At 45.1% G+C, this 1,153,433-nt stretch overlaps 2 protein-coding genes across 9 annotated transcripts; both read right to left on the bottom strand.

The window, feature by feature from the left end:
• Positions 1 to 213,078: 213,078 nt before the first annotated feature.
• UBL7 (ubiquitin like 7) lies at positions 213,079 to 406,069 on the bottom strand. 5 transcript variants are annotated; one of them, XM_069222209.1, is made up of 11 exons: positions 405,868 to 406,069; positions 402,455 to 402,696; positions 380,353 to 380,472; positions 379,310 to 379,392; positions 342,539 to 342,623; positions 323,719 to 323,776; positions 311,130 to 311,257; positions 301,491 to 301,540; positions 269,209 to 269,376; positions 244,999 to 245,121; positions 213,079 to 214,882 (listed from the first exon to the last, which is right to left on the bottom strand). In XM_069222209.1, exons 2-11 carry the CDS (start codon positions 402,636 to 402,638, stop codon positions 214,742 to 214,744), a joined length of 1,140 nt encoding a protein of 379 aa, XP_069078310.1. In that variant the 5' UTR covers positions 402,639 to 402,696; positions 405,868 to 406,069; the 3' UTR covers positions 213,079 to 214,741. The 5 variants fall into 5 exon arrangements, with proteins under 5 accessions (XP_069078310.1, XP_069078311.1, XP_069078309.1 ...); XM_069222210.1 differs by lacking the exon at positions 405,868 to 406,069 and adding an exon at positions 405,734 to 405,826; XM_069222208.1 differs by lacking the exon at positions 405,868 to 406,069 and adding an exon at positions 405,190 to 405,378 and having other exon boundaries at positions 213,079 to 214,879.
• Positions 406,070 to 632,669: 226,600 nt separating this feature from the next.
• Positions 632,670 to 1,123,406, bottom strand: PEAK1 (pseudopodium enriched atypical kinase 1). 4 transcript variants are annotated; one of them, XM_069222202.1, is made up of 9 exons: positions 1,123,107 to 1,123,358; positions 1,035,624 to 1,035,702; positions 931,208 to 931,262; positions 886,473 to 886,617; positions 763,343 to 763,505; positions 683,843 to 687,116; positions 656,599 to 656,804; positions 649,378 to 650,126; positions 632,670 to 635,770 (listed from the first exon to the last, which is right to left on the bottom strand). In XM_069222202.1, the coding sequence occupies exons 6-9, from the start codon at positions 687,001 to 687,003 to the stop codon at positions 634,589 to 634,591; spliced, it is 5,298 nt and encodes a 1,765-aa protein (XP_069078303.1). In that variant the 5' UTR covers positions 687,004 to 687,116; positions 763,343 to 763,505; positions 886,473 to 886,617; positions 931,208 to 931,262; positions 1,035,624 to 1,035,702; positions 1,123,107 to 1,123,358; the 3' UTR covers positions 632,670 to 634,588. The 4 variants fall into 4 exon arrangements, with proteins under 4 accessions (XP_069078303.1, XP_069078304.1, XP_069078305.1 ...); XM_069222203.1 differs by lacking the exon at positions 886,473 to 886,617 and having other exon boundaries at positions 1,123,107 to 1,123,354; XM_069222204.1 differs by lacking the exon at positions 763,343 to 763,505 and having other exon boundaries at positions 1,123,107 to 1,123,347.
• Positions 1,123,407 to 1,153,433: the final 30,027 nt, after the last annotated feature.

Raw genomic sequence — 1,153,433 nt, 5'->3', positions numbered from 1 at the left:
CCAGGTCCAGAGCAATCAGTGACGCTACCCCTCGTCATGAGGGGGAGGGCCTACAGGCATCTTTGCCAGGCTGAAGAGGTAATGCCTGCAGTAGCTGTGACTTCTTCAGCCTAGTGAAGTTCAGCTCAGACAGCCAGGAGCCTGCACATTTTAGTGCATGTCTAACTTCTGGCTGCCAGACCTGAACCAGAAGAGTGTCTGTCAGGCTGACCTTTGTTTCTTCTGGCCTGGAAATAAAGTAGGGGGAGGAGCCCCTCAGCCTGTACAGGCGAGCAGCTACTGGTGTAATGCAAGTTTAAACTAATGACTTACATATTCACAGTGCTTCCTGCCACAGACTGGGACCTCGTAGCACTAAAAATACACAAATCACTATTCTTCACCACACCAACCAGGATTCAGTTCTGTGGCTTTCTGGTTACACAAACAGACCTCTGCAGTGCGTTAGCTAATAGAGGTTTCATAAAGTACAATCGTGCATTTCCCACTGATATACTTAATTAGCATTTATTTTTAATTTAGGCTGTACCTTATTTTATATGTAGTTACTTGAAGGTTGAAAGACCGAAAAAAGTTACAGAACATTCTCATTTTTTTAGCCACACCTTTGACTCTATCCATCGCTCATTCGCCCCTCCCACGGTGCACACAGCATCACAGTTCCCATGCTTTTTTAATGCACTTCGACCACTTCTACAGACCACATCCTATGCTAAAATCAGTGTGTGTATGACTAAGTGCTTTGTGCAGTGCATCCCATTCTAGTGGACTGAGCAATCGATGCTCTGTATATTGGCCAATGGATGTAGGATATGGGTGCAAAACACGTGTGCTTAGAGCCCACTGAAGACCATTGAAAACCATGCACCTAGAATTCTGGAGCATGGGGCCTACCTGGAGATTCCCACAGATGATGCTATGCATGTCCAATGCAATGTGAAGTTCATCCTTACTCCTGCCATAGAAAAATTACTTAATTTAAAACAAAAAACGAAAAAACGCTGAGAAGAGGAAGTTAAAGTTCTTTATTCACAATAAAAACAATGATTGTTTCAATTCAGAAATAAAATCCCACAAATATCGTCATGACGAGTCATTATGGTTACAATTTAATACCCCCAAACAATGAAAATCTACCACTAATGGCACGAAACACAAATATTAGTTCTCCCAGTGCACTCCTCATGACCTCACACATGATACCACATCATCAATAGTATGTTGCTGAAGTGACACACACACTAAGTACTTGGCCTACCTATGAGCCAGGCACATACCGATAATATTTTGAGGCTATCTAAATGATGAGTGGAGTGATTTGAAGGGGATGATGTGTTGAACTTTGTAATTTAGTTTATGGCCTGTACACAAAGCTCACAAGACTGTGACCAAAACGTTTACAGGAGTGAGATCTCAAGTGTAGTTCCAGCCAAACATCCATAGATCACTGTATGTGGTTGATGGCCATGCACTGTAGGTGTTGGGAGAGTGCAGGCTGAGAGCAGGATCTGACCAAAGGACAGGCCTCTCACTTAAAGCAAGCTTTGCATGACTGAAGATCATGCCCATGATCTGGAAGAGTAGGGTTTTTAGCATTGGCAGTGCAGGAGCCCATGGGGCCCTCTGCTCCCCGTCTCCGCCAGCCATCACATGGCGGTGTAATCGCTCGCAGAGAAGGGACTCGTAATCCTCAGGGCAGCGTTGGTTGCAGCGGTGTCCTGGTGGATTAGGACCGCCAGCACCGCCAGATCGATGAAAACTCATAATCTGGTGGTCCGACCGCAGCCCAATGACCCCCTATGTGTCGTAAGCAACATATTCCGTCAACAAGCGTTTTTTGGGTATGCTTTCTTCATAACAAACGTTATTTATTTAGTCTGCGTAAAAATAACTGGATTAAAAGCAATATTAAGTAACTAGATGTTTCCATTCAACGTTTATACCATGCCATCTTCAACGTAACACTTTAAAAAAATAAACTTTGTGAAAGAACGTGCAGTTTTTGAGCAAATAATGTAGCAAGCGTTGACGGCTACCATTTCATACACGGATATTGCTTCACGTTTATTCGACAAGTTTTTTTTTACATATGGTCAAGAAGAACTAATTGGATCACCGTGAGGGTTTGTTAATTTAATTTCTATTTGTTTTTTTTTAATTTGCACCAGTCAAGAGGCCAAGGAAATTAGAATTGTTCAAGACGCTGAATTAAACTTGAAGAAATCATATTGGATAACTTAGTGAGCACTGATTTACAAAGTGTATTTTGGAAAACAATGTGTCACCCGTGTTTTGATTGATTATTTCACAATAACATATCATATTAACCAATAGATCATTTAACACACTGAAGTAAGTAATTAGAATGCTACAAATAATAAGGATAATACATTAATATAAACAAATAAATATCCAAATACACATAAAACTAGTGAGCTAAAATTAGCTTTGGGGCACTTAATGCACTACACTTGAGGTTTCCAAGCTGCCAGGGTGGAAGAGGCCCCGCCTCCCCCCACTTACAGCGGACCACCAAACTTAAAGCAACATGATTGCCTTCAACTGTGGTCATTAGCCAATCACATATTGCTTTGTCATCGCTATGTACCCCAATAGTTTCGTGAAATACCACTAAATTCCAAAAGTTTTGCGAGATATCAGTAAGTTTAAATGCCTTATAACGTAAAAATTTACCCTACTTACCTGTAACACCAAAAAGGATCATCTGCACACAGTAACCTACAATCCTGCCAATTTTTTATTTTTTTTATTGCATTTATTAAAGAGTAAAACATGTCAAGACATTCACCATCATATCAGTCGAAAAGCACAGTGAGCAAAGTGCGATAGACGAGCCTCATGTCCATACATTACAAACAAGTTTTGTCCCAAAGCCCCCCAGATTCATTTACAGGTGGCCTACCCTATGGTATAGGGTAATTCAGTCAAAACATAGGACGATGGGGTTATATACAGCTCAGTTGATTTGGTCAACATCTGTAATGGTAAGCAATGAAAGAGAATATGAAAACAGAGAGAGGAAGGAAAGAAGGGGAGGAAGGGAAAGATGAAGAGGAGTCCGCGCAGCAATAACATCTCACATGAAGAGGAATAGTGTTATCTCGTCACCTTGTGGGGGGGGGGTTCATCTACGTTGTATCTGGATCCATGTGTTAGCAGCTGCTTACACCACTACGGCCTGGACATAAGGAAGGATCGCAAAGGGGTCTATATGTCTTGTAACCGGGAGTTAGACGGCATCATTCCCTGTAGGCTATTAGTTGTTCCTGACAGTACGCAGCATCATGCAGCCACTTCTTACAGTGGGGTATCTGTTTCTTCCCCCAACACATCGCCACTCTGCGCTTGGCCAGTACCAATAGCAGCCCCACTAGTTTCCTTTGTGCGGGGGGGACCTCCTTGACATACCCCCTGAGGGCAAATTTGGGAGACCGCAACAGTTCAATCCCGACCATTTCCTCAAGTGTACCTAGCACCTCCATCCAGGATAACTGCAGCACCCCGCAGCTCCACACCAGGTATAGGAAATCCACCTCCAGTGCTGAGCATCTTTCGCATCTAGCATCTGACCGGATGCCCATCCTCTTAAGGCGCCTCGGCGTATAGTACAATCGTTGCAGGAATTTAAAATGTATTAGGCGCAATCTGTAATTAGGGGAGAGCTCTCGTGTATGCGCGCAGCAATAAAGCCACACATCGTCTGGAAGGGTCTCACCTATGTCCGCTTCCCAATGTGCTCTGCCCTTGGGCGTGGCCGGGGTTACAGTCGTCTGCATGCAAACATACAGGCCTGTGATGAGTCTACGTGGAGACAGTGATTTGTACACCAACTCCAGCACGCAGCACACCAGAGCCGTCTCGGGGAATCAGGGTTATCTAGCCCAAAAGCGATTTGATTCTTAGGTAAATCAAGCGATATAGCGCAGTATCATGCATCTCGCAAAGTGCAGCTTCTGGGGAGATGAACGAGCCCTCGGTATACCAAGAACCCAAGGTAGCCATATTCAGATCGTGCAGGCACTCACAGGACCATCCTCCCTCCAATAACTGCGGATCCATGATGTGTTGCATCGGTGTTGAGGGTGCAAAGGACTCCCCAGCCTCCGCACGCTTCAGGAGTGTCCTCCAAGCCCGCGCTGTGCACCTGACAGTGTTGACTTCTCTCGACTTAGGTCTGGGTGGCCCATCAATTACTACTTAGAGCCTATTAGGCCAGACTGAATTGTGCTCCAGAGCCAGATGTGGGAAATATTTTATGGGGTGCAACCAGAAATGCGCGAAATGGGCCTGTGTGCAGTTATAATAAAGTTCCAGATCAGGGGCCGCCAAGCCACCCAGCTCAAACGGTAGCGTCAATATGTCCCATGAGATTCTGGGCTGGCCGCCAGCCCAGGCCAATCCTATGAGTAAAGATCTAAGCCTTTTCAAGAAGTTGGTTGTGAGGACGAGGGGAATGTTAACAAACAGGTAGAGAAATTTGGGCAAAATTACCATCTTGGCTATGCCTATGCGGCCGGTCAACGAGAGCGGAAGGGAGCGCCAGAACGCTACTTTGTCTTCCAGCCACATAATGGCCATGCCATAGTTGGCCGACCACAGCTTGTCCACCTCCCTGCTGAGCCATATGCCCAGGTTACGTACAGGGCCATCAGCCGAGTTCAAGGGGTATTTAGAGCGGTACTGTACTGTTGCAGCGAACAAGGAGAAAATGACTGACTTGGACCAGTTGATCATGATCCCAGAGATCTGGCCAAAGCGTACTATCTTATCCACCAGTATTGGGCGTTGTCTAAACACCAATCCCCTATGGTTATGATGTTGTCTGAGCGTGCTGCCAGTGGCTCCATCGCCACAGCGAATAGCAGCGGCAAGAGGGGGCATCCTTGTCGAGTACCTCTAGCTATTGGAAAAGGTTCTGAAATCATCCCATTGATTCTTAGTTTTGTGGTTGGTGCCGAGTATAATAAACAGATTAATTGGATGAATCTAGGACTCAATCCCACCCTGGTCAATAGGCTGAACATATACGGCCATGCGAGGGAGTCAAATGCCTTGGTGGCATCCAGGAACACAGCCGCTGCACGGTCTTCAGGATTTATCAATCGGGTCACCACAAAAAAGGTACAGAGGTTATATAAGGTCGAGCGACCAGGCACAAAACAAGATTGGTCTGGAACCACCAAAGACCGGAGCAAAGGCTGCGATCGAGTCGCAATTAACTTCGCTAGTATCTTATTGTCTATGTTTATTAGCGATAGTGGCCTATATGAGTCTCAAAGGCGCGGGTCTTTACCATGTTTCACTATGGTGACGATAAGGGCCTCACGCAGCGAAGGCGGGAGAATCTCGCTCTCAAGCGCCTCTGCATAAACATCTAGCAGATGCTGCACCAATAGATCTGCGTATTCCTTATAAAAGGCCGTTGTGAGCCCATCCAGCCCCGGGGCCTTGTCTCCTGGCAGACTACGTGTAACTTGAATGACATCCTCAACCATGAACGGAGCGTCTAAGTTCTGCCTGTGTGTGTTCTCGAGTCCGAGAAGGCTAATGTCATCAAAGTATTCTGTGTATGGCGCTGCGTGCTGCCCCGTCGTTCCGGAGTATAGGGAGGAGTAGAAATCAGTCAAGACCCGCTTGACCCCTTCAGTGCCAGCATGGCATACTCCAGCCGAGTCAAGCAGCTCAACAACATAGTTTTTCGCCCATGGACATCGAAGCATTGCGGCAAGCATTTTGCCGGCCCTCTTGCCCTCTACGTATCTCCTCGCCTTGGCTTCCTACGCCAAAAAACAAACCTCGCAGAGAGCCACTTCCAAATATTGTGACAGCTTCTCTCTTACTTCAACCAAAAGGGTGCTGGACATATCTGTACATATTCGTTTCTCCAGAATAGCGAGCTGTGCCTCTAAGTCTGCCAATTGGCGACAGATCATTCTTAGCACACCGTGCTGCTTGTCAAGGCAAACCCCCCCGGATTACTACCTTGAATGCCTCCCATAAGGTGCCTGCTGAGGATACCGAACCCTGGTTAACAGTGAAGTATTCCGCAATAGCGGTTCGAATCTCTCCCCTAAAGGCTTGATCTCATTGCACGCCATGGTGCAACCTCAACGAGAATTCGCGGCGAGGACCCCCAGGGATCATTAATTCCAATATAACCGGAGAATGATCTGACAGAGTGAGGGGCATATGTGCAATAGATTCTGTCCAGAGCTCTACATCTCTAGTTCTGAGCCATCAATCAATGAGGGACCAGCTCTTATGTACTGTATTAAGGCATGTCCCTTCTCATTCCGCACCATGTTTCAACCTCCATAGATCCACCTCGGCATCTTCACCCATAATAAGGGTAAGGCGTTAGCAGCTGCCAAATGTTGCGGCCGAGCCCGACTCTCACGATCTACCTCAGAGTCCAATACCACATGAAAGCCTCCACCCTATAGCAGGGACCCCGAGCCCAAGGAGTTTACCAGGTGCTATACTTCCCCGAAGAACTCCAGGTCATCAACGTTGGGACCGTGAACTGATAACAGATGACACGGCCTGTCTAGTAATGTACCCTGCAACATAAAATAGCAGCATGAGGGTCTGTAAGCACTTTCTCAGTACGCCACTGCAGTCCCTTTCTGAGCAGGATGGCCACCCCCTCGCACTGCTCAAATACACAGCTACATGGCTCTCCCCAATCCATCCAGCCCCCACCCTAAATTTTTTGGCATTAGTCAGGTGAGTTTCTTGAAGCATGCAAATGTCTATTGCGTGGCACTGCATATATGCGGATACCAATCTCATCTTACGGCCATCATTCAACCCCCGAACATTCCATGTCAAACATCTCACAGGAGTTCATTTTTAGGAGCCATGATATACATCGCAACCGCTCCACAACCACCCCCATCCATGTGTAAATCGAGTCAGCTGCGAGGACGGAAAGCTATGGGTAGGAAAGAACAGAGGGAAAACATCAAACATACAACAATACATCTGCGGTCCCCCACCCACTCAGGTCCCCCGAATTAGGCCCGACCACCCATCCCAGCCCCTCCCAAAAACATATCCCATCTCATCACCACAAACAAATGATTTGGACTCATCCAATGGGGCGCAGGCGTGGCCATCGAATTTCCCACCCAGTATGGGTAGACGGGCAGGAGCCGCTGAGTGGTCCGAAGCCCAACAGGATGGTCATCTCCGAAGTGGAGCTCGCCTATAGGCCCGAGAGATCATGGGTAGCAGTCCAGACACACAGCCGCTCCTCATGTGCAGCTGTTCTCATTCATTGTCACTCAGGTGATTCCAGTCTTCTTAATTTGCTGGCGAGCAGCCTAGGGTGTTTTTTTTGGGAATGCTTTTCAGAAATTTTGCTGCCTGTTTGAGATCCGAGAAAAAATGTAATTTGCCTTTATGTTGAACACGCAGCTTAGCTGAGAAGACAGGGATTATTTAGTGTACATGTGGCTCAGAGTGCGCTTAACCGGTAGAAACTCTGGGTGGGCCGCCTGCACGCCGGGGGTATAGTTGGGAAAGATGCTGAGCTTGTTGTTATTATATACGATGGGGTGGCGGTAACGGGCTAGGTGGAGAACCTTGTCTCTACCTCTGTAGTTGAGCAGGCGCGCAATGACAGACCACGCCCGTGTCTTAGGCGGCGGCCACGGACCCAACGACCTGTGCGCCCACCTCACCACCATCACTGGAGAGAACTCACCAAGGAAGAGCGCAGTAAGCATTGCCTCCACATAGTCCTCCATGTGCCCCATGGCTGTCGATTCCGGAAGACCTAAGATACGAATGTTGTTTCGTTTTGAGCGGCCTTCAAGGTCTTCATTTTTGTTCCAGATGACTTCCAGCACTCGCTCAATTTTAAGAAGTCGCTCGCCCTCCCTTCGCCGACCATCCTCCAAGTCTGAAATGCGAGATTCCGTCTGCTCAAGGCGGGTATCATGGTTATCAACCCTATCTTTCAGACGATTCATGCGATCGGTCAGGTGATCAAGCTTAGTATGTATAACAGTCAGGCTGTGTTTAAGGTCCAGAAATGTAGCCTTGGCTGAGGGAATTTGTCCATCGACTTGCCTGCACTTTTTCTGCCCTCAAATGTCAGCTTCGATTGTTTGTGGTCTGCCTTCCTCATCATGGCTGGAACTCACCCACGGGGGGAGTGCCACACTATCCGGGGTCCGACATCCCGGCACTCAGTCCAGCTCCAGGCACCTCCTGCCATCACCACGCAGCTTGGAGAGGTGTCACCCACCTCAGGGGCCACCAGCAGTGTGCCGGACAAGCCATCTGCATCCCTCACATCTTCACGCTGACGAATCTTGTCACCACGGCCTCACGACCCCTCACCAAGGCCAGGGGATCTCAGCACTTCGCTCATGTGGGCAGCCCTTGGCCATCTCCCCACAGCAGCCCCAGACAAGGCAACTCGTCCAGCACCGTGGCACAGGGACCTGACAGCACGCCCCCCACCCCGACCTTCTCCGCCACTATCTCAGCTCAGACCCCACAGCTGTGGCACACCCACCTGCCGGGACCGCGATCCGGCCATCGCCGCCTGCTCAGCCCGGCAGGTGCCAGCCGCCTGTCCCACATGGGGAATTCAGGGGGTCTGTGGCTCTGGCCCACATCGTCCAAAGAGGGTGGGGGAGCTGGGGGCAGCTCCAACCCAGACCCCCTTCACCATCGGTCCACACTGGGACTCGCTCAGCCAGCACATCCCCTGCGGCCCAAGAGGCCTCACCAGCAGCAGGGCGCTCACGCCAGCACACAGCGCCCACCACCGAGCCAGCCCCGCTTCGCCAGCCCTCGCCCCCTCAGTTGTTTAGCACACGAAGTGCGGTAGATCGAGCACCTCGGGCGGCCGATCCGTTCAGAGTTAAGAAGGATTTATGCCCCTGCCCTGCAGAGCCTCACATGGTGGCGGCCATCTTGCAAGATGGCCAGGCCACGCCCCCCACAATCTTGCCAAATTTAATAGAAATCCGAATGGGAGTTTAGCCGCTGCACATGAGTACAAAGTCATTGGAAGAATGCATTGGTGCACAAATGCGTTTTGGGACCTCCTCTTTTATCTTTGCTCCCCCTTAAATAATTACCACAAAACTTTCCATCCTCCACCAACGTAGAAAAAAACAGTAGGTCTGAAAAGTTTTGTGGAGATTTGTCAAACGGGCGAAAAGTTAATAATGGTGAAAAATATCAGAGAAATATCTTTCTTTGGTAACCCTATCTAGAGAGTAGCTACTATATATATACTCCCTGAAAAAGCCAAGGTTATAGTGATGTTATAGTTAGGAAAAAAAAAAAGCCTTACTAGTTCACTTAAAAAAAAACAAAAGATACAGAGACATTATAGTAAGGTTCTGAATTTACTCGCAGAAAACCAGAGAATTTCAGCAGTTATGTTTAGAGTTATTTCAAGTAACTATAACCCGTGGCCTAAGGTAACTATAACTCACACCCTGGGCTGAAGTCCAGTCCCAACATGGCTGCCAGAATTTCCATGTTGAAGTGTTGGCAACCAATCAGATCTTAGCACGAGATTGGAAGGGTTCACAGAGCCTTCGCATCCTTGTATGTAAAAATGTGTTTTTTCTTTTTCTTTAATTTCTCAAAAAACTACTAGACAGATTTACACCAAATATCAAAAAGGTCACTTTCTGGACCAAGAGCTACCTTTCTGCCACACTTGGTGTAATTCCGTCCAGTGGTTCGGGTGCTATTCCTGTTCAAAATCCCTATGTGTGTGTGTGCAGGTCTGTTAGTGTCTCCATGAGGGTGTCAGTGTGTCTGTGAGTGGGTGCGTGAGTGTCTGAGTGGTCTGTGAGAGGGTGCATGAGTGTATGAGTGGGTCTGTGGGTGGGAGCAGAAGTGTCTTAGTGGGTGTGTGAGTGGGAGAAATAGATTAGAAGAAAGAAAAAAGTGAGAGAGAGTTTGTTTAGGCTTTAATATCTCATCGACTTAGAATGAGATAATTTTGTTGGATTAAACATAAAAATGCATTTAATATTTATTTTTTTAAGTATAATTTTTTATATAAAAAAAATGGCAATGAGTCTTGCTGGACTCAAACCCCATAGCTCAGAGTGAAGGTCTGCGACCTTCATACTGAGCTACTGGGGTTTATTATTTTTTTTTAGCCCTGTATGGGCTTTCAGGGACCATGAGGGAGCCCTTAAAGGCTCCCCTGTGGTCCCTATAAAAGTTTTATTTATTTAAATATAATTTTTTGAAGGAAAAAAAAATCAAAAGCCCTTTGCGGACTATGTGGGACTGCCCCGCGATCCCTACTTTTTAAAATGTTTTAATATTATGAAAAATCCCTTATGGGCTACCTGACACTACAGTGGAAGCCTTAAGGCTTCCCCTGCAATGCCAATGCTGCAACAAGCACGGAGCTGCTTTGACAGCAACTCCATGCTTGCTTAAGCATTTCATCTCTGTTCTCTGCACATGTGCAGGGGACAGAGAAGAAACTTCGGATTTTGAGAGCGAGACCTGCTTTAAAGGTCCCTGCGGCCCCCTGCTCCAACTACAGTGCAGGTACCAGGGGTGGTGGTCCTCGGGCAGCAGGGGAGCCAGATGCCTCACCACTTATTACACTAAAGCACTGGGGAGGCCTGCTTCTTTGTTTTATTAAAAAAGCGTGGGAGACCGTGCTTCATTTTTAAAAATATTACGAGCAGATTTGCGGATCCACCACATCTAGACTCGTAATTTTTTTTTTTGTTAATGTTTTTTTAGCCCTGGGGGATCCCTTTGTGACCCCACCACCAGAGTTGAGTAGTCAGGGTGTTGAGATCCTGGGCTCTTTTTTTTTTTTTTTACTTTTTTTTTTTTTGGGACTCGGTGAAAGCCGAGTCCTAAGATGGCTGACAACACTCCAACTGCTTCTGTTGTTGAAGTGAAGTCAATCAGATCTCAGCACAAGATCGTTAGAGGTCCCTAGATATACAAATGTATTTTCCCTTTCATTTCTCAAAAACGGAATTACACCAAAACAAAAAAGCACTCTTTCTGGACCGGGACCTACCTTCCTGCAAAATTTGGTGTAATTCCATCCAGTAGTGTTTGCGCTAACGCTGTTCAAAATCCCTATGAAAAAATGAATGGGGAAAACATGTTTTGGGACCCCCTTTTTTTCTCGGCCCCCCCTGGATGGATCACCCCAAAACTTTCCAGGCAGCAGCTGACGGAACTGGCAATTTTTTCTGTGAAGATTTGACACGTGGCGCCAAAGATATAGGCAAGTAAAAAAACACTCTTTACTCTACGTAGAAACTAGGTTGTAACTGTAACTATCTAGTGGCAACCGCCACTAGGTAATAAATATATATAACTACCTACTGGGGACTGCCATTATATATATATATATATATATATATATATATATATATATATATATATATATATATAAGGAAAGTGCCACTATTGGCATGGTTACCTCTCCACTGTTTGCCTGACATTGATGCCAACTTTGACTGAAAGTGTGCTGGGATCCTGCTAACCAGGCCACAGCACCAGCTTTCTTTCCCAAAATCTGTACCTTTGTTTCCAAAACTGGCACACCCATGGCACACAGTTAAGTCCCTTGTAAGAGGTACTCAGGGTACCAAGGGCCCTGTGGCCAGGGAAGGTCCCTAAGGCTGCAGCATGTATTATGCCACCCTGGAGGACCCCTCACCAAGCACCTGCACACTGCCTTTGCAGCTTGTGTACTCTCCACCGGATGCCCAAGGCCCATGTCAAGGTGGCCCAACCGGCTAGAGAGGATTCTCAGGTGATTCTGAGCAAGTGTCCACCCCGGGTTGACCCCTCCCGCCCCTCGCGATGACGCCTGCAGTGCTCCACAGGAGCCCACGTTAAATTTGCCTCAACTTTGACCTCTGCACCCCGCTGGCCCCGTGTTGCTAGTGCTGGGTGTTTGGGATTAACTTGAACCCCAACCTGTGGACTTCCTAACCCCCAGAGACTGGAACTGTAAGTCAAGTACTTACCTGTAAATCATACCAACATTTCTTCCCCCAGGAACTGTTTCTGAAAATTGCAGTGTCAACTTTTAAAAACGATAATTGCCAATATTTCAAAACCTTATCTATTTCAAACAAAGTATTCTTGATATATGTGTGAAATACGAATCTATTGAAGTACTCACCTGCAACTTGAATCTTGTGGTTCTAGAAATAAATTAAGAGAAGATATTTTTGCTATATAAAAACCATTGGTCTCGATTTAAGCCATTGAGTGTGAGCTTCTTCTATTGTCTGTGTGTGTACAACAAATGCTTTGCAATAACCTCTGATAAGCCTAATTGCTCAACCACACTACCACAAAAGAGAGCATTAGTAAAAAACAAAACAAAATAATATATTATATATACACTAGTGCCACTAGTGTCACCACTAGTGTGACTATATATATCTACACACTAGTGGCAGTCCCCAGTAGGTAGTTGTAGTTAGGACCACTTTTCCATAAGAAAATTTTTTTTTGCTTTGCCAGTAACTTTGGCACTGTTTGATGAATCTCCCAAAAAATTTCAAAACTAGTGTGCAACTCACTTCAGCTGCTGTCTTGAAAGTTTCAAGGTGATTCGTCAAGCAGGGGCTAAGAAAAAGAGGAGGTCGCTAAAGGGTTTTCCCCATGCAATTTTTTTGAGGACTTTTAGATATGACTACAGCCTGAACTGCAGGCATTTTCAGCTGCACCTTGTGTGCAGGAGCAATGCCGGCTCCCGCTGGAGGCAGGGAACCAGCAGGGACCGCAGAAGCCTTGGCTCCTCCCGCGGTCCCCAGGAGACTTTGGGCGCTTGCTCAAAGCAAAGCAAATATCTTTTCAAGGCAGTGCCACCTTAAAAACTTAAATTACATCTTTGACAGAGGTGTTTGCATCATTGTTCTTTCAAGCGCAATATCTTAGGTAGTTACTGTGAAGAGTGAAGTCTTTCTTGGCATCGCTTGTGGAGATCAGAGCTCGTTGCTCGCCATTTTAACCACTATGAGTATGCAAAATGACCTAAAAGCCCGTCCTTTCGTCCTGCCACATATGCATTAGTGATATGCAACTTGTTCCTGCCTCTTTCCAGGATGATAGACAGCTTACCAAAAGGACCCCACTGCGCATTTCCCTCCAATTTTGGAAATGCGTTCTTGATGTAGAGGGATATGAGCATGTCTCCACCAAACAAAGAAGCACTTACTATTTATAATTAAGAGGAAGTACCCTTGTTTGGTGGAAATTCAATTCTTTGTAGTCTTGCCATCTCCTCTACACAAGGTTTCATTTTATAGCAGATTTCTGTATGAACACGCTCAAGGAACAATCACATTGCCAAAGTTACAGATACACATGGTCACTGGAGAGATTACCTTATGGTCTTTTACACAGCTGCAGTGTAGGAGATGCACTATACATTAGCCTGTTCTTGGATATAAATAAGGAGGTCGGGACACATTCTGGTACCACTGCTAATTTCACAGAAACTAAACCAATACTCTCCCACTAGGGTGCCCAAGGGGGTTGGCCACAGGGCCTGGCATCATACCAGACTCTGCAGCCAAGACCCACCGGGGGGTGTTGGTTGGCAACAGGCCTGGTAGCAGGCCAGAACCTGCGGCCAACCTCCTGCTGCATGAAAAAAAACATAGAAATTCACAGAAAAAAACAAAGGTTACAGGGATATTATAGTTAGGTTCTGAATTTGCACGTACAAAATCATAGAAATTCAGCTATTATTATAATTATAGTTATTTCAAGTAACTATAACTTGTGAATTCAGAACCTAGCTACAACGTCCCTTTTTTCAGTGCATATATATATATATATATATATATATGCATGTATATATATATATATTTATTTATTTATTTTGGTTAGGACCTAATTTCCATGGAAAAGGCATTTATTGTTTTGCCTATAACTTTGGCGCCGTTTAACAAATCTTCCTGAAATTTTCAAAACTAATTTGCCACTCACTTCTGCTGCAATCTAGAAAGTTAGAAAGTTTCAGGGTGATTCATTAAGTGGGGGCTGAGAAAAAGGGGTGTCACAAAATACCACATTCCACATTCAATTTTCCATAGGGACTTTAGACATAACTACAGCCCGAACCACTGGACGGATTTATATCAAATTTGGCAGAAAGTTAGATCTTAAGCCAGAAAGAGTGTTTTTGTGCACTTTGGTGTACATCTAATCAGTAGTTTTGGAGTTATTAAAGGAAAAAGAATTATAGGTATCTAGGGACACAGATCCTTCACTGAGGATCTGCAGATCCGGGGGAAAAACAGGGCACTCATTGACTGGCTGCAACCTGAGAGGAAAGTTGAGGCTGCCATTTTTCTTTCTTGCATCGGGCTGGGAGAGGGTGGGGGTGACAATGAAAAACTGACATAAGGGTTCAGTATGCAGGTATCCTGACTCCATATGATAGGTGGAGATGGTAAAAAATTGCCCAATTTATTTTTTGTTGGCCAATACACAGATCCACTGCGGCGCTCAGAGCACCCGCAGTGTATATCCACGAGGAATCTACAGATCCAAAATTCAATTTAAAAAATACATCCACTCACACACCAAAACCTTCTGCACACACCCAAAGGCCATGGGCGGCAGTGGAAGTATTAACATATGGTAATTATATATTACTATACATTGAAAAACATACGAATTCACTGAAAAAAGCAGTAGTTACAGGGACGTTATAGTTTGGTTGACCTTTTGCCCATACAAAACTATAGAACTTCAGCAGTTATTGTTATGCTTATAGTTATACTTATCTGAAGAAAGTATAACTTGTGCAATTAAGTAACTGTAGGCCACGAGCTATAGTTTCCTAACGTAAGTATAAATAACTGCTGAAGTTCTATGGTTTTGTATGGGCAAAACGTTAACCTGACTATAACATCCCTGTAACCTTAGTTTTTTTTTTCCAGTGAATATATATATATATATATATATACGTTTAACAACTTCACCAGCTTTATTGCCAAACTCTTAGTGGGCGGGTGCCTCCAAACGTTAAGGTGGATTCATGAATATTATATATACAATGCATCACTGGGCCTTGACACCAAGATTTTTCAGAAGGCTAGTGATTTTAGTGAACAGATTCTACAGGTCAGCACCGTACTCTGAAAAGTGTTCCAACTCCAGTATAGTTCATTATCTGCCAATTTTATAGGCAGATCAATATCTTGGCCACAGTCCAATAAAGAAATATTGAACAGGATAATGTGCATTACGTTTAAAAATCTCCTCTTCCTCATGTCTGTTAAAGCTAGGTGGATCGTGAAAGCTTGCAGATCTAAATATTGGGTCATGGTTATAATAAGTTAAGGATGTAGTGCTCTACTATTTCGGAAGCATCCGAAGAGCAAAGTATAACGTACAAGGGCATTGTGACTTAATTGGTTGAATTGTGTCAGCATATCTGGATGTCAGTCAAGGCAACCATCCTCCCATGCACTTTAAATGGAGTCTGCTAAGCCCTAGTTTGCTAGGGAGAACTCAACTCTAGATAAACTTGAAGAGGATTCTGAGCAGAATTGAAATCCAAAGCGCTGTTTCAGACAGAAAAGGGTCAGTGGCAACCATCAGGACAGTTGGCCAAAGTCAGGTAAACAGATAAAATGGGGTGTCACTTAGCCAACCTAGGCACCAGCCCATTAGAGTAACTGAGAAACTAAAGATACCTACAGAGAAAACCACTGTAGTGAGGTCTATGGGTAATGAATCCATTGACAACCCATGCTTTATCTATGGGGTTCATCCCCTGTCAAGACTGCGAGGTGTTTTTGCAAAGGTTTTCAGAAAGTGTCCTTTCCAAATGTTATACTTAACTAAAGTCCATACCTTATGGATTTATGAGAGTGTGAAACTCACATGCTTACCCTCAGGCTTGGCTCAAAGTTAAACTTTAAAGCTTGGGTACTCGCAAACATTTTCCCAGGGGCCAAAAAGTTTGGTCTGTGGTCTGCCTGGGGGCCGCATTGATGCCAGGGCAGTGGCGGTTGGGTAGGGTGGGGTGGCTGGGGGGATTGGTGGCAAGGTAGGTGTAGAAGAAGCAAAGAATATACATCGAGTGGCTGAAATATACAATAGGAAACCAGAAAACCTGGAATTAATCCCGGTTTACCCACTTTTCCAAATTGTGTGATCCGAGGCAATTTTTTAATCTCTCTTTCCCTCCTTTCTCTGCATTATCACATTTAAGAGGACCACAAAATATATGATTAATGGTGTGTGCTGCACATAACCTGCTTATATGTTTGATTTAATAAACTATAATTTGGTTCACATATGAAAGGAACCCAGGCCTCCCATAAAGTGCACATACCAAGTGACTTGCCTCTTTAATTTACTATTGGTGGTGTTCTCAGGGTAAGGGGAAGAATTAATGTTTCCAAATTTATGTTTTAAAACTATCACTTTTAAATGAATACATCTCAATGCACTGATAAAATAAATTGTAGTAAGGTGAAAAGGTTCTGCATGTTAACTAAATACACTTTTTAGGGTCGAGCCTGCGTTGCATGCGTATCGCAGCGAGACGCTTTAGTATTTAGAAAAGGGCTCGGAGCCCTGTCAACTTCACGTCAGTGTTTTTTATTGGTTCGTGGGCTTGCCTAATAAAATGTGCTTGCTTTCATTAGTCGAAGGCACGCATACGTCATGCCTTTTCCGGTAGCTAGCCCTCCTCGAGCGCAGCGACCAAGTACAGAAAACATGCGAGGCTCGCTGTTTTCCATCGGGCTCGTGGACTTCTTTTTCTCTAATTTACGAGCGCGATCTCGCTTGGCAGAAGTCGAGCGCTTTACATAGTTAATTTCACTTTTTCGGGTTATGTACATAAATGCACTTTTGCCCGATAGGTGAAAAGTCGGGTTAGAAGTTTACAACGCGATCAGCTCTAACATGAGCAAACGCGAGACCCGTTGCATTGTAAATGCTTGTTTAATTTTGAAGAGACTGTCTTAGTTTTACACCTATGCTGCAAGATGTCTTTAAAAATGAAGGTGTTTTTATAGTTATATGCAGGAGTCCCTAGTTACTTCCTTTTTTTAACACCAACTAAGTTTGAACTAAATGATTGTGTGTCTATTTAATATTTTTATTGTTAGTGGATCGAGCAAACAGCAGCCCAATGCTCCTGTTGCCCAAGGGGCCGCATGTAAAGGTCAGAGGGGCCGCATGAGGCCCGCGGGCCGTACTTTGAGTAGCCATGCTTTAAAGAAACTTGATTTAAGCATGAAACAGCCGATGGCATCTGTGCCACTTTCTACTCTGGTGACATCCCGGCAGCCGATGCATCGCCCTTCATGCAACCCTGTGGTTTATTGTATCGCTTACCTAGATTATGTAATTATTTCCTTCTACATATTCCTTATACGTAAACAGGCCCGAGAGTGGCGGAGGAAGGAATGATAATAGTGATTCGCAATTACGAAATAAACCCTTGCAGAAAAGCTTCTCATCAGAACTCTGTGTGCCTTACCCCGACCGATATGAAACATTCAAGGTCAGTTTCGGTTCCAAGGTGATTTGTTCCAGGAAGGCCTACGATGTTGTAACCCCTCTTCTAATATGGTCAGGAATGTGGTTCTGGGGCGCAGCTATCAATAGTTATAGTGTGGCAGGTGCAGTGGCACGGGGTCACACGATGTGATAGGCCCTCAGGACCCCAATTATGTCTGTCTTTTACCACAACTCTGTGGTTTGGGTCTACTCCCCTTGCCTACATCAGAGTCCAGTGCACCCTTGCTACGTCACTGGACACAGCGCTGCCCAACCATGAAAGTGCATTGTTGCTTTATGCACAACACTAGATTACACCAAGTGTTGAAGAGCAAAACCATCATCTTGTCGTACAAATTCCACTGATATGCGTCACTTGTGAGTGTACTAAGAGTGTTAGCAACGGTATTTGTGAGTGCCTATCAGGATGAATCTACCGCCACATAAAGCATGGGCTTAATATCAGATCAGCTAATCCCCTATTTCCCCAAATTTCACATTTAAGTACAAACTGCCTATATGAAGAGGTCTGTTTGTTATCAAACACAGGCTGAGAACAGGAAAAGCACGGATAGAGGCCCTTATGAACATTCTGGAGATACTGTTGTCACAGATACTTGGTACCAGTAGAGGACTGGAAACTCTACAAGTATCTCCTTTCAGACAGTTACCCAACGTATTTATGAAGTATTTACACCACCAAAGATAGAAAACATATCCATGATCCCAGATCCTTAAAAGTAGTGACATGCAATATAGATAGGAGTGTAACAAAATGGAGCAGTGCTAGAAATTGGGGTCTCTAGTTGGCAGATATATGCACCCTGTCCAAGCAGGGACCACAATCTTAGGCTGGGTAAGTTAGATACACACTCTAAATTAACCTGTGCTCACCCTCTGGTAGCTTGGCACTGGGCCACCACGCTTAACTTAAGTAGCAATGTGTAAAGTATTTGTGCAACACACACACACAGAGTAAAACAATGAAAATACCACAAAAATACCTCCACACATGTTTAGAAAAACAGAGAATATCTCAGTAAAACAAGACCAAAACGAGATAAGAATTTATAAAAGATGAAATCTGAAAACAGTGCATAGAAGTCAATAGGACTAAAAGGTTACTTGAGATCGCGCTAGACCAGGATAAATCCAAAGTTCAGGCCCAGCACGATGGAGGGCAGGTCAGCTACAAGACTCATGCAGAGCCCGCTGAAAGAGTGCCTTGGATGGAGCAAGCTTTGGCATTGAAGATTTGATGTGTCGATTCCGATCCGCACAGTCGGGTAGAAGTGTCGGCGTCAAGCCTCGCAGAGATGTCCTCGATCGGTGCTGTGTCATCGTCAAACCCTGAAGTCGGGTCCTGCATAGACGTCAAATTGGCACTGCATCGGCACTGAAGGGCACTGCATCAGTTCCACACAGCGTGACTGCCCGGATGCATCAATTCTTGCAGTGAAACAACTACAAAACCCACTTCTGGGGCCTAGGACTGGATTGACACCTCATGCACGGGTAGGACTCACAGATGGCAGAGTCCAGCAGCAGAAAAAGAGTTGTAGGAAGTCTATGATGGCCATGAGACTTCAGAAACAGGATGCAAGCCAGCAAGCCCTTGATGTCACTCTGGTGTCAAGTGAAATGCGTCCAGTCCATGTCCTCTGCAAGGCAGAGATCAGCAGGCAGCACGGTCAGCTCAAGAAAGCATTAAAGCAGTTCCTTGAGAACAGTCAGTCAAGCAGAGCGGAAATCCTTACTCCTGGTAGAGTTCTTCACTGGTTCAATAGTGATCTGTCTTGGTAGATCAGAACCCCAGTACTTATACCCAAATGTGCCTCTGAAGTAGGGGTAACTTCCAAGCGCGCTCCTTGAAATGCACAGGTCCCCCTTTCATCCCAGCTGTGGCTCCAGACTACCAATAGGGTGTAATCAGCCTTTTGTGTGGGACAGAAGACACTGCCTATTGAAGAATAAGTGTGAGCTCCCCCTCCATCTTCCTGCCCAGAAAAAGCTATCAGAATGCAGATGACTCTGTCACACCCACTCTTCTTGTGTTTGTGGCTGTTCAGAGGGAATACACAAAGTGTAGCTGTCATCTAGCCCAGACATGTATTGAAGATAGGCTGAAATGCACACAATGAAGTTAGAGCAGAGAAATGCCCACTATCCAAAAGTAAGAAAAGTTTAAGTGCCAAAAGGGGATTTATTTAAACATAAACGTTTAAATCAATTTGATAGAGAGGAGCAAAAATGACAATACAGGAGCATGTATTACCAAAATTGTATTTCAAAAGGAAACAATATTTAACACAAATTTACAAGGGTTCACAATATACATCTAAAGATACATTGACAATGTGTAATTCTAATACAATTAAAATCTTCCCACCCACTTTTGAGTATCTAACATGAGACTGTCTCTCACAGATAAACAAGGCTCACAGTCAGTACTTAACAAAATAGCAAAGGAAAGTTAGGTTATGCGATGATGCTTCAGTCTCGGTTTTGAAACATCAATGAGTCGCCCCTATGAAACAAGTTTGGGGCAGTGCTCAGCAACAAGATAGGGTCCTGAGCAGTTCAAAGTACTTCAAGTATTTCCACAAAATCTTAACAACTTTGCCCTGTGGTCAAGGGATCAGTATGATTAAAAAAATCTTAGGAGAGAGATCGGCTAAACGTCACCCGGCACATGTGTCCTGGAAAGGGAGGGGGAAAACCGTCTTCTTCCCTTCAGACTTGTAGAATGCAAAGACTCACTCCAGCAAGAAATTGGCCAAACGTCACCAGGCAAATGTGTCCCGGGAGGACAGCAGCAAGATCATCTTCCTCCTGCTAGAAATTCCTATGCTCAAGATTGGTGGTTTGGATGTTTGTGGATGTTACTGATTGTAAAATAAACTGCCATCTCGAAGATCTCTGAGTTGAAAGATGCCAAATGCGCTTAACTAACTAGTAAAAAAATGTGTAAGATGACATTGTTGAATAAATTGAAGGCAGACAGCCTGCAGCGTGATAGTCAGGAACTGAGAGGAGTGAAAGTTTGGATGGAATTGACCCCGAACATTAGTGGTGCAGTAGAAGCTTGTTGATAACCTTCACATAAAAGAAAAGAGAAGAGACGATATGTACGCCCAAGTAACACTAAGGGAATTTGGGGTTCCACACAATGAAACAACTATCTAATGGAGTAACTAGATATTAAAGGAACAAACAATTCCTACTTGGCGGTATTTTGTTTCCAGTTCTTGGTCCTGCGGAGAGCCCAACATAACGGGGTTCAAAACGCATCGACAATCTAGCATTAGGGAGTTTTTTAAATGATTACTGGATACAAAAAAACTGTTTGTGAATAAGGGTGCCTCTCTCTGGTTTAAAGAAGTAAGGGACTTCAATCGTTGTGCAGCTTCAGTATGGACAACTGAGGTGAATAGGGCACTACATATGTAAAAACGTGTGAAATGGAGCATTCTAATTTGCACAAACTGTTTAATATTTGACAACAGTGTTACAAACTGTCAAATTCAAAATTTTTGTTCATAATTTTTGTCTGTGTGTACATAGTGGGTTTTCCAAATTTATTAAGATTTTGACTATTGGTGTGGTTTTCCAAAATATATGTGTTGATGTGTTAAATAAGTGAAAAAAGGTTTGAATATATAATATGAGAAAATGTGGTCATGCTAATAAATTTCTTGATCACAGGTTAAAGTGCATTGTGTTTGTCAATAGATGTCAGACAAGGTAAAGTTTGTTGTTCTCAAGATTTTTTATGACATAACTTAAGTAGTTTGTAAATTGGAGTGAATTGATTTAAAAACAATGCAGCCTAAATTGGATTTTATTTGGGGTTCAATCAGAAGCCAATGTAGGTCATACAATTTGGGTGATATGATCGAATTTGCTGGCCGCAGAGTGGAGGGCAGCCCTAAGGATGAAAAAAATCATAGCTGTATTGCCACATTCGATGACCAATGTAATCATGGATTTGATGATGTGGTGGAAGTCAACAGAAGGCAGGAAAAGTTTGATTTTATTTGCCTGAGTCTGACAGATTTGTCAATGTGATTGTTGTGTGATCTCACAGAGCGGATATGGCCAATCTAAATGCATAGCAAGCTGGAACCTCTTACTCACAGTGGGTTCAAAATTAATTATGGATTTGGCAAAGTTCCTGTGACACACAGGAGATGGCTTTAGGCACTTTTTATGGTTTTGGTCAGGTTCGGAGTGACCACCCGCCTCTCTAGACCTCTCTCCTTCTAATGTCCCTTCGTGGCTGTTATAGCCTGAAGGTTCCACCCTTAACTATAGGCCCTATCACCTTTGAGTCCCTCTCTAACACATAGAAAATTGTTTCTCTAGTTGTCAGGACTGCGTTTCTGAGCTTTAACTTGGATCTATGCTGCTCCATTAAATATTCCAGAATGTATCATGTTGATGCTCCAACTCAATTAGTTAACAAGGGTCAATTTGCTATAAAGGTAGAATTCTGGGCTCAATTAATCAACTAAAGCCATTAAGGAAAAATATTCTGAATTTGACTTCTTCCAGCTCTCAGTTTGTAGATGTATTCAAATATCAACTTAATGATTACAGAATGTAAAATGCTAGTTAGAATCAAAAGACAAATTCATTAATAATTGCAACAATGCAATGTGACATTAAGAAATTAAGTAACCACAACACATTAGGAAACAATCAAATAAATAATAACAAGCCCTAACACAAAAGGCCATGCAGCATCTAGCGCTCTCTAGTACAACAGCAGAATGACATAACCCCTCTCCAAGTAGCACGTCTTTATGAAGTTTCAAACAAAGACACCACGCAATTTAATTGCATGTTGTTCATAAAATAGCAGCACTAAAATGTTACTCCTATAACAAATCATACAGTTAATTTTCAAAATACCTGAAAACGATTTTCATTAGACATTAGCATTGTGCACAGAGGAGAAAAACAGATTAAACTTTACCCAGTGGAATTTTTCTGCATCTCCATATCGACAAAATAGCAACTGAGATCTCAGCACATAGCCTTGTAATGTTTCAAAAGCACATCACGTCAGCCAAGAAAGCTATGGAAAAAAAAATGTTGCTTGACGCAGAGAGACAGACCATAGCTTCATGTGGATTTCATTGATTTTCTATTAGGCTAAATGAAAACAATGCTTGTGCACCATTTTGACACATGCACTTTTAGAATGTGGCCTGGTTATGCTACCCCAAACTTATTTATGTGTAACATTTATTTTTCTTAATAAACTTAGGACCTGATTTATACTTTTTTTGCACCGCATTTGCATAATTTTTTATGCAAAAAAGGCGCAAACTTAGAAAATACAATTGAATTTTGAAGTTTGCGGCGCTTTTGCGTCAAAAAATGACAACGGGCCGTTTGCGATCGCAAAAATGCATTTTAGTATGTAACAAGTCCAATTTGCGATCGCAAATTGGATTTGCAACTACATACCGTTTCGGTATTAGGAAGGGGCATGTCAAGGGCGTCCCTTACTAATACCGAATCGCAGAGGCATATATGATTGTTCTGTGACCGTGAATGATGTCACAAAACAATCGCAGTTACCACCAATTTCAAACTGGTGGTAACCCATTTGCAAAGAGGAAGGGCTCCCAAAGGGACCCCTTCCACTTTGTGAATACATGCGAAAACGTTTTTTAAGAGCAGGCAGTGGTCCCACGGACCACTGTCTACTCTTAAAAATGTAAAAGAAAATTTTTCATTTTTAAACGCATCCCGTTTTCCTTTAAGGCAAACGGGCTGCATTTGAAAACAAAAAAAATGATTGATTTATTGAGAAGCAATCACAGACATGGTGGTCTGCTGGGCCCAGCAGGCCACCATACCTGTGATTGTAGCCATTCGCCATGGCTCGCAAATTGTGACCTAGCTCATGAATATTACTGAGGTAGGTCCATTTGCGAGCCCTTGGGAATCGCAGTATGAAACTCCTGGAGTTTCACACATTCCAATAGCAATTACTTAATTGTGATTTGGTTAAAATCGCAATTAGGTAATCGCTATTGTGAAGAATGATACACCTGACCTTAAGTTCCTTCACCTGCGAAGCTCCAGTGTACAGGAGACGGGGTTGGCACAGCCCACTATGGATGGGGCACTTCACCAGCTCATCACTAGTTCCTCTTGTCAGGGTTTAATGCCTTACTGGGAGTGGTTGGAAATCACAAAGAGCAACAGAAATGGAACTTTCACTCCACATTCAACACTAAAAAAAATAGTCCATTTGTCTGTCACTTCACAAGATTTGTGACAGAAGGTCCCTGTATTGGAAAGAATGTATACTTGGTAGGTATTTCGAGCATGCCTGCTAGCGCTATAATTACAAAACGAGTCAATTACAGAGGAAACTTTACAAAGTGAATGCTTTGTTTCAAAAACTTAGAATGATATTTCTTACTACTTTTATACGAAAACCTACAGGGATTCAAAATGATGCCTGCAGGTTCACATGCTGATGTTGGCATTAGATGCATTAGTCACAGAGTATTTTTACTTGTTTGTAACATGTAATCTGTAGACCTAATAAGGCTGTCTGAGGCAATAACAATTAGCCACGAAACGAATTTACATAGAACATAAATCTGCCACAAAACATTTGTGTAATTACCTGCAACGATCACATCAACCCTCGAGCTATTTATTCAATGCTTTAAACCCATCACCAGATCTTACACATGTTTCTCCAGGGAGTGCACTAGCCACCTGAGTTATTTAGCCAGTTATAAAACCATTCAGCGTACCCTTTTCCATGAAGCGTGCTAACACACTAAGGCCCATAGTTATACTTTTTTGCGCCACATCTGCATCAGTTTTTGACGCAAAAGCGGCGCAAACTTGCAAAATACAGTTGCATTTTGTAAGTTTGCACCATTTTTGCGTCAAAAAGTGGCGCAAACGCGGCGCTAAAAAAGTATAAATATGGTCCTATATTTTGTAAGTTTGTGCCGCTTTTGCGGCAAAAAATGGCTCAAATGCGGTGCAAAAAAAGTATAAATATGGGCCTGAGCTGTCTTTAAAGTCACCCTAGAGCTAATTGTGTAAGACAGGTTAGCTTCACTATCACGTTCTCCATGTTGCCAGTTTCTTTAGGGCTACAGTTTGTAGTGCGTTGCCGGGTAACAAGTGAGAACTGTAGGCAGTGTGGCGTTTCATCCATTGATTTGCATGCTCGCATTACTGAACCCAAAGAAATGACACATGGGAACGCCACTAATCAGCCTCACCGTAAGTGCGCCAAGCCCACCTACCTACCATTTGAATTACCTAAGAAAACAACAGCCTGCAACCGAAGCTGACATTCCTCATGTTATTAAAGAAGAACGTACCTGACATCTTAAGCCAAATAATTAGCCGAAAATGTGTTTTTTAGCTCGCAGTTAATACAGGTGCCAATTCACCAGAATGCCAGCGTCAGAAGAAGTGTTGACCCTTTGTTTCCTCAGCGCCAGCTCAATGCTCAGAACTGGTCCACTCTCAAGCACCTTCGAACTAGATTAACAATACCACAGAGTATCGTAATTGCCAGATGGAGTGGAGGGAATTTGGACAGAACTTCAGGGAAAGGAGGCCTGTGGAAACAAGAAATATTAATGAAACGCCTTCTTTGACTTTTTCCCTAAACTCTTAGTACAATTGAATGACTTGGAATTAGTTACTGTTGTGTTTACATTCAAACGCGTTCCATTGCGGCTTGCGCGCCGTGGAACGCGTAGGGAGGAACGAAACGGGAGAGCGGTTGGAGGAGAGGCTCTTCCCGTAGGCTCCGGGCAATAAAGTGTATTTCACACAAATTGTTGTGACTTCTTCACTACAATTTGGCGACGAGCGCCTGGAGCCAAGGACTACGCGTGCTGCGCTGTGTGGACTGGTGGTGCTGCGGAACACTCCTTTTGTGCTGACAAAGTGTTCTTACTTACTGCTTGTGTATAGCAGCTAGGAAGATCGATCGTTACGGACGGTGTGCTCTGCAATTGTACTGTTTAATAACTGGATTCACAGAGGATGCTAATTTGGGCTCTGGACAACAGTAATTTGACGTGTCGTGCGTGCATCAAGTTGCCATAACAACGAGAATGCCGGTTGTGTATGCCGGCGACTATTTTGAGGGATTCAGTGGTTTCATGTTGTTGCTAGGCAACGAGGATTAATTGCAGATTAATTGATACTGAAAATCACGCTGACTTAATTGTACTGCAATACGCGCTAGTTTTCAACAATTCTTTTTCATTTGGAAACAATGTTTCTGGCTACTGGATTAAATCAGATTCCTTGGAATTAACCAATGTGTTTACCGGCCATTTTTATTCTTTAGGATATTCCTCAGAGAAAACATAGCTAACTAGTTGCATTGTTTTTTTTTTCTTTTCCTTTTCCATATCTTTGTGTTAAATATAAGTTAGTTATTTTAGAATGGCAACACAGCATTTCAGTATTTCAGCATTTCAGCATTTCACCACCACATGCATTTTGGCCAACAGGTTCTGAACCATCGATTAAATGGTTAGAGTGGCAGGACTACTTTATAAATTACATTGATGCAGTAGGTGATTCAAGTAACATGTCAGCAGAACAAAAGAAACGTATCTTGCTACATTCTTTAGGTCCTTATGGGTTAAGAGCGTATAACCAAATGTTAAAGGCTCCGGTTGCAGGAGATCAGAATGTTTTTGAGGCGGCATTGAAAGATCTTGACACTTATTTTGCACCGAAAGTTTGTATAGGTATTACTAGGTATACATTTTTTCAACTGAAGCAAAATGAGAACGAATCAGTGGATGAATACGTTGCTGAACTTAAAAAATTAGCAATTGATTGCAAGTTTGGAGCATTACAAACTGAGTTAATTAGGGATCAATTGGTTATGCATATTCATAATCCAGCCATTCAAGAACGCTTATGGGTGAATAGGGATTCATCACTTGAGGAGGTTATGAACATTGTGCGTAAAGATGAGATGTCAGGTAGATGTGCAAAGGAGTTACTGTCAAAAGTTATGGAGTCTGAGGTAGTTTGTAAAATAAACTACAAACCTGCAAGTAAGTCTTGCAATACACTCCAACCTGCCAGTAAATCTTTAAATGCCCAATCAAAATCGTTTTCTAAAGAAAAAAATAAGTGCTACAGGTGTGGTAGTAGGGATCACTTGGCGTATAGCAAGACCTGTCCAGCTATCCAAAGAAAGTGTGGAAATTGTGGTTCGATTGGTCATTTTGCGAAGGTTTGCAGGAAGAAAGATTGTAACGTGAAGTGTGTGTTGAAAAATTCAGAACGGGAAGATGAAGAGGATGGAGGGAATCATGTGTTTAGAAGTGATAGTGTTGAATGCTCTACAACAAATTTGATTTTGAATGTTAATGGGGAGCCAGGGAAAAACAAGCCAGAGTGTCAAATAAGCATTGGAGGTGTTACCATGAACATTTTTGCTGATTCTGGTTCACCATATACTATTGTGAATGAAGAAGTGTGGCGGGATAAATTTGTATGGAATGTTTGCAATGGAGTTATGTGAACCTGACATACAACCTCAACGTTATAGTGGTGATAAAATCGATATGTTAGGTTATAGGTGGTTAACCTTTAGATTTAAAAACAGATCCACTCAAGCTAAGTTGTACATAAGTAAGGAAGGTCCACCAGTTCTTGGCTGGATTGATCAGGGCAAATTGCATATTGTCCTGGATCCTAACAGTGAAAAACAGGTGAAGGTGGTGGATGAAGAGTTAGATGTTGCAAAGGATCTGTTACGTAAATTCCCTTCAGTTTTTGAGACAAGTTTGGGAAATTTAAAGGGTTTTGAACATCGGATAATTTTGAAGGCCAATGCAGTTCCGAAGGTACGCAAGGTTAGAAATGTTCCTATTTTGATTAGAGACGAGGTTTCAAAGGAGCTGGAGAGATTGGTGGCATTAGGAGTAATTCAACCCATTGAAGCATCAGAATGGATTTCTCCATTGGTGGTTGCCAGACGCAGCAATGGAAAAATCCGTCTATGTGTGGACCTACGTCAATTGAATAATAATATAGTTATTGATTGTTTTCCTTTACCTAGGATTAATGAAATGGTTCTCTCCTTAAAGGATGCAAAAATATTCTCCACCATAGATTTATCTGCTGCGTATCATCAGATTTCCCTGACTACTGACTCCAAAAAGTACACAGCGTTTATTATACCTTTCGGGTGTTTCCAATTTAACAGGATGCCTTTTGGATTAGCATCTGCTGCCGCGGTGTTCCAAAGACTTATGTCACAGTTATTTGGGAATATTTCTGCAATAAAGTGTATTTCACACAAATTGTTGTGACTTCTTCACTACAATTTGGCGACGAGGATGGGATTCGAACCCACGCGTGCATAGCACAATGGATTAGCATCTGCTGCCGCAGTGTTCCAAAGACTTATGTCACAGTTATTTGGGAATATTTCTGGTGTAAAATTTTTCCAGGATGACATTCTTATCTATGGAAAGAACAATGTCGAACATGATTCAATACTGAAAGAGGTGATGAACATTTTGGAAAAAAGTGGTTTAACTGTAGAACTTTCAAAATGCAAATTTGCGAGGAACAGCGTCACGTATTTTGGTCATGACATTGGAGCCCAAGGTGTCAGACCTAAAGAGTCTCTGGTGAATGCTATAAAAGATTCTGCGCTTCCTAGTTCTAAAGATGATGTCAGATCTTTTTTAGGATTAGTGGAATACTGAAGAAAATTTATTCCACGATTTTCTGACAAAAGTTTCCATTTGAGACAGCTATTGAAAAACAAAGTCAAGTTTGAATGGTCTAAGGAATGCCAGGAAGAATTCAATCGCATCACTTCAGAAATGAATAAAGTTCAAAGCTTGCACTGTTTTGATCCTAACCTGGATAACTGTATCACAACTGATGCCAGTGGTAAAGGGTTAGGTGCGGTATTAAGCCAGAAGGATAAAGACTGGAAGGAATTTATCATTTCCTTTGCTTCCAGAGCTTTATCACCAACAGAAGAAAAGTATCCCACAATTGAGAGGGAAGCATTGGCATGTGCGTGGGCTCTGGATCACTTTAGAGTTTTTGTGTGGGGAAAACCAGTAACGATTTTATGTGATCACAAGCCCTTGGTGAAATTATTGACGACGGAGGGAACTGTTAAAGCTTCTGCGAGGATTGCAAGATTGTCAATAAGAATGCAGGATTATGTGTATAAACTGATATATTTACCTGGCAAGGACAATCTTGTAGCGGACTTCCTATCTAGAATGCCTACTAAATTGGAAGAGTGTATGGATGAGAGTTGGAATAATTTCCAAGTAGCCTTTGTACATGCAGATGGTAGTCATGCTGTGTGCAGGGAAGAATGGATATCGGAATATGATAAAGATACAGTACTGATTGATGTTAAGAAATTTTTGCAAGGAAATTGGCCTGATAAAGGCAAGTTGCCGGAGGAGGTTAAATCTTTTTGGGAAGTGAGATCGCAGTTGTCTGTGGAGAATGGTACAATAATGAGAGGTGAGCGAATTATTCCTCCCAAGAACTTGAGGGAAGTAATTGTGGATTTATGTCATGAAGGACATTTTGGTATTGTAAAAACAAAGGGTGTAGTAAGAAAGTTATTTTGGTGGCCTAATGTGGATATTGAGGTCGAAAGGTTTGTAAGGAATTGTCCCAAGTGTTCGAATGCTGACAAGACGTTGCAAACATTCAGACCGCCAATGAATGAACATTTCTTGCCGAAACAACCATAGGAATATGTGGCAATTGATTTTGCAGGACCGTTTGGTAATGAACACAAATACATAATAGTGTTGATGGATCTGTTTTCAAGGTGGCCTGTTGTAGAAATTGTAGAGAGAGTAGACACAAAATGCGTTTTGGAATTTCTAGATGAGTTTTTTGTGTCTGAAGGTTTACCTAAAATGGTACTAAGTGACAATGGTGTTCAGTTCTTGTCCAAGGCATCGGAAGGTTACTTCAAAAGAATTGGTGTTCAACATAAAACTACTTCCCTTTATAATCCTAGTTGCAATGGCATGGTGGAAAGGTTCAACAGGGTGATTAAGGGAGTTATTCAATCAGCAGGTGTTAGTGGTGTGGATTGGGAAGTACAGTTACACAAGGCTGCGTGGGCATACAGAGTAATGAAGAATGAGGTAACAGGATTGTCACCTTTTGTGATAATGAGAGGGCGGGAGCCTAGGACCAAGTACAGTTTAAACTGGTTGCATCACTGTAACGTGGTGCAATGGTCATTAGAATCAGTTCAGAATAAGATGAAGGAAAACATGAGGTTATGAAAAAACATTATGATGAGCAGCATGGTGCTAAACCAGTTGACATTGTGGTTGGTGATTGGGTTCGAGCCAAGAAACCGGGTACGGTTATAAAAGGACATAGTCAATTTCATGAACCAGAGGAAGTTGTAGAGGTCTTGAACAATGCAGTCAGGTTGAGCAATGGAAAAGTATGGAATCTTAAACGGGTGTGTAGGGAAGTTAAGAAACATAAACCCTATACGTCTGATTTTGGATGGTTGGAAGGGGAAGAAGGTGATACAGTAAGTAGTGAAGGATTTATTATGGAGAGTGGCGGAAGTGAGAACGAGGAGATTGGTGGAAATGAGAAGAATGCTGAAGTGAATAAAGAGGGAGAAAGTGATGTTAGTGAGGTTTTGAAGGAAGGGAGAGTGAGGAAACCACCTGGTTGGCTTAAGGATTTTGTGTGTGGGGAGAAGGTTTTCTTGAGTTAAGTATTATAGAATGTATATACAGCTTTTAGTACTACTGAGAAATTTCAATGTTTTGTTGTTTCCTGAGTTAATTATTATGGTTATCGCCGTATGTACATACTAAGTTTTTTTTTCTTCTCTAAGTACAACTGTTAGTACTACTGTTAAATTCTATGTATTGTTATTATTTTATTTATATTTTCTTTTTATTATCTGTGTATTTGAAAGGAAGGGGATGTGTTGTGTTTACATTCGAATGCGTTCCATTGCGGCTTGCGCGCCGTGGAACGCGTAGGGAGGAACGAAAGGGAGAGCGGTTGGAGGAGAGGCTTTTCCCGTAGGCTCCAGGCAAAAAGTGTATTTCACACAAATTGTTGTGACTTCTTCACTACAGTTACCTGTGAGAATATAGAAGTCCTCTTTGGTGTCCAAAGGATCTCGTTATTGATGCTGTGGCGATATTTTCAGCTTGCTAGACGAGCACGAAAATGTACACAAAAGTTTGCCAATAATCAGTCACATTGGTTAATAATTGGATATTGACACATTAGATTCAGTTATAAAAATTCTGTAAAAAAATACCTGCTGCTAATTCCTGTAACAATTCGTGTTCTCGTTACCAGATGCTACAAAGAAATATCTGGGTTTCTTCACCCTGGAATGATACAGTTATTTCTCACAATCGGAACTTAAACGCGAAATCGGAATTGTAACAGTTAGAAAGACTCTGAGTTTTAACAGTCTGAGCAACAAGAATCACAATAAGTCTTCTAAAAAAAGATCTTTCTCCAAAATGAAATGCTGTGAAATGTCTATTGAGAGCTTCTGAAATTGCATCATCTGTTTCAGGAGGTAACTGGAGTTTCTTCCTCCACAAATCACTCGATTCCATTCACAAGGAAAGTTTTCAAAATGCTTTAGAACTTTGTCAAAGACCTTTGCTTGGATCACTGTTTTTTTATTTAACGTGTGTTATAGACCCAAGGGTATCAGAGCACTTTACAGCATCATCAGGCAGATTTACAGTCAGTCACAGTACGTTTAATTCAGCTATCAAGAGTTGAATCTTTATCAGATTAATCACAATACAGAGTACTTGTGGTGTGGAACAGGCGAGTCATTGAGTAAATCTTGAGAGAGCCAGGCAAACAACCAGAAATTGTTTCCAGGGTGCGCTAGGAGTCATTTCCTGGAGGGTTAAGGTGTTGATTTAGAAGGAGTCACTTTAATTGTATCTTGAAACTTACAAGGGAAGGTTTGGTTCTGATATGGAATGGAAGATAGTTCTAGATTTTAGGTGCGTTGTGTGAAAAGAGCAAACGGGGGAGTTTGTTTATGTTTTTGAGGGGAATGAATGGAAGAGTGCTGGAGCTTTTTAGATTTCTTGTTTGGCCTGCTTTTGTCAGTTTAGATGCGAGGTAGTCTGGCTTACCTGTCTTTAGAGCGTTGTGCATGAGACAAGCAGTTTTCAAGCAGCAGTAAGCTTCGACTGATAGTCATTTTAGATCATTCAGTGTGGGGGGGGAGATGTGTTCATATCTCTTTGCTTCGGTGACCATCCTTGCTGATGCATTTAGAGTGGTTCTAACGGGGGCTAGGGGTGCTTTCAGGGCACCTGTGAGGGTGGCATTACTGTAGTCAAGTCTGGATAAAACTAGAGCTTGCATAGTTAGCTGGTGGCAGGAAGGGATTACCTTTGTTGAGGAGCTTTAGGTTATAGAAAGCGTCTTTCGCAGTGGACCATATGTGGGTGTGCATGTTCAGACTAGAGTCCAGGGTGATCCCAGAAATTTGGTGGAGTCAGCCAGAGTCAGCTTGCAGTTCAGGGCATCAATGTTGTTTAGCCATTCTTGGACCTGTGGTATTTGGGCATTGTTTGACATTGCAAGAATCTCGTCTTTTCTTGGTTGAGTTTGAGGAGGCTGTGCGTTAACCAGTTTTGGACTTTTATGAGCGTGGCATTAAGCTGGCACTTATCGTTTAAAGGTGATATTTCAAGATAAAGCTGGGTGTTGTCTGTGTAAAGGTGGTAGACAATGTTTGCTTGTATATGTATTGAGGTGAGGGTGCTCCATGTACATGTTGAAGAGTGTAGGTGAGAGGACTGAGCCTTGTGGGACACTTCAGGTGACAGTGGAAATGTGGGATGTTGCCCTTTCTAAAATGTGTTCTGCTTATTAGTAGGACACCTGGCACAGCTGGCGGTGCTCTGGCATCGAAATCTTGACCACTGGGCATCTTGTACCTCGATGCAGCCCACTCCTCGCCATTAGGCCCACACTCTGCTCTGCCCGGCTGCAGGACCAATCTCTTCCCTGGTCATTCATAGGGCCACTAGCCAAGACAGCCCCCTCAGCTCAGTCCCCCTCCACGGCAGGACTCTGGGCAGCCTGGACAGTTTTCGCTCGTCGGATGATGCACACCACCTGTAATTGTAGCGGATAATGGGGTCGCAGTGCAGAGCAGGCTCAAAGTGCATTCGCCATATTGCCTCGCTGGCCATGCGCCCCATGACAAATAATATATGTTGCCTGTTCTCTGCTTGCAGCACCGTATCCAAGGTTCACATGTGCATTAAAATTAGCATGACATTTATTTCTGGGACCATTTTATGACTTTCACAAGAAACTGTCAGTATGGTGTGCTGTCACTGGAGCTATTGTTCAGTTTGAACCACTACAAGGAGTAGCATTATTTTGTTGCCTGGCAATTGATATCTTTTTTACGAGTCCATCATGCACTAAAACAGGGGTGACCCACATAAGTCCAGGGAAACCAAATCCAAACAAGATTTTCTAATATATTAGACCCATTTGGCGGTTCAGTAACATGTTACTGTATCACTAAATGGGTTTAGGAAATCATAAGGAATCGCTAATTGGAAGGGGCGCGTGTAGGTAGTCCCTTTCAAATTGTGACTTCTTACGGTTTGTATTAATGTTTTGTGGCTGTGTTTCCGTCGCAAAACATTAATATTTTACCAACACTTCAGAGGAGGTGGTAACAAATACTGCTTTGTGAATGTTCCAAAAAACATTTTAAGATGTGGTCTATTTTTTGAAAACGCATCCCATTTCCTGTAAGAACATTAAAATAGGCTGCACTGAAAAAAAATGATTGCTTTATATAAAAGCTATCACAGATATGGTAGTCTGCTGATTCCAGCAGGCCACTATCTCTGCGATGGAAGCTAATGGTAGTGGGTAGCAATTTGTGACTTCACTCTTAATATTCATTAGATAGGTCGAATTGAGATCCACTGAAATGTGGCATTTTTTTAACTGACCTATTGGAATGTAAGTTGTTTCACAAAAGATTTGCTAAAAGTCGGTGCGCAAATTGCAACTCATTTTTTGCAAATCTAATGCATATACACCTGGCCTCTAGTTCTCAATATTAAAGGTAAGTATTACAGAAATTAAATCAAAGAAGCAATCGACAGATGTAGAATCCTCTTTAAAATCTGTACATTTTTCTTCAGTCCTCTACAAAAGAAACAAATTCAATCAGTCAAGGTTGAGTATACAGCAGCACGTTTCATGAGCAAAATTCAGAGGAATCAAGACAACATTGATCAAGACCCACAACTGCCCTCCATTCCAGGAAGGTCTTTAGCCAAATGGTCTAACTTTCAATATCTTAATATTTAAGACTATCACAAGATAATAAGAGCCGCCAACCAATAGTCACATTTGGAAGAAACTGTCAGTCCCCTTATCCAAACATACTCAGAAGAGTTTCTTCCTTAACTCTTAATAATAAACACATCTCCAGCAGAAGGCTACCATCCCGATGCTCTCAAAACTGTACAGGTAAGGCCACTGAAAAAGTGGTAACCATCCAATTTAACAAGCACATATCCAAGAATAACTTTCAAATTCAATCATTAAAACATGGTATTGAATCAGCCACACTTCAAATCTTAGTTAACATGCTCAAAAAGATGACAGTGTTATCTATTTAGTAGTGTTACTCAATTTATCAGGAGCATTTGATTCCATAAACTACAAAACACTGCTAAACATCCTTTCAATCAGAGATTGGCACAGAACGCTCCGTCCTCTTTGGAGTCTTAGGGCCATATTTATACTTTTTGACGCAAACCAGCGCTGGCTTGCGTCAAAATTTTTACCGCCGGCTAACGTCATTCCTACGTGCCATGCGGGCTCCTTATCTAAGGAATGACGTTAGCCGGCGCTACGGACTGGTCTGAGTAAAAAAAAATGACTCAAACCAGGCAGCGACGGCGTAGGGGAAAATGGGGGTTGTGCGTCAAAAAATGGTGCAAGTCAGGTTTGAGGCAAAAATCATGCCTCAAACCGGACTTGCGCCATTTTTTGATGCACAACCCCCATTGAAATGACTCCTGTCTTAGAAAAGACAGAAGTCATGCCCCCTTGCCCAATGGCCATGCCCAGGGGACTTCTGTCCCCTGGGCATGGCCATTGGGCACAGTGGCATGTAGGGGGGCCCAAATTAGGCCCCCCTACGCCACTTTAAAAAAATAAAAAATAATACTTACCTCAACTTACCTGTACTTTCCTGGGATGGGTCCCCCCATCCATGGGTGTCCTCTAGGGGTGGGCGAGGGTGGCAGGGGGTGTCCCTGGGGTCAGGGAAGGGCACCTCTGGACTCTTTCCATGGTCAGAGACCGTGGAAGTGAGCCCACAGGTCCCTTAACGCCAGCCCTGACCCAAACGTTAAAAACCAGCGCACATCAGGCTGTGCGCTGTTTTTTAAGGCCTGCCCCCTCCTGTGCGTCAAAATGACGCGGGAGTATAAATAAGGCGCACAGGCCTTAAAGTAATTTTTTGGACGGGAACGCCTACCTTGCTTGTCATTAACACAAGGCAGTTTCCCGCATCCAAAAAATGACGCACACAGAGGAATTTTGACGTCCGCGGGCTCGGGCGTCAAAGTTTAAATATGGTGCACGGTTTGCGCCGAATGTGCGTCAAAATTTTTGACGCACATTCGGCGCAAACAGAGTATAAATATGCCCCTTAGTCCTTTGATTCATTTAGAACACAGTTTAATAAACTCAACATATTCAAATCATCCACTTATAGACCACATTCATACATCTCAATTCCAAAAAACCCTCTGCCTTCAATACATAAATAGTTGTTGTACAAACCTCTTAGGAATCACCCTAATCTAGTATCCACAGCCAAACCCCTTGGGTTTTCAATCAACAGGTCCTTAACCCTCACTTATCATATCAACAATCTCTCAAAGACAGTAACATACCAATTAAACCAGCAGAAGAAAATCAAACACAGGATAGTGGTGCTTTAGAAACACCTTTGCATATGGATAGCAGCAATGTCATCTTGGCTGACCTCCCCAAATCAACAATCGCTCCCATCAGAGCCATTTTGCAGCTAGACTGATTGAACATGTCATGAAATCAGGCCACATAGCATCAATCTTGAAACAATTCAACTGCCTTCCTGTTGAAGGATGATATACCTTCAACATCCTGTTCAAAGTGCATAGCTGAACAGTGAGGTTAACCAGGTTACCTGCAAGAAAAACCTATGCACCTCTGAGAGCCAAAGAGTAACAAGAGTGAAAGAATTTCTAATCTTAGTGTTGGACTTTTTCCCTTTTGCAGGATCGTCCCCAATCTTTTTGCCTCCTTCCTCCTAATTTTTCTGACCTGTTTTGTTGGCTTTAGGACTCTGAGCACTTTACCACTGCTAAACAGTGCTAAAGTGCATATGCTCTTCGTGTAATTGGTATTGTTGATTGGCTTTCCATGATTGGCATATTTGATTTACTAGTAAGTCCCTAGTAAAGTGCACTAGAGGTGCCTAGGGCCTATAAATCAAATACTACAAGTGGGCCCGCTGCACTGGTTGTGCCACCCACCTTTGTAGCCCTGTAAACATGGCTCAGACGTGCCACCGCAGAGTCTGGGTGTGCAGTTTTAAACTGCCAATTAGACTCGGCAAGTGTACCCACTTGCCAAGCCTAATCCTTCCCTTTTTATACATGTAAAGCACCCCTAAGGTAGGCCCTAGGTAGCCCCAGGGACAGGGTGCAATGTATGTAAAAGGTGGGACATGTACTTATGTGTTTTACATGTCCTAACGGTGAAATACTGCCAAATTAAGTTTTCACTGTTGCAAGGCCTATCTCTCTCACAGGTTAACATGGGGGCTGCCTTTAAATATTATTAACGTGTAGATTCCCTTTGGGAGCAGATAGAAATAAGGAGTTTAGGGTTTCTGAGCTCACAATTTAAAAATGCATCTTTTAGTGAAGTCGTTTTTCAGATTGTGTGTTTGAAAATACCACTTTTAGAAGTAGTAGGCATTTTCTTGCTTAAACCATTCTGTGGTTCTGCTTGTTTGTGGATTCCCTGTCTGGGTCAGCTTGACAGTTGGGCTCTTTGCACCTCTCTCTAAACAGTGACACAAAGGGAGCTGGGGTGTAGCCTCCATATACTGATGAGCCATTTATGCTAGGAGGGAGGGGAGGAGTGGTCACTTACACCTGAAAGGGCTGTGCCTGCCCTCACACAATGCAGTCACCGACCCTCTGGTGTATGTCTGCGGCCTGTCCTGGGCAAGGCAGGATTTCACAAAGAAGAGATAAGTTCCTTTGAAGTAGGCCTACTTCAAAGGCATAATGGGGTATAAGAAGAGCACCCAAACCCCTGAAAATTAGATCACTTCTGGAATCAAGAGGAACCTCTGCCAAGGAGAAGAGCTGAAGAGCTGAGGAGAAGTGCTGCACTGCCTGTGACTGTGCTTTGTGGAGCTATCCTGCAGTTGCTGCTTCTGCCTGTGAAAGGGGACAAAGACTGGACTTTGTGGTATACTCCTGCTTGAGAAGAATCTCCGAGAGCCTGGACTGAGCTTGCCCCCTGGTCTGAAGTCTCAGGGCCATCAAAGAATTCCCTACCAGCACCTGGACTCTCTGCTGAAACTCCTGCCCTGGCAAGTGGTGCCCTATCCAGTCCCTGGGCCCTTGAAAGGAGAAGCTGGTGAAAATTTAAGAAAACCGACTTAGGACAACCCCGGACCGACACTGCTGCCAAATCCCCTGACGCCACCTACAACCGACTCCGTGGTCCTCGCTGGAGTGTGACGACCCTCACAAGCCCGACACCACTGCAGCCCCGCAGAAGTCCGCTACTCCGTGGAAGTCGCCGCACCACGTCGTGACCGACGCCGCCCAAAGTGCGCGAATTCAATGCTTCGCACCGACGCTGCCTCACCTCCACTGCTCCACAGCAAGGACCCAATGCCTCTTCATAACGCCTCTGCTTCTTTGCCCTGCAGCAGAGGAATCATTGCGCCTCGGATCCAGTGACACGTGATCCCCAACTTCGCACATCGACTTGTTCTCACAATTTCTAAGACACTGTACCTGGGGGTCTGCATGACTCCGTACCCGGCACCATTGGCATCGGATTGTTGGGAACGACTGCGTCACGATGCCGTGTTATCACCTCATCAAAGAATTTTGTGTTTCTAAGCACTATTTTTTAGTTTAATCTTTAAAAATTCATAACTTGACTTGTGTTTGTAGGATTTTTGTCGTTTTGGTCTTGTCTTGTTTAGATAAATATTGGCTATTCTTCTAAACTTGTGTTGAGTCATTTTGTGGTGTTTTTACTATATTACTGTGTGTGTTGGTACAAATACTTTACACCTGGTCTCTGAAGTTAAGCCTACCTGCTTGTGCCAAGCTACCAAGGGGGTGAGTGGGGGTTAACTGAGTGTGATTCTCCTTTACCCTGAGTAGAGTGAGGGTCCTTGCTTGGTCAGGGGGTAACCTGACTGCCAACCAAAGACCCCATTTCTAACACTTAGAAATCCCACTATAAAAGAAAAGGCACCAATTAGGCCTTCACATGCCTGGCACCCAAGGTCTGGAACCAAATTAATAAGAGATAAGTACAATGCCTAAACGTTTGGTATTCTTAAAAAATATGCAAAGTCACCCGTTAAAAATTCAGATTCCATAGTTCACCCACCAGAGTTTAACAGAGATGAAACTTTATATAGTTCTGTTATTTGTTTGATATCTGATGGCATATTTTTATATTGTATCTAACATGCTTTTTATGTAAAGCTCCATGGTGCAACTGTGGCTCGATTCATGCTCCATAAATGGTAGAGAAAAAGATAAATACATAATGAGTTGCTCCCTGAAGATCTGCCCTAGCACTCGTCCTTATGGACTTATCTGAGCTAAGATCATCTAATGACAATGATCCATGTTTAAACACATAGCAGAACTTTCCAAGGCTTTCAAGGGGAAGGAACACAACTCAAATAAAAATAAAAATAAAAAAATAAACGTACCCGTTCCTGCCACTGCCGCTCGCCTCATGCTCCTCTTCTGATGTGTTGGTGTCCCAGCAGTCCCTGGGACACCAGCGCAGGCTCCCCCACGCAATCCTGACACTGCTCTCATGCTAAGAGTAGCATGAGAGCAGTATCAGGATTGGTCTGTGGCTTGGTCTGCTGCTCCGACACTGCATGGGAGTCTGTGCAGTTTCTCCAATCCAGCTATGTTGGAAAAACCTAAGTGCGCATGTCAGTTTGGCCAACCGAAGACAGCCAGCCAAACTAACCAGCGCACTTAGTGCACTCACTCCACTCCTCCTCCCCCTTCCATAGCCCAGCCCCGCCCCTCCTTTCACATGCTGGTTGGACTATTGTTTTATTTTTTAGCTGCTGGCTCTTAGCCAGGGGGGCGACATTCCATCGCCATTGTGAAGGAGCCGTCCCTGCATTTCATTTGTGTGGACTATTGTACAGCGTTGCACTTTCATTGACATTTTGATGAATCCAGGGGTATCACGAGTAACTTTGCTTACAGCTGAGGTAGGGGGTCTTGCCAATGAACAATGAACTTTGGTCACAAACAACTCAATGTACCAAGCAAAGCAAAACAGACTATCTTAAATTCCCCTTTAGTAGCCAAATGTTTCTACAAATCAGATAATTGTGTATGTTAGGTTAAATTTCAGTATGTTTTTAAACCAATATTTTTTAACTACATTGAAAATTACAATGTTTCCAGCCACTTCCTCTCTACGCCACGGAGTTGTGGGGTAGGTCAATTGTAGTAGCCAGCACACATTCTGACGACACTTACTCATTAAATGTGGACTAATTAAATATATATAAATAGCTTGTGTTCTTGCTTAACTTCCGCCCATCCCAGCACCGGAGGCTAATCCCTCATTGCGTGAAGTATCGGTGTAGGCTTTTTCCTGGTGAATGCACTTCCTGCGTCATTGGATTTATTCGGATGTCCCATGACTGCAGCGTCTTCCGGCCTGGGGGTGTGGGCAAGTCCCAGCTCCAGTAGCCCATTACAAGGTGGGCTTGGAAGGAAACATCGCAATTGGCTGCCTATTGTTACTGAAAACGTATTACATAAAACTGATGAGTAGCAAAGAGTAGGTTTCCAGACGGGTGCTTTCCAGGATATTCATGTTCCTCTTCCCTCAAATGTTTTCTTCCCCATTATTTCCTATTCTGTTCTCCAGTGACTTAGCAAAAAACAGTGCCAATGTTTAGTTCCCGGTGAAATACACCCTTGAAATAGTTTTTATTGACCTGCAGTCTATTTTAGTGTCATCTGTTCTCAGACGTTATGCTAAACCTTTTTGACTTCCTGAGTATTTTTTGGGGAGTTCAGCCCTTTGTTGTACTTAGAATGTTTTATAATAATAATAATAATTTCTATTTATATAGGGTACGCAGCTAATCTAATATTCTTAGAGTGCTTTAATAACGTATTGTATGTATTATATAAAATGCACTGACAAAAACAAAGGTTAAAGTGACGTTATAGTTAAGTGAATATATCAGTTCTAAGGTAACATTGTAAACTTACAAACACATACATTCACAGTTATAGTTTACTGAACTAACTATAACTTGTGCTCCCTCCATACCCTACTTATGACCTCACATATTACCCACTCATGACCTGTTCAATATCAATAATAACATCACATGACATCAAAATTGAGAATGTGTACTTGAGACAAAAAATAGTGTCTTTTTAGAACTCATAAGCTAATATTTGGAGAAAACTGGCTACTTTTCCAAAATATATTTAAAGCTGATATGTTAGTAATAAATCAGGTGGCATGGGGAGGGGCTTATAACTAACATTATTACCTTGCTCCCAATGGCATTACAGATATGGCCGTTATGTATTACCCAAGTGGAGGAATTTTTAACTAACAAAACATTTACATTCCTGCTGACGACCCTGCCTAATGAAGTGACGTGATCAGTGCTCGTAATCTTGCTTTAGGTGGCCACTAATGTAATATTGTTTGATGTTGTCACAACTGCAGCACTAATAATGTTAGTAGCTTAGGATGATTTTCATTGATCATAAGTAGTTCTTATAACAGAAAAGGTTGGCACCTTTTCTACTGCTAATGAGTTTATGTTTTGCAACATACTTGGACATCTAATGGGCCATGTATGTCAGGAGGCAGTGGGATCTCCATGAAGAACTGTGCACAGTGTAAAGGATACGCCTAGTAGGGGCTTGGCTACCTGGAGAGAGTGGGTATCTATGAAGAGTTGTGCACAGGGTAAATGTTGTACGAAATAACAGCTATGCTAACTGATGGGGCTTAGATCTCTAGAGGGAGTGGGCTTTCAATGAAGAGCTATGCATAGGGTGACAGCTGTGTGTAGATGGGGCATAGGTATTAGATGGAGTGGGTTCTCAGTGAAAAGTTGTGCACAGTACAAGCGTAGCCACATAATTGAGTTTAGGAGGATTTGGATTTTCTGTAAAGGACTGTCCACAGGGTGAAGGCTATGCGCAGTAGGGGCATGTGAATTGGGTGTTGTGAGGTAGTGGCCTCTCCGTGAAGAGTTGTACTGGTTTGTAGAGTAAATTAACAGTAGTAGCGTGGGTGATGTCATCAGTGATATCTTCAATGGTGTCATTTGAGATGTAATCAGTGATGACATCAATGATGTCATTGAACAGGTCATGAGTGCTGTAATATGTGAGGCCATGAGCAGTGCATTGCAGGGGTACAAGTTATAGTAACCCAAAACTGGTGAATTTCAGTGTTATTTTTAGTTTAAAATGTTACGTTGGAGCTGACATTTTCACCTAACTGTAACGTCACATTGATCTTTATTTTTTTTGTGTGTGAATTTCTAAGTTAAAAAAATAAATAAAGCAAATATTTCCAGATGTAACTCTAATGTGACTTTCACCTTTGTTTTTTTCAGTGAATTTCAGGGGGTATTTTTAGCATAAAGTAAAATATTATTTCCGACCTAACCCTAACATTCCTTTAACCTTTGGCTTTTGTAGTGAATTTCTATGTTTTTTTTTTAGCATTAAGTAAGAAATTATTACTACGCCTCACTATAGCCTCACTTTAACCTTTGTTTTTTCAGTGAATTTGTAGGGTTTTTTAAGGTAAAGTAAAATATTATAGCCATACCTAGCTGTACGCAGTAGGGCCTTGGCTACAGAAGGAAGCCTGAGTATTGGAGGGAGTGGGCTGTCAGTGAACAGGGGCAGAGAAAGCAAAGGCTGTGTGTAGTAGAGGCCTCACACCTAATGAGACTTAGGCTTTTGGAGGGAGTGGGCTGTACACGCATACTCTGTAAACAGAGTGCAGACTGTGCATAGTAGAGTTTGGTGAGGAACTGGCCTCTTCACGAAAACCTCTGTACATGGTGAAGACTGTACATAATGGGGCTTCATGATGGGCTGGCCTCTCCACAAAGACCTCTGCGCAGGGTGAAGGCTGTGCACAGTAGAGATGGTGAGAGATTGGCCTCTCCATGAAGACCTCTCTGCAGGGTGAAAATGTGCGTAGCAGGGTTTAGTGAGAGACTAGCCTCTCTATGAAGACCTCTGCATACGGTGAAGGCTGTGACTAGTAGGGACTTGCCCATGTAATGGGGTTTCTGTGTGGTGAGGGACTGGCCTCTTTCTAATTTACACCAAATCACAAAAGCATACGTTCTGAGTAAAGACTGAGCTTTCTGCCAAATTTGGTGTAATTCTCCTCAGCAATGTTTTCTATATCACTGTCTAATGTTTCCCATGGAAACTGCATATGGAAAAAGTGCTTTTCAACCCCATTTTTCTTGAACCCCTTAACAGATCACCCCAAAGCTTTCCAAGAAAGAGCTGAGGTGGATTAACTTTTCCTTTAAAATGTTTAGCAAAGGGTTGTCAAATGGCGCCAAAGTTATTAGCAAAGCAAGACACAATCTTGATATGGAAAATGTGACCTAACTACAACTACACAGTGGCATCAGACACATTTTCCTGTTAACTGATTGGATGTGCTTTCCACTAGATTTGTACTGTATTTTTGTTTATCTGTACAACATATGTGTGCCTGTGCAGCATGTCCAATGCCAGTTACAGGTGAAACCTGTTGAGATGCCCTCTTTAGAATGTTGATGCAAAGGTTCAGGTGAATGAAAATGAGTTGATAGGAGCTGAAGAGAGAGAGGAAGTAGAGGCTTGGGGCTGCATTTGATTGGCAGTGATCCTCAGAATGCATTTGTACAGATAGCTGCTTTGTAGCTCCTATACTTGCATAGGTGCCTAGAGCCTCTCTCTGGCTTATACTGAGAAATCCCAGGTTCCTGTCACCATAAACTGCATTTTGGTGAAGTACAATCCCTTCCACAGTTGGAATGCTGGGAGCTGAGAGATGGACAATGAGGTAATGAATGCCCAGGTGAACCATCAGTATTCCATGCTTGGCAGCATTAAGGTAAACACTTTCTATTATTTTCCTAATGGACTAGACAACCTTCTGATAGAGCTAGTAAAAGTGAAGAATGGCTTCCTGTCAGATTAATGTTTTCAATCAATTTGGGGCCAAACCACCAAGCTGGATTTTGCTTTGGAGCCTGCTTAGGAGAGCCATGCTACACAACAGCCTCATGTGGATTTTTTTTTACATCTGGCAGAGTTCTGTTATTCCCAAAAACTGAAGCTATACCCATGTAATAACACTCAAGTTGGCTTTTCAATAATCTTAGTTTGTTGGTGAACATCACAATCGGAGGAATAGAAACAACTGTGCAAGGAGATTTCTGTGACCAGTTCATCACAATGGCATAGCATGTGTGAATAGGTCTATTGGAGAGTAACCCCATTTTTGGAAAATGACATGAGTACTTGACTGTTGAAAATCCACTCATAGTTTGTGTAAAACGTTCTGCTTAACAGGTCAGCCTCAACAGTGTTTGCTCAGATTGGTTAACAACCAACAGCACATGGATTGTGCTTCCAATCATCAGGTCCTCCTTGCTCATTCAGGAAGTACATTTTTGAGGTATTATCCTTCTATACTAAAACTTAGATCTGAGTGAAGTACAGGACTAGTGACTTAAGGCAAGATACACTTCCCTTAGCTACAGAAGACTGATGTGTGTCAAGTCCTGAGCTCTCACCTTTACAGTTCTACTGTTCTTCCAGAAACAATGTCGATTCTCTCTACCGCTCCTATCCGCCCACAATTCCATGAGAGGCACATGGAGATACAAACTAGCAGATTGGGGACAGGGGAATGGATACAGAGAGCAAAAGGGACAAGATGTGAGGCAGAATATAAAATCTCCTAGCAATCGTAAAGGAAAGTTTTCATTTCTTTTAAGGACACAGAACCGAGAATTATTCTATTACTTCTTTGCTGTTTATTAACAGTAGACACAAGGAACTTCTCATAAAAGCAGAAAAACTACTGTTCCCATGAACACCCAGGAGGGTAGAAATGAAAAACACTGTCACAACAGCCAATCACATTTCAGTTCACAATAATTAAGTCTTCTGTCCCTGTTCATTCTCCCTTTCTCTTTGTGCTATGATCAAAACATTAACAAAGTCTCCTACTCTTGCTGAGAGGAATCGGTATCTGGAAACAAGAACCATCCATAAACAGGAGTTCCACTAATATGAACAGAATCACACGAGCATACAATTAACTACGTCATAGAATTATAAATAGCAGAAGTCTAAGCAACAGTGACTATAATGTCCCATAACTTGTACAACAACCTGACAAATTAGTACTTACTTTGAAAAAATGATCACACTTCACAACATTAGGAGGGAAGACACTGCTCTACAATCAGTGGGTGGGAATAATCCTCTCCTCTGTGTCCTTAATAGAATTGAAAACTTTCCTTTACGATAGCTAGAACAGTTTATATTCTATGTCAGGACCGGAGGCGAGGACTAAGCTAGTTGAAAGCTTACTCATCACCAAAGAAGTTGTATCAATTACCGGCTTAAAATAGATCTTAAAGGTGGCATTTGAAGACCAGTCAGCAGCATTAATAATATCTTTGAAGCTGGCACATAGTCCGAATGCTTTAAACGTCATAGCATCTATCACCAAATGTGAGCTCCAAACAGATGTGTATCAATACCTGCTTCTTGCATCACCCACCTAACCCAGCAACTATGGTCGAGAAGAAACTGTCTTGAAAGATTTCTAGATGGAAATCAGCAGTTGGCGTTCACCCAGAGGCTGCAACTCCTCTGTCTTTGCCTCATAGGGTTTAGTGCATCTCGTAACACAAAGTTTGGGGCTATCTGGAAAAGCAGGGAAAGAAATTACTCAAGTGTGTGCCTTAGTGCGCTTATAGATATGGAAAGTAACCTCATGGAGGGTAAAAACCCTACCTGTAATCTCCAGAGCTCAGGCAACCGAAACTCTACGGCATAATACCAAACACAGGAGCATGGACAACTTTCCTGAAAGTTCCTTCGGTGAGTGATATTTATTACTCTGCCATGATGAGAAAAGATTGAGCACTCAGTTAATATCCTATATCCTATATGGATGAATATCTAGGTTCCAAAGGCACAGACAAACGGATGTCCTGTAGCAACTTCCGCACAAACAGATGTTCTCCCAGCGGGAGACTCTTAACAGGGTCATGACCCGCTGAGATTGCAGAGCGGAATGAATTTACTGATCTGTAAGGCATTCCACTAACTGCCAATTACGGCAAATACATTCAACATTGGGGCAATCCCGTAGCCCAGAGGATCCAGTTCCCATTGCACACACCAATGTGACCACCTGTACCAAGAGGATTTATATCTTGTACCATAGAAGAGGTCCATGCTTGTGTGAGGAGATACTGAGCTTTTGAAAGGCCTGGGACTTGCCATTGTCTCCAGCAAACCACCACATCATGAGGCGAAGAGAGTGGTCCAGGTACATGTTGTGGAAATTCAAAAAAAAAGTCCCATTAGAACTGAATTCCATACTTGAGGTCTCCAAAGGGGATTTACCAGGACCAGGCTCGCTCCTTGTCTCAATCAATCAAAGATTTGTAAAGCACAACTAATGACCCTTAGGATTTCAAGGCACTGTTTGTGGGTGTGCTGCTCAGTCGAAGACCTAGGTATTGAGGTCCTTCCTGAAGTGTTTCAGTGATGCGGTCTGCCTGAGCTTGAGAGGTAGCATGTTCCATGTCCGGGCTGCTAGGTAGGAGAAGATTCTTCCTCCTGCTGTGCTTTTCTGAGTCTTAAGGACGGCTTCAAGGGTAAGCTGGGAAGAACGGAGATGTCTATTGGGTACGTAGAAGGTGAGGCGGCGATTGAGTCATGCCGGTCCTGTGTTGTGCAGTGCCTTGTAGGTGTGGATCAGGAGTTTGTATGTGATGCACTTCTTGACTGGTGTAGGTCTCTGAGGTGGGAGGAGACGTGGTGGTGTTGGGGGATGTCCAGGATGAGTCTGACTGCTGCATTCTGTATTCTTTGTAATCTTGATTGAAGTTTCTTGGTGATGCCGGTATAGAGTGCATTGCCGTAGCCCAGTTTGCCAGTGATGAGTGCGTGGGTGACTGTCTTCCTCATGTCGGAGGGAATCCACTTGAAAATATTTCGCATGAGTCGGAGGGTGTGGAAGCATGACGAAGAGACAGGGTTGACTTGGTGGGTCATGGATACAGAGGAATCTAGGATAATGCCCAGGTTGCATGCATGGTCCGTGGGGGTGGGAGCGTTTCCCAGTGCGGTGGGCCACAAGAAGTTATTCCAGGCGGAAGGGATGGAGGTGATTACGAGGATCTCTGTCTTGTCCGAGTTGAGTTTGAGGCAACTGTCTTCCATCCAGGCGGCGACTGCTCTCATCTAGTTGGGGAAATTTCTCTTTGCCGAGTCCTCGGACAGGGAGAGGATCAGTTGAGCATCGTTGGCGCAGGAGACTATGTTTAGCCCGTGTTGTTTGATGATTTTGGCAAGCGGGCCATGTAGATGTTGAAAAGTGTTGGGCTGAGTGAAGATTCTTTGGGCATTCTGCAGCATGTGTCTTTGGGTTCTGACGTGAACTGTGGTAGTCTGACACTCTGTTCTTTCGGTGAGGAAGGACCTGATCCAATCCAGTGCTTTATCTCAGATGCCAGCGTCGTGTAATCTGCGCAAAGGATGGAGCAGGAGATGGTGTCAAACGCAGCAGAGAGATTGAGGAGGATGACTGCGGCCGTGCCTCTGTGGTCTAGTATGATGCATATGTCGTTGGTTGCTGCTAAGAGTGTGGTTTCAGTGCTGTGGTTGCTTCTGAATCTGGATTTGGGATGGGTCTAGGATTTGGTGTGTCTCGAGGAATTCAGTGAGTTGCTGGTTGATGGCCTTCTCCGTTACCTTAACTGGGAAAGGGAGCATAGAGATGGGTCTGTAGTTTTTCAGCTCCATTGGGTCAGCACTGTGTTTCTTAAGCAGCAGGTTGGTCTCGGCATGCTTCCAGTCTGATTGGAAGGTGATGGTCTCAAAGGATCGGTTGATAGTTTGGCAGAAATCTGGTGCACTGGCCAGGTTGAAGATATGATGAGGACACGGATCTGAGGGTGCTCCAGAGTGGATGGAGTTCATGAGTCTTTGGGTGTCTCCTGACATGAGCTGTCAGCCGAGTGATCATTGAAAACAGGGGAAATGCATATCCGTTGCGGCTGCGTTCCATTCCACCACTGTGTTGGAAGAGCCCAGGAGGTGTTCCGCTGCTCCTTTCACTGAGACTTTGTGTGAGAGGCAGCATTCCCAAAATTCCCTGGCAAGATCCGACAGGGTTTTGGACCTTGTTCCCCCTCGATGGTTGATATAATGAACCGTAAAGTCATTGTCCCTCTTCAGTAGGACATGACACTGGACTTTGTCCTTGGTCCAACACCTGACCGCGAAAAAACCCATCAGTAGTTCCAGACAATTGATATGTAAGGACTTTTCTAGAGAAGACCAACTTCCGTCTGTGGATATTTCTCTACAGCAGGCACCCCAGCCTGTCGGGCTGTCATCCAACTCGACTATAATGTCCGGGTTGGAGCCGAAGATGTCTCCACCGCATCTGGAATTAGGGGCACCAACTCGGCATAAGACAAACCTCAACAAAGATGTAAGGCATTTAGGTGTTGTAAAGCCCAATAGTGTAGGGGCCCTGGAAAGATAACCTGTATCGAGGAAGAGAAGAGGACCACTATCTGTGCCACCTATCGCAATGAGGTTTTGTTCTTTGCCAGAGTTTTGCAGAGTGCTTGTCTGATCATCACCAACTTCCTGGGGGGTAGGCTGAGTGAAGATGCTACTGAATCTATGACAAAGCCCAGGAAGGTCAGAGACTGTGTCAGGAAAAGATGGGATTTCTCTGCATTGATGTTAAATCCCAGAGGCTTGAGTAGATCCACAGCCATCTGCAAGTGTTCTGAAAGATGTCGAGGACATTGCTCTATCAACACAATATCGTCTAAGTAGATGATTAGGCGGACTCCCCGAGCTTGCAGGTGGTCCATGACAGGTTTGAGGGCTTTGGTGAAACACCAAGGGGCCAAAGACAGGCCGAATGGGAGGGGGTGAATTTGAATATGTGATCCTTCCATTGGATCTGCAGGAATTTGCGATGAGGTAGAAAGATCAGAATCGAGAAGTATGCGTCCTTGAGGTCGAGACACACCATCCAGTCTCCCAGTCATAACAGATCTCGCAGGAGGTGAATCTCCTCTATTTTGAAATGGGGATAGATCAACCACCTGTTGAACTCTTCAAGGTTGATAATCTTGCAATGATCCCCATTGCACTTCAACAGAAAAAGATTGCTCAGAAAACCCCAAGGGTGCAGGAGAGAGGGAATGATGGTCTGTTTCACTAACATTTGTGTGATCTCCCAGTCTAGGAGAGCCATGTCTGAGTGACAAAAAAACAGGCGTGATGGGTGATGAGTCTGTGAATGGAAGTCGTAGAACTCTATCGAAAAACCTTGTATGGTTTAGAGTACCCATGTGTCTGAGGTTATCCCTCATCAATTGTTTGAACTGGGTCAACCTGGCCCACCCCCATATGAGAGGGAAATGTTGTACTTTTTTGGACTCATGGTTAAAACGTCCATGGGACAGCCCTCTGCTGGCACCTCTGGAAGCACAGGGGCAGAACCACCCCTGAAGGGGTAGAATCCACTGAAGTGACTGGAGTCTTGCCACTGTGGCCGTCTACCTTGGCCTTTGGAGGAGAGTGGTGCTACAAGGAGGTCAACTGTGCACCCTCGACCGGCCCCAATGAAAACTTTAGGGGTGAATATGTGCTTAATAAATCCCTGTGTTTTATCCAGGGAGTTAAAGATGGAAACAAATTCCCCTTAGTTCTTTAATAAAGGGGTCTGTGAAGAGCTACCACCCCAGCCTCTGAAGATGCATCCACCAACTTAGGGTCCATCTTAATAAGAACGACCTACGGTGCTTTGTTTACAAGGAGCAGTTAGCATTGCCCAGTAGAATGGTGGCCCATTGGGCCCAGTTGGAAAGGATTTTGGGGGAAATAAGGGTCCCAGAAGCTTTGGTGTCCTCTGTCATGCCTAATATCTTTGTTAAGGGCCCTGACACATAAAAGGGTTGGTCCTGGCATGCACCACCGGATTGATCAATGCTCTTTTTGGGATTTTGCATATATTTGTGAGAAAGGTTGCCATTTTGGAATCAAGTTCAGGGGTGAGTATGACTCTGCTCTCTAAGGAACGTTGAGGGCATTCCGTCCGAAGGCATTTTGGACCTCTTTTTCAAGAGGCATCCTGAATTGGCTTGCCACATAGAAGGCTACTTTTGGAGCTAGGTCCCATTCAGCGGAGGGTACATCAAGTTATCAAAATTCACCATATCATCATGCACAACAGACATGGTGGAAGCTGGAGGAGAACCACTGAGGAGGGGCGCCAAGGTCTGGATTGCTCTCTATCCACGTCAGATGCTGCTGGGGAATCATCAGCCTCCGGGTCTGTGGAGGAAGGCGGGGTGTAACTGTCATGAATCTCTGAGAGGTCAATAGAGTCCAGAAGGGAAGCCTTCTTGGCTAGAAAAACTCACTTGAGCCTTATGAAAGCATCCTCATCCCTAGTGTTTTTACATTTGGTCTTAGCTTTACCAGGTTGAGAGGGAGGAGAAGGGAGCCCACAAAGTGGAGCACCCGAAGGAGCATAAATGCCTTCTCTCTCGAAGAGGGGTATAGGGCATGCAGCCGCCAGTTTTCTCTCACAGGGCTCCATAGCATATAACACTCCAGCATGGAAGGATGGAGCTCCTCGTCCAGAGGAAAATATTTGATTTGTTCTATCTCCGTAAAAGAGGTCTCTTCGTCCTTCATGGCAAGGATTTAGGATGCATAGGGTAGCAAGCACAGACAGCGGTGTCCACAGCAAGAAGGGGATCTCTCCCGGACACTTGTACACCCTTGGAATACTTGGCCAGGGCCTGGGTGCATGTCCCTACAAGTGCTTATCTGCACTGCAAATATAGTGTAATACAGATCGTCGAGAAAACAGTGTCCAAATAATGTGCTTTGAGCACCAGAAATATACAGATCCTGAGCACAGCAGGGTGTCTAACTCCAGGCACAGGGGGTACACATAGTGGGTCCGCAATCGGCATGCACTTCAAGGGAAATTGTCAAATGAGCAGTGCGTCAATCGCGGACAGCTCCGTGTACCTGCAGGGAGCGATGTGCTCGCACTACCCTAGAGAGCTGCGCCCTCTAGCGATCCACAGAGACTCGTGAAGGGAGGAGAACGTTCCCATCAGTTATCCTAGCATAAAAACAAGCATTTGCAATGCAATAGGTCTCGTATTTGCTTGAGTTAGAGCTATTGGCATTGTAAATTAATAACTGGACATTTCTTGCCACATAAATTGGTCAACCCTGTCTCATAATTTGGCCTTTTCCTGTCACATAATTCCAGTGGCCCTGCATATAACTAGAACACTTCCATTTACCTTCTTCCTCTATCTGCAGCAAAAAATGAAAATGTTGCCATTTTGCATCCTAATTTAAATTTGCCATGCATATTCAAATAGAATACCACTTTCACCACCCCACCACCAGAGTTGCTGGCTGGCTAACACAATCCCCCCCCCAAGACAGACACAAAACACCCACTAAGGAGTAACAAGAGAAATAAACTAAAAGGGTTGCGCAAACATATCAAGAGAGTTCAAACAGTCAGAGTGTAATAAGGATGTTAAGTTGGTCTGAATCATGGCCATAATTGCAATAAGGACAGATTAATAAAACATATACAATTGTCATATAAACCCAATAAATCATTTTTCAGAAATAAATCTTTGGCATTATATTTCAATTATATATTAAGCACTGCAAGATAAAAGAGTTAAAAGTGATAGTACATATATTAAAAATGTGTGAGATGGCTTTAGAATAATGGTGCCTCAGTATTCACTTTGTACTGCAACAGCTGCGTGTTGGAAAGGAAAGCTTTAGGCACCTGCTTGTGATTATTTACAAATTAAGCTCTGAGTGAGCTAAAGGCGTTAAAAGTGGCCATGCATATATAAAAAATGCCCGACATGGCTTTAGAATAATGGTGCTTTAGTATCCACATTGAACTGCAACAGACATGCATTGCAAAGAAAAGCTCTAGCCACCGGCATGTGACTATTTACAAATTAAGCACTGCAAGAGTGAGCTAACGGGGTTAAACGTGGCTGTACATATATTAACAATGGCTGAGATGGCTTTAGAATCATGGTGCCTCAGTATTCACATTGAACTGCAACAGCTGCGCATTGGAAAGGAAAGCTTTAGGCACCGCCTCTTGATTATTTACAAATTAAACACTGCTCTAAAGGGGTTAGATGTGGCTGTACATATTTTAAAAATGCCTGAGATGGCTGTAGAATAACGGTGCTTTAATATTCACATTGAACAGCAGCAGCAGCGCATTGCACAGGAAAACTTTAGAAACCTGCACATGATTATTTTCAAATTAGGCACTGCAAGATTGAGCTAACGGGGTTACAAGTGGTCGTACATACATTAAAAATACCTGATATGACTTTAGAATATTAGTGCCTTAGCATTCGCATTGAATTGCAGCAGCTGGGCATTGCAAAGGAAAGCTTTAGGCACCGGCATTTGTGATTATTTACAAATAAAGCACTGCGCTAAAGGGGTTAAAAGTGGTTGTACATATATTAACAATGGCTGAGATGGCTTTAGAATAACATTGCCTCAGTATTCACATTGAACTGTAGCAACAGCGAGTTGCAAAGAAAAGATATAGGCACAGGCACTTGGTTGTTTACACAATAAGCACTGCAAGCTAAAGGGACTAAAAGTAGCTGTACATATATAAAAAATGCATGCACATTGAACTGCAACAGCCGCGCGTGGCAAATGAAAGCTTTAGGCACCTGCACGTGATTATTTACAAAGTAAGCACTGTTCTAAACAGGTCAAAAGTGGCCTGAGATGGCTTTAGAATAATGGTGCCTAAGTGTTCACATTGAACTGCAACAGCCACATGTTGCAAAGAAAAGCTTTAGGCACCAGCACATGATTGTTTACAAATTAAGCACTTCGAGCTAATGGGGTTAAAAGTGGCTGTACATATATTAAAATGTCCAAGATGACTTTAGAATGATGGTGCCTCAGTATTCAAATTGAACTGCAAGAACTGCACATTGTAATGGAAAGGAAAGCTTTAGGCACTGGCACATGATTATTTACAAATTAAGCACTCCGCTAAAGAGGTTAAAAGTGGCTGTACACATATATTGAAAATGCCAGAGATAGCTTTAGAATAATAGTGCCTCAGTATTCACATTGAACTACAACAGCCACGTATTGCAAAGGAAAGCTTTGGGCACCTGCATGTAGTTATTTACAAATTAAGCTCTACTGTCACATATTATGGACACGGAGTAAGATATTTAAAAAAAAGCAAATCCTACGATTAATGGTAATAATTTGAATTATAATAAAAGTATAATCAATTAACACAGGTGACATCTTTTAAACTAGAACTGAATTAATTATATTTATTTTGTGTAAATGTGTTAATTCAAAGATTGCTGTTAAAACAAGCTATACCATAGCACTATCACAAAATTACTCACCAACTGGAAAACTAACTTTGCTGCCACAAAATGCCAGCCCAACAGACCATAAAGTGCCATAATGTAGCAGCACTTTCTTGCGTGTACAAAACCAATATCAAAAGAAAGCACAGCTTATTATAGCGATTTATTACGGTTTCTACAATACAACATTATATATGTTGTTTGATGTCACGTTCTGCGTCAATGTATAATTAAAAGCAAACTTTTGTGTGTTTAGCTGGTTATTTTGTCAATATGCAGCTCGGTTTACCATGTAAACACACAAAAAGTTGGTTTTAAAAATACATTTACACACAATTGCGACATAAACAAACAACCGTGACATAAACAAAAAAACAACCACTACCTAATAACAATGTAAAAACAATAACAAACACGAGCGAAGACACACAAGCAATCATATGCTTTTAAAAATGCATTTACGTTCATCTGTGGCAGAAACAACATAAACCAGGACTAAACAATGGAAGTAAATTGGTCGGCTTGGTAATGAATGAGTTACTTACCTTCGGTAACGACTTTTCTGGTGGATACATTAGCTACCTGTGGATTCCTCACCTAATGAATACTCCCATTGCGCCAGCATTCGACGGAAATCTTCTTCCTAGCTTCTGCACGTCGATGAGGACGTCACAATTGCCCACACGACGCCGTCTGACGTCATGCAGGTAATAAGAGGTCTTCGCCGACGTGCCGACGTCAGTACCAACATTTTGTATGTGCCTGAGAATAATAGGCCATTGAGATGAAAGAACAAATTGCAAAATTTAATGATATTCAAAATAATTACATCATTCTAACCACTCAATTCCTCTTTTCTTTTTTTTAAAAAAACAAATAAATAAATATATGAGCAATATATATACATATGAACATATATACAGAATATATACAAGTCCTCAAAACCAAGAGGAGCACACTCAAGAATTACTTGGTTAGACCAGACAGGCAACGGGGAGGCGGGTGGGACCGTGAGGAATCCACAGGTAGCTAATGTATCCACCAGAAAAGTCGTTACCGAAGGTAAGTAACTTGTTCTTCTGATGGATACACTACCTGTGGATTCCTCACCTAATGAATAGAGTCCCAAAGCAGTACCGCACTCAGTGGAGGGTGCCTGAATGGTCAAACCAAGAAATCCTGCAGCACCGACCGTGCAAAATGGCCGTCCATTCTGACCTCAGAGTCCGAAAAGTAATGCTTCGCAAAAGTGTGAAGGGACTACCAAGTTGCGGCCTTGCAAATGTCAACCACAGGAACACCCCTAGCCAAGGCCGAAGAGGCCGATTTAGCTCTGGTGGAATGAGCTCTTATACCATCAGGGGGTTCTTTCTTTGCTAAAGAGTAACACATTTTAATGCAAAGAACAACCCACCTGGAGAGTGTTCTCTTGTGGACTGCCTTTCCTCTCCTCTGTCCAACGTACCCGATGAAGAGCTGATCCTCCAGCCTGAAATCCTTCGTCCTGTCTATATAAAAGCTTAGCGCCCTCCTTGGATCTAAGCGATGAAGTCTCTCTTCTTCCTTTGAAGGATGAGGCGGAGGATAAAACGTGGAAAGAGTAATCGTCTGGGACATATGAAAGGGTGAAACAACCTTCGGAAGGAAAGCAGCCTTGGTCCTCAACACCACCTTATCCCCATAAAAAGATGTATACGGGGGTTTTACAGATAGAGCTTGCAACTCACTCACTCTCCTTGCAGAAGTAATTGTAACCAGAAAGACCGTCTTTAGGACCAATAATCTCAAGGGGCAAGAGTACATAGGCTCAAAAGGGGACCCCATAAGGAAAGTTCGAACCAAGTTCAAATCCCACTGAGGCATAACAAAAGGAGTAGGAGGGAATTTATTCATAAGACCCTTCAAGAACCTAAGTACTATAGGGGATTTAAACAAAGAAGGCTGGTCTGGAAGACAAATAAAGGCTGAAAGAGCAGACAAGTATCCCTTAACCGTAGCCACTGCACAACCCCTCTGTGCTAGAGACAATGCAAAAGATAAAACATCTGACAAGTGAGCACGTAAGGGATCAATCTGCCTCTCTCCACACCAAAACACAAATTTAGACCACCTATTAGCGTAGATAGATGTAGTGGAGTGTCGCTTGGCCGCTAAGATAACATCCACTACATCAGGCGGGAGAGAGTGGAGTGTCGCCTGGCCGCTAAGATAACATCCACTACATCAGGTGGGAGAGAGAAAGAACTCAGGTTGCCCCATTCAATCTCCAGGCATGAAGGTGCAGGCTCTGGAGGTGGGGGTGTAAAACCTGCCCCTGCGACTGCGAGATGAGGTCTGCCCTGAGAGGGAGATGGAGGGCACAGTGAGAGTTGGAGAAGGTCCATGTACAATACCCTCCTTGGCCAATCCGGAGCTATTAAGATGACTTGGGCCCGGTCTTGGCGTATTTTCCTCAATACTCGAGGAATCAAGGGTATGGGGGGAAACGCCTAAAGCAACTGGTCGCACCAGGTCCTCTGAAACGCATCCCCCAATGCTCCCTGTACCGGATACTGGAGGCTGCAGAATAACGGGCAGTGCGAGTTTTCCCGGGTGGCAAACAGATCTATGCGAGGAAACCCCCACATCTGGAAGATTAGACAAACTTGATCTGGAGGGAGACGCCACTCGTGATCGGCCGAGAAATGGCGACTGAGACCGTCCGCACCTATGTTCAAGACCCCGGCCAGATGATTTGCTACCAAGCAAATCTGATGGTCCTTTGCCCAGGACAATAGCCGAAGAGCTTCTCTGCAGAGAAAGTACGACCCTACCCCTCCCTGCTTGTTTATATACCACATCGCGGTAGTATTGTCCGTCAGGACCTGAACCGACTGACCGCGAAGGGATGGGAGGAAGGCCTTGAGAGCCAGACGTACAGCCCGTAACTCCAACAGATTGATATGAAACATCTGTTCTACTGGAGACCAAAGACCTTTGATTTCCAGGTCCCCCAGATGAGCTCCCCACCCTAGAGTAGAAGCATCCGTTATTACTGTGGCCACTGGAGGAGCTTGCGAGAACGCCCTTCCTCGGGAAAGATTGCCGTCCGCAATCCACCACTTCGAATCCGTGGCAGCATCTCTGGAGATCCTCACCAAGCCTTCGAGATCTCCTTTGTGTTGAGACCACTGCCTTCGGAGACACCACTGAAGAGCCCTCATGTGCCAGCCAGCATGCGTGACCAACAGTATGCAGGAGGCAAACAGACCGAGCAGACGTAGGACCTTGAGGACTGGAATGACCGCTCCACTTTCAAACATTGGAACCAACGCCTGAATGTCCTGAATCCGCTGAGGCGGAGGAAAGGCTCGATTCAATGTTGTATCCAGTACTGCCCCTATGAACAGGAGGCGCTGAGAGGGCTCTAGGTGAGATTTGGGCACGTTCACCGAAAAGCCCAGGTCGAACAACAACTGGGTTGTCGACTGCAGGTGATGCAACACGAGCTCCGGAGACTTGACTTTGATCAACCAGTCGTCCAGATAAGGAAATACTGCTATCCCCTTCCTTCTGAGCTCTGCCGCAACCACCGACATCACCTTCGTGAAGACTCGAGGTGCTGAAGTAAGACCAAACGGGAGAACCGCAAACTGATAGTGCTGCGACCCCACCACAAACCGGAGATACTTCCTGTGCGACTTGAGTATCGGGATATGAAAGTAAGCATCCTGCAAGTCGACAGACACCATCCAATCTCCATTGTTCAACACCAAAAGCACCTGAACTAGGGTCAGCATCTTGAACTTTTCCTGTTTGAGGAACCAATTCAAGATCCTTAGGTCCAGGATTGGTCTCAAACGACCATCCTTCTTGGGAATCAGGAAGTACCTCGAGTAACAACCTTAACCCCTTTCCTGCTCTGGGACCAACTCCACCGCGCCCTTTGAAAGCAGGACTTGAACCTCCTGTTCTAACAACAGGAGGTGTTCTTCTGAACAATAAGATGGGCGGGAGGGATGGGGGGCGGAAACTCCCGAAAGGGAAGGGTGTAGCCCTTTCTCACAATGCTGGTAATCCAGGAGTCTGATGTTATGACCTCCCACTTGTGGAGAAAATTCAGTAACCTCCCCCCTACAGGAGTGGAGTGAGTGGGAATTGGTGGAAGCCTAAGGCTGCTTCCCCTGCTGCACCCCTCCAGAGGAAGAGGAAGAGGCAGAGTGCTGCTGAGTGGCTCCCCTGGTACGGACCCTACCACTCCCTCTGAAAGATCTACAGGAGAGAGCAGAGGTGGGTTGCTGGAATTTCCCTCGAAAGGAGGAGGAGGAGGAACCACGACCAAATCCTCAAAACCTCCCAAAAAAATCTGGAGGAAGTAGAAGAAGTGGCTTGCAAGCCCAGCGACTTGGCCGTGGCCCTACTCTCTTTGAACCTTTCTAAGGCTGAATCCGCCTTGGCACCAAACAGCTTGTCACCATCAAAAGGAAGGTCCAGTAGGGTCGACTGCACATCAGAGGAAAATCCTGAGTTACGAAGCCAGGCCTGCCTCCTCGTAACTACAGCAGTGCCCATTGCTCTAGCAACCGAGTCAGTTGTATCCAACCCAGATTGGATAACCTGAGTTGCAGCTGCCTGAGCGTCAGATACCAGGCTTAATAATTCCTGAGGAACCTCTGTGTGCGTTGATTTAATCTCGTCCATCAGGGCATAAATGTATCTTCCTAAAATGCATGTAGCATTGGTGGACTTCAATGCCATGCTACATGATGAGAACACCTTTTTGGATGACATGTCCATCTTCTTGGAGTCTCTATCCAAGGGTACAGCTGGAAAGGACCCAGGAGCAGACCTTGCTGAGCAGGAAGCCTGGACCACCAGGCTTTCAGGTGTTGGATGCCTGGAAAGAAAACCTGGGTCAGCCGGTGCAACCCGATACCTCCTAGCCACAGACCTATTGACTGCTGAAGAAGACACCGGCTTCTTCCAGACTTCCATTATGGGGTCCAGTAGCGCTTCATTGAATGGCAAAAGTGGCTCCCCTGATGTAGAGGCAGGGTGCAACACTTCCGTCAAGATTTTCTGCTTGTCTTCAGTCACTGACAAAGGGAGGTCCAGGAAGCCAGCTGCCTTTCTGAGAACAGAATGAAAAGTGGCTGCCTCCTCTGTGTACTCCCCAGGTGATGACAAGTCCCATTCAGGGGAGATATCTAGGCCACTAGCAGTGTCAAGTCCATGGAGACCCTCACGAGAATCCTCGATCTCCCCTTCCTCCAAGGCTTGCCTCTGGTATTCCTGTTCTTCAAGGAGGCGGAGAGCAAGCCTCCTCGAGTGCAGCCTCTTCTCTATCCTCGGCGTCGACATGGCGTCAGCAGACATCGAAGAATGACGGCGATCGTCGGATCCGTCAGACGCCGGGTCTACAGGCACCATGGTTGTCTTTGGCACCGAACGAGGAGCCGGAAGGTGTGAAGACTGTCCCAGAGTCGGAGGAGGTCTAGACGGCGTCACTGGCTGAAAAATCAAAGCCGCAGGAGCCGAAGCCGTAGGAGCCGAAGCCTCAGGAGCCGAAGCCACCGGAGCCAATACCGGCGCCGAGCCCACATTCCCCAGGGGGAGAAAGGGCATAAAGGGTGCCGGTCGAAGTGGAGCCGGAGCACCCATGTTGAAGGCCAAAGGGCCCGAAGGACCAGCCGGTCCACCACCTGGAGCCATCTGTTGGAAGATGGAAAACATCGCATTCAGGAATGCGTTACTGTCAGCTCCTGGGGCCGGGAAAGCAGGGTACTGGGGTGCCTGGTTCGAAGGCGACACCAACGCAGGTCTCGACGTCTGCAAGGACGGAGAAAACATCTGAGGCTGCGGAACCTCGAACACTGAAGGAGGATGGCCCGATGACATGGGTGAAGTCGGTGAAGCCGGAGATGGTAACGGCGTCGTCGGCTGGGGAGTGACAGTGGGACTGACTTCCCAAGACTTCCGACGTCGAGCTGATGGAGACCTCGACCGAGACCTCTCCCTACTCGACCGGCGCCGTGAATCTCGACGACGCCGGGAGTCCCGATGACGCCGATGAGACTTCGGTGACAACGACTTTCGATGATGTCTCTTCTCCTTCTTTTTCGACTTCGCAAGAAAAAGCTTGGCCTCACGCTCTTTCAGGGCCTTAGGATTCATATGTTGACAAGAATCGAACTTATCAACATCATGGTTGGAACTAAGACACCACAAGCAGTCAGAATGTGGGTCCGTTACCGACATTTTGCCACCACACTCACGGCAGGGCTTGAATCCTGACTTTCTTTGCGACATTGTAATCTCGCAAAGTAAAAATCGCCAAAAAACAAACTGTAACTGTCGATACAGCAACAGTAGCTCCCTCGAAGATAACCGTTTCGAATGGCACGGAAAAAAGGGAACTGACGTCGGCACGTCGGCGAGGACCTCTTATTACCTGTATGACGTCAGACGGCGTCGCATGGGCAATTGTGACGTCCTCGTCGACGTGCAGAAGCTAGGAAGAAGATTTCCGTCGAATGCTGGCGCAATGGGAGTATTCATTAGGTGAGGAATCCACAGGTAGTATATCCATCAGAAAGCTCCAATACTGCTGAGCACGATAGTGCTATGTAGGGGATAAAAAGAAATCCAGAAACCATGCTGAAAACATGGAGCTGCGTATGTTTTGAGTAGTTGGCTGGTGCTCTAGAGGATGGCAAAACACCAGAAAAGGCATGATGTTTTTCATACCTTTTGCAAATGAGATCAAGAGGATTTTAAAAGGCAAGCCCGCAAACGAACGAAAGTAATGGGCATGACATGGGCGTGGTTAAAAGCCCACATAGATTCCAACACATTGCAAAAGCAGCGCTTGCACGCTGCCAAGCTCAACCTAATGAACTCTCAATGTGGTATTATAAAACGGAAACCCACCTGTAAAAACAGGTCCTGCGACCGATGAGCATTTCACAGCACAGTGGCCGAGGAGCGTTTACACCCGCTGGCAGCTGCTGAGGGGCCGCGCCAAGAATTAAATTCTTATTAGAAACACAGGCTCAACTGCAGGCACAATAAGGTGCATCAACAAACAGTAATAATGTACAATAAGTGCAGTTAATATGAGATAAAAGGTCTCATCTACAGTAAAAACTCAAGACCTAATCTGAGGGCTGTGGAGCAGCGAAGAAACAGGGAAAATGAACAGGGACAGACTTTATTGTTGTGGACTGAGCTGTGATTGGCTGTTGTGACAATGTTTTTAATTTCTTCATTCCTGGGTTTTATTGGGAAATGTAGATTTTCTGCTGTTTTGTGAAGTTCCTCGTGGCTACTGTTAATAAAAAGCAAAGAAGGAATAGCATTATCCTCGCCTCCGGTCCTGACATAGATTTGAGTCACTGCAGTTCTCTAATCACTCAATGTCACCAACTCATTGGATGTCTCCTGCCAAAGTTTTCTGCTTACACCTGCTTGTTTTCTGTTAAGTAGGCATATATTCAAGAGTTACATTTTTAACATTACTGAACAGGATATCACTGCCAATAAATAACAGTATTGTTCTACACCGCATACCGGTTTCATATCCTCTCTCAAACTGTATTACCATGGGAAAGATTATAGGCTCTACAGAACTTCCCAAGATAAAATGAGAAACAGAATGTACATTACATCTAAGTACACTGTTTTGTTCTGTTGATTATTCTCTAGTCTTTTAATAAATACCTGCTTCCTCACAGGGCTTGGTATGGAAGTGGTTGTCACATCAGTATGCTTCACTAATTCCTCACCCGTGAACTTTTTTTTTTAAACGTCTTTTTATTGTTTTCTGCACATCAAACGACAGCATTTACAATTTGTCCTAGTAGAGTTTTGTTAATCCAATATAACATAAAATGTATATAACAATAACAACTGAGGTCTAATCACATTCCAGTGTACATGTTTGCATCTCGTAGCTAAATCACATGTTATATCTAATATCATACTTGGCAATTGGCGTAAACCATCCTTTATTTTACATACTATTTGCAGGTGAATCGGGTTCCTGATCTGGGTGCCGACAATTTGTGTGTGTATGCTCCAGTTATGTAGGTTACTTCCATGTGGGGCATCCACATTTCGTGTGGGTATATGTGCGGTCTTTTCATTGGCTATCTGTCTGAATTGCTACCAGGTTTCATGGTGGGCGCTCATTGTTTTTAGCCTCCAATTTAGCAACAAATATTTCCCTAGCATCACACCCAGTGTGTTTTTGACCTTCATCTAGTAGCTTACGTTGTACCTGATATTCTGCGCGTGCCCAACGCAGTTTTAAGGCACGCCACATTTTCAGATCCAGTGCTTTAGGGGCTTTCCAATTCATAGCAATCAACCTTTTGTACATTATAAAAGCTAGGTCTGCAAACCTATGTATGTGTTTATGCTTTTTATCCCTTTTCCTGACTCCCAGTAAACAGGAGCCAGGATCCAATATAAATATAAGGTCTGTAATATCTGAAATATGTGCCACCACCCCACGCCATTCCAATTCCAGAGGTCCGCACTTCCACAAAATATGATGAAAATGAACTGATGGGGAGCTACATCGAGGGCACCGGAAGTCCGCCCCCGGAAACATACGTTTCAACCGAGCGGGTGCGAGGTATGTTTGATGCATATAGTTAAATTGGGTATATCTAAACCTTGGGTTTCTTGACACGCTGCGGGTATGGCTTAAAGCCTGGGACCATTAATCAGTTGTCAATTGGTTCAGTAGCACAGTGTTCCAACGAGTTCTGAGGTTTTCTAATCTATTTACAGGGAACGTGTTTAGGACTTTGAACGTGTTTGTTATAACTTTGTTTTGGTTGTCATATGACAGCATATGGTGCAGCGCTGGGGAAGTACTGGGTTCCTGGTCCCTCATTTCCACGCCTTCTTGACTAAGTGGCAAATAGAATAGTATGCTAAAAATTGGTCCGCTCCCACTGAGGTAAGGTCTCTCACAGATTCAAACGACATTAACTTTCCTTCCTCAAAGCAGTCTCCCACCGTTAGTATGCCCGCCTCTGCCTAGGTTGCAACCGAGTACATGCCGGCTATGTTCCCCCTTCCTGGTTTTGACCCAGTGGGATGAGGGGAGAATATGGAATCTCTTTTTGACCCCTTTGGATGTACCTTGTCCAGCATTCATGTGCTGCTATCATTAACAAATTACCGGCTGACCTTTTTGTCACAATATTTGACAACCATGTAAGCAGTGGATGGCCGTGTAGCTGCTTCATAATCAATATAGTTTCAGCTGATTCGGGTCTGTGTACCCAATTTAGGATCCACTGCAGCTGTGCAGAGGCAAAGTACAGTTCAAAGTTTGGGGCTCCCAGTCGGCCCTCTCTCAGTGGGCGCTGCAATGTGGCAAGTGCCACTCGGGTCCTGCCCCCCCCATACAAGTCTCAGTAGGACTGCGTTTAACTCTCGGAAAAAACTTTTAGGCACAATTACCGGCAATGCCGCAAAGAAGTATAGCAGTCGGAGGAGTAGTAACAAATTCACTATTGCCACTCTACCTAGTGGTGAGAGTGGCAGTGCACACCAGAAACGTAGGAACCCTTTCATGGAATTCAACAGGCGCCCCAGGTTACCATCTCTCAAGTCATCAGGTTTATGGTATATGTGAACTCCCAGGTATTTGAAGGTGTTGTAGCACCATTTCAAGCGCCCTTCTTGTACTAACTCCCTGTTCTCAGTAGGCCATTCTGTCAGTGGGAACACACACGAGCTATCCCAATTCACCTTCAGTCCTGATATCCTTTCAGATTCCTCTACTAGGGATATCACCAACAGTATGGTTTCATATCCCCTTCTCACATATATCAGGGCATCATCTGCATATAGCGAGACTATGTGGCGAATTCCTGCACTGAACACTCCCCATCGCTCTCCTTCCGCGCGTAATCTGGTTGCTAGTGGTCCAATCGCTATGGCAAACAATAAAGGAGATCGTGGGCAACCGTGCCTGGTGCCCCTTTCAATAGGGAAACTGTCTGATATGATACCTCCTGTCTTCACTCTAGCTCTGGGTTCTGCGTATAATGTCTACACCCAACCTATATAGTTAGGTCCGAACCCCATATTTTGCATTGTTGCAAATAAGTATTCTCACCCCAGTGTGTTGAATGCTTTCTCAATGTCCAATGACATTGCCACGTTATCATGCGCTTCTGGTGGAGTGTCCCCTATTATACTCAACAGTCTGCGAATATTCAAGAATGTGTTTCGTTTTGGGATAAAACCATTTTGGTCTTCATGAACTAATGTGTGTATTATGGGAGCTAATCTGTTTGCCAGGATTTTGCCCTGTATTTTGGAATCTATGTTTAGCAGTGAGAGTGGTCTGTTTGATTTAACATCTGTGGGCTCACGGCCCTGTTTAGGTAAGACTACTATTAATGCTTCGCGCTGCGAGGACGGGAGTAGTTTATGAGACCATGCTTCTTCGAACACCTCCATCAACTGTGGCTTCAAGTATTTGGAGTAAATAGCATAATATTCTATTGGCAAGCCATCTATTCTGAGCGCTTTATTTCTAGACAATTGTGCCATGGCCGCTTCTAGCTCTACCATTGTCAGGGGAGCCTCCAATGTCTCTTTATCCACTTGTGACAACTGTGTTAAATTCTCTCCCCTTAAAAAGGTCTCAAGTTGCTAGACAGTGCATGCCGCCCGCCCTTTATTTAAATCTGTGTAATACTTCTCAAACTCTTTGTTGATTGCTTCCTGACTACTGCCCATAATTCCATCTGCCTGTCGTATAGCCCCTATAGGAGCTTGCTGGCGATCCTCTTGAAGTAGCCATGCCAGCAGTCTCCCAGAACTATCTCCTTCTGTCTGTAATCGCATTAAGTAATAATTATAGTCATGGCGGCGGAGTCTCTAATCTGCTTCCATATATTTTAAGCGTGTGTTCCCTAGTTCTACCTGCAATGCCCCATTCTGTGCCACTGCGATTTCCAGCTTTCTCATCTCCTTTTCTAATGTGTTGACTTCGACGTGAAGTGCGCGCCATACCCCCCAGCTGGCAGACAGACAGTGCCCCCGGACAATGACTTTATGCGCATCCCACTCCGTTGCTCTTGTATCTGTGGAGCCCTTGTTAATTTCCCAGTAATTTCTTATTATTGTGTTTAATTCTTCCCTGAAAGCCTGGTCTAGGAGAGCTTCCCCCTGCAAGCGCCAGGTAGGAATCGCAGATCTTCTCCTACCCCACTGCAGCATTAACCGCAGCAGAGAATGATCAGATAACGTCTTAGCAAGGTATTCCACATATTTGATTAGTGAGCATATTTCATGGGTGCCCCACACAGTGTCTATCCTAGTGTGTACTTTGTGGGGTATAGAATAAAACAAATATTCTTGTTGTGTTGGGTGGCACGTGCACCAGAGATCGTGTAGTCTCAGGTCCCCCGCCCATGTCAACAGTGGACCGGTAGCATTTCTGTGTGGTAATACTCTCAGGGTAGGGGTGGAACGATCAAGTGTCTTGTCCGGTGTGCTATTGAAATCACCTCCCCATACCGCTGGGGCTTCCGTGTTGACTAGTAATGCCGGTGAAAGGGTGTGCAGGAATTCAGGCAATGCATTGTTAGGGGCATAAATCCCTATTAACATAAGTTGTCTGCCATCCAGCTGCCCCTCCAATATCACGTATCTGCCCCCTTGATCTATTCTGTATGTGTGTTGAATATACGGAACCCCTTGGGCTATCCACACAAGTACCCCCATGGCATAGGCCGAGTATGATGTGCCTATAATCTGTCCTCCCCAACGCCCCCTTAATACTTTAAGATCGGCCTCCAGCAGGTGTGTTTCTTGCAGGATGGCAATGTGTATCCCCTGACGCTTAAGGCGGGTGTGCACCCGATGTCTTTTACCCTGTGTCGCCATCCCTCGCACGCTCCACGTGATTATGTTGTATTCGTGCATGACCTGATTTGAGATCTGCCCCGTGTGCTTTTGCACTACCTTCGCACATGTGCCCCGACCTGAGCCACCCATGCACCCTCCATTACTCCCCCTCGTTCCGTACTGGTAACATTAACTGCCAGCTGTGCCACTCTGTTTCGCTGTTTGAGAAGACCTAAAAAACATAAGTAACTACAATCCCCTTTCCCACCCACCCCAACTAGTCCCCCACAGCAATGCTGAACTTGAATAAACAAAATACACATCGCAGTTCTAATAGAAAAAAGTTGTATCCATGCGGATACCTTCTGGGAAGGCATATTAGCAATTGGAGGTGACCCTTAGAAGGGGTCCCCACCTCTGACCAAGTAATAAAAATTAAAAAAAACATAAAAAAAGGATTACAGATGATGGCGCCTCCGGTACTTGCCGGCCCCAATGACTCCTCGCATACAGTGATGTCATTATCCATTAAGCGAGGTAGCCCACCATTCCGTGTGTGCAAAGGTCATGTCCCACTTGCGCTGTCTTGAGCTTCCGAATCACTGCTCCAAGTCAGCCCCTTTATGACCATTGAGGGACAAGAACTCTTTAACCCTGTCATTTGCTGCGATCAAAGTGTATCAGCTGATCTGGGTGTTACTTTCGGACCTCTTAGCGCCTCCAGTATCGTCGAGTCGGAGCTCACTGAGTCCGAGTCTGTGTGATCCCTCACATCAATGCGTAGTGCACCAAAGGAGTTCTGTGTGTGCAAGGACGTCTCCTGCACTACCTTTGCCCTCTCTGCCGCCGCTTGTTTTACAGAGAGTTGCGATTTAGAGCGTTTCCCGGTTTTCTTTCGATCTGGTGGCGTAATCCATTCCTCGCCATTACCCGTGCTCTCCCGGGGCTGTGCCAATCCCTTGGCGTGTAACCATGTCCATGCATCTTCCGGTGTGGGAAAAATATGCGTTTTATCCTCTGATATCACTCGTAATTTAGATGGGAACATTAAGGCATACTTTATGTTGTGTTCCCGAAGTTGTTGTTTAATTTTCAGAAAGGAGTTACGTTGGCTCTGCACTTCTTGAGTGAAATCTGGGTAAGCAGTGATAGATGAACCCTCCTGCTGAATGGGGCCTTTATTACGAAAGTGTTGTAGTATTGCGTCTCTGTCCCTGTAATTCAGGAATCTGGCTATTAGTGGCCTAGGCTGCATCCCCGGTGCCGGCTGTCTCCCTGGTACTCTGTGTGCTCTTTCCACTGAGAAAAACTTTAACGGGTTGCCTTGCATTACTTCCTTGATTAGCCATTGTTCCAAAAATAGTTCAGAGTTTTGACCTTCTGATCTTTCGGGGAACCCCAAAAAGCAAACATTATTTCGTCGGGACCTGCCCTCCTCCTCCTCCGTCCTGCGCCAGAGGATCTTCACCTCGGATTCCAAGCAGCAAATCTGTTTTTTATTTTCTACTGCTAATGGGTTGAGTCCGCTCAGTGTATCTTCCACTGCGCCCACTCTATCCGTCAAATTACGATGATCCACTGTTAACAGATTAAGATCCTGGGATACTGTATCAATTCTATTCTCTAATGAGGCTTTGGTATCTATTATCGCCTGTAGGATTTTTTCATATTGAGTTGAATGGTTTTGCAGTGTGGTCTCCAGGGTCAACAAGTCGGGTGTTGTTTGCTGTTCACCTGATGTTATCCCAGGCGTGGACCTCTTTTGGGCTCTGGTCGCTTTAGATTTCCCAGCCATGATTATTGTTTGGTGATGCTCCACTGTTTTAATTGAGTGAGCTACTATGAGTGATACGCCTTAATTTCCAAAGGGGATCTGTTCCTTCAAGTCGACTTAGGGACGATCCCTGCGTGGAGTTCCGGGGGGCCCAGTAAGAAAAATCGCAGCTATTTGGAAAGTTCCTGCTACAGCATTACTCCAGCTAAGCCTTGCTGCCCTCACTTTGTTCGCCCCACTCAGAAGAAGCCACTGGAGCGGAGGCCAGTGTCTTCGTCAGGTTATTTGCTTGTGTGATTGAGACAACACTTAACAAGGCCCCACTGACAGTCTTACGCACTCCTTCGCTCCTCCTTGACCCCCTGCCCCCGGGTCAGTGCTTGATGCTTAAGGGTGAGTTGAATAAGGAGGGGGCCTCCATCCCCATGTATTCTCCGCTGTACTTCCTCTGTTTTCTGCACTCCCATAAGGGGGGGGGGAATTTTGCATTCGCAGTGTGGGCCTTCTATATTTATCCTAGGCCCCAATGATCATCCTCCGCGTGTTGCCCTTCAGACCAGGCAAGGGCCAGCCTCTTTTACCAGTAACTTATAAAGTTGTATGCGCATGGGGGGCCTTCTGCTGCCCTCGGCCGTCCCCAGCGCTGCAGTATCCATGAAATGCACACCAAGGCCCTTTAACACAGGGCAGAGTCCTTTGTTCTGCCGCACGGCTCCTCCAGGAGCGTCGCGCGGCGTCTGCACCGCAGGGAGGGGGGACGAGGAGGAAGCGCAAGTCCAGGTGGGGGGCTGGCGAGGCAGTGCCGGCTCCCTCGCGTTCCCCCCGCCACTCACCGCACTATCAGGACGTTCGCTGGGGCCGGTCGGCCCAGGCACCCCCGACCTGGTAGCTCTGCCTTCCGTTGTCTCTCGCTACGCCACCGGTAGCCACGCTCCTCTTGTTGCGTCTTCCGAAGAGCGCCGCCGGGTCCCCTGCACACAGGGAGGCCACGCTTGACCTCCACTGGCGTCACCGGAGGCGCCGAACAGGATTTCTGGTGGGGCCCGAGACTGAGCCTAGATATTAGGCTTCCGTCGCGGCCGCCATCTTGGCCACTCCCCTTCCTCACACGTGAACTGTTTCTAGCTTCAGGTTAACTTGTTTCCAATTTTACTTGTTAGCAATGCATTGTAAAGTTCATGTCTTTCTCAGTCGCGGCTCGCACGTGTTACGGGGGTGGGGGATTAATAAAAATTAAAAAACACTTACCTCATCCGTTGCCGCTGCTCCTCTTTCCCTGCGGCCAATCCTGATGCTGCTCTGAGCAGCGTCAGGATTGGCTGGCGCGCCCAGGCAGACTGGGAGCCTATGCAGGATCTCTCAGCTCTGCACTGAGAGCCTACTGTGCACTCCCCTCACTGCTCCTCACCCCCAATGTCCCGCCCCTTTCACAAGGAAAGGATAATAAACACAGTTTTATCCTTTCCTTGTGAAAGGATTTGCAGCAGTTGCTGCTGGCAGGGGGGATAACGCTCCTCCACCATAGCAGAGGAGCCCCCACTGGTCTTTCTTTTCTTGCACATCTGGAGCGGTTTACAGCACAAAAATAGAGAATTCATATTACTTTGTGATGTTTGTTCTCCCTAACGTGAAGTTTAAAACAATACTTGCCCCTTTGCTCTTTGTCAAATGTGGTATTGTCTTGATGGTAAATTCACAATGGTAAGTTGGTATATGAAACCAAGGTTTTTCATAAACAACAGCTCTAATATAAATACCTTATCAGATCGATCTATAACTTGCAATATGTAGGTTGCACAAAACAATTATTTCAAGTCTCATCACAACATAGCAGACTGTCAGAAATGGGGTTTCTGGTTGGCTAGGGTATGCAGCTAAGCCAGGCAAAACCCACCCACTCTAGTCAGGGCAAGGGAGTTACACGTCCAAGATAACCCATGCTCACCCCCTGGCACAAGCAGTCAGGCCTATCCCAGAGGCAATGTGTAAAGCATTTGCACAACACACACAACACATGTGACCCAATATGTACACCACAAAGTAAACACAACACAGAGCTATGTAAAAATAAACTGTATAGCACAAAACATAATTAGACCAAACATTACATGTCAGTAATACCCTGCTACCTTAGCAGTTGTCAGAACGTTACACAAGTTACTAGTACTCTGCAGGAATAAGCAGTAGTCACATTAGAACACATAAGTACTCAGGATTCTGCAACTTAAGCAGTAGCCAGGAATCACAGTAAAGAAATAAATGCACTTGTCATAAAAAGTATAATAAATGCCTATATCAGGAACATTATAAAACCATATGGCAAGTAATCAACACAAAACAACATGTCTGACCCCTAAACGGCACAACAGAAAGTATATGGCACAAAAAGACACAGGTTACCATAATCCATTCACTACGTCCATACCAGGAACATTGGAAGTCTAATGTGCTGTTGAAAGTACCTGTTTTATGCTGCCAAGGCACCTCTAGTGCTGTGATGTGGACAGACAGGGGGGGCCCCCGGCGCTCCTTGCACCAAATGGGGGTCGTGTGTTGATCCTGGGGGAGAAGGTGCAGTCTGCACCCTCTTCTGTGGTTATATCGGTGCTCCTACAGGGAACCCACGATCTCAAGGGGCGTCTGGGTCCCTCCTGGGGGCCAAGCCTAAAACAGGCACTGACAATTCTGGGGCCCCATCCACGGGACACCACTGACCAAGGGGGGCTGAAGTGAGGCGAATGGTGCTGGTGGTGTCCGCACCCCTGGGCAGTGGCCGGGGAGAATGGAACTCCCTCTCAGCTACGAACACTGCGATCCTGTAGGCAGCTGCCCGCATCCTCGAGGCGGCTGCCGAATACATGGGGGAGACGCCAGCTCCTCCTGGAGATGGCTCAAGAGACCTCCGGCATGCCACTCCTCTCTCTCTGGGTCGCGGCGGAGATTGGGCGCCAGTAGGAGCCTGTGTGTGCCCCGGGGACACCTCTGAGCGAACCCGGTCCCCGGGGGCACTAACAGGAGCGTGCCCGGCTCCAATCTCAGTTGTTGGGGTACCCTGGGGGCACGTTCAAGAGCGCACCATCCACGCGCTCGGCATCATCAGAGCACCCGGTTCGCGGTGGTGAAACCCCACAGCCGGAATGCGCTTACGAGCACTGGGGGCAATTAAAAGCGCTTCTAAAGGAGTTAGGCCTAGAAAAGGGATGCGCTCACTCCTCAGTTGCAGCATTCTGCTGGGTGCTCCTAGAAGGACCTAACCAGAGCACTTCCTTCTGGTAGAAAGAATAGATACAGGGCCCACAACACCCAGCACCTGGAGGTAGAAAAAGGGGGAGCACAGGGCTGCAAGTCCCAAAAACATCCCAGCGCAAATGTTTGCAGTCAGTGGCAGTTCCTCTTAGTGACCCAGCTGGTCACAGGTCAGCACAGCAGCAGCAGTCCAAGGCGGTTCCTGGTGAGTTCATTCCATAGCGTTCTGTGCCCTGAAGATATCCCAAGAATATCTAAATTGTGGGAAAAATGTCCCTGTACTTATACTCAGTTCTGCAAAGCATTTTCAATGAGGAGGAGAGGGGGTTTCAACCAGTTACAACTGGTTCTAGGAGTGTCCCCTCTCTCCTCCAGCACAGGAGGCTGCAATCATCAATTGGGGTAAACAACCCTATTGTGCGAGGCCAGGGCACAGCCTTTACAAATGCAGGTGTGCCCTGCCTCTCCCTTCTCTCAGCCCAGAAAGACTACCCAGTATGTAGATGCACCTCTGTGACACCTCCACCCTCCCTGTGTACAGGCTGTCTGAAAAGTATGCACAAACCCCAACTGTCACTCTGCCCAGACGTGGATTGGAGTCAAGCTGCAAAACACCAGAGCCATAAGCACAGAGAAATGCTCACTTTCTAGAAGTGGCATTTCTGCAATGATAATAAAAAAATCCACCTACACCAGTAAGCAGCATTTCTCACCACCATGACAACCATACCAAACTTGCCTACGCTACCCCTCATAAATCAGACAATACCCCCTACACTTAAGGCAGGGCATTTCCAATGCAATCCTATGAGAAGGCAGCACTCACAGCAGTGAGAAACCAAATAGGCTGTTTGTCACTAACAGGACAGGCCACGTTACTAGGCACATGTCCTGCCCTCTACATACATGGCACCCTGCCCTTAGGGGTAGCTAGGGCCTACCTTACATGTAGTAAAAGGGGAGTTCTGAGCCTGGCAAGTAAATTTAGATGCCAGGTCCTAGTGGCAGAAAAACTGTGTACACAGGCCCTGCGCTAGCAGGCCTGAGACAGGTTTGAAAGGCTACTTCGGTGGGTGGCGCAAGCAGCACTGCAGGCCCACTAGTAGGATTTAATTTACAGGCCCTGGGTATAGGGATACCACTTTGCAAGGGACTTATAGGTAAATTAAATATGCCAATTAGGTATAAGCCAATCGTACGAGGTTTACAAGGGAGAGCACATGCACTTTAGCACTGGTTAGCAGTGAAAAAGTGCTCAGAGTCATAACGTCAGCCAACAAGGGTCAGAAAAATAGGGAGAAAAAAGACAAAATATTTGGGGAATGACCCTGTAAAAGGTCCAACACAGACCATGTCAAATTCACAACAAGAATAATGCACATTGAGTAGAATAGAAGGCATGACAACTGTGATCAGATCTCGAGAACAAAGGAAGTATTTTAGATACATTCTCTTGTTACTGCTCAAATTAGCCTAAAATCTGATAACCAACTTCACTTCTTTTTATTTTAAGACTTTAGGTGAAATTTTAAGTTAGCCATAACTTAGCTCACTATATGGTCAACCACAACAATTAACTTGTGTGACACATAACATGCTTCTGTGTCTCAAAATGGCTGTGACAGCTGAGGCTTTTAAACCAGGAGCAGTTTATTAAAACAAGTTAAGGTTTGAATCTGCTATCCACGGAACTAACTTTCTTTACATTGAAATGATTGGGGTTTGCTGTTTATTTATGAAGAAATTATTTATATCTCTGTTTACATGTATTTGGTTTGAATATTGGCTATTCAGACACCCTCTGGTTAAAGAGTGATGATAATAACAAAGGTGTGTATCTGTACTAAGTATGTTTGGGTGAGATTTATCAAGCCTTTTTGCATTCGCAAACGGTGCAAATGCCCGTTTGCGAATGCAAAAATGCCTTTCAGCAATTATGAAAGGCATTCGCAACGCAAATTTAAGGAATCTCTATAATAGCGATTGCTTAAATTTGCGAGCCTGTTTAGAGAATCGCAAATGCGAATTGGGCATTAAGGAATCGCCATTACCACCAAGTTGAACTTGATGGTAACCATGTGCAAATTTAAAAAATGCATTAAAAATGCATTTTTACAATTGACATGTAATGCACACATGCCCCTTTAGCATGTTTGCGCCTTCCATGTCCTGAAATATTTTTTGGGGTGCAGCAGAGGGAGCCTTAGGCCCCCAGCACCCTGGGGTTTTGCATTTCCTAAATTGCGAATTTCAGTTAGGAATTCGCAATTTGGGAAATGCAAGAAATTCGCAAATGTGGGCCTACAGGCCCATAGGTGCGAATGGGGTCTGTATCGCAATTTGCAATTCGGTAATAGCATTTGCGATTTTTAAGAAATCGATATTGCCGAATCACAAATATGATACATTGTATTTTGCAAATCAGAAATAGCGATTTCTTAAAAATTGCTATTTCCGAATCGCAAATGCCTTTTTTGTTACATCTGGCCCTTTGTGACTGAAAGCACTACACGCATAAGCTCTGAAAGGATGCAGAGCAAAGTTGATCCAGAGACACAAAGTCACACTAAAACTGAGGTAAGATAGAAATTCACGGACATATGTTCAGATCACACATGGAATAGAAATGGTAACTGATAAGACACCACCGAAGAGAATATCTGCTTTTCAGTAGAAACTGGAAAACACCAAATTTTGATGCACTTTTTCTGCTTTCATGCCCTCAGTTGTCAAACAGTAGAAGTGCAGCCCCTACCTTTAACTTGTTTTCTGTGAGGATGCTCCCACTATGACCAACCCGGGCTATGGCTAGCTATTTAATATATCCAGGTGACCATCCGCAAGGCCCCTGGACCCCAAGGACCTATTTCAGTTTCGTTTTGAAATGTGACTTATCTCATGTTGCTTTAGCTCACTGTTCGCTGTGTGTTGCTATGCAGGGACCAGCAGTTTCAACTTTTAGCAGTGTCAGTCTACGGCAAGCACAGACAGCTCCATGATGTAATCCTCCTTCACTGTGAGTATTACCGAGTTTTGCTTTATCAAACTCTGATATTAGAATTGTGGCAACAAAGATCACTTTACATGCGGATGCCTCCAGAATCAGTGTCCGCCCATAAAACACTGCATCCAATAACCTTGTACCTAGGCCTACTTCATGATATTCTGAAAAACATGTCTACATGAGTCACATCCTCTCACATAGAAGATTCAGGGGCCATGTTGTGAACTTCTTCATTGACGATGCGCAGGCCCACAAGGGGTTTGTGCGCTGGTTTTGCTGAGTCTATGCTGTTTTTGTAGCACACAAGTTTACTCTGGAAACCTACAGGTTAATCTATGAGCTGTAAACAGTACAGCTCAGAAACCCGATGAGGGAATCACTTCCCTTTGTTTCCTAGTATTTGCAGGGCAATTAAAAAAAAAAAACAGGTGCATAGATCCATTTTGAGTCTGCACACTAAAGTATGACACATTCATGATACAACCCCAGGATCACCAAATTCAACTTTTATTCCTGCTTCATATCAAAATGAAGCTTGGAACATATGGTGCTGAAACAAGACTTGAAACGCAGCAATATCACTTGTACATAACCTTATTACTGCATTTAATGGAAACATATCAAACTTTTCTTTTTCTCTCACCACCCCAGGTGGAAAATGCACTAGAACTGGGCACTCTGCCCAAAACACCAAGGTGAAGTTCCTAGTGCCATTCTCAAACATGCCCGATAGCAATACAGTCCCATATTGCTTTCAAATAAACGATTGGTAAAAGTCAATGATAACATGTCCTTGTAATAGCTTTCATATTAACGCAGAATCCATAGACGTGGCCCAACAATGTAAAATAAACATTATTCATGATGTGAACTGCATAAGCAAATGACCTGAACCATCATGCAGGTTATAAAGTTCCTTTACTACCTCAGCTGCTTCTCATATAGCGCAGCTTGTTGTGTCTACAGACCTAACAGCATGCAGGCTGGTACTCTATGAGCAGAGCAGGAATAGGCCTAGATGAAACAGTAATCGAACATTTATTAGCCCAGCTATTTCTCGTATCTCGAGTCAAAGAGCATTGCAGTCTGATACTGGCCTGCAGTAACAGAGCACCAAGCACCTTACAATCAGTTTGCATAAATAAAATCACATTAGGAACCTGTGTTAAATGCTCACCATTAGCCTTTTATCTATTAAAATCAAATCCTGACCAGGTGCACATATATCTCCAGCCATACACATTCTTGACATGTTGGGACAAAACTGATGAAAAGAGGAGTTTGAGTAAATGAATGAAGAGGGAAGGACGGAAATAAAAGCAAATTTCATTATAAGCACTGAAAAACATTCCATCCTGTGACTTTGTAGGGAGCACAAAACAATTAAAAATCGATAATCATTGATTTTTATACTTTTTTAAACATTGGAAATCACAGAAAAACCCACAGGCATTCACAGCAAATAGAAACTGAAACAGGAAAGCCTAATATGTGTTATAACACAGTTGTTTTTAATATATAACAAACCCTCTCTGTGTAAGATCAGCAACAGATACTCGAAAATGATGTCAAGGGCGATATTGCAATGAGTCAAGACAGTTATAAACATTAGCTGCATCTCAAGCATCTAAACAATATGACCCCTGCTACTGGGGCTATTATCAAGCATAACTGAATACCAAATTGGAAGACATTATTAACTGGGAACTTCTTAGAAACAGTAAACCTATAGTGTGGTTAAACTGTGTGAATGTTCTATTAATTAATACTGGTCCATTATCAGATGACATAAATGTGATTTAAAGTTAGTTTGATCATGATAGGATGGGTAAACACTAAGAACCAAATTTAGGAATATAAAAAGTTATAATGCGCCCTTTTGATTACATATTAATAGGTTGTGAGAATAAGGTATAATTAAGCTCCTACTGCTGTGTCTTTTATAGCCTTGACAAAGCGAGATTCCTTGTGAAACACGTGTCTGTAGCTTGATACAAGAATATCATGAAAAAATATTAAGCTGGATGTGAAGTGAAAACGTATATGAAAATAATATGGCAAAAAATGCCACATTAAACTAAACGTTGGTGAGACATTGGCTTCCTCCTGAGTAAGTGCACATGATTAGAATAAGCTTGCATGTGAGGGTTTCGTGCAACAAATTGGAAAGAGTCAAACGTGTGGACAACTAAGTCCTACATGCCTCATTAGGATTACTATAAATTATTAAGGCATGCTTGCTACTAGGCAGTGAAGATATCCATCACACATATTGAAAGATCATATCCAATAATCCAGTTAGAACTAGTGAAAGGACCGCATTGTGAACTTCTCTTTCAAATATGTCTGAATTCATGCTTTACTCCTTTCTTTCAGGTAAGTAACAGTTAAGTCCTTTTCATTTGTGAGATGAATGTATAATTCTGTAACAAATTGTAATTTAAATATGCGGCTACTGAATGTGGTAAAAAAAATCCACCCAAGTGTCAGTCACTCCTGCAAAATAGCTAGTCAATTGGCAGATGCTTACGGAAAGTGCTGATAGTCAAATCTCCACTCAATGTCAGAACAATGAGAAGCAACACATTGTTAATAAAAACATGGAAGTCATGTCAGTTATGCCTCGACTATTTTAGGATAAAATTAGAAAATAAATGATTAGAAAATAAAGCTGTCAGCATCAAACTGAACGCCATCAGCTCCGGGATAGTCACGTGGAAAACCTAACCATGTACGGTCCATGGGTCCTACACATTCAGAGACCACAAGGTAGCACAGATAAAGGTTTTAAGCTCCTGAGTCAGGGTGGGGCAAGATTAAGCATGTTCTAGGATACCATCTTCTCTTCAAAATCTTAGGTCACGTGATCCTAATAAGATTGCCCCTTCCAAATGTATCCTTCTAAAACCGAGTCATATTCATGTTCAGTCTCCCAAAACAAATCACTCAGGCAGCCAACGGGCTATGCATCAAAGTACCTTCTGGAACGACTATGGCGGTCATTACAACATTGGCGGTAAAAGCCGCTTACCGCCGTGCAGAAGACCGCCAACACACCACCGTGGCATTCCGCCACAGCTATTATGACCCACAACTCGGAATCCGCCAAAATTCAGACACCCACACAAGTCCGCCACACCAAAGGTCAGTGATAAACTGGCGAAAACAAAACCTCCACCGTCACGCCAACAGAAGTACGCCCACACTATCACGACACACGAATCCACGCGGCGGTCTTTCAACTGCGGTATTCCATTGGCGGTACACACCGCCGCGCTCAAAATACACACACATTTACAAAACACAGCCACATTGGACAATTCAAAATACACACACCTGAGACACATACACACACCACTCCCACACACCCACTACAATATAAAACACACACCCACATCACCCACAAACCCCTACGACCAAAAATACAGACAGAAGGCCAGAGAGAGACCCCACCAGCAAGTACAACAGCATCCACAGGCACATAACACCATCACCCACACAACTTCCACGCACCTCACACTACACACCACTACATATTACCACACTTATCACCACACACTCCACCCCACACATCACCTAGACCATCCCATGGCACCACAAAGACACCCCAGGTTCTCGGAGGAGGTGCTCAGGGTCATGGTGGAGGAAATCGTCCGGGTAGAGCCACAGCTATTCGGATCACAGGTGCAGCACACCTCAATTGCAAGGAAGATGGAGCTATGGCGAAGAATAGTCAACAGGGTCAACGCAGTGGGACAGCACCCAAGAAATCGGGAGGATATCAGGAAAAGGTGGAACGAGCTACGGGGGAAGGTGCGTTCCGTGGTCTCAAGACACCACCTGGCGGTTCAGCGGACTGGCGGCGGACCCCCACCTCCTCCCCCACAACTAACAACATGGGAGGAGCAAGTCTTGGCGATTCTGCATCCTGAGGGCCTCGCAGGAGTAGGTGGAGGAATGGACTCTGGTAAGTCAAATCTTAACTATTACAACCCCCACTCTACCTGCATGCTATCACATACCCCCACCGTCACCCTCACCCCCATCACACCAACTCCTCACAAATGTCCCAATATCACAACCCACCCATCCCAACACCAAGCCCTGCATGCAACTACAAAGCATGGACACCCATCACTAAAGCATGCACACTGCACATAGCCATACACCCCCCTAAACCATCATCACACAAGCTCCCACACAGGAATGCCAGCACTGGGGTACACGGTCACCCACCCATTGCACACCATGACACACACAGATGCAATAATCATGCCTTTCCACCCCTGCAGGACACCTACCCAACATCACCAGACAGGAGGGTCCAGACATGTCCACTCCACCCCCAGAAGAGGCCCACAGTGATGACAGCACCTCTGTCCAACTGGATCTAGATGACCAGCCCGGACCATCGGGGACCTCTGAACAGTCGGTTCCCCTCACACAGGCACAGGCCACCACAGACCTTCCCCCTTCTGGAAACACCAGCACAGCACCCACCCAGCGGGCCCATACCTCCGTCCCCAGGACACGTCAATCAGCTGTGTGTCCACCACTACAGGGAACCCAGGATAACCCTGCACCCCAACAACAACAGGGACCTGGGGGCTGCGGCAGTGGCACACGGTCCAGGGGACGAAGGCCCAGGAACACAGGGGAACTGGGAGGGCTGCCGTGCGACAGGGGGCGGACAGGCCAAGGGAACCCACTCTCCACGAGCCCCTCACCTCCATCATGGGAGCATACCACCACTCCCAGGAGACGATGGCAACGGTACTGGCCAAGTTCCAGGAGACCCAGCGCATGCAGGAGGAACAGTATTTGGGCTTCAGGGAGGAACTCAGAACCATCAGCTCCACCCTGGGCACCATCGTAGGGGTGCTGAAGGAAGTACTCAACACCAGGAGGGACACTGTGGCACAACAAGGGGCCCCTGACACTAGCATGGACGATGAACTGCCCACCACCTCCGCCGGCGCTAGTGGACAGGACGCCCCGCCACAGGACCACCACACCAGCACCCCACCCCCTGCAGAGGGAGAACCACCCCGCAAACGGTCCCTGAGATCCAGGAACAAGACAGAGAACGATGCCAAGATCCCCACCAAGAAATGAGACCACCTTGATTGTCATCCTACTGTCCCACTTTGTCACCCTGTAAATAATTAAACTGCCCCAGCTCCACTTCCTAGGCCCATATGGGCAATGCACCTGTGAGACTAATAGACTGGACTCTAACATGGACACTCCTCCGCCATCACCCCTCACCAATTAACTTCCCCCTCCAATATTTTGCATTGAAATAAACACACCTAAAGCACAAAATGATCTGGAGTCTGTCTGTGATTTCGAAATAGTGTATTAGCAATTACAGTGACAAAATGTGTTTCAAATAGTAATGTCAACATGCCTATGTCACACAGCTCTAGTCTATGAGGAATGTAAGCAGATGACACACAGTGGGAGCCACATCTGTGAAACCGTAAGGGAAAATGACAACTCAGTGACCATACACTGGGTGAAAACGACAGACAGGATAGAGGTAGTAGTGTAAAAGTACATGTAGTAGGCAGGATTGTATTCTCACCTGTGTGTCACTGGAAATATTGCTGGATCACTGAGTCCCTGTTCTGCATGTCTTCTTCCTCTGCTTCATCCTCATCACTGTCCACAGGCTCCACAGCTGCCACAACACCGCCATCTGGACCATCCTCCTGCAGAAAAGGCACCTGACGTCGCAAAGCCAAGTTGTGAAGCACACAGCAGGCCACGATGATCTGGCACACCTTCTTTGGTGAGTAGAATAGAGATCCACCTGTCATGTGGAGGCACCTGAACCTCGCCCTCAGGAGGCCGAAGGTCCGCTCAATCACCCTCCTAGTTCTCCCATGGGCCTCATTGTAGCGTTCCTCTGCCCTGGTCCTGGGATTCCTCACTGGGGTCAGTAGCCATGACATGTTGGGGTACCCAGAGTCACCTGCAAATGGCGAGGGACAACTGTTAGGCACACACTAACCTGTAGGGAAAACCCCAGACAACCATTCCCACTGTCTTGCTTCCAGGGGCTCACCTAATAGCCACACACGGTAACTCTGGAGTTGACCCATCACATAAGGGATGCTGCTATTCTGCAGGATGTAGGCGTCATGCACTGAGCCAGGGAACATGGCATTCACATGGGAGATGTACTGGTCGGCCAAACATACCATCTGTACATTCATGGAATGATAACTCTTCCGGTTTCTGTTCACTCCTGTGGGGGGTACCAAAGCCACATGTGTCCCATCAATGGCACCTATGATGTTGGGGATATGTCCCAGGGCATAGAAATCACCTTTCACTGTAGGCAAATGCTCCACCTCAGGGAAAACGATGTAGCTTCGCATTTGTTTCAGAAGGGCAGACAACACTCTGGACAACACGTTGGAAAACATAGGCTGGGACATCCCTGATGCCATGGCCACTGTTGTTTGAAATGACCCACTTGCAAGGAAATGGATCACTGACAGCACCTGCACTTGAGGGGGGATTCCTGTGGGATGGCGGATTGCTGACATCAGGTCTGGCTCCAACTGGGTACACAGTTCCTGGATTGTGGCACGGTCAATCCTGTAGGTGATTATCAAATGTCGCTCCTCCATTGTCGACAGGTCCACCAACGGTCGGTACACCGGAGGATGCCGCTATCTCCTCACATGTCCCAGCGACAACAGCGACCACAGAGTCAACCAACTCAGAGGTACGTACCCACAGTTTACCCAGAACACCAATCATACACAAAAGGTGGCCTGTATGTGTGTTGAGGCTAGGCCTAGGTATGTGTGACACAGTTGAAAATGAGGCCATGTGGGCCCCTGAAATGGCGGCTGCCTGACCTCTAAAGTGGGACAATGGGATGTGAGGTAACTGCGCTGGCATTGTACACTGTCGCGGTAGGCGGTCAGAGACCACGGCGCAATGCTGCATTGGTTAACCCCTTCCCCGCCACGGACGTAATGGTTACGTCCATGGCAGCGCCCGTGTGGCGCCATGGACGTAACCATTACGTCCAGGGACTGGCAGTCGGGGGAAGCGCTAGCGCTTCCCCCGAGGGCCGCCCCCCAACACCCCCAGGCCAGGGCTGAAAGGGGAATCCCTTCCCCTTTCACGCCCATCCCCCCCCCGCCCCCCCCCCCCATGACGTCAGCGCGCGATCGCGCGCTGATTTCATGGAAACGGGGAATGACGCGCTGGAAGCCATTTGCTTCCAGCGCGTCAAGGGAGAAGGTGAGTATTTCACCTTCGTGCGGGGTGGGGGTGCTCTCAGAGAGGCATCGAGGGAAAGGAAAGGGTTTTCCTTTCCCTCGATGTCTCTTTGAGCATTCCTGCTGCCCGATCGCGATGCGATCGGGCAGCAGGAATGCCCACTAGACACCAGGGATTTCTGTATGTGTGTGTGTGTGAGTGAATATTAGTGTAGGGGAGCGACCCCTTGGGCAAGGGTCGCTCCCCTTTGGGGGCACATGCTTTTTACGTCGTTTCTGCCCCCCCTGGGGGCAGATTGGCCCTATTTTTAGGCCGATCTGCCCCCAAGGGGGGCAGAAAGCCACTAGACACCAGGGATTTTATTGTTGCTGTGTATTTTTTGTGTTGGGGGGGCGGCCCCTTGGGCAAGGGTCGCTCCCCTTTGGGGGCACATGTATTTTACGTCGTTTCTGCCCCCCCTGGGGGCAGATTGGCCCTATTTTTAGGCCGATCTGCCCCCAAGGGGGGCAGAAAGCCACTAGACACCAGGGATTTTATTGTTGATTTGTATTTTTTGTGTTGGGGGGCGGCCCCTTGGGCAAGGGTCGCTCCCCTTTGGGGGCAAATGTATTTTACGTCGTTTCTGCCCCCCCTGGGGGCAGATTGGCCCTATTTTTAGGCCGATCTGCCCCCAAGGGGGGCAGAAAGCCACTAGACACCAGGGATTTTATTGTTGATGTGTATTTTTTGTGTTGGGGGGCGGCCCCTTGGGCAAGGGTCGCCCCCAGGGGCCCTCATGTATTTTTGGGCAGTTCTGCCCCCCTTGGGGGCAGAGAGGCCTATTTTTTTTAGGCCTTTCTGCCCCCAAGGGGGGCAGAATCCCAATAGCGCCAGAAATAGTATGTATGTATGTGTGCTTTGTGTTGGGGGGTGGCCCCTTGGGCAAGGGTCGCTCCCCCCAGGGGCGCAATGTATTTATTGTTGTTTCTGCCCCCCTTGGGGGCAGATTGGCCCTATTTTTAGGCCGATCTGCCCCCAAGGGGGGCAGAAAGCCACTAGACACCAGGGATTTTATTGTTGATGTGTATTTTTTGTGTTGGGGGGCGGCCCCTTGGGCAAGGGTCGCCCCCAGGGGCCCTCATGTATTTTTGGGCAGTTCTGCCCCCCTTGGGGGCAGAGAGGCCTATTTTTTTTAGGCCTTTCTGCCCCCAAGGGGGGCAGAATCCCAATAGCGCCAGAAATAGTATGTATGTATGTGTGCTTTGTGTTGGGGGGTGGCCCCTTGGGCAAGGGTCGCTCCCCCCAGGGGCGCAATGTATTTATTGTCGTTTCTGCCCCCCTTGGGGGCAGATTGGCCCTATTTTTAGGCCGATCTGCCCCCAAGGGGGGCAGAAAGCCACTAGACACCAGGGATTTTATTGTTGTTTTTTATTTTTTGTGTTGGGGGGTGGCCCCTTGGGCAAGGGTCGCCCCCAGGGGCCCACATGTATTTTTGGGCAGTTCTGCCCCCCTAGGGGGCAGATATGCCTATTTTTTAGGCCTTTCTGTCCCCAAGGGGGGCAGAATCCCCATAGCGCCAGGGATACTATGTATGTGTGTGTGTGCTTTGTGTGGGGGTGTGGCACCTTGGGCAAGGGTCGCCCCCCCCCAAAGGGTGCAATGTAATCTGGGAGATTTCTGCCCCCTCCCCTTGGGGGTAGATTGGCCTATTTTTTTTTTAGGCCCATCTTCCCCCAAGCAGAGAAGACTAGACACGGGAAAATGAAAAAATGGTTAGTGGCGGAGTGTTTGTCAACTGGCGAAGTATTTACTTTTATGATAATAACAGTTTTTCTCCTTTTTGTTTTAGTTCAAAGCTTTTGCTGACTTTGCTGTGGCTTGTTGCAGTTTTGGCAGTAGTTGTCCTGCGGTTTGCGTAGTTGCATGTTTTAGGTAAGTAAATAAATTTACTCCAAGTGAGTATTGTTGCAATGCATGAATGACATGTTTGTAGGTGGTGTACTGAATGCAGGATTGTGTGTGAAATTGTCCTTAGAGTTATGCACAATGATTATTGTGTTGTCTTATGTCTAATTTGCTTTTTTTTTTCTCTTTTTAGTGGGATATCGTTGGTGATTGCTGTGGCTGTGCAGAGTAGTTGCTGGTGAGTCAAGCTTTTTCAGGCAAGTGAGCAGTATAGTTTTTGAGTTTATAATTCTTAGTGATAAACCTATACTTTGTTACTTATCTTACACAGTGCTGGTTGTTGGTGGTGTATTTGTCCAGTTAATTTTAGTAGGAAGGATCATGGCCAGCCGTAGGATGACCGCTCAGCAGGTTGTTAGTGTGCTTTTTGAGTCATCTTCTGACCATGAATATGAGACTGACTCTGCATCTGACCAACTCAGAGGTACGTACCCACAGTTTACCCAGAACACCAATCATACACAAAAGGTGGCCTGTATGTGTGTTGAGGCTAGGCCTAGGTATGTGTGACACAGTTGAAAATGAGGCCATGTGGGCCCCTGAAATGGCGGCTGCCTGACCTCTAAAGTGGGACAATGGGATGTGAGGTAACTGCGCTGGCATTGTACACTGTCGCGGTAGGCGGTCAGAGACCACGGCGCAATGCTGCATTGGTTAACCCCTTCCCCGCCACGGACGTAATGGTTACGTCCATGGCAGCGCCCGTGTGGCGCCATGGACGTAACCATTACGTCCAGGGACTGGCAGTCGGGGGAAGCGCTAGCGCTTCCCCCGAGGGCCGCCCCCCAACACCCCCAGGCCAGGGCTGAAAGGGGAATCCCTTCCCCTTTCACGCCCACCCCCCCGCCCCCCCCCCCATGACGTCAGCGCGCGATCGCGCGCTGATTTCATGGAAACGGGGAATGACGCGCTGGAAGCCATTTGCTTCCAGCGCGTCAAGGGAGAAGGTGAGTATTTCACCTTCGTGCGGGGTGGGGGTGCTCTCAGAGAGGCATCGAGGGAAAGGAAAGGGTTTTCCTTTCCCTCGATGTCTCTTTGAGCATTCCTGCTGCCCGATCGCGATGCGATCGGGCAGCAGGAATGCCCACTAGACACCAGGGATTTCTGTATGTGTGTGTGTGTGAGTGAATATTAGTGTAGGGGAGCGACCCCTTGGGCAAGGGTCGCTCCCCTTTGGGGGCACATGCTTTTTACGTCGTTTCTGCCCCCCCTGGGGGCAGATTGGCCCTATTTTTAGGCCGATCTGCCCCCAAGGGGGGCAGAAAGCCACTAGACACCAGGGATTTTATTGTTGCTGTGTATTTTTTGTGTTGGGGGGGCGGCCCCTTGGGCAAGGGTCGCTCCCCTTTGGGGGCACATGTATTTTACGTCGTTTCTGCCCCCCCTGGGGGCAGATTGGCCCTATTTTTAGGCCGATCTGCCCCCAAGGGGGGCAGAAAGCCACTAGACACCAGGGATTTTATTGTTGATTTGTATTTTTTGTGTTGGGGGGGCGGCCCCTTGGGCAAGGGTCGCTCCCCTTTGGGGGCAAATGTATTTTACGTCGTTTCTGCCCCCCCTGGGGGCAGATTGGCCCTATTTTTAGGCCGATCTGCCCCCAAGGGGGGCAGAAAGCCACTAGACACCAGGGATTTTATTGTTGATGTGTATTTTTTGTGTTGGGGGGGCGGCCCCTTGGGCAAGGGTCGCCCCCAGGGGCCCTCATGTATTTTTGGGCAGTTCTGCCCCCCTTGGGGGCAGAGAGGCCTATTTTTTTTAGGCCTTTCTGCCCCCAAAGGGGGCAGAATCCCAATAGCGCCAGAAATAGTATGTATGTATGTGTGCTTTGTGTTGGGGGGTGGCCCCTTGGGCAAGGGTCGCTCCCCCCAGGGGCGCAATGTATTTATTGTCGTTTCTGCCCCCCTTGGGGGCAGATTGGCCCTATTTTTAGGCCGATCTGCCCCCAAGGGGGGCAGAAAGCCACTAGACACCAGGGATTTTATTGTTGATGTGTATTTTTTGTGTTGGGGGGCGGCCCCTTGGGCAAGGGTCGCCCCCAGGGGCCCTCATGTATTTTTGGGCAGTTCTGCCCCCCTTGGGGGCAGAGAGGCCTATTTTTTTTAGGCCTTTCTGCCCCCAAGGGGGGCAGAATCCCAATAGCGCCAGAAATAGTATGTATGTATGTGTGCTTTGTGTTGGGGGGTGGCCCCTTGGGCAAGGGTCGCTCCCCCCAGGGGCGCAATGTATTTATTGTCGTTTCTGCCCCCCTTGGGGGCAGATTGGCCCTATTTTTAGGCCGATCTGCCCCCAAGGGGGGCAGAAAGCCACTAGACACCAGGGATTTTATTGTTGATTTTTATTTTTTGTGTTGGGGGGTGGCCCCTTGGGCAAGGGTCGCCCCCAGGGGCCCACATGTATTTTTGGGCAGTTCTGCCCCCCTAGGGGGCAGATATGCCTATTTTTTAGGCCTTTCTGTCCCCAAGGGGGGCAGAATCCCCATAGCGCCAGGGATACTATGTATGTGTGTGTGTGCTTTGTGTGGGGGTGTGGCACCTTGGGCAAGGGTCGCCCCCCCCCAAAGGGTGCAATGTAATCTGGGTGATTTCTGCCCCCTCCCCTTGGGGGTAGATTGGCCTATTTTTTTTTTAGGCCCATCTTCCCCCAAGCAGAGAAGACTAGACACGGGAAAATGAAAAAATGGTTAGTGGCGGAGTGTTTGTCAACTGGCGAAGTATTTACTTTTATGATAATAACAGTTTTTCTCCTTTTTGTTTTAGTTCAAAGCTTTTGCTGACTTTGCTGTGGCTTGTTGCAGTTTTGGCAGTAGTTGTCCTGCGGTTTGCGTAGTTGCATGTTTTAGGTAAGTAAATAAATTTACTCCAAGTGAGTATTGTTGCAATGCATGAATGACATGTTTGTAGGTGGTGTACTGAATGCAGGATTGTGTGTGAAATTGTCCTTAGAGTTATGCACAATGATTATTGTGTTGTCTTATGTCTAATTTGCTTTTTTTTTTCTCTTTTTAGTGGGATATCGTTGGTGATTGCTGTGGCTGTGCAGAGTAGTTGCTGGTGAGTCAAGCTTTTTCAGGCAAGTGAGCAGTATAGTTTTTGAGTTTATAATTCTTAGTGATAAACCTATACTTTGTTACTTATCTTACACAGTGCTGGTTGTTGGTGGTGTATTTGTCCAGTTAATTTTAGTAGGAAGGATCATGGCCAGCCGTAGGATGACCGCTCAGCAGGTTGTTAGTGTGCTTTTTGAGTCATCTTCTGACCATGAATATGAGACTGACTCTGCATCTGACCAACTCAGAGGTACGTACCCACAGTTTACCCAGAACACCAATCATACACAAAAGGTGGCCTGTATGTGTGTTGAGGCTAGGCCTAGGTATGTGTGACACAGTTGAAAATGAGGCCATGTGGGCCCCTGAAATGGCGGCTGCCTGACCTCTAAAGTGGGACAATGGGATGTGAGGTAACTGCGCTGGCATTGTACACTGTCGCGGTAGGCGGTCAGAGACCACGGCGCAATGCTGCATTGGTTAACCCCTTCCCCGCCACGGACGTAATGGTTACGTCCATGGCAGCGCCCGTGTGGCGCCATGGACGTAACCATTACGTCCAGGGACTGGCAGTCGGGGGAAGCGCTAGCGCTTCCCCCGAGGGCCGCCCCCCAACACCCCCAGGCCAGGGCTGAAAGGGGAATCCCTTCCCCTTTCACGCCCACCCCCCCGCCCCCCCCCCCTCCATGACGTCAGCGCGCGATCGCGCGCTGATTTCATGGAAACGGGGAATGACGCGCTGGAAGCCATTTGCTTCCAGCGCGTCAAGGGAGAAGGTGAGTATTTCACCTTCGTGCGGGGTGGGGGTGCTCTCAGAGAGGCATCGAGGGAAAGGAAAGGGTTTTCCTTTCCCTCGATGTCTCTTTGAGCATTCCTGCTGCCCGATCGCGATGCGATCGGGCAGCAGGAATGCCCACTAGACACCAGGGATTTCTGTATGTGTGTGTGTGTGAGTGAATATTAGTGTAGGGGAGCGACCCCTTGGGCAAGGGTCGCTCCCCTTTGGGGGCACATGCTTTTTACGTCGTTTCTGCCCCCCCTGGGGGCAGATTGGCCCTATTTTTAGGCCGATCTGCCCCCAAGGGGGGCAGAAAGCCACTAGACACCAGGGATTTTATTGTTGCTGTGTATTTTTTGTGTTGGGGGGGCGGCCCCTTGGGCAAGGGTCGCTCCCCTTTGGGGGCACATGTATTTTACGTCGTTTCTGCCCCCCCTGGGGGCAGATTGGCCCTATTTTTAGGCCGATCTGCCCCCAAGGGGGGCAGAAAGCCACTAGACACCAGGGATTTTATTGTTGATTTGTATTTTTTGTGTTGGGGGGCGGCCCCTTGGGCAAGGGTCGCTCCCCTTTGGGGGCAAATGTATTTTACGTCGTTTCTGCCCCCCCTGGGGGCAGATTGGCCCTATTTTTAGGCCGATCTGCCCCCAAGGGGGGCAGAAAGCCACTAGACACCAGGGATTTTATTGTTGATGTGTATTTTTTGTGTTGGGGGGCGGCCCCTTGGGCAAGGGTCGCCCCCAGGGGCCCTCATGTATTTTTGGGCAGTTCTGCCCCCCTTGGGGGCAGAGAGGCCTATTTTTTTTAGGCCTTTCTGCCCCCAAGGGGGGCAGAATCCCAATAGCGCCAGAAATAGTATGTATGTATGTGTGCTTTGTGTTGGGGGGTGGCCCCTTGGGCAAGGGTCGCTCCCCCCAGGGGCGCAATGTATTTATTGTCGTTTCTGCCCCCCTTGGGGGCAGATTGGCCCTATTTTTAGGCCGATCTGCCCCCAAGGGGGGCAGAAAGCCACTAGACACCAGGGATTTTATTGTTGATGTGTATTTTTTGTGTTGGGGGGCGGCCCCTTGGGCAAGGGTCGCCCCCAGGGGCCCTCATGTATTTTTGGGCAGTTCTGCCCCCCTTGGGGGCAGAGAGGCCTATTTTTTTTAGGCCTTTCTGCCCCCAAGGGGGGCAGAATCCCAATAGCGCCAGAAATAGTATGTATGTATGTGTGCTTTGTGTTGGGGGGTAGCCCCTTGGGCAAGGGTCGCTCCCCCCAGGGGCGCAATGTATTTATTGTCGTTTCTGCCCCCCTTGGGGGCAGATTGGCCCTATTTTTAGGCCGATCTGCCCCCAAGGGGGGCAGAAAGCCACTAGACACCAGGGATTTTATTGTTGATTTTTATTTTTTGTGTTGGGGGGTGGCCCCTTGGGCAAGGGTCGCCCCCAGGGGCCCACATGTATTTTTGGGCAGTTCTGCCCCCCTAGGGGGCAGATATGCCTATTTTTTAGGCCTTTCTGTCCCCAAGGGGGGCAGAATCCCCATAGCGCCAGGGATACTATGTATGTGTGTGTGTGCTTTGTGTGGGGGTGTGGCACCTTGGGCAAGGGTCGCCCCCCCCCAAAGGGTGCAATGTAATCTGGGTGATTTCTGCCCCCTCCCCTTGGGGGTAGATTGGCCTATTTTTTTTTTAGGCCCATCTTCCCCCAAGCAGAGAAGACTAGACACGGGAAAATGAAAAAATGGTTAGTGGCGGAGTGTTTGTCAACTGGCGAAGTATTTACTTTTATGATAATAACAGTTTTTCTCCTTTTTGTTTTAGTTCAAAGCTTTTGCTGACTTTGCTGTGGCTTGTTGCAGTTTTGGCAGTAGTTGTCCTGCGGTTTGCGTAGTTGCATGTTTTAGGTAAGTAAATAAATTTACTCCAAGTGAGTATTGTTGCAATGCATGAATGACATGTTTGTAGGTGGTGTACTGAATGCAGGATTGTGTGTGAAATTGTCCTTAGAGTTATGCACAATGATTATTGTGTTGTCTTATGTCTAATTTGCTTTTTTTTTTTCTCTTTTTAGTGGGATATCGTTGGTGATTGCTGTGGCTGTGCAGAGTAGTTGCTGGTGAGTCAAGCTTTTTCAGGCAAGTGAGCAGTATAGTTTTTGAGTTTATAATTCTTAGTGATAAACCTATACTTTGTTACTTATCTTACACAGTGCTGGTTGTTGGTGGTGTATTTGTCCAGTTAATTTTAGTAGGAAGGATCATGGCCAGCCGTAGGATGACCGCTCAGCAGGTTGTTAGTGTGCTTTTTGAGTCATCTTCTGACCATGAATATGAGACTGACTCTGCATCTGAGGCGGAGGAGGAAGTGCAGGATTCTGGAAGTGAATTTTCTGTCAGAGATGAATCATCTGATGATGAAGCCACTCTCAGTGCTGATGAAGGGCCTGTTTTAGAGGAGGACAGTGATGTGCCAATGGTGCAGGAGCCAGCGGCTGAAAGGCTTCCCATTGGAAGACCTGACGCATGGGTTGCACCAAACATGGAGCAGCCACAGTTGCCTGCGTTTACTGGTTTTCCAGGGTGTCGAGTTAATACGGAAAACTTTTTGCCCGTCAACTTTTTTGAGTTGTTTATGGACGATATATTTTTGGAAGAGATTGTTGAGCAGACTAATTTGTATGCAGAGCAGTTTTTGAGGGACAACGCTGCCAGACTTAGGCCACACTCTAGAGCTAGCCGGTGGATTCCCACAAATCTGGAAGAGTTGAAAAAGTTCTTGGGTTTAACTTTTTTGATGGGGCTGATAAGGAAGCCGTCGCTGTCTTCATATTGGTCTACTAGTCCCTTGATGGCAACTGCTATATTTCCTGCCATCATGAGTCGTAACCGGTATGAGCTTCTTCTTCGGATGTTGCATTTTGTAGATAATGCTTTAGCCTTGCCACGAGATCATCCTGATTCTGACCGTCTTTTTAAGATTAGACCTGTCCTTGATCATTTGGTAGATCGGTTTTCAGAGATCTATGTTCCAGGGAAAGAAATATCTGTAGATGAGTCTTTGGTCCTGTTCAAGGGTCGTTTGGTTTTTAGGCAGTACATTCCTAGCAAGAGGGCACGGTATGGAATTAAATTGTATATGCTGTCAGAAAGTAGTACAGGATATGTTTATAATTTCCGGGTCTACACTGGTAGGGATTCCAATATTGACCCCCCTGGTTGTCCTCCCACTTTTGGAGTTAGTGAGAAAATTGTGTGGGAACTTGGTAGACGACTGTTTAACAAAGGTCACCATTTATATGTAGATAACTTCTACACTGGAGTTCGGTTGTTCAAGGAGTTGTTCAGAGTGGACACTGTTGCTTGTGGCACAATCCGCTCTAATCGGAAAGGCTATCCAAAAGAGCTTGTCTGTAAAAAACTTGAGAAGGGACAGTGCAGTGCCTTGCGGAATGATGAGCTGCTAGCTCTGAAATTTGTAGACAAGAGGGATGTATACATGCTAAGCACCATCCATGATGAGAGTACTTCACCTGTGGCTGTTTGGGGTCAGGTTGCCGAAGTGCGCAAACCTGTGTGCATCTTAGACTATAATAAGCACATGGGTGGTGTTGATAGAGTAGATCAGAGGTTAGAACCTTACACTGCTGCTCGTAAGTCTTATGTGTGGTATAAGAAATTAGCGCTTCACTTGTTCCACTTGGCAACTTTTAATGCTTTTGTTGTGTTTAAGGATAGTTCTCCAGAGTCAAGGATGACATTTGTGAAATTTCAGGAGTCTATCATAGCTAGCCTTGTTGTGCTGGAACAGGCAAGAGTTCCTAGAGAAGCAGTGGTGGAGGATGTGGCTAGATTGAAAGATCGTCACTTTGCTGAGCACATTCCTCCCACGGCCAAAAAAAACTTTCCTGCTAAGAGATGTAGAGTCTGTGCTCGAAGAGGTATCAGGAAGGAGACTAGGATGTACTGCCCTGATTGTCCTTCAAAGCCTGGGCTGTGTGTGGGTGGCTGTTTCAGGAGCTACCACACACAGAAGAATTATTGGGAAATTCCGTGAGCGTAAACTGGTGTTTTATATTTTTATATGTTCGGTTTCACGGTTGGCATTAGTCATGTATTCAGTTAGAGCTTTTGTGTTTGTAGTTTTGTACTAATTTATGATTAGTGGTTTCTTTGTTGTTTAAAAACAAAAAAAAGGGGATGGCATGTGTAGAGTGGCGCTTGGCTGGCGGCGTGGGTGTGGTGGCGCTTGGCTGGCGGTGTGTGTGGGGTGGCGCTTGGCTGGCGGTGTGTGTGGGGTGGCGCTTGGCTGGCGGTGTGTGTGGGGTGGCGCTGGGCTGGCGGTGTGTGTGGGGTGGCGCTGGGCTGGCGGTGTGTGTGGGGTGGCGCTTGGCTGGTGGTGTGGGTGGGGTGGCGCTTGGCTGGCAGTGCCGGCCAAACGCCAGTCCACACACTCATCAGCTGGTGTGATTGCTGTATCAGGCATGTGGGCGTATGAAAGTGATGGGCCCTTGACTGGCGCTGTCTGTGGATGCGAGTCTTGTAATGTGCTGGGCCCGTGGCTGGCGGCGTGAATGGTCTAGTGCATGTCATGTATGAAAGGTGTGTGAATGGACTGTAAAGCGGTTGGTGCCTTGTCGTGGCTTTACAGCTCACGAGCTGTGAGTCATTGGTTCAGTTTTTTGGCCTTTCAGTTATTACCAGTGCATTTCACTTTTGTGAAATCTCTTGTTAATAAAATTTGATCTACTGAACCATCACTCACCCTCATGCCAAATCCAACCAGTATGTGTGGTACAAATGACAAAACCTGCTCCGCTGTAATCAGGCGTCGCAGCACACTTGAGACACGCTAGGTGCCTCAGGTGGGACCCCGATGATGAAGCATGCCACCAACTTGGTTGGTGGGTGAGGGGTCTTCTTCACATAACCTAAGTGTGTTTCTTTTCACAATTTTAGTGTTTGGCACATCACGGACGTATGTGCACACATCAAAGTGATATATTCCAAAAATACCTGTGTTTGGGGGGGAGGGCCCACCTATGTTTTTGGTCCTGGGTGCGGCCGTTATGTAGGGAAACCTACAAAACCCAGAAACTTTTTAAAACTAGGCACCCCAAGGAGTCTAGGGAGGTGTGGCTTGTGTGGCTCCCCCAACATTTTCTTACCCAGACTCCTCTGTAAACCTCACAATTTGCATAAAAAAGCATATTTTCCTGATTTTTCTTAGTAGGATCACCGCTCCAGCACAAAATTCCTACTCCCCAGTTTTCCCCTCAGTCTCCCAAGTAAAATGACACCTCACTTATGTGGGTCCCCAAAGCAGAGTCCGTCTAAAGATGTATAAAAGAATATGCCCTTATAAACTTGCTGTGCTATCCCTTCTATCCCTTCAGGTTTTGGGCCTTATTATGTTGCAGGCACCTGGGCCACCCACACAAGTGAGGTATCATTTTTATCGGGAGACTTGGGGGAACGCTGGGTGGAAGGAAATTTGTGGCTCCTATCAGATTCCAGAACTTTCTGCCACAGAAATGTGAGGAACATGTGTTTTTTTAGCCAAATTTTGAGGTTTGCAAAGGATTCTGGGTAACAGAACCTGGTCCGAGCCCCGCAAGTCACCCCTCCTTGGATTCCCCTAGGTCTCTAGTTTTCAGAAATGCACTGGTTTGGTAGGTTTCCCTAGGCGCCGGGTGAGCTACAGGCCAAAATCCGCAGGTAGGCACTGTTTTCTCCCAAAATTGTGGATGTGTCAACGTTGCGCTTTGGGGTGTTTCCTGTCGCAGGCGCTAGGCCTACCCACGCAAGTGAGGTATCATTTTTATCGGGAGACTTGGGGGAACGCTGGGTGGAAGGAAATTTGTAGCTCCTCTCAGATTCCAGAACTTTCTGCCACAGAAATGTGAGGAACATGTGTTTTTTTAGCCAAATTTTGAGGTTTGCAAAGGATTCTGGGTAACAGAACCTGGTCCGAGCCCCGCAAGTCACCCCTCCTTGGATCCCCCTAGGTCTCTAGTTTTCAGAAATGCACAGGTTTGGTAGGTTTCCCTAGGTGGCGGCTGAGCTAGAGGCCAAAATCTACAGGTAGTCACTTTGCTAAAAACAGCTCTGTTTTCTGTGATATGTCCACGTTGTGTTTTGGGGCATATCCTGTCGCGGGCGCTAGGCCTACCCACACAAGTGAGGTATCATTTTTATCGGGAGATGTGGGGGAACGCTGGGTGGAAGGAAATTTGTGGCTCCTCTCAGATTCCAGAACTTTCTGCCACAGAAATGTGAGGAACATGTGTTTTTTTAGCCAAATTTTGAGGTTTGCAAAGGATTCTGGGTAACAGAACCTGGTCCGAGCCCCGCAAGTCACCCCTCCTTGGATCCCCCTAGGTCTCTAGTTTTCAGAAATGCATAGGTTTGGTAGGTTTCCCTAGGTGGCGGCTGAGCTAGAGGCCAAAATCTACAGGTAGTCACTTTGCTAAAAACAGCTCTGTTTTCTGTGATATGTCCACGTTGTGTTTTGGGGCATATCCTGTCGCGGGCGCTAGGCCTACCCACACAAGTGAGGTATCATTTTTATCGGGAGACGTGGGGGAACGCTGGGTGGAAGGAAATTTGTGGCTCCTCTCAGATTCCAGAACTTTCTGCCACAGAAATGTGAGGAACATGTGTTTTTTTAGCCAAATTTTGAGGTTTGCAAAGGATTCTGGGTAACAGAACCTGGTCCGAGCCCCGCAAGTCACCCCTCCTTGGATCCCCCTAGGTCTCTAGTTTTCAGAAATGCACATGTTTGGTAGGTTTCCCTAGGTGGCGGCTGAGCTAGAGGCCAAAATCTACAGGTAGTCACTTTGCTAAAAACAGCTCTGTTTTCTGTGATATGTCCACGTTGTGTTTTGGGGCATATCCTGTCGCGGGCGCTAGGCCTACCCACACAAGTGAGGTATCATTTTTATCGGGATACGTGGGGGAACGCTAGGTGGAAGGAAATTTGTGGCTCCTCTCAGATTCCAGAACTTTCTGCCACAGAAATGTGAGGAACATGTGTTTTTTTAGCCAAATTTTGAGGTTTGCAAAGGATTCTGGGTAACCGAACCTGGTCCGAGCCACACAAGTCACCCCTCCTTGGATTCCCCTAGGTCTCTAGTTTTCAGAAATGCACAGGTTTGGTAGGTTTCCCTAGGTGGCGGCTGAGCTAGAGGCCAAAATCTACAGGTAGTCACTATGCTAAAAACAGCTCTGTTTTCTGTGATGTGTCCAGGTTGTGTTTTGGGGCATATCCTGTCGCGGGCGCTAGGCCTACCCACACAAGTGAGGTATCATTTTTATCGGGAGACATGGGGGAATGCTGGGTGGAAGGAAATTTGTCGCTCCTCTCAGATTCCAGAACTTTCTGCCACAGAAATGTGAGGAACATGTGTTTTTTTAGCCAAATTTTGAGGTTTGCAAAGGATTCTGGGTAACAGAACCTGGTCCGAGCCACACAAGTCACCCCTCCTTGGATTCCCCTAGGTCTCTAGTTTTCAGAAATGCACAGGTTTGGTAGGTTTCCCTAGGTGCCGGCTGAGCTAGAGGGCAAAATCTACAGGTAGTCACTTTGCTAAAAACAGCTCTGTTTTCTGTGATGTGTCCACGTTGTGTTTTGGGGCATATCCTGTCGCGGGCGCTAGGCCTACCCAAACAAGTGAGGTATCATTTTTATCGGGAGACTTGGGGGAACATAGAATAGCAAAACAAGTGTTATTGCCCCTTGTCTTTCTCTACATTTATTCCTTCCAAATATAGGGGTGTGTGTAAAAAAGACATCTATTTGAGAAATTCCATGTAATTCACGTGCTACTATGGTCACCCCGGAATTCAGAGATGTGCAAATAACCACTGCTCCTCAACACCTTATCTTGTGCCCTTTTTGGAAATGCAAAGGTTTTCTTGATAGCTATTTTTTACTCCTTATATTTCAGCAAATGAATTACTGTATACCCGGTATAGAATGAAAACGCACTGCAGGGTGCAGCTCATTTATTGGCTCTGGGTTCCTCGGGTTCTTGATGAACCTACAAACCCTATATATCCCCGCAACCAGAGGAGTCCAGCAGACGTAACGGTATATTGCTTTCGATAATCTGACATTGCAGGGAAAAGTTACAGAGTAAAAAGTAGAGAAAAATTGATGTTTTTTTCACCTCAATTTCAATATTTTTCTTTTTCAGCTGTTATTTTCTGTAGGAAACCCTTGTAGGATCTACACAAATGACCCCTTGCTGAATTCAGAATTTTGTCTACTTTTCAGAAATGTTTAGGTTTCTGGGATCCAGCATTGGTTTCATGACCATTCCGGTCACTGACTGGAAGGAGGCTGAAAGCACAAAAAATTGCACAAATGGGGTATGCCCCAGTAAAATGCCAAAATTGTGTTGAAAAATTGGGTTTTCGGATTCAAGTCTGCCTGTTCCTGAAAGCTGGGAAGCTGCTGAGTTTAGCACCGCAAACCCTTTGTTGATGCCATTTTCAGGGGAAAAACCACAAGCCTTCTTCTGCAGCCCCTTTTTCCAATTTTTTTGAAAAAAACGAAATTTTCACTGTATTTTGGCCAATTTCTTGGCCTCCTTCAGGGGAACCCACAAAGTCTGGGTACCTTTAGAATCGCTAGGATGTTGGAAAAAAAGGACGCAAATTTGGCTTGGTTAGCTTATGTGGACAAAAAGTTATGAGGGCCTAAGCGCGAACTGCCCCAAATAGGCAAAAAAAGGCCTGGCACAGGAGGGGGAAAAGGCCTGGCAGCGAAGTGGTTAACATTGGACCCTATGGGTCCCAGGAGCCAATGACGATGTACGCCGGCGGTGATGGTACGCACCGCCGCGGACGTGACCGCCATTTTCTATCACTTCAATCACTCGATACCTGATCTTCGACAGGAGAGGACCTACACTGCAAGTGCTGCTGTGACCTCAGTCTGGAAGAGACAATGGCTCGTGCGTCTGGGGAAAGGGCCCCTGGCTTCACATCGGAGGAGTTGGAGAAGCTCGTTGATGGGGTCCTCCCCCAGTACATGCAACTCTACGGTCCTCCAGACCAACAGGTAAGTACACAGGGAGCATGTTGTATGGGCTATGCCTGTGTGGAGAGGGCTGGATGTTAGAAGGAAGGGGGCTGAGTGCTGCGTGCATGTAAGACGGTGAGTGCATGTGCCACATAGCAAGGGTAGGGATGGGGGCCACTCACTTTGATGGTGCAGTTGGTAATGACCTCTCTTCTTCCCCTTTACATTTCATGTAGGTCGGCGCCCACCAGAAGAAAGATATTTGGTGTGCCATCGCCAAGGACATCTGACCCTGGGGGTCTACCACAGACGGAGCACCCACTGCCGGAAAAGATGGGAGGACAATCGCCGCTGGAGCAAGAAGACGGCGGAGGCTCAGCTGGGGATGGCCTCCCAACGTGGGAGGGGTGCCCGTCAAACTATGACCCCCTTGATGTTCAGGATCCTGGTGGTGGCCTACCCGGAGTTGGATGGGCGCTTGTGGGCATCACAGCAGACACAAGGGGGTGAGTACACTCTCATTCAGCTGACATTGCGTGCAGTGGAGTTGTCTGGGTGGGGGAGGAGGGCTGTGGGTTTCCCTAGGCCAGGGCGAGTTCCGTAAGCTAGGCCCCTCCGTAAGGCATGGCCCTGTGGCCCCCCACCCCACCTCTGTAGAGTGGCAAGTACAGCTATTCATGCCCCTGTGTCATCTATGTGTGCAGATGTCGTCCATAGCCTTGTAGGCCATTTCCCAGGAATTGCACTGTAGAGCCCAAGTGCGCGGCGTAGTGCAGGGGGCTTCTGTGTCTGTCTTGTCCGCCAATGGTAGTGGTAATCCATGCACTCAACATGTCTTTATTCTTCCCCCCCCCTTTTTTTGTGGTTTCCCTGTTCTTGTGTGCATTAGCATCATCAGGCGGAGGAGCAGTGGCAGTGGCAGCAGAGCACGAGGGAGCTGCATCCCACATGGCCATGGAGGGCCACACTATGGACTCTGAATTCACCAGTGGGACGGAGGGCGAGGGGAGCTCCACGGCTGGGACAGGAGCTGACACCAGCGACACGGACTCGTCCTCTGATGGGAGCTCCCTTGTTGTGGCGGCAACATCTGTGCCCCCCGCGTCTACAGGTACAGCCGCCACCCCCCTACCAGCATCGCCCTCCCAGCAGCCCCTCAGCCTTCGCCCCGTGCCCGCTCACCCAGGAGGGTGGGCATCACCTTCACCCCAGGCACCTCAGGCCCTGCCCCAGTCACCCCTGCTGCCCTCAGTGAGGAGGCCATTGACCTCCACTCCTCAGGTCACTCACTGTTGGGCAGTTGCAACAAACTAATGCATTCCTGGAGGGCATTCATTCTGGTCAGGCGGCCCTTCACCGAGCCTTTCAAACTCAGGCCTCAGCACTGATGGCAGCCATTGTCTCCGTGTCTAGCCTCCCCCCTCCAACTTCCTCCACCCAGACCCCATCCCCTGTACCTCTGCCTATCCCAAGCACACCATCAGACCAGCCTGCACACACCTCACCACACAAGGGAAGCTCAGGCAAACATAAGCACCACACATCCCACAGGCACTCACGCAAGCATCACACACATGCAGACACACCAACATCCACTGCCTCCACTGTGTCCCCCTCCTCGTTGTCTCGCTCCTCCCTCCCAGTCTCATCTACACACACACCTGCATGCACTACCTCTTCAGCCACTACGTCCCTCACCAGCACACCCGGCTCACGTGCAGTCACCACCCCCACTACCATTTACACATCCCCTGTGTCCTCTCCCAGTGTGTCTGTGACGCCCCCTCCCAAGATACACAAACGCAGCCACACACCCACCCAACAGCCATCCACCTCACGACAGCCTCCAGCGCATGCACCTGCACCCAAAGTCACCAAACGTACACCTCCTACTACCACCACCTCATCCTCCACTCCCAACCCCCCTCCAGCTACCCGTCCCAGTGTGTCCCAAAAACTTTTCATGTCCAGCCTTGACCTTTTTCCCACACCTCCCCCACCCCGTCCATCTCATAGGTCCCGAACTAGCAACTCAGCCACAACATCTCCGGGACCAGTGGTGCCTGTAGTCACAGGTATGTGGAGTGCACCGGCCACCAGGACAGCCAGTGTGGCACAGAGCCACAGCACAGCCAGTCCCCCCCCTGTGAAGCATCAGAAGTTGGCCAGTGCCCGGTGGGAGAGTGGGAAGACTCTAGCCACCAAAGCCGCTCCCAGGGGTCCCGGTGGGAGTGTGGACTCAGCTGTGACACCTCACAAGGTGGGGAAGGGCCACAAGAAACCCAGCAAGTCTGGGAAGAGCAGCACGTCGGAGAAGACCGCCATCATCCCCGCTGCCTAAGAGGGCCCCGCCAGCCCCATCCCAGCTGCACAGGAGGCCACCGCCAGATCCAGCCCAGCTGCCCAGGAGGGCCCCGCCAGCCCCAGCCCAGCTGCCCAGGAGGCCACCGTCAGCCCCAGCCCAGCTGCCCAGGAGGCCACCACCAGCCCCAGCCCAGCTGCCCAGGAGGGCCCTGCCAGCCCCAGCCCAGTTGGGCCATGAAGGACCGCCAGCACAAGCCCCGCTGGGACATGAAGGACCGCCAGCACAAGCCCCGCTGGGCCATGAAGGACCGCCAGCACAAGCCCCGCTGGGCCATGAAGGACCGCCAGCACAAGCCCCGCTGGGCCATGAAGGACCGCCAGCACAAGCCCAGCTGAACAGGGCCCTGCCAACTCACGCACCGCTGAATAGGGCACCGCCAACTCAAGCACCGCTGAACAGGGCAATCATCGCTGAACAGGGCACCGCCAACTCAAGCACAGCTGAACAGGGCACCGCCAACTCAAGCACCGCTGAACAGGGCACTGCCAAATCAAGCACCGCTGAACAGGGCACTGCCAAATCAAGCACCGCTGAACAGGGCACCGCCAACTCAAGCACCGCTGAACAGGGCACCGCCAACTCATGCACCGCTGAAGAGGGCAAGCACTGCTGAACAGGGCACCGCCAACTCAAGCACCGCTGAACAGGGCAAGCACCGCTGAACAGGGCACCGCCAACTCAAGCACCGCTGAACAGGGCACCACCAACTCAAGCACCGCTAGCCCATGAGCGGCAGGGGCACTGACGCAACTGGGACCGTCACAGGGTGAGTGATGCACTCCGGGCACCAGTCCCCCTCCAGAACCAGTGGAGACATGCATCCACTCTGTCTGTCCTTCACAGGATGAAGCACTCCGGCACCAGTCCCCCTCCAGAACCAGTGGAGACATGCATCCACTACCTCTGTCCTTCACAGGATGAAGCACTCCGGGCACCAGTCCCCCTCCAGAACCAGTGGAGACATGCATCCACTACCTCTGTCCTTCACAGGATGAAGCACTCCGGGCACCAGTCCTCCTCCAGAACCAGTGGAGACATGCATCCACTACCTCTGTCCTTCACAGGATGAAGCACTCTGGGAACCAGTCCCCCTCCTGAACAAGTGGAGACATGCATCCACTACCTCTGTCATCCATCCACTCCGTCTGTCCTTCACAGGATGAAGCACTCTGGGCACCAGTCCCCCTCCAGAACCAGTGGAGACATGCATCCACTACCTATGTCCTTCACAGGATGAAGCACTCTGGGCACCATTCCCCCTCCAGAACCAGTGGAGACTGTTATCAACTTGAGAGACTGTGGCTTTGCACTCCCCAGGATGGAACAGTGGGCAAACCACCCACTGTAGAGACTTGAGAGACTGTGGCTTTGCACTCCCCAGGATGGAACAGTGGGCAAACCACCCACTGTAGAGACTTGAGAGACTGTGGCTTTGCACTCCCCAGGATATGGTAGTGGGCAACCCACCCACTGCAGAGACTTGAGAGACTGTGGCTTTGCACTCCCCAGGATATGGCAGTGGGCAACCCACCCACTGTAGAGACTTGAGAGACTGTGGCTTTGCACTCCCCAGGATTGAACAGTGGCCATTGAGCCCCCTCGTGGATCTGGCGTCGTGCACTCATCCGGCTGAGGTGCCCCCCCTTCCCTTCCCCCTGAGGTGCCTGTTGTATTTCTATCTGATGCCCCTGCAGTGTTCTCTCTGTTTTGATCTGGTATCGAGTGTGGGCCTCGCCCATGCATTTTGGGCCTAGTGGTCCACAGACTATAAATGGTGCAATACCTGGACTTGTATTATTGGTGTATATATTTGTTTATAGTGTATATTTTTTTTATAATACTGTATTTTAATAGATTACAATGGTTACAATCATTTCCTTTGGTCTTTGCATTCTTCCGGGGGGTTTGGGGGGTGTAACTATGATGTATAGATATGTATTAGTGTGTGTGTTGTAGTGGGTGGGGGTGAGGGTGGGGGCGTTGCATGTGTGTGTCCCTGTTTTTTCCCTCCCCCCTCCCCTATGTAGTAGGTGCAGTACTCACCGTGGTCTTCGCCGCCGGCGTTCGTGCTCCTGGTACAGGAGCAGGAAGACTATCGCAGGTAGGATTTGGAGTTCTGGGTCCATGATGTCCTCGTTCCTCGTGGAGTGTGTAGAGGTGAGCGTTTTCCCTTTGAAATTCCTGTTTCCGCCGTGTTTTTATCCGCGGTGAATCCGCCCCAGAAAAGGTGGCGGATTGGCCTGTCATGATACTGTGGGCGGTACATTGTCTTCCACCTGTCTTTTGGCGGTGACCGCCGCGCTGTTTGTGTCTTCCGCCACGGTCGTGATTCCAATTTTTTTACCGCCGGCCTGCTGGTGGTCTTACCGCCGCTTTAACACAGAACGCCAGGGTTGTAATGACCACCTATGTGTTTGTCATAGAGCTACCTAGACCTAGGCTCAGGTGCCTCAGTGCTGTTCATGAGAAGAGAAACATATCAGCACATCCAAAGAGGAATCAGAATATTGAGAAAGTGATCAATGTGCTGGAAAGGCATAGGTGAAGGTTCACTATTTAAAAAATGATGGTAATTATTATATAATTTATGTCACATTCAAGGGTATATAATAGTCAAATAGTGAGTACCTTCATACAAACTTTTAATGTCTATAATGTGGCTAAGTACTGGCCCTTTAGACTGCTTTTCAACTAACTAAAAGAGGTGCCAGGAGTATCATGGTTGGGAAGGAGTTCCAAATTATGGGTTGTTGCCAGAAGAGCACTTTCTGGTTGATCTTTTGTTGTACTTGCCATCTCCAGTCATTGACATTTCCCACTCAAGATTCTGTTTCACCCTGTGGTGTAATTAAAGACACACAGTCTTGTTTGCGCTGAATGCCACAAGTGGTTGCTAGTGCACCAAGGTCAAGACAGGTTTCATGTTATCAATTTTCAGGTTTTGGAGGCTATAGCAAATTGTAGGACTCCTTTCAGTGGTGTGGGTCAGGTTCTCAGGTGCTAGTGAGTACTGCATTCCCATATCCAAATCTTGATAGCAGCTTAGTTTGAACTAGCCTCTTTAAATCGGATCAAGAGAGAAAGTGACTGACATCCTGTATTGCTCTCAGGTTGTAGCTGCCTCTTTTCACTATGGCTTTGATGTCTGTGCACAAGTTCAATTTAGAACAGTGGTTCTTAACCTTTTAACCTCTGTGGAACCCAGGGGACTCCCAATGAATCATTATTGCAATCTGGGGACCCCTATCGAGTCATAACTGGAAGCCAGGATACCCGGCATAAGCAATTCCACTAGTTTGAACCACAAAACAATATACGAAAAAATACAGAAACAAGCATTCATCAAACAAGTACACAAATGATGAAACAGTTTAAAATTCACATACAAATTATAAAAATAATAATTTTATTGGGAATGTTGGAGCTTTTTCAGATTCAGTTGAGGTCACTCATCATCCCAAACTATCTGATTGATGCACTTGCACTGCTCCCACGAATCAATCTAAAGGTACTTATTTCTTCTCATTTAAAGAATGTCTTAAAATGTTCAAGTTTATAGTTTGCCTCTTTATTTATATACACTTTATTAATCTGCTAATATTAGTTTGTTTTATAAGCAACCAGTTGCGGATCCCCTGAGTAAGCTTTGCGGAACCCCAAGGGTCCCCAGACCACAAGTTAAGAACCACTCATTTAGAACAAAGAATGAAACCCGAACAATTAGTTATTGCGGTGGGTTTGGGAGTGATAACCACGCAGGTCTGGTGCTCTACCCATTTAGCTGAAAGTCAACAGTTTTGTTTACAGAGTAAAAGGTTTACTTTTTAATTTTATTTACATCTGAATTTTGGAAGTATAGATCCTTTGTGTCCGAAAGTACTTTGGGCACTCCATTTTAAGGTACAATTAGCTGTCATGTACATACTCTTGTGGTTTGTGAGGTAGGATATAAGCCAGTGTCTTGAAAATCCATTCATTCATAGAGAAGAGTGTGAAAGATGTCATGGTCAATTGCACTGAAAACAGACAACAAACGAATTAACACAAGTAGACAAGAGTTTCCACCATCCATGACTTTGCAGTTTTGTAGACTATCCTGAGGAGGCTTATTTCAGTGCAATGGCAGGATCTGAAACTAAACTGAAAATTGTGAAGAAGTTTATGCTTGTTTATATAACTTGTTAATTGTTCAGGCAAGTTTCTCGTATAATTTTGCTAAGAATGACAGCTTTGTCTTTTTTTCAGTACAGCCCTTATGTAGCCGATCTTGACAGGATCAGGCACAGCACCTCCATCCAGTGAGGCTTCACTCGAGGTGAACTGGAGGTGTCCTTTTTAGGTTGAGCGCGCAAGCACTCTGACATGTGGTAATCTCTGTAGGCTTTTAACCACGCCCAATGCATGCCCATCATTATCATTCATTCATGGGATTGCCTTTCAAAGTTCCTTTGTTATCATTGGTAAATGCTTTACATTTATCCCTTCTTGGGGCAGTTTTGTTACCACCTTGGCCTTCAACCCTGTCACATGGATAATTGCATGTTTGTTGATACGTTTGACTGCAAGCCAACTTATTTTTCCTTTTGTGTCTCTTCTTTGCGGTCATGCTCATGGCAGCTGTGGCACTTTGAATTGGCTCGCTTATGTCAACTGTTATACTTTTCATTTTCAAATTATGTGGTAAGAAAAGTCCATTTAGAAATTTTTCACACTAACAGCTCTAACTCAAGCAAAAGTGAGACCCATTACATTGCAAATGCTTGTTCATTTTGCTTTGATAAGTGGAAAGGGTCTTGATAGTATTATGATGGCTTACTGTCAATCACAACTTTTTAAATGGTTAGTAGTGTGCTGTGAGCAAAGCCATGCCATTAGTTGATTAAATCCCTTTTTCATATTACGTATGTTTTCCACTTCTATGGGAAACAGTATCTCATTCCGAGCTCTGTGATTTTGTTGTGTAAATAGCTGCCAAAATCTTGATAGCTGGACTCATTGAGCTGGTGTGTGGAGATGAGTGAATTGATGTTTTGGAATGTTGAGGACCTCTTTAGTAATTTTGTTGTTCTGTTTGGTCTCCTGTTGAAAAATGAGGACTTGGCTGTGTAGGGGAGTCTTTTGTAAATGTGTCTTAGGGTTTTAGTTGAATAGTCTGCTTATATATTACTAAGTCACCCTGAGGTGCTGAGACTATGTGAGAAAAGAGGTGCTTATGGAAGAGAAGATGGCTGGTGATAAGCATGAAGAGGAAGGGCATTCCATCTAATGACAGGTTAATCAGTGAGCAGCAATAGAAAGGTACAGTAAGAGGAACTCGGATGACGATTTCAAAGAAATTGAAATGATATCCGGGACAGATTGTACTGCAGATAGATGAAGGATCGTAAACTATGGGCTTACTGGGCTATACACAGAACCATGGGTGTAACCCGTTTCTGGAAGCCAATGACATTTGAGCGGATGAAGAAGAACTGGTTCATGATTTCTGAGCCCAAGAAGAAAATTAGTTTTACAGTTTTTAATGATCAGCTGCTCTGCAGAAGATATTTGAGAAGGTCCATATATGTATGTATGTATTGGAGTTTATATGGCATAAAGCTAGCTATGAAGCAACAGAGCTCTGTACCTTACTAAAGGGGTAAGGAAATAATCTAAAATGCTGTGTAGAACAACTGGGGATAACACAAACACAATCCTAATTATATCAAATGTATTTTCATCGTCACATCTAGAAGATATGATGTCCTAAAAATGACCATTTTCTACCCCTCAAGGGAGAGTAGATGTAGACTTTTCCTCAGCACTTTGAGGAGCTGAAAGCAAGAGGAGACTACTTTCTTATTCTGGGTTGTAAAATAGATGGGATGAAGGAAACAACAAAGCTATAAATCTTGGAGACTGGAGAGGAAGGTCGAATATCAGACTACGAAGCCAAATTCAGATTAAGGATGAGGGCCTTATTTTTGACTGATATTATCTTTAAATTGAATGTCAACAGCCTATTGGCCTTCTCAAGTCAGGCAGGACTAAAAGAGCAGGAGAGTATCCACATTTGTTCCTTCTGGGTGTCAACACATAGCATAAAAATAAAAGCTACAGATTCTGAATGGTGATGCCAGAGGGACCACAAACACATTCAAAATGAATGCCTCAAAGAAAAACTGAGCTCTGTGGAATCCAACAGGTCAGGGTCCTGAATTCAGTCAGGAATGAGGGAAGGGGAACTGCTTAGGTCTGACAGTGAGCTAGAGTTTCAGTCAGCCCAGGCCCTTGGAGTGAATACTAGAGCCTGCTTAGTACACTTGGGTGCTGAGATATCCTATAGGATCCTATAGGGCGACACTGCTGCCATCTAGAGATACAAAGATGTAATCTAGGGCAGTAACAAGAACAGTTTCTGGGCTATGGGTGTGTCAAATGCCAGACTGGGTGGTGTTTAGACTGGCCTTGTCCTCTAGAATACAAGAAAGTTGGATATTCACCAATATTTTGGCTTGAAAGTGGATGGAGAGTAATTGGATGATAGTAGTTGAGATGCTTAGGATTGGCAAGGGGGTTAAGGAGACGGCCGATAGCAGCTTGCCTGAGGTTGATAGGTATCATTGCAGTCTTATGTTAGTTTGCAGTGTTAGCTCATACACTTTGTCAGAGTCCACAAGAAACATTGTTCATCTCTCAGAGTGTCCATAATTTCTAATATATTGTCTCTAAAGTTGATTACCAACTGTCCTGGTGTGAAGATTTTCAGAGAAAAAGGTATACACAGTCAATAGTGCAATGCTTTAACACAAAATGTGGGGGTTTTACTGTTATTTTACTGTTAAGGCCAAAGTGACATTAATTATCACATCCATTATGGCAGCATGGTTTTACAACATTGTTGCAATGGAAGACAGTGTACGGAGAATGCTGTTCCATATTCCATGTACAACCACAATAGAAGCTATAAGCAGTCGCAGCTCGCAAAAGGGGCGGCGCAGGGGGGGGGAATAAAGATTAAATTATTAACACAAAAAAAAAAACTTACCTTGATCGCCGCCACTGCATTGCTCCATTCGCTCCACTGCTACAGACACAGGCTCCCAGCGACTAATCCTGCCGCTGCTCAGAGCAGCATTAGGATTGGCTGGGAGCCTGTGCATGCTCTCTCCAGCCCAGCAACTGGTTTGCTAGGCTGGAGAGAGCACACTGCACATGTATGTTTGGCCGGCCCGAGACGGCCGGCCAAACATACATGCGCACTGAGGGGGAGTGCTTTGCACTCCCCCTCATGGCTCATCACACCCGTGGCCCCGCCCCTTTACAGGAAAATTATAATAAACAGAGTTTACTATTGTTTTCTTAAAAAGATTTGCAGCTGCCGCTGCTGGCAGGGTGGTTACATTCCTCCACCCTAATGGAGGAGCCGCCCCTAGCCATTAGTCTGAATTTTACTTGTCTCAGTTCGGTGCTCAGCACTGGTTGCCATGATGATGTGTATCAATCTAACATGAGCAGTAGAGCGTGAATCAGCTAATGGTACTTCAAGAGTCAAAAGGAGCGACAAGGGCGAATAGTTTTCTTTATTTCTGTCATTTGGTTTTCCATGATAGAATGTGACACCCGTTTGACATCTGTGACAACTGATTAGCCATCTTTAACATTTTTGAAAACCTAAGTTACCTAAGTAAGAACCGACCTGACAGAGTATGACAATCACAGTGAAACCCTATCTTCAGAACTTCAGGTTTACGAAGGAAATAGTCTAACTCCTCATAGACTAAGAAAGCTCGCCCTGGAATTAGGACTATAGTAGCTGAGACTGCGTCTTGGTCTTGTGAAAACATATGAAAGCCCTGGCAGATGGGCGGCACTGCGCCTGCGCTGGCAGAGTGGCATTGCAGGCTCTGTAAGAAAAACGAGGTGGAATCTCAAGAGCACAAGATGTTACATTGTGAAACCCTTTAGGGAAGCCAGGAAGATATTTTCTGTCGATTTAATTACCATTAATGATATTGATATATAAAAAAAATAATTAAATTACATTTTAACTGGTTATTTTAAACATTAATAACAAAACCAAAAATAAGATACGACCACCACTAAATACTACTAATAATAATATTAATAATAGTAATAATAATAGTAACAATAATAATAATAATAATAACAACCATAATAATAATAACAATAACAATAACAATAACAATAATAATAATAATAATAATAATGATAATAATACAGTAAGCACTCATCCACTAAAGCATCTTGGTACTAAGAGCAAACAAATATGGAAGAGTCTAACCCCGCTAACATTCAGCACAAATAAGGAAGACATTACAAACATCTAAGAATTGCAAGGGGGGATTGCACGTCTAAGGCTGAGCATAGTGATACCAGCGTAGTGGCGTCTTCAATACACCACATTTATGGATAGCACAAACATGCAGAGACAGTCTACTACAGAGCCCAGGGCCCAGTGACCGAAAGACCCTTACTCTTACACATGCCTTTGTACTCTGGGGCTCTTTACCAGAGAGCAGCATTTGAGTATAGGGGCCTAACCAGATAGCAAGGAGTAACCATCCCAGAGAGAACAAGCATTGGCAATGCTAACAGGTCTTGCTTATAAATGAAAATTTATTTTGTGTCACTGATGGATTTAGGCACTCAGTAAGTCATTATATTTGCACTCTGTCACTCATCTTTGTAGCAATGCATCCAATAGTCCATCCACGGACACATTCTTGCTTTCACCATCTGACACAACTGCAATAGAACACATATAAACTCAACACCATATGCAACATAAATTAAAGCAACAAAAGTTGAAAAAAGAAAACAAGCTGCTGTTTGAACACAGCGGGAATATGCTTGCAATAACCAAAATAAACATAGCCGTAGGTGTCCATCTTGCAGTGGAATTGTACATAACCTATCATTGTCCTAAAGTTCTAGCATGGCCGGCATGTTTGGAACCAACTCATTGGCCAATTTAGAATAATGTTAGCGCATTTGACCTTATTTGGTTTCTTAGCTTTAGTCTATAAGGGGATCCGTTAGAGGCTTGATAGAGCTTTTGACTACGCTTAGAGTAAATCCAACAATAGGACTCAATTTCAATACCAATCAATAAAAACATCAATCAATAGAATCAATAATCTCAGGAGTCAGTAATTTCCACACACCACGACCCTTTGGGTCATGAAAAAACACACCTTTATGTAAAAGTTATAATGTTTATTTCCCTATATTAACAATGCTAATATCGGGTAACTTAGTCTCAAAACCAAACAATAAACATACAGAAATAACACTGGTTGACCGAATCTTCTAAAGAATCTCAATTTAATTAAAGCATGAATGGTTACGCATTCTAGGATTACAGTGCAACTCAATAGCAAGATAACTGCACAATAGAAATAGCATACATTTAGGTTCAGCAAAGGAATTACATTATCTGTTGTTAATAATTAGCAAACACCATCTATGAGTCTCCTAACTAGCATTCTAATTAAAATAGCATGTTTGGGCTTCATGCAGAACAATTTAGTGAACATAAATTTGGAAAAACATCTAACTATGGCTCTATAAAAATAGCGGTTAGTAGTTAGGAACAAAATAGAAATTACAACAATAACATTTTGTTATACCTATCCTCAATATGGATCAGCAAGCTGCGACTATCTTCGTCAATTGGACATCTATTCGGTCAGCATCAGCATCGGGCCATGAAAGAGAATGGTTCAGAACAGGGGGCTCTAACTATCCGAACCATTTGTAAAAGATAGTCTAAGGATCAGCATTCAGCATCAAAGTCTAAGCAATAAAGTTCAAGATATAGGGGGTCATTACAACATCGGCGGTAAAAGCCGCTTACCGCCGTGCAGAAGACCGCCAACACACCGAGGTCGTGGAATTCCACCACAGCTATTACGACCCACTGTTTGGAATCTGCCAAAATTCAGACACCCACACAAGTCCGCCACACCAAAGGTCAGTGATAAACTGGCGAAAACAAATCCTCCACCGTCACGCCAACAGAAACACGCCCATGCTATTACAACCCACTAATCCACGTGGCGGTCTTTCAACTGTGGTATTCCATTGGCGGTACACACCGCCGCGCTCAAAATACACACACCTGATACACATACAAACACCACTCCCACACACCCATCACAATATAAAACACACACCCACATCACCCACAAACCCCTACGACCAAAAATTAGAGACAAAGGTGACAGACAGAGAGCACAGCAATAGACCACCCCACCACACAGAGGGACACAACACCATCACCCATACAACATCCACGCACAAAACACCCCACACCACTACACATCACCACACTCATCAACACATACACACCACCCCACACATCACCTACACCACCCCATGGCACGCCAAAGACACCCCAGGTTTTCGGAGGAGGAGCTCAGGGTTATGGTGGAGGAAATCGTACGGGTAGAGCCACAGCTATTTGGATCACAGGTGCAGCACACCTCTATAGCTAGGAAGATGGAGCTATGGCGAAGAATCGTGGACAGGGTCAACGCAGTGGGAAAGCACCCAAGAAATCGGGAGGACATCAGGAAGAGGTGGAACGACCTACAGGGGAAGGTGCGTTCAGTGGTCTCCAGGCACAACATTGCGATTCAGCAGACTGGCGGCGGACACCCACCTCATCCCCCACAACTAACAACATGGGAGGAGCAGGTCTTGACCATCATGCATCCAGAGGGCCTCGGAGGAGTCGGTGGAGGAATGGACACTGGTAAGTCGAATCTTAACTATCATATCCCCCACCCTACCTGCATGCTATCACACACCCCCACCCTCACCCCTCCCCTATCACTCCAACTCCTCTAATATGTACTAAGAACACAAACCACCCATCCCTACACCAAGCCCCGCATGACACAACAAAGCATGGACACCCATCACTAAAGCATGCCCACTGCACATACCCATAACACCCCCCCAACCATCATCACACAAGCCCCCACACAGGAATGCTTGCACTGGGGTACACGCACACCCACCCATGGCACACCATGACACACACACAGATGCAATAATCATGCTTTTATACCCCTGCAGGACCACTACGTAACGTCACCAGACAGGAGGGTCCAGACATCTCCACTCCACCCACAGAAGAGGCCCACAGTGACGACAGCAGCTCTGGCCAACTGGATCCAGATGACCAGCCCGGGACAGTCGGTTCCCCTTGCACAGGCACAGCCCAACACTGACCTTCCACCCTCTGGTAACACCAGCACAGCACCCACCCAGCGGGCCCATACCTCCGTCCCCAGGACACGTCAATCAGCTGTGTGTCCACCACTACAGGGAACCCAGGATAACCCACCACCCCAACAACAACAGGGACCTGGGGGCAGTGGTAGTGGGCACACGGTCCAGGGGACGGAGGCCCAGGAACACAGGGGAAATGGGAGGGCTGCTGTGCGACAAGGGGCGGACAGGCCATGGGAACCCACTCTCCACGAGGCCCTCTCCTCCATCATGGGAGCACACCACCACTCCCAGGAGACGATGGCTATGGTCCTGGCCAAGTTTCAGGAGACCCAGCGCATGCAGGAGGAACAGTATTTGGGGTTCAGGGAGGAGCTCAGAACCATCAGCTCCGCCCTGGGCACCATCGTAGGGGTGCTGAAGGACATACAAAAGACCATGAGGGACACTGTGGCACTCCAAGGGGCCCCTGACACTAGCCTGGACGATGAACTGCCCACCACCTCCGCCGACGCTAGTGGACAGGATGCCCCGCCACAGGACCACCACACCAGCACCCCACCCCCTGCAGACGGTGAACCACCCCACAAGCGGTCCCTGAGATCCAGGAACATGACAGAGCAAGATGGCAAGACCCCCGCCAGGAAATGAGACCACCCTGATTGTCCTCCCACTGTCCCACTTTGTTACCCTGTCCAGATTGGAACTGCCCCAGCTCCACTTCCTATGCTCATATGGGCAAAGCACCTGTGAGACTAATAGACTGGACTCTGCCATGGACATTCCTCCACCATCACCCATCACCATTTGGCCACCCCCTCCAATAATTAGCACTTCAATAAACACCCTTGAACCACAAAACAATCTGGAGTCAGTCTGTGATTTTGAAATTTTGTAATATCTATGACAAATACAAAAACCGTTCGAAAATGTAATGTCAACATACCTATGTTACACATCACAAGCCCATGAAGGATGCAAGCAGATGACACACGTTGGTAACCACACCTGTGAAACCGTAATGGAAATGTATCACTCAGTTAGCAAATACTACTTCAAATTGACAGACAGGATAGAGGTAGAAGTGTGAAAGTACTTGTAGTAGGCAGGAATGTGTTCTCACCTGTGTGTCACTGGAAATATTGCTGTATGACAGAGTCCCTGTTGTCAATGTCTTCTTCCTCTGCTTCCTCCTCATCACTGTCCACAGGCTCCACAGCTGCCACAACACTGTCATCTGGACCATCCTCCTGCAGAAAAGGCACCTGTTGTCGCAAAGCCAAGTTGTGAAGCATAGAGCAGGCGATGATGATCTGGCACACCTTCCTTGGTGAGTAGAATAGGGAACCACCTGTCATATGGAGGCACCTGAACCTGGCCTTCAGGAGGCCGAAGGTGCGTTCGATCACCCTCCTAGTCTGCCCATGGCCCTCATTGTAGCGTTCCTCTGCCCTGGTCCTGGGATTCCTCACTGGGGTCAGTAGCTATGACAGTTTGGGGTAACCAGATTCCCCTAATAGCTACACACAGTGCCTCTGGAGTTGACCCATCACATACGGGATGCTGCTATTCCGCAGGATGTAGGCGTCATGCACTGAGCCAGGGAACATAGCATTTACCTGGGAGATGTACTGGTCTACCAAACATACCATCTGTACATTCATCGAATGATAACTCTTCCAGTTCCTGTACACCTGTTCAATCCTGCGGGGGGGACCAGAGCTACATGGGTCCCATCAATGGCACCTATGATGTTGGGGATATGTCCCAGGGCATAGAAGTCACCTTTAACTGTTGCCAAATCCTCCACCTGAGGGAAAACGATGTAGCTCCTCACGTGTTTCAGCAGGGCAGACAACACTCTGGACAACACGTTGGAAAACATAGGCTGGGACATCCCTGATGCCATGGCCACTGTTGTTTGAAATGACCCACTTGCTAGGAAATGGAGCACTGATAGCACCTGCACTTGAGGGGGGATTCCTGTGGGATGGTGGATTGGTGACATCAGGTCTGGCTCCAACTGGGTACACAGTTCCTGGATTGTGGCACGGTCAAACCTGTAGGTGATGATTAAATGTCACTCCTCCATTGTTAACAGGTCCACCAGCGGTCGGTACACCGGAGGATTCCGCCATCTCCTCAAATGTCCCAGCTGACAGTGCCTAAGAAGGACAACAGCGACCACAGAGTCAACAAATTCTCAGGTATGTACCCACAGCTACACAGAACACGACACTAAATACACATTTCTTCCTGTATATGTGTTGAGTCTAGGCCTAGGTATGTGTGACGTAGTTGTAAATGAAGCCATGTGGGCCCCTGAAATGGCGACTGCCTGACCTCTAAACTGGGACAATGGGATGTGAGGTAACTGCGCTGGCATTGTACACCGTCGCGGTAGGCGGTCGTAGACTGCGGCACAATGCTGCATTGGTTAACATTGGACCCTATGGGTCCCAGGAGCCAATGATGAGGTGCGCCGGCGGTGATGATACGCACCGCCGTGGACGTGACCGCCATTTTCTATCTGTTCAATCACTCGATACCTGATCTTCGACAGGAGAGGACCTACACTGCAAGTGCTGCTGTGACCTCGGTCTGGAAGAGACAATGGCTGGTGCGTCTGGGGAAAGGGCCCCTGCCTTCACTGCACAGGAGTTGGAGAAGCTCGTGGACGGGGTCCTCCCCCAGTACACGCTACTCTACGGTCCTCCAGACCAACAGGTAAGTACACAGGGAGCACGTTGTATGGGCTATGCCTGGGTGGAGAGGGCTGGATGTCAGTAGGAAGGGGGCAGAGTTCTGCAAGCATGAAGGACTGTGAATGCATGTGCCACATGGCAAGGGTAGGGATGTGGGCCACTCACTTCGACGGTGCTGTTGCTAATGACTTCTCTTCTTCCCCTGTACATGTCATGTAGGTCAGCGCCCACCAGAAGAAGGATATTTGGCGTGCCATCGCCAAGGATGTCCGGACCCTGGGGGTCCACCAGAGACGGAGCACCCACTGCCGTAAAAGATGGGAGGACATTCGCCGCTGGAGCAAGAAGACGGCGGAGGCTCAGCTGGGGATGGCCTCCCAACGTGGGAGGGGTGCCCGTCACGCCATGACCCCCCTGATGTTCCGGATCCTGGCGGTGGCCTACCCTGAGTTGGATGGGCGCATGAGGGCATCACAGCAGACACAAGGGGATGAGTACACTCACATTCTGATGACTTTGCGCGCAGTGGAGGGGTTTGGGTGGGGGAGGAGGGCTGTGCGTTTCCCTAGGCCAGGGCGAGTTCCGTAGGCTAGGCCCCTCCAGAATGCAGGCCATGTGCCACTCCACCCCACCTCTGTAGAGTGCCAAGTACAGGTATACATGCCCCTGTGTCATCTATGTGGACAGATGACACTCATAGCCATGTAGGCCATATCCCAGGAACTGCATCTGTAGAGGCCAAGAGCACTGCGTAGTGGTGGGGGCTGCTGTGTCTGTATTGTCCGCCAACGGTAGCGGTAAGCCATGCACTCAACCTGTCTTTCTTCTGTTTCCCCACCCCTTTTTGTCCTCTCCCTGTTCTTTTGTGCATCAGCATCATCAGGCGGAGGTACAGTGGCACCGGAGCACGAGGGAGCTGCATCCCACATGGCCATGGAGGGCCACACCACGGACTCAGAATACACCAGTGGGACGGAGGGCGAGGGGAGCTTCACGTCAGTCACCGGATAAGCAAACAGCGACACGGACTCGTCCTCCAATGGGAGCTCCCTTGTGGTGGCGGCACCATCTGTGCCCCCCACTTCTACAGGTACAGCCGCCACCCCCCCTACCAGCACCGCCCTCCCAGCAGCCCCTCAGCCTTCGCTCCGTGCCTGCTCACCCAGGAGGGTGGGCATCACCTTCGCCCCAGGCACCTCAGCCCCTGCCCCTGTCACCCCTGCTGCCCTCAGTGAGGAGGCCATTGACCTCCTCAGGTCACTCACTGTTGGGCAGTCTACCATTGTGAATGCCATCCAGGGTGTAGAAAGGGAGTTGCAGCACACTAATGCATTCCTGGAAGGCCTTCATTCTGGTCAGGCTGCCCATCATCAAACCTTGCAATCTCTGGCCTCAGCACTGATGGAAGCCATTGTCCCTGTGTCTAGCCTCCCCCCTCCAACTTCCTCCACCCAGACCCAATCCCCTGTACCCCAGCCTATCCCAAGCACACCATCAGACCAGCATGCACACACCTCAACACACAAAAGTGGTTCTGGCAAACATAGGCACCACACATCCCACAGGCACTCACACAAGCATCACCCACATACAGACCCAGCAACATCCACTGCCTCCACTGTGTCCCCCTCCTCGTCGTCTCCCTCCTCCCTCCCAGTGTCGTCTACACTCTCACCTGCATGCACTACATCTACAGCCACTAGGACTCGCACCAGAACACCCAGCACCACACCCCGCTCACCTGCACTCACCACCCCCACTACCATTTACACGTCCTGTGTCCTCTCCCAGTGTCTCTGTGAAGCCCTCTCCCAAAGTACACAAACGTGGGCACACACACACACCCAACATCCATCCACCTCACGACAGCCTCCAGAACATGCACCTGCACCCAAATCATCTAAAGTTACACCTCCTACAACCACCTCCTCTTCCTCCACTCCCAGACCCCCTCCAGCTACCCGTCTCAGTGTTCGTCAGAAACTTTTCCTGGGCAACCTTGACCTCTGTCCCACCACCCCCCCTCCAATTCATAGGTCCCGTACTAGCACCTCAGCCAAAAAAAGTCTGGTTCCAGTGGTGCGTGTTAGAGGTATGTGGAGGGCACCGGGCACCAGGGCCGCCATTGTGACACGGAGCCAAAGCACTGCCAGTCCACCCCCTGTAAAGCACCAGAAGTTGGACAGTGCCTGACGGGAGAGGGAGAAGACTCCTGCCGGCAAAGCCGCTCACAGGGTTCCCGGGGGGAGTGCTGAGTCAGCTGTGACTCCTGTGGTGGTGAAGGGGCAGAAGAAGTCTCCAAAGTCTGGTAAGAGCAGCAAGGCGGAGAAGGCCGCCATCCTCCCCGCTGGCCAGGACGCCACCGCCAGCCCCATCGTCACTGGTCCGGAGACCACTGCCAGAGTCAGTGCCCAGGAGGGCAGCACTATCGTCACTGGTCTGGAGACCACCGCCAGAGTCAGCGCCCAGGAGGGCAGCACTATCGTCACTGGTCCAGAGACCACCGCCAGAGTCAGTGCCCAGGAGGGCAGCACTATTGTCACTGGTCCGGAGACCACCGCCAGCGTCCGTGCCTGGAGGGCATCGGCAGCCACAGCCCCACTGGGCACTGAGGGACCATCATGCCACACACCGCTGCACAGGTCAGAGACAGCAAAGTCAAGCCCCGCTGAACAGGGCAAGCACCACTGAACAGGGCAAAGACCACCATGGCAAGCACCGCTGAACAGGTCAGAAACTGCAATGTCAAGCACCACTGAACAGGGCAAGCACCGCTGAACAGGGCAAAGTCCGCCATGGCAAAGCACCGCTGAACAGGGCAAAGACCGCCATGGCAAGCACCGCTGAACAGGTCAGGAACTGCAATGTCAAGCAAAGCTGAACAGGGCAAAGACCGCCATGGCAAAGCACCGCTGAACAGGGCAAAGACCGCTGAACAGGGCAAATGTCCGCCATGGCAAAGCACTGCTGAACAGGGCAAAGACCGCCATGGCAAGCACCGCTGAACAGGGCAAGCACCGCCAACTTAAGCATCGTTAGCCCATGTGCAGCTGGGACAGTGACGGAACTGGGACCGTCACGGGGAGCGTGATGCACTCTGGGAACCAGTCCCCCTCCAGAACCAGTGGAGAACTGCATCCACTACCTGAATCCTTCACAGGATGAAACACTCTGGGCACCAGTCCCCCTCCAGAACCAGTGGAGAACTGCTTCCCCCTCCAGAACCCCTCCAGAACCAGTGGAGAACTGCATCCACTACCTGAATCCTTCACAGGATGAAGCACTCTGGGTACCAGTCCCCCTACAGAACCAGGGGAGAACTGCATCCACTACCTGAATCCTACACAGGATGAAGCACTCTGGGCACCAGTCCCCCTCCAGAACCAGTGGAGACTGTTATCCACTTAGAAGACTGTGGCTTTGCACTCCTCAGGATGCAGCAGTGGGCAAGCCACCCACTGTAGAGACTTGAGAGACTGTGGCTTTGCACTCCCCAGGATGGTACAGTGGGCAACCCACCCACTGTAGAGACTTGAGAGACTGTGGCTTTGCACTCCCCAGGATGGTACAGTGGGCAACCCACCCACTGTAGAGACTTGAGAGATTGTGGCTTTGCAATCCCCAGGATATGGCAGTGGGCAACCCACCCACTGTAGAGACTTGAGAGACTGTGGCTTTGCACTCCCCAGGATTGAACAGTGGGCAAGCCACCCACTTGTAAGACTTGAGAGACTGTGGCTTTGCACTCCCCAGGATACATCAATGGGCATGGAGCCCCGTCATGGATCTGGTGTGGTGCTGTAATCCGGCTGAGGTGCCTCCCCTTCCCTTCCCCCTGAGGTGCCTGTTGAATTTCTATCTGATGCCCCTGCAGTGTTCTCTCCGTTTGTGGACAGGTATCTAGTGTGGGCCTCGCCCATGCATTGTGGGCCCAGTGGTCCACGGACATTGAATTGTGCATACCTGCACTACTAATCCTGATGTATATATTTGGAATGTGTAAATATTTCTGTATATATGAGCTTACTGTATTTGGATACATTAGAATGGTTCAACAAATTTTGTTTTGTCTTTGCATTCTTCCGGGGGGTTGGGGGTTGTTACTGTGATGTTTGGAAATGCATTGGTGTGTGTGTTGTAGTGTGCGAGGGTCGGGTTGAGGGTGGGGGTGTTGCGTGTGTGTGTGTCCCTGACTTTTGCCTCCCCCCTCCCCTATGTCGTAGGTGCAGTACTCACCGTTGTCTTCGGCGCCGCCGTTGCTGGTGTTCGTAGAGGAGCAGGAAGAAAAGCTCAGGGAGTATTTGGAGTTCCGGCTCCATGGTGGCCTCCTTCCTCGTGGAGTGTGTTAAGGGGAGCGTTTTCCCATTGCAAAAGCTGTTTCCGCCGTGTTTTTATCCACGGTGAATCCGCCCCGGAAAATGTGGCGGATTGGTGGGTTGTAATAGTGTGGGCGGGAGATTGTCCTCCGCCTGTCTGTTGGCGGTGACCGCTGCACTGCTTGTCTGTACCGCCGTGGCGGTCGGAGTGTTAAAGTGGCTGTCTATGTTGGCAGTTTCCGCCACAGTCATAATTCCCTTTTTTTACCGCCGGCCTGTTTGCGGTATAACCGCAGCTTTATCACCGTCGCCAGGGTTGTAATGACCACCATAATTATCTAAGTATAGGAATCAAGACGAGTGCACCTCATCGGTGAAGCAGGAAATGGAAAGTCTGTCTTTTTCTCTGTGCAGTTAGATTAAGTTAAAATTCTCTAGAACTCTTCCCACGGTGCTATTGGTTAAAGAATCACACGTTCACATTCAGTACAATGAAGGTAGAACTTCAAATCTAAGATATAACTAAACTGTCTTTCACATGTTGATGATTGGCTCCTCTTCTCCTGTTCCTATGGTCAGACTCGTCAGGTAACAATTTTGTATCTCTCTGTCCTCCAGTCAGTGCATCCATTGTTAGCTCCTGGCAACATCGCTTTCACACACATTGAACTTTACAATGTACCAATAGCTAGTACCGCATTTTCTAGCAAGCAGTTCTCATGGGAAAGAAAGCATTACTAGCATTCGGTCCACATAGTGGAATAATATAAGTATTAATTTTCTAAACAGCCATTTTATGTGAGTTATTTAAATAGTGCAGCTTAACATGAGGCTATGCAACTAGGCACAGGACCTCGCTAACTTAAGGCCTACAATTATTAACGCAAATACATACTAAATAATCACTAATATAGCATACTACTACATTAATCTAAACATATCACATTATTGAGCAATTATTAAGGACACTTCGTGATTGCTGACGGCCACTCAAGTAGGCACTTTTTGTGCATTATTTTCTATATTAAGTCATTTTCTCTGCAGATTCAACATTTAGAATACATGAATATTTGTTAGTGAAAATTTCGCGTTCACAATAGAAAAAAAAGATAAACTACGGACAACTCCATTCCATGGAGAAAGTGGCCACATGGGATGTGGCACACTGCAGATAAAGCAAACGGCAAGCCAGTGGCCCATTAGCACCGCCTGGGAAGCTGTGTTATCATCTTAGGAAAATAAAATAAACAGAAAAGAGGCAAAGAAATGAACGGGGAACTATAATAATAGAAAGCTGAAAACTAAAACACTAGACAACAAGCACTGACACTGAAGTGCGCTTATTTTCAAGTCGATGTGCACATGTGATCAGAAACTGCCATCATTCACAGGGCAAGAGAGCTAATGACTCATATAGGCTGAACAATTACCCAATGTAGTGTCCTGTCATGGATGAAAGCAGAGTGTAAATGGCACTTAGGCTGACCAATGGCAGAAGAGGGCTGACCCAAAGGCCCTATATGTTTCTATAAGGATTAAATATATATATATATATATAATTACTTCATGATTTTCATTACAAGATCATGGCAGACAGCTATGCCTGTCAGGACTTCCAAAGAGATTCTAGCAAGAATTACTACAGTGCAAATCTTCTACCCATAGGCTTTCTCAAAAGGGGTAACCAACATCACAAAATTTCCCTAGCAAGGTAATCTGTGACATTTCATGTAACAAAATAAATGACTGCAGACTTTAACATGGTACAAAGACAACTTGCTTTAACATATGATTTTCATAATATATATGTCTGATCTACAGGCTTTGTCCCAACTTTTCATAATAAACATCACAGACTAATGGCATCTGAAATACCTTTTTTCTAGTGAACCAATCAGGCCTGTAACTGTTATCATTGGCTTGACACCATAACCCGGCCTACGGTATTAAGTTTAAGCTTTCCCACAAGGCAATTATCAGCCATTCAGTCAAAGTTACAGTGGAATACATAATTACCGTTAGAAAAGCAAAATATTATCTCTCCTAAGAGGGTCTAAGGAAGATTCTCATAGTGCACGTTTTCTATACCCATGTATTGTCAGAGGGGGTAACCAACATCAAAACCCTTGCCTGCTACAATAAACTGTGAGATTGCAAGCAACTAAATACTTATCAGTAGGCTTTAATTAGAAGTAATAACAAGACACCCCTCAAATGGCTATTGACTTTCACATGCTTTTCAAAATAAATATGTATCTATATATAACCACTGCAGAAGGAATTTCAAGAAGCGATGCAAAGAGAAAACTTCTGAAAAGACGTTCTCAATGGCTGGCTTAAAGATAATCTTATAACAAAAAATGTACCCTGGGACCTGGGTACCCTGGGACCTGGGTAAGTGAATAATATAACAAAAACAAATTTGGGTCCCTCTGGGGGAAGGATTTGAATTAACCTCCACAACAGTGGTTGTACCATAAAGAACTTTCTGTACCGATGAGGTTTGTGAGTAATATTTCACATTTATTAGAAACTTAAATTCAACAATTTAAAGTAAACTAATCGAGGTGCTCATGTATAACGGCGCAGTGTGAGTGAGGGAGGTCCCCAGAGAGAGAGGTGGCGGAGGGGCAGAGGCCAATGCAGTCACAGGGACCAAGCCTATTATCAGGAGTCACATGGGGAACAACAAGCAAGGCGGCAACAATACTGGTAGGTCAATCAAACCTTACTGTACCCATACCAGAGGATACCTCCTCTCGCATGAAAATACAAACTAAAGCTACCTCTGAGCCCTCTACTTCCACTAATACAAATATGGCTCCAATCTATCAAGACACAGACTGACCCCTGATGAGATATCTGTTCTTAGCAAGGGACTTTCATTTGTCCCTACAGCACTTCCCAATTTTTTCAAAGTCAAATTTGAAATGCAAAGGTTCTTTAGGAAGAGATGATTGAACCACTTCTTCATAGGAAACACCTAGGGTACCCATCTTGATTTGACAGGATTAAGATTACCTTCTACATTTATGCCGCCCTCCCATATGATGCCAAGCGAGGTCCTGTCCTTTGAAAAAATGGTTCTGAATGTCATAGGCAGTTTAAGCATCAAAGAAAATGCATCAAATACAATCTCACCTATAATGAGAGTATGGCCATCAAAGATCTTGAAAACAATACAGAGATTGTAATAAAAGCAGCAGACAAAGGTGGGGGTATAGTCATTCAAGATATTTCTGACTACCGAAAAGAGATCCTTAATCAATTAGAGGATGTAAGTTGTTATAAGAAACTGAAAGGAGATCCCACTGGTACCATTAAAAAAGAGATAGCTGAACTTATAAAGCAAGGGCTAGACCAGGGTTTTATCAGCAAGAATGAATATTTACTCCTCAACAGGGAACATCCAAGGATGCCAGTAATATACACCTTACCCAAGGTACATAAGAGATTAGACAGCCCTCTAGGTCGCCCGATTGTACCTGGATGTTGCTCCATTTTGGAACCATTATGCCAATATGTTGATTTTTTCTAAAACCATTTGTGCCTAAAACCAGATTTTATATTAGAGACAGCATGCATTTCATAACAGACTTTGAAGGTATGACATTTAATGACTCAACAGACCTACTTGTCACCATGGATATTCAGTCCCCATATACCAGTATTCCACAGACCGAAGCATTACGAGTGGTAGAGGAAATATTGGGATCCCATGCGCAACCTGCACAAGTACCCACCTGGTTCGTAGTAGAAATTATGAGAATTGCAATGACCAAAAACTTCTTTCAATTTAAGAATGATTTTTATTTCCAAATCAAGGGAGTATTGATAGGAGCAAGCTTTGCACCGGACCTAGCTAACCTCTATATGATTGACTTTGAAGCACATCATGGGCCATATTTATACTTTTTGGTGCAAAACTGCGCCAACGCAGTTTTGCGTCAAAAAAATTTGCGCCGTCTAACGCCATTTTGAAGCGCTGTGCGGGCGTCAAATTTATACTTTGACGTACGGCGGCGCAACCAACAGGTGGGAGTCATTATTTCGTGACGCACACAGCGTCGGTCTGTCGTAAAGGAAACCAACGTAAAGGCGACGCACATCACTGTGGGTCGATTTACGACAGCGCAATTCGGAAAGCGCTGGTTTTCTTCACGCTATTGCGTTACATTTTTGCGCGAAAACTGCCCTGTCAGCAGAGGAGACCCAAAATGGATCCCAGATGCCACAACAGACCCTAGGAGGATGCAGACCCCAGGAGGATGACAGCAGACCAGGAACCAGCCAGGAGGATCCATACAGGAACCAGGACATTTAAAAAAAATAAAAGAAAGTGTCGCTTCAGTGAAGAGGAGCAGGAAATCCTGGTGAAAGAGGTGACGGAACACCAGCACCAACTTTTCATCTCCTCTAAATTGCCACTCAGTAGGAGAGAGGCCATATGGAAACAAATAGTGGACAAGATCAACAGTGTGGCTGAAGAACGCCGCACAGTCACTGAGTGTAACAAAAACGCTGGCATGACTGCAAACGTAGGACAAAAGAGAAAATGGCCAGGAACAAGAAGGCAGCAATGCAGACTGGAGGGGGGAGTCCAGCACAACAGGAGGCCCTGGACCACATGGAGGAGATGGTCGCAGCCGTCATCCCGGAGGAGATCGTCACAGGGATTCAAGGACTGGACAGCGCAGACTACCACGACACAACGCACATGCAGGGTAAGTCGCATGGGGAATTCAAATGCAATAATGGGGACTGTAAGCAGGGGGGGGGGATACCTACTACACAATGCATGTAAGTCAGCACATATATGAAGTGGCATGGGTAAAGGGGCACGGCAGGGGGGCATGCCCAGCACAGACCGAAGCTGGGGCACGACAAAATACAGCAACAACAACAGTCCCATGGGGACATCCTGTAATGACAACAATAGAGCCAAGGGAAAGCAGCGACAGGTGGGAAGGCCACTAACTCAAATCCACATCCAGGCACTTGTATTGCAAAATGTATCCTACATCAACTAGGTCCCTATCAGTAATGCAGTAGGCAAAACAACAACTGCAATGTAACTGCCACAACAGTTGACAATAACACCTCTCATCTCTGTGCAGCTATAGTACCAAATGGCAGGAACCTCCCCATGGAACATACATACCTAAATTAGGGGGTGAGGATGACATCCGCAACTATTCATAGAAATAAGACAAAGGCACCAGTACACTCAAATGCCGAATGTCCATGACCTGACACATACATAAGCCTAAGTAAACAGCAATAGGAGCCACACAGCACTAACGACACACACATGCTGCATACGTCACGGTCCCTCGCGTGCCTGGCTAACAAGGCTACATCACTAATGTCATACTGCTCAGACAACAACATTGAGGAGGGGACACAGGCAACTGGTCACTGAAACACACCTGCAAAGTCTGACAAACAAATAGGACATTCATACGATAAACAGGCCAATCCAGTAAGACACACATGACCCAACATCATCTTCAAACATCAACAATGTTTACATCCATACCACATCCTAACATTGACATGCATAGGTAATGCCATGTAACATGTACAGTTCATGCAATGTGAATAAAAAGTGTATGGGGCAGGGCCTGAGAGGCAAGTGTGCTGGCAGGGCAGTCACAACACCCACAGTCAGTCAAAGTGTATTGTGGCAAGTGTAACGTATACTTTGCGCATTAGCCTCAGGCTGGAGGCCTTTGTGCATCTTACCCTGAATGTACTTATACTCATTTGCTCACATCTAAGAGCCTCAGAGCACTTTGCACTAAATGATTCTCATTGCCCTTCCTATCAGTTAATTTAGCAAATAGCCAGTCCTAAGGTGTTGTCAATTAGTCAAATCACACTGTTTTGCCTACTTCTGCACTGGAGTTTGCCAGAACATATTCACTCTGTGCCCCAGTCAAGGATACAGTCTGGTATGTTGCTGATAGATGTGGTAGGGGTTAAGGTTTGGCATTCCTGCGTAGGGAAACTTTGTCATCACGATGACATATGACTTATAAAATCACTTCCTTGTCCCAAGATATGCAAGAGGGAGTTTCCAAACAGAGAAACACAACTAGATGCTGCCTGCCTTGCTGCTGATGCACAACCAGATCACAGCCCATTCCTCTGATATGAGGGATGATGTCTCCCCTGTGATTCAGACAGGCAAGCTCCAAACTTAACATGCTGTGCTATACATAGAACAAGCAGAGGGAGAGTAGAAACTGTTAGGCACCATGATAGCTGTGTACTAATGTATTACTCTCCTGCGGACTATTTCAATTCTAACAGTGTGTATTGTTTGGGTTATTGTGGCTCACACCTACATTTCTACAAGTCAGTTGTACAATGAAACCTCATATTAAACAAATACTGTCTTTGTCATTTGTGTATGGTAGCATACCGGAAAAGACATAATAGTGTAGGATCTGAGTGACCACGACTTGCCTAAGAAGTTCCAAAGATGTCATGCGCTCGGATGTCTAAACATTCCTTTGATGTGGGAGACCAGAGGCACTGCTAGTTAGTCTGAGCAAAATAAAATATCAGGGTGACAGAGTTATTTACAAGTGGGTCAGACTTAGTCCCCCACACCATTAGCTATCCTGCTGCCTAGAAAGCCAGTAATCACATGTAGGATAATGAGAGCCCACCCAACAAAATGTCCCTCCATAACAATAGTTAAACACCGAGGGAGGAGTAGGACCAAAAGACGCCTATTCCTAAATAATTACAAAGCAACACCTAGAGGCGATCTGGCAGACATGTCTGATAGCTCCATATCATACATGTGACACACAGGTGGGCCATAGGCCTACAACAATGCCCATATGAAGGACAGCAGATACCAAGACAAACACAGAGCACAAAGTTAAGGCATACCAAGGCTTGTATCTTAGTGAAAATTGTCACAACACAGACACACTAATTGTACCCTGTTTCATTGCAGAGCAACACGGATCTCCTGCCGATATGCCTGTCCATGAGTTCCCTGATGACATGGATGACAAGCCCATAAACCTCCCACAAGAGACCATTCAAATGGTCCTTGAAAGCCTCCAAACCCCACCTTCAGTCACAAGGAGGAGCACAGAAGAAGCAGCCACCACAGGAGAACCACCCGCCACCCCAATTGTAAGACCTGCCAGCTCCAACACAGCTGAGGACTCTGACGACACTGGCACCAGCTTTGAAAGAACTGTCGTTGGGGTCCAGCGGGAGCTGGCCAAGGAGGTGCGGGTGGGGATGCAAACTATGGCAGCCAGCCTTGAGGGGGTGCGTTCGTGCATGTTGTCAACTGCTGATCAGGCAGCTGCAATGCAAGCCCGAACATCGCTCTTGGAGGAACTTTTAAAAACACAGAAGGAAATCTGCGCAGCTGTCATCCAGTTGACACAACAACTCCAACTGCAAGCCAGTCAACATGTGCACGAATGCAACATAGAACCCCTCAGGGCCGACCTGGCTGCCTACCATCGTGATGTGGCTGCCATTCTGAAAAAACAGCAGGCCCTCCTTGCTGCAGTACTGCCCTTCATAACTCGACAGGGAGCAGCCCCCGGGATGTCTGCCTCCATGTCTTCTAACACTGAGGTGTGTGTTGCCCCTTCACAACCAACAACAACAAGGACACACCAGGCAACACACACATCAGAAGAAGAAGACATGGAACAGATAACATTCACACGCAAGAGTACCCGGAAGCCCTAGTCCCTGCACCATGGCCTACTCTGACCAAGGTCCTACATTTTGACAAATGCCAGTCTCACTACAATTACACTCAATGACTGTTTGGCAATCCACTGTATGACTTGTCCCCATTGCCAGTGAATGTCTCTCTCCTACTATTTGGCAATTCCTGTTCCTCTGCACTGTCTGTGACATCACCCCAGCATGTCAGGAGCATCATCCACACCCCGTCTGTAGGATCACCATGTAAGAATGCACCAGAACGGACTCAGCTAACATTGTGAATGGACATTTTGCACTACAGCACCTATAAATAAATATCACTTGCACACCTATTGTGTCTCTGTGTTATTTCACACTCCAACTGTGCAGTACATAACTCCAAAGTGGCTGTGTGGCAACCATGTCGATTCTCTATACTACTGTCCTGATTTCATGTATACTGAAACATCTGTGCAGTGGCCAGGAATGCATCATAGCCTTACTATACTGAGGAAAATAACTGATGAAGGGACTAAGCACACACAATCATGCTGTGTTGGACAGAATGATGCACCATCTATAGCTATTCTAGACAACTAATGGTGGCTGAGAAATGTAGGCACCATGCAATACTTAAATAAGAAATAATGCTGTAAAATGTAAGGAATCATTAACAAATTACACTGCATCAATCACCCTTACGGAGTATACTTCCATGAAGGAAAGTCATGCTGAATCAGTACACACATGATGTAGGTCAGCAATGACAGCAACAAGACAAGAGTGTGAACAATTCCTCATCTACAAAGATCTCCCTGAACTTCACACTGCTGTCCGACCTATCTATTTACCCACAATAACAAGTCTGGAAGCACTCTTTGTGAAGTAGGATACATGCCAACCCAAAACCTTGATGATCAATGCACACTACCAATGGTGGGTCTCCCACATGGTGGATACTTACCAAGTTAGCACACGGGTAGCTGGCATGTTAAACCTCAATATCCTGGGGATAGCGAGCATAGGACACAAATGTCATACTAAAACATTCTGCTACACTGATGTCAAGGCCATGATAATGTAGCACCTAACGCATCATGTAAAGGGTTAACTAAATTTTTATTTCAATTAAGTAATAAAAGAGGCAACTAAGGGAAAGGTAAACCTACACTAATCTAACCTGACTACTACTAACCCACAACTGTCCCTAACTAACCTAAGCTAAACTTACTCTACACATGTAACAAAACGATCTAAACATCAACCCCCACCCACCATTATGAGACAAGACACATGCAGGACAACACTTACTAACCTACACACATACTATACTATCCTAAACAAACATATATTTTTTTGGTAATATTTTTTTAATATTTTTTTTTTTTTTTTTTTTTTTTTTAAACAGGAATCCCAACATTGCCCCCCACCCACCCACCCACACAAAAATATAAGATAGAAAGAATAAGGACCCCCCACCCTCTTCCCTAACACTAACTAAGCTAATTACCTATACTTATCCTATAACTAACCCCCAAAACCCAACTAACAGTATAAAATAGGAAAGAGGTGAGAGGGGAGGGGTAAAAGTTCAGGAGGGCAAAAGTACTACAGATTTGCCCTCCGTAGTGTGCGTCTGATGGAGTGGACCTTCTTTTTCACATAACTCATGTCCTCCCTCAGGTTGTCCACCTTTTTAACCAACTTGTCCAATTTTCGGGACAATGCCAGGAAGGCAGCTGGGTCGACAGGAGGGTCTGTGCTGGTTTGCGTGCCGGCGGAGGTGGATGTTGTGGCAGGAGTTGTGTGGCCACGGGACAGTCCTGCTACCCCCACACGGCTGGGTCCAGGTCTGGAGGAAGATGCTTGGTCCGTTGCTGGGTCCACTTGGGCAGACCTGGTGGATGTGGTGTCGGTGGTTGTTGGTGGCACTGTAGGGGGAGCCTGTGGTGTGGCCCACCACGCCCCGGAGGCCCGATCTGAATGGTACTTGCGGGCCATCCTCCGATACCCACACTGCACCTGCAGGATGTGCCTGTATCTCATCGCACGGCGCTCAAAATGGTTGCGATCTACGGCACTCAGGTTTGCAGCTGTGAAGAGAAAAGGCAAATATTTAGCTTTGGATTTGCATTGGGTGGAATACCACAATGGGTCATTTGTCCATTACTAGAAATTTATTGGTTGCAGCAATTGTCACAACATAGTTCACGGAAAGGCTCAGAGGAAGTACATGTGAAACATGCATACATAAGGGCATATCACACCTAGCATATCCATGTCTCTACATGATGGGTGGCATCACCCTAAACTACTCATCTAAATCATACCTAAGGCATTTGACATCATGGCAGCACCTCTTCTGCATACTGACTTCACTACATATGTCATTCTATGTGATAACAATCACACTCCTCACTCAATGGCATTTGGAATTAGTTGTGTGCTAAGATTGAACCCATGGGCCAGAATCAAATGTCAACACTAGGGGCCAGATGTAGGAATTTGGAAAATGCAACTAGCAATTTGCAATGCAGAACGGTGTCTCTGACACCGTCTGCGAGTCGCTATGGGGTCGCTAAGACCCACCTCATGAACATCAATGATGTGGGTTCCAAGTTGCGCCACCTTAGCGACTATGGGCACTCACGGGGATGGAGGCCTGCTGGGAACAGCAGACCTCCATGGACGTGACTGCTTTTAAATAAAGCAGGTTATTTATCCCCAAGTGTAGGCCGTTTACCTGAAAGGAAAAAGAGTTGCAATGAGTAAAAAATCACAACAACTTCAATCTTGGAATATTTCACGGTAATTAGTGGTCCCTTAGACCACTGGCTGTTTTGTACAGGATTATTTCGGTCCACTCACAAAGGTGAAGGGTTACAATGGGGACCCCTTCCAGTTAGCAAGTGGGTTACCATCCACTTCAAGTGGATGATAACTGCGACTCACTTTGCAGCCACGTACTCGGGTGCAAATGGGATTGCCTACCACTGTGAGTTGCAAGTAGGTCTGGAAAACCCCTTTATATTTTGCATTTTGAAAAGCATTTAGCTAATATGTTCATGACCACCAAATACATTTCGGAATAGGAAACAGACTTTTGCAACTCACAAACAGAAATTTATGCCATTTGCAACGTGTACACAGTTTGCTACATCTGGCCCTAGGTACTAACTCAAGTCACAAAAGGTGTCAAGTACGTGTAACATACTGGTTGCTACAGTCCTAGGTACCCTGTTTCACAGTAACATCCCAGTCTTTGTGGGTGGTGTGGGAAGAACAACCAGCAATCCCATGTTCAATGCACACCCAGGAGTGTATAGAAAGTTCAACAAGTATGTGCCTTCACACACAACACCTATGAAGGGCTAGCAACACGTTGTAGTCAGCCAAACATTGTCACATCCCAGGTCCACACATGTCAAAATGATATGACTTAGGCCAACATGACATACTATCAGTGAGGCATGTTTTACTACACACACAGAGGAGGTAGAACACCCATTCTCATGATTCGACAGAACACCTAGGCCATTGCACTCAAGTCACACACACTTCTAGTTCACCTTGTGGAAGTACATGCCCCCGGAAGATCCGACCTACAGTGTACACAGTCCATCCTCAACTAGGAAGAAGCACTTGTCATCAGAGCCATGTGCCTAAGCTATCTGGGAGACTGTCAGTCTGATATGCAGACTCAGTTCATGGCAAGTCCCTGACCAAGTCTAACATTGACCAGTGTATTCCAAATGAGTCATCCCATTCCCTGTTGCCGCACAACTGGAATGACCTACAGCCCCTCAATCTGAGAGATGGCTAGGTATTGCTTTACAGAAACATAAGTCCTATTTGATATCACACTAAAAAAACAATGCCAATGAACGGCGAGCGCATCAAATCATGAATTCTCTTGAACACACAGTAATCCATCATGCTTCATTACCAAACAATGAAAATAGCACTCAGGCGACACTCACTGTAGGTATCGGGGTCGTCAAAATGTGCCACCTCTCCCACGGTGTACGGGGTTGGTCCACCTGTAAAGCATGAAAGGAAGATATATACTCAGACTGGGTGAACTGACAAATAATTTCAGTTACAATGACACTGTGTGAATATGACATGGTAATGATAGACTTTCCCACATGCTCATACTGCATGGATGACTTTGTATTCAACATTATCATTGGATGAGTCTCCTGGTACAGTGACACACCCTACTACACACATGCAGTGGCCAGGACAGTCATGTGTCGTCCAAGTTAACCCTCCATTAGTATGCCCCAACAATAATGTTATCCATACATCTCAGCATGTGCATCCCAGAGAGACATTCCAAAACTGGTTCCATGAGGACTGCATGACCACTCACAATCTAACAGGCTAGGTGGACATGTTCAACACACAGCAACCACACACACATGTGACATATGTGTGGACAACATAACTAACTTCATGTGACGTGAAGGCAACACACATGTATAGCATCATCATGTGTTTCTAATTTTCTGTCTAGCTATGGCGTTTACATATGTAGGTATGTTGTTTCTACATGACTTACTCACTGGCCATTATGACCACTAGAGTACAAATAGAGCCGTTCACATGTTGCTTGTCTGACACAAATGCAACACTACATTACATACAGCTATAGCCATCTGGTATGTGTTGCAAAAATGAGCCATCGGACTGGTAGCATTGGTCTTCCTACACATTCTGCAACAAATACACATTAGGGCACATATGGATACCTTTGTAGCGCATCATTTGCATCATTTTGTGACGCAGAGAGGGGCTAATTAGCAAAATACAGATAGATGTTGCAATTTGCTGCTGTTATTGCGTGAAAATGTGTTGCAAAAATGGGGATATATGTGTATAAACATGGGCCTAGGTTTCCCTAGCATTACACACAGTCAGCTACTTATTTAGCAGATTGGCTAACAATCATCACATGTTCCCACACAGATTTCTATTATTCCCATGTAATTGATTTGTACTCACCAACATGGCCACCAATTCTGAGTCCCAGGTGGTCCAGCAGGTCCTGTTCCCTGGTGATCAGATCTGCCCAGCGGTGCTTCAATTGATGGACATTTCGCATGCTCCCGTAGACCCGGACCAGGTGATGGCGCACCTTCTCCCACCGGATTTTCCTAGCCTCCGTGTGATACCCCTGTATCACACGGCCCCCAGCCTCCAGCATCAGTGGGAGGAAATGGCTAACTAGCCATATGAACCCCCCCAATTCATCTTCACCCATCCTGGACAGGCGAGGCCTACCTGACATATTGACAGCTAGAAAAATGGACAAATGAAATAAGAAAGTAAAAGTGGGAAATGGGGAAAGGTAGAGGTGTGAAAGAAAATGAAAAAGGAGAAAAATGGCCCAACTAACCACCCAAACTATGCTACCCACAACAGACTCCCACAGACAATACAAACAATCACAGGAATAGACAAAACAAGACTAAACAGACTGAGACAATGTTATACAACAAGAATAGATTGACAAAAAGACAAAATACAAGGGACACAGGACACTAAAGCAGTAAAACACAGGACAACACCTTTCACACAACCACACAGTCTAGATAAATCTGAGACTGCAAAGTGAAAGTGAAAGTTAACTCCCAGTACAGATTTTGTAAGCAGGATATCCTATTACATCACTTCCTGCATAAAATGGCCGCCGTTTTTATTTTCCCGTTATGCGTCATATTTTCACGCATACACAATTGTGCGTAATTTTTTTTTTACGCATTACATTGCACATGATGCCGAGTCAAAAAATATGATATGAATATTAATAAATTTTAATGTACATGAGATGACCAACATATTGTCCATGTAGCGTCAATTTTACCACGCATACATCATGGGCGTAATTTTTTTCCACGTACAGTAGTGCACATGATGCTGAGTCAAAAAATATGATATGAATATTAATAATTTTAAATGTACATGAGATGACCAACATATTGTCCATGTAGCGTCAATTTTACCACGCATACATCATGGGCGTAATTTTTTTCCACATACAGTAGTGCACATGATGCTGAGTCAAAAAAATGTATGATGTAAATTATACTTTGATGGCTAAATATGTGACACTTTTGGATACATTTCTATTTGACTCTGCATTCTGTGCACTCATGTACGTGAACAAATTATGATGCCCATGCTGTATGCGTAGAATTTGGAGCAAATTTTTCCTTATGTCTTCATGTTTTTAACTTTGGAAAGGTGATTTGTCATGGTCAAACGGTGCTATGTGATACACATTTGTGTTTGGATATGACACATGTCCGTTGTTGTATGTATAGAAGGCATTCACACTGTCATGTTTTGAATACGTTAACTAATGTATTGACCATATTTGTCAACATATTTGGGGTAATTGGTGATGGCTATTTTAAAATGATGGATGGGATACCATGATGTATTCCTTCTCAAAAATGTGTCCACAATTATGATGGTGATGCTTTTATCTGTAGTCCTAACAGGGAGTGCAATAGACACTTACAGTTTTTATGGGGCTAACCATGTCCCATTATGATTTTGTGTTTCAGATTTGTGTTGGACTTTTGACATGTAGCCCACACATGTGCCTTATGCATGTGTTTAGTTCACAAGTACAAGATTCTTGTATGTTTTGGGGGCGGTAGAGGTGGACTTACGCCCCCAGCACCCTAGGATTTGACCATCCAGAATAGCTACTGTATCCATGGAGTATATTTATTATATAATGGCAAACCTGCAGCAGCAGGCTAATGTAAGGCCATATGGTATGAATGACTGTTGACCATTCATTCATCTCATTAGCCCATTTGACGTTTGCTGTAATGATGAATTGGAGCAAACTTGCATACCATTTTCCAATGACTATGTTTGCAAGACTCTCAGCGTTCCCGATGTGATAATGAGAATAATTTTGTTGTTGTCTGTGTCCCTTTCTGCATAAACTGGTTTAGTGGCATGTTACATTCTTCCTGCTAGGTTCAAACTGGGACACAACTGTGATGGTCTACTTTCAAATATTAGGTTGATTGTATGACATATGTGTACATGTGTGTTGGAATGTGGATCCACTATCACCTGTCTGGGTGTATGTTGTCACTGTGACTTCAAGGTCTCCTCCTGAGTTAGTGGCAGCTGATGTTGTTCCAATTGTGTATTGCTCATATCACACACTTGAGAGAAGCCATTGATGACATGGTCACGTACACATGGATGGTCCCACCCTGTCTCTGAACACGTGTGATGTGACTTTCAAATGATCTCAAATTTTGGGCTAGATGAGAGACTGTTTCAGGTGTTTGGATCCGGCATGTGTAATTGCCACATTTGTACTCCTGTTGGGCTCTATGTATGGTAATGTATCATGTCACATCCTACCCTCTGTGCATACATTTGTGATGTAAATTTTTGGTGTGATGACTGTTATAGCATTCTTGCTCAATGAGACGACATTCTTCTTCAGCAATTTCAAACTAAAGGTGGTCAGAAATGCATAGGCCAAAGCATGATGTGGTGTTGGTTATCTGTGTTTATTTACAAGTGTGGAATACAAGTTATTATATTACATTAAGAAAAAAATGTATTGACAAGCTGTTGGCGCCTACGCACTCCTGCTGCCGTGTTAGGTTGTTCCCCCTCCTGTTGCAGGCCAGCATCCTCCTCTTCGTCATCCTCAGGCATGTCTGGGTCTAGGTCAAGAAGGGGAATATTCCTTTTAACACAAATATTGTGTAATATGGCACAAGTGAGTATGATCTTACAGACCATCTCTGGGGAATAGAGTAGGCTACCGCCAGTTATGTCAAGGCAGCGGAACCTTGACTTTAGGATCCCAAAGGTCCGCTCCACAATGCTGCGTGTCCTCTTGTGGGCGTCATTGTATGCCCGCTCAGCAGCAGTATTTGGGTTCCCATATGGTGTCATTATCCAAGGCTGGATGCCATACCCCTGATCAGCTGAAAGAGAAACACAGAATGGTATCAATTAGATGTAGGAGGCACTGTTGTACGTATCTTTGATGGCAGTAGTTGTGTTGTGTTGTCTGTGACTATTTTGTGTACCAATGTGACAACCTATGGTTGTTGGTGAAAACTTTTGCATTGATTTTTTTTCCTTGGCTGAGCAAGTGTTTGTTGGCTAACTGTTTGTCAGCAGGATGTATTGGTTTCTCCAGTACAGTGTGCCCTCCCTTGCATTGTGACTTGTGATACAGGTGTCCGTGTGTCCTCACTGGGGGTGTGATGATAGTTCCATGTAGAGTTGAAACATGAAAGTGTATTAGAAACGTTCATATGAACATACCCAGGCCATCCCATACCTTTAAACTTATGCATTGTATTAGTGTACAGGTTATTGTGAGACTTCCAATTTGCAAGGTGACGTTTAGGCAACCACAGTCATTAATGTCTTCACACTAAGCTGTAGAGTAAATTCCAATGTGTGAGAGGTTCAATGGTGAATTGTGAAACATGGCTAGTGATGTGAGTACCTCAGTGTGTTCCTGGCTAGGTGTTGCTATTGTGGTGTATGTGTTGTTTATCCTAGAGGGTTTCTGAGCAGTGTGTATATGACTTTGTTTTTTGTCCTTACCAACAAGTAGTCCATTGCCATACCGTCCATCCTGGAAGTGTTGGTTGATGGTGGAGTGACGGAAGATGAATGCGTCATGTACACTCCCAGGATATTTAGCCACAATGTTGCTGATCAGTCCTTGGTGATCGACTATGGCCTGCACGTTGATTGAATGTGTGTGCTTCCTGTTGCGGTAGAGGTGTTCACTCGCAGCAGGTGGCACAAGGCGTACGTGTGTGCAGTCAATTGCACCAAGGACGTGCGGGAAGCCACTGATGGCGTAGAACCCCTGTTTAGTTTCCTGCTGCATCTGCAGTGTGTTAGGGAAGCAGATGTGGCGGGGTGTCAGGCGAATGATGGCATCCAGTACTTTAAGCAGGAATGCGGAGAAAGATGGTTGTGATATTCCACCAACCAGTGCACCAGTTGTCTGAAACGAGCCACTTGCCAGTAGGTGAAGTACGGCAAGCAGCTTTGTTTCTGTTGGGATAGTGCGGGGGGTCACTAAAGTGGGGGCCAACTGCTGTTCAATATTTGTCAGCAGCTGCTGAATGGCCTGCCAGTTCAACCGGTACCTCTGGATGATGTCTCGTTCCCTGAGGCCATGCAGGGTTGTTCTTGGGCGGAATATCCTCTCCTGCCTTCTGCGCTGTCTTTGGGGTCCCTGCTGTTGTTGTTGTAGCTGCTGTTGTTGCTGCAGGGCTCTGCGTCTACGTGCACGCTGAAGAAAAAGCACCTCCATGTCTCCCTGTTGCTGCTCTGCTGCTCAGTTGTTTGTTCTGTGTGTTCTGATTAAGTACAGGTGTGTTTGCCCCATTTTAACGCCTGCCCTGACCCAGGCGTTAAAATTTCACGATATTCGTGCTTTGCGTCATTTTTTTGCGCCGCCTGCCGCGCGGGAGTCATTTTTGCACGGAAGCATAAATACGACGCACCGCTGTGTGCGTCGGGTTTTGGACGGGAACGCCTACCCTGCATGTCATTAACGCAGGGCGGGGTGCCGCTTCCAGAAACTGACGCACATAGCGCCATTTTCCTTGTGCGCCGGCTCGGGCGTCAGGGTTTAAATATGGGGCAACGTTTGCGCTGAATGTGCGTCAAAATTTGTGACGCACATTTGGCGCAAACGGAGTATAAATATGCCCCCATATCTTTTCTCCAGATAATCCATTTGGAGAACAGATAAGAAAATGGTCACGTTATATAGATGACTTGTTTTTATTTGGAGGGGCACAGCCTCTGAACTACAGTCCTTCCATACATGGCTCAATATGAGATCCACAGATATTAAATTGACAGTTGAATACAGCAAAACAAGTATCCCTTTTCTGGATTTGAGGGTGGGGACTGATGATGATAAGATTTATGTGTCCATTTATAGAAACCCACAGAGACAAACACCTTGTTACATTACAGCAGCAATCACTCTAGAAGCTTAGAAGATAATCTACCATTTGGTCAGTTTTTACGCATTGGTGGAAATTGCACCAAGAAGAGTGATTACTTTAGGGAATCAGGAATATCATGAATAGGCTTATAGAAAGAGGGTACCCCAAAAGACTGCTGAAAAGAGCTAAAAAAAAGAGCAGGGAATTTTTAGTGCAACCTAATCAAAGAAAAGAAGAGATGGACAGATTAATGTGTGTGACCAAATTCAACCTGGTTAGCAATGAAATAAGAAAAATCATTGAACGACATTGGGGTTTGTTAGAAGACCATCTAAACAATAAAGAACTATCACTATTTTGAACTAGAGGGATTCCTTAGTGAGAGCTAAATTACCGGAACCACCTTAAACAATTTTAAATGCTTTGTGGGGTCACCCGGCAGTGGTTGGACACTATAAATGTGGTAAGTGTCTGGCTTGTAAGTTTAGTTTCAACACCAATGATTTAATTCATGATAACATTGTGAATAATTTAAATATGTTCACTAATTGTAATACGAAAGATGTTGTTTATGCTATATGGTGTCCATGCCAACTACTGTATGTAGGAAAAACCACACAAAAACTGAAATGTAGAATTCTCCAACATAGAAGTAGGATCAAATGCGGGACCATAGGAGCACCTCTTGTGGAACATTACCAGAGCCTACAGCATAACAATGATGACATAAAGTGGCAAGTGATTGAACATGTGAGGATGGGACCAAGAGGAGGCTACATTGACGTTCTTCTATCCAAGAGAGAGCTGTATTGGATGGACAGGTGCAACACAATTTCCCGAGGATTGAACACATTGAAGGATTGGAGACAAGCTTCTGCTATATAACAGGATCATGGACTTTATCACCTTGGCTTGTGAGAAGAGCTTTGACTGTATTTTGGTTATAACTACCACTGCTTTTGACTTTATAAGTATAACAGAAGGTACAACTTCATATAATATGAACATATATACACCTCTTTTGGAGGGTTCTATTATGGGAACTGGGAATACAATATTCCAATCAGGACTGCATTGCCAATTGAAGGGCTCTGTTTATTTAGCATCATTTGATAGCAAATACCCACATACACTGTAAATTAAGTATATGTCCACGTCTACCACATGATGGGACTTTTCATAAGAGTTTTCAAGCCAAAAATATATTTAACAATTAACCTGGCCTTAGGGTAACTATTAGCTGTCACAAACATATTATTAAGAACCATCACAGCTTGGATGAAATCACAGTCGGTAATTAATACAGACAAAACCTTAAGATGCGTTCATGAAAATGGTTCAGTATAGAATCATAACCTGGATTTACATAGAGGGTTATGTGCTATCACTACATAATTTTAGTGTAGCCTCCACTGTCTTTTTGGGCCAAGTAATAGAATTCTTAATTTGTTTTTCTAAGACTAGCAAAATAATAGCCATTATAACACTAGACTTGCCTTATTTAATGGAGAAACAATCTATTTTTTGGCCACTAGATGGCAGCAGAGGCTATCCTCGTGCACATTAGGTAAGGGTGGCTTTCTCATCTATAAATAGAACGAGATAGGCAGCAGGCTCTAATGGATTCACTGTGCTGCTGAACTACCACCCAAGTAAGTAGATCCAATCAACAGGATTGCTGCAATTTATAGCTGGCAGAGACTCATTTATCTGACTTCATTATATTTTGTTTACTTTCTTCGCAAAACTAGAACATTTAACCTGATTAATTCAGGGCTGCAGATCCTTAACTTTAACATAGGACCACACCAACAAGTTTTAAAAATGACTTTAAACACTTGGCTCATTTTTATGGAACGATCTAAGACCTTCCTGAAGCCATAAGGTAACTATAAAGCAATTTTCAGGTTTATTTTCAAACCGTATACAGTAGATACGAACATGGAAGCAACAATAAGACATTTCATTTTATATATATATAATCTTTCTCCAAATGGCAAAGTAAAAAAGTGGTATTATTAACAACACATCAGGGCTACATGAGATGGAAGGCAAATTGGTATAGTTTTATTGTTAACACGACTAGGATATGTCTGAGTACAATCAAATGGGGCTGAGTACGTCTTAAAATTGGTTTATTTTCTAAATTAATTAAGTACATTTTGTTTCTAACTCTTAAGAGGTCGAGGAATTATCACATAAAGAAGTAGTGACCTCATGTTAAATAAGGATTTGATAATATTACCATACAATGTGTCGTACTGTTGAATTAATAGATGCTGACCAGATGGAGGGCAAAGTACTGATACATGCTTTATGTATTGTATTCTAGGTGCTTCCTATTTCTGTCCTGATGATGACCCGCCTGAATTAATTTCTTTGATTGGGGTCAACCATCGACATTGTATTAGAAACTGTGGATTGACGTTTGAGAAATTCAGCAGGCTCACAGTACCTATGGTTATAGGTGCTTGTTTGAGACCTCATGCTTTTAACCACAGTTTGGTTTTAGTTTTCATGTAAATAGCACTGTAACACTTATACTAACACATGATTCACTCACACTGCACCGTTATACAGGAGCACCTTGATTACTTTACCTTAAATTGTTGAATTTAAGATTCAAATAAATGTGAAATATTACTCACAAACCTCATCGGTACAGAAAGTTCTTTATGGTACAACGACTGTTGTGGAGGTTAATTCATAGCCTTCCCCCAGAGGGACCAAAAATGTTTTTGTTATATTATTCACTTACCCAGGTCCCAGGGTACTGGATTGCCCAATTTTTCAAAATAATTAAAGATAATCTTGACTGAAAGCCAGAAATACAGGTGAAGAGTAGAGCCTAAGCAGAGGCTTCCTATCATCAACAGGGAGAAAGCCAAGCACTGGCCATGCCCTCGGTGTGACCTTTATAGACTGTGAGATACTCCAATCATGCAATAGATCCTCGGCTCCCAGGAGCATTTAATCCTACAGCAGATCTTTAAATGTTGCTGTGGCCTGTCATTCAAACATAACCTACAGTCACCCTTTTTGTGGTGGCAACATGGGGACAAGACTGACTTGCTGGTGATGGGGGTAGCAGCTGGGATAGCCACTATCATGGGAGGCATGACTCCTGTTGTGTAGCTCGAAGGACATCCTGAATGGCAATGTCCCAAGCAAGGAGCAGCCAAAGGTGGAGTGGGGCTGCAGACTACAAACCAAGGTGCACTGTTCTGAAATTTAGGGCTCTGCTCTACCGATTAGGGTGGGAGTCTTAGGTCCTTACAAACAATAGCTTACCAGGAACAATAGCCATCACTCACCATTAGGTGACATACTTCATCATCGGGCCATGCCCCTCGTCAGGCTGGCACTGCAATGCCTGATGGGACCTCCAAGAGGGCTATTTGCCAAAGATCTTTTAGGAAGAAACTGCTGTTGATGAATAGGTGTGTGAGGAACTAGAAAACGTGTGCTAAAATTGACTATGGGCGTCAAAAAGACAGTCTTTACTGCCACCTGACACTGATGTCAAGATTAACAAACATTTGCAATGCAATAGGTCTTGCATTTGCTTGAGTTAGAGCTACTGGCATTGTAAATGCATAACTGGACTTTTCTTGCCCCATAAATTGGTCAACCCTGTCTCATAATTTGGTCCTCTCTGCCACATAATTCCAGGGGCCCTGCATATAAGTAAAGCACTTCCATTTACCTTCTTCCTCTAAAAATCTACTACTGATAATGATCCATTTCCTTTTAATAATTAACTAAAACATGACAAATTTGGTTATTGCTGCTTTTAGATAAGTACATAAAGTTATGTGAACACAAGAAAAATCACTTTTGCCTTTGTGGGAGGTCAGTGCAATGCCATCCCTGGGCAATCTATCAGGAAGCAAGCGGCTTCTTTGGTTGACAATGTGCATTAAAAACAGTACTTCACAGTTCCTGTTCATGAAAGTGAGATCTTATCCACACATGAGCCTACACTTCAGAGACAGAAAACGTATCAGGTTGCGGTGCTTTTCACTCTACGCTCCTGTGCTTCGTTAAGGGTATTTAATTTCTGTCTGAATATTGGCATTCTGCTTGCCTGCCTGGTTCAGTTCTTCGATTTTGTGCAGTTGGGGCATGCAGCGCTCCTTCTCGTCAACTGGGTCCGCTAGATTTTGGGCATCACCCCCTTCAAACCTTAACATGTCTGATAAAAAGCATATCAGACAGCAAACTTAGATGTCAGAGATGTTTTATCGCTCTGTAAACAAGGCTGATGGGAGCCATACACATGAAGCTTCAGATGTGGCACTCCATGGTTGCACAAGCTCTAGTGCACTGCAAGTTCATATTGAACGATTCACATTCTGTAACATTTTCTCAGATGTGGTGCCCGAGTATCAGAGACTCCTGGGAGCATCAATGAATGGCTGTTAGCCCAGAATACTTAATGATGGCTGAAACACAGCGTGAAAGCAAGATGAACACCATCTGTTCAGCGGTCCGAAAAACCTCTGCTCGTGTTCGCTTGAGTTTGCGCGGCTTGTATCTTGAAAGCGCCATGAATGGGGAGGAGCGCGACATGAAGAGGAGAGACAAAAGAAGAAGTAGTGCACCAAACTAAAGTTTGTGGCCGATCGTGCAATTATCCATGTAACAGGTGCAGTCTGCAAAGCGGTAACAAACCAGCCTCAAGGCGGGACAAACGTAAAGAATTTTCCAACATCATCAAGGGATATTTGAAAGTCAGGCCCAAGAACCAATGAAGGTGATGAGCATGACATGGGCGTGGATAAAAGCCCACAATACTTACAACAGGTCGGAAGCGCTTGCACGCTCAACCTAAAAAGGAGGCACCATGAGATAAAATATATGCTTAGGATCACACAATTTGGTCAGGCGGGGAAGCCGGTACCAGGTTTCCTGGTATCATATTGTGAAATTCAGCAACTAGATGGGCACCTTTTCCTCTCTCATATTTTACATGGAAGATTTATGCGTTCACTTTAATTATTGGCACATGAGGCTTGAGCATACCTAAAAGTCTGGCTTTTTATTGGCTCGTGGGTCCAAGAGGACATCAAACTGAGAAATCTGGCTCAGGCCTTCTCTGACACACCTATCTCTAGTTTGATATAATTTAAAAATAATGGCTTGCGTATTCATAGTGCTTTCAGTCACAGGCTGGGACCTCGCAGAACTATAAATACAAATGACAATGACACTATTCCCTCATAGACTTACCAGGTTTCAGTTTGTGTCTGTATGGTTGGTTACACACAGACAACTGCATTAATCATGTTGACCAATTGAGCTGTCCCGTAACATAAAAGAATGTATTCCTGGTAAATGACTTTAACTTGCATTTAGTTTTCACTAAAAGAGTGTACGCTGTGTTTTACATTTATTTGCCTGAAGGTGAAAGGGCCACAAAATAGCTATAGAATATTTAGTTCTGCTATAGCCAGGTCACTGACCCCCTTCCTCCTGCACTATGGATCACGATTCCCGACATCAACATTTTTAGGGCTTTCAAAACAGAAACAAGAAAGCCTGTATGTTTTCTGTCAGTGTGTGCATGCAAAAATTCCAGGTGAAATCCAACAGACACCTCACCATACCCAACTGAAAGCACTTGTACCCAACTATTCATCAGGAAATACATTTATTATGAAGGTGTAACACCCTAAACATCCCCCACCCCTTCCACTGAAGCTAAGCCCATTAGAATAAAAAACAACGTAACACGTTTTGCCATTTAATTCCTTTATCCTTTCAATAAAAAACGCTCTAGGTACTGCACTCTAATAGTTTTAGGCCCCAGACTCACCAAGGTAAACGTAAAACACAACTGACTGAATCTATTTAGAAAGACGGATACAAACATTAATTCATGGTACATGTTGGACATGTGGGACCTGGCTTTTTGACTCCTTCTTCCTATTTTGTTCTTACCTGTTGTTATTGGCTTTTGACCTCTGGGCACTTTACCACTGCTAACCAGTGCTAAAGTGCATATGCTCTCTGTGTAAATTGTACTATTGATTGGTTTATCCATGATTGGCTATTTAATTTACCTATAAGTCCCTAGTAGAGTGCACTATATGTGCCTAGGGCCTGTAGATTAAATTCTACTAGTGGGCCTGCAGCACTGGTTGTGCCATCCACTTCAGTAGCCCCTTAACCTTGTCTCAGGCCTGCCATTGCAAGGCCTGTGTGTGCAGTTTTACTGCCACTTCGACTAAAAGTACTTGACAAGCCTAGAACTCCCCTTTTTCTACATATACGTCACCCCTAATGTGTGCCCTAGGTAACCCCTAGAGCAGGGTGCTGTGTGGGTAAAAGGCAGGACATGTACCTGTGTAGTTTTATGTCCTGGTAGCATAAAACTCCTACATTCGTTTTTACACTACTGTGAGGCCTGCTCCCTTCATAGGCTAACAATAGGGCTGCCCTCATACATTGTTGAAGTGGCAGCTGCTGATCTGAAAGGAGCAGGAAGGTCATATTTAGTATGGCCAGAATGGTAATACAAAATCCTGCTGACTGGTGAAGTCGGATTTAATATTACTATTCTAGAAATGCCACTTTTAGAAAGTGAGCATTTCTTTGCACTTAAATCTTTCTGTGCCTTTCAATCCACGTCTGGCTAGGTTTAGTTGACAGCTCCTTGTGCATTCACTCAGACACACCCCAAACACAGGGTACTCAGCCTCACTTGCATACATCTGCATTTTGAATGGGTCTTCCTGGGCTGGGAGGGTGGAGAGCCTGCCTTCACACAAAGTACTGCCACACCCCCTACTGGGACCCTGGCAGACAGGATTGAACTGAAAGGGGACCTGGTGCATTTCTTAGCCACTTTTAGAAGTCACCCCCACTTCAAAGGCACAATTTAGTATAAAACAGGGCCTCTGCCCTACCTCATCAGACACTTGCTGGAGAAGAAACCTGAACCAGAACCTACATCCTGCCAAGAAGAACTGCCTGGCTGCCCAAAGGACTCAACTGACTGCTTTCTACAAAGGACTGCTGCCTTGCTGTTGCCCTGCTGCCTTGCTGAACTCTTGTCCGGCTGTAAAAGTGCTCCCCAAGGGCTTGGATAGAGCTTGCCTCCTGTTCCCTGAAGTCTCAGGACCAAAAAGACTTCTCTTTTTCATTTGGACTCTCCATGCGCTGAACATTTCGACGCAAAGCTTGCTCCGCGGCGAGAAAAACGCCGCACACCGACGCTGATCGACGCGACGCCCTCGGGACGATCGTAACTTCGATGCACGGGCTCGCAAGGACAATGCCGCCCAACTTCCAGAGGAGAAATCGACGCGACGCCTGCTGTGAGAGCGAAACTTCGACGCACAGCCCCGCGGAACGACGCGCAGCCGGAAAACAAGCAGGAGAATCCACGCAGAGACCCCGGGACATCTGGTAATCCCGCAACCCACAGAAAGAGACTGCCCGTGCGTCGGAAAACGACGCACAACTTCCCCACGTGAAAAATAACGATGCAAGTCCGTGTGTGCAGGGGAGAAATCGACGCACACACCATTTTTCCACGTATCTCTTCTTCTGCGGCCCTTTGCTGAGATTTTCCACTTTAAACCAGGTACTTTGTGCTTGAAAGAGACTTTGTTTGCTTTTTAAAGACTTAAGACACTTTATATCACTTTGCAGTGATATCTCTACAATTTCACATTGCATCTTTATCCGTTTTGACCTACAATTATCCAGATAAATATTATATATTTTTCTAAACACCGTGTGGTGTATTTTTGTGGTGCTATATGGTGTTATTGTATGATTTATTGCACAAATACTTTACACATTGCCTTCTAAGTTAAGCCTGACTGCTCGTGCCAAGCTACCAGAGGGTGGGCACAGGCTAATTTTGGATTGTGTGTGACTTGCCCTGACTAGAGTGAGGGTTCTTGCTTGGACAGAGGGTAACCTGACTGCCAGCCAAAAACCCCATTTCTAACAGTACACATCACCAATCCGCACACAAGCTATAGTCAATCACATGCTCAATAGTGTCCCCTCTCTTCCCTTCATCAAAGACAAGGAGATCTTTTACGTGCCTTTTAGTGGCAAAGCTTAGAGAAGTGTCCTACACCTAACCTGACTGATATCTCAATAAGCAGCAAGGCGACAGCTGAACATGCACGGAGGTGTGGGTTCAGTCGCCATGTGTCAATCTAGTCTACCTGCCTACTGTGCAACTCAGAGCCCTATGGGCATCAATTCACCAAAATGTCAAAATTACATCACAAGCCATTTGTGCTTTACTTTGACTCTCACCCGCAAGCACGCATATAACATACACTTTGAAAGCATTCTTACTTACCTTAGCTGACATTTATAATGTCATATTCCAGCAAATTGTGCTCGATTTTTTTTTTTTTAATCATACCTATGTAATAAAACACTGACACAAAACCAAGGAAGTGGAGCTCCAACCTACGTCCATTAATTAGGATGAGCTAGTCCTGTGTTTCAAGCACTGATTTTGTCACTTCCGAGGCCAGGGGTAGCAAAGGCATCGCAAAAAGCAAGTCAGGGGTCACCACTGCGACCCATGGCGGCCCCTAAATGACATCCGTGCAGACGCCTCTCAACTTGACTCTGGGGCCTGTGATTTTCTGCAAACTGTGGATCTGCTCTTCAGCGCCCACAAATTCTCCTCCTCAAAAAGGATGAACAAGATTGATACCTCGGGCAAATTTACAGGTGTACACAAAGAGGGATTTGCACAAAGCATTTTATGCGGGCAGAACGTGGGGGGAAGGGTGTGTAATGATTGATGGCAGTAGTGGGGTGTAAAGGGCACTTCCTGGCATGACACCACTAGAGGTTCACACATTAAAAAACAACTGCCGATGTCTGGGTCTCTGCTGATTTGAATGACCGCATTAATACCCATGCTACTCAGTGCCACACTGGAAACAAATGCATAAACTTAATTCATCATTGGGCCTTGCAAGAAAAGTGTGATGGGTAACTGTCTACGTCTATCGGGGTGGTGGATGGCGGGTGGTGGGCGTGTGGTTGGGGGGAGGAATGGCACTGGACACGCCTTGCTGAAGGAGAGGTCGGTATATTTTGTTGTAGGAGAGATGGGTAGGTGTTAGGAAAACTATTTCAGAACAGCACCATGGAACATGTGTATAGAATAACCAAATCCTATTGATAACTGCTGCGGCCTCGGATTGGCAATTCAAGCCTTCCTCGGATAAATCATTACCAAAACATAATGGAGACCCGTTGCAAAAGTTGCTCGAGTTAGAGCTATTAGCGTTGTAAATTCCTAACTGGAGTTTTCTTGCCACACAAACTGAAAATAAAAAGTAAAACAGTTCACATAGTTTCAAAGCGCCACGGCTGCTATAAGCGTGAGCGCCAAGGAGAGACACAAAAGGAAAAAGAAGTTTGCTTGCAGTCAAAGTTATCAGCAAAATTGCAATTATCCATGTAGCAGGGTCGATGGCCAAGGCGGTACTAAAGCCTCCCCAAAGACGGAGAAACGTAAAGCATTTACCAATGAAAACAAAGGATTTTTGAAAGGTGAGCCCATGAACGAGTGATAGTGATGGGCGTGCGATGGGCGTGGTTAAAAACCTAGACACATACCAACACTATGCTTGACCTAAAAACTGAAAAAAGGGAAAATAATAGATTGTGATGGTCTGGTTCTCTAAGAAGTGAAGACATGTATAACTAATACTTCAACTGTAGGTGTGTGTGTGTGTGGGGAAGACTGTGCGGGTATTACCTACACTACGGAATCAATGATCAACATGTTTCTTGCCTATATAGTCACCAAGGATCTAGTGGCAATTTATCAGGACCTAACATATAATCCCTAGTCCTCACTGGGAGAGTATGAATACTGATAATCAACTATATATATGAAACATATAATCTCCTAGTAGGATATCACTTATTAAGATGCAGGGACCTGAATAAAAGAAAAACAATAAAATAATAAATAGATATACACAAAGTCGTGGACACATTTTTCACCCTTGAAAGAAGTGCATCATGTGCAAGTGGACACTGCATGCCATACTTGTGCTCCTAATAGGGTGTATGGTTTGTATAGAGACATACACCCCATGGGGCCATGCCTGAATCTAGGGTAAGAGTGACTCTGTGGGGTGTGCTTAGCAGTATTTTTATGCCTGTTTCTATACAAACCATACTTCCAATTGTTGCATCAAAAATACCGTGAAGGGATGATTCTCTGGAATATTTCCTTGGGCAAATATACACTGATATGATGAGGTAAAAATTGTACAGAGCAGGGTAACCAGACTTTTTTGAACCAAACATCGAGACATGCCTTAGAAATACCTAAGGGACTGCAGCTCGGCACAGCCCTGGGTTACAGATTGACTACATTAAATCACTCATCAACATAGAGAATGGACTAACATGAGACACTGGGGTCGCAAGAGTTATTTTTGTATTATAACAGGAATAATGCGTATGTTCCAAGTTTTAATGTAGGCAAGTCCTAATTTTACTAAAAATACAGTAACCTTTGAAACAAAGCTACAAAATGCAGAGATCCAGCAGGGACGCATACACCACACATATTTATAAAGGTTCTGTCTTATAAAAACGGTCTCTTTCCAAAGTCTTTCCTCTTTATTGATGGGACAAAAGTCAGTCCAGTTTGTTCAAGAATTGGCACATTATGAAGAACAAAAAAATGAAGGCCAGAGTCGCAGTGATCCATTCTTTGTCCTCTGAATAACTAGCTAGATTGGGTTACGGTTGATTAAAATAGGCGGTAGAGGAAACATTTAGTAACAACTGAAGGCACTGTAAAATACTGGAAATGTTTGCTCCGATAACAATATACAGCGAGTTATTGCTGATCTCTTAAATTAGGACTCTTCTATATACAAAGTTGAAAAATCCATACTTTAGGTCATGGCCGTAGCCTCTTATTATGCATGTTTGAAGTGAATTAGCTACTGAAAATGATGCATGAGAATCAGGTTTACAAGAAAAGTGTTTACATGAAGAATCCAGAGGGCAATCAGCTGCTCTTATCATGTCTTCTAAACGTGCACAGAAGGTGTTAGAACCAATGGCTACTCTGGAGGAATGGGCTCGAAAGTTGAATATGTACATTTCAAAATCAATATCAATGTGAAACGTGATCCATTTGACCAACCTGGTCAAAGTGGCAGAAGAAACAGTTGAATAGGACTCAATGAATTAAATAAGGAGCTGTGCAGAAGACCAAAAGCAGAAGTTTGTAATTTGTGTTCTTTAAGAGTGGCCAGTGCAGTTTTGAGTGGTCAGAAAAAGTAGCATACACCATGGAGGAGGAGAAGGGTTTTCTCCTCCAAGAAATGGAGAAAACGATTCTGGCAGGATGAAACTGCCTAGTCCACAGACCCAAGGCTCTGACATTGGAAACCTTAAATGATATCAGCCACAATACCATTTCCAGTTTAGCTGACATGGCTTTTAAGGTTACAAATTGGTTATCATGCAAGAGTTAAACAGACGCCGAACCACATTCACATCCTATAAAGGCGTATATTTGACAGAAAGACAAATACTGGTTCTAAACCCATGAAGTAATTTGCAGATAAACAGATATTCTCCCAACAGTTTTCCTTTTATGTAATGATGATTAAGGGATATGGCACAGCTATAAATATTAATAGTCCTATAATACTTACCTGAGGCTGCCAAATATCCAAAAGAATTGGCTATTGCAGACATCGGCTGAAAAGTGCTTTGCACATGCTAGTGCACACCAGTGTAGCCCGGCTAATCATGCTGATATTTAGACCCTTGATAGTCCCACAGCTCATGCATTCTCAATTAATTTGCAAGTCCCTGTTGAAACTCCTGGGATGGAACAGGATGGGACGATATTTTCCAAGCCATCAACTGGACATTGCCTGAAAGAATGAGATTGTAGATTTGGCCTGATTGATTGTGGAATAAGTCACTGAAGATGAGAAAATTAATTAGGATGTCTATCCAAGATCCGGAAACCATGTTTGAGATGGCCAGAAAGGGGTGACTATTAATAACTGGCTCAATTCTCACTTAACCTTTGAGACAGCACAAGATATAAGGAACGGTGGAAAGGCAAATGGAATGTACTGATTTCATGGATGGAGAAACGCATGTCACCAGTGGCAAAAGGTTTTACCTCCAACTGAAAAACTGGGGAATCTCAATCAGTGGATTTATATAGTGTGGCTAATCACTTGATGGAGTATCCAGGCGCTGGGGCTGGACAGCTCAGTTGAATAGCCAGATCTTCAGTGCCTTCCGGAATTCCAGAAGAGAGGACAAGTTCCATAGCTGTAGTGGAAGGTTGTTCCAGGTCTTGGCCACGAGTAGGAAAATGTGTGTCCTCCACTTATAATGCAGTGGATGTGGGGTGTGTAGGCAAGGAAGAGGGAAGCAGAGCGTAGCTGTCTTGAGGGATGGTGGAAGCTGAGGAGTTAGTTGATGTAGGCGGGTTCATGGTTGTATAAAGCCTTGTATGCATGGATCAGCAGCTTGAATTGGCATTGGTTTTATATAGAGAGCCACTGGAGTCTTCGGAGGTGGGGGATGATGGGTGATCGATGGGGGAGGTCAAAGATGAGTCTGACTGCGGTGTGCTGTATGGTCCGAAGTCATGTAGGAAATTGGCGGACACTGAAAGTGGACCCCACATGTTCTGTATTTGTTGGAACACTGGAATAGGATGTTGTAGGGAAATGCCTCCCTTGGCATGGTTACCCTCTAACCTTTTGCCTTTTGTTAATGCCAGTTAGGATTGAAAGTGTGCTGGGACCCAGCTAACCAAGCCCCAGCACCAGTGTTCTTTACCTAAACCATACCTTCTTCCCACAATTGGCACAGCCCTGGCACACAGATAAGTCCCTAGTAAATGGTACCCCTCGTACCAAGGGCCCTGTGGCCAGGGAAGGTCTCTAAGGGCTGCAGCATGTATTATGACACCCTGGGGACCCCTCACTCAGCACATGTACACTGCCTCACAGCTTGTGTGTGCTGGTGGGAGGAAAATTACTAAGTCGACATGGCACTCCCCTCAGGGTGCCATGCCCACATCCCACTGCCTGTGGCATAGGTAAGTCACCCCCCTAGCAGCCCTTACAGCCCTAAGGCAGGGTGCCCTATACCACAGGTGAGGACATAGTTGCATGAGCAATATGCCCATACAGTGTCTAAGCCAAACCTTAAGCATTGTAAGTGCATTGTAGCCATAAAGAGTTCATGGTCTGGGGGTCTGTCAATCACAAACTCCACAGTTCCATAATGGCTACACTGAAATCTGGGAAGTTTGGTATCAAACTTCTCAGCACAATAAATCCACACTGATGCCAGTTATTTATTGAAAAATACACCCAGAGGGCATCTTAGAGATGCCCCCTGAATACCAGTCGGACTGCTAGTGCTAGGCTGACCAGTTTCTGCCAGCCTGCCACAACCAGAGGAGTGCCAGCCTGCCACAACCAGACGAGTTTCTGGCCACATTGGGTGAGTGCCTTTGTCACTCTGTGGCCAGGAACAAAGCCTGCACTGGGTGGAGGTGCTTCTTACCTCCCTCTGCAGGAACTGTAACACCTGGTGGTGAGCCTCAAAGGCTCCTGCCTGTTGTTACAGCACCCTTAGGACATCCCAGCTAGTGGAGATGCCCACCCCTCCGAACACAGTCCCCACTTTTGGCGGCAAGTCTGACGGAGATAATGAGAAAAACCAGGAGGAGTCACCTACCAGTCAGGACAGCCCCGAAGGTGTCCTGAGCTGAGGTGACCCCTACCTTTAGAAATCCTCCAGCTTGGTTTTGGAGGATTCCCCCAAAAGGGATAGGGATGTGCCCCCCTCCCCTCAGGGAGGAGGCACAAAGAGGGTGTAGCCACCCTCAAGGACACTAGCCATTGGCTACTGCCCCCCAGACCTAAACACACCCCTAAATTTAGTATTTAGGGGTGACCCTAAATCCAGGAAATCAGATTCCTGCAACCTACAACAAGAAGGACTGCTGACCTGAAAGCCCCGCAAAGACGACGGAGACGACAATTGACTTGGCCCCAGCTCTACCGGCCTGCTCTCTAGACGCAAAGAACCTGCACAGCGACGCATCCAGCGGGACCAGCAACCTCTGAGGACTCCGAGGACTGACCTGCACCTGAAGGACCAAGACCCTCCTGAGGACAGCGGCTCTGTCCAGAAACAGCAAAAAAATTGCAACAAAGAAGCAACTTTAAAGAGACTGTCACTTCCCGCCAGAAGTGTGAGTCTTCACACTCTGAACCCAACGCCCAGGCTCGTGTCCAGGACAACCAACACAGCAGAGAGGACTCCCAAGCCACTCCAACGATGTGGACACCCTTAGTCGACCTCCCTGAACCCCCACAGCGACGCCTGCATAGAGGATCCAGAGACTCCCCCTGACCGCGACTGCCTGGTATCAAAGGAACCTGACGGCTGGACCAAGCACTGCACCCGCAGCCCCAAGGACCGAGAGGAACCACCTACCAGTGCAGGAGTGACAAGCAGGCAACCCTCATCCTAGCCCAGTCAGTGGATGGCCCGAGAAGCCCCCCTGTGCCCTCCCTGCATCGCCTTAGTGACCCCCGGGTCCCTCCATTGCTTCCTTTACCAAACCCGACGCCTACTTTTCACACTGCATCCGGACACCCCTGTGCCACTGAGGGTGTGTTTTGTGTGTTTGTGTGTGTGTGTCCCCAGTGCTTTACAAAACCCCCCTGGACTGCCCCAGAGGATGCAGGTACTTACCTGCTAGAAGACTAGAATCGAAGCAGCCCTGTTCTTCATAGGTGCCTATGTGTTTTGGGCCCTCCTTTGACCTCTGCACTTGACCAGCCCTGTGTTGCTGGTGGTGTGGCTTTGGGGTTGCCTTGAACCCTCAACAGTGGGCTGCCTATGCCCAGGAGACTGACTGTGTAAGTGCTTTACTTACCTGCAAAAACTAACCAAACTTACCTCCCCTAGTAACTGTTGATTTTTGCAGTGTCCACTTTTAAAATAGCCTATTGCCATTTTAACCAAAACTGTGTGTACTACTGTTTTAAATCAAAGTTCTATACTTACCTGTGTGAAGTACCTTGTATTTTCCGTACTTACCTAAAATCTTGAATCTTGTGGTTCTAAAGTAAATTAAGAAAATATATTTTTTTGTATAAAAACCTATTGGCCTGGAGTTAAGACTTTGAGTGCGTGTTCCTCATTTATTACCTGTGTGTGTACAACAAATGCTTAACACTACCCTCTGATAAACCTACTGCTTGACCACACTACCACAAAATAGAGCATTAGTATTATCTAATTTTGCCGCTATCAACCTCTAAGGGGAATCCTTAGACTCTGTGTACACTATCTCTCACTTTGAGAGAGTATATACAGAGCCAATTTCCTACATTGTTGGATCAGTGGTGGGGTCTAAGACTTTGCACCTGCTGGACTACTCGGCCAATACCTGATCACACTACAACCTTCCAAAAATTGTCATTAGAAATAGATTTTTGCAATTTGACTATTTTTCAAAATGTTTAAAAGTCCTGCTAGGGCCTTGTGTAAGTCCCTGTTAGCATTTATTTTTTAAATTTAAGAGTTTGTAAAAGTTAGGATTTAAGTTCTAGAAGTAGTTTTTAGATTCTTAAAAAGTAATCCCAACTTTTAGAGTGATAATGACTGGCACAGATGAGATGGTGGTGGAACTGAACCTCGCCCCTTAGCTGCATCTAGGGATGTCAGAGTTCAGGTCTCTCTGAAAGCTAAAAAAGATCAAATCTGGGTCCAACCCTAACAAGGTAAAGCTCCAGGAGCTCTTGGCAGAGTTCACAAGGGACCACCCCTCTGAGTTTGAGGATACTCCTTCAGATGAGGAAATTAGTGAACAGGAGGAATAACTCATCACTCCTTCCCTAATTAGGGAAGACAGGGTTCCCAGAACCCTGACTCCACAAATCATAGTCAGAGAGCCTGGTTCATCCACAGGGGAGACCAGTGCCTCTGGAAGCATTGAGGACATCCTCAATGAAGAGGACCTCCTGTTAGCCAGGATGGCCAAGAGACTGGCTTTGGAGATGCAGCTCCTAGCCATAGAAAGGGAAAGAAAAGAGATGGGTTTAAGTCCCATCAATGGTTGCAGCAACGTAAATAGGGTCAGAGAGAATACTGACATCCTAAAAATCCCCAAAGGGATTGTAACTAAATATGAAGAGGGTGATGATATCACCAAGTGGTTCACAGCTTTTGAGAGGGCTTGTGCAACCAGAAAAGTAAGCAGATCTCACTGGGGAGCTCTCCTTTGGGAAATGTTCACTGGAAAGTGTAGGGATAGACTCCTCACACTCTCTGGTAAAGATGCAGAATCTTATGACCTCAGGAAGGCTACCCTGATTGAGGGCTTTGGATTCTCAACTGAGGAGTACAGGATTAGGTTCAGGGGGGCTCATAAATCCTCGAGCCAGACCTTGGTTGATTTTGTTGACTTCTCAGTCAAAACATTAGATAGTTGGACAGCTGGCACTGGTGTAAGTGATTATGATGGGCTGTATAATTTATTTATGAAAGAATATCTGTTAAATGATTGCTTCAATGACAAACTGCATCAACATCTGGTAGACCTAGGTCCAATTTCTCCCCAAGAATTGGGAAAGAAGGCAGACCCCTGGGTCAAGACTAGGGTGACCAAGACTTCCACAGGGGGTGACCAAAAGAAAGGGGTCACAAAGCCTCCCCAGGGGAAGGGTGGTGAGACATCCAAGGACAAAAGTAAAGATTCTTCTACAGGGCCCCAAAAACTTGCTCAGGAGGGTGGGCCCGAGCCACTTCACAGTCCACAAATGGGTATAAGGGTAAAAACTTTAATCCCAAGAAGGCCTGGTGTCAAAACTGTAGACAGCATGGACACCAAACTGGAGTCAAGGCCTGTCCAAAGAAAAGTCCCATAACAACAACTACTCCAGTTAGTACTGGAATAGCCAATATCCAGTTGGGATCAACAGTGTGCCCAGAGCAAAGCAGGGTTCACACTGAAGCTACATTAGTCTCTGAGGGTGGGGTGGATTTAGCCACACTTGCTGCCTGGCCGCCTAACATGCAAAAATACAGGCAGCAGCTCTTAATCAATGGGACTAGAGTAGAACCCCTAAGGGATACAGGTGCCAGTGTCACAATGGTGACAGACAAACTGGTTTCCCCAGGACAGTACCTGGCTGGACAGACATATTCAGTCACTAATGCTGACAATCAAACTAAAGTCCATCCCATGGCAGTGGTAACATTAGAATGGGGAGGGGTCACTGGTCTGAAACAGGTGGTAGTCTCCTCTGCAATTCTAGTAGAATGTCTGCTATGGAATGATCTGGAGTCCTTAGCATGGGCTAAGGTAGAGCTCAAGACCAATGCAGCCATGCTGGGCATCCCTGAACTGGTGTGTGTCAAGACAAGGGCACAGAGCAGGGGTCAGGGTGAAAAAGAAGTGATGGAGTCTGGAATAATGGCCCAACCTTCCAAGAGAAAAGGAAAGAAGACTGGGGAACCTGCTTCTACACAACAACAGAAACAGAACCTCTCTTCCCAAGAAGGTGTTCTATCCCCTGAGGGAACTGAGTCCATGGAGCTGGAGCCTTATCAGGTTGAGCTCTTGGGCCCTGGGGGACCCTCAAGGGAACAACTGTGTAAGGGACAAAAGAGTTGTCCCTCTCTTGAAGGCCTAAGACAGCAAGCAGCTGAGCAAGAAAAAGGAACTGTCAGTGGAACCCACAGGGTCTATTGGGAAGATGGGCTCCTTTACACTGAGGCAAGTGATCCAAAATCTGGTGCCACCGGGAGAGTGGTAGTGCCTCAGGAGTTTAGTAAGTTTATTTTGACCTTAGCCCATGACATTCCCCTTAGTGGGCATCTGGGACAAACCAAGACTTGAGAGAGATTATTCAACCATTTCTATTGGCCCAATATGTCCCAGAAGGTAAAGGAGTTTTGCACCTCGCGTGTCACCTGTCAAGCCAGTGGTAAGACAGGTGGGCATCCAAAGGACCCCCTCATTCCACTTCCAGTGGTGGGGATCCCCTTTGAGAGAGTGGGAGTGGACATAGTGGGTCCACTTGAACCTCCCAGAGCATCAGGGAACCAATATATTCTGGTAGTAGTAGATCATGCTACCAAGTACCCTGAGGCAATTCCCCTTAGGCCCACAACTGCTCCTGCAGTAGCTAAAGCACTCAGTTATTTTTACCAGAGTGGGATTTCCCAAGGAGGTGGTTTCTGACAGAGGTACCAACTTCATGTCAGCTTACCTGAAACACATGTGGAATGAGTGTGGGGTGACTTACAAATTCACCACACCATACCATCCACAAACCAATGGTCTTGTAGAAAGGTTTAATAAGACATTGAAGGGCAGGATCATGAGGCTCCCTGAAAAACTCCAAACGAGATTGGATGTCCTCTTGCCATGCCTGCTTTTCGCCTACAGAAAGGTGCCACAGAAGGGAGTATTGTTTTCCCCTTTTGAGCTTCTGTTTGGCAATCCTGTAAGGGGACCACTGGCACTTGTAAAAGAAGGCTGCAGAGACCTCTCCATGAGCCTAAACAAGATGTGGTGGACTATGTACTAGGCCTACGTTCAAGGATGGCAGAGTACATGGAAAAGGCAAGCAAAAACCTTAAGGCCAGCCAACAACTCCAGAAGTTGTGGTATGACCAAAAGGCTGCTATGGTTGAGTTTCAGCCAGGGCAGAATTTCTGGGTTCTGGAGCCTGTGACTCACAGGGCACTCCAGGACAAATGGGGTGGCCCTTACCCAGTGCTAGAAAAGAAGAGTCAGGTCACCCACCTGGTGGACCTGGGCACTAGCAGGACCCCCAAGAAGGTGATCCATGTTAACCGCCTTAAACTCTATCATGACAGGGCAGATGTAAACATGTCAATGGTTACAGATGAGGACAAGGCACAGAGAGTGAACCTCTTGCAGATCTCCTCTCCACTGACCCTAAGGATGGCTCAGTAGATGGAGTGATCTATTCAGACACCCTCTCTGGCCAACAACAAGCTGACTGCAGGAAGGTCCTCCAGCAGTTTTCTGAGCTCTTTCCTTGACCCCTGGTCAGACACACCTGTGTACCCATGATGTGGACACAGGAGACAGTATGCCGGTCAAGAATAAAATATTCAGACAGTCTGACAAAGTCAAAGAAAGCATCAAGGTGGAAGTCCATAAGATGCTGGAGTTCGGAGTGATTGAGCACTCCGACAGTCCCTGGGTTAGCCCAGTGGTCTTGGTCCCGAAACCTCACAGCAAAGATGGAAAGAAAGAGATGAGGTTTTGTGTGGACTGCAGAGGGCTCAACTCTGTCACCAAGACAGATGAGCTCATTGACAAATTAGGTGCAGCCAAATTCTTAAGTACCTTTGACTTCACAGCAGGGTACTGGCAAATCAAAATGGCACCTGGAGCAAAAGAAAAGACATAATTCTCTACACCTAATGGGCATTATCAGTTTACTGTTATGCCCTTTGGCTTGAAGAATGCCCCTGCCACCTTCCAAAGGTTGGCGAATCAAGTCCTTTCTGGCTTGGAGTCCTTTAGCGCAGCATATCTAGATGATATTGCTGTCTTTAGCTCCACGTGGCAGGATCACCTGGTCCACCTAAGGAAGGTTTTGCAGGCCCTGCAAGCAGCAAGCCTCTCTATCAAGGCATCTAAATGTCAGATAGGGCAGGGAACTGTGGTTTACTTGGGACACCTTGTAGGTGGAGGCCAAGTTCAGCCACTCCAACCCAAGATCCAGACTATTCTAGACTGGGAAGCTCCAAAAACCCAGACTCAAGTCAGGGCATTCCTTGGCTTGACTGGGTACTATAGGAGGTTTGTGAAGGGATATGGATCCATAGTGACACCCCTCACAGGAATGACCTCTAAGAAAATGCCCAAGAAAGTTAACTGTACCTTGGACTGTCAAAAGGCCCCTGAAGCTAACTATGTGTACAGCACCAGTTTTGAAAGCTCCAGATTATTCAAAGCAGTTCATTGTGCAGACCGATGCCTCTGAGCATGGGATAGGAGCAGTCCTGTCCCAAGCAAATGATGATGGTCTTGACCAGCCTGTTGCTTTTATTAGCAGGAAGTTACTCCCCAGGGAGCAGTGTTGGAGTGTCATTGAGAGGGAGTCCTTTGCTGTGCTTTGGTCCCTGAAGAAGTTGAGACCATACCTTTTTGGTACTCACTTCACAGTTCAATCTAACCACAAACCTCTCAGATGGCTGATGCAAATGAAAGGAGAAAACCATAAACTGTTGAGGTGGTCCATATCCCTACAGGGAACGGACTTTGTAGTGGAACACAGACCTGGGACTGCCCATGCCAATGCTGATGGCCTTTCCAGGTTCTTCCACTTAGAAAATCAAGACTCTCTTGGGAAAAGTTAGTCTCATCCTCTTTCGCTTGGGGGGGGGGGTTGTGTAGGGAAATGACTCCCGTTGGCATGGTTACCCCCTACCTTTTTGCCTTTTGTTGATGCCAGTTACGATTGAAATTGTGCTGGGACCCTGCTAACCAGGCCCCATCACCAGTGTTCTTTCCCTAAACTGTACCTTTGTTCCCACAATTGGCACAGCCCTGGCACACAGATAAGTCCCTTGTAAATGGTACCCCTGGTACCAGGGGCCCTGTGGCCAGGGAAGGTCTCTAAGGGCTGCAGCATCTATTATGCCACCGTGGGGACCCCTCACTCAGCACATACACACTGCCTCACAGCTTGTGTGTGCTGGTGGGGATAAAATGACTAAGTCAACATGGCACTCCCCTCAGGGTGCCTTGCCCACATCCCACTGCCTGTGGCATAGGTAAGTCACCCCTCTAGCAGGCCCTACAGCCCTAAGGCAGGGTGCACTATAACACAGGTGAGGGCATAGTTGCATGAGCAATATGCCCCTACAGTGTCCAAGCCAAACCTTAGACATGGGTAGCCATAAAGAGTATGTGGTCTGGGAGTCTGTCAATTACGAACTACACAGTACCATAATAGCTACACTGGGAAGTTTGGTATCAAACTTCTCAGCACAATAAATCCACACTGATGCCAGTGTGATATGCATTGAAAAATACTCCCAGAGGGCATCTTAGAGATGCCCCCTGAATACCAGCCGGACTCCTAGTGCTAGGATGACCAGTTTCTGCCAGCCTGCCACAACCAGACGAGTTTCTGGCCACATGGGTTGAGTGCCTTTGTCACTCTGTGGCCAGGAATAAAGCCTGCACTGGGTGGAGGTGCTTCTCACCTCCCTCTGCAGGAACTGTAACACCTGGCGGTGAGCCTCAAAGGCTCCTGCCTGTTGTTACAGCACCCCAGGTCATCCCAGCTAGTGGAGATGCCCGCCCCTCCGGACACAGCCCCCACTTTTGGAGGCAAGTCCGGAGGTAGTTAATGAGAAAAACTAGGAGGACTCACCTACCAGTCAGGACAGCTGAAGTTGTCCTGAGCTGAGGTGACCCCTACCTTTAGATATCCTCCATCTTGGTTTTGGAGGATTCCCCCAATAGGAATAGGGATGTGCCCCCCTCCCCTCATGGAGGAGGCACAAAGAAGGTTTAGCCACCCTCAAGGACAGTAGCCATTGGCTACTGCCTGACCTAAACACACCCCTAAATTTTGAATTTAGGGGTGACCCTGAACCCAGGAAATCAGATTCCTGCAACCTACAACAAGAAGGACTGCTGACCTGAAAGCCCCGCAGAGACGGAGACGACAACTGACTTGGCCACAGCCCTACCGGCCTGTCTCCAGACTCAAAGAACCTGCACAGCGACGCATCCAGCGGGAACAGTGACCTCTGAGGACTCGGAGGACTGACCTGCAGCTGAAGGACCAAGAACCTCCAGAGGACAGCGGCTCTGTCCAGAAACAGCAACAAAATTGCAACAAAGAAGCAACTTTAAAGAGACTCTCACTTCCCGCCAGAATCGTGAGTCTTCACACTTTGCACCAGACGCCCTAGGCTCGAGTCCAGGACAACCAACACCGCAGAGAGGACTCCCAGGCGACTCCAACAACGTGGACACCCTGAGTCGACCTCCATGCACCCCCACAGCGACGCATGCATAGAGGATCCAGAGGCTCCACCTGACCGCGACTGCCTGGTAACAAAGGAACCCGACGCCTTGACCAAGCACTGCACCCGCAGCCCCCAGGACCAAGAGGAACCGCCTACCAGTGCAGGAGTGACCAGCAGGTGGCCCTCATCCTAGCCCAGTCAGTGGCTGGCCCGAGAAGCCCCCTGGTGCCCTGCCTGCATCGCTTAAGTGACCCCCGGGTCCCTCCATTCCTTTCTATGGCAAACCTGATGCCTACTTTGCACACTGCACCCGGCCACCCCTGTGCCGTTGAGGGTGTGTTTTGTGTGCTTGTGTGTGTGTCCCCCAGTGCTCTACAAAATCCCCTTTTCTGCCCCTTGAGGACACAGGCACTTACCTGCTAGCAGACTGCTAGCAGACTGGAACCAGAGCACCCCTGTTCTTCATAGGCACCTATCTGTTTTGGGCCCTCCTTTGACCTCTGCACCTGACCTGACCTGTGTTGCTGGTGTTGTGGCTTTAGGGATGCCTTGAACCCCTAACGGTGGGCTGCCTATGCCCAGGAGACTGACTGTGTAAGTGCTTTACTTACCTGCAAAAACTAACCAAACTTACCTCCCCCAGGAACTGTTGGTTTTTGCAGTGTCCACTTTTAAAATAGCTTATTGCCATTTTAACCAAACTGGTCGTACTACTGTTTTAAATCACACTTACCTGTGTGAAGTACCTTGCATTTTATGTACTTACTTAAACTCTTGAATCTTGTGGTTCTAAAATAAATTAAGAAAATAAATTTTTCTATATAAAAACCTATTGGCCTGGAGTTAAGTCTTTGGGTGTGTGTTCCTCCTGTATTGCCTGTGTGTGTACAACAAATGCTTAACACTACCCTCTGATAAACCTACTGCTCGACCACACTACCACAAAATAGAGCGTTAGTATTATCTAATTTTGCCACCATCAACCTCTAAGGGAATCCCTTGGACTCTGTGCACACTATCTCTCACTTTGAGATAGTATAAACAGAGCCAACTTCCTACAGATGTTAGGCACTGTAATCTCATAGATGAGAGAACCAATCTGCAACTGAATTGAGGTGCCGAGGGAGACATTCTACAGCAACAAAAAATGTGATGATGGAGCCAGTACTCCCAAAAATGTTCAGCAAGCGTTGATAGTATTTTTGATCGGGTTACCCACTAGACAGTTGATATATTTGACTGCTGTGAGATGGTCCATTCTTGGTAGAATTGAACAACAAGCATATTTTTGTGAAAGACTGTATTGGAAATTAGCCCGCAAAAAGCTGTAGAAACGTATATGCGCATGGTAGGCTCATGCTGAGACCATATGCCACCAGTCGAGAACTAGCAACAACGAACTCCTCCCCCAGGAAAACTTGCCTCTGATGTGAATAGTAATGAAAATAGTTCTCACATTTCATGCAGGAAGGTATTGCAGTGACCAAATTGCCTCCTGATCTGTTTCTATTTTTAAAAAGATGTAGAAGGAGGTACATAAGACGCTTTGTAACACTCAATGGTATAGTGGACCCTGAAAAACTGATTGAATAGAAGAATATAGCAACCTACCACCCAAGTTAAATGGCGTAGGGATATGCAAATCAATGTCAAAAAATGTGATTAATTATTTTCTGATAGTATTCAATCTGGTCTCCAGAAGTTGGGGAGTACAAGATGTTGAATTTACTAAGAATATCAGACATTATGTAGATAGAACCTGTGTAAGAAATGCTTTGATTGATTCATAACAAACGCCTGATGCACTATAAGCTTGTAAGTGAGACCTAAGAACACCTTTGTTCTGGGCAATAGTATAATCATACCGATTTATTAATAATTGTAATAATTGTATCTCTGGAGACCGTAAATGTTTTATGACCGGTTTGAGAAGCTTGACAAAAAACACCAGGAAGGCCAGAAGAATCCAAATGGTAGGGTTGTAAACTCTTTAATCTTCCTTGCAACTCAAATTGGAAAAAAAATATGCTGTGAGGAGGAGAGATGGGAAGACATAAATAAGCATCTTTAAAGTCCAGGAAATTGTTGGAGACAATTTCTGAGATGGAGAATCATTGCCATTTTGAAATGTCAGCATATTAGAAACTGGTTGATGTGCCGAAGCTTGATCACTGGATGTTATTTTTTGGCTTTCTTCTTCACTAAGGAGAGGTTGCCGAGGAACCACTCGGGTGTAAGTAAGAGGTTATGTTTCTCTTTTGACTAAAGGATCCTGAACCTCCTGTTTGATTAATGACCTGCCTGTTAGAAACAGATTAGAAGAGAACTTGCCATGGTTACAGAAGACGCTCATTTGGCCTTGGGCGTTTAGATTTCTAAAACATCTGCAACTTTGAAAAGAGAAGGTGGATCTGTTTTGGAATCTGTATTAATCTCTTCCGGAAAACAATTGGGAATGACACTTGAATTTGAATCGACTGGCAGAACAGTCTACTTTCCTGCCCCTCCTGGAAAAAACACACTGTCTGAAGACTTTGTAAAATGATAGCTGGGCCTTGTTAATAGCATCAAATGTGTTATTTAGAGGTCTATTTCATAAAGTCATTGCTGAAAAGCAATCCATTGGACAAAGGACCTGCGTCGGGCGGGGCAAGTTCTGCTAGTTTGGAATCTATTGATATTAATAGTTCCGTGCGCTATTCCAAAAACAGCAGAGTTTGCATTTTCGAGGAAACAGATGACCCTTTGATTTCAGTTCCATAGTCCAGAGGGATAGATTTTTCCAAAGGCATTCAAATTTTTGCTCTAAAATAATCTTCCACCTGAGGAATAATTTAATCTGTGGAGGGAGGGTGGAATAATAAAATGTATTGAAAAGGGGATTCACTAGAAGCAGCACACAAGAGGTCTATTTTCACTTTGAAATTCTTTTTAGCTTGCATTTGCTTGGGCCAACCAGTTTAGATCCAGTCCATTTTCTTTTAGCAGTTTGGGTCTAGGGCACAATTATATGTTTAACATTTTTTCCTATTTCATTAAACTCCCTCCCCCGCCAATAAAAGCATTAATAGCTGATTTTATTGAATAATTACTAAAAAATGTCTTAAATTGCCTTTAAAAACGTCCTCGCTTTCATTCGTGTCTTGTTCTTTTGTGTCACTGAAGCTATGACGCAATGTCACCAAAGCCATGACGCAATGTCACCAAAGCCATGACGCAATGCGCTGTCATTCTTAGAAAGCTGACTTAGGCCAAATGTTTGTCTATGAATGCGAAAGAATAATACAGATTTTACAAAGATGGGAAATTCAGCTTGTTTAATAACAGTTTAAAAAAGTCTTAAATAATTTGGAGCCCACTCAGGGGAGTTTTCTACTGGCACCACCTGTATTTTAATGCCAGGATACACAAATAAGCAAAAATCACCTAAAGCTGGAATTGTTAGCCCTTAGCGCTAAATACTTCAAGCAGCAAATAAAAACAGAAACACTTTAAAATGTGTTCTAAACTGTGTTAATGATCTCTGATTAATAATTAAGGTCATCAAAGGCAGAAAAGATCTGTTACAAATGAGTACATACGAGTTTGTTTAAAATCGTATTTAGTATCTGGTGCCCGGACCTACGCAAACAACTACAAATGTCTGGTATTTACCTCATGGAAAGGTGACAACCCCAGCCCACCTTAAGGAGAGAAAACAGGCAGTGTCCTCTTGAAGTAGGAGAAATAGCTACTACTACTTCGAGGGCTGTATGGGAAGACGTGTGCAGAGGTTTGTTACGCCAATCCAGCAGACGCCAAATACAGACATCTTTCAAGATGCATCTGCTGAAGAGACTGCTCCAAAACACCTAGGTAGACAGGAAGGAGTGAGAGAGTACGACAGCCCCAGCGGGAGTCAAATACCATCTCTTCAGAATTGAGCAGAAGGAGAACAAGCCTGTCTCGAATAACGCTGCTCGGCAAAGATACAGCTATGAAACAATAAGGTTCCTATAGTCTGAAATAATGTCTACTATAAAGAAACAGTCAATTTACATTACAATGTTGAGCACTCCATTGGAGGCAATGGAGTAGCTCAGAGCTTCTAATGGCTGGTGGAAGCCAGAGCTCCAACATTCCAACGTGTGTAGATTACAGCTGTTGCTGTCATCAAAGGCCTCATGGAGCCTCAAGGGATTTAACCCCCTCGGGCTCCATGAGGCTTTTGTTTTACTAATTAGAACATTTTGCCCTCTTAGGAGCAGAATGATCTAATAGCATTATAGCCCGCCATAGCTGAGCTATACCGGCCATGAAAGGCCTGCTGCCTTCTTAAGGGCCCTTGCATTCGGTGAGGGCCTTTCACAGGGGAGTAGGCCTTTAATGGCTGACAATAGCCCGCTATGGCAGGCTATAAGGCTATTGTAAGGAAATGCCTCCTTGGTATGGTTACCCCCTGACTTTTTGCCTTTGCTGATGCTAAGTTTTGATTTGAAAGTGTGCTGAGGCCTGCTAACCAGGCCCCAGCACCAGTGTTCTTTCCCTAACCTGTACTTTTGTTTCCACAATTGGCACACCCTGGCATCCAGGTAAGTCCCTTGTAACTGGTACCCCTGGTACCAAGGGCCCTGATGCCAGGGAAGGTCTCTAAGGGCTGCAGCATGTCTTATGCCACCCTGGGGACCCCTCACTCAGCACAGACACACTGCTGGCCAGCTTGTGTGTGCTAGTGAGGACAAAACGACTAAGTCGACATGGCACTCCCCTCAGGGTGCCATGCCAACCTCACACTGCCTATGAAGTATAGATAAGTCACCCCTCTAGCAGGCCTTACAGCCCTAAGGCAGGGTGCACTATACCATAGGTGAGGGCACAAGTGCATGAGCACAGTGCCCCTACAGTGTCTAAGCAAAACCTTAGACATTGTAAGTGCAGGGTAGCCATAAGAGTATATGGTCTGGGAGTCTGTCATTCACAAACTCCACAGCACCATAATGGCTACACTGGAAACTGCGAAGTTTGGTATCAAACTTCTCAGCACAATAAATGCACACTGATGCCAGTGTACATTTTATTGTAACATACACCCCAGAGGGCACCTTAGAGGTGCCCCCTGAAACCTTAATCGACTATCCGTGTAGGCTGACTAGTTTTAGCAGCCTGCCACACACCAGACATGTTGCTGGCCACATGGGGAGAGTGCCTTTGTCACTCTGTGGCTAGTAACAAAGCCTGTAATGGGTGGAGGCACTTCACACCTCCCCCTGCAGGAACTGTAACACCTGGCGGTGAGCCTCAAAGGCTCACCCCCCTTGTTACAGCACCACAGGGCACTCCAGCTAGTGGAGTTGCCCGCCCCCTCCGGCCACGGCCCCACTTTTGGCAGCAAGGCCGGAGGAGATAATGAGAAAAACAAGGAGGAGTCACTGGCTAGTCAGGACAGCCCCTAAGGTGTCCTGAGCTGAGGTGACTAACTTTTTAGAAATCCTCCATCTTGCAGATGGAGGATTCCCCCAATAGGATTAGGGATGTGCCCCCCTCCCCTCAGTGAAGAGGAACAAAGAGGGTGTAGCCACCCTCAGGGCTAGTAGCCATTGGCTACTAACCCCCCAGACCTAAACACACCCCTAAATTCAGTATTTAGGGGCTCCCCAGAACCTAGGAACTCAGATTCCTGCAACCTAAGAAGAAGAGGACTGCTAAGCTGAAAAACCCTGCAGAGAAGACGGAGACACCAACTGCTTTGGCCCCAGCTCTACCGGCCTGTCTCCCCACTTCTAAAGACACTGCTCCAGCGACGCTTTCCACAGGGACCAGCGACCTCTGAAGCCTCAGAGGACTGCCCTGCATCTAGAAGGACCAAGAACTCCCGAGGACAGCGGCTCTGTTCACATAAGACTGCGACTTTGCTACAAAGAAGCAACTTTGAAACAACTTGCGTTTCCCGCCGGAAGCGTGAGACTTGACACTCTGCACCCAACGCCTCCGGCTCGACTTGTGGAGAACAATCACTTCAGGGAGGACTCCCCGGCGACTGCGAAACCGTGAGTAGCCAGAGTTGCCCCTCCTGAGCCCCCACAGCAACGCCTGCAGAGGGAATTCCGAGGCTCCCCCTCACCGCGACTGCCTGCTTCCAAGATCCGACGCCTGGTAAAGACTCTGCACCCGCAGCCCCCAGGGCCTGAAGGATCCGACCTCCAGTGCAGGATACAATTATTAGATCTTACAGGATCCACCCCCGTCCCAGAGTCAGCTGTATAGGAAAAGTCAATATTATGTCGTCATTACCACTCCTGCCTTGCACTGATTCTTCTTGATTAAGGGTGGGACCCAGCAACTTACCCTACAGTTAATGGAAGGGGTGAAGTGTTCTTTTTAGTTCTTGGCTAGAAGCAGCCTAAGTTGCCTTTAAGGAGGGCTATTGTTTACAATACATAGCACATGCTTAAAGTGGCCTTTGGATCAGCCTCTTGCTCATAATTGGATGGCTGGATGGCTGGATGGCTATTGTCTATCTCAGTTGTCTGCTCTTGATTCGACTGCTCCCCCTCCCTATTCTAAACTTACAAAGCACAACTGATGCTTCATTAGGAGCATCCTGGTGCTATGCCGGTAATGGAAGTAAGAACAGAATTACACTTCAATGAACAGAAAAGTCTTCAGCTCAGCAATAAACATAATTTCACTCAGATTGGTGATTTTGGTCTCAGTGCTCTGAATGGATGAGTTTTATCCTTCTACTGCATACTTCAGTGGACTTTTTTTTAACTCAGCACTCCATGGTACTGCATACATTTCCTTGCTCTCTCCCCAAGTTTTTATTCATTTTTCTGCATGCTTTTCATTCCTCCACTCCCTGTTGCTCCAGATCCCACTGCCCATCTTACGTAACATAATTTATTGATGCTTTCTTGTAGAGAAGTACCTCTGCGGGCCTTTAGGTGGCGTCCAACTGCTCTGCATCCATCATCCACACCGGATATGGCATCACTGGTCCTACACAGGTGCTGTCGTGGTGTGCTGATGTCAGTTCTTTTGTTTCCACGGAAGCCAGCACTGATCTTAAGAAAGAGCTACACACCAGTCATTTTTTGACTAGTCTTTTTCGACTTTTTATTGAAGTTTTTCAAGTTGTTTAGCTCCTGGTGCATCAAGGAATGTTTTTGAGAAAGACCGTTTTCAACCTCTGCAGTTCCTTCCATTGGGCAATGTCTGTGATGTATCCTCATGTGCCTTTGGTGCCTGGAGCACGACCACAACCCAAAGTCATACTATGAGTATCGAGCCATGTATCCGCAGGCTTGGAGGGAGCGGTATCTGAAGCTGATGGCGGTCTGCCACTCGACTCCTCGCAAATTGAGGTCCTGGTCAAGAGGAAGGTCTCTGGAGTGGTTACAGAGTATTCCATCGTTGTCCCACTCCAAGTCCTAGGGATTGTAGGGTAAGTTAAGGCATAAGAAGAAGTAAAAAACAAAAAAAAGACAAGATATTCTTCGACTTCACCTCGTCCGTCGGCCAACGATGGAAGGGAACGGGATTGTTGTCACTCTAGGCCTCCATTTGCGGAGCCTACATCTGAGCCGACTCTGCACCTCCCAGAGTTTCCAGGAGCAGAGTGAGCCCTGCCCAACCTAAAGAATGGTATAAGGCCATCCACCTCTTTTTTGGGCAGTCCGATACTGCTGGCACGCATTCGGGCCTCGTGGAGTCAGAAGGGGCCTCTTCAGGTTCCACACCAGTAGCTGTGGCTCTGGCTTCGAGTGGCACCCAGGGACCCACGCTTCGATTCGGAATGACATCTCTACCTTCTACCTTCCCTCCCCAATGCTGTTGGGACCCCTGGTGCCCCCATCCTCATTGCCAACTCAGACACAGAGCCGGATTGGCACTGTGTGACACTGACTCTGACAAGGACCATGCCCCCTATGTCCAGTCCTGAGCCTTATTCTTATGGGCTAGGTTACAGCACAGGAGTGGGAGGGGGGGGGGCGTTCACTAGACCCTTCGGAATACCAGCTCAAAGAATCTGTGGACTGGCGGACGGACTTGGGTGAAGTCAGTGGTCTGGATAGCTCCCCAGATATTGGCATGCTTTCTCCCCCTGCCGTGGTTATGGAGGATGGAGCATCATACTTTATGGTGGTGAGAAGAGCAGCCGCGGTCATGGACCTTGAGTTGCCTTCGTGGTAGTCAGGACTAACCTCCTGACAGAGGTGCTTCAACCTGGAGCTTCATCCCTTCAATGAAGCCCTTATGGATGTGCTACTGGGTACCTGGTCCAAACCCATCCCAGGGACTCCTGTGAACAGGACAATTGCCCACCGTCATCACCCTGGTTTGGGCGACCCAAGTTTCCTTACGCACAATACTACTCCTCAGAACTTGGTCATCCAAGCCTTTACCTCCCATGGCACGCTCCCTCCGGCACCCCCATATAGGGACTCCAAGAGGCTGGACACACTTGGGAAGATGTTTTCTTCTGCCAGCCTGGCATCGCGGTCCATGAACACTGCATGCTTTTTGGGCCATTATTCCACTCTGGACTCTGTAGGATGCGGTTGCGAAACGCTGCCACATGTCTCGGTGGAGGGCCAGGTTGTACTTTCCCAAGCAGCTGCTGATGGGAGAGATGCAGCAAAGTTCATGATCCAATGTGGACTGGACATGACCGACACTGGGCATAGCTGTTTCATCAACAGTGGCCCTGAGGTGCCATGCCTGGTTGAGGACGTTTGGCTTTTTGGAGAATGTCCAAGCCAACCTGATGGATATGCCCTATGATGGCACCCGTCTCTTCGGAGAAAAAGCAGACTCTGTGCTCGAGCGCTTCAAGGATTCTCTGGCTACGGTCAGGTCCTTGGGACTCGCAGTGAACCCTCGCCTCCCCCTCAGTCTGCGTATTGTTTATCCTTTCTCTGGCCCAGCATGGCTCTGCTGTGAGCACTCTCAAATGTCATCTGTCTTCCATTTCTGCTTTTTTTGCGGTTGCCTGATCAACCTTCTTTGCTTAAGTCTCCTATTGTACATAGGTTCCCTAAAGGACCTACTCATATGTTTTCTCCCACTCCATTCATTTTGCCCCAGTGGGATTTGAATTTAGTTTTAACAATTCTGATGTGTGCTCCTTTCAAGCCTCTCTACAATTGCCCTCTAAGGCTTCCCAATTGACAGCAGCCTTTCTTGGGGCCATTACATCTGCCCGCAGGGTGAGTAAGCTGCAGGCATTGTCATCTAAGCTGTCCTACCTTTCCAACTATCCTGACAAAGTGGTGCTTCGCACTATGGCCTAATTTCTGCCAAAAGTAGCCCTTCCATTTAAGCCAATCCATCACCTTGCCTACTTTTTACCCACCCCCACATCCTTCTAAGGAAGAGGAGAAACTCCATCACCTTAACCCAAAAAGAGCGCTGGTGTTTACCTTGATCGTACCAAAGAGTTCCAGGTGGATGGTCAACTCTTTGTTGGTTATGTGGGTGTGAAGAAAGGTGGGGAAGTGTAGAAGAGAACCATCTCCTGATGGGTCATACTCTGCATTAAAATGTGCTGTGCAGTGGCTAAGAGACAACCCGCTGAGGGTTTGCACGCTCATTCTACCACAGCTAAAGCTCTGACCACTGCATTAGCATGTGGATTTACTGTCCTTGACATCTGTCAGGCGGCTACGTGGGCGTCTCTGCATATGTCTACCAAACACTACTGCCTGGACAGTCAGGTCAATAGGGACGGGCAGTTTGTCCATTTGGTCCTGCAGGACTTGCTAGTATGTTCTTAGTTTGCAGACCCAACTCCGTGTCTGGTATTGCTTGGGTATCTATTCTAAAGTAAGGAATCTGCAACAAGATGGGTCTATCAGATGGACAAGTTACCTACCTTTGGTCACACCTTATCTGGTAGAGGCAATATCTAGTTGCAGATTCCTTACCGACTCAACCATCTACCCACTCTGCGATTTGATTTCTAGAGACAGGGACTCCCTTTCAGGGCCCTAGTTTTGACAAATCAGTGGTCAGTGTGCTTCATGGCTCTGCACTTTTGGTGTGGAAATTCTGAAAAGAAACCGAAGTCAGTGCACTGGGGTGGCACCTATAAAGGACCCGCAACATCATATCCAGCACGGACGATAGGCGCGGAGCCGACTGACCCCACCTAATGGCATGCAGGGGTATTGCTCGAAAAAAATCTCTGGATCCAGACTGACGCCTGGAAGAAATTCTAAGGTAAGAAATCTGCAAATAGATATTATCTCTACCATCTAAGGCATGACCGAAGGTAAGTAACCTGCCCTTTTAATTTACTGTTCCAACATGCCCCCCTCCATGTTTGAAAGGTGAATTAAAAAATGGTAACCTCCAACATGATGTATGTGCACACATCACAAATTACACAAATCAATCATGCATATCAGCAGCCATCTTGGAATGGATTTCTGTTAATAAAAATAAATCCATTGCCAGCCATGCCTGCATATGTTACATGAAGTATTTGCATTTGTGCAACTGGCAGAAAGAATTGGCAACACTAATAGCTCAGTCTTTTAGAGCAAAGACCAACGTTTTGTGTTCCACATTGGAAGATGGGACAAATGCATTGTAATCTAGTCCCTTCTAATGCTCTTCTCACTTTGTTACCCTTTCTGCTGCATTTAATCACCATTATTGATGGTATTATGTACTTTGTAAAATGGAGCAAAAGCCACTAAGCCTTTTATCGAACCTTCACCTACAAATAATACCACTATAGCAATTGAAATTGAAAACATTTTCACACAAATTCGCTATTGACAATGATGCTTAACAAGGTTCAAACTGAGGGAGAAAGTGGGTCCGACCAAGAGTTCTGTAGCCCATGTGCTTAATAGTTGGCTGAGATCCTAGATCACCAATAGCATCCTCGTCCAAAACTTTGAATGTTTAAATTATTGATATACATGTAAAATCCTTTTGCGGAAATTGTATTACATCTCTGTCATTTGCAGAGGTATTTTAAAATAATTCTTTATTAAACCTTTTCAGTCCCACACGTATAAAGACATAGTACAATACATTTGTCTGGTCATGCAAACCCTTTAACTATCCAATCACATTCCCAAAGCTTTCTTGCTGCATCCAAAAGCCACTCATGGAATACGTAGGCACATCACAAAAAGACACTAGGATATTGGGAACAGCAGCGAGGAGGCGACAAATGAAGGAGCGATATAGTAAGGTAATGGAAATTTAGCCAAAGTAGATCCTAACATTCAATTTAACACTATTGAGCGGAAAGTCTAGCAAACTCAAATAGCACTGACATCTATAAACAAAGTCAAGAGTAAAACATGGCACACAAGGCCTAAGTGTAAGGTTGTTCCTGTATCCCAATGAGAATGGGATAATACGCCACCCCTGCTAATTCCCACTTTATTGAATATTCAATGACACCAGCAGCAACCAATATGCTGCGACACAAAAAGGCCATATGTCTAGGCCTCAAACACCTCACTCAGCTCTTCCCACTTAGGTCATACTACCACTTCATACCCTCCAGTAAAAGACACAGGGGCAGCTGCTCCTCTATGGCGGAGGAGCGTCACCCCCTGACCCCACACCCTCCCCACCCCACCCCACCTGCAGCAGCTGCAAAACTTTTGCAAGAAAACAATAATAAACTATGTTTATTATTGTTTTCTTGTAAAAGGGGCAGGGCCAAGGACGATGACCGGGACGGAGGGGGAGTGTACAGCACTCCCCCCTCAGTGGGCACGTATGTTTGCCCAGCCATCTTGGGACAGCTAAACACACATGTGCACTAGACTGTTTCTAACCCAGAAGTGAATTGCCAGATTGGAGACAGCAGGCAGAGACTCTCACTCTGCCTCCAATCCTAATGCAGTTTTCATGCTGCAGCAGCATGAAAACAATGTTAGGATTGGAAGCAGGGCAGGCTGGGAGCCTGTGCCTGCAGTGGAGGACCCAGGAGCGGAGTAGCACGGCGAGAAAGGTACTTTATAAAATAAAAAATAAAAAAATTATATACTCCCCCCCCCTCCACCACCCCACCGCCCCTTCCTGGTATCCACCCACCCCCCCTATCCCCCACACGACCCGTTTCCTTCCCGCCCCCCTCCCTCCCGCGAGCCGCTCCTGAAAAGACATAGGTTAACCATCAGGGCTGCGGACTTCATAAAATCAAGAAAATCTGCTGTCCCTTGAAATGGGAGACCACCCAGACTGATACCAAAGTAGCTCTGGCAGAAATGTTCAAACCAGCACCACGTAGCAGCACAGGAAGGAGTAGAGGGAGAGAATTACATCCTCGGTCTCTTTTCCTATTCTTTGGGATATCACTTTCTCCTTCGATCTCCTCGCACTTATTTCCCTTGCTCGTTCTCCTTTGTCCCAACTGTAATAAACCCCTGGGAAGCTGGGGAAAGAGTGTCAAGGATGACAGCAGCCATCCAAACCGGCATCATATGGATCCAGCTCCATGGGAAATGCCTGATAAAATTAATAGCTAGCCCGGGCCTATAGTAGGTCTGTCACGCTCTACACGAGCTGCTCCAGTCCCCGAGTTCTTCAGGCAGTCCCCTCCAGAAATGAAATGTCATTCCAGTATTTTTTTCCTTCTTGAAGCCTGAACACTTGTTCATGACAAAGACATGCTTTACTTTACCCAAGAAGGGAGCAAGTGAGAGGGGTGGGGCGTACGAACTATGGGAATCAACTGATGTTTATTCTCAAGATTCCTGCCACAGCCCGGAGGCTGTGATCCAAGGAAGGATCCACGGACGCATTGAACGTTCTGGCCGAGTAAAGGCTAAAACTTGTCTCAAAATTTGCTGCACTTTTCTGCTATTATTTCACTATTACTCTGGAACAACTTGAAATATTCTATGCAGAACTGTGCTTTGTTCAGCAGGTCAAGTTCATCGTTGCCAAATGAACTCATTTAATCTGCAACATCTTCAGCTAGTCCTGGTTTTTCAGTCAACAGCCAAATGAAAATTTACATACCTTTGGTGACAATCTTTCTGTTAGAGACTCTTAATGCACATTCCTCACCTTAGAACATTCTCCAGGTGTCAGATTGGATCCAGAAAACTTTGAAACAGTATCCCTGTGTGCTGGGAGGTGGCACCTATGGCCCCGCATTTAAGTAATCTGCTCAAAATGTGACATGCACAGGCATATATAGGCACCAAACGTGTGCTGACATCAGTTGCTTTCTGCACACTTCTGCGCCTGCAGTTGTGAAACCAAAATCTAATTGGTCATGAGCAGGGTGCAAGTTCCTAGAGTGTGAACTTTTTAGGTGAAAGAGTCCATTTCACAGAACAGGGGGAATTCGTGAGGAATCTGCAGTTAGATAGCATCTCTGCCAGAAATATAATTATCAAAGGTAAATAACTTTCGTCTGATAGAGATTTCTAACCACAGATTCCTCAAACCTATAATAGATACCAAAGCACTACCTCCCCCAGAAGGTAGGTCTGTGAACTGTCTCAAACCAAAATGTCCTGCAGGGCCACACAGGCAAAATGCCCAATGTTCTGGACCGGACTGTCTAAAGCTGTAGTGTTTTGTGAACATATGAAGGGAAACCCATGCAGCTGCCTGACAAATATCAAGGACAGGCACTTACAAGCCTGAGCAGTAGCAGCAGCCTAGGCTCTGGTCTAATTAGCATGCAAGACTTCTGAGGGATGCTTCTTCACTCATGCGTAACAGATCCTAATGCAGAGTACAATCCAGTGGGAGATGGGTCTTTCTTGCATCGCTTTGCTCTTCTTTGCTGCTGTGAACATGACAACGGGCTGATAGTCCACTTGGTGTTGGGTAGTATGATGAATATAGAAACTCAAAGCCCTCTTTGGGTTGACAGACCTGAAAAAGTCACTCTAAAGAACCAGCTTGGCTAAACAGAAGGTGGTATACAGAGGGTGAACATAGAGGCCCCGAAGCTTGCTCGATCCATGCCCTGATGTTGCGACCACCAAGAATGCTGTCTGGAGGGTGAGAAACCTGAGGGGACTGCTACGCATGGGTTTAAATTGAAAACACATGAAGAAAGCCAAAAATAAATTAAAATTCCACTGAGGCAAAACAAAAGGGGAAGGGAGAAACAAACATCAAAGCCCTTTAAGGAAACACATCACAATGGGTGACTAAAAGAAGATTGCTATTTCGGCCATTGCAGCTGCCGGACCAAACAGAAAACTTAACTGAGCCCTACGTAAGGCCTTGCTTGGCTAAAGACAATACAAACAACAAAACTTTGAACAGCTTGGCATGAAGTGGGTTGACCTGTTGTTGTGCACAAGGCCACTAACTTGTCCCAACGGCTGGCGTATACAGATTTGGTAGAGGGATGCCTTGTTGCCAGAGTGACATCCAGTACCTCGGGAGGGAGGTCAAAAGCACTCAACCGTCACCACTCAATCTCCAAACATGGAAGTGAAGAGTGCAGAGGTTTGGGTGCAGGCACCTGCCCTGCTGGTGTGACAGGAGATACTCCCGAAAGGGCAGCCTAATTGGATTTGGGGATACTGTACTTTTGTCACCTAGTCCGGAGCCACTAGAAAGACTTGGGCATGGCTTCTCTTGATGATCTTCAGAACGTGGGCAGGACTGGTATCGGCAGGAAGGCGAATAGGAGTCCCGAATTCCATTGAATGTGGAACACATCTCTGAGTAGAAGCAGCTTTGGAAAATTGCACACAATGAAGTGCTGACACTGCGCATTCTCTGTGGTGGTAAAGAGATCAAGCCAAGTAATCCCATTAGTGGATGAAACTGTGTGCCACCTCCGGGTGTAACCATCATTCACGATCCACAAGGTGTCGACAGCTGAGCTCATCCACCAAGTGCTGAAACACTCTGGTGCTCAAGGCACATCCAGAGGCGCAGGGTCTGCTGTCCCAAGGTCCACAACCTCACCCGTCCAGCTTTTTTCAGTACCATTTGGTGGTGGTATTCTCTATGAATGCCTGAACCAGCCTCCCTCCAACAGATGTCAGGAAAGCTTTCAAAGGACGGCCCTTAACTCCAACAGAATGATGTGGAGCCAAGCATCTGCAGAGACCAGAGGTCTCTGATCTCCAACTCTCCCAGATAGCCACCCCATCCCACTAGCAATGCATCAGTCATGTCTATCAGCTCTATGTGGGGTAGGGAGAGAGGTCTGCCGCTGGTCCATGAGCAGTCCTGTAGCCACAACTGTTAGTCGAGTGCGAGCTCCAGTGAAATCTGGACATATTCGGAGAGGTCTCCTTGATGTTGCTGCCATTGGGACATCCGATCCCACTGCAGCATCGGCATATGCCATCTGGCCTGCACGTTGTAGGAGGCCATCAGTCCTGCAGGATGTACGATGCAGGAGGTCATCAGTCCAAGCAGCCTCAGAGGTTTGTAGCCTGAATGTCATCAAGATTCCGCCCCAGAAGACCGACAAGAAACTGAACAGTGTCCAGAAAGCTTAGATGAAAGGGAGAACCTGAGGAGTCAGATGCAACTTGGGCACATTTATAGTGCTCCCTCAAGGACATCATGAGTTCAATGAGATCTGGAGGTGCGCGACGACTTCCTGTAGCAAGCCCGCCTTTTACAACCAATGATAGAGTTAGGAGGAAGATTGGGACCCCTGATCTCTGAAGATGTGCTTCTTCCACTACCATCTCTTTCATGAACACCCGAGGGGCAATAGTGAGACCAAATGAGAGCACAGCAAAATGAAAATGCTGTGGCCCACTGTGAATTGGAGATAGCGCCTGTGGGCTTGTAGGACGTGAATGTGAAAATAAGAATTCTGCAGGTCCGATGCTACTATACAGTGTCCAGGGTCATCTGCAGATAACACCTGAGCCAAGGTGAGCACCTTGAATTTGTCCTTCTAAATCAATTCATGTATAGGGTGAAACTCTAGAATAGGATGGAGGCCTATGTCCTTTTTCAGTACCACAAAGTAGTGGCAATAGCAACCACGACCTACTGCTGGCATCAGGACCCTCTCTATGGCTTCTTTGCCCAGCACAGCTACCATTTCCTGAAAGACATGTCCATAACGCTGGACTGGACACCCCCCCTCCCCCCAAAAAAATGGTCAACCTTATCCAAGCATGTCTCCAGATAAAGACTGATGGCGATGGCCCTGCCATCAAGGCTGCAAACTATAGAAAGCGTTGCCAGCTTTGCTGCATCATACCCATCTTGTGTGGCCTGGAAAGGATAGCACGAGCCTCCTCAGGCACGATAGGAAGGACTTGGGCCACCAAGTTCCACAGAGCATGGGAGAATCTGCTTAACAGACTAGTCACAGAGCGCAGGGCAAGGCTGGTGGACTCTGTGGTCGAACCTCAGGCAAGTTATAAGGGGTTAGAAGACCTCCTAAGTAAAGTTATTTAGAAAGGAGATGATCCAATTCAGTGCTGTGCCTCGAAGTCATGCGGCCTCAACAGTGTCCACTAAGGTTGTGGTCTACAGTGTCGAAGGACGCAGACGGGTACAGGAGGACCAGTGCCTGAGGGGCATTGTGATCACATTCTTTGCATAGGTCATCTTTCTCAGAAAGGATGATGGTTTCTAATGAATGGGCTGCACAGAAACCTCCTGGCAGGTGTCTAGGAATTTTATTTTCTTCTAAAAAGGTGCCAGATTTTTGCCGTTGACAGATTTTTTTGCCACATGTGCCTCTAATACCCTGGCCAAGAATGGCAATAGGGACATAGGGTGGTCATTTTTCAGTATTGATGGGTCCTCTAGTACTTTCTTCTGAAGAGGTACCACTATAGCATCTCTGAATATGCTCAGTATTGACCATGTACTAATAGAGTGATTAAGAAGATAACGGGTAGCGTCAGGGAATTTTGAGAATACTGTTTTTGGGATGTTTGGTGGACAAATCTTGTTAGGACAGCCTGATTTTACTTTAATCAGCGGGTCCTTGAAACAGTCCTTGCTAATAACAGGGAATGAAGAGAGGGTGAAGGGATTCATGTATGCATACGTCAATAGAATAGACACAGAATAGACTCAGATGGACTGTGACTAGCGCCTAACGAGTGTTTCAGTAGAGAGGAAGGTTTTTGCAGCAGCAATTCTGTCAACGAGAATTTAATGGAGCTATGTCAGACCATGCGCATGGGCATACTGTAAGATTAGGTACGGGTAGGTGGGTGGTCCAGGCTTGGTCTAATGTGTGTCCCTTGATGAGTGTGGGAGATTGCACATGTTGTTGGAAATACAAATTAAGATGATCATTAAAATTAATTGCTAAAAGCCCTCCCTTGTCATTACCCCAGTAGTTGAAGTCACCGATCAAAATAATTTTTGAGCGGTCAAAGCAAAAGGAGGAAATAAGCACATAGAACAGCGGAGGAAAAAAAATGCATATAGTCTGGAGTCTATAAGTGAGGAGACATAAGAGGGGAAAAGTTTGCTACTCCATTTTGATTATAAGTCTATCTACCGCTGGTATATCTAGTGAAGTGAGGTTGGTAAATCTGATATGGTGGTTTAACTTTGCGGCTACACAGAGTCCTATTTTGCCGACAGGTCTGTTGGTATACAGAATGTAATAGCTGCTGGGCAGGACAGCGATGATATCAGGAGTGGACTTGTCAGTGAGCCAGGTTTCTGCGAGTAGTAGGACGTCCGGAGATTCGGTGCCTAGTATGTTGTAGATTTCGATTTGATGTCTCACCATAGCTTCGGTATTTAAGTAGATAAATGCTATTTTATTGGATTTGGGGCTGTGGGTACTGGGGCTGATGTTAGTTATTTTAATGGGCGATGAGGGTTTTTTGGTATCTGTAAAGTGCGGAGCATTGACAATACTTTTGAAATACCTAATTTATCCCATTTTTGCCAGAGTGCAGGGTCTATTTTGTAGTCTACTGAATGTACATTTTTAATCCTAGAAGGGGAGTGAGATTTGGGGTATTTAGGGCATTAAGCAGCTAAACGATTGGTTCCCCCCTAAAATGCAAATGCGGCAATCAAATTCAGTAAAACACACAATTTAAAATAGAGCAGGGTTTTAAAAGTGTCTAAAGTGCAAGGCTAGAACTGTGTATTAATTAAAAAATCTCAGCAGTTTCAGCTATCGCCTAAATCGCCTTGCAACCTGTGTGATTTAACCAATCAGGCAGTACTGTGAAAATAGGACTTTGCCATTTGCTTTATGTGTGGGTTGCTGTTTGTACTGGTTACTCTATGTATTTTAGCATGCTACAGTTTACAGATATGTAGGTGCTTTGGCTTATCAGTACCAAAAAACTGCTAGTGACACCATTTCCGTGATGTCTAGGCACGTTATAGCTCCGCCCACCCCCCAGCAAACATGGAAGTTGGCTATCCTACCTGTAACCGATCTGGACATTAGCAGTGCCACAAAGCCAGACTACAGGCAGTTGTGGCTATAGAAGTGCCAAATAACATAAATGTAGAATCCAGTTTATAATTTGGTACATTCACCAGATAATGCACCTCAATGTAGCATTAGTCGCAGCCAGAAAATAAAACTGTTAAATACTTCTTGTTTGGCTTAACCACCACTAAAAGTATTCACTCATTCAAATACAAATCAGATGAACAGCCATAGGACAAGAAGCCACTCTTCAGATGCAACGCCGGCCAGAATATGTGGTGTGTCCTACTAAGGGACGCAATTCAATTCCAAGTATTCGCTTTTGATCACCTGCATTACAGTGAGCAAACCCCACAGTTTAACACAATAGTGTATTGTACTCATCATATAAAAAATTCCTCTTTTGCCAATTTCTTTCTGTGATACCGACACAATTAAGGCAACCTAGTTGCACCAAAATATAAATAAACGTTTCAGTACTGCCAATTTCAAAATCTCTTATAAAACCACATTTTTGTACTATGAAGATGTTAATAGAACACAATATTGTGTCTGATCTGTGGCAAGTGTTACACATTCTACATCAAAAGAAAATGTTTGGTTTATGTATTGCTACATATATTGCTGGGATCTCTATACGAAACCAAACTGGATGTGTGGGAAATGGCTCTTTGCCTGTGACCTCCTGTTTTTGGCCTGTGTGCTGCATTCAAATTGTGCTGGATTTATGGACTCCAGCACTGGTCATCAGTAGTAAAGTGCCCAAAGTGCAAGAGCTCCCGGTCTAAATGGTATTGGTTCATCCATGAATGTCATATTTGATTTACTAGTAAGTCCCTAGTACATTGTGCGCTCAGGGCCTGTAAATTAAATGCTACTAGTGGGCCTGCAGCACCGATTGTGCCACCCACATGAGTAGCCCTGTAGGGCTCTCATTATCCTAATGAGGCTGCTGGATTCAGGCGGCAGTAGCACCTGAATTGTTGGGAACTGAGCCCAATCCCACATCATGTGACAACTGTTGGTCTAATCTGTTTCCGGCCAACCAGCTGCACCTCGCCTCTGCCCAAGAGCAGGGATGATTTGTGGCAACCAGGCACATGACAAGAATGACTTTTCAGGGAAATTGTGGGGGATCGGATCTCATCCTTTTCTCTCAGTCACATTAGTCTCACACAGGCAGGAAATGGTTCAATACGATTCACTGAAGCAACTGCTTCTTAGATAAAATGGCATGAATTGCAATAATTAGAATGACGAAACACGCTAGAAGCAAAATGGTGACAAGAAAAGTGAAACACAAGAAAAGCCCCACCATACTGTCACTAAGCGCAATATATGTAGTTCCTACCTAAGCCATGTTACAGCACAGCGTGATAAGCCCTAATCCACTCTTCAGAATTCCTCCCTGGGAAGAAGACATTCCCCATAGCTGAGCAAGGAAGCCTGTTGTCTGGGAAACATCATCCTCATGTAGTCTCAACAAGCAGCTTTAGCAAGGTCAATCAGCAAGCAGTCATGGTCATCTGGATGGAATCGCCCTCTAACGTGCATGGGACAGAGAAGTGTTTTCATAATAAACCAGTGGATGTTCTGAGAAAATGCCCCCACTTAAGGATGTGCATGTTTCTGTGAATGTTGGAGACGCAGTGTACCATTTTGCCTGCAAACCCTATCTTGCTGGAGCCTTGAGGAAAGCACAGACTGAAAAGAAATGCTTTCTTAGGCGAAAAAACAACTAACTAAAGAAAATAAAACACCACAACTGTGGCTAAACCTGAAACAATAATAAAATGAAACTGGGCTAAGGGGCTCAAGCGGCAGGCCTAGATGCTAAAACATCGTGCCTAGAGTTATTACTAAAATGGCTATACAACAGTCTCAGACCTGTTACTGCAGTGTCTGTGTATGCAATTTTTACTGCCATTGCGACTTGGCAAGTGCCATCATCACAGCACCGCAGTAAGGAACAGAGGCTGCATGTCCGGAAATCAACGCATCGCTTTTCTGTGAGGAAAGAATCAGCACATCACCTCCCCTGCCAGGAAGGAATTGAAGAATCGCCTCTCCTGCGAGGAAAGAACCAACGCATCACCTCTCCTGCGCAGTAAAGAACCAACATTGCTTTGCTTTTCAGCGCCTCACCTCCCCTGCAGCCCGCATCCTCTTTGGTTTTTTTTAAACACATCCCAGGTTCTTTGTGCTTAAAAAATACAACCATTGATTCCTATGGATTAAGACTCAACTGAAACCTTTAAAAAATGGTACCTTTACTTATGTATGTTGGATTTTTGTTGTTTTACTCTGATAAATATTGGCTATTTTTCTAAACTGGTGTGGAGTGTGGAGAGTGTGTGTGTGTGTAGTGTGTGTGTGTGTGTGTGGAGTGTGTGTGTGTGTAGTGTGTGTGTGTGTAAATATATGTATATATATACACAACTACTTTACACATTGCCCCTGAGATAAGCCTGACTGCGCATGCCAAGCTACCAAGGGGTTGAGCAGGGGTTATCTTAGCTGTTTGGCTTCCTTACCCTGACTAGAGTGAGGGTCCCTACTTGGACAAGGTGCAAACCACTGCCACCTTATCACTAAGTTGGCAAAAGATGTTACACATGATGTTACGATTAGTTGGTCTGATGGATAGTAAACATGTATGATCACTGAAGATAAAAACGTAACTACAAAAATATATAATATTTCAATCAACATATCTTTATGCTGATTAGAAAATAATTTGCATATTTACCACCTGGAAACAACCTCTTCACGTTCACATATTGACTGCTCTATATTGCTTAACCCCTTCTGTGCCGTGGACGTAATGGTTACGTCCAACGGCACAGTGCTCATGTGCCGAGGACGTAACCATTACGCCCTCGGCACTGAGCTCCCTCAAGGCAGGAATGGAAGGGGAAGCCCTTCCACCCCCAACCCCTCCTGACCCCCCCAGTGACGCCTGATGACGACAGTGTGCATTTGCACGCTGACCTCATCAGAGGCCACTTCTCCATCGCGCTGGAAGCTCAGCGCGATCGGAAGAGAAATGCTAAGCATTTCTCTTCCAATCATGTGGTCGGGGACCTGAGAGGCTTCAAAGGGAAGGAAAGGAATTTCCTTCCCTTTGAAGTCTCTCAGAGCATTTCAAAACCCAGATCGTAAAGTGATTTATTTTTCAACTGAAACTGGCATGAGGGGAGCGAACCCTTGGGCAAGGGTCGCTCCCCAGGGGGGCAATATTTTTCAAGGCCTTTTCTGCCCCCAGGGGCGGGCAGAAACCACTAGGTGCCAGGGTTTTTTTTAAAAGAGTTGGGGAGCAACCCTTTAGGCAAGGGTCGCTCCCTAGGAGGCAAATTATATTTAGGCCATTTCTGTCCCCCTTGGGGGCAGATCGTCCCATTTTTATGAGGCTAGTCTGCCGCCCAAGGGAGGCAGAAACCACTAGACACCAGGGAGTTTTTTTATTTTTTATGGCGAATTCCCGGAAGGGGAGCGACCCCTTAGGCAAGGGTCGCTCCCCAGGGGGGCAAATTTTTTTTAGGTAATTTTTGCCCCCCCCGGGGCAGATCGGCCTAATGTTATTAGGCCGATCTGCCCCCAGGGGGGCAGAAACATCTAGGCGCCAGGGATGGAAAATGTCACTTACCCAGTGTACATCTGTTCGTGGCATTAGTCGCTGCAGATTCACATGCTGTGCACATCCCGCCATCTGGTGTTGGGCTCGGAGTGTTACAAGTTGTTTTTCTTCGAAGAAGTCTTTTCGAGTCACGAGACCGAGGGACTCCTCCCATTTCGACTCCATTGCGCATGGGCGTCGACTCCATCTTAGATTGTTTTCCCCGCAGAGGGTGAGGTAGGAGTTGTGTATGCTAGTAATAGTGCCCATGCAATGGAGTGAATGCGTATGTACATAATGAAGTTTCAAGTAATATATTTACAAATGTACAAATGTTTAAGATCTACTTCTAAACGGCTACAGGCTCCCGGGGAGGCGGGTGGGCGCATGTGAATCTGCAGCGACTAATGCCACGAACAGATGTACACTGGGTAAGTGACATTTTCCGTTCGATGGCATGTGTAGCTGCAGATACACATGCTGTGCATAGACTAGTAAGCAGTTTTCTCCCCAAAAGCGGTGGTTCAGCCTGTAGGAGTTGAAGTAGTTTGAAGTAATGTTCTTAGTACAGCTTGACCTACTGTTGCTTGTTGTGCAGTTAACACATCTACACAGTAGTGCTGGTAAATGTATGAGGCGTAGACCATGTTGCTGCCTTACATATTTCGTTCATTGGAATATTTCCTAGAAAGGCCATGGTAGCACCCTTCTTTCTGGTTGAGTGTGCCTTTGGTGTAATAGGCAGTTCTCTTTTAGCTTTAAGATAGCAGGTTTAAAGCTAAATGCACTTAACTATCCATCTAGCAATGCCTTGTTTTGAAATTGGATTTCCTGTATGAGGTTTTTGAAAGGCGATAAATAGTTGTTTTCTCTTTCGAATTAGTTTTGTTCTGTCAATGTAGTACATTAGTGCTCTTTTGATGTCCAATGTATGTAGTGCTCTTTCAGCTACAGAATCTGGCTGTGGGAAGAACACTGGTAATTCTACCGTTTGATTCAAGTGCAACGGTGAGATTACTTTTGGTAAAAATTTAGGATTGGTCCGTAGAACAACTTTATTTTTGTGTATTTGAATAAATGGTTCTTGAATGGTAAATGCTTGAATTTCACTCACTCTTCTTAGAGATGTGATGGCAATTAAAAATGCAACTTTCCACGTTAAGTATTGCATTTCACAAGAGTGCATGGGCTCAAAAGGTGGACCCATGAGTCGTGTTAAGACAATGTTGAGGTTCCATGAAGGAACTGGTGGTGTTCTTGGTGGTATAATTCTCTTTAGGCCTTCCATAAACGCTTTTATGACTGGTATCCTAAACAATGAAGTTGAGTGCGTAATTTGCAGGTAAGCTGAAATTGCCGTAAGATGTATTTTAATGGAAGAGAAAGCTAGTTTAGATTTTTGCAAATGTAGTAAGTATCCTACTATCTCTTTTGCAGATGCGTGTAAAGGTTGAATTTGATTATTATGGCAGTAATAAACAAATCTTTTCCACTTATTTGCATAGCAGTGTCTAGTGGTAGGTTTTCTAGCTTGTTTTATGACCTCCATACATTCCTGTGTGAGGTCCAAGTGCCCGAATTCTAGGATTTCAGGAGCCAAATTGCTAGATTCAGCGATGCTGGATTTGGATGTCTGATCTGTTGTTTGTGTTGTGTTAACGGATCTGGTCTGTTTGGCAGTTTGACATGAGGTACTACTGAAAGGTCAAGTAGTGTTGTGTACCAAGGTTGCCTTGCCCATGTTGGTGCTATTAGTATGAGTTTGAGTTTGCTTTGACTCAACTTGTTTACTAGATATGGAAGAAGTGGGAGAGGGGGAAAAGCGTACGCAAATATCCCTGACCAGTTCATCCATAGTGCATTGCCCTGAGACTGATGTTGTGGGTACCTGGATGCGAAGTTTTGGCATTTTGAGTTTTCTTTTGTTGCAAATAGATCTATTTGTGGCGTTCCCCACATTCTGAAGTAAGTGTTCAGTATTTGGGGGTGAATTTCCCATTCGTGGATCGGTTGGTGATCCCGAGAGAGATTATCTGCTAACTAATTCTGAATCCCTGGAATAAATTGTGCTATTAGGCGAATGTGGTTGTGAATCGCCCAATGCCATATTTTTTGTGTTAGGAGACACAACTGTGTCGAGTGTGTTCCTCCCTGTTTGTTTAGGTAATACATTGTTGTCATGTTGTCTGTTTTGACAAGAGTGTATTTGTGGGTTATTATGGGTTGAAATGCTTTCAGCGCTAGAAACACAGCTAACAGTTCTAAGTGGTTTATATGAAGCTGTCTTTGCTGAATGTCCCATTGTCCTTGGATGCTGTGCTGATTGAGGTGTGCTCCCCACCCTGTCATGGATGCATCTGTCGTTATTACGTATTGTGGCACTGGGTCTTGAAAAGGCCGCCCTTGGTTTAAAGTTATACTGTTCCACCATTGAAGCGAGATGTATGTTTGGCGGTTTATCAACACCAGATCTAGAAGTTGACCCTGTGCCTGTGACCACTGTGATGCTAGGCACTGTTGTAAGGGCCGCATGTGCAACCTTGCGTTTGGGACAATGGCTATGCATGAGGACATCATGCCTAGGAGTTTCATTACTAATTTGACCTGTATCTTTTGGTTTGGATACATGGCTTGTATTACATTGTTGAATGTTTTGACTCTTTGTGGACTTGGAGTGGCAATTCCTTTTACTGTGTTGATTGTTGCTCCTAGGTATGGCTGTGTTTGACACAGCAGAAGGTGTGACTTTGAGTAATTGATTGAGAAACCTAGTTTGTGTAGGGTTTCTATGACATAATTTGTGTGTTGTGAACACTGTATTTGCGTGTTGATTTTGATTAACCAATCGTCTAGGTACGGGAACACATGTATTTGCTGCCTTCTGATATGTGCAGCTACTACTGCTAGACATTTTGTAAAAACTCTTGGCGCAGTCGTTATTCCGAATGGCAACACTTTGAATTGGTAATGTATCCCTTGGAATACAAACCTTAGGTACTTTCTGTGTGAAGGATGTATTGGTATATGGAAATATGCATCCTTTAGATCCAGTGTTGTCATGTAGTCTTGTTGTTTGAGCAGTGGGATTACTTCTTGTAATGTAACCATGTGAAAGTGGTCTGATTTGAAGTATGTTTTTAATATTCTGAGATCTAGTATAGGTCTTAGAGTTTTGTCTTTTTTGGGTATCAGAAAGTACAGTGAGTAAACTCCTGTGTTTAGTTCTTGTTTTGGTACTAATTCTATTGCCTTTTTTTGGAGCAATGCTTGAACTTCTAATCCTAGAAGATTTATATGTTGTTTTGACATACTGTGTGTTTTCGGTGGGACTGTTGGAGGGAATTCGAGAAATTCTATCAAATAACCATGCTGGATAATTGCTAGTACCCAAGTATCTGTTGTTATCTCCTCCCAATGTTTGTAAAATTGGCTTAGTCTTCCCCCCACAGGTGTTATGTGATGGGGATGTGTGACTTGTAAGTCACTGCTTATTTTGAGGACTTTTGGGGCTTTGGAATTTTCCTCTATTTTTTTGGAATTGTCCCCCTCTATATTGCCCCTGAAAACTTCCCCGCTGATATTGGCTTTGGTAAGTGGGCCTTGTTTGTGATGTTGTGGTTTCTGTAGGTTGTCCTCGAAACCCTCCCCTAAAAGGTGTTTTGCGAAATGTGCCTCTGCTCTGCGGGGAGTAGAGTGCACCCATGGCTTTTGCTGTATCAGTGTCTTTCTTGAGTTTATCAATAGCAGTGTCGACTTCCGGCCCAAACAACTGCTGTTCATTAAATGGCATATTTAGCACGGCTTGTTGAATTTCCGGCTTGAAACCTGACGTGCGCAGCCATGCGTGCCTTCTTATTGTTATTGCATTATTTACTGTCCTTGCAGCCGTATCTGCTGCATCCATTGAAGACCGTACCTGATTATTAGAGATACTTTGTCCTTCTTCCACCACTTGTTGTGCTCTTTTTTGGAACTCCTTGGGTAAGTGTTCTATCAAATGTTGCATCTCATCCCAGTGAGCTCTATCATATCTTGCCAAAAGTGCTTGTGGATTGGCAATGCGCCATTGGTTTGCTGCTTGTGCTGCAACCCTTTTGCCCGCAGCATCAAATTTGCGACTCTCTTTGTCTGGAGGTGGTGCGTCCCCCGAGGTATGAGAGTTTGCTCTCTTACGAGCTGCCCGACAACTACTGAGTCTGGTGTTAACTGGGTTGTAATATAAACAGGATCTGTTGGCCGTGGCTTGTACTTTTTCTCCACCCTTGGAGTTATGGCTCGGCATTTAACAGGATCCTGAAAGATTAGTTTTGAATGTTTTAGCATTCCTGGGAGCATAGGTAGTCCTTGGTATTGGCTATGAGTGGAGGATAGCGTGTTAAACAAAAAGTCATCCTCAATTGGTTCGGAATGCAAGGTGACGTTATGGAAAGCAGCTGCCCTTGCGATCACCTGTGTGTAAGATGTACTGTCCTCAGGAGGGGACGGCCTGGCAGGGTACGAGTCTGGGCTGTTGTCCGATACTGGAGCATCGTAAAGGTCCCATGCATCGGGATCATCTTGACTCATGGCAGTATGAGTGGGGGAGTGCATCAGTGGAGGAGTTGCTACTGGTGATGTGTGCACTGATGGTGGTGGAGACAGTGGTGGAGTTGTTTTCTTTGCCCCCTTTGCCTGTGGCTCCTTGTCCTTTTTTTGAAAGGCAAGTTTTCTTTTTATTTTAATTGGGGGAAGAGTGGTTATCTTCCCTGTGTCTTGATGAATGTGGAGCCTCCTTTGAGTATAGTCTGGCTCTACAGCTTGAAGTTCCTCTCCAAATCTATGTTTTTGCATTTGGGAGGACAATCCTTGTTCCTCTGTATAGGAACCTGTTTTCGGCTCCGAGGCTGGATGTTTCGGAACCGAAACTTTTTCGGACGTCTTTTTAGGCTCCGAAGAAACCTTTGTAATTTTCAGTGTGGTGGTTTCTCGGTGCCGAATTTGTTCGGTGCCGCTGTCACGGTGCCGAAATTTCTCTGAGCCGATGTCTCGGGTCCGAGATTGCTGTGTGGCAGTATCTCGACCGGAGTCGGATGACTTGGACACCAGCATGCCCTTTTTCGGTGCCTTGGCTCGGTCACCTATTTTTTGGGTTAAGCCATGGCCTGTTGGCGGTGGCGTCCCCTGGGCTTTTGTTGACTTCTCGTGAGTCTTATGTTTCGATGTCTTACTCACGGTTTTCGGCATTTCTTCGGCCTCGAGCTCTTCCGAGTCCGACTCGTGGATAGAGAAAGCTTCCTCTTCCTCCTCGAAAAGCTCTTGTCCTGTCGGCGTCGACGCCATCTGCAGTCTTCTGGCTCTTCGGTCTCTTAACATCTTTCTGGACCGAAACGCTACAGACCAGATGCTGATCCGTATACGGATACTTGTTATGGCATTTTGGACAGAAGCGGAATGGGGTCCGTTCCATCAGCTTTGAAGTCACACGTAGCCGGGCCGACCAGGCCCCGACGGGGGATCGAAAAAACCCCGAAGGGCCACCGGAGCTCTTCAAAATTCGGTGTCTATCTGTTGTAACTAACCCGATACCGAACGCAAACAATACCGATGTTTTTTCCGAGATTCTAACTAACTTTCCGACCCGAAACACGGAGCGAAAAGGAACACGTCCGAACCCGATGGGGGGAAAAAAACAATCTAAGATGGAGTCGACGCCCATGAGCAAAGGAGTCGAAATGGGAGGAGTCCCTCGGTCTCATGACTCGAAAAGACTTCTTCGAAGAAAAACAACTTGTAACACTCCGAGCCCAACACCAGATGGCGGGATGTGCACAGCATGTGTATCTGCAGCTACACATGCCATCGAACATAAGGATATATATATATTTTTTTCCCCAGAGGTGGGGAGCAACCACTTAGGCAAGGGCTGCTCCCCTGGGGGTAAATTGTATTTAGACCATTTCTGCCCCCCTTGAAGTCAGATCGGCTGATTTTTGTTAGGCCAATCTGCCCCCATGGGGGGCAGAAACCACTAGGCACCAATTTCACACAAGGAGAGCGACCCCTTAGGCAAGGGTCGCTCCCCAGGGGGAGGTGGGGGCAAATTTAGTTTAGGTCTTTTCTGCTCCCTTGGGGGAAGATCGGCGTATTTCTATTAGGCTGATCTGCCCCCCGCGGGGGAGAAACCACTTAGGCACCAGGGATTAGCGTGTGTGTGTGTGTGTTTTCTTTAGGGAGCAGCCCCTTGGGTAAGGGTAGCTTCCCATGGGGGCACATTACTGTTGGCCATATATGCCCCCCTTGGGGGCAGATGGGCCTATTTTTGGGGGGCCCATCTGCCCCCAGGGGGGTGGGGGGACAGAAAGCCCACCAGAGACCAGGGCAGTTTTTTTTTCTCCAAAATATGAGGGTGACGGTATGGCCATACCCTCACCCCAAATGAATGGGGCCAAAGTTGTTCTGCCCCTGATCCACACCCCAGGGGGGGGGCAGAAAGAACACTAGATGCCAGGGAATTAAAAAAAAATATATATATATATATTGGGGTGGTGGCTACTGATCGGTGTGGTCCTGGTTATGCCCCCACTACAACTGAAGGGGGTAACAGTCTTTCAGCTCTCCCCCGCACTCTAAAACATCTTATCCCACAGCAAGCAAGAAGACATTTGATTATCTGGGGTTTTGGTTTTATATTTGGGCCATGAGAGATTGGCTAACTCTCAAAATCGTCCCACTTGGAATGGTGAGGGCTGCACTTTATGGCCTTTGGGACGCTGCCATGTAGAAAAATCCACAAGACCTAGACACATCTGAAAACTAAACATCTGGGTGATTCCACGGTGGTGTATTTCACATGCACCCCGCACCATTTCCGTACCCACAATGCCCTGCAAACCTCCAACTTTGCTGGAAATCACACATTTTCCCACGTTTTTGTGATGGAACCTTCCGGAATCTGCAGGAATCCACAATATTCCTACCACCCAGCATTGTCTCATCGATACCGATAAAAATTCTGTTGCACAAAAAAATTTTTTTTGCAAACTGCCCTTTTGGACCCCTGTTGGTTTCCCCTCAACATCGACATGTTTTTGGCTCTTCCCTTTCACAAGCACTTGCCCCACCTACACAAATGAGGTACCGTTTTTACCGGGAGACTGAGGGGAACGTTCGCTGGTATGAATTTGTCCCAGTGCGGTGATCCCACACAGAAATGTGGGAATAATGTGACTATTTAGCTAAATTTGAGGTTTGCTGAGGATTCTGGGTAAGAAAACATTGGAGAATCCACGCAAGTCACACCTCCCTGGACTCCCTTGGGTGTCTAGTTTTCAGAAATGTCTGGGTTTGTTAGGTTTCCCTAGCTGGCTGCTGAGCCCAGGACCAAAAATGAAGGTGCCCCCCCCCCCCAACCCCAAAAACAGGAACTTTTGTATTTATTAATTATGATGTGTCCAGATAGTGTTTTGGGGCATTTCCTTTTCCCCACAAAAGTGAGGTACCATTTTTATCGGGAGACTTGGGGGAACGCTGGGTGGAAGGAAATTTGTGGCTCCTCTCTGATTCCAGAACTTTCTGTCACCGAAATGAGAGGAAAAAGTGTTTTTTTGGCCAAATTTTGAGGTTTGCAAAGGATTCTGGGTAACAGAACCTGGTCAGAGTCCCACAAGTCACCCAATCTTGGATTCCCCTAGGTGTCTAGTTTTCAAACCTGGTTTGCTAGGTTTCCCTAGGTGCCGGCTGAGCTAGAGGTCAAAATCAACAGCTAGGCACTTTGCAAAAAAACAGCTCTGTTTTCTTTGTGAAAATGTGATGTGTCCACATTGTGTTTTGGGGCATTTCCTGCCGCGGGCGCTAGGCCTACCCACGCAAGTGATGTACCATTTTTATCGGGAGACTTGGGGGAACACAAAATAGCAAAACAAGTGTTATTTTCTCTACATTTTTTCCTTCCAAATGTAAGACAGTGTGTAAAAAAGACATCTATTTGAGAAATGCCCTTTAATTCACATGCTAGTATGGGCACCCCGGAATTCAGAGATGTGCAAATAACGACTGCTTCTCAACACAGTATCTTGTGGCCATTTCGGAAATACAAAGGTTTTCTTGATACCTATTTTTCGCTTTTTATATTTCAGCAAATGAATTGCTGTATACCCGGTATAGAATGAAAACCCATTGCAAGGTGCAGCTCATTTATTGGCTCTGGGTACTTAGGGTTCTTGATGAACCTACAAGCCCTATATATCCCCACAACCAGAAGAGTCCAGCTGACTTAACGTTATATTGCTTTCAAAAATCTGACATCGCAGGAAAAAGTTACAGAGTAAAACGTGGAGAAAAATGGCTGTTTTTTTTTTCACCTCAATTTCAATATTCTTTTATTTCAGCTGTTATTTTCTGTAGGAAACACTTGTAGGATCTACACAAATTACCCCTTGCTGAATTCAGAATTTTGTCTACTTTTCAGAAATGCTTAGCTTTCTGGGACCCAACATTGGTTTCTCACCCATTTCGGTCACTAAATGGAAGGAGATTGAAAGCACAAAAAATAGTAAAAAATGGGGTATGTCCCAGTAAAATGTCAAAATTGTGTTGAAAATGAAAATGTCACTTACCCAGTGTACATCTGTTCGTGGCATTGGTCGCTGCAGATTCACATGTTGTGCACAGTCCGCCATCTGGTGTTGGGTCGGAGTGTTACAAGTTGTTTTTCTTCGAAGAAGTCTTTCGAGTCACGAGACCGAGGGACTCCTCCTCTTTGCTTCCATTGCGCATGGGCGTCGGCTCCATCTTAGATTGTTTTCCCCGCAGAGGGTGAGGTAGGAGTTGTGTGTGTTAGTAATAGTGCCCATGCAATGGAATGAATAAGTATGTACAAATTAAGGTTAAGTAATATATATATATATATACAAATGTACAAATGTTGAAGATAACTTCCAACGGCTACAGGCTCCCGGGGAGGCGGGTGGGCACATGTGAATCTGCAGCGACCAATGCCACGAACAGATGTACACTGGGTAAGTGACATTTTCAGTTCGATGGCATGTGTTGCTGCAGATACACATGTTGTGCATAGACTAGTAAGCAGTTATCTCCCCAAAAGCGGTGGCTCAGCCTGTAGGAGTGGAAGTAGTCTGAAACAAAGTTCTCAGTACGGCTTGACCTACTGTGGCTTGTTGTGCGGATAGCACGTCTACACAGTAGTGTTTAGTAAATGTGTGAGGCATGGACCATGTGGCTGCCTTACATATTTCGTGCATTGGAATATTTCCTAGGAATGCCATGGTAGCGCCTTTTTTTCTGGTTGAGTGTGCCCTTGGTGTAATGGGCAGTTGTCTCTTTGCTTTAAGATAGCAGGTTTGGATGCACTTAACTATCCATCTGGCTATACCTTGTTTTGATATTGGGTTTCCTGTATGAGGTTTTTGAAATGCAATAAACAGTTGTTTTGTTTTCCTAACCTCCTTTGTTCTGTCGATGTAGTACATTAGTGCTCTTTTGACATCTAATGTATGTAGTGCCCTTTCAGCTACTGAGTCTGGCTGTGGGAAGAACACTGGTAATTCTACCGTTTGATTTAAGTGGAACGGTGAAATAACCTTTGGTAGGAATTTAGGATTGGTTCTTAGTACAACCTTATTTTTGTGTATTTGGATAAAAGGTTCTTGTATTGTAAACGCCTGAATTTCACTTACTCTTCTTAGAGATGTGATGGCAATGAGAAATGCAACTTTCCAGGTTAAGAATTGTATTTCGCAAGAATGCATGGGTTCAAAAGGTGGTCCCATGAGTCTTGTCAAGACGATGTTAAGGTTCCATGAAGGAACAGGTGGTGTTCTTGGTGGTATTATTCTTCTTAGGCCCTCCATAAATGCTTTAATGACGGGTATCCTAAACAGTGAAGTTGAATGGGTAATCTGCACGTATGCAGATATTGCTGCAAGGTGTATTTTAATGGAAGAGAAGGCTAGATTTGACTTTTGTAAGTGTAGTAAGTATCCCACTACATCTTTTGGGGATGCGTGTAATGGATGAACTTGATTATTATGGCAGTAGCAAACAAACCTTTTCCATTTGCTTGCATAGCAGTGTCTAGTGGATGGTCTTCTAGCTTGTTTTATGACTTCCATACATTCTTGAGTGAGGTTTAAATGTCCGAATTCTAGGATTTCAGGAGCCAGATTGCTAGATTGAGCGATGCTGGGTTTGGATGCCTGATCTGCCGTTTGTGTTGTGTTAACAGATCTGGCCTGTTGGGTAACTTGACGTGTGGTACTACTGACAGGTCTAGTAGTGTTGTGTACCAAGGTTGTCTTGCCCATGTTGGTGCTATCAATATGAGCTTGAGTTTGTTTTGACTCAATTTGTTTACCAGATATGGAAGAAGAGGGAGAGGGGGAAAAGAGTATGCAAATTTCCCTGACCAGTTCATCCATAGGGCATTGCCTTGAGACTGTCTGTGTGGGTACCTGGATGCGAAGTTTTGGCATTTTGCGTTCTCTTTTGTTGCAAATGGGTCTATTTGCGGTGTACCCCAAAGTTTGAAGTAAGTGTTTAGGATTTGGGGGTGAATCTCCCATTCGTGGACCTGTTGGTGATCTCGAGAGAGATTGTCTGCTAGTTGATTTTGGATCCCTGGAATAAACTGTGCTATTAGGCGAATGTGGTTGTGAATTGCCTATTGCCATATCTTTTGTGCTAGGAGACATAGCTGTGTCGAGTGTGTTCCCCCTTGCTTGTTTAGGTAATACATTGTTGTCATGTTGTCTGTTTTGACAAGAACGTATTTGTGGGTTATGATGGGTTGAAATGCTTTTAGCGCCAGGAATACTGCTAGTAATTCGAGGTGATTTATATGCAGTTTTGTTTGATGTACGTCCCATTGTCCTTGGATGCTGTGGTGATCGAGGTGTGCTCCCCACCCTGTCATGGAAGCATCTGTTGTTATTACGTATTGTGGCACTGGGTCTTGGAACGGCCGCCCTTTGTTTAAATGTGTACTGTTCCACCATAGAAGCGAGATGTATGTTTGGCGGTCTATCAACACCAGATCTAGAAGGTGACCCTGTGCATGTGACCATTGTGATGCTAGGCACTGTTGTAAGGGCCTCATGTGCAGTCTTGCGTTTGGGACAATGGCTATGCATGAGGACATCATGCCTAGGAGTTTTAAAACCACTTTTGCCTGTATTTTTAGTGTTGGATACATGGCCTGTATGACCTTGTGAAAATTTTGAACCCTTTGTGGACTGGGAGTGGCTAATCCTTTTGTTGTGTTGATTACCGCTTCTAAGTAGTGCTGTATTTTGCACGGCACAATGTGTGATTTTTTGTAGTTGAGGGAGAACCCGAGTTTGTAGAGGGTTTGTATGACATACTCTGTGTGTTGTGAACACTTTGTTAGCGAGTTGGTCTTGATTAGCCAATCGTCTAGATACGGGAATACGTGTATTTGCTGCCTTCTGATGTGTGCGGCTACTACTGCTAGGCATTTGGTAAATACTCTTGGTGCGGTCGTTATACCGAACGGTAAGACTTTGAATTGATAGTGTATTCCCTTGAATACAAACCTTAGGTATTTCCTGTGCGAAGGGTGTATCGGTATGTGGAAATACGCGTCTTTGAGATCTAAGGTTGTCATGTAATCTTGTTGCTTTAGCAGTGGTAACACCTCCTGTAGTGTGACCATGTGAAAGTGGTCTGATTTGATGTAGGTGTTTAGTATTCTGAGATCTAAGATTGGCCTCAGTGTTTTGTCCTTTTTGGGTATTAGAAAGTACAGTGAATAGACTCCTGTGTTTATTTCTGTACATGGTACCAGTTCTATTGCTTCTTTTTGCAGTAGTGCTTGAACTTCTATTTCTAGGAGGTCTAAATGCTGTTTTGACATTTTTTGTGTTTTTGGTGGGATATTTGGAGGGATCTGTAGAAATTCTATGCAATAACCATGTTGGATAATTGCTAAGACCCAAGTGTCTGTTGTTATATCCACCCACGATTGATAAAACTGACTTAGTTTTCCCCCCACTGGTGTTATGTGGAGGGGTTGAGTGACTTGTAAGTCACTGTTTGGTTGTTGGGGTTTTGGGGCTTTGAAATTTTCCCCGGTTTCTCGGGAATTGTCCCCCTCTGTACTGGCCCCGAAAACCTCCCCTTTGGTACTGTCCCTGGTAGGTAGACGGTGTTGATTGTGAGGTGCTGGCTTGTGTGGCCTGACCCCGAAACCCCCCTCTGAAGGTTGTTTTACGGAAGGTGCCGAAAGTGCCTCTGCTTTGCGGGGAGTAGAGCGCGCCCATGGCCTTGGCTGTGTCAGTGTCCTTTTTCAGCTTCTCAATCGCCGTGTCAACCTCTGGTCCGAACAATTGTTGTTCGTTGAACGGCATATTGAGTACTGCTTGCTGTATTTCTGGTTTAAAGCCAGGCGTGCGTAACCATGCGTGCCTTCTGATGGTTACTGCAGTGTTTATTGTCCTTGCAGCTGTGTCCGCTGCATCCACAGAGGAGCGTATTTGGTTATTGGAGATGTTTTGTCCCTCCTCAACCACCTGTTTTGCCCGCTTTTGAAATTCTTTGGGTAGATGCTCGATGAGATGCTGCATCTCGTCCCAATGGGCTCTGTCATAACGCGCTAGGAGCGCCTGAGAGTTTGCGATGCGCCACTGGCTTGCAGCTTGTACAGCGACTCTTTTCCCAACTGCGTCGAATTTTCGGCTTTCCTTATCCGGGGGTGGTGCATCGCCCGATGTGTGTGAATTGGCTCTTTTGCGAGCTGCTCCTACCACGACTGAGTCTGGTGGCAGTTGAGAGGTGATATAAGCAGGGTCTGTGGGAGGTGCTTTATATTTTTTCTCTACCCTTGGAGTGATTGCTCTACTCTTGACAGGGTCTTTGAAGATTTGCTTTGCGTGCCTTAGCATTCCTGGAAGCATAGGCAGGCTTTGGTAGTTGCTATGGGTGGAGGAGAGGGTGTTAAAAAGGAAGTCATCCTCGACAGGTTCTGTGTGTAGCGACATGTTGTGGAATTCTGCTGCCCTAGCTACCACCTGCGCATACGCTGTGCTGTCCTCGGGTGGTGAGGGCTTGGTAGGGTATGACTCTGGGCTATTGTCTGACACTGGGGCGTCGTATAGGTCCCAAGCATCTTGGTCATCTTGGCTCATGGTGGTGTGAGCCGGTGAATGTGACGGAGTTTGTGCTGGTGATATCTGAGTTACAGGTGGAGGAGAGGGTGGCGGAGTTGCTTTCTTTGCCACCTTTGCTTGTGGTGTCAGTTGTTCAGTTTGGAACTCTAGTCTCCTTTTTCTCTTGATTGGTGGGAGAGTGCTAATCTTCCCTGTTCCACTCTGGATGAAGATCCTCTTTTGTGTATGGTCTACATCAGTAGTCTGTAACTCCTCTTCAAACCTGTGTTTACGCATTTGAGAGGACAATGATTGTTCCTCTGAATATGAGCCGGTAGTGGGTTCGGTTGCTGGTTGTTTTGGCACCGAAACTGTGTCTTTTTTTGTTTTCGGCTCCGAGGTGAATCTCTTCTTTTTCGGAGTCGAGCCTTCTCGGCGTCGATCATCCTCGGTGCCGCTGTCTCTGCGTCGAGCAGCGTCGGCTCCGCTTTCTCGGCGTCGATCTTTTTCGGCAACACTTTCTCGGTCCCGAGAATGTTGCGTGCCTGTGTCTCGACCCGAGTCGGACGATCTGGGCACCAGTTCGGCCTTTTTCGGTGCCGATGGACGGTCACCTTTATGGGTTGAGCCATGGCCAGTTGGCAGTGGCGTCCACTGGGCCTTGTCTGTTTTCTTGTGCTGTGTGCTTTTCGACGTCTTACTCACAGTTTCCTCGACGTCGAATTCATCCGAGTCCGATTCATGGATGGAGAAGGCTTCCTCCTCTTCTCCTTGTTCCTCGAACTCTCGGTGTTCTGTCGGCGTGGACGCCATCTGTAGTCTTCTGGCTCGACGGTCACGGAGCGTTTTTCGGGACCGGAACGCACGACAGGCCTCACAAGTTTCTTCTTTGTGCTCGGGTGACAGGCACAAGTTACAGACCAAATGTTGGTCCGTATATGGATATTTATTGTGGCATTTAGGACAGAATCGGAACGGGGTCCGTTCCATCGGTGTCGATGTTACATGCGGTCGGGCCGACCAGGCCCCGACGGGGGATCGAAATTACCCCGAAGGGCTACCGGAGCTCTTCACGATTCGGTGTCGATTCTAACTATCCCGATCCCGAGCAAAACAATACCGACGTAGTTTTTCGAAGTTTTGACTATCTTTCCGTCCCGAAACCCGGAGCGAAAAGGAACCCGTCCGAACCCGAGGGCGGAAAAAAAACAATCTAAGATGGAGCCGACGCCCATGCGCAATGGAAGCAAAGAGGAGGAGTCCCTCGGTCTCGTGACTCGAAAGACTTCTTCGAAGAAAAACAACTTGTAACACTCCGACCCAACACCAGATGGCGGACTGTGCACAACATGTGTATCTGCAGCAACAGATGCCATCGAACATTGGGTTTTCTAATTCAAGTCTGCCTGTTCCTGAAAGCTGGGAAGATCGTGATTTTACCACTGCAACCCCTTTGTTGGTGGCATTTTCAGGGGGAAAAAAAAACAAGCCTTCTTCTGCAGCCCTTTTTTCCCATTTGTTTGAAAAAAACGAAATTTTCACTGTATTTTGGCTAATTTCTTGGTCTCCTTCAGGGGAACCCACAAAGTCTGGGTACCTCTAGAATCCCTAGGATGTTGGAAAAAGTGGACGCAAATTCGGCGTGGGTAGCTTATGTGAACAAAAAGTTGAGGGCCTAAGCACGTACTGCCCCAAATAGCCAAAAAAAAGGCTTGGCACAGGAGGGGAAAAGGCCTGGTAGCGAAGGGGTGAAAAAGGGAGGGGGGAATATCAACCATGAGCCGTGGGATGCATTTCTTGTAAACTGTACATCTGTTTTATACCGCACATATATGAGCATTTAAAAAAAGAAAATGTGAATCATTAGGGAGTTCATTTCAGAAAGATTAGGTCGCCTTTGTAGATAAAGTGCTTATGTATTTTTAGTAAAATAAATAAATAAAACGATTTCTGGTTCCCTGCAAATATTAAGGCAGTTTGGATAGTTCTTGCTGATTTTGGTCATTTTCGAAACATCCCGCAGATATCTTCCATAATTTCCTAGCAGATCAAAAGCTTTGCCAAGTAACCAGAAAAGAGGAATGACCAGGGCTTTAGGAACAAACTGTGCGGAGGTATTTATTCATTGCAATAACAGCCCGTATGAGGCGCAGATGGAAAGAGGCGTGGGGAGCTCCCTAGTGGGTGATTGCGAGGAAGCAGCCTTTCCACTCTACTTGTGTGCTCTTATGCAATGAGAGCAAACGGGCAATGAAAGGTATTGGAGGGTAGCAAGACCCTAACATTAAAATATAGAGGCAATAAGCGATCTGTGGCAGTTGGACAGAACTATTTAGATCAAGCCACGTAATTGTGCACAGGTGGGACTGAGGTCGGACAAAGTGTGCCAAGGTTTATTCCTCGACCTTAAGTTAAAGTTTCCACTACTTCCCCGACCCCAGCACAGCCACGCGTTATCTTCCAGCTGCAGGGTGTCCTGTCCACAGAGGGCGGCACATAGGAGTCTGAAAATGTCAATCAGTAATAAGGCTGCGGACAAAAATGATTACGTGGCAGGGGCTAAAGATTCAGCTCTGGGGACATTGCCAGGTGTAAGTGGCCCAGAGAAAATAACATTGCCATAGAGGTGTGCAGCTTGGGAATGAAAGGCAGACAAGGAGCGGCGCGAGCTCTTTGCGAGCGACGTGACAGGAGTGATAACGCGTCCAGCCCTTATAAATTACCTGTACCTGGACACGTTGGAGGTCGGTGAATCTTTTAACCGAGTCGGGCTCTCCTCATCCTCAATAGTCGGGTCACTCAGATCAATAATCAATAACTGTTGTAATCGGTAATGAATACTTAATTAATAGATCAATATAACACATCAGAAATCAATAACAGTTGGTATTTCGGCGCACCATGACCTTTCAGTCATGAATAACAACACCAGTTTATTAAAAGTTAGTGAATTTATTTCCCTATATTAACAAAGCTAGCACGATATATATATGTCTCAAGACCAATTGATATATGTATATGAACATTACTAGCTGTTCATAACGGCGGAAGAAACGCAATCTACGTAAAATCTGAATGATGATACACTCTGTTATAGCAATGCAAATCACCAATGTGACTAACTGTATTTGACTAATTGCATACATTCGGTCAGCATAACAAGATTTCAATTCTTCATGATACATTGAATGAAAACCTCGACTAACCTCTAATTAGCATTGGCATGTGGGACTTCATGCAAAACGAATTTAGTCAACACAAATTTGGAAAACTTCTAGCTAGGACCCTATCAAAATAGCAGTTGGTACCTAAAAGAAAAACACAATGCATAATACATTTATCCTTTCATATTTACCAAATACAATCAGCATTCAAGAAAAGTCTTCGTCCTTCAGGTACCGGTTGATCAGCATGGGGCAAATTTCAAAGGGGGCAAAGTTAAGGGCAAGCTTCCTTGCAACGGCAAGGAGAATGGGGCAAAGTTACTGCATGGGCAAGACGGGGGCAAATCAAAGTTAAAGTCTCTAGGGTGAGAATTCTTAAAGTCTCTTTCTCTCAGATAGAGAAAAGGGCATCAGGGTGTCGTCCAAAATGGAGTCTGGCATCAGGCTTCAAACTGGCATCGAGGAAAATGGCTGACTTCTCTTTGTCCGGTGGGTTTAAGTAGGAAACATTCCAAATTCTGCAGGGTCTTCCATTGGAGGGTTCATAGGTTGGCTTCAAATTGTCCAATCAAAAATTGTCTTTTACTAGCGCCCATTTATGCATACAATGTCCTTGGAGCCTTGGAACACAAATTGTATCATGGTTTGCCAATTATTTTACTATCTGTACCTTCATTGTCCGCACCTGCAGAGACTGACCTTGTATCAAAGGGGATGTAACCGGCCTAGCACAAAACCTTGGAGATAAGTGTACCAGCCAGTTTCTACTGGAAAAATACAACTTCAAGCAAGAATATATGTTTCATTAGTTCAAGGGAAAAAAATCACGCAGTTAGAATTTGAAACCAAGCAACTAGGCCAAAGCCTGTACTAAATTTAAGCTAAGCAAAACAGTTTTCAAACAAGAAATCATGGCATACAATTGCGATTATGACGGATTACTACATTTTTAATACTTCATGATTAATAAAGCTCGTTTATAATGATGGCGAACTACCCCGAGGGCACAATTTCCCTCGTTCATTATTTCTTTAATTAAAATCACACTTCATTATGTATTGATCACACGATATACATGAATATATGTCGGACCTTCTTTTTCTGCGTCATCAATCCCTCCTCTGATGACTAATTATGTCATCACATCAAATCTACCCACAAATTTTATTCCATTAAAATTCTGTATAGTAATTTGGCACTTCAGTCAATTCCCTTTTTCTTTTAGTCCCTTTTGACTTCTCCCTATATATTTCCACCATTTTGTTCTCTATTTTCTCTTCTCTTTTTCTTTTGTTCCTTGCTTTTAACATTTTGAAAGCTTTCCATGTTCCCCAAGAGCCTAATAAACAAATTAATATTATCAATATTCCCTTTACTATTTTTAGTAACAATCCGTTCCAAACGTTGCTGAGCCAATTTCCCACAGAAGCAAATCCTTTTCCAACTTTCTCCCAAACTCCGGGTTCTTTCAATTCCTTTAAATCTACACTTTCTTTAGTTAAATTTGTAAGCATCGTTCTAATTTTTCCACTGTTGTCTGGTATATATGTACAACAGTGACGCGTGCCAAGCATTTTGCAAACGCCGCCATCCTTTGCTAAAAGAATGTCTAAGGCAAGCCGATTTTGAAGAGTCATAGCTCTTTCTGCAGCGAGTTCAGCATCCATCAGGATTATAGCTCCTGAAAACTTTGTCAGCATGTTATCCACAATAGTAGACAACTTTCGTATTTTGATTGAATTCAATATGACTCCTACTGAAGGAATCAATGCTCCAAATATATCTCCTACCACACCAGAAGCTGTCTCCCTTTTCTGAACACGATGTGATTCAGACAGCCTTGGAAATTTCTTTAAGTCGTCTAATTGGTAAACCTTTGGGAACACTATTCCCAAATAACACCTTCCATACCATCCTTTAGGAAGACGATAGTAGGCGTTGAGTCCACAAATATAATAGACTCCAGGAATAACTGGGTCTTGTCCATTCAGCATGAACTTCCACTTAGATTGAAATGCATATGTATGTTTACATTCACTCGTTCCCACAAAAACTGTGTCATAATATGATGGAAATCTATGTATACAAAATCTTCCTACATGCAATGTATCTAAAGCTATTTTCCCTTGTGTCTTTATTGCAGCAAAAGCATAATTATCTACAGACGTCCTTTCGTGTAATTCCCTCTCTAATTTCTCCTTCATTTCATTCTTCCTATCATCAGTGCGGTCTAAAAATTCTATTTCTACTGGTGAAAGCAAGCATGTAAGGTTCTCTCTATGTGCGTGAGCTGTGTGAAAAGGTGACATTGGTTTAAAGAATTCCCTCATTAATTTGGCATAATAATCTTGAGCTATCTTACTTAAATGCCCTATTATGGGGACATATGCAAAAGTAACATCGTAATTAGTATAGAAATAGTGAATGTCTTTTTGAGCATAAAATCTGGAAGCTACTATACTACATGTAATTCCATACGTAAGAGGCATGCTGTGATACGTTACCCCTTCCACTACTGAGGTAGGTATTTGTGTACACACAACAATCTTTCGCATCCATGGTCTCAACATACTCACTCAGTAAGCGATAGAAAACGTTAGATGAAAGTTCCTTCTTATCATGCAAGTGTCTCTCGTCTTGCTCGAGTCTCTTCAGAGCTGTTAGTTCAGTAACGATAATAGGTTTAGAAGTAGAAGCATCATTCGTCTCACTCTCACTTTTACCATGCATTCCAAGAACTATTGCTACGATTATTAGTACGCATGCGGTTATTAAGCCTATACACATGTATTTACAATACTTCATTTTACGCCCCTGTGTTGTGAAGCTAGTCATGATCTGTATAGAATCAGAAAGCTGAAGACACTTTATCAAAGCGTGTTTGCAGGTATTTACAAAGCTGAACGAGTTCAATGTTCACAGTTTCTTTAGCAGCTTAGTCTCTTATTGGTTAGCAGCGTTGTCTCAAAATCGGTTTCAAAGTCAATCAAGTTAGCAATGTCTTAGCCTGTTGAAAAATCAATCAAGTGATCAATGGTTTCAATCAACAGAGTCCATAAAGTTTTTACTTCCAAAATGAAGTTCTGCCTCCTCGTTCTCAAGACTGAGGGATACGAATTCGTCTGACCAATCGTTATTGGCTACGTACGCCCACTCCGGACCGGAATACCTCCTGCTTGGAATCCTTTTTCTTTTCAATTTTGCATCTCTCTTTGATTCTTTCTCACTGGTACTTTCCTCTTTGGCCAAGTCCTTTTCTTCACTTGATGTTGGTACTACAACAGACACTTCCTTTCTTTTCTCTTTCACTCTCGTTCAACGTTTCTCTAGTTCTTAGTATTACTGGCGATATGCTTGGTCTTCTTTTTGCACTGTGTCCACTTGATGGACCTGCAATCTCTTCTGAAGGAGTTTGAGCAGCTTCGTTCTGTTCTGCCTTGGCCCCTCCTTCTGGGGAGTCAATCAGGTTTTCCTTTTCTTTTTCTGTATCGTCTGCTTCTGGGAAAGCCCTCCTCTGATCAGGCTCTCCTGCTTCTTCACCTGTTTCGAGCCCTTTGTCACCGTTACTTTCTTCAGGCTCTTTGTCACTTTCAGCTGCTTCAGGCTCTTTGTTACCTTCAGCTGCTTCGTCGCTGTCTGAGGCTCCTCCTTGGTCTTCCCCAAGTGAATCAGTGGCTTCGTCCTCAGAAAATATTTCTCCCTCCTCTATTTCTGCTTGTTCGCTTCTGGTTCTGTTTCGCTCTGCCTCAGCGCTTGGTACTTTGTTATCAGGTACTGGTAACTTCAGCGCTTCAACTTCCTCATCTGTGGGACACAACACCCTCTTTGTGTGACTGGCGTGAATCCAGTTGGGAACTCCCGCACACTTCACAGCGGTGGTAGTCGTCAAAATCACTTGGAAAGGTCCTTTCCAACGGGGTTCCAAACACGACTTCCTCACGTGCTTCTTTATCACGACCCAGTCACCTGCTTTCAGGGCGTGTCCTGGACCTTGGATCGGTGGCAAGGTGGTTGCCTCCACCTGGTGAGAGAAAGATAAAACCACATCAGCTAGACCTTTGCAGTAGTCTAACACCATATCATCTGTAATATTCAAAAGCGCATTTGCAGGAACTGCTGGAAGTCTCATAGCTCTGCCCATGAGAATCTCGTGTGGGGACAGTCCAGTCTTTCTGTCAGGGGTGTTTCTCATTGACATTAGTACCAAAGGCAATGCGTCAGGCCATTTCAAGTTTGTCGATGCACATATTTTCACCATTCTCGATTTCAATGTGCCATTCATCTGCTCCACTAGACCTGATGCTTCAGGGCGGTAGCTACAATGCAGCTTTTGCTCAATGTTCAGTGCTGCACAAAGCAATTTTATTACTTCATTATTGAAGTGACTTCCCCTATCTGATTCTAAAGAGATCGGGAATCCGAAACGTGGTATTAACTCTCTCAAGAGTAGTTTTGCAACTGTGAGACTGTCATTTCTGCGTGTAGGGTATGCTTCAATCCAGTGACTAAAAATGCACACAACCACCAACACATACTTCAAGCCTCCATGCACAGGCATCTCAATGAAGTCCATTTGCATCCTGCTGAATGGACCCCCTGCCCTTCCAATGTGGCTCAAATTTACTACTGTTCCCTTCCCTGCGTTCATCTGTTGGCAAATGACGCAACGGTGGCAAACTGCTTCAGCAACTTGACGGAATTTAGGGTTAAACCAATCAGTTTTAAACAACCTAATCATGGCATCCCTCCCAAGATGAGCTTGTCCATGGTAAAATCTGGCTATCTGTGTCAAAAGGCTATTTGGAAGAACGAATTTCCCTTCACTTGAAACCCACAATTCATCTAGTCTCTTTACACATTGTGATTTGGTCCACAAGAGTTTCTCATCCTCACTAACATCATTCTGTAGGGATTTCAATTCGTCCATCGTATCTATCACCTTTAGAGCAAATATTTCGCTGGGTTCGAGCTCTGGTTCACTTATCAAATTCCATCATCCCTAAGCAATATACAGTTCAGTGCGCAAAACCTTGCGACTTGATCCGCATATCCATTTCCCAGAGAAACATAATCTTGTCCCTTCGAATGTGCACTGCATTTTACCACTGCTACTTCCCCTGGCAATTGAATGGCATGTAACAATTCTTTTATTCTTTCGCCATTTTTCACTGGCGATCCTGAAGAGGTCATGAAGCCTCTCTGTGACCACAATTGTCCGAAATCATGCACTATTCCAAACCCGTACTGGCTGTCAGTGTAAATGGTAACTTTCATTAATGCAGAGAGTTGGCAAGCTCTAGTAAGGGCTACCAATTCTGCTACCTGTGCAGAGTAAACTCCTTGAAGCCAAGATGCTTCCAAAACACCTGTTACCGTGCATACAGCGTACCCTGCTTTCAATACACCCAGTGCATCTCTTAAACATGAACCATCGACAAAAATAATTTGATAATTTTCTTCCAATCTGGTATCTTTGATATCAGGTCTTGGTTTGGTGCAAAATTCAGTCACCTGAAGACAGTCGTGCTCGATGTCTTCAGCGTTCTCAATTTCAGCATTTTCACTGGGAAACAAGGTTGCTGGATTCAACGTAGTGCACCTTTTCAGCTGCACATTAGGTGATCCCAGAATTATTGTTTCGTACCTTGTGAGTCTAGCACCAGTCATGTGCTGTGTTCGGGAACGTGTCAAAAGTATCTCGACTGAGTGAGGGACCATGACTGTTAAAGGGTGTCCCATCACTATTCCTTCACTCTGTGTGAGGCTGATACCAACTGCGGCTACGGCGCGCAAGCACCCTGGCAGTGCTGCTGCGACCGGATCCAAAGTAGCTGAAAAATACGCTACTGGTCTGTTTACGCCACCATGCGCTTGTGTCAAGACAGACAAGGAACATGAATCACGTTCATGACAAAACAATGTGAAAGGCTTTGTGTAGTCAGGCATACCTAAAGCTGGAGCCCTGCACATGCATTCTTTCAATTCAATAAAAGCATCCATCTCTTCTCCTTTCAGTTCAATTTCATCCAATGCATCCTTCTGGGTCAGTTTCAGTAAAGGTTTTGCTAGAGTTGAGAAGTTGGGGATCCATTGGCGACAGTAGCTCACCATTCCCAAAAACTTCCTCACCTCCCTCCTCGTCTTTGGGGGACTCATTTGAAGTACACTTGTTATTCTTTCCTTCATTATTCTCCATGACCCTTTCTCTATTTGGTGACCCAAATATTTCACTTTCTTCTGGCAGAATTGTAATTTTGAAGGAGACACCTTGTGTCCATTCCTTCCTAAATGGTTCAATAGGGCAATGGTGTCGGCTGTGCAGTCACTTTCTGTCTTGGATGCAATCAGTAAGTCATCAATGTACTGTACTAGGGTTGACTCGAATGGCAATTCTAATGCTTCCAAGTCTTTCTTTAGAATCTGATTGAAAATTGACGGTGACTCCGAAAACCCTTGAGGAATTCGACACCAACTGTAAACTCTAAGAATTTGAAACAAAAGAGAAATTGTCTGTCCTCATGAAGAGGCACCGAAAAGAATGCTTGTGACAAGTCGATGACTGAGAACCACTCAGCATCACAAGGGACTTGAAACATTATCACAGCTGGATTTGGTACTACAGGGCAGCATTTAATTATTATGTCATTTATTTTCCTCAAGTCCTGCACAATTCGGACCTTTCCACTTGGCTTTATTAGTCCCATAATTGGTGAATTACATGGACTGCTTAACACTTCTTTCAGTACTCCCTGCTTTACAAACTCATCAATGAGTTGGGCGACTTTCATGAGGGTGTCTTGGGCCATATGGTATTGTGGGGTCTGGGGAAAGGTTACATTGGGTTTTACGGTCACTTTCACTGGTTCCACTCCTTTCACCAATCCCACCTCTTTTCCGGTCATATCCCACACTTCTTTTCCGACTGTTTCCTGTAATTCAGCTGGAATATCTGCTTCAGTGATCATCGGAAAAAGGGTAATCAGAGGATACTCTTCATCGACAGTCTCCATCTCATCCCCTTCTACACTGTCCTCTTCTTCCCCATCACTGCTCGTCTGAATTCTAATTCCATCGTTCGAACACATAATCGAACATCCCAATTTGCACAATAGGTCTCTCCCTAACAGTGATATCGGACTTGAGTCACATACCACAAAATTATGTGACCCTTGATAGTTACCAATTCTGACTTGTACTGGATCTGTGATTGGGTTCGTCAGGTACCTGTTTGCTACTCCCACTACTTGAACTGTTCTCCCTGAAAGTGGCAAATTTGGCACTTCAATGCTCCTAACAGTGGAACGTGTAGCTCCTGTGTCAACCAAGAATGAAATGCGATGACCCATGACTCTTCCCTCCACATACGGACCCTTTTGATCAACTTCCAAAGATTCTGCAAGCACACAATGTCCCTCCTCATCTGAACTTCCGCTCTTCCATACATCGTTTATTCCATTCTCGCTGTGTAGTGGGAATTGGTGTACTGTGTCATTTTGACTCATTGCCTGACCCGTGACCTGTTGAGGAAGCATTGCTTGCTGCTGATTCATTGGTGCTAAGGGTATTTGCATTTGCTGATTAGGTACCATAGGAAACTGCTGTTGCATTGGCTGCAATTGTGTCATTTGCACACAAGGCATTTGCACCTGTTGCGGTTGCATGGGTTGTAAACCCTGCATCTGGTTCATATTGTTTTGAAAATTTGGGTTTGGACCTCTCAGTTTCGGTCCTCTCATAGTCTGAAATGCATTGACATCATTGTTTTGCTGACCTACACCTTCCTGCACCATCATTGGGCACTCCCGTTTCCAATGCCCGACAATTCCGCACGTGTGACATGGCATCACCTTCTTCATTGCCTGTATACCATTTGGAATCATAATGGTATTCAAATCAGGACCATTATTCACAAACCCTCCTCGGCCTCTGCCTCTCATTTGCGGCTGAAACATAGCATTTCCCTGTTGCTGCTGCTGCGGCATCTGTTGTTGAAAACCTTGCAAACCTTGTAAACCTGTCTGAGCTGCTCTGAGCTGCATCACCATCACCTTCTCCTTCAATCTTTTCTGCTTTGTCTCAATCTCATCACTGCAGTATTTTGCATAATTCAACACTTCATCGATAGACTTTGACTGCCAACAAATCAAATGCGATTTAATCATCTGGCTAATTTCGGGTCTCAGCCCTTCCACAAACCGGAACACAAAATGGAGCATGTCTTTTGGCTCAATCGTTTCCGTGCCACTATAATTTTTAAACGCTTTCAACAACCTCTCATAATACGCGTGTATAGATTCTTTAACCTCTTGAGCGGTCCTGTCAATCCTTTGCCAATCCACATTGTTCGATGCAACCTTGGTTTTCAAGTGCTCGATCACCTTATGGTATAAACTCATTACCATAGATGATGGCGCACCTGTGTCCCTATCTCTCTCTGGTTCAGTCGTCGGCCAACCTACAGCCCTTTTACAATCTTCCCACAAATCTGCCGGAACCACAATTTCAAATAAGGTATTCAGGTCTTCCCAGAGACACTTCGCGAGTTTCACAAATCTATCCGTTTGTTGATACCACTCAATCGGCTTCTCTCTTAATTTGGGAAAGTCATCCGTAAAGGATTGAATATCGCACCTGTGCCATGGTACATGCACAAGTTTTCCCCCTGCTGTCTCTCTCATTGGTAGCATGGTTATCAGATCGTCATTCTGTTGTTTTTTCTCACTTCGTTCTGAAGTATTTTCCTTCTTTTTATCCTTTTTCTTGACCCACCGGCTTTCCCACTTGTCTAAACATCTCCAAACCTGTGCGCTCTGCAGTATCTCTTTAAGGTGTGTTTTCATCCCTGTGGATCTCATGTGTTCAAAATCTTTTGTCTCAAAGTCTAACCTGTAACTTCTGCTTAGATGTTTGGTCTTACCTATATCGATCTCGTTTCTGTCTGCAATTTCTTGTAATTTCTTATGTATGTTGCTCACTTCTCTTGTAATCCTAGGGCACATGTATCTTAGTTCTTCTTCTGTGTATGATTCTAATCTGTTCAAACCCATTGTTCCCTCTACCAGTTCATCTGCCTCCATACCCAACCTTATCTTATTCAGGTATTCTTCTCCCTTCCCACTAGATGTACTCTGTGGGGAATTCAGGCTGTTGAACCATTGTGTTAACTGTTGCGCGTTCAGTCCCATCAGTGTGGCAGTTACATCAACTGCCATTGACGGTTTCTGTAATGTTTCAGTCTGTGAGGTTAACGGTACTAATAGTGGTGGATGTGATCTTACCACGGTTGACGGAGCACAAATTGGAATTGGACTAAATTCCGACAGGGACCCAGATCCATTTGGCAGTGCCACTATCGGAGTTGTCTCTGGAATGGTTTCTATGCATCTCCTCCCTGTTCCATTCTGCATCATTAACCCTTGATCGCTGGTGCTTGAATTTGCCTGTATGTACAGTGGTACTGGTGGACCTACAGTGATAGGTAGAGATATCGCGTCTGGATTCTGTCTGTTCCCCGAATTCTGTGGCATGTTAATCCCCACATTGTGGTTCATCATTGCTGGCATACCTAACTGGCTTTCTACTACTCGCACTTCTTGTGTCTGCTTTTGGGGCATCGAGAACTGTGTTGATTCAGCTTGAATCAATGTCGGTCTCTGATAGTTTTGTCCTCCCTGCGCCATTGAATCGGAAGTCATTCCCACATTATGCTCATCGCAACAGTGCCTTTGAACCTGTGGCTGATAGTTATCAGCAGGTTTCAATGTTGGCACGTCTGGGTACATTCTCTGAATCCGTGGTATTCGTGGTGAGAAAGGCATGTCAGAGCTGCTCGGCCTTTGAGATATTCTCAAATTTGGTGTTACATTACCCTGTATTGGTTCTGGAGGGGCAGTACTAATACTTGAGCCTTTTTCGCTTTCCACGTATGGTGGTGGGCGATCATTCAGCAATTGTATAATGAACTCCTCATCATCTGACTCGTCTCCCCTTTTCGAATTTCTATTGCCCTCTCCCTCTCTGGACCGACTCCTGTTTGTCTTACAGGTGGCTTTCCTTCCTTCCGTCTCCGCTTCCTCGGCAATCGCTGGAAACAATTTAATTCCCTGCAATACGTCTTATCTCCAAACCTTTTGTGTGCTGTCCCATCTAGCATCCGCTAGTGTCTTTTCTACTTTTCTTATTCTTGTCTCAAATTTCTTTTGTTGTTGGTTTCTAGCTATTAGCTCCCAAATTGCTAATGCCTCAAACTGTGCTGGCCTTGGGGGTACTTTCATGTCATATAGCGCAAATCTCAGATTTTCTAAAACCCTTAAATTAAACGACCCGTGGATAGGGAACGCTACACTTCCATGTTTCTCTGTTAATTTACACCATTGTTTTAACCATAGACATGGCGCTACACCCTTTTCTTCAATGACGACGTAAGCTGGTGTACCCTCAGGCGGTGTTTCTTCTCCTACATTTGCTTTAATATAAACGTCTCCCCTCATGGCACTCTTAAATGCTTTGAAAAATTTCATCTTTCCGTCTTTTGTTTTTCTAAGAATATGTAATCAATAAGTGACTTTAATTCCCGGAATACTCTTCGCTTGCCTTTCCCCTTCCAATTGCGCTTCACGGACTGCGTCCAATCCGTGCGCGACCCTTCTCACCAACCGACCTATCCCAGCGCGGCTCCTAGTGATGTCACACTCACACACTGCGGCTGACAAAGTCCCGCGGCTTGTCCTCTTTTCATTCGGCTTCACTCAAACTAATTTCTGCAATATAACGCAAGCACTTTACCAAAAGAATAAAACAGATCTGTCGGTTTACTACAGGAAAGGTACTACAATCGCTTCAGAAACCTTAGGGATTTTTCACTAACCTCAGCAGTTATTCCATCTTTCTCGGTTTCCCACTTTCGCAAGCAAAATTTGACCCGCAAACTTTACTCTCAACTGATCAATGAACTATTCTAGTGCACTTTAGAATTCGTCAAATCTCAAAGTCGAAGTTTTCTTTCACTCTGCAACATTCATACCGACTTGTTGACCACGCCCGATCAACCTATTAAACCGACCAGATCACAACATCAAACAAGTGTCACATACACTTTTCAACATACTCCGGAGTCTCTTGACCTCGCAGGGCCCGTCTCAACATCAACAACCACGTGGACAATTGTTTCTGCTCAAAGCGCTACACACACGTGAAGTTCGACGACTTCCCTACTCTCACACCTTTGGAGGAACACTCCTCTAATATCTTTTAACTCCTTAAATCCTCACAAACTTCTCAATTAATCTGCGGCGATAAGCTGTGCAAGCGCGAAACCCTAACTTCACTCATACCGTCACTAGAAATGCTGAGACCATTCTCATACCTCCATGTTCCTCATTCGCAAGCTCCGAGATCCCGGGAAAGTCATTGGGGACTTAGGGGATCATCATCATCATCTCTCCAACTTGTTTTATCAAAGAAAATTCTAACCTGACTCGGTCTATTGTTCGGATGGGGTCCCAAAGGGCTAAACCATCAATCTCTGCTACCATCGACTGATAACGCGTCCAGCCCTTATAAATTACCTGGACACGTTGGAGGTCGGTGAATCTTTTAACCGAGTCGGGCTCTCCTCATCCTCAATAGTCGGGTCACTCAGATCAATAATCAATAACTGTTGTAATCGGTAATCAATACTTAAATAGATCAATATAACACATCAGAAATCAATAACAGTTGGTATTTCGGCGCACCATGACCTTTCAGTCATGAATAACCACACCAGTTTATTAAAAGTTAGTGAATTTATTTCCCTATATTAACAAAGCTAGCACGATATATATATGTCTCAAGACCAATTGATATATGTATATGAACATTACTAGCTGTCCATAACGGCGGAAGAAACGCAATCTACGTAAAATCTGAATGATGATACACTCTCTTATAGCAATGCAAATCACCAATGTGACTAACTGTATTTGACTAATTGCATACATTCGGTCAGCATAACAAGATTTCAATTCTTCATGATACATTGAATGAAAACCTTGACTAACCTCTAATTAGCATTGGCATGTGGGACTTCATGCAAAACGAATTTAGTCAACACAAATTTGGAAAACTTCTAGCTAGGACCCTATCAAAATAGCAGTTGGTACCTAAAAGAAAAACACAATGCATAATACATTTATCCTTTCATATTTACCAAATACAATCAGCATTCAAGAAAAGTCTTCGTCCTTCAGGTACCGGTTGATCAGCATGGGGCAAATTTCAAAGGGGGCAAAGTTAAGGGCAAGCTTCCTTGCAACGGCAAGGAGAATGGGGCAAAGTTACTGCATGGGCAAGACGGGGGCAAATCAAAGTTAAAGTCTCTAGGGTGAGAATTCTTAAAGTCTCTTTCTCTCAGATAGAGAAAAGGGCATCAGGGTGTCGTCCAAAATGGAGTCTGGCATCAGGCTTCAAACTGGCATCGAGGAAAATGGCTGACTTCTCTTTGTCCGGTGGGTTTAAGTAAGAAACATTCCAAATTCTGCAGGGTCTTCCATTGGAGGGTTCATAGGTTGGCTTCAAATTGTCCAATCAAAAACTGTCTTTTACTAGCGCCCATTTATGCATACACTGTCCTTGGAGCCTTGGAACACAAATTGTATCATGGTTTGCCAATTATTTTACTATCTATACCTTCATTGTCCGCACCTGCAGAGACTGACCTTGTATCAAAGGGGATGTAACCGGCCTAGCACGAAACCTTGGAGATAAGTGTACCAGCCAGTTTCTACTGGAAAAATACAACTTCAAGCAAGAATATATGTTTCATTAGTTCAAGGGAAAAAAATCATGCAGTTAGAATTTGAAACCAAGCAACTAGGCCAAAGCCTGTACTAAATTTAAGCTAAGCAAAACAGTTTTCAAACAAGAAATCATGGCATACAATTGCGATTATGACGGATTACTACATTTTTAATACTTCATGATTAATAAAGCTCGTTTATAATGATGGCGAACTACCCCGAGGGCACAATTTCCCTCGTTCATTATTTCTTTAATTAAAATCACACTTCATTATGTATTGATCACACGGTATACATGAATATATGTCGGACCTTCTTTTTCTGCGTCATCAGGAGTGGGTGCTATGACGGGGGGTTTGCTAATGAGCATTAACAGTCCATCTACAGTACCTCACAGCATGAACCTTATCTGCTGCCATGGAGGGCTGTTTATTGAGTTTCGCAAATGCTGCACTTCAGGATGTTTGGTAGGTTTAAAACATAAATCTGCAAAGTTGCAATTCAGCTGATTTTAGTTAGCATGCATCGTAACATTTCGGGATATTTGAAATAAGTCAGTAGAATCAATGCGCTTCGATGTAGTTTGACTATTGTGGTCCTTAAATTGACACTGTAGTTTCTTTGCTTTCTTTGGTAAGTTTTTTGCCACAAATATGTTGATGATTTCCACATATGTTTGTATATTTTCCCAAGGATTTGGACTGTCGAGGGAGTTTAGTCAATCATCTCTGGCCTATGAGTTCAGGCCTCAGGGGCCATTTTATGACGAAGGATCTCTGTTACGAAGTGTACTTTACCCCCGAAGCGGATTATTCGAGAATAAAAGAGGAGCTGCATGAAAGTCTCGAAGCAACCGCCCGAGGGAACCGTTGCTTGCAGGGGCGTAGGAGACACTAAATTTCTGGGGGGGGGGGGGGGGACAGGGACAGGGACAACCTTGAGGTGGGCCCCCTGCACAAAGTTTGCACCCAGAAGGGTTGCCGTGGTGGGGGGAGATGGGGAAGGCGGTCGCTTCCAGTCAAGTCCTGCCTGTGTGGCCTGCAATTCCCTGTCTGCTGGGCCCTTTGCTGCCTTTTAGGCAGCAACAGGCTCTGTGATGCTGTTCGCCTGTGTGAAGTCCTAAGAGGCCTGTACTGCCTGCTGGGCGCAGTGCTTCCTGTCGATTCCTGTGCTGCCTGCCATGCACTGTACTGCCTTTTGGGAGCTTTCTAGTCAGGCTGTGTCAGTCTCTGCGCCTTCGCCTGCCTATGAAGGCCAGTAAGGCCTAAGATTGCTGCTAGGTCCTTGTCTGACTATCAAGTGGCAGTCTCTGTGCTGCTGTGTTCCTGTGAACTGCTGTGCTGTCTGATAGGGCCGGCCTTCGTGCTGGTGGCGCCCTGTGCGACATTGTTTGTTGGTGCCCCCCAGTGACCACCTCTGCCACGGATTCCCTCACTACTATCCATCCCCACTCTCTCTCAGATGCATTTCATTAGTCTTATAGCACCACTCATACCGGGAAATATCCCTTACAATGCAATCAATGCAATGCATTGACCACGCTGCCATTTCCACAAATATGGGTCTAGCACGCATGCCTTTACCACACATCTTTACCACACATATGCGTGGTTACAGCATAGAGAGCGGTCTAGCTGTCCGAGTGGAACAGGAAGAAGCAGAGGAGAGAGAGAGGTAAGTAGGGCTGCGGCCGGGTTTAGAGTAGGAGGTTGGGGTCATTTTTAGGGCAGGGTAGGGTCGGATAGTTTTTAGGACAGGGTGGGGTAGGATTTAGGGGTCAGGAGGAGTGCATGGAGTTCAAGTAGTTTTACGACAGTGTGGGGTAGGTTTTAGGGTACAGGGTGGGGGTCATGTAGTATTTAGGACAGAGCGGGGTAGGTTTTAGGGTTCATGGTGGGGGCAGGGGCATCAAGGTAGTTTTTAGAACAGTTCAGGGTAGGTTTTAGGGTTCAGAGTGGGTGTCTGGGTAGTTTTTAGGACAGGGCAGGGTTACTTTTAGGGCTCAGGGCAGGGGGGTTTAGGGCTCAGGGCAGGGGGCAGTTTTAAGTGCTTGGAGGGGTGGAGTATGGTATCAGGTGTAAGGGGGCAGAGTAGGGAGAATTTACCACACATGTTCCTTTACCAAACATGCTTTTACAACGAAATTCGTTGTTAAGGCATGCGTAGTAAAGACATGGTCATAGTTGAGACCGCGATGTTAAGGCATGCACGATATACGCATGTGTTGTTCCATCATTCATCCCTCATACCAGTCTAGGGTGTCAAAGCACTTTACATCACACAGACATTACGCAGAGACAATCCTCATATATGTGTGAATCATTGTATATGAAATATTACATAAGACAGGACTACAAGGTGTAGGTGTCACAAGTCATCCATACTGGTAGCAGGTATAGTTTCAGAGTGCTTTTTCTGGAGAAGCGCAAACTCAGAATTTTAAACATAACACCATGGTTGGGGGCTCCCTTTAATAATAAGAACTGATTTGCGCTCAAATCAACTTGTTTTGCAACATTAAGTTAATCAAAAAGTGGGGGGGGGAAACATAACGCTCTAATCTATACCTTGATGTTTGCATGCAGCTCTTTGATTAGTTCATTGCTCACTGTTCTATATTCAGTTTTCATTTATAAATTGCAGGGGACAAAAAAGGAGCTCTCTGATGTAGGAAGCTGGCCTGGTGTGTGGTGAGTACCTATGGTATCATCACCTTATGCCAGGTCCAAGTATCCCCTCATTAGTGAAGTGTAGGCAGTATCTAGAAGCCAGGCTCTCTAGAGGTAGCTGTGGATGATCAGCCAAGACTTATCTAGGACACATGCAAAGATCATGCAATACCACTGTAGTCACACAGCACTTAAACACATGAAAGAAACACGTGTTATGAAAATAAAGGTTCCTTATTACAGTAACACAAACACTAAAACACTAGATAGGCAATACTCCAATAGGATGTAAGTAACACACTATTATATGTACAGCAGCAATCACAAAATTGGCATAAAAAGCAATAGAAAACAGTGAAAAGCAATAGGCAATACTGAAGGCCTAGAGGGGGCCAGACCATATACTAAGAAAGTGAAATGCGAAAGCCGGGTCCCCACCCAAGGAAGTGGAATTGGTAGAGGGGAGCTGGAGGAACTAGGAAACCCCAAAGGTAAGTACCAGAGTGCCCCCCAGCGACCAGGAGAAAAGAGGTAAGTTACTGTTTTTTCCCTGACCCACCAAAAGAACTTCAGAGAAGGATATTGCAAAACGCAGACAAGACTGCAAGAAACTAGAGGTGGATCCTGGAAGAGTAAGACCTGGAAAAGAAGGGCACCAAGTCCAGTTTACGTAGGATGGTCCGGACTTGGCAGGAGCCACTACCCACCCATCTGTGGATGCAGGAGTTGGTCGACGGGGAGACGAGATGGTCAGCAATGCAGCACTGGAGCAGATGAAGAGTTCCTAGGTGATGCAGTCGACGTCCCATGCCAGATGAAGAATTGCAGTCAGTCTGTGGTGTGGAAAACCCACCAACAAGCCTTGGCAAAAGCAAATGTCACAGTAGGAGAAAAGTGGAGCTGCTGGGGACCAGCAAGGTCCAGGGTGACTCAACCCATGGAGGGGAGTCCCAGGTGACCATCAGCAAGGCAGAGTCTGGAGGAGGAGAGGCAGCCCCCACAGAAGACCTACAGACAAGGAGCCCAGGAGCTGCAGAGAGGCCCACAGCACACCTGAAGAGAGGTCCCACTTCACAGGCGAAGCACGTTGAGGGCTGTGCTTCACAGAGAAGAGTGCCGGGGGCTGAGGCTACACGGAGCCTGAAGATCCCTTGGAGGAGGTAACAACAAGCCTTGGTAGCTGCAAGAGACGCGGTGCATGGGGGTACTATCCTGCATGGGAAGGCAAGGACCTACCTACTCCAAAGTTGGGCAGCTGGTAGAGAGGACCAAGGAGACCACTCCAGACTACCACCCCTGATGCAGGATCCGCGCAGCTCAGGAGGAGAGGAGATCCACGCAGCGGGTGTTGTTGTAGTTGATGCCTGCAGAGGCAGGTAAGTGACTCCTTCACTCCAAGGAATTTTCCTTCTTTCTTCTCATGCAGACTGAAGACTTGCTGCCCTCAGAGGAAGCACAGCTGGGCAAATGTTGCAGTTGGTGGAAGGAGTCGGAGAAACAATGTTGCGTGGCGAAGTCGTTACTGGAGCTGGGGATTGTAGTTTCCTGTGAAGTCCAGTTGCGGTTCCAGTGGCCAGAAGTCAAAGTAAACATTGCTGAGGAGTCCTGCTGGAATCTTGCAGGTCAAATCTGAGGACCCCACCCAAGAGGGAAACCCTAAATAGCCCAGAAAGGGGGATTGGTCACCTAGCCGGGTGACCACCTAGGAGGGGGCTGTGATGTTACCTCCCTGATCTGGCCACTCAGATTCTCACAGAGGCCTCTGCCAACCTTGGATTCAAGATGGAAGAATCAAGTGGCCACCTGGAGGAGCTCTGGGCACCACCCCTGGGGTGGTGATGGACAGGGGAGTGGTTACGCCATTTCCATTGTCCAGTTTCACGCCAGAGTAGGGGCTGAGGTCCCTGAACTGGTAGAGACTGGTTTATGCAAGGAGGGCACCAAATGTGCCCTTCAGAGCATACTAGTAGCTTGGCGAGGCTACCCCTCCCAAGCCTTGTAACGGAGAGGGTGTTGCCTCCCTCTTCCAAAGGAAATCCTTTGTTCTGCCTTCCTGGGCATGAGCTGCTCAAGCAGCAGAAGGAGGGCAGAAATCTGTCTGAGGGGTGGCAACAGCGGGGGCTGTCTGGAAAACTCCATAAAGCTGGTAGGAGCAATGCTGGGGATCATCTAAGGAGCCCCCAAAGTGCATGGAATCATACAATCAATACTGACAATAGTATTGGGGTATGATTCTGAGATGTTTGTTACCAAACATGCCCAGGTTTGGAGTTACCATTATGTAGCTGGACATAGGTAGTGACCTATGTCCAGTACAAGCATAAAATGGCGTCCCCGCACTCACGAGGTCCAGGAAAATGGAGCTGGCATTTGTGGGGGCACCTCTGCTCCTGCAGAGGTGCCCTCACACACAGGTACTTGCACCCTGCCCTCTGGGCTAGGAGGGCCTACCATAGGGGTGACTTACAGTGACCTGGTGCAGTGACCTGAAGGGAAAGGGTGCAAGCACCTTTTCACGCAGGCTGCAATGGCAGGCCTGCAGACAGTTTACATGGGCTCCTATGGGTGGCATAATACATAATAAATGCTGCAGCCCATGGGGAACCCCTGATCCCCCAATGCCCTGGGTAACATATACTAGGGACTTATAAGGGGCACCAGTATGCCATGTGTGGGGTGTGTGTGGTCCAAGCAACCAAATTTTATGGGAGAGAGCACTGGGGTCCTGGTTAGCAGGATCCCAGTGAACACAGTCAATACATACTGACAACAGGCAAAAAGTGGGGTAACCATGCCAAAAAGATGGTACTTTTCTGCATCTGACAAAAGCAGTAACCCACTGACCTATTCACATTAGGTACACTTTGTGATCTGCATGTAGACGGCCTTTGTAGCAGGCATAGTAACCCTGTATGTTATGATGAGTCAAAACTTCCACTAGACAAAACTTCAATCTCTCTCCAGAATGACCATTAATCACCGGAATTATTTTAAGATTTTTATTGTTGCCTGAAAACTGTTGGTGGCAAGGAACATCCAGCAGGTGCTTTTAAAGTAACAATATACTTGCAAACATAGCACCCCCATCCTAAGTCAGCACCAAGTGCGGCAGCACCGGTTGCATCACCCTAGCTGCCTTACCTAGCCCTGTCCATCTGGTTCTTCCTGGGACCCATGCTGTGTGCTGGTCTCTCCACTGTCTATCCAGCAGTGTCAGGCTCTGTTCCACCACAGCCTGTGAGCTGCCACAGTGCTGGCTTCGCATCCACAGGCCATTGGCTGGAAATGAGATTTACAGACAGCCCTTGCCCTTCAGAGCGGGCTTTCACAAATACCAGGAAGGCTGAGTGAGAGAAGGGGACCGAACTGTTGGGGGGGGGGGGGGGGGGGCAGGATGTCAACTTAGGGGACAATAATTAGCACTAGGGCAGGCAAGCTAGAGACAGAGGAGAGAAGAGAGTGAGAGAGAGGTGACAGAAAGGGGGGCCCTAACAAACATTGTTGCATCAGCGCGCTAAAGCCTGCCCTGCTCATATCTCACAGTAACTCAATAATACTGTTTTTAGAAAGGGAGATACTCTGCAACACAGCACTGTATTTAAAAAGAAAGGGAGTTACTTAGCAATAGTTTATTTAACTACCCAAACCTCCTTACCTTCTTCAAATCTTGCTGCTTTCTTCAGGGTTCGTTCTTCAAGGGAAGGGAAAGGTAGGGCTCAGGAGAGACGGGATGCAGACAGCAATCAACAAAGGGCCTCTCTCGTCTTCCTTTGTTCTCAGAAGTGCAGACTGCAGGGGGCTGTGGGGCAAGGTGAGAAAGAATCCCTTGTGTGCTGCAGCACAACAAAAGGGCAGAGGGCGAGTGTCCTGGAGCCAGGTCACAGGTCGAGTGCAGGGCCAGTATAGATAGCGCTTTCATGCGCTAATGGCCCTGCGAATTACAGGAGAAGGGAAAATTCTTCTGTCCCCTCGTCCCCCCCACCCTTGTCCCCTGTGTCCCCCCCACTCCAAAATCTGGGCGGGACATATCCCTGCGTTCCCCACACTTCCTACACCCATGGTTGCTTGGAATCTTACATGCCAAAGAATTCCAGCGTGTCACACTCCTGCGCGCCAACATTCCAACCTCGACATACTTAACATGCATGAATTTTCATTCACATTAAATTCAGTCACTAGTAGACCTCATATACTTAAGTGCTCAACCCCTCCTCTGCAGGACGGAGTGGAAAAGCGATGTTTCTAGTCCAACAGAGATGAAGACTCCTTGCCAGTGTTGTAGATCTCAGTTTGGGACTGTACCCTGTTTGTTTACTCGTCAGAGAATGATCATCGCTCCCATTATAAGATATCTCTCAAAACCTGTCGGTTTACTAAATAAAAATAAAATAAAAAAAACGCCATCCTGTTTCCAAATTCAGACCCTGTCCTTAGTCAGCGTTAGGAGCATGTTCACATCATAAACAAATAACATTAATATAAAACATGCATAAAAAGTCACAACTGTACAAATACTATTTTAATGCAATCTTTAATTTATTATAAACAATTTTCAAACAAAATCACCAAGTTATTTACAACCAAATTCGATGAATAAAAGGCAATGCACTGTTAGCTACACTGGTAAGCCAGGTACCTGGAGATGGGTGCGCAGCCAAAACCTCGGCACCTGTAGAAAATTTAACAGGTAAAAGTACTCAGCATAGAGAATATAAGGTGGACGAGGCCAATAGGTGGTCAAGAGAGGATGTGATCATAAATTACAAGAGCAAAGGAAGAGGATCATGGCCAGAGGGCAAGTCAAAGTAAGTGGCTCTTGGGAGAAAGGGGTCAAGAGCCATGCAAGGTGTGTAGACCACAGTCAGGATCATAGTATCTGGAGCACTGTAAGACTTGTAAAGCAGGCACAGAGACATGTAGACAGAATGTTTGCTTACGAAGGGTGGGCAATAAGACATGAGTCGAGTCTAATACGTTGGCTTAGAGGAAACAAAACGAGCAGAGCAGGTGTGGTGAGGGAACACCCCGGGGACCAGAGATCTTGAGCAAGAGATAAGATACTTTAACAATCTTAAACTCCTGTAACAGGGAAATATCGAAAGCACCAGGGAAAGTGTACCTGGAAAAACAGCAAGCAGATGCAAAACAGAAGGCAATTAAGAAAATACCTCAGAACACTACAAAAGACACTAAGAAGCCAGACGAACAAAGTTGCAGGATAAAAATGGCTGAAATTTAGCATCAAGAAAACACATCGAAGGCAAAAACCCTGTGCATTAGGAAAATACGGAAGATGCCAAGCATCTTGGCACTGACATACATGCAGAATGGGCATAAATAATATACTTGTGCAGAGCATTAGGATGCAAACAGCATACCACCATGAGTATCACAAATAATGAAAGCAGACAGAAGCGGGAAAGTTAAAACTACGAAACCCAGTTAGGATTAGGAGAAATACCAACAACAATCAGAGCAAAGCGGGAAATTCAAGTATTTCATGAAGGATACGCTGGGCATTTGTTTTGACAGGAGGACTAAAACCATAGCTTCAAACAGCTCGCAAGCCAGAGTTAGGAGAATAACAAATACAAAGGCTAGCCAGTAGTGAAGATCTATCTCACTGGCTGGGTGGCAACTGAGGGACAGACGATTTCCTGGAAGCTAGGAAATAGCCAAATTCAGCAGTTTATTTTTTATTTCCGTCATGAATGGGTAATGTAGCTTGCTCCTCCCGATAGACTTCCATGAGATGATTCGAGATTGCCACCCAATAAGCAAAACATCCATCCATCCAGCCAGCTTTTACACAATCACTTTTTTTTTTTTTTTTTTTTTTTTACAACAGTGCGTTCAGTTGCATGGCAATATTGATTATTTGGATGCCAGGGCCTTCCTCAAGTTTAATTCCACTTCAGACAGCTTCCGATTATTTATTTTTAAAATGCTTCGGAGGCGATGACCGATGCTAACATGAACTACAGTAAATTAATAAAAAATTGAAAAATCAAAATGATGCAAAAACTGCCAAGAGCGGAGAAGGTTGATGAGAGTTAAGACAGTATTGTTTTCAGTCTGCTTGCTGCCATGATATCCATCCTTGGTACATAAGCATGGTAACAAAAATGTGTCCTGAGACACTGAGTCTTCTGTGGTTCACTCAGGATGAGACTGTTGACTATGGAGCACCCCCTGCAAAGATCAGTTCCAGGGCAGCTTGGATGTCACCCCCGGTAGCCTGCAGCGCCCTCAAGCTCAAGTCATCATCCTGGATACCCATGTCCCTTAGCTGTTGTAGCTGTGGCTGCCAATGGCTCTGCTGTGGGAAAGAGAAACACATTAGACAATGAGCAGAACTGAAGAGGCAAGTGTACAACAACATGGGTCAGAGGTGACCAAAGCCCCATGCTTACAAAGAAGTAGAGGAGGACAGATCTAAAAGGAGGGATAGGAGCAAACAATTGCTGAGTGGCCAATGGTTGCCAAAGCACTGGTACACAGTATTCTGAAGAGACACAATTTAACATGCTTTTCGTTCAAGGCACTCCACAGGAAAGAACCTTTGAATTTCTTAGCCAGGCTCATCCACTGTGCCTATTTGTGATCCTTATTGCCCTTCCTGACTCCCTATTCATTTACAGGCAAATACTCTCATGTGGGGTCGCACTTCATCAATGCCGGACTTGCATATCTGATAACTTAGTAAGCTATTGCAAAAGGGTCAAACCTATAATATGCACATGGTTTGCAACTAGTCCTTATTGACATACCTGTACCCAAGCTGACAGACCCAGTAAATCTCAGGTAAAGAATAGAAGCCATGGCATGCTGTGCCAAGCAAAAATTCACATAGCAACTTACTATAGTTCGCATAGACTCCTTGATAGCAGGTCCCTCATATCTGAGGAGTTAGGGGATATATATATATATATATATATATATATATATATATATACATATATATACACACACACACACACATATATATATATATATATATATATATAATGTCATTTACCCAGTGTACTTCTGTTCGTGGCATGTAGTGCTGCAGATTCACATGCTATGCATTATTCCGCCATCTAGTGTTGGGCTCAGAGTGTTACAAGTTGGTTTTCTTTGAAAAAATCTTTTCGGAGTCACAGGATCTAGTGACTCCTCCTCTCGGTCATACTGTGCATGGTCATAGACTCCATTGTTAGATTGTTTTCACGCAAAAGGGTGTAGGAAGGAGTGATAGAGTATAATAATATAAATGTTGTATAGAAATAGTAAATAAGAATAGATGCCCATGCAAATGTAAATGTATCTACATTTGTACAAAAGAAAAAAATTGCAACGACTACAGACTCCCAGGGAGGATGCATGTGAATCTGCAGCACTACATGCCACAAACAGATGTACACTGGGTAAGTGACATGTTCAGTTTGATGGCATGTGTAGCTGCAGATACACACTATATGCATAGACTACAAAGCAATTACACTCCCCAAAAGTGTGGTGGCTAGCCTGTAGGAGTTGGAGTTGTTTGAAATAATGTTCTTAAGACAGCTTGACCAACATTGGCCTGCTGCTTTGAAAATACATCTACACAATAATGTTTTGTAAATGTATGAGGAGTAGACCATGTGGCAGCTTTACATATGTCTGCCCTTGGTATGTTTCCTAAGAATACCATAGATGAACCTTTCTTTCTAGAGGAATGTGCTTTAGGTGTGATTAAAAGTTGTCTTTTTTCCTTAATGTAACATGTTTGTATACATTTAACAATCCATCGTGGTAACCCTTGCTCAGAGACAGGATTCCCTTTATGATGTTGTTGAAAGGCAACAAAATGCGGTTTGGTTTTTCTGAATTCTTTGGTTCTATCTACATAGTACATTAGAGCGCTTTTAAGGTCAAGAGTATGAAGGGCTCTTTCTGCAATTAAGTCCGGTTGTGAAAGACGACTGGCAATTCCACTGTTTTGTTTATGTGAAAAGGTGATACCACTTTTGGCAGAAATTTGGGATCTGTTCCAAGTCTAACTTTATGTTTGTATACTTGGAAAAAAGGTTCTTTAAGAGTGAATGCTTATATTTCACTAACTCTTCGCAATGAAGTAATGGCTACTAGGAAGGCAACTTTCCATGTTAAGAATTAAATCTCACAAGAATGCATGGGTTCAAAAGGTGGGCCCATGAGTCTGGTGAGTACAATATTTAGATTCCAAGTAGGAACAGGTGGTGTTCTAGGGGGAATAATATGTTTTAATCCTTCCATGAAGGCTTTTATAACTGGAACTCTGAAGAAAGAGATGCTGAATAGTCTGTGAGTATGCTGATATTGCAGTAAGATGGATTTTAATGGATGAGAAAGCTAGATTTGATTTCTGCAAATGAAGTAGATAGCATACAATATGTTGTATTGATGCTGTAAGTGGATCAGTATTTTTAGATTGACTGTAGTAAACAAATCCTTTCCATTTGTTAGCACAGCATTACCTAGTTGTAGGTTTATGTGCTTGTTTGAGAACTTCCATGTATTCTAATGGAAGTTTTTTTTAAGTATCCAAATTCTATGACTTCAGGAGCCAAATTGCTAAGTTAAGAGCACTGGGATTTGGATGTCTGATTTGTCCCTTGTTTTGTGTTAACAAATCTGGTCTGTTTGGAAGTTTGGATTGAGGTACTACTGACAGGTCTAGGAGTGTTGTGTACCAATGTTGTGGTGCCCACATTGGGGCTATGAGTATCATGGTGAGAGGTCTGACGTAGTTTGTTGACCAGAAAGGGAAGTAGTGGGAGAGGGGGAAAAGCGTAAGCAAATATCCCTGACCAGTTGATCCATAGAGCATTGCCCTTCGATAGAGGATGTGGGTATCTGGATGCGAAGTTTTGGCATTTTGCGTTTTCGCTTGTTGCGAATAGGTCTATTTCTGGTGTTCCCCACATTTAAAAGTACTTTTGAAGTACCTGAAAGTGAATCTCCCATTCGTGTCTGTTGGTGCGTCCTGCTTAGGAGATACGCTAGCTGATTGTGTATTCCTCGAATGTATTCGGCTAATAGATTAACGTGATTGTGAATTGCCTATTTCCATATTGTTTGGGCTAGAAGGGACAGTTGAGATGAATGTGTCCTGCCTTGTTTCTTCAGGTAATACATGGTTGTTATATTGTCTGTTTTTATCAGAACAATCTTGTGTTTGATAAGGGGTTGAAATGCTTTTAGGGCAAGGAACACAGCTAATAATTTTTAATGGTTTATGTGAAAATTTCACTGTTTTGAATCCCATTCCCCTTGAATGGGAAGGTTGTTGAGATGTGCTCCCCAACCTATCATTGAAGCATCTGTTATTGTGGTCTGAGGCACAGGGTCTTGAAATGACCACCCCTTCATTAAATTGCTGAGATTCCACCATTGAAGGGACTTCTGCGTTTGGCGGTCCAACAACACTAGATCTTGCAATTGGCCCTGTGCTTGAGACCATTGCTCAGAGGCACTGTGGTAGTGTCCTTATGTTTAGTCTTGCATGCAGTACTATTGCTATGCAGGATGCCATCATTCCTAATAGTTTCCTAATAGTTTTATGATAAATCTTACAGTGTATTGTTGATTTGGCTGCATTTGTGGTATGAGATTTTGGAAAGCTTGTATCCTTTGTGCATTTGGATAGGCAAAGGCTCTTTGCATATTTAAAATAGCACCTAGGTGGGGGCGTGGCTTCGGGCGTCAAGATGGCGGTCGCACTCAGAGTGCTCTGGACCCCTCAGTCATCCGCCCATAGCTAACGCGGTTTTGCCGAGCGAGGGATGCCGCTTCGACTCTCCCCGTGATCCCTGGATCCCGAGGAGCCGGTGGAGGTGAGCGGTAGCGAAAGGCAGGCTCCGATCTGCCGCCGCGGCCCGACCGGCTCCGAGGGGAAAGAAAAATAAAATGGCGGCTGGGACGGGGTCTCCGTGGCTGATTCGGCTCCGACGCTGTTGCCCTTACTGATGCTGCGGCGCCGGGCTGGGGGCGCCCCGCGGGCCCTGGAGAGCGCTGGGTCGTGCTCCGCGTGTGGAGCCCCGTGGACGGAAGAGACGGCCCTGTCCCGGCCTGAGAAAAAGGCCCTACGTTAGCGGGTCCGCACCTGGGTGCCCGCGCGGAGGCGCCGGAGTGGGGGACCCGCGGGGCCCCGCCGGACCGGAAGTACGCCGGGGGTCCGGGAGGGCATTGGGACCGCGCCCCGCACGCGGAACCCCGCGGACTGAGGGGACGACGACGGCTCGGTGGAGAGGACCTGTGGCGAGAGGGCGGTCCCGGGGTGCCCACACAGAGACGATCGACGGGGAGGCTCTGGGTAACCCGCCGGACGGGGGACGCACCGGGAACCCTGGAGAGCATTGGGGCGCGAAGTCCCACGGATTGGAGGCAACGCCGCCCCGGCCCAAGAAGAGGGGCCCTGCGCCAGCGGGACTGCCTCCGGGCGCCCGGCTGAACTGTCGGTGGAGAGGACCCACGGAACCCCACTGAAGGGAGGCGGGACGCTGTTGGCACGAGGAGGAACAGCGTGACAGTGGTATGGAGGATGCCCACCCGCGGCTCCCATTCCCTCCCTCCACCCTGGTGCCTTGATTGTGGGGGCCGGGAGCGTGTGGCATGCCTGAGTCGTTCGGGGGATCAGCGGTGACCCCATATATTCTTCAAGCAGCTATCGACAAGCGGGCCGGTGGGCCAATCTCACCCTCCCCGACGAGGCCGCTGACCTGAATGGCCCGACCACCAACGCGACTAAAAACAGGCTGTGAACCTGGGACACTGCGACATCCAGGGAGACTGGATCTGAGCCACCCCGTGGATTCCCAATCATAACAAGTGAACCAAGGCCCAAGATTTAAATCAAAACACGGCAAGACTTAACCTGGTCCGACTCCCCCCCCCTGCGCCACGATGGGGAGAGACAAGGCGAACAAACAACCTCCACCCTCTCAGCAAAAGATCGACCAGTTCACGACGCCGACAGGACAGCGGGGTGAGGGGGACACGGCTAGTGGGGGCCCGGCGCCGGACGGAGTGAGCGCCATCCTCCAGGCCATCCAAACTTCGCAATCCGCTGTAGAGACCAAAATCGGGGAAGTACGGGAGGATGTGGGCCTTGTTAGGCAGGACCTCAGAAACGCAGTGAACAGGATCACTGAGGTCGAGGCCAGAGTCTCCCAGACTGAAAGCGACCTATCCGACCTTAAAGCCAAGGTAACCCAGCTGATGACTCGATCCGGAGAGTTGCACCGCCGCGCTGAGGACGCGGAGAATCAGTCAAGACGCAACAACCTGCGCTTCATTGGTTTTCCAGAGGGCATAGAGGACGGCGGGGCCTCCGAATTCCTAGAGAATTGGATCAAGACCTGGATGCCGGAACAGTCCCTCTCGCCCTGGTTTGTGGTTGAGCGAGCCCACAGGGCACTTGCCCCTCGTCCCCCTCCGGGCGGCCCAAAACGCCCGATGATTGCTCGCTTCCTCAACTTTAAAGACAGAGATAGTATCCTCAAGGAGGCTAGGCGTCTGGAAGACCTCCACTGGGAAAACCACAGGATCCTAATCTTCCCGGACTACACCCGTGAGGTCCAGACTCGCCGTCGTTCATATGAGCAGGTTAAACAAAAACTTAGAGCAATGCAGCTCTCTTACATGCTCCTCTTCCCCCGCAAGACTCAAAGTCCTCTTGGCCGGGAAAGCTCATTTTTTTGAAACACCTGAAGAGGCATGGGACTGGCTGACAGAGGAGGGCGTCGGAGCCCGGAGGGGCCCCCCGGGTCCTACTGAAAAGATCTCCCGGATGGGACCCCCCCTCCCGGAGGGGCCCCGGAGGAGCCGGAGACGTACCAGGTCCCGGAGGGGGGGGATAAAAGGAAAAGATCCAGACACTCTGGTGGACAATGAGACGGCCCGGAACTTAGACTCACAGACCGAGGGAAGTGCGGACCCTCCCGAGCCTTGGGCCTCGGCCCAGGCGATGGACGACGGACGCTTGAGCCAGTCCCCGGCACTTGATTAATACTGACAATGAAACATACTTGACCCCTGCTGGGGGACCCCCAGGGGGCGACCCGGGTTGTTCAACCTTTAAGACGCGGGCCCCTAGGGGACCGTCGTTGGTCACGCTGTGCCCCTCTGACGTACAGCACCTTACCTCGGCACACGGCCGCTAATTGCAGTTGATCCGGTTAAATGGAGGGGTCCACCACTCCACCCCAATGATAGTCACTCTGGCTATCTGGTTCTGGTTGGGTATGTGGGCGACAGATGCTTCCGGGGTGGGAGTATGGGGAGGGGGGCAGTTAGGGGGGAAGGGGTTTGAAACCAGTTTAAAGCGTAACGAGTCGCTTAATCTCGTTTGTTATTTTAATATCTCACTGTTAAGTTCAAAACAGCCGTCCCTAGATCCACAACCAGACACTCAATTTGGTACAATACTCATGCAATCCACGATTGGCATGCACTGACACAGGTCCTCTCCTGGAACGTAAATGGCCTGCTAGACAAGATCAAAAGGTCAGCAGTATTTAGCACTCTTCGCAGATATTCTCCCTCTGTGTTTTTTTTGCAAGAAACTCACCTCCTCGGGACTAGGTGCCCCATGCTTATGCGAGGAGGTTATGATAGAATATACCATGCGGGCTTCTCTAGAGGCTCCAGGGGTGTGGCCATCCTACTCCACTGCTCCCTACCCATGGTGATTACAGGCACACAATCCGATCCACAGGGCAGATTCGTAGTGGCCACAGGGACGCTCCATGGGTCGCCAATAAACCTTGTCTGTGTGTACGCCCCTCCGGCGGGACTGGACCCCTTCCTACTCTCGCTCCGACGCGTGGCGGCGGAGCTCCCCCAGGGGGCCACCCTGTTGGGAGGAGATTTCAATGCCGTTCTCGACCCCACTCTGGATGTGTCTGGCGGGGCCACTGCCAGTAGATCCAATAGGGCTTCGGCCCTCAACAGCTGGACCGACAGCCTAGGCCTATGTGACGTATGGAGAACCTGGCACCCCAGGGAGCGGCAATACACGCACACATCAGCTGCCCACCAAACGCAATCCAGAATAGATCTTATATTCATGCCCGCCACGGACCTCCCGAGCGTTACGGGGGCAGAGATACTCCCTCGTGGAGTCTCAGATCATGCTCCAGTACGTGTTCGTTTGGGCGGAACAGACCCCTCCAGGCGCCCGGTGTGGCGACTGAATGCCTGGTATTTGCAGGACGAAGACTATGCCCACGAGGTCATGACTCACCTTACCCAATACTTCGATCTGAATACGGGATCAGTCCAGTCTCCGGGAACACTATGGGCAGCATGTAAGGCCACCCTTAGAGGGCAAGCTAAATACCTCCTCCGTTCCCGCGAAAGGGATCGAAATTCTCAGGTCTCCAAGCTGGAGGCCAAGGCCTTAAGGCTGGAGTGCCAACAAGCGACCTTGCCGTCTGCCTCTACCTTGAGACAACTGACCTTAGTCAGAGGCGAAATCAAACACACAATACTAGAATCGGCTAAACATATCTGGAGAGCTTCCACTGCCCGAATACATGGCTGGGGAGACAAAAATGGGAAGCTCTTGCATTGGTTGGCCACCCGTCCTCTGGCCAACAGAGTTATCCCAGAGATTTTAGATGCCTCGGGCACCCTCACCAAAACACATATTGATATTGCGCAGAGTTTTGCCTCATATTATGCCAGCCTATATGCGAGGCACCCCCGCCCGATCATTGAGAGAGATGCTCCCCTTCTAAACGACATTACCCTTCCTAGGGTCCCCTCGGAGACAAGAGACAGGCTGGACGAAACTATTAGCCTCGAAGAAATCACCAACGCGATCTCCAGCCTGGCATCGGGTAAGACCCCTGGTCCTGACGGGTTCCCAGCAGAGTTATACAAGAAATGCAGTGACATTCTGGGTCCACACCTTCTTAACATGTACGAGGAGGCTGAGAGACTGGGCCGCTTCCCTGTTGGGATCGATCAAGCCACGATTGTAGTGATCCCCAAAACCCAACCACCATCACGACACTGTTCGGCGTACCGGCCCATCTCACTCTTAAACACTGAGGTCAAGGTGCTCTCTTCGATCCTTGCCTCTAGATTGAAAACAGTATTGCCCACTCTGGTGCATCCTGACCAATGTGGCTTTATGCCCACCCGCAGCACCAGACACTGCATCAGGCGGCTACATCTGGCCCTGGCCCACCACAAGACCCTGTCGCACAAACCCTTGGCACTACTCCTACTCGATTTCGAGAAAGCCTTTGATACGGTGGACTGGTCTTACCTCGAACAGGTTCTGCAAAGAAACGGGCTCGGCCCCAAATTTCAAAGCCTAGTGAGACTCCTATATTCCAGGCCGACAGCCCGAGTTCAGGTGAACGGGGTGGTTTCCAATCCATTCCCCATTGGCCGTGGAACCCGACAGGGATGCCCACTATCTCCCCTGCTCTTCGCATTGATAATAGAACCCTTAGCGATAATACTCCGAGGAGACCCATTGATCGAGGGCTGGTCCTGGCCCACCTGCTTAGAGGATCGCGTGGCGTTATACGCAGATGATGTCCTCCTATATATTTCCAACCCGGCCAAAAGCGGCCCCCGCATACTGGAAATCCTAGGCCTCTTTGCGGAGGCCTCGGGATTGATCCTAAATCCCACCAAGTCCCTATTGGTCCCCCTGCACAGCTCTAGGGACTGTGTGGACTGGCAGCGAAACATCCCAGTACGAAGAAACAGTTTTAAGTACTTGGGAATACACATCTCACTCCTCCCCGAATTGTCATGGGAACTCAACATTACGCCGTTAACTAGGAAAATCAAGATTGATCTTCTGCGCTGGAAGACCCTCCCCCTTAATTTGCTCGGCAAAATAGCGCTCTACAAGATGATGATCCTCCCTAGGCTCCTCTACTTATTGCAAAATTTTCCGTTCCCTATACCCATAAAATGGTTCAGGGAAATGGATTCACTGGCGCGCCAATTTATATGGAGCGGAGCTCGCTCACGACTGGCACTCAAAACTTGCCAAAGAGATGTACACGAGGGGGGCTTAGGCATGTCCAATGTCCACTTTTACTATCTTGCGACGCAGCTGCTTGTAATTAACGACTGGGTGGGGGGTGGGTGGTCAGACCCGGCATACCGGTTGGAACTTCAGTCCATGGGCTACCCTCGGATCTTTGGCACCCTCTACGGAGGTCCAATCTCTCAAGACGTCCCGGACGTAACTAAGGTGATTTTACAGGGATGGCGGACTGCTCAGAGGTTGACGGGGTGGCAGGGGCGTCTCACCCAACAGACCCCGCTATGGCATGGGAGATACTTGGCGCAGGTGGCGGGCTTGGAGGGTTTTCGAAACTGGGACAATATAGGTATCTCTACTCTGGGGGACGTCTGGAGAGGGTCGTATATGCGATCCTTTGAGGATCTCCCAAAAAAATTCTCCCTGAATAAGACACAGTTCCACAGATATCTCCAGCTCCGACACGCCCTACTAGCACATGTCCAAATGGGAGAAGACATACCCGAGCATAGTCCTATGGAGGCCGGGGTGCTGATGGGGGACCTGGGTAAGGGAGGTGTTTCCCAGATATACCGTGCCCTGGTCGCCGGCACCCCGGGTTCTCTGGGGGAGCTCCGCCAAAGGTGGGAGGGATGGGCGGGCCCCATGGAGGGGATGGACTGGGACGAAGCATTGATGGCCCCACGCGCCCTAGCGATGGCCACACGCCTTCGATTGATACAAGCATATTACCTTCACACAGCCTATCTCACTCCCATCAAACTACACAGAGCGGGCTTACGCCCCACAGCGGAATGCCCTCGCTGCAGAAACCCCACAGCCGACTTTTTCCACATGGTATGGACCTGTCCAGTCATAGTGACATACTGGGAAGCTGTTTTGCAGGAAATCTCCGAGGTCCTACAGGAAGACATAGAGAGGAGACCTCTGCCCCTCCTTCTGGGGATCATGGGCGACACTGGGTTGAGGAGACCGGACCGAGTTTTCCTTGGGGTGGCGTGCCTGGTAGCCAAGAGGGATATTGTGGCGGGCTGGAAGGCTATAGGTGCCCCAACACTGACTAAATGGAGAAGAGGGGTAGACTGGTGTGCGCAGAATGAAAAACTTGTATATGAGGCCAGAGGCTGTCCAAACAAATATGATAAGATATGGGGGAAGTGGGAGGCTGCCGCAGGTCCTTAGATTAAACAAAGAATAGCCACCAATCATATTGTACTGTCTGGGAGCATGGGCTCGGCTATTGTTAGATGCACGTTAGCATCTTGTTCTATGTTTGTACCATTGTATTTACCCTTTTCTTTTCTCTTTGCAAAATAAAAAAAGTCTTTATCAAAAAAATAAAATAGCACCTAGGTAAGGTTGCAATTGTGCTGGCTGAGGATGGGATTTTTGGTAGCTGAGAGTGAACCCTGGGGTATGTAGGGTCTCTATTACAAATCGAGTGTGTTGTTGGCATTGTATGAAATTGTTTGATTTTATTAGCCAATCGTCTAGATATGGAAAGATATGTAAGTGTTGCCTTTTTAGGTAGGCTGCCACTACGGCTAGACATTTTGTGAATACCCTTGGAGCTGTTATGCCGAATGGTAGAACTTTGAATTGATCATGTTTTCCTGCTATCACAAACCTTAGGTATTTTCTGTGAGCTGGATGGATGGGTATATGGAAATACGCATCTTTGAGGTCTAATGCAGTCATGTAATCTAGTTTTTGTAGTAGTGGGATGACGTCCTGCAGAGTTACCATATGAAAGTGTTCTGACAGGATATATAGATTTAGGGATCTGAGGTCTAGGATGGGCCTGAGAGTGCCATCCTTTTTGGGAATGAGAAAGTATAGTGAGTATACTCCTGTTCCTTGTTGAGAACGTGGGACCAATTCTATTGCTTGTTTTAGTAGTAGCGATTGTACTTCTTGCTGTAATAGAACATTGTGTTCTGGGGACAGCTTGTGGTAACGTGGAGGAATGTTTGGAGGGGTAGAAATCAAATCTAGGAAAAAGCCTATGGCAATACCCAATGGTCTGTGGTGATGTTTTGTCTTAAAATAATATTTATTTACAAATTTACAATTCTTATTCAACTAACAACGGCTACAGGCTCCCGGGGAGGTGGGAGGGCGCATGTGAACCTGCAGCGTCTCATGCCACGAACAGATGTACACTAGGTAAGTGGCATTTTCCGTTCGGTGGCATGTGTAGCTGCAGAGACACATGCTGTGCATAGACTAATAAGCAGTAATCTCCACAAAAAGCGGTGGCTTAGCCTGTAGGAGTTGAAGTTGTCTGAAATAATGTTCTCAATACAGCCTGTCCTACTGTGGCTTGTTGTGTTGTTAACACATCTACATAGTAATGCTTTGTGAATGTATGAGGCGTAGACCAGGTGGCTGCCTTACAAATTTCTGTCATAGGTATATTCCCCAGAAAAGCCATTGTGGCGCCTTTTTTCCTAGTGGAATGCGCTCTTGGTGTAATAGGTAGATCTCTTTTTGCTTTAATATAGCAAGTTTGAATACATTTAACTATCCATCTGGCAATGCCTTGTTTGGATATAGGATTACCTGCATGAGGTTTTTGGAAGGCTACGAACAGTTTTGTTCTGTCAATGTAATACATTAGTGCTCTTTTTATGTCTAATGTATGTAAGGCTCTTTCGGCTACCGAGTCTGGCTGTGGAAAGAAGACCGGGAGTTCCACTGTTTGGTTTAGGTGGAATGGCGATATGACCTTTGGTAGGAATTTGGGATTTGTACGGAGAACCACTTTGTTTATGTATTTGTATAAAGGGTTCTTGTATAGTAAATGCTTGTATCTCACTTACTCTTCAAAGTGATGTGATAGCTATTAGAAAGGCTACTTTCCAAGTTAAGTATTGCATTTCACAAGAGTGCATGGGTTTGAATGGTGGTCCCATGAGTCGTGTTAATACAATATTAAGGGTCCACGAAGGTACGGGTGGTGTTCTTGGGGGGTATGATTCTTTTTAGTCCCTCCATAAATGCTTTGATGACTGGGATTCTAAAGAGCGATGTTGAATGTGTAATCTGCAGATAGGCAGATATTGCTGTGAGATTTATTTTAATTGAAGAGAATGCTAACTTAGACTTTTGTAAGTGTAATAAGTAGCCTACAATGTCCTTTGCGGAAGCATGTATTGGTTGAATTTGATTAGTGTGGCAGTAGTAAACAAATCTTTTCCATTTGTTTGCGTAACAATGTCTTGTAGTGGGTTTTCTAGCTTGTTTAATGACCTCCATACATTCTTGTGTAAGGTCCAAGTGTCCAAATTCTAAGACTTCAGGAGCCAGATTGCTAGATTGAGCGATGCTGGATTCGGGTGTCTGATCTGTTGTTTGTGTTGCATTAACAGATCTGGCCTGTTTGGTAATTTGATGTGAGGTACTACTGATAAGTCCAGCAGTGTTGTGTACCATGGTTGGCGAGCCCAGGTTGGTGCTATGAGTATTAGTTTGAGTTTGTTTTGGCTTAGTTTGTTTACCAGATAAGGAATGAGTGGGAGAGGGGGGAAAAGCGAAAGCAAATATCCCTGACCAACTGATCCATAGTGCATTGCCCTTGGACTGAGGGTGTGGGTACCTGGATGCGAAGTTTTGGCATTTTGCGTTTTCTTTTGTTGCGAATAGGTCTGTTTGTGGTGTTCCCCAGCGAGGGAAGTAATCTTGTAGGATCTGGGGATGAATTTCCCATTTGTGTGTTTGTTGGTGATCTTGACTGAGATTGTCAGCCAACTGGTTCTGAATGCCTGGTATGTATTGTGCTATCAGGCAAATGTGATTGTGAATTGCCCAATGCCAAATCTTTTGTGCTAAGAGACACAGTTGTGACAAGTGTGTCCCTCCTTGTTTGTTGAGATAATACATTGTTGTCATGTTGTCGGTTTTGACAAGAATGGGTTTGTGGGCTATTAGTGGTTGAAATGCTTTTAATGCTAGAAACACTGCCAACAGTTCTAAATGATTTATGTGGAGTTGTTTTTGTTGATTGTCCCATTGTCCCTGTATGCTGTGCTGGTTGAGGTGTTCTCCCCACCCTATCATGGAAGCATCTGTTGTGATCAGGTTTTGAGGCACTGGGTCCTGGAATGGCCGCCCTTGGTTTAAATTTATAGGGTTCCACCAATGAAGCGAGAAGTGTGTCTGGCGGTCTACCAACACTAGATCTTGGAGTTGACCCTGTGCTTGTGTCCATTGTTTTGCTAGGCACTGTTGTAAGGGCCGCATGTGTAATCTCGCATTTGGGACAATGGCTATGCATGAAGACATCATGCCTAGAAGTTTCATTACAAACCTTACTGGGTAGTGTTGGTTTGGCTGTATGTTTGATGTTCTATTTTGGAACGCTTGGACCCTTTGTGGACTTGGAGTGGCAATCGCTTTTTGTGTGTTGAGTGTTGCTCCCAAGTATTGTTGTATTTGGGATGGCTGCAGATGTGATTCCTGGTAATTTATAGAAAATCCTAGTTTGTGTAGAGTTTCTATAAGTTATTGCGTGTGAAGAAGACACTGTTGTTGAGTGCTGGTTTTTATTAGCCAGTCGTCTAAGTATGGGAATACGTGCATGTGCTGTCTCCTTATGTGAGCGGCTACTACTGCAAGGCATTTTGTGAATACCCTTGGGGCTGTTGTTATCCCAAATGGTAACACTTTGAATTGATAGTGCACCCCGTGTATTAAAAACCTTAAGTATTTTGTGTGAGAAGGATGTATGGGCATGTGAAAGTAGGCATCCTTGAGATCTAACGTTGACATGTAGTCCTCTTTTTTTAGTAAGGGAACCACGTCTTGAAGTGTTACCATGTGGAAGTGATCTGACTTGATGAAGAGATTCAGTGTTCTGAGGTCTAATATAGGTCTTAACGTTTTGTCCTTTTTTGGAATTAGGAAATATAGTGAGTAGACACCTGTTCCTTTCTGATGGTTGGGTACTAACTCTATTGCTTGTTTTTGTAATAATGCTTGGACCTCTAGTTGTAATAGGTCTAAGTGTTGTTTGGACATATTGTGTGCTCTTGGGGGCACACCTGGCGGGAAATTTATGAATTCTATGCAATAACCATGTTGGATAATGGCTAGGACCCATGCGTCCGTAGTTATGTGTGTCCAGTTTTGGTAGTATGCGGTAAGTCTCCCCACCACTGGTGTTAAGTATTAGGGGTTTGTGACATTGAAGTCACTGTTTGGTTTGACTGGTCTTAGGTGTTTGGAATTTTCCCTTTCCTCTTGGGAATTGTCCACCTCTATATGAGCCACAAAACCCTCCTCTCTGGTATTGTCCCCGATAGGTAGGTCTGGTTTGCGAGGTGGAAGGCTCTGGTGTTTGCATTCGAAACCCCCCCTCTAAATTGTGGCTTTCTAAATGTGCCTCTGCTTTGTGGGGAGTAGTGCGCGCCCATGGCTTTGGCCGTGTCAGTGTCCTTTAATTTTTCAATTGCTGTGTCCACTTCCGGCCCAAACAATTGTTCCTGGTTAAAAGGCATGTTTAACACAGCTTGTTGGATTTCTGGCTTGAATCCAGAGCTTCGTAACCATGCATGCCTGTGAATGGTTACTGCAGTGTTGACTGTTCGTGCTGCTGTGCCTGCCGAATCTAATGCGGACCTTATATGGTTGTTGGATATTGCTTGTCCTTCTTCCACAACCTGTTGGGCACGTTTCTGGTGTTCTTTGGTCAAGTGCTGTATAATGTGTTGCATCTCGTCCTAGTGTGCCCTGTCGTAGCGAGCCAGCAGGGCTTGTGAGTTTGTGATCCGCCATTGATTGGCTGCCTGTGCTGCCACTCGTTTGCCTGCTGCATCAAACTTCCTACTCTCCTTGTCAGGTGGTGGAGCGTCTCCTGATGATGGAGAGTTTGCCCTCTTTCTTGCTGCTCCTACAACCACAGAGTCTGGTGTAAGTTGCTGTGTTATAAACACAGGGTCTGTTGGGAGAGGCTTGTATTTTTTCTCCACCCTAGACGTGATAGCCCTTCCTTTAACTGGCTCTTGGAATACCTGTTTTGCGTGCTTGAGCATGCCCGGGAGCATTGGCAGACTCTGGTAGGAAGTGTGGGTGGATGCCAAGGTGTTGAACAGGAAATCATCCTCTATTGGCTCTGAATGCATTGCTACATTGTGGAACGTAGCTGCATACATGCAGTACTGTCCTCTGGAGGTGAAGGCCATGTTGGGTAACAATCTGGGCTGTTGTCTGATACTGGAGCATCATGTAAGTCCCATGCATCCGGATCATCCTGTGTCATCCCTGTATGCGTTGGTGACTGCATTGGAGGTGTTGTTACCGGGGACAGCTGTGGTGAGTGTAGTGGGGAAGGTTGTGGCAAAAACCTTGGTGGTGGTTTTTTAAAAATCTCTGGCCACTTTTGCCTTCGGCTGCATTTCTGACTCATGAAATGCCAGCTTTCGTTTGGTTTTGACTGGAGGAAGAGATTGTATTTTTCCAGTCTCTTTCTGGATATGCAACCTCCTTTGCGTATGGTCTGGTTCCCCAATACTTATTTCCTGCTCAGATCTGTGTCTTTCATGCATTTGGCTGAAAAGTCCTTGCTCTTCTGTGTAAGAGCTTCTTTTCGGCTCCGAAGCCGCTTTTTCAGTACCGATGCTTCCGATAAAGTCTTTTTCGGTTCCGACGTAACTTTTCTCACCTAGGGTGAGTCGAACTCTCGGTGCCGAGATCGTTCAGTGCCTGAATCTCGACCGGAGTCGGATGTCTTAGGCAATTCTTTGGCCTTTTTCGGTGCCGATGTTTGGTCACCTTCTTTTCGATGGGTTAAGCCATGGCCCGCTGGCGGTGGCATCCCCTTGGCCGTAACGATTTTTGTGTGAGTCTTGGACGGGGCAGTTTTACTCACTGTTTTCTGCATCGTCGTGGGTCGCTCACTTTCGGATTCGTCTGAGTCCGTCCCCTGGATGGAAATTTTCCTCCTCTTCGACGTCGAGTTGTTCTCTTGGTGTCGACGCCATTTGTAGTCTTCTCGCTCTTCGATCATGTAGGGTCTTTTTAGATCGAAACGCCTGACAGGCCTCACAAGTATCCTTCCTGTGTTCTGGTGATAAACACAGATTACAGACCAAGTGTTGGTCTGTATAAGGATACTTCGAGTGGCACTTAGGACAGAAGCGGAAGGGGGTCCGGTCCATTAGTTTCGTCGATGGATGCGGTCGGGCCGACTAGGCCCCGCTGAAGTGCAGAAGCCCAAAGGGCCGCAGGAGCACTTCTACTATCGGTGTCGATACGCTAACACTAAACCGGTACCGAGCGCGAACAATACCGTCGAATTTCCGATATTTAGCTAACTTTCCCGATTCGAACTTCGGAGCGAAGAGGAACACGTCCGAACCCGATGGCGGAAAGAAAACAATCTAAGATGGAGTCGACGCCCATGCGCAATGGAGCCGAAAGGGAGGAGTCCCTCGGTCTCGTGACTCAAAAAGACTTCTTTGAAGAAAAACAACTTGTAACACTCCGAGCCCAACACTAGATGGCAGGATAATGCACAGCATGTGTATCTGCAGCTACACATGCCACCGAACATATATATATATATATATATATATATATATATATATATATATATATATGGAAAATGTTACATCTGTTCGTGGCATGTTCTGCTGCAGATTCACATGCTATGCATATTCTGCCATCTAGTGTTGGGCTCGGAGTGTTACAAGTTGTTTTTCTTCGAAGAAGTATTTTCGAGTCACAGGATCGAGTGACTCCTCCTCTTCGGCTGCAATGCGCATGGGCATCGGCTCCATGTTAGATTGTTTTCCCGTAGAGGGTAATCTGCAGCGGAACCTGCCACGAACAGATGTACACTGGGTAAGTGACATTTTCCATTCAATGGCATGTGCAGCTGCAGATACACATGCTACGCATAGATTACAAAGCAGTTTTACCTCCCATAAGCGGTGGTCAGCCTGTACGAGTTGAAGTTGTTTGAAACAGTGTTCTTAGTAGCCTGTCCTACTGTGGCCTGTTGTGTTGCTAACACATCTACACAGTAATGCTTGGTAAATGTATGCAGTGTTGACCAAGTGGCTGCTTTACAGATTTCGGCCATTGGTATGTTTCCTAAGACAGCCATTGTAGCCCCTTTTTTCCGGGTGGAATGTGCTTTAGGTGTTACTAATAGCCGCCTTTTAGCTTTTAGGTAAGATGTTTGGATGCATGCTTACTATCCATCTAGCTAGCACTTGCTTTGAAATAGGGTTACCAGTATGTGGTTTCTGGAGGCCACAAATAACTATTTGGTTTTCCTAAATGATTTAGTTCCATCTATGTAATACAATAGAACTCTTTTAACGTCTGATGTATGCAGGGCTCTTTCTGCTACAGAGTCTGGCTGTGGAAAGAAGACTGGTAGTTCCACTGTTTGATATGAAACGGTGATATCACCTTTGGGCGAAATTTTGGGTTTGTTCGAAGTACAACTTTATGTTTGTGTACTTGTATGAACGGTTCTTGAATAGTGAAAGCTTGGATTTCACTAACTCTTCTTAATGAAGAAATTGCAACTAGGAAGGCAACTTTCCATGTTAGGTATTGAATCTGACATGAGTGCATAGGCTCAAATGGTGGACCCATGAGTCGTGTGAGTACTATGTTTAGATTCCACAAAGGCACTGGAGGTGTTCTCGGTGGAATGATGCGTTTTAATCCTTCCATGAAGGCTTTCATAACAGGGACTCTAAATAGAGAGCTGTGTTGTATATTTTGCAAATACGCAGAAATTGCAGTGAGATGTATTTTAATGGACGAAAAGGCTAAATTAGCTTTTTCCAAATGAAGCAAATAACTTACAATGTCTTGTATCGACGCTGAAAGAGGGGCAATTTGTTTGGATTGACAGTAATACACAAACCTTTTCCATTTGTTTGCATAACACTGGCTGGTAGTGGGTTTTCTTGCTGGTTTAATTACTTCCATACATTCAGTTGGAAGTTGTAGATATCCAAACTCTATGACTTCAGGAGCCAAATCGCTAAATTTAGTATTTTGGGATCTGGATGCCTGATCAGTTGTTTGTATTGCGTTAACAGATCTGGTCTGTTGGGGAGTTTGATATGTGGTACCACTGACAGATCTCAGTGTTGTGTACCAGGGTTGATGTGTCCACGCTGGTGCTATAAGTAGGAGTTTGAGTTTGTTTTGACTGAGTTTGTTGACTAGAAATGGAATGAGCGGGAGAGGGGGAAAAGCGTAAGCAAATATCCCTGACCAATTCATCCATAGAGCATTTCCCTTGGATAGAGGACGTGGGTACCTGGATGCAAAGTTTTGGCATTTTGCGTTTTTGCTGGTGGAGAATAGGTCTATGTCTGGCGTTCCCCAGTGGTGAAAGTATGTCTGAAGCACTTGGGGATGAATTTCCCACTTGTGTGTTTGTTGATGATCTCGGCTGAGAACATCTGCCAATTGGTTGTGTATTCCTCGAATGTATTGTGCTACCAGGTGAATGATGTTGTGGATTGCCCAATGCCAAATCTTTTGAGCTAGGAGGGACAGTTGAGATGAATGGGTCCCTCCTTGTTTGTTTAGGTAATACGTTGTTGTCATGTCTGTTTTGATTTTCTTGTGAGTAAGAAGAGGCTGAAAAGCTCTGAGTGCTAGGAATACGGCTAGCAATTCTAGGTGATGTGTGTGAAATTGTTTGTGTTTGGTGTCCCATTGTCCTTGAATGTTGTGATTGTTGAGGTGTGCCCCCCCGCATCCAATCATTGATGCATCTGTTGTAAGTATGGTCTGAGGCACAGGGTCTTGAAAAGGCCGCCCTTTGTTTAGATTTGTGGAATTCCACCACTGAAGTGATATGCGTGTTTGGCAGTCTTTCAACACTAGATCGTGAAGTTGACCCTGTGGCTGTGACCATTGTTGTGCAAGACACTGTTGTAAAGGCTGCATGTTTAATCTTGCATTTGGGACAGTGGCGATGCATGATGCCATCATGCCCAACAGTTTCATTACGAATTTGACAGTGTACTGTTGGCCTGACTGAATTTGTGCTAATACATTGTGAAATGCTTACACTCTTTGTGGACTTGGGCTTGCAAGTGCTGTTTGTGTATTTAGTGTGGCTCCTAAATACTGTTGAATTTGCGCAGGTTGTAGGTGGGATTTTCGGTAGTTTATGGAGAACCCTAGGGTGTGTAGGGTTTGTATTACATAATGTGTAAGGTTGTGACACTGTGTATGACTGTTGGATTTTATTAGCCAATCGTTGAGATATGGGAAGACATGAATGTATTGTCTTCTTAGGTATGCGGCTACTACTGCTAAGCATTTTGTAAATACTCTGGGAGCTGTTGTTATCCTGAAGGGTAACACTGAACTGGTAACGTTTTCCCTGAATTACAAACCTGAGATATTTTCTGTGCGCTGGATGGATGGGTATGTGAAAATGCGCATCCTTGAGGTCTAATGTTGCCATGAAATCTTAATGCTGAAGCAGTGGGACCACAACCTGTAGTGTTACCACGTGAAAGTGTTCTGACAGGATGTAAAGAATGAGAGTTCTGAGATCTAATATTGGTCTCAAGGTTCCGTCTTTTTTGGGAATAAGGAAGTACAGTGAGTAAACCTCTGTTCCTATCTGATCTTGTGGTACAAGCTCTATCTCTTGTTTGAGTAATAGCGATTTTACTTCTTGCAACATTGAGATATGTTGGGAGGAGAGTTTGTGTGGTTTTGGAGGTATATTTGGGGGAATTTGTTCCAATTCTATGCAATAACCATTGCAGATAATAGATAATACCCAGTTGTCTGTTGTAATGGGTAGCCAATTGTTGTGGAACCTTTGCAGTCTTCCCCCCAACAGGTGAGGGTTGAGTTGGGAAGAGATGGAGTAAGTCACTGTTTTAGTTGTGAGGCTTGTTTTGTTGCCTGATATTTTCCCCTGCATCTGGGGAATTGGCCTCTGTAATTACCTTTAAACCTACCTCGTTGGTATTGAGGTTGGTAGGTTGACTTTGATTGTGAGGTGGATGCCTCAGGTGTTTGTGCTCTAAAACCACCTCTGTATTGAGGTTTCCGAAAGGATCCCCTATATTGTGTCGTATACAAAGCACCCATGGCTTTAGCAGTGTCCGAGTCCTTTTTCATTTTCTCAATAGCCATATCTACCTCAGGGCCAAAGAGCTGTTTTTGATTAAACATCATATTAAGGACTGCCTGTTGAATTTCAGGCTTAAACCCTGAAGACCTAAGCCATGCGTGTCTCCGTATAGTAACAGCAGTATTAATTGTTCTAGCTGCTGTGTCTGCAGAATCTAGGGCTGATCTAATTTGGTTATTGGTAATAGCCAGCCCTTCCTCGACTATTTGTTGTGCCCTTTTTTGTTGGTCTTTGGGGAGATGTTGTATGCTATCCTTCATCTCGTCCCAGTGGGCCCTATCATATCTAGCCAATAATGGTTGGGAGTTGGCTATCCTCCATTGGTTGGTTGCCTGCGATGCTACCTTTTTGCCCGCAGCATCACATTTTCTGCTCTCCTTGTCTGGTGGTGGTGCATCCCCAGATGATTGGGAGTTGGTTCTCTTTCTGGCCACGCTTACAACTACAGAATCAGGAGGTAGTTGTTGTGTAAGGAATGCCGGATCAGAGGGAGGTGGTTTATATTTTTTCTCCAACCTGGGAGTAATTATCCTGGCTTTGATTGGCTCTTGAAATATCTGGTGTGCATGCTTTAACATGCCTGGAAGCATGGGAAGGGACTGATATGTAGTGTGTATAGAGGATAATGTGTTAAAGAGAAAATCATCCTCTAAGGGCTCAGTGTGCATGGCGACATTGTGGTAGGTTGCCGCCCTAGCTAAGACCGGAGTATATCCGGTGCTATCCTCCGGTGGTGATGATTTGGAGGGATAGCAGTCTGGGCTATCAGGAATGGGATCTGGATCTTAGAGATCCCATGGATCCACATTGTCTAGTTGTGAATCAAAAGAATGCACAGGAGACTGTATAGGTGTGGGAGTAGTAGGTAGAGAGACAAGCAGGTGAGGTGAATGAGGAGAATGAGTAGGAGACTGAGGCGGAGAAAATTGTGGAGGTGGAGATTTTTGTTTAGTCTTTGGCACTTTAGCTGGTGGCTGAGCAGTGTCCAATTGTTCCTAAAAGGCCAGCTTCCTCTTAGGCTTCAGAGGAGGTGCAGTTATGATCTTGCCAGTGTCCTTGTGAACGTGAATTCTGGCTTGCCTTTCATCAATGTCCTCCAATTGTGTGTGTTCTTCCGAAAATCTATGGCTTTCTTTAAGTACTTTCGAAAGTCCATGCTCCTCCGTATAAACTGGCCTTTTCGGCATCGAAAGGCTGGGAGTGGATGTTGGCCTCGGCTCCGTAAGCGATCTTCGAGGTTTCGATGTCTGCTTGTTTTGGAGCCAGTGCTTCGGCTGGAGTCTGAAGGCTTCGGTGGCATGGCCTTTTTCAGTGCCGAAGTTGTTGCTTGGTCACCGAAGGTCTTTTTACGGGTCGAGCCATGGCCTTCCGGCAGTGGCGTTCCCAAGGCCTTATGTTTGGGCTTAGTTGGGACAGGGGCAGGCGTACTCATGTGCTGTCCTGCCCTGACCGGTCTGTCCTCCTCAGATTCCTGCTCGGAGGAGTCGGACCCTCGGACGGAGACTGCGGTTTGCATAATCTTGCTAGACGTTCGGGGCTCTTCGACGCCATCTCCAGTCTTCGTGCTCTTCTGTATCGGAGAGTTTTCTTCGAACAGAAGGATCTGCAGGCCTCACAATTATCCTCTCGATGGTCTGGGGAGAGACAGAGATTACAGACGAGACGTTGGTCTGTTATATGGAAATTTGGCGTGGCACTGAGGACAAAGCGAAATGGGGTCCGGTCCATGAGGCTTTCACGCGGTCGGCCCGACCGGGCCTGAGTTGGGTGTGGGTGCCCCGAAGGGCGAGTAAAGATGTTTGACCCGACGGTACATAAGTGTCGATGAGAGATGATACGGGATCGAAACAACACCGACGAGAATTAACGAGTTATAGAACGTTTCCGACTAACTATCAGGAGCGAAAGGAAACACGTGCGAACCCGATGGCGGAAAGAAAACAATCTAACATGGAGTCGATGCCCATGCGCAATGCAGCCGAAGAGGAGGAGTCACCTGATCCTGTGACTCGAAAATACTTTTTCGAAGAAAAACAACTTGTAACACTCCGAGCCCAACACCAGATGGCAGAATATGCATAGCATGTGTATCAGCAGCTACACATGCCATCGAACATTATATATATATATATATATATATATATATATATATATATATATATATATATATATATATATATATATATGGAAAATGTCACTTACCCAGTGTACATCTGTTCGTGGCATTAGTCGCTGCAGATTCACATGCTGTGCACATCCCGCCATCTGTGTTGGGCTCGGAGTGTTACAAGTTGTTTTTGTTCGAAGAAGACTTTGAGTCACGAGATCGAGGGACTCCTCCCATTTCGGCTCCATTGCACATGGGTGTCGACTCCATCTTAGATTGTTTTCCCCCCCGCAGAGGGTGAGGTAGGAGTTGTATATGCTAGTAATAGTGCCCATGCAATGGAGTGAATACGTATGTACATAATGTAGTTTAAAGTAATATATATATTTACAAATATACAGATGTTCAAGATCAACTTCTAAACGGCTACAGGCTCCCGGGGAGGCGGGTGGGCGCATGTGAATCTGCAGCGACTAATGCCACGAACAGATGTACACTGGGTAAGTGACATTTTCTGTTCGGTGGCATGTGTAGCTGCAGATACACATGCTGTGCATAGACTAGTAAGCAGTTATCTCCCCAAAAGCGGTGGTTCAGCCTGTAGGAGTTGAAGTTGTCTGCAACAATGTTCGTAGTACTGCTTGGCCTACTGTGGCTTGCTGTGTTGTTAGCACATCTACACAGTAGTGTTTGGTAAATGTATGAGGCGTAGACCATGTAGCTGCCTTACATATTTCTGTCATTGGAATATTTCCTAGAAAGGCCATGGTAGCACCTTTCTTTCTAGTTGAGTGTGCCTTTGGTGTAATAGGCAGTTCTCTTTTTGCTTTAAGATAACAGGTTTGAATGCACTTAACTATCCATCTAGCAATGCCTTGCTTAGAAATTGGATTTCCTGTATGAGGTTTTTGGAAAGCAATAAATAATTGTTTTGTTTTGCGAATTAGTTTTGTTCTGTCAATGTAGTACATTAACGCTCTTTTGATGTCTAATGTATGTAGTGCTCTTTCAGCTACAGAGTCTGGCTGTGGGAAGAACACTGGTAATTCTACTGTTTGATTAAAGTGGAACGGTGATATGACTTGGTAAAAATTTAGGATTTGTCCGTAGAACTACTTTATGCTTGTGTATCTGAATAAATGGTTCTTGTATGGTAAATGCTTGAATCTCACTTACTCTTCTTAAAGATGTGATGGCAATTAAAAATGCAACTTTCCATGTTAAGTATTGCATTTCACAAGAGTGCATGGGCTCAAAAGGTGGACCCATGAGTCGTGTTAAGACAATGTTGAGGTTCCATGAAGGAACTGGTGGTGTTCTTGGTGGTATAATTCTCTTTAGACCTTCCATAAATGCTTTTATGACTGGTATTCTAAATAGAGAAGTTAAGTGCGTAATTTGCAGGTAAGCTGAAATTGCTGTAAGATGTATTTTAATGGATGAAAAAGCTAGCTTTGATTTTTGCAAATGTAGTAAGTATCCTACGATGTCTTTGGCAGATGCGTGTAAGGGTTGAATTTGATTATTATGGCAGTAATAAACAAATCTTTTCCACTTATTTGCATAGCAATGTCTAGTGGTAGGTTTCCTAGCTTGTTTTATGACCTCCATACATTCCTGTGTAAGGTCTAAATGTCCGAACTCTAGGACTTCAGGAGCCAGATTGCTAGATTCAGCGATGCTGGATTTGGGTGTCTGATCTGTTTGTGTTGCGTTAACAGATCTGGTATGTTTGGTAGTTTGACATGAGGCACTACTGAGAGGTCTAGTAGTGTTGTGTACCAAGGTTGCCTTGCCCATGTTGGTGCTATTAGTATGAGTTTGAGTTTGTTTTGACTCAGCTTGTTTACTAGATATGGAAGGAGTGGGAGAGGGGGAAAAGCGTAAGCAAATATCCCTGACCAACTCATCCATAACGCATTGCCCTGAGACTGATTTTGTGGGTACCTGGATGCGAAGTTTTGGCATTTTGCATTTTCCTTTGTTGCAAATAGATCTATTTGTGGTGTTCCCAAACTCTGGAAGTAAGTTTTTAGTATTTGGGGGTGAATCTCCCATTCGTGGATCTGTTGGTGATCCCGAGAGAGATTGTCCGCTAGCTGGTTCTGAATTCCTGGAACAAATTGTGCTATTAGGCGAATGTGGTTGTGAATCGCCCAATGCCATATTTTCTGTGCCAGGAGACACAACTGTGTTGAGTGTGTGCCTCCTTGTTTGTTTAGGTAATACATCGTTGTCATGTTGTCTGTTTTGACAAGAATGTGTTTGTAGCTTATTATGGGTTGAAATGCTTTCAACGCTAGAAATACTGCCAATAGTTCTAAGTGATTTATGTGAAACTGTTTTTGGTGAGTGTCCCATTGTCCTTGGATGCTGTATTGATTGAGGTGTGCTCCCCACCCTATCATGGAGGCATCTGTTATTACATATTGTGGCACTGGGTCTTGGAAAGGCCGCCCTTGGTTTAAATTTATACTGTTCCACCATTGAAGCGAGGTGTATGTTTGGCGGTCTACCAACACCAGATCTAGAATTTGACCCTGTGCCTGTGACCACTGTGATGCTAGGCACTGTTGTAAAGGCCGCATGTGCAACCTTGCGTTTGGGACAATGGCTATGCATGAGAACATCATGCCTAAGGGTTTCATCACCATTTTGACTTGTATTTTTTGATTTGGATACATGGCCTGTATTACATTGTGAAATGCCTGAATTCTTTGTGGACTTGGAGTGGCAATCCCTTTTGCTGTGTTGATTGTCGCCCCTAAGTATTGCTGTGTTTGACACAGCAGAAGGTGTGACTGTGTAGTTGATTGTGAAACCTAGTTTGTGGAGGGTTTCTATGACATACTCTGTGTGCTGTGAACACCTTTCTAGCGTGTTGGTTTTGATTAACCAATCGTCTAGGTACGGGAACACATGTATTTGCTGCCTTCTGATATGTGCAGCTACGACTGCTAGGCACTTTGTAAAAACTCTTGGCGCAGTTGTTATTCCGAATGGCAACACCTTGAATTGGTAATGTATCCCTTGGAATACAAACCTTAAGTACTTTCTGTGTGAAGGATGTATCGGTATATGGAAATATGCATCCTTTAGGTCTAGTGTTGTCATGTAGTCTTGTTGTTTGAGTAGTGGGATTACGTCTTGTAATGTCACCATGTGAAAGTGATCTGATTTGATGTAGGTATTTAATGTTCGGAGATCTAATATAGGTATCAGAGTCTTGTCTTTTTTGGGTATGAGAAAGTACAGAGAGTAAACTCCTGTTCCTTTCTGGTGTTCTGGTACTAATTCTATTGCTTCTTTTAGTAGTAATGCCTGAACTTCTAGTCCTAGAAGATCTATATGTTGTTTTGACATATTGTGTGTTTTCGGTGGTACCTTTGGAGGGAATTTGAGAAATTCTATGCAATAACCATGCTGGATAATTGCCAGTACCCAAGTGTCTGTTATCTCCTCCCAATGTTTGTAAAATTGTCTTAGTCTCCCCCCCACAGGTGTTATGTGTTGGGGATGTGTGACTTGGAAGTCACGGTTTGTTTGGAGGGGTTTTGGGGCTTTGGAACTTCCCTCTATTTTTTTGGAATTGTGCCCCTCTATATTGCCCCCGAAAACTTCCCCGCTGGTATTGGCTTTGAAAAGCGGGCCTTGCTTGAGAGGTTGAGGCTTCTGTAGGTTGACCTCGAAACCCTCCCCTAAATGGCGTTTTGCAAAATGTGCCTCTGCTTTGTGGGGAGTGGAGTGCGCCCATGGCTTTTGCGGTATCAGTATCTTTTTTGAGTTTTTCAATAGCAGTGTCGACTTCCGGCCCAAACAACTGCTGTTCATTAAAGGGCATATTCAGCACGGCTTGTTGTATTTCCGGCTTGAATCCTGACGTACGCAACCATGCGTGTCTCCTTATTGTTATTGCAGTATTTACTGTCCTTGTAGCTGTATCTGCTGCGTCCATTGATGACCGTATCTGATTATTGGAGATACTTTGTCCTTCTTCTACCACTTGTTGTGCCCTTTTTTGGGTAAGTGTTCTATGAAATGCTGCATTTCGTCCCAATGAGCTCTATCGTATCTTGCCAAAAGTGCTTGTGAATTGGCAATACGCCACTGGTTTGCTGCTTGTGCTGCAACTCTTTTACCCGCAGCATCAAATTTGCGACTCTCCTTGTCTGGAGGTGGTGCATCTCCCGAGGTATGAGAGTTTGCTCTCTTGCGAGCTGCCCCAACAACCACAGAATCTGGTGTTAATTGCTGCGTAATATAAACCGGGTCTGTTGGTGGTGGCTTGTACTTTTTTTCCACCCTTGGAGTTATGGCTCTGCCTTTAACAGGATCCTGAAATATTTGTTTTGAATGTTTTAGCATTCCCGGGAGCATAGGTAAGCTTTGGTATTGTCTATGAGTGGAGGAGAGTGTATTAAATAAAAAGTCATCCTCAATTGGTTCTGAATGCAAGGTGACGTTCTGAAACGCAGCTGCCCTTGAGACCACCTGCGTGTAGGATGTACTGTCTTCAGGTGGCGACGGCCTTGTAGGGTAACAGTCTGGGCTGTTATCTGATACAGGAGCATCATAAAGGTCCCATGCATCAGGATCATCTTGACTCATTGCAGTATGAGTCGGGGATTGCATCAGTGGTGGAGTAGCTACCGGTGATGTGTGCATTGATGGTGGTGGAGTTGTTTTTCTTGCCACCTTTGCCTGTGGCTGCTTGTCCTTTTCTTGAAAGGCAAGTCTTCTTTTCATCTTAATTGGGGGAAGAGTGCTTATCTTCCCTGTGTCTTTTTGAATGTGGAGCCTTCTCTGAGTGTAGTCTGGCTCAACAGATTGAAGTTCCTCTCCGAACTTATGTCCTTGCATCTGGGAGGACAATCCCTGTTCCTCTGTGTAGGAACCTGTTTTCGGTTCCGAGGCTGGATGTTTCGGAATCGAAATCTTTTCGGTCGCCTTTTTGGGCTCCGAGGCAACCTTCTTTATTTTCGGCGTCGTGGTTTCTCGGTGCCGGACCATTATGGTGCCACTGTCTCGGTGCCGAATCTGTTCGGAGCCGCTGTCTCGGGCCAGAGATTGCTGTGTGGCGGTATCTCGACCGGAGTCGGATGACTTCGCCACATGCATGCCCTTTTTCGGTGCCGATGATCGGTCACCTATTTTTCGGGTTAAGCCATGGCCTGTTGGCGGTGGCGTCCCCTGGGCTTTTGTCGTCTTCTCGTGAGTTTTATGTTTCGACGTCTTACTCACGGTTTTCGGCGTTTCTTCGGGATCGAGCTCGTCAGAGTCCGATTCATGGATGTAGAAGCTTTCCTCTTCCTCCGCGAAACGCCCTTGTCCTGTCGGCGCCGACGCCATCTGCAGTCTTCTTGCTCTTCGGTCTCTTAATGTCTTTCTCGACCGAAACGCTCGACAGGCTTCACAGGTATCCTCCTTGTGCTCTGGAGACAGACACAAGTTACAGACCAGATGCTGATCTGTATATGGATACTTGTTATGACATTTTGGGCAGAAGCGGAATGGGGTCCGTTCCATCAGCCTTGAAGAAACACGTGGCAGGGCCGACCAGGCCCCGACAGGGGAATCGAAAAAACCCTGAAGGGCCACCAGAGCTCTTCAAAAGTCGGTGTCGATTTGTTATAACTAACCCGATACCGAACGCAAACAATACCGACAATTTTTCCGAGATTCTAACTAACTTTCCGACCCGAAACACGGAGCGAAAAGGAACACGTCCGAACCCGATGGCGGAAAAAAACCAATCTAAGATGGAGTCGACGCCCATGCGCAATGGAGCCGAAATGGGAGGAGTCCCTCGATCTCGTGACTCGAAAAGACTTCTTCGAACAAAAACAACTTGTAACACTCCGAGCCCAACACAGATGGCGGGATGTGCACAGCATGTGTATCTGCAGCTACACATGCCACCGAACATATATATATATACACACACACATACACACACACACACACACACACACACACACACAAACTCCATCTACACGCACAAACTCTATACTTCCTGTCCCAGTGCCTTCCATCGAAGCTAGGCCCTAGACAAACCTTCAATCAAAGGAGACAGGTAGACACTTTCTACAAAAGCAGAGAACTAAAGAATGCCGTCTTAAGCAGAAAGAAAACTGCCTTCTGCAAGGTTCTGAAAACCCCTCAACTGGTGCTAAAAGCCAGGAACACTACAACATGTAACCTCCTAGAGGTGTGAGAATTACAAATGCTTAAAAATCAACTCAGTTTCTCTTCTCCAATGAGCCAGTGTTACGTTTTTCACTAATTATATTACTGCGTTTGTCACCTACAAAAGTGGAGCTGGCTCACGTACATTTCTCAATGAAAAATATCATTAAAATAAACTGATCTCCTTCCACTGCAAGACTAATAATTAGCACTTGTACTCTTCTGCTAAAAACCTATGGGTTCCTATATTGGTTATATCCTTCAAGACCTAAAACATGCATCATGCCCTCATGACACTTTACCCATAGAAAGAACATTCCTTCAAGACCTCTGAAGGGTTAAAAAAAAGTTTATCAAATGGTACTGATCCCGGTAAAATCTCCGCCACCACCTAGTGGGAATAGACTGCAATGTCAATCACTCCACCTACTAACTAAAATCATCCCCCATTTATTAGCCTTTTAGAATCTGGTGTAATAGAGATTGGTGGCTTTACGTCTATATCAGTTCATCAGTTAAAGAATGTCATTTGCTGAGTGCCGATGGCTTTACTGAAGACTGCATAAATCACTTCATTGTGTTGTCCTCTAAATCCACTTCACTGGATACATCTGCTGTCAAATTCTCCTCTGTCGAACCATGCAGCGGTGGATGCCGTGGATACTTCACATCTTTCAACAAGAAATACGCTTTCCTTTGTATTCAACAGCAATACTTTCTCTACCACTGAGGTTATGCTGAACAGCCCGGAGTACACTTTCCATTTCCACTCTTGCAACCAGGCTCGTTTTGCTAATCCAATACAAGTCATAAATAAATTCTGATGCAGTTTACAATAATATATATTCAGTGTATCAAATGCTGATCTCCGATCATTTCTCACCTCCCTCCACTCTCACATCCTATTTACACTAACATAACAAAACAAGCGATCATCCTCCTGCACAGAGAATGAAATAAAATATATTTAAAGACTGTCAGCTGCTGCTTCTGGGAACAATGCATCTGATGCATTGCAATGGAGCCCACATTAGGGGTAAACTAATATATTTAATACCTAATCAGAAAGGAAAAGGGAAATACGCCTCTGTGCTGGCACAACATATGGAGTTTCCTTTTGTTTAATAACAAAAGCTCCGGAAGCCAGACGTAACGAGCACTGACAAAGGTAATTGATCCAAGTAAGATTCAAATGAAAAAGTTTAGTCAGGTGAGGATGAACAGGAATTTACAGAAGTAAGTAGAGATAGCTTTGTAGCCTACACCTTTAAATAATAGCCTTGTAGTCTGAGGTATAGGTATGAAATGTATGAAGTGCTACCTAGAGCTACGTAATCTGCAAGGTTACAGTCATCCAAAGTTTACAGAGATGTGGGATTACAGCCCACAGCTGGTACCGAGCGCAGTTTAACTATAACTTTGCGTGCTCAGTCAATACGGAGAACTGATTTGGTCAGCTGTGTCAGCGGTTTACTGCAGTTATATAGCATGATGGACAAAAAAGCTTTCACATCTTCCTAGGAGTTACCTAAGGTTTTACTAAGCATTCAGACACACAAGTAAGTGCTCTACTGTCTTGCACAATTTAGAAAACTGTGAAAGCAGTTTTAGCTCTGCCAGTTATTTCTGGGAAGTGTGTAAACTGTGCCATAGTTGGTGTATGAGGATGACTTGCATGATATGCATAGTAGAGGGACAGCTGTAATGCTTCATGAGCTTCTTAGCACCCATAAGAAATAACCAGTGTGAAACAGAGAAAAACATCAGCATTGCCATCAGTATAGAAACTAGCCCTAATGTTTACTATCAGAAGGTACTTGCTTGTCTCCAAATTACATTACCTTTTCTTCAGTGTTAATGTTCAGCCTTTACTGAACAATAAAAGATGTTCTATTACTCACACGCTCAACATCTCATTATGCGCAGCCAATTTCAATTTCGTTCAACCTATCCATAAAGTTAATACAATTATTGGATTCTAATTACCTGTGGTGCTGGCTGGCCAGATACTTGGAGGGCATGCTGCAAAGCCTGGCTGAATAGATCATTTGTGATGGGTGTTCCAGACTGGACAGTTGTAGACATTGGAGATGTGCCTGATGAATGCCCCTGTAGAAATCAAAATGAACACTCCTCTTAAGAACCATGTGCAGTAGAGAGATTCTCTTTATGTCACCAACAGCGGCTGCGAAATGGAGCACAAGGGTTTTTCACTTAGATTTTGGAGGGCTTTCCAAAGTGCCACAGACTGCGGAGACGTATAGGGTGTGCATGGAGAAAATCACACCGAACACGTAGACAAGTAATACAGTATTATTTACTTTTGAGCATGATTCTTTGGAGGGGGTAGGGGTAAACAAGTGATTAGCGATGGGAATTTGCAATGTACAAAGAAATTCTAATGAGATTTTTCACTACTGATTATCCTACCATGAAAATGCATTGTGGCTTTCCATTTGATGAGTACAAAGTACTCTACAGAAGGAGACTATCCACACCAAGTCCGTTGGGTAAGTAAAAGTTGCAGAGGTCACCTTCTTTCCAAATGCATTCAGTTGCCTCCATCTCCTGTCAGACAGCACTGTGCAAGAAACCGACGGATTTCAACACTGTGTGGGTGGTAATTGTCCTAAATGAGTATTGTTTTGAGCTCTTAAGCATTTGGGCAAATTATCTGCTTCATTATTTCAAACCATACTTGCTCACAATAACGAGTACAAGAAACTGTCTTCATTGCCAATATTCCATAATTATGAATATTGACAAAACCGAAAGGCTGGCAACCACTGATAGACCAATTGTCTTTGTCAGTGCTTGTTTTCACGTTTCCTATAATCTTGCCAGCATTTTACTAAAGGATGCCTCACGATATGGTACGAGAAATGGCACATTTTAGTAAAATTGCACATGCTAGTTGCTATTTTTTTGTACATTTTCATTTTGAAAGCAAGTAATCACCAACCTTGCATTCAGCCTTTTGGTTTTGTCAATGTTGGTTTTGACAATGTTTTAATACAACATAATTTTTTGTCTACACCGGAGGTTCCTGTTATGCTTTTCTTTCCTTGCTTTAATATAATAGCAGCAGTCAAGCAAGCAAGTACAATTTCAAAGAGGCAAGAAAAACGAGCCAAAGGGAAGAAAATAGTAGTCCCACAACATTAACCAATCACCAATGCATACAGGTATTATGTCACTTGACTGCGAACAGCCCTCTTTTCTTGCTGCTCACAGTCAAGTTAAGTACTATTTAGCATTTGCTTATTACTATTTTAGCAGTATAATTACTTTTTGGTGTTTTTCTTACATTTTATGCTGTTTACCTTATCAGCGATACCCTGCTTCTTCCTGGCCCCCTTTTCAGTTGGCATGTTGCCGCTTTGCAGCGCACGCGTTTCCCTCGCGCGTCTCATCTCGGTGACGGTTATTTTTCGTTCCTTCAGAGGCGGCTGCCATTTCGCGCTGCGTCTGAGGAACAGATAACTTCTACCGAGCGTCACAGCCTTGTTGCTTCTTGTGGGCCAGTCGCTTTGTTCTGGGCAGTGTATCCTCCCGGACTCCTCGTCCTTTTTTCCTTCGGCTAACCACCACGCCCTTTCTCCTCCTTATTCACGCCCATAGGCGGGGCCTACCACATTATCCACTCCCCTGGGTTTCTTAATGTTTTTTTCCCTAGTTTTTCTGTTTGCTCTATTTAAATGGAGATGGATAGCTCTCCTTCAATTCAGGAGACTATGGAGGAGGAGGCCATTATTAAAGAGGAGTTGATTACTTTAAAACAAGCCTCTGTTCAACAGGCAGTGTCTGACTCTTAATACAATTACCAAAAATTTGGAAAACTCTGTTATTAATATTATGTTCAAAACAATGTTGGCCCATTCTGTGGGGGAAAGCAGAAAGCGCCTGGCAACAAATGCCCAACCCAAAAAACATAACATGGCGCTATTGGTTGGTGAGGTTTCCTCATGCAAGGCAGAGGACGCGGTTCCTCACAAGCCTCCTTCCAAGTAGGATAATACTCACGGCCCTCTGGCAAATGTTCTTCGAAATCCAAACACTGCTTCTCCCATTTTGGTCACCTCTATCCTGGATACGGACGATGATTTGGTCAGCGTGGATTCAGATGACGATACATCTGACAAAGACAATGGTGGTCTCTTAGCACCCCCAGCTAAGAAAACAAAGATATCTAATCAAGATGACCCCAAACCTATGATTATCTCAGACTCTGATGGGGTACCTATGGTTGATCCAGCCAATATTTACCATCCTAACTCTGAGTGGCTTCCCACAGATCATGTGGGCAATTACGTCTCTTCCAGATTATGTACGTCCCTAGACAAACAATCCAGATCCAAACTGAGATCGGAATGTCCTCATCCTTCCTTACCTCATAAAATTACACTCACTCCTTCCATTGATCCTGCAAATGTAATCTTCTTTTCCAAACTTGGTAAAGACCCTTGCAAGGGTGTGGACAAAGCTTGGTCCTCCTGTCAGGACAAATTGTTAGAAGTGGTTGGTCCTCTCGCGGGCATTTTTGACCTGGTGGAATCAGCCAGACTGGACAATGCTTCCATAGATCCAGAGGAGCTCGCTCTCTCTCTGTGGGTCCAACGTTCATTTTGTCTTCTGGGAAATGCTAATTCAGCTATAACACACGAACGAAGATAACAACTCCTTCTTAAGGATTCTTTTGTTAAGGATCTCAGGAAATATGCCTCAACGTTTACCTCATTCAATAAGGCCAGGCAATCATGAAAAAAATACATTTTACCAAGTTTTTAGCCAGGGCTGGCAGAGGAAGGAACTGCTTTGCAGGCCGTGGTTACAATAAGCAAGGTTCCAGAGCCTCCTTCAATGGCTCCTATTAAGACTACAAGCCTCACTTCTATCCACAACGAGGCAGGTTCAACCGTGGCAGAAGCTCCAGAGCATCAGTTACTCAAACCAGCCAGGTGAGTGCACTTTCTGACATTCCTATTCCCATCGGAGGACATCTTCGTCATTTTCTTCTAAAATGGTTGTCAATATCAGCAGACCCTTGGGTTTTAGATACAGTTCAAGGTTATGTTATCGAACTTTATTCAGAACCTTTTCAATCATCCCTGCCTCTTTCCCAAAAATTCTCAAAAGACATGTTCAACCTCATTTCGTCAGAAGGTTAGTCACTTCTCCAAAAACAAGCCATTGCGCATTGTTTTCCTGACCCCTCAGACTTTACCAGCTCTATTTTCTTGGTTTAAAAGAAAAACAAAAAGATGCGTCCAGTAATCAATCTCATGCTGTTCAATCAGTTTGTAGTATAATCGACATTTCGAGATGGAAATAATCATACATCTCAGAGATTCCCTTCTCCAAAACGATTGGATGGTTCGTTTAGATCTACAGAATGCTTATCTATCCGTCCCTATTCATCCACATTACACAAAATGTCTTCAATCTCAATAGCTAGGTCAATTCTTTCACTTCAGTCTTTCTTCAGCTCCCTGGTGTTTCACCAAACTAATGAAGCCAGTAGTGGCATTTCTCAGAGCCCAGGGTGTAAGACTCATCATCTACCTGGATGAACCAATGAACCAGAGTGCAATATCTCTTCGATCCCAGATTTCCCTTACTTGCTCTCTCCTAAACGATCTTGGTTTTGGCCTCAACAAAGAAAAACCTCTCCTTTCCCCAACTCAACACAGTTTCTCAGTTTTGTAATAAACTCAATATCCGCCACTCTTCACCACAGGTAAAATCTATAAAATCAGAAATTCTTCAGGTCCTATGCAAGTCTTCTCTGTCTCTCAGAACTTTAGCCCGCATTGTGGGTCTTCTTTCTCCCTCTATCCAAGCCATCTTCCCGGGGCCGTTACACTATCGTTCTCTACAAAGATTAAAAATTTGTCATTTAAGAAAAGGCCTTGCATATTCAGACTCTGTATCATTGGATCAGGATTCTCGAGTAGAACTTCAGTGGTGGCTCCTCCATTTGGATGCCTGGAACGGCAGGACTATATTTCCATTAGCCCCAGACCTTGTGTTAGAATCAGGCGCAAGCCTCTCAGGCTGGGGAGGCCGCTGCGGTCCGATTTCGACTGGAGGTACATGGTCTTTATAGGAGTCCAAATTGCATATAAACTGTTCAGAGGTGCTTGCAGGCTCCTTTGCGATCAGAAGCCTTGCAAAGGACAGAGCTCACTGTGCTATCCTTCTCAGGATGGACAACATCTCGGCCGATTGTTATATAAACCATCTAGGAGGTACACAATCCAAGCCCTTAGCGGAGATGGCCAAAACCTTCTGGGAATACTGCCTTTCCCACTATATTTCGGTTTGTGCCGAATACCTTCTGGGCGATCTCAATTCAGTGGCAGATTGGCACTCTCGTCACTTTCGGGATTCAAGCGACTGGAGACTAAATCCCCCCCCCCCACCTTTCAGTCCATCCTACCAAGTGGGGTCCCCTGTCAATAGATCAATTTGCCTCCTGTTTCAATGCCCAATTACCTCAATTTTACAATTGGCACCCAGATCCTTTAGTGCTTGCTTCGGATGCCTTTTCACAGGATTGGTCTCTTTCTATGAACCACGCTTTCCCCCCCTTTCTAATGATCAGCAGGCTTCTTGAGCATGTCCGACGCCGGAAAGCAACTCTAGTTCTCATAGTCCCATTCTGGCAATCTCAGGTTTGGTTCCCAACTCTTTAGAGCTGTCCATAGATTTTCCTTTCCTCTTGCTGTCCTTTCCCCCCATCCCCTTTTGGACCCCCTCAATCGTCCTCACAATCTAATACTGGACAATCTTCTCACTCTTTCAGTGTGGAAGATCTTTGGGATCCCCATTCTACCCCACACATTTGGGCAGAAACTTCTATTTCACAATCCTGGGAGTCCAGGAACCACAAAAGCCTATAAGTCAGCATGGTCTTTATGGCATAGCTGGTGTCTGGGAAAACATACCAATCCCTTTTCAGCAGATGTGATTCTTATTATCAACTTCCTCGCATCAGAAGCCAGCAAAGGTAAACCATTTAGAACTATAAATCTCTACAGGCTGGCCATTTCTTCAAACCACGTTTTTATCAACGGAAAACCAGCGGAGGAACATCGCCTCGTCTGTCGTCTTTTAAAGGGAGTAAAATTTTCAAATCCTCCTCTTCTCAAATACAGTAAGTTATGGGATGTTAATGTTGTTCTGCACCTGTTTCTATCTTGGCCTGATAACTCTCTCCTTCCTCTAAAGATGCTTTCTGCAAAACTAACTATGTTGCTTTGTCTAATTTCTATCAAAAGATTGTCTGATGTTAGAGGTTTAGACATTTCTTTTCGTCAGTTTACCCCAACAGGTGTTTTATTTACCATATCCAGGCGCACTAAGAAGAATCGCTCCTGTTTTATCCATATTTTCCTGATCATCCTAAACTACGTTGGGCAATGGCAAAATTTCTGAACAAAAAAATGCAGATCTAAGAACGTCCTCTGTTTCCCAACTTCTCATCTCCTTTAGATTGGCAGATTGGTCTAATGATAATGTATTTAAGGTGTTTTATTGCAAACTTGTTAATCCTTCTACCATTGTAATTAGCACGCTTTAAAAAAGCATAATAAGGAGCCTCCGGTCTTGACATAAAATGTAGATTTTCCTAGTAATTTATGAAGGAAAGTCTTCATTTTATTAAAGACACGGAGGCAAGTATTAGCCCTCTAGAAGGTTCTAGCTTTGTTTTCCCACCCTATTAGCGAATCAGACTCTGTCACGCCAACCTCCTGAGCAGGACGTCTTCCTCCTTGGCTCTTCACGGGGATCTTCTTCAAGCAACATGGCGAATACTCTTCTTCCTCAACACCTTTTCCACAATTTAGGGACTTCTGCAAAAATTAGTTTTCTTTCATTTTGGCTCTGTTAATTGTTCTATCTATGTTGCCTTTATTCCGTGTTTACTAAACTTCTCAGCAAGAAAAGAGGGCTGTTCGCAGTCAAGTGACATCATAATACCTGTATGCTTGGTGATTGGTTAATATTGTGGGACTACTATTTTCTTCCCATTGGCTTGTTTTTCTGGCCTCTTGGGAACTGTAGTTGCTTGCTTTACTGCTGCTATTATATTAAAGCAAGTAAAGAAAAGCATAATACTCACCTCCTTGTCTTTCATAAAATTAAGACTTTCCTTCATAAATTACTAGGAAAATCTACATTGTTGTGCGAACTGCCCAGCCCTCATCAATGTTATAGACAATGGCAAAAATGTTTTTGGTCTCTAAAGGACACAATGCCGTAGTAGTTAAAGAACTGAAGGGAACTACTTTGTATGCCAATATGCTCCCTGTGAAAGAGCAGAATGCCACTACGTATAGTGAAGAGAGCTTATACATATAGTTCACATTTTAAACGTACGAAACCACAGAAATGAACCTGTTATAATTAGAATTATCTCAAGTATCTATTACTCGTGCCCTACGGTAACTCGTGCCCCCACCATGCACAGTTTTTTTGTCAAACATTTTACTGCAAATATTACATTGATATTATCAGTGATGTTATCAAAGATTTCATGAGTGCCATTATTTGTGTGGTAATTAGTAGTGTATTGCGATCTCGCGAGTTATAGTTACCTTAGGGCACAAGTTATAGTTACTTGAGATAACCAACTAACTATAACTTTGGTCCTGCCTGGCTGAGGTGAACCCCAGTCCTTGGCCTGCGGCCAGACCCTGCAACCAACACCCCTAATCACCCAACCCCTTTGGCCTTGCGTGGCAGGAGCTGGCCACGGTCTGTCTCTGGGTGTGAGAATAGGTGTGAGAGGATGTATCTTGGGTAAGTGGCTGTGAGTGTGTGTCTGGATGTGAGAGTGGGTGTATCAGTGTCTTAGTAGGTACGTCAGGGTCTGTAAGTGGGTATGTGGGGGTTTTCAGTGGGTGTGGGATTGGGTTTGTGAGTATGCGCGTAAGGGTCTGAGAGGGAGAAAGTCTGAAAAAGAAAAATTTAGAGAGATAGAGTTTTTTAGGCTTTGGTGAATGACATACACGGAATGAGGTATTTCTGAACAAACTGAAAAGAAAATTGTATGTCAATTAAAAAGAGTGAGATCACCGTTCGGTATGAACCTTAAACTTTTAAAGTTTAAAAGAAATTAAAATAGGGAAATGACCACAGACACACATGGACTAGAACCCTCAACTTTTAGTGTGAGTGTCTGTGAACTTAACTATTATGCCACAGGCGACTGCTTACTGTAGTCAAGGCAGGGAGAGACCATTGTAATGACTCTCTCTCTCTTAATTAGGGGGGTGGGGGGGTTCTTTCTTCTCTCTTCTCCTCCCTCTCTCCCCCCCCCCCCCCCCAAACCAGACAGATCATCCCGAAACCTTTCAGAATGCATCTGACGTGACTGTTTAACTTTTTGGGAAAATTTCATTAAGATTCATCAAGCGGTGCCATAGAGATATAGATATATATGGAAAATGTCACTTACCCAGTGTACATCTGTTCGGGGCATAAGACGCTGCAGATTCACATGCTGTGCATTATCCTGCCATCTAGTGTTGGGCTCGGAGTGTTACAAGTTGTTTTTCTTCAAAGAAGTCTTTTCGAGTCACGGGACCGAGTGACTCCTCCCTTTCGGCTCCATTGCACATGGGCGTCGACTCCATCTTAGATTGTTTTCCCCGCAAAGGGTGAGGTAGGAGTTGTGAGTATACTAGAGGTGCCCATGCAATGGAGTAGTAATGTATGTACATAGTGTCTATTAAAATAATATTTATTTACATATTTACAATTTTCATGCAACTAAAAATGGCTACAAGCTCCCGGGGAGGTGAGAGGGTGCATGTGAATCTGCAGCGTCTCATGCCACGAACAGATGTACAGTGGGTAAGTGACATTTTCCGTTCAGTGGCATGTGTAGCTGCAGATACACATGCTGTGCATAGACTACAAAGCAGTAATCTCCCCAAAAGCGGTGGTTAGCCTTTAGGAGTTTAAGTTGTCTGAAATAATGTTCTTAATACAGCCTGTCCCACTGCGGCTTGTTGTGTTGCTAACACGTCTACACAGTAATGCTTAGTAAATGTATGAGGCGTAGACCAGGTGGCTGCCTTACAAATTTCTGTCATTGGTATATTCCCAAGAAAAGCCATTGTGGTGCCTTTCTTTCTAGTGGAATGTGCTCTTGGTGTAATGGTTAATTCTCTTTTTGCTTTAAGGTAACAGGTTTGAATGCATTTAACTCTCCATCTGGCAATGCCTTGTTTGGATATAGGGTTACCTGCATGAGTTTTTTGGAAAGCTACAAACAATTGTTTTGATTTACGAAATTGTTTCGTTCTGTCAATGAAATACATTAGTGCTCTTTTTATGTCTAATGTATGCAAGGCCCTTTCAGCTACTGAGTCTGGTTGTGGAAAGAAGACTGGGAGTTCCACAGTCTGGTTTAGATGGAATGGTGATATGACCTTTGGTAAGAATTTTGGATTTGTACGGAGAACCACTTTATGTATTTGTATAAAGGGTTCTTGAATAGTCAATGCTTGTATTTCACTCACTCTTCTAAGTGATGTGATAGCTATTAGAAAGGCTACTTTCCAAGTCAGATATTGGATTTGACAAGAATGCATGGGTTCGAATGGTGGGCCCATGAGTCGTGTTAATACAATATTAAGGTTCCACAAAGGTACTAGTGGTGTCCTTGGGGGTAAAATTATTTTTAGTCCTTCCATAAATGCTTTAATGACTGGGATTCTAAAAAGTGATGTTGTATGTGTAATCTGCAGATTGGCAGATATTGCAGTGAGATGGATTTTAATGGAAGAGAATGCTAGATTAGACTTTTGTAAGTGTAATAAATAACTTACAATGTGGAGGCATTTAGTGGTAGAATTTGATTAGTGTGGCAGTAGCAAACAAATCTTTTCCATTTATTTGCGTAACAATGTCTTGTTGCAGGTTTTCTCGCTTGTTTAATGACCTCCATACATTCTTGTGAAAGATTTAAATGTCCGAATTCTAAGACTTCAGGAGCCAGATTGCTAGATTGAGCGATGCTGGATTCGGGTGTTTGATCTGTTGTTTGTGTTGTGTTAACAGATCTGGTCTGTTTGGTAGTTTGATGTGGGGTACTACTGATAAGTCCAACAGTGTTGTGTACCACGGTTGGAGAGCCGAGGTTGGTGCTATGAGTATTAGTTTGAGTTTGTTTTGACTCAGTTTGTTGACCAGATAAGGAATGAGCGGGAGAGGAGGAAAGCGTAAGCAAATATCCCTGACCAGCTGATCCATACAGCATTGCCCTTGGACTGAGGGTGTGGGTACCTGGACGTGAAGTTTTGGCATCTTGCGTTTTCTTTTGTTGCAAATAGGTCTATGTTTGGTGTTCCCCAGCGGTGGAAGTGATCCTGTAGGATTTGGGGATGAATTTCCCATTCGTGAGTTTGCTGGTGATCTCGACTGAGATTGTCAGCTAACTGATTCTGAATGCCTGGTATGTATTGTGCTATTAGGCGAATGTTGTTGTGAATTGCCCAATGCCAAATCTTTTGTGCTAAGTGACACAGTTGTGAAGAGTGTGTACTCCCTCCCCCCCCCCCCCCCTGTTTGTTGAGATAATACATTGTTGTACTATTGTCTGTTTTGACAAGAATGTGTTTGTGGGCTATTAGTGGTTGAAACGCTTTTAATGCTAGAAATACCGCTAGCAGTTCCAAGTGATTTATGTGAAGTAGTTTTTGTTGATTGTCCCATTGACCTTGTATGCTGTGATGGTTGAGGTGTGCTCCCCACCCAACCATGGAAGCATCTGTTGTGATAATAGCGTGAGGCACTGGGTCTTGGAATGGCCGCCCTTTGTTTAAATTTATAGGGTTCCACCACTGAAGCGAAGAGTGTGTTTGGCGGTCTATCAACACTAGATCTTGTAGCTGACCCTGTGCTTGCGTCCATTGTTTTGCTAGGCACTGTTGTAAGGGCTACATGTGTAGTCTTGCGTTTGGGACAATGGCTATGCATGAGGACATCATGCCTAGTAGTTTCATTACAAACCTTACCATGTATTGTTGGTTTGATTGTATGTTTGATTTTACATTTTGGGACGATTGGACTCTTTGTGGACTTGGAGTGGCAATGGTTGTAGATGTGATTTTTGGTAATTTATAGAGAACCCTAGTTTGTGTAGTTTCTATGACGTATTGCGTGTGAAATTGGCATTGTTGTTGAGTGATGGCTCTTATTAGCCAGTCGTCTAAATATGGGAATACGTGCATATGCTGTCTCCTTATGTGAGCTTCTACTACTGCTAGGCATTTTGTGAATACTCTGGGGGCTGTTATCCCGAACGGTAGCACTTTGAATTGATAGTGTTTGCCTTGAATTACAACCCTTAGGTATTTTCTGTGAGAAGGATGGATGGGTATGTGGAAATACGCATCCTTGAGATCCAGTGTTGTCATGTATTCCCCCTTTTTAAGTAAGGGAACTACGTCTTCAAGTGTTACTATGTGGAAATGATCTGATTTGATGGAGATTCAGTGTTCTGAGATCTAAGATAGGCCTAAATGTTTTGTCTTTCTTTGGAATGAGGAAATATAGTGATTAAACGCCTGTTCCTTTTTGGTGATTGGGTACGAGCTCTATTGCTTGTTTTTGTAACAGTGCTTGGGCCTCTATATGTAATAGGTCTAAGTGTTGTTGAGACAGTCTGTGCGTTTTTGGTGGCACATCTGGAGGGAATGTTGTGAATTCTATGCAATAACCATGTTGGATAATTGATAGGACCCATGTGTCTGTGGTAATGTGTGTCCTGTTTTGGTAGTATGTGGTTAGCCCTCCACCCCACTTGTGACAAGTGTTGGGGTGTTGTGACATTGAAGTCACTGCTTGCTAGGGCTTGGTTTGGCGGGTTGGAATTTTCCCCTTTCTTTTGGGAATTGTCCTCTATAGGAACCACACAACCCCCCCCACCCGGCCCTCTGGTACCGTGATTGATAGGTGGGTCTGGTTTGGGAGGTGGAAGGTTCAGATGTTTGTTGCCGAAACCCCCCTCTAAATTGTGGTTAACTAAAGGTGCCTCTGACTTGTGGGGAATAGAGCGCGCCCATGGCTTTGGCCGTGTCTTTTTTCAATGGCAGTATCGACTTCCGGCCGAAACAACTGTTGTTGGTTAAATGGCATATTTAATACCGCCTGTTGAATTTCTGGTTTGAATCCAGAACTCCACAGCCATGCATGTCTGCGAATGGTTACAGCCGTGTTGACAGTCCGTGCTGCTGTATCTGCCGAGTCTAATGCGGACCTTATCTGATTGTTCGATATGGCCTGCCCCTCCTCAACTACTTGCTGGGCACGTTTTGGTATTCCTTGGGTAAGTGCTGTATGATGTCTTGCATCTCGTCCCAGTGTGCCCTGTCGTAGCGTACAAGTAGGGCTTGCGAATTAGCAATTCGCCATTGATTGGCTGCCTGTGATGCCACTTGCTTGCCTTCTGCGTCGAATTTCCGACTTTCTTTGTCAGGTGGTGGAGCATCCCCTGACGAATGAGAGTTTGCTCTTTTTCTTGCTGCTCCTACAACCACTGAGTCCGGTGTGAGCTGCAGCGTTATAAACACTGGGTCTGTTGGATGTAGGTTGTATTTCTTTTCGACCCTAGGCGTGATCGCTCTTCCTTTTACAGGCTCTTGGAAGACCTGTTGTGCGTGCTTGAGCATGCCCGGTAGCATTGGCAAGCTTTGGTAGGATGCGTGGGTGGATGCCAAAGTGTTAAAAAGGAAGTCATCCTCCACTGGCTCAGTGTGCATGGCTACGTTGTGGAACGTAGCTGCCCTGGCTAGTACCTGCGTATATGCAGTACTGTCTTCAGGTGGTGACGGCTTGGTTGGATAACATTCTGGACTGTTATCCGATATTGGTGGATCATATAAATCCCATGCATCAGCATCATCTTGGGTCATCCCAGTATGTTTGGGTGACTGCATTATAGGTGTTCCCACTGGTGACAATTGTGGTGAGTGCAGTAGGGATGGTTGTGGTGAGACCTGTGGTGCTGATGACTTGTCTCTAACCACTTTGGCCTTTGGTTGCATTTCTGTTTCCTGAAATGCAAGTTTCCTTTTAGATTTGAGTGGAGGTAAAGTCTGAATCTTGCCAGTATCTTTTGGGATATGTAACCTCTGTTGTCTTTGGTCAGGTTCTTCCATATCTAACTCTTGCTCAAATCTATGTCTTTCCTTGAGTTGCATGGAAAGTCCTTGCTCTTCAGTATATGAGCTTCTTTTCGGCTCTGAGGCAGCTTTTTTCGGTATCGAAGTTTCTGCTGTCATAGTCTTTTTCGGTTCCGAGGAGCTTTTATGGGGTGTGTTCGATTCGATCACTCTGTGTCGAAATCGTTCGGTGCCGGATTCTCGACCGGAGTCGGAAGTCTTGGGCAACTCTTTGGCCTTTTTCGGTGCCGTTGTCTGGTCACCTTCCTTTCGGTGGGTTCAGCCATGGCCTGCTGGCGGTGGCGTCCCCATGGCCTTAAGTTTTTTTGGTGTGACCCTGAGTTTGGGACGGGGCAGGTTTACTCACCGTTTGTTGCACCATCGAGGGTCGTTCACTGTCAGATTCATCTGAGTCCGTCTCTTGGATGGAGATTCTTTCCTCCTCCTCGACGTCGAGCTGTTCTTTCAGTTTCGACGCCATTTGCAGTCTTCTTGCTCGTCGATCTCTCAAAGTCTTCTTTGATCGAAACGCTTGGCAAGCTTCACAAGTATCCTCTCTGTGTTCGGATGACAAACACAGATTACAGACCTGGTGCTGGTCTGTATAAGGATACTTTGCGTGACACTTAGGACAGAAACGGAAGGGGGTCCGGTCCATTAGTCTGGGACGACGGGTGTGGTCGGGCCGACCAGGCCTCGCTGAAGAGTGGAAGCCCCGAAGGGCCGCCGAAGCGGTCTTGATGTCGGTGCCGATAAAATAACACTAACTTGGTACCGAACGATAACAATATCGTCAAATTTTTGATACTTTCGCTAACTTTCCCGATTCGAAATACGGAGCGAAGAGGAACACGTCCGCACCCGATGGCGGAAAGAAAGCAATCTAAGATGGAGTCGACGCCCATGCGAAATGGAGCCGAAAGGGAGAAGTCACTCGGTCCCGTGACGCGAAAATACTTTTTCGAAGAAAAACAACTTGTAACACTCAGAGCCCAACACTAGATGGCAGGATAATGCATAGCATGAGTATCTGCAGCTACACATGCCACCGAACATATATATAATGTTACTTACCCAGCAGACATCTGCTTGTGTCATGTAGTACTGTAGATTAGCATACTCTGCATATTTCCTGCCATCTAGTGTTGGATTCAGAGTGTTACAAATTGATTTTCTTCGAAGAACCATTTCTGAGTCACAGGATCGAGTGACAACTCCTTCTCGGTAATACTGCGCATGGGCATTGAGTCCTTTGTTAGATTGTTTTCCTGCAGATGGGAGAGAGAGTATACAGAAAGTAAAGAGAACAATGTCCATGCAAATGTATGTACATATGTACAAATAAAAGGTAACTCGAATGGCTACAGGCATCTGGGGAGGAGGGAGGGCGCATGTGCAGCTACAGCACTACATGCCATGAACAGGCATCTACTGGGTAAGTAAGATTTTCCGTTCAATGGCATGTGTGGCTGTAGATGCACATGCCCAGTATAGACTAAAGCAGTCCCTCCATGAAAGCAATGGCTAGCCAGTGGGAGATACAGTTGTTTGGAAAATATTTTTTGTACAGCCTGCCCTACATTGCCTTGCTGGCTTGAATATCCACACAATAATGCTTTGTGAATGTATGTGGTGTGGACCAAGTAGCTGATTTGCAAATGTCAGCTAAAGAAATGTTCCCTAAAAAAGCCATGGTGACTCCTCTTTTCCTAGTAGAATGTGTTCTTGGAGTTAATGGTAACTGACTTTGTGTTAGCGTAACAGGTTTGTATGCATTTAACTATACATCTGGCTATACCATCTTTAGATAATGGGTTACCCTCATGAGGAACAGAGAAAGCTAGTAAGAGCCATTTAGTTATCCTGAAGTGTTCAGTCCCGTCAATGTAGTACAACTCAATGGTTTGCTTTATATGGAACTGAGAAACCACGTTGGGTAAGAACATTGGGTTTGAACCAGTTTGTCTTTGTGTATCTGCAAGAAAGTTTCTTCTAATGTTAAGGCCTGGAGTTCACCAACACGTGTGAGTGATGTAATTGCAACTAAGAATGTCACTTTCCAGGAAAGAAACTGAATAGGGCATGAATGAAGTGACTCAAAAGGAGGAATCATGAGACTAGCAAGCATGATATTAAGATTCCAGGATAGTTCTGGAGGTATGCTGGGTGGAATAACTTTTTAAGGCCTTCCATGAAGGCTTTAATGACTGGGATTAGGAACAGGGAAGTATGTTGCTTGTTTATGTAAAATATGCAGATATGGCTGCAAGAGGTCGATGAATAGAAGTGTAAGCCAAATTCGATTTCTGCAAGTGAAGTGAATAGCAAACAAGGTCTTGGACTGAAGCCTTAATGTGTTTGGTCAGACAGTAGCAAACAAAATGTTTCCATTTTGCAGCATAACATGCGCTAATTGTAGGTCTACGAGCTTCCTTAAGAATGTTAATACATTTGGAAGGCGACTGTAGATAACCAAACTATAGAACTACAGAAGCCAAATTGCAAGATAGAGTGACTTAGGGTCTGGATCCAGCCTGTTTGGAAGGGTTGTGGGGGGGGGGGGAAGAGTATGGGAGGGGCAGGAAGGGGGAGCCGTTCTCGTGGGGGACTAGTAAGAGGTCTAAAAGTGTAGTGAACCATGGTTGTCGTGCCTAAGTGGGAGCTCCAAGGATCATGGTGAGGAATGTTTGTCTTATCTTTCGAACGGAATGATAAGGAGAGGTGGGAAAGCGAAACCAAATATCCCTGACCAGTTCATCCATAGAGCATTGCCTTTGGAGAGAGGGTTTGGGTACCCGGATGCAAAGCTTGGGCATTTTGCATTTTCAGCTGTGGCGAAAAGGTCTATTGGAGGAGTTAACCACTTATGCAAGTATTTTTGAAGGACTTGTGGGTGGAGTTACTATTCGTGGACTTGTTGATGCATCCTGCTGAGCAGATCTGCAAAGTTGTTGTCCGTTTATAGGAGATACTCTGCCACAAAGTGAAAGTGGTGGTGAAGAGCCCCCATCCATATTTCCTGAACGAGTTGTGACAAGTGGGATGACTGTGTCTCCTCATGTTTTTGTAGATAATACATAGCTGTCCAGACTAATACAAATTTGTGTGACAGGTGAGGAAGTAAAGCTTTCAGGGCTAAAAATACCACCTGGAGCTCCAGATAATTGATGTGCATGGTTTGGTGATTGAGATCCCAGAGGGCCTGCATTGTGAGATTCTGAAGATGCACACCGCAACCAGTCAGGGATGCGTCTGTGGTCGCAATGAAATAAGGCACAGGGTCAAGAAAAGGTTACCTTTCCAATAAGCTGGTGGTGTTTCACCAATGCAGAGAGCAGTGAGTTTGGCGGTCTAACAACCCTAGATCTTGAAGGTGACCATGTTACAGACCACAGATGAGACAGACACTGTTGTATGGGATCCATGTGGAACCTGGCGTGAGGAACAACGGCAATAGAAGATGCCATCATTCCTAAGGGACGCATGACAGTCTTGACTGTGTAGGTGTGTTCTTCCTGAAAGTGAGGAAGCATTAGCTGAAAATTGTGAATGCGTGCTGGATTGGAATATGCTAACCCCAACTGTGTATTGAGAATGGCTCCCAGATATGGTTGAACCTGAAGAGGTTGTAGATGGGACATGAGAATGTCAATTGCGAATCCTACTTTGGGAAGAAGGTATACTGTGGTTTGAATGTCAGACTGACACTGCTATAGTCTGCTGGGTTTGATCAGCCAGTCATCTAGGTAAGGAAACATGAATCTTTTGCCTTCTGAAATATGCTGCAACTACAGCTAGGCACTTTGTAAATACTCTAGAAGCGGTCGTAACTCTAAAAGGCATGACTCTGAATTGATAATTTCCTACCACTACAAACCTTGGGTTTTTCCGGGGAGCAGGGTGCATGGGTATGTGGAAGCATGCGTCCTTCAAGTCTAGAGCCGTCATGAAATTGTCCTGTTGAAGGAGTGGAATAAAATCTTGAAGAGTAACCATGTGAAAGTGTTCTGAAAGAATGTTATGGATTAAAGATCTGAGACGCAGAATAGGTCTGAGCGTTCAGTCCTTTTTGGGGTTGAGGAAGTATAGGGAGTATACTCCTGTTCCCTGGTATTGCAATGGGACAGGCTCTATGGCACCCTAGAAGAGCAGGGATTGTACATTTTCCTTTAGAAGGGTGAGAGGTTCATGAAAGGAACGAGGGGAGCGAGGGGGAATGTTTAGAGGTGTGGAAGTGAGCTCCAGACAATAACTACGTTGGATAATGGAGAGGACCCATAGGTCCGATGTTGTGTGGCTATTGTGTGTAGTACTCCTGAAGTCGTCCCACTACTGGTGTGGTGTGGGGTTTGGGGAGATGTATGTAGTCTGTGTTTAGCTGATGAGGCTGAGCCAAAGGTGGTAGTGCTCTTGCCTCATCCTCGGTTACTACTGCCCTTGTAGGCTCCTCTGAAATAAACTTGCATAAGAGGTGGAGGGTTTGGTGGTAAATGGTTCAGAGGTAGTTGCCTTACAACCACCTCTAAATGTGGGGCGACAAAAATTGCCTCAATGTGCCCAAGACTACACAGTGCCCATGGCCTTTGCGGTAATGGTTCCTTTTTTAGCTTGTCACGTGTGGAGTCCACTAAAAGGCCAAAAAGGTGTCCAAAAAGAGCATGTTGAGCACCCCTTGTTGCACTTATGGCTTGAAGCCGGAACATCTAAGTCATGCATGTCTCTTTAAGAGTATGCTGGTGTTTACCCTGGTGCAGCTGTGCCCGCAGCATCTAATGCAGTGTACTGAATTATTCAAAATTGTCCTTCTTTCGGAGATCACCTACTGACGTTTATGGTGCTCATCTGGAAGATAGTGGAGGAGCTCCTCCATCTCATCCCTGTGAGCCCAGGACTGAAGTAGCAGGCTTATACCTTTTGTCCACCCTAGGAGTTATAATCCTAAGGTTGACTGGCTCTTCAAAGATATCATCTGCATGACGAATCATGCCTGGGAGCATAGGAAGGAACTGAATATCTCTATGGGTAGTGGTCAAGGTGTCAAATAGAAAATCCTGTTTAATTGCATCTTTGTGTAGTTGAACACTATGAAAGGCAGCTGCCCTTGCTATGATCTGTTGGTAACTGGTAGTGCCTTCTGGGGGGGATGGTCGAGCGAGATTCAAGTCTGGATTGGTACTGATCATGGGATCAGGGACGTATGTAACCCATGGGTCAGGAAATGTATCCTCCTCCTGCAAACAATGGTGAGCCCTGAGTGGTGAGATCTCCTGCAGCAGGAGAGGTAGGAGAACGTGGATGGGAAGAAGGTGGAGTAGAAGTTGGAATTGGAGGTGGTGAGCAAAGTAGTTGAGGAGGAGAAGGAAAAGGCCTAGGCAAAGTAGTGGTGGCCTTGTCCTTAGAGGCCTTTTTTTGAGGTGATGTGTCCAAAGCCTCTTGAAATGATAAGTTCCTCCTAAGAGTGACAGGGGGGAGAAGCAACAATATGCCCGGTCCCTTCCTGAATGTGGAGATGGTGCTGTTTAGCATCCTTAAATTCTAAAATCGGCTTGATTGGAGGTGTAGTGGAGAATTGGCTGCGGTCCAGATGCTCCGAAGGAGTTGTCTCCTGTATTTTCGGTACCAACGAATCCAGTCTGTAAACCTTTTTCGGTGCCAAAGCTGCAGCAGATGTGGGTCGGCTCGAAGCCAGTGTTCTCTGTACCAAACGTTTGGTGGGTGACGTTCAAACCGAGGTGGAAGAGGTCGATGCTGAAGACTGAGGCACAGACTTGGCTAGTTTTGGTGCCGAGCCAGAGGGCGGAGCAGCCGAAGTGTATTTCCAAGACAGACCATGGCATGATGGCAGTGGCAGTCCAGTGACCTCTGTAATGGTTCTTTTTAAAGTCTTGGTATAGACAGGAGGGGTCACAGTAATCACAGAGTGTGCCGTTGTGATGTCTTGACTCTCAATGTCAGACTGAATGTCAGTGTCCGAGTCCTGAATGGAGAAGGCCTCCTGCTGCACTGGTTCCTCCTGTGCATGTTCTTCCCTAAAGATTTCTGGGGTGTCTTCTGGGAACTTGTGTGCCATCTCAAGCAAACTCGCTCTTCGATCTCAAAGGGTTTTCTTGGATCTGAAGGATCTGCAAGCATCACAGGTAGCCTTCCTGGTGATCATAAGAAAGGACTCTATGGCAAGGCACAGTATCACTGAGAAGGAGTCACTCGATCCCGTGACTCAGAAATACTTCTTTGAAGAAAAAACTTGCAATACTCTGAACCCAACACTAGATGGCAGGAGATATGTAGAGCATGTGTGTATCAATAGCCACAAATACCACTGAATGAATATACATCAACAACGTTCCATAGAAAAGATTCCAAGTGCACTCAGGACTGGATACAAAAGTTATCTATTAACACATGTACCCCAGCCTCCTGGCCTGCTCACGCATCTCGCCAAGCAGTCAAAGGCTCTCTGGGGGAGGAAGGGCAGGGTGTAGAGGGGTAGCTGCAAGTTATGCGAGGGCTTATAACTTAAATTACCCTCAGTGATCCCCCAATAACATGATTGTTCAATAATGATCTCCAGTAGAAAAAGCAGTATTTACTATGCTCTAAACACACATGCTAAATAATTCATACAAGTAGTCTCTCAAAACTAGAGTGCTTGCACTAGTCGGGCAGTGCTCCCCCGCTGGAGGTGACCCAGGTGCTGCCTGAATTAGCAATAGGCATTAAAGTCTGGCTTTGGTCTTGAAATGTTTGAGCTTTTCAGACAGTAAACAGTCAAGCTCAAACAAAACTCACTTGGGCCTGCGTCTCTGCTTTCATCTTACTCCAACTGGGCCCTTCAGAAGAGTCAAGGAGCCAGCATGCTTCTCTTACATATGCTCCACAATGTGCAGCTCACACCACACCCTTCCAGCAGGGGACTGGGTTGGCATACTGACGCAGTCACAAATGGCAACAGCTTCCTAAGTCAAAGAACAAGCGGCACTCCTGCAAGAGGCATTTGGCCTTTAGCATCTCTCCACTGGTCACGGGGACTTCTGATACAGCTGCAACCATCCTAGTGGTGTCCTCCTGGCACACAGGGTCACCAATATGGGTGACAGTCCCATTCAGGTCGGATCCTCAAGGACAACTGCCTCAGCAGTGTCAGTAATCCCCCCTCCTAGCACGAGGGTCACATACATGGGCGACCGCCCAAAGCCTCAGTTGCACGGGCGATGACCTCAACACTCATTGGCACTAGCCTCAGCAGTCCCAGGGAACCCCTCCCGGCCCACAGGGGTCACAGACATGGGCTACGGCCCCCATTGCACAAGGCACACTGGTTTTGGCATGTGTGAGGCTGATGCTCCAGACACAGGGCAAGTGTTCTAGGCTCCTAGGTAATGGCCCCTCACCCAATGGAACAATGTGGGGCCTTGGTCTTCAGTCTTAGTTCCAACAGCAAGAATCTTGGTGATCATTCCTCTTCTGATGAGACAGTGTTGTTTAATAAAGCACAAAAGCCACTGTTATATTTCAAATAAGACACATGTGATTTAGTGTCTGGCCTTTGAAATTCATGTTGGGGATGTCCGCCCTCTTGAAGCGCTCTCTTCTCTGCACAGCACTTTGGGAAAGAGACAGTATGCCACAGCAAGAGCGACTTCAATTCAGAATGACCCACACAAGCCAAGGGAGTAACCAGGAAATCACACCTGGATGTCAGCCTGCACTGAAATTTGCCCTATAACGTTTCAAAGCACTAAGCCTTCCCCTTTATCAAGATTCCCTGGTAGTGCCAACTTTTTCAGTACCACAATCACCCTGGCAATGAGCTTAGGCTCCAGTGACCAGTAATTCTTCTTTGGAATCAAAGAGGACTTTAAAGTGCACAGAGGATCCTCTGCTCCTGTCCCTTCAGTGTGTGCCTCACTTAATCCCTTAGAAATGTCAGTAAGACACATCTCCTATTCGGGGATGCAATCCTCACCTCTCCAGCCTCTGGGCTGGAAAAATGGAACCCAGAGGCCTCCAGGTTATGTACCATCCACAGGTGCACACACATGCAACTCGGCACGCACATGCACGCATCACATGCTAGCCGGTGCAACACACAATCAATGCAGGGCACGCTGAGTTAAGTACACAGCCACGGAATTTTAAATCAGTGGGCCAGTAGGCCCCACTCCAGTGACACAGCAAAGCATGTTCACATTACTGATTCTACTGAACGCAAAATGAACAGGCAGCCATAACTGCCCTCATGCAACTTAACTCCAGGTATAGGCAGGAGCCCTCTACCTTCACGCGGGTAGCTCTTGGTAAACTCATCAAGGTCTTAGCAGACCACATTACTGGGAGATAGACCTAGGTCATGGTGCACACTCCCAAACCCTGATCGCCCATGAACAAAACTCAATATCAGGGATCTAGATATTAATGTAGAAGGAGTACTAACGGTAGAGGTGCACGACCATTGCTATGCAAGGGACTTCTTCGTCCCAACAATGGCTGAACCCTTTTACATCCACGGAAGCTGCCATTGTCATCTAGAGATAAATCAGAGTTCTTTGGCTGAACAAAAGAGTAGTTTCACTCCCCTTCAATATCTTCATCTATTATGGCAGCGATAGGTAGGGTATTCGGTTTCAAACGAGTACTGATAGTAAAAACCCTCCGCCATAGAGAGCTAACTTTTCACTGGAAAGTAAAAACTGCAGAATTTCTACACTAGATGGCAGCAGAACATTCCTTAAGGAAAATTATGCTGGCCTACTTAACAGGTATGAACCCCAAAGCACTTGAACTGGCGTCTTTTTCGAAAAATGTAGGTCAAAGGAAGGTTTTGTATGTACTGATGATTGTGTTTCTATTTAAATGACTTTGGGAGGCTCACCTTTTAGTCATATTTTTAATATCCTAAACACGAGATTGACTGCATGTGTACAAGTTGTTTCTACATGTTAAATCAACAATGTTCATCAAAGCATTTCATTTTACATGTAAAGGTTATTAATTTCTTATATACACATAAAGAAGGCGAATGGAGATATTGAAAAAATAAAAGGCAAAACTCTAGTTTCCCTACTGACTTACAATAAAGTAGAAGAACCTTTAAGCGGTAATCAGCTAAAATGAAAATGTTTTTGACTTAAAAATGAGTCTCACCTAGATCTATTGGCCTGTATTACAGGTCTCACTGCATTTAAATGATCCACCATGAAGCTAGCTGCTGCATTAAAACATTCCTGACAAATTGCCAGGACACTACTACTGCCTTTATGAAAGTGGCAAGGGTTTTCCTGAGTAATTCTTCAGTTTTGTAAGCTCCGGGTGGCACGATGCGACTGTAGTAAACAGTATACCTACAGGCAGTGTTGAAGTAGACCTGCACATGCAGTTTTCTCTTCAGTTCCTTTACAGAAAAATGCACATTTACATGCACACACTTTCTTTCAGGCAATAGGCAGCCATTGATGAACGTTTTAGTATCACTTCACAATTAGATGCACTTCTTTTGTCCATACACTACGTGGATCAGAAGTTGTCAGTGTCAACAAAAGACATGGATCAGCTGATTTCCTGCACAGTAAAGGGCACTGCTGCTTTACTGCAATCCAGACCATGAATTGGAAAAGGTACCCAATCCCAATCCGAATGTTCTGCATGGATTATTTTAATTCAATACATGCTTGAGTGATTACCACTCACTGTTCATGTACCCCACTGTCTTAAATCCTACTGTTTATATTCTGCATTGGTTACCAGTTCTTTATGTTGAAGTAGCTGGACCTATAGGGTCAAAGGATGCCTTGTGCACTAGTGCAAGTGGAAGACTGTGTATATAGCTCATGACCAGCACTAACAGAACCAAAGTGCTTCTTGGTCTCTGCACGTAGTGCAGAATGCGGCTCCAACAGGCACTTCTGAGACATTGTGCGACTCTACATCTGTGCCTCTACAACTCTCCAGAATAGAAGCCCACATCTGCTGACCTTGACGGCCACTGAATGTTAGGAATATGGAACCAATTGTGAAAGACAGTAGGGGGCCAGACTAGTATGAGATCCAAGAGACTAGACACAAGGAACATTTTTGGCAATACCCCTTTCGGCTTCCCTGGTGAATTTTTCCCCTGCTTCTGATAGTGTACTTTACAGCTTCTTTGGGATGACAGGTCTATACCAAAAAGAGTCCCAATGGACACAGATTACACAGAATAACAGCGCCACTGTGAAGGGTGCCATGGAGTCTTCCTTCTACTGCCATGGTATGAAATTTCACTATGCTGGCTATTAGATGGATACTGATGCTGGCCATGCTTACCTTTTACCTGAAACAAAGCTCATGAAGACGAAAAAGACAATGGAGCAACCGATTTGCAGGGGGAGACATATCAATAAACGACCTACAAAGCTCTTAGGTGCTGCTTTTACAGTAGAAATTAATTTGCTTAACCAGACACCTGCTAGGCACGTAGTCTTTTCTGGTTCCCTCTCCCCAATGGAACTATGCCCTGGCTCTCTGCTAGCACCGGTATATCCCATCAGCCACTTTCACCTCACTATTGCCACTGTCTCCTTTATCAAAGGGCACTGCCTGATCCTACATTCGCAACCATTCCGATTAGAAAAGAAGAGGAATCAAGAGGATGTCAACAAAACCTATGGGGCACAATGGGAAGCCTCAAATTGCTCTGTGGAATGCCCCTGGTGCAGGTTCACTCAATGTGAAGAAAGGCTGAGTGGGCCAGTGCGTCTTTAGTGTCGGTATGGAAGTAAAATATAATTTTGTGATTTCTGGAATCTTTAGAATCTATTTTCCACCACTTTAATACATATTGGTAGTTTGTTATGCCCACTCATCTTTATAGAAACCAGAATGTAGTGACAATCAAAACATTACAGATTAAGGGGGTTATTCTAACTTTGGAGGAGGTGTTAATCCGTCCCAAAAGTGACGGAAAAGTGACGGATTTACCACCAGCCGTATTACGAGTCCATTATATCCTATGGAACTCGTAATACGGCTGGTGGTATATCCGTCACTTTACCGTCACTTTTGGGACGGATTAACACTCCTCCAAAGTTAGAATAACCCCCTAACTTCTCTGCACTGTTCATTTTCAACACCGGAAAAACACTGTCCCCATCACATTTTTTGTATGTTAAAATCATTATAACCACATAATTTTGAAAATTGGAAAAATACTGAAAGATTCCCACTGTAATATATAAAAAACGAACACGGAAAACAGGATAATCTAACCATAGGACAAGGCTTAAAGATTCAAAGAAATACATTCGCTTTTAATCCTGCTGTTAAACACACCAAGTACTATCAGTCTAACTAGCGAATGTTCGACAGGTCCAGTGACAAAATATACATTTACCCTCCAGATTACCTAAATAAAAGCAAAACTGTGCTTCCATTAACCATTTACGGTATGGCAAGGTCTGGCCAGGATGGGTGTGGCAGAAAAGCCTCAAGCTCTCAAAACATAGTCTTAGCCCATGGCTCTGGCCTCTACCCAAAGTGTGCTGCTGCTGTGCGGGCAGTGAGGGCTGGGGGAGATGCAAATCGCGTTTTTATAGGTGACAATTACTGTAAAAAAGTATGGTGTCATAAGTGGTGCGGTGTACATTGTATGTCTGATGTGTACGTTTGTGTATGTTCTTGGGGTGCATTTGTGGTGTGGGTAGTTAAAGGGTTTGAGAGTTGTGGCTGATCCTGGATATTTAGAGGCTAAAACCACAAAGTCAACAGAAGGTTCAGAAAAAGAAAGGCAATACAGTGATTCACAACTGTCCAAGAAAATTTGCAGATTTTGTTCAATCAGTAGTGCAGAAGGAATATGTGACATTTCGATCTAAAATAAGGTTGATATTTGCAGTTGATCAGTGTATAACGGTAAATATGTAGCAACAATCTTAATGGTACTCTGGTTGTCATCACAGAGCTGCTGAGTCACGTGACAAGGGCCCTGAGATACTGATACTGATACAGCTTTCCCAAATGAAGATAAAACATAAGTGTCACTTGCCTGAGTCCCGGGAGTCGGGGTGTGGGAACTGCTCTCCGGGGTGCTTGCGAGGGCAAGCGCTGTTGCTAGTTCACTCTGTGTAATAGGACGAGGCCCGGCAGCTCCAGTGTAACCAAGCGAAGCAGGGCGAGACCCAGACGTGCTCCCTGAAGCGGTGGACCTTGAGCTCTATAAGATACGGTGGGGCAATTCAAAACAATATAGAAGACACAAAATAATGAGAAGTTACCTGTACGTTATGCTCTAGCCATAAACCACTCATTTAACTACCTCTAAAAGCAGCGGAAGCATCACTACAACAAGGAGCACAATATTGTGTGAAACCAGCAGAAAAAGCTTTTTAACATTTACAGTTATAAGATACCTACAGTACACTGTACTCGTAGTGGGGACATTAAATATGTGGCAGAATGTTCTGCAATATTTTCACTCATCCTCAATACAGAAAGGTGGCGAAGAATGCCCATGTATCGTACAGACACTTTTGCCATCCAGTTTTGTTTGACTTTCTGCCCAACGCCGTGTTTTTCCCCCAGTGGGCTCAGCATCTGTGAGGCTACTGGAGGTTCTCCATGAACTTCTGAGCTGGCCCAACAAATGAGCAAAGTCTACATCCGCCCACTGCGGTCTCCCACCAGTACTTAATAGATATAGACAGTTAGTGGCAGCCAAGATTATACCGATGGCCACAGTATTTTTTACCTGAATCCTTGAGGGGGAAGTCTACTGGCACTCCTCTGGTAAATCAATTAATTGTCCCATGACTAGGTTAGTTTTCTAGCCCAATGAATGTGTAATTATCTCAGCACAGAAATGGCACGTATTGCGCAATGTAGGTACAATATGAATGGTGTCTTCTGTGAGGAAAAGAACTTTGTCCCCTGCATACAGCAAGGCTATGTATGTTTTGTTGTACTTGGAGCTGCCATGGACGTCGATTCACCAAAATCCCAGTGGTAGCGAAAGTAACATCACTTGCCCTTTGACCCCCAAATACATCACAGGAAGTGAAATCATATGAACATTTACCCACTGTCATCCTAGTAAGTGTTGGTGCATGACATTTACTCTGATTACATGAGAAGTGACGTCAGTACAGTTACAAACGAAACAATAAGTGCAAGGCTGATTAAAAAGAAACCGCAGTTACAAAAGCAGAAAAATCTATTTCAGTTACCATCTATAGTTCAACTAGGATTTTACTAAACTAAGCCAGCGGCATAGATTACGTCCACAGCTACAATGGGTGGTGAAATGCAAAGTTAAACAAATCTTGTAGCACAGACCACATGACTAGCATTTTGCTTGGACTTATTAGATCTACAGTAGAGGTAATTTCCATTTACATCAGTTTAAACATGACTGCAAATGACTCATTAAAGCCTTGAAAAATACAGAGGTAAGAAAGACATCCACTAGGGGACGAAACACAAGGAAATAAATCTTAATACACCAAAAGTAAGTGCAGTTACCATACTTGGTAGGACCCCACTGTGTATGCATCAGTGAACAGTCAACTATTAAGTGACTGTCTCAAAAGGGGCCAACCGATTCCTGGATGCATGGAAGCCCTGGCAAAAGACAGGGTCCAGTTTCAAACAGAGGCCCGATCCACTACAGATATGCAGAAAACAGGTCAGCATATCCACATCAATCATCCACACTTAGACTGTTTATTATATTTTTAAAATCATTGACAAATTACGTTGTTTGGCAGTAACATGTTCTTAAACTGTCAAAAGATATTCAGTTATTTTAGCACAGAATATTCACACAATCTTCCATAATATTCCGCTCAACCACTTATGTTATAAAGATGAGGCTCCAGATGCGTTGTTTAATTCCCATAGCCGAGGTGCACATTCCACTCTTGTGGTACTGAAAATTCTGGACCCGTTTTATAAACATCGTCGTATCACAACGATTTTGGTATCAGCAGACCGAGAATGATTAGAATAGTATACACAAGCATTGTATTCATATTCGGGTGACGAAATCACCCGAATATCAGAGTTTCCGTCCTGAACCCTCGTGTTCCATTTAAACGACAGCCATTTTATGATTGCCCTCACATAGGCCAATGACTAATGCCGAAAACGAGTCTGAAGGACACGTACATCTTTGCTGACTCATATGTGACCTGGGCAAGCTGACTCCACTGCCTGAAGCCAAACCTGTTCGGCCAGTTTATTTCCCAGTGGCCGAATGAGATTAGTATCAAGGCACAACACATCATAAACCTTTCATCACACACAAACCATGCCTAATCTTACACACACCTGTCCCTGTTTCTTTCTTTATGACTTGCTTTACAAGGAGGAGGTGCCCGTTTATATTGGGGGTCCGTCGATATCTGATGAAAGTACTAAGCCTTGCCGGGTAATTGATTGAGGGCTGGACAAACTGAAATATGGGCTTGTCATCATAACCCTGCTATTTCTTTGTAGTGAAAATATGTGAATGGTCAACTGTAAAATAAGGAATGTTTGCCCAAAGCATAATATTTTGTATAAAAGCGAAGGTTAGCTTTGCAAGAGGAGCAGTCTCCTGAGAATATACACCGTGTTGTACTTCTAGGATACCTGTTACTGGCTGCAGCCAATAAACAAGATCTTTGACTTCACCAAGAAGACTCTGTGTTTCTGTAGTCTGAAACAGGAAGGACTCGAAGTCTTAGGGTGTGTTCCCTGGCACCACTGGGTTCTGAAAAACCCAGTACTTAACTCTTGCACAATGTCAAGATGGCAACCCCTCGTTTCATTAGCGACGTGCCACATTAAAGCGAGGGAAATCTTGTCCCCTCAGCTTGTGCTAAATTGTGCAAGGTAGGGAATATCATATAACTCAACTAGTGCACTCCTGAGGAGAGGTGAGGATCTCCTACTTTCTCTGTGGACAGTCTTTCCCACATATCTCATCCTGTCTCTCAGCTATCTTTTTACCTGTGTCTCTCTCCTGACTCCTTATTACTTCTCTCTCAGTCACAAACGTCTGTCTCACTCAAGGACTCATCTTTCTCAACTCTTTCTATATATAATCTACCTTTCCCTATACACACCTTTCTCTCAGCTGCCTCTTATCGCTTCTCTCTAGATTGCCTCCCGACACCCTCTCAGCAGTCTCTTTATAATTTATCTCACATGTACATTCACTCTCCTCTCCGTTGTTTCTTTCCCTGTCTCTATTACCCTCTCACTCGCTCACCTGTATGCTCTTTTTTGTTTCTCTAGGAGCTCTCGCACCTTCCTTTATCACCTTTTTTACACGTCTCCTACTGTCTGTCTCTCTCACCTATCTTTTTATACTGTCACCACCTCTTTGATGTATGTTTTCTTGGCGGTCTCTTTTTAACCCTTTCTCACACCTGCCATCCATCTATTTCTCTACTGTGCCTCGCCATTTTTCTGCCCGTCCCATCTTTCCATCGTCCTGTCAGCTGTCTCTTTATTGCCCGTCTTAAACTCCTTTCTTCTAGCTCCCTCTCACACCTGTACCTCCTACATATATTGCTTCAGCTTTCCATCTCTCTGCGCTATTCTTTATTTTTATCTTTCTCAATACCTCTCTCTCTCTCTCTCTCACACTCACACAAAGACACACACTACCCGTATCCTCGGTGTCTCACCTATCTGTTGTGCCAGCTTCCTCTTTCCTGGCCTGTCTGCTGCTCCCGTGTCGTCTCTCAACTCTTCTTTTCTCCGTCCCCTCTGCCCAGAGACAGCCACTCGCGACAGTAAATTCTGCTGCACTTTGTTCTTTTCATTTTTAAGGCACTGCTCTGGGTTCCTGCTGAAGATGCACGCTGCAAAAGCGGCTCAGCTCATGTCACCCGGGGTACAAAGGGTAACATTTGGTTTACGTGCAGTTCCGCTTCACGGGACAGCAGGTTAAATGTAATTTTACAAAAAAAGAATGAAAGCAGTGTTTCCTTTGTGACCTCTAAGGATAGGGGTCGCAAGGGGCAATGCGACCCTTTGTGGCCCCTAAATGTCGTCCATGGGAGCAGCATGTTGGACCGCACCTCGGAAAACTCATAGCACCTCCACTCCTAGATGAAATATTCGTTCATCCCAAAGCGCCGTCTCAACATCTAACACCATTTCTGCTGTATTGTTGCTTTGAATAAAGTGCTGCCTGTGAGATCTTGTGACCACTGCTCAGAACGCCTGATTTGTCTGAGGCATCATTCACATCCAACATTCGCCATCCACTATGGTATGTTACGTATATTAGACTTCACACACGTTTGATGCATTGTAGAAATAAATTGGCACCTTAATTATATGGCTAGGAGATTATTAATAAAGTCATAATAAGAACTGAAACCACACTTTTTACAACGGCCCCATACGGCAACATTGTCTCTAGGCCAACATGTTAATTCGAGCGCAGCATCTTACTACGTTAACATTCAGAATAAATCATGTCGTATTTCGAACTCATAAGTTACACGAATCTTCAAAGTAGTTATGAGTATTGCTGAAAGGCGACAGAGGCTAAACATCAACAAATGCTGAGGAAAGTGGCAGAAACAAAAGCATCGAAGACAGAAATGCGGAGTTAACTGGAGGGGCGGGGGGAGAGAATGTTACTTAAGGAGGGGTGGCAGGTGAGAAGTGCTTGTGGAGTGGATAGATGGGAAGCCAGTAAGCCCAAGAACAGCCGAAAGGCAGAGAAAACAGAAAGAGGGAAACAGCAGGGAGGTACTAGCTGAAACTGCTCGGGACGTGGAACAATAAACGGACACAATGAAGGCGGTGATCTTACGTATCAGAGTGATGGTTTCAAACAAATGCATCAGGTCTTGAACATTTAGATATCATCTAGAAGACTAATGCAACAACTAACAAAATCTGAATGAATCTGGTGGGTCACCAGCACCAATTCAGAGAGGTCAACCGCTGATTAGAATTCTAAATTCAGAATATATTTACAGTGTTTCTTTAGAATGTACATGATGGAAGAGAATGTTACACCCCCTTACATTAAATGTGAATTATACTGTAATAGTTAAATTGCTGCGACCTTGAGGCAAGAATATGTACTTACCTGTCTGTACTATTTTGGCAGGAGCAAATTACTACATAAGGGCACTAATTCTATGTGGAAATTCCAAGTTTGGATATCAGAGTGTCTCACGCTCAAGAGAGACGAGTGATCCTCAGAACATGTTCATTGTTGAAGGCCAAAAGGCATTCAGGAGTTCATTACGATTTGGTGAGTGGGTTCAGGAGAAGATGCATTTTCAGGGGTTGTCTGACACATGTGGAGCATGAGACCCATCATTATTATTATTCTGAAAGGGGCTTCTCTCTTTTCAGCCAGGACAATCCGCTAGACACTACTGATCGAATCCATATTCACCTTCCGTGAACTTTATCCCTGCCAATTCTTAGGGCCTCACTAGAATTTTCACATGGTCCATTTGAATCACTTCATATTCCCAAAACTCGTTCGCTGCATACAAATTATTTTCTTACATATGGAGTGTCAGGGTAATATGTGGCCGCTGCTGCGTCACAGTGCCGCCATGTAGTAGACTTAAAAAAAACAACAAAAAAACAATTGCAGTTCTGCAATTTTATCTTTTCAATAATATCACGTCAGAACATGCAACGGCTATGCACCAATAAGTGTTAATATCCCAAAACCCACATGTTCTTCTCTTTCCTTCTCCTTCAGTGTTTGTGTGCCTTCCTTTGTCAGATTAACGTCTCAAGCCACCAGTCTTGTCCTACTCCATTTACCTCTGTTTCCTCGACGTCATTGTATGCCGAGTTGCCAATCTCTCAATATCTTGGTGTTCACCATTTGGCAGTCTCTGAATGCCTGTGTGGGCCAATCTGGCAGGGTTCCTTTGTTCCTTAAACCCAGCTCTCTACCCTAAGCTCATTTTTGCAGGGTAGCTTGGCAGTTTGGTTTTGACTGTTCCTAATGGAACACGATCAGAGCTGATTTGCATATGTCTGGGTCTAATCTGAGGAGGCAAGTTGGGGAAAAAAAAAAAAACACGATGAGTTAGGTTGCTATCCGGAGCAATTGCCAGTGGTTAGATTATTTGCAAGCATTCCTCCTATCACTGTTTTCATGGTTCAGTATCTATAAAGGCATTACCAAGATGGCATCCACCAGACATGCTTACTCAGGGTGAGGCTTACTTAAAGCTGTAGCAAGTGCTCATCAGCAGTGTCTGTTTAGCTCTTGGTACTTCATGAAAAAAAGAAAAAATGGAATGGGGAAAAAAAAAAAAAAAAAAAAAAACACACATATTGGTCTGCCAATTTTTAGTAATGGAGGGAACTACTTGTTCCGCAGAAGTGCACAGGAAGAATGCTGTCACTCAAGGTGGGGGAAGCAACGAATGAATGATCCTTTACCCTATGGTGTGGTAGGTAAAAGCAAAATATAAATGGCACTACAACAGACCAAAAAAAAAAATGAAGAGGACCGACTGAAAACTCTTCTATAAAATGTATGTATATTTTTAAGAACTTATGGAGCGAAAAAGAAAGGCCTGGGCTGAAGCCCAGGTATTAACAGCCTACGGTTTGATTTCCATTCCAAAACCCAATGACAGCCTTTCACACTCGGAGATGAGAATTTCTTTTAGTCGCATAGGCAGATTTGTGTGCAAATCAGTGACGTATCTTCCTTTTTGTCCTCTTTTGAGGAGATATGAAGTACTTTCCCTCAAATTTTTTTTTTTTTAAGTGGTATTTTTGCTTCCAACTCAAGTCAGGTAAGCAAACTGGACAGGCATAATTAACATGATCAGGAAAAAGGTAGAACCTGTAGTTTCCAGGTATTTTGAAAAGCAAGGAGGAGTTAGTCACCGGTCATGCTATTTCTTTGTGATGGCATTGTCTCAGATAACGACAGCACAATACCAGAGTACTTGCAGCATCCCACACACTTCTTATGGCATTTTTCATGTGCAAAAATCATTAAATAAACCATGTCTATATAAAGCACGAGTTGTATGGTTCTAGATTTTAAAAAATGTGCCATGTCAGCTAAATCTGCCCTATAACACAAAAGCATCATGGTTTTATATTATTTAAAATGAACCACTAAAGGGAACAAGCATTTGCAATACAATGGGGCTCGCGTTTGCTCAGGTTAGAGCTATTAGCGTTGTAAATTCCTAACTGGACTTTTCTTGCCAGATAATTTGAAAATGAAAAGTAAAACAGTTGAAATGAGCAAGCTGATTCAAAGTGCGATGACTGCCATGGGCATGAGCGCGAAGGTGAGACACAAAAGGAAAAAAAAAATTTGCTCACAGTCAAACATGCAATTATCCATGTAACAGGGTCGATGGCCATGGCGGTAAAAAAACCTCCCTAAAGAGGGACAAACAAAGCATTTACCAATGATGACAAAGGATTTTTGAAAAGCAAGCCCACAAATGAGTAAAAGTTATGGGCGTGCGTTTGGCGTGGTTAAAATCCCACAAGAGACTTACAACAGGCCAGAGCGCTTGTTAACTCGACCTAAAATGTAGCCTGAAATATAAACACGCACTGCCAAACTGAGCTTGCACCTTTAAGAATTCCAAAACCTTCCAGCCTTCCCATCATTTTTCTGAGGGTTAGTAAGGCTGTTTTTTTTTTAAATTTATTTTTAAGAGAAAGCAGTTAAGGAATATTTTTGTGGCATGTAGTGCTGTAGATTCAAATGCTCTGCATTCTCCTGCCATCTAGTGGTGGGTCTGGATGTGTGCAGGTTGTTTTTCTTCAAAGAAAGTCTTTTGAGTCAAGAGGTAGAGTGACTCCTTCTCGCTAATAATGTGCATTGGCATCGACTACATTGTTAGACTGTTTTCCCGCAGGAGGGTGAGAATGGAGTGCAGAATAAGTGTAAGTTATGCGATTTCCATGTGAGAAAGAGTAGAATAAAGTGAAATGGCCACAGGTGTCCGGGAAGGAAGGTGGGCGCATGTGAATCTACAGCACTACGTCACAAGCAGATGCCTGCAGAGTAACATTCTGTTTGATGGATGTGTAGCTGAAGATACGCATGGTCTGCTTAGATCGTAAAGCAGTCCCCCTCAGAAGCGGTGGCAAACCTAGGGGTGTTGTAGTAGTTTGAAAAAGAGTATGTAGAAATGCCTGACCGACATTGGCTTGTAGATGTGCTATAATATATACAAAATGAATGTTTAGTGAAGGTGAGGCCTATGTACCTGCTTCTTCGTATGTCAGCTAAGGGAATGTTTCCCAGAAAAGCCATGAATGCTCCCTTTTTCCTAGTCTAGTGTGCTCTGGGAGGAGTAGGTGAAGGTCTTTTGGCTTTAGAATAGCAAATTTGAATACATTTTACTATTCATCCGGTTACATTTTACTATCCATCCAGCTATGCCTTATTTGGGTACAGGTTTGCATTTATGTGGAGGTGAAAAAGCAACAAAAAGTTGTTTTATTTTTTCTGAAAGTTTTATCAATTTAGAACATAAGGGCTCTTTTAACATCTAATGTTTGAAGAGGTCTTTACGCAAGAGAATTTGGTTTTGGGTTAAGAAAACATAGGTAAATCAATCCTGGTGCGAAGAACCACTTTGTCTCTATGTAATTGGAAGAAAGGAAGGTTCTTCCAAGGTTAAAGCCTGGAACTCACTTACAAGTCTAACCGCAGTGATGCAACTAAAAATGCCATATTCCAATAAAGAAACTGAAGGGAGCACGAGTTTAGGGATTCAAATGCCCCCCCGCACCCCCAAGAGTCTTATGAGAATGACATTGAGGTTCCATGAAGGTGCGAGTGGTACCCGTAGTGGAATAACTTGTGATCTCCAAGAAGGCTTTAATCATTGGGGCCTTGAACAAAGAAAGTGTTGCCTATTTTGGAGACAGGCAGCCATTGCAGCGAGATGCAATAATTTTTATGTGAACGCTAACCCAGCCCTTTTTTAAGTGAAGCAGGTAGCAGACAATGTCTTGTACAGTGGCTTTGAAAAGGTCTATTTGTTTTGAGTGACAGTAGCAGACATATTTCCACTTTGCTGCGTAGCAAGCTCGAAGTGGTAAGGGGACAAGCTTCTTTAAGAATGTGCACACATTCTGGGGGCAAATTAAGGTAACTTAACTATATGACCTCAGGAGCAGAATTACTAGGTTGAGAGCTTTGGGACCTGGGTGCCTTATTTATCCATGGTTCTGAGTGAGAAGGTCCAGTCTGTTGGGGAACTTCTCCTGGGGAACTACAGGGAGGTACAGTAGTGTTGTGAACCAGGGTTAAAGAGCCCAGGTGAGAGCTACTAGGACCATTGTGAGAGACATCTGCCTGAGCTTCCGAACCAGCAATGGAAGGAGAGGGAGAGGAGGAAAAGAATAGGCAAATATTCCTAACCAGCTTATCCATAATGCGTTGCCCTTGGATGGTGGGTTTGGGAACCTGGAGGCGAAGTCTGGGCAGGCTTGTTTTTTCTGTGGTTGCAAAAAGGTCTACTTGAGAGAACTCCTACCTGTGGAAGTATGGAAGTGGGACTTGTGAAGGGTGTTCCCATTCATGGACTTGTGCTGCATCATGCTTTTCAGGTATTTTACGTCCTTTTCAATGCCTGGGGAATACTCTGCTCTCCCACGGTTTTGTCTACCTTTTTCATTAGTATGACAGAGAACGTCATAAAAAGGACTAGGAAGGATGGAGAGCCAGCTACCAGCGTCTCTCTTCAAATGCACCCCCTCGGACTGGGCAGAGAAGCTGTCACACATCTTTAACAGCGCATACCATCTGACCACTGTACCGGAGTCCTGGAGAGGATCTATACTGTGCCCAATTTATAAAAAGGGGGGCCGCTCACTAGCTGCAAACCATCGATTAATTGCTCTCCTGGAAGTGGAGGCAAAAATGTACGCACGACTGCTGTTGGACCAATTGGAAGCCTGGGTAGAAGAGTGCCAAATTCAGCCATTCTTTCAATCTGGCTTCAGATCGGGGGCCTCAACAGTGGACAACATCATGGCACTTGCATACTTACAGCACCAGGCAGTCATCAGCCACTATTTATAGCTGCTTTGTTCACTATAGTGCGGCCTTTGACAGGGTTGATCGTGAAACCCTGTGGAAGAAGCAGTCATCATGGGGCATTCCCATACATCTCTTAAACGCCATAATTTCAATGTACTCCAGTACTTGGGTCCGGGCCCGCACAGGGTCATTATCACGGAAAATAGAAACTAATAGAGGTCTGAAGCAGGTATGTGTCTTGTCCCCACCTACTGTCTAAATTGTATATACTACAGACAGGAGAAATATCTGAAACCTAGTAGGTTGGTACTACCCAAGATGGGCCCCATAAGACTCCAAATCACCCAGTAGGTGGGCGACATCGTAATAATGGACTGTACGAAAACTGGACTACAGAGAGCCGTAAACGCCCTGAACACTTTTAACGAGGCTAATAAGTTGCAGGTTAACCAAGAAAAGACTAAAGTCTACTCTCCACAGGAGTCGGAGAGTCAAGACATCCTCAACGCGACAACCAATACAAGGGACGGAAATGTGCAACAAATTAAACTAAGAAAGGTCAGATTTGCACCGAGAAGTACAGATCCCAGTCCTACGGAAGCGGCCGGTCACTAGGATCGGTGCGGCTTGTAGCCCCATTGGGAGGTGTACCTCTTCTGATTAGGATTACAGCGAAGGTAGAACAAAAGAGCCATCCCTTGGGTCAATGGACTATCGCACCCAGCTTCCCTAGAGCTGGACATTGGGATTCACCCTTTACACTCTGCATAAATTACAAGTGCTAAGTAACATTCGGCGTCGCCCCGTAAAGTATACCAAAGGAATAGACTGCTCGTGTGGCACTCCTACAGGAATAAGGAGGTGCCAGAGATTCTACCGAAATTATTTACATACCAGTAGGACTGGTTTCAAGTGCTAGCAACATCCGATCGGATACCACCTTATAAGGTGACATGGATTCCAGGTTGCAACGTAAAAAAAAGGAGAAGACGACGTGGCCAGTGGTGGTAACAGCATTACTCACCCAGATAACAGCTATAATAATAACAACGATACTGATAGTATACAGAGACGAGATACATATTCCATGGCTCGACCAGGAACACTACATTCCTAAAATTGGCCAAGTTAAAGGGACAACTGGTGGTGAGAACAACAATAACTCAAAACAACATGGCAGGGTGGGGGAGAAAACAAAATGGGTTAAATATACAAAATGGAAAGAAGATGGAGAAAATTATAAGGACAATACATTTGTGCAAATGGTAGCTATGTACAAAGAAATAGCAAATGTGTATGTTACATCTGTACCCACCTACCGACCACTACTGAAGAGAAAAATAACTACACCCAGGTGCCCCTTACAGAATTCATTGCATGTAATTTACTAAATAAAATGTTAGGGATAGGAGACAAAAGAATGAGAAAAAAGGGTAGGTCAAGGGAGAGGGAGAAAAGGAAAATGAAGAGAAGGAGGGATGACTATGGATTAGACGACAAACCATATGAAGGGAATTTATTGGAAGAATGGGAAGAAAGGGTGGTGGGAAAGATGGAGAAAAATAAAATAATAAAAAAAGAGGTGGAGAGTAGAGGAAGAGAGGGAAGGCAAGAAGAGGAATAACTGTAAGAAGTTAAAACCAAAGGAAGGGGAGAAGGAACTATTGGATGTACTAATAACAGGAAGAGAGGAGGGTTACACCCAGGGGGGAACATGACGAAAATAAACCCATACCATGCCTTTCAATACATAAGGAAAAGAACATACCGTGGTGCTTTAAATACTCAAGAGGTAACACAGACACTAGCAAAAATGGGATATATGTAGGACGTAGTAGTAACTGCAACAGAACTTTGAGACTGGACTACAAAAGGAATGACTCTACAGGCTTGTCCATAGGCCTTACAGCTCCCAAAGGAATATCTTTTATATGTGGGACATGGGCATACTTTAAATTACCTGCAGGATGGCAAGGCACCTGTTACCTAGCACTCGTGCTACCAAAAATGGTGCACGTGACAGTTACCTGAGGGGGGAAAAGACAACACCTGGTAAGGTACAGAGGAAGAGGACACCCACAGGGCTGGATACTTTTTTTTAGCAATAGAGGGGATTTTAGTAATGCCATTAGGGATAGCACACTCACAGTATCAGATTCACGAATTGGCAGGATTAGTGGAAAAATTGGCCAGCAACACAGCAGGAGCCTTAGGAAATATTACTGAGGAGCTCATGGACATGAGGGCAGTTGTAATCCAGAATAGGCTTGCGCCAGACACCATCCTGGCCAAAGAAGGGGGGGGGAGGTATGTGCGGTAATCCATCAGGAATGCTGCGTATATATATATATACACAGGATAACAGCGGGAATATAAGAAAGGAAATAGGGGAAATAAGAAAGGTAGAAGAAGGAGCTGGGAAAGTGAAAGATGGGACAGACATCAGAGGAATGCTGAATGGAATAGCAGCATGGTTAAAGGGTTGGGGTACATGGTTGGTAGAGGTACTAGTGATATGGATCGTGGCACGAATAACACTATGTGTGCTCATACGAGTTTGTCCATCCTTCCTGGCCCTACTCTTGAAAGGAACCTGTCACAAGAAACACACACATTAATCGAAGGGAAAGGCATGAGGATGACAACAGGGACGAGGCAGAGGTAGAAATGAGAGAAATACATCATGACCATTAAAATTGTCATTGAGTATCAGAGGGTGGAATGTAGAATCGTATTTTACAGTTCTTTAGTTTCTTGGGCCTAGCAGGCCTTGTGATACACAACGACAATCTCTGCACAGGCCTATCATTAAGGACAGAGGCCTACAAATGTAATTCGCTGCAGCCAGGAACGCATTATGTTGCAAGGCTTGCTCTCGGAACAGCCACCATGAAATACAACCGTCATTGCATGCTAGCTGAAGCAATCTTCCTTCTGGAAAGTACCAGTCTGTGTACGTGATGTTCTCAAGTTTTGTCATAAGATGGACCATGTGATATTAGGCACGTAGGCCGCATTATGTAAGTTCCTCGTCTATGCTTGTTTTTACTATATATGGTGCGATAGGAAGAACCACCTTTAACCATAATGGAGAACTGATCATACGTCAATGTCAAGGACCAATGGAACGTCAAATTATGTTTGTGGTTTTACACTATAAAAGATCATGTATTACTTCCTTTAGGCAGGCTGTTCGTGTGCAACTAGTACCGAGCAGCCTCCATGTACATGTATTTCTACTTCTAAATAAACCTTTTATGTTTACCTAGAAGAGCTGGCTAACAGTCGTTTGTATCCTAAGATGGGTGCTGTATAAGTTAGCTTCAACACATATTTGGAAGGTACAAGAACAAAAATCACAACCTGGCAATTGGGAAGCCAGATCATCCACACAGCCAGGAAGGAATGGTTTCTTACCTGTAACTCCAGTTCTCTCGTAGGGGTATTTCCATGATAGTCATAAGCATTGAATAGTTCCGCGCGCCTGCGGGGACCCCGGAGCACTGATGTGAAGTATATTCTTAAGTGCAAACACCAGCCGTTTAAAGAAAAGGTCTGTCAAAAAACACTTAAGAATAACATTGTGCAGCCTATGTGAACAGCTACACAGGCCAAATTGTTGAAAAGAAAATCAATAGTAGTGTAAATTCATGTTCAAACACCTATTTATTCTAGAAATGTAATAACAAATACATTCTCATACTTTATTTACACCTCTGATGAGAATAAAACAATGCAGGGCAGTGTAGCCCATAGGCTGCCATTATACAGAATGTAAATAGAGCTGTGCCTTTAAGAAAAGTAAAGTCTTCCTGTTTCCCATCATGCACAGCAAAAGGCAGTTGCCTCAGTTCTTTTTTGGAGGCTATTACCTGACATGAAGAAAAAAACAAAACATTTGTTGGAGTACCAACCTCCATAATATTCATGTTCTATGTCAACTCCACCGGGGAGGAGGGAGGGTTGCTTATGACTATCATGGAAATACCCCTACGAGAGAACTGGAGTTACAGGTAAGAAACCATTCCTTCTCTCGTAGGGGATTTCCATGTATAGTCATAAGCATTGAATAGAGTAGCAAGCCCATCCCCATAACCGCGGTGGAGTCGATATAAGAATACTGAGAAAAACATGAATCATGCAAACAAATTCTTGAGCAAAGCCTGTCCAACCTGAGCATCTGCCCTAGCGTCTGTATCAAGGCAGTAATGCTTAGTAAAGGTATGGACCGACCTCCAAGTGGCAGCCTTGCATATTTCTGCCAAAGGGACATTTCTCATCAAGGCTACAGTAGCTGCTTTCCCTCTGGTCGAGTGGGCTTTTGGTCTACCACCAAGGGATTTGTTTGCTAACTGATAACATAACATTATACATGAAACAATCCACCTGGATAAAGATTGTTTAGATGTGCCCAAACCTGTTCTGATTGGGCCATAGTTAATAAAAAGCTGTTGTGATTTTCGTAAGCTTTTTGTCCTGTCCAAGTAAAATTTCAATACTCTCTTTACATCCAGAGAGTGCAGAGTTCTCTCAGCAGGAGTAGCTGGATTCTGAAAGAAAGTCGGTAATGAAATTGTTTGGTTCACATGGAAGTCGGAGACTACCTTAGGTAGAAATTTTGGATGAGTTCTCATTACCACTTTTGCAGAATGAAAAACCGTGTAGGGTTCCTGAGCGCAAAGGGCCTGGATTTCGCTGACCCTACGCGCTGAAGTGATTGCCACCAGAAAAGCAGCTTTCCATGTGAGATGCTGCAGCGATGCCTTGTGTATCGGCTCGAATGGCGGCAGCATCAGACGTGATAAGACAACGTTCAGTTCCCATGGAGGAGAAGGCTTTCTAATGGGAGGAAAAACCTTTTTTAAACCTTCTAGGAAATCCTTAATAATCGGAATCCGAAAAAAGGAAGTTTGTGAAGGACTCTTTCTGTATGCTGTTATCGCCGCCAAGTGAACTTTTATTGACGACAGTTGTAAGCCCGATTTTGCCAAACTTAACAAGTATGGTAAGATAGATTGTTCTCCACAAGAAACCGGGTCAATGTTGTTGTGTAAACACCAAATGCAGAATCTCTTCCACTTGCTTGCATAGGCTGATCGTGTGGAAGGGCGTTTTGCTTCCCTCAGAATTTCCATACAGTCCTGAGGTAAGTTCAAATGTCCATATTGCACTAGCTCAGGAGCCATGCTGCCAAACTCAACGATGAGGGGTTGGGATGAGATATCTGCCCTCTGAACTTCGTGAGAAGGTCCGGGCGATATGGTAGCCTGATGTGTGGTTTGAGTGACCGGTGAAGAAGGTCTGGGAACCACCACTGGCGTGGCCACTCCGGAGCAATTAGGATCATTTTGGTCTGAGCATTGGACAGCTTCTGGAGAACTGCCGGAATCAGGGGAAGCGGTGGAAAGGCGTAAAGAAATGCCCCTGACCAGCTTATCCATAGGGCATTCCCCAGTGTCCCTGGATGGTAATATCTGGAGGCGAAGTTTTGGCATTTTTTGTTTTCTGGGGTTGCGAATAGGTCTGTAGAAGGGGTACCCCAGAGTGCGAAAATGGAATGAACGACGTCGTCGTGTAGTACCCATTCGTGGTTCTCGCTTATTACCCGACTGAGGGCATCCGCTTGAACATTCTGGATGCCGGGCAGGTGAGTTGCCACTAGCGACAGGTTCCTGGCTAGAAGCCAATGCCAGATTGTCTGGGCCTCTCTGGATAAAATTCTGGACCTGGTGCCTCCTTGTTTGTTCACGTAGTACATAGTGGCCACGTTGTCTGTCTGAAGAAGGAGAGTTTCCGTTCTCAGAGAGGGAAGGAAGGCTTTGAGCGCAAGGTGGACTGCGCGAAGTTCCAGCAGGTTGATGTGATAGAGACTCTCTCTCTGTGACCACTCGCCTTGGACTCGAAGATGTTCCATGTGCGCCCCCCATCCGAGCAGTGACGCATCTGTTACGATGGTTTGAGATGGAGGTCGTTGTTGGAACGGAATCCCCACCAAGAGATTGCTGGGCAAACACCACCACTTGAGGGATTGTAGGGTGTGAGGAGACAGCAGGACTTTGTTCTCCCAATCGTCCCTCAGTTGACACCACTGATCCTCTAGATTTTCCTGCAATGGTCTCATATGGAGACGAGCATTGGGAACCAGATGGATACAAGACGCCATCGAGCCCAGTAGAGAAGCTATTATTCTTGCAGTGGCTTGAGGTCTTTCCTGCAGTTGTTTGCACTTTTGGAGAATCGATAACCGTCGTTCCTCCGAAGGAAACACCTTTCCTAGCTTGGTATCTACAATGGCCCCTAAGTAATGCAACCTCTGAACAGGTGTTGCTGTTGATTTCAGAAGATTGACTTGAAGACCAAGTTTTTGTAGCAGTTGTAGAGTCCATTCGAAATGCTGCTGTGCCTCGAGATAGCTGGAGGCCTTTATGAGCCAATCGTCTAGATAGGGATAGACGAATATTCGCTGTTTCCTCAAGTGGGCGGCTACTACCGCCATGCATTTGGAAAAAGTTCTTGGCGCTGATTTTAGGCCGAACGGTAGAACTGCAAATTGGTAATGGCGTTTTCCGACAGTGAACCTTAGGAATTTTCGATGTTTCTTGGTTACCGGGATATGGAAGTAAGCGTCGCAAAGATCTATCGCACATAGCCAGTCGCCCTGACGTAAATGTGGGTAAATTTGGTGTAAGGCTAACATCCTGAATTTTTCTTTGCGAATCCATTTGTTTGCTGTCCTCAGATCTAAGATGGGACGAAACTCTTGTTTGTCTTTTTTCTGTACAAGGAAATATCTCGAATAAATCCCCTTCCCATGTTGGCTGATGGGAACAGGTTCTATGGCTCTTTTTTGCAATAGGATATTGACCTCTAACTGCAGAGCTTCGAGATGGTGGTTGGCTGTTTTGGGTGGAACAGATGGTGGAGAACTGGTGAATCTGAGAGCGTAACCATGTCTCACAATATTCAATACCCAGGCGTCTGTTGTGATGCGTAGCCACTCGTCTAGATGATTTGAGATACTTCCCCCTACCGGAGTGGGTAACGGAGGAGGGGGAAGCAAAGATTCAGGGCCTAGACGTGGGAGCTTGTCGAGGTGTCTGGGTCTGAGGTGTTGAACGACCCCTTGTCGACCTTCTGGAGAAGCCCCTCTGATGCTGCTGCTGCTGCTGTTGCTGAGGGCGTGAAGACGACCAATGTGGAGCCTGATACCTGTGGGTGAACAGTCTTCTTTGATATGGGCGGAATCCCTTTCGCTGTTCTTTAGGTCGCTCTATGCCTACCGCTTTTAAGGTATCCAGCTCCGACTTCATTCTGGCCATCTCATCATCGGCATGAGAGCCGAATAAAGTGGAGCCTGAGAAAGGCAGGTTCTGTATCCTCTGCTGTGCTTCGGGTTTAAGCGATGTAAGCCGCAGCCATGCATGTCTCCTGAGCGCTATACCATGAGCATAGTTATGTGCGGATAGAGTTGAAGCATCTGCCGCAGCACTTATGATCTGGTTAGAAACCTTGTCTCCCTCGCTCACGACCTCTAGGAAATCTTCCCTTTTGTCCCTAGGGAGATGCTCTGCGAACTGTAGTATAGAGTCCCAGAGGGATCGATCATATCTCCCTAATAAAGCAGTGGCACTGGCTGCTTTCATGGTGATAGATGCCGTCGAGCATACTTTTCTTCCTGCAGCATCGATCTTTCTGCTTTCCTTGTCTGGGGGAGCAGAGGAAGACGGTGACGTCGAATGCGATTTCTTCGCTGCCACTATAACTACCGAGTCTGGTACTGGGTCCGACCTCAAGAATAGAGGATCTTGCTCTGGTGGACGGTACTTTTTAATGAGTCTGGAAGGAGCAGACTTTGTTGTAGCCGGCGTGAGAAAAATGTCCATTGCTGGTTCAATAAGACCCGGAACCAGTGGAAGTAAAGGTCGTGAAGATGTCCTTTGATGCAAGGTCTCAAAGATTACTGATGTCGATTGGGCTGGAGCTGCTAGCGGGATATTCAGCTTGGTTGCCCCTCTCACTAAGACCTCCTGAAATGTGTTGACATCATCTATGGGAGACACTCTTGGGGATGGTGAGTCTGATAAGGTTGGAGAGTAGTCTCGTGTGGACGATGAAGAATGTCCATGATGTGATTGACGACGGTGCCTTGAGGTAGATGTACGCCTCGAGGAATAACCAGAACGCCCTGCAGATCGCGTTGGAGTCCTCGGAACAGGTTCTGGAGGAGGCGCCGGAAGAGGAGCCGTAGGCGTTACCGGCGTCTGTGGTAAAGGCGACTGCCTTTGTGAGAGCTGTGGTGATGGAAGTAGGATAAGCGAGGCCGAGGATTCTGAGGTTGTATAAACCCTTCTAGGCCTCTTAGATGGTCTTCTCGACGTCGAAGCACTCCTCGACGTCGAACTGCGGTGACGCCGAGTGCCTCTAGACGTCGACTCGTCTCGCCGCTGAGAACCTCTCGACGACGAACCTCGACGTCGGTGCAGTGACGGTGAACGCCTCCGACGGCGAACACTCTCTCTCGACGGCGATCTCCCTCGCCGTGTCGACGGCGAGCCCGACTCGGATCTCCTTGGCGTGGACTGTGTTCGCCGTGTCGACGGCGACCCAGATCCTCTCGACGTCGGGTGTCTTCGCCGCCTCGACGGCGAAATAGCTGTCGACGGCGAACAATGTCTTTTTCTCGCCGGCGAAGCACTCCTCGACGGCGAACATGTTGGCGCCGTTCCCTGCTTCGACGTCGACGCTCTCGACGTCGTCGGAGATCTATGTCGTTTTTCAGCAGGTCTGGAAGGAGTCATGGAGGAAACAGGTTGAGCCCTGGTAGAAGTCTGACCTTCTCCTCGCTCTGTAGTGGAATGGCCACTTTTTCTCCTGGAGTCGGATCTTCTCTCTGTCACGAAGGGTTCTTCTAGAGAAGGTTTTACAAATGTCACACGACTCCGGTTTGTGGCTGGATGGAAGACAAATTATACAGACCCTATGTGGATCTGTTTTAGCCTTCTTTCTTCCACAAGAAGGACATTTATCAAAAAGTGAAGGCATTTCTAACTAGAAAAACATCAAAATTCTGTCAGAATTTAACAGAAATCAGTAGAAAATGATCACTCAAAGGTAAAAACGTCGAGTGAAAATGAAATTCAGAAGATATTTCAATGAATTTCTGTCACAAAAGCTTTTGTGAGGTAGAGCTCAATGCTTCAGGGTCCTGTCAGCAGGAGCCGGAAAAAAGAACTGAGGCAACTGCCTTTTGCTGTGCATGATGGGAAACAGGAAGACTTTACTTTTCTTAAAGGCACAGCTCTATTTACATTCTGTATAATGGCAGCCTATGGGCTACACTGCCCTGCATTGTTTTATTCTCATCAGAGGTGTAAATAAAGTATGAGAATGTATTTGTTATTACATTTCTAGAATAAATAGGTGTTTGAACATGAATTTACACTACTATTGATTTTCTTTTCAACAATTTGGCCTGTGTAGCTGTTCACATAGGCTGCACAATGTTATTCTTAAGTGTTTTTTGACAGACCTTTTCTTTAAACGGCTGGTGTTTGCACTTAAGAATATACTTCACATCAGTGCTCCGGGGTCCCCGCAGGCGCGCGGAACTATTCAATGCTTATGACTATACATGGAAATCCCCTACGAGAGAAATATAACTACTTGGGGGTGTGGTTCACAGAAAACACGGTAGGGGCACAGAAAAACGCAATTAGACACAAAGCTGCTGTCATCACATACGGGCTCGTCAAATTGAATAATTGACTCAGAAATACTCGCTGCACCAATACTCAGAGTAACAAAGGTGACATTACTCCCTGCTCTGCAATATGGGTACCTGGCATGCCCGGGGTCCTTACAATCCACCATAGAACAGGCCCACTGCAGGTCATACTTAAAAGAATTTACAAGATACACGTTGCACCAGGCTCAGACTGTAAATGGGCCTAAAGTCACAGCAGATACACTGTCACGCACCAATCTTGAAATATTAAATCAGTCTCAGGAAGGCCAGCTCGCTCACGTTAAAACATCACCTGAGAACGTTTTTCGAGACTCCTGGCAACCCGTGGCATACACAACTAAGTAAAGCACAGAAGACTTTTGAAACGGGCAATTTCATTCAGCTGGCAGACACAGTGACCTACAGTGTTTGGAAAACATCGATTAACAAATTAGCACAGGAACTCACGAGAGTCCGATATCGATAACTAAAACTCCAATAACAGTCCCTGCGCTAAATGATTCCTATTTGGTCGGAGCCCCTCAACCATGCCTCCTAGAAGCAATAAATGCAGGCAAATCCTGTATATGTGAACATAAGCCCTCCCAATTAAGGACTTTAATCCTTCTTGGTCCGCACACAGGCAAAAAAAGTGCCTGTAGGCTCTGCTCTCACCATCAAGAAAGCTGTCTACACCTTCTGTGCTGCTGTCCCAAATTAGTAGCTGAAAGAAGACAGCTAATAATTCCAGTAGCTCTAGCTCAGGGAGCACGGCCCTCTATGGAGGTATCCAACCTTTGTTTTTCACATTCCGCACCCTGGGCTTTGGCAAGATGTGCAAAATATGTGACAGTTCTCAGGAGGCTGAAACAGATAGCAGGGCACATGTGGGTCCTAATCGCGTGTAAGCATCTCCTCATTGCAAACTGAGACAAAACGTAGACTATTTTTACTGTTTTTTAAAATATTTATTAGTTTAATAATTAATTTTGAAACCACACAGTGTTTCTCTTACTTTTATTTGTAACTGTTTAATTAACTGATCAATACATTGACAATCGATACTCTGCTATCAGGTGAAAATTGTGACAGAGCCCATTTCCAGATGGTCTGTGAAAGCTTTGAAAGTTGTAGCGAGACTATTACCCCGCCCCCTGTTTTTACAGATAATACATGACTGTTGCACTGTCCACCCGGACAAGGACAACCTTGTGAATGAGGTGCAGAAGGAAAGCTTTCAAGGCTAGGTGAACAGCTTGAAGATCGAGAAAGTGGATATGGTGACCCTAGTGCCTGGCGTCCCATATACCCTGTATCATGAGATCTTTCAGATGTGCACCCCATCCTGTGAGTTCGGCATCCATTTTGAGAGTTATGTGGGGAACAGGGACCAGAAGAGGCAGCTCATTCAACATGTTGTTGGGATTCCACCATTGCAGACAGTGATAAGTTTGGCGATCTACCAACATTAGATCCTGTAAGTGACCCTGTGACTGAGATCACCGACAAGCTAGACGTTCCTACAACGGATACATGTGTAGGCATGGATGGGGTATTACAGCAAAACAGGAGGCCATGATCCCTAGAGGATGCATGGATGTCTTCATTGTTTTCTCCTGATTTGGTTGAAATTGAGGAACTAGGGCCTGAAAATTGTGAACTCTTGCGAAATTGGGATAGGCTAGCCCAATGTATTTGTTCCGAATTGTTCCTAGATATTGTTGTATATGTAGAGGTTGTAAATGGGATTTGGGAACAATGATTGTGAACCACAAACTGTGAAGCAGTGGTATTGTTACCAGAGTATACTGGCGACACCGTTAATGGGTTGTGGCTTCGTAAGCTAATCGTCCAGGTAGGGACAATCTTATTTTCTCTCGGTGGAGATGGGCCGCTACTACTGCCAGACATTTGGTGAAAATCTGTGGTGCAGTGGTGACCCTGAATGGAAGGACTTACAACTGGTAGTGCCACTCATCGACCATAAACCGGAGATATTTGCAATGGGCTGGGTGTACTGGTAGGTGAAAATATGCATCTGAGATCTAGTGTTGTCATAAAGTCCGCCTGTTGAAGCAGTGGGCTCACGTCTTTCAGAGTGACCATGTGAAATTCTCAGAATTAATGTATTCGTTTAGTGGCCTTAGGTCTAGGAACGGCCACAGAAAACCGTCCTTTTTAGGTATGAGGAAGTATAGGAGTACACTCATCTTCCCATGTGTTGAAGAGGGACGGGTTCTACTGCTCCGTTGGGAAGGAGAGCCTGGACATCCTGTTTAAGTAATGTTTAATGTTGTACTGAGAGCCGATGACAGGAGGTGGAATGCTGGGAGGCGTGGTAATGAGCTCCAGACAATAACCATGTTGGATAATATCCATGTTGGATATTATACAACACCCACTGGTCTGTTATTTGTTTCCAGGTGGGTAAAACTGTGTGTATGCGTCCCCTGCCAAGTGTGGTGTGATCAATGGGAGGGGGGGAGAAGGGTGGGAGGAAGGCTATGCAAAGCAAGTCATTGTTTGCTGGTAGTGGTGGCAGCATGCAAAGTAGCACTTTTGCCTCTTTCTTTAGTGTTGTTTCCTTTATAGAAGCCTTAATAGTATGATTTTGTGAGGGAGTACTGGCTATGTCTAAGCTGGTATGAGGTGGAGGCATCTGGGGTAGTTATTTTGGAGCCTCAGTGATAGCTGGAGCAGCAAAAGGAGGCCACAGATTTAGGAGTTTGTAGGGCTCTCATTGACATTGACATTTCTGTGTCCTCTTATTTTCTCTACAGCCTCATCAACCTGGGGGCGGAACAGATGTTCTTTGTCGAAAGGGACATTGAGAACATTCTGGTGGATATCAGGGTTGAAGCCTGATATATGCAACCAAGTGTATTGTCTAAGGAGTACGCTACTGTTCATACTTCTGGCTGCACTGTCAAGAGAATCAAGGGCACATCTAATTTAGGTATTAGATATTATAGTTTGCCCTCAGCAACCAATTCTTGTTCCCTCTTCCAATGCCCACCTGGGAGATCCTGGGAGATGCTGGAAGAGCTCCTCCACCTCATCCCAGTGAGTACAGTCTTAGCTTAGGAAAACCTTTTACCTACTGTATCAATAATCTTGCTTTTTTTGTTGGGTGGCTGGCCCTTTTCCTAGCACTAGTGACCGCTAGGGAAAGAGGAGGTACTTGCCCTCCTATGTATACATGATTTATATTGATCATCATCAACCCTGGAAATAATAATATGTACCCTAACTTGGTCCTTGAATATGTCGTCTGTATGGCGAATCATGCCCTTGAGCATAGGCATGTTCTGTGTTCCCCTGTATGTGGAGGATAGCATTTTGAATAAGAAATCCTCTTTTGGAGGTTCCTTATGAAATTGTAGCCCATGAAATGTAGCCGCCCTAGCTATAATCTCCTGGTATGTGGTGGAGTCATCAGGAGGTGATGGGCGAGCATGGTCCAGGTCTGTATCCCCTGGTGGGTCAATAACATAAGAGTTTTAGGGGTCAGTGTCTGGTGGGACATTGTAGGAAGGTGGCTCTGTAGATACTATCTCAAAGTGAGAGATAGTGTGCACAGAGTCCAAGGGTTCCCCTTAGAGGTTGATAGGGGCAAAATAAGATAATACTAAGGCTATATTTTGTGGTAGTGTGGTCGAAAATGGCAATAAGCTATTTTAAAAGTGGACAGTGCAAAAATCAACAGTTCCTGGGGGAGGTAAGTTTGGTTAGGTTTCTCAGGTAAGTAAAGCACTTACACAGTCAGTCTCCTGAGCATAGGCAGCCCACCGCTTGGGGTTCAAGGCAACCCCAAAGCCACAGCACCAGCAACACAGGGCCGGTCAGGTGCACAGGTCAAAGGAGGGCCCAAAACTCATAGGTGCCTATGAAGAACCGGGGTGCTCCGGTCCTAGTCTGCTTACAGGTAAGTATCTGTGTCCTCAGGAATCAGACCAAGGGGGATTTGTAGAGCATTGTGTGGGGGGGGGGGGGGGGGCACACAAAACACACCCTCAGTGGTACAGGGGCGGCCGGGTGCAGTAGATAGAGTAGGCGTCGGGTTTGCTAAAGAAAGCAATGGAGGAACCCGGGGGTCACTTAGGCGATGTAGGTAGGGCATAGGTGGGGCTTCTCGGGCCAGCCACCAACTGGGCTAGGATGAGGGCCACCTGCTGGTCACTCCTGCACTGGTAGGTGGTTCCTCTCGGTCCTAGGGGCTGCGGGTGCAGTGCTTGGTCCAGGCGTCGGGTTCCTCTGTTACCAGGCAGTCGCAGTCAGGGGGAGCTTCTCTGCAGGTGTCGCTGTGGGGGTGCAGGGAGTCGACTCAGAGTCCACGTCGTTGGAGTCACCTGCGAGTCCTCTCTGCGGTGTTTGTTGTCCTGGACTCGAGCCTGGGCCGTCAGGTGAAGTGTGTGAAGACTCATGCTTCTGGCGGGAAGTGGGAGTCTCTTTAAACGTTGTTTCAAAGTTGTTGCAGCTTCTGAACAGTGCTGCTGTTCTCTGGAGTTTCTTCTTCCTTTAGGTGCAGGGCAGACCTCTGAGTCCTCAGAGGTTGCTGGTCCCGCTGGATGCATCGCTGTGCAGGTTCTTTGAGTCTGGAGACAGGTCGGTAGGGCTGGGGCCAAGTCAGTTGGTGTCTCCGTCGTCTCTGTGGGGCTTTCAGGTCAGCAGTCCTTTCTTCAGGTTGCAGGAATCTGATTTCCTGGGTTCAGGGTCGCCTCTAAATACTGAATTTAGGGGTGTGTTTAGGTCAGGGGGGCAGTAGCCAATGGCTACACCCGCTTTGTGCCTCCTCCCCGAGGGGAGGGTGGCACATCCCTATTCCTATTGGGGGAATCCTCCAAACTCAAGATGGAGGATTTTCAAAAGGCATGGGTCACCTCAGCTCAGTGCACCTTAGGGGCTGTCGTAACTGGTAGGTGACTCCTTGTTTTTCTCATTATCTCCTCCGGACTTGCCGCGAAAAGCGGGGGCTGTGTCCGGAGCGGCGGGCATCTCCACTAGCTGGGATGTCCTGGGGTGCTGTAACAACAGGCAGGAGCCTTTGAGGCTCACCGCCAGGTGTGTCACTTCTTGCAGGGGGAGGTGAGAAGCACCTCCACCCATTGCAGACTTTGTTCCTGGCCACAGAGTGACAAAGGCACTCACCCCATGCCAGAAACTCGTCTGGTTGTGGCAGGCTGGCAGAAACTGGTCAGCCTAGCACTAGGAGTCGGACTGGTATTCAGGGGGCCTCTCTAAGATGCCCTCTGGGTGTATTTTACAATACATTCCACACTGGCATCAGAGTGCATTTATTGTGCTGAGAAGTTTGATACCAAACTTCCCAGATTTCAGTGTATCCATTATGGAACTGTGGAGTTCGTAACTGACAAACTCCCAGACCATATACTCTTTATGGCTACCCTGCACTTACAATGCCTAAGGTTTGGCTTAGCCACTGTAAGGGCATAGTTCTCCTGCAACTATGCCCTCACCTGTGGTATAGTGCACCCTGCTTTAGGGCTGTAAGGCCTGCTAGAGGGGTGACTTACCTATGCCACAGGCAGTGGGTTGTGGCCATGGCACTATGAGGGGAGTGCCATGTCGACTTAGTCTTTTTCTCCCCACCAGCACACACAAGCTGTGAGGCAGTGTGCATGAGCTGAGTGAGGGGTCCCCAGGGTGGCATAGTTCATGCTGCAGCCCTTAGAGACCTTCCCTGGCCACACGGCCCTTGGTACCAGGGGTACCATTTATAAGGGACGTATCTGTGTGCCAGGGCTGTGCCAATTGTGGCAACAAAAGGTACAGTTTAGGGAAATAACACTGGTGCTGGGGCCTGGTTAGCAGGGTCCCAGCACACTTTCAATCATAACTGGCATCAACAAAAGGCAAAAAGTTAGGGGGTAACTATGCCAACAAAGGCATTTCCTTACAGACATTAAACAAATTATTCCCCGTATCAGGGGAATGGTACCATCAACAGGGGACCCCTGAAGGGAGGCATCTGAGGGATCTATGTCAGACTGCAGTGAAGAGGGCATGTCTGGAAGTGGTGGTGGTAGCGGAGGTGGTGAGGGTGGTGGCAGAGGCAAGTGACTGGTGGCCTGGTCAGTCCTTATGGGTTTTGGTGGAACAGGGACATCTAAAGCCTCTTGGAAAGAAAATGGTCTTTGGGAAGCTGGCGGCCAAGGAGGTGGTGGCTTGGCTACAACCCGTCCAGCTTTTGGTTGAATTTAAATACCAGGCTGTCTAGAGTCCACCTTTTCCTGTAAATTGTGGAGAATAAGCTCCACAGTTGCCTTGATAGTCTTTTTCAATGTCGACTCTGCACAAGACTCCAGCATTACTTTGATAATTTTGACTCCGGACAGGATCTCAGTTAGCCTCAACGGAGAATGCCTCCTCTTCACTAACCAAAGACTCTGGATGCTGGTCCTTCCAAACAGCCTGAAGTTCAAATCAATCAACCAGTATTTGTAGATGGCAGTGTTGTCACCCCTCTGGGTATCTGGGCTGCAGGGACTCCGAAGAGCCAGGTCTTGAGTTTCGTTCTGGAGTCCGCAAGTGAGGGTGCTGTTCAGAGATGATGGAGCAAGTAGTCCCAACCTTGGGGGGGCGATGTAGGCGAAGGAGTGGACTCGATGGAGCGGATTCAGGGTGGTGTGTGAGGGCTAGTGAGAAGGAGCACAGGTATCTGCTGGGTTAATGGAAGCACAGTCGGTGGTTGATCTAGGCTAGTCTGGTATCTCTTTAGGAAGGGGGAGCCAGTGCAGGTTCCTGAGGTGGGGGGTGATGTGGGCCCTTATGGGGGGGGGGGGGGTCCAGGATGAGTCTGGTTGCTGCGTTCTGTATGGTCTGGAGTCTTAAGGAATTGGGTGGAGATCCCAGCGTAAAGTGCATTGCCGCAGCTGAGGTGGCTTGTGACAAGGGACTGGGTGATGGTTTTCCTGGTGCTGAATGGGATACATCTGAAGATTCTGTGCAGCATGGGGAGGGCATGGAAGCAGGAGGAGGCGACTACATTGATTTGTCACTTTATGGTCAGTTGGCTGTTGAAGATGACGCCAAGGTTGCATGCATGGTCTGTTAGCGTGGGAGTGGGTCCGAGATCAACTGGCCACCAGCTCTGGTCCCATATGGATGCGATTCTTCTGAAGATCAGTACTTTTATTTGAGGCAGTTTTCTGTCATCCAGCTGGTTATATCGTTCATGGCGTTGTGGAAGTTTGTTCTGGTGGTGGAGAGGACTATGAGAGCGAGAATATGAGCTGTCCATTGTCTGCGTAGGAAATTATGTTGAGACTGTAGGATCTGATGATGTCGGCAAGGAGGGTCATGTAGGTGCTGAACAATGTGGGGTGAGGGATGATCCTTGGGGTACGCTGAATAAGATTTTCTTGGGTCCGAAGGTGAAGGGGGGTTAGTCTGGTACTCTGAGTGCATCCTGTCAGGAAGAAGGGGATCCATTTGAGGGCATTCGATTGTAGGATGTTTTGGAGTCTGATGAGGGTGTGGTGGGATACAGTGTACATGCAGATGAGAGGTTGAGAAGGATCAGGGCAATGGTCTCTCTGCAATCGGAAGTGTTCTAGTGTCAGCTGTGGCTGGGATGAACTGGGTCTCAGTGCTGTGGTGGGCACAGAATCCTGATTGGGCACTGTCAAGCATGTTGGTTTGTTCCAGGCATTCAGGGGAGCTGTTTATTGATGGCCTTCGAGATATTTGGTAGGGTTGGGTAGCAGACAGATTGGTCGATAGTTTTTCAGCTCACTGGGATTGGAGGATGGTTTCTTTAGGATGGGTCTTATTTCTGCGTGCTTCCATTTGTCCGGGAAGACTGCTGTGATGATGGAGGTATTGAGGATGCCGATGAGTTCTGTGCTGATGTGACTGGTTCTGAGGTCAATGGATGCTCCGGAGTGAATGGATTACAGGATGGCTGAGATGCATTATATGGTGAGCGGTGTCCATGTGGTGATTGTCCAGCTGGTGTGCGCTGGTTGGTCGAGACTGCTGAGGTGGAGAACTGTAGGTTGGGGAAAGAAGTTGTAGATGGTGGTGATCCTGCTGTGAAAGTAGTCCGAGATGGGGTCTGAGTTCTTGGGAAGGGTGGATAGTGTTCTCTGTGGCTGTTTTGTAGGAGTATCCTTTGACTATTTTGAAAAGTTATTTCATGCGATTGGTTGCTTTTTCAATGCGGGCTGTGATGGCTGCTTTCCTGGCTTCCTTGACTTGCTGGTGGTAGTTGCTATGGGCTACTTTGTGAGAGGCTCTTTTGGAAGGGTTCCTGGTGGATCCTCATTGCTTCTCAAGGCAGTAGCAGCTGCTCTTGGTGGTTCTGAACTCTGGGGTGTACCAGCTGGCTTGTCCTCAGGTTTTGCTGGCTCTTGCTCGCTTCAGTAGGGAAACAGTCAGCATATTTGGTGATCCAGTTGGAGAAGTTTGGGAAGGCCTATACTAGGTCCAATAAGACCTTGGGTTGGTACGCGCCTAGGACCTGGGTCCACTGTGTTTGTTACCTTGCCCCAGCTGCACTAGTTGGGGCTGTGGTACTTGGTGATGGTATGCTGGGCACTGGAGCTAGTGAGGTGGACAATGGTGAAGTCGGACGACAGGAGTGCTGTGACGTGACTGAATTTGACTCTGTTGATGGAGGTGAAGATATGTTAAGTGTGTGTTTGGTGACCAGCTGGGTGAGGACTATGTCGCTCATGATCTCCAGGAGAGTTTTGAGTTGGCGTTGTTGGGGGTCGAATTGTAGCTGGAAGTTGAGGTGCACTGTAGGAAGCTGGCTCTCCATACAGTGCACTAAAGTGAAATACACTGTGCAAAGTCCAGTGGATCCTCAGCTGGTATTGCAAAGACAAAAGTAGATAGGACTAATGCTCCATTTGTGGTAGTGTAGGCGAGCAGTTAGGCTTATCAATGGGTAGCGCGAAGCATTTGTTTTACCCACAGAGACAATAAAGGACACACTCAAAGAATATACCCGAGACCAATTTAGAAAAATAACATTTCTTTTTGTATATGTTTCAAACCCAAGAACTTTGTAATCAGGTAAGTAGACTTTTAAGCATAAAGACTTTGAAAATTGCAGTGTATTTCTGAAACTGAAGAGTTCTCTCAATGTTATCCTATGGAGGAAAACAATGTTCAGCAAACACAGGGTTAACAAAGACTTACGAAGCTAATCTCAGGGAGTTAAGGTAAGAACTGGGCACTGACCAGAACCACACCAGCACACCAGGTCTCTCCAAGCTGGGGCGGCTGGGTGCAATAAGGCATTGGGTGCTCAATGGTTTCCTATGGCGTTTGGTCCTCGTGAACACAGGCTGCAGGCTCTGGTTAGCTAGTCAGGGACAACAAGCAGATAGGTAGTAGTCTTGTGGTGCTCTGGGACATAGTTCTCTTCTCCTGTGGCCAAGGGCTATGGGATGGAGGGTTATCCTTAGGCCAGGGGGTCCTGTATGTTGAGGCGGCGGGCTTCACTTGTGGGGGGGAGGGGGTGGAAAGTCTCTGGCTGGTGTGGACCCAGGGTGGACTTGAGCTCCTAGGAGCCGGGGAACGTCATTGGCACTGATGGCCTACCTCAGCTGGGGTTAGGGGTCACGGGTGCAGTGGTTGCTAGAGCAGTTGGATTTTCTCTCTCCACAAGCCTGTGAGAGAGGGGGCCTGCATGCAGAAGCTGAAGGTGTCTCAGTCAGGCAAGTCCAAGATGGGTGAGACATTGGCACTGTCTGTTGTCTTCACCTCGGGCTGTGGATGTCAGTTGCAGTGGTCACTTCTGGTTTCTGTGGTCCAGCAGCTGCAAAGTCTTTTCTTTGGAGTATCTTGTTGCAGTGCAAGCCTGCTGCCCACAGGAGACTTGAGTCTTTATTGAAGGCTGGACGAGTTGGCTTTTTGTGAAGGATCCTTTGAGGTCAGCAGGCAGGCTGGAGGGGCTGGTTCCAGGTCAGCTGCTTCTTGTTCTCTTCTACGGGTGCAACTCTTTGTCCGGGTCTTCTTAGGTTGTCAAAATCGGAGTTCTAGGGTTCCGGAGTGCCACCTAAATACTCACTTTGGGGTTGTTACAGGGAGTGCCAGGCGCTAGCCAATGGGCTTACCACCTTTAGGGTGGGTAGACCTTTCTTATGACCACTTCCGCTGGGAAGTGGGCATAACCCTAACTCTAGTGGCCTAATTCCTTCTAAACAAGATGAATGAATCTAAAAAGCTCATCCACCTTAGGGGTGTTACTAGCATGAAGTGGGCACTCCTAAGTTAACAAATTTTCCCGTCTGTGCTGCGGCCAAAAGTGGCGTCAAGGCAGGTGGGTTTAGTCATCTCCACCATCTGGAGAGACCTGGGTCGCATTACAAAGGCAGCAAGGTCTTTGAAGCTCCCCGCCCTGAAATGTCCATGCTGCCTGTGAGAGGAGGTCACACCTCTGTCCAGTGCAGGTTTGTCTAAGGCCCTCAAGAGTGCTGGCTCTCACCTTAGGGGGGCAGAAACAAGTCTGTGGTGGTTGAACTGGCCAGGACCAGTCAGTCAACACACTAGAAGTTGGTAGGTTTTCAGGGGGCACCTCTAAGGTGCCCTCTGTGAGCATTTTTTAATAAATTTGTCACTGGTGGTCAATGAGGGTTTATTGTTCTGAGCTGTTTACTATCAAACATCCCAGTATTCAGAGATGCCATCATGTAGCTGGGGCACTCATAATGACCAGTGTCCAGCAAATGCATCTAAAATGGCTTTCCTCTGCACTTACTACGTCTGAGAATTGACAGACATAGCAGGGGCATATCGGTGGGTGGCGGGAGGGTGAGGCTTCTTGGCGCTGAGCAGGCAGGCTTGCTTTTGGCACACCTTCGGCACAGCAGTGCTGCGGCCTCCCTTGAGGAGGTTCTGGGGGCAACTCACAACGCTGAATGGCAGGAAACATCAGGGAGCGGGACCAGACACTACCAAACTCTATTTTCCAGCTTCTTCTCGCTTCCTTTGCGACCTCCTCTCTGTATTTCTATATTCTGTCCCTTCTGCTCGTCCGTTGGTACTTAGCGTGACAACACGGACAGAAACTAAATGGCGTCCTTTCCCTCATCAGAAGGGCATTGTATAGAAACTTAACTGGAGATGGAGTTTGAAGGCCTCCAAGGGCGAGGCACTTTGGGGGCCGCAACAGATGCGTCCACTCAATGGTTGGTTCTACCTCGACACACAAAGAGGAGAAATGCGATAAATAACAATACCAACAGTAGACAGAAACAGAACCCAAAGAGAGACCAGATGACAGTCTTGACTCAGAACGTAAGCACATATGTCTAAACCAGACAGCGGGGAGAAAACAATCTAACAGTGGAGTCGATGCCTATGCACAGTATCACCAAGAAGGAGGAGTCACTACCTCGTCACTCGAAAGACTTTCTTTGAAGAAAAACAACCTGCACACATCCGAACCAAACACTAGATGGCAGGAGTATGCAGAGCATGTGCATTTACAGCCACACATGCCTTGAACAGTATCCTACACTTACTGGCCAACTATGCTATTGGTAAATAGGGAGGAGGGTGAGAAGTCAAGGGGATTACAGATAAATAACTTATCTTTATAAATTATTGATTTCTCTCCGTTTCTCATAAACAGCAGAACAGAGTAGAAGGCTAAAAAATAAATCCTATTGCAGAGGTGAGAGCAAAACTATAGAAAATAAAAAATCTTCCACATCAAGCAACACAGGTTACATAGTGTGGTTCCATGAAACTTACTTGAGGTTTTGGGAGAAGAGTGTAAAATAGGAAAATCGTCTCAGATATGAGCAAAAGGATTCTATGTGGAGTCTCTTAGCTGCTCTTTTGTTAACTGTGTGGAAAGCAACTATGTCATCTACCAAATACACCTAATTGAGTTCTATTGGAATGTATACTCACCAGTGTCTGAAGAAGTGTAAGATGGTGAAACATCTCTACATGCAGGAGTGGAGAATCATGATCTCCCTACATAGGAGTTTGGAGGAAGGAGTGACTCCAAAGTTCTTAGGACTTGACCATTAGTCTATACATTTTAACTACTTGTTCAAATTTGGTTTGACTACATTTTTTCTCTGTTCAGCATTCTTTTCTAACAAAGCTCAGAAAAAATCCTTAGGTCCAGAGGTTGACCTCCTTTCTTGCAAACGATGGAAATACTGTTGACAGTTACAAGGCATTAAAGACAACCATGAGATATAACAATAAGAGCACTATATGCTTCTATGTGAACCTTTTCAACAAGCGTTCCTCTAATGTGAATTATAGAGACATTATTATAGATTATTTGCATTCTAATTTTATGTGTTATGTTTCAGGCCACTTTTTTCACTAGAAGTACTGTGTCTCCATATTATACACTGAACAAGTTTCTCCATTTATATATTATCTGTTATAGATCATGTCATACAACAGTTGGTTCTGTAACCGGACTCTCATTCAAATTGTGCCCACTGGCCAAACCCTAGTGTACTGCAGGCCTCGAGATAAAACACTTAAAATAGATATGTGCATTGAAAATAAAACATGTTTTCCAAGAGAGACAACTGCCAACAATTCAAATTCAAGCTTAAGCAATTGAAGTCATTTTTACATTTACCTGATGAAATTCGTCCTCTTCATCGGACAGCTCATCGAACAAAAATCCACCTACATGAGAGGTGAAAAACAGAGTGTGAAACACTTCATGCATAAAGTTCACGCACAGGCTCTCAGCATCATTCATTAATAAAAATCAGTTTAAGATCACTTGATCCTTGAGGTTTATAAGAGAAATTAAAAAATGTTTTATGAATAGAACACAATTGTGGAACAAATTTAGTTAATATAAACACATTTCATATTCACAAACCGCAGTTGAGGATAAATTTGAGGAATATACAAATCATGATGTAAAAGCAATTTGGAAAACTAGTTGTGCTTGTGGAAACAAGAATCTCAGCCCCTGGAGAGTTTAACTTAATTTACATATTAATTCAACATAGCACTACATCAGTGCACTGACTAAACAAATTCCTCTACTTTTGATAAATTAACAGAAGTCAGAATGGGGAGTGGCTCCATACTACCATGAGAACCTAGGTCCCACAATACAAGAACAGACCAGATAAAGCACAGTAGCAGTATAAAATCTATATATAAATACTATATATATATATATATATATATATATATATATATATATATATATATATATATATATATATACATATACATATACACACACACACAATAAAACAAATGTTAAAGTGAAAATATATATAGTTAGCTTTGTTTATTACACAATTTATGTTTAAAACTTGCACAAAAGCCATAAAAACGATAACTCCCATACCAAATGCTTTGCTCACGACCTCAGCCATCACAGATGTCATTACAAATGTAAATAATCTTATAGATGAGACTACATAACATAACCCTTGCTAATTTGAAAGAGAAGCCTACAAAATGTGGTAATATTTACTGGTTTAACTGTTTTATGAAATAACATTTTGCTTTTAGGTGTTATTTATTAGTATAAATAAATATTGCAAGGTCAAAAGCACTGGGCCTGGCGGTCAGGGTAGGCTCACCGTGCCCAGTTATGCCCTTTTTGCTTTTATTTTCCACCATGGTGCTTCGTGCACCTTGTTGGATGGTGGCTGCAACACAAATGTTCTATGAAGGTCAGCCAATTAGGGCGCACTGTATTCCTGAATCCGGAATCTGTAATGGGCAAATGGAGAAAAAGCTCTCTAGTTTAATGGTGCTCTTGTGTTTTTTTTTTTTTTTTTTTTTTACTGGATTAGGAGTAAAGCGGAGAATTCACTGATAAACTGGCCATATAGCTCTAAACCTTACCCTCTTCACGGCCAGACTAGAACATATTTAAAGTGCTAATTTCGCAAACACTTCTAAATTGGATTTACACTAAACCAAGTAAAAGCATCTCATTGAGCAACATCCTGCATGCATGCCAAAAATGTTGAAGTCCTGTTCAATCATTTTTCCTGTGGTGAAGAACAAAGAATTGCATGTCCGTTAAAATGGGTAATGTCACTTGAGAACCTGCTTTATTGGCCACTGCCCGACAGTTCTGTGAAAAAACTGCCACTAAGGACCCAAAACGGACGAACATTTTTTTTTTCCTGGAAGTTTTGTGGACTTTGGTCAAACAGCGCCAAAGGTATTGGTAAAACAAAAAAGTATTGAGTGGAAACTCAATTGCCACCCGTGTTCGTGCTTAGGATGTAGGCTCTCCTCGTGCCTAGAAAGGTATGAATCAGTATGAAAATCAGTAGAGTAATGGATTTCTGTATGTGAAGAGGAGAGGCATGGGTGGGACAAGCAATGATCATGGTGCTCTAGTGGGCTTTAAGACCGCCTAGTCTCACCTGTGAAAATTAACCCATCAGATTTCCAGAGGTCACGGGCAAAAGAAAGAAAAAAGTATATGAAAGATAACATTGTTCATTTTAAGGGCTGTGGACTGGAACTGAATTGGATACAGCTACGGACAGAACTATTTTCCCACCTCCAAGGACCATGCGAGAGGCGAGCAGTCTTCTTGGAGCCCATGTAACTGAGCAGGACGAAGTTGGGTTCAGCCCAAAAGTGGGCCAGTCACCTCTTCTAAAGCTTAACTGAAGGGCTGTATCTGCACAGCTGACTGGGCTTTAGTGTGCCATGGGGAAGTTCTGATATCAGGCCAAATTGCTCACTATACCAGAGAATCCTCTCAGGGTGGTGCTATCCATCAAGAAGGAAGCCCACAGTACAAAGCAATGTTTCACCCAATACCTTGGTCTTTAACCTTAGTAGTCAACTCTTCCCTTACTCTGTGTTGATTAACATTTGGAAGGCATCGGTCTCGAGGACCATTTCCCTAGACTCAGACATCTGAATGCTGCTGTTCAATATAGCTAATAGTCTGAGTATTTTCAGGAGTTGGTTAGCACGATTTAGTGAGAAATAAGATGAATTAAGCAGTTATTACTAAAGAGAGATAGTGATCAACTGCACATACAGATGAAAACTATTTGTAGGGACAGATGTGAATCTCCAAGTCTGTAGTCACACTTTCCACTTAACATTATGCTTGTGGATGGGTATTTTGCCACAATGTAAACATATGTCCCCTCCGATGTCTGTGGTTGGATTGCATTAAATCAGTGAATAATCGACATCACAAAGGTGGTTTTTCACCGATAAATTCCTATAAAATAGGCCCCCAGAGATCCCTTGCCTATAAAGAGTATCTAGTACAAACTTGCCTGTTCTTGGTCCTACATTGGTGGCTTTGTCTCCTTTCAGGGTAAGTACAATAATTTGCCCACAAAATGTAATGTTTTTCCCTTTTATGCAAAACTTTATTTTTCTGTCTCATTCAATTCTTGCTTTATGTAATTCCCCAAACTCTACAGCACTTCCCTTTTAGACAACTTTTTTTTCTCACTTTAATGAATAGTGGTTTTGTCCAGATTTCTTTTATAAGAGATCTTCCACTAGATGTTTGATTGCTTTTGGGTTCATTGGGAGCTTTCATGATTTCATGCTTTCTTGTAGAATGGGACACCACTTCTGTTGCCTTTTGATACACTGTTTGCTTCTTGGCATCTTCTTAATTACCTGATCCTTTCTTCATTCATCTCAGGGGGTTAGGAATGTTGATTAGTGCTATACTGTTTGTAAAGATAGCAAGTCAACCTTCTCAGTGCAGGCATCAGACACCGACAGATGACCGAAATACAACTACAGTGAGGCAGATATTGGAGAGGGTTTTATAAAAATAAAAAAAATGATTGATGGCGTTCGTCAGAGGTAAACAAAATTTTGTTAAGACATTTGGTGGGTGAGGGCGGCGCTCAAGACAGACCAGCCGCCACTGTGCAGTAATGTATTTGTTTTCCATGTTCCTTAGCACACATTAATAGATTAAAAAGCCTCTAAGTGTTGTTTTTATGCAAAAAGGGTCCACTTCCTGCACAAAATTATCCTGACAATTACGCAGACATCCTAGCACTATAGCGCAAGGGGGCCTGTGTTGGTGCAATGCAGCACACAGTGCACCAGCCTATAGAGAGCAGAACTGAGTCATTTCTTGAAAAATCTGCTCACCCCAGCTGATGCAGTGTAGCAACTTTGCTCACTGTATTGTTTCTCGAAGTATTTTCTGGTATTGCATACGTGGCAAGTTGGGATTTTTGCCTTTTTTAGTGTCTTTGGAGCGGGTCTTTAGAGGAGTTTATCGGATTGCAGTATTGATAACCTAAGGGCTTTTTTGATATTCCACTTTGTATCTCCCACACATCTCAAAGAAGCACATAATCATGCACTGTTTTATAAGCATTTCTGCCCTCCTCGAAGGATAAAGCATTTCAGAAGCAAGGTTTAAGACAGTCCTAGATAGCATCACAGTGGATAACTGCTGCCCAGTCTCTAACTTGGCTAATGGAGGACCGATCACATGCAAGTTCAGATACGGAGACACCTGAAGGAGAGAAAAATGGAGCAAAATATTGAAGTGATTTTTAGTCAGCGTTCCATACAACGACTTGTCTTCCATTGATTGAAGAACATTTTCGTGGCAGTTGTGATGTCCCTTTGAAAGCAAAACCTACTGTAGCAGAGTAGGCCAACTCAGAGAGCAGACCAGCACAGACCATGCTTTTTTGGTAGCCTGCTAATTTAGAGCAGCCCCAAATTCCTAGTTCACTTCAGGCGCTGGATGTAAAACCAAAGAAATTTGCCTGTTGAGCAATTTCTGAGACAGCATGTAGGCATTCTTGGGACTCCCACTATACTTGGCGAATTAAAGACTTTTCTGGGCATTTAGCTAAAAATAGAGATAGTACACAAACCAAGCATACAGTCCAACTGATCAATGCACACGTTTTGGGTACACCCAGATTCACACTGATAAGAAGCAGAAATCATTTTAAGGGTTGAGCGCGCAAGCCCTCTGACCTGTTGTAATCTCTCTTTGGGCTTTTAACCACACCCACTCTTGCTATTTATTCTTTGTTGTGCTTGTCTTAAATGCTTAACTTCTATCAGTGCATTTTGTGAAATGAACATACTTTGTGTGCCGAGTTCCCACCCAGGCGATTTCACTAAGCGAACATTGTTGTTGGCCAACCCACTACGTCCTGCTTCCTCCTGTTACAGCGTGTGATGGCCCCCCTCTGGTTTCGGTTTGCCTTTCATCCCAGCCGCGATCCTTTCCTTTCTAGACATTCACGCAGGAAGCCAATAACTCTTGAGCTCGCGCTCATGGTGGCTGTGGCACTTTGAATTGACTTGCTTCAGTCAACTGTTTTACTTTTGAATTTCAATTTATGTGGCAAGAAAAGTTCAGTTAGGAATTTAGAATGCTATTAGCCCTAACTCGAGCAAATATGAGACACATTGCATTGCAAATGCTTATTTGCTATTGCTTCATATGCTTCAATATTAATCATTGTGCATTGTCCGAGCTGATCCAGACCAAGGCAGGTTGTTCAAAATTCCAAGGGTTGTGGAACATTTGTGTGACAGGTAGCTAGAGATTTCTACTCAAAGAAATAATAATGCTATTGATGGGTCCTTGATCATGCACAAAGGGCGGCTGCTGTTTAGGAGATACATACCAATCAAAAGAGCTCATTATGGCATCAAAATGTATATGCTGTGTGAGCGGTCTACTGGCAGTAGAGCGGTTCAGCGATCTGTGCAAAACTGGAACTGTGGCATGCTGTACAGTTCAATGCCACTGCAAAGGATTCCTGCACAAGCTTGTAAAACACTTCAAAAATCCCAAAGCACTGTGTTGTGTTCCAATGAACTGCTTCCAGTCAAATTCTCCATGATGAGAGCATTTCCCCAGTCACTGTTTAGGGTCAGTTGGCTGAAGTGCACAAGCCTACCTGTATACTTGATTACAACAAGTACATGAACAGAGTGGATAAGAATGACCAGATATTTCAACTTATAACACTAGTCTTAAAACTTTCACGTGGTATAAGAAGTTGTTCACCCAACTGATCCAGTTGGTAGTCACACTGTAGAAGCAGTAGTATCTACTCCATGTACTGTGGAGGATACTGTAAGGCTACAGGATCAGAACTTTGCTGCTGGCATTCCTGCAACAGAGAAAGACTCAACTATGTTGTCTTTGAGTCTACTGTAAACAAGGAGAGAGACTGAAGAGTTGGTATTACGGTCTCCAGTGCCCATATCAGACAGGCCTGTTTTCTAACTTGCTGTAAAATTATAAATTAAGTATTGGCAAATTGACTGAGGTGGTGCTGCCCTCGCATACATCTTTCAGTGACTGTGCATGGATACATACATTTAGCAAGCAGTCTTTCAAATCATTTCCTCTAGTTGAAAAAAAATCTTGGACTTGCTTATGGCATGTTTGACACCATGATCTGATGTCAGAATGTGGTAGATGTTCTATTTGGCAAAGTGGCCCATGTTCCATCGACCATTATGTGCAGTAACTAATGCACTTGTCATACTACACTGAGCACCCTGTCCCGCAAAACCTAAAGCCTTTAGCAGTTTTTGAGGTGCTCTTTAGGGAACTTAGGACAACCTTCCCCTGCATGTTTACCTTGGTTTCAAAGGCAGATGCGCTCACTCAGTTCGAGGAATGCAGGCCACAAGTCATACTGAGACACCCCAAACTTGCAAATTTACAAAGTGGAAAGATTTGGATTTAGTACAGCAAGTGCACTAAAGGCGCAAGAAAAACACTGCTTCCTGAATTACATTACAGTCACAGCACATAGGGTGGACAGGACATATGCCACGTTGTTACAGAGTAGCCGGTGAGCCAAAAAAGAACGTCCTCAATAGTTTTTGAAGGTCTTCCCCAGCACGTTTACATTAGCTTCAAAGGTAAATATGCTAGTCCAATTTGAGGGATGTAGGCCTCCGATACGCCTCAACTCAGATCCACAAACTGGAAGGAGTTGGGTTTAGCGTATCGAGTGAGCCTCATGTGGTCCTTATGGAATCGTTAGAAAAGGTTCATCTTGGGCTGTCCAGGTTGGTGCAAATTGCATTAAACCCACTCACTCTTTCATAATGCCCTGAAACTTCAAACACTGTTGAAGATCACACATTTTCTTTACATTTTGTGAGGGAAAGTTCTAGAACCTGTGGCGAGCAACACATTTCCGACCACTTAGCATTGTTGCACTTCTCCACATACAAATGGTATCCAATATGTGTGGGTGAGCATACCCTCATTGTTGACCTTGATTTGGTTCGCAAGGGCTTCTGAGTAAGAGAACCTTGTGAGAAACACAAGGCACACAGCCCTGGATTCCACCAGGTGTCTAGTTTTCAGAAATGAGCAGGTTTGCTAGGTTTCCCTGGGTGCCTACAGAGCTAGGACCCAAAATCCACAGCTAGCCAAGTTGCCAGAAACGAGTTGGGTTTGAAGCCCTAGGAGATATCCTTCACATGGTGGAAGTGAAATCTTTCTAAAGTTTACAGCAAAACTATCAGTTGACCCGCAGGCAAAGATACAAATATTTACAACACATGCACTTCAATGATGGGGGCAAACATCCCGGACCATTCTCCCTTTAAACTGGGTATTGCAGGGAGAAATAAAACAAAAGGTTGTAAGACAACTTTACCGTACCTTGATCAACCATGCCCCAAACAACCTTCAAGCTATACGAGGCAAATGGGAGGCAGACATTGGAAAAATGGATGACGCAGATTGGGAGGTGGTATTCATGCACCCAAAGGAAGTGGCTGTCAAGTCCCAATCAAGAACAGTATAGTTGAAAATACTACACCGGAGCTACTACAACCATAGTCAATTGTTCAGAATGGGTAGGTTATCTAGCCCCAGATGCCTGAAGTGTATTTCCAAACGAAGAAACATTCCTACATATCATATAGGGATGCCCAAAATTGAAAGGTACTGAAATTACATGATACAGGAGCTGGAACCAGTTATGAGCCCTGAGTTAACGGGAACGGCCCAACTAATACTTTTGGGGATCCAAAATGACATGGACATTCCATGTTGACAGATGGGATTTTGCACGTTGGGGTTCATGGTAGCCAAGCAAGACATGGCTATGATGTGGGGGCAGACACAAGCACCATATTACTCTGGAGGGAGGGAATGGTAAAGTGCATGGAGGCAGAAAGGGTGGGGTTTGAAAGTAGGGGGTACCCCCAAGACATCTGAAAAGGTGTGAGTAAAGCAGAGAACCTATCACAGGCTTGAGGTGCTAAGGGTAAAAAGGTACTCTGGACTGATGCCGCACTTCCAATCACAGTGGGAAGAGCCTTAGGAAATGTATTAGGGTTGAGTATCACTGTTGCCAAAGGGAAAGAGTTCAGGAGGAAGGATGAGGAAGTTTTTATTGTACGGAATCAGCAGATTAATATTCAGTTTTGTGTCTTTAAAAATAGTGTTTTAAGTGGAAAAGTCTGACCTGTCCATGTTGCGATTTGGACCCTTTCCTATTACGGGTGTTAGGCCTACCCACACAACGGAGGCACCATTTTTGTCTGGAGACTTGGGGGAACGCTCAGTGGTAGGAAATTGGTGGAAAGAAATTACAGAACTTTCCCTCATGGTAATGTGAGGGGAAATGTGTGTTTTTAGCCACCTTTTGAGGCCTGCAGGGTGTTGTTGGTAAGAAAACTTCATGACAGCTGCACAAATGAAGCCTGGACTCCCCGAGGTGCCTAGTTTTCAGAAATGTGCTAACTTAGTACGTGTCCCTGGGTGCCAGACCCAGATTCTAAGGCCACCAACATTCGAGAAACAGAAAAAAAAAAGTTGATTGTGTGGAAAAACTGGATCCTTCCATGTTGCGTTCTCGGCCTTTCCTGTTGTGGGCTCAAGGCCCTCTCACACATGAGGTACCAACTTTATCGGGAGATGTTGGGGAATACTAGGTGGTAGTAAGGTTGTGGAGCCCTGCAGATTCCAAAACTTTGCCTCATGGAAAATGTGTTTTTACAAAAACTTTGAGGTTTGCAAGGTCTTCTGGGTAAAAAAAAAAAAACCTTGTTAGAGCCATATAAGTCACCACCCTGAAAACCCCGGTGTGACGAGTTTTAAAAAATGTCTGGGTATTGTATGTGCCATATGAACTGCTCTGTACTCTATACACAATGAAAAACAATAGTAAGGTGCACCTCTGTTGTTTCTGGCTATTGAGGGTTCTAGGAGCACCTACAAACCCTATATAATTGCCATAACTAGAAGGTTCTACTGGACGTAATAGTATATTGCTTTTAAATACTGCCCATAGTGACAAAAAGTTACAAATAAAAACACTGTCCTAAATGTCTGTTTATTTCTACTAATTTTCAGTTTTTTTTTTCATTTCAACAGTTTCTTTGGGAAAACCTTAAGGGATCCACACACTTGACCTCTAGCTGAATTCAGAATTTTGTCTACTTTTCAGAAATCTCCCACGAGTGTCACACCAGTTTCCACCACAACCTGGAAGTATGTTAAAAGTAGAAACATTAGGAAAAATAGGTTCATAGAAAAAGTCTGGGACAATGGTGATTTTAGTACAACATCTGTTTAATTGATACAATGTTGGGGGAGGTGAGGGGTGGCAAACATCCCCCCCCCCTCTTTTTTTTAACACAAAAAAATAGTTTCTAGCTATATTTTGACTATTTTGGGGGTGAATCCACAAACACTGCATTCCTTTATAATCCTTTTGATGGTGGGAAAAAAGTACACAAATTTGGTGGGGATACCTTATGTGGAAAAATAATGTTAAGGAGGCGCAAGTGTGAAGTACCACAAGCAGCAAAAGAATGGGCTCAGTACTGGGGTGGAAAAGCCTTAGCAGTTAAGGTATTACTGCACTGCTTTAGTAAATTTTGAGTACACACTGACAAGGAAAGGAACTCAGTAACATTCAATTTACTAACTGATTAACACTCAACATTGAAACGTTATCCTCAGACTAATGATTGTGCTGCAATGCCATACTAGTGGAAGACTGTGCACAACACAACTTGAAAAAAACATTTCTATTTCCATGCTTTACACCTGCTTCTCTTTGGATATGACCTTCAGTACCACTTCCAATACAGTAAACCAGACGTCTCTGAAAAGATATGGTGGATTAGCTCACAAACAAGTTATAGCCTTCTTCCATCCATGGAGATTTACTAGATTCCTGAAATACACTCCAATCATACACACCAGAATCGCTGCTGGCAACCTATGTTTGTGAATCAATTAGTGCTGCTTCGATGTAGGTAAACGTACCAGGCATTTGGACAGTGGAGTGCAAATTGCGAGCAGCAGCTTCAGTCGGTGGCAAGGAGGTGCTTCCAGCTACAGAATGCAGAACCAGAACTAAGGCATTTACCAGTGCAGGATGGGAAGATGCTAGCCTGGTGAAAAGGGGGAAAAAACAGACATCAAACACTGGCAGTTAGGATAATGAATATGCAGCCCAAACCCTAACGAAAAAAGTTACTTATCGTCGGTAAAAATCTTTCTGGTGGATAGTCAACCTGCAGATTCCTCCTCTCACGAATCTCCCCTAGGTGCCAGACTGGACCCAGAAATTTTTCAACTGCTGGCTGTAATCAACAGATGGCACTGACATCGCTCAAAGTGGTTTTGACACCTCCTTGAAAATGACATCACCGATATATGGCGCCATCTGCCGCTTTGAGGTGAGTTCTTGTCCTTTTCGCCCCCATGCCGTTACAGGCAGAGAGGAACCCAAAAAAACTTAAATGACTATAGTGCCCAAAACTCAACTTCAATGCCATGTTACCAGTCCAGTAAGCATTCCTCATAATAGTTCCTTACTGACCTGTTTGACACAGGGTGTCAAACAGGTCAGTAAGAAACTTGTAGATACCCAATTAGTGGACTGATGGAGAGCATCTGGCTTTTTTTCTGGCACGACTTCAGTTGTACAGAATTTATAAAAGCAGAGAGTTGATAGTTTGTTTGACTGGGTGATACCAATAGGTGTAGCTTAATCATGGAAGAAAGGTCAGAAGGATAGATGGGGAGGAGTTACTAGGTGGTCAGACTAACTGTTTGGATGGAGTGAGGGCCCCTACGTTCAGAGGAAGGTGTAGTTGTTGCTGAGCTCATTCAAGCAGGGAGCTTACGAGGAGGTGGTCCAATGTTTGCCAAAGTCTCAGAGATTCTGGGGTCCCCAGGGAGGTTACCTAGTGACATTGGATATCTAACACAGAATTGTCAAGTTCGGTAAGAGCTAAAGAGGATGAAGAAACTCATGGTTCCAAGATCACATATGGGAAGTTAAGTTAAATTTTGGTATTGAAGATACTTGCGAGTTGGATTTGTTTTCCCTCCCACTCAATAGGATTTAACAAATTTACACCTAAAAACATGTTCTGTGTCGCCTCAAGAATAATTACAGTTCCAGCATTTGTTTGTGTCTATCAGATTTAGCATGGAAGGTCTGTCCAGAGACCAGTGTGTACTGTGAAAAGTTCAGATTATTTTATTACACAGGGCTTTGGTTCTTATGATGGTCCATATTTACATTCAGTGGTAGTTTCCTACCTAAAATACTGTACTGTTTTGCAGATTTGGTTTGAGGGGGGGGGGGGGGGGTTTGCTATATGAATGTTGCCTAATTGGTAAATTTGAGACAGTATGATCTGATGAGTGCCATTGTTTAAATCTGGGTCCTTGAAAAGGCCTAGTTTAGAGATCTTAGATTTTATTGTTAGGAAACTGCAGAAGCTTAGGTTGGATAGGGAGTATTTACGTTGAGATCTGTAAAAGATAATGGTATGGAAGGTCATATAGAGATATACCTAACAAGACAAATTTGTTTTGATGCCCAACTTAGACAGACTGATGAGGAGTTTTCCATACTGTTTTTGTTGCTATTCTACAATGTAGACGAGAAAAATATTTTTTGAAAGACGTAGGCATTTTTATCCCTCCATCGATCGTGCTTTGACTGTGTCTAAGAGTATTTGTTTTGAGTGGGAATTCATGCAAGACCTAGTTAAGACTGAGGGCTTATAGAAAGGGAATATAAATGCTGTTCAATGTGCAGTCACTGGGGTTGATATAATTGGTCGTCAAAGTCAATTGGACTTTTGGGTTGCTAAATATGCTTTTTGGTAGTTAAATACATTTTAGAATTTGAAACTTGCCTCAATATAGCTTAGCCTGAGGATTGTTTTTTTCTTACATGAAATTCTGCCTTTTTTTAATTGTTCTACAGCAATTGTGAGGTGCTTTTATTAATTATGAAGATAAAGCTGCTCAATAGTCCAACGGGTAACATGCTGGAATTTAAGTATCATTGGCATGATCATCATTTCCATCTGCATTTTCTTACTTAAGAATCAATACCAAAGCAGTACCACATGAGGGCTGGGCAGAGGACATAGCAAGGAGGCAGAAAGCAAATCCCAAAACACACAATACATATTTATATGTTGGTAACCGCTAAATAAGCATCAGCCCCAAAATGAGTCAGAAGTTGAACCTAAGGGCTGTACCCCCCCACCCCACCACCGGCCAAGAGTCCCTGACCTTACCTAACAAAGACATGCATAGATATGAAAAAAGAGCAAGATGCCTCAACAGTAATTCCCAATATCACAGGTACGACAGTCAGTAGACAATTGGTTGATGCCAGAAAACATTGAAGAGAAAGGCACCCAAAGGAAGGGTGGCACAGTGCCCCAGCTGCCTCCCCCACCCCCTGAATTATAAGGAGGCAAGTGCAAAATAAACCGTCTAAACACAATCACTACTTCCAAGTTAAAGACAGTAGGAGAGTGCCTTGATGTAATAGCAAAAAAACAGCAACCATCCATCACACAATAACATCCCAAGTGTCTAAGACCAAAAGAAATAAAATTAAAAAAAAGGTATACCAAGAGTAAAAGGAAGGGTATCAAATGGAAATCCTTTCTACAACAGAGAAAATGGTGCAAGATGTCAGAAATCCAATAATTTAGCAGATGCCAGATGAAAAAAGCGAGTGCAATGTATAGGTACAGCCTGTCAAAGCTGAACATTCAAACCAAAAACTAGCAGCAGAACCAAAACAAGTTCCTGCATGGCATGCAAAAAACAAGGGCATCCGGTTAACCTGCAGAAACTGTTAACGGAGGATGCACCATAAACAAAAAAATACCAATTCCTACCAAAAGTGCAAAGACCACAAAGTCCAAAAATCTCAGAAGTAATGCAAACCCAAGTTACAGAACCCCAGGAGACCTGGGCCACCAAGGACAGTGACGAAAAACAATCCCAGGAGCGAAGTGATCCCATTAGAACTGCTCGCTACTTAAACAACAGATACCATCAAGATGGAGGAATTCCATAGTCCGGAAGTGGAACAAGCAAAAGGAACAAGTCATAGTATGACACCTGAGCCAGTTCAATCAGGTTTGATCTTCAGTAAGACCTCCCACCAAAGCTCATACATAGTTACCAAAAGGTGAGAAACAAACTGACGAAAAAAAGTGTTCAGAACACCGGAAGAAATATCTTTCACAGCACACCACATACAAGTGTAGGTGTATTAACTGGTACAAAAGAGCAGGCAAATCCCAGCTGATGTGCCTCCAAAGTAGTTTTAGGGAATCCCAAAATGTAGCACACCAGCATTAAGGAGTACCTGACAGCTCTGCTCATATTCAACAAAACATATTCTCTTTATCGGCCTAGCCTTCAAAAAACTAATAAACTGGCTGTGCATGCTCCATAACTTAGGTATAGGGGAAGACAGCAATCTAAACAAGGAAGACTATGCCCCTGCCTGTGTCTCCCCAATTCTCGATTAGCGCTTGCTCAGATTAGATCACATGTGAGCTTTCAAAGTATAAATCCAACAAGCTAGCTGGGTGAGTACTCAGGACACCAGAAGTTCTGAATCTAGCATTACGGCAAAGGGAAAATGAAGAGTCCATTGACCTGGCCGCTGAGTCCACCCTATCTAGCAGCTCTAAATACACCAAGCCACTTCAACAAAGTAGTGGCTCACATGATTGTGAAGAAGCAGGACCAATATCTGTGCCATCTCCCAATGAGCAGAGATGTAGCAGGTCATCAGACATAAGCAGCAATGTAAGAACAGAGGGCCATGCCAACTGATGAGAAAACCTTTTTCACCAACATAAACTACTTGCTATCAGCATCTCGCACAAAGAACAAAGACAAAAAGGACGATTCGGGCTGCAAAATAAGGCGGCAACAGACTCATGGCTAGAAGACAAAATCAGAGAGCCGGGAAATAAAGCCATGTGACGTGACCCCTGAATGCCATGGCAGAGACCAGTCTATTCCAAATAAATGTAATTAATTCCATCAGCGCCTAATTAAAGGGCAGTAAGAGCTCCATCATCAGTAGTGCAAAAAACAGCACATCGGCAACTTTACACAGTGTCATTAAAAAACGGAAATGTCACCTGAAGTAATGTTGAGGCCCATTCAAACCCGACCTCAGACATAGACCCTCATCCACTGGCAGCATGGAAGGCGTGATAGAAACCCATGACAGTGTAGGAAAGAAAAAAAGTAGAAAATGTCCTATCTACTCACACACCTTCCTCAAAGCCATAAAGGAAGACGCAAAGAGCTTAGAGGAGCAAGGAGAATGCCTAGGACTTCAGGATCAAGAGGCACCAGGAGACACCTAACCACCATCAGTTTTGGTCAACTCTAAATGATGAACATTAAGCATGTGGAGAGCCAGGTGAGGGCTCTGTGCTGCCTCCATCATCACTTGCACGAATGTGGAAAAATTGTACAATACCTTCAAAAGCAGAATGTTACATGTTAAGGCCAGGACAGACCCAACCATCTTTCCAAAGCTGACCAGCGCCAGGTTAACGACAGCTGGCAGAGGGGCATACAATGAGCCTGGACTTTCATTAGGGTCCAAAGGTACACTGGGATCCAGAGGAGCCTGAAGCCAGGATAATAAAAAGCCTGGATAAATGGTCCCATCCTAGCAGGATCAGAGTCAGCTGCTGGAAAAGCAAAGAGTAGGGTTGGAAGAACCAGGCATGGCTCTGGAAAAGAGCTTAGCTTTGGCACTTTCTCTGCCCAATAAGACTGGAGCCAAGCACTAAAACAACATCATGGGCGAAGTTGAGGAGTGACTCCAAACAGAAGACTTGTCCCAAAATAGGGAAGGAAATGTTACGTACTTGTAATTCCAGTTCTATAAATTAGAAATCTTCACTTAAGTCCTAAATGGAGAAAACTCCTGTCAACGTGCGGAGAGCCCGGAATACTTATTTTTATTGGCTCATATTAAAAAAATCATCATAGGACATAGACATCTCAGCACAAGTGTTGGGACTTGGCCGTTTTTGCAGGGTCGTCCCCAAACCTTTTGCCTTAACCCTCCTGTTTTCTGAACTAGTTTTTGTTGGCATTTAGGAATCTGCACACTGCTAACCAGTGCTAAAATACTTGCACTCTTTCCTTTAACCATGGTGAGATTTGCTTACACCCAATTAGCACATTGCATTTACTTCTAAGTCTCTAGTAAAGTGATACTACATGTGCCTAGGGCCTGTAAATGAAATGCTACTAGTGGGCTTGCAGCACTGATTGTGCAACCCACTTAGGTAGCATTTTAAACATGCCCAGACCTGCCATTGTAGCCTGTGTATACAGTTTAAAACTGGAATTTCAGCCTGGCAAAATAAACCTTTTGCCTGGTCTGTCACCCCTAAGGTAGGCCCTAAACAGCCCAGAGGGCAGGGCGAAGTGCATTTAAAATTAGGGATCTGTATTTTTAAGTTTGAAATGTCCTGGTAGCCAAAAACTCAAATTTGTTTTTCAGTTCTGCAAGGCCCACCTCTCCCATATGATAACATTGGGTTACCTTATTACATTTAATATGTGTTGGACATGGCCCTTTTTGCAGGGTCATCACCAAACTTTTTGCCTCCTTCCTCATATTTTTCTGACCTCTTGCTGTTGGCTCTAGGACTGTGAGAACTTTATTTCTGCTGATCAGTGCTAAAGTGTAGGTGCTCTCCCTACTAAAGTTGGTATGATTGGCTTACACCTAATTGGCTTACACCTAATTGGCACATTTAATTCACCTGTAAGTCCCTTGTACAGGGGCCTGCGTGTGGTTTACTGCCACAGGAACCTGCCATCTAACTTTACTTGCCAGGCCCACAACTCCCCTTTTATACATGTAAGTCCCCCCTAAGGTAGGCCCTAGCTAGCCCTATGGGCAGGGTATGCAGAAGGCAGGACATGTGCCTGGTTGTGTGGCCTGTGCTGGTAGGGACAAACAGCCTATTTGTTTTCTCACTGCTGTGAATGCTGCCTTGCTCAAAGCAGGGCATTTCCAATGCAATCCTATATGTCTGAAGGTACTGTCTGACTTATGAGGGGTAGTGTAGGCATGTTTGGTATCGTTGTAATGGTAGTGAGAAATGCTGCCTACCGGTGAAGGTGATTTTTTTTATTACCATTATAGAAATGGCACTTCTAGAAAGTGAACATTTCTCTGTGCTTATGGCTTGTGTTTTGCAGCTTGACTACAATCCACGTCTGGGGCAGGATGAAAGCTGTGCTTTGTGCATACTTTTCAGACAGCTTGTACAGAGAGAGGGTGGAGGTGTCAGAGGTGCATCTGCATATTGAATGGTCTTCCTGGGCTGAGAGAAGAGGAGACGGGGCACATCTGCATTTGTAAAGGCTGTGCCCTGACCTCACAAAAAGGGCTCGTTTATCCCCAACTAATGTCTGGAGCCTGTGCTGGAGGAGAGACTCCTAGAATCAGTTGAACCTCGCCTCCCCCTCTTTCTGAGTGCTTTGCAAAACTGAGTATAAATATAGGGGATTTTCCCCATGAAAAGGTCATAAGGAAACGGACACAGACTGCTGCTGGAGGGACTCACCAGGAACCCCCTTGGACTGCTACTGCTGTGCTGACCTGTGATCTGCTGGGTCACTAGGAGAAACTGCCATTGACTGCATCCCCCCTTCTGCTGGTTGGCTGCTGGGCCCTGCTGCCCTGTGCTTCTCTTGTGTCCCAGAGGCTGGGTGCTGTGGCCCCTGCTCTCTGCAACCTTTGGCTTTTCAGCTTGTAGATTTCTTTCTTTTATCAGTAGGAGCGCATTGAGTAGCGCTCTGCTTGATGTCCATGTCGCGCTGCGAGAGTGCCTTTTCTGTAATTGCTGTAGCGCCTTGCTTTCTTTTCTAAAGCACCTAGAGAACACTTTCCTAGTTACTGCAAGGGAATATCATTGCTGCGACCCAGGCACTAATTTTTGCCAAAGCGTGTCTGAAGTGCGCAGTGTTTTGTGCCTCTGGAACACGAGAAAATTAAACCTGATGCAAGTGTGCTCCTAGAGGTGCCCCCGGGGCGAGGCGTACTGAGAAGAGCCGGGTACCAACTGGCATCCACTTTTGCCTAAGATAACCGCTGAGGCCCAGAGGAACTCCCATAACACATTGGATGCGGGCACTGCACAGGCAGGGTGGAAGCCTGCTTGCGGGCAGGGTATAGGACCCCCCCTTCCATGCTGCCCTCACCCCCCTAAACTGGAAACTAAAGACATGTAGTCAGGCCGGGGTGGTGACCCTCCACAGAGGTCCTGCCTGAATTAACCCCACATTGCCACAGCGCAGAAACCGGAGCAGAGGGGCTCCATGGTTGGGACACAGACGTTCCCGTTTTGCCCATACTGTTTTTGGGTAATGTGGCATCTCAGGCTTTTATGTTGACACCTTCTCAGGGTTATGATAATATGGGCATTTTTGGGACGAATGGTGATCTACCAGATGGGAATGTTCCATGCTATGCATAATTTCAGTGATGTCTTACCATGTGTTTTCTGATGTTCCTTTTAAGCATTATTTTAGTAATGCTTACCGGACTACGGTTTATGTTGCAGAATAACTAGTAACCTATGTGTGGTATGTGACTACTGCTGGTTTTGGCAGAGTAATAATAATGTGTAATGTTCTGACAACTGCTTGGGTAGCAAAGTATTACGGACATGTGTTTCGTCTAATGATGGTGTGTACAATACAGTTTATTTTTTATATAACTTGGTGTTGTGTTTCCTTTGTGGTGGGGATAGTGCATCACGTGTGTTGTGTAAAGCCTTTGCATAACACACACATTGCCTCTGGGATAAGCCTGACTGCTCATGCTAAGATGCCAAAGGCGTGAGCAGGAGTTATCTTGGGTGTGTAACTCCCTTGCCCTGACTAGAGTGGGTGGGTGGGTAGGTGCATACCCTAGCCAACCAGAAACCCCATTTCTAACAATAAGTGATAACCTTCAATTGGGAGCAAAGAGGAAATGTTGAGTTTGGTGTCTAGAGATTTGTCATTTAAAAACCTTCTAAACAGCAAAGTCACATTTTGAGTCACAATTCCGAAAATGCCATTTTTAGAAGGTTGACATTTTCTTGTCATAACCATCTGGTGCCTACAGCCTGTGCTCTGGGTCACATGACCAGATATGGCTGACCGTTGCCTTGCATATTGCTCCCCAACAGTGAAACAAAGGGAGAATAGATGTTGGCAGGATGGGCCATCTCTGACTTAATGGGGTGAGGAGCGGTCACTTACTAGACTTGCACATCACAAAGCTTCTGACTGAGCATACTGACAAAGGTTTGACACCAGTCTTTTGTGCCCCTAGACAAGCTGATGTGAGGGAAGAGAGGCAGGAAATTTCAAGCACCTCTGGGGGTGGAAACCTCAGCAACCTTCTCCTGCTTCATGCTAGCACACCAGGTATAAATATTGGAGCATCAGATCCAACACTTCAGTACACCCTGGAGTGGTGGAAGACTCAGGAGGACTGCTGTGCTGCAAGAAGGGCTGCTACTCTGCTTACATGCTGCCGAGTGAAAAGGACTGGACCTGCATCTTGAACCCAGGACCGGCAGAGTGACTCAAAGGGTCAGTTGGCTGGTACCCTGATCACAGCTTCAGGGACAGAAAATGCTCCAACCACCTTGAACTCAGAACCTGAACTCAGTCTGCACCTCTCCCAAGTGGTGCCACCACAATCTTGGACCCTGGCAAGTGGGTCTAAAGGTTCTCTGCCAGCCCAGCTGTGGTCATAAAAGACACAGCACAACGCATCTCCTTGCACCCTTCCCCGATCTTAACGGCTCCTGCAAGATGCATCCATGAGGCAGGAATTTGCATTGCAGCCCATCGGAACTACCGTTAAAACAACTCGTCAACAGTATCCTCGATGACAACTCAAGACATTCCATAGCAACCAGCAACTTGCCAAAGGACTTTACATTTAAAGCCTCGCCCCACCCCTCAACCCCTGTCAACGAAGCAAGACTTTGCATCACTGCCCTGCAGCCTTAACCAACACATGGCTGAGTGACACATCCTCAAGGTGTACCCTCAGAAACTTTGCAACAACGATTTAAGGTACTTTGTTCAGCAGGTCTAACTTGGTATCTGTATCTTGCTCCATCGCGGTCGGCCTGAATTTATGGCTTTCTTTGAAGTGCATTTCCTCCAAGTTAAGCCCGACTGCTTTGTGCAAGCTACCAGAGGGTTAATCAAAGGTTAATTTTGAGTTGCTTATTATTTCACCCCTGAATTGTGGTTGCTGCTTGAGTAAGGTTTTTCACTCCCCCAGAGTAACCCAATTGCCTAGAGCAAGTCATTCAGAAAGTTAAGCAGGAAGGCTTTTTATTGCATTTCACTGGAAACTGCCAAATATGGAACAGTTCAAAAGACTACTTCGCAGCACCAACCTGAAAAATATTAACTTCACTGCATTTCAGTAAAGAAAATTTAAGAAAAAAGAAAGCTTGCTAGGTTAAAGTGCAAACACGACAAAACGAGGACACTGCTCCTTTAAAGGTGCATCAGCTTTCCCTCTCTCGGCATGCACAGTAGTGGCAGTTTGACTCTCAGCCTCAGTTCTTCTTGAATGGCAAAGGGGAGGACGGTGGGTTGTTTATGACTTCAGTGATTCCTATAATGCAGAACAGGCATTATAAGTAGCATAAACTTCTGCTTTGTAGGATCCTCACTGATAGTCATAAAGGTAGAATAAAGTAGCCCTGACTGTCGTCTTATTTCACTAACATCATTGTCATCGGGGTGGCAGCAGGAATTTTCTCAGGTCATATTTTAAATTTTCCATTTTTAATAAATGTGTTACTAAAGCTTGATGTGGTAGCACACTGTCCTAAACAAGACATTTTTCATTAATATGGGTACAAACTACCCCACACCCTTTCTAGTGTGTTTATGAAAACCTTTATAGCATCAAACAAGCCACAAAGAGGCACCTTTGTGGCATTTAACCCTGAGAATTACGGGGTCAAAAGAGTTAGGAGCAAGGAAAAGGGAGCAGCCATACATTTCTGATTGTTAAACTTTTTAAAGGATTATTCATCTACATTGGCAATACTAGCCTAGCTTTTAAAAGCATTGACTTTATACAAAGAATAACAGAAGACGCAGCTTAACTGAAAATGAATTGCACCGATTTTGTTAAGAACGTCACCTGCTTTGCACAGTTATGAAATGCCAGAACCTGTATTACCAAGCGCTATATAAGAAAAAACGAATTATTCCCAAACTGCCCCAAAACGCCCCAGACAAAGAACCCTAGGGGAGAGGATGTGGCGTAAGGGCCAGAGCTTTGTATAGAGTTTACGCTAACTGAACTCTATTTGAAAAGGCCCAATTTACATCCAAAGGCTAGATGTTTTTTGCTATCAAGCTTGAAGTTGTGAAGTGCTTGGGTATGGAGTCACGACTCCTTTTCCATCATTTTGGAGACAACACATTTCGCAATCTTCTTGCCTATAACTAACCTATGTGCTTGGTTGGTGACCCTTTGTAGGTTATCAAGAGTGATATTGCCTAGTGTTAAGCTCTACCCAAGTCAGTTGGTTAATGCACCCACTTCAGAGGTCTTGACAGAACGAGAATGTCATATTAAAATTTTGACATAGCTTTTTCACCACTTCATCATAGCGATTTTGTTGAGAATGGCACCTGCTTTGTGAGGCTCTGAAATGGAAATGGCAGAACCTTTATTACCAAGCGCTATTAAAAAAAAAAAAAAAAAAAAAAAAAAAAAAAAAAAAAAATCCAGATTGCTCCAACACACCAGATAAAGAACCCTTGGGGAGAAGATGGGGCTAAGGGCCAGAGCTAGACACTTTGGATATGGAGAATACAGTTCGAGTCTCTGTGCAGGCTCATCAATAGTGATTCTGGGCAAACCACTTAATCTCCCCTTACTACTAAAATGAATGTGTTCTTGTGCAATGTAACTGGTGCTCATGTAAAGCGCTGCAATACCTTTGTGTCGAGTTTGCGCTACATAAAAATGGGGAAAAAAAATCTGCAGACATCACAAACAGCAAGATGCCCTAAACCAAGGAAGCCAAAGAAACAACATACCGCCATGATTGAAGCGTCGCAGAAAAAAGAAAAAATTATGCGCCACCCTATGGTACCTTTTAGATCATGCAATAACTCATGCAACAGGGTCAGTCTTCAAGGCGGTAACAAAACAGCCTCAATGTGGGACAAACGTAAAGCATTTACCAACAACATCAATACATTTTTTAAAGGCAGCCCCAGGAATGAATTAAAGTGATGGGCGTGAGATGGGTGTGTTTAAAGCCCACAGAATAGATTACATGTTGGAAGAGCGGCGCTTCAGCACTATGCTCAACCTAAAAAGGGCTTTCCTAACTCCTGAAATATATTTTGACATATTTGTATAGTTAATTTACAAACTATTTAAATGCTCTGTGTCCAGCACGATTATCAGAGAGTTCACTTTACAAAATCCTCTAACTTGGCAGGCATAGAAAGAAACAAACACCAATCTCAAGAACAAAGTAAGCAAAAATTGTTAAAACACACAAGCTGACATTTGAGCTCTGTCAAATGCAACAAGATAAAAACATGATTTAAAGACATCTTTATTGCTCCTTCACTTTCTGAATGAACACAACACTTGTCCTTTGCCAGCTCAAGCTCTCTCACCAGAGCAGGCCAGTATACCCTAAAAATAGTTCGGTCTGATAAAATCCAACTCGCTGCATCAAGATTTGAGGCCTGAACTGTAAGATGTTTTTATGGAAGACTTCCTTCCTTGGTAATGTTCATGCATTTCTGAGGTGAATATAGGTGTCCATATTGCAGAACTTCAGGAGCAATGCAGCCAAATTTAAAGATTGTATGTAGGGATGATGAATCTTCCCCTGCACCTTTGGTTGGCAGGGCAATTTAGTGTGTAGTGCCATTGATAGATGAAACAGTTGTGAAACGTAGTTATGTTGTTACATTATCTACTACTACCACTATTTCACAGCTAATCTCCTATGCTTACTTCACATGTTCCTTGGACTTTATCTCAAGTTTTCTATTGTGCTATGGATTGGGCATAATGTGTGACTTACAATTGTACCCAGATATGTTAAATCATGTTTCCAAACCTCTTAGCAACCAATCGCCATGAAAGGACTGGTGATGGCAAATTACTGATAAACACGCCGACTCTGTATAAACTATTAAATATTTTAAGTACCCTTCTCCAAAACGGCCCCATTGTGACAAAGTGTTTCTTCTTTGTCGTAAGTAGATCATTAACACCATCTATAGAACCACTCTTGTCACTGTTCATACATTTATGACATTTAACTTGCTGTGAATCCACCACACTGGACAAGACCTGTCAACTGTAGGACATAGACAGCCACCAACTTTCTAATAATCTTTCACATGACTTCACCTAGTGATCTAGCTTTCTGATAAGAAGTCATGTGCAGGCAAACAAGCATGTGCTATCTAAAACACCCTCCACTAAGCCCCCACACTTACTTAAGTAAACTCTACTTACGTGTCCAACATGTTTGGATCAGCAAAAACAGTGAAAAGGTCTTTATCCTGTAGAACTCCTGGTAAAGGTAAAAAGAAATAATGAAACAAGAAAACTCAACAGCCTAGTAAAACAGACTGCTAACTGAACAATCTAACAATCCAACTATCATCAGTGTTACATGGGGTGAATGAGCATGGTGGAAGAGGACTACCTATTTAGGCAAACCGTCAACACAGCACTGAATAATGTCACATAGTAAGAGGTACATATAGGCAGCAGTTGAACAGAACATTTCATTATAAAACCCTGCTCCATATACTTTCCACATGCATGAGGCTTGCAGAGCTCTCACGTTTCCCAGGTCATTGCATGAGTAGTTCATGTACATCATGATTTTTGTCTTTGCATTGCTCAACTTTTAGTCCAAATGCGGTTATGAAATGAACATGACTATTCATCCTAGATTACAAAATGGAAAATCTGGAATAGATTAACTACTTATGCATGGACCTTGGAAACAGGAGTGTTCTGATTTCACAAGGTCTTTTCTGAACTAGTTCCTCTTCTTTAAAAGTAGGTCTGAATTCAAACAGATTAGGAAATCCACTAGATGTGTGGAGTACCTTGATTAAGGTTATCACCCTCAATCGCCTTCCTATATATGAAGCCCATGCACAACTGAAAACATTCCTCACCAACCCAGAAACTGGATGACACTTTTATCCTGTAAAGAAATACCTAGCAAGACTAAAATTCTACTGCTACACCTGGGTTATCTCAATCCCAATATTCAATCTGCAGTCTAACTACAAGAAATCACTTCAAACCCTATTACAAACATCAAACTCCTGGTGCTGATTTACAGACTCCTACAAATGCATGCCGAAGCTAGTGGAGGGACTCTGTTAACCAGACTGCCCTGGGGGACTCCGCCTGTTGTCATCTTGCGCCAGGAGGCACCAGGCTTGTAAGCAACACAGCGCTCCTGCACGTGGGTTGGCTGACGAGCTACTGCTGCTAGTGGCAGGGCTCTATTGACCAGATTGCCCTGCAGGAGGACTCCTGTTGTCATCTCATACCAGGCTTATTAGCAACTCAGGGCTCCCACACCGGGAGTTGGCTGACGCGCTGTTGCTGCTAGAGGCGGGACTCTGCCCGTTTGTCATCTCGTGCCAGGAGGCGCCAGGCTTATAAGCAACACAGCGCTCCCGAACCGCAGGTTGGCTAACGCGCTGTTGCTGCTAGTGGCAGTGGTGGCAGAACAAGGTTCTTGAAAACCCCCAACAGGGGGTATAGCTTCCACTTTATGGCAGGTTGACAGCTCCTCGGATGCAGGTATCAACCCCTCTACTTTTCATGATTGTTGCACTTCGCTACAGTGTAATCGGGTAGAAGAGAATAGTGGGGACTGCAACCATAACGGTGATGGCAGATTAGGTAGCCATGCCAGGGATCCTATTTCATTCATTTTGACAAGGGAAAATCTTCCTCCTGCTTCCTGCCTGTATGTTGTAGTCCTGAGCAGAGTACCTAAATCGCATATAGATCAAACAGAAAGGGTTGGTCTTACGACATTGGCGAATACTGCTGTAATAGGACAATTGTGAGAGGTGGACTCACCAGATGATGTTGTTAGTCTTACGATACCGGGTGATGTCACCTATTTTATTTATAATGCATACTCTAGGTAATATGAAGGAGTCAAAGGTACTAGATAGCTTAAATGCTAATTTATCTACTATTCCACTCTCAGCTAGGAAGTTAGTGGGAGACTATTTAAATTGCCAGTTTGAGCCCTTTTGTGTTGATGGCTGGCCCCTTTTGGCTGTTGAGGACACTGGGTTGCAAATTCCTATTAGCATTCCACCTATTAAAAAGTGGACTACCGTAGCTCTACAAATTAATGCCCTTGCCCTTAACCAGGGTCTGGGGGCATGTAATGGGAGACCTCTTTCTGATCAACTGCGAGCCCACACTTTTAATAGAGCCAATCGCACTAGTCTTATTGATTACATTTTACTAGATGTTAGACTCTGGCATAGTTTAATGGACATGACAGTGTTACCTCACACAGCTAGTGACTACAATGCTCTAAGGCCCCCTCCAATTCCAAGGATACAATTGCTGATAGTCGATTGGGTCCTGCAACATGTTATATTAGAGAATAACCAGTGATTTTTCTTTTTTTAATTTTGGAGACAAGTTCTTCTGTATAGAGGACAGAAGAGCAGGCAAGGGTAGGAGCAAACACTCCGGACAATATACCTGCATTGGACTGGGCTAAGCACTTTGCTTCCTTACACTGACACGAGGGGGTACAGGCAGTTCTTTCACTCGACTGGGTAGCAACTGGGGTATCAATAGCAGCTGGTACCGTTTATGAGTGTGAGGACACATGTAGTATTGTTGGCTTATCTATTTTAAGAATGAGTCTTAAAGTTGACGGCCCCTCTGAGATTTTACCTAGGTGGTCAAAGTCATAAGGAGATGGTTCCCAAGAAGGCCCCTGGCCTTGATAAGATTCAGAGTGATCTGTATCAGAATGAGCTCTGGGTATGGGGTGCTTACTTGTTCCTGGTTTTTACTGCAATTATTAAAGGTGCTCCACTTCCGCCCACTTGGGTAGGGACCAAAATCATCCCCATCTTTAAAAAAGGTTCTCGTAACTGCCCCTCTAATTACAGGCCCATAAGACTTTTTTTTTTGTAGTAAATATTTTTATTAACATTTTATTATTTAATAAACAGTATCATGTTTAAGGCACCATCTTGTTTGCTTCGTGTTAGTGCATAACAGTGTTAATATCACTACTGTCTACATTGTTTGAATGTTCTACTTCATTATTCGATAACCTTTATACTTTAAACTTATACAAGAATAGAACATCAGTGGCGCTTCTTCTCGTATGGGTTGCCCAATTGGCCTGGTGTAGCAGAGTCATGTTTTTCTAGTTATTATACAACACATTTAACTCGTTTCAAACATTAATCAACTTAAACACGATGGCAATGTAGGGGGTGGAGGCTGCTAATGCAGGGGGGATGCCATTTCCTGGCTTTTCCAGTATTGAAAATGTCACTTACCCAGTGTACATCTGTTCGTGGCATCAGTCGCTGTAGATTCGCATGTTTTGCATAGCTCGCCATCTGGTGTTGGGCCGGAGTGTTACAAGTTGTTTTTCTTCGAAGAAGTCTTTCGAGTCACGGGATCGAGTGACTCCTCCTTTTGTCTCCATTGCGCATGGGCGTCGACTCCATCTTCGATTGTTTTTCCCCCGCAGAGGGTGAGGTAGGAGTTGAATTGTAGTAATAGTGCCCATGCAATGGAGTGACTAAGTATGTACTTATTTAAGGTTGAAATGATATATATACAAATAGTTGAAGGTAACTTCCGAACTGCTACAGGCTCCCGGGGAGGCGGGTGGGCACATGCGAATCTACAGCGACTGATGCCACGAACAGATGTACACTGGGTAAGTGACATTTTCAGTTCGATGGCATCTGTCGCTGTAGATACGCATGTTTTGCATAGACTAGTAAGCAGTTATCTCCCTAAAAGCGGTGGCTCAGCCTGTAGGAGTGGAAGTAGTCTGAAACAATGTTCTTAATACGGCTTGACCTACTGTGGCTTGTTGTGCGGATAACACGTCTACACAGTAGTGCTTGGTGAATGTGTGAGACGTAGACCATGTGGCTGCCTTACATATTTCTTGCATTGGGATGTTTCCTAGAAAGGCCATGGTAGCACCTTTCTTTCTGGTTGAGTGTGCCCTTGGTGTAATGGGCAGCTGTCGTTTAGCTTTAAGGTAGCAGATTTGGATGCATTTAACTATCCATCTGGCTATACCTTGTTTTGATATTGGGTTTCCTGCATGAGGTTTTTGAAATGCAATAAATAGTTGTTTAGTCTTTCTGATGTTCTTTGTTCTGTCAATGTAATACATTAATGCTCTTTTGACATCTAATGTATGTAGTGCCCTCTCAGCTACGGTATCTGGCTGTGGAAAGAACACTGGAAGTTCCACTGTTTGATTTAGATGGAACGGTGAAATAACCTTTGGTAAAAATTTTGGATTAGTCCTTAGGACGACCTTATTCTTGTGTAGTTGTATAAAAGGTTCTTGTATTGTAAATGCCTGAATCTCGCTTACTCTTCTTAGGGAAGTAATGGCGATGAGAAATGCAACCTTCCAGGTTAGGAACTGTATTTCGCAGGAGTGCATGGGTTCAAAAGGTGGACCCATAAGTCTAGTTAGGACAACATTTAGGTTCCATGAAGGAACAGGTGGTGTTCTTGGTGGTATAATTCTCTTAAGGCCCTCCATGAATGCTTTAATGACTGGTATCCTATATAGGGAAGTTGAATAGGTAGTCTGCAGGTATGCAGATATTGCTGCAAGGTGTATTTTAATGGAAGAGAAAGCCAGGTTAGATTTTTGTAAGTGAAGCAAGTAACCCACTACATGTTTTGGAGTCGTGTGTAATGGTTGGATTTGATTAATATGGCAGTAGCAAACAAACCTCTTCCATTTACTTGCATAGCAGTGCCTGGTGGATGGCCTTCTGGCTTGCTTTATGACTTCCATACATTCTTGGGTAAGTTGTAAGTGCCCGAATTCTAGGATTTCAGGAGCCAAATTGCTAGATTCAGCGATGCTGGATCTGGGTGTCTGATCTTTTGGTTGTGTTGTGTCAATAGATCTGGCCTGTTGGGCAATTTGATGTGGGGTACTACTGATAGGTCTAGCAGCGTTGTGTACCAGGGTTGCCTTGCCCAAGTTGGTGCTATTAATATGAGTTTGAGTTTGTTTTGACTGAGTTTGTTTACCAGATAAGGAAGGAGAGGGAGAGGAGGAAAGCGTAAGCAAATATCCCTGACCAGTTCATCCATAGGGCATTGCCTTGGGACTGCTTGTGTGGGTATCTGGATGCGAAGTTTTGGCATTTTGCGTTCTCCTTCGTCGCAAACAAGTCTATTTGAGGTGTTCCCCAGAGTTTGAAATAGGTGTTCAGAATTTGGGGGTGAATTTCCCATTCGTGGACCTGTTGGTGATCTCGAGAGAGATTGTCTGCGAGTTGATTCTGAATCCCTGGTATAAATTGTGCTATTAGGCGAATTTGGTTGTGAATTGCCCAACGCCAAATTTTTTGTGCTAGCAGGCTTAACTGCGTGGAGTGTGTCCCCCCTTGTTTGTTTAGATAATACATTGTTGTCATGTTGTCTGTTTTGACGAGAATGTATTTGTGAACTATTATTGGTTGGAAAGCTTTTAGTGCTTGAAAAACTGCTAGCAGTTCTAGGTGATTTATATGCAGTTTTGTTTGATGTACGTTCCATTGTCCTTGTATGCTGTGTTGATCGAGGTGTGCTCTCCACCCTGTCATGGAAGCATCTGTTGTTATTACGTATTGTGGCACTGGGTCTTGGAAAGGCCGCCCTTTGTTTAAATTTATGTTGTTCCACCATAGAAGCGAGAGGTAAGTTTGGCGGTCTATTAACACCAGATCTAGAAGATGACCCTGTGCTTGTGACCACTGTGATGCTAGGCACTGTTGTAAGGGCCTCATGTGCAGTCTTGCGTTTGGGACAATGGCTATGCATGAAGACATCATGCCTAGGAGTTGTAATATCTTTGCTTGTATCTTTTGTGTTGGATACATGCGTTGTATGATGTTGTTGAAATTTTGGATTCTTTGGGGACTTGGAGTGGCTACTCCTTTTGTTGAGTCTATTATGGCTCCTAGGTATTGTTGTACCTTGCACGGCAGAATGTTGGATTTCGTGAAGTTGACGGTGAACCCTAGTTTGAAGAGGGTTTGTATGATCTGATTTGTGTGGTTTGAGCACTCTATTAACGAATGGGCCTTGATTAGCCAGTCGTCTAGATATGGGAACACATGTATTTGCTGCCTTCTGATGTGTGCAGCGACTACTGCTAGACATTTGTAAAGACTCTTGGTGCGGTTGTTAGTCCGAAAGGCAATACCTTGAATTGGTAATGTATTCCTTTGAATACAAACCTTAGGTATTTCCTGTGCGATGGGTGTATTGGTATATAGAAATACGCGTCTGAGGTCTAATGTTGTCATGTAGTCGTGTAGTTTTAGCAATGGTAACACTTCTTGTAGTGTGACCATGTGAAAGTGGTCTGATTTGATGAATGTGTTTACTATTCTGAGGTCTAGGATTGGTCTCAGCGTTTTGTCCTTCTTTGGTATCAGAAAGTACAGTGAGTAAACTCCTGTGTTTATTTGTGTGTTTGATACTAATTCGATTGCATTCTTCTGCAATAGTGCCTGCACTTCTATCTCCAGGAGATTGGAATGATGTTTTGTCAAATTTTGTGCTTTTGGTGGTATGTTTGGAGGGAATTGTAGAAATTCTATGCAATAACCATGTTGGATAATTGCTAGAACCCAAGTGTCTGTAGTGATTTCCTCCCATGCTTTGTAATAATGACCTATTCTTCCCCCCACTGGTGTTGTGTGGAGGGGGTGAGTGACATGTGAGTCACTGCTTAGTAGTAGGGGTTTTGGGGCTTTGAAATTTTCCCCTATTCCTAGGGAATTGCCCTCCTCTATATTGTCCCCGAAAACCTCCTCTGTACTGTCCCTGGTAACTGGACGGTGTTGCCTGTGAGGTGCTGGCTTGTGTGCCCTGACCCCGAAACCCCCCTCTAAAGGGTGTTTTACGGAATGTGCTGTAATTCCCTCTGCTCTGCGGGGAGTAGAGTGCGCCCATGGCTTTAGCAGTGTCCGTGTCCTTTTTGAGTTTCTCAATCGCTGTGTCCACTTCTGGACCGAACAGTTCTTTTTCGTTAAAAGGCATATTGAGAACTGCTTGCTGAATCTCTGGTTTAAATCCAGACGTTCGTAGCCATGCATGCCTTCTGATCGTTACAGATGTATTAATTGTCCGTGCAGCTGTATCTGCAGCGTCCATGGAGGAGCGTATTTGGTTGTTTGAAATATTCTGTCCCTCCTCAACCACTTGTTTTGCCCTCTTTTGTAGGTCCTTGGGCAGATGTTCAATGAGATGTTGCATCTCATCCCAATGGGCTCTGTCATAGCGCGCAAGTAGTGCCTGAGAGTTAGCGATGCGCCACTGGTTTGCAGCTTGTGCTGCGACTCTCTTACCAGCTGCATCGAACTTGCGGCTTTCTTTATCTGGGGGTGGTGCATCTCCAGATGTGTGGGAGTTGGCCCTTTTCCTTGCTGCTCCTACAACGACAGAGTCTGGTGGCAGCTGTGTAGTGATGAAAACCGGGTCTGTAGGAGGCGCCTTATACTTTTTTTCCACTCTTGGTGTGATTGCCCTACTTTTGACCGGCTCCTTAAAGATTTCTTTTGCGTGCCGGAGCATACCAGGGAGCATAGGCAGGCTTTGGTATGAGCTGTGGGTGGAGGAGAGGGTGTTGAATAAAAAGTCATCCTCGACCTGTTCTGAGTGGAGGCTTACATTGTGAAATTGTGCTGCTCTAGCCACCACTTGAGAATACGCAGTGCTGTCCTCTGGTGGAGATGGCTTCGTAGGGTATGCCTCCGGGCTGTTATCTGACACTGGGGCGTCGTATAAGTCCCATGCGTCCTGATCTTGGTCACCCTGGCTCATGGTGGTGTGAGCTGGGGAATGTGATGGAGTTTGTGCTGGTGAGACATTAATTACAGGTGGAGGAGAGGGTGGTGGAGTAACCTTTTTCACCACCTTTGTTTGTGGTGTTTGTTCAGTTTGGAACTCCAATCTTCTCTTTCTTCTAATAGGGGGAAAGGTGCTTATTTTTCCTGTCCCCTCCTGTATGAAAATACGCTTTTGCGTATGGTCTACGTCAGTTCATTGTAGCTCTTCCTCAAACCTATGCTTTCGCATTTGGGAGGTTAGCGATTGCTCTTCTGTATAAGAGCCTGAAACTGGGTCGGTTGCAGTCTGTTTTGGCACCGAAACCCTGTCTGCATCTTTTTTCGGCTCTGAGGTGACTTTTCTTTTTCGGGGCCGAAACCTCTCGGCGTCGATCTTCGTCGGTGCCGCTGTCTCGGCGTCGGGCCGTGTCTACACCGGTATCTCGGTGTCGATGCTTGTCTCCAGCACTTTCTCGGTCCCGAGAAGGCTGCGTGCCGGTGTCTCGACCGGAGTCGGACGATCTCAGCACTGTTTGGGCCTTTTTCGGTGCCGACGGTCGGTCACCGAATTTATGGGTCGAGCCATGGCCTGGTGGCAGTGGCGTCCCCTGGGCCTTGTAAATCTTCTTCTGAGTGGTTTTCGACGTCTTACTCACGGTTTGTGTATCGCCGAATCCTTCGGAGTCCGATTCGTGGATCGAAAAGGTTCCTTCCTCTTCTTGTTCCTCGAACTCTCGGTGGGCTGTCGGCGCGGACGCCATCTGAAGTCTTCTGGCTCGACGGTCTCGGAGTGTTTTTCGGGACCGGAACGCACGACAGGCCTCGCAGGTGTCTTCACTGTGCTCAGGTGACAGGCACAGGTTACAGACCAAGTGTTGGTCTGTATAGGGGTATTTATTGTGGCATTTGGGACAGAAGCGGAACGGGGTCCGTTCCATCGGCGTTCTTCTGCACGCGGTCGGGCCGACCAGGCCCCGACGGGGATCGAAAAACTACCCCGAAGGGCACCGGAGCTCTTCGATCTTTCGACGCGGTGTTGAATCTAACTACGCCGATCCCGAACGCAACAATACTGACGAAAATCTTCCGAAATTAGCTATCTTTCCGTTCCGAAACTCGGAGCGACAGGAACACGTCCGAACCCGATGGCGGAAAAAAAAACAATCGAAGATGGAGTCGACGCCCATGCGCAATGGAGACAAAAGGAGGAGTCACTCGGTCCCGTGACTCGAAAGACTTCTTCGAAGAAAAACAACTTGTAACACTCCGGCCCAACACCAGATGGCGAGCTATGCAAAACATGCGTATCTACAGCGACAGATGCCATCGAACATATGGTATCATTACTCATAAGCTTGTCTGGTTTTAGGTGGGTGGGGCGTCTACCGGGTCCAACCTGTCTGTTACTCAATGTCCTGGGCTCTGTCCCCTGTTGTCAGCCCTTTTATTCAATCTCGGCCTTATCGTGTCTTCCCTTACCATGTCCTAGAGGGTGAGGCAACATCTCCTCCCTTCCTATGTTTATCCAGTCTCCACTCCTGTTGGTGTGTCTGTGTCCGCTGTTCTCAATATATTGTCCCAGCTTGTCATTGCTACTTCCCATTTCTGCGCTATAGGGTGGTGACGCATTCCCCTCCCCTCCTCGCTCTTCAGGACCTGGAGTTCGGCTCTGGCCCATGATGTAACGTCTTGTCTCCACCCAACCCGGGGGGGCCGAAACTGTGCCTTCCAGTTCTTTGCGATCGGTCTCCTATACAGTACCAGTGCCAGACTCAGAAAGCGGGTCTCCACTCTCCCCCGCGGCAATCCATCCCCAAAGCCCATCAGACATCTGTCAGGGGTCAGAGTCAGGTTCATATTAAGGAGTCTCGACAGGTCGGACATCACCTCTTCCCACCCCAGTTGGATCTCTGGACAGGTCCATCCCATGTGGTCAAAATATGCGTCTACATTTTTACATCTGGGGCACACCCTAGGAACCCCCCCATAGATTACTGTTAGCCGATGTGGGGTGAGGTACGTTCTGTGGAGGTAATTATATTGTATATATCTCAGTCGTGTGCTGCGAGCGACGGTCCGGGGGTAAGCCAAAGCTCTGTTCCATTCCGCATCGGACGGTTCCCTACCGACTGTCCTCCCCCATCTCTCTCTCAGTGGCCGCAGGGAATCTAGTGCATCCTCAACTTGAACTCGGTATAATTTAGATATCAGATGGGACTCATCTCCTGATGTCAATAGGAGATGCAGCACCCTGTGGGTGGCTGGTTCCGCGTTGACCGTGATCCAGTGCGTTTTCAGCACATGTATCAGTTTATGATACATAAAGAACTGTCCCGGGGAGACTCCACTGTCAACAAGATTAGTGAAAGACCTCAACACTCCCTCCTGAAACAGGTCTCCCACCGTTTCTATTCCTGCTCTCCTCCAGGTTCCGAGGCTCATGCCTCCCAGGTTCCTCTCACCTGCCTCCATCGTGAGTACCGCCAGGGGTAGGGCCGGAGAGTACGGGAGGACAATGCCATCCCTTTTCACGCACCTCTTCCAACATGCTGACGCCACTCTTGTCATCGGGCTGTGCATGCGAGGATTGAGCTTCCTATTTGTCATTCGAGCAATGAACTGATTTATGTCCTCCACTACTGGGTCGGTGTACCTCTCCAGGTGACCCTTACCTGTGAGCCACCCGGCAACCCACTGCAGCTGGGATGCCAGGTAGTAGGCTTCAAAATCTGGCGCTCCTAGACCCCCCCCTGGCTAGTTGGCCTGCATAGTATTTGGAGCGAGGTGCGTCTACGACCATCATCCCATATAAGTTTCCTGAGTAGGGTGTTTAGTTCACGAAACCACGCTGTTGGAATCAGAAGGGGCAGGTTAGCGAAGTAGTATAGAAGCCGGGGCAGCATGACCATTTTGGACAATGCTACTCTGGCCATTATCGTCAATTTCAGCGATCGCCAGAACCCCACCGAGGACTTTAGGGATCGTAGAGCTCTGCCCAGGTTACCCTCGCGCAAGTCTGCCCTGTCGTGAAACACCTGTATTACCCAAGTACTTAAAGGTTCGAGGGGCCCAAATCATATCCACAGGGCATGTTGTCGGGCGTTCGCTGCCCGGAGCCATAGGGAACACGCATGTCTTGCTACGGTTGAGGCAAAGTCCAGATATGTTCCCATAGTTCTCCAGCACTCCCAGCGCCCATGGGAGATCCTTCTCTCCGTCCCTAAGATAGACAAGTATATCATCAGCATATAGCGAGATGATATGTTCTTGGTGTCCCCATTCCACTCCTCTACCCACGCCCTCCTGCCGCATCTGGGACGCCAGCGGCTCGATGGCCAGGGCGAATAACAGTGGGGACAATGGGCAACCTTGTCTGGTTCCCCTGTGAATTGGGTAAGTTCCGGACACCGTTTTACCTGTTCTCACTTTTGCCAGCGGTGACGTGTATAAGTCCACCCATTTGACCCAATCCTCACCCATTCCCATACGGAGCATCACTGCTCTCAGGTAGTCCCATCTGTTCGAGTCGAATGCCTTCTCAAAGTTCACCGCGAGCAACACCCCTGCTGCAAGTTTCGTGTCGCTAGGCATATTCAGGACCGCAAAGAGACGTCTCAGGTTTAAGGAGGTGCTGCAATTCGGGACGAAACCATTCTGATCTACATGTACCAGAGCTGGAACAAGAGGGAGTAAACAGTTGGCCAAGATCTTGCTTAGTATTTTAAAATCACTGTTTAGCATTGACAGGGGGCGGAAGTCAGTCACCGAAGGTTGCCTAGATTTGGTCTTAGGGAGTGGGACTACCATTGCCTCTCTCATGGTGCACAGCATTATCCCATTCTGTAGCGATTCTGTATACATCTCTACCAAATGGGGGGTCAGTTGCTTCTTGAATTTTTTATAAAAGTCCATAGGGAGGCCATCTGTTCCCGGGGTCTTCCCTGAGGCTAATTGAGCTATAGCTTCACTGACCTCCGCCATCGTCACTGGGCCCCCCAGCCTATCCCTGTCTCCGGCCATCAGGTTCGTTATAGGTATATGTTGTAGGTAATTATCAAAGACCTCCGTACTGATTTCAGCTGGTTTTCCATATAAAAAGGTGTAATATTCCTTGAATGCATCATTTACAGGGCCTGGTCTACTCCTGCATGACCCTTCCTTATCCAGTACATTTGTGATGGGCTCGGCCTCTCCACCCGGCCTCACCAACCAGGCTAACATTTTCCCAGACCTACCCTCTTCAGATTGTAGGGAGGCAAAGTATTTTTGTGTGCTGTGGCATCTGAGTTGTTCTTCGATCTGGGAATGGTCCCTCTTTGCCGGATTATATTTCTCATTTACTAGTGTGCCAGCCCCCTGATAAAAGTTCTCCCTCATGTATTATCTTCTCTAGCTTAGTCAGCTCCCTTTCAAGTGTGCATCTCACTCCGGCCGATTGTCCAAGACAAAAAACCCTTGTCGCCACCTTGAGGGCCTCCCATTCCGTAGATCTAGAGGTGGTGGATCCACTGTTAAATTGAATATGGTCAGTCAGGTGCTGTCTCAGGGTGTCTCTATATGCTGGGTCCTCAAGTGCTGTTGGGGACAATCGCCAGGCCGGAATGGGGGGCCTAATCTCTGCCGCCATCCATGTTACCAATAGAGGGTTGTGGTCGGACAGTGTACGGCCCGGATATTCGGAGTGAACCATCCCACGTGCAAGGTCTGCCGTACACGCCACCCTGTCGATTCTGGCGTGGAGTCGGTGAAGGTCCGAATAATATGAGTAATCCCTGTTGTGTAAGTGTTGTTCCCGCCAAATATCCACCAGCCCCCAGTGGCTCATCCATTCACTAAGTTTCCCAGCTATCTTACTTGACATTGCACCCTGCAGTGGGGGGGAGGGGTGGGATCTATCCAAGTCTACATCTAATATACTATTGAAGTCCCCTCCAACCAAAAGCTCTCCTCTCATCTGGCGGGTGAGGTGGCTCGACAATTTCGTCAAAAAGGGGATCTGGTCTTGATTTGGGGCATACATGCAGCATAGGACAATCGGTGTGCCGTATAACCTTCCCTCCAGAATCACGAACCTCCCCTCACGATCTATGTTGGAAGCTTCTATCTCTAGGGGAACCCCTGCACGGATCCAGATCATTACTCCCCTTGCGTACGCTGAGTACTCTGTTGCGAACACCCGCCCCCTCCACCTACGTCTCAATCTCTCAGGTTCACCAGCCGCTAGGTGGGTCTCCTGTAGCATTGCTACCTGTATATTCCTCCTTTTTAAATAAGCCAGTATTTTGTGTTGTTTGGCCGGTGACCCCATCCCTCTAACGTTCCACGTTAAGAAATTGTATTCTGCCATGTTGGTGATTTTTAAATTTACATTGGCTACTCTTACCGTCTGCTGTCCCCTGCTCATTAGTGAAGCGCTGTTGTTACGCAACCATGCACCACCCCTAGCCATCCTAACTTGTAACTGCTTATCCCAACTCCCCCTCCCCAGGGCACCTCTCAAACAGTAGGCTGCCCAAAAACAGAAAAAACACCCGTGCAACAGTGCAGTATGTTTCATCTTTTAGTTGCAGTTCTCGCCAGTCCACCTGTACAGGCGAGATTCCAGTAGTGGGGTGGCCCTGCACGGAGGGGCCATTAGTGCACCATTTGCACCCGCCCCAGGGTGTCCGGTAAGCCTCTGGGCCTCAGAGGTCATCTGCAGTCTGTGGGGTCACTACCGGGGCCTGCACCGAGCTGCTCGAGCCCCCCCCCCGATGACATCACGGTCTCGTCCGATTCACCGCCAGAGTCCTCCCGGGGGGTCCCCTCTCCGTTCACACGGGCCGCTGCCTCCAGTGCTGCTCTTCTGCCACTTTCTTTTTGGTTCCGGGATGGCGCCAAGTGTGGGCGACTTCGGGTCCGTCTTCCCCTGGGGGGCCGGCGCGGTCCACCTCCGGTCGGGCCCCCCTTCCCGAGCCGATCTGCCTGGGTCCCATGGGTTTCCAACCATTCCCATGCCTCCTCCGGGAATTGAAGAAATGTTGTTTTACTGTCAAGCATTACTTTCAGCTTAGCCGGGTACAGCAACGAATATTGTATGCCTTCGTCACTTAGAGCCCTTTTGACTGCCATGTATGAGGCACGCTTACTCTGTACCTCTACTGTAAAGTCCGGGAACAGCGTGACTTCGCCATTTGCTACCTTAAATGGGCCCTCTTCTCGCGCCCTTTGTAGCAAGATGTCCCTATCTCTATAGTGCAGTAATCTTGCGATCACCACTCGGGGGGCCTGCCCGGCGCCAGGGGCCTCGCAGGCACGCGGTGTGCTCTTTCCAGAGTGTAGAATGAAGTCAGCCGGCCCGGTGCCACCACTGTGCTCAACCATTTTTCCAGGAATTCCACCATATTTGATCCTTCTGCCCCCTCCGGGAGGCCCACCACTCGCACGTTATTCCGCCGGCTTCTCCCCTCTGCGTCCTCAGCTCTTCGCTCTAGTCGCATCACTCTATCTCTGAGATGCGACATTTCGGCCTGCAGGTCTTTTTGTTTTGGTGCGATGTCGGCCAGTGTGGTTTCTGTCTCTTTGACTCTGTCCGATAATTTGTGGTGGTCAGCCCTCAAGAGGCCCAGTTCGACCGCGATCTGATTGATGTCGTGTTGCAGTGTTAACTTAGTGTCGCCTATCGCACCTAATATTTTGTCCAGGGTGTCCTGTACATTGACCTGCAGTGGACCCTGCACATCCCCCCCCCTTGCGCCCGGGGGTCGCTGTGCTGTCCATGACTTTAGCCTTGTGGCAGTTCTTAGGGGACATCGATTGCGTAGGAGATCGTCCCCCCCAGTGGCGAATCGGACCACGGTGCGTTAGTTCAGGGGATCCCCCATCTAGGACTTCCGTCTCAAGCGCAGTTCAAAGTCCGCAGGGGCCGCCAGGTAGAATCCCACCAGCACCAGAGACCCGTGCTTTCTCGCTCTGGATCTCAGTGGACTCGGGGCGCGTTGCACCAGGACAAGAGGCACCACATCAGCTCGATCACAGTAGTCGCCACATCAGGAGCCGGACCGGTCCGGCAAGGCGCCCACTATCGACCATCCCCCGCGGTGGGCCACCGCACGGGGTACCGCGGACCGCTCCCATCCCGTTTCGGCAGGCGAGCCCTGCTAGGCAGTTCGTCCACTCTTAAGGAGGTGCCGCAAAGCGCCGCGTCGCTGTGCCTTACCCCTGGGCCATCGGCCGTCCGCTGATACTCAGTTCCTCGATTGGCATGCCCCAGTCGGGGTCACCCCGGGATTCTCATCTCCCCAGATGCAGCTGGGCGATCCTTCAGGTTCTGTGGCCCGGGGCCCGCCATGCCAGCCCCAAGCTCAGGGGCCAGCGCTCCATTCGCGCAGTAGGCCACCACGGGCACGACCATCCAACAGGGGGCCCCTCTATCCGCTGATCGTCTCGTTCGGCCAGGGGTCCGGTACTTCCTCCTTCAGGGCGGCCCTCCTGGGACCCGGCCCGTTCCGCAGGTGTGTGCCGGTGTTCAAAGTGGGTGTCCGCTAGCCCAGAGGCCCATTCCGCCAGACACACCGCGCCGCATGCAGGGTCGGCGCCATAGCAAGGCTCCCAGCAGCCGGGCCCCCGCTAGGCCCAGGGGCTCGGGTCGCGCACGTTCTTGTTGCTTCTCCTTACTTGCGAGGATGGGGGCAGAGGGCCCGCATGCACCACAGGCCGCCGTCACACCGTCCTCCGCGGTCTCGGGAACACGAGGCTTTCCACGATCAGCCCTGCAGCAACCTCCAGGCAGGAGAGGGGCCGCCCCGCCTCCCCAGCCGCGGTCAGCCGGCTCCCCCTCAAACGGCACGCGGTCCCACGCCCATCCGCGCGCCCGCTCACTCGCTCAGTCCGGCTCCCGGCATTAACGCGGCGACAGGCCCCGTAGGGCTCGCCGGCGTCTCCAACGGGCTCCGCCAGGCTCGCTCTGGGCTCCGCTGGTGCTCGGGTCACCCACACGGGTCCCCGCTCTCGCTCCCCGTCAATTTGCCCGGGGGGGGGGGGTGGCCCAGGATAACAGGAGAAGTTTAGGCCACTCCGGAGCAGACGGATCAAGCGTGCGCGATCTTCGGCTTCGTGGCCACGCCCCCTACAGGCCCATAAGACTTATTGATTGTGTCCAAATATTAGTTAGTAAAATTATATTGGGCAGGTTGCAGGTGTGGATGACCTCAAATGACATCTTGACCCCCCCTGCAGGCAGGGTTAAGAGAGTCTGTTAGTACCATAGACCGTGTTTTTTTACTACAATTGCTCTATTGGAAGAAAGTCACCCTTGATAGAGGGCATATGTATGTAGTCTTTGTTAATCTCAACTCCACTTCCGATTTAGCCCCAAGGAAGAATTTGTGTAAGGTCATAGCAAAGACAGGGGCCCCGGCTTATCTTCTGGATATTATAGTGAGACTCCACACAGATAACTATGTGCAAGTGAGATGTGGTAGCGGAGGTGAATTGACGGATGCCTTTTAGGTGAACAGAGGGCTTAAGGTAGGGGTGCGTCCTAGCTCTGACATTTTCCTTGTATGTGAATAGTCTTATCAGCCATTTGGAGCTGTGTGAAAGTGACGCACCAAAATTGGTGAATCTGAGGGTTTCTGCACTTGCAGAAGATACTTTACTCATATCTAAAACACCTACGGGGTTGCAGAAATTGTTGAACAGTTTTGAATGTTTTTGTAAAGACCGAGGCCTGGAGATTAATGCAAGTAAAACAAAGTATATGACCTCTTAATCCAGGACGTTTAACTAGGTCCAACCCTAGATTAGCTTTAGAACACGTTAGTACGTTTCAGTATTTGGGCATAGCTCTTAATTAAAATTTGGGGTGGCATGCTCATGTTAAGCAGTGCAGGCTGTAGTTGGAACAAGCGGCAGGAGGCATTATAAAAGTGTCATTAAGATCCCACTTCTGCCCCATCTCACCAGCAATGCAAAAAATATAATATCCAGGCTTTGGGATCAGCCGGCTACGGAGCTGAGTTGTGGGGACATCTCGATGTGAAAGTACTTACAGCAGTGGAGAATCACTTTATGCAACTGCTATTCCGATTACCCATTAGTGCACCTTTGCTTTCCATCAGGCTGGATTTAAGGTTAAGATTTTTCTGATAAAGTTGGATTAGGTCCACTTCTTTTCTGGAGGCGATTATGGTTTACTCCTGAGCTTCTCTCTTATAGCAAGGATTTGGAGGATATTCTGTATTGTGCGAGTTACATCAATATCCCCTGGATTAGGTATGTCAAGGGCGCCCTGTTGGGATTAGGGCTTGAGTGTCTATGGAGCAAGCCTGGTGATGCTGGGGGTCCCACAAAGCTGGTGCTCGAACAAGCTTATTGGCATTCCAAATACTGCTCTTTTCTCCTGAGTAGGGTATGGGCCATTGACTTCAGATTTTTTTTAATTGTTAAAGAATCATATAAGCTTGAGATTTTTTTAAGGATGAAATGGAACCACCTCTTGACAGTTGACATTGGGTTCGTATGCAGCTCGATGAGGGGCATCCTAGAGTGGGCCTAAAAGCACAGTGTCAAATGTGTGGGTCTGATAAAGAAAACAGCTAACATGTCCTGTTCTTTTGTCCAGTTTAAATTGTTTATAGAAGGACTTGGATAATTCCCTTATGTCTGTCTATGGGGTTCAGTGATTACAGAGTAGCAAGCTAGGATGCTGAGATTTGAGGATAGGCCCCACATTGTCTTTTCTGTCAGTAGACTTTTATTGGCTATGTGGCAAGTAAGGCAAAGGCTGCGTATTAGTCCTTCAGAAGGGGGCAGGGTAGTAAGCTGTGGAGTTCAAACTGCAAACATATAACTCTACTATCCCACCACTTATTTGAATGTTGTTGGTACCTCTACCGTGTTGTTGGATTATCTTAATTGCTTTACTCTATTTGTTGTTCTTCTTGGTAATGTTGGGCTGTATTGTTTAAACATGGCCCCTGTTTGATGTCTCTCATGGTGTTAAATATTTATGGCAGACTATCTTTATGAGGCAATTGTATTGTAGTATGAATCGGAGGATCAAGGGAAATATTTTTGTCTTTTTATGATGTATAAAATGTCTACTGGCTGTTTTATTGTGTTTATCTTTCTGCTTTTATTGCTTAGTGCCGAAACGAAGCTTATTAACTTGAGAATTATCAGTTCAGCACTATAAAAGATATACCTACTCAGAAGAATAAAGGTATCCCTTCCACTTTCACTGAGCAGACCAAAATGTAGTTCTACCTCAGTGTCATTGAGCATAGTAGTATAGGAGACAGCACATTGTGCAAATACTTTTGAGAGATGAGAGACTGAACGCATTAGACAAGTGTTAACTGGAACCAACAGGCAGATGCACTTAGATGGTTAGGGGAATTGCCACGCCATCTACATGGGGAGTTTCATGGAACAAAACCACTGACGCATTCTGACATTTTGCCACGTAAAGTGAAAAAGGGAAGCAGGTCAAACATATAAAGTGAGTGGGGCCAGAGGTAACGTTTAACAGACAATCAACAGTAAAGTGGAACCAAGGAGTTACATCACACCCAGGTAGGAAAACAAAGCCAAAAAAGTAGGAGGGGAAGGCTGTGTTTTTGACCACATAGAGCTAAACAAGCTTGGGGGCAAAAAGGAAGGCAGTGGAGAATCCTTCCAACAGGACTGAGGATAACTGCAGCCTGAGGAAAACTGAGACAGGAGAAGTAGTTTTCTCCCCACTATTGAAAGGGATACTGGGAAATAAGAAAATGGATTCCTAGTCAACCTATGAATACAAGAAAGCATACGGTATAACATTTTTTAGAAAGCATCAATTTGTATTTGAGGAAAGTGCCTCTAGGAAGCTTAAAGTGAAAAATGGATAGGGAAAATTCTCTGTGATCTGTCTAAAGGACTTTGCTTTGACTTCCTACATATTTTTGGTGTGGTTTTCCATTATGAAATTGGAAATAAAGATGAAGATTCCTCCAACTACTTCCAGTGTCACAACTTTTCTCTCCAATGAGATCACATGCTCAAAACTGCAGATGGCGTCAAATGCACAACTTGCTAAGTGATCTCTATATGTAATTAAAGTATATATTCCTTTCTAGAGAAAGCTGGGATGCTTACCGAAGTGTTACTTCAGATTATTTAGTCCTGCAAGTTAAATGACAAGTACACTCAAAGCATGTGAAATATTCAAAAGTGAAGGCATTCAATATCAGACTGCTTACCTAATGCAATAGGGTCATGGCTCAGCCCAGGGGTTGCTGCAATAATCTGATCAAGAGACTCCTTATTCGCTAGCATCTTGAAAACCTAATGAGAAAGTGGAAAAATAAATATATCAAACAAAGCCAATACACATTGCCCAGCCAAAGTCAAAAGAGTTTCTCCACACACTGTGCTGCAGTGCAAGAACAAAACTGTTAGATTCCATGCCTTTGGTCACTGATCTCCTTCACCAAATTTCTACACTACCGGGTCACCACTGGAAAAAGAGTGGGACTTACAGGGTGTACTCACAGCTACATATAAAGGGCCTTACGACATTATTCATCTGTGCAAAGTGGTATCCTTTAGTATCGTTTCATGCCCCATTTACCTTTCCAACATTTTAGGCACCCCATCTGTCCTTAACTTGCAGTAGGTCAGGGAGTTACCTGAAGGATTCCTTAGCCTACTAGATTATCTGAGGTGAATACAGATCAATCACATACTTTGTGAAAAAGATAGACAAGTCTGCACAACCTTTCCTCTATTCCACACTTTTAATATGGTATTAACATTTAGTAGGTGGCTTCGGGCGTCAAGATGGCGGTCGCACTCTGAGAGTGCTCTGGACCCCTCCGTCATCCGCCCTAAGAAGCTGCCACCAGAGAAATTTAATATGCTGCCCTACTTGTTCCCGCTAGCTCCCAGACACTGATGAGACCTCCGGCACCAGTGTCAGCGCGGCCCGAGCCGCGAGCGCTGGTCGCGACCGGATCGGTGGGTCTCCCAAGATGGCGGCCGGGCTGACGGCGTCTCGACGAGCCCGGGGACCGGTGCCCGCCCGCTGACGGGGCCGCCACCGGAGTGAGAGCCGTGCGCAGCGCTCAAGTGCTTGGAGCGGACTGTGACCTGGGGCCCCCAGCGGATGGTGGAGCGACGCGGCCGGCGTCCCTTGTTGGCCCTCGGAGACTTGGACTCCGTGGCGCCGGGTTCGGAGAGCAGAGGGGACCTGCAGAGGGTGAGCCCTGGGACGGGGGCCCCCCTGTCTGACTCAGACCTGCGCGGCCGGGCCCCAGGACGAGGGCCTGACCGCAAATAAAGCTGCTGCGGGCGAGCGAGCCGTTTAAATCTGGAGCCCACCGCAAGAGAAGAGGCGACGCGGCCGAATTGATGTATCCCGCCCTGGTGATATGATCGCATCGATACTGGCGCTAAAGAGGTGAGCCGCACGGTGGGGGCTGCCTCGCTTGAGCCGTGTGAGACGCGGCTGTGCGGTGCGGCCGCTCTCCTGTCCGTTGCCCCGTGGCGGCCGGGGTGGGATGGGTGACCCTCGGCCCCTGGCCACCCAGGAGCGGGGCTGCCCCCTCCTAAGAAGAAGGAAAGAATAAACATTGCATTGGAAACTCAAAAAGGGCGCAGCAGATTCGGGCAACAGTGTTGTGCCCCCGCGATTTCCATTCTTCAAAGTAAAGAGACTCCCCGGGGACCGGTTCCCAACCCACGGCCATAACATTGATAAAACACGCCAAAGGACCCTCTGTGGGGGACCCACTGAAGACGTGTTGAAGTCTCCTGGAACGGAGAGAAACCAGACACTTGGCAGACCAGCAACACGTGGCTGACCGGAGGCCACCAAGCCCCGGGGAGGGGACTGCGACATCTATCATTGATGCGCCCTGATGAGACCCTGCCGATGGTCCTCCTTCGGGACCTTCCATGTGGATGCGTCTAGGGTGTAGAATTTGGGCAGAAGAGCTGCATAATTCAGACTAGACACTCCATCCCCTCCCTTCGAGACAAAATGGGGAAGGATAGAGCGAATAAACATCCCCCGCCCTCTCAGCAAAAGATTGATCAATTTACAACTCCAACAGGCCCTAGAGGAGACGGAGAGACGGCAGCGGGGGGCCTGGCACCGGACGGAGTAAATGCCATTCTGCTGGCAATTCAATCATCGCAAACAGCTGTGGAGACTAAAATCGGGGAGGTGCGCGAGGACATGGGCCTCATCAGGCAGGACCTCAGAAACGCGGTAAATCGTATCACTGACGTGGAGGGCCGAGTCTCCCACAATGAGGACGAAATAGCTGACCTTAGGACCAAGGTGGCCCAGTTACAGACGCGAACATCCGAACTACACCGCCGGGCGGAGGATGCAGAAAACCGATCGAGACGAAACAACCTACGTTTTGTAGGATTCCCGGAAGGCTCGGAGGAAGACAAAGCCACAGAATTCTTAGAGCGGTGGATCAAAAATTGGATGCCAGACCAAACTCTTTCGCCCTGGTTTGCAGTGGAACGTGCTCACAGGGCCCTTGCCCCGCGCCCCCCTCCGGGTGGTCCAAAACGCCCGATGATTGCCCGAATCCTCAACTTCAGAGACCGTGACAATATCCTTAAAGAGGCTAGGCGCTCCGAAAATCTCCAATGGCAAAACCATAAAATCCTAGTATTCCCGGACTACACCAAGGAGGTCCAGACCCGTCGCCGCTCATATGAGCAAGTTAAACAAAAACTTAGGGCAATGCAACTTTCGTATATGCTCCTCTTTCCAGCGAGACTTAAAGTCATTATGGCAAGCAAGGCGTACTTCTTTGACTCCCTGGAGGAGGCATGGGATTGGCTAACTGAGGAGGGCGCTGGGGCTCGAAGGAGGTCCGCGGCGGGGAGTGGGGAGCCCTCCAGGGCGGATCCCCCCCCCCGCTGGGGGGCCACGGAGGAGCCGTAAGCGCACTAGGTCTCGGAGAGGAAGACGAGGAAATCCGGACGCTCCCATGGGTGAGGAGACGGTGGGAGAGACGGGCCCACGGAGAGAGGGGTTGCCTGTTGGGTCTCCAGAGGGGCGGATTCAAACGCAGACTGGAGACGATGACCGCCTGAGTCAATCCCCGGCGCTTGGCTGACATGCTGCACGAAACCCCGAACGGAGCGTATATGGGGGGGGGGGGGGCCGAGGGGCCCGATCCATCTCGAGGAAATCCGTGAAGGGCTGCATCGGGAATATGGGCCTTCCTTAAGACTTGTAAAGTATGGCATGACTTTTCGTGATTAGTTGTAAGTGATCCGACCTAATGGAGGGGTCCATCACTCCACACCTATGGCAGCCTATATGGCTGTTTTGTTCTGGTTGATTGTTAGGGCGACAGATGCTTCCTGGGTGGGAGTATGGGGAGGGGGGTGGTTTTGGGGGAAGAAGGGTAAGTTAGGGTTAGATAGGTATATTTTGAGTATTGCACTGTTAAGTTTTAACTGGTCATTCCTTTGTCCACTGACTGACACCCAACACCGTAAGACTCCTACGCGACTCACGCCTGGTCCCCATTGACACAAATCATCTCATGGAATGTGAACGGGCTGCTAGATAAGATCAAAAGATCCGCAGTAATTAACACTCTCCGTAGATATTCCCCCTTGGCAGCCCTACTGCAGGAAACCCACCTTATGGGAACTAAATGCCCTATGCTGGCTCGAGGAGGATTTGATAGGGTCTACCACGCAGGATTCTCTAGGGGATCCAGGGGGGTAGCTATCCTGCTCCACCGCTCACTACCAATGGTGGTTACACTTACGAGATCCGATCCGCAAGGCAGATTTGTTATAGTCTCAGGGTTACTTCGTGGGGTGACACTAAATCTTGTGTGCGTGTATGCCCCCCCCAGCGGGATTTGACGCCTTTCTACTTTCCCTTCGACAGGTGGTAGCGGGACTCCCCCAAGGGACCACAATAGTGGGAGGGGACTTTAATGCGGTTCTAGACCCTAGATTAGATGTGTCAGGAGAGGTCACTGCGGGCAGGTCTACCCGAGCCGCAGGCCTCAAGGGATGGGCCGACAGCCTTGGCCTATGTGAAGTATGGAGAACCTGGCACCCTATGGTGCGTTAATATACACGCACGTCTGCTGCCCACCGGACACACTCTAGAATTGACCTAGTATTTATGCCAGCCATGGACTTCACCGGTGTCACAGGGGCAGAGATTCTGCCTCGAGGGGTGTCGGACCACGCACAGGTGCGAATTCGGCTGGGTGGAGTAGATCTCACTAAACGTCTGGTATGGCGCCTAAATGCATGGCTCTTACAGGACGAGGACTATACCCTCGAGATTAGGGATCGTCTCACGCAGTACTTTGAACAGAACGCGGGAACGGTCCAGTCGTCAGGCACAATATGGGCTGCCTACAAGGCTACCTTAAGGGGACATGCGAAGTGCCTCCTGCGTGCACAAGAGCGCACCCGTGACTCACGAATGTCCGAGCTAGAAGCTGAAGCGTTAAAACTGGAACGCCGGCAAACGACCTTATCCGAAGTCTCCGTATTGAGGCAGCTCACCAGGGTCCGTGAAGAAATCAAACACTTAGCACTTGAGTCAGCGAAGCATATGTGGAGGGCATCGTCTGCCCGAATATATGGATGGGGAGACAAAAATGGGAAGCTCTTGCACTGGTTGGCCACGCGGCCCTTAGCTAACAGAATCATTCCCAAAATTAGAGATGACACAGGTACCCTTCTTAAGACACCCATCGAGATTGCTCAGAGCTTTGCTTCCTACTATGCACGTCTGTATGCAGAGCACCCCCGGCCTGCGGTTGAAAAAGCTTCTCCCCTCTTGAATGACGTAACACTCGCCAGAGTTTCTCAGGCGACCAAAGACAGGCTAGACGAGGCACTTGATCTCACAGAAATAACGAATGCGATAGCCAGTCTGGCCTCAGGCAAGACGCCAGGACCAGATGGGTTTCCTGCGGAACTGTATAGGAAATGTAGTGACATTTTGGCCCCACACTTACTTGAGATGTATAAAGAAGCTGAGGAAAAAGGTCACTTCCCTTCAGGAGTGGACCTAGCTACAATAGTAGTAATCCCAAAGACTCAACCCCCATCGCCAAACTGCTCGGCTTACCAGCCGATCTCCCTCCTCAACACCGAGATCAAGGTGTTAGCGTCAATCCTCGCCACTAGATTAAAAGAGGCAATGCCCGCCTTGGTGCACCCTGACCAATGCGGCTTCATGCCTGCGCGAAGCACCAGGCACTGCATCAGGCGATTACATCTCGCCTTGGCACACCACAAAATCCTGTCACACACCCCTCTGGCGCTGCTCTTACTTGACTTTGAGAAGGCCTTTGATACAGTGGATTGGTCCTATCTTGAACAAGTATTTAAAAAAAAAATGGACTTGGACCCAGGTTCCGAGGCCTTGTGGGGCTGCTGTACTCTAATCCAACGGCTCAGGTCCAGGTAAACGGAGTGGTCTCGGGTGTGTTCCCGATTGGCTGTGGCACTCGACAAGGATGCCCACTATCCCCCTTACTCTTTGCATTAACAATAGAACCCCTGGCGAAGATATTTCGAGAGGACCCTCTGATGGAAGGCTGGTCTTGGCCCGCGTATCCAGAAGACCGAGTGGCATTATATGCGGACGATGTCCTACTATACATAGCTAACCCGGCCAGGAGCAGCCCTCGTATCATGCAAATTCTAGACATCTTCTCGGAGGCCTCGGGTCTCGCCCTAAACCCCAAAAAATCCCTATTGGTTCCGCTCCATCAGTCTAGAGACTGTATAGACTGGCAACAAAGTATACCAGTGCGGAGGAATAGCTTTAAATACCTGGGGGTGCATGTCGCAACGCTCCCGGAACTAACATGGGAGCTCAATGTCACGCCTTTAACCAGAAGAATCAAAGACGATCTTCAACGGTGGAAGGACCTCCCCCTTAACCTGCTTGGCAGAATCGCACTCTAAGATGATGGTCCTTCCCAGGCTTCTCTACCTTCTCCAAAATTATCCAAACCCCATCCCCGTGAAATGGTTTAGACAAATGGACTCGCTAGCACGCCAATTTCTGTGGAGTGGTACCCGTCCCCGGCTAGCGCTTAAAACTTGCCAGAGAGATGTCTACGAAGGGGGCCTAGGAATGTCCAATGTCCTTTACTACCACTTGGCGATGCAACTACTTGTGATCAACAATTGGTTGGGAGGGGGATGGACAGACCCGGCGTACCGACTGGAACTTCAGACACTGAGCTACCCCAAGATCTTTGACGTCCTGTATGGCGGTCCGATCACACGGGGGACCCCTGTGGTGACAGGGGTGGTGTTGCAGGGATGGCGGACGGCTCAAAAGATTTCAGGATGGTGGGGGCGCCCTACTCAGCAGACCCCACTGTGGCATGGGACATGCTTGGGAGAGGTGGCGGGTCTCGAGGGTTTCCAGAAATGGGATAATATAGGCATCTCCACACTGGGTGATGTATGGGAGGGCACGCATATGCGCTCCTTCGAGGATCTCCAAGATACCTTTGCATTAAATAAGACACAATTCCACAAATATCTTGTACGGCATGCACTTCTGACGCAGGTCCAAACAGGGGACAACATACCCGTAAGCAGTCCCATGGAGAGGAGGGCCCTGATGGGGAATCTGGGTAGGGGAGGCGTTTCCCAGGTATATCGCACATTAATCACTTCCACTGCCTGCTCCCTGGAGGAACTTCGTCGGAAATGGGAGGGATGGGTGGGCCCAATGGAAGAGGAGGACTGGACTGAGGCATTGGCAGCTCCCCACACCCTGACCATGGCGACACGCCTCCGACTAATACAGACTTACTACCTCCATACTGCCTACCTTACACCCTCCAAAATGCACAAGGCGGGGCTCCGGCCTACAGCTGACTGCCCCCGATGTATGAGCCCAGACGCTGACTTTTTTCACATGGTGTGGTCATGCTCGCCTATCAATACTTATTGGAAGATGATCTCGCGAGAGATCTCCTTGACCCTGCAAGTGGACATGGAGCTGACACCATTGACATCCATACTAGGAGTTATGGGGGATTCGGGATTACGCAGAGCAGAGCGAACCTTGCTGGGGGTGGCATGCCTAGTGGCTAAAAGAGATATCGTGGCAGACTGGAAAGCCAATAAGGCACCGGCCCTGACCAAATGGAAGAGAGGGATGGATTGGTGTGCCCAATGTGAGAAGCTCGTATATGAGGCTAGAGGGTGCCCGAATAAATACCACAAGATTTGGGGGAGGTGGGAAGGCATGACAATTTAACCCCTGATGCCGCTGACCGACACAATGGGAGGTATAATCCACACACATTCCTCCTCTACTTCTTCTGATGGAATTGGGGCACACACACACGCGATACGTCGTTATCAACTTGTGCAATCTATTCACTTAGGGTGTTGGCCGGGGCATTGGATTTGACCACTGTTTGGTGCCCGTTGGCGCCTTGTTACTTTTGTATTAAATTGTTTGGCTTGTTTTGTACTATTTTATTCAATTGCAAAACCAATAAAAACTCTTTATAAAAAACATTTAGTAACATGAAGCAGAAAGTGGGACAATGGTTGGAGACACTAAGTGGCTGGAAGAAGGAGGTAGAAGCAGCTCTCATACAGCTTGAAAAGTATTCCGACCTTCTGTCGGATCCTGCTGAATAGTCAGAACCTAATCAAAAAGAGGAAAACACAGCAAGTAGCAGTGTTGTTAGTAAGGAGGGGATGTGGATGGATAAACTGTGAAATAAAGGCAAGACAAAACAAGGAAATCAAGCAGGGGATAACATTAATAATAGCACTGCTAATCATCCGAAAAAATGAAAATCAAGAATATTGTGTCGATACCATAAAAGGGGAAAGCAACCATGGAGACAATGAGTTCAAGTAAAAAAAAAACAAAAAGACTAATTTTAAAAAGAAAGTGAACAAAACAGTACTTTTACACTAACACTTAAGCAATGATAAATGGTAAGACTTTGCTTTGAAAGCATTTACAATGTAGCAATTTATCTGAAAAGGAGTGTTCAAGTCTCTTCACTGTTTCATTGGAATGGGAGACCATGGTTAAGAAAACTAGTCTTTCATTTGCCTCGGTTGCCTATTCTTCCAGAATGGAATGAGTCATAATCCAAGGCGTTTACCTTGACCCTTCTACCAGCCTTGGGGAATCTCACACTTAATTTTCCAATGGAACTTGTTAATGAGGTAAAAACATATCCAACAAAGCACAGGTGGCAATATATGTGGCAAAATGATTTTTTCACCATATATCCCAGTAACTCTCCTGTAAACTAATAGTTTCAAAGATACTTTATTTCAGTTATTCTGCATAGAATCAGGTTAAAAGAAAACTCAGAGATGAGAACAATTTTCAGGGGCAACAGATCCTTGCAGCTATAAGTTCCTTTCTAACACTTTCCACATTAGGCCTCACCCACCAAATTTATGTTGACAGAAACATTCCAGAGGACTAAAAAAAATAATGAAAAAATTCAATAAAAGATGTTCAAGTAAATAAACGAAATGATATAATTCTGGCTTTAGAGAGAAGAGTGGACTAGTTATTGTCTCATCGGGGAGAATAGACAGCATTTGAATGACTGTATGTAACAGGTAAAATGAAGTAATTTAAGCAGTACTGTAAGATAGAAGTCAGACGTGAGGAAACAAAACTAGGCAGATGTTCTGCAGACTGGAAGCAAGTGGTCTTCCAACTATTGATGAAGGCTCCAAAACAAAGCTCATGTCAGTTGACCAAACAGAATTGCCATTTTTTACCAAACTAAAATAGGAATCAAGACAAAGTAGTAAAGATGGGTAACAACCAAGACATGGCCATTACAGATACAAATATAGGCCATTTAATGAGCATTTTGAGAAGTCTGCACTGGACAACAATTAAATTAAGAACAACCATATATTTTGCTGGCCATAATATTCAAGCTATAATCTTTTAGAGAATGGTTCCGACAGCAACAGGAACTACTACCTGAAATTATACATATTTTGAAAGTTAACATTGCTCCTAAATTCAATTTCAGATTAAGACAAATTCCAGTTTTTCATCAGAAACATAACCTTCTGCCTGATGTCTCATTTTCTTAGGTTTATTGGGAGAGGCTGTTTCAATGTCGTCTGACACTATATTAAGGTACTTCATATCACATTTGCAAAATCGACCCATCACTATATTGTAAGAGAAGTATACATTTACTACTCTGAACTCCACAGATACCTCTATTGTGATGGAAGTGTAAGTGGAATTAAGACCAATGTATTGAATACATACCTTTCATTCTAGGTACATTTTCCTGGCCCCTGATAAACCTCCATAAAAAAATTGTTATCTAGAGTGTTTCATTTTTGTTTTTTTTGGATCATTAGAGAAGTAATTTTGCTTGGGTAGAAATTGCTGATCCGGGCTGAATTTTTCTGGATGACATTTTTAAAAATGGCAGAACTATCGCAGTGATGTAATATTTCAGGAACCATGGGACATACATACTTTATTTTGGTGTCAAAAGTATACACCATACAATGTTTATGATCTCAATATGAAAAAAAAAAAAAATGTTTATCACTCCTGTTTTAGACACATTATTATAGTTCACTTTGTTTCAGCAATTGCCCATGGTACCCTGTACAATGACTCGACTGGAACCATTTCAAACAGCTCTCTCAACATATGGCACAACACAAAGGTAAGCTTCCTCCAATTTTCTGTTAAGTTCTTGAACAATACGGCCCTTACTTTCTGAAAATCTCTCTAGAAGCACAGATTCCTCATTGACAATCATTCTCCTTGCAACAATTGGAAATTCAGTGTTTACTGAAGCATCAGCTATGTTTCGGCGAGTTAACATCTCCAAGTTAATTTTATTCAATGTTGATGAAGAGAATTTATCAAGTTGCAGAGTTATAAGAGTCGATTTTTTGAGGCAAGGTCAATTGTTCCACTTGTAGACATTTGACAAACATAATGAGTTCCGCACAATACTGATTGGAAAGTTTTGCTTCCAAATATTTCAGCCTCAATAAGTGCATTGTCTATGCCACATCCACCGAGATAACTCCTGCTCACCACATTTGTCACATAGAAAACACCCTTCTTTGAATAAAGATCATCAAATTCTACTGGATCACCCATAAAAATGTCAGCTAAAATACAGAAAACACCTTAATCACAGAAAATTGGCAGGATAGGCTGGTCTTCAAGCTGAGCACACCCATTTTGGAATTTATTTTAGAGCTGTGTATACTGTTGCGTAGTTTGTGACTGGGGATGGTATTACTGGCAAAAACCCAACCATCTTCAGTGTATTCTGGGATATCAGAGCATGAATTCCAGTCCACAGAGGAACTGGCTTATCTTCATCCTTCAGTCCGCACCAAATAAGCAATATAATAAATTCAGTCAAATCAGCTGTGTGGACCGCAGCAACAGACAGAGAAGATCCATGTCCTCAGCCACTTTGAAACTTTCTGGTACACTGGGACATGTTGATGGCTTGTAGTGATTTTGCACACATTAACAAGGCAATTGGGTGATAGCTGTATGCATAAACAAACAAAGCTGCAAATCTAACAGCTTGTTTTCCAGCAGCTATTTCATTGGTACAATCTTGAAAAAGCACCATGGAAGCATCATGTGTGCTGGATGTTCTGGACAAATAAGAGCTGTTTTCAAAATCAAAATTATCAAGAGCAGCAATTGTAAATTCTTTCCTGGTAAAGTGAACTGAAAGTGGGGTGCTGTTGGATTCACAAGATTTTACAGCAGGAGCTGACAGGTTCCTGCCCCGTATTAGGTCATTAAAACTTGTTGATACACCAATACTATTCACTGAAGTGATCAGCTCTCTACTTTTGCACTTGTCATAGATTGCGTGGGCAGTCATGTGAAGCGGAGTTTCTTTCTGCTATGATGTAATTCACTTAAACGATTTGGAAAAGACTATACATTTAAACAGCATAAGCCTGTTGGTTCATGGGATTGTCTTCCACTTCTTCGTTTGTATCTTCAAAGCCATCATCAATGTTGTTGACTTCGGTTCTGAACTTAAGAACTTTAGTTTTGCTTTGGTGATATTAAACAATGATATTGAAAAAAATGTCAAGACATCAGGTATTCTTGTTGACTTCCATGATTTGCAGAGCTCCAGGGCATCGCTAAATGTAATTAAGTCAAAAATCTAAATCTTTCAGGACGTTTCTGTAGGAAAGTACCATCTTGCCTGGCATGTTACCCCCATTTTTCACTGTATATATGTTGTTTTAGTTGTATGTGTCACTGGGACCCTGGTAACCCAGGGCCCCAGTGCTCATAAGTGTGCCTGAATGTGTTACCTGTGTAGTGACTAACTGTCTCACTGAGGCTCTGCTAATCAGAACCTCAGTGGTTATGCTCTCTCATTTCTTTCCAAATTGTCACTGACAGGCTAGTGACCATTTTTACCAATTTACATTGGCTTACTGGAACACCCTTATAATTCCCTAGTATATGGTACTGAGGTACCCAGGGTATTGGGGTTCCAGGAGATCCCTATGGGCTTCAGCATTTCTTTTGCCACCCATAGGGAGCTCTGACAATTCTTACACAGGCCTGCCACTGCAGCCTGAGTGAAATAACGTCCACGTTATTTCACAGCCATTTTACACTGCACTTAAGTAACTTATAAGTCACCTATATGTCTAACCTTTACCTGGTAAAGGTTAGGTGCAAAGTTACTTAGTGTGAGGGCACCCTGGCACTAGCCAAGGTGCCCCCACATTGTTCAGAGCCAATTCCCTGAACTTTGTGAGTGCGGGGACACCATTACACGCGTGCACTACATATAGGTCACTACCTATGTGTAGCTTCACCATGGTAACTCCGAATATGGCCATGTAACATGTCTATGATCATGGAATTGCCCCCTCTATGCCATCCTGGCATTGTTGGTACAATTCCATGATCCCAGTGGTCTGTAGCACAGACCCTGGTACTGCCAAACTGCCCTTCCTGGGGTTTCACTGCAGCTGCTGCTGCTGCCAACCCCTCAGACAGGCATCTGCCCTCCTGGGGTCCAGCCAGGCCTGGCCCAGGATGGCAGAACAAAGAACTTCCTCTGAGAGAGGGTGTGACACCCTCTCCCTTTGGAAAATGGTGTGAAGGCAGGGGAGGAGTAGCCTCCCCCAGCCTCTGGAAATGCTTTCTTGGGCACAGATGTGCCCAATTCTGCATAAGCCAGTCTACACCGGTTCAGGGACCCCTTAGCCCCTGCTCTGGTGCGAAACTGGACAAAGGAAAGGGGAGTGACCACTCCCCTGACCTGCACCTCCCCTGGGAGGTGTCCAGAGCTCCTCCAGTGTGCTCCAGACCTCTGCCATCTTGGAAACAGAGGTGCTGCTGGCACACTGGACTGCTCTGAGTGGCCAGTGCCACCAGGTGACGTCAGAGACTCCTGCTGATAGGCTCCTTCAGGTGTTAGTAGCCTGTCCTCTCTCCTAAGTAGCCAAACCCTCTTTTCTGGCTATTTAGGGTCTCTGTCTCGGGGGAAACTTTAGATAACGAATGCAAGAGCTCATCCGAGTTCCTCTGCATCTCCCTCTTCACCTTCTGATAAGGAAACGACCGCTGACCGCGCTGGAAGCCTGCAAACCTGCAACATAGTAGCAAAGACGACTACTGCAACTCTGTAACGCTGATCCTGCCGCCTTCTCGACTGTTTTCCTGCTTGTGCATGCTGTGGGGGTAGCCTGCCTCCTCTCTGCACCAGAAGCTCCGAAGAAATCTCCCGTGGGTCGACGGAATCTTCCCCCTGCAACCGCAGGCACCAAAAAGCTGCATTACCGGTCCCTTGGGTCTCCTCTCAGCACGACGAGCGAGGTCCCTCGAATCCAGCGACTCTGTCCAAGTGACCCCCACAGTCCAGTGACTCTTCAGTCCAAGTTTGGTGGAGGTAAGTCCTTGCCTCACCTCGCTGGGCTGCATTGCTGGGAACCGCGACTTTGCAAGCTTCTCCGGCCCCTGTGCACTTCCGGCGGAAATCCTTTGTGCACAGCCAAGCCTGGGTCCACGGCACTCTAACCTGCATTGCACGACTTTCTAAGTTGGTCTCCGGCGACGTGGGACTCCTTTGTGCAACTTCGGCGAGCACCGTTTCACGCATCCTCGTAGTGCCCGTTTCTGGCACTTCTCCGGGTGCTACCTGCTTCAGTGAGGGCTCTTTGTCTTGCTCGACGTCCCCTCTCTCTTCAGGTCCAATTTGCGACCTCCTGGTCCCTCCTGGGCCCCAGCAGCGTCCAAAAACGCCAAACGCACGATTTGCGTGTAGCAAGGCTTGTTGGCGTCCTTCCGGCGGGAAAACACTTCTGCACGACTCTCCAAGGCGAGGGGGATCCGTCCACCAAAGGGGAAGTCTCTAGCCCTTTTCGTTCCTGCAGAAACCTCAGCTTCTTCTGTCCAGTCGAAGCTTCTTTGCACCCACAGCTGGCATTTCCTGGGCATCTGCCCATCTCCGACTTGCTTGTGACTTTTGGACTTGGTCCCCTTGTTCCACAGGTACCCTAGATTGGAAATCCACAGTTGTTGCATTGCTGGTTTGTGTCTTTCCTGCATTATTCCTCTAACACGACTACTTTGTCCTTAGGGGAACTTTAGTGCACTTTGCACTCACTTTTCAGGGTCTTGGGGAGGGTTATTTTGCTAACTCTCACTATTTTCTAATAGTCCCAGCAACCCTCTACAAGGTCACATAGGTTTGGGGTCCATTCGTGGTTCGCATTCCACTTTTGGAGTATATGGTCTGTGTTGCCCCTATCCCTATGTTTCCCCATTGCATCCTATTGTAACTATACATTGTTTGCACTGTTTTCTAAGACTGTACTGCATATTTTTGCTATTGTGTATATATATCTTGTGTATATTTCCTATCCTCTCACTGAGGGTACACTCTAAGATACTTTGGCATATTGTCATAAAAATAAAGTACCTTTATTTTTAGTATAACTGTGTATTGTGTTTTCTTATGATATTGTGCATATGACACTAAGTGGTACTGTAGTAGCTTCACACGTCTCCTAGTTCAGCCTAAGCTGCTCTGCTAAGCTACCATTATCTATCAGCCTAAGCTGCTCTGCTAAGCTACCATTATCTATCAGCCTAAGCTGCTAGACACCCTATACACTAATAAGGGATAACTGGGCCTGGTGCAAGGTGCAAGTACCCCTTGGTACTCACTACAAGCCAGTCCAGCCTCCTACAGTTTCTTAAAATGGTTCCTGCTGATTTTACTGCATCCTGTGATCTTATTTTAGCACCAGGACTTCAGGAGTCAAATCAGCTGAGACCACCATAAGTAGCTCATTCTTTTTATTAGACTGACAAAAATGAATTCTGTCATTGTACATTCTCACCAAATAAATCTTATTACGGATTAATACAGTTTCATCACTGTTGACCCTTATTTCTGTGATGTCACTGAGTATGAACCCACAGCCAGCACTCAAGAGTGCCTTTAAAACTTAAATTTACTTTTTCATAGAATGCATACTTAACTGGAGGCTGGCGGGTTGGTTGCTGCTGGGAGCTCATTGTACATTCACATTTCCGAATGTATGCACGCATGCAGTGCAGAAAGGCATACTCATGCGCTGCAAATACATTCACCTCGCCGTTTAGATCAGCTACGTGACTGAAAATTTCATATTGGAAGAAACTAGCTGCAGGTAAAAACATGTTTGCTCGCATACTCTGAACTTTATTCTTTCGTCAACCCCTTTGGTCCTTGTTCTGGATAACCAACAGATTACATAGTAAAGATCCTCTGCTTTCTGATCAGTTGTTGGGGGTGGACAAGGGGTAGCTATTGATCTTCTAAATGGATGGACATTGGGATTGGCGGTCATTACTTTCTCAGAAAAGTCTTGTTGTGATTTACTGGTTTCTGCTATTTTTTGACAATTTTATTCCAGGCTTTTTTCCATTGTATACGACTTATAGCACTTGTTACACTGATTAAAATATTTGATCCTCTTCACCTATCAGTTTCAATCTTTTATGAACTTAGTCTTGCTGTATTTCTGTAGCATCTCAAACGCTCTTCTGTCTAGGGGCAGTTAATGTGAGATTTTCTTTCGGATTAGTACGGCATATAACACATTTTTCTTTGTTGAAGGAGTCCTCAGATTTTGCAATTAGAAACGTTCTGTCAGGAGGTAAAGATCCTCTGCTACTATCTGCTTTGTTCACAAATTTGAATCAACAGAAAACCTGAAACAAACAACATTAAAATAAATTACCAATATGAGGGCTAAAATAAATTATAAAGCCGTCATTTTGGAAGATGGCGGAAGGAATGCTCAGAGGAGGTATTTCATGTTGATTGAGTATAACCTTTCCTCCGAATGAAACACTCTTGCAAAGTTTATATCCAGTGTTGCTCCTAGATAATGGATACTTTGTGTTGGTATCTGCATGGATTTTTAAATTTTGATCTGTAAGCCCAGAACTTGCAGAGTTTGGAGGCAAATCTGATAATGCCATTGTGCTAGTACTTGGATGGCACTTTTAATCAGCCAGTCATCTAGGTATGGGTAGGCGAAGATTCTCTTCCTCCTCAGATGTGCATCAACTACTGCCATGCATTTCGAGAAAATTCGAGGGGCTGATTTTAGGCCGAAGGGTAAGAATTTGTACTAGTAGTGCTTGGATGGTATCCTGAAACGCAGATACTTCTGATGTTTCATTGAGATTGAACTATGGAAATAGGCATCCTGAAGATCTATGGAACACATCCAGGCCTCCTGATGGAGTTGGGTGTTAATCTGATGAAGAGCAAGCATTTTGAACTGTTCTTTTTGGATGAACTTGTTCAAAAGCCGCAGGTCTGGGATCGGTCTGTATTCTTGAGTCTGGATTTTTTTCTGAAAGAAGAAGTAACGGGAATAAACTCCTGTATTCCACTGCGAGAGTGGAACTTCCTCTATTTCCTCTTTTTGAAGTAAAATGTCTACTTCCTTTCTCAAGAAGATTTGTTGATGGTGGAATGTTGCTTTTGGTGGTACTTCCGATTGAGGAGATTTGAACTTGAGTGAGTAACCATTTTCAACAATGTTCAAAACCCATTTGTCGTCTGTTGTATTGTGCCACTCTTAAGTGCTTGGGGAGGTTTTCCCTCACTGGAGCAGGAAACAGAGAAGAGAGAAGCCATGACTCATTGCGGTCACTGTGCCTTGGGCGAGGATGCGGACTAACGAGGAGCATCCCTTCCTATTTTCCTGGATGTCTAGGATAGTGATAAGACTGACTTGGTTGTTGCTGTTGTGGCACCCAGTGAGGGATTTGAACCCTCAGTTGGATATGGTGTCGGTCATAAGGACTGTATCAACTTCTAGTATCTTTTCGTTCCTCAAACCCCACCGCCTTGAGTGTCTGCTTCCGCTTTCATTCTGGTATACATGCTGAAAAGAGGCGATCCTGTGAAGGGAAGATTTAATATTATTTGCTGTACTTCAGGCTTTAACCCTGTAAGTCTTAGCCATGATAAGCACCTTGAAGTAATGCTGTGACAATAACTATGAGCAGAGAGATTGGAGGCATCAGCTGCCTCACTGATTTGGTTTTCCACTAGACCGCCCTCTTTTAAGATTATCTGAAAATCTTGTCCGTCTTCCTTTGGTAGTTTTTGTGTAGACCTGAAAAGGGAATTCTATTCATATTTAACCACCAGCTCCATCTTGACCACTGGACTCCATTTTGTGCTTACATTAGCTTCACACACCATCAGGTATTTTTCCGCGCACAGCTTGCACAACATTTGTTAATTCTTTCTTACTGAAGGATGGGTACATAACATGGAGGAGTAAAGAGCACTGATGATAAGATGTACCAGGCTGGGAATGTTTATGGTAAGGCAGGGAGCAACCCGGTCTTGGAAAAAAAAAAAAAAAAACAGGAGTTGGCCAGTCACACAAATGCTCCTTTCCAACACTGACCTGGTGCGGACAGCGTTTGAACAACACCTTAAAATTTTAGAGTGTTTTTTTTTGGGGGGGGGGGGGGGGTCGGGGGGTTCTAGACTTCTCCTCTCTAGCTTATTTAAGGTATTGAAGAGGGAAGCTTGACAACTGGAGTTAGACAGAAATCATTCCAGGAGGGGGATGCCTTTGCCCAGTTCCCATTGAGGGCCGTTTTCTCCCTTTCAGCAGTCATCTGGGTTTCCGACGAAGTTGGCAAAGAGATGATGTCACGGTCAAGCCCCATGGTGATGCATTCTTATTTTTAGCTTTGCGTTGTGAATAAATATATAATCACTTTACATGTAGATGTATTTTCCATGATTGAAGTTGTGTATTTTCAGTTTGTTCATATGATTATTATTCCACTGCTGTGATTTCCAAAGTGTACTTGTGTTGCTGCATTTGACTTGCACACTTTCCCTGTACTAACCTTGAGAAGTGCCTTCATAAATGTATTACTCAGACTGAGGGTGCTGCATTGTTAGAATTCCTTTCATTTTGTCTGTTTTCAGTCTGAAGTATAGTAAAACACAGTTCCACCACAATCTTTCATACTTGCTAAGTAATGCAGTTGCACTAGAGACCTTCATGTATGATGCAGAGGTGTTACATTTTCTTCCATCAAGTCAAATTGCTTATGGTCTTTATCCGGTGGTGCCATCGAGGATGAGGCAGTGGCATGGGTCTTTTTTGCAGATGCCACAATCACTGAATCTGGGGGTGGGGGAGGGGGGGGTTCTGATAGGAAGATCTAATCAGAGGAACAAAGAGTCTTGATCAGGTTCCTTATATTTTTTCTGGTGTCTCAATGGTACAGCTCGAACAGACGCTAGAGAAAGAAGAGTCTGCATGACAGGTTCAAGAAGGCCAGGTACTAAAGGTATTAGTGGGCTGGAGGAAGACCTATGATGGGAGTCTTTCAAAAATCCCCAACGACAAACACAGGTGTTGCAATGTCTATTTTTAGCTTTGTCACTATTCTAAACAGCACATCATTAAATTTAACCAGCTAGTCCACACGGGAAACTCAAGCTAAAGAGGGGGTCCAACAGCAGGGGTGAATAGTCCCTTATGGAGGAACAAGAAGTTGAAGACCAAAGAAGGTGATATATGCCTTCTTCAAGACCTGAAACGGTAATAGTGACATGATCTGGAACAAGATCTGGTATGCATAGATCTAGACAGAGATCTGTGAGATTGTGGTTCTTTACTTGGTGTTCTCTGGGTGGACTCCTAGATCTGCCTGGCGTCCTTGATGGTGTAAGTGGAGGCGTAGGTGTATAACTGGCACTCTTGACATAGACAGGTACTTCTTTCCTCCTAATGATGACTGTGATGAGAGACGTCGTTTTTCTCTTGACTTTCCTCGATGTCCAAGAGATGAGGGCTCTGTAAAGGAGATTTCTGACCCCCAAGCCCACGCTCTTGAATTGCATGAAGTCTGCTCTTCTCTTTCTTGTAGAGTCCAGTTTGACAGGGTTTTACAGTGGTAACATGCCTCAGGATTATAAGAAGCTTGTAAACAATGCAGACTGAATTAGGGTCAGAAATTGACATCTGTTAAAAAGAGATGGCATTTTGACTGATAAAAAACAATTTACTTTTCAGTCAGAAAAATGTTTAAAAAGTACAAAATGTACTTAAAAACATAAAATTAAGTCAAATTCTTTAGAATTTATGTGAGAAATATTACTTTTTATTCACAAAGACTCAGGAGCAAGTGCTCTGGGATCCTTTCTGAAGGAGCCGGAAAAAAGAACTGACCAAATTGACTCCTTTCTCTGACCTCTGAAGCATGGTGGGATACTGGAGGTCTGAGGCCTTAAAGGAACGGTGCCATTTATTTGAGTTACCATGTTAATCTGAATGCAGCCTATTGGCTGAAAATGTCTTTTTCATTACAGTTTTTTCTTCAATAAAACATAGTACTGATCTCTCTCTGATATTTATTAAAGGAAAAACAATGAAAAGTGTGTGCATGTGCGTGTGTGTCTCTGTCTGTCTGTCTCCACCAAGGTGTCCTGTTTGAGCTGCCTTGGACCTTGGCCCCTACTTGCCTGAAGTACACTCCTGTAAGTCTGACAAGTGGTTCTATGCAGCATATGTTTTCTCCAAAGTTTAACATTACCACAAATACAGTAAACCTATTTCGAAAAGTACTTATCTGATCACAAAGATTCTGGTGTCAAAAATATAAAAAGCTGTTCTATTTTTATAAATTGGAGTTGGATTTCTTTATAGTATTGACTGTATGTGCAACAAATGCCTTACATTCCCCTTTTAATCAGCCTAAGCTGCTCAACCACACTACAACAATAATGGAGCACTTGGGATTTTTAAAGAAAGCCCTATAAACCAATAAGGGTTGTCTGGACTCTCTACACGGCGTACTTCATGTTAGTGAACTACATAGAGAGGCAGCTTCGTACATGCAACAGCACACAAGCTGCTAACTATCCCATGCCTCTCAGAATGCCTGCTGTTAACTTCCGTCTGCAGACAACCACTGTCCTAGAAAATCGAAACTGTGAGAAAGGAAATTTAAATTGATGAAGTGTGATCTTGAGAGAGTTCCAAGACTACAATGGTTTCAGCCCCAATATGAACTATTCCCTCATCACTGATGCAAGCAGTAAGGTCTTGGAGCCGCTTAAGTAAAAATATCCAAGGATTCTTATAACAGAACAACATAATTTGTCTTAAAGTCCTTAAAAGAGTCAGAGAAAAATGACTAATTGAACGTAAAGCTTTGGCAATACACTGAAGTATTAAAAAAAATATTGAGATTTTTAGGTCGAGTTTGCAAGCCCTTAAAAAAAAAAAAAAAAAAAAATCACTTGACATCATTGGTAAATGCTTTACGATTGTCCCTCCTTCGGGCAGTTTGGTTACCACCTTGGACACTGAGCCTGTTACAGAGATAATTGCACAATTGCCAATATACTTCAGCGTGGGCAAACTACTTTTTTCTTTTACTTGAGCTCTGTGGCTGCCACAGCGCTCACAACGCAAACAAGTTTTTTAAATTTCTTTTCATTTCCCTGTGGCATTTTTTATTTTATTTTTATTTTATCTGTGAAACGTCTCCATAGCTGCCATGGCGCTCCAAGCACTCAGAGCGCAACTCCATCTTTTTTTGCGAGGAGCAGAATATTCTAATTAAGACCGGAACTACTGTGTTAAATGTGCTACTCAGTTTACAGGAAGTTAGTAACCAAGTCTTTGATGATCATACTGTAGAACAGTGTTCAGTTAAAGATAATGTAGAGTGCTTTTCTTTCTCTTCCCGCCCATTAGATGGAGTGTCCAATGTGATGAGACGGTTCTCTGGGCCAATAGAGAATTGTCAGATTGGGTGGGCTTGTCATGATACCAGCGACACTGCTGTACAACTGAGTGCACTGCTGGCCCGCTGCCAACCGCATCTGGATGTGTGGCGTCAACAAAGACAGGCAGGCAGAAGGCATTCAAGCTATGCCTCAATACTTGCAACGCCAGCTGCAGACCACAGAGTGAATTCAGAAATGGCACCGGGTCCCAAATTAGTTTTGAAGGGGGTAACGCAGGAGAAAGGACAAATGCTGCCTGCGCTAGACCCCCAAATTCCTGCAGCATTATTCACCAAACTTAGTGCCGTGCTATACCACACCACACTATTTGGGTTTACCTGAAGACGAACATTAGCAGATAACAGGATGTCAGGTTAAGCATATTTAGAAACGTGTTAATACTACCAGGCCAGGCACCCGTGTATATGTTTGTAAAACAGTGCCCCAAAGAAACTAAAGTACCAGATACTCCCGTTAAAAATGCCATCGTGATCTTAAGCCACTCATACTACGTTCAACATGTAAAATAAGTTATTCGTCGGTTTTTTTTTGTTTGTTTTTTGGTTCGTTTTTTTCAATCCGCTTGAAGAGTTGAATTGGCCTGCACCGTATGACTTCGTTTTTTTTTTTTTTTTTTTACATTTATTTTCTTAGGACTATGCAGCACTTGCCTGTTTCTAAAACTTCTACATTACTCAGAGACATCTTTATTCTATATGACAATATATTGAACAGTCGTAGCCGCCCTTCTGCTATTGTCCCAGTTTAAATTTGCGCCGTGGTTAGAACGTGATGACGGGGCTGAGGCAGTTGGGCTGGAAATATTTTTCATCGCGGTTGTCCTTTCAAAAAGCTCATAGCATGTGATAAACGCAAGTGTATCGTGGCCTTTTGTATGCAGTGGAGCTAAACATGGTTCTAATGGTAGACTCCCATCCGTGCTACCCACTGACGACATGACGCTTAACTCACAGGGAAACGCGTCATTAAGTGTGAGCAGTTGTAAGCCCACGGCCGATGCCAGTACGGCTCCGGTATTGCACTGAAGGCCGTCGCGTCAGAATCTAACACCCTCTTTAGTTTCGACAGACAGCTGGGAACTACTAAAATCGCAATGTAAACTGAGCTCTTGACGCACTCCACCAGGGGGCAGTGGTGAGAACTGCCATGACTGCAGTGAAGACGGAGGTAGAACCCCTGAACAGTGTTGTGTTCTCCGATGTCAGGAGAACACTCGCTTTGGGGGCCTGGGACACGCCGCAGCATGCGCGGACGCACGGTAGCATACGCGCTGAACAGAGCACACCACACCAAGTGCTAGTAAACGTTCACTGCCTCCGCCCCTCCCTGCAGTGTCTTTTATTACCTTGGTCCCTGACGTCCGGACCATACCACATTGGCCGGACGCCAGAGGGTCACCATTATTCTTTTCTCACATTTAGTGAGGGTCACCACTTCCCCCCCCCGGGACTGGTGGTATCGTCCGGGGTCGGACATAACATTCCTCATCACCTTAAAATAAAACCAAACATGATGATGTCAAACGAATACAAACTGCAAACTCAGGTTCCCAGGCCTGAAAAAGTTATCAAGGTAAAAACACAATTGTTAAACGGAAGGATCCACTTCCCTCGTTCTGTGGCTCCGCTACTCACAGTCATAGTCTTGGAGGTTCCGAGGGGTCGTGATACGGGGTCGCAAATTGTACCTGTTCCCCCCTCTTTTTGTCACAGTCTCAGGTACCTCCGCTTCCGGCATTTCTTCCGACGCTCTCATCCTTAACTCTCGGTTTACCTCACCAGCGTCCTGTGTTCCCTCTTCTTGCTGAGTCTCGGGGCTGCAGAAGACGGTTACCGGGAGACGTAGGCTTCCCGGTGATTCTGGCCTTACCCATTCCTCCGGCTCTTCCTTAACCTCCTCCCTTGAAACCGTCTTTTCGAGGGCGGTCTCATCATAGTTGTATCGTTTGAACCACGATACATTTCGAGTGACCGTTTCCTCATCCTTCTTTGCAGTTACTAGAGTCCCTTTTATTCTCACCACAGCCCAGGGATCAGACTCAAAAAGAGTCTTAAACTTTCCTCCCGGATGTCGATTCTTTATTAATACTCTGTCGCCTACTTGCAGATCTTTCACACACGCTCGTCTTTTCTTAGACATTTTATCATTTTTGGCTTGTCTCTCTCCTAACTTTATTTGCACTTGTTCGTACATCCTGGTATCAGGGCTGATCTGGGGTATTGTGTCTCTGACATTTCGTCTTATACATACCGAGCTCGGGGACATTCCCGTGGTGCTGTGTGGTGTCAATCGATATTCTCGCAGAAATCCAAATATCGCACAGTCTATATTCTTTCCTTGGGCCACGGCGATTCGTATCACTTTGTTTAGGGTTCTCATGAACCTTTCTGCTTCCCCATTGGCTTGAGGCCATCGAGGGGTGATCTTTCGGTGATGAATCGAGTGAGACGCCAGATATTTGGAAAACTCACTGCTCGAGAATGGGGGACCATTGTCAGTCCTCAACTCTTGCATAATTCCATGGGTGGCCATTACTTTTTCCAAACATGGTATCACCTTCTCCGTGGTAGTAGATTCCACCACCTCAACCTCCGGATACTTCGAAAAATCATCAATGACCACTACCATGTGTCTACCGTCTGGTAAGCTCCCTAAATCCGCACTTGCTCTGTACCACGGGGTGGATGGAATCGGTTCTGTGATTATGGGGGACGGGGGATCCGCCGGCCCCACCATTTGGCAAACATGACACTTCTGTATTGTCTGTTCCACTCTGGAATCCATGTCCGGAAACCACACTTTACTTCGCAGTCTGGCTTTGATTTTTACCATGCCTTGATGAGCAGCATGAGCTAGGTCAATCGTACGCTGTTGGAGTGCCTCCGGAATGACCAGACGATTTCCTCGTAAAAGGCAGTCCTCCGAAGATACAGCCAGCTCATGTCGAACACGAAACAACGCCTGTAAGGCTAGACCTGCCTCCTCCGTCCTGAGTGCCAAGTTTTGTTTCAGCAGATGCCACTTCCCGTTTTGGACACATGACATGGCCAAGCATAACACCTCATCTCGTTGGGTGGCTTCCTGAATTTCTTTCAGCGACATGGGCAGTGGTTTGGATCGTTCTATCACCAGTCGCACATATTCCTCAATCTCTTCTGCTTCCTCCTTCTCTTCCTCTGAGGCTGGTCTGGCATGACGTGATAGGTAGTCAGCAGGGTTTTGAGCGCCCGGCCGATACACCACTGAGAACTGATACCCTTGGAGTTGTAAAATCCACTTCTCTATTCGTGGAGGGGGTTGGGATGCTGTTTTGTTGAACAGCGGGATCAGAGGTTTGTGATCAGTGTATACCAGGAATGGATGACCGTATAGGTATAAATGATAATGGCGGCACCCCCAACTCACTGCTAGGGCCTCTTTCTCTATGTGGGAGTATCTTTGTTCAGTCATAGTTAGTGCTCTGCTAGCATAGGCTACTGGGGCCCATTCTCCGTCTTTGCCCTTTTGGGATAACACAGCCCCCAGCCCGACGGGGCTGGCATCTACTGACAGCTCAGTGTCTCTTGCCGGGTCAAAATACACTAGCGTTGTTTCTGAGGACAGTGCTTGTTTTGTCGCTTGAAACGCTGCCTCCTGTGTCTGATTCCATTCCCAGGGGACGTTTGTCTTTGTGAGCTCTCTTAGCGGGGCTGTGAGAGAGGCTAAGTTCTTCATGAATCTTCCACAGTAAGTCGCCATCCCCAGAAAGCTTCGGACTCCCGTGACAGAGGTGGGGGCAGGCGCCGATTTTATGTCTGCTACTTTCTCCGGGTCAGGTCGAACACCCTGTTCTGAAAAATGGTACCCGAAAAACGCAATGTCCTGTCTTAGGAACTCGCATTTTTCTCTGTGCAAAGTCAGCCCACTTATTTTTAGTCTTTGAAACACCGCCCTGAGTCTCTTTAAATGTGCTTCTATGGTGGGGGCATGTACCAAAATGTCATCACTTACATTGATCACTCCTTCCAGCCCCGCGAGTACCCCCCTTATTGTGTCCTGGAACACTTCCGCCGCACTGGCAACTCCAAAACTGAGGCGTTTGTACCGCCTCAGCCCTACATGTGTGGAAAATGTTGTTATTGCCCGAGACTCCGGGGCTAACATAATCTGATGATAGCCAGCCCGCAAATCCATTTTTGAAAACCACTTTGAACCACTGACTTCCGTCACGATATCATCTACTGTAGGCGTGAGGTGGCGTTCTCTCCTAATGGCCACATTTGGTAGGCGCATGTCCACGCATATACGCACCTCTCCTGGCTGTCTCGGTTTGGTGGTAACCACAATGGGAGACACCCAGGGTGTGGGCCCCTCCACTTTTTCGATAATGTCTGCATCTTCCAGTTTCTTGAGTTCAGCCTCCACTCGCGGTCGGAGGTGAAACGCTATTCTCCTGTGCTTCAGCGCCACTGGCTCTATCGATTTGTCAATGTGCAATCTCACTTGCCTCCCCTTCAGACAGCCAATCCCTCTGAATATCTCGCTATATTCTTCCAGGATGTTATCCAGCGTTCCTATATGTATGCTGAATGCAAATGTTACCAGTTTTAGTTCTTCCGCTGTGCGGCAACTGAGTAGCATCCCTGTACCTATCTTGGCGACATAGACCTTGGCTTGGACTGTGTGTTCTTCATGACTGATCTTTGTTGTAAATACTCCCGCCAGCGGAATCGGCGTAGTTGACCCATACGCGAACACTTGTACAGCCGTTCGACGAAGTGGAGGAGGTTGTTGTAATTGTCTGAATGCTGATTGAGCCAGTATATTGATTGAGGCCCCTGTGTCGATTAGAGCCGTCACTTGATGGTCAGCTATTTTCACTTGGCATTTCGGGGCCCTCTTTCGTGCTCGGCTGCCTGGCTCTGTGGCATGTATTACATACACTGTTCCCTCCGGTTCATCATCGTCATCATCCATGTCCGGAATTACGTCTGGCTGTTGAATGGTTTTGGCCGAGTGATTTCCTCTTTGTCTCTCTGCCTTGGGTTTCGTCCCGGAGCGACATACCTTCGCAAAGTGATTTAGCTTTTGACAGTTCGAGCACTGTTTTCCTAACGCGGGACATCTTCCTTGATGTGGGAACGTCCCTCCACACATGTAGCATTGCCGATGGTTGGTCGCCAACCTTGGTTTGTCTTTCCTTTTTGTAATAGGTCCCGAGTTGATTGTGTTTACTGGCTCCGTTTTGATCACTTGCGTGAGCGCTGACTCCATGTGTGCCGCTCTCACTTTGGACAGTTCTTTTGATCTGCCCATTGTTAACATGTCAGCCATTGCCATGCCAGGGATTTGCAATATGTGTTCCCTCAGTTTAGTGGAGAAGCAGCCTTGTATAAACTGGGCTCTAATTTCGTCTTCCGGATCTTGTAGAGTGCATGTACTCGCCAATTCCCTTAGTCTTGCATAGTAGGTGTCTACGGATTCTTCCGCTTGCTGTCTGGCTTGGCGGAGTAAAAATCGTTCATAATCTGGATTTGCCATTGGCTCAAAATAGGCTGTAATTGCCCTTTTTAGCGTTCGATAGTTGAACGGGGGCCCCTCCTCCACTACTGTTTTGCTTATTTTGTGTATCATTGCTCCTCCCATGTGCAGGAGCATTGGTCTCTGTCTGTCTGGGTCCAGCGCCATTGCCGCAAAGTAATTTTCTAGGCGCTCTACCCACATTTTCCACTTAGCCGCCTGAGCTGACGGAGGCCCTTCTACTACGAACGGCTCCAATGCTGGGAACGTGGCCATTGTGCTGCCGAGCCGTGTTTTTTTTTTTTTTTTTTTTCTCTACTGTCCTCTCTTCAGATTCCCCTGTATTAGCGTTTTCTCCTGTGCTTGCAGTGTATGCCCTGCCACTGGGACCCAGTTGCTGTTCCCTTTGTGCTTGCTGAGGTTTTTTTTTTTTTTTCTGTATCGGGTGCTGTGAGCTAAGGCTCGCGCCGCCTTTCCTCCTGTTTTATGCCTCCTTTTGCCACTGCCACGCCCCCTTTTCTCACCGTGTGCTCTGCCACCTCGTGGTATCGTTTATTTCCTTCTGTGGGCTTGTCGGAGTGCCGGCTCCCCGTGGCTCCACCTCCTCGCTCCCCAGCCGGCCGTCTCTGCCGCTTCGGAGCTGCGCTAGGAGACGTGTCTCCACGAGACCGCTCCCGACCACGTGTCTCCGCCAGGCCGCTCCGACCCGCGCGGCTGCATACAGCGCTGTCGCTCCTCCGGAGGGATGTCAGTTATCGTATCCCGTCTCGTCGCCAGTTTGTTGTGTTCTCCGATGTCAGGAGAACACTCGCTTTGGGGGCCTGGGACACGCCGCAGCATGCGCGGACGCACGGTAGCATACGGCTGAACAGAGCACACCACACCAAGTGCTAGTAAACGTTCACTGCCTCCGCCCCTCCCTGCAGTGTCTTTTATTACCTTGGTCCCTGACGTCCGGACCATACCACATTGGCCGGACGCCAGAGGGTCACCATTATTCTTTTCTCACATTTAGTGAGGGTCACCACTTCCCCCTCCCCGGGACTGGTGGTATCGTCCGGGGTCGGACATAACAAACAGCACCAATGCACCATGAGCTGTGATCGGACCGAACAAACCTGCAATGGAACCTAAGCTGCGGCTCAGATCAGTGCTGTGCAGTTATGGGCCCTGTGCATACTGAAGTAGCAACTGAGCTACGGCCCACGAACAGTGCTCTTCCCCAGAAGCAGTGATCAAACTACCAACACTGAAATAAAAAATGAAGTATGGCCGTGATCAGAGCTCACAGCCGGATCGGTGAACATTGCAGTGAAATCAAAGGTAACGCTCAGATTCTGGGTTACACCTGTTGCTATTGCAGTGGGCACCATATAGTGGGCACCGTACTAACGCCCAGAATCGGAGCCAGTGCCTCACAGCATTATAGTAAACTTGTGATGGGGCCTAGCATTAACACCAGACACTGGCAGTGCTTAGTTGAACTACTCCAATAATTGCTAGCATCGCAGTGGAGGCAATGTTGTTCACTGACTCAGCAACAGGACTTGCCAATATTTCGCTGGGAGGCATTGACAAAGCGTATGATTCATGCCAGACTATCAAGGCTGTGGCAAAAACAGCACATGGACATAATAACTATCAATTAGGTGTGGCCAATGCCCATAATATTGGCTACTCCTGGCCAGCCACTATTGCACTAAAAACAGTGCTAAGCTCTATGGTCGGTACCAGAACCAGCCAGCATTACAGTTCACAGAATTCCACATCATATCACATAATTCAACAGCACACCACATAATTAAAATCCACTACATACCACTCCACAACAAGAAAACATTCCACATAGTAAATATGTGGTATTGATTTTACTGGAATTATGTGGGGTCAGATTGTCATGAAGTTTAATTATCCACATAATTCCACTACACACCATGACATAATTCCACTGCACAAATCTACTCCACACCACACCATACACATTTCCACAACTAACAATTCCAATCCAACCCAACCCACATAATTCCACTCCACACCACATACATCCACTCCAAACCAAAACACAAGGGTAAAAAACATTGGGCCTGAGTGCAACCTTGGTGTACGGGGTACTCTGTCACAAACGTGGCGGACATCCCACCTCCTTCTACAAGTTCCATAGGATATAATATCCCATCCGCCAAGGTCATAATCGGGCCCATTGTCATTTACAACGCCAATAGCTTTAACTCTTACAAACCTGACACCAAACATTTTGAATTTGGTCGAACCATAAAGAAGTAGTCGATCTTCAGTAATAACGTTTTTTTTATTTATTTTTTTCAAGTGTCTGACTTTTAGTTCATCCCACATCACCGGATGGGTATTAGCATCACAAGAGTATTGGTAAGTTGTCAACTAACTTCTAGGTACTTTTAACAAAGTGGCTGATTGCTTGTCTTGTCTGACGGAGTTTGATGATGATCTAGAAAACTCAGGTAGCATGGTGTTAGATGATAAAATGAAAACTGAAGGATGTGCTATGTAATTGGGATCTATCACCCAGGATGAGTGTGGTCCTTGTGCCAGCACCCCCCCCCCCCCTGCAGTTTCGGGCCTAGCTACCAGCGCTCTGCCTCTTCTGACCCACAAACCCCACCCGACGCACCGCACCCGCCTGTGTGATACTGTTTTTTTTTTTTTGTCATCCTGGCTGTCCTCCATCAGTCTGTGCATTACTGTTCATTGCAGTTGCCCTGTTGCAGTTTGCTCGTGTGTCTGCTCCCCCTCTTTCATCCACTTCACTGTTGGCTTGTGTGCCTGTTTTACCTCATTTTCACCCACTGTCCTGTTACTGTCATAGGCTCTGTCTTTCATTGTTTTATGCTCTAAGTCTGTCTGTTATTCTTGTGTGCACCGCGGCTTTTCCCGCTGTGCCTTTTGCCCCACTCACTGCATTGCCACACACCTTCCTCCTTAGGACCTACTTAATGGAGGCCGCAGTGCAGCTGGGTGCAGCTGGCGAGCCACAGCCATGCCAAAGGCAAGCCCATTTGTGCCTGTCTGCACCTGGACCACGCCCAGCGCCAGGAACCCTGGCCCGAGACAACCCATTGATACTCTTCCAACAAGCTCCAAACACTGGACCACAGACGAGATAACTACTGCTGCTGTATCTCATCCTCTGCAAGGACCGCTCCCCTGTCATTGCTGCCACTTCTCCTTCAACAGAGGACCCCCCCACCCACAGTGGCTCCCTGGCCACATCCCTCCGAAGACCACAAATGATCCAGAACTGCTTCACTGCATCCTTCTCAACGCCGGATCGCTCTGCAAGTACGCCACTGAAATCTGGGACACTGTCACCACCCTTACCCCCGATGTAATCTTCATCACTGAGACATGGCCCAACACCTCCTCAAACCCGGACATAGCCACCACAACACCAGGCATATACAAGATGATTCACGAGACCGCACTAACAAACAGGGGGAGGCATCGCCATCATCCACAAGGAAACAATTCAATGCAGCACAACTGAAGATGATCCAACACCGATCATGGAACACCTCAACTTCCAACCGATGCTAGGACCACTATGAGAGGCACCCTCACCTACCAACCGGACAGACCGCTGCTCACCTTCTGTGATGCCATCTCAAACTCCATCGGCCTCCTGCTATCAACTCTAGACACTACATCCTACTCGGTGACCTCAATTTCCACCTTGATAACACCAGCACCCTACAGGACAACATGAGACTTACTCAACTGGTCACGTATCCCAAACACAAAGCAGGCCACACACTGGACCCAATCTTCACATCCAGCGACAAAGTCAAATTGAGCCACACCAGAGATCACCTGGTCTAACCACACCATCATCCACTTCACCATAACAGAGGCCCAGAACAGCACCACCAAGCCCCCCAAAAACAGCACACCGCAGTTGGGCAAAGTAACGGAAACCCAGTGGATGCAGGCTCCCAGCACAACCCAAGCCGAAGGCACATCAAACAAATAACAGGCCGTCCAGAACTTCTCTGGCTGGATCACCAAGGTCACCAGCAGAGTTGCCCCTATGAAGACAACCAGAACCAACAAAGCATCAAGGCAAGCCAGCTGCTACACCCTTAAGCTGAGAACTATCAAACTCGACTGCAAACATTTAGAGAAACCATGGCCCTCAATAACTATAACCAAGGCTTTAAGAACGCCAAGACAGCTGCCCTCGTGAACCACATTGGAGCGAGCACCTACCGCTCAAGAGAACTCTTCAACATAACTAAAGAATTTTCCAGCCCTTCAGTCACACAGACCACCATCCGCCTCTCCAAAGAACTCTGCTACACCCTATCGGACTATTTCCACAGCAAAATAGCCAACAACTAGATACCTTCACCCGACAACTCATCGAAATCAACAGACAATCTCAACACAACCCTCTCAGCCATGAGCACACCAACAACGCCATCACTTTATGGACACCGCTCACCATGGCAGCCACTACAAACATCATGTCCTCTATTCAATCTGGGGAACCCAGCGACCCCTGCCCCCACCACTTCGACCTAGGATCAATCGAAATAGGAGTAGGACTCACCAACATCATCAACACCTCCATCACCACGGCAACCATTCCCAACTAATGGAAACATGTGAAGGTCAGACCCCATCTGAAGAAACCCTCCGCCAACCCAGGCGAACTCAAAAAACTACAGGTCAATCTCCCTGCTCCCATACCCCTCCAAAGTATTGGAGAAGGCTTTCAACATCCAGCCCACCTAATACTTGTAAAGAAACAGCTTGCTGGACGCCTCCCACAGCACAGAAAACAGCCTTAATTGTTGTCACCGACGACATCAGATCCCTCCTTGACTGCAGAGAGACAGCAGCCCTGATCCTCCTAGATTTTTCAGCAGCATTTGACACAGACCTTAACCACCACACACTCATCAACAGACTCAACAGCATCAGCATCCAGGACAACACCTTCAAGTGGATAGCCTCCTTCCTTGCAGGAAGGACACAAAGGGTCCATCTGCCACCCTTTATCTCAGAATCCTAAAACAATCTGTGGCATACCCCAAGGATCCTCACTCAGCCCAACACTATTCAACACCTACAAGACCCCATTCGCTGACATGGTCAAATCCCACGGACTCAGCATCATACCCTACACAGACGACATTCAACTCATCTTCCCGCTCACCAAATACCCTCTCCACCACCTGAACAAACTTCAGCAATGCCATGACCAGTGTCACCGACTGAATGAGAACTCACTGCCTCAAGATTAACTCAGAGAAAACCGAAGTGCTCATCTCTGAGAAAAAGACCTCCATATTAGACAACGTCTGGTGGCCACCAGAGCTAGGTTCGAAACCCACCCCAGGTGACTTCGCTCGCAACCTGTGCTTCATCCTCAACAGCAAACTCACCATGAAACCGTAAATAAATGCAGTCTCCGCATTCTGCTTCCACAACCTCCACATGCTCTACAAGATCTTCAGATGGATCCCCCACTGGCATCAGAAAGACTGTCACCTAGGCCCTCATCATAAGCAGACTTGACTGCAGCAACGCACTCTACGTATGCATCTCCACCCAACACCTCAATAGACTCCAGGTCGTACAGAACATTGCTGCCAGACTCATCCTAGACCTCCCTAAAGGAGCCCACATCACCCCCCACCTCAGGAACTCCACTTGCTCCCCTTCCAGAAGGTATGCCAGTTCAAGACTCATGCTTGCCTACAAAGCCTTACACAACCAGAGAGACCAAAATTCTGCTAAAACCATGGACAGAATGAAACATTCCGCCCACCCCTAATGCTAACGTGTGTTAAGGGTAATATTATAAATGGGTGGAGAAAAGAAAAAAAGGTGACTGAACTTAAAAGTTTCTGGATGATCAAAGACAAACTGAGTTTTGCACATGGGTTGACTGTTAGAAGTATTCTCCAAGTGGAGTGAGATCAAATCCGTTAACACAGAGTCCAGGTAAATAAGACTTTTTTTTAAAAAGTTTGTATTTATTATAAAACAGGAAAAGTAATTTTTAGTACATTGGATGAAATGCACAAATTGATAGAGCAAGATTAATAAAAACTGGATATAACAAAAAATAGTGGAAATGTAAGATAAATAAATGAATAGAAATGTAAATGCAGTTATGCTGAATAACAGAATTAAATAGGGTCTTAGTTCACCATGTTGGTCCTGTTCATATCCAAACACAGACCTAAAACATATGTTATGTATTTGTCCTCCTGTTTCATCATTCTGGAGACTAGTCTGGCAGCAAATTAACAAGATCTTCAAAATTAAAGCTCCCTTTTCCGTCACAAATATTTTTCTTGGTAGTTTGGTTTCACACTGTCTTAATTCAACCCAGAGATATAAATTGATAGATCTATTGATAGCTGTTGTATTACATTTAATAGCATGGAACCAATTACAATTAAAGATGGACCAGGACAAAGTCACAAGTTCTGGCTATCAGCAGTGGAACGCGAGCTGGCTACAGGGACCACTTAGGTACACTAAACACAGTACATTAATACTGGTTACGGAAAGATGTGGAGTCCTACGCTGAGTTTGTGTTGTGCAGCAGAGGCGATGCAAGGTCTGGGTGAGGAGAAGTGCAATACATCAGGCAGGAGATGAGATATGCTGGTTCTGTGAGAGATGGGCCACATCAGAGGAGATGCGTCTAGTCTGCTGTATCAACAGATGAATTGGCAGAGCACCTTCAGGCCACTTACAAGGGTCCAGGACTGGGGTGGCACCACTTGGGAGGGAAGGACAGGACACACAAACGGAAGAGTGCAGGTGCTGAGTTAAAGATTGTTGGAAGCCTTATCGGTCCTTGAGGCTTATGGTCGGGAGGTCAGCCAACTAGCCCTTGGAGTCACTCTGGGGTCCTGGGTTTAGAGATGCAGGCCCAGTCCTTCTCACTCAGGCAAGAAGGCAGCAGAGCCGCAGTCCTTCGTGGCAGAATCCACAAGTCCAGAAAGGTACTGAAGAGTTGGGTTTAAGGGTACAATATTTATACCTCGTACCTACTTTGAAGCAGAGAAAGCTTTTAGAGGTTTCAGACATGTTCTTTCTCCCAGTTCTAGCTCCAGCCTGTCTGGGGTCACAAAAGACCAGGGTCAAACCCTGTGTGAGAGTGCCTAGGCAGAGCCTTTGTGATGTGTAAATGTGGTGGATGACAGCTCCTCCCCCTCATTAACTCAAAGTGGCCCATCCTGTTAACACCTAGCTTTCCATTTGTCTTACTGTCTGGGAGCAATACACAAAGACGCACTGCCAGCTACACCTAGTCATGTGACCCAGGATAAGACGGCAGACACACCAAATGGTTAGGACAATAAAATTGCCAACTTTATAAAAGTGCCATTTTCAGAACTGTGGGAACAAAATCAGACTTTACCATTAACGAGGCCTTTAATTACACTTCTTTAGACACCAAACATAAACTGTCTACCTGCTCCCAACTGGAGGTTACAGCTTGTTAAATATAAGAAGGTAGGAAGGCCTTGCAATAGCGAAAAACTAACTAAAGAGTTTTTCACTAGCAGGACATGTAAAAGTTAAAAGTACATGTCCACCTTCTTAAATACACTGCACCCTACCCTCTGGGGCTCACCAGGGCTTACTGCAGGGGTGACATATGTATTAAAATGAAGGTTTGGGTCAGGCAAAAGGTTTACTTTGCCAGGTCAACAACCGCACTCAGACTGCAATGGCAGGCCAGACACGTTTGCAGGGCTACTTAAGCGGATGGCACAATAAGTGCTGCAGGCCCACCGGTAGAATTTAATTTACAGGCCCTGGGTACGTGCAGTAACACTTTACTAGGGACATACAAGTAAATTAAATAGGTCAATTGGAAGTAAACCAATGTTACCATGTTGAAAGGAGACAGCACAAGCACTAACACTGGTTAGCAGTAGTAAAGTATGCAGAGTCATAAAGGCTAACAAAACAGGAGGGTGAAGGCAAAACGTTTGAGGATGATCCTGCAGAGAAGGCCATGTCCAAATAGTGTGTGTTGCTGAATGCTGGGGATTGGTGTGACTGAATGAAAGAGAACAGCTCAAAGGAATTACGCTATGAAGTATGCAAGGTGAAAGCTATCCTTTGAGTGCATGTAGATGAGTGGTAATTTATTGCCTGCTGCTAAAAAGGGTTTTCTCCACCTATGCAGGTGCCATCAACAACTGAGACGGACATATCCGGAATATGAATGAGTGTCACTTTGTTGCTACTGGATGATAATATTGCCTTGCATCATTAGATTAGGATTGCTATTCTCTATGATGGTAAACGTGTTATTAAATGTTTTCTTGATAGCCATATTGTGTAATATTTTTGTTAAACGAGGGAGGTGTATGGTATTTGAGAGCTTTGACTGAAGCAGTGGAACACTAAACAGATTTCCCAATCTGAAACACTCTAAGAGGGTGTTGTAGAATGTCAAGAGTGTGGTGGCTGTGAAGGGTGTTTGGCTGATGGTAGAAGCTATGACTGAGCTGCCAATAAATAGAATTGCTGAAAAGACTTACCTGCAAGTTGGAGTCATTTACATGTCTCACGAGGAATCCAAACATTCTCACACAAAGAGGCATCACACTAGTACCTCCAAGGCAATACAGCAGAGAGAGATCCTCAAGAAATTATCTACTTTTAAAGACTAGTGTTCATAGATTTTGGAAACGCAAGTAGCCAAATTACCAACTGGTGATCAGTGTGAAATGTAAGATAACTTACCAACTAAGAAAGGTGAAAGGGTGTCATAAGAGGACTAATTGCACAATAATGCATCTACGGATCCCGGATTCCAATAATGATGATTCAGTGGGGGGTCCCAGGGTTCCAGTACTGATAAGGTGGGGGTCAACAGAAGTCAAAAGGCGGGGAACTACTGGCTTGGACCTTAAAGAAACTAAATTAGTGATAGGTACGCACACAAGATACACCCTCTGGCGCTCAAAAACCATACATTTAAAAAAAACTAATTAAAAAGCTTTCAGAACACCAAAAGTACTATCCACTGCAATCCAGACAGGCCAGAACTGTGCAGAAATGCATTTGCCAGACAGCCCACATCAATACAAGTCTATACCATTGGCCATTGTGCAACCCAAAAACTGGTATGAAAGATTTTGATTAACTAGCTAACATTCAGTCTTGAAGTCTGAAACTCATTTTAACAACCATAGGATTTTAACCAACTAATAAGGTGTGCAATACGTCCTCACCTACATAGGTACAATGCACAACTAGCCTGTTGAGGTACAATGCATGAACAGGTTTTCAAGTCCATTAAAAATTACGTTGTGGTCTCCCACCATAATAGATACATGTTAGAAGATGCTATGATTGGTCTCTAACAGTAGTTACCACCATGCCCCTGGCTTTTGGATTTTAAGTCCAAAAGACATTAAAACTTTTGAAACCTAAACCTTTTCAGATACTCTTAGTCACATTTGCAAAGATGTTTCTACCACAATTTGAATAGGCTCAACAAAAGGGTCACCCACTAGTAAGCAATCCTCAACCAGGCACATGCATACCACATGCAGATCAGATAGTCTGTGGGTGGATGGTGGGCTGAAGAGAAAGAAAAAAGGGGTGCAATAGAAAAAGCTTAAGAGGGTGATCATTCCTGGTTTGTGGAGCAAAACATTCTATCTAATACCCAACCAGATATCGGCCTCTAAGAACATAACCATCCTATCCCATAGCCCTGCCAACTAAACAGGACAGGGATCCAATTTTCCAATTCTCAATAAGGATGAGCAGCCCAAGATTTCTGGTTATTTGCCCATTCCAGAAATAAATCATAACACCATGCATTTAAAAATCATTGTTCACAGTATACCCTCATGGTATCGGCAACTCACCAAGCAGTTTAATCCGTGAGATGAAGTACTGAGAATGCATTACATTTTTTTTTTTTTTTTTTTTTTTTTTTTTTAAATGAACGCAACTACTATAACAGCAGTTAAATATTCCTTAACTATTTATTAAAATACAGGAATAAATGTAATATTACACCAGTATGGTATAATATTAGGAGAGGGTGAATAACTATGTTGATATAGGCAACAAGTGGCTGTTCCAGGATGGAAAAACCTTGCAAGCAGGTGAACACTCTCAAGCCTGTGAGTTTGTGATTCTGCACAATGACTAACGAGGCCTATTCCAACTCCTAGACAGGATCAGACATGTTCTCCTCTGACGGGCAGGAGTAAACGTTTGTCCAGAGTGGGAATGGAGAAGAACACTGGTGATACTGATGTGAGCGTAAGGGAAGAGATTTCTACATGGGAGAACAGTACTTGCCTCTTCGAAGAGAAAACAAAGACAGCATGTGTAAATGCAATTTTGTGATGTTATTACATGTGTAACTTGGCCCATTTACACATAGGAGTTCTGCTTGACAGCGGAGATTATTTTAGCTAGGCAGGTGCATTTCTGAAATGTGAGGCTACAAAATAAATGTATCCATCTTAATCAAACACAAGCACACACCCATGGGATTATTTTAGACTTGGGCCCAGAATGTTTTAAGCAGCACATTGGCAACTAGGACAGAAATGTCGCTGGAATGATCTACAGAAGGGAGTCTTTGGTTGTCAACGGAATAATTCAACAACAACTGACTAGAGATGCAGTGGCAAGGTAACAACAGACTAGCAATTTAGTGTGTGAGGGTTAAACGACGAGTTGTGGATTGGGAAAGGGCATAGGGAAAGATTGTGGATAATATTGCAAAGGGCAAATATCGAAACTGTCACCTAAAGTAGGAGGAAGAAATGACTAGTTCGAGGAATCCATCATTCTAAAGGAAGAGGGACAAGAAAGGTCACGAGTAAAGGAGACTGAGGCTATCTACTACAGTCTCTGGCACAAACAGTGGTAAGACAGACAAATGGCAAGACGAGACTATTGATAAGAGTCAAATCTTCACAGCTCTTCTGCATCTCAAACTTCAACTGCAAAATACGAGCTTTCCGAGAGTTCAAAAGAGCTGACATCTAATTCTTGGTCACCAACATAACCTTTCAATGCAAATGTAGGCCTGAACATGGCGCTACATGGTTCTGCTCGAGTCTTGACATTGACACACACGATAATGACGGTCCCATGTGTACTCACCGCCTCTCGGTAGCCAGCACTGCTGTGAAGAGCATTGTGCAAGACTCTGAACTCCCTGGCTGCAGCAGCTTTATCCACTGGCTCTGCAAAAGAAGAAATAAAGTTTTGCGATAGGAAATACATGCTAAATTCATCAGTACTATGCAGTAGTACAATACCATGTTTTTGGGATATTATCTTACACCTTAAAACAGCTTCTTATAGTGCCCAACCTAAAGGTGAGAACAGGTAAAGTGACTTACGCATTTACTCACAGATGGGGTGTGAGTAATCCTCAGATTTTTAGAGGAAGTGCTAAATCTAAAGAGAACTCACTGCAGCATTTCCTGCCTCATAAGAATAGCACAATATTACCCATTCACAAACTATACTCAAATAATGAGACAGCAGAAATAAAAGGACTACAGATTCCTGGCCTAGTGCCTTTCTTTACTGAAACTGTAGACAATGTACAATACAGGGATGCAAACGAATCCTATTGGGATGACACTACAAAAAAGAAGCCTGCAACCCAGAGAATTGAGAAAGCCAAACAGACATATGCAGGGGGCTTTTGCTAAGATATACTCCTATGTGTTCCGGGTTTTTAAGTTTGAAGGGTCAAGCAGGAAATTACTTTCAAGACCAATGACAGGATAAATAAAGTGGTGCACCAATAAAGAAGGCACGATAAAACTGCATTTTTAGTTGGAAGAGACAACTATTTAAGCTTGTGTCTGTAAGGCGATCTCCACATGGCTCGAAAATGGGTACAATGGAATGAACACAGAAAATAAATTTCTCTCCCTCATAGACCTCTTCCATCACCCCGCTTACTAATGCTTCTCATTTATTTCGACCATGAGAGAAAACCAATTCACACAAAAAGTTTAGATGTGGTGGACTGATGAAGTGCCACTAAAAAGAACACGGGAGGAACTCAGTCCATAAAATTAAGCCTTGTCTTTGACACATCAGGTATCAAAAGCAAATAATTAATAAAATCCTGAAATTCTGTTACATGAATAAGCCCACAAGCACAAGAAGAATGATCTTCTGCTCACCTGCCATCTCCTCTGGCTCAGGCCACGACTTGCGGAGCACATGAATAGTAGACCCAGGCTGGATCCCATAAAAATCTAGTGTCTGGGCATCCTTCAGCTTTCGACCACAGTAAACTAGTTCTAAAAGACAGAATAAGAAATAGGGAGTCAAATATGACAGAATTACCATACTCTATTTAATAAATGCATGGAACACTACATTATTAAACTAATCAGAATGGATGTATTCAAAGCGTACTTGAAAAGAGCTTGTCAGTTCTGGTCTTGCTTACACAGTATGAATACAATATAGAATAAGGGTGGGTGAAATTCTCTTTTTTTCCTGTGACTTTCGTGACATTCTACAAAACATTAGTTAAATTACAATTTGAAGGAGAAATGTTTACACACTTTAACAGAGTGGCATGAAACAATGCAAATTGAACATACAGAATTTAAGTGATCTGAAGGAACAGCATCATCATGGTGGGGAAGAGGAGATCAACTAAATCAAGCACACTGTAGGAACTAAAATTCTTTTGAATTATTTTTGTCAACAGTGTTCCAAGTTAAGTAGAATATCCTTTTTTACTAGGTACATGTGACATGAAAGACAACACTCAAAATAGGGAACAAAAACAAGGAGCAAAACTGCCATCAATTTTACAACTGTAGCTAACTGGCAAGCTGACGAGAACAAAAACTACACAGGAATATTGGTGGCGGCGTTTAGAAAAAGTGAATTAATTTTCTGTATCATTTTGTGAACCCCATATAATTTGTCAAGTTAATGATATTGATCATCTGCTTTACATAGTGTTGAAAATTTGCCCTGTCTGCAGGAGCACCCCAGCTTTTTGCGTTCTTTTGCTGAACCGGCTTTTGTTGGCCATGGGACTTTGCACATTTTACTCCTGCTAATCACTAGTGCTAAACATGGTAACACTTGTATAAATATGACTGGGTTATTTCATTTACTTGTAGGCCCCTAGTAATTGGTGCTACTTCTAGCCAGGACCTGTAAATTAAATGCTACTAGTGGGCTACAGCTCTCATTGTGCACCCAATAAAGTACCACTCTAAACCATGTCTCTAGGCATGCTTCTGCAGTCTGGGTATGCAGTTTTAAACTGCGATTTAAACCTTTCAAAATAAACTTTTGCATAAACCTTTAATACTTATGCCACTCCGAAGGTAGGCCCTAAATGGCCATAAGGAAGGTTAAATGGTATTTAAGTGGGGCACGTATATTTAATGATGCATATGTCCTGACAGCGAAAACTCCCCACAGTCATTTGTTACTATAGCAAGGCTGGTTCTCCTACTGGAAAACACTGGGTTACGTATAACTTATAATGCTTAATTTAAGTTCCGGAGCAGATAGAAAAATGATTCAAGGATTCATTTTAATAGTAAATTAAAAAACGATTTTAAGCTAAAATTGAATTTTATGTTACTATGTTAGAAATAACACTTTAGGAGGCTTGGGTGTGGAGAGGGTTTTTTCCCTCCTTGAGCAGGATGGCCCAGGGGGCTGAGTCAACCCCCCCTCCCAGAACATCAAAGGATGCCTACCCAGTCACTGGCAGATGTGGCTCACACCTAGACCTGCCTCCCTTTATCTTAACATACACTTTGGCTCTAAAAGTAGTGAGAGGGCGGGGGGAGCTGACCCAGAACTCATTTGGAGTGACCACAAGGAAGCGTTTACCCATTTCCATAGCCACACCTGTGAGTGGGCACAAATAGGTCTGGCAAGGGGAAGAAGGGTCCTGCCATGTTTGCTTTAGGGAAAGAGGGTAACCTGGGGTTTAACTTGCAGTAACTCGGATGAGTGCTGCAAAGGTAGGCAGGGTCAACACTGGGATCTTTTCTCCTATTGGTTAGGGAGTGGTCAGGAGTTTTTCCACCCACCCACTGGGCTTAAAAGGGGCACTCCAGAACCCTTCTCAGAACACTCCCAGGCCTGTGAAGATCAGACGTATTGCCCTGCTGTCTAACACCTGAAGGATGGATGACTGGATCTGCTGGTATTGAACCCATGGCCCCAGATGTGGCTCCAGGAGTCAGTTGGCTGATCTCCTTTTTGAGCTGCAGGGACACAACAAACTTCAAGGGCATTTCCTTTCAACTGCCCAGTTGACCTGTACCAACTGTACCTAACCTGGACCCGGGCGGTGGCCTCTGCTGGAGTAATAACCCTCAAGTGCTGCCCCCATGTCTTGGACCCTTGTCTGGTGTTGGAATGAACTCCTCCTGTCCCCAAACTGCAAGAATTGTGACTGAGATGCTTTGCAAACTTTCTGCTTGGAGAATTCAGGGCTCGAAAAATCTACTTGACCATTTGCTATGGAGAGTTTAAGTTTATGAGGTCGAGCTATTTTTAGATCCTACTCGCCCCTTCTGCAGAGTGGACAAAGAACAGCTGTTCTGTTCAGACAGAAATCAATTTAGCAACTAAGATGCATTTAAATCTTATTCTGGTCACATTTGCTCTGTGTGCAGAGACAGGTCAAAAGTGAGTTTGTCTTCTTCCAATGCAAATACTTTTTCTTGTGACTGCAGAGTTTCAAGATTTTGTAAGGTGAACTGTTTGACCTATGGGAAATGAAAGGCTGTTGGTATCAGGTTTTTCCTAACACACAACATTTATATAACTAAGTCAACTTTACAAACATTTCAAAATACATCACAGTAGCTGTGAAATAATTTTTTTTTTTTTACTTCTGTGTGATGAAAAAAATATTAGGAATAGGATGAAAAAAAGTCAGAACACTTTTCCCGGTGATATACAAATGATAAATGTTTTTCTGAAACCCAATTTTCACAGTTTACTTGTTAATACACTATATAGTTTTATCAGTAAAGCTGCAAGTTAGTGGGAAGGTTTTGGACATTTCTTGGAAATTTACTGTGTAAATGACAGTGCGCTACCACATCATGCTTTAGTAATTTATTTATTAAAATTGAGTGTTTAACCCCTTGGGTGCCCAGGACGTAACGGTTATCTCCTTGTTTGCACCGCTCGGGTGCCGAGGACGTAACCATTATGTCCTGATATTGGCTCACAGGGGGAGCACTAGCGCTCCCCCCGATCGCCTTGCACCCCCCCTCCCATGGGCAGGGATGGAATGGGAAATCGCTTCCCCTTCCACCCCTGGTCGCGTTTGATGACATCAGCATGCGATTGAGCGCTGCCCTCATCAGAGGCTGTCCCCACCGAAGCTCGGCTTCCAGCGCAGATCGGAAGAGAAATGCCCTAGCATTTCTCCTCTGATCACGTGGAGGGGGCGAGAGAGGCATCAAAGGAAAGGATTTCCTTTTATTTGATCTGCCTCTGACCATTTCTGCTGCCCAATCATCAAGCGATCTTGGGCAGCAGAAATTCTCACTAGACACTATGGATTTTTTTTTTTTTTTTTAAATATATATACAGATGAGGGAAGCGTCCCCTTGGGTAAAGGCCAATCCCCAGGGGGACAAATTTATTTTAGGCAAGGGTCGCTCCCCTGGGGGGGCAAATTTATTTTAGGCCATTTCTGACCCCCCCTTTGGTGCAGATTGGCCTTTATTTCTTTTTGTGATGGAACCTTCCGGAATCTGCAGGAATCCACAAACTTCCTACCACCCAGCATTGTCGCATCTATACCGATAACAAAATCTGCCCTACTCGTCAACCTAAAAACTAGCCCACGCCAACTTCCCTTTTGGACCCGCTTTGGTTCCCCCCCCCTTTTTTTTTTTTTAAACATTTTTTTGGGCTCTTCCCTGTCACAGGCACTTGGACCACCTACACAAGTGAGGTAATATTTTTATCGAGAGAACATTTCCATTTTTTTTTTAAGCTGAATTTGAGGTTTGCTGAGGATTCTGGGTAAGAAAACACCTCCCTGGATTCCCTTGGGTGTCTAGTTTTTAGAAATGTTTGGTTTTGCTAGGTTTCCCTAAATGGCTGCTGAGCCCAGGACCAAAAATGCAGGATCCCACCCACCCCCCTGCAAAAAAACATGTACTTTTGTATTTGATAATTTTGCTTTGTCCACATAGTGTTTTGGGCCATTTCCTGTTCCGGGCCCTAGGCCTACCCACACAAGTGAGGTACCATTTTTATCGGGGGACCTGGGGAAAGCTAGTTGGAAGGAAATTTGTGGCTCCGGTCAGATTCCAGAACTTTCTATCACCAAAATGTGAGGAAAACATGTTTTTTTGCCAAGGTTTGAAGTTTGCAAAGGATTCTGGGTAACAGAACCTGGTGAGAGCCCCACAAGTCCTCCTGGATTCTTATAGGTGTCTAATTTTCAAAAATGCAGAGGTTTAGTAAGTTTCCCTAGATTCCGGCTGAGTTAGAGGCCAAAATTCACAGCTAGGCACTTCCAAAAAAAACGTCAGATTTCAATGTAAAAATGTGATGTGTCCATGTTGTGTTTCCTGTTGCGGGCATGCAAGTGAGGTACCATTTTTAATCGGGAGACTTGGGGGAAACACAGAATAGAAGAACAAGTGTTACTGCCCCTTGTCTTTCTCTACATTTTTTAGGTTCAAACGTAAGACAGTGTGCAAAAAAGACATCTATTTGAGAATGCCCTGTAATTCAAAATCTAGTATGGGGACCGCAGAATTCGGAGATGTGCAAATAACCACTTCTCCTCAACACCTTATCTTGTACCCATTTTGGAAATACAAAGGTTTCCTTGATACCTATTTTTCACTCTTTATAATTCACCAAATAAATTGCTGTATACCTGGTATGCAACGAAAGACCATTGCAAGGTGCAGCTCCTTTATTGGCTCTGAGTACTTAGGGGTCTTGATGAACCTACAAGCCCTATATATCCCCGCAACCAGAAGAGTCCAGCAGATGTAACGGTATATTGCTTTTGAAAATCTGACATGGCAGGAAAAAGTTAAAGTAAAACGTGGACAGAAATGGCTGGTTTTTCAGCTCAATTTCAATATTTGTTTTATTTTAGCTGTTATTTTCTGTAGGAAAACACAATGACCGCTTGCTGAATTCTGAATTTTGTCTACTTTTCAGAAATGTTTAGCTTTCCTGGATCCAGCATTGGTTTCGCACCCATATCTGTCACTAATTGGAAGGAGGCTAAAAGCACAAAAAATTTTTAAAAATGGGGCATGTCCCAATAAAATGCCAAAATTGTGTTGAAAAATGTAGTTTTCTGATTCAAGTCTGTCTGTTCCTGGAAGCTGGGAAGATGGTGATTTTAGCACTGCAAACCCTTTGTTGATGCCATTTTCATGGAAAAAAACACAAGCCTTCTTTTCTGCAGCCCTTCTGCCCGTCCCTCCCCCCCCCCCCCATTTGTTATTTTTTCTCTTTTTTTTTTTTTTTTTTTTTTAAACGAAATTATTTCTATATTTTGGCTAATTTCTTGGTCGCCTCCAGTGAAACCCACAAGCTCTGGGTGCTTCAGTAACCCCTAGGATGTTGGAGAAAAAAAGGACGCAAATCTGGCGGGGGTAGCTTATATAGACAAAACATTATGAGGGTCTAAGCATGAACTGCCCCAAATAGCCAAAAAACGGCCTGGCACCTGAGGGCGAAAAGGCCTAGCAGCGAAGGGGTTAAACAAACTGAGAAACACTCCTACCCTAAGGGCAAAGATATTAGTAAACTAAGAGGCATGTCATGCATGGATCATGTGTACCCCATACGTGGGCTAGATTTATTATACATAGAGCAAAAGTTTGGTGTATTTAATCAAACAAGAGTATATTTTCTTTCTTTGTTTTCTTAAACAGCAGAAATGCTGAACTCACATATTTGAAGGTGCACTCATATTTGAGAATGAATAAAAGGCAACTGTAAAATACAATATTTTCCTAGGATCACACAATTTGAGACCCGTTTACAGGTCAAGTACATTACAGTTAGGTCGAGAAGATTATTCAAAGGTACTCAACCTGCACGTCTAGTAACAATTTTATAATTTTTCGAGGCCTGGAATTATCATAGACTGGGACTACTGAAGCCGCTTGTCCCTGCTGAAAGAGAACTGATTTACTGAAAGGTTTTGAAGTGTGAACGGAGAGGGCTACAACTGGACTTTACAATCAGGCAGCAACCCATTGATGCCTTTCTGGGCACAGGCTTCTAGCCTTACCTGCTTTGAGCTTTCTTGCCTTCAGTGACAACCGCACCAAGATCCCGCTCTTAAGCCGCATCTGATCTAACTTGCCCTGCTAAAGACTTGTCAATGACCACTTTTCTGCCATTAAAATGTATAGCTCAGAAGGTAAACTTTCTGCGGGGATGAACCTGGTCCCTGTATCCAACCCTCTCTCCACCGCCATATGTCTTAACTTTTAAGATTCACATGTCCAATTCTACTAATTGGATTTTTGGTTAATTTATTTATTAAAGTTTAACTCTACGTTTACACCATTTTATTACAGGGGTTTGGGATTTTTCTTGAGTTGTGTATTCACTTTATTGCCGTTTGAGTGTTTCATAAATACTTTACACATTGCCTTTAAGTTAAGCCAAACGGCTTTCATGTCATACTACCAGAGGGTTAACCACAGGTTTATTTAGTGACTTGTGGTTCACTCTGACATGGATTGTGATTCATCTTCAAAGTGAGTTCTCACCACCTTTAACAAATAAACTAATTTCTTAATATAGTTCAAGAATTTATCATCCAGCCTGTGTTAAAGTAATTGTTGGTATATCACTGTGTGTCTAGTAAGCACTTCAAGTTTCCATTAATAATGATTGGCTCTGTGCCGGTGGACACGTTGAGCATCAGCTCAACAAACAATTTAGGGTAGTCGTAATTAGGGATGAATGATGTCAGAGGTGTGAAACTATTAACTTGCTGCCTGGAGGAAATCTTGTTTAATAACCATAATCGTTACGGATCACTTGTTGAATGTTTAATCATGTATTATTAGGGCAATCCCTTAAGTCTCTGCGGAAAATGCAGTTAGCATAACCATAAATTTTATGTAAGGTGGAATATTGATTCTTTAGCAGAGGCGAATGAGTTTGCCAGTTTCTTAGAGAAGTTCGCTAAGTACATAAGTGGCACAGTTGGGCTGTTTCAAGCTGAAGTGGAACTGGGAAATCTTTCTGCATTCTAGTTCTTGATTAGCTTCATCTAGTTATTACCCGTGCTCTGGTTTCCTATTGAGGACTGTGATTAGACCCTGTAGGAAGACTTCATCTCCATAACAGTAGATGTTGTGCTTCTTCATTTAAAGTGATTCTTGGCAAGCTATGATTTGCCACTTTGGAATTATTAGTTCAAGCCGGCTTGCTTAAAATACAGTTTAAGTGTACTGCATTATAAATGGCTTAGAGTATAGTATCCATATAGCGGGACTGGGATAAAATGGAGTAATATTTTTTGCATTTGTGTTATTGTCAATTGTGATAGCTGACTTAAGTGCAACTTAATCTCTTGCAGATTAACTTTCCTCATGACTGTCATTAGCATTCATACTGGGAAGGTGGGAGCGATGAAGTCATTTTCTATCGTTTTGTACTTTTGATTAGATTGTATTCGTATGTTGCAAATGTTCTATGTATTTTAGCATTTTCTAAGCGTCTTCGTCATCACAGAGAGCCTCATAGTATAGTTAGTTTTTAGGGGGACTAGTTACAAGTTCAAGGATGACCAGGTGGGATCTTTATCACCAAGATCTGTGTATCCTTCAGTGATAACACTGGAATCAGATACCATTGGGTTATCATTTGATACTAGCCCAATCTCAGGGGTAGAGTTGTTCGGATTTTGGCTGTAATCAGCTAAACCTAAGACCGCCTCTAAAGGCTTTATAGACTTGTCATTAAGGGCTCAACTCTTACCAGTGATTGCTATTCTCATATCAGTCATCAAGACATTTTTGCCTGGAGCAAAATATTTGTGCAGTTGTGCCACACATTTTGATTCGAATAGGATTCTCTTTTTCTTTCTGCTTGTCGCCATGATCTTCCCGATCTTCCTGTATTTTTCCCTCCCCCCTCACTTTTCACTCGTTTGTTCCTCTTCTCCTCCTTCCTTTCTCCTCCTGCCCATGAGAATTTTTTCAGTTAGTCTTTCTTCTTTCTGCCTCAGCTTTTACTGCTGCCAGCATTTTCTTTTCCCATTCCTTCCACTCCATTGTTCCCCATGTCTTCTTTCGCTTCCTCCTTTTTCGTCTTCCTTTTCTGAACTAGTGCCGCCTTCTGCAAAAAGGTCTAGTGTTTTATCTCAAACTACTTCAGCTGGAATAAATACGTCAACCTTCTAGCGAGATAAGAATAGAAAGAGTACAGGTGGAAAAGCAGGTAGTAAATCTGTCAACACCAGGGCATTGCGCGCTCTATTGGCAACTAGAATGCAAAAAAACAACACTCTCAAAACTACGTAATTCATGCATTGTGTTGATATGTTGTTGTTTAACCTTTTGCATTGCAGAGTTCAATCCTGAAGACTTCCTTTTAATGTGCTTACAAAATACTATTCATTTGCTATGTATTGCTGCAGGTTCTCAGAGTGCGTTAGGGCGTGGTCCCTTTCCAGGGCCTTCTAGAGACTTTCCCTGCAATATACCTGGGTGTGGTTGTGGGCTGGGCCAAGACTCTATAAAAAGGGAGTCAACCCAGATCCAGGTGCTCACTATTCAGAGGTCCTGGTGCAGAGCAGCAGCTACTTCTTGAGGTCCTGTCCCGGTGGCCTATTTGATCTTCCAGGCCTCTGCCTTTCATCCTTCATTGGTGATCCTCGTTTCTGGGCGGTAAGACGGTGGTTGGGCTTAAAACCGCGACACCGTTGTTGAGACATCCCATGTTCTTGTGCCTAATTCTTTGTTTTTGGCAGATTACATTGCGTGAGTAAAATGTACATTTGAGTGTTTTGTGACATTTAAATGGTGTTTTCTGAATTGGCAAGAAGCGCGATTCATTTCATGTTTATTTAACTTTGTTATTTATTACGCGCTATCATTTCAGGACATTTAAATTGTGTTTTCCGAATCTGCTGGGCGCGCGATTCGTTTCATGTTTATTTAACATTGTTTTTTATTACGCGCTAGTATTTCTGTACATTTAAACGGTGGTTTCCGAATCGGCAAGAAGCGCGATTCATTTCATGTGGATTTAACACTGTTATTCATTACGCGCTACCATTTCAGAACATTTAAATGGTGGTTTCCGAATCGGCAAGAAGCGCGATTCATTTCATGTTGATTTAACATTGTTATTCATTACGCGCTACCATTTCTGGACATTTACATGGTGATTTGCAAATCAGTAAGACGCAAGATTCTCTTTTCGAGCTTAATTCATGTTGTTCATTGTATGCCACTATTTTTAGACATTTATTTGGAAGTATTCGACTTGACAAGTTGAATGATTTATTTCTTGAATTCATATTGTGTTATTTATGGTGCACAATTCTTCCATGGTAATTACTATACTATATAAATTTAAAAATCCGCAATGTGCATAATTAGAGTTGAAACCTTTCAAGAGAACACAAACGGCCAGAGTTTTTAGATACACTATTGTATGGTCTTAAATATACATTCTAAAGAAAGGTTTCATATGACTGGCTTAGAACCTATTCAGAATGCTTTCTTGATTCTCATGTAAAGGAAAATACTTGCATTTGAAAGTTACATTTAATTCATCTTGATTCCCATACAGCTATCTAGTCATCTTGAAACGAAGTCATTTTAAGTCTATCTCTTAGGCTGTTCATGTTCTCAGAATGACAATGCTTAGAGGCATAGTCTAGTACTGACTTCATGAGATAATTTTTGATATTGTGAGTTTTAACCTTTTTTCTTACTATAGGTCTCCTTCCCAGCTGTTCTCTTCCTAATCCCCTCTTCCCCTCTTGAACTCTTAGCATCTGTGATTTATTTATCAGTCTTGGAGCTGTTCAGTGGTGGACGTGTTGGGAACGTGCGCAGACCCTGAGGATCTGGTGACTCTGGCAAAATCTATGTGCTCACCCAGATGATTCTTGGCTCTCCGGAAGGCCCATCTGTAGAGATTCCGAGACTAGGAAGAAGCTAAATGGGCAGATTGTAGAGATCAGTCTGCAGGGTAAGTGGGGCATATGCACATTTGCATATGTGGCTTGTGTTATGGTTACTATTCCTTTGCAACCTACATCCAGTACTCTTATTTGTTGTTTTGCTTTTCAGGAGTCATCAAAAGCTTTTGCAAAGACTCAGGAAAGCACAGTCGCTGTCAATTTCAAGCTTCTCAGCTTTCCCCACTTGAAATGTCCTCTGACATCCCATCTGCAGCAGCCCCTTTGCTGTGCTCCTGGAGGGTGGGAGTTTTGGGGGGGCAGGGGGGAGAAGAAAGTGTTATTCCTTTGAGAGACTTTCGCTTTCATTCTACATACTCAGGCATAAAGGTAGAAAAACAGGTGGGGTAAGTGCAGAGAGTCTTTCACAGTCTTTGGAGACACGCATCATTTCGAATGCTCAGGTCTTCTACAGTTAGGGCATTTTTTTTTTAAAGTCTGAAATATTACAATGTTTAGTTGCAGTGAACATACCAACCAAACACCTGCTATCTGGTGTCTGCTATCTTACAGTAGAGGTTCTTTTGGAGCTCCCCAAGAGCTCAACTTGCCATCCAGCCTGACTGCCACTATACTGCCCAATTGTAAACCTAAAATCCACTATTTGCTATACTTGGACCGCTCTGCTGTTTTAATGAGATGGTATGACATACATTTGCTTAGCCCCTCAACAGATGACCTTTCCCAACTACTTGGTAAGCAGAGATTTCAATAAATACCTGCAGAACAAGTTCACAGAATGTATTAATATTAAAATAGCAACTTCACCTGTATCAGGCTGTATGAAAGCATATATACAGGGCCTGGCACAATGCTTTGCTGCACAAATAGACCTCTAAAATAAGAGAACAAATCTCACAGAAACAGTTACTGAATTTCAATAAACTACACATTATCCAGATTAATAGCAGATCCTCTTTGGCTACTTCTGCAGACTCAAATCTCCACCCTTAAAGGGAAAAATCCAGGATGGATGTAACCAATGCTAATAAACACATTTTCAAACAAAAAGCCAGCACTTAAGAGATAGGCAAGAAATATGGCAAGTTAGTAGCTTTCATAAGAACACAGCAAGAAAGATAATATAGACAAAAAAATTTAAGTAACACAACCAAAAGTAGCTAACTGCAGCATTTGATAAATTCTTAGAAATTTTGAAGCAAGCACACAGAAAATTACTGAGTATCATAATCAAGCAAACATCCCTATAATAGAAGGAGCAGCAAGCACATGTTTAAATGATGGGATCATACTTTTACTGCAAAACATCTAAAAGGTAAGGCTCCGGGACCAGTCAAAATCACCAGTGAAATATGTCAAAATTTAAGGTGTTTTTGTCACCGCCTTTCTTAAAGTTGCAAGTAAAAGTTAGCACGTGCACCACACTCCAAACTCACAGTCAGAAGCTATTACACTGAAGAAAGAACAAAGGCCCCTAGGACTGTAAGCCTTACCGACCAAACTCCTTGATACATAGAGACTCTAAAATAATTACAAAAAGCCTCACTACCGGACTCAGTACCGTAATTTCCACCAACCTCAGCTTTTCAACATGGGCTTACCCCTCAGAGGGCATTACATCCCACACCAACTTAGCAACAACCATAATCGATAGAGCAGAAACTTTATACAAACCTTAGCCACTACACCTCTTGATGCCAAAAAAGCATTTGACAGGGCAGGCCTCGCAAAATCATAAAAACTTTACTAGTCCTGCAGGTTGAATAACTTGAATAATCTACTCAACCTAACTGTAAAGTACTTGACCTGGAAACGGGTCTCAAATTCTGCGATCCTAGGCAAATATTGTATTTTACAGTCGCCTTTTTCTTCATTCTCAAATGAGTGCACCTTCAAATATGTGAGTTCAGCATTTCCGTTGTAAAAAAAAAAAAAGAAGAAAAAAAATCCTCTTTTTTGTTTGATTAAATACACTAAACGCCTGCTCCATGTATAATAAAACAAACCCACATATAGGATAAATATGATCTGTGCATGACTTGCCTCTTAGTTTACTAACAGCTTTGCCATCAGGGCATGAGTATTTCTCAGTTTATGTTTAACCACTCACTTTTAATAAATATATTACTAACGCATGATGTGGTAGTGCACAGTCATTTGCAGACAGTAAATTTCCAAGAAATGTCTAAATACATTCCCACTAACTTGCAGCTTTACTGATAAAACTATGTAGTGTATTAACAATCTGTGAAAATTGGGTTTCAGAAAACATTTATCATTTGCCCATCACCAAGTAAAGTGGTCTGACTTTTTCATCCTATTAAAATATTTTTTTCAATCACACAGAAGTACAATAAATGGTCTGTCACAGATACTGAAATATATTTTAAAATGTTTCTAAAGTTCACTTAGTTATATAAATATTGCGTGTTAGGAAAAACCTGATACTAAAAGCCTTTCATTTCACAGAGATCAGACAGTTTACCATAAAAAATAATGAAACTCTGCAGTCACAAGGAAAAGTATTTGCATTGCAAGAAGACAAACAGACTTTTGGCCTCTGAACACAGAGCAAATGTGACAAGAATAAGATTTAAAGGCATCTTAATTGCTAATTCAGTTTCTGACTGAACAGAACACCCATTCTTTGTCCATTCGCTAGAAGGGTTGAGTGGAATCAAAAATGGCTCAACCTCATAAAATAAAACTCGCCATAGCAAATGGTCGAGTAGATTTTTTGAGCCCTGAGAGGTATCCTGTGAATTTTTATGGGAGACTATGCGAGCATTTCAATTTCACCCACACTGTATTAGCATGTTACAGACTCAATATCACACCTGTGTTAGTATCAAGATACACTTCTAATACAACCATTACGACCCTTGGCACAGAACAAGGATTCCCACTCTCTCTAGCATTATGCATAATGTTCTAAATGTGACTACCACCAACACCTAATCTTAAACCAAATTTGATGAAGGCAGTATAAGCATACAACATTGCTCCGTTTTCACCTATGAATCCACATTACAAACTATAGAACAATATGCTGAGTAATTCAGGTTTGTTTCAGGTTATAAGCTGAATACTAATAAAACTCAAATTGATCTAGCGGAAGGAGAAAAATTTGAAGACATGGGGTGACTGAGGCATTATGATCACTTCCAAATTGTGCTATTGTTTTGAATTGAACTATTCAAAGTTAATACAATCAAAAAGAGATGGAGAATTGGAAATACTAAAGTTTACCTATAATATGGCAAATTAAGTTAGTTAAAATTAATATTTTGCCTAAAATTCTATATTTATTATGAGCACCTCTATTGTACGTACCCAATTGTTTTTTTTAACTCAAAGCTATTATTTTAAAATTCATATGGCAAAATCACCTCACTGATCCCTGAAATCTTTTAAACTACAAATTAATAAATGGGGGGTGTATTCCTGAAGAGAGGCTATATTACTGGGCTTGCGTGGTGAAACTAACAGCATATTTGTACTGTCAAACATCTACCAATCTCTGGATTAAATGCTTTATAAATTACTCTGATGGCCAAGATGTGGAGATCCCAAATTGTTAAAATAAGTTAAATTCGAAACACCAAGCTAAATCAGTAAAATATGGCGCAGTATAAAATGCTACTTGACATAAAGGACTCACATAACCAACACTTATACTTGAGAAAATTGAACTACCAATGATATTTAGTTATAAACAATTATTGATTGGTGAGGAAATAGGAGTGGAATCACAAGTATGTCAGAACAATCTGAATCATTTGCTCAACTTCAAAATGGATTTGGATTGCACAAGCATTAATTTTTCCAATAGCTGCATATTCAACAATTTCTTATGGATAAGACAATCCACACTCTTCCAGTACATTCATATAATTATATTTGGCTAACATAATCTACAATCTCTGCTGCACATGCTGCTATAGTTGAAACAATGACATTCCAGCACCAGACAGAAACATGGTCTGAACAGTTAACTGAATGTACTACCTCAGAACACATACTTACATTTTTAAAGAGGCTCAGCAGAAGTATCACACATATCAGGCTAAGATACCAAATAAGACAGCACATAAATTATTTGAACGACTCCAATCCAAACTGGGTCCTAGCCGCTCACAAATTCAAGTGGATATTGCCCTTATGTTTGTTAACTATCCAAAATCTGTTGAATTTTGGACTGCCATCCTCAGCATAGTGCCATTTTTAACAGCCAAGTTATACCAGACCATTGCACAATAATTGTGGGCCTAGACATCAACTATGTGATGCTTCATGAGCCAACATAGATTGGGAAGAAAAAAAAGAAAAAAAAACAACAAGAAAAGGGTAGACCTATTGTTTTCCCAGGATTCAATGACCGGTGGAAAGATTTTAATGAAGCTTATGAGATGGAAAAGTACATTTCAGTCATGCAGGGTACATTACATAAATTGGGTCACTTATGGGAAAAAAAGGACCACTTTGACCGCTTTCATTAGATTGGTCTGTAAAATACATGCGAATATTAACATTGTATTGCCATTGTTTCTTTGGTTGCTTCCGAGATATTTTTTTAATTCAGTAGTAGAGTTATACATAACTATCAACAAAAGATAGGAAATTGGGAGTAATATATTTGTATTCATTGCAGCCTATCGGGCCTCACTCAAGTTGATTTTGTCCATTTACCACTGATGTCCTAGGGACATTGTTCTTGTGGCCAACAATCACCAAGTTGGTCTCACAGCAGTTAGCTGAAAAGTCAAAGGCTTGCATAAGGAGATTGAGTGGAGTTATAGTCTCAGAACTCAAAAAGTGACAATTTCACTCCATAACAGATTGTCCAGTCAATGCTTTTTTTAACAAGAAAAAATCCTTTATTGTATCATTACGTAGTGCCATTTAAAAAAAAAAAAAAAAAAAGCTGTGGGATGCAAGAGTGCAATTACTAAAGTAATTCTAATCACTACCAAAATTATCTTGGGAGTATGGGAAATAAATACAGGTGCTGACTTACTGAGGTTTTGTGAGCGGATTCCTTTCTGGTCAGCGAGCCAGAGGTGAAAGTAGGTTTATTGGGGATACAAATGCAGCAGAATCTTAATTCTGGAACCACGGCCATTGAAACCATTTGGAACACTGCATTGCTCCGCCTCCTGCCTTGAGCATCCAATAGAAGTACAAATCATGGTCAGATGGTTGCCATTATTGGAGTAAAGGACCAGAGAGAGTTAGACAGCAGTCTAAACTAACAGCCTGCACTGCTCTCCCTGAAGCATGAAAGGGAAGCTGACACAAACGCTATTAAGAACACTAATTAAAAATACGAGACACTTCCTGGCTCACTGTTGTGTGATCTACAAACAAAATGAGTGGGTCATGGAATGTTGCCATTTCTGCCATCTACACTACAAAAAGCTTACCAATTGCCAAGGTAGGACTGCAGTTATTAAGGTTAGACATGTCATCTAATTAGAGACAACTAGATTCCAAAGCAATGATTGGTAAGCGGTGTTTATGCATTTCTGATCATTGTGAAGAACTATTTTTCTTTCTAAAATAATGTTCATTGTTTTATAAAACAAATCCACACCCATACCAATGATATGACATTGAATTTAGACATGTATTTAATACATATTTTAACAAAATTTTAGTGCCACGTACTGCGGCAACAAATTATCACAGTAATCTTATTACAGAAGAGCTGATAAATGCCTCTACGAATTTGCCAGAGCTCATACCATACTAGGATTTGAATACGAGCAATTCCCTTATTTGGCCACCTGTGCATCCAGCAAACCTACTACCTTGCATGTTTTAGGGGTTTTCCCCAGCCCTTCTCGAATCTTTTCCATACTGAGAAAAGTTGGAAATTTACAACTGACAAAGCCAGAAGTAAAACTTCTTGCAGGGTTAGGAAAAAGTGGTTTGAGGTAAAGTGAACTTGTAGACCATCCTAAGCAACGGGCATCAGGGCCAGACACAGACGGAATTCCCCCTGTTTGGAGTCATTGAATATCTTAGATGACTCCTGGATGAGGGTTGCACAGCTGCACTTATTTTGTTAGATTTTAGTGCAGCTTTTGACATTGTGTCCCATTCCATATTGCTCGAACCTCTGTTATCGCTGGGTCTGAAGGGCATAGTCCTGGATTGGTTAGCATCTTTTGCGGAGGACCGTATGTTTCAAGTCATCTCTGATAACATCAGATCCAAACCAAGAGCCTTGACTGCTGGGGTTCCTCAAGGCTCTGTGTTAAGTCCTCTGCTATTCAACATTTACTTCCGTCTTTTGGTACACGTGGTGGAGAGTTACGGTCTGACTATGTATGCAGATGATACCCAAATTATTTTTTCTTCGTCTCCTGAACAGAAACAGGGACCTTCTGATCTGAGCCTGGGCTTGAGTCGAGTGGCTACTTGGATAAATGCCAGCTCGCTCAAACTCAATGGTGATAAGACTGAAGTCATGGTCCTGGGTACGTTTTTTCAACTCTGGGGTCCTCAACATTGGTCAGACTTGCTGGGACATCTCCCCATTTTGTCCTTAAAGGTGAAGAATCTAGGCTTTGCCCTTGAGGAAAAACTATCGAACTTTCAGGTCTCTAAGGGTACCTCTACCTGTTTTACTGTGATAAAATCGGTGAGAAAGATCATCTGGATGATTCCTCAATCTGCTTAGAGGACCCCAGTTCTAGCCCTTAACCTATTGCATCTAGATTTACGATAACATACTTTTCTTGGGAATAGGTCTTGCTTCTATCAGACGTTTGCAGTGATTTCAGAATACAGCCGCCAGGCTGCTTTTTTTCGGCTCTCCAACCATGCTTCAGTTTCCCACCTTCTTGTGGAGTTACACTGGCACCCTGTCCTTAAACGGGTCAAATTTAAGGCTGTTATATGTTTAAGGCCAAAGCCAAAATAGGTCCTCCTTACATCCAAGATCTTGTGTCCCCTCACAACCCGCCTGCGCACTTTGTGGTCCAACAACCTTTCTCACTTCACGGTACCTAGGTTTTGTTTGGCTCATATGGAAGGACGCTCATTAGCAGTGCTGAGCCCAAAATTATGGAAAATCTCTTATAGACTGCACCTTTCAGTTTGCTTTTCACAAAGGTTTGAAGACATGACTATTCTGAACTGACAAACTTGGCTGTAAGTCATGTTTAGCGCTGGGAAACTCTTTATGGGTAGCTGTACACTTTACAAGATTATAAATAGACGCTCAACAGATTTTTGTATGAGCAAGTCTACAAATGCAAAATTGCGCCTTCTAAAATGCAGTTCACAACTATTTTCTTCCTGGCCTCCTTCTGTAAATTTTTGTGAATTCATGAAAGCCATAAATCTGAATTACACGCAAGGGCATATAATATGGAGGCACTTTTGTGACGTCAAGAACTGGTGCCCTATTTAGGTCTGGTGATAACCAAGACCTTTTGTTTTTATTAAGATCATATCTCGATCTATCTATTGGCTGGCTTCATTGTGAGTGATAGCATTCTGCTCTTTCACAAACAGCATCTTAGCACAAAAAGTAGTTTTGTTCAGTACCAGCAACTACAGTGACAATGACCAAAAAATATTTTTGCTTTTCGGAAATGTTTGTTATAATTGCGCTGACCCAGCAGCTCAGACATCAATTAAATTTTACAAAAAAACATGTCAAAACAAGAGACACATTGGCAAAGCCAGAAGGCTGACCACCAACATCAGACCTTCTGGCATTGCCATTGCTTATTTTCATGTTTCCCACAATTTTGTTGAAACTGGTTACAATGATTTTCCATTATGAGTAGTTTTTTGAAAAACTAGCATGTGTCAACATATTATATTAAATGAAACTTCAAAGAAATGATACCTATTTTTTCCATAGTAGTTTAGCAAAACGTTTTTTCCTAGTTGCAATTTTTTGGCAACAATTTATTTTCGAATAAAAGAATCATCAGTCTTGCTTTCAAGCTTCTGCAAATATTTGCAACTAAAAAGAGCGTTCTGGGAGCATTATACTTAGCCTCACGCTGTTAAACTTTGGAAACATGCATATACATTTTTGTTCTGGAACTCAGGTGTGTGGAATTCCCATAGCCTGACACCCAGGACATATTGTTTGAGGTCAAGGACAGGTTATCATGTTTATATTGTCCTAGGGGCAAGTGGACCTCGCCTCCTGCAACATAAACCCTTTGGCTGCCATTTTACAGGGGAAGCCTGCAGTTGAGGTAATATTTGTGTCCATATGTTAGGGCTGTTTTAAATTGTATTTACGCTTAATTGATGCAGAGCCTTTATTATTAAGGTGAACAATCTAAATAAGTGTTGTAAGGTCACACTGTATTACAGACAGTGGTTCCAGAGGAAAAAAATGTGCACACACATTTGAAAAGTTTAATAATATGAGGCTACATATAATGCTCCCAGAATGCTCATTGATTAGATGGGGATGTTTGGAGGAGCTTGTAAGTAAGATTGAGGTTTCTTTGTTTTCAAAATAAAAATTTCAGAAAAATAAATGCAAGTGGGTAAAAAAAATGTTTGCTAAGTTACTGTTACATTTTAGGTACTATTTCTTTGAAGCATCATTTAGTAAACTGTGTTGATGCCTGCTAGTATTTCCAAAACATATTCATAATGGAAAAATCAGTGTAGCCATTGTCATCAAGATTATGGTAAACATGAAAATAAACAATCACTGGCAAAGCCAACCGATCTGACATTGGTAGTCAGTCTTTTGGTTTTGTCAATGGGTGTCTTGATTTGACAATGCTTGTATAACACTTTATATTTGTGGGAGCTGCCATGCCCTCATCATTGTAACAGACTTTGGCAAAAAGCAAATAAACATTTTTGGTCTCAAAAAAACACATATTGCCACAGTAGTTCCTGGCACTGAACAAAACTACTTTGTGTGCTAATATGCTCCCTGTGGAACAGCAGAATGCTGTCAATCACAGTAAAGCCAGCGGATAGATAGAGAAATAGAATTTTAATAAAAGCAAAATGTCCTCATTAATGCCAGACACATTTAGAGGCCCAATTCTTAAAGAAAGTCGCAAACATGTTCTCATGGTATATGTCTGCATTAGTGGCTTTCTGAATTCACAAGATTTTATAGAAGACTATGAAATTGTACTCCTAGAACATATTTGTGAACTGTGTTTTAGCATGAGCGAATATGCACGTGTAGATTTGCTCATGTGAAAATCTATTGAGCGTTTACAAGTTCACTTTTTCTACAATAACTTTTTTTTCCAATCCCCGGAAGAACTTCTACTTCTACCCTTGTCAGGAGTAAATTTCCAACTTTTCTCAGTATGGGGGAAAATTAGAGAAGAGTTTGAGAAAATCCTTAACACATGCATGTTACTAGGTTTGCACTGTCGCGTAGGCTCTCATTCGAATGAGACTACTGGATTTCGAGTGGCAGAATCGCCTGTGGTGTGGGAGACTGAGTCTGACGCACAACAGGTGACATTTGTTGCTCCAATCCGGGTTCTGCTCTGGCTAACTAGCAGTGCTTCATCTCTACCCAAGGGCAGGGATGATTGGGCAGCCGAGCGCATGACATAACTGGTTTCTCAGCGAAGCCGTGGTCACTCAGGTCTTATCCGTTTCTCTCTGTCACATTAGTCTCATATATACAATGACAAACAGAGGAAGTATATATTTCAATAATGCATTAATAAAGCAACTGCATCTTAGATAGCAAAGTGTGGACTGCAATAACCAGGACGATACAGCATGACAAGATTAAAATTGTGACAAGGAGAGTAAAACATAAAAATAATGCCACCATATTGTCACTAGAGTCAGATTAGTTCCTACCTAGGCTATGATAGAGCACAGCGTGTTAAGATCTAATTCTGCCCTTCAGGTTCCCCTGGGGAGACATCATCCCCCATACCTGAGCAAAGACCTGAAGTCTGCAAAACAGCTGTAGCGAAGCATTCAGCAATCAGCATATAGTTGTGGTTCTCTGGCTGGAATCTCCCTCTAACATGTAAGGGAAGGGACAGGGAAGTGTTTTTATAATAAAACTGCTGATATTCTGAGAAAATATCCCTACATAAGGATGTGTATTTTCTATGAATATCAATCGGAGACTAAAATTATACTACGTTCACCGGCAACCTATCTTACTGCAGCTTTTGGAAGAAGCACAGAGTGGGCAAGAATGTCTTGGACTTGGCAAAAACAGTCAGATAGAGAGAAAATAAAACAAGACTGTAAAAGTGGCTACTGTACCAATAACAAAGCGAAGCCAAATAAAATATATCTAGGTTAAAGTGCACAGCGGCAGGCCTAGTATGTTAAAACAACATGCATTGGGCTATAACTAAAATGGGTACACAACAGCACAGACTCACAGGCATTCCAGCCCTGGAACTTTTGCTTACTGCTTCCTCCAGCCCCAGGATGTAGATCTGTGGAAAGGTGGCAAATTAAGAAAATTGCTATAGCAGGCCTTGAAATTGCTAGTATTCAAGCCCTACTATAGTATTATTGCTGGCATAATCAAAGAGGCTATTGTCAGCGCTCTTACGTAATGAGACTACTGCTTTAATTTTTCGGGGTTGGGCCTACTAGCTCCAAGGACAAAATAAACATGAAAACGTGTAACCCTTAACTCCAAACAATATGCCCTGGGTGCCAGGCTATAGAAATTCTACACCACTGAAACAGGCATGTAAAAAACAGGATAAACAAATAAATGTTGAGAATTCTCAACACCAATAGGGCAAAGGCAACAATCGGGACTAAATCTGATTTTGCCTTTTCGAATGCATGAAAAAGAGAAAACAGCAAAAAAGCATTCTAAGCATCAAATAATTTTGAGCTACAAAGATATGTGTCAGAAACTGGGTTGTTGGTTGACTGGGGTGTGAGCCCTGGTCAAAAGGTAACCACAATCCTTGTCAGGGTAAGGCACAAGTAACCCCAAAATTAACATGTGCTCAACCCTCTGTTAGCATGGCACAGAGCTGTCTGGCTTAACTTAGAGGCAATGCGTAAACTATCTGTGCAACACTTCCAACAGCAAAAAACAGTGAATACACCACACAAAAAATCCCACAACATGTTAGAAATAGAGCTGAATGTAATAGATAAAACAAGACCAAAATGACAAAAATCCAATCAGTAGAGCCAGAGTTATGAATTTTTAAAGAACAAAGTGCTTGGCGGAAAGAGAAGGCCTGGGGTTGTGGATTGCTGGGCTGGAGCTTCGTGCTGGAGATCCTCCCATGAGTGGTTGATGCTGCAGTGCAAAGAGACGGGCTGGTAGCACTTCATGATGATTGTTGGTGCAAGTAGCGCGGACTTGGTGCAGACGGGCCTGTTCGCTGCCACGAAGAGCCCAAAAGCTTGATTTAAGCACCAGTGAGCTACACCAAGGGTTCAGGACCTGGGAGGAACCATTTGGGGGGTGGGGGAGGTGTCAGGAACTCACTGCAGCTGGGTCAGGATGTTGGGAAGCCTTTTACGTCCCCGAGCCCGATTGGGTGAGCTACTAGTGTAACACAACACCATATACAGCAGTAGTGTCCATAGGTCTCAGCAGATAAAAATAAATAAAAAAAAGCATGCCCACTGATCAGCTGAGCTTTGTATGACAATTTAAACTATTACTATTCTATTCCCAAGTGGAATCAAAATTGATCTCAAGATAAGGAAAGCTAATGAATCAGCCCAACCTACTGTTACCAAATGCAAAGGAAACGATGCACAGCCGTTGGGGCATCATGCTATAATAAGCAAAGTCATGGGCCACTTTAAGAAGCATTTGAAAGATATCTATTACAACTGGACAGAGGGTAGGGTCTATAGAACTTGACTTTATCAGCCTCTACATTCCTTTTATTCAGCCTTTGATACTATACAAAAAAGAGTGATCAACGTTGGTCAGGGGGTGCCGAACCCACGCTAGATTTTCAGGTTATCCACATGAAATAAATTTACATTCACTGAACTTAAATATAAATTATTTTACTTGGTCAGTAATCATTCAGAAAATACTGTCATAGATCCAGCATTTGTAGAAAAACACTGGGGAAACCTGCTATGCAATATGAATCACTGTCTTCTGTCGTGTCACAAGAAATAAAACCGTCACTTACCAATAAGTTCTGGGTCTGGGACAGATTCTTGAAGTTTTCTTGTGATCAACTGCTTCAGAGACGATATTTTGTACCCTCCTTGTGCACACTCTCCTGACTCACTCTCTGGCAGTCGCAGAATGGATTTGGGTGCAAAAGGTTGATCAGCCAACTTTACTGCTATGTGCCACTCTGGAAGAGGCATTCTTATGTGGCACACAAACAACTTAGCAAAGTAGATGAAGACAAAATGAAAGTACCCCCTGAGTAGGAAAGAAAGAGTGGTGACAGTTACAATGCTTTTACCTATCAAAGAGATGAAAAGATCACTTAAAGTCGAAAAGTCACCTTGTTTTATAATATCCCAGAAGCAGCCACTAGTGGTATAGCTTACTGAGTTCACCCTCATGACCTAGCTCTCGAAGTGCTAACTATATCCAGTTTCGTCAATTCCATTATTCCCTTCCTTTTCCAGCCTATATGAAACGCAGTGGTTTCTTGGTGTATCCATTAAAACTACGTTAAAGAAGTGCTCCAAACCAGTGCAGTGCTTAAAAAAGGCGCTTACCATCCACATCTCAGCAGTTTTATGACTGATACAACTAACTTGCGGTGATTTTCTTGACTAAGTAGTGCCCATTGTACTGCATAACTTGTAAAAAATAAAAACAAAAAAGGGGCTCAGCAAACAAAGCCATAGATTCCCAACTGTTATCTTCACACTAAAGGGCTCATGTTTCTATCACAAACAATGTAATAGCCACCCACAACATTTAAATGCGTGACTCGTCCTGTCCCTCGGTTTACATCGTGATCCCCCTAAATGACAACACCATAACCTTTAATTGCCGCATTCTTGTGACTTGCAAAAATCAATTGGGGCTCCTAATAGGTGTTCTACAAATGTTATATCCCCACTGTGACACTAAACACGCACCGTTAAAATATTGGTACCCCAGTTACACCAATCAAGCCAAAAGAGCTGGCTCATTATTTAAGTTCTCATTTATTTGACCTAATGTGTTTGCGACCACTGTCACTGTTTCGGGAGTTCACTGTTGACCTCCTGGAAACCTTGGGCATCATTTTGGGAGAATTTATTCTCACATTTGGAGAGTGACTGCCTGGAGATTCAGGCTTGCTCCCTGCAGACTCCTTCGTTTTAGTGACTGTTCCTCTCCTCAGGAGGTGCATCCCCTTCCTCAGTGGCATTGCACCGAGTCTGTGGAGTCCTCTGCCCCTCTTTAAAGAGACTATCCTCCTTCTACGAACCAATGTCACTTTTCTGGAGGGATCTTGTTCCTTCTTATGAGATGCAAGTCTATTCTTAGGGGGTTTCAAGACACTCACTTGAGAGGCAGTCTCGCTTTCACATGAGCCAGACCCACTCCGCGACAAGTAAGATCCGCTTTCCGACCCACTCCCTGACGAACTAGATCTGCTCCTCAATGAGCAAGACCCACTCCCAGATGAGCAAGATCCACTCCCCGAGTAAGACCTGCTCCCTGATGAGCAAGAATGCCTGCTTGGGAGCCTTTGCTCTTTTTTCTGAAGCACCTCTACTCCTTTGCAGAGCAGTGATCCTTTCTTGCCAGGTACAGTCCCTCCTTGGAGAGACTGCCGCACTTTCCTTGTCACTACAGGAACTGCCCTGTGAGACCCAGGTTTTCTGTGAGAACGAGAACCACTTTCAGCAGACTCTTCTTTTTTTCCTAGGGGGGCACACCATTTCCTTTGGAGGCCCTGCTGAGACCGCCTTGTAGGAGAGACTGGGCAGCTTTCAGACGATGGAGAATTGCACCTGGACCGTGGCTGATAAGAGATCCTTTCGCCTTTCCTTGCAATTGCAGATTTTCTCCTGGAGGACCCGCATGCTCTCTTGTTATCTTGCAAGGTAACAGAGGATAAGGCCGACTTATGGGGTAACCCAGTTTCTCTTCCGGGGCTTGATCGTACTTTTTTTACACGTGCTTTTCCTATCCTCTGAGGAGCATTCACCTTATTAAAAGGCGCCGATGCCTTCTTCAAAGTTGCTGACCCCTGTCTCTGTAAACGTGGCCCAACCTTTTTGGAAATACATACATCCCTTGAAGCCACAGACACCCGGCTGGGAGTTTGTGACCAACTTGCAGAGGACTCAGATGAGCTTCTCGAGAGTCCTCCGCCCTTAAGGCACACGGATGCCACCCTAGTGATGGGTCTACCCCAACTCCTAAAAACTCCTGACCCCTTTAAGGAAGCCTCAGAGACCTTGAAACTTACTCCCCTCCCTCTCGCAAAGCCAACTGCCTTTTTTGAGCCACTTCTCTTCACTTTAATAGAACCCCTCGCATCTTCCAAGGAGTCACCCCTCCTGTTAATTATGGACTCTCTTTTACAACCATCAGCTGCACATTCACTTGGTTTTGTCCTTCTTATGTTGCCCCCCGTCACTGCGCCCTCACTCCTTCTGCCTGATCCCAGACCCCTACCTTTTGCTCCTCTCATTCTATCACTTCCCAGGCTGCTCCGCCCTACGCCCCGTTTCATACTGCATCCCATCATGCCACGCTTTCCATCACTCATATAATTCTCTTCGTCACTCACGCCACCACGCGCCCCTATCGAGTGCCCTCTTGTTTTTCTGGCACCCCTTTTCAAGCCACTTCCTCTCTGTCTCGGGCCACCTTCTCGCCTACTCTGCCCACCAGGCGTAAGTTTTCCTCCACCTTTTCTCCTACCGGCCCACACCGCTTTCGTGCCACCCCTTTCCATACCACATTCCTCACTGAAGCAGTCTTCTTCCTCGCTTATACCACACTCTTCATCACTTTCACCACGTTCGCCCCGCGTAAGTCCTCTTTTCCCACCTCCTCTTTTTATCCCACTCCCTCGTCCTCTGCCTCCCATATTACCAAGATCCCCTTTGCTTCCTAGGCCACTACCTCTCCCTCTCATCCCTCCTATACCACTTCCCCCACGTCCTCCTCGTTCGCATATCATTTCGCAATCGTCTCCATTCCCCCCACCCATGAAACCCCCTCTAGCTCGGTCTAGGAGGCCACCTCCACCATGTCCTCTCCTGCCCCTCAGCCCCCCATCCCTAGAAAGTGATCCTCTCTTTACCCTTATGGCACTGCCTCCTCCACCCCTACCACCTCTTCCTCTACTACCTGCTTCCATTTCGCAGGTCCCTGTCATACCTCCCCGCCCTCCGCTCATCATAGAGCTCCCTCGTAGCACACTCACCCCTCCTCTTCTTGCCTTGCCCCTCACACTACCACCTCTTTCGCCCCCAGCCCCCCTTCCTCTGCTGCTCACCGCTCCCCTTCCTCGACTGCCTCCTGCGCCTCTCCCGCCACCCCTCCTGCTGCCCACGGGTGCTCTCATTTTGCCCCGTCCCACTCTCCTGACGCTCGGCCCAATCTCTATTAAACAGTCCTAAAACCCCGTACCTTTTCTTATCGTTATACCAGAGGCGGGACACAGAGAAAAGGCGGGACTTGGGGGGGTGGGGGGGTAGGGGCGGGCAGGTCGGTAACCAAGGAAACGGTGAAGGTTTTCTTTTCGGTCCTGTGATGTTGAAGGCGAAAACGGGAAACAGGTGAGAGCCTATCAAATAGTTTTGTCAAAGGAAAGTAGCAGTCCGTCGTCTCTGTTAGTGGCGCTAAAGCAGTCCGTTGTCACTGCTGGCAGCACAGCTCCATTGGCCAGCAACGTCTACCGGAGAGCCTTTGAAATACAACTAGAACACCAACTCTCTTTTTAAATGTACCAGCACTGGGGCCATGCTGCTAAACACAACCTCCGTGCTTATAATTTGCCACAATGCGATGTCTGCGCTGTTTGTCTAAATGGGAACTTTCCACCAAGCAGTAATTTTAATAATAAAATATGCTTATACAGTTAACGTTGATGACAAGGTAATCTAACTTTGGTTTAATAGTATGCTGCCTTTATCAACAATCATATTGACCCGAGAGTGGAAAGAGGTGACTGTCCACAGATGCTAATTTTGGATAGGGAGGGTTTTAACACATTGTTACAATGGGCGTCAAGCAATTGTTGTAGTGTAAAAATGTAGTATTGTGACTGGTTTCAAGTGCAGACGTGGCTAAAAGAGCAAAATAGTATTTTTAACTATTTAGTTGCATCCTCGTCCCTCACCCCCAGTAAATGCATGTCAAGTATTTTTTTTCCAACTACACAGTTAAAGGATACACACTTTTATTAAATTTGTAACAATTAATAAATGCATAACATATGTGGAGTTTTCAATTCTGTTTCAGGACCGGAGGCTCCCATTACTTCTTTACTGACCCAAACACAGCAGCCAATTAAAACTCAGAAAAAACATTAACTACATTTCCCATGATGCTCAGTCCTGATATCACATGGTACAATCACCTCCCATGCCCTCTGTCCATAAATGCCTTGACCCCCAATGTCACTTCCTCTTTCTTTGCTGCTCTGCAGCAGATAAGTGACATTTTATTTCTCTTCTATATTTTACTTATTAAATATTGCTGGTCTTATCAGTGTTGCTTTCGGTGGTAGCGACGCAATTTCGCGCGCTGTGACCTGTTTGTTCTTAGTGCCTTACCCGCTCATAGATTTCGGCTCCTTGCAGATATTTCAAATAAGCCCTGAGGAGCGGGAGCTTTCTACACGTCCCGTGTAGTCCCTCTTCTATTTTCATCGCTCGCGCTTCGCACGCTCATTCCGAGCCGATCCCATCACTTTCACTATTTGATGGATTGGCTCGATAGCGGACGCGCGGGGCAACAGTAAGCTCTATTTTGGAATTTCAGGCCTATTACAAGCTCCCTGACGCCCATTATGTAAGAATAAAGAACTTGGGCTGTAATAATTTATGAGGCTCTGCCTAGAGTTCCATTCACAGGCTGCTCCCTCCACGTTTTAATTGGGCTTTTATTGCCTGTCAGGGGCTTGCACTCCCCCTCTTTTGTTCTTCATAATAAGGTTATTAACCCAGCTTCTGATGGCTCAGTGGAGCGAAAATGAAACAGGGTACTACCCTGAAGAGTTGGGCAACCAACTTGAAGTGAACTTGGTGGAAGCCCTTGATAATAGGGTCCTACAATCTGTAAATGACGCCCTGGTAAGAGCTCTAGGGCCCTTTTCAGGGCAACTCTTTGACTACGCCAAGTCCCAGGGTTGGCTTAGTGAACAACAGCCACCTTCAAATGAGAAAAAATCGAAATGCAAATCCAAAACCAAAAACTTAGAGGGAAAAAAAGACATGGTTACTGGATTACATGCAGATGCATTTAATAAATTGTTTAAGAAACCTTCGACTGAGCATAATTATAGCTCCTCAAAGGATGTGGTATCCGCTCAGTCCTCTTCTGATTCTGACTCCAATTCCAGTGACTCAGGCAACCCGGATACTCCGGTCCCCAATAAAAAACCTAGGAAACGGGCATCCACACCAAGAACCCTGGATTTCGATCCAACGGAAATCATACATCCTAGAGCCTCCAATTGGGTTCCATCATCAGAAGTGGCGCAATACGTCCACGACAATATCAGGAGGAGTTTTGACAAGGAAGTCCGGTCACGCCTTAGAGCAGAATGTCCTAGACCAGATGTAGAAGAGAAGGTAACGGACACTCCTGACATCGACCCTACGATGGTCACCTTTATGAGAAAGTTTGGCAAAGACCCCAAGAAAGGTTTAGACAGATCTTGGTGGATCTGCCAAGATAAATTACTTGACGTCACAGGTCCCTTGACAAAGATCCTAGACATGGCTTTTCTTCCCAAAGAGTCAGGTGATCCCATGGTCACAGATGTCCTGATTGGTTGGGCTCAGAGGTCCCTGTGCCTTTTGGGCAATGCAAATTGTGCAATTTCGTCAGAACGACGTAAATCTGCCCACTTCTGAAGCTGGCCCATCTGCTGATGGTCTCCTGTTTGGTTCATCCTTTATTAAGGAGTTAGCTAAGTTTTGCTCCACATTCTCATCCTTAGATAAAGCGCAAATGTTGCTGAAAAAAGTGTTTAAAAGAAACCTTTTTGCCAGGGCCGGACGTTTCGGAGGGCGTATGCCCGGCCTGGGATCCTTTCAAAGCTCTCAATACCATTACCCTAGAGGGAGAGGAAATTGGTATACTGACCAAACGGATGCCACCTTCTACCCCACTCACACTCGAGGGGGCCGCTCCAGATATAGAAGAGGACCCCGCAGGGGCCAACAGGGAGCGAACCAGGAATCCAGTTATTCAGGTGAGCATTATTCATTAGTCTCAAGTACGTCTTGGGGGCAGAGTGGGTTTGTTTCTGAAAAACTGGAAAAACATCTCAGGAGACCCCTGGATTCTTCAAACAGTATTAGGGTTTGTAGCCGGGCGCCTCCGGACGCCGCGGCTTCAGGAGAGAAGACGACCGCCGACGGATACCCCGGGGGCATCCGAGGAACTCCTGACGTGATGACGTCTAACGTCATCCGTCAGGAAGAAATACGGAAAGAAGAAGACGGACAAAAAACGAGAAGAGGAGAAGAGAGAGACGCCGACACCACGAGGAGCACCTCCGGACACAGCAACCCCCTGCATCCGGAGGATAACCCTGCCGCGAGAGGAGGAGGACGCGCGAAGAACGGAACACCCAGGGCGCCTCCCGCCCCTGTAGAAGACAAGCCGGGAGACTGTCTACAAGCCGGCCGCGTCCCTGGAGGGGCGTGGCCCGACCAGGTACGAGCGTACCAAGGGTGGAATTGGGGTTACGGGTGGCTGACTGGGCGGAAGGACACCAAGGAGAGGGAGTTAAGGTCCTGCAAAGAGGGGGAGGTGGTATAAATGGGAACCCAGACCCTGCCTATAACTACAACCACGACCTAACCCAGAAATAGCAAGAAAAGCTAAGAGAAAAGGGGTCACCAAGAGGACACTATAAGGAATTAGGAGACATAGCTTCACCTATCCCCCCCCCCACTACCTCGTCCCTCACTCCCTACTAACCATAAAGGAAACAGGAGATAAATTATATTCCCCACTTACCTGTGCCTTGTTTTTCTTTCTTCTTTATTTTGGGGAATCCGGTCCCACTGAGCCTCGGGGAAACAAGGTCCCCCTCCACATCGGAACACGCCATTCCCGGAACTCTCGACCCTGAAAGAAAAGGGATTCATATTGGTTTCTGGACTCTGACAACACCAAAAAGCTTTGTGACACGAGCTAGTGTCCCCTACGAGCAGATAGAAATAAAAGCACTAACCCCTTAAAACCCTGAGTCTGTCGCCTTCTTCCAATATCCTTTCGACTCGGGATAAAGAACCCGCTACAGTGGTGTCAGAAGTAGGATATTGGAATTGGCGACAAGGGCTTCCAGAAAATGGAGGAACAGTGTAGCATGTCTGATATGATGCAACAGTTGGCCTCAGGACAGAGACACCTACAATTGGTGTGGGAAGAGCAACAAAAAGAGGCTAAGTTGGAAAGAGAGACACTACAAAACGCACTCAAAAGCCAGGCTACTATAATGGCCAACAACCAGTTGGTTCATGAAACCGCCATTAAAAATCTCACTGATACAATAGCCGCTACTCGTGTGCACCCAAATGTGCCTAGTTCAGTCCTACAACGATATCAAGAAGGTGAAGACCCCGATGCCTTTTTCACCAATTTTGAACGAGTTGCTACTTCCGCTACCTGGCCACCGGAGCGCTGGGGCCAATATATCGCCCCCTTATTAACGGGAACACTCCAAGCCGCTTATCAGGCGGTAAACCCCAGCAGAACAACCCCATATAAGGATATTAAAAAGAGCATCTTGGAACGGGTGGGATTTGACTCTGAACATTATCGTGTCCGATTTAGAAAGGCTAAATGGGGACCCTCCGAAAATCCCCGGGCTCTATACTTTAGGATTAAAGATCTGGGTCTCAAATGGTTGGGCCCCATAGGGACTAATCGGGAAGACATTATTGAGATTGTGCTCTTAGAACAATACCTAGACGCTCTACCGCCTTCTACGCGTAACTGGATCAAGCAACATCCAAACCCGGATACCAATACCACCATCGAGCTAGCCTGTGCTTTTCATCGCTCCCTCGAATTCAAAGTCACAACCCCTCGATCCACGCCTAGTCCCCTACGTCAAGGTTCTGGGATATCTTCATCAGGGAGCCGAAGAATCAATGAGGAAATAGGGAAACCACGGGGTCTTGAAAGGCCATACATACAACAACCTCAGTGTTTTAGCTGCGGAGAATGGGGTCACATCGCTCGCGGTTGTCCCCTGAAAACAGAGAAACCGGAACCCATGGAAATAGGGGTCACGAGGGGAAGGGTCTTTTATACTGGGAGAAGGGCAACCCCTTACAAAAAGACACTGCTTATCAGTGGGAAACCCACGGTGGCCCTTATTGACTCAGGGTGTAGCCAGTCAGTAGTCAGGGCTGATTTGATTAATAAGAGTCTCCACACGTCATGGCTTACGGTATCAATCTGCTGTATTCACGGAGAAACCAGAGAATACCCCCTGATCTGGACAACCCTCATCTGGGAAGGAAAAGAAAACCCCATCAGGGTGGGGTTAGTAGAACAGCTGGTTGAAGAGGCCATTATAGGGACTGACTTTTCGGAGTTTTCCAAACTCTTGGAGAGTGTTCGCCCGGCCGAAGAACCGAATACCTGGTGGAAAGATGCTCCTTTTTCCACCAGTCCTCTGTCACCTCCGACGGTGCGACCCAAACTCTCCCGGAAGGAAAAAAGAAGGATCAAGAAAACCTACAACTCGGACAACCCCAGTCTCGCGAGGGTAATTACAGAGGTTTTTGCCCTTACTACTCTTCCCCCCTTCCGGACCTCTCAAAGAGAAGACCCCAGTCTAATCCACGCCTGGGGAAGCGCACGACCACGGACCCCACAAGACAAGGGTCCCTCGTTCACTGTAATTAAGGATCTATTATATCGAGTCACTAATCAGAACCAAGAAGAAAAAAAACAGTTGATAGTTCCCGAGCCTTACAGACAACAAGTCCTACACTTAGCGCACAGCCAGCCAGGGGGTGGCCATTATGGAAGGGAGAAGACAGAAGAATATTTGTTGAGGAAGTTTTATTGGCCGGGGTTTTTTTCACAGATTAGGAGGTTCTGTCAACAATGTCCAAAATGCCAATTGATTGATCCAGGTTCACGGAGGAAGGCCCCCTTGCAACCTCTTCCCATCATTGATGTTCCCTTCTCCAGAATAGGGATGGACCTGGTTGGCCCCCTTTTACCCTCATCCAGAGGTTATCGTTATATATTGGTATTAGTGGACTACGCCACTAGATATCCTGAGGCTATTCCCCTCTCTAGTATTAGCACTAAGAGTGTCGCCCACGCCATGATTGGGTTCTTTTCCCGAATCGGGTTTCCTCGGGAGATCTTAACAGATCAAGGCACCCAATTCATGTCCAACTTGATGACACAAATATGTCAATTATTAGGGATTAGACAATTGCGGACGTCGGTCTATCATCCACAAACCGATGGTTTGGTGGAGAGATATAACCGCACCCTAAAGACACTACTAAAAAAATCCATCTCAGAGACAGGTAAGGACTGGGATAGAAAACTTCCCTTAGTCTTATACGCAATCAGGACCCACGAACAAGCATCTACAGGCCATAGTCCTTTTGAGTTGTTATTTGGGCGACAACCCAGGACCCTACTAGACATGGCCGCGGAAATGTGGGAAGAGGAAGAAGAAAAGACCCTTCTAAACTATACCCGAGACTTAAAAACTCACCTACATACAGTATGGGAAAGCGTTAGGGAACACATGGAAAGGGCCCAGGACAAACAGAAAAGGAATTATGATCGGAATACCCAATTAAGGTCTTTTGCCATAGGGGATAAAGTATTAATCCTTCTCCCCAGTTCAGACAACAAATTGTTAGCAAAATGGCAGGGACCATACCTTATAACAGGCATAGTAACACCCGTAACCTACAAAATTCAGCTCAACGATAATCCTAATAGATCACAGATCTTCCACGTTAATTTGTTAAAACGATGGGAAGAACCTCCAGCCGAACAAAGGCCAGGATGTCTAGTTAACACTGTTAAGGAGTTGGAGATAGGATGGTGTCCCACTGATCCGCCTGGCGAAAGGGAAATTCCTGTCATAAATACAGACCTCTCTTTTCACCAAAATAGACAGTTAGACAAACTCCTCTATAACCATATCCCGGTGTTCTCATCGATGCCCGGTAGGACCCGATTGGTACACCATCAAATCATCACCCCCCCAGGGAAAACAGTACGGTTAAGGCCTTATCGTATCCCTGAAGCTCGGAAAATCCTCGTAGAAAACAAAATAAAAAAAATGTTAGACCTAGACATCATAGAGCCTTCCCAGAGCCCCTGGTGTTCACCAGTGGTATTGGTACCCAAGCCTGACGGGTCCATACGCTTTTGTATTGACTTTAGACAAGTCAATTCCATATCCCAGTTTGACACATATCCTCTCCCAAGGATAGACGAATTATTGGAAAGGTTAGGAAAAGCCAAATACATGTCCACCCTCGACTTAACAAAAGGGTATTGGCAGATTCCGTTGGCCCCCGGTGATAGGGGAAAAACGGCTTTCGCTACTCCCTCAGGGTTATATCACTTTAAGGTACTTCCTTTTGGGTTACACGGCGCTCCTGCAACCTTCCAACGTCTCATTGACACCATATTGCGACCTCATAACAGATACGCGGCAGCCTATCTGGATGACATCGTTATCTTCAGTGAGACCTGGGAAGATCATTTGATCCACCTCGACAGAATCTTCTCGGCTTTAAGGAAGGCTGGACTAACGGCCAATCCCGCCAAGAGCCGACTAGTTTTTAACGAGATCTCCTACCTGGGATATCACATTGGTAAAGGCATACTACGTCCACAAATGAATAAAATCGAAGCCATCCTACACACTAAGGCTCCCACCACGAAGAAGGAGGTTCGTTCCTTTTTAGGGTTAGTGGGGTACTACCGAAGGTTTATTCCTCACTACTCCAGTTTGGCGGCCCCCTTGACAGACCTATTAAGGAAAGGGCAACCAAACAACATCACGATCCTAAACCCGATCCAACTACGTAGTTACCGTACTTTACAAAGGTGTCTCACCACTCAACCGATTTTACGGTGCCCTGAGTTTGATAGTCCCTTTCATCTCCAAACAGATGCCTCCGACGTTGGAGTAGGTGCCGTCCTTTTTCAAAAAGACGAAGACGGAATTAGCCACCCCGTTGTCTTCATTAGTCGTAAGTTACTTCCCAGAGAACAAAGGTATCCCATTATAGAGCGGGAGTGTCTTGCCATTAAATGGGCGATCGAAAGCCTCCAATATTACCTCTTGGGACGGCCGTTCCTGTTATATACAGATCATGCACCCCTTACCTGGCTCTCAAGGTATAAGGATACCAATAATCGGATATTAAGATGGTTCATAGAACTCCAACCTTTCTCCTTCCAGGTTTGCCATCTCCCTGGTGACCTTATGGGTCAGGCTGACTATTTATCCCGGTTCCCGGGTTTTGCGGGGCTCGAACAGCCCCCCGCATGTGAGGGGATGTGTAGCCGGGCGCCTCCGGACGCCGCGGCTTCAGGAGAGAAGATGACCGTCGACGGATACCCCGGGGGCATCCGAGGAACTCCTGACGTGATGACGTCTAACGTCATCCGTCAGGAAGAAATACGGAAAGAAGAAGACGGACAAAAAACGAGAAGAGGAGAAGAGAGAGACGCCGACACCACGAGGAGCACCTCCGGACACAGCAACCCCCTGCATCCGGAGGATAACCCTGCCGCGAGAGGAGGAGGACGCGCGAAGAACGGAACACCCAGGGCGCCTCCCGCCCCTGTAGAAGACAAGCCGGGAGACTGTCTACAAGCCGGCCGCGTCCCTGGAGGGGCGTGGCCCGACCAGGTACGAGCGTACCAAGGGTGGAATTGGGGTTACGGGTGGCTGACTGGGCGGAAGGACACCAAGGAGAGGGAGTTAAGGTCCTGCAAAGAGGGGGAGGTGGTATAAATGGGAACCCAGACCCTGCCTATAACTACAACCACGACCTAACCCAGAAATAGCAAGAAAAGCTAAGAGAAAAGGGGTCACCAAGAGGACACTATAAGGAATTAGGAGACATAGCTTCACCTATCCCCCCCCCCCACTACCTCGTCCCTCACTCCCTACTAACCATAAAGGAAACAGGAGATAAATTATATTCCCCACTTACCTGTGCCTTGTTTTTCTTTCTTCTTTATTTTGGGGAATCCGGTCCCACTGAGCCTCGGGGAAACAAGGTCCCCCTCCACATCGGAACACGCCATTCCCGGAACTCTCGACCCTGAAAGAAAAGGGATTCATATTGGTTTCTGGACTCTGACAACACCAAAAAGCTTTGTGACACGAGCTAGTGTCCCCTACGAGCAGATAGAAATAAAAGCACTAACCCCTTAAAACCCTGAGTCTGTCGCCTTCTTCCAATATCCTTTCGACTCGGGATAAAGAACCCGCTACAGGGTTTCATCTAGAGTTCCTAGGGACCCCTGTTTAACTAACCCCTCCAACTCAAATGTCCTTTTCCCTCGCAGATCAGACCTTTACAGATACAGAGGTTCAGGCCTTATTACACAAAGGAGCAGTGAGTTGAGAAAGCTGAGATTATATTAGTGACTCCCTTTTGGAGAGTTCAGCCTTTGTTCCCGCTTGCTCTTCAGTCAACCTGCGCTCACCCTCTGCTCATTCCTCCACGTCCGGATCTTCTTTTGAACCCGGAGAACCATCAACATCCAATGATCATTTCAGAGAAACTAACATTGATGGCTTGAAGGGTTTCAGGGCAAGATGGAATGCCCCAGGAATTTCGCTACAGGCTGCTGATTTCATCAAGCAAGCCTGGGCATCCGGCACCCATAAAAGATACGCATCTGCATGGCGTGGATGGACTGGTTGGTGTGTTGGACGGGATATCAATCCCGTGGAATCAAGTGTTGAAATGATAGTTAATTTTCTAGCAGAATTGGCAGGTTCAGGCTTAGCTTATAGAACCATCAATAACTTTAGATCGGCCATTTCAGCTGGTCATGCTCACATTGAGGGTAAACCTGTTGTTGAACATCCTCTTATCTGTAAGTTACTTAGAGGTATTCGTTTATCTAATCCTCCACAAACCAAGTATTCGGTGTTGTGGGACGTCAATATTATATTGAGGTTCTTGGATTCCTGGCCATCCAATAGATACCTGTCTCGTAAACAGATTTCAGCTAAATTGACAATGTTATTATGCCTGATCTCTTGTAAGCGTGTATCGGATGTCAAGGCCTTGGACTTGGCTGGTAGAGTGTACACACCTGAAGGGGCTACATTTTCTATTACCAGACGGACAAAAACTAATTGCAGGTCAGTAACATATCCAATGTTTTTAGATAATCCTAAACTTTGTGTCGTTCAATGTTTAAAAGAATATTAAGTGGTTACAGAAGAATTTAGACAAGATGCTACTGGTCTGTTGCTTATAGCTTTACAAAAACCTTTCAAACCAGTCTCGTCAGCGACATTATCTCGATTAATTAAATGGTTAAAGAATGAAGCTGGGATAGATATCAATCAATTTGAAGCCCATTCAGTGAGAGGGGAAATGGCATCCAAGACATATGCATTAGGTTCCTGCCTAGAGGACATTATGAAGGCGGCTGATTGGTCGTCAGAATCTACGTTTCGCAAATTTTATCATAAACCTCTAGTAGATGTTGCTTCTGTAGTTATTAGTCAGCTTTAAATTAGCATTATCGGAGCCTCCGGTCCTGAAATACAATAAAAAAAATTCTAGCTTACGCGTCAAGAATTTTCAATTCTATTAAGGACACGGAGGCGAGGATTATCCCTCCCAAAGAAACAATACTGATAGAGTAAAAATTGTTTTTCATAATGTATTGGTTATATTTCAAAGTTATTTCTTCCCATCCTGAGATATTTGTATGGAATTAAAGCTTTTCTTTTTTATACTAAATTACATGATATTACCTTTGATTATGTTATTTTTCATAGGTTCTGATCAGAAGAATACTTGAAGCATTCAGTATATTCCTCTGAAGATATCGTTATTCGGATCTGTTGTCCGGTTCAGTTTGGAAAGTATTGGTTCCGGTGGAGTTCGGATCATGTTCAACTTATGAGTTTGAGAATTTTTGACTCTTCGACTATGTAAGAAGTTTCATTTCAGAAGTTCAATATTGTCGGATTTGGACAAAGAAAGAGGAAGTGACATTGGGGGTCAAGGCATTTATGGACAGAGGGCATGGGAGGTGATTGGACCATGTGATATCAGGACTGAGCATCATGGGAAATGTAGTTAATGTTTTTTCTGTGTTTTAATTGGCTGCTGGGTTTGGGTCAACAAAGAAGGAGATAGCATAATCCTCGCCTCCGTGTCCTTAATAGAATTGAAAATTCTTGACGCGTAAGCTAGAAAGTTTTTTATTGTTAACCACAGGTCACAGAATGTTTCTCACTATTGCTACATTGCTGATATGCAGCTATTTGATTGACTAGGTCTGAAACCTGCAATAAAGACGTTAAGCACACATCTTTGCAGTACCTGTATTTGTATACCGCTTACTACCCCTGACAAGATTTAGACGCGCTTTTCGGCGTAGGTGTATTAACACTTTTATGTATCACACTGTAATTGATACCTGTGACAAATATGTCAAATACAGATCTTTGTAATAGGTGCATTGTAGGAGGCTGGCCTGGCTTGTAGTGGGTACCAAGGGGTACTTACACTCTGTACCAGGTCCAGTTATCCCTTATTAATGGAGAAGAGGTGTTTCTAGCAGCTTAGGCTGGTAGAAGGTAACTATAGCAGAGCAGCTTAGGCTGAACTAGGAGACATGCAAAGCTCCTACTATACCACTGCTGTCATATGCACAATATCATAAGAAAACACAATACACAGACATACTAAAAATAAAGGTACTTTATTTGTATGACAATATGCCAAAAGTATCTCAGTGAGTACCCTCAGTATGAGGATGCCAAATATACACAAGATATATGTACACAATACCAAAAATATGCAGTAATAGCAAAAGGAAGTAATGCAAGCAGTGTATAGTTACAATAGAATGCAATAGGAGCACATAGGTATAGGGGCAACACAAACCATATACTCCAAAAGTGGAATGCAAACCACGAATGGACCCCAAACCTATGTGAGCTTATAGAGGGTCGCTGGGACTGTAAGAAACAGTGAGGGTTAGAAAAATAGCCCACCCCAAGACCCTGAAAAGTAGGTGTAAAGTGCACCTATATTCCCCAGAGAGCACAGAAGTCGTGATAGGGGAATTCTGCAAGGAAGACCAACACCAGCAATGCAACAAAAGTGGATTTCTGGACGAGAGTACCTGTGGAACAAGGAGACCAAGTCCAAGAGTGGCGACAAAGTCGAGATTGGGCAGATGCCCAGGAAATGCCAGCTGAGGGTGCAAAGAAGCTGCCACCGGATGGTAGAAGCTGTGGATTCTGCAAGAACGAAGAGGGCTAGAGACTTCCCCTTTGGAGGATGGATGCCCCATGTCGTGAAGAAGCTTGCAGAGGTGTTCCCACGCAGAAAGACCGCAAACGAGCCTTGCTAGCTGCAAGGGTCGCGGTTAGGGTTTTTGGATGCTGCTGTGGCCCAGGAGGGACCAGGATGTCGCCAATTGCGTGAGGAGACAGAGGGGGTGCCCAGCAAGACAGGGAGCCCTCACAGAAGCAGGCAGCACCCGCAGAAGTGCCAGAACAGGCACTATGAAGAGGAGTGAACCAGAGCTCACCCGAAGTCACAAAAGGAGATCCCACGACGCCGGAGGACAACTCAGGAGGTTGTGCACTGCAGGTTAGAGTGTCGGGGACCCAGGCTTGGTTGTGCACAAAGGAAATCCTGGAAGAGTGCACAGGAGCCGGAGCAGCTGCAAATCACGCGGTACCCAGCAATGCAGTCTAGCGTGGGGAGGCAAGGACTTACCTCCACCAAACTTGGACTGAAGAGTCACTGGACTGTGGGAGTCACTTGGACAGAGTTGCTGAGTTCCATGGACCACGCTCGTGGGGGTGAGAGGGGACCAAGAGGACCTGTGATGCAGTTCTTTTGGTGCCTGCGGTTGCAGGGGGAGGATTCCGTCGTCCCACAGGAGATTTCTTCGGAGCTTCTAGTGCAGAGAGGAGGCAGACTACCCCCACAGCATGCACCACCAGGAAAACAGTCGAGAAGGCGGCAGGATCAGCGATACAAGGTTGCAGTAGTCGTCTTTGCTACTTTGTTGCGGTTTTGCAGGCGTCCTGAGCAGTCAGCGGTCGATTCCTTGGCAGAAGGTGAAGAGAGAGATGCAGAGGAACTCTGATGAGCTCTTGCATTCGTTATCTAAAGAATTCCCCAAAGCAGAGACCCTAAATAGCCAGAAAAGGAGGTTTGGCTACCTAGGAAGGAGGATAGGCTAGCAACACAGGTAAGAGCCTATCAGGAGGAGTCTCTGACGTCACCTGCTGGCACTGGCCACTCAGAGCAGTCCAGTGTGCCAGCATCACCTCTGTTTCCAAGATGGCAGAGGTCTGGAGCACACTGGAGAAGCTCTGGGCACCTCCCCTGGGAGGTGCAGGAGAGTGGTCACTCCCCTTTCCTTTGTCCAGTTTCGCACCAGAGCAGGGCTGGGGGATCCCTGAACCGGTGTAGACTGGCTTATGCAGAGATGGGCACCATCTGTGCCCATCCAAGCATTTCCAGAGGCTGGGGGAGGCTACTCCTCCCCAGCCCTGACACCTTTTTCCAAAGGGAGAGAGTGTAACACCCTCTCTATGAGGAATTCCTTTGTTCTGCCTTCCTGGGCCAAGCCTGGCTGGACCCCAGGAGGGCAGAAACCTGTCTGAGGGGTTGGCAGCAGCAGCAGCTGCAGTGAAACCCTGGGAAAGGTAGTTTGGCAGTACCCAGGTCTGTGCTAGAAACTCGGGGGATCATGGAATTGTCTCCCCAATGCCAATTGTCTCCGAAATGCCAGAATGGCATTGGGGTGACAATTCCATGATCTTAGACATGTTACATGGCCATGTTCGGAGTTACCATTGTGACGCTGTACATAGGTAGTGGCCTATGTACAGTGCACGCGTGTAATGGTGTCCCCGCACTCACAAAGTCCGGGGAATTTGCCCTGAACGGTTTGGGGGCACCTTGGCTAGCGCCAGGGTGCCCACACACTAAGGGGGTCATTCTGACCCTGGCGGTAAAAACCGCCAGGGCCGACGACCGCGGGAGCACCGCCAACAGGCTGGCGGTGCTCCCATGGGCATTCTGACCGCGGCGGTACAGCCGCGGTCAGAAACGGAAAACCGGCGGTGCACCACCGGTTTCCCGCTGCCCTGGGGAATCCTCCATGGCGGCGCAGCTAGCTGCGCCGCCATGGGGATTCCGAGCCCCATACCGCCATCCTGTTCCCGGCGGTTTTGGCCACCAGGAAGAGAATGGCGGTATGGGGTGTCGTGGGGCCCCCGTAACAGGGCCCCACAAAGATTTTCAGTGTCTGCCATGCAGACACTGAAAATCGCGATGGGTGCAACGGCACCCGTCGCACCCCTTCCACTCCGCCGGCTCCATTTGGAGCCGGCATCCTCATGGAAGGGTGTTTCCCGCTGGGCTGGCGGGCGGCCTTCTGGCGGTTGCCCGCCAGCCCAGCGGGAAACCCAGAATAACAGCGGCGGTCTTTTGACCGTGCAGCGGTATTCTGCCGGCGGGACTTTGGCGGGCGGCCTCTGCCGCCCGCCAAGGTCAGAACGAGGGCCTAAGTAACTTAGCACCCAACCTTTACCAGGTAAAGGTTAGACATATAGGTGACTTATAAGTTACTTAAGTGCAGTGGTAAATGGCTGTGAAATAACGTGGACGTTATTTCACTCAGGCTGCAGTGGCAAGCCTGTGTAAGAATTGTCAGAGCTCCCTAAGGGTGGCAAAAGAAATGCTGCAGCCCATAGGGATCTCCTGGAACCCCAATACCCTGGGTACCTCAGTACCATATACTAGGGAATTATAAGGGTGTTCCAGTATGCCAATGTGAATTGGTGAAATTGGTCACTAGCCTGTTAGTGACAATTTGGAAAGCAAAGAGAGAGCATAACCACTGAGGTTCTGGTTAGCAGAGCCTCAGTGAGACAGTTAGTCATCACACAGGGAACACATACAGGGCACACTTATGAGCACTGGGGCCCTGGCTGGCAGGGTCCCAGTGACACATACACTAAAACAACATATATACAGTGAAATATGGGGTAACATGCCAGGCAAGATGGTATTTTCCTACATGTGTGACCTCTATGTCCCTTGTCCTTGTCCCAGTCATTACTATATGAGATGAATTCCACCTCCAAAGACAGAAAACGACACCTGTTTAAGCAGAAAATCCACCCACACCACCCAGGCACCATAAAAGGAGATAGCAATTCCAGCTCCTTCTGTTTTGTTTCCTGTCATCAAGGGCAGGGGCGAGGGATGCTGAGGTCATTCCTGGGCTTTAGACCTACACCAAGAATAGCCTTGTTTGATGGTAGCACTTGCACCATCATCAAAACAACGACCAGGGAACTTGAGAAATAATTAACATCTGTATGCGTTAAGAGGGAGGTGAAACATTACGATGGTTCATCCCACTACAGTCTATGACTATTCCCGCATATTTAGTGTATCTGCTCTAATGGCTGACAAGATATATTTCCAGTCCTCTGATTCATTTCAAAATATTTTCTCGTATTTTTCCCATGCGGGTCAGGAGAGGATGGATGGCAACGTTGGTCTTTAGGTGAGCCGTGCTTTTGGCACCAGAGGCTCTGAGGTTGTTTGCCTGCACATGCACATTTGAAGAGGTTTTGTTGTCTTGCGCACTTTTGTGTACGGCTTGTAAGTGTGTTTCTGTTTCATGCACATGTTTATTGTAGCCCTCATTGCCTTTTGGCATGTTTAACGGGGCTCTATGCATGCACATTGAATCTTCGTTATTTTTGTACAAAGTGCACTCTTTTATACGTATAAAGGATGGTAGGCTGCTTCTTGTTTTGATTGGCGAGAGATGAGACAATGGTTATCACTCTTCAAAAAGAAGGCATCTTTCTCTTTCGCTTCCTCCATTCTCACATTCAGGGTCCCATCTCCCAAAAGACTCAGGAGGGGGGGGGTTAGTGAGTTTGAAGAGAAGAGGACTGTAGTAGGGACCCTTAGGGCCCTTAAAAAAGAAGGTAGAACAAGGTCAGTAAAAATACTTTACATCACATGCTGGTATTCCGATGTTTCTGATTAAATTGGCCTGTATGTATCTAGGGGATTAAAAAGGCAAATTAATTTCCAAGGAGTTTCTACTCTAATTTTTGGCTTATTAGAGAGTGAATATAGGTTTCAACGCCCTGATAGCCCAAGCACTTTGGAAGAACCAGTTTAGAGACAATTTAACGCAATCCCAAATGTCGGCTGCCTATTGATCACTTCTGGACAGACCCAGACAGGATTAATATTCTGGATCTCACCTGTCTCGCCGAGCTGGTATGTATGAACTGTGTAAAGTTTAATCCATGATTTCTGACATCAAAACCTTTATTAAGGCAGTCTGAAGTGGTCAGGAACGTACAGATGTGTTGAAGGGATTAGAAAGACAGATGGAACTTCTCTCTGATATTTCTTTCAATGTCTTTAGACCTGTCTTGGGAGCGCCTGTTGCTGTTTGAAGAAATTTGATTCTTAAAGACTGAAACACAGATTAAGCTCAGAGATTAGCCACACTCAGAACTTCTTTTGAAGGGGTCTATCTCTTTGGCACTGAATTGGAGGAGGGACTTCACAAAATGTTTAAAGAGCAAACTATTTGTTTTCTTTTAGAACACTTGAACCCAAATCTTCTGGGCCTTCTTCCAGGACAGCAAGATCTTCCTTTATGCAACTATCCAGAAAACAATAAAATGTGGATCAGTTTTCAAAGTTTCACATCAAGCCTTTCTCAGGAAGGTATCGGAAAAAACTAAAAGGAGATGCTGGAACAAGTGATCCTCCTTCCTGACTATTCTAGTTGGCAAGAGGATGATTGCCAAGACTCTCATGTTAGCCGAAAAATGCATTGCTCCTGAACAGAATAGAAGAAGTCTACTTCAGACCCGTGGGTACGGGACATTGTTATCAATGGGTACAGGATAGAGTTTATTTCCACTCCCCTGGAATCAAGGACCATAACTATGACCTACCTAAAGAATCCAGGAAAGAGGGATGGCATTCACTATGGTTAACTGCACGACAGAGATGGATCTTAGGAGGTCAATAACCTCCTCAGTAAGGGCAGCAGGGCTGACTGGGGCAGGGCCTGAGGTGCCTGGGGAGAAGGTGATGCCCACCCTCCTGGGTGAGCAGGCAAGGGCAACTGGGTGGCAGGTGCCTGGCAGGGCGGTGCTGGTAGGGGGTGGCGGAAGATCTTGTAGCTAGGGTGGTCCCAGAGGGGTCCGCCACCACCAGGGAACTTCCATCGGAGGAGGAATCAGAGTCTGTAGTTGTTGCTCCAGTCTCCCCGTGGTGCTCCCCTCACCCTCCAACCCACTGGTCCCCTCTGCGTTGGTGGACTCTGCCTCCTGGGTCTCGTGGGCTGCAGCTCCCCCACTCGCCGGTGCCCCTGCTCCTTCACCAGATGATTCTAATGCACACAAGGACAGGATGAGAAAAGGGGAGAGGGTGGGGGAGAAAGAAAGGGAGCACAGGGTCAATCACAGCAACAACAGCACATACACATCACAATCACTCACTGGGACTAACACTGTGCAGTATGGACCACAATGACAAATCATCACCTGGGTACAACATCAGTAAATAACCAAAACACTACCATCTGGACACCTAGTGGAACTCACTAAGCCACATGTGCCATGGTAAGCTAGCTACTTAATAAATACCAAATATACATACCTCCTACATTGCTAAGCAGGACCACACAAGAATTCCTAAACAGGCATATTGGGCCATCCACTGACTAGAACCACACAGTCTGTACTCACCCCCTTGTGGCTGCTGTGCTGCCCTCAAGCGCCCATCCAACTCAGGATTGGCCACCGCCAGTATGCGCGCCATAAGAGGGGGGCCAGGCTCCGACGGGCACCCCTCCCTCACTGGGAGGCCGTCCTCAGCTGGGCCTCCACGGTCTTCCGGGCCCAGTGTCTGAGGTCCTCCCACCGTTTCCTGCAGTGGGTGCTCCGCCGGCTATGGACCCCCAAGGTCTGCATGTCCTTGGCAATGGCACGCCACAACTCTTTCTTTTGATGGGTGCTGACCTGGAGAGGGGACACCGACAAAAGGACACCATGAACTAAACAATCCATTCTGTAACACAAATGGCTTACATACAGCATATGACCCACATTAAGCACACACACAACCCGTACCCCTACATACACAGTGCATGCAGCCAATCCCCCCAATGACACACTGCCAGCACACACATACATCTTCATGCAACCATGTCGTATCCAACGTACCCATTATGTACTCACCTGTTGGTCTGGAGGCCCATACAACTGCCATACAGGGGTAGGACCCCATCCACAAACTTATACAACTCCTCTGATGTGAAGGGTGGGGCGCTTTCCCCTGTAGCACGGGCCATCGCAGGTTACAGACACAGGACACAGCAGCACACGCAGTGGAGATGTTGAACTGGAGAGAGTCAGGAATCAAGTGAAGTGGTAGAGAGCAAACACCACCATTGATCGTCATTAGTTCCTGTACCCATAGAGCTCCATATTAGCCAATGAGGAGTTGCACAGCAGTGCAGATGGCCTACCTCCATGACACCAAATGCCAGCGGAGTAAGGTCACTTCCACCTGTCCCTGCATACAGGACAGGCGGTTGTCATTTCCTTATGCTAGTACTCATGATGGACAGATTAATGTGCATCATATGTATTGATTGTACACACCTAGAGAATTCCTGTCTTCTACATATATACATGCACTGTGTACTGTGAAATTGTGTGTCCATACTCCCTGTAGTCACACACATCTTGTGTTTGGCTCACTTAGATGGCAACCACTGCGGAGGAGGAGGACGAGGCAAGCACCCATGTACAGACCCCTAGTGGACTTAGCTACACTGGAGGACCGGCACATCATACTCACCTATCATCTGGACAGGGCCACAATTACTGAGCTGTGTCAACAATTGGAGCCAGATCTGAATCCTGCTATCCGTAGCGCTACATCAATTCCCACTGTAGTACAGGTACTCTCAGTGCTCCACTTCCTGGCAAGTGGTTCATACCAGGTGACAGTGGGCTTGGCTGCAGGAATGTCACAGCCAATGTTTTTGTTTGTGCTTGGAAGAATTTTGGCTGCCCTGCTCAAACACTTGAGCAGCTACATCTCATTCCCCCAGGGTGAAGATTTGCCCACAGTGAAGGCTGGATTCGACGCAATGGGACACATACCACATGTGATTAGGGCCATTGACAGGACCCATATTGCCTTGGTCCCCCCAGGGCAAATGAGCAGAAAAACAGGAATAGAAAGAGTTACCACTCTCTAAATGTCCAGATGGTGTGCCTTGCTGATCAATACATCTCCCACGTCACTGCCAAGTTTCCTGGATCTGTGCATGATGCCTATGTATTGAGGAATAACAGCGTCCCACAGGTGATGGCAAGACTACAGAGGCACGGCGTGTGGCTCATAGGTGAGCTTGAGTCTCCACACAGTATGTGTTGTACATGAGTAATGTGTGTCCCTCACTACTTCCAGGTGACTCTGGATACCCAAACCTGTCCTGGCTGTTGATCCCTGTGAGGAATCCGAGAACAGGGGCAGAAAATCGGTACAATGAAGGACATGGCCGTATCAGGAGGGTTCTAGAATGCACATTTGGTCTACTGAAAGTCAGGTTCTGGTGCCTCCATTTAACAGGTGGATCCCTATGCTACGCCCCAAAGAAGGTCTGCCAGATAGTGGTGGCTTGCTGCATGCTGCACAATTTGGCCCTCAGATTGCTGTGTGCCCTACCTGCAGGAGGAGGAGGGAGGCAAGGCACCTGTGGCAGCAGAGGACACTGAAAACAGTGATGAGGAGGAGGAGGAGGATGTGGACAACAGGACACATATCATACAACTGTACTTCCAGTGACACTCAGGTAAGACTGCAATTTTGTTCATATCTTCATTTCACTTAAGTGCTGTGTGCCAGCTGTATTGTGCCGATCACTTGCTTTTCATTTCTATTGACTGTCACTTATGCCTTCCCCTTTTACAGATGTTGGTGTGGTCACAACTGTGTACTGATGTGATGACTACAGATTGCTTGAACGCATTTTGTGAATGGAATCAAAGCTTACAGGTCATTTGCACAGGATATACAGTCCAAAACATTCCAATTTTCTGTATGATAAAGCACAAATACTCCAGTTGTGTTAAAGGGTGTTTATTGAATTGACAGAAAGGAAGGGATAGTGCAATAGAGTGGGGTGATGGTGGATGGAAACTTGAGTGTAGTGGCCCAGTTGGTTTGTAGCACAGGTCCATTGTCCATGGGGCCATAGGAAAAGAAGCAATGGCAGTCCAAAGTGAACAAGGTGACACAGTGGCAAACAAGGGGGACATTCTGGAGGGTCTCATTTCCTGGCGGTGGTCTTGGTCTTGGCAACAGTCTCTGGTGTCTGTCTGGGTCGCAGTGAATGTTTGCGAGGTGGTTCACCTTCTGCAGAGGAAGGGGTGCTGTTGGCCTGTGGGTGGTGTTGCAGGATCTCCTGTTCACTAGCTGCAGCAGATGTTGATGGCTGGTGAGTGGTGTGGCTAGTGGAAGTGGGCTGCGGCTGTCACCAAGCACCATTACAATGGAGGCCATGTTGGCATTCAGACCGCCTGGTGGTGTACCCCCTGCAGCTGCTGGTTCTCCTGCATGATGGTGATCACCTGGCCCATCCTGTCCTGGGATTTTTGGTATGCCCCCAGGACATTTGTGAGTGCCACCTGAGCAGTCAGTTTCCTGGGCCTGGCCTCCCCCTGGCGCACATCTGACCTCCCACTGTCCCTAGCCCCCTTGTGCCTGTGTCCCCTGAACGGTGTGCCCACTCCCACTTATATCAAGACCATCACCAACTTGCCTGTCAGGTGTCGACTCAGGTCCCTGTGCAGGTGGGCACACTATTGGTCAACGTGTCCTGGGGACAGGGGATTGGGGGCATTGGTTGGCTGTTGTGGTGTTGGAGTCGGAGGGGGGTGCCCTGTGGTGGATTGACTGTGGGATGCGGAAGCCGACTGACCTATGGTCCATGGAGTTCATCCAGCTTGGGACATCTAAATTTGCTGTCATCACTGAGGGCATCTTCTGGTGGAGGACTGGGTTGCCGTGGCACCTGCTCGCCGCTGACATTGGCTGGGGCACCTGTGGAGATGTAAGCGAATTGTCATGGTAATTGTCTGTCATATATTCTGCATTTCTGGCTTTCACTATGGGTTTGGTGTTGTCCTCCCACCTTTGGTAGTGTATGGTGATGGATTGTGGGATTGGTAATTCTACATGCTGTCCATGCATTGCTGTTGTGTGAGCATGCAGAGGTGGGAGAGGTGTGATTGCAGTGGGTAGGGCATGCAGGGGTACACAATTGCTGGTGGTTATTGAGGTGGTGCACTGTATGGGATGGAGTTGGGTGTAGGGAGTCAGGGTGAGGGGGTGACATGCCTTGTAGGTATCGTTGGAGGTAGGTTAGTAATGGTGACTTACCAGTGTCCAGCCCTCCAGGGACTCCAGTGAGGCCATCAAGATGCAGGATTGCCAGGACTTGCTCTTCCCATGCTGTCAACTATGGGGGAGGAGGTGAGGGTCCACCGCCAGTCCTCATAATGGCAACCTGGTGCTTTGATGCAATATAACACACCTTCCCCTGTAGGTTGTTCCCCCTCTTTCGAATGTCATCCCTTGTGCGTGTATATTGTCCCACGGAGTTCACCCTGTCCATGATCCTCCACCATAGTTCCATCTTCCTCGCAATAGAGATCTGCTGGACCTGTGCACCTTAACAGCTGTGGCTCTACCTTGATGATTTGTTCCCATCACCCACAACTCCTCATTTGAGAAACGGGGGTGCTTTTGTGGGGACATGCCTATTGTGTGGTGTGTGTGTTGTGCAGGGGGTGTTCGATGTTGAGGTAGGGTGTGTGATATGTGTTATGTGTGATATGTGACGGATGTATAGCTAGATGTGGTGTGTGTGGGCAGTTCTCTAAGGGTTTGGCCTGACAAGGTGTGGCAGTCTTTTCGTGTTTGCAAAGGATTGTGGGTTATGTGGGGGTGTGTTTGATAGAGCTGCTGGTGGTTTTCTATGGTGCGTGTATATGTGTCAGGTGTGGGTTTATTTTTTCTGGCCAATGTTGGCTTTAAGTTGTTGGGTGCCCTATTCCCCTGCGGCGGTGTGCACCGCTAATAGCTGACCGCCGTTGAATGTCTGCTGTGGTAATTCGTGGGTCATCATTTTGAGGGCGGTGTAATGTTGGCGTAGCGGGGAGGGTGGTGGGTCTGACAGTTTTTCGCCTTCGTTAGGTCTGGCGGACTTCTGGTTGTGGCTGGTTTCTGTCGGTTTTGTGTTTGTGTGTCATAATTTGGTGGGCGGATTACTGCCTCCACATCGGTCTGTTGGTGGCCGTCACCACGGCGGTCTTCGGAAAAGATCACCAATATCATAATGAGGGCCATAGTATGGTCTACTCCTGCCTGAGTCGTAGGAAAGTACAGATAGCCTTCCACCAAGAATATCATCTCACACATACTGAAGCCATACGCTGACAAGTTAACTGTACCAATTACTTTACATACGCCCATGGGGCACTGGTGTGGATACGTGTGGGGGGTAACATTTGAGATATGTACCAAGGGGAATTGTATGTATTGGTGGAGGGCGGCCTGGAGAGTCGACAGCTGTTAACTCTCCAGGCCGCCCTCCACCAATACATACAATTCCCCTTGGTACATATCTCAAATGTTACCCCCCACACGTATCCACACCAGTGCCCCATGGGCGTATGTAAAGTAATTGGTACAGTTAACTTGTCAGCGTATGGCTTCAGTATGTGTGAGATGATATTCTTGGTGGAAGGCTATCTGTACTTTCCTACGACTCAGGCAGGAGTAGACCATACTATGGCCCTCATTATGATATTGGTGATCTTTTCCGAAGACCGCCGTGGTGACGGCCACCAACAGACCGATGTGGAGGCAGTAATCCGCCCACCAAATTATGACACACAAACACAAAACCGACAGAAACCAGCCACAACCAGAAGTCCGCCAGACCTAACATGGCACAATCCGCGTGCCACTCTTCCTGCATAACTTATCTGAGTCCTAGCTACCTGGAGTGGGTTACTGTGGTTGATAAGGGTTGATTTTAACAGTGTCCTAGATGTGAGCCTGATACTCGAAAAGAGGGAACCCTGTAACCCTAACCTGCCCTGGGTAATACAATAGTCATAAACACAAATGGTCAGCAGGTAGGGACAAATACAACCATTGTTTTAAGATACCAGTGCTCAATCCTGATTTCTTGGGTCAATTTCTTTCCCTTATTTATTTAAATCATTTTAATAAAAGGTCAGCGGTGGCTCATCGGTGAACATTCTATAACATAGATATATACATAACATAAATATATACATAACATCACAAACATTTATGACAAAAAACAAAGCTTGAATATTGGCAGTGTGCCAAAGGAGGGTTATGCCCAAAATCATTCCTTTACATTGTGGTCACTATTACAAAATTGTAGTTGTAATCCACTAAAAATGCAATGATTGAAGGTCTTAGCTGCACCCAGCTGTCAAATACCTATATATTTATTTTCAAAGGTATTATGTAGTGCATATTACATTTCTTTATTAGAGTTAATTAACTTAAAAGCCCTCAATGTAGGAGGCTGGACTGGCTTGTAGTGAGTACCAAGGGGTACTTACACCTTGCACCAGGCCCAGTTATCCCTTATTAGTGTATAGGGTGTCTAGCAGCATAGGCTGATAGATAATGGTAGCTTAGCAGAGCAGCTTAGGCTGAACTAGGAGACGAGTGAAGCTCCTACAGTACCACTAGTGTCATATGCACAATATCATAAGAAAACACAATACACAGATATACTAAAAATAAAGGTACTTTATTTTTATGACAATATGCCAAAAGTATCTCAGTGAGTACCCTCAGTATGAGGATAGCAAATATACACAAGATATATGTACACAATACCAAAATATGCAGTAATAGTCTTAGGAAACAGTGCAAACAATGTATAGTTACAATAGGATGCAATGGGGACACATAGGGATAGGGGCAACACAAACCATATACTCCAAAAGTGGAATGCGAACCACGAATGGACCCCAAACCTATGTGACCTTGTAGAGGGTCGCTGGGACTATTAGAAAATAGTAAGGGTTAGAAAAATAGCCCACCCCAAGACCCTGAAAAGTGAGTGCAAAGTGCACTAAAGTTCCCCAAAGGACATAGAAGTCGTGATAGGGGAATTCTGCAGGAAAGACACAAATCATCAATGCAACAACGATGGATTTCCAGTCGAGGGTACCTGTGGAACAAGGGGACCAAGTCCAAAAGTCACAAGCAAGTCGGAGATGGGCAGATGCCCAGGAAATGCCAGCTGTGGGTGCAAAGAAGCTGCTACTGGACAGTAGAAGCTGGAGATTCTGCAGGAACAAAAAGGGATAGGAACTTCCCCTTTGGAGGACGGATCCCCCACGCCGTGGAGAGTCGTGCAGAAGTGTTTTCCTGAAGAAAGACTGCCAACAAGCCTTGCTAGCTGCAAATCGTGCGGTTAGGGTTTTTGGATGCTGCTGTGGCCCAGGAGGGACCAGGATGTCGCCAATTGCGTCTGGGGACAGAGGGGGCGTCGAGCAAGACAAGGAGCCCTCTCACAAGCAGGCAGCACCCACAGAAGTGCCGGAACAGGCACTACGAAGTGGAGAGAAACGGTGCTCACCCAAAGTCGCACAAAGGAGTCCCACGTCGCCGGAGGACAACTTAGGAGGTCGTGCAATGCAGGTTAGAGTGCCATGGACCCAGGCTGGACTGTGCACAAAGGATTTCCGCCGGAAGTGCACGGAGGCCGGAGTAGCTGCAAAAGTTGCGGATCCCAGCAATGCAGTCTGGCGTGGGGAGGCAAGGACTTACCTCCACCAAACTTGGACTGAAGAGTCACTGGACTGTGGGAGTCACTTGGACAGAGTTGCTGGATTCAAGGGACCTCGCTCGTCGTGCTGAGAGGAGACCAAGTGTACCAGTGATGCAGTTCTTTGGTGCCTGCGGTTGCAGGGGGACGATTCCGTCGACCCACGGGAGATTTCTTCGGAGCTTCTAGTGCAGAGAGGAGGCAGACAACCCCCACAGCATGCACCACCAGGAAAACAGTCGAGAAGGCGGCAGGATCAGCGTTACAGAGTTGCAGTAGTCGTCTTCGCTACTTTGTTGCAGTTTTGCAGGCTTCCAGCGCGGTCAGCAGTCGATTCCTTGGCAGAAGGTGAAGAGAGAGATGCAGAGGAACTCGGATGAGCTCTTGCATTCGTTATCTAAAGAAATCCCCAAAGCAGAGACCCTAAATAGCCAGAAAAGAGTGTTTGGCTACTTAGGAGAGAAGATAGGCTAGCAACACTTGAAGGAGCCTATCAGAAGGAGTCTCTGACGTCACCTGATGGCACTGGCCACTCAGAGCAGTCCAGTGTGCCAGAAGCACCTCTGTTTCCAAGATGGCAGAGGTCTGGAACACACTGGAGGAGCTCTGGGCACCTCCCAGGGGAGGTACAGGTCAGGGGAGTGGTCACTCCCCTTTCCTTTGTCCAGTTTCGCGCCAGAGCAGGGCTAAGGGGTCCCTGAACCGGTGTAGACTGGCTTATGCAGAAATGGGCACCATGTGTGCCCATGAAAGCATTTCCAGAGGCTGGGGGAGGCTACTCCTCCCCTGCCTTCACACCATTTTCCAAAGGGAGAGGGTGTAACACCCTCTCTCAGAGGAAGTCCTTTGTTCTGCCATCCTGGGCCAGGCCTGGCTGGACCCCAGGAGGGCAGAAGCCTGTCTGAGGGGCTGGCAGCAGCAGCTGCAGTGAAACCCCGGGAAAGGCAGTTTGGCAGTACCAGGGTCTGTGCTACAGACCACTGGGATCATGGGATTGTGCCAACTATGCCAGGATGGCATAGAGGGGGCAATTCCATGATCATAGACATGTTACATGGCCATATTCAGAGTTACCATTGTGAAGCTACATATAGGTAGTGACCTATATGTAGTGCACGCGTGTAATGGTGTCCCCGCACTCACAAAGTCCGGGGAATTGGCCCTGAACAATGTGTGGGCACCTTGGCTAGTGCCAGGGTGCCCACACACTAAGTAACTTAGCACCCAACCTTTACCAGGTAAAGGTTAGACATATAGGTGACTTATAAGTTACTTAAGTGCAGTGTAAAATGGCTGTGAAATAACGTGGACGTTATTTCACTCAGGCTGCAGTGGCAGGCCGGGGTAAGAATTGTCAGAGCTCCCTATGGGTGGGAAAAGAAATGCTGCAGCCCATAGGGATCTCCTGGAACCCCACCCTGGGTACCTCAGTACCATATACTAGGGAATTATAAGGGTGTTCCAGTAAGCCAATGTAAATTGGTAAAATTGGTCACTAGCCTGTTAGTGACAATTTGAAAAAAATGAGAGAGCATAACCACTGAGGTTCTGGTTAGCAGAGCCTCAGTGAGACAGTTAGTCATAACACAGGTAACACATTCAGGCACACTTATGAGCACTGGGGCCCTGGCTGGCAGGGTCCCAGTGACACATACAACTAAAACAACATATATACAGTGAAAAATGGGGGTAACATGCCAGGCAAGATGGTACTTTCCTACACAACCCCCCCCAAACGAAGGACAATAAGACTAGCCATGACCTGATGAGTCTTCATTGTCTAAGTGGAAATATCTGGATAGTCCATCTGCATTGGAGTGGCTACTCCCAGGTCTATGTTCCACTGTATAGTCCATTCCCTGTAGAGATATGGACCACCTCAACAATTTAGGATTTTCACCTTTCATTTGTTTTAGCCAAAGTAGAGGTTTGTGGTCTGTCTGAACAATGAAGTGAGTGCCAAACAGGTATGGCCTCAACTTCTTCAGTGCCCAGACCACAGCAAAGGCCTCCCTCTCAATGGCAGACCAACGCTTTTCTCTAGGGGTCAAACTTCTACTAATAAAAGCAACAGGTTGATCCTGGCCCTCAGAATTAAGTTGTGATAGGACTGCCCCTACTCCTAATTCAGATGCATCAGTCTGGACATAGAATTTTTTAGAGTAACAAGGGCTTTGCAGGACAGGTGCAGAGCACATGGCCTGCTTCAGCTCCTCAAAAGCTTTCTGACAGTTTGCTGTCCATAATACCTTTTTAGGCATTTTCTTGGATGTGAGGTCATTAAGAGGGGCTGCAATGGAGCCATAGTTCTTAATGAACCTCCTGTAATACCCAGTGAGGCCTAGGAAGGCTCTCACCTGAGTCTGAGTAGTAGGGGGAACCCAATCTATAATAGTTTGGATTTTCCCCTGAAGTGGTGCAATCTGTTCCCCACCAACAAGGTGTCCCAGATAAACCACCTTTCCCTGCCCTATCTGGCACTTTGAAGCCTTTATAGTGAGGCCTGCCTTTTGCAGGGCCTCTAAAACTTTCCATAGGTGGACCAGGTGATCATCCCAGCTGGAGCTAAAGACAGCTATATCGTCCAAATATGCTGCACTAAAAGATTCCAGCCCTTGCAGGACTGTGTTCACAAACCTCTGAAAAGTGGCAGGTGCATTTTTCAATCCAAAAGGCATTACTGTGAGTTGGTAATGGCCTCCAATGGTTGAAAATGCAGTTTTAGGTTTAGCATCTTCTGATAATTTGATCTGCCAATACCCTGCAGTCAAATCAAAAGTGCTTAGATACTTGGCAGATGCCAGTGTATCTATGAGCTCATCTGCCCCGGGTATAGGGTGAGCATCAGTTTTGGTTACCTGGTTGAGACCTCTGTAGTCTACACAAAACCGCATTTCCTTCTTTCCATCCTTGGAATGAGGTTTTGGTACAAGTACCACAGGAGAAGCCCATGGACTTTCAGAGTGCTCAACCACTCCCAGTTCTAACATTTTCTGCACCTCTTGCTTTATGCAGTCCCTGACATGGTCAGGCTGCCTATAGATCTTACTTTTGACAGGCAAGCTGTCTCCAGTATCTATAGTGTGCTCACACCAAGAAGTGGTACCTGGCACAGTAGAGAAGAGTTCAGAAAACTGACCCAGGAGATTTATGCAATGGTCTTTCTGCTCAGCAGTAAGACAATCAGCCTAAACTACACCTTCCACTAGAGCATCTTGTTCTGTGGAAGAGAAGAGATCAGGTAGAGGATCACTGTCTTCTTCCTGTCCCTCATCAGTTGCCATGAGCAGGGTGAGATCAGCCCTGTCATAGTAGGGTTTCAGGCGATTGACATGGAGCACCCTAAGGGGACTCCTGGCAGTGCCTAAGTCAACTAAGTAGGTGACTTCACCCTTTTTCTCAACAATTGTGTGGGGTCCACTCCATTTATCTTGGAGTGCTCTTGGGGCCACAGGCTCCAAGACCCACACTTTCTGCCCCGGTTGGTACTGAACCAAAACATCCTTCTGGTCATGCCATTGCTTTTGGAGCTCTTGGCTGGCCTGAAGGTTTTTACTGGCCTTTTTCATGTACTCAGCCATCCTTGATCTGAGGCCAAGTACATAATCCACAATATCTTGCTTTGGAGCTTTTAAAGGTTGTTCGCAACCCTCCTTGACAAGTGTTAGTGGACCCCTAACAGGGTGTCCAAAGAGGAGTTCAAAGGGGCTGAAGCCCACTCCTTTCTGGGGTACCTCCCTGTAGGCAAAAAGGAGGCATGGTAAAAGGATATCCCATCTCCTGCGGAGTTTTTCAGGGAGTCCCATAATCATGCCTTTGAGAGTTTTGTTAAATCTCTCCACCAGTCCATTTGTTTGTGGATGATAGGGTGTAGTGAACTTGTAAGTCACACCACACTCCTTCCACATGGCCTTTAAGTAAGCAGACATGAAATTGCTTCCCCTGTCTGATACCACCTCTTTTGGGAAGCCCACCCTGGAAAATATTCCCAGGAGGGCCTTTGCCACTGCAGGTGCTGTAGTGGTCCTTAGAGGAATTGCTTCAGGATATCTTGTGGCATGGTCCACTACCACTAAGATAAACCTATTGCCTGAAGCAGTAGGAGGGTCAAGGGGGCCAACTATGTCAACCCCTACCCTTTCAAAGGGAACCCCAACCACAGGCAGTGGGATAAGGGGTGCCTTTGGAGTGCCACCTGTCTTGCCACTGGCTTGACAGGTTTCACAGGACTTACAAAATTCCTTTGTGTCCTCTGACATTCTAGGCCAATGAAACAAGGGAACAAGTCTGTCCCAAGTTTTCATTTGTCCCAAATGTCCAGCTAGGGGAATGTCGTGGGCTAGAGTTAGGAGGAACTTTCTGTACTCCTGAGGAATCACTAACCTCCTGGCATTTCCAGGTTTAGGATCCCTTGCTTCAGTGTACAAGAGGTTGTCCTCCCAGTAAACTCTGTGAGAGTCACTGACATCCCCATTAGCTTGTTTGACAGCTTGCTGTCTTAGACCCTCTAGTGTGGGACAGGTCTGCTGTGCCACACTCAGCTCCTCCCTGGCAGGCCCCCCTTCACCCAAAAGCTCAGCAGTGTCTGCTTTCAGCTCCTCTGGTGTAGGTTCTGCACAGGGTGGAAATTCTTCTTCCTCAGAAGTAGAATCCACTGTAGAGGGAGGGATAGTAGGAGGTGCTTTACTTCTACTAGCCCTAGCTTTAGGGAGCACTTGGTCCATTGTTCCAGGATCCAAGTCACCCTGTCCTTTTTGCTTTTTGGCCTGAGCCCTGGTTAAAGCAAAAATATGCCCTGGGATGCCCAGCATTGCTGCATGGGCCTCCAACTCCACATCTGACCAAGCTGATGTCTCCAAATCATTTCCTAGTAGACAGTCTACAGGTAAATCTGTGGCTACCACAACTTTCTTTGGACCAGTAACCCCCCCCAGTTGAGATTTACAACAGCCATGGGGTGGCTAAGTATGTTGTTGTGAGCATCGGTTACTTGGTACTGGTGACCAAGTAGGTGTTGTTCAGGGTGGACCAGTTTCTCTATTACCATAGTAACACTGGCACCAGTGTCCCTGTAGGCCTGAACCTCAACACCATTTATTAGGGGTAGCTGCTTGTACTTATCCATATTAAGGGGACAAGCAACTAAGGTGGCTAAATCAATAGCCCCCTCAGAGACTAACACAGCCTCTGTGGTCTCCCTAACAAGACCAACCCCAACTAAGTTACCAAAAGTGAGCCCAGCTACTCCCTTGGATTGGCTATTAGTAGGTTTGCTCCCACCACCACTGCTATTAGTAGGGACACTAGGTGTAGCAGTAGGGGTTGTAGTGGTAGGAGGCTTGGTGCTTTTCTTTGGACAACTGGGATCTGTTGTCCAATGGCCTTTTATTTTACATAAATAGCACCATGGTTTCTTTTCTTTGTTTTGATTAGAAGAGGATTTGGGCCCACCACCCCCACCAGAGTGTTTTTGTGGTCCTGATGAAGACTCATTTTTAGATGTGTCCCCACCCTTGTCAGAAGACTTACCATCCTTCTTCTTGTTGCCATCTTTGTCACCCCCTGTATGAACTTTTCTGTTCACCCTTGTTCTGACCCATTTGTCTGCCTTCTTTCCCAATTCTTGGGGAGAGATCAGATCAGAGTCCACCAGGTACTGGTGCAACAAATCAGACACACAATTATTAAGAATATGCTCTCTCAGGATCAAGTTATACAGGCTGTCATAATCAGTAACTTTACTGCCATGTAACCACCCCTCCAAGGCCTTCACTGAATGGTCAATGAAATCAACCCAGTCTTGTGAAGACTCCTTTTTGGTCTCTCTGAACTTTATCCTGTATTGTTCAGTGGTTAAGCCATAACCATCCAGGAGTGCATTCTTAAGAACTGAAAAATTATTGGCATCACTTTCTTTCACAGTAAGGAGCCTATCCCTACCCTTTCCACTAAATGATAGCCATAGGATAGCAGTCCACTGCCTTTGAGGGACATCCTGTACAACACAGGCCCTCTCAAGTGCAGCAAACCACTTGTTAATGTCATCCCCCTCCTTATAAGGGGGAACTATCTTGTGCAGATTCCTGGAATCATGCTCTTTTGCAGGATGACTATGGGGAATACTGCTGCTGCCACCATGGGTTTCAAAACCCAACTTCTGTCTTTCCTTCTCTAGTTCTAAGGACTGTCTATCCAAATCCAGCTGTTGCTTCTTAAGCTTCAGTCTGGTTTGTTCAACTCTCAACTTATTGAGCTCCCTTTCTAACAATCTGTCATCAGGGTGGGTGGGAGGGACATGTTTAGAAACAGAGGTATGATGAGAATTGACAGAAGGAGACCTATCCCTTACAGAGGGCACCCTAACAGCTTGGTTAACAGAAACATCACTTCTACTGTGGTGAGAAACAATACTCTTGCTATGATGTGACATAACACTATCTGTATGGTGTACCTCTACATCAATACCAACTATGCTAGACTGTCTAGTAATGGGCAGGCTAGGAAGTTTCTTTCCTGAATCTTTTCCTAGGGGAGTCCCTGGATCAGATTGGGAACCATTGGCTACTTTTTCAACAGATGGGGCCCTTCTGGCCTTATCTTGTTCTCTAAGCATGTTAAGCAATAATTCCAAAGAAGGATTCTTCCCTACACTCAAACCTCTCTCTATGCAGAGACTCCTTGCTCCTTTCCAGCTAAGGTGATCATATGCAAGTTTGGACAGATCAACCTTTTGGCCTGTGCCAGACATTTTTAGAGAGAGTTAAAGTGATAGAAAAAGAGAAAAAAGTTTTCAGAACTTTTAGAAAGACAGAAAAAAACTTTTAAAACTTTTAAAGAACTTTTTAGAAAGTTTAGAGGTACTTTTCAGCATTTTAGAAAAGAGGTGAGAAAAGAAATGCAAAACTTTTTGGTTAGGTGTACATACACTGAACTTGTTTTGTATATTTTTCTCTTATGAAAAGTACAATGACAAAAGTGGTAAGTAGTCTCAAAGCACTTATCCCACCGCTGCACAACCAATGTAGGAGGCTGGACTGGCTTGTAGTGAGTACCAAGGGGTACTTACACTTTGCACCAAGCCCAGTTATCCCTTATTAGTGTATAGGGTGTCTAGCAGCATAGGCTGATAGATAATGGTAGCTTAGCAGAGCAGCTTAGGCTGAACTAGGAGACGAGTGAAGCTCCTACAGTACCACTAGTGTCATATGCACAATATCATAAGAAAACACAATACACAGATATACTAAAAATAAAGGTACTTTATTTTTATGACAATATGCCAAAAGTATCTCAGTGAGTACCCTCAGTATGAGGATAGCAAATATACACAAGATATATGTACACAATACCAAAATATGCAGTAATAGTCTTAGAAAACAGTGCAAACAATGTATAGTTACAATAGGATGCAATGGGGACACATAGGGATAGGGGCAACACAAACCATATACTCCAAAAGTGGAATGCGAACCACGAATGGACCCCAAACCTATGTGACCTTGTAGAGGGTCGCTGGGACTATTAGAAAATAGTAAGGGTTAGAAAAATAGCCCACCCCAAGACCCTGAAAAGTGAGTGCAAAGTGCACTAAAGTTCCCCAAAGGACATAGAAGTCGTGATAGGGGAATTCTGCAGGAAAGACACAAATCAGCAATGCAACAACGATGGATTTCCAGTCGAGGGTACCTGTGGAACAAGGGGACCAAGTCCAAAATTCACAAGCAAGTCGGAGATGGGCAGATGCCCAGGAAATGCCAGCTGTGGGTGCAAAGAAGCTGCTACTGGACAGTAGAAGCTGGAGATTCTGCAGGAACAAAAAGGGCTAGGAACTTCCCCTTTGGAGGACGGATCCCCCACGCCGTGGAGAGTCGTGCAGAAGTGTTTTCCTGAAGAAAGACCGCCAACAAGCCTTGCTAGCTGCAAATCGTGAGGTTAGGGTTTTTGGATGCTGCTGTGGCCCAGGAGGGACCAGGATGTCGCCAATTGCGTCTGGGGACAGAGGGGGCGTCGAGCAAGACAAGGAGCCCTCTCAGAAGCAGGCAGCACCCGCAGAAGTGCCAGAACAGGCACTACGAAGTGGAGAGAAACAGTGCTCACCCGGAGTCGCACAAAGGAGTCCCACGTCGCCGGAGGACAACTTAGGAGGTCGTGCAATGCAGGTTAGAGTGCCGTGGACCCAGGCTGGACTGTGCACAAAGGATTTCCGCCGGAAGTGCACGGAGGCCGGAGTAGCTGCAAAAGTTGCGGTTCCCAGCAATGCAGTCTGGCGTGGGGAGGCAAGGACTTACCTCCACCAAACTTGGACTGAAGAGTCACTGGACTGTGGGAGTCACTTGGACAGAGGTGCTGGATTCGAGGGACCTCGCTCGTCGTGCTGAGAGGAGACCAAGTGTACCAGTGATGCAGTTCTTTGGTGCCTGCGGTTGCAGGGGGACGATTCCGTCGACCCACGGGAGATTTCTTCGGAGCTTCTAGTGCAGAGAGGAGGCAGACAACCCCCACAGCATGCACCACCAGGAAAACAGTCGAGAAGGCGTCAGGATCAGCGTTACAGAGTTGCAGTAGTCGTCTTCGCTACTTTGTTGCAGTTTTGCAGGCTTCCAGCGCAGTCAGCAGTCGATTCCTTGGCAGAAGGTGAAGAGAGAGATGCAGAGGAACTCGGATGAGCTCTTGCATTCTTTATCTAAAGAAATCCCCAAAGCAGAGACCCTAAATAGCCAGAAAAGAGTGTTTGGCTACTTAGGAGAGAAGATAGGCTAGCAACACCTGAAGGAGCCTATCAGAAGGAGTCTCTGACGTCACCTGATGGCACTGGCCACTCAGAGCAGTCCAGTGTGCCAGAAGCACCTCTGTTTCCAAGATGGCAGAGGTCTGGAGCACACTGGAGGAGCTCTGGGCACCTCCCACGGTAGGTACAGGTCAGGGGAGTGGTCACTCCCCTTTCCTTTGTCCAGTTTCGCGCCAGAGCAGGGCTAAGGGGTCCCTGAACCAGTGTAGACTGGCTTATGCAGAAATGGGCACCATGTGTGCCCATGAATGCATTTCCAGAGGCTGGGGGAGGCTACTCCTCCCCTGCCTTCACACCATTTTCCAAAGGGAGAGGGTGTAACACCCTCTCTCAGAGGAAGTCCTTTGTTCTGCCATCCTGGGCCAGGCCTGGCTGGACCCCAGGAGGGCAGAAGCCTGTCTGAGGGGCTGGCAGCAGCAGCTGCAGTGAAACCCCGGGAAAGGCAGTTTGGCAGTACCAGGGTCTGTGCTACAGACTACTGGGATCATGGGATTGTGCCAACTATGCCAGGATGGCATAGAGGGGGCAATTCCATGATCATAGACATGTTACATGGCCATATTCGGAGTTACCATTGTGAAGCTACATATAGGTAGTGACCTATATGTAGTGCACGCGTGTAATGGTGTCCCCGCACTCACAAAGTCCGGGGAATTGGCCCTGAACAATGTGTGGGCACCTTGGCTAGTGCCAGGGTGCCCACACACTAAGTAACTTAGCACCCAACCTTTACCAGGTAAAGGTTAGACATATAGGTGACTTATAAGTTACTTAAGTGCAGTGCAAAATGGCTGTGAAATAACGTGGACTTTATTTCACTCAGGCTGCAGTGGCAGGCCTGTGTAAGGATTGTCAGAGCTCCCTATGGGTGGGAAAAGAAATGCTGCAGCCCATAGGGATCTCCTGGAACCCCAATACCCTGGGTACCTCAGTACCATATGCTAAGGAATTATAAGGGTGTTCCAGTAAGCCAATGTAAATTGGTAAAATTGGTCACTAGCCTGTTAGTGACAATTTGAAAGAAATGAGAGAGCATAACCACTGAGGTTCTGGTTAGCAGAGCCTCAGTGAGACAGTTAGTCATAACACAGGTAACACATTCAGGCAGGCTTATGAGCACTGGGGCCCTGGCTGGCAGGGTCCCAGTGACACATACAACTAAAACAACATATATACAGTGAAAAATGGGGGTAACATGCCAGGCAAGATGGTACTTTCCTACACTCAATCTCGCAAAAGATGTGTCAACGCGTTTCGGCCTCTTCAGTCAGGTCCTCATCAGGACTATCGAAGGGCAATGACGCCTCTTTTTCTGCTAGGCTTAGTGATACTTGCTGCATCTACTATCACATGGGTACTTTGTAATTTAAAGCAAGTAGGATCATTCAATAATCAAGCCTTGGGAGTGCTCCTAATAGCTGGACCGCTACAGCTATCGAAAGTGTAGATCAAAGTTCAGAATCGCATGCTGCGTATGGGCAGTACGATGTTTTTTATGCCCGTCGGCGAGCAGCTCTGATGTGACTAGATGTGAGCCTGGACAGGTTATTCCCTCGCCTCCTCTGCACCCCTGCCACCTTTAACACTGCAACACTGGCACCTCACAGACATCTCGCGACACCTAGACATACCAGGGCCTATGCCTATACATTTTACTCACACCCGTATGATCTACACATACACGTAGATTGTTTGTTGCCACAGCAGATGTATTACCGCATGTCATAAACTTAGACTATCTAGGCCAAACACACTCAGACCATAATCCTCAATACCTGCAACTATGCTGGGGTCATAAGCCCCCTCCCATTCCCATGTGGTGACTTCAGACAGATGCACTGGACGATCCACCCCTTCGAGCCTCCCTGGACACGTGTATTACCGAATATTTCGATATTAACATGGGTACTGCCACATCTGGCCTGATCGAGTGGGAGGCTTTTAAGGTACCGATCAGAGGACATTGCTTGGGGAACACCATAAATATGAGACACGGACTGAACAGGGACATTGCAAACATTGAACATGGTCTGCTGCACTCGGAGGGGCGGTCCCAGGAGGCCCGCTTGTCGGGGAGCATCTGCAGCGAGCGAGACAGGAGCATGTGGCGCTTCTGGAGCAGGTGTGCTGCCTTAACTACGCGGTCCATGCTTCTGGGCGACATGTAATTCAGATAAGACAGGGAAGTTATTAGAGTGGCTAATCCAACAGGACTAACCTAGGCACCCTTTACTCTCCATTTGTCATCCGTCAGGCGACCTAGTGTTCAGAAAATGGGCCATACATCGAGCATTTACGCAATACCACGTGGCAATACCAATCCACACTAGTGGCTACAATGATAGAAATCCAGGCATTTTTGGAGGCAGTAACACTTCCTTGCATTTGATTCGATCAGCAAGAGGAACTATATGGGGAGATTGCCTTACATGAGGGTCAGGAGGCCATCAGGGCACCGGCCACAGGGAAGACTACTGGCCCAGAAGGACTCCCATTTAAATTTTATAAATGGTACACCAAGCTTTTGGCACCATAACTGAAAACTGTACAGGATGAGTCCTGGTGGCCTCTTCTCTCCCACCCTCCCTGTACAGGGCTCTTCTCACTTCTCTGCCAAAACCAGGTAGGGATGCTGAAGAGTTATCCCCTTATAGGCCACTAGCACTCCTTAATACAGATAATAAGGCACTGGCTGAACTACTAGGTGACAGCCTGTCTTCCCTGGTCCCCCAGCTTGTACACTCAGATCAGAATGGGTTTGTGCCAGCCAGTAACCCTTCCCTGAACCTAGGTTTTTCTAGGATCTTGAGTTCGCCCCTACTGACTGGCCAAACTTGGATGCTTTGTCCTCGATCTGGAGAGGGCTTTAAACTCTCTGGAGTGGGCTTAACTCTTTGAGGTGCTCCACAGCTGTGGTCTGGGGGCACGATTCATCCGCCTGATCCAAGTGTTGTACATGAACCTGACGGCCAGGGTTAAGACAGGTCCATTAATCTCGGACCCCATTCTAATACAGAGTGGTACCCGGCCGGGCTGGCCTCTGTCCCCGCACCTATTTTCACTAGCATTGGAACCATTAGCAATCATTCTGCGTGACTGAGGGTCGCATAGGGGGTCCCTCTGAAAGATGGGCATCACCCTGTATCACTTTATGCTTATGACATGCTGTTAAACCTCAGAGATGTCCGGGACATTCTAGCCCAAACAGCACACACACTTGCTAGATTTGCAGATCTGTCCGTCCTGAGGGTTAGCTGGAGTAAGTCCTGTCTTTTCCCCTTTGAAGCTTTCATGCCTGACTCTATGCTTCAGATAAACAACACCCAGTGTCATGGCGCCCTGATACATTCTGTTATCTGGGAATCCGAATATATCACTCCCTTTCAGATCTTAATGAAGGAAATTTGGTCTGGACAGTCACCAACCTACGGTCGCAAATGGTGTTTTGGCAGCCCCCTCTGCCCTCCGTGGCAGAATGCATAGCCCTTGACAAAATGATCATGTTACCAGGTCTCCTCTACTTTTTTGCCAACCTCCCACTCTACATCACAAAACCATTCTTTTGTTTGCTGGAGTGAATCACAGGAGATTTTATCTGGCATTTGTCCTGCCTGTAACTGGCTTTGACCGAACTTTGACCAGGGTGGCCCAGGCGTGCCCAATTTTGAACAATAACACCTGGCCTCCCAGCTGAAGTGGGTGGCTGGGTGGTTGGCCGGCTGCTAACTGGAAGAAATGGCATCAGCTTCCCCTGTGTGGGACATGCCCCAAGTGCTGAACTTGTTCCACCCGTACACAAGACTGTGGATGCCTCAGCCTCCCCTGGTGCAAGTGGTATACCAATGCTCCACTCAATTGGAAGCTCCCTTCTCACTCATAGTGCTACCTGCCTGACACCACTGCAGCAGCATTGGGATGCCGACCTTGGTAGACCGCACACCGATCAGGAGTGACAAAATATTGTGGAATACCCTAACTTGGTGCCCCCCAAGTGCCCGCTTCTGCCGTATACAGTGCTATGTGCTCCACAGTGCATGCCTTATTCTGCAGAAAAAGTCAGTTGATACTTTCACCACCGCCATGGAGCTTGCCCACGCGGCCGCACAATAGGCGCAGACTTCCTTCACACGTTCAGGGCATGCCTGTCACTCTCTCAGTACTGGAGTGCAGTTACAGCCCATTTTGCCAGATGCACAGGACACACAACACTACGGCCCATATTTATACTTTTTGACGCAAAACTGCGCCAACACAGTTTTGCGTCAAAAAAATTAGCGCCGGCTAACGCCATTCTGAAGCGCCATGCGGGCGCCGTATTTATTGAATGACGTTAGCCGGCGTTAGCCGCCGGCGCCGTCTGGTGTGCGTGAAAAAAAACGACATAAACCAGGCAGCGCCGGCGTAGGGGGAGATGGAGCTTGGGCGTGAAGAAATGGGGCAAGTCAGGTTGAGGCAATTTTTTCGCCTCAACCCGATTTGCGCCATTTTTTTTCACTCCCAACCCCCATAGAAATGACTCCTGTCTTAGCAAAGACAGGAGTCATGCCCCCTTGCCCAATAGCCATGCCCAGGGGACTTCTGTCCCCTGGGCATGGTCATTGGGCATAGTGGCATGTAGGGGGGCACAAATCAGGCCCCCCTATGCCACAACATTTAAAAAAAAAAAACACTTACCTGAACTTACCTTAATGTCCCTGGGATGGGTCCCTCCAGCCTTGGGTGTCCTCCTGGGGTGGGCTGGGTGACAGGGGGTGTCCCTGGGGGCATGGGGGAGCACCTCTGGGCTCCTTCAGAGCCCACAGGTCCCTTAACGCCTGCCTTTTGCAGGCGCAAAAAAAACGGCGCAAAAGCGGCCGTACGTCATTTTTTTTGACCCGCCCACTCCCGGGCGTGATTTTTGCCCGGGAGTATAAATCCCACGCACATGCCTCGGAGTCGATTTTTTAGACGGAAACGCCTACCTTGCATATAATTAACGCAAAGTAGGTGTCCACGCTAAAAAATGACGCTAACTCCATGGACTTTGGCGCTAGACGCGTCTAACGCCAAAGTATAAATATGGAGTTAGTTTTGCGTCGAAATTGCGTCAAAAAAACGACGCAATTTCGGCGCAAACGGAGTATAAATATGCCCCTACATAACTGGGGAGCATGCCTTGTAGGCTAGGTGCATTGCACCAAGAAAAAACAAGGTCTCAGACTAGTTCATTAATCTAGCCACACTACTCTCTAAGCACCAGATAACGTGAAAATGGAAATCACCTGATCGTCCCACCCTGAAGGGCTGGGCACTCACCGTGACTGCCTGGGCACAAGGTGAAAGCAGGGCCCTGCACAGAGAGGACGCTAAGGGGCTGCAAAAGTACCCTATAGCAGCCAAGTGGGATGCCCTGTTGGTGGAATTTTCTAGAATCCACATGGGATGGAGATTGCCCCAGCACACCGCGAAATGAGGCACCAACCAACTACCCCCCACAGCCACCTGGATTGCACAACATGACAAGCACCACATGGCCACACATTCACACAATATTACACATGTAAGGGCACTGCAACACTATCCCTCAATCAATCAGCAGGATTTGTAGAGAGCAGCTTATCACCCCGTGGGGTATCCAGGTGGGGCCGATGAGCCATTTAATCAAACAGCCAGGTCTTGAGTGCGCTCCTGAAGTTGGCGAGAGTAGTGGCGGTCTGGAATAGAGAGGCAGATTGTTCCAGGAATTAGCAGCGAGGTAGGAGAAGGAGTGGCTTACTCTGCGGATCCAGTGGATGCATGCGACATGTGCAAGGGCGAGGTGGGCTGACCGGAGTTGTCTGGTGGGTTATGTAGGACAGTTCAGTGTTGTGGAGGGCCTTGTAATCGTGGGTGAGTAGTTTGAAGTGGCATCTTTTTTTGAATGGGAGCCAGTGGAGGTCTCTGAGGTGTGGGGTGATGCTTGACCGTCTTGGGAGATCAAGGATGAGTCTGGCTGCTGCCTTTTGGATAGCCTGAAGTCGTTTCAGGAGATGGGTGGTGATTCTGACGTAGAGTGAGTTTCTGTAGACCAGTCAGCTGGTGATGAGGGCCTGTGTTACTGTTCTCCTGGTGCTGGGCAGGATTCACCTGAAGATCTTACAGAGCATTCTGAGGATGTAAAAGTTTGTGGAGGTTACACCGTTAACTTGGCGCTTCATGGATAGCTCGCTTTCCAGGATGATGCCCTAGTTCCCTTTCATGAGCCAGAGCAGCTCTGAGAGCGGGGGGCCACCACGAGTTGTCCCAAAGAGAGGGGCTTCTTCCGAAGATGAGCACTTCTGTCTTGCCCGTGTTCAGTTTCTGGCAGTTGGTCTTCATCCATTCGGCGATGTTGCATAGCATTCTGGAAGTTGGTTCTGGTGGTGGAGGTGTCGTGAGGGAGAGGATGAGTTGGGTGCCTACAAGATGATGTTGAGTCTGTGGCTGCGGACTTTGTTGGCCAGCCGAGTCATGTAGACATTGAAGAGGGTGGAGCAGAGCGAGGAGCTGCAGATGGTGTCCTTGGGTTCCAAGGTGAAGGGTGGCAGGCAAATTCTTTGCATGTGTCCTGTGAGAAATGAGGCGATCAGCTTGAGTGCTTTGCTGCCGATGCCGATGTGTTGAAGTCTGTTGACCAGGATGTGGTAGGTCACGGTGTCGAAGGCCGCGGAGAGGTCAAGGAGGATAAGGGCAGCAGATTCTCCATGGTGGAGGATGGTTCTGATGTCAACCATTGTGGCTATGAGGGCTGTTTCGGTGCTGGGGTTGGATCTGAAGCCGGATTGGGAGGTGACCCACGAAGGCAGGAGCAGACTTGTTTCAATATAGTTCATACGTTTAAAAGCTCTTATTTGTTAACATGTGTTCATGAATCCGTACTAGATGAGTTCATGCTAGACACCTAATTATGTTGAAATATTAACCTGTGAGTCCTGTGGGATGACAAATAGTTAAACTGTAGTTGTTCACAGTTATCTCATGTTCAAAGCCATCAGCCTATCCAGCTTCTGATGTTTGTGAATTGCGATTTAACTTATACACAAAAAAGCACATTAAAAAGTGTTTTAAAAAATAGGAATCGAGGCCACATGTAGAGTACACATAACAACTGGCTTGCTTCTTAGGGCCAGATGTAGGAAAAAAGCAATTTGCGACTTGCAAATTGCGAGTCCCTGCGACTCGCAATTTGCAAGTCGCAAATTGCTATGCAGTACGGTGTCTCAGACACCGACTGCAACTCGCAATGGGGTCGCAATGACCCACCTCATGAATATTCATGAGGTGGGTCGCAAATTGCGGCCCCATTGCGAGTATAGGCACTCGCTAACATGGAGGCCTGCTGACGTCAGCAGACCTCCATGTTAGCGACCTGCTTTTAAATAAAGCATTTTTTTTTTTTTTAAGTGTAGCCCGTTTTCCCTAAGGGAAAACGAGCTGCACTTCAAAAAAAAACGAAACCTTTAGTTTCGGTTGTTTTTCAGGGCAGGGAGTGGTCCCTTGGACCACTCCCTGCCCTGAAAAAATATTTTGGGCTCCAGTCACAAACTGGAAGGGGCCCCAGTGATAACACTAACTCTGGACTTCTGGATCTGGATGACCTACCTGGCCCATCAGGGACCACTGTACAGCCGGTCACCCAAACATAATCACAGTCTACCACAGAGCCTCCCCCATTAGGATACAACACCACAGCACCCACCCAGCATACCCACACCTCTGTCCCCAGGACATGTCAATCAGCAGTGTGCTCATCTCTACAGGGACCCCAGGCCACACCTCGCCCCCAAGACAATCAGGGACCTGGGATCAGTGGCAGTGGGCACACCGTTCAGGGGAAAGGGGCACAGGCCAACAGGAACACTGGGAGGACCGCTGTGTGCCAGAGGGAGGACAGGGCCAGGGAACCAACTCTCCAGGAAGCACTCTCCAAGATCCTGGGAGCCTACCAACATTCCCAGGATACGATGAGCCAGATCCTTGACATCTTGCAGGAGAACAGGCAGCTGCAGAAAATACAGTATCAGGTGATCAGGGAGGACTTGCAGGCCATCAACACCACCTTGATCTCCATAGCAGGGGTGCTGGCAGACATGGCCAACATCATGAGGAAGGCAACAGCACATCAGCGGGCCCCTACCACTAGCTAGTCAACTGAACAGCCCTCCACTTACGCTGCCGCTAGTGGCCAGGAGGCCCTGCCACAGGACCCACAGGCCACCAGCATCCCTCCCCCTGCAGAAGGTGAACCACCCCGCAAACATTCCCTGCGCCCCAGAGAAGCCAGAGACAATTGCCAAGACCATCGCCAGGAAATTACTCTCCTGATTGTCCCCCTTGTGTCCCACACTGTCACCTTGTCCACCTTGAACTGCCTTTGCTCCCCTTCCTATGGCCACTTGGACACTGCACCTGTACTACAAACAGACTGGAACAATGCCCTGGTCTTTCCTCCATCATCACCCCATTCCTTTGCACTTTCCCCTCAATTTCATAGCACTACAATAAACACCCTTGAACACAACTCAAATACTTGTATGTCATGTGTTGAAACAGTGTATTAATGGAAACAGTTACATCCGTTGCAAATGAACTGTACAGTGTGAGAGCATAGAAATAATTACCTGTAGCTGGCTGTAGGCAGTACATCAGAACACAGCTGTCATTGCACTAATATCTGTAAAATGAGATTCCATAGGCGACAGTAAGTAGAGGTAAAAAGTGGGTAATGCCATCATGCTACGGCCACACAGAATACACCAATAGTCATTGAAATGTGAAGTTGCACTGACTGACCTGTGTGTCATTGGAAGTACTGACGGATAACCGTGGTTCTGTTGTCCTCATCCTCATCTTCAGCCTCTTCGTCCTCACTGTCATCAGGGTATACTGCAGCCACAGGGGCATCTCCAGTCTTCTTCTCCTGCAGAAAAGGTACATGGCATCTGAGGGCCAGGTTGTGCAACATTCAGCATGCCACGACTATCTGGCAGACCTTCTCGGGTGAGTAGCACAGGGATCCACCTGTCAGATGGAGTCACCGGAACCTGGCCTTCAGGAGGCCGAAGGTTCTCTTGATGATCCTTCTGGTTTGCCCATGTGCCCCATTATAACGTTCTTCAGCCCTTGTCCCTGGAATTCCTCACAGGGGTCAGCAGCCACAACAGGTTTGGGTAGCCAGAGTCACCTGCAGGTATTGAGGGACAAAATGTAGCCACATACTATCCTATGAGGTTAACACCAGAGGCATACAGTAACATACACTGGGTGGGGACCAAGGCTCACCTATAAGCCTCACTCTGTGCCTCACATTTAGTGTAGTTGGGCCATCACATTTGAGATGCTGACGTGGGAGATCTACTGGTCCGCCAGGCACACCATCTGCACATTCATGGAGTGGAAACACTTATGATTCCTGTAAACCTGTTCATTCTGGAGTGGGGGGACAAACGCAATATGTGTCCCGTCAATCGTCCCAATAATATTGGGGATATGTCCCATTACATAGAATCTGGCCTTCACAGTGGCCAAATCTTCCACCTGGGGGAAAGCTATGGAGCTGCACATGTTTTTTACCAGGGCAGACAACACTCTTGCCAGCACGATTGAGAGCATTGGCTGTGACATTCCTGCTGCCAAGCCCACTGTCACTTGGAAAGTACCTGTCGCCAGGAAATGGAGCACTTGCACAAGAGGAGGGATCCCAGTCAGATGACGGATAGCAGATATCAGGTCAGGCTCCAACTGGGCACACAGCTCTGTGATTGTGGCCCTGTCCAGTCTATAGGTGAGGATAATGTGCCTGTCCTCCAGTGTAGCTAAGTCCACCAGGGTATGTACATGGGGGTTTGTCTCCACCTCCTATTCATCCGCAGTGGTAGGTACCTAAGGTACACAAGAGTAGTAGGCTGTCACAATTTGAACAACTAAACCACAACATCAGTCTACATGGTGCACCTTTGTATTGGGACAGTGTAAATGTTGAAGTATGTGCCTATTTAACCTGTGACGCAGTAACTGTCGATAGGCCTGCCCCCCCCCCCGAAATAGCGACTGCCTGTCCTGTATGGTGGGACAGGTGGAAGTGAGGTAATTCAGCTGACATTGGGCGTCGTGGTGGTAGGCGGTCATGCACCGTCGTGCAATTCCTCATTCGATAATATTGGGCCCTAAGGAGTACAGTGACCAATAGGGATGTACGCCGGCGGTGACTGTGTATACCGCCGTGGACGTGACCGCCATTTTCTAACTCAATCGTCACTTGTTTCCTGACCGTCAACAGGAGAAGGCCTACACTGCGTGTGCTGCTGTGACCTGTGTCTGGAACCTACCATGGTCCGTGTGACCGGGAAAGGGCCCCAGTCTTCACTTCGGAGGAGTTGGAACGACTGGTGGATGGGGTCCTACCCCAGTACGGACAGCTGTATGGGCCCCCAGACCAACAGGTGTGTACACTTTGGGAATAATGCATGTGGCATGGATGCATGGAGATGTGTGTGAAGGCATCGTGTAAAGGTGGGTGGCAGTGGGGTGATTCTCTGTTGGCAGTGTACATGTTGTGAGATGGCCTATTTGTGTGCCAATGGTGATGGAATCGGGTATGGTGGGCCATGTGTGTGACAGGCCGGACTGTTTGTTTAATGGAGCTCTCCTGTATGTATTACCTCTGCAGGTCAGCGCCCATCAAAAGAAGGGATTATGGCGTGCCATCGCCAAGGAAGTGCGGACCCTGGGGGGTCTCTGGCAGGCGGAGCAGCCACTGTCGAAAACAGTGGGAGGACCTGAGATGCTGGGCACGGAAGACTGCGGAGGCCCATCTGGGGATGGCCTTCCAACGAGGAAGGGGCGCCTGTCGGACCCTGACCCCCCTGATGGCCCGCATACTGGTGATGGCCTACCCAGAGCTGGATGGGTGCTTGAGGAAACACAGCAGCCACAAGGGGGTGAGTACAGTGGGTTTCATTACATATTTTGGCTGGTGGGGTGGTATCCGGGTGGTGGATGTGTGTTAGTGGGTGCCCTTTAGGCCAGGCCAGACATTGCAGCGTGGGTGATCTCTAGGGTAATGATTGCATGGCAAATACAGTTAACCTAGCTTGTTAGTAGTCCATTTCAGGCAGGGCATCGTGGGTCCCAGGTGTGCTGCAGTTGGCGGTGTGTGATCCTCATCTTGCCTTAATTACTAGCCACATCACTGTGTGTGACGGTGATGTGCATGCCAATAGTGGTGTTGGTGCAGTCATTGACCAAGTGTATCCTTTCTCTCCCCAACCCTCTTTTCTTGTTTTGTCATCCTATCCTTGTGTGCATTAGCATCATCTGTTGGAGGAGCAGGGGCACTGGCGACAGAGGGAGCTGCATCCCACAGGACCCAGGAGGCAGAGTCCACAGACGCCGAGGGAACCAGTGGGACGGAGGATGAGGGGAGCACCACAGCGGAGACTGGAGGAGACAACACAGACTCTGATACCGCCTCCGATGGGAGCTCCCTGGTTGTGGCAGACACTTCTGTGACCAACCCAGCTGCAGGTACAGCCGCCACCCCCGCACCAGCACCGCCATCCCAGTAGCCCCTCAGCGAGTTGCCCGTGCCCGCTCACCCAGGAGGGTCGGCATCTCCTCCCCCCCCCCTGGCATCTCAGGCCCTGCCCTTGTGAACCCTGCTGCCCTGAGTGAGGCGGCTATTGACCTCCTGAGATCCATCTCTGTAGGGCAGTCAACCATTTTGAATGCCATCCAGGGGCTGGCATCCCAGATGCAGCAATGCAATGCATTCCTGGAGGGCATTTACGGTGGATTGGTGGCCCAACAGAGATCAATTCAGGCTCTGGCCTCCTCTCTAATGGCAGCCATTGTTCCTGTTTCTACCAACTCCCACTTCCCAGTCCCATTCTCCTCAACCCCAACCCATCCCAGGCACACATACAGACGGGCATGCACACAAGACAACACCCAAGAGCGGGACAGGCAAACACAAGCACCACACTTCATTCCACAAGCATTCACGCAGACACCATACAGTTGCAGGTACGACAACATCCACTGCCTCTACTGTCTCCCTCTCCTCCTCCTCTACCACCTCCCTCCCAGTCACGTCCACACTCACACCTGCATGCACCACATCAGCATCCACTACCAGCATCACCACACCAAGCAGAACACACACCTCACCGCCAGACACCTCCACAACAGTCATGCATGCGTCCCCTATGTCCTCTCCCACCCTGTCTGCCCCCCCCTCCTAAAGGACACAAACGCAAGCATTCACACACCCAACAGCCATCCACCTCACATCATCATACTGCCCATGCACCTGCACCCAAGTCCAGCAGACATACACCTCCAACAACCACTCCCTCATCCTCCGCTCCCATTACTCCTCCCTCCTCCCGCCCCACTGTCCCTAAAATGCTTTTCCTTTCCCAATTTTACCTCTTCCCTACCCCTCACCCGCCTGCCCATATGGGCAGGGCACCAAGGACACTGCCCAGCACCTCAGCCAAACGGTCCACGGGGACTGTGGTAGCGCCACGTGGTAAGGATATCACATCTCCATCACAGAAGGGGAAGGAGCCAGGACCACCAGAGAAGAAGGGGAAGGGGCCTGCACCACCTGTAAAGAAGGGGAAAGAACCCGCACCACCTGTAAAGAAGGGGAAGGAGCATGCACCACCTGCAAAGAAGGGGAAGGGACCTGCACCACTTGTGAAGAAGGGGAAGGAGCCTGTACCACCAGGCAGAGAGGGGAAGAGCCTATCCACCCCTGCCAGGAAGGGTAAGGGATCCACACCCAATGTACAGGAGGAGACAAAGCATTCTACGCCAGCGGAGGATGTCAGGCTGACACATCCACCACCACCACCACCACCAGCTGTCACGGGGCCCCCACCGCCAGCGGAGGAAGTGCAGCCATCAGAGAGTGCAGAGGCTGCCCAGGAGGCTCCTCCATCCACCACCACCGCAGTGCAGCCATCACCACCAGCGGACACCCAGGAGCTGCTGTGCGAGTTGCCCCCTCAGAGCCTGTGGGGAAGTCACCCACTCCAAAGATTGTGGCCTTGCACTCCCCAGGACAGGGCAGTGGGCATGTTGCCGCCTCCAGAAGCAGTGGGAAAGTCACCCACCTGGGAGACTGTGGCCTTGCACTCCCCAGGACAGAGCAATGGGCCTCTTGCCCCCTCCAGAACCAGTGGGAAAGTCACCCACTCCAGAGACTGTGGCCTTGCACTCCCCAGGACAGAGCAATGGGCATGTTGCCCCCTCCAGAAGCAGTGGGAAAGTCACCCACCTGAGTGACTGTGGCCTTGCACTCCCCAGAACAGAGCAATGAGCATGTTGCCCCCTCCAGAACCAGTGGGGAAGTTCCCGTATTCAGCTGAGGTGCCCCTCCCTTCCACCTGAGGTGCCTTCCCACTTGCAAAATGATGACCCTGCAGTGTTCTCTACAGATGTGTCAGGATATAGGTTCAGCCTTGGACTTTGTCCCGTGGCCTTGTGTGTGCCCTTATGACTTTGAACTGGGCATTGGCCCTTTATGTACATCTGTAAATATATTTGGTTTGTGTGGTGGGTTTTGCTATGCTAATACATTGTCAGTACTCCAGCAATCTGGTCCGTGTTTTATTATGCCGTGTGTCGTGTGCCATTGTTTTTCGTGTGCAGCTGGTTGTATGTATGGTGTGTGTATGTCGGGTGTGTGTTGTGCGTGTGTGTGTCACTCTTGTTTTCCTCCCTCCCTCCCTTGTGTGCTAGGCAGCTGTACTCACCATCGTCATCTTCGTCGGCATTGGTGTTCCAGGTGGAGCATACATAGAAGATCATCGGAAAAACTTGCAGTTCGGGTTCCATGGCGGCGTAGTTCTTCCCTGTGTGTCTAATGGTGAGTCCTTTCACTTCTGAGCTCTGTTTCCACCAGGCTTTTGATGGCCCCGGATCGCCCGTATCGCCCCGGAAAAGGTGGAGGTTTCTTGTGTCATAATATGGTGGGTGGTACTTTGTCTTCCGCCTGGCTGTTGTTGGCTACCGCCATGGTGAGTGTTGTTTCCGCCCTGGCGGTTGGTGTGGTACATTAACTGTCTATGGGAGTTATCGCCGCAATGGTCATAATTTGGCGGAACTTACCGCCAGCCTGAACTTTGGCTTGGCTCTGGCATGGCTCTCCATGTTAATTTGTTGGCTCATCCCCCTCTACAGGGCAGCAGGGGCTCAAAGTCTCTCTACAAAATTGCAGTCTCTAAGGGGGTGGTCAGAGAACCACCTGCTTTCACTCTCAGCTCTTCATATCAAGGGCCTGGATAGTGTGAACGCAGAGACTGAGTGAAATGCTTTATATGTCACAGGAGATATCTTTGTCCAGGGCATTTTTCTGGAAGGTGTGCAGGAGATTTTGCACTCCTTATCTGGCTGTCATTTCCAGGGGGGGGTTGATGCACTTCTTATCATTTGGCCATAGGGAAGCTTGTATGCATTCCCCCTTTCCACTGATTTCAAAACTTCTCCAGAACATTCAGAGGTAGAGAGCACAGATCTTTAGGGGTTCTTTGTTGGCCACTTAGGTTGTGGTTTCTGATCCTTAGATCCCTAACAGTTTGTGCTTATTAGATCCTTCACCTGTTCCACCTCCTCTCAAACCATCTATCCTTCCTCTTCCTTTCAGGTTGTGTCTGTCGGTATGGAGGGTGACAAGGTTAAAATTACACAGGACTTGGCAGAGGTAATCAAGGAAACAGTCAACCTTTAAGTTCTATTCTAGGCACTGGTCTTCTTCTAAATGGTGCTCTGCATGCTCGGTTTCTCAAATTGACTTTATTTTCCTTCGATTTTGTGGTTTCTGGTGAATTGGTTAAATAAACCTCTATCAATTTCCACTATCAAAACTCAATGGTTTACTAAAGCCTTTGTTGAGTTTGATCTCATATGTAGAGAGGGTGAGTCTTTACTTCTATTTAAAAGTGTTTACGTTTCTCACCTCCCTGGGATCTTCCTCTCATCCTGCAATCATCGTAACATGCCCCTTTTGAGCCATTACAATCAGTAGATTTGGAACTTCTATCTTATAAGGTTGTATTTTCTGTGACAACCACTTCAGTTAGTAGGTTAGGAGGTTTTCTTCTTTATCATACCACCCACATTGTCTTTGTTTCTTGGATGATGGTGTGGTTTTGAAGCTAGATCCTCAATTTAATCACAAAAGTAACTCTTCTTTACATACTATCCAAGAAATTGCTCTTCCTGCCTTTTTTCCTTCTCCTTCTACAGATGAGGAAGCACTGTTTCATTGCTTGCATGTTAATCAGGCTGTATCAACTTATCTTGACAGACCCAGGTCATACCGAAACTAGATTTGTCTAGCTGTTTGTCATTTATGGTAATGCCGGAAAAGGTAAGTACGCTTCACAGCTGACTCTCAGCAGATGGATCAAAGAAGACTATTTTGATGGCTTTCACTGAACAACAAGAATTGGCAATACGCAGAATTCTAGGAAGAACAACAAAAGGAATGTCTGGGCTGAGTGGCAGGGTGTACCGCTGAACAAAACCTATAGGAGATGAACTTGGTCCTGGGAGCATACATTTGTTAGATATTATCATATTCAGAATATTAGTAATATGGATGAAAACTTTGGATCTGGTGTTTTGCATCTTTACAAATGTGCCCTTCTATGCACCTCAATAATTCATTGCTATGTTCCTGCAGGATTTATTTTCTCTCACTTTCTGTACATTAAATCCTTTTGGTGTTGCAATTTAAAGTGTGTGATTTGCTACCACCAAATGCCCTCATGGGTTTGGTATACTTCATGTAGTAATGGTTGGGACAAGAATGTGGGTCATAGAGTTAATGTTCCAATAATTTACTAGCAATCTTCAATACTCATAGTCCAACTCATACTCATAGTAGTCATTACTCCCTACGCACCCTTCCGTGTTTTTGGGTCTTTGATGAGTCTTGCGGGTAAGAGGAGCGGGAATAGTATCTCTTTTTATCCTTTGGTGGCACCCAGTGCGGGTGGACAGAGTTTCTGAGTTAGCATTCGCCTTTTTTCATGTCCTTTGAGGTGGGATTCATCTCATGTAGTAATAACTGTGACGACGAAGATGAGTTGGATTAAGAGTAATGGAGATTACTGTGAAGTAACCGGGCCAGTATTGTTGTTATTATTATTATTATTATTATTATTATTATTATTATTGTTACTATTATGCATTCATTCATCACAGCAGCAGAGCCATATTAGTACAAAGAAGAAGATGAAGAGCGAAAAAAAAGCTAAGCAGAGAAAAGTTGATATAACAGAGAGAAGAATTTAAAAAGATGCCTAGAAGAGCAGATAGACGGCTAGGTCAGCAAACTGTAAGCCAGAAGAGTGGTTTGTACTACCCTCGTTAATGCTTGGAAATCACCAATAAAGCGCATATTGAGAGGCAGGTGTACCAGGTTTTAGACCCAACCCCCTAAAATGATCTTTATCCTCTTCGTTGTTTCCTAATATGAGGAACTTTCAACAGGATTGAGTTGCTGGGTCGGAGGTTCCTACCAGGAGAAGATGGGTGCCATGAGATCTCTAAAATAAACTTGAGATCTGTCTTACAGTGTGCACTGTGTACCAGGCAAGTTACTTTAAGTTCAACGTTTTTGCTTATTATTTGCCTTCCAAGCTGGCTCTGAAATATGATAAGATTTTTTCATTTTCGTCATAATTCTAAGCAAAATGTTGTAGTAGCTGAAGTTTTGCTAGGGCAATGTTCAGAGATCCTACACAGATGGCATGGCCGAATCGATATAGGGCAAAACGTATGTAGTAATAAAATAGCCAAACTTTCTTCCAGGCAGATGTGGGTTTGAAGTTGAAGTGTGTCTTGAGTCTAGAATGTACACCTCTTTTGTGTTCCATCTGTGCATTGTAGGTTAGATGTGAGATGGAATGTGAAGGGTCAGTTGAGGAGACTCTCTGGGAGAGATAAATGCATGCCATCATGTCTCACTGTTTAGGCATACTTGAAGGAAATAATGAAGTTATTCTTTTAAGTAGACATTGTGGTATCATTAATAACAGGAGAGGAAAGTTCATATTTGTTAGTGATTTAAGAATGGTAAAGCCCATATTCCCGACCTTTTGGATTTGGGGAACGAATGCCAAGCTTTGATCAAAGATCACCCCTAGGTTCTTTGTCCTAGTAACCAAAAGGAGAACTCTCCTAGCTGGGCAGGCCAGAGATCCAAGGTGCAATGACTTTTATCACTGCCCACAATTGGCACCTCTGTCTTGTCTCATTTAAGAAGTTTCTGGTCATCCAGTTCTGAATTCCCAGGAGAGATTTACTTTATTCTTCCAATAGAATTAGTGGACCTCTGATAACATTTTAAGAGAAGTTGGGTGTCCTCAGCATATGAATAACATTCAAAGCCATAAAACTGTATAAGGTTGCAAAGGGGATTAACATATATATTAAATGGAATAGTTAACTTGGCAGAGTTCTGGGGGACGCCGCAGGAGAGAAGTGTTGTGCAAGTGAAAAGTAGACAGAACCACTGCTGTGATCTATCTGTCAGAAAAGAGGAGAAAAATGAAAGAGCCTTCCCTCTAAATCCAATGAAATGTAATCTACTGACTAACAGGACATAGTTGAATGACTGCATGAAACGTTGCAGAGAGATCAAATAAAAGAATCCCTGCACAACCCCTTAATTGACTGTAAGGAACAGCATCTCGGTCTCATGACTGGGCCTCAAACATCCTTCATACAGTATTTATTTAAAATAATTATTTCCTTAAGCAGATTTGCAAGCCATGTCTCTAGAAACTTTTCATCCACCTTGGACATCATGGTGAGTAGTGTAATAGGACTAAGTTTTGTAATTTATTTGTATTAAGACCTCAGGCCCAATGTATCAAACTATTTTGCATTTGCAAATGGTGCGAATCGCAAAATTCCACAATTTGCGAATGCAAAATATCCTTCCACAATTTAGGAAGGCATTTGCAGTGCAATTTTAAGGAATCGCTAAAATTCACCTATACAGGAATCGCAAATAGGAAATACCTATTTGCCATTACCTATGCACATGTATCATGCATTTCCTAAATGCGAACTGAGCATTTGGGAAATGCAATTACCACCAACTCCAAGTTGGTGGTAACCATGTGCAATTTCTAAAAATGCACTAAAAATACATTTTTAAAAGTGCCATGTAGCTCACACATGCCCTTAGGGCATGTGTGCACTTTACATGTGCACAATTGTTTTTGAGGGGGTGAACAAAAGGGGGCCTTAGGCCCCCAGGACCCTTGGATGTGCATTACCTAAGTTGCATATTCCTAAAAGGAGTTCGCAAATTAGGAAACGCAAAACCATTTGCACCTATGGGCCTTCAGGCCCATAGGGATGAATGGAGTTCCATCAGTACTTTGATACATCTGGCCCCCAGTCTCTTTGTGAGGAGCCTTACCACCCATGTTTAAATCCTTGTGTGCTGAGGATGACTTGAAGCTACCCTCTTATACGGCGGGCATGTGTTGAGGTTGGCTCCAAGCTGTTCTAGCATCCAACCACAGGGGAAGTGCTAGTGCTTCCCCTATGGGCTGTCCCTCTACATGCCCCCTGCCCCCTCCCCCAGCGATCTGATGATGTCAGCACGCACGCTTGTCACTTTGGCTTTCCATTTCACAGATCTGGGTCCCACTTTGTACCCTCTGCTATGTTAACTGCTGGCCTACAGCTGTGTAACATTGGTATGTGAACAAGTACATTGGCATTGCTATATTTCAGAGATGTTGCAATTACACATTTGTGAAAGCACAGACAGACTCCAGATTGTTCTATGATTCAAGGGTGTTTATTTCTGTGCTAATAAGTGTAGGGGTGTGTGGAATGGGCTGGGGTGATGGTGGAGGATTGTCCGTGGCAGAGTCCAGTCTCTTGGTCTCACAGGTGCACTGTCCAATGGGGCATAGGAAGGGGAGCAATGGCAGTTTAAGATGGACAGGGTGACTAAGTGGGACAGAAGTGTGACATTCAGGAGGGTCTTAATTCCTGGCGGGGGTCTTGGCAATGTTCTCTGTCTTGTTCCTGGATCTCAGGGACCGTTTGCGGGGTGGTTCTCCTTTTGCAGGGGGTGGGGTGCTGGTGGCCTGTTGGGTCTGTGGCGGTGCCTCCTGTCCACTAACGCCGGCAGAGGTGGAGGGCTGTTCATCATCCAGGCTAGTGTCAGGGGCCCGTTTGTGTCCCACTGTGTCCTTTATGGTGTTGACAAGGTCTGCCAGCACCCCTGCAATGGTGACCAGGGTGTTGTTGATGGACTTCAAGTCCTCCCTGATCCCAAGGTAGTGTCCCTCCTGCAGCCGCTGAGTCTCCTGAAACTTGGCCAGTACCGTGCCCATGGTCTCCTGGGAATGGTGGTATGCTCCCATGATGTTAGAGAGTGCCTCGTGGAAACTGGGTTCCCTGGGCCTGTCCTCCCCCTGTCGCACAGCAGTCCTCCCAACTTCCTTGTTATCCTGTGCCTCTGTCCCCTGAACCGCGTGCCCACTGCCACTGACCGCAGGTCCCTGATTTTCTTGGGTTGGTGGGTTTGCCTGGGTTCCCTGTAGTGGTGGACACACTGCTGATTGACGTGTCCTGGGGACAGAGGGATGGGCCCCCTGGGTGGTTGCTGTGGTGGTGTTTCCTGAGCGGGGAGGTTCTGTGGTGGCTTGTGACAGTGGCAGGGGAACCGACTGTCCAGAGGTCCCTGATGGGCCGGGCTGGTCATCTTGATCCAGGCGTGCAGAGCTGCTGTCATCACTGCGGGCCTCTTCTGTGGGGGGACTGGATATGTCTGGCACCTCCTGTCCGGTGACGTTGGGTACGGGTCCTGTTGGGGTGTAAATGCATAGTTTTAGTATCTGTGTGTGCCATCTTGTGCTTTGGGTGAGGTACCCTCTACTCCTGTGCTTGCATATTTGTGTTTGCCCTTTTGTGATAGTTGGTTTGGGGTCTGTGTGGGTATCTGTACTGGACATGCTTTGGTGATGGTGGTCCATGCATAGGTGTTGCATGCAGGGCCTTGGTATTGGGATGTGTGGGTTGTGATAGTGGGACATATGTGAGATGATGGAGTGATGGGAGTGAGGGTAAAGGTGGGGGTATGTGATGGCATGCAGGTGGGGTGGGGGATATAGTAGTAAAGATATGACTTACCAGAGTCCAGTCCTCCTGCTACTCCTGTGAGGCCCTCAGGATGCAGTACTGCCAAGACTTGCTCCTCCTATGTTGTTAGTTGTAGGGGAGGAGGTGGGGGTCCACCGCCAGTCCTCTGTACAGCAATCTGGTGTCTTGATACCACAGAACGCACCTTCCCCCGTAGGTCGTTCCACCTCTTCCTGATGTCATCCCATGTTCTTGGATGCTGTCCCACTGCGTTGACCCTGTCGACGATTCTCCGCCAAAGCTCCATCTTCCTAGCAATGGAGGTGTGTTGCATCTGTGATCCGAAAAGCTGTGGCTCTACCCGGATGATTTCCTCCACCATGACCCTGAGCTCCTCCTCTGAAAACCTGGGGTGTCTTTTAGGTGCCATGATGTGGTGTGGGTGATGTGTGAGGTGCTGTCTGTTGTGATGTGGGGGGGGATGTGTGGGTGTGTGTTGTTTGAGGTGCGTGGATGTTGTATGAGTGATGGTGTTGTGTGCCTGTGGATGCTGGTGTTATGTTTGCTATTCTCTCTCTCTGGGATTCTTCCAAAATTGTCCTTTGTAAGGGTTTGTGGGTAATGTGGGTGTGTGTTTTATAGCATTGTGGGTGTGTGGGTGTGGTGTGTGTATGTGTGTCAGGTGTGTGTATTTTGAATGTCCAATGTGGTTGTGTTTTGTAAATGTGTGTGTATTTTGAGCACGGCGGTGTGCACCGCCAAAGGATTACCGCGGTTGTAAGACCGCCACGTTGATTCATGGGTCGTGATAGTATGGGCGTATTCTTGTTGGCGTGGCGGTGTAGGTTTTGGTATCGCCAGTTTATCACTGACCTTTGGTGTAGCGGACTTGTGTGGCTGTCTGTATTGTGGCGGATTCCAAGATGTGGGTCGTAATACCTGTAGCAGAATTCCGCCGCTGCAACTGTATGTTGACGGTCTTCAGCACGGCGGAAAGCGGGATTTACCACCGGGGTTGTAATGAGGGCCTAAGCCTACCCACACAAGTGAGGTACCATGTTTATCAGAAGACTTGGGGAAATGCTGGGTGGAATGAAGGTTGTGATTCCCCGTAGATTGCAGAATGTTTCATTACAGAAATGTGAGGAAAAGTGTTTTTTTTAGTTATCGTTTGAGGTTTGCAAAGGATTCTGGGTAACACAGCCTAGTGAGAACCACACAAGTCACCATATCCTGAATTCCTCTAGGAGTTTAGTTTTCAAAAATCTGTAGATGTGCTAGGTTTTTTTAGGTTCCAGCTGAGCTAGGGCCAAAAATCCACAGCTAGGTGCATTGCAAAAAAAGGGTCAGTTTTCCCTGGAAAAATGTGAAGTGTCCACGTTGCATTTTGGGCTGTTTCCTATTGTGGGCACTAAGCCTACCCACACAAGTGAGGCACCATTTTTTATCAGAAGACTTGAGGAAATGTTGGGTAGAAAGACGTTTGTGGCTTCCTGCAGATTCCGTAACTTTTCATCACAGAAGTGTGAGGAAAATGTATTTTTTAGACAAATTGTGAGGTTTGCAAGGGATTCTGGCAAACACAACCTAACAGGAGTCACACAATCCTGGATTTTTCTAGGTGTCTAGTTTAAAAAAAAAAATAGGTTTGTTAGGTTTCCCTGGGTGGGACCAAAATCCACAGCTAGGCACATTGCAAATAAAGAGTCAGTTTTCAGTCGAAAAATGTGATGGATCCATGTTGAGTTTTAGTCAGTTTCCTGTCGCAGGCACTAACTGTACCCAAGTGAGGCACCATTTTTTTCCGAAAACTTGGGGGAATGCTGGGTGGAAGGAAGTTTGTGTCTCCATCCATCACAGAAACGTAAGGAAAAAGTGTTTTTTTAGTCAAAGTTTGAAAAGGATTCTGGATAACACAACCTAACGAGAGCCGTGCAAGTCACCCCATCCTGGATTCCTCTTCATGTCTAGTTTAAAAAATATTTAAAGGGTTGCTAGGTGTCCCTTGGTGCCGGCTAAGCTAAGGACCAAAATCCAGAGCTAGGCACATTGTACATAAAAAGTCTGTTTTCAGTTGAAAAATGTGATGTGTCCACGTCGACTTTTGGTCCTTTTCCTGTTGTGGACACTAAACCTACCCACAAGTGAGGTGCCATGGTTATCAGAAGACTTGGGGGAATGCTGGATGGAAGGAAATTTGTGGCTCCCAGCAGATTCCAGAACTTTCCATCATAGAAAGTTAGGAAAATTAGTTTTTTAGTCAAATCGTGAGGTTTGCACAGTGATGAGAGCCACACAAGCCACCCCATCCTGGATTAACAAGGTGTTTAGTTTTCAAAAATGTATAGGTTTGCTAGGTCACCAAAAGCAAAAGAACAGATGATGGACGGAATGCTGAACAATGCAAACATTCACCCCCAGTCACAAAGATATGGGTTTAATCCATTCTTTTTTGCCCTCCACACCACCTGAGTTTGGACCCAGCCATAAGCAAATCATTCTTGATCCTGTTCCTCATGGGAACAGTCCAGCCAAAACTGCCAAGCCAAGGCATCACCCTTCATCAGCCAGTCTTGCTTGAATCCAGTAGCGCAGTAAGCCTGGGACACACATCTGGGCATACCCTTCCCACTAGGGGGACAAAAGCAATAAGAACAGATGATGGACGGAATGCTGAACAATGTAAAATTCACCCCCAGTCACAAAGATATGGGTTTAATCCATCACTTCTTTTTGCCCACCACGTCACCCCAGTTTGGACCGAACCATATGCAATTCAGTCTTGACCCTGTTCCCCATGGGAACAATCCAGCTCAATCTGCCAAGCCAGGCCCTCCATGGACTGAAAAACAAGCACCCTGGGACTGGTTTCAGGGTATCACCCTTCATCAGCAAGGCTAGCTTGAATCCAGTGCCGTAGTGAGCATGGGAACCATGTCTGGGCATACCCTTCCCACTGGGGCGACAAAAGCAAAAAGAACAGATGATGGACGGAATGCTGAACAATGCAAACATTCACCCCCAGTCACAAATATCTGGGTTTAATCTATTATTTTTTGCCCTCCACACCACCCCAGTTTGGACTCAGCTATATGCAAATCAGTCTTGATCCTTTTCCCCATAGGAACAGTCCAGCCCGATCTGACAAGCCAGGTCCTCTGTGGACTGGAAACAAGCATCCTGGGGCTGGATTCAGGGTATCACCCTTCATCAGCCAGGCTATCTTGAATCTAGTGGTGCAGTGAGCACGGGACTCACGTCTGGGTATACCTTTCCCAGTAGGGCGACAAAAACAAAGAGAACAGATGATGGACGGAATGCTGAACAATACAAACCTTCATCCCCAGTCACAAAAATATGGGTTCAATCCATCATTTTTTTGCCCACTACGTCACCCCAGTTTGGACCCAGTCATATGCAAATCAGTCTTGACCATGATCCCCATGGGAACAGTCCAGTCCGAACTGCCAAACTAGGTCCTCCCTGTACTGGGAACAAACATCTTGGGACCGGTTTCAGGGTATCACCCTTCATCAGCCAGGCTGGCTTAAATTTAGTGGTGCAGTGAGCATAGGACCTACGTCTGGTCATACCCTTTCCACTAGGGTGACAAAAGCAAAAAGAACAGATGATAAAAGGATAGCTGAGCAATGCAAACATTCCCCCCAGGCACAAAGATCTGGGTTTAATCAATTGTTTTTTTCTTGCCCACCACGCCACCGCAGTTTGGACCCAGCCATATGCAAAACAGTCTTGACCCTGTTCCCCATGGGAACAGCCCAACCCGAACTACCAAGCCAAGGTATCACCCTTCATCAGCCAGAGTAGTTTAAATTCAGTGGCGCAGTGAGCATGGGAACCACATCTGGGCATACCCTCCCACTAGGGCGACAAAAGGAAAAAGAACAGATGATGGACAATGGGCAATGAACAATGCAAACAATGCTGAACAATGCAAAGGGTTTAATCCATTGTTTTTTTGCCAACCACACCACCCAAGTTTGGACCCAGCGATACGCAAATCAGTCTTAACCCTGTTCCCCATGGGGAAAGTCCAGCTGGAACTGCCAAGCCAGGTCCTCCCTGGACTGGAAACAAATGTCCTGGGACCAGTTTCAGGGTATCACCCTTCATCAGGCAGGCTAGCTTGAATCCAGTGGAGCAGTGAGCATGAAACCTATGTCTGGGCAAATACTTCCATCTAGGCCACTGGCTCCCAATCTGTGTGTTGTGGCTCCCCTAAGTGCCATCCAAATTAGCCAGGGGCACCCCACACAGTTTGGGAATCAATGTGCTAATCTAATTCCAGCTGAGACCTTAGTTAGTTGTTTATTTCCGAAGGGTGCTATGTGACTTCTCTTCACTGCCTTCTGAATGTCACATTTTTGGCATGTATGCAGCCTACATGTATCCCTTTGTGTAGCATTACAGCTATATGTTTTGTACATCTATGGTCAAGCATACAGAAAGGATCAGTTTTAAGAAAGGGCTTTCTTTACAATGAATGATAATCAAATGGCATTTCTCTTAAATTCCTCATTGTGGCTGAATGGGCTTAAAATAGTTGAGCCGTCGACATGGCCTCTCCCACGATGTCCTTGGAAAGCTTTCTTTCTGACGCACACATCTCAAAATCTTTTAATTGCCCCTTTTAAATGCTGACTCGGGAAGAGTGATTCTTGCACGGGACTCACTGGCAGCACGGAATCACGCGTTCTTCCAGGGATGTGGGTGGGTGGGAGTGCTGTTGCAAGATGACAGCTCCATGGGGGGCTTCACCGAGAACTAGCTTTCGGTGAAACTTTCGATGGAAGTTAAACAGAGAACGAGAACAGCTTAAACTCTTAGCCTGTGTGTAAGCCTGACATGAATGTAGAAATAAGTGACATAGATGGTGTCCTGTTCCATTTTGCTTTAGTATTTTTATTCTGATAAACACCTGCTGAAAAAAGCAAAATCACTACAAGTTGCTCTGCATTTTCCTTGTAAATCTGCAAGCTCGTAGATACGTAATTTAGTTTACCAGAGATTGTGAACTTGAACAGTATAATTGCCAGGTATTTCTTCTGGAAGCCTGAGACTTTAACTTCAGTCCACCTTCTTTGTCCCAGAGCAGAAACAGCATTCTTGTGAAATGCACTCACTTGTCTGCCACGAATGATAAAACTGTACATCTAATTTATCTCACCCTGCAGGTGCACAGACTCATAACACCCAAGCACAAACCGAGCACAATTAGGAACTTCTGGCGGTGGATGATTATAGACCTTGCACAATTAGAGCAAAGCCTAACATGGCAGAATGTGCTTCTCTACATATCCTGAGGGCACCAACAAACGTTTGAAGGCTGCGTCCTGAACATGAAAACAGAAAACAGAGCAATAGAAATGTTGTGTTCGAACCAGATTTAAAGAGTCTTTTACTGTCACCAAATAACCATTTATGCTCTCATACATCTTATCAATATTATTCTAACCTCCAAGTGTGTTTGTTGTTAAAGTGGGATTGCTGTACCGCAAGGGGTCATAAGTCTTGCCTTGTTCAGGGAGACGTCTATGGCCATATCTCCTAGCCTGCTGTATTGTTATGGTCTTCTTGTGACCCACTCAAGCTCATCCCTTGTGGGTAGTCAAACTGTGGTCTCACATAAGCCCAGGATAGATCATCTGTGCAGGTAATGCCTCGTCATGCGGAAAAGCAAAGATATTGCTCATGCTCTTCATCAGGATATTTTTAGATTATATGACAGCATAATTGTTGGAAAATCTGAAACTCACACCTACCCAGTCTGACTGACCAAGCTACAGCTCCGCTTGTAGTGGTATTGCAGGTCTGTAGTATTGTACTGTGGGAAAGCTGCATGTGAGGGCAGAGATTAAAGTTAATTTGCAGGCAAGCCTCTGGGTTAGGTGTGATCCTGGACAGGTGTATGAGCAATGACTACGCCAGGGCAGGGGAGGTCTGTACATCTTTAACTCTTACCAGAAAAAGTATGTTACTCCCACTGTGTGCTGTAGAGTGGGCCAGGATTTCAAGCGGAGTAACTTTCTCAGCAACTTATGCTTTCATTTACAGTGATGACATGCCAGGGGCAAAAGTTGTATGTCATCATTTCTGGTGACATCGTCATTATTCTTGGTGGTATTTTTTTTCAGCTAGCAAACCCTGCCTCTTTTTGTCACAGAATGATGGCAGGTATGTAAGCATATGTTGTCTTAGCTTTTCAGGCCTTCTGCTCACTTGCCAGTCTCCAGACACCTTTGTACAACCTGCCTGCCCTGGGCATGATTATTTTTAGGGAGGACAAGCATTTGTAATGCAATGGGTCTCGCGTTTACTCGAGTTAGAGCTATTAATGTTGGAAATTCCTAACTGGACTTTTCTTGCCACATAAATTGAAAAGTAAAACAGTTGAAATAAGCAGGTCAATTCAGAGCACCACAGTGAGTGCGACAGTTATTGGCTCCCTGCATGAATGTCTAGAAAGGATCGCAGCTGGGATGAAAGGCAAACCGAAACCAGAAGAGGGGCCATCACATGCTGTAATAGGAGGATTTGTGACGTAGTGTGATGGCCAACAAATACGTTCACTCAGTGAAATCAGCTGGGAGGTAACTCAGCACACAAAGGAGTGACATTTCACAAAATGCACCAATAAAAATGAAGCATTTAAAACAAGCACAACAAAGAATGAAAAGCAAGAGTGGGCGTGGTTAAAAGCCCACAGAGAGATTCCAAAAATGCCAGAGTTCTTGTGCGCTCGACCCTAAAAATGGAAGTACTCCCTAGGCCGGGCTTACATCCCCCCATGAGCCCAAAAAATTAACGTAATGGGGAGCCGAGCCAACAGCCAATAGGTCAAGGGAGCTGTGGGTCAAAAATATTTGGGAACCACTGGTATTAAGCTATAACCTTGTTTGGCTCTCATGTTGTCAGCATCAACTCCACAACAAAATTTGGTGATGATATATAAGGCGTCTTTAGGAGCTAACCACCGCACACACCTGGGTGATCCAAACAACAGTAACTGAGAAGTGCATCCAGCCGATGAGGGTGAACCTGTGTCAAACTCAAGCGGAAGAAAGACTATCAGACAAAGAAGGGTTTGCAGACCACCTTCCTATGTTAAAGAATACGTAAGATCACAGATTTGTAGGCTCATAATAATACAGTTTAGAACGTTGTTTCTTATTAAGCACTTTAATTGATGCTATGTAATATTGGGCCAGATGTACGAATTTCCAATATTGCGATTCGGAAATTGCGAGTCGGTGCGACTCGCAATTTCCGAGTCGCAATATCGGATGCAGAAGTCAGCAGACCTCCATGTCTGTGACTGCTTTTTAAATAAAGCAGTTTTTTTTTATTTTGAAGCCCATTTTCCTTAAAGGAAAACGAGCTGCAAAATAAAAAAAATAACGAAACCTTTTTGGTTTCGGTTTTTCAGAGTAGGCAGTGGTCCATTGGACCACTGCCTGCTCTGAAAAACCCTTTTTGGCAACATTCACAAAGGGGAAGGGGCCTGTCCCATGGGGACCCCTTCCCTTTAGCGAATGAGTTACCACCAGTGTGACACTGGTGGTAACTGCGAATTGCTTTGCAACCCCATTCACGGTCACAAAGCAATTCTGCATTGCGATGCGAGTCGCAAATAGGAAGGGAACACCCCTTCCTATTTGCGAGTCGCATTCACAATTTGCGAGTCGGTACCGACTCACAAACTGTGAATGTGCATCACAAAAGGCTTTTTGCATCGCGCAAACTGCGATTTTCGCAGTTTGCACCATGCAAACGGCTTTCTACATCTGGCCCATTATGTGGCATATTGACTATTCAGATTTATATTCATTTTATTATTGGTGTTGATCTGTGATATATTTTCTTTAGCAGATTTTGTTTTGTTACAATGTCACAACTTGCTGAAGGGAAGGAGATGTGGTATAATGTAACTGGTTCTATAGTGTGAGGCTGAGAACGTTCCACGAGGGTCAGTTGTCTGACTCTCGGGAAAGATCGACGCCAGGTTGTGTGCTTAATTATTAAGCTGTAACCTTGTTTGGCTTTTGTGTCATCAGCGTCAACTCCACAACACGTTCCCGGCCAAAAGGGCCTTGACTATGACAGCCTGGTCATGGCCTGTGCAGACTGTCCACTGAGACGTTTGAGTACCTGTTACTTGTGCCCCAGATGAACCAATTACACATACTCAGCCGTATCAAGAAAATTGCAATCCTTCATTTAGAATCCCTAGTAGACATGCAGCATTATTGAAGAATTGGATGGTTATATGGGAATTCAACCTTAGCTTCACTGAGTTTTTGACTTGTACTCGAGAAAGCTGTATTTGAAACTGAAATGGGACGTTTCCTGCCCTTTCTTGAGAGAGATCTGCAGACAACTCCAGCATTACAAAATATTGTGCTTGCCTGGGGTAAATTTGTCAGGTCCCGCATTAGCTGTAACCTTTTACTATCCCCTGTTTAAGAATATAGGAAGGGTTTAGAAGTTCAATGAATGTGGCTATTGAGCCCAATGATGATAAAGATAGGTTGTTGGGAGATGCTGTATTCTTGATATCAATTCTAGGGATTATTGTAAAGATGAGACAACTATAAAGTAAAATGTTTTGAAATGAAACGCACACAAAATGTACTTCCAGAGTTATGAGTGAATAAGTGCTCACCTTGATTGCCTTCCTTTCTCTGACCACCTATCTGGCATGTGTGACATATGTTGTGCATACAGGGCACTAACGCCATTATTATTAGTGGTATCACAGAGAATGCATGCATTTTCTTTGATATTGATGAATAGCCATGATTTCAAGCATTTTCACTAAAATGTGTTTTGAAAGTCTTCCAGGAGAAACAGAACTTTTCCTTTAAGACGTCTTGAAATTGTTTGAAAGTACATGTTACACTGGCGAACAATTCCTAAGGGTAAAACAAAAAAGTTTCTTGTTAAATGAACAAAAGGAATGTTGAAAGTTGACTTCCTGAAATAAAAAGATGATTGAGTACAATAGAATATAATTGCTACGGCATTTTAGACATCCTGGCATGTTGTCCTTGAGCACTTATCAGTATCCCATATACATCGACCATCTGTCAAACGCTTTTTGTGTGATACATAACTTCCTCTTCTCTGTGCTTCCATCTTTTCAAATTCTGTTTGCTCTTCTCTTAGAAGACGTGTGGTAATTATCTGCACGAAACAGATACCCTCAGCCCCCAAGATGTATTGATTCTCGCTGCTGCTAAGGATGGTGTTTTTTTCCTTTCCTGTAATCCAAAACAGCATTTTTTATCAGCAAGACACACAGATTTTCTGTCAGCCTTCTCTTTCTGACTGACCGTTTTATTTTCACAGCTCGAAAATTGCTCTAAGCAAGCCTTGGGCCCGACGATTGCTCTACTAGACTCTACATGTAGTACTTTTGTGGTAACCAAAACTGCTCATATCTATTTCCTACAAACAAGTGCTGAGCGTCAGCCTGCGCGAATGTCCTTTGAGACATTCTTAACTCATCAGCTGTGTTAGCAATGCTCTAGACATTTAAATAAACCAGACTTGGTCTCACTGCATAGAAATTACAGCTCAAGAATTTCGTTATCTACGCTCAGTTCGTTCACCTTGGGATGGTTGCATTCAGTGTTCACATTTCACCCTCTCGTTCTCATAGGAGTGATCAGCAACCGTAGACAGGCCTCCCTGCTTCCGGCTCATAACTCAGTATGATTTCCAAGGGGTTGGACCTTTAAATCAACATCATTAGTCAATTGTGTTGTTGGGAACCTCCAGCTGCTCCCCTACAGTCTTTGAACTGTTTCACAGCGTAAGATCACCTCATACTTCATGGCTTATCCCAACATCTCCCCAGTCAATCCAGGAGATATCCCAGCAGAGACAATACATTCATCTAATGGGCTTCTTTGTATACTTGAATGTGTGCCATGTGCTTCTCTGCAGCACCTCTATCCTTCAATCCTCAGTTTATGGTACTAAATGATGTCTTCTGTACCAGACCATCTCGGCACAATGGCAGCATCGTGGCGCATGTTGAACACTAGAGGGCTGGGTCTGATTCACAAAGATAAGTTTCTCTTTGGAAAGAGGTGACTGCATAGTAATATATCTGATACTGTGAATACTAGTGGATCCCTAACAACATGCCAACGACGAAAAGAGGATAGATGTACTCCTCAAATTATGATAGAAACCTACTACACATACTACACATCATTGCTAACCATCTACTGCATGACAGCCAGTTTGGCATCAGATCATGGATAAAGATGACCCCTACATCCTGATATTACCACCACGCCCTAAGGTAACTATAATTTGTGCCCCCCCATGCACAGTTTTTTGTGAAAATTTTTACTGCAAATATTACATTGATATTATCAATGATGTTATCAAAGATGTCATGAGTGCTGCAATTTGCGGGGTAATTAGCAGTGCATGGCAAGGACACAAGTTATGGTTACCTTAGGGTATGAATTATAGTTACTTGAAAAAACGCTAACAATAACAGTGAATTTCTATGGTTTTGTAAGTTTAAAATGTGAGCCTAACTATAACGTTCCTGTAACCTTTGTTTTTTTTAAGTGAATTTTAATTATTTTAAAAATTCAATTTCCATACTATAACGTCCTTGTAACCTTTGTTTTTTCAGTGACTTTCTATGTCCTTTTTAATGTAAAGTAATTTTAACTACTATACAGTAATTCAACCACCACTGAACATCGCCTGCGGCCAGGCCTCATGGCCCACCTGCTATAACCACCCAACCCTTTGCCTTGCACGGCCTTCAGCCACGAGCAGCGGGAGTTTGCCGCAGGGCCTGGCATGGGGTTCAGTGGTTAGAGGGGGTTGGCCACAACCCAAACATTTTGCTGGGAAAAAGACTTCAATGTTCCATCACGAGGAATGTTAAACATTAAAAAAACGAGTAAATAAACAGACACACCACCATGAGAATGGAGGCTTTGAACCCTCAACCTACTGAGTGTCAGTCTCCAAGAGCTTTGCCAGTAGGCCACAAATGACACTTTTATACTCTGCATCAAAACATAGCTATAACATTCGAACCAAACACCTTTCTAGTGAGACACTTTGAAGTCATTCTTTATAGAGACCATTGCAATACCAATCTCTGTTGCTCTCTCTTGCATCCCATTATGGGATGTAAGACAGAGAGAGAAAGTGAGAGATTGAGAGAGAGACATTTAGAGGAAAACATTGATAGAGAGAAATAGAGAGGGAGAGAGAGAGAGAGAGAGTTTTTCTAGAATCTGATCAATTATATTTTTAGAATTATATTTTAGGACAAATTGAAAAGAAAAAAATATTTGTCTAGTAAAAAGAGTGTGATCACATTTCGGTATATACCTTAAATATTTTAATTTAAAAAGGAATAAAAACAAGAATGTGACTACTGACACACCTAGACTGGAAGCCTCAACCTTTATGGTGAGGGCTTGAGATCTTAACCTCTAGGCCACAGGTGACTCTTTGCTATGCAGTTTCCAGACATAAATATGACATTCAACCCAAAGATTTTGATGCCAAAAAGACGTAAATGTTCCATCACTTGGAATGTTTAACAGGCACAACACTAGTAAATAAACAGACACACTGACATGAGAGACCAGGATTTGAACCTTCAACCTATTGAGTGACACTCCAAGATCTTTACTAGTAGGCCACGAGTGACTCTGCTGACCTGTGCATGAAAACAGAGCTATAACATTTGAACCAAAGATCTTGCTTGTGTGCCACTTTGAAGTCATTCTATAGAGAGGCTATTGTTATTTCAATGGTCTCTCCATAGAATGACTTCAAAACAGCAGAGAAGCAAGATGCTTGCTGCTAGGAGAGAACTGCTGGGGGAACCTGAAGGACGCAGTGTCCTAGCGCGCTCCTGACTCCTGCAGGAGCCGGCATTGCTCCCACGAGGAGGGAGCCATTTTTGATAGCAGCTCACTGCTTGAGGGAGCAATGTTTTCATCTGTTTCCCTACACGCATATTTGCCTGCAGGGAAACAGATGAAAACTCCGCTTTCTGCAAGTGGGAGCAGAAAGTGAGCTATGTTTGCTTTTGCTTGCTGGTAGCTATCATCTTTCACCAAGCAAAAGCAAACAGCTACATTCCAAGGGTGGGCACCTCTTAAGGTAGGGAGAGCCGGCTCTGGAGGGTGGTGCTCCCCAGTGCCATCTATGGCTCCACGAGAGGGGCCATGCAGCCCCCCTCCATCGCTTAATTTAGCCCTGGATAGGAGGTGGTCTTTGAGGCCAGGGGTCCACGATGGACCTCCTACGTTAATTTATTTCAGCCCTGCGGAGGTGGTAGAGTCCAGGGTGTGAGGGGGCCACGCAATAAGGATTGCCTCTGGGAGGTGGTCCCTACGTTGTTTTTTTAAATACATTTGCCCCAGGGGAGGTGGTGGTTCCTGGGGTGTGGGTAGGCCGAGCGGGCCTGCCCGCATACATAATAAGCAGTGCCCTGCGGAAGTGGGGGTCCTGTGGCTTTGATAAGCCCTAGGAGGTGGCCCCTGTGCACCCTCTCCTTTATTTTTCCAATGACCTGGCCCACCAAGGGCAATATTAAAAGCAAGCCTAGATGACCACGCTTGCTATTTTTTTTTCAAATCACAGCGAAATTTGTGATTCTAAAAACAATACTTTTAAGCCTTGGGGGTAGAGGGCGGTCCCTGCACCAAGGCTACAAGGGTAGGGTAACAGTATCCTGCCCACTTTAAAAAAAAAAAATTGGATTCGGACTTTAGTTGTGTTAAAAGCTTATGTGGGAATTAACATGGGAAATGCACTTTTTTTTGTCCCCCCCCCCCCCTTTTTGTCTCAGCCCGCTTGATGGATCACCCCAAAGCTTCCCATGAACAGCAAACTTCTTCGGTACCCTTTTTACTGGAAACTAGGTCCTAACTATAACTACCTACTGGCGACCACCAGTATGTTTAGGTTTATATATATGTAGTATTTTGTGCCAAATGATCCTAGGTTGATACATCCAACTACACTCTGCATGTTTCTGAGTGAAAGGAAAGGGTAGCAGGTTACACCGGACCTCCATCAATAAACGCTAATGCCAATCATATTTAGAAGCATATACATACCTCCCTCACACTCATGCCAGATCTAACAAAATGCAGACCATCCTATTTTAGAGGAAGATGAACTTCCCTCAGGAGAAGACAGACAGTATAGTCAACCTTGTCATTAACAACTATTGTTAATTACATGTTCAGAACCAGAAGACTCTGGCAAGTATGTCCACACAGGCCCGATGGTGAGGATTATTGTGGAGGTGGTCACAAATTGAATGGGTCAATACGGGCGCATGGATAGTTCTGGCATCCCATCCTGGTTAGAAAGCAGTCCTATGGCCTGCAGCCTTGTGGGAACATGCAAAATGGTGTGTTCAGCCCTCTGCATGGTCTTCCTCCTCAAAGCCTCACTGATGCGGAGAGGCCGGCCAAGAGGCTGGATACCACCTATAGAGGGAATGTTTTAGGGTTGGAAGTATGCACTGTGGGGAACATATAGAAAAACGGCAGAATCAGAGGAGGTATACGATGGATAAGTTTGCATGTTTACCGATGGCAGCTTTTGTCCCTGGGGACAGAGAAGGCCAAGTCCCAGGCAAGTTGTACAGAGCACTAAATGTAGTATCGCATCACTGCTGTCACCATGTTCACGTACAGCATACATGTTAGTCATGAGTCTCATGGACGTCCAAATCTACCCTGTGTCATTCAATGCGCATATCCACACAAAGGCAACACATACACATGTTGAGCTGCATCCCTTGTATTCCTTCCAGTCTCTTTGAATAGGAACCGTTTCAAGGTCCAGATACACTGTCAAAAACATGTGGCAAGGAAACAACCAGGGCTGTCACAACAGTCTATCTCGTTCGCCCAGCTGGGTATGTGTCAAAGCAATGTCTTTCCTAATAAGCACGTAGTACAGATGTGTGCCACACAGTTGGTCTATTGTCACAAGGGTGTACTACAACTAACCTAGTCTGTCTGTGCAGATGGTAATCTTTTCCACCACAGGTGAACCAATATTTAAAGATTCACACACTTGTATTAATCATGTATTTGTCACCATTGCAGCCCTGTGCTGGCAGTCCCCAAGGCACCAGCTATCACCTCCACAGTTATTGTCTTGCTTGCGTTGCCATATGAGCCTGGTAAGGCTTCCTCCTCATGAACAAGTAAATGTCACTGCATGCCTGGGTTTGCAGGGTGCAAACTACCTGTGCTCATCAATGTTACTAGCTCACACATACACCAATGTATAGCATATAACAAATACCGATGTGGTGGGTATGTTAAAATGTCTCATGTATATATCGTCAACACACAACACTAACCTAGGACATTAGAACCACGGTGTCATCGACCCCGAAGACGGCGTTCAACACGTATGTCATTTCATCTCCACGGTGTCTAACTTACAGCATTGATGTCCAAGGTAACATTCATTGTGCTTTCCTACCCCATAGACTAATGGGTACTCCAATGATCACTTGTGCCCATGTGTATATTTCGCTTATGCAGCCAATAAGCATTCCTGTTGAACAAAGGGAAACTTGACAAACCAAATAGGATAACTCTGCCATCTGTCTGTCAGTCGCTTGTTGGTCCAGCCAGCGCTGTGTGACCATCTGTATCACAGAGTCACCCTAATAATACTCATTTATGTATGTAGATACAATAGTGTTGCTCAGGAATTAGATCTCAACTACATCTGCTTCGAACAAATGTCCTCACAACGTCAGGTATCAAGAGTGACATTGCGCCTACTGACTCACATGTTTACATTTTCTATTTGACAGACTCTCCATCCACGTTCACATCCCCAGACTCTCTGGCCACACTGTTGAAGTGCAGCTGACATTCCAGGATCCATCCATACACACAGCTTATAGCGATAGCGTGCTGGCAGTCAAGACATGTCACGGTTAGAGGTCCCTGTGCCCATTGCAAGCACCATGGGACTATTAACCCATATTACTCATTTATAATATTGTGTAAATAGGTCATGTTCAGTACCCATGTCAAAATGAGCATGCCCTCATACTCACCCTTACACAAGTCCATGGACTTACATCATGAGTCTTCCTCTCATACTCAGCACCTGGGAAGTTGGGGGGAGTCAGAAGATAATGTTCCACCCATCAGCAGAGGCTGAATTGCAATTCTGGAAGAGGACACCCTGCTTCTGCAGGTCACCATTTCCGTATTCAAGGCGATTATTGGCGCTGCGCAAAATGACCCCACTAGTAACACAACACTGTTGGTGCCCCTGTCTCCCTTGTCAAACAATCTTCTGGATTGCTAATTCCCAGACTCAAGGAACAAGATGCTTGTCCCAGCTACATGGAATTTACCAACCATCCTTCAGGGAACCAGGATTAATCTCTGTTCCGATATCACACCTGGTAATCTCTGTTCCAGTATCACCCCCTGGTAATGTCCAGACACTTTAGACTGGCAGACTGAAGATTTTCTGTTGGCGTGTATGTTACGAATGCCAGCAGGGTATACAGGGGAGGTTACACTGATCGTTTTGAATTCAAGTATGACTATTTTATGGGGTGATCTCTGTTTGGCTGCTAGATACACGAGATTGGAGGGTAAGATTTGGGTCCCATCAGTGGTTTATGTAAAACTTTTGTATGCAGAAATATTGTCTGGCCTAATTATTGATCCTTAAATATAATTTACAAAAATGTCATCAGATTGGGTATAGATTTTCTGTTACTAACACCAATGGAGCACTATTTTTGTGGACGATATTCAGAAAAAAACATTTGGCGATATTCTGATAATGATATTCTGACAGCATAGACAGTTTAGAGACAGTAGAAGAGGCCAAAAGATCATCAAGGAAGGGGGCATAGAGGGAGAAGAGGTGAAACCCTAACATACAGTTTCGGGGGACCCCGAACTAGTAGTGAGGTTGATTGGATGGATTACAAGCCCAAGATTCCATCAGAGAGGTAGGATAAGAAATCACCCCAGGGCAGAGGGTGATGTCTGTTCTCTGGAGAGAGAAGAATACATGGCATGATCGACAGTGTTGAAGTATGTGGAAAGGTAAAGCTGTATTAGTGCAGCTGAGAGAGGGTTGTGTTGAACTGAAAAAGTAAAGTTGGTTACATTGGAAAGTGTCTTTCTATTGCGAGCCCGATTGAAAAGAGTCAAGTAGTTGATTGGAGGAAAAATGTCTAGTAAATTGACCGAAAAGTATCCATTCCATTCTCGCGGAGAAGAAAGGAAGCAGGGATGGTGGGCAGTAGATGCAGGGAGAAGCAGTCAGAAGAAGGTTTTTATCAAAAGAGGTGGTGCTACTGCAGATTTGTCACACTGTAGGTAGGTCTCTATCAGAGGAAGAGGCTGAATAGAGAGGTGAGGTAGAGAAGAACCTCTAAGGAGAGCGCCAGTGGTTTGATAATTTGTGGACTAAAGCAGTTGTTCCCAACCTGTGATCCGGGGACCCCTAGGGGTCCATGAAGCCTCCTCGGGAGATCCGCAACTGCTTAGAAAATTAAGTAATATTATCAGATTAGGTCCCCAGTATTTAGTAATGGCTCAGTGGGGGGAGTCCCCGGATTCCAATAATGAGTCAGTGGGGGCCCCCAGGTTCCAGTAATGATAAAGTGGGGGTCCAGAGATGTCAAAAGGTTGGGAACCACTGGACTAAAGGATCAGATGAGATGCATGATGGATGTTATGATTTTAGACTAGGGGTGGGGTACATAGGGGAAGTGGGCAAGATGGCGGTGACCAAGGAGTGAGGAAATAGGGATTAAACTAAATGTGGTCATTATGTCTTTGATGGTGGTTATTTCTTGTGTAAAGGTAGTCTGTAAAATACCTGTGAGTGAGTGCGGTGTGATCGGCGTGCGTGGAAGACAGGTTAGGTTATTGATTTTGGTGGATGCAGGACTTTGGCGTGAGGCTGCAGAGAGAAGATGGGATCTTGAAAATAAGGTTTTTGGTTAAGTCTACAGTTAGTGTGATTGAAGCTTGCATTCAATGGTTCAAACTATCCTCAATCCTTTGCAGAGCAACACTGTCAATTTTAGGGTCTGGCTACAGGCAGCTTTGGATTGGCAAGACCCTAATGTGAGCACTGCCAACAACACACACGCTATACAATATACTATACATCACTACAGTATGCAAAAAGAGTCTTAGTTGGCATTTGTGTGGATGGTTAAACTTTTGAGGTTGTTCTTTTTGTTTTACTTATATTACTCTTGTTTTATAAGTTTTTTCCGTGCTAGCAGTAGTCTGCAGATCTAAATGCAAGAAGGTACGTTAATATGCATTTTAGACTCTCGGTTTTTTATAGCTCGAGAAGGTTCGTTAGTGAAAGACAAAACGTCTCACTGAAATACAGGTGGAGATCTCTAACGCCTTCCTATCGATCTGTTAAACGTGGCCTCTGTTGCCATCTGCTGGCCATCATCAGTTCTAATGCGGCTTTCCGCCACTGCTCAAACTTGCAATAGTTTGAGGTGACGGTGATATTCAGTGTTTTATTCAGTGTTTTTTTTTTTCAAATCATTTGATTGTAATTTAATTTATGTCACCTGAATATGTGTAGTACAATTGAGTGTATGAAGCCGTGATGAATCCCCCAGCGGCCGTACCATTTCCCACTTATGAACACAAAAACATTTTGCAGTGAGTTGCCTTTATGATAAGTTTCCATTGTCCAGTGGCTAACGAAACATCAAATGTCACTCAGGTGCCCTAAGAATGCTGAGGTAGGCCTCGTCATAATAATTCAGGGCAGTGGTCGCAAGAAGTTTATTTTACCAAAAGCATATAACATACATACATGATTCTATAAATGAACTATAAACTAACTATTGAACTACTAACCCCATATAACAATGGATTAAGATTTTTTTTACAATTTCATTCAGATAATATTTCGGGAAAAGTGCCTATATATGAATAAAGCAATGTTCCTCTAGACATCTAGAACGCCAGTGACTAGGAAGTGAAGTCTAACCATTTTGACATGGGCGGGACTGGCATGGGATCGGGCTGTTGGCAATAATGAGCTTCTGCTAACACTCTGCAGGCATGCCCAGGATCACACCAAGAGGGAAGCAATATCTTTCTACTAACTCTTATTCGGGAATGCCAAAGATAGTGACCTACTGCCTTTATATCCTCCCCCCTCCTCAAATAGCTGTTCCTCAGAAAGAGGTTCAGAGTTACAAACACATTTACCAACATTGTGGGAATGAGGTATGCATGTGGCTTGTTTCTTTACGTAGCCAGGCTGTGTATGATTTGTTGTTGAACTGATGAGGCTCAGCTCATGAGGGGTGTGATGCAGATGTTCTCTATGGCACTTTGCATAGTCAGGCATGTATGACTAAAATGATTGTGAAAAATTGGGTTATTGGCTGAGAGTGGTAAAACTCCACTCAAGCAACAACCGCAATCTTTGTCAGGGTGAACCACAAAAAGTAACTACATTAACATGTGCTTAACCCTCTGGTAGCCTGACACAAAATCAGCCATGCTTAACTTAGAGGCAATGTATAAAGTCTTTAAATATCAATTTAGCAAAGTAGAATCAAATTTAATAAATTATTTGACACTAAGCCATCAGCAAAATGCCACTCAGTATAACCAGAGATATGCAGTTCAAAAGATTTAGTTAAGCACAGTGCCTAAAAGCACAAAGCACCATTTGTGATTATCTTTCTTTACTAGACCGATTGAAGATCACATGTGCAGGCCAACCGCAATGCAGCAAGGGTGTATGAAGGGACCTAGTTAGTCCTGCTGAAAAAACTACTTTCTCAAAGTCTGGCATTGAGAATCCAGTTCATCATGGAGGAGGTCACAAGGATCAAGAGAGCATTGCTGGTGGTTTTCGCCGTAGAGCGAATAGCAGGCAGGGCATTGTGGTCATTCGTCGCTGTAGCACGAAGGTCCTGTTGGGCGTCGCAGACAGTTATTGCTGAAGCTTCGCATTAGTGGTCACTGCTGGCTGTCAATACTGTAGCACAAAGTACACTTCTCATGCTGCCGGTCATCGCTGGTGGTCGCCGCAGCACGAAGAGTCAGGCTCATAGGAGCTACGCTTGGCAGTTGTCACTGGCAGCAAGATCTCAGAGCGAACAGGCCCCTAGATGGTCATTAAGAGCACAAAATGTCAGGATTTATCTGTCTGCTTTAGAGGGGTGGACTCTGATGCCTACCAAGGATCCATGAGCTGGGGAGGCACCTCTTGGAATTCAGGGACTCACTCTTTCAGAATTCAGCAGAGCTCAAGCAGCTCCAGTTGCAAGTCCAAGCAGATCCAGCGATGGTCTTTTATATATATATATATATATATATATATACACCATTCAAAGGTCCACCTTGTGGCGCGCAAATTTCACGGGTGCAAACGTGAGGAAAGGACCATTCCTCCACAATCTCCAAAGCAAACAATCGATTATTTGCACTCCAGGAGAGTGTATCTTTTATCCAAAGAAATACAAAACGTTCTGTTGTTTTGTATTTCTTTGGATAAAAGTAATAAACTCTCCTGGAGTGCAATGAATCAATTGTTTGACAATTGTTTGCTTTGGAGATATACATATATATATATATGTATGTATATATATATATATATATATATATATATATATATATATATATATATATATATATATATATATATATATATATATTTAAAGATTTGTGTTTGGCAAAATTATGGCCCTCATTCTGACCCTGGCGGTCGGTGATAAAGCGGCGGCCAAGCCGCCAACAGGCCGGCGGTCTAAAATATGCAATTCTGACCCTGGCGGGAACCGCCAACACAGCCCGCCAACTTAACACTCCGCCCGCCACGGCGGTACAAACAAACAGCGCGGCGGTTCCCGCCAACAGCCAGGCGGCAGACAATGTACCGCCTACCCTATTACGACCCACCAATCCGCCACCTTTTCCGGGGCGGGAGCACCGCCGATAAGAACACGGCGGAAACAGACTACGAACGGGAAAACGCTCACCTCTACGCACTCCACGCGAGATTCCGGCAGTATGGAACCAGAGTTGCAGGTCATCCCCGCACTCCTATACCTGCTCATATACCAGGAGCACGCCCGGCGGCGCGGAAGACATCGGTGAGTACTGCACCTACGACACAGGGGAGGGAAAATATTACCGGCACACACCCACCCACCCACACCCACTACAACACACACATCAATGCATTCCCACAGATCACTGTCACAACCCACAAACCCCCCCCCTCCGAAATAATGCAAAGACCAAAAGAAGAGATCATAAACGGGCAGATATATTGAAATATGTACACCAGTAATCCCAATAAATAAATAAACTATGTACAAAATATATACAGCTACTAAATGTAGTCCAACCACTGTCCGTGGATCACAGGGGTCCTGTGCAAAGGGGCAAGGCCCAGTCCCACGACAAGAACTCCACGGAGAGAACACTGCAGGGGCATCAGAAAGAAAATAGGACAGGCACCTCAGGGGGAAGGGAAGGGGGGGCACCTCAGCCACTTGAGTACACGACGCCAGATCCACGAGGGGACTCCATGACCACTGGCCCATCCTGGGGAGAGCAAAGCCACAGTCCAAACAGTCCATACAGTGGGTGGCCTGCCCACTGGGCCATCCTGGGGAGAGCAAAGCCACAGTCCATACAGTCCATACATTGGGTGGCCTGCCCACTGGGCCATCCTGGGGAGAGCAAAGCCACAGTCCATACAGTCCATACAGTGGGTGGCCTGCCCACTGGGCCATCCTGGGGAGAGCAAAGCCACAGTCCAAACAGTCCATACAGTGGGTGGCCTGCCCACTGGGCCATCCTGGGGAGAGCAAAGCCACAGTCCATACAGTCCATACAGTGGGTGGCCTGCCCACTGGGCCATCCTGGGGAGAGCAAAGCCACAGTCCAAACAGTCCATACAGTGGGTGGCCTGCCCACTGGGCCATCCTGGGGAGAGCAAAGCCACAGTCCATACAGTTCATACAGTGGGTGGCCTGCCCACTGGGCCATCCTGGGGAGAGCAAAGCCACAGTCCATACAGTCCATACAGTGGGTGGCCTGCCCACTGGGCCATCCTGGGGAGAGCAAAGCCACAGTCCAAACAGTCCATACAGTGGGTGGCCTGCCCACTGGGCCATCCTGGGGAGAGCAAAGCCACAGTCCAAACAGTCCATACAGTTGGTGGCCTGCCCACTGGGCCATCCTGGGGAGAGCAAAGCCACAGTCCATACAGTCCATAACAGACCCCACTGCCACTGGAGGAGGCAAGTTGGCCAGAGGACATCCTGCAGCCCTGCCCGAGATAGATCCTGCCCTGCCACGTCTGCCAAAGGGCCAGCGGTTCTTGCCTTGAAGGGCCCAGTTCAGCGCTCCTTGCCTTGAAGGGCCCAGTTCAGCGGTTCTTGAGACGGCGGGGCCCAGCGGAGCGGTTCTTGAGACGGCGGGGCCCAGTTCAGCGGTTCTTGAGACGGCGGGGCCCAGGTCAGCGCTCCTTGCCTTGAAGGGCCCAGTTCAGCGCTCCTTGCCTTGAAGGGCCCAGTTCAGCGGTTCTTGAGACGGCGGGGCCCAGCGGAGCGGTTCTTGAGACGGCGGGGCCCAGTTCAGCGGTTCTTGAGACGGCGGGGCCCAGTTCAGCGGTTCTTGAGACGGCGGGGCCCAGGTCAGCGCTCCTTGCCTTGAAGGGCCCAGTTCAGCGGTTCTTGAGACGGCGGGGCCCAGCGGAGCGGTTCTTGAGACGGCGGGGCCCAGTTCAGCGGTTCTTGAGACGGCGGGGCCCAGTTCAGCGGTTCTTGAGACGGCGGGGCCCAGTTCAGCGGTTCTTGAGACGGCGGGGCCCAGGTCAGCGCTCCTTGCCTTGAAGGGCCCAGTTCAGCGGTTCTTGAGACGGCGGGGCCCAGCGGAGCGGTTCTTGAGACGGCGGGGCCCAGTTCAGCGGTTCTTGAGACGGCGGGGCCCAGGTCAGCGCTCCTTGCCTTGAAGGGCCCAGTTCAGCGGTTCTGGAGACGGCGGGGCCCAGCGGAGCGGTTCTTGAGACGGCGGGGCCCAGTTCAGCGGTTCTTGAGACGGCGGGGCCCAGGTCAGCGCTCCTTGCCTTGAAGGGCCCAGTTCAGCGGTTCTTGAGACGGCGGGGCCCAGCGGAGCGGTTCTTGAGACGGCGGGGCCCAGTTCAGCGGTTCTTGAGACGGCGGGGCCCAGGTCAGCGCTCCTTGCCTTGAAGGGCCCAGTTCAGCGCTCCTTGCCTTGAAGGGCCCAGTTCAGCGGTTCTTGAGACGGCGGGGCCCAGCGGAGCGGTTCTTGAGACGGCGGGGCCCAGTTCAGCGGTTCTGGAGACGGCGGGGCCCAGCGGAGCGGTTCTTGAGACGGCGGGGCCCAGTTCAGCGGTTCTTGAGACGGCGGGGCCCAGGTCAGCGCTCCTTGCCTTGAAGGGCCCAGTTCAGCGGTTCTGGAGACGGCGGCCGGTCTATGGCCAACTGCTAATTGCCTGGTGGTGCCCTCCTGGGCAGCGGGGATGGTGCTCCTTCAATGCCCACCTGGGCTGTGGGTGGTGGGGCCCTCCTGGCCAGCTGGGCTGGGTCCTCCCTGGGCAGCGGCTATGGGGGTGGTGGGCTCTCCCGGGGCAGCTGTGCCGGTTCCTCCCGGGGCAGCGGCTATGGGGGTTGTGGGCTCCTCCTGGGCAGCAGGCCTGCTGCCTGACCTCTCCGACTTGCTGCCCTTGCCCTCCTTAGTCGTGGGCCTGTGGCCCTTTCCTCCCTTTGGAGCTGTGGCTGGTGACTGTCTCTGGGTGGTGTCCGGGGGGGATGTAGAAGGCGGGCTCCTGCGGCGCCCCTTCCGCCTTCTGCTCCTCTTCCCAGGGGGTGGGCTGGCTGTCCCCTTGCTGCTGGGCGAAGATCCAGACATGCGGGCTGGCGGGCTCCAATACCCCTGCACCCTTGTCAAGGGGGCTGCAGGGCTGGTGGTGGCTGAGGTGCTCTTCTTACCCCGACGAGAAGGAGGGGGGGCTCAGGGTCAGGAAAGAAGTTAGTAGTGGCGAGGAAGAGCTTCTTGGGACAATGGAGAGTGGGAGGTACAGTGGGAATGGGAGTGGAGGGAGAGGATGTGGTTGTAGGTGAGTCACGTTTGCTGTCTTTGGGTGCAGGTGCAGGAGGGATAGGCTGTCGTGAGGTGGATGGCTGTTGGGTGGGTGGGTGGCTGCGTTTGTGTGGTGTGGAAGAGGGGGTGACAGACACAGTGGGAGAGGACACAGGGGACGTGTAAATGGCAGTGGGGGTGGTGACTGCACGTGTGCGGACTGGAGTGGAGGGTGTGCTGGTGATGGAAACACTGGCTGATGGTGAGGTGAATGGAGGTGTGAGTGTAGACGTCACAGGGAGGGAGGAGGGAGACGAGGAGGTGGGGGTCACAGAGGTGGTAGTGACTGTTGGCATGTCTGCATCGGAATGTTGCGTGTGTGAATGTCTGCGTGATCTGTGGTGCTTATGTTTGGATGAGCTTCTCTTGGGTGTTGAGGTGTGTGCAGGCTGGTCTGATGGTGTGGGTGGGACAGGCAGAGGAACAGGAGACTGGGAGGAGGGAGTTAGTAGAGGCAGGCAGGAGACAGGGACAATGGCTGCCGTCAGTGCAGAGGCCAGAGCCTGGAACGATCGCTGATGGGCAGCCTGACCCGAATGAATGCCCTCCAGGTACGCATTGCTGCGATGAACCTCCCTCTCCACCCCCTGGATGGCATTCAAAAGGGTAGTCTGCCCAACAATGAGCGTTCGGAGGAGGTCAATGACCTCCTCACTGAGGGCAGCGGGGGTAACAGGGGCAGGGCCTGAGGTGCCTGGGGCGAAGGAGATGCCCGGCTTCCTGGCAGAGCGGGCACGGGGCGAACGCTGAGGGGCAGCTGGGAGGGCGGAGATGGTGCGCTGGGTGGCGGCTGTACCTGTAATGGCGGGGGGCACGGATGGTGCCACCCCCGCAAGGGAGCCCCCTTCCGAGGACGTGTCCGTGTCGCTGCAGGGTCCAGTCGTCCCCGTCGTGGAGCTCCCCTCGCCCTCCGTCTCACTGGTCCAGTCTGACTCTGTGGCATGGCCCTCCTGGGCCATGTGAGATGCAGCTCCCTCCTGCCCCGATGCCACTTCTCCTCCGCCTGATGATGCTGATGCACACAAGCACAGAAAGACAAACAAAAAGGGGGGGGGAGAGAGAAATAAAGGGATATTGATTACATGGATCTCGGGTACAGTTAGCGGACATGACAGACACAGATGCCCCCTGCACTAAGTTGCGCACTTGGGGTCCGCTACGCATTCCGTGGAACATGCCCTACACGCCTAGAGTTGACAACTGCACCCATGGATGACACGGCCCAGGGATGGCTGTACTGACAAACTACTGAGGGTGGTGGCTGGGGACACAGGGGCTTACGGGGGTGCCCAGCCTACAGATATCGCCCTGGCCTAGGGGGACCCCCAGCCCTCCTCCCCCACCCAGACACCTCCACTGCGCGGCAACAGAGTAGATAATGCTTGTACTCACCCCCTTGTGTCTGCTGTGCTGCCCTCACGCGCCCATCCAAATCAGGGTAGGCCACCGCCAGGATCCGGAACATCAGGGGGCTCAGTTGACGGCAGGCACCCCGCCTACGTTGGGAGGCCATCCCCAGCAGAGACTCGGCGGTCTTCTTGGTCCCGCGGCGGATGTCCTCCCACCTCTTGCGGCAGGGGTGCCCCGTCGATGGTGGACCCCCAGGGTCCGGACTTCCTTGGCGATGGCACGCCAAATCCCGATCTTCTCATGGGCGCGGACCTATGTGGCACGTACAGGGAGGGAGAAATACCACGTTCAAGTTTGTCAGCATTTTCCTTGCCAGTGGCCAACGCCCCCCATCCCCGCCAGGCCCCCCGCCATGCCCCCCGCCAGGCCCAACATGCCCCCCATCCCCGCCATGCCCCCCGCCATGCCCAACATGCCCCCCATCCCCGCCAGGCCCCCCGCCATGCCCCCCGCCAGGCCCAACATGCCCCCCATCCCCGCCATGCCCCCCGCCATGCCCAACATGCCCCCCATCCCCGCCAGGCCCCCCGCCAGGCCCAACATGCCCCCCATCCCCGCCATGCCCCCCGCCATGCCCAACATGCCCCCCATCCCCGCCAGGCCCCCCGCCATGCCCCCGCCAGGCCCAACATGCCCCCCATCCCCGCCAGGCCCCCCGCCATGCCCCCCTCCAGGCCCAACATGCCCCCCATCCCCGCCATGCCCCCCGCCATGCCCAACATGCCCCCCATCCCCGCCAGGCCCCCCGCCATGCCCCCCGCCAGGCCCAACATGCCCCCATCCCCGCCAGGCCCCCCGCCATGCCCAACATGCCCCCCATCCCCGCCATGCCCCCCGCCATGCCCCCCGCCATGCCCAACATGCCCCCCATCCCCGCCAGGCCCCCCGCCAGGCCCCCAAGCCAGCCAGTGGCCCCAAATCCAGATTGAATTAAACTCACTTGTTGGTCTGGAGGACCGTAGAGTAGCGCATACTGGGGGAGGACCCCATCCACAAGTTTCTCCAACTCCTCTCCAGTGAAGGCAGGGGCCCTTTCCCCAGGTGCAGCAGCCATTGTCCCTTCCAGACCGAGGTCACAGCAACACTTGCAGTATAGGTCCTCTCCTGTGAAAGTTCAAGTCGCAAGTGGATAAGTAGATAGAAAATGGCGGTCACGTCCGCGGCGGTGCGTACCGCGGCGGTGCGTCCCGCCGGCGCCCTTCGCCATTGGCTCCTGAAACCCATAGGCTTCAATGTTAACCAATGCGGCTTGGCGCCGCGGTCTTCGCCCGCCGCCCGCCGCGGTGTGCCACGCCAGCGCATTGACCTCACATCCCATTGTCACACTTCACAGGTCAGGCAGCCGCCATTTCCAGGGCCCACATGGCTCAATTTCAACTGCGTCACACAGGCCTAGGCCTTGCATAGCCACTCAGACACGCCATTCACTGCATAGAGAATGGTTTACTGTGCTAGCTGTGAGTACGTACCTGTGGGTTGCTTGACTGTGTGCTCCATGTTGTCCTTCCTAGGCACCGTCCGCTGGGTTGGGCGAGGAGACGGATGAATCCTCCCGTGTACCGACCGCTGGTGGACCTGTCGACAATGGAAGAACGCCACATTATCCTGACCTACCGTCTTAACCGTGCCACTATCCATGAACTGTGTGCCCAGCTGGAGCCCGACCTGATGTCCCCCATCCGCCAACCCACAGGGATTCCCCCTCTGGTGCAGGTCATGTCAGTACTCCATTTCTTGGCAAGTGGGTCATTTCAGACAACCGTGGGAATTGCTTCTGGGATGTCTCAGCCCATGTTTTCGAAGGTGTTATCCAGAGTGTTGTCTGCCCTGATGAAATCCGTGAGGAGCTACATCATTTTCCCAGAGGTGGGCGAATTGGCTACAGTGAAGGGTGATTTCTACGCCTTTGGACATATTCCCAACGTAATTGGTGCCATTGATGGGACCCATGTGGCTTTGGTTCCCCCAAGAGACAGGGAGCAGGTGTACAGGAACAGAAAAAATTACCATTCAATGAACATCCAGGTGGTGTGTTTGGCTGACCAGTACATCTCGCATGTAAATGCCAAATTCCCAGGGTCAGTGCATGACGCCTACATCCTCAGGAATAGCAGCATCCCTTACGTGATGGAACAGCTACAGAGACACCGTGTATGGCTAGTGGGGGACTCTGGGTACCCCAACCTGTCGTGGCTACTGACCCCAGTAAGGAATCCCCGGACCAGGGCAGAGGAACGGTACAATGAGGCCCATGGGCGTACTAGGAGGGTGATCGAACGCACCTTTGGCCTCCTAAAGGCCAGGTTTAGGTGCCTGCATATGACAGGTGGATCCCTAATGTACTCACCTAAGAAGGTGTGTCACATCATCGTGGCCTGCTGCATGCTTCACAACCTGGCTTTGCACCGCCAGGTGCCTTTCCTGCAGGAGGATGGTCGAGACGGTGGTGTTGTGGCAGCGGTGGAACCTGAGGAGAGTGACGAGGAGGAAGACGACGGGGCTGAAACAGACAACAGGGACAGAATCATTGAACAGTACTTCCAATAGGACACAGGTAACATTTCAAAGATAATTTAGTAAATGTTAACTACTCTCCTGCATCTCTGCTGCCTGTCTATTTGCCCCAGTGTATGATGACTGAGTTTTGGCTTTTCCCTCCCTATTTCAGATCTGGGGTCCCCACTACGAGTCCTGTGCTTCGTTTCCCCATGGACTACAGCTTTGTGGCAGCTGTTTGTTGACTTCACCATGTACAAGGACATATTTGCACTGTCATGTCAATTACAATATATTGAAATCACAGCCAGACTCCAGATATTTTGGTGCAAAATAGGTGTTTATTTAAGTGCTCAAAATGGGATGGGTGGTTTCAAGTGGGTGGGGGCTATGGTGAAGGAATGTCCATGGCAGAGTCCAGAGTAACAGTCACACAGGTGCATTGTCCAGAGGCCTGTGGAGAGATGGAGCATGGGCAGTTCAAGGATGGACAGGGTGACAATGTGGGACAGTGGGATGACATCAGGTGGTATCCATTGCTGGCGGGGGTCTTGACATCCTACTCTGTCTTCTTGCGAGATCTCAGGGCCCTCTTGCGGGGTGGTTCTTCTCCTGCAGGAGGTGGGGGTCTGGTGGGCTGCTGCTGTGCGGGGGCCTCCTGTCCACTAGCACCGGCGGAGGTGGTTGGCTGTTCTTGGTCCAGGCTAGTGGCAGGGGCCCTTGGGTGTTGTTGAGTGTCCGCCCTGGTGTTGACGAGGTCCTGCAGCAGCCCTACCATGGTAACCAGGGTGGTGTTGATGGCTCTGATGTCCTCCCTGTACCCCCGATAGTGTTCCTCCTGCAGTACCTGGATCTCCTGGAACCGGGCCAGTACCGTCGCCATCGTCTCCTGGGAGCGGTTGTATGCTCCCATGATGGTGGTGAGGACCTCGTGGAGAGTGGGTTCCCTGGGCCTCTCCTCCCCCCCCTGTTGCACAGCTGCCCTCCGAGTTGCCCTGTTTCCCTGGGCCTCTGCCCCCTGGCCGGTGTGCCCACTACCACTGCCCCCAGGTCCCTGTTGTTGTTGGGGTGGTGGGTTATCCTGGGTGCCCTGTAGTGGTAGACACACCGCAGATTGACGCGCCCTGGAGACAGAGGCATGGGCCCGCTGGGTGGGAGCTGTGCTGGTGTTCCCAGAGGGGTTTGGGTCTGTAGTGGCCTGGGCCTGTGTGAGGGGAACCGACTGTCCAGAGGTCCCCGATGGTCCGGGCTGGTCATCGGTGTCCAGGTCGACAGAGCTGCTGTCATCGCTGACGGCCTCTTGGGTGGGGGGTGTGGAGAATTCTGGCCCCTCCGCCGCGGTGTGTTGACGGTCGGGTCCTGCAGGGGTATAGAGGTATGGTTATAGTTTCAATGTGTGGCATATGGGTGTATCTATGGGTTCTCGTGTCCCCAAGTGCTGGCATTCGTGTGTGGGGGCTTTGGTGAGGGTGGCTTGTGGGGGGGATGTGTATATGCATTGGGCATGCTTTGGTGATGGGTGTCCATGCTTAGTGGACGCATGCAGGCCTAGGTTTTGGGATGTGTGGGTGGTGATGGTGAGACATTGGCGGGGAATAGGTGTGCTGGGGGTGGGGGTGAGGATGGTGGTGGGGGTGGGGGTGAGGGTGGGGTTCGAGGATGGGGGTGAGGGTTGGGGTATGATTTGGCATGCAGGTGGGGGGGAAGCAGTATTGAAGCTTCAACTTACCAGTATCCATTCCTCCGCCGACTCCTGCGAGGCCGTCAGGATGCAGGATGTTCAAGACTTCCTCCTCCCATGATGTGAATTGTGGGGGTTGAGGTGGGGGTCCTCCGCCAGTCTTCTGCACGGCGATGTTGTGCCTGGATACCATGGAACGCACCTTCCCCCGTAGGTCGTTCCATCGCTTCCTGATGTCTTCCCGATTTCTGGGGTGCTGTCCCACTGCGTTGACCCTGTCGACAATCCTCTGCCATAGCTCCGTCCTCCCGGCAATGCTGGTGTATTGTATCTGTGTGCCGAACAGCTGGGGCTCTACCCGAACGATTTCCTCCACCATGACCCTGAGTTCTTCGTCTGTGAAGCGGGGTTGTCTTTGGGGTGCCATGGGGTGGTGTGTATGATGTGTGGGGTGGAGTATGTGTATTTAAGTGAGTTGAGTGTGGTGGTGTGTGTTGTTTTGTGTGTGAATAGTGTGTGGGTGATGGTGTTGAGTGGCTGTGGCTGTTAGTTTGTGGATGCTGGTGTCTCGCTCTGGCCTTCGTTCAGAATTTTTTAGCGTAGGGGTTTGTGGGTGATGTGGGTGGGTGTTTTATATTGTATTGTGTGTGTGGGAGTGGTGTGTGTATGTGTATCAGGTGTGTGGGATTCAAATCGTCCAATGTGGCTGAGTTTTGTTCGTTTGTGTGTATTCTGACCGCGGCGGTGTGTCCCGCCAATGGAATACCGCGTTTGAATGACCGCCGCGTGGATTCGTGGGTCGTAATGGCATGGGCGTATTTCTGTTGGCGTGACGGTGGAGGTTTTGTCACCTCCACTTTTCCGCCGACCGCTGGTCTGGCGGTCTGTTGTGGCGGTCGGATTTTCGGAGGTTTGCCTTCTGCGGGTCAGAATGACCGTGGCGGGTTTCCGCGACCGCGGCGGGATTATGGAGGATTTCTGACCGGCGGTAGGCGCCTTTTACCGCCGAGGTCAGAATGACCACCTATGACTGCAGAGCATCAGAGTGCTTGACATAAAATACTATACTTGGGGAGCATAGGCCATACAAAAATACCTGAGGACCACATTTAATAAACAATAAAGATATTAATTGCAATAGGGATCATATACAATTACAGAACATAATCGTTATCACTCATTTCTTCAGTTTCAACCTTTTTACAGATTGCCATATGCGTGCCGGGCTCTACGAGGTTTGGACCGGTAACAGTGTAAATGGACAGAGAGGGAGTCAATGCATTTTAACATGATCATAGAGGAGCACTGGAGGCAAGGACTACACAGAGATAGATTATGGATACACATCATTATGCTCTAGAGGGAGTACATTTTTGTCATAGTATTTCAAAATGCTGTAGTAGTCAGTGTGTACTCATAACCAATATAACAATTGAGTTGTCCCTGGCACCCTCTGCTGGCTCTTGTTAGGAGACAAAACAAATTTGGACTAGATCATATAAAGTATTCATTGAAGAGGTACCCTTTTAGTTGCCTTTTGAAGGGTTGTGGGGTGGCAGTCATGAGTATCTTAGATGGTGTGGGATTCTATACTTTGGGGCTGCAGCCAGAAATAGATTGGTTATTGATTAGAAGAATGTTTTTGTTAAATACACAAATTTTGGGAAGTAGAGAGTCTGAGCTGCACAGTTGTCTGGGCCCTCCAGAGGTCTTCGGTTTCTTCAATAGGCAATGCAAGTGATCAACTGATCATAAAATATGTAGACAAGTTTGTAGATGGAGCCACCCAGTGAATGTAGGACGTGGATGATATCAACCAGCACCTTATATCCGACCCCCTGCTTAATGTAATGAGGCTTAATTTAATACCAGGTGAAAGCTTGGTAAAACAGATAGTGTCACATTCCCATAATCAAGTCGTGATAGGATCATGGCCTGGATTACTTCTTTTATTTCCTGTTTAGTCATAATAGGTTGATACACTTAATTAGAAGGAGTTGGTATTTTGATATTTTATGCCGCTGAATTGATGTGCTTATGCAGGTTGAGTGAGTTGTCTATAATAAAACGTAGAGATTTGTGGAGTTTTCGATCATGACGAGAGAGCAGTCTGGCACACGATTGGCGTCTAGCCATCCTTGTGCATCCATAGAGGATGAAATTAATACAAATTTATTTTTGGGGCGTTAGGGGAGGAAGGTTACGTTTGAGATGGTGACTCGTCTGTCTGAACTTAATGTCAGCAAGAGCCAAAGCCAGAAGGGAGATGTCAGCAGGCGATGGAACCTTTAGGTAGAGCTGAGTGTCCCCTGCATACAAATAAAAGAATATACCAGATGTAATTATGGTATTACCCAGAGATCCCAAACAGAGATTTGAGAGAGCAGGAGCCACTAAGAGATCATGTTCTCAATGTTTTCCACAATAGTGTTTTCTTACTGCAACCAGCTCTAAACCCAGACTGGGAGTTGCCAAATAGATTATTATTCTTGACGAGCTGTCTGGGATGAGACCTATCACAGCTATACAGGATTTTTTGAAGGAAGGGAAGACTTGCAACTGGGCAGCAGTTGTTTAGGTCGTCAGAGCTCACTGTAAGTTTTTTCAGAGAGGAATTTTGATTTTTAGGAATGGAAAGATTGACGAGACTGGACCAGTATGGTACTAAGGCATGTCGCGTTTGCTTGACCAAAGTTGTAGGTAAGGGATGGGAATAGTTATTAAAGAAGTTGAGCTTTAAAATGATGTTGAGAACTTTGGTTTGCGATATTTCTTTGAAATCCGACCAGTGTTTTTTTGCTTAGGGCTGGAATACAGGGATTGTTATGGGTTGCGATCTTTCTAATCTTGGTGAAATCAAAGCCCTCAATTTCTCGACTGATTCACTTAGTATAGGCTCAAAGTTGTTGTAGATGCTAGTGATCTTGTTGCGGAAGAATAATGACGGCTGGATTTTTGCCATAGTGAAAGACTTCACTTCCCTGAGAGGGGTTACTCTGGTGGAGGTTGCTCCCAGAGAAGTGAAGTCTCTGTTACTATGGCAAAAATCCAGCCGTCCTTATTCTTCAGCAACAAGATCACTAGCATCTACAACAAATTTGAGCCCTGAGAGGAGGTTATGCTGGCAGAGATTTCTCCCAGAGAAGTGAAGTCTTTCACTATGGCAAAGATTTCTGTTGTGTTATTGGTACTGCTTTTGATGCAGTCTGTGAAAGCAGTGTGTTACTGGCTTTGATTTGCTGATGTAGCATCTGAGGGCTGACCTGTGTCCTCTTCCACTGTTTTATTCAGGCTTCCTGGAAGTACAATAAATAGGGATCTTGCTGGTGGGCAGGTCCAGCCAAAATAATCAGTGCGGTAGACCCTGTCCTGTTTTATTGCAGGCATGCTGTCCTCATGGGCTCTTGAAAATTGCCACCTTAGTAATATTTGTTAAACCACCCTACGCTACTCCACACTTACACGTACCTGATGAAAATGTGTGTGCTGCATCTTATTCCAGTGCAAATTAAACCTGGAGGAATAGGGATGCACTCTCTCCAATTTGAGAAGTTGTGTGCTTGGAAACGAGTAACCTAACATTACCTATCAAACCGATTCTATTTTAGCATACCCAGATAGATTTTATTTCCCTTCCTTGTTTCTTGCCTACATTCCTTGCTCTGGCTAACATTTAGGTGTCGTCTACACAGCACATGCACTATCTCTTCGAGACCTTTGTGTTCTATCAGCTTCTTTGTGGTCAGCTGCCGTAGGCTTCTTTCATCTTTGTGTGTTAGTCCCTCGCATGCAGTATGGACATATTACTTTTGTTGTTCCACTGCTCATATTTTTGGGTACTTCTTTTTTCTTTGGGTGCTTTTTTCCTTTGGATTTAAGCGCTGTACCAAAGTGTGTCTTCTGCAGCTGGCTCCCTTGTGTACTTCCCTTGTTCTGTGTTGCTCCCCTGTCCATCTGTTTGCCCCCACCCAAACTCCCTCCTTCCGTTGTTTGTGTTGCTCCCACATTCCTCCCTCTGTTCGTTGTCCATGTTGGATTGCTGTCACCCTGTCTTGCCTGTGCTGGTTTGCCCACACACTCTCTCACTCCATTCATTGTCAATGTTGGCTTCTCCCCATCCTACCTCCCTCCCTCTGTTCGTTTTCCATGCTGGCTTGCCCCATCCTCACTCTCTTTGTTCATTATCCATGTTGGCTTGCCCAGACCTCCTTTCCTCCCTCCCTTGTCCTTATTGGCTTGCCCCACCATCCCTCCCTTTTCTGTATTGGCTTGCCCCCACACTCTCTCCCTCTGTTCATAGTCCATGTAGGCTTGCCCCAAACCCTACCTCTCTCCATTCACTGTCCATCTTGGCTTGCCGTCCTTTCTTCCTTCTCTCCGTTCATAATCCATGTTGGCTTACCCCCATCCTCCCTTTGTTGTCCATGTTGACTTGAGTCCCCTTCCCTTCTTCCAATGCCCGTTTTTAAAAAAAACTTTCAGCCTTTTTGTACAGCAGACACGCTACTGTACAACATAACTAAAAAATAAAAATGAAAAAGTCATTGCTTCACGAAGGCAAGTCCTTGTGACTTTGCCAATGCTTGTTCCAGCATGCTATTTGGACAGTGGTGTCAGCTTCTGCAGTTAACTGTGTGGCCACATAAGAGGATCTAATTATTTATAGATTTTTTTGTTACCCACCTGGGTCTCGTCTTTGGCCGTATGGGATACCCTCGCCATTCAATATAGCAAGGATGCTTCTGTGACCCTTCTGTTCAAAGCCAGTGTTCCCAAAGCAAGGTAAAACCTGAGAGCCCCCATGGAAACCATGTGTTACCGAGGATGCTATGCATGACTGTGAGGTGGCGCTTTGAAGAGCCTGCCGAGGCCTTCTTAAACAACCCGGTTGTATTACAAACGCATGCATTGCTTTTCATATTTTAATGTCTGCTTCCTGGAGAGTGCTGAAGCGGTTTAGTCCTAGATTGAGGCAACGGTTATGCGAATAGCCTCTTTAGCATGGAAATCCGTTTCCCTTGTATGCAAAATAGACTCATGCGTATGCAAATTAAATATCCAGTAAACCTGACCTGCAGGGGACCCTGAGGAATGAAGCTGAGAATGACATTGTGCAGGTAAAGTAAAATAGCGTTGACTGATACTCTTGTCGTTGACTCGCGCCATCTCCTTGCTGGTTTGTGCACTGTTCTCACCTCGCAGTGGGTTCAGCCCTGAAGCTTCCAGTGCTGTGCGTCCGAGCATCCCTCTGTTACCCAGAGACGTTTCAAGGCATGGGCAAAGTGGGCTCCGACCCAGGGCCTGAGCCTTTAAGGGACCCCCTGATGGACCCAGCTCTTCTCTTGCCCTAATGACCTTGAATCATTCTTAAACATTGCTATAAATATTGTTTTCCTTTAATTTATGTTTAATCTGGGTGATGTATGAGTCTATTACACATATTTTGCAGAGAAAGGTTGTGTCTATGCTTAATGCAACATCCATAAAACATTATTTCGGATCAAAACAGGACCTCAGATATGAGAAATGGGAGAATTTCACTGAGATTATTAGCAGTAATGTTGGTGAGCTGCTGCTGTGTTACAGTATTGAAAGCACATAACTATCCCTGAATATTAGAACACACTTAGAATATGGAGGAGTGAGACTGTGCACTGTCAGTGAACTGGCCAAAGAGGGCATGGAAGAGATGAAAATGGATCATAAATTCAAAGCTGTTCCAAACAGGGCACCCAAAATAACATTTGGCCCAGGGCCCCCAAAATCCTTAAGCTGTCCCTGCTATTACTTTAATTTTTTGTCTATTTCAGCGTCTGGGATCAGATAAATAGTGGCAGCGTTACTCACACTCCTAATGTCGCTATGATTGAGGTGGTATACTGGGGCAGGAGAATGCCCACGTGGATTTTTCAGTACTGACCAACTGAGGTGACGGCAGTCACAAGTGTTAGGTTGGCCTATAGGGACAATCAGACAGTGCCCGATGGGCTGGTCTGACATGTCAATGTGTGGGCCTGCTTTTTGACTGTTTGTGGGCTTGTTTTATGGCCATGTGGGCTGGATTTTACTGATACTTTCCCTGATATTACCACAGATATTGCCATGTGCAGTCTTCCAGACCTTGCAAAATACCTATACAGCGTGTCTCTGCAAGCTCAAAACTGCCCCAATATGCAAACATAGGCCACTTTTTAGCTATCTAATTCACTAACAAGAGGCCACTTTTATTTTGGTGCCAGGCCCTACTGTCTGTTCCAGTTGGACACTGACAGTCACTGCAGGTCACGTAGTGGTGAGTCAGAGACCAAACCTTCTGTACCCTGGTCCAGTGTTAGAGTGGTGTGCCGGCACTCTTGTGCTGCAAGGTGGATCAGCTTGAAAGGGCTAGAGTCTGGGAAATTTGTTTTTGTGGTTCTAGCTGGCCCATATGGTAGTACCAGAGTGCCCAAAAGGCCAATCCAACATTGTCTACGTCAGGGCCTACCAGAACAAGCAAAGAAGAATCTCAACTCACCACATGGTACAGACACTTGGCTTCCAAGAGCTGCCAGCATTGAATCACAGGATGCTTGGATGAAAAAATGCCTATGTAGTGCTTAATTTGAGCTGGTGGCTGCTGGTGTGGGCCAACAACACTCATTTCTCAGGATGGTACTTTTTTTTCCTAATCAGGAATACAGGGCGCAATAGGGATCTGTTTCAATGTTGGTTCTAAAATACTACTGTATCTGAGACCTGAAGGGACCAAGCACACTTAAAGACCTGCAGGCAGTGTCTGGTAGTTCATTAAAAAGGTAAGAGGGTTCAGGAATGCGCAGTCTTGATATTCGTTGCACTGACATTTAATAGTGGCAGCCCGGCTTCTGAGCAGCACTTTGGGCACTGGCACTCAATATTTTACAAATTAAGCACTGTGCCTATGTATCCAAAGTTACCCTTAATGCAGAGACCAGCAGGCTGGGTTTATATAGAAGAAACAGAAAGAAAAGTCATTGTTTTTCAGGAGTCTCATAGTCCCTGATGTGGGTACATGATCTATATTAAAAGCAACACACTCCATTATTCACAAATTGTTTGGAAGCTAATTGTTCCATATGCTTTAGTTACATATTGAGTTGCATTCATAATTGTGTCTCTATAGTTAACAGGAATGAAGAGTGTACAGTTGCAGTATAGAATGGGTAAAGTACATAAAGACTGCATTCAGTCCATCTTTATTGTTATCAGCTTTAAACCATAACAAACCTTTAACACATACACATTAAATACATTCATATTTAAAAGGATATATCCAACTGTAACACAGAATTATATACACTACTCCATGTCAAATAAAAACATAATTGGAATCATAATTTATGTAAAAGCTGTGTTGGGACAGAAAAGTCTCTTGGATGGTGACGGGTGTGTACTCCTGCCCTGAGTGCCTCAGCTGTTCTATTATCTGGATCCTTGGTAATGATTTTTGGTCATGTGCAAACACGAATCATGCATGTGCGCTATGGCTTAGTCCTGTCTCATGGACTGCGGTCTGCTTGGACCAAGAGGGGAGCCACCCTCAGGAGGTGTAAGGCTGCAATCTTCACCTAAAGGTGTAAGGCTAGAACCTTCACCTAGAGTTAAGTAGCATAAGCTTGGTGGTAGCAGTATATTGTGTTTTTAGAGATGAGTAGAGTGAACAGGTCCATTTTACCTGAGTCACTAGATTGTTGCTACCTGGTCCCTGCAGTAAAGTTCTGTTGCTGTTGCTTAACTCAACCTTTGACTTCCATTAGGTTGTGTGCAGCGCAAAAAGGTACATGTGCCTGACAGATGTTACAGATCAGGAGAAATAGCTCCCGCATGTGTGCATGAGGAGGAATGTGTGGCTGAGAGGTGGTATAGTGCAAGAGAAATAGTTGCGGTTGAATTTACACGCTAAGATGTTTGTGTACCTGCGTGAAGGTACAACACATAGGGGACAGAGGGTGAGGCTGCATGAGCGTGGGAAGATGCATGTGTATCTGTGAAGAGGTACAGTGCATTGGAGACTGCACGATTGTGAATTAGTTTATGTGCAGGGGTATGTGTACACTTGTGAAGAGCACAATACATGGAAGACACTGGGTTCTATTTTGGTTTCTATACAGTACGCTATGTGTCGGTCAGAGCTGACACATCGCCTCTCCATCTTGGCGCATTGCTGTAGTTGTGTCAGTTTTCTGATGAACTACAGCAATGTGCCACTTTTGGCCTTGATTTTCTTGCTCCATCCTTCCAATGGATGAGTCAGAATTTCTGACGCATCCATGGGACTTTGCGCCATGGAACGCCTTATTGTAAATACAGCACATCCATCGCTTCATAAACTTTTACAATGTAGTGCAAGGAAAACTGATGCATTGCTGCGGTAAAGCAGCAATGCATCCGTTCTTGTAAATATGCCCCTAATGGTCTTCCTGCCTTCAATGCTGGGTAAGGGGACATCACTCAGGAAGGCCAAGAATACTTCCCTGAACCTGTAGCACCAGCTTCTATCTGCCCAAAGAGCAGTGGGCCCAGTGAGATAAAGGATATTGCTTGGAGAGAATGATGTCCCGTGGGAATCCCATTGCATGGATCACAAAGGCGGAATGTGAGATTGTGGTCTGTCAAGACCGCCGCACTGATAGAGTTGCCAGCCTGTGTGCCAAATTATGCAACCCCCTTGCCAGGTGGGGCCACAGTGAAGAATAAGAGTTAGTGCACTTGCGCGGCATGTGAGGAATGGAGAGCCATTGCCTGATACAACACCGTGACCCAAAGAGGGCCGTCAACTTGTTTATGCAGCATGCAACCCCCCCTATAAGCCAGATGGGGGCTGTGGTGAAAAGAGAAGGTTATCACCCAATACATGCTGCTGCGACCATACATGCACGCCTGAAGGAAGGGACAGTGAAGGAGGAAGAGATCAATCCCTCTGAACTCATATGCGCCTGAGAAGACATGACAGGCTGTGTCCCATGGAAAGTGAGAGCAACGGCTTCAACTCCCCTCTCCAGGAGCATCAGAGACTGCAGCTTCCTGCCATCTTGACACAATCAGGCTGCCAAGGGGCATCCAAGAACTTTGAGCCACCACTCCTGGAGAACAGGGAAGACTGATAAACAGGCTGCCGGGCCTCGGGGTTCTTCCTCTGAACTAACGCATTCCAGCACAGGGACTCAGGAATATTGCTAAAGAGCCTCCATACAACTTCTGAGACTTGAATGCCTTGGCAGTCTTTACTAGGTTGGATGTCAACACACAGGAATGGAAAGTAATATTCAGCCATGTTCAGGTAAATGGGACTGGGAAGCTGAGTGGGTAATGCTAGGGGGCTTGCCTCAAGAAGGTTGTGTATATTGTTTGCAGCGAGTTGCATTATCCTTTGCGTTAGTAAATTAATACTCCTTTTTACATAAAAAAACAAGTACTTGACTGGACAGTCATTTAATAGAGTTGCTGGATCCATTTTGAGTTGTGAGTCTGTGCCCGCCTTGCACCTACCTCCTCCTTGAAAAGCCTTGGACGGCTCGACCCGAGCGACCACTGAGAGTCAAGTGCTGACAGCTCACAGCTCATAGTAGGCTGGGTCCCAAGACATTTAGGAGTAAAAGGCCTCAACCACCACGACTGTGCCCAATAATTTCTGCATGCCCCGTGGCCCTCTGAACGAGGTTGTGACAAGCTAAAAACTTTATATACAGTTTAAAACAATTGCATTGTACTAGAAATAGGTCTAGGAGCTAGATTCTGCATCCATCACATAGGATATAAGGTTAACTCTATTAATCAACAATTGTGCAAATTACATTCAGATATAAAGTAAAGTGCTTTCATAACAAAATACTACTTTCCCCTCGCAGTAATCTTGCAAGCGCCACAGCATAAAATATCAGTGCCACATATGTCCTATAACAAAGGGCACGGGTGTCAGCAATTAAGTGTGTAAAAGTCCCCACAATTATAATTGCAATACCCATCATTACACTCCACTCTCTTCCACCTGGTTGTATGATCTAGCGTAGTACCAGCTCCGAATCTAAGAAAAAAGGTACGCTCACCTTCAGGTTGAATAATGTTTACATAAGGAAGTATGGCAGCCTGTATTATGCCTGTAGCTTAAATATTGAAGTCAGGGAACCATACTTGATTGCTTGGAGATGTTTGTATAAAAGCACAGGCCTATGTTGACCTGCGTCTTCTGCTGCACAGCTGGGTGCGAGTGATCTCACTACATTTCTTTAAACAGGATTTCACTTTTCAACATATAATTACTCTTCACAATGTAATCACGAGATACTGTTTTATATTTGATTTATGCATTATCCCGTTTGTTCAAGTGCTTATAATAATGTAGTTTGGGGTGAATTCCTCATCAGGGGAATTTTCTTTGCATCTCTTAATTCTTCGATTCTGTCTCCCTACTACCTTCGTCTTCTCAGTTGGATTGGCATGCCACTTAAATAAACGGAATGATGCATACATTACATGAGACTCAGCTGTGCATCAGACGACATAGCTCAATATAGGTATGTGCTTTTACACAGATGTCTCTGATTTCTGGCTATAGAATCATATACTGATTGCAGACATAATCTGGATTAAAATTAGATCCACTGAGTATGAAAATTATAGTGTGCATATCTAGAAGATACATGAATTCATAAGTGCTTCAAGGAGTTTCACATAGGTAAGGAGTCCTTAATCATTTCAACTGTATTGATTTTGCAGAGGTGAGGTTCCTCCAAAGCCGCTTACGTTCTAATTCCCTCAAATTGTTCTTGACATGACGAAACCACAATTTTCGGAAGCTCCAGAATGGATGCAATATCACAGTTTTACTATAAATGTCCAACTGAGGGTTCCTAAGTAGTCAAACCCAATATAATAAGGGGCTTAAGGCAATAATGCCGGCAATGGAATTAACACCAATCAAAAAGTTGAGGGCCAGTAATAGAATACCTTGTCCCATTCTAAGCAATGATCTTCAGTAACTATTTTTGACTTTCACAATAAGCATAAAGCCTAGATGACCCGCTAGTTACGCACCATAAATGGCTGCCTTTATCCGGTAAACTTGCAGTATGGAGCTTCCAAGGCTAGCTTTATATCTCACAACAGCCGCTGCAGATTGCATCAACGTGGTAACTGCCCGCTCCCTGTGTATGGTCTATTATAACTTTGAACCAAATTGATTTCGCAAATAATCAAAATTATTCACTTTTTCAACCAGTTGATCTTTAATGCAATACAATCTCTTAGAAAAATTGTGGTTTTAGAAATGATGGGCCCGGTTCACAAAGGTAAACTTAGACCAAAGTCTTAGGTCCGTATTCATACTTTTTTAGTGCTGCGTTGGCGCCGCTTTTTAATGCAAAAACTGGGCAAACTTACAAAATACAATTGTATTTTGCAAGTTTGCGCCGCGTTTGCGTAAAAAAATGACGCAAATGTGACTCTAAAAAAGTATAAATATGGGCCTAAGTTTAGACCAAAAGTCTAAGTTTAGACCTAACATCTTACTTTACTACTAGTAAATTTAGACCTTTTAGTCTAAACTTAAACCAGAAGTCTAACACTGCGAGTAAAGTTAGTCTTTAGATCTAAATTTAGACTTTTGGTCTAAACTTGGACTTTTTGTTCTAAGTTTACCTTTGTGAATCGGGCCCATTGATGGTAACTGTTTCAAGGTGCAATAAACTTTGAAACCTTTGACAAAATGGTGCATTGGTAGTTTCATTAATGAAAGTAACACATTTTCATCTCTAAATACAAATATTGAGATCTTCCCTTTACATTTTTTGGGGGCATCAAGATTAATCCCATTAAAATTTTACCTACATCATTCAAACAAGCTAAAGAGTAGAGGTGCGTGCACAAACCCTTGACACACCTCTGCCAATACAGAGAACTGTTCCATGAATTTCGTTTTAGTTTTTTCCAAATCTTTTTATCACATTTTGCATCTAAAATCCCACTGCAGTGGTAACAACGTACACATGTTTGCTGTACAACAAGTAAAACAGCTGTGCAAGGCGTGCTAACCCAATCTTTATTCCAGCATCTCCTCATGTATCACAACACATAACATTAGACCATCCCACCGCCCAAAAGTATGACTGTGGGTTTGGTACAGTGAATCTGTTTCCCATTAGAAAAGACCTTCAACTAGGACTACTCGGCCCCCTGTCCCCATTGCACTCCCCCTTCTCGGTCGATTTAACCAGTCAGTGTTCCCTTGGAGCTGACAGGAGGCTACATCCTCCGCCACCTGGCACGGGGTCCAGGTTTTTTATGATTGTTTGGGGCAACCCTGCGCTTGGTACATCAGTTCCTCAGACCTCATGCACCAATCCATACCCATCTTCCATTCCTGTACAGATGCGGTTATACCACTTCCCCATCTCTAGATCAAGTCACACCGCACCACCATCATAGTGGCATTACAGAAGAGGAGCGCATATTGCTCCAGAGTCTGATCTCCCAAAATCCCAAGGCCACCAATTGCGGGGCGAGGTGTATCTCAATTTCTAAATTATCTGAGAGCCCAGCTCGCACTCCCTTCCAAAAGCCCTGAATCTTCGGGCGACTCGAGATCGAATGGAGTAATGTCCCTCTGTGACCTTACCCACGTGTGCCAAGCTCTGTCCCTATTTCACCCTTTCAAAACAGCCTGATCCTGATGTAGCATGCCCGATGCAGGATCTTCAGCTGAATCAGATGGAATTCTGACCTGGTCGTCAGCTCACGGAGGTAGTGGCAGGCCCCCCCTTGATCATCTTCTTCCAACTTACCCTACCCAGGTCCTCCTCCAATTTATTCCTCAGGCCATTGAGCGAAGGAAAAGTATTGTGTATCAGGGTTGAGTATATTTGTGACACTGCATGACTAATCAGGGGAGCCCCCAGAACTCAATATTCCAGAGGAGTTTCTTTTGGAACCTTGCCATTAGGCCCTTTAGGAAATATGATAGTTGTCAGTATCGGAGGTATTGAGAGCCTGCCAGCTCATATTGTTCTTGCAGATCAGAGAATGGTATGATGTTATCATTGCACCAGGAATCTCATAATGTGGATATGCCCAGCAGATCTAATTTTGTTATACCCTTCTATCGCATGCACACTGTCAAGTCCATCTACCTTTCACCTCGGGGTTTCTAGTGTCACTTTACCTTTCCACCCCAGGGCAGTGCTATTATTTTCCAGATTTTCTCCACCATCTTGTTCGGTGGTGGCGGGGTGCTCTCTGTCTACTCTCATAGAGGCGGTGGACATAGCCCTCAGGCTCCAATGGCTGCCAGTCCACCATTAGTGATGGCTGTTGTTGTGATGAGAAAGCCCAAGCATTACCTACCTCAAGGTGGTATGCCCAGTAGTAGAGATGCCCTCCCTAAAGGGTTTCCAGGTCAGTGTGGGCAGGGCTATGCTCGAGGTGCCCCCGTCCCACAATAAGGCTCTGGTCACCTCGTCCAGTGCTTTGAAAAGCCCCTCTGGAACATCAAATAGAGTGTTTTTTAGGATGTAAAGAGATTTTGGCAGGTATATTTTCATGCACTTCTTATGGTCATCATAACATACTCTGGCCAATGCATTCCTGTTAGTAGCCGATGTATTACTACTACCTTTAAAGGCCCGTGCCAGGGATTTTTCAAGACCTTGGGAGTATACTGCAGACCATAATTCCTCTCTGTTAATCTGCAGATTTGAAATCCATGAAGGTCATAAATAATGGCACTCAACTACATTTGGTGCACTCTGTACTAATAAGCTTCAATTTCATGCCCTGGTCGGCTGCAGTAATGCCCTTGTTAAATTCTCCCAGTGTATTGGGAAGAGTATTTTGTGATTCAGGCCAGTCGGAATACGATTTAACAAAACAGGTCATTGGATTTGGCCGGGGCCACTCTTCATCAAGATGGGTCGGTAGTTAGTTGGGTTTGCAAAACGGCCCTGTTTGTGCAGCAGAACAATCATGCCAGTCTGCCATTAATAAGGAACAACACCGGTAGATAACACAGCATAAAAAACCCTAAAAACAAATGAGGCCCATACCCTTGGGTAAGTATAATATAAATCCACTGTAACACAGGACCAGGGTTTTGCTGAACTTCTGTCTCAATATGGCTGCTTCCCCTGCTGGAACCGAGAAGAATAAGTTAGAACACATGTTGAATGGAGAGGGGATCCCTTAATATATGCTGTATTTCTGGATTCTAATTCATTGGATGAATATAGCATCTTAAAATGCAAGAACCAATCATGAACCCCAATGTTTGACTCAATGAGTAATATGCCCTCTACTTCCCCAAGACACGAGTTCCTGAAACTTCTTGGTATTTTTTTTGCCTGTAGAACCTACTTCAAATCATCCCAGATCTTCAATTGCAGCTGGGGCTTTTTGCTAAGAATCAATATTTAAACTCACTTCAAAGATTAGGTAGCATCAACTCCTCATCAGCAAAGCTGGGTGACGCTATTAGGGCTCGAGACAACCCATTGACATGATCACCCTGAGTACAAGGTCATCCTATGTCCAGAATGCCATTAGGAGTTGCAAAGACTACCAGTTAGTTACCAGCAACCTGTTGAACTTGGCCTTCATGATGCACATATGGAGACGGAAGCTGTGGGGCGTGCCAGCGCACATAGCACCTAAATAATGCCATGAAATAGTAGTCTCAAACATCACTCCACATGCCAAAGTATGGAACAGAAATGAGCATGAATTTACTCATAACCAGTTTAGAAACATGTATGCAAAAGCTTGCCTACGTTAGGGTCAAACTTGGATGTTCTATTCGCAAACACTGGTTACACCCAGGGGAGATTTGGGGAAAACACACACCCTCTCTGGAACCTTCCTAGAAAAAAACATGAGAGCTCAAACTCTTGGTGGCAATCTTGGTTGGAAATCTGTTTAAACCATGCCCTCACATGGTGCCCAATTGCTAGGCAGTGGGCTATCGAGCGGTTGTGTTTATGGAGCTCAGGCTCACCTGAGGCAGATCCCAAATCCTGCATCCATGCTTGGTCCTCGGAAGGAGCGACAAATCCAGGTAACTCCTGGTGGCAGCTACAGCTTCATTTCTAGCATCGGCTGTACCTGGCGAAGACAAGTGATAGACAAGTCTGTGAGTACAGAACTCGGGCGTGCGGTCACGCGCAACTTATGTAAGCGCTAAGCAACTAACCACCGGAGAAGGACTAACTATTTGGCGAATGCATGCAGATGTGCAATACGTTAACTTCTTTAAAACTCTTGCTAGAACTATGAATGGCTTGAGAGAGAAAATTTTAAGAACAAGTGAATATCACTCTGTACCGTGCCTCTCCCACTTCACGATTAGTTTCGCACGGAGGCTAGAACTTAAGGGATTCTTTTGAGACTCATAACCCTTCTCTTAGACTTTTCAACGAGTGCCAGTAAAGCATGTCTTGAGCTAGTTATTTCACTATTTCAATTTCACACTGGGTCTAACCAGGTAACAGTGCTTGCACGAGCAGGAAGTGTTTCTCTTTTAGTCACTTATACAGTGGTTAGTGAGTACACACACATGTAATGTATATGCACATGTGTTCGTGATAGCACACATGTAATACCTATGCTTATTTGTTCCTTCTTTTAGTAGATCATGAGAACTCAGGTGTGACCATTCCTGTGAAAGTTACCAGGGCGAAGAAGGCTCAAGTGTGACAGTGCATGGTCAGTGGTTGACCTTTTCTTTTTTTTGTCCCTTACCCCATTACCTTCAGTGGTTCTCGGAAGTGAACAAGCTTAAGTTCTCCCGTAGTGATATCTTCCGCTCAGTCTGCAGTGCTCGGGACATGCACGAAGGGCTCTTCTCTAGACTGAGAACAACTTGTTTCAGTTCTGCTTAGGATTCACGTCAATTCTGCTGAGGCTTCCTTTCCAGTCCATTAACATCTCCTGTTCCACTTTTCCCAGGGATCATGTCCAGCCATAAGAGGTCTCCTGTGCAGTCGGCCGATGGCCCTCCCTACCCCGTTGTTTGCTCTTGGGAACCCTCGGTGGGATCCCGAAAAATCCACTTATGGGCTGTGCCTATTTCGCTGGTATATCTACCATGCAAATTTCTTAAAGAAATTGATTTTGGGATGCACATCTATGTTGGCATTGTACATAACACTAATAATTGCTATATATTTACCATTTACTTGGTCTGTAAATGATGATTTAGGAAAAGGCCTCAAATGGTCAAAAATGCGCTGGTTACGTATGCGAGTAGATGGGACTAGAGGGACCTTCAGAGGTGAGTGAACTTCAGTCTGCATGTCCTCCAAGTACCAAATGCATAAACTGGGACCCGCAGAGCATCCATGTGCCGCAAGCAGTCTATGGATGATGGCTGTGGCTAAATATGGGCACTGGGCTCATCTTAGGTAACCATTGGTCTCGTATGGGAGTTATTTCCATAAGTCAGCCCTCTGCCTGTTCTGCATTTGCTACCTTCTGTCATAAAAGTGACGCAGCAAGCCACCCCAAAACATATAGGTGCTGCATCAGCTTAATGATGGACCTACTTGTCCTACTGGTGGCTAATGGGCAAATCTCCCTTGGGTGTAACCAGTGTTTGCCACATCTAGAGCAGTGATACTCAAAGTACGGGCCGGGGGCCGCATGCAGCCCTCCTGATCTTTACACGCGCCCCCTGGGAAACAGCAGCACTAGGCTGCTACTTACTCCACTCAGCAAGAGCTTCAACAGACGTTAAATAAGCAGGCAATCATTTACTTGAAGGTTAACAAAGGTAAAGAATGGAACACCTTCATTTTAAAGACATCTTGCAACAAAGTCATTTCAAAATTCAAAACGTTTATTTCATTAACAAGCAGAACCGTTTCACCTTAGTACATCAGATTATATATGTGCATTGAGAAGTATTTCTCTTTTTTTAGTTACAGTTTCAAAAAATGAATTAAGTAGCATTCATCCTCCCCCTCCAAACAATTTGACCTATGAATATAAGACACAAGCCAGTTATGTGCACTGCCTGGGCTCCTGTTATACATGGACATCATTATAGTTTATTAAACTAAATACAGGACAAGGTTTTCTTCCCTGCACATCCTGAAGTCGTGTATTTTAGGGCCCTCTTACACATAATTAAGGCTCCCGGTTTTCCGTATAAATGGATTTTTACATATAAATACAGATGGAAAAATATTTTTCCTTTGTCTGTATTTATAAATAGAAACAGAAAAATGACAATAAATATATTCAACTTTGCTGCTGTTTACAAGGAGAAGACCAGCCTTTCCGAGCCAGGCAGGGAGAGGACTTATGGGATTTCAGCTGAGCCAATACCAAAGGTCAACGTTAAGGGGCTTTCAGGCCTACTTTTGTTTAAGTATCCTGGCTGAGAGCTATGCGGGGGACACAGGGAGATGCACAACTAAAAGCAATTAAGGCAAAACAAATGTACACAGCTTATCACTTCACAGATACTTAAGAGTCCCTGGGTTCAAGAGATATGGATGCACTGTAGGAATGTTAGATGTGTTGGTCTGTCCCACTCTACACAAATAGCAATTTAAATACCACTATAGCACTATTCATCCCAATTTAGGGTGTCAGAGTGCTTACATCACATGTTATATTGACAATAAATCATATGTGTGTAAATCAATGTGTAGGATATGTTACATAAGACAGTGAGGATTACAAGGTCCTTCACAGCTCACTGTGCTATATTAAGAGGATTGTAATGTATTAACTGCAAGTAACAAAAGGATGTCTTTGTTAAAAGCAGGAACCCATTTACCCAGCTACATAAATCTATATAAACCTATAATAAAAAAGCGCGCATTGCCTATTTAAAGAAATTTGAAAAAATACTAGCTGCAGCGTTTATTTCTCTTGTGACAAAATAAAATGTCGATATGTACATATAAAATGACCAAAAAATAAATATGGATAAATACAGACAGAAATGTTACCAAAAAAAATACCATAACACCGGGAGCCCTAATGATAATGAAGAAAAAGGAGAGAAATACAAATAAAATAATTGACCAGAATCGCACGATTTGGTTAATCAGGGAAGCTGGGACTAATCCAAGGTTTTCTTGTTTCACATTGTGCAGTTCTACCACTAAGTGTTAATGCTTTTCTTCCCCTACACCCACGTTACTGACAACCACCCCCTCTTCCCAATGTGTGGCCCCTCAAGCCCATGACTGCTGGCATTAATGCAGCCCTCGGCCACATCACATGCCAAACATTGTGGCCCCTGGGAAAATGTTTGTGAGTACCCATGATCTTATGAAAAGCCCAGAATTAGAGTGGGTTAGAGGGTGGAGAAAGGGTGAAATCTGAGCATCTGTGTGGGGCAGCATAATGTTCTGATTATAGTGGTTAAAATCTATCTAAATGTACTTGGAATAATTGATTCCTTGACCCTTCCACATGCACTTAACCAGTTCCAAGTCTGAGATCTGCTTCTTGTTGGCTGATTGAAAAAGTGAGTTAGAGTAGACAAACTGGTCATAAGTGAAGAGCACTCCGCACCCACACTATTTTGCCACACCATCAAGCAAGTAAATAGCTCCTTTCATCTCAGGGGCTATATCTTGCATAAAGGGAAACTGAATTTGGATCAAATTTGCATCCTTATGTAAGGACAACCTGCCTCCAAAAGGCACCTAAGAACCATCAATCATTCGGTTCTCTGTGTAAGGTAACTTGGCACGAAGTACAAGTCAACATTGGCTTATGTCTCCTGATGCACAGCCGGGTGGGTGTCTTATTGCTACAGTTCCTTAATCATGAGCCTAATCCCCAACATATAATCAAAGAACTTTATTATATAACTGGGTTATACATCATTCCGTTTATTCAGATAATTGGGACACATATTTATTTGCATTTTAAGGCAAACCCTTAGTCAGGAGACTATTGTGCATGTTTCTTGGCTCTGTTAATAAGTAGGCAAACAGATAAACAATACTTAGGGCCTGATTTAGATCTTGGCGGATGGGGAATACTCCATCACAAACGTGACGGATATCCTGTCCACCATATTACGACTCTCTAATATCCTATGGAGATCGTAATACGGCAGATGGGATATCCGTCACGTTTGTGACGGAGTAACGCCTATGCCAAGATCTAAATCAGGCCCTTAATTATTTAAAATGTAAATCAACAGACAAATGTGTTCAGATTGCAATGCTGCACAGAGAAACATGTTTGCTAAACTCATATCCTAGAACAAGCTTCACATATTCACCACTACCGTCTGCTTCAGGAATAACCAAATCAAATAGCTTTGTATGTATAATCATCATAAACTTAGAATGAAAAGTCTACATATGGTTGTGTGTGTGTGCTGTGTCCAATGAAGGCACACTGAGCGCTATTTTATACTGCCCCAAAATCAGCTGGCATGTTATGTCTAAGACCAAGATTGACCATTACTTTACACCAGGTTTGGTTTTCTTTTCTCAAAATGTTTTTAAGTTAACATATGTGCTTTTTAATTCAGCACAGTATTCTGCAATGTAAAGCTATCCTTCCAGTACAAAACCTATACATGACATCATGCACACACCCCTGTACTGTAGTGCAGCGGTCTGAGCAATGGCACAAGGCAACCTAATGTGCAGCAACTCCAGGGGAGAGAGCAACAGTGCCATATGTTAGTAGATATGGAGCTATTCTGCTCTCTCTCTTTCATGCAGTGCCGCACAACAACTTTCACTGCTGCTCTGCGTGAAAACTTAGGCCCTCATTACGACTACGGTGGCCTTTTCCAAAGACGCCGAAGCCACTGCAGTCAACAGACCCCCAGTGCTGGTGGTCTGCTGACTGCCATATTTGGAGTTGTGTTTGGACTTCTGCCCATTCACGGGCAGAGTCCGACTCTGTTGGCCTGACTGATGGAGTTGACGAGGCGGTTGCATCACCAGCACTGCAACACCAGCAAGACTCCGCCTGCCATATTACAATATGTAATACGGCGTGGTGGAGTCCTTTCCGGCGGTGCGGAGCTGGTGGTGTAAAACAGCAGGGTGGTGTTGGGAGCATGTGTGTGGTGTGTGCATGTATGTGCACCTGAATGGGTGTGTATGAGTGGGTGTGTGCGTGGAGGGCGTGTGTGTGTGGATTGGGGGGTTGTTGATGAAGGGGTGTGTGGATGAAGGGGTGTGTGTGTGGATGAGTGTGGATGAAGGGGGTGGAGGGTGTGCATGTGTGTGTGGATGGTGTGTTCATAATTGTGAATTTGGAGGGGGAATGCGTGCAGATGACTGGAGGGGTGCATGGGGGTGTGTGGACATGTGTGTGCCGGCAACAGGAATGGGGATTCATGTCGCCGAGTGCATGAACGCCATGGTTTTCATGACAGGGTGACCACCACAGAATGCCTGGCGGTCTGCAGCCTCATACCCGGCAGGCATGGAAGTGCTCACCGCGGGCCATGTCGGTGTGAACACAACCGGCGGGCTAGGTGGCATTGAGGCGGTTTGGCTTCTGCCAAACCCCACAACTTGTGATGCGCCGGTCTTTATTGGTTGAAATCAGAGGGGAACCGAAATTGGACGAGCTTTTTAGTGACACACCAAATGTAATATTTTTCAAAATTATTTGGCATAGCTAGTTTGCTCTTTGTAAATTATATTGAGTAGAAAATGGTCAAGGCAAGACCTCCACTATTTTCTTTCAGAAGGCTCTTTCAGGCATCAGCATTTTTGCACACTGTGAACAATGTATAGAACTGTTTGCTTTTATGTCAATGAAGGAGAAGTGAAGCATAACTTTTTCAAAGGTGAGCTAATCTATACTTATTGTATAAATATTTTAATCCTTTAGCTTGTACTTTAAATCCTGAACCTCAGCCACTGCCTAACATGCATTGAAACATGAGTAAATGTTTATGTCAGTATGATGTGATAATTATCATTCGTTCAAATATGTAAAGGTCAGCAGTGTTTTATATATTATTTAATGCTTGTTTTAGCAATTGTTTGTATATGTAACTCAAACAGTCATTTTTGTTTCATAGACGTAGAAGTAGGTGAAGATGTATTTTGATTTCCTATTCTTGATCCTGTAAGATATGTCAATTTTTATCTTGTTAACTTTCAATGAGAAGCCCGTTATTTTCAAAACAATCTGAACAGAGTATTCAAACTAACTACAAACAAGGTTTAGGGGGGAAGAAACCTTTAAATTTCCAGGCAGCTGAGAGGTTGGGCTTTTGCAGATGAGAGCTGAAAACACATTCTAGAAGGTCATGAGCATTGACCTTGGGGCTTACAGACAGGCCTTAACGGCTTGTTGGGACACTAGCTCCCTTCATGGGGAAATATCAGCATCATGCCATCATAGTATGTGGATGAAAGGCAAGATCGCCTAAGTAACTCATGCAGGATTCTTTTGGTTCTAAGATAGTTTAGAGACAAGGGGGGTCATTTTGACCTCGGCGGTCTTTTGTCAAGTGGTGGTGGTTTTCCGCTTGGCATATTATGACTGTTGGCAGCCCTACGTCCTTTTTGGGACGGAGAGCCGCCAACAGCCATACTGGCGGTTGGCGGGGAAGTGGAGGTTGCGCCACCTCCACCGCCACGTCAACAGAACACCGCCCACCGAATCACGTCCTGTGATTCGGCGTGGCGGTGTTCTGTTGACGGTGCGGTGGCGGCGGAGCAGCCCCCAATCGATCCCCACCCCTCCCGGAAGATCAACGGACCAGGTAAGTTGATCGTCCGTTAGGGGAGGGTGGTGGGGGGGTGTTGTGTGTTGTGCGCGTGCATGGGGGCGTGTGTGTATGGAGAGGGGGTGTGTGAGTGCGTGTATGCATGCGGGGGTGTTGTGTGTTTGGGAATGAGTGCGTGTATGTCTGTAGGTATGTCTGTATGGATGTGTGCGTGTATGTTTGAATGTGGATGTGAGTGTCTGACTGTGTGTGTGGCTGTTGGCATGTATGTCGGTGTGTGTGCGTGTATGTGTGTTGGTGGTGCCTGCGTGCGTGTCGGGTGTGAATGAGTGATGTGATGTTGGGGGTAGGGGTGGGGAGGGGGATCCTGCCACTTTTGGGGGGTGGCAGGGGTGGTAGGGGGTGTAGGGGAGGGAGTCGGGTGGGGGTGGGGGGTGGGGGAGACCCCTATCAGTGCCAGGGAAGGAATTCCCTGGCACTGATAGTGCTTACCGCCATGGATTTCATGGCGGTTCCAAACCGCATGAAATCCATGGCGGTCAGCCGGGTCAGCCCAGCGATCGTCTCCACCCTGGCGGGAGGAAGAGAGAAGAGGCGTATAACCATGGCGGTAACCGCTATGGTCATAATTGCAAAAATCTGACCGCCAACCTGTTGGCGGTCTTACCGCCGCTTCTCCGCCGTTCGTCAGGGTCGTAATGACCCCCAAGAAGGTGGTAGTTGGATTATAAGTGCAGAGAAACTCTAAAATGCCAATGTTGCAATTCTTTCTAATATTCTGTTTATTAGTTGCTATTGTTACCCTTATTCTGTTCGTATTTGTTGACACAAATATGCATATTATATACACTAGAATAGGATTTTAATTTTAATAAAAGTCATACAAGTATGTTCGTAGTGTATGTTCTTGAGTATGTGTAGGTGGTTTGGAACCTACTAACAAGTGCTCCTGTGAGTCTCATAGGACTGATTGTTGTCCAGCATGCACACACCTCATATAATGAGCAGGTGGTTTGTTGATTACAGTCCCCTGGGTTTTCAGTCACATGTCAGTTTGCTGAATAGGTCTATGCTGCCAAAGACTCTGGAGAGCCCAAAGCTTGGGCATTAGTCTGGAAACCTTTCAGAAAATGTACCACTAACATTTTCTGGCACAAGTATAGGTAATCATAGTGCAGATAGAAATTTTGTGGGGCTAATTATATGTGCATCGTGTAAATACGGTAAATCAGGTAAATAAACCCAATTCCAAAAATCAAGCTTCTTTGTAGATTGGAGAATCACAACTACAAGTCTGATCTAATTATAGGTGGGTTTAAAGTGGAAATTTGCCTATAATCATTCCAGCATGTCTGAATGAAGCTGCACTGACCCCTATTCTGTTAATATGATAGCTGCGTGTGTACAACAATTTTATACCTGTAACTCACCATGTGAAGCATGGTGTCACCCTCTACTTTACATATAGGTAATGGCATATTCATTAACAATTGAGAACTAATAAAAACCTACCTCCACAGAAGTTATTTCTAACAATTGAAAAAACTTTGCAACCTTTTCGCAGGTTTTGAAGTTTCGAAAGACGCTTCGCAGACTTTATAGCTGTAAATCATCAAAAATTTGCACACGTCAGCATGAAACAGGAGTGATGGAACAAGGGCAAAAGTGTTATAAAATAGCATTGTATCTACCCAAGATATCTTTTTCTTGCTGCAACAAATTAATGTTATGAGAACTGGAGAAATCCCAATCACAGTTTTGTGAAAGAGTTTGATGAATCACTCATCTTACTGAGTAAGAGACCTGAATTATTTGATAGTGTGTTTGATTTTTACCTTATGATCATCATCCGTGGTTATTTTTACATTGGATGCACAAGGGACTCTGCAGCAGGTGTTTTTAAATCTTAAGTTATTGCTCAACATAGCGCCCCTCCTCAGGTCAGTGCCTCCCCTCGAGGTCAGCAGAATTTACATATTTTCTAATTTTGCTCACTCTCTGCCTCACCCCTCTCTCACTCTACTTTGCACCTCTCTACATGTCTAGCTCTACCTCTCACTGCCTCTACATTTTCTAACATTCTCCCAACCTTACCTCTCTGTCTGCATGATCCCTGGTGTAACCTGCCCCTTTTTAGGGTCGAGCCTGCGTTGCATGCGCTCGCGCATGCGTATCGCAGCGAGACGCTTTAGTATTTAGAAAAGGGCTTGGAGCCCTGTCAACTTCACGTCAGTGTTTTTTATTGGTTCGTGGGCTTGCCTAATAAAATCTGCTTGCTTTCATTAGTCAAAGGCACGCATACGTCATGCCTTTTCCAGTGGCTAGCCCTCCTCCAGCGCAGCGACCAAGTACAGAAAACATGCGAGGCTCGCTGTTTTCCATCGTGCTCGTGGACTTCTTTTTCTCTAATTTACGAGCGCGATCTCACTTGGCAGAAGTAGAGCGCTTTACATAGTTGATTTCATTTTTTCGGGTTAAGTACATAAATGCACTTTTGCCCGATAGGTGAAAAGTCGGGTTAGGAGTTTACAACGCGATCAGCTCTAACATGAGCAAACGCGAGACCCGTTGCATTGTAAATGCTTGTTAATTTTTGTCAACATTTCCTTCTCCACAGCTCTAGCTCTCCCTTCCTGTCTACATGACCTATCTCTCGACCTAACGTGCAAACCTCTATACTTCCCTCACCTTATCTCCTCTCTCATATGTACTTCTGTCTCTCTTGACCTCCATCTACACACACTTTGCTTTCTTTCCATCTCTCTGCTTACCTGACCCCTCAGGGCACCTGGCAATGAGAGCAACAGGCTTGGTAGACATATGAGTTCCATCTAAAATACTGTTATTGCAAGACAAAAAATATCATCCAAACGCAAAAATAAAACAACGTTTTCAAGGCTTGTGCTAGTTTTTATTTGGTACAAATGGTTGGTGGTACCCAGGAAACTTAAACTTTGGAAGCTTTTGGCTCTTATTGTGTGCCCCGTTTCTGAAAGTTCAATGTATAGTTGAATATAGTTTGGCATGACAGGGCTTAAATGGATAATAAGTTCCATGAGGCGACTCCAATACGTGTCTTGCCTTGAGCCCTAAAGACCCTTAAGATAGCACTGACCATTTTTTGGCAGATGTTCCTCATCTACCCAGCTTCCAAATTAGGCTTGTGTTCTGATCATCAGCTGAGTGCTCAAGAGATGTCCTTTTCACTTGAACAGCACCAAGATAAAGAGTGATATAGCATACTCGACTTGTCCGAGTGATTATTATATCATGAATGGCCAACATGCAGCTGAGATGCCCTCAGTCTCTCAAGGATGAGAACCTTAGTTAGGCACTGTTATATCGGAGATGGCCTTCATGATAACTAAAATGCACATCGCATCAAAGGAGGGCAATGGCCGGTTTTATAACAGTGACATCAAGATGCCAGGACCTTTCCCCCACGTGAACAGCCTTCATCCAAACAGAGACAGCCATGCAAACTCACACAAATGTGGAGACACACATGGGACCACCCACACATAGAAAATACAACTTATCCTCTTCCGCACTTGACTGAACATGTTCACTGATCTGATCTTCTGAGTGCTTTCCGCTCATGTGGAGGCACCCTCAAATCTGTCAGACCCAGCACAAGTTAGGTACACCCTAAAGTATGTCTCCATGCTTGACAGCCATGCATGAGTCCCTGCTACTCCTATCAGCAGGGGACAGCCCTAGACTCACATGCAGACTGTGACTGCCAGCTCAGGAACTTGTAAATTACACCCAATGACCATATAGTTGGTTAATCGCATGTTGATTGACCATGCGTACAGACCTTGTGCTTTCAGACACACTCAGTATGTGAAAGTGGCAGCAGCCTGTGAGTCACTTGCTTCAATGTGAATGGCTGGTCTATTCAGCACGGGTCCAAAGATATTTGTTGGACATTTGGGAATAGAGTGATGCTCTAATAGGGCCATTAGTGCTCCCAATCTCAAAGAAGCTTGAGCTGTACTTGTATGAAGTACTCCACCCCCGTGGGGTGATGTCCACATGCTATCATAATAAACTAAATGAAACAAATGTGCTGGGAGTCACAGATTTTTCAGCTCTGTCGTCAGTCCAGTGAAAGGTCATTGGCCCCAACACCTTCTGCAATGTGCAGGTGGTAATGCTGCACAGTTCCAGCCTCATTAAAAGATTGCCTTTGTCATTTGGTGGAGCTCAATGCTGAGCAATGTCCCAACCAGGAAGTTGCTAAGGCATCTAGGGAGCGTCCCCCTCAATGATTCTTTCCTGCATTCAACTCTTCCATATAACATCAACCTGAGTAGTTTGTTAATTTAATCTATTTTTGTGACAGGGACATTTGACAATCGAGGATGTTTAAAGCATGCACCAATTGCAATGGTGCTGGAACAATTGTCAGAGTGGCGGTGCTGCCATCAGAATTACGTCAATGAAGTCACAGGCTTTGTGGAAAGTTCAAGTGTCATTCTGGTATATATCTTATTTACAGACTGCACATTTTCCATTGAAATGGTCACTAAATGTGCATTGACATGGCGCTTTACTTATTAAACTGTATTTCACACAAACTATAAAACTGTATTTCACACAAATGATAATGTGTGGAAAATGAGTTTCACAAATATTTATCACTTGGGCATCACCGAATAACGTGCCTTGATGAAAAGAGTTTCATTTGTGCTTTCCTAACTGCTGATATAATTTAAATAATGCGTACAGTTCATTTACAGGTATTTAGATTTTGTTAGGTGTTAAAAATTTGACATCCTAGAGCCTTTCCTTTTACACCCCCTAGACCACAGCGAGATTGTCATTTAGTTCCCTTTACAGAATGCTTACACTTTGCAGAACACCAATTTCAATGGGAAAACTCTAAGCAACAATTTGACAGAAGACATAACCTGATATTTGACCTCACAGCATGTGAAAAGATGAAAACAAAATATTTGAAGGCTTTTTTAATGCTGATTCACCTCCATCATGATTGTTTGGGGGTACTGCAGCACCCCCGTACCCTGACTCACAGCGCCTATGATCAATTGGGGTGTACCATGGAAGACCCTCTGGTTTCAAGATGCAGATACAAAGAGTAGACCCATGTGGCCTCCAGGTGACATGATCAGAGGTGTACAACCACATGGGCATGTCTGGTAATGCATTGCTTAGGCAGACCAGAGTGGGGTCCTGCTTTGTCGCCAAGCTTCACCGTGACTTTGTTTCTGTATTTAGCAGGCCCACAGTGTTCTGACAGTTGTCTGCATCCACAGGCAGGGGAGTGATGAAGAACTAGGGGGGGGCAATTTTCTGGCACCTTGCCATACGAGACTAAGGTTGTGCTTCAGCTATCACTGCCTCATAATTATTTCAGTGTGATCCTCAAGGAATTACCTTTTCAACATAATATTCTCAGTAATGAATACTGCAGCCCATCTCATCACGTCGCTGCACACCGTAGACAGTGGAAGCCTTGAGAGTGGAATCACCATATTCCTATGGCCCTCACTGCCTCCCTGCGGCAGTTTTCGTGGCATGTCTAGTGCACAGCGGCCAAGTCAGCCATAGAGGCTAGTTCTAGTCCTCAATGGGGTATATTTTGAAAAATGGAGAGAAATAAAAGTCGTGATTAAATAAGCAAAATGTGGAGAAAGGCCCTTCCTTGTACTTTGCCCTCTTCTACGGATGAGCGATGAAACATTGGCCACCAAAGAAACTATAATCTTGTATAGTTCCCCTTCTGTTGGTTGACTCCAATTACATTAAAGTGTCCCCTCTCTGCTGTTTCCCTGCCCACCCTTTAATCTTTTACCATATTCTGGGAGTTATGCCTAATTTACTTCCTTGTTTTGTACCCCAACTTCCTGATACAAAGATTCCCAAGGCTGAAAGTGTCCCATTAAAATCTGAGCACCACATCCAAAATGACATTAGTTTAGTTGCAAGGTGGCCAGCTATCAGAGCTCTTTGCTACACACTGTTCTGCTTTCCTGCCCTTATCTCATAACCGAGCTTACAGAACCTCTCTGGAATGCACTTCTGAGTTTAAAGAAGACATTTATTGTTATTATTTCTTCACCGCAAGGTTCCTGAGAGACGAAATTAGTAGATTGGAAGCAGATGTTCAAAAGTAGTTGCAGCAATAAAAGCAAAGATTTATCAAAGTACTTCTCAGTTGCAATGTACACAGCAAAATACATATGATTATATTATAGCATAACTTCAAAGCAAAGCATAAAAGTCAAAATTCATCACCGTATGGGCAAGGCTGTAGGGCCTATATTCAGCTTCATCTTTCTGGGATCTGCAAGTTGATGACTCCGGTGAACTGCGAGAAAGAGATTTTCTACCCAAACGGGAGACAGGCAACTGACGTCTCCGTTCCTGTCTGAAGTCAAGCAGATTCAATCTACCCCTGCTGTAGCCCAGAGTCATCCTTAAAAGCAAACTCAGTGTGAGAACCGAAGAAACCTGGAGAGTGGCCAATTCTCCCGAGCTCCCCGTTCTCAGACTGGATTGCGAGGTAAACACAAAATCTACGTGCTCTTATCAGCCAAGGTCTGGTGTAAACAACACTGCTTGGTCTATCTTGTGGAAAAACACAGCTTGGAAAAACACAGCTCATCTGAAATGTCTCAACTGCAATGTCTAGCCCCACGTTAAAGCCAATAGGCAGCTAACCTAAATATCAAATGTAATGTCTAATGTCATGTCAAAGCCAATAGGCAGCTAAACTGAATACAGAATGTAATGGCTAATGCCATGTCAAAGCCAATAGGCAGCTAACCTAAATATCAAATGCAATGTCTAATGTCATGTCAAAGCCAATAGGCAGCTAAACTGAATACAGAATGTAATGGCTAATGTCATGTCAAAGCCAATAGGCAGCAAAACTGAACAAAACATATATTGTGCTACTGGTGAACATTGAGCAACTAATATGCGCAATGGTGAAACACAAAGTCATTGGTCAAACACAATTAATAGCATCACACACACCTTCCAGGATCCCTAAATACAAGACCTCCTACATGCGAGCTAACAACATGCACTCCAGAGACAATCCATGACCTGATCGCCCTTTCTGTACCCCGGCTTCTGAGGAATCAAGGAGCAACTCGAGATTTTTAAACAGCAAAACTATGGGCGCTATGTTGATATATATATTTAAATTGATTCTGGCGGTTTAGCATTGGGTGGTAAAAGCGTTCAAGTGGCAGCCAAACAGACAAGCCAAGTGAAACACACGAATCCAAGGCATTATTTAAACCGCAAGGCGATATACCTGCAAAAACAGGGTTCTCCATGGCAACCTATGGACCAATGTGAATCTTACGAAAGAGGGGGCCGGGGGGATCGAAGTCAACACCAGTTCTGCCCAGGTGGGCCGTCCTGTATCCGGAAATATTCTAGAATGCTGCCCCCGAGTACAGCCTAGCGTAATGAGCGCCAGCATCTGGGACGAGCAGATAAACGTCAAATCAAATTCTTCAATGCCAAGCAACGATAACGGAACGATAAGAGGAAAACGCATCTCCCTCATCTGCTTCCGACAGCGAGTCCACCACCCGAGCAAAGCAGACAGTACGCAAGGCGAGCTTGGCAGCATCTGCCTGCCAGAGGGCTTCTTCGCCATGTCAGCTTCAGAGGTGATCACCAACCGGGCCCCCTAAGGGTCAGGTCTGCAAAAATCGTCAGAGAGCGCAGTCAGTGGCTGCGCGTCCGTATTTGTTTTCAACCGCCAGAGGGCACCCCAACACAGTATAAAACATATACTGAAGCACATCCATCCATTTCTCGAATTCAATACAGCAACTCTGTTCAAACGAGGCCTGCAAATGTCAATAGGCCTGCACCTGTGACAGTAAGAGCGTTGCACCTGTGTCGAAGCTCTTCACGTTGCCGGAAACAGCCCGTAAAGCAGCATACTTTTAGGCATGAGTGGGGAAAGAGACCTCAAATGCCATCAGAACTGATTTGACATTGAGCGACCGCAAAATACTCCTGGCAGAAGATGCAAAATGTACCCTCAAATCACTGCTCTGCAAAACAGTACTTGTACACGGTTTTGGGCTCACCTGAAATACTTCTAATTTACACGTGCTCGATTGCTTATGTTCACGTTGCAGTTGGGTGCAGCTGCAGTTATGTTAGGCTGTTTTGCCTGGTAGATTCTTTGATAATCGTTTAACCTTCTAGTGGCTTTGGAAATCTTGAGACAGACTTACTAAGGGTGTGCATCGGCGGAAAGTCACACAAAGTGAAGCAAAGTAGAGCAAACTCTTGCAGGAGTATTTAATTTGTGCTAGAGAGGTGCCCTTTTCACAGCGGAAATAACATTTTCGGGCATATTTAAGAGCCCCCAGTGCCACCTTAGCGCCGCTATAGAGCCATGTATTTTTTTACGCTAAGACGGCGCTAAATTGGCTTTTTCCCCGCGTCATAGTTACAAAGTGGCGCAATGCATGCAGTGCGCTAATTTGTAAACCCTTGTGCAACATTATGCCTGCTTCAGGCACAATGTATGCAAGGAGGGGGGGTCCGGTGCTATGAGGCCCGCCAAAATGGGGCAGTGAAATGTAAAAGATTTCACTGCACCATTTTTGGTGTCATTTTCAATGCCTGCTCAGAGCAGGCGTTAAATGACTCGCCCATAGAAACCTATGGGCTTCCTTGCATTTGCTACACTAGCGTCAAAATTTTTGATACTATTGTAGCAAAGCGCCACAATAGAATCTAAAATGATGATGCTATTGTGCTAACGACAGCCAGGGTGCGCTGTATTATAAATATGGTGCAAACAAGGTGTAGTTAACTGCCAGGAGGGGGATGCAGAAAAAGTGGCGCATCAGTTCTGATGTGCTCGTTTTTCTTAAATATGGGGTTTAGTGCTGCATGCTTTAGTGCTTTGTGTTGGGGCGGGGTTGTGTCAAGGAGATGTTACTTGGGTGTAATTTAGATAAACCAGCACGGGCACCCACTGATTTTGATGCAAAGCCCAACCTAAAACAACCAGACGGGGCTTTGTATAAAAGAGAAAGTCTCCTTGAAACAGGCACTAACCAGAAGAAATATTTTTGTTTCTCCAAACATTCCCCAATTTGCATGTGTGCTGCACTGTACAGTTCACATATAAAGTGTGGCATGTTTAAGAATTTTTCCAGGCACAGGAGTTTGTACAGGAAGGTTATGAAAATATTTATTTTTAAGGTGTGCAGTTTCTCTCTGAGGTGGATCCATGGGAAAAGTAGGTTGACTCTTGCAAACTTCCACCTAATGGGTGTGACAGTTCCTTTGAAGTCATAGGTTGTTAGCCCCTTAACGATTTCCTGGAGGGGTTCAAGTGTATTCGGGGGAAGGGGCAAAGGGGATTAGTGGCTTGCAGCCTGCATTCCAACAGGTGGGATTGTTATCAGGGGACATTGTGTAAAGTATTGTATTGTAACTGCATTTATATAGCGCTTACTGATTCTGACCGAGCATTGTAGCACTTCAAGCAAGGCAGCATGCAGCTCTGGAACCCAGGTCAGTCGTTAATCTAGTGCAGGAGTCTTCAAACTGCAAGGCAGGCCACCCTAAGGGGGGGCTAAAGTGATCCCAGGGGGTGCGCCAGGCTCTGGCCAATGGAAGCATTTTACTGATGGCAGTGTTTAGTTTTAGTGAGCAGCAGCAAGCCGCTCTGTAATGGGCCATCAATAACATATTTTGTCATTTATATTCTAGTTGGAAGAAGGTGTCAAAAGGGAAGGGATTTCAAATATTTTTCAAACCTCTCCTCCTCATTTCTAGTAATCACACTTTGGATACTTTTACATGTTATTAAAATCTGCCTGAGTAGAATAATATGTTTGCCATTCTCATTTGATTGCAATTTTACATCGGTAACAGAACCTAACTGCAATGTTTAAATAAGTCTAGACCTATTTAAACATTGCCAGTTTAATAAAATAATTGCAAAACATGTTGAGGGGGGCCCTGATTAAAGTTTTTTCCATTTTTTTTTTTTGATGTTGGGGGGGGGCGGCATTAAATAGTTTGAAGACTACTGATCTAGTGGATGTTACATGAGATTGCAGTGTGTGAATCAATGTTTTCTTCAAATGCTTGTGCGTTTCCTGAAATGGGGGCTCCATAAGGGTGATGCATGTCGCGACCTTCCACCCAGGCCCAGGTGAAGGCGATCAGTGAGTTTTGTGCTTCAATGTCAGTGTCAGACTATTTTTAGTGTGTCTCCCTGTTCCACTGACTCACTATCCTAGTGGTTTTGTGTTCACTATTGTGACCCCTTACCTATGTCTTTTCCGTCAACGTTTCCTCTGTAATTCTCAGCCACCTGTATGTGATTTCAAGTCAAAGTGTCAAGTATGTTCCATGTCAGTTGATTCCCAGGTCTTGTCTCCATCTCACAGTGGCCTTGTGTTCAAAGAGCGCTTTCATCCCAGCATCAGCATCCTTCTAGTCCAGACCACCTGCAATCCATTCTTTGTTCAGAAGATGTGTGCGCATAGTGCTGCTGTCGTTTAAATGTGCATTTGTTTTCTTCTGACTGCATGTCACTGACTTCCCAGCTCCGGTGTTGGGGTACCATAGGTACTCATCGCTGTGTGTTCACAATCCATGTTCAGTATGTTTCTGTCCGCATGTAATGGTTTCTCTGAGGATAGTGTGTTTGAGAAGAAAGATTGCCACAATTGGAGAGCTTGACTGTTAATCCCAGCTCTCGTTCTCGAGAGGCCAAGTGGAGGTTTGTAGTTTACTGTATCCAACCAACAGGCGGCGTGTGGTCCGAGTTTTAGAATGCCCATCATCCCTGGAGGAGATCATGTGTCCTGTAAAGTAAGCGTGAGGTATTAGCCCCCCTGACTTGTCTGAAACTTCATTCTCTGTTGTATAGCATGTTGTTGGCTTCCACAAAGAGTTGACATTGGCCAGTTACTTCTGCTTTCAAGATTTTACTTTGAATAGACAGTGCTTAATTTGTGAGAAGACAAGTGCCAGGGTCCAAACTCTTTCTTGGATCCCGCCACTGGAGCCGCCCACTGGCGGGAAGCACCACAGCAGCAAGGAGTGTGTTGGTGGGAGAGGAGTCATGGGCTTAATGATGACTGACCATCAGAAGAATGATGTGGAAAGGGAAAGCATTCTTCTTCGGTGCTGAAATTGCTATAAATACCTTGTTTTGTATGGCAGCACAAGCATTTTAAACTACTCATAGTTGTGCTGGAGTCGATGTAAACTTAATATATCACATACAATAAACACTCATCTCTGCCCTAACAATGAGTACCGATTGCTGTTTTTCGTACGCTTGCAGTGACTCAGAGACTGCTCACCATTTAAAAGGAATTAAATACATTTGACCCTGTCCATGCTTGAGCTAGCTATGTAGCGTTGGATTCTGTCCCCTGCATGTAGTTTTGTAGGTGTTCAGTGTTCTAACAATGAAAACATTTAATATATCACTGGTGGATGCAAGCAGTGACCTGTTGCTTCTTCCTAGGTGAAGGAAGTGGGGAACAAGCAGAGCTGCATAGTTTATGATGCACTGCCTCGCAAAGCTCCCCCCTTCTCCCCACAGCCCGAACTCCCACTCTGCAGACCGGACCCTCTCCCATGATGACTCACCCACCTATGTTTTACAGTCGGCAGAGGAGGATATGATGTCGCACGCCTCTTTGTACCACTGTTTCAACTAGTGTCTTGATTAGAAAAGCTGCATCATCCATTCATATTTTCAGTCCAGTTGTTCATATATTCCAGGACAGAGCCCTGTTAAGGGAAAGTTTGATGTGGTTCTCTAACTTGCTGGATCATGGGGTGGGGTGTGTGTGATGGTTTTCCCAGAAGGGGGGTTATTATTCGTATATGGATGTGAGACATCATTTTGGTTTACGTCCATCATACTTGGATTAAATTTCAACTACCTTCTGAGCAGTCTCCCGGCATTGTAACGCCCGTGAATGGAACCCCTTATATCTGCTCCATGAGGTGATGGGGAAGTACCCCGAAATGCTTCTTCTTTAAAACTGCTGCATGACAGGTTTTGGACAAGACACAGAAGGGAGACCGTTCTCAGGTATCAGAGGGTGCTAAATAAAGCTTTGGAGAGGGGGGGTGGGGAGACTTTGATCAAAATGAACAGTCCCGTGAGAGGAGTAGATGAGCTCACCTCCCCCTTCCTGCTAGAGAATCAGAAACGTCTCACGCCCGTCTACCCCCGAGATCGAGGCTCAGATTGTTAATATAGACTGTGTCCAAAACTTATCTTCAAAGAATAATGGTGACGTTCTTTTATGAAGTGCTAAGTGCTTAGTTTTGCAGGGACCAATTCATGATACTTGGGATTACCCAGTGCTTAATTTGTAAATAAAAACGTGCCGGTGCTCGAAGTCCTCCTTTTAAAAACGCAGCTGCTGCAATTAAATATGGGAACACGGATATCTGAGGCGGCGTAATCGTGAAGCCATCTTGGGCCTCTTCAATTTATATAAAGCCACTGCCTACCCCTTCAGCTCACTCTTGCAGCTTTCTGTTTTCTCCCCTTGTGATGCTTTTTCGTTTTTCTCTTCCTCCGTCTTTCGCATTTGTGTCTTTTGCTGGCAGCAAATGCTTTAGGCTGAAGAATAAGTCCCGGCCCTCAAAAATAAGTGCCGGTGCTCAGCACCGGATACAACAAGCACAAATTAAGCATTGGGATCACCATGTAGTCAGGAAGTGATGTTATGTCGAAGCGAACGTCCTGCTCGGACATAGTGAGAATCATGTGGCCAGAGGCTATAATAAGTGGGGCTTATGGGAGCCCATGCCAGGCTGAAAACAACTGTAGGACTGAGGGGCATATTTATATTCTGTTTGCGCCGGATTTGCGTCGTTTTTTTTTACGCAAATCCGACGCAAAACTAACTCCATATTTATACTTTGGCGTTAGACCCGTCTAGCGCCAAAGATCTTGGAGTTTGCGTCATTTTTTAGCGTGGACACCTTCCTTGCGTTAATGATATGCAAGGTAGGCGTTCCCTTCTAAAAAATGACTCCGAGGCATGTGCGCCGTATTTACACTCCCGGGCAAAAATGACGCCCGGGAGTGGGCGGGTCAAAAAAAATGACATCCAGCCGCTTTAGCGTAATTTTTTAACGCCTGGTCAGGGCAGGCGTTAAGGGACCTGTGGGCTCGGAAGGAGCCCAGAGGTGCCCTCCCATGCCCCCAGGGACACCCCCTGCCACCCTTGCCCACCCCAGGAGGACGCCCAAGGATGGAGGGACCCATCCAAGGGAACTTAAGGTAAGTTCAGGTAAGTATATATATATTTTTTTTGGGTGGCATAGGGGGGCCTGATTTGTGCCCCCCTACATGCCACTATGCCCAATGGCCATGCCCAGGGGACATAAGTCCCCTGGGCATGGCCATTGGGCAAGGGGGCATGACTTCTGTCTTTGCTAAGACAGGAGTCATTTAAATGGGGGTTGGGAGTAAAAAAAAATGGCGCAAATCGGGTTGAGGCGAAAATTTTGCCTCAGCCTGACTTGCCCCATTTTTTGACGCCCAAGCTCCATTTTCCCCTACGCCGGCGCTGCCTGGTGTCATTTTTTTTGACGCACACCAGGCAGCTCCACCGGCTAACGTCATTCCATAAATAAGGCGCCCGCATGGCGCTTTGGAATGGCGTTAGCCGGCGTTAAATTTTTTGACGCACAACTGCGTTGGCGCAGTTGTGCGCCAAAAAGTATAAATACGGCCCTGAATGTGTATATCTGTGAGAGTGTCAAACTGTGTGTGCTGGCACAGAGGACGCCAGGTGTGTTCCTGGATATGTGCATGAACTTCCAAGTCCATGGAAATATGCTTTCCCTCCGACCCATTGTGATTCTTTTTATGACCCAGAGATATCAGACTGCTCCTTTATTTATAAAAACGTCCTTCTGAGGCCCACTGTCCAGGTATTTCATGCTCCTAACCATCATGTGTACTGTTCTTTATATTTCCCTCTGTTATATATTTGTTGTTGTGTCACTCTGTTGTTGGCAGCAGAGTCAGTAACACATCAGTGGTGTGTTTCCTGGCCCAGTGAGTCCCAGTCCCATTGGAAAGTGGGCTCCCTTTCCCAGGATTCTGACATCAGTGTCTTTCCTGTCCCAGGGTCTTGTCTACCCTGGGTTCAGTGGACCCTTTCTGCCAATTCTGATTCTTCTAAAGTCCTGGATAAAATATGAACAAATGACTGCCTGTATGTCAGTGAGTTCCCTCTGTCTAGGTGAGTATTCACTGTTACACAGAATGCACATCTGTTTTTTCGTGGCTGTGTGTTCTCTGAGTCAAAGAGATTCTATTCCAGTGCGAGTGTTGGGTCTGATCTTGTTTCACGTTGCTCATCTCCCCATCTGGATTACTTCCCATCTGGTGTCAGCCTTTTTTTATCTTGATAGTTTTACTCACTGTCCCACTTTGGGTTATTAGTATGGTACCATGATGGTGCTGTGTAAGTGCAAATGTATGTGGTATTAATATATCACAAACCTAGCAAAAAGACAGGCAAGCACTGTGCATAGTCAAAGACAAGCTTTAAGCCAACAAGTAGTAGGAGAGGAAACTGATTTGTGGATGGTTAATGTATTGTGATGAAGTGTTCTTTATCTCTTTCCCAGATTGGAGCAGTGTTGGGGCCGCTCTAATGGATTCAGGGATGTTGTTCCATATTCTGGGTGCATGGATGAAAAAGGCCTGCTGTCTTGTTGTTTTTTATTTAATACTTCTTAGTCTTAGTCTGCAGTCTGATGCAGAGTACTTCCAGAGATGCTGAGCTTGACTGCATGATATGCTGTAGCGCTGGTCATGATGGCTTTTTAAATGATGCAGCTGGCTGAAGATGGTGTGGTCTTGCAAGTTGAGCATAATGTGATCAGATTTCTTCTGGCCCTGAATGAGGTGCGCTGTAATGTGTAGGATGCCCCTAAGGGGTGTCAGTACGAAGTTTGGGAGGCCATAGAGTAGGCCATTACCACCACCAATATAGCAAAGTACAAAGGCTTGAACAGCAGTTTAGAAGTCGCTTTCTGGAAGAAAAGGTTGGACTTTCTTTAGGAGAGAGAGCTAGTCCCAGGCCGTCTTTGTTTTTTTAGCAATGCATTCCTTGAGGGAGAGGTTGGAGTTTCTGGGAAGATTCCAAAGGACTGGGCATTCAGTGAGAGTTAGGGTTGAAGCATGTCTATTCTTATTAGGATGACTTGTTGCAGTAGTTAAAGTTCCCTCATTACCAGTGTTAGCATTTCCCTGCCCCAGCGTACTGCCTTCCTAACTACTGACTCCGTATATGTTTTGCCCCAGTGGTTTTGTGCTCTGTGCTGTGCTCTGTTTGGCACACATTCAGATGATCAAAAACAGTTCTATTAGGCAGACAGGACATACTGGCAGGAAATACAGACTATATAGTGAGTAGCTCTTTACAGAGGTTGATGTCTCATTGGAACATAATTTACTTAGTAGAAAGCATTAACAAAATGGAACACTGTATGCAGAAACCATGTTAAAACTAATTAATCAAATTGCATACCGTGATTGCAGAGAGTGTTAAAATTGTTTCACAATCTCAATTTACCTGTCTCCATCTCCATGACCTGTCACAATATTAGTGACTTATGCCTCAGTTTATTCATCTTGATTGTAAATAAATCTTCTCCCTTCCCTACACCATTCAGATCCTCCAGCTTTGCCACGTTCCTTACCTTGAGATGGCATCTCAGAATCCTTTTCAGTCAAGTTTAGGTCACTAATTCCAGTGTGACCCCCAAATTCTTAAGCTACACCATGCACAAACAATCTAGCATCATTTACACTCAGTCCTTAGACCCCATAAACATTGAAATCCCACTGAGATTCGATACTGTACCTCCATCAACTCATTCAGTACCTTTAAATACCTTGGCGAGCGTTGATGGACCAGACTATTCTCACCATGTTTTACAATGTCTACTAGGAAGATTAATACACACGAAATCTGTGTTGGAAGATAGTTTCCATGAACACTTCTCTTTTCTTTTCTCCATGTCCTGTTTAATTTACTTCTTGTACTCTTCAACCCCCTATCTTACACTCAATCATGTCTTTTCAATTGTCAGCTAATGTGGTGTGGTCCACCGGACTGGTCTGACGACTCATTGTTATGTAGAATGTTGTTAGCACTTGCTCCCACACTATCTTTCAAACACAATGGTTCTAAACATAAACCTGGTATCCTCCTGCTCATCAATTCAAAATGAGAGAAACCTTTCACAGAGATGGGGTTTGTGCTATAAGCCAGTAATGTGGCTTGTGGAGCTTTGCTCCAATCACTTCATTCATTCATTGCAAACTGGAATGCCTTCTTAGCATGTGGTTAAACGCTCCACTTGCCCATTGACCTCAGGATGATAGTTTGCAATCCCAGTGAGACATATGGCAAATGCCTCACACAACATCTGGAAAGATACTCCAAAGCCCTTGGGCTGGTGAATTGTGGATCATTTTCTGTCACTATGCACTCAGGAAGATGTTCTCTACAAACAATACACTTTAAAAAACACAATATTAGTATCTGATGTAACATTCTTGACTGCTTTTAATTCTGTCCTCTTAGTGTAATGGTGAACAACAATTGCTTGCACCTCTTTTTTGTTAGGGGCACGAAAAGGACTCACAATATCAATACCTAGTTTCTGGCAAGGCCCACAAGGAAAATCAACTGGCAAAGGCACTGCTCTGAAAGCTTTGGCCAACATGTCACATCTGCTGCACAGTATGCACTACCTAACCTACTTATCCACTTCAGTGTTCATCCCGGACCACCAAAAATACTCCTGAATACTCCTCTTTTTGCAAGACATTCCTAAATACCCTCCTGACCATGACACACTATCGTGCCTCTAAACTGAAATGGTGGCAGGACCTTATCTCCCCTCATGAGAACTCCTTTTATACAAGAGAATTCACGTTCCACCCTCCCAAGTGACTTTAATTTTCCTACCGAGTTCCTTCCTTATGCCACTTCATTATTCAGTGCTCATTTGAGCTTTGAAAACGGAATCTGATTCCAAGGCTCCAACACACTCTTTCCCCATGAAGATTTTTTTTGTTCAATTTCCTGCTTGCCTCAAAATAGCTAATAGCAAACAATTCTCTATCCTCGCTCCAATATGGGGAATCTGGAGTAGACACAGCCAGACATGACATACAACACTCTTGTTGATTAATTATACCATCCTGGAGCGTACATAACCTCTGAGTCGTATACTTTTTTGCTCGTCTTGTGGTGAGAATTCTGCCACCCCTCCAGGGACTACATATTCACAAGGGCGGCTTGTGATCTTAAGAATGATTTGGTCCCCTAAAGAAATATGTGGATATTTTCGGATGATCTGGAGCTCTCTTTCTATTACTAAGTCGTTTTTTGAACCATACAAAACTATCCCCTCATCCCAACCATTGACCTGCACCAAGGCCGCTCCCCAACCACTATTGCTTGCATCAACTGCTATGATACACTGCTTGCCCACTACAAAAGATTTCAAGCACAGGGTGTGCACCATTTTGTTTTTAAGTAACTCGAAGACTGCTTTCTCCTCTGCAACCCATAGACAAATTGCACCATTTAACCAGTGATCTCATTGGAATTTATTTAGTACAGTAGTAGTCAACAAAGCTGATGGTGAATTCTGTGAGCCCTAACAAGAACTTTAGTTGTTCCGTGGAAGTTAAACAAGGATCTAGATTCACTTTGATGTAATTGTGTTTGGGCTTGATTCTATCCTTAGGTATACTGACCTAATAGTCTACTGTCTCACAACTGAATTTGCATGTGCTAGGTCTCAAGGTTAGCCCTTTAGTCGACAAGTCTTTCAATACTTTTTTCAGACTCTGATGGTGCTGATATTAGTCATTACCAAACATGAGAATATAAAGTTAAAAATCCACAGTCAGGGTTGTGGCTTCCGCGCCAATCAAGATGGTGCTGAGCTCCATGCCAACGCAGAGCTTTTATTTTATTTTTAAGCCTTAAAGCTTATGCAGTGCTTGCAGTGAGGAAGTTCCTTGTGTTTTTTTTTGTCCTCATTTTGAATACACATAGAGAGGCTTTTCTGAGTCTAGTTATCATCTTGAAATCTTGATGGTGAATTCCTGTCAGATGCGAACGGCTGCAATACTGTGCACTGCTTGTGTTTTACTTTTTTTTTCTTCACTACTGCGCCTGAGATAAAGCATTGGCCTTATACTTGTGTACTGCCCTGAATGGGATATCTTTACTGGGAGTGCTTCATTTTGGCCATGTTTTCAGCTCATGGAGAGGTTTTTTTAAGCTCATTCTTCATCATGGAGTCGCGGTGGTGAGTTCCTGTCAGATGCTTGTGACCACTATTTCGTTCATGCACCGCCTGCGTTTCGTCTCTCTCAATTTCATCAATATTAAAAGTGGTAATAATTTATACGTAAGCAGTGAATGAGTTTATATATGTTGACAGTCAAATACTTTACTAATGAGCCACTTAACATGATTTAATATGAAGTGACTCTCTCTGCCTACACACTTGCATTGCGCGCTACAAGTGCCTTATCCATTTCCTTTTGTGTGGGCTTGCATTGATTTTCTTGGATATTGTCCTCTACTGTACTATTCGATTCTCAGCTTCAATACTATCTATTCACTGTATAATATTAAAGAAATCTATACACTCATGTTATTTACATAGTATATGGACACAATCAAGCATTGCCAGAAGATTCCAAAGTGTTTTGTGCAATCTATCACAATGGCCAGTGATCTCATTGCTTCTTCAAAACCCTCTTCATCTGGAGCAAAACCTAAAAGGGCCAAAAATGTCCCCCCCCTCACCCACCATGTTCTCTTACAACCATGTTCTGGATACCATACTTGATGAAGTGATAGGCCTTAAACTTTTTATGCCTGCAACTAATGAAAACTGCAACAAATCGAGGATTGTTGGATTATTATGGAAAGTAAGATGTTTGAGGTGGAAAAACGAGTTAGCGATCTTCAGTATGAGGTTACTAAGATCTCTGTAAAAAAGTACACCCTGAAGACCTTGAAAACAGAAACAGAAGGAATATTCTTCACCTGAAACTTTTGACAGCCCTTATCGCCTTGCTTTCCTGAGAAAAATCTTACCTGATCTGCTAGGTTTTCAAAATACTGCACCCCTGAATATCCAGCAAGCATATCGTCTTGCCCGCCTTCAACCCCACTCATCTAGACCTAGAGGCATCATAATGTTATTTCAGGAAATCACTGACTTATTGCACTTTTTGAAAGCTACCAAAGAAAAACATCAATTTATTTGGTCTGGTGATAACATTTTCATTTTGCAAGATCGCTCGAATGCTACTAATGCCAGAAGAATGAATTTCTTGGCCTTCGACCTCAATGAGACAAAAAAAATCTATGTTATGGCGTTCTACATCCCTGTATATGTAAAGATACTTAGAAGTGCACTTAAAGATCTTTTGACGATCCTGTGAAGCTCAAGTCATTTCTTTAAAGTATTTCATCAAATATCTCCTATACCAATGCATAATGTTTCTAATATGATTTTGTGATGCACATACATATTACAAGTTGTTTCTTATTAATATAATGGTTTTCTTTTAGATATGATTTTTATTTTTTATTTTTATCTCTCTGCTGTTCCTCTTGTTCAGGTGCCGACATGTCTCATGCACATTTCTCATACTCTGTACCTCAGATCAGGATTTCTATCCTTGATCTGCCTTTTTATCTTTCTATCAATATCCTATAATTCCCTTTTACCCTTTCTCTCTTTTTTATGTATTTATCTACATTCTTCCTTATTTTCTCTTGTCTTTATGTATCAATATCGAAATTACAGTGTCTATATGTTTTGTCGTTATTATAAACAGTGTCTTTTGTTTCATTTCATGTTTAGTGCAGCTCTTCATCCATGTTCCTGTCTCTCTTATCTCTCTTATCCTTTTAATTCCCAGTATGTTTAATGTTGTTTTGTTGAACATTTATGGTCTGGGATTTCCAATTGAAATGCAGAAGGTACTATCTCATTTGTCTAAATTTAACCCTAATGTTACCTTTCCACAGGAAACCCACTGTAATGATGTGGAATCACTTAAACTAAAAAGACAATGTCTGGTTGCTTTTTCTCCTACCATTAATCGTAAAGGTGGTGTTGCTACCCTGTTCGATAATTCTCTAAATGTACAGATTGTATTAATTCAATGTGACAATGAGGGACGATGGGTTCCTGCCATTGTTATCATTTTTAATAAACACATTTCTCTTCTTAATATATGTGGTCCTGTTAAACCAGATCTCACATTTTGGAACTCCATCAAAATATAATCGGCTAATATTGATAATCCCGCCATCATCATAGCAAGAGATTTTAATCAACGGCTAAACCCTTTTATTGATAGGAAATCTAAATGTAAATTTAACCCTGATAAATCCCACAAAATATTCCAGTCGGCCATTGCCTCTCGTCCCTTATTTGATGTTTGGAGCACTTGTAACCCTGATGCTTCTGAATTTACGTTTTTCTCTAATGTTCATCATACTATGTCAAGAATTGATTACATTTTAGTTACTAAATCCCTTGTTCCTTCCATTCAATCCTCCAAAATTGGCTCTATTTTTATTTCGGATCATGCCCCTGTTTTATCCTTTTTTGGTTTATCTCTTAGTAATTCTAAAATTGGATGCTGGAGATTTAATAACTATCTTTTATCAGACAAAGATTTCATCACAGAAGCCACTGCTGTTATTTCAGATTTTTTTCAATTTATTCAGTCCAAAGATACCTTTATTTCTAATAACTGGGATGCTATTAATGCTTCTTTTTGGGCTTTTACCATTCCATCCTCCACCAAGTGGAAAAGGATTATAAACTCTCAATATCTCAAGTTACTACAACAAATTAAAACTCTTGAACACTCTTAATATACCTCTAAATCCTTATCTGCTTTACATGAATTAATTGCAACCAAATCTACCCTCAATAAACTTGCCACTATTAATGCATGTAATATCCTGCTCAAAGTTACATTGAAAAATCATGGAGGTCAAAACAAAGCTGGTAAAATGCTAGCTAATTATTTAAAGATTAAATCTGAATGTAAAAAACATTGTGCCAATTTGCAATGAACTTACAAGTATAATGGCATTCTCGGATTCTGATATTTCGGATGTCTTTCAAAATTATTATGAATCCTTATAGACGGAAAACACTAATCCTTCTGAACATGAAGTTAAAATGTTTTTAGTGATTTTCCTACACCTCCTTCTATTTCTGACCATTTTTATACCCTTGAAGCCGGCATAACCCTTCAAGAAATCATTGATGCCATTAAATCCTTTAAAAAAGCTACAGCCCTTGGCCCAGATAGTTTTTCTATAGAACTACTCTCCTCCTTTTCTCAAATCTTTGGCCCCAAACTCCTTGAACTTTTAAATTCCTTTCTCTCCAACTCAAAACTTAATGGCTCCTTTCTGGAAGCGCTAATTGTGCTTATTCCTAAACCAGATAATGTTCATACCATGTGTACAAATTATCGTCCCTTTTCCTTAATTAATTATGATTGCAAAATCTTTGCCAAGATTTTAGCATCATGTCTTGAAAATGTAATTCCCTGTCTTATTAAATCTGATCAGTTCAGTTTTGTCAATGGTAGGCTTGCTGCTGATAATGCCAGGCTGTTTTCTAATAATCTGGCATCAGCTAAGAGATGTAAATCCCCTCTTGCACCCTTGTCTCTGGATGCTGAAAAGGCTTTTGATTGCATTAATTGGCAATTTATGTTTCTCACTCTTCAATGGTTTGGTTTTGGTCCTCATTTTATTAAATTTATTCAACTATTGTACTCTGATCCCAGTGCCAGTATTTTTGTTAATGGATGTTTCTCCCTGTATTTCCTTATACAAAGAGGTACCAGACAAAGTTGCCCTTTCTCCCCTTTGCTTTTTATTCTCTGTCTAGAACCTTTTCTTGAGTGTATTGACTCAAATAAACTTATTTCTGGGTTCACCCATAATTCCTTTGAAATCAAACTGTCAGCTTATGCTGATGGCATCTTAATATATATGCATAATCCCCTGTCCTTCATATCTCCCTTTTTTAAATGAAATTAATCTATATTCTAGCATATCTGGTTATAAACTAAATTTCTCTAAAACAGAATTCTTACCTTTGAATTCCCTTTGCTATCAATACATGTTCACTACTAATAATTTTACCGTGTGTCCGTCTAAAATAAAATATCTAGGTGTTTGGTTTTCTCCCAGTATTCCCAATATAATTAGTCATACTTTTAACATTTAAAAAAATGAAATTCAAAAACTGCTATCCTCCTGGTCTCCTCTTCATTTATCACAGTGGGGATGACTGGACCCCCTCAACATGATGATTGTACCTCATGTCCTTTATACACTGTCAAAGACACCTTTTAAAATACCAAATTATAACTTTTCCCAGATCAACTCTATTTGTACCAAATAACTATGGAATAAAAAACATGCTCGCATAGCTTTGTCAAAACTTAAACGTCCTAAGAATGAAGGTGGTGTTCGTTTTCCCAATTTTAAACTATACCACTATGCATTTTTAGTCCGACAATTTTATGTCTTAATTAATACCTCTCATGTTTCTCCTATACCATATTGGATTGTACTTGAAAGATTGCTAATGAAAGATTTATCTTTCAAGGATGTAATTTTCATGTCTAATTGTGCTTACATCTTAAATATCTAATTTTAAAGTATTCACAACATTTGCTGCATACACTATTTTTAGAAGGCTTAGATTTTCATCAACAGTTCCTTTCCTCATCTATTTGATATAATAAGTTCATTAAGTTTCATTGCAAATCATTTTATTTTAAACATTGAAAAGAAAAGGGTATTTTTTTTGTTCATCAATTAATAAGGCATAATTCTGTTATATCTTTTACTCAACTGCAAACACTATACAACTTACCAAACTCTTTTCTCCAAGAATACAAACTTATATCTTCTGTTCTTCAATCTTTCTTAAACACTAATAATTTTCCTACCTCTCTTGCACCAATCACACCTTCAGCACCATTACATAACATTGGCCATGATTCTATTCCTAAAGCTGCATTTATTTATAAACGTTTATTATCTCCTAACTCTTCACGTTCAAAAACGCCTAATGAATTACTATGGGAAAAATACCTTTCTGCAACACTTACTACTCAGCTGTGGGATAGAATTTGGCTAAAATTGTTCAGTACCTCCAGAGCTGCTTGTATTACAGAAATCTTTATTTTTTATTTACAGTAGAGCTGTGATTACTCCTGAATGAATCACTAAATTTGATAGAAATTCCTGTTCATTATGTTGGTCTTGCTCAACCTCTAATGTCACTTTAACCCATTTGCCCCCCATGTCTTTGATTTTTGGATGGCTATTTGGTCTAAATGCTCATGCATATTCAGACATAATGTTCAATTATCTATTCAAAATGTTTTCTTCTGCACTATGTCCCCCGATTTTATGTATATTTTACCTAAACCTAAGTTGTTAGACCTCTTCATTGCTCTTGCTTTTAAGGTTATACTTTCATGCTGGAAAGATAATTCTAAAGTATCTTTCTCAACATGGTGGAATTATATTTGTGACGAAATAGAATATCCAATGTATCTTCATTAACTATTTATCAAAAGCATAAATCTGATCTGTACTGGTTTCCTTTCTATCTTCCCATTTATCTACAATTTAATCTCTACTTACCTTTCCCCTTTTTCCTTTTGCCTTGCTATTCCCCACTTTTCTTTTCTCTCCTTTCTTTTTGTATACAAAATGATGTGATTCTGGTTATTTTTAAATATGTTTCCTGTTTTTGGACTTTAATATTCCTAGTTATCTGTTTACTTACACATATTTGTTACTGGTATTATATTACGCCAAATAAGCATTTATTATTCATTGTTGAACCATCCAATAAAAAATATTTAGCAAGAAACAAAATCCACAGTCTAATCTCTGAAATCCAAAGTCTGTATCTTCTGCTGAAATATCAAAGCAGCACTGAAAAGGCTGAACTGTGTACATTTAAATTTGAACTTTCATTCCGGAGTCTCAAAAGTCATCATATGTTTTGAACCTTCTTTCAGTGCCACTTGATGATAAGCACTTGCAAGGTTGAGCATTTTAAAATCATTTGCACTTACTGGTGCTTCCGAATTATGCAATGAATTATGGAGCCTTCAGTCAGCCTACATACTTATTACCCTTGTTTAATCTTTTTACATGTTCCAGCTACTAGTTATCCCATCCTCTGAGATAGCTTTGTCATTAACTATTTCAACACCCTTGTCTTCACCTGAATATCCTATGTACACAGGTGGATATGCTCTGGGATACAGTTTTATTAAAATCTCTTTTTTTGTGGGGCCATCCCAAGATTGAATCACTTTTGTCCGCTTAAACTCATATAGAGAATTAGGCATGCAACTTCTTCATTTCTCCTTTCAGCCACCAAATTAGTTTTCCCTCTTCTGCAAACCATACCAAATAACCACTTCTGCATTTACTGCATGTTTTGTCTACTGCAGGGTAGCTTTTTGAATGGCCATTCGAATTAGTAGTTCCAGGTAATAATTTAAATTCTCTGAGACCTTCGCCACTTAAATCAATCTTGAGGAGAGATATGGGGCCAGATGTATCAAGCGATTTTGCATTCGCAAACGGTGCGAATCGCAAAATTCGTCCGTTAGCGAATGCAAAAATGCCTTTCAGAATGTATGAAAGGCATTTGCAGTGCAATTTTAAGGAATCGCTAAAATAGCGATTCCTTAAAATTGCGACCCCATTTAGAGAATCGCAAATTGCGATTCTCTAAATAGGAAATCGCAAATAAGGAATCCTTATTTGCGATTTCTTAAGCACATGTATCAAGCATTTCCTAAATGCGTATTGGGCATTTAGGAAATGCAATTACCACCAACAAAAGTTTGGTGGTAACCATGTGCAAATTTTAAAAATGCATTTTAAATGCATTTTTAAAATTGACATGTAGCGCACACATGCCCCTAAGGCATGTGTGTGCTTCACATGCCCGTAAAAATATTTTTGGGGTGCAGCAGAGGGGGCCTTAGGCCCCCAGCACCCTGGGATTTGCATTTCCTAAATTGCGAATTCCTAACTGGAATTCGCAATTTAGAAAATGCAAAAACATTTGCAACAGGCCCATAGGTGCAAATGGGGTCGGATTCTCTATTTGCGATTCGGTAATAGCAATTGCGAATTTTAAGAAATCACAAAACTCATACATACCATTTTGCATTTCTTAAATAGCGATTTCTTAAAATTCGCTATTTAAGAAATGCAATTTCGTTTTCTTATACATATGGTCCTTGCTGGTGTGCAATTGTGAGCGCAGATTTAAAATAAAATAATTATTTTATGTAATCACAGTGATACACTAACATGAGAAATGCTTCAAATGAAAAAAAAATGTAAACATGAAATGTGCCTACTTAGTGGATGTCATCAGCGTGAAAGGCCTGCACATATTTTTTTTTATGTGTTAACTTAGTGATTAAAGAAAAATATTCTGTCTCTTTAAGAACATGTGCTTTGAAAAAATAATGTTAGAATAAATGTGAGTTAATTCTTGAGTTTTCTGCGGTGCCTTCTGGCAGAAAAAGGCTAGAGCTGATGTTGAATGTCTGCCAATGTTTTATTAATTAAATGTGTTTCTTTTAACACTTGTTCTCTGCTCTGGCCCAAGTAAGCAAGGTCATCATGTGTAGTTATCTGTTTGCTAAGCTGAGTTGGAAGTGTCAAATGCTGCTGTAGATTTACAAGCTTCTTTTGTTTGAATTATGAGTTTAATCTGTGTTCCTGTTTTAATGGAATGTATTTCTTCTGAGGGGACAGTGGTGATGTGAAAAGTTTTAATATTTCTTCATGACTATCGTCTGGCAGCGAGAGCGTTCTGGAATGTGTTGAACAAAAGACATTCACAAAACCTGTGCATGGAAGACTGCAGGAAATAATAATTGGTATCTTTTTGTGCTTACGCAAAAAGGAAGAGGCAGAGGAAAATGAAATAGTTAAGTTAATAGTGGAATCTTTTCTGATGTGCTGATGTTTTGTGATTGGATGATTTGTGCACATATGCAGTTTTCAGCCAATCACAGAAGTTTAGCAAATTTAATTTAATGTCTGTGAATCAGACATTGTCATTCATTCATTTTATCAATTTTTGTGCATTATTTTCCTGGTTTCCAGAGGCTTCACTTCTCATTCTTATGATCTGTCACTTTGACATTTCATGTTTTGCCAGTCAGTCCACTGACTTCTGGTACTTTATTAATTTTAATTATTCTCTAGGCTCCATGCAAAAAAAACAATGCTGGTGCTTATTTTAGCACTTAGGTGGTCATTACAACATTGGCGATAAATGCCACTTACCGCCGCGCAGAAGACCGCCAACACACCGCCGCGGCCGTGGAATTCCGCCACAGCTATTATGAACCACAGCTCGGAATCCGCCAAAATTTAGACACCCACACAAGTCCGCCACACCAAAGGTCAGGGATAATCTGGCGATAACAAAACCTCCTCCGTCACGCCAACACGACCCACGAATCCACGCAGTGGTCTTTCAACCGCGGTATTCCATTGGCGGTACACACTGCCGCACTCAAAATACACACACATTTACAAAACACTACCACATTGGACAATTCGAAATACACACACCTGAGACCCATACACACACCACTCCCACACACCCAATACAATATAAAACACACACCCACATCACCCACAAACCCTTACTACCACAATTGCGACTGAAGGCCAGAGAGAGACACCACCATCTACAAACTAGCATCCACAGGCACTCAACACCATCACTCACACAACATCCATGCACAAAACACCACATACCCCTAAGCATCACCCCACACATCACAACACACACCACCCCACACTTCACCCACACCACCCCATGGCACCGCAAAGACACCCCAGGTTCTCTGAGGAGGAGCTCAGGGTCATGGTGGAGGAAATCATCCGGGTAGAGCCACAGTTATTCGGATCACAGGTGCAGCACACCACCATAGCTAAGAAGATGGAGCTATGGCACAGAATCGTGGACAGGGTCAACGCAGTGGGACAGCACCCAAGAACACGGGATGACATCAGGAAGAGGTGGAATGACCTGCGGAAGAAGGTGCGTTCCGTGGTCTCAAGACACCACATTGCAGTTCAGAGGACTGTCGGCGGACCCCCACCTCCTCACCCACAACTAACAACATGGGAGGAGCAGGTCTTGGCTATACTGCATCCTGAGGGCCTCGCAGGAGTAGCTGGAGGAATGGACTCTGGTAAGTCAAAGCTTAACTATTACATCCCCCACCCTACCTGCATGCTATCACATACCCCCGCCTTCGCCTTCACCCCCATCACTCCAACTCCTCACATATGTCCCACTATCACAACCCACCCATCCCAACACCAAGCCCTGCAGGCAACACCAAAGCATGGACACCCATCACCAATGCATGGCCACTGCACATACCCACACACACCCCTAAACAATTATCACACAAGGTCCCACACAAGAATGCAAGCACTGGAGTACAGGGTCACCCACCCATTGTACACCATAGCACACACAGATGCAATAATTATGCCTTTACACCCCTGCAGGACCCCTACCCAACGTCACCGGACAGGAGGGTCCAGACATGTCCACTCCACCCACAGAAGAGGCCCACAGTGATGACAGCAGCTCTGTCCAACTGGATCTAGATGACCAGCCCGGCCCATCTGGGACCTCGGGACAGTCAGTTCCCCTCACACTGGCACAAGCCACAACAGAGCCTCCCCCCTCTGGAAACACCAGCACAGCACCCACCCAGCGGGCCTATACCTCTGTCCCCAGGACACGTCAAGCAGCAGTATGTCCACCACTACAGGGAATCCAGACTAACCCACCACCCCAACAACACCAGGGACCTGGGGGCAGTGGTAGTGGGCACACAGTTCAGGGGACTGAGGCCCAGGAACACAGGGAACTGGGAGGGCTGCTGTGCCACAGAGGGAGGACAGGCCCAGAGAACCCACTCTCCACGAGGCCCTCTCCAACATCATGGGAGCCTACCACCATTCCCAGGAGACGATGGCAACGGTACTGGCCAAGTTTCAGGAGACCCAGCGGCTGCAGGAGGAACAGTATTTGGGGTTCAAGGAGGAACTCAAATCCATCAATTCCACCCTGGGCACCATTGTAGGGGTGCTGAAGGAACTTGTCAACACCAGGAGGGACACTGTGGCACAACAAGGGGCCCCTGACACTAGCCTCGATGATGAACTGCCCACCACTTCCGCCGGCGCTAGTGGACAGGAGGCACCGCCACAGGACCACGACACCAGCACCCCACCCCCTGCAGATGGAGAACCACCCCGCAAGTGGTCCCTGAGATCCAGAACAAAGACAGAGAACAATGCCAAGACCCCCGCCAAGAAATGAGACCACCCTCATTGTCATCCTTCTGTCCCACTTTGTCACCCTGTCCATCCTTTAAACTGCCCCAGCTCCACTTCCCATGTCCCTTTGGACAATGCACCTGTGAGACTAATAGACTGGACTCTGCCATGGACATTCCTCCACCATCACCCCTGACCATTTTACAACACCCTCCAGTATTTAGCACTTAAATAAACACCTTTAAAGCACAAAACAATCTGGAGTCAGTCTGTGCTTTCGAAAATGTGTATTTGCAATAACTGTAAAAATGCTATATCCATTTTATTGTCAACATACCTATGTCACACAGCTCTAGTCCATGCGGAAACAAAGCAGATGTCACACAGTGGGACCCACATCTGTGAAATTGAAAGGGAAAGTGACAACTCAGGGCCCATACACTGGGTGAAAGTGACAGACAGATGAGAGGTAGAACAATTATATCAGATGTAGCAGGCAGTGATGTCTTCTTACCTGTGTCTCACTGGAAGTATTGATCAATCACCGTGTTTCTGTTGTCGATGTCCTCTTCTTCTGCTTCCTCTTCTTCACTGACCACAGGCTCCACAGCTGCCGCAACACCTCCATCTGGACCATCCTCCTGCAGAAAAGGCACCTGTCATCGCAAAGCCAAGTTGTGAAGCATACAGCAGGCCACGATGATCTGGCACACCTTCTTTGGTGAGTAGAATAGGGAACCACCTATCATATGGAGGCACCTGAACCTGGCCTTCAGAAGGCCGAAGGTCCTCTCTAGAACCCTCCTAGTTCACCCATGGGCCTCATTGTAGCGTTCCTCTGCCCTTGTCCTGGGATTCCTCACTGGGGTCAGTAGCCATGACAGGTTGGGATAGCCAGAGTCACCTGCAAATGTCAAGGGAAATCTGTTAGACACACACTAACTCTTAGGGACATCCCCAGACCCAGACACCTAGTCACACTGTATTGGCTCCATTTCCTCACCTAATAGCCACACACGGTGCCTCTGGAGTTGCCCCACCACATAAGGGATGCTACTATTCCTCAAAATGTAAGCGTCATGCGCTGAGCCAGGAAACTTGGCGTTCACATGGGAGATGTACTGGTCGGTCAAACACACCATCTGCACATTCATTGAATGGTAACTCTTCTGGTTTCTGTACACCTGTTCACTCCTACGGGGAAGGACCAAGGCCACATGTGTCCCATCAATGGCACCTATGATGTTGGGGATATGTCTCAGGGCATAGAAGTCACCTTTATCTGTTGGCAAATCCTCCACCTGAGGGAAAACGATGTAGCTACGCATGTGTTTCAGCAGGGCAGACAACACTTTGGACAACACGTTGGAGAACATAGGCTGGGACATCCATGATGCTATGGCCACTGTTGTTTGAAAAGACCCACTTGCCAGGAAATGGAGTACTGACAGCACCTGCACTAGAGGGGGGATTCCTTTGGGATGGCGGATAGCTGACATCAGGTCAGGCTCCAACTAGGCACACAGTTCATGGATTGTGGCACGATCAAGTCTGTAGGTGAAAATTACATGTCGCTCCTCCATTGTCGACAGGTCCACCAGCGGTCTGTACACCGGAGGATGCCGCCACCTCCTCATCTGCCCCAGCGGATGTGCTCTATGGAGGAGAACAGCGAGCAGAGAGTCAACCAACACTGAGGTACGTTAACACAACTTTATTCCTCAATTTTTTTAAACCGCTATGTGCTTGTATTAGTGTGTATGCAAGGCCTAGATATGTGTGATGCATTTAAAATTGATGCCATGTGGCCCCCTGAAATGGCGTCTGCCTGACCTGTAATGTGGGACAAGGGGATATGAGGTAACTGCGCTGGCGTTGTACACCGTCGCGGTAGGCGGTCGAAGACCGTGGCGCAATCCTGCATTGGTTAACATTGGACCCTATGGGTCCGTGGAGCCAATGGCGATGTACGCCGGCAGTGACGGTACGCACCGCCGCAGACGTGACCGCCATTTTCTCTCTTTTCAATCACTTGATACCTGATCTTCGACAGGAGAGGACCAACACTTCAAGTGCTGCTGTGACCTCAGTCTGGAAGAGACAATGGCTCATGTGTCTGGGGAAAGGGCCCCTGCCTTCAGCACGGAGGAGTTGGAGAAACTAGTGGATGGGGTCCTCCCCCAGTACACACTACTCTACGGTCCTCCAGACAAACAGGTAAGTACACTGAATGGGCAATGCCTGTGTGGAGTGGTGTGGATGGAAGATGGGGGGGGAGAATGAGGTGTGTATGAAACGACGGTGAGTGCATGTGCGTCATGGCAAGGGTAGGGATGCGGGCCAATGACTGTGACGGTTCGGACGGTTATATCTTCTCCTTTTCCCCTGTACTATTCCTGTAGGTCAGCGCCCACCAGAAGAAGGATATTTGGCGTGCCATCGCCAAGGAAGTTCGGGCCCTGGGGGTCCACCACAGACGGAGCACCCACTGTCGGAAAAGATGGGAGGACATTCGCCGCTGGAGCAAGAAGATGGCGGAGGCCCATCTGGGGATGGCCTCCCAACGTGGGAGGGGTGCCCGTCGCACCATGACCCCCCTGATGTTCCGGATCCTGGGGGTGGCGTATCCGGAGTTGGATGGGCGCTTGAGGGCATCACAGCAGCCACAAGGGGGTGACTACACTCTCATTCAGCTGATTATGCGCGCAGTGGAGGTGTCTGGGTGGGGTAGGTGGGCTGTGAGTTCCCCTAGGCCAGGGCGAGTTTAGTAGGAAAGGTCCCGTCGTAAGGCAGGCCATGTGGCACCCCACCCCACCTGTGTTCAGAGCCAACTACACCTAGTCAGGCTCCTGTGACTTCCATGTGTGCAGCAATCGGGCATAGACCTTGTAACCCATGTCCCTGTGATTAATTAGGGAACTCAAAGTGCACGGCGTAGTGCAGGGGGCTTTTGTGTCTGTAGTGTCCGCCAACGGTAGTGGTATTGCATGCACTCAACATGTCTTTCTTCTGTCTCCCCCCCCTCTTTTTGTGGTCTCCCTGTTCTTGTGTGCATTAGCATCATCAGGCGGAGGAGCAGTGGCACCGGAGCAGGAGGGAGCTGCATCCCACATGGCCCTGGAGGGCGAGACAACAGAGTCTAAAGCCACCAGTGGGACGGAGGGCTAAGACCAGCGACACCGACTCCTCCTCTGATGGGAGCGCCCTTGCGGTGGCGGCCCCTCTGTGCCCACCGCATCTACAGGTACAGCCGCCACCCCCCTACCAGTACCGCCCTACCAGCAGCCCCTCAGCGTGTGTCCCGTGGCCGCTCACCCAGGAGGGTGGGCATCTCCTTTGCCCCAGGCACCTCAGCCCCTGCCCCAGTCAGCCCTGCTGCCCTCAGTGAGGAGGCCATTGACCTCCTCAGGTCCCTCACTGTTGGGCAGTCTACCATTTTGAATGCCATCCAGCGTGTAGAGAGGCAGTTGCAACAGACAAATGCATACCTGGAGGGCATTCATTCTGGTCAGGCAGCCCAACAGCGAGCTTTTCAGACTCTGGTCTCAGCACTGATGGCAGCCATTGTCCCTGTGTCCAGCCTCCCCCCTCCAACTTCCTCCACCCAGACCCAATCCCCTGTACCTCAGCCTATCCCAAGCACACCATCAGACCAGCATTCACACACCTCAACCCACAAGGGAAGCTCTGGCAAACATAAGCACCACACATCCCACAGGACTCACACAAGCATCATACCCATGCAGACACACCAACAGTCACTGCCTCCACTGTGTCCCCCTCCTCCTCGTCTCCCTCCTCCCTCCCTGTCACGTCTCCACTCACACCTGCATGCACTACATCTTTATCCACTACGTCCATCACCAGCACACCCATCACCACACACCGCTCACGTGCACTCACCACCCCCACTACCATTCACACATCCCCTGTGTCCTCTCCCAGTGTGTCTGTGAGCCCACCTCCCAAGGTACACAAACGCAGTCACACACCCACCCAACAGCCATCCACCTCACGACAGCCTCCAGCCCATGCACCTTCACCCAAAGACAGCAAATGTACACCTCCTACAACCACTACCTCTTCCTCCACTCCCAAACCCCCTCCATCTACCCGTTCCAGTGTGTCTAAAAAACCTTTCCTGTCCAACCTTGACCTCTTTCCCTCACCTCCCCAACCCCTTCAGTCCCCTAGGGCACGCCTTTCCAGGTCCCAACCCAGCACCTCAGCCACCACATCAGCGGGAACAGTGGTGCCAGCAGTAACCGGCTTCTGGAGTGCACCAAGCAGCAGGGCAGCCAGTGTGCCAAGGAGCCAGACCATGGACAGTCCCCCACCTCAAAAGCATAAGAAGTTGGCCAGTGCCCAAAGCCTCTCCCAGGAGTACAGTTGGGAGTGGGAAGACAGCTGCGCCACCATCCAAGGTGGGGAAGGGGCACAGAAAGACAGGCAAGTCGCCGAAAACCAGCAAGGCCGACAAGACCGCCACCAGCACCACTGCCAAGGACACCGCCGCCACAAGCACCGCTGCCAAGGACACCGCCACCACCAGCACCGCTAGCAAGGACACCGCCGCCACCAGCACCGCTGGCAAGGACACCGCCGCCACAAGCACCGCTGCCAAGGACACCGGCGCCACCAGCACAGCTGCCAAGGACACCATCGCCACCAGCACCGCTGCCAAGGACACCGCCGCCAAAAGCACCGCTGCCAAGGACACCGCAGCCACCAGCACCGCTGCCAAGGACACCGCCGCCACAAGCACCGCTGCCAAGGACACCGCCGCCACAAGCACCACTTCACAGGACACCGCCGCCTGAAGCACCGCTGCCAAGGACACCGCCGCCACCAGCACCGCAGGCCAATGAGCGCCAAAAGCTCTGACACTACTGGGGCCGCCACGAGCAGGATGACGCACTCTGGGCACCAAGCCCCCTCCAGAACCAGTGGAGACTGTTATCCACTACCTCAGTCCTTGGCAGGATGAAGCACTCTGGGCACCAAGCCCCCTCCAGAACCAGTGGAGACTGTTATCCACTTGTGAGACTATGGCTTTGCACTCCACAGGATAAAGCAGTGGGCAAACCACCCACTTGAGAGACTTGTGAGACTGTGGTTTTGCACTCCCCAGGATAAAGCAGTGGGTAAACCACCCACTTGAGAGACTTGTGAGACTGTGGCTTTGCACTCCCCAGGATAAAGCAGTGGGCAAACCACCCACTTGAGAGACTTGAGAGACTGTGGCTTTGCACTCCCCAGGATAAAGCAGTGGGCAAACCACCCACTTGAGAGACTTGAGAGACTGTGGCTTTGCACTACCCAGGACAAAGCAGTGGGCAAACCACCCACTTGAGAGACTTGTGAGACTGTGGCTTTGCACTCCCCAGGACAACGCAGTGGGCAAACCACCCACTTGAGAGACTTGAGAGACTGTGGCTTTGCACTCCCCACGATAAAGCAGTGGGCAAACCACCCACTTGAGAGACTTGTGAGACTGGGGCTTTGCACTCCCCAGGAGACATCAATGGGCATGGAGCCCCCTCGTGGATCTGGCGTCGTGCACTCATCCGGCTGAGGTGCCCCCCCTTCCCTTCCCCCTGAAGTGCCTGTTGTATTTCGAACTGATGCCCCAGCAGTGTTCTCTCCGTTTTGATCGGGTATCTTGTGTGGGCCTCGCCCATGCATTTTGGGCCCAGTGGTCCACGGACTTTAATGGTGGAATACCTTGGACTTGTATTCTTGGTGTATATATTTGTTTATAGTGTATATATATATTTTTGAGTACTGGATTTTAATAGATTACAAACGTTCAAATCATTTCCTTTTGTCTTTGCATTCTTCCGGGGGGGGTTGGGGGTGTAACTGTAATGTATCATGATGTATTAGTGTGTGTGTTGTCGTGGGTGAGGGTGGGGGTGGGGGTGTTGCGTGTTGCGTGTGTGTGTCACTCTTTTTTCCCTCCCCCTCCCCTGTGTCGTAGGTGCAGTACTCACCATGGTCTTCGCCGCCGGCGTTCGTGCTCCTTGTAGAGGAGCAGGAAGACAAAGGCAGGGAGTATCTGGAGTTCCGGTTCCATGGCATCCTGGTTCCTCGTGGGGTGTGTAGAGGTGAGGGTTTCCCTTCCAAGTCCTGTTTCTGCAGTGTTTTTGTTCGCGGTGAATCCGCCCCGGAAAAGGTGGTGGATTGGACTGTTGTAATAGTGTGGGCGGTACATTGTCTTCCGCCTGTCTGTTGGCGGTTACCGCCGCAGTGTTTGTTTGTACTGCCATGGCGGTCGGAGTGTTAAAGTGGCTGTCTATGTTGGCGGTTTCCGCCACGTCGTGATTCCATTTTTTTTTACCGCCGGCCTGTTGGCGGTTTTACCGCCACTTTAACACAGACCGCCAGGGTTGTAATGACCACCTTATTGCCTAGAGCCTATAGTGCTAAGATCCCTGCCTTAAATAATTAATTTGATGGTTCAGAGAATTTAGAGTCCAAATTTCTGAATTGTCACCCCTTTCCACTGCCTCTATTCTGATGCTGAGATCCCCCTAATGAAGCTGTAATCTGAAGGCTGTTTACCTTAAGGAGGGGTAACTGTATGAATTCTGTGTATTTGTCTTTTTGTTTTGCAGGTACCAAACTGCTACTGCTTAATCCCTCGAGTGCCCAGGACGAGGTGGTTACGTCTGCTGCCGTGGTTCTCAGGTGCCAGGGATGTAACCACCTGTCCTGCTAGGGCCTGGCACCCCCTTCCCTGGGCAGGGATGGAAGGTGAACAGCTTCCCCTTCCACCCCCGCCCCCCTCAACCCGTGTGGCGTCTGTTGATGTCAACGCTCGATCATGCGCTGAACTCATTAGAGGCCTTCCCCTCTGCACTGGAAGCTCAGCTTCCAGCGCCGATCTGAGGAGAAATGCAAAATGGAGGGGCCAGAGAGGCATGAAAGGAAAGGAAAGGCCTTTCCTTTCCTTTGATGTCTTTCTCAGCATTGCGATCGGGCAGCAGAACTGCCCACTAGACACCAGGGAATTTGTTTGTTTTGTAATTTACGCATAAGGGGAGCGGCCCCTTGGGCAAGGGCCGCTCCCCGGGGGGGCAAATTATTTTTAGACCGGGGGGGCAGATCGGCCTATTATAATTAGGAACCGCTAGACACCAGGGATCATTTTTTTTTTATATGTCGGGAGCGACCCCTTAGGCAAGGGTCGCTCCCCGGAGGCAAAATTACTTTTAGGCCGATCTGCCCCTTTGGGGGCAGAAACCACTAGACACCAGGGATTTTTTTAAAAATATTATTGAATGAGGGGAGCGGCCCCTTAGGCAAGGGCCGCTCCCCAGGGTGCAAATTATTTTTAGACCATTTCTGCCCCCCTGCGGGCAGATCAGCCTATTAAAATTAGGCCAATCTGCCCCCGGTGGGGCAGAAACCGCTAGACACCGGAGATAATTTTTTATTTTATTTTTTATATGTGGGGAGTGACCCCTTAGGCAAGGGTTGCTCCGCGGGGGGCAAAATTACTTTTAGGCCGATCTGCCCCAAAGGGGAACAGAAACCACTAGACACCAGGGAATTCTTTTTCTATATTATTGAATGAGGGGAGCGGCCCCTTGGGCAAGGGCCGCTCCCCAGGGGGCAAAATATTTTTAGGCCTTTACTGCCCCCCTGGGGGGCAGATCAACCTATTTCTATTAGGCTAATCTGCCCCCGGGGGGGCAGAAACCACTTAGGCACCAGGGATTGGTGTATGTGTGTGTTTTGTTTGTGGGGGCAGCCCCTTGGGCAAGGGTCGCTCCCCATGGGGGCACATTACTGTTGGCCATATCTGCCCCCCTTGCAGGCAGATTGGCCTATTTTTGGAAGGCCCTTCTGCCCCAAGGGGGGCAGAAAGCCCACCAGAGACAGGGAAGTTTTTTTTTTCAAAATAAGAGGGTGGGGGTATGGCCATACCCCCACCCCCAACCCAAATAAATAGGGCCAAAGTTGTTCTGCCCACCAGATGGGGCAACTAATGGGGCAACTAACCCAGATCCACACTTGGGGGGGGGCAGAAAGTCTACTAGATGCCAGGGAATTCAAAAAAATAGTGTGGTGGTGGCTGCCAACCAGTATGGGCATGGTTATGCCCTCATCCCAACTGAAGGGGGTACCAGTCTATCAGCTCTCCCCCGCACACTAAAACATCTTATCCCATGTCAAGCAAGAGGACATTTGATTATTTTGGGTTTTGGTTTTACATTTGGGCCATGAGAGCCTGGCTAACTCTCAAAATCATCCCGCTTGGAATGGTGAGGGCTACACTTTTTGGACTTTGGGACGTTGCCATGTAGAAAAATCCACAAGACCTAAACACATCTGAAAACTAAACATCTGGGTGAGTCCAGGGTGGTGTGCTTCACAGATTTTTCAGGGCACCATTTTCTTAACCACAATGCCCTTCAAACCTCCAACTTTGCTGGAAATCACACATTTTTTCCACATTTTCGTGATGGAACCTTCTGGAATCTGCAGGAATCCACAAAATTCCTACCACCCAGCATTGTCTCATCTATACCAATAAAAATTCTGCCCCACTTGTCAGCCTAAAAATGTTTTTTTTCAAACTGCCCTTTTGGACCCGCTTTGGTTCCCCCTCAATTTCGACATATATTTGGCTCTTCCCTGTGACAGGCACTTGGCCCCCCTACACATGTGAGGTATAATTTTTACCGGGAGGCTGGGGGGAATGTTGGGTGGTAGGAAATTTGTCCCGGTGCGGTGATCCCACACAGAAATGTGGTAAAAATATTTTTTTTTTGCTAAATTTCAGGTTTGCTGAGGATTCCGGGTAAGAGAACACTGGGGAATCCACACAAGTCACACCTCCCTGGACTCCCTCGGGTGTCTCGTTTTCAGAAATGTCTGGGTTTGGTACGTTTTCCTGTATGGATGCTGAACCCAGGACCAAAAACGCAGGTGCCCCCTGCAAAAACAGGTAGTTTTGTATTTGATTATTTTGATGTGTCCAGATAGCGTTTTGGGGCATTTCCTTTTGTGGGCACTAAGCCTACCCATACAAGTGAGGTACCATTTTTATCGGGAGACTTGGGGGACCGCTGGGTGGAAGGAAATTTGTGTCTCCTCTCAGATTCCAGAACTTCCTGTCACTGAAATCTGAGAAAAATGTGTTTTTTTGGCCAAATTTGTAGGTTTGCAAAGGATTCTGGGTAACAGAACCTGGTTCGAGCCCCACATGTCACTCCATCTTGGAGTGCCCTAGGTGTCTAGTTTTAAAAAATGTGTGGTTCCTCTCCGATTCCAGAACTTTCTGTTACCAAAATGTGAGGAAAAAGTAATTTTTTGGCCAAATTTTGAGGTTTGCAAAGGATTCTGGGTAACAGAACCTGGTGGGAGCCCCACAAGTCACCCCATCTTGGATTCCCCTAGGTGTCTAGTTTTACAAAATGCACAGGTTTGGTAGGTTTCCTTGGGTGCCGGCTGAGCTAGAGGCCAAAATCCACAGCTAGGCACTTTCCAAAAAACAGCTCTGTTTTCTTTGGGAAGATGTGATGTGTTCACGTTGTGTTTTGGGGCATTTCCTGTCACGGGCGCTAGGCCTACCCACACAAGTGAGGTACCATTTTTACCGGGAGACTAGGGGGAATGCTGGGTGGAAGGAAATTTGTGGCTCCTTTCAGATTCCAGAACTTTCTGTCACCAAAATGTGTGGAAAAGTGTTTTTTTGGCCAAATTTTGAGGATTGCAAAGGATTCGGGGTAACATAACCTTTTGAGAGCCCCACAAGTCACCCCATCTTGGATTCCCCTAGGTGTCTAGTTTAAAAAAATGCACAGGTTTGGTTGATTTCCCTAGGTGTCGGCTGAGCTAGAGGCCAAAATCTACAGCTAGCCACTTTGCAAAAACCAAGTCAGATTTCAAAAGTAAAAATGTGATATGTCCATGTTGCAATTCCTGTCGCGAGCCTTAGGCCTACCCACACAAGTGAGGTACCATTTTTATCGGTAGACTTGGGGGAACACAGAATAGCAAAACAAGTGTTATTGCCCCTTGTCTTTCTCTACATTTTTTCCTTCCAAATGTAAGACAGTGTGTAAAAAAGACGTCTATTTGAGAAATGCCCTGTAATTCACATGCTAGTATGGGCACCCCGAAATTCAGAGATGTGCAAATAACCACTGTTTCTCAACACCTTATCTTGTGCCCATTTTGGAAATACAAAGGTTTTCTTAATACCTATTTTTCACTCTTTATATTTCAGCATATGAATTGCTGTATACCCGGTATAGAATGAAAACCCATTGCAAGGTGCAGCTCATTTATTGGCTCTGGGTACCTAGGGTTCTTGATGAACCTACAAGCCCTATATATCCCCGCAACCAGAACAGTCCAGCAGACGTAACGGTATATTGCTTTCACAAATCTGACCTCGCAGGAATAAGTTACAGAGTAAAATGTGGAGAAAAATGGCAGTTTTTTTTACCTCAAATTCAATAGATTTTATTTCAGCTGTTATTATCTGTAGGAAAACCTTGTAGGATGACGCAAGTCACAAATGACCCCTTGCTGAATTCAGAATGTTATCTACTTTTCAGAAATGTTTTGCTTTCTGGGATCCAGCATTGGGTTCATACCTATTTCTGTCACTAACTGTAAGGAGGCTAAAAGCACAAAAAATAGTAAAAAGGTGGAATGTCCCAGTAAAATGGCAAAATTGTGTTGAAAAATGTGGTTTTCTGATTCAAGTCAGGCTGTTCCTGACAGCTGGGAAGCTGGTGATTTTAGCACCGCAAACCCTTTGTTGATGCCATTTACAGGGGCAAAACCACAAGCCTTCTTCTGCAGCCTTTTTTCCCCATTTTAGTTTTTTTTTTAAATAAATGTTCGCTGTATTTTGGCTAATTTCTTGGTCTCCTTCAGGGAAACCCACAAACACTGGGTACTTCTAGAATCCCTAGGATGTTGGAAAAAAAGGACGCAAATTTGGCGTGGGTAGCTTATGTGGATAAAAAGTTATGAGGGCCTAAGCGCGAACTGCTCCAAATAGCCATAAAAAGGCCTGGCACCTGAGGGGGAAAAGGCCTGGCAGCGAAGGGGTTAAAATTCTGCTGCTATTTTTGATAGTGCCATAGCTAGATGTTTTCTAAATGTATGTTACTAAAACGTTTGCATGATGCTTAGCATGCTACTGCTAATTTGAGGTTGGTGAGGTGTTTTTCTCTACGCCCATGATTTAACATTGTTTATTGCTGATTCAAATGTATTGTATTTCTCTTACACAAATACTCAATGTTATTGTGTGTGTTCTAATTATTGAGTATATTGTTTTATTTTCTCTGTTTAAACAAAGATTTTTCAGAGCAATTCGCCAGCCTGTGATGCTACTTTATTTGTACCATTTGGTGTTGAGAATCATTTTTGTGATTTTAGCACTGTTCATATGGGGACATAAATATTTTAATTGAGACTAAAAGGTGTGGTTATTCATGGCCAAATGGGTCATGGTGTGTCATATATTGATTTTTTGGTGAATATTATTATTGTTTAATGTTGTTGTTTTATGTGTTAATAATTAATGTGGCAATCAATATAATCCATACAAGTCAAAAGGTTCATCGATCTTAAGGCAGCGTCCAATCACTCACTATTATAAAATAATAAGATGAGAAAAGGATCTGCACTGCAACACAATCATTCCTCTCCAATACCTCCATGTAAACTAAAAACATTCCATACTAAATTTCCCATTTGATTAAAGGTTTCCCAGGAGATGGCTGAAAGAAAGGAGGTATCAGTATGGTATACATTTCATTCTTTTTCACACTGTTTTTTTATGCTACTGTCAATGCAGCAGCTGCTGTCCACATACGCAGAGCTCAGCACTCCCTTAAACCCTTTCATGAATTTGCAAATGCTCATTCAGACTCTCTGTAGAACCAGCGGCAGCTGGCGAAAATCTCAATGGGAGGAGTGGGCAGAGGGGATGGTGCAGTAAAATAATAATAAAAAAATAAATAATAATAATAATTAAAAAAACTTACTTGTGCTGCCCCCGCCGGCCCCCTCACTCCTCTTCTCTCCCGATGGTGATGGTGTCCTAGCAGTCCCTGGGACACCAGCACTGGCTCTCCCATTCAATCCTGCCACTGCTCTCATGCTATACTTTGCATGACAGCCGCATGAGGATTGGTCTGAGTGGCTTGGTCTCCCACTCAGACAGTGCACTGGAGTCTGTGCAGTTTCTCTAACCTGGCTGTGCAACCCAACCGGGTTGGAGAACCCTAAGTGCGCATGTCAGTTCGGCCGGTCCAAGAAGGCCAGCCAAACTGACATGCGCACTTAGTACACTCCACTCCTCCTCCCCCCTCCCATGGCCCAACCCTGCCCCTTCCTGCGAATGCTGGCTGAGCCAGCAGCTGAAAAATAAAATAATAGTAAAGTATAATTTTGCTTTTCAGCTGTTGGCTCTTAGCCAGTGGGGCGACGCTCCTTTGCAATTGTGAAGGAGCCGTCCCTGAATGAAACAGATTTTCTTTCTCATCCGCTAGTTTTCCTGAAATGGTGTTTCACTGAAAGTGGTGACAAGTAGGGGATCCTCGGGTGGTGCAATAAAAGGCTCCTTCCCGGTTACTGGGGGACAGGTGGTGGAGGATATGGAGTGAGTGAGTTAGAAAGTTGGGTGGTGTGACAGGATGAACAGTATAAAGGCAACGGGAGAAAGTGCGGTGCTCAGGTAAGTGGTTTATTTCAATATTAGTAGGAATAATATCTCTATCTTGATGTCTGTTTTGGTCTTAAGACGTTGCCTTTTCTTCCTCTTAATGGGGTTTTCCTCCTTCTTTCTTGGTTCTCTTTTAGGGTGTCGTTCTGGCGGTCTCTCGTGTGGTTCCAATGTTGAGGTACCGGGAAAAAGGAAAAACGCGACGGTAAGTGGGATATTAGGTATGTTTTTCTTTAAGTACTACGACAGAATGGGGAAGAGGTGAGAAAAAGGGTGGGGTTGTGCCAGTGAAGAGTTTAGGGTAAAAGTGACTAATTTCCTTGTAGTGCACTTTTATGTGGCTCACACGTGTTCACCCCTTTGCCCTCCAAGCCCCCTCCCAGTCCACCCCTCACTCCTTTCCAGCTCTCCTCCCCAGTCCCCTTAACTGTGGTGCTCCCTCTGTTGTTCCACAAAGACCGTACCTTAGCAAGCCACGACCCTCCAGGGTCGTGGCTGGCGCTGGGGTGTTTCGTCCGTGTATGATCCTCGACAACGCTGTCCGATTCCAGCACCTCGTCGTTCCTCCGAGTGTGGTTGGTCCTTCCAGGATCTCTCGTCTGGCTTTCTCCGTTCGGCGCCTCTCCGGTGTCTCCTCCGTCTTCTCCGCTTTCTCCTTCGGGCTCCTTCTCTTTGATGCTGGATTCACCCCGCCTCTTAGGTCCCGCGGGACGGAAACCCTCCTGGGTTTCCGCGGCAACGCCGGGACGCCAGCCTCCGTCTGGGAGCGTTCCCACGGCAACGTGGGAACGCGGACATGACGTGTCGGAATCATCCGATACGTCAGCTGCAGCAATTCCCAAGGGGGTGATCGGGGATACCCGTTCACACACCCCTTCCCAAGAACGGTCCTGCTCGAGGACCGACGTAGAGCAAGGGAACCGAGACAAATAATCAGCAGGGGCCTGCTGAGACCCCGGGACGTGGCGGACCTGAAAGGAAAAAGGCTGCAGTTCAAGGAACCATCTCAGAATCCGAGAATTCGAATCTTTATGAGCGGCCATCCAGGTGAGCGGAGCGTGATCCGTGAAAAGAATAAAAGGTCGACCCAACAGGTAATACTGTAAATTGTCCACGGCCCATTTAATAGCCAAACACTCTCTTTCGATGATGGGAAAATGACGTTCCTGAGGAAACAATTTCCTGCTGATATATACGATAGGGTGATCACGACCCTCCCCGTCAGGCTGAGCCAGAACCCCCCCCAGTCCCACATCGGAGGCATCAGTATACAGATGAAATGGTTTGGAAAAGTCTGGACACTGTAATATTGGTTCCTTGGTCAGATAGGATTTTAATCGCTCAAAACTATTTGTCTGAAGGTCAGAAAAAGGTAATAACAGGTTAGGATGCGATTTGGACAGGAGGTCTGTGAGGGGAGCCGCAACGGTGGAATAACTAGGTATGAACCTTCGATAGTAGCCCACTAGTCCCAGAAAAGAGCGTAAGTCTTTCTTGGTTTTAGGGGTAGGGGCATTTTTTATGGCGTCCACTTTTTTGGTTTGGGGTTGTAGAGTACCCTGCCTGATTTTGTATCCTAGGTATGAGATGTCGGTTCTTCCTATGACGCATTTCTTGGGGTTGGCTGTTAAACCCGCTTTCGTTAGAGTATGGAATATTTGTTGTAAATGATCTAGATGATCCCCCCATGTCTCACTAAAAATGACTACATCGTCTAAATAGGCTGCCGAGAAAGTGTGGAACGGCTTTAGTAGCCTATCCATTAACCTTTGGAAGGTAGCCGGTGCCCCATGTAGTCCAAAAGGTAACACTGTAAAATGGTAAAGCCCGGACTGGGTAGAGAAAGCCGTTTTCTCTTTATCATCAGGGGCCAAGGGAATCTGCCAATACCCCTTAGTGAGGTCTATTGTGGACATATATTTAGCTTTTCCTAGTTTTTCTAGGACGTCGTCTACTCTAGGAATTGGATACGTGTCAAACATCGAATTTTCATTGAGTTTCCGGAAGTCGATACAGAATCTGACGGTCCCTTCAGGTTTTGGTACCAGGACCACCGGGGAGCACCAGGGACTATTAGAGGGTTCCACCACTCCTAGAGCTAACATTTTCTGTATCTCGTCCTCTATGATTTGTTTCCTTGCCTCCGGAATACAGTATGGTCGTAATCTAATAATTTTACCTGGGGTTGTTCGTATTCTATGGTAGATTAAGGTGGTTTTACCGGGTATCTCTGAAAACAATTGTTGAAAGTGATTCAATAAGTGATATACCTGCCCCTTCTCTGGACTCGTCAATGTACTGTTGACAGAGGGTAAGTTTTTCCCATCGTTTTGTTCTTTGGGATAGAACTCAATATTTAACTCTTTACTCGGACATAGGAACCGACCCATTTCTACTGGATTGTCGGTGTTCTCTGGAACCTCCCATTTCTTTAAGAGGTTCACATGATAAATTTGGGTCTTTTTAGGATTGACCGATATTTCAATAAGGTAAGTAACAGGAGAGACTGCTCGGATTACCCGATATGGACCTTGCCATCTTGCGAGGAGTTTTTGTTCTGACGTGGGACGCATTATTAGTACCTGGTCTTCTGGTTGAAAAACCCTCAACTTACTCCCTTTGTCATAATAATGCTTTTGTGTCATTTGTGCCTGTTCCATATTTTCTCGTACCTCTTCCCATAACCCTTGTAAGTGTGCCCTCAAGTTGTGTGCGTATTCCAACAATGGCCTTCCTCCTCCCTCCGCTTCTTCCTCCCATGTTTCGATGGCCATGTCCAAAAGGGAACGGGGTTGCCGTCCGAACACTAACTCGAATGGGCTATGTCCTGTTGAGGCCTGTTCATGTGTTCGGATAGCGTATAATACTAACGGTAATTTTTGATCCCAGTCTCTCCCTGAATCCTGCACTATTTTTCTCAGTAGGGTTTTGATGGTCCGGTTGTAACGTTCCACTAATCCATCCGTCTGTGGATGGTAAACAGAGGTTTTGATTTGAGAGATACCTAATGTCTTACAAACTTGTTTCATGAGAGTTGACATAAAGGGGGTCCCCTGGTCTGTGATTATTTCGTGGGGAAACCCTATTCGAGTGAAGACAGTTATCATTGCTTGTGCAACTGTTTTTGTAGTCATACTTGTCAGGGGAATGGCCTCGGGGTATCGGGTGGCATAATCAACAATAACCAATATATACGTGTGACCCTTAGAGGAAGGTACTACGGGACCAATCAAATCCATCCCTACCCTGCTGAATGGAATGTCTATAATGGGAAGGGGTACAAGCAGTGCTTTCTTAGGCCTACCTGGTTCTGTAAGCTGACACCTGGGACACTGTGAACAATATCTTCTTATGTGTGCAAAAACACCTGGCCAATAAAACCGTCTGAGGAGATACTCTTCAGTTTTTTCCCTCCCAAAATGCCCCCCCCCTGGTTGATTGTGAGCCAGGGTCAGGACGTGATCCCTATAATGTTCTGGTACTATTAGTTGTTGTTTGCGCTCCCCAGCACGAGTAGTGGTCACCCTATATAGGAGGTTTCTTTTAACTAGGAAGTAAGAACCCACCTCCTCACTTTCTTCTGTTTTTGCAGATCTCCAGGCCTGAGCGAGGGAGGGATCTTCTCTCTGTTGTTGATAAAAACTGACGGGTGCTTCATGAGTTTCCGCTATAAGTCCTTGGGCTTGTTCCGGCCCATTATAACTCCGGAAATGTACTCTCTCCTCACGTTTTTCTCGACGTGACAGTTTTCTACGGGTTAAAGGGCATTCAATAGTACTGTCAGCAAAAGGAGCTTCACCCCACCAGTCCTGGGACATCTTTGGGCTCCTAACCTGATCCAGGAGCTCTTGGAAATGGTTATAATCGGTACCAACGATACATTCCTCAATCAGTTGAGACATTATCCCCATAGGAAGAAAATCCCTGTAGTCTCCCCACTCTATTTTAAGTACTTTCAATGGGTATTGCTCTTTGTCGCCGTGAATACAGCAAATATTGACCCACTGCCTTGTTTCCCTATCTATCGGGCTTATTATGTCTTCCCTAACAACGGATTGGCTGCAACCCAAGTCGACTAGAGCACATACAGACCGTCCATTGATTTTCAGGGTCTGCTTGAACTTAATGTCTCCTCCTCCGGTACAGAGAACGCGTCGCCTGGTCACTCCTATCTCCATCGGCTCACTACCCTCATGTTTTCGTGGGCACATACGGGCTATGTGTCCCCACTCTCCACAGTTGTAACATTGGGGCCCCTGTACGGGAGGACCTTCTGCAAGTCTGCGGGAAACCGGCTCTTCGAGGAGAACTCTCGGGGTTTTTTTGGGATTGGGCACAACAGGTTTTATGTTGGGTCTGGGTTGTATACCCCTTAAATCTGTAGATCGATGATATGCGCAGGCTAAATCGATCGCCATGTCTGTATCTACCTTTGGATGTTGGCGTATCCAGTTTTTTGTAGAAGGAGGTAAAGCGTCTAAGTATTGTTCGAGTACAATCGTTTGTATAACCTCCTCGCGGCTATTCCCGATAGGACCCAACCATTTCAAGGCCAAGTCTTTTACGCGAAAATAAAAGGTACGGGGGTCCTCACTAGGTCCCCACTTTACTTTTCGGAATTTGACCCGATAGTATTCTGTGTCATGTCCTACCCGTTCTAAGATGCTGGTCTTTATGTCTTTGTATGGGGTGGTTCCCCCGGGGTTCGCGGCTTGATAGGCGGCTTGTAAGAGACCGGTAAGTAACGGTGCGACGTATTGTCCCCATCTTTCTTCTGGCCATTGAGCTGAAGAAGCCACTCTTTCAAAGTTAGTGAAGAAAGACTCCGGGTCTTCCCCCTCCTGATATTTTTGCAACACGGAACTGGGGACATTGGGGTGGACCTTGCTGGTGGCAATTGTCTCGGTTAGTTTCTTCATGGCTGTCTCGTGTACCAATTGGTTGTTTGCTAGTATTGTCGCTTGGCTTTTCAAAGCAGACTGTAAGGCTTCCCTGTCCTCTTTCGCTTCTCGTTGGTGTGCCTCCCATACCAACTGCAAATGTCGTTGGCCTTCCGCCAGTTGTTTGATCATATCCTCTAAAGATGGACTTTCACTCATTGTGTATACTGTTCGGTTGTCCGGGGTGGGCTCCTAGATCCCACTTCTGACACCACTGTGACAGGATGAACAGTATAAAGGCAACGGAGAGAAAGTGCGGTTCTCAGGTAAGTGGTTTATTTCAATATTAGTAGGAATAATATCTCTATCTTGATGTCTGTTTTGGTCTCAAGACGTTGCCTTTTCTTCCTCTTAATGGGGTTTTCCTCCTTCTTTCTTGGTTCTCTTTTAGGGTGTCGTTCTGGTGGTCTCTCGTGTGGTTCCAATGTTGAGGTACCGGGAAAAAGGAAAAACGCGACGGTAAGTGGGATATTAGGTATGTTTTTCTTTAAGTACTACGACAGAATGGGGAAGAGGTGAGAAAAAGGGTGGGCTTGTGCCAGTGAAGAGTTTAGGGTAAAAGTGACTAATTTCCTTATAGTGCACTTTTATGTGGCTCACACGTGTTCACCCCTGTGCCCTCCAAGCCCCCTCCCAGTCCACCCCTCACTCCTTTCCAGCTCTCCTCCCCAGTCCCCTTAACTGTGGTGCTCCCTCTGTTGTTCCACAAAGACCGTACCTTAGCAAGCCACGACCCTCCAGGGTCGTGGCTGGCACTGGGGTGTTTCGTCCGTGTATGATCCTCGACAACGCTGTCCGATTCCAGCACCTCGTCGTTCCTCCGAGTGTGGTCGGTCCTTCCAGGATCTCTCGTCTGGCTTTCTCCGTTCGGCGCCTCTCCGGTGTCTCCTCCGACTTCTCCGCTTTCTCCTTCGGGCTCCTTCTCTTTGATGCTGGATTCACCCTGCCTCTTAGGTCCCATGGGCCGGAAACCCTCCTGGGTTTCCGCGGCAACGCCGGGACGCCAGCCTCCGTCTGGGAGCGTTCCCACGGCAACGTGGGAACGCGGACATGACGTGTCGGAATCATCCGATACGTCAGCTGCAGCAATTCCCGAGGGGGTGATCGGGGATACCCGTTCACAGGTGGATTAACACAAGGTTTGCCAATTGTGGGGCAGGAGGAAAGGGTTTCAGACCATGGGTCCTTCCAGATTCACAATGTGCAGGAGCGAATGTCCTAATCTTGTTGTGTACTTTGCTTGCCTGCCCAGACGAGGATGCCCTGAGAATCTCACCAATGAAAGGGGCCATGTCATTTGGAGGCATTGTAAGGGCTCGTGGGAGTGGGATGATTACATTCCTGAGACCATCAGTCAATTGTATGTTTTAAAAGAACCATTCAAATTTAAGTGGCAACCCAGGCAGGGACAAACGGAAGGGAGAAAACAAAACTTTTACTTACCAAAACGTAAGAACAAAGCTCTGACATTTGGTCATAAATCCAAGTCACAAGACCTTAAATAGGTACTGGGTGCTGAAGATTTACTTTTGTACAGGCATGGGCTGAGCTTCAGAATCCCAGTTTTGTGACATGAGGTGGTCGCATAGGTGACCTAGAAACAGTGCTGGGAGCTGTGGGAGCAAGAGTGAAACGGGCTGCATTCAGCAGCCTGCTCAATATAGGAAGGGGTTAACTCGGACTCGGAAGATGGGTAGCACCAAAAAAGTAAGAAAACCAGTCTCAGAATAGCCGGGCTCCAAAACTCCGGGGTGACTGGGATGAAATGACATGACTTGAAGGGAGTTACAGGATTGGGGGGAAGTACATGTGGGGCAGTGATGAGGGGATGACAAGCAGCTGGCCTGTTGATGGAGGGAAGAACATGCACAGCATTGCAGTCTGGCAGTGACACAAAAAAGGTAAACATTCTCAGATTTTCGTTTTTATGGGCGAGCGCAAAACGCTCCGTCTCATGCTGTAATCTCTCTTTGGGCTTCTAACTACGCCCATGTTACGTCAGTCACTTTCATTGGTTTGTGGGGTTGCCTTTTTCAAATCTGCTTGCTTTTATTTGTGAAAGGCATGCATACGTCATGCCATTTCCGGTGTTTAGCCCAACTACACAGCACTGGCAAACTACTGAAACCATTGGAGGATCGATGTTTTTAGCATGGTTTCCGGACTACTTTATCTTTTTATTTTCCAGGCATCGGGTTTAAATATCGCAATCGCGCTCGGTTTTTCCGTTTCAAATTTCCGCGCGATCGCACTGCATTTTACATGGCGTGATCACGCTGTGTTTTTTTTCTTGTAATTTGTGTGGCAAGAAAAGTCCGGCTAGGAGTTTACAACGCTAATAGCTCTAACTCGAGCAAATGCGAGACCCGTTGCATTGCAAATGCTTGTTTGAGTTGTCAGAGCAAGAAGGCAAAAGCTGTGGGCAGCAACCTCCTCGATACTTGTGAAAAGGGAGGATTCTGGCAGGGCCAGCAATGAGAAATAAAGCCAACAATTTACCTCTTTATGGCCTGAGAGCCATTCTCTTCAATTCTAGTCAGGTGACCTATGTTAGGGACCTCTCTAGAAAGTTCAGCTGTTGAACCAAGTATAGCCTTCTGCCCCTTTTAAAGTAATCCATGTAGAAAAGGAAGATAGCAACACATTTTAACATGTTATAAAACCTGCACAGTAAAAAACTATGGGGGTTATTCTAACTTTGGAGGAGTGTTAATCCGTCCCAAAAGTGACGGTAAAGTGACGGATATACCACCAGCCGTATTACGAGTTCCATAGGATATAATGGACTCGTAATACGGCTGGTGGTAAATCCGTCACTTTTCCGTCACTTTTGGGACGGATTAACACCTCCTCCAAAGTTAGAATAACCCCCTATATGCTGTACACTGTGGGTCATGCTGAGATACCTTTCACTCCCACAGTCTACAGAAAGGAGATGCTTCTTCAATTGGTTTGAATAATGATTGGATGGCTCAGTCGCCAACAGCAGCATCTTAATGACATGTTGTTGTATTTTGGCCCAGAGAATTGATGTCTCTTCCAAGCAACTCAGAATAACAGATCCTTACCTCTCTGTCTCCTCTGCTGCAGATCGTACAGCAAAGTGGCATTTTCTGTAGATAAGGAAAGCAGCAATGAGTCACTGAACAACTCATAATCTTCAATTTGCAAGACACTATTAGATTTAACATTTTGCGGTTGGAATTGCATCAGCTGCAAATTTTAAATAAATATAAAATGTTGCACAAAAGCTGCACCCCTTACTTCCTGAGATAAGGCGTTATCGGCCCTTTCACTTGTCCCTTGCAGTCTTTCATTTTTTATATGGCTTCTTTTTGGACGATTTTAGGAGCTTTATACTTGCTTTAAACATACTTGGGAGTCAGGTGTACAAGAGATATGAATTATGAAATAGTCACCAGAAATACCCTGTAAGTCTGTGTGCTTGGTGCATTTAAAAAGGGTGTTTGTAAAGCATCCATCTTTTAGGGCAGATGCTTTTCTAACCCATATTAGTAGCTAGAAAGTCCTTTTCAGTTCAATGACATATGAAGAAAGCAAAGACCAATACTGTACACTCATGGCAAAAGCCACACAGGGCCTGATTACAACTTTGGAGGAGGTGTTAATCCGTCCCAAATGTGACGGATATACCACCAGCCGTATTACGAGTTCCATAGGATATAATGGACTCGTAATACGGCTGGTGGTATATCCGTCTCATTTGGGACGGATTAACACCTTCCTCCAAAGTTGTAATCAGGCCCACAGTCTCTTGCAAGAGGATGCCCAGTGTTATGGACAAGCAGACTAGTTGGTGTGATAGATCATGTCTTCCAGCGAAGGATGCCATTCCCTTCTCTTTTTTAAAGAAGGCTAAGTGGGTGGACATAACTTCAGATCAGGATCACCCTCATAGGTGACGCACAAATTGAATGCATAAACATCTATGTGTCGCTTTTCCTTGCTTAGCTCCCACTACAAAATAGTCCTACCATTAGACTGGGGGTAATAGAGCTTTCCTGAAGTGGAAAGGTTGGGTGAGTACATTCACACCTCCTTGCTAAGGTTGCCAACAGATTTAACTGCATATACACTCATGTTAGGCTATACTGTTGCATGCTCCGGTGTCCACCATGTGTTATAGTGGATGTCCTTGAAGCTTGTCAGGACACTGAACTGAGTGGCTGCCTGCCAGCTCACACCCACTGTATGCAGAGACACATGAGCTACTGCTAGCTCTTTTCCCTCAGACCTGGAGAATAACCTAGAGTGCCAAGGAGCAGACTCTAAGAAGCTGCCATCAATGGACTACAAGAGGCAGTCCTCCTGCAGCATTCAAATGTTTTTCCAAGCTCCTCATATGACAGGGCTGTTGCGCTTAGCACTGTGAGACTGAGACACCGGGGTGCCTGGTGGACCACCACGAAGAAGACCTATGGACGAAAGTCTCATATGCAACATTGTGAAAAATCTTAAGCCTTGAAGAGATGTCTCCAAAACTTCACAAAACTCTGCTTAGTAGGTAAAGATCAAGCCAACGGCCAATGCCAAGTCAAATTCGAATTTCTTGAGGAAATGCTAAATCCAGAGTAGAATTCCCTTTTGTAGGGATAATGTGATTGGTGAAATTCAGGTGGTATTTTATCCCCCCAAGTCAGTATTCCCTCCACAAACTGAGGCTTTTCTATTACCGCTCAACTTTAAATCCGACTCTAGATGTCTGATTGAGACAAAAACATGTGGATGTTAATGAAAAATACGCTCCAAAATGATGGTAAGATATTTTCAAACTCAGGTGAAAGGTAAGTTGAAATTAAGAAACCCTGAACAACGCTTATTTTTTAATACAGAAAATAAGTGTACCTCACTAGCTGTTTCTAGATCTGAATAATAAATTACAATTTATTTAATCAATTTGTATGAAAAGGCCATGCTCAACATCAGGTTCCAATGGAGTCTACGTTTTTGCGACACAATGTCTAGCATTTTGTATATTAAGACACATTTACTTGATCTTAACGTGTAACAGTGCTTCCTAGAGTGTCGATAAATATATATTGTTCTCTTTGTATACAGGGCAATATGATTTAAAAAAACATTACCAACCTTAGAAAGTAATAAAAATGTGAAAAGGCTTTTGTCTTAAATTAGTAAACAGTACATTTCTGAGTATGGACAAGTATGTATACATCTCACTTTGTCCCAAAGGTTTTATTGGAGTTAGACTCTACTCCTAAAACAGCATAAAAACACAATGTATTATTTAAAAAAACGTATTTGGGGGAAATACTGAAAGATGGCCAGGGTGTTCCATTAGCAAACTAATTGACTCTGAGTCCACAGTTGTAGTGATGTCTGAGGACAAAATCACTATCGGCAACAGTAAATTGAGAGTCAAGAATATAATTAGAATATGGAACTAGGGCTCCAACTACGAACACATATGTAAGTAGGGGTTACTTAGTGTTGTGGATTGAGTAAATTGAATAATTCAGGCACCTCAAAACCATTCTGATTGCACAGAAATCTTTGGTGAATAAAACAATGTGTATGGATGTGATTGCACTCAACAGACGTGGGGAATTCATTGCCATATGTCCAGCATTGGGGAATGTATCATCATGCTGGAAGAGTGTGGTCTGTCCACTCCAGAATAATCCCAAAACATATTATCACGTCTTGCCACGTTTATGTATTGGTTCAATTCCGAAGGATACCTTTTGCCTTGGTTTGGTGATGGCTGCTTTTCAGGGCGTGAGAAGTTTGTTCAAGAGCTCACTTTGTTCAAGATGACATCTCGAGTTTTGGAAAGGGTATGCAAGAGTATGTAGTTGAGAAAGTGATGGAGTTTTAAAGAATAAAAGGCTCGCCATCTGCAAGGGTAAATGAAAGTTCAATCTACAAAGCATTTAATATTTAGGTGAAAAGATAACAAGAGGGTGAGAACCAAGAGGGATCTTATCAGTGCCATTTTACCTTCTCAGCATCCTGCCAACAAACAGCAACTTGTCTTTTTGGGGCATTGTTGAATATTATACCTAGATTTGGATATTTTCGCAGATTATACAATTAGCAAACGGGTACAATTCAAGAAATGCGAAGTATTTATTTCCAGTATGAAATGTGACATGATCAAAAATTGCACTTGATTTTGCCAGTGCTATAGCTAGAGTACCTCCCTTCCACTAGCAGGAGGTCAAGGCATTCTCAGTTCTAACTCTGGAAAATGCTGCAGGGCTCACCTACAAGCTGCTCTTAAAGGTGTACAGCTTCCAGTTGAGTGCAAAATGTTGGGACCAGAGGATCCCAGAAATCCAGTCCATGGTCTTGGATCAGGATAATGGCAAGCAGTGATAGGAACATTTAGAAAAATGTCAGCAGAAGCAGCAAGCTTCCACTAGTTATTGTTGCCGCCCATGAAGTGACCTTTAAATCCTCATGCTTTGACTAATGTTCTGGCCAAAGTTACTCAGAAATGATCCCATCTGCTACTAAAATACTGAAAACACTTTTTGGAGTGCAACCCTGCCCCTTGACAATGCAGTTACTCACCTAATGGTTCTAGCTATTTATAATATGTCACTACACTTACCCGAACCAACTTATGATCACATAAATCAGGCACTAGACAGTACCAAAGAGTACAAGGTCTATAAATATAGTTTGTTCCCATTTCTTCTCATCTGGGTCCTTAGCTGAAATATACTGGTCAAGAATGAAGCTTCAACATGTGCAGGAGACATATTTAAATGTTTGCACTTGTGGTGAATGTTAATTCACTGTATGGATGCACTGCAGCCCGGTGAAGGAAGTATTTACCATGAAGGAGCTCAATTTCCTTGCGAATCACCAGGAGAATGAAAGTTCTCATTTGTTTCTGCATGAAATAAGTGACTGTAGTGAAAATAAGTATGTTTGACCACTGACTTTGTGTTTCAGCACTGTGCATATTAGTTGTTCAATGTTCACCAGTAGCACATTAGCTGCCTATTGGCTTTAACGTGGCATTAGACATTACATTTTGTATTCAGTTTAGCTGCCTATTGGCTTTATCGTGGCGTTGGACATTACATTTTGGATTCAGTTTAGCAGCCTATTGGCTTTATTGTGGAGTTAGACATTGCAGTTGAGACATTGCAGATGAGCTGTGTTTTTTCACATGGTAAACTAAGCTTGTGTTTTTCGTATTTTCTCCCACCGAACAACATAGCATGATAAGGAAGCGCATATTTTGTGTTTTTCTTTAGTGCAGAAAACAGTCTGACCTTGAGGGGCGTGTCTCGAAACGGTGGCCAGCTTTCAACACATTCCTGTCAAAGTTTACCTAAACAAGCCAGCATGTTTTGAATTTTCACATCTGAGAGGGAAGGGCCTTTCAGAAGGCTTTTTCATTATTTAATGTATAAAAGGTGTCCCTGGGCAGCAGCGAGGGGAATTTTCTGAGACTTCAGTCAGGAGTGGATGTCAACTGCCTGACCTCCCATGAGGGTGGAAAAACTCTCACAGTTGAACAGGGGTCATCAACTTGCTGGCATAAGAAAGATGAAGAGCAGTGATAGGCCCTATGGTGATGAATTTTGACTTTATTCTTTGCTTGGCAGTTATGCTATAATATAATCACATATATTTGCTGTGTACATTGCAGTTGAGAAAATCACTTTGATATATTTTCCTTTCATTGCTGTGACTATTTTTAAACATGTGCCTCCAACCTACTAATCCCCTCTCTCAGGAAACTCGTGGTGAAGTATTAATAAATGTCTTCTTTAAACTAAGAAGTGCATTCCAGAGATTTTTGTCAGCTCGGTCATTAGTGAAAGCAAAACAGTGGCAGATGGCAGGAATCTGACAGCGGAGTGCTTGAAAGGAAAAAACGATGTAGTTGCCAAAGAAGAGTAGCAAAAGGTCACAGTGGCCAACATACATATTCATTAAATCACTACAATCTGTAAGAGGGAATGGCCAGGGAACCACTGAGTTAGGGAGCAATTTATACATTTCTAACCTATAATGCTCGGACTCGGTATTGAGGATGGCATGGATACATTTATATGGTCTGATCTGAACAAAGAGTCCAGGCTCTCAACTGGTGACCTGATATCGGCAAGCGTGTTATGGAGATGATTGGGGACTATGTGGAGCACATGCAAAGTGATAAAGTGCAGTGTAGCAACACCACGAAACGGACAAGAGTTGTTAAGGTTGCCTCAAAAATGAGTACACTTAAGACATTTTTAGGTCGAGCCTAGGCAGCAGGCATGTGCTGTCTCTTGACATCCTGTAATCTACTTCTGTGGGCTTTCACCGCCCCCATCACATGCCCATCACTTTCTTTCTTTCCTTCGCCTGCCTTTCAAAATTCCTTTGGTTTCTTTGGTAATTGCTTTACTTTTGTCCCACCTTATGGTTGTTTTGTTCCCGGTCTTGACACTAACCCTGTTACATTGATTATAGCACGATCACCCATAAACATTAGTGTCGGCACACTACTTTTTTTGTTTTGCCTCAGCTTGTTTTGTTAGTTTTTCCTGCTCGTGTTCTGCTCCGTATCCACAATGGTTTGTTTCGACGCACTAGGCTTGTGTCCGCGAAACGTGCTCAGCTGACACCATTTGCCAACCAGAAGGTAGCTGTGTATGCGTATACAAACAAACTTTAATTCATGATATGCTTTTGGAGCCCATGCGGCTGGGTGCCATGCTTCATGTTTCTATATTTTTTCTATTAACTGCTTCTTGGATTGAAACTTAAGTTGCCTAGTTTTTTTTAACGCATGGGGAGAGCCGACACCGAGACTCGAACCTGGCTCCCTAGTTCCAAAGTCAGCAGCTCCACTGAGTTCATCCTCAGCATACAAGGCAAGTGCACAAGGACATCCCTGCTCCCATCCAGGATGTCCAAGCTCATGGCAGTGGTAGTCACTTCTCCCAGCTGAAGATGGAAGGAGCTTTCACCAGCAGGCAATCTACTCCAACAGCCTGTGAGCACTGGAAGTCCACGTGACGGCCAAATGTGAAACTTGTGTCAAATGCACAGGTGTGCCAAAAGCTCACTACGCAAACTCCAAAAGCTTTTACCTGCCACATTTGATACAAATCTGTGCTGGTCGCCACAGTGACTACTTGAGCTGTGCCCTCCCACTGAGTGCTCTTTCAAGACTACGTACTCCACATTGACAGTTTGTCAGATAGGAGGGTAAAAGGTTTCTTTAAAACCAAAACCCAAGACTTGTGTAGAAATTTGGGATGTAAAAAATTTCTACGTTAAAGATTTACCAATTTTTTAGGATGGTAAAAATGCACCTTGAATTGTATAACAACCAGCTCACTTCCTAGCTGTGATCTCAGCTAATGTATCCACATTGCTGCTTTACTGCCCATATACCTGAAAATGTATACAAGTGATTTTTTAAAATGCTTAAACAATACGACTGTATGAGTTCATGTCCAATTCAAAAAATCTTGAAATGTCGTAACCGCAGTAGGGATAGGCATTGCAGAGATCAGAATAGAGGCTCCCTGGACCGAAGACGTCGCAGGTATGGGGGTTCCGTTCATCGACTTACATCAGTGAACGGATGGGGCCACAGTTTTATGTTTCTTTTCATAAATTTCTTGCATCCTTTTTTAGTCAGTCCACATTTGCATAGTTGCTTTGCCACATATCGCCTAAAATTTGTTTCTCGCCCTAAATTGTACATCTTACCCATGAGTTTTAATTTCTTTGTCAAAGACTGCTTATTCTATTTGTGATGTATGCTTTTTGGCTCACAGTGGCAAATTAATTGTTAACCACTCTATTCAATGTTGTCATTGGTGGGCTTTATATGCTGCATGGCTAAACAATTATAAGGTAAACAAGCATTTGCAATGCAACGGGTCTCGCGTTTGCTCATGTTAGAGCTGATCGCGTTGTAAACTCCTAACCCGACTTTTCATCTATCGGCAAAAGTGCTTTTATTTACGTAACCCAAAAAAGTGAAATTAACTGTGTAAAGCACTCGACTTCTGCCAAGCGAAATCGCGCTAGGAAAATAGAGAAAAAGTAGTCCACGATCTGACAGAAAACAGCGAGCCTCGCATGTTTTCTGTACTAGGTCGCTGCGCTCGAGGAGGGCTAGCCACCGGAAAAGGCATAACGTGTGCATGCCTTCCACTAATGAAAGCAAGCAGATTTTACTAGGCAAACCCACGAACCAATGAAACACACTGACGTGACGTCGACAGGGCTCCGAGCCCTTTTCTAATAACTAAAGCGTCTTGCTGCGATACGCATGCGCGAGCGCATGCAACGCAGGCTCGACCCTAAAAAGGCGAGAACTATTGGCTATGCCAATGCTTCTTTTATCATCTCAGGAGGGTGAGGTCATCACAGTAATGTATTTAGATATTTGTGGGTCATTACTCTAGGTGGCTGGATGTTAAAAGTGTAAAACTAAACTTGGGGGTTGTGCAAAATATTTAATATGGTGTTTCACAGGAAGGTAGACATACCCAAGAGTGTTAATTAAGGATAATCTTATGTAGCAATGTCCAAAAAGAAAGAATGTCACCTAGTGCAGCATGAAAAATAACACAAGAGCCCATCTTCCTATCATTCTGAGAAAAATGGATAGTTTTAGTGTCTCGAATGAAGGATCAAGGAACATTGTTAGTATCGCAAGAGCACAAGTGGAAGATTAGTGTGTGCCTAGTAAGTTGCAGGAGCCAGAAAGGTGTGGCTGGGTGATTCACCTATATTTATGATACCTACAAAGGGAGGAAGAAGTTCAGGTGGCGATGGGCTAATATAAACCTGCCGAAAATGGGTGAAGAGAGGAGCATATGTTGCTCCAGTGATTAAACTGTCCCATAGGACTGTTTTCAAACAATTTCAACTATCTTTTGGGCCATTTCTTGTGTGTGTGTGTGTCATGGATGCTTTTTATTGTGGCCAGGTGTGAGTGGCAAGTAGGTAGGTGTGCGGGTATGGGGGCGTGTGTGTGTACCCATATATACATGAGCGAATGGAAGATGGCTCTGAAACCCTGTTCCTCTAATACAGGGGTCTTCGACCTTTTCTGTAATAACAAGATACTTATGATCAGTCAAAATCATCCTGAGCTAATAATTATTAGTGTTGTAATAGTGGCCTCTTTGTAAAGAATTACCTGCAGCGATCACTTCAGTGCATCAGGCATGGTTCCCAGCAGTAATGTAAAAAAGGCTTTGTTCATTTGGAGCGCCTTCACATGACAAATACAGGAAAGTCATAGCTTGAATGTTTCTGCCACCAAGGTAATATTAGTAACAAGTGTTCCCAACACTATATTTTGTCACTCAAATGTCAGCTTTAAACATATTTTAGAAATTCAAACATTTTCCTCCAAACATCAGTTTAGGAGTTATTTTGTCTCGAACACACATTTATCATTTTTGGTAGACATATTAATTCAGCCAAAGAAAAGCTTCTAATTTAGAAGACAGGACTGCACCCAGGAGAGCTACTTACAGGTATCTGGAGAGCTACCAATAGGGTGCGAGCTGCTCGTTGAAGAAACCTGCTACAACATTTGTGATAAATAGTGTGACTTGGAAGATGTATAGATGTAAACACTCTCCCCTGCAATGCCCCCGCCTCCCTGGATGCGCAGGATATCTACTGTCCCACATTCTGCAAGGAAAAACAGGTCTTCACTATTAAAGGGATGAAGAAAAACTTCCAGAAACAGTGAAGAGTGCAAAACACACCTTCTTTAGAAGCCACCAAAAAGACACAGGGAACAAAACATGGACTTCAAAACAGCCTTGAAAGTAAAACGACCTCTACCGGACAAACGGTAATATGTAGCATCTTTTTATTATTACTTTGGCAACATTTGTCTAACTTATCAAGAACTTTGAGTTATGCAGTGCTGTCATGGAAAGAAAGCTTAAACTCTTGGTAACTCACATACCAGCCACTGTAGCTCTAATCATCCTTACAACTTTTCAATCTCCTTTCGTAACCAGGAGCTGGACACCTCCTCTCTCCCTGGCGAGTTATAACCGAGAAATACCCTACAATTACTCTGAGGCAGTAGTGGAGAAAATGGGGAGGTAGGAAAGGCAGCCTTCAAGTAAGACTCCGTGGAAGAGTGAGCTTGCTACGAGCATTCTCACAGGAACAATGCAAGGAACTGTGTTGTTCCAGCAAAAATATATTTTGCCCGTGGAGTGTTCCCTGCACACTAATGAACAGCCACCTTTAATGACCTATTATGTGGCACCACCTACTCGTGCATCCTAGGGCTACTCTTTCTCGTGGCTTCTTGAGTGCTAGCCCTGCACTGTCTCCATACATCATATTTGCTGCACATACTCGGTAGGGAACACAGCAAGCACACTCACCCGCTGTCCCCTACCTTCTCAAGACTTCAGCTGCTCATATAGATTGTATTCACACACGCAGACACAAAGAACCATACTTAATGCATGCTTATAATTACAGAAGTCTCATAAGAAGCATTTGGTCCTTATTTCACACATCCATCTCCTTAGGTACATGGGTAACGTGCATTCTACTGATCGGATAAACCTATGCACATGCAGGAACCTTCAGCTTATGAAACCAATATCCATACCCTACCGCATACATTGCTAACTTCAACCCGCACTTCTTAAAACAAGCAATGCTGACACAGACATTTCTCTGGAGCGGCCTCTCAGCTAGACCAAAATGCAAGCTTATGGTATCTAACTAATCAGCCACACACCCATGAGTCACCTATCGGGGGCTCGCCCACACCTGCAAACCTATGGGCTCTACCCAGTCAGTCAGTCACTCACTCACTCAACCACTGGACGTAGGCTCCACTGCAGACTCGAACCACTTCTTCCCACACTGTATGGAGCAACCACACACTCGCTGTCAATGTCTGGCTCCACAAGCAGGCCCGATTTTACAATAAAATGAGTTTCATGGCAACTCAAGAACAGTACCTGACGACGTGTGGACAGCTAGACACTAGACGCACACTAACAACAGTACATCTTACATAACATAACGGTGTACGCAATCTCCCACCTTGCACACCCTTAGAATCTCTGCACCTGTCAACGCACTCACGTGCCTCCTTCGTGAGCTCACTCACTCGATCAACAGCGACAAGCAGACAAGAAATTATACAATTAAAAAAGCAAAAAATAAAGGTGTATATATACATATAATTTCTGCATTGTATAGCTAGTCTTTTTTTCATTTTTGTTTAATTGACATGTCTTTAAGGTTATGGAATTCTTTATGGTATAACTTGAAAAAAACTGTGATAGTTCGAAATTCAAATGGAGGTTTCATTGAATGAAGGTCAGCCACTGAGACCTAAAGGATGTGAGCGGTCTGGAATTTCTTTGTTACAGTGCTCAAAGAAGTAATTACAATATACATTAAGTAGTGGTCGATGCCTGATTGAATTCTTTGATAAAGGGAATGTACATGCCCTGAAGTCGGCGCGGCGCCGTGATAGCTCATTTTAAATCCTTGATACCATTAATAGGAATGTCACTAAATAATTTTAGATGAAATATTAATCTGCCTGTGGAACATAGCTAATGAAAGAACGCACAAATGTGAATAAGTACAGTGGGGTTAATGGTGGCTTTTCGTGTCTTGCAGGCCGTGTGCCGCGAGGCAGTGCCTCCGCTTTGTTGAACGGTGAAGCCTGACAGTAGAACCTGAAAGCGACGAGCCTTCAAAAGCACCCCGAATTCTAGATGCTGACTTGCTCTGTATGTATCGACTAGTCGCTGTGTTCCTTCCAGTGGCGAAGGTGATGGAGCAGTGTTCTTCATGGACCAGTAACTCCAGGTCATGGCCAAATCGATTCCTCTAGAAACAATATATCACGGTTACAGCTAGGCTGGCACTCTGGTGGTGCTGGATGACAGTCTCCGACAGCTGTGGCCCATCCATAGGGGCTAAAGAGCCATGTCCCCTCACCTGTTGCCCCTCAAAAAGAGTGTCTGCCAGGACAGACACTCCTCATTCTCAGGTCAGGCAGCCAGGTGATAGAATTGCACTAAATGAGCAGGCTCCTGGCTGCCTGAGCTGAACTTTGATTAGCTGAAGATATCAGAACTCCTATGGGCGTGACTTTCTAAGCTCAGCAGAGGTCCTCAAAGCCCTCCCCTTCTGTGACAACGAGTAGCATCACTCATTTCCTCAGACCTGGGACCTTCAGCTTTAGGCCCTGAAGTGCCCAGGTCCGAGAGTAAATCACTGATATTTTGTAACAAAGTGGGATGGGGTGGGGTCAGCAGTCTCACTGGCCTCATCCCACCCTGTGACGAGGTTGAAGCTGCTGCCTTCCCTCATTGGCTGACCTATGGTTAACCAGAGGGAAAGCAGCAGTCCCAACCCTCCAGCAGACGCAAAGCTGCAGGTAAGTGTGATTTTTTTTCAAATTAATGTTTGATGCGTGCACCCGTGCGTGTATGTTTGAATATTTGGTAATGAGAATTGTGAATGGATGTGTGTGTGTGTGTGCGCGTGTGTGCGCGAATGAATGGATGTGAATATGTGTGCCTCGTCCGCCCCCTCCCTCCTAAATTACAGGTCGACACTGGTCTCCGAACTGAATGGCGGAGCTCGTTTGCTTTCACGTGCTCTGAGAAAACTTTGATTCTGTTGACTACAGGATTATCTGCTCCATCTTGAGAGACATGATGGGCTTTATGACAGGTTCTTTCTGAACTCCTTCTCCCTTGCCAACCAATTACAGCAGGTCCAGATTAGGAAAATCAAATCCAAATAAGTCTCAATTTCAATTTGGGGATCCCCAGGTCTTAATTCTGTTACCCCTTAGGTGCAAATTGTTCATAGAGCTCAATTTTGATTTATCGGAATGGCATCTGGGGCTGGGTGCCCTCAACCATACCTCTTTAGTTTAAATTGTACTTAGAGCTCCAATTGGATTTATCATAATGGCACCTTATTCTGGGCACCCCCAAATACCTCTTAAATCCAATTTGAGCTGTGTGTTCAATTTGAACTAATCAGAATGACATCCTCACCCAATAAGGTACTCCTCATGCAGCTCTTCTGAAGTACAATCCAGGGGCACCAGTGATGGGGTATACAGTCATTTCCTGGGGATGTGACCCTCCATGGCCAAGTTCTTATTCCGTATGCAGCAGCCTACGGTCTCCCATTGATTTATTGTTATGTGGGCCTTTCCCTGGATGTCCCTTGCAATGGCTCCAAAACATCTTCATTTTGACCTGGGTTCTGGTGTGCAGATGACCAAACACATACACTCTTATAAAGTCTGTCAATTATCAGTTGTATTTATTGAGGAAAATTAAATCCAATTATAGCACATTGACCAAGACCTTAGTTTTCTCCAAGATGGAGTTCAGAAATGCAGTAGAAGTTGCAGGACAGTACATAAACTTTCTTCCACTCCTTTGACATGTACTCCACGGTGCAGCCAGGTTGATATCTGTTGCAAGTACGATTGGCCACACTACCACAATTATTATAGTGTGTTACTGGCTTCCTTTGAAGACACAGGGGCTTATTTACAACCCCCCTGCACCACCGGTGCATCACTTTTTGTGATGGACCAGCAATGCATAGTGCAGGCCCATATCTACAAGACAACACAAAGCCACTTTGTGTGTTTTTTTATGGCCTTGTAGATATGGTGTACAGCAACGCAGTGCAAGTCGCTGCATTGCCTTAAACTGCGTCCCATGGGTTTTGGTGCATTCCCAGATTTACAAGGCATTATACACCTGGGAACGCGTCAAAATCTTAGGCCTCCCAGGGGAGGTGCAACAAGGAGAAATATCTATATTTCTCCTCGTTTTGTTCGTCTTTCTAAGTGTGCTGCATTCTACAGCACACATAGAAAGAAGAAAAAGCCTCCATGGTTTGTTTTTGTGAAGGAAGGTGTCCCTTCTTGCACAGAAACAATCCTGTCTGCGACCTAGGTATCTTGCACCATGGTGTAAGGGTGTCTGAATCAGTACTAGGCAGCCCATTGTGCACCAGCACAGGGGGAGAGGACAGAAATGGACCGTATCTCGTAGCTATGGTGCATTTCTGCCCTTTCCCTATGGCGCAGGGCAGAGTAGCAAGGTAATTTGCTGCGCAGCCCTGTACCACAGGCTTGTAAATATCGCTTACAGTATATATTTCTAAATAGCCTGCTAACACACAGGCTGTAGATGTCAGGAAAATTAAAAGTATTCAGAAGGTCAAGATTCAAGTAAATCCAATCAGCTTTTCTAGACACCAAAATATATATATTTTTTTAAATTAAAAGATCTGGGCTGTGGCCTTTGCCTACACTGTTAGAGTTTAGCAGGAAGTAGCTGAAAAACCACCTTATTCAAAGTTAACTATTTTATTGTATACATTTGTCGATTTTGTTTTTTTCTGTAATGGAAATATTTCTTTGTTTTGTTGTTGTGCAGAGCTCTGGAAGCCGTGGGTGATGCTGGCGCTTAAAAGGAAAAGTGACTGCAATAGAAAAGAAAGGAAATGTACATATAAGTTAGGGCCTGTGAAAAGAAAGAATAATTGCAGCCCAATCATGTCGTCACGGAAGCAGATGCGATTAAATGGAATAGTTACTAATGCACACAGCTAGAATATCTTGCACAACAAAAAGGACAAAGGTTGAAAATAGCAAAGTTGCACATTAAATGTGTATAGCGGAAAATAACTGGCAATAAATTCCAAGTGGAATACATCAATTCAACAGCAACTGACTCTTCTGCCCACTCAAATGCTTTTTGTGGAGGAGTGGGCGAGAATAAGGTCTAGGAATCTAAGACTGATTTGTTTCGCAATTGCAATTTATTTTTGTGCTGTCACAGCTAAAATGACACAGCCCATATTTTAGCCCTGGGATCCTAGTTCTAGGCTCTAGTCCTTTTCTCCCCATTCTTAGGAGTTCACCACGTGTTTTTTATAATCTCTCACAAGAGAGGGGCTTTGTCTCCACCCATACTTTGGGAGCCAGGAGTACGTGTTTTGATTGGGCAGAAGTTGTGTGCTTCCACAAAAAAGTGCTTGCCCTCCATGCAGATGTGGTCATTTTGTTTATCGATCTGCCTAACTTTAAACTTTTGGGGGCACACACATGACACTGGAATGCTATTAAAGAGTCTTAGATAACTAGATAATTTATGTTGTTTTTCTCTGCAGCAGCACAGATGGAAGGAGGGTAGTCATTAACCTACATGGATTTCAGGTTTGGCTTGACAGTGAAACTGTTGCCCAACCTTTCAACCTACACAAACGTTATCCTATAGTTCTGTATTTCCATTCAAATACATATCTATTCCCAAGCTATTTCCCCGTAATGCTTCATATTACTATATAAAATTTCTTGAAAGGCAGACCTATTGGCATTGCCAATGCTTGTCTTTTCTTCCAGCTGGCTAGGTTTGTGGTCTGGCTGATGGTTTCCTCAGAAAAAGACAGAGACAACATTGGTTAAGTATCTTGCAAAATAATAAAACCACAGGGCCAGTTCTAGGATTTTTTGGGCCCGGGGCAGAAAGGGAAGGTGCGAGGCTCCTGTAATGTGAATACACATTCAGGGCTGTTTACAACTCAAAAGATGCCCCTGCTCCTGAAGCTGCCTTGTCTGGTGTCTCTTCAGTCCGGTGTCTCTTTAGGCACCGGCGTTCACTTTATACTGAACTTCGTCTAGGAAGAAGATCCCTGGATATTTTTAGATATTTATTTCTTCATAGTTAATCTTGCTAAATTGAAGATTGTTTATGATAGTCTTCTCTGAATGTTCGTATATTTAAAATGTTGTACTTTTAGGGCTTCTTTTGCATATGTGTATGTATGTGCTAGAAGCATGTAGTGTGAAATTGGTTTAATTTCACAGTTATGCAGAAAAGTTTTTCCTTTCCTCTCCGGGGAAACCCACTATCAAGTGGTTTAAGTGGAAAAAGGTATTTTCTCACAATGCCCATGTCTCAGTTATTTCTTTCAGAGCTGAGACGAAGACCTCCCTCTGCACTGTCTAGGCCTAAGGGCCAGCAAGTGTTTGAACACCTTCAAGAAATTGAGAGTGGTGAAGCGGAAGGGTTGAATGAATTTGACTGATGCATAAAAAAACTTGCCAGTCTATCTACCAAAAGTAAGTACAACCCTAGAGGGCAGAAAGGGAATGTGCGAGGCTCCTGTAATGTGCATACACATTCAAGGCTGTTTGTAACTCAGAAGATGCGCCTGCTCCTGAAGCTGCCTTGTGCAGCCCCCTCCGGGGCTGCAACCCCTCCCTCTCAGTCACTTACAAGCACTTGGTGACAGCTCATAAAGGGCTGAAGGTGTGAGGGTTGCTTATCACAAGAGTGCCTTGAAGATTTATGCTGCGGTGGCTTCCCACTTTTATTAGCAACAAAGTCAAAGGATTGTGCATGTGCCTCAAAACTTGCTTGCCCAGGTCTGCACAGATAGATCGTATGGAAATTATAACCAGAGCTATGCTTCTCACCACAAAGCCATATTACTGCTGCTGTCACTTTGGACAAGTCTTAAAGTTTGCCAGAGTGGACAACAAGTACTCTGTTTTGGTTGGCACTACGACATTCTGTTTAAACCCAATTAAGGCACCTCTATAATCTTCATTCAGCAGCAAGGCTTACTCCTGACACAAGAAAATATGACCAAATTCTGTTATCTCTGTGGTATCTCATTAAACCAGTGTGTTAGGCCAATGCTTAGTGTGTAGAACGTTCCTCAGGAACTTAGATTGTGGAATATGGAAAGTGTGTAAGAATGTGACTCATGTCAGTTGGTCTCTTGCTGGTGTGGTGGCTGGTACGTTTCTTCTATGCAAACTGGCCTTCAGAGTTAGTTAGAGTTTCTGACAGCTCAATCTGAAACATGTGACTCAATGGACCTTGATTTGCGCGAGAGAGGCTTTTACCTCCTGAAGATGGAGTGCAGTCTTTATCCAGCGGATGAGGCTTTCTAGCCCGTGAGGTTTGTGAATATCAAGTGCTGCCTCCCCTCGTGGCCAATTGGCTTTGATGCTCAATGCATTCTAATGCATGAGGTTTGTGAGGTCGTTTTACGCGCTGTCTCCCACGCGGCCATCAACTCCGACACTCTTCTGCGATGCTACCCTACGTGGCTCTACTCATTGTCTGCTTCATTTTCCCAGACGTTACTCAGCACCGTAAATCTCCCATGCGTTGTGCTCAGAGTCTCTTTAGGTGCTTCCCAGTGACAGTACTCTAAGAGGCTTTGCTCATTGGCCGCTTTGGTTTCCTTGACGCTCGTTGGTCTCCTTGTCCTGATTGTGTTTTGGGCAGTTGGGAAGCCGTTTCTGTCATCTGGCTGTGTCTTCAGTCATCTCACTACATTGTTTTCCTGCAAGCCCCGGGGATCCATAAGACTCGTGTGATATTTGTTTTTCCTACAGAGAAGGACCTGTTCGGGTGTCTCTTCGGGCACTGGTGTTTTCTCAAATAGGCCTAATCGTTGCATATGGGATCACTTTGTATGTGACTTGAAGGGTGTCTTCTTTCGGGGAAGCATCTAGTCCAGTGTCTCTTCAGGCACCGGCGTTCACTTTATACTGAACTTCGTCTAGGAAGAAGATCCCTGGATATTTTTAGATATTTATTTCTTCATAGTTAATCTTGCTAAATTGAAGATTGTTTCTGATAGTCTTCTCTGAATATTCGTATATTCATAAGGGCCAGGAAGTGTTTGAACACCTTCAAGAAATTGAGAGTGGTGAAGCGGGAGGGTTGAATAAATTTGACTAATGCATCAAAAACCTTGCCAGTCTATCTACCAAAAGTAAGTACGACCCTAGAGAGGTACCATTTTTGGTAAGCGCCTACAAAAGCATCAAGAATCTGTAGAAAGCTATGTTACAAGTCTGTGCAAGTTGGAGCCACCTGCAACTTTGAGGGTAGCCTATAGGAACCCATCTATGACCAATTCATGTTGGGTTGTAATGTTGAAAAGGCCAAGGATAATAAAACGTGATGATGTGTTGTTGATTGCCAAAAAGATCGAACACTCTCTAGCCTGTGTTGATGTGATAAAGAAAGAACACAATTTAGCCCCGCTGGAAAAAGTACATGTAGTGAGCAAAATGAAAATGAAGAATACAGACCGTTCAGTTTTGAAAAAAACCTTTAGTGGGAAGTGTTCTAGATGTGGTGCTTCAGGTCATCTAGCAAACAACAAGGGGTGTCCTGCTTATTAGCCAAGTGTTGCATCTGCAGCAAAGTAGGGCACTTGGATAAAAACTGCAGGTCCCAAAAGAAGGTTAAGGTTAAGAAGGTGAAAGAAGTATTGGTAGATGGTGATGATGAATAGGATTACAATGAATTACATTGTGGGGAGTTTGTGCTCCAAGCAGGCAACAAAGTATGAAAGGGCCTAGCGATGAGGTTAAGGTGAATGGACAATCTATTGATATGCTGTTTGATTATGGTGCTAAAATCTCGTTGATTCCCATAAAGTTGCTTGGGTACTTCGTGGGCCACTTAGAATACATGTGATGCCTCACAGTTGGAAAAATCTATGTCTCTTGCAAAGGACACAGCATCATCAGCTGGCTCCACCAAAAAGACTTAACTGTCATGCTGAACCCTAACAGTGAACTGTGTATCATTTTAAAGCACTCACCTGTTGCTGTAAGGTCGGTTCATGACAATATCTCTACTATGTATAACAACTCTGTTGCCGAGGCTGGAAGGTGTGAGAATGGTATTCCCCATGCCTTGTGCCAAGAATTTAAGGAAGTCTTTAAAGAGAAACCGGGATGCTTGTCCAATTATTCCCATAAAATTTTACTGAAAGACAATGTTTCTCCTGCGGTGTGCAATTTGCGTGGAATACTGCTAGCAATGAGACAAGCCATGCTTGTCGAACTTAACAAATTGGAAAAGGAAGGTATTATTGTTAAGACAGAGGTGAGGGAATGGCTTGCCCCAGAGGTGCTTGCACACAAATTTCAGGTGATGTACGTCTATGCGTAGATTTGAGGGGACTCAACAGGGCAGTGATGTTGGACAGGTATCCCCTCCTCAACATCTCGGTGATGATTGCCCATTTAGAGAGAACTGTTGTCTTCTCTACCTTGAACCTCAAAGCTGCATATCATCAGATTCTTGTAGATAATTACTCCCTGGGTCTGACATCCTTTATCATGCCATTTGGGTTGTTCAAGTACACTGGGTTGCCGTTTAGACTCAGTTCTGATGCTTTGGTCTTCCAAAGGGCAATGAAAGTTGTCTTGGAAAACATTGCTGGAGTAAACATTTATCAAGACAATGTATTGATTTATGGGTCCAACCAAGTGGAACACAATTCTAGGCTAAGATTAGTCTTGGAGAGGCTCAGGGTGAGCGGTCTTACCTTAAGAGAAAATAAATATAGGTATAATCAAAGTGAAATAGAGTATTTGGGACATAGGCTGTCAAAAGATGGTGTGAAGCGTATGGATCAGTTGGTTCGAACCATTGAGAACGTACATGTTCCCGTTAATAAGAAGTTAATAATGTTCCCCGGGATGGCAGAGTATTATAATAAATTTGTACTGTCCTTTGCCAAATGAACACATAACTGGAGGGCTCTATTGAAAAAGGGTGTAAAGTTAATTTGGTCCTTTCAGTGTGATCTTGAATTTCAAGATGTGAAGTCTGCTTTGCAGAGTTTTGATGTCACAGATTGTTCCATTTTAGTTACTGATGCTAGCTCTAAAGAGTTGGGTGTGGAACTTAAACAGGCGAAGGATGCGGTGGAACGAACCATCATGTTTATTACCAGGAGTTTGGTAGGGCCTGAGATCAGATATTCAGCGATTGAGCATGAAGCACTTGGCATCTACCGGGCTATAAAAAAACTGAAGAAATTCCTCTGGGGGATGGACTTTGTGGTTAGAACAGCCCATAAGCTATTCAAAGATGTGATTTGTAAAAATAATTTTGATGCAATTTCATGCCGAATTTGCAAATGGGTTGTGGGTCTACAGGACTATATTTTCAAAGAATACATCCCTGGTGCAGAAAACAAAGTTGCTGATTGTTTGTCATGCTTGGTCCCGGAGCAGACTAACTCTGAGCCTGAAGTAGAGGATGATCCATGGGATTTAGGTGAGTGCAAGGTTTGTGAGGTCACAGAGAGCTTCATAAGCAAGTTTGAATGGAAGTCTCCTGAATGAAGACATGGTTATCCATATTTGCGATTTTCTATTTGGGTGTCACAAAATGCGATTTCTACTGGGTAGAAATCACATTTTGCAATTCCCAAACGGCCTTTCTACATGCCAAAAGGCTACTTAACATTTCTTAGCAGGTCACAATAGTGATTCAGCCCGTTAACAAATGCTAAATTGCTTTGTACATCTGGCCCTTGGTCTCTTGCTGGTGTGGTGACTGGGTCATTTCCTGCAAACTGTCGTACATTAAAAAACTGCCTTTTGGACTCATCTCCCTGTGTGTGGCCTACTCCATCACAATCTCCTTTGGACCCTCTTTGAAGCCAGAATACAGGCCAAACTAATCTGCATAAATTTTAAGGCAAAAAAACTTTAGGAACCTCATTACCTCTGTTCTTCACTATAGTTAAACTCTAGCTACAAAAACCTGAGGTGGGTAACTAAAATGTTCACTATTTATAAAGCAGCAATTCAAGCCTTTTTTAGTGCAGCATCTATCATAAAGAATTTCTTCTTGGTAGAACTGAAATGTGCAGGGAGCATTATGCTATTTATAACAAAGCTGAAACCAATTGTTTCAAATCCTACATGACTTGAACCTACCTTCTCGGTTACTGCCACTGCTATATTTCATTTTCTACCTCCACTCTTCTCTCACTCCTTACCTATCAGCCATTTTTCTTCCTCCTAAGGCTCTCCACTCCCTCCCGGGCGACCCCTCTCTTGAAGTTGAAGTTCTTCTTTACTTGTAAAGAATTCCCTGCATTTCAGTTGTCGTATGTACATCAGCAAAAGCCAATACTGGCAACCAAGCACACTTTACATTTGGAGATTGACCAGCAGTGCATATTTACATTTCTTTCAGGCAAGCAGACACCCTGGAAAGAAGGCTTGTTTAGCTGTCTGCTCCTGCTTGGTTTTACAGCACAGAAGAATCCCTGCCTTACACTTCAGTTGAAGCATTTTAACTGTAGGAATTAACCATCCTGGTCCGGTTACCTTTTCACAAAAAGTACGGGAACTGTTTGCCTAAAATTTAAAAAGTATTGGCATGTGGAGCTCCTCAGATCCCAATCCCTTCACTCAAACCACTGGTTGTAAGGTAAATCGTCCAAAAACAAGTATAAAAAATGTTATGTTATTCAAATTGGTGAAATTGCCTGCTCGTGGCAACAGTATCAAAAGGGAAAGGCTGGATGATGAGTGAGTACATTTAAGAATCATCAGACTATGAGAAAAAAATTCAAATATAAAAGAATACAACTCAAACATGTGGGTCATTTGGAAACGTGCATGTGCTTGGGGGTTATTAGTGAATTCAAGAGGATAAAAGAAAATAAATCATCAAGGATTTCAAACTATGTGGATATACGATGAGAGGAAGTGCATACCTAGATTTAAAAAATCCAGAATATATTGTTTAATTGTTTAAACTCATGAAGCATAATGGACTGTTCAAAACTACTGTTGGTTAAAGAATCAGGCCATATTAGGTTTTGATAGTAAACACAAGTGGCAAAGAGAAAATACAGAACTGTTAAATTCAGGAAAAGAGACAATAACATGAAAAGATCAATAAGACATGCATTTCCTTTTGTAAAAGCTATATTATATATTGAAATGTTGTGCCCTGCCAGCTACATGAGTCATGTTCAAATTATCTCTGACCAGCTTTAGTTTACCCTCTAACCCAGTGATACTCAAAGTACGGCCCGGCTGCACGTGGCCCTCCAGACCTTCACATGCGGCTTCATGCAGAACTGCAGCACTGGGCTGCTGTTTAGTCAACTCAGCTCTCATATTAAAAATAAATTAAATAAACTGGCATGAATGTAGTTAAAGCTTAATTGATTTTAAACAAAGGAAGTAATTACGGTGTTCTGCGCCACTTAACTTTATGAACACTTCATTTTTTAAGATATCTTGCAGCAAACATGTAAGAATGTGATAAAGTCTCATATTAATTAAAAATTGAAAAAAGGCAGAACTGTTTCACCTTAATACATCAGATTATATCAGTGGATTGCATTGAGAAGTATATTTTAAAAAGTGATAGTTTTTAAAGATGAATTAAGAAACATTCATGCCTCTCCTCTTCACCCTGACCACAATGCCAGCCATTAGTGAAGTAAGAGGCAAGTTAGTTAGTTTGTGCTTCCTTTGGGTGGCCTGGGTTGCTATTACACAAACAACATTAACGTTTATTATATCAAACACAGGAGAAGGTTTTATAAGCGCTCATCCTGAAGTCATGTATTTCAAGGTCCTCTTATATGTTATAATAAAGAAAAAGGAGGGTTAAGTGAAATAAAACAATTTCCTAAAACTACACAATTTGTTCAAGTGGGTAAGCTGGAACCGAGCCCAGGTTTTCTGGTTTCACATTGTGCAATTCAGCCACTTGATGTACATGCTTCACTTCCCCTACAATCATCCCCCTGCCCGCCCACCTTACCGTCACTCTGCTGCCATCAATTAAGCCCTCGGGCACACCACAAACCAAACTTTGTGGCCCCTCAGAAAATGTTTGTGAGTACCCATGCTATAACCAGCCTCAGATTTGTCTACAAACTGCAGTAGTGTGACCGCACGTTAAGCCAAGTTCTTCATCCTTTGCAGCCATGATTCTCAACAATATAAGGAAAACAGAGTTCAACAATGTATAAAAAGCATACGTCCTAAAAGTCTGTGTCTGTTCCAATCCTGAATTCTTGAGGTCCACCCAACACACAGTGGCAATGGGGATGACCATCACCTCCCTGGCTAAGAGCCAGCAGTTGAGAAATAAAACGATATTAAGTTGTATTTTTCAGCTGCTGGCTCAGCTGAGCCAGTGTGTGAAGGGACGGCGGGGCTGGGACCAGGGAGGAAGAAAGGGGTAGAGGGAGTGGAGTGCACTAAGTGTGCATATTAGTTTGGCCAGCCGTCTGACATGCGCACTTAGGTTTCTCCAACCCAGCTGTACTATACAGCTGGGTTGAAGAAACTGCACAGACTCCAACACAGTGTCAGAGCAGCAGACCAAGCCGCTCAGACAAATCCAGAAGGAATAGTATGAGAGCCAGGATAGCTTGGGGAAGCCTGCGCTGGTATCCCAGGGACTGCTGGGACACCATCAGAAGAGGAGAGTGAGGCGGCCAGAATCATCGGGAAAGGTCAGTTTTTTTTTTATTTGTACTTACCCCCCATCTAATCCTGCCCCACCACAGCCATGAGATTTGTGGCGGCCACTTCTGCCAACACAACAAGATTTCACACACCTTCATACATTCGTACCCTATTGGCTTAGACAGCAAAGGCCTAAGAGCAAACGCACCAGCAAATTGTTTAACCAAGGGTTGAAAGGAATGAAAATATGTTGGAACCTAGAATGCAAATGGAGGTACTCTGTATATTAATCACAAAAACGTACCTGCAATATTTCAAGGAAGAGATACTGTAAAGCAGTTACGTGAGCCAACTGAACATTGACAAATATATCAATACGGTTGTAAATTGTACATCAGATATCTTTCACTGCTAAATACATTTCCAATTCTGAAGTGCTGAAAGGTTCATCTTGCATTTTCCAGCCACAAAACCTAGATCTAGTGGAAATCTTTGAGTTAAACTCTGATATATGTGAATCCATCACCAGCAGCACAGTGCAGTCACACTTTGAGTTGCTTATCCCTCCACCCTTTTCCTCTTCTCCTTAAACCATGTAAATGGAGGAAGATACACACCTGGCCAAGAAGACAAAAGCCTCCAACCTACTTGTTGGACCATATCCAGCTACATTTGGGAAGGAAATTCTCCAATCCATTGTTAAGGACTTTACATTCTTAATCAACACTTCCCCTCTAAGCGGGACAGCTCTGCACTCATGCACTCATCACCATGCCTTAAACAAACTAAAGCAATCTCTCAGGTCACATTTAATGACTATCCAATTCCAAACGTCTCCTTCTTTAAGTAAAATCTACAAGAAAAGTACAACAGAATTTCAAATCAGACAAGACTCCCTATCACCCACAACATAGGCCAGTAAGCAGGTTTAATCCTCTTCGACCTCTCTGCTGCCAATCCTGATACGCAGATTTAAGTAAAAGTCTGGGGTATGAGGTTGGGCCCTCAAAATAATTCGTCCATTTCTCCACAGTCAGAAACAATCAGTAGATAATATAGGTACCTAGGGGCATATTTATACTCCGTCTGCGCCGATTGTGCGTCAAAAATATTGACGCACATTCAGCGCAAACGTTGCCCTCTATTTAAACTTTGATGCCCGAGCCCGCGGACGACAAAATTCCGCCGTAAGCGTCATTTTTTGGATGCGGCAACTCGCCTTGCGTTAATCATATGCAAGGTAGGCGTTCCCATCCAAAAAATGGCTTAAACGGCCGTGCGTCGTATTTATGCTTTCGGGCAAAAATGATGCACAGCCGGAAGGCGGAGCCAGAAAATGACGCACAGCCCGATTTGCGTCAAAATGTAACGCTTGGGTCAGGGCAGGCGTTAAAATGGGGCAAACACACCTGTATTTATTCAGAACACACAGAACAAACAGCAGAGCAGCAGAGCAGCAACAGGGAGACATGGAGGTGATTCTAATCCAGTGTGCACGCAGACGCAGAGCCCAGCAGCAACAACAGCAGCTACAACAACACCAGCAGGGACCCCAAAGGCAGCAGAGTATATTCCGCCCCAGAACCACCCTTCAGGGCCTCAGGGAACACAACATCATCCAGAGGTACCAGTTGAACTGGCAGGCCATTCAGCAGCTGCTGCGCAACATTGAACCGCAGTTGGCCCCCACTTTGGTGACACCCTGCACCATCCCAACAGAAACCAAGCTGCTTGCTGTACTTCATATGCTGGCAAGTGGCTCTTTCCAAACAACTGGTGCCCTGGTTGGCGGAATATCACAACCATCATTCTCCGCCTTTTTGCCCAAAGTACTGGATGCCATCATTGGACTGACACCCCGCCACATCTGCTTCCCTAACACACTACAGAAGCAGCAGGAAACAAAACAGGGGTTCTACCTCATCAGTGGCTTCCCACATGTCCTTGGTGCAATCGACTGCACACATGTACGCCTTGTGCCACCTGCTGCTACTGAACACCTCTACCGCAACAGGAAGCACACACATTCCATTGACGTGCAGGCCATAGTCGATCACCAGGGATTGATCACCAACATCGTGGATAAATATCCTGGGAGTGTCCATGACTCATACATCTTCCGTCACTGCACCATCATTGATCACTTCCAGGATGGACGGTATGGCAATGGACTACTTGTTGGTAAGTACAAAAACCTACTTATATACACACTGCACAGCAACCCTCTAGGACACACAATACATACACCACAACAACAACATGTGGACAGGAACATACTGAGGTCGTGACATCGCTAGCCATGTTTCTTAGGTCACCATTGAACCTGTCACACATTGGAAATTAGTGTACAGTCTAATGTTAAGACGTCAAAGATCACAACGTGTGGAGTGGGTTGCCCAAATGTCACCTTGCAAAATGTAAGTGTCCCAATGACCTTTACATTAATCCATTGCCTAAGTTTAAAGGTATGGGATGTCCAGGGTACATTGATATGAATGTGTTAACAACACTGCCAATTTTAACTGTGTATGGAACTATCATCTCACCCCCAGTGAAGACACAGGGACACCTGAATCACAAGTCACAATGCTAGGGAGGGCACACTGTACTGCAAATCCCAATACATACTGCTGACAAATGGTTAGCAGACAAACACTCATTCAGCCAAGTAAACAACACAATGCAGATGGTACATCCTACAAGCCTAGGATGCTACATTATTACACAAAAGAGTCACAGACAACACAAGACAACTACTGCCATGAAAGGTCATTTCAATAGTGCCAGCTACATCAACATGATCCCAATCATTTTCTCTTGCAGCTGATCAGGGGTATGGCATCCAGCCATGGATTATGACACCATTTGGCAACCCAAGTACTGCTGCAGAGCATGCCTACAACGACGCACATAGGAGGACACGCAGCATTGTTGAGGGGACCTTTGGCACAACATTTGCATCAAAAGGAACATTTCCCTCCTGGAACCAGAGCCACACATGCCTGAAGAGGAGGAAGAGGAGGATGCTGGCCTGCAACATGAGGGGGAACTACAGAACACGGCCGCTGGTATATGCAGGCGGCAAAAGATCGTCAACAATTTCTTTTGAATATGATCACCTTCACCACTTTAGTTAACGAATTTAAATAAACACCTATTATAATCACCTAATAATGGTCTGACTATTCATTTTTGCACACCTTCATCTCTACCTATCAGAATAAGAGTGTTGCCTCATGGAGCATTGCTGATATACTGAGTAGAACACTGAACATCCCAGAGCTAATGTGATGCCTGACATACAATGGTCACATACACACACACTCTTAATGACATATATCATGTACATTTCTCCTTTGAAGGCCAATAGCAGAGGACCACAACTATTTCACACATAGATGTTGAAATCAAGGTCCAGTGCAGCATATGGCACACAACTAAGACACCATCACTCAATAAGGGGAAAACAAGCCTCATACATGAGGCAGTAAATGTGCTTTGGCATCAGTAACAGGAATGCCTGACAAGACCCTTGACAGCAGTAAGTCCAACTGCATCCAATATTTGCAAGGTCTATCTGTGACCAGAGTCCCATAGAAGCAGAACATAGACAGCACAAGTGCCACACATATGAGCAGCATTGCACACATGTCAGCCCATTTCCTAACTCCTGACACACCCATGAACCTGGTCACAACCCACCTGTCTGAAGAGGTCCCTGGAATACTAAGATGTGTACCCTGATATTCCCTCTTCTACACACACAGACCAACATTAGCAAACCAGTGTGCTACACCCTTTCCTATGGTATGCCATTGTCATAGAACATCTGACTGCATGGACGTCAGGTCAATTTATACACTGTCTTCTAGTTTCAAAGCCCTGTTAGCACATGTAGATTGCTTCCCATGTGAAAATGTCTGTTGGCCCTTAGAATGCAAGTCTCACCTACAGGACTGGTGAGTAACAGATGCAGCCCACACCTGTGATCACCTCCATGCACACCACCCATTTCAAAAAGCACTGCCCCTGCTGATGCCTGGAACAGCATAGGAGTTGCCATTATGTCAAATACACCATTAAGCGTTTGATACTAATTAAGCCGTGTAACACAGCCACTGGGTTCATTTGTCACCTTCAAAAACACAGGACATACACAGTTTGACATGTCACCTCTCTAGTATGTCCTCCAAACAGTCTTAGTCAGACAACTGATTATGTAACTTGTGAAATTGCTGGATCCTGAATCACCTTGCATTCTGTCAGCCTGACTGGCATCTGTCTGTGCGTCACACTAAAGTATCCCTGTGTCTACATATGTCCCACACTTGCGTTAGCAAACCTCTCATTCATCAGGGGGTATTGGGCATGGGCTTCTTCAATGCATACACAAATACATTGTATAGCATCATCTGCCTTTTAACTGTACCATTTGAGTTACATCCTCTTGGAAAAGCAAAATTCATGGCCCATCCCTTGTCTGGGTTACATTTATGCACGAATGACAAAGTGTGACAGTGTCCCAGGGCCGTAGGCAGGGATTGGGTACGGGGCTTTCAGCCCAACCAGCAATCTCTGATAATGTCCATGATTAATACACAAATGTCAGGACCATGGCAGTTCTCACACAGAATCACAGTGCTCACAACATAGTGATGGGCTGTGTGTGGTTAATAGCTGTGAGAATAATCAGCACAGAGGCTATGGTGTTCCCAGATGCAGTGGGAATTGCAGAGTGTAATTAACCTGTGTACAAATGTTGTAATGACACCTGCCGGAACATGACACCTGAGACATTATCTCACTCAGCACACCAAGGTTGCCCTGTTGACTGTCTCTTTACACGTCTTTAGTGACAGGGTGGGACCATCCACATGTTGGTTCACATGTCCACATCCACTTTACTCACATTGATCAACCAAGGATACTCAGTAGATACAGGAATAGCTGCCAATGACTCATGATGAGTCCTGGACCGAACTGTGACAAATTACACCCCAAACAATATACAGGATCATCATTGGACCACACACATGAACAAGACACCTATGTGCAATTGATCACTGGAAATATGTGAACACGTGCTGCCTCGTATGCTGGTCCACCACAGCCACTTGATAGTTGGGGCTCACTTCTATGGCCTCAACTGTGGTGTCATCGTACATTTGAGATTCACCCTTGTCTGTCTGTACCCACTTCCTCAATGCATGTGTATGACTCACTGTGGGATTCACCAACTAGTGTCTAGGAAGCTCTTACCAATACTCTAGGACATAGGATTTAGAAAATGTGGACCATTGACATGAACAAGCGTCTGCCATCCATCTGGTGCATGCTATGTCACATGTGGTGTCTACGTGACCCTAAATCTTGGAAGTCCACTTTACGGGTGTTGTTACATGTATGACTAACACATGCCCTCTCTCATTTCCACACTGACTTGCATCAAAGGATTGGACACATGGATGTCACATTCATACAAGCATATGTACAAAAATGCTTCTTGTGATACACACACACTTGGTCAACAAATACATTAGTTGCCAAAGCTCACACTTTGAGCCCAAGGCATTTAGGTATTGTACATATGTGCGTCACATTGCTATCCTCTCCTTATGCCAAACATGCACAATTTCTGCAACACATATACGTAGGCCACACTTATGACCAACTATTGCGTCAGCCAACCGTAAAAATACAGTGAAGGGAGTAGCGGATCATGGTCCGCTGCAGTATGATGTCACACATGTGAACATACACCATCAACACCATAGTGTCTTCAATCAGCCTATCTCTGATGTGTCCCAAATGTAACATAACCAAAAAAACAAGAAAAATTGCCCAAAACCAGTTAATGCACTGTAATTTTGACGTTCCTAGCGTTATGCGTCATTTTTTTGTCTACCAAAACTGTATTTGTGTAATTTTTTTTGACACACAGGAGTGAAATTTAGCCCGCATCCAGATATTTGTACAGGCCATGTACAATGTATTATGTCGATGCGGGCTAATTTTCACTTCTGTGTGTCAAAAAAAATGACGCAAATACAGTTTTGGTAAACAGAAAATTGACGCATAGCATGAAAAAGGCGGGACTTTTCATACAGGAAGTGATGTAATAGGATATCCTGTTTACAGATCATGCACAGTGGGTGTACTTTCACTTTCACTTTGCAGTCTATGATCCTTCTAGACTGTGTGGCTGTGTAGAGAGTGTTGTCCTGAGATTTTGTGCTGTTTTTGTCCTGTGTGCTATCTGTAAAGTCCATTTGTGAAATAAATATTGTTGCTGTATACTGTACTACTGTGTTTTGTCTACATTTGTCCATTTATCTTGTGTTTTTGTAGTTTGTGGGAGTCTGTTGTGGGTAGTGTTAGTTTGGGGATAGTTGGGCTCTTTTAGTGGTTAAGTTTACTTTTCATCTGTATTTGTACCCCTACTTTCCCCCTTTTCCCCTTTCTATTTCTTTTACCCCTATTCCCTTTCACTTCACAAGTATGTCTGGTAGGCCACGTCTTGGCAGGATGGGGGAAGAAGTGTTGGGGGGGTTCATCTGGCTTTTGTGCCATTTCTTGCCGCTCATGATCCAGGCAGGGGGCAGGGTGATAGAAGGGTATCCAACAGAGGCGCGCAGAATCCGGTGGGGAAAGGTGCTGCATCACCTGCAGCGTGTGTATGCCAGCCAGAGGAGTGACCACCAGCTGAAGCACCGGTGGCCTGACATCACCAGGGAGCAGGATCTCTTAGACCACCTGGGAATCATGATTGTTGGCACTGTTGGTGAGTACGAATCATGTTAATGTGCACGATTAAATGCTCTGTAGTGACATAAGGGGATTAGTACAATGTCTACCAGCTAACTTGCTGACTGTGTATAATGCTGGGGAAACATAAAGGGATAATTGATGCACTATGGCAAGGATCATAATTGCTAGCAGTCAGGTAGCACGTACTCAGCAAACTTACAGGTTACTTTTCCATGAAGGAAATTGGTGCAGCCTTTTTGTCAGAAAAGCAAACAAAATAGGAGCCAATCATGTCTATATAGGGTACTATTGACAGAGAAGTACAGATGTACAAACATATTGGCTAACTTTGTTGAGGCAATAGCTAGACTGACTTTAGAATCACTACATGATTCTGAAAATGAGTGCTGCCTTCACGTCAATTGATAATAGCAAAGTGGCTCAGACATTTGTCTCATGTGAGTCTGGTGAGTGTGGAAGGAAAGCGTTCACGGAAGTACTATGAATGTGTGGGATTGTGTTCCTTGATCTTTTTGGATACATGTCAGATCTGGATTTGAAAACATTGTGAAAAGGTGTAAGGTGCCCTCAGCTAACATCTTAGAATGTTTGTTGGAGTTAGTTGTGCCACATTCCAATTAGGGATGGCAGTCCAAAGGTATGCACATGGCTTCACATCTCCATGGTTGGTGCAAATCAGCATAGCTGGGCCACATCAATTGATAAACTGTAACAACAGGATGGCTTACAAAAGTCCCTGCCCCTCCCTCTGTACATTGTACCTATGTATCATTAATGTGTCATGGCCACAAGGCATGTTTGACTGGTAATGCAGTCCTCAAGTAACCAGGCTATGGATGTCTCTCTTGGATGCACATGATGAGACAATTAGACTCCATAACTTTTTTCTGGTCACCAATTAGGGGCATGTTTGCAACCACATGATAGTTAGGGCCAATGTATGTGTGCAGATATGTGTGTAACTGTCACAGGAGATCCATGCTATGTACAAGTTGGCCGTGATATATCAGATGCAGTGTCTGAATGGCTGCCATTTCCTTATTCAGTCTACACATTGTATATGTTTATGAAATTGTTGCGCTGTGCACAGATTTTGAGCACATTTCTTCCTTCCATACCTTACAGGTGGACCGGCACCCTACACTGTGGGAGAGGTGGCGACATTTGAGGACCCCGACCACTCCAGTAAGTGTTGATATGTCTGTTATGTGTTGTGTTTGCTGGTTATGGACTAGTGTGAGTTGGACGCATAGCAAGGGGTGATGCGTTGGGCAAGCTTTTATCTTGTTCCATGAGTGGGAATTCAGTTTCTCATATGTTTTGAGTTGGCCAATGCATATCCAATGGTATCATGTAGGGATTGTAGGCCATTCTTGCAGGCCCCACTGTGAGTACAGGGGTTAGTCATGTGGATGACACTTGTATCACCAAGAGTCGCACTGGAAGTCAGCTCCGATTTAGTCAGCCTGTCAGACCCACATTCTCCAAGATTGGTACAGCAAATTGCTTTCCAATAGACATCTGCTTCCCTATTTACCTACGTAATTATGAAACAGTAGATAGAACCTCCTAGCAGCATGTACTTCCACATGTAGTGCTACAAGTATGTGGAACTTGAATGCAATGGCCTAGATGTGCATGCAATTCATGATCATGGGTGTTCTAGCAACTATGTGTGTGATGTAAGTCAGGCCTCACTGGAAGTATATGTTGTGTACCAAGTTCTGCATTTCCTGACATGTGTGGCCCTATGAGTGCTCTAGGGTTTGCTGACTCATAATTGTTGATAGACCTTACCTGTGGTGTGTCTGTAGAGACAAACATGTGTGGAGTTTTCTATACACTCCTCGGTGTACATGTTGTTGGAAAATTATAGTTGTTTATCCACCCCCCCCACCCTCAAGCATGGGTTTGTGAATGGGGTACCTAGTACTGATGCTACCAGTATGTTACACATACATGTGAATAAGTGACGGTTTGGTTGCAACCTAGTATACACACTCAGGTTTGGCACTTGGTACTATACTGGCAAGTCCAGTTACAACTTGCAGACCATGTGGCTTTAGTTTTGCTTTCCGTACACTGATATTTGTAGCCCAGGTCTTGGCGGAGAATATGCAGCATGATTCTTAGCTGATAACTGGCAGAACTCAGATTGCAAGTCAAAGCCAGTTGTTTCCCATCTTGTAGGTTATGGATGTGCTATGTGTGATGTGACCTTTGTAGGCTGGCCTGCCATGTACTTCCTCAGGGACACTCAATGATTTGTATTGTGATATGAGCTGTTACAAGTACAGTAGATGTATTGTCTGATTAACTTCTTGTGCCATTTCACACAATGCAGTTACTAATGTAGAATATCTGCATTTGTCTTCACAGCAGCCAACATGACTCCAGACCAGGTCTGTGAATTTCAGCGCCGTGCCATGCGATACCAGCACATCCTGCTGGTAGAGTCGCGGTTCCAGAGGATGGCCCGGCGATATCACCCTGAACGGGCCTCCGGGGCATGGAGAGCCTTCCCACAGGGTGGGACTACTTTGCCCACCACAGATACCACCAGCACAACCACCAATCCGAGCCAGGTGGCCCCACCCACAGCTGGCACTGTTGGTCCGACATCTGCTGGACTTCCAGGCCCCAGCATTGCCACCGGTGCAGGACAGCCCACTAGGCCTGGCACCATACCCACACAGACCTCCTCCACCGGTACCCAGACTGCCACAGTTCCATCTGTTGACCCTGCAGCCTTCAACCAAATGGAACATAAGCTGGACAAAGTGCTGTGCAAGTTGAGCCACCTGAGCCGGGATGTGCGCCACATTAACCGGCGTGTTAAGACTATTAAGAGGACCCTCCGGAGGGCCAACCTCTAGACATTTATAGTTGGACATGATTCCCTCCTCTCCCTCCTCTTTCCTTCTTCTTATAGTTAGTGGGCTTAGTGTTAGGTTAGTATCAGCTGTTATTTTAGTTAGTGTTAGTGGGTGGGGGGTACACAGTCTTTATATATTTACTTCTTAAGTGTGTGGGTGGGTGGGTGGGGGTCTATGTTGGGGTTCTTGTGTGTTTAAAAAAAAAAATCCCCAAAAAACTAAAAAAATTACAAAAAAAAACCCAAAAATATATATTTGTATAGGATAGTATAGTATGTGTTTAGGTTAGTATGTGTTGTCTTCCATGTGTCCCGTCTCATAAGGGGGGTGGGGGTAGATGTTTAGAACGTTTCGTTACATGTGATAAGTAAGTGTAGCTTAGGTTAGTTAGGGACAGTTGTGGGTAATGAGTAGTCAGGGTAGATTAGGGTAGGTAAGATTTTTCCCTCAGTTTCCTCTTCTGTGATTAGCATTTAATAAATATTTGGTTAACCCTTAATAGTATGTGTTGAATGGTACTTGATCGTGGGTTTGGATTCAGTGTACATCAATTTTGTACTATAACATTTGTGTCCTATGCTACAAACAAATCCCAACTGCGCTGTACAATTGGCAGCTAGCCCAGTGCTACCTTGCAAAGTGTCGACCCTTCGTTGCAACCACCAATCACAGTTAATATGGATGACAATGTGTTTCTGTTGATAAACAAACAGTGCTTCCAGACTTGGTATTGGGGAAACAGTTTTAGGTCTGACTGCAGTGTGATGATCATGGACACCCTTATAAGATGAGTTCTCATTGGCAATCTTGTACTCTTGTCTTCATGACCATCATACATCATTTGTGACACAGTTCAGCATGATTACCTATTTGTATGTTAACTCAGACACCTTCATTTATGCAGTTTTTGTAGTGTTTCCTTAGATTAGTGTGCCATGTTATTTGTGTTATTTTTGCATGTTGACAACATTTTGCGGCCACTATTTGATGACTTAGATAACCCCTGAGGAAGCATTCTTCTGTCCAACACAGCATGATGGTGTATGGTTTCTCACTTCATCAGATTTGTCCCTCAGGATGGACAGAGTATGATGCAATCATGGGCACTGTGCAGATTTATCTGACTACATATTATCAGGACAGTTGTATTGACAAGCTACGTAATTTTACAGTAGGCACATTTCAGTTATCTACTGCACAGTTGATATGTCACATTACCCAGAGACAGATTTGTTGTGTAAGTGCTATTTATTGAAAAGTGCTGTAGTGCTATCTGTACATTGTCCATGATTGTGAGTCCATTATAGTGACATCTTACATTGTGATCCTACACAAGGGGTTACGGAAATGCTTTTGACATGCTGGGGTTGATATTTCAGACAGTGCAGAGGGACAGGATTTGCCAATGAGTAGGAGAGAGACCATCACTGGGCTGGGTGACAAGATATACAGTGGTTTGCAGAACAGTGCTTGAGTAAAGTTGTTGCAAGACTGGCAAGTTACAAAGCGCAGGACCTTGGTAAATGTGGGCCATGTGGCAGGGACTAGTGCTTCCGGGTCATTTTCCTTGTGAATGTGATCTGTTCCATGTCTTCTTCTTCTGATGTGTGTGTTGCCTCCTCTGTCCTTGTTGTTGTTGGTTGTGAAGGAGCAACACACACCTCAGTGTTAGAAGACGTGGAGTCAGACATCCCGGTCGCTGCTCCCTGTGAAGGTCTTAATGGCAGTACTGCAGCAAGGAGGGTCTGCTGGTTCTTGAGAATAGCAGCCACATCACGATGGTAGGCAGCCAGGTTGGCCCTGAGGGGGTCATGATTGCATTCGTGCATGCAGTGGAAGGTTTGGGATGCGAGGTGTTGTGGCAACTCCCTTACTGCAGTGGTGAATTCCTTGACAGTTTCTTGTAGTCCTTACAGGATGGATGTTAGGGCTTGCATAGCTGCTGCCTGATCTGCAGATGACATCATGCATGAACGCACCCCCTCAAGGCTGGCTGCCATATTTTGCATCCCCACCCACACCTCCTTGGCCAGCTCCCGCTGTACTCCAACTCCAGTTCTCTCAAAGCTGGTGCCAGTGTCGTCTGAGTCCTCAGCTGTATTGGAGCTGGCAGGTCTTACAATTGGGGTGGTGGGTGGATCCTCTGCGATGGCTGCTTGTTCTGTGCTCCTCCTTGTGACTGAAGGTGGGGTCTGGAGGGTGTCAAGGACCTTTTGGATAGTCTCCTGGGGAATGTTTATTGGTTTGTCATCCATGTCATCAGGGAAATCTGGGACAGGCATATCCGCAGGAGATCCATCTTCCTCTGCAATGAAACAGGGTACAATTAGTGTGTCTGTGTTGTAGCTATTTTGATGTGACGTGCCTGCCTTTTGATGAATTCACTTTGTGATCTTGTTTTGTGTTAATTTCTCCAGTCCTTCAGATGGGCATTCTTCAGGCCTATGGCCCACCTGTATGTCACATGTATGTTATTGAGTTATCAGACTTGTCAGCCTCATTGCCTCTAGGTGTTGGTTTATGCCAAATAGAGAATTGCCACCTTCTTGTCCTATTCAACCCTCCGTCTACATCCATTCTCATGGTGAGACCTTTCACTGGCTGTGGGTGTACTGATGGCCCTGGCAGCACACTTAACAATCTGGACCTGCCCCAATCTCTGATCTTTCACATCCACTTAAATGTAATTGACATGTGGCATATCCTATGCATGGCAATGTTATGATCTGATATGGATGTTGACATTGGTAATGTGTCCTGCTGATGTTGGGGAATGTGTGTTACATTGGATTGCCCTGATAATCGTATCAGTGTCCTATTTCCTCCTCTGACTGTGCAGGTGTATTTCAGTGACCAGTTACATGTGTCCCCCCTCAATGCTGTTGTCTGAGCAGTATGACATTTGGGATGTTGCATTGTTACCCAGGCACAGGATGGACCCAGACATATGCAGCATGGGTGTGTCCTTAGTGCTGTGTAGCTCCTATTGTTGTTTACATTGGCTGATGTTTGCGACAACTATGGGCATTGACATTTGAGAGTACTGGGGCCTTTGTCTGGTTTCCGGGGATTGTTGTAGTTGTCATCCTCACGCCCTAATTTAGGTGTGTATGATCCATGGGGAGGTTACTGCCATTGGCTACTTGAGCTGCACACAGAGCAGAGGTGGTAGTGGCAACTGCTGTCGCAGTTACATTCCAGTTGTCGGTATGGCTAGAGGTTGTTAATAGGGCCCTAGTTAATGTAGAGGGTATGGTGGCTGACGTGTGCCGGGATGTCAGTTTGACGTTGTGGCCTTCCCTCCTGGCGTGGCTTTCCCTTTGCTCCATCGTTGGCATGACAGCATGCCCCCATGGGACTGTTGTTGGTGTTGTGTAATGGTGTGCCCCAGGTCTTCTCAGAACGGGCCATGTCCCCCTGCCGTGCCCCTTTACCCATGCCACTCCATGTATTAGATGACTTCCATGCATTTTGTGGGCGGTATCCCCCCGTGCTCACAGTTAACATTAGTGCATTTTAATTCCCCATGCGACTTACCCTGCATGTGTGTTGTCTCCTGGTAGTCTGCGCTGTAATGTCCTTGAATCCCTGTGACGATCTCCTCAGGGATGACGGCTGCGACCATCTCCTCCATGTGGTCCAGGGCCTCCTGGTGTGCTTGACTCCCACCTCCAGTCTGCAGTGCTGCCTTCCTGTTCCTGGCCATCTTTTCCTTGGTCCTGCACTTGCAGTCATGCCAGCGTTTCTTGCACTCGATATCTGTTCTGCGTACCTCAGCTACACTGTTAATCTTGTCGACAATTTGTTGCCATATAACCTCTCTCCTACTGATTGACAACTTTCAGGTGACAAACAGTTGGTGCTGGTGTTCCGTCACCTCTTTAACCAGAATTTCCTGCTCCTCTGCACTAAAGCGACACTTTCTTTTCTTCTTAAAAGTGTCCTGGTTCTTGTGTGGGTCATCCTGGCTGGTTCCTGGTCTGCTGTCATCTTCCTGGGGCCTGTAGTGGCATCTGGGATCCATTTTGGCTCTCCTCTGGTGTAATGGCGGTGTTCGGGGTTTTGTTTGACGCTATTGTGACAAAAAACGGCGCATATCCGGTTTGCGGGGTCATAAATTGACCCACAGTCATTTCCCCCGCGTTAACGTCGTTTTGCTTTACGACTTGACACTGCGGTGTGCGTCAAAAATAATGACTCCCACCTGTGGTTTGCGCCGCCGTGCGTCAAAGTATAAACATGACGCCCGCATGGCGCACCAAAATGGCGTTAGCCGGCGGTAATATTTTTGGCGCAAAACTGCGCCGGCGCAGTTTTGCGTCAAAAAGTATAAATATGGGCCCTAATGTGCAATTCAGAGTCCTGCAGGGGCCCCACTTCTCCTTGCTCCTCTTCAACATCTACATGCTTCTTTTGGCTCAAATACTACACCACTATCAGGTTTATTGTCAGGAATACATGAATGATGACCACAAAAACATTTAGGAAAATAACACATTACATAAGCAAACCAGCACTACTGAGTACCTGGACCAAATCTACTTTTGGAACAACAAAAGCTACCTCTGCTTAATGGATGGAAGATGAAAGGCCTAATCGTAGGAGGGGTGGGCTCACCTCCTCCCAAATGGACTCCAAACTTGTACCCTCCTGCTACCTCGTTTCAATAGATCAGAAATCTGTGAATCTTCCAGGCTTGGACCCAAATTTGACTCCACAAATCAATACAGTTGTCAAGGGAAACTCATTTCCAGTTCTCTCCCCTCTGGCAAATCTGCCCCCCCTTCAAACGACCGCTTGACAAACCTTACACGTGCTCTGGTCAGGGCACATTGGACTATTCTAACAGGAACAGTCGGCCTCCGACATGCAAATCACACAGCCAGAGTTTTTTTGAACATACAGAAATAAGACCGTACTTAGCCAGCCCAGAATGCTCTGCACTGGCTCGAAGCTAAACGTCGGATCAAGGCCAAAATGCTATTTGTTATGCACAAACCCTACTAGGGCCTAAGCCCTGGCTATCTTCAGGAAATAGCACACCAACACTCCAACCAAGATCCTTCTCCACTCGCTTGCCCCAACACTAAAGAACAAGAAAGCCCAGTGAGGGTCAATGTTAAAAGTCCTCAGAACAATCTCAGCCCTCCGTCTTCCTCCTTCACACTTCTAATTTGCGGGTATGCATCTATACAACCCATATTAATTAACTGGTTCCTTATTATTATCATTACTATGTTACTGTGTTCTAGTGGCTTGTTTTCTCCGTATTAGCTTTGCCATGAAGTTTTGCTCACTTTCATCCCACACCTGCATTTGAGTGCCCTTACAGCCACCCTTTCTTTCATCGTCTTGATCTAGATTTCCATCGTGCTCATTAAGGACTGTGTGCTTGGAGGACAAGTACTTGGGGTTAAGAGGTTAGAGGACCTCCTCTGTAGAGGGCTGGGTGATCATGGTACTATGTGGGAAAGTGTTATCTCGGCCTATTCCCAAGGATCCTGGCATAGTTTTGGAATCACCATTATTTTGCTATTGGAGTCTAGATAACTTTTAGAAGTGATCAGGCTTCAAAAAGTGACCGCGTAAAGAAGTCCTAGCATGAGAGCACTGTCTTACAAAACATTATAAAACATTCCAGGGATGGAAGATTTAAACAGAAAACGGTATTCATAGATCCGTAAATGATCCGTAGATACCTGCTAGAATCAGATCTGCTCCAGTGTCTTGTCATTAAATAATCCTGTCAGAACCTCGTCAGGTCTTTTGTGAAATTCTTATCAAGAAGATTCACTTAATTTGCAGTTAAGTTAGAGAACCAAAACGAGTTGAAATAGCTTGTTAAATATAAAAGTCTGAGAAGCAATAGCCACGTTATTGGGACCAAGGGTGAGAGCTCCTGGTTATGTGTTTTCTCCTTTCTAGGGTTGAGTTCCCGTGCAGTGATCCGAAAAGTTGAAACCAGTGGGGTTGCTGAGGAACAGAGGTGTTCCCTGTAACCATGATGTGCCTCTTCTGTTGAGTTATCTGCTTCCTTGTCAGGTCTGTGTTAGAGAGGACTCACCCGGTGGTGGTGATGCTGAGACGGGGAGTGGCTCCTCCTCCAGTGATCCCACGCTGGAGCCGCTTTCATGGGTGGAGTTCAGAAGGGATGCCACTGGGAACACCTGGGCAGGAGGCACAGTGCGGCGAGCCTAAAACCTGCATCTTAGGCCATGAGCATAGCAGCCCAGAATTGAAGAAGACATGTAAGCTGCTGCGTGGACAGGCTAGACACGGGAGTAGACTGAAGCATGGTGCTGCTGTCTCAGCAGCTGAACACTGCACTGCAGCATTTTTGGCTGCCATGTTGCCTTTAATGGTGAAATCAGACTGTTTGTCCCTGAGAGGTAGCAGGGCTGGAGGTGATATCAGTTTTGAGATGTGTCTGCTGGAGACACGTGACCAATGAAGACCCCAGTACGGCTATAAGTTGAGTGTCCACAGATGTACATGAAGGAAGCATTTCCTAGTGCTGAGAAGCTGTAACGAGGCAGTGTAGACACTTGTAAGATGCAGGTGGGTCCCCACTCAATTGGTTTTCACTGAAAGGGTGTCCCAAAGTATTTCTGCTGCTTTCTTGGCTGCCAGGAATTCTGCGGTATCATGAGATGATTGGAGAGGGGCGTGGCCAAGATGACGGCCGGAGCGGCAGCTTAATCGTAGAGCTCCGCTCTCGGCCCGCCGTCACACCAAAATCCTGTGCCCTGCTGTGACCCAAAGCGCCTGGGATCACAGTGCAATCACTGCCTGGCATAATTAGAAGCTCCGGGAGAACGGCGCCCCGGAAGGCGCGGCCAACACGGAGGACCCGGTGATCTCGGGATGAAGCGGCCGCCATTGCTGAGGACCGCGACCGTCGCTCGAGCGCGTTCCGCGCTGAACTAAGGGGAGGTAGGGAGAGCACCCGGCCTCCTCGTCCCTCGATGAGCGTCCCCCGTCCCAATACCTGGACCGAGGAGCGGGAGGCGCCCCTTGTTCCAGAGAGGGCGCCCCACCCAGGCTGGGCCCGGCTGCATGACCCCGTGGAACGATAGGGAGCAGTGGATGCCTGCGCCAAATGCTCGGGGCCTATCCTGCTGCCTACGCGGGACCGTCGCTCGAGCGCATTGCGCATTGCGCATTGAACTAAGAGGAGGTAGGGAGAGCGCCCGGCCTCCTCGTCTCTTGACGAGCGTCCCCCGACCCGACGCCCGGATTGGGGAGCAGGAGACGCCTCTCGTCCCGGAGAGGGCGCCCCACCCGGGCTAGACCTGGCTGTACGACCCTGTGGGACGATCAGGAGTAGTTGGTGCCTGCGCTGAATCCCCGGGGCCTATCCTGCTGCCTACGTGGGGAAAAAGATCGCTCCCCACCACAGCGCCACATGAGAGCCCTAGACCCAGCGCGCAAGGACTAAATCTCCCAAATGATGAAAACCTAATGCACGGCCTCTTACAGCCTACAGATTTCACCGTTGGAGCCCTCAGTATTTGCAAATGCGGGATCCCCCGTGGCCTCGGTTCACGAACAGCCCCCACCTGGCGCAGGGCACCACACGGCGTGCCGGATCCAGCCAAGCCCTCCATACTGGCCGGGGGGCCCGCTGCCGCACTGCCAGGGGCATCTATGAAACAAACTGGGCCCCAGCCTACGGAGGCGGAATAAACTCAAGAACATCAAAATGGACACCAACAACAGCATGAGCCATGGAACCCCTTATTAAATTGGAAAACGACTGAAGCGGAGGACGTGTTTGGTAGAAACCGGAGGTATAAGTGGACCCTCCTAGCAAATACCCGACCATCAACCCCAGTGGAACGACTCAGTGCAGGACATCAAGGAAACATGGTCAAACCAAAACACCCCAAGACAGGGCCGTTAGGAGATGGCGATCCTCCCCTGCCAACCGGCCACCCAGACATGCAATTTTCCACTTCCCTACAACTCACTGAAACACTGTGCACGCATTCCCTCCAATTTGATAAAATAATGCAAGCAATAATGGACACTAAATCCTCGTTGGAAGGGAAAATCGATGCCGCAGTACTGGAAGTCTCACTGCTACGCGCTGACCACCGCAAATTAACAGAAAGGGTCCACGGCACTGAAACGACTCTGAAAACCGTCCAACCAGAAGTAATGGATATGAAAACTAAAATGCAACAAATGGAACTGGACATAGCTCAACTACAACGCAAAGCGGAAGAAGCTGAAGGACGCTCCAGACGGAATAACATCAGATTCCTTGGAATCCCAGAGCATATGGAATCCCCTAAGGCAGAGGTGTTTTTGGAGTCCTGGCTGAAAAACATACTCACAGAACAGTCCCCTGGTACAACACCAGTGATCGAGAGGGCGCACAGAATCCCGAGCAATCCGCCCCGCCCTGGGGCTCCGCCTCGACCACTAATAGCACGCTTCCTAAATTATAGGGACAGAGACCTGGTGCTCCAATGCTTCAGAACGTCAGACCAGATCCAGCTGGGAAATAGCAGGGTCACAGCTTACCCAGACTATACAATGGAGATACAGCACAGAAGAGGGGCGTATAACAAGATCAAGCAGCTGTTGCGTGAAAAAGGCATCACTTACTCCCTCATGTTCCCAGCACAACTACGCATAGTAATGGACGAGACAATCCTAATGTTCCCCACACCCGAGGATGCATGGACAAGGATCCACGCAAAGGGATTGGTTGATCCAACCAAAGAAGACACACCAACCGAAGAATGGACTACTGCTCGCCCCAGGAAGAAAAAGAAAAAACCTAAAACGTCCTCTCGCCCCACAAAAGCGCAAATGGCGTTGGACCAAGCACAAATACTAAAACACACTAACTCTTTTGCTCGTGCGATGATAGATCCTAGGAGCGAATCAGACACCAACGACACTACCTCACATGGGGGAGACACAAGCCCGACCCCCTCCCCACTGCTGGTGGGCCCAGACCTTACTCCACGATTGGCTGACAAACTCTAAATGTAAAGGATCGGCGTCCGCGGTCCTCCTCAGGCGGCGGAGACAACTGAGGTGTGGCCCGCCCTCGTCATCGGGGCTTTCTCCTTGAAATCTTCAGTGGACAACAGTCCTCAACATAAGAAGCAATGACTGAATCTTTGATAAACCGAACAAATGCGCTTGGTACAGCAGAGGCAAAGGCATATCCTGATGGTGGGCCTCCCAAGGGCCCGACCTTGTCCGATCCACGACCCCCTATACCTGAAAGGTTTCCGAATGGACCCGACTTCACTGGAAGCCACCTTAGGCACCGGTTGTGCCACTTTGTTTAACAAACGGACACTGTCCGCAATATCCTTTTTGTTGGAATATTCTTTCCTCTTTCTTTCACTCTTAACCCTCTATGGGATTCTTCTTTCTCTTCGGCGCGCGGGAGACGGTTGGGCGTTGGATGGGGTTATTTGGGGCGGGTGGGCGCAGGCGAGACAGGGGGGCCTTGGGGGGTGGGGCGGCTCGAGCAAACAATGATCAGATAGCCCCCACCAACTTCCACACAACACAACGAACAAGGAACCTATATATAACTTAATAACCTGGAATGTGAAGGGCATGGCAGGTGCTAGCAAACGTCATAGAATACATGCATATTTAAAGCGCCACCATACACACATAGCAATATTACAGGAAACACACATTACAACTGCAGAGGCTGCCCGGTTGGAAAAATGCTGGTCGGGTTCGATATATAGCGCTGGCGACTCATCCTATGCCAGAGGGGTGCTGGTCTGGATAGCCCCGGGGGTCCCCTTTACAGTACAACACAACATAAAAGACAAGGAAGGCAGGTTTATACAACTAAAGGGGCTTTTGGACGGGGAGGAGCTCGTGATAAATGGACTATATGTCCCGAATATCAAGCAAGGTGAATTTTTACAAACAACGATATCACAACTAACCAACGACTTAACTACATCATACATTTGGGGAGGGGACATGAACTGCGTTCCACACGTCGATAAAGACAGGTCTCATCCCCCATTAGTGGCCACCCTGCCAATGAAAAACTCCCTAGCATTAGGCACATGGATAGAAGAGCCACGACTGACTGATATATGGAGGCACTTGCATCCACATAAAAGAGAATATTCTTATTACTCCCCAGTACACCAATTGTATACCCGAATAGACCTCATCCTTACCTCACAGAACATAACACATAAAATAATGAATGCAGAGTATTCTGCCAGGGTACTCTCGGATCACTGTCCACTCAAAGCACAAATCCGATGGGGCAAGCCCCGCTCATGTATCCCAACCTGGCGACTGCAAACGCAATTATTACAAGACCCGCCATTCAGGAAGGATATAGCTACGCATATATCAGCATATTTCAGATCGAACGCTGGGACAACTAGCTCTAGAGCTATTGAGTGGGACGCACATAAGACAGTCACAAGGGGGGTATGTATCTTAACCACAGTCGGAGTACGTCAGACTTTAGTGCGCGATCTCCGAGCATTAGAACAAGAAATCCAAACTTCTGAATGCGAACTTGCCAAAGGTACCACAACCTTGGCGAAAATCACTGATATGCGCTCTAAATGGACTGACACAGATAGCCGCCTCAGACACTACGACTATCGTTACTATTTAGCTCGTACACACGCTGAAGGCAACAGATCCGGCAAATTATTAGCATGGCTTATAAATAACGAACGCCGGAATCTCCCCATAGGGGCTATTCGTCTGGAATCAGGGTGGATAGTTAATACGCAGGCAGAGATAAATAATGCTTTCAGAGAGTACTATAGCTCACTGTATCAACCACGACCACCTCCTACTAACACTCAACTAAAAGACTTCTTCAGTGGTATTACCCTGACTCGTCTATCTGCCGCCCAAGTGACAGAGTTAGACAGTCCGATAGAGATAGCTGAAATTCAACGTGCACTACAGCAGTTAACGCATGGCAAGGCACCTGGCAGTGATGGCATTCCCGTTGAATACTACACCACGTTTCAACCCCAGATTTTGACTCCATACTTAGCAATGTTAAGGGAGGCTCTAGAGCGAAACCAGCTCCCTGACACATGCCGGGAAGCGCTGATAGCAGTACTACTGAAGGCGGGCCGCGATCCACTAGATGTTCGCTCATATAGGACATTATCATTGGTAAATACTGATTGTAAATTACTCGGCAAGATTTTAGCCAACCGCCTGCTTCCATGTATATCAGAACTGGTCCATCAAGATCAGGCAGGCTTCATACCCGGGCGTAGCACCTTCAGCAACATCAGGAATCTGTTACGCCTGATGGGAAACTCTACAGCAAACGGTGAGCTGCAAGTTGCAGTCTCACTGGACATCGAAAAGGCGTTCGATACACTGGGATGGCCCTTCCTAATAGAAACACTTAATCGTATGGGCTTTGGGCAAACATACATCGGCTGGGTGGAAACACTATACGCTGGCCCAGTGGCTAGGGTTAGGACAGGGGACACGATCTCCGAAAAATTTAACATCGGAAGAGGCACCAGACAAGGATGCCCGCTATCCCCACTTTTATTCGCACTAGCCATCGAGCCCCTGGCTGCCCGTCTCCGTGTAATGGCCCCCACATGGGGCATCTTAGATGGCCAGTCGCACCAGATAGTTTCCTTATATGCAGATGATGCGCTGATTTTTCTACGTGACCATGTTATGGCCATCCCGGGCCTGTTGGAACTTCTAAAAAAAAATACAGCGCGGTAGCCGGGCTAACAGTGAACTGGGCAAAATCCTGTATATTCCCCTTGCGCCCGGTCCCCGAGATACTCAGAACGCAATCAAGCCTGGGTGGCTTGGAATGGTGTTACACCACATTCAAATACCTAGGTGTAAATATATTTCACGACAATCAAGATCTAAGAGATGGCAACCTTGGTCAAGTGATCAGATCAACGAGGGGCTCCTTGCCCTTCTGGTGCTCACTCCCATTGTCTCCCATGGGCAGAATTGCCATCGCAAAGATGATAATGCTGCCACGCCTCCTCTACTATTTCATGGCATTGCCCCTTACACTGCCGAGCTCCTTTTTCAAACAATTGAATAGCCTATTAACAGACCTAATATGGGGCAAGGGACGCAGACGCGTCGCATTAGCAAAAATAACCCAACCACTTAAACTAGGGGGGCTGGGCGCCCCCAAATTTGAAGTGTACTATGCAGCCTCCCAGATACAATGGATAACCACCTGGATTGGAAATCCCACCGGCGCGGAGGCACAGAAGGTGCTGGCGGATCTTGACAGTACGGAAGTACTGCAATACCTTATGAATAGGACAAACCCTAGACACACAAGTAATATGCTACTGACCACTGCACACTGGGCCTGGGGACGTTATGCACTGCGAGGCAGTAAAGACCTGCAGTACTCCCCCAGGATACCACTATTGGCTCACCCCACGCTGGCAAATATTGCGGTCACGCTGGGTCTGAACGCCTGGGTCAGCAGAGGTATACGCACACTTGGAGACATCTACCAAGACGGGCAACTTCAACCATACGAAACATTAGCCGACAAACACAAATTGGGTCAGGGGGGTTTCATAGCCTATGGCGCAATCAGACAGGTAATGCAAGAGTTCTGGAGAAACAGCAGCTCGGAACCAGATGTCTCCCCCTTGCTCCACGAGCTACTGGGGAGCGTCAACGTTTCATCAAGCATATCGAATATATATTGCATCCTCACCACCCAAACCGAACACAAACAGGAACAAGCAAAAAACAGATGGGATTGTGTGTTGCCGGAGCCCTTAACACTTAACTCGTGGGAACAGGCGATGAGAATGACCCGCGAGGTTTCGTGTAATCCCCGCTTTCGATATACACAGTTTAACTATGTACATCAGACTTATTTAACACCGCACCGTATAACACGCATGTTCCCCCGCTCCCCCCAGACATGTCCCAGATGCAATACAGAAGAAGCCACCTTCTACCACATGACTTGGGAATGTCTCCCGGTTAGGAATACATGGATAGCCATAACATCGTTATTGACTGAATGGACGAACATCACACTATCCCCCACTCCTGAAGTATGCTTACTGGGTACAACACCCCTCTCCAAGAAACACAAACGATCATATAAATGCATTGCCCTGGCCCTGGTGCTATATAGGCGCCTTATCGCCATGCACTGGAAGGCTCCGGGCACCCCTACGGTGACCCAATGGCGAGAAGAGGTAATACGCTGGGCCAAAGCAGAAACACAGACCCTACAAAATATGTTGGATAAAGGTATTCTAGTTAAAGGCCTAGAGGTATGGAACACATTTGTGATAGCTGCAGAAAACAAAGATGACGTCCGTCCTCCCTAAAACAACTCAATAAGACAACCCCCGCTACTTCTGCGGCAAATGGAATCATTACCACACTGGTTGATCGACACGCTTGGGGAAAGTGATACACCAATATAGAAACCGCAATAACCCGCAAATGAACCCCCAGTGGGTTCGCTGGAGAACTGGAAAACGAGCGGCGCTACCTCTCCCCCCCCAAACATCTAGCTCACCCCGCTGCTGCCTCCCCCCCTCCGTCTGCCCCCTCTCCCCCCTCTCTGACTGTGCCCGCCGTGCCCAGAAAGGAGGGGATAAGATTGGACACAATTAAACATATAAATTGACCATAGGATTTGAGCACTCATGCACATTTGGAGGCAGAGCTTGACCACAACTCTTGCCTCTCAATACCCACAAAGAATGAACTCTCCGGAAAAGACAGAGAGGCCTTAAATCCTCCTGGGTAGACTTGCTTGTGAATACCACAAGGACATCACACCTGCGATCTGCACCCAGTAAAGCAGAAGTAATAATGGGCCAACACAGTGAACAACAATCATCTCATGAAGGATAATCTTCAGAACGTCTTATATGACAGTGGTAACGTGCCTACATGAGGGTTATGGCTGCTTTTCTACATTGTCCTATCTCTGCGGTGTTCTACCTCTGCACCTTTCTTCCTTGTTCTTTTTGCAATGTGGCTGCAGAATTTGCCAGCATTCCTTTTCACTTGTTTACGGGTCCTTACCTAGCCTGCAGCGGAAACTGTAGCTGGCATTTTCTTGTTAGAACTTAGGAATAAATACCACTATTTTCTACATTCCTTCGTGCCAATATTCCTCAATGCACTGCACACGACCCACATATTCGTTTTCACAGGACTTCAGAAGTGCAGTTAACATCTTCCCAACAACATGGACAATGTGAATGTGTAGGATTTGGGTCCCATACAGTTAGGAAAATATACAACTCACAAGGGAGGAATATTTGTGTTGTAGACAGTGCTGCGGATGCAGGTTGCTTAGAGGACCAGCTAGAGGAGATGCGAAGGTCACACATACTCAGTGGCGGCCCGGCAGCTTTAGGAGGGAGAGGGGCGGCGGGAAGCACGCACACACACACTCATTCTTTCACACACAGACACGCACGCACATCCATTAACAACACTCATACCGTTCAAACATGCACACACACACCAAACATTCATTTTAAAACGTCACACACACTCATTCTTTCACTCACGCACGCACATCCATTAACACTCATAACATTCAAACATGCACGCATGCACCAAACGTTCATTTTAAAAGATCACACACACTCATTCTTTCACACACGCACGCACATCCATTAACAACACTCATAACACTCAAACATGCACGCGCGCACCAAACATTCAATTTAAAGTATCACACATATACACACACACACTTACCTTCAGCCTCGAGGTCCCAGGAGGGTTGGGACTGCTACCTTCCCTCGGTCAGCCAATGAGGGAAGGCAGAAGTCCCAGCCTCGTCACAGAGTGGCATGGGGTCAGTGAGACTGCTTACCCCACCCCACTCTGTGACGAAGTGTCACTGATTGACACTCTCCCTGGGCACTTCAGGGCTTAAACTCTTTCCTCGTCACCCAGGGGAGGGCCTTGAGGCACCTTTGCTGAGCCGAGGAGGTCACGCCCATAGGCGCTCAGCCCAGCAAAGTTTAGCTCAGGCAGCCAGGAGTCTGCGCAAATTGCGCATGTCTCACTCCTGGCTGTCTGAGCTGAAAATGAAGAGTGTCTGTCAGGCTGGCCTTTGTTCAGCCTGACAGACACTCTTCATGAGGGGCAAAAGATGGGGGGGCGTGGCCCCTCCACCCTAAAGGACGGTCCGACCACTGCACATACTCCAGAAATGAGCCTGACAGACGTCATCCTGTTACCGTAACATGCTATGTCATCAATTTGCCATGGAGCAGGCAATACATAATGCATTGCCAATGTTGCCTGGCATTTGCCAGCATGCAGAGACAACCTTTTCAACAATATTTCTGCAACACAGTGCCTTTAACATGAATACTTTACCGCGCAATGCCTTTACAATGCAAAGCCTTTACTATGCATACCTTTAACATGCATATACTTTTATCACGCATGCCTTTTACACGAAGGTAAGTAAATTTAAGGTGTGTGTGTTTATTTTATATATATATATATATATATATATATATATATATATATATATATATAAATATATATATATAAAATTCCCTGACAAAAACAGGTTATATATACATACATATTATTCCCACAAAAAAGGTTAAAGTAACATTACACTATAATTGGTTGAAATGTTCACTAACAATGTAACGTTTTAAACAAAAAACAAAACAGAAATTTACCAGTTATAGTTATCTCAAGTAACCATAACTCATGCCCTAAGGTAACTATAGGTTGCACCCCTGCAATGCACAGTTTTCGCATCAGTAATTTAATTGCAAAATTTGCAGTGATATTATCAATGATGTCATAGGAGATATAATGAGTGATGTAATATGTGTGGTAAATAGCAGTGTATGGTGAGGGCACGAGTTATAGGTACTTGAGATAACTATGACTTGTGGCGTTCCCTTTTTTGTTTTTAGTTTAAAACGTTACGTTGTTACTGAACATTTAACCTAACTATAATATTACTTTAACCTTAGTTTTCTCAGTGAATTTCTTGTTTTTTTTCCCACGTAAAGTAATATTTTATTACCATATGTAAAGTCAACCTCCCGGCGTGTGCTGCGCAGGGTCTGGCCTGTGGTCAGGCCACGCTTCAAACCCCCGCAGTCAGCGAACCCCATGCTGCAAGGTTGGCTGCAGGCAGCCAACCCCATGCTGGGCATGACCTTTCGTCATCTCTGTGTGGGGTTAGATGCAGAGCCTGGCTTGCTGCAATGCCCTGAATCCAACTCCCTTCAGGTACCCACCCAGAGGAAGTGTTATGGAATGCAGTCCCGGTAGATGGACTCCTGGGGACCTAAGGTGGCTCGGGGGGAGCAATGGGGGCATGGTCGTTTCTGGATCTCCCATCACAATAATTTCTAAACATTAATTTTTGCAAAAATGGTCCAACTGTTTCTTTCCAGCTGATGTAAACCCACTTGCTTATGATGGCTTAATAACTGGCATCCTTGGTTATTTCTGGGGAAATAAGTACAGAGACAGACATATCTATACTCAGGTGTACGTGGCCAAGAAGGGGTGCAACATTCTTGGCTGGACAGACCAAGGTATTTTTCGGGTCTTAGTATCTGGCACATCCTGTCCCATTTCTTTTGTAGAATTAGAGAATTGGTAGCTCGAGGACATCCTGGATGCACACAAGGCAGTGTTTGGAGATCCGTTAGTTTGTGTCAAAGAGTTCATGTACAGAATTAGTCTCAATGAGACAGCAGTGCCTCCTTGGCATAAAGTCTTTAATGTGTCTTTAAGTACCAGGCCACAAGTGATTGATCATTTGAAACTATTTGAAAAAGAGTTATTAACACCTCTGAGTGGGTTTCTTCTGTTGTGGTGGCAAAATGTTATTTTTATTAAATCAGACTGGGTGCGATCTCAGATATTTAAAACAATGTCTTAATTGATGCTTATCCCTTACCCAGTATTTTAGAGATTTTTGTTCAACTGAGATATGCGCTTTTTGTCTACAAAAAAAATCAGATTGAGCTGACAGATGGTTCCAAGTTTGTAACCACTTCCGTCACACCATTTAGGGCCTAAACGTATCTCTGAATGCATTTTGTACCGGCCTCAGTAGCATGTTTAAAAAAAATAATGCTCAAGTTCCTCCAGGGTATACACTGTGTTCATGCATTCCAAGATTACATACCTATTCGTGTCTGCATGAAGGCAGACCTCAACAGGATTGTGGGTCAGGGTTCTGAGTATCCTGTGTGACTAAGGCAGGACTGAAATTGGAGAAATGTAGATTCTTTACAGAACAGGTGGAGTACTAGGGTTACTATTTAACTCCTGAAGGAGTCCAATCTAAAGGAGATTAATTCAGGGCTTTCACAGTGTACACAGTCCCACAACTGCAGATTACATTAGATATTTCCTCAGTTTGTGTGAACATAACTCACAGTTTTGTACAGGGGTTTGCCATGTTCACTGAACCCTTAAAAACAGTATGCATAGAGGAATGTAATTTGTCTGGGGGACGGAAGATACTTATGCTTTTGAAAAAAACAGTTTTTGATGTTGAGCTCCCAGCTCTAAACTCTGGTTCAAAAAAACTCTAATAAAGGTGAAATATGCACAATCATAGTATATGCCAGTGCTTTTTGGATAAGTACAGTTTAAAGCCAAAGAATTGGCGCAAGGAGTCATACTGTGGCTTTTGCTTCAAGACGTCTGCTCAGTGCCGAGCGGCACTACAGCATTATTGAATGCAAGACATTAGTTTGCTTTTGAGCTACAAAACATCTTGACATGTACCACCCCAGTTTGGACCCAGACATATGCAAATTAGTCTTGACCCTGATCCCCATGGGAACAGTCCACCTCGAACTCCCAGGCCAAGCCCTCCCTGGACTGGAAACAAGCATCCTCGGACTGGTTTCGGGGTATCACCCATCATCAGCCAGGTTAGCTTGAATCCAGTGGCACAGTGAGCGAGGGACCTACATCTGGGCATACCCTGGCCACTTAGGGTGAACATAGCAACACACAAAGAGATGATGGATGGAGTGCTGAAACGTTTCAAACACTCATCCCCAGTCACGGATTTGGGTTAAATCCATTGTTCTTTTGCTCACCATGCCACCTCAATTTGGACCCATCCATACGCAAATCAGTCTTGACCCTGCTCCCCATGGGAACAGTCCAGACAACTACCAGGCCAGGTCCTCCCTGGACCAGAAACAAGACTGGATTGGCCAGCAGTTGAGGTGGACATGGAAATGGTCTGCAAAAAAAGTGTGTGATGCACAGGGGATGTGTGTGGGTAATTACAACAGAACTCACCATTTTAAAGTTTATTACTTCAAAATAGGTGATAAGGTTTGAATTCACAAACCTTTTGGGGTCGGCAAATCACAAGTCAGAATTCTCCAAGAGATCCAGATTATTAGGGTGAACAAATGTATGGCTCAGGTTTGGGATGGGTTGTGATTAAGGCTCCCAGTTTTCCTTTTTTTCAGGTTTTTACAGATGAACACAGACAAAAAAACAACGTGTTTCCTGTTGGCATTTATTTTTAAAAGTGGGTAAATACAGAAAATTGTGCTTCTCATGAGTGACTCGCCATGCTGTCCTTCATGAATTCTGTGCCAACTCCTAGGAAGATATACAATTTAAAAAACAACCGCTAAGCAGATATATGATTTAAAAAACAAGATGAGACTTCCTTAAATACAGGCATATGTTAACATATACATGTATATAATGCTAATATTTACCTGTGGGTGTATTGTTTTGTTAAATTTGGCTGCTAAATTTGACTTCATTTGGCTTAATTTGATTGAAGTGCATCAAAGTAGGAATGCATGTTAATCGGTTAAATATTAGTTAAATAAATATGGAAATTTAACATTTTTCGACTCCATTTATTCTCAAAACACAAAACAAACACAGATAGTTACCAATAAGATGGCCAAAAAATAAAAATGGATACAGATGTGAATGGTAAAAAAATACATACCAGAAAACCGAGAGCCTTAAATAGAATTAAATGTTGAATGGCGTATTATGTATCAAAAGGAACAAATATAGCAGCAGGCCAATAAATTTGCAAACAAAATCTACTTTAATCGCATTCCATGTTCTCATAAAATGACACAAGAATCATTCAATACTATGTCATCAACCCTTGTTGTTCACACTGCTGTCCCATTCCTTCCCAAAAATTGTGCTATTACTTGCCTCTCTTTTTGGGGGAAAAGGTAGCGTCCTTCTGCATGGACACTGAATATTAAAACATTCCTTGAGAGCAGGATCCTCCTTCTCCTCTGCTACCACGACAGACTACTCCCCCCTCCTCAAATCTTTCACTTCTGCATCTTCTCAAGAAGTGATTGTAATGTTTAATACTTCATGCTCCCTCGAGTTCACCAGCTGATCTTTTCCCAGCCTGACTGGTGAAAAAAGTGGGAGCTATCGTTGCAGGCCATCTTTGCTTCCTGTTTAATACTTCCTTGATGTCCACTCATGCTACTAGTGCCTGGAATAATGCCATGGTGTTCCTCCTTTTGAAATTCTGTTGTGACTAATTTCAGGCTCATCTCCTTTTTATTTGGGAAAATTGTTAGGAACAGAAGTGCCTTCCAGACCCAGACTTCTGTAGAAACCAGCAATATTCTCAAACATTCCTGGAGATCCCAAGCTGCTTTCTGGCCAGGTTGTAGTACTGAACTTACTATCCGTCCTGCCTTAGATGATCTTGGGAGAGCTTTTGAGGGCCGCTCATGGTGCTCGATGTATCTGCCACTTTCGATACCATTGACCATCAACTCCCCTTCTTAAGGATCTAGTAAATCAGCTGCCAGGTTAAGTTTTTAGACTGGTTCTCGTTCTTTTTATTTCAAGCAGCACCTCTCCTCGATCCATCTCACCTACTGTCTGTGGCAGTAACATGGTGGATGACTTTAAATTATCTAAAGCTAAAGCCTTCAAAGACCAGGTTTCTGGTCAATAATTTGTCTTCCTTATTCTGATACCCCATTTAATGGCCTGCATCCAGGAATCCAAAATCCCACCTGGCAGAACAGTTTGCATTTCCTGTATTATCTTGGATGAAAAGCTTATCCTAGTATCGCAGGTTTCTGCAGTTACCAGCTCCTGTCGCTACCAGTTCAACATTCTCCATTCTACCTTTTCTTGACTCTCAGTTTCACATCCAAATGATTAATGTCTTTGCCCAGACTAAACTAGACTTCAGAAAAAACATCCATTTTGGATCTTCTGTAAGATCTACTAACTGCAGCTTATGCAAAAATCTGCCACTAGGCTGATCAGAGGTTGTAATAAAAATGGGAGTACATACCCAGTCTGTGCATTTCTGCATTGACTTCCTGTTTTTAAACGTATTAAAATTAAGGGCCAGATGTAGGTAAGGATTTGCGACTCGCAAATGGCGAAAAACGCCGTTTGCGAGGCGCAAAAGCCTCTCCGCGATGCAGAAATGCATTTTGCGAGTCAGATCCGACTCGCAAAATGCATTTCCGACTCGCAAATAGGAAGGGGTGTTCCCTTCCTATTTGCGACTCGCAACGCTATGCAAGTTCATTTGCGACCGCAAAAGCGGTTGCAAATTAACTCGCAGTTACCATCCACTTGAAGTGGATGGTAACCCATTCGCAAACGGGAAGGGGTCCCCATGGGACCCCTTCCCCTTTGTGAATGATCACAAAAACTATTTTTCAGAGCAGGTAGTGGCCCTATGGACCACTGCCTGCTCTGAAAAATACCGAAACAAAAGGTTTCGGTGTTTTTTCTAAGTGCAGCTCGTTTTCCTTTAAGGAAAACGGGCTGCAGATAGAAAAAAAAAAGAAAACTGCTTTATTAAAAAGTAGTCACGGACATGGTGGTCTGCTGTCTCCAGCAGGCCACCATCCCCGTGAGTGCCCATACTCGCAATGGGGTCGCAAACTGCGACCCACCTCATTAATATTAATGAGGTGGGTCTTTGCGACCCCATTGCGAATTGCAGAAGGTGTCTGAGACACCTTTCTGCATAGCAAATTGTGACTTGCAATTTGCGAGTCGCACGGACTCGCAAATTGCAAGTCGCAATTTTCAACCTACCTACATCTGGCCCTAAATCTTTAACGATTGTTAATAAAGGCCCGAAACTTCTTCTCCGACATTCCTGCCGGACATGCTCCTTCTTGCTCTTTACGATTTAAAAATCAAGCACTTCTTCAGGTTCTGACGTCCCATAAACACATTCTGGTGACAAAACCAGCTCCGTGGCAGCTGTCAGGGCCTGGAATTCTCCCGCACTCCACCTTCTGTCCCACCTTTATATTGAAGCTTTCAGAAAGTTGCTGAAAACATAAAAAGACTGCATTCTGCTCTCTTTTTATTTCATGTTGTGTGCAGTGCTTAATTTGCGCTTGTTGTGTCCGGTGCGGAACACCAGCAGTTATTTTTGAGGGCCTGCACTTATTTTTGAGCCTCAAGCATTTACTGCGAGCTAAAGACACATATGGGAAAGACGGAGGAAGAGAAAAACAAAAAAGCGTCACAATGGGAGAAAGCAGAAAGCTGCAAGAGTGAGCTGAAGGGGCAGGGAGTGGCTTTAAATGGATTAAAGAGGCAGGGAATGGTTTCAGGATTACGCTGTCTCAGTATTCCGTGTTCGCACATTTAATTTCAGCAGCCGCATGTTTAAGAGGAGGGTTTAGGGCACCGGCACGTTTTTATTTCCAAGTTTAGCACTGGCTGTGTGGATCTTAGCATCAGCACGCTCTACAAATCCATCATAACAGACTCCACAGTTTGGCTATCGACTTTGTTGAAAATAGTTCATTTCTGACAAGCATTCAGGCAGATACTTCTTCGAGAAAATCCGTCAGCTGCCCCAGAGTACTTGCAACTCTACAATATTACACACAATGTAAATCAAACTCACCTTGTAGTCCAGACTGCAAAGCTCTCTCCTTGCTGTCACTGCAGAATGGCTCTCCGGGTGATACTTGCCCTGTCCTTGCCATGAAGGCCACTGCCTACTTTGACATTGGGTCTGAATGTATAATGCTCTTGGGGATGGTACTGCAAGGATGGAAGAAAGCTGTCTTTAAAAGTTTTCTAAAAGCCTTCCTGGACCTACGCATTTCATTTATGACAATCAGTGGCCAAGATGACTGAATAATCCCAAGCAATATGGGTCTTGAATCACTTAGAGTCAATACAGATCTTAGCTCACTCGTCAGTGAAGTTTCAGCCAGGAATCAAAATGGAACACAAACAGCATGGGTATCCTATGGATGGTTTAAGATTGAGCTTTGATGCTGGCTACCCACTTTTCTCATACTGCTGGATCGCTCTTTAGCTTTTCATACCGTGGACCAGTTCATCTTGATTCACCCCCAGATGAGTCATTCTCTGACACTGCTGTAATTCCAGCTCACCAGGGCATTTCTTGGGTGCCCTGCAGGGATCAGCTCTCTTGCCAATCGTTTTCAGCATGTACATGATTTTGCTAACGACCATTATAAGATCTTGGATTATGAACTGCTTCTCTTAGTCAGATGGCATCCAGCTGCTCCTGCACTTCAGTCCTTCTCCGCCTGCGCTGCAGTGGATCCTTAAGTACTGTCTTTATGCCACTATGGTTTGGATGAACAGGACTCTGCTAAATGTCAATACTGACCAGTGGTGAGGTTTCCACCTTTCCATGTAGCCAAGGACAAAGAACCCTGTATTCCCATTTGTTAAGGAGCTATCAATGGGAGTACCTGTCAATGCAGTGGTTTGGTCATCGTTTTACCTTCTTCTGCGAAAACAATCTTCAGTTTCAGTCTGCTAGCACTTGTGTTGTAGTTTGACTCTTGCTCTAGACAAGACTGCTGGTTCAAGGATGACAGTACTTATGTTTGTAGGCGACTATGCCAGTCCTACATCAAGTTGCAGCTGTCATCCCAACCCTCCTGGCTCACAAGCAGCACCTCACCAAAAACCCAAACAGTTAAAGGTGATTTGTGGCAGCCTTTACGCATGGACTCAAGAGTACGACATCTCAGGGAGTGTCGTGGTTAAACGGAGATTACCCCTTTCTCACATGAACCACGTCTCAATCAAACACAAGTAATGAAGAAGATGCAGTAAGGTTTCAAATAGGTTTAATTTAACAAAACTGCAACCTGCGATAAATTGCATAGGTTGCAATGATTAGGATAATGAACAGTGCAAGAAACAGAATGGTAAAGATAAGGGTCATTAAATCAAAGACCCCCACCATCTTGCAATGACTTGAAGTGACATGCGATATAATATATGTCCTAATACCCTAATGTCCTGTACCTAATCTCTAACGTAAAAGAGAGCTAGGTGTGATAAACCTAATCTGCCAATGCCATGTCCATGAGAAGAGCTCCCCAACCCTTGTTACCTTGGAATGAGGTCTCTAGCTCAGACTCCGTAGGGACAGGAAGACTGGGTCAGCGTCAAGGGAACGTGCAGCATCGATAGCAGCGATGGCATCTGATCAGAATTCCTCTGACTATCCATTTAAGTGAGGATTATTTACACAGATCTGCTTGGACCCCTGACGTAGGTCTGTTCCCAAACAATAGATAACTAGACATGCTTGGGACAGTAACTTATATAAACAATTCCCTCAAAGGCGTGAGGAGGGAAAGTACCTAATGTGAACACCTACAGTTTGTTTATCTTTGGCACTTGATATTGATGCCTTAGCGCGGTGGCACTGATAACGCAAAACTAAAACATGGGCCAAACTAAAAATAAGGCAGCCATCTTAAAAGATTTAATTAAATAAATGCGCTAAAACAGAGCAAGCTAAGTAAGGTAAAAGTCACTAGGTGATGGGGGCACGAGTCTGCAAGACAAAGGCTAAGCTAACTCCTGGTTCCCATTAAAACAAACTAGGATTCACTACACATGCAATCTCTGCTGGTCAGTTCAGAAGTTCTTTCTAGGCCTGATTATGCCAGACCTCGATTCTTGTGGCATTGAGTCAGAACTATTCAGCAGCTCCAGAGTATCCTGAATATGGCGATCAAACGGGTTTTTGGACTTTGCAAGTTTGACCATACTTCTGAGGCCTCTTGGCTCTCCACACAGGCTCCCTGTGATGCAACGAACTCACCTCAGGGTGCATACATTTCTTATTGAGTCATCCATGGAGCTAAATCGCAAGGCATCCTTTTATTGAACATGTACAGATATGTTATTTCACAGGCTCTTCGCTTTGGATTGCTTTCCTCTATGTCCCTGCTTGAAATGTTCTTGTTTAGATGGTCGGGCCCTTGCACCGAGCTCTGGAAAATGTTTTCTTTAGATCGTCGAAAGCTAGGTAGCCTGGCAAGGCTCTAAAGTCTGATTTGTTTTGTTAATTATTTTCTTCTGTGTCATATCTGCTAAGCAAAACTCCCCTCTCAAGTGACTTGGTAATTTCAACTTCCACAGAAAGGCCCATCCCACTACTGTTCATTCTGAAGGCTTCCCTAATTCATGAGAAACCACTAGGAGGCATAAAGTTAGCGATAGCCATGTGTATTCCTTTATGTGTTGAAAACCTCTGTCTTCCAGCTCAGTATGTGGCCTGTGCCAGGCAAGTCCTTGAAGTGCTCAACCCTTCACTTATTTGTTGCGCCAAGAGAGTGGTAGCTAGAATATTTCTAGGGCAATACTGTGTGTCTGATCTTCTATAACTGGTACTCCAGGGAACTGATACTATGGGGGTCATTACAACCCTGGCGGTCTTTGACCGCCATGGTTGTTTTGGAGGATTTCATCACCAGCATGCTGGCGGTGAAATCCTAGGGATTATGACCGCGGCGGAAGCACTTAATGTGATATTGTTGGTGTAGTGGAGTGGGCCTGTGGATGCAGATGACTCTAGTGGAGAAAGTATTGTGTGCATATGTATCAGAATCAGAACCCTGCATGCCCCAGCTATTCCAAACAGTGTTCCCCTCTAGTATGTCACAAGCGAATATGTCATTTAAATCTTCTCTGTGTCAGAAACTAGAATATGATTTGCCTCTTGACAGGGCTATTGATTACTTACGTTCAGCAATAAAGTTTGATTACAACTGTCATCCGGTCTCTGCAGGCAATAGCAAACTAGGGACAGGGGACCAAAGACCTACAAAAAACAGGGCTAGTTAGACATGTCTATTTATGGCACGGCTCTTTGTGAGCTCGCCTCACCTCTGCCTCCAATACTAATTCACTGACACCACCCTGATATCCTTCAAACAACCTATTTTGCTATTTGGATAAAAAGTTCATGCCGCATCCACTAAAGGGACAGCGACAGGGGTGTGGACTACGTATGCTTGTATTTCAGCCAGGACCAGCAAGAAGAACATAAGAAAACACAAGTAACACCCAATTGCCAGGTTAAATGACATCCATGGCTCCATTCCTTCACATGTCAATGGTGCAGTTCCGTAGAGCCAGGACCCGTGCACACTAGAATAATAGCATCAAATCAGCCCACCTTTTTAGTGTACAACAAGTGGTCTTGTAAAGGATTATTGAAATATTTGTGGATGATTTTAAAGTCCACACACAACAATATCTGGCCAATGATGATTCAGTTGTCCTTGCTATTGGAGATTGTGTCATAGAAACTGAGGAACCAGATCATCATTGGTTGGAAACTGGACTCCAGTGTGGGATGTTGACCAAGTGATAAGTGGGCAATCTCAACAACTTGATGTTAAATTCCCACCACCTTTTGAATATCATAAGCCCTTTGATTTCAGGTTGTTTATGGCTGTGATTGCTCCCTCCCAACCGAGCCAGAAGTTTTGCATTGTGTCGCAACCTGTTCTCAATAGATAGTTCTTCATAGTTCTTCACAGGCAACACTGAAGTTGTTAAGATCGTTAATTTATCCATCTTGTCAACCAATGACCGGTTGCCTTACTGTATAAGTGGTTACACTTTTTGGTATTGCTTGTCCCAGACACTGGCTGTGGTCACCCTATGGGGACCTGTCTAACATTAAAAGTAATGCTTCTGAGAGATAGAGTGATTCTTTCTCCCTTCAGTTCTCTTAGGGTATTCAGTCACAGCCAGTTGGCAGAGATTCAGACTCCGTGTAGATGATCAGAGACTGGCATATGAAAGGAAGGAGTTAGGATCTGTAGTTATGCTGAGAAATGGAGGCACACCTGATCAATGAGCCCTCAACTATCAAGTAACATACTCCAAGGGCAGCAGCTCTAGCTCACGGGAGGGAACCTTAGACCTCCGCTGAGAAGAGCCCACAATCAATCTGCTCAGGCTTCTTATCCTTAGGGAGGGGCACAGAGTCTGTTTGACCCGTGTGGTAAGACACAGTAGCTGCCGGGGGCCGCTTAAGGATAATCAGAGGAATCTCGGAGGTGGCAAACTCATGCCTATCAAAGGTCCTGTCATTTAATCTTTCAAGCCATTGTTCAGCAAAAGCAGCACTGAACTCCCGAGTTCATTGTGATGATGAATTGGGGCACAATAGTAGTGGTTAATCAGAAGTTCCAAACAAAATGTCAGCTACAGTTTGCACTGCGTGGAATCGATCGAGTCTTACACTTGGCCACACATCCCTTGCTCCATCATAAAACAAGCATTTGCTATGCAACGTGTCTCACATTTGCTTGAGTTAGAGCTATTAGCGTTGTAAACTCCTAACCAGACTTTTCTTGCCACACAAATTGAAAGAAAAAAAATGAGCATGATCGAGCTACGTAAAACGCAGGGCGATCGTGCTGAAATTGAAAACCAAAAAAACAAGCGCAATTGCGCTATATAAAACTCAGCGCGATCGCGCTGCATGGAAAATAAAAAGATAAAGTAGTCCGGAAACCACGATGAAGACATAGAGCCTCGTATTTTTTCCGTAGTTGGCTGGTGTGCTCAAGGAGGGCTAAACACTGGAAAAGGTATGATGTATGTATGCCTTTCACTGATGAAATCAAGCGGATTTTAAAAGGCAAGCCCATGAACCAATGAAAGTGACAGGCATGACATGGGCGTGATTAAAAGCCCAAAGAGAGATTACAACAGGGACGGAGCGCTTGTGCACTCAACCCTAACAAGGGTATTTGGTCAAGTCAGCAGGATTTGGAGGGATGATTCTGCCTAAGAAAGTAGCGTAAGTAAGTTGCTCAATGGCAACTTAGGACAGACAGTTAAAAAGCTCACATGTATAGCAACAGTACTGAATGTGGGGTTAAGTGACTGCCTCTAAATAGGCACCAGTAATCCAGTGTGTCCCACAAGAGTCTAATTTGCTGTAAACAGAGTGAATACTTCTTCTAGGATAGTGGTCACAGCAGAAAACAAAGGATGACTGAGAAACGCTGAGAGCTAAGCAGTCATCCCAAGCTGCACAAACACTGCAGGTAATGTATAAACACACCAACATTTTAATTCAAACTACAACACAACTTATGAAACTATTTCAAGAAAAACAGAGTTACCACTTGTCCAAGTTAGGGTGATGGGCAGGGATCATTTGACCCTAGGAACGAGGGAAGACAGTGATATAAGAGAAAGTGTCAACTAACACCTAAAGATAAACAGAAGTTCTGAATGTGAGGTTAAGCTGACATCTCTAAATAGGAAACAGCTCATCGACACACACCCCAGAAAAGTGTAGACAGCAGAAAAAGGTGCAAATAATAATTTCAAGATGGCGGTTCATGACAAAAACAAAGACTAGCTAAGGGAGGTTGAGTGGCTAAGCACTCAGACCAGACATTACAGATGAGCATGTACTATAAAACACACAAAATGTTTAATTCAAACTAAAACAGTTTACAAAAGTACTTTTGAAAAACAATGGTATCTGCTTCGCCGAGTGTTGTAAACAGGACACACTTCCCCAAAAAAGTAGGAAAAAGCAGTGAACACTGGGGGAAGGTCAGATAAAGTAATGATTAACACATTAGTAACAGTTCACTAATGGTCTCAATTAGATTTTAGTGGATGGGATACTCCTCACAATTATGGCAGATGTTTCTTCTACCATATTACATGCCCATTATAGCCTACGACACTTGTAAACGATGGATACACCTGCAATGTTTTGACGGAGAATTCTATTTGTCAAACTCTAAATAGGGATCTAAGGGCCAGATGTATGACCATACCGCTAATACAGCCTCTGGCACATACAAACGCTATTTTGCGAGTTGGTAACCTATTACTGACTTGCAAAATAATGTTTGCAAATCGCTATTAGGAAGGGGTGTGCCAAGGGCGTCCCTTCCTAATAACGAGTTGCAGGGGGAGGTGCTATTGTTTTGTGGCTGAAATGCGGTCACAAAGCAATCAAAGTTTACTGCCTACTACAAGTAGGTTGTAAGCCAGTCGCAAACTGGAAGGGGTCCCTAAGGGATCGCTTCCTCTTTGTGAATGGTAGCAAAAATGTTTAAGAGTAAGCAGTGGTCCTGTGGACCACTGCCTACCCTTAAAAAATTAAACAGAAATGTTTCATTTTTCTTTTCGAAACACATCCCGTTTTCCCTTAAGGAAAAACGGCAGCATTTAAAAAAAAGTTGCTTTATTTAAAAGCAAACACACGCATGGGGGTCCTGCTGTTCCCAGGAGGCCACCATCCCTATGTTATTGTCCATTCCCAATGGGTCGCAAATTGTGACCTGCCTCATGAATATTGATGAGGCAGGTCGATTACAACCCCAATGGGAGTCGTTAAATGTGTCTGTGACACATTAGTACATTTCCATTTGCAACTCGCAAAAATACGAAATTTGCGAGTCGCAAAAGAAAATGGTCGTACTTCTGGCCCTAAGTCGTCCTCAAAATTATGACTCAGTACCCAAGGATTAGAATCTGCCTGCAAACCCTATAAACTAGACCAGAGTAAACGTACATAAAGTTAGACAGCTATCAGCCACCTTCCTGCTGTGTAGCGGTATGACACAAGGCTTTCCCCTTGCACCCATCCCGGATTGGATTGGGGATCCAACAACCAGGAGAGTGCAGATAGAAACGATGACAATGGAGTGTAAAGACGGGTGGCATAACCAGTCTAAAATAACTGATGTTATATATTATTTACATTCCATGAATGGCTTGTGTCAGAGAACTCAGAAAAGAGGCAGTGCCACCCGCGACAGGAAAGGGCAGCAGGGTTTTGTAGCAAGGAGGTCCTTATTTGAGCAGACACATATATTGAAAACTATGATATTACCCAAAAAGACTAACCTTGTTTGTTTCTAGAATAGATGCAAGGAAGGCATGTGACATGGTCAGTTGGAGTTTCCTGTCAAAATTTGAAATTTCAAATAAGTTTATAAATATAATATCAATATACGCTTTCCCCACAGGTAGCTATCAATGTCCTATTTAGAAAATTTGAGATAACTACAAGCACTATTCAAGGGTGTCCTATCTCACCTTTACAGTTTGCATTACAAATAGAGCCTGACTATGGCAACGCTGATGCAAAGCACTACAGACAGCACTACAGACTTTACTAGGTTTGTTCATCAAGTGACTTGGGAGGGAGTTGACATAGACGGACCCCCCTATATTGCGTCGACAATAATCCCACAATTCCATTGTGTGTGTTTAGTATCTTAGATTTTTTTTTTTCTGCTTCCACAAACCTCCTGCAATGGGGAGACGGGAGAGTCACATGTGAATTTAGAAGATTTTCAAGTTGCAAAATCATAATTTCAGATACGTAACTGATTTATTTATTTGACAGCATGAAATTTCTTCTAGATTCACATGCTTTGCACAGATTATGTAGTGATAAAACCTGGTTTATGGTGACGGGCAGGAGAGGGAGGCGGAAGCAAAAATGTCCTTCAGTACAGACTGACGCACTGCCACCTCTTTGCGTGATTGCAGAGCCACACGGTAATGTTTTGTGAAAGTATGCCTAACATTTTCTGTATGGTGTCACTGGCCATAAAAGAAATTGTAGCCCCTTTCTCCATAGTAGAGTGTGTTCGGTAGAGATTAACATCTGAATAGTCTGTATAATTCATCTAAAAATAGTGTTCTATTTGCCCCAGAGCTTGAGTTGAATGCCCAAAAAAAACAGTGTTTTCCTGATGCTATGTGCCACTTGCATGTAGTACAGTATGTGTGGGCCCTTTCTGCTGCGTTTGCAGGTTTTCTCAATAAAGCCAACATAGTGATAGTCAGGTTTACGTGAAAAGGTAAGATAACCTTTGATAGGAAATTTGGATTTGCCCTCATTGTGCCTTATCCTTGTGTATGGAGATGTATGGTTCCTGTACCGTTAGTGCTATCTCAATGACTCTCCTCAGTGATATGATTACTACTAGAAACACTGTGCTCAATGTAAGATACCCCAGTGTGGCATTGTTTCAAAAGGTGCTTTCATTAATCCTACCAACAATATGGTCAAAGTCCGCTGTGGAGGAAGTACCTCCAATGCAGGGAAAAGCCTTTTTGCTCCTTCCGTGAACCTTTTGATTAGTGAGAGTGAGAACTTTTTTTCTGTGTTAGTCGTTTTAAGTAGGTCGCAATGACTGATAAATGTATCCTGGTGTGTCTTGGACTTGGCCCTTTTTAAAGGGATATCCCCAAACTTTTTTCCTTCTTCCTCCTTTTTTTGTGACCTGTTTTTGTTGGCTTTAGGACTCTGGGCACTTTACCACTGCTAACCAGTGCTAAAGTACATATGCTTTCTGTCTAAAGTGTATTGGTAATTGGATTATCCATGATTGGCATATTTGACTTACTAGTAAGGCCCTAAGTATACAGCACCAGGGGTGCCAAGGGCCTGTAAATCAAATGCTACTAATGGGCCTGTAGCCCCCAAACATGTCTTAGTCCTGCCATAGCAGTGTCTGAGAGTGCAGTTTTGAACTGCCATTTCGACCTGTTAAGTGCACCCACTTGCCAGACCCAAACCATCCCTTTTACTACATGTAAGTCACACCTAAGGTACACCCAAGGCTGCCCCCTAGGCAGGGTGCAGTGTATTTAAAAGGTAGGACATGTACTGGTGTGTTTTACATGTTCTGATAGTGAAACACTGCTAAAGGTGTTTTTCACTACTGCAAGGACTATCTCTTCCATAGGGTAACATGGGGATTGCCTTGAAATATCTTATACATATAATTTCACATTGGGAGCAGACAGGGATATGGAGTTTTGGGTCTCTGAACTCAAAATTTAAAAATACATATTTTGGTGAAGTTGTTATTTAAAGTGTATGTCTGAAAATGCCAATTTTAGAAAGTAGGCATTTTCTTGCTTAACTATTTTGTGCCTCTGCCTGGCTGTGGAATACACATCTGTGTTAGGATGACAGTTGGGCTGTTTGTGAATTCATTCTAGACAGTCACACAAAGGGAGTGAGGTGTGCCCTGCATATTCTGATGGGTCTTCCTGGGCTAGAGTGGTGGAAGGAGCAGAAACTTGCACCTGAATAGGTCTGTTGTCTGTCCTTGCACAAAGTCTCCAATCCCCTGGAGTGTGTCTGTGGCCAGGACAAGAAAGGCAGGGTTTTGTGCACTACAAATACTTTTCTTTGAAGTTTGCCTACTTCAAAGGCAGAAATGGGTGTAAGTACTGGACCTTTGACCCCACAAAGTTAGAATCCTTCTGGACTGAGGACATTCTGCCAGGAAGAAGAGCTGGATGCTGTAGGAGGGAATTTCACACTGCCTGTTGCTTTGCTGTGCTGGCCTGCTGCTTGCTGCTTCTGTACTGGACTTTGCTTTCTACATACTGCTTCCAAAAGTTCCCCAAGGGCTTGAACTGAGCTTGTTTCCTGTTAAGAAGTCTCAAGGACATCAAAGACTTTAAATGCCAGCACCTGGGCCTCTTGCTGAGAATCCTGACTTGCCAGGTCGTGCCAAATCCAGTTCCTGGGCCCTTAGGAGTGAGTTCTGGTACAACCAATAAGAAACAAAACACACCGACTCCAGAGAGACTTCAAAACTGGCACCGCTGTCTGGCTCCATGCTGCCACCTGCACTGCGGTCCCTGCTGAGTGCAATAATCGCAACCTGCAACACAGGTGTGCCGCAGCAGCAGCGCCTCCGAAGTCCCGCAACAGCATGAGTCTTGAGTGCTATGTCCCCAACGTCCGGGACACTTGACTCTGCGACAGCAGCTGTAGCCCCGTGGTGTGACCGCAAAGCTGTTGCCTCACATCTTGACCTGCTGGATTCATCGACCCCCCTGGGTTGTAAAGAAACCAACGCCTCACCACCAAAGCTGCGTCACCTCCCCTGCAAATGTAAGGAACCAACGCCTCACATCCCTTGCCTAGCAGTAAGGAACTGAAGCTGCACTGGCTCCGGCGACACCTCGACTCCATGCAACCTCTGTTTCCTCATCATTTTCCAAGGTACTGTACCTGGGGTCCGTGCGACTCCATGACCGGCCCGCACTCCCTCATAAGTGACATGGCTCCATCAAGACGCCATGATAGCCCCAGTTGAAGCTATCAGATTTTTGTCATTTTGGTCTTGTTTTGCTCAGATAAATATAGGCAATTTTTTCTAATTTGGTGTGGAGTACTTTTGTGGTGTTTTCACTGTATTACTGTGTATGTGTACAAATACTTTACAGATTGCCTCTGAGATAAGCCTGACTGTTCAAGCCAAGTGACCAAGGGGGTGAGCAGGGGTTATTTTAGCTGGGTGACTCCCTTACTCCGACTAGAGTGAGGGTCCCTACTTGGACAGTGTGGAAACCACTGCCAAATAGAGACCCCACTTCTAATAGTAAGGCATATGAAAATATGTCCTTTGTAAGATGACAGCTATCAGACTATTAGTGTCCTGATGTACCATGTGTTGCATTTTCTTGGACTGCCACCAAGTTATGTACCTCTTCCACTTAAAGGCATACCATCTGGTGGCTGGTCTCCGTGCTCCCCAGACATAATAATATTTGACAGATGTAGGTGCTCAAATTCTGCTATTTCAGGAATGAAGCTGTCAACCGCATTTCCACCAGCTTTGGATGCAATCATACCCTTGCTGCATGGTTAGGGGGTCTCCGTGCAGTGGAAATTCGACATGCTGCTGGTTAAAAAATTATAAGTGTGAGAACCATACCTGTTGAGACCACCTTGAAGCTATGAGAATCATTGTCAAGTTGAAGATCCAGTACTTCTCTAGAACAGCTGGGATCAATGGTATTGGTGGAAAGAGAATGCAAGGGTGCCGTACTAACTCATCGACTTGGCATTCCCCCAGTGATGAAGGATGGTAGTGCCTAGATGTGAAGCAGCTGCATTTTGTATTTTCTGGTATTGTGAAGAGATCTACATGTGGTCTTCCCCATAGATTGAAAACTGTGTCCACTATAGACTTACTTACCTCTCAGTCGTGGGTGCTGCTTGTTTGTCTGCTTGTATGCTTTCCATCCCTGAGACATGATACTCTTCCCTCATATTTGTTTGATGTAGATCACTGCTGTTGTGTTCTAAGTTAGTATGTGCAAAGTATTTCCCCTGACTTGGCTCTGGAAAGACTTAATTGTTAGGAAAACTGATGTTTTTGGTTGCGTCCTGTTCTGACCATAATCCTCTTATCTTTACAGTGTCCAAGTGTGATCCCCAACCTATCAGTGAAGCCTTGTGGTGATGATGGTTTGTGGTAAGAGTGTCTTGAAGGGTCCCCCCTTGAGCATATTCCCTACACTTCCCCCAACTCATTCCCTTGCTGCCCTTGTCTGTTACAATCAGTAGCTCCTCCCAAGTGCTTGCCCCATGTGCCAATTGATTGGGTAACCATTCCTGTACCGATCTCACATGAAGACTCATGTTGGGAATGAGATGGATACAGGAAGCCATCATCCCTAAGAGTTTCATTACCCTCCTCACTATCAAAGACTGTGACATCTGGTAGAGGCAAATTTGAGGCAGTGTAGCCTGAACCCTCCGTGAAGTTTAATATGCCATTGAAAATTGTGTGTTGAGGTCAGCTCCTAGGAAAGTTTTACTGGTTTGTGGAGTGGGAGATAAATTCTCCCAGTTCACCATGAATACTAGTGTAATAGATGTACACATTAGAAGGTAGGGCATACATATCTACCACCACCCTGCACGATGGGCTACTCAACACAAATACCAAAGTACAGAGATACCGCTTGTTTTTTTTTTTTTTTTGCAAAGCTCCAAGGTATTTGTAGCCCATCGTGCAGGTTAGGGTAGATATGTATGTCCTGCTTTCTAATGTGTCATCTATTACCACCAGCGTCTTAGTGAAGACCCTTGGCACAGACTTTATTCTGAACAGCAGGACTTTGAATTGGTTATGTTCTCCCTCCATTACAAATCTTGGGTACTTCTTGTGTGCTGCATGAATGGGTATGTGGAACTAAGTGATGTTGGGTTCTACTGTTGCTAGGCAGAACCCTTCGTCTATTAAAGGCATAACATCCTGTGATACCAACATTTGAACTTTTGGGTCTTTTTATCCCTGTTGACAAAGTGCTGGTCTGGTCTGAGATGGGCCACATGGTCACATCTTATTTTCGTATAAAGAAAGTAAATTAAGTACACACCAGTGTTGTTTGCCTCTCACTGCACCTTCTCTATAGCAGCGATTCCCAACCTGTGGTCTGGGGACCCCTGGGGGTCCGCGAAGCCTCCTCAGGGGGTCCGCGACTGCTTAGAAAATTAAATAATATTAACAAATTAGGTCCCCAGCTTTCAGTAATGACTTAGTGATGGGGTCCCCGGATTCAAATAATGATTCAGTGGGGGTCCCTGGGTTTGTGTAATGATAAAGTGGGGGTCCACAGAAGTCAAAAGGTTCGGAACCACTGCTCTATAGCATTCTTTGGTCCTTCCTGTAGTGCTGATGTTTTGGTTGCTTTGTTGGTGGCTTTTGCATGAGGTCTATACAGTAAACATGACAAACAATAGTTACTACCCATTGTCTATGGATATAATTTTCCAGGGTTTGAGGAAGTCCTTTATTCCCCCCCCTACCATCACAGGAGTGTTGCGAGTGGGGGAGGGAAGTTCGAGTCACTTAGAGGAGCCTGAGGAAGATCCTCTAGGCTTTCTGCCTTATGATTTACCTATGCCTTGAAAACATGGCCTGGATTGTTCCTGTTGCCCCTGCCCATGGCCTAGAAACTAGCTGGTCCCTGGCTGCATCTGAACTTGTGCACCAAACGTCTGCCTCCCCTGTCCTCCCTTTTCTTGAAGGCTTCCTCTTTTAAATAAAGGTCTAAAAACCCAAAGGGCTTGTAGGCTTCATTCACCCTCGTCATCGCTTCTGTTTCTTGGTCCACTCAAGGGCCAAAATGCTGGTTTCCTGTGAGAGGCCCACCAATGACACTGGGTTGTACCTCAGGCTTAAAACCGGAATGGGGAGCCACGTGTGTCTCCTGTGTCAGCAGCACTGAAGGCTGACTTGAGGCATGAGCTGGCAATGTTCTTTCCTCCCTGAACAATGCTTTTTTGTCCTCTTATGCTACTACTCCGGGAAGTGTGACAAAAGGACTTTTATATCCGCCCAGTATTGGTAAGCATGTTAATTTAATAGGGTGTTGGAATTAGCAATTCCCACTGTGTGGCTGCAGATCTCTCCATTTTTTGTTTACTATGACCTTCATCCTTTTACTTTCTTAATCCAGCAGAGGAGGCTGGAGAAATGGCTCTCTTCCTTGCCCTGGAGACAATTAGGAAGTCTAGCTCCACATGGCCTTGAATATACTTTGGTTCTTATGCTGAGGTTCTGTATTTCTTCTCTATGAGCAGTATGACTGCCTTTGCCATTGCCGACTATCTTACTGAAAATCCACTTGGAGCATGAGAAAATATAGGTTCCTCTGGTAGGCTGGAGTTAGTGTTTTGAGGTGGAAGCATCCCTTTTCGTTTTCTACCTCCATTTCCAGTCCGAAGGCCTCCACCGCCTTCTTCACAGCTGTGTAGTATGTGGAAATGTCATCTGGAGGAGAAGGCCTTGAGGGATAGTATTCTATCTCCTTTTGAAGCGAGTCTTCCTCGATGTCCTCAAACAGTATCTCCTCCTGGAGTTCATCTATCCTCAAGTTTTCGAGGTCACCGCCGAAAATACATTTCTCCTCTTTCCCCAGATCTGTGTCCTGACTTTCTTTGGATGTTCCTTCCTGCTCTGTTGCTACAATTTCCTGTGTGGTTCTCCTAACCCCTGCTGACCTTGCTGTCTTCAAAGGAGTCATGGCTTCTTCTTCATTAACTTCTCTATCTCGACCTCCAATGCCCTGTTCTTTCTGACGTTGCCAATGTTGGAAGTTTTGGTTTCCCATGAACCTTTTTCATCAGTGGTGCCTGTCCTTCCTTCCCTCTTCGCTCTTGATTGCCTATAGAATTCGATGTGACGCCTTTCTGTGTATCCTTACCAGTGAGATGGGAAGTACCTTGCACTTCCTTGACTGCATGGCTCTTCAGCATTGAGGACTTTGCTTTTAATGACTATGGTTTGTTTCTCGATGAGTAATGCTTCAGAGTCTTGAGTGTGTTTGACTACTTTCTTCTTCGACCAATCAGGTGTTTTACAAGCATGTAGCACTGTGGGATTTCGGGTCTCTACGGTGCATATTTTCAATTTCTTATACCTTGTATTTGGCATCTTGGTGTTCCACATGTGCCTCTACATCGCCACTGGAGAAACCTCTCTATCCATCGACAGAGAACCAGTCTTCTGTTTCTCCAACCCAGACAAGCTCACCATGCCTCTACTTGCCCAATGTGCCCAAAGAATCGTGCCTCTGTGAGCCAGGATCTTTGGTTTAAAATAAGTGCACAAGAAAACAATCTTACAACTTATGGTCTTGAGGCAGACAAAACATACGGAATGGGTGGTCGTCGTTGAGGGCGAACTTTCAGTGGTAGTTCAGGCAAACTTAGAAGAGTGTGTTCATACGCTAAAATGGCAGTGAGGGACTCCAAGGATTCCACTTTGACCAAGAAATATTCTCCAAATGTTGACGCCTCCTGACAAACCCCTGAAAAAACCCTCTCCAGTGTCGAGCACTGATCTTGGTTCCCTTGACTGCTTTTCTTTGTACTTTGAGGACTTCTCGAAAACCTCAGTTTAAAAAACAGAAGGAGCTCTCCGATGCACCTCTGTACCCAAAGGCGGAAATAAAGAATCTAAGATGGTGGGCACACATGGGCATTGTTGGATTAGCGTCCAATCATATAGGAGAGTCCACCTATATAAACTCCCACCCACGAGCTAACAAAGTTTTGATTAAAACAAAAACACTTTTGGACCCAACCACTAGATAGTGGCATTGTGTGAACATAGAAGAGATTTCATGCTGCAAAATGAATAATATTCAAATGTAGGTTAACCAAAGGTTTGGCTATTTAGCCTGTTTAAAAAAAATCTACCATTAATATTAGGGCTTGTGGGAGAAGGCAGCAAACAATCAGGGCTCCTCACATTGGAAGACATAGTTGAGAAGAGAGGGTTAATTTCCTTCAGATAAGTATTAACAAAGATAATGGCAGACGTCATCTTTTCTGCATTACATGATAATAACAGAGGGGCTGAAATAAGTCGATTTGGAAAATCAGGAGAAGAATAATTTCACAATTTCATCTTTATAAACATGGAGGAAGACAGACTATCAAAGAATTACATAAGGCTTTGTGCTGTGACAAAGGCATGCAAAAGTATGAGTCACTTGATAGTATGCACAGGCTTATTACAGCCAGGTCTTATAAAGTCACAGCGTATGTACACATGGTATGTAATTTTAGGGGTGAGGCAGAGGACAACTTGAGGCATCACTTCTGTGACCGAGTTCTGATTGGAGAATTCTTGTAAAATGTTTTTACATCATTTTCAGAGATTATGTGAGACTATGCCTCAGCACCCCCAGAATGTTTAGATCTGGAAGTCCATGACGATAAAATATAAGAAAATATTATCTCTGTAGTGACATCTGTTGCAAGGACATCAACAACCCAAAGGTGTCAGACACGGGAGGCAATGACAGATAAGGATCGAATAAGCACTTTGGTGCTGGGAAAGGAGACCTATGCCAAAGTTTTTCATGAAGACGTAAAGATATTTGGTGCGCACTGGACTTAGAAATTTGGCATTTTATTCGAATCGTGTACTGTCAGTGATTGTGGAAAATATTATATAAATAGCAGTGCAATAACTCGTAATTCAAGATTTATAAGTGCTACAAAATCTGCAATACAAAACGCCCTAGTTTTCCAAGATTAGCTGAGGAAATATCATCTATATTTCTCCAGATTGATAAACTTAGTTCTAATCAAAATATCTCTACATTTTAGAAGACTGTCAGGGATTTTTAAAGTTCCCTTTGCCCGCCTGAGCAGAAGAACATTCCCTCAGACCTCTCATCTTTTTCTTAATAAGCTCAGCCAGCAGAGCTCAGGATCATACTCAAAGTTGTATGTTAGCCCACAAAACAATTCATACAAATCACCCTCAATATTTGACAGCTAAATTAAAAATCTGGGGGCTCTCGAACGTCTATCAGTCTATTTATTCTTACGCTGGAAGTGCAGACTTTTCAACTCCAAAACATTCATGTCCAACCTCTGGTGTGCCATCCTCTTTCTGTTTTGAAATTTTCTGTTGATAGACATGCTCACAACTACTCATTATCTAGGGTTTTGGATGAAGCTAAAAGAATGTCTTTCTTTTTTTCTTGATTTACTATTGTCTTCTCGTTATTGCTATTTTTGCTGTAGAATCGTTTGGTTTTTTCATCATTTATGTATTTATATTGTTTTACTATAATCAGTGCTTTTGACCTAATCCACATTAACCAACTGCGTTAAAAAACACATCACAATAAAGCTTTCTTTGCCAAGATTCAGTAAGAGAGGTGGAGACATTGTTTTCGCCCTGAAGAAATACATTATCTTGAAGAAGGATCTCAATATCAAGTAACACCTCTTTGAACAGTTTGCAGGACTACCTCCAGGGGTTAGGCAATGCAGACGCCCTGTTAAGAAGTCCCCTTCTATCTCTCCATCCTCCAAAAAAAATCGGCCACAGAAGCTGTTGACAGCTAAAACGTTAACACTGCCATTTTTATGACTGCCACTTAACTAATCAAATATTTAGTTCCACTGGACATCAAAAAAGATTCATACATTCAATTAATAAGGGTGGTTCACATCTTTGACCGAGTTTTTGTCTGTTACTTTAACACTTACTATATCTTCAGTCTCGTATTTAACGACATTAAAACTCTCTAACTTTTCGCACACACTCCACTGGTCTACTTCGAATTTCCTGAGATTCATTTTAAAGGCACATGAATGGCTGAATACAACAGCCATTTATTAGCAAGTTTCAAAACCCTCTAAGGAGCTACCATGAAATTTAAACACAAGAAACCGCTTTTCAACCATAAATACTCTTCATCACTGCAGGAATTATATTATAGTAAAACCACCTATCTGCCATTACATCAAGATTTAACAGTTAACACTGGTTGCACTGATTAAACAGACCACCCCTATCGCACACAACTATCTTATCTTACGTCTGCCACAACTAATAATGCAATCGTAATCTACAAGGTTAAACCCTTCTATATGTCCCACTGGACACCTGCCCAACACCTTCATTGCATGCACATAGTAAAATTCGGGCTCCTACATTACTGAGAACATTTACTTCACTCAACAAAAGAGGTTACCCTGATCCATCTAAACTTAACCTAATCTAGCCATATAAAATCTAAGTCAGGTGATAATTTCAGTGTTCAAGTACACCAGGTAAGTGAAAATACAGATATATGTCCAGTAGGCTTAATGAAACCTCCATGACCTGCGTTCTCTAGACCCTTTCACGGTGGTGAGAAGTGGATCCGTTGCTTTGGTGTCATAAACCCTCATAAAACAGGTTAATACTGTGAATCATTATTTACTCCTCGAATGATGCACATTAGATCTAGTTCAGCACCTTCCCGGAAAACAGGCTTAGAAGTTTTACCTTTTATTATTAGCATTGCTATCTTCTAAAACTCCACAGCACTTGGGATAGCTCATTTAGGGTGTTATTACAACTTTGGAGGAGGTGTTAATCCGTCCCAAAAGTGACGGTAAAGTGACGGATATACCACCAGCCGTATTACGAGTCCATTATATCCTATGGAACTCTTAATACGGCTGGTGGTGTATCCGTCACTTTACGTCACTTTTGGGACGGATTAACACCTCCTCCAAAGTTGTAATAACCCCCTAAGTCTTTATTGCTACACTCTGGACTTCTGTCCAGTAGGTCAAAGAATTAACTGACTAGTGGAATTACTATATATATTCGACAAAGTAAAAAAATTTGCGTTACGATGATCTTCATCTTGGGAATGGTCTATTGCAGTTTTGGGGTCTGAAGCTTTGGTTTCCAGAACCCAGTTTAAGAGTGGAGTACCGTGATTGTCTCTTCAGAGGGTCCACTGAGGCCTAATATTTCTTTTTGCAGCTCTTTGCGCCCCCTTGAGAAGCCATGGAAAATGAGGTACACAATGTGATAATCTTTCTTTGTGCTCAGCAGCAGGATTCTGTCAAGTATACGATTCGTGTTGCAAAAACAAGTTTGGCTCATTAGTTAGGACAAAGTTAACTTTCGAGAAGTTACAAGAAGTAGTATGACAAATGATGATGGTCAGTTAGAGACAATCAAGATGAATCTTGTAATCATCAAACCAAACACATTTGTTCAAGTCATCTTTTCACAATTAAATAATATATGTGTATATATACATACACACGCGCACACATATCTCTGGTCAGTTTAGACTTATAAAGTGAGATTTCTGGGGATATGATTGATGCTAAAAATTTACAACCATCAAATCAAACACATTTGTTTAACTCACTTTTTCACAATTCAGTGTATACGTATTTATCTATGATTTATGATATATATATACATATATATATATAAATAAATAAATGTTGATTTGATTACTGCAGATTTTAAATCTCCCTTCGCAAGTTTAGATACATAACTGACCTGAGATACTGGTGGCATGAGATTTCCTGATTTGAGCCCTTATGAGCAAATAATGTGTTAACGCCCTACAGTGGTAACAGCATTACGGTAATGCAGTTCCTAAAGTATTTGACAATTTTCCAATGAAGAAAGGGAAATACCCAGTGGTAACAGTCAACGCTGGTGAATTCTGGCAGCTTTGGTGTGCCATATGGACAGGTCATATCCAATTTGGTAAAGCAAGGATCAGAAGGAGGAAACTGCATAGAAGACTATTAAAGCTAATAAAATCACATGGTTTGCTTTTTTTGTAATTGAACACTTTACTTGATCTACCCTTTCAGAGCCTGCCTTATCTTAGAGACTAGGACAGTGAAGTCCAACCCTGTGCATTGCACAACCTTGATTTTGAATACCACCCTTGGTACTTAAAAGGCTGGAGCTGTCATGGCAAAGCCTGCCATCAGCGCGGTAATTCAGTAGTTATTCTCATAGCTGTAGCTGCTACACTGCAGGGTTTGAAATGGTACTGGAGTGATGTGCATCATTATAGTTACAAGAAAACATTAATCATACCTGGAATGGATTTTCCTGTCTACATTTGTGTATCCCCTTTGCAACTTTGAGCACCTGGGCTTGTAAAAACATTGGATTAAAGGTGACAGCTAGGCATCTGCTGTGGTTCTCCAATGGTAACTGTATCTGGTGACCATACATATTATTTATAAGTGCACTTTATTCATATTTTGCCAGGTAACATTAACAAACCACAAAAAAAATGTTAACATAAGACGTTTGCTTGGCAGTAGCCGCATGCCATAACCACCCTGTTCGAGTTGAATTTCCCAAGTGTTTGGAGATATTTCAGCAAGTCAAAATCCCACAAATGCTCATTTTTAACTTTATTTGTAAAAAATAAATAGGCGGCAGTGGCATGAACAGAACACATATCGGAGTGGAGGCGGAGCATTGTGAAGTGGACCTTCGTTAAGAGCCACCCGGCACCTTCATTGCCAGCGAATCGTGCCCATCTCACAATCAGAACTTGCGTTGAACGCCATACATTCGGAGAGAATTATATCATTCACAACTAGACACTACCAGCCACGCACCGTGTCATTCTTACATAATACTGCTTTAGCCAGTTTGGACTGCAGAACACCGTGGCAACACCACAGATGGGTGGCACCGAGACAAAAAGAAGGATCCCCAGGCCACATTCCAGCCACGCTGTTTGTTCTCTGCTGGTCTAGGCTTAAAGAGGAATCTTTACCTGTGGGGCTACAGCTTCTGTTCTGGCAACCCAGGTTCTCCCAAGGAGCCAGCAGTCGAGCAACTGTTTCAGTGAAAATACCAGCTTCCCCTTATAAACACAGATAAAACACTTCTGCACAGAGCGAGGCAACAGATGTGTGGGTATTTATGTGCCATCTAGAGGTAGGGGAGGCGGTATTGCAGTTAGCATTGTGTAAAATTCGGTACTGTAACTTTAAACACTGTAATATACAGATTCTTAATAAAAATCATAAAAGAATACAACAATTGCACATATATCCATAGGAGTGAAGCGTGAGCTTGCAATGTGTGTCGCACCAACCATGCCTAAAACCACAGCCTCCCAGCATCCGTCCCTCAACTTCCCCCTTGGGCCAGCCAATCACATAGCAGCCATCTGTTACCCTTTACAATCAATTTGGCTTCCTCGCTGGACCTATCTTGCTTCTTACATCACAGTGCTCTCGGGGACTCACAGGACCAGCCCCTAGTCTCTCAATACCCTACTAATTATCGGTTCTGTGGATGCTTGATGTCTTCCACCACCTGCATGGTCTTCTCTTCCTCAGGGACTTTCTGCATTTTGCAGAACCATTCCGATAAACTCTGCCCAAAGGATGATTCTGCTTCCCATTATCTGTCATCTTCTCAAGTAACTAAACGCATTGTATACACTACCATAGCATTATTAATGTTACTGGTACACAATATTTGTACTTTGTCTTCCAATACCCATTTCCTATCATCATCTCACAACTGTTGGGTCCTCGTGTCTTTGAGTAGTCCTTCCCTCCTACAGGATGTGGGACATTCTGCAGCATCACATCTAAACCCACGTCAACCAGCTGCAAGCATCTTTTAACACGATCCTCCTTGGTGTCCCAAAAGCGTCCCAGATAAGATTGTCATTAAAACTTGTGTCCTATCTTTGAATGTTAGTGCGGACACATATGTACCGTCTGCCCTCAAACAAAATCTTCAGCGCCAAGTGCCCAGCCCTGCACTTGCTCTGCCCTCTCACTGATACAGACAGAACGGGTCGGGAAAACACAGAAGCTAGCAACAAAGGGTTTTTGTTCGGTTCAGCTAGGAGGATTTAGATGTACGAAATGAAAGCAGTTCATATTAATGTGTGCATGCTAATGGAGATGGCACTTCAGAAGTTTCAGGATTTAACCCTGGACATTATTCACTCATGGAAGGTGACCTCAGGAGCAGACAAATCCCATTCACACACAAACATCCACTCACTCACTTTTCAGTCCCCTGAGATTGGTGGCAACTATAGGAAGCTGATGAAGGAATGCGAGGGTGCATATTGGGGGCAAGGGTTGTAAGCATTATTCACTGGTAACAAGGTCTAATGTTGGTGCATGAGTCTCACTATGCGTCTGAGTGACTCTACAGTGGCAAAGGCCAAATACTGAGAACATAACCAATCCTCCAGGCCCACCCCGCTCTCCTTGTCCAAGGACTTCTCTGCAAACTTGATCATCAGTAGCGTCCGTTTGATGTCCAGCCAGTTCTGGAGCACGGCATCCCGTTGTGCGGAGCCAGAGACTGCGCTAAGTGCCAAAAGAACATCCTCACGTGGACCCCAGAGTAGGCAACGAAGCATGTCCTTGGCATCTGAAATGAGAATGCGCTCTGATGGGTTAGGGTTCAGCAAACAGCTGGCGAGCTGCTGGAGTCCCCGAGAGTAGAGGGAACGGTGGGGAATGGGTGGAAGATCAGCACGGGTGTACTCTTTCTCTTTCAGTTCTGGGTTCTCCTCGAAAGGGTTGGGCAGGTGAAGCATTTCATAGATCAGTATACCTGTTTGGAACTCATCACATTTTTTGTACTGAGTTCCTGTGATGATCTCAGGCGCCAGGCGAGACTGGTCCCGAAGCACTTCAGAGTCCATTATACGACTCTTCTGCTTGGCTTGTGAAAAGTTGCTAACCAGTAGTCGGGCTGGACAAGTAGAGTTTGGGTTGACTTCTACAGGTTCAAAGTTAAGTAGCCCACCCCCAGGCCGGAAGTGCACCAGCAATAGGTTTTCCAAACGAAGGTCGCAGTGGGTTACATGGTACGGTTTCAAGTGCTCGAGTCCGGAGCACAGTTGCAAGAGCAGAAGGCACACCTGCCTCTCATATAAGTCAGGGTTTTTGGTGTGCCTGGTCTTAGCCTCTTCTACAAACTCAGCCACAGTTTGGTACGGTACTTCTCGGGTGATGACTACAACTCGACTACGTTGCCTGCTTATGGTCCCTTGGTTGCCAATGTTGCATTTTTGGGACTTTGCAGTGCTAGATGTAGAATCTTGTTTCTTCTTGCCTCCATTTTCTTTCCCCATTTCTTCCTTGCTCACATCATCTTCATCCTCCTCCTCCTCCTCGTCCGGAGAGTTAGGATCTTCCCATGGGAGCAGCCGAACAGGCACGTCAGCCAGGAAATGCCCGCAGTCTTGCTGTATGTTAAAATTCACAGATAGACTTTGACGCACGGCCAAGCTGTGGTAATACTGCCTCTGGGACTCTTTAGCCTTACTTTTACAAATCTGAAAAAAAAGAAATAGACAAAGGTAAATATAAAATAGATTCAAGCAAAGTAAGATGCACAGGATGGTAATTCACAATGTGTCATTTTTATAACTGGCGTACACTTAGTCATGTTACTCAACAAATAAGTTTCCTTATATTGTATTTCCTGGTTTTCCCGCATTGTATGCACTATTTTAGCATAGGCACCTACCCTTCAACATTGCTCTGAAACTTAAAACTTTCAAAAGGTGGGGTAGCCTGGCATAAACCATGCTGAGTCTGTAGAACGCAGTGAAGGGCAGAGAAATGATTTGTAACCCTTGTGGCTGATTTTGCTGCAAACACACCAATTTTCATTTCTCCCAGACTCTAGATATTACTTTGGCATCAAGGTGGGAACCTTTTCAGATTGGCTCCAGACTTGTATGCGAGCTCAATAGTCATTGCTATGGCACCAACACCTAAATAGTCTGCGAAGGCTGCCTATCTGGAAGGATCTTCAGTGCCCTCCAAGAATCCGGCAAGATCAATTGTCAACCACTCTTCAGTTACAGGTCATGTAAACTAGCCTGCCCGAGGCCACCTTGTATTTCTACACTTGCTTGCACAAACCACCGCTCAATCTGATCTTTCTACTAATCACCTTTTTAACGTATCTTTTCTGGAAATTGATTCCTCCGCGTATGGTAATTGGTGAAAGGCCCTATTACTTTGGCGGAGTCAACATGTAAATAATAACTTCTTCTAAGATAGTTTTCTTAACACACATTTAAAATTATCGTAAAACTTCTACTATGGGTTTTCAAGAAATTCAAGGCAAATTCTGTCCTTTCTTTTTCAGCCCACCCTGTGTGTCTCGAGCTCCGAGGGGGTTTTCCAAGAAAGCATAAGTGCAAGATCCAAAGGTCCTGGTGACTGACTTCAGGAATGTGTGCACGACGGATATAGTCCTCCCACACAAAACCCATCCAGGGATCCGGATTCTGGGATGCAGTTTCCAGCACATGCACGCCTCCAGAACCAGAGACAGATTAGGGGAGCTTTTCATAATGCATGGGGGAAAGAAGGAAATAAAGATAAGAAAAGTGGGGAAATGAAAAATGAAAGGGAGGGAGAGGGCGGGAGAGGCACAGGATTTGGAAAATGTTTTAGAAAAGGGAAATATCTGAGCTGAGCCAATAAATGAGGGAGATAAAGCGGTGGAGAACAAAGAAAAAAAAACTGAAAAAGTGAGAAACAGAGAGAGGAGCACGAGGAAGAAGCGACGGAAACACCAGATATATTTTCACAAATACAGGAGGCAAAACGAGAGAAACGGTAAACGGATTACAATAGTAAGGGCCACGGAAAGGAAAGGTAAGGGTAATTTTGAGGAAGTAGAGATCGGCTGGCAGCGGGGCAGCGAGGGAGAGATAGAAAGAAGATAGTGACAGAGTCACAGAAAGAGAGAGACCGAGAAAGAGAGAAAAATAGCAAAAAGCGTCGAGAAGCAGGTCAAAGGGTAAAACAAGTTCCCCTTGCGACACTTGAAGTGGGCCTTGCAGGTTTGACGAGAAGGCACCACTGGAGTCCTTGGGCTAGTTACACAGATTAAAGTTGTGAGATGGAGGTACCCGAGTGCAGACAGGAGGGTCAAAATGCCGAGGAATGTGTAATGTCGAAGGGTCAATGTTCATGAGACTGCACCCTTTGGGCCCAGAGGTCGTGCCAAGGGACAGCTCTCTGCCAGTGCTTAATTTGTAAATAAAAACGTGCCGGTGCTCAGCCCTCCTCTTAAACACGCTGCTGATAACTTAAATGTACCAACACGAAATAATGAGGCAGCGGAATACTGAAGTCATCTCGGGTCTCTTAAATATATTAAAGCCACTCTCGACCCCGTCAGCTCACTCCTGCAGCTTTCTGCTTTCCCCCATTGTGACGCTTTTCGTTTTTCTCTTCCCCGTCTTTCCCATATGTGTATTTGGCTCGCAGTAAATGCTTGAGGCAGAAAAATTAAGTGCAGGCCCTCAAAAATAACTGCCTGTGCTCCGCCCCGGACACAACAAGCACAAATTAAGCACTGCTATCTGGTCACAACTCACTAAGGGCCATATGTACGTAAGCTTTTTCCCATAGACACAGAATGGGTAAAATCCTTTCGTACATCTGGCCCTAAGATTCCGTTATTTTATGGTCACAGGAGCAAAGGGTGTTTAATATTGACAAAGAACCGCAGGACGATCTCAGACCAGATACATGGAATGCAAGCCGTGTCTGGTACGTGGAACCCTGCCCCATATCCACAGGATTTACCGAGGTTTAGAGAAGGACAAGGGGCACCGTCACACAGGGCAATGTCACAGACAAGTCGTGCGTAAATGAAGTCGTTTACAGACACTTCCTGCCAGAGAGCCGCATCAGTTAGCTTTGGATTAGTCACCTCATGTAACAAAGCAAACCCCTGGTCACTTCCTGCTAGAATGAGGTCACTCGTGGCCTTTCAGGCACAAATAATATTCATGTTCTATCCAACCCACAGAGCAAAAATGTCCACGCTAACTGTATTTTTTATTTGCTTTTTAATACAGGCTTAATGTTGCATGAGAGAAGCACCGAAATATACGGTGTTAGTGTCGCCGAAGTAGCATATGTTGTTAAACGCAAATCTCGAAAAAGAACACTATTTAAAAGAAAATATTTTTGGAAGGGAACAGCGTGACCGATGCTGCAACAGTCAAAGTGTACATCTTAAAGAAACGTCTGACCGACTTCATTAGCGAAGAATAAGAGGTAAGGAACACAAATCAATAATAGTTTAAGGAGGTCTTTCTACGCAACTGATTTAAAATACAGCAAACCAAACATTTGATGGAAAGGTTTCTGTCCGACAGTGAAAAACGTATCGAACTTCAAGACGCGTCTTACAAAAGCATAAAGTGCTCAAAACATTCCTAAACACAGAGAATTCTGTGCTTCACCACATAAGCCAAACTGCAAAGCAACAACCCTTAAACACAAGAAACTGAATGGAGGCAACACTGCTCTGACTAGCAAAAAATTATCTATAAATCCATTCTACACGATTATCAGAAAATAAATCATTTTACACTCAACATACCAGCAATACTAAAAGGAAGCATGGGGAAATATTCAAAGGGGTAGAGGAATTCATCAAACCTCACAACCAACACATGATAACTAGTCAATTTAGAATCGGAAAACACGTGAAAAATGAGTTCTACCACTGAATTTGGATAAGGAGGATTATTCATTAACGGTAGCCCAAACATTGTACTCAAGCGACACCTGGTCAGAAAAATATACCTTACCACACTGTCCAGATGTTTTTTTAAAAAGGTGCAAGTATGCAGCCCTTCATAACAGACCCCATCTTTGGATGAATGTCTCCAACATGGGTAGGTTTGTGATGCCTTTCCCGATAGCAGCACATTAGGTTGATGAGCTGCTAAAATGATCACTTAAGTCGCCCAGCTCCACGCCAGAGGGCCAGCACTCCGCCACGTCAAACTCAACCCTCGCAAAACCTCCAAGAAAGGAGGCCGACACTGAGGGTGCTTTCAGGGGCAATTTACTTTTCCTGTCAGTACTTAGGCGCATTTTGCACATTAGCGCGTGGTAATACCAAAATCAACTGTACTGCGTACTGAAGAGATTGGGGCACATTGGCTGCCATGTGGGCATGAAAATGTTAGTGTATGAGTGGTTATAGGAGCTCCACCCCTCCAAATGGGCGGAATTACTAGAATGAATTGGTAACATGCCACCCATATTTTAGTTCAAGGGTGATGATAGGCACATTGCACTTTAAACTCTGGTAACACTGGATACCGTATGCGTGCTGATAAAAGCCCCAACACAAACAAATTATTAGATTGATTTGTTAATATGTTTTATGTCACGAGTACTGTCAGGCACACTGCATGCCCCCCTCCTTTACTATTAAAGCCCCAATGCCCTCGGGACCTGGCCCACAAAGGGAAAATGAATTAAGAGCATGGGAGACCGCACTTTTTTTTTTTTTTTTTATTCTCTGAAAAATCCGCAAATCCAGCCACTGATTTTTCTGAGAATTAAAAAAAAAAATGCTTCTCAGCCCTAGCGGGATCACAGGAGGGGGCTCTGGAAGAAGGCTAAGGAGTTTAGGATGGTCCTACCCTAACCTCTTTTGTTTTTTATTTGGGACTCAGCTGAAGCAGAGTCCCAAATTGGCTGCCTACACTTTTTGTTTGAAGTGTTGACAACCAATCAGATCCCAGCAGGAAATTTCCAGGTTCTGGAGGCTCTAAATATAGGCACTTATTTCCTTTAAAATCTCAAAAACTACTGAGCAGATTTACACCAACTAAAAAAAAGCATGATTTCCTGACCAAAAGCTACCTTTCTGCCAAATGTGGTGTAATTCCGTCGAGCGAGTTCGGGCAGTAGTCGTGTTCAAAACCCCTATAAGAATTCAAATGGGAAACACACTTTCTTTTTACCTCCCCCTTTTCTTGGCCCTCGCTTGACGGACCATCCCGAACATTCTAAGCACAACAAGACCCTTGGGCACATTTTTTTGGAAAATGTTGTGAAGATTCGTCAAGCGGCGCCACAGATCCAGCCAAGTGAAAAAACGCTATTTCTAGGGAAACTAGGTCCTAACTATAACTGGTGACCGACAGCAGGTAAAATACATATCCATATATATATATATATAGATATATATACACACACACAGCATTTCAATAGTTGTACATTAACATCTGCTAATTCTTTAAGGTATAACATGGAGGACTTTGCACATAGAAAGCATGTCAGAGGAGGGGGAAACATGGTTTTATCTCAAAACCGCATGCTATCCTCCATAACACCACACACAAACATGTAAGGGAAACCACTAAGAGATAGAACTGCCACTGCGGTAACATGATTTCCAAGCCTGAAGATTGCGCAGGATGATTAACCTGCCTAACTCAGAATGCAAAGGGCTTAAGAGCTTCATACCTGTAACTTCCAATTGGTGATATTCAATCCAGCATAGACAATTCAGCAAGTCAATAGAGTTATCAAAACTGCCTCCCTTAAGCTTCACTTATTATAGCTGACCTTCAAGGCTTCCCTGCTAACCCTCAAGGATTCCCTGCTACACCCTGAATCAACTTTGGTTGAGCAAACTCGTTGTGCTGGACTTCCAAATCAGCTTGCTGCAGTAGGGTTCACTTTAACTTCTGCCAGAGACTTGTAGGACACCTCATTGAAGCCATGTGGTGTGTGTTGGCTGTGGCAAGTGCAAAAGAGACGCTATCAAGAGGTTAAACTGTCCTTCTAAAGTCAACAGGAATATACAAAATACGGATTGGCGGGCATACCAAAATATTACTCACTCCTCAGCGGGTAGTGCTTCACTCAGAGTCATGCTTATTATGTGGTCAAAAGATGTGACATTATGCCCATGCTTACACATCTGCACTGGCCTTATGGCCCACCGTCATCCATTTTAAAGCATCCAGGTGTACATCTGAAATCAACAGAGATTCCAAAAGAGGGAAGCGGACAGGCATTTTCAGGCAGTTCACAATTACCACTGAATTCAGTCCCACATTGGACTAAGAAAATGGCAGCAACTCAAAGTTTGGTAAACATCATAGAAAACTGCTGTTTCACCAACTCTTTTATATTTTCCTTATTTCATCTTTGTTGATATTCTATTTAAATGACTGTCAGCAAGTGCTGCATCTGACTGAATTGATATGATGAAGTAACTATTTTAAATTGACAATTCCTACTAATTATGGTTTTGGTAGAGAATGCCCACACATTCCATCCGCCTCCCCCGCCTCCCCAGCCAGCTCCACACATACAACTCTGCAGTCAATAAGTAAGCAATCCTCTTCTTAACATCTTCGGACATCCATTGGCTGTGCATCCTTAGGTAAGGCAGAAAGAAAAATACATCTCCTGTTTGGAACATTGAGGACCACACAATCAACAGCACCTGTACTTGGCTACGATATGTACCCACTTCCAGTATATCATCACAGGCAACCAAACCTCACATACATGCCAGCCATGCACTGCAAATACAAACAGAATCATGTCCTTCATGCTGATCATCCCACACTGCAGCGGGTGATAAAGCCAACGTTCTCTCCACTTCAACTACCTCCCGTATGCCTGATGTCCTGGTACCACACGACTAAACATCATATGTAGTCACCAAACAATCAGAGCAGGAGTAGCAATCTTTCCTTTCTTTTTCTCTCTCTCTTCTCTCCATCCCTCCCTCTCTGCCACTTTCAGCTACCTGCTACAATGTCCAATACCTTACACTATTACACTTTGTCTAATGACCACCTGACAGCAATACAGCATTCATCTCCGATATCTGACCTTAGTATGGCAGTATCTATCTGTCATATGATCCTCTTCTTCTGTAATATCAACTTCTTAGGTGGCTCCTAAAAGAATAACCATGAGACAGGTTCCCTGCCACCTGATGACATTGGCCAGCTCAAAAACAACTGGGGTAGTATGAGGTGGGCCGTGGACACCCAGGGTCCAACATGTTTCAAATTCCACCTGTTCTATTCTCCCTAGAAGGAGACTGTCAGTATTGTACGCCGAAGACTGTAAACACGTCTGCAACTTGAGTTTTTAATGTTTTGAGTTGGGTCACTTATGGGGTTGTGCGTTATATTGTACAAATAATGTTCATGAATCGGTTGACAAGTACCATCTAACGTCAGAAATGAGTCCCAAGGCCAACATTCACAATGAATGAACATTCAATGAAGTTATGATTCATCACTAATTGGGACATCTTTGCATAGACAGTTGACTCGGAGTCACTCATTTGGCCCAGCTGAGCTCTGCTCTTCAGCTATGATATGAGACAGTGGAGTGTGAGACTGACATGTATGGTTCAGTTACTGACTCTAATGAAGGTCACATTGAGGCTGAGTGGACTAAAAATGAATGGGTCAGAGCAATGTGATTTCCAAAGACAGTCATTGAGCATTTGGGTGGCGGTTGTCTCTACATTGCATTGTTGTTTCTCACATTGTGTCTCACACTGGACACATGGTCAATTGATTTTTGACCACAGACTCTTAAATTTATGTTGCTTACATTTTGCATCCGATCTTTTTAAAAAATGGTTGCAGCATGCGCTTCTCTGCCATGGTGCTGGTAGAAATAACAGAACATCAGGGCATAAACCTGCTCTAGGTACATTTTTATGTGCGCTGGAAACTTCATCCTAATTTGTTACAAATGGATGCTTTGCTGTTCTGGATTTTTTTTAAGCTTAGGTATTTTTGAATGTTGTGATGTTTTATAGTCGTTGGCTCACTGAAACTAATAAAATGAAAAAATAAACATGTAGCCATCCCAGTGGCTGCAAACAGCACGCTCAAGACTAGCTCTCAAAGATCAATCTGGATGGCTTCATCTTGAGGCTTGCTAATGATGAGACGTCTCAGAGCTTCCCCGGCAGTATCAACCTTCACTTTAGGACCAATATCATGCTCAGGTCAAAGACCATCTGGCAACAGATGATCCTGCATGGGAGAGTCAAGCCCTTCAAGCCAAAGCACACTCAGAAGTACCATACTTTTTGTATACACCTGTGTCAGAGGCAAGTTTCTGAGATCGATATATCCAAAGAGTGCCGCACACGACGCACTGAGTCTCAAAGACCTTCAAGAGTATGAGCCAATCACATTAACTATCAGAGAAGTCATCGGCTTCCCTGTTTGCATGCTGCTCACCTGCATCGCATTCTGCATGATCTACAAAACAGTCCACTGCAGCACTCCACCACAACAGGTGACAAGATTAAGGCATCTGGGGGCATACCTTAGATGTACAGCAGTAGCCCCACCAAACTGGAAACCAGAAATGACAGGGAAGAAAAAACAAGATGCCAGGCCTTTTCCTGATATGCTGCAATAGTGTGAATTCCCATCTCTATCCACAACCACAAACCCCCTCTCTTCAGTTCCAGAAAGAACTGAAGACTCATCCCTTCCGGAAACATCCTACTACAGTGTAACACCCACACCCGTCTGCCAAACCCCACCTGAAGACATTTCCGCACAACTTCTCCTTCACCTCACAATCCTGGAATCCACCCCTCATTGATAAGTACGGCTTCTCGAAGCAGTAATATTTCCTCCATCTTTCGCTTCACCATTCAACAATCTTTGCAATAGACCTGTATAACAAAATCTAGGGTAACATACATCATTGCAAACTGGATTGTGACCTTGGCCCCCACACACTACTATGAGCCCCTATGAGAAGGCCCAAAATTCAGCAAAGGATAGGGATGAGCTACAAAATCTAAAGAATTTAAGTCAATTAACACTATAAATTATTAACGAAAGGGATCAGCTTAAGGGCTGCCTCAAGCCCGCGTGGGCCTGTCCTGCTTGGCGCAGGTTCACAGAGGCAGTGCGGATGCAGACAGGAGATAAGGAGAAAAGGAGAGGCCTGGTGTAAGCGACTTCGTGTAATACCACCAGCATTTACACATCTCACAGTGTTCAGCGCTATTCCGTTACAAAGCAGCCAGGAAAAGTAAAGAGATTAATTCACAATACGATACATTTCGGAAACCATTCTAAGCTGATTAGCCGCAATAAATCCACCGAAGGAACAGATGTGTGTCTTTATCCTCTTGTAATGAAGGAACAGAGATTAATGCGTCTAGAAGGTAGGAGACAAAGGACCAGATTGGCTATTATTGCGCCTGCGAAGGGTTCTTACTCTTCCAGCATATAAAACTATCTGTACAGATAAAACAATGTAGCGGAAGAGATTTGAGGTACCAATTACAGTCACTGATGATCAGTTTGAGCTGTAAAAAGAAGTACTTTACAAAAGAGCTGAAGTCTCATAGCAAAATTACAGAACGATGACGAGGATGGATTCAAGAAATGGAAGGATGGAATGCCTGGACAGGTCTCCTTATGTAGCTATTGGTACCTTTGTCCTTTAATCACCTGCATTTGTAAGGGCATCAAAAAGCCTGTGCCCATCCCTATGTCACCCTCCTTGCTCTCACTATAAAATGCCAAAACAAAAAAAGGGAGTTCATGTGAATCCTGAAGCTCTTTCCCACAATTGTTTCCCGATTCTTCCCAACACTTCTACCATCCTGGCATGGTTGCTGTACAAAAGATGTTCAACAGTGGAGGTGGCAGACATTTTCACCTGATGAGCCTTCTGCCCATCACCCCCAAATACCTTTCCACCACCCCAGGTGTGCATCATTACTTTAGCGCCAATTTCCTCTGCTTGAAGAGTGGAGTACCTTCGCCTCAGGAGTCGTCCTTCTCCCCCAGTTGCTTCAAGGCGGTAACAGTTCAGAATGAATGTCCCCAGCAGAGGTAGACTGTGACATGGCGACCAGTAGAGCTAGGGGATATATATGTAGGTGCACGGCAATAGGTAATAAAACAAGCAAGATAGACGAGTGGTGGTACTAAGTATGGATTCCTCACATGGAGATCCATGTGATGGAGAATTCCTCGGAATATTTAGTCTAGGCCTTGTTGCTTTACATAGTGAACTGATACTACTTAAGCCGGCTCAGTCCTGAGGCTGACCAACAGTATTCTGTTCTGTTAAAGAGGAATTATGTGTGTAACTTCATCAGGTGTACTGTGTTCCAGTTCTTCTTGCCCCACCTGTGATATAGACACTATCTAAAGAGTCTCCTCTTGCACACTAACCTACAACCTGGCCAATTGTGACTGGCACTGGAGCCTCATCTAGTATTTTGGTTTCCACTTCTACGAAGACTTATTTTATATTTGATCATTTTAGATAGAGAATACCACGTGCGGCCTTGGTGGCCTCTCCTGCAGTTTTTGGTCTCGTTTTAGGGGCTGCTGCCAGCACAACAATACCAAAGCCCTAAAAATTGAGTTCAGATCACAGCACGCCTGCATGTAGGTGTTTGTTTGGTCTTGAGATCCATCATCTGCCTTCTCCTCATGTGACAAGGCTTGCAACTTATCGAATAGCTGTTACCGTCACAAAATAGCACACTAATATATTGGATTACATTCGTTGAACATGTAGTACAATATGATGCAACAAGTACATGAAATAGATGTAATGCCTCCAACAAAGAAACACTCATGGTCTCCTGCAGTGCAGATACTTAAATAAAGATCACAGCCCCAACAGAAAACGTAAGATGCCTCACCACAACTTCCTTCACACATGACAGCTGGTTAGGCGATACCTCCTAATAATGCAACGCACTACTCAAAGAAGGCCAAAGAGCAGATTACGCAGAAGACCCCGCCCCCTCACAACACACAGCACACTCTAAAGTGCTTTTAACTGACAAAGACACACTCCTCAAGAGCACAATCCACTACCCAACAGCTTCAACCTAGGAATAAGGCAGTCCGAGCACACCCTAAGGCACACAAGGTGCCAAAGCTTAAGATTTGTAAGTGATGCCCCTCACCAAAACAACCCACCCCTCCCAAAAACCCATCTCCAGCCCTGACAAGAGAATATGTTAACCGCTCATTCTTGCATTCTTACACAAACAACACAGTTATGCAGCCATATTTACGAATCCTCAGTGGACAACCAGTCACACCAGACAGAGGTAAGACAACGGGCTAATTCACCCAAAAAGGTACAGCAAAAGTTCCAATCAATCAAAGACACAACATCACACCATGACCTTCCACTAAATCGTTGGCAATCACTACTTAACCCTATACAAACCAGACAGACCCATTATAGTAGATACCAGACATCACAAAACCTACTCAGCATTGGGCTCTTTTAAGACCCATGTCATAGTTCTTAATTAGGTGCAAACAAAATAGGCCCCTGTTTTAGCACTAGCTCTGAAAAGGAGCTGCCAGCCAATTCAATTTACTCCAACTTTGCCCAACCATTTACCACTAGCTTTCAACACAAAAGTAAAGCGGCTCCAAAAGCACACTTAATATGTGGTGCAAATGGTATTTGAACTGAGTTTTTTTGTGGCTGCATTTTTCACTGGTGCCGAAATGACACTGAAAGACTCGAGTCAGGGAGAAAGCGTAAAACAATTATTAAAGCCACCCTCTGTACATGCATGAAGGCTGTGGGGTCATGAAGCGTGGACTACACAAATGGTTAATCGGTTACAAACAGACTGATTCGTATGTCGCTGAGATGAGCACCTAGCTATGAAGCTGCTAAAGTTGAGACCAAAAGAATTGCTTTCTAATCCTGGCTTTACCCTGCGACCAATGTTATGTGATCTTCGGCAGATCACCGTCAGCCAATGCTCCAGATCCCTTACCTGTCAGAACTGGAATCACAAGGAAAGAGACTGTATTCTGCAATGCAAAATAATTTGACCATTCTGTTCACCTCGGAATGGCCTGAAGGCCGACCAGTTTGCTAAGTTTATTTATTAGTTTATGTACTGCATGCCACAAATCTCTGACCCACCATAAAGAACTACAAAACATGCAATGCTTTTATGCGATTCAGGCCAGGGATCTAAATAAGTTCACAGTCCATGCAGTGGACATGCGCAAAGCAAGCTCCTTCTGAAGAGGAGGAGTGGAGAGGGGTAACCACACCATGGAGCTGATGTTCCAGTTTTTAGTTTGGAAGACATCAGTGACTGCGCCTTGAAAGTGGTGCAGACGGGATGGCATGCAGGACTATGTTCTCATGACTAGCTGGAAACACACATGCACGAGAACACTGCACACTATATATTACTAACCCGCCAAAATACTGTCCAGGTTCAGGCATTCCCACGTATGCTGTAACCTGCTGAGTTCTTACTGTTACAGGTATACATCTCCACAAGGTTTGTGATAATGATTCCTGGATTGAAGTGATAGCCATGGTCAAAGTGTTTTTATCGTGTGGGATTGGCCTAAATCGTAGTTTTCTACCTTGAGCAGAACATTTCCTTTCCATCTATGGACGAGACAGGACCTTAAAGAAAGAGATGCCGAGGCGTTTGTGACCTGTAACATCTTCAATGATTATAAAACTGGGACTCACCCCTTCCTTTCCCTCTTCGCTACCTCAGTGAGGCACAGAATCCGGTTCCATGCCTGCCTTGGCGCCCACACTCACCTTCGCCGAACTGCAACAATGTTGAAAAACTGTGCGCACCCCCTGCTACTCTAGTAATGAGATTCAACAATAAGACGCTGCAACACTGATCCTTTGCGATGCTTCATCACCAAAACACAGGAAGACTCTGACTACTCCCCCGTGGCTGCTTGAGGAAGAGAGAAGAAGGCGAGAACAGGAAACAAAGAGAGCGAGAATCGATCTCTAACAAGATGAGGGGTTTCTCACCTCTTTTCACCAATAGTCCTGGCATTCTTTTCACAGATCCCAATTCAGTATCCAAGCGCTGACAGCTGGGTTTCATTGGTTCCTCTCAATTAGGAGTTTACGGATATCTACCTGCACAGTCTGACCAGCATCTCTCTGGGATATACCAAGTCTGAGTACCTTGCTAGGACCTTCTGTACTCAAGAATGGAAGTGGTAAGCACAGGATTCCTCCTTCCTAGAAAGACTTTCTAAAGGGCTACCCCACCTGCAGATAGCCTGTGCTGCCCATTTTTAACTCAGAGACTTACAGGACCACCTTAAATACTATTTCACAGGTAGTAAGTAGTCAATCACACAGAGTAATATATCCTAAAAAATGTCCGACCTGTCTAACCGTTTCATGATCTGTCTAAACCACTGTTCTTTTAATTTAGTTATAGTTTGTTCCTTAACATAATTTTCACATTATCAGGCCATACAATACGCCGAGAGTACATGACTTACTACAGGACATTCCCTTTGTGGAGAGGGCGATAAACTTGCCTGGATAGAAAACAAAAGCACTTTTAAGGATCTTGGGAACTGGCTGCCAGTTCTATCTGAAAATGGTGGAAAAAAACAAAGATAATGGGTAGAATTAAGGGCCATATGTACGAACACTTTTTCCCATAGACACAGAATGGGTAAAAACCTTTGCTACATCTGGCCCTAAATCTCTCATCTTGCTTTTCGGCAGCTGTTTGTGGATGGACTGCCATGTCAAAGCAATATCATGGGTCCTCCCACTTTGAAGCTTGGTTCAAGAATGCTACACTTCATGACTGTGGCCACTTCACTCATACAACGGAAATTAATCTTGGCAAGCATCCGTAAGTTCCTCGTTGACATGCCAGTGCGAATGTCACAACACAGCAGCTACATTATTCTGCTAGGTGATGACACTGTGATCATAATACCTCTCTCTGACCGGTTGCCGAAGATGCTGAGGCTGTATCCAGGGGCTGCTTACCTAAGCATAATAATAGCAGATATCTCTTACTTCTTGTTGACACAGGACACTGAGCAAGAGTGGGAGGGAAGACCAAGCTGTAGGCTAAATACCGCTTTATATTAATTCCTTCTTTTACATAACTGCAGAAAGGGAAAGCCCATATTCAGAAAATATGCCCCATACCTCCTAATCTCTAAAGTGTATGCTTTTTGTACCATGCACATGATGCTGAGTATAAGTAAGCATCTTCTATGAGGTTAAATATTCTACTAAACGCACCATATTAGAAAGTACAAATATCACCTCAGTTGTCCTTGCTTACCTTCACAGCATAATTGTTGAGTGGGTCTTTTGCGTAGGTGGCAGTATAGTAGATGGCGTCGCCCGCTTCACAGCTTGGCTTGTCACTGGCGAGACGGAAGTCTGACCAGCTGTCGACTCCGAACCGCAGCTGATCCTTCTGCCCGGCCATGAAGAGGTCTTCACACCGGATGGCTAGTTTCTTCAGTGAGTCTGTATGAAGGCTCCGGATCTTGGCCACCACTTCCTCCCGATTCTCTATCCCACGGTACAACGCTTGCCTCTGGGGCTTCTGGATGCTGCGTCCGTGCTTGCTGGGAGCGAGGTGCTTCGTAGACAACGAATCCATACTACTGGAGCCTCTTTCCTTAACAGTGAGGGCCGAAAGGCTGGAGACACTGTTGCCTACGGAAGCACTAGCCCTGTCTTTCATGGTGGGTCTGTCCAGGGAGTCCCCAGACTCATTGTCCAGCAGTTTGATATCGGAGCTGAGGGAAGAGCTAGCGCTGCCCGTGTCCCAGTTCGGGTCTAGGTCATACGTGGGATTGGCCACACCTAGGTTGTTCTCTTTAGATCCCTTCCGTGGGTTTTTTGTTGCTGGTTCGGTGTTGGCTCTAGTAATGGTTTTCTTTGGCAACGGAGGAGGAGTCGGCTGGGACTCGCCTGTCGTTTCATGATCAGTCATCTCTCCAAAGGCAATGGCATCATCGGACACCCCTCCTTTCATTTGCCGTGGCTGCTTGTGGGGTATCATGTTAGCCCGGGAGTGTCCTAGGTGAACAAATAAAAAAAAAACACAATTAAAAAAAGAACAAACAGATAACAAAGTTTCTATTTTCCATTTACTGTGGCAGGCAGGTCAACTGTAGTGCACATCTACATGATGCAAAGAATGATGGTATCTTCTTCAAGAACAGCAGAAACAATCTGCAAATACTACTCAGATGAATCTAGTGGGAAACCCTTCTGCACTCTCCATATTCGGTTTAATTACGTTTCCAAAGCTGTGTAATAGCCCCGTGATCCTAGATTTTACATCCAGCTCAAGTACATGAGAGATCTAATGCAGACAGTGTAATTATCTTGTGAAGGGGCTTCGATTCCGGACATTAAAACCACTCTGGGGGGGGGGGGTGATGGTTTGAATGTCCCTGAGGGTGGCCTTGGATTTCTGATATAGGAGGCCGCATGTAAGATGGTGTTTAACAACCCTGTGACATCTGTGGCAATCATTGCAAGTAATTGGGCTCCTGCATAATGCTGGCTGGACGGACAGCATTGCAGTAAATAGCATTTATGGTATAAACCGATCAAAATCAAGTCATTACAGGTCTATATCTATTCTGTCTTTAATTTCGAGCTCAACATTGTATAACAGGTCTCTGGCTATGTGTGTATATATGTATACCCATATATATATATGTAAGGGGAAACACCCTAAAAGAAGAGTATTCTGTGATGACGCCTTTATGGCAAATGCTGATCAGACATCTTCTCGGTAATATACCACGCAGCCTAATATAAGCATGCAGCCTAAAAATATATTTAAAAAAAAAGTTTATTTTTTTAGTAATATAGACTATTTACCAACAAATAATGCAAACACTCTCAGCAACGCGCAAGCTTGTTAGAACAGCACGTGTGCTCTTTCTGTGCTCTAATGTGCTCGAAGAAGACGCAGAGCAGTTCTGGTTGTGTCAAAGACACTTCACTTCTAGTCCCAGCAACAGTTATGTTTTCTTGTGTTGCAAGTCAGCCCCCCTCCTTTACAGTCCAAATTGCAGACGGCATCTCTGAATGACAACGCACCTGTACACCATCTGACAGGCAGCACACGTCTCCGCTAAGGTCACTGTTAAAGCATGAACAAAGTGCTCTAGACAGTCCAGGAAAAGAAATGGGTATGTGACATGTTATTAATTACAGAACGGCCTGGGAGGCGAATGCTTCAGTAGGCCCGATAGGAGATTTTTTGTTGTTGTAGAAATGCTTATTACACCGCATCTACGCAACCTGCAGACATTAGGCTCGTGTGGACATCCCAGGGACCTCTTTTCCTGCTCTCCCCCATATGTCCATCCGACACTCTGCATGGTAAAACTGTGGGAAAAACAATCCGAAGTATATCTTCCCTCCCTCAGCCTGCAGTGTGGCTCTGCTGGAAACAGTGACAGATTCTGCCTCTGTGGATCTAACGAGCACAGTGTAACTAACCCGTGAAGGCGCTTGGGTTCCAGACATCCAGATCACTCTCGCTCGTGCTTTTTGTGTGGTTTCTGTGTTTTCGATTTACGAGCACCAGCACTGCAGAGTGTCCACCAGAACCGCTCACAGGGATCTTGTGATGTGCGAAGCTGGATCATGCAAAGCTGCAACCCCATCTATAGAGGGACCATTAGCTGTGCTCTTCACTGTAAAAGGATGGTGGTCTTTACTGCGGTCTCCCCACATCCTTTCAGCACAAGGGGATTGTTTTCTTGAATCAGCGGTAGTAATTGGGGGCTTGGCCTTTACTACTAGTATATGCACACATCATTATATGATAGACCAGAACTATATAGGGATGACGACAGAGTGTGAGGCATGCTGTCTATTGGTTTCCTTAGAGATCCATTACTGCCAGATTTCCAATTTGCCAACGCCGCATTTCATGCGATAAGAGAATAGCTTTCCGTTGGAAGTGTCTGAAGAAACACAACCACTGCCATTAGCAAAAAGAAAAAAACATCCAAAATGCCTGCTGGTGCATCATGGTGCGCGTGCATGTATGCACACGCATGGCCCGCTACCTTGAAATGCTTTTCCTTCATGAGAGAGTAGAATCCAAGATGGCAAATAAGTTCACATCCATCTTGATGCACCAACAACCGTCTCGGAATATATATATATAATATAATTGTTTAAATCTAATTTACCATTCGAAGATAGCTGTTTTACACTGAAAAATGTAAAAAAAAAAATAGCATGGGTGCGATGGTGTGCAAAGAAAAAGAAGCACGCAACCTGAAAGCAGTGTGCCGCTTCAGGCCCAGCAGATTATTTTTCCAAAAAATTAGAAATGAAGCACAGACAGGAAGGGGAGGGGCGGGAAACAATGGACAAGGGAGAAAGAAAGCAGCCCTGTAGCCGTGTGAAGCTGTGGGTCCTCATGCAACATTTACTGAAAAAATATTTACAAATTATAAAAAAAGAAAGAATTAGCTGTGGCTGGGCAGCAATGGACAAGAAAGGAGGATGTGAGGGGAAACACCAGTTAGTGGACAAGAGAGAGCGAGGCAGAGAGAGGGATAAATAGAAAGAGGTTAGGCTCCCATTGAGTGGTGAAAGACAAGTGAGAAAAGTGTTCCATGATGTTGGCAGTTGAAGGATACAACTCATCTGATCAAAGTGATGGAAAGGAAGCTATGATCCAAGGCTGGAGAAGGCCAAGAACAGAGGGAAAGGTCAACTAAACAGGAGCACCAAACGGGAGACTGACTATATAACGGATCCAATCATAGGCAAGGTGCTGACCCAAAAACCACTGTGTGTGTTCTAGGCCATAATTCTCCAACCGTCTGTAGGCGAAACCAAAACAGACCAGGGGCAAAGGGTTCACCTGTAGGTGACACCCAAAACAGACCAGGGGCAAAGGGTTCACCTGTAGGTGACACCCAAAACAGACCGGGGCAAAGGGTTTACCTGAATAGGGGTAAATTAGCAGGGATATTTCGTAGTGAAAAATGCCTGCTCTAATTCTCCAGATGTTTCACTCTGAGCTGGGGGCTTGCATGACAGGTTGATCGTTCTGTACTATTTGTCCTGTCTGGTCAGCTGGAAAACATCATAAAGGTCCTTAAAAGGCTTAGGGTATGATTACCAGTCAAGTGGATTTAAATGTTGTCTCTAGTACTCACCCCTACACCTGAGTTAATGATATGGGGGCACCAATAACTCTTTAAGGGTAGGGGAGTATGGGGGTTTGCAAGAAATGCCCCTTACATGTTTGTGGGGGATTTGTGTCGCTGTGCCAAATTCCAGATGTTTATCAGGACTTTTATCTAGAGGTTTCAGCCACTTTCTCCAGCAGGAGGGCCTAGGCGACAACTGGAAACCTGTAATACCTGGAGTAGAGGGGGATAGAAAACTACTGTGAATGGCCTGAACAGAGTTACCGGGGCACTCATAATGAAGCCAATAATACGTTCTTGGAGCTGCCTAGACTGAAACAGACAACAGTTTGTGTAGAAACACAGCCAGAAGACTACCCACTTGCCATGCCTGGACTGCCTCTTTTTGTAGTCAGTAAGAAGAGCAACACCCTTCTCGAGTCCGGTCACGCAATTAGCAAACTTCGAGCTGCCTATACTCCAATATCATGAGTTTAGGCTAGACGATCTATCTGGATTCACCGACTCACAAGGACTGGGAAAGGTGAAAGGGAGGAAGAGGAGAGTTGAAAGTCCTAAGGAAAACGACAGACATTGAACTAAAGCTTCTTAAATCCTCGTCATTAAAATGTAAAAAGCGGCACACACTATCATGTTATAGCTCTGCATAATGCGATGAAGCTTTATTTCACCACCTTGTTATCAATCACAGCAGGTGTGAAGCTCATGCCAACGTATGGCGAGACCATTAATGTAACTTGCTTTGAAGCATAGACTGAAATCTTCAAAGAAGGAAAACATCAAAGGTAGAAAAAAAAAAACATTTCTTCTTTCTGCTTGTCAAAAGTACATAAATGTACATTCTTTAAGTAATATTTTGTTAGGATAAAAGTGAAATTGTGAATTCACATAGTGTTTTTTTGCTGCTTCCTATTTTTTTTCCATGAAACACATATTAGTCTTGAGTGACCCTCTCATAGTTTCCTTTTTAGATCGAGCATAGCAGTGCGCAACCGCTGCTTTTCGACCTGTTGAGATCTATTCTCTGGGCTTTACCCACGCCTATCACTTTCATTCATTCCTGGGTCTGCCTGTCAAAAATCTCTTGAAGCCGTTGGTAAATCCTTTACTTTTGTCCAACCTTGAGGCCGTTTTGATACCGCCTTGGAGATTGATCCTATTACATTAATTATTCCACGATCAGCCAGAGAGCTTTGTGCCAGCGCACTATTTTTTCTTTTGCCTCACTGCTTTGCTCATGGCGGTATGTTGTTTCTTCGTCTTCCTTGGTTTTGGGCATCACGCTGTTTCTTTGCAAGGTCTGCGGGGTCTTTTTTTATGTTTTTTTTTGTAGGGTTATGTATCGTGATCTCAACAGATAGGTATTATAGCTCTTTATTTTATTTTTTGTTGCAGTTTTATATAGCACAAACTCAATACAAAGGTATTACAGTGCTTTACATGAGCACCAGTTGCATTACACAAAAACACATTCATTTTTGGTAGCAAGGGGAGATCAAGCAATTTTCCCAGAATCACAGGATGTTGGGCCAGCGCTGAGACTCAAACCGCATTCCCCAGCTTCAAGGTTGGCAGCTCTGGCCCTTACACCACATCCTCCACTAGGGTTCTTTCTCTGGTGTGTGTTGGGGTAGTCTGCGAATAACTCGTTTTTTTAATAAAGTGCTTGGTAATACAGGTTCTGCCATTTCATAGAGCTACAAAGCAGGTGTAACTCTTAACAAAATCGCTATAATTCATTTGCATCGACCTTGCAGAGATGAAGAGGTGAAAAGGTGAAAAAGCTATGTCAGGATTATTTTTTTTTTTTTGCAGTGTTATGTAGCGCAAACTCGACACGAAGGTATTGAAGCACTTTTATTTTTTTGCAGCTTTATACAGCATGACCTCAATACAAAGGTATTACAGTGCTTCACATGAGCACCGGTTACATCACACAAGAACACATTCATTTTTGGTAACAAGGGGAGATCAAGATATTTGCCCAGAATCACAGGATGTTGCGCTGGCTCCGATACTCAAACCGTTTTCCCCAGCTCCAAAGTCGGCAGCCCTGGCCCTTACGGCACATCCTCTCCCTTAGGGTTCTCTGTCTGGTGTGGGTTGGGGCAGACTGTGAATAACTCATTTTTTTAATACAGCGCTTGGTAATACAGGTTCTGCCATTTTACAGCGCCCCAAAGCCGGTGTCATTCTTAAAAAGAAAATAGCTACAATTCATTTGCATCGACCTTGCAGAGATAAAGAGGTGAAAAAGCTATTTAAGGATTGTGATCTGTGACACTCTGGTTCTGTCAAGACCTCTGCAGTGATTACATTAACCAACTGACTTGAGTGGAGCTTAACACTAGGCGATAGTACATGCTTCTGATAACCTCCGGAGGATCACCAACCAAGCACATAGGTTAGTTCTAGGCAAGAAGATGGAGAAAGGTGTTGTCTCCAAAATAGTGGAAAAGGAGCTGTGACTCCAGATCAAAGCATTTCACGGCCTCAAGCTTGATAGCAAAAAACATCTAGCCTGTGTTCCCCAGCTGCAAGGTCAGCAGCTCCGGCCCTTACACCACAACCTCTCTCCCTGGGAGTTCTTTGTCTCGTGCATGTTGAGGTAGTGTGGGGAAAACTTGTTTTTTGTAATATAGCGCTTGGTAATACAGCTTCTGCCATGTCATAGCGCTGCAAAGCAGGTGCCATTTTTAACACAATCGCTATAATTAACTTGCAGTTAAGCTGCCTCTTCTGTTATTCTCTTTGTATACAGTCAATGGTTTTAAAAGTTAGGCTGCTATTGCCAGTGTAGAGGAATAATTTCTTTAAAAGTTTAACACAGAGAAATATATGGCTGCCCCCTTTTCTTTGCTCCTACATCTTTTGACTCCCTCATTCGCTGGGTTAAATGCCACAGAGGTGCCTCTTTGTGGCTTGTTTGGTGCTATATAGGTTTAGGTAAACACACTAGAAAGGGTTGCATCTCTAGGATATCACAGTCTGTAGGAATGAGGAAAAAACACTCCTAAGATGGTGGCCTTGTTGTGTTCTTTATCCAGTAGCGACAGGCCTGGGAGGGTTGCTGTGGCACATGGCATACATCCACTGCACTTCAAACCAAAACACATAGGTAAAAGGCATTGTCATTTACGCCTCCAATAGCTCTACCTCTCACAAAAGTAAGATCTATTGCATTGCAAATGATTGTTCCCACAGCAATCGAATATTTGCCACAGCTAGTTGATGGAGATGTGGACTTTCATAGTTCTTCTATCCACAAAGATGAACTGTTGGCTGCAAGGTGTGACATGCAGCACTCAATAATATGTAAATACAAGTGATCCTGTTGGGTTCTGGTTTCTTACCCAGGTTGCTGTATGTAGCACTGCCAGGGCTACCATCGGACAGGTCAGAGGCTGCTTCTCTTCCATCACAATGTCTGGCACCGCTGGGAGGTGATGCTGGTGTGACCGAGGTGGAACTACTGCTGCCGGCACTGTCTTGCTTGATCGGACCCCCATGTGGCACCCAGGGGGCGGCATCATCTGCCCTCCCCTCGTCGGGTAGCTGGCTGCAAAGAGATCAGAAATTAACATGAGATGCAATCTTTTTAACATAACAGAGCACTCTACCCCCCCCCACCCAGTGCTCCTTCACAAGAGGTTGGGGATGTGATAAATGAATCTTTTACAAAAAATACGTGCCTTTCTGTTATGCTTCAAAATTTCCTTTTTATGCAGTTAAATTATTTAATGAAACAAAGTCTTGAACACAGATATATGAGTATAATGACTTAGATTCGAGTTATCAACAACAGTTTAACAACCCTATTCTAGAAAGCCTTTTGAACCTAGCTAAGCTTTCAATATGCTGCCACGGGATTCATCTTGGCCCAGTATCCCTCTGTCAGAGTAACCTTAATAGCAGTCCCATCTCAAGCCCAACCTCACACCTTCACTTGCACGTGCAGACATACACACACAGGTTCATTTTTCTCATCCTCTCTCACTCTCTGTTTTCATCAGCAACTTGCCAAACATATGAAAAGAGTGCCAAGGTTAAGAAAGATCCTTAGCGTCAGATTACTGGTTGACGGGGCCCGAGGCTCACCTAGTGAATATGTATTATTGTTTTGAGACTAACCAGAGGACTGATGTAGGGTTTGTGTATCTGTGATTCGGATTATTCCTTTGCCCCTCCCTTGGGCTTTTGTCCTAGAAACAACTGAGGATGGCTATTCACACTTAACAGACACCATCCAATGTCACGTGTATCTAATGGCAAGTTCAAACCTTGTAGAGCACTTAACTGGTCACAGATTACTTCTACCGTCCAAATCCAAAACACGATCTCACTCTCAAAGTGGTACAGGCCACCGTTACTACACAACACAGCTCCAAAAAACAATAATTGGGCTTTCGCCTCACATTAGTAGCACTCTATTCCCAACAATAACACCACACTATATTTCCTAACTGACCAACACACGGCCATACTTAGAGGACACCCACTAGACAGAGTCGCCTAACCATCGTGTTGTGCACAACACAGCACTAAGGTCATATAGTTGACAAAGTGCTGCAAAATCAACAGCACTGTCACACACTGCGCTAACATGCATACCAACTATGAGCACAAACAAAAACACTTTCATTTACACATCCCACGCTCGCAAACACACACACTGACTGTATTATATGTACACAGAACCACATTGTCCTGCATGTATAGTAGCACTGTGCTCTATTCAAGCAGTGGACAACTGATTTCCCCCCAACCTACCTCCTCCCCATCCGAATTAAATAAAACGAAAAATCCTTCGGCACACCGCCTCATTCATAAAAAAAACACGGAGATATTTCTAGATTTGCTGCGCCACCAACTCACACAAGACATTTTGAAACCTAACACTGCATAAACTCTGCTAACCACTCAAAAACGAACACTAACAGCGCAGACACTGTACAGATGCGGTTCCTCCATATTTACTGACGACCTTCCAGGATCTGCGAGGACTGGATCCCAGACAGCGCTGCGATGCCACTAACCATGGTGGTGAGCACAGATCAAATGGGAATAGCATAACATTTTTTTCAGAGTTATAAAACAGACACTAAAATCATAAATATCTAACATTCCAAGTTTGTCATGTTGTGAGTCTGGGGCCTAGTGAATTACTGCACCCACTCCAGGAACCGTTGTTGGATCTCATGGTCGCAGCTTCGAATGATGACGGATCCACATAGACTTTCATCCTTTCGAGGTCGATAAAATGAGTACCACCGAGATGGGTAACAATAAGAACCTTTCATATCAGCATCAAGACACCCAAGGGTGGGGGTGAAGGTGTCCTTCACAAATACACACTATGCTATTATATTATTCACTGTTCCAGCTATTGAAAAGAAAGTTGTTTGTCGCAAACGACGTTGTAGTAACAAAATTCGGATTATTTGTCCATAACCTTAATAATCATAGTTTCAGAAATTATTTTCGCGTTAGACTGTATAGCTACGTTTGCCCCCCACGAGTTTTAAGAATACTTGAGTAAGGGCTTTAAGTGTTCTCGCTGCACTCCTTAACGCCGTGGATTCACATACCCAACCCGCCGTGGATTAAAGTAAACCCGGAGGAAAGTGAGCCGCCTTGGAGGAATCTCCCGCCGCTGCGGTGAGCAGGCTCAGAGCTGGGCTTGTACTTTCTCCTGCGGCGGCAGGCCACGCCCTGGTCGGAAACTGTCAGAGAGAGCCCAAGCAAACGTTCACTTAAACGAACACGCACATGCCCCAAAGAGCAAGTGTCACCGTGTGAAAGACCCCAGAAAAAAACGACACTCGTGACACTGTGAACTGCAAGAGCTGGTCCCTTCTGTACCCCACCTTAAGGTAAAAGATATTCGTGGCCGCGCTGTTCTAAAACAGGAATCATCTCTTGCAGGTGAATTTCATGGCAACTTCATCCATCGAAGAATGTGTGCCATCCTAGTCCAGTCCCGACTGACAGCACCATTCATCCTTCAAGGGCAGATAGAGTGTCACTGAGCTTGGTACTCGCAACTGTTTGCAAAGTTCGAAAATAGCTCAAGTCTTTTGTTGCCCCTTATATAATTAGCTGTTAATATATAACTAGAGCTGCAGCACATCAGGGCGAGGCAAGCAAGGGTCACCCTCCGGGCCCATAAAAATACCTGTTGCAGCCTTGCAGTGTGATCCATTCTCCCGAGAGTCCAGACAGCACAAAGTTCGAGTGGAGAGTAAATATGAAATGGCAACAGCAGCACAGGCTCCTTTAGCAAAAGTAACTGGATGACGGACTGGAGTTAAGTGCAGTTCTCAAGCTCCTGCAAAACCGCACATATGCAAACACACACGTAGTACACGGGAGTACTGTATCCTAGCAGTTACATAGCGCTTACTATCCATAAACAGGGCGCTCAAGCGCTTACCTACACAGATCACTTCAGCCGTGACAGGCGGAAGCGCGGCCTTAGATACACAAACTGATTTCTGAGCGGGGGCGGATTCGTCAATATGAAATCAAGATTTCCAGACAGGCCACAGGTTCTGAAAGGCCAGAAGGGCTGAGATTACGTCAGTCAGACGCCATTCACTCTTCACTTGCACAGACTCTAATCCAGCCATACAGAAGATTCAGTGGGAGCGGCCAGCGCAGGAATCGACATGTTTCCAAACTTGTCGGTCAGCCTTCCCTTAAGAGGGCCACAGCCGTGATATGTACAACATGAAGCAGTGGCAGGTGCGTTAGACCCTCGGCTGGAGGGGCCGGCTTTCGTTTCGCTCACAACTCCCCAGGCATGTTTATCCAGTGCACCGCACCGGAAACTGAAGTTCTGGCCGTAAATATGAGAATTGACCATTGAGAGCAGCTTTGAACAGTCGGTCTCCCCGGCCGGGCTGGTGTCAAAGGACTCTATCGAGGTCCGCTGCAAGTTTGACTCTACTCTCAAGCGCTGCAATCTAGCGCCAGAAGCGCTACCCACCAACTCACCGCTGATGGTCGCTCACGCAGCTCCCCATGAGCGCGAATGTTCGCAAGGCCCCTTGAGCCGGACAGTCATGTTGTGGGGGTCCCCAGAGCCATGGATCCGGCTGCAGCAGACTCCTGGAGGGCGGCGAAGAGCAGAGGCCTGAGCTGCGCTCTCCGAGCTCACCTGCACCGAAGTGTTTACCTTAGGGGATGGGGCTGGGGGTGTGCCAGGGGGCCTAAGGGAAGTGAAGCAGGCAGACAGCCCAGCCCGTTTAACTCTCTCCGCGCCGGGGTTCCTGTTTACCTCCCTCACTGAACAGGGCACACCCTGGTGTACAGTCCACAGGCGCGCTCAGCCGCCCTCCCTCGTCCATTCATTCACCTCTGATGCGCCTCGAGGTCTCTGCTCCAACTGCTTCTTCACAACTTCAACTTGGTAAATGATTTATAATAATCCGAAGCAAAACACTCGAATGTATATTAAACAACTCTGCTGTTGGGTCTGTAACCTCGATTCAGATCTCCGACCCCCTGTCCTTGCAACAGATTTCTACACACACGTCTGCTCCACTCGCCAAGCCGCATCTCTCTCTGTCATAAACCCCTCCATACGGCCCATACCCGCAAATGATAACACTGGAGTTGGTATGTGTTTGGAAATCTTTTGGCCGCAGTTTATTGAACAGTTAGTTTACAGCATGCCCGCCCTGCTTTTATGAGGGCCATAAATCATTCTATCAAGTTGTTGCGAGCGATACATTGCCATGTTTGTGGTTCAGCTTGGTACATTTGTGTCGTACCTCACTTCGCCTTTCCGCTTAACAATGACTTCTTTGTTACATGCCGTCGTTCCTTTGTTTTCAATCAATCTCCCGTTTGGTCTTTAGCCGTTATTCCTTTTTTTCCAGTAGGAAGGTACTCGTTTCTTTAGGCTTAACTCGCTACCTTTGTTTAGTCCTTGTGTCCCGCTCTCTGGCGGACCCGGGCTGCGAGTGCCGTGTTTTCGAGTACCTCCGCTGGCTTCCTTACCCTGCCGTGAGGCATCCCAAGGTAAGTAGCCCTGCCACCCCGCTGCGTGGGGTGTGGCCTTTGTAGTTCTTGTTTATCTCTCCTTTCCGCCGTATACTGCTACCGTCTGTTGTCCTTATTCCCAGTCTGCGACGCTCTGGGAGCCTGATGTTTAGGTGTGGGTGGGTGGGTGTCTTCTTCTCTCCTGCTGCCCGGTCTCCTGCAACTTTTGTGGGTACTTGGAGCCGGGCAGCCTTTTATCCCCCATTTCTGCCCTCCGGGCCCATGGGGGTGGGGGGGGGTGCGCGATTCAAAAAATGCTTGCACCCCCATTGGTTTAGTTGTTTTATTTCCTGTCTCCCCTTTCTGTTTCCGCCAGAACGTCCGTTTTGCGTTCTTGGCCGGAAATGGTGGGGTGCTCGCGGGGGGCTTCCGGTACCCCTATTTTCTATTGTGACGTTGCGCGCCATTTTTGGCGCTTTGTTTGCTCAGGGCCGCGGTGGGGTTTCCGCTCCGGGCCCTCCTGAGCTCCCTTCGGTCGCGGGCCTTCGCCCAAAACCCCTCCATACGGCCCATACCCGCAAATGATAACACTGGAGTTGGTATGTGTTTGGAAATCTTTTGGCCGCAGTTTATTGAACAGTTAGTTTACAGCATGCCCGCCCTGCTTTTATGAGGGCCATAAATCATTCTATCAAGTTGTTGCGAGCGATACATTGCCATGTTTGTGGTTCAGCTTGGTACATTTGTGTCGTACCTCACTTCGCCTTTCCGCTTAACAATGACTTCTTTGTTACATGCCGTCGTTCCTTTGTTTTCAATCAATCTCCCGTTTGGTCTTTAGCCGTTATTCCTTTTTTTCCAGTAGGAAGGTACTCGTTTCTTTAGGCTTAACTCGCTACCTTTGTTTAGTCCTTGTGTCCCGCTCTCTGGCGGACCCGGGCTGCGAGTGCCGTGTTTTCGAGTACCTCCGCTGGCTTCCTTACCCTGCCGTGAGGCATCCCAAGGTAAGTAGCCCTGCCACCCCGCTGCGTGGGGTGTGGCCTTTGTAGTTCTTGTTTATCTCTCCTTTCCGCCACGCCGACCCTCGGGTTACCGCTCGAGGGTGGCTCCCCCTATTTCATCTGAGTTTATTTGCATCCAGCCAGCTGCAGGGCAGCCCATAAGTTGTCCCAGAACACCTCAGTCCCCTGGCGGGACAGGTGTACCCCGTCTCTCGCAAAGTATTCTGGCCTTTGTAGGTTGATGAGCCCATGCCTGACGCATTCCCATCCATTTTGCATGCAGAATTTTTTGACCGCTATGTTCAATTTTTTTCTTGATCTGTCCAGGGCGCCTGCTGATATGGCTCCTCTCCATTCCCTTCTCGGGATGATTTCTGACCATACCAGGGATACTTCTCCTAAGGTTCTGGCCGCTGACACGAGATTTGCCCTAATACTTGCCAATAGTTCCCTCCTGCCAAGCTGTGCCAGGTCATTGCCCCCCAGGTGGATGATCATTACGTCGGGTTCACGATGTCGTGAGGCCAGTAGCTCTCTTAGCCTGCCTTGGAAGTGTTCCCATTTCATGCCCGGGAAGCCAAACCATTTCACCTCTGTATGACGGGGGCGCTGCTCGTTCGTGGGGTCGCCCGATTCCCACCATGTCTGTGTTCTGCGCACGAAAGAGTGTCCGATTATCCATACCGTTCTGTGTTGACCTGGGTGTATAAGGGGGAAAATTGAGGGTCTGGCTTTGGCTAGTGTTTTCCTTCTTTATGTTGTTCCCTGATGTAGCCCTTGTAAGCGTTGGAGCTCCATCTCCCGATTGCTTTGATGCCGTGCTCTGGTATGCCGTAGCGCGCCGCCGTGGTTGCTGCCCCTATTCTGAATGAGTGGGTGCCAAATTTGTTGGCGGGGAGCCCTATGTTGGTCAGGGCCCTCCTCAGGGCTGCCTTGAGCTGGTAAATGCTCAGGAAGTCTCCATTTGCGTGTTTCAGAAGCGCTCCCTGCCCCTCTGTGCTTAGCTTCATGTAATCCCGTGTGCTGCACACTGGGCATGCTTCGTGGTCGTCTAGGCACCTTAAATCAATTCTTTTGCCTTTTCCCAGCTGGTCAGTCTTGGATTTCCGTAGCATGATTTGCATGTCTTTCTCCCTTAACTGCACGTCTTGTCTCTGTATGCATGTATCTGCCCGCCCGCCCTTTGCTGGGGCCACCAGCTCACTTACTCTAAAGGCCCCAAAAAAGGCCAGCGTGAATGCTGCCCTGAATAGGGTATGTTCGAAGCTTTCGCGGCAGATGTGTCTGAGGGCACCGACCAGCAGCTTCAGGGTGCTGAACTCGATTGGGCGCCGTTGGTCCCGGGCCGGCCCCTCCAACCGGCGCCACCCTCTCATTGCGGATTTTATGTAATGGGAGTTTGCCGGGTCTCTGCCTGTTGTCAGTTTGCTGTAGTGGGCCACTGCTGTTACATGTGCTTGAGCCCAGGACTTGGTTTTCTTCTGTGTGTAAGCCCATTGTATGAAATGCTCTATAGCTCTTTGAGATTCCTCGTGGACCTCAAAAGACTGCAGGCCTGTCACTGTTAGCACTCTGTTTGCGTACGTAGCATAGCGTTTTGCTGTCTTGGGTGCTAGGGCGTGCTTTATTAATGCCATTAGGTCCCCTCTACCAGGCCCCATAAACTTGTGGGAAATGGTGTCATCTCTTTCTCCGCGCCTGGGACCAGTGTCCTGAACTTTCCCATCTGGAAACGAGAGAGGGCATCAGCTTTAGTGTTTACTGCGCCCTGCACGTGCCTTGCTCTTATGTCTAGGTTGTTCTCCAGCTGTAGAAACACCATGTATCTCAGCAGTTTTAGGACCACTGCGCACTGGGATGCCCCCCTATTGATGGCGTGCACTACCGCTTGGTTGTCCGACCATAATGTGAGTTTCATATTCTTTAGTTGTTCCCTCCATATGGTCAGGGACACTGCAATGGGAAATAGCTCTAGCAGTGTGATATTTTTTGTGAGGCCTCGGGCAGCCCAAGACTCTGGCCATTTTTTGGCACACCACTTGTCCTTTAGCAGGGCCCCGAACCCTACGCTGCCTGCCGCATCAGTGTACAATTCAATCTGTCTGGCAGACACCCAACCCTCTCTCCAGATCAATGTGCCATTGAAGTCTGTCAAAAATGCCTGCCATGTCTGCAGGTCCTGTTTTACCCCCGATGTCAGCCTGACGTGGTGGTGTTTCTTCTCTAAACCCCTAGTTAGCTGTGTTAATCGCCTGGCGAATACCCTTCCCACCGGGATGACTCTTGCAGCAAAGTTGAGTTTGCCTAAAAGCTCCTGTATTTCCCCGAGGGTGGCCTTCTGCTTGCCCACTAGCCTTTTGATGTTTCCTTGGAGGTCCTTGACCTTGTCCGGTGGTATGCTGGAAGTGCCTGCTAAGGAATCCAGCCCTATCCCTAGAAAGACTAGCCTGGTGGTTGGGCCCGTGGTTTTATCTCCTGCCAATGGGATGCCCAGTTCGGCTGCCAGAGTTTGGAAGGCATTTAGTAGGTTTTGGCATTCGGGGCCACTGGGTTCCCCTATGAATAGAAAGTCCTCCAGGTAGTGCAGCTTGCCGCCCCTGGGGTGTTGTTTGTGTAGGGCCCACTCCAGGAATGTGCTGAATATCTCGAAATAGGCGCAGGCAATTGAACACCCCATGGGCATCGCTTTGTCAAAGTAGGTATTTCCCTCGAAACTGAACCCTAGTAAGTGATAGCTCTCTGGGTGTACAGGCAGGAGTCTAAAGGCTGCCTCTATGTCGGCCTTTGCCATCAGCGCTCCCCGCCCCTTTGTGCGTACTAAATCGACTGCGTCGTCCACTGAAGTGTAACCCACCGCGCAGTGGTCTGGGTCTATGCCATCGTTAACCGAACTGCCTTCGGGGTAGGATAGGTGATGGATGAGTCTGAATTTGCCTGCCTCTTTTTTGGGAACAATCCCCAGTGGGGAGACTAGGAGTTCGGGTGGGACAGGAGGTGCTAGGGGGCCCTCCGCTCTCTCTAGCTCAATCTCTTTGTTGATTTTTTCTCTTATGATTGAGGGGAACTCACTTGCTGAGCGCAGGTTTTTAGGTGTTGTGCTGTATGGTTGCGCCCGGGACGGAATTTTAAAACCTTGTTCAAAGCCTTCGCATATTAATTTAGCATTTTGTTTGTTGCCGTATTCGTTAGCCAGTTGTCTCAGCTTGGCTGTGTTAATGGGGGAAGCTGCTAATTCCACCTTTCTTCCCAGCCATGGAACCATGCTGGCTTGTCTACTTCTTTTTGCCTTTTTCCCTCTTGACGCTGTCCCCCCCCCCTCTTTTGCATTCTGTTGCGGGGTGACCGCCCCCGCATGTTGAGCACACGTGCCTAAATTTGCATGCTGAGCCCCATGTGCACTCGTCTTTCTCAAATTTGTAGCATACTGCCGTGTTTGCTCTACCTGCCTGCTGCCCTTTCCATTGTGTGAGCTGTTGTTTCTTGTGGTAGGGTTTCGCTCTGTCATACTTGCTTTTTTGGTAGCTCCCGCGAAAGGGCTGCTCGCCTTTGTTTGCCCATGACCTAGCTTCTCTCGCTATCATCATTTTATGCATATACCCTGCCACGTCCTCCTCATCCCATTCCATATCTGGGTGTGCCTGCATTTTTAGCCTAAAGCCTTTGTCGTAGTCTAGCCATGCCTCACCAGCGAATTGCCTCTGTGCCTCGTGTATCTTTGACTCGTATAGCCACAGATCTTTTGCACAGTGTGGGAACTTCTCGACTATTATACAGGCCATGATTCTAAAGGCGTCTAGCCAGTTATCGAAATTCCTTTCCTTTCTGACTCTGTTACGCTCTCTCCTCTCCTCTTCTTTTTTGTCAACTGTGGTTAGGTCAAGGCCCTCTACTTGGATTTCTAGCAGGGTGAAGATGTCTATGAACTCTCTGCGCCATATCCTTTCTTTTACCGCTAGTGGGATCAGGCTTGCTAGCCCTGGCGCCCTTGCTACCATGTACGGTCTCCCCAGGGTTCCCCTTTTGTATGTTTCTGGGGCCCGCCCGCCCGCAGATGGGCTGCGCCGCCTGCGTGTGCTCCTATCCGAGTCCCATGCCTGTGTTGGCTTAGCTGTGGGGTTTAAAGGAGCTGTCTCCTCCTCCCCACTGTCGGGTGATGGGGTACGCTCGCGCGCTGTGTCTGCTCTAGGGGCCCTGGACCCCCTCCCTTTTACTATGCTGGGGACTGTTTCGATCCTGCTTTCTGTGTCCCCCAGTTCTCTTGCCTCAGGCGCCCCCCCTGCTTTTGCAAATAATAGCGGCGCCATTGATTTCAGACATTCTTGGACAATTATGCTGATCTGCTCACCATTGTTCGCCTTCGCTCTCTTGCTGGGACCCGGGGTGGGTGCTTCGGTGTGGTCTGCCGCTTCCTTCTTGTCCCCCTTTTTCGTGCTCCTGCTCGTGTTGCGCTGTCGCTTCTTTGCCTCCGTCTGTGGTTCCTCGCCTTCCGGTGCTGCGCCACCTGTCGCGTTGTCGTTGCGCTCGTCCTGCGCCATCACTCCTTCTGTGCTTATTCCTTTTATCTGTTTTAGGATCCAGTCCTTGCTGCGTGTTGTTGCCGCTTCCCTAGCGGCTTTGATGATCTCCTCGATGTCAAGCTCTACCATTGGTCCGTTCTCCATGGTGCCTCGTTGGTCAGTCCACCAACAGGGTTGCGTCACCCCGGATGGGCTGTCCCCTGCTGTTGTTAGGTGATCAACTCGGGTCGCGTCGCCGCAAGGGCTGTCCCCGGTTGTTGCTGCTGGTGGGGTTGTAGTAGCTGCAGCCAGGTCGCGTCGCCCTTTGGGCTGTCCCTGGCTGCTGTCCTTCTTTGTTTGTTGCTTTGATGCTCTCCTGCTCTGTGTTGGGCCCTTGCTTAGTCCGCTAGGTGAGGGAGGGGCTTGTCTCCCCTCTACAGCTGTTTTAAATGCTCGACCGTTTCCCTTCCTCTGTCTTGTTTTTTTTTTTTTTTTGGTACGTCCCGGCTAATCACAACGTTCCGGGTGGCAGCTGGATTCGAACCCCTGTCACGGGGCGGCTTCCGGTGACGGCGGTCTTAAATTCGCCACTGAGCTATGGGCTGTTGATGCCCGAGTGTTTTAGCCGCGGGAGCTTGCGGCACGGAGGCTAGATGTTTGCCGCGCTCGCCTCCCTGTACTCGTAGGGGTCCTTTGCGGGCTGGGTCCTTGCCTCGGGGGCAGCGCGGTGTTTGCCGCCTGCTCGAGTGATCGCTACCGTGGTGTGAGGCACCGTTTCAGAGGAGCCCAGCGCCCAGCTTTCGAGGAGGGTGCACACGGGCTCACCTCCGACCTTCAGAGGGCAGGGGCGGTGCTTACCGGTGCGGCGAGTTCCGGCCGGATGGATCCCGGTTGTTGGTTGCGGCGCGGCGGGTGAGTGCCTTTGCTTTCTTTGTCTCCGCTGTTGTGCTGGCCGAGTGTTTCCCGGTGGGTCCTTCCGCGCTGCTGCTGCTTGAAGCTGGTTGCAGGGCGGTCGCGCTCCGGCCCGCCGGTCTCCTGCGCCGAACCGCGTCTCCGCCGAGCTGTTGGGCTAACTTGCGGCCTCAGGTGCTTGCGTGTCCGCGCTGTGGCTGGTTGCAGGGCGGTCGTGTCCCGGGCTGCCGGTCTCCCGCGCCGATCCGCGTCTCCGCCGAGCTGTTGGGCTGACTTGTGGTTCCTTCCGTGTCTTCTTCTCTCCTGCTGCCCGGTCTCCTGCAACTTTTGTGGGTACTTGGAGCCGGGCAGCCTTTTATCCCCCATTTCTGCCCTCCGGGCCCATGGGGGTGGGGGGGGGGTGCGCGATTCAAAAAATGCTTGCACCCCCATTGGTTTAGTTGTTTTATTTCCTGTCTCCCCTTTCTGTTTCCGCCAGAACGTCCGTTTTGCGTTCTTGGCCGGAAATGGTGGGGTGCTCGCGGGGGGCTTCCGGTACCCCTATTTTCTATTGTGACGTTGCGCGCCATTTTTGGCGCTTTGTTTGCTCAGGGCCGCGGTGGGGTTTCCGCTCCGGGCCCTCCTGAGCTCCCTTCGGTCGCGGGCCTTCGCCCAAATACGTGAAATTCAAGCCCCTCCCGGCTTCTCTTCGTGATTGCACCCCCACCCACTGATAGTCCCGTCGTCCCAAATAACTTTCACCCAGCCCGTTCTGAGGTGCTCGACCTTCTGTACAGCAAAGCTGTGTTTAGAAATCACTCCTCTGCCCGTGTCAGATACCCTCCGCCCCCCAATATCCTCGCCACCCCCTGTGCCCTCAGCATCCTCCGCGGTGACAGTTTCACATCGCCCATCCCAAGTGCCACCACATTTCCTAGCGCAAACAACTACCAGAGAAATCACGGAGACGATTGGCTGCCACGGATGTGGGCGTGGTTTAAGTCGCTCCAAAGCACCCTAAGTGATTCCCACTTGTACTTCCTGTTTTACATGTTTCGTCAACGAGACAAAATGCTTTGGATGACTTTTCAATTCCCTTTCAAAAGTCTTTGGATAAATGTGGAAGACCGTGGCCATCTCGCAACTGCTCTCCTTTCCCCCTATTTGCAGCACGCGTTTTCTTCTCTTTTGTACGGCCACATCTTCATCTCATCTCTTTGCTCTTGCTCCGTTCTGGTCCCCCTTGAATCCCATCCTCCGTCCATCTGTTCACAGATCTCCGTGCTGGCTGAACCCTCTTGTTTTCTTGCTATTCTCAGGTAGCTCTCGTATAACCACGTTTTTTTTCCTGCCCTCGTTCTCGGGTTGTCCTTACCCCACTGCCCAGCTCTGTGCTTGTTGTGCTCCGGCCATGTCTTTTCCTTCCCACCCTTCCCCCTAAAATGATGTGATTGTGCAGGCGCAGCATTTTCCGCATAATTAAGCATTTGCCACATAGTCTATCACCTGCCGTATAATTTGCAGATATCAGCAAAACAAATTGGTTCTACCTCAAAATCATCAAAAGTCCCTAAGCAACACGTGTTACCGCGCAGTGGAAGCCCCTTCGCAAAGGCTGACGGCACCTTTCAGTTGTTTATTTCTGTATTTGAGAGTCAAAGTGGTACTAATGAGGTGAACGCTTTACCCAGAAAGTGTTAACATGAATATAAAAAGCCAAAATAAAGAGATAGTACTAACACAAAAATGTGCCACATTATGCTGTATAATTTGCCTTTACCTGTCTATAGTTTAGTCTGACACACAAGTTTGGCCTCCCATTCTGCATAATTCCAGTGGTCCTCTCTTCATTTCTTGAGGGCTTCTTGGTTCCACACACACCCTGCTCTTTGCTCTATCCCTCTTCTAGCCTCACTTGTTCTCGGCTCTCTGCTTCCTTTATTTACTAGCTTGTAACTCAATCACTCTTTTCTCTCCCAAGTGCTCACACTTCCAACGTTTTCCATACCCACTTCGTGTTTTGATCGCGTCTCTGCATGCTTTATATCCAAACATTTTGCCTCTTATCTTTCCAATGCTGATAATTTCCGAAGCAGAGAATGCTTTCCTTACTCAAGACTTCAGTTTGTGTGGGACACGTCATGGAGTGAGAGGAAATCTCATGATCTTATTCGTCAACGAAGAAATGCTTACTACATAGCCTACAACACTTTGAAATGCACCCCAGTACAGGATGTTTCAGGCACATTTCATGGCCGCTACACAGACCGACTCGGTTGTGTGGCCGTCCAAGAATGTGAGAAACATGGAGTGGAAGTCTTCACTGGCCGTGCTCTAAAGGACCCCACCTACGGGGAGGACAGCAGAACTCACCGTGAGATCTTTGTGTTCCTTCAACAGAGATCTGTCAGAGATCAGACTCAGTTACACAGCTTCCTCTTCATGAAGGAGTGGATTCAGCCTCTTCAGCAATCCCCCAGCACTAGCACCTAGATGTGCACGCCATGAACTTGGCACTACAAGGGGAATTTAGTTCATGTCCCTCGCAGGCCCTGATTTTAGGCAGTAGACCTATTGCGTGTCAAACAAGTTTTACAGGATCGTGCCGTCAACAACACAGCCAGGGTCCCCCAGAGATATTATGTGTTTGTTACTCGCTTTTAAAGCTTGTACACAGGCAGAATTCCTGCAGCTGGAGTCCTTTTCTAAACACACACAGCAGTCGCATTTTCCATGCAGCAATCACTCCTAGCATCAGTGACCACATCCAGGTTAAAAATAGAAAATAGTGTTTGCGGAACGAGATGTTGCATTTGCTGCTTTGTGACCCCCACGTATATATTTGGAGTTATTTACAATTACTTTCTCAATAGGTAGCACTGAATGTCCAAGGGCTAAATTGTACGAAGATATTAACAACAGGTTTGGTGTTTTAGGACTCAGAGTTATCAAATGACTGGCTGAGGCATATCTAAGCTAACGAGGCAGCGCCCATGTATTGTGAGGTTCACTCACTGCTGCAGTATTAGAATGCATCAAGCATGTATATGGGATGGTACTTGAACTTAGGGCTTCGGCCTCGCTGGGATCCTTGTTTCCTTGGACTTTGCTTTTAGGTATCCCGGCTCTTATTGGGCGCACACTTATGGACTCCTTGTGTTATATCTGAAGCTCTTGGGGCTGTTATTGTTGGTTTATGCAAATTTGTATAAATAAATAAAAAGTATGTGCGAAATATTCAGTTAGTGTCTTTCAGTCCTAACACAAGATAAGTGCTTCAGTAGGCTCCTGGCAACAAGCTTTTCTTTAAGTTTTGCATGGGTGCCTGTCTTCCGGGTGTGTCTCTCATCGGCTTACTATGTAAACTGTTCACTTATCAGTGAAGCATTTCCTAAGTTTGTGATATGAAAAGATCTGGTATTGCGAGATCTGAGAGTTGTGCTTCCTGATGAAATGGGCCTTCAGCCATGCTGCTACATTAGCAGAGCATGTTTGTATAGCTGAAGGTATGGCAAGGAGATGGGTAGATGGTCAAGCTGGCAGTTGACTCCAGGGCACCAAACCTAGCTCTAGCTTTCATACACCATGCCAGCCATAGAGTTTATGTGGAATCGGGACAGCAGTTTCAGTATGCCTGTTGCAGAGCCACCAGAATTACCAGATTCTGCAGCGCCACGTTTTTTGCATAATTATGGCTTTGCCACATCGTCCATCATCTGCAGCAAAATCCGTAGACATTAATAAAAAAAAAATTGTTTCTAGCTCAAACGGATCAAAAGTTACAAAGCGTATGACTACTCGGGTTCCTGAGCACCGGAAGGTTTTCGCAAAGGTTGGATAGTCATCTATCAGTTGCTTGGATGTTAAATTGGTACTAATTAAGGTGAACTCTTTCCTCAGACACTGTTATCAGGTGTAAAAATGAGAAAAATCGAAGTAATGCTATCACAGAATGTGCTGCACTATGCCGCATAACTTGCCTTTTTTGCTGCATAATTTAGTCAACTTAGCCACATAATTTGGTCCTCCTCTGCCGCATAATTCCAGTGGCCCGCTGTTATGTTAAGTGCTCACAGGTTTATGTGGGAAAATCAAAGTGTGTATGTTTTGGTGGGTACCAATGTTAACTTGGCACGTTACCCTGAAACAGCAGACACACAGACTGATGGGCTGAAGTAGGGGAGGGGCCATTTCATGCACTTCCAGTCTCACTCACTGCCCGCATCTATGAACACATTCTGACACTAGGTCAGTTTCAATGTGCCCCACTGAATTATTTGTAACAATAGGTCACTAACAGTAACGCTGTCAAGCCAGACCTAAAAAGGAGCCTGTTCAGGTTAGGCCAGCACTATGCCCAAAATAGGTGGAAAGTAACTTAAATATTCTCATCAACATTGGGTATTGCTCCATCTGCAACTTGATCTGTAGTGTCAGCTGCAGTTGTGGAAGAGATCCTGCCCAGAAGGCTGTGGAGACTAGCTACACCTGTGAGGAGGGGCAGCCAGAGGGCCTGTGCCTTCAAACAAAAGTCAGAAAGGCTGACCCGCGACAGCAAGCACACAATGCACATCAGAACACATGACCTGCCACTCCTCGAGTGGGGTTAGTGTTACCTGAGACAGGAATAACAGTATTGGCGCACTAGTGACACGCCGACCGACCTCTAACTGTACGTGATGAATTATGAGTGGAGCCTGGATGACGAGAGAGAGCCCCCGGGGTAGCAGCTTGGATGCAAGAGCACTGATTACTGCAGAGACGAGTGATTTCAGCCTGAAAAGTAAAAGAAGGCTGTAGGGGAGGCGATGAGATGACTCTCACAAAATCTAGTGCCATGGAAACAAAGAGAGGCGCAGTGCAAAAGGCAAAACATTGGTTAGAGAAAGGAGGGGGCCAGGGCGGGAAAGTAGGGAATTTTAGAAGGGGTGTAATGGGAGACCAGAAAGAGAAACAAGTATTGGCAAAGCCAACGGGCCTCACCTTTGGAACCTATTGGCTTTGCCAATTCCGTTTGATGAAGGCAAAGCAAAGCAGAATGGGCGGGTGGGGGCAAAGCAAGAGGAGGGCTCAGAGTGGGAGGAAAGCAATGGGGAGTGGGTGAAGTGGGAGGAGGCTAGGGCGGGGATGGGCGAGTAGCAAATGAGGGACAGCATCAACGGGGAAGAAACACACGAGCAAGAAAGCAATAGAGTACAGGGGAGGCAGGAAACATTTGAGGGAGAAAAAGCAAATGAGGGACAGCTTACAACACGAGGATGGCAGGAAAACAGATGGCTGGGGGATATTTGGCAGTGAGGACAAGCACACAAGGGAGAGAGCTGGAAAACACATGCACTCTCATGGAGTGTTTAAGTAAAAATAAAAAAAGTTCACTAAAAGTGAGCAGAGAGAGGAAAGAAACCAGCCAATCAGCGAGATGTAATTAGGCTATCCTCCAGAGAAGGGGCACACAAAATATGGGCAAGTTATGCCAAATAAAGCCATCAAATAAATGGCAAGCAGATGAGTGACGTCATAGCCAACCAATGGTAAGCGATAGTGGGCTGCAAGGCCCTGTATGTTCTTCATAAGCCCGAAAAAGGTATTTTGCAACCAGACAGCTTCTGCTGCTTCGCACACAACCTGAAAAAGGGAAGTTGTGGCTGGATGCCTGTGCTGATCTTACGCTCTGAGCTGCAAACAGATTCCCGGGTGCTCTAGAAGTGGACTTGCAGCTTCCTCTGACAACAGCTGCTTTGGCCTGCACCAGCTTCTACTGACCCATTGAGAAAACCTTCAAAGACGGCCACCCAGATGAAGATCAGAAAAATGAAGCTGTGAAAGCCACAACATGCTGAGGATCTGCGAGATAATGAAACAGAATGGGTGGCACTTCCCAAAGCACTATATTTAAGACTAGTGCATAGATACAGAAGAGGGACAATGGCAGTGGCTCATTGTCACTCTTATAAACTGTGACACCCTCATTGGAGTCATTACTATCACAGCTTACTAACGCCCTGAGAAAGCACTACCAAGTATCACACAGACCACCACAAACGGAGCGTCACATTTAAAGTCAAGTAAAGGGAAGAGGCAGTAGCAGCCATTTTTCTGTTGCGTTCTGCTGCTATGATTTGGTAACTTGGTGTCAGGGATTCCCTCTTTTCAGCTCTACATCATTCATTTCAAGAAACTGCAAAACAAAAATAAAAATGAACGAGCCACCCTTCTTGCTGGACAAGTAGTTCAATGAGCTAAATGCAGGTTAAAACCTCAGTTGCCCAGCGCAATGACTGCATGCAGTTCTTAAAAGCCCCGTGGCTCTCTGGGGCCTGGCAAACGCTACTTTGAAGCCTACTGCCAGCTAAAACGAAGAAGCTCGAGGACAGACAACCAGGCTCAAAATAACCAAAGCTGAGCTCAATATGGCATAGAACCCGAGCCAAAAATTCTGAAACAGAACAAGGTCAGAAGATGCTGGAGATCACACATTCTGCTCGGCTTTATAATGATTTCCCACGATCTGATCCAACAAGTAAACCAGACATGAACTTGAATGTTATTCTTGGGCTATGGTTGGAATTCTAGGCTATATTTACAGCATCAAACTGTTTAGATTCTCATGACTTTTTTTTTTAACAAACTAATTGAATGTACGTGCCGGAGTCATAAAATTTCCCATCAGCACATTGTCAGATACATATTTGCTCTAAAAATACCTTTTTGGAAGAGTCCTTTAACTGTCCGGGAAGGCAATAGAGCACACACAAAGGGAAGTCACTGATGGTATATGAAGTGATGCGCCTACCTGTAGTGTCACCATCCAGGGCAGGCAGGTGTCCAAATCAAAGAAAGGCCCTCAAAGAAAAACGATTTAGATATAGGACATATACTTTCATGCTGAGAGATACTGCCACTTAATAAAAGACTCAATCAGCTGTGCCCTAGGACAGAAAAGGTACCAAAAGATGAGTGATATGTAAAGATTAGAATATTTACATGTGCGGTGTGCATGATTGCCTATAAGCAATAGGTAGTGGAGATGTTGGGCAACCCCAGGATTTCTTTCCTTGAGTATAACGTGCATACCATGGGCGGCCCATCCACTATGGCGGAGGTGTGTCGCCCCCCTGCTGAAAGGCGGGAGCAGAGAAGCAGAAAATAAAATGTTAATAAATGCATTTTTATTATCATTTTATTTTTCCGTTTAGGTAGGGTGGGGCAGGGTCATCATTCTTCACTTCATTGGGGGGAAAAGGGGTGTGTAGAGGGAAGGAGAGCTAGGTGCAATCCAAGTGTGCATGTCAGTTTTGCCGACCATCTAAGGCCGGTCGAACTGACATGCGCACTTAGAACTCTCCACCTAGCTGTGTTTCATAGCTGGGTGGAGACAAAGTGCAGGCTCCCACTCCCTCCCTAAGCCGCACTTCAGCCCGCTTGGGCCAATCCCAGCACTTTTTCATGCTATCTCCCCCTGCCAGCAGCCGCTCCTGGTGCATACACATGCATAGCTTTGCCAATGCTTTTTTGCGATGCTCATTGGGGGAATGGAGGAGCTGGTTGGGGGAAAGGAGAGAGGAGTGGGCAGTGAGATAAAAGAAAAACAAAATAAAGCCTGGTGGGAGGAGAAGGGGGCAAGCACAAGAGGGAGAGGGCAACATGGGGCACAGGGGAGTTTGTAGGGGGAGAAACACATAAGACAGTGAACGGCGCACAAGGGGAGGAGAAAAACGGGGAAAGCTATTTGCCAGGGTGAGAAGCACGCAAGGGAGAAAGCTGGTAAAAACACTCACTCTCGAGTAAAAGTATAAGCAAAAAGAAAAATAAATACTTCCACAAAAGAGTAGCAGAAGGATACAAATAGGCCAATTTAAGGGATGGTAAAGAGGCTATGCTCTGGGGCCAGACAACGAAAGAAGAGGTAGGCAAGACTTCAAGTAAGAAGTGAGCAAACGAGAGTGACAATAAAGTCAGTCAATGATAAGCAATTGGTGGGTTGTAAAGCCCACTGTAAGTTTTTGAGAAACCCACATAAGGGCTTGCAAAAACAAAGGCAAAGGTGAAACCTTACAGAAATGCATAATGTAAAACGTTGAGGAGAATCTGCAACAATGGTCAGCATTGTCTTTTTCCCCCCAACCTCTCAACTTCAGCAAAACTTTACATTCTGAAGAATTCACCTCCCTCCTGAGCCTCACTTCCTTATATGTCAATTCTGGAAGTGTGCTGGAGATTCAAAGGGTTCAGGGCCACACCCCATTAGGAGCAAACCGTAAGAGAACCCAAATATCTTTTGGGATAATAAGGAGCCAGTTCCTTACTTGTGGCCAGTACCAACCTTGTCTACAATACTGTTTATTAAAACACTATCAATGCTCACGCCGCTTACTTCATACCAGTGCATAAAGTGAAGATAGCTACCTTTCAGCGGGAAATCCATCATTTTTACCTTTCCTCTGGTTTTGTATGTGTATGCATGTATACAAGCATCGGTATACACAAAGAGCACAGCTAGCTACAGTGCAATGGAGCGCTGAGTAAGGGAAGGGACCTCACGTTATGGTTCACAAATTGTTTACAGTCAAGCAGGCTGGTCGTGGGCAGCGTAGCCTATGTTCCCTGAAAGATGGATCTCCAGACCCTTACTGTACTCCAGCAGGGTTGGGACAGTTCTGATGTTGATGGGATGTTCGTCCACAAACTGGGAGCCAAGTTAGTTTTCTGGTGGTCTCTCTTTTTTTGCAATCCACTCTTTGATAACCCTGCCTTTCTAATTCATATTTTTCCGACCACCATGATAATTTGCTCTCTGTCATCTCCAAATTAGCTTTCACGCAAACATCTCTACTGACCTACCCAGTGATGCAGATTTGATTGATTTGATCCTGGCAGGAAAACAACCATCCCTGAATGCACTAACAGAGAGCGCAACATCAACATGTCAGGTAGTGAGTTGAAGAAGCCATTAGTAGGCAAATGTGGAACTTTAGCTCGCTTATGGAGGACACGCTATCTTAAAATTGGCTCCAGGAGTGAGAATGAAGGTAAGTAATATACAGCCTTTGTGATGGCTTTGGGAAAGCAATTGTGATTGGGAACTTCGACTAGAAAGACAAGAAACTGTTTGTAGCCAATGTTTCTGTTGAAATGCTCATACAAACTTTGGTATAAACAACTAATCACCTTTAATGGATCTCAAATTTGACTTTCGATTATTCTATTTATCACAATGCCATATATTGACGACAAGAAGAAGCAGAGGAAAATAGTGGACTATAAGGTTACAGTTAGATACAAAATGGTACATTGTGATCTCCAAAAAGGCTAAACTGCTATGACGATTAACCGTGGAACTGGAGTTTGGGGACCTTGGAAAATAATTGCAGTTTACATTAATTCAGTGTAAAAATCACAAATGAATACATTTCTAGCATAAAAATGGAGCGACCGAAACTGTAAATGGTCTCAAATGGACTATAGAGAGTGATGGAAGTATGTCCTATGTTTGGGGCGGAAAACTTAGTCCAAATAAAAACTTTAATGGAATAAAAAAGAAATACAAATGCACCTTTTAAATGTAACACCATGCCACAATTAAAACGAAAGTCGTTAATTACCTGTAGAAATAGTTTTGCAGCATGGAACTCTTCTAGATTCACATGCTTTACATTATGCCAACATCTTGGGTTTTGGTCCTCAAAAAAGTTTTTTTTTTTTAATTTTGGTGTGTCGCTCATAGGCGAGCCTGTCACACAGAGTATGCCCACAAAGCTCCATAATGTTGCCTCAATTCTCAGAATGCTCAGCTTTATTTCAGGCAACAGTCACCAAGCAGAATATATACTGTTTCCTCTTTCAAAGGCTGTACAGGCTATGTAGCACTCATGCTGAGTGACTAAAGCATACTCTTTTGGGTAGCACAAAAACATAATTTGCATAGAGGTCTAATTAAACCACTAATCATTGATTCCATACAACAAACCAAGCATAGTGTGTGTGTTAGGTGCTAAAACCAGCAAAATCTGTTGTGCACAGAAAACATAAATTACAGATCCGACAGCCTCTTGTGCTCTTGGACTAGGTGTACACACTGCCTAAATGCAGGTAATGACTCAGAAGGGCGTATGCAAAATGCTGTATGGATTGGCCATCAAGGGCCGCTTTTGGTATTTAATTATTTTATTCGATGCCGTGCCTTTTTTTTATAAGGGAGGTCGCAGTGGTTTTAGATTCGTACTCTATTCAGACAGAGTTTATGATTTTGTATTTTACTAATGTAAATCTCATCAACAAAACTTAAATTTTACTCAGAACGGTGCAGATGGAAGAGGAGACTTAACAACAGGGTTAAACTTTACTTAAGCACCTTGTGCAGAATGTGTTCCTTGGAAGATTAACAGTGATAAGAAACAAAAAGTTAGGATGCAGTGTACTAATCTCGAAGGAAGGGGAATTCTGAGATCCACAGATCTGTAATGGCATCTGCGGCAGGATGGCCCAGACAGTCAGTAGGAGACAACAAGGTGGGCGGGGTCCAGTGGTTGGGACACACACATCCTAGCTGAGCCCATTAATGATAACCTCCATGTCAGACAGGCCCTGGGAAAGAAACCCAGAGGAACAAGAATTTCCGCTCAGTTATTCACTGGTAACGCCGCATAGTTTTCAGAGAGGAATGTGGCCGCTGATGAGGGATCTCTGCTGTAACTCTCCCGTGAAAAGCAAAGATGAAACACCATCCGAGAGGGCAGAGGCACTTACACGCAAATACCCTTGAACATGCTGCAGTTTTATCACAAAAGCAGAAACACACAACCAGCCACAGGCTGCAACTTCATCATATACACAAAAACACAACTGCAGGCGGAAGCACTGTCACGTGAGGACAAGCAACATACGTCATCGCAGGAAGACAAACACTGGCACCAGAGCACCAGATTTCTCGCGAGAGCACAGAGTCACACAGACAGAAGTGCGGGTTGCAGATTCATCACACGAACTACACACACATACAAACAACATTAAAGGCCACAGCTGCATCACAGGAACACAAACACACACACGGGCACCAGTGCAGACTGCAGCTTTATCAGAGGAACACAAACACCACAAAAGGATACAGATTTATCACGGAAAACCACACGCATCAGAGAAGCACACAAGCACCAGGGCAGGCTTCAACCTTGTGACAGGAGTGCAATCGCACACACAACATTGCAGGTTTATCACAGGAGCGCACATGTGCAGGCACCAGTTCAGGCTGCAGCTCGGTCACTGGAGCACATAGACACACAGGCACATCGACGGGCTGTAGGCTTATCCCAGGACTGCAATCACACACAGAAACCACTACAGGATGGAGCTTCACCAAAGGAACACACACACTTACAAATGCTTCAGCGCAGGTTCATCAAACGACCACAAAGGCGTTCTGTTATGTATGCATCCTCTTACAAAACAAGACGCAAATAGCTGAATCTGGACAGCTGCATTCAAGGATGGAGAACGGGCCTTGCAATCGGGTTCTCCTCGGAGGACATTATGTTAAGAAAAGTTTGCACTGAAATTCAGGCAACCCTGCAAGATTTAAGGAGCTGCATCTACTATAGCAGAAGGAGTTACCATAAGGTAAAATAATTTCCTCCTTGGAGAGCTGTTGGGGGAGCTCTGTAGCAAAGCTATCCTGGCCAATTTCTGCAATCAAGCCCAAAAGGAGGTACAGGACACAAATGGCACAGCAATGAAAGCCACTGTCCCCCTCGAACTGGCTTGACAGTCCGAAACAATGACCAAAAAAGGTCTGGTAGAGGCCACAAACTCCCTCCTCCGCGGGGTCGGTGCGTAAAACGAGACGCAGTGATTCCATGGCAGCTTTACATCCACAATCAATAACAGGACCAAAGCAAACATGAGTTCCCCAAGTCTATGCTCAGAATTGTGCAGAAAACTCCTCACAAAGGCAACAATGGATCCACAGGTAAGGCTGCTAACATGGATCCGTTGCAGAAAGAAATCTTTTCTACGTACTGAGCAATTAGAAACCCTATGATTAGGACAAGTGGGAAAAGTTTTGTTTCTAAATTTTGGTGCCACAGCTAGGTGAGGACACTGCGAATAGACCAAAGAAGATTCAGGAGAGACTAAACTCCGGGAAAGGAGCACATTATGCAGAGCTTAGTGTTCACAGTTCAGCAGCAAAGTGTAGCAGGATGAAGGATGTCCAAGCTAGAGAGGGTATGGGCACCTTCACATTTTTCCATTTACAGTACACAAATAAGTTGGAGTCATGAAACTGGGTAGTGTCATGCTATCAGTGTCTCTATAGCGTGCTAATCACCCATGAGGGTATCCAGGCACTCTGTAGCAGGTAGATGAAAAGCCAGATCTGCAGCTTCTTGCACAAGTGAAGAAGAGTGTAGGAGGCTCTGATGAGCTGTGAAAGGTCGTTCCAGGCTTTAGGGTCCTGGTACAAGATGGCGTGGCCCCCTGCTCTGCTTTTGTGTATGATTGGAGTGTGGGCTAGTCAGAGGCCAGTGGACCAGAGGTCTCTGGAACTTTGGTGGAAGTAAATGCGACTGTTCAGGTAGGCTGGGCCAGTGTTGTGGAGAGCTCTGTAGGTGTGGGTGACAGGTTTAAAGTGTGCACACATCTATCAGAAGCCAGTGGAGGTCAGTTAGGTGTGGTGCGATGTGGGCTTGGCATTGATGAGGACTAGTCCGAGTGCTACGATTTAAACAGTCTGCAGTCTTCTTGTGAACTGGTTGGGAATCCCTGTGTACAGGGTTTTTCCATAGTCTATTCTGGTGATCAGAGGTGGAGTGATTGTTTTCCTGGTGTTGTTTGGTTGCCACTTGAAGAGTTTCTTCAGCATCCTTAGTGTGTTGAGGCAGAGAAAGACCATAGCGTTTAATAGGGTTGCCATGTCCAGTTTGTTGCCTTTAATGATTCTGAGGTTTCTTACTTGCGAGCAAGGCGTGGAGGAAGGTCCAAGGTCTATGGTGGGCCACCAGATGGAGTCCCATGGCGAGATGTCCTTACCGAAGGTCATCACCTTGATCTTGTAATTCACAACCAATTGCAAAGCTTCCATTGCTTACTATTTGTTGGAATAATTGTTACTTTTCATTCCTGCCTCCTAATTGGCCAGCGCGTGCCATGCATCACTTCCTTTTCAGTCAATGGAGCATGGAATCCACTGCTCGTACTGTGATTGTGGCACTATTTCTTCTTTTGCATTTGTACTATTGCACAAACTTGGCCCAAATGAAAGGTATTCGAGGTGCTCTACACAGGCACCAGTTAGACTACACAAGTTCACATTAATTTTTTTGGGGCACAGGGAGATTAAATGATTTGCCCTGAATCACAGGATGTTGTGCCGATGCAGAGACTCTTAACGTGGTTCCAAGCTCCGAAGGTTTACAGTGCGGAGTAGTCCACAGAGAGGGACAAAGTCCTCAATGAGGATTCCACGCCTGTTGATGTATTGGAGTAGTCCCCCTGTATGTTCATCACTATCATTTTCATCAGGGCAGCGATTCCTTTACAGGGGGACTCCCAGGAAGCCTCCTGTCACCTCCACACACAACTCTAGGTACCTCCTTTTTTTTTCTCAATCACTCTGCTCGTTCTATTATTTCTTCTCCCACCTCCCCAAAGACTGTGTGGGCTTTCTGGTTCAATCCTATGGAAATGCACCCCATATTATGATGGCGTCTGAAGGGGCACCATATGATCTGATGAAGAACACACTGTACTAATAATCTTATGCCGTCAGGATACAAAACTCAGGCTCTTGCCAATTCATTTGAAGCATTACACTAATTTGATGAAAAGCTGACCGCAGCTGGAAATGTGACCATCACTGTTGATATCCTGTGGAATGAGAGCCAGTGTAAGTAGTGTTTCCAAAATGTTGTTTATTCACCTACAGAAAACCTCCATCGTTTTAATTTTCTTCTTCTGTTTTGTCTGTTGGAGAGCAAGAGTTAGGGATTATAAGGAAACATGATGACACCAATGCTCTAGACAATATTTAAAGACGAGCCTTTTCTGTTTTTTTTTTGTTTTGTTTTTTAAATGTCACTGCTGTGATTAGGAATAGCAGATTTTCTTAACAAGGTCTAGGTCTTTTCAAAACATAATGGTGTCAGGTTTGATATTGTGAACAGAGTATGGAGGATGTCATATTGTTGTACCACAAACAGTAATGCATTATTATCAAATAATTCCATACAATTCCACTCCCTGTAACACAATTCCATTATGCTCCACACAATGCCACACAATTCCACTCCACTCAGTGCTACACAATTCCACTCCACTTAGTTCGACACAATTCTACTCCACAATGCCACACATTTACATTCCACTCCATGCCACTGCACTCCACACAATTCCACCCTACACAATTCCACTTCAGACAATGCCATACAATTCCAATGCATGACACATAATGCCACACAATTCCACTCCATTGCACTCCACATAATGCCACACAATTCCACTCCACTCCATATCACACAATCCCACTGTAGCCCAAATTCTACTCCACACAATGCACCTTCACCCTACTCAATGCCACTCCACTGTTTTTATATACTGCCCTGATGACGTGCTGAAGTGCTTAACAGCATGCCAGTCCGTTCAATGCCACTGCACTCCATGCCACACAATGTCACTCCACACACTTCCACTCCATTACGATTCACTCAATGCCACACAATTCCACTCCACACAATGCAACTCTACTCCATGCCACACAATTTTATGCTACTCCTTGGACCTTGTCTCGAGCAGGTAGCAACCTGGATGAATAACTCTTATCTTAAGCTCAATGGAGTGAAAACAGATTTAATTATGAAAAGTTTGGGGACATGGCTCGAAGATACCTAGGCAATGGAAGCCCAGGCTACTAAAATCTTGGGCAGTAGTTTTTGATTGTTGCAGATGCTGCGCAAGATTCGACCTCTGCTAGTACTTCAGGTTCTTGTACTCGCTCACCTGAACTATGGCAACTCACTTTACCAGGGGTCCCACAAAGGAGCCATTCAGAAACTAAGTTGTAGAAAATACAGCTGCACACACATTACTTGGAACTGGGGAACACCTGGATCTCACTCAGTTAGGCAGGGACTAAGAGCTTCATTGGCTCCCCACTGCCCTAAGAACAGAATTCAAGTTATTTGGTATCCTCCATCAAGCTATATTGGGGCTAGGCCTGCCAATCCTACACCAGTTGGTTCTCTCATAAAACCCTAATAGATCACTTCAATCATTGAATCCTCATCTGGCAATGGTCCGTTATTAAAAGAGCTAGAAGTGGTGGGCGATCATTTAGCTTTAATGCAGCTAAGCTCTGGAACTCTCTCCCCTTGACCATCAGAGCCATTGAGATGAGTTATGCGTTAGAAAATCTTTTAAAACCTGGGCCTTCAGGTAGATGTATCCCCTTAGGTATCCTCTTCACCTACTATGGTGCAACCTCTCTTTTTCAGTGCTGGGATGCCTCCGGGTCGCCATGCGTTTTACAAATTACACGTCAATCCGCTCCATGCCTCACAACGCCACTCAATGCCATATAATGCCACTCTACTCCACACAATGCTACTTCATACTACAGGATGCCATTCCACACAATGCCACACAATCCTACTCCATGCCACACCACTCCACTCCACCAAAGTCAATAGATCTCACATAGAGGAGATCTATTGGGCTTGTCAATGTTTGTTAATAATAAATAAGGAAATAATAATAATGTAAATAAGGGAATAAAAGCAAATGTAAGACTAGGTGTCCAAAACTCATGGATTGAAACTTACCGTAATTACAATTATTTTCAAATGTACAAAAAATGAAGAAAAAAAAAACACAACAGAATTCTACAGCTGCCATGAACCACCAACTCCATTGGTCGCCATTCCTGATGTCACCACAGCATTGAGGCACCATTCCTGCCCGTTTCAACTCATGCTCATTCTTAGTTCAAGAAACCTCATGGCCATTAACACCAAACAATTGCTGTATCATTCATTTGTTTTTCTCAGTGTGCATGTTAATTTCCCATCAACAGTTTTGCTGGCTTATCCTTCAATGATAAAAGGCAACTGTCCTTTATTGTTTTAATTAACATCAGTGTTAATGTACATTACAAGCAATACAGATTCTCTAGAAAGGTAACATAAGCATGCACATTTCAGCAGCTCAAAGCTCTATACATTATAGCGAAGAATTACCTTATGGTCTCCTCTGGAGGTGGCGGAGGTGGTGGTGGGAGGCCACCATGCAGCAACTCAGCATCTTCTGATGATATATGTGTTGCTCCTCCTTCGCTTGTTGTACTCAAATCATGGACACCATCCTGACACATACTCAAGTCAGCCCTGGTCTCTCCTGTTTCAGATTCACACCTGTACATAAACACGATGGATGGCTTTTCGCTGGCCTCTGTTTTGGTTTCGCTAAACCAATGGTGACGTTGAACTGGAGGTGGAGGTAACATGTGAATAACAGTCCCGTCGAGGCCCACCAGCTTTCCCTTCTCTCGTTCTCGCTCCCTTTCTTCCTCGTCATCGGTTTTCCTGCGGCGGAAGAAGCTTTTGAAGGAAATCCAACGTTTGGGCTTGGCGTCAACCACCCGTCGTGTCTCCGAACGCAAGACAGACTCAGCCTCTGTGGCTTTTGTGGGACTAGAAGGCTTGGACCAGTTGCTGAAATGGCGCTGCAACAGATTGCTTGCATGGTACGGTGATGAAGTAGAACGGGGAGGAGGGAATGGGGGCCCTTGCTCAGATTTTGGGGTAGTTGCAGTGTGAGGTCCACCCATCACAGGTTTAGCACAGTTCATAGTGGTTGTCTTGGAGGATACAGTTTCTTTTTGTGTTTTTAGGCAGGTGCCGTCTGCAGGTCTGGAAGGCTCAGTGACACCAACTGGCTGCGGTGTGAAAAGGGACTTGGGGCGCACAAGGGTAGTGTCTGAGGTACCTGCATCGGGCGGGAGCGAGTACAGCTCCTCCACGCTGCATGCTTTGGGACCAGGCTGTGGGGAACCTGGTGGAGACTGTGGTGGCTGGATGGAGGCCACAATCTGAGAAAGTACAGTATGTGCATTTTCCCTGGTGCTCGTGGCAGATGGCACTAGTGCCTGAGCAGATTCTGTCTTATTGGTTTCCTCAGAAGTGGTTATCTGGGTTTTTGCCGGCGAGCTGGGGCCAGAGGCCATACCTCTTGGCGGAGAGGTCTGACCTTTGTTAAGAGTGCTATTTAGTTCTTTCACCTTCCTGGCCACGGACCCCATCTTTTGTTCTGTGCTCAAAGGTTCCCCTTTGGCTTGAGTCAAGTCCATGGGTTTAGCCACTGCGCTGTCTGCTCCCTTTCCACCAGTCTCGATTTCTTCATATGTGCTGCTTATGACACTTGCAGTTTTCTCCTTGAACGTCATCTCTCCATTGGTGCCTAGAAAGCTCTTGTAAATGGCCAGGTTATCGTACGCATTTGGGTTAATCACAATTGGCACTTTAATGGCATTTTTCGCACCCCTGGGATATGCTGGTTCATCGTGAATTATAATGGGGAAAGGTGGCATGCCCGCATTGTTGTAGCTGTTAAACTTGATTTCTGACAAGTTTGGCGACTTAACTGGGATAGTTTTCGAAGAAATGTTGGTAGCAGTTGGGGATGTAGGGGCAGATTTATGGCTGCTCCTCCTCGGAGGAACAACTGGCCCGGAACACCCAGTTACTATCTCCACCTTGGGTATTTTCTGCCTTGGACTGGTGCTTGAGGTCCAAACTTCTTGGTATCGGATGGCACTGGACTTTTTCAGATTAGCATTTACCTGTCCAGAAGTTAATAAAGGGGGCGACAAAGGTGTGCTTGGAGTACTTGGGGTTGTTGGATTGCTTTTTTGTTTTGGGTGGTCTAATTGCACCTCTGGCTGTTCGCTAGACATGGCTGCAGACACATCTACAATTGTGTATGGCTTGCACAATGGTTGTTCTAAATTTACCACCCGGTAAGGCTGAGCCTGCTCTTCAGTGGGAACTATACTTATTGTTAGTGCCTGCCCAGTGACCTCAATGAGCCCTTTGCTGCCTTCTTGTTTTTCTGTCTGGACAGCAATCTGCCCATCCTTCTCCTCCAATCTCAGAGCAAGCACTGCCTTGTGAGTCTCCTGCACCTTGGAGAGGTTTCTGTCGACTTTTGCTAGATCTTTGCCGAGCATATCACCTCGAAGATTCTCATATCCAGGATCATTAGACTTGGCGTCTTTTGGGGTGCTGGGGGACAACCCTCCATTGCAAAGTTTCTGGGAGGAGTTGCTGATTGTTCCTGAGCGAGAGGACTCGGTCAGAGAAGAATCCGGAGAAGTGGAATCAGAGGAGACAATGCTCTGCATGCTCTCTTGGCCATACAGAATAACTCCATCATCACCATAACCATTCAGGATTTCATCATAGCTATCATCATAGTCCACAGCACATATCCTCTGAAGAGACTTGTTCCTCAGAGGCACAGTGTTCCATTTTTTGTCCACAGAGAACCTGACCGGAGACAACGTGTTGGCCCGAAAGTTAGCAAAGCGAGGCTGCCCTCGCATGCGAATCTCCATTGCCAACAATTCCTCATCACTTTCATCCCAGCTCTCATGCTCCCCTTGGATACTGCCAAAGAAAGCATCGTCTTCACTTTCGTCGCCACTAGAGAACTCTGGATAGCAAAAGCGTCCACCCTCATTACTGATCACTTCCTCGCTGCCACTTAACATCACATGCTTGCCTTGGGATTCCTTCATTTCACCTACCATACAGCTTGGGGGAATCTTCCGTTCCAATGACCGCTTGTAGCAGTGGTTGATCCTTCCCAAGAAACACTCTCTGGAATTCTTTTCCTTACCCGATAGCTGAGGCGTTGGATCCAACCCTGCAATTTCCTTTAACACTTCGCTGAGTCCGTTGTTATTGTTACTGGGCATCTTGTTGACACTCTCATTGGTTTCATACACTCTATGAACATGGCTATACCCTTCAATCTCATCATCATTGTTATTGTTCAGCTGCTTCTTGTTCATGATGGCCTTGTTCCGGTTCCACCCGACTACTTGCTTATTCTCGCAGTGCTCGGACATGCCTGTCTCAGCACACACGCCTTGTCCATCCATCACCATCATTGTGGGCTTCACAGCTATGGTGGGTTTCTTGGCCACAGGTGGTCGGAAACTGCCTGTGCTTCTAGTGCGATGGTTGTTGCTATGGTTGACATTGGTTTTCAGGTTGCTGCGAGAGAGGGGAGCCTTCTCAGAGGCCGGAGGAAGCTGGTGAAGGCTCTTCGGCTTGAAGCAGTTCTTACATTCGCCGGGTTTCCAGACGTGTTCTGTGAAGGTGCTACAAGCGGACATCTTTCCCGGTGTTGTGCATCAGAAGGTGTGGTTATCAATTACAACAAAGTGCTGGCTTAATCCATTTCTGTTCCCCATGACGTCCTCATTGCTTTGATGCCCTCGAAGCCCACCTTGAAGAAGAAAAAAACGAGCATTAGACTGTGTTTTAAATAGATTGTTAAAAAGTTTGAACAGATTTTCTTTTAATAAAGCAGCACATTTTGTAGAATTTCAGAACAGAGTAAGGACATCTATCCATTGCACCCTAAACAAAGACCCAGTGTTGCACCTGGCAAAGATTGGTAAATATTCTGACACATCCACAAAGAAAGGCCTTTTTTTCTTTCCAAAATACTAAAACAATGAAAACGTAAGGCAAAATACCAGCCAGCATAGATCCTCTATGAACCCACGTCCTAAAGTGACCACAACTGTCAAGGGATGAGTTCCTGTGTGTGCTGACCCCAAACCAAACCTGAAGACATTAGTTCACAGCTTTGTATGTGAGTGGATTCTGGGAATCCCTAAAATGTAAAGCTTCCCTTAAGCCTGACTAGGGAGCCCCAAGTAGTGCAGTATTTAACAACTAGGATGCTGAGTGACATTCTCACTTCAGGTGGCTTACAGCTATCTTCTGTGTATGGGTGGAGTTGGTCGTGATGACCTCAAGGCTTTGCAGCAGGTAGCTCCTCAGTGCCCAAGTGATCTGTAACTACTAACTTCATGAAGGTATATCAACTGAGGGCCAGATTTTAACTCTGAAAATACAGGTTTTCTCAACTGCAGCCTGGAATGTTTTCCCTTCAAGAATGTCTCTTACTGCTTGGTGTTTATCTGCACTTTCATAGTGTTTTTATTACAAACCATTCATGTCTCTCCCAGTCTAGCATTTAAATGTTTACAGGGTATCCCCGGGGTCTTCTTAAGTAAAGCAGTGCCTGTTTATTGTACCATATAACAATATATAAATATTATATTTCAGTTGTTAATTAGATGATGACTGCTTTGCAGCTATCTGAAGATATTAACCATCCAATGAGGCAATAAGACGTTTTGACAGAAATTTCAACTAACTTCAAGTGTATCCAAGCAACATGGAATCTGTGTTTATGAAGTTTTTTCAGCAGACACATGTTTCGCTCAGGGCTATAAGCCAATGAGTTTCTTCAAGGCTCTAGGATAATCATTTAGTAGAGCCTCCTCTGACACAAAAGAAAAAACTCAGATCAAAAACTAATACTTAAAGTCTTATGGCCCCAGTGGTTGGTGGATTCATTCAGATATCGGAGTAGTATGCATGATGTAATTAACTACCTACCGATTGAAATACACTGGAACAAAGGGTCTATACCCAGAAGATACAAGTATCTAAATTTTGATATTATGTACATAAATACATAAACACACACACACATATACATGGTGCAATGGTATAAATTGTATAAAAACCCATATTTTACAGGGAACCGTGAAAGATGGAAAATTGTTCCTTATGAAATATGGATATCATCCATGAAAGGGAGGTCACAAATCAAAATTACTGCTGGGGTTTACTAGTTTCCCAAGGAAAACAGGAACTACATTTTTCTTCTTCTGATGTTTTCTAAAATGAAAAACTTTCAGCAGAAAGAGATTTTATTGGCAACTGTTTTCTTTTTTTCCATGCTATATGTCAGTACAAGAAAGATACAACCTCTCCAGGTTTCGGTACAGAATTTTTAATGTGACTTGCATGAAACTGATCCTAATATATTTTGGCAAAAATTACTAACTGTTTTTGGTATGTTTTGCAGTACAGCTTCTGCTTTTATTCTTTGTTTCGGCAATGAACATGAAAGGGCAAGACGTTAAGGATTTGAAACTTTAGTGGGAATGCTGATGATGTTATCATACATTACAAGGAATAACATCCCTTCTGCCGTACATTAATAGGATATTGCAAGTCAACACGAAATTCCATGACCTTATAAAGGAACCGGGCCTCGTTTCTGTATATCATTCTGGAACTCCTCAGTTACTTGCAATATCCTTATTATGTATGGAATACACAAACACACACACTATATACACACATATATATATACACACACACACACACAGGTATATACACAAATACATATATATAAATGTATTTTTAGCATTTGTTCTGATTGCACTCTGAAGGCAGACAGGGTTCCTAGTCAAACTGGAAATAAAACTGCTCTCTTCAGTTCCACGTCAGACCGGCCTTTGAAATGCAATCCTGTGAAGTGGGTCAAACAGTGTGCTCCAGCTTACCCTCTTCTGACAGCACAACTTATGACTGAACAGCAACAGAGCACGTAAAGCTTGTTATCCACTTAAGGGACATCTCTTGTGATTAAGCTTATTCTAGAGTGAAAATGGGAAACGGGTTTGATGTGTTAACAAGCTTTTTTCATAATATTGAAAGTCACTCTGTACTGAAGAGCGCAATTAGTAGCCAGCGATGAGTATTCTCACTGGAGCCCACGGTCAGAAATGATGCTTCAAAATCCTACTCCTCATCAGGTTCCCACATGTACTCGAGGGATGAGTGGGCAAAGTGGACGGGGGGGGTAAAATAAAGGAGAGATGGATGGATACCTGTATGTGCAGGTTGATGGATAAAACAAAGAGATGAATAGATAACCTGAATGGACAGATGGAAGAGTAGAATTAGGAGAGGATTTGATACCCTGAATGGATGAATGAGGGGATGAATGTATGGATGTGTAATATGGCTGTGTAAAACTAATGGATGGACAGAGGTTGGCTAACCAAGAAGGCTACAGTGGATTGACAGGTTGAATAGATGTCAACTAAGGTGGATAGAAAAGATGAGCTTTTTTTCTTTGAGAGATGGATGGTTGGGTGTTAAAAGATTGACTGTTGGAGGGTGTTAAAGAAGAACGTTTTAATAGGTGGTTAATGGAGAAAATACTCTACTGTCGTAAAAGATTGTTGATTGAGTGAGAAATACGGATGGTAATTAAAGTCGGATTGGTTGGGTGAATGGTTAAGGGGGCCGTTCTGGGAAATATCTGTTGGTAGGTGGTTAGCAAAGATGGGCAGTTGGGTAAGCCATATGATGGAAAGGTGGGTAGACATTTAAAGATGGGTGGTAAGGTGTTTTTTTTAAAGATAGGCAGTTCTGGGAAAGATTAGTGGTTGAGGTGAATAAGAGATGGTCAGTTTGGAGTGTGAGAAAGATAGAGGTTGGGTTGACTGAGGGAAAAAAATGTGCAGCAGAGTAGGACAGATGGTCACTTACTGAAAAAATGGCCGGGTTGGGTGGGTTTAAGATACTCTGTTTTAAAGATGGACATTTGGGTGGGAAAGATGGATAGTTTTTAAAATGGGTGGTGGGGTCGAAAATTAGCAGTTTGGTTAAAGACAGTGAGAGAGCGTGAAAGAAATGGTTGGGTAGATTGGGTGAGTCACTGGTAAAGATTAACAATTCTTGAGAAAGGTGAACAGTTTAAAAACTGATTGTGGGTGGGTGCTGAAGATGGAAGGTTCAGTGGGATGGAAGCGGTAAAGATGGATTGCTAGAAGGATGTAAACATCGATCTTCCATAAAGATGGACGGTTAGGTGGCGAACAATATTTAAGAAGAATGATTAAAAATGCACAGCTGGGTGTGTGGTCAAGCTGGACTGTTGACAAGTGTGCTGAATCACTTCACGGACAGACAGTAGAGTTGGTGGATGGAAAAGATGGACGGTTGGTTATGAAAAATGCACAGATTTTAAGGATGGGTTGCTGGGTGGGGGGGAGAATGGTTGCATAGGCTAGTTGGTAGAAAAGATCAATGGTTTGGGTAAGGTTTGCTGGGTGGGCATATAGAAATATAGGCCGGTCAACTAGAGAGATGGACGGTTGGGAGAATGGGCCTGAAAGATAGACGGGGTGTTTTTATTTTGATATTGGCTTCAGAGCAGTTTGGAGCCTGGTACAATAAGAATGAGGGGCAAGCTGAAAATAAAGTCCAGCGATGATGACAGAAGAGCAGATACCCCACCATCAAATATGAGATAAAAAAAAATCCCTCAAAGAGCAAGTTTTCTGAGAACCTGGGTGTACACCAGTTCAGGTCTTAGGCAGCTGATTGGACAAGACTCAGGATCAAACTGGAGAGAGCAACCTTGGTGAAGATTTGTTTGTGCAAATAATAGGGTGAAGAAGTAACTTTGAAAACACCTTCTGAATTTAAGGTGGCTGCTTTCAAATGAAGAGGGAGGCGACTCTGCAGGGAGGAACCCTGGACATGAAGAGATCAAATGCTACATCTTCCTGGTCAGAATATTAGGGGTGACAATGTGAATTTGTTTGTGAATCCGAGGCTTCAAGTTCCATTATTAAGGAACAAACAGTTTTGCAAGGTAAATCATTGATTGGCTATGTTCTCCTTGTACACATGTAAAGTGATTTAAAGCTCAAGACAGGGATACAGTATAGGTCTTTCGGGGCTGAAATCATATATTTGTCTTGCTCTGGGCTCCATGACAGGCTAACTACATAGTTCTGAACTTTCAAGAGTCTTGAGACAGATATATTGTGGAGACCATTTTAAGGCTATTCCAGTACTCCATGAGTGATGTGATTATGACCAGGACACGGAATGTGTAAAACAAGTGCAGGACTAGGTCAAGGTGTTAAGCTCGTTTTAGCAGTCACTTGTATATGGCGAAAAATGTTAAGTCTCTAGCAAAAGAGTGTCTCTGAATTGCGACCTTCATCCAGAGAGATTCATTAACATAATTCCAGTTTTTGTTCTGCATCGAGAGGTGAACCTTTGAAAGACAGTGAGACAAGCTGCTAAGTTTGCCAATCTCTCTTTCAAGTTTAAGGAGGCACATGCACACATAATCACTTATTCTAGGCTCGAGCATGCCTGTTTTTCTGCTCTTAAGGAAATGTTACCTAATTCCCTCCCTAGTCCTGCAGGTGTAGCTCAATGCAACCTCACGCTGTAAATTCACATCTTTGTAAACACACACAGTTTCACAACTGCACTTCAACAGATCAAAAGCATCCCTACTCTCTTTATTATCATTGTTCACCCGTTCCTGGCCCCCTTTGTCCATCTTCTAGTGCTTTCAGCCAAGTCTTCCTGCATCTCCAGTGACTTTTGTCTGCCCTTACTTGCCAAGCCTTTCAGTAGAATCCTACTTGCTATGCAGGCTTTCCTGTGACAACCACTGAATCATCGCCCTCTGGAGTCAACACAGTTTTACCTTAGGTTAAATCTCTTTTGGGCTCTGCTTCTCCTTCTATGTTGCCTCCACAAGAGAAAAGGAGACTCTAGGGTAAGGCACACTAAATCACATCTCTCTTACTAGACTACACACTACCGGAAAGGCGGTAGAAAGATTCAGTAACTGGTGGGAGGCCAAAATGTCTGAAGAATAAAGGCTACTTATTATTAAAAATAAGCATCTGCAATGCAGTAGGTCTTGCATTTGTTTAAGTTGGGAGTTATTGGCTTTGTAAATGCACAAATGGGCTTTTTTGCCACATTAATTGGTCAACCCTGCCGGATATTTTGGTCCTTTCTGCCACATAATTCTAATGGCTTTGCAAATAACTAAAGGGCTTGTAGGCCTACTGGAATATTTATTAAACAAGGCCCTTAAAACACACACTACTCCCAGGTGCAAAACATATTCACTTGGCAGTTGACACAGGTGACATTGCCCTCAGGGCAATGAATAAATAATTGTACTCCAAGAATGCCTGCTTTCTAGATCACTGTCCCTTTAAAGCAGTCTGGGTAGTCGAACAAATTGCCCATGCTTTTTCACACGCTTGGGGAGAGCCACCTCACATATTAATAATCCTCATTCAGTCTTGAATTGAAATATTAGTTATAAAATATTGACCATTGTACAGCATAATCAACTGTAAGCTCTCCTCGAGGTTAGTTTTATAAATACACGCAGACACAGCTCAAGTTTCACAGACTCAAACATGTGTATTTCATGTAGTCAGGCTTATGCTTTGTATTCGCAGCTTTGTCACATTCTAAAAATAAAACTACAAGACTCAGAATGCAAAGGAGAAACAAACTAAATGAGCGAATCACGTTTTGAGCTACGAAGCTGGACAACTCTACGAATACTACTCCCATGGCTGGTTTCCAGCTTGTATCATGTCTAAAAAATAAAACTACAAGTCCCAGAATGCAAAGCAGAAACAAAGTAAATGAGCGAATCATGTTTTGAGCTAAGGAGCTGGACAGCTCTACAAATGTTACTACAACAGCTGGTTTCCAGCTTGTATCACTTATAAAAATAAAACTACAAGTCCCAGAATGCAAAGCAGAAAAATAGACTAAATGAGTGAATCACGTTTTGAGCTAGGGAGCTGGACAACTCTATGACTACTACTCCAAGGGCTGGCTTCCAACCTCACAATATTACAGTTGGTATGCCATTTTGAATAGTAGTGGATGACAGTAAAAACACTGCAAAGCCAGAATTTCAGCACCTTATTTGACTGTTTTCATCATGGACTGCAGCTATAGCTCTTAAGCTGGGGTTAGCTGCCGGCACAGTGTTTGGAAGGGGATGTGGTGCACAAATTTCAAAGGTATTTATTAAGGAGTTCAGTAAAGTTGTAATATTGCGCTCAAACAAATAACTCATTATTCCTGGAGGCCCAAAAAAACAAACATCTTCAAAGCAGAAAATAGCTTTACGCCGCTATGCAAAAACACTGAGGCTGCATATAAATGTTAAAGCACTAAATACTGAGGCAACATAATTTTAAACCATATCGGGCCCATGTATTCCATGTCCAGCCAATCCCACCCCCTTCAGCTCACTGTTATAGCAGTTTGTGTTCCATTTGTGATGTTTTTCTGTTTGGAGTGTATCTAATGTCAAAATGTCAAAATAACACTGGTGATTAATGTTCTTTCTGGAGAGAGAATTTACTTTTGTCTAGTGGAAGCTTGGGCTCATAAGGTAGAGCAGAGGGTTAATGTACCTGCTGCAAAGAATGTGTAATAGGCTAATTACAAAATGCATATAATGGAAAAAAGTCAAAATAACTCTGGCAATTAATGTCCTTTCTGGAGAGTGAACATACTTTTGTCTAGTAGAAGCTTGGGCTCATAAGGTAGTGCAGAGGGCTAATGTGCCTGCTACAAATAATGTGTACTAGGCACATCACAGAGTTGCACCTAATGTAAAAATGGCAAAATAACTCTGGCGATTTATGTTCTTTCTGGAGAGAGAATGTACTTTTGTCTAGTGGAAGCTTGGAGTGATCATAAGGTAGCGCACAGGGTTAATATGCCTGCTAGCAAGAACGTGTACAAAGCAGATTACAGTATGTAAAGTAAAAATGTCAAAATAACTCTGCCGATTAATGGAGAGTAAACATGCTTTTGTCTAGTGGAAATTTGGACTGGTAAGGTAGCGCAGAGGGTTCATGTTCTTTGTGGAGAGAGAACTTACTTTTATCTACTGGAAGCTTGAACTCATTATAAGTTAGAGCAGATGGTTAATGTGCCTACAGCAAAGAACGTGTACTAGGAAATCACAAAGTGCATGTAATATAAAAATGCCAAAATAACTCTGGCGAATTATGTTCTTTCTGGCGAGAGAATGTACTTTTGTTTACTGAAAGCCTGGTGTCATCATAAGGTAACACAGAGGATTAATGTGCCTGCTGAAAAGAACATGTACTAAGCAGATCAGAGTGCATATAATTTAAAAATGTCAAACTAACTCTGCCGATTAATGTTCTTTCTGGAGAGAGAACGTACTTAGGGGAGAGCCAAAAGAAATTACTCTAATTAGGTAACAGTGACAAGCACACTTTCTGCCCTGTGAGCCCCATGGCCGCCAAGAGCATGAAGGGGAGAGTCAAAAGGCAAAAATAGTTCACCCACGCTGAAGTAAAGTGGCAATCATGCAATAATCAATGTACCAGGGTCAGTCTGTAAGGCGCTAACAAAAGCGCCCCAAGGTGGGACAAACGTATAGCATTTACCAATGGCATCAAGGGATTTTTGAAAAGCAAGCTCAAGAATGAGTGAAAGTGATGGGTGTGACATGGGCATGGTTAAAAGCCCACAATACTTACAACAGGTCAGAAAGCGATTGCACGCTCAACCTAAAAAGACATTCCGATGTACAGTCGCACACACATCTTGAAGGAAGCAACTTCCTCCACCATTCTGGTTTCCAACAGGTAGATCATGCACCAAAAACATGATTAGAGATTACTGTCCGGTAGTAAAGATGAATTAGCCCTGCTTAAGTCTGAACAGAACACATCATCAAAAAGAGATCTGTCCTTTCCTTGCTTCCAAAGAAAAGAATAAGGGGTAAAAAGATTAAAATAACTAATCAGGACAAAGACAAATAATGGCATTACTAAACAATATTATTCTGGGTAAAAAGTTCATTCATGGACTACTCTATCATACATCTTGAAGGCCACTTCAAAATGTGTAGATCCATTACCCAATGGTCTGCCTACGGCAGTGACCAGAATCCTTTCAATGGAAGACAAACCACACAGACACCAACCCAAAGAACAGAAAAAAACGTTTGGTCACTTCCAGGTTCCTTCCGTTCCAGGGATCCCACCAGAAGGTCATTCCAATATCTAGTGCTCAAAAAAGGGAAATGTGTTTTATGATAGAAAGATTGAAAGATAGATAGATAGATAGATAGATAGATAGATAGATAGATAGATAGATAGATAGATAGATAGATGAATACATTTCATATTTTTAGGTATTTTTACTGTTTAGGGTGTGTATGAGTTTTAAGGTGGTAAGGGAAATTTTGAGTTTAGGGGGTGGGTATGGGTTTTAGGGTGGCAAGAGTATTTTTAGGGATTAGGGTGGTTTGAGGTTTTAGGGTGGCAAGGGTTTTTTTAGGGTCTGGGGTGGGTATAGGTTTTACGGTGATAGTGGAATTTTTAGGGTATGGGGGTATGGGTTTTTGGGTGGCAAGGGTATTATAAGGGTTTAGGGTGGGTATGGGTTTTAGGGTGGTAAAGGGATTTTAGGTTTAGGGTGGGTATGTGTTTTAGGGTGACAAGCAAATTTTAGGGTGGGTATGTGTTTTAGGGTGGCAAGTGTATTTTAGGGTGGGTATGGGTTTTAGGGTTGTGGGTTAATAAATATATATACATACACACAGATACACACGCGGTTTATACTTTCCTGTAATATTTTGCATCTACCATTTATGCCTTTACAATGAAAATGTGTTGTAATGGCAATGTGTGATAAAGGCAGTTTGTTGTAAAGGTCGCATTGTAATGGCATGCGTGGTTCTGTCATATAACCCTCAAAAAGGCCAAAATTTGTCCCCCTGGCATAACGCGTATGAATTTCAGAGGTGGGGTGAATAGAGCTGCACTTCAACTAAGGCTGTGGGATGTTTGGTGTCTGGCCAGCGTCTTTTGGATGCATTGTGGACTTTTCCACCAAACATCTCCATAAGCCACTCTCAATATCGTGAGCGAGATGAGTAACTTAAATATGAGCCAGTGCAATTGGTAGAGAACTGGTAGTATTCGATCTCTAATCAGCAGCTTATACATGACATGCACAGCTCTATCCTGGACTCTTGCAAAGGAGTAAAATGGAAGGTTGATAAAGGGAATTTGCGTAATCCATGAGCTTTAGCAAATTCTGATGCAAGTAGTTCGGCTCCTAAATTAACACAATTTGACAGTGTTGCAACTTTCACAACAAATGACTCTACCCTACTGGGAATAGAGACACAGAGCTCAGGGATTAATCAGTGGTTCCATAGAAATATACTCACTCGCATCTCTAAAGTGAGAGGAATTCTTCCTGTGTCTGGTAGGCCAACAAAGGGTCCAGAAGCCCTCCAAAGCTTTGACTACCGTGTCAGCCATGGATCGAATACCATCCCATTGTAACATCAATACACTTGTTATCCTACGGTGGTCGCACTGCCTTGCTGCCAATCTCATCACAGAGCCTGACACTAATCCTGCAGATGATGGGCACTGGCCATGAGCTTCAGTATCTTCAATAACAAGGTTATCAGAGCAACAGAACATCATTTGTAATAATTTCAACCTTAAGTGGTGGCTTTCTGAAAATCCCATTAGGGATGGCCCTTCAAAGCACAGTTGGAACCACTCCTGGCTGAAGAGACAATTTAAGAGTGCGGTGGGCAAGGGCGACACATAAGCTCCACATTCTGTCACAAATGCTGCCAGAAGAGTGTCCGCTGGACGGTAAAAGGCAGAGGTGGCTGAGGAATTCAAGACTTCACTTTGAGGAACAGGATAAAAGTAAAAATCCAGTTAGAGGCAGGCGGAGTTCAACGCGATCCTTTAGGCCAATCCTTTTTCAACAACAGTCCATAACAAGGACTACCAGCAGCAACAAAACTGCCACTGTTGTTTACATTTGTAACACAAACACAACGTTCCTGATGGGAAAACTTCAAACCAGACCGATCACACCCAAGACACTAGTTCCAAGGTCGGTATGATAGTTTAACAATGAATGAAACAGAAGGGTCCAAAGTATGTTATAAGTGTGGTTTATAATCTCACAGCATTATCATGATAAAGTAGAACAATCAATGCAGACGGTGCATGGTGCCAAAACGTGCTTGGTGCAAAAAACTAAAACAGTTTTGCATCTATACACATCCTAATAACACAAGGTATTCGCATAATGAATCAATTCTGAATATATCCATAACAATGTCCATAGGAAAACCCCATGATAAAGTCTATGTTTCGATCAATAAAGGAACCAATATGCGAGGCTCTTCGGGATAGCATCATCAAATTAATGACCTTAATCTAAAAGGCTAACACCTAGCCTTGCAAGTAAACTTGAGGAAACAATCCAACAGGTCCAACCCGTAGTCCACAGGGGAGCTGATCGTAACTCAAAGAACTGAAGTAGCACCCCAGCACTGACGACTCGGTGCCCAAGAATGCACTTGGCCGGGGTTCCATTCTGGGAATAAGGGTCGGTACTTGTTGTTTGATAGCTGCTTTCATTTGGACAAGACTATATCATACCAGCCCACAATGTTTACGGTCACCACAGCCACACAGCAGCAGATCGATGTGTTACGGTGACTGCAAGGCAAGCAATACCCATGAATTTCAGGGACAACACATGTAGTGGTTAGCAGCCGAACATAAACTGGAGGTGATGCACGCGCACAGGCCAAAGAAATGGTTCTCCTGGCGGTGCCCAGAAAAGAGGGACGCCAGAGGAGTCACTCATCTCCTTGTGCCTTCTCAATCCATGAACAAGTTTGGATTTCTTCTCACTTTGCTTAGAATGCGATTTCATAAATTTTGGCACGCAAAGAGATGAGCATTCAGTCCGCTAGGGCAATATTGAAGAATCTGACACGCTCAGTGTTTAGATGAGCATCTTTATCTTTAATCCCGACAAGTAAGGTAGAACTCAAAGGCACCAAGCACAGAGTCCTCCACTCAAGCATGTCAGGTTTGTTTCAGAGGTGTTGTGATAACAAAGCATGAATGGTATTTTCCGGCAGTCTAGAGGTCCCTCTTTGAGCAGCACTGACACATTGCACGCATGCTCTTCTTAGTTTCCACTTCCAAAACCTGTTTTTCAAATAGGAACAATAAACATTACTAAAAACTTAATTTTTATGATTTTCTTCATTTTTGATAATCAATGATAAAAATATTGTACATCTGTGATGGCCTGTTTTAAGATCTGAGTGCTTTAACAGCAAGTTAATTCGTATACTGGGAATGCAATAATTGCTATCATCAAATATATGTATCCGGTCTTTATTTCAAAGATCATCTTGAATTTTCATCCTAACAAAGAATGTACTGATGTTCTTTTCTATACCCTACACAAGACATTAAGGCTGATGTAAAGAAAGCTTTTAAATTCATCCATGAGTATTACTGCATAAAGCTCTCAAAACACCCCAAAATTAATTTGTAATGTGGTTATTGCGAATTAGAATCCTTTGTGTCTGACTGCTATATTCTCTCACTCCCTGGCGCTAAATGCCTGAGGAGGAACAGGACATGCTCTGCCGTGAGGTCTTGCATAAGTAGGGGCATCCAAATGGCAAAGTTAATTGAGTATGAATGGATAAATATACGTACACAGAGTGTGTGTGCGTGTGCGTGTGTGTGTTTATTTCCATTCACATTGATAATTAAAAAATATTAGGGTCTACATAGATCACACATCTGATCAAGAGTGAAGCCAGGATTCATCCACGTTTCTGTGCAAACAGGTCGACAGTCTTTGAGCAAAGCGCCACTATCAAAGGCGTAACAGGGCAACGTAAGACTGAAGTGAAAGCCTAGACAGCGCTAAAAACCCACACGGAACAATTTGAAAAGGCCCCTTACGGATGACTTGGTAATACAAGAAGATAAGTGATTTCATGCTTAAGACTAAATATAGGCCCAGACGTTGTACAACGTGGCTTTCTACAGACCACTGCTGCGAGTAATCCGCTCCTTTCCCTGTTAATGCCACCCTTAATCTGTCAGGAATCATCTATTCATGCGACAGTTCAAAACACCAGTTTGTGTAATGCCCTGAACATGCAGCAGGTGGCACTAAAGCCTCGCGGCAATGGCTCGGTCGGCAGGATGTGCTCACACATCCACATTGACTAATCACCACCTGAGCAGAAGTGCTGCCTTCCCCCAAGATGGATCACCTCAAGCCCACGCTGCTATGATCCAAATGAGGTGGAACGACATTATGCCCGGGTGTGACAAATGCCACAATTGAATTAAGTGGCTGGTAATTACTTTACAATGTCTCACCACCACAACTGAAAGTGACTTTGTGAAAAAGAGGCACTGGGGTCTGACTATCATTGCCGGCTGCCCCGGGAGCTGGGTCTCGCAGGTCAGACATGCTTCCGTTCACAGCCCTGCGGCATGTCTAGATTGCATTTGAGGGAGATCAGATGTATTCCATATTGTGGGCTGAACGTCCAACCGGAGGCATGCAGTTCACATGTTATAGCCCATGTGGGGCAAACTCAGCCATTCATCCCTCTGAGCTCCGTGCATGAGCAAATTTACACTGTGAAAGTCTGTTTGTGCCTGTTGCTTTCAAATCTCACATTGCTAGATTTGAGATCGCAACAGATGATATGACTATTTAAAGAAAAGTCACTATATGATGGAATTGATGTGAACCTCTAATAAATGCACTATACAAAACCAGGAGTATATGTCACGCAAAACAAGTATTTACATAAAGCAATGGTGCCATGGGGCCTGGTGCAAGAAAAATGCCCCCTGTTGGAGTAGGAAAACACAACATTATCAGGGCTCAAATGGCGCTTCTGGACTCGGGGATTGGTGCCACTGCACCTGCTGCACCAATGGTAGCTACGCCCCTGCAATGTTGTCTATGGGAGTCAGGGTGGGTGGGGTTTGAGGTTCCTATGAAAGCACATTTGAAAGCTCTAAAGTTGAGGCAAAAGCAATTCGAGTTCCTCATAGTGCTTGTCAGCTAGCATTCAAGGTGTTCCGAGTACATGCTCATCCACTCCTTGGCCTCTCTGCAGATGACATAGAGCAATGCTCATGGATGCCAATTGCAATTGTGATTTTAGGCAACAGTGTGTGAAGAAGGTACACACACCTGTCAAACTGTTTACAGTGAGAAAGTAAAGGGAAATGCGGTCCCTACAGCTGAGTGGGTGTGTGGTGTGTGTAGGGAGAACGGATGCTTAAGTGAAGGAGATGCAAGGAATGCAGGATGGTGTGAAAAGGGGGTGCACAAAAGGGAAGAGATGAGGTGTAAAGTATGCTCGCGGGGGGTTCAGAAAGATGTGGAGTTAAGAGGATGTGTTTCACAGACAGGTTACAGAGGAGCGCTTTGAAGGGAGAACAGGTGTGACTGCGACTGTCTGAAGAACACTACACTTCCCCCAGACGACAGTAACATTGAATTAAATGCCTCGTGTTTTCAGAAATGAAACATTTTCAGTTCTAACGATTTGCAATAAACTCGTTGTTACTCATTTGTCTGACACAGCTAACAAGCATTAGCAAAACCAATAGGTCTGGCTTATTTATTTTTGTGTGATATATAGGGATGTAATAAACGAAAGCTCAGAGCGGCACCAAACTACGTCTCGGATGCAGGCTAGGGATAACACAGGCTTTTAGTTCACACGCTTTAAAGGTCACACGATTAATTACATAGGCCATGTCTCTTGGAAATGATTATTTGATACGCTTCTTAGATCATCCCCCCTTTTAGAGACCCACCACCCCCACCATCCTCATCCTCGTCCCACTTAAAGCCTTGATCACCGTACACACAAATCAGACGTCACCCTCCTTGAAGACTTGGCAGTCTGAGAGATGCGCTGTCCGCCAGCTACCTCCAATGGCGTGAAGTGTCCGTCTTTCACTAGCGCGAGCGCCGTATTCAGCATTTCTTGTGCACTGTCTGCTGGGACATGACTCCTTAAACATAATCTGCTCTTAGAGCCCTGGTCCTGAAGGTGTAGATTAGTTTCTGCCCCCACCAACCACTACACCTGGAATGACTAAAAATTCCCGCCCGCCCCATACACCCTCTTTGAACACCCATTCCCCTCCCCACTCTAACACCTATCCTCCCCCTCCGTCTAACACCTATCCCTATGCGGCGCAGGGGGGCTCTTCATAGTAAGCTGCACCTGCTGGTGGGATGTGTGTACACACACACACACAGCCTTGCATTTCAACAGTCTCGCTGCCCTCTGGGTAGTTTAACAGTTAGACGGAAAGTTGGTGACAACCCCTTATCAATATAGACCGGAAGCCGCGTGTAATGTCAATGCTTTCATGCAAGTCCACGTTTTGATGAGATTACTCGTGCCGGTGTGTGTTTGGGGGTGAGGGTGGTGGTACGTGTATTGATGAGTTTTACTAAGTAGGCACATCATCGCCTCAGCAACACAGCTCCCCCGTAATCCTGAATCCACTTTGGATTTTGTTTGTGTTGTTTTCATAGCAGCGTGGCTCACGTGATACAGACGCACACAGCTATGGACACGGAGCAATCATGCGAGTCACTCATGATGGAGGGCGGATATACGGACACACAAGGCCCGGGTAGGCCCGAAGACCTGCAGACACTTGTAGCTCTTAAATTCTTGCTTAAGCTCTTCCAGAGTAGGAGAGCGTCTTAAGAAGGAGTGCTTCTGGGCATGGAAGCCTTGCTGAAATGTGCCCCTCACAGCTTGTCGGGTGTGCCACAGGCCACGAGAGACGGAGACGTGCGCAGTTACACTTCTGTAGGCTGGGGTTTGTTTCCAGGGTTTGGTCAGCCGAGTGGGCTGGGCTGATGACCATAAAATGTGAGGGTCGGATTGGAGAATAAAGGACGAAGGGGTGGCATTGGTTATCTCATGGGGATTTGTACAGCACGCTGTCACCCCGGAGGCTATCCTGGCGCTGAGCAGGTGTGAGTCTATGCACACCTGAGGCCCAGTGGGACTACTCGTAAAACCACATCCTCAGAGTTTTGTGGAATTCATGTCATTCCACACTTTAGGAGCAATACAGGAAAAGGCTCGACCTCCAGGTCTGGTTTTCTGTGTGTGTGGGATGTATGCAAGTAGGTGTCCAGAGAAGTGGAGCTGTCTGAAACGTTTATGGATGCAGATGTGAATGTTGACGTGTGCTGGGCCAGTTACAAGGCCGGCTTTAGGGTGGTGCGAGTGGTGCAGTAGCACCGGGTGCTGACCTCAAGGGGGCGCTGCGTCCACCCTTCAGGAAGCAATTTAAATGCAATTTAAATGTCAAGATACTTCTGGTGATTAATGTTCTTGCTAGAGAGCGAGATCAGAGGTTTGTCTAGCTGCAGCTTTGACTTCCCATCAAGTAGCTAGAGAGTTAATATGCCTGCTGCAAAGAACAGAATTATATTTTACATGGATAGCTGAGTGGATTAGTGAAGCAGCCTTTACAAGGGCTTTAAAACAAATGAATGTATGTGAAAGGGGGGCTATGGAGAGATGAGGGGCACATTTGCCAGGTGGTAGTGAGGAAATCTGAGGAGGTAGTCATGGGGTGGGGGAGGTGCCAAAAAAAAGACTGTCGCACAGGGTGCCAGCAGCGCTAAAGCCGGCCCTGGCCAGTTATGTAGCGCCTTGAAAGTGTGGGTGAGGAGTTTGAATTGTGCTCGTTTGTGCATGGGGAGCCAGTGGACTTTCTTCAGGCATGGTGTGATTTGAGCGTGGCGTGGGAGGTCGAGAGTGACTGGCCACCGAATGGCATGGTTTGGGGTGCTGGATATCTAGAAGAATCGTACAGCCTCTTGAGTCTCGATATTAGTGGACAGAGAAGAAGGACTAACACAGAGATACGCTGGAACATGAAGAGGAAGGTGCTGGCGGAGAGCGTGACATGTTTTGTGGGGTGAGAGGCGAGGTATAGTAGCTGCAAGGGACGAGAGTACAACACATGACAAGCGTCATCAGGGGCCCAATCAAACTGCAGTCTGCAACTGAAACAGGTGTAAAAAGTTACCCTTGACTGTAGAAAGGTTACAAGGTGTTTCTAATGTCAATGTAAAGAATGTAAATTACAAAACCTGAGTTAAAGTTCAGAGGGCTCCTTGTTGAACAGTATACAACGTTTCCGGTCCTCGGTTAGCTTACAATCTAGTCCTTTAAACTAATGATTTTAATGAAACTGAGACGAGACTATAATTCCCAGAATGCACTATGCTGATAGTAAGGGCTTAGAACAAAAAAGTTGCTTTGGGCTAACAAGAAGGTACCTGACATACCCAAACCCTGCAATGGAAAATGAAAGCTCGATGCAGTGAATATTTGAGATTCTTGGGAGTTTATTTTGGCTGTGTTCTCAGCACGGCCACTGGCGGGGTAGTTTGACTTCTGGCTGCGTATAACCTTCATTATCCAGTCTGAGTTCTCAGTCTCACTCCTGCGCGGACCGATGATTGCATCTAGCAGAAGCCGATAAGCATGTGTGACTTACACACGGCGCTTACATCCCCGAAAACAATGGCCCGAGCACAAAGAACACTCAATTACGCGCGCTCGAATCAGCAAAACAGCAGACTTCGCCTCACAAGAGGTCGCCAGGGAGTAGGCGGCGGCAAATCCGATTTAATACGACCTGTTCAGTTGATAAACACATTAACTTGAGAGCAACTGTGTAAAGTCCAGATAATCACCGGAAACCCCTCATCGCAGCTGGAGGGCTGACTAAGAGGATTCACTTCCGGGCGAAGAATGGGGGTCGATGGCCTACTTGTAAGTGTGTCTAGGAAGCACAGAATGATACTGGCGGCCGTAGATGACGACACCCCGTTGCCTATCGCACAGAGTGCCGTCCAACCTGCCCGCAGGATATAAACACCCTCTTCGCAGACTACCAGCGAGCCCAGGGCAGGAAACCCCCTCTGGAGTCAATAAAACCCTCTTCCTGAACAACGATGTTCCACCCATCTCTGCCAAAAATCTCAGCCCCTAATGAACCCCACCCAACACTCCCCTGAGGACCGCAGGCTTTTCAGCCCCCCAGAACCCGACCCCATCCACAGAACCTTCAAGGACCCATGAGCACAAGAAGCCTGGGCAATGGCGGTGCACAGAGGCTACAGCTCAGTGGCTAGAAGAGCAGAAATGTACCAAAGGCGGATGCAGGGGAATTTCCATCACGCCAGGCACATAAATGTATACAGATTAAAAAAGCACTAACGCCGCAGGAGCTCCCACATGGAGTAGCACTATAGTAATGTAATATATGCGCGTTTGTAAAGGCGAGTGAATTATTGATAATAATAAGTGTTTCATATAGCGCTAAACACTGCAATTCTGTTTCTAGCGCTGCAAATCGAAAGGTGCTCTAGAATCCAATCTATGGTAATCAGTTTACCCGACTCTGAAGGATGGAATAATGAGTCCTTCCTTGCTGGGCTGAGAAGTAATCACCCCCAGAACTCTGCATTTGTCATCGGTGAGCGTTCATCTCGCTCAGCCATCTTCCCGGCATACTCGAGGGGAAAGAGTATTTTTTATTTATACGTGAAGCCCTTGCAGACATGGACAATGCACGCACCACCAGAGTTCACCCTGCAAGATTTAGTAAATGATCATGTACTCTGCACTGAGGCTGGGGTGGGGTGTGGGGGGGGGGGGACTTCTGCAACCACACCATCACAGACCCTTATGAAAATAAACACATTTTCCTTGTATCATCCTTCGACATTCAATTACACTAATGTTGCATCACTAACTTCAGGGTCGTTTATTAACAGCAGGGATTGGCCATAAGACCATTCAAGCGTAGAGGCACAAAAGGTAGCTAAAGGAACATTACGAGTTTTATCTTCTGAGTCCAGGTTAGTACCATTATTGTCACTCTTCATTTTAACTGTGCTTTATTGTGGAGGGGCTATGTTCTGAGCATACTGGTTTTCTACCCACCTCTGATCAATATGTGCCAGCATGTCGGCCATGGTAAATTAAGATATGTCCCTAATACCACTAGTTACTTCTGGTATTATAAAAGACCCAGTCGATGGCATGCTGTGCATTATTAGGCAGCACACTAGGATCGACGATTACAACATATTACTTTCTTCAGATAGTTCCCTAGTGATATACGATAATTTCAATTGGCTATATATACACTGGTCTTTCTTGAGAAAAGATTCACAAAAGCTTGGGGTGTTGTTTGAGAAGGCAGGACTGTTTCTGATGGAGAAGTGGAAAGTGGCTGGTACAATAGTAATATCAGCTGAAGCGCTTAAATCAGGCGTTGATATATCAAAGTCTCACATAAGACTGTCCTTGGTGCCCGCACTCACCGCTTCTAATCATGCAGCAAACAGGACGACTTGAGATGTCCAACATCAGCCCACGTGAGCCATGACCAGTGCTGGATTTTCATCAATACCCATGCAGTACATCAATTGCTATAATCTTATAGCCAGCTGCTGAGGGCTAGACTGGTTGTTAAAGGCACTGAACTCAATTATTGGCCTGAGTTGCAGGCAAGGGCCTATAACAAGGGAGAGGGCCTTTAACAACCAGTATAGCCCGAGGCAGAAGGGTTATAAAGCTATTAGAGAATTTCACCCACTGTTCTAAATTCATAAAAACAGAGGTTTTACTGGTTGGCAATCTGCCACAATTCTGAGGCTCTCATTGGTGGCCGGATGAACTGGGGCCTATTCCCAACCCCAGACAGGTGGTTAAAGATCTGCACTTTTGCGTGGATGAGAAACTAACCATGGACCATCAAATAAGGTGCCAGCCAGCTGTTCTGGCCTACTCTGATGTTTGAGAAAAATATTATGGCTTTTACCTCCCTCTACCAAAAGCATGATTGTGCAGTCCTTGATCATCCCCAGACTTGATTATGACAATGTACTTTACTTGGGGGCAACCAAATCCTCTGTGAATAGGCTTCAGCTTATCCAGAACGCTGCAGCTAATCTGTAGCAGTTTCTTCTAATTTGCAGAATCTTCGTTGGCTTCCTGTTCAAAGCTGTGTACACACAAAGCCATGACCTGTTCTGGAACTACCTACTTAAGGTTGCAAGACCATCCCTATACCTTTGGATCAGACTCTACGCAGGTAGTCAGAACCCTGAAGCAGTTCACCAAGTGAACCTGCAAGGCAAGAAGGGCGCTGCCCTGCCTTTTTGGGTTCCAAATTGTGGAACTTTCTCCCTCCAAGGCTTTGTGTATGTACCTCATTCAAAAAGTTTAGAAACTGTTGAAAACTTGCATATTCACATTCTCCACTCCTATTGTCCATCTGTTCACTTTAGAGCTGGGAAGGCCTGGTGGGGTAGCCATGCGCTTTATTAATCAAATTTAAGCAAAATAAAAAAAAGAGAGGAACAAAAAGACAAACATTGGAATCTTGGAGTGTAAAGTCTATGCCTGCCATAGCCCTGAGCCACTTCATCGCCTTCAATGGAGCACCCAACATTTTGATGCAGTAATCTACTTTAGATTCATTGCTTTCAAATGCATCTCGTGTATTTTCTTGAAAATGTGGCAGGGATGCGACCCACGTGTAGCACTACTGGACCTCCAATTGCAAGGCTTCAAGAAACCATTCTACCTTTGTACATGAGAGAAGCTCTGCCCCTCCAGGGTGCTAGTCCTGATCCCACCTGTGTAAAAAAAACCAAGAATTATGCTGTATTTCTCTATGCCCTGGTAATGAAAACGGCGAGCACTGAGGGGGAGTGGTGTGCTTGTGAATATATCTTAGCACAAGTGTAGCAACACACTACGGCCTTTGAACAATGTGAGGCTGCCACATCCCGCAGGAAGCACCCATGGTAGCCCAAAGACTCCCCTTAGTCTCAACCTCCACCCCTGGGGAGGTCAGGTGGGAACGTGAAGCACCCCCCTGTCCATCAAAGTTACACACTCGCTCTCTGTGTCCACAGCAGTGCCCTAAGCGGGGGAGCTATTGATGACTCAGCGGGTCACGTGGTCTGCCTCCCATACCCTGGATGGAATCTTCTGGAGGCGAACATTAGACCCGGGGTCTCAGGCCTGCACCTCCTGCCCAGCAGCCACCCGCAGGCACATTCACAAGGGCTCGCAGGCCTGCTGGACCTCGACAGGCATCTCCTGAACACAGAAGGAGATAAACACGGCCGAGGACCCAGGACCAGAAAGCACGCAAGTTTAAGGATAAAAAAACACAAACACAGCGGCCAAATCAAATCAAAATATGGGGCCATATGTCCGAACACATTTTCCTATAGACACAGAAGGAGTAAAACCCTTTGAAACATCTGGCCCACGGTCTCTAGAAAGTACACCTGAGAAGAGCTTAGGAACAAATTTGCTAAATTTGGATTTTAAAGATTAGGTCACAGTAGGTGTAAAGCTCACCCGAACAGCACTACCAGTAAACACTTCATTTTGCGCATTCTAGGTGTTATTCTACCCAAACTGACTCATACCTGTCTTGAAAGAAAACATTATGCTTTTAATAATAATAATAATGACTACGATAATATCAGTAATCATAATAAAAATAACAATAATGATCTCAGTAACAACAATATCAATAATAATAACGATAATATTAATTATGGTGAATCACTGATGTCGCAAACGCCCTGAAGCTCTGGGTCACTTCACGTGGGTGTGTAAGGGGCTGTAGAATAGTGTTTTAGGGTTGCAGAAACGTGGGATCTTAGGAGAAAGGTTTTTGGGGATTTTCTCAGGGTCGGGGCGTGAAATCATGACTCCCACTGTTGAACTGGGGCCTCAGGGATTCACATCTGGACAAGTCTGAGACTGGGTGATTTGTTAGTGTTGGCCTAGGAATGCCAAGGAGATCGGGCGTGGCGAAGGTACTGGTAGGGTGAGATGCCTGGTTACTAGAGGATCAAACTTTGTTTTGGTGTTGTGTGGTGTACCTATTAGGATCTGGTGGGAATGTGTGTGTGGAGGTCAGTCCACAGTGTGCTGCATTCGTTAATCGACTTGTGCACACACAAAGACACTGAAATGTACTATGTACTGTCCTCCGCACCCCAACACTACGAAGAATCTTCACACTGGACCTTACACTCACCACACACCAAAATATGCATCTCACTGCTCAGGTAAAACCTGCACAACCGAGCTCCCCTCATCAAACTATGCTGCATGCACCAAGGCATACCCATAAAGCATCCATCCAGCACATCATGAGCACCTTCTGTAAATCTCCTATACACCAAAATTAATAACTACAACATACACTGCATCACCCTCCTCCCAAACCAACACAATCAACCTAAGCCACTGAAGTAGATAAGACAACACCTCACACATCACAACGGAGCCCACTGCCCAGCACAGTAAACAGCACAAACGTCTGAACGCTACTAAATTATATATAATATCTCCCTGCAGGAAACAACCCCTACAAACTCGAAAGAACCCTTATTTCCCCTTCTGTGTCTCCATTAGAGCCAATAAAATACATCAAATAACATATTCCCACATCCCCGCCCCTCACAATCCAGTTCATTAAGGATCAGCATCAAAAAGAAACATCCTAACAGGCAATCCATTAACCCACATCACTTGCCCTGGCACAATAACAAAGAATCAATGCTTACAAACCTGACATATCACTGAAGCTGCACAGCGAAATTAGCCCTAACTACGCACCAATTATTCAGAAAAAAAACAAGCATTTGCAATGCAATCGGTCTCGCGTTTGCTCAAGTTAGAGCAATTAGCGTTGTAAATTCCTAACTGGACTTTTCTTGCCACATACTAAATTAAAACTAAAACATTTGACATAAGCAAGCCGATTCAAAGCGTCACAGCCGCCATGAGCGAGAACGAGGGGCTCAAATGGAAAAAGAAGTTCACTTGCAGTCAAACTATCGCCAAACATGCAATTATCCATGTAACAGGGTCGATGGCCACGGCGGTAACAAAACCGCCCCAAGGAGGGACAAACGTAAAGCATTTACCAATGATGATGAAGGATTTTTGAAATGTAAGCCCATGAACGAGTGATAGTGGTGGGCGTGCGGTGGGCGTGGTTAAAAGAGCTCGCCCTAAATAACAGCAGAGAAGGAGCGCAGCTGTGGGTCTTTCAGCATAAAAGTCAAGACACAGAAAACAAGATGACGTTGAACAATATTTTACTCCATTCATTCTTCTATGAACTCCATATATCTACTTTGGAAGTTAACTGCATGCACTTAAATACTTTAAAATAGCTCCCCTTCCCCCGGGGAAGCCCGAAGAATCCTGCAGCAAGTTCCACAAGACAACATAAGCATAAAGGGAAAGGATGGGGAAATCACTTTAGAAACAATGACCTTTAAAAGGCATTCAGCACCTGCCCCACGCCTGTCCCTCTCACACGCCCCTGCACTACTGAAACTATATCTGCCAGGCCACAGCTGCTGCTCACACAAGAGCTCCAAGGGGCTGTTGCCAAAGCACACCAGTGAGAAACACTGCTTAACACTAACGGCGCTGCAAAGAAATAATGTTCAGAAAAAAACATATAGTATTTAAACTATTGTAAATGCTAGAATACCTCCCATCTTAGCTGTCAACTCTAAACATGGTAAGTATGCGATTACCTTGGGCTACACAAGATCACGAAATGCAAAAGAAAATCCGTGCAATGTGGAATGAAGTTACAGAGACAGAGATCATTGCATGAGGTTCAACAGGGACAAGAAGGAATAATATCCAAGTGCACCTGGGCATGCTAAGAAGGGCACAGTTTAGTCAATGAGACGGGGGTGTGGTGAATGAACTACAAATTTCCCAATTAGAAACAGCAGTGGGCCATGGAGTGGAGAGGTGGGTGGTACAGCTTTCTGATTTTTTAATCAGACACTTATTAGCCAATACATATTTTATGAAATTGTGTTGTCAAATAAATTGGTAATCCTTAAATTTGTTTTGGGGTTTGTTGGTTGGAGTAACCCACACCTTCCCTGAGAGGGCCAGACTGTCTTGCTGTGTTGTGCATGGTCAGAGTAATAAGCTATTGGTTTTACATCTTCCAGGCCTGCCTTTAGCGAAAGCAAAGGAAGCATAAAAATAGCAGGAGGCCTGTTGTGTTCTTGTGCTGTACCATTTCACACACCACGCCACCCCCCCAAAAAAACAAACAGAAAAGAGAGCCATTGATCTTTACATTGTGCTCGTCTGTCCCATTTCATAGTTACATTGTGGGCCCAATCCACAAAGGCACATTTACGACCAAAAATGTATGCCTGCCAAGTATCCACCAGGAGATTAGGATCCCTAGTATTTACTACTGCATAAGTGTGCAAACAACACCATACAAATATGCAGTAGTAAACCTCGTAAAAGGAGTGGGAGGATCAATCAAGATCTACCTTGAGATTTTGAGAATGTCCCCAACTTGAGAGCATTCTCAAACTCCTGTCTGACCCTTTCCCACCTTGGAAACTGTCAGAGATTTGATCCAGGTAAGTGCTTAATTAAGTAACTCTCAGGAAAGGCAGGCGATCATACCCCAAAATATTGTGGGTGCTGGGGAAGGGGTTTATCCACAAAAATATATATATCTCTTTTGGAGAAAAGAGAAGTACGCCTTTAAAGCAACCTTTTCAAATGAGGAAATGTACTGGTTGTGCAAGCTGTGCTTTGGAAATAGTAAACACCAAAAATGTATCACTACCAAAATGTCAAACATCAATACCAGTAGAACACCTGGAAGCCTGAGACTGGCGTGGCTTTCCAAGCCCACTACTGCTAATGTTTGTGCATCATAAAAATAAGTAAATCTGCACCTATTCAAAGGAATTATTCTAGGGGTTCAGATGTACTACCATGTATAACTGTGGTTACAATTTTTTTAGTTCTTGATCTAAAAATGAAGAAGTAATAAATTCCTCTAAGTAAAATGAGGACGTGAAAAACCAACCTAGACATAGTAGACCAAACCCAACTACCAAGCCAAGAATACGTGTCACACTACAAACCACCCAACACCCTCAAAGCTACACCGCTGCGTATTGTAGGGAAAGGAAACACAATAAGAACTCCAAAAAGAGACAGCCTTTGGAACGAACCAGCTACTGACAATGACAAAGTTATTTTTACAGATTATTAGTGCAGAACATGAACCCAGCAAGCCAAAGCTGAGAACGAGGTGCATCCTTGTAATCTCATGCATGCAGTAAAATAAATACAACATCCTCCTTTCCATCACACTTTCTGTTGGGGTTAGTTCCTCGAACCTGTCTTCAAGGGTCTAACCTCCAACAGGACGTGTGATGGAAAGGAAGGTGTTTTATTTATTTCACTCCAGTTTCACGAACGAAGGTAAGCCGAGCAACAAGCGCGATCCACCTTTAAATAATGATGGCTATTGGCGTGTCACTACATGTGATTCTTGCAGCTAGTCTAACAGAGATGAAACCACCACACTTAATGAATATATTCTGACACCAGTTGCAAGAGAGGCCAGCGCTGCCAAAAAATAAGAAATAAAAGCATCTGGTGAAGGAATCCTTGGGCTCTGGAAGAGGAAAATAGGCCCCAGATAAATCACTGAGCTCCACGCGGAAGCACTTGGGTATTATTGGGAGCCTAAATGAAATGACAAAACTCATTTCATAAAGATAAATGTGTGCATGGTGGCAAACCGCTTTTCATTAGGCCTCTGTTTCAGCAGCAGGCACACGACTTGAGGGAATGCGCATGCCGCTGATGCTCTGGAGTCTAGGCCATTGTACTGCATTACATTGTAGCATTTATATAGCGATTACTGTTCAAAATGTTTATTGAGATTTTGTTATAAGACACAGTACAATAAACATACAAAATAGTACTGAAATAAGTGAATAATTAAATATTGATTATAAAGTCATATGCAACACTGATGTATAGTCTCTTTAATCCTCCAGTGCGGTGCTGAACCGCCAGCACACACAGATAGCATGATGCACCATGTGGGGGGGGGGGTGCCTGGAAGAGTGTTGTGGTTTTGAACAAAGTGTTTCCATGTCGCAAGTGATGACAAAACGGAGGTACATTTAATTTGTTTTTGGACGCAGCGCAATGCGGTGAGGTGAACAAGGAGGTGTGGGAGACGCACACAGCTTCCAGTTTGAGAGCATAAAACATAACCTGCAGGTCCCTGTGTAGCGGTTGTAATTATTATGTAAGATTCCAGCCAATTTTATATATTGGCTGCTGTATTAGAGTTGACCACTCTGGCATTTTAATGGGGCCCAGCAGAGAGCACGGACGAAAGAGGATGTCAGAGGTTTGTCTGAATGGACTGTAACACACTGTTCCAATAGACAGCTAGCTGGCACCCGCATCGTCGGACTATGTTAAAGTCTTCTGGGGATCAGCAGTGCTTAGCAGATCTCCTTATAGCATGGCTGTATTGCCAAAGTCTGCTTTTCCTAGTTGGCACACAGTGATTATTTGCATTGGGCTGGGACAGGATACTGACTCACAGTTTATAGTTCAAGGGACATTCAGTCTTATGTCAATTTATCATGGCCGGTATGGTATAGTTATTTATCATTGCCTGCCTTCATTACAATAGGTTGTGGAACTTCTGGGTGGTGGCAAAGTGCAGGACAGGCGAAGAATGTGTGTCCTTCCTGGAATGGCCATGCACTCTGCGGAAAGAATTGGATGAATGTTGTAGGCAGCATGGGCTACCCATAATCTGTGAAGTGGTCGTGCCCGGGATTGGATGTCCTCCACGGTCAGCTGTGGGGCCAGGGATGTCTGTTTCAACCCCTGGGTATGATTCTCAATCCATCAAGTAGCTCCCTCTGCCTTGCAAGGAGATGGTATCAAATGTCCAGAGGCAAGAATTTGATCCTTGAAACCAAATGCGATTCACAATAATACATCAGACCTGGCAGCAAGATGGGGGAGGGGTCTCATAACTCAAGTAGTGGCAGCACCACCAGTTCTGACCCTGATGTTCTAACACATGCAAACAGGCAGGGCCGCACGGTGCTCGCACTTTGAAGGTAAGCTAGTGGCTTTGCCAGTCTGAAGTGGAGCAATACGGTACATGTTCAGTGCAGGGTATTCGAAAGCTGCACCTGTTACTGGTGTGGGCAATTACATCACCAGGTCTATAACTTAAGCCTGACAGGGGCGTGCAGCATGGAATTTCAGGAGTAAGGCTGGCTTGTGAAGATTCACACACAATCCTTGAAATCTGGCTTGGGCACCCCAAAGGATAGGAAGGACCACTCCACTGAAGAGTCAAATGCTAGCCATGTGGTATCTAAAATGCTTTACGAAGACCAATGCCAGATTTTCAGAATAACTACAAGATAAAAATCATATAACAAACCCACAAATTGCTTACATAGTACATATCCAGAAATAACAACATTTAACTCCAGCCACACACATTTTCGATTTTACGCTACATGTATGATTATGGTGTAATCGTGTGATTTTTTGGTTAAGTGCTAGACTGGTGGATCACCAAAACATTACACCTGTTCATTGAAAGACCCTGGTGTCAGCAGTAATGTTATGTTATCTACTTTACATGTTATCTGATGTTTTGCTTTTCTAGATTTACAATTAATGGTTTGGTGCCTTACACCCCAGTTGCCTTGATTTTAAGGACTATGCATCATCTGTTGTGGAGTTGGTGCATGTCGCAGCAGGTGGGGGTCTGTAAATTTAAATGTAACATCACGTTGGAAATGCAGACTTGATTACCTCAGCTCAAAGTCTAATGGTAAACTGGGCACCGACAACATATACAATGTGTATGTAGCTAAAACGATCTCAAATTGCCAATTGTGATTATAAGGTCATGCAGGACCGGGTCAAAGTCACAAGTTCAGGCTGACCAAGATGGAGCACAGATCACATACAGGACCCAGGTTCGTCCAGCTGAAAAATGTACCTTCTCTGAGTCCAAGTCCACGCATGGACCTGCTGTGAAGCTGCGCATTACCAGTCAGCTCAAGGAGGTCGTTGTCGGCATGGATGGTCGCTCTTTGGCACAAAGAGTCTGTCATTACTGGAGCTCCATATTGGCAATCGATGTGGATGGTTTCCACTGGCGCTGAATCTCAGGGCTGAAATGAAGAGCAGGTTCTCGCTGGAGATTTGTGTTCGGTGGGTGTCGCAGACGGTCGTCGGATGAAGTGAGGAGTCTCTTCACAGTTTCAAAAAGACCAAAACTTCTTGTTCTTCACCTGGAACTCAGGACTTGTGGTTTTGAGGTAGGAGGAGTACACACTGATGCTAGCCAAGGGTCCAGGACATGGAGGGGCACTGCTTGGGGATCAGGCCTCACTTGGGAAGAGGCCAGCAGCAAGCAGATCCAATTGGTGGTAGTGAGCTGGGCATTTGCAAGGAGGCTTCTGGAAGCCAGCTGTGTCCCTGTAACTCAAACAGGAGGTCAGTCAACTGGCTCTTGGAGTCACATCTGTGGAGCCTGGGTTCAAGGTAAGCCAGTCCAGTCTTCCTTCTTCAGACAGCAGGGCAGTCATTCTTCTGAATCCAGGAGTCTATGAGTGTTCCGATGAGAGGTTCTTAAAGGCCACTTTTATCCCCATCGCCAGCCTGAGGGTGGGAGATTCCCCCCCTTGTCTAACTTCTCCCCTTTCCTGGGTTAGACTCCCAACTGTCTAGGATAACAAAGGGTATGCAGGCCTACGTGTGAGCTGCATTTGTCACTGGCTCAGCAAGCAGCACTTTGAAGACAGGAAGGGGGGTGGGCAAAGCCCCATGGCTACCCTTTGAAGTTTAGGAAGGCTGAGTACAACCCGCTCTCCTAGAGATCTTGCTCAGGAGGTAACACCCTGTTCCACACCCTTCACCGTTTTGTCTCCATGAGTCCAAGGAATATACAAAACACCATAGGAGAGCAATTCAAAGTCACGTGACCCTGGAAACTGGAAGAAAGCACATTTTTGGTTTAGGCAAAAAAATGCCAAGTTTCTACAAGTGGCATGTTCAGAATAGTAACTTAAAACCCGACCTAACCATTAAAAAGGATTTGAAATTACAAACAATTTGTGTTGAAGGTGCATTGCTCTATTTGTTCCCTAACCGAAGTTATTATTATTTATTAAGTGTAAAAAGGTAACCCAGTGTCAGTTGAAGGTAACCCAGTGTCAGTCGAAGGGACAGATAATCTTACAATAGTAATAAAAAAAAAAAGTATTTCACTGTCAGTACACGTAAATATAAATAAACATGGCCACATTTTTATATACCATGCATCCTGCCCTCGGAGTGGTTAGTGCTTACCTTAAGAATGACTTATAAGCAGGGCCACAGGATTTATGCGGCAGTGAAGGGCCAAAATATTGCAGCTGGGTTGAGTAAATTATGTGGCAAGAAAAAGCTAAATATGTGGTGTAATACTGCACATTTTGTGGTAGTATTACTTCATTATTTTGTCATTTTTCCACTTGTTAACACAGCCTGGGCATTGGTTGCACCTCATTAGTACCAATTTAACACCCAAATATAGCAATAAACAGCAGAAAGGTGACCAGTCAAGCTTTTCAAAGGGCCTTCCACTGTCCGGCAACCTGAGTTGCTGCATTTTTAGTAAGCTTTTAACAGTCTGAGCTAGAAACAATTTTTATTTTTAAACCCTGCAGACTATGCAGCAGATGAGGATTATTAATCAAATGCAGCAAATCTCTTAATGATGGCGAAAAACAATGCAGCCACACGTTCACATAATTTCAGTGGATCTGCTTATAAGTATTATAAAGGAAGGTTTAGGCCTGGCAAAATATTTATGTTGGCAGGTGGAAATGACTGTTTAAAGCTGCAGTGACAGGCTTTTGACATGTTTTACAGACCTACTTTACAGGGTGGCACAATGAGTGCTGCGGCCCAGTAGCCGCATTTGACTTACAGGCCCTGGGTGCTTACAAGTAAATTCAATGAAGTATTCGGGTGTAGGCCAATTTTTCCACATTTAAAAAAGACCACACACTATATCACTGGGTGCAGTTTTAAAGTGCACAGAGTCCTAAAAACCAACAAAAACAAGTTCAGAAAGGAAGGCAACAACCTAAGGTGTCCCTCCAGAAAGGGCCCGGCCCACCAGTCCTGAATTCAATTGTTAGTTTGATGGTGATGTCTAGCACTTTTGAGATTCAAAGCTGGATTTCTTAGTCATCTGCATTGGAACGTCACTGTCAGTCCTTCAAAAGATGAACATTTGACACCAGATTTCTTTAGATGCAAGAAGTATGGAAAATATGCTACAAGTGGACATTGTGGGAGAGTAGGTGTGGTATCAGATCAAGCAAAAGTGCATCCGACCTCTCAGAGTTTGAGTACATTTACAGTTCTAGTTTTCTTTAGGTATCCTGCCACTCAGTGACCAACATCCCTCGAAAAGTTTCTAACAGGGGAACAATGTGCTCATGCACACCGTCCAATAAAATCTTCACACTTGCATTGAGATACCATTAATGAAACTTTACTGTACAGCAAGCTTGTATGTAGGAGTAACAGCCTTTGCAATCTACCTTCATAAGGTGCCACTTTGTTGTCTTTTACCCCACTCCGCTGCCTGTCTCACATGTCCTTCATTGGTCATATTCATAATCTGCAGAGAGGAACTAATGCAGGCCAAAAAAAACAGCGCCTAAGTGACTTAGATTTCAGTATCACATTCACAGTGATTCCGCTACAAACAGTGGAAGCATTCACATCTATAACAGCACTCTTCTGTCGGAGGCGCATTGCGCTTGGGCAAGCTTCTGATCTTTTCATCTGGAAGCTACTATCAGGTACGACGGGCGTCACATGGAAGCTAACAGATTACCTGAAGTGAGAAGTTGTATCTTTGCCTGCTAGCTTTATAGGCTACTCAACCAGACACACCTGGAGGTGTCAACGCATCCTTTGAACCTGAGCTTCCATAGGGCCAGGCATTTGATGACAAATCCTAGGATGGATTCTAGCTCTAAAGAGGCACTTTAAATCGGCCACGCTGACTGTTGGTGTTGGTATATTTGTACTTTGTGGATTCACATGTGGAATTAAATGAACCATCCATAGCTCTTCCTTAGACCATCTTTAGATTCTTTGTCCCAGGTCTTGTGGTAGAAAAACTTTAAATACATTTTTCTAGAGTGCCTGCCAGTATGACCTTCATAGATCTGGTGTTATTTGTTTCTTATGTAGATACCTGGTCCCTTCAAGTGGGTGATGGCCTAGAAAGGTGCTCCCTTCAGAACAATCAGCCTAGAAGAAAACTGCAGTGACGTGCTTTTAATGTTTTCTAGTAAAGTTATTTTACCTCATTGACAAACAATTCATAAACAGACCTTGGAGAAAAAATATTGTACCTTTTCCTCAATGATTCTGTTGACATCACAATCGCAGAGACAACCTTATGATGTTATTGTGGCTACAACCAAGGACCCAATTCAGAGTTCAGTGGACAGGCTACTCCGTCACAAACGGGACTGATATCCTGTCTGCTGTATTACAAGTGTCACTGGATATAATGCATTAGTAATACGACGGACGGGATATCCGTCCCAACTGTGACAAAGTAACATGTCCACCGAACTCTAAATTAGGGCCTTAGTCTGCAACTTCCTTGCTGATCAGTGCTCTGCCATCAAGTATCCTTTTGACTGGAGGACTACCAGTGATGATGGAGAAAATAATCCGTCATGTGTAGGCAAGAACTTACAGCTCTTTACACATATTGTAACTCTGGAGGATTTGGACTTGACATCACCCGCGAGCCATATCGAGAAGGCGACAAAGCTGAGGGAAATTTCAGCTATGACTGCCGTTTTCAGTAGTGTAAATCATCCCTGAAGTCAGCAAAAGCCAAAGCATCACCTTCAAATGGAAGCACTGCTAGCTCATGTGAATGATTCCCTCCCAACATCATGTTTCCAATAGTCTCGGTGCAGGAGTACAGATGGAAGCAATTTCAGTTATGAGAACCTTTGCAGAATGAAATCACGTTCTTCGCAGCAGCAGTATTTTCTGCACTAAGTGTCACTACTTCTTTCCAAATCCAAGTGATTCTTGTTCTAAGAACATTCTCCTACTAATATCTTTCGACACTGCCAGCTTGCTATTCCCGATGGAAATATTAATTCTTCCGCATACTTTCCTTCAACTATGTCGGTCATCTGTTCTTTATACACGTGTCCAACGTTACAGACTCCAAATATTTTGGGCGAGGCAACTAGAGCATATTTTCACATAAACTATAGATGTATTTTCCTGTCCCTATCCTGCGTCCTCCACGATTCTTTATCACGTAATATGGGTTAGCAATGTCCATCTTATATCTAATGCATCCCACAAAAACTGAGAAGCCCGAACAATGTGTAGCAAAGTAAAACAGAACTGTAAAGTACTGCAGACTTACATAAAAAATACATATTCGACTGAGCATTTATGAAATGTAACTTATTTAACCTATTGAACTTATTCTTCAAGTGAACCACTAACTACACAAAAGTAGTCAAAACTGTATGTGAAACTGTAGCCAATAAGGAAAAAAACATTATCTTCTGCACTGCAGGACCACTACACTAAATCTGGCATAGACTGCTTCATGATCCATCTAATAAAGTTCTGTTAAGGTGAGCGCAAGCGAGGTTGGCTGTCTGCAGGTCTCTTACAAACAACAGCAGTAGAATCAATTCTGAATGTGGTAAAATGAACACTAAAATCTTCAACTGCAACTTCTTATTCGTAGAAATTGAGGTTTTCCCTCCTATCACACAAATAAGGTAGAAATTACAATATGATACTAAACAGTTCATTGCTGGTACAATATAGCTGCAATATAATTTCACGGAGGACCACCTAGCTAGGCATCCGGAGGCACTTGCGACAATAATTTTTTTTTAAAGTAGGGTCTGCGATTCTGCATATGTGGCTTCCTAGTGTCATCAGCGTCTCCTCTAGCAGTCCTGTGTCCTGGGCAAGAGGCAACCCAAAGCACATGCATACAGCATGCAATGAATGTATTGTGTGCTTTGTAAAACTGAATAAGCTGGTTCAAATCCTTGCAGGCTACATGTCACCTTTTTGTGGTGCATGTAACCTATACCGAAGACAGCTGATCGAAGATGAGACAGCATCCTTTAATAACAATATAGCAAAACTAAGTTGATTGAACCAGAAACTTGTGAATCTTTGAGCCACAGTTGACAATGAAAAGTGATCGTCTGCTTCTTAATATATATTACTCGTGTCATATTAGCCAGGTTATGTATTTCAGAAATCTGTCTTCAATTCTTGTTGTGTGTAGATTTCCATTAACTCAGAATTAATTTTATTCCAGTTGCCAGTGTTGTTTTTTTTAAATCTAAAGTCTGTGATGCGTGTTGTACGAAATGGGGTTGCTGGCTGGCTGGGGTGTTAGTACTGGTCAAGCGGCAACCACAGTCCGTGTCAGCGTGAGGCACAAGTCAACTCTAAATTAACCTGTGCTGAACCCTTTTGTAGCTGGGCACAGAGCAGTCAGGCTTAACTTGGAGGCAATGTATAAAGTATTTGTGCAACACTTCAAACAGTAACAAAGTGAAAACACCACATAAAGTGGGTCTTACACCAAGTTAGAAAAATAGAACTTATGCAGCACGTCCTATAGTAGCATCAGGCCACTATTTTGTCATTTTTACATGTTAAAACTGTCTGGACAAAGGTTTCACTGTATTAGTACTAGTTTAACACCCAAATACAGCAATGTGCAACTGAAAGGAGAACAATCAAGCTTTGCAAAGTGCTTCCACTGCACAGAAACAGGAGTTGCTGAAATCTAGTAACTTTTGATCCGTCTGAGCTGGAAGCATTTTTTAATGTTAAAATCTGCAAATTATGCAGCAGATGATGGATTATGAGGCAAATCCAAAATCATGCAAAAACGCTGCAGCATTGCATACATGCAGTGTCCATGCTTATATATTACTTGGCAAAATTCTCTGATATCGAACTGCGTAAAATTAATAAAAAGATCAACACTTTGTGTTTCTTTTTTTTTTTAAATAACGGTTAAGAGTTACTCACTTGCTTACCAGAAACAAAGACACAGTGGGACTTTCACTTTAAGCTAAAATCATATCACTCCTCCTTTGCGGTTTTGTTGGATTTTCATACAGAGCTCTTACAGTGCTGTACAGAACTTTATAGTAAGGACACAGATACAGACACATATACAAAAACTTCATTAGAGCATGGTTGCCGTCCTTGATTTATTTATTTAATGATTTATTTTTGGAATGGTGGCAGTGACCCAAAATTCCGCCCATCCAATAATAACCCCAATTATAGTAGTACACTTAATTCACATCAGGAAATAGCAAGGAACAGGTGCAATATCGGTGTACCTGCAAGGTTCTACAAGGTAGAAGGCTGGTCTGGCAAGCCAGAACTGGAACTAGTTAAACAAACTACCAATGCACACTGTAAAAGTAATAATGCAGTCCGCTGAGTGTCCAACGTAGGGGAGCTTTTTTTTATTGCATGGGGAGTCAGGTAACCGCAAACTCTTCAGCGATGCAGCAGCCGACACGTGCTTCGTCCCACAGACTTTATCAAGCCAAAAGCTATTCTTAAATGGAGTATCTCAATACATCACATGAGATGGAATGTGACCATCAATGTCCTGCGACTGTTTAATGAACCCAAAATCATTCGGTAAACATGAAGGACACGTTGATAAAAAAAGACCAAGTATGTAAAGGCATGTTACAGAGTCAACATAATGGATGAGCCGTAGATCGTTAAGTTAAATGTTTATGATAAATCAAAGCAATTTTAGATAAAGGCCATGATACCACTATCAAGGTAGAGGCAACTCGTGAATCTCTCGTGATGGTCACATTCCATCACACGTGATGTAGAGATACTCTAATTAAGAATAGCTCTTGCCTTCATAAAGTCCAAAGGATGAAACACGTGTAGGCTGCTACATTGCAGAAGAGTTTACGGTTACCTGCCTTCCTATGCAATAAAAAAAGCTCACCTATGTTGGACACTTCAAAGGAATGCATTATTACTTTTACAGTGTGTATTGGTAGTGTATTTTGTGTGTGGGTAGCTTTTAAATCAGTGCACACCAAAATATTTGTATTTGTTTTGCGGTAGATCAGACGTTCTGCCTTGGGGCTACTTCAAGTGCTAAGCACATCATTCACCATTCAGATGGTGCATCTACTGGCGAATCCGGACACTGGAGGGGATGGCTAGATGAACATCCAAGGAGGTGACTTGAGCAGACCTAAGTAGTGTATGACACGGTCTGGTAGGCAGGTTTGACCATGTTTTGAACTCTTTACAGAGTTGCTGGGCAGCTACTGGAGATAAGACAATGGACCACATCTAAGGTGTGGTTTGAAGCTCCCTTTTGGACTAGCTCCAGGTTTGGAGGTCGAGTTACAATGGCCTATCAGGTACTTTTAGTAGACGAGGAACCAACATGTCCTTAACCTTAGCAACAACTAAGCAAACAGATCACAGATATCACATATCACGCCGAGCACAATAGTTTTGTCATTTAATAGTAGTGTACATAATAGGATTATTAGGGTGAGGGTGGGGCAGGAATCCCAGCTTGTAAATCTATTGTCACAGCTCACTGAAGTATTGAAAGTGAATTTGCGCCTATAACTTTCCCTTCTTCCAACGGATGAGCCACTGTTGAAACATGAAACATCTTCTAGGACTAAAAATAGTATGCTGGAGGGAGAAAGAGGGACCCCAATATGACATTCACACATTTTAACAGGTTACAAGTTGCATCAAACAAGAGAAAGGTAAAATAAAATGGGGACATCCTTTATCAGTGACCTTCGAAGCTTTTCCTGTCCAATCCTGTTCTTGCATAACATAATTTGATCAGGGAACTCATTAGATCCTAATAGTTCCTCACAATTATTGTATCAATTGGTAAATATTTTCATCAAAGCACTGGTATGGTGCTTCCCCATAATTCTATCAGAAACCGACAATAAATGACATTTATAGACACTTTTGACTTTGTGTTATAAATAACAGGGTGAGTGAGTCCCTTTCTTTCTCTCGTGCTAAGATCTTGGTAGTTTATCTAGTAGAGGATGTGTCTTGCAGGAAGCATATCAAATCTTACTTCCACTTTCTTTGGCTTACTGAAATCCTTTGTGAAAGTCCTGCCTTTTGTTCCTCGAACCCTTCACCCCCAAACTGGTCTCAGTAGGCGGGCTCTCACCACTGAACTACTGTAACACACTGTACATAGAGCTTCCGGGTCAGGACCTGAATAAATTACAGCGCAACGAAAATCTTGAAGTCAAGATGATTCCAACCTGAGGAGATGTGGCCATGTTTTAAAGGCCTGCAGAAAACTACGCTGGTTATCTTTAGCCCAAAAAAGTAACATTTAAAGTACTGTATATTATGCACGGTTTTGTTCACGCCACGTAACACCTCTGCCTAGGTAACTATTTCTCTCACCACCATGCTTTGCACAGATTGAAGTGTAATTTAATCTATTACTGCATATTCTGTGCATCTGCAAAACAATGATAGGATGTGAGGTTTTATCTTATCTCAGCTCTCTGGTTTGGTATTACCTTATTTTGCCCCCAGGGGCTAAAACCTTTCTTTTTTGATGATTGTTGTGCAGTTTCCTCCTTTCATCCCTTCATGTTCCAAGAGAAGATGTTGCACTTTATAATTGAACAAATACATTAAAGTCAAGTAAGACTGGAAGCATGGGGTGGAGGGTAACTAAAGAGAATAGCCCATAAAGGATTTTCTGGGCTCCTTTGTGTTTATCGACAGTGCATCCAAGCACACTGATTGACAGCAAAGGGACCAATACGCGATAGAGCTTGCACGGTGAGGGTAATAAACGTAGTCCAGGAGTTTTTGTAAAAAAAAAAAAAAAAAAACGCATGTTCATTGCTATCTTTTAGTTTCTCGCAACGGCCAAATTAATATTTCAAACAATGCATTAATATTTAGCTTTCCTTTTTAAAATGCTTTGCCAAGTACACTGGAAAATGCTAATAGCTCTCAGACCAACCGGTGAGAGAAAATGAAACAACAGTAAAATCAGAGGCCAAGCAAAAGAGCTAAATGTTCCCTCAGAACAGAACAGTAACTAGCCAAACTCAGCATCTGTGCTTGAGCCGCAGGGACGGACTGGGGAGCCAAAGGCAACGTGGCAAAAATCCTTAAACTATCCCAGCTCCCATCTTCCCCACCCTCCATTCTCTCTTTCTATCCATCCTCTTTCTTTCCTTTCCCCTCTCATCTTCTCCTTGTCATAACTTCTCCATCTCTTGAAGCCCCTGTACCTGCTGCAGCTATCCTCGGGGAGCTGAGGAATGTGACAGAGGCACCAGCAATGGCCCTGGCTTTCAAAACTGGTCTCCAGCCCACCGGGGAAATGCCCGATGGGAATAAAAGGCCACTCTGTCCTATGTGCCCCCCTTAAACATCTCAGAGAAGATGTTGGTTACAATCACTGAGGAGGCTTTTGCTCCTCTTGATAGGAAATTAATAGCTACCGGAGGTGTAGATTACTACAGGTCATCTGTAGGTAGGTGTGTGCATGTGCAACTACCTAGGCCAGCCTCAAAGTAAGGTAGCAATACCCCACTTACTACTGCGCCATCAGAAGAAAGGGCTTGTGGGAGGGCCTATGATGGCTGCTACAAACAGCCAAGGTGGCCATACCGTTAGAGGAGAAATCAGGTAAAATGCTGCTTCCTAAAAATCACTTACCTTACTTACTTACCACTCTTGCACGGGCCTTGAGCACTAGCCACTATCCTTAGAGACACTAACTACTGCGTTGCAGTCCCTCATGAAAGTAAGAAGCCAACACCCTCTACAAAGAAGGGCTTGTCCATTCCCTCTTTAAAGCATGCATACATATAGCATATAATGGGTTTTCTCGAGGGAAAGGAAAACAATTCACAAAGAGCAAAACAAAAGTATATTAGAGTAAGCCCAAATCTCATAGATTATATGATGGTCTCTATGCACCAGAGACGCCAACGAAGTTCTTATCTTCACACCAGAAAGGTCTCAAATGAACATGCCTATGTATCACAGGATCTTTATCATCTTCCACTGCATTTTCAAATGAACAACCAGCCATTCTAACAAGGGTGAACATGCACCCTTCAGAGGGACGGACAACATGATGCTCTTAGTGACCCACTTGGTGCTAAATGCTGTGGCAGTTCAGATCCGAAGAGGGAATCCATTCCCTGGGTTAGGGAATATAAAAACTAGAGCCAGGTTAATCTGTTCAAACATGATCTTCTTTCAGAGTAAGGGGCACACCTGCCAAACGCCAGTCTCTTGCTCGACCATAAGAGCTGCTCTTTGCTGAGTTGACAGAGAAAGGCCGCATCCGCTGCTGCTGAATTGAGCAGATTCTGAATTTCTAGGCGGGAGGGTCTCGGGATGGGTGAACCTGTGCATGGCAGGGAGTAACTTTCTGTTACTACTTCCAGTACACCACTTATGGTGGCACAAAAAGAACTGGTACAAACAGGCAGCAACAGGTTAACTGAAAAGTCTCCCTTGGAAGGAACTGAACAAAATGGCAGGGGTGGAAGCGGAGGGCTCTCATGAAACTGGGCGCCAATTCAAGATGGCGATCCCATGCATTGCACATGAGAATGAGAGAAGCAAGAAAGGTGATGACGCAGAAGGTATGCACGTGGCCTCGGAGCGCAAGAAAAGAGACACAGGAACAGCGTCTCTTACAGAAGGGAAAGGGCTGCTGAGAACGTGATCATCCTTCGTCCGCTCCAGTAATTGCACAGACTGCCATCCCGAGGAGGGAAGCCCAGCAGGCTGCGTGTAGTGTCCGCCTGACACCACGTTCCCTCCGCTTCCTGCTGAGCAGCGCTGACCCGTGCTGGCCCTGCGCTCCGGTCCGCTCTCACGCGAGAACGGAGTGACTGTCTGATGCCTACGCCGGCGCTTTCATGTTGTGGGAACGCAGAGGCCCAACGCACAACAGCCTGAACAGCAAGAAACAACACAGCCCTAATGAGCACCAGACGGAGACCGCGCTCTCTTGGGAGTCCATCTCTCGTGGGAAGCTCCCATCTTTATCCCAGCACTGGCCTGGATGGTCACCGTGAAGGTTTCGGGACTATATGGTGCGTCTCCGCCGCAAGCAAGACCCGATGATACCAGTGCAAAGCATCCTTGCTTTATGGTACCTAACACTACATCCTGGCTGTATGAGCCGTCCTCAGTGCAACCAGACTGTATGACGCAATCGCACAGCTGCGAGATTCAGTGCTACCCAAGCACAGCATCGAGCCTGTGTGTTCCTGATACATAGCAACTGGACTCTGTGATACCAAAACACAGCAGCCAGACCGGCCCAGAAACAAAATATCCAGATTCCATGGTACCCAAACACAACCTCCTCACTGGAATGGCCAGAAACAGCATCCGATTGTACGTTACACAAACACACCAACTAGATTGTATGCTACCCAAACACAACGTCCAGATTGCACGCTACCCAAACATAACATTGTATGGTGCCCAAACTTAACTCCCAGAATGTATGACACCCTAGCACAACATTCAGACTGTATAGAACCCAACCACAATATCCTCAACTGTATCAATATTATGGTACACAGACAGCATCCATACTAGATAGTATGACCGTCCAACATTCAGACGATATGGTACAGAGATGCAGAATCCAGGCTATGTGGTACAGCAGTATGGCATTTAGACTTCATGGCACACAAACATAGTATCAAAAGTGTATGAAACACAAACAAGGCCTGCCAAACTGTACAGTGCATCCACACAACACCCAGACTGGATGGTACAAAAAAAGCAGACTGTACAGTTAAGCCACACAATAAAGAGACTATATGGCACAGTCACAGTGTATCCAAACTGTATGGTGCATAAACACTGCAGTCGGAATGGGTGCTACACCCAAACACACCATCCTGAGAGCATGGTGCTTCCACAGAACATCCAAATGTAATGTCCACCACCACAGCATCCTGGCAGTATGGTACATCCACAAACATCCTCCTTGGATGGTTCATCACCACAACATCCTGGCAGTATGGTACATCCACAAACATCCTCCTTGGATGGTTCATCACCACAACATCCTGAAAGTATAGTAAGTACATCGACAGATCATCCGTCTAGACAGATACATCGCACCAAAGCCTCCAGACACTATGCCACATATACATAATCCTTCCATGGTGTGGTGCATCACCACAGCATCCTGAGAGTGTTATACGGTCCATACTAAGATAATAGAACGGTGTATTAGGACAACAGAACTTCAGAATGTAAGGCACTGAGTCCTTTCACACCATCAGAGATCGTCAGCCCAATTTCTGGCTAGCTCTTAGTGCCTCACCAAACCCATAAACCTTTCTGGGGTGAAAGGTGATTATGATAACCTAAACATGACACTCTAACTTCCAATGAAGTTGTGGAAACAGACCTCACCCATTCTTTGTATTACTCATGGACGTCCAGGTAAAAAAACACAAGAGCGATCCGAAATAAGTTTTCAACACATTTATTGAAACAATCGTAGTCTTGCATGGAGAGAATGAGCTGTGACAATTAGGCAGACGAAACAGTGGTCACAGCTTCAGCTCTGGTGGAATGCATGCAACCAGGACCTGGAGTGCTGTGGAGTCGACTGGTGCCAGGGGACCAGAAGCTTCAGGGGACACTCCTGAACGGCATTTGGATTCATGGCGCGAAAGTCGGGATAGGCCTTGGAGTCGTGGCCCGGCTCATGGCACCAGAGGCAAACCAAATGGGGATCTGTCACATACTTCTGTCTGTGACAGGACCCATAGGGTTTAACCCCCACAGGTTTCTTTAAAGGACATCCCTATGCACACTGGGAGCAAAAGGCTCAAAAAGGGTGGACAGAACACTGAATAGTAAAAATAAAAAGTAGATTGAGGTAGCTCTCTCTACAGATCTGTGCTGATGGCGTAGAAAGAAAAGAATTGATGTAAGCGTGCTGGGGTGATGTCTATATAGGCACTGCACGTCAAATCCGGTGCAGACAATGCGGAGGCTGAGCGGACAGACGCCACCTACCGGCGCAGAGGTACTGCTCAAGATTTTCTGGATCCAGTCTGATGCCTGGGGAATATTGTAAAGTACGGAATCTGTGGCTAGAAGCCTATCATATGGTACATTACCACAGCATCCGCACTGTAAGTACACTGAAAGAACCGTTCAGAAGTGGCTGAAAGATGATACATCCACACAACAAGGGATGACACTCCCACCCCCAGAGAATTAACACTGTATAGTACACCCCTGCATCAATATTAAGTACACTAAAAAAATACCCAGCTTCTATGACACATCATTTGAACATCAACCACGTGGTACACCCTAAAGTAACAAGCGTATTTGTTAGATCAGAATAGCATGTGATACATATGGTACATACCCAGTACACACAAGCTGAATCGGACTGTATGACACAGAATCCAGACTGTAATATACACATGCACAACACACCATCCTATAGTACTTACCGGATAAAGAGCAAATGTATGATAGATCCAAGAAGCTGCATTCTACATCCTGTAAGAATCCAGAATGTATGACACATGCTAAGAGTACCCAGCATGCAGTGTGTGTATATACACATACACACACACACACACCAGATTATATGGTACACCCAAGAGCATGCATACTGCATCTTACAACTACAGTGCACCTGGAATGTATGGCACACCCCATTGCATCCAGACCACACACATATCCGCTTCATCTACCACCCCCTCAGCACCAACCCCATGGAAGGCTTCAGTCTACAAGCATGAGCCCCATCCCTTCACAGCTCAGATACAGCCAGTAAACACAACTACTGTAGAGTCCACAAATGAATTTACAGCCTCAAGCCCAGAGGAAGTGCCAGAAATATTATGAGTGTGGCAGACTCCCAAAAGGACAGGACATTTTGATGCACTTCCCTCAGTTGGTTAAAACACATATTATTGGCTGTGTATGTTTAAATCATTTAGAGTTCACCGACTTCTCTGCCTGTAAAGTTAATTGGCAGCAGGCTACGGCAAGTTTGCAAGCAAGTGCTGGGGACTTTCCCACTCTGAAAAGGCAACTGTTCAGACTCCGCGAAACCAGGGCTACAATAAAGGTTTTAGCAGACAAACAGCCACCACAGGAACCTCAAGATGCCGCATCTCAGCAGTGAGTAAGTAAATCATGCAGAATTGCAGCTTTTTTAGCATTACTGGTGTTTGAGTTTTTTGCTTTTCATATTATAGTTGCAGAACTACATTTAGGAGAATGTAAAGAAATAAAGCACTAGTCTGCTGAAATACTTTATCCTAATGGAACAACTTGAAATGTCTGCTACAGCAGGCGGTTACCAAGTGTGGTTCAGCCTGCTGGGCTGGTGTGGTGAAGCACTATTACATCGTATGTAAAAAAAAGATATTACACACACATAAAAAAAAAATATATATATATATATATAGCCCCACTTTCAATTGAAATATATGTCTGAATTGCATATAACTTTAGACCCTATGGACAGATTTTAAGGAAATCTGGCAATCTTTTAGCTCAGTCAGTTGAGTTCAAACACGGTAGTTTTATGAAGATCCATACACAGGGGAAAAGACCAGTGGGTGCAAATGTGTATCATTTCACATTTTAAATCCAACTGGAAATTTTCATGAAATTTAGAGCAAGAACTGCCGAATGGATCAACACCAAACTTGGCATCAAAGTAGAAATTCATTCAGAAAGTGTACTTTTTCATTAGGTGTACACCCTTGCAGTAGTTTTTGAGGTATTTGCATTTCAAAAAGGAGCCTTTGGATTTAAAAGGTCACATATTTGTTAAACTCGAGGACACTTGTGGGGTTCCAAAGGTTGCCTAGGAGAATGTGCAAATGTAGAAAAAAAGACTTATGCACCAGTGTAGGAGTGATTACCCTTTTGATTTCTATACATCAAATACACAAACCAAGAACGATTTTATTTTGTTCACAAACAAAAACATATGGAAAAATCAAAACTTAAATCTCAATCGGAAAGGTGGAGCATTTCAAGATACAGTTTTATTTCTAATAGTTGACACGATATGATGAACAAGTTCTTTTTGACAGTGTTTACCAGTGCGTGAACTGGGGCCACAAATACTCCAGGCTAGCCTTCTTTTGCTGTACTTGTGCGGCTCCCAAATTTTAAGTTAAGGATACTGACTTAATTTTTAGCCTCCATTTTCAAATTCTTTACATTTACAAGGGATTTTAAAATGTTCAATTTTGTTTTTTGATGTATATATACTTCTTTAATCTGCTCATATTATTTAATTTCTAAATAGTTGACGACTCCCCCGCTCCTCCCTCCCCTGGGAGTCCACATGCCAGGTTAAGAATCACTGCACTAGCGTTTGGATTATGAAATGCTTTGACATTGACGAAGATAACAGTAATTCAGTGCTTTTATTAGGAAATGTGCTTGGAGTATGATGCTATCCTCAGAGAATGAATATGGTTTGCACTGACTGGTAATAAGATATTTCTGGTCTTATGTTTGTGATCACATCCTAACAAACCAGGGGGGCTGATTATAATACTTGCACCATATTCTACAGTGTTATGCTTGTGATCACATCCTAACAAACCAGGGGGGCTGATTATAATACTTGCACCATATTCTACAGTCTTCAACATGTGTGAGGGGGTATTGTGTATTTACGTTAGGCTTTTCGAGGGTAGCGATTGTAAAGTTAATCACTATTCGTATTTCTGCCTTACAACCTATATTAATTTGAGAGTGAATATATAATATTAAGTAGTTTGTGTATAATAAAGGACTTTACTTTTTATAAGTAAAAACAGTGGCTAGTCAAACTATTGAGTGTTGTTTGTTGTGTGCCTAAGGACTGTGATACTAGGCCATGGCAGCCAAGTCGTGTTGCCAACCCCTGCTCCACACGGCTGAAGCCCAGGAGCAGTGCGGGTTAAGCAAACATTGATGGCCCTGAGGCCAACCCCGCCATGTGCAGTGTGGATGTTGGGCCCTGCGGTCACCACCCGCCACGTATGACCGAAGGCTATGCACAGTGGGGGAAAAAAATAAAGCACATCATCATGAAAAAAAACAATTAAATTCACTAAAATATAACAGTTAAAAACCTAATATTATTGTGGCTCAGACTCGTCAAACCAATGAAATATGCTAATTTTGGTTAGCAATGCAAGAAACACACATTACTTAGAATGAAGCAGCCTAGCAACAAATTGCAGCTGCCCCTCCAAAAATGCAAACAAAAAGCAAAATAGTATGCAACAGAGGGGACAGGATGAAAAAATAAAAACCGCAGAAAAGCGGGACCAACGGACAGCTAAGGATGGCATGGTGGGGACCTAAAGTGGTGCAATGGGGCAGCTATGGGCCTAAATGAAATAAAAGATACAAAAAACGGTGCCCAGGAGAGGCAAGGGGATCAGTGGACAAGCTTAGTGGAATCACAAGTGGGTGTGAGGATTTAGAGGGAAAAACAACACACAGGGGCGAGAGCAGGAAAACACATGTATCCCATGGAATGCTGAAATAAAAAGCCAATAGGTGTGGCTTTTAGCTTGGTCAATGCTTGTTTTGTCATATATTTGTAGAATGTTATTGTTGGGGAAGGTGCTGGTCCCTCATCAGCATAAACTGAAACTGTCTAAAAGCAAAAAAAATGTATTTGGTCTAATAAAAATCACACATTGCCATAGTAGTCCCTGGCACTGAAGGAATTACTTTGTGTGTAGATGCGCTCCTTGTAAAGGGTGGGCTGGGGGGAGGGAGGGAATGCTGTCACTCTCAGTGAAGTTAGCCAATGGCTGAAGTGGTTTGACCTACTGCCTCAAGCTATATCCTGTAGTAGACAGACACAAGAGCGGACCAATAGATGAGGAGGGCTAGCTCAAAGTCCCTGAAAGTATAAATATATATATATATATATATATATATATATATATATATATAATTTTTTTTTTTTTTTGCAGGGACTTTGAGCTAGCCCTCCTCATCTATTGGTCCGCTATTGTGTCTGTCTACATATATATATGTAAAAATCAACCAAAGGTCTTGTCTAACACCAGACCTAATGATATCTAAGTCTACACCACAGGAAAGATGAGAAGTAGGTGTCAACATTTCCATCATCTAATAAATGTGTTAATATTTATGCCATACGATTGACAAGACAATAGGAATCAAAATTTACAGCATTCGAAATATGTGAACTAGGAGTCACCATGAAAGCATAAAACAAGTGAGAACTCCTTGTCAGCGTTCACACTATAAGATGGATGAGAGCTAAGTGCTGTTGTTCACGCCATATGGTATACTAGATCTAGGTGTGACTATTAACACCATAAGATGGTTGAGAACTAACATTACACACGTAAGAAAGAGTTTTCAACATTTATAACGTGATAGATGAGAGCTAGGGTCACTATTTACACCATAAGCTAGAGAAGAGACAGGTATCATCATTTAAATCATACACTAGATGAGAACTGGATGACACATTTACAGCATGAGATAGAGGAGATCTAGGAGTCACTATTTACATCATAAGTTAGATGAGAGCTACATGGCGCCATTGGCATCACAAAATAGGTGAGAGGCAGGGGTCATCATTAACCTCATAAAATGGGTGAGAGGTGTCACTATTTACTATGAACGATATTTAAGACCTGGTTATCACAGGTTATACCATAGCATAGATGAGAGCTATGTGTAACTTCAAACACCGTAAGACAGACGCCACTGTTAACACTATATGAGAGATGAGAGCAATTTATCACAAATTACAACACAAGACAATGAGAACTAGGTGTCACCATTACACCATGAGATAGGTGAAACTAGATATCTCTACTAGCACTGTAAGACGGGCGGGAGGTAGGTACCACTATTAACACAATGTGATAAACAATAACATGTGCCCGTGTTAACACCACACAATAGATGCTTCATTGAAGAACTCTGACAAAATAACTTAGTAAGCTCAACACAGCCCAGACAGTCAATGCAGTTGGCAATAAACAATCTTCCAACAACACACATGATAACGAACAACACAGACAACAGTGCACATTTCCTAAGCATTGCTCAGCTTGGAGAAAATGAACGAAACCCCTTTTAAATTAGGCTGGCTGTGGGGTGTCGGTGGGTCCTGGGTTAGTGTGTTATAAAAAAATCTCCATCAGATGGGTGACAGACTCCTCGAAACCAGGCTGTGAAGGAACCGGAAAGCAGGAGTGTTGTGAGGCTGTATAAACAGCAACACAGCTACACTAATCGTGGTCAACACAGTAAAATATATGATAACAAAGCCATACTGCTACCTGGTGCGAGAACATTGAGCCTCAATTAATCCATGAAAACCACAACAACTGTCGGTTTTCTGCAGGATCTACAGTTCAATTAAGCATAAAGTCATTTTATTAAGTCCTTCAGTTTACTGATGTCACAAGATCCACACTCAACCATTTTCCCAAGAGTATCTTTGCTCGTTAGACACCCAGAGCTCTAACTATTTGCCCTGAAGTTTAAGTGAATAAACAAAAGGTGATGAGAGGATGCTTGCAATAAGTCTATCCACTGGTAATCGCTCGGAGTAGCATTCCAACCCATTGTTCTTTTTCCCACCGTGGCAGATTAGGCCCACCCATATGCAAATCAGTGTTGCGCCTGCTCCAATAGGAACAGTTGAGACTGAACAGATTCTTTCTGAACTGTGATCGCTGTTCCACTGAAACCAATGTACACCTGACTGAAGAGCCCAATCAGGGCGAGACCAGTCCTGGGTTGCTTGTGTTTTAATTCAGAGAGAAATTGGCCTAGAAGTCTGGGCTGGACTGTTACAATTGGAGCAGGGTCAAGACTGATTCGCATATGGCTCCAAACTGAGGTGGCATGGTGTGTAAAATAACGCTAGACTGGGATGCAGCACCGAGAAATTACCAGTCAGTGAGATTAATTCAAGCATTCCATCCATCAACTTTTTTGCATACTTCTAAACTTCAACTGAGGAATACTGTGTGTTTCAACTTCCACTCACATACAGTTCCCAAATGTTTTCTTTAATAAAGCTTTCAATATAAGCTCATTACTCATATACAGGGAGTGCAGAATTATTAGGCAAGTTGTATTTTTGAGGATTAATTTTATTATTGAACAACAACCATGTTCTCAATGAACCCAAAAAACTCATTAATATCAAAGCTGAATATTTTTGGAAGTAGTTTTTAGTTTGTTTTTAGTTTTAGCTATGTTAGGGGGATATCTGTGTGTGCAGGTGACTATTACTGTGCATAATTATTAGGCAACTTAACAAAAAAAAATATATACCCATTTCAATTATTTATTATTACCAGTGAAACCAATATAACATCTCAACATTCACAAATATACATTTCTGACATTCAAAAATAAAACAAAAACAAATCAGTGACCAATATAGCCACCTTTCTTTGCAAGGACCCTCAAAAGCCTGCCATCCATGGATTCTGTCAGTGTTTTGATCTGTTCACCATCAACATTGCGTGCAGCAGCAACCACAGCCTCCCAGACACTGTTCAGAGAGGTGTACTGTTTTCCCTCCTTGTAAATCTCACATTTGATGATGGACCACAGGTTCTCAATGGGGTTCAGATCAGGTGAACAAGGAGGCCATGTCATTAGATTTCCTTCTTTTATACCCTTTCTTGCCAGCCACGCTGTGGAGTACTTGGACGCGTGTGATGGAGCATTGTCCTGCATGAAAATCATGTTTTTCTTGAAGGATGCAGACTTCTTCCTGTACCACTGCTTGAAGGTGTCTTCCAGGAACTGGCAGTAGGACTGGGAGTTGAGCTTGACTCCATCCTCAACCCGAAAAGGCCCCACAAGCTCATCTTTGATGATACCAGCCCAAACCAGTACTCCACCTCCACCTTGCTGGCGTCTGAGTCGGACTGGAGCTCTCTGCCCTTTACCAATCCAGCCACGGGCCCATCCATCTGGCCCATGAAGACTCACTCTCATTTCATCAGTCCATAAAACCTTAGAAAAATCAGTCTTGAGATATTTCTTGGCCCAGTCCTGACGTTTCAGCTTGTGTGTCTTGTTCAGTGGTGGTCGTCTTTCAGCCTTTCTTACCTTGGCCATGTCTCTGAGTATTGCACACCTTGTGCTTTTGGGCACTCCAGTGATGTTGCAGCTCTGAAATATGGCCAAACTGGTGGCAAGTGGCATCGTGGCAGCTGCACGCTTGACTTTTCTCAGTTCATGGGCAGTTATTTTGCGCCTTGGTTTTTCCACACCCTTCTTGCGACCCTGTTGACTATTTTGAATGAAACGCTTGATTGTTCGATGATCACGCTTCAGAAGCTTTGCAATTTTAAGAGTGCTGCATCCCTCTGCAAGATATCTCACTATTTTTGACTTTTCTGAGCCTGTCAAGTCCTTCTTTTGACCCATTTTGCCAAAGGAAAGGAAGTTGCCTAATAATTATGCACACCTGATATAGGGTGTTGATGTCATTAGACCACACCCCTTCTCATTACAGAGATGCACATCACCTAATATGCTTAATTGGTAGTAGGCTTTCGAGCCTATACAGCTTGGAGTAAGACAACATGCATAAAGAGGATGATGTGGTCAAAATACTCATTTGCCTAATAATTCTGCACTCCCTGTATATGTTTCACATGAATGTAACAAATTCAAATGTAGGCAATGCTGCTTTATCCTCCAGAGGTTCATTAAAGGGGTAGCTTTAGGTTTGGTAATAGTATACATGTTGCTTATAATGCAACTAAAAATCAAACTGGTAGACGTTAACACAATCTCTTAGTAAATAGAAAAGGTAGTTGCGGGACAGGTGTGCACTCTGGAGCAGCACAGAATACTATGCTCCCAGAAAGGCAGCGGAAGAACAAACTATCCTCAGAAAATGCAATGGATACAGACAATGACCATTAATTTAAGGCACTGGACGACACACAGATTTCATCAGTCCAGAGAAAGAAAGTTAAACAAATGAGAAGAATGATAAGCCTGGTACGCCTTACCAGTAGCCCAAATCCATGATTCTCTACTTTGAATCTTCATTCTCAGGTATGGTCACTCTGTCAGCTGGTCTAGGATATTTCAAAGAAGACAACAGAGCAAATCCCATTGGGAAGTCGGCCTTGGAAAATTGGAACATGCACCCACAAAAACTGCGTGTAATAGAGAGAAAAATGAACGTAGCTAGAATATAATGCATAGTGACCCAAAATATTGCGTTAACGAATACAAGCGTGCTAAACCTCTTGGATTCATGAAATCCAGCTCTCCTACTACCGAGAGGTCTACCATGAGAATAAGTTATTCAACTTACGCAGAAATGAGTGAGACACAAGGGTCTCCCAAAAGACTTCTCTTTTCCATATTACATGGTAGTCCTTCATCTAGCATCTTACCCCAGAAGTGCAGCTCGGCGCCACATGAACTGTTAGCTGCATATGGCACAGCTTTCCAAAAATCAAATGATCCCTACAACATGTTAAATAACTAACAGCTTGGGTTAATAAAATAAAAGTATTGTAGAAGACTGGACAACACTTGACAAGTGAAAGGAATGGATTCCCTCTAGGAAAAGGGTCATGTGAGAGCTGAAAATCCAGCAACGGCCTCACCGCAGCAAGAAAGAGAAAAGGGCTGAGCATCAACTGAATAGACATCTGTTCCTAATTGCCTGTCAGCCAGCACTGATGGGAAATGGGCTAAAACACTGAGCACGTCAGCAAAGAGTAAGGGAATACAGATCCTTCACACGACTCCTGGAGAAACACAGGAAAAAACATAGCAACTCTGAAGAGGTGGGGCGGGGGAGCTTGATCTTCACACAGCAACTCTGAGAACGGGGAGTGGGCGTAGGAATCGCCTCCTCGAAGGAAAAGTAACATATTTCAGCCCAAGGTTTGGGAGCACATTCCATGACAAGAGTTCCTTGGCATGAGGACGCCAACAAGGAACGCCAAGAGAGTTTGAGGATGATAAAAACTACACTATACTGCATAACATCTGAAACAATAAACAGCATCCCAAGAGTGGTGAACCACAGAGGATTAAACTCGAAAAACTAAACCTGGTTCCAGAATGGGCAGCTTCAAGAACTGTCCTCTAGAATGCGGAGCACCAAAAGCAAAAATCCCTTCTGGTCTAAGGAACTTGATGTGCTGATACTAAACACCCAACGCTTCAAACACGGTTTGCACCTCATCCAGGCCTTGATGTCCTGCACCTACCGGAGTTAACTCCACCAAAGCAGAATTCCTGCTGTTCGCTAAGAATAAGCAACAACTATTTCAAACCTAGCTCAATGACACATAAGCCTGGACAGATTCAAACCCCAACTTTTACTGCGCTGCCAAGTCTCTCGGATCACCCCGGACACATCCTCACCCTCAAATAACACATCACAAGAAAACAAAAAATAAGGCCTGATACCAGTTCTCTACACCAAAGAAACTGAACTCTTTCTTCCTAGAAAGTGACTTCAGAACTGCTGTTTAAGCCCTTTTACTCTTACACCTGAATGGGGGCAATGTCCTGCTCTGTGGCCTGCTAAACTCCATCCACGCTGGCTACACTTCAGGGCATGCCGCAGGCAGCAACATGCTTCATGGTCTAAAGAAATGTGACCACATCCCATCCTCATGATGGAACTTCATTGGCTGCATTTACCAGCCACACAGTCTGCAAAACCATCTGCATCATCTCGAGTCCCTGCATCTCCAGCTGCTCTAGGCGCACCTGCATCCAGGACACTATCAGACTTGAGAACAATAAGTGCAAAAAAAGAAAAAATAAGGCAACAGTCAATTTCTATCTATTTGTTCAAGACCTGAAACAACGTCCCTGTATCAAGCAACACTGCCCAAACCGTGCCCAACATTAGTAAAGAGCTGAAAAGATACCGCTTTAAAGAATGCTACATTATGATGCAGTAACCGTCCACCTTCGACCTTATAAACCAATCACACACGCAGTACAGAGCTCCACTATCTCTCACCTTGGTTTGAGCTATATCAATACCACGTACATACCTAAATACATACCAAGAACCTCATACACTACTAAGGCTCAGGGTAAAAGATAGCAGGACTAGAGATGTTACCAGCAAAAGTCAGTATTGAAAGGCAGTTCCAAAAATGATGGGAAGAACATAAAGGACAGGAAATGCTGACATCATAGACTAAGTGGACATCAAGAGGCTAAGTGGGGACTCAAGGGACAGTGCCAGAGATGATTAGCACTGACTAAGATATTCCCCAAAGAGCACAGATGTTAAGTCAAAGAAATAAGTGACAGTCAACAGCCCTAAACGATCATGAGAAAAAGACTTTGTCCACAAGCCAACAGAAACTGAAAAATGGCACAAACTAATGCAAGAAAATGACACAAAACTCAAAGTGCTCCTATGAAGATGATGAAAAGAGACCAGGGAGCACCGTGTTGGTTATGGCCTGAAAAGATGTCATGATCCCTTCGTGTCGAATGCTGCAAAAGAGCTGGCTCTGTTCCATGGCAAATAGATCAATTTAGGGAGTTACTGTGGTTTATAAGAAATGAAAAATCTGAGGGCGCTTAACAAACAAAAATATTTTGTTCTTGGTAGCTGTAAACAGGACCTCTAGACGTTTTATTATGGATATAAAATTCCCCATCTTAGTTAACGCACTGGACTAGTTAACCATATTTAGGGCTCACGGTTTTATGGTATTTATTTTTTATGAACATTTCCGTCTGTATTTATCCACATGTATATGTTTGGCCATGTTAATGGTATGTATCCATATTTATTTTGGGTTTTGTGAACAGGTGAGGTGATAGCTCGTATATTTCTGTATTTACTCTACTGATAAACGTCCACTCATACTTTGTTGCGTCAGGTTTTAGTACATTGCACTGCAACAAAATAAACCCACATAAAAAAATTAGCATAATAGCACAAACACATTTTGTGATATACAGTAATTTAAGCAAATTTCATGAGCTTTGTAACTCTCCTAGCTGCCAATATGTACAGCTATTGATCTAAAGGTCATTAATCTCAGCATGGAGAGTCACTCAGAGGAAGCCAAGTTATCTGTAATTTTCTACTTTTAAAAATAAATACAGACAGGAAACACAATGTTTTCTATATGCATTTACCTGTAAAAATCTGTAAAAAAAAAAAGGAAAACAGGGATTATGTTTTAAAGGCTCAGTGAGGTTTAAAATGAGGTAATAATATCTTGAAGAACCGTACCACTTTACATTCACTGCAGTCACAAATGGTTCTACAATCCGTAGCCACAATACTTTATAAAGGAACTGTTGTGGGAGGGGCAGTGCCTGCAGGGGTTCATACTTGTTTTTTTTAAAAACGTACACTTTAGAGGCTTACAACAAAAGGAATCAATACCAGTCAATAGTAAATGGGGAGGAGTGGGGGGTGCATCACAGTTCTAGGGCCTGAATCAATTTAAGGCAACTTTTGGTTCGGAGAACTATGTAAAGAGAGAATCCAATAAAGGCAACGTTGCTCTGAAGTAAGGGCATTCTTTTTGGAAAACATATTAGAATTCCTATCAAGTTAAGACTTAAGCTTACAGGAAAGTAACTTCACTCTCCGGATCTCGTGGTTCTCAATAATACAGCTCAAGTTAAATTTCCTTATAAATCATTACCCACTTATATCATCGATAATGTAAAGTACCACGAATTGAAAAATGAACAAGTGTAAACAAAGAAGTTATTTTGAAACAAGACATGCGTAAGTACTATTATCAGACCCTCCTACTGTACAGGGTTGTTCACTTTATATCATTAGTAATCAATTCACAAAACTTTTTGGTAAGACCAGAGTATAGTAACTTGCCAGAGTTGAAGTTTTCTATCACTGCACTCCATCAGATGCTGAGGATCACAATATCAGCCCTACGCCTTGAGAAACGGACATTATAACTGGATGCTATTAATCGTTATTTGGCTTTAGAAAGTAGGGAGTTGACCTCTGTGTTTTTTGTGGATCTAGTTTCACCTGTACTAAAACCAACCCTGTGCCCCTCCATGTATCTGTTCACAACTTAACAAATGCCCTCTTAAGTGGCTTTGGGAAGGCAGCACTTTAATGTTTTATGGTATATTTGCTGCACTTTAAATCAATCGAGGAACCTCCGGCTACTGCGTCTGGAGAGTTGATTCATTCCCAAACTCTCACCTAAGGCTGCTGACACCTAGTAATAAAGTACACTTTTCAGGTATCTGGTTGAAATTTTAAAAACAAAGCCTTAAGCACCCTTTCTGTGCAAAATTAGATCCACGCTGCAATCTTCTGTCCCTTACTTTCTGTGTTTATTACAATGTATGTTATCTTCTCCCCAAGGCAATAACAACCCTCAACTGTAAGATATGAATTTAATTTCACGTCGCAGTACTTGCACTATTTACATAAATGACCGTCCCCTCTGACCTACCTCCTATAGTTTACTTTGCTCAACAGAACCAATACACTTTACATTCAAGACAAATTGCTCATAACAAACTTACTTTCTCGTTAAGTGGACTTACTTCAACGTAACCAATTAAGTGTTTTTCCAACCATAGAGAATTGCTGATCCATATAGTTTACCTATTTTTACACACCGAACACCGGGTCTGAATATATGCAGGTTATGGTCTTTTTAGTACGAGCACAGAGGTGTAAAGCAACCCATCACAAAAAGGACAGTAGCTAGTAATTGCTTGTGAAGTACCAAAGTTTGTTACCATTGACGAAGCAGCTTACACTTCTGTTAGCAGACGGACCTATACAGTAGAAATAATTATCGAGATGTATTCATGGCCCATTCTTCCTTACTCCGCCTGGAAGCACTATTCAGTAGCTTCTAAAGTTCAGGCCAGGTCTGCACCATGGACTTGCTCCAAGATGGTTTCCCTTCTTCCCTGCACTAGAGAGGTGGGGAGTGGGTAGTGATGTGTAGGATATGATAGTGTCTGAAGTGTCATCAGAAGGATTAAGTACTGATCTTGATATTAATATAGGTTGATCATAAACTGAATGATCTTTTTGTTCTTATAACGTAAATTTGTGTCACCAAAGTAGATGATACTCATTTTAATTGACCTTGGGCGGATGTCCTTCCATTGCAACCGTAGCCTGAACATGGCAACTGTAGTTTAGGTCAGGTCTTGGCAGCAAATTTTCAACCCACTGAGCTATCTTCATCACTGTTCAGTCTATTTTCATGTAAAAATGTTTGGGATGTGGCTGTTCAATTAGGTCAGGGGCATCATGGCTTGATTAACGTATGCACACAGACCTTACATATCTTTCGTATTTTCTTAGCTTTCTAAGAAAAACTTGACTGAGAATCCACAGAACAAGGCCAACTATGAGTTCTACAATGACGTGTTCCACTGTGATATGGGATTAGAGGTAAAGTTATATATCAACTCTCGAATGGGGAAGAACACTGGCCTAATGCACTAAGTTCTGTATGTTATTTTATACCGTATTTCAGGAAGACAATGACTTCAGGTTTGACTTAGCGAACCTGCCTCAGTCATTACCCAGCGTAACTCTGCATATGAATATTGCTTGCCTAGTGTAGGAAGCTGAATTGCCCACTGTGGCAACCTCTCCCACCACTGTGCAAAGTAAGTCCTAGTCAGCCAAACTCTAGAAAGCCTCCTAGGCCTCTGTACCACATGACCAAGACTGAAGGCTACTTCAGAGAACGTGTATCAAAGACCAGCAGTACAAACACACCCATGGCTTCCAAACAACCACAGAAGCTGTAAACAAACAGAAAAATCAGGCCACAAGCCTGTGCTCTACCGTAAACAGGTGTGACGACTGCGCATCTTCAATTGATGGAGATTCAAGATAAACATCACATGCACCACAGACAGGAAGAGCTATTGTGGCAAAGACCGCAACCTGCCTTTAATAACTGCTTTCAAACTACAGACGGAATCAAACTCCTAATATGATGGTTCGCCAGAGAGCCAAGTGAAAAAGGACCACAGTAGAGAGAACCTGTTAAGGCCATGAAATGTAGGAGAACAGGGTCTGAACGAGGAAGGCACTACATCAGGGTAAGAAAAACCACAAACGAATAGTAGAATTCGAAGGCCACAGTTCCATGGACAGAGACGCCCTTGTCTGCCCACTGTGCTCCCACGCTACCCAGGATACAGGATGCTCATCGCTCGCTGTCTGCACCCAGGCGTCAATGTCTACACTGGACCTTGTGCCATGACCTTACTGGACGGCGCGGTATGCGGCATTATCCAAGTCCAACACATAAGTCACGGTGCTTGACAGGGCATCAGAGGAAGTCAGGACGGTCTGAAAAATCACACTGGGCGGCTTAATCCCAGAGGTGAACAACTTGTTTATTCACCGTGTTTTCAAATCTTTTCTGAAAGTAGAGTTCGGCTTCTACTGGAGGTTTTGGCAGCGAGGGCTCATTCCTCACATTTCTTCCTGGAGAGCTTTTTGCACATCTTCCCCTTTTATTTGGCCAACAATAAGAACAGATTTTTGTTAAAAAAAAAGAACAATTACCTTTGGCCTCGATCGCAGCTCCAGCGTCAAGGCTGGGCCCCGGCCTCTGCTCGACTTGGAATATTCCAAGTGTGCTCCGCGGTGGGGGGATAAGCCCGGCAAGTGATTTACTTGGGGTGGCGGTCAGTAGACGGCAGCGACCCCGCACTGGGCGCCGGCCCTCCAACCCTGCTATGGCAACAGAGCAGACCACACATTTGGGGAAAAGTGCGCAGCCCCCTCCCACGTGCTGCTTGACAAGTCCTACAAAAAAAAGTGTTTTTTAATTCGCTTTTCTCTTCTTCTGGGAGCCTTCTCTCTCCCACCATTATTCAGGTTTCTACGTGGGGCCTTCTTAGGATTCCAAACTACCAAAGACTGGGAGATGCTACATGGGAGACGGAGCAGAAAAGCGGCAGAGGAGATGCAGATGTAAGAGGGGGGCAAGAAGCAGAAATAAAACAACTGTAAGAGCATTTATGTGGCGATTACTAGCCCCGACGGGGCCTTGAAACGCTTTAAATCGGGCAGCATCCTGCTTCAGAACCCAAGGAAGACGGAACACAATTCGAGGGTGCAAGACTCTCGAGGGAGCTGCACAAGGGGGAGGAAACAGCGGGCAGGGAAAATGGAAGGATGCAGGGGCAGGAAAAGGGTGAAGGAGGAAAGGAAAACAAGGACTGGCTCAAGAAAGGTCGGGGGAGAAGAAAAGAGCGACATTGTAAACCAGGAGGAGGCAGAAAGAAGAGGACGGGAAGTGGGACATTTCGAACGGGGCAGGAAGAGCAAAGGGTATTTATTGCTGCGGGAAAGGCCTTCACTTCACTCAATTCTCCTTCTTTCCCAGTGGTCAAGCAGGAGGTGGATTGGTGGACTGGACTCTACTGTTCAATGGACATAATCCGATTTCAGGACAGCTCTTGAGATTTTGATACAGCTGTGGAGATGTCTCAGCATAACAAGCAGAGAAGGATGTGGATGATGCCATGATCAAGCCGCCTTCAGAAAATACTGGTGCACATGATGGGACCAAGCAACACACAGACGGGGTCATCAAGCCCCCTCTGGAACGTGTTCCAGAGACCCGGTATTCTGACGTAAGCATAACATATGTCAAATACACAACAGACATTCTAGTAGCCCATACAGAATGAAGACGGCTCTCTAATTAAGAGGGTTGTCAACAGAGTCAAAAAGGTCACCACCCAAGACATCCACTGCAAACTGCTGACTGGGTGTTTAAGCTAGGATGCTCTAGCACCCACAGACAGATAGGGCCACCATGATGATCACATACACTCAAGCAGGGCATTCTGGAGTGGAGCGACTCTTTTAACCCTCTCACAGTGCAACAACTAAATACCTTGATCGCACAGAGGTGGAAAAATAATCCCTACCACCCACTGTACAAACAAAGCAAAAGTATTGTTTCTCTATACCTGCAAACAGAGCTACACCACGACTGAACTTTTCAAAATGCCAGCAAAGAGCTTACAAAGTTTGCAAAATAATTTCTCTACATTATCTACACACATGAGAACTGGGACATTAAAAATATTAGCTTTGGATGTCGGTGATACAAAGAGATGCGGCCAGGCCATTGATCCTTTTCCTTCTTCAAAACATCCCAAAACAAATAATATTTGTCAATTCAATATCTGCAGTTTCTTTGCCAGACAGTTATAGTGTGCCCTTTTGTATTCCAATCTTTTGATTATTAATATTAACACTTTCTAATCTCAGGAATTCTGGCTAAACACCCCCAGTTTACACTGGAAATTGTCGTTCCTGTGTCCTCGGCAGTCTGTGTGGTTAGTATCCTGTGAGCATGATCTCATCCAAATGTGCAGGTCCTCAAGGTGGTCACAGGAACCTTGCCAGGATGCATGAGTCACTAGAACCATTGTGTGTGACTTCCACCAAACACCAACAGGTTCTCTCTAATACAGCTGAAACGTACTAGCTGAAGTGAAGCTATATCATTTAGTTCATAGTGTCCTTTTTCAGGGAACCACCTTCCCTTAGGAAACCATTAGAGTTACCCCACTCTTACTTTTGCTAGTGGCATGGCCAAAGTTCCCTCATCTGAGCTTTGAACCTCGGACTCCAAGCCTTCATGGTGAAACCCTATGTTCGCCAAAAGGTGCCTCCGCAGATGGAGGTTCAGGATGCTGCTCACCAACTTCCTGTTCGAGGAACATAGCCCTGTGACACTGGAGGGCTCTCAGCCGCAATCTGAACCCATGCCCTTGCACTTGTGTGGTGGAGACTAGACATTCCAGCGCCAAGTCAAACAAGCATTTGCAATGCAACGTGTCTCGCGTTTGCTCATGTTAGAGCTGATAGCGTTGTAAACTCCTAACCCGAATTTTCACCTATCGGCAAAAGTGCATTTATGTACATAACCCGAAAAAGTGTAATTAACTGTGTAAAGCGCTCGACTTCTGCCATGCGAAATCGCGCTAGGAAAATAGGGAAAAAGTAGCCCACGAGCCGGACTGAAAACAACGAGCCTCGCATGTTTTCTGTACTTGGTCGATGCGCTCGAGGAGGGCTAGCCATCGGAAAGTCATGACGTATGCATGCCTTCGACTAATGAAAGCAAGCAGATTTTAATAGGCAAGCCCACGAACCAATGAAAAACACTGACGTGACGGCGACAGGCCTCCGAGCCCTTTTCTAATACCTAAAGCGTCTCGCTGCGATACGCATGCGCAAGCACATGCGACGCAGGCTCGACCCTAAAAAAGGCAGAGGTGAGCGAGGACTGTGGGGGTGGTGGGACTGAACTGCCGCTCCAAACCATTCATCAGGATTGAAGTCAAGAGCTTCAAATCTAGAGTGAGCTATGGCAGTAGGGACAGCTTGACATGGAGTGATCTGAACGTACGAAGCAGGACTTGGAAGAGGTGCACCAGCTGCAATGGGAGTCTCTGAAAGTAGTGAATGAAGAGACTAAGACCAAAACACTAAGAGTGGAAGCGGGGCTGAAGATATGACCATCACAAGGGCCAGAATCATGCATAGACAAGAATAAAGGGAACTACTGAGAATTTCCTTACATAATACTACTATTAATAGTAAATATACTGAATGCATTAAACATACTTTTGATGATCTACAAACTCCAAGTTCTAAAGACTTACTTATATAAAATTAACCAATGGAGTTGTTCTACGAAGTGGGGTCAAATACTCAAGCTTTTCCGTTATCAATGATCTCTTTTCACAAAGGTACAGCGCAACAACTCCAGTCATCCTCTGTGTCAATTCCCCAAAAGCATAGGAATTCGGACCTGGCATTACAGTTTCAATCGGTCCAATAATTGAAGGCCAAGGGGCGGTTCTTATCTTCAAATGACACTTCCAAATATCACATCTTCTGCTTTCTCTGAAAGCTTAGAAAAATTACTGCAACAGGAAAACCAGGATTTAAGTTCCAAGGTGGGTACTAGAACCATCTTTCAACAACCCCAAGATATAATTTGCTTATCATGGGGATAAGCACATTTCACCTGTACATCAGAATGAAATTGTGCCCGCTCGAAAAGCAGAACTATTTCCTAGTTACCCTTCAGATGGAAATCACACCAAAAGCAAAGTGCAACCACCTATTTTTAGAAACACATGTTTGAAATTGTATCACATCAATGGGCAGGCTTGGTGAAAGCTCTGGAGTCTTGTTTATTTTAGCGATATATTTACTTATTTTCTGTTTTTCCATAGCAGAAGTCAGACCCAATTGGGAAGCAGAGCTACTTACACAGGGAGTAATGCTACAAGGCATCACCTGTTTTCCCTAGCCAAATTACAGTTGAATACATGAGTTTACAGTCTAGGGTAAAATAAATCTTAGGATTTCACTTAAAACTTATACCAAACAATTATGGCACAGGAATAAAACGATCAGCATCTGACCAATGATTAGTGGATTTTTGGTTCCAAAACGATCTAAATGTCAGTATATATTTTTTCATTCAAAGTTCACGAGTGGAAGGAGCATTTAAATGTAAGTGATTTTTTTAAGATAATGCCCTGATACTAGAAGGCATTGAGTTTTATGAAAAAGCTCGTCAAAGTTTTGGATATTCTGAAGGATCGAGTTTTCAGTCCAAGTTTGTCTGCTCTCCTAGCTTGTTGCACATCCACAATATTCTTCCTGGGCAGTTGATTACTAACATATAACTCAACATGATAATTTCACCCTCTCCAGGGTTTTGATTTGAAGCATCCAGTTCCCTTTCAGGAGTGCGTGTGAAGCTAATGGTTTCATTAGCTATGGTCTGGGAAGCTGGACAACTAAAAATGTCAACTAGGTGAATTTTTTCGTAAAATAATTTTAGCTTCCACCCAACTTTTAACTGGAAAAGGACAGTAAAAAGATATCAAAAGCTTTGCTACCAAAAATAATTTAGCGAGAATGTGATACATGTTGATAAAAAGAAATGCTGTATGGGAGTGGCACATAAAAGGCGGTAAAAAAAGTTCGGCCATTTGCAGTGCCTTAGTGTATATTTGTTCTGTCAGAGAAAGAGAGAGAACAACAAAGCCAACTCTGCAAATTATTGTAAGAAATAGGTGGAGTGGCAAACACTACTGGCTCAGGTCCATGAACTCTGGAATCCACTCTGTCTTTAAATCAAGGCTCTACACAAGGGAACACAAGCGACTCCAGACCTGTCTCGGTCTTCTTAGGCTCATCAGTGAGCTAGTTTGGATTCTGTGGCACAAGTTATGCTCTGACAGCTCAACAGCATCAGCTCGCCAGGTAACTTTTCCCTCCATACTCTTGTTTCATTTGCATCTAGAAACTATACTTTTTGTATGCGTCTGCGAGATAATTTTAACTTAAGATAACTGGCCAAATCAGACAGTAATGTGCTTAAGTTCAACTAGATAATATCTTGAAGGCCCAAGGTCATTCCAAGGTCCTGATCTGAGGAGTCATTCACGAAGCCCTGCAGGAAGATCAATATTAGAGAAGATTTTACCTTTAAGGATTGAAATCCTTATTTTCTAAACATAGGCATGCAAGGGCGAGTCCTTTATTTTTTCTTTGAGGATTCTTTGCCCCTTCAATAGTCCTTATGAAAAGGGAGAGTCCTCACGTCTTATGTAGGATAAATAGTAAAACCTCACTAGCGTCTCTTGTGAGGCTAGGGTAATCACCTCCTTCCAATACATTATGGGCACTGTTGCCGGTCCTGAGCTTTCGTGTGATCATCTAATGCATTCTGGGTGTTGTAGTCTTGTTTCTCTTCTACAGAGAGTAAAGTTGAGGACTGTAGACAGTGTCTGTAATGACGAGGAGCGGGGTGGCTGCCCTGAATTATATCTCCCTCTTTCGGGTACAGGAAAGACTGCTTATGGATGAGAATATTCGTTTTTCTCCTCAAAAGTGACTACTGACAATTTTGTGAGATTCATTCTGGATAGAATACCCCTCTTGTTGGTGCCCTGACATACCTCATTGGTAATATAATCTACACAGAGTTGCAGAGAAACATTATATCTGAAAATGAAGTAAGGGATCTTCGTTAATGCGCTGTAAACAAACTCTGCTGCTACCATATAGTTACACAAACTAACACACCATGTGATGTGAGAACACAGTACTGAAACTACGTACATCAAGATAGATAAAACCTGGACTGAGATGTGCCACTAATCTGTGGTCTTGGATGAGATTATCTACAGTGGGTCACCCCCATCAAACACTCATTCAATACAAGGCGCCAGATATTTTTATGACTGCATGCTTAATTATACAACTCTTGCACCATCAGGTTGGATCATGCAGATGTCCTCAGATCCATAGGATACACATCAGCTCAGTTGTAAGCATTCAAGTATGACAGTGCACCTTTGCCACTGGTGGCCGTGATACTTTCCCCACTCACTTGCAAAGCAATGGTTCCTCTGGGGTCATTCATCCATCGCCGCCAGACGTCTCTAATGCTGTGCAGTCTGTCCACGGATTCACTTTAATGCAGCATCTTTGCTGCTCATCATTATTTACAACACAGTACCTCCTGCAGCATTATATTGAGGAGATTGGCAACTCACAGGGACCAGCGTGCAGAGGCAACACAGTTGTCATGGTGACGGGCTCAGATGACAGGACTATCTCGGCTGCCTCGGAGGTAGTGCACAGCACTTCGTCTGTTTCAGTAGTCCTAGCAGTTAGAGAGCAGTAGAGGGAGTCTACAGCAGAACACTTCAGAGACACCCTCCCGAGCTTCATCCTTTCGTCCTCGTGATAAAAGTGCTCCACACATCTCCAACACATCATCAGATAGTAAAGTCTGCTAAAAACTTTACTTAGTCGCAGTATCCACAGAAATCATGGCAGGCAATAATACATTAACCTGTACATATTCCACTTCTCACACTGTGCCTCTTCACGCGGACAATGACAAAATGAACTGCAAGGTACATGTTAAAGGGCTTCTCTGCCTGCCTACGTGGGCATCATCTACAAATTCACAGCAATTCCAAAAAATGGTGCTAACACGGCCCGAGCAGTGCTAGACTACCACCAGGTCTAAGGCAGGGGCTTAGACCTCATCTGAGCATCCCTAGCCCATTCCAGAAACCAAATCAGGGCCATGGGCAGGTGTTATGGGGAAGCTGCTGCAAATCTACTGCTTGCGCCATAACACTTTGCAGATTATGCCCTTAGACAGGGGTGTGGAACTCCTATTGTCCCATGCCCAGGGCATATTAACTGGGGACCTAGAACGCTAAGCTTTCATGTTTATTTTGTCCACTGAACAAGCAGGTCCAAGCTCCATACAGGCCAAAGCTTTTTTCTGCCAGCTTACAGTAGTAGAGAATGGATCTGTGAAAGACAGTTGTCTGCCACTAAAGGCAAGATACAAATACATATGTATAGGTTGTTCAAACCTGTATGAATGATTTATGAACAATAAAGCCCTTACTATTACTACAAATGCTCTAGGAAAATGTAGAGAGCTGTGATTCCGGCTTGCATTACTGGCAGAGGTTCCAGTATGGAATATATACATGCTAGCAAGGTGTAACAAATGTGAGGCTACTTATAACGATCAAAGAATGCTCCTTGATTATATGCAAACACAAGTATGACCGCAATATTAGTGACGGTTTGCTTTCAAAATAAAATGTTTAAAAAATGCAACTTGAAAAAAACATACTGCTAAACTATTGTACAACTTTAAATACACGTTCTCAGAGGCAACATTTAGTAAAACCTATTTGATGCAAGCCAATACAAAAAAAATAGATGAACAATGATGAATCAATGTAACACCATATTAAAGAACATTATGGGCAACAAAAAAATAAATTAGGGACATGATTTTTTAAACAAGAGTCACAAAATCACACCCACATGTACATTCCCTTGTATTTGTGCTGGTGTACGACTCTCACAAATTCACAAGATTTTACTGAAGCAAACCTGGAAACCAAACTCCTAACAAGCTTTTGTGAATTGCATTTTCACATGAGCCAACACTTATGCGTATATTTGCTCATGTGAATATCTGCTTAGCATTTGCAAACTAACTTTCCCTAGGCCTCTCCCTTTCCTCCCAACACTGGAACACTTTCTTCTCCTGCCCTTGTCAAAAGTGCATTTCTAACCTATTCCAGTGTGGGAAGAAATTGGAGAGGAGTTGCTGAAACATGTTAGTTTGTGGGTGTGTGCAGACTCGCAGGGTATTCCAACCCTGGAGCAACTTCTTCCCACCTGCTTCCAAACCCTCAATGTAAATTTGTGGCCCAGTGGCAAAATCACAGCCAATATTCGTGGTCCAGTGGCAAAATCACAGCCTCGCTGCAAACCTATTCCAGATACGAGACCTAGCATAACCAGAGAGGCTATAATCACAGGGTGGAACCATGAAAAACATTACCACAATGTGTTCCCTTACTGCATGGCACCAAGTGGGGCAAGTGGAGTTTTACATGACAAATATATTCCTGAAGCATGCTGCCCTCTATGACAAGTAGACATTACATAAACTTCTACAACCATGCCTTCGATACACAATGTCCACCATGATAACTATGAATGCCTGAATTTTGATCCTCGGTTTGCCAGGGCCGAGACTGCTTCGAAGTGACTTTAAAGTGGTACCTTTGCGCTTTATAAAATACAGAAACGCTTATATCTGATGGCTTATGTAGGCAGGGTGCCTCATGTTTGGAGTGCATCATGCGCTGCCTGCTGTGCCATCCTTTTCGGTCAATGTGGGCAGGGGAGAGATTGGTCGGGAAGCATGCATTCAAATCTCAAATTGCTAGTTCTCAATATCTCCACACAGACACCAGGCTTTAGATGGACAGCTAGGCCTAAGGCCTGAAACTCCTTGGTTGCCTATAATGTGGACGTGTTTCCCTCTTCCTTAAATTCATTTTACATTTTTATGTGCCTGCGTTTCCATTCAAGGGCTTGGAGTTACACAGGGATAAGAATTAATAAACTGATGTGAGTCAGGGCGCACCGGGTGCCAGGGCTAAATATAGCATCCAGCATCACTCATCATCTCCCCATGTGGGAAGTTAAACTCATTCAAGGCTTGTGGCAAATGATTGCAAGAATCAGCTCAAAGCAACACTCTTCAAGGAGAGAACAGAAGAGCGGGGAGGGAGAAGGAAGGGGTTGGGGGCAGTAGAGAAAGTGCAAAAATGACTGTAGTGGGGTAAGGAAGATATTGTGAGTGTCGAGCACAGACTGCAGAGGGACAACAAAGAGGGAGAAGAAAATATGTGGAAGTCATCGGTTTCAAAACAGAGAGAAGAAATCAACCTAGAAACTTAAACAGAACAGCAGAGGGCAAGGAAGAAGCCAAGGGACAAAGCAAGAGCAAAGAGAGACAAAGGACATGCCTCTGGAGGAAAACAAGCATGTGTAAAGCCAATAGGTCTCGCCTATGCAAGAGCTATTGGCTTTGCCAATGTGTTTTAGCCATGTTGTACGACAGCGTGGCTGCTGTTCAGCATGGCTAAAAGTTAATGGTGTAGAGGAGAGTGGCGTGGAGTGTTGAAGAGTGGAATGACGAAGAGAGGAGTAAAGTGTTGTAGATTGGAAAGGCAGAGAGTGTTGTGCATTGGAGTGGCAAAGTGTAAAGTTGCATAGTGTGGCGTACACTGGAGTGGCACAGAGTAGAGTGGATACAGAGTAGTGTGGACTGGTGTGAAGTGCACTTGCATATAGTATTGCAGAGTATAGTGCCTTAGAGTGCAGTGGCATTGAATTCAGCAGTGTGCAATGCAGTGTCATAGAATGCAGTTGCGTATATTAGAGAAGTGCATAGTAGAGTGCAGTAGTACAGAGTGCAGCGGCGCAGTATGGAGCAGAGTGGTCTGGAGTGGCATAGAGTGGCACAGACTAGTGCAGAGTGGAGTGGCGTAGAGTTGACTGATCCAGACGGCAGTGGCACAGAGTAGAGTCTAGTGGCAGAGTGCAGTGGCGCAGAGTCGAGTGACGAATACTGCAGTGGCATAGAGTGGTGCAGAGCAGAGTAGCATTGAATGGTGTAGAGTATAGAGTTGTAGAGTGCAATGGCATAGAGTATAGTGCTGTAGAATGGAGTAGTGCAGAGTAGAGTGGCGTAGAGTTTACTGGCAGAGAATACAGTGCTGCAGAGTAGAGTGCAGTAGCAGAGAGTGCAGTTGTGTAGAGTGCATTGGCATACAGTGGAGTGGTGCAAGTGGAGCAAAGTGGCATAGAGTGCAGTGGCGTAGAGTAGATTTTGACAGAGTAGACTGAAGTGTCGTGGAGTGGTGCACGGTACAGTACAGTTGCATAGAGTGTAATGGTGTAGAGTGCAGTTGCACAGACTGCAGTGTGCAGAGTAGATTAGAGTGGCATACAATGGATTGGCATAGAGTGGAAGGGCATAGAGTTCAGTGTTAGGGAGTAAAGTGCAGTGGCGTAGAGTGTATTGGTGTAGAGAGCAGTGTTGCAGAGTGGAGTAGAGTGGCATAGAGTTGATGCAGAGGGCAGTGGTGTAGAGTTGATGCAGAAGGCAGTGGTACATAGTGGAGTCTAGTGGCATAGAGTGCAGTGGCGTAGTGCAGTGCAGAGCAGAGTACCATAGAGTAGTGCAGAGTATAGTGCCATAGAGTGCAGTGGCATCAAGTGGAGTAGCGTACAGTGAAGCAGTGCAGAGTAGAGTGGCAGAGAGTGCAGTGTTGCAGAGTAGAGTGTTAGCGTGCAGTGGAGCAAAGTGGCGTAGAGTGCAGTGGCCTAGAGTGCAGTGGTTAAGAGTAGAGTGGCGTGGGGTACGGTGGCATACAGTGGAGTGGTGCAGAGTGGAGTAGAGTGTCATACAGTGCAGTGGCGTAGAGTAGATTGTGTCAGAGTAGAGTGAATGGTAAAGAGTGGAGTGGTGCAGGGTAGAGTGCAGTTGCATATAGTGGCAGAGTGTAATGGTTGAGAGCGCACTGTGCAGAGTAGATTAGAGTGGGGTACAATGGATTGGCGTAGAGTGCAGAGGCAAAGAGTTGAGTGCTAGGGAGTAAAGAGCATTGGCCTAGAGTGTATTGCACAGAGTGAAATGGCCTAGAGTGCAGTGTTGGAGAGGGGCCTAGAATGCAGTGGCGTAGAGTAGAGTTGTGCAGAGTAGACTGGTGTGGGATAGACTTGAGTGGTGTAGAGAGCAGTGGAGAGCAGAGTGGTGCAGAGTGCATTGGCATGGAGTAAAGTGGTACAAGGTAGAACAGAGGAGTGGAGTACAGTGTAGCAGTGCAGAGTGCAGTGGTGTGGAATGGTGTAAAGTGGAGTGGTGCAGAGTAGAGTGCAGTGGTGTGGAGTAGTGCAGAGTTGAGTGGAATTGTACAGAGTGGAGAATTCATGGCGTGGTACCACGCTGCCATTAGAGATAACACATTTTCAATTGAAATGACCATTACATTTGCACAGACATACAGTTTTGCTATAAAACTATACAGTGCACAGATGAAAATGTATAGAAATTGCTTCACCTAGTGTAATGTTTGTTTTGATCATATTAAGTATTTCTCTCCAACACACTTCAGAAATAACAAAACATGTGTTCCTAATTCTGATATATTCTGAAATACTTACAAAGTTCATTTGAATGTTATGTGCTAGAAAACAAAACCTATTTTCTACTTCCAGAATCCAGCAAGACTGTCACATAAATCCTCTCACTTTGAAGTCAGAGAAAGAAAAGTAAACAAGCCCCATCAGAAGACAGTGTCTGACATTTGACCTTGGTCTTTGAATACATAGCAGATGTGACGAGATAAGAATAAGATTTAAAGGCCTGGGGGGCTCCTAAGGATAGAGTAAATAAGGTTCGGGCAAAGGAAGGTATCAACTCAAGCTGGACAGCCTAAAACACATCAAGCCAGCAAATTGAAAGTAAGAATTGTGAGGTACAAACCACAAAGCCAGAGGCAAACAACAGGCTGCATGCATTCCTAGATCAGCTTTCTGAATTCTCCCCAATATGTCTTTAGCAAATCAGACAGATGTACTTCGACCTAAAAAGGATACACTAAACAAACAGCACAGAGGGGAAATGGGCAAACCAAAGGTGAAATGTAGAGGGGGAAGGATAGACCATAGTAAGAAAGCAGAGACAGAAAGGACTGCTCAAGGAAATTAAGCAGAGTAAGAAATGACAGATGAAAAAGCACAGATGGGGAGAATCAGACCAAAGGACGAGAGCCAGAAGTTTAATATCTTTCAAGAGGACATGCAGGAGAGAAAGGAAATAGGCCAGAGATCATTTCAGAGTAGGCAAGGGATTATCAGGTCTTTAGACTGTCAAATCAAAAGGACAGACCTTTTAAGCAGAACCATCTTTGGTGGGAGGGCCATTAATGACGGAATACGGTGGGGGCATGGGGCAGAGGTAAAACTGAGATTACATTGTTTACACATACGGCTTGTGGAGGAGGAAAAACATCTTTAGATTATTTTCAAAAGAAGGGATGGTGAGCTTTTGGTGATTAGATGGCCAGTGAGGTTCAAACTGTACTGAATGTGTTAGGACTCCTCTTGGGCAGGGAGGTTCTATGGGATATTTTTTGAGGATAATAAATGAGGACAAAAAGAGTACAAGTGAAACAGTATTTAGAGATGAGAGATATAATGGGAACATTTTGTGAAAGAAATACAGACTACAAGAGTTTTTAAGAGTGATAATTCAGCTCAGAGCATCTCTCAGTGAAAGCAAGACTGGCTGGGCCTTTCTGGGCAAAAAAAAAGGTTCTCAGAGGCAGTTAGGAGTAAGATACTCTCTCTGGAGTATTTCCAACTAAGCAAAGAGTTTGCTAGGTCTTCGAGTGAGATGTAAGCTTTTGCAGGAAAGTTGGAATGGGAGGGTATTTAGGACAAAAGAGGTACTCGGGGTCAGATTGGGAAAGATTATAGGTGCAGGTACTAAAATTAAATTGGCCCCGATATGCAAATTGGATAATTACAAAAGCGGTCCACATTTCCAAATCCGGGCAGTTTTCAACTTTTGTAGAGAAATACTGTATAGGTGTTTTGCTAAGTATTGAAGGCATCATGTGTTTGTGCTTAAACAGCCAGAAAATGCCCACACACTAATCTGAAAGACCGGCCCTTGTGGCACAACCAGACTGCGACCTAGGCCAACGCAACCCTGGTGATGCTAGATCTCCCTCAGGAATAAAACATTGGATGGGATGCGTTGGGAGGATGAGATGAGTTTGTGGTACTTGAGATTAGCCGTGCACTGGAAGTGTTCTAGGTGAAAAAAATATCTTGGAGAATATGTGAAATGAGAGTGGGGTTTGCTGGGTTGCTGGAGGTCGAGGATAATGTGGCAGAGTATTTGGTAGACCAGGACTGAGGTCCCACATTGTTGCTAACTTTTTAATAAAGACTTTGTGACCATATGTTCTCTCATATTATGATATTTGGAGTGTGCCTCAAAGAACTATCCTCTGAAACTCTGTAAAACTGCACAAACCAGCCCTTAGCAACAAGAGTTAGTTCCTCTGTGCACAGCCGATTGGTGAAGTAAATTGCCTAGATCATTAAACCGTTTTCTTCTGAATAATGGTTGTTTTCAAATCAACCTTCTTTAAATGTTCCTTTCCGGCAAAAATTTGTTTTATACATTCAACTGCTTAAATAAACAGTTGAAAATACATGTCCAGGCATTTGTGTATTCTTATGGTAATCTTCAAGCCTATGTCAAATCAAAAATCACGTATTTCTATTTTCAGTATTTAAGAAGATCCAATATGTTTCGGACCACCATGAGTTCTTCATTGGGAGAGCTGGTGTATTTCAAGGCGTCTAATAAAAAAATTAAGTACCATATATATACTCAAACTAAACAATGAGGTCTCTCAGTTAAAATAAAGTGACAGAAAAAATGGTAAATAATATGCACGATTAACAAGGTGAAACATCAATCCCATGAGGATAAGAATATGTGCAGCCCTAATGCAATATAGCCAGAAAGAATAAGAAAGCCTATGCAGAGGAGGCAATAGCCGTGTTAGAATACAAGTATTAATGCTGGTACCCAAGTAATGGAAAAAAATACCTACTAGGAGTAGAGGTTATTAGTGCAGGAGTTTTTTAAAAGAACATGAGAATGAGAATGAGAATGGAAGTTTGCTTGTTGGTGTAGAAACTGCATTAAAAGAAGAAATACTGGTATCTTTATACAATAAGAGCTGAGGTGATAGATAAAAGTAAAGAAGAAACCACTACTTACAAATTCAAAAACTTAAAACATGTGTGCCAACCCCAAACTCTAGAACTGTGCCTGGGCACAAATTTGCCACCTTAATGTACTAGTTGCGTAGTGTAAACGTCTTCTGCTCAAGTTGAAAAGACGCAAAACACAATACCAACACCCATCCACAAAACGGTTGACCACTTCCGGTTGTATGAAGTGGTGACAATGTGTCCCTTCATGAGATAGGTCCAATTCGTTCTCACTCACATACGTGCATCACTTATGCTGTGAAAGGCATGAGATTTAGTGAATGTGTGCTCGACACATATCAAAAACATAACAGAAGACAGCACAGCACACAAAAACAAGCACTAGCAAAGCCAATCATTTAGAAGTGTGTATATTGAAAAGATCTTCACAGGTAGTACTACAAACTACAGGCAACATGTGCAATAAGGCCATCTGCAGACCAAGTTATCCACACACAACAGATACAGCACAAACTGCATCACGTGCACAGGATCGGTACATGGTTCATTCCCATGAATTGTGGGACCCTCATTCGCGGGACTAAGCCCCTCAGGGGAACCTCTTGGGTCTCACGACTCCCTTTGCCGTCGAAGCGCTGGCCCAGCCTTAAACTTGTGGTGCCAGTGACGGTGCTTCTGTTTCCGGCATGGAGGGGATGCTTTGGCATGAAGTAACCACTACACCATGTCACAGAGTGAGTCACTACAATGAAAACAACAGCAGTGCTCTTCGCCAGCAAAGCCAGCAGCGGGGGATGCATCGATTCGACTCGTCACTTCCGAGCCCCTCAGACGTCACTGCCACACGTCCACCTTTTTAGTCACACCACTACCCTCCAAAACGTATCAACAAGGCACGGCAGATGGATCCTTACCGAGCCAAGCCACGCAAAATAAAAATATATATTAATTGCGTTCTTTGGCGTGAATATGAAAACTGTTCTAAATAAAACAGCCTGTGCTGTCAGGTATTGCTGGCACCGCTGGCTTCAAAATACGAATATTAGTGAACAAATAGCTCAGCGGGATTAGTCCGGTGGGGGTGGTGCCAACGCTCTGCGTCATATCACAAAACGATATCATTCCAAAGAACGTCAGGCATTTATTTCGAAATGTGTCGATTTAGGGTGAAGTGGGGAGAAGATGCAAACGCATCATTGGCGCGGAAGTCCGAGGGCCATGCTGGTGGTGCGGCCCGCCTCACTGCTTTGTCCCCCCGTGTGCCCTGGGGCAGATGGCCAAGTGACCATCTGTAAAAATGCAGAGTTGCGCCTCGCGCCAGGGAGGGAGGAGGAGTGGGCTGCCGGCCCGTTCCCGGTGGGGAGGTCCCGGCCCCGCCACCGGGGTGTGCCCCACACATATCTGGGGCCTGGACGAGTGACAGCCGCGGGCCTTTAAGCTTCCTTCCTCTTTCTTCGCCCAGGCCGCAGAGCGGAAGCTGGGAGAAAGCGTGGCAGCAGGCCAGGTGAAACCAGGCCCGAAACCGAGGCACCTCTCCGAGGGGTCAAAGTGCGTTTCCGCTCACTGGTCTGCCAGCTGGACGGTGGCGACGAGGGGCGCAACGTGCCCGGGCACAGACTGTTCTGCATCAGCCTGCATTCTACAGACAGGAAAAAAATGGGCTTTGTGGGACAGACTTTGGTAGGGAAGGCCCCTGGCACTGCGTGAGCAGGCGCTGCAGTGCCCAGCGAGGAGTCTTGCAACCAATCCGAGGGCCATTGTTTCTAACATTGCGCAGGCATTGTTGTGTGCAGAGGTGGCTTTTTGGCTTCAACAGGAAGACGCCATTCATGGCATTTCCCATCCATTCTGCTTCCCTTCCTTCCTGGCTCAATGCACCCCGTTTCACAGTATTTTATTCCTTCCACCCGTGTGCAGAAGTGCCCTCCATTTTGCAGAGTAATCTTTACAGGAAAGCGGACGGTGCCTCTGAAAGACTGTGAGGGCCGGGGTAGAGGCAGCCACAAATTAATCCAGGATGCGACTATCTTTGCCCAGGCCTGTCGAAAGACCTTTAACTTTCGTCCAGGGACAGGTTGGCATCTGCTTCACTAGAATGGGTCTATCGTACACCGACAGATGCTGTGCACGCTTGACATCCGGCGCCCCCTCCATGAAGCGGCTACCCCGGGTGTCCCACAAGTTCCTCTCTCTGAATACAATGATCCTAGTTCCCTGGCAGGTTTGGCAGGTCTCACTTAGCCTCGAAAGGGAAGGGGTTATGTACTAGTGGCTAAGAAGGAGCACCTAGAGCCAGGTTTCACCACTGCATCACAAAATGGGTTGGTTCCATGCAAACTATTTCATCGTTCTCTGTGGAGTGTACAAACGCGAAAAAGCTGCAAACAGCAGGTGTTATTATGACTCATTTTAGCCGTACTTAATTTACACACTTCCTAAGGAGTGAGGGCTGTGTCGGCCTGCTCAAGATTTTAACTCATGACCTGGAGATCACTGCATGTTTCAGCAGCGAGTGTTAAACCGATTTATCGATTGTAAAAACGTGACGTGACTGTCCCATCACATCTCATACGGGTACCACATACACCATACTGTTCGATCTGCAGCATTTGCTTTTAGAGGAGCTACTGTTCCAACAGAAATGTTCAATGCAAAGCACTCTACTGCTGCCTGGGGCCAGGCCTTCTCTCTAACCAACAGCTAAAATAAAATACAAACAGAGGTTGTCTACGGCATCACGGAAGAGACCATCATGCCTTTGGTGGCACATAATGTATAGGTGTTTTGCTAACTATGGAAGACATCATGCGTTTGTGCGTAAACAGCCAAAAAACGCCCCACACACTAATCTGAAAGACCAGCCCTTGTGGCACAACCAGACTGCGATATGGGCCAACCCAACCCTGGTAGTGCTAGATCTCCCGCAGGAGTAAAACATTGGGAGGTCTCTGGGAAAAAGATTTCGTCCTAACAGGTCACTGTTAAAAATATATATTTTCCAAACATCATGGTCTGTGAAAAAACACTAACATTTTGTTGAGTGCATTGGAGTCAGGAAGTTGTGCTGCATATTATTGTGATGGGACACGTGTCAGAGGATGCTATTCCAAGGTCTAGCAGCTAAGAAACTGCGTATGTACTACTCAGAGCTGTACTAGGACCTAAAACCAGCCCTGGCAAAAATGTTTAATTCGTCCCCCTTCTGATCGTCTGAGTGAGTTCAGCGAGCAAGCCTGACCGTCTCCTGTGGATCTGAAGACAGAGATCTTTGCCCAAAGACGATTTTAGTAAAAATTGGTCTAAATTACATAAATTACAGCGTGAATTATTAAATATAAAAACTGCCGAAAAACTAATGAAATATTGCAATAGTTCAGTCTCTGCAGCAGTTCCAAGCAGCATAATCCCACCAAGGAAGAAAAACATATGATCCTAAAAGAAACCGTGTGACTGATAAAAGATGTAAAAAATAAATTTAGAAAAAAAAAAGGAAAGGTAAACATTTGTGCCATGATTTGGTAGAACCATTTTACAGGGCATGTAATGTCCCTCTACAGAATAACCATTTGCAATACAATGGGTCTCGCATTTGAGTTAGAGATATTAGCGTGGTGAATTCCTAACATGACTTTTCTTGCCACACAAATTGAAATGAAAAGTAAAACAGCTGACATAAGCGAGCCAATTCAAAGCGTCATGAGCATGAGCGCAAAGGAGAGACATAAAAGGAAAAAGAAGTTTGCTCACAGTCAAACGTATCAGCAATTGTGCAATTATCCATGTAACAGGGCAGTCTTCAAGGCAGTAACAAAACCGCCCCAAGGAGGGACAAACATAAAGCATTTACCAATGATAACAGAGGATTTCTGAAAGGCAAACCTATGAACGAGTGAAAGTGATGGGGGTGCGGTGGGTGTGGTTAAAAGCCCAAAATACTTACAACACATCAAAGCGTTTGCGCGCTCAACCTAAAAACTAACTACCTGAAATCTTACTACCTGAAATGGGAGATAGTATAAGTCGGTAGAGGAAATGGACCACTCTGTAGGGTATGGGAACTGGTAAGGGAATGCGGCAAGAATAGGCACAAAGCACCGATAAATTCGGGCCCACCGGGAAGTACCAGAATAAACTAATGACCAGTCGGTCCCCTACGCCTGCATACATCTGCAACTCTGCAGTATAATACGTTGTACATGTAAACTTCAATAACCAAATATTTAACTAAGCATGACTTATTGCCCTCACCACTCTACAATACCATTTGATCTTACGATGGATTTTGCTCGTGCAATAGTTCTGTCAAAGATGTGATGATTTACCTTCGATCTTCAGAACTCGTTTAAAGAGTACATACTTCCAGTACTGAGGGTTAGACAACAAATAAACGTGCTGCTGAAATACCCTGAACCAAGGAATTAACTTTTAAGCAATGGATCTGACAATGCTGTATGTCATTGAGTAGCCATCTTTAATTCCCAGGACTTCCAACATTGTTATTCTAGGTCTGATAAAGTTTGTGACTGTGTATATGAGCGGCCATCTTTAAACCAAGGCAGTTTCTACATTCGCATCTGACAGGTTTCTATCCTTGTATGAGAGCAGCCATCTTTAAAACTGAGACCTTCCTGCCTGACCCTGTAACCGACCTGACAAATGTGTATAATCCTGCATGGGTAGGGACATTTTTATACAGCACTATTTCCTGTGTGATGCTGTTAGAAAGCTGACAAAGGTGCATATCCCTGAGTAACAGCCTCTGCTCAAAACTGAGGTACTTTCTCCGTAGGGGTCCAACAGATCTGACAATGGCCTGTGTCCTTGTGTGAGGGCCATGCTGCCATCTCTATAGTCCTGAAATTCCTGCTTTGGTTTGGGTGTTTGTGGGAGTCCCACCGTCTTAAAACCTGTCTACTTATATGATGCTGTAATGTATTTGACAACGGGCTGTGTTCTTATGCGCGAGAGCTGCCCTTTCTGACCGCAAAAGACTTCCGGCCGAGTGCTGAAACTGTCACGATAGACGTTGGTGTTTCTTTACAGGTACACAATCCTTAAAATCTTGGATTTCTTGCGTGCTAAAATGTGTCTCGAATTTGTGTGGCTCTGTCTGGGGAAAACATACCCCTTGCATCCAATATAATTTGAGGTTGGGTTTCAAACTCCCCATGGAGTCATTTAGGTCACTCCAACGGACCACAGATGGTGACACAGGCACAAAAACAGTTTTCTAAAGGTGCTTTTACAATTTTCATGGAAAACCCTGAAAGAAAATATTACTGGGTAGGCTGGGGAAGCGCTGCCTGGTTTTTAAGCCATTGCCTGTAGTTCAGCCTTAAAATCACAATTGTGGGGAGCGCCATGTACACGGGAGTAGCCAGAAAATTACAATACCCTCCACTTTGTACTAAACTTTTGATTGCAACAAGTAAGCAAAGTAAGTGACCCTCAACCCTCCCTAAAAGAGCTTGCTTGTCTCTTCTATCTAAGCATCTATCCATTCATCCTTTCACCCTTCCACTAACCTGCTTATACCCACTATTCCACCTTTGCATACATTCATCCATTAATTATTTGCTCCATTGTTCAATCTTCCCTCCTCCATCAATCCCATCTGCAATTCATTGATGCATCCATCCACTCCACCATCCATTTATCCACCATGCCAATCATCCATCCATCCATTCTGCCACCCAATCACTCACTCGTCCATCCTCCCCTGTACTCTACCATCCTTTCACCTGTCTGTCCAGCTATCCATTCACCCTGCCATCCATCCCTTTAATCCACCATCTTTCCGTGTCTGTCCACAAATCCATTCGATCATCCCTTAACACACTCATCCATGTACTCACTCGTTCAGCTACTGATTCATTCATTCATCCATACTTTCACTCTTCCTTCAAATCAATATTCCTTTCAAGGTACCCTTTCCTATTTATTCATCTTCTGTTCTTCCTTCCGCCCGCTTGCGCTTCTGTTAACACTGAATTCCTTTATTTATTACGTTAATTATGAGCTGTGGTCTGCCGAGTCACAGACAGAACCCGGGAGCGCGAGCTACTGCTGCTTTTGTTACTGGGGCCCTGGTTCGCTGCACTGCTGTAAAACGGCCCCGAGTTAACAAATACGGCCCCCGCCGCTTTAAAACCGCCCCCTCCCTTCCAGCATCCCAGAGAAACTTCCAATGCCCGCTACGGCCAGTCCGGCCCTGGTGACATCTGCAATCACGTTCCCTGGGTGTCTGACCATCTTGGATAACATTCCTCAGAGCAATTAGACTCCCAAAGAATCTAGAATTATGCGGTTAGGCTTCCTTGCAACCTTGACATCTGCAATCACACTGCAAGCATATCCGGATAAATACAGCTACTCACTACAGGGACATTCGGACACCTACATTTCCTGGCTGTGGAGATTACATCATCTAGTTATTCCACTGCCAGGGAATGTACACATCTGTGGTTACATGCAACATACATTGGGAATGGTATTTTCTGAGCATCCAGGCGTCTAGATGGACAATGCTTAGGAAGGCAGACATCTAGGGTTACATTCCTTTTGTACGCAGGCGCTATAGTTACATTCCCTTTTAGCAATGTCCCCTTTGAGGACCGGCATCTAAGGTTACATTCCCATGGTAAGGATACATCTCCGGTTACATTCCCTGGGTATCCTCTGTTGCTCTCCAGGAGTATTTTGGTACCCACAGTTACACTGTGTACCTTAAAACATTGACTGAGACGAGATCCCGAGCGCTTTATTTGCATAAGAAAGTGGGGGTGGGGAAGGGGGTACACCGGGTCACCTTATACGCAAGGTGTCGGCCACTGTCTGCGTTTTTGTGACTGCAGGTTGCGCCTCTGGTACTGTTTTGGGGGGCGGGTGACCACTTGGTAAACACTTGGAACATATGAGAGTTGGGGGGGGGGGGGGGGGGGGAGGTGTCAAAGGAAGAGCCACGCTTCAGTTGGAGTAATCCCTTGTGGCACAAAAGGAAGTGGGCGTGACAGGGTCACTGGCGAGAGGCGTCCACTGCAGGGTACAGGGACAGTCAGAGGGGAACACAAATTAGTCGGTACATGTGAAAGCAAAGGCGTAAATTGGGACCAGTGGACTTTGTAACAATGAGCATTTCATAACGGGAGGGGTGAATTCCGGGGTGGTTGGCGACATAAGTAAAGACGAAGGGAGGGGGGCATTCAAGAGAGGCTGTTCTAAGCTACTTTATCGAGACGGGGGGAGAGCGAACAGTAAAGACACGTTATACAGCGCTCCCTACAGTGCTGCAGAATGGAAGAGGCGCAGCGCCTAGAAGCGACTTCGGAGACCGTGAGAAATAAACAAACCCGTGCTCTCCGAGCGCAATAAACTGCAGTTTGGGAGACAAGAGTTAGCAAAGGGGGAAGTCATCACCCCGGGCGAATCAAGTCAGAGCGCGCCAGGATTGTCCGGGACACCCCGGGTGCGGTGTCTGGAAAGTGGCAGCACACCGGCCCTTCCCCTCAGCCTGCCCAGCGAACACAGCATGCACCCCAACATTCACATGTGTTTACTAACGGGGCTTGTGGGACGGTGGTTACCCACTTACCCTTCACGTCCGCCGCAGTCTCTCCTTCATCTTACATGCGGGCGGGAGCGCCGGCTCGGCAGAAGTGGGGGCTCCCAAACGTCCCTAAAACCCCTTCTCAAGAGGGCTCCAAAAACTCCAAATGGGTCAGGAAGAGGCTCCCTTCTCCGGGCTGCAGCGTTGTCTGTGACAAGAAGGGTGAAAAAAAACAGAGGAATGTGAACTCCGCGGAGAGAGCACAAGTTTAACACGAGAGAGGCCGCCCCGAGCTCCGCCCCCCGAACCAGCCTCCCCGAAGAGGGCGGCCCCCAGCCGGAGAGCCGAGGGGAGAGAATGGGGAAGGAGGGCGGGGCTGGGAGGGGAAGTGACAAGAGGGACGGGAGAGAAGAGTGGGACAAACTGAGAGTCGAGGACAGAGGAAGAGAGGGGACAGAGGAGGAAATCAAAACAACCAAAGAGCGTTCAGAAAGAGGAGGGGTGGGGGCGTAAAGAGTATGAGTAAATCGAAGGAAACGAGATGAAAGGGGAGGGGATGCGACAACGACAAGAAAGGAGAAGATAAAAAGTGGAATATGTAAGTGAAGGAGGAGAGGCGGTGAGATAAAGTAAGGAGGCGCTGGAGAGATAAACGAGGAGGCTAATGATGGCAAAAGAGAGAACTAGAAATACTCGGCACTGGATCAGAAAGTAGTGGAGAGACGGGGGTGACGAAAGGAAATAAAAGGGAGCTAATGATACTTTACGTGAGAGACAAAATAGGAGAACATGGCAGGTGAGGAGGAAGAGGGGGAAAGAAAAGCATCCTGGAGAGGAGGAGGGGGCACGAGTGAGGCGCGGTAAACAGAGTGTGGAGGGCCATCCTTAGGAAAGGAGGGAGAGGAAACATCAGAGACTGCCGAAGGGGCTAGACTACAGATGAGTGCGAAGAATGAGAGGGGGCGGAGGGCTTCCCAATGCACACTGACTCCCCGCGGGGGCTGCTGGACCATGCAAGGGGGGCGCATGCCTCTGAGGTCTATAGATAGCGCGGTATCCGGTGACCACTGTGCACAGAAATAGCGCCCGTGCAGTTGTTCTACCTTCCACCCCGCTCCCCGAAGGCGGGTTCGCGAACCGACCGCGGACTGGCTGCCCAACCATGTGTACAAACACCTCATCCCGGCGGAGCCCGCCCAGTCACTGGTGCGAGAGGACCGGCTGTCCCAGGCACAACCGTGGCACGCCCCCGTTGCCCGCCGGTCCACGAGGACGGAGCACGTGTAGAAACATGCCCTGGCAATGCCACCAGGTGCGGCTCACAAATCAAAGTACCTCTCAGACACTCCATCTACGATACATGCACTGTATCACTCATCCTGCATTCACTCATTCCCTCTTTCTTGCAATGACCTGTTTATAAAATCACAATAAAGCACACACTGAGCGACAATATTCCAGATGGATTAAGAAAATACACATTAAAATGCTGCTGCTTAAACACCCAGAGCACGATCTTGCAATTACAAATACAATTCAATAAAGCAGCAGGTGGCTGTCTTGCGATGTTATTGCACTTGTGTATCACTGAATAAAGTTTCATAATGGCTCCCACATCTAGTACCAAAGTTCTGGACATCTTGGAATAATTAAAAAGTGATATATTATGGCCAATATAATTCCATGATGATTGTCTCTTTTGGAGGTAGGTGCCACGTGGGTTGCGGTACACTACAAATGAAAAGACTAGTACGCAAGCGACTATTAGTACTACCTGGAGAACAGCATGCTCAAAGAGTAAAAATAACTAGCAGAAAGAAAAATAAAAGGGGACATATGGAAGGAAACAGAGGGAAACTAAAAGATTGGCCCACCAACCCTGGCAACAAAAGCACATTCATTTTCAGGCAGATGTACACATACAATCAGACAAATTAAGTCATCACAAATAAAGTGAGCTGACCCAATACCCCAAGCTAACTGCTGTCATAATTGGGAGCTGAGTTTAAATGACACTCATGCAGGCCAATGGCAGAAAAGGGCCTATGCAAAGTCCCCCTAGGTAGCAGGAGAGGTCCAAATTATGCAGCAAGTTTGACTAAATTGTGTATCAAGAAAGGGCAAATTATACAGTGCACAGCATTTTTTGCTATGGTACTAGCATAGTAATTGTTGCTGGACTGCCTTAGGAAGGCCGGACAGGCTCATTTGTCTGCCAGGATCTTGTAATAAAAAAAACATTAAACTACACAAATATATAAATATATATAGAAGGGCCGCTCAATTATGTGATTCTACAGCTGCAATGTCTGCATTATTATGGATTTGCCACATAATCCACCATCTGTTGCATAATTTGTAAGATTTTAACAAAAAAAAAAGAATTCTAGCTGAAAAGGGTTAAAACCTTCCAGAAATGCAACAACGTGTGTTTCTGCGTAGTGAGAGGCCCTACCCGAAGGTTGACTGCTCATTTCTCAGTTGCTTATTGCTGTAATTGGGTGGTAAACTGGTAATTAATGAGGTGAAAACGTTGCCTAGACACTATTAGCATGTATAAAAATGACAAAGTGCAAATACTGTAACCTTAGGTTTGTCAAGAGGATAACCAACACCAAAATACTGGACTACAAAGGTAACATCGGATATAATCTAGCCAAATACACATCTGTAGGCTTTAATACTATGCAATAACAATCGAGCCTTAAAGGCCTATTGGGTTTAACATATTTGTTTCATAATAAATAAATCAGGCTTTCTGCATTTGCAGGAGCTTTTAATAGCAATGAGATCAGACCTAGGGTATCTGAAATAAAAGTTCACAATGAACCAATCAGGTGTATAGATTTTAACATTAACTAGTCACTATATCAAACAAAGACTGTTTTTGAGCATCATCTTTCCACACAAAGCATTCATCTGGTATACTGTGAAAATTACAAATGTGCACAAAATTAAATGTCAAACATTATAAAGTCCCCCTTAAAAGGGCCCAGTAAAGTTAGCCATAGTGCAAATCATCTATCCCCACAATTTGTTCGAGTGGGTCACCAACACCAAAACCCTTGCTTTCTATGGTAATCTGTGAGATTCCAGTTAACATGATACCAGCCTACAGGCTTTATGAAAATTTAATAACCATCCACTTTTAAAAGCCTATAAAACTTTTAGCATATGCTTTGCACAATAAGTGAGTCATGGCTAGTGGCTTTGTCAAATTTGTATAACTAACAGATCAAGCCTATAGAACCTGACATATTTCCAAATGGCATATAGGCCCTCATTCTGACATTGGCCGGTGGCGGTCGCCGCCGGCCTGTCGGGGGCCGCCAGAATACCGTTCCGCGGTCGAAAGACCGCGGCGGTGATTCTGACTTTCCCGCTGGGCTGGCGGGCGGCCGCCTTCAGGCCGCCCGCCAGCCCAGCGGGAAAGAGGCTTCCACGATGAAGCCGGCTCGGAATCGAGCCGGCGGAGTGGAAGCTGTGCGACGGGTGCAGTGGCACCCGTCGCGTATTTCACTGTCTGCCAAGCAGACAGTGAAATACTTGTAGGGGCCCTCTTACGGGGGCCCCTGCAATGCCCATGCCAGTGGCATGGGCACTGCAGGGGCCCCCAGGGGCCCCGCGACCCCCCCTACCGCCATCCGGTTCCCGGCGGTCGGACCGCCGGGATCTGGATGGCGGTAGGGGGGGTCGGAATCCCTTCGGCGGCGCAGCAAGCTGCGCCGCCTTGGAGGATTCAATGGGGCGGCGGTACACTGGCGGGAGACCGCCAGTGTTGCCGGTCCGACCGCGGCTTTACCGCCGCGGTCGGAATCCCCATTGGAGCACCGCCGGCCTGTCGGCGGTGCTCCCGCGGTCCTCCGCCCTGGCGGTCTTTGACCGCCAGGGTCAGAATGACCGCCATAGTCTTTACCGCTGGCTTGACAGCATAACCACCACAGCCTACTGAAGTGTGACAAACTGGCAACCATCATGCATGCTGCTCCAAAATTACAAATATTACAAAGTTACAGTTGGCAAAAGAATACACAACATCTCACAAAATGGCTAACAAGGATTATCACATTTAAAGTCATAGGGGGTGAACACCAAAATGCTTGCCTATTATGGCAGTGTTTATATTTCATGTGACATAACACCTGTCTATATCCTGTAACACAGGGTAACAATAATCCACGATTAAATATCTCTTGGCTTTATCAAATAACTTTTACAATAAATAATTTAGGTCTATTACCCTTGTCATAACTTTTCACAATAAACAGACTAGGCATATAGTATCAGATATAATTTTTCAGAGTGACCCAGTGGCTTTTCACCATAACCATCCCAGGCCGACTGTATTAAGCACAAGAAGATTTCCCACACAGTAACAGTCAGGCACATACAGTAATAAAACCACAAATGTATAAAAAAGTACAGCTGTCAAAGCAAAATATTATCTTTCTTAAAATGGCCTAACAAGGAATATCACAGTGCCAATCTCCTAGTTGCACAGTTTGTCAGAAAGGACTAACCAACCCACAAACCTACTAAGGTAATTTATGAAATTCCATGTAATACAATACCTCTCCGTTAGTTTTAATAAAGAATAAAAACAATCCACCCTTAAATGCCTTTTGACATATTTTCTTCATAATAAATACTTTCTATAATGAACAGATCAGACCTACAACCTTGATCATTGGTTTGCTTTTGTAACCAACTCAGCCCTGCTGTACTGAGCATACGCTTCCGCACAAGGCAAAAAGTGAACTGGAAGAACTATTTTTCAATGGAAGCATATAACTTCTAGACAATCAAATGCAGTACTCAAGTTAACCAAAATGTGGGCAGAGTCTAAGCCCCTCTGTAACTACTTCAGAAGACTCTTTTAATAACATAAGGCAAAGACAACATCTCAGTAAAGCCAGACCTAAAAAGAGGGCACAGGATCATGAGTGCAGACAGCGGTCATTTAAAAGTTTAAAAGAGCGAGGATGACATGCTGAGGAGTGGATGCTGTTGGCCCTTATAACGGTTCTGCCTGTGAATAATTAAAAGTAAGAATGAAGGACGGGCAGAGTTTTCGAGCCCATGAAAAAAAGGTTGAAAAGGACAAACTGACAGACCCCTGAACTTATGAAGAATGAAAGCTGAGAAGGGAAGGCCTACAGAATGACGTGGGGGCTTCTTGTTTTTTTAAGGAACAGAAAATAAAATAAATAAACAGAAGTATTGCAAAAGTGCTTTTGAGGTGTACGAGCCTGTAACAATATGTAGGCTTGGTTCTCTGCAAATGAATGAATAAATACAATACTAGATAAATTCAAGAAAATCGTGGGAGGGGGCAGCAGGGGAAGCAGTGGGCTGGAAGAAGGCAGCAATGGAAGGTAGGACCTTGGGAGGAGGCAGCAACAGGGAGTGGAGGGGAAGGCACAGCAATGGGAAGCGGGAGAATGGAAGGTGGCAGCAACAGGCAGAGGGATGGTGGGAAGGGCCAGCAAAGGGGAGAGGGAAGGTGGAAAGGGACAGCAACTGGGAGGACGGAGGAGGGGGAAATGTAGCACTTGATGGAGAAGAACTTAAGTGGGAAAGCAACACGGAGGGGAAGCACCACAGGGCAAAAGTGCAACATGAACGGGGAATGAGAGCAGCACACAGGCGCGGGAGACCAACACAGAGCACAGCATAGAGGAGGACGAGAAACGCACGAGGGAGGCAGCTAGAAAAAACATGCACTCTCATGAATGCTTAACCAAAAAGAAAAATGTGTTTTTTGAATATTAAGGGGTGAAAGGATACAAGTAAGGAGGCTATGTTCCAGGGGACGGATGAACGTAGAAGAGCATGGCAAGCCCACACAAGGCAACAAACAGAAAGCAAGCTGAGAGTGATAAAGCCAACCAATGGTAAGCAAAGGGAGAGCTCTAGGCCCACTAGTACTTCACTATAGGTCCTTAGCAAACAGCGAGTTTGTGCTGTCAGGTAGGCTCAACCTAAAAATGAGTGGCAGGAAGGAGGGACATGCGTAATCTTTGAGTATGGGACAGAATGAGGAGGAGAGACAGGCAGACAATCCAGCAAAATGAAAGGCCAGGGTGAAAAGCATGGACTGTCAGAGCCACAAGCTTTGACCACAAGAAGGATAAAGTGTGAGAGTCTGAAGCAGGGCCACATCCTGAGATAAATGGAGGAAGAGGTCTGGAGCGATGATGAACGAATGGCCAGTGTCAGATGGAGGTGCAGACGAATGATGCAATGATGAATGAAGAGCTATGGAGGGAAGACAAGGCCTTTCTCCTCTGGATGGACGAAGAGAGATGGCAGAGCTTGTGATGCCTGACCTTGTAGGTGAGAAGAGAGACAGAAACTGTCACTTTTAGATGGATGCAGAGAAGAAGCAGGGGTGTGAACTCTGATGAATAGACAGACTTTGATGACTGGAAGGACAAGGTGAAAAAACAGAGAGACTCCAAAGAGCAGAGACTCAAAGTCTGATAAATGTAAGGAGGAGGTGAGAAGATGGGCTGTGAAGAAGAAAGGCCCAGAGTCTGATGACTGAAAGGACAGGGTGACAAGAAGAACAAGAAGAGAGAAGCTGTGAAGAACAGGTGGAGACATCTGATAAAGAGAAAGAAAGGTGGGGAGGATGAGCCGAAGCAAAGTCTGATGAATCAGAGGACATGGTGAGATGAAAATGAAAGCTGTAAAGAACAGAGGGTGTATGTTTGGTGATGAAAGTGAGGAAGAGAAAAGCTGTAAACAACAAAAGACCAGAGTCTGGTGACTAGAAGCAGAGAACAGCAGAATGCCAAAGACTGCTGAATGGAAAGGCGAAGGAGAAGATGGAGTCTGTGAAGAACAGAAAGACAGAGCATGATGAATGGATGGGCAGGGTAAGGTGAAGAGAGAAGTTGTAAACAACAGAGGGACAAAATCTGATGAATGGAAGGACAAAGGGGTAGGAAGCGAGAGACCGGGAAGAACAGGGGATCAAACTTTGATGAAAGGAAGAGGGACTGTGAAAAACAGAAGGCATGCATTTGATGGAGAGAAGGATAGACTGAAGAACAGAGGGCAAGAGTCTTGATGAATGGAAGCACATGGTGAGAAGAGAGAAGCTGTAAAGAGCCGAAAGTTAGAAAGGCTGTGCAAAAGAGTGGCCCAAGTCTGATGAATAAGTGCAGAGTGCAATAGAAAGAAAGACGCTGTGTAGGGAAGAGGGCTGCTGACTGATGAATGAATAGACGGTGTGAGAAGAGAAAGCCTGGTATTATAGGTTGAGAAGTAGAGAGAGGCTGTGAACAACAAAGCGCCAGGCTTTGATAAATGGAAGGACTGGAGGAGAGAAAAAATTGTGCCTATGATGTATGGGTGAAATTAGGACTAAATGGGAGGCAGAATCTCTGATTAAAAATCAACCACTTCAGTAAGTGGAGGAACAGGGTGAGAGGGAGAAATCAAGGGCCTGTGATGCAAAAATCCACAAGCAGAGCAGACAGCCTGTGACGTAGCGTACCACAAAACAGACACAGGGCACCTGTGATGACGGGATGGACAGTTGGCGGTGGAAATCCTACTTAACCATTTATAGAAGATCATCTCAGCCTCCATAGAGTAGCATATACGTTTTTGGGGTTCATAACAAACTGCATTGGGATACAATACACTTGTTCACAACATTTTTTAACATTAAGGTTAGGGGATATGCCCACGCTAGATTTTCTACCCAAATGGAAGAATGAGACACAAAGTGACAACCAGGAATGTTGTCTATGCCACTTGGCCGTAGAGCCATCGGAGCATGTGGTTTGTATTTGCCCACCCCTGGTGACTCGAAGGAAAAAAAAAAAAGTAAGAATGAATTTAACAATCCAGGGATCAGAACAGGTAGACATTCCTTAATTGAAGCACTTGATCCCAGAAACGATATTCTAAACATTAGGCTGGTCCAATTTTCAGAGACTTTTACCTCACTCACCTCTGTATCCCCCATGCTAGCACAATTTTATTAATGGCTCTTTGAATGGTGGGGGGCTAGGAATCACATAGAGAAGTATCCAGCCATGTTTTTACAATATAAAACAGGTTATCCATCGGTACATCTACAAACAGTCATATGAGGGGCTCACGGGGCGCGTATGTCATTGTAATTAAGATTGTAATGATGTTCGCACTCATAAACAGCCACCTGAGGGGTTTATGCACCCATGGTATAGACTTTGCCCTCTTATTTAATTATAATTTTAATCTATGTTTTATATGTGTACATCAAATGAGGAGTGTATGTATTATGTATTATCAAAGGTTATAATGTTTTTGCATCTATCCATGGTGAGGGACGGATTCTATGGTTTTTATTAACTAATAAACTACATTTTGACCGGCAGAACTACTGTAGTATTATTGTTTTTTAACCAACAGAACTTCACAATTTCTTCTGCACATATATAGTCCAATGTCCAAAACCTATATAATGTTTTTTTGGTCCTGTAAAAGTATTTGTAAATGATCATCAATAATGATCACCAGAGGACTCCCTTTAGGCATAGAGGGAGACGGTGCGAGAAAGAGCCTGCGGCCATCATAGTGATATTACTGCAACACCTGTTACACTCATTGGAAAATGTTGTCAATTCCTCCACTTTATGCACTATGTGCAAACTTTAAACACGTTTTGGCAAATCCAATGTCAAAGCAAAGGTTTGAGCTTATACAACGTATTATGCTAATACACGCAGCGGTAGCACATTAGCACGAGTCACACAGGAGTGCGCCAGCAAAAAGGGAAGACAGGGCTATTGCAAGTTCAAGGCAAGCACTCAAGTAGAGGTGGAAGGGCACACCCAAAGAGCCAACAACATTAAGTGAGAGATGAATACGCTACAGGGCTCAGCAGAAACTGACAAAGTTTCAAGCTTAAGGCTGGAAAAGGCTCCCTGAAGTACTCCAATCTTTGTAAAGGAAGGACTCAAAGCCCACACTATGCATGTTGTAAACACTAGGTCTGATTGTTAGCCGCACTGCAAAAACCAGACTTAAATCGAGGGCAGCATGACATCTGGGATGAAAATGCACTATTGCTCCACTTTTCTCACATCTAGATGTCTCCAACTGGGTAAAAGGGCAGGCAGCACTGAGAAGGAAGTCATTTCAAGTGATGCAGAGTTTAGTCTTTATACTGGCTTCTCATATCACATGGCTGAGGAAGCCAGCAGACATGTACGGCAACCCACAATCAATTTCTAATTCAAAGAACATGACATACTTAAAGAAATTAGTAGTTTACAGTAAATACGATTTGGTTGTTTTTCAGACAAAAGAATATCCTGTAATACTGTACATAAATTCGAACATTTTGGTCTTATAAACCTTTATATAATTCAGATGAGAACAACAAATTGAGAAAAACCGTGGTTGCATGCATTTATGCATAACAACCAGATGCACAGCAGGGTAAATGTTAGGAATATGTCTCTTCTTTTCACGGGGTCGTGTTCTAGAAATTATTTCCAGTCTGTCTGTCTGTCTGTCTGTCTATCTATCGCCTTCAATTGCCAGAGACCCACAAATAATTGGATGTGTGCACCGTTGCAGTTTATGAAAACTTATCATAATCTTGCAAACACTACCGGAAGGAAGTGCACGTTTCGACTAGAAGTTTGTTAACTCGCATCTTGATTGAACAAATCAAGACATTTTAAACTAATTTCGATTGGCATTTAAGGAGCTGCTTCACCAGGTGTCTTTTTGAAAGGCAACAGCTGAGAATAACATTCTAGACATCATGGACTTGAACAATGTTGCAAAGACAAAGACACGTACATACACACACACACACACACACACACATACTCTTTCTTTCACTTTCTCTCACTCAATGAAAAAAACAAAGGTGAAAATCACAGCTTTAACATAGTTTAAACTAAAAATACCAGCTATAGGTAACTGAAGCAAAAATAACTTGCACTCCCGCCATACACAGTGTTGTCATCAATAATGTCATTTCAGATGTAATCAGTGATGTTTACAATTATATCATACAACATGTCAAGAGTGAAGTGATATGGAAGGTCAACCACCGAACATGGCCACTCCCAATGAGTAGAGATTATGGCCATGCTCTGCCCCCAGCCTCCCGGGGCTGGCCACCCTCCTCCGTGCAGGTAGGCCTGGGCCAGACTCTGCACCCAACCCCCGCAGGTGGCCAACCCCCACCACGTGCAGCTTTTGTCCAGGCACAGTGTGGGTTAGCTTCAGGGCCAACCGCACATATACAGCTAAACCACACACAGACTCTTATGCCCTCCTGTTATGTTTTTAAATGGTTTTCTAATCCCACCTGACTCACGCAGGAGCCAGTGCAGGCCCCTGTGCTCCCATGTGTCTCGCAGTCGTAGGTAGATCGCGCTGGTTGCTGGGAGATAGCAGTAACCCATTTTTTTTTTATTTGGCCCGAGCCCCCCACCAAAGATCCAGGTAAGGGTATCCGTGCTCTGCCCCCTTGTGCCTTATTTTTTTAAACAATTTTCATCACAAAAGCATTCACAACAGTTCTGTTCATGTTGAGGCCAGTCAATCAAAGCGCGAGCTCCAGCAAGATATGTGGGAGCAAGGTGCTCAATATTGAAAAAAAAAAAGCAGATCAGAACGCTCTATTACTTGAAATTGCATGCCAGTGGAACTTCTGCATGACTCCTGTGTAACCAACCATCCAGATATAAATAAACTTAATTTCTCAAAAACTACTGAATGGATTTACAACAAGCCACAAAAAAACATGCTTTCTAGGTAAAGATCTAGCTTTCTGCCAAATCTAGTTTAATTCTGCTCATTCGTTTTAGCAGTAGCACTATTCACTATGAAAAACAAAGGTTAAAAGGGCTTTACAGTTAGATGGAAATGTCAGTTAAAACATACCATTTTAGACTAACAAAAACAATTAAATTTACCGGTTATAGTTATCTCAAGTAACTATAACTCATGCCTTAAAGTAACTTTAACTAACACCCCTGCCACACTAACTATAATATCCCTATAACCTTTGTTTCCAAGTTTTTTTAAAGTAAAGAAAGATATTATTACAATTTCTAACTATAACACTGCTTTAATGTTTGGCTTTTTCAGTTCATTTCTATGTTTGTTTTTAACCCCTTTGCTGCCAGGCCTTTTCCCCCTCAGGTGCCGGGCCTTTTTTTGTCTATTTGGAGTAGTTAGTGTTTAGGCCCTCATAACTTTTTTTCCACATAAGCTACCCACGCCAAATTTGCGTCCTTTTTTCCAACATCCTGGGGATTCTAAAGGTACCCAGAGTTTGTGGGTTCCCCTGGAGGAGACCAAGAAGTTAGCCAAAATACAGCAAAAATGTTGTATTTTTGAAAAAATAAATGGGAAAAAGGGCTGCAGAAGAAGGCGTATGGTCGTTTCCCTGAAAATGACATCAACAAAGCATTTGAGTTGCTCAAATTACCATCTACCCAGATTTCAGGACTGGCAGACTTGAAACAGAAAACAAAATTTTTCAACACAATTTTGGCATTTTACTGGGACATACCCCACTTTTACTATATTTTGTGCTTTTAGCCTCCTTTCAGTTAGTGACAGAAAATAACAGCTGAAATAAAAAATATATTGAAATTGAGGTAAAAAAAAACAGCCATTTTTCTCCACGTTTTACTCTGTAACTTTTTCCTGCGATGTCAGATTTTTTAAAGCAATATACCGTTACGTCTGCTGGACTCTTCTGGTTGCGGGGATATATAGGGCTTGTAGGTTCATCCAGAACCCTAGGTACCCAGAGCTAATAAATGAGCTGCACCTTGCAATGGGTTTTCATTGTATACAGCAATTAATTTGCTAAAATATAAAGAGTGAAAAATAGGTATCAAGGAAACCTTTGTATTTCCAAAATGGGCACATTTAAGGTATTGAGAAGCAGTGGTTATTTGCACATCTCTGAATTCCGGGGTGGCCATACTAGCATGTGAATTACAGGGCATTTCTCAAATAGACATCTTTTTTACACACTGTCTTACATTTGGAAGGAACAAAATGTAGAGAAAGTCAAGGGTCAAGAACACTTATTTTGCTATTCTGTATTCCCCCAAGTCTCCTGATAAAAATGGTACCTCACTTGCGTGGGTAGGCCTAATGCACGTGACAGGAAATGCAACATGGACACATCACATTTTTACATTGAAAACTGACGTGTTTTTTGGAAAGTGCCTAGCTGTGGATTTTGATCTCTAGCTCAGCCGGCACCTAGGAAAACCTACCAAACCTATGCATTTTTTAAAACTACACACCTAGGGGATTCCAGAATGGGGTGACTTGTGGGGCTCTTACTAGGTTCTGTTACCCAGAATCCTTTGCAAACCTCAAACTTTGCCCCAAAAAACACCTTTTCCTCACATTTCGGTGACAGAAAGTTCTGGAATCTGAGCGGAGCCACAAATTTCCTTCCACGCAGCGTTCCCCCAAGTCTCCTGATAAAAATGGTACTTCACTTGTGTGGGTAGGCCTAGTGCCCGCAAAAGGAAATGCCCCAAAACACTATGTGGACACATCAAAATGATCAAATACAAAACTATCTGTTTTTGCGGGGGGAGGAGGTGCACCTGCTTTTCTGGTCCTGGGCTCAGCAGCCATCTAGGGAAACCTACCAAACCCAAACATTTCTGAAAACTAGACACCCGAAGGAGTCCAGGGAGGTGTGGTGTGGATCCCCCAGTGTTTTCTTAAATAGAATCCTCAGCAAACCTCAAATTTAGCTAAAAAAAAGAATTACATTTTCCCCACATTTCTGTGTGGGATCACCGCACCAGCACAAATTTCCTACCACCCAACGTTCCCCTCAGTCTCCCAGTAAAAATGATACCTCACTAGTGTAGGCGGGCCAAGTGCCTGTGACAGGGAAGAGCGAAAGCATGTCGAAATTGAGGCGGAACCAGAGCAGGTCCAAAAGGGCAGTTTGAAAAAAAAACATTTTTAGGCTTGCAAGTGGGGCAGAATTGTTATCGGTATAGATGCGACAATGCTGGCTGGTAGGAATTTTGTGGATTCCTGCAGAGTCCAGAAGGTTCCATCACAAAAATGTGGGAAAAATTTGCAATTTCCAGCAAAGTTGGAGGTTTGCAGGGCATTGTGGGTAAGAAAAGGGTGCGGGCGCATGTGAAGCACACCACACTGGACTCATCCAGATAATTAGTTTTCAGATGTGTCTAGGTCTTGTGGATTTTTCTACATGGAAGCGTTCCAAAGTCCAAAAGGTGCAGACCTCACCATTCCAAGTGGGACGATTTTGAGAGTTAGACAGGCTCTCATGCCCCAAATGTAAAACCAAAACCCAAAATAATCAAATGTCCTCTTGCTTGCAGTGGGATAAGATGTTTTAGTGTGTGGGGGAGAGCTGAAAGACTGTTACCCCCTTCAGTTGGGGAGGGGGCATAACCATGCCCATAATGGTTGGTAGCCACCACCCCACTATATCTTTATTTTTTATTCCCTGGCATCTAGTAGGCTTTCTGTCCCCCCTGGGGAGTGGATCCGGGGTAACTGCCCCATCTGCCCACCGGTTGGCAGAACAACTTTGGCCCCACCCTCTTCCCTGGTCTTTGGTGGGCTTTCTGTCCCCCTTGGGGACAGATGGGCCTTCCAAAAATAGGCCAATCTGCCTCCAAGGGGGCAGATATGGCCAACAGTAATGTGCTCCCATGGGAAGCGACACGTGCCCAAGGGGCTGCCCCCCCCAAAGAGAACACACACACACACACACACCAATCCCTGGTGCTTAAGTGGTTTCTGCCCCCACGGGGGCAGATCGGCCTAATAGAAATAGGCCAATCTGCCCCCAGGGAGAGCAGTAATGGCCTAAAATAAATCCCCCCGGGGAGCGACCCTTGCCTAAGGTGTCGTTCCCCTTGCGTAAAATTGGCGAAAAAAAATTCCCTGGTGCCTAGTGGTTTCTGCCCCCCTTGGGGGCAGATTGGCCTAATAAAAATAGGACGATCTGCCCCCATGTGGGGCAGAAATGGCCTAAAAAGAGTTTTCCCCCCAGGGGAGCAACCCTTGCCTAAGGGGTCGCTCCCCATGTCTAAAAAAATAGAAAATAATAATTATCCCTGGTGCCTAGAGGTTTCTGCCCCCAAGGGAGGCAGCAGTGGCCTAAAACAAATTTGCCCCCCCCAGGGGAGCGACACTTGCTTAAGGTGTCGCTCCCCTTGCGTGAAATTGACAAAAAAAATTCCCTAGTGTATCTGCCCCCAGGGGTGGCAGAAAAGGCCTTAAAAAAATTACCCCCTAGGGAGCGACCCTTGCTCAAGGAGTCACTCCCCTTATTTATATATTATATATATATATATATATATATATATATATATATATATATATATATATATATATAAATCCGTGGTGTATTGTGGTTTCTGCCCCCCTTAGGGGCAGACTGGCCGAAGAAAAATAGGCAGATCTGCACCCAAGGGGGGCAGAAATGGCATAAAAATAATTTGCCCCCAAGAGGAGCAACCCTTGCCTAAGGGGTCGCTCCCCTTCCGCAAAAAATAAATAAAAAAAATATAATAATCCCTGGTATCTAGAGGTTTCTGCCCTCCCCCTCAGGGGGCAGATTGGCCTAAAAAACAGAAAAGGCCTTAAAAAATTGCCCTCCTAGGGAGCGACCGTTGCCCATGGGGCAGCTCCCCTTATTGAAATATATATTACAAAAAAAAACTGGTGTCTAGTGGGCATTTCTGCAGCCCGGTATTTCCTTTCCTTTCATGCCTCTCCCACCCCACCTCCCTGTGGGAAGAGAAATGCTTTTGCATTTCTCTTCCGGGAACCTTCCAGCGCAATCAGAGGTGACCTCTGATAAGGTCATCAGACATCACTGGGGGCGTGGGGTCGGTGGTGGACGGGGAAGCGATTCCCCTTCCATCCCGGCCCTTAGGCTCATGGGGAAGCGCTAGTGCTCCCCCGTGGGCCCGGTGCAGGACGAGCTGGTCTCATAACCGGCACACGGGAACCGTGTGCGAGGACGAGACCGGCTCGTACTGGGCACCGTAGGGGTTCATAAAAAATGAGGTCAATTGCTGTGCACGTTGTGGAGTTGGGTGCCCACTCCTCATCCATACACTATGTCAAGAACGATATAAAGGGTGTCAATTTAAGTAAGTCAGTCCTTTTCGCTTAGTCAAAGGGTCAAAATACCAAAATATACAAAGCAACAGACATATTGGCTTTATCAAGGCGGTCAGCACATCAACATATATATAAAAGAGACCTATTGCCTTTGTCAATACATCACCAATAACTATAATCAAATGTATCTTTTATTAATTCACACACTGCAATGTTTAACAATACTGTGTCGTAACATCGTTTTAATAAAGCATTATTTATAATAAAAAAAATAAAAAAAACATTAAACATGTTTTTGAATCTTTTTTTAAAGCATTTTTCAGACCATGAAGGGCAGCTATATAGTCAACCAAAATGGATACCTGAACTCCAGCTTAAGAACATACAGCTCCAGCTCAGTATACTTAAACAAAACAAAAAAAACATACATATGCTAAGCTCTCCTGGAATCATGGATTCAATGACCCAAAAGACTTGTGGCCTGATTACAACCTTGGCTGATTGGATATTTCATCATAAATATGAGGATATCCCGCCCGCCGTCTTACAAGTTCCATAGGATATTAATAGGGCTCCTGTTTTTATGGTATTTATTTTTTTGACATTTCAGTCTGTATTTATCCATATTTATTTTTTGCTCAATTCATCTGTATTTATCCATTTTGTTCTTACAGTAAAAAAATGGAGGTGCAGTGGGTATATTTCCATATTAATTTAACCACATTTTTTTTACTCATCTTTGAATCTCAAATGAGCTTTAGCCATTTACAGTACAATACAGTTATCAGAAATACTTTGCATTGTAGAACAGCTTAAAAAATATCCAGTACTGCAGTTATTTTAGCTTCATTAGGAAAGATTTTTTCTTTTTCTTTTTTTTTAAACTAATCTACCTATTAATCTGCACAGCTATTAAGTTAGCATGCATGACTGACAGTAGTAAAAACTGTCCAAAAGAAAACCTATTTTCTCTTTGTTTCCATATTTAAAAACAAATCCAGACAGGAAAATAGATTGTTTTCTGTCTGTATTTATATGTAGAAATCAGTAAGAACTGAAAACTGGAAGCCTTAGATAAAATGGAATTTATAATATGGCGGACGGGATATCCGTCACGTTTGTGATGGAGTATACGATACGCCAAGACCGTGATCAGGCTCTTACTGTGTTTATTTCTAATGCTGCTAGGTGAAGCTGCTGCTCTTCCTACAGCCCTCCACAATACCAAAAAAATGGTTGGTGGTGCACCTTCCCCATCGACGGACACCGCTAGGAACAAAAAATAAAATTTAAAAGCCCTCGCAGGGCATTATGGGGTACTCCTTCCCTGCTACAAATGAGTGGCTTCCGCTGCTCATTTATTATTCTTTTTTTGTGTCTCTTCTCTGCTCCCACCTAGGACACGTAAACTTTATTTACACTGTAGGGCTGCGGGGGTCCCTATTCCCCCTGCCGGCTCCTGAGCCAGCACCCATAGTGGGTACCAGCCATTATTCTGTATTGGGTTTCCCGGTGCCCACCTAGGGTAACCACTTCATGTCCAGTTGCTGGAAGCCACGGGGAGCCCCAAGGCCCCTGCCAACTACTCAGTGTGTGCCGGCAGCAGCTGGCCATTATTTTATAGTGGGTGCCGCGGTGCTCAGCCAGGGCACCCACAACATAATGGGATGGAAGAGAGAGTGAGAGAGATTGTCATTGCAGTGGTCTCTCCATGGAATGACTTAAAAGCATCAAACTAGCAAGATGTTTGGTACAAATGTTATAATAAGTTTGGATGCAGAGTGGAACAGAGACTCTTTTGGCCTAATATTCAAGGTCTTGAGCTGTCACTCAGTAGACTGAAGGTTCAAATCCTAATGTAGCTTGGCAGTGTGTTTGTTTATTCACTAGTGTTTTGACTGTGATTTAACATTCATGTTTCTTTCCTATCACATGGGTGGGTTGAATGTCATAGGTATGTCTGGAAACAGCAGGGTATAGAGTCACCTTGGTGTAATGGTTAAGGTCAGAGACCGTGACACTGAAAGTTGAGGGTTCTACCCCAGTTGTGTGTGGTCTTTCTCCTGCTTTAATTTATTTTAAACTTCAAAAGTTAAAGGTTCATACTAAAAGGTGATCTCACTCGTTTTAAATGACAAATACACTTTTCTTTTTATTTTGTCCTAAAATATCTAATTCTACATATATCATTCATCAAATCCTAAATTGCTTGCTCTCAAGATTTGGGGGGGGGGGGGGGGGGTGTTGGCTGAGTTATAGTTACCTTGAGGCACGAGTTAGAATTACTTGAGATAACTAGAACTGGTGAATTTCTATTATTGTACAAGTAAGTTCAGAACCTTTGTATTTTTTAAGTGAGTTTCTATGTTTTTAAAATTGTATTTCCTAACTATAACGTCCCCGTAACCTCTGTAACCTTTGTTTTTTTAACAGTGTACACATATATATATATATATATATATATATACACACACACACACACACACACCTCAGCTCATTCCTGGAAGGTTTTGGGGTTATCTGTCAAGTGAGGGCTACGAAAAAAGGGGGTACACAAAAACAAAATCCCAATGCATTTGGCATAGACTTCTTTAGACAAGACTACAGTAAAAAACTGTTGAACGGAATTCCACCAAATTCAGCAGGAAGCCAGATCTTGAACCGCAGATTTTGCTGTTTGTGGTTTGGCCGAAATCTACACAGTAGTTTTCGAGAGATTAAGTGCAAAAAATATTGTATAATTTGGCAGTTGGGCTCGCGAGAGTCTCGCAAGCCTTCCACGAGAGCGCAAATTAAAAAATGGAGAGACCTGTGATTGGTCAAGAGGCCCATGTTTCCTGTGAGCCTTCACGCTCTTGTGGGAACGAGAGGCTCCTAAGAATTCCGCTAGAGTGAGCGCTCCGATTGGCTGGCTGTTGGAGTGTTAGAAATGAATAGCCACCATTAATGTTTACTGTGAAAAATTGGAGGTGTTGTGGAAATGAAATAAAAAAGCTACATAAGGGGCAGTAGAAAGGCATGCTGTCCCCCTAAGAAAGGAGGTGTCTAAGGGATAACTACTGTGAAGAAAATAAATGTATTTTGCTTTTAACTAATTTTTACAATTTTGTGGGACTCTTGTGGGATCGCAAATAGTTAAAAGGAGTAGATGAGATCTTCATACACTCCATTAGTAGGAATGCATATTGTGGTCACTGTTATTGAGGAAGTGTGTAAGAGATAAAGTACTGTGATGAGTAGATTCCTAATTCCTATTTTCAAAAAGAGTTAAGATGCTGCAAGACTCTTGTGGGATTGTGAACAGTAGAAAATAAGAGGTGATCTTTGAATACACTATACTATGCACACTTGCTACTGTGGGAGTGTTACCGGAGATGGTGTTTATTTGAGTGTGCTATTTACACCCATCTGCTTTGTAAGAGTTGTGTGTAGAGTATAAACTCTACTATTCACACCCATTATCACAGAGAGGGATGTTAGCAGGAAGGACAGTCCGTAGACAGAACATACTATGCACAACTGTAATCCAAGAGTGAGGTCTCAGCAGATAGACCAGTCTCTCTACACATAGCCTACTACGCACATCTGTCATAAGAGAAAGAGGTCTGACCAAAGAGGCTAGTCCATGTACACAGCCTAATACGTACACCTATAATCTGAGAGACAGGTCTGACAGGTGAGGCTAGTCTATGTACACACTATGCCATGCACTCTCACCATCAGAGACAGCAGTCCGACAGAAGAGGCCAGTCCATGTACACACCCATCATCTGAGACAGAGATCTCAGCGGAGAGGCCGATCTCCGTCCACGCACCCTACTATGCACAACCGTCATATGAGAGAGAGGTCTGGAAGGAAAGGCTAGTCCATGTTGAAAATAATATCTAAGCACAACATTGATTACAAAAGGATCCTACCATACATACACTCACCTAAATAATTAATTTACTTTTTTTTTTAAACCTAGAAATTCGCAGAAAAGAGGGTTAAAGTAACGTTATAGTTAGGTGTAATAAAAGTATCTGTTTCCGTTTAAAAATTAGAAATTCACTGAAAAAAAACAAAGGTTAAAGTAAATTTATAGGTAGGTGAATTTCTCAGTGACAAAGTTTGTTTTGCACTAAATAAAACCACAGACATTCACCAGTTATAGCTAGCAACATTAACTATAACTTGTGCCCCTGCCATGCACTGCTTATGATCTCACAAATTACATCACTCATGACATATTCTATGATATCACTGATGACATCACTGGTGTCATCTCAACTGTAAACAAGCATGGGAGACCAAGCTTTTAAAAACAAATCCCCAAGATTCGCAATTCTCCACGATTATTGCGGGAACATTTTTTTATTCCAACCCTGCCTCCTTCTCCTTTTTTCACTTTTTTTGGAGGGGACTCGCTGAGTCTGAGTCCCAAAATGGTTGCCAACACTTCCTAGTTTTAGTGTTGGCAGCCAATCAGATCTCAGCATGAGATCTGTCGGATACACGGAGAATCCACACCCGTAGATATCTAGATTTCTTTTTCCTTTAATATTTCAAAAACTACTTAACGTATGTGCACCAAATTACAAATAAATCTTTCTGGACTAAGAACTAGCTTTCTGCCAAATTTGCTGTAATTCCATTCAATGGTTTGGGCTGCAGTCATGTTCAAAATCCCTATAGGAAATTGCATTGGGAAAGCGCATTTTGGGACCCCACCCATTTTTCTCAGCCCCTACTTGATGAATCACACCAAAACTTTCAAGACAGCAGCTGAAGTAATTAGCATGTGAGTTTTTAATTTTTTTTTAAGATTACTTTGTCCATGGGAATTAGGTCCTAACTATAACTACCTAGTCTATATATTTATATAAAAGTACGTGTTTATACGATACAACATTAAGTCTCAATATAGTCTCTTCCTTACACGTTCTCTTTCTATGTAATCATGTATCCACATATTTATTACTTTAGCCCTACTGTACAAGAGGAAAAAAAAGGTTTAAAAAAAATAAAAGAATCTCTCCAATGCATTACTCTGTCTCTTCCTATACATCTATCAATCTATCCTCTAACTTCACTCTCTGACTCATCCCAAACCTCATTCTACTACTATGATCTCCAAAATAACCTTTCCTAGACTCTTCCCACCTCTACCCCTCCTGCCTCACCCAAAACTCAGTTTACTACTATGATCTCCCAAACATTCCTACCATATTCTCCCTCATGTATCTCTCCTTTGACTCATGCTAAACCTCATTTTACTACTATGATCTCCCTAACTCCTATCTACAGACTCTTTCCCCCCCTCCATCTCTCCTTTACTCAACCCAAACCTCATCTTACTACTATGATCTCCCACTTAACACTTTCTGGATTCTTTCCTCTTTTATCCCTCTATTATTCTATTTAATCCAACTAACAGACTCACATGTCCTCCCCTCAAATTAACTCATACCTCCCTATACTAATACTATACTCATATTTCCCTATACTAATTCACCACTAAACTTTTTGGGTTCTGGAGTAGCGTACTATTTGCCGAACAGTGCTTCGACGCCTCATCAGGGGAAGCAAGCAATATATAAATACAATATATATATATATATATATATATATAATTATTACAGATTACATATGCAGTACATTGTATTAGTATATATCCAAATAAAGAGTGTAATGTGCTATTACCGCTGTCTATATTGTAGGGAGGGGACTTGACTCAGGAAAGTCGGAGCAGTACTGTGTCTAAGGGTGGGGAGGGGTATTTTATGCCCTCTCACTAGTACAAGTAGAAGAGGCGAGATTTCATATCCTGTGCTTGTTCAAGTGCCAGGGGAGGGGGTTAAGCCCACCCACGGACAGGAAATTTTGCGAAGCTTAAAAAATAATCACTGATAAAGTCAAAATGTCTTGCCTGCAAGACCTATTGGCCCTGCTAATACCTTTTCTTCATGCTGTACAGCATCGATGGTGCCAATGCTGTACAGTATGAACGAAAGGAAAATAAAAAAGTTACACTGGTGCAGTCACGTCATTTTGCCAGGGGTGGCTCCTCCATTAGCGCAGAAGAGCGTTGTCCCCCGGCCAGCAGTGACAAAACATTTTCAAGAAAACGATAATAAACAGAGTATAATATTGTTTTCTTGAAAAGGGGCGGGGCCATGGGGTGACGGGCAGCAAGGCGGAGTGCTCCGCACTCCCCCTACTGCGCATGTATGCTTGGACGGCCATCTCAGGCTGGCCAAACACACATGCGCAGTAGGCTCTCTCCAGCCCGGCAACTGTGGAAAGAGCTTGCACAGGCCCCCAGTCTGACAGAGCCGCTCCCAGACAATCCTGACTCTGCTTGGAGGAGAAACACATTTGATCATCACTCAATGTTCAAAAAAGCCAATGGCATATATGGATTGACTTACTTCCCCATGATGTATACTTTGTGGGTGGAATCAAAATCTGAATGACACTTGAACATACTAATGAATGAAAGGGGCTGACAACTAAGCCTATCTATTTATATTTACTTATTTTTAATTTCAGAATTTTACAGCTTACACAAGGCATGTGAGACAGCTTTAACTAACTCTAGGTCAAACCTAAAAATTAGGATGAAGGAGGCTTGGGACACCTGACAATTGTCCCAGCGACCCCTCTGGAACACCAACAAGAATATGCAAAGCCAACAGGTCTGCCTTGCATTTGATTGTGACTAAAACATTAAAAAAGCCTCTTGCAATAAAACACAAATATTTTCTGTATACCATTCATGCATGGAATAAAGAATTTCACGTGTGATGGTTCTGTGTACTTATGAGATGAATAACAAACCCTCATGCATTACAATGCAAGCACTCGTGGAGGTTCAATAGCATGAGGCGGGAGGAAAATGCTCTTTTCAGAGAAGCCAAAGCCCACTCGAATTATATTTTGAAGTACAGGTAACAAGACTACTAAGCTGTCAGGTCAGACCTAAAAAGGTCTCCAAGCAGATGTCAGTTGCTGCGATTCTCCTTACTAGGCAACAAAATGTTGCAGACCAACAAGGACCAGTGAAACTGCCACTTGCTCGACCACCATGTTCTCTGCAGCATCCTTTGCAGCACAAAAGTACTGGGATAGGTGGCAGCTATTCCAAGGCTGTTTGCAAGAGCGACCAGGGCACATGACCAAATGTCACCAGTCACAGTCCACCTTTACTTTTCAAGTATGAAGGTGACCTGTGACTGCTGACATCTGGCCTAATTTAGGTCTACTATTTAATCTTGCTTCACCTGAGAACAAAGGGGTCCGGGGACAGCTACACATGGCTCAGTTCACAACAGGAAACAAGTTATGGAGGGAGGTGTTGCTGCCCTCTCCTCTTTAGCCAACAATATTTAAGGCACAAGTCCTCCATCACACTAAAAAACGAGGATGAAGGAGGCCGGGGGCAGCTCGCAATAGCGATCTGAGTGAGCTGAGGCAAGCTTCAGCTGCCCGGGTCCTCCTCGGCCTGAACCACTTTGTTGGACAAGGAGTGCTGAAAAAATGGCATAATGTAACAAAATGTTATATGATGTTCATAAATCTCTCTATGACCGGAAAAAGAAAATTACGTTTAAAATAATGCTCATCTCCATCTACGTAAGAACCATATGTCTATAGAAGTAAATTAAATTCATACGGAAAAAAATAAAGTTAAAGGGAAGTTAAGGTTAGTGCAGTGTCAATTGTAGCTAAAGCATACAACCCAAACAAACTCTCACACCTGCCATGTTAACTTAACCTTAACTCTGCCTCCCCGAAAAACGTTTTGAACAATGTTCCATGCATTTTCACATATACAATACCAAATTACACAATCGACTATATCGGAAATGACATCTATAATAGTTATTCATAAATGCAATTGAATTTTTAAAAGTGCAAAGTCATCTAGCACATCATACAAGTACAAAAACTGGAATATAAGGAGTGTGTTACAACATATGATAAAACGTCATGCCCACGACAACAAACGAGCGTCCAGAGGAACGTGGACGGCATTCCAAAAGAAACACAGGTGGCCAAGATCTGATGGACTTCCTGCTGAAACACGGAATCCTAATTTCACAAGAAACTTGGGAGAGAGCATTCTTCCCACATGAAATGTGCAATACAAAGGAATTGCTCAAGACATAGCAGATACCTCCACAAAGCCCATGGAGATGAAAAATGCATCCAAGGAATTTGGAGAACCTACATAACGTTCAAATGAGCCATATGATCATGCAATTTCATTCTGAGGTTAATGAATGTATACGCCCAGCAAACAACTCCATGACATCAGTAAGGAGACCATAAAGAAGCCGCCCAGGTCTAACCATGCCGCCATCACATGCGATTACTTCAATGGTAAGATGGGTGAATGACTTTGAATTACCACACAAACTGAAAAACGCACTAAGCATCCTCTCTTTGTGCTACAACTTTTAGAAAAAGACACAAAAGAACTTTTCTGAGTGCTGATCTTACCTCGCAACTGATACAAATCATCAAATCTCCACTTACAGTACACGTGATATCTCAACAGTAACCGGTTACATCTTATTAAGAGCATAAGACTGCTACACTTTGAAAACAGACACTAACATGGAGACTGCACAAAGAACTCTTGGATATCAAAGGAAACAACTTAGCAAACAAGGTACCAGAAACAAACGAGAGGGACAATACATGGGAGCTTAACAGAAAAGTAAGGGTTTGATGGCACCAGGCCATGGATTCAAATTTGGGGAAATGATTGTTGAGACCGAGATCTAAGCAACCAGGTCATGCCTGTTGAACGAGCTAGCGCATCATATTGGCGGTCAAACTAAAAACAGCTACTAACCTTTATAAACCCTTAGTCACGAGAAATCCAGAAAAAAAGATCATCAGTGCTTCATTCGATCCAGTGCTATTCAATCAATAGGTGGTTTAAAAGGAAATATTGGCGCTTCCTGTGACCTATATGTTCCGGTAATACCACAATAACTATTTAATTTTCAGATGGTGCACTTTACAGGAAAAAACACCACAAATCCCTGCACATCAACAATCAGTTATCATTGATGACAAATTCTATGTACAAAGGAACACGTCCTCCAATTGTCCAAAATTGCAATCTTCACAGTTTATTTCTGTATTCTTCTTCCAATCAGAAAATCAGCTTCAGTTCAGACTACAGACACTCTTGCCAACATGTGTTTCGTCTGGGGAATCACCAAGTGACTTCATCACGGCTGCAATGACACATATACCTAATGTTGTATATCTTCAACTCCACGTCAATACTATTCTTTTACAGAATAATCCACCTCCTGTGAAGCCAGTCGGAACCTCAAGTAATTTACATCACCTTCTTCTCACCCCATTTCTGTGTATTGTTTGACCATAAGATATATATACATATATATCCATTATCTTCATATAATGAATCTTACAAGTGATATTTAAGATAATTGTATCGTGTACATGCATAAACATGTGAAACCCTACTTTATTACCACCCCCCCATACTGTGACAGTTTAAACACACTACAACCATCACCCATAGGAAGTACCTGTAGATTCGTTTTTCCCTATATATCCAACTGTTGTCCAGTTTCCCTTCTTATTTTGTTCTCTTTCGCCCAAATATTCCACTGTTTTTCAAATGTTCCTGAATCTCCAAATCTCTCATGCATATTCTCCCCTCATATCCACTGAGACGAAATCAAGATGGCCAGAAAGATTTACAAAAGCGTAATTTAATCAAGAGAAAAAACAGAAAAAACAACACAAAACAACTGAAGTGCTGTGGAGAAAGCTGCAATGTAAAAGGAAAGACCCGCAAAGCTTCTGGAGAAAAACAGCAGGATTTGACACCAGGGTAACCACACGAAAAGCACACTTGGAGAAGACAACTGGGTAAGTTTCTTCACTGAAGTATTCAACGCAGACAACACATCATGCAACAAACCAAAAAATGTATTCGCTCCACTACTCTCAACAACAAACAAACATAAATAAACATAGGCCTTAAACTGAGAAAGAAATAGGAGGACATATTCACAAAAGAGAAGGTAACGGAGGCTATCCAGGGATGCAGTAAAGGGAAAGTCACAGGCCCAAACAGAATACTTCCTGAGGCCTTCAAGCACTAAGCAGAAGGACGGGTTTCAATTCAGACACCTCTCTTCATGAAAACCTCAATTCAAGAAGGCAGTCCTCCTTCATACCTCAACAGCATAATTATTCCCATGTTCAAATGGGGTGCATGAAGGATCCAAAGTAGTGCTGATTCATAACCCTTATGGACTGTAATTATAGACACTCCAAATGAGACCTATATTATTTGAATGAGTGGATACCAGATCAGAACATTCTAAATCCAATCCAAGGTGAATTATAACAATGGCTCTTCCCCGTAGACCAGGGCTTTGCATTTTCCCACTTAATACACAAATACAGTATATCAATAGAATGCTGGGGTACGTAGTATTCTTGGATTTCATATCTGCCTTCAACCTGGTTTCAAGGGACAGCTATGGAGCAAACTGGAGAACATGAGTCTAGAGCCCACTCTTCTTCCTCTGGTAAGAACATTGTACTTAGGAACACCCTTCCAAGTAAGAGTAAATAAACAAGAAATTCTAAGCACACAGTTTCCAACCTCTGGCAGAGTAAAACAAGTGAGCTTTTGCTTAAAACCTGTTTCCACTCTATGCGAACAACATCTACAAAGACATTTTGCAAGCCTCAAAAGATGCACTCCTACCTGAGGCCTCCCAGGTGCCAGCAATACAGCAGACAATTTGGTCCCCAATGCCCCCACTCCAAAAGGGCTATAAGTCAGCTGACAGCGTTAGAGAAATACTGCGAAAAAAAGAGCTTGAAAATAAACATCCAGCCGAAAGAGATATTGGTCTTCAGGAAAAATAAGCATTGTGATAGAACCCTCATTATCAGCGCTCAAAGTGGTCATTACCTTCCCCTACTTTGGACTAACACTGATTAGCAAGATGAAGGTAGAAGTACATAACAGGCTAGCAATGAAAACAATCAGACGTATCATTCAAAGCCATCCGCGGGTAAGTAGCTCACGTAGCACGTGAATCTTGAATCTCCCAGCTAGTCAACAAAGTAGTCCAGACAAAAGTGGAAAGTTATGTGGCATATGGACCGAACTGTGGGGCCTGGAAAAATGTGTCTCTTCAGGAAAAGAAGTTCTGGAAGACGCGGTCCATGCTCCCACCAGGCTTTCCCAGCATTTGTCTGGAATTCGATGTTGGCTACAGACCCATCTTTAATAGATGATGATTATCAATAATGAAGTATTAGCTGAAATACTGGAAGTTTGCCAGATACCAAGTAGTTGAAAAATCATGCAAGGAGCATTTTGCCACGAGCACAGCAACATAATAAACATAAGCTTGGAAAAACGAAGGGGTATTGTTGGGCCTTACAACAGAAAATCTAGAGCATAGCAATATGATAAACTTCGAAAAAGGAGAAAACTGAATGTCTTTAACAACTTCCACTAAGCAGCTCAAAGTAGAATATATGATGTCTCATACTGGACCCAGTGCTTTAAACGGAAATATTGAAGTGCCAGTACTGATTATCCACAGTACCAGTTTGGTCCGAGAAGTGCAGGTACTCTGCCATTAAATACATTGAAGCCTTCCTGAGAAGTGCGGGTATTCTCCCTTTCAAATAAAAAAAAAGTGCAGATACCCAGTACCGGACAGTACCTGCCCATTTAAATCACTGGCCATTGGACCTGATAAGCTTGAAAAACTCGAGAGTGACAAATGTGTTCACCCCGGCCGGAAGTGCCTCCCCGTACTAGGAATGCTCCCAAGAAAAAGAAACCTGTCTCTCGGGGACAGCTGCGCACGCAGACAGAAAGACGCACTTCACTTCTTCCTGAAACGTCTTGGATATGACGTAACGAGAGGGAAGACGATCTCTCGATCAATAAAGAACTAGAGACAAATGAAGAAATAGTGTTTTTTCCTCTGATATGTCTGATGCAACAACAAGATTGATGGGCCATTTCCTGGCAAGGAGCTGGGCAGTAAGAGACGAAGCACTTACCATAGTTGAGGCACAGATTGAACAGTAAGGACTCACTGAGGGCAGCGAAAGCAAGTGTTCTGTATTTGAAGTGTACTCCAAGCCTCCCATAGACTCGCTAGTGCTTAAACTTTAAGTCTTCTCTATTTGTTTTTCTTTTGTACGCAAAGATGAGTGCCGGATTCCTGTGAGAAAGGCACTTGGGCCGAATGCACCTAAATACACTTATCAAACTAACCAAAGATATCCCCCATGCCAAGCGCTTTAACAAATTACAAATACCTTCTTACACAAATAAATAACCTTGTCTTTGCTGTTGGGAAGCGGCCGCCAAAATGCAGCCCATATGTGTCTGACGACACTGGATTCCAGGTAGCGCCGGCTGTGCAACATGCCCCGTTACTTCTTGGACTGCTATTTGATCAGCCCTTGCCAGTGCTTCCTGACTTAACCACACTGCATGCTACAGGTAAGGACCATACCTTCTCCATCACTGATGGATACCAGTCATCATCCCTGCTGCTCAAGGAGCAGTTAGGTAGAATCCCCCATGAATATGTACTATCCCGCTGATGATGTTGCCTCACAATCTGTCTCTCTCACTAAGGAGGTAAGTAGAGATGCTGGGATTCTTTAGTGTTCTGCACTTTTTCAGAGACTACAGCGCTTGGCAAACAAGATCACCTACAGTTGCCCGAGGTGATGATTTAGGGCCCTTATAGGTCACTTTACCCAGCACTTGTGCCACCATACAATGCATTTTCATCTTTATGCCACACTATTCATCTTTGGGAGCTCAAGTTACTGAGGAGTAGTGTGTGGGAACCACCTCCCACCACCATAGTCACCGCAGCTCTTTCCCCACACTCTTCCAGTATGCCTACCCCACTCTAGCAGTGTAGCTAGTCATGCATTTTTAAAGTGCATTACCACCTCTCTTGGCACGGAATAAAAATGTTTATTGTCACCCTACTCGACGGTCTGATTTACTGACCACAGAGGGATGTAAGACTAAGAAGACCTGCCTGGATTAGAACCTGTGACTATAGAGTAGATGCATTAATCCAAGAAACCAACACAGCCCAGGGCAGCCTACAAGTATGGTAATAGAACATGAATATCTATCTTGCACCCCAGGAGTTTCCATCCAGCCCTTTGGGTCGCTCAAATCGAGGCAGGTGAATTACAAATGAAAGAGTCCCTATTTTGAAGTCTTCTCAAGTAGACATCACACCCTCAGTGTGTGAAGCTGGGCCTACCACATCCAAACCACCACCCAATGGAATCCAAAGAATTTATATAACAGTCGAGGAGAAAAAGGAGCCTGCAGGTGGGCAAAGAGATAACAGGGGCTATAGCCTCAAAATAGCACAAGTAATAAAAAATTAATGATATTAGCCCACTGGCTCACTTTGGTATCCACCCTTGTTGAAAACATATAGGATCTGGATGAGACATCTGAGCTTCGGGATGAAAGTACCCCAAGTTCCGACAGGTTAGGAAGAAAGGGCATGTGCGCCGTAGTTACGAAGTGAGCACTGGATCGCAACTCCCTACAAACAGGTCATATAAATAGGGAAGCAGAATTAAGTCAAAATTGCTGATGGTGTAATAATATCGCCCGGACTTTTAACTTCAATACTGCCAAGGCATGCCAGTTACACCACACTGTCGACGCCCACCACACATCAATGTTTTAACTGTTTTATAGTTTTGTGGGAGGTCAGTAATTGGTTGATAAAGTTGCGATTGAAGATGTCAAAATATTCAAAAATGTTACTTGGGATTATTAAAGCCAAAATAGTAGGTGAACATTGGTGAAATGTTGCATACTCAAAGCTTCAGCCTGGCTTTGAAATTAAGAAATGGTCCTGTTCTGTCCATGCTAGTGAATGCTTTCCTTCTCGGTATAGTTCATAAGTCAGGGTAACAGTTGCTCAATGTTAGCATGCTTTTGGACTTCAATATCCTGAAGGCAGACTAATTACAACTCATCAACACCAATCAACCGCAAACAGAACATATGCTTTCGTAATGTAACGAAAAAGTTATTTCTCAAAGACCTGTGTCAAGTTATATTTTCTTTAACTTTTAGCAATATTCTTCCAGGCGCTAGAAATTGAAGCCTAAAAATGACTGTTTCCTCAACAAAAAGGTGAAAGCTCTCAATTTGCTCTATAGGGTGAAATTGCTTGATACATAGTAGGGAATGTGGTGTACAGAGGATCAAGAGGGTGTGCCTTTTCTGCATACAACCGAGAATGCATTCAATGCCTCTCTCTCTGCAGGCGTGTACACCTCATCCAAAACTGCATCCATTCCCCCTCTCCTCAAACCACTTCCAGCCTTAATTCCTTAACCACATACAAAAGTCACCCTATCTCTTTGCTTCCTTTCAACAATCTGAAAACGTCTCTGCCATTATCAATTTACTTTCAGTCTTCATTTCGGAACTAAACCTGCTCTTCCCTTCCGCCACAGCATGCACACTCGAACCGTGCTCTCTTTGGATGTTTCTGCTGTTTGTGAACAGACAATCACTATTCTTCTTAACACTCTTGTGATTTCTAGGTTCGGCTATTTATTTGTTCTGCACTTATTTGGCATACTGTACACCATCTGCTTTCTAGCTTAATCACCAATCTCCCCCGAGTCCCTTTTTCCTGTTGAGGTTGCATAAGGCTTGTCCTTGTCACCTTTTCATTTGATGCTAATGGACACAATCGTCTCACCCTATAGTTTCAGAATAATCTCTTTGTAGATGATTTAGGACTATTTTTCTTCCCCATATTTGCTGTCTCCAATTTCGTATAACCCCCACTTTCTTTCTATAAAACCTTCAAAGAGGGCATTGAAACTCACCCAATGCCTGATTCTATTTACCTTAAGCCTTTCTGAATTTCTTTTTCCCCTTTTGTGCTTTCCTTCTACCAGTCTTATCACTACTTCTGTATCACCTGTAATCAGTCTTTCTTTCCTTGTAATTCTAATCTCCTTAAATCTAAATTTTCAACTTCTGAATGTATCTCAAATCCATCCTTGCACTTCTCTTGACCCAGCCCGCCTTTCCTTCCGAGCCCTCAGCCTCTCATATCATGACCACTGTGACTGGCTCCTTCTTGGTCTATCCAGTCTCTTACCATTGACAAATCTTCCAAAACAATACCATAGGTTTCTTCATCCTCATCATCTTCCGTAGGTCTCTCATCTTTCGTACTTTTCTTCATCAATGCCACAGGTTACCCATCTGTAATTTCATCATCATCACTTTTCAGAACATCTGTATCTTCAAATCTATCGATAGCCTCACTACAGCTCATCTTTCACTTACTTTCTATGATGCTCTTCATGTTTTCTATGCCCTGCCCTGTAGCTTCTCCATCACTCCTCCTATTCAGAGCCAGCTCTCGTTCAGATAGTGCCCTTGCCTTCTCTCTGGTACCTGCTGATGGTGAATAAAAAAGGGCAACAAAGGGTCCCTTTTGTGTTCACAGCTCAGTCCCTGGCTGATTGCTTCAGAGCAGTGACTGGCCTCTGAACACAAATATCTGCACTCACAGCTCAGCTCTGCAACGCTGGTGCTAAGTTGTTGAGAAGGAGCGCATTGGTGTATGTTGGCGCACTACGGAAAGGGGTGAGGGTGAGATGGGAAGGCAAGAAAAGGGGCTAATAGTGTGTTGAAAACAGCACACGCAGCATGTTCAACAGTCATTAAAAGCACTGCACTTTAAACAGAATAAAACGAAAATGGTGCCAAGTGAAAATGGTGCTGCTGCTTCCCTAAGCTGAATTTCGTACTTCTGAAAACTGGCGCCTTGGGCTCGGGCTCAGCTCGCCAATGTCAAAAGCGGGCCCTCCTCCTATTACTTTGTTCTTGTTACGCATCTTTTGTAAAATGCTCTCTCCCTTGGCATACCCTTTTCATAATCTGACTTAAGCGTCTGACTCTACGCCCTATCATTTCATTATAATGCAATATTTATTTGATATTCTGCCACATTTAATTGCCTTGCTCTGCTATTTGTTAGTGTAGTTTTTTTGACAGTCTTAGCTATGACATAAATTGGTTAGAATAACACTAGGTTGGAAAGAGGCCTGCTCTGATCAAGGATGCACCTTATGGCTAGAACCGGATGAAATTTGTGTTACGCTGGCACACACTTGCTTACTTTCACGTTGGGCTTGTTACGCAAAGTTCACAAAATTACCCTATTAATATACAACATGTAAATATGTCGCATTAGCTGAAAATAATAGCACAGGCGCTCAGGTGGAAAGCAAATGACTAGACCGTGTGTAATTGCTGTTTGCAGAAACCTGGGTTTTTTTAAACTTTTTTTAGTGCAAAATGCGTTCACTTGTCCAAAACAGATGCGAAGGCGCATCGCACTTACATGTAGCTCCAAAAGCAGATTTTGCATCTTGTGTAATTTTATCAAACATTCTCAGTTGTGCAAAAGCAACACGAACTTCACACACTCCACTGAGATGGCTTCCAAAGCCGGTCGTCCGCGACTCGGGGGACCTAGCCAAGGGCGGCCGGCCACTTGGTGGCGGTGGCTCTCCCTGAAATATGAGCGGAGCAACCACCTTCTACCTGGCACCCAGCGTGACGAAAATAAACAGGCCGGTCACGCTTGGCGCGCAAATGGGCTGCTCGAGACTGACAAGCGCTCCTGCCATTCCTCATCCCCAAAATGGCAGAGCGACGCCACCGTATGAAGCTAATAAGGTGCATTACTGCATCGAGCCGGTGCTAATCTTGAGCTGAGCAAGGACGCCGCGCAAGGGGAATGGATTAGACTCTCCAGAGAATAATGAGCCGCTGGCCCGACAATCCGATGTCACGCGAGGAGAGGTGGAGCGCGGGACATCCACGCAGCCCTCACCTGCCAAGGTGTGCGTGCTTATGTCACGCGCACGCACTGTCAGTGTTCTATGCTAAGGTTTGCACACTGCATTGCACATGAAGATTGGCATATGCCATTCACCCACCGGGATGTTGATAGCACTTAAAAAATGTAAACTGTTAGTGCGATAAAAGCGAATGGATTATTAACCTGAGTGGCTGGTGAAACACTAGAACGTGTCCAGCAGGACACTACACCTGAGACACTCAAACCGAGTGGCTTAAGAGGGTGCCACCTGCCCCTACCCACTCTTTAAGTAGAAAGTAGTGAAATATAGTGACAGGTAGGAGTCAGAGGGCCCCTTACATTCCTGGGCCCCAGCCCACGGCACACCCTGTACTTTTTGCTAGCTTCAACTGCAAACACATGTAGTCTTATGTGAAAAGTTTATTTAAACCGCCTTAAAATAAATTCAGCTACACGAACTCGATTCTCACAGTATGCTTGCGGCTTTTGTGTACAGCAGCACTATTGATATTTAGAATTTTATAACCCCCTACGTCGCAACTGAAGTCATGTTGCATGCGCTGCTGATCGCACAGCACAGAGATGAACTCCGGATAAGAACAGCACAAAAATGCAACCACAAAGAGTAGACATACATAAAAGGCAACGTAAAACTATAAATGACATAAGTGATTATTTTCAATTTCTTCTTTAAATAATATGTTTTAAGATTACATAATTAAGTAGTGTTTTTAAGTGAAATAAAACGCAGTAAATTCCGAGTGTACTTATGGCCAATCATTTCATGGTTTCTGTGAAGATACGTTTTAAGGCATGGGCAAAGTGGGCAATTGTCCAGGGCCCCCACTTTCAAAGGGACCACTCGGGAAAGTGAACTTTCTCTCTAATTGCCTGTGTATTCCGTTGTCTATCTAACCCGCTCTCTCTGCTTACCTTTCCTCTGACTTTGTCTGTCTATCCAATGCCATCGTAAATATTTTTTGGGTGCTGGGCAAGATATATTCCAACTGTTTTGTGCGACCCTCTTAAACTTTAAAACATAATTTAGTATTTCTTGGCTTCATGAGGGCTTGGGTTAAAAAGAAATGGGTAATAAAATAAAATGTTGTCCCTTACAGATTACAAAAGGGCTATGACGCAGTAAATGATGGCCAAGTCGTAAAACGTTTTCTTCTACACACAATGTGAAATATTTAACAAAACAGAAGTAGTTGAACGTTATCGATGGATTTACAAAAGCCGGAGTTCCACGTTAATTGCAACTTCAAGCACAAACGTTGTGCAAAGCGTTATCGACAACGCACTCATTGGTATACAGTGGTCAGCAATGCTCAGTTTGTCCCTCAAGGTGACGGAGGCCGTGTCGCTGCTGCACACCCACCTACCACCGGCTTCAAACAAGGTTCCCATTCCAAATAACTGGCACTGGCTGCTCATCGCCTGACCCTGTATCACTACGGGACACACTACCAATGAATGTGACTTCTTTCACACACATGAAAGCTCTAACTCCCTCTCCCCCCCTTTGTGTTTCTGTTAGGTTCTTCTGCATGCGTGCCCTGACACGGTCTTCTTTGTGCTGTTAGCAGTGAACTCTGAAGCAAAGCAATGGAGAGGATGTGGTGCTATGGCCAGAGCTGCCAACTTTGGAGCCAGGTTCACGTCTCAGCGTCATCTCAACATTCCCTGTGCCTCAAAAACAAAAAAAGTGCCCTTGTGTAATGTAATTGGTGCTCATGTAAAGCGCTCCCAGTGCTTAATTTGTGCTTGTTGTGTCCGGTGCTGAGCACCAGCACTTACTTTTGAGGGCCGGGGCTTATTCTTCTGCCTCAAGCATTTGCTGCGACCAAAAGACACATATGGGAAAGATGGATGAAGAGAAAAACGAAAAAGCGTCACAAAGGGAGAAAGCAGGAAGCTGCAAGAGTGAGCTGAAGGGGCAGGGAGTGGCTTTATATGGATTGAAAAGGCAGAGATGGCTTCAGGATTACGCTGTCTCAGTATTCCATGTTCACACATTTAATTGCAGCAGCCACGTGTTTAAGAGTAGGGCTTTCAGCACCAGCACCTTTTTATTTACAAATTAAGCACTGAGCGCTCCAATACCTTCAGGTCGAGTTTGCGCTACATAAAGCACTGCTAGACGTCAATAAAGCAAAACCAAGTAGCCATCCGGCGAGTTAATCGAGTCACGCCAATCTGCACAAAATCAAGTGAAATTAGCAGTGAAACAGCAAAGCCATTCCTCTACCTTACTGTATTTTTTTTTCTTAAGGTACTTTATATAGCGACCTCATGCTGACATCCTAATGAAAATATTTACTGTAAATTGGAAAACACAGCTGCTGTGTGCTGCTCACCTCTTTTGGCAGGAACCGACACTGATCATTTGCAGGACCTCATCTTTGGCCTAGTTCACGACTTTTCCTTAGCTGTAGCTAACTATTTGCTTACAATTCTCTTAATACCACTTTCCTACCCGTGTACCCTATTCCAGGGTTCATATGTCTTGTTTTGCTCTTTGGAAATTAGAAATAACCACAGGATAGCCTGCATGTAGATTTATCGACCCCCTGAAAAGACCTGCGGTATTCTTTACCTGGCTGCAAGAGTTCATTCAGGCACAATCAGTCTTCCCAGATGTTGTCCATGTTGCTTCTTCCCTCTCGTCCTTTGGATGTCCGTGTTGCTTCTTCCTTCCCACCCTTCTGTTGCCTTTATTGTTTCTTCCCTCCCGTTGTCTGTGTTGCAACCTTCACTCGTCATAAGAAGAAAAAAAACCGATAAGATGCAACCAGCCTATTGGCTTTGCCAATGCTTGTTGATATCTGATATAGCGCAATCCAAGACATGCAGAGGTATTTGCAGTGAATACTTATTTTTTATGGGGATCTTCATAAAAGTAAGGGGCTGTGAACAGAAGAGTAGTAAATATGTGCACGTTTGTGGTAAGAGAGAGCTGGGCAAGGTGATGGTATTTGGCCAGTACTAGACAGCACATTTGCACACTGCACATTTACAATGAGATGCACAGTGAGAAAAAGTGCTTTGTCCCGAATCACATTCATTTTAGCAAAGGGGCGAAGCCAGTATTGGAACAGAGTTCTCCAGGAAGAAGGTATGTGACAACCTTCTGTTCTGTTACCGCTATGTATTTTACTGGCAGCACATATATAGATTGTGTGTGGGAGGGTGGCTAAGTCAGAAAATAATTTCAGCGACAGACCTTTGCTATAAAAGAAGATGATGCTGTACTACGGTCACGTGTGATTTCAAGGCCAGGCCAGAAGGACCACGTGAGAAGAAAGTTCGCTTGGGAGCCCACCTCCACCAATGAGGCTTACAGCTGGATCGACCACACTATAACGAGTTCGATTGGTTGAAACCTGCACCTACATTTAGGAGAAGCCAGAAGACCTGACTCAGCCTTTTATCCTTCCAAGATCTGCACAGAGAACACCAGTGGGGCTGGGTATTTAAATGCCAGGAGACGTCTACATTTCTGAAGTCCATGTTCTACATTGCCAATAGCATTCTTGTATTCATGAACGGTTCACACTGTCCATCGGACAAGTTTAAGGTTGCATCCTTCCCTGGCTTCCTGCTTCATGTTCGCGTCCAAGCTATTCAGCGCCTGTTCAATGACCCTTGACCCTCGAGTAGCATGCAGTTTTCCTGCACATTGAACATCCAGGGGATTGCAACGCCTCCCTATCCATAAACCCAAATTTCTGCCACATCCCTTCTTTTAAGCCTCCCATCTTCCTGTTCCCTGGCTCTCCAAGGTCGGGCTCGGCTTCCCCTGCAAGTTTATCGAGTCAGGACTGAGTTTCAACTCTTTCCTGCTGTCAGTGGGAGGAGGTGAAGACAGAGGGATGTTTTTGTAGCACACAAGTTCACAGCTTAACATTTTCAAAGAGTTATATAGCAATTGTCTAACTTGGCAATCTAAAAACTAAAAGAAAAATACAACTTAAAGCAGTAAAATATCCGCTTGTTTTTTTTTTTTTTTTTTTTTTAACTAACAACATAATTTTAGGGAGTACATAATAGCACAAGTTAGTATTATTTCAAGTTGTTTCAGGCAAGCTTTATAAAACCCATAAAAACATTAATGTATTGCCATATTGTTCCAATTTTTCTTACTTTCTTCACACAACTTCAACAATTTAAAGAATAACAGACATAAAAAAAATCAGCAGGCAAAAACGCTTTTTTAGGATACAGGTTCCTGAACTACAGTAATGTTCATTACCAGGCAACATCACCAGCAGACTCCCTCTACTCATCTCAAATGTCTGTTTTTCTAGCAGAATGTTTATGTGCCATCTACAGAAGGAGCAAGGTGTCTCAGTGCAAATGATGTACTGTGCAATAACAAAAAATGCACAGGGGCTTATGTCCACACCCATTGCTTACCATTAGTTGGTTTGTCACTCATTTGTTTGCTCTTACTTGATGGCTTTCCTTCTCCCAGCAAGTCCTTCTTGTGGGTTTCTCTCCCTTTAAGCATAGCCTATTTACCATCTCTCTTGATTGACTGACGTCTTCCACTGTTCACATTCATCGAACTAGCTTTTCCTTTTTGCTTAAGCACCATGAGAGGATGTGTGTTTTCAGGTCTCTTTCTTGTGCTACCTCCCTCTAAATACTCGAACCCTCCACACTTCAAGTTGGAGTCTCTCTCCTGATGGAAGTTCTCAGTCGTGTGCTTCAGGTCAGACAAATTTCCCGCTTTCCCCGCAATCCGTGTTGCTTACTCACTTCTCTGGTTCTACCCCACCCAACTGAGCTCTCCCTCCTGGGATGCCATTCCTCTCACCCAGCCCACTTCCCATGCTTGCTCCTCTGGCGCCCTATGCACACATTAAAAAATATATATATTTCTATATATTTTTTGGGGGTGAGGGGGGGGTCAACCATTCAGCAACTTGCTGTTGACCCTGCTGCCTTCTTGCTTATACAAGTTCTTTTTCATAAAAAAAAAAAAAAGCCAGCAGCATTTTGTAGGTACACAGGCATAATGATATATGCATGCGCCCACATCATCATGCATGCACGTGGCTGCAAAATAATGCAGCAGGATCATTATGCCTTTTTGTTTCTGCTTTTTCTTTATCCATGCTGCACAGCCTCACCAGAAGGCACTGGAAAAGCCAATAGGTCCCGTAGGCAACATATAATCTACCCTTAGAGAATGTTTGCTCAAAATAGTCTTTAAGCATAGGATTAGAAAGTGCTGTCCACGCCAAACTAAAAAAAATGAGAAGGCTTTTTATTGTTCCAGGCAGAATATTACAGCTTTGGATTGGTACATCACCACCCAAGCAAACCTGTAATAAGCAAAAGCAGCCTCTGAATCATGTTTTGCACTTGTTAGAGCCTGCCAGAGAAGCATACCTTTATCAAGGCACAAGGGAACACCCAGTATAAGACCAAACCATGCTCTTGGAGGCTTACAGTGCCATATAAATTATGCAAAACACAAGTAGATAACCCTGCATAGTTTCTGGTCTTCAGATGGGGACCATATCCTGGGTTGTAACTTTTCTAGCTCAGCATTGATGGCACTGAGCTTATCCTACGCTTACAAATTCTGCTAGAAGAACATACATTTAGGGTGGGCAGATTCAGAGTGTTGGCAGTGTTGTAGATGCATCCCATATAAAGGAGTATGTCTCTACCTAAAGACTGGGAACGAACCAGGGTTCTTTCCTTGTGTTTTGTATAATCTATGCTGCACTCTAAAGTGCACGGTGTGGACCTCTACTGGGTGCTCCCTTGTGTCTGGACAAAGCTACAATTTTCAGACAAGCTCCAACAAGAGCAAAACGTGTGTTAGGAGCTGCTTTTGCTTATTCCAGATTGGTTTGGATGGTAGTTTACCAATCCAAAGCAGTAAAACTGTGCCTGGAATGGTAAACTGGTTTTGCCATTTTTAGCTCGACGTGAATAGCCCTTATTTTGCTTAAAGATTTTGCTAAGAATGGCAAAAATCTTTCTCACTTGTCTAGCTTGTGGATACCATAAAGCATATCCTGTGCTTAAAATTGTGCCAGAACAGGCATTTGAGGTGAGGAGGTTTTATGTGTCAGTAGTATTGTGGATGTGCTCCATATTAAGGAGCAGTTCTCCACCTAAAAAGTGGATACTGTCCAGGATTCTGTATTTCTTTTATAATGACTGATAGAAAACACAGTTAAAAACTGCATTATAGTCCTAGTTCAAAATGCATATAACCACTGAAATTCGCCAGCTATGGTTCATGGTGCAAATCATAACTTGCACCATCCACATGTAGTGTAAATTACATCACACATGATATCACAGATGACATCATAAGAGACAACATTGATTACATCACTTATAAGTATTAAAAGTGGCCTAATATCTGAATTCAGTCTGCACTAAATTAATGTATGAAAACCTGGAATTATGCAGAGTGCTGGTTACATATTTTGAGAAGTAGCTGATATGTATCCACCAGAACACATATGCTATTTCTTCTTTAATGCATGTGGCAACTATTAGTACAACAGAACTTGGTTGCTCTTTACAAACTAATACTGCTCAGCAGTTGCTATATTTGCAAATGTAGCCCCTATCTTGGGGGTGAGGTTGGCACTAGGGCTCATCTCCCTCTCCTTTGTAGCCGACAGATCTATAACCTGTCACGTAGGTTCACATCGAGAGGGGAGCTTTTGTGGGTGATCTCCGTGGAGGAGGATTGCACTTTTACTAGACACTCAGCACTTCCACTCTTCTACCTTTTCCTCACATGAAAGGGCCAGTTACTGTTGGAAATAGCCCTTTCTGCAGGGTCAAACGCAGACGCTTTGCCTTCCTCTTCCCCCTTTTTTTGCTGAATTAATTTGAGTTGGCTTTAGGACTCTGGACACTTTACCACTGCTAAACAGGGCTAAAGTGCATGTGCTCCCCATTAAAACATGGTAACATTGGCATATACCCAACTGGCATATTTAATTTACCTATACGTCTCTAGTAAAGAGCACTACATGTGCCCAGCACCTGTGATTAAAATGATACTTGTGGCCCGCCAGCAATGACTGTGCCAGCCACTTAAATAGCGCTCTAACCATGTTGAAGTCACAGAACCTGTGTGTTCAGTTTTACACTGCCATGTCAACCTGGCAAAATAACCCTTTTGCCAGACCCAAACCTTACATTTTATACATATAAGCCATCCCTAAGGTAGGCCCTGGACAACCCAGAGGACAGGGTAAAATATATTTGAAGGGCAGGACATGTAGTTTTAGATTTTACATGTCCCGATACTAGAACACTTCCAGAGTCGTTTTTTCACAACAGCAAGGCCTATCTCTCCCACAGGATAACATTGGGATTACCTTATTACATTTTATAAGTGTAATTCATAATATGGAAGAGATAAACTTTTCAATTTATGATGAAGTTGGGTTTTGAATTGCAATTCTGAAAAGGCCACTTTTATAAAGTTGGCATTTTCTTACTTTAGCCTTTGGTGCCCGCTGCCTGTCTCTGACCACTTGCCTGGTGTGGGTGAAAGCTGGGCTTTGTGTATTCCCCCTTGACAGCCACACACAATGGGAGATTAGGTGTAACTTAATGGGCCATGATGGGTCATCCTGGCAGGATAGAAGGGAGGATCTGGCCCTAGCCTCACTTACACTTGATTAGGCTGTGTTCTACCTCAACATACAGGGCTGCACAATCTACTGTAGTGAATCTGGAGGCAGGGCAGGAAGGACAGGACCTCTGTAATCTTCAAAGGCCTGTCTTTGAAGTTTCCCATGCTTCAAAGGCCCAACTGGGTAAAAGTACTGGACCTCTGATACCACCACTTCAGTATACTTCTGGACCTGTGGACACTTTGCCAGGAAGGACTGCTGTGCAGCTGAAGGCCTGCCTCTCTGTTGTACTGCTCTTTGCTGAACTCCTGCTTTGCTGTGCTGACCTGTGCCTGCTGCCCTTTTGCCTGGGACTCAGAAGGACTGGACCCAAATATCTCCAACCCAGAGTGACTCCAAGGGCTAGTTGGCTGGCCTCCTGATCTGAAGTCTCAGGGAGATAACAGGCTTTCAACCACCCTGTTCTTGTACCTGGACTCTGCCATCTGTGAGTCTGTCTTGCCAAGTGGTACCGCCCCAGTCCTGGACCCTTGGAAGTGGTCCTAAAGATACTCGCTCCAGCAGAACCGACCATCCTATGCTGCGGGACTAGAATCAATGCATCACCACTAGTGCGTGGAGAAAATTGACAAATCACCTCCACTACCTGGGTCAGAACCAGAGCAATCAAAATTGCATTGCCGCTGTATCTCTCATCTCAAACCCAACGCATTATCTTCAGAACTGACACAGCAGCGCTTTCTTCAGTGCAGGGTCACCACATCCCCATCGACTACAGCTCTGATGCCCACACTGCGCATTGCAGCCTCTGTGCCCATTGGAATCACCGCATCTTCAATGTCGAAGCATCGAGAACTCGCACCGCAGCCTCACCACATCTTAGAACTGTGCATCACCGCTGTTGTGTGGAGAAAAGCGACACATCTCATCTACTGTGATTCGGAAACTACGCATCACTCCACAACCCAGATTTAAGGTACTTTTGTTCAGCAGGCCCAACTGGGTCCCTGCAGCTGGCCCGCGCTACATTGTTGTCGGATTACTTTTTTTACTTTGTCCTCGTACTGTGTGACCAGATATCCTTGGTTGCGCTTCTTGCTTGTAGGCAACATTTTACAGTTTAATCTTTAAAAATTCACAACCCAGGTTCTACTTATTGGATTTTTCTCGTTTTCATCTTGTTTTATTTATTAAATTGAGATCTAATTTTCTAACCTGAAGTAGGAGCCTTCTTGTGTGGTGTTTTCACTATTTTACTGTTTGAAGTGTTCGACAAATACTTTACACATTGCCTTTGAGTTAAGCCTGAATGCTCTGAATTGCCACCCTTTTGTAGGAAACATATGAAAAAGGTATTAACAATGCTAGTAGGACTGGCCTTGGGTTTTTAAACTCATACAGCACACATGTAAAAATAGTAAAAAGTAAAAATGTAACTGTATAAAAGTGGTGTGCATATGTTTTTTTTTTTTCTTTTAAAGTAAAAAATTTAACCATTGGCAAAGTAAATAAAAATATATGAAAAGAAAACATCAATAATGTCAAAAGTTGGCCTACATGTCTTTAAACTGAAGTGGACTGCTTTCTAGGCAGACGAGAGTATGTGTTAGACCAAAATGGCATTACTCAAAAGGAAGAAAACCAATGGTTGAAGTGGGCAGACACACTGTGTATGCTATGGTGGGTGGAAGAAAAATCTGAATGGTACATGAACAGACAAATGAGCGTAGAGGGCTGACCGAAATATACATACACTCTAGTATTTCTATCACTTTATTTTTGGGAAACATGAGGCTAGTAAAACACCTAAAGATGTCTCCAGGCCAGGCCTAAAAATAATGGCCAAAGGTTCTGTCAGGGTATCTGATACAAGGAGGATCCTTTAAGGGTTAGCCAGGTCTGTACATCTTGCAGCATTTTGCAGCTATAATTCAATGCTTTTATTGTTTTCTGAGAGGTTTAAAGTCATTTTTTAGGGTTGCGCACGCAAATCGATCTGTCCCTATTGTAATCTCTCTGTGGGCTTTTAACCATGCCCACTGCATGCCCATCAGTTTGGTTAGTTTGTGGGTTTGCCTTTTAAAATTTGCTTGATTTCATTAGTGAAAGGCATGCATACGTCATGACTTTTCCGGTGTTTAGCTTTCCTCGAGCGCACTGGCCAACTACTGAAAACATATGAGGATCCATGTTTTACGTATTTTTTTTGGACTACTTTTATTTTTATTCGTAGGCAGCGCGATCTTGCTGGGCAGTAGTCGTGCGCTTTGCATGACATTGACCCTGGTACATGGATAATTGCACTTTTGCTGGTTACATGGATACTTGCATTTTTGCCAGTTACATTAGGGTGACCAGAAATTTAAGGCCAAAATCCGGGACATTTCACAAAAAATAGAAGGGTAACAATTTTATTTCAAATAAGCACACAGAATGACAGCCCTCATCACCACTGGATTACAGAAGAGGCACTCATAGCATAAATAAAAGCAGTATCATGCCTGTTAATTAAATTGCTTTCTTGTAACACCTGAAAACTGTCTCTTTGGAAAACCAAAAAAAATCACCTCCAACCCTTTCAGGCAACCCTCTCTGAAAACCCGGACATGAGCTAAATTTCAAGAAATCTGCTGGGACAGCTAGAGAAAACAGACTGTCCAAACTTCTGTTTCCATTTGTGTGTCTGCTTCGCGCTCATGGCGGCCACAGTTTTACTTTTCATTTTCAGTTTATGTGGCAAGAGAAGTCCGGTTAGCAGTTTATAACGCTAATAGCTCTAACTCGAGCAAACGCGAGACCCATTGCATTGCAAATGCTCGTTGTATTCCTACTTAGAAAATGTAATTTTATGCTCAAGATTGAAGAGGCGTGACGACCCCTTTCTATGATGCCACTTCCGCTACCGCTGTGATTTGAGCAAAAGGACACCTGCGACACAATGTAAGTTAGTTACAAAGTAACCCATATTGAGCCGCTTTGTGAAACGGACGCGACCGCGGTCATCCGTGCGTAATGCGAGGAAGAACCACACGCCCGTTACGGGCGGCACAAACCAGACCCTATCAAGCAACCCGCGCATGAACTGAGGCGGTCGGAGACCTAAGGAGCGTTTAAAAAGAGAGAAGAATGGCGAACGGTGCCAAAGAAAGAGTTGTTATGTCTCTTTGCGCTTTAATGCTTCCCTATTAGCCATTCCGCCTGGTCATAAAAGGAACCTGGGACTAGGCAGGAAGATTAATGGGCTGCGCGGAAGCCGTCGCCCACCACCGTGCCTATAAATCAGCAAGTAAAATGTAATGTCCGTCGCCGGAGTTAAGTAACGGCAGCAGCTGTAATGGATTCCTGAGCGGAGGTGCGCGGGCGACCTGACGCGTCACTTAAAGGGACCACGGTATACAGAAGACTCCGTGGCACCCTGCATCAAGTGCCACGAGGCCATGTGTACGGACACTAGACACATCCGCACACCCTGGAAGCCACGTGCACAGCAGGGTTTATACAAGAAGACGAAGGACCGGTAGGGCTTGTACACAACACGCGCTGTGATGTGTCGGGCACAGACCAGAACACGCTCCGGGTGCCACTGTGCAGTGCACCCAGCAGGTGCTGTGGGGCCCTGTGCACAATATACCGCAGGCTGCACGTGCACTGTAAACAGCCGGCTCCGAGAGACTATATGCACAACATAGAGCAGTCCGTGCACGCTGGAGGCTCTGGAATATTACGTGCACAGTACTCAGCAGGACCTGAGAGGCCCTGTGCACGGAAGACACCAGGCTCTAGAACTCACTGTATATAGAAGGCTGTGTCCGGCCTCGCGCAGTGGCGAACTGCGTACAAAACAAAACACGCTCGGTTGATGAGGCCCTGTGCACTAAAGAAGGCAGTAACATGGGCCCCTGTGCACAATACACTCTTAAGATACCCGGAACACAGTACACAACACTCTCTCAGGCCACGTGACAGTATAGAGCTGGCTCTGAGAGGAGGTATGCACAGTATGCAAAGGGGCTATATGCAAAACAGACTACACGAAATGCAATACACAACATGTTCACTGAGGCGCTGCACAAAATGCACAACACTATCTATTCGCCATATGCATAGGGGTCCTGCGCAGAGCGGCCGGCATGCTGTAGGAGGCGTCATGCACAGTATACAATAGACCCTGACAGGCCTAGTGCACAGTACACAACAGCTGCCACTATCACGCCATTTGCATAGTAAAAACATGTGAAATGACGCCCTGTGTACAGCACAGAGTAAGCTCTACTGGTCTCAATGCGAAACACGATCTAAGAGGCCGCGTGCATAGTATGCGGAATGCTCCAATGAGCCTTGTCCACAGCACATTCTAGCACACCCTGTGCACAGCAGACTTTAGTGTGCTCTGCGTGCAGTCGCTCTGGCAGTCCGTGCACTGCAGGCTCCACGAGGCCCTGTGCATGATCTGCTCAGAGAGTGCCCGTGCCAGGTGTGCAGCACGGCTCTACTAGGCCTTAGGCAACCTGCGCTCTCTGGGGCCAGGTGTGCCGTATACTGCAGGCCACTGTTCTCTACGAAGAACACAGTAAACAGTATGCTCTCCGTGGCCATGCACACAGGCACAGCACGTTTATGAGGTCCTGCACGAAGGACATGACACACTTTGAGAAACCCCGTGTACAATGTGTGGCAGGTACGAGACCCTCTGTACAGTATATGACGCAGGAGTCTCTCTCTGGGACCCTGCTCACAGTGCACAGCAAGCTGTAGTGGGCTCTCTTCACAGTCTGTATACACAGCAGACGCTCCTGGGCTCTCTCCATGTTATATCTATTCAGTCGGCTGTACTGGGCTCTGTTCACACCATACAGTATGTGATATTTCACCCTGTGCACAGTATTTGGCAGGTTCTCCCAGGCTCTCTACAAGGTACATAAAGCGCCAGTCTTTTCTTCCGCTCTCCGTTCACAGTATCCACCAAGCTGTACTGGGCTCTGCTCACTGCATACACCAAGCTGTACTCCGTGCACAGGCTCCACCAGGCCAGCCTAGACCAAAGCAGGTTCCTTCACACAGGACACAGCGAGCTCCACTGGGTACGTTCACAGAATACGGCGAGCTCGACTGCGCCTTGTGTACGGTGTGCAACAGGCCTTAAAGGTGTATGTTCTAAGTATACAACATGCTGTAGCAGAACCTGGGCACAATACTCACAAACTGTGCTGGATCCTTAGCAAACACCACAGCAGGGATAATTGGGCCCTTTCACAGTACACAGCAGGCTGGACCGGCTCTGTTCACAGTACACGGCAGGATAGGCTGGAATCTGTTCACAGTACACAGCAGGTTTGACCGAGCTCTGTTCACAGTACACAGCACACAGCAGGCTCGGCTCGGCTCTGTTCACAGTACATAGCAGGCTGGACTGGGCTCTGTTCACAGTACACAGCAGGCTCGGCTCTGTTCACAGCACACAGCAGGCTGGACCGGGCTCTGTTCACAGTACACAGCAGGCTGGACCGGCTCTGTTCACAGTGCACAGCAGGCTCGGTCGGGCTCTGTTCACAGTACACAGCAGGCTGGACCGGCTCTGTTCACAGTACACAGCAGGCTGGACTGGGCTCTGTTCACAGTACACAGCAGGCTGGACTGGGCTCTGTTCACAGTACACAGCAGGCTGGACTGGGCTCTGTTCACAGTACACAGCAGGCTGGACCGGCTCTGTTCACAGTACACGGCAGGATAGGCTGGAATCTGTTCACAGTACACAGCAGGCTTGACCGGGCTCTGTGCACAGTACACGGCAGAATAGGCTGGGCTCTGTGCCCAGTATACAGCAGGCTGGACTGGGCTCTGTTCACAGTACACAGCAGGCTGGACCGGGCTCTGTTCACAGCACACAGCAGGCTGGACCGGGCTCTGTGCACAGTACACGGCAGGATAGGCTGGAATCTGTTCACAGTACACAGCAGGTTTGACCGGGCTCTGTGCATAGTACACAGCAGGATAGGCTGGGCTCTGTGCACAGTATACAGCAGGCTTGACCGGGCTCTGTGCACAGTACACGGCAGAATAGGCTGGGCTCTGTGCCCAGTATACAGCAGGCTGGACTGGGCTCTGTTCACAGTACACAGCAGGCTGGACCGGGCTCTGTTCACAGTATACAGCAGGCTGGACCGGGCTCTGTTCACAGTACACAGCAGGCTGGACCGGGCTCTGTTCACAGTATACAGCAGGCTGGACCGGGCTCTGTTCACAGTACACAGCAGGCTGGACCGGGCTCTGTTCACAGTACACAGCAGGCTGGACCGGGCTCTGTGCACAGTACACGGCAGGATAGGCTGGAATCTGTTCACAGTACACAGCAGGTTTGACCGGGCTCTGTGCATAGTACACGGCAGGATAGGCTGGGCTCTGTGCACAGTATACAGCAGGCTGGACCGGGCTCTGTGCACAGTACACAGCAGGCTGGACCGGGCTCTGTTCACAGTACACAGCAGACTGGACCGGGCTCTGTTCACAGTACACGGCAGGATAGGCTGGAATCCGTGCACAGTACACCCGAGGCTCGACCGGGCTCTGTTCAGAGAATACAGGAAGCTCCACCAGACCTCGGCAGGCCCTCTGGGCCCTCTGCAGAGCATACAGAAGATTGCATCAGATCAGTTCTCCAGGCCACAGCACACTCTCCTAGACAATATAAAACAGGTTCTCCTAAATCCCATGCTGGGCATAAGGCCCGTTCTTCCATGCTACTTCTCTCGTCAACAGGCAATACTTTTTCAGATTTTAATGGCAGTCGTTTGTGGGCTGCTGCCAGTTGTCTCATTCTCCAAGTTTTATAGATGGTTGGGTTGGGGCTGCACGTGTTCTTTGTGCACCGATGAGGCCCCAGCGATGCCACAGTTTGGAGCCTAATGATGTCACTGCATCAAGCAAGCACACACAGACTGAGGAGTCCATGAACCACATTTACGTAGGATCTGCTGGTCTCACTGCATAAAGCAAGCGCACACCAGACTCAGGAGTCCATGAACCAGATATACACGGGGTCTGCTGGCCACACGCTTTAAAGAAAGCACACACTAGGCTCAGGATCCCCCAAGGTGGGTATCATGAGCGTTCTATGTATTTGATCTCCTTTCCATTAAGCAAGCACTCACCGGGCTCCAGTATACATGAGCTATGTTTGGATAGGGTCTGCTGGTCTGACAGTTTCAAGCAAGAAAACACCAGGTGCAAGAGTCCCCTAGGTTTGGATAGAGTCTGGTGGTCTCTGGATGGCAAGGAAGCGTACACCAGGCTCAGGAGTCTCTTAGGTTTGGATGGAGTCTGCTGGTCTGACGGTATCAAGGAAGCGTACGCCACGCTCAGGATTCTCTTAGGTTTGGATAGAGTCTGCTGGTCTGACGGTATCAAGGAAGCGTACACCAGGCTCAGGAGTCTCTTAGGTTTGAATAGAGTCTGCTGGTCGGACGGTATCAAGGAAGCGTGCACCAGGCTCAGGAGTCTCTTAGGTTTGGATAGAGTCTGCTGGTTTGACGGTATCAAGGAAGCGTACACCAGGCTCAGGAGTCTCTTAGGTTTGGATGGAGTCTGCTGGTCTGACGGTATCAAGGAAGCGTACGCCACGCTCAGGATTCTCTTAGGTTTGGATAGAGTCTGCTGGTCTGACGGTATCAAGGAAGCGTACACCAGGCTCAGGAGTCTCTTAGGTTTGGATAGAGTCTGCTGGCCTGACGGTATCAAGGAAGCGTGCACCAGGCTCAGGAGTCTCTTAGGTTTGGATAGAGTCTGCTGGTTTGACGGTATCAAGGAAGCGTACACCAGGCTCAGGAGTCTCTTAGGTTTGGATAGAGTCTGCTGGTCTGACGGTATCAAGGAAGCGTACGCCAGGCTCAGGATTCTCCTAGGTTTGGATAGAGTCTGCTGGCTTGACGGTATCAAGGAAGCACACGCCAGGCTCAGGATTCTCTTAGGTTTGGATAGAGTCTGCTGGTCTGACGGTATCAAGGAAGCACACGCCAGGCTCAGGAGTCTCTTAGGTTTGGATAGAGTCTGCTGGTCAGACGGTATCAAGGAAGCACACGCCAGGCTCAGGAGTCTCTTAGGTTTGGATAGAGTCTGCTGGCCTGACAGTTTCAAGCAAGAAAACACCAGGTGCAGGAGTCTCCTATGTTTGAATAGTATCTGGTGGTCTCTGGATGGCAAGGAAGCGTACGCCACGCTCAGGATTCTCTTAGGTTTGGATAGAGTCTGCTGGTCTGACGGTATCAAGGAAGCGTACACCAGGCTCAGGAGTCTCTTAGGTTTGGATAGAGTCTGCTGGTCTGACGGTATCAAGGAAGCGTACACCAGGCTCAGGAGTCTCTTAGGTTTGGATAGAGTCTGCTGGCCTGACTGTATCAAGGAAGCACACGCCAGGCTCAGGAGTCTCTTAGGTTTGGATAGAGTCTGCTGGTCTGACAGTTTCAAGCAAGAAAACACCAGGTGCAAGAGTCCCCTAGGTTTGAATAGTATCTGGTGGTCTCTGGATGGCAAGGAGGCGTACACCAGGCTCAGGAGTCTCTTAGGTTTGGATAGAGTCTGCTGGTCTGACGGTATCAAGGAAGCACACACCAGGCTCAGGAGTCTCTTAGGTTTGGATAGAGTCTGCTGGTCTGACGGTATCAATGAAGCGTACACCAGGCTCAGGAGTCTCTAAGGTTTGGATAGAGTCTGCTGGTCGGACGGTATCAAGGAAGCACACGCCAGGCTCAGGAGTCTCTTAGGTTTGGATAGAGTCTGCTGGCCTGACGGTATCAAGGAAGCACACGCCAGGCTCAGGAGTCTCTTAGGTTTGGATAGAGTCTGCTGGTCGGACGGTATCAAGGAAGCACACGCCAGGCTCAGGAGTCTCTTAGGTTTGGATAGAGTCTGCTGGCCTGACTGTATCAAGGAAGCACACGCCAGGCTCAGGAGTCCATGCTGCTAGGCTCGTGTGGAGCTTGCTGATGAAACACCCCAAAGCCCAGTAGACACATCTATAACATGAGGTGTCAGTTCTGCAAATTAATGTAGACACAGCAGCCAGAATAAAGACAAAGGAGAGGGAAAACTCGGATAATAATAGTAACAGAAACATGTTACAATTAAACCAGGCGTAAGGATAAATAATAAAACAGGAAGCAAAGAGGGCCCGCCTGAATTAGCAAGCGCCAAAAGCTGACTCAGAGAAAACGCGTTTTTAATTTTCGCCTATAAACCACGAGTCGGAAATGGATCTCAACTCAGTGGAGGAGGCAGGCATTCCCCTGCTGAGGATTAATCCACTAAAGAGCTCTCATCTGCTTCTGAAGAAAATATAGAAGCAGAAAAAAAACAGCACCAGTAGAGTGAGTATATTGTTTATGCAGTGGTAGAGAACAGAAAAAGCGCTCATGATCAGCTACAAACATGTAACAAGCACTGGAAAAGCCAAAAGGTCTCGCTTTTTGTACCTACTGGATTTGTCAATGTTTTTTTTAACTATGCTGTACAGTATTCGCAATGCTGTGCATTATGGCACAATTTAAAAAAAAGAACGTGTATTGCGTCATTTTGTTGGTGTGCACATCACGCATACATGAACCTACAAAATGACCTGGATACTTTATTTTTTCTTTTGATTTGCCGATCCTACCTGAATCGGCAAATAAAAAGGAAAAAAAAAGTTCAAAATCTTTTTTTTTCATTTGAAAGCGGGCGGGGGAAGCAATACATGTGGGGGCATGCAGAAGAAGCATGGGAGTAAAGCGGGTGAGGGGAAACAATGCAGGAGCCTGTGTCGGCTGAAGCAACACAGGGTCTGGAAGTAACAGGGAGTGTGGTGAGGGAGCAAACAGGCGAGAGTGAGAGTAATGTGGACATAAAGGGCAGTGGAGAAAAGCAAACAGATGAGAGAGCCTTTACAGCTGGGTCTGGGGAGAAGGACATGGTGAGAGAGCAACACAGGCAAGTGAGCACACAAATGCAAGCACATAACAAGAGGGAGTGGGGGAAAAGAACATGGGTGAGCCAAGTGACTGCCAGCCACTCAGAGAACTTCATTTCCCTGAGACCATTGGATGTATTCATTGTGGTGTATTCCTTGTTGCTTCGTAAGGTTCTGTTGGACTAGGTGTGCCCCCAAAATGTAGACTCTGCCACTGTAGAGCAAGGCTATTGCCCTCTCAGCAAATTCTACGGGGACTAAGGTTAATGGCAGCCAGCTTGTATAATGGTGCATGCATTATGATCTCTACCCATGAGGAAGGAGTGTGGCAAAACCCATCATGTAAAATCCATTCAGTCTACTTTGGATAACACATTGCTTTGATCATGTAGGACCTAATAAAATCTTCCTTTGTGAAGAAACGTAAAAAGATGTGTCCAACTCTAGTTAGAAAGGTTCATGAATTTGAGCGTAGCACACCTTTCATGTCACTTTGAGCTTCCTATCAGTGAGCCAATATTCCCTACTGAACAGAACGAGAACAGGCCAGACAGGCTGAGTTTCTTGAATTCACCTGGGCTTCAAAAGACGCTCTACAGCATCTACTTGGAAATGGGTCGGACTAGAACTGAGGCACACTATTTGATGCTATTTCCCTCCCAAGCTGGGATTAAGCCATCAGAAGAATCTCATTGTTCTGCCCTGCTGAGAAGACTGGATATTGATGCAGGACCACTCCAATGAAAAAATGGAGCTGCTTACTTTGATAACAACAGCAAAACACAGATATCTGGAGCAGAAGGGAGGATGCCTCTGGCAGGTGAGACTGCCCTCAAGCCACAGAACTCTAAAACCAACTGGCAGTGAGCAACCCAAGACATCAGCTTTACCTGAGGCTTAAGAACACCTTGTGGTGATGTTGCATCACCTCTTGAACACGTTAACATTGTGAGAGCAAGCACAACCCTATTTCTTGACAGAGTGGGAAACAAGGGTTGATGTTTTTTCCATAGTCCTAGATCTGTTGGCCAAGGCAGCTCAACCTGACTGCAGAACCACTATTGCCACCTTTCTACTACATATGGTTTAAAAGAACCATACACCCCTACCCCCTTTTCCCATGTTTACAGAGAAACCAGTGGTTTCAGTGTGTGTTTCAAGTCCTGTGGGTGACACTACCACCCACAAATTTCAATAGGGACCAGCAAATTAAAAGATGCAGACTCCAAACTGTTCAGTATCTCCACAGCAATAATTACCTCCTGTGCAAATCCTGGCTGTAGAGCCCCTAGAGCTATAACTGACCTCCCCCATAAGTGACTTGCTACTGGCTAAAGGATTCCCAATTGCCCTTTTAACTGGTCACTTGGACTTTGATTTTAGAACAGGCTTGTTGACACCCTAAAAGCAGTGTTTGGGACCTGGAGATCACAGTTCAGTTTTTGGTGGTGGAAATTTGCCTATTTAAAGCATTTCTTTGGAGTTTTTAGAAAATGTCTGCAGATGTTAGGTCACCTGGGATCAGACTCACAGTGCCATCTCTCCTTCTACCTAGGGCCACTGAGAAAATAGTAGAAACAGCAGGTATATCATAGCAGACACATTTGTAGCCTTCTGCCTGACACGTGTCCACTGAGAAACACTGCAACAGTAAACCAAGTGAGAACTGAAGGTTTCTGAAGACAACCGAGAACCTCTAATACTTCTCTTCATGAAAATCCCTATATGCCCCAATGTTATTTGTGTTGCAGTGTCTTATCACATAAGTAGTACTCATCCCCGGAAGGAACCAAAACCTTCAGACCTCTTATGCTGTTCATTATTTTGAAGGCCTAATTTATGCTATGTGTAAACTAATTATATGTAAACTAATGCCTATCCATTTTGAAAACTGAAGTTCCGACTGAACACTGTTTGCAGTCTGTGATTAATGATTTATCCTAAAACCGACTTCCAAACATACTACTGTCTTCCACAGAAAGCCCTGACTGACCAATCTACCTATGAATAGTCAAGTTCACAAAGGGATCAGCTTGGTTATCCACTTGAAGTGCAACAGTAGCACAACACAACACAACACAACAGTAGCGCAACAGTAGCACAAACACAAGCTGTAAGGGGCAGTAGCCACCACGGCTAATACTCAGTAACCACTGGCGGTGACAGGAGCCAGCGGAACGGCCCTCAGCTTCTTACAGACCATTCACATCTGTAAATTCCAGCTAGAAGATAAACACCATCCATTATTCCGATGCCTCCCCCCGTTCTTTCTTCTCAACGGATTTTATGTCAAGACAGGAGGCTAGCGTTATGCATAACCTTTTATTCACTTCTTCTGAGCAGCAGACCCATTAATAGTATCCAGAATCTTTAATAAGATCACGATTCTTTGTACAGTAAACCTTTAAGAATCGCCATTCCCTCACTGTCATCATCCAACAACAGTGCCCATGATCTCCTCGTAGCCCCTCTCGCAAATGCATTTCATTTGTTTTAAAGTGTTATTCATAACAGAGTAGGGTCACACAAGCTATTCAGAGACAATGAATCATGTGAGTGTAAATCAGTCTATAGGAAATGTTACCTACAACAATGAGGATTACAAGGTGTAGGAATCACGTAATCCATAACATTAAGTGGTGTATTTTAAGAATGTTTGGTCTGAAAGGTCACAAACTCAGGATTTAAAACATATCGCAGTGGTTGCAGTCAGCTTTACAAATAAGGATGTATTTTTATACAAACCAATCCTTTTGTAGCAACATTAAGGTAATGAAAGACTGGGAAAAACATAATGGACCAACATATACCATGCACTGTGCGTGCAGCTATTTGACAGTTCATAGGTCAATGTGCTCTACTGGGATGTAACTTATGAACTGCAAGCAGCAAAAGCATCTCTGTGACAAAAGTCGTAACCCACTAAGCTATCCACATAAATACAGTTCTGTGATATGCATGTGACACATTCTTTGCAGCAGGCATATTAACCCTATGTGCTACTTTATGATGAGTGAAAACTACCACTAGACAAACCTCCCCAGCAGGAACGCCAATCACCACCATTGTCTTGACAGTTTTATTGTTGCATGAAACCTGCTGGCACACAAGGAACGCATCAATTTAAAAGCACTCTCTGCAAAGTTATTTCCTATCACAGCTCCCCCGCCCCCCAACTCAGCGCCAGGTGCAGCTGCACCGGTCGCACTGCCCTAAAGCCGGGCAGGGCCCTTGCTGCAGGAGCCTGGTGGCACGGGGTGAGAAACCTGGAAGCCGCCGACCGCTTTGGAATAAAGTGAGCTATGTGAATGGTTTGTCAATCACATTTCAGAGCAGTGGTGGCTTGAAACCAAGAATTAGGTCTGTATTCACAAATTTCAAGGACTGTCGTGTACGGCGTGATGGAACACCCCAATGCTCGTGGCTAAAGCAATGCTGCTTGCAGCGACCCAATCAACCCAGACTTCAGGAAAACGTGCACAGCAGCTGGGAACCACAGCCTTTGGTGATCAGAGGTCTTTTGGGCTAAGAAAGGCTAGACTGCATTTTGTGGCTGTGCAAAGGAACTAACCCACTGCCTGCGTTGAGTAAATGGTTAAATGGCAATCCATAGTAATTCGAAGGGATAAAAGCCTCTGGGTAAGGGGCAGAAACTAAACACCCACTCTAGGGATCCAGGGAGAGCACTGATGCTGGAAAGCAGCTTTCCTCTCCGAGAAGGGGGATATGTGATAGTGAGAGGGAGGGTAGGTGCGGTGAGGGACCAAGGAAAACGCCAAGAGAGCGGAAACATTCCTACTAGCAGAGTAAAGCATGCTGGACACTGGATGCGAACAGGTATAGGGTGGAGGTGAGGAGATGGCACTATGTCAGTCATATAATCTGGTATTAGACTGACGTGACTGGCAATGTCCTAAGCCAGTGGTTTCCAACCTTTTGACTTCTGTGGACCCCCACTTTATCATTACTTGAACCCAGGGGACCTCCACTGAATCATTACTGAAATTTGGGGACCCCCCACTGAGTCATTACTGGAAGCCAGCAGCCCAGGCCTATACAGTGTTGATGATTTGAACCTCAAAGCAATACACACAAAATACAGAAACAAGCATAACACATTTTATTTATTTGTAAACAAATAAAATAATAAAATATAATTAATCGGAAGGTTGGGGCTTTTCTAAATTCAGTTGACACCACATATCGTCCGTCCTACATTCTGTCTGACGCACCTGCATTGCTCCCATGAATCGATTTGAGGATACTCGTTTAATTTTTTGCTTCCAATTTCAATTCCTTGACATTTACAGTACGTTTAAAAAAAATCCAGTTGCACAGTTAGCCACTTTATTTATATGGACTTTATTAAGCTGTTAATATTAGTTAATTTTCTAAGCAAGCAAGGACCCCCTAAGCAGGCTTCCTGACCCCCCAGGGTTCCCCACACCCCAGGATGGGAACCACTGTCCTAAGCGTACTGACTTTCTAAGATGAAAGTCTGACAGGTGGACTACTTTACCACGGCCCTAATCGCCTTTATGTGGTGGGAAGCAGGAACTGGAACAACACTAGTTTTCCCCAACCCTACTGGCTTTCCAAAGACGGGCACCTGGCATCTTTGCTCCAGCCCTCCCTGTTTTTTTTTTTTTTTTGGGGGGGGGGGGGGTTAAGCATGACATGTGATGCACTATCTAAATTTTCATAGGCATTGTTGGACAGGTGACATTCTTCCAGCCTAACTAGCTTCCCAAAATCACAAGCCTGATGTGAGTAACTCTGTTCCAGCTCTTTCCGCTTCTTAAAAAGAAGGTGTAAACCCGCTTGACTGACTGGGGAAGACCCGCCTTAAAGCCCTGGTGTCTTCAAGGAACACCTCCCAATAAGTTCATTCTAAAGACGGGCTACTTCGTATGACATTTTCCAAACAAAACAGCGATTTCTCGAACGTATTATTCACCACTGGGAGGAGGAGAAATTCAGTCAAACTATCCCCGCTCGGGTTGCGACTAATATCAACCTGCTGTGATGAAGAAAAACTTCTGAGAAAGGATTGGCTTTGCTCTTCGCACACTCACTTATCTGACAAAAACAGACCTGTCCTGGTGCCAGACATCTACAAATGAAAGCGCTGTGCACATGCCCATGGCACGCGGGTACTTACTGGCAACCTGTGCCCTGACGCAGAACACGAGCCCGGGGTGACAAATGCTGGCTGGCATCCCTGGCACCTGTACCCAGCGGGCGTGAAAGGAGCAGGGACATGTCACATCCTGTTCTGGGGCAGGAGCTCGGAGAATGTCCTGAAACGGTTCATCCACTGCCCATTCCTCATCCTGACCACGAAAGACAGGATGAGATCTTACAGGCGTGGCCAACAGAACAAGGTAATATTGGAGACAGACCAGATCTTTTATAGAATTATTTTTATATATATTATGCTATCTCACCAACATATCTAAGCCATTTTAGCGAGTGCTATCCTTCTAGCGATGAAAGGATGAAATATGGAGTGGAACTCTCTTAGACTTGGAGAAGTGCGGCACAATGGTTAGAGCGGCAGACCCTGATGCAGAGATCTGGCCCGGGACCAGGGTTCAATTCCCTTGGACCAGATCATTCTCGCCTTGGTGCCTAATCTAATTAATGGGTCCCACTCTGTAACTCTGGTCAATAGCTTGCTTAATCTCCACAACGGCAGCGCTTGGATGCCTGGCTTCACCCCGGGGGTTGCCCAGGAGTGGGCACCTCACAGGGAAAAGCCAGGAGGGGTTTCACAGCGGTATGCGTACAGCACCTTGAGACCCTAACGGGTGAGTAGTGTGCTATACAAGTGCGAAGTTTAGACTTGAACCTGTGACCTGTCCTTATCCGCAGCAGGTGCACTGACTGGCTGAACTCTATTACTGATCTGCCAGTAACACAAAGCCACTGTGCAAAGATGGTGAATTCATAAAAAGGTGGCATTAGCAAACTTTCCATAATAATCAGCCCATACATTCTGGGAGAGCAGGAGATTTGTCCCATAACACCAGCACGGAGCCTTAAATTACAAGATTTGATGACCACTGCCAGGGAACAAATATACTTGTGCACCGTTAAGGATTGGAATGGGATTACCTTCTTGCTATGGGCCAGCAAAATTGAAATGCTTCACAGAAACTCACTCACTGATTCTTTTCCATTTGAACTTCCTTTGTATTCCATACTCCGCTATCAGTTGTTCTTTTCTCAGCTCTGTGATGGCCTGTTCTGGTTAGCCGAGCGCTTTATATTCATTCATGCCCATTATATTCGGTGCTGATAGTCGTGGGCCCCCACTCCAACCCAAGATAGTATCTCCAGACAAATGGCAGCTGAAGCAGCAGAACCCCCTCTGCTATCTCCAACATCACTAGGCTCCTCAAAGGCACTCAGTGGCATGCTTCGACAGTGGCGGAGTACCTCCCCTTTGTAGAACTGGCTCTTCGAGTGGCCACTAACAGTGTTGAGTTTGAATCCTGGAAAGACGGACTCAGCCTTCCATCCTTCCGACCGTAGTAGTTTCAGTCCCACTAAATTGGGTGAAAGCAGCACCTGGATTTACAGCACTTGTAAATGACAGAAGTGTGATATAAAGACCTCCATAGAAACAAATTATTACATTAAAATGAAATGTATACTTTTACCACAGAGGTTATGATTTTACCTGTTCCTTTGACATGCGCGTCAGGAAAACGTGTTTTTGTAAAAGTATCACCCCAAGCTGAACACTGGTCTTTATTGAATTTGGAAAGCGAGTGTTGGAATAAATTTGGTACCATCATCCATCATTGGAAGTCCAAGGAAACTACAGTCTTGCCTAGACATTTCAGACTCGATGGAATCAGGAAGCAGCAGACAGAACAGACAGGATCCCCTACGATTAAGCTACATTCTCTCTCCCATCCACAGGATGTAGAGAAAAAGCTCGACAGTTCCTTATGGCAGCGTCCCAACATGGTCAACTTCCCGCTGGTCCAGTGCATGCACACCCTGGTGTGGCATCCCTGAGAGTCATGCATGCGGCGCCCCATCATCCCAACCTCTTCCTGGTCCAGTACATGAACGAGTTGTATCATGGTCTGTGTTATTGGTTTGTTCCCCTACGGCGTCCTACGGGGACAAACGAAGAACGAGGTAAAAGAACACACAAGAGGTTGTAGAACGTCACATTCACAGATCGCGTGTGACACACGGAAAAACGAAGGAAGTATTCTACGGGATGAGACAGCCGAAAGAGAAATAGTAACAAACGTGACTGTGGAATGGTCTGGGGTATCTAAATGAAATAAAAATCCTGCAAGGCAGAAGAGGATTTTATATATATATATATATATATATACACAAACACTCGAACTCGGCGGTTCCTTTCTGCACCAGACCGTCAACGGTGCTAGTCTCAATGTGCGCGCCACCGCGTATTTTATAAACACATTTCTTCTGCGTTTCCGAAGAAAGACAGCACTCCACGAACACAGCAAGTGTAATTATTTAATCGCCAACAGAAACGCGGAAGAAATTTGTATATATATATATATATATATATATATATATATATATATATATATATACACATTTATATACATAAACTAACCAACTGAAAAGATAATAAAATGGATGGCAGAGAATAACTTGAAAAGAGGGCCATCATTGAAACAATAACTCTTGATTCATTGCATTTAGAGAATATTATGTCCTGAAGAAGGTGAGGTGAACCATCGAAGAGTCCACCAAAACGCTGCGTTGACATTTTTTATAAAGAATTTTTATACAGATAATTTTTTACCAATGATTGTATAAAAAATTTTTTTCATTGTTCAGAAGGTCTGTGTATTTGGGTTTTATGAAACAGGTTTTATAAAAATTAATGCAAGAATACTCGAGCACATTTTTTGAGAGTATTGTATAAACATGTGTATATTTATTATAACGAATATATTAGTAGATAAATAAATGAAAGATTTAGTAAAAATAAGAAAAGGGCTTAAGACGTGTGATTATTATTGTATTAAAGGTTCAAACACGGCTATAAACACAACTATTACACCATATTTGGTATACATCAGAGGAGTGCCAGCAACGCGTGCTTAAGGTAATAAACTGAATCATCCATAAAGGGAGCTTTGTGTTTGGATATATGCTTACCCCGTCCCTTTATTGCCATAGGGGTTTCTCTCTAAATGTTTTGGTGTTATGTAGTGCCTCACCATCTTTTCTTCAACTCACTTTGTCAATGCTGTTCCTTGCACTCATTTTTCAACTTTAATACATCCTCTATGCGTTTCGAATAAGTCACTACCCTTCTTCGGGTGGGAAACTTCATCAAGAATCTCCTTCATTCCGAAAACATAAACATGAATACTTAGGTGAGTAATGGTAACATCCTACCCACGTCTAGAAAAATGATTCACTACGGACAACACCCACTGATGCCTTTGCCCTAGAGACAATCTTCATCTCTTGGAGACTGCTCACCACCACTGGTACTCCTCCATGTCAGGTAGCACCACCGACCCACTTTTTCTCCAACTAGTGTATTGGTACCTATGGGAATGTACAATCTCTGGGACATGAGCATCTCATTTCCACCTGTCATTAATTGAGCACCAATTCGGTACAACAAATTCACATTTTGGAGTCTCTTGAGACTGCCCATCATGCCTCAGATGTTCCCATACCCTGTTCCACTCCAATCTCTTCATTATGTACATCAGACCATCCTCCCAAGCTCAGTTCTCGTCTCTGCCTAGATTTTGAGGTGAAATTCCTGAGGCACCAGATGTTTATGGGGAACTTGCCCTTTCTCGTGACTACAACTAAGCTCCCTCAACAGCATTCAACAGAAAAGGGTAGAGGTGTGTACACCAGACACGTCATCACAGAGAGAAGCCTAAGAAAATGGCAACAATCAGCAGGAGCTCAATGCTAACCTTTAAGGCCACTTTAGCCACCCAGGTCATCAAAATAATAGGGGCAGTGAAGGCCAGTTAGGGGAGGAGGGAACCAGTGTGGTGAATGGAGGAAAGGTAAAGCACATTTTACTCAATTCTGCACCTAAGAGTCCTTTACCAGGTGAAATTCCCCTCCTTTTTAGGGTTGAGCCTGCAAGTGCATGCGCTAGCACATGTTTCACATGCGAAGCATTATTGTGTTCAGTAAATGGTTTGGAGCCCGTCTGTTGCTCACAATTTGTTGGTTTGCATGGCGCTCTTCTTTGCAGCCTCGTAATTCGGCGAGGCATGTCTGGCATCATTTCCATTCCTCTGTGTGGAGCACGGATCAAGCACTAATTAATTTCAACTTAATTAGTGCCCGTCAGCTGCTCCCGACGTGAGATAGTATTTTGTTAATTTTAACCTCCAGTGCCCCGCAAACAGGAGGCTTCTGACTGGCAAAAACGTGCCCACCAGGGCAAACAACATTGCAAAGTCTTATTTTTTAAAGCTAACTTTATTTTATTAAGTCGTCTTTTCCCATTTTCTACTCATGTTTCTTTTGTTTTGCTCGTGCGCGCTGTTGTCAAAAGATGACAATAAACGTGTTCGAAATACGCAAGACCTATTGCATTGCATATGGTTGTTATTACAGAATTGCCACTTAGTCTTAGTTTTTAATAGCATTTTACATAAAATATTGGATTGAAATTTGATTGCTTGATATTGTAAAGTCCCTGTGATGCTATATACACAGCATAACATAAAACTCTTAAAAAACGTAAAGTGCTTGTACCAAACAATTTTCCCCAGCCATAGAAATGATCTTGCCAATAGGACCACCAGGCATTGTGTCCGTCCGAAAAACTTGTTTCACAATGTCAGCTGTACCATAATCTAAAAGCCATGTACTTCACTATTCTCAGACAACTGGTTTTGCGGTGAGTCCTATAGACAGGGCCACTGGACTTATGCAGCAGGGGATGACCAAATTATGCGGCAGGGTAGAGAAAATTATGTGGCAAGAAAAAGCTAATTATGCAGCACTTTTTTGATAGTACTACTTCATTATTTTGGAATGTCTACACATAGTTAAACTGTCTGGGCAAAGATTTCCCCACATTAGTACTAATTAACAGCCAAATATATGAATCAGCAACTGAAAATGGCGAGAAAACATTTGCAAAGTGACTTTCAATGCAGACGAACATACATAGCCACTTTTTACTAACTTTTAACTATGCATAAAATGATGGAATAAGTGGCAAATGTGCCAAATCATTAATTATGCGATTAAAGCCGGAGTCGCAGAATCGCATCATTCCAGTGGCCCTGACTACAGAAAACCCATGTACGCTGCACACCTAATAACAAGCCACGGGGTATCTTCCTGCAATATCCCTCAGTATTGTGCAATAGCAGTACTGGCGGAATGAATAGTGAAGGACAGGCCACCATATTCATAGGGAGAGCCGAGCCAAAGGTCGGTTTAGCCCTAGGAGCCAAAGCCCGCGCCTGGCCATCTTAAACCCAAATCATCCCAGGCATTCGTCGTCACTTCCGCCTCCGACAGAAAACCATTGCAACGTCTTGGCCTGGTCACAGGCCGAGGCTGCAGGCTGGTTAACCGATACTGGAGACCAGGGTAGGGTGTACCTGACCACCCCCTCCTCCCCGGGGGCCTGCATGCAACATAATCTGATTAATTCGCTGCAGCTGTGTGCACGGACCTCACCTTTGCACTCGAGCATTCAATTCTACTTGGAAAAAGTGAACCCCATGGCCTAAATTTCTACAGATCACCGGGGTGCGAGATATTACTAAGGCTCCTAATATTTTATGAGACCTCTGCAATAGTGCCGGTTCTACTTGTTTTGGTTCTGGTATAAAAAAACATGTATCAGGGGCTGCAGGGGGAGGGGCGCTGTGCAGAGTAGAGTTCAAAGGAGAATTTGTATTATGCATTGCCAATGTCCAAAGGTGCAAAGCATATTTCTTTCAGTTTTGAAATCTATAGTGCTTTATGCGGTCTTTCACCTTAAAAGCGATAACATCACCTGAAATAAAAATAAAAAATACATATATAAATGCACTAAGATGCAACCACCAACTCATCTCTTCTTCCCAGGACCATCTGGGCCATTTACTGTCTTTTCACCTGATCAATTATTCACCAGACACTAAAAGCCCTAAGTAAAATATTCTGACATTAACGGGAAGAAAAAAAAAACTGAAGCAAAGGAGAAAGCTCATGTCCCAGGGCAGCATATCGAGTTTCTAATGGCGCGCGTCGTCTAGGGTTCTCCACTTCCCGCCCCCTCTAGGCTGTCACTCACAAAGTGCGACATCCTGGACTATTCCCACGCACCATTCACATTTCAAGGAAGGGAATGCCCAACTTCGGCCAGGTCTGCCCCATGCATGTTCAGGATCGCGGCAAGACACGATAAAACAGCGCAATCATAAGCAGGCGTTTATTTAATGGGCATCTAGTGAGCATGCCTGGATGAGGTCAAATGAGTGCTTTGGAACTTTGCCCAGGCTAGAATCGGGCTTCACCTTTGACACGACATAGTGCTTCCTGAAGTTTTAGATCGGAAAACCATCGCTTTCTGTCTGTTATCCTCTTAGTTATTGTACATTTAAACATGCATTTGCAATGCAATAGATCTCACATTTGCAGCATAATTTGGTCCTCTCTGCTACGTAATTCCGGTGTCCCTGCATATAACTAAATTACTTCGATTTACCTTTTTCCTTTACCTGCAGCAAAAAATGAAATTGTCTTTATTATATTTTTTTATATTAGTATTTTGGGGTCCCCACCCAACCTAGGGTGGGGACCCAGAGATAACCTAGAGAGAAAGAGCAGGTCATGAAGTGGGCAAAATGTTTTGTAAAAGGGATGTCCCGCAAAGCGTTATGGGGCAGGCGAGTGCAGCGTATATTGTAGTATCTTGACTGTAATGCTCAGAACAGCCACTAGAGGGCACCACTATAATAATAAAATTTGTAAGAAACATGGGGGGTCATTCTAACTCTGGCGGGCGGCGGAGGCCGCCCGCCAGAGTTCCCCCCTCCAGAATACCACACCGCGGTCAGTAGACCGCTGCAGTTATTCTGTGTTTCCCGCTTGGCTGGCGGGCGACCGCCAGAAGGCCGCCCGCCAGCCCAGCGGGAAACTCCCTTCCCACGAGGAAGCCGGCTCTGAATGGAGCCGGCGGAGTGGGAAGGTGCGACGGGTGCAGTTGCACCCGTCGCGAATTTCAGTGTCTGCTAAGCAGACACTGACATTCTTTGTGGGGCCCTCTTACGGGGGCCCCTGCAGTGCGAACCGCCAGGAACAGGATGGCGGTATGGGGTGTCTGAATCCCCATGGCGGCGCAGCAAGCTGCGCCGACATGGAGGATTCAGCAGGGCAGCGGAAAACCGGCAGGAGACCGCCGGTTTTCCTGTTCTGACCGCGGCCAAACCGCCGCGGTCAGAATGCCCTGCGGGGCACCACCAGCCTGTTGGCGGTGCTCCCGCCGACCCTGACCGCCGGGGTCAGAATCACCCCCATGGTCATGTAACTATACCATCAGCCTCTAGAAGGCATAACAACATGAAAACAGAATGGCAGAAAATAATGCAGTGTAACCATATATGTAGCCCTCACAGGGTGTAGTGCCTTATGCATTTTCAGGCCTAGCAGGCCTACTGCAATACTGTTACAAACAAGACCCTTAAAACACCAACTGTTCCCACCTGTAAAGCTAAAGTTCCAGCCATGAGAGAGCTTAATAAGACACTGAATGGTCAGAGAGGTTACTATTTTTTGGGACCCCCCCAACCTAGTGTGGGGACCCAGAGATGCAGTAGACAGAAAAAGTGCGTAGTGCTGAATGTTTTGAGGACCACCAGATGGTGAGTTGAGAGAAAAAATGTTTTGTAAAAGGAATGCCACGCAAAGCATTATGGGCAGTGCTTAATTTGTGCTGGTTGTTTCTGGTGCTAAGCAACAGCACTTATTTTTGAGGGCTGGTACTTATTCTTGTGCCCCAAGCATTTGCTGCGAGCAAAAGACACATATGGGAAACTTGGAGGAAGAGAAAAACAAAAAAGCGTCACAATGGGAGAACGAAGACAGCTGCAAGAGTGAGCTGGAGGGGCAGGGAGTGAGTGTAAATGGATTGAAGAGGCCCGAGAGGGCTTCAGGATAACCCTGCCTCGGAAATCCGTGCTCCCCCATTTAATTGCAGTAGCCCAGTGTTTAAGGGGAGGGCTTTGAGCACCCGCACATTCTTATTTACAAATTAAGCACCGATTATGGGATGATTTTCCGAGTGCAACAAATATTGTAGTATCTTGATTGTAATGCTCAGAAAAGCCCCTAGAAGACACCATAATAAAAACAGCATTTGTAAGAAACATGGTCATTTAACCATATAGTCAGCCCCAGAGGGCATAACAACATGAAAACAGAATGGCAGAATGTAATGAAGGGTAACCATATATGTAGCCCCTAGAGGGTTTAGTGCCTTACACATTTTCAGGCCTACTGCAATACTATTACAAACAAGGCCTTTAAAACACAAACTACTCCCAGCTGTAAAACAAAAGTTCCAGGCATGAGAGAGATCAAAAAGACACTGCATGGTGGGAGAGGTTACTATTTTGGGGTCCCCCTCAACCTTGGGTGGAGACCCACAGATGCACTAGATAGAAATAGCACGTTGTGCTGAACATTTTGATGATGGTCCCATTGTCCTAAGACCACCACACGGTGATTTAGAAGCAAAAAATGTTTTTTAAAAGGAATTCCTGCTCAGCATTATGGGGCGATTTTCCGAGTGCATCGAATATTGTAGTATCTTGATTGTAATGCTCAGAACAGGACAAGGAAGGATTTGAAGATCAACACATCCAAAGGAAAGTATATGATCATCAAAAGAAGTGTCAAGCTGAGAAGCTCTTTCAAAATCTATGGAGCACCTCTAGATTGTGTCGATCACTATGACTATCTAGGAATCAGATTCAACTCCAAGTTTTCTTGGCATCCGCAACTGATCAAGGACGAGGCGTCATTGGGTCAGTATGCCAGTGGGGTGCTTAGCTTTGCTAGGAGCCAAGGGAGAAGGCTGATTATACCTTCCCTACAAGCCTATAGAGCCCAGGCTCTTACTGAAGGCTTATGTGATTCAGAAGTCTGGGAGTACAAAGATGTAAAAAGCCTTGCCAAAGCAGAAAATCTCCTCACACTTGGTCCTGGAATACCAATGGATGCTCTACGGCACAAGCTGGGTGTAAGATCAATAGAGCTGCAAGCTGCATTTCGTTCAGTCTTATACTGGGTAGAGGTATGGACCAAACCTGAGCTGAAATACTACCTGATAATTGTACGAGAGGTCTGGTCTTTTGCCAACAAACTGAACTACCCTGGTACGGCCATTTGGCCAGCGTCTTGCAAACCATAGGTTGCTCCGCAAGCTGGACTGCTCCAGAGACAATGATAAAATGAACTGTTCGACTTGTGAAGGAAGCATATTGGAACTACATGTTTACCAATCAGTCAGGTTGTAAATTGGAGCAGCTCCGGGCTTTTAAACCTTTTTCTTCCTTTGAACCACACATGGACAAACGCTAGCCCCCTTTTAAGAGGTTTTTATTTGTTAATTTTAGACTAAGCACTCTGCCAGTTAAGCAGTAAACCAGATTGTGGCATGAAAAATGGGCTTAGCTCATCTAATTGTGGTTGTGCTCAGGGAGAGGAGGAGACTGTAATGCACTTTATGCTGCTATGCCCTTTTACAGTTGGCATTAGAAGAGAACATCTCTGTCCGCTCTTTTTAGCGTACTCGATAAGAGGTTGCAAGGATGTTTTGTCCCTGTGCATGCGTATGGACCTGGAGCAAGTTGTTACTCATATGTTTGTGTGTGTGTGTGTGTGTGTGTATATAGATATATATATATATATATCATGGAGAATAACTATTTTAGTGTTATTAGTAAGCCTTTAGCGGAGTTCCGAGGCCAGTGACAAATAGTTGGATCACTGGGTCTATACATAAAACATTTTTTATTTTGTAGGATAAATGGAGGCTTTGGTGAACCGTATAATTTATACTTTCTAGTTAATTTTCATCCATATATACGATTACATACCAAGTTAGTAAGTATAAGCTAGAAGGAAATTGGTGCATCATGAGGACATATTAAGGGTTGTGTTGAACGATTGTTATGGGGGCTGCCCAAATTGATGCACTAGCACCTGTGTTCATGAATGGTATGTGGTGATAAACATGGATGAGTTTTCTTGCTTCTTTTATCATTTGCAATGGGTCTCCCATGGTATATGAATTAACACTTCAGGCCATAAATGGCAGGTTCGCCCAAAGTAATTTAATGCTGTATGACTTTCTAATTGTTTTTATTGCACCTTAGTCAGGTCTGACTTAGGATAGCTAAATATAATATGTATATATTCCCTGAACTCCATACTAGAAGTCTGCGGGGTTGCTTGGTTAGATTTGGCTTTGATGCTGTAATGCTCTCGAATTAATCAAAGAGATCAAGAACTTGTACATTTCCTGGCAGTAAGCCTTTCTGTTAAATCCTGTAGGTGTACAAATATGACTCAATTTTAAAATGAGGACATTTATGTGTTTTTAAGCTCTGTAATAATATTTTAGGCAAGGTATGGTGTTTTTATATTGTACGGCCTAGATATGCTAGGCTGACACAATAAATAAACTTGAACATGAAAATAATAAAAAATAGCATTTGTAAGAAACATGGTCATCTAACCATATAGTCAGCCTCTGGAGGGCATAACGACAAGAAAACAGAATGGCAGAAAGTAATACAATGTAACTATATAAGTAGCCCCTAGAGCAGGGGTCTTCCAACTGGGGGATGGGCCCCCCTGGGGGGGGCTCAAGTGATTCCAGGGGGGCCTCAACCTGTGGCCAAAAGAAGCATTATGTGGATAAATGTGCTTTGTTTTAAGCAGAAAACAATTTATTGCATTTTAAAAAGGTAACAAAACTTAACTGCAATGTTTAACCCCTCCCCTCAGGTGCCAGGCCTTTTTTTTAAGCTATTTGGGGCAGTTCGTGCTTAGGCACTCATAACTTTTTGCCCACATAAGATAGCCACGCCAAATTTGCGTCATTTTTGTCCAACATCCTAGAGATCGTACAGGTACTCAGAGTTTGTGGGTTCCCCTGAAGGAGACAAAGAAATTAGGCAAAATACAGCAAACATTTTGTTATTTAAAAAGAAAAATGAAAAAAGGGCTGCATAAGAAAGCTTGTGGGTTTTTCCTCCAAAATGGCATCAACAAATGATTTGTGGTGCTAAACTCACCAGCTTCCCAGCTTTCAGGAACAGGCAGATTTGAATCAGAAAACCACATTTTCAACACAATTCTGGCATTTTACTGGAACATACTCCATTTTTACTATTTTTGTGCTTTTAGCCTCCTTCCAGTTAGTGACACAAATGGGCGTGAAACCAATGCTGGATCCCGGACAGCTTAACATTTGTGAAAAGTAGACAAAATTCCGAATTCAGCAAGGGGTCATTTGTGTAGATCCTTCAAGGATTTCCTACAGAAAGTTAACAGCAAAAAAAAAAAAAATATTGAAATTGAGGTGAACAAAAAAGCCATTTCTGCGCACGTTTTCTTCTATCACTTCTTCTAGCTATGACAGATTTTTTAAAGCAATATACCCTTATGTCTGCGGGACTCTTCTGGTTGCAGGGATATTTAGGGCTTGTAGGTTCATCAAGAACCCTAGGTACCCAGAGCAAATAAATGAGCTGCACCTTGCAATGAGTTTTCATTGTATGCCGGGTACACAGCAATTCATTTGGTGAAATATAAAGAGTGAAAAATAGGTATTGAGGAAACCTTTGTATTTCCAAAATGGGCACAGGATAAGCTGTTGAGAAGCAGTCGTTATTTGCACATCTCTGAATTCCGGGGTCCCCATACTAGCAGGTGAATGAAAGGGCATTTTTAAAATAGACGTCTTTTTTTACACACTGTCTTACATTTGGAAGGGAAAAATGTAGATAAAGGCAAGGGGCAATAACACTTGGTCTTCTATTCTGTATTCCCCCAAGTCTCACGATAAAAATGGTACCTCACTTGTGTTGGTAGGCCTAGTGCCCGTGACAGGAAACGCCCCAAAACGCAACATAGACACACCAAATTTGTACACTGACAACTGACGTGTTTTTTGGAAAGTGCCTAGCTGTGGATTTTAGTCTCTAGCTCAGCTGGCACCTATGAAAACCTACCAAACCTGTGCATTTTTTAAAACTAGACACCTAGGGGAACCCAGAATGGGGTAACTTGTGGCACTCCCACCAGGTTCTGTTACCCAGAATCCTTTGCAAACCTCACAATTTGGCAAAAAAAAGAAAAAAAATCTTCACATTTCGGTGATAGAATGTTCTGGAATCGGAGAGGAGAGGGGTCACAAATTTCCTTCCACCCAGTGTTTCCCCAAGTCTCACTGATAAAAATGGTACCTTACTCGTGTGGGTAGGCTTAGTGCCCATGACCGGAAATGCCCCGAAACACAACGTGGACACATCACATTTTCACAAAGAAAACAGAGCTGTTTTTTGCAAAGTGACGAGCTGTGGATTTTGGCCACTAGCTCAGCCGGCACCTGTAGAAACCCTACCAAACCTGTGCATTTTTGAGAACTAGACATCTAAGGGAATCCAGGATGGGTTAACTTGTGGTACTTGCACCAAGTTCCATTAACCAGAATCCTTTGCAAAACTCAGAATTTGGCAAAAAAAAAACACTTTTGCCTCACCTTTCGGAGATAGAAAGTTCTGGAATCTGAGAGGAGCCACGAATTCCCTTCCACCCAGCGTTTCCAAGTCTTCCGATAAAAATGGTACCTCTCTTGTGTGGTAGGCCTAGTGCCTGCGACAGGAAATGCCCAAAAACACAACATGGACACATCACAAAAGAAAACTGACCTGTTTTTTGCAATGTGCCTAGCTGAGGATTTTGGCCTCTAGCTCACCCGGCACCTAGGAAAACCTAGACATTTCTGAAAACTAAACACCTAGGGGAACCCAGGATGGGGTAACTTGTGGCGCTCTCACCAGGTTCTGTTACCCAGAATCCTTAGCAAACCTCAAATTTTGGCGAAAAAAAAACACCTTTTCCTCACATTTCGGTGCTGCAAAGTTCTGGAATCTGAGGGAAGCCACAATCTTCCTTCTACCCAGCATTCCCCCCACATCCCTGTTTTTGCTGGGGGGCACCTGCGTTTTTGGTCTGGACTCAGCAGTCATCTAGGGAAACCTAGCAAACCCAGACATTTCTAAAACTAGACACCAGAGGGAGTTCAGGGAGGTGCGAATCCCCCAGTGTTTTCTTACTCAGAATCACCAGCAGACCTCAAATGTAGCTAAAAAAAAACACAAAAAAAAACAAAAAAACATTTTTCCCACATTTCTGTGTGGGCCTACCACACCGGCACAAATTGTAGGCGGGCCAAGTGCCTGTGACAGGGAAGAGCCAAAAACATGTTGAAACTGAGGATGAACCAAAGCGGGTCCAAAAGGGCAGTTTGAAAAAAAAACGTTTTTAGGCTGACAAATGGGGCAGACTTTTTATCGGTATACATGAGACAGTGCTGGGTGGTAGAACTATTGTGGATTCCTGTAGTTTCCGGAAGGTTCCATCACAAAAATGTGAGAAAAATGTGTGATTCCAAGCAAAGTTGGAGGTTTGCAGGGCATTGTGGGTAAGAAAATGTTGCGGGTGAATGTGAAGCACACCACCCTGGACTCACCCAGATGTTTAGTTTTCTGTGTCTAGGTCTCGTAGTTTTTTTCTCCATGGCAGCATCCCAAAGTCCAAAAAGTGCAGCACTCACCATTCCAAGTGGGACGATTTTGAGAGTTAGCCAAGCTCTCATGGCCCAAACGTAAAACCAAAACCTAAAATAATCAAATGTCCTCTTGCTTGCCTTTGGGATAAGAGCTTTTAGTGTGTGGGGAGGAGAGCTGGAAGACTGTTACCCCCTTCAGTTGGGGTGGGAGCATAACCATGCCAATACTGGTTGGTAGCCACCACCCATCTATTTTTTTTTTTATTCCCTGGCATGTAGTAGGCTTTCTGCCCCCCCCACGGGGAGTGGATCGGGGTAATTGCCTCATCTGCCCACCGGTGAGCAGAACAACTTTGGCTCCATTTATTTGGGGTGGGTGTATGGCCACACCCCCACCCTCTTTTTAAAAAAAAAAATCTTCCCTGTTGTGTAGTGGGCTTTCTGCCCCCCTTGGGGCAGATGGGCCTTACAAAAATAGGCCGATCTGCCCCCAAGGGGGGCAGAAATGGCCTAAATTAAATTTGGCCCTAAGGGAGCGACCCTTGCCTAAGGGGTCGCGCCCCATCTGTAAAAAATAAAAAATAAAATTCCCTGGGCCTAGTGGTTTCAGGCCCCTTTGGAGGCAGATTGGCCCAATTAAAATAGGCCGATCTGCTCCCAAGGGAGGCAAAAATGGCCTAAAGTAAATTTCCCCCCCTGGGGAGCGACCCTTGCCTAAGGGGTCGCTCCCCTTGCGTGAAATTGGTGCAAAAAAAAAATCCCTGGTGTCTAGTGGTTTCTCCCCCCCCCCCCCCCTTGGGGCCAGCCTGGCCTAAGAAAAATAGGCCGATCTGCCCCAAGGTCGGCAGAAATGGCCTAGAATAAAATTGCCCCCTCCCTCCCGGGGTGCGACCCTTGCCTAAGGGGTCACTCCCCATCTGTAAATAACTAAAATAAAAATGACCCCTGGTGTCTAGTGGGTTCTGCCCCCCGGGGGCCTATTGGCCTAATTAAAACAGGCCGATCTGCCCCAAAGGGGGCAGAAAAGGCCTAATAAAAAATGGCCCCTTCGGGGAGCGGCCCTTGCCTATGAGGCATCTCCTCTTATATGTAAGCACACAAACAAACACAAAATCCTTTGTGTCTAGTGGGCATTTCTGCAGACAGATCGCTTCACAATCAGGCTGCAGAAATGCTCAAAGAGACATGAAAGGAAAGGCCTTTCCTTTCATGCCTCTCTGCCCGTCCCCACTCCCCAATCGGAAGAGAAATTACATCACTGAGGGGCCGTGGGAGGAAGGGGAAGCTATTCCCCTTCCATCTCAGCCCCTAGCGCTCCCCCCATGGGCCAGTTGCAGGACGTAACAGTTACGTCCTCGGCACCCAAATATTGTAGTATCAGCTCTCCCGCTGTGCAAGGAGAGCCGCTTTGAGGATTTCTGTGTTTATTTCTGTTTTAAATGCTCCAGTTTGTATATTTTTCAACTGCTAAACTTGCAAAGTGGTCCTTATGTAAAGCGCTCCTCTGATCGAGGTTGCGCTATATGAAACTTCATTAAGTCATATAAAGCACTCCTCCATTCGAGTTTGCACTATATGAAACTTCAGCTCTCCTGGGTTCACGCTATATGAACCTTTTTAAAAAAATGTATTCAATAAATGTAAAAGAACCCCCTCCAGCTTGCAGCCTTTGCATGCACACACCACAAAGAAACAGCAGCATGCCCAAAACAAGGAAGATGAAGAAACAACATACAGCCATGCAGTGCGGCAATAGAAAAAAATAGTGAGCCACACTAAGGTATCTGGCTAATCGTGCAATAATGCATGTAACAGGGTCAGTCTGCAAGGGGTAACAAAACAGCCTCCAGGCGGGGAAAACGTAAAGCCTTTACCTATGAAATCAAGGGAATTTTGAAAGGCAGGCCCAGGAATGAATGAAAGTGATGGGCGTGGTTAAAGCTCACAGAGGAGATTACAACATGTCGAAGAGCAGCGCTTGCACGCTGCTAAACTCAACCTAAAAATGACCTCAAGCACTAGATGACAGGCCTGTGCAAAAGCCAAAAACTCGACACATGATATATCAATAAGCAAACCACTGGAAAGCAGCGGGCTGACCCGAAGCCCACTCTAACTATTGGTAATGTCCACAAAGGACCACTCCAGGACAATCTCTCACTGCACAGGTGCTGATGATTCTCTTCAGCTCTCTAGCTATGGGACAATAACGCACTACACCTGTACCGATCCTTCTCCTCCTCAGGTGTCAAACTCAGGGAGAGTCTCCCACTGCACATGAACTGATGCTTCTCCTTCCCAGGTCTCAAACTCAGGGAAATTTATCAATACACCAATACCAATGCTTCTCCTCCACAGCTCTCAAACTCAGGGATAATCTCCCACTGTACCGGCACAGATGCTTCTCTTCCTCAGTTCTCTAGCTATGGGACAATCTACCACTACATCTGTACTGATGCTTCTCCTCCTCAGGTCTCAAAATCAAGGACAATCTCCCACTGCACAGGAACCGATGCGTCTCTTCCTCAGGTCTCAAACTCAGGGACGATGTCAATACACCGATACCAATGCTTCTCCTCCACAGCTCTCAAACTCGGGGGCAATCTCCCACTGTATCGGTACAGATGCTTCTCCTCCTCTTCAGCGCTCTAGCTATGGGACAATCTCCCACTACATCTGTACTGATGCTTCTCCTCTTCAGGCCTCAAACTCAAGGACAATCTCCCACTGCACAGGGATCAATGCTTCTCCTACTCAGGTCTTAAACTCAGGAACACTCTTCCACTGCACAGCTGCCGATGCTTCACCTCGGCTTCCCAAGTCCAAGGCAGATCCCCATCCCAGCCAAGCCCACTCCCCCCTCTCTTCGGTACTTTGAGGAAGGCATTTCAGATCCAACTATTTTCCATGCTATAGTAACTTACGATAAAGTCCGATCAAACAGTGAAGATCAGAGTGACGATCCAGATAGTAGCACGTGCTGCAAATAACTAAAAAAAAAAAATATATAGACCTCGAACGTGGGACATATGGGCATTTCGTGTGAGATGCCAGAGCAAGGAATGCACTGTGGATCAGAGGAAGCCCCACATCTGGCAGCAGGTCAGATGTTTATACTTCTTTATGGTGATGCGCCCTATAGAAGCACTGTCAAATAATTCATCTAAGTCAATAAATGGAAGCCCAAATATATCCCGCGAGGCAGGGTGGTTTACACTGCAGGTTCACATGTGTTACATCAAACGACTGACATGTTACCCACCCCGAGCAGGCTACAGATACGGAGACAGCAGTGCAATAACACACAAATGGACAGCGCGTGCAACAGACCAGGTCAGCGCCCTTTAGCAAGACTTCCCGCCCCCGCAGGCAGCCCGGGGGAGCGCGGTGTCTGAATGACGTTCAGCAGCGCACGTCCGCGGCCCCAGAGACCGCAGGCCGACAGCTCATTTAGAGCATCTACTCCGCCGTTTTCCCAACACGCTTTTAGCTAATTAGCACCTCTAATCGCCGCCATGGTTGTCTGTAATATGGAATGAACTCTCTTGGCAAATACACACTGCTGCACCAGTGCAAACACTCTTCATCAATCACCCGAGCCCAGCACAACTCCAACGGAACCGCACTGCTGCAGGAGCTACAGACTAATCGTTAATCCAATGCAAACAACAGATCTCCTGGGGGGAGAGTAGCGCACAGAAGCGGAGTAAGGTCGGGCTCGGTGCGAGGCGTTGTAGGCTTGTGCTGTGCTATAAAGGACATCTACGCTACCAACTACCTCCTAACAACCCCACACACACCTGTACGTTCCCGCACATCAAGCAGACCTACCGCCTACGTACAGCACCACCTATCGTTGGACAGTGGAGCATCTCAATCACACCTACCGTCTCGTTACAGCACCACAGACCTCTGCACAGTGGAGCATCTCAAGCACACCTGGCGCCTGGTCACAGCACCACACGCCTCTGCACAGTGGAGCATCTCAAGCACACCTGGCACCCGGTCACAGCACCACACACCTCTGCACAGTGGAGCATCTCAAGCACACCTGGCACCCGGTCACAGCACCACACACCTCTGCACAGTGGAGCATCTCAAGCACACCTGGCACCCGGTCACAGCACCACACACCTCTGCACAGTGGAGCATCTCAAGCATACCTGTCGCCTGGTCACAGCACCACACACCTCTGCACAGTGGAGCATCTCAAGCACACCTGGCGCCTGGCTACAGCACCACACACCTCTGCACAGTGGAGCATCTCAAGCACACCTGGCACCCGGTCACAGCACCACACACCTCTGCACAGTGGAGCATCTCAAGCATACCTGTCGCCTGGTCACAGCACCACACGCCTCTGCACAGTGGAGCATCTCAAGAACACCTGTCGCCTGGTCACAGCACCACACACCTCTGTACAGTGGAGCATCTCAATCACACCTACCGTCTCGTTACAGCACCACAGACCTCTGACAGTGTCATTTCAACCACGCCCGTTGCCTCATTGCAGCACTACACCTCTGTACAGCAAAACACCTCAAGCACACCTGGGCCTGGTTACAGCACCACACACCTCTGCACGGTGGAGTATCTCAAGAACACCTGTTGCTCGGTTACAGCACCACACACCTCTGCACAGTGGAGTATGTCAAGCACACCTGGCGCCTGGTTACAGCACCACACACCTCTGCACAGTGGAGTACCTAAATCACACCTGTCACCTGTTTACAGCACCCCACACCTCTGCACAGTGGAGCATCTCAAGAACACCTGTCGCCTGGTTACAGCACCACACACCTCTGCACAGTGGAGCATCCCAAGCACACCTGGCGCCTGGTTACAGCACCACACACTGCTGCACAGTGTAGTATCTCAAGAACACTTGTCCCCTGGTTACAGCACCACACACCTCTGCACAGTGGAGCATCTCAAGCACGCCTAGCGCCTGTTCACAGCACCACACACCTCTGCACAGTGGAGCATCTCAAGAATACCTGTCGCCTGGTCACAGCACCACACACCTCTGCACAGTGGAGCATCTCAAGCACACTTGTCGCCTGGTCACAGCACCACACACCTCTGCACAGTGGAGCACCTCAAGCACACCTGGCGCTTGTTTACAGCACCACACACCTCTGCACAGTGGAGCATCTCAAGCACACCTACCGTCTGGTTACAGCACCACAGACCACTGACAAAGTCTCATTTCAACCACGCCTGTTACCTCATTACAGCACTACACCTCTGTACAGCAAAACACCTCAATCACACCTGTCACCCATTTACAGCACCACACACCTCTGTACAGTGGAGCATCTCAAGCACACCTGGCGCCTGGTTACAGCACCACTCACCTCTGCACGTGGAGTATCTCAAGCACACCACACACCTCTGCACAGTGGAGTATCTCAAGAACACCCGTTGCCTGGTTACAGCACCACACACCTCTGCACAGTGGAGCATCTCAAGCACACCTGCGCCTGGTTACAGCCCCACACACCCCTGCACAGTGGAACATCTCAAGCACACCTGGCGCCCGGTTACAGCACCACACACCTCTGCACAGTGGAGCATCTCAAGCACACCTGGCGCCTGGTCACAGCACCACACACCTCTGCACAGTGCAGTATCTCAAGAACACCTGGCGCCTGGTTACAGCACCACACACCTCTGCACGGTGGAGTATCTCAAGCACACAACACACCTCTGCACAGTGGAGTATCTCAAGAACACCCGTAGCCTGCTTACAGCACCACACACCTCTGCACAGTGGAGCACCTCAAGCACACCTGGCGCTTGGTTACAGCACCACACACCTCTGCACAGTGGAGCATCTCAAGCACACCTACCGTCTGGTTACAGCACCACAGACCACTGACAAAGTCTCATTTCAACCACGCCTGTTACCTCATTACAGCACTACACCTCTGTACAGCAAAACACCTCAATCACACCTGTCACCTGTTTACAGCACCACACACCTCTGTACAGTGGAGTATCTCAAGCACACCTGGCGCCTGGTTACAGCACCACACACCTCTGCACGGTGGAGTATCTCAAGAACACCTGTCGCCTGGTTACAGCACCACACACCTCTGCACAGTGGAGTATCTCAAGAACACCTGTCGCCTGGTTACAGCACCACACACCTCTGCACAGTGGAGCATCTCAAGCACACCTGCGCCTGGTTACAACACCACACACCCCTCCCTGCACAGTGGAGCATCTCAAGCACACCTGGCGCCCGGTTGCAGCACCACACACCTCTGCACAGTGGAGGATCTCCAGATCACCTGGTGCCTGGTGTAGGAGGCTGGACTGGCTTGTAGTGAGTACCAAGGGGTACTTGCACCTTGCACCAGGCCCAGTTATCCCTTATTAGTGTATAGGGTGTCTAGCAGCATAGGCTGATAGATAATGGTAGCTTAGCAGAGCAGCTTAGGCTGAACTAGGAGACGAGTGAAGCTCCTACAGTACCACAAGTGTCACTTGCACAATATCATAAGAAAACACAATACACAGTTATACTAAAAATAAAGGTACTTTATTTTTATGACAATATGCCAAAGTATCTCAGAGTGTACCCTCAGTGAGAGGATAGGAAATATACACAAGATATATGTACACAATACCAAAAATATGCAGTATAGTCTTAGAAAACAGTGCAAACAATGTATAGTTACAATAGGATGCAATGGGGACACATAGGGATAGGGGCAACACAAACCATATACTCCAAAAGTGGAATGCGAACCACGAATGGACCCCAAACCTATGTGACCTTGTAGAGGGTCGCTGGGACTATTAGAAAATAGTGAGGGTTAGAAAAATAGCCCACCCCAAGACCCTGAAAAGTGAGTGCAAAGTGCACTAAAGTTCCCCAAAGGACATAGAAGTCGTGATAGGGGAATTCTGCAGGAAAGACACAAACCAGCAATGCAACATAGATAGATTTCCAGTCGAGGGTACCTGTGGAACAAGGGGACCAAGTCCAAAAGTCACAAGCAAGTCGGAGATGGGCAGATGCCCAGGAAATGCAAGCTGTGGGTGCAAAGAAGCTTCTACTGGACAGAAGAAGCTTAGGTTTCTGCAGGAACGACAAGGGCTAGAGACTTCCCCTTTGGAGGACGGATCCGTCACGCCGTGGAGAGTCGTGCAGAAGTGTTTTCCCGCCGAAAGACCGCCAACAAGCCTTGCTAGCTGCAAATCGTGCGGTAAGCATTTTTGGATGCTGCTGTGGCCCAGGAGGGACCAGGATGTCGCAAATTGCGTCAGGAGAGAGAGGGGACGTCGAGCAAGACAAGGAGCCCTCTCAGCAGCAGATAGCACCCGGAGAAGTGCCAGAAACAGGCACTACGAGGATGCGTGAAACGGTGCTCAACCGAAGTTACACAAAGGAGTCCCACGTCGCCGGAGACCAACTTAGAAAGTCGTGCAATGCAGGTTAGAGTGCCGTGGACCCAGGCTTGGCTGTGCACAAAGGATTTCCGCCGGAAGTGCACAGAGGCCGGAGTAGCTGCAAAAGTCGCGGTTCCCAGCAATGCAGTCTGGCGTGGGGAGGCAAGGACTTACCTCCACCAAACTTGGACTGAAGAGTCACTGTACTGTGGTGGTCACTTGGACACAGTTGCTGGATTCGAGGGACCTCGCTCGTCGTGCTGAGAGGAGACCCAAGGGACCGGTAATGCAGCTTTTTGGTGCCTGCGGTTGCAGGGGGAAGATTCCGTCGACCCACGGGAGATTTCTTCGGAGCTTCTAGTGCAGAGAGGAGGCAGACTACCCCCACAGCATGCACCACCAGGAAAACAATTGAGAAGGCGGCAGGATCAGCGTTACAGAGTTGCAGTAGTCGTCTTTGCTACTATGTTGCAGTTTTGCAGGCTTCCAGCGCGGTCAGCAGTCGATTCCTTGGCAGAAGGTGAAGAGAGAGATGCAGAGGAACTCTGATGAGCTCTTGCATTCGTTATCTAAAGTTTCCCCAGAGACAGAGACCCTAAATAGCCAGAAAAGAGGGTTTGGCTACCTAGGAGAGAGGATAGGCTAGCAACACCTGAAGGAGCCTATCAGAAGGAGTCTCTGACGTCACCTGGTGGCACTGGCCACTCAGAGCAGTCCAGTGTGCCAGCAGCACCTCTGTTTCCAAGATGGCAGAGGTCTGGAGCACACTGGAGGAGCTCTGGGCATCTCCCAGGGGAGGTGCAGGTCAGGGGAGTGGTCACTCCCCTTTCCTTTGTCCAGTTTCGCGCCAGAGCAGGGCTAAGGGGTCCCCTGAACCGGTGTAGACTGGCTTATGCAGAATTGGGCACATCTGTGCCCATGAAAGCATTTCCAGAGGCTGGGGGAGGCTATTCCTCCCCTGCCTTCACACCATTTTCCAAAGGGAGAGGGTGTAACACCCTCTCTCAGAGGAAGTCCTTTGTTCTGCCATCCTGGGACAAGCCTGGCTTGACCCCAGGAGGGCAGAAACCTGTCTGAGGGGTTGGAAGCAGCAGCAGCTGCAGTGAAACCCCAGGAAAGGCAGTTTGGCAGTACCAGGGTCTGTGCTACAGACCACTGGGATCATGGGATTGTGCCAACTATGCCAGGATGGCATAGAGGGGGCAATTCCATGATCATAGACATGTTACATGGCCATATTCGGAGTTACCATTGTGAAGCTACATATAGGTAGTGACCTATATGTAGTGCACGCGTGTAATGGTGTCCCCGCACTCACAAAGTCCTGGGAATTGGCCCTGAACAATGTGGGGGCACCTTGGCTAGTGCCAGGGTGCCCTCACACTAAGTAACTTTGCACCTAACCGTTACCAGGTAAAGGTTAGACATATAGGTGACTTATAAGTTACTTAAGTGCAGTGTAAAATGGCTGTGAAATAACGTGGACGTTATTTCACTCAGGCTGCAGTGGCAGGCCTGTGTAAGAATTGTCAGAGCTCCCTATGGGTGGCAAAAGAAATGCTGGAGCCCATAGGGATCTCCTGGAACCCCAATAACCTGGGTACCTCAGTACCATATACTAGGGAATTATAAGGGTGTTCCAGTAAGCCAATGTAAATTGGTAAAATTGGTCACTAGCCTGTTAGTGACAATTTGAAAGAAATGAGAGAGCATAACCACTGAGGTTCTGGTTAGCAGAGCCTCAGTGAGACAGTTAGGCACCACACAGGGAACACATACATATAGGCCACAAACTTATGAGCACTGGGGTCCTGACTAGCAGGGTCCCAGTGACACATAACAAACATACTGAAAACATAGGGTTTTCACTATGAGCACTGGGCCCTGGCTAGCAGGATCCCAGTGAGACAGTGAAAACACCCTGACATACACTCACAAACAGGCCAAAAGTGGGGGTAATAAGGCTAGAAAGAGGCTACTTTCTCACACCTGGTCACAGCACCACACACCTCTGCAAAGTGTAGTAGCTCAAGAACACCTGTCGCCTGGTTACAGCACCACACACCTCTGCACAGTGGAGCATCTCAAGCACACCTGGCGCCTGTTCACAGCACCACACACCTCTGCACAGTGGAGCATCTAAAGAACACCTGTCACCTGGTCACAGCACCACACACCTCTGCACAGTGGAGTATCTCAAGCACACCTGTCGCCTGGTCACAGCACCACACACCTCTGTACAGTGGAGCATCTCAAGCACACCTGGCGCCTGGCTACAGCACCACACACTTCTGCACAGTGGAGTATCTGAAGAACACCTGGCGCCTGGTTACAGCACCACACACCTCTGTACAGTGGAGTATCTCAAGAACACCCGTCGCCTGGTTACAGCACCACACACCTCTGCACAGTGGAGCATCTCAAGCACACCTGGCACCTGGTTACAGCACCACACACCTCTCTCAAGAACACCTGTCGACTGGTTACAGCACCACACACCTCTGCACAGTGGAGTATCTCAAGAACACCTGGTGCCCAGTTACAGCACCACACACCTCTGCACAGTGGAGCATCTCAAGCACACCTGTCGCCTGGTTACAGCACCACACACCTCTGCACAGTGTAGTATCTCATGCATACCTGCTGCTTTGCTACAGCACCCGACTCCTCTGCAGAGCACAGCACTTCACGCACATGTGCAGCACATCAAGCACACCTGCCACCTGGTTACAGCACTAAACTCCTCTTTACAGTGCAGCACACGCCTGCCGCCTACTTAAAGCAACGCACACCTGTGTACAGTGCATCATCTCAACAACACCTAGCGCCTTGTTACCGTACAACACTTCTCTGCGCAGTGCGGCATGCTGCAGGTAATGAACATGTGCCCGGTAACGCCAAAAGGAAGCCATTTTATATAGAATTCGGAATTATAAAGCAGTCTGTGCCACATATGAAGTTCTCCACATAACAAATCTCAGCTATGTAACACAAGTGCTGGAAAAACGAATTGCTTTGACTTTTGTACTGTGTGCTATTGGCTTTGCAGTGATGGTTTCCGTACTGGGGAGTGAAAACGATCAAACGAAACTGAAAAAGGTATGTTACAGAAAAGGAGTCTTCTTTCTTTTCGGCAGCATCCATTTTTCAGACGCTTTTGTCAACGTTTGCTCCCCGGTGCAACAGGGCTCCTAGCAGACATCAAAATAGTTCTTCGTGCATATCAACAGTAGTGGAAGGACACATCTAAGCAGCCAATGAAAAACGATGACACTGAAACGCACCTCTAAAATGATCGAAGGTGTGGTAGAAATGTCACAACCCAATGGCGGAAGGTTCCAAGCCAAAAGAAGAATAGAAGCCATGGTTAAAGGAGCCATTTAGGTTGAACCTAAAACACAGGTGCTATGAGCAAATGAGGAGTAAATCTCTATTACATATCAAATCCCCTCGTGCCAGAAAGTACAATACTCCAAATAATTAATTCTCAATTCCTGGCAATGCTTCTGGAATCCAGAACACACTTTCATCCAACCTTAATGTGGCTTCATCACACTATTGTCTAAAGACACATCACCTTAGTAAACTCATCCACTCAGCAGACATACAGGCATGGTTGATTCTGCATCTACCCAGCATTGTCTTCATGCGCTATATCAATACACATTTCTGAATTATGTTCATCCTTGTTAGAATTAATATATGGGATACCTGTTTTATACCATGACCTAACCTCTACACTTATCTTATTGTGTCTTTACTATTTCCAAAGCATTGAAAATAGTTTCCACTTCCCAATGACCCATTTGCCTACATCAAACGATGCTACAAAATAAAAACGTAAAATAAAAACCACTCAAGCACTCAATACGCTTGCTGCGCTATACCTACTCCCCTTGGGGAAGGGAACCAACCACAGCTTACCCCCAGAAAGGGCACTCTGGTCACTGCCATACTCGCCTCCTAAGAGGATGTCAGACTGAGAGCTTCACAAAGGGTTGCGGGGTGAAAACAGGAACCTCCCTTCAGGTTAGGGATGCTTCTGGTGCCTCGTCCAGATGAAGTATTTATTTCTGGTCACATCAGCACTAGAAATATTACATAACACCGGACCATGTTGAGTTAAACAACATGTTAAACCACAGAGCGCTGAAAAGCACCATACACCTTGCTTCACCTGACAAGGTGCAGATTACTGATTCTACAGATCATAACGTAACCCAGCTGCTCTTCATCTACATGTCACGCGACATCTTTGAAAAATTTACAAATATTTGGCATTGCTTGTTGTTTATGGTCATCACTTGTTCATTGCATTACCTTTGCTCTAGCTCTGAAGGCAATAATGCCCCTACCATAGACTGAATGTACCTTTATGTAGGCATACAACTAGGCATATATGTCATAAAAAAGATTGCACCAGTGGGGTATCAGAGGTGCCACAGGCTCTACTTTAAGCAAGGAAACTGCCCCCTTCACTGCTGGTATGATAGTAAAATCCCACAATAAACAGGGTTCGGATGGCCCCTGAGTCCACTGGACAATAGTGCAACTGCATCAGCTGCACCATTGATAGCCATGCTCCTGGACTGCACCAAGTCTGGTCATGGCCTGTTTTATATTTGTCACTGAATATGCTATTTCAGGTGCAGGGATCTATTTATTGAAGAACATTTCTGCAGAAACAGTCATCAGATTGTCAGAGGGATACTGAATATACACAGGCTGCCTATATTTTCATATTTCCCTAGCCTTACTTTCAATTCTCCAACTGAGTTAGAACTAAGTTGCAATAGGGAACCATCTACTGTAGACCTTCACTGGTTAATGTGTATTTCTAATGGAATGTTTCTTTTCTGAACAGTGCCATGAATAGTGCTAAACATGGGCAGCACTCTGGCATGCTGGGATTTAAAAAGCCTTGCCTGTCTGCCGATCAGACTCATGCATGATGTATTTTGGCGGCGCTGTATGATGTGCATGAAAAAATGAGTACACAGCCAAGAGCAGGCAACTGTGCTCTGCAAGCAGTGTGTCCATGGGCACTCACTGCAGTCACAGGACATCAGCAATCGACTACATGACCTTGACCATTTCCACTTCCGGTGGCTGCTCTTTATACAGCAAACCACAGCCAGTTATGAAGGATCTTCGTAGAATTTGGTAGGCCAAGTCACCCCAGAAAACGTCCACTTTCAAAGATATTTCGTGCTATCTGCATAAAGTACCTCACCTCCTCTCTGGCTGAACTTAGTTATACCACCTACCCCTCCTGGGGTGTGGGCTGTCAACCACAACTCTCCAGCCTTCTCTGTCCTCTTTCAATCTGACTCTAGGTGTAGCCCAGCTTCTTGCAATCAGCCTTAGGACCGCAGAATCAGGTGTTTCTTGGCCTTCCTCTTTCGCTTCCGGGTTCTCACGTTGAACCATTCTTAGAATCTGAGTAGTTTTCAAGTCAATCAGAATACTAAAGCCTGCGAATGGTAAGATATACTGAGCCGCTGCCAGCATTCCCGAAAGTATGAATTTTGACATACCACGCATTTGATAAATTCAGTGGATGGCTCATTTTGCAATACGGTAACTATCAAAAACAAAATCCACCCTTAAGGAACACACAATCTGTACACAACTCACATCTGTGAAAATAACCTCTCCGCCACTGAACACTTGAGTTGAATGCATCAAATTCCAAGGGAAAAGTCAAGTATTTCTCACACCAACAGATATTATGAAGGACACTGCTGCCCAGCCAAAAAAGGAAGCAGTTTTCAAAATCAAATGCTTAGTATATACAGCAGATCTAGTTCTACTAAACACGAACCACTGTGTGTGGACAGCAGCAGGAAACATCAAATACAGATATCCATGGTTACATGGAACTTTCAAACAGCTACTCCGTAATGCAAATGTATACAAAGATTTCATGGAGCCCTGAATACTAGAGCTTAACCTGTCTCTAAGCGCTGCCACGGCTTGCATGAAAAGGAACTTGGGCATAAGGGGATAAACAGGCTTGACACGAATTCACAATGTGGTCGGTGGGAAAAGTCAGTATAAGAACTACAGTCGCCCCTACTGTCCGACTGCTAACAATTTAGTCAACACACAACTTGTTACAGGAATAACAAAAGAAGGATCTTGCATTGCACAGTAAAAGTCATCAGACACCAGGTTAAATGAGTTGTTGAAAAATATTCAAATGCAAATGTATTGATTTGGTGCCATTATGAAATACATGGGATGGAAATCAACTCCAGATTTGAGAATCTTAAGCAAAAATCACCCCAAATAACCCTCTCAAACATTTATTCTTCATAGTCTCTGTCAAAATAAAAAAACACAAAACCTCCAAGGCCTCGATTTCATATGTTAGCTCGGAATGCATTTGAGAAGGTAACCTGAAGCCATTTAGTCTTTGACCCGTAGTGTATGTAAGGAACCTGAGAACACCGGGCCCTATAAAAAAGGGTTGGAGAATATAAACATTTTACACGCAAATGTTTTTGAAATGGCCCAACTTTGATAGCATCTCGAAGGTTGTGAACTTTACAATACTTTGCCTACGGGCGGTAACATTTACGAAAAAGGTTATGTATGCACAATAATTTCCCTGCAAATGTTCCTCGCTGTACCTGATTGTGCAGGGTTTTTCTTGTGTGCGTCTTTACCCTTTCAGACCTGGAATCAGGCGCCCGCGGATGTGAAGCCGCGATGCCCTGGAAGCTGCGGGTTGTCTGCAGTCGCGTGACCCCAGCTGCCCCGTGGAGTGCGGCGGTCGGTGCAGGAGAGGAAGGCTGAAAGAGGGGGCGTGAGGTTGCACCGCAGAGTTCGCCCTGGAGAGCCACACTGCTGCTCTCAGCCAGCAACTCCCGGCACACACCCACGGGGGAGGCACGGATGGGAAAGAGCAATGGACAACATGGTCTGCAGATGGGTCAAGGTCCTTTCACTGGACAGGTCACACGGGGGAGGGGGCACTCAGGGGCTCTTAGCCTGGGGGAGTGGGGTGATGTCCTGTAGCCTCAGCTTGCATCCCGGAGGAGGAGGAGTGCTCAGGCAGCCTGCGCTCTCCGTAGGGACCACCATGAGGTTTCGTACGAGCAAGGAGTAAACTCACACCTTGTTCTTACTACTTAGGAGACCTACAGCTGCTCAGGTTAACATACCCTGCGCCCCCACCCCTCCCCGTGTTCCACTGTAGTGTTCATTGGGTGTTTTAATATTTATAATAACACCCTGTGTTTATACAGCGCTGACTCCTGCAGCTTTACAGGTTCTTAGCACTGCGGCCACCACTGCCAATGGTGTTCATTTGATGAACCTCAGAGGACGGAGGCCGGAGTTGGCCATTTGGAGATTCAACAAGTGACGCGTGGATTACTCACAGCTCTCAGAAGCGAGTGCTTAATTTAAGATTTTTTTTTTTTTTTTACAGGCAGGCCCACGTTGAAGTGAAAGCTTATGGCGTGTCATGCTAGCACTCTAAAGTGTGTAGGCAAATATATACCAAGCATTGGCAAAGCCAGTAGGTCTTGCCTTTTGGGCCTTACTGGCTATATCAAAACCTAGGCATATGTGCCTAGAAAATTAAGTGGGCGACATTTTATTTACCAATTCGAAATGGATCATTAAATAAAAAGAAACTGAAAAAGAAGTAGCGCAACAGTGCCTTTTTAAAGGTGGGGGGGGGTTGGCAGCAAATTGCTACCTGGTACCCCAACAAAAAAACTGGAAAAACAAATTGGGCATGGGGGGGCAATAGAGAAATGCGTGGGGGGCACTGGGGAGGTTGGGAAATAGGTAGTGAAAAGCAGCACAGAAGAAACAGCAACACAGGGGGAGAAGCACACGAAAGAGAAAACAACGTGGAGCACAGGTTAGACAGGACGACTGGCTGCGGGAGAAGCACACCAGTGAGAGCTTGTAACATGACGGCAACAGCCAGGGCCGGCTTTTGGGTGGTGCGAGCGGTGCGACCGCACCGGGTGATGAGCTCAGGGGGGCGCTGTGTTTAGCAACTACTTACGAAACTTGTGATTTAAAAGCACCAGCTGAAAAGTTCCTTGTGCGTTTAGCTTTCAAGAAACAATTAAAATGTCACAATACCTCTTGTGATTAGTGTTCCTACTAAAGAGAGGGATCAGAGTTTTGCCTACTGGCAGCTTTGACTCAACATAAAGTAGCATAGAGGGTTAATATGCCTGCTGCAAAAAAACAGAACTATGGGGCATATTTAAGAAAAGTGGCGCTGCATACAGTGCAGCGCCACTTTTTTTGCACCCCTTACCGCCCCCTAATGCCACCATGTGTGCGTCATATTTAAAATACAGCGCACTATGGCAGTAGTTAGGGGACTAGCGTCAGAATTTTTTACGCTAGTCTGGCAGGATTTTTTGGCAGGATTAGCATAAAAAATGTTGATGCTAATCCTGCAAAGCATCCAGAGGCCCATTGTAACCAACAGGTGCCTCCTTTTAATGCCTACTCTGTGCAGGCGATAAAAGTGCAAGAAAAAAATGGCACAAAGAAATTTGTCAGATTTCTTTGCGCCATTCGCCCCCTCTCCCCCCCCCAAACAGGGGAATGCCACCTTTGCATACACTATGCCTGGTGCAGGCATAATGTAGCGCAAAAGGCTACAAAGTGGCGCAATGCATGCATTGCAACACTATGTAAATATGGCACTGCGCTTTTGGCCTTATAACTCCACATTAGAGTAAAAAAATTACGCTAATGTAGCGTTAGAATGGCGCTAGGGGCTTATAAATATGCCCCTATATTTTATGTGGCTAGCTGAGTGGATTAGTAAACCAGTCTTTAGAAGTGCTTTAAAACACATGAATGTATGTAAAAGGGGAGCAACGGAGAGATGAGGGGCACATTTGCCGGTGGTAGTGAGTGAAACCGAGGAGGAGGTCATGGAGTGGGGGGCGCCACAATAAACTGTCGCACAGGGCGCCACCAGTCCTAAAGCCGGCCCTGGCAACAGCAACATGTAGCACTGGGAAAAAAGCACAATAGAGAGAGTTAGTAAACAAATGCACTCAAATGGAGTGCTTAAGCAAAAAGAAAAACAAGCACTGGCAGTGCCAATAGGTCTGGTATGAATGTAGTATGGACATGTGAAGCTTTACAAGTAAATAGCATGGGAATAGATATGTTTTTGTATGGAAGCAAATAACTGTAGGATAATACTGGTGTTAGGGTACAAGGTCAGGCCACTGTTGCATTGTTAAGCCATACCTAAAATCCAGGTTAATGACTGCCCTCTTCCCATCTGTGCTGCTGGCTAGAGGGAAAACAACACAAATTATCCAGTTATCTAAAACACTTAAATAGCATTCCAATGTCTTCTGTGCGTGCCCCTCACCTGAAACCTACATTGAATAAATAAACAAAATGATCACAGCTGCGTGGAGAGAAAGCACTTTGTTTGTGGCAGCACACACTTTTGGCCCAATCAAAACATGTATCCCTGACTCCCAACACATGGGTGGAGCCAAGGTCCCTCTCTAGTGAAGTGGACATAACTGTCCGGTGAGAGCTGCACTGTCAAGCCAGACCATAAAAAGAGGTTCCCTGAAAGTGAGCAGTGGAGGGATAGAAGCCAGCCAACCAGAGAGATGGTAAAGAGGCTATGCTCCAGGAGATGGACGAGAAAAGCACTCAAGTAAGAAGTAACCAAATAAGAGTGACAATTAAGTCAACCAATGGAAAGCAATGGGCAGGCTGTAAGCCTCTGTGTTTGGCAAGCCCACAATAGGACTTTACAACCAGTTTGCACAGTCGGGTGGACTTGACCTGAGCACCTAAGTAATTTGCTCAGAAGTGTTCCACTGTGCTACTTTTCAGGCAGAGACGGGCCATATTATGTCAAGGGGCCAACAGAAGGGGTAAGGGGACACCACACCCAAACAACCATTTATGACTGTCTGTGACCCAGCCCTTGTAGAGAGAGAGGAACCTACTGGTGGTGCAATCTCCTGTTTTTCTTTACACCATATACACTGCTAAGTCTGAACTTGAAAGGAGATGTGGCCAAGTGGCTAAAGTGCTGTTTCAGATTGCCTGGGTTCTAAACCTGCTTCCCACATACAAATCTACTGCAATCCCAGGTAACTCACTTGTCCTCCTTGCAGAGCAGTTCTCTTATGCGTCAAGAATCGGTTTGCTTGGTTTAGCGGGAGCTTCTATCACCAGAATTGTTTTTTCACTGCTATGAGTCATTAATGAGATACAGAGCCTTAAGGTTTGGCTACATCTGGAAACCCGCTATAAGTGCCACTCCATCTTCTCACACCAGTGTCTTTCCAAAAAGTGACACTGAACCAGTTTGGCTTTACACCGGTTGCTATGACAATTTGGTTCCCTTCACTCACCACCAGATCTCAAGGCCACTGTTAACTGAACATCAAGAACGTGATACGTTGTCCAATTTACTTTTGTGCCAAGCATCAACATCTCTGAGCTTAGGGATTTTGATGAAGTATACATTTGGATGGTGGGCTACTAGGCCTGACTGATGAGGTAATGGCCAAAGCCTAAGGAGCTACCCTACTTGAAACCAGAGCTGCAGGAAAGTGAAACACAGCTCCACGTGTAACAAAAGAAAGAGATACACATTGCAGCAACACACTGAGGGCCTTGAAAGTGATCTGACAGACTGCTACCCGAAGAGAAGAATACAGAACTATAAAAGACCATCACTGTTTGCTTTCAAAAGAAATTATAGAAACAAAAACAGACACCTTCAACAGTACTCACCAAGAATACTACCTAGTAACCAAGACCAAGAGAAATGACCCCAGACTGAACAGCTTAGATGCAGCTATGAATGTATGTACAATATATTGATAAACAAATATCAAACTAAGAGACCAAAGGTGGATTATGGTAAAACTATAAGAGTTACACCTACTCTAATGAGGTGCATATTCAGGGATTGGCAATGGCCCATGTTCTTCCCGCTGGGTTGATATTAACCAGCTTGCTGCTACCTGCACCCACTGTTGAAAACCCAAGTGAAATACACAAAACCCCCAAGAAGTGTGTTTATGTGGACGATTCAACATTATTTATCATAACCCTAAAAACTTTGTTACTCAATTACACACTGTTAAGCAACATTACAAAGACAAACACCTAATCATTAGTAGCTTAAGATTAAGGCTTGCGGGTGGCAATCAAGAAAAGGGAAACTGGAAACTTTTCGCCAGGTTAGGGGGGAACTTTCTTGGTGACAGGACTTCCAAAATCCTCAACTGAAATCACACATAAAATCGATGGCCGAGAAGATAAACGCAGTGTCAAAAGATGTTGTAAAGCTTGTTCGGCGGCACGCAAGTCATTTTTCTCCCAAGTTCATAAAGTCTATCAGCTCAGCAGAGGAAGTCTTGTGGACTACAAAACTAAAGTGCAGAACTTAAGGTAGTGGTTTTAAGTGCCTATCTAACTGTATGGAAAAAAGAAGTGCTCCTATGAAAGTGCTATCCAACTGAGACAAGCTAAAACAAGTTATGCTGCATAGAGCAAAGAATCTAAATGCAAGTTTCACAACAATTCAGTGGAGAGGGTACAGAAAGTATATGTCCATTCATCATAGCCAGTCAAATTCAGAATCATATTACCTTGCAAGCTATGGCTGACAATATTCTGACCTCTGCCCGGATACTGAAAAATCTATGAGAAGGTAATTGACAGCCATACATTTGAAACAAAGTGAAAAAAAAACATGCACGGAAGGTCTATTAAAGTGGGAGGAACAAAACATGTTATCTTAGGGTGTTTTTCTGAGCTTTTGATTATACCCAGTCTTATCTGCTAGCTTCAATTGACTACTAGGAACACAGCTAGCTTGCCCAAGCAAAAGCTAATAACCACTCTTTGAAAGAACGTTTATCTACGAGAACGTAGGTACCCACCATAGAGGAACGTCTAGTTAGGAGTATAATGAAGGCCTGCAGTAATGTACTCACAATACTCTCCATATCAAGCAGGAGGATGAAGCCGCTTCTGTGGTTAATGAAACATAGAGAGAGCATATCTGTTGAGTGAGTTAAACTTGCATGTACCAAGTGAACTACATGGCAGAGGTTTGGAAATGAGCTGTTAGTGGGAAAATAAGTAATGCACAGATATCCTGAAATGTTCACACATTTTTATAAGCATTTTATTCCTTTACTGCCAGTCAAACTTGAGTATGAAAGAATTTTGGTAGTCTTGTCGTGTGCTCAATATCGTTCCTCGAAAGAAGATTTTTCCAGTACCATGCCTTGTGCTTATCATGATAAACCATTGATACATGCCAGGGAAGTTGACCAGTTTACTATGCGGCATGTTCCTTCCCACAATGGTGCTATCCTACTTCTTATCCTCTTATTTTAAAGGCTCTTTCTTCTTTTCTTGACACCAGCAATCTTCTACATGGATCTCAATCTAGTTTCTACCGTTCCCATAGTACAGACTTCCCTTCTCAACATCACGGATGAGCTTCAAATGCTGATAGACAGAGGTCACTCTGAAGAACATGTGTGCAACATCTCACACGGTTTCCCGTTCCAACTTGATTAAGAAATTGCCCTGGGTTGGCGTCTTTAACATTGTCCTCAGGTACACTGGGGCTTTCTTAAGTAATAGATCCACCTTCCCGTCCCCTCAATCAAATGCTAAACTTATTTGAGGTCCCACACAATTCTTCCCTCAGCCCCTGATCACGCATCATTGTGTCCATCTCTGACAATCAGGATGTTACTCGGCTGAATTTCTGTGCAAACTTGAGGTGTTGCTTGAGTGCTGTTGCTCAATGGATGAGGAGCAATAGCTGCCTTAAGCTTAACTGCAATAAATTTGAGGATTTCCTATTTGTCATCAAGCCGACATTTGGTCATCATCTTAGTAGCCAAATTAATTTAGCAACCCTCCTTCTCCTTTTACTCATGCCAGGAATCTGCGAGTTATATTTTTTAACAGAATCTTCCTCCGCTAAACAGATTAATTAGGTTGCTGGCACCTGTTTCAACCTGCTTTGCATGCTGAAAAAAATCTTTCTACTCCCTCTGAACAACTGGAAGACCATAGTCCATTCTCTGATCACCTTTCCCCTGGACCATGGCAACAACTTGCATCTTGGCCTTCCTGTTATTTTGTTCTCTGTCTAGAAAGGGTACAAAGTGCATTGACTCATTCTTAATCTCCCCAAACATGCCTCTGTATCTGCTCATCTGAAAGATCTGCATTGATTTCCTATCGCAAAAAGGTGCCAGTTCAAAGACTTACCAGGCTATACACATGGTTGGACCTTTGTATCTGAAATTTAAGTTTTCACACTACTCTCCGGCTCACAACCTGAGTTCAGTTACAGCATCCTAGGTCAAGTTCCCCCAGCACAAGAAAGGAAAAAATGGGTGGAATAGCTTTTCTGTGGTTGCTGCTAAACCATGGAACTCCTTTTCCCAATCTCTTAGGAACATCTCCAACGAGAAAAACAAATGAAAACTTGTCTCTTTCGCTAATTCTTCCCCTCCTGTTTCGTTGGTCCACCTCCCTAACACCAGGACACCCATTTGGATGTTCCAACAATTAATAATTACAATTGCAGTTATACATATTATTATTACTATTATTATTAACGTACAACTCGAAGCATAAATTCGCATCAGTGTGCCCCAGTTCCAGCAATATGTACTGCGGCACTATGCGGGGCTATGTAAGAAAGACCTTGTTGTGAGTAGGAAGCATACGTGAAGCTTCTTTTAACTTCCAGCGCCAGGCCTCTCTTCTCTAATACCAACGCAATAGTTTCTCACTTTCGAAAGCGCACTTATGCTATAGCTAAAAAAACAACAAAAAAACAACAACAAAAAAACGTGTATCCATTAATAGCTCAATCAACACGGCAAGTAAAGATGAATGATTCATAAAATTAGAAAATGCATTTCCGAATCACAGATTAAAGATGAGGCATGTTTTAATTTTTTGTATTAAATTACTGTAATGCACAATCTGTCTTTGCTTGGGAAAATCAATTTAGCCTACTCCAAGAAATTCACAATAAGGCAGATTGGAGGTTATTTAAAGTGAAGAAATGTGATTATGTTACTGCACTAATAAAAGAATTGCTTTGGCTGCCAAGGCAATCTCATTGCCAGTTAGACATTCCTTGCCTGATACATAGAGCTGTAAAGCTGAACAAACCTCTCTCTCTGTAGCTGGCAGAATACACAGCTAGGAGACATCTACTGGAGGCCCACGTTCAGAACAGGAATGCATATCGCCAGTCTCCACAAAAAGGGAGAAAACCAGTGGTGGAAGTGGTTTCAGTGGTCAGAAGCCAGGAGAATTAAATAACATTCCACAAGACTTCAGAATTCTGAAAATTGAGAGATTTAGAAAAAGAGCTCATGCATCCATCTTTCAGTGCGAACTTGCCCTGGCCAGTTTATATAATTTGAGTGACACATATGAGGTTTTCTAGCACAAATGACTGTAACTCTCAGCTGTAGACTTGGAGTGGTGTTTTTTCTAATTTGCACACAGTACATATTTGTACTTTGTCATCACGTGTTTAGCATTACATTTCCCATTTGGAAGACTAGCTGTACATTTTCAATGTCAAAATCACTACATTTTTCGAAAGAATGCATAGTTGCAAGGGTGCTGAATGTAGTTTGACATATGTGGGAGAGGATGAGCGGCTTCTGTGACATTCAAAGCTGTGCTTCAAATATGGTGCAGCATATGTCACTGTGCGCAGGCTTGAGGTGTTGTGGAGAGTGTTAGAACAGACATATTTGTACATACAGTTCATCTTCTGCATCTTGTATTTGTATAGCTGGAATGGCCCGGGTATTTTAGTGCTCCCTGAATTTCAGTGATTGTCAGTTGTTGTTATTTGTGCAGGGATGGGGTTCCACATGATGGGATGGCCCACGTGTTGGCTAACCCTGAATGTAATGGTCTTGTATACCTATAGGTACAAAGCTTCTGATTAAGGGAGAATGGTCCAATCCAACTAACTGCTCGAGGCGTGATGCTCATTCCTTTCAAGTCACCTGTCTAGCTACCAGCAGCCAATCAAGGGATATCATCCATGGTGAAGACAGAACTTGTCAAAACCAATTAAGGTTGGTATAGATAACACATGACAAGGAAGGAAATATGTCCAACAACGGCCAGTAGCTACCATCCATTCTCAAACAGAGTTGGCAAATACTTCCTGCATGGAGCCTTCACTTACTACCCCAACATGAGCCACTCACACTAAGAGCTGGCCCATAGCCAATGCTAATTCATTGATGGCTAGTAAACTCCGCTCCAACAACTGCGGACACATATGTGTCATATCTTGTTGGGGGCATACATCCACCCGAAGATGGTGCACAGCATCATGTGCCTGGTCCGAAGGTGCAGTGTTATTTTCTACCAACTCTAAAGCCACTAATTTTATTGACTTCAGAAAGATGAGTGGACCCGCCAGGATTTGAACCTGCAACCTTCAGGTTACTCACAAATCTGTACAATTAATGTATTAATGCACTGAGATGATATACAAGCAAACTAAGGTCCTTGGAGGAAAAAGAACCCATGGGCTTAATTGTAGTATCTGCATAGCAAGACTTGTTATAAGTCAAAAGGTTTGAATGCCTAATCTGGGTACGGTACCACAAAATTGCAACCAAAATACCGACTGCGAGAAATATTGTCTTCTAAAAATATAGTTTATAAAAAATATAGCACAACTAGAGTTAATAATAAAAACTCTACACCCAGTGAAGCAATATTTTGTAAATGAGATTTGAATGATGTTGAGGACCCAATGAGTCAACCAATGTTTTGCTAATGACATTCTGGCACACAAACGTATTCCAGCCTTCCCTGGGCTGGATAGTGCCATGTCCGGGTATTCAATTATAAGGAAGTATCAATGAATTACAAATAACTGATGATGCAATTTACTGGCATTTGAATTGGATTCCACAAGAACATCCAAAATTACTCATCAGACAGAACAGATCAGGACTGTGGGTCATATTGTTCAGACTGATTGTATATAACACACTGTTCAACATTTAATGAATGAATATCAAAAGTATAACTAAAATCAGTCCAAAAATAATAGGGGTACTGGAACACAGGACTTTTAAGTACATCAACAATGCAAGGTTTGATTGACATTTTCCAAAAAAATTCAATATACCAAATACCCACTTTCTGAAATTTTACAAATTGTATGTTGAATTGACATAGCAAAAGGTCAATATTTCAAAAGGAAGAGTGTCAACGTTTCAGTCTCTAAGCATCTTAGTCCATGAGACCATCCTCAGGACAAGGTTTTTAAAGAAAACAAAACAACCCCTCCACTGTACTGAAGTGTGAAAATGGTTAGAATCCCATTAAGCTAGAGGCTCTTGAGTTACAGGTTTCCAATCCAACACTCATTTTTTCAGCAGTGCTTGTGATGACAGACGCCGTCCCCTCGCCAAGGCAAGATTCATTTAATTTTTATTGACTCCAAGTGAGTGTTGGAATTGAAACCTGTAACTCATATCAGATACCAATATCAATACAAATTTCATCTGTAACTTTATAAAATAAGAAGAGCCTCTGTCTTAATGGGATTCTAACCATTTTCACACTACAGTGAAGGGGTTGTTTTGTTTTCTTTAAAAACCCTATCCTGGGGATGGTCTCATGGTCGAAGACTCTTAGATACCGAAACGCTGAGGCGCTACCCATCTTTCTGTGGAATCCTTTTGGAATATTGACATTCACATACATTTTGTATAATTTCAGAAAGTGGGTATTTGGTATACTGACATATGTTGGAAAACGTTGTAGATCAAACCTGGCATTGTTGATGTACTTGAAACTCCTTTGTACTATAACCCCTATTATTTTTGGATTTACCTTAGTTACACTTTTGATATTCATCGATTAAATGGTGAACGGTATGTGAAATACAATCGGTTCGAACAATAAGACCTGCAGTTCTGACCTGTTCTGTGTGATAAGTAATTTAAGATGTTAATGTGGAATCCAATTCAGGTGCCAGTAAATTGCATCATCAATCATTTGTAATTCATTGAAACGTCATTGTAATTAAATCCCTTGTAGGCATTTTTACAGCTGTTTATTTGAAGCACACAAGGGTATATTGGGTCGCCCTCTTCAGTACTGATGTCCCAGTATTGTGCACTCTTGAGAGGGCTCGTTGTCAGACCCTGTTGCTTTTGTGCTCCTAGATGCCCAGCCCACCTAAGCATTACACTAAATGTACCTCTGGAAGTCTATTAGCAGGAAGGAAATCAGAAGAGACTGGAGCAAAGACAAACAGTTTCCTGTTTCTCTGGGCATTCACTGTCACGCCCTAATATTTCTGATTGCCTTAGATTTCTGACTCACTGGCAACTCTCACCTTCCTCTTCTAAACCTCTTGTCTAACAAAGGGAGTCTCCCAAGGGCGGCCCAGAGACTATGCAATATGCAGCACGGGTGTTACAGTCAATGTTACATAACGGTAAGCTTCCTCTCTCTCCTGTTTTCCTTCTTCCCTTTTCTATGTTGTGGGTCTTATCTCCTATCCCTCTCTCCAGTTCCATCTTTGAAACAGCCCTGGCATGGCATAAAGCAACCCATTTAGCAGGGGCCTAGCTATGACTGGGCAGCAGCACACAGCCTAGAGGGTAGGGAGCCTGGAGGAGGAGAGGTTACAAAGAAAGGGTGGGAGGGTACAGGCTGCCCTGCAGCAGCTGCAGTTTACTCAATAGGCTGTCACCACAGATTGCCTAACTTGGGCCTAACTTTGTGTTTACTGTAAGAGGGGATGAAAGGAAGATAAAAAGGCGATTTAAAAGAGAGTTAAAAGAGAGCAGAGATACATGTAGCACGGAAAAGACAAAGGTTTAGAGATGCAAGGTAGCAAGAAAAGCTGCAGGGAAGAGATAAACAAGCATTTGCAATCTAACCGGTCTCGCGTTTGCTTGAGCTAGAGCAATTAGCATTGTAAACTCCTAACCAGACTTTTCTTGCCACATAAATTGAAAATGAAAATAAAACAGTTTCACAAAACTAACTGGACTTTTCTTGCCACATAAACTGAAAAGTAAAAGTTTCACATAAGCGAGCTGACGGCCACCATCAGTGCAAAGCAGACACACAAAGGGAAATAAAAGTTCACTCGTAGTGAAACCTATCGGCAAAAGTGCAATTATCCATGTAACCGGCAAAAGTGCAATTAACTATGTAACAGGGTCGATGTCATGCAAAGCGCTCGACTTCTGCCCAGCGAGATCGTGCTGTGAAAAAGAGAAAAAGTAGTCTAGAAACCGGACGGGAAACGTGGAGCCTCGTATGTTTTCAGTACTTTGTCGCTGCGCTCAAGGAGTGCTAAACACCGGAAAAGACATGACTTATGCATGCCTTTCGCTAATGAAAGCAAGCAGATTCTGAAAGGCAAGCCCACGAACCAATGAAAGACACTGACGTGACATGGGCGTGGTCTGAAGCCTAAAGAGAGATTACAACACAGAATGGAGCGCTTTGCACTCGCCCGTAAAAAGGGAAGAGGAGATGGAGGTGGGTGAGGAGGTATAGGAGAAACAGAAGAGGGAAGAGAATGGAGACAAATCAAAGAATAGAAAGCTAGAGGAGAGAATGGTAAACAGGGAAGAAGAGCAGTAGGATACAGGGAGAGTGGAATGAGGGTGAAAGATAGAAAGAACCTAGATACAGCGGTGAGGAGAGTAGAGATAGGCAGGAAAAGATGTAGGGATGAGTGAAGAACTGTAAGAGGATAACAAGAAGCTAGAGATAGAGGGGAGAGTGAAAGGAGTAAAGTAGCTAAACACAAATGGATGCAGAGGTACAGTGGAGGATGAGGGAAAGTAAAAGGAAAGAGAATTAAAACTGACTAGAGTTATGTAGGAGAATGAGCGGTGAAGGGTTAAATGCAGGGAAGAACAGAAAAATCAGTGGAGAATGAAGCAAGGGGAATGGAACGTGGGGCGATACAGGTGGGAATGGAGGACAGTGAAAGGAGGAAAGTAGTAAGCTACAGAGGAAGCCAGACGAGGACAGAGAAAATATATTTATGTATTTTTACTCTGTCCTCGCCTGGTTTCCTCTGTATCTTTCTACTTTAGACATATGACAAGAAGAGGAAAGCATAATATGAACAGATGTGGGACTGTGTGAAAGTGGAAAAAAGGATGCAGGAAAAAGATAAAGAGGCGACCCCAGGGAAAGAAATATCATCAGTGGAGACTGGAGAAGGGTCAAGGAGTGGTGGTGGGGGGGGGGGGTGAATGTGTGATGAAAGTTAGCGGAATAAGTAATAAGGAGAACAGGGAAAAGAAGGAGGGTCTGGAGATATTCAGGAAGTGGTTCAGGGAAAGTGGGAGTGAAGAGTTAAAGGGGTGCAGGAGCATTTCTAACATTAGTGCAACAGGTTTGGCTATACTGCTGCCCAGGGATGTGTAGGGACTACTGCATCCCAAATCCTGCCATTATTTTTTTTTTACTTCCTAATAATCATGTTGAGCCAGATGTCTGGTTGCAAAAGACATATTTTAGTTTACTGACAACTACTGATTGCTTACCACTGGTTTGCTTTATTGTCACTCAACTCATTTGCTACTTATTCAATGGCTTTCCTTGTGCCAAGCACGGCCACCTCGTATTTGTCCCCCTGTATCTGTCTCTCCTCTGGAGCATAGCCTCTTTACAGTCTCTGACTGGCTGGCTTCTGTCCTCCACTGCTCGATTTAACAGAACTACTTTTTTCTTTTCACTTAAGCACTCCATGAGAGAGCATGTATTTTTCAGCTCTCTCCCGCATGCACTTCTCCACTACTAAATACTTGCCCTTCGTGTTGCCCTCTCCCTCATGTTGCAAGCTTTCTCTCAATTCAAAACTTTCAGATTCAAAAAACAGGGCACCACAGCAAGGCTCACAACCATATGGCCAATCAGTAGCTGAGATAGGACGTGAGGCTGTATTTTTTCACGTTATCATGGCTTCTGATGGGGCACAAGGGATAATGACTGAGCAGCCCCACATCATGTGCTTCCCAGTGCCAAACTCCCTGTGTCCCCCTTGCTCTGTGTTGCTTTCTCCCTTATGTACTTCTCCCCCCATTTCTTCTCCCCTGCCCACTGCCCCCCTCACTTCTCCGCTGTACCCCTTGCCTACTGTTTTTTTTTTTTTTTTTTTTAGAGGAGGACCAGTAGGATAAGAAGAAAGCAGGTCTAAAATAAGATCTATTAAAAAGGACGTCTTAGTACGCATGTCATACCGTGTCATTTCCCTTATAGCCCAATCATTCTCTCGTGTCACAAGCTCAGCGCAATCACACTTTAAGATTGCTGAGTGCATCACACGATGCTAATACTGACATTCATAAACTGAAAGGGATGCCATATCATCAAAGGATAGTTCTACTGAACAGGCCAACATCTGGTCCAATGTGTCACCAGCATCCAAAGCCACGCACCACTGACAAGCCACTGTATCATCGCATAAACCTGTGACGTGAAATCAGGCATGTGACCATGTTGCTTAATTTGTCTTTCATCGTTATGAATCACCCACTTATCGGGCTATAAATGTCTGGGTGCACGTGGTTATTTTTGTCCAGCTGGCAGATGAACAAAGGATCATGTGTGTACGTGGTAATTTCAGCCTGTCACAGATCTGCATTACAGACTTATAAGAATGCACAGAGCTCAGAAGCCTTGCCTTGCGCACACAATAAGTTATTTGTTAACCCAGACCTTGGACATAAACCCCTCGCAGCCTTCCCTCGCTCCAAAGTGTGAACAAATGCTATTTGCTGACTAAAGCTCGGTCTTAAATCAGTCAGAGACCAAGTCTTTTTATTCTGTGACAGACACCCCTGGCCAGTAGCTGCTGCTGAATTTAGAAAGTGGTGGGGCTTAAAAAAAATCATTTTATTCTGGCTGAGAAAGACAGCAAAAAGAATGAGCGAAATTTCTTCAGGTGGGTCCGGGGATTCAAGGGCTCTCGGCCCAAAAAAAGTTTGAAAAATAAACAGTGCCAAATGGAGCATCTCACATCACAAATATGTCATTGACCTAAAACTCCAAATACTGGGCGAGCCACTGCAGACTTGAACCAAATGCCTGGCTCAGCTTGAGTTCTTCTTTGACCCTCGAGCCCAAAAGAAACTGAGCTTTCATGTGGCTTCTGCCTTGCCACCCACACTCTAGACTTATGCGCCAAGAATGTAAGGCAAAGCGTTAACCTATGATGTAATACACGAGCAAGAGATACCCATCTAGTGGCTGAAATGCACAATGGGAAACTAGAAAACCTAGGATCAATCTTGGCTTCACCGCTTAACCAAATTATGTGATCCTGGGAAAGTATTCTGTTTCAGCAAGCCTCCTTTTCTTCCATTATCACGCATGAGAGCACCTTCAAATACATGCGTTCAACATGTGCTGTACAACTATTTCTTTCTTTTGATTTACCAGACTATAATGTTGCTTCCAGTAAAATAAGAATCTAGGCCACATATGGGTTGCTCATTACAACAAAGTTCCCTTTTAGTTCATTAGTGGCATTGTCGTCAGGGATGGTGGTGTATCTTTCTTAGTTCATGTTTAAAAACACCAGAGGTGGGGTGGCCTAGTGGCTACAGCTGCCAACCATGCAACACTGGGAAGCAGTTTTGAATCATGGCAAATCTCCCTGTGCTGAGAAATCTTACCTAATCTGTCTCTTGTGAATTGTCCTTTGGCAAGAATCGCTCAATGTAAAACCAGCAAAAATAAAATGTCAAATCTGTATCTCACCAACACTCTAATATCCTCCAAAAATTGAAACAAAAGCATTAACATTTGATGTCAGAAAGAAATACCTATCTGGTTTCTAAATTGCATAGGGTGAAATTGAAAAACATGGGATCAATCTCGGTTTCCCTGCATTATCAAATTGTGTAACCCTGGGCAAATACTTTATTTCACCGAATCTCCTTTTTCTTCATAATCATATATCAGAGCACCTTGAAATACATGAGTTCAGGGTGTGTGCTGTGCAAAAACACAACTTTTGTTTGATTAATGAGACTATAAATGTGCTCCATACTTAATAAGCGTCTATCTCAAAATAGGGTACACTTAACCCCTGCCTGGTCTTTTAGTTCACCAAGAGCATTGCCGTAATGGCGGGACAGGAATGCTTCTCCGTTCATGTTTAAAACCTCTCACATTTAATAAATGCTTTTCAGTGCTGTGATAATAATCTGTAATGTTAATGGTAAACACTTCTGCGTTTTAAAGAAGTTCACTTTATTGTTTATGTCTAACATGGACGATGTTTCAAGATTTACATGTCAACTACTTTAAAGGTTCACATCGTCTCCCCCTGTTTATTTGTTGGCGCTCCGCAGACAGGCAGAGAGACATATAATCATGCTCTCACTCAAACACATGGTGTGGAAACTTACCTGGGGAAGTCCTGGACACGCACTTTGCTCACCCAAGCGGTCCTGATAGAGCGGTCGGTATAGGCGCACAGAGAGCGCCCACCTTTGATGCAAGTCTGACTATAAGGGGACGCTCCCTCTCCTGGATACCAGAGGCTAGTAGCCTTGATTGTTAGGGTCCTCCCCAGGTATTACCTTGGCTAAGGTAGGCCCTTCCATCCCTTCCCACGTTTTTCTCCTACTGCGATTTAAACTGCAGCGCGCTATAAGCATCTGCAACAGGGATCCAACGCCCTGAAGAATGCCCAGAGACCCTCCATAGCTCAATCACAAGGGCAGAAACATGTTGGCTAGATAGGTGACCTTGTGAGTCATTGTTCTCACACTGGTCTCCCACTTATTTTAATCACACCACACATAACCTTCTATTAAATTCACCCTGGTACCTGTGTAGGTGTTTTTATTCCCATAGCTTAGCTGGATCCCTACTTTCCAGAAATCAAACTAATTTACGCACTCCCTCCTGTTCCTTTAACAGCGAGGTTGAGTCCGCCCAGGTGGTACTGTCCTACCTGGGTGGGGCTAGGTGGTCATATGATGAAGCATGACACTATATAGTGTGTGAGACCACCTAGTCCGTAAAGGAAATCCCCCTCCACAGACCTTTAACCACCCCTCGTTTTATCTCTAGTCGAGATTTAGGATTGGTATAGTGACGCAATTAGCACACTTTTAACCCATTTGTAATTCCAAAAAAAAACCGTACTCTCTTTTGTGACTTAGCACGCACTTTGCTCGGCACTTCGAGTGGCTACCGCAATTCAAAACTTTCAGATCCAATGAAGAGGGCAACAGAGCAAGGCTCGCAACCTTATGGCCAATCAGTGGCCGAGATAGGACGTGAGGCTGTACTTTTTTACGTTATCGTGGCTTCTGATGGGGCACAAGGACACATGACTGACAGTCCCCGCATGACCAATGTCTGCCATGCGGCACTACCTGAAGTTTGTGCAGCATGACAGATTTGTACTGCTTCTGTGTGAAGATGGGCTGCAAAACTGCTGCCTAACACATGCGCAATAAGTCCGCTGAAGCCCTCTTCTGCTGCTAAGGTGACATTACACGTTTTATATGTAAACAAACAATCGGAGACAGTATTTGTTTTCATTTAAAAGCTGTCCTATATAAGCAGTGAGATGCAGAGTAAGGCGTAGTTGGTGGGTCCATGAGCGTCAATTCGCCAAAATGCCAGGGGTAGCGGAAGTGACGTCACACACCCGTTTTGACCTTCAGTTCCACTCACACACACATGCTTCCACATTCACGCTTACACACACTCGCTCATCTGGACACATTCACCCCCAAACATGCACAGAACACACATTGAAAAGCAGTTTTTTTTTTGCTTACCTCAGCTGTGAGGAAGGGTCTAATCCGGCTAATTGTACTCCGTTTTTATTACACTAATAGCGAATAATTCAACATTATTCACTATCAGTGTAATTGAAAAAATGAGAGAAAACAAAGAGAAAGAAGCCCCAACCCACGTCCATAAGGACAAGCTGCCACTGTGTTTCTGGCAAGGTCTCTGCCACCTCTGGAGCTCGAGGTCGCAAAGACAGTGCCAGAGGTCGCAAGGGGCAAGCCAGGGGTCGCAGCATCCCCTAAATGACGTCCATGCTTGCGCCCCTATGTAGGAATCGCCACTGCCCCCGGCTGTCCTAGGGTACAACGCTTCACCTTTTGTGAGTTAGTTAAGTAAAATGTGTCCAAAACAGAGGCAGACTTCTCTATGCCAAGAGATCCTTGGAAGGGTCCAGACAGAAGGCAAACAAATCAAGGGGACTAGAGAGAAATGAGAAAACGCTTCGATTGCAACCAAATAATATGTTATGCTGCACCATCAGGTACTCGTTCCCAGTTGTACGCAAAAAGTAAAACTGGGCGCAAATGGAATTTGACCTAGTTTCACACCAAGTGCAAATCAAGTGCTACTCAGAAAAACACTTGAGAGCAAACCAGTGACATAAAGAGGAATACTAAGTGAACCAGCACTAGCAAAGCCAATAGGCCTGGCTTGCATTGTGAGTCGTGCGTGAAAAACCCTGCTGCAGTGAAAAATTAAAGCAAAAAACGATTTCTCACTGAATACAGCACACCTGGCATAAAAAAAATGAAAGCGTGATGATATGGCGCTCTTTGAAGATGTAAAATAGTCCCTCGTGCATTGTAATGCGAGGAGGTTGAGTGAGCTGCCAGCCATGAGGTGAAATAACTTAGCGCGGGCCCAACCCCACACTGTGCATAGTTAAAAGAAATGCTCTTGTGGGCAGCTGTCGTGACAAACCAGGCATAAATTTGTCTGCAAAGACCGTCTGTGCACTTTTCTAACTGCATAGTGAAAACTCGAATCGGGTGTAAAAATTAACCAGATATCGTGCGAAAACGTTGTTTCCCCTGGCGAAATGGTCTCGGATTTCACCGCAGAGCCAGGAATGAAGCTTTTAATAGCGCATGTGGTAGATTCGCAGCGGATATGCCACAGCAACAGAGACAAGTCACATTAGCAAGCGCATTAATCTTTGCTGCATTAAGCCTAGAGAAGTGCTATGGCATGCAAGAATACATGCACTCCTGTGGCATGCTCTGAAAGCCTAATTCGCTCCATAGAGAGGCATCGGAGCATCACAAATGCAGTGGATCAATAAGAGAGGGGGTGGGCTTTCAGGCTCCCCTAGCAGCCCCTCGTACAAAGTGAACACCACCGGCAGTGGGGTGGATGCTTTCTGAATTCTATGGGGCACAGATCCTCAATCCAATTGATTCAAGTCGCTAATGACTGGTCAAAGCGTCGAGAGAGTTAAGTGAGATCCCCGAAAAGAACATCATTTATCATCATTTTGTGCTGTCTTACATAAAGCCTCATCGGGGGCCTGGAGAAATGGCTCTCCATCACCCCGAACCCCGAAGGAACTCCACTAACGAGCACCGATTTCAAGCCAGATGCACTATTTACAAAACCAGTTTGATGGTGCCTTTGGCTATCTGGATGGCAAGCTCCCAACCTCTGGGGGCTCTCGGCCCGCCAACAGCAGGACACTATCAAAGTGGAGACGAAGAAGTGGAAAAAACAGAAAGCGAAACAAGGCAACAGGCATTTTCCACCTATTGGCCCTGGATCTGGAATCACATGCCTCCATCCTACCCTGCTCCACTGCAGGACAGAGGCGAAGATGGACCGCTGTGAAAAAAAACACATCACGACCCAGTAACCTTCCTCTCTCAGAACCAATCACTTAGCGGCAGCATCCACCCCTTTAACGCTTTACAGCGCGGTGCTGCATTTGACTAAACAAATACTACATACAACAAACATACAAAATGTATACGTGTGTAGATGCACTTACAGTGTAAATCTGGCTAGCGAGCTATGGGGAGATGACCGGCGACCACCCATGGGCACGATTCCTTGCAATCAGGTCGACCATGGGTAAGTTGCTATTGTGATGGAGCAAGTGCTCCTTAAAGATATGTGCCTTTAATTTCATTCTAGATTTCTGTGTAAAAATATTCAATAATCATTTCGTTTTTTTTTTTTTTTTTTTTTTTTTTTTAAATCAAAAGCATGCCTTTTTTAGGTGACACAAAACCAAGTAATATACATTAAGTAATTGACAGGCTCTTGCATACTGAAATCTCTAGCACCATACTGGGGTTGTGTGAAGTCATAAGCCGTGACCTTTGGAGTTTATGATGTTACATGACCCCTCACATGGTATTATGGGCTGGAATTCTAGCAGACTAGCAATTCCTCTTACCCCAGGCAGGTACGTCGCTTCGTAGCTCATTGTCAAGCGAGGAGCCTTGCAAGGCTTCGTGGCACTTTCACGGAAGTAGCTCACTCCTGAAGAGAGGTGAAGAGCCGCGGCAGACAGTGGATACCATAAGCTCTTCTGCAGATGGGGTGAATCAGCCGTTCGGCACTTTGGACTATATGACGTCGTCGGTGAACTCTCTCCATGAGACCCCGTTTTAGGAATTTCAAAGTTTCAAATGATGAAAAGGTCTGAGAATTCCGGTGTAACTGGATCACATAGTTCTTACCTCACTCCAGACCCCAAGATTGCTGGGGAACCAAGGCATCTGTCTCCCCACCGCCCACATCAGAAGGTCGCACCGCACTTAGCAGCGAAGGTTGATTTAAAGAGACAGTGTGTAATTTCTAGACGGGGCCTGCACAGCCGTGTAATGGAAGCTTCAGACAGCGAACCTTTGGCCTATGAGTCTGTCCCATAATACAACCGACCTCTGTTTCCAAAATACCATGCTAATGATGAACTGACCTCTTTGACGTGGCTCTCCTTGTGGTCTGCTTTTCTGTAGAATTTGCATAGCACCTCTTGTGACATACATGACATCAACGGCATCTGAGCAGTGTGGCTAACTTTAATCTCAACAATCTTAACAAATCTTTACTAGCAATCATATCAATGCACGTAGTTACACAACCCTCCCAAAAATATAAAGAGCACTGAACACTAACAGAAAGACCATTGGCTTTATCAGTGCTTGCTTTCTGATGCCACGCCACCAGTTGGGTGCCTGAAGTAACCATTACAGGATTATCCATTTATTAATCCAAGAAAGCTATATTTACATGGACTGTGGCTTCATTATGAAACCAGAGAAAGGAGGCACAAAATTTAAGCATTTATGCCACCTTGATGTTATTTTCCGCTTCAACATTTATTTGTGGAAATGGCTTAGCGGTTCCAGCTGCAAGTGGTGGACAAATAGCCCCACTCTTGCCCCAAGGGAAGCACTCACCACCACCATGACTCCACACCTGGGGCTCATCCAAATCTCTACTGTCTTTGCCCCTTTCTACTGCCCAACACAGGAGCACTCTGATGGCCTTCAGCCAGTGTCATCTTCAGGAGTTTGGATCCCAGGCCAAGGCATATTTAGGGGTCCCCTGTTTAGACAGCATGACATTTATTTCTCATTATCCGCTCACTCAATCCCTCCTCGGTGGTGAGTTTGGGGGGGCTCTGGCAAAGGTACAGAATGGTACAGAGGAAGGTGGGGGTTTATGTACTCGTGAGGTAGCGAGAGATGAGCTACAACAAAACATAGGCAGACAGATGAAGCAGAGAACGGTGATGCAGAACGAGCACAGACGTAGAGCGCAAGGAAGGCGGAGTAAAAGCAGGACAGTTACGGGGCGGTCGAAAGAACAATAGAAAGGTGTAATGAAGGTCAACAATGTAGGGAGGGAGATGATACCACAAGAGATAAGTGCGGTTCAGAATGAGAGGTAGATAGAAAAAAGGAGAATGGCAAGATAGGGGTAGGTACAGAGAGGATGAAGTAGGCAAAGAGAGGTGGAGACAGAGAACGAAACGAGGATAAAGAGCGAGAGGAAGAGCGTGAGAGGGGGAAGACAGAGTGAGATATGGGCTTATCAACAAAAGTAATTCTATAAGTGTAATACTTTGAACTAATCACAAAATCCAAGTGTAAAGTTACTCAAAAGTGTAGACTAACATGTCTCCACCCCCTGAAACAGGGTGCAGAATTTACTACTGTAAAGGTACTACTGCCAAAAAGGAGTGGAAGAAAGTCTATCACCCCCCCATGGCCAACCACTAATACTGCAACACCCTGCCATACAAAATAATGGAGGCAGGCACTTAGAATAGAACTCTTTAGGAAATAATGTTACATTTAATTAAATTACTTCAACCTCTTTTTTTCTTTTCTTTAAAGAACACACACACATACATATATATATATATATATATATATATATATATATACACACACACACACACATATATATACACACACGCACACACACAAACATGTATATATATGTACATACACTTAAAAAATCTAAGGTAAAGGGACGTTATAGTTAGGTAAAAATTTACAAGCACAAAACCAGAGAAATTCAGCAGTTATAATCTGAGTTATTTCAAGTAACTATAACTCTCTCCCTAAGGTAACTATAACTAGTGCCCTCGGCATGCACAATTTTCCCTTCAATAATTTGACTGCTAATGGTGCAGTGATATTTTTAATGATGTTATAAAAGTTATCATGAGTGCAGTAATATCTGGGTTAATTAGCAGTGCATGGCAAGGGAACGAGTTATAATTACCTTAGGCCTCAAGTTATAGTTACTTGAAATAACTAAGTATAGTTGCTGAATGTATATAGTTTTGTGTGAGTAAATTCAAAACCTAACTATAACATCTGTGTAACCTTTGTTTTTTCCAGTGAATTTCTATGTTTTTTTATTTAACGTAAAGTAGTTTTAATTAGTATGCGTTAATTAAACCACCGCCGCACACAGCCAGGCCCCGCGGCCATGCCCCTACAACTGCCCAACCTCACACCACACAAAGCGGCAGGGGTTGGCCGCAGGTGGTTGGCCATGTCCTGCGTCCAACCCCCTGCAACCACCATTATGGGAAGGAAGAGAGAGAGAGAGTGTAAGAAAAGTGAGGGACAGAGAGAGAAATAGAGAAAGATATTGAGAGAAATTATATATATATATTTACATATATATATATATAGAGAGAGAGAGAGAGAGGTTTGTTTTAGACTTTGATGAATGATATCCTTAGAATGAGATATCTCCTGACAAAATAAACTTTATTTGTCAAGTAAAGAGAATGAGGTATGTACCTTAAATATTTGAAGTTGAAAATAAATTAAATGAGGGAAATGACCACTGACACATCTAGAATGTAACCCCCAACCCTTGGTGTAGAGGTCTGAGACCTTGGCTACTAGGCCACAGGTGACTTTTTCTCATGCAGAGTCAAGACATAACTACGACATTCAACTCATAATGGAACGGAGGAGAGAGAGAGAGAGAGAGAGAGAAATAGATACAGGACCGTGGAGGGAGCCTGAAGGCCCCCACGGTCCTAGCCAGTCCCCCACACCCTGCAGGAGCAGGCATTGCTCCCGCATTCAGGGAGCTGCTTGAAATAGCAGCTCCCTGCTTGAGGATGAAATGTTTTCATTAGTTTCCCTGCACGCATATTTGCTCTTTGATAGCTCCCGCTTGCAGAAAGCGGAGTTATGTTTGATTTTGCTTGGTGGGAGCTCGCAGCTCCCACCAAGCAAAAGCAAACAGCTACCTCCCAAGGGTGGGCACCTCGGGAGGTAGTAGGAGCTGGCCCAGGGTGGTGTCAGTCCCCACGGCCATCAATGGCACCACGAGGGGAGCCGCACGGCCCCCTCTATTGTTTAATTGCGTCCCAGGGAGGTGGGTGTCCCTGGGCCCTAGGGTCCAAAACAGACCCCATTCATGAATTTCTTTCAGCCCCAGGGAGGTGGTGGTCCCCGGGGCTGTGGGAAGGCCCCACCGGCCCCCCCGTATTAATTGTATGTTTAACCCCGGGGAAGCGGCGGTGGCAGTAGAAGCCACCCCGAAGTAATAGAAAATGTATTGCCCTGGGGAGGTGGTGGTCCCCAGGGCTGCAGGGGGCCTGCATTATTTTATAAACTTTAGCCCTGTGGAGGTGGTGGCCACCGGGGCTTTGATAAGTCCTAGGAGGGGTGTCCCGTGCACTGGGGTAAAAATAAAAGAAAGCACAGAGACAGCGCTTTTTAATTTTTTTTTAATTGCGGCATAATTTGCAAATAGTCGTGATTTTTGCCGCTTTTTTTTTTTAAATGCTTATTAAGCCTGGGAGGGTCCCTTGGAGACCTCTGCACCAGGGCTAGTAGGGTAAAGTAAAGATACCCTGCCCCTTACTTTTTTTTAATGTTTATTTTTGAGACTTGACTGAAGCCGAGTCTCAAAATGGCTGCCAACACTCCTGGTTGAAGTGTTGGCAGCCAATCAGATATCTGAAGCAGCACGCGACCTCAGATATAAAAAAATGTTTCTCTTTAAATACCTTGAAAACTACTAAAAAGATTTACACTAAATAACAAAAAGCACTCTTTCTGGGCCAAGAGCTACCTGCCTGCCAAATTTGGTGCAATTCTGTCCAGCATTTTGAGCTGTAGCCAAGTCTAAAATCTCTATGGGAATTAAAATGGAAAATTGACTTTTTTTTTTTTTTTTACCCCCGCCCCTTTTTCTCAACCCCACTTGATGGATTACCCCGAAACTCTCCATCCACAACAATATTCTAGGGAGCACTTTTTTGGGAAAATTTCAGGAGGATTAGTCAAATGGCACCAAAGACATAGGCAAGCAAAAAAACGCTTTTTTAATGGAAACTAGGTCCTAACTTTAACCACCTACTGGCAACCGCAAATAGGTAATATATATATATGTATATAAAATAAATTCATCAACTGTTAAAAAAGTAAATTAAGTTAAACAATATTATTTTAATATAAAATATTTTAATAACCATTAGAAATGAAGAAAAAATGTAACTTATATTTGAAAAAAATTAAATTAATCCCACACAACATTTTCTAACTCCTAATTAAGGCTCCCAGTTTCCATCTTTACAGATTTTTACAGATAAATACAGAAAGAAAACAATGTGCTTCCTGTCTGTATTTATTTTTAAAAGGGGCAAAATACTGAAAATTGTGCTACTTGTGAGAGACTCCATGTTGTCTTTCATGAATTTCAGGCAAAAGCAGCGCAGATAGCATGGGGAGTTAAAAAGCAGGACGACAATTCCTTAAAAACAGGCATATGTTAACATACATTTGTAGTATGACACTAATATGCCCCTGTGGGTGTAGTGTTTTGTCATATGTGGCTGTTTAATTCGCTGAAATGTGACAGGCATCCGCATATGTGTACACAACTAATAATCAAATAAGTGTGGGTATGTACAATTTTACAGCTCCATTTATTCTCAGAACACAAAATAAATCAGGATAACTAGATGGCCTAAAAATAAATATGGGTACAGATGGAAATGTTAAAAACAAAAAATACCATAAAACCAGAACCCCTATTCTTGATATATCACATATAAATATAAACATTATATATTTAATTAATGAATCTTCACAAAAAAATCTAATTTTATGTATCTATTTAAATAAAGTATTTAATTAAATTAATAGTGCTGTGGCATTTTTGGGATTATGTTCTAAATTTAAAATAAATTCACCAAATTAATTTACAACAATATTTAACATAAAAATATTTGTATACTTTTGTTTGAAAGTTTAATACATTTTTTACATTTTCCCTTTACTTTACACAGGGAGATCTTGGCCCTGCCGGCAGGGATCTCCATGTTGTAAAGTATAGGGAAAATAAATTTTTTTTAAACTGATTAATATTGAAACAAAATCATAAAACTCTATTCTTATGTTGAATATTTATGTAAATAAAGTATATATGTTTTTATTTTACATATAGAACAAAATAAAAATGCTACAAAACTATTAACTTGATTTAAATCTGAATTATTTGGAATATATCAAAGTACATTTTTCTGATGTCTACATTAAAAAAATTCTCCCCTATCGTAAAAAATATCTTTTACTATGTATTTACAATTATTAAAAGTGATGTATAGAAATAAAAGTACTTTTAATATATTTTATTAAAAATAAAGGTACATTTATTTTTACATTTAAAAAAGGTTATAAATGCTAGTCATCTATTTCAAAATAAAATGTTTTATTTTTAGAAAACTATGTCAACATTACATTAAATGTGTTTATATTTTTAACAATTTTAAATAATGTAATAAAAATTATTTTCTATGGAGGTACATTTCAAGTCCCTACCCTCTGTAATTTTCTCTGGGAGGGAGTCGAAATAAGTTTTGACTTGAGCCTCACTTTTTTTGTGCTGAAGCAGATCAAGGCAGCCAGACTAGCTCTCCCAGCCAGGTGCATTTCATTCCTAACACACAAGCAAACAGGTGCAACTGCACCACATGGGTGAGCATGACGTAACATCATTGATGTCTCTCTCCCATGTGCCACGCAAATAAACCACTGGGTCTGGAAAGTTGTGAAGACAGCCAATAGGCCTAAGACATTTTTAAGTGATTTTAATAGACCTCACTGTGGGGAAACGGGACCACTGCCTGCTGGAAAAATAGAGTCTTGGCACCAAACAATAAGTGCTAGTGGAGCCCACAGGCACATATTAACCGCTACCTATGTGGGAGGAGTTTTGGTGCCATACGTGGGGGTTCAGAGGGTTGCGCTAAATGTGACCCAGCGTACTAGACACCATGCTTAACAAAAGAGTGTGGTGAAGAGGTGTAAGAGAGTTACTTACATTCACATCTGACAACACTTACAACCTTATTATTGAGGGCTTCTTTGTTCATTGTGCAAAGTTGTGGGTTTACAGAGAGGCCTAGATGCAAAGAGCTGTATTGTTACACATGTGGTCTAGAGGGATGATCCAAACCTGCTACAGTTCTTAAAGTTGCAGAGAAGCATAGAGATGTGAGTTATAGTTGGGGTGGAATATACATATCATCTGTCAATGGATAGGTAGGTAGCTATCCTGATGCAAGTTTTGATTGGTGGAGTGTGAATGTGCAGCCTGGATGAGGAGGAGTGCATTTGTCTTGCATGAGGTTTGATGGGACTCCAGTTGTGACTTATGATCCTACTGCTCAACCTATGCCTTGAGCGTGGTAAAGGAATGTGGGATGGACAGTATAGGGCAGAAGTGAAATCCAAGCTTCCGCTCCTGTGACCTGAGCAGTCATGGGTCATGGAAGAGACAGAAACTTTTACACCATCTGGAATTCAAAATAATCATAGGTGAACCTTATCCTCACCAGTAACGTGTTCCAGAGGTTAGCTGTCCGCACAGGGAAAGGAAGTAACCCACACACATTTTCCTGAAGGGAGAGATGGTTGGTGGGAGGCGTTTGTAGGGTCCTTTGGGTAGATCAGCTGACGTTTTAGCTTGATGAAAGGGGATCCGGTGTCATGGATATCCTGTGCGGAGGCAGGCACACAGATGAGTTTACAAAGGTTGGGGTCGATTTTTTTCTGAGAAAGAATTTTAATTTTCTACAGTCATGCCTTGTTGTGTGGCCATCAGGCCGCAATGCACCTGCCTCCTTTTGAGCTGTAAAACATTCAAGGATGTTTAGATGCCTATGGCTGGATAAGGGCAAAGAGCATTATGGAATGAACTATTTAATTTGGTGGATTTCCCATACATACATAGGTATTGATCGGAGAGTTAAGGGAGTGTCCTCAGTCTCTTCTTAGGGCTAAAGCGTAGAACAGGATTTTTCAGGTCCAGGTGACAGCTGAGTGTCCATTTATATACACATCTCTGCTGCCCTGTATCATTCTTCTTTGGATCCGGGACAGGCATTCATATGTTAGTAAAACTAATAATTGGATGTCTTAGAATCGAGTAATTAAGTATGAGGGATCTTTTCAAAAGGGTCCGTGTCCTACCTCTCTAACCTTTTTTGTAACTAGGACTTGATCCAGTTGGGTTACCCTCTCCCCTGAGAAAATGAAGAATCAGATTATAAAAAGAATTATATGCACGTAAGAGCTGTAATCTGGCTAAGGCCTGAATATAATGAACCAATGTTTGTTTGTTGCACCAAAACAAATATAAGATCCACAATATTTTTAGCACAACTGCACCACAAGCTAGATCTATCTAGCTTCACTTAAAAAAAATCAAAGGTTACAGGGACGTTCTAGTTAGGCCCGTATTTTAAACGTACAAAACCATGGAAATTCACCTATTAGAGTTATCTCAAGTAACTATAAAACGTGCACTAAGGTAATTATAACACACACCTCCCCATGCATGTTTTTTTCATCAAAATTGTTATCAATTATCAATGAAGTTGTCAAAGATGTCAAGAGTGCCGTAATTTATGGGGTAATTAGCAGTGCATAGCGAGAGCACGAGTTATAGTTACCTTAAGGCACGAGTTATAGGTACTTGAGATAACTTTAACTATAACAGGTGAATTTCTATGGTTTTCTACATTTAAAATGTGAGCCTAACTATAACGTCCCAGTAACCTTAGGTTGTTTCAGCGAAATTCTATGTTTTTTTTTTTTTAATGTAATGTAATTTTCATTACTATATGTTAATCCAACCACTGCAGCGCACGGCCTTTGGTCGTCCCGGGGGGAGTGGGCTCCTCGCACCCTCGCCATGCACTGCTAATTACCCCACAAATTACGGCAAGAGCCAAGACGCTTGCGGACCTGAGTTCCATTGTCTATGCTGCAAAGCATGAGTGAGAGGTGGTTCCAAGCTTGCGCTGGCAAAAAAGTAAATGAGATGCCCCCTTTCCTAGTCCATTTTATTTTAGGAAATCCAGCAATCAGAGAATCTGATGAATGTGGTGCATGTAAGGAATGGTAAATTATCAATCTGTACGAAAGATACTAGAGACCAAGGTCGCAGAAGGTTCAGAAAGTGAGCACCAAGGTCTTAAAATAGAATCCTTTTCTTAATTGCAAGACAATGCTAGACAACGAGGTGATGAGAAATGTGGGCACAACCAGGGATTTTTAATAGCAGGCCAGCAGCCATATTCTGTACCACCTTTAGCCAATTTAGGAGAAAAGCTGCTAAATCCAAGTACAAGACATTAGCATAGTCCAATCTCAAGGTGATCAAATCAAGGACCACAGTTTTCCTGGATTGAAGTGGCAGAAGAAAAATGCATTTCTTTAGGGCTTACAAGCATGAGCCCACCAAATATATATGTAATGTGCATAGTATACTACTGATAGTGTTGGGCCTGACCATTGCAACTTGTTTTTCTTCAAAGAGGTTTGAGTCCTAAGACTGTTGTGACTCCACCCTCAATCGACAATGCTTCAGGACATGGCATCCACCTCAGATTGTCTTCTGCTCAGCAGGTGAGTGATGTAAGTGGACAGCACTCTCAAAGACAGAATGTACTGTGCATTCTAAAGGGAAAGTTAGAGGGAAACTCACCTGTGATCATTGTGCTCTTCTGAGGAGGAGGGTAGGTTAGCAAGCAGGTATTTGGAAATTTGGAACAGTTAGGCCAATGAAAACTTGTTCACGGGCTAGAATGTCTATAGAGTAGTAATTAGTCAACATGTGCACGGCTTACCAAGTGGCAGACTTGCATATATCCATAAAAGGGATGTTATTCAGGAAAGCTACAGTGGCTCCATTTCTGCATGTAGAGTGGCCCACAGGGGTCAAGAGGAGCGTTTGTTTAGCCTTAGCATAGCAAGTCGGATGCACTTGTCAATTCATGATTTAGAGATGGAATGACCTCCATAGGGTATGCCAAAGTTTACAAAAAGCAGACTGGACTGACAAAAATGCATAGTTCTATCAATGTTATACATGTACACCCCCTTAACATTGAGACATGTGCACCTCCTTAACATTGAGGGTATAAAGGGCCCTAACCACTACTGACTCTGGTTGCAGGAAGAAGATAGACAGCTAAATGGTTTGGTTAATGTGGAAACCAAACACTTTGGCAGTAAGTCACAGTTGGCTTCAAGGACTATCCTACCCTTGTGAATCTAGATGAATGTTTCTCGTATTTTAAGTGTGTAGAGCTCACTAATGTGTCTAAGGGAGGTCAGTGCGAGTAAGAGAGGTCAGTGAGAGTAAAAAACAAAGCCAGCTTCAATACAGTGAGGGGAGGTTGTGTCTAAAAGACAGGAGGCAGGTATTGGAATAGCATTAACCTCTGTTCGTTTGGGGTATGCGTTACCTTTTACTGTGTTTAGCATGAAGTTCAAGCAGGGAGGAGGGTGTAGGTGCGACTTCTTGATGTTGATGGTGAACCCTGACCTACAGAGTGGTTTGCAGATGCTGACATCCTTATTGCCTATTATTTAAATGAACTAGAAAAGAATAAAAATATGTTTAACTCCTCACTCTTTGGGTAGGTACAAAAGAGCTCCTGGACTGCTACAGCAAAGGATTTGGCCCGTCCCTACTGAGAGGGCATTTTGGGGTAAGGAGAAATCACTGCTTATGGGGAAAAATCACTCTTTATACTGGTAAGTATTGGTATATGTTTATTTTTAGGCCTACCATTAGCCAATACTTTGGGATTTTACTGAGATTACATATATAATTTACCAATTCATAAGGGCTTTCAGCTGGCCCTCTTCATCCATTGATTTGTTGTGTCATTCACATTTTTCTTCCACCCACTACTGCATGCGGCATGGGAAGTTGGCCAGCCTCCTTCAGCCATTAGATAACTTCACCATGAGGGACTCATTTTGCTTGTTCACAAACAACATATGCACACACAAAACAGCTGTTTTCTGTGCCTTCTGTACTAGTGCTTTCTATGGCAAAGTGTGTTTTTTGAGATTAAAAAATAATTTTGCTTTTAGTCTTTTTAGTTCTCGGCTGCCGACAGCGCATGCTCTATCACTGCGAGGGATATTATTTATCATACAGGGCTTGGAGACTGCCCTTTTGTTACCATTTGTTGGCTTCATTGTCACTCTTCTTGCTGCTTCCTAATTGTCCAATGCGTGCTGGCTTCACTTGCTATTCTTTCATGTGGAGCATGTAACAACTACTAATTGACTTAGCTTGATCAGTGTCCCTCCTCTGTCCATCCACTGCTCAATGCTGTGACTCAGCTACTATTTTCTTTTCTTCTTACCCTCCCACCACCACCTGTTAGAAGTGCTGCTTCTTTCCCTCTCACCCCGTGCTCTGTGTTGCTTCTTCGCCTATCACCTCTGTGCTCCATGTTGCTTCTTCCCTCCCACCCGCTTGCTCCTGCTGCTGCTTTCCCTCCCACCCCGCATGCTCCTGCTGCTGCTTTCCCTCCCACCCCGCATGCTACTGCTGCTGCTTACCCTCCCACCACCGTGCTCATGTTGCTTCTTCCCCTCCCAACCCGCATGCTCCTGCTGCTGCTTCCCCTCCCACCACCGTGCTCCTGTTGCTTCTTCCCCTCCCATCCCGCATGCTCCTGCTGCTGCTTCCCCTCCCACCACTGCGCTTCTGCTGCTTCTTCCTTGTTGCTACTTACTCAACCCCCTTCCTTTGCTGCTTCATCACTCTAACACGTACCCTTCTGTTGTCTGTGTTGCCTTCGCCTCCTAACCGCCATAACAAAAAAAGTTCTAGGTGGTGGTGAAAGTAAGCAGTGCCCCAAACAATAAATCTTTATGAAAGCCACAACACCACAAAAAAGCACTGACAAAGCAGAACGTTTGGCAGCCATTGTCATACATTCTAGCTTCCCAATGTTTATTCTTTTAGCTTTCAGATGTTACAGAGCTGCAAGGGTTGGGTACTGAGGGATGGCTTCTGAACCACCCAATCTGAGGGGGGCTATTCCTATATGCCAAGCTGCTCTGGTGCACCAGCACACTGCAAGCAGCATTCCAAAGACAGTCACCAATAATGCCTGTCGCAGACCTGGCAACCCAGAATTCGAAATGAGGATGGATCCGGGCTTCTAAGAACAAGAGATTTACACCAGCAAATTAGCGTTATACACTTGCGGCTGATATGCAGTGGCTGTAGATCGCAAGTATGAATCCTGACAAGGCTAACTCAGCATTAAATGATGGAGGAGGTAGGAGAAGGCAGAAGAGGGTGGAGAAGGCAGAAGAGGGTGGAGTAGGCAGAAACAGAAGTACTCTCAACACAGCAGGAGGGTTGCTCTCCCTGTGCATGCACTGTGGTTCCTTTGAAACAGTACAGGGTTTGTCAGAGCTCCCGGCAAAATATCCATTTGCCTCCTGGAGTGTTTCTGATACATTAAAATGCAATTCAATGGCTTTCTGGAATACATCGGTGCCGCTTCTACATGAGGCCTATGTTTGCTACTCTACCTACCTTGCCTTGTGGAAGCGCATGCACTGCATAACGACTGCAGAGGAAGAGGGACAATGTCAGAATGCACAAATTACTTATAATCTTTAAACGCGCTGTATTGTTCTTATTCACAGACCTGCTACCCTCCCGCCTCCATGTGATGGACTCTGGATCTGAAAGGGTAGAGTACTGATCTGGTATGGGATACAGAGCATTAATGAGAAAAGCGTAATACCCTCCGCAAAGGTGTTGGGGGAAGGTGGGGGGGCTTTGCTACATAATTTAAAGAAGTAGATAACCAGGAGCCTGTCTCACAGAGTGTTGGTCTCGTATCTAAGCATTGTGATAAGGAAGAATAGTTCGCTATGGGGGTAATTACAATCCCGGTGGTCGACAAAAATGTGGCAGTAAGTACTGCCAACAGGCTGGTGGTATCTACCGCCATATTATGACATTGGCGGGTTGGCTGAAGCCAACCCGCCAATGTACCACTCCGACCGCCACGGTAACAGCCGCCGGACTGGAGATATCCATCTCCAGCCCGGCCACCGCTATTGTCCTGCCTGCGGGATTATGACCCCGCCTACCGTCATGGTTTTCGGTAGGCAGTTTTTAGCGACAAAGTTAAAATGAGGGCCTATGTAATGAAGATTACAGACAAGTAATGCATAAGCACTGCAAAGAGGCAATACCACTCTGGAATGAAGATGACACTTAAATACGAGGACTGTGACAATTCTATTTTCTGATACTTGTATAGCGCATGGCTACCCGTATGCCTCCCAGCGCTGGAACTGTCACCAGTACAGAAACAATGTTACAGTAAAGGGAGACTAGTGGTTAAATAGCCAGGTTTTCAAAGCCCTGAGAAAAAGGCACTGGTTACTCATCTGGCGCAATGCAAGTGGAAAGGTGCTCCAGAGTTTCGGAGCCAAATGAGAGAAAGAGCCACCATCCCAAGAGGATAGCTTGAACTTGGGGACCTGCAGCAAGGGAGCTGTCAAGGATCTAAGCAGCCTCCCAGGTGTGTATAGGGTGGCTAATGAGCCTAGCAATGAGGGGGCTCTTTTGTGGAGTGCTCTATCCAAGATGCGCAAGGCCTTAAATTGCATTCGCTGCTTCAAGGGAAGCCAGTGTAGCTCTTTCAGGGCTTTCTTTGCTGACGAGTGACTTAGGACGTTCATAAGGAGGCGGGCTGCAGCATTTTGAGCTACCTATAACCTCTTAGTCAATTATTGAGGAGAACCAAGATACGTAGCATTTATATAATCTGAGAATGAATGAGGGCCTCGATGATAAGTTTGCTTGCTAGAAAAGGAAGAAGAATAAGTACCTTTCTTAACAGTCTCAGGTTATCGGAACAATTGACAGCAAGCTGCTTATTCTGGTGTTCCGTAGTAAGGCTGGAGTCAAGTCACATACCAAGGCTTTTTATCACAGACTTCGAGTTGGGTAGATTCTCCAAACAAACAGGGGCAAGGGAGAGGGAAAACCTACTGAGGTTGTTGCCCAGTATCATTACATCAGTCCTGTCTTTATTGAGTTTAAGCTTGCAGTTGGCCATCCATCTGGCTACTTCATGGAGACAGGGAGAGAGACTGGGATGAGCAGAGCTAGCACTAGGAGATATTGAGATTACTAGCTGAGTGTCATGAGCATATGAGGCTACATACAGTGCACAATCCCAACTAATGTGTGCATGTATAGATTAAAGAGAGTGGGGCTCAGGGAAGACCCCTGAGGCACCCCACAGCTCACAGGTAAGGTGTTGGAGTACCAGTCGTGATCTAAGTCCTGAAAGGTTCGGCTCTACAAGAAGGAGGAGAGCCATTTTAAGGCACAGCCTTCAATACAGTGCCTTAACAGAGGACAGTGGACAGAGGACAGTGGCATGATCACCTGTGTCGAAGGCAGCGTTGAGGTCCAAGAGAATAATTGCAGCTGAACCTCTTTGATCTAACAGAGTCTTGCTTCCTCCGTCACTGCCAGCACAACATTTTGAAACCCATTCTCCACCCCACTCAAATGGGTTTCAGATCACGTAATGAAGATTAGACTTAAGTCTCCTTGTTTTCTTTCCAAGGGCTACTAAGACTAAAGACACTTTTTTATTCCAAATGTGAGATCCTTCAATGCCCTGCAGCAAAAGACCGTTGTGTACTAGCATTCATCACACTGCGTACCACTGGTTGGCTTTATTGACTGCTTCTTATTCACTGGCTTTCCTTGTGCCATCTGACCATCTCTTTTTGTCCCTCCTTGGAGCATAGCTTCTTTACTCTCCTTTTGCTTCTTAGCTTTAGTCTACCAAATACTACAAGCTGTCTCGGCACAAAATTAACACTTGTGAACCTACAGTGGGCTTGCAGCCTCCCACTGCTTACCACTGGTTGGCTTTATTAGCACTTTTATTTGCTTACTTATTAGATGCCTTTTCTTGTCAAATCTGGCCAGCCTTGGATTGGTCCCTCTCCTAGAGTAGAGCATCTTTACCATCCTTTAGCATGGCTGACTTACTCCTCGCTTTTGGTTAAGCACTCTGTGAGAGTTCATGTGTATTCCAGCTCTCTCGTTCATGTGATTTCAAACACCACCCCCTTGTTCCCGAGCTCTGTGTTGTTCTCTCGCCAATGTGTTTTCTCTGCTCCCTCTGTGCCCAGTGTTGCTCGCTTCCTTGTGTGCTTCCTCCTTCAAAACACTTCCTGTGCAGTGCTGCTCTCTCCTTTGTGTGCTTCTTCCACATCCAAAACATCCCCATATTCCATGTTGCTCTATCCCTTTCTTCCGAAACCATCCCACCTTCCATGTGGCTCTCTTCCTCATATGCTTCTCACAGCTCTGTGTTGTTCTCTTCTTCCTGTGTTTTCCCGTGCCTGCAAAATACCCAGCCCACACATTGCTGCTCTCTCCTTCGTGTGCTTTCCTGCCTGCAACCTCTGCACACTGTGTAGCGCTTTCCCTTATGTGCTTCCTCCATGCATCGTGTTGCTCTCTCCCTCATGTGCTTCTCCCCTCTGTATCCTCTCTGCGCTCCTCTTCCTGTGATCCATGTCGTTGTTGTGGTGGTTGTCCCCTGAGCTCAGAGTTGCCTTCACCCTCACGTGCTTTCCCCCATGCAACCCACCTGGCCCCCAGACAACAGCGGCAAAGCTAATATGTCCAAAACTCGAAACCTACTGGCTCTGCCATTAGGTGTTGTTAGCCATGGTGGACATCGTCCGGGATGAGGAAACTAGTGCTGCATGATATTTGATTCTTACTAAAGGTCCAGATGAGTGCTCAGTCAGTGGCAACCACTGCCCAGGGGTGTAGCTTCAAGGGGGGGGGATGTTTTTGGTGTATTTTATGATAAATAGTTGGGTACAAGTGCTTTCAGTGGGTATGGTGAGGTGTCTGTTGGATTTCACAAGGACTTTTTACACACACATACAAAAAACGCACACACTTTCTCTCCCTCTCTCTGTTTGGAAATGTTAGTTATTTCACAAAATATTGTGTTTTCTCTTGCTTAGTACCCCTACCAATCCACCACACTCCTCTCCGTTTACACTGTCCTTTAAGCCCCCCATGCACCCTGCTTGTCATTAACCAGTGCCTAATTTGTAAATAAAAACAGGCCGGTGCTCAAAGCTCTCCTTTGAAAGTCGCGGCTGCAGTAATGTATGAGCACTGAATACTGAGGCAGAGTAATTTTGAAGCCAGCTTGGTACTCTTTAAACCATTTACAGCCACTCCCCGCCCATTCAACTCACTCTTGCAGGTCTCTGCTTTCTCCCTTTGTGACGCTTTATGTGTCTATCGCTCAAAGTAAATACCTGATGCAGAAAAATAAGTGCCGGCCCTCAAAAATAAGTGCCGGTGCCCCGCACCTGAAACCATGGGCTCAAATTAAGCATTGATTTTATTATTATGGTCCAGCCTGATTACCCCCAAACTTACTAACCAAGCTATGCCCCTGCACTGCCCTGGAATCAAAGCAACAACTGTTGCCTTCTGGGAGCATGTTCCTAACAAGAATAATTGCAGAGCAGCCAAACACCTGGGATGGACCATGTGTATTCTATAAGTAATACTGCCTTAGTGGAATGTTTTTAGCTGTTGCCTAACACTTTCTACTGTTAGTTTAGCACTGTAGTATACATTCTTGAGTGCATGCTCACATGAGGATAGCTATACTTTGCAACCGGTTTACTTATTGCCAGATGGGCAGCTCAACCATCATTAGCTTCACGTATAGACTGTTCATTAACCCGTCGGCACAAGGTGGAAATAGGAAATGAAAAGTTATTCTCTGCATCTCTCAGTGTCTGTTCACTCCTCTGCTTGTTAAGGTGTAATATGTGCGGGATAGTGCTCAATGCTCTTGAGCTTCTGGGCACCACACTGGACCACTTTAATATATTCAATCAACAACGGGGTGATCTAACTTACAGAGGACTTACCTAGGCATTACTGTTTCTTTTTTATAGAAGACTCCAAGAGAGAGGTCTAGATTGAGTAAAGGTGGAAAGGCAATCCGCAGGGTGGGAGCCAGGAAAGAGAGGGAGACGCCCCACTCGTTAAAGTTTGACTATGACTATCACAAGAAAGTTAAGGGTTAGAAAAGCTGCGTTTTTGAGTATAAGGGACTCAAGGTTTCAATTCTTTCTTCAAGATGTGGGGCACCGTCCCATGCATAGAATACACAACATGCAGAACTATAAAAACAAATGTGCTGTTTATGGAAACCAGTGTGTGGCCACAGGGGCAACGATAAAGGATGGGATTTCTAAATGTCTAGAATCAAATATGCAGCTACGTTCTGGGCCCATCCCAATGTATTGATTTTCATACTTCAGTACATTCAATAACAGGAGTTTCAGTAATCCAACAATACCTGGCTCAGTAAATGCACCTGGTTTAATGACACAAAAGATAAAAAAAACATTACTAAAGATGTGACAGGTACACGCAAGAGATAGGCCAAGGCTTCAGTTAAGAAGTTGTTGATAGTTTCAAGAACAGAAAAGGCCAATAAATACTGTCATATATTGCACTGCATTTTGAACAGGACCTACAGCTGTGGAATCCTAGAAGTACTCCTACACGAACTCAGGGCCAGTTTTTTACCCCCTAAATTTCCGCTACCAGGGCACCAGTCGGGGGTACACGCGGGTGGATGGCGTCCACCCACTATTTTCACAGGGTGATTGGCGTCCACCCTACCAAGAAGTTGGGCCCCATTAAAATAGGAGAGGGCTTTCTTATTTCAAGTTCCTGCTGGCCTAGGACAAAGACCGAAATTAAGGGGCCATCAGGCCTCCTTTTGTTTGATTATGGTGGCTGGAAGCTGTCTGGAGCCTCACACCTAGCTGCAATGGAGGAACCAAAGGCACACAGCTTGTTATCACTTCACAGGTGCTTAAGAGAGACATAGTTTTCATTTTGTTAAGTCCCTTTATTTAAGTGATATGCATGCACTGTAAGAATGCCTGATGTGTTGGTCTGTCCCAGTATTTGCACAAATAACAATTTAAATACTACTATTTTGCTTTATTTCTTTTATAGCGCTACTCATCCAAAAGCAGGGTGTCCAAGCGCTTTACATCAAATGTAAACATTATACTTTGACAATAAATGAAACGTGTGCAAATCAAGGTACAGGATGTGTTACATAATACAGTCAGGGTTACAGGGTGTAGGAGTTGCATGACATTCATAACTCACTCTGCTACATTAGAATGATTACAAGTTGTGAACTGCAAGTTACAAAAGGATCTTTATGTAAAATCAGTAACCTCACTTACCTATCTATATAAAATAAAAACCTGTCATCTGCATACTACATGGTGTGCTTTGCAGGATGCACATTAACCCTCAATGCTACTTTGATTCAAAACTGTGACTACGCAAAGCACAGACCTCTCCAGCAAATGCTCCAGAGTTATCTTACTATTATTCTCTGACATTTAGTGGACACGCGAAGATCTCTGCAGCAGGTGCCTTAAACCTATAAGCTATTTTGAAATGCAGATTTTGCAACTAACTAAGCAGAATGATTTACTGTCACATTTCTCCTTTCTGTCAATTTTTTTGTGGCAGAGTTTTTAAAAAAAAAGCATAAATTGAGGCTCAAATTTCGGGTCGGAGTTGTGTCTTTCGGCACAATCCCAACGCAAAATCTCACGTGTTAAATCATCTGGCAATGCATTCAAATTTAGTCGCACATGTCTGAGCTGTTAAGATCTGATGGCACTTCCTGTGAGGTCATGGGTTGTGCGGCCAAGTGGACTGTTGTGCGCCGTGATGTCATGCGCCGTGATGTCATGCGCTGTGATGTCACGTGCCATGATGTTGCTTGCATTCTGCCTAACTTGATTAGTCCCCACACTTCTTCATTTAGGACTTGTGCCCTGCCTGCTCCCATGTCATGGCCCTGAATTGGACTTTTACAAATCCAACAGGTTGTTCTGCACACGTTTTTGTTGTCAGACTGCACTGGGCAGAACCAGGGCTTAATTTGTGCTTGATGTTCTGGTGCGGACCACCGCCACTTATTTCTGAGGGCCAGCACTTGTTTTTCTGCCTCAAGCATTTACTGCGAGCAAAAGACACATATGGGAAAGACGGATGAAGAGAAAAACTAAAAAGTGCCAGAAAGTGGAAAAGCAGAAAGCTGCAAGAGTGCACTGAAGGGGTAGGGAGAGGCTTTCAATGGATTAAAGAGGTCCGAAATGGCTTCAGGATCACGCTGCCTCAGTATTCTGTGCTCGCACATTTAATTGCAACAGCCGCGTGTTTTAAGAGGAGGGCTTTGGTCACCGGCACATTTTTATTAACAGTTATGCACAGGGCAGGACCCAGATGGAATCTCACACAACAGGTAACTTTTCTGTGTGATTTGCACTCCAAAAAAATTACCTTAAGTCTTGGGTGGAAAAAGGACGCCCCTGGCGGTGCATGTGTGAAGAGTCTCCTAACTTCAAGTGCCAGTGACCAGATGAGGCTCTTATCAACATATGGAAATCACAGTGCTCCCCAAGGTGATAAATGAGGAGAGGAAAGCAAATGAGGACTCCTGTTATTTTGGGGGTGCAAGTGTGTGGCTACTGCAGAGGGGTGATAGGCAGGCCTCTCAGATGAGAAAATACTAGTCCAATAACTAGTGAATAACACTATCAAAAAGGTGATGTTCTGTGTGTAGATGTAGAATGGATGCAATGCTGCAAAGAACAGCAAACCACCCCCATCAATCCCTACCATCCCCAAGATAAGTCAGGTAAAGTGGCAACAGTAATGGGGTCACTGGAGCATTAAAATGATTTTGATAAAATGCCAGCATCCAGCAGGAGATCACAAAGAATTTCATAGCATCTGAAGCATGAATTGTTAATGCTCCTTGACGTTTTGCTGGCCTTACTTCATTGACTTGGGTGATTGGGTTCCCCATCCCTCCCATCGCACTGCGACTCCTCCATATGTATAGTTGTCAGACTCGGCGGCGCAACATCAGGTTCAAAGCCGTTTCCTTTCCAAAGGTGGAGGGGTTGGGACAGCACATCCCTCACGCCCCACTCTAAACACAGCCCTATTCACACGCTCTGCTCTTCACGCCCCCAGCTCGCATGCATAGGTGGCAGCGCTTTATAAATAGGGTGACCATATTTTGAGGAGCAAAAACCGGGACAGGTGAGACATAAAGGAAGGACTAACGACTTTGCACTCACTTTTATATCTGGCCTGTCCAGTTTTTTTTCCATAGCTTTGGGAATGTGTGCCTATATATGTGTGCGTTTATATATATATATATATATATATATATATATATATACACACACACACATTTACAAGACTATACATATAAAATTAGCTATGGCTTGACCTTCCACCCTGCACCCCCAACCCGCCCCCAGGCACCTCTCTCTGCTCCCAACTCCGTCTCGCTGCTGGGAGCAGACAGGGGACTGTGTTACCTGACAGTAACAGATAAATTACTTAATTATTGCATACTTTGTAGGCCTCTGTTAAAGGAGAGCATACCTTTAATTTATGCTTCCCTAGATAATATGACCTTTGTCCCAAAAACCGGGACATTGATGTAATAATTTGATCTTTGTCCCAAAACCCGGGGCATTTGTTTAAATTTAAGAGAAGCGTCGGGACACCGGGACGGTCCTCTAAAAACCGGGACTGTCCGGGGAAATCACCCTAAAGCCAGTTTGTTCACAGGTTCTAGGGCACGCGTCCGATTGCATCAGGATCGACAGTAATGGAAATAGGAGGATGTGGCTTGCGGACACGGAAGCAGGGACGCGGAGCCAGGATGACCTGACCGCTCCAATGAGCCCCTGTGACACACCTGAATGCCTTGGACTACCGCGGTCCCTGGTGAGGGTGGCTTGAGATGTAACATTCCGCACTCTGCATTTCCGCTTCCAGGTCACTGATGCTGCCTGAGATGCATGCAGGGAGCGCCTGGAGCGCCGGTGTGTGTTCGTTCATCTACGGGTAGTACTCCGTGCAGGGGGCGGCGCACTCCCTTCCGCGAGAGAGCAGCGGGTGATGTAGCCTAGCACTAGGATTTGTGAACAGTCAAGAACGTCCTCTTAGTCCTGACGTCGATCTGAAATGGACAAATAAAGCACCTGCCATGGCCACTACCAGTTTGCTTTTTAAATCTATCATCTCTCGGTGGTATAAGGAGTAACTTCAGAGACGAATTTTGGCCATAATGAAAAGAATGCAATGCAGGAGCACGTAGAGAAAACGTTGCTGGCCTCCACCAGGCATGTGTGGCTCATGCGCATCGCTCGTCGCCATGAGGTCGGTCAAAGACCAACGGTGACCTTCGCCGCAGAACTGTCCTCGGCTGCCAGCCAAAGGCATCGCTTGAAGGGGTGGTACAGAACCAGGAAGGGCGTGGGAGCAGAAGAACATGTTTCCCAGCACCTGGGACAGTTTTCCATCGCCAGATGGGAACAAAAAGGAAAGCAAACTACAAGGGCTTAAAAAACACTGACTTGTGCTGATGTCCCCACCACACAGCCAGCTTATCACAGTAACGCAGGGCCTGGTTCACTGTGTGTGGTTCTAGGCCACACCTCGATGTGTCAGCAGCATTCACGAGTACAAATTCAACTTTGCTATTCACATACGATACTAATAAATGATTTTACTCACATAAAATTACACACTGTCTGATCAAACTCCCTCGGTGCGGTGGGTTGTGGGTGCTTCAGCCTGGAAACGTTTCCAAAAGTTGTTCAAAACGGACAAACTCACAGGGTTTGGAGTATTCCCACCATTTTGCAGGTAGCTTCCCACTCTGGAAATAGATATGAGACAATGGTAGGAAAACAATTGAATTGGTTGGGCCATAGGAGAAAGGAGTTCTCCACGGGGGATTCACGTTTTCTATTTGAAGGAATAAAAGAAAGAAGAAAGTATATACTGCGAATGCATTGAATCATTTTATGCTTTGATTATTAAGATTACATGTTTTCATTTCCAATGGCATAAATGCTTATCCATACAAGTCACAAATTTGGTTGAACCATAGAAGTAACCTTCTGATTGCAAAGCTCCCACTTTCTTTGTCAATCGGGCCTCAATGTGTATTGTTTATTTCAGCAGCCAAAGGAGACAATCATTCCTAGGTTGCCATTACCCAATAGCACCTCTGCCACGATCTGAAGAAACGTGATGTACAGGAAACTCATTTTGCTTCAGAGTTGGAGAAACCAACTTGCATCAAACATAGACATGGGAAAAAAACAAGCATTTACAATGCAATAGGTCTCACATTTTCTTGAGTTAGAACTATTGGCATTGTAAATTCATAACTGGACTTTTCTTGCTACATAAACTGGTCAGCCCTGCCTCATAATTTCGTCTTTTCCTGCCACATAATTCCAGTGGCCCAGCATTTAGCTAAAGCACTTCCATTTACCTACTTTTTTTTTGTTTTTTTTGTTTTTTTATTGGTTTTATTGTTTCAAATATACAGTACAAGCGTTATCAAATCTGTTACAGGATCACATTTATCTGGTTAATGATGCTTAGAAACAACCAACCCCCACCCCCAAATAAACACTCTTAAAAACATTATTACATTCAGTGATTATTATTTTCTGCTGCTGAGCTCTTGGTGCCACGCTGTAGTGCGGTGCAGGGAGGCCCCCTATGCGTCTACTGTAGCACCCCAGTTTTTGTTGGATCAAGTCCCAGGGGTAAGTGAATGCGTTCATTCGAGCGTTTGGGTTGTGGAGACAGTGGGTGCGTCTCATTCTAGCACATTTCTTTCCTTGTGTTCCTAAGTTATTTCCCACGTGCAAGTTATTCTCGGGTGTGGGTGGTGTAGGGGAAGCGCTCATGTCAATTATTTTGTTATCTCAATGGGCTCTTATTAACTGATTTCCAGTATAGGGTCTGGTGTGTGCGACTTGTGTGCTCTACCGCCCCCTTCATGGAGGTTTATCAGCGTTTTTTGTCTCGAGCTTGGCTACCAGTGCCTCCCAGACGTCGCACCCCGTATGTGGCTGACCGTCCCGTGCCAATTTTTTAAGCACCTGATGCTCTGTGCGGGCCCAGCGGTGTGTAAGGGTGTGCCAGGACTTCTGGTCAGGGGGGTTGAGCGCTTTCCAATGCATTGCTATCAATCTTTTATACATCACGTAGGCTAAGTCCACAAACTTGTGTAAGTGTATGTTTTTTTGCTCTGGGCCACAATCCCAGTAAACAAGATCTGGAGTCCACTGCCAGCTCGCGCCCCGTGTAGTCTGAGGTCTCCTTCACCACCTTTTCCCATTCTGTTTGCACCCGGGGGCAGTCCCAAACCATGTGGTAAAAGTGAGCCTTTGGCTCCAGACATCTGGGACATGTCGGAGCCGAATCGGGGAACATCCGCTTTATCCTAGCTGGTGATAGGTACGTTTGGTGGATGAAGTTGAACTGGGTATAGCGGAATCTAGGGTTCCTTGATACCCACCTGGCGTAGGTTAATGCTTTTAGCCAGTCTGCTTGAGGGATCGGGGCGGGGAGGATAGAGTTCCATCTCGCACTGGCCCTCTCCAGTTGGGGCTCTGAGAGTTTACTAAGTGTCTTGTATAGGTTAGAGATTGCTTTATATTGTGCGTCACCTTTTAATATGCGATGTATTATGGGAGAGGTCTCTGGTTCTGAGACGCCTGCTCCCCATTTTTTTTTGATTGCGTGGGACATTGCATGATATGTTAGGAATTGCCCAGGTTTCACCATAGTGAGGGCCTGGATGGCTTCAAACGACATTAGTTTGCCGTCCTCAAAACAGTCGCCCACTACCTGTATCCCTACCTCTGACCACTGTGAAAGTGAGTGCAACTCAATCGCGCGTTATCCCGGAAGACAATCCAAAGGGATAAGGGGGGTGAATGGGAGTCCTTCATGTCCCCTCTGGACATATTTCCTCCAACAAGCATGTGCCACAGCTAGCAATGGGTTAATGGATTCATCTTTGGGATACTTGTTGGACAGCCATGTCAGCAAGTGGAATCCTTTTAGCCGAGTCTGCAACCATGCAGACTCGGCTGCCTCTGGTCTATGGAGCCACAGCTGTATCCACTGAAGCTGTGCTGCTGCATAATATAATTCAAAATTGGGGGCTCCCATTCTGCCCGAGTCCACTGGGCGCTGCAACGTGGCTAGTGCCACCCGCGCTCTCCCGCCCCCCCATATGAGCTGTAACAGTGTTGTATTCAGATTTTTGAAGAAGCTCCGTGGAAGGATGAGTGGCAAAGCCGCGAAATAATATAGCAACCTGGGTAGAATCAGCATGTTCGCTACCGCCACCCTACCCGGTGGAGAGAGCGGCAGTTTATTCCAAAAGCGCAGAGAACCTTTCATGGAGGCTAATGCTCTCCCTAGATTGCCGTCTCTAAGGTCCTCTGTGCTATGGTATATGTGAACCCCCAGGTATTTAAACGTTTCGAAGCACCATTTTAGACGTCCACGTGGGGCCTCTTCTTGTCTTCCCAGTGTCCACCTTACCAACGGGAAGACACACGATTTTCCCCAGTTTACTGCTAAGCCAGACAACGATCCAAACTCCGCTAAGAGTGACATTATGGAAGGCAACGATTCCGTGCCTTTTCGGGTGTATATTAGAGCATCATCAGCATACAGCAAAATTACATGCCTATTTATGCCCCATTCATTTGCCATAGATCGTACTTTAGATGCTAGTGGCTCCATGGCTATAGCAAATAATAATAATGGGGAGAGGGGGCAACCCTGTCTCGTGCCCCTAGAGATTGGAAAGCTGTCAGAGATCACTCCCCCCGTTTTTACTCTTGCTCGTGGGTTTGAGTATAGTGTGCGGACCCAGCGCATGTAGTTAGGGCCTATTCCCATCTGTCGCATTGTGGTAATAAGGAAGTCCCATTCAAGCGTATCGAACGCCTTCTCGATGTCTAGTGATAGTACCATTTCTTCGCATGCCTCAGGAGGGGTGTCTCCCATTACGCTCAGGAGCCTACGGATATTTAAGAAGGTGTTGCGCTTGGGGATGAAACCGTTTTGGTCGTCGTGGATTACGGTATGTATGATAGGAGCGAGTCTATTAGCCAATATTTTACCGTCCATTTACCTACTTACTCCATCTTAGAACATATACAATTATCACATAAAACTTTATCAGATATCAACTTTTGGCATTAGAGTGTAGTGCTCAAAACACCATAACAAAAATATAATTGGGGAGGAATTGGAGAGTGGAAGGAAGGAGTCAGGAGTAAAGATGAAGAGGACAAGTGGCATAGTAACAGTGTCCTGGGCCCCAGAGAAAGAAAGGAAAATGGTTGACTACAATTTGGGTAGGAAAATACAGCAGTAATTGGAGTTGAGTGAGGTCCATAGGTCTCTGGGCCACGGTGCCACTGCAACTATTGCTCCACTGATAACTAGGCCTCAGGAGAGAAAGCGGATTTGGCACAAAAAGAGAAGCAAAAGGAATATAACAGATAAAAGGAAGAAAGAGAAGGGGAACAAAGAAATAAAAGAAGGAAAGGAAAGAAAGAACAAGAAAATGAAAACAACTAAGAGAAGAAATAGAGCAAAAGTGTGAGACAAAAGAAAAAAGGGAAAGAAGCTAGCATACAAAAGATAAAGAGGGAAAAATAATGAAAGAAGTGTGAAAAGAAAGAGAAAAATTAACATTAGAGAAAAAAGAAAGATGGTGAGAGAAACAAGCAGTGAAAGAACCAGGGCATGTATGTACTGACATCTCCCACAGACACAGAATGTGAAAAAACACTTTGACACTTCGGGTCCTGACAACTAACTTGTGGCTTCCGCATACAGACAGGAAAAAGAGGGATTTATAGTAAAACGTGAATTAACAGATAAAGATAAGTAAAACACCAGACAAACGGAAAGAAGGAAGATCTAAAAAAAATTAAAAAATTAAAAAATAGGTGAAAGGATGCATACTGAGTCAAAGGAAAGAGCAAATAAAAAACAAAGAAAGAAAAAGAGAAGCAAAAGAAATTCAATAGCCAAAAAGAAGAAAGAGAAGGGGTCACAAAGAAATAAAAGAAAGAAGTGAAAGAAAAAAACAAGAAAATGAAAGCACAGCTAAGAGAAGAAATAGAGCAAACATGTGAGACAAAAAAAGGGAAGGAAGCTAGTGAAAGAAAGATAAAGAGGAAAAAATAACAAAGGAAGCGTTAAAAGAAAGAGAAAAATGAACATTAGAGAAAAAAAGAGAGATGTGAAAGAAACAAGCAGTGAAAGAACCAGAGCATGTATGTACTGACACATATCCCACAGATACGGAATGGGGAGAAAACACTTTGACACTTTGGTCCCGACAAGTAACTTGTGGCTTCCACATACAGATGTGAAAAAGAGGGATTTACAGTAAAACCTGATTGGACAGATAAAAATAAGAAAAACGCCAAAGAAAGGAAGGAAGAAAGATTTTTTTTTTTTTAAGTGAAACAACACATACTGAGTCAAAGGAAAGAGCAAATAAAAAAGACAAAGAATGCAGGGAAGAGAAAAAACAGCAAAAGAATGAACGCCTGATGAAGAAAAGAGAAGAATGAAACAGGGAAAATAAATAACCAAGTTTTTGCGAGTTAGAAAGAGGACGTAGCAAGAGGAAGAGGGAAATAAAAAAAAAGGGAGAGGAGTACAAATAAACAGTTGAAAGGAAGAGCAAAACTGTTAACATGTGGATTTTAAGAGTTGGAAAGAGAAATGTGGGGGAGAAAGAAAACATTGAGAGAAAACAGAGTAAAGGAAAGAACAAGTGAGATAGGTGACACAGACGCTCCCAAATAACGATGCCAGCTAAGAATAGATTTAATTGGCTTTCCCACGCCCTCAAACAGAAGTAAGAGTGTGGAACAACACGGGGCACAGCAGAATAGCAGGAGGTGCATTAGCAAAGTTGTATGTGAACCCCAGTACAGCAATATTGGGGTGCTTCAGCTCAGGATTGGGGGTATAGACAGAGATGTGTCCCGGCCCAGCGCTGGAATAACAGAAAGGCAGCAGGTGAGGAATGAGAAACTGAGTGCCCCGTAATTCCTGGTATTGGAATAATGGGTCACTGCAGGTTAGAGTTGAGGTGCACTGACAGAGTTGTATGTGGGCTGCAGTACTGGAATAGTAATGGGCACACAAGGCCAGAAGTGAGGTATGTTAAAGGAGCTATGTGCGGAACCTATGTGCGGAACCTAGTATTGGCATGCCAGTGTTGCCAGTGTGTTAGCCTGAAGATGTCCCGGTGAAGCTGCGAGTGGGGCCCAGTATGGGAGTAGCATTGCCTCTGAACCACAGAAGCGAGGAGTCCTAAAGGGCATGTGTTGGAGCATTAGTACTGAGAAGAAATGTGCACTGAATGCTAGAATTGATGGATTCTGGCGGAGCTGTAGTGCTTCCCATTAGCAGTGGCATTGAATGTTAGACTTGAGGTGCAGTGGCTGAGCTGTGTTTTGCTCTTTTGGGTCAAATATTGGCTTGTCAGTGGGACTGAATATTAGAATTGAGGTGCTGTAATGGAACTTGTATGTGAGCAGGGTCCCAGTATAGGAAAGGAAGTGACCACACCAGGGTAGAACTGAGGTGCACTGATGGAGCTACACCCCAGGTCCTAGTACAGGAACGGCAGAGTGTACTGACTGTAAGAACTGAGGTGCTCTGGCAGACAGCATGTCTGGGGCTCTGGCACGGCTGAGTGGCTTGGAATGTGTGACTTGCGGTGCACTGATGGAGCTGTGCCTGAGGTCCTAGTACTGGAACAGCAATGTGTACTGACTGTAAGAACTGAGGTGCTCTGGCAGACAGCGTGTGTGGGGTTCCTGGTACTGGCACCACTGAGGGGCTTGGAGTGTGTGACCTGTGGTGCACTGATGGAGATGAGCATGAGGTCCCAGTACTGGAGCAGCAGAGTATACTGACTGCAAGAATTGAAGTGTCCTGACAGACAGCATGTGTGGGGTTTCTGGCACTGGCACGGCTGAAGGCTTGGAGTGTGTGAACGGAGGTGCCCTGATGGAGCTGAGCCCAAGGTCCCAGTACTGAAACAGCAATGTATACTGACTGTAAGAACTGATGTGCTCTGGCAAACAGCGTGTGTGGGGTTCCTGGCACTGGCACAGATGAGCTTGGAGTGTGTGAATGGAGGTGCACTGATGGCGCTGCGCCAGAGGTCCCAGTACTGGAGCAGAAGAGTGTACTGACTGCAAGAACTGAGGTGCTCTGGCTGACGGCATGTGAGGGGTTACTGGCACGGCTGAGGGCTTGGAGTGTGTGAACAGAGGTGTACTGATGGAGCTGCAAGTGGGATCCAAGTATGGGGCAGAAATAGGCATTGTCTCTAAGGATTGCGGAGCCCTGGTAGAGCTGGGTGCCTGGGCTATAAGAAATCACAATCGATTCTCCGCCCTTGCTCTCAGCAAACAGGCAGGCACACTTTGTATAGATAATCCAAGCCAAGAATGGGCAGGAGCCAGGCAGCTGAAAGAGGGTGCAGAGAGCCCACAAAGATGAAATGTGACCAAGATAACAGCCTGATTTATAGCCTTGTTTACTTGTTTACAGCTGTGCTCAGAGGAAGAATGCTCTGCAAATAAAAAGGGAAGCTTCCCTGGACAGGAGCAGGAAACAAAGTAAAAAAAAGTCACCTACAGACCAGATAAACAAGACAAAGCGTAAATATACAGTAGTTGGTACCTGCTGCACACAGAAGAAGAAGGCGGGACAAAGAGGCATGACTGACCACTAGCAAGCAAGGACTTTTAAATGACACCGAAACTAACAAATGAAATAGCTGGAGTCCACACAGAAGAAGTATACTTAAAAGTATACAAGTGGTCATACGCTTACACTTAGCCTAATAATAGGCAACAATCTACAGTTGCAGCAGCAGGTAGTCCTTACTGCAGTGTGTGGCATCAGACTTAACAAGGGGCCTACAGCAATAACTAAGAGAAGACAGCCTTTGGAGGGAGAAGGATATTGGACAATCTAGCAGGAATGAACATTTAGCCAATAAATTATATGTTATGATACCACCCACACAAAGGAATTTCAACATACAGAAAAAACAGTATGGTATCAGGAAGCTGCTCCAACAATGAGATACCCTTACTCCTAGCCTCCAAAATGGGAACAAAATACAATATTGTCAAGTGGATCCACAAGGTGACAGCGAAAAAATAGCACTAGCAAGGCTGTTTAGCATGGCAATAACAAACTAAAGAGCAAAATTTGGTATTACACTGAAGCCTGCTTTTGCCATGTTTTAGCCCTATAGTTTCACCATTATTCTCTCCTTCCGTGTTGGAACTCTTGGTGAATACAACATCCTGTTTTTGTCAAGTTGAAGCTCTTCAGTAATACCACTTCCTCGCCTTGCCCTGGAGCCATTTGGCAATACCACATTCTGTTATTGTCATAATGGAGCCCTTTGGTAGTATCACTTCCCTGCTTTTCCATATGTAATACAGTATTTTTCTATTGTAATGTTGAGCCCCCGAATGCCTTTGTAGTCACACAAAACTCTGCCAATGACAGGCTCTTCCTAGACCCCATGCATTTCAACATCTTCTGGTGCTGTTGAGCTCAGTAGAATGCAGTAGTATCCACGGGATCTAGACAGTACCTGGCAGCTGAAAGCCCCTCAGAACATCTGAGGTCATGACAAGGAGCCCCGCTGGGGCCAATTTAGGACACACATGGCCTGGGCAATGATTTTGAAAATAGTCAGGTAAGAAGCTCTAATAGGCCTGGTCATTGAATCTGGCAGGAGCCAGGTAAGACAGAACCCATCAGGTCTGGACATCGAATCTGGTAGTAGCCAGGGAAGGTATAACCCAGTAGACCTGACCATTGGATCCAGCAGTAGCCAGAAACAATAGAGCCCCTTAAGCCTGGTCACTGAACCTCGCAGTAACTAGATAAGGTAGAACTCATTTGCCTGGCCATTGGATCTGGCAGGCAAGGTGGAACTCATAAGTCTAGGAAGTGAACTGGGCACTAACTGATTAAGGAATAACATGTTGTGCTAGACTACGAGTTGGCAGTAGAGTATGTTAGAAGCCATCATGGCTTGTTTGCAATGTGGCAGTGCTAGATTATGGAACAAACAAGGATGGAAATAGCTCGAAATTAATCAGTCTGTGGAACAAGGCAAAGTTTTAAGTCTCAAATTCACAACATCTTATGAGAAAATACACCAGGTGCCAGATTCCCTATTTACGAGCAGGAAGCTATGCTGCAACCAGAGGGTACACCCTACTGAACACCTCAGGCTGAACCAATGCATCAGTGGCTGGCTGAGGTGTTACTGGAGACATAGAAATTACCATGCTTCGCTCTGCTGTTAATGCTGGTTGTATGATACAATCACGCATGTCTGAACCACGCATGTCTAAAGTCAGAACTACTCCTGCGTCTTTGCGACGCATGCCTTCACAATGAATTTCATTGTAAAAACATGATTGGTAAAGGAATATGCGTGGTAAACTGCACACCGGAGCCCCCACCTTGGGCCTTAACACCCAATACACAGCCCTGCAATCCACCCTGCCCCAGCCCTAAAACTGCCCCTTCCCCTCCACCCTTTGCCCCAAAACTGACCCCGCCTGCCCTTAAAACTACCCGACCTCCCCATCCTAAACCCCAAAACTGACTCTAGCCTGCCCTTAAACCTACCTTGACCCCGCCCTGAACCCTACAATTGACCCACCCTGCCCTTAAAACTACACCTTACCCTCCCCCAGCCCTGAGGCCTAAAACCCTGCCCCTGCTATAAACTACCCCAGCCTCAGCCCTAAAACTCACCCCACCCCTGAAAGCTTCCCCTTCCCACACCACCCTCAGCCTTAATCACGACCCCAGCCCTTAAAACTACCCTAACCTCCCTGCCTTGAGCCCTAAAACCCTGCTACCTGTCAAAAAAACTACCCCGATCCTCCACCTGCCCTGAGCTCTAAAACCGCCCCCACTCCTAAAAACTCCCCCCCACCACCACCAAACCGGGCCCCACTTACCTCTCCCGATCCTTCCTGTTCCTCCCTCCGCCCACCCACACAGCTAGACTGCTCCCTGCCTTAACTACGCATCTGCGTGGTTTAAGCATATGCGTGGTTACGGCAGAGTCGTGGTTCAGGCAAGCGTTGTTCCAGTTGCGTTGAAGCAGTATGCTGCGTTATTAGCGAGTTACTACATAAAGCTATATGATTGGAAATCTGAACATTTGATTTAAAATGTGGTGTTAACAGAATCAAGGGTTAGAAAAAAAACTTTCAGATACTTTAAGATTATGACGTTTGCTTTTAGGATTTGCCTTTTTTTTTATTCTTCTGCGTCATTTGTTGTAAAATATTAAAGTTAACACCTCCTAACAGTTGTAAATGTATGTTTATGATCCATGCTATTGCTATTGACAGGGTTAGCAATTATCAGGATTAATCAATGTGAATACAGGAGCTAGAAGAAAAGCAATTGGCAGGTCAATAGCAATTTATGAGCAATTGGACGTGGGTAACAAAAATGACATTTTTAGGAGGGTAACAATGAGAACATTTGATATCTTAAAAACCTCTACTATATTCAACCCTCCAATCAGAAAACTGTACAAGATAATTTCACTGTCGAAAGAACGATCGTAAGGAAAAAATAAGTTAAGCTAAGAAAGTTGCAGGGAAAATAAAGGTGCTGAGTGATTCTAATCAAACAAAATGTAAAAATACTCATAAAACATGTGCACGAAAAATGAATGGGAAATACACAAATGGTTCAAAACTGATTGCCAAAACTGCCATTTAATTTGCCCAAAAAGCGATATGCATATTTTAACACTTACTAAGAAAGTTTGGTATGGCGCATAATTCTATGACATATGAGAGTACTGACGATGCATCTTGGTAGCTGTGGATTACATATAATGCGAGGGATGAACATCAGCAGCTGCAGCAAACTAATGAGGAAATAATAAGCACCCTTCACTACAGAAACAAACTAGCATAGAACTAAGAGGGGCAGTGCCTCTACCACAGCGGTAACAGACCAGAAGCATTCTATCGATCTCGGTGTACATCTGGTAGGTGTGGATGAAGGCGCATTCCATAAGTTAATGCCCTTTCTGTGGTTGCAGAGTAAAAAATAAATCAGGGGTCAGGGCCTACATCTGGCAGTAGCAGACAAAGAACGATCAAGGAAGTCTAGGGGTCTTCAAACCGGAAAAATAATACTAACACACATGCCTAACCCGGGCCTTCAAACAGCTGCAACACACCAAGTAACAGCTGAAGAAGCTAATGCATCCACTGGACAGAAACAAACTGAGGAATGATCCGTGGGGTGGGGGTTCCATCTATCAGCAGAAAACTGAGGTTAACTCCACGAAACGGGTGCATCTGTGTGGCAACTGCTTAAATAGGTGCATTCCATGGGACCAGTACTTCCCCTAGGCAGTACATTTATGTACAGCAGAGCCGGCTGGGCCCTCTTTGAGCAGCACCAAACTAATTCAGAATCTAGCGGGTTTGGGCCCTACTCCAAAGTGGCCTAATGTGGGACAATCTAGCATGCAGCACTACTAACTGGTAGAAGCAGACCAAAGTGCAATCATGAGGGTTATGATTGCAGCATGACCCATCTAGGATGCGTAATGCAGGAGGCGTCAATCTCATAAATGAGAAAGCAAAAATACACCAGGAACAATGTTCTAAGCCAGCAGTTACACGCTTGGCTTTCCAAGTTTCAGCAGTAGAGCACACTGCAGTGATGGGATTTGTTTGCAAAAAATTGCTTTTTAGCTGCACATCTGCCCAAGCTACCACAATGGGTGCCTGGAGTTAAAACATGCCCCTCAGATCTCACTAAAATCCAGGGATCAATAAAATCCTACAGCCTCCAGTGAACCTAGCATGACCACGATGAACTGTCAGAACTTGTTCTCAGCTGTTAACCTAAGCACAATGAAGGTACTGGAATAACGACAAACAGACATTGAGAGCAAACGTGTTGTGGAGAAAGCCACCACCAGGCACTTACTGAGGTGAGCTATTGTGATGTTCAACCCTCAGAAAAATGATGATCCATGGAACACTGTTTGCAACAACCACTTTCAAACAGAGACAGGGGGGACTTATGAGCCAAGAGAAGTAAAACAAGTGCTATAGTCTCCTCTTTCTTTGTTGCGCCCTTGTGCAGTAAATACACACAATTCTGCAACAGATCAGCAGGTGGCTCCTGCCCGGTTCTTCTTTCAGAAAAAGCCTTGCTGTAGCAGCTCAAGTGGGCCTGAGGCCGTCTCCTGATTCAGAATAAAAGCTTGCTGATTTCAAGATGGCCGAGCCGCCCCCTGCCACAACACTATCACACGCTCAGCGTATAACATGGAATCATTGCGAGAAAAGTCGCCAGGACATCACTCCCATCTGCGAGATCCAGGGTAGATTGCACACTTGAACGCCTCTGAAAGCGCTCATACTATCAATTTAATCTAATACAGACAATCTGAAAAGCACCTTTCTGCTCAATGTCCTGGACTCAGGAAATGCACTCTGTTCTGACCCAGTTACAGAAGCCAGGTCTGAAACACTCCAGTGCATGCGGAGAGCAGATCTTCTCAGCAGGCAAACAGCTATCTCCACGTCTGGCAGCATTAACTCGCAAAGGTCTAAAGTGCTGTTCAGTTATATTCAATTTTCATCTCAATTTATTTTCATCCTGCTGGTCTCCATGATCAATAGAACTAGTTCACGGAGTGCTTAAATTCTACTCAAAGCTGGACAGCTTCATGGGCTGTATTAATTTATTTAAAAAAATATCAAGTCCACAATTAAGGGGCCTCTTTCTACTTTCAACAACATACTGGTTGTAAGAAAGAGGACATAAAAAAACATTTACAAGAGGGAAGCCAGGAAGAACACTCGGATCGGGAACTTTCATCTAGAGATCAGAATTAACGGCTCCCATCTCAAGTCTAGTGGAAGCAAGTTTTACAACCCAAGTATAGTACACAGAGTTAGGTGTTCTACCATAGGTCCATCTGGATGAAGCCACCTACTCTTCGGTCCACCAATCAAAACTGCAAGGGCCCCGCTACGGGCTACAAGCTATAAATATGTGTCTACATCTAAAACAGTTTCTTCTGACCCTTTATTTCACTTCCAGGCACAACACGGCTCCAGCGGTGGACGCAACAGTCAATTGTGTGATAGCTAAAACAATTTCCAAAATGCGGATATACCTACCACATCAATGCTGTTGTGATAAAGGTTCCAGAATGACAACCACAGTCTCAAGGAATGAAACCACTGCTCTAGGGCTTGCCATTCTCCTCACCTGGCGTTGTTCCCGCGCAGATTAGGTTTAAAGAGATACGTCTCCTCCATAAATGTGAGGAAGGGAAGCCACCAACAAGCACAGCCTTCTCAAAGACTCTGAAGTAAACCACCTATAGCAGCAGGATATCCTACAATATTACAACAGCTGCAGATGAGGAAGCTACTACAAAAAGGCAGGTCCCTAGAGGTGAAAGTCCTCCTATAAGAGAACTCTAGCCCACAGTTGGCATCTCGAGGCTGTTCTATTTCCAGCTGGTATATCCCTCCTTCTCAACTTCCAGATGCCAACAAACAGCAACAAAGTGTTATTTAGCCCTACAGTGCAGGCTGTACATGGCCTTTTCACACTCAATGAAATCCCTACCAGTAACAAGACATAGGCCCTCATTATGGCTGCGGTGGTCTTAAGCCAAGATTGCCGCAGCCGCCGGAAGACCGCCAGTGATGGCCAGCTGCAAAAGGGGCATTTTCACCGACTGACCAGTACAATAAATATTTTCCACCACTCTGTCTCTCAAAATGCCTGTGCAAACGTGGTGCAAAACGGAACCAATGCAAGTTATCTAATCCGGTGGCCCTTGGTAATTTTTGGTATTCTGGTCTTGTAGCCAAGCTTTTACAAGGATAAATATAAAAACTACAAGGTCATTTTCTGATACTGTGTCACTTCATAAAAACAATTTAAATATGGGGGCCACGTTAAAAACAACTAATATTAAAAAAAAACTCACAAATATGCTGCACGAAAATCAGCATAAGAGTCCAGAAACCGGTAGGCCCAATCACTACCAAAAAGACAGACAAATATCAAACAAAAACAGCAATACCAAAATTAAGAAACACTGGCAAAGCCAATAGATCTGGCCTTGATAAGCCAGTGTATTTTTTTTTTGCAAACGTATGCTGTTAGTCATTAAAAGGCTGGTGTGTGTATGCTTGGAAAAAAGGTTAAAAAAAAAAGACTTATTTGCAAAATAAAAAAATAAATAAAAAAATAAGGCAGCCACTGGTCGGACGCGGATGTGAATTAGTATTTAATTTTTAGATTAATGTGCAAAAGCAAAATTACATAAGTCACAGTGAATCCTGGCGCCAACAGTTAGGATCGACACAATGGAAAAAAGAGTGAATTGAGAGAGAGAGAGAGAGAGAGAGAGAGAGAGAGAGAGATTTTTTTCGTGAAAACATAAGGCTGAGGGGGAGCACTAAAGCGGTTTCTACGCCAGACCTGTCAACAAGAGCTATCTACACTGAACAAATGATTCTATTTCTAAGGTCCCGTGCTGTAACCTGCCCATCACTAATGTGCCACAGAAACACCACCTCAACACCTTATAGAATGGAAGGACTAGTGGCCCCTGCGATGGTAGACCCATAGACTTCCCCTGCAGCAAAGCCAAACTGACAGAGATGGGGCAGGGAGCAGATGCAACACGGCAGCTAGTGCAAAGAATAGCCCAGCTCTTCATATTTGACCTCAGAACTGAGAAGGGATTCAGGCTGTGGACGCCCACTGAGTAAATGATAAAATGTAGTGATCTCGATACAGCTAACTATTGTGGTCCAGCTTTACCTATTTTTGTTCGACTTTTTTTTTAATTTAAAATTTTGGAATAAAACATTTAAAATGAATACTAATATTAATACATACTCTAAGAATCAGAGAACAAGGGCAGTTAAATTGGAGACGTGTTTTTCTCACTTTATTAACCGCAGCATACAAACAAATATTGGTAATTAAACTGGGAAAACAAAAACAACTGACACAAGCACATCAAGAAAAATAAGTATCAGGGCCTAGGAGTTAAAGTTACAGAACGCAGAAAATATAAAAGTGAAAAATACCGAAAAAAAGGAAATATGGTGCAGGCGACTTTCACGTTGATCAAATTAATTAGATTAAATTATTTTTTAAATGGGAAATGTATGAGTAACTAAATAAGGAAAAACGTCCTAAGAGTAAGAGGGTAAGTAAAATGGCAGGAGTAAATGGGAATACCATGTACATTACTCACAAAATAAGATACCAACAATTATTTGAAAAAAAGGAAATTACAAAATGAAACTCAAAATGACAAAAAAAATGCACAGTTGTTAATTAAACAAGCATTTGCAATGCAACGGGTCTCGCATTTGCTCGACTTAGAGCTATTAGCATTGTAAAGTCCTAAACAGACTTTTATTGCCACATAAAATGAAAATGAAAAGTAATACAGTTTTACATTAGCAAGCCGATTTAAAGTGCCACGCCATGAGCGTGAAGGAACACACAAAATGAAACAGAAGTTCACTCGTAGTCAAATTTATCAGCAAATGAGCAGCAAGATCGTGCTGCGTAGGAAATAAAAAGAAAAAGTAGTCCAGAAAACATGCTGAAAACATGGAGCCTCGTATGTTTTCAGCAGTTGGCCAGTGCGCTCAAGGAGGGCTAAACACCGGAAAAGGCATGACGTATGCATTCCTTTCACAAATAAAATCAAGAGATTTTTAAAAGGTAAGCCCACAAACCAATGAAACTGATGGGCGTGCAGAGGAGGTGTTAAAATACTACAGAGAGATTACAGCACGCCAGAGTGCTTACGAGCTCAACCCTAAAAAAGCTCTGAAACTGCGCTCCCAGCCTGCAGCAGAAATCCTCTCAGATCCTGCTGCAGCACGGCTGCTCCTGTATCCAAGACGGGCTGTGCCGACTCCGAGACACACGGGGCACGGCCTGACGGCTTGAAGGTGGCCCGAGACCCATGTGGCACAGAGTTGATGAGCTGTGCTGGGCTCACTGTGTGATGGGCCTGGAGTCCAGGAGCAGCCCTCCCCGTGCACAAGGAAGTTGTTGCCGCTGGATGAGTGCACCGGCCCTGCAGTGACTATCCATCTCGGCCTTGCCCTGTGAGCCCATCAGACACGCTGCAGGACAAGGAGTGTCCCGATTGGGACCTGAATAGAGAGCTGCAGTGAGCCACGAGGCAGCGCTAATCCCCCCACCTACCTGTTGTTGGTGCCAAGAGCAAAGTGAAACCTCCAAGGGACCCGGGCACTCGGCAGCATACGCATAGTAGTGGGACGATTGAACAGCCGGGGGGTCAGGAGGAGACCTGCCGCTGGAACACAAGGCTAGCCTGCATGAACCACAGGGCCCCACAGAGGTGCAGATACTTGCTGCAATCGAGACCACTGCTGCAGGTCTCAGAATGCAAATAGGCATGTCAATGGAGGTGAACTTATTCAGGGTTGACCTTAGGAAGGTGGCAGAGCGCGCTCCTTAGAAACAGAACAAAAGGTTCACAAGCTCCAAGAGGAGGTCACTGGTCTTCGCGCTGAAGTGGCTGCCCTGAGTGCACAAACACACAAACTGGAGATGAGAGCAGAGAATTCCAAGGGACAAATCTGCAGCAGTAACCTGTGCTTCGTGGGATTCCCCGAGGGCGCAGAAGGAAATGCCCTTGAGTCCTTCCTGGAACAATGGATCTGCTGTGTGCTGCTGGGGAAAGCGGTCTTGCCGGTATTTGTAGTGGAACGAGCCGTCTCCCATTATTGGAGCCAGACAGAATCCGTTCACCATCCATGAGGTCCCGTAGGAGGAGCCCACTGGTGCCCGCGACACGAGAGAGGCATTATCCACATACTACTACCTTATCAGCACTGTGACTTGTCGCAGACCCCACTTGGTATTGAAGTACCCTGTCAGGGCCTCGCTGAGCTTGTCGCAGAACACCAGGTCTTGTAGTACCTCAGGGTGGCGTCTCCTCAAAGGAACTGTCAGTCTCTCCGTGTAACCTGTCTAATTGGCTGTATGTGTCAAGTGTTGGGGAATGACAGGAGAAATCCCCCTCGCAATTGGACTGAACTTGCGGCAGACATCCCTGCACCCCATCCTACCCATGGCTTCCATCAGTATGGCCACCATATGTGGTTTTGTGCCCTGTTGGGGGCGGTACCTATCTAGTACAACATCCAGCACACAATTAAAGTCACCACCCCATATGAGTGGCACTCCCACATATGGCGCAAGTTCCCACGCCACAATTTTAAAGAACTCCGTGTTGTCCGTGTTGGGGATGTAGACTCTGAAGAAACATATCCCCTCATCATCCAGTGCTCGGAAGACAAGGAGGAAGAGCCCCTCCACATCTGCTGAAAAGCTGCGTACCCTAAAGGGGAGCTCTGGTGCTATCCAGATGAGACACACTAGCATAACTTGAGTACGTGGAGGAAAAGAGCTGCCCTTGTAATTTCTTTTGGAGCTTCTGGGCTTCTTTTCTATGCGTTTCCTGTAATATGGCAACCTGTATCCCCATCCGCGCAGGTAGGCACATCTCTTAACAAACTTGCTCAAACCTCGCACGTTCCAGGTCACATTCTCACTGGAACTCCTATTGGTATCTCGGATCACCACTGCCCCCCCCTCCTCATGCCGACCAGTCATTCAGAACAGCCTCCTGCTCAAGTCCACCACCCCACCCCCTGTCACCATGGTTTAGTGCCCCTTCAACCTCATGCTGTGAAAAACTGAATAAAAATGTAAACGTAACAACTCCAATGACCCCTCCCGCTGCTCCCGGGTAAACACACACAACCCCAATGGGTGTCTCCCCAATCATGAAAAAATTTACCCTATAAGAAAAGAAAGAATTAACACAGTACGTTGTGATCACACTGACTCAGACTCTACTAAAGGGCCAGCAAAATTCAGGCACAGTATGATGCGCTTTGATCGGGAGTTCTAGTAGACTCACTCTCACACACCACAACCCCTCACACACCAACTCACACTCCGGTTACTTGTATCAAGAAAAAAGAAAAACTCAGTCAACAATGCACTAAACTGGGCGGGGGGGCTGGATGGAACACCCTCTACCCCAACCCTCCAGCAATGTGCTGCAGCGCACTTCCGTACACATCACCCACAATGTCACACAATACTTAATGGCTGTATGCAGCCCCAGGTAGGCCCAGAAGCTCTCAATATGTTACCCCTGCAGTTCACAGATCATTTCTGTAGTCCCATGCCACAAGTTATGGACAAGCAGAAGGCAATCAGTGCAGCCAACAGGCCTGGTCACTGCTTTAAGACCATCCACAGCCCAAGACTCTGCTACACACCCTTCGCTGGGCATTATGTCATGTCCATCTTGAGCATGCCGTCATTAGTTTCTGATCCACCTTTGCTAGAAGCAGACAACGCCACCCGCACCACCACTGCCCTCGCGGCTGCTTGTTCCGATCTATGACTCTCCACATCCAGTGTTCCATCGCCTCGAACCACCACCCTTGACGGGGACCTCGAGCACTACCATCTCTTGTTGTGCCACCTCTTTGCTGACCCTCCTCAGCTCTAGCACTGTGTCCCCACTCTCAGACCCCTCAGCGCCGGGGCTGGTACTCGGTATCCCCTCGAATCTCCAGCCAGTCCCACACCTCCTCTGGAGTTGTCAAAAAGTGGGACTGCCCCACATGGAGTACTTTGAAATGTGCAGGGTAAAGGAGCATATGCATCAGTCCCATAGCCTTAAGTTTTTGCTTGAACTCCCCGAAAGACTGTCGAAGGTGCTGTATTTCTGTGTATAATCGGAGAAAATACCAATTGTGGAGTTTTGAATGACAGGATCTCCTTCCATGCAGACAGCCTGCAGCACGGTATCTCGGTTCCGGTGATTGAAGATCTTTGCAATCATCGTTTTTGGGGGCGCTCCCGGTGGCGGGGGGCACTAGGGCTCTGTGAGCCTCCTTTAAACACATTGTAGGGTAGCAAAACTCTGGGATAGGTTGGATCGTTTTGTGCACAGTAATACAGGCAGACTCCACAGAGAGGGCGATAGATCGGGACGTATGCTGGCCTGGGTGCTCCGGAGGGAGCGCCCCCCTCCGCTTATACTGACACTTGCTGGCTCAGATGACTCTAGGGTGACTACCCAGGTGAGATTAAATGGGTTGCTTGGGCCCACATGGCAGGGTTGCACGGGCTTTCAGACATGGATGCAGCACATTCTATTGCTGCATTTCTGGACTGAGTGACAATCCTGGTACTCACAGTTGCCAGAAAGGGACTGGTGGAGGGGGAGCCCTGTCTGGGGGTGGGGGGGATATAAGCGATCCGAGATATGCCGAGCAGAAAGTGCACAGGCCCTGATGGACTCCCAGTGGAGGTGGCTGCTGGGGACACGATTGCATATTACGTGAGGCGCGGGAACGGGGGACTTTGCCGCTAGCCAGGCGATACTGCCTTCAATCTTATGATCCCCAAACCGGACAAGGAACCGGAAGTCCTGGGTCCTATCACCTGCTATCAATGCTGGGTGTGGAAATGAAGGTACTCTCTAAGATACTAGCTATTCGGTTGCGGACGTTGGTCGCTAGTTTGGTGGTGGAGGATCAGTGCTCATTCATTCCGGGCCAGGGTACGCATTTGAACCTAATGCGCCTTTCCCATGTTATACATACAATCCACTGGACAACGAGGAGGCCGCCCTGGTGGCATTGGACACTGAGAAGGCGTTCAGCACCATGAGCTGGGAGTATCTGTGGGAGGTGCTCCAGCGTATGGATGCCAGGGATGAGTTCCTCTCCTGGGTGGGTTTCCATTACGCTGAGCCCACTGCAAGGATCAGAACAGGGGCCACTGTGTCGGGACAAACACGGATGCAGCGGGGCACGCATCAGGGGTGCCCGCTCTCCCCTCTGGTCTTCACGTTAGCAATGGAGCCGTTGGCGGAGAGGTTACGGTGGGATCTGGGAAAGTGGGGGTTTTGGACGGGGACCACAGTCCATGGGGTTTCAATGTACGCCAATGATACACTTGTGTACCTGAGCTGCCCTAACCGTTCGGTGCCACTGCTCATGGATATTATGTTGCACTTTGGGAGGGCCTCAGATCTTCGTGTCAATGCACGGAAGACGATCCTTTTCCCACTGGGAAGCCTGGTGGACCGACCGATACTGGATCTCCTGGAGATGAGTCTTACCTGGTAGTCCGAGAGCTTCTGATACTTGGGAATCAGGATCGCACATGATGTGAGGGACCAGTACGAGTTTAATATGGGACGACTGCTCACAGGTCTTCGTGCCTGGGGGCACTTTTGGAACATACTATCGATCTTCTTTATGGACAGAGTGGCGTTGTGTAAGATGGTCCTACTTACTCGCGGCCTAAATATGGATCAACTTCTGGTACTATTGGTTTGGGCAGGGCACAGGAGCAGGAGACCCTGAAACTGGATACACGCAAGAGTGGCTTAGTCTCCCGGATACAAAACTTTTCTATTTAGCCAGACAACTACAGCATGCAGCGTTGTGGTGTGCAGTGGAGGATAAAAGGGGGAAGCGCCTGCTGGCAGGGTTAGTGGAGAGGAGAGACTTATATAATGCTCCTAATGAATGGTGCGCAGGTTCTGTCTTATCTACCATATATAGTAAGGGGGGTGACCAAAGACTGGGAAATTATAGTAAAAGGCGTCCTTAGAAGGTCACCTTATGCCAAATTATTGCCTCTCTGGTAGCTACGGCCATTCCGGGTTATCGTTGACCTGATAGATATGTCACAGAGGACCGTGGGGGGCTGTCAATTTGTGGGAGACCTGTACCAGAATGCACCATTCCTCACGAATGCAGAGGCCACCAATATCTTTCAGTTACGACCTGGGCAATTTCTGCAGTAAGAAAGCTATCCAGTACAGTGCAGGAGATCTGGGTGGATTTCCCGGCCAGTGGTGTCTCAGGTCCTTACACTGATGCTGGATGTGGGATCGAGCAGGGGAATGATCTTGTGCCTCTACATGGCACTGAAAGCAGACAGGTACTCAGATCTGGATACAGTCCATCTTGGGTGGAATAAGGTACTAAGGGACCCTTTGACAGATTGGGAATGGATATGTGCAAAGGCGCAGGTGCAAGACACATCCAGTAATGTGCAATTTAAGCTGACACAGTTTTATTATTTGCACCATGCCTATCTAACCCCACAGAGATTGCATAGGATCTTCCCGACCAGACCAAGTGGCTACTCAGGTGTGGTGGTCAGTTGCCCACTTTATACATATGACATGGGACTGTCCTGAACTGAGGGTATATTGGACCAAGGTGGTTGACACGTTATGCTGGGTTACGGGCCCTCCAACTGAGTGGGGTACGAGGCACTGTATGTTAGGCTCACTGACATGCCCGACTAAGGGGAGTAAGATGAAATATTGTTTTTGCATTACTTGGGGTGGTACTAGCGAGAAGACGCAATGCTATTCATTGGGCCAGCCCTCCACTGATGCTGACCCAGTGTTTGGCAGATCTCATGGAGTTTGTGGTGGCTGAAAAATGCAGACTTAAGAGAGTGAGGCTAGAAGAGCATACTGAGTGTGACCTGAAGATGTGTGTGTGTGTGGGGGGGGGGGGGGGGGGACTTGCTTGACAGCCTGGAAGGTGAGGCCCGGGATTCTGGGGATGGTGCGGGTTAGTCTCGGCAGGGAACGGTGGCCTCTGCTGATGTGGGAAGTAATGACAGCAGTGAGCTCTCCTCCTAGGTTACAGGTGTGCATTCCCCTGGTCCAATGGTGGGAAATACAGGGAAAATCCACTGTGATCAACTGTATATCCATCGACCCTCTTGTGCACCCCGCCCTTCCTACACTTCTCCCTCTGGAATATAATTCCTTGCGGAACTGTAGTTTGTTTATATGTGGCACTTTGATGTGCCGCCGCACCTATGCTGTAATGTTATATCATTATATGTTGCTGTAGTTATTAATAAAACTGTGAATATAAACATTTATTTAAAAATATTATTATGAAAGATTAATCACTTTGAGATCAACACATGCAACCATTAAAATGTTAAAGTATATTTCCAATTCTATATACCTGTAAGCTAATAAACTGTGGATTTAATAAATACAATGCAAACCCAAATAGAAAAATTAACTAACTTACATTCACAGTGTTTTCCTTTTTAAAATACCTACATGTATTAACAATTGATGGGTTTAAAAATCACAATAAACTTAACGAAAAGCAGTCGGATTAATTTTATTAACTGATTTTCAATATGTTTCTAAAATTAATGCTTGTGAGGTAAAATAACATACCAATAACTAACAGTAGCAATCTAAGTATATCGTACATGGACTAAAAACAAAGCATTCGGTTTCCAATTAGAACTGTATAGTATTTTATTGTAATTGCAGTTGTACAACACTTGGATGGTCTGCATTAGAACTATTCTTTACACTGTTCAACAATTTAGAGTACTCAACTTGAACCCAGTGAGGGATGAGAGAGGTAGGATTGTAATCTTTCTTATCGGGAGATAAATTCAAAGTAATAATCCAACATATGAATATTAAAATTAAAATTCAAAGATGATGTACTCAATTTTCATTCTTTGGCTTATTTTATTAAATTTCAATTCACCAAGGACAGCCAGTTCTTCTTATTCAACTTAAGTTCATGGAGAATAACGAACAGGTGTTTGGAGGTAAAACATCTTTCTCAAGGCTGAAAAATTAAAATCCATCCACATGCTTTAGCTTCTCAAATGCACTCCACCAATCTCATTGATTAGATAAACCAAAACCACTTATAAGGTATCAAATATATTCAATATAATCTATTTATTCAGGCTTGTTAAAATTATTTCTATGTCATGAGGCTCAAAAGATCAAGCTACCCCTCGTCTCCAGCATGCGTCGGCTCCTACCCCAGGCTGTATTGCCTGGAGCCCTGAGTAGGAGCGGATGCACACCGAACACTCCTTATATCTCGCAAGGGAGAATTTTGAGCCTCATGATAGAAGAATAACTTTAACAAGCTGAAATAGATAATATGGAATCTATTTGATACTTTATAAGTGGAATCAAAAGGACCGGTTGTGGTTAATTCAAATTTAATTTAAAAATGAATTGAAGAATGAAAGTAGACTACAACATTCTTTGAATTGTAGTTATAACAATCATAAATCAGATCATAACTTTGAATTTATCTCCTGAAAAGAAAGTGTGTGATACAAAATGCACTGAGGGGTTCAGTGTGGGAGGTCTGCGCACTGGGCTACGAAAAACCTATACCCCAAAACAGACGAGGTAGTAGTACATTGTAGCAATCATTGCCTAAATTCATCAACATTGTAGAGGCTCCTCCTTCCAACCTAGGCATTAACTAAGCACAAAAAGATGAATTGCTAAGTATAACATCATGTGGTCTGGTAGGGAATCCAAAAACAGTACAAGAGAGACATAATTATTATTTGAGGATCAATAATAATTTGAAAGAGATCTGCTGAAAGCGTTTCGCTGTCCTTCGTAGGAAACATGCATTTTTATTGCACCTGGATTCCTTTTAGATCAGTGTGTTAAAGTATAAATATAACTAAACAATAAGGCATGCATAATATTAATATATCAATTGCAAAACATAATTGGAAACCAAATGTTTCATTTTAAATCCATGCATGATATACTTGGAAGACTACTGCTAAGAAGGTGTCTGTTAGTTATTACATTTAGAAACTTATTTACATCAGTATCATCTTGAAGAAAAAAATACTAACTCCAACTTATTACCATAATGACCACAAATGAACACACAAAGATAATTAATTAATAGAACTGTGCCTTAAGACAAGGCTAAGGCATCCATGCAGCAAGCACTTCTCAAACAAAGAAGCCATAAGTCAGCAATTTAAATGTAAATGAGTCAGAATGAAAAATGCAAAGAACATACACTGGGTCTGGAGCCGCATGTTGCGGCTGAAGTCTAACAAAACAACTACTTGAGGACCCCATCACCAAAACCTCATGGAAATACAGATTGGAAAATGTAACCATCCTCAAAAAGACATGGCCTTGTCACGCAATAGCAAACCAAGAAAACTACATGGAAGCCTGTGGCTGAACTAAAGCCCACACACAGTGTCTGTACTTCTTAAAGTACGTCGTTGAAGAATTGATAATGTCACACCACAACTAAAATTGTGAGTGGCCAGACCTAAAAACATGAACAGGCCCAAGAATACTTATGTGTTTAATGCCTCAGGCTCTAGAAAGGGGGCGACATCTATGTATTCTAGGAGGATTTAGTCTTCTCAAAGCCCTTTTCAGTTGTGGGTTAAGCTCACTACAAATGGAACAGACCTCTGGATCTGATGGACAAAATAAAGTACTCTCGCCCAGGTCAAAGCTGGCCACCACGTCTTGAAACTGTGACAGCAATACCGCATTTTGTTCTTCAAAATCAAGCATTCCTTTCTGGGCCGGAGAAATTAATCTTCGCAGGCTTACACTTAGAACGGAAAAAGTGTTTCTCGCCCACAGAGGGCTGTCATCGTGCAGACTTCCTGAGGCACATCCGTCGGCAGCAAACAGGTGAGGGAGTTGCTATGCAAGGTTCCAACTTCAGCCGGCCCAGAAACGTGCGTCCGGTGTGCACCCTCTGACGTAGGGGGTACACATACGGACGGGGGAGCGCCAAGAGGCAGTACACCGGCCCACCGACAGCCCCAGGCCGCATGCGCAGCTCAAGGCAAAGCCAGGCAAAGCACCTCACTGTATGTGCGTTTTCGCGCAGATATGAGCAGCCGGGAAAAACTTTCACTGCTGAGGTTTTAGAAATGCAATCCGGATTAGGATAAAATCCCTGACTGCAAACTCTCGCTGCCGCATTTTGTAATCCCTAGTTTAAAATAACGAGATCCGCCTAATGTTTTATGTGGCCTATGTAGGGTGACCAGACGTCCCGGATTTCCCCGGACAGTCCCGGTTTTTAAAGGACTGTCCCGGTGTCCCGACGGTTCTCTTAATTTTAAAATAATGTCATGGCTTTTGGGACAAATGTCAGATCATTAAATAAATGTCCCGTTTTTTGGGACAAAGGTCAGATCATCTAGGGAAGCATAAATTAAAGGTATGCTCTACTTTAACAGACACCTACAATGTATGAAATTGTTAAAGTAATTTATTGGTTACTGTCAGGCAACACAGTCCCCTGTCTAGGAGTGGGGAGCAGACAGAGGAGGGTGGGGGCTGGTTGGGGTTGCAGCTCAAGCCATAGCTAATTTTATATATGTAGTCTTCTAAATAGCTGTTTGTGGACATGGCTAAATTTACGCCAACCAATTGTGAGAAGGCTAATTTACCAAGAGATTACTGATCAGGTGGATTTTACTATAACCATGGCAACCTAAATTTTGTAGCACTCTATGTGCCATCTGACGTGAATAAAGGAAAATTATGCCCCACACAGTGTCACTGTCTAGTTCTATTTATGCTTTGACAAATGTTTAAAAAGGGATTTCAGTGCAATAAAAATGCTTTGGTTTCCTGTGGAAAAAATATGTACAGTCCTTAAATCTTGTGTGAAGATCGTCGGGTTAATTTTTACAGTGTTTACACTATGGGATTACAGAAAGAACATCTCTCCATTGAGAGCTCTGGGTACAGTATAGTACATTTCTTTCTTACTGTGTACCACTGCACTAAAGGGTTCTTTAGGATTACAGGCAGTGGACCTTAAGAAAAGATGCAGCGCGTTTGGGATACAAAGTCTGACTATGACAACAGAATCGATGGTGTGGATATAATGGGGAAACAAAACATGTTCATGATAAGAAGCAAAAAGCATTGCAAAGCCAATAGTTTTCGCCTTTGGGACATATTGATTTTGCCAATGGTGTTAGCAATATGTTATTGTATATACATTGCATAGTTATGTAAGTGAAGACCTTGAATTTTCAGTCATTGGTAAACCTGCTTTCCTTTTGTGAAACTTTATAATTGGAATAGTCTTCACAACGTATTGGCAAAGCTGAGCGGTCGGGCCTATGGAAGGCTCAGCTACTGAGTTGTTCAATGCTTGTTATGGTGCACACGAGGTTGAGTCGTATTTAAGCATCCAGGAGAGTTATGACTGTGGGAGTGTACTCTTCATGGGCACGACTGAGAGCTGGGGTGCTGAGGCTGTAGGTTGAGAGAGTCCGTGAGTTATTACAATGTCCAGATTACATGTTCATCCAATCCTTGACCTTTCTCCAGTGCACACATAGTGATGGTCATATATGTACAATTTGTAATTATCAATTCCAATTATTTACAACAAAATCATCGTTCTTATGCATGAATTATCAAACCACTAACAAGCACTCACAAAGCCTGGCTTGTTTTAGGCATAGGTTTGTCGTTGGGTAATATGTCAGGATGCAAAAGTGGAAAACTCACAAAGAGGCAACTAAGAGTTGGTCAGGTAGCATGCTGTGTAAAGCACAGGATTGTAGGACACGTGTTAAACCATGTCCTTAATTAGTTAGATCAGGCCCCGTTTAGAGACCCCCATCACTCCTTTTTCATCCCACTTAAAGGACTCTGGTCCACAACAGGCTTTTGCTTACGGACAGCAAAAAGCTCTCTCATAGCCAAGACCTAGAAATTGTGATGTTGTATAATTGTGGAGTCCTTGGAGTCAAATCTAAAACTTGTGGAGCAGAAAGAACAAGCCACCACTATGTTCCTCTGCAGCACTCACTCTGCAGCGTCTCTGGGAGAGGAGCAGCACAGCTGATGTTATGTGTCACAGGAAGGAGTCATGTACTTTAGTGAAAGAAAGTCAAGGGCCTAACCTCCTCCAATGTGACACTCCAGGCAGCAATGGTAGGTCCCAGGGCTCTTGGTGCCACCACACCCCTTTGGATGTGAAGCATCAGTATTTGTTCCCCAGCAAGGTTCACCCAAAAGTTGTGCACGTCATTTGCTCCCTGTTGACATAGATCCAACGGTCCTCAGCTTCTTTGGCAGTCAAGCACAAAGGGAGAAACAGAGGCGTGATACAGGGACGTGCAGAAGGAGATGTCGGAAGCAATAAGAATAGGGTTGGCACAAGCAAAAGGAAGGCGGGGAAGGCAACACAGGGGTGCGAGTAGGGAAACAAACTTACAGGGCCAGACAAATGCAGGGAAAAAATGTAAATGGTCATGAGAGCAAATGGAGCAGGCTGAGAAGCACATAGGCAAGAAAGAGAGCAAAACGGAGGGGACAGGAGAACTACACTAGGAAGACAGTTGGAAAAAACATGCGCTCTTGAGGAACACCTAAACAAAAATAAATAAGCAGTGGCAAAGCAGATGTTGTTCAATATGGCTTAAGGTTAGGAAAAAAGCTATATGAAATAGCAAGCATTAGCCACGTCAGTTTTTTTTTTCTGGCAGGATGAGAGGGAGCAAGCAACATTGCGGGAGGGGGGAAGAAGCAACAATATGGAGATGGGAAGTAGCAAGAACGCAAAAGGGGGCAAGAAGCAACAACAAGGGAGGGGGAGGGATGGGAGGAGTCAAGAAGCAATGACACGGATGGAGGCAGGCAACAACACAAGAGGTGTGTCTGGTCAGCCCAAGCAACAATTCTGGAAAGAAAGGGTGCAAGCACCAATATGGAACACAATGGGGTGGGAGAGTTGGCCAGTAAACACATGCACTCCTATAGAGTGCAATACTAAAACAAAAAAGGAGCTCTGAAAATGAGAGCAGTAAAAGGAAACTGGGCAAGGAAGCAGTAGATGGGCCATGCTCCAGGGGAGGGACAAACAGGCAAAGGAAAAATGAAAAAAGCTGGCACGTCCTGACCAAAGAGAAGCAAGGAGACGAGAGTGTCAATGAATCCAACCAATGGTAAGCAAAGTGTGGGCTGTGACCCTCCTTTACGTAAGCAAAATGTTTCACAAGCAACAGGGCAGGTGCTTAGGCGAGACCTAAAAAGTAGTGCCTGGAAAATGAGCAATGGGAGCACACATGTAATTTATCAATGCTGCAGGAGAGGGACAAGCACATGAACAGGAAGGAAAGCTAACAAATAAGAAGCAAAAAAATGAAAGTGACAATAAAGGCAACACGCGGTGTGGGTAGAGAAACAAACGTACAGGGCCAGACAAATGCAGACAGGGGAGGAAATGTAAATGGTCATGAGAGCAGGCTAACAAATAAGAAGCAAGCAAATGAAAGTGACAATAAAGCCAACCAATGGGCATATTCTAAGCCCCCTGTAAGCTAACAATACACCCCGCAACAAGCAGCACCTGCACGGTCTAGTAGGTTAGACCGAAGGATTTTTGGCAACTATAGAGCAGGAGCTACAGCCCTACAAAGGGGCTAGGGACTTGGGTCATTCTATTGTGCTGGACAGGGACCACTTCCTTAGAAGAAAAGAGACAGGAAGTAACCTGAAAAGGAGGAGGTGAATGTAGATTTTCCTAGTAAAGTATGACGGAAAGTCTTAATTTTATTAAATACATGGAGGCGAGTATTATGCATTTTCTTTTCTTGTTTATTAAATAGCAGCAGCCAAGAAAACAATAACTCCCATAAGGCCAAACGAAAAGTGGCCAATGGGAATGAAACAGTAGTTTTAAGCGTCCACCAATGACAGGGCACCGAACCCCAAAATACGTATCTTGACTGTGAACAGCCCTCTTTTCTTGTGCGAGAGTCAAACAGTATGAAACAAAGGTAGGATAGAATAAATGATGCAGAAATCCATTATGAAAGCCAGAAAGTCTTGACAAACATTCAATAACTGGATTTCAGACGAAGAAAGGATGACGTCGGAATGGAGCCGATGTGGATGAGGAAGAGAAAACAATGAAGGCCATTAGTTGTTGAGGCGGAATAATACTCGCCTCCGTGCCTTTAATAAAATTAAGACTTTCCGTCATATATTACTAGGAAAATCTACATTTTATGGCAAGACTGGAGGCTCATATTATGCAAGTTTAAAGCAAATCAACAACATCTAACACAGCATGATGTACAGATTTGCAATAAAATACTTTAAACACATTATCATTGTCAGGCCAGGATAAAAACAGATTAAACACAGCATTGACATCCCATAAAGAGCTGTATCTGGGTAAAGGAGGATTAGAAAACTTTACTCCCTTTAATAATCGACAAACCAGAGGATGTTCCCCAACAGGTTTACCATTGATGTATGGGTGATGGGAAGAAATCGCAGATCTGTACAGGTTAATAGTACAATATGACTTACCTTTGCTAGCTTCAGCTGCCAGGAAATTAACTATAAAGGTTACATATACTGAAAGGGAATCAATACTTTTTCCCATGCACCAGCTATGCCATAAGGATAAAGCTGAGCTATAGGCCTTTTTTGTACCAGATGCCCAGGACTGTTCAATGAGGCTAGAAGCTTCTGCTGAAATCTGAGGGATTGGTTGGGAATCCCCGACAATTTCCAAACTGAGAGTGTGAGAAGATTGTCTAAAATCAAGTTGTGTGGAAACCGGAGAGGGTTCGTGAGAAAGTCCGGAAAGGAAGGAAGGAGAAAAGAGGAATCTATTGCTAATTCTAGAAGAGACGGAAACCATACTTGGGATTGCCAAAATAGGGCTACAAGTACCACCACTGCTTTCTGACATCTGATGTGAGCCAAGAGCCTGTTTATCATAATGAAAGGGGGAAAGGCGTAATTCAGAGCAGAAGACCAATCTTGAGAAAAAGCATTGAAGGCCAGAGATAACAGATCTGGGCACCAACTGAAGAACTGAGGTAACTGAGTGTTGAGATGTGACGCAAAAAGGTCTATTTGAAATGGACCCCATTTGCAAGAAATAGCCCTGAAAATTTCGGGATGAAGTTTCCAGTCGCTGGAATCCTGGAGAAAGCGAGAATGCCAATCCGCTATGGTATGAGATTGCCTGGGATATATTCCGCCTGGACTGAGATTTTTCTTTGAAGAAAAAACTCCCAGAACCCTTTCGCTAATTCCGCTAAAGGTTTGGATCTTGTGCCTCCCAGACGGTTGATATATCTGACGGCTGAAATGTTGTCCATTCTGAGAAGGACTGAGCAACAAGCTCAATCTCTTACCAGACTCTTGACGGCAAAGGAGCAGGCAAGCATCTCTAAACAGTTGATGTGCAACTGTGACTCCTGAAGAGACCATGTGCCCCCAGTCGAGATTGTACCATACCGGCTCCCCAACCGGAGAGGCTTGCATCGGATTCTAATACTAGATCTGGGGCTGATGCAAATATGGTCCTGCCGTTCCAGGCATCTAAATGGTCTAGCCACCATTGGAGCTCTGCGCGAGAATCGGGATCTAAAGCCACGTTGTCTGTATAAGCGAGCCCCTTTTGAAGATGATGAATTTTGAGTCTTTGAAGGGCTCTGTAGTGAAGAGGACCCAGAAATATTGCCTGGATGGAAGAAGAAAGAAGGCCTACAATCCATGCCAAAGATCTGAGGGATAGAAGGGATTTGCGAAGAGTGTGAATAATTTCGGATTTGATAGACTTTACTTTTGCGGGGGGAAGATGAAGAGTAGCTGATACCGAATCTATTAGAAACCCAAGAAATTCTATGCGCTGGACTGGGACCAGGGAAGACTTTTTGTTGTTTATAAGGAAACCTAGATCGGTGAGAAGAGTGGAGGTCACGAGAAGATGAGATTGAATGGAAGTACGATTTTGGTTCATAATGAGGATATCGTCCAGATAAATGATTAGCCTGATACCTTGTGACCTGAGAAAAGCCACGACTGGCCTCATGAGTTTTGTGGAACACCAAGGGGCTAAAGAGAGCCCAAAAGGTAGGGAAGAAAAATGATAGAATTGATTTGTCCATTCGAACTGAAGACATTTCCTGGAATCTGGATGCATAGTAACTGACAGGTAAGCGTCCTGTAGATCCAAACGAACCATCCAATCGCCCTGAAGAAGAGAGTCTCTGAGATGGAGAATAGTTTCCATCTTGAAATGACGGTAAACCACAAACTGATTGAAATGCTTTAGGTTGATGACTGGGCGCATCTTTTTGTTCTTTTTGAGAACTAGGAATATAGAACTGATGAAGCATGAAGGATCCAGCTGACAGGGGACGATGGCGTGTTTTTGAAGTAGAGCTTGAATTTCCGCTGATATTGCCAACGTCATCTCCTGTGAAAATTTGGGAGGGCAAGGAAAACGAGTCTGAATAGGCTCCGAGTATAGTTCGATATTGTAATCTTGAACTGTGTTTAAAACCCAAGGGTCTGCAGTAATCGACTGACATTTTGAAAGAAACAACAAAAGTCTGCCCCTTATAATAGGTTGGCCAGAAGACAGACTTACCGGCTTGGGTTGCATGCCTGGAAGGTCGGCTGCCTCTGTTGTGGAAACCGTGTCCTCTCTGAGGGTAAAATTGTGGCTTGTAGTCCTGGTAGGAGGCATTGAAGGAGCCACGGGAACCTTGGTTGTTGTACGAGCGGCCGACAAAGCGGTTCCTATCTCTGCCGGCCCTGGTGAAAACCAGACTATGAAACATCTTTTTGAGGGATTGTTGGGCCTTGTCCAAAGAGGCAAAGGTAGAAACATATTTACTCAACTCCTTGATAAAGGAATCACCAAAGAGGAGTCCTTCAACCTTGATTCCTGGGTCTGACACAGCCAGATTGACCAACTTTGGATCTAACTTGAGAAGGAGGCCTTTCCTTCTCTCATGTGCGATTGCAGCGTTGGCATTGCCTAGAAGGCAAAAGGATCTCTGAACCCATAGAGAGAGGTCCACTGGATCAAAGGGACAATTATCCAGATGGGCAGCTTCAGCCAAATCAAAAAAAATGCGGGTGAGAGGACCCACAACATCCAAAAGCTTATCTTGACAAGTGGACCAGTCTTTGTCCACTCCTTTCCGAGATGGGTCAATAGTTGGGGTGGCTGTGATTTTTGATGGAAGAGAAGGACGAGGGCATTCGGAACAGAGTTTGGCTCTGGTTTGTTTGTCTAGGGACGTACGTAACCTAGATGCACATAATCACCCACATGATCTACTGGGAACCATTCTGTTGAGTTCGGGTGATGGATATCGTTTGGGTTAAACATAGGAACCCCTTCTGCATCAGATATGATTAGAGTTTGGGCAGCCTCTTGCGCCGTAAACTTTGCCTTCTTTGGAGGAAGAGGCAAAACAGAGTCGTCATCCTCTGAATTGCGTACATCAGAAGCGGAATCAGAATCAGCATCGTAAGTATCCAAATATTGGAAACAACAATAGACGCAGTAAGATGCTTGGTTTTTTTAGCGCACTTTACAGACGATTTAGAGTTTAAAATAGTAGAACCCTCCTTAGAAGGAGCCTTGTGAGGAACCGCATCCTCCACCTTTTGTGAGGAAACCTCACCCACCAACGCCTTTTTTGAGACATTTTTTAAAATATATTTTTTAATGAGGCGTTTTCTGCTTTCCCACGCAGATTGGGCCAAAATCGTCTTTGAAACCAATCTTAAAATAGAATTCTCCAGATTTTTTGATAGTTTGTTAATAGAAGTTGCAACAGCTTGTTCAACACAGCCCTGAATGAACTCAGTTAATGGTTCATTAATTTGTTCATCCTCCTCTAAACCATTCTTGCCCAAAGAGCCCTCCATTTCTAAAGAAAATGGATTAGAGCAATAGAAAAGGGAAAAAATTACCTGTAAGGGTTAAATTCTCTGCAGACTAGCAGAAACAATTGAGGCTCTGCCTATGGGCAGATATGAAAGGCAGGACTCGGCCGAAACAGGTGAGGAGCGGGGCGTCGGAAAGCCGAGAGAAAATAAACAAAGCGGAGCTTGCAGGAAACGCGAAGAACAACAGCAAACGCTTCCGTTTCTGTCAAGCATCTGTCAGAATGAAGACGCGCTGACAGAAACTGCAGTTTGGAATGCCGAACATCGTCTGACGATCGCGCGAGCATAGGCGCGCTGATAGAATGAAATATGCGGCTACGAGCCGACTGGGGGAGATTAAAGTGGGACACCAAAGCTGCGCATGGGCAAAACACCACAATTATTATAAAACAGCCAATAAAATACAGAAGTAAACAATAATAATACGAGCAGAACGAAGTAATACTTATCTTGACTGCGCGCTGCAAGAAAAGAGGGCTGTTCACAGTCAAGATAGGTATTTAGGGGTTTGGTGCCCTGTCATTGGTGGACGCTTAAAACTGTTTCTTTCCCATTGGCCATTTTTCGTTTGGCCTTATGAAAGTTGTTGTTTTCTTGACTGCTGCTATTTAATAAACAAGAAAAGAAAATGCATAATATGAGCCTCCGGTCTTGCCATAAAATTTGTGGTAGAACAGGGATACAGTTGAATAGGTGGATAATAACTCACCTATTCATAGAGAAACAAGTACTAGAGGGATTGTGAAAATTAGTTGATAATGCAGAAACAAAAGATAATCACCAGTCTACTGTGGTCTAACTCTCTGAAGCTGGCTTTGTGATCCCTGCTCAAGGACTCAACAGCAACTTGTTTGAATTATATTTACATAGCCACAGGTTTTTCCCCTGCTCTAGACATAAGGCATTCCTCCAGTCCATTAACTTCACATTTTTCAGCTATTCAGGGAAGATTTCTACCTTTGTAAATGTCTGGTTAGAGCCTAGGACAGCTGCAAAGAGACCAGCTAACTACCACAGCTGTTGGCATGGTGTCGCTCCCGGAATACAACTTTAACAAACTGTGGTCATTGTGTCTACAAGCTGGGCAGCAGACGGAGGATTATGTGGTAACTGCAGCTACACAATCATATTGCTTTATTAGCCATGAAGATAAGCAACGGCAGGAGTGGTAAAATATCAATCACCATTTATGGATATGGCTAATTTTATTGTAAGGTATTGTGGCGGTCAATAACCACCAAGGGGGTAGGGCTAAGCTCACTATCTTCGACTGCGAGGTAGGACTAAAACACCAATGCCACCAACGAACAGGATTAAAGTTACAAAATTGATTATTCGAGGGCTAAAATGCCATTATATTATTATACATGTGGCAAAAATCCACATAACTGACTACAGACAGGTCTCAGAACTAAGTAACAGTGTGGCAGGGGTAAACCACAAATAGGAACGCAGGAGGCCAAAGTATAAATGATGGCTATATGTAGGTTGAAAATCAAATAACCTTGATAATCACCTTAGGGTGGAAATATGTATGCAATACCCAAAAACTGAGGCAAGGTGGCTTCAAGTCAAACTCTCAATATTCACCTTTCAAAAATTATGACATTTTTAGGTCTTGTCTGAGACAGCACATTTTGTTTAGTTACAGGGGGCTTACAGACCCTCCCCTTGCTTACTATTGGTTGGCTTCATTGTCGCTCATTTCCTTGCTTCTCTTTAATCAGTGCATGCTGGCTTCACATCCTTTTTATGTGTTTGTCCATCCCCTGGAACATGGCCAATGTACTGCTTCCTTGCACAGTATTCCTTCCACCACTTGTGCATTCTGAGCTACTTTTTACTTTTAGTTGCAGTACTTCATAACAGTGCATGTGTTTGTAGGCTGTCTCACTCTCTAGTCCTGCTCTGTTTTGTTGCTTGCCTCTTCTGTCTGCATGTCTGCCCCTTCTCTTGAGTTGTTGCGTGCCCAGTCCCACCCACCCCATCTCACGTTGTTGCTTGCCGGCCCAGTCATATCTGCCCCCTCCATAGTTGTTGCTTACTTGCCCAGTCCTGTATACCACCGCCTCGCGTTGTTGCTTGCTTACTTGCCCCATTCCCTCCCGCCCCTCCACACTGTTGCTTGCTTGCCCCTTTCCTCCTTATTTATTCTTGCTTTGTCCCACCTGCCACCCACCTGCATTGTTGCTTACTACCCCATCCTCCCCATTTTAGCTGCTTTCCCCATCCCTCCTGCATTGTTGCAGCTCTTTCATCCTTCCTACATTGCTGTTGCTTGCCCTGTCCCTTCTGTGCCCCTCTCGTGCTGTTGCTTGCCCGATACCTCCTGCCCTTTCCCTCAATGTTGCTTACCTCATCCCTCCCCACTGGTCTTACTTGTCCCATCTATTCAGACTCCTTCTGCATTGTTGTTGCTTGCTGCTCCCTCCCACCTCCTCATGCTTTGTTGCTTGACCCGTCTCTCCCCGGCAGAAAAACAAGCTCTATGACCTGGCAGGCTGGTAGAGTCATACCGCTTTTAATTCTAAATTTCAGCCACGCTGCTGTACAACATGGCAAAAAGACATTGACAAAGTTATCGGCTCCTGCAAAGGCAAGACTTTTGCCTTCGACAATGCTTGTTGTAATTCAGCTTTTCGAGGGAGAAAGAAAATCGAGACAATGCACAAATAGAAATATTCAGAGCTGCGCATGGATTTCCAGATACAAACGACAGCAGATCTTAGCGCTCACTGAATGGGTGCAGAGTTTATTATGTCATGTCATATAGCAATTGTGTAGCATACAAAATGCTACGAGTAAGGTAGTTCAAATGCCCGAATGATTGCGAAGAGGCCTTCTGGGTAGCAAACAGCAGCATCCATTAACTCACAAAACATGCTGCACTCATGCAACCCACACTCAATGTACATGATACACACCTTGGTAACAAAGTGCTTCGGCTATACTGCCCAAGTAAGGAACAGAGAGGAGAGAAAAGAATGGCCACTGGAAAGATGAAGCGGAGAGCAACTCGTGCAAAGAGGCCCTCGGAATGGTGCAGGGCATCGTCAAATGCTGATAGGATGAGCAGTTTAATCATCTGGTCGGTCACAACATTACAGAGTAAGAATAACCAACCACCTTGAATGATAGAGACCATAGAAAGTGGGGTTATTTTTACAATCACGTGATACCTCGATCAAAAAGCTAAGAATCTGGGTTGTGTGACTGCACTTGTTCTTGCATCCATATGTAACACTTCAACTACAAGCAGTGCTTAATTTATAAATAAAAAGGTGCTGGTGCCCAAAGCCCTCCTCTTAATCACGCGGCTGCTGCAATTAAATGTGTGAACATGGAATACTGAGGGGGCGTAATCCTGAAGCCATCTTGGTCCTCTTCAATCCATAGAAAGCCACTCCCTGCTCCTTCAGCTCACTCTTGCAGCTTTCTACTTTCTACCTTTGCGACGCTTTTTCGTTTTTTCCTTTATCCGTCTTTCCCATTTGTGTCTTTTGCTCGCAGCAAATGCTTTATGTCGAAGAATAAGCCCCGGCCCTCAAAAATAAATGCCGGTGCTCAGCACCGGAAACAACAAGCACAAATTAAGCACTGACTACAAGTTTGCTGCAACTTGTTTGGAGAACGTGTCTGAAGCTTGCGCACAACACCAAAAGCTTCCCTCAAAGGCCACACTCCTAACCCTCGCTCTTCAACCATTCTGGCCAAAATGACTTTCCAGTTACCCGATCCCCAAGAAAGCGCTTGTGACCTCAAAATGGGCACGAAGTGCCGTATTTGTGCTACAATAAAATGGGCTAAAATGGAGAAGTGATCAGCATGGAACGGACTGTGAGCACGAAAGATGTGGCAGTGACATGGGGGGACAGCTGGAGGAGAGCCCCTGAAGCTTTTAATCTGTCAGTTGGAAAATGAGAGGGCTCGTCAGGAATATTCACGGGAGCCTTCTTTGCCAAGATGTAGGGAGGGTTTCCATGCCACTCAAGCCTCACATTCATACACCAACTTGTTCTGACTGCTCAAACTCCCCCCCCCTACCCTCCCCCCTCCCCGTCTCCCCAATAAATTACAAATATTTTGTAAATTTACCAAGAATAGAGGGCGGATTCAGAATACTTTTAGTAGACCCTGCTGGTCAGTATTTTCAGAATCTTCAATAAAGGTAATTTCGACAAATAATGTTATCTGGTCGTGTGTTGGGGTTGGTGGCAGGGGTAGGGGGACATCAGAGAGAAGCTCAAACATTCTGTTTTTTTCGCATTCTGGTTCTTGCACCCATGTACAACAGCCAATATGCAAAAAAAACAAGGCCTTGATGAGCTCCTTATGCAATGACTTGTGAAGCGCAAGAGCTCTCAACAAGGTTGTTTGAAGAAAATCAGAGGAAGTGAGGGTGTAAGCACGAAGATGAACTGCACAGGCTCCTCTTGAGACACAAACCTGAAGGATTAGAAACGCCATGGACTTGACATTTGGGAATGACAATATCCTTATACAGTGCTTCATATCTATATATAGAACTTGCTTCTGAGCTCAGGCACAGGTGGGCAAATTACAGTTCAGACAAAGGCCAGTGGAAATATGTGATTCTGCTTCCACGACATTTTCCACATATTTCTGCATTTAATACACTTGACACATAAAACAATGTTTGCAGCATAATTTGCATATTTTTTAAAAAAAATATTAGTGTCCATCTCAAACTGATAAAATGTTGCAAAAAAATGCCCCATTTGGTGCTGATCACTGGCAGGCTATTTACAGATATTAACTGATCACCTTTCAATTGTCGATTACACAGTACGGTGAAACAACGTTGTGTGTGCTAAAATGGCAAACCAGTTATACAGTCCTGCTACAGTATGTGCTGCATCGGGCCACACACACAGCCTTTTTGATGCGTAATTGCAAGAACCATGCCGCATAATTTGGTCCTCCCTAACCTAAGAGACCTATTTAGGCCAATGTACCTGATTCGGTTCGAGGATGCCAAACCCTTACGGTTCTCCCTTGGAGTAGTAGGAGGGCGAGAATATAAATCATGAGTGTGAGGTAAAATGAGGTCTGAGTGTAGGGGGGAGGGATAGTCGGGGACGGATTGGGGTCGGGGAGTGTCAGCGGCCTGGTCTGAGGAATCAGACGTGGCTAGACCCAATGCAATTCTTTTGAAAACTGCTGGACCTGTGCACTAAGGACGAGCATCTCAGGAAACTAAGCAAGGATGTGCTTTCTGGCAAGGCTGCAGTTAGTAGGGTTATGCGAGAGCAACAGCCCGGTCCCACTGATCCGGCTTATCCAGGCCAGGAATATCCGACAAAAAAAAAAAAACTGTTTGCCAACTTCGGTGAAGGTCGCAGCGAGTTCAGCCCCCGCCTGCGACGAGCCTGTAGTGTCTGCCCTTCTCCTGAGCAAAACGGGCAAGAGGGGCCCGGCGGCCCGTTCACAGGCTTTAATTGACAACAGGTTCTTGCTGAGCTGAAAAAAGCAGTGAAAGGGCTCCAGGAATTCCCGCAATGCCAAAAAAGACACATTGAGCGACTTACTGCAGTGACTAATGCCTCTCGGGGAGCCGCGCAGCCTCTTCCCACAGCCCGCGCTGTCCGACGGGAAGAGACTCACAATTAATTACAAGTGACGCGCGCGCTCTCGCCCCCTGCCAGATACAGGGCGGGGCCCAGGACTGTGAGAAACGGGCCCCACATGGAGCAGTGCCCAAGGATGTGCCCCACTCTCGACCTAGACTCCCGACCTAGTAATGAAGTACTGGACCCGGGGAGGGTTCAGCCGAACGAATGATGTACCCAAACCCGACCTAAAGCTAGCTCTGCAATGTACCCCAATCCGTGGCTGCAGCCACTGTCTACTCTTCTAATAGGATAACCACCATAGGCCCAACCCCGACTTACTGTAATAATGCTGGGGTGAACGCACAGCTCTGTCAATGAACCCCAATGCAGGCCTGCAGCCACTGTCTACTCTTCTAATAGAAGAACCACCATAGGCCCAACCCCGACTTACTGTAATAATGCTGGGGTGAACGCACAGCTCTGTCAATGAACCCCAATGCAGGCCTGCAGCCACTGTCTACTCTTCTAATAGAAGAACCACCATAGGCCCAACCCCGACTTACTGTAATAATGCAGGGGTGAACGCACAGCTCTGTCAATGAACCCCAATGCAGGCCTACAGCCCTTGCGTACTGTACTACTAATGGAGCCAGCACACAGCTCTGCTCTGTTAATGTACCCCAAACCAGGCCTACAGCCATCACCCACTGTACTAATACTGGAACGAACACACAGCTCTGGCAATGTACCCAATACAGGCCTGCAGGCCCTACCTACTAAACTTATAATGAAGCCAACACAGCGCTGTCAAAATACTCCAATCCAGGCCTGCAGCCCCCTTCCTGATCAAATATTGGACCCCAGAGAGTTGTGTCGAACTGAAGGATGTACCCCAAACCAGACCTACAGTCAGTCTCTGATCTATCCTAACGCATGAACCAAGGCACAGCTCTGTCGATGTACCCCAATCCATGCCTGCACTGTGCCCTACAATTAACACTGGAGAGAACACATAGCTCTGCCAATGTGACTAATGCAGGGTTGCAGCTCCTACATATTCATCTAACACTGGTGCCGACTCCCAGCTCTGTCAGGGTACCTCAGTCCAGGTCTGCAGCACCGACCCGCTATAGTAATACTGGAAGGCACCGGTAGCTCAGTTAATGTAACGTAAAGCTCACATGCACCGCCCTGCTGCTCCGTTGCTGGAATATTCCCCATCTGTGTACCCATACCGTGGCACGACCCTGCCACCTGCTATTCCAGTACTTCAATACCCACAAAGCTCTACCACTGTACCTCAGCCCTGATTTTCTGTACCACCTGGTCTTCCAGTACTGTGGACCACCTACAGTTCTGCCCAGGGGTTCAACTACGGGCTGCAGGCAACACTCTCGGCTAAATCAGTATAAGAACCCCCGGGTAGCTCCGTCAATACACCTCTATCCTCACCTGCAGTAACCACTCCTGGTTCACAGCTGCGACGCAAGCAGCTCAGCCAATACACCCTGTACCGAACCCCAACAGACTCTTCGATTAAAAAAACTGGGGGCGCACAAATAACTCAGACAATGTCCTGGATAACGAGCTGTCACTCTTACTACAACTAAGAAACTCTGCCAGTGCAACTTACTCCCGATACCTGAGCGACACGCGGCCCATGCAAAGCTCTGGCGAGCTACCTCGTTCCGGACACAGAACAGGCACGGCTCCGCCGATGTACCCCGAGTCACGCTACCATGCAACATCCAAGGGGCTCAGCAGGCATCCTCAACCAAGGCACACATAAAGCCACACGCGGTCGTACTTTAATCCTGACACACGTCCCACAAAGCTCTGCTGAAGGCACCGACACACAGTACACACAACGCTCTGCTATTGTACGTAGCGCTTATTCATAAAACACATATTCACCCATACGGTGTTTTGCTGCTGAGTGACAGATATATTGTCAATTGTACACAGTGCTTGAAATGGAAAAATTAAAGTGCAGGTACTCTGTGCCAGAGTACCTGCTTGTTTCCGAGAAGTGCCGGTACTCTCCAATTAAAAGTATTACGTTTTTCTTGAGATGTGCCGGTACTCTCCCTCTCAAAATAAAAAAGTGCCGGTACTCAGTACCGGCCCATTTAAAGCACTGATTGTACTCATTTCATCGACCTCGCAACGATGAAAGGCTGGGTGGTTGACCACGAGGTCGAACACAGATTACTGGAGTGAATGGCATGTCCGGTACTTCACTCCTAACAGCACTGAGCTCTGCTGATACACAAAAAAACACGTCCCTGCACACTGAACTCTGCTGCAGTAACTTCCTGCTGCTACGACCTACATAGCTCTGCCGATGTATCTCACTCCTTCCGGACAGCACACAATGCTCCGCCGAAGTACCTGGTTCACGGCCAATAGACTGAGCTGGGATGCTAGAAAGAAGGCCCCATCGTCGTAGCTCTGCCAAACGCTCTGTGTATTCACGCCGGTTCCAGTAAATTCGACCGCAAGAGAGATAGCGCCTGGCTCCCGCCCAACAGCGCACACAAGAAATGCTCGATTCCCTCCAAGTTCCCTCCCACCCCTGATGTCAATTCTCTCGCTGCACAGCAGTCTCCGGGCAGACCGAGGCCCCGGCATTATCAAGATTTAAACAAAACCAAGCCTGGCCGAGGCCCGGGAGCAGGCGGCGGCTGACAGCCCAGCACCAAACATGGCCTTGGGAGGGAAAGAGCCGCGCGCGAGCACACCCCGCCCGGAGGCGCCTCTGGAGGTGGGCGAGCCAACAGATTAACAGGGAGAGCCGAGCCAAGGGTCTGGCTTGGCTCTTAGAGCCCGTGTCCGAGCCCAAAAATGTTCGCTATGTAACTCGTACAACACATATCAGGTAAGTATCGTAGTCTCTTCGACACAAAAGAGTGTATTTATTCAACACGTGGCAGCTTTGACATTATTACGTCACATTTATAGCACTGTTCTGAGAAGTACTTATTAAAAGTCTAATAGTTTTTGTACATGAACTTTTGAACATAAACGTAGGACCATTCCTGCCACGTCTTCACACTGGCGAAAGCGCCATTAAGGAATCAGAGACAAGACAGTCGTCGTGTAAACCCTCTGTGTGGCCTATATTATTATAGAACAGCATTACAGTCTACTAAATCATAACTAGTTGAACTCGCATATGTGAAACTGCTTGCAAAGTTGATTTAGAAGAAAAATGAGTTTTGGCGAAATACCTCATCTCTGCCTAGGATCACACAATTCTAGACGGGAAGCCATGATAAATGCAGGTTTTCTGGGTTCGCTTTGTAAAAATCAGCAGATAAATGGGTATCTAGTCGTCTTTTTTATGTTAATGCTTTGTTTTCACTCTTTGTGAAATTTTTATCAGTTTTTATATGGCACAAACTTCACCCAAAGGTACTGGGGCATTATAGGTAAGCTCCAGTTACTTTACACAAGGTCTCATTCATTTTTCATAGGCACGACGAGATTAAGATATTTGTACAGAATCACACGATCCTAGCACCCGTCAAGACTGGAACCTGGTCCCCTAGTTCCAAGCGCGGCAGCTTTTGCAGTACGTTCACATCCTGGGTGCAGTGAGGCTGTCACGCAGAAGCCACATGAGAGTCCGACTCGTGGCCTCGAGGTTCCAACAGGAACTAGAACTGAGCTAAAGCCAGGCTTCCGCCTCCGGCCTGCTTTAGGCTTTCAGTGGCTCGTCCACCTCTAGCGAGCGCCGAGGGGCAGCGAAGGGATGGGCCCTCTAAAGCATGGCACGCGGTGCGTCTATGCGCACATCCTCCATCTAAAAAAGTAAAGGCATTCTCTCCCACTCACTGCAAGGGGGTGAACAGCCGACTACGTGCACATCATGCGCGCCTTACATAGGCGTGCGCGTAGCGCTCCAGTGGGGCAGCTCTGGTGAATTAGACCCTGCGTAGCCACATTAGATTCTTGGATGAGAGAGATGGCTTTCTGGTGCAAATTTAGTTCTCCAATGCATGGAGATTGGGGGGCTGCTTGAGGAAACCGAGCCATTACTGAGAAAACGCGGGTTCTTCAAGGAGTGTCCACTGAAGGAGTAACGTGGTTGTTTAGTGAAGAACTGAAGAAAGGCGAGGAGTGAAGTGGTTGTTCAGTGAGCGAATGAGGGAAGTGAGGCGGTTTTCAGTGAACGACCGAAGTAAATGGAGGAGTGAAGTGGCGGTGAGTGAATGAGATAAGTCAGGCGGTTGTCAGTGGACGAGCGAGGTGAGTGAAGGAGTGCGGTGGTTGCCTAGTGAGAGTGCGGTGTTATTTCCTAGTGAAGGAGGGAGGTGGTGTCTGGTGAAAGAGTGAGGTTACTGAACCATAAAAGTAAGTCAGCGTTTAGTGAACGTGTCCGGTAGTTGTCTCGTAGTGAGTGAGTGAGGTGGTAGTTAGTGAAGGAGTGAGCTTACTGGATGAGGGGGATAGTTGTTTAGTGAACGAGTCAGGGGTTGCCTTATGAACGATTCAAGAGTGTTTTGTTAACTATTCAACTGGTTGCCCTGTTAATGAGTGAGGTTACTGATCGAGGGAGTAAGGTTCAATGAACTAGTAGGGTGTTCGTAAGGGAAGGAATGAGGTAAGTGAAAGAGTGGGGTGTTTGCTAAGTGAACGTTTGGCACTATTTCCTAGTAAAGGAGCGAGGTGATTGTTAAGTGAAGGAGAGAGGTTACTGAACCAGAGAAGCAATTGTTTAATGAACGTGTCTGGTGGTTGTTTAGTGAATGAGTCAGATGGTTGTCTTATGAACGACTCAAGTGGTTCCCTGGTTAACGAGTGAGGTTACTGAACGAGAGAGGACGGTTTAAGGAGCGAGTGAGGAGGTTGTCAGTGAAGGAGTGAGGTGAGAGAAGGAGTGCAGTGGTTGCCTAGTGAATGTGTGGCATTATTTACTAGTGAAGGAGTTAGGCGGCTGTCAAGTGATGAAGTGAGGTGGCTGTCTAATGAGGGTAGTGAACTAGGGAAGTAGTTGTTTAGTGAACGACTGAGGTGACTCAATGAGGAAAGTAGGTTTAGTGAACAAATTAGGTGGGTGCCTGCAGAGTAAGTAAGGTGATGCTCTAGTGAATGAGTCAAGTGGCTTCTAATGAATGACATGGGTAAGTCACTAATTAATGACTAAGGCCCTGATTTAGAATTTTGCGGAGGGATTACTCCGCCACAAAGGTGACAGATATCCCGTCTGATGAAATATAAACCCCATAGGATATCAGTGGATTTATATTTCGGCATACAGGATGTCCGTCACCGTTGTGATGAAGTAACCCCTCCGCCAAACTCTAAATCAGCCGTAGGCGAGGTCTGTGGGATTGTGGCAGTCCTCTGGAGAGGCAGTTCTTTAGTAAGTAAATTTAGTAGACATTTAGAGAGTTATCTCTCTGGTGAATGCAGTGGGTATTTCTTCCCAAAGATAGTTCTCTGGTGAGTGTCAAAGGTAGACAACTAGAGAGACAGCTCTCCATTGTGTAAGTCAAGTGAATACTCCTCTGGAGAGGTAGTTCTCTGGCGAGTGTAGCAGGTATTTCTCCCCACAGATAGTTCTCTGGTGAGTGTCAAAGGTAGACAGCTAGAGAGATAGTTCCCCAGTCAATAAGTCAAGTAGATACACCTCTGGAGAGGTAGTTCTCTGGTAAGTGTAATTGTTATCGGGTGAGAAACAGTGTTCTCTAAATAATAATGGACTGTTAACTCTGAACTGAAACACTTCCTCGGCAGGACCAGAGGGATAAAGATGAAGATATGCAAGAGACTAGCTTGCTGCCTCAGGAGAGGTGTGGCTGTCCAGGCAGGTGGACTGAGGCGAAAGGAAGCTCCTATCAATGGAGGGCAGTGTAAGTGACTGTGAAAGAGAAGAAGAACCCCTCCCTTACTCTAACTTGGGGGCACCAGAAAGCACGACAAAGTCATTCTTCTCGAGGGACAATAGCAAAGGTCTGCTTTAGAGACATTTGCACAGGTCCGCTATAATACTAGGCCGATGGGCACCTGCATGGGTTGCGCTGTGCGTCACTGGCGCAGGCTACCTAATGGTGTGAATAGGCATTGTTGGCACATCAGTGAATACCAACCGGCAAAGTCTCCCAGCCATAGATAACTGCACAGGCTGTCATTTGTGGGCAGTGCACATGCTGAAACCAAAGGTCACCCCACTGGCTGCACATGAAGACAATGGCATAGGATGCTCCCTGCACTTTGGTGAGAGGTATCCCAGGATGACATCCTCTTAAATTTTAACATGACTCACTTTGAGCCTTTTCTCCTGTATCATACAATAGATTCTTTGAGGTTACTATTTAAACCCCCTCACCCTTTTGTTACTTTGTTTTTAGCTGCAATTGAGGAAACACAGGTAAGGATTTATTATGGCTGGGTGATACAGCAGCATTAAAATGTTTCGAACAATAAGAAACACAGGAATGTAGAGATGATAACCACAAAATACCTCCACAGCCCCAATTTCTCATTTGCCACAACTAGGGACCAAGCGTTGAGATCATTGTTTTGAGGAAGGCTGGTTCATGAGGTTTTGAGGGTCCTGAGACTTAAGTGAACAAGATCACCACCACCATACGAGAAAACGAAACCAACACTATTTGGCAATTTTCAAGAATGAATTAGTTTCACTCAAAATTGCTCTAAGGATCAACAGGTGGAGTTAGCAAAGAGCTGCTTATCAATAGGGAAAACCTTTCGATCAAGCTTGCCCACATCAAAGTAGCTGGTCTTCATTTGTGGTGAGGGGCAGAATCATCCCACGAATCTAGACCTTGCTTCCAAAGATGGCGGACTACACTGGTAACTGAGATTTTTTTTTAAAGGCAGTTTTAAAAGTCAGCAGAGATGACACCGGTGAGAGTCCTTGAGAAGGTCTATGTGTAGTGAAGGAGAATGACTCTTGCATTTAAACACAGCAAAGCAACAAACTGACCACTCCCCAAGTAAAACAGAAGACTGGACTTTCGATGTCAAGCCAACAGAGGCCAACCTTAAAGCAAAAACCCCACAACTTTGCTGATGTTTAGGGGAAGTGGAAACAGCCCAAATCACAGAAACAAAGACAAGATGGTACTCACGTTTCAACGGGAGCTCGTCATTTGCTGCGCCTGTCCCCAAGGCGGACCGTGGAACCTGTGGGTGCAGAGAGGCACGTGTTACAAAATGCCTTCATTCGGTCCCAAGTTACTATCTGTAAGAAATGGGGTCTCTAGTTGGCAGTGGTTTGCACCCTGTCCAAATAGGGACCCTCACTCTAAGTCAGGGTAAAAAAAGCCACACAGTTAAGATAACCTCTGCTCACCCCCTTGGTAGCTTGTCTCAAGCAGTACTCCACACCAGTTTGGAAAAATAGCCAATATTTATCTAAGTAAAACAAGATCAAAGTGCCAAAAATCCAACATACACAACAAAGATATCACTTTTAAAAGCTTAAATGTAACTGTAGTTCCTTGATATACAAGAAGAGCTTGACTGAGGCAAAGTACCTGAGATGCGTCAAAAACAAAAACGAAGCGGGCCGCAAGGGAGGTGATCCATCGAAAGAGCCGAAAATACATTGGTTCCTTACTGTCGAAAGGGAGGTGATGTGTCGGTTCCTCACTGCTAGGCAGGGGAGGTGATGCAGCAGTTTCTTACTGCCACAGGGGAGGTGATGCGTTGTTTGCGGCATGAAGTATCAGTTCCTTACTGCGGGGAGGTGTCGATGAAGAAAACAGCGCCCAGGGACGATGCGTTGGTGATGCGTCGGAAGTCAATCCGCAATGTGTCGATCTCACAGTGATGAAGCAGGTGCTGGGAACGGAGTCAGGGCGATGCGTCACGGACTTCAGTGATGCGGTGCTCGAAACTCATGCAAGGTGGTTCTTCTGATGCGCTGCAATGGAAGGCTGAGGCTTGCGTGGAAAACTGTGGTTGTTGTGTCCTGCGGGGACCACTCTCAAGTGCAGGACGCAGTGATGCACCAAATTATTGGAGCAATGTGTCAGTTTGGGATGATGCAGTGAGTTAATGTGTGGATTTTCTTCTTGCAGCACCAAAAAACACCTTCATGGGTCCAGACTGGATTTGGCATCACTTGGCAGGACAGGGTTCTCGGCAGAGAAGCCCAGGTGCTGGCAGATGAAGTATTTGATGTCCCTGAGACCTCTTAATAGGAGGCAAGCTCAACACAAGCCCTTGGAGACCGTTGGAAAGCAGGATGTAGAAAGCAAAGTCCAGTCCTTTCACTCCCAGGACAGAAGAAATAAGCAGCGGGCTAGCACAACAAAGCAACAGACACAGTGGCAGTTCCATCTACAGCATCTATCTCTTCTTCCTGGCAGAATGTACTCAGTCCAGACGTGTTCTAACTAAGTGGTGTCAGAGGTCCAGTACTTATACCCATTTCTGAATTTGAAATAGGCAAACTTCAAAGAGAAGTCTTTCTAGTGCACAAGACCCTGTCTTTCTCTGCCCTGACCCCAGACACGCTCTAGGGGGTTGGAGACTGCTTTGTGTGAGGACAGGCACATCCCTATTCAGGTGCAAGTGTCAGCTCCTCCTACCACTCTAGCTCAGGAAGTCCCATCAGCCTTGTGATGGGCCATCAGAATATGCAGGGCACACTTCTGCTCCCTCTGTGTGACTGTCTAGAGTGAATACACAAACAGACCAACGGTCATCCTGACCCAGATGTGTATTCAGCAGACAGGCAGAGGCACGGAATGGTTGAGCCAGTGGCATTTTCAAACTTACAATTTAAAAACCAACTTCACCAAAAGATGTATTTTTAAATAGTGAGTTTAAAGACCTCAAACTCCGTATCTCTATCTGCTCCCATTTAGCAGTATTTCACAATCAAGACATGTAAAACACGCCAGGACATGTTCTACCTGTTAAATACACTGCACCCTGCCCAGGGGGCTGCCTTGGGCCTACTTTAGTGGTGACGTGTAGTAAAAGGTCAGGTTTGGGCCTGGCAAGTGGGTACACTTGCCAAGTCAAAACGCAGTTTAAAACTGCACACACAGACACTGCAGTGGCAGGTCTGAGACATGTTTACAGGGCTACTCATGTGGGTGGCATAATCGCTGCTGCAGGCCTTCTAGTAGCATTTGATTTACAGCCCCTGGGCACATATAGTGCACTTTACTAGGAACTTACTAGTAAATCAAATATGTCAATCATGGATAAACCATCGCCAGTACATTTTAGACAGAGAGCCTATGCACTTTAGCACGGATTTGCCATCGTAAAGTGCCCAGAGTTCCAAAGCCAACAAAAACAGGTCAGAAAAAATAGGAGGATGAAGGCAAAAAGTTTGGGGCTAACCCTGCAAAAAGGGCCAGGTCCAACAGCACCAACAACATATCTTCTATTCTTTAATTGGGCATTGATGTGGAAAACGCAATGTAAAGCAACCGCTCGCTCATACCACATGCGCAGACAGCAACCCAAATCTCCCGAACAGAAGGGCTGTCGGAAATCTGAAAGAACAAGTCCCTAATTTGTGGGCACAACTTGACTCAGAAAACACCAGAATAATTGAGAGTGAGAACCCACTTGTAATTTTGTTATAGTATCCAAATTAGCTGAATTGAAAACTTGCAAACTGTCCTTGAAGTTGAATTATTTATTAAATTATTTCAAAATCGATACAGCCAAACAGGTACAGCCGACACGTGTTTCGCCCTCTATGGTGCATCCGCCTAGGGCTTTCTCAAGGCATCATAATAATCAGTCAGAAGATTTGAGGATGTACAATCAAAATACTAATTCAGATGAAAAGGTACATCATACAATGTTAGGTTTCAATACCCTAAGTAGAATTTCGAAATCGAGAAAAGCGACAGCCGTATGCCGGAGTCGCGTCTTAAATCGGCGCCATCTTGTAAGTACCTTTTCATCTGAATTAATATTTTGATTATACATCCTCAAATCTTCTGACTTGAGCTTTCAATGCAGCTAATTTGGATATTATAACAAAATTACAAGTGGGTTCTCACTCTCAATTATTCTGGACTTTTCAATACAAGGGTTTTTTTGGTACATACCCTCAGTTTGAGTCCCAACCATCTAAAGGGCATTTACACAGGAAGAAATCTCTGGGCCATCGTTCTCTCTGGTTTCAATTGACTCAGAAAACTCATAACCCAGGTGAACGTTGCTAATATGATGAGCAGTGCAGAGGCGGGACATGCCAGCATTACTACACAAGGTCTTACAGTATTCTTTTCCATGCATTATTTTGTACAGGGAGCCAGGCGAACACACTTTTTACATACTTCGGCCTTAAACAAATGTGTTTTTGCATCCATTCTTGCCCAGCCTCGAAACAACATACATTTTCTCCAATTATGTACAAGACTGAACTTGGAAGAGTTAGAACGTAAGGTAAATCTCAGGTAACTGGGCATTTTGCTAGGAGGGTGGCATTTACCTTTAATGTTATGGCCATCATCTATAAAAGAGATGGTTACTTGGAGAATGTTTGTGGCCTGTTGTTGCATTAAATAGATACAGAGGGAGATCACAATTCACCAGGATCCACGACACAAGCCTAAAAGAATACACCAAAGGATTCTGGATCAGAGAGAGGCGGCTCACATCAAGGAAGTGTCCATTAGTGTAAGCTGACGGACTCTGAAAAAATAAACTGAGCGATCTAGAAGTATGAATAATAGTGAATATTTACAACATACAAGTTGGTGCTCGGATTGTTGCTTAGAACTCAAATAACACGAGTCTCTGTTTCCGTACTCAGTGGTACTTATTTCATCCCCTGCAGAGAATGGAGAAGCTTACAAGGCTCAAATTGGAGTGTAAACCGGACTAAATCTAGGAGTTTCTCAGTATTTTATCACAACGTGCTATAATACCAGAAATGCACCCAATGTTTACAACTGTACCGCAGGTTTTAATCACACACTCACATACACATGTTGTGGTTCACAGGACACAGCAGCGTCAATGGTAAGCCAGGAGGATGTACCATCCCCGAATCTTCCCAGACACATGCTGGATAACCATTTTGTTTAGTTTCAGCCTCAACTTAATTCCTTGTTAGACTCTATGGCAGCATTAAGCTATGCATACTATAGTACCTACTTCCACAGACCTGTACTCACATCTTGGTGCCTCTCGGTAACTTGATGGTATAGTCTCTTGGCAGACGCGTCTATAGCCTACCTAATTAACTAGCTTCCCAAACTCACTACCATTTTCTAATGCATTCACAGGTCACCTAGTCTCAGGTTCTCCCTTGCTATGGATGAGATGCTAAATATATTTCCATTTTGAACCCCATTACCTTCCTGTACTGCACGTCTACTACTGTGCTGCTTCCACTTTACTTTGTTTTTTCATTCATTTCCTCAAGAAGTTTAATCTTTCCCATCCCATCAGGGACTACTGTTCAACACCAAGTTTCCCAAATTGGACAATACCCCCCCCCCACACTCCAAACACACACAAAACACACACATCGCTCACCAATCATATGTTCCCAAGCATCCATCCACTTCACCATGTCTTTTACCACAACAAGCTTTCATACAGTGATAAACCTGCACTGACATCTTCAGCTCACATCTGCAACACCACGCCATATTCTTTTCACATAGTACACTCTCCACTCACTCACCTCTCTTATAACTGCGTACTCTACGCCCATCTGATGCTTCCTCGCCTACACTAATTGAATTTACGAAGGCTCCAACCTTACCATTATAACTAAACAATTTTTATATTTGTTTGTGAATTAAAACAAATTGACTGTGTATGTGTTTAATTAATTCTTATTTCTTTACTTGTGTATTGTTTTGTGGTCCAAATCATTGAAAATGCTTAGGCCAATGTCCTCTTCTTTCAGTAATAACTCAGTGGGGGTCCCTGGATTTCAATGATGACTCATTGGGGGTCCCCAGGTTCCAGTAATGATTAAGTGGAGGTCCACAGAAGTCAAAAGGTTAAGAACCACTGCTCTACTTAAATAAAACCATAACTTTTTTTAGAAGGTAGTTTTGGCACTAGCAGCTTGCCACATGTCCAGACATACTCTCCCAACTCGTGAGGGAGGCTTGACACAACAAGAGTAGTCGTCCATTTCTGCTGAATGCTTCTCTTTACTGGGAGGCAGGGTTACACTGCAGGAACTCCTCCTTCAAGGACACTTAAAAAGCTGCAACTTCTGCCTTACCCAATGACAGGAGATGTATCTGGGAATCCACCTTCTTAAATCCTCAATTCTCTGTGATTTCTTACCGAAGGGCGGTGAGGAATGATTGATTCTAAAAAAGTTAAGATAAACAAAAGAAATAAAGTTCAGGAAAGCAATCCCCAGTCTGCTGCAATGGAACAAGCATTTTATTAGAGGAGGTGGCATCCTTCATAAAACAATATTCTCCAATAATGGAAACATCCAGGTTGCATGGGACCCATTCCTTGCTGTATCCCGGCCTATGGCGTAGCCCAGAATCTAAACCTCCATCCCTCAAATAAAGGCCTCTCGAAGCGCACAGAGCTTGCCCGCAGTCCCTGTGTTAATACTTTCATGACAACCACAAGCAGGGCGGGCAGAGGAGTGGAGGAATGCATTTTAACTTGCCAGTGGAGGGAGGGGAAGCGGGCACATTCAATTCCATGCTGCCTGGAAACTGCTTGGCTGCAGACAATGCCTATGAAAACGGAATATTTTTCCGTGATGCATGAGGCGGTGTTTTGATGATTCTGCGGTTTCGGGACTGAGGGTCTGATTAAAACGGCGACACACGGCGAGTTCAGGCTCCTGCTGGAAATGGCCCCAATTCTCCGCTCTAATCCAGAGGATTGACGCGAATAATCAAGGACTCAACAGCGGCTCCCGCCAGAAGAGAGGAGGGGGGATCCACACGATGAATCACGCCTCGGAAGTGCTGGTTGCATTGTTCCTCTGCTCTCCTTTGTTTAACAAACTGTTTACTCTCCCGAAAAAATGTCAGCAGATGTACATCTCGCATCCACCAGCTGGGTTCCTCTCTTTACCCAGTGTGATAACATTTGTAGGGAACCCACTTGAGCTGTGCACTGGACCTTGTTAGAGGCGTCGTAAATTCATATTTACAGATGGAAAGAAAAGTGCATGTTACTAACATAACGTGCTCATCAGCAGTCATAAATACCATCGGAGCCGTCACTCATCCCATCCCTACCACAGTAACATACACCGTGCAGGCCAACAGCTATCTAAGCCATCAGTCAGTTTCTCCCACACTGTCTTGCGCGGGATGACATCTGCTCCCCTAGGACGCTTCTCCCGCAGCGCCCTTTAACTCCGCGCCAACATGAAATGACATTGCATATCAGTAGGCACATCCCTTGCAGCAAGTCATAATGAAATTCATCATGGAATGGCATTTCATGTTCAATAAATACATCAAGTGCAGAACCCATCAATGAGAGCAAATGTAAGTCAGCTGGTCCTAAATGATAAGAGATGCAGAGATTTGGAACCTAAATCTGGACCGAGCCAACCTGTTCTACTGCTTGAGAGGCCTATTGAGTCACTTTGGGATTCAAATTTACACAGTAAGAAAAGACTGTAAAATTCATCAACTCAAAGCAAATGTGAGAGGACGGTTCGCAAGCAGGAAGATACAGACTTGGCAGTGTCTTCAGTGGTACCCAATAAATAATCAGGGTTGCATAATGTCTTGTATACAAGAAGGACACCAAGCCGAAAGCCCATCAATTTAGGGGAAAAGCAAGTTGGCTGATTGTACACTGAAAGCAACGGGACAGCGAATGCCAATTAACTAATAACTAAATGGACACGCATCCTGTAATTACATCCGTAGTGACACCTAATGAGATATTAAGGATATGATCACATCATATATATATATATATATATATATATATATATATATATATATATATATATATATATATATATATATATATATATATATATATATATAATGTAATATAAAGCACGGAATCCACCAACATAAAGCAAACAAACAAGCTCTGTTTCTGCATGGGAATTAAGTTAAAATTTAAGGTGTATCTTCTAACACAAGAAACATAATCCTTGTTGCCTACTACACTATTCACTAAAGAGCGACACGGGTTTTGTGTTGAAAAAGTACTATGATCAGTCAGATCACTTCTTATTGCACCAGCTACTGTGAGACACCAAATAAAGTCATCAAAACACATTTAACAGAACATAGCACACGTACATGTCCCCCTCCCCTAATTACCACACATCATGGACACACCAAAAGCCCTAACGACTATGGAGACAAATGCATCAAACACAAAGACCACACTGGATAGATCATCACACACACGTTCAGCTCAGGTGAAACATACCGCATAGCTAGTTACACAAAGCTCAGACCATGCCATACTGCAAGCAATGGGCAAATTACCAATCTAAGACACACACAATCATTCAGTCAAGCCATCAGGTCACAGCTGCCCAACACTGCCCATCACATACCCACACACAGCTCAGGGAAGACCGTCAACACACAGACTCCATCAAGGACAGAAACCTTGCGACCCTGTGAAACTGCAATTACGCTCGAAAGTCTCCTAATTTAAACTGATTTTACTAGAGTACAGAATCTACTTCAAACGGACGGTCCTGATGAGAATATGTCATAATTTCACTGTGGCTAAAGAAAGTGTTGAAACCCCACATTCACGATCCCAATCCACCCGCCCTCTTCAACACTCGGACCCTCTAAGGCAGCCTTAGACTATATATATATACTCCTCCAGTTTATTTGGACTAGATAGAACTTATTAGTAGGACGTAGGCTTGTATTTTTACAAGTATTTGCAATGGAACAGGTCTCCCGTAGTTAGAACAAGTTAATTGTCATCTTCTGACGACAGCACCCACGAGCAAACACAAAAGAAAACATACATGGAAACAGATTAAAGACGACTTGGCAAAATAAAAAAAGTTGGCTTTAAAAAAAAAAAAAAAAAACTTTTCAATTTTGTTTGTCCTGCCTGGCACGTTTTTGCCAGCCACAAGCCTTCTGTTTGCGGGGCACTGGAAGTTAGAACAAAATAGTACCTCAATCACGTCGGGAGCAGCGGACGGGCACTAATTAATTTGAATCAATTGGTGCTTGATCCCTGCTCCTCACAGAGAAACGGAAATTATGCCAGGCATGCCTTGCCGAATTACCAGGCTGTGAAGAAGAGCACCACGCAAACCAACAAATGGTGAGTGACAGGTGGGCTCCAAGCCCTTTACTGAACCCAATAGTGTCTCGCATGCGAGACACAGGCGCTAGAGCATGCACTCGCAGGTTCGACCCTAAAATGGGAATTGCATATACATGCTCAACAATCATTGCACCAGTCATACCCTTACTCAATGACGCGCAGAGTCAAAATATGTTATTTAGCTAATAAATCATCAGAACTATTTTACAAGAACAATGAAGTAGTTAAGTACAATATGCATATAATGAATATATACACCAGTAAAGCAAACTAAACAAATGCAAATGCTTTATCTAATGCATCATCAAAAAAGCCCTCCTTAGTGATACTGCAACTCAAGTATTTCACTGTTTGTATTTACTAGCCAACGTTCATGGTGACCAACGTAGCAATGTAATTTCCCAGTTCCGTCACTGCTACCACTGAACTCCCCAGCATGCAACACAAGGTATTATATAGCCCATTCCACATATATACATCGAACACTGCCCTTGGGTGAACGTAGGTGGCCTCTCACCGCTGCACGAGCACTGACCATTGAGAACCACACACCACCATACAACAGAACAAATTAAGTTGTAACATACATTCAACTAACTGGCTATTACCGCTCACAACAACACTCACTACTTCCAATCATTGCACACAGATATCCAGTGGCTAGGCAACAGGCATGTATTGTAACCTAGGAGAGAGGGAAATAATCTGGTACAGGCCTCTGGTGATACCCATCAAATATCAACAACATTCACTTTACTACATAACATACCAACACACACTACTGATAGAGATCAATGGATCATGTACATTCAAGACATCACCCGCAGTGCTATTTGCTATAAAACCATGTGGGTCTTTGACAACTAAGAGATAACAGTAATAGAATCCATTACACAGTCCAATCACTTCTCATAGGCATCACCTGCAGCAACATATCCCGGGGAGGGTCAGCCAGGTTAGCCAGTCCTACTGTACGAATGTCACCTGAATGTTTAGGGTTAGCTATTTTAAGGTGACAGGTGGAGCTGCATCCACTGCCTTCTCTTGGATCAGTTTTCAATTGCCAACATCATCCGTCATTAACACCCACTTTAGCCACTGCACACTCTGAGCGAAGACCACCAGGACGACTCCATCAGCAGGCGCTTGCCGCCTCGTTTAGGGTGACAGGGCGCCTCTGAGGAGAGGCGATAACAAAAAATCAATGCCTGGCCGGCACACACTGAAATCTGTTACTGCTAAGGTAATCGAGCTTCCATTAATCACAACAAAATCCCAATAATGGGTCAACGAGCCCCCTGTAAGCAAAAATATATCTTCTTTAGAAGTACAAATCTGACTGACAAAATATTTTTCATATGTTTTTTAATATAAGGACAATCATCTGGGCAAGGTGGGATCAATGTGATTTACAACTGGATACAGAAGGAGAAAAGTTGCAAACAATTGAGGAAGGAAAAGCTGAAGGGAATAAATTCGCCTTTGAAGTTCGAGATTTGGTGGAAATATGTGGTTGGGCAGGAGCGAGTTTAACAACCTTAGAGCAAGATCCCTTGCCCCTAGTGTCCAGGCACTCATGGGTAATTCCCTGGATCTTGGCAGGGACACCTCACTTGAGCTGTAATACTGCTGATGTCAGGCTTGATTCACAAATTGAGAGTGCACATGTAGGTTCTTGGTAGCCTGCGAACAATGAACTAAACACAAAGCAGTTTAACTGAGAGCATGCGATTGCTGCCTCTTACTGTGGGAAATGGTGCTTGGAAATAAAGAAAAGGTTCGAGTCACTGCCCTGCAGCAGAAGGGTATCCTGGAAACACCGATCTAGAAGGGAGCGGGATGTGGGGATTGTGACCGCCCAACATGCAAGCTCAAATTGCGCGGAAACGAGGTACCCTGTGAGTAAGGTTACCAGATGACCACATGCTACCATGAACACTATTTTCGATTCAGGGCTTTTATTTAAAAAAACATTGCATTCCGAACAAATCTGAAAATAATGACTTGGAAAAATCAATCCAAGACTGAAACATGATGTCCCCGGTCATATGGAGTCATCTGTTAATCTTACAAGAAGAGACCTCATATTCAGATGCTCCGTGGGCACTGTATTAATCACGGTTTTTCGTGTGTATTTCGAGATGAACCATCCATATCAATATCTCACATACGGTCAGTAGCCTTAAAATGTAGTAAACAGTAAATGGATGCAAGATTGTAGTGATGGGAAGGAATGGTGCTGGAACAGGTTACATGTATTTGGTAATCCAAGGATAATCGACTGCATCCGTATCCTCTTACATGCTTGGACTCAAAGCTAAGGGCCTTCATCGAGCAGTAGGTCCTTCAAGAGAAGACAGATACAGAAAAGTTCAGAGTTGCAGCAGTAGAACTTTCTGAGGAGAGATACAAGGAAAAATGTTAAGCGTGACGAGGATGGGCACATAAGGGAAGACAGGTGGATGCCATAGACAGATTTAAAAACCAAGGGCAGGACACTTAGGGCCAGATTTACAAATGCCCTATCGCCACCGGAGCGTCACTACTGAGACACTCCGGTGGCGCAAGGCCCTGCGCCGTATTAACAAGGTGGCGTTAAGCCACTTTTTGTGGCTTAACGCCACCTTGTAAATACGGCCCCTTCACACGCAGCACTGGGCGTGCCATAGCAACACCTATTGCATTTTGATGCTTCCCAAGATTTAAGAGTTTTCGTAAACCCGAGGCAGCGCCAAAATCTAACGCCACCCCAGGGGTGGCGTTAGAGTGGCACAACGAGGAGAAATGCTTTCCTTTCTCCTCGTCTTTTGCTCTTTCTATGTGTTTTGCTCTTTCCATTTAATCTCCCCCTCAACGCAGCCATCCTTGCACCATGGCGAAAGGGTGGCTGCGTTGGCTCTCCGCAGCAAATTTAGCACCAGCGCAGGGGGGAACACAGGGGTGTGCCATATTTTAGTAAATACGGCGCATCTCTGTGCTTTAAAAATGACGGTGCACAGTGCTGCCAAATTTGGAGCAGCCCCGCTCACTGTCATTTTCTAGTAAATCTGGCCCTTAATGCCAGATATTGTTACTCATGACGAGCTGGACGGAATAGAGTCAAAGTTGAGTCACAATTTTGTCGAAGGGGACAAAGCAGCAGAATGAGAGTTCTATTTCAATAGCCCAAATTGTTATTTCTAGTTCGGTGGACTGTGACGTGAGGCTGGATGTGGCTGATGTTCAGAAATTGGTGAAGTTTGGTGTTGAACTGAAGAAGGAAGCTAAAAAGTCGACTCTGGCGAATGAGAGGAGAGTATGATGACAGAGGGGAAAACAATACTGGGTGATTGGGATGGCGTGGGCGAAGATGAAGAGGGCGCTTAGAAGACCTCTGGATTAGAAAAGTTCATTATCGGGCAGTTGTTGACCACCCAGTGGTGAATGACCAGGAAGCTCCCTCTGCCCTGCTACCGGAGGGTTTTTGAGGAAGGGAACAAATGTTGACAAATTATCCATATGAGAACAAAAAAAATGAGAACACACTGCCAAGGGGCGCAGCGTTCTGCGACTTGGGCACACAAAGAGGGAGCCCAAGGGGTACACTTGTGATGCACAAGTGTGTGCCAGGCTGCACACGTGGAGTACGCAACATTCAGAACCACAAACGGTAGGACCCTGTTTCAGAGGGGAAAAAGCAAATCTGAAATCGGAAAACATATTTAGAAATGGCCCAAAAAGTTATTATACAAGGGCTTTTCATTTTACCTGAAAAATCGAGTTGTACGTGTAGGAAGGAAAAGGGACCATCGGAGAAATACTTTACCTTAATGTCCTTGTAAAATGTGCATCTGTAGAGGCCAAATCGCATCGATGTTTCAATCCATGGCAAAATGGATTCCAGTTGCAGTTGCGCTCATAATACCTGTTACTTCAGCACAATTCATGTCGATAAGTCTCCATTGCTGCTTCTAATGAATCCTGCCCTCATATCCGTGCATATGTGGGAGGTTAACAGGTGCAATTTCAAGTGCACAGACGGTTGTCCTTGGGCTGATTAAAGCATCCCTGTTCCGACAGCAGACGTGCACAGCATGCCAATATCTTGTTTACTCACAAAGGTTGTTCTCGCCTGCTGGTCCAAGGAAGGCTTCTGTACTGCACACACTGTGGTGCCTTTTGTTAGTGTTATACCGGTACTCTATAGCGCCTTACTACTCCTGGAGAGGACCAGAACAGCACTTTCAGGGCATTGCAATTGTTTAAAGAGCTTCACGTGACAGGTGAGCTTGTGAAGGGGTGCAACAAAGAATATAATAAAACTTGGTGTGGCATGGCTTTTTGAAGCTCGTAGATCAACTCTAAGAATAAACTAACAGTTAGGGTCGAGGAGACATGCTTTAATACAGCAAGCATGTCATCTGTGCAAAGACTGAGGTTTTCATACCTCTAAAACTAGTCCAGTGAGGGGTGTGGCACTTGCTAGAAGGCATGGATACTGAGAAAATGCAGCATCTTTTTTCAAACTTTTTTTTATTGGTTTACATGGAAACAACATATATGGTTGTAAGCACCAGTGATGAATTTGGACAATATCCAATAATAGTGCACCAACATTTCACGTAAGAGAATCTAAACACATTGCAGATTGCATTACATTTCGCCACCGGCCCTCGACCCTAAACCCAAATCTCTTCTGAATCACAACCAAAGTGTTGCCATAAGGGTGTCTGGGTGTGTCTCTGTAGCACGTATAAACTGTTATATTCTAACAAATGGACAACATCCCAGTGGGGATCTCTATGCCAACCTCAGGGGTCGAGAAGTGCTACTCAACTATCTGGCAAGGCAAAAGAATCAGGGGTCTCTCACGCTTTGGTAGATTACTGAAATCCAGCAATGGCCCTGAGGTCCACAAGCGGGCAGCGGGCGAACGCAGACTTTCAAACCATACTAATCCTTCATACTGAAAAAGAGCAGCTTAAAGGGCTGAAACTGGAGGCTGATAGACCAGAGAGGTATCAAGACGAAAGTTTCACAGAAGACTAACTTATCAGAGCCCGCAGACTAAGACAGCATCTAACACCCATATCTTCTCAAGGTATACATTTTTCATTGGCACGTGAAACAAAATTATCCATGTAAGATCATGAATTTAGGCAATATTAAAGAGAATGCTAAATGAAATATTTAAAATTTCTTGCCACAAACAGCATGATTTTGTTCCATGTAGTCCGTATGATGAAGCTTTATATATTTCAGCTCCTTTGCCCTTCATCGTTGCATAGTCAACCCAGTGTGACAAATATGTACCAACTGTTGTGCCCAGCTGAAGTTCCAAAGCAGTGTCCTGGTGAAGGTTCAATCTGCTTTGCATAGAGGCGTCTTTTTCACGGCAGTTGTTCTTTGGGGCATTCCTTACAATTTATAAAGTACACAAATATTGTGTGATTTACAATGATGTGACCCATACACATGTACTAGAATGTAGTGGGGTTGGACAGTGGATCGTATGCATTGCCTTGGAAACCTTTCCGTCAGTGCCCACTGCGAGGGTAAATTCCACATTATATTTGTTCCTGGGTAAGCTTGCTGCTAAGCGCGATCTTTGCCAGATTGTGTGACTGTTTGCAGTAATAGATGGCTTGCTTTTGTGACTGTGCTGGGGTTTCATCACTGCAAAGCATTGAGTGAATTTGTGTAATGACGATGCAGAGTAGCGATGAAGCTGTGTGATAAGTAAGAACAAGTGGTACCCATTCTGGATTCTTGGTACTCCAGATGCTTTGTATTACAAAGTCCACTCCAGCCTCCTTTACTTCAAGGTAAGACTTTATTGCTTCTTCTCCACTCTGCGCCTTCCTTCACCTCCTTTTCTGTCAACTCTCAACATTCTATCATGCACTTCAGATCCCTACCACCTCCCGAACATTCCATCCTGAATCTCCCACATAGGGGAGGACGGATCATACCATTACGAACTACATTCCACCCATATCTAAAACATTATGTTGCCAATGACATTAATAACATAAGGACTATATTTATCTAATGACTGTATCTTCATGGAACTATATACACCTACTTATTAACTTATATAAATTGACTAATTACAACACATCTTCCTCGCAAATAAAATATCCAAACAATGGGGAAGGGAAATTTACTTTGGAAAGGACAGTTAAAATTTAACCAAGCGTTAAATCCTGGAATGATCAGTATTCACCAACTGTTGATTACTTGATGTAGTCCTTACTCCACACAGGAGGTTTGGTCATCCGACTACTTGGCGTTCTCAGTACCTCGTCCCTGATCTCCATCCGCCGGGGTTCCTTCCATGTAGAATTCTTGTCTGTGACCTTGGCAGTAGAAGGAACATATCTTGCAACTCTGTCCATGCTCCAGCACTGCCCATTTTCTAAAATAACAACATTCTTCTTTACCTCTGAAATGCCAAAAGGACCCATGAATTTTGTATCTTTCCACCCGCCTCCCGAATAACCAATTGGTTTCCTGATCATGACTTTATCCACCACTTTCCAGCATTGTCCCTTGACACCAAACTTGGTATTATACCTTTCCTTATAACCTTCCTGGTGCTTCACTACCTTTGTTCTAGCAGTTGGAAAAGTATACTCACTCTGTCTGCCCCCACCCAACCATGAGGGATAGAACTTAGTACATGGTTCTCTGCCCCGTAATGCTGAGAAAGGTGAGATCTTTGTAATCGAGTTGGGAGTGGTATGATATGCCCATAACATTTCTCTAATGGCACTTTCAATATTCAATGTGTTAATACTTGCCAATTGGATACATTCTTTTATCATTCTATTGGCCCGTTCTGCTAAGCCATTGGCTCTGGGACAATATAAAGCTGTGGTGTGATGTTTTACCCCAATTGAATCCAGGAACTGCTTCATTTGGCTCGAAGTTAATTGGACCCCATTGTCCGTTACAAGAACTTCTGGAATTCCTTCCATGCTAAACACATTTTTCAAGAAGCTGATGACTGATTCTGTGGTAACAAGGTTGACTAACTTTACTGTGATCCAATGCGATTGGTAGTCAATAATGACAATCGCAAATCTTGTAGGTAGACCCGTAAAATTAAGGGGTCCAATGATGTCTAACGCTAATTTAACCCATGGCTTGGTAGGAATCTGTACTGGGGAAATGGGTGTCTTGCGTATTACCTTTGATTTGTCACTTAGAGCACAACAGGAGCATTCTTTAACTTCATCCTCAATCATAGAATCCATGTTTGGAAACCAGAATCTTTCTCTTACTCGGGCTTTAGTAAGACTTCTTCCAAGATGACCCTCGTGAGCAAGTTTGACAATTTTTAGTCTGAGATTACTAGGAGGTATGATTTTGTAATTCCTGAGAATATAATTGTCTTTCTCATTAATTTCCAATCTTACCTCCCAATATTCCTTGATGATGTCCTCTACATCTTTTTTATTCCCGGGCCATCCCTCTCTCGCCTTCCTCCTTAACAGCGCCAAGGAATTGTCTTGATGGGAAGCAGAATTCCACTCCTCATCACTTATGGATGGTAAGTCAACCGCTAAGATAGGGTATTCTAAAGCATCAAAATTTTCTGTACAGTCTAATGGGGCTCTTGAGAGGAAATCAGCTGCACAGTTTTTATTTCCTGGTAGATACACCACTGAGAAGCAGAAATTTTCCAAAGCTAGAATCCATCTAGCTATCCGGGGTGTGCTATTATTAAACCCCTTGGTGGAAAATATATATACCAACGGTTTATGGTCTGTGCGTAATGTGAATTGAGCGCCCCACAGCAAAAATTTTAAATGTTTTACCGCCCAGAAGCATGCGAGGGCCTCCCTTTCAATTACTGAATAATTAGCCTCCGCTTTGTTTAAGGTTCTAGAAGCGAATGCTACTATCCTTTCCTCCCCATCAATAATCTGCGATAAGGTTGCCCCCAGGCCTAGCTTGCTGGCATCGGTTGTGAGGAAGGTTTTTCTACGGTGGTCGAAATTACACAAATATGGAGCATTAACAATGGCCGTTTTGATTTCCTTAAACACTTTGTCATGGCACTCGTTCCATTCAAAAGGAACTTTATTTTTCAACAGTTCTCTAAGATTTGCTGAGACCTTTGAGAAATTTTTTACGTACTTGGCCATAAATTCAGCAAGGCCAAGGAAGGACCTCAGCTCATCTTTGTTTTTAGGTCCACTGGCATTCATTACTGCTTCAACGAGTGAAACTTTGGGTTTAAAGCCATCCCTGGATATAACATGTCCTAAGTACTCTACCGAATTCACTTTCAGTCTGCACTACTCTTTCTTTAATGTGAGACCTGCTGCTTTTAACTTTTCTAGAACAACTCTAAGTATTTTATCATGCTTGGTTTCTGTTGCACCATATATAAGTACATCATCCTGGAAATACAACGTATTGGATACACTGCCTAGGATGTTTTGCATGATTTTTTGGAAAACCGCTGCAGCTGATGCTAGGCCGAAAGGCATCCTGTTGAACATATAAGATCCAAATGGAGTGGTGAATGCTGTTAACCATTTGGACTCCGGGTGCAATTCGACTTGATGATATGCACTCGAAAGGTCTAGTACAGAAAAGTATGAAGCTTCCCCCATGGTGCTCAGTATTTCGTGTATTCTCGGAAGAGGATGCCGCTCAACCCAAATATTTTTGTTTACGTCTCTTAAGTCTACACAAATCCTGATTTCATGGTTATTGCTTTTCTTGGCCACCACAATGGGGGCCAACCATTCGGAGCATTCAATGGGTCCCACCCTCGTCGCCAGTATTACAAAGTCCACTCCAGCCTCCTTTACTTCAAGGTAAGACTTTATTGCTTCTTCTCCACTCTGCGCCTTCCTTCACCTCCTTCTCTGTCAACTCTCAACATTCTATCATGCACTTCAGATCCCTACCACCTCCCGAACATTCCATCCTGAATCTCCCACATAGGGGAGGACGGATCATACCATTACGAACTACATTCCACCCATATCTAAAACATTATGTTGCCAATGACATTAATAACATAAGGACTATATTTATCTAATGACTGTATCTTCATGGAACTATATACACCTACTTATTAACTTATATAAATTGACTAATTACAACACTTTGCTTTAAGATTGTTCCATTTCTCCACCAAGGCTACTCCAGAATAACTGATGGAGAATTGAACAGATGTCAAAGGGGCAAAAACAGAGGCAAGTTTCCATTTTCCTAATCCAAGAATATGACCAGTAACACATTTACTAGCAGAAATGCATAGATTATGTAGGTGATTGTAGTGGAAGCTTGTGTGGGCGGAGGTGTATGTTATAATCCGGATCCAACAGGCGCTATGATTCTATCCCTGTTGGTGTCTTTGGCAATATTTAGATTAATTTCACGCATGGTGCTAGATCATTAGACCGTGATGAAATTGTATTAGCCCGATACTCTATTGAAATCTGCAATATGCCATATGTGTAACGGAGGCAGGGCGACTATTTTCATAGTTAATGGGATTAGAAGTCCTTCTGTCAGCCAAGAAGCATTTGACAAATTGCACAGAACATTGCTGCACAACACGCCGTGCCTGAGAGTTGGTAGTTCAAAAAGTCCCTTCATTAACTTGGGATGGGTTTAATGGTTTAACTGCATTTGTGTACTTGGAGGTTCGCTCCTTATTGTGTGCCCTTATGTAGTTTGGATCCACTTGATGGTGATGCCTGGATGCTTCTGAGTTATGCTCCTGTGACCACAGAACTTGTAGTTTTATGCAGATAGGTCCCTTTGTGTTTCAGGGAGCTAATTAATAAGCGTCTTGTTTTAGGAGGTTGCATTTTGACATAGGGGAAAGGTTTTTTTGGTAGCATTTCTGCAGAGCAGGTTAAAACATGCAATTAATAGAGTGGTGACGATAATTTAATTTGTTTTTGGAATACATTTAATTTACAAGATGGCTTCTAATTTTCTCCGATGTCCTCTGGTGTCAGCATCATCACACAGGGAATTGTAGGTGGCTCTTGAAGGACTGTAGTACCATAGTTCATTCAAAACGTGATTACATTTCCTGCATAGAGTTATTAACTATCACTTTCTCGCCAATTTCAATTCTTTGCTCCCCAACTAGCATATACATAGCTTCTAGCGAAAAAAATTCATTCTGGCCGCGCAAAAATATTTTGATTGAGAAAGGCACATATTTACCCAGGGGCGGCTCCTCGGCAATGGTGGAGGATCGTCAACCGCCCAAGCCCCCCCCGCAGGAGCTGCAATCCTTTAAAAATAAAACAATAATAAACGGTGTTAGGGGCTGGGCCATGGGGTGACGAGCACTGAGGGGGGGGAGTGCACAGAGCACTCCCCTCAGTGCGCATGTATGTTTGGCCGGCCGTCTCGGTCTGGCCAAACACACACGCGCACAAGGGCTCTCTCCAGCGCGGCACTGTGTAGCCGAGTTGGAGAGAGCAGGCCCAGGCTCCCAGTCTGCGTTGGAGCACCCAGCTAGGGCTCTCCAGCCAATCATAACGCTGCTCTGAGCAGCTTCATGATTGGTGCAGGGCAGGCTGGGAGCCTGAGCCTGGAGTGCATCGTGGTGCAACGGCGACTAGGTAAGTTGAATTTTATATATATATATATATATATATATATATATATATATATATATATATATATATATATATATATATATATATATATATATTATTTTTTTTGTTTTTGGGGGGGTTGCTCCCCCCTGCCCCGCCACTTTGCCCAGTGTCAGCCATGACTGTATTTACCAAAACACCTTTGAAGACCCTACATCTACTCTTCCGCTTCTCTGCTTAAAGTAGGATAGGAATGCTCCTAGGCTCAGCACAATTAGGAGCATAACTGACGGATGTATGGGGGAATGAACGAAATGGTGACAGTGAGCTAGGACCCATTTAAGGTGTTATTCTTCTGTCCAGAACACGTACATCTTTCTCGTAGAGTACCGCTTTATTACATATATGCAGAGTAAATTATGAATCCCTAAGCATGTAAAGGCTTAACCTCTGGCCCAGCCCTGCTCCAAACGCCAATGAGACACAGATCCATTCACAGTGGTGTAATAGCCTTTTACACTGCTTCACTTTCCAAATAAACCATGTTCACGTTGGAGGACACACTTTCAACACACTCCCTAAACCCCAGAATCCCATTCCCCCTGCACCTCTGCATTATTTGAGATGGTCAGAAGAATGATTCACATAGAGCACATAGCTTTCTGAATATTTTTGTACTGTATATGTAAAAGCAAGAGGTTCTTTACACTTTTTATGGTCATGCTCTCTTTAGGCGGTCACTAACCCCTCCAACCCCCTCATAGACCACATTCAGAAAGTCATTTGCATGTGTTAGCTCTATGTACTAGATAGGGTGGGACTAGAAAGGGAGCAGCCTTAGAATTTGTGGATGTGTGGGGAAGGGGTTTGACTGAAGAGAAAACTAAAAAGGGATTTTTGCATGAGCAAATATTCACATACATATTTTCTCAGGCAACTACTCCTCGGAAAACTACAATTGTATTTAGTCCAATAAAGGGAAGGCAGCTCCAATACTCAAAATATCATGTCCTATTCAACATTATATTATGGTTATATGGTGACGGATGGGGGGGGGGGGGAGTTGGGTGAATAAAATAATGTTCACAAATAAAGCAGGAATACTTGCTAAACAGATGAATTTGGGTGTACAGACACGCGTTTTAAATGTTTTTATTGTAGACATTGTAAACGTTTGCTTCTATATATATTTGTATAGGTCCTGATGAAGTCCCATGGCAGGGACGAAGCTCGTTGGCTGGGCCATTGAAATGTATAAGAACAAAACTTATAATTTGGGAAATTGAAGAAGAAAAAACAAAGCGATTGAAATTTTTTGGGGTCTGGATAGCTCATTCATTTGGATGAACTGACTATGGAATGACTTCCAACTATCACTATAGGATCTCTAGATGGACTTTTATTCGTATAGGATATGATATTTTGAATGTTGGAGCTGCCTTCCCTTTATTGGACAAAATACAATTGTGGTTTGATGGTAGTCGGACCTCAGGGAGTGTACTCTCTTCTTACATACTAAGATATAAGCCTGTGCAGTGTGGTGAAGCCACAACTGGCAGTTTGTTTGATTGCATCCTTACAAAACTAAGACTGTTGGAGCTTCCCAGAAGTACTGCTGAAAACCTGTGTAAAGTTTATAAATACGTATACCGATACTGAACACAATTTTTTGTGTGAAATGTGCAACTACAAAATGGTTTGTGCAAGAACAGCGATACACTGAGGAAATGCACTTATGTCAAGAAAAGTAGGCAACAGTGAGAACCAGTGAGGTGGAATTAGACATATCTGTAACAGGTTTTTAGACACCACTTTAAGTGGGACACATCCCTCCAGGCCTTAGACTGGGCAGTATTTAAAAACGAACTTTGAATCGGGGCCCTATCTTGATGTCCTCTACAGGAAGGCCACTGATCCTTTACTCAACAATGATAACTCAACAATGAATAAAAAGAACCATTAAGGTAATCCATGTCCATGGGGTAGCTCAAGTTTACTTTGATTTTTCTAGCATGCGGATTTTCTGTAGGTTTTTTTTTTTCATGCAGGATGTTAATCTTGAATTGTATGTACTGTGAACTGGATCACCTGTGCATGAGCAGGTTGTGAGTGGGTTTTATAATGGGCCATGACTGAGAGCTCTGGAGCGGAGGTTGAGGCAGGGGTAGGGGGGTTTAGGAAAATAATAACAGTAAAAAAAAAAAAAAAAAAAAAAAATTAAAACTTACCTCCGCGCCGCATAATGCAGATCCTGCATCGTCTCTGGGCCAGGCAGGCACAGGCTCCCAGCCTGCCCTGCGGCCAAGCCTGACGCTGCTCAGAGCAGACTCTCTCCAGCCCGGCAACACACCGAGACGGCCGGCCAAACAGACATGCGCTCTGATGAGGAGTGCACAGTGCACTCCGTCTGCTTGTCACCCCCAATGACCCGCACCCTTCGCAAGGAAAGGATAGTCAACACAGTTTATTATCCTTTCCCTGTGAAAGGATTTGCAGTGGTTGCTGCTAGCGCGGGGGCGACGTTCCTCCTCCATAGCGGAAAAGCCGCCACTGAAAGCCACTGCATAGCTTCTCTGAAACACAGGCGCAGTGCACAGAAGCTTCAGGTTCAATCAGTCCCACGGGTCTGGTGGGGCTGGGGGGATGGAGGAGGTGGGAGGGGGAGAGAGGCAGTCACGCCAAAGCTGAAGATGGGGTGACGCCGCTCCATTTGGGTTACAACTGAAAGTTAGAAACTACATAAATGTCCTTTCCCTGGTGCCATGCTGCGTCTCTCGAAGTACTGCACATCTCTGAGCGCCCAGTGCCCCCTCTGCACTGCTGCGCAGGCCAGGTTCCATCTCCGTCCGTTTCCCTGGCACATGTTCCAGCACAGGGGGTGCCCGGGGAGCCTCGGGTGTCAGTGTCATCATACTCACACAAGGACGCGAGCCCTGGCACTTCGCACATGGTTCTCTGCGCGCCACCGTTTTTTTCTGCCCGAGTGGGCAGCGCACTGAAGCGGCTTGTCCAAATGAATTAAAGACGTGTCTGGGCAATTAGAAACAGCGCGGGCATACTTGCAAACGCCCGGGAGGACGGGGGCAGAAGGAGAGGGCAGCGTGTGCCTCTGCAGGAGGGGTGACGCGCAGGCCAAGAGCTCAACCACGTCTAAATAATATCCAACACAATTCAACAGTTTGAATTTTGTCTGCCTAGCGCTTTGACTCCTACTTTAAGCAGGTTATTTTATTACTTCTTGGAACGATGTTTGGGCTGTGGGTTGCACGTTACTGTGGCTAGAGGTGTGCACCGGCGAACACGTTCCAAATCCCGGATGCGGCCTGGACAATCAGGGCTTTTTGGCGGTTTTGTATAGAGCGACCTCGACGGTATCGCAGCGCTTTAAATGGACACCAGTTATATTATACAAGATCACGTCAATTTTTAAGGATGGGGAGATTAAACGGCTTGCCAATATCACGGGGTGTTCAGCCGACGCCAAACACGCCGAAACTCCAACCCGGTTCCGCAGACGCCCATTCCTCTTAAGATGGCGCCCCCAGCACCTGTCAGACCCGGGAACGGGAGGCCTGGATAAAATCCACAGTGCAGCTAAGATAGTGGTAGTTCAGAGAAAAGCTAAATTGGAAAAAAACAGATTTTAAAATATGTGTGATGCCACCGAGAGATGCAAGATGTGAAGCTATCACAGACCACTTGGAAACACAATGGTGTGACTGACATGCTACCGACTTGACATATCCTATCAAATCTACGGTATGTTGGCCCACTTGCCTTGGATGAAATGCTGCGTTTTACAAATTTGTTTGCATGATTACATTATTAACACATCCTTTTGATTAAAAATCTCAATAAAAAGTATTTTTAAAGCAAAAATGATCAGGAAATTTTCTATGCTGATGACAACATAAACATATGTGTTGCAGGTTGATAACTCTACATAGAAGGTGGAATGATTGTGCATGTCAGATTCCACCCAAGTAAAGGAACTTAGAGGTAGGGCAAAAAAATCTGGCTGTGGGTCCCACGGTGACACCACGGCCCTCGGAGGCAAGCAAAAAGACTCGCATAGAACTGGGAATCAACCATGTTCCGCTGAGAATCCTAGTGAACCTAGACCATTATGAAATCGTCCATGCCTGCCCCTGTGTGCAACATTTACACACCACCTTTGTGACACGGTTTTAAAAAAGCACAATTGATAATTTGGCCAACATTTCAGCAACCTACATTGCCGGGTTTTCAGAAATTGGGGCCAGATGTAAAAAGGGTTTTGCGACTCGCAAACGGCGAAAAACGCCGTTTGCGAGGCGCAAAAGCCTCTCCGGTATGCAGAAATGCATTTTGTGAGTCGGATCCGACTCGCAAAATGCATTTCCGACTCGCAAATAGGAAGGGGTGTCCCCTTCCTATTTGCGACTCGCAATGCTATGCAATGAAATCACAGTTACCATCCACTTGAGGTGGATGGTAACCCAATCGCAAACGGGGAGGGGTCCCCATGGGACCCCTTCCCCTTTGTGAATGGAAACAAAAATAATTTTTCAGAGCAGGTAGTGGTCCTATGGACCACTGCCTGCTCTGAAAAATACCGAAACAAAAGGTTTCGTTTTTTTTTCTAAGTGCAGCTCGTTTTCCTTTAAGGAAAACGGGCTGCAGATAGAAGAAAAAAAACTGCTTTATTAAAAAGCAGTCACGGACATGGTGGTCTGCTGTCTCCAGCAGGCCACCATCCCCGTGAGTGCCCATACTCGCAATGGGGTCGCAAACTGCGACCCACCTCATTAATATTAATGAGGTGGGTCTTTGCGACCCAATAGCGACTCGCAGAAGGTGTCTGAGACACCGTTCTGCATAGCAAATTGCGAGTTGCAATTTGCGAGTCGCACGGACTCGCAAATTGCAAGTCACAATTTGCTTTTTTGCTACATCTGGCCCTAAATCACAGCAGGATGTAGATTAATCAATGTGTAATATCAAATACACGACACCAGGAGGACAAAGTTACTCATCATTCTCTGAAATAATGAAAACCATCAATGCAACACCATGTTCTACTATGGTGTCACATGTTAAAGGTATGACATATATGAGATGCATTGTCTTTACAGAGTCACCCATACAATGGAACGCGCTGTTATACAGTCACCTATCAAAATGACATGTTCTCTTATGGTAGTCTCATTGTAGCAGCCTTTACTTTATACTATCATTGATATATTAACTCTTTCTTTTATGGTGTCACCTACAGACCTCCTTTGATGTCATCTGGTACTAATCATTAATTATAATATTTTACAGGACTGTAGATAACACAAGAAACCCGCACAAAGGTCTTCTTACAAAATCAATCAGGGCAGTCTTACACCCCCTGAATAATAATCGCCTATACACGGGCTAAATTCCTAATAACCCAATAGACGAGGCAAAAATCTCAGTAATTCACTGAATATGACAGCTCCTCCTATTGCTAATAGTGCTGCAAACGCCTGCAGAACAAAGATTGTAGCTTTAAAGTGTTTGGACATAACTTCATTCACTGTAGAGATGTGGGATCATGCAGCATGCCTGCACGTGAATGTGCGATCATCCTATCTATGACATCGGATGACGTCATAAGGAACCACAAGCTCGCTCTGAGATCTGGATCACAGAGGGATAAGCCGTGACCCATCAATGATGACTTCACGTTTAGAATGAGCCACATAAACATACATTAGGCAGAGGTCTCAAAATCACGAGAAATGTCAGTCTGAAAGGCCCTTTTGTTCTGTACCTTGAGGATTCATACAAATGGATGTGTATCCTCCCGCAATGCACACACAACTCCACGGATTTGAATATGCGGAGCTCCAAAGAGCCACTAATTGAGGGTCTCGGAGGACAATAGAGCACAGCCTTTAGCAGAAGCTTTCTTTCTCCGGTAATTCATTTCTATTAAGTCGCCAGAATCTCCTATGAAAAGGAAGCTCTCCGTATGCCATCAATAATGGATCCACCAGGCTATCAGCTTACCTTCTAATGAGCAGCTCTTAGAACACATCGCCCGCGCGGCGAACAGCTACAACCAACAAGAGTACGGAGCTCCTAAATAATTTACAGCGGCTCATCTCCAGCTTACAGCAAATTTCATGTTGTTTTACATCCAGTTCCAAAAGGAAAGATTACGCCAATCCATTATCCGCCGCGTGACTTTCTTCGTCAATGGGATAGCAGATTTGGCATCCTCAACTCAGCATCAGAAAGTAGCATCTGTGTTTCAGCTAGTCATCTGGAGAATCCATTGATCCATCCAGGAGCCTGCATTTTTTCTTGTTTTCCATCCTGAAGGAAGGAATGACAGCATTCTTGGTTTGCTTCATCTCAGCCCATCCTACAAACCCACTAACCCACAGCAAGGCGTTGGAGTGAAGAATCGTGAATTAAAGTCTTGGATCCGCAACAAGTGACTCTAAGAACATGTATGGTCTAATAGTGTATCTATATACTAGAGAGAATGTGCCTTGAAGCCTTCTGTTCATAGGTTTCTTTAGCTTACAGTCAATATTCTCAACGTGGATATAGCAAAATTGCCATTAAACACAGTCAAGTTAGTAATCATCAAAATGTATACATATGGTACTGCAACATTTATATAGGGCTTACCACCCCTAGGAGGGATGCTAAGGCATTTGCCTCCATGGGTAGCAGGCTACATATGTGAAGTACGAGAATTCAGTTCACCTACCACACGATCTAAATCTTCTATAGGTGCTTCAGTGATAGTAAAAGGTGAAATTCTGAGGCTGATGCAGGCTAAAGTTCTCAGCGACTATACAAGCTACACCGTCAGCGCTTGTGGGCAATCTTTTTGTATGCAGGGAAAAGTGAGGCGAGCTCACTCTCTGGTAGGAAGAAAGCAGTGGCATCCATGTTGAAATCCCTCCAGAGGTGATAGTAGTCGAAGCCATCATACTCTTTTCTGAACCCATGAACGAGTAGATGCTGGGCAGGATTGGGATCAGAGTCAAATGATGGCGGGCCTCAGAATACAGGGTCAAGTGGACTACATTTGGACGGGAGGACAGGTGGGAGAACCTGGAGGTTGGACAGTTTCTGAGTCCGGCTACTAGCCATATTGTGATCCTACTCCTTTTTTGTCTCTTATGGATCATCTGTGAGGCCACAACCCACAGTAAGTCTGCTGGTGCGGGTGTTAAGCAGAAAGGAAGTGGGGGAACTGCAGATGCCCTCTACTTCAGGGGCAGGCAAATTGCACTGCCTCATTTACTTATTATTGGAAGCCTCATGAGAAGCAAGTGCAATAGTTAACATCTGTTGTGATACATGAGCCAATCCACTCAACACTGACTTTCACAAGTCAGGACTCTTCTGCCTGAAACAGCAGATACAGGCTCCATACATAACTAAAGTCCATTCTCCCATCAGTGTATTGCATTTATCAATTCTTACATGAACAGACAAAGACTGGTTTGATGAACAGACACATGGAAGGATTTGGCATTATTGACAGATGCTAGAAATAAAGTATTATACTCTGAAGAGCTCAGTGGTTGAGCCTATCACACTGCACACCAGTGTGCATGACACCTGCACATAGGAGGGGTTTAAACTCCATGTTCACTCGGTTTTTGACTTTGGCAGAGACTGCCAACGGGAGTTTTAACTGCACATTACGGAACATACAAGCAACTCGATTCAGCTGGGTACAGTTTCCACTGTAATGCCCTATACAGCTGGAAACAAAACAATCTGTTGAAGATAATTCATGTTTAAGTAAATATACAAGCAACTGTTTCCAAACAGCATGAAGAAATAGCAGAAAAGACGTTAGAGATATTCAAGAGAGACGAAATAGAAAAACTGTACAACGGTGCAGCTGGGATTTAAGGTTTCTTGTACTGGGAGGGGGCCCAATCCCATGCAACTGACAACAGTGTATCCAAGTGCCGCTCTTGGCAACTTGGGAACAAATTATTAAACGAGAACAGTTTCAACAAATGTCCTGGATGGAGTGCTAAACCCCACAAGTGGGATTTCACAGAGCCTTCAGCAGCCTGGCACCAAGAGACTTAAACTGCTGTGCAATTGTTTCTCGTGCCGCACACGTAGGCACTACCCAATGGCTTATGCCTTTAGTCCTCTCTTTCGTCAGATATATACATCTTGATTATCTGTCTAAACAGAAAAACTGACCAACAGAGGCTTTATTGTCTCTCGACAAAGCCTTGACTTTTCCTCTCTTACAGAAGTCATGCAGTCTCCTCATCATTGGGGGTGACAGTCCTTGCTCTAGGACAGTGGTTCCCAAACCATTTGATTTATGTGGACCCCCACTTTAACATTAATGGAACCCAGGGACCCCCACTGAATCATCATTGGAATCCGGGGACCCCCGCCTGAGTCATTACTGGAAGCTGGGGACCTAATTTTTCAATATTTGTTCATATTTTTTAATTCTCTAAGCAGTCGCGGACCCCCTGAGAAGGCTTTGCGGACCCCCAGGGGTCCCTGGACCACAGGTTGGGAACCGCTGCTCTAGGACATTAATTGCAGCTGTAGTCACCGCACTGATTAATTACTTGGACATTTGGAAGTTTCTGTGGGTGATCTGGGCCATCCAACCCTGAAGAGAGCATTAGCATTCTGCCTTAGACCCAAAAAGTGAAGGGTAAGGACTCCTTGAACTTTAGCTGCTGCCAGTTTGTTCGACGAAGCTATACATACTGAGAAAGTGGATAGTAACCGTTGCTCAGCTGTGGAGAATACAATTTGTATGTGATTCAAATAATTTTGAACTAAATTACTAGAAAAAAAACTGAGGGCCATCGACATAGCTATAGAATTCCACCCTACATTCAGGAAAATGATCACACTGATGCTATAACTGGCTGGAGAGTATCATACTCATTCCTTTCAACGCATATCCTTCATCTTTTACTCTGCAAGAACAAACTAAACCAGTCTCTAGCCACCATCCACAATCAACGTCCACCTGCCTGCCACGTACAATACCACGAGTCAATGTGTTAAGTGCGGCAGACCGACCCAGTTGCAGAATTAAAGTTGGGAACCTTGAGTAAGTAGTCCAGAATGTTACTAGGTATTCTCAGAAGGGCCCATCTCTGTGGTACTGCTGGGTCTGAACCCAGATTCTAAAACACCCAGCAGACAGTCATGCCCCAGGTGTCCCTGGAATTTAAAAAAAAAAAAAAACTTCAGAGCTGGAGCTTTTTATTAAATCGCGAAATTTCCAAAAAATATAGGTACTGAAAATGGGGCACTCAGTACCTCATCCCAAAGTATGTTGTGAGAGCTAGTCAGACATGCTGGGAGTCCAAGACTGATGTAGAAACAGGGAGAGACCGGAAAAAAGCTGATTGATTAACTCAGAGATGATGGCTCTAGTTAACCTAAACATTCTGTAATTAGAGAAGTAGGACAAGAGTCACCTTGGAAGGTAGTTATGCTAGCAGGGTTAATAAGTTTAGTTTAGTTGTGTCTGAAACTAACAAGTACTAAAAAAAATTACAAACTTGATTTTTTTTATGGGACACACCTACATAAACACTCAATATCATCAACACTCAGTTGCTTGATTTGGTTAATCGATATTACCAATTCTTTGCTGAACTTTCATTATGTAATCACCAAAAAATGTTACAACACATCACCCTGTACTTTAGAGGGTGGTACTCCACGATTTACTGACAAATTTAAAAAGTAGCTTGCTGCAGAATCAATACAATTCAGAGAAGAATGCCTTTTTGTGGTCACAATGTCTTGCTTGTTGGTGCAATCACCAGTTAGTTGTTCTTCAGTTTGTTGTTTTAGGTATTTTTTCAGGATTTTGTCATATCCTTAAACTACCTCTGGAAGGTTTGAGCATTTTTTTAACCCATGGTACTTTACAGACTGTTTGCTGTGACATGTAATTTACGATTTCTTTGAAGGCGAGCCTGGTCTACTGGTGAACTGATGAATGTTGTTCACACAATCCAAAGAATCTATTACAGACGAGTCAATAAAAGAACATAACAATGTAATCCTGGCAAAGCCTGGCTTATGAAACTACTTACAAATAGAAGACCAAAATGACATATTGTGCTGTCCAAGAAAAGGGTACTGTGACAGTGCTGGAGTTTTAATTTGTAAGACAGACACCAATCGAAAGCGTGACTTCAATATGTATGTATCGGGCATGATGTTGACTGAAAATAAACTCTTACAACATCCTATACACTTGTTTCTGAGCTGTGTAAAGTTAAAAACATGTCATATTAGTAAACATGGCATAAGTAGTCACATCAGTACACCCAGAAACAGATTTGGAAGCGGCTGACTATTTAGGGGGACATTATATGCTCATTATTGTTATTGCAACAGTCTTATCATGCATAGACAAGGACCCCTCGAGGAAAAAATCATCTACTGAGGGAATGACGCATCCCGAGCAGGACTTTACCATAAGATGTAGCCGGCCTCTATTTTGCGGACGTCGACTGATGCTACAGACATCCTGGTTGTGAGGCAGAGAAAGGCTGTAGACTCGGAGACCTCATGTTGCTATACCGCTGTATATGACCACAATGTCAAGTTTATTTTCCGTAATAAACCTACAAATGCCATTGAGGTGGCACAAATCGATGCACAATGCAAAACAATGCTACTTATCAATTTGTTCATTAAAGCAGCACAGTTATGTCTTACTCCATCGATCTATACCTGAAGAGGTGAGCACCCGCTTGTCTGACTGTATGTATTTATGTCTGCTTTGTCTGTCTGCCATTTCCGTCAAGATGTGTGATTTGTCTGTATATTCTCTCTGCCTACACCCATTCTTCTATTCATCTTTCCTAGTGAGTCCTGGGCCCACAGAGCATCACGCTCTCTCGTGGGACAGGAAGCAAGGATGAAGGGGCTTGGAAAAATGAAACCTCTGGGAAGACCCGTTCGGCACAGGAAGTGATTGGTACTGTGGACAGAAAGACTCACACATGGAGCTATTATACCAGTTAAACACCAGGCCCAACAACATAGCTGTGTGTCCCTGATGAGAAAGTGAAAACCCACAAACACTGCAGTAGGTAGTTGATGACCTACAAGACGGACGAGCCAAATCTCTTCCTGCATAAAACGCCAGAGATAATCCTGGAGGGCTGCAATATCTGTCCATTTTACAACCACGCCGAAGGCTGAATGCCCCCATATGATGAACCAACAAATCACAGAGAAGTGTACCCATGAGAAACAAAAACTCTGCAACATAATCAAGAAAATGCCAGCAGTGACTTTGTCAACACCTTGATCAGCATCGAGGTCTTGGTTATCCGTGGTAGCAGGGGCGAGTCTCCGGGGCTTTGCGTTTTAGGGGCGGCACAATTTAGGGTCTAAACCCACAGGTCCAGGTCGGTCGGAAGTTTAGGTCAGTGGAATGCCTTCCAAAGTCAGGGGCCTATATACATCGCACAGAACGAACGAGGACGCAAACCAACCACTGGGTAATGGAATTATTTCCATTAAAAGGCTGGCGGGGCTGGGGCAGAGCCGAGTGCAGATTCTGTCACTGCGCCTGAGCATTTCAGATGCACTAGTCCATTATGTACGGTTTATATGTTCAGTAGCACGCGCCGTGTCGCCTGCACTCTTACGCCCCCACCTAAAAAAAAAAAACTCTATAGCTAAGCGCACACAAGCATCAAAAGATGTTTGCACTTTTACCCAAAACCCAAGCAGGCACACATCGAAAGCGGGCTGTTAACCGGCCCTCAGAGACTCAAGTCGGAAAACAATACAACCTGTTCCTCAAAGTGCTGCCGCCATGCCAACAGTAACACAGTAAACAGGCCTCCCTTTCAAGCCCGCGGAACACCCTCCAAGGTAAACAAGTAAACGCATGTTAAAATGTGCCCGGCGGGCAGGAGGGCGTACGTGCCAATCCACCAGACCGCTTTCAATTAAATTTCAAGGACGGCGCAGGTGGAAAGGGCTTATACCGGACGGCCTGCGCGGTGCGAGAGTTGCCGCTCTTGACATCAATAGACCCTGGCCTTAACTTGTGCTCCAGACACTTTAAACGGATGAAGTTACATAAAAAGGCACGTTAAATCCGCTAGCCGTGGGAGCTTTCACATCTTTGGCCACTCCTGAGGGCTCACCTATACTCGGAAGCAGTGCTTAATTTGTAAATAAAAACGTGGTGGTGCCCAAAGCCCTCCTCTTAAACACGCGGCTGCTGCAATTAAATGTGCGAACACGGAATACTGAGGAAGCGGAATCCTGCACCATCTCCGGCCTTTTCAACCTATTTACAGCCACTCCCTGCCCCTTCAGTTTACTCTTGCAGCTTTTAGTTTTCTCCATTTGTGACGCTTTTTTGTTTTTCTCTTCTTCTTTCCCACGTCTTTTGCTTGCAGTAAATCCTTGAGGCAGAAAAATAAGAGCCAGCCCTCAAAAATAAGTGCCGGTGCCCGCACCACAAACAACAAGCACAAATTAAGCACTGCTCTGAAGGAAATTCAATGCAAACAAAAACGTGAGGGTGGGGCCTATTATAGCAAGTAAAGAGTTAGTCACTTAGGCGCTCACTGCCTGCCCGAGTCTATGAGCTGCGTTTCTTCTTTATGTGTGAGGTGGCGCCACTGTGCGGCCACTTGAGGAAATGAAACCCCGAGGGCACAGGATCGTGAGCAGGTGTTTCCATTAAGTGTCTCGCGTAAGTTCGTATGCATTTTTAACGCGTATCGAAAACATGGAAGGGCTGAGCTCGTCTTCACTTGACGCTAGCTCGTGACCTGCAGGTGAGACACTCGTATTCAGCAAGTTCCTTCTTTGCTGGTGGTTTTCCATAATGGACTCCATTTTGATTTGTGTTGATACTGCACGATAAATTAGTGATTCTGAAGGTGGCTACACATCAAACTTGAACTAAATTTTCGTCAAAATGATAGAGCAATTTAGCGTTCGTGGGTGCCCACAAATGGAGGGACGCCTCCGCCAGCAGAGTTTTGGCGGTATCAGGAGCTAAGACCTAGGGCCACATATCCTGACTGAGAAGGACTATCTCTGAGGAGCGCGCAGACAGGAACATCAGCCAAGGACAGAGGTCTTCAAACTGGGGGGCGGCCCCGCTAGGGGGTCCTCAAGTGATCCTAGGGGGGTGCCAGACTCTGGCCAAAAGCAGCATTATACAGATAACAGGCCCTTGTTTTAAGCAGAAGCATGTTACTGCATTTTTAAAAAAGGTAACAGTACTGAACTGCAATGTTTAAATAAGACAAGACGTATTTAAACATTGCAGTCTTTATAAAATAATTGTGAAAAATTCTGAGGGAGGGCTCAATGCTTTTTATTTTTGCAACTGGGGGGGGGGGGGGGGGGGGGCGCTGCATTAAAAAGTTTGGAGACCACTGGTCTAGGAGTAGAGATGTACATCCACGCCCACTCCAACACCGTACTGTGGCCACACAAGCAAAGCAGTGCTTAATTTGTGCTTGTTGTTTCCGGTGCTGAGCACCCGCACTTATTTTTGAGGGGCGGCGCTTAGTCTTCTGCCTCAAGCATTTACTGCGAGGAAAAGACATGTTTGGGAAAGACGGAGGAAGGAAAAAACAAAAAAGCGTCACAATGAGAGAAAGCAGAAAACTGCAGGAGTAAACTGAAGGGGCAGGGAGTGGCTTTAAATGGATTAAAGAGGACCCAGATGGCTTCGGGATTACGATGCCTCAGTATTCTGTGTTCACACATTAAATTGCAGCAGTCGCGTGTTTAAAAGCAGGGCTTTGGGCACGGCACCTTTTTATTTACAAATTAAGCACGGAAGCAAACTCAGGCAAGTAAACAGATATACATCCAGAGGCGGCAGATTTCTTTTTGCTATTTTGCTGGAGGGAGGGGTGAGGTTTCAACCACTCTTGTAGTGGGGGCTTCGAAGCACATCTTTTGTTATTTATTTTTTGGAGGTTTTATAAGCATGAACAGTGTCCCGAAGGGCATCAGAGCGCCTTACATTATACACTTAGAATCACAATTTACATAGCAAATAGTCTATACACAGTAAAAACGCATATTGTGCAGAAATCACTATGTGGCATACAGCGTAAGGTCAGTTGTATCCCGAAGTACAAGAAATTTGATTATAATCATAGAAGTCAGCAATACCGTCAGGTTGATTTAAATCTTTCAAAAGAGAAACCTTTCGCTGGTTTTGAAAGGAACTTATTCGGAGAAGGATGCCTTGAGAGGGACAACAGATACTTCAAAAGTACCAAAAGAAAAACACCAAGAATGCTAATATGTCTCTAGGAGGCGTAATTTCGGGGAGTGCTTTAAAAAGGCTGAAATAGAAGCAGTCTAAGGCAGTTCCATCTCTTGGGTGCATGGCCCTGTAAGGAAAGGGCAATGGACAACTGGACTTTTTCTTACAGAGTTTGCTCTGTGGGAGGTAACTTGTTTTGCTTCTCACCAAGCGACAGTCCTCATAGACGGTCAGATTCTGGAAGAGATATTTAAGAGTATTAAAGTGTAGTAACAGTTTTATAAGTGTATCTAGATTCAATTCAGAACTATCTTCAGGGGGCAAGACCACGCCTGATATGGGCATATCTGGAGGAGCTTGGGACAAGCCTGGCAGGCAGCCTTTAATGGGGCATAAGTGCTGACCTGGCAACCAACATTGCTTTTCATAAAATCTGTACTATAAGTACTTCCAGAGGCTTTTAGTCGGCTCACTTCATCCACTGGTTACCTGACAGTGCGTTACGACATTCTGCTCTAATACAATGTGGCCACCCGCACAATAACTGGTCTTGGGACTACAGGTGCAATGCACACCTTTACATTAAATATATATCATTTAGATTTCGGATTTCGGACAATGCTTGTTTTGCTTAGACCATGGATCGGAAACTCCGGACAACTGCTACGTTGCAGCTCAATGTAACACGCATCTTCATACAAAAAAACACATTAACAAACAAAATATGCAGTCACCAGCCAGCTTCAGAATTATCAGCTTTGCAAACCCTTGCACTGCGGACCAGTGAGAATCGCCGGGGCGTGGTCAAAGCGAGAGAAAACAAGGAGTTGCAGAGCTTTTTTGAGGTCCTTCAGCGACAGAAAAAGGTTTGCAGCAGATCGCAAGTGGTAATGCTATACTCAGGCCCACATGAGGTACACGGGACACCGGAGGCCAGGGTGCAGGTACACAGACACGACCCACACATCCCGACACATACAGCTCTTCCGCAGAGCAGCTGTGCAGGTACACAGACCAGAAATGGGGTCCAGTTTCTGACGGTGAAAGCTCTGCTAGGGACCAGTGGCGGCCGGCAGCTTTAGGAGGGAGGGGGCAGCGGGAAGCGCACACACACACACACACACATACGCACACACACACACACACACACTCATTCTTTCACACACAGACACGCACGCACGCACATCCATTAACAACACTCATAACCCTCAAACATGCATGCGCGCACCAAACATTCAATTTAAAACATCACACACACTTACCTTCAGCCTCCAGGTCCCAGGAGGGTTAGGACTGCTGCCTTCCTTCATTGGCTGACCTTAGGCAGGGAATGAGGGAAGGCAGCAGTCCCAGCCTCGTCACAGAGTGGGATGGGGTCAGTGAGATTGCTGACCCCACCCCACTCTGTGCCGAAGTGTCACTGATTGGTGTGACCTCCTCAGCCCATCAAAGTTCAGCTCAGGCAGCCAGGAGTCTGCGCAAATCGCAGATGAGTGTCTGTCAGGCTGGCCTTTGTTCAGCCTGACAGACACTCTTCATGAGGGGCAAAAGGTGGGGGGGCGTGGCCCCTCCGCCCTTAAGGACGGGCCGTGGGGACACGGTGTCCACTGCAGGTACTCTCATTCTAGAAATACTGTGCAAACATCAACCGAGGGCGGTGCTGGAGCCCACGTGTGCAGGCATACTCATTAAAGTAGAAGGGAGGCGCTTCTTAAAACAGCGCTCTTGCACAGGCCAGCATATGGGCGCACAGATGCCATACTACAGAAAGCTGTTCGGGGCCCACGCGCACATCCTGAGCCAGAAAGAGGATTCCCACATCCTCACCTCCCAAGCGGCTCTGCAGACAGCAGCGTGTACAGACGCCTCTTCGTTCCACACATGGAAGCGGGCATCCGACTGCGCTCTCAGGCACAGAAAGATCTTGTGAGGAAGGCGGAGGAAAGTGGAGCAGTTTGTTTCACACTCAGTAGAAGGTCGGGCATAAACTCTCTTTGTTGGGGACTTGTTTTTACCTTTTGCTTTGCCAATTTTGTTTGTTCAGCTGTAGACCTAAAAGTCCTGGCCATAAAAAAAATTAGTGGACATTGCACGTTAGAAGACTAAAGTAACTTTTAATAAACATGCCTTTGTTGGTTGTATATCTGACATCATGTAAAGTTTTAAGTAACTATACCATGATTAATACATCTAAAAAATGTCTTCTGTTTGGAGTTTGTGCTTTATAAATAAACTTCAAACAAATAAACAATAAACTCACTTTTTCTTTGTTTCACGCTTTCCATGGTAGTCAGGGAGGGCCACCAGGCGCTACGATGCATGATGGAGGCAGGGCGCAGGCCACTCTATGGTCTTCAAAGGCCGGACTCCTCCCTCATGATTGTCAGACGCCGCAGGGGTGTAGGGCCGCGCTGGTGCTGGAGGGACGGCGGCAAAGCCCGCACTAAGGTGAAAGCAGGCCAAGGCCAGATCAAGCCATGAAGGCGAAAGGTAGAGCAAGTGATGCAAGGGACAGTCGGAGCAAGTGATGCAGGCGAAAACTGGAGCGGCGTCCTCCAATCAGCACACTGCACTGCTCATACCAGAGACAGGTGGTCTTGGACTGTAAACCAGTCTGAGCATTTCTGCTCTCACAGTATCCTGCTGACCCCTAATACACCCCACCCACCACTGCTTCTACCAGAGGCAGGGTGGACATTCTCACAGGGCTCCCCCTCTACTGCTTCTACCAGAGGCAGGGTGGACCTGCACACAGGGCTCTCCCGTCCAATGATGCTATCAGAGGCAGAGTGGACATTCACACAGGGATCTCTCTCCACGGACTCTACCTGAAGCAGCGTGGACATGCAAACAATCCCCCTTCTCTCCTCTGATTCTATCAGAGACAGGGTGGAGATGCACACAGAGCTCCCTCTCATCACTGAGTCGACCAGAGGTTGGGTGGAAATGCACACAAGACTTTCTCTTCCTCCACTAAGTCTCTTCGAGGCAAAGCAGACATGCAGGTGGGACCCCCCTCTCTCCACCGATTCTACAAGGGATCCTTCTCTTTAATGATTCTATGGCAGGATGGGTGAAAATCCACACAGGGCTTCCTCCCTCTACTAAGCGTACCATAGGCATGTAGACATGCACAGAAGGTTCCCTTGCGCCACTGATTTCAGCAGAGACTGGGTGCACATGCATAGATGGCTCCATCAACCTCTTCTACGACATCCAGGATGGGCATCTAGAGAGGGTCGCGCCCTTTGTTGATTCTACCAGAGGCAGGGTGGACCTGCAGAGAGGGCTCCCTTCCTTTGTGGATTACACCAGAGGCAGGGTGGACATGCAGAGAGGGCTACCCCCTTTGTTGACACTACCAGAGGCAGGGTGGACCTGCAGAGAGGGCTCCCTCCCTTTGTTCATTCTACCAGAGGCAGGGTGGGCATGCAGAGAGGGCTCCCTTCCTTTGTGGATTACACCAGAGGCAGGGTGGGCATGCATAGAGGGCTCCCTTCCTTTGTTCATTCTATCAGAGGTTCATAGATTGGTGGTCCATACATGAACTACATCTAGGCTGAACTACGCTAATATACTCCATGTGGGTTACTGAACTTTCTTATCAAGTGGTCCAGAATGCTGCTGCATGTCCTTTATTCAAACTGCCTTGCCTCCACTTCCACCTTTTTGACAGAGATAAACTGGATGCCTATCAAGAAAATAATTATATGTAAATCGCTGCTGTTGGTTCATCATGCTTTTTATGAGTCTGGTCCCCAGTACTTTACAGAGGAGATTAGGCCTTGCCGTCAAGTGAGAGCATTTTGCTACATCAATCTTCTTCTAACAGTGGTTCCTTGATACAACGATCTAGGAGAGGGTGTTCTACCTTCTCTGTTTTGGCCTCTATAGCCTGGAACCGGCTTCATTTCAATCTTCGTGAAACCCAGAATGAATTAAGTTGCAGAGGCTGCGATGTACTGATTGGTTTGGGGGATTGTTTTTTTTTTGTTTTTTTTTGACAGACAGCATTTGAAATGTTCTTTAAACAAATGCTAAGACCTTATTTAATGATGAAGTATAGTAAACATGAATTCTATATACACAATTTTTTTTTTAATAAGACAAGCATCTGAATAAACATTATCATTAATCTACACACAAAAGGGATTTTTTTGTAGACTATATTTAGGCTATGCACTCTGATATTTATGCCAGGTGATATTTTTACTATCGCTAATCGGTAATATAACCAATGTCAAACAATTCATATTTATGTCATCAAAACCCTGGTGTACCCAGGTAGCAGCTGAACCATGCACATGACACAATTCAGCTTTCAAACAAACATGTTTTTACCTTCTCCAAAAATCAACAAGGCTACACAGATGGTCAACGAGACCACAGGTAGTCCTCCATTTCTTCAGGCATGCAACAATTTGACCCCCACCACTTTGATCATTTTGTAATACATCATTTTCAATTTAACTCCTGAGACCTTCAGCCAAATTTTATTCTGAAATCTTAAAAAGTTTCCAGGGACATGTATGGTGAAAAATAGTCCAGGGTAAAAAAAAAAAAAAAAACATAAGATTATTCATCTTTGTGCTAAGTGTAACTATGAAGAGGAATTTCTTAAAAGGCAGTGCTTCGGGTGACAGCATATGTGAATGTCACATATTTAAAGGTAAGCAGCCGCCATAACAGAGAACTTTGTGAACGGTAATGGGAGGACTTTCGGGGCAACTTTGGAGGTAGCGAGAATGTTTTCCACAAACGACTCAAGCTCACCTATGCACCCTCCGAAAAGAGGATATGTGCATAAAGTAAACAAACAGATGGCGCTCTGGTCAGGTGTTTGTCATTAGGGCAAGGAGACTAGTTCAACAATTTTGAAAATGCATGAGATTGCAGGCTTTTAGCTTGCCCAAGAGTGCTTCACTGGATGTTCTAAAAATGGAGGAGGTGCTGAAGTCAGCTTCGAAGATGACGATTGAGGCCTTTGAGATCCCAGCATCCGAGAAGAGAAAATACCATAAAATTCAACACACATGGTCCCATCACTCCTATTATGAATGTAGAGTTATGCTTTCAGTCACAGAACCAAAAAAACAATACTTACATAGGAGATATTTCAAGAAACTGGAAAAGAGGGGCTAAGGACTTAGAGCAGAAGAAACAGGTCAACTCAAGTGAAACGTAGACTGTTCCAATGACAATTAGTGATATTTGATAGACGGCCTAAGCTCAGAAATACAGATGGAATTTTTTTAAACCTTATCCGTGTGTCCCAAACTGTCAGGTTCTGTAGACAAATTTAGATTTGTCCCTGCACAAGATAAAGAGAATTAACTTTTCCACATATTTTGATATTTTCCTCACTAGTTTGGACAGGACACAATGTTTGGTCGAATCAAAATTTAGGAATGGCAGCTCACTCACCCATTATTGGAGAACTCGCAAACGTTAAGCTTAGGGACTAGAGGTAGATAGAATGCAAAATGTGTCAGACTGTACAACATAATGCTTTAAAGAATTATGAACTGCAGAAAGTTTCCCTAGGTTATGAGGAGTAAAGTTTTTTTGCATTGCTTTAACTCACCACTAGATACATTTAAACTGGAAATTAGAATACAACTCATCATTTTTGCAGATAACAAACCTTATGGGTTGACAAAACAAACGTAAAGCTTTATTTATTTAAAATGAACCCAACAAGTTGCTGCATGTCTTTGTAAAAAAACAGACCTTTTAATGGAGATTTGCACAGTGGTCCTTGGAATAACATGGTAATAATAGGTCAACATTTGTCTCTTTTCTATCAAAATGTAAAGATAAAACTGCATTTTATTATTTTAAATTCATCTTTTGGTGCAGGTACTATCTTGGTCTGGAATGCGACAGCATCCAGGATGTATGCAGAGTTAAACTCAGAGAGCAGGTGGTATGGACAAGACAAAACTTTGGCCTGATTTAGATCCTGGCGGATGTATACTCCGTCACAAACGTGACTGATATCCCATCCACCGTACTAAGATCTCCATAGGATATAATAGGATTGTAATACAGCGGACGGGATATCCGTCACGTTTGTGATGAAGTATTCACCTCCACCAGGATCTAAATCAGGCCCTTTGCCTTTTTTTCCCTAGAGAGTGGGTGCGCCAAACCCCACTCTCCACCTGTCTTTATAAGACGCAAAGCATAGGGCCTTTAGGATACAATACCTGGCTATGGTATTTCTTATAAAGGAAAATAAGGCACAATGCTGGTGAGAAATGATTCACAATACGCAATGGCAATTATCAAGTAAAACGGGGAAGCTTGAGTCTGCTGGGACAGTATTCTTGGTACCAAAAATAAATTATCAGAGGGAATAGGGAGAAACAAGTCCAGTGGGAAAAGATTCTCCGTACCAAATGGCAACTGTCAAGGAAAACCAGGAGGCACAAGGCAGTGAGAAAGGATTCTCATGTCCACATGCCAAATATCAAAAGAAATGTGTACAGTTATGTTTGGTGTATTTGTAAAGTACACTTATACCGAAGTTTCACGTTTTAAAGGGCAAATGCTCCCAAGGGTACTGCAGGCTGAAGGAACTGAGGCGCTAAGGGTAAGGACAAGCTTACTGAACAGTAATGTTTTTTGTTGTTTTGCGAACCTCACTACTGATTGACGGTAAGGATCACAGAGAAGAGGGTAAAGTGCTCCATTTTCCCTCCGTAGCAACCAAAAAATCCTTCTGATCCAAGATAGTAGCTCTCACCTAGGGGACCATGACCAGAAAGGTGCCGCTGGAACTCAGAGAACAAGACCGGGTAAAAGACAGAAATTGTTGGCCAAGAAAAGCAGGGGCTTGGACATGAATAATTTTATGCATGACAACCATGGTCTTGAATACAGAATTCAGTTGGCAGCCATTGGAGAGAGGAGTAAGCAGGCGAGATATGACCTCTAAGAGAGGAATAGGATGTTAACCTGGCTGCAGCATTCTGAATGAGTTAAAGTCTTTTGATCATCTTTTTGTGAAGCTGCAGATAACATGTGTTGGCGCAGTGTAGGCACAACTGAATGAGCGATGGGGAGAAATGGGGGAAAATGTTGAGATGCGGCTGATGAGAAGTATTTGCATTACTAAATGAAAATTATCAAGGGAAATGGAGAGGGCACGAAGCCGCCAAGAAAGAACACTAAATACCAAATGACAATATCAAGGCAAGTTGGGAGGCACAAGGCTGGTAAGAAAGGATTCTCAATACCAAAGCTGACTTATCAGGAGAAACTGGAAGGCGCGAGGCTGAGAGGGAATTGTTGTAGTGTGTTATGCTTCTTGTATGGAATGCTCTTGGATGCTGACCTAGGGAGATTCCACGTTCTAGTACGTGGTTCTCCTGGAGTCAGTTGATCCGGTGCTTCTTCCCTCAACGGACCTGTTCTTTGTACCTCTTACTGCAAATAAACCAGTGTATCCTCTAATGGTCTGCAGCTTGACGTTACTTCAATTTGGCGACGAGCATGTGTGGATTTCGACGAACCTTCGTCTGATCTTTGGTTCAAAACTGATCCGGTGCGCTCGTTCCTTGTGCCTAGCCTGTGGTGCCTCCTGACCTGATCCGCTGTCGAGGGACCTTTGGTGAAGTTAGCTGTCTTCATTCCTTTTAATTTTTATGTTTTGGGGCAAGTTTTTCCGTCCTAACACCGTCAGGACCGTTAAGGTGGAGCGCGCTGAGCTCTCGAGCATCTCTGCGACTGACGCAAGCTCCTCGCGTGTGTTTCCCTGGCAACGTACACGCTAGGGGGATTGTCCTGGTTTCTGCTAGCGTCTCCTAGGAGACAGAGAGGCTAGCCATTAAGAAATTATTTTCGCGGAGACGCGCTGCACGGAGGCTGCTTCTTGTAGGTGATGGTGACTATTTCTTCGACTGGCCTGCACTAGATTTACGGCGAGCGTCCTCAAGCGAGTATTTTCTTAAGACTGCATAGTTTTTATTGTTTTTGATTCACGTGGATATTTTGTGTGCTGTTCCTGATACAAAAGACTCATTGAAAAAAAAAGAGAAGGAAGAAGTGAGACCACATATTTTTTTTTATGGAAAGAAGGAAGTAACAAAAAAAATGTATGCTACAGTTAAGGGCTATAAAATAATATATATATTGTGAACAGGTCCGGGAAGGGAGGAGTTGTACATTTTTTTTTTTTATTAATTACTTAGCGCCGTAGTTACTGCTTGTGCCTGATTTTTGGCCTTTTTTTATGGCGCAAGCCAATTTTACCATTGTTCCCCCACAAGTATTTTGGGCCATGGGTAATTCACCACCCATCAAATGGCTAGAGTGGAAGGACTATTTTTTGAATTATTTAGGTGCTATTGACGTTGATAACAGGATGTCCGCAGAACAGAAAAAAAGAATTCTTTTGCACTCTTTGGGCCCGATGGGTTTAAAAACATATAATAAGATGTCCAAAAATCCTGTTAGTGGAGATATGTGTGCTTTCAATTCCGCAATGGTAGATCTTGACAAATATTTTGCTCCAAAAGTTTGCATGGGGATTGTCCGTTTTAAATTTTTCCAAAGGAAACAGGAAAAATGTGAGCTGGTGGATGACTATGTTGCAGACTTAAAGAAACTGGCTCTTGACTGTAAATTTGGGACAATTCATGATGAACTTATTAGAGATCAAGTAGTCATGCATTGCAACAATCAATCAATTCAGGAAAGACTTTGAATAAATGGTGACTCTTCTCTAGAAGAAATTCTAGCCATAGTAAGGAAGGCTGAGATCTCTGAAAGATGTTTTTCTGAACTTAAGTCTACGGGAAAGAATGAGGATGGTATTTATAAAGTGTCCAATCGCAAAACGGAGAGGGGCTTACAGAGTGGGGAACCGGAAAGAAGATGTTACAGATGTGATAATAAGGATCACTTAGCTCACTCCAAATTGTGCCCGGCTTTGAAGGTGAAGTGCAACAAATGTGGAATTGTGGGCCATTTTGCCAAAGTTTGTAAAACCAAAAAGAAAATAGTTAAATGTATATATGAGGGTGAAAATGTGGTTAAGGAGGATATGGAAGAAAAACCCAGATGTGTTGACGGGGATAGGAATTTCATTCTCAACATAATGGAGGCAAACACCAAGGATAAACCCATTTGCAATGTGGATATTGGGGGAGTACCAATTACAATGTATGCTGACTCAGGCTCACCCTTCACAATTGTAAATGAAGATGTGTGGAACAAATCTTTTGTGGAAAGAATTGGTAATCAGCTTGTTCCGCCAGACATTCAACCTGAAAGTTACACAGGAGAAAAGATTGAGCTGTTAGGTTTTAGACATTTAACATTTTCATTCAAGAACAGAAGCACTAGTGGGAAACTATATGTGGCTAAAAGAGGGCCGTCAGTTCTGGGTTGGAAGGATCAGGGACTGTTGCAAATGATCCTGGATCCTAACGGCAAAGAAAAGGTTTTAATGGTGGATGATGGAGATTCTTTGACCTCCAAGATGGAAACTTTATTCCCCAAGGTGTTTAGTAAAGGGTTGGGGAAACTTTCTGGTTTCGAACACAAAATCATTTTGAAGAAGGAGGCTGTACCAAAAATCCATAAAGTCAGAACTGTGCCGATTATGATCAGAGAAGAAGTTTCAAAAGAGCTAGATAAATTAGTTTTGATGGGTGTGATAGAACCAATTGAAAGCTCGGAATGGATTTCGCCTGTAGTTATAGCTAGGCGCAGCAATGGGAAAATCCGCTTATGTGTGGACTTAAGATACTTAAATAATAATATTCTGATCGATCGTTTCCCTTTACCCAAGATTACGGAAATGGTTTCTAGCCTGGAAGGAGCGTGCTGGTTTTCTACTATTGATCTGTCATCCGCGTATCATCAGAGTCCTTATTCGAAGATTCCAAAAACCTGACTGCCTTTATTACACCCTTTGGATGCTTTCAATACAAGAGGATGCCCTTCGGTCTTGCGTCTGCTGCAGCAGTTTTTCAACGTCTAATGCACAGACTTTTTGGGAAAATCAAAGGGGTTATGTGTTTTCAAGATGACATATTAGTCTTTGGGAAAGATAAGAGTATGCATGATGAGCGGTTGGAACATGTGTTGGAAGTTTTAGGTGATAAAGGATTAACTGTGGAACTGAGTAAGTGCAGGTTTGCAAAAAGGAGTGTGGAATATTTGGGTCATGAGATAAGCGGTGAGGGTGTTAAACCTAAGACAGCTTTGGTGGATGCTATAGTGGGGGTGTCACCTCCTATATCTAAGGATGAGGTTAGATCATTTTTGGGCATGGCGGAGTTTTGTGCCAAATTTATTCCGAATTTTGCCAGCAAGGTTTATAACTTAAGAGGGTTACTCAAAAAAACCTCTCCATTCATGTGGAATGATGCATGCAATAAAGATTTTGAGAATGTGAAAAGGGATTTGAGAAAGGCAGCAAGTTTGGAGAGTTTTGACCCTAAGTTGGATACTTTTGTTACCACGGATGCTAGTAACAAGGGTCTAGGTGCTGTTCTGTCTCAAAGGGATTGTATGGGTAAGGAGAGGATCATATTTTTCGCTTCCAGGTCATTGTCCCCATCGGAAGAAAAGTATTCGGTTATAGAGAAGGAAGCCTTAGCCTGTGCTTGGGCTTTGGAGCATTTTCGAGCATTTGTGTGGGGAAAGGACGTAACTATCCGGTGCGATCACAAACCTTTAATTAAACTTCTGACAAGTGAAGGGAGTGTACTAGCTTCAGCTAGGATTTCAAGGTTGTCCATCCGCTTAAAGGATTACATTTATCGTATTGTGTATGTACCTGGCAAGAGTAATGTAATGGCAGATTGCCTTTCCAGACTTCCTAATCTGCTAGAAAGGTGTGTTGATGACCCATGGTATGAGTGGAGTGTAGCTCTCGTACAAGATTCAGGTAGCCCTGCTCTTAGTGAAGATAGTTGGAGGAAGGAAATGGAGGTGGACACCAATTTACTGTCCGTTTTGAAATATGTTATAGAAGGATGGCCAAACAAGGATCAAATGTCTGAATTATGCAGAAATTTTGGGGAAGTTAGGAATGAACTCTCTGTTATAAACAATGTTCTTTGGAGAGGTGATAGAATAATTCCCCCATTCGGTATCAGAGAAGCAATTGTAGAGTTGTGTCATGAGGGCCATTTTGGCATCGTCAGAACTAAGTCGGTAGTGAAGGAGTTGTTTTGGTGGCCTGGTGTTGACAAATCAGTGGAAAGATTTGTCAGAAATTGTCATGTGTGCTCCTCTGCCGACAAGAGTTTGTGTACCCTTAAACCACCTATGCAGCAATTGTTCGTACCTAGGCAACCATGGGAATATGTTGCTATTGATCTCTTGGGTCCGGTGGGTAGCTCTCAAGAGTTTGTAATTGTTATGATTGATTTATTCTCTAAATGGCCTGAAATTGGTATTTTGGAGAGAGCGGATACTACCAGTGTTTTGGAGTTTCTGGATAAGGTTTTCCTTGCTGAAGGTATTCCTTCCAAGTTATTAAGTGATAATGGGGTACAGTTTATGTCTGATGCTGCAAAAAAGTATTTTAGGAGAGTGGGGATTGAGCATAAGACCACTTCATTGTATAATCCCATTGGCAATGGCGCAGTAGAAAGGTTCAACAGAGTCATTAAAGGTATTATTCAGGGTGCTATGGATGGTGGTGAAGATTGGCACATCGCCATTTTTAAAGCCGTGTGGGCTTATAGAATTACTGAGAATGTTACTACTGGACTCAGCCCTTTCATTGTTATGAGGGGTAGAAGTCCGAGAGGCAAACATAACCCGGCTTGGTTGGTTAAGACTGGTATTCAACACTGGTCTTTGGAGGAAGTAAGGGATAATTTAAATATGTCTCGAGAGAAGTCAAAGTCTTATTAGGACAAGCTCCATCGTGTCAAGTCTGTGGTAAGCAATGTTGGAGATTGGGTTAAAGTTAAGAAACCTTATAAGGTAAGGAAGGGTGAGAGCCAGTATTTTAATCCGGAGCGTGTTGTAGAGGTTTTACACAATGCGGTAAAACTGAGTGATGGTAGGGTGTGGAATCTTAAGCGCATTGTTCTACTCAGGAATGGACGAGAATTGGGATGTAGCAGTGTTCATATTAACAATAGGAGGTGCGAAAAGGAAAACACAGAATGGTTGGAGGATGAGGTTACTATTCATGGTGCGTTAAATCGGGATGCGTCTTCACACATTCTTGATGATTATGCTTTGAGTGAGGAAGATGGTGTGATGAGTGACTCAGTAGCCGACTCTGAGGATAGGAATGTGTGTTTATCTGATCGTGTTCAGCAGTGTGACTCTGTAGAGGGGAAAAGGAAAGTGACACCTCCTGGTTGGTTAAAGGATTACGTGTTAGGATACATTTCTAATTTTTCTGATTGTTAGGTTACATATCTTTGATTTTCATGTTTTATGTTGTAGTATTGTTTTCCTCTTAATTTTAATTTTTTTTTGTTTTTATTTCTTTGTTGTGGGAAAAGAAGGGGGATGTGTAGTGTGTTATGCTTCTTGTATGGAATGCTCTTGGATGCTGACCTAGGGAGATTCCACGTTCTAGTACGTGGTTCTCCTGGAGTCAGTTGATCCGGTGCTTCTTCCCTCAACGGACCTGTTCTTTGTACCTCTTACTGCAAATAAACCAGTGTATCCTCTAATGGTCTGCAGCTTGACGTTACTTCAATTGTCAATACCAAACTGGAAGCATTCAAATGTATCTCATGAATCATAAAAAAGACAAAACACTCAAAATGTGGACCATGACAAATTCTTCTACTCGATTCTGAATGCTTGCATAATATTGCGATTGCGACAGAGAGAGTGTGAACACGTGCAGCTTGAACAACTTAAGCAGACTACAAATTTGGCAAATACAGAGTTTAGTGTGCAAATTAAATCTGCAAAAACAATCCTTCCACTCGTCAAGAAATCAGGAGTACAAGACAGAAAAACACCTCTTAGAAAGCTACTGACCTTGTCAAATCGTAATGTCGAAATCCCAACTTAGCAGATGGGTTGCGATAGCCACATGATCTATACGCCTTGGAGGCTGACACAGGAATTGACAACATGAAATGAGGACGATGAAAGGTCTTGTTTAATCCTCTACCAGAAAAGCTGGTGCAGTAGTCTAATGTCCTTGTAAATCATAAGCCACTGAATCCTAGTACCCTTTTTGTTCAGTATCCCTCCCTCTCCTTGCCCTAGCTGTCGACGAAGGTGACCATCCCACATGGCCAACTCATTTATGACACAGCCTGCACACATTTGCCACAAGATGCTAAAAACAAGTCTAGCTGTTCCCCCCAACGAGCATGTAAAAGGTTTAGTCTTCTGAAAAACAGATCTGTCAGTGGCATGTGGAGAGAGTGGGAGGATGAAACACTTTTTGGAATAAAGCATTCCCTGGATGGGTACAGTCTGTTCCGAATTAACTGAAGTCAAGGGCATCCCCGCTGTGGGCCGCGAGCACTGCTGCATGCAGCAGAATACTCAATCAGGCGCATGCTCTTTCTTCTCGGATCCAGGACCAGGACCATGCTAAGACAGGCTCAACAAATCCTGCAAATCCGACTTGACTGCCACACATGCCTACTGCACGCTGTGTGGTTTGCTGTCTTCCTCTACTAAAAGCTGGTGGGAGGTATTCCCGGAATAAACATGGCTTCACATACAGCATCAAGGATGAGAAGTGAGAGAAACCATGGACAGTAGCGAGTGATATACTGGATAGGGGCGAATGGCTGAGCCGCTGCAGTGTGGGATCATAACTGTGCGGCTACAAATATAGGAAAGACAAAAGCAGTTGCTGGAGGGAAGAAACAATCAAATGGTGAACAATGAATGAATGAATGTGCTTGTTAACTGACCCTGGTTGAAGATCACTAGGTAGAAAGATTGCAGCCGTAGTGGCTCACCTCTAGCCTGGTGCATTCTGTGTTGTGTTCAGCCACTGACGGGATCTCTTCTACCTGTGTCTCACGAGACACGGGTTTCTAAGTGCCCCAGAATACGCTGAGGATCTTCATAATTCTTCTCAGATGCCAGTAGGTGTACAGTTTTTATAGAAAAGAAAAAAAAAAACAAAGAATAAACGAGCAGCGCTCTTCAGGATTTTAAAAAGTCAACTGGTCTTTTTTCAGCGTGGTAAGGTCAGAAAGTCAGCTGCGTGTACTTGCCCAACCACCTGTTTCTTTAATTAAAAAAAACATTTTTTAAAAATTGATTAGCAAACTGTCTACAACCACCACCCCTCATTTTGATGAGTCTCTCATTTGGGAGATAAAAGCACCAATAGCACCGCATACCTGTTATCCAACCTCCACGCACCCTACATGACCCTACGCTCAGCCCAGCTCCCTCTCGCAGAAATACCCCGCATCAGGAAAACCAGAAACGGAGGACGCTCCTTTTCCTACCTTGCATGGATTTTTTAAGAACCACCTCAACTGTATATGCTACACTTCCCCCCCTCCTGTCCCCCCAAGCGCCTCAAGAATCTAACGGGTGAGTAGTTGCGCTATACCAGCACTGATTGATTGATTGATTGATTGATGGAATGGCATCCGGCAAAGGCACTTATTTTTGATGTATTTAGTCGACAACAGTACTGCCGAGTGCCGGCTTCAAACAAGGCTCAATCAAGATACTGAAATAGGGGACAACAGGAAAAATAGGATAAGGAAATGGAACAAAATGTAAATGATCTACTGTGACAGTCTATGAAACCAGGAAAAGAGAGTTGTACGCAGGTTGGGGTTGTGGTGACAGTGTGGTATAAGAGGGGGCAAAAAAAATAACCTTTTAAAGTGAATAGATTATTCCCTCTGTCACCTGATGCAACAAGAGTAGATACTACTTTCAACAGCTTTCAGTGTTACTATAAAAAGGTTTATGGGCAGAAAATCTGCAATTGGTCCTGGATACTGGTTGGTTCAACCCTTCTTTTATGGCAAAATACTGACTTTCAATGCCCAGAGAGTGGCCCAAACAGGCACAGTGGCAAATATTCCCATAAAGATGGTTACTGCATTCAGGACGCGGTTGTCTGCATCTAGAGGAGGACTTTGAAGCCTCCCTGAGTAGGCACTACTCTGTAACTCTACGAGAAGTACAGAAGACATTCAGAATCCTAGTCTTGTTCGCAATCCATCCTAGCTGAAGGTCGTGCAGCCAAAGCAATGCCAGTCTGTGCTGCACTTGACATGCACCCTCTAATCTGCACCCTGCCAGCACAAATCGCCAGTCCTGGTTGGAATCTCCTGGAACTCATGGTACCCCTGCAAGTCACCTTGCACCAGCAATAGATTGCCTAGTGGGTTGTGGAAGCGGGATCCCAAGCCTGGCAGCTGCCAGGCTGAGAAAAAACTGCTCGCCAGCCATGAGTGCTCCAGACCTGGACAAACAGGCAGCAATTACTGGTTCTTTCAATTAAGGCCACATCAATTCTTTGTTGCTGTACCTGCAACAATCTGCAAGGGTAAAGCCTTCCTGTGAATGAAATCTGCACTTCTTGCTTTCCTACGGAACCGCTTGTACATCTTAATTTATTGTGTGAGATTCCCTTTGCTGTGTCTTATTAGAAAACACTCCAGCAAGATTCACACTCCGCTTAGAAATGTGACACCTTCTTAACTGACAGTCAAAACATGATCTGCCTAATGAGAGCTATCATCGTATGCCTAAGCCTTCTACAATAGGATGCTGTGCATGTGTCTCCTTCACGTTACTATACATTTCAGATCTTTGCGACACGCCTCTAATACTCTTGATGAGTCAAACCATCACTACCTGGAAAGCAGAATCAACATGTCAAGTAATACAATAGTGCAGGTGTCAGTTTCGTTAATTAGCTTTTATATTTTATGGAATGATTCGCTGCATAGGATTAATCAAATCGCATATTTACTTCAGTGCTGATCTCTGCGCCCAATAATCCTCCATTGTACGATCGGATAAAGGAACATACAGCCACATACCGCCCACTAAACCAGCCCCATTGTAATGTGCATTATTGTCTCTATTTTGCAAGGCATGTGCACAGCCACCCGTGACCACAGCTGGAGAAATCAGGCAATACAGTCAAATACTCTGCTGTATTTACTGCAGAATGAATCGGATGCAGATAGCCCAGACCAGTGCCACCGGATATTTCTTTTCTCAGCAAGCCTCAATCAATCATAGGTCCCCCCACTCTCCAGCCAATCAGGGCATAGGGAGCAATGCCCACCTACTTTGCACTTTGTCAGCCAATCAGGACATAGATGGAAGTTCTCACGCTCATCAGTACAGAACAAGATTTCCGCTCCAAACCAGTAATCTAGAACATGGCGTAAGATTCTCATCACAAGAAGCCTAATAAAATATAAGGCGTGTACCACCAGCTTCACCCATGTACAGCCATTGCGGTCAGATGCAGGTACCATAACTTGACCCTTTCTTTCTCTAAAATATCTACTTGTCCAAAGGAAGGGAGCTTTAGGAATTTACTGATTATGTTGGGTTCACATTAGATCAGCCTTTGAATTTTAGCAATCTCCGATTTTGACACCTTTCCACAAGTCTGCATACGGGGCTGGAAGTGGGTGGGGAGCGGTAGTTCCAGGGTTGAGATGCACTGTGAATCTACGCACACTCACCAACAAGCATGTTTGACAAGCTCCTCTCCAATCTCCTCCCACACTGTAAGAGGTTGAAAATGTACTGAAAATAATTGAAGGAGTAAAACTTTATACATGGTACATGGTGGGGGCAAAAGAAGGTGTAGGGAATGTCAAATAGCAATTGCTCAGGAGATTTTCACATGAACAAATACACCTTCTATATCTGTTCAAGCACAAATGGATTCATAAACGTTTGCTAGGAATATGGCTTCCAGTCCTACTTCTGTAAATTACTGTGGAACTCCAGAAGTGGAAAATCTGCACCAATGCAAGGACATATATACGTGGTACAGTTGCCACCTTTCGCAGGGTAAAAACCGTGTTTTGAGGATCTGGAATGGCCAATAGCAGAAACCTTAATAATAGTACATGTAAAGTCTGATGTATTCTTTTTTAAAACACCGATTCTACCCCCCTTTGTTTTAAATTCATTTAGCAATAGTTTAGACAGTTCTAAACTATTTTGGGCATGCTTTCATCATGTATTCGTTTCTTGGAGCAAAAAGGAAAAATACCAGATTTTAGTGATTTTCCTGATGTTTGTTTACCCGTCTTCGCATGCAAACACCAGCCCAGGCTGGTAGAATACTGGTTTGGTGGCAATTCTGATATGGAGATGCACTTTTATGATTTTGTTTGGGATTCAGGCCCCTAGTTTATTTCCATTTTACCTATAATGGTTTGCAATAATTGTCCATTAATAATATTTTTAAAAGCATTGGCATGCATCAAACACGTTTTACCAAATGATGTCTCTGAGAAATGGTACTTAAAATTACACAGTAGTTTAGCAAATTGTTTTTCCCCCAAGTTGTTAATCCTTTCAAGGTCATTTTATTTTGAAAGTAATCAATCACCAGTCTTGCTTTCCTGCTTATGATTTATTTTCCTATAGTCAGGAAACTTTATAAATATTCGAAATGCATATGGATACAATCCTTGCTTTAGTGGCAGACAATCTTTCACAGCTCCATATTATGGCTCTGAAAATTAGCAGCCAAGGGGTTTGTGCTTCAGCATGGTTGGCTCTTCTTCCAGAGGACAAAATTAACATGAAGACTATTTGTCGTTGACCACAAACATTATGTCCTGGGTGGCAGGTTATAGGAATTTCAGACCTCTGATAAAACATGGCATCTGGGTTCTCAATCTTTCAAAAGACTCTTAGAGACCCCACCAGCAAAAACATGCATTCCACATCCTCTGGCCTCTCCAACCTCATCACTACCATTGCATCCCTCAAGTGCCTCACGCAACCTCTTCAACTAAAACTCATTGGTCTACTCAAGCAAGGTTTACAAATCCTCTCCTCAACCATTCAACCCACAGCCAGCATAAAAATACCCGTTGTCTATATCAATAACGTTTTCAAAATCAAAGTTGATATCTATGTGGTAACAAAACAACATTGCAGCGTATGACAACGATCATTCAGGCTGTAGATGGCACATTCCCTTAACGTAGACCAGAAATTTACCTGCCTACTTGTACACTCATCAATATCCTCTAAAAGATTATAGATTTTACGGTAGCCACATTTCACTGGGTTCTGTTGCTTCTAGCTCGTCCTGATTGGTCCATCAAGACCCCAAAGGTTTACAAAGATGTGCATCATTCCAAAATGACCCATTCTCTCTTCACTGATGCTCCACCTGTGTATAGAACCCACAGGATTCTCCTACTCACCACTGATTCAAGATTTAACTAAATACGGATGCCAGGCAACTCTACTTCAAAGTTTCCAAAGTGCAAAATATCGACCACCGTATAAGGATGTCATGCACCTTACTAAAACAAAACCAACCAAAAAAATGTAGTCTTATCACAAAGATAATCATTTCCGAAATTCCAGAGAGGATCCGCATCATTTAAGTTAATACGAAGGCAAAATCCCTTGGTATTAACACGAACTCCGACCTCTCTTTTACAATTCACATCCTCAAGAAATCACAGGGTGCCTGCAGTGGGCACTCACTTCCACGGAAGGGCACAGCTTGCCTCCCCAAACCAGATATCAGGAACACGTTGAATTCCGGATTCCCATACACTTTCCATACAGTGCCATACTTGCCAATGTTTCTGACTTCATACTGACCCCACTTAAGAGCATCCTCCAATTTGCTGCATGACCTAATTAGGGACTGAAGAAATTCTGGCGTATTCCTCCCATTTTGGCAGACGACATGAGTTGAATGTCCAAGCCCACATGATTGTAAGGTCAAGATGTACCAAATACAAAGTCTAAATGAACAGCACAAATGCTTTCTTGGCCGAAAAACGGAACATCTCAAGGACTCAAAACATTACAACGAACCATGATGTTACTAGACTAAAAGTGAAAAAGTGGACAAAAGAAAATCAAGAAGAGCAAACACCTTCACTCCTATCATTCAGAAAGAAACTGAAGACACATCTCTTTTAAGAACATCTCATCTACCCTCAACAGGGCTTTCCCAGGCACCCGGTCTTATCACTCCCACTCAGATGGGACTTACTATCCCTTTGCTAGTATCTTGTAGTGCATCTACAACCCAATACATAACTAAACACAATGGAGTAGAACTGGATGAAACTGGCCAGACTAATGCAATAAGCTGGGATGTGAACAACAACAGACAACCTTGAAAGAGACTGCTGACCACTGGGTCTCCTAGGCTACCTCTATGCAAACAACATAGCCGGGGAGTGCTGTCCATCCGCAATCACATGGTATTGTAGAGATGGGAAGTTCTTTAGGTACTGAAGATATACTGGTGAATCAACCTAATACAAATCAGTGCTCGGTAGTCTCATGAGGATGCCATAGATAAGTCTCTATACGGAGTATTCCCACTACATTGATGGCACAACATCGGGAGTCACTACATCGCAGGTACACTTTTAGTATAGTTACACCGTGAGTCACTACATCGCGGGGGACATTACATCACAGGTAAGTATTAATATTAAATATATTTTTATGTTCTTATCTATATGTAGATAAGAAGACAGAGATAAACAGGGAAAAGGTTAAAGACATTAAAAAGTAGGGGTTAGGGAAAATAAAGAAGTGTATTTACTTCAATAATTTAAAAAAGGAAAATACAAATAATAAATACAAATGGGAATAATATATATATATTACATAGTGGCATTCTCCACTTGATAATTATAGTTAGGTCAGAGTTTTTAGTGGAAGAGTGTTTTGGGTTTGCTACTAGGTTTAGGCCTGTTTGATAAACCTTCACAAAACTTTCTAAAAAGAAAGATAACCCACTGCAACTCCTTCCTGGAAAGTTTTGGAGTGACCCTTCAAACAGGGGCAGAGAAAAAGGGAGGTCAAAAAGAGGATATCTCATGTTAATTCTTATAGGAAATTTTGGGAAGTGATACAGAAAAAACAGCTGAACAGAATAACACCAAAGCTGCCAGAAAGTTAGAGCTTTACTCGGAAATCCACCCCAGCTCCTTTAGAGTAATTCATCAAGCAAGGGCTGAGAAAACGGAGGCCCCAAAACCTGTTTTCCCCTGTGCAATTTCCCATAGGAATTGTGAACAGTGCTACAGCAGAAACTGCTGAATATAATTACACCAAATTTGGCAGAAAGCTAGATCTTTACTCAGAAACCATTCTTTAATTTATATGTATCTAGTGATGTGGGGCTACCATGCTACTACTGTGGAGTACCCAGTACCGCAAGCTCCAAACACACCAACTGCCTGGGTGGGCACAGCATGAACAAAAAGTTGCAGCTGCTATTTTATGACTCCCTGGCACTTGTGGGGGATGGAGTCACGAATGGACATCCCTCCCCCCACCCCCGCCGTCAAATAAAAAAAAAATTTTCCCACTGTGTCGCAGTACCATGGTACTACTGCATCGCTGAGTATGGTCCTGATGTGAATTCTCAATAGTACTGCAGTAGGAAAATGATGGTGCCTTGGGACGCTGCAAGACCATAGGAGTTGGTCAGCAATGGGTCTTAGCTGCCTGTGTGTGTGGGGGGGGGAGACAGAGTTCCAGAGGGCAGGCCAAAGTCCTTTTGTGAAGGGGTTGGCTGCCCACATGGGGGTCTGGTGCAGGGCCTGGTCAACCCTACACTGCTTACAGTTGAAGGCCATGTGCTGTTGTTCGCCTGTGGGGTCAAGAGAAGGGTCTGGCCTGCGGCCTACCTCATGCCACACATGGCCGAATGATGTGCGCAACAGTGGGTTGGCTGCCTGTGGGGGGTGGGGCACAGGGCTTGGCCGCAGACCTGGACCTTCGGCCGTGCACCTAATTAAATAAAATATGACTTTCACTGAAGAAAAAAAAAACCAAAGGTTAAAGTGAAAAATTATAACATTCTACTTTATATATTTTTTTTAAACTGAGAAATTCATTAAAAAGGACATTAAAGTAACGTTCTAGTTAGGGGACAATGTCAGTTACAGCATTACATTTTAAACAAAAAAAAACACTGAAATTCACTGGTTCTAGTTAACTGAAGTAAGTAGAACGTGCACCAAAACACTATGCACTGATTATTACCACACACATTACATCACCCATGAAATGTTCTGTGAAACATGAGCAAAAGCACATTCGTTGAGACTGTAGGTCCTTTAATAAAAACATTTGGCTGACCCAAACTAAAACATACATTATTAAAAAGGTGGACCATTTTCAGTCATACTTATTCCAGGGCAACTACACACAGGTCATGTATTTTGGCCTTGTAACGATAAAATAAGGCAGGAAGAAGTAAAATTAATTGAAGATCAGTTTATTGAAGGAGCCCAGGTCCAGAGAATCTCTGTCATGTGGCTTTCAGGATTAAATGCATAGCAGAGGCATTTGGAACTCACAGGACAGGAACACGTGCCTGGGCATACAATCAAATGAAATGCAAACAACAAAACATATTTGGCATTGAATAATAACAATTCAAAACTAGCATGAACACCAAAGCCAGGACTAAATAAGAATACTACATAAGTAAATTGCCACATTACATCTTCTTCCCCCTAATAAAAAGAACCAACAAAAATATCAAGTTGATTAGTGAAAAATATAATCTTTGTACCTTGCTGGCATTGCAATATTGCAAGAATATCTCGTTTTCAAGTTTACCTCATTCTGTGTGGTAGATTCTGAGCCACAGGCTGATTTCTTTTCTGCATTTTGCAATTCATTAGTGTTGGCATCATACAATTCTGCATCTATATCATTGGCATATGGAGATGATGATGGTGAACTCTCACTGGGAATATTTTAAAAGCTTGAATAATCAGCAATATTACAGTCAGCATCAGGCAATGTAGGTCTAGAAACATTTGGTCAAGTCGAATATGAATTGTGGTAATCCAAAATGAATTACTGCACAATTAATTTCCTTGTAGATTTTTACAATGCATGATCTTTCTAGCCTGTTCCGGAGTAAGTTTAATCAGACACCTTTTCCCCCACCACCCTTTTTTTATTTAAAAGTAGGGGACCATTAGCATCCTTTACAATTTGAATAGGTTGTGAGAAGATGGAAGCATCTTTTTTACCCTAATTGGCTTTTTAATCATGACCCAATCTCCAACTTTAAATTGTTGTTCTTTCACTTTATGTTTGTCATCACGGTACCTTTTTTGAAGGTACTGTTTATGTAAAGTGATATTCACTACTTTTCTTTCCTCTGAAGAAGCTTAACAACCAGATTTCGAATTTAGGCTCTTGACCCAATCAGGGCATACATTGGCCCTTGAATCACTTTTCCGTAATAAGCAAAAAGGAGAAATCCCTGTAGTATTATGTGGCGTAATTAAATAAGTCCAAAGTTTTTGCCTCAAAAATTGCTCTACTGGGGTTTTGGCGGCCAAGGCAGTTTGAATGCCTTCCTTTAAGAATCTGTTCATCCTCTCCACAAGACAGTTAGATGATGGTGAGCAAAGCACAACTTGTAAATGTTATATGTGATGTGCTGAAATAAAATCTTTCATTAATAATGAAGTGAAATGTGTGCCATTATCTGTCACTAGTTCATTGGGTGAGCCTTCAATCTCAAAAAGTTTAGTCAGAAACCTAATGACAGTTGCAGTGCTAGAGGATGACACAAACTCAAAACAGACCAATTTAGAGTAGCAATATATCAGAACAATAAGATATTTTTCTCAAGTGGTAACAGATCGAATGGTCCCGCAAAGTCTAAACAACTTTGCACCTGGCATCTGCAGGTAAAGGCACAGTATGTAAAGGAGTGACATTTGTTTTGCAGTGTTTGTCAGACAAAAGGCATGATTTTCCATGGAAGTCCACCAAAAATGTAGTTTCAAGTTTCTTGAAGTTCCCTCAACATTTAGATGGCCTTCATGAGAGATTTTGATAAGTAGCTCATGAATAGCCATGGGAGGCATACAGACATCAGAACGCATAAGAACACATTTTACAATGTATAGTTCACTTACAATTGGTGCAGACGGCTTTAAAGAGGAGAGTAAAGACCTTACTTTGGGCCAAGCCTTTTTTTCACAAAAGCAATGGCTTTGCATAAAACTTCATATTTTTCCATTGTCAACAACTAATCTTTGTATTGCATTACACCCGAAGACTCTAAAACATCATCCACTCCGGCTACAACACACTTCACCTAATCTAAATCATAATTTTCAAACTGTGATGGTATCAACATTCTTGAGGGGCAGTCAGCCCTACCATTACATCCTCTAGAAATATATTTGATGGTAAAGTTAAACTCTTGCAGACATGACAAGAGTCTAACCCGGCTGAGCCTTTACCACTCCAATTTCCATTTAGTAGATGCAATAGGATTTTATGACCTGTATAGATCTCAAAACTGGTTCCCCATAGGAATGTTTTACATTTTCAACAGACCATGAGCAGGCAAGGGATTCTTTTTCTATTGTGCTGTAGTAGGATTCTGTTTGCTTCAAGACAACAGTTTTTTCTTTATCAAACACCCACTGTGATAAAACTGCACCTAGGCCGTGTTGGCTGGCATCCACTGTAATAAAACTTTTTTTGCCAGGAGAATATGAAGAAAGAGCTGGACCCTTGATGATCAACTGATTTACCTTCTCAAAAGATTAATTGGCCATGGCATCCTAACTGAAAGTTACACCGTTTATTTAAGAGATTCCAAAGAGGCTGTACAATTTGAGCATAACAAGAAATAAACCTAGAGTAGTATTCACTCATCTCTAGAAATGACCTTGAGGTAACTTTATCCTTGGGAGGAGTGACCTCACAAACGGCCTGCATATTCGATAATTTGGGTTTAATAACTGATGGTGTAATGTTACCTAAGCAATCCAACTCAGTTGTTAGAAATTTCCATTTGTCATGCATAAGAGTGATCCCCACCTCTCTAAAGATATTTAAAACTTTCTTCAAAATGATCTTATATTCAGACACTGATTCAGAAAATATAAGAATGTCGTCCTGATATACTTGGACACCATCAACCCCTTTCAAATGTTGTCTATAAGTTTCTGAAATACACTAGCCACTGAGGCTAAACCAAAAGGTAATCTCAGAAACATATACGCTCCAAATGGTGTCACAAACGTGGTGAGGTCATGTGATTCTGCTGCCAAAGGTAACTGATGGTAGACTGACCACAATTCTAAATGACTGAAAACTTTCACCGAACCAACTTTGGACATCAAATCTTGAATTTTCGGCAGGGGATGACAATCAACAACTATGTTTTTATTAGGAGTGAGTAAATCAGCACATAAACGGATGTCCCTACTTTTTTTGCATTATAACAATGGGGTTGACCCATTCTGAAGAGTTTGTGGTGGTTATTACCCTTTCAGCAACAAGATTATTTGGTAACAACTTGAGATCTTCTCTCAGCTTCAGTGGCACTGGTCTAACCTTGTGTGCTACAGGGACATTATGTATACGCTTGATCAAATGTTCAAATTTCTTAATATTTCTAATCTTAGAGTTGAATACGTCAGGATATTTCTTTACAATTGTATCCACATCAGTGTGATCATTATTTAAAAGAGCAATACACATGCCATTCATTTGTCCAGGATTGCCTGCTCCAGGCACCCATTTTTGCTGAATCCTACCACCCAATAATGTTTCACCTTTTACTGCCACATATATCTTTGGTTTTATGTGTCTACCGAGGCACGTCACATGTTCCAAAAGTATCCCAGCATGGTGATGTATTGATCCCCATAGCTTTAGATAAGATATCAGTGGGTTGTACGGAAACATTGTGTGATCAGTGTTGGGTGTATAATGTGTCTGAAATTATGGTTACAGGCGCACCCAAATCTACCATCATGTTAAACAACAAATTGCCAATTTTGACACCAAAAAATGGACCTTTAACCTTTTTAGTCATAGCAGCTTCTGCATCAATAGTAACTACCATCCTGCTAACACGACATACACACTTGTGCAAGCGTTCTTCCTCCAAATCTACATTGCTTACTTGGGCCACATTTTTACTCCCTCTACATACAGATTGGAAATGTCCTACTTTGCGACATTTAATCTACGGTTTCCCAATTGCAGGACAAGCAGTACTATTGCCTAGATGTGCACGTGAACCACACCTGTAACACGATGGAACATTTTTGTTTTTTTAATGGTTTCATGACTTTGTCTTTGATGGAGATTGCATTAATGGAGTCGGTATTGATTGACATAGCTATGTCACTGAAATACATTTACCTAAAATTATAGCACGTTCAATACTTTTGGCTAAGTCTGTTACTTCAGTAAGGGATAGATCTCTACAACTGAGGAGACATTCTTATATTTTTTTTAGAACAGCTGTAAACAAATTGGTCCTTTATATAAGTATCTAAAGATGGATCAAAATTGCAGGTTGAAGCTAGATTATGCAAATCTGAAATATACTCGACAGTTTCATCTAGATGTAGCTTACATCTGAAGAAATAATATCTTTCTAGTAATGCACTGGGCTGTTTCATAAATTTGTTACTCACTCTCTTCACAGCTTCAGTATATACATCCCAATCATTGATCTCCTGAGGGAAGGATTAACTCAGGTAAGTTGTCAAAAACTTGCTGTCCCTCTGCCCCAAGTGACTACACAGTAGGGCCAGTTTCCCCTTAGGAGTAAACTTTTCAGCATCAATGGCAATCATAAAATTCTCAAAGGAGTGAAAGCAAACTTTCCACGGTACTGGAGGTTTGCCCGGAAGTGCTAGGAATGGAGTCATTTGTACTAATTGATGCTGAGTTGTCATTATGTGCTTACCAAATAATAATGTTATGAAACTACCTAAAGGCTGAGGTAGAAGTGTCCTCTCAAAAAGTTCAAAATAATGTTCTGATCGAGTGCAATCTCTTGAAGCAAGAAAAACAAGTGAATAAATGCGTTTTAAAAGCATTGAAATTAAGGATTTCTATGCTGTAGTATAGTAGGATTGCCGAATTCAATACGGCTGCCTCACAGAACGTGATGATGTCATGGTCATGTGATTAGTTGGGCCAATGGAATCCTGCCAGTGTTTGACGTGAAGAACAAGTTAGTTACCTTCGTAACTAATTATCTGGTAGAGACTATCTAGCTGCAGATTCCTTACCTTAGAATTCCCTGGCGTCAGCTTCGAATCTGGAATTTTTCTGCTGAGCAGTATCCTGTGCGCACCGTCGGGAGGCGTCGTTCGGATCCGCGTGCGTCGTACGGCTCTGCGTGGCGTCGTCAGCACCATCTATGACATCATGGTTGTCTGTATAGATGCCACCTCGACGCGTGTACGTCAGTTCTTTTCCCACAACTTTCCATGACATTTTTTTACATGCATTTAAGAAAGGCAAAAATGCCAAAAACACACATATATATATATATATATATATATATATATATATATATATATATATATTTATTTATAGGCAGAGCGGGGAGGCTTGAGTGGGTGTAAGGAAACTGCAGCTAGATAGATTCTCTACCAGATAATTCGTTACCGAAGGTAAGTCACTTGTTCATCTGATAGAAACTTCTAGCTGCAGATTCCTTACTTTAGAATAGATACACAAGCTATAATCCCTGGCGGTGGGTCTGAACGATATATTTTATACTAGGAAGTCCTGCAGGACTGAGCAGGCAAAATGCCCCCCTCCCTTCTCACTTGGCTATCCAGGCAGTAGTGTCTCGCAAACGTGTGAAAGGAAGCCCACGTTGCCACTTGGCAGATGTCAAGCACCGGCACACCACATGCTAACGTTGTGGTAGCAGCTTTCCCTCTAGTAGAGTGAGCCCTCAAGACCTCTCGAGGCCGCTTCTTAGCCAAAGCCTAGCAGATCCTTATACAGAGAACAACCCATCGCGAAATGGACCGTTTCTGTACTGCCCGACCCTTCTTTGCACCAACGTACCCCACAAAGAGTTGGTTGTCCACCCAGAACTCTTTTGTGCGGTCAAGGTAGAATGATAATGCTCTTTTTGGGTCCAGCCGATGGAGACGCTCCGCTTTTTTGGACGGATGCGGTGGTGCAAAGAAGGTGGCCATGGTGATATTTTGACCCAGATGGAAAGGGGTCACCACCTTGGGGAGGAAAGAGGCATGAGTTCTTAATACTACCTTGTCAGGATATATCGTGAGATACGGTGGTTTTGAAGATTAAGCCTGCAGCTCACTCACTCTCTTGGCAGATGTAATTGCTACCAAAAAAGGCTGTTTTAATAGAGAGCAGCCGGAGAGGACAGTTATGTAAGGGCTCAAAAGGAGCACACATTAGGAAGGTAAGAACAAGATTAAGATCCCACTGAGGCATGAAAAAAGGCACAGGTGGAAACAAATGCACAAGCCCTTTCAAAAATCTTTCTACTATAGGAGACTTAAACAAAGATGGTTGATCGGACAAGCGTAGAAAAGCCGATAAGGCAGCAAAATAGCTCTAAAGGGTCCCTAAGGAGGAACCCTGTTGAGCAAGAAATAGAATAAACAAAAGGATATTAGAAAGAGAAGAAGGAAGAGGATCAATAGACCTCTCTGTACAATATGAAACAAAATGTTTCCATCGGCAGGCGTAAATCATCTTAGTAGAGGCACGTCTGGCTGCCAGAATGACATCACAGACTTTAGAAGGGAGGTCATAAACCATCAACTGTTGCCGCTCAATCTCCACGCATGAAGCCGCAAAGTTGACAGGTTCAGGTAAAGAACCTTCCCCTGCTGCTGCGATAGAAGATTCTCCCGAAGAGGCAACCTGATTGGAGGACTGATGCTCATTTTGAGAAGCTCTAGATACCAGACTCTCCGTGCCCAATCCAGAGCCACTAGGGCTACTTGGGCCCGGTTGTTCTTGATTTTCTTGAGAACTCTGGGCAGAAGTGGTATGAGCGGAAAGGCGTACAGGGGCCTGAACGCCACTTGCGACGAAAAGCGTTGCCTAGCGATAGCCCCTTTGGAAACTCCAACGTGCAAAACTGCTGACATTGCACGTTCTCTACGGAGGCAAACAGATCTAACCAAGGCTCTCCCGACTGGTGAAAGAGTCCTTGCGCCACCTCCGGATGGAGATACCATTTGTGATCCGCTAAGCATTTTCGGCTGAGCTCGTCTGCCCTGGCGTTCAGAGAACCTGCCAGGTGTTGAACCACCAGGGTTATGCCCTGCTGTTCCAGCCATGTCCAGAGACGCAGAGCCTCTTGACAAAGGGTCCACGATCCCACCCCGCCCTGCTTGTGGCAGTACAACATTGCGGTGGTGTTGTCCGTGAACACCTGCACAACCTTTCCTTTCACAATATGAAGAAATGCTTTTAATGCTAGTCGGATCGCCAGAAGCTCCAACAAGTTGATATGAAGCCCAGATTCCGCCGGAGACCAGTGACCTCTGATCTCCACCTCTCCCAGATGGCCGCCCCATCCCAGAAGTGACTCATCTGTCACTACTGTGAGATCTGGTTGGGGAAGGGAGAGGAGTCTGCCTTTGATCCAATCACAGTTCACTAACCACCACTGCAGATCCTTTGCAGTTCCCTCCGAGATCTGAACCACGTCACTAAGATTCCCCTAATGCTGTGCCCATTGGAACTTCAGGTCCCACTGCAGAGCCCTCATATGCCATATGGCATCCTTGACCAATAGGATGCAGGAAGCCATGAATCCCAGCAGCCTCAGAGTCTGTCTCACCGAAATCCAGGATAGAGGCCGAAACATCGTTATCATAACCTGAATATCCTGGACTCACTGCGCGGGAGGATAGGCCCGATACTGCACTCTGTCCAGAACAGCTCTGATAAAAGTGAGCTTCTGAGAGGGAATCAGGTGTGACTTCGGCACATTGATCGTGAACCCCTGGGGCGTGGGAGCCTTCAACAGCAATCGTCGAGGTAGGGGAAGACAGAAATCCCTGACCTGCGCAAATACGCTGCCACCACCACCATCACCTTCGTGAACACCCATGGGCACTGGTAAGACCGAAAGGGAGCACGGTAAACTGAAAGTGCTTGTGGCCCACCTTGAACCGCAGGTAACGCCTGTGGGCTGGCAGGATAGGGATATGAAAATACGTGTCCTGCAAGTCCAACGCTGCCATCCAGTCTCCTTGATCTAGGGCAGACAAGACCTGAGCAAGAGTGAGTATCTTGAATTTCTCCTTCTTGAGGAAGAGATTGACGTCCCTTAAATCCAGGATAGGGCGAAGGCCCTTGTTCTTTTTGGGAATCAGAAAGTAGTGGGAATATCAACCACTGCCTACTTCTGACATCGGGACCTTTTCTATGGCTCCTTTGGCCAAGAGAGCCGTAACTTCCTCGCGGAGCAAAACCAAATGACCCTCCATCAGCCGTTCTTTTGTCGGAGGAACAGAGGGAGGGAAATACTGGAAGAGGAGGGAATAGCCCTTCCGTATGATTTGCAGAACCCACTTGTCCGTTGTGATGGAAAGCCAGTGAGGGAGATGAAATTGAATCCTCCCTCCAACTGGACGGACGTGGTACTGCAGAACCTTACTAGGAGGGATTGGGCGCAGTGGAGGGGGGCTGTGTGGTGGCCGACCTCTGGCCAGACCCTCTGGGTCTGATGGTACCACAACCACGTCCTCTTCCGGGATGTTGTGAAGCCTGAGGACGGTGGCTAAACTGTGGCTGGCGTGGTACCACGCCCCTTCCGAAGCCTCAAAAGGGCGAAAGACAGACTGCTGTTGTGCTGGTGCTGAAAGGCCCAACGATCTGGCCGTAGCTCGAGAATCCTTGAGCCTCTCAAGCGCGGAGGCTTCCTTCTCACCAAAAAGGCGAGAGCCATCAAAAGGCATGTCCATCAAACTTGACTGGACATCCCCCGAAAAGCCAGTTGAACGCAGCCAGGCATGGTGACGTAGGGCCACTGATGATGCAATCGCTCTGCCCAGCGAGTCGGTCGTGTCCAATCCACACCTGATCTTAAACTTGGCTGCATCTCTCCCATCCTTGACAGCCTGGGTGAGAATGTCCGGTACGCCCTCCGGGACCTGGGGCAGCTCCTGTGCCACTGTACCCCATAAGTATGGGGAAAACAGCGCAATAGGCAAGAGGTATTTACTGACCTCAATGCCAGGCTGGTGGAAGAAAACATTTTCTTTCCAAACTGATCCAGCCTCCTGGATTCCCTATCCGGGGGAGCGGAATGGAAGGCACCACGGGAAGTAGAAGCTTTCCGGGGTGGGGTGCTGGGTCAGGAAACTAGGGTCGCTAGGAGCAGGTCTATGGCGGCGGCCGACTGTCCTATTCACAGGAGCCCCTGTGCTGGGTTTGGACCATGTACCCAGAAGGACGTCTGTTAGGGCCTCATTTAAGGGCAACATCTGGTCTGATGGTGTCACCCCCGGTTGAAGCACCTCTGTCAGGAGATTCGTCCTGATTGGTACCATAGGCAAGTCTAGGTCCAAGACCTTAGCTGCCCTACGCACCACCGTAGCATAAGAAGCTCCCTCATCCGTACCCAGATTAGGAGGAGAGAGCATTCCAGTATCTGGAGATGTGTCCAGTCCACTGGCCTCCCCTAGATCCTCGTACCAGTCCTGTTCTAGGTCATATTCTAAAGGATCCTCAGATCCCTCCCATTCCTCTCCTGTGCCTGGCTGTTCCGAATAATGCTCAGACAATGATCTGGGCTGAATCAGCGCCGTCGAAGTCGGAGTCGCGTCGTACAAAGTCGCTCCGGATCATCTGGAATGAGGATGGAGCTACCACTGGTGGGAGCCGGTGGTGGAGGAAGCGTCGACGTCGGACCCGGCGCCGGAGGAGGTCAACTGTGAGGGTCCGGCGCCAGTCAGGATCCGGCCTCGGATTCTGGGGTCCCCAACAGTGCTGAGGCCGAAGCCGCCGACGTCGAACCCGAAGGTGCCTCTGCTGACACCGCGGGGCCCAAAGACCCACCCAAGGGTGCAGCCCGCTCAAAAACTAGACGCATGGCTTCATAAAATTCTTTTATTTGAGCGGGGGTCGCTCCGGTCCCTGGAAAAGGAGGAAGACGCGGAGTCGACCCTGGCGACGGCTCCGCGGAACCACAACGTTCCCTTGACACCTCGTCGGCCGATGGGCGTGGCAAAGTCGTAATCTGCTTGGACTTCTTCTTCTTCTTGTGCCTCTTACCTGAATGATCAGACGACCTCGAATGTGATGAAGGGGACGTGGGGCTCCGGGAGCGGTGCCGCAACCTCCTCCTACTGCAGGACTGTGACCTCCTTGGAGTCGCGCCGACGGAATACGGCTGTTGGGCCATAAGAAGCTTGATAGATCTCTCCCTCAAGCCTTCGGAGCCATGGCCCGACAGTCGGAGCACGAGGTGGAGTCGTGATCCTTCTCGAGCCACCAAAGGCAAACACGGTGCGGGTCCGTAACCGACATGGTGCGATGACATGCACCACATGGTTTGAACCCAGTCTTTCTCGAAGACATGACTTCAAACAGTGAAAAAGGTGAAAAAGCCCAGACATTCGTCAAAGAAAGGGTAGCTCTAATCTGGATCTGCGGTTAACCAGCGCGGAAGAAAAAGAACTGACGTGCACGTGCCGAGGTGGCGTCTATATAGACAACCGTGACGTCATAGACGGCTCCAACGACACCACACGGAGCCGGACAACGCGCATGTATCCGAACGACACCTCCCGACGGCGCGCGTAGGTTACTGCTCAGCAGAAAAATTTCGGGTTCGAAGCTGACAGCACGGAATTCAAAGGTAAGGAATCTGCAGCTAGAAGTCTCTATCAGGTGTGTAGCCAAGGAAGTGCTCATGCAGGTACGTCGAAGTGAAGCCTAAGAGGTGCTCATCCTGAGTACAAATTCTCTTTCTAAATGCCTGCAAAATGCTCCACAGAGGCGGCAGAGCAACTAGGAGCTTCCCATAGATGCTGTACAACAACACTTGCCAATGCTATCACCCGCTATCCAAGCGAGAGTAATTGTATATAAACAAGGTGTGTCGCAAATGTTAAAATCTGCTGCAGCGCAGTCGTGGGCTCCGCCACAATTTCTCTCGTCATCAAAATGTAACGATGAAATAATGCAGGAAGAAGTAAAATTAATTTAAGATCAGTTTATTGAAGGAGCCCACAACCAGAGCTTCTCTGTCCTGTGGCTTCCAGGATCAACTGAACAGCAGAGGCGTTTGGAACCGACAGGGCAGGAACGCGTGCACGGGCATACAATTAAATGAACCCAAGCAACAAAACATATGTGACATTGAATAATAACAATTTTAGACTAGCTTGAACATCAAGGCAGGACTAAATAAGAATACCCCGTAAGTAAATTGCCACAGTACAGGCCTACTGTGCTTCTATCCCTGGAAAAACTTCTTTGTGGTTGTGAAAATATATTATTCTGTGAATACCTGTATTAAAAGAACCTCAATGATAGCTTTCCCTCTACTTTAAATTCCTGATTGAACAATAGTGCAGGTTGTGCATAAATTCCAGCATCTTAGGACAAGGCAGGAGCATAGCATCTTATGAACTAAGCTTATCACTAACAGAAATATATTGCTAAAGAAGGACCCTGGGAAGAAGCTCTGACTTTTTTCATCTTGAAACTGCACAGGTGTAAAGATGAAAAATAACATAAAAGAGAACACATTTGATCCGGTAGCAGACAAAAATATATTACATTGGGGGGATGAGTTTTCTTTCCTGATTCATCACTCTCCAGGAAGCACAGTGTAGCCTGACGGTTTGGATACTCCAGCTATTGCCCACTCTGGAAATATAGTATTTGAGATTCCAGATAACTACTTTCTCCCTGCATCTGTTACTTCACTCAGATATAATCATTTATTCTCATGTTTTTCAAGTGTATGAGTTACAACAATCCTTTAATGAATGCTCTTTTCTCATTGGTTTGGCTAGATGTGCCTTCCAGGTTACAAACTCTTCGTCTTCAAGCAATGGATTGAACAAACTGGCCCCACCCCTTTGAGGATCAGACTGGTTTCCAGATTACTTTCCAAGATGTTACAAAGGTGTAGGGATGCCTCAATTACTAAAACATCCTTTCTTCTGACATGTGTTAGCACAGCCATCATAGGAAGGGGCTAACTGTACAATTAGTAAAAACATAGCCTGCCAGGTCTCCTTTATATTTTCAACTTAAATATTTCTCTAAAGTATAGAATTACATGAACATTATTTAATTGACTATATGTACGTCTTGCACAACTTATATAATGTTCAACTTGAATACTGAGCGCCTCCTTCGATGCACTTATTTGTCTTTCTTTAGGCGGTAAGACATGTGTCGCAAATTGAAATCGATTTGTAAGGCCGTTGTAAAACTTTGTTTCACAATGTTAAAAAGTAGAATGTTTTGGGTACTCATAAATGTACTACCCTCTCTTTCCAGCTCTGTCCATGCAACACATTCTCTGTTTTTGTGGGGTATTTAGACAATAATATTGTAGGACAAAATGTCAAAAATATAGAGGACAAAAGTATGGTGAAGGTAAGTTTCTATAGGTAAGTTTTACTCTATATAACTCACATATGCACTTTGACAATATGTATCTTCACGATACGAAGATGTGGAGTAAAGAATAGTAAATGTATAATTACCTATTTGCACTCACCTTCTCAGTATTTTGGTCCTCAATATTTTTGACACAATATTCTATCCACACAATATTTTTATTTCCGATGTTCTGTCACTGGTCCAATTGTGGAGAGTGGCACTACAGGTGTACAGTTAGTGAAACTGAAGGGGGAGCTTTAGCTAATTTTCCAACATAGCTGCACTCCCAATCCAACATGATGAACTTGTAGTTTCATCTTGCAATAGTCTGGAAATCCTTCATTTCTGGCTCAGGCAGTGGGCAGCACAGTGGGAAATGCTCATGAAAGAAATAGGAGGGAGTGGTCAACTGAACCTAACGAAGTGTGTTGTGCCTTGATGCACATCAAAGGAAGCACTCTTTTGCACAATAACTGAAAATGCAAAAATAGTATATAGGTGGTTGCTTCCTTACCAAAGTCCACTTTGTGAAACACCACTATATTACTTTCCACCAGATCTCAGTCATTAGTATAAAATACGGACTTCCCCAAAACTCACTGAACTCCACACCTCCGTACCCACCCAAGAGCAGTCCCACAGCAAACTAGGCAAGAACAAGGGTATCATCATGCCCAGTGTGCAGATTACACCCAACAATATCTTACAGTGTCCTGGTACTAGGGCCACTCACAATTACTCAATCAGAAAAATTAGCAAAGTCACTCGAAGCGAAAGCAAACTCGATCACTTTGAAGGAATCTTTTTTAAGCTATATTTAATGCTCCCAGATTTCCGTTTTTACTGATTTCTACAGATGAACCCAGGCAGAAAACAATGTGCTTCCTTTCTGTATTCATCTTTCAAAGCAGAAAAATACAAAAAATGTTCTTCTTGTGAGTGCATCCCCATGCTGTTCTTCATGAATTTCAGGCCAATTGTTAAGTAGATAGAAAGCATGGGGAGTTAAAAATAGGATACGATTTCTATACCTACATGCATATGTTAACATACAATTGTATATGATGCTATTTACATGTGGGTGTAGTATTTTATTACATTTGGCTGCTTAATTTGCTAAAACGCGATAGTGCATTTTTATCAGTTAACTAAATATGGAAATATACCATTTTACAACTCCATTTATTCTCAAAACACCATATAATATGGCTAAATACCAATAATATGGGCAAAAAATAAATATGGATAAATACTGGCGGAAATTTTTACAAAAATACCATAAAACCGGAAGCCCTAGCTATATTTAAAATGTATTATTCCAGTAAGACAAGTGCGCTATGAACTAATGTACATACAGAATACCTGTAGTGGGATCTTAGCAATGGGTCAGTGGCTTTGTAAAATATGCCTGACATTTATTCATCCTCTTTACCTCTTTTTGGTCTGGTGTTAGCTAAAGCCTTTAAGTAGTTTAAAATTATATATATCTATAGATATACAATACTTATGCAGTGGGGCTTTCTGGTAGCCTTCTGTGTCAACTGGTCTGGTACTGTGTCATTTAAACTTTTCTTACACCATCCACAAGACACAGCATAAAGTAATGGCTTAGCCCACTCTATTCATTGGATAACTTCGCTGTGAGAGATGGCTTCTGCTATTTCACAAACCAGAGACTACTAGGGCAATGTATGCTTATTGAGAAAAAAAAACCCTTTTTTTTCTTTAATAATGGTTATATTCCAGCAGCCTCCCACCAAATGATAAAGTTTTACAAAAATCATGACAAAATAAAACAAATATTGACAAATCCAAAATGCTACCATTCAGTGCCAGAGAACAGATGTAGCCTAATGGCCAGAGCAGCTGACCTTGAACCTGGGGAACCCATGGGCCTAATTAATGCTATATAAAAACTACAAGAAAAGCTAAAACTACTGGCTTTACCAATGCTTATTTATTGGAGTGGACGAAGGTGATAGGCAAGTAGTAGCACACGCCCTACTATTTGCTCAAAGTCAAGAATCCTCAGATCACTTAGATTTAGACATTAAGGCTTTTTCATGCAGCCTTTGACAAGAGCATCTGATTAGATTCCTGGCATTGTTCTTTATTACTATCCCTCCCAACCCCCCAGAAGATATTTTTGAGGATTTCTCAGAGCTGACATGAGTGGGATAAAGAAGAAGGATCTTCATAATGCAAAATGATGCCCCCACCCCCTGTAGATTGTGAAGAGTGGCCCCTGAGACTTCAATATCTCACAGATATTCTTGGGCTGAATAGGGGCCCTTTGAAGGGTGCAGGGGTCACTGAAGAGTTGGGGGACCTCCTGCGCCACAGGGGCCTGAGTTATACCCCTGTTTCACCTACTTTCTAAAATTCATTTTGTATAATAAGTGATTAGTTCACTCTGTCGTTATTAAGAGAGTCTTACACAGAACATTAACCTGTTTAATATTCAACACATTATGCCTTCCCTAATGAGGGGCGAAAGCAAATTAATGAAATGGAATATTCCCCATCAATAACGAGAGTGTGATCATCCAAAAATACTCAGACATCTGGCTGCCTCGCACATCAATGAAACAGTTAATTGGTGGTGAGATTAATAAAAAAAGCTTTCAACTAGTTGGTTTTGATTCTTAACTTTAGTTGCCATGAAATATAATGTACCTTTGGTACAGGCCATAAAAGCTAGAACAGAGTAACCAAATATTTGTTATTTCCAATAATTAAAACCATTGCTAGTATTCATTGTTTTAATTAATGTATTCACGGTCATTTGTAATAGATCAGATTATTTTCTTTTTATACATGCCCTTTCAGCTCAAGTGCATTATAAAAAACTTAAATTAAATCACATTAAGCGAAAAGTTAAAAAGCTTTATGAAGATTCTACATGTTTTTCCACTGAAGATGCTGGTACGCCAGTTTATCAAGAGAATCCTCTCCTAACGCATTCATGATTTATTCACCATGTATGTCGATCTACGGACTGAAGGTTGACTACTTTGCAGCGTGACACTTTGCTATCTGGTGTGTAAGTTTAAGCTTGAATAATTGTATAGACAACATTTGACTGAGTTTAGTACAGCAGAGACAGAATTTTTCTCTTGTGGTGATTTATAAGGCTCGTCAGACAATGTCCCCTTGGACTGAACATCAGTGGGAGCTTTGGAAGTCTGCTCTTTACAAACACCATCTGTTAGAAGTCCTTTATGATCAAAGTTACTGGAGTGGGTTTATTCCAAGGTTGTAACGTTCATAAATGGTGCTTTTAAATGTCATCGCTGTTGTGTTCAATTAAGGATCTAAATGGCATTGGTAAACGTTAGAGAAGGCAATCTCAGAAGCATACTAAGTAGTGCTGTTACACGTGGATCCAGTCACTACCTGCAACAGATGGCCCACATCCTCTACTGTTTGGAATCCCATGGATCCTATGCTGTGAATTGCTAAGTATAAAACAACTGCCAGAAGACTTCTAGCTAATACACTAGGACAGAGACATGAGTCGTCTTCAGGTCTAGTCTGGTTGGTGCCTCTGACTGGTGAAAGATCCTGCACAAAGAAGATCCATTGGTCCATTCTGCATTCATAAACAGCACCAAGTTCCAATCTGCTCTCTTTCCCGGGGTACCACCCAACCAAAAATGCAATCGTAGACATCACAATGCCACCATAATATAATGTGTTCTATCATCTTATTAAACAAATTTGACTGGCAGACTAATTGCTTTCAATTACTATAGTCGGGAGGTTACCAGGAAGACGGCTTCTCAAGCTGCCGAAAGCAATTCCCACACAATCTGTAGCCAAACCAGTTCCTACAAGCAAGTGATAGTGAAGCATTAAAGTACATAATACCTTTAATAATTGATGATTAAATACAAACGTTCTATTAGTCTGTCAACGTTAATGTTCAGAATTCAATCCTAAATCCTGCTCTGCGGGCAGCCTTGATGAGTCATGTGACGTCTGTTTGTGACAAGAGCTTCTACGGCTTCACTCATGTCTGATGTTGATGTTGCCTAATGAAACTTGACATGTTCTCGGGATCCACGGTGTACTAACGAATGGAACACCTTCTTAAGGACAGAGAAACCACAACCTGCATAATGAGCCTTCCTATTGTTTCCTCTCCAACAAAGGTGCACTGTTTATTTTTCTTCTTTGCATTGCTACAGTTTCCCAAGTCCCTGTGACACACCTCTAATGCTACTGATGCGTAAACCTGTGCCCAGCTCGGAAGCTGACTCATTGAATCAAGTTAGACATTAATGTATGCAGGCGCTTCCTTGGTTCAGCCTGGATGCATCTGCATTACATATATTAGAGGTTGAATTATTGCATGAAATTAATCAAATAACCTGTGCACTGAAGTAATATGTCGAGCTCGCGGCAGACTGCCTACACTGCAGTATGGCTTATAGCAGGCGATGCTGAGCACCCTTGCACTGCCTCTTGGACCAGCCCTAAATGATACTCTACAAGATTCTTCACTACTTGGCTTATGAAGTTTGCATTTCTAGTTGCACTGGTATACCAGCTGGAACATGTATTCCTGCGGTGCCAATGCCCTGGTGACACACAGCAGTCTAGCAAGTTCACGTCTGCTAGAGTTGAATCAAGCTGTTTCAGCCCGTCCAGGATACTTGCCAAGGAAGGTCATAGGAACAGCGATGGAGAAATTATATAAATATTGCAAGCTAGATATTAAAATTCAATATAACCCCATGTGTTAAAGTTATATTCAGATATATCATAAAGAAGTAATTTTTACAATGTTAAAAAAAATATATATATCACACAATTTGATTGTTTGGTGCTCGGCAAGGGGATTACACAAACCCAAGTGGCTCCAAAATTGACAACCTCGTCACTATACGTCAACTATTCTCAGAAACTAAGGAAAACGTAAACCAAACGTAAGGGAAACTCTTCCCTTCTTCTATAAGCTCTGGTTATGACAGGTTGCAGCAATCTTACGAAGCTGGACTATCAGTGTTTCCAAAAGAGAAGGAATTTCAAGAGGGCAGTGCGTCACTGAAACCTGTGACAAGCGGATTTCCGGAAACTCGTTACATCCCAGCTTTTCAAGTAACAAATGAGCACTAACCAGGGTTGAAGAGGATCCACCATGTAACAATTTTGTCATCAGTTCGGCTGGTATAATTTTGTAAAAAGAAGAAAAGGTAAAAGTCAAGTTTAAGGCACTTGTTTGTGCATACAAGCAATGAAAAAAAAGATCAAATGATTCTGAAAGCTACATTTCTAGTGGGCAAGGCAATATTGACAGATTAACTGGTTGCTTTTATACATTAATTTATGTAGAAACAAGAAAACAATCACTCATTGAATCATGGGGCAGTGGATCTGTCATCCAATATGGAACCATCAATACCACAGGCATACAGTACAAAAGAGTCATTCTAAACTTCATATGGAAACGGATGTGTACATTAATCTGGGAAAATTAACAGGGTGGGTACATAGAACAGTCACACTATGTAATCACAGGGCAACAGAGGTGGCCTTAAAAACTTTCCTATACCCCTGCATACATTACATTAATATAATATATTGCTTATAAATAAGCACTTGCTAATACAGACTTTCCGTTCAGTAAAGCTGTGAAGAACTGGTGTCGCGATTACCCAAGTGAATGGTAGCCAATTTACAGAACTTGGAAAAATTAGGATACCTGGGATTTAGAGAGCTTTTAATGTGTAATAATGACTTTAAACTGTGGAATCAATAATTGTTTCAAAATGTATTTTCATTGTGGAAATCTGCCCTTTATGCAGGATGGATTTGCTGGCTATAGAACTCTGGGCTCTATACCCCTTCTAAGCAGTGGTAAAGTGTTTGTGCTCATCCTTTCAACATGGTAAAATTGGTACATTCCGGATTGGCATATTTAACTTACCAATAGGTCCCTAGAAGATTGCATCAAGTTGCAGCCAGCAAGTTAAATGTCACAAGTGGAACACAGCACCCATTGTGCCATCCACTACAGTGACAGTGTAAACATGACGGCAGGCCTGCCACTAGAAGCCTGGATGTGCAGTTTTTAACTACAAATTCAAACTGTCAAAATACCCCTTTTTAAGTGCCTAAACCTTCTGTTTAAATATTTATAAGTCACTCCTAAGTAGGGATTATTGCCCATAAACGCAGGGTGCATAGTATTTAAAAGTAGGACATGTAAATGTTTAATGTTAAACATGTCCTTACAGTGAAAATGCCCTCAAAGCTGTTTTCACTGTAACAGGTTTGGGTGTTGGATAGGAAAACACGGAGCTGCAATATTAAATGCTATTCCTGTATCTCGAAACATGGGACTAGCTAGGTAAATTATCAAACAAATATTTTGAAAGTTGTTAAACATCCAATTCAGTGGAAAAGTCAGATTTGTTCTAAATATTACAGAATGTTAACCTTTAAAAAGTTACCTTTGCATTAATTGAAACCCCTGGAAGCTAAATCTGCATTTTGTTGAGCAAAACAACAGCCTGAACTGAATGGGCAGAGGCATCCTCTCTGAACCTGATCGAAGTTGTAATGAGGGCTGGGAGGATCTCTTTTGCTATTAAAGTTCAAGTACTGCTTGAATGTCACATCCTGCTTGACAAGTCAGCTCAGCTTTTCGTATGACACTTGGGTGCACTTCACAGAGGCCTTCATGATAGCTGACACTTTGTTGGGCCCATCTGTTGTCCTCCCAGCTAGTCAGGCCCCAATTACAGTGGGCCTCTTTTGACATTACAGTGTCACAGCCTGAGGTTTACATGTAACATTTAGGGTGCATCTCAGAGAAGGGAAACTGAAGGCCAAAATAATTTGTGGACCGAACTAGAGCACACAGCATTATGCCTGTACTAGGTAAGCTTGTATTCACCTTAGTTTTCATGCTATTCTGTCCTGCCCTAGCATAGCTGGAGTTTACCAAACTATCTCAACATATCAGGTTACCTACAATTCACCCATACAATTCTTCTATAAAACACTTGTTTTTTCCCAAATGGTAAAAGAGGTATACAGCCATTGCATACCATAAGGAACAGTAATAAAATCAGGAACCAGGATGTGACACAACAAAAGCATGTATGCATGTCACTTGTTGTTTCACTGTGACTATCAGATAAGGGTCAATTAATGGCACTTTTTACCTTTAGGATTATGGATAAAGATCTTACTAAAACATATAGTTAAGTGTGAAATTAAATAGAAATCATAATTTGGAAAACAAGTAAACATTTTTTGCCTTGAGAAAGCCCCAGGCTTGTGTTTCAAAGTAAGCGGTGAAATGTGTTGGCTATATCAGTATAAAATAATCAACAAAACCTTTATAAAAACACTACATCCTAGAATTACCAAACTGAATTGGCATCATTCAACCAAGCTACATATGAACAGATGCAATGGGAAATGTATTGTGTATATCCGAAAATAAACTGATATCCTGGATATTTGTTTGAAGCATCACAAAAATACCTGTATGACTGACTAGGGACAATAAAACATTTGTTAAAGAAATATATCAATGGATAAACTGTTTTCTACTGTGCATTAATTGTGAATAAATTGGGAATTACACACTATATGTAATAATATTTTTTTTATTGATGAAATCTTTAACATAACAGAACAAAGGGTCCATAAGACAACAAGAATGAGGTATGGCGTTCTGATGGGTTTGTTCTAATGCATATGTATGTATGTATGAAACTCAATAAAAATATCTTTAAAAAAGAATGTGGTATGGAATAACAAATATTGTAAATTCAAAACAATATTTTTAATGTACAAAAATCCATGAATTTAGGAGAATTGAATAGGAAAATAAAAGGTGAATAAAGGAATAAAACAATTACAAACCACAGAAAGTATAGATGTAGCTGACGATGATTTTTATGCTAACAAAAATCATTTTAACATCAGACAAATTTGCCCTTGGCCAGATTTAACAAACAAAATAAGGCTGTGGCTTTGTCAGACAATGCTGATGAATCAGGGATAATGACGATTTAGGGGAAGGAACTAGTACCTCAACTACCAAGATTAACACAGTGGGACCAACCTCGATGAACCAGACGAGGGAGACAACGGGACTTGCGTTGGTTCAGCAGCACCCCAGCAAGCGCAGACTCAACAGAAATATATCTGGACCACAACTCAAATAAATACTCATGACATGTCCATAACTACTTATACCGTTGCCATTTTCAGTTAAGCAACACATTTCTTGTCTTCCAATGAAATGTATTTACTTAGCAAGGTTATGTCCTTTGTTTTCACTGAACGTGTTAATTTTCCGGACCTCAATACTGAAATGCTGAGAATTTTCAGAAAAAAGAATCTATAAGCATATTTTTTAACATCCTACTAGTCCTAGATTAGACAGTACGGGTTTACGCCCGCCATCCATCTTTTCTCCAATCAGTAACACTCCATCCCAGATATTTACCTTCAAAAAACTGATCATGAAAGAAATCCATTACTTGGAACAACAACACCTGTTCATTCCATACAATATTTCTTTAGAAGTCACTCAAAAGCCTGTAGACTAAGGTGGAGAGATAGTCCTCCAGGACTGGGATGGTTAAAAAATGTGATAAGGCAGTAACTAACAAAAATGTAGGTAGTATGGTAGTCATCATATGTACCTTGCGTATCATCTGGAGATATGCATATTGATATTGAAACCTGGACATAGTAGCTGTGTCGTAGTTCAACAAATGTGCAACCACAGCTGTTTTCTTATACGCTGCAAGAGGTTAAAGAGGCTATGGCAGCACCATTCAGTCCACAAAACATTTTGAGTCTGGTGTTAACCCAGACCTTTCGAATTTATGGACATTTATGTTTGTAATATGCTTACATATAGGGGCTTTCAGCCAGCCTTCTTCATCTATTGGTCAACTGAATTGCCATTCACACTTCCTTCCACCCACCACAGCATACAAGATGGGCAACTGGTTGTCCACTTGAGCCATTGGTTCCTTTCTCTGTGAGTGAAGGTGTTCTGCCAATGCTCAGTGTTGCCACCCACAGAGAAAGTGCCCCACTTCAGTGCCAGGAACTGGTGGGCTATTGAATGTTTAACCAAAAAAACATTTTTTTTTTCAACATTTTAAATTTTATGAAGGTCCAGCAGGTTCCCACGCACTGCTACCAGGCCCTCGTCACTGGACACAGTGCACCATATCCCATGTGTGCGCTGCTGTGGCCAACATTCCAAAAATGTGCGTCCTTCCATGCTCAAAGCCACGCATTGTACTCTTTGAAAAGGATTTCAGTCCATTCTAAAATTGCTTTTAAGTACCTTGGGAAGTGAATGCTTTTTAAAAAACTTTATTACAAAAGCACTGAAAGATGACAGCCAGTTCGCATCAGTGTGCACGACAGGTGGCAATTTTTTAATATTGTTTTTAATAAAGCCTGGTAAAAACATTTAAAAATGTCAAAGTCAATAAATAGGCTGGTATTCAATGCCAGAACTTTTGGCTTTGCCAAAGCTTGTTAGCCATGAAACAGTTCAGCCTAGAGGATCCCGACGACGCCATTCTTTCCCAATCAGTGCAAACGGTGCAAGGCAAATACCTCTCGATACCTCTCTTGAAGTGAGTGCCCCTTCTTTTTGCAATGTACTTGGGAAATGTGATGCAGTTTAGAGTGCCTTGCATTTTAAGATAAACATAACAAAAACCCTTCTGGAGGGAAACATGTCCAATAATCAGGTTACTAGTAATTCTCTATCCATTAACATTTTCTTAATTGCTAAATGACGTGCAGTTACTACCAGCAACCCCTTGTTCTTTTCTGCGATTATCTGTGATGGGCAAGTATTGTCAGTGGAGTTTCATGGTGAAACAATGCTTCCACGCGTTATTCTCCACAAATCATTGGGGGAGGCGGGGGGCATCATACGTACTCCATAAAAAGGACCCATTTTCAAACAAGCAAAAAGATGTACAATTTGTAATTATCACTGGAACCCACAAGAATGGCATTATACAACCACGGAACATGTCTACCGGTTACTTGTTTACTTTTTTTTGCTACAACAGTGGGAGGATGAGAGGCTGAGTTGGAACTGCCATGATGCGAAGATGTGGCATACAAGTCAGCTGGACTCAGTTGTATTGCTTTAGCTGCCCTGAGGCCTGGAGTTAGCAGGGCCGACTCTATCTCACTATAAATGTACAGGAGCAGTCACCTACCATCTTCGACCGAGGACGCCTACTAACAGGGTCCTCGCGGCTGTGCTCATGCGGTGAATTTTATTACAAGACCGGAGGCTCATATTATGCAGTCTTTTCTTGCTTTAATTTTTGACAGCAGCCAAGTAAAAGAACTACAGAACCCAGAAAAAACACAAACTACAACGATGACATCATAGCTGAACAGTCAATAGGGTATCATACAGCAATACTAATATCTTAACTGCGAGCAACAAGTCCTCTTTTCTTGCTGCTCGCAGGCAAGATAAGTACCTTCATTATTTGTTCTATATTTTGTTTACACTAACTGTTTTCAATTATTTACATGTGCTATGTTTCTGTATAACAGTGCGTTTGCTATTCCTGCGTAAATGCGCGTCTTCCTTTCTCTCTGCAGCGCGTCTTTCAACGGTCGTTTTTCAGCCGTTGTAGACGCGCGCGTGCACGCGCGGCCATTCCTGACATTCCTGTCATACTCTGCATACCTTTCTTGACAGGGCCCACGCCGCGTCTAATATTCTGGCATTTCGAGCGTATTTTCGCTCGTTTTTTCTCCCGGCTGCCTTTCTCCACCTCATTTCAGCCGCTCTGACGCTTTCGGTGTCAGTCAGCTTCTGCCTTCATTTCGGTAACCGCCCCTATTTCCTGGTTCCTGCCCCTTCAGCCACTCCCTCCCATTTTCTTCACATTTAACCCCTGTTTCCCCAGTTTCCTACAGATTTAGGTTTGTTATCTTTATATACTTATTTTAGTATATTTTACTGGCTTTGTCATTATGACTAAGGAAGAAGATTCCCAAGTCTTTCAAGAAAATTTAAAGTCCTTTATTAAGGACTCTGTACAACAGGCAGTGACTGTTTCCATGTCAGATATCACAAAAAATTTAGAAGCCTCCTTTTCCAAAATTATGTCTTCCAAACTGCCTGTTAATAAAGGCAAGAAACGTGCGGCCACCCTCCCAGTGGCGTCCAAAGGCGTTTCCTCTGGTCCTTCCACCCGAGAGGTCTCTATATCGGGTCCCCCTCCTTCTCCAGTGCATGTTACACAATTAAGAGACACTGATGATGACAATGATGATTCTAGTCATGATGACGATATGGATGGATCGGCAGATCCATTTTTGTGTGGGCCTCTGGAGAAAAGGCGTAAAATTTCTCCGAGTGACGGTGGTGCCGTTCACCCTGTGTCTCATGTTTTGGTTGACCATGCCGGCGAACCCTTATTCGACCCTTCCTTCATGGTTCATCCAAATTCAAAGGAGTGGTATCCATCTGATCATGTACCTGATTATGTTTCTTTCTTTTTACGCCATCCCCTCGACAAAGCTACTCGCAATAAGCTTAAGTCGGAGTGTCCTCGTCCCTCACTACCAGATAACATTACGGCAACCCCAGTTATTGATCCCAACTTGATGATGGTTTTCACCAAATTTGGCAAAGATCCCAAGAAGGGCGTTGATAGAGCTTGGTCAGGTTGTCAGGACAAGCTCCTCGATTTGGTGGGTCCTCTCACCAGAATGTTTGACTTGGCGGAGGAGGCTAAAATGGACAACAGTCCTATAGATCCTGAGGTTCTTTCGAACTGGGCGCAACGCGCTATCTGCATGCTGGGGAATGCCAATACTCAGCTATCTATTGAGAGGTGGAAAAGTCTACTATTAAAGATTGACCCTAAACTGGCCTCTTTAGCCTCCAAGAATGATGGCCCGTTGGCTAAGGGCCAATTATTCGGGGACTCTTTCATCAAAGATCTGGGGAAATATGTGTCCACCTTTGCCTCCCTGGACAAGGCCCAACTTTCTATGAAAAAGATCTTTTCATCTAGGGTTTTTGCCAGGGCCGGCAAAGGCAGGAGTCGCTTTGACGGCCGCTCCATCAGAGGCCAATACGCCAACAGAGACTCCTACAATCAGCAATCCCAGCTTGAGACCTACACGGGATATAAACCAAGATTCTATCCCCGTCGATCAGGAGGCTACCGTCACAGTGGCTACGCCAACAGAGGAGACCAAACCTCCGGTAACTGTTTCCAGTTCTGGCCTTCCTCCAGTAGGAGGCCGACTGGCTCGGTTTCTGAATTCATGGTTTTCTCTCACCTCAGATCCCTGGGTAATTCAATCCATTCAAGGGTACCTGTTAGAATTTTATCAAACCCCAATTCAATCCCGCGTTCCTCTGCCCCCAGTTTTTTCCCAAGATCCAACCGAGCTTCTGCACGTCAAAATCCTCTCTCTCCTTTCCAAACGCGCGATAGAACCCGTCCAGTTCGACCCTTCGGGTTTCCTCAGCACCATCTTCCTCGTCCAAAAGAAAAATCAGAAATTTCGTCTGGTGTTGAACCTAAAAGCTTTCAACAACTTTATAGTTTATCGACACTTCAAGATGGAAACTATTCTCCATCTCAGGGACATTCTGCTTCAGCACGATTGGCTGGTCGATTAGACCTTCAGGATGCCTACCTCACAGTGCCAATTCATCACTCACACAGGAAATTCCTTCAATTCCAGTGGCTAGACTCCTTTTATCGATTCAGAGTTCTTCCCTTCGGGCTTTCTTCCGCACCTTGGTGTTTCACCAAAATTCTCAAACCCGTTGCAGTCTTTCTCCGTTCTCACGGGGTTCGTCTAATCCTTTATTTAGACAAATTTTTGTTGATGGCACAGGACAAACGTCTGCTTTTAGACCATCTTCAACTTTGTCAGAACCTACTTCTCAGCCTAGGCTTTATTATCAATGTGCAGAAGTGGGTCCTAATTCCGACTCAAAAGTTGGAGTTTCTTGGTTTTCTAATAGACACTACTCTGTCGGTGCTGCAGCTCCCTCAACACAAAGTATCCTTAATCAAGAAAGAGATTCGTCAATCCCTAGCTCTCCCTCATATCTCCCTCAGGACTCTGGCACGTCTAGAAGGACTTTTGGCTTCCTCTATCCAAGCCATCTTCCCAGGTCCTTTACATTATCACGCCCTTCAGCGGCTCAAGATCCGTCATCTTCACAAGGGTCTCGCTTATTCGGATCCCTTGGTCCTAGACGCCGAATCCAAGGAAGAACTTCTGTGGTGGTTGACACATCTAGATGCCTGGAACGGCAGAACTATCTTCTCTGCCGCCCCAGATCTTGTATTAGAATCCGATGCAAGTCGGACTGGTTGGGGCGCAAGATGTGGTCAGTTCTCGACTTGGGGCGCATGGTCTCTGAAGGAGTCCTTGTTGCACATCAACAGTTTAGAGATGCTTGCAGGTTCCTTTGCCATCCGCACTTTTGCAAAAAACAGAGTAAGTTGCACCATCCTCCTCAGGATGGACAATTTGTCCGCGGTCAGGTATATCAACCACCTGGGCGGTACCAAATCCAAGATTCTTTCCACGTTGGCAAAACATCTTTGGGAGTATGGTCTTCCTCGTCGGATCTCGGTCAAGGCAGTGTTTCTGCCAGGCAGGCTGAATACAGTAGCGGATTGGTATTCCAGACATCTTCACGATTCCAGCGATTGGCAATTGCACCCTTCAATATTCAGGCATCTTTCTTCCATCTTTGGCGAAATGTCCATAGATCTTTTAGCTTCTCGCCTCAACTCTCACCTTCCTTCCTACTTCAGTTGGAGGCCAGATCCGCAGGCTCTAGCCACAGATGCCTTCCTTCAGACTTGGCCGTCATCCCTTCTTTATGCATTTCCTCCCTTCCTTTTCATTCCCCGGGTTCTTGCTCAAGTACGCAGACAACTATCCACTCTGGTACTCGTAACCCCTTTCTGGCAGACCCAACCGTGGTACCCAACTCTTTTGGAGTTGCCAATCAATCGACCCATCTGGCTTCCTCACTTTCCCGACCTCCTCTTGGATCCCCAAGGCCAACAACATCAGTTAGTTCTCAGCGGCTCCTTGTTCCTCATAGCCTGGAGAATTTCGGGTCGTCCTGGAGAACCCTAGGAATTTCGGAAGATGCTGCTAGACTCATCCAGCAGGCCAGGGCCCCTGGAACCTCCAGAGCCTACAAGTCCGCTTGGGCCCTTGTGAGCAGCTGGTGTCTGGACAGGAATTCAGATCCCTTTTCAGCGAATGTAGTTTTAGTTATAAATTTCCTGGCTTCTTTAGCCTCTAAAGGTAAGGCCTATCGCACTATTAACATGTACAGATCTGCCATCTCTGCGGAACATCAAAGAGTCAATGGTAGGCCAATTAGGGAACATCCTCTCGTATGCCAATTATTAAATATAATGTCATGTGGGATGTTAATCTGGTATTACGATTTCTCACCTCTTGGCCTAATAATGATTTGCTCTCTCTCAAACAGCTTTCGGCCAAGTTAACCATGCTTTTATGTCTAGTCTCTATCAAACGTGTCTCAGACGTTAAAGCGTTGGATGTTACTTCCTTTTTCTTCTCCCCCCTTGGTGTTTCTTTCCAGGTCAAGAGACGTACAAAAACTAATTTAGCTTGTGTCAATTATCCATATTTTCCCTCTCAACCCAAACTATGTGTTGGAAATTGTTTAAAAAGTTATGTGACTCGTACTGCAGATTTGAGATCGTCCTCTGCCTCCCAACTACTTATTTCTTTTCAGAAACCACATAACCCTGTTTCTTCCCCTACTCTGGCTCGTTGGGTTAAATGGGTCATGTCCCTAGCTGGCATTGATATAAGTTCCTTCGGTGCCCATTCAGCAAGAGGTGCTATGGCCTCTCGCGCCTTTTGGGCAGGATCCTCTCTACAGGATATTCTCAAGTCTGCAGATTGGTCGAATGAAAGTACGTTTAGAACTTTTTATTGTAAACCGCTTTCTCATGTTTCAGATTCAGTCATTGCTATGCTTTGGACATGCATAATATGAGCCTCTGGTCTTGTAATAAAATTGAGATTTTCCTAGCCTTGGTGTCTGAAAGGCTAGATTTTATTAAAGACACGGAGGCGAGTATTATCCCACCACTGTTTTAACCCGCCCTGTATCTTTCTTTCAGTGCCAACTCCCTCTTCCAGTGTTGGCTCGGCATGATGCACACGAACAACACCTACCGATTTTGGATTCGCCCTGCAACGTCTATTCCTCCCAGACGGCACTCCGCTTTCGCCATTTTCGAGATTGTTGTATGGACATTGTGACTTTGGTTTCCATTTTCTATGCCGTTTTGTTTGTTACTTCTCCTCTTTAGTTTCGCATCAAGAAAAGAGGACTTGTTGCTCGCAGTTAAGATATTAGTATTGCTGTATGATACCCTATTGGCTGTTCAGCTATGATGTCATCGTTGTAGTTTGTGTTTTTTCTGGGTTCTGTAGTTCTTTTACTTGGCTGCTGTTAAAAATTAAAGCAAGAAAAGACTGCATAATACTCGCCTCCGTGTCTTTAATAAAATCTAGCCTTTCAGACACCAAGGCTAGGAAAATCTCAATTGCCTTTGCATTTGAATCTGATAACAGACTGAATGCGATATGAAGAGATAACCACAATGATTCATAACTGGGAAGAAATTTGCCATCCTGGGGCTAGGAGGGCGCCATCTTGCACCTGCTGTGTGTATTCAGAATGAAAACCTTATTAAGACTCATCTGGGGAAGTCGATAACCACGTCAAGCTGAGAACAGCCACAAGTGACCCTACAGCTTATCATACTCCAAGAGGGAACGTGTGATGCGTTGTGTAGAGGTGCGCGAGCCACTCAGAGCTCGAGCCAGGCTCGTTCCAGATGCCGGGCTTTGGCTCAGCTGGGGGTTCTCTTGGAACCTCGAGTCCAAAACCAGCAGAGCTCTCACACGCCCCCACCTGCCACTCTCGCTCTACCCTCTGCACAAAGTTAAAAAACAAAAAAAAATAACATTTGAAGTAAAAAGAAAAGACAGATTGACACCTATTTGGTGGCTGGTTTGTACACAGTGAAACCGTAAAACCTTTGCTTAACCCCGGCTTACCCCCGGAAACTGTGTAATCTTAGGCAAATATTTTATTTCACTAATCCCCCTTTTTTCTTCTTCCCCTTTCAATGAACCTATATTGTGACTTATTCATGTCAAAGCTGTTGCATGTTAAGGAAACGTGGTCTTTTTAATTTTGAAGAGACGTTATCATGTTTTACGTGATGTTTCTTCCATGAATAGCACGGCAAACATTTCCAGGGCTCAGGTCGTTGCAGAGCTCTTATAGGCAAGCCAAATTATTGGCTCCGCTCTGGCCTGGCTCGTCCTGTTAATTTTCTGGCTCGCCCACCTCTAGTGTCCTCCAGGCGTACTCTGGCGCCAAAGCAGTTTCACCTCGCGCTGCCATCCGCAAGTGCACGAAGATGGCCGCCTCACTGGCCCACAGCACCCGTGAACACAAGTTGAAGGCCAACCGCAGTCAGGAGAAGCGTGTGACGCAATCGTCGCAATCATACAAGCAGTGACAAAGCCAGCAGGGCTGGCTTTTGTGTTTTGACCATGAGCGTTCACTTAAGCGCACGGGGGGAATGGGGGTTGTGAGAGAGAGAGGGATCTCACTGTTTAGTTAAATGTAGCTGCGAGAAAACAGAAAGCGGTAATACAAGAATCTTCTGTTGTCATGATATATCCTTTGAGTATATGTTTCGGACTTTCTGCCTTTAGAGGGACAGTGAGCTGGATAAGGTCCCAATTTTAAATACACCTTCATTCTCAAGCACAAAAATCTGTCTTTAGTAATAAGGAGGGGCATGATCTCTCCTCACAAAGGAAGGACCCTTGTCACGCCTCCTAGGGAGAGAACCCAGGAATTCAGCCCTTGTACACAGTCGTCATCGCAAACCCCGTGCACTTTCCTGGAAAGATAACGTACAGCACTTCATCAAAGAGGCGTAGAGGGAAATCAAGCTACAACTCAGCAGCATCTTTCTTCCTGAAGGTGCAAGTACTACTTGCTTCTACCGTAAGGGACAGGATCTTCCACAAAGGGGAGAGGAGGCAAGGGGTGGAATCTATGAGGACATGAACATCTTCTGTACAGGGAGGATAATTCAAAGACTCCCCTCAGACTGACTGAAGAGATGACAGCCCTGCCTTCCATGCCGAGGGAGCACCCCTTGGATGGAATCCACAGAAGAGACAGTTACAAAGACAGGGAGCACTCAACCAGAATGAGGGTGTAGATGTTAATTATTTCGAGGTAGAACACATGGCGGATGACATACCTTGAGGTAACAGTAATTGGTTGCCTAAACCCAAATTCTCTCAAGTGAAGACGTAAGGGGCTAGAAGGGGTCCCCAAGAGCAAGGAATAACTTTAAGCCTCCATGTGGGAAAACGAGAGTGAGATTTGTACTGTAGGGTGAAAGGGGGTGTTGACACCAGCATGAACACAGCAGCATAAGTGAAGGGAGAGAATAAACTGTTATTCAGTTGTCCTTTCCATGGAGGAGAGCAGAGAAGGGGACTGACCTGATGATGCTTCACATTTCGGGGGAGAGGGGTGGAAACTAGTCTAGTAATAGTACTTTATCCACTTGGGAGAGAAGAATTTGGAACAATGTTATGACACTGGTGTGGCTTTACAAACTGGGAGAAAGAGAAAGCTGATATGAAAACGGTGCTTTATGTGATCGGGTGAGAGCTTAGAATGCCAATAAATAGCCAGAGTAGGTCTTACCACCTTCAGCAACAATCCTGAGGACCGCCTCCCCAACACGGTGAGGACCACTCTGTCACCATCACTGATCTATCTTAGAATCTGTTATCACCATTTATAGGCTGGTACTAAGAGCAGCATGCTACCACATTTGAGTAGCAGCCCCTGCAGAAGGGCTCAGTGAGCATATTACATGAGCAGCACTGTAAGATTATTGAACCACAGTCCCTGGTAACTGGTCAGACCGTTAGCTGTAGTGCACAGAGCAAAACACTGGGTTGAGTAATTACCTGGAACAGGATCGGTGAAAGGCACTACACCCTAACTGTGTTTGAAACTGCTGTTATTTTCTCATGGGAAACGATTATCGGTGAGAACCTTTCCAGTGTGGAACACTACATGACCCACGTCGTCTCCTGTGCCACAAATGTTTGCCTAGAGCAGTGGTTCCCAACCTGTGGTCCGGGGACCCTTGGAGGTCCGTGAAGGCTCCTCAGTGGGTCAGCGACTGCTCAGAAAAATAAATAATATTAACAGATTAGGTTCCTAGCTTTCAGTAATGACTCAGTGGGGGGTCCCCAGGTTTCAATAATGATTCAGAGGGGGTCCCCGGGTTCCAGTAATGATAAAGTGGGGGTCCACAGAAGTCAAAATGTTGGGAACCACTGGCCTAGAGAGCATCCACTGTGTAAATTCACATACATACATTATTTGCTTCTGCAGAGCATTACTGCTCCTGCGTACTCCAACAGACTGAAAGACTGTAATATATTTTTTTCTGTTTTAGAGACTCTCCTGTTTGAAAACGTATTTTCCAATAACATCTCCCACCTCTTCCCCATGGTAAACTGACACCAGAAAGAATTTCCTCTCAAACTCTTCCACAAGCACTAAGCATCAACTAGATTCCCCAGACAAAGCAAAAGAGGGGGTGTTTCAACAAAAATGCACTGCAAGGCCCCCTCTTTCATTCAGATGAAGCAGATAAGCACTCCGCCCAGTGCTATATTTATAAAATAAGAAGGGCCGGTGCCCAAAGCACTGCTCAGACACCAGAGGCTGGTGCTATAAAATGTCAAAGCGTGAACAGCAAGGGTGCATCTTTAGTTATGTGCCAGGCACTCCATGTCCTGTCATCTCATTCTTACAGGTGTCGGCTTCCTCCCTAGGTGACGGATTTTTTTGTATTTCTCTTCTTCGGTCTTTCGTTTTTGTTTGTTTTTCCCTCGGTTGTCCCCGGGAAATGCCTGATGGGGAGAAATAAGTGCCGGTGCCCAAAAATAAATTCTGGTGCCCCCACCGGCTCAAATTAAGCATTGACTGCGCCTGGCGAAACTGGCTCCCATATATATATATGTGGATTATTAGCATTGCTAACAATATATTAACTATTACAATTCTGTCATAATTGTGAGTAGGTTACTGTTACCATATAATAGTTATTTTTAGAATGAGTATATTTCCAATGATTAGTTATACAAAAAAGTATAATAATGATTAAGACTATCATAATTTTAATTCTAGTTATAGTAGCAGCAAAGGTCATTATAATATCTATAAATAATTACTGTTATTAATGTTATCATTGTATATGGACAAACTACTCTTCTCTGATTTTAGCAGCCTCTAGTGTAGACCAATAACACATTATTTTTGGCGTGTGAGAATATATTCTGCATAGTGCAGTACACACGAGGATAATCAAGGATTGCGCTAATTACTTTATACACTGCTGGACTCCACAAGGGAGCAGAGCCCGGATGCTGTAATTCAGTATGCATTTTAATAAGCATACGCCATTTTGCACTCAATGCATACACAGGCAATTTATCCAACTGCAACTAAATTGTTGCCACCTCCCTTCTGCAGAGCACGCTCTATTACCAACAAGGCAAACAGAATAGATCGTTTCAGGCGGCTCGGTGGTTCCAATTACTCTACGAGGCTGAGTGTGATGGAGGGAGGAAAGACCAGCGCTCCAAGACCCGGCGCCTTCCAACTGTGTTAAAAATCAATAAAGTTCTACTGCGCTGCAGTAAGAGGCCACTCCCACCTGATTCAGCCATAATCTCTGTAAAAAACATGTTTCCAATACTTACTTTAACACTCCACTAAATAAAACAAGCATTTGCAATGCAATGAGCGTTTGCTCGAGTTAGAGATATGAGCATTGTAAATTCCTAATTGGACTTTTCTTGCCACATAAATTGAAAATGTAAAGAAAAACAGTTGACATAGCAAGTCAATTCAAAGCGGCACAGCCGCCATGTGCATGAGCGTGAAGGAGAGACACAAAAGGAGAAAGAAGTTTGCTCGCAGTCAAACGTATCGACAAACGTGCAATTATCCTTGTAACAGGGTCGGTCCCCAAGGCGGGACAATCATAAAGCATTTACCAATGTCACCAAAGGATTTTTGAAAGGCAAGCCCACAAATGAGTGGCAGTGATGGGCGTGAGGTGGGAATGGTTAAAAGACACCAACACATCAGAAAAGCAGCGCTTGCGTGCCTGTATGCTCAACTAAAAAAGGAAAGGGTATAGGAAAGGGTGTGATGTCACTCAAGCAAAAAGAGAACAGGCTTCCACCCAGAATACATGTCTCCTCCAGCAGGAGACCCTGAACATGTGTCTGAAGAAGCAAGGAAGGATCACAGCCATAACACTTGCGTTAAACTATAACTAATGCACTCACTAAGTGAGTAGTTACCCTGCTCAAGCAGATGTTCGCCCCTCCTCCCTGGGCAGCAGCAGCAACCTCCTCATATAGTGCAATGGGTTCACCAACATGGTTAGGTTGGACAATGAAGATCTTTTCAGTTCCAATAAAGAAAGGACTTCAAAGTCAATGGATACAGAGGACAGTCCGCAGCAATACACACTCAGTGTACAGTCTGGATTATCTAAGTACCGAGGGACGCTACCTCTGCAAACGCCTTTACCTAAAAGACACTATCACTGCATGCACACAAAACAGAAGTCAGTGTCTGATTAAGCATGAAGGTGCTAGGGTCACCGCCGTCACCCATTTCTGTTGGCTGCCATTTATTTATCCACAATGAAATGATCTACTGTGCTTGTTAAAAAGTATGTATCAAAGAGTTACTCAGAGATACGCGGTGCCAGGCTCAGATTTCTGCAGGAGGTTTGGTACACGAGCACCAATGCGCTGGATGGAAGATGAAGCTAATGGAGGTTTGTCACAGACTAGAGTTACCTCTTTTAGAACATTCCAAACTCAGGAAGCCTCATTTGTGGTGGGTGTGGCGGCAACGCAATGGTCTTATGTCATCCATTGCTCAGTATGGGCTCTAGTTGACATACATTGTTGAGTGCTGTCAACACCTGTAGGTAGTGTTGTTTCTTAGTTTCTGTTCTTAGATTTGCCTAGTTGGTATGGGTCGTGTTTTGTGCTATGGTATTCCTTGTTTTATTCTAAATGGTGATTTTGCCTCTCCTGGGAAATCACACACTTGTATTTGAACTATGATCTTCACAAGATATGGGAGGTGTGGGGCAGTCTACATTAAGGTGGTTGTATCTTTCACGCTGAAGTGTTAGTTGTGCTGTGACGTCAAAGAACAGAGAACAAGTTAGAGAGGGGTTAGGCAGTCTGGAAAGAAACGCTCCCAAAGTTGGTTCCAGCTTATAGGCACACATCTCTCAATTTACACCTGAAATGAAATACACATTCTTTGTGCGCAAGGTAGTTACGAGAAAGGTTTCTAGAGCCACGCCAGTGAGCTTGGTGCAAGGATAAAAACTACAGCTGCTGCAGTGCTTCACTACATGAAGCTTTTAAACAGAAAGGATGATCAAGCCCACCAAATTTAAAAGTACAAAGTGGCGAGGACACCATGAGCATGTAGAACTCCAATGGAATGCTCTGGATATCCATCTGACGGCCGCCATCTGCCTCCCACCCTTTAGAGGTCCTTATAAAAGACCCGGCTCAAGGAAGCTTTCCTGAAACTCCCAACTGCTGCGGGGCATGTTCCCTCTACCCAAATCATAGAACTGGGTCTCTACTATGTGCATGCAGATTTGCCCTCGTTATTACTTTGGAAACAGTAATAATGCGGGCACCCAAGAGACCAAAGCAACAATCTACTTCCAGAAACATATCCTGAACTTCCTAAGGAATAAAATGTTGCAAACGGAAACACAATACAATAAAATGCAACAAATGGGCATGATACAAAAAAACTCACAAAAAAATATGTATTGTCTCTTCAGGGTCCATAAAAAAGATATACCTCATTCTTTGTCCAAAGAAGGTTCTGAATTTACTCGCACAAAACTAGAGTAATTCAGTAGTTATAGTTAGAGTTATTTCAAGTAACTATTGCTTATAGGGTATGATAACTATAACTCGTGCATGCCATGCACAGTTTTTTCTTCAATTATTTGACTTGTAATGTTTCATTGATATTTTTGCTGATGTTATAAAAGTTGTCATGATTGCTGTAATATCTGGGGTAATTAGCAGTGCATGGTGAGCAGCAGAGCACATTAGCACCAGAGCTAAGGGGCCAGGGTGTCCCTACCAAGGTGGCTGCCAACACTTCCTAGTTGAAGTGTAGGTAGCCAATCAGATCTCGGCATGAGATCGGGAGGGTCTGCGGAGCCTTTGCATCCCTATATATATAAATTTGAATTTTCTTTAATATCTCAAAAACTACTGAGCGGATTTACACCAAATAACAAAAAAGGGCGCTTTCTAGACCAAGTACTAACTTTCTGCCAAATTTGGTGTAATTTCGTCCATCGGTTCAGACTGTACACTTGTTCAAAAACACTATGGGAAATAACATGGGGAAAACACGTTTTGGGACCCCACCATTTTTCACAACCCCCACTTTGGAAAATTTCGTTAAGATTCCACAACCAGCGCCAAAGATATAGGCAACTATAAAAAAAACTTTCTAAAGAAACTAGGTCCTAACTATAGCTACCTACTGGCGTCTGCCACTATATATATATATATATATATATATATATATATATATATATATATATATAAAAATTCTCTGCAGGGACGTAATAGTTAGTCTCACATTTTAAACATACAATGCCACAGAAATTCACCCGTTATAGCTGGATATCTCAAGTAACTATAACTCGTGCCCTAAGGTAACTATAACTCATGACCTCACTATGCACAGTTTTTTCATTGAAACTTTTACTGAAAATATTACATTGATATTATCAGTGATGTTATTAAAGATGTCAAGAGTGCCATAATTTGTGGGGCAATTAACAGTGCATGGCGAGGGCGTGAGTTATAGTTTCGTTAGGGCACGGGTTATAGTTAGTTACCTCAAGTAACTATAACAGGTGAATTTCCATGGTTTTGTACATTTGAAGAGTGAGCCTACTTAAAACGTCCCTGTAACCTTTGGTTTTTTTTTTTTATTAATTTCTATGTTTGTTTAAATTCTATTTCCTAACTATAAAGTTACTGTAACCTTTGTTTTTTTCAGTGGAATTCAATGGTCTTTTTTTTATGTAAAGTAATTTTTATTCCTATACATTAACCTAACTACTGCCGGGCACGGCCATGGGCTGTACGTGGCGGCGGGTTGGCAGCAGTGGCCAACCCCCTATAACTACCCAACCTTGTGCGCGTGGGGTTGGCCACAGGGCCTGCAGGCAGCCTCCTTAACCACACAACCCAAGAGTGAGAGCGCGATTTAGGCTTTGATGAATGATATACATAGATTGAGATATTTCCAGACAAATTGATAAGAAAAATGTTTTCGTCAATTAAAAAGAGTGAGATCACCTTTCAGTATGTAACTTAAATATTTGTAATTGAAAAGAAAGTAATGTAGAAAATGACCACATACTCACCTAAACTAGAACCCTTAACACTTAGTGTGCACGTCTGGGACCTTAACCACTAGGCCAGGGGTGATTCCTTACTGTTCAGTGTCCCTTCAACCCACAGATTTTGAGGGGAAAAAGACTTCAATGTTCTATCACTTGGGATGTAGAACAGTAAAAACATTAGAAAATAAACAGACACACTTCCAAGCGATACTAGGATTTGAAGTTTCAGTCTGCTGAGTTACAACACAAGACCTTGACCATTAGGCCAGAAGTGACTCTGTTCTGCCCTGCATCCAAAAGTAACTATAACATCTTGCTAGTCTGACTCTTTGAAGTCATTGTACGGAGAGACCATTGCAATAATAATCTCTCTCTCTCTTCTGCTCCCCCGTATTGTATTTCATTAGAGCCACTTGAGAGGTGGCAGTCCCCGGGGCTGTGCGGGGGAGGGGCGCCCCCACATTAATTGTAAATAAAGCTGCAGGGAGTTAGCGGTCCCTGGGGCATCAAAATTCCCAAGGAAGGGGCCCGGTGCACCCCTCTTCTTTATTTCAAAATGCCCCTGGGATCTGGCCCACGCAGGGCTTAATAAAAACAAGCACAGGAGCCCGCGTATGTTTATTATTTATTTTAATTATTGCTGTGAATTTATGGCGGCATCGCAAATTCGTGGCAAACATTTTTTTTTTTTTTTTTTAAAGTGCTTTTTTGCCCTGGCAGGGTCCCTCTGGGACCCCAGCCACCAGAGCTTAAGGGTCAGGGTGTACCTACCCTGGCCCCCTTTATTTTTTCCTCTTTTTTTTCAGCCGAGTCCGAAGATGGCGGCCAGCACTTCCTAGTTTGAAGTGTTAGAAGCCAATCGGAGCTCTGCAGCTCCGTGCAAGAGCTCTTATTGTTCGCAAAGTCGTTGAGGAGTATTTGTGGTCCTAGATATACAAATTTATTATCCCTTTAATATCTCAAAAGCTGCTGAACAGATTTAGACTGAATAACTGAAAGCATAATCTATGTACCGAAAGCTATCTTTCTGCCAAATTTGGTGTAATTCCATCCAGCAGTTTGGGCTGTAGTCGTATTCAAAATGTCTATGGTCATTAACAAGGGTAACGCATGTTTTTTGACCCCCCCCCCTTCTTCTCAGCCCCTGCTTGATGGATGACCCCAAAACTTCCCATGCACAAAAGGAATCACCGGCACACTTTTTTTCTTGGAAAATTTTGTGAAGATTTATCGAAGGATGCCAAAGATATCAGCAAGTTAAAAACACTTTTTCTATGGACTTAACTATAACTACCTAGTGGCGACTGCCACAAGGTTTATATATATATATATGTCTATATATATAGATATATCAATATATAGATATATATATATATCTATAGATATATCCATATATATAGATATATATATATATATATATCTATATAGATATCTATATATATATATATCTATAGATATAGATATATCCATATATATATATATATATATATATGGATATATCTATATCTATAGATATATATATATAGATATATATATATTCACACCGCACTCCTTGAATTCTTGCAATCCTTTATTGTAAAAATAGGGTGCAGTTTTTCTTTCTCCTCTACTATTTTACATTTACCACTTACTGCCCCTTGTTTACACACCCCTGAGCCATAAAAAACTTTAACCCCTACTACCCCATACCATTTCGTGAACCCCAAAACTCCTTACCACCCTATAGTCTTTAACCCATCCCTGTATCTTAAAAAACCCTTAGAACTCCTTACCGCCCATGTCTTTAACCACCTCTGAACCCACAAAAACCTGTTCAAAACCCTTACCACAAAACCTCTTCAAAGCCCTTGCCACCCTGATCCATTACTTACCTCATAACCCTTAAACACCCCCTTTTTAAAATCACATAATTTACTTTACAAAACATACATACCTTTATGGTACAGTAGGGTAAAGTATGAAAAAAGGCCTGTGTGGTACTTGGCTGAGTGGTAAACGCATGTTATACCGGGTCTGGTGGCCTAGTGGACTAATGCATCCACTGTAGGGGTCTGTGTTCGAACTCATGGTCACAGGTTCAAATCCTGGTGGGTCCACTCAGGCTTTCATCCTTCTGACCTCGATAAAACAAGTACCATTGAGTTGGGTAACAATAAACATTTGTTATTCAGCACACAGATAACCTTGCATGGGTAAACATGTGATGTTTCTGTCCATGTCATGTCATGTTTCGGTCATGTCATGTCACGGTCATGTCATGTCAAGTTAAAGTGCAGGGTTACGGCTGTATGCCTACTGAAGCAGTGATTCTGTTGTAAATTAGAGAGATAGGGTGTAGCCCCAAGTAGCAAAACTTAAGTGATTCAGTGAGCTCTAGCAAGACAAGACCAAAAGTAAAATGGCTACACACCCCTTTTATCTGCCAAGCCCATTTGTGTCGGCCTATTTCTGCCCCCAGGACAGAGCCTGCCTCAGGCTCACTTCCAATGAGGCCTCAAGAAGCTCTCTACGAAATCTTTGTATGCAATTAGATCACTCAAAGCGGAAGCATTGATTTTAATGGGCTTTACATCTCTGGAAAATCCATCAGTCGGCCTGCCCGTGCAGCTGTGCAAGGCGAGGACGAAAAGACTATTTTGGTCTAATTGCACCAGGAAAGCATGAAATGAACAATGCGAATGGCAGGCCAATTATCTCAAAGTGACGTTTGCTCAGAAAATTTGAAACCTCTTATTCAATTATTCGCACTTTTAAGATACAAATGGAAGAGCTTCTGTAGATTTACAGATTTAAAACTTAACTTTATATCCTAACTCTCGGCTTTACTGGACTCACTATGGAAGAAACTGAAGGTGTGGGGTCAATAACTTCAAGCACACACAAGCGAATCAGAGGCGAAAGTCAGGCCCAAAAATCGAAATTTTGGAGAAGAGACCGAAAGATAACGATCCCATTAGCGCACAGGTCAAGATGGAACAAGTGTGGAAGACATATGGGGACACAGGGGAAAAGAGATGCTGTCTTTGAAAATGGAGAACTAGGTTCCAATTCCAGAAGTTAGTTAGCATTTGTAAAGCAGCAATCGGTCTGGCATTTCAGCCCTTTTCGGTAGTCTGGAGCACCACTTTCCAAAAACGTTAAAAAAACAGAACCCCACTCTGATTCAACTACGGAGTGCTCAGCCCCCCATATCCCCTGGTGAGGGGATCCACTAGACTCCAGAGCTGCCCAAGAATCTTACTCAGCAAACGTCGACCAGACTCGTATGCAGGTTTGGGCAATTCCATCATTCACAGTGATGAGATGCCGGTGGGTGTGGGAAAAAGTATTAACTACCTGTTCCACTCTTGGACCACCCTGTATCGGGGATCTCATACACAGCAGGGACTTCCTTGGAAGGGCTCTCGCATGGTACATTCCGAAGGATGAGAGGTAATGCACCCCAAAGAAACATCGGTCTCTCTCAACTCTCAAACAAGTTACTCTTTCTTCCATGTTATCGTGACCCAGGTAAACATCAGACGCACCCACCCATCCAACCACAGAGTTCAGAAGACAGAAACTCTGTGCTCTCTGGAAGCAATGCCCCACCTTGGTTGCCTTCCGTGCCACTATGTCACCCCCACAACCCCTTGATTATTTGGATGAACAGGAGTATGTACACAAACCAGATTCATCCAATTAGGCCATACACTAGTGACCTAGTCACAATACTCACCACTATATTCACTCTGCAGTTAGGCACCCCTTTGCATACTTTTCTCTATTTCAGAGAGAGAGAGAGAACCAGCATTCGTAATCCAGTCAATGTATTTAACAGAATCGGTCTACCAGCGGGAAATCCTTAACGCGGTTTGATCAGATGAAGTTTACTCTATGTAAATGTTGGTATGATTTGTGTCCCTTAGGCAGGAGAGCTACCCCTCCAGTTAACAGTTCTCAGTAAAGACTGTGGTAACATAGTTACAGATATTGACTGAGACAGAGGAGTTCTCGCTCAGTAGCATCCTTCCTCAGGTTAGAAAACTATAGCGAGACCTCAGACTTATCCCTTATGTTACTCTGCCCTAAGTACCCAAGAAAATGAACCATCCACCACCAATATCCAATATACAGAAGGTACCATAAAGTTATCAATAAGTGCGTTTGTACGTTACGCCTTCTCTAGTGTGGAGAAAGCTTCGGATCTACAGCCCTAGGTGCGCAGAAGACATATTCCAATGGTTGGCTTGTGTTCTTGGCATTTGTACAGTGCACGGTCTATTGTTCGTACAGCTTTGAAATACCTTATCTGACCAAAGGCATCATACATTGGGAGGCCAGGCTTTCTTGATTAAGTGTTATTGAACCACCACTAACTATATTTTGGAGGGGGGGGACAGTCTTAGTCATGTCCCACTACAGGAACCACTCCTTACATTTGGCTCAATCATTTTTGATAATATATACCCTTCACTTGATATTGGTAAATTAACTGTATATACTGTATTTACTTCTAAATAGCAGTATCTCATTCAAAAATAATGAGTAAAACAAAGAAAATGTTATGAATAGTCGAAACTGTAAAGTGGAAGACTTCAACTTCTAAATGCAGTCTGAAAACTTAGCGTTTAACTCAATTTCCTGAAGGCCACTGTGGTCAGAGGTTTGCAGGGCGGTCCACACGCTATCATTGGAGCGCATCCCTCGTACTTTAAAACAGAGTAAACATCAGTGACAATCTGGTGCGAGACCCGCAGCATCGCAATGGATGAAATGTACCTGCACTGGCCTCGGCCACACCGGAGGAGCGGAGTGTTGACGACGATAGGCAGGAGGGCGGTGTGAGCGGTATATTAAACACATGTAAATGAGCCTTCACGAAAGAGATCCATAACAGTAGTAATTTAAATGATTAACCTACACTGCTGCCTGTTTCCATCCAGCATTCATCGCTGTCATCATCTCCTACTTAACTGGGATGCAGTCAGAGGCAGACGCAGCTGAAGGATGCTCCTTACTGTGGATAAAAACAGGTCGCAGGTAATTTTGAGTAATTCAAATGAGAGGCCCCAATTACATTAAAAAGAAATTCTTTCAATAACCCTGGACAGGCAACAATTTTGAGACGTTTATAAAAGAAATGTATGAGCTCCTATTACAACGGCGTTGCTTAGATTCATTCAGATCAATGGCCGTGGCTAACATCTCTGGGGGAAGGCACCTTCAACGCCAGACACGTGTGGGTTCTCTCTCACAATACTGTGGTAATACCAACACTCACAATTAGCTCATACCCACAGGTAGGACCACTAAGAAGTACAGTAGTGTCGAATGAGAACCGATCACAGCAAAAACGCATTTTTCTTCATATGTCTTCATTAGAATTGCAAAGCTAAACAAACACGTTTTTGTACACACAACAGAAGCACACTGAATCAACACCGATCTTGTTTTCCCAATATAACTAAAAATACCAATTTTTATTGAACACAATCAATACAAATACGCGTTTCTCGGCATCACTGGAGTGATATTGACATGGATGAGAGGATATCGACCTAGAGAAGCCAACTCTTAAGCTCTACCCTCAGAGGTAGACTTACACAATGCTAATGGAACTTTAACACATTCAGTCCCTAATCTGTCACACTTTATACGTCATTCATTAAAAACCAAAAGCACAATGACAGATGAATCAGCCATATGGATCTGGGCTTTTAAATCTACCAAACAAATGCTTTTATTAAATGGGTTTCTGAGCTCAGGGTTCACTACAGAGTAGAAAGGTTGCAGTCAACTGCATAGGAGAAAAAAAGATCTCACGTTAACTTTTTTTCACTAACAAGAACGTTTCTTGAGACAGGCATAACTGAATTATACGATATTAAATTCACAGATTAGACGTGTTTTCTTGGGTATTCTGGAAAGAAAAAGTAAATGCCCCCAAAATCTGAAAGAAAGAACACAGCTGGAATAGTATCATCCATGCCAACCCCTGCCCTGGCTCAGTTGTTCGATTCTGGACCTTGGAACAGGATTGATTGATCAATGATTTAGTCACTGTGCAAGGGAAAAAGCAGTTAATACAAATCCCGTAGACTTGACCTATCTGTAAATTTCCACTCAAACACAACCATGTCCAGAGTTCAGTATTCAGCTTTGGTAGTATCCTGTATACTGATAAGGGCCCTTGTTTGACACCTGGTATGCACTTCAGCATCCAAGCTCAGTTTGGATTCATTTGTTGTCCTTCGCTTCAGTTTCCATACTTAACTTGTGTCAGCCTGTTTACTTAACATGTCATTGCTTGTTTCTATCAATCTATTCCTTCATTTTTCTGCTCCTGCTGCCTGTCTGTTCACAGCTCTCGAACACTGTTCCCAGTAACCTGAAGGCAGCTTCCATTGGCTAATTACTACAGCAGCTCAACCGGACCAAGATGACTCGAGTAGCTCAAGAAGAATTTCCAATAGCCCCATAAAAGCCAAACTCCTATTGAAGCCTGTGGCAAAGCAACCAAACTGCTCTCTTGACAAATGAAAGCAAAGTTCAGGCTGGCTGGGGATATACATTCATTGTGACAGTTCTGGATGATCTAAGGGAATTCACAGTGGTGTTGCCTCCAAAAGCTTTAAAATCCTTCACTGTAGTTAATCATGCAGTTACCAAAGATCCACTCACCCAAACACAAGTACAATAGTTCCCCTTCTATACTGGCTATAATCCTTGGAAGATCGAACTCCTGTCTCAACTTTTTACTGTAAACCATATGGAGTTCCTCGGGGCTCTGTGATGTCCATCTTGTTATTTTATATTTTCTTGATTCAGCTTATTCATTCATTCCTTTAGTTTTGATGCTGAACACACCAGGATGGCCAAACAGTCTTAAACTGAGTAATGGTTTGTTTTTCATATAATAAAGCCATCTTAGCTGTCAGCAGTTGTAAGGAAATGCCTCCTTGGCATGGTTACCCCCTGACTTTTTGCTTCTGCTGATGCCAAGTTTTGATTGAAAGTGTGCTAACCAGGCTCCAGCACCAGTGTTCTTTCCCTAAACTGTACCTTTGCTTGCAAAATTGGCACAGCCCTAGCACTCAGATAAGTCCCTTGTAACTGGTACCCCTGGTACCAAGGGCCCTGATGCCAGGGAAGGCATCTAAGGGCAGCAGCATGTCTTATGCCACCCTGGGGACCCCTCATTCAGCACATGCACACTGCCTCACAGCTTGTGTGTGCTGGTGGGGAGAAAAAGACTAAGTCGACATGGCACTCCCCTCAGAATTCCATGCCCACCTCACACTGCCTGTGGCTTAGGTAAGACACCCCTCTAGCAGGTCTTACAGCCCTAAGGCAGGGTGCACTATACCACAGGCGAGGGCATATGTGCATGAGCACTATGCCCCTACAGTGTCTAAGCAACACCTTAGACACTGTAAGTGCAGGGTAGCAATAAGAGTATATGGTCTGGGAGTTTGTCAAACACAAACTCCACAGTTCCTTAATGGCTACACTGAAATATGGGAAGTTTGGTATCAAAGTTCTCAGCACAATAAATGCACACTGACGCCAGTGTGCAATTTATTGTAACAAGCACCCAGAGGGCATCTAGTGTGGGGCTGACCAGTTTCTGCCAGCCTGCCACAACCAGACGAGTTGCTGGCCACATGGGGAGAGTGCCTTTGTCACTCTGTGGCCAGGAACAAAGCCTGCACTGGGTGAAGGTACTTCACACCTCCCCCGGCAGGAACTGTAACACCTGGCGGTGAGCCTTAAAGGCTCACCCCCTGTGTTACAGAGCCCCGGGGCATCCGAGCTAGTGGAGATGCCCGCCCCTCCGGCCACTGCCCCCACTTTTGGCGGCAAGACTGGAGGAGATAATGAGAAAAACAAGGAGGAGTCACCCACCAGTCAGGACAGCAACTAAGGTGCCCTGAGCTGAGGTGACCCCTGCCTTTAGAAATCCTCCATCTTAGTTTTGGAGGATTCCCCCAATAGGATTAGGTATGTGCCCTCCTCCCCAAAGGGAGGAGGCACAAAGAGGGTGTAGCCACCCTCCAGGACAGTAGCCATTGGCTACTTCCCTCCCAGACCTAAACACACCCCTAAATTTAGTATTTAGGGGCACCTCAGAACCCAGGAGCAGATTCCTGCAACCTGAACTAAAGAAAAAGGACTGCTGACCTACAAGCCTGAAGAGATGACGGAAGATGACAACTGCTTTGGCCCCATCCCTACCGGCCTGTCTCCTGAGTCGATAACCTGCAACCAGCAACGTATCCAACAGGGACCAGAGACCCCTGAAGCCTCAGAGGAGTGCCCTGACCCCCAGGTCCAAGAAACTCCTGTGAGCAGTGGCTCTGCTCAACAACCTGCAACAAACTTGCAACTTTTGTTCAACTTTAAAGACCTCACTCTTCCTGCCGGAAGCGTGAGACTTCACACACTGCACCTGACGCCCCCAGCTCAAGATCCAGAGAACCAACACCACAGGGAGGACTCCCCGGCGACTGCGACCCCGTGAGTAGCCCGAGACGACCCCCCTGGATCCCCACAGCGACGCCTGCAGTGAGAATCCAGAGGCTCCCCCTGACCGCGACTGCCTGTAACAAGGGATCCGACGCCTGGACCAAGCACTGCACCCGCAGCCCCCATGACCTGAAGGAACCGAACCTCAGTGCAAGAGTGACCCCCAGGCGACCCTCTGCCTAGCCCAGGTGGTGGCTGTCCCGAGAAGCCCCCCCCATGCCTGCACCGCTAGAGTGACCCCCGGGTCCCTCCATTAAAACCTATACAAAACCCGACGCTTGCTTTGCACACTGCACCCGGACGCCCCTGTGCCACTGAGAGTGTGTTTTGTGTGCCTACTTGTGTCCCACCCCCAGTGCTCTACAAACCCCCCCCTGGTCTGCCCCCCCTGAGGACGCAGGTACCTACCTGCTGGCAGACTGGAACCGGAGCACCCCTATTCTCCATAGGCGCCTGTGTTTTGGGCACCTCTTTGACCTCTGCACCTGACGGGCCCTGAGCTGCTGGTGTGGTAACTTTGGGGTTGCCTTGAACCCCCAACGGTGGGCTGTCCATGCCCTGGAACTGAGACTTGTAAGTGTCTTACTTACCTCACAATCTAACCATTACTTACCTCCCCCAGGAACTGTTGATTTTTGCAGTGTCCACTTTTAAAATAGCTTATTGCCATTTTCACAACAACTGTATACGTTATTGCTCTAATTCAAAGTTCCTAACTTACCTGTGTGGAGCCTTGCATTTTATGTATTTACTTCAAATCTTGAACTTGTGGTTCTAAAAATAAATTAAGAACAGATATTTTTCTATATAAAAACTATTGGGCTGGAGTTAAGTCTTTGAGTGTGTGTTCCTCATTTATCTATTATTCAATTATAAAAAGAGCTTTCATTTGGGCATCACAGTCTATTATTCTGACTCCAAAAAGCAGTGACGCACCTGCTAATGAACAGTCAAAAGAGCAATCACATTACACGGCTCTGCAATAAGTGATTATGTCCCCAAGGCAAAGATATTAGGTGTATGTATTGTGTATCACAACTTCCATACTAACCACCCACAGTTTCTTCTGGACAATATCTAATTATAGGCTAGATAATAGCTTTGGCAAATATATATTAGGGTTCATGTGGGTGACGGATGCTTCTCTGAAACAATGCTGCCTCCAAGCTCAGGTTAATTATAGATTCAATTAAATTTGCAAAACAGCCCTGCTCTTCCCAAAGAGATTGTTTTTATGGTAGTTGTGTTCTATGCAAGTGGGTGCAATATAACATACTTCAGGTCTGTCTGCTAGCTTGTCATATTAACTTGCTGTTGCATTCAAGATACATTTCAACTACTTATTATCTTGAGCGAATACACTATCTAAAGGACTAGGGGCCATATGTACGAAAGCTTTTTCCCATAGACACAGAATGGGTAAAATCCTTTGGTACATCTGGCCCTAGATGTTTTGGTGCAACTGGTCTTAGACACATGGTAGCATGTTTCAGGCACTCTTTCATGGACGTGGTAGGCAAATGTTTGCACAAAGAAATTACCAATGAAAAAAGTCATCTGAGAACTACCAGGTTTGTGAGAAGGCTCCATATAAATACTTACATTTGTTAATGATTTATTCTTTTTGCCCCCATTCTTATAGTCTCATATTAGATTTCAGCTCTAACTATCCTGCCCCAAAATCTTTCTGATCTAACATTAATGTACTCTCTTCCTAACTCAACACCTGTGCCTGCAGGGAGTAAACTTTACCTATTGTCACAATGGATTTATCTGCTGACAGTGGTCATTCATTGATATGCCTCTTCTTTTGCTGAGGCTCGCTACGCTTGTTGGAGATTTAAGATCTTGAGCTAGTAAAGGCAATTTGAGCCTCTAACAAGAAACAAAGATGTTCTTCCAGGAGTTTTTACGTGTGGGATTTTGGGTCCTTTGAAAATAAAAGACTTCCTGTGAACAGTAACAGAGACAGAACGGTTCACAGTTTCTTAAAAGAGCCACCAGAGTGTAAAATTAAGAACAACTGTGGCCTTTACTGACAAGGTCCAGAAAAGAAGCCAAGCATGCATCCGGAAGGTTTTATGCTGCAATATTAGGGAAGCCAAGGAAAAAAAAACACCACCAGCTGATCTGATGGCCTTCTTTCAATCTAGATATTTCTGTGAATTCTTTCTTTGACATCAGAAAATTACTTCTGTGCAATGAAACAAAAAATGTGGCTACATACTACTACTACTACTACTACTACTACTGTATTCAGCCATCGCAACTGCAAGTTGGCCATTTTCAAGTGCAGATCTCCAGCCCAGGAAGTGTTCTGTCCAACATGTACAAGGACTGCTAATAAAGAGTCAAACGAGTCTCTCCATCAGCATCATCCACGTACACGTTTGTGCTTCTCATATCTTGTGTCCTGAACCCAATGCACAGGCAAAGGATCAGGAGCAGGGGGCTTTGGGGCAAAGGCACTTGGCACAGTATATGGGCGAATTCATACCATGAATCTACAGCCCATGAGTATTGCCAAAGTAGTGCCACAGGCTTAGTGGTAGGGACACTGGTCGCTGGGCATGGCCTCAGCACATGAATATTTTGGACAATCATATACTACAGAAAGTGCCTTAAAGAGAGGCTATTTTTCTTTACTTAAGTTCAAGCTATAAAGTGCAACATTACAAACCTAGCTGAAGCTCACTTGCACTCCTAGTCTGCCATATTGTGCCTCTGAAACATGATCTGTTAACCACCACTAGCTACATTCAGCTCTAGTGACTATGGGGGTTATTACAACTTTGGAGGAGGTGTTAATCCGTCCCAAAAGTGACGGTAAAGTGACGGATATACCACCAGCCGTATTACGAGTCCATTATATCCTATGGAACTCGTAATACGGCTGGTGGTATATGGGGACGGATTAACACCTCCTCCAAAGTTGTAATAACCCCCTATATGTTTATTTGGTACCTGCTAACACAGTGGCCAGTTTTCTAAAATAATGAAATCACAAACTTTATCACTGGTTACGTGCAAATACTATTGATCAAAGTCAAAAAAGAGCCATACACTAATAATAGTTGCCAAATCATGGTTGGATTCAACTTTATTCCGATCAACTAAAAGACTGGGGGCAGAACGCAAACACGTTTTAGCAAATATGTTGCAAGGGCAGCAAAGACTCGTAGATTATAAACAGGAAAAAACAACAGCAACGAACAACGACCATGTAACAACTACAAACCTAAAATCCACCAACCTAGAAAATAAAATTCATTCACTTAGTCACATTGACCTGATCTTGAAAGATACTCACGCTTGGTTTGTAATTCTTGGATAAAAACGGGCTCCTAGTTTATCTGAAGAAATCAAGGCACAAACACTTTACAAGGCAGGGAGGCTGTAAAACCAATTCTCACAACAAAACAGAAGATTCAGTACATAATTATTTCGTCTTTGAGACCCCAAAATTAATAAATGCAGCTGGTCTAAAAAATAAAATAAAAATAAAAAGTACTTGATTGGCTCTAATAATATTAAATAATAATGTATTGAGTTTTAGTTGACAGGTCGCTGCGGAATTTATTTTGTTTGTATGTAGCTATGAGTTCCTAAATGGCGGAGCAACACGTTTGCTTTCCTTTCAAATTGGTTCCACGGGATAACACACTCCAAAGGAGGCAATGTAGAAATAAAAGACGAACAAATTATAAAACTGAGACTTTCTCTGTCTTACAAACGAACAAACAAGCCTCTAGTGGACATTGAAACTCCACAGAAAATAAAACTGCAAGAACTGTGCTCGTCCAAATATAAAGACAGTCTACACCAGTGGTCTCCAAACTTTTTAATGCCGCACCCCCCCAGTTGACAAATAAAAATCATTGGGGCCCCCCTCAGAATTTTTCATAATTATTTTATAAAGATGGCAATGTTTAAATAGGTCTAGCCCTATTAAAACATTGCAGTGAAGTACTGTTACCTTTTTAAAAATGCAATAACATGCTTCTGCTTAAAACAAAGGCTTGTTATCTGTAAAATGCTTCTTTTGGCTAGAGTCTGGCGCCCCTCCCCCCCCCCCCCCCCCCCCCCCCCCCCGGATCGCTTGAGGGGCCCAAACCCCCAGTTTGAAGACATCTGGTCTACACACTTCTCGTGATTGGTCTATCTAGCTCAAAACAGCAGCATGTGAATACCAACAGCCAGAAACACAGACCGTACAGAATAACCGGAGCCCTGCAGACGGTGGGAAGTGAGTTAGGCTGGATTCAGGTATTTACAGGAAGTGGACTTTCTGTAAAGATACATTTTTAAGGTTGGTATTTTAGCAGTCTAAATTTTTGAGTCTTTTGTTTTTCCAGTCTGTGTTTACATAAGGAAACGTTCAAAACACAGCATTTTACTTGTGTGCAGATCTGGAGAAAAAAGGGTTTCGGGTCACAATGCTATCCAACAGCCTAGGCAGATTTGCTTCAAACGTAAATGCAGTAGCATTTAAAAAGTGAACAGCACAGCACACAGAAACAAAAAACATTGCACCATAAGCGCCCAGGGTTGAAAAGTAACAGTCTAAATGAGGTGTGACGAAGGAGACGGTGGGAGAGTGGAAGGGAGTAAAGCGCACATATAGAGAGAGACAAAACTACAGAAGCACACGGGCAGAAGAGGGCAACACAGACAGCTGGGTGGCAAGAGAAACACACGGTCAAGTGAAAGAGTAACACAGCAGGAGAGGGCAGAGAAATGCACGAGGGAGAACGCTGGAAAACCCATGTGCTTGTAGAGTGTACAAGCAAAATGAATTAAGAGAAAGCAAGCAGCACAGGAGTCAGGGGAGTGAAAAGCACACACAGAGAGCAACACGAGCAGGAGGGGGAGAGAACCGCACAGCTGGAAAGTCTATGCACTCACCTGGAGCGGTTAAGCAAAAAAAAAAAGCAGTTCCCTAAACATAAGCGGTGGTCAGACATAAGTAAACGGACTACGCTCCAGGGGAGGGACAAACAAGATGGACTAGGCAAGCCATCTAATTGGAGGCAAGCAAATGAGACTGACAATAAAGCCAACTAATGGCAATGAATGGGTGGGTTTTAAGCCTACTGTACGTTCTTGGTAAGCTGGTGATATGTCTTTTGCAAAAAGGCAGCTTGCGCTGTCCGATAGGCTAAACCCAATAAAAATTAATACACAGACAGAATCAAGCCAAGAAGCATTGACGTTTAGGGACAATACAATAACAAAAAAATACAAATGTGTTTATTTCGTTTTCTGTGAAACACATACATGTGGCCCTGTAGCCAATTCACAGCACCAAGTAGAAAGTCAAAAAATATAGTACACCTATGTATGTTATCATCGAGCTGGATTCCAGCTACCGGTCGTTAGACTGTGTAGCTGTTGGACAGGGCAGATGGGCAAGGTTAATAGTAACAGGACCAGGTCCCTCCGATAAAGGGTTTGCACTTGCCACTCATGTTAAGCCCTTGAGGGGTGCGGTACTCCGGCTTTCTTTCCTTGGAGCAGCACAAATGGATGGAGCCCTACAACAGAGTTCCAGAGAGGAGATCCAGCGTTATCTCATGATACAAAGAAGTATACAAGGTCTATATCCCTACCAAGAGAGGTGGTCCATGGTGTGAGTGATCAGAGTGGACAGAATGCACTAAAATCAGTCAGTCTTTTCACACTATATCCATAATAAATTTACAATTGTTTTACCCACTTGTATTGCACAGCTTTCATTAGTTCATTGTCATGCAAGTAAAACATCACTATCACTTACCTGGTGTTCACCGAGACATGACCTGCCAAAGAAGGACGAGCTCAGCAACCGAACACAAGGCTCAATCAAGCGCAGATACCTGCAAAATCAAAGAGATATAAGGGAAACGCTCAAGCGAAGCACTTTTATAGAGCGGGCGCAAGCAGGTTAAATACTCATCACTGCTGCATCTTTAAGCACTCTGTATCAGGTTAAAGGCTCTCTGTGACGCTCTTGAAAAGGCGAGGCCTGTTCACCTTCATGCATTATCTCATTTCACACAGCCCAGCATTCTTACGTGGACCTCATCTTCCTCTCTTGTTTAATTTATTTGAGGTTGGGCTCAGGAGATACCTTTGTTGAACATTACTGGGCTTATTATAGTGAATTAAATAAGCAGTCTCGTAGTATCCTTGACAACAGAAAGCATCTGCGTCATGCTGGGCTGATTTAGTATGAACTGTTCATAGAGACTGGGAGTCAGAGAACTGTTTACTTTAAGGCATAAAAAGGTAAACCTGACTGAACTGTTCCAGAAAGCAGAGAACTTTACCTGGGGATTACTGGACTTCAGTGATAAGGGAAGGGTCTAATTAGATTCATTGCACTTTCGACCATGTTACATCCACACAACTTGAGAACTGAGCATTCCAGCCTCATCCTTGGGCCCAAGGTAGACACAATGCAAGACTGGATTGGCCGTAGAGGGCATCGGGGGGTTCCCTGGGAGGCGGGAAGAGTGGGGGGGCTGGTTTTGTTACTCTGGGGTCGGTTTTGCAGCGGTGCTGTAATATCAGCCTCCAATAACAAAAGCAGCAGTGCTTCATACTTGCCCCCGCCTCCCACCCCACCAGCCCTTTTGGGGTGCTGGTCTCACAAATTGTCAAGGCTGCTTTGGGTTCCCACTTAGGCCCTGAAATGGGGCATGCTCAAGTTACCCAACACTCCAATTAATAGAACAGCGGGGCAGAAAGGTGTGACATCTCTCCTAATATATCCAAACATTGAGTACAACATACTACTTGAGTTAAAGGAACCCATGCTACGAAAACATGGTGGAACTGTTTTTTTTAGCCCTTTCATGGAACCGAAGGTTGGCAAACTCAGCAGAACGGGGATGTCTAACCACCTTATCAACACTGTGATACCACAGACGCAGTAGACCACTGGTACCCAAACGTCGAATGGACTTCAGGAAAAAAGAGAAATTCACTATAATCCGGCAATCTAACCTTGTAATTGAACCCATAATGAAAATAAGGAACAGAATGGTAATAACCATTCTTTTATTAAATCGGATTTCACATTCAGCTTTTTAATTGAAAGCAGAAGAACTCTGTGCAACGGAGCTATCCAGTAATCCAATCGAACTTTTGAACAAGCATAGCAAAGCCAATCTTTTTGAAATCAAATCATGATTCTGAGAATACTTTGACACAAACAGCACAGATGAAACACAAAACAGCTACACTGCACACTCCGACATACAGAAAGGGTACAGCATATTTAGAAGAATGTGCAACCTTCCCTCACATATACAGAACTGTTAAACGAGAGAGAGCAGTTGAGTAGGTTTGACCTGTATACGATCACATTGAGTTCTTATAGTGGACGGCCTCAAAGTCGGTACAGAATATGACAAGGCCTCAGCGAGAGCCAAAGGAGAGCTCTGTTGCAAAGGGGAAGAACAAAACCAGCAGAGAAATGAGTTTATATTACAGCGGTACAGCGCACACGTCACACGCAAGGTCACATCCAAGGTGGGGTGTACAGTTCTAAACTGCTCATGTAGTTTGTTGTGTCAAGTTCTCAATGTCTCACCTTGAGCATTTCTAGTACTTTCAGATGCCAAATACAGCATATTATGACCAGGGCAAGGGTGCTTTCTGTACACTGTACCCAGGTTTCAAGGATACATCGTGTACTGTAGGGAGATATGAAGTCTACAATCGGGATGTGTGTACATTTCCAAAATGCAAATCTTGAATAACATGTCAAGTGCTTGATGTCCATGTAGTGCACTGTTTCATGTTCTCAATGCCTCACCCACAGTATTGCTTTTACTCATATAGGTCACCATATTGTGTCTCAATGCAAAGCTGATCTCTAGAGTATTACATTTAGAACTTTAATTCTGTGTTGAGTTCTCGAGGGCTCATATGGCAAGCTACGTAGAGTTCGGCGACACCAGCAGCAGCAGTGATATGCATAAGAAAATAAAGCGTGCATGTTGGGCTGGGAAGAACTTGGGGCCAGATGTATCAAACCATTTTGCATTCGCAAACGGTGCGAATCGCAGAATTTGGCCGTTTGCGAATGCAAAAACGTGGTCTGCGATGCATGAAAGGCATTCGCAGCCCAAAAATAAGGAAACGCAAAAATTTCGATTTTTTGTGAAGCGACATGGCTTTGTGTGTCGCATTTTGTGTATTGCAATTTGCAACATGAAATACTGAATCGCAAATAGCATTTCGCAAATTACGAGTCGCAATAGTGACTCACAAATACCGATTCGGTATTTCAAGTCGGAAATTGCGAGACGCAAAATGTGACTCGCAAAACCATGTCGCAATTTGATGCATAAAAAATTCGCAAATTGCGAATTTTCGCAGAATGGCCTTTTGCACATGCAAATTACCACTGAGGGAAACCAGGTGGTAACCAGGTGCAACCTGTATAAAGAGGCCCAGAATGCCTCAGACTCTTTTCCACAATGGCTGCACTCTACGTCATGGCGAGGAGAATGAGGATCTTGGCAGGTTTGAGGAGAGGGAGGAGGAGACAGGAGCGCATTTTCAGAGTGCGCATTACCCTTTTTGACCAGACTGAGGAGGAGTACAGGTTGAACTCATTCTGAAAACAGGCCCAAATTTCACTTTTTAGCACACCCAGCCACAAAATTCCACTCTTACCCAACACTACACATTCCCACCTTAGATCCCAAGCCCCCAAACACACCCCTCACCACCCAAAATACAGAGATTTTCCACCCCAAAAACACGCCACGTCGACTGCTTCAGTAGGCCTCAAGTCGCGCCGAAGTCGCACTTAGAAACTTGCCCCAAACCATACCTTTTCCTGCACCAATCCACTCCAAATAACTTGCAAAAAAACGCAATAGATCTCAGCTCCTTGCACACCAAAGAATGACACCCAGGACCACCTGCAACACCCTCAAAATGCACCCCAAACACATGTAAACACGCTACCGCCGCTAAAGCCTATACACGCCCGTTTCCACATTAACTTACCAGGCCCAAAACAACCCTTCCCCTCAATCGATCAACCCCAAAAAAAGCACACCACTCAATGACACCCCTAGCCATCCCTCACACAAGAACCATCACCCTAGCTCCACTCCAACCCCTCAAAACAGCCCCCCAAAAACATGCCAAACCGCGGCCATGGGATAACATTAGAACCCAACCCCAACTTCAAAAATGCTTTTACACCCCTTCCCCTGCACCGATCCTCTCCAAAATTTCACAGACACTTTTCCCACCTATGCCCTGCTGGCACACAAAATCCCAAAATCCTAGCTTCACTCCAACCCACCCAAAAAAAATGCCAAACACACCCACCTCCCGCCCATTCAAACCAATGCACTTACTGGGGAAAAGCCACACGAGGGCGCCTGGCAGCACTCCGAACATAGCCGAACAGTGCCCCCATTCACTCCCATGCACGGAAACACCCGAAGTGCAAAAAAACACAAAAAAAGCTATTTTCGACCCCAACAACACACCAAAACCCAGCCCATTGCCTCCAAAAATCGTCCACAACAACCCAATTCCACACATAGCCGAGCCATGATACTTGACCTGATAGCGGAGCTACAACCCATGCTGCAGCGCACAACACATAGGACAAATAGCATACCCACCCATGTGCAGGTATTATGTTCCCTGCACCTACTTGCCTCAGGGAGCTATCAAGAGGTCATTGCAGCAGCTGGAGGAGTATCACAGAGCGCTCTCTCTAGATTTTTCAATGCATTTATCAACGCCATGCTGAGTAGGATACACTAGTACATCAGATTACCCCACAGGAAATACAGCAGACTAAAATAGATAGCACAGTTCCCCCACGTCCTAGGTGCCATAGATGGGACACATGTTGCAATCTGTCCACCATCGGCCACAGAGTATGTGTACCGCAACCGTAAATACCAACATTCAATGAATATACAGGTGATATGCAATGCCTCCTATATCATAACTGATCGTGGCCAGGTACCCAGGGAGCACACATGATTCATACATCTTTCGCCACAGCGGGATTCACACAAGACTGCTAGCTGGGGAGTTTGGCGAAGGATATCTATTAGGTATTGTCCCTCTGTACACTGGTGCATTGATGACGTTGTGATGTCAGATGGCTCACCTACTCATTATACCCTCTGTTCCTTCCAGGAGACAGTGCCTACACAGTGCGCACCTACATGATGACGCCCTACCTAAATCCTACAACACCAGCAGAACGGAGATACAATTCAGCACACAGGGCAACCCGCAATGTGGTTGAGCGCACCCTTGGCCTGCTGAAGAGTTGCTTCCAGTGCAGCCACAAAAGTGGAGGGGCACTACAGTACAGCCCGGGCACGACCTGTAAAATAGTGGCCACATGTGCGATCCTGCACAATATAGCTACCACCAGGGGCATACCTGTGGAAATATCTGATCCAGACTCAGATGAGGATGATGATCCCATACCCCCCTTACAGCCAGCAGACAGGACCAGTGCAGCAGAGAGCAGGCAAAGGCGTGCAGACATCACGCACAACCATTTCAGATGTAAGTAATAACAACACAACTTACCGGACATGTGTACTGGTAGTTAGTACCTTTATTACCTTAACGTCAGGTAACACAAGTGTCACTAGCACAAAAATTAAACATGTGTCATTAAATAAGAATTAACAGTGTCTCACTATTTATTCATAGTTCACTGTAAAACAAAAAAAGCAGACAGTCCCCTGTGGCCATTACAGTCACTTTTTATGGCCACGCAAGCCACTCGAGTGCGCAGTGGCCTCACCGGCACCTCTGGTATCTGCCTCAGACCCAGTGCTGTGCTGTGCCTTGCACTACGATGCCTAGGATCTGTAGTGGGCACTGCTGTGCTGCTGAGGCTAGATGAGTCTTCAGTCCCCCCTAGTCCAAGTTCACTGGGTGTAGCAGAGCGGTTACCCAGCATAGTATCCAGCACATTCGTTATCTGGACCATTCCCTGGGATACATCCCTACTGCTGTGCGCTGCCTCCACCTGTGTGGCCACAGCATGCCACGATATGAGGGCCGTAGATGTTGCAAGGCGTTTGACCGATCTACAGAATCCACTAAACATCCCCATGAATCGCCTCTCATGCCTGCGGTGGCTGACTCTGTCATGCCTTAGCTCTGTGCAGAGTTCCCTCACTGCATTGGTCAGCTCCCTGGTGTTCTCGGAAGCTGTGATCTGTCCCTCATGCAGCTTTGAAATGTTAGAATTAAGGCACTCCAACTGCCGATGCAGCCCCCCCATGTTGGCATTGTGTGCCTGCATCTGCCTATGCATTGCCGTAATCTTCTTATTTTGCAGGCGCTGCAGTTTCAGCGTAGAGGATTCCAGGCCACCGAAGACTGATGGGCCCTCTCCTGCTTCCACATGCTGTGTCCCTGCATACTGAGGCCTCCTGCAGGGTGTTGAGTGACACTGGGGCTGGGACTCCTGCATTACGGTGGATCTGCAGTCTGGGGATGGAGTGTGGCCATCACCTCGCATGTCATCTGAGTCCTGGCTCAATTCGGGAGCGGTACAGCCCTTGCCCTGCGTCTGATAGGCGCAATATTCACTGACTCACTGGTGTTGGAGTCTGATGGACGCTGGGTTTCAGCATCCCCCACAACGGCACATGCTGATGCTGCTGGGCCTGGGCCATCTGCAACGGCAATGTGCAACATGTCATTTATGTATATATCACCAAAGGTTCAACAATGGTAATAAATGTACAGTTACATCATATCACTATGTGGTGGGTGTTGTGTTCTTCTGGGTGTCGCTCTACTTAATTACATTCAAAGTGCTACTTTCAGCTCTGGGTTGTGGACTACCACTCCAATAAGGCATTGTTGTGCCGCTTCTAAGATGTGGAATGGACTACTTATCACAATGCTTTGCACTAATTGCTAATTCCTAAGGGGCATATGTACATACACATATGGAGTCACATTTCAATATTGCACTTACCTTTACTGGTGCTTGGTGTGGCGGATGTGTCTATGTCAGTGACCCCACTGATAGCTTCTATGAGGAGTGTCGACTCCACCAGGTCTTCCATGGGGGTGGAGGGTGTCTCGGTGGATGGTCCGCCTCCTGTGCGCCTTGCCTGCTGTAGTCTTCTGGCCACCCTCTCCTTGGCACGGGAACGCAGGTCGTACCACCTCTTTTTGATCTCCTCCACTGAGCGCTGCGCAACCCCCCACAGCGCAGAATTTTGTTTGTATGTCCGCCCAGAGTTTGCGCTTCTCACTCTCAGGGACCTGGAGTGAGCTCCTCCCGAACAGCCGGTCATGGCTCCTCACCACCTCCTCAGTGAGAACCTCCAGTTCCTGCTCACTGAACTTCAGTTTTCTTTTCCTCTGTCCCTTCTCCTTTCCATTTGCAGAGTTTTCCATGCTGATGTGCAGCCCTGCCTTGTTCATAGACTTGCTCCAGGTGGCTGGGCTGTCTCTTTCTCACTGCTCCTTTGGGTGTGGCACCTGCAAACTGCCTGGGATGACTCACTTCCTGCTTGTGATGTCATCAGGCTCTGCCAGGTGTGCTTTCTCGCAATTTGCGATTTTCAAATACTGAATCGCAATTTTTTTGCGATTCGGTATTTGGGCCTCGCAAATTGCATTAACGATTTTTAAGAAATCGCTAATTCCGAATTGCAATTATGTTACATTGCATAGTGCGACTCAGAAATAGCGATTTCTTAAAAATTGCTATTTGCGATTCGGAAAGGGGTTTGTTCATACATCTGGCCCTTGGTTTTTAAACACATAAAATAGAGCATCTACATATGAAATGCAGCCATACACTGAAAACACAAACATGCTTATGTTTTTGTGAGCTTGTAACAGTCTGCGCTCGTCAGTACACCAGTGCCAATTTACCAGCTACCACAAGCTCCATACTTGAAAGAAGAAGGCCGTACACTAATTGTGAATCTTGGTGCACAAGCTATGAAAAATTGACTTGAATCCCATAATTGCTCCCCGCGCCTGTCTAAGCATACCAAGCATAACAACCACATTTTCAGATGTCAAAATAGGAAGGTATCAAGCAAGACAACCCATTCACAACCTTTTAGATTTTAAAAACTTGGTGAAGAGACGGAGAAGTCAAGACTTAAGAGTCCAGATAAGGAGCCGCCTGAATTTATAAACTTTAACAGAGGGTAAGGTAAGGGGTGGAGAGGGGCGATGAGAAGAAGACTCCAAAAGATGAGAAGGAAGAGAGGTGAAATAAAGAAGAGGCGAGGGAAGGGAAACTGACGTTAGATCAAGAGAAAGGGGAAAAATTTAGATAAGGTTAATTTTGGAATGAGGTTGATGGTATTCTGAGGCGATGAGAATGAGTACATGAAGCTGACTGCTGAGGGGGGAGTGGTGATTCTGAGCAAGATTAAGGTGAAATTGAGGTGACATTTAGTCAAGGAAAAACTGAATTGAGGTTTAGGAGGGGCATGAGCTTGAGGACGTCTAGAGAGACTATTTCCTGGCCACAACCAAATCATGGTTTGCACTTGAACATCAATGAAGACATACTGCTGGCTGGGGCCTGGGAATAGGGCAGGCTTATTCCGCTCAACAGCTGCCCTGTACAGGACATCCGAGCCCACCCCTAGCCACAGAAATGCTTTTAATAGATGTGAAGGATACTGTGGGGTAGGGTCACGAACACAAATCAACATGATGATTGATGCTACTATTGCTGCCGTGCACTCTGATTCTTGCCAACACTGTGCACACTCATCACAGCCTGCTAAATAGATGGGCAGAGATGCTCTGTAGGCTTGAAGACCATCTCTTAGTTACAGAGATAGCGCTCTCACACTACAACTGTGCATTTGATGAAGGCAGAAGATATTTCTGTAAGAGGCTTGAGTGATTAACAAGTCGACAGCCTGAACTGGGCAAACCTGTAAAAACTGCAGGGAATGGGAACATTCATATTGTAATCTTCACTACTGCAGAAACCAGACAAGAAGACTGTCTTTAGTTTCCCATTTAGTTGTATTGCACCAGCCATATTCATTTAGAACACACTCTCAACTATATTTATATTGCAAACCTAAAGATTGCTTTACATGCCAGCGCTTCTACAGTTATCACAGCACTTCTAGGCGGTGCCATAAATAGGAAAACCTTGAAATAAGGAGAAACATCCGAATAGCATCAGCTGACCGTCTCTGAATGTTTCATTTGTGAACGAGTCACATGCTGATGCTGGTACTAGGAAACTATCAGGCTAATGTCCCAGGCATCGCTGAAGGAATCAAGAGACAGTTGTGAATCTGAACATAACGATTGGTGTTTACAGCTTTTGTATTAACCTGTATTGAATATGCTATTTATCTCATGAGCTTCTTAACCAAGTTATTACAAGAAACTATCAGAATGTAAAAGCTAAGAGAGAAAGGTTACAATTATATTCATAGTTTATTTACAGAACACAGTAATTACAATTTATCTTCAATAGTTTTTTTTGTGTGTTTTTTTTTAAAAAATGTAGAGTTCTCTAAGTCTTGCGTCGTTCATTGTAGCTTTTTTATTGTTTGTCATCTTAGTTAGCCTATATCTGTTAATTCACTAGAACCGTAGAAGTATCTCTGCCCTATCGTAAATTACATTTACTTCAGAAGGCAATTCTTCTGCTACCTGAACAAAGCATTGAACTGTCCTTGTGCTAGTTATCGGTCCCCTTCGTGCTACACAGATTATTTTCTTCCTGGCATCACTGGCGCCGATTGCCAGCCAGCTGAGAGTTCTTGAAGAAGTACTCCCTCTCAAAGCATCCCTCGGCCACTGGCTTTCTACTTGGGGATCTCTGGATCCTGCTGTTATAGGTGAATGCAAAAGGACATGCTATATTTCCACCAAGGTGTGTCGGGCGAGATACAATGATAGTTACTGCTATGGGCAACATTTTTTTTAAGTGTGGACAGAAATCTCTGGTAATGTTGATGCACCACTTATTATAGTAAAGAACTAACTACGCCACCATATTAAAGAAAGGGATTTATTCGAAGTATATAGGGCCTGATTACAACTTTGGAGGAGGGTGTTAATCCGTCCCAAATGTGACGGATATACCACCAGCCTTATTACGAGTTCCATAGGATATAATGGACTCGTAATACAGCTCGTGGTATATCCGTCACATTTGGGACGGATTAACACCCTCCTCCAAAGTTGTAATGAGGCCCATAGTCTTCAAATGGAGCCCAAAGTATCCAAAGTTGTAAATCCAAGACATTCTATTGGTATTTAGAATAGAATGATGAGAAAAAACAGATCTTCCAAGCCCTATAACAGAATGGGAAGGAGCAAAACCAATATACGCAACCTTCAAAAGCACCCAAAAGCAAACAGCAGCCATAAGGAGAACTTTAAGGAGAATTCTACATGGAAATAGAGTGCCAGAAAGAAATCACCATCAGAAAAAAAACAGACTAAGGATTACAAATTCCTGTGCTGTGCAAATATTAAACAGCAGCAGTATTTTGAATAAAAATAATGGGGGCACACGAGCTGTGTCTGTTAAATGATGTTCCTCACTAAAACAATTTTGTAAAGAGTGCCTGTTTTGTATGGTAAACTAAAATGCCAAATCATGAACCATGAAAAGGCCATAAATTACTGTCATCCATGAAATGCCAATTAGACCGTGAAAGAGGTAATTCCTGTTAAGTATTGTGCAATTACCTGCCCAAAAGGCTCTGTACAATAAAATTAAAACCAGATACTATTCCATCAACTTGGCACTGGATTATGCCAAATTATGGCCAGTAGATATAGAACCACGAACAACTAGAACATACAAACCAACAATGCCAATTAGATACCAAGTCATATAATGCCCTCAGTATATGCCATGAAAAGTTCTTTAAATATTATCCAATGCAGTAACAAGATACCATAGTAGGAAACACATTTCTTTAATGTGCATCATGAGCGCTATGAAATTGGTTCAAGATACTTTCAGACAAGCACAACAGACATCAATTGACACAAGGGCAGGAGTGGTGTGTGATGATCAGTGGCATGCAAGGTGGAGATGCAGCATCAGACTGAAACGTGGGGAGGACCTGCAGCATCACATGGGTGTCGCGGACCGCCCCAGAGTCACGGTCTGAGGGGAAAGGGCCATTGTAGCAGGGGGTTCGTTCACAGATCTGAAAGTGGTGTAAGCAAGCCTTCGGGTAGTCTATCTTAGGGGACCAGCATCAGGTTCGTATGGAACAGTGATAAAGTATTTCAGGTCAAGGTTTACTTCTTCCTGAGGAAAAGAAAAGGCGTAAAGATTCTCCTGGAAGTGAAGCTGGGCCTTACTTTGGCACATGCTTTTTGCCAGGATCAGAGAATGGTCTTGTGTATTGTATTATGGACTATTTGTCAGCGCATGTACATCAGAGCTTGTAAAGAACAACGCAACAGGGTTAAATGTGGGAATAAAATAAGGATAAATAATAATTCACAAAAGTACACAGATTAAATAAAAAGATCCTACTTTTTTGTAAAAAAAAAAAAAAGTGCAGTAGTTTCCTCAAGCTCAAGGGGGAGGACACACGATTTCCTAGGTGCAGCAACCAAAAAAAAACACCCACTGTTTTGTGTTCTTTAGCCCTCAAGAACGTTTGTCTGTAGAGTGGAAGGTTTATTTAGGACTATGTATCTGAAACTGAGCCACACTGAAATCTGAAGAGGCAGAGCAAAGGCTAGGCAAGGCCCTTTCTGGAGGGGGCTTCGTCTGGCTGTTCGGGATCGGACCATTCATAACCTTGTTGGTATTGCTATAGAAATTTGCATGCAGAATTAGACACTTTAAAAATTTCAAAATCCTGGTACATGATGCAAATTGAATAAAGCTACAAAAGTAAAGCAATGCTGTGGTCACCAAATCCATCCTAAACAGACCTTCACGTATTTTGCAATAAAATGGGGCATTTGTATTTTTGTTCGTCTGGCAGCCAAAAATTGTAGTGCCAAGTACTAAACTAATTTTTCAAAAACAATAACATTCATAGTTCTTGGCAGAAATGTAATAAAATTGAAAAATCTTAGTTCCCTAAAAATCAAGTTGTAGTTAACAGGCAAGAATCAGAAAGTCTAATAATTCTATCCTTAGGTCACATGCTGGTAAGAGAACATGAAGTGGTCCTCAAATGTAAGAAGTTCTAGCATTCAGGAAAGGTATATGTTGTGAGATGGCTTAGTGCTAAAGTCGATGAAGGTTCCCAGGAGCTATTTTTCCGGACTTAGACACATTTTAAGTCACTGGGCAAATCGAGGTACCTGCTTCATGTCTCAGTTTGACTTCTCTGAAAAATATGTGCGCGTTTCTTAGTTCTGTCTAAAGAAATCACCATGTATACAGCGTTTCAAGTTGTTTCCAGTAGGTCAAGATATCCTGTTACCTTTTATATCTCCAGTTGTGTACATCTGGCTCTGAAACTTCGCAAAGCTGATTAATTTATCCGAAACTTACTTCTACATTAAAAGAACCTCACAATTGTGTTACTTCACTATGAACCCTTTTGCCTTCCTGCAAGCAATATGTTGTGTTGACTTTCAGAACCCCTGAATTCGTCATAGAGACTGATCACTGTATCTGCACACTACAACGACATATAAACACGGTACAGCTTTTACACGTTTTTCAGCCAAACAGGGTAATGTTGTAAGAATATAGTAGGGAATAGGCAAGACTAGTGATTAAATCTACCATGAACCTCTGCGTTGCTACAGTGTCATACATGTCTGCGTTTACACTCTAAAATTGAACCAACCAAGCTCTGGGAGGACATGTTGATAGAAGGCGAGAAAGATGGGGCCATTTTGTAATGTTTCAGTGCACAGGTGGTTGTATTCAGTAGAGATGCAGGAAGGTTGAAAGTAAATCTTTCAGAAAACGGAGAGCAAATTTGGGGTCCAGGCTACTGCTGTGGATAAATGAAAAATCTGGATTACTTGTCACTGCATTTACACGTTTTTGCACCCTGTTGTGAATTCACCCTACCATACTGCACCATCAAACTCTTGCTCGCAATTCAACAGCACAAAGAACAACTGTGCATTTTGTTACATCGTGCGACTTTATCAAGGTTTCTTAGAATGGATCTGGACAGCTGGGTCACTTAAGGTCTCTCTGAGATATTTTAGGGTGCTTCTGCATTTTGTGGTTTCTTGAGCTCATACGGATTGCTCCACAGTGATTACCAACACTACAATACAGACATGGATTCCATTTAGAGCTCAGGATATTGCTCAAGCGTTTAAGGAGGTGTTTGTTTTGTCAGCAAATCTGAGATGAGGAAGTAGATATAATAAGAAAAATATTAATTGCATTACTTGCACTTCTCTTAGCCAATGGGCAACTTTAGAATGTGCACCTACATCACATCATCTCCAGAAACCTTCTGGGAACTTAAGGTCTGATCTACAAAACGTTGTGTAGTCACCTACTGCCAAAACTAAATCTACATTTCGAGTCAGATATAGCTTTCTGGCTTGCAATGTGTACACTGCAACTCCTTCCTATACAAAAGAAAAGGAAAGCATGAAAGAGACGCAACTCTTTCCTAGCAAAGTGAAATGGCTTTTGGGCCAAAATTGTTATCACAAACCACAGACTGGTTACCAACCTGTCAAACCAGGTAGAGGGTAATATGAAAATGGAAGATGTCTATGATATCCGAATCACAGCTTAGGGATAACAGAGGGCAGTCCACAGGATATTTTTCTTTGAGCATGGGAGCGCCTATCCCCTCAAGTGGCAGAGTCTGCCATGATGGCATTCTGCAAATGCAGGGATGGAAGCCTGCTGTCCCTTCCAAGTCTCCATCCATGCATTCACAAGCATTCAGAGTTATACTCACACGGAGTACCTGTCTCTTGAATACTAATGGCCACGGATTAGTAAAATCCAACCTAATGCCATATCTGCAATGGTTTAGAACATGCACGGCAGCACAAAAATAATCTTGCAAACTACTGTGGAAAATGCACAAAGCTACAAAATCATACGAAATGTTAAATTCATTAGAAGGATTTATCTCATACTTCACTACATATTAAATAAGCAAGGAAGAAGTGATTTGTGTCTACATGGCAGACTAAAATGTGCTAGAACTAGATACATATTCAGTACATGACAAGACAGATAACTAAATAAGAATATAAAGGAATAGCTTCAGCATCCAAGGATTTGGGCCATGATTGTGTCCAACTCCAATTAGCATCATACTGTGGAACTAGAGGGACACACTCCAGTGGGTCAGATCTTTCTGGTCATATTGGGCACAGCTGGTGCAACTTGTAAGCTGCTTCTTTCCGGTTACCAGCCTCCCCTGCAGCACGCAACAAGGGTCAAGGTTGTTTCATAACTTATTTAATGCTTGCATGGCAACAATTGCAACTGCCTGAAAATATTACAATATCAGTTGTCAATATGTATGCTGATAATACTCTGATTCATGGATATAGTCAAGCAAAAGCCTACGATAAAGTGGCTGACTGCGGTAAAACATAAGTGAGTCTTAACCATCACTGACAAAACAGATATAAAACGGAGGTAATTTTGATCGACCGAAGGACTGTCCTTCCATTTGAAAGTCTCCCTTTATGGCTGTACCACTGTTCCAATCTCCAGCACAAACTGGTCCAATCTTCAATCTTGCACTGACCTTCAACCTTGAGCTACCCTCATCCTGCATCTTCCTCAAGTACGCATGATCCTACAATTCCATATAATTTATCACATCACACTATTCCTCCTAAAGATTCATTCACAGATAAACTATTGTTGTGGTGTCCATTAATGCCTTCCAATCAAAATACTCATTCGTATTGTCCTCACTTTGTCTCAAAGTGGATTTCAGGAAACATCATAAAGGCACGAAGATCTTTCTCTTCCTACGGGCTTGCAAAAGGAGTGTAAAGAGCCAGATGCACTTACCTTTGCACAGGACAGTGTGCACCTGCCCAGTCTATAACACTGTCCACTACCCGATGTTTGACAACAAAACCATTATCCAACGCCAAAAAGGATCAGATTGACACTTATATGGGCTTACCCTGCTAAATCAACATAAATCTTAATCACTAAATTAAATTATGTCCCAGCTCCAGGACCATCTAGAACTTTTTCCAGTGTTGCCATTCTAGATTAGGAGATGCTGAGGTTCATTAGAAACATTATAGAGAAACCCTGCATGGATGCCCTGCCAGACTCTGACTGTGCAGTAGCTGTACAATCAATAATGCTTTGTGAAGATGTGCACAGAAGCCCCAGCTGCTGCCTTCCACGCCTCCACTAATGGAATTTATGATCAAAGCTGGAAAGGCTGGCTTGGATGTAGCAGACTAAACCGCTCCAGGGACCGCCTCCTTAGCAATATCACAGCTGACAGCATTGCCCTGTATGAAACATCAACAAATCAATTCTTTGGAAACAGAATTTCTACTTCAGACCTGGCCAAAACACTAAACCGTATTCTAGGGAGATGATTAAAGGTTTTATCGTTCGGATATAAAGTTGGTCAAATAAGATTTCACAGAGGTTGATGCATGAACCTTGTGGGGAGGCTGAAATAGCCGGACAGGAGTAAAGGGCATTCTTTTACAAGAAAATATTAGAATGGCTGATCATGTTCTGATATAAGACCATGCAATAAGGCCTTAGTTCCTGAATAAAAAATTCTGATGTGATGCCAAGCAATATAATGAGATCTCACTGGGCCCAACACCACAAAAATCCAGATGCTGAAGCTGTTGTGCCAAAACATAATCACACCCACTATTCAAGTCCTGGGTCTGATCAATTGTGTTGAGGGAGTGCAGGCATGATTCGGAATCGATGTGTTTGAGGATTAATGGCGAGGCAGCTGCTGAAAAGCTGAGCTCATTTTTTAAGGTTGGTAATCATTGGAAACGTAACAAGATTGCTTACATGTATGGTGATCTCAACTATAAATTAAGAAAAATAAATTATAGTGTACATGGCATAAGTGGGTTTCCAATGGGCGAAAATGTGACTAATAAAATGGATTTGATGTGAAATACCAGAGGTAACAGAATATGCTGAGTCTCACTGGAGACAAACACGCAAAAACGTCAAATGCTGAAACAGCCTTGAGTGAGCACACCCAAAACTTCTCTTCAACCATGCAGGGCGAATTAGGTGATTTTTTTTTTTTTTTTATCTACTGCCCCTTTTTAAAGAAAGAACGTGCACCTTTTAATTTAATGGCAAAAAAAAATCTGAACTGAAAATCCTTCCCTTTATTTATTGTGCTAAAATATACATAGAGCTAAAGGTTTGCCGTTCCACAAATATTTTGACAAACTCCTACGGTTAAAAAAGATAAATTTTGTGATGCTCTAAAGATAAAACCCTTCCACTGCAATTTAAAGACACAATTAGTCCAGACTCATATGTTGTCGTGTAAAGTAAACCACAGAAACCATAAGACCCTCCCCTGCAGGGAAAGAGGATACCTAGCTGTAATCCCATGAAGGGTCTTGGGTGGGAACTATGGTGTCTCCTTAGATTGAGATTGAAATTCAAAAACACATCTAGTCTAGTAAATTTGGAAGAATTTATGCGACCCATGCATCTTTTTTTGTGATGCTGTTGATCCTACAGTTGAAAAAGAAGCTCATCGGTGGAACAGCAATAAGTAGGTTGCCTATCGGACTGACGTTTCTTTACCTAGCCTTCCAGATTCCGAGGATTTACTAGAACAATCCTTTGGGCAACTGACCCCTGTCCACTCCTCGTCTCTATAGTATTCTCACACACATCAAAAACAACCACCATACCAACACTTAGAAAACCACTAAAAACTCACATTTTCATACAAATCATTAACCACCAGATTAACAGCTAAGCACCAGGTCTCGGTCTTAAACATGGAAGATTAAACAACCATCACAGCATAAAGAGTCCGTCCAAGACCACTGATATATCAAGTCAAATTCTCTTAAATGATTACACAGTATCAGAAAATGTTCCTACTCTTCTATATCTGTTAAACTTATTTCCACTAGAATTATTATAAAACACTAGAAAGCACTTTGAGACCACACCGCACCAGGTATTATGATGGCAATATTAGTAGCAGCTGTTCACTTAATTTGTGCATGAGCTCTAAAGCATCTGGAAAGTAGAGGTGCAGTAGATAATGGGCCAAGAGAAAGGTGTTAGTTTTGGGTTAGCTTCCTTCCTGCCCATGCCCAAGCTGTCGACAAATGAAACTGCAAAGAAAGCAATCAACTTACTTCGCTTGTTCCAGCAGAACAGCAGATTACACTAGAGGCTGCTGAAGAATATGGCACGGCGGGAGTCAAACCTTTAAATCAGGAGCAGGTTCAATACGGGTGAATACAAAGATGACTTTGCCTGCGAGAGAGGGGAGAATAATCTCTGAATTTTTTGCAACGGAGTACATTTCACCAATGCCCACTAGAGGACATGTTCCTGACCACAGCATCTGTTGGCATCACCAGCACCTCGTATTTTACTACTAGAATCGTACTGCACACAGTGACCGCTTTGGAGTCTTCCAGTCAACTCAACTGTGTCTTATAATAACTGGAGCCTGAGCTCAGTTAACAACTGAATACAAGTAACCACAGTCGACTCACTGAACTCCGGGACAGTTTACCCAATGACTAACGTATGGACAGAAACTAGTCCTGGTAGACACATATGGAGATTAAGGATAGATTGAATGTGTTTTGTTTAGTTCCTTCTTGCTTTTTCTATAACACATGGGCGCATAAGGGCATACCTTTTCACTATTAAGTTCAATAGTTTTGTAAAAATATCAGTGTCAAAGCTGAATGCATTTTTGCTCAGAATAAGGGCATCTTGATTTATCATCTTACTCAATCTAACCTCAGGGACAGTGCATATTTGTTTCATTGTAAGAAAACAAAAAAGGTGGGGAACAGCAACATTTTGTGTTGGTTTAAAAATGTGGCTTAATTGCTTAATATCTAGCATGCACAATAAGGGTAGGGGAACGTTCAGCGTCTGCACAGGAAAACAGAGCTTAGAATACTATAATGTAGAAAAAACATAAATCACTTTCCTGGGTGTATTGGGAAACACTTTAAAAGAGGTCTATTGACTAGTCTCACTCCTCCTTTACCTTTAAGCATAGCTCCAAAGTCACTTCATCTCATTATCATGAAGGAAGCCTATGGCATCCAATGTCCATCTCCAGCACATTATGAACATCTTATATAAACTCTCACTAGCCATCCTATAGGCCTCCACCTGATCTAATGTAACTAAATATTCATTGACTATTTACACTCCATGAAAATAATGAGAATCATGTGACGTCCTAATCCAGTCCTAGAGAAGTGTAGCTTCACCTACAAAGTATAACTCAAGTTATCCACTGTTGCAAGAAAATTCTCTTGAGCTGTTTGTTCTATCTGTAAACTAATCGTAAAAGATGAGCCGAAAATATCAAAAAGAAAAAGAAAAAAAACAGGACTGGCTGAACTACTTCAAAGGTGACATGGCCAACAAAAGATTCCTAGGTAGATTTTCCTGTATTAATTTGTGGATTTTTTTTAAAGTGTTTTACAGCACTACATATCACACTGGCCACTTCTGCATGCTGAACAGCAAGAGCATCATTCATTATGCAAGTTCTCATGCCACCAGATGCAGAAACTAGTCAGTCCTGAGTGAAGATATGGCAATTTTTTATTGCTCTCATGAAGATATATGATGCAAGCAAAAGCCTGTTTGAAATGTTTGGCTCTCAGATGGGTCCAGAATTGAAGATAGCAAGATTCAGTTCGGAGTTGAAGACAGGGGCTGAGCCAAAGACTTTTGGCACTGCACCCCAAGGAACTTCAACCATACTCTATTTTCTAAAATGAATGTTTTTTGATCAAGTGAGCCAAGGAGGATCAAAGGTTCCTTGTAGTGGCTTAGTGCGGTGCCAGTTTGATCATTGTGACTATGCTTTACGCACAGCGCTTCATGTGCTGCATGACTGCTTTTAACTTGACCCTGAATTTAACCTGGAGCCGACGGAGCACTTTCAAATATGACGCAGGCACAATGATGTGCTTGTTTGGAAGCCTAGCAAAGGCAATGCTGCAATAGCCTACACTGGCTTTCCAAACAAATCCCATGCCGGACATGGTCTTAGTGGGATAAAAATTCCCCCAGGCCACAAACTGAAAAATGAACACATTCCCATATCTTGATGTGAGAATTTGTAAGGCATTTTCTTTTGGTAGTACCTAAGCTGCGCTGTTTTGTACAGATATGTAGCGTGAGTGTTTGTGTCAGGGACATATGCCTCCGTACACATTGCCCTGGCAATAATACAGCCACAGCAGCTATTCCGCTGATCACCTTAAATATATCAAATTAGTAAAGAACCATCCTACCATAGTCAGTAAGTAGGGGTGGGCGAAAAATTACACGCTTCTGGTGGGGATCACAGTGTTTTGCCCACTACACGTTCTGCTTGGAGCGCAAAGTTCCAGTAAAACTCTGCCAACCGCCACGTGGCTGAGTTTTTTCTCACACGTGGCTCACCAACATTAAGTTAGTGAGCGCAACCAAGAATTTGTGTCCCCTAGTGTGATTTTAAGGTGCTAGAATTCCTACTGCCGAGATTTCTTAACGCAGGTGGTTGTGTCAGATCACGACCCTTCGCGTTGGGAAAGCTGCCGCTCAAGAGGAAAATCCACTCGAGCAGCAGAAAGAACCAGTGCCCTCCGGTGCGCTGCATGGTGCCATTCACGCTGATTTTACAGAGCAGAACAAGACCTGGCCCTAAAAATCAGTAAGAATGGAGTGACGTGCCCGAAATCCGTCCACTCATGGAACTCTGTGGAATCTCGCAGAGTTTTTACTGAACTCTGCGGAACTTCACGGAGTGAAACTCTGCAAGTTCTACCCAGTCCTAGTCACAAACCCAGCCCAAACTGGCCTTTAAAATTAGCACAGACTGGACTTAGTCACCACGCTCATCTGACATGGCAGATGGGAGTGTCAAACCATAATCCGTGCACAATCAGGCTGTCGGAATACACGCACTGGGACCCAATCGTAACAGAAATAAGACAAAAAAATATAAAGAAATAACTCGCTGAAACATTTCAAGTTCTGTCTGGACAGGCGCTTAAATACCAATAATTACAGTTTCGGACTGCGGCGCCCGACCTGAATCCTGGAATGCAACTAAATGGCGCTCAGAAAGAGGAAGGTCCGATGATGCGCTTCTGCACCGTGGCTCATCCCGAAATTCAAGTCATTAGAATTCTCGGCTAATATTAGCCTGCCCGCTTAAAATGCGGAGCGCAGACATGAAATGAGCACGAATCATTTAAGAGTGCATTAAAACCGAGCAGACCTGGCTGGAAATCGGAGCGGCACCCCCTTGACGAGCCATTAGTGCTGCCAAGAGGGCCGCATAATGAGGCCGGCGCTGATTGCGAGGTTCTCCGGGATGTGAGCTCTGATTAACGAAGAAAGGGAGAACGGGTGGCAGAGGGGACACCTATCGGAGCCGAGGGGCGCGAACTGCTGCTGAGGGGCACTGCACCTTGTGACACCGGCTCAACTAATGGCGGCCTGAGGACCGGAGGCTCGATGACCGAAAACAAGATGGCGCAGTCCAGCAGTGAACGGAAGGGTGCAGGGTGGATGCAACGACCTAACTCCTTTACTGCTCCTTTCTCCCACGCAAGAGCCCACAAGCTTTACACCTGCACTCTGCCGAACCTTATCAAATCTACCCCCACCTACTATCCTCAAGACCCTCGTACCCAGAGGCTAATATTCATATCAGCCCTAAACTTGTCCGAGCCGTGCCGAATATCTGAAATGGTAGACAACTTGCAGTGCTTTAAATGGGCCGGTACTGAGTACCGGCACTTCATTTTGAGAGGTAGAGTACCGGCACAGCTCAAGAAAAACGTAATATTTTGAATTGGAGAGTACCGGCACTTCTCAGAAACTTAATTTTTCCCATTTCATGCACTGTAGGCAAGGGTGGTCTGGGGGATCCCTGCTATTGAAATGTTGAATATTCATCTCTGTACACCCTCCACTGCCGGTGGCTGTTCCTACGTTCTTCTGGCGTTTTGTATGACACGTTCCTTCTACACTTCAGAGCCATGCAACCGCCGAGTACGCACCTCCACTGCCACTTTAACATTTTAAAAAACAGGCAAGGTGTGGGTGGAGGTGCGGAGATCCACCACTCAAAAGGAACGAGCACCGACTGTTCCGTGCACCTTACATGAACACATTATTTTCGGGTGAAGAGGGGTGTATAGTTTCTTCCATCTTTACGTCACTGCTAAGAACGGCATTTACTTCGTTGTTCCCGAGGCCAGGAGTAAACTGCACTGGGACCGGAAAACAACCACAGAGCGAATGCAACAAAGGGTGTTGTTCGATAGAGACAGGCCATATCCAGTGGCTGGACCACTGATTTTGAGAGGACCAGGTGGTGAAATTCCCCAGTCTCTTTGTTCCTAAAGTCAACTGGCATTACAAACCATTCACTGGAACGCCCCACTCAGTCTGTGACACACCCCCATGGCAGATTATTTGTACTTACGCACGAGTTATCAAATAGTTATAACACTCCTATCCTCAAATGTCCCCAGCTAGACCCGAAATAATGCGTTATTCAGGTCATGTTGGCTGTGAAAGAGGATTATAGCACGAGACCACAGTCGAGAATCTTTGGCAAATTGAGGAGAGCTTGAGAACAACGGAAACTGAGCATGTGAGTGAGCGGGAGTGAAAGTTAAAAGATTGTAACTGAAAGTAATCAGAGAGCATATATGTGTAGTCTATTCACGATCAGGATTTATAGGACTGTAAAAAACATAAAATAACTGACTGTAAAACAAACAAGTTTGCTTAGAAGAATCCAACAGTGTATGAACCATTGGAATAAGCTTTTGATCAGCCCCCTTGCTGGAAACCTGTGCTATGAACCAGAGAACACTCCCTTCTGAAGAGAGAATACCACGACAGTGGTCTAGAGCCCAGCAACTGGTAAAGCAGTATGCTGTATTCAAGACATTATGTAGCTTGGGATAATGTGTAAAAGACCCAAAGGGAGCTCCGCGCTGATGAAAATCCCTATGTGGAAGTAGATTCCCTCCTCAATGAAAGAATAGAGAGCCAATGAACCATCTTTAAATAAACAATTCAATAACAACTTGTTAGCACTTTCATTGGACCTTTTTTGTGCTTCTGCAAGAACATGAGGTTTCAAACCCCCCCTAGTTCCCAAGGCTTAGGCTTCTTGTGCTAATGGGGCAGCAAGCATCTGACATTTTTCCAGGGTCTCAGCTTACTCAAAGTGAATCCAGATCTTCTCAATATAGAATACAAGTCACTGGCCTTTAAGCAAGGTGAAGGTGAGGGGATCATAGGACAAATCACCTTTAACTTCCAAGTCAACCAATAGTGCAGGTAAAAAGATGAATCCATATTTACATTCACAGAACCCAGCATCAAGAGCAGGACTGTAGGCTCCTACTGGGAGGAGGGTTTAGGAGATGCACCCGGAGAACAAAAATGTTTTTAATTCTTTACGAAAGACAGGAGTGTTAGAGTCACAATAAAAATAAGGGGCAGTTGATTCCAGCTGGTGGAGGGACAACAGCAGAACAGTTGTTTTTTAAATATTTTCTTTGCTTGACGTTGGCGGTCTAACCAGGTTTGTGCTGCATGTTGTGCAGTTGCATCCAGATGGAAAAGTTCTGAACTATGTAGTCTAGTACAGATGGCCTTCCAAATAAAATGAGAGATCTGGGTGTATTCTGTGCCACAAGGTGGAGTCAATGAAGGCCATCAAGATGAGGAAGGGTGCTTTCACGTTCACTGGCCAGTTTGGAAGGATGTCAGCTTGGAGGTCAGCATTCATGGGCTGACGTGTGGGTCTTGGTCGATAGTAGGCAGGCTGCTGCCTCCGTTAAGGTGTGCCAGGACAAGTATGTGCACAGTAGAACAAAGGTTCAGGGTTAAAGGGAACGGTTGATACTATGTAGGACGCTTAGCTCTGGAGTGAAATGCAACAATCGATACAGAGGCACATGAATATGACAATGGTGTTGAGGGATCGGCAAAGTCAGTCAACATATTATTAAGCCAGCCTTTGATCTAGTGTTCAAGATTGCACTGCTAGGAGGAAGGACACAGTTTTGGTCACATTAAGCCTGAGAGAGAAGGCTGATTAGATATGGTCCAGGAAGCTTCTTAGGTGGTGCCTGTGGAAGCTAAGAGCACTAGGTGTCCTCAGCGTGCTGATGAACAGTAATGCCATGTTAACAATTAAAGCTTATTAAACACTGGGGAATTACATATTTTACAGTGAGTGATGGCGATTAGGAAAGGTACATAGGCATATATTTGTAGTATATTGGCTAGGAAGGTGGTGACTCAGATGAAAACAGTTGGAGTGATGCCTATCTGGGTACAGATGATGCTGAGTGGAATTTGGCTATTGATCAAGTCGAAGGTTATGAAATAATCAAAGAAGACCAAAGGGTGGGGGCTTTGCGTGTCATTTAGAACATGGGTATTGGCATTTTATGTGGTTTGGCAGGGAACAACTCATATTGGCAGGCCTAACGCCTATGCTCAAAGTGGTCTTAAGAATTGAAAGAACAAGCTAATGGCTCTTTCTGTGGCCTAGTAAGGAAGACAGTGTGGCTGAGGCAGTGGCAGTCGGTGAGGGTACCAGGCTCCTAGTGTGTATTTTGTACTAAGGGAAGGATTTTAGAAAAGCTGCGAAGGTGACAGTGTAGAAGAAAGAACTTATGATGTCCCTGTATGGAATGAAAAGATGTCAGATTTTGTTAAGACAATGGAGATTTGTTAGACTGAAAGACTGTTCATCTTTGAGAGCCAAAAGGTCTTTGTCGAAAGCATAACTGACTTGGATTTGTTTCCCTTTTAAGCATTTGGCTGGCAGTAAGGTCATAGGCATATGAGGAAGCACTGAGTTTTGGTTTGATCTTTTGACAACAGTGGCTCTGTGAAAGTTACTGAAGGGATTCAAGGGTAATTCTAACGTCAATGAGAATGTGTCAACTTTGTTGTTCTTTCTGGTTCATCACGCAGGCTTTTCTGATGATGTAGGTGGTGCGTTTCTGAATAACCCAGCAGTGCTTCTCCAAGGTTTGGTCTTGGAGTTTAGGTGATGACATGCAATGTCTCAGGCGAGTTGTTGTTCCAGACTAGGGGGAGAGGCTGTAAACAAGCACTAGGAGCAGCAAACGATATGGTTATGGATGGATTTACCTGCGAAGTGAGATTAAATGGGGACGTGAGTTACAGTAGACATCCTTTCGTGGATGTGACATGGTTCAAATAGGGAAAGCTAAAGTCATAAGGGAAGCAATAGTCAGTGTTTGGAATGGATATTAAAAAAAAAATGAGGAAAGTTAAGCCTTTATGAAAATGTATCATAGCTGGGTGTGGGTAGGCAGAGTAAGTAAATAAGGCAGGAGTAAATGTGCGGGTAGGACTGGCATGATGAAGAGCAGTTAAATCAGTGGATGAAGAAAGTGGGGAACAAGCTTGACACAGTTAGTTTTTTTCATAAACAACGGCTACCCCAACACCAAATTTTTGGTAGCGAGTTGGTGGATGATGGGGATGGATGGGGAGATAAGTCAAGTCTCAGTGAGGAAGACAGAACGGAGATCATAGCAAGATAGGAGTCCACCAGTGGCAAAGGCATTTTTCTGTAAGGAGTGGGGATTTACAAACATCAGATTTTGTATGGGCATGGGAGGGCGAGTCGGTGCTGTGGTACAGCTTGGATGGCACGCATTTTCCAGCTGAATGGGTGCAGAGGTGTTTGTCTTAAGCAGTTAAGCCAGTGGCAGTATAGAAAGAGTCAGAGACTGGGCAAGACAAGTGGTGATATTGACTCTGTGTGGGACAGTTGCTACAAACTGCTGGTCTTAAAGACCTGGCAGCTAGGACATAAGCTGAGACCACTGAGATGTTTCAACGAAAGTGGGAAGGAATATGGATGTGAGTGATGCAGTTTTCAAACTACACTATATAAGGAAGCAATAAGCTGGAGTAGTGGACACCTATACAAGGAGGTAGCAGACCAACATACGTCCAAGAGGGTGTGGATGCGCAGAGCCCACTGTGTGGCTCTTCAGTTAACCTTAAATCAGAGCAAGAGGATACTTTCAGAGCTACTGCCGGGGGCAAAATAGCAAATACTTGGGAATACGAGCGCTCTAGGAAGGAGGAGAAACTTCATTTTAAGTCCCTCTTAACTGTAAGGTTCCTGTGGGTTGAACATCAGGTCATTAACGTATCAGTCAGTCCACAGCGAACGAACATTATGAACTGGACTTGGCAAAAACTCAGATGGGTGCCCATGCTACACCTTCTTTTATTTGGACCTTAACAGATCCTTCAACATGGGAGTGAGGAGATTTAAAGCGTTTCTCTTACACACACAAAAAAAAGGGGAAAAAATTGAAATTTTAGTGGGTTGCATGAATGTAGTAGAATTCATTGCAAATAAGAAAAAAAACTTCTCTTTGAGGCATCCTGCAATGGGTGAATACGTTTCACTTTATAGGAGAGGAAGGAAGACGCAATAATATATGAATGCACGTTTAAATAAAAAAGGAAATCGCTTACTTGGTTTTCAGACTGTTTTTGAACTAGAAAAGCCACTCAGGCAGAAAGCGCTATAGTGTTTGGAGGAACAAGCACAAAACAGAGGTAAGGAGATTACCGCAAATACAAGCCAATTGTCCCTAGAAGCTCAGATGGGTGGCAGATGCCACCATGAAGGGGAACTCCAGTCAGTGCACTCCTTCCAACCTCACTCGAGATGCCCGTATGTCCAACCCCTGAAAGAACCGCCGAGCTGGGAGACTGACACTTCTGCAGCTGTCCCTTCAGGGTCTGATGATGACAGACTGGCGTCAGGAGAGATCCCGGTGATTACAGGTAACAGGAGTGTAATGAGGAGGTGGGCTGTTGAGAGTGTAAACATACACTTAAAGGCCGTCAACCTCCAGGACAATCCTTTAGGTTGCGTTGTGAGCGGCTACCTCTGTAATGATGTGGGCTGCGTACCAACAGCTTCTGAATTCGTTTTAGAAATTAAACACGTTTCTACGAGGCGGTTCGCATACATTACAACAGGTGGTAGACATATTTAGATATGTCATTTGTTGCAAGCTTCTTTCAGACCCCCGTAACAGAGTATATTTTTTACGCCTGTAATTCCTTAACAAGCATTTGCAATGCAATAGGTCTCGCTTTTTCTCCAGTTAGAGGCAAGCTATTATGGTTGTAAAATTCTAAATGGACTTTTCTTGACACATAAATTAAAAATGAAAAGTAATACAGTTGACATAAGCAAGCCGATTCAAAGCGCCATGTCCGCCATGAGCACGAAGGAGAGACGCAAAAGGTAAAAGAAGTTCGCTCGCAGTCAAATAGATCGGCAAACATGCAATTATCCATGTAACAGGGTCGATGGCCAAGGCGGTAACAAAATTGCCCCAAGGAGGGACAATCGTAAAGCATTTACCAATGAAAACAAAGGATTTTTTAAAGGCAAGCCCATGAACGAGTGATAGTGATGGGCGTGCGGTGGGCGTGCTTAAAAGCCCACAGATAGATAACAGACCAGAGCGCTTGCATGCTTGACATAAAATGAAACGATATAAGAAGGTAAAATTTAAAGCAAGCCATGGTGGGAAATTAAGCTGTGTGTTAGGGTTCAAAGAGAATGTTTGCATGAACTATCACAAACTGCACCAGAAGTGGCCTTGTGGAATTCAGGCGAACATGCAAGTTACAGCTCAAGTCTGAAGGCAAATATTAGAGGTTAGAAGACATCCATATCGCTCAAAAGTGTGTTAAACCCCCCCCACAATTCGCTCTGCATTTCCCTGAAATAAGTAAGGACATATTATCTCTCTCTGGACTGGATGTCGGCACTCACTGCTCATGCTGCTTGGCCAAGCCATCACCTCCAATCCACAGTCGTGATTTACTGCACAACATAGTCCGTCTACTAGGTCTACAGCACAGTCGACATAACAGCAGGGCTCTTTTGCGAGGCAAAAGATATCACACATAATTTATGTAAACTAATTATGTTTATAGCATTAAAAACATAATGGGAGAGATTGAGAGAAAGAGCTTGATAGATGGATATCATAATAAGCCCTGTAGGAGTCTGCTTCCCACCCAAGGACCACATAATTCTCTGAAGCTGCTCTGGGAGGATGTGGCGTTCACATCACGGATTTCCAGCATTGAACAAATATGTGAGGAGAGTGAAAACAGATGGATGAAGATTCAATTGAAAAATCAGAAGCAGAATAACTGACACGGTGGACAATAACAATTTGGCCAAAAGGGAGAACTACTTAAAAAAGGAACAATGTTTCATATGTTATACAATTTTAAGAGGTGATAACATATGGCCAATGATATGAGATCTGGAAAAGTGCAGAACTGAGCAAACTGGATATGTAATCTAGAAGGAATGCCGTTGTTAGAAGATGGGAAGAAGATCAGTGAAGGGTCAGGAGAAGGAGGCAGAGATCCTGGGAAAAAGGTAAGTTCCTGTTATTGGGTTAAGCAGAAAATAATATAGTGGCTACTCGTGCAGACCCTGCCAATGAAAGACACACATAGCTGAACCTCTTTAGGCTTAAGGAAAGATGTATAGCGAGATTAAGAGTCATCATCAAAGAGCTGCAACACAAAACCAGGGGAGGTGATAACCAATTCAAGTGCAATTGTGTTTGGATAGCGAAGAAGTAAACTCTTCAGTGGTACTTGGAAAATTAGTCAAATCGTTAGGCTGACCTGCATTAGGAGTCCTTCCAAAACATAGGGAATGAGCAAAGGTGTGGGATAGGAGAGAACCCGATCAAAAACAGTGTTAATGGCTCCAAGCAAGAAGTAAAAATAGAGCGGTACAGAGAAAGCAACGTTTTCAAAAGCCATAGACAGGTCAAAGATGTGGAGTAAGAGAGTGAATGCCAAGCATGATGTACATGAGAGATAGAAAGGAGTGCAGTTTTGGTCTAGCTAGATAAGCAGAGTCTTCAGGCCAGAAAGAGTATCAGACAAATTTAAAAGAAGGCTAGGAATGTACACTTCGCTCAGGGAATTTACAAAGACAGGTAAAATATAGAAGGAAAGAGAGTGGTTTGAAGAAGGCTGCTTTAACAAAGTTCTAAGAATTTCTGGCTGAAAGTGTGAAGGTGCCGGAATACAGAGAAGGGTTAAACTATAGTGCAAAGAAGAAAAAAGAGGATAGCAAGTAGTGAATAGGACAGACACATGGCCCAGAAAGGGTTCCAAGAGGAAGCGCTAGAACATGGGGATCCCTCGAACAGGCACAAATTTGACTTCAAAGGTTTGAACAGAGTTGCCTCCTTTACCAGGAAACAGCAAAAATGCACCCACTGGAGTGTTCCCCCCAAACCTAGGCCTGAAACAAAAGCATAGTTGATGTCAAGTCTAGCGTTTACTAAGATGGGAAACCTTAAGCAAATAACGAAGAAACTAGGGTCGGTCAAGAGAAGTGGGACTAAGAAGATAATCAGTGATACAAGGACATAGACCAAACATAGCATTACTCAGTTGGGGCAAGAGACAGTGAGGAACTAGGATATGGGCAAAGAAATAAAGGAAATAAAGAAATGGAATATTTGACGCTTAGTTTGGCTTGCTGTCACTCTCACTTTGTCCAACGCAAAGCTGGGTAAGACTGAACAAGATGACAAAGTAATTAAGATTTTATGACTATGCTATAAAAAATTTAAGCCAATCAAGGTAAAAAAAACAGATGGATACAACCTCCCGCACAAAAATTCCAAGTGTACAAGAAAGACTGAGAGGAACTGAGAGCCATTGTTACAAAGGAAATCAAGGAGTGTCATAATTTGGAGAAGCAAAGAAAATTACAGACTGAAAGAAAATGTTCTTAAAGTAGCCTCCTTAGCCCCATATATCAAACACTTCAGTGACGATTTGAGGAGAGACACAAAAAGAAAAAGAAGTTTGCTCGCAGTTAAGCGTATCGGCAATCGTGCAATTATCCATGTAAGAGGGGCTGTCTGCAAGGTGGTAACAAAATCACCCCTAGGAGGGACAAACGTAAAGCATTGACCAATGATGATAAAGGATTTTTGAAAGGCAAGCCCAGGAATGAGTGAATGTGATGGGCGTGCAGTGGGCGTGGTTAAAAGCCCACTATACTTACAAAAGGTCAAAGCGCTTGTGCGCTCGACCTAAAAATGAAATATGCTAAATGTCCTCCTTTGGGCACCAAGCCTGCTATGGTTTGAGGATATTATTGTAATCCTTTACACTATATAGTACATCAAAAGAATATGATACGTGACAAACAGAACAATCTTCTTCCCACCAGACATTAGATAGCTTCCGCTTACTCTACTGGAAGCTTCTAGCCTATGTTTACAGAAAGCTTCCCGACCACAAAGCACTTGCAATCTTCTTCCCGTTAGACCGTGAAAAGTTTCAGATCACACTGTTACCAGAAAACTTATACTCACTTGTCCACAAGACCATAGCATGGTTCAACCCAACGGGCCCGCATCCTACTAAATATGGTGCTCATATCATATTACTGATGACAAAAGTCTGAATATTGGTAAATAGGTCGAGGGGACCTTTGCAGAGAAGTTGGGTAGAGCAAAAGTTACAGTTTCTGCTGACTAGCTCACTGCAAATCCTCTGCTCACAATAGTTTCCTCATGAGGCCCACAACACCACTGCAAATGTCTGCACACAGGACCTTTAGCAAACTTCACTCTCTATGCATCCCACAAGCTTGAGTCTAACAGAACCTATTTTTTCCCCATGTTTCGGTCAACTGGCCTCCATTTTTGGTACGCTGAACATTTTCTTTAACATCAGACAGGAATGAACGTACGGTAAGCTACTATTCAGTAAGACAGGGGTTACTTCTGATCAGGAAATCAATGCCATGATCAACGCAAACACAGAGTTAATGAAGCCTAAAAAACATGGAAGGGCAGAATGGGGCACAATTGTTTTTATTCTGATATGTCAAGCTCAGAATATAGTGATGCTTCGCTTACCCCAGAGGACTAGAAGGAGAAATATATTGCTAAAGATTTACTACCTAAGCTGCTGGTTCATGTTAGGGGAAATATATGGATACTAACCGTTATGGTTTCTATTAACTAAACAATACAATTGACATATTAAGGAAATTATGTGTTTTCACACAGTCAACTCTCCAGTAACTTCAAAGGGGGCTTTTTAAGGCAGTTTAAGAAATCCTCCAATGTTAGAGTTCCAAATTATCAGTAGGTCGTGGGTGTCTTTCCGAATGAATGGAAAGTTAAAGAAAGGATACGTCTTCCAAAGGTACACGGCTAAGCTGCACCTTTTAGAGGATATAGAAAAAAAGTTACCCTGACGATGTGCATGTAGACTCTGTGGTAGCCAGCCTAGTGGGGAGACTTCAGGACAGAAGAAAATCTTATTAAGCACTCAGAGGAAAGAAGGTAGAGTCAGTCTTGAAATAAAGTGTATTTAAGATCTCATTTTGCACTTCGGGCTGGAATTTATGGAGCTTACACAGTTCAGTCTTTAATACCAATTTCAAGGCACTGTTTAAAGCAGTTCAAGAGTGTCAGATCTGTTAGAAGGTAAGGAATGTCAGGTAGAATTTCTATCTGATATTCCTTTGATGCTGTTAATGCCCCTGCATGGGCATGTGGTTCATCTGTTGTAGTTCGAAGAAACTTGTTCCTTTAAAGGGTTGAATATACATTTGGTGAAAAGGTCCCCTGTTCACATAATGCCTTCTGAAGCTCCTTTGGGGCTGAGCAGGAAGCAAAATTACACAAGAATTTTTGTGGAAAATAAGCATCTGCTTTCTTTCAGGAAACACCATACAAAATCAGTCAGTGCTGCAAGGCTGAGATCCTCCTTCAATCAACTAGAATACAGCAGAATAAAGGAGATATTTTTTAGGTAAATTCCAGAGGAAACAGAAGTAAGACATATGAACTAACGATCCTTGTTCTTAACTATCCCAGTCTCCAGGAAGTTGATGACTAAGAGTTGCAGGTGGGAGAGAGAATCTATCACTTCCTATTGGAACGGGAAAAGTCTACTTCAGACTATAGATGTTGGACATTGTTCGTAAAGGTTAGAAAATATACCTCATGTCTTAGCCCCAAGAATTGGGGACCATACCTTTTTCCATATCCAAAATACCCCATCAAGAAGAAAGGCCTGGAAGAGGAAGTAAAAGCACTGATATCCAAGGCAGAAATAATTCCTGTCCCTAAGAAGGAGAAATGTCAAGGGGTTTATTTTGTTGTGTATCTTGTCCCCAAGTTTTAAGGATGCTGTCGAACTGTGATGGATCTAAAGACGTTGAACAAGTATGCAAAGAACATTTCTATCAAAATGGAGACACTCCAGAGGATAATTCCATCAATTCCAATTAATCATTTCATGTGCACAATAGGTCTAATGGATGCTCCTAAAACCGCAATTGACTAGAAGGTCCAAAGATTCTGCAAACAAGATTGCCACTGGCAATTCAGAGTTCTCCCAATCGTCTCAGTTAGTACAAAAAGTCTTTACAAAGGCAGTAACCCCTCTTGTTGTTTATCTCCATCTACAGGGAGTAGCAACCATTCCATACCAGCAGGCTGGTCCAGGCCATAATGGAAGAGAAACTCATTTAGCTGTTATGGATAATGAAGTTGACCTTGGCTCGTCATGTTTTCTGTTGAACTTTCCGAAAACCCAAGTGGGTCCTTTAAAGGATATGATATTTATTGGAGCAAGTTTCATAACAGATCTGAATAAGCTGTTTCTTCCAGAAAAAAATAACTGTTCGCCTTCAGAACCTTCAACTACTCTTTTAAAGGCCCCAACTTACAATGGTTGGAGAGGCAGGGATACAACGAATTCCTACCTTTTTTGGAGATACAGGTCAAAGCTCTATTGGGACATCACAGTAATCCTTTCAGGCCACGTGGGATAGTCATTCCTTTTGGGAGATACCAGTGGCTGGGAGACGATGAAGTCAGCATAGGTGGTCTGGCACAATGGCCTGATGATGATTGTGTAACTATAGAGGACATCATCACCTCTAAGATCGGGAAGTTGCTATCCCCTAAACATTAGGGTGCAACGTACTTAGATCCAGGTAGGATTTACCTCGATGCTTGGATTCACCAAGTTTTTTGCAGTTGGCAAACAGGCCAGTCCATTAGGGATCCTTGGCTTTGACAAATGCCTGAGACAAGTTAGGCTAACCATAGGGGCAGAAACATGTTGACTTAGGGAGATGGTCTCAGCCATTGTTCTCATTGACCATCTCAGTGAGATTTTCAGATATACCTGAGGTCCCAACATTAAAGGCGACACGACCGGTAGACCAAGTATTTTTAGTTTATCTGGATCCTGTCACTTGCACAGTCAAACTTTATTTAAAATCTCTGTCCATCTTTTCAACCCACCAAGAGGTTGAATGTTCCCTGGTGGCACTTCCATACCAGGGTGAGGAGAGGTTGCTAATGATGAGGTATGATACGAACAGTGTGTGTGGTTTACTCTCCAAAAAAGAATGGCTTTTCCACATGACCTGTGATATCCAAATAAGGCTCTGATTTGTATCTCCAAATAGGGGAAGGAGTCTTTGTTTCTCCTGTGCTACTGTACCTTTTTGTGTTGAACTATCTAGTTTAGGGAGGACATACGGTGGCGCTTACATCCCTCTCACCAGTCTGTGTGATTTGACGGAAGATGAAGGGGCACAAGGTATGTGTCTTAACAGTTCAGATGGTGTGACTGTACCTTTGCCCTCTAGTCTGACATCTTCAAATCCACTGGTATTAGATGACTCAATCAATAGATACTTTGGTCCTGGTAACAAAGTATCAAATTGAAACTCCAGTGGTGGCTGAATTCGGAATAATGCTTCAAAGGAGCATACAACTAGATGCTCATAGTGGGTCACAATGGATGTTAATTCTGTAGGTTGGGGGAGAACTCTAGGCTCTCTCAGTTCAAGCCACATAGTCCTTGACAGAGCCTTTTGACCTTCGAATTGGAAGGAGCTCTCTGCAGTGTATCGAGCCTTGGGTCACTTTCAACAACAACTTCAGCAGTACAATGTGTGAGTAAGATGGACAACATAGTGACTGAAGCATATAAAAACTAACAAGGCAATACCCACTCAAGTAGTGACAAGGTTCTAGGGTTATGGCAAAGAGTCATATTCTATCAATCTCAGCAATTCACAACAAGGGTCTTGGAAGTGAAATGCTGGACCAATTCAGTAGAGTCTTTGCATTGTCTAAGGAACTGTTGCTTTCCAGAACAGTTTTTCAGAACGTGTGCAGGATTTTCGGCACCCATTACCTGGATTTGTTTGCTTTCAAGAACAACTCACTACCTCCCAGATTCTGTTCCCATTGTCCAGAACAGCACGAAGGAAGCCATGACCAAGGAAATTATTATTTGCTTTCCCTCCAGCTCTTCTGATTCCAATGATGCTTCTAAATATCCACGAGTATAGAGCAAAGGTGATAATGGTGGCTCCCTACTGGCCATGTAGGTCACAGTTCCCATTCCACAAACATCTTGTAGTATTTCCTCCATGGATTCTTGCTCTACTTCCTTCTCCTCTGACCCTATCCAACCTGCCGCTTCCTCTCAACTTATGTCTGTCGGTATGGAAGTTGAGAGGTTAAAGTTGCAAAAAAATTATTCCTCTAAACTTAGCCAGGCCTTAAAGTGGGACGCAAAAAAAAGTGGGGGAGTCTCCTAAACGGGCATGACCAAAGGCTTGGAATCCTTTCTTAGAGACGTGGGTTATGTAATGAAACTAAAATTCTGTACTTTATGTAGTGTGCCACCCAAACAGCATTATGGAGCTTCCCTGTGTACTTTTATGTTATTGCATTAAGACATAGCACACAGTAACAGACATGTACTTTAAACAAGCCAAACTGGCTTTGCCAGTGATCATTAGAAGTATCAGATACATGAGTAGCAATTATTTTTTGTGAATAGTTATTTGGATGTTTAAAAATGTTCACATTTGGAAAATATGAGACTGTGAATTAAACATTACTACGGTCTGGTGAAGTGGTAGTTGGCTTTGGAAAGTCTCAATCACTCCTGTTCATCCTTTCACACCACTTTCCTCTATAGTTTCCCACTCTATTAAACAATTCCACTCTTTTTCTCCCCCACATCTTTCTGAAATTTTCCATCTGCGTACCTCACATCTCATTTCTTTTGTCTTCAGCGTCCTCTTTTCACTCTCATGAATGCACTTCATTTTATCTCCTTCACGTCACAAGCCGCCCCACACTACACACCCACTCAGTTGTAAGCACTGCGTTTGTCAATAGTTCCACAGCTCCTTCATACACTTTCACATGAAAACACAATCACAATTGGCATGCATGATTATTGCTCTGGGTGCCCTACAAAGAGTCAAAGTACTGCGTGGATGTGTTCTGAACCCCTTGATGTTAGAAACTCTCATTGTCTTCAGCCTCAGCTCCAGAGCTCTCAATTGTGGCCCATTATAAACACACATTCACTCAAGGTGAATAGACAAGTTGAGGTTACCTTATCCTGCACGAAATAAACTTACAGAAAACAACATCCTGGAAAAAGAAAAAAAACACTTGGAGAATGGAAGATTGTGCAAAACATGTGAAATGTTCAAAGAAACGTCATCGCTGACATGAAATTCCTTCACAGTTTTCACAATCACTGTTCGGAAATCAGTGTTTTTCCTGTAAAGCTAGGGACATGAATTAGGGCCCAATAGAGACCCATTTCAAAGTTAGGTTTTAATTACTGCAGGGTCTGAGACCCAAAGGGACCTGCCCCACTTAAGGCCCTGAACTTGGCTAAGGCAATTCAGTTCTCTAGGAGGACACCTTTTCTGAGGTGCTTGGAGGATGGGGTATTCTTAGAGCTGTCTCTACCATTCTTCTAAAAGTCAACTCTTCAATTCATGTCTCGCGAGAGTTTATTCCTCCGGTCTTCTTTCCTTCTCCGACAAACGAACAAAGATTGTTGTATGGTTTGGATATTAAAATACTATTGTTAATTTATCCTGACAGATGCAGCTCATTCAGAAAATCAGCCCACTTTTTTGTGACATTTAGTACTGCCAGAAGAGGTAAAATAACTAAACTAACTGTAAGGAGATGGATTAAAGATACTATTTTGTTTGCTTATTAGCAAGAAACTTCGGCACTGGAGGGTGTTCAGGCGAAATCAGTGAGAGTGGTCCCTGCTCTTACGCTAAGGTTCAGAGAACTCCTCTTCATGAGATTTGCAGAGCTGAAATATGGTCCTCAGAGCACACATTCACACAACATTACACACTGTAGAATATTGCTAGTGAAGACAACTTTGGCTCAAGGGTTTTGCATTCCCCGACATTTCAATCTAGTTTGCTTGTTTGTTTAGTATTATGTGAAATACGGTTGTTTTTTTAATTTATTTTTTCACCTTGATGCATTAGATTCATGGGTGTTGCAATACATTACTAAATAGGATGCTTTTTAAATTAAAAGCCTGTTATTGCTTATCTATATCCCACCTGTTCTATTAATTCCATATTAGGTGACGGCTTAGTGTTATCGGATAAACCTTTACATAACAAACAAGTACCACTTCTGCCTATGGAGTGTGTGACAAATACCACTGCCCCCAGCACTGCAGGTCGCATGGGAATATTGTATTCAACCAATCAATAAATGTTCAACGCTAATAACCATAAACATCATGTCCGGTCTGATGCCCTTTCCTATATCCTTTGCAGATGTGAGACAGCCATCGGGTATCACTTAGTATCTCGTCTAAAATGTTTTGATCTCCGACATATGTCAGCAGTCCGTTCTCCTGCATCCCTTTAAGCAGTGAATAGTGAGTGCCAACATTAAGGAATCCCACTTTTGCAAGGTATTCCAAGTAAAAATAGCCATAGGGATCACTCAAGGTGGCCCCTCATCAATTTTGGCCTCCAATGTTTCTTCCTATTCCCAGTCATAAAGCCCAACCACCCTCCTTAATTTCCAGGTATTTAATTTGGCTTGTAAATACAGGAAGATACTGGGAATGCCAACCCCTATTACAGTGCTATCTGAGGATGGGCGGGGTTTGTTCTCAAGCATTCATGCTTTGTTTGCCCTTGGGGTGGGATTCACACCTCATCTAGTAATGACTGGAATGAGGACGGCTGGACTAAGAGAAATGAAGATTAACATAAAGTAATCTGGCCAATCCATAGCAAGGTCCCTTCTTAAAGAAAATATGACAGTGCAAAATGGGTCTGTGATTGCTACACATTTATGAGACACAGCCGTCCTTGGTTTAAAAAAAAGGCACGAATAGCCCAACACGTCTTTTAGAATGTCACATCAGCCTGAATTTACTTAGAATCATTTGCGATCAAACATGAATGTTTCGTCACCATTGGCAGCTGCCATCCATCAATTACCTTCAACCCCTCGATTCCAGCATCAGACGCCTTGACGGTGGGGCTACAAGGCGCCTGGGTGGCGGCAGAGGCTAAAAGGTGAGTACGCTTTTGCTGTCAAATACAAACAAACGGCTCTGCAGTCAGAAGAATTGCATCTTATCGGTGTGATAACACCTGGAAAGGACACCGCAGTGACCCTGGATAAACAGCCATTTTGACAAAAGGCACAGCTTGCTCCCAGTGGCAACGAGGAATTGTATCAAAGGAGTTTGCACTTCACAAAGCCATTTATCACGGCCCTGTCGACGCACAGCTCTGGATGATTGGCGGCGGTGGCTGTATTTACCCAGTGGCCTCAGCAGCTCCCATGACGACTAAGAGAAAACAGGAAGTTGAACTAAAAACCTCCAAGATATGAACACAGCATAGTGACATCGAGGGTCTAGAGTTATTCACACACCAGACAAATACAGGCGCTACTTTTAATATACTATTTTGAAGACGTTGTCTCGTAATTGACATGGAGGATGGCATCTTCATTTTTTGTTGATAAGAACGTTATATACGAATCTAAAACACTAAAAGGGAATCCTTCACCTTTAGAATTCAATAGTAAGAAAATTCAGACAGCGCGTGGGCTGAGGGCACACTAGAGAACTGGACGACACATTGCGTATTAATGGAAATCCAGTCTAGAACGATTCAATCTGTGCACCTTTCCAGGACATTAAATAAGCCCCTCCTTTTATAATAAGCGCCAATAAAAATTGCTTTGTTGCCAATAAAGAATACTCAAGATTAGCTTAATATGGAAGAAATATGGCGCAGTGACTGACTCGGTAAATAAACTGCTGCCTGTGAAACAAAGATCAGAGTTGTAATCCCATTCCCTTAAAAACACCGTGTGATCCTCGGCAACTCGTTAAATACCTGTTCGCCAGTTCCCTGGGCAACAACCCAAGCCTTAAATAATAAGACCGATTATAACACTTTAACAAAATACTGTGCAAATGTATTGCTCAATTCCTCTCCACCCCCCGGTGTCGGCTTCTTTGGTGAGGCCACAGTGACCGGCGGGAGCCCTCCAGTAACCTTGGCACACAGGGGAGCCTGAGGTCGGATGTAGGTCTCTGGGGGTTCACAGGAATGTACCCCCCTCCCACCGCCCCTTGGCCTCCTACGCAGCAACAGATGGAATGAACGGGGCTGGAGCGAACCAAGATTACAGCTGCGGCCGCAGGAGAGCCCCTCCCCGCCTCCCTCGGTGCAAACACCGCGCGCACACGCGAAGCGTCCCCGCGAGAGGCCTGCGGGGGGCATGACAGGGGCGCGGAGACATGACATGCTGCTGGGGGTAATTACGTCCCACGCAAACACGCCAGGAGGTGTTGCTCACATCACAACACCAGCTGGGAGCCACAGCGGCGAGGATGGAGGAATGCGCGCCCTGCCGCTTCCGGGGAGCCTTGAGCGCCGTTTTCCAAAGGTGCGAGTCGTCAACTTGTGAAACTACAAGTGGGCCTTCCCCTAAGCAGGCATTCCTGGCATACCTCCAAGGCCGAGAAAGGGCACCCCTACCTCGCGCTGCTGGAAGCGCGTTACTGCCACACACAGACCTCAGGCTGCGAGGACTGAGGACAGGGTGTGGACCAGCACCGGAGCTGCGACTTTAAACTGGAGAACCAGGGGCCAGATGTAGCAAAGGTTTTTACCCATTCTGTGTCTATGGGAAAAAGTGTTTGTACATATGGCCCCAGGTTCGAGTCTCGTCGGCATCTAAACATCCTGTGATCCTGAGCAAATCACTTCATATCACCTGTGCCTCACACATGAATGTGACCTTGTATGATGTAGCCGGTGCTCTTATAAAGCTCTTCGGGTAGAGCTCGTGCTAAATAAAACTGCAAAAAAAAAAAAAATGTTAAAGGCTCCCATGTAATCCACAACCCAGAACATATTCAATGGAAATAAATCACTACACGGTTTGTGGGCACAACTCAGCCGCCCTAGGTGCTAGAAACACATAGACACGAAGAAGCAATGTATCCAGTTGGATATCATTAGAGCCACTGGAATTATACAGCAATAGGCGACTAAATAATGCTGCAGAGTTGACTACATTATGTGGCAATAAAAGGCAGCTGCGGTGCATGCAGTGGCAGTATTATTTAGCTATTTTGACAAGTACTGGTTGCAGGGTCCTTAGTGCTGCTAGCCAACTGAGTTACACGAGGAAAGAGCTGTACAGGATCAATGGCTCTCACAGTGAAAATCTGAGTGTAGCTGGAATTTTGTGTTGCAAAAAAGGTGGGCCTACTGTGAACTATCATGAGCTTTTACTCATACATTAACAACATGTGGGCAAATGTTACACCCCTAGCACTACTTTAAAAATCTGAACACAGCAAGTGGCCACTCAACTTCTGCGAGGGAATCTGCAGAGGATCTGCTACTGTGCAACACGGCGTGTGATGCTTTAATTTCAGTGGCCCTAGTTGTTGTCTGTCTGCCCTGTGGCCTAATAGTGCCAGTGGGGGCCGTGAACAGAGCTGACAAACTAAGCAAGTTAAAAAGGCTCGGCAGACACGTTTCCAGTAAACAAATTTCGAAAATTCCTTGAGTTAAAACCCCCACTATTGCAACAGGAACCGAGACTACACAAGTCCTGAAAATGTAATCAGGGCGTCGAGGCCAGTTCTTGACAATATCAGTAATAATTTAACAGGTCTACTGGGGGTTCCATAGTCATTGTTCGGGTACACACTTTGGTTCTTAACTAATATCAGAACTGAAAGTTAAGCCGAAGTGCAACATCACCTAAAACGACTTCCCAATGGGTATGAACTTTAGGGCCTTGTCTCTCAAAATATGCGGGTTACTGTCAAGATTATCATTTGTAATGGCACTGATGTGATCATGGACACCCACTGGATCAACAGGGTTCATCAGACCTGACTGGGCACAGTGGGTCCAAATGTACCTACGAACATTCTCTCTCGCACTTTAAGAGATAGAGAGTTGGCCTAAAAGGTTTCTGATTCATGGTGGCCAGCTTCACAAGACAAATGCAAGTTCTGAGGTGACGAGGGATCTGTGCTACTCTAAGGCTAGGGGTGGGCGGGGAGCCACTGAAAGGTCAAGCCTGGCACGAGCTGAGGGCCAGGCTCGGGCTCAGCTCGAGGTCCTCTTGAACTCTCAAGCCAAAACAGAGCCCAGCTTTAATGTGCCTTCTGTTTGTCACTTAAGCTCTACCCTTAAGCGGCAAGAATTATAGTCAAAGCGGTAAGTAACCTTTGATGTCAAATGAGCAAGAGAAAGATACTTTTTTGGTGCCTGAACTGCACATTGTAATTGTATTTACAAAGCGCTTAGTGTGAAACTAGAAAATCTGGGATCAAGCCCAGCTTCCCTGCTTTGTAAAAAAAACAAAAAACTGTGTGATCCTTGACAAATATTTTATTTTACCGAACCTTTAAAAAAAAAAAAAAAAACACATCTAAGAATACCTTTTGATATGCAAGTTTAGGATGTGCACTGTACAAAAACGTCTTATGCTTGATGTAATAATCTAGGCCAAATATTATGGAGTACACATGGAAGTGACTTCCCCTTAGTTTACCAATTACATTGTTTTCAGGAGGGATGGGACAGTAATGTTTAATTACTATCACTTTAAATAAATGCCTCTCAATAAATTAATACAATCAGATGTACTAAGGTGAAATGCTTCCACATGTAAAAGTAGTAATATCGTTTTTGAATTTTGAAGAAACTTAATTACATTAATTACTTAATTACAAGATGTTTACTCTGAGTTACATGCTAAATGTTCTTCCGTGCTCGGCTTGTGCACAAGCTCGTAGACCACAGCTAGACCCTTTGCTCAGCTCTCCCTGTTAATTTGCTGGGTCATCCATCTATTTCTCATCCTAGGTAGAGTCAGTTATATGTACCCGGGAGATAGGGCAGTGAAAAATTAATACCGATTGTCCTGGCAAGATTTTCTTTGTCTCTTCTACCCTCTTTGATGATTGGTCTTTCGGTGATGAATCTTTTGGTGATGCGTCTATCCAGGTGTGCTGTGGGACCCTGAAAGGTCCAAAGCAACTTAGTCCAACACTACAAAATATATGCAGTCTGAGGTCCCTGAACTGCAGAGAAACTGGACTTTTAGTCTTTTTATCCTACGAAAAGGTTGAAATTCCATCTTCAACCTCAGATCCTTTCCGGGTGGGACAACTGTTCATCAGACTGGGATCACTGAACAGGCCATCTGTGAGACGGAGGTCCTGGAGATTCTGTTGGTCCTAGCCTTGACAAGTTTGGTGTCCTGACCTGTGATACCTTAATGTGCCACCAACCCTAACCCATTTGTTCTCCTGATGCTGCCTGATTCCCAATGTGACAGATGCAGTTCTTTTTGGTGAAGGTGGATAATAAAGCTTGGCAGATGGGTCATTTTGCATTTGCGCTGCAGCAGTAGTTTGAATTTTGTGCCATCACTGCAGAGGCCCTCCTTGGATCCTTGTGGTGCCAGGACTATATATGCTTAACAAGTATGCTTTATACCTGGTACATTATTACTGATTTCATAAGTCCGACCTTATGGCATGTTAGCCATTTGCCTCATTGATCGTGCTTGACTGTTTGCCAGTGTTGTGGAATGAAAAAGAAGTTTATCTTTCCCAACCTAGATTTAAGTGAGTGGTCTGCCAGAGAGGCTTAAAAGTTGGTCATCAAAAACTGAGGCCATTATGTGGGACTCCGTGAGAATGAATGAGACGCAAGGGTTCTGCAGCGAAGAGTGAAACCGCAAAGGCTCTTAGCTGTTTTCTTCACCTTTGATCATTTGTTTCGGTCCTGTTCTGAAAGGATAATATTTCAGTCTGGTCACAAACAGCTTGAATAGCTTGTGCATAGTCTCATGAGCAAGGGGAAGTGACTCACCATCGCTGAGCGGCCAAACAGCTGGATGGGGCAGGAAACTCAAAAAGTAATTTTCTGAACATTAGACTTCAACAACAAATCGCCTCCGAAAATAACCCCTTATTGCTCTCTGACCAGTCACCTGACCGGAAGGTGAAAGTTTCCACACGTCATGAAAGCCAACTCGTTCATCTTCCTCCGTTGGGCCACCTGCCTTTTGTGTGTGGTGTACCTCCCCTCGCCTCATTTTTTTACCAGAAAATCAACATTTTCATACCGGCTCAATAGTGTAATTTACTCACAAGCAGCTGCACACCCGTGGGTGCTCTGTAGCTCCTCCTGGAAAAAGAGTTCTAGAGAACTGGCACTTGCACAAAAATCCTGACCACCTAGTCACTTTCACTCACTTGGAAACTGTGCTGCTTTAATATGATTAGAGGTACACGAGTAACAGACTTTCAGTGACTGGACATGTTCGCCTACATCCAATAGGCTTGGATTTTTATAGTACATGGACAAAGAATTCAAACACAAACCAGCACATCGACAGTCCCAAACAAACATATAGACGCTCATTCACATACTATCAGGAAACTAGGCTGGAACCTGTGAAAGCCTCCAGTTTTTCACTTTTTGACCTCTGGTATTAAACCTGCTGAGTGACCCTTTCTAATGGAGACTCACCCACTGTAAGCTCTGTTACAACTGGGCTATGTATGAACTTGGAGTGCCCACTTTTTAATGTAAGACCAGCAGGTCCATGGACTGCTGAGATAAGTGGCTCTGGCTAGGTTGTGGGGGAGATGTACAGATAGTGCATGTTGCATGTGTGGATTAGGGTGAGCATGGATTGTGCCTGTTGCACTTTACTACACGGGGGCAGGAATCCACTTTGGATCTCCTGTGTGTGAATACAGGATCAAGAGAGTTTGACAGATGAGGATGTAAACTGGGGGAACATTTCTGAGGTCCTTTGAAGTGAACCAAATGAAGAAGCGAGGCAAAACCCCTCTGAAGTGTAGGGGCAGTTTCTGCCCCATTTCTGCCCTTTGTTTTCTCCAGATGTGTTACTTTAGGCAGTTTTGTGTAATACACGAGTCAGAAGGCCTATGTCTCTCTTTTTAGAGCCTCAGTCTCAGATTCCTCTGTCAACACCAAATACTCAAATTCAACACAGAGATGGGGTTGGGTAACAAAGACATTAGCATTAACAATTTGGAACTAAAACAAAATGAGAGGAACTACCTGAATAAAGCAAGGTCCTCTGGAATAAATTGTTCCAACACAAAATGTGAAATCCCAGGAACTCACTGATGCCTATGCATGGTACCTGATCCTATAGATATATTATTAATATTAAGAGAAAACACTTCAGCCACCAAATTGCAGCATGCTTCATCACTGGTGTTTTCTCTTGCCGAGGTAGGTCAGTGCCACCTGGGTGGACTCAACCAAACCTGGGAGCTCTTACATACTCAATTTTCTAGACAAGTTTGGGGGGTCCAGTCCAGTGTAAAAATGACTATGGGTGTTCGCTAAATTTCTTTCTTCAGTGGGAACCCACACCATGATTAAAAACCTATCACTCAGATACCAAATGGAAATCCATTGGTTTCAGCATCCTCATTTTGGCAACATGTTTCAGCTGATTTCTAAATGCTTAATTGGTCACTTGACCTGTCGGGGCACGTAGACCCCCTTGCCTACCCTTTTCCGAATCTAAAGGAGAAAGTGAACCAAAGGATGCATCAGGCTCTCCTACTGGAATGCTCACGCAGAACCTGTAGGATACCAAGAAAGAGGCACGCATTACGTATCTAATGATGTCACTATTTGTGCGTAGAAATAGTCCACCAACTCAGACCTCCCCGAGGTGCGGATGGCTCACCAGTTCATTCAGTGCTCACAGCAAAACACGCACACTCAGTGTGTGTAAGTGAGGCCCAATTCCATGCTAACTGCATGCTATAAAAGCCACTAATTGCTCATATACACAGCAGCATAGCAACACAGCATGCTGCTGTGGCTTAAAATATATGTATGGATTCCAATGTAACTAACCTATTTTAAGTTTCTAAGTAGGCCCCATCGGCTCAGAGGGAGCAGACACTTATCTGTAGTCACACTCTTGGGAGTGGTTTAAACTGTTTCCCTATCTCTTTTACTATTCATCCTTTACTACGGCCATATTATGCTTGTTGAGTGGTATTCTCCCCTAAAATTGGTTTAGCCAATACTGTGCTATTTTGGTTATGTTAAAACAGAAAGTTACTATCAGATTTTCAGAGAGTTTACAAGACAAATAAGCTACATATAACACATCTCTCACAATGCACAGTTCTATTGTTATATATCATATTCTCTTGCTTTTTAAGATGATGAGTGCTTCCCATTAACCATAAATTATAGTGTTACTCTGAACTGAAAATCAAGGCACTCAATGCTGCTGCAGGGTAGGAGAATCTTGCATTACTTACTACTCCAAGGGTACAGAGTCACCCGATATTACCTGTATAAATCGCCTCAGCTATGCCAGACACATAACAGACCGCGGAGGGATGCTTTATTGTTGTCTTACTTCCTGCATCTCCTGTGCAGGTTCCGTTGCCTTGCGTATAGTCACGTGATGTACAAACGTAGCATAAGGGGTAATGGATTACGTAGTTCCATTGTGCAATGGGAAATGTAGTACCATTGTGCCTTTTGCATTTGCCTACCTGCTGCTATGTGTCTGCTCAGATTAGACCCGCATTTTACAGCATGTGCATCATCCTGTGAAAATGAGGATTGTAGTCTCTTATTATTTTTACTGCATCTGTGCATGATTCTATCTAAAATTGCCTCTTGTATATAATCACATGGCGTCAAGGAATTATGGGGATTATAGTTTCATTATGCCAATTGAATTGCTCTTGCTGCTCCTATGTTGTACTCAGGTTAAACATGCCTCACCTTGAACCACATGGAATGAAGGCACTCATGGGCATGATGCCCTTGTTCCTAACTCAACTCCATGATTATGGGTCTTTGCAAGAAACCTTTCATCGTTATCTCATGTACTGAATTTTATCGTTGTCTCATGTATGAATTAAAGTGAAGAAAGTGTGATTAACAGCAGTGCCAAAAGCCTGAACCTTTAATTTGCTGCTCTGGAATACACATCTACAAAACTAGGAGGAACACTAGCGAGGACCAGATCACTATATAAGGACTCTCAGGCCCAGTGCTTGGACCTACACACCAGTGTGGGTGACACATATTTGAGCTCTAGAGCCAGAAGCCCCAATTGCTAGCTTCCTTCCCGGATGGAAGAACCTGAACAACAGCAGTACAAGGAGAGCTGTAGATTCCCTGGAAGAGGAGGAACTACTGGTTGGAGAATGGGTTGCTAGAAAAAATCCCCCTAGGAGACAGCCAGCTTTGTGGAGTCATCAGCCCAGCTGCCTGGTGACTAAGGAGCTGTGCCATCCTGCGAGAGCAATGGACTGATCTCCAGTCGTTATCTTTAGAGTCATCTGCAGAAGGTGTCTGACATTCAACTTTAGGGAGCACCAGTATGTAACCCCTAAACAAAAGGCAAATCTCTATTGACGCCACTGAAACTCGTTAACCCTTAAATGCAATTTCTCCTGAACCAGTTCTCTTACAGACCAATAGTGGCATTAATGCATTTTTCCCCAGTTTTAACCGGGTCTTATTGAGGACATAAGATTACTTGACAGAAATCAGTGCAATGCAAGTCAAAAGTAAATACAAAGCAAAATACTATACAAAAGAAATAAGGGGGTTTGGGGAAACTGTGAATGTGTATGTTTTGTTGAAGGATACAAATGTAGAGAGCTCCTTCATTTCGGACAGAAAGAAAGTTACACACGGACAGCAAACATTACTGAAAGTTGAACAGCAGCAGTAGAAATCAAGAAAAGAATGAGGCAGCCCCACTGTTCTAAGAACATGTGATGCAGGCTCCACGAGCAAAGGATGTCTGCATCGCAAACAATCCCTCGAGGGCACAAGACCTCATAGAGAGCTTCCCTTCCACTGGGTAAGGAAGCATAAATCGGAAAATGTCGAATAAACACAGACAACGGGGTCTCTGGAGGAATATATTATATATTAAAAAAAAGCCAACAACAGTAAAGATACAGGGCAGTGAATACTCAGTTAAGTATGCATAAATGGGAGTACAACATAGAGCATGTTTACACCCTTAATGCAGGCAGCCCAACCTGTGAGAGCACACCTGGAATCCAAGCCAGCCAAGGCCTGGTGTTGAGAGGGAGCACAGAGGACAGCCTTCCGTTGACAGGTTAGAGCCCCTGGCCAAAACAGCCTTGCCTCCCCTGCAGGATAAGTTATATCCCTGGGAAGTCCACCCACCCTCCCAGTAATCACTCCGAGGGCATTCCCATATCATAACGCCACGGTGTCCCAGTGGGATGGGCGTGGGTGGGATAAGAAGTGCAGTTATGGTATAATGAGGGTGTGGGAGAATGACATGCATCTCATAGGTACCACTGAGCATTTTCACCATAGAGTTAACTCCTGGCTAGACGTTCACCTCCATACAATGGAGCATGAAAGATAAGAGTCATACCACACACTCCTGCCTGGCCTCCATTTTGTAGAGGGGATTTGTAGGCCCAAAAAGGAGGGTTTATTCAAAACACAGAAAACAACTCAACTAATTCCACACACTCATTCACTCATATGTGACGCACATACACATATCTCACTGTTGAGTCTCTCATTGTCTAACCGTAATTGACAGCTACAGCTCTGCAATACACAACATCCCAGGAAACTAATAATTCTTTCCCGACAATTTAAACATTCCACACATATTAAGGGCGAGACCTGGACATACCAGAGTGACTTTGAAGAGAACAGTCTCCAATGGCAGCAGAAAAATCATGCTCCTACTCAACCACACAAAGGGGTGACATGGCACCTCCCCCAGACTGGATGTAACTGGGCAGAGGCCACGTCCCATGGGCCTGGACTGAAACCAGTCTCCATCCATCATTCGAAACCACGTCACTGTTGGGGGTTCATGCTGCCCAGGTGGTGTAAACCTGTACCCCTGCGTCATCACACACAACAAGCTGCAACTCCCTCTTTTGGGCTCTGTGATTATTCTGGGAACACAGGGTTTTGACAGCAACTATCTGGGAGGCTCGCCATCCTGGTCTTGTGAGTTTTCTTGGCCATACAATATGGCCTCCTCAGCTTTCCTAATGTACGGCTCTGTCATGTTCAAATGACATCTGTGGTGGACTTTTGGTTGGGCTTCATATGCCACCCTATAACTGATGTCAAAGACTTTCCTTCCCACATTGTTGGGCCCAATACATTTTTTTTGGACCTGAGCCCTTGATTTAGCCAGTCCCAGGAGGCCTGACACAGGTATCCCATTCTTCAATCCGAGTATTTCAGCCCTGTCGAACTGAGGTACTATCAGCCTATCAGAGGCCACTTTTTGGACTCATTGTAAAGAAGGCCAGTATCCAAAATACACTTTGTTCTTGGCACCTGGTCCTCTTGCTCAACATCCGATTTTGTGCGCTAGTCGCATACCTCAGCTGGGCTAAAGGTGCCTCCTTCCCGATGACCTCCTGAAAATTTGGTTGTGGTGTTTTAGAGCCCCAGGAATCCCCATAGCCGGAGAATCACACTCTCCTGGTTTCGCCTCCTCACCAAGTCACTAGGCTTATCACTTGCTGGTTTTCCCTATCACAGGAGGCCTGCACCGCTGAGCCCTGCCTCTCAGCAGGGCAGGAGGCTCCAACATTGGGGTGCTCATGAGAACAGCTGATGCTGAGTCCTGGTGGAGTCCAATGCTGACCTCATGGAGAAAAGGTCAGTGGAAAGCTGCTTTGTGCCACAGAGGAAGATGTTGAGTTTCTTTGACAGAGAGCACAGTTCAATTTTTTGTTACTGCCTGATTACACATATTTTATCTTCAAGAAGTTGTAAGACATTAGGCACTGTGTTCTGGTATGATCAGGGCGGCAAGGGTCAGAACTCGGATTGGAGGCATTTCTGCCATGGAGTGAAGGGTAGGTGTGGAGTAGAGGTGTGATGCCTGGAGGGTACCGGGGGTGTGTGTGTGCAGAAGAACAGTTTGGTGTGGAAGGCATTAGAGGGTTCAGCTAGTGCACATGAATGGAGTGGTCACGTGCCTGGGATAGAGTTTGGTGGAGCAGGGAACCCTGTAGGTGATGCAGATGTAGCCTCTGGAGACGGTGGTGTATGAGAAGGGGGGGCACTGGAAAGGGAGTCGGTAGAGACAGACTGACCTTTTCTTAGCAGAGAACTGTGAATGAAACATTTTCTGGTTGTTGCCAGTTGCCTGAATTATGCATTGTCCTATATGGAAACAGGCAAATCTGCACTGAGATCTCGGGAAGGGCTGATAATGATCTTGCGATCATGGGGATTTTGGGGTGCTGCATGATTAAGTTGCGACCAGACTCCACTGACATGGGTTTTCAAGCTGGTTTTCTGGGTTACATATTTTGACTCCGGTATTTGTCTGCATTAAGAGAATCAGGGGGATGAGCGAGCAACAAAGTGTTTTAAATTGCTTGCATTTTCCTGGAAAGCTTGGCAGTGGGTCACATCTTTCTAAACGAATAAAAGGAAGATATTGCTGTAACAACCTGGTTACAGGAATCCCAAGAGCGGGGATACAAGATGGACATTTATAAAGAAAACCATAGTCAGGATGGGGTTATGAAGTTACACAAAGAAACCCAAGAAGGTTGAAGGGCAAGAATGAGATCAATAACAGGCTCCATCCGAACGACTAACTAGAAGGGCAACAGCAAATGAATAGAGCGAACAGTAAGAGACATAATTAGAGAGAACCCAGCTGCATGAGTGAGCAGGTAGGGCAAAGATTAAATGAATATCCAGCACATCTTGTAGGCACTCACCCATAGAGTAAAGAAACAGCATCACACTACAGTACTTAGTATTCATACATGAAGGGATACAATAGGTTGGAAACTCCAGACTGTGCTCTTACGGCAAAGCACGGAAAAAACACGGTAAAAGACAATTTGTAAGAGAAACAGGATTCATGACTAAATACGGAGGCTAGCAATTAAATCAATAATCAGCTTGGCCGATAGGAACTCACCAGTAACTTTTACAGCGATAAACTCACAGCACAGTAGTAACTGTTCATACATCAAGGAGTATACAAGCATTGGCAAAGCCAATAGTTCTCACATATGCAGGAACTATGACTTTGCCATTGTGTTTTAGCCACGTTGTGCACCAGTGTGGCTGCTGTTCAGCATGGCTAAAGGTTAGTGGCGTAGAGGAGAGTGGCGTGGAGTGTCAGACAGGAATGGCAAAGAGAGGAGTAGAGTGTTGTAGAGTGGAGTGGCAGAGTGTGTTGTGTACTGGAGCAGCATAGTGTGAAGTCGCATAGAGTGGCATACACTAGAGTGGCAGAGTGGATTGGACGGGTGTAGAGTGCATTGGCGTAGAGTGTTGCAGAGTATAGTGGCATGGAGTGCAGTGGCATTGAGTGCAGTGGCACTGATTTCAGAGGCGTACAATGCAGCATCGAATACAGTGGCGTATATTAGAGTGCTGCGTAGTAGAGTGCAGTGTTGCAGAGGGCAGTGGGGCAGTGGCGCAGAGTGATGCAGAGTGGAGTGGCATAGAGTTGAGTGATGCAGAGGGTAGTGGCTCAAAGTAGAATCGAATGGCATAGAGTGCAGAGTAGAGTCATGTGGAATAGAGTGCAGTGATGTAGAGTAGAGTAGCACAGAATGGTGCATAGTAGGGTATAAGTGCAGAGGCGAGAGTGGAGTAGCATAGAGTGGAGTATTGCAGAGAAGAGTGGTGTAGAGTTCAGTGTCAGAGAGTGCAGTGTTGTAAAGTAGAGTGTCAGAGTGCAGTGGTGTAGACTGGCGTACAGAGCAGTGGAGTAGAGTACAGTGATGCAGAGTATAGTGCAGTACCATACAGGACAGTGACAGAGTGGGTAGAGTGCACTGGTTAAGAGCAGAGTGGGGTAGAGTGCAGTGGCATGAAGTAGACTGGTGCAGAGTGGAGTAAAGTGGCATAGAGTAGATTGTTTCAGAGTAGAGTGAAATGGCGTAGAGTGGAGTGGTGCAGGGTAGAGTGCAGCTGGGTAGAGTGGCATTCAGTGTAATGGCCTACAGTAAAGTGGTGTAGAGTGCAGTGGCATAGAGTGCAGTAGTGTAGAGTAGATTAGAGTGCTGTACAGTGGACTGGCATAGGGTGCGGGGCACAGAGTTCAGTGTTACAGAGTGAAGTGCATTGGCTCAGAGTAGAGTGTAGTGTTGCAGAGTGGTGTAGAGTACAGTAGCGTAGAATAGAGTTGTGCAGAGTAGACTGGTGTGGTCTAGACTGGCGTAGTGTACAGTGCAGTGGCGAAGAGTGCAGTTGTGTAGAGTAGAGTGGCAAAGAGTGCACTGGTACAGAGTAGAGTGGTACAGGGTACAGTAAAGAGGCGTAGCATAAAGTGACGTAAAGTGCACGAGCGTAGAGTTGAACGGTGCATAGTGCAGTGGAATGGTGTAAAGTGGAGCGGTGCAGAGTAAAGGTTTGTATACACCCAGGTGCTGCTTCAGATACTTGCTTGCCATGTCTTGACCTATTTACCCAAGTATTGGATTCATACGCTATGCGTAGCCATCATAAGCCCAGGTACAGACTTACATACCCAGACTTATGTACTGCCATCTCTAACCCAGAGCAGGAATCACTGAAGGACAGGTGCAACACAGGCTACTGGTTGGCACTTTCTCTACTGCTACTGACTTACAGCAGCGAGGAAAGTGCTCTTAACCACTGCCTTTCTGTAAACACTTTAGCCACCAATAGGAAACAGGTGAACGGCTTGGGACCAGACGGGCTGCAGGAACGCCCTAGTTTAATGCCACATGCAGCATTAGTACTGTTTCGATGCCCTCTGCTCGTACCCCAGTTATCAGTGTGGGCATTTCTACTAGGATGGGTGGGCATAATGGAAAGGAAAATGGATGCCAAATCCCAGGAGTTGGAGGAAAATGTTGTATACAACTCCTCACTCCTTGAGAGGAACTGAACTTAACGGTCAGTGTAATGGTGGCATACTGTGAACGAGAAAGGATGTGCTAGCCTGTTGTCTCATATGATTGACATGGTAGGTGGTGGCTATTACTTGTCGATGCAACTATCAACATTAATCCTATCTCAAACTGCAACCCCTGAGGTCCTACCCTTAGAAAGTACAGCGAGGCCTAAAACCTGAATACATACACACAGGGTAACCCACGCTCATTTGCTCTACCATGACGAGGTTATTTCTATGGGTAATTAATCATTTGTGGTAATAGGACTAAGGTGCTATTAAACATCATTCTAAGGCTTTTGGCTATTGTTACATTTTGAAACTGGATGCCACATGCTTATGAGCTAGTTAGTACCCATGGTGAGAACCCCGTTTTGAGGCTTTGATGTTCTGCCAGGGCTGAATTTTCTGGAAGATTTGGACCAGGATTTCAGATTTGAAACGATTGCTTGAGAGATTGTTTACAGTTCAGATTTTTTTAACCGTAAATTTGGAATTGAATGTTGGAGCGCCTAATGATGTAGAAAAGGTGGGAAAGGTGCGTCTGCGGGGGGGGGGGGGGAGGGCAGAAGAGAATGAAGGCTAGAGTATGACCACGTTGGACTATTTCTAGAGGGAGCAATTTTCACCTTAGATAATGCAAGAGGATCAGCAGTTTATGGCAGGTTTCTATCAGGGTAATTCTGGCCATAAGATGGGTCTGCAGCAAAAGTCTTGGGACACTGAAAGTGAAAGATCTCACTTGTTACAATGGGGCCCAGTACCTTCCGATTGCCACAAGACCATTTGACCCAGATTTCTCACAGCCGTAGTAGTTGCCTGCCTAGTAGTACAGTATGATTCAGATTGTCTAATGCGGCCAAAAGATCAAAAAGTGTAAGAACTGTGAGGGCCACTGGTCATGGGCGGGGGAGGTATTGTCAAGAACGGACGTTGTGAAATGGTCGAGCTCCAGCACAACACTGGGAGAGGAGGAAAATACTTCACCTATAGAACCTTGAAATAAACCTAATATGAAAATAGGAGATTAGAGAATTCTTCATAGGGAATAATATGTTGTCTGCAGTAGACCCTCTTTGCGTACACACCTGCAAGTGCATTCCAGTGCTTCACCGAAAGAGCACAACTCCAGTGACTAACAGCAAATAACATGTTGTTAAAGAGAAAACACAGATCACTGCCTGGTGACCACAGAGAATCTGAGCATCACACACTAAAACAGGCAACCACAAATTCTGTCAACGAGAGGGTGAGAGGTCACAAAAATATGTACAGCCTGTACTACTGAATCTTTGCTTGGTTTCTTCTGTAATTGCATTAAACAACCGAACTGAAGGAAATGCAAATTTTATTAACAAACACCCGGCCCCGTGAGCAAATTCAGTTTTTTTATGGAACTAAAAGTTACTTTATAAAATATTTGTATCGTTCCAGGTCTGAGACGCATTAAGCAATTTAGCCCATATTAAGACTGAAGGCTTTTTTAGATCAGTTATCATTTGAAATATTAAGCAGTGCAGAACTTAGGGCTCACTGGGGAATATAAAAGTAAAACACTTTTTAGACCTCACGTAGGCCCTGATTATAAGGTTGTGTGGAATACAGTGTGTTTTTTTACCACAACTGATGTATAAAACTTACAGAACATTCAGAATCGATACTTAACACACTGAATCCTGCACGTTTTTTAAAATTGTTAATGGCTTTCTTCCCTCTAGAAATTTCAGGTTTTACCTGTTTGAATCCGTCAGGGGAAATTTGCAAAGGTGCAACAATCACCAGCCAACTTGAAAATTCCAATCAGGATTTTACCTCCAAGCTTTTTGCCAAAACCTTAGTAGCCACTTCTAGTGAGAAATAGGGCTCAGAAGGTTCCATGACAGTCAAAATGTTCTGAGCCCCAATTGTAACAACTAAAGACTTATAGATCTGGTGTCCCAAGGACCCTTACTGTAGGCGCTCCAACCTGAGAATCAAGAACGCGTCTAGCACTTCAGTCTCAGAGCATCAAGGCTCTCAGGAGAGGCGCTATGGGCTAGAATCCCAGAACTCAGCAACACAGCAAACAACATACATTGTCAGTGCTTTTACTTTTGGAAAGAAAACATACTTTTTTCACATAAATACTACGCACAATTATCAAATATATACAGTTTGTCAAGAGGAAACGCTACTAGGCCATTTTCTAAAGGGCTTCTCAACCTACAGGCCGTGAACAGCAAAGAAAGATTACACAAGCCAAGTGGATCCCTTTTGCAGAAAGCACCTTTAATGGTAGGTGCGCTAGCAGGGCCAATCCCTAGAAACACAACCCCCCATGTGCCTGACAGAAACATAAGGAGGAGTCAAGTAAAAAATGTCAGTCCTATACATTTTGTCACGGTGTCACCACACAATACCACAGTAGAATATAAGCCCTTCGTTCATAATGTAGTTCAGTCACGAAAAACATTTTAACTTTGCACATCCCATTGCTCCAACAATAAAAAATGAAAACAATGAACAATTCCTTTTTGAGCTTTATTTCTACTTAACACTGTGGTTCACCTAGTAACCAGCGAGGAATTAACAGGAATTAACAGCAAAAGACCTTCCAAGGTCACTCGCTGTGGACCCCGGAAGACTTAGAGCTGATTTCTAAAATAATATGGTGGCACCTGAGGGCACTGCTGCTCTCCTACCAGCCTCAGAGCCGTTAAAGAACTCCTCATGGTGCCAGCTTGGGCAAGGCACAGAATATGATCATTTTTTTACGCCGTCCCAGAGACTTTGGGGGGGGGGGGGAAGGGGAACCTTAATTTGCAGGCGATGTCTTCCTGCAGTGGCAAGAGCGAATTAATTTTGCTTTTTCTTAATTTTTTTTTGAAGTGCTCGCTGGCTGGAAGGTTCCCGAACAGGTGCCCGTCCCCTCTTGGGCACCCGCGAGTCCTGGCAGTGGACCACGCAACATAGCACCCAGAGGCTTGGTCTGCTCCTATCCATCTAATTCTATTAGGGATCCTCCCAGACCCCCTCACTCTGTGTGGCTCCATCTGTAGCAGTGGCAAGAGAGATAGGAGGCCTTAGAGGGTACCACCCACCCACCTCACATGCTACCTCATACACACCCTGGGTCTCACTAGGCCTGGTGAAGCCGGACCATTCAGCACCCTCCCGGGGGCAGATTACACTGCTCGCAAGTAATCCCTGTTGGCCCTCATAATCCAGCTGGACATCACCGAGGCTTCTTTTAACAGGCCAGCATTGCTGGTTACAGCTCAAACTATTTTGATACAATGTTACAGTAGGTGAGACTCCACATCAGAGACTCAATCCTGGAATGTCTACATCAAATAAACTACAGGGGGATTGGAGGAAGAGTTAGCAGGCCAGAATCCTCATCTTTACATACCCCTTGTACTTAACTTCCCAAAGCCCTTCCCTGTTACTTTAATATTATTTAGAACTGATATAGTCCTCTATATTCAGCATACTAAGAGGACATGACCCTGCCAAGCAATAGAGACTTAGTGAGAGCTTGACAACTCACAAAATGAAGTGAGCCACTGATTGCCTGCCTCCGTCCCATTCAGAGTTCCGTCGTGTGCACATTCAGCCCACAGATAAATCTACCATCAGTGTTTTACTGGAACCCACTACCCTATTGTAAATGGCGTCTCTGTTGGCGCTAGAGTAAGCCATGTTGCAAAGAGTCTGCAATACATGGGCTTTTTTGGGATGACCATGAATAATGCCTATTATGGACGAAGTGCACATCTAAGACAAACTTGGGAATCTCACTAGGCAGAGGGCAGTGCCAGCATGGGCACATGTATGCCTACCTCTCTTGCCACTCCCACAAGTGCGGATAAGAAACAAGATCTTAAATGTCACCCTATGCCAGCGTGAGCAAGTAAACAGCGCCAGGCTACAGAGGGGAAGCTTCTCTGTTGAATGGCAATTTTGTGACTTTGGGCCTGATTACAACTTTGGAGGAAGGTGTTAATCCGTCCCAAAAGTGGCGGCTATACCACCAGCCGTATTACGAGTCCATTATATCCTATGGAACTCGTAATACGGCTGGTGGTATATCCGTCACATTTGGGACGGAATAACACCTCCTCCAAAGTTGTAATCAGGCCCTTTGTTCTTTACTGTCTGTGTGCATTGCTGGATTACAGTAGCAGCCAGATCATTTCCCCTCCAATAAATGCTTTCACCTGGGATGGGAATCTTGCGATCCTGCAAATCTACTGTAATAGGAAATCTAACAGTTTAAAAAGTGTACTGATGTATACAAATATTGGTGTCAGTAGAGAAACAACATGCTGATGTAAATATACTGGAAAAAAGAGAAATCCACATCTTTTACAAATCCCATCCAAAATGTTGGCCTACTAAACGCCCACACTGCATCAACATGTGCATGTGATTATGGCTCCATATGTATTTCTGTTTTCCATGAATAAAGAACGCATCTCATCCAAAATGATCAACACCTCCTCTGAGACACACACTCTTGCCTTCCGCCCCCTCGCTGTCCTCGCCCGGCATGTCCTGATATGGGCTTGGCGAGTCCCTCTTCCGCACATATGTGCTCTTTCGGTCTTCAATGAATGAGCACACAGGGTGAAAAGAGTTTTCTTTGACTTCTGTAACTGAGAGATTGGGGCTGGATAAATGGACAGACGGATGGATGTCACCCTAGGGAGAATGTACAGCAGTCTCTTCTCGAATCTATATGTTGGATAATTAAAGAGTCCACTAATGCACACAAGAATTTATACTCATGGTAAGTATCCAAACACCTGCTTGTGCATACATGTTTAAAATGATACTCTGTACAGACGTCCTGCACGGGCTAATACATGAATAAGGCTTGGGCAGTTACTGTACATATACCGTACAGGGGCATGTACTAATGGAAATGCACTACACACGATATGTATACATTTCTGTATCTACATAATACCCAAATGTCACACTAGTGTGTATGTTATGCGTACCTTTTGTGTATGTTTTGTGGCTTTTAATGGGTGCAGTACGAGTCTAATCAACTTTAGTGTGTGCAACTGAAGCAAGGAGTGCAGTCTGCGTATGTAGACCAAAATGCATTTCTTTTTTTAAGAAATGTTCTACAACCACACTACTACTGTTGAGGACATTGGTGATACACGTAGGGTCGGTAAAGCCATTCCATTTAAACTCATTTTATATAAATGTATTGTAGGGACCCAGGCTGAGTCATTATTGAAAAACCATGTAGATGGTTGCTCCACTCTGGTGGCTCCTTGGGATCGTGGGAGATGCAGTCCGCGCCGGGGAACTAAGTAATGGCCTGGTTGCTAAGCCTATCTCTCAAACAGGTGCTAGGGGGAGTCCCAGGGGTTCTCGGTGGGATTGCCCCTGGCATCGACAGCCAGATTCACAACTAGTGGGCATTTGCACTCAATAGTGGAGGGTTTCTGGATTCCAAATTTAGGTGGGCCCTCTCTCAGTACTGGGTGGAGGCCTATGATTGGCTTGAAAGATACAGGTAGTATTTCAGGCCATGAGCTCACATAAATGTAAATATGCAATGGGAGGGGTTGATGGTTACGAACTTCCTTGCTGACATACTCTGTATTTGGATCAAAAATAATGCACAGATGAGTAACGGAGTGTTGAACAAGTATGGTTTTTGAATATGCGTTATTTTATCCACAATCGTTTATGTGGGCCAACTTAATCAGTACATCTGGCTCCTAATTGGCCTGGGTCACACAGGAAGTACCGTTGAAGAACAAACCTGAGGTCTGGCGAAAGCAAAGTGACTCTGCTGTGCCACGAGCTGATAAACTACACACAGCCCATCTCGCCGCAAAACAAGCACAAGTGACTGCTGCACCACAGCTATGCTAGAAACCCTGCCCTGCAACCAGTCCACATACAGCCACATCATTATTCTTAACATTCTCCAAATGCAAGAGGATCAGCTCTCCAGAACCACCAACATCAAATGTGTAACCACCTACTACCTCCTCATGGAGCACCTGCATGCTTTCTGAGACCAAACCATTTTGGCCCACACTTGTACCTGCACAGCACTCTATGGTACAATTACAACGTTCTTCTAATTTCCATTTAATACAGGCCCCGTGTGTCAGTGGTTATGCTCCAACCTCTGCAGCAAATAATATTCTATGGGAAAAGAAAAGCAAATCCCGCCACCATCTCTCACAAAAGGCACCACCCCTGAAAGGACAAGGGTTGGATGACATTGCCCCTGCCAGGAGTTCTTGGAATGTAGAGTTTCATATTTCAATAAGTTTGCTGGGAGATTCTTACTCGTTTAATGTTTACTTGCAAAAATGCATATGCTCTTGCACTCGGGGAAGGTTTGCCTTTCCCAAGAGCCTCGCTTGGACCAAATAAGGCAAAGGTGCACTAGAGTCATCACTGATGGTTAAGCAGCATTGTAGTTTTATTAAGCTTGAGGGAACCAATAACAGGTTATTCACATAGCACACAATACAAACCAAGTTGTCCCTTGGAGGCAAGTAGACTATTATTAGTGAGGAGATGTTTCCTGGTGGTTAAGTTCTAAGCTGAGGAAGAATAATAATTAATTTTGGCTTTTCAAATGCCCACATGCTGCAATCATGTGCAAACCACCTTCTGCCTGTGTTTTTCAGACTTTTCACACAGCAGGAGACGCTAAACAGATAATGTCCAATTGTAAAGAGAGGGTAGGAAACAGCAGCTGATAATAGTTGACATGCCAAGATGCAGGGCTTCACAAAAATCATGAATGAACATGAAAGCTAAGGTAGCTGCAGTACCACACTAGAAAATACAAAGTGAAAAGTTACTACGAGGATGCGAATATCTGAGTGAGGAAAAAGGAATAAGTAAAGGAAATGTGAAGTACAAAAGGCTTAACAATTGCTCCATAGTGCTAATACATATTGCGCATGAAAGATTACCAGGAAATAACTGGATACCCAGAACAAGAAATTGAGAGCTGCATGGAATGAGAAGATGGTAAAAACAGGAAGAAGGAGATTAAATTTAAAACTTACAAAAACCTAAATTACTATGTGAAAAACAGAATCACAGGGGAAAAAAAAAAAAAGGGTGCGGGTGCAAGATGGGTTTCAGACACTGAAATGGCAGGTTGTAAAACAGGCCAATATTGATTGGCATTTGAGAATCCACAAGCTCTTCCTAACAAGACCCAAAACCTAGACGTAAGAATCCTCCTACGTGACCATTGCACCCCAGCCACGAAGCACCAAAACTGCATCAAAGCCAGCCAGGAAAGACTGCACAGCAGTGGTGAGGGGCTTGCCCTCCTTGAAACAGTATGAGTTTCTTCACATTGTGGTACAATTTCCTAAAATCTGCCAAAAATGAGACCGCATGGAAACACACACAGATCTGTGCAGCAGGTGGAGTAACTCACCAAAGATTCTGTCTGTACTAGAATGCATAATTCTGACACACAACACTGTATTAAAAAGTTCCCCTTCTCATGCTTCTACTCAGATCATGACATTTTAGAGACCATTTACTAGACTTGCTACAGATCATGATGTTGCATGGTGTGTTTAAGATGTAAAGTTCTGCATTGATATACTTAAGGAGCCTCCAGTGAAACTTGGTGGATGAGTCAAGGCCGGGCTGACAGGAGGATATAGTAAAGGACATAGGGTAACACAAGTACAATAAAGTAGAAATATTCATCAAATATCAATTGAATAATACTAGTGAAAAAAAGGAAGAATAATGGTGGTAGTCTAAAGTCTCTCGTGCAGTGGGGATTCCTGTCCACATTCTGACCTGGTTTAGGCCCTTTCTTAGGAGTCTGACAGAGGCGATGTCTGTACCTTCTTTTCATTATGTCAATTTTGTCTTTGCGTGAAACAATTGGGCGAGCATGTCCTGTCTTTGGGTTTCAAAACACTCTCTTATGCTTAAGATTATCGGCTTTTATGGATATGTGATCAGCTGTCAAAAATCTTGATTTGCCCGTTAAAAAAGCACATTCGCCCCTGGATAGATAGGAACTTCCTAAAATGACACAGTAAGAAAGCAGAGGTCCTAATATTTGGGGATTCTACATATTGCTTGTTGAGTAGGCTTTGCCTGATCTCCTGTGTACTTTCCTGTCACTTGTTTCTAAGGCAAGAAATTTGGATAAATCCCTCTACTTTCACTTTCAAGTTCAAACATCTATGGAACTCCTATGTTTTTTTATGTCCTGCTGCAGCAGAAGGTCTTTTTATTCTGGTTGTACGGTGCACCTAGGTAATTGATGCCATCATTCTTTGTGTCTTGTCTACGGGGAAGCCATATATTTCAGACTTTCTGATTTGGTGGTGACCAATCTAAAGAGGATCTAGAACACAGCAGTGGGACTAGCTAATGGACTGGATTCGGTCAAGCACATCTCCACATTCTGTGCTCACCAGAGAAACAAGGTATTCTGAAGTCCTTTACATTGTTCACTGGTTACTCCACAAGATGAACCCATGTTCTTCTTCCAAACTAATGACACCCTTCATTCCTGCGAGACTGCTTAGATTTCTCCATCTGCATCTTATGAGATTTCCCTGCTTCTAAAACACCTGCTTTGGGGGTGACAGCATTCTGGACCCTTGGCCCCAAACCATGGAAATATTTGTCATTTCATCTCCCCAGTATCTACTGTCACCTTTTGTTTTGCCAAGATTTTTACACCTTGTCTTTTCTATAATCTTCCTTCCTGCTTTACTCCACTCTTTCTCCCCATGAACTCATATCTCGTTTTGGGGTTATCTTGTGAAAACAGTCTGAATCAGATCAAATTATTCAATGTTGCATCAAACACAGCTGCCAGCAAGATAACTCAATTATATACTCCCCACTGAAACTACTGCGATATATAGATAATGAGTTCCAATCACTGCAAGACTAATTAATTCTCAAGTTTCAAAGTGAGCACTACTGAATCTAAGGATAGCAACACCTGCTATTTGCAGGGCTGGGCAAAAACTAAGTGCAATATAAGGTACTAGAAGAAATGCATGTTCATTAATTATAAGAATTCCAACTGGAAAAGGTCAACATTTGATACCCCATCCTCCTCCTCCAGGGAACCAGGATCCCCTCAGACCTTGCATTTACGACCGGTGTTCAACAATGGCTGCTGGGACTAATATTTTGGGAGCTAACAGTAAAAAAAAAAATACCCATTCATCAGGACACTGCACTAGCCTACGAATAGGTTGAGGTGTTATTAAAAAAACATAAAACGACTGTAAACTTACACCCACTGGTCTTGGACAAAAGATTCTTTTTTAATGTTCAAAACATTTTATTGTTTTCAAGTGCAAAAAACCCATAACAAATGAATCTACAATATACTTCAGACACAATACACAAAATAGGGAAACTATTAAGAAAGGTCACAAAGAAAAGATTCTGATGGTTATCTGCCGCAGGGGAACCTGGCCATTTTCATGGTAGGGTTAGGCAAGTCCTATATTTTAGGAGCTGGTATCTCTACCTCTGCTGGTACTAGCCACTTGAGCTCAACGAGCTAAGATTCATGGGAAGTCCTTCACAAGGGTAGGGGTCTGGATTGGCTCCAACTATAAAGGTTTTGTGTTTGCTGCAAGGCTGACACAAAACTCAACAAAGGGAACCCCCAGCCCAAGTTCATGGGTGCAAGACCCTGGGGAGCAGAGGCAGGCAAGCTGACTGGTCTCTGCACAGCCAAGCAGTGTGAAGAGAGCCCCAGCGCAGTTCAGGGATGCGCTTATGAAAGATTCCATGGAATGCTTAAGTTACTGGGGCTGATGAAAAATGGGGGTCCCGAACTTCCCAAACCATCACTCTGCTGTGCAGGGGAGCATATATTCACCTGCATAATCATGGCTCCAGGTCTTCTAGTTGTCACTAGGGTCATTCTCCCTTCTCTTGCTAACAAGTCGAAGGCAGGTTTTATGGCCGTCTGGGCTGGGGTAGCTGTTCTGGTGTCCTTGGCCTGCCTACGGTCTCCTCTGCCTGACTATGGTCCCCTCCTGGACAGCACTCAGTAAGCATTCAGGCAGACAGCAGCAGAGTTTCTAGCTGAGCTGCAGGGCTGCTCCAAGCCAGGACGACAGGCAGCATAAACCAACAATCCATGCAGTTACACTTCAGCTTGGTCATTCATATTCTTTGCTAACGTCTGATGTGATCTGAATGGCAGACATTCAAATCCTGGTAAGGTCAGGTCAACATTGCACCCTTCCAAGGAGAGTAAACTGAGTACTATTTCACAGGGTAATAATAACATATATTATTTACAGCACTTGGAAATGGCAGAAGTGCAGGATTAAGTTCAATATACAAAGAAACAAGTTACTTGTTGTAGAGGAATATAAAGCTCAACCTTATATTCCTAATCTAAGGATGTTGGGCAAAAAGTCAACTGCAGTGCAGGGGCTGGCATAACTCAAGTTTTAAGCAACAGTTTATCGGAGGACAAAATGTAAGGGGTAGCACATATTATATAGTGCATACTTTAGAACCCCATGACATCAGAGGGTTGACCTCCCCTTACCCACCCATAACTCTATACCCTTCTACCCTTTTGCTGCTGCAAAAACCACAGAAATCACACATGGTTTTTGAGCCGGTTTACCTTCCGTGTCTATCACAGTACTCATGATCACCAAGACCAGACATTCTTGATCACCCTGTGCTTCATTCAAGGCTACAGTTTGGTACATTGCCGGTGAACATGGTAGAAGTTTAGTCTCCAACATTCGTAGAAAATACACATCCTTACGTAGGGAAATTTTCTTAGAACATCAGCTGTGTTATTATAAAAACATTTACTAGTCCCATTATACATTAAGAGGGAGATTCCAGCCAGGGAACCACAACTGTATGCTGATTGCTGAATGCTTTGCTGCAGATGCTAACGCAGACTACAGCCTTTGCTCAGGTATGAGGGTTGATGTCTCCCCGGGGGAACCTGAAAGGCAGAATTAGAGTTTAACACGCTGTGCTCAGATTATGATTTAGATAGGAAATAATCCATCGATCAGAGTGACAATATGATAGAGTTATTCTTATGCTTCACTCTTCTCGTCACCATTTTAATACGGTCATGGTTATTGCAGTTCACGCTTTGCTATCTAAGATGCAGACGTTTTATTAAACAAATCATTAAAACATATAGGGGGTCATTCTGCCACCGACCACGGGAGCACCGCCAACAGGCTGGCGGTGCTCCCACGAGCATTCTGACCGCGGCGGTTCAGCCGCGGTCAGAAGCGGCAAGTCGGCAGGCTCCCGCCGACTTACCGCTGCTCGGGGGAATCCTTCATGGCGGCGGAGCGCGCTCCGCCGCCATGAGGATTCTGACAGCCCCTACCGCCATCCTGTTCATGGCGGGAAACCCGCCATGAACAGGATGGCGGTAGGGGGTGCCGCGGGGCCCCTGGGGGCCCCTGCCGTGCCCATGCCAATGGCATGGGCACGGCAGGGGCCCCCGTAAGAGGGCCCCGCAAAGTATTTCAGTGTCTGCCATGCAGACACTGAAATACGCGACGGGTGCAAACTGCACCTGTCGCACCCCTGCAACTACGCCGGCTCAATTCTGAGCCGGCGTCCTCGTTGCAGGGGCATTTCCTCTGGGCCGGCGGGCGCTCTTTTGGAGAGCGCCCGCCGGCCCAGAGGAAATGTTAGTATGGGCGTCGCGGTATTGTGACCACTGTGCGGTCATTTGGCGGCGGAACCTTGGTGGACGGCCTCCGCCGTCCGCCAAGGTTAAAATCAGGCCCATACTGCTTCTGTTTGTCATTTATATATGAGACTGAATTGTAAATGAGAGAACCGGATGCGACCCGAGTGACCACGACTTCCCTGAGAAGCCTAATATGTCATGCGCTCGGCTGCCCAATCGTCACTGTCCCCTGGTAGAGATGAGGCACTGCTAGTTAGCCGGAGCAAAACCCGGATTTAGAGTGACAGGTGTCACCCACAGTGGGTCAGACTCAGTCTCCCAAACCGTGGACGATCTTGCTGCTAAAAATCCAGTAGTCTCGTTAGAATAATGAGACCCTACACGACACCAGGGGGTATAACATGTCAAGCTAGGTGGATCAGCTCCAACAGTTGCCACTCTACACCTAATTTAGTGTCCATGCAGTCAAAGTAGGCTACATCTTCACATGCTTTCTCCCACACCAGAGGGACAGGGGATGGCTTGAACCGCATTTTCTTTGTGTATTCTAGGTCCCAGCCACGAAGGAGAAATATAACTCCATAAAAAAGTGTATGGCAGAGAACGCTGGTCAACTTCAGGCCACTTACCCCACGCTTTCTTGGGCGGGGGTGTCTGGGTGGGAATGTTTGTGGAATCCCCAGTAGAAGCAAATTCGACCCTTTATTTGTACTGGGAACAACCGTTAACCATGTGAATTTATAACCACTGCTCTGTGGCCCTTTTCACGAAAGTGGCCTCAGACTCAACGTGAATCCTGGTGTTAGTGCCTTGAAGGTTCTTCAGATTAGGGGCCACGCTATCAAGCAAACAACTACAGGATGTCTTTTTCGTACAATCAAAAAAGGTAATATTGGACTCTGGTACACTCTGCTATCGGGCGCCCTTTCATGCTTTCCCAGCTGTTTAAAGTCATCTTCTGCAAAACGAGCAAAGACCTTTGGAATTCATCAATCTGAAATAGTCAAACACGGAGTAAAAGACTACATTCTACTTCCAAACTTAATACTCTAATTGAGAACCAGAAAGGATACACTGTACATATCAAACGCACTACTTACCTGCATTGACACAATTTGGTGTGTAATCAGTCAATAGAGTCGATTAAAACCTAATTCGTGGTATGAAGAGATGAGCCAATATGGCTAAGATAGCACCGTTTCCTTGGCAGCCTTGTACAAAGATCTCAATGTACCTCGCAGGTGACAGTTCTATTCTGCGGCAGGGCCCGAGGCATTCATCCTTCAGAGGATGATACAGTGGGTACTACTGTGTTAAGCCATTATAAAGTCCCCGGAGTGCCACATATCGCTGTTGTTCAGTATTTAACCATTCAAATATTTTAATAAAAAGCGACTGGTGGTATATTCTCTGAAATGTTTCTTGCATGTCCTGGGGTGGACGGGTGTGTGCGTGACAGGACGCGGGGCAGGCATGCACGGTGCCTGCCAAGCGGCGTCCCCTGGACAGAACAATAGGTGGTTTCCGGAGGTGCCCAGGTGCAGGAGGCAGCCCCGTGCCCGCACATTCATCCCCAGTGCCCAGGCCTGGAGGAAGCCGGAGCTAGAAAGGCCCTGCTCGGCACAGATGCGGCTTGTTTGTTCACTCCTCAGAGAAAGGGACGAGAGAGGCCGGAAACATAAAATTGTCAACAGTATCGCAGCGTAGAAAAAATATTCGCCTCTGGGCGGCAGCCATCGACCGGACACATAAAATGGGCCAGCAAACAACAATAAAAACAAGTGGCACCGACATGCTGGCATTGCATGGGCATGACCCTCCGGGAGAGTTTCCGCTCTGGCTGAACATCTGAAGAATGGCTGAGAACGGGGGCCCGGTCGCCTGGCACAGACACCCCGGAGGCTAGGGCACACTGGGAGAGTTGCATACAAATGTAGTTTTTTTTAATCAAGCGCAGGGAGGGCGAACTTGTAAACACGCAGGCAAATTAACCGCCCGGTTTCTAGCGCAGAGAAGCAAATTTCAGATTAAAGCTATGAAAACACAGATTAATAAAATCAACAGGTTTGGCTACACCAGAGTGTATGCACCCGGAGGCACGTATCATACAAGGGCCACACATGTAGACAGACTCCAGAGACACATCGACAACTTTACATACACTCACCCATGTGCAAAGAGCAGCTAACTACAAAGTCACAGAGAAAATGCACTGGTGGACAGAAGCGGGCGACTGCACGGATAGCTCGATGGGGAAAATCTTGGGGAGGAGAAAGCAATTCATAAAAACTCATTTTTTGCTATTTTCAATTAATTTAATGCTCCTCACCCAATGGCATTTTGCTACAGGTTGGACTGCAGCAGAATTTACAAAGTTCGGGTACCAAATTTTGTAGATTAGTCATTAACGTTGGGATGAAAGTCCCATGGAGTTCAGGGGATCAGAGGAAAACAATAAGCTGTCAAGCACTTGATTGAGTAAGAAATCAAATGCATTTTTCAGTTAAAAAAAAAAAAAGGCCCAGGCCGCAGAAATGCTGATGCGTACTGGGCTTAGGCAGGGTTACTCACTGCTAGACACTCAGATGTGCTTTGATGCGGACCAGGAAAGCTTTGTTTTGTTTTTAGCAACCACTAACAGCTGTCTGGTGAGGATGGAACAAACAAGACAAACTTCCCTAGCCAGGAAAATGCAGAAGTCACCATATCCGACGCACTTGTCAGAACTTCCTTGTCCAGTGACAACACCTCGTGAGAAATCTTCTGTATCATGAAGGAATCCACAACCGAATGCCTGCTCTCAGTCATCCCTTCCTCGCACACTCTGTGCACCACACCCATAGAATTTGTCCACAATAACATTCAGTGCTGTCCTATTTAATCCATCCAATTCCTCTCTCACCAAATCCAAGCCGCCCTGCGAACAGAAGCATGCTAAAGTCCTTCCCAGGCTGAAAAAACATCTGCAGGCTCTCAGATGGTTGCAGTTTATAGACCTATATCCTTGATGCCCTTCCTGCAGAGGTCCTGGAAAAGATGGTTAATTCACAGTCCACAAATTATTGGGAGACCAACAATCTTCTTGAGTAAGCACAATCTGGCCTAACACTGCACACGGTACTGACACAGCTCTGGTGGCAGCAACTGATGATAGCTTTAGTATCCTGCATCATGGCATCTCCGCTGCCCTGAACTTACTAGATCTTCCTGCTGCGATTGACATGGTCACTCAGGCCATTCTAGTCTAGCACACGCATGAACTCCACATAGGCTTTAAAGTAGTTTAGATACTTTCCTATTAACAGATCCCAAGCTGTTCTGTTCTCCCTTATCATTCACTCGCACCACAAGAACTTGCAGAGTCCCCCAGTGATCCTCCGGACCCCAGCATTTTAAAGTATATAGATGACCCCTCTCCTGCCAGGGATAATCAGATCTAACGACTTGGTACTAATTTCCAATATGGATGAAGCTCAGTTGAGCATCTCCATTGCAAACTTTAGTACCTCAAATGTCCCAAGCTGCCATCTAGGTGAAGGCTAACTGCTTGAAGCTAAATGGAGCAAAAAGAGGTGGTCCTCTTTTCCAAACCACCTCATATTGCTGTGAGAGCTGGGATCCCCACCCCAACCATCCGACTTTATTAGAAAATTTAGATGTAATCCTGGACAAAAACCTCACCATGGCTGATCAAGACAACCCATATCTGCACCCTGTTTTGGCATCCTTAGAATGGTTCATAAGGTGTAGGAATGACTCCCCAAAATAACTCAAAATTGTTGCTCAGGCCAAGATTGCTATCCGCCTAGAGCACGGAAATGACCTTTCCATTGTCATCCCAGGCAATCTGATGAAGAGACTACAAACTGTTTCAACCTTCCTGGCTAAACCTCAGTGTCCCCACTGCCCCAAACCAAAAGCCCTACAAAGGCCCTCCATGCATAAACACGCCTTTCAAACTACTGTACTTCCATATATGCACAACGAACGACCATGGTTTCTGAGCAGAATGATATTTCTCTGCAACCTGTCCCAGGTACGTCACTTTTCAAAACATCTTCTCCAAATCTGTGTTGTGTGAGAGCCAAAGGATGCTTCTTTTCCTATCTGGCAGCCTACAACTGGACCCTTCTACCTTGGTGATTTTGCCTGATTATTCATTTACAAGCTTTCAAAAAAGCCCAAACCTTAGTTTTTCTAAACTTCACTGAGTCTTCTACTGCTGCTTCTAGTGCCAGGATAACCCTCAGAGGGTGAGTAGGCACTGTACAAATCAACATAACATCCTAAACACACAAACATGAAAGAGGATGATTCTCATTTAGTCAAACAAGCACTATAGTGTTAGTGGGGACACAAATTTACCACCCTGTTCCTCTGTGCTCATTAGTCAGTAGTGCTGAAAGATGCATTCTTTATTGGCTCCAACTCTCAACATCTTCTGATTAGAAGTCTAGTGTCTTTTCTTCAAACTAAGGTTTATGCCATGCTGCAAAACATTCAACAAAAATATTTTAGTAACTTTCTTAAAGGGGCCATCCAGTGTAGAGGAAGAAGATCTCTTCCCTAAGTCCTGCTTCTCTCTCTGCTGCTTGTGTGAGTATGTAAGCTGGGGCTTTGGAATCTATTGTGACATCATTCATCAGATGGCGACTTTAAAATTCATAGGACAAATAGCTTTCGAAGACACAAAAAGACCCAAATATGTGTGGAGTGGGGATGAAGGAAGGGTAGAAGTGATCGAACATGCCAGTCCCACTATAAAAGGTAAGGAGCCTAAGATCAGAGCAAAGAGGAAGGGGACAATTCCTCCTGGTTACTAATAAGCCATCACGTCCAGGGTTTCTGTCTTACGCTAAATATTCAAAACGTGTCAACCACTGACATTTATGGGACTGTGAATGCACCTGCTGCATATATCCTTGCGTAACTGTACAGTCAGAGGTTTGATTCCCAGGTGTTTCTTGGGCCTCTTCACATTTTTAAAGTCACCAACTGAGAAACATTGTGTTGGGTCCTTAACCTTGTTAAGCCTGTAATGTTGCCTCTACCCCTTCCCACCCCACTACTCCCCCCACTCAAACCTGGAAGCGGCCTGGGGGCTTGCCACTGGCCCTTCCGCTGTTAGTCCTTTCCGCGTACAAAACCACACGGTCTGATTAAAGGAAGTTGGCTGCTGTTTAAACGGCCAAGATTGAAAACAAGCATTGGTAAAGCTAAAGGTCTCGTATTTCATAGGCTTAAGCTGAACTTGTGGCTTTGTCAATGCCTTATCCCAATGCTGTACATCATAAAAGTGCTTTTCGCTGATGCGTTCAGCATAAAAAAATAAACATTGGCAACATAAATCGCTTTTGCAAAATTCATTGATGTCAATGTTTATTAAAGATGTTGCTCAGCAGGGCGAGCTGCTGTCAAACATTGCTTAAGGCAAATAAAAACAAAGCAGTACTGAGCAGCCAGCATTGACCACATCATAGTGCTATTTTTTATTTTATTTACTTCAAGCCATGTTTCAAAGCAGCCCGTTGGCTGTGCAACATCTTTAAAGACACAACACAGCCAAATAGCTTTGCATGAGCTATTTGGCTTTGTTAATGTTTTTAAAAAGATGTTGCACAACAGTGCAGGCTTCTGTGTAACATGGCTTAAGGGTTGTGTATCATAGCTTAAAGTAATAAAAACAAAGAGCTGTGGCGCAGACAGCGTTGACCTTTGTTTTTATTTAGTTTAAGTATTGTTGCACAGCAGCCCGCGCTGCTGAGCAATATGTATTAAAACAGTGCAGGGGTGGCAAGCAACAAGAGGGAGGAGGGCAGGGAACAAGGAATGTGTAGCGGGAGGAGGACGGCGGGGTGGGTTAAAGAGAACGACAGCAGGGATGTTTTAAAAAGAATGCATAGCAGGAGGAGGATGCAGGGGAGAATTGACCCCACAGAGAGTGGAAGGAGGGCAGAAGGGGAGGATTGACACCACAGAGAGAGGGTAGAGGGTGAGGGGAGGGTGACAATACAGGGACGCAAGGAGGGTGGGGGGTGACACTTGAAAAGCGGAAGAAGGGCTGGGATAAAGGAGAGAGACTGCAGACGTGTACGATCTCTAAGTGTTCATGCAGAAAATTAAAAAACAAAAAAACTATCTGCAGAAGCCTGTGGCCATAGGAAGGACACTGGCCACAGGAAGCTGTACTTGATCCATGCTGAATGGCAGGGACAAAGATTCAAATCCCAGGAGGAAGACTGAGGCAAAAAGTAGGCGCTGAACAATAGGAAGCAAGGAAACCAGAGTGACGGGGGAACCAACAAATGGCAAGTGAAAGTAAATAATGGGGAGGCTCTATGCTTCTTTTAAGATTTTTTTATTTTCAAGAGATTTTGCAAACACAGTGCAAGCGCTGTGCAGGTGAAACCAAAAGAGCCACAATGCCTGCCACAGAGTGATGATGTACATATATGTATGCATCACCATGCCAGCGCATTCATATGTCATCATGATGCAGCAGCTCTTCTGAGACTCGAAAAATGTACCATTTCAGGATGGCAAGAACCATCTTGAAGCTGTAAATAAAAAATGAAAAGAAAAGGTGGTTGAAAATGTATGGTAAAGAAAGGAGCCATTTGGTAGCAAATTGCAGCTGCCAGACCTTTCAAAGAAGTTAAAAAATAAATAGAAGTAATAACAAAGATATTCAGAGCCAGAGAGGCAGGGGAAGCAACCGAGGAGCTGTGAGAGGGTCCTGAATAAGAAGCAAGCAAATGAGACTGACAAGAAGGTCAACTAATGATAAGCCACAGGAAGACCCAAAGCCCACTGTAAGCATTAGTACTGTCCATAATAGGTCTCAACAAAAGCTCTCTGTAGGCGAGACCAATAATCACAGCTACGTAATACTGCATAGAGCCCAGGGCTCAAAGTAGGTAGGGCGGACCACAAAAGGTAGCCACGTCAATGCAGATCCTGTGGTCCAGTAAACAAAGGGGGAATAAGTAGTTACTACATCTTGCCCGGGGCCCCTGTAAGAGGCTCGGCAAGGCGGGCCTTGAGCACGAGCCGAGTTAAAAGCAGGAAGTGACATGCTATTCATGCTCGTGATTTCCTGTCCCCCATTCTGTGACTCGTGAGACAAGGGACAGGAAGCACCTTTTGTCCCCATAGCGCCATCCCTGCTCGGGCCAGTGAGTTGCCAAAACAGGGGATGGGTGTGGCTTCACAGGTGTCCTGCCCACTATCATCGTACACACCTACCAGGGGAGGGTCTCTGATCATAGGTTTCAACAAAAGCTGCCTGTAGGCAAGACCTCTAAACAATGCTGGCTATGTTGCATGCTATTTGTTGTGGACCACAGGTTTGTACTGCATTGTTTTTTGGATAGAATAAACACTATGTTAAAGTTTTTCAACATTTAATCTGGGATTGGCCTCCTCGAGTCTGAATTACAAAAGTACAGTACTAACAATGGGAAAAATAAAATACAGCAAACAGAAAAGAAACAAAAATAAACCCAAGGATAAAATCAAGTGAAGTATCATACCAAGCTAATTTTGAGAAAGATCTTTTCTTGTGAAATATCCAGAACTCTCGTACATAGTAGGATTACTACTTGTAGGTCACACATTTCTCTGCAGGTGGCTTCTCACTAAGAAACTGGGACTTCTTGTCCCCTGTTTTTTTAACCCCTCGGGTGCTGTGGACGAGATGGGCTCGCCCTCAGCCACGGTTGCCGTGTGCCGAGGACGAGCCCAGCTCGTCCTGTACCTGGCCCACGGGGGGCCTCCCACCCACACCCCGCCCCCAATCGGAGATGGAAGGGGAGTCACTTCCCCTTATAACCTGATCCCCCCAGCGACGTCTGATGACGCACCTCCCATGGGGAAGAGAAATGCTCAGCATTTCTCTTCAGTTCGGGAGGAGGGGACAGGCAAAGACATGAAAGAAAAGGAAAGGCCTTTCCTTTCATGTCTCTGAAAGCATTTCTGCTGTCCGATCGCAACGGCCGCTCCCCAGGGGGACAAAATATTTTTAGGCCTTTTCTGCCCCCATGGGGGCGGATCGGCCCATTATATTTAGAAACCCCCAGACACCAGGGATATATATATATATATATATATTATTTTTTCTTTACTTGCTGTTTTTATGTATGGGTCGCTCCCCTGGGGGGAAAATTGTATTTAGGCCATTTCTGCCCCCATTGGGGGCAGATCGGCCTATTTTTATTAGGCCAATCTGCAGAAACCACTAGACACCAGGGATTTATTTTAATTTTATTTTTTTATACTTACGCATAAGGGGAGGGGCCCCGTGGGCAAGGGCCGCTCCCCAGGGGGGGCAAAATATTTTTAGGCCGTTTCTGCCCCTCCTGGGGGCAGATCAGCCTATTATAATTAGGCCAATCTGCCCTGGGGGGGCCAGAAACCCCTAGGGATATATATATATATATATATATTTTTAATTTTCTTTATGTTTTATGTATAGGGAGTGACCCCTTAGGAAAGGGTCGCTCCCATGGGGGGGGGGGGAATTTATTTTAGACAATTTCTGCTCCCCTTGGGGGCAGAAACGACTTAGGCACCAGGGATTGGTGTGTGTGTATGTGTGTTTTTTGTTTGGCACATTACTGTTGGCCATATCTGTCCCCTTGGGGCAGATCAGCCTATTTTTAGAAGGCCCATCTGCCCCCAAGGGGGGCAGAAAGACCACCAGAGACCAGGGAAGATTTTTTTTTCAAAATAAGAGGGTGGGGGTATGGCCATACCCCCACCGCATAAATGGGGCAAAGTTCTTCTGCCCACTAATGGGCAGATGGGGCAATTCCCCCCGATCCACATCCTGGGGGGGAGGGGGAGAGGGAGCAGAAAGTCTATTAGATGCCGGGGAATAAAATAAATTTAAAGAAAATTGTGTGGTGGTGGCCCCCACCCCAACTGAAGGGGGTAACAGTATTTCAGCTCTCCCCCAGCACACTAAAACATCTTATCCCATGGCAAGCAAGCGAATACCTGATTATTTTGGGTTTAGGTTTTACATTTGGGCCAAGAGAACTTGGCTAACTCTCAAAATCGTCCCACTTGGAATGGTGAGGGTTGCACTTTTTGGGCTTTGGGATGCTGCCATGTAGAAAAATCCACAAGACCTAGACACATGATATAAAGACACTTCAATCAAATTCCTTTTACTTCAGTCTTTATTCTTTCATCTCTACTGCCTCAGCAACAGTTCTCCACACAGCTGCTCTTCTAGCTCCTCAACGTTCTACTGTCAACTCCAGCCCAATAACTGTCAGACTCTACCATTCTAAGGGGAAGGGGAGGTGGAACATACTACTTCTATCGGTGTAAATATTAAACTCCTATTAGGATAAACTTATTTATATAGAACAATATATATATATATATTTAATTAAAACTGCGATACAACACATCTTCCCTTCTAACAAAACTAGAAAAAGTACAGTCATCTGCTATCATTAATTACAGTTCATTATACTCAAGTAGTAATCTCGTAATCTTTATGCCAAACAGGAGGTTTAATTCGTCGGCTATATGTTCTTTTCTCATAACCTCCTTCATTGCGATTCTGTGGAACTTCCTGACTTCCTTCCGCTTCCTCAGGATTGCTTTCAGTCTTTTCTACATCCGGTGGCTGTTTGACGATCCTATCCATGCTCCAACACTGTCCATTCTCTAATACAACTACATTTCTTTTTACTTTGGCAATATTGAATGGGCCCATAAACTTGGTGTCTCTCACATTTGACCTCATTCCCTTCAATGGATTTTTAACATACACTCTGTCCCCTACCACCCACTGTTGTTGTTTCGTACCATGTTTCTTATCATACATTCTTCTGTATTTATCTTGGTGCAGAGATAATTTAAGTTTGATATGAGGGGTTGCAGGTTCACTCTTCTCTCCTCCACCTAACCATGAGGGAAAGAATTTTGTGCTTGGTTTTCTGCCTTTTAGCGCAGAAAACGGGGAAACTTTAGTGATTAAATTTGGAGTTGTATGGTATGCCCATAACATGTCTCTGATAGCATTTTCCACACTCAAATGATTAACACTAGCTAACTGTATGCATTCCTTGATCATACGATTGGTTCTCTCAATCAGACCATTTGCCCTTGGGCAATACAAAGTTGTAGTGAGGTGATTTATACTGAGAGATGCAAGGAAGTCTTTCATTGCTAAAGAAGTCAACTGAACCCCATTATCAGTAATAAGGGTAGCTGGTATGCCCTCAACAGCAAACACATCCTTGAGGAAATTGATCACCGATTCAGTTGTGATTTGGTTAACTAATTTTGCATTTATCCAATGCGAGTGGTAGTCAATTAATACTAAGGCAAAGCGTTTGACTACTCCTGTCATGTTGATTGGCCCAATGATATCTAATGCCAGTTTGGACCAAGGTTTGTCAGGTATGGACACAGGAGAAATTGGGGTTTTGCGAATCAATTTCGTTTTATCACTGCGTGCACATATGGTGCAATCTTTGACTTCTGTTTCAGTCATGGAGTCCATATTAGGGAACCAGTACCGTTCCCTAATACGTGATTTTGTTAGGCTTCTGCCCAGATGGCCCTCATGAGCCAGCCTAATGATTTTCTGTCTTAAACTTGCAGGAGGTATTATTTTATCATTCCTAAATACACAATTTCCTATTTCATTTATTTCATATCTCACCTCCCAGTAGCTTTTAATAACTTCATCCAGATCCTTCCTGGATTCAGGCCATCCTTCCTTGGCTCTCAGTTTTAGCAAGGATAGAGATTCATCTTTTTGACATGCTGAATTCCATTCATCTTCATTGATAGAAGATGTAGAAACTACCAATATAGGATATTCTGGAGTATCAAAGTCTTCTACTACATCCAACGGAACTCTAGATAGAAAATCCGCAGCCAAATTTCTATTGCCAGGGAGGTACTCAACCTTGAAACAGAAGCTTTCAAGGCCCAAGGTCCACCTCGCAATCCTTGGAGTGCTGTTGTAAAATCCCTTAGTGGAGAATACATAAACTAAAGGTTTGTGGTCTGTGCGTATGGTAAATTGTGTACCCCAAAGAAAAAATTTAAAATGTTTAACAGCCCAGAAACATGCCAGAGCCTCTCTTTCAATGACTGAGTAATTGGATTCAGCTTTGCTTAGAGCCCTTGATGCAAAAGCCACAATCCTCTCTTTGCCATCAATGACTTGTGATAGTGTAGCCCCCAAACCCAATTTACTGGCATCTGTGGTGAGAATAGTTTTCCTTTCATGATTAAAATTACAAAGATATGGTGCTGATAAAATGGCCTGTTTAATCTTTTCAAATGCATAATCATGACATTCCCTCCATTTATAAGGTATGTGACTCTTAAGTAACTCTCTGAGATCATATGATGTATCTGAGACGTTTTTGACATATTTGGCCATATATTCAGTGAGACCCAGAAATGACTTGAGTTCATCCTTATTTTTGGGCGCCTTTGCTTTTTTAACTGCCTCTACCAGGGAAGTTTTAGGTTTAAAACCATCTCTCGATATTGTATACCCTAGATAATCTACAGAACTCACACCAATCTGGCATTTTTCCTTCTTTAACGTTAAGCCTGCTGTTTTCAGTATATTCAGAACCCTCCTCAGGTTTGTGTTGTGTTCCTCAACTGTCGCCCCATAAATTAAAATGTCGTCCTGGAAACACAAAGTTTTAGGAGTGTCTCCTAAAATATGCTGCATGATTTTCTGAAACACTGCAGCAGCCGACGCCAGCCCGAACGGCATCCTATTGAACATAAAGGAACCCATAGGGGTGGTAAATGCCGTAAGCCACTTAGAATCTGGGTGAAGTTCTACTTGATGATATGCACTGGAAAGATCCAGCACCGAGAAACATACTGCATCTCCCATGGTACTTAAAATCTCATGGATTATAGGAAGAGGGTGTCTTTCTACCCAAATATTCCTATTCAGGTCTCTTAAATCAATACATACCCTGATGTCTTTTGAATTACTTTTCCTAGCAATCACAATGGGGGATAACCATTCAGAGCTGTCAATAGGTTGAATTATGCCTTGAGATTGCATTCTGTCAAGTTCCTCCTTGAGCGCCTGTTTCAGTAAATGGGGTATCGGTCTGGTTTTGTGTACGGTAGGCTTTGATTGGGGTTTCAACTTGATTTTGTGCTGAAATCCTGCTAATAAACCCAATTTTCCACTAAAAACTTCTGGGAATTCCTGAAAAATTTGTTCTTTTGAGTTGGGTTTGTCAATGATCAAAACTTGTTCTGGATTGTTTGGATCCAACTTAATCCCCAACTCCTTCTGATGCTGCCAGCCCAAAAGACTCGATCCCTCCTTTACAACATAAACCTTCCCCACAGTGGATCGACCCTTGAATGAAATAAGTGCTCTGAACATTCCTTTAAGAGGAATAGGGTCCTGGTTGTAACCTTTGGGGTTAATATCTGGTTCCGTTAAGCTGGTCACAATTCCATCATCAATTTTGTCAAGGTTCACAGCATTAATAATCGTAAAAGGGGAACATGAGTCAGCAAAGACCTTAACCGGGTTGCCATCAATGAAAATTTCACATTCTGGATACTGAAAAGGAATTACTTCTTTATCATTCACCTGTAATATAATTTTTTTAACTTCTTGATGATTTCCTTCTACATTCTTGCCATCATATGGTCTTTCTGGTCTTGACATATCCCTACACACTCTAGCAAAATGCCCTTTTTTGTTACATTTCCTACAAATGGCTGTTCTTGCTTGGCAACCAGTTGAATTCGCTAAATGGTTGCTGCTTCGGCAACGAAAACATTTTAGATTAGGATTCCCATCCTCGTCGCCAGTGATATAAAGACACTTCAATCAAATTCCTTTTACTTCAGTCTTTATTCTTTCATCTCTACTGCCTCAGCAACAGTTCTCCACACAGCTGCTCTTCTAGCTCCTCAACGTTCTACTGTCAACTCCAGCCCAATAACTGTCAGACTCTACCATTCTAAGGGGAAGGGGAGGTGGAACATACTACTTCTATCGGTGTAAATATTAAACTCCTATTAGGATAAACTTATTTATATAGAACAATATATATATATATATTTAATTAAAACTGCGATACAACAACACATCTGAATACTAAACATCTGAGTGAGTCCAGGGTGGTATGCCTCACATGCACCCCGCAGTATTTTCTTACCCCTGCAAGCTTCCAACTTTGCTGGAAATCACACATTTTTCCCACATTTTTGTGATGGAACCTTCCGGAATATGCAGGAATCTACAAAATTCCTACCACCTAGCATTGTCTCATCTATACGATAAAAATTCTGCAGCACTTGTCAGCCTAAATTTTTTTTTTTTTTAAACTGCCCTTTGTGACCCGCTTTGGTTCCCTCTCAATTTTGACATGTTTTTGGCTCTTCCCTGTCACAGGGACTTGGCCCACCTACACAAACAAATAAGGTATCATTTTCACCCGGAGACTGAGGGGAACGTTGGGTGGTAGGAAATTTGTCCCAGTGCAGTGATCCCACACAGAAATGTGGGAAAATGTGATTTTTTAGCTAAATTTGTGGTTTCCTGAGGATTCTAGGTAAGAAAATATTGGGGGATCCACGCAAGTCACACATCCTTGGATTCCCTTGATGTCTAGTTTTCAGAAATGTTTAGGTTTGGTAAGTTTCTCTATATGGCTGCTGAGCCCAGGACCAAAAACGCAGATCCCCCCTGCAAAAACAGGTAGTTTAGTATTTGGCACTTTGCAAAAAAACGCTCTGTTTTCTTTGGAAAATGTGATGTGTCCACGTTGTGTTTTAGGGCATTTCCTGTCACGGGCGCCAGGCCTACCCACACAAGTGAGGTACCATTTTTATCGGGAGACTTGGGTGAACGCAGGGTGGAAGGAAATTTGTTGCTCCTCTCAGATTCCAGAACTTTCTGTCACCGAACTGAGAGGAAAAAGTGTGTTTTTGGCCACATTTGAGGTTTGCAAAGGATTCTGAGTAACAAAGCCTGGTGAGAGCCCCACAAGTCACCCCATCCTGGATTCCCCTAGGTGTCTAGTTTTAAAAAAATGCACAGGTTTGGTAGGTTTTCCTATGTGCCGGCTGAGCTAGAGGTCGAAATCCAGAGTTTGGCACTTTGCAAAAAACAGCTCTGGTTTCTTTGGGAAAATGTGATCTGTCCACATTCTGTTTTGGGGCATTTCCTGTCACGGGCGCTAGGCCTATCCACACAAGTGGGTTACCATTTTTATCTGGAGGTTTGGGGGAAAGCTGGGTGGAAGGAAATTTGTGGCTCCTCTCAGATTCCAGAACTTTCTGTTACCGAAATGTGAGGAAAAAGCATTTTTTGGCCAAATTTTGAGGTCTGCAGAGGATTCTGGGAAACAGAACCTGGTGCGAGCCCCACAAGTCACCTCATCCTTGATTCCCCTAGGTGTCTAGTTTTAAAAAATGCACAGATTTGGTACGTTTCCCTAGGTGCCGGCTGAGCTAGAAGCCAAAATCTACAACTAGGCACTTTGCAAAAAACACGTCAGATTTCAATGTAAAAATGTGATGTGTCCATGTTGCGTTTCCTGTCCCGAGCATTAAGCGTACCCACACAAGTGAGGTACCATTTTTATCGGGAGACTTGGGGGAACACAGAATAGCAAAACAAGTGTTATAGCCCCTTGTCTTTCTCTACATTTTTTCCTTCCAAATGGAAGACAGTGTGTAAAAAATAAGTCTACTTGAGAAATGCCCTGTAATTCACATGCCTGTATGGCCCCCCGGAATTCAGAGATGTGCACATAACCACTGCTTCTTAACATCTTATCTTGTGCCCATTTTGGAAATACAAAGGTTTTCTTGATACCTATTTTTCACTCTTTATAATTCAGCAAATGAATTGTTGTTAGAATCCCACTTCAAGGTGCAGCTCATTTATTGGCTCTGGTTACCTAGGGTTCTTGATGAACCTACAAGCCCTATATATCCCCGCAACCAGAAAAGTCCATAAGACGTAACAGTATATTGCTTCCAAAAATCTGACATGGCAGGAAAAACTTACAGAGTATAACGGGGGAAAAATGGCTGTTTTTTTTCACCCCAATTTTAATATTTTTTATTTCAGCTGTTATTTTCTGCAGGAAAACCTTGTAGGATCTACACAAATCACCTCTTGCTGAATTCAGAATTTTGTCGACTTTTCAGAAATGTTTAGCGTTCTGGGATCCAGCATTGGTTTCATACCCATATCTGTCACTAACTGGAAGGAGGCTGAAAGCACAAAAAATAGTAAAAATGGGGTATGTCCCAGTAAAATGCCAAAATTGTGTTGAAAAATTGGGTTTTCTGATTCACGTCTGCCAGTTCCTGAAAGCTGGGAAGATAGTGATTTTAGCACCGCAAACCCTTTGTTGGTGCCATTTTCAGGGGAAAAAAAACACAAGCCTTCTTCTGCAGTCCTTTTTTCCCATTTTGTTTTAAAAAAACGAAATCTTCGCTGGATTTTGGCTAATTATTTGGTCTCCTTCAGGGGAACCCACAAACTCCGGGTACCTCTAGAATCCCTAGGATGTTGGGAAAAAAAGGAAACAAATTTGGCGTAGGTAGCTTATGTGGACAAAAAGCTATGAGGGCCTAAACGTGAACTGCCCCAAATAGCCAAAAAAAGGCCTGGCACCTGAGGGGGAAAAGGCCTGGCAGCAAAGGGGTTAAACAAAAATGCCATCATCCACCTTCTTTCAAAGATGCAACGAGCATGGGTTTACAGTTAACCTGAGAGAAAACAGACGATCACTTTCTTTCAGCACTAACTAGAGTCTTTATACTGATAACTGCATAGAAAAAACTGTGCCAGGGTCTAAACTGAGGAACGGTAAGAAACTACGAGTACCCCAATGACTCTAATCCGCTTCAGGTTTTGCTCCAGTGATAACACTTCTCACCTTCTAAAACAGGTCGATCCGGGGATATTACAGAAAATGCATCTTGCCTATTGCATTCCTTGCCCGTCACTACCTCCGCTTATTTAAACAAAAATTATAATAATAGTAAACGTGATTCTTGCTCAAATACAGGGAGTGCAGAATTATTAGGCAAGTTGTATTTTTGAGGATTAATTTTATTATTGAACAACAACCATGTTCTCAATGAACCCAAAAAACTCATTAATATCAAAACTGAATATTTTTGGAAGTAGTTTTTAGTTTGTTTTTAGTTTTAGCTATGTTAGGGGGATATCTGTGTGTGCAGGTGACTATCACTGTGCATAATTATTAGGCAACTTAACAAAAAAAAATATATACCCATTTCAATTATTTATCATTACCAGTGAAACCAATATAACATCTCAACATTCACAAATATACATTTCTGACATTCAAAAACAAAACAAAAACAAATCAGTGACCAATATAGCCACCTTTCTTTGCAAGGACACTCAAAAGCCTGCCATCCATGGATTCTGTCAGTGTTTTGATCTGTTCACCATCAACATTGCGTGCAGCAGCAACCACAGCCTCCCAGACACTGTTCAGAGAGGTGTACTGTTTTCCCTCCTTGTAAATCTCACATTTGATGATGGACCACAGGTTCTCAATGGGGTTCAGATCAGGTGAACAAGGAGGCCATGTCATTAGATTTCATTCTTTTATACCCTTTCTTGCCAGCCACGCTGTGGAGTACTTGGACGCGTGTGATGGAGCATTGTCCTGCATGAAAATCATGTTTTTCTTGAAGGATGCAGACTTCTTCCTGTACCACTGCTTGAAGAAGGTGTCTTCCAGGAACTGGCAGTAGGACTGGGAGTTGAGCTTGACTCCATCCTCAACCCGAAAAGGCCCCACAAGCTCATCTTTGATGATACCAGCCCAAACCAGTACTCCACCTCCACCTTGCTGGCGTCTGAGTCGGACTGGAGCTCTCTGCCCTTTACCAATCCAGCCACGGGCCCATCCATCTGGCCCATCAAGACTCACTCTCATTTCATCAGTCCATAAAACCTTAGAAAAATCAGTCTTGAGATATTTCTTGGCCCAGTCTTGACGTTTCAGCTTGTGTGTCTTGTTCAGTGGTGGTCGTCTTTCAGCCTTTCTTACCTTGGCCATGTCTCTGAGTATTGCACACCTTGTGCTTTTGGGCACTCCAGTGATGTTGCAGCTCTGAAATATGGCCAAACTGGTGGCAAGTGGCATCGTGGCAGCTGCACGCTTGACTTTTCTCAGTTCATGGGCAGTTATTTTGCGCCTTGGTTTTTCCACACGCTTCTTGCGACCCTGTTGACTATTTTGAATGAAACGCTTGATTGTTCGATGATCACGCTTCAGAAGCTTTGCAATTTTAAGAGTGCTGCATCCCTCTGCAAGATATCTCACTATTTTTGACTTTTCGGAGCCTGTCAAGTCCTTCTTTTGACCCATTTTGCCAAAGGAAAGGAAGTTGCCTAATAATTATGCACACCTGATATAGGGTGTTGATGTCATTAGACCACACCCCTTCTCATTACAGAGATGCACATCACCTAATATGCTTAATTGGTAGTAGGCTTTCGAGCCTATACAGCTTGGAGTAAGACAACATGCATAAAGAGGATGATGTGGTCAAAATACTCATTTGCCTAATAATTCTGCACTCCCTGTATTTGTTAATAAAAAGCACAAATATTTGCACAAAAAAAAGCTAATGCAGGAGCAGCCTGCCAGATGCTGTCGCAGAAAGATGGATAATACATATGTCGCCCCACCTGCCCTCGCAAATTGCAGGGTTATTAAGGTGCACGCCCACACGAAACTGGAGAAGCCTTGTCAGAAACCCTTTATGCTGCAAGGATCATTACAAGATCGGTTTCTCTTAAAGTAGAACTTCACCTCTAAACTGGAAAGAAAATGGTTGTCTACTGTTCCCTCCTAGTTTTAAAACAATATTCTGCCTTGTGACGGTCCCTCCACTGCAAGAGAGGTAGCCTGCATTTTCGGGGAGAGAGTAAACACCAGGATCACACAAAAAACAAGCATTGGCAAAGCCAATAGGTCTCACCCATGCAAGAACCATTGGCTTTGCCAGGGTATTTTAGCCATGCTGTACACCAGCATGGCAGCTGTTCAGCATGGCTAAAAGTTAGTGGCATAGAGGAGAATGGTGTGGTGTGTCATAGGGTGGTATGGCACAGAATAGAGTAAAGTGTTGTATAGTGGAGTAGCAGATAGCATCCTGTAGTGTGGAGTCGCACAGAGTGGTGTACACTGGAGTGGATTCGAGTAGAGTGGATTAGTGTAGAGTGTTGCAGATAACAGTGGCATAGAGAGCAGTGGCACTGAATTCAGCAGCATAAAATGCAGCGTCGTAGAATGCAGTGACGTAGATTAGAGTGGTGCATAGTAGAATGGAGTGGTGCAGAGCAGAGTGGTGCAGAGCAGTGCAGAGGAGACTGGCATAGAGCACAGTGGTGCAGAGTGGAGTGCCATAGAGTTGAATGATGCCAAGGGCAGTGACGCAGAGTAGAGGTGAGTGGCATAGAGTGCAGAGTAGAGTAAATGGCACAGAGTGCAGTGGCATAGAGTGCTGGAGAGTAGAGTAGCATAGAGTGGTGCAGAGTAGAGTACAGTGCTGTAGAATCCAGTGGCATACAGGCAGTGGCATAGAGTGGGGTAGTGTAGAGTGTGCAGATTAGGGTGGTGTAGAGTGTAGTGATGGAGAGTGCAGTGTTGCAGAGTAGAGTGTCAAACCGCAGTTGTGGTGAGTGGAATAGAATGGTGTAGAGAGCAGTGGCGCAGAGTACAGTGATACAGACTAGAGTGCAGTGGCATAGAGTGCAGTGACAGAGTTGATGTGGCAGTTTCACAAAGGAACTCACCTTTTAGCTTTCTTGCTTCTATAATAACGATGTATTTAACTTGTCAACAGTTTTATCTACATATGTTATAAAGATTAGACTCAGCCTGGGAGACAATGAAGCTCTGTGCAATGAGGGAAAGATGAGACAACAATCTTAACAGAGTATATAATTAGTGAAAGCACATTTGGTACACCAAACTGTTTTGAATTGTCAATATGCTTTACGCTGACCTTGCTAAGGATACAAAAAAAAGTGTTAAAAAATGAATGCAGCTTGAGTTTTATTCATGAAAAAGACACTGAGTTTGTGAAAAGTGAAGGTGAAGAGTAGAGCGCGTCGCTACTCTGATTTCTAGCAATGTTTGGATTTCAAGGCAATTCTTTAATAAAACGTGAATTTTCTCAAAAGCATTCAGCTGCAGTCTGCCATTTTTAGCTCTGGCTTTAGCAAATACCTTTTGATTTCACCAAACTTATATATGAATTACTTACAGGGGCTTTCAGCCAGTCCTCTTTGACTACTGGTCTGCTGTTACGTCATTCACATTTTCCTTCCACCCATTACGGCACACAGCATAACACAATGGTTCAGCCCACTTCAGTTACTGGTTAACTTCACTGACAGTGAGTGACTGCTTTTAGCCATTTTTTTTAACATTGATTAGGGACTGGTAGCTACCCCAACAGTACAATTTGCAAAATTCTTAACAAAACGAAACAACAATTGATAAAGCCAAAAGGAAGGCGGCGAACATCAGAGCTATTGGCTCTACCAATGCTTGTTTGGTTTTTATAGCCTGTATGACCCAGCACGCCTGGCCTGAACCCTAAAGCTGAAACTTAGAAAACAGGACAGTTAAATCACGAAGCGTGAGAGAACTCTACAATGCACAGGTGATTAGAGCTTGCTAATCAGCTTCCTTCCACTGAATTAATTGAATACAAGTTTCGGACCTGAAGAGGATCCTCCTGGAGACCCTTTATGCTCCATCTCATGTGGCCTGTGTAAACTCAATGATACAGGTTTAACAAATACAGGGCACAGATGTCGGAGATCATCCGTCAGGAACAGCCAATAACAAAAGTGCATTGTAAAGCCAGTGGGGGTTGGCAAGTATATATGTATCCCTATTATTTGCATGTAGATCACTAAATCTAGATTTGACACCTGCATCACTGTCTAGGGTCAGCACAGCCAGTACTCTAGATAAAGCTAGAATGCAAATAACTCTAACTAGGGATGGCATGCCTATTTCTTTAGCTAGGGTTGCCATGCCTGGTATACCAACAAAGGTTGTCATAATTATCAGTCTAGTGAGGGTTGGCATGCTCAACACCCCAAGCCTGGTATGAAGATTCCTCTATGGCTCTCATGCAGATTATACCACACAGGGGGTTCATGCGGATTTCTCTACCTTAGGAACTACATGGATATCATTCCGCTCTGTGGAAATCAGTCTAGCTGGGGATTTCATGGAAATCTCTCTAGCAAGGAATGTATGCAAATCACTCTAGCTAGGAGATGCATGTTGATCATATTAAAAAGGGACAGTTTTTAGGTTCATGGAGCTATGAACTGCATGCAAGCCACTGGCGGTGGGTTGAGTGCAACACGCTCAAACTCTGGATTGCACGTGAATCAGCTTAGAATTGCAGAGGCTCCAAGTGAAGCACTCTAGCTTGAAACTGCATGTAAATCATGTAAACTGGGGTGAGTCACACTAGCTAGTCTGTGGATTCTACGCATATCACACTAGGTAGATTTGTCATGCATATCCCTGGAGTAGGAGTTGCATGTAGATTGCCAACTTGGCATTGCAAGTAATCACCCTAGCGAGTGTCTACGTGTAAATCACTTCATATTGCTAATGAAGCTGAATCACACTGGCGGAGACAGCATGTAAATCGCTCTAGTTAGAAATTGCATGTAAAGTGCTCTATTTATGGGTTGTATGAAAATCATGCTAGCTGTTGGTGCATGTAAATTGCCAGCTAAAGATAGCTCTAGCTAGGGACTGCAGGTAAAGCATGCTAAGGACGGCACCCAGATTACTCTCCGGGAATTCCACGCAAATCACAAACTCGGGCTCACATGCAACATGTAAACCAGACTAACCAGGGACTATATACACATCTCTCCCGCGGTGGCCAGGAGCTAGTACACATACACTCGAGGTAGGGACTGCACACAAATTAACCCAGCAGGCGAATGTGTGTGCATCACTGGCTGCAACATTCATCTGTGTGAATACATCTCCAGCGGCGACTGACTGCATGTGCATCACTGGCTGCAACATTCATCTGTGTGAATACATCTCCAGCGGCGACTGACTGCATGTGCATCACTGGCTGAAACATTCATCTGTGTGATTACATCTCTAGCAGGCGACGGCGGGTGCATCACATCTCCAGCAGGCGACCGCGTGTGCATCACTGGCTGCAAGATTCATCTGTGTGAATACATCCCGCGTGTGCCTCACTGGCTGCAACATTCATCTATCTGTGTGAATACATCTCCAGCAGGCGACCGCGTGTGCATCACTGGCTGCAAGATTCATCTGTGTGAATACATCCCGCGTGTGCATCACTGGCTGCAACATTCATCAGTGTGAATACATCGCTAGCAGGCGACGGCGGGTGCATCACTGGCTGCAACATTCATCTGTGTGAATACATCTCCAGCAGGCGACTGACTGCGTGTGCATCACTGGCTGCAAGATTCATCTCTGTGACTACATCTCCAGCAGGCGACGGTGTGTGCATCACTGGCTGCAACATTCATCTGTGTGAATACATCTTTGTTGAAAACTCGAACAGGTCAGTGTCCCAGAACAGAGACTGCTCAGGTAGCGCGAGGTCAGCTGATTATATGAAGAACAGAAGATACGTACGTTCCTCGCAGCAGGAAAAAAAACACGCTGTAAGCAGTAAGCGGTGGAAAAAGGGCAGTTGGGGAAAATTGTAGTGACGAGCACGAAATCTCAAAGAATATAAGGAAAGCCTTCCAAACCAGACTCCCATTCCCCACTGAAAAACAATGAATGCATCCGAGGATGGAGAAGGGTAGGACTGCTCAGAAGAAGCGGCCTGAACCGGTCTTGCAGCGATAGAGGAGATGAGAGAAATAGACCGGGAACGTAAGCCCACAGAAAGGGCCTTCCTTTACGGCGCGGTGCAGAACGTTCCAACAGAGAAAGGAAGAGCAACCCGAGCGCGATAGCGCGTTGAGGCGAGGGGCGGTCATTACAACATTCCTACAGAGAGTGAGAACAATCCAACCGAACAGATTAACACATTTCCACAGAAAGAAGACGAGAGAGATCACCAACACGGTGAGAGAAAAAAACACGTCCCTATATAGTGAAAACATGACACATTCCCGCAAGAAACGCAGGGAGTAAACAACAGTACAGGCGAGTAACAGCATTTCAGGAAAAAAAAAAATCAAAAACATGGCAGGCTAAGAACACCGAGGCCTCACTGGAACAGCCAGCAAAGGCAACGTGGCGTGACGGCTGAGCCCAGTGCAGGTCTCGCTGGGCTTTAGATACTAGAGTACTTGGGCTAAGTCCAGATGAATACCAGGCCCGAGTCAGCTTTCAACCCCCGAAGCCTCAGTTCTCCCAGAAGCACAACTACCGAGGGAAAGGCGCAGCACCCACCTCTCCATCTGTGGGCACATAACAAACATATCTATCAGGGAAAAGGTGATGGAGAGGCCAGCCAGAGCGGGAAGGCTGACCCCTTCCTCACAAGGACACAGTGGCCCGGCCTAGTATGTCCCCAGTAGAGTACCAGGACCCCACGCACTCTGTTATGCACAGATTCCTCTTTCTGTCACCACTGCACCCTGTTCCTGACATAACTGGTCTCCCACCTCCTGCTTCAGCCCCTAACCTGCCGGTTACTTGTATAAGGCCACCACACACATTTCACAATAGATCTGTCCAGTGACTGTCCGGCAAAGACCGCTATATTCACAATGCTCCTTCCTCATGCCCTCTATTCTGGCTCCCTTTTTGGTGCCTGGGGTGACCGCAGAGCTGTTGCTAGACACTTCTATGCGCATGGTTAGAGAGGCACTTTGACTCCACCCACATGTTGGGAGTCAGGAGTACATATTCTAATTGGGCAGAACTGATGCGCTTCTTCAAAAAAGCGCTTGCTCTTCACACAACTGTGATTGTTTAGTTTACGTGTCCAGATACCTGAGCTTGTACTTTCAGGGACACACACATGGTAATGTAATGTTATTAAATTGTCTTAGATAACTACATACTTTATAGTGTTTTTCTCTGACAGCAGCACTGATGGAAGTCATTAATCTACAAGGGTGTTTACGTCTGGCTTGACAGTGCAGGTGTCACCTAACCTTAACCTACATCAGTAATATTCTACAGTTCTTTGCTTCCACACAAATACATATCTGTTTCCATGCTAATTACTTGTAATGCTTCACATAACCACAAAACATTCTTTTAAAAGCAGACCTATTGGCATTGCCAGTGCTTTTCTATATCATCAATCTCAACACCCTCAGGACTTACAGGTGACATGAGACCATTTTTTATCAAGACCAAAGGCTCCGATTATGCATTACTTTCTTACTTTACTTCCCATGAGTAACACAAAATACTCACCTTCACGTCTTAATAAAATTAGAACTTTCTATTATTAACACTTGGAAACTCCACAAACACAAGAGAACATCACCCAATCTGGCAGAAGAAACACTGCAAAGGACTCCATGGAACCTCCAAGGTACAGGGCCCAATCCTCTGCGCAGCAGGCATAGCCCAGTGAGGAGGAAAGGATAGAGAGATAACGGATGTAGACTAGTGGAAATGTCGATAGCCTTGGAATCTTAAAGTGCAACTTTCAATATCAGTTCATGCTCCTGAGCACCAACAGTACAATATTAAGCAAATCGCTTCATCTCTGTATTTCTTGTACAGTAAATATATGTAATGCAAATACATATACAATACATATACAGAAACTCAACCATAGAATATAGGTTTCATGGTTCTCCAGCATCCCATCTTGGCTTTGGCAATCGGTCACAACCAAACAGAAAATAATGCCAACCTCCCTCATGTTTGTAATGCGTCTGCTACAATAACAAGGACCGTCAAAACTAATAAGTTTGCATTTTCTATAGTGCATGTAAGCAGGCACCAATAAGCATACATGCAGGAATTCATTATGACTGAACAAAATACCTACTGCTACCTACATACAAATTCTAAACACAGACACTTGCACATACTGGAAAACATGCATGCAAGCAGTCATGCCCAACACCAAAAGCAAAACATGCTACCGGGGAAACAGGCCAAAAGATGAAATGGGCACCAATGTACTCAGACATACAAATCTTCATTCATTCCATCCAAAAGATAGAGATGCCCATACACACAGACCACATGACATACAGTAGACACCGTTGCAACAGATATACAGGAATACAGGCAAAACGCACAGCAAACCATACACAAAGAGGCACACGTGCAAGTACACAGACACACACAGAGGTGTACAGGAAGAGTGAGACAGACAATAAGAAATAGTAACAAGAGATAGTTTGAAGATGGAGCAGTGCATAACTGGCTCTGGGGAAGAGAAAGAACTAAGATTTAGACTGCCTGCAAAGGAAACCAGGTAGGGAAAGAAGATGGGTGTCAATAAATAGTATATCTTTGACCTTTCCTCAATGAAGTCACTTCTAGGTGCCACGAGACAAATGGACACCTTTAAAGACAGCGGTCTTGCAAGTAAGTCCATGTGTGCCTGCAGGCAGCCATGATCTTTAAACTGACACTCGTACACACTATCGAGGCAGGCACATACATTAACCCCGCGGTCTTAATGTACTAACATTACAATGTTTCATTTTCTATTAAAAAACAAACATTTCGGACTTAAGATGTTGCAATTTCGCTTATTTTTGTTCGCATGCTTTATAAAGAGCTTCCAAAGCCCTATGTATCAGTGAGACAATACAATGAAAAACACACACTCTGTGACAGGATGGTTCCACGTCACAGTGACACTACTTTTTTGAGACCTGAGCTTTCCACTTGCAAACCAGTTTCAATCGCTGTGTTATTATAATAGCCTAACAAAAGTAAATTAAGACCACAACTCCTAGCATGCACAACTTTGTTAATTGAAAGCCCATGGCCCTGGTGTGCCGGTGACTTGGATTAGTCTGGTACAGATGTAACGGAAGTGAACACAGCAAACACCTGTATCCAAATAGACTCTGGGAAGACTGGCATTATTTTTTAACAGCGACCTCGTTAGAAACCGTGGATGACACACTAGCAGGGTGCAAACACTAAACAACTCCCACGTGCATATTTGAATACCACTCTAGCTGCTGCAATCACAAAGCATATAACTTCACAAACAAACCCAAGTCCCTTATATGTACATCTTCTATCTCTGATTTTTTTCCTGAAAACTGCAAGTGCCATTCATTAGGCAAACCTTTAAAACGTTATAGCACTGCTCCATCTCAGGCACACAACTCTATCCCTGGCAAAGAACAATATCCTGGGCACATACAGCAGTCAGCATCCGAAACTCTTTGCTTAGACCATTTGCACAGAGAACTATCAGCGACACAGAGGACTGTCCAGTACTGTCACTGACATACAGAACCACAAATACTGGAGGATGCTATCCTAGAAACTGTCAAACACAATTATATCTAGCGCCAAGAATGCTTACATGATGCAAATGACTTATAAAATAAATGCATACCCCATTACCTTGGTACAGGGCTAACCGCACCGGCCTACTCTGACACAGCCCAGACCCATACACAGAACTAACTGTCTACTCGACACGGAGTACTGGCAAAGGCCCACTTGTTTGCAGAGGCTCCCACATCTGGATCATAGCACTTCCAGCGACAGAGACCCATCATCAGGTGCCATGGGGCTTCATGGCGTCTATATGTGCCTGCACCAGGAGCACGCACCCAGGTGAGAGATTAAACCTCGGTCCTGTCAATAGCCCTTGTCCTTGTCATAAGGCTCTATACCTGGCACCGTTGAACCCTATCTTTGGCCCATACCCTTTCCCTGGCACAGCACCCCCTAGGCACGGAACTCTATCCCGGGAACACACCACAATGCTACATCCTTATCACAGAACCCTATCTTTTAAACAGGCTCCTCCTACCTGCAACAAGAAGCCGTAGCCTTGCAACAGGCAGTGGTAGCTCCACAGGCGGGGTCAAAGGTCACTCGCTCAGAGTTGGGGTTCGAGGTCTCCGCGCTGTCCCCTCATCGGATCCTGATGATGCTTCCGTGCCGTGAGTTATTGGCCCTCGCGCCCTCTGAGGGGTACATGCACCAGACAGACCCCACTCCCCCATGAGCCAGCCATGCACAGCCACCAGCGCGGCGCCGCTCCGTGAGCTAAAATCCAAGCAGGAGAGCTGCCAGAGACTGCAGCGCCTGTTGCAGAGTAAGAGCGAGCGCCCCTGAAAATAAACCTGACACAATCCCTGCCCAGAAACGATGTTGATGGGGTAAACAATGTTGATAAAACGTAGCAGTTGCGAGTAGGTCCAGCGCGACATCACTTTCTGATCACCAACGTCTGCGTCTACGAACTCCAAATAGTCACTAATGCACTACAATGGGTGTACTTCTTAGAAAGCACCAATAGCATCTGGTGAGAGAGTTATATTTCTACAGACGGAGACAAAGCCCTTTGTATGCTTACTTCAAACTATTAGTAACAATAGGTTATATAGACAACTGAGATGTCTAGCCAGACCAAAAAATAAATAATTTGGTCTCTGCCTGAAAACTCAATATAATATTGTTATAACGTTCTTTCAAACAATAATGAACTTTACCTTCTTCATAATAAACTATTCATGTTTTATTAGTTTCTGGAATGTCATGTTACATTCGATTAATTATCTATGCTACAGATAGAACATCTCTGATCGCCCATATATTTTACATTTTTAGGCACGTTTTCTCTTTCACTTTAAGTGCGCCAGTTCCTATGGGTATTTGGAGGATGCTTGTAGTCATACTGGCTATTTTATCAGGGACACCCACATTTTTTGACTCCATATATGGATATTCTTGTAGTTCTGCCCTAACTTCTTATGTCTTTCTCACCTATGAAGATTGTGCTTCATTATAAATGCATGACGGAGTGCCAACATTTTTACACAAAATTATATATTTTTTTACATAGGTTATAATTTATGGGTCAGCGAAAAAATAGGCATGCATACATACCTGCACTGAAAAACGTGTGTACGCAGATACAAATATACATACACAAATACACAAGCATACATTCAAACACACAGCTCACACTACAATACCCACGTGTCAACACACAAATATATATTTTCACACTGACATGTACACACATACATGCAAATACACATACTAACACCCATGTGTACTAATACACACATGTAAGCTCTAAGCTCACACATAGGCATGTGTGCAAACACATATCTACACAAGTACACATATATACCCAATTTGAGACATATACGGACATTTACATATACACGCAAAGCACATATATACCTATGAATAAATACGCACTCAAACATATACAGGTGCATGAACAAATGCACCTGTGTACAAATGTACCCATATATGACACAAACACACTGACACTTGTACACACGAATACACACACACATACAAAGGTCACTTCTGATTAATGAAAATAATACTTTTTTCTCTGCTTTCCAGAAAGTACTTTGGGGCCTGAATTAGGGAATAGCTCTATAAATGCCTCCATGCAATACAGTATGATACAATTCTTATTGGATGAATCTATGTGCATGTTACAGCCAATAGCATTTTAGGTTCCTCTGCAATTCTGGCTCGATAGTGAACCATCAAGGTATGCATTACATCAAATTATGTTTCAGGTGTCCTCTAGAACTCTGATTGGATACGTCTATATGTGCAATACAGACAATGCTATTTCAGTTTCCACTGCAGTTCTAATTGGATTTATCCAGGTACGGTTGTAACTAATATATTTTAGTTGCTTCATTTCTATTCTCATTGGAGTACATCCTTACACATCTTCAAGCCAATAGTATTTCAGTGGTCCAAAATTAATCCTCGCTTTTCTAATTCTTACTGCAATTTTATGTCTATGTGTTAACCAATTAAATTTCAGTTGTCTTACTTCCAAACCTGATTTGAGTTGCAACCAACGAGGTCTCAATGATATACCAATAACATTTAGAGTAGTGTCTTTTAATACACCCCTTCCATATCTGTGGGAATACCGCTTTTTGGGAGCTAGGGGCAGTGAGCCAAGAGAAGTGCTGAACAAGATATACTCAGTTCCTGAACAAGACATCTAATATTTCTCCTAGCAAGGGAAAGAGATAGAGGTATGTTGGGTTTCAGTACACATTTGATAATTTTTTTTTTACCGTCGTGACTGAACATTTATTTGAATAATTACGTTAAAGTTTCATAAAGTTAGGATGAGACAGATAATGTTCGGAGTCTTCTTTGCCTGCTGCTTAGTGACGGTCCTCACTTTAGGTGCAGGCTTTCTGGTAATTATTATTCTGCCATTTTGCATATATTCATTGTTTAATAAACAGCCACACTGTAGAAACAGTAACACAATTAGCAGGGTATTCTTTAAAAAATCGATCCTATGGCAGTGACTGTTGTCAAGAAACCTATTTGTGTCACATATACTCAGTGAGATACTTGTTTGGTCATTCCTATCTTTCCACTTCAGTTCACCAGAAGCCTGTGGTATGTGATAAATTCCACCGTTTAGGGAGGCAAGACAGGATGCCGGGGAACCCGAGGACTGGCAAAACATATGCACAGACACACATGCGCAGACCAAGATATACACGCATGCTTATACATATCCACACACACAAACCAACACACAACCATAGATATGAATATATACACCCAGCACAAACTTTACAATTTATACTGTAATATAGGGGTTGAACCGTCAATATTATGACAGCTGCTTTACACATATACAAGCGTATATGCATCAGCGACTTGTGTTCCGAACCTTGGCCATATGTGGAGAATTGTTGAATGTGTCAGGATTTAGCATTTATGATGTGATTACTACTTTTCTGTATTTGTCCATAAACAAGGCGACCTTTACAAATGGTGGTATGCTGTGATTAATTAAATACTCGAACAAATTATTCTCATATTGCATAATTAGTTCCAGCTTAATATTTCTAATTTACTCATACAAAACGATGCCCTTTATCAACGGTTGTGAAATTTCACAAGTAATGCTTCCAAGTCCTTCTGAACCCAAGGCAGGTGCCAGCTTGATAGCCCCTAATAATTCTGTAGCCTTATGCAGGGCCGGCTCCAGGGCGGTGCAGCCGGTGCCACAGCACCAGGTGTTGACTTCGGGTGGTTTCAAAAGCACCTGCTGCTGCGTTTCTGTCCTCAACAGTTTTCAGGAAACAATAACAATTTCAAGATAACTCTTCCAGAAGCGTCATTGGAGTTTTGACTAGTGGAAGTTTTGACGCATCATAAGGTAGCGCTAGTGCCCCAGGGGTAGAGGGTTAATATGCCTGCTGCAAAGAATGTCTACCATGCAGATCACAAAGTGCATTCAATGTGAATAGGTCAGTGGGTTACTGCTTTTGTCAGAGAGATCCTCGTGTTGCTTGCAGTTTATAAGTTAAAATCATAATTTAGAAAGTGATTAACTGTCATCAAAGAGCTGCATGCAAATTGCAAGGTACAGATTAGAGCGTTGTGATTTTTCCCCAGTCTTTCATTCACCTAATGTTGCAAAATGGGTTAATTTGAGTCAAAACCAATTATTATTATTAAATAAAAACCCCAACTGTGGTGTTACATTTTAAATATTGACTTTGTGCTTCTCCAGACCAAGCACTCTGAAACTAGTCACGTCATCCATACTCAGTATGGATGACATGTGACTCCTACATCTTGTAGTCCTCTGTCATATGTAAAAATTCCTATACACTGATTTATCATACAAAACACGTGGGTCCCTGACCAATGATAGTGGCCCCTCCAGGGAATAAATCACTATTAGAACAACAATGGGCCACCCTCATTCAACTCACTTGCATATTATAGGAATATCTTTATGTGTTTTAAATGAGTTAAATAAAAATAGATACCTCTTGAGCCCGTATGTAAATTATAAGATATCTACTTTGTTGAAATCTCAAAATTGTTTATTAGTTTATTTCATCATTGCAAATAATTCCTTTTTTAAACATTATAAAAATGATTCATGCATAGAAATACATGCATGAATCATTTTTATAATTTTATATACATCCCCTCATCAATCAATTGCCACAAATATAACAACATACCTCCATGTACACCTCATTCAAACCCAAACATCTGCATGCAATACAACTCACATACTAGTTAAAACCACAAGAGAAAGTGCAGGATGTACCAGTTATTCAACAGTAGTTAATTCATATGAATAAATTAGAATAATATATGTCCTTAATGTACTTCAATCTACAGAAGATCAAGTGTAATCAATTTCGTAATCTATTACATTCTATACATGCTTGATAAGCTGTAATTTAAGTATCAACCCAATATGACATAGTATAGTGTCTATGGGATTGGATACGCCGACGCGCGTTTCGGTGTCTGTTCTTCCAACAGAACCGCCTTCCTCAGGGCACATCCAATTCCAAAACTTTATCTAGGGGACAACTGTTTAAAGTAACTTGAACATATACATTTCTTCACTCTGATGAAATAGTCTGTGATATCTTTCTTGGAAACCTGCAAAAACAAAAACAACATACATACATATAGGGCTCGTGAGGTTTAATGAAAGAAAATAAATAAATATTCAAGAGCAGAGATAAAGATAGAAAAAGTATGGCTCAATACCACACCACAGGAGAGACATGTTCCCCTGTGTATTTGAGGTGTAAACATCATTACACCTCAAATACACAGGGGAGCAGGTTTCCAAAAAAGATATCTTGACACAATGACGTGTTAGGTTGAGGATTACTCAAATTTACCAAATAGTAACTGGATTATTCGAACCACTCCTGTCCATGTACAGCCAACTGCAGATGAAGTATAAGAAGAGCGCCTCGAGCAAGTCACTGAGACCTTAACCGTAATTGAATTGGAATTATTTGGAGTCCTCCATAATCTATCATCCTTTCTCCTGGGCTGAACTCTACTTCATGTGTGTTCTATCTTAGCAAATGGAGGCTTTCCCTACTGGATTCTAGATTGTGGAATCTTAGGAGCAAAGAGCAGGCAGTTGCTAAGAGGAGAGGACATGTCAGGCGTTGTCACTATTGGCTAATAAAATAGTGTTACTTGAATAAATTGGACTCCTGTTAGTTAAAAATGGTGGCGAGGATGGGATCATGAAGCAAAGGAAGAAGCCAAGACTTCCATCTGCCGAATATTGACCTACAAGTAGATTTGCAGGAGAACTGTCCATGAGCAACCCCTAGTCCTCGCGATGGAGACTTCCAGCAGTATTTGAGGGGGTTGGGTATAGCACAGTATAGAACCGCTGTGTACCACCCATGTGAAAATGGTCTCATTGAGAGATTTATTCGTGTAAGGAAAAGAGTGTGTACAGTTGAATGCTGGGCGTGGAGAAGACTGCAAAGTGGCCATCAAGGATAGGTTGTGGAATTATCGTAATACGCCACATTCAGCTACGGGAGAAACTCCTTTTTCCTTGCTGAAGGGAAGACATGCAAGTACCAGGATAACTCCAGCATGGATGAACAGGTTAGTCAACAAGAAACTCAACAGAGAGGATTTAGAACAAAGAATAAATGTTTATCAAAAAAAATATGCACACAGACATAACAATAAGTTGAAACACAAGATTCACAAGTTCAAGGTGGGAGATTGGGTGAGAACATCCATTGTTGGTGGACAAAAGTCTGGGTGGTCAAGACCAAAGGAAGTGAGGAAGATGATCAGAAATAGTGTATGGTTGGATGATAACAAAAGATGGAACATCAGGCCCTCATTATGACTTTGGCGGTCTTCCATGAAGACCGCCAAAGCCACGGGCACCAGAAAATCACCACTGCTGGCGGTCTTCCGCCCACCATATCATGGGTACTGCTGGATTTCCACCACACTTTGGGCAGAAATTCACCAGTAGTCATGAACAATAATATGGCCTGGCGGTGTCCTGATGGTGGGGCGCTGCCGGCGGTGGAAGCACCCTTTCTCGTTCCCTCCCGGACAACCTCCTCCCCAGACCAGGTAAGTTGATTGTCCAACAGGAGAGGAGGGTGAGGAGGGGGGTGGGAAGGTGGTGGGTAGTGTGTGTTCGTTTGTGAGTGTGTGGTGTCTGCATGTGTGCATGAATGTGTGTATGCGTGGTTGTATGTGTGTCTGAATGGAGAAGTGAGTGCATGTATGCATGTAAGTGTGTATGCATGTTTGGATGGGTGTGAGTATGCATGTTTGGATCAGTGTGAGTGTGCGTGTTTGGGTGGGTGTGAGTACGCATGTTTGGATGGGTGTGAATGTGCATGTTTGGATGGGTGTGAGTATGTGTGTTTGGATGGGTGTGAGTATGCATGTTTGGACGGGTGTGAGTATGTGTGTTTGGATGGGTGTGAGTGTGTGTGTTTGGATGGGTGTGAGTATGCATGTTTGAATGGGTGTGAGTATGCGTGGTTGAATGCATGTATGAGTGCTGAGGTGTATGCGAGTATGGATGCGTGTGAGTGAATACGTGTATGTAAGTGTAGGTGATTGAGTGTATGCGTGGTGCGTTTGGGTGTCTGTGTGCGTGTGCATGTATGCGTGGAGGTGGGTGGGGGAGGGGGAAGCTGTGTCTGGAGGGGGAAGGGGATGGGGCATAGGGAGAGGGGTTCTGTGTCTGGAGGGGGAATGGTGTGTGGGGGTGCTGTGTCTGGAGGGCGGCGTTATGTCTGGAGGTGGCGCTGTGTCTGGAGGTGGGGTGGGGGTGTTGGGATTGCTGCGGGGGTGGGGGAGTCGTCTACCAGTGACAGGGAAGAAATTCCCCCACCCATATCCTTTCCGCCAGGGTTTTTGTGGCAGTGCTACCACCGCAGAAACCCTGGTGGAAAGGCGGCTCCTAATAACGCTGGCTGTCTTCTGTGTACCACTGGGTAGGAGATACTCATCTCCAGCCCAGCGGCTCTGACCGCCCTGACGGTATGAGTGGAGATGTGGCGGGTTAGCAGAGGCCAACCCGCCACATTCATAGTGTACCGGTCTTATGTGACCCCATGTGTAATGAGTTAGAATGTAAGAACTACAAGAGTTATGATGAGGACAAAATTGTGTCAGACGAAAAGGTTAAGCTGAAACCAAAGGGTGTGCAAGACACGAGAAGTTGAATCAAAAGGAATCCTATTTGGCATAGTGACTATATATGTACATAAGGAAGTCATTCTAGTTCAATTAAAAACATATATTAAGTTCTATATATAATGTTGTAATATATTATAGTTATTTTGCTGTAAAGGAGGGAGATGTGCGGTAAATGCCGCTTACCGCCGTGCAGAAGACCGCCAATACACCGCTGCGGCGGCAGAATTTCGCTACAGCTATTACGACCCACAGCTCGGAATCCGCCATAATACAGACACCCACACAAGTCCGCCACACGAAAGGTCAGTGATAAACTGGCGAATACAAAACCTCCACCGTCACGTCAACAGGAATACGCCCACACTATCACGACCCACTAATCCACGCGGCAGTCTTTGAACTGCGGTATTCCATTGGCAGTACACACCGCTGCGCTCAAAATACACACACATTTACAAAACACAATCACATTGGACAAATCGAAATCCACACCCCTGATACACATACACACACCACTCCCACACACCCAATCCAATATAAAACACACACCCAAATCACCCACAAACCCTTACAACACTAGCATCCACAGACACACAACATCATCACTCACACAACATCCACGCCCCTCAAACAACACAAAACAACACATCCCTTCACACATCACAACACACCCCACCTCACACATCACCCACACCAAGTCATGGCACCACAACGACACCCCAGGTTCTCTGAGGAGGAGCTCCGGGTCATGGTGGAGGAAATCGTCCGGGTAGAGCCACAGCTATTCGTATCACAGGTGCAGCACACCTCCATTGCTAGGAAGATGGAGCTATGGCGCAGAATCGTCGACAGTGTCAACGCAGTGGAACAGCATCCAAGAACACGGGATGACATCAGGAAGAGGTGGAACGACCTACGGGGGAAGGTGCATTCCGTGGTCTCAAGACACCAGATTCCAGTACAGAGGACTGGCGGTGGGCCCTCACCTCCTCCCCCACAACTAACAACATGGGAGGAGCAAGTCTTGGCAATACCGCATCCTGAGGGCCTCGCAGGAGTAGTAGGACTCTGGTAAGTCAACTCTTAACTATTATATCCCCCACCCTACCTGCATGCCATCACATACCCCCACCCTCACCCCCATCACTCCAACACCTCACATATGTCCCACTATCACAACCCACCGATCCCAACACCAAGCCCTGCATGCAACACCAAAGCAGGGACACCCATCACCAAATCATGTCCACTACAGATACCCACACAGACCCCAAACGAAATATCACAGAAGGACCTAGACAAGAATGCAAGCACTGGAGTACAGGGTCACTCACCCATTGCACACGATGGCACACTCAGATGCAATAATCATGCCTTTACACCCCTGCAGGACCCCTACCCAACGTCACCGGACAGGAGGTTCCAGACATATCCAGTCCCCCCACAGAAGAGGCCCACAGTGATGACAGCATCTCTGCACAACTGGATCTAGATGACCAGCACGGCCCATCTGGGACCTCTGGACAGTCGGTTCCCCTGACACTGGCACAAGCCACCACAGAGCCTCCCCCCTCAGGAAACACCAGCACAGCACCCACCCAGCGGGCCCATCCCTCTGTCCCCAGGACACGTCATGCAGCAGTGTGTCCACCAATACAGGGAACCCAGGCAAACCCACCACCCCAAGAAAATCAGGGACCTGGGGGCAGTGGCAGTGGGCACACGGTTCAGGGGACAGAGGAACAGGAAAACAGGGGAACTGGGTGGACAGCTGTGCGACAGGGGGAGGACAGGCCCAGGGAACCCACTCTCCACGAGGCCCTCTCCAACATCATGGGAGTATACCATCATTCCCAGGAGACGATGGCAACGGTACTGGCCAACTTACAGGAGACCCAGCGGCTGCAGGAGGAACACTATCTGGGGACCAGGGAGGAACTGAAGTCCATTAACACCATCCTGGTCACCATTGTAGAGGGGCTGGAGGACCTTGTCAACACCAGGAGGGACACTGTGGCACAACAAGGGGCCCCTGACAGTAGCCTGGATGATGAACAGCCCTCCACCTCCGCCGGTGCTAGTGGACAGGAGGCACCGCCACAAGACCACAACACCAGCACCCCACCCCCTGCAGATGGAGAGACACCCCGCAAACGGTCCCTGAGATCCAGGAACAAGACAGAGCACATTGTCAAGACCCCCGCCAGGAAATTAGACCCCCCTGAATGTCACCCTTCTGTCCCACTTTGTCACCCTGTCCATCCTTCAACTGCCCTTGCTCCACTTCCTATGCCCCTTTGGACAACGCACCTGTGAAACAAATAGACTGGACTCTGCCATGGACATTCCTCCACCATCACCCCTGCCCGTTTTACAACCCCCTCCACTTATTTGCACAGAAATAAACACACATCAATCACAAAACAATCTGGAGTCAGTCTGTACTTTCACAAATGTGTAATTGCAATAACTATGGAATATAGCAATGTCAATTTAATTGTCCATATACCGATGAAACACAGCTGTAGGTCTGGAGGAAATATAGCAGAGGGCACAAGTGGGACCCACATCTGTTAAATGGAAAGTCAAAGTGACAAGTCAGGGTCCATACACTGGGTGAAAATGACAGACTTCTGATAGCTCAAACAATAGTATGAGATGTGTGAGGCAGTGACATCTTCTTACCTGTGTCTCACTGGAAGTATTGCTGGATAATGTTGTTTCTGTTGTCGATATCCTCTTCTTCTGCCTCCTCTTCTTCACTGTCCACAGGCTCCACAGCTGCCACAAGACCTCCAGCTGGACCATCCGCCTGCAGAAAAGGCACCTGTCTTCGCAAAGCCAGGTTGTGCAGCATACAGCAGGCCACGATGATCTGGCACACCTTCTTTGGTGAGTAGTAGAGAGAACCACCTGTCATATGGAGGCACCGGAACCTGGCCTTCAGGAGGCCGAAGGTCCGTTCGATCACCCTCCTAGTTCGCCCATGTGCCTCATTGTAGCATTCCTCTGCCCTTGTCCCGGGATTTCTCACTGGGGTCAGTAGCCATGACAGGTTGGGGTACCCAGAGTCACATGCAAATTTCGAGGGACAACTGTTAGACACACACTAACCTGTAGGGACAACCCCATACCCAGACAACTATTCACACTGTATAGGGTCCTTGTCCTCACCTATTAGCCACACACGGTGCCTCAGGAGTTGCCCCATTACATAAGGGATGCTACTATTCCTCAGAATGTAAGCGTCATGCAGTGAGCCAGGACATTTGGCATTCACATGGCAAAACACACTGTTGTTTGAAAAGACCCACTTTCCAGGAAATGGAGCACTGACAGGACCTGCACTAGAGGGGGTATCCCTGTGGGATGGCGGATAGCTGACATCAGGTCTGGCTCCAACTGGGAACACAGTTCATGGATTGCTGCACGATCAAGTCTGTAGGTGACTATTACGTGTCTCTCTTCCATTGTCGACAGGTCCACCAGCGGTCTGTACACCGGAGGATGCCGCCATCTTATCCCCTGCCTCACCGTACGTGCCCTATGGAGGAGAACAGCGAGCAGAGAGTCAGCCTACACTGAGGTATCACAAAATGTAATTTGCACACATTTATTAATCGGCAATGTGCCTGTTACTGTGTGTATGCAAGGCCTAGATAGGTGTGACGCAGTTATTATTAATGCCATGTGGCCCCCTGAAATGGCGCTGCCTGACATGTAAGGTGGGACAAGGGGATATGAGGTAACTGCGCTGGCGTTCTACACCGTTGCGGTAGCCAGTCGAAGACCACAGCGCAATCCTGCATTGCTTAACATTGGACCCTTTGGGTCCGAGGAGCCAATGACGATGTACGCCGGCGGTGACGGTAAGCACTGCTGCGGACGTGACCACCATTTTCTGTCTGTTCACTCACTTGATACCTGACCTTCAACAGGAGAGGACCTACACTGCTGCTGTGACCTCAGTCTGGAAGCGACGATGGCTCATGTGTCTGGGGAAAGGGCCCCTGCCTTCACTTCGGAGGAGTTGGAGAAATTAATGGATGGGGTCCTCCCCCAGTACACACAACTGTACGGTCCTCCAGACACACAGGTGAGTACACTGTGAGCATGCTGCATGGGCAATGACTGTTTGGAGTGGTATTGATGGAAGATACATTGGGGTACTGAGGTCTGCATGAGCAGACGTGAGAGTATGTGCGTCAGGGCAAGGGTGGGAACCGGGCCCAATGAGTATGACGGTCCGCATGGGTAAAGAACTTCCTTTTCCCCTGTACTATTCCTCTAGGTCAGCGCCCACCAGAAAGGAAATTTGGCGTGCCATCGCCAAGGACATCCGGACCCTAGGGGTCCACCACAGATGGAGCACCCACTGCCGTAAAGATGGGAGGACATTCGCCGCTGGAGCAAGAAGATGGCGGAGGCCCAGCTGGGGATGGCCTCCCAACGTGGGAGGGGTGCCCGTCGCACCATGACCCCCCTGATGTTCCGGATCCTGGCAGTGGCGTATCTGGAGTTGGATGGGTGCTTGAGGGCATCACAGCAGCCACAAGGGGGTGAGTACAGACACATTCATCTGACTCTGCGCGCATTACGAGGTGTCTGGGTGGGGGAGGTGGGCAGTGGGTTCCCCTAGGCCAGGGCGAGCTTGGTAGGCAAGGTCCCTTGAGAGGCAGGTTCAGTGGAACCCCAACCCCACTAGTGGTTAGTGCCATCTACACCTAGTCAGGCTCCTGTGACTTCCATGTGTGCAAAGGGCTGCTGTGTCTGTAGTGTCCGCCAATGGTAGTGGTGTTGCATGCACTGAACATGTCTTTCTTCTGTCTTTCCCCCCCTTTTTGTGGTCTCCCTGTTCTTGTGTGCAATAGCATCATCAGGCGGAGGAGCAGTGGCACCGGAGCAGGAGGGAGCTGCATCCCACTTGGCCATGGAGGGCGAAACAACAGAGTCTGAAGCCACCAGTGGGACGGAGGGCGAGGGGAGCTCCACGGCGGGGACACGAGGTGACAGCAGTGACAGTGACTCCTCCTCTGATGGGAGCGCCCTTGCGGTGGCGGGCCCCTCTGTGCCCCCCGCATCAACAGGTACAGCCACCGCCCCTCTACCAGCACCGTCCTCCCAGCAGCCCCTCAGCGTGTGTCCCGTGCCCGCTCACCCACGAGGGTGGGCATCTCCTTCACCCCAGGCACCTCAGGCCCTGTCCCAGTCAGCCCTGCTGCCCTCAGTGAGGAGGCTATTGACCTCCTGAGATCCCTCACTGTTGGGCAGTCTACCATTCTGAATGCCATCCAGGGTGTTGAGAGGCATTTGCAACAAACAAATGCATACCTAGAGGGCATTTATTCTGGCCAGGCAGCCCAACAGAGAGCATTTCAGGCTCTGGCCTCCGCACTGATGGCAGCCATTGTCCCTGTGTCCAAGCTCCCCCCTCCAACTTCCTCCACCCAGACCCAACCCCTGTACCTCACCCTATCCCAAGCACACCATCAGACCAGCATGCACACACCTCAACACACAAAAGTGGCTCAGGCACACATAAGCACCACACATCCCACAGGCACTCACACAAGCATCATACCCATGCAGACATACCAACATCCACTGCCTCCACTGTGTCCCCCTCCTTCCCGTCTCCCACCTCCCTCCCAGTCCCGTCTCCACTCACACCTGCATGCACTACATCTTCAGCCACTACCTCCATCACCAGCACGCTCATCACCACACACCGCTCACGTGCACTTACCACCCCCACTACCATTCACACATCCCCTGTGTCCTCTCCCATTGTGTCAGTGAGCCCTGCTCCCAAAGTACACAAACGCAGGCACATACCTACCCAACTGCCATCCACCTCACAACAGCCTCCAGCCCATGCACCTTCACCCAAATTCAGCAGACGTACACCTCCTACAACCACTACCTCTTCCTCCACTCCCAAACCCCCTCCATCTACCCATCCCAGTGTGTCTAAAAAACCTTTCCTGGCTATTATTGACCTCTTCCCTACACCTCCCCCCCCGTCCGTCCCATAGGGCCAGGCTTTCCAGGTCCCAACCCAGCACCTCATCCAGCACATCCCCAGGCACAGTGGTGCCAGCAACTGCAGGCTACTGGAGTGCGCCAACCATCAGGGCTGCCAGTGTGCCACGGAGCGAGGGCAAGGACATTCCGCCACCTGCCAAGCTAAAAAAGTTGCCCACATCCCGGAGGGAGAAGCAGAAAACACCTGCCACCAAGGGGTCAGGGAAAACGAAAGGGGATAGTGGCAAGACAACTGCGCCATCATCAAAGGGTGGGAAGGGCCAGAATCTGAAGGGCAGGTCAGGAGAGGGCATGGTGGCACCGACTGAGGGACCAGTGTCACACCTTCTGTCCACGTCGACACCAACCTGTACGGCAGAGAAGACCGCAACCTGCACCGCCACCTGCACCACCGCCAGCACCGCTGCCACAGAGCCCGCCGCCAGCACCGCTGCCACAGAGCCCACCGCTAGCACCGCCACCACAGAGCCCGCAGCCAGCACCGCTGCTACAGAGCCTGCAACCAGCACTGCTGCCACAGAGCCCGCAACCAGCACCACCGCCACAGAGCCCGCAACCAGCACCGCCACCACAGAGCCCGCAACCAGCACCGCTGCCACAGAGCCCGCTGCAAGCACCGCCAGTGGCCCCGTGACATCCTGAGCCAATGGCACCACCGCAGAAACGGCTGCCAACCCCAGTGGTCAGTCGTCCGAGGCTGGTGGTGAGCTCCAGGAGCCTGGGCTGCTTCCATGAAGCATCACCTTCAGTGGAGTAAGGCATCCACTGCCTCAGTCCTGGGCAGGATGAAGCACTCTGGGCCCAAAGCCCCCTCCAGAACTAGTGGAGAGATACATCCACTACCTCTGTCCTTGGCAGGATGAACGACTCTGGGCACAAAGCCCCCTCCAGAACCAGTGGAGTATCTCATCCACTACCTCAGTCCTTGGCAGGATGAAGCACTCTGGGCACAAAGCCCCCTCCAGAACCAGTGGAGTATCACATCCACTACCTCAGTCCTTGGCAGGATGAAGCACTCTGGGCACAAAGCCCCCTCCAGAACCAGTGGAGACTGTTATCCACTTGAGAGACTGTGTCTTTGCACTCTCCAGGATAATGCAGTGGGCAACCCACCCACTGGAGAGACTTCAGAGACTGTTGTTTTGCACTCCCCAGGATAATGCAGTGGGCAAACCACCCACTGGAGAGACTTGAGAGACTGTGGCTTTGCACGCCCCAGGATAAAGCAGTGGGCAACCCACCCACTGGAGAGACTTGAGAGACTGTGGCTTTGCACTCCCCAGGATAATGCAGTGGCCAACCCACCCACTGAAAAGACTTGAGAGACTGTGGCTTTGCACTCCCCAGAATACATCAATGGGCATGGAGCCCTCTCGTGGAGCAGTGGCGTTGTGCGTTCATCAGGCTGAGGTGCCCTCCCCCTGAGATGCCTGTAAATATTCGGTCTGATGCCCCAGCAGTGTTCTCTCCATTTGGAGTCAGGTATCTAGTGTGGGCCTCGCCCATGTATTTTGGGCCCAGTGGTCCACGGACAATGATTGGTGCACTATCCGGACTTGTGTAGTTGGTGTACATAATTGTATATACTGGATTTGGAGTTTTGAGTACTGGATTTTTATTGATTACAATCGTTCAAATAATTTCCCTTTGTCCTTGCGTTATTCAAGGGGGAGTAGGGGGTGTAAATGTAATGTTGCAACATGTATTTGTGTGTATGGTGTTGTGGGTGAGGGTGGGGGTGTTGCGTGTGTGTGTCACTCTCTTTTCCCTCCCCTCTCCCCTGTGTTGTAGGTGCAGTACTCACCGTGGTCGTTGCTGCCGTCGTTGGAGCTCCTGATAGAGGAGCAGGAAGACCATCGCCGGCAGGATCTGCAGTTCTGGCTCCATGGCGTCCTGGTTCCTCGTGGGGTGTGGAGAGGTGAGTGATTTTCCCTTCTGTGTACTGTTTCCGCCATGTTTTTATTCGAGTTGGTTCCGCCCCGGAAAAGGTGGCGGATTGCCGGGTTGTGATAGGGTGGGCGGTACATTGTCTTCCACCTGTCTGTTGGCGGTTACCGCCACGCTGTTTGTTTGTACCGCCGTGGCAGTCGGAGTGTTAAAGTGGCTGTTTATGTTGGCGGTTTCTGCCGTGGTGGTGATTCCATTTTTTTTCCACCGGCCTGTTGGCGGTATTACCGCCGATTTAACATCGACCACCAGGGTTGTAATGAGGGCCTATATCTTTATTTATTATTAATGAGCATTTATATAGCACTTTGATAAATGCAACCATTAATTGTATGTGTTTTCACCGAGTAATCATTTTGTTTTTACAAAAAACGTTTTGGAAATGTAAAAAACTATTTGTCTTTATTTCAGTTAATGCAACAGGCCTGTGACGGGCTGAGTGTGCCCCGCCCGCACAGGAACCGGACTTGTGCTGTTGCTGCCATTCCTACTCCCGGCCTTCCTGGTTTTCCTCCCAGTGATTCGCTGGTTCCATTCCAGCCGCGGGAAGCCGAGAGGTCAAAAGAAGCAGCGTCAGTACCCGCGGACACCGTGCTAGGAGGAGAAGACGACCAGAGGGAAACGGAGCGCGAGCGAGGACAAGAAGAAGACGACCGGGAGGACGTGGAGTGCAAGACAGGAGGCTGTGCAGCAGACGATCGTGAGGTCGAGGGAAGCCCGTGGTCCGAAGTGAGGAATCTAACCCAGCGACGGGAACCAAACACCACGGACGGAATCCATAGCACCGTGAAAACCCGGGGTAATGAAGCGCTATCGATCGCCACGCTTCTGGAGAAGCGTGGCAATACCAGGTGCGTGAGAACAGAGTCCTAAGGAGCGGGAGGGCGACGAGGAGGAAACAAAGGGGTGAAAGGGGAGGGGGGGTGTTTGCTGGGGCACTAACGCACTGACCAGGATAAAGCACTAAGGCATGGAGCAGCACTGAAAGCAGAGCACGGGGAGTCACAAACCGTATAGGAAAAGATAGCATGCTTGTTGGCTAATGTAGGTGAAGGACAAGGGAAAAGACTAACGGAAGAAGAGACACTTCCCAGAAAGAGAGAACCAAGAATAGAGGAGACTAGAGGAAGGTAGAATAGAGCAAAGCCGACTACGACAGACAAGAGAGAAGAAATACGAGGAAACAGTTCAGGAGGAACGAAGGAGAGAAAACAGAGGTCTGAAAAGCAAGAGGGAAACAGGACAGGAAAGACAGGGGAAGAGATAGACAAAAGGAAAGATTACAAGGAACATATAATCAAAACACTTACAGGTATATCTTTCTGTCTCTCCGCATGCGTTTCCCGGGGAACCTGTGAGACAAAGAGAGCCAAAGAGAAGATTGAGAAGAGCAGTCCAAGAGAACAACATCCTAAAAAGCTAGAAGAAAGAAAACAGGAGAATAACCAGAGCCAAAGGAAGAGAATAAACAGAGAGACTCTATCCTATTATCAATCAATAAAAAATCATACAACTCACCGGCAACCGACTCACGAGTATTCCCTATAGCCGAGTACGTCACAAGGCCACAAATGATTAGCAGATTTATTTTATGTCTGTTTTGACTCTCATGTCATTGTGATTTATAAAATAAAAAAGACAAGGTTCATTCAGGGGTTGTTGGTGTTATTAATGAGCCAGTCTAGTATGAATGATTAAGACAAGTAGAGATCACACTATTTGTTTCAAAATCATTTCGCTGTTTTTGTTTCTTTGCTGTTTTATAATGATTTAATAGTGTTATAGCAGCTGCCATGTTGTCTATCCCCCAGCCATGTTTATGCCTGTGTTTTACCTATGTGACTGTTCACGCCTTCTCGTTTTCGATGTGCACCAGCCTCACTTACATACTTGGCGCTCAAAAGTGTGAACTTAGAATCTAGTTAGCGCAGGAAGAAAGCTCCCTCCATGTATCTTATTTTCACAGTCTTCTTACAGTCTTCTCATGAGAATGCCCTGCACCTGCTACTGTTGCCTATGTAAAGAAAAACTATAAAAGTTAGGACATTTGGGGAGAGATAAGCATTAGATGCTTGGTGAGGTGAGTTTCTGTCTTGCTAGGCAGCAGTGTCACTATTTTTGCATATTGTACGCATAATTAACTTTTGGAGACTTCGAGTAGACTCTGAGTTATTTTTTTTCTTTCATATTGTTGATTGAAAGAAGTACCAAAGTATATATAACAGTTTTTATAAGTTTTGTGTGTGAATGAAGTTATTTTAGCATCAAAGGTATTTCTAAGGACCTATTTATAAGTGCCGCGGGTAGGATGGGATAATTATTGTATACAGTAAAATCCAGCATATAGGTATTCAAAAATGTATGTGTGTGATGATTATCTCCCATCCACAATTTTGCTTTGAAAATGGGGCATGGTGTGCGTATTTAGTTCACGCTTACCACACCATAAATTTGCATATCCTGCTTTTTCCAGATCTTTTTTGCTCTTTCAAGAAGGGTAGGATTGACCTGCAAAAATCTAACCCGGGGTGTGGACCTTGTCCCACTCAATAATTACCACTTATTAGTGTGATATCTGTACCAGCACTGAGATATTTTGAATCTGAAAGTAGTAAGACTACGTGGTTCAGCTATGAAGATAAGAACAGCCTCCTTAACAGAAAATTAACTATACAGTTAACCTGACTTTGACATGCGTTGTATTGTGAGTAAGATCTCTGACATCAATTTGTAAATATTCTATCAATGATGGTCTCTGAAAATACATGGGTATGTATGGATTATTCATAAATACTCCAACCTTCCTTACCTAGCAACACGTGTATTCTATACTATACAGCGCAGCACAGACATCTAAGTCCATCGTAAGGCGATCTGCATGCCACGGATCTGCCAACCGGCACGGGACGGCCACAATGCAATCATATGCAATATCAACATTACAAAATAACACAGTGCTTTATGTTACGGAAATAGGGAATTTAGTATTTTTGTAACACTCAGTCCAGTTGTAGCAATACTAAGTGGACACACCAGTGATTTCTCTTGCTTTCAGAACTCTTGCGTATGTTCAGGATTATATTTCTTCATTTACAAACAAAATTTAGATTTTCCTAGTAAACTATGAAGGAAAGTATTAATTTTATTAAAGACACGGTATTATGCATTCTAATCTTGCTTTGATAAAATAGCAGTAGTCAAGAACTACACATCCCAAGAGGCCTAGCAACAAGCTAGCCAGTGGGAACAAAACACGTAAGTATAGCAAGTACCAATGGGGTAACAACTAGAACCATAGAGAACACACGTGACTGCAAGCAGCCCTCTTTTCATGTGTGAGTAGGTCAAATAGAGTCATAGAACAAAGGCAATATTGAACCAATAATAGTGATTACCAAAAGGAAAGATAAAAGTTCTTGGCAACAGGAGAAGATCCAGGCGAGACATGGAGAAATCTGTGAACCCTGAAGGTATGAGATCCAGGAATAAAGCGAAGAACATCTGGCATCTTCAGGAAGAGGAAGGAGGTAATGCCGGATTCGCTGGAAGGGAGGAAGTGAAAATATGTTAATAGTAAATGCGGTGGGATAATACTCGCCTCTGTGTCTTTAATAAAATTAAGACTTTCCTCCATAGTTTACTAGAAAAATCTACATTTTACAGGCTCCTATTATGCTAGTTTTAAGCATATCAATCACCAAAGAAATTGCAGTTTTAACAGGTTTACAATAGAATGTTCTGAAAACATTGTCATTAGACCAATCAGCCCACCTCAGAATGTCCTCTAGGCTAGAGCCTACCGAAAAGGCTTTAGAGGCCATGGCAACCCTGGAAGAATGGCCCCAAAAGGTGGAGATGTCAATCCCTGCTAAAGACATGACCCATTTAACCTGACCAGCTAAAGTAGCAGAGGAAACTGGTTTGTGGGGTTTACGGAAAGAAATCAGGAGTTGGTGGAAGGAGGACATTCTGAAGTTGAGTGTACGTTTCTCATATTCTTTTAAACACAGTCCCACACAGAGTTTGGGTTTGTTTGGAAAGAAAGGATAAAATATTGTATGTATATTGGTTTTTGTGCATTTGTTAATGTGGAATAACACTCCTGTAGGCATGCATTGATGAGAAGAAACCTCTAAGGATTTGACATCAGACACACGTCCAATAGAGATAAGGCACAATAGCATAGTCAATTTTGCTGAGAGCATTTTTAAGGAAAGATCTGTGTTACCAGGCCATGAGATGAACAAATTTCATACCACCGCTACATCCCACAGATATGTGTATTTTGAAGAAGGGGGCTTGGAAAGTTTTACTCCCTTTAATAGGCGGCAGACTGGAGGATGCTCTCCGATGGGTTTACCGTTGATATATTGATGATGCATGGAAATAGCTGATCTATAGAGGTTTATGGTTCTGTAGGACTTACCTAAACTGGCTTCTGCGGCCAAGAAGTTAATGATAAGATTTATATTTGTTGAAAAGGGATTGATGCATTTTCCCACACACCAGCTTGTCCAAAAAGACCAAGCTGATTTGTAGGCCTTCCTTGTACCGGGAGCCCAGGCATTATTAATGAGTTCTGAAGCTTCTGCCGAAATGAGATTGTTTTGTTGGGACATCCTGAGACTCTCCAAGCTGAGTTAGGGAATTGTTGAGTATTAGATTGTGGGGAGATCCTGATGCATCCAGGAGAGATGGGAAAGAAGGAAGAAGAACTAGGAAGTCTGTTGATAATTCGAGGAGGGGGAAAACCAAACCTGAGACTGCCAGAAGGGGGTCACTATGACTAAGGACACTAAGGCCCTCATTCTGACCCTGGCGGTCAAAGACCGCCAGGGCGGAGGACCGCGGGAGCACCGCCGACAGGCCGGCGGTGCTCCAATGGGGATTCCGACCGCGGCGGTAAAGCCGCGGTCGGACCGGCACCACTGGCGGGCTCCCGCCAGTGTACCGCCGCCCCATTGAATCCTCCACGGCGGCGCAGCTTGCTGCACCGCCGCGGGGATTCCGACCCCCCCTACCGCCATCCAGATCCCGGCGGTCCGACCGCCGGGATCCGGATGGTGGTAGGGGGGGTCGCGGGGCCCCTGGGGGCCCCTGCAGTGCCCATGCCACTGGCATGGGCATTGCAGGGGCCCCCGTAAGAGGGCCCCTACATGTATTTCACTGTCTGCTGCGCAGACAGTGAAATACGCGACGGGTGCAACTGCACCCGTCGCACAGCTTCCACTCCGCCGGCTCGATTCCGAGCCGGCTTCATCGTGGAAGCCTCTTTCCCGCTGGGCTGGCGGGCGGTCTGAAGGTGACCGCCCGCCAGCCCAGCGGGAAAGTCAGAATTACCGCCGCGGTCTTTCGACCGCGGAACGGTAACCTGACGGCGGGACTTTGGCGGGCGGCCTCCGCCGCCCGCCAAGGTCAGAATGAGGGCCTAACTGTCGTCTGACTTGAGCTAAGACTCTGTTGATAAAAATGAAAGGAGGGAAGGCATAGTTGATTGTCAGAGACCAATCTTGTAGGAAAGCATCTGTTGCAACCGCAAAGGAATCTGGACGTCAACTGAAGAAGTGTGGTAATTGAGAATTGAGCCAGGAAGCGAAGAGATCTATGTGGAAAGGGTGCCATTTGTTCAAAAGAATTTGAAATACGGAGGGATGGAGTTTCCAATCGCTGGAATCTTTGAGATGACAGGAGTGCCAATCTGCTATGGAATTCTGGGAACCTGGAAGATACTCCACTAGAAGAGAAAACTTGTGGGACAGACAGAATTCCCAAAGACTTTTTGCTAATAGAGCTAAAGGTTTTGATTTGGTGCCTCCAAGGTGATTTATGTATCGGACTGCAGAAACGTTGTCCATGCGAAGAAGAATAGAACATTGTACTTTGTGTTTTGCAGGCCTTTTGATCGCAAAGGAGCCATGTACTGCCAGTCGATATTGTTCCACAGCGGGCACCCCAGCCCGTGAGGCTTGCATCTTATTCTAATACAAGATTGGGCACTGAGGGGAAGATAGTCCTGTCGTTCCAGGCGTCTAAATGGTGTATCCACCATTGAATCTCTAGATGAGATTCTATATCTAGAATTAGAAGATCGGTAAAGGTGAGACCTTTGCGAAGATGGAGAATTTTTAAGCGTTGTAGAGCTCGATAGTAGAGAGGTCCTGGGAAAATGGCTTGAATGGAGGAAGAAAGAAGCCCTACCATTCTTGCAAGGGACCTGAGGGAGATCTAATCTTTGTGGAGGGTGTGAAGGAGTTCTTTTTTATCAAAGTTACCTTTGAAAGGGGAAGGTGAAGAGTAGCTATGGAGGAATCTATTAGGAAACCTAAGAATCCTATTCGTTGAGTAGGAATCACAAGAGACTTTTCAGAGTTTATGAGAAAACCCAGATCCAACAGGAGTGAGCTTGTGAGCTGAAGATGGGAGTAAGGAGATAGGACCTTTTGGTGCGTGAGAAGGATATCTTCTAGATAGATTATAAGTCTGATACCTAGCGATCTGAGATGGACAACAATTGGTTTAATTACTTTTGTAAAACACCAGGGAGCTGAAGAAAGCCTGAAAGGAAGGGAAGAAAACATACAGGTTTTTGATTGCCATTGGAACTGTAGAAATTTCCTGTGAGATGGATGAATGGGAATCGTAAGGTAGGCATCTTATAGATCCAGTCTCACCAGCCAGTCATTCTGAAGTAAAATATCTCTGAGATGGATTATAGTTTCCATTTTGAAATGGCGATCTATGACAAATTGATTGAACGATTTGAGATCGATTACTGGTCTTAACTTCTTGGTTTTCTTTTGGACAAGGAAAAGAGAACTCATGAAACCCAAGGGATCGGAAAGTGAAGGTTGAATAGCGTTTTTCTCTAAGAGTAACTGAATTTCCGTTGTAATGAGAGTGGACATTTCCAGAGAAAATTTTGGAGAGGGAGGAAAAACATTTTGGAATGCAGGGGAGTATAGTTCTATGAGATAACCTTGAACTGTATTTAACACCCAAGGGTCTGATGTTATTGAACGCCATTTTGGAAGAAAAAATTGAAGGTGCCCTCCCATGTGAAGGCCAGAAGACAGGCTTACCTTGGGAAGTATTTGTTTTGGAGTATCGTTGTCCGCGGCCACAGAAACCTTTGGACCTCTGGGGGTAGAACTAAGGCTTGTGTCTTGGACATTGTAGGATACGTTGAAGGAGCGTCTTGAACCTTGATTATGGTAAGCACGGCTGGTAATGAGGCTCCTGCCTCTACCGGCCCGTGCAAAAACACGTTGGTTGAAGACTTTTTTCAAAGATTGTCGAGCCTTATCAATAGACGAAAAAGTTGTAACATATCGACTAAGATCCTTAATGAAAGAATCACCAAAGAGTTGGCCATCCGCTTGTAAGCCAGGATCAAGAGTAGCCAGATTTGCGAATTATGGGTCCAGTTTTAAAAGTAAACCTTTTATTTTTTCGTGGATAATAGCTGAATTGGCATTTCCCAAGAAGCAAAAGGCTCTTTGGATTGAAAGAGATAGGTCTGTAGGATTGATGACTGTATTATCCAGTCTGGCTGATTCGGCCAGGTCAAAAATGTGGGCTAGACGGCCGACCACATCAAGTAATTTGTCCTGGCAGGTTGTCCAGTCTTTATCAACCCCTTTACGAGGGTCCTTTCTAAATTTAGTAAAAGGGTTATTAAGGATTGGTCAATGGAGGGAGTGATAGTGATGTTGGACGGTAAAGAATGTCTAGGGCACTCTGATTTAATTTTGCTTGTGTTTGTTTATCTAGGGGAAGACATAAGCAAGAAGAAATGTAGGACCTCATTACAACCTCGGCGGTCTTTCAAAAAGACCGCCGAGGCTGCGGGAGCCAGAATACCGCCATTGCCGGTGGCATTCCTGGCTCCCTATTATGACTTTTCCGCTGGGCCAGCGGACGGTAACAGTGTTACCGTCCGCTGGCCCAGCGGAAAAGTCACATCAACATTGCTGCTGGCTCGTAATAGAGCCGGCGGCAATGCTGATGTGCAGCGGGTGCAGTAGCACCCGTCGCGCATTTCACTGCCCGAAATTCGGGCAGTGAAATGCGCGACGGGGCTATGCCTGGGGGCCCCTGCACTGCCCATGCCAAGTGCATGGGCAGTGCAGGGGCCCCCAGGGGCACACCAAGTCCCCTTACCGCCAGCCTTTCCATGGTGGTGTTTACCGCCACGGACAGGCTGGCGGTCGGGGACTCATAATCCCCAGGGCAGCGGTGCTTGCACCGCTGCCCTGGGGATTATGACCGCCAGGCGGAAGCCTAGCGGTATGTTGGAAGGGCCGGCGGTATGGCCGTGGCTATTGCGCCACGGTCATAATAGCTGGCGGAACACCGCCAGCCTGTTGGCGGTGTTACCGCCAGCTTACTGCCGGCCGCCAGGGTCGTAATGACCCCCTTAGGCCCTCATTATGACATTGGAGGTAAATCCCACTTACTGCCACGCTGACTGCCGCCGCTGCAGATATCTGTTCACCATATTATGACACACACACAACAATCTGTCACTATTCAACCACATGCACAATTCCGCCAGCCCAAAGGTCAGTGATAAACTGGCGGTATCTAAACCCACACCATTATGCCAACAGAACAACGCCCACCACATTATGACCCACAAATCACCACGGCAGACATTCAGTGGCAGTAAGTCATTGGCAGTACATACCACTGTGCTCAAAATACACTCAAACAAAACACCACCACATTGAACAATTTAAATAACACACAACTGACACCCATACACACACCTCACACTCACATCACTATAAAACACACACCTACCTTACCCACAACCCTTTACGGACACGAAAAAAAGCAAAGAGACAGACACCAAGACCACAGACAAAACCAGAGCCAAATACCACTTACACCTATACACCACCAACACGCCCCACATCACACACCCCAACACATTACCCAACACACCCTCACCTACACACCTCACACAACAACCATGACACCACAAAGACTCCCCTGATTAACAGAGGAGGAGCTAGGGGTCATGGTGGATGAAATCATCAGGGTAGAGCCTCAGCTATTTGGAGCACAGGTGCAGCAGATATCGATAGCTAGGAAGATGGAGCTATGGCGGAGAATCATGGACAGGGTCAACGCTGTGGGACAGCACCCTAGAACTAGGGATGACATCAGGAAGAGGTGGAACGACCTACGGGGGAAGGTACGTTCCATTGCAGCAAGACACCAACTCGCTGTACAGAGGACTGGCGGTGGACCCCCACGTCCTTCCCCACAACTAACAACATGGGAGGAGCAAGTCTTGGCTATCATGCATCCTGAGGGCCTGGCCGGAGGAGGAGGAGGACTGGGTAAGTCAACTCTCTACTACTACTAGCCCCCTACCTGCATGCCATCACATACCCTCACCCTTACTCCCATCACTCCACCACTTCCCACACACCCCACCATCACATCCCACTCATCCCAATGCCAAGCCCTGCATGCCATACTAATGCATGGACACCACTCACAGCCCTGCATGGACACCTATCACTAAAGCATGCACACTAGAGAGAATCAGCTATCCCACCATATACCAACTTATACAAGTAAAAGCTGCCAGGGCAAATACAAACAAAGAGGGCAAGCCACGGATGCACAATATGTCAGACACAGAAACAATAACACATCATTTACATCCCCACAGGTACCCCAGCCAATGTCACTGGAGAGGAGGTGCCAGCACTATCCAGTCCCCCAACAGAAGAGGCCCACAGTGATGACAGCAACTCTGGTCTTCTGGATCTGGATGACCAACCTGGCCCATCAGGGACCTCTGGACAGCCGGGTACCCAGGCCCAGTCACACACCACCACAGAGCCTCCCCCATCAGGAAACATCACCACAGCAACCAGCCAGCGTACCCACACCTCTGTCCCAAGGACACGTCAATCAGCAGTGTGTCCACCTCTACAGGGACCCCAGGGCACACCTCATACCCAAGACAATCAGGGACCTGAGGTCAGTGGGCACACGGTTCAGTTGACAGAGGCACAGGCCAACAGGGAGACTTGGAGGAGTGCGGTGCGCCAGGAGGAGGACAGGCCCAGGAAACCGACTCTCCAGGAGACACTTGCAGAGATCCTGGCAGCATATCAACATTCCCAGGACACGATGGGCCAGATCCTGGACAATGTGCTGGAGAACAGGCGGCTGCAGGAGGGACAGTACCAGGGGATCAGGGAGGACTTGGAGGCCATCAACACCACCCTGGTCTCCATAGTAGGGGTGCTGGCAGACAAGGCCAATATTATGAGGGAGGCAGTCACACAACAGCAGGCCTCTGCCATTAGCCAGTCATCTGAACAGTCTTCCTCTGCTGCCGCTAGTGGACAGGAGGCTCCACCACAGGATCAACAGGCCACCAGAACCCCTCCCCCTGCAGAAGGTGAATCACCCCGCAAACGTTCCCTGCGAACCAGACAGAAGCCAGAGACAATTGCCAAGACCCCTGCCAGTAAATGAGACTCTCCTGATTGTCACCCTTGTGTCCCACCCTGTCACCCTGTCCACCTTGAACTGCCATTGCTCCCTATTTCCCCTTGGACAATGCACCTGTGCTACTAACAGACTGGAACAATACCATGCACTTTCTTCCATCATCACCCCAGCCCATAGCACTTGCCCCTCTATATTTTAGCACTTCAATAAACACCCTTAGAAAAAAAAGAAGTTTGGAGTATGTCAAAGTTTTCAACTATGTATTCATTTAAACAGGTACAACCATTGCAATTCAACTGTACAGAAAATGCGCATAGATTAATGACCTGTAGCTGGCTGCAGTGATCACACCAGAAGCATATGTGAGGTCACTAACATATGCAAAATGAATTGCCAAAGGGTACAGTAAGTGGGCATAGAGTGGGAAAAAACAGCATGCCAGTGCCACAGAAATTGAAACAAATGTCATTGAAAAGTGAAGTAACACTGTCTTACCTGTGTGTCATTGAAAGTAATGTCTGATGACTGATGTTCTGTTGTCCTCATCCTCATCCTCTGCCTCCTTATCCTCACTGTCCACAGGGTCCACTGCTGCCACACGGGCATCTTCAGCCTCCTCCTCCTGCAGAAAAGGCACATGGCGTCTCAGGGCAAGGTTGGGCAATATGCAGCATGCCACTACTATCTGGCAGACCTTCTTGGGTGAGTAGCACAGGGATCCACCTGTTAGAAGGAGGCACCTGAACCTGACCTTCAGGAGGCCAAAGCTCCTTTCTATTATCCTTCTGGTTCGCCCATGTGCCTCATTATAAAGTTCTTCTGGCATTCCGCACAGGGGTCAGCAGCCATGAGAGGTTGGGGTAACCAGAGTCACCTGCAATATTGAGGGACAACATTTAGCCACACACTATCCTATATGGCCCACACCATACCCATACACCAACATATATTGGGTGGGACCAGGGCTCACCTATTAGCCACACCCTGTGCCTCTGTAGTCGGCCCATCACATTTGGGATGCTGCTATTCCTCAGGACAAAGGCATCATGCATCGACCCAGGATACTTAGCATTGACGTGGGAGATGTACTGGTCCGCCAAGCACACCATCTGTACATTCATAGTGTGGAAACTCTTCTGATTTCTGAACACCTGTTCATTTTGATGGGGGGACAAATGGAATATGTGTTCCATTAATCGCCCCAATTATGTTGGGGATATGTCCCATTGCATAGAACTCGGCCTTCACTATGGTCAAATCTTCAACCTGGGGGAAAACAATGTAGCTGCACATGTGTTTAATCAGGGCAGACACCACTCTTCTCTTGTTAGCACTATTGAGAACATTGGCTGTGACATTCCTGCTGCCAAGTCCACTTTCACTTGATAGAACTTGCACAAGGGGGGGATCCCAGTGGGGTGACGGATAGCAGATATCAGGTCAGGTTCCAATTGGGCACTCAGCTCTGTGATTGTGGCCCTGTCAAGTCTATAGGTGAGGATGATGTGCCTGTCCTCCATTGTTGCCAAGTCCACCAGGGGTCTGTACACGAGGGTGTGTCTCCATCTTCTATTCATCTGCAGCGGTAGCAATCTATGGGGCAAAAGAGTTAGGACCCGGTCACAAACTGAACAATGGGGCTGCAACAGAATTTAGCATGCTGTAAACTTGTAATAGGCAAGTGTGATTTGTATAGTATGTCCAAATTTCACCAGTGACCCAGCAAATATCCAGGGCCTTCCCCCACCCCTGAAATGGCGTCCGCCTGTGTGGAGGGACAGGTGGAAGTGAGGTAATTCCGCTGATGTTGTGCGCCGTTCTGGTAGGCAGTCGTGAACCGCTGTGCAACTCCTCATTGGTTAACATTGGCCCCTATGGGGTACAGTGGCCAATGGTGATCTACACTGGCGGTGACGGTATGCACCGCCGTGGACGTGACCGCCATTTTCTATCATATTCCTGACTTGCTCCCTGATCATCCACAGGAGAAGACCTACACTGCATTTGCTGCTGTGACCTGTGTCTGAAACCTACCATGGCCCGTGTAACTGTGGAAAGGTCCCCTGCCTTCACTTCGGCGGAGTTGGAGAGACTGGTGGATGGGGTCCTACCCAGTACGGACTGCTGTCTGGGCCTCCAGACCAACAGGTGATTACACTGTGGGCATGGAGCATGGGGCATGAATGCATGGTGTTGTGTGTGAAGGCCTCGGGTACGGGGGTGGGTGGATGTCCTCTGGGTGGCGTATTGGTTGTGTGCTGGGCCATGTGAGTGTAAATGGTGATGGTGGTGAAGGGGTATGGTGGGCCATAAGTGTAACAGGCAGGACTGTTTGACTAATATTATTTTCCTGTGTTTATTTAATCTGTAGGTCAGCGCCCAGCAAAAATGGGTATATGGCGTGCCATCGCCAAGGACGTGCAGACCCTGGGGGTCTATGGCAGGCAGAGCAACCACTGTCAGAAACGGTGGGAGGATCTGAGACGCTGGGCATGGAAGATGGGGGAGGCCCTGCTGGGGATGGCCTCCCAACAAGGAAGGGGTGCCCGTCGAACCCTGACCCCCCATACTGGCTGTGGCCTATCCTGAGCTGGATGGGCGCTTGAGGGCATCACAGCAGCCACAATGGGGTGAGTACAGTGCTCCTCATCACAACTTACGCATGGTAGGGTGGTATCTGGGTGGGGGATGTGTGTCAGTGGGTGCCCCTAGGCCAGGCCTGACCTTACGGCATATGTCCCCTGGTGGCTAGGGTTCTGAGGGGCTAATCCTGCTACCTAACTTGTAAGCATCCACTACTGGTCAGGGCTGCATGGGTCCCAGGTGGGCAGCATTTGGTGGTGTGTGCCCCTCTCCATGCCTTGGATGCCAAAAATTTCTGTGGTAATACTATGGCATATTGCGTAGGCCTGTTCCCTATGCGTTAGTGTGCTGTGTATGCCAACGGTGGTGTTGGTGCAGCCATTGAACAAGTGTATCCTTTGTCTCTTCCTCCCCTTTATTGTTTTGTCATCCTGTCCTTATGTGCATTAGCATCATCTGGCGGAGAAGCAGAGGCACCGGCGACAGAGGGAGCTGCATCCCACAGGACCCAGAAGGCAGAGTCAACTGACGCTGAGGGCACCAGTGGGATGGACGGCGAGGGGAGCACCATAGCGGAGACTGGAGGGGACAGTTCAGACACAGATACCTCCTCCGTTAGAAGCTCCCTGGTGGTGGCGGACACCTCTGTGACCACCCCAGCTACAGGTACATCCGCCACCCCCATACCAGCACCATCCTCCCAGCAGCCCCTCATCGAGGTGCCCGTGCCCGCTCACCCAGGAGGGTGGGCATCTCTTTTGCCCCAGGCACTTCAGGACCTGCCCCAGTGAGCCCTGCTGCCCTGAGTGAGGAGGCTATTGACCTCCTGAGATCCATCTCTGTAGGGCAGTCAACCATTGTGAATGCCATCTAGGGGCTGGCAGCACAGATGCACCAGACTAATGCATTCCTGAAGGGCATTCAAACTGGATTGGCGGCCCAACAGAGATCGATTCAGGCTCTGGCCTTCTCTCTGATGGCAGCCATTGTCCCTGTTTCTACCATCCCCCCTCCAACTTCCACTTCCCAGTCCCATTCTCCTCAGCCCCAACCCATCCCAAGCATACAGGCAGACGAGCATGCACACAACACAGCACACAAGAGTGGTACAGGCAAACACAAGCACCAAACTTCATCCCACAGGCACTCACGTAAACACCATCCAGATGCAGACATACCAACATCCACTATGTCAGGAATAAGGCTGTGCGCGGTCCAGGTCCCGGCCGAAACTCCGCTGCGCGTATTTGCTGCGCTTTATGCGCACCACTTGTCATCCCCTCTTGTTCTAGAAGTGGTTATCAGCGTCGCCTGCCCTGTGGTAAAGCTCATGTAGCTGCAGGGTCAGGACATTGGTGGACAAGATGCACTTATCAGTGCTATTCTATGAATGGACTACAATTCCCAGGTTTCTAGAGGCAGCGGCCATCTTGCGGTGTGGCAGGCCTATAAAGCCCAGCCACACCCAAGCACATGGCTCACTATTTTGAAGACTTCAATGCAGTCAGACCTCGTGGGGGTTCCTGTGAAGAAGAGCAGATTTCCTGCATGGCAGATTGACAGCAAATCGGAGTATCCTTGTTTCAATGGTGAATTCAGATACGAGTAGGTCGTACTCGTAGCGGTAAGGTCTTGATGAGCCCAATCTTGAAGGGAGTTGTTACTTCCAAAAGTAAAGCGCCCCTTAGCACAACAAGCAAAGCGCTTTCAGTCCAAAGAGTAAACCGCTCCTGGCACGACATTAAAAGTGCTTCAGGCCAAACGAGTAAAGCGGCCTTGGTGCGACGATCAAAGCACTTCGGGCCACATGAGTAAAGCGCCCCTTACCACAATGAGCAAAGCGCGTCAGGCCACACATGTAAAGCGCCCTTGGCAAGACCATCAAAGGCGCTACAGGCCACACAAGTAAAGCGCCCTTGGCACGACAATCAAAAGCGTTTCAGGCCACACGAGTAAAGCGCCCTTGGCATGACGGTCAAATAGCTTCATGCCACATGAGTAAAGCGCCCCCTTAGCACAATGAGCAAAGCGCTTCAGGTCACAAGAGTAAAGCGCCCTTGGCACGACAATCAAAGCGTTTCAGGCCACATGAGTAAAG

The sequence above is a fragment of the Pleurodeles waltl genome, chromosome 3_1 (assembly GCF_031143425.1).
Source record: "Pleurodeles waltl isolate 20211129_DDA chromosome 3_1, aPleWal1.hap1.20221129, whole genome shotgun sequence".
Taxonomy (NCBI): Eukaryota; Metazoa; Chordata; class Amphibia; order Caudata; family Salamandridae; genus Pleurodeles; species Pleurodeles waltl.
Note: the sequence above shows the minus strand (reverse complement) of the source record. Positions and strands in the feature narration are given on the sequence as shown.

Bases quoted from the DNA above. Each gene is read 5' to 3' on its own strand.
- UBL7 (XM_069222207.1), bottom strand. The intron at 379,393-380,352 runs GTGAGCAGAAGA...CTTCTTTTGCAG, and splicing joins TGAGCCAGAGGAGATGGCAG to AGCCAGTGGATAAAGCTGCT. The intron at 311,258-323,718 runs GTAAGTAGAGTT...CCTTTTCACCAG, and splicing joins GATCCAAACATGTTGGACAC to GCTAGCATCTTCCCATCCTG.
- PEAK1 (XM_069222205.1), bottom strand. From the start codon at position 687,003: ATGTCCGCTTGTAGCACCTTCACAGAACACGTCTGGAAACCCGGCGAA. The intron at 656,805-683,842 runs GTAATTCTTCGC...ATCTCTTTGCAG, and splicing joins CCTCCAGAGGAGACCATAAG to CCAGCTACCCGACGAGGGGA. The intron at 650,127-656,598 runs GTAAGAAACCAG...TTGTTCACCTAG, and splicing joins TGCTACATACAGCAACCTGG to GACACTCCCGGGCTAACATG.